General features: G+C 41.3%; 32 protein-coding genes and 6 long non-coding RNA genes across 66 annotated transcripts; 22 read left to right on the top strand and 16 right to left on the bottom strand.

Annotated features, from left to right (window-relative positions):
• Positions 1-194,227: 194,227 nt before the first annotated feature.
• LOC309706756 (zinc finger MYM-type protein 1-like) lies at positions 194,228-197,735 on the top strand. 2 transcript variants are annotated; one of them, XM_082533564.1, is made up of 3 exons: positions 194,228-196,162; positions 196,587-196,701; positions 196,909-197,735. In XM_082533564.1, the coding sequence occupies exons 1-3, from the start codon at positions 194,634-194,636 to the stop codon at positions 197,434-197,436; spliced, it is 2,172 nt and encodes a 723-aa protein (XP_082389690.1). In that variant the 5' UTR covers positions 194,228-194,633; the 3' UTR covers positions 197,437-197,735. The 2 variants fall into 2 exon arrangements, with proteins under 2 accessions (XP_082389690.1, XP_082389689.1); XM_082533563.1 differs by having other exon boundaries at positions 196,548-196,701.
• Positions 197,736-198,593: 858 nt separating this feature from the next.
• LOC309706798 lies at positions 198,594-251,509 on the bottom strand. 2 transcript variants are annotated; one of them, XR_014276794.1, is made up of 3 exons: positions 251,422-251,509; positions 236,358-239,264; positions 198,594-199,140 (listed from the first exon to the last, which is right to left on the bottom strand). It is a non-coding gene; the product is annotated as an uncharacterized lncRNA (long non-coding RNA). The 2 variants fall into 2 exon arrangements; XR_014276795.1 differs by lacking the exon at positions 251,422-251,509 and having other exon boundaries at positions 236,358-238,542; positions 239,184-239,705.
• Positions 203,651-208,607, bottom strand: LOC309707376 (uncharacterized protein; the record flags this gene model as incomplete). Its single annotated transcript, XM_082534686.1, has 3 exons — positions 208,473-208,607; positions 203,974-208,152; positions 203,651-203,687 (listed from the first exon to the last, which is right to left on the bottom strand). The coding sequence occupies exons 2-3, from the start codon at positions 207,885-207,887 to the stop codon at positions 203,651-203,653; spliced, it is 3,951 nt and encodes a 1,316-aa protein (XP_082390812.1). The 5' UTR covers positions 207,888-208,152; positions 208,473-208,607.
• Positions 221,716-223,024, bottom strand: LOC309706778 (uncharacterized protein). Its single transcript, XM_082533614.1, has 2 exons — positions 222,817-223,024; positions 221,716-222,633 (listed from the first exon to the last, which is right to left on the bottom strand). Exon 2 carries the CDS (start codon positions 222,616-222,618, stop codon positions 221,731-221,733), a length of 888 nt encoding a protein of 295 aa, XP_082389740.1. The 5' UTR covers positions 222,619-222,633; positions 222,817-223,024; the 3' UTR covers positions 221,716-221,730.
• Positions 251,510-251,639: 130 nt separating the features above from the next.
• helz2b (helicase with zinc finger 2b) lies at positions 251,640-276,591 on the top strand. Of its 5 annotated transcripts, none has more exons than XM_082533522.1 (20): positions 251,647-252,010; positions 259,644-261,090; positions 262,493-262,676; positions 263,523-263,630; positions 264,930-265,438; positions 265,529-266,161; positions 266,460-267,258; positions 267,420-267,495; positions 267,601-271,027; positions 271,145-271,230; positions 271,344-271,463; positions 271,539-271,694; positions 271,797-271,941; positions 272,032-272,160; positions 272,349-272,541; positions 273,034-273,180; positions 273,915-274,124; positions 274,241-274,397; positions 274,919-275,053; positions 275,709-276,591. In XM_082533522.1, exons 2-20 carry the CDS (start codon positions 259,748-259,750, stop codon positions 275,819-275,821), a joined length of 8,670 nt encoding a protein of 2,889 aa, XP_082389648.1. In that variant the 5' UTR covers positions 251,647-252,010; positions 259,644-259,747; the 3' UTR covers positions 275,822-276,591. The 5 variants fall into 5 exon arrangements, with proteins under 5 accessions (XP_082389650.1, XP_082389649.1, XP_082389648.1 ...); XM_082533521.1 differs by having other exon boundaries at positions 251,648-252,010; positions 274,886-275,053; XM_082533525.1 differs by having other exon boundaries at positions 251,652-252,010; positions 260,967-261,090; positions 274,886-275,053.
• Positions 276,592-278,588: 1,997 nt separating this feature from the next.
• On the top strand, positions 278,589-292,331 carry LOC309706670 (serine/threonine-protein kinase 35-like). Its single transcript, XM_082533402.1, has 3 exons — positions 278,589-279,249; positions 284,055-284,796; positions 290,128-292,331. Exons 1-2 carry the CDS (start codon positions 278,742-278,744, stop codon positions 284,771-284,773), a joined length of 1,227 nt encoding a protein of 408 aa, XP_082389528.1. The 5' UTR covers positions 278,589-278,741; the 3' UTR covers positions 284,774-284,796; positions 290,128-292,331.
• A 5,102-nt stretch (positions 292,332-297,433) lies between these two features.
• LOC309707604 lies at positions 297,434-305,039 on the top strand. The gene is made up of 2 exons (XR_014277021.1): positions 297,434-298,118; positions 299,657-305,039. It is a non-coding gene; the product is annotated as an uncharacterized lncRNA (long non-coding RNA).
• A 3,424-nt stretch (positions 305,040-308,463) lies between these two features.
• LOC309707602 (P2Y purinoceptor 1-like) lies at positions 308,464-310,731 on the top strand. Its single transcript, XM_082535022.1, has one exon. It carries the CDS (start codon positions 308,667-308,669, stop codon positions 309,714-309,716), a length of 1,050 nt encoding a protein of 349 aa, XP_082391148.1. The 5' UTR covers positions 308,464-308,666; the 3' UTR covers positions 309,717-310,731.
• Positions 310,732-332,036: 21,305 nt separating this feature from the next.
• serinc3 (serine incorporator 3) lies at positions 332,037-348,610 on the top strand. The gene is made up of 10 exons (XM_082533169.1): positions 332,037-332,262; positions 336,782-336,943; positions 339,168-339,361; positions 341,552-341,631; positions 341,744-341,881; positions 342,063-342,232; positions 343,495-343,585; positions 343,804-344,020; positions 344,441-344,665; positions 347,355-348,610. Exons 1-10 carry the CDS (start codon positions 332,224-332,226, stop codon positions 347,488-347,490), a joined length of 1,452 nt encoding a protein of 483 aa, XP_082389295.1. The 5' UTR covers positions 332,037-332,223; the 3' UTR covers positions 347,491-348,610.
• A 2,188-nt stretch (positions 348,611-350,798) lies between these two features.
• On the bottom strand, positions 350,799-359,827 carry LOC309707333 (uncharacterized protein). The gene is made up of 7 exons (XM_082534641.1): positions 359,747-359,827; positions 359,329-359,667; positions 358,103-358,435; positions 357,663-357,782; positions 356,764-357,108; positions 353,463-353,780; positions 350,799-351,748 (listed from the first exon to the last, which is right to left on the bottom strand). The coding sequence occupies exons 1-7, from the start codon at positions 359,808-359,810 to the stop codon at positions 351,414-351,416; spliced, it is 1,854 nt and encodes a 617-aa protein (XP_082390767.1). The 5' UTR covers positions 359,811-359,827; the 3' UTR covers positions 350,799-351,413.
• A 927-nt stretch (positions 359,828-360,754) lies between these two features.
• On the bottom strand, positions 360,755-362,353 carry tp53rk (TP53 regulating kinase). The gene is made up of 2 exons (XM_082533619.1): positions 362,088-362,353; positions 360,755-361,387 (listed from the first exon to the last, which is right to left on the bottom strand). The coding sequence occupies exons 1-2, from the start codon at positions 362,308-362,310 to the stop codon at positions 360,900-360,902; spliced, it is 711 nt and encodes a 236-aa protein (XP_082389745.1). The 5' UTR covers positions 362,311-362,353; the 3' UTR covers positions 360,755-360,899.
• A 1,847-nt stretch (positions 362,354-364,200) lies between these two features.
• Positions 364,201-374,221, top strand: slc2a10 (solute carrier family 2 member 10). 2 transcript variants are annotated; one of them, XM_082533582.1, is made up of 6 exons: positions 364,201-364,520; positions 365,728-365,883; positions 366,673-367,923; positions 368,068-368,190; positions 373,823-373,958; positions 374,039-374,221. In XM_082533582.1, the coding sequence occupies exons 2-6, from the start codon at positions 365,841-365,843 to the stop codon at positions 374,133-374,135; spliced, it is 1,650 nt and encodes a 549-aa protein (XP_082389708.1). In that variant the 5' UTR covers positions 364,201-364,520; positions 365,728-365,840; the 3' UTR covers positions 374,136-374,221. The 2 variants fall into 2 exon arrangements, with proteins under 2 accessions (XP_082389708.1, XP_082389709.1); XM_082533583.1 differs by having other exon boundaries at positions 365,725-365,883.
• Positions 370,000-373,085, top strand: LOC309706795. Its single transcript, XR_014276788.1, has 4 exons — positions 370,000-370,149; positions 371,026-371,097; positions 371,677-371,778; positions 371,952-373,085. It is a non-coding gene; the product is annotated as an uncharacterized lncRNA (long non-coding RNA).
• Positions 374,222-375,345: 1,124 nt separating the features above from the next.
• Positions 375,346-392,141, bottom strand: LOC309706772 (casein kinase II subunit alpha). The gene is made up of 13 exons (XM_082533605.1): positions 391,999-392,141; positions 385,030-385,325; positions 384,827-384,938; positions 384,645-384,746; positions 383,694-383,744; positions 383,356-383,415; positions 383,012-383,095; positions 382,681-382,791; positions 382,245-382,346; positions 381,794-381,894; positions 379,864-380,012; positions 379,665-379,754; positions 375,346-377,278 (listed from the first exon to the last, which is right to left on the bottom strand). Exons 2-13 carry the CDS (start codon positions 385,128-385,130, stop codon positions 377,160-377,162), a joined length of 1,182 nt encoding a protein of 393 aa, XP_082389731.1. The 5' UTR covers positions 385,131-385,325; positions 391,999-392,141; the 3' UTR covers positions 375,346-377,159.
• A 9,580-nt stretch (positions 392,142-401,721) lies between these two features.
• Positions 401,722-404,284, bottom strand: LOC309707502 (transcription factor 15-like). Its single transcript, XM_082534877.1, has 2 exons — positions 403,476-404,284; positions 401,722-402,711 (listed from the first exon to the last, which is right to left on the bottom strand). The coding sequence occupies exons 1-2, from the start codon at positions 403,926-403,928 to the stop codon at positions 402,646-402,648; spliced, it is 519 nt and encodes a 172-aa protein (XP_082391003.1). The 5' UTR covers positions 403,929-404,284; the 3' UTR covers positions 401,722-402,645.
• Positions 404,285-414,587: 10,303 nt separating this feature from the next.
• LOC309706775 (transcriptional repressor scratch 1-like) lies at positions 414,588-824,577 on the bottom strand. Of its 4 annotated transcripts, XM_082533611.1 has the most exons (4): positions 824,559-824,577; positions 417,477-417,564; positions 416,787-416,907; positions 414,588-415,897 (listed from the first exon to the last, which is right to left on the bottom strand). In XM_082533611.1, the coding sequence occupies exons 3-4, from the start codon at positions 416,818-416,820 to the stop codon at positions 415,086-415,088; spliced, it is 846 nt and encodes a 281-aa protein (XP_082389737.1). In that variant the 5' UTR covers positions 416,821-416,907; positions 417,477-417,564; positions 824,559-824,577; the 3' UTR covers positions 414,588-415,085. The 4 variants fall into 4 exon arrangements, with proteins under 4 accessions (XP_082389737.1, XP_082389734.1, XP_082389735.1 ...); XM_082533608.1 differs by lacking the exons at positions 416,787-416,907; positions 824,559-824,577 and adding an exon at positions 440,679-440,694 and having other exon boundaries at positions 417,477-417,685; XM_082533609.1 differs by lacking the exons at positions 416,787-416,907; positions 824,559-824,577 and adding an exon at positions 436,692-436,704 and having other exon boundaries at positions 417,477-417,685.
• On the bottom strand, positions 442,788-449,460 carry ube2v1 (ubiquitin-conjugating enzyme E2 variant 1). Its single transcript, XM_082533624.1, has 4 exons — positions 449,365-449,460; positions 448,480-448,628; positions 446,279-446,404; positions 442,788-444,230 (listed from the first exon to the last, which is right to left on the bottom strand). Exons 1-4 carry the CDS (start codon positions 449,381-449,383, stop codon positions 444,084-444,086), a joined length of 441 nt encoding a protein of 146 aa, XP_082389750.1. The 5' UTR covers positions 449,384-449,460; the 3' UTR covers positions 442,788-444,083.
• Positions 455,312-458,827, bottom strand: LOC309705961. Of its 3 annotated transcripts, XR_014276644.1 has the most exons (5): positions 458,767-458,827; positions 458,182-458,228; positions 457,720-457,812; positions 456,953-457,086; positions 455,312-455,971 (listed from the first exon to the last, which is right to left on the bottom strand). It is a non-coding gene; the product is annotated as an uncharacterized lncRNA (long non-coding RNA). The 3 variants fall into 3 exon arrangements; XR_014276645.1 differs by lacking the exon at positions 455,312-455,971 and having other exon boundaries at positions 456,250-457,086; XR_014276646.1 differs by lacking the exon at positions 455,312-455,971 and having other exon boundaries at positions 456,250-457,086; positions 458,182-458,370; positions 458,767-458,816.
• On the top strand, positions 462,917-561,543 carry plxnb1b (plexin b1b). The gene is made up of 38 exons (XM_082533853.1): positions 462,917-463,307; positions 521,988-522,076; positions 527,265-528,429; positions 530,536-530,718; positions 537,840-537,968; positions 538,216-538,316; positions 539,397-539,529; positions 540,804-540,960; positions 542,446-542,554; positions 543,398-543,506; positions 543,982-544,884; positions 545,400-545,534; positions 545,610-545,732; positions 545,965-546,058; positions 546,164-546,330; positions 547,732-547,883; positions 547,986-548,088; positions 548,787-548,923; positions 549,070-549,246; positions 549,596-549,818; positions 549,910-550,152; positions 550,249-550,428; positions 550,519-550,667; positions 551,159-551,259; positions 551,492-551,709; positions 551,782-551,960; positions 552,041-552,107; positions 552,922-553,068; positions 553,181-553,346; positions 554,540-554,643; positions 554,744-554,828; positions 555,056-555,222; positions 555,474-555,634; positions 555,720-555,867; positions 555,953-556,017; positions 556,123-556,198; positions 556,312-556,386; positions 558,333-561,543. The coding sequence occupies exons 3-38, from the start codon at positions 527,275-527,277 to the stop codon at positions 558,435-558,437; spliced, it is 6,726 nt and encodes a 2,241-aa protein (XP_082389979.1). The 5' UTR covers positions 462,917-463,307; positions 521,988-522,076; positions 527,265-527,274; the 3' UTR covers positions 558,438-561,543.
• LOC309707134 (putative peptidyl-tRNA hydrolase 2) lies at positions 565,628-576,544 on the top strand. Its single transcript, XM_082534265.1, has 7 exons — positions 565,628-565,839; positions 573,393-573,505; positions 574,179-574,250; positions 574,359-574,433; positions 575,611-575,708; positions 575,886-576,000; positions 576,191-576,544. Exons 2-7 carry the CDS (start codon positions 573,398-573,400, stop codon positions 576,275-576,277), a joined length of 555 nt encoding a protein of 184 aa, XP_082390391.1. The 5' UTR covers positions 565,628-565,839; positions 573,393-573,397; the 3' UTR covers positions 576,278-576,544.
• Positions 565,846-568,967, top strand: LOC309707133 (piggyBac transposable element-derived protein 4-like). Its single transcript, XM_082534264.1, has 3 exons — positions 565,846-568,156; positions 568,283-568,489; positions 568,602-568,967. The coding sequence occupies exons 1-3, from the start codon at positions 566,690-566,692 to the stop codon at positions 568,839-568,841; spliced, it is 1,914 nt and encodes a 637-aa protein (XP_082390390.1). The 5' UTR covers positions 565,846-566,689; the 3' UTR covers positions 568,842-568,967.
• setd5 (SET domain containing 5) lies at positions 579,064-608,350 on the top strand. The gene is given in 26 exon segments (XM_082534263.1): positions 579,064-579,188; positions 591,700-591,869; positions 591,871-591,963; positions 593,410-593,512; positions 593,909-594,165; positions 594,391-594,452; positions 594,538-594,725; positions 595,363-595,401; positions 595,512-595,802; positions 597,093-597,241; positions 597,345-597,462; positions 597,578-597,687; positions 597,786-598,038; positions 598,277-598,357; positions 598,444-598,605; positions 598,690-599,064; positions 599,500-599,760; positions 599,911-600,028; positions 600,214-600,443; positions 600,808-600,864; positions 600,974-601,453; positions 601,829-601,921; positions 604,012-604,298; positions 604,434-604,555; positions 605,066-605,154; positions 605,838-608,350. Coding segments are annotated over 26 exon segments (4,785 nt in total). The 5' UTR covers positions 579,064-579,152; the 3' UTR covers positions 606,399-608,350.
• On the bottom strand, positions 614,140-645,360 carry lhfpl4a (LHFPL tetraspan subfamily member 4a). 3 transcript variants are annotated; one of them, XM_082533318.1, is made up of 5 exons: positions 644,257-645,360; positions 627,730-627,966; positions 625,199-625,215; positions 623,760-623,792; positions 614,140-618,862 (listed from the first exon to the last, which is right to left on the bottom strand). In XM_082533318.1, exons 1-5 carry the CDS (start codon positions 644,660-644,662, stop codon positions 618,809-618,811), a joined length of 747 nt encoding a protein of 248 aa, XP_082389444.1. In that variant the 5' UTR covers positions 644,663-645,360; the 3' UTR covers positions 614,140-618,808. The 3 variants fall into 3 exon arrangements, with proteins under 3 accessions (XP_082389444.1, XP_082389445.1, XP_082389446.1); XM_082533319.1 differs by lacking the exon at positions 623,760-623,792; XM_082533320.1 differs by lacking the exons at positions 614,140-618,862; positions 623,760-623,792 and adding an exon at positions 620,552-620,679.
• On the top strand, positions 651,178-673,247 carry mtmr14 (myotubularin related protein 14). 3 transcript variants are annotated; one of them, XM_082534654.1, is made up of 20 exons: positions 651,178-651,414; positions 651,559-652,037; positions 652,454-652,602; positions 654,314-654,422; positions 655,093-655,168; positions 656,191-656,251; positions 657,061-657,183; positions 657,561-657,634; positions 658,187-658,257; positions 658,339-658,413; positions 658,979-659,045; positions 660,676-660,761; positions 662,211-662,287; positions 662,898-662,934; positions 663,156-663,226; positions 663,314-663,378; positions 665,645-665,777; positions 666,520-666,693; positions 668,362-668,568; positions 670,047-673,247. In XM_082534654.1, the coding sequence occupies exons 2-20, from the start codon at positions 651,903-651,905 to the stop codon at positions 670,225-670,227; spliced, it is 1,971 nt and encodes a 656-aa protein (XP_082390780.1). In that variant the 5' UTR covers positions 651,178-651,414; positions 651,559-651,902; the 3' UTR covers positions 670,228-673,247. The 3 variants fall into 3 exon arrangements, with proteins under 3 accessions (XP_082390780.1, XP_082390782.1, XP_082390781.1); XM_082534656.1 differs by lacking the exon at positions 668,362-668,568; XM_082534655.1 differs by having other exon boundaries at positions 651,178-652,037.
• LOC309706770 (copine-9-like) lies at positions 675,941-862,922 on the top strand. 6 transcript variants are annotated; one of them, XM_082533603.1, is made up of 20 exons: positions 675,941-676,313; positions 687,569-687,609; positions 695,411-695,457; positions 712,706-712,809; positions 745,248-745,287; positions 747,374-747,450; positions 795,214-795,277; positions 798,846-798,949; positions 799,595-799,699; positions 804,360-804,401; positions 811,026-811,101; positions 811,423-811,476; positions 811,656-811,717; positions 813,380-813,426; positions 819,509-819,690; positions 831,726-831,853; positions 839,051-839,153; positions 841,029-841,086; positions 857,761-857,834; positions 858,981-862,922. In XM_082533603.1, the coding sequence occupies exons 1-20, from the start codon at positions 676,237-676,239 to the stop codon at positions 859,206-859,208; spliced, it is 1,713 nt and encodes a 570-aa protein (XP_082389729.1). In that variant the 5' UTR covers positions 675,941-676,236; the 3' UTR covers positions 859,209-862,922. The 6 variants fall into 6 exon arrangements, with proteins under 6 accessions (XP_082389729.1, XP_082389724.1, XP_082389728.1 ...); XM_082533598.1 differs by lacking the exons at positions 675,941-676,313; positions 687,569-687,609; positions 695,411-695,457; positions 712,706-712,809; positions 745,248-745,287 and adding an exon at positions 746,492-746,538; XM_082533602.1 differs by lacking the exons at positions 675,941-676,313; positions 687,569-687,609; positions 695,411-695,457; positions 712,706-712,809; positions 745,248-745,287 and adding an exon at positions 778,691-778,808 and having other exon boundaries at positions 747,445-747,450.
• A 3,628-nt stretch (positions 862,923-866,550) lies between these two features.
• LOC309706441 (zinc finger protein ZXDC) lies at positions 866,551-875,357 on the top strand. Its single transcript, XM_082532987.1, has 10 exons — positions 866,551-868,604; positions 869,252-869,404; positions 869,936-870,014; positions 870,874-871,004; positions 871,153-871,323; positions 871,550-872,331; positions 872,778-872,862; positions 872,944-873,116; positions 874,390-874,491; positions 874,646-875,357. The coding sequence occupies exons 1-10, from the start codon at positions 866,612-866,614 to the stop codon at positions 874,730-874,732; spliced, it is 3,756 nt and encodes a 1,251-aa protein (XP_082389113.1). The 5' UTR covers positions 866,551-866,611; the 3' UTR covers positions 874,733-875,357.
• Positions 875,358-888,358: 13,001 nt separating this feature from the next.
• On the top strand, positions 888,359-900,047 carry klf15 (Kruppel like factor 15). Its single transcript, XM_082533588.1, has 3 exons — positions 888,359-888,752; positions 890,713-892,174; positions 898,302-900,047. The coding sequence occupies exons 2-3, from the start codon at positions 890,928-890,930 to the stop codon at positions 898,468-898,470; spliced, it is 1,416 nt and encodes a 471-aa protein (XP_082389714.1). The 5' UTR covers positions 888,359-888,752; positions 890,713-890,927; the 3' UTR covers positions 898,471-900,047.
• Positions 900,048-975,064: 75,017 nt separating this feature from the next.
• On the top strand, positions 975,065-1,004,292 carry aldh1l1 (aldehyde dehydrogenase 1 family, member L1). Its single transcript, XM_082533237.1, has 23 exons — positions 975,065-975,190; positions 976,513-976,658; positions 978,527-978,761; positions 978,848-979,013; positions 980,432-980,533; positions 981,747-981,836; positions 982,016-982,153; positions 991,877-992,002; positions 992,094-992,185; positions 992,858-993,005; positions 993,091-993,210; positions 993,634-993,761; positions 994,000-994,150; positions 994,263-994,333; positions 994,711-994,816; positions 994,893-994,980; positions 995,066-995,159; positions 996,606-996,705; positions 996,796-996,894; positions 997,409-997,574; positions 997,665-997,770; positions 997,894-998,093; positions 1,003,846-1,004,292. The coding sequence occupies exons 2-23, from the start codon at positions 976,532-976,534 to the stop codon at positions 1,003,899-1,003,901; spliced, it is 2,709 nt and encodes a 902-aa protein (XP_082389363.1). The 5' UTR covers positions 975,065-975,190; positions 976,513-976,531; the 3' UTR covers positions 1,003,902-1,004,292.
• Positions 982,537-990,418, bottom strand: LOC309706579 (uncharacterized protein). The gene is made up of 2 exons (XM_082533239.1): positions 990,135-990,418; positions 982,537-985,130 (listed from the first exon to the last, which is right to left on the bottom strand). Exons 1-2 carry the CDS (start codon positions 990,331-990,333, stop codon positions 984,367-984,369), a joined length of 963 nt encoding a protein of 320 aa, XP_082389365.1. The 5' UTR covers positions 990,334-990,418; the 3' UTR covers positions 982,537-984,366.
• Positions 1,004,293-1,004,400: 108 nt separating the features above from the next.
• On the bottom strand, positions 1,004,401-1,010,138 carry LOC309706578 (uncharacterized protein). Its single transcript, XM_082533238.1, has 2 exons — positions 1,009,803-1,010,138; positions 1,004,401-1,008,502 (listed from the first exon to the last, which is right to left on the bottom strand). The coding sequence occupies exons 1-2, from the start codon at positions 1,010,005-1,010,007 to the stop codon at positions 1,007,568-1,007,570; spliced, it is 1,140 nt and encodes a 379-aa protein (XP_082389364.1). The 5' UTR covers positions 1,010,008-1,010,138; the 3' UTR covers positions 1,004,401-1,007,567.
• A 1,219-nt stretch (positions 1,010,139-1,011,357) lies between these two features.
• On the top strand, positions 1,011,358-1,014,216 carry fam217bb (family with sequence similarity 217 member Bb). The gene is made up of 4 exons (XM_082535023.1): positions 1,011,358-1,011,713; positions 1,011,971-1,012,055; positions 1,012,408-1,012,475; positions 1,012,550-1,014,216. Exons 1-4 carry the CDS (start codon positions 1,011,601-1,011,603, stop codon positions 1,013,868-1,013,870), a joined length of 1,587 nt encoding a protein of 528 aa, XP_082391149.1. The 5' UTR covers positions 1,011,358-1,011,600; the 3' UTR covers positions 1,013,871-1,014,216.
• A 1,988-nt stretch (positions 1,014,217-1,016,204) lies between these two features.
• Positions 1,016,205-1,019,299, top strand: pdrg1 (p53 and DNA-damage regulated 1). Its single transcript, XM_082533008.1, has 5 exons — positions 1,016,205-1,016,363; positions 1,016,821-1,016,896; positions 1,017,053-1,017,127; positions 1,017,220-1,017,300; positions 1,018,696-1,019,299. The coding sequence occupies exons 1-5, from the start codon at positions 1,016,280-1,016,282 to the stop codon at positions 1,018,776-1,018,778; spliced, it is 399 nt and encodes a 132-aa protein (XP_082389134.1). The 5' UTR covers positions 1,016,205-1,016,279; the 3' UTR covers positions 1,018,779-1,019,299.
• A 40,668-nt stretch (positions 1,019,300-1,059,967) lies between these two features.
• On the top strand, positions 1,059,968-1,073,191 carry LOC309706800. The gene is made up of 4 exons (XR_014276798.1): positions 1,059,968-1,060,043; positions 1,060,250-1,060,341; positions 1,061,057-1,061,137; positions 1,072,998-1,073,191. It is a non-coding gene; the product is annotated as an uncharacterized lncRNA (long non-coding RNA).
• On the bottom strand, positions 1,070,663-1,087,314 carry LOC309706789 (endothelin-3). The gene is made up of 4 exons (XM_082533631.1): positions 1,087,025-1,087,314; positions 1,086,168-1,086,405; positions 1,073,198-1,073,350; positions 1,070,663-1,072,264 (listed from the first exon to the last, which is right to left on the bottom strand). Exons 1-4 carry the CDS (start codon positions 1,087,095-1,087,097, stop codon positions 1,072,186-1,072,188), a joined length of 543 nt encoding a protein of 180 aa, XP_082389757.1. The 5' UTR covers positions 1,087,098-1,087,314; the 3' UTR covers positions 1,070,663-1,072,185.
• Positions 1,087,315-1,095,867: 8,553 nt separating this feature from the next.
• Positions 1,095,868-1,120,991, bottom strand: znf831 (zinc finger protein 831). 4 transcript variants are annotated; one of them, XM_082532952.1, is made up of 6 exons: positions 1,120,461-1,120,991; positions 1,120,217-1,120,301; positions 1,115,660-1,115,813; positions 1,109,791-1,114,060; positions 1,107,558-1,107,829; positions 1,095,868-1,098,983 (listed from the first exon to the last, which is right to left on the bottom strand). In XM_082532952.1, exons 4-6 carry the CDS (start codon positions 1,114,010-1,114,012, stop codon positions 1,098,135-1,098,137), a joined length of 5,343 nt encoding a protein of 1,780 aa, XP_082389078.1. In that variant the 5' UTR covers positions 1,114,013-1,114,060; positions 1,115,660-1,115,813; positions 1,120,217-1,120,301; positions 1,120,461-1,120,991; the 3' UTR covers positions 1,095,868-1,098,134. The 4 variants fall into 4 exon arrangements, with proteins under 4 accessions (XP_082389078.1, XP_082389079.1, XP_082389080.1 ...); XM_082532953.1 differs by lacking the exons at positions 1,120,217-1,120,301; positions 1,120,461-1,120,991 and adding an exon at positions 1,116,129-1,119,983 and having other exon boundaries at positions 1,115,660-1,115,867; XM_082532954.1 differs by lacking the exons at positions 1,120,217-1,120,301; positions 1,120,461-1,120,991 and adding an exon at positions 1,116,129-1,119,983.
• On the top strand, positions 1,104,483-1,131,782 carry cstf1 (cleavage stimulation factor, 3' pre-RNA, subunit 1). 5 transcript variants are annotated; one of them, XM_082532958.1, is made up of 7 exons: positions 1,104,483-1,104,754; positions 1,119,993-1,120,279; positions 1,121,984-1,122,196; positions 1,123,119-1,123,396; positions 1,123,478-1,123,675; positions 1,123,766-1,124,156; positions 1,131,229-1,131,782. In XM_082532958.1, exons 3-7 carry the CDS (start codon positions 1,122,028-1,122,030, stop codon positions 1,131,486-1,131,488), a joined length of 1,296 nt encoding a protein of 431 aa, XP_082389084.1. In that variant the 5' UTR covers positions 1,104,483-1,104,754; positions 1,119,993-1,120,279; positions 1,121,984-1,122,027; the 3' UTR covers positions 1,131,489-1,131,782. The 5 variants fall into 5 exon arrangements, with proteins under 5 accessions (XP_082389084.1, XP_082389085.1, XP_082389086.1 ...); XM_082532959.1 differs by lacking the exons at positions 1,104,483-1,104,754; positions 1,119,993-1,120,279 and adding an exon at positions 1,121,012-1,121,659 and having other exon boundaries at positions 1,122,012-1,122,196; XM_082532960.1 differs by lacking the exons at positions 1,104,483-1,104,754; positions 1,119,993-1,120,279 and adding an exon at positions 1,121,012-1,121,663 and having other exon boundaries at positions 1,122,012-1,122,196.
• A 632-nt stretch (positions 1,131,783-1,132,414) lies between these two features.
• On the top strand, positions 1,132,415-1,149,915 carry cass4 (Cas scaffold protein family member 4). The gene is made up of 7 exons (XM_082533562.1): positions 1,132,415-1,132,694; positions 1,145,364-1,145,741; positions 1,146,396-1,146,479; positions 1,146,562-1,146,660; positions 1,147,764-1,149,056; positions 1,149,159-1,149,239; positions 1,149,370-1,149,915. Exons 1-7 carry the CDS (start codon positions 1,132,692-1,132,694, stop codon positions 1,149,772-1,149,774), a joined length of 2,343 nt encoding a protein of 780 aa, XP_082389688.1. The 5' UTR covers positions 1,132,415-1,132,691; the 3' UTR covers positions 1,149,775-1,149,915.
• Positions 1,149,916-1,150,440: 525 nt separating this feature from the next.
• Positions 1,150,441-1,152,402, bottom strand: LOC309706802. The gene is made up of 3 exons (XR_014276800.1): positions 1,151,314-1,152,402; positions 1,151,116-1,151,206; positions 1,150,441-1,150,985 (listed from the first exon to the last, which is right to left on the bottom strand). It is a non-coding gene; the product is annotated as an uncharacterized lncRNA (long non-coding RNA).
• Positions 1,152,403-1,153,433: the final 1,031 nt, after the last annotated feature.

Here is a 1,153,433-nt window from a genome sequence, read left to right as displayed (position 1 = left end):
AGGTTTTGCAGCTGTTTGAGCTAAGATTTCCAAGTTATTCACATAATGAAAACCTATACTTTGTTTCGGTCGAGTTCCCCATTCAAATGCATGTAACAGTGAGAAACGCACTGTCTTGGCGAAAGAAAGCGTTTTTGTACAACTTCATAGAAATAGCTGTAACTTTTGATAGAAGACTCGGATACACATGTTTATGGCTTTATCTTATAGAACTCAAGGTTCCCGTGCTGGGAAAACAGGTTTTGTAGCTGTTTGAGCTAAGATTTCCAAGTTATTCACATAATGAAAACCTATACTTTGTTTCGGTCGAGTTCCCCATTCAAATGCATGTAACAGTGAGAAACGCACTGTCTTGGCGAAAGAAAGCGTTTTTGTACAACTTCATATGAATAGCTGTAACTTTTGATAGAAGACTCGGATACACATGTTTATGGCTTTATCTTATAGAACTCAAGGTTCCCGTGCTGGGAAAACAGGTTTTGCAGCTGTTTGAGCTAAGATTTCCAAGTTATTCACATAATGAAAACCTATACTTTGTTTCGGTCGAGTTCCCCATTCAAATGCATGTAACAGTGAGAAACGCACTGTCTTGGCGAAAGAAAGCGTTTTTGTACAACTTCATATGAATAGCTGTAACTTTTGATAGAAGACTCGGATACACATGTTTATGGCTTTATCTTATAGAACTCAAGGTTCCCGTGCTGGGAAAACAGGTTTTGCAGCTGTTTGAGCTAAGATTTCCAAGTTATTCACATAATGAAAACCTATACTTTGTTTCGGTCGAGTTCCCCATTCAAATGCATGTAACAGTGAGAAACGCACTGTCTTGGCGAAAGAAAGCGTTTTTGTACAACTTCATATAAATAGCTGTAACTTTTGATAGAAGACTCGGATACACATGTTTATGGCTTTATCTTATAGAACTCAAGGTTCCCGTGCTGGGAAAACAGGTTTTGTAGCTGTTTGAGCTAAGATTTCCAAGTTATTCACATAATGAAAACCTATACTTTGTTTCGGTCGAGTTCCCCATTCAAATGCATGTAACAGTGAGAAATGCACTGTCTTGGCGAAAGAAAGCGTTTTTGTACAACTTCATAGAAATAGCTGTAACTTTTGATAGAAGACTCAGACAAACATGTTTATGGCCTTATCTTATAGAACTCAAGGTCTCCGTGCTGGGAAAACAGGTTTTGCAGCTGTTTGAGCTAAGATTTCCAAGTTATTCACATAATGAAAACCTATACTTTGTTTCGGTCGAGTTCCCCATTCAAATGCATGTAACAGTGAGAAACGCACTGTCTTGGCGAAAGAAAGCGTTTTTGTACAACTTCATAGAAATAGCTGTAACTTTTGATAGAAGACTCAGACAAACATGTTTATGGCCTTATCTTATAGAACTCAAGGTCTCCGTGCTGGGAAAACAGGTTTTGCAGCTGTTTGAGCTAAGATTTCCAAGTTATTCACATAATGAAAACCTATACTTTGTTTCGGTCGAGTTCCCCATTCAAATGCATGTAACAGTGAGAAACGCACTGTCTTGGCGAAAGAAAGCGTTTTTGTACAATTTCATATGAATAGCTGTAACTTTTGATAGAAGACTCGGATACACATGTTTATGGCTTTATCTTATAGAACTCAAGGTTCCCGTGCTGGGAAAACAGGTTTTGTAGCTGTTTGAGCTAAGATTTCCAAGTTATTCACATAATGAAAACCTATACTTTGTTTCGGTCGAGTTCCCCATTCAAATGCATGTAACAGTGAGAAATGCACTGTCTTGGCGAAAGAAAGCGTTTTTGTACAACTTCATATGAATAGCTGTAACTTTTGATAGAAGACTCGGATACACATGTTTATGGCTTTATCTTATAGAACTCAAGGTTCCCGTGCTGGGAAAACAGGTTTTGCAGCTGTTTGAGCTAAGATTTCCAAGTTATTCACATAATGAAAACCTATACTTTGTTTCGGTCGAGTTCCCCATTCAAATGCATGTAACAGTGAGAAACGCACTGTCTTGGCGAAAGAAAGCGTTTTTGTACAACTTCATAGAAATAGCTGTAACTTTTGATAGAAGACTCGGATACACATGTTTATGGCTTTATCTTATAGAACTCAAGGTTCCCGTGCTGGGAAAACAGGTTTTGTAGCTGTTTGAGCTAAGATTTCCAAGTTATTCACATAATGAAAACCTATACTTTGTTTCGGTCGAGTTCCCCATTCAAATGCATGTAACAGTGAGAAATGCACTGTCTTGGCGAAAGAAAGCGTTTTTGTACAACTTCATAGAAATAGCTGTAACTTTTGATAGAAGACTCAGACAAACATGTTTATGGCCTTATCTTATAGAACTCAAGGTCTCCGTGCTGGGAAAACAGGTTTTGCAGCTGTTTGAGCTAAGATTTCCAAGTTATTCACATAATGAAAACCTATACTTTGTTTCGGTCGAGTTTCCCATTCAAATGCATGTAACAGTGAGAAATGCACTGTCTTGGCGAAAGAAAGCGTTTTTGTACAACTTCATAGAAATAGCTGTAACTTTTGATAGAAGACTCAGACAAACATGTTTATGGCTTTATCTTATAGAACTCAAGGTTCCCGTGCTGGGAAAACAGGTTTTGCAGCTGTTTGAGCTAAGATTTCCAAGTTATTCACATAATGAAAACCTATACTTTGTTTCGGTCGAGTTCCCCATTCAAATGCATGTAACAGTGAGAAATGCACTGTCTTGGCGAAAGAAAGCGTTTTTGTACAACTTCATAGAAATAGCTGTAACTTTTGATAGAAGACTCGGATACACATGTTTATGGCTTTATCTTATAGAACTCAAGGTTCCCGTGCTGGGAAAACAGGTTTTGTAGCTGTTTGAGCTAAGATTTCCAAGTTATTCACATAATGAAAACCTATACTTTGTTTCGGTCGAGTTCCCCATTCAAATGCATGTAACAGTGAGAAACGCACTGTCTTGGCGAAAGAAAGCGTTTTTGTACAACTTCATAGAAATAGCTGTAACTTTTGATAGAAGACTCAGACAAACATGTTTATGGCCTTATCTTATAGAACTCAAGGTCTCCGTGCTGGGAAAACAGGTTTTGCAGCTGTTTGAGCTAAGATTTCCAAGTTATTCACATAATGAAAACCTATACTTTGTTTCGGTCGAGTTCCCCATTCAAATGCATGTAACAGTGAGAAACGCACTGTCTTGGCGAAAGAAATCGTTTTTGTACAACTTCATAGAAATAGCTGTAACTTTTGATAGAAGACTCGGATACACATGTTTATGGCTTTATCTTATAGAACTCAAGGTTCCCGTGCTGGGAAAACAGGTTTTGCAGCTGTTTGAGCTAAGATTTTCAAGTTATTCACATAATGAAAACGTATACTTTGTTTCGGTCGAGTTCCCCATTCAAATGCATGTAACAGTGAGAAACGCACTGTCTTGGCGAAAGAAAGCGTTTTTGTACAACTTCATAGAAATAGCTGTAACTTTTGATAGAAGACTCAGACAAACATGTTTATGGCCTTATCTTATAGAACTCAAGGTCTCCGTTCTGGGAAAACAGGTTTTGCAGCTGTTTGAGCTAAGATTTTCAAGTTATTCACATAATGAAAACGTATACTTTGTTTCGGTCGAGTTCCCCATTCAAATGCATGTAACAGTGAGAAACGCACTGTCTTGGCGAAAGAAAGCGTTTTTGTACAACTTCATAGAAATAGCTGTAACTTTTGATAGAAGACTCGGATACACATGTTTATGGCTTTATCTTATAGAACTCAAGGTTCCCGTGCTGGGAAAACAGGTTTTGTAGCTGTTTGAGCTAAGATTTCCAAGTTATTCACATAATGAAAACCTATACTTTGTTTCGGTCGAGTTCCCCATTCAAATGCATGTAACAGTGAGAAATGCACTGTCTTGGCGAAAGAAAGCGTTTTTGTACAACTTCATAGAAATAGCTGTAACTTTTGATAGAAGACTCAGACAAACATGTTTATGGCTTTATCTTATAGAACCCAAGGTCTCCGTGCTGGGAAAACAGGTTTTGCAGCTGTTTGAGCTAAGATTTTCAAGTTATTCACATAATGAAAACGTATACTTTGTTTCGGTCGAGTTCCCCATTCAAATGCATGTAACAGTGAGAAACGCACTGTCTTGGCGAAAGAAAGCGTTTTTGTACAACTTCATAGAAATAGCTGTAACTTTTGATAGAAGACTCGGATACACATGTTTATGGCTTTATCTTATAGAACTCAAGGTTCCCGTGCTGGGAAAACAGGTTTTGTAGCTGTTTGAGCTAAGATTTCCAAGTTATTCACATAATGAAAACCTATACTTTGTTTCGGTCGAGTTCCCCATTCAAATGCATGTAACAGTGAGAAATGCACTGTCTTGGCGAAAGAAAGCGTTTTTGTACAACTTCATAGAAATAGCTGTAACTTTTGATAGAAGACTCAGACAAACATGTTTATGGCCTTATCTTATAGAACTCAAGGTCTCCGTGCTGGGAAAACAGGTTTTGCAGCTGTTTGAGCTAAGATTTCCAAGTTATTCACATAATGAAAACCTATACTTTGTTTCGGTCGAGTTCCCCATTCAAATGCATGTAACAGTGAGAAACGCACTGTCTTGGCGAAAGAAAGCGTTTTTGTACAACTTCATAGAAATAGCTGTAACTTTTGATAGAAGACTCAGACAAACATGTTTATGGCCTTATCTTATAGAACTCAAGGTCTCCGTGCTGGGAAAACAGGTTTTGCAGCTGTTTGAGCTAAGATTTCCAAGTTATTCACATAATGAAAACCTATACTTTGTTTCGGTCGAGTTCCCCATTCAAATGCATGTAACAGTGAGAAACGCACTGTCTTGGCGAAAGAAAGCGTTTTTGTACAACTTCATAGAAATAGCTGTAACTTTTGATAGAAGACTCGGATACACATGTTTATGGCTTTATCTTATAGAACTCAAGGTTCCCGTGCTGGGAAAACAGGTTTTGCAGCTGTTTGAGCTAAGATTTTCAAGTTATTCACATAATGAAAACGTATACTTTGTTTCGGTCGAGTTCCCCATTCAAATGCATGTAACAGTGAGAAACGCACTGTCTTGGCGAAAGAAAGCGTTTTTGTACAACTTCATAGAAATAGCTGTAACTTTTGATAGAAGACTCAGACAAACATGTTTATGGCTTTATCTTATAGAACCCAAGGTCTCCGTGCTGGGAAAACAGGTTTTGCAGCTGTTTGAGCTAAGATTTTCAAGTTATTCACATAATGAAAACCTATACTTTGTTTCGGTCGAGTTCCCCATTCAAATGCATGTAACAGTGAGAAATGCACTGTCTTGGCGAAAGAAAGCGTTTTTGTACAACTTCATAGAAATAGCTGTAACTTTTGATAGAAGACTCAGACAAACATGTTTATGGCCTTATCTTATAGAACTCAAGGTCTCCGTGCTGGGAAAACAGGTTTTGCAGCTGTTTGAGCTAAGATTTCCAAGTTATTCACATAATGAAAACCTATACTTTGTTTCGGTCGAGTTCCCCATTCAAATGCATGTAACAGTGAGAAATGCACTGTCTTGGCGAAAGAAAGCGTTTTTGTACAACTTCATAGAAATAGCTGTAACTTTTGATAGAAGACTCAGACAAACATGTTTATGGCCTTATCTTATAGAACTCAAGGTCTCCGTGCTGGGAAAACAGGTTTTGCAGCTGTTTGAGCTAAGATTTTCAAGTTATTCACATAATGAAAACGTATACTTTGTTTCGGTCGAGTTCCCCATTCAAATGCATGTAACAGTGAGAAACGCACTGTCTTGGCGAAAGAAAGCGTTTTTGTACAACTTCATAGAAATAGCTGTAACTTTTGATAGAAGACTCAGACAAACATGTTTATGGCCTTATATTATAGAACTCAAGGTTCCCGTGCTGGGAAAACAGGTTTTGCAGCTGTTTGAGCTAAGATTTCCAAGTTATTCACATAATGAAAACCTATACTTTGTTTCGGTCGAGTTCCCCATTCAAATGCATGTAACAGTGAGAAATGCACTGTCTTGGCGAAAGAAAGCGTTTTTGTACAACTTCATAGAAATAGCTGTAACTTTTGATAGAAGACTCGGATACACATGTTTATGGCTTTATCTTATAGAACTCAAGGTTCCCGTGCTGGGAAAACAGGTTTTGTAGCTGTTTGAGCTAAGATTTCCAAGTTATTCACATAATGAAAACGTATACTTTGTTTCGGTCGAGTTCCCCATTCAAATGCATGTAACAGTGAGAAACGCACTGTCTTGGCGAAAGAAAGCGTTTTTGTACAACTTCATAGAAATAGCTGTAACTTTTGATAGAAGACTCAGACAAACATGTTTATGGCCTTATATTATAGAACTCAAGGTTCCCGTGCTGGGCAAACAGGTTTTGCAGCTGTTTGAGCTAAGATTTCCAAGTTATTCACATAATGAAAACCTATACTTTGTTTCAGTCGAGTTCCCCATTCAAATGCATGTAACAGTGAGAAACGCACTGTCTTGGCGAAAGAAAGCGTTTTTGTACAACTTCATATGAATAGCTGTAACTTTTGATAGAAGACTCGGATACACATGTTTATGGCTTTATCTTATAGAACTCAAGGTTCCCGTGCTGGGAAAACAGGTTTTGCAGCTGTTTGAGCTAAGATTTCCAAGTTATTCACATAATGAAAACCTATACTTTGTTTCGGTCGAGTTCCCCATTCAAATGCATGTAACAGTGAGAAACGCACTGTCTTGGCGAAAGAAAGCGTTTTTGTACAACTTCATATAAATAGCTGTAACTTTTGATAGAAGACTCGGATACACATGTTTATGGCTTTATCTTATAGAACTCAAGGTTCCCGTGCTGGGAAAACAGGTTTTGTAGCTGTTTGAGCTAAGATTTCCAAGTTATTCACATAATGAAAACCTATACTTTGTTTCGGTCGAGTTCCCCATTCAAATGCATGTAACAGTGAGAAACGCACTGTCTTGGCGAAAGAAAGCGTTTTTGTACAACTTCATAGAAATAGCTGTAACTTTTGATAGAAGACTCGGATACACATGTTTATGGCTTTATCTTATAGAACTCAAGGTCTCCGTGCTGGGAAAACAGGTTTTGCAGCTGTTTGAGCTAAGATTTCCAAGTTATTCACATAATGAAAACCTATACTTTGTTTCGGTCGAGTTCCCCATTCAAATGCATGTAACAGTGAGAAATGCACTGTCTTGGCGAAAGAAAGCGTTTTTGTACAACTTCATAGAAATAGCTGTAACTTTTGATAGAAGACTCGGATACACATGTTTATGGCTTTATCTTATAGAACTCAAGGTTCCCGTGCTGGGAAAACAGGTTTTGCAGCTGTTTGAGCTAAGATTTCCAAGTTATTCACATAATGAAAACCTATACTTTGTTTCGGTCGAGTTCCCCATTCAAATGCATGTAACAGTGAGAAACGCACTGTCTTGGCGAAAGAAAGCGTTTTTGTACAACTTCATAGAAATAGCTGTAACTTTTGATAGAAGACTCAGACAAACATGTTTATGGCCTTATATTATAGAACTCAAGGTTCCCGTGCTGGGCAAACAGGTTTTGCAGCTGTTTGAGCTAAGATTTCCAAGTTATTCACATAATGAAAACCTATACTTTGTTTCGGTCGAGTTCCCCATTCAAATGCATGTAACAGTGAGAAACGCACTGTCTTGGCGAAAGAAAGCGTTTTTGTACAACTTCATATGAATAGCTGTAACTTTTGATAGAAGACTCGGATACACATGTTTATGGCTTTATCTTATAGAACTCAAGGTTCCCGTGCTGGGAAAACAGGTTTTGTAGCTGTTTGAGCTAAGATTTCCAAGTTATTCACATAATGAAAACGTATACTTTGTTTCGGTCGAGTTCCCCATTCAAATGCATGTAACAGTGAGAAACGCACTGTCTTGGCGAAAGAAAGCGTTTTTGTACAACTTCATATAAATAGCTGTAACTTTTGATAGAAGACTCGGATACACATGTTTATGGCTTTATCTTATAGAACTCAAGGTTCCCGTGCTGGGAAAACAGGTTTTGTAGCTGTTTGAGCTAAGATTTCCAAGTTATTCACATAATGAAAACCTATACTTTGTTTCGGTCGAGTTCCCCATTCAAATGCATGTAACAGTGAGAAATGCACTGTCTTGGCGAAAGAAAGCGTTTTTGTACAACTTCATATAAATAGCTGTAACTTTTGATAGAAGACTCAGACAAACATGTTTATGGCCTTATCTTATAGAACTCAAGGTTCCCGTGCTGGGAAAACAGGTTTTGCAGCTGTTTGAGCTAAGATTTCCAAGTTATTCACATAATGAAAACCTATACTTTGTTTCGGTCGAGTTCCCCATTCAAATGCATGTAACAGTGAGAAATGCACTGTCTTGGCGAAAGAAAGCGTTTTTGTACAACTTCATAGAAATAGCTGTAACTTTTGATAGAAGACTCAGACAAACATGTTTATGGCCTTATCTTATAGAACTCAAGGTCTCCGTGCTGGGAAAACAGGTTTTGCAGCTGTTTGAGCTAAGATTTTCAAGTTATTCACATAATGAAAACGTATACTTTGTTTCGGTCGAGTTCCCCATTCAAATGCATGTAACAGTGAGAAACGCACTGTCTTGGCGAAAGAAAGCGTTTTTGTACAACTTCATAGAAATAGCTGTAACTTTTGATAGAAGACTCAGACAAACATGTTTATGGCCTTATATTATAGAACTCAAGGTTCCCGTGCTGGGAAAACAGGTTTTGCAGCTGTTTGAGCTAAGATTTCCAAGTTATTCACATAATGAAAACCTATACTTTGTTTCGGTCGAGTTCCCCATTCAAATGCATGTAACAGTGAGAAACGCACTGTCTTGGCGAAAGAAAGCGTTTTTGTACAACTTCATATGAATAGCTGTAACTTTTGATAGAAGACTCGGATACACATGTTTATGGCTTTATCTTATAGAACTCAAGGTTCCCGTGCTGGGAAAACAGGTTTTGCAGCTGTTTGAGCTAAGATTTCCAAGTTATTCACATAATGAAAACCTATACTTTGTTTCGGTCGAGTTCCCCATTCAAATGCATGTAACAGTGAGAAACGCACTGTCTTGGCGAAAGAAAGCGTTTTTGTACAACTTCATAGAAATAGCTGTAACTTTTGATAGAAGACTCGGATACACATGTTTATGGCTTTATCTTATAGAACTCAAGGTTCCCGTGCTGGGAAAACAGGTTTTGTAGCTGTTTGAGCTAAGATTTCCAAGTTATTCACATAATGAAAACCTATACTTTGTTTCGGTCGAGTTCCCCATTCAAATGCATGTAACAGTGAGAAACGCACTGTCTTGGCGAAAGAAAGCGTTTTTGTACAACTTCATAGAAATAGCTGTAACTTTTGATAGAAGACTCAGACAAACATGTTTATGGCCTTATCTTATAGAACTCAAGGTCTCCGTGCTGGGAAAACAGGTTTTGCAGCTGTTTGAGCTAAGATTTCCAAGTTATTCACATAATGAAAACCTATACTTTGTTTCGGTCGAGTTCCCCATTCAAATGCATGTAACAGTGAGAAATGCACTGTCTTGGCGAAAGAAAGCGTTTTTGTACAACTTCATAGAAATAGCTGTAACTTTTGATAGAAGACTCAGACAAACATGTTTATGGCTTTATCTTATAGAACTCAAGGTCTCCGTTCTGGGAAAACAGGTTTTGCAGCTGTTTGAGCTAAGATTTCCAAGTTATTCACATAATGAAAACCTATACTTTGTTTCGGTCGAGTTCCCCATTCAAATGCATGTAACAGTGAGAAATGCACTGTCTTGGCGAAAGAAAGCGTTTTTGTACAACTTCATAGAAATAGCTGTAACTTTTGATAGAAGACTCAGACAAACATGTTTATGGCCTTATCTTATAGAACTCAAGGTCTCCGTGCTGGGAAAACAGGTTTTGCAGCTGTTTGAGCTAAGATTTCCAAGTTATTCACATAATGAAAACCTATACTTTGTTTCGGTCGAGTTCCCCATTCAAATGCATGTAACAGTGAGAAATGCACTGTCTTGGCGAAAGAAAGCGTTTTTGTACAACTTCATATGAATAGCTGTAACTTTTGATAGAAGACTCGGATACACATGTTTATGGCTTTATCTTATAGAACTCAAGGTTCCCGTGCTGGGAAAACAGGTTTTGCAGCTGTTTGAGCTAAGATTTCCAAGTTATTCACATAATGAAAACCTATACTTTGTTTCGGTCGAGTTCCCCATTCAAATGCATGTAACAGTGAGAAACGCACTGTCTTGGCGAAAGAAAGCGTTTTTGTACAACTTCATAGAAATAGCTGTAACTTTTGATAGAAGACTCGGATACACATGTTTATGGCTTTATCTTATAGAACTCAAGGTTCCCGTGCTGGGAAAACAGGTTTTGTAGCTGTTTGAGCTAAGATTTCCAAGTTATTCACATAATGAAAACCTATACTTTGTTTCGGTCGAGTTCCCCATTCAAATGCATGTAACAGTGAGAAATGCACTGTCTTGGCGAAAGAAAGCGTTTTTGTACAACTTCATAGAAATAGCTGTAACTTTTGATAGAAGACTCAGACAAACATGTTTATGGCCTTATCTTATAGAACTCAAGGTCTCCGTGCTGGGAAAACAGGTTTTGCAGCTGTTTGAGCTAAGATTTCCAAGTTATTCACATAATGAAAACCTATACTTTGTTTCGGTCGAGTTTCCCATTCAAATGCATGTAACAGTGAGAAATGCACTGTCTTGGCGAAAGAAAGCGTTTTTGTACAACTTCATAGAAATAGCTGTAACTTTTGATAGAAGACTCAGACAAACATGTTTATGGCTTTATCTTATAGAACTCAAGGTTCCCGTGCTGGGAAAACAGGTTTTGCAGCTGTTTGAGCTAAGATTTCCAAGTTATTCACATAATGAAAACCTATACTTTGTTTCGGTCGAGTTCCCCATTCAAATGCATGTAACAGTGAGAAATGCACTGTCTTGGCGAAAGAAAGCGTTTTTGTACAACTTCATAGAAATAGCTGTAACTTTTGATAGAAGACTCGGATACACATGTTTATGGCTTTATCTTATAGAACTCAAGGTTCCCGTGCTGGGAAAACAGGTTTTGTAGCTGTTTGAGCTAAGATTTCCAAGTTATTCACATAATGAAAACCTATACTTTGTTTCGGTCGAGTTCCCCATTCAAATGCATGTAACAGTGAGAAACGCACTGTCTTGGCGAAAGAAAGCGTTTTTGTACAACTTCATAGAAATAGCTGTAACTTTTGATAGAAGACTCAGACAAACATGTTTATGGCCTTATCTTATAGAACTCAAGGTCTCCGTGCTGGGAAAACAGGTTTTGCAGCTGTTTGAGCTAAGATTTCCAAGTTATTCACATAATGAAAACCTATACTTTGTTTCGGTCGAGTTCCCCATTCAAATGCATGTAACAGTGAGAAACGCACTGTCTTGGCGAAAGAAATCGTTTTTGTACAACTTCATAGAAATAGCTGTAACTTTTGATAGAAGACTCGGATACACATGTTTATGGCTTTATCTTATAGAACTCAAGGTTCCCGTGCTGGGAAAACAGGTTTTGCAGCTGTTTGAGCTAAGATTTTCAAGTTATTCACATAATGAAAACGTATACTTTGTTTCGGTCGAGTTCCCCATTCAAATGCATGTAACAGTGAGAAACGCACTGTCTTGGCGAAAGAAAGCGTTTTTGTACAACTTCATAGAAATAGCTGTAACTTTTGATAGAAGACTCAGACAAACATGTTTATGGCCTTATCTTATAGAACTCAAGGTCTCCGTTCTGGGAAAACAGGTTTTGCAGCTGTTTGAGCTAAGATTTTCAAGTTATTCACATAATGAAAACGTATACTTTGTTTCGGTCGAGTTCCCCATTCAAATGCATGTAACAGTGAGAAACGCACTGTCTTGGCGAAAGAAAGCGTTTTTGTACAACTTCATAGAAATAGCTGTAACTTTTGATAGAAGACTCGGATACACATGTTTATGGCTTTATCTTATAGAACTCAAGGTTCCCGTGCTGGGAAAACAGGTTTTGTAGCTGTTTGAGCTAAGATTTCCAAGTTATTCACATAATGAAAACCTATACTTTGTTTCGGTCGAGTTCCCCATTCAAATGCATGTAACAGTGAGAAATGCACTGTCTTGGCGAAAGAAAGCGTTTTTGTACAACTTCATAGAAATAGCTGTAACTTTTGATAGAAGACTCAGACAAACATGTTTATGGCTTTATCTTATAGAACCCAAGGTCTCCGTGCTGGGAAAACAGGTTTTGCAGCTGTTTGAGCTAAGATTTTCAAGTTATTCACATAATGAAAACGTATACTTTGTTTCGGTCGAGTTCCCCATTCAAATGCATGTAACAGTGAGAAACGCACTGTCTTGGCGAAAGAAAGCGTTTTTGTACAACTTCATAGAAATAGCTGTAACTTTTGATAGAAGACTCGGATACACATGTTTATGGCTTTATCTTATAGAACTCAAGGTTCCCGTGCTGGGAAAACAGGTTTTGTAGCTGTTTGAGCTAAGATTTCCAAGTTATTCACATAATGAAAACCTATACTTTGTTTCGGTCGAGTTCCCCATTCAAATGCATGTAACAGTGAGAAATGCACTGTCTTGGCGAAAGAAAGCGTTTTTGTACAACTTCATAGAAATAGCTGTAACTTTTGATAGAAGACTCAGACAAACATGTTTATGGCTTTATCTTATAGAACCCAAGGTCTCCGTGCTGGGAAAACAGGTTTTGCAGCTGTTTGAGCTAAGATTTCCAAGTTATTCACATAATGAAAACCTATACTTTGTTTCGGTCGAGTTCCCCATTCAAATGCATGTAACAGTGAGAAATGCACTGTCTTGGCGAAAGAAAGCGTTTTTGTACAACTTCATAGAAATAGCTGTAACTTTTGATAGAAGACTCAGACAAACATGTTTATGGCCTTATCTTATAGAACTCAAGGTCTCCGTGCTGGGAAAACAGGTTTTGCAGCTGTTTGAGCTAAGATTTCCAAGTTATTCACATAATGAAAACCTATACTTTGTTTCGGTCGAGTTCCCCATTCAAATGCATGTAACAGTGAGAAACGCACTGTCTTGGCGAAAGAAAGCGTTTTTGTACAACTTCATAGAAATAGCTGTAACTTTTGATAGAAGACTCAGACAAACATGTTTATGGCCTTATCTTATAGAACTCAAGGTCTCCGTGCTGGGAAAACAGGTTTTGCAGCTGTTTGAGCTAAGATTTCCAAGTTATTCACATAATGAAAACCTATACTTTGTTTCGGTCGAGTTCCCCATTCAAATGCATGTAACAGTGAGAAACGCACTGTCTTGGCGAAAGAAAGCGTTTTTGTACAACTTCATAGAAATAGCTGTAACTTTTGATAGAAGACTCGGATACACATGTTTATGGCTTTATCTTATAGAACTCAAGGTTCCCGTGCTGGGAAAACAGGTTTTGCAGCTGTTTGAGCTAAGATTTTCAAGTTATTCACATAATGAAAACGTATACTTTGTTTCGGTCGAGTTCCCCATTCAAATGCATGTAACAGTGAGAAACGCACTGTCTTGGCGAAAGAAAGCGTTTTTGTACAACTTCATAGAAATAGCTGTAACTTTTGATAGAAGACTCAGACAAACATGTTTATGGCTTTATCTTATAGAACCCAAGGTCTCCGTGCTGGGAAAACAGGTTTTGCAGCTGTTTGAGCTAAGATTTTCAAGTTATTCACATAATGAAAACCTATACTTTGTTTCGGTCGAGTTCCCCATTCAAATGCATGTAACAGTGAGAAATGCACTGTCTTGGCGAAAGAAAGCGTTTTTGTACAACTTCATAGAAATAGCTGTAACTTTTGATAGAAGACTCAGACAAACATGTTTATGGCCTTATCTTATAGAACTCAAGGTCTCCGTGCTGGGAAAACAGGTTTTGCAGCTGTTTGAGCTAAGATTTCCAAGTTATTCACATAATGAAAACCTATACTTTGTTTCGGTCGAGTTCCCCATTCAAATGCATGTAACAGTGAGAAATGCACTGTCTTGGCGAAAGAAAGCGTTTTTGTACAACTTCATAGAAATAGCTGTAACTTTTGATAGAAGACTCAGACAAACATGTTTATGGCCTTATCTTATAGAACTCAAGGTTCCCGTGCTGGGAAAACAGGTTTTGCAGCTGTTTGAGCTAAGATTTTCAAGTTATTCACATAATGAAAACGTATACTTTGTTTCGGTCGAGTTCCCCATTCAAATGCATGTAACAGTGAGAAACGCACTGTCTTGGCGAAAGAAAGCGTTTTTGTACAACTTCATAGAAATAGCTGTAACTTTTGATAGAAGACTCAGACAAACATGTTTATGGCCTTATATTATAGAACTCAAGGTTCCCGTGCTGGGAAAACAGGTTTTGCAGCTGTTTGAGCTAAGATTTCCAAGTTATTCACATAATGAAAACCTATACTTTGTTTCGGTCGAGTTCCCCATTCAAATGCATGTAACAGTGAGAAATGCACTGTCTTGGCGAAAGAAAGCGTTTTTGTACAACTTCATAGAAATAGCTGTAACTTTTGATAGAAGACTCGGATACACATGTTTATGGCTTTATCTTATAGAACTCAAGGTTCCCGTGCTGGGAAAACAGGTTTTGCAGCTGTTTGAGCTAAGATTTCCAAGTTATTCACATAATGAAAACCTATACTTTGTTTCGGTCGAGTTCCCCATTCAAATGCATGTAACAGTGAGAAACGCACTGTCTTGGCGAAAGAAAGCGTTTTTGTACAACTTCATATAAATAGCTGTAACTTTTGATAGAAGACTCGGATACACATGTTTATGGCTTTATCTTATAGAACTCAAGGTTCCCGTGCTGGGAAAACAGGTTTTGTAGCTGTTTGAGCTAAGATTTCCAAGTTATTCACATAATGAAAACCTATACTTTGTTTCGGTCGAGTTCCCCATTCAAATGCATGTAACAGTGAGAAATGCACTGTCTTGGCGAAAGAAAGCGTTTTTGTACAACTTCATAGAAATAGCTGTAACTTTTGATAGAAGACTCGGATACACATGTTTATGGCTTTATCTTATAGAACTCAAGGTTCCCGTGCTGGGAAAACAGGTTTTGCAGCTGTTTGAGCTAAGATTTTCAAGTTATTCACATAATGAAAACGTATACTTTGTTTCGGTCGAGTTCCCCATTCAAATGCATGTAACAGTGAGAAACGCACTGTCTTGGCGAAAGAAAGCGTTTTTGTACAACTTCATAGAAATAGCTGTAACTTTTGATAGAAGACTCGGATACACATGTTTATGGCTTTATCTTATAGAACTCAAGGTTCCCGTGCTGGGAAAACAGGTTTTGTAGCTGTTTGAGCTAAGATTTCCAAGTTATTCACATAATGAAAACCTATACTTTGTTTCGGTCGAGTTCCCCATTCAAATGCATGTAACAGTGAGAAATGCACTGTCTTGGCGAAAGAAAGCGTTTTTGTACAACTTCATAGAAATAGCTGTAACTTTTGATAGAAGACTCAGACAAACATGTTTATGGCTTTATCTTATAGAACCCAAGGTCTCCGTGCTGGGAAAACAGGTTTTGCAGCTGTTTGAGCTAAGATTTCCAATTTATTCACATAATGAAAACCTATACTTTGTTTCGGTCGAGTTCCCCATTCAAATGCATGTAACAGTGAGAAATGCACTGTCTTGGCGAAAGAAAGCGTTTTTGTACAACTTCATAGAAATAGCTGTAACTTTTGATAGAAGACTCAGACAAACATGTTTATGGCCTTATCTTATAGAACTCAAGGTCTCCGTGCTGGGAAAACAGGTTTTGCAGCTGTTTGAGCTAAGATTTCCAAGTTATTCACATAATGAAAACCTATACTTTGTTTCGGTCGAGTTCCCCATTCAAATGCATGTAACAGTGAGAAATGCACTGTCTTGGCGAAAGAAAGCGTTTTTGTACAACTTCATAGAAATAGCTGTAACTTTTGATAGAAGACTCAGACAAACATGTTTATGGCCTTATCTTATAGAACTCAAGGTCTCTGTGCTGGGAAAACAGGTTTTGCAGCTGTTTGAGCTAAGATTTTCAAGTTATTCACATAATGAAAACGTATACTTTGTTTCGGTCGAGTTCCCCATTCAAATGCATGTAACAGTGAGAAACGCACTGTCTTGGCGAAAGAAAGCGTTTTTGTACAACTTCATAGAAATAGCTGTAACTTTTGATAGAAGACTCGGACAAACATGTTTATGGCTTTATCTTATAGAACTCAAGGTCTCCGTGCTGGGAAAACAGGTTTTGCAGCTGTTTGAGCTAAGATTTCCAAGTTATTCACATAATGAAAACCTATACTTTGTTTCGGTCGAGTTCCCCATTCAAATGCATGTAACAGTGAGAAATGCACTGTCTTGGCGAAAGAAAGCGTTTTTGTACAACTTCATAGAAATAGCTGTAACTTTTGATAGAAGACTCGGATACACATGTTTATGGCTTTATCTTATAGAACTCAAGGTTCCCGTGCTGGGAAAACAGGTTTTGTAGCTGTTTGAGCTAAGATTTCCAAGTTATTCACATAATGAAAACCTATACTTTGTTTCGGTCGAGTTCCCCATTCAAATGCATGTAACAGTGAGAAACGCACTGTCTTGGCGAAAGAAAGCGTTTTTGTACAACTTCATATAAATAGCTGTAACTTTTGATAGAAGACTCGGATACACATGTTTATGGCTTTATCTTATAGAACTCAAGGTTCCCGTGCTGGGAAAACAGGTTTTGTAGCTGTTTGAGCTAAGATTTCCAAGTTATTCACATAATGAAAACCTATACTTCGTTTCGGTCGAGTTCCCCATTCAAATGCATGTAACAGTGAGAAATGCACTGTCTTGGCGAAAGAAAGCGTTTTTGTACAACTTCATAGAAATAGCTGTAACTTTTGATAGAAGACTCAGACAAACATGTTTATGGCCTTATCTTATAGAACTCAAGGTCTCCGTGCTGGGAAAACAGGTTTTGCAGCTGTTTGAGCTAAGATTTTCAAGTTATTCACATAATGAAAACGTATACTTTGTTTCGGTCGAGTTCCCCATTCAAATGCATGTAACAGTGAGAAACGCACTGTCTTGGCGAAAGAAAGCGTTTTTGTACAACTTCATATGAATAGCTGTAACTTTTGATAGAAGACTCGGATACACATGTTTATGGCTTTATCTTATAGAACTCAAGGTTCCCGTGCTGGGAAAACAGGTTTTGCAGCTGTTTGAGCTAAGATTTCCAAGTTATTCACATAATGAAAACCTATACTTTGTTTCGGTCGAGTTCCCCATTCAAATGCATGTAACAGTGAGAAACGCACTGTCTTGGCGAAAGAAAGCGTTTTTGTACAACTTCATATAAATAGCTGTAACTTTTGATAGAAGACTCAGACAAACATGTTTATGGCCTTATCTTATAGAACTCAAGGTCTCCGTGCTGGGAAAACAGGTTTTGCAGCTGTTTGAGCTAAGATTTCCAAGTTATTCACATAATGAAAACCTATACTTTGTTTCGGTCGAGTTCCCCATTCAAATGCATGTAACAGTGAGAAATGCACTGTCTTGGCGAAAGAAAGCGTTTTTGTACAACTTCATAGAAATAGCTGTAACTTTTGATAGAAGACTCAGACAAACATGTTTATGGCCTTATCTTATAGAACTCAAGGTCTCCGTGCTGGGAAAACAGGTTTTGCAGCTGTTTGAGCTAAGATTTTCAAGTTATTCACATAATGAAAACGTATACTTTGTTTCGGTCGAGTTCCCCATTCAAATGCATGTAACAGTGAGAAACGCACTGTCTTGGCGAAAGAAAGCGTTTTTGTACAACTTCATAGAAATAGCTGTAACTTTTGATAGAAGACTCAGACAAACATGTTTATGGCCTTATATTATAGAACTCAAGGTTCCCGTGCTGGGCAAACAGGTTTTGCAGCTGTTTGAGCTAAGATTTCCAAGTTATTCACATAATGAAAACCTATACTTTGTTTCGGTCGAGTTCCCCATTCAAATGCATGTAACAGTGAGAAACGCACTGTCTTGGCGAAAGAAAGCGTTTTTGTACAACTTCATATGAATAGCTGTAACTTTTGATAGAAGACTCGGATACACATGTTTATGGCTTTATCTTATAGAACTCAAGGTTCCCGTGCTGGGAAAACAGGTTTTGCAGCTGTTTGAGCTAAGATTTCCAAGTTATTCACATAATGAAAACCTATACTTTGTTTCGGTCGAGTTCCCCATTCAAATGCATGTAACAGTGAGAAACGCACTGTCTTGGCGAAAGAAAGCGTTTTTGTACAACTTCATATAAATAGCTGTAACTTTTGATAGAAGACTCGGATACACATGTTTATGGCTTTATCTTATAGAACTCAAGGTTCCCGTGCTGGGAAAACAGGTTTTGCAGCTGTTTGAGCTAAGATTTTCAAGTTATTCACATAATGAAAACCTATACTTTGTTTCGGTCGAGTTCCCCATTCAAATGCATGTAACAGTGAGAAATGCACTGTCTTGGCGAAAGAAAGCGTTTTTGTACAACTTCATAGAAATAGCTGTAACTTTTGATAGAAGACTCGGATACACATGTTTATGGCTTTATCTTATAGAACTCAAGGTCTCCGTGCTGGGAAAACAGGTTTTGCAGCTGTTTGAGCTAAGATTTCCAAGTTATTCACATAATGAAAACCTATACTTTGTTTCGGTCGAGTTCCCCATTCAAATGCATGTAACAGTGAGAAACGCACTGTCTTGGCGAAAGAAAGCGTTTTTGTACAACTTCATATAAATAGCTGTAACTTTTGATAGAAGACTCGGATACACATGTTTATGGCTTTATCTTATAGAACTCAAGGTTCCCGTGCTGGGAAAACAGGTTTTGCAGCTGTTTGAGCTAAGATTTTCAAGTTATTCACATAATGAAAACCTATACTTTGTTTCGGTCGAGTTCCCCATTCAAATGCATGTAACAGTGAGAAACGCACTGTCTTGGCGAAAGAAAGCGTTTTTGTACAACTTCATAGAAATAGCTGTAACTTTTGATAGAAGACTCAGACAAACATGTTTATGGCCTTATCTTATAGAACTCAAGGTCTCCGTGCTGGGAAAACAGGTTTTGCAGCTGTTTGAGCTAAGATTTCCAAGTTATTCACATAATGAAAACCTATACTTTGTTTCGGTCGAGTTCCCCATTCAAATGCATGTAACAGTGAGAAACGCACTGTCTTGGCGAAAGAAAGCGTTTTTGTACAACTTCATAGAAATAGCTGTAACTTTTGATAGAAGACTCGGATACACATGTTTATGGCTTTATCTTATAGAACTCAAGGTTCCCGTGCTGGGAAAACAGGTTTTGCAGCTGTTTGAGCTAAGATTTTCAAGTTATTCACATAATGAAAACGTATACTTTGTTTCGGTCGAGTTCCCCATTCAAATGCATGTAACAGTGAGAAACGCACTGTCTTGGCGAAAGAAAGCGTTTTTGTACAACTTCATAGAAATAGCTGTAACTTTTGATAGAAGACTCAGACAAACATGTTTATGGCCTTATATTATAGAACTCAAGGTTCCCGTGCTGGGCAAACAGGTTTTGTAGCTGTTTGAGCTAAGATTTCCAAGTTATTCACATAATGAAAACCTATACTTTGTTTCGGTCGAGTTCCCCATTCAAATGCATGTAACAGTGAGAAACGCACTGTCTTGGCGAAAGAAAGCGTTTTTGTACAACTTCATATGAATAGCTGTAACTTTTGATAGAAGACTCGGATACACATGTTTATGGCTTTATCTTATAGAACTCAAGGTTCCCGTGCTGGGAAAACAGGTTTTGCAGCTGTTTGAGCTAAGATTTCCAAGTTATTCACATAATGAAAACCTATACTTTGTTTCGGTCGAGTTCCCCATTCAAATGCATGTAACAGTGAGAAACGCACTGTCTTGGCGAAAGAAAGCGTTTTTGTACAACTTCATAGAAATAGCTGTAACTTTTGATAGAAGACTCAGACAAACATGTTTATGGCTTTATCTTATAGAACTCAAGGTTCCCGTGCTGGGAAAACAGGTTTTGCAGCTGTTTGAGCTAAGATTTCCAAGTTATTCACATAATGAAAACCTATACTTTGTTTCGGTCGAGTTCCCCATTCAAATGCATGTAACAGTGAGAAACGCACTGTCTTGGCGAAAGAAAGCGTTTTTGTACAACTTCATATAAATAGCTGTAACTTTTGATAGAAGACTCGGATACACATGTTTATGGCTTTATCTTATAGAACTCAAGGTTCCCGTGCTGGGAAAACAGGTTTTGCAGCTGTTTGAGCTAAGATTTCCAAGTTATTCACATAATGAAAACCTATACTTTGTTTCGGTCGAGTTCCCCATTCAAATGCATGTAACAGTGAGAAACGCACTGTCTTGGCGAAAGAAAGCGTTTTTGTACAACTTCATATAAATAGCTGTAACTTTTGATAGAAGACTCAGACAAACATGTTTATGGCCTTATCTTATAGAACTCAAGGTCTCCGTGCTGGGAAAACAGGTTTTGCAGCTGTTTGAGCTAAGATTTCCAAGTTATTCACATAATGAAAACCTATACTTTGTTTCGGTCGAGTTCCCCATTCAAATGCATGTAACAGTGAGAAATGCACTGTCTTGGCGAAAGAAAGCGTTTTTGTACAACTTCATAGAAATAGCTGTAACTTTTGATAGAAGACTCAGACAAACATGTTTATGGCCTTATCTTATAGAACTCAAGGTCTCCGTGCTGGGAAAACAGGTTTTGCAGCTGTTTGAGCTAAGATTTTCAAGTTATTCACATAATGAAAACGTATACTTTGTTTCGGTCGAGTTCCCCATTCAAATGCATGTAACAGTGAGAAACGCACTGTCTTGGCGAAAGAAAGCGTTTTTGTACAACTTCATAGAAATAGCTGTAACTTTTGATAGAAGACTCAGACAAACATGTTTATGGCCTTATATTATAGAACTCAAGGTTCCCGTGCTGGGCAAACAGGTTTTGCAGCTGTTTGAGCTAAGATTTCCAAGTTATTCACATAATGAAAACCTATACTTTGTTTTGGTCGAGTTCCCCATTCAAATGCATGTAACAGTGAGAAACGCACTGTCTTGGCGAAAGAAAGCGTTTTTGTACAACTTCATATGAATAGCTGTAACTTTTGATAGAAGACTCGGATACACATGTTTATGGCTTTATCTTATAGAACTCAAGGTTCCCGTGCTGGGAAAACAGGTTTTGCAGCTGTTTGAGCTAAGATTTCCAAGTTATTCACATAATGAAAACCTATACTTTGTTTCGGTCGAGTTCCCCATTCAAATGCATGTAACAGTGAGAAACGCACTGTCTTGGCGAAAGAAAGCGTTTTTGTACAACTTCATAGAAATAGCTGTAACTTTTGATAGAAGACTCAGACAAACATGTTTATGGCTTTATCTTATAGAACTCAAGGTTCCCGTGCTGGGAAAACAGGTTTTGCAGCTGTTTGAGCTAAGATTTCCAAGTTATTCACATAATGAAAACCTATACTTTGTTTCGGTCGAGTTCCCCATTCAAATGCATGTAACAGTGAGAAACGCACTGTCTTGGCGAAAGAAAGCGTTTTTGTACAACTTCATATAAATAGCTGTAACTTTTGATAGAAGACTCGGATACACATGTTTATGGCTTTATCTTATAGAACTCAAGGTTCCCGTGCTGGGAAAACAGGTTTTGCAGCTGTTTGAGCTAAGATTTCCAAGTTATTCACATAATGAAAACCTATACTTTGTTTCGGTCGAGTTCCCCATTCAAATGCATGTAACAGTGAGAAACGCACTGTCTTGGCGAAAGAAAGCGTTTTTGTACAACTTCATATAAATAGCTGTAACTTTTGATAGAAGACTCAGACAAACATGTTTATGGCCTTATCTTATAGAACTCAAGGTCTCCGTGCTGGGAAAACAGGTTTTGCAGCTGTTTGAGCTAAGATTTCCAAGTTATTCACATAATGAAAACCTATACTTTGTTTCGGTCGAGTTCCCCATTCAAATGCATGTAACAGTGAGAAATGCACTGTCTTGGCGAAAGAAAGCGTTTTTGTACAACTTCATAGAAATAGCTGTAACTTTTGATAGAAGACTCAGACAAACATGTTTATGGCCTTATCTTATAGAACTCAAGGTCTCCGTGCTGGGAAAACAGGTTTTGCAGCTGTTTGAGCTAAGATTTTCAAGTTATTCACATAATGAAAACGTATACTTTGTTTCGGTCGAGTTCCCCATTCAAATGCATGTAACAGTGAGAAACGCACTGTCTTGGCGAAAGAAAGCGTTTTTGTACAACTTCATAGAAATAGCTGTAACTTTTGATAGAAGACTCAGACAAACATGTTTATGGCCTTATATTATAGAACTCAAGGTTCCCGTGCTGGGCAAACAGGTTTTGCAGCTGTTTGAGCTAAGATTTCCAAGTTATTCACATAATGAAAACCTATACTTTGTTTTGGTCGAGTTCCCCATTCAAATGCATGTAACAGTGAGAAACGCACTGTCTTGGCGAAAGAAAGCGTTTTTGTACAACTTCATATGAATAGCTGTAACTTTTGATAGAAGACTCGGATACACATGTTTATGGCTTTATCTTATAGAACTCAAGGTTCCCGTGCTGGGAAAACAGGTTTTGCAGCTGTTTGAGCTAAGATTTCCAAGTTATTCACATAATGAAAACCTATACTTTGTTTCGGTCGAGTTCCCCATTCAAATGCATGTAACAGTGAGAAACGCACTGTCTTGGCGAAAGAAAGCGTTTTTGTACAACTTCATAGAAATAGCTGTAACTTTTGATAGAAGACTCAGACAAACATGTTTATGGCTTTATCTTATAGAACTCAAGGTTCCCGTGCTGGGAAAACAGGTTTTGCAGCTGTTTGAGCTAAGATTTTCAAGTTATTCACATAATGAAAACCTATACTTTGTTTCGGTCGAGTTCCCCATTCAAATGCATGTAACAGTGAGAAATGCACTGTCTTGGCGAAAGAAAGCGTTTTTGTACAACTTCATAGAAATAGCTGTAACTTTTGATAGAAGACTCGGATACACATGTTTATGGCTTTATCTTATAGAACTCAAGGTCTCCGTGCTGGGAAAACAGGTTTTGCAGCTGTTTGAGCTAAGATTTCCAAGTTATTCACATAATGAAAACCTATACTTTGTTTCGGTCGAGTTCCCCATTCAAATGCATGTAACAGTGAGAAACGCACTGTCTTGGCGAAAGAAAGCGTTTTTGTACAACTTCATATAAATAGCTGTAACTTTTGATAGAAGACTCAGACAAACATGTTTATGGCCTTATCTTATAGAACTCAAGGTCTCCGTGCTGGGAAAACAGGTTTTGCAGCTGTTTGAGCTAAGATTTTCAAGTTATTCACATAATGAAAACGTATACTTTGTTTCGGTCGAGTTCCCCATTCAAATGCATGTAACAGTGAGAAACGCACTGTCTTGGCGAAAGAAAGCGTTTTTGTACAACTTCATAGAAATAGCTGTAACTTTTGATAGAAGACTCAGACAAACATGTTTATGGCCTTATATTATAGAACTCAAGGTTCCCGTGCTGGGCAAACAGGTTTTGCAGCTGTTTGAGCTAAGATTTCCAAGTTATTCACATAATGAAAACCTATACTTTGTTTCGGTCGAGTTCCCCATTCAAATGCATGTAACAGTGAGAAACGCACTGTCTTGGCGAAAGAAAGCGTTTTTGTACAACTTCATATGAATAGCTGTAACTTTTGATAGAAGACTCGGATACACATGTTTATGGCTTTATCTTATAGAACTCAAGGTTCCCGTGCTGGGAAAACAGGTTTTGCAGCTGTTTGAGCTAAGATTTCCAAGTTATTCACATAATGAAAACCTATACTTTGTTTCGGTCGAGTTCCCCATTCAAATGCATGTAACAGTGAGAAACGCACTGTCTTGGCGAAAGAAAGCGTTTTTGTACAACTTCATAGAAATAGCTGTAACTTTTGATAGAAGACTCAGACAAACATGTTTATGGCTTTATCTTATAGAACTCAAGGTTCCCGTGCTGGGAAAACAGGTTTTGCAGCTGTTTGAGCTAAGATTTTCAAGTTATTCACATAATGAAAACCTATACTTTGTTTCGGTCGAGTTCCCCATTCAAATGCATGTAACAGTGAGAAATGCACTGTCTTGGCGAAAGAAAGCGTTTTTGTACAACTTCATAGAAATAGCTGTAACTTTTGATAGAAGACTCGGATACACATGTTTATGGCTTTATCTTATAGAACTCAAGGTCTCCGTGCTGGGAAAACAGGTTTTGCAGCTGTTTGAGCTAAGATTTCCAAGTTATTCACATAATGAAAACCTATACTTTGTTTCGGTCGAGTTCCCCATTCAAATGCATGTAACAGTGAGAAACGCACTGTCTTGGCGAAAGAAAGCGTTTTTGTACAACTTCATATAAATAGCTGTAACTTTTGATAGAAGACTCGGATACACATGTTTATGGCTTTATCTTATAGAACTCAAGGTTCCCGTGCTGGGAAAACAGGTTTTGCAGCTGTTTGAGCTAAGATTTTCAAGTTATTCACATAATGAAAACCTATACTTTGTTTCGGTCGAGTTCCCCATTCAAATGCATGTAACAGTGAGAAACGCACTGTCTTGGCGAAAGAAAGCGTTTTTGTACAACTTCATAGAAATAGCTGTAACTTTTGATAGAAGACTCAGACAAACATGTTTATGGCCTTATATTATAGAACTCAAGGTCTCCGTGCTGGGAAAACAGGTTTTGCAGCTGTTTGAGCTAAGATTTCCAAGTTATTCACATAATGAAAACCTATACTTTGTTTCGGTCGAGTTCCCCATTCAAATGCATGTAACAGTGAGAAATGCACTGTCTTGGCGAAAGAAAGCGTTTTTGTACAACTTCATAGAAATAGCTGTAACTTTTGATAGAAGACTCAGACAAACATGTTTATGGCCTTATCTTATAGAACTCAAGGTCTCCGTGCTGGGAAAACAGGTTTTGCAGCTGTTTGAGCTAAGATTTCCAAGTTATTCACATAATGAAAACCTATACTTTGTTTCGGTCGAGTTCCCCATTCAAATGCATGTAACAGTGAGAAACGCACTGTCTTGGCGAAAGAAAGCGTTTTTGTACAACTTCATAGAAATAGCTGTAACTTTTGATAGAAGACTCGGATACACATGTTTATGGCTTTATCTTATAGAACTCAAGGTTCCCGTGCTGGGAAAACAGGTTTTGCAGCTGTTTGAGCTAAGATTTTCAAGTTATTCACATAATGAAAACGTATACTTTGTTTCGGTCGAGTTCCCCATTCAAATGCATGTAACAGTGAGAAACGCACTGTCTTGGCGAAAGAAAGCGTTTTTGTACAACTTCATAGAAATAGCTGTAACTTTTGATAGAAGACTCGGATACACATGTTTATGGCTTTATCTTATAGAACTCAAGGTTCCCGTGCTGGGAAAACAGGTTTTGTAGCTGTTTGAGCTAAGATTTCCAAGTTATTCACATAATGAAAACCTATACTTTGTTTCGGTCGAGTTCCCCATTCAAATGCATGTAACAGTGAGAAATGCACTGTCTTGGCGAAAGAAAGCGTTTTTGTACAACTTCATAGAAATAGCTGTAACTTTTGATAGAAGACTCAGACAAACATGTTTATGGCTTTATCTTATAGAACTCAAGGTCTCCGTGCTGGGAAAACAGGTTTTGCAGCTGTTTGAGCTAAGATTTCCAAGTTATTCACATAATGAAAACCTATACTTTGTTTCGGTCGAGTTCCCCATTCAAATGCATGTAACAGTGAGAAATGCACTGTCTTGGCGAAAGAAAGCGTTTTTGTACAACTTCATAGAAATAGCTGTAACTTTTGATAGAAGACTCAGACAAACATGTTTATGGCCTTATCTTATAGAACTCAAGGTCTCCGTGCTGGGAAAACAGGTTTTGCAGCTGTTTGAGCTAAGATTTCCAAGTTATTCACATAATGAAAACCTATACTTTGTTTCGGTCGAGTTCCCCATTCAAATGCATGTAACAGTGAGAAATGCACTGTCTTGGCGAAAGAAAGCGTTTTTGTACAACTTCATAGAAATAGCTGTAACTTTTGATAGAAGACTCAGACAAACATGTTTATGGCCTTATCTTATAGAACTCAAGGTCTCCGTGCTGGGAAAACAGGTTTTGCAGCTGTTTGAGCTAAGATTTTCAAGTTATTCACATAATGAAAACGTATACTTTGTTTCGGTCGAGTTCCCCATTCAAATGCATGTAACAGTGAGAAACGCACTGTCTTGGCGAAAGAAAGCGTTTTTGTACAACTTCATATGAATAGCTGTAACTTTTGATAGAAGACTCGGATACACATGTTTATGGCTTTATCTTATAGAACTCAAGGTTCCCGTGCTGGGAAAACAGGTTTTGCAGCTGTTTGAGCTAAGATTTCCAAGTTATTCACATAATGAAAACCTATACTTTGTTTCGGTCGAGTTCCCCATTCAAATGCATGTAACAGTGAGAAACGCACTGTCTTGGCGAAAGAAAGCGTTTTTGTACAACTTCATAGAAATAGCTGTAACTTTTGATAGAAGACTCAGACAAACATGTTTATGGCTTTATCTTATAGAACTCAAGGTTCCCGTGCTGGGAAAACAGGTTTTGCAGCTGTTTGAGCTAAGATTTCCAAGTTATTCACATAATGAAAACCTATACTTTGTTTCGGTCGAGTTCCCCATTCAAATGCATGTAACAGTGAGAAATGCACTGTCTTGGCGAAAGAAAGCGTTTTTGTACAACTTCATAGAAATAGCTGTAACTTTTGATAGAAGACTCGGATACACATGTTTATGGCTTTATCTTATAGAACTCAAGGTCTCCGTGCTGGGAAAACAGGTTTTGCAGCTGTTTGAGCTAAGATTTCCAAGTTATTCACATAATGAAAACCTATACTTTGTTTCGGTCGAGTTCCCCATTCAAATGCATGTAACAGTGAGAAACGCACTGTCTTGGCGAAAGAAAGCGTTTTTGTACAACTTCATATAAATAGCTGTAACTTTTGATAGAAGACTCGGATACACATGTTTATGGCTTTATCTTATAGAACTCAAGGTTCCCGTGCTGGGAAAACAGGTTTTGCAGCTGTTTGAGCTAAGATTTTCAAGTTATTCACATAATGAAAACCTATACTTTGTTTCGGTCGAGTTCCCCATTCAAATGCATGTAACAGTGAGAAACGCACTGTCTTGGCGAAAGAAAGCGTTTTTGTACAACTTCATAGAAATAGCTGTAACTTTTGATAGAAGACTCAGACAAACATGTTTATGGCCTTATATTATAGAACTCAAGGTCTCCGTGCTGGGAAAACAGGTTTTGCAGCTGTTTGAGCTAAGATTTCCAAGTTATTCACATAATGAAAACCTATACTTTGTTTCGGTCGAGTTCCCCATTCAAATGCATGTAACAGTGAGAAATGCACTGTCTTGGCGAAAGAAAGCGTTTTTGTACAACTTCATAGAAATAGCTGTAACTTTTGATAGAAGACTCAGACAAACATGTTTATGGCCTTATCTTATAGAACTCAAGGTCTCCGTGCTGGGAAAACAGGTTTTGCAGCTGTTTGAGCTAAGATTTCCAAGTTATTCACATAATGAAAACCTATACTTTGTTTCGGTCGAGTTCCCCATTCAAATGCATGTAACAGTGAGAAACGCACTGTCTTGGCGAAAGAAAGCGTTTTTGTACAACTTCATAGAAATAGCTGTAACTTTTGATAGAAGACTCGGATACACATGTTTATGGCTTTATCTTATAGAACTCAAGGTTCCCGTGCTGGGAAAACAGGTTTTGCAGCTGTTTGAGCTAAGATTTTCAAGTTATTCACATAATGAAAACGTATACTTTGTTTCGGTCGAGTTCCCCATTCAAATGCATGTAACAGTGAGAAACGCACTGTCTTGGCGAAAGAAAGCGTTTTTGTACAACTTCATAGAAATAGCTGTAACTTTTGATAGAAGACTCGGATACACATGTTTATGGCTTTATCTTATAGAACTCAAGGTTCCCGTGCTGGGAAAACAGGTTTTGTAGCTGTTTGAGCTAAGATTTCCAAGTTATTCACATAATGAAAACCTATACTTTGTTTCGGTCGAGTTCCCCATTCAAATGCATGTAACAGTGAGAAATGCACTGTCTTGGCGAAAGAAAGCGTTTTTGTACAACTTCATAGAAATAGCTGTAACTTTTGATAGAAGACTCAGACAAACATGTTTATGGCTTTATCTTATAGAACTCAAGGTCTCCGTGCTGGGAAAACAGGTTTTGCAGCTGTTTGAGCTAAGATTTCCAAGTTATTCACATAATGAAAACCTATACTTTGTTTCGGTCGAGTTCCCCATTCAAATGCATGTAACAGTGAGAAATGCACTGTCTTGGCGAAAGAAAGCGTTTTTGTACAACTTCATAGAAATAGCTGTAACTTTTGATAGAAGACTCAGACAAACATGTTTATGGCCTTATCTTATAGAACTCAAGGTCTCCGTGCTGGGAAAACAGGTTTTGCAGCTGTTTGAGCTAAGATTTCCAAGTTATTCACATAATGAAAACCTATACTTTGTTTCGGTCGAGTTCCCCATTCAAATGCATGTAACAGTGAGAAATGCACTGTCTTGGCGAAAGAAAGCGTTTTTGTACAACTTCATAGAAATAGCTGTAACTTTTGATAGAAGACTCAGACAAACATGTTTATGGCCTTATCTTATAGAACTCAAGGTCTCCGTGCTGGGAAAACAGGTTTTGCAGCTGTTTGAGCTAAGATTTTCAAGTTATTCACATAATGAAAACGTATACTTTGTTTCGGTCGAGTTCCCCATTCAAATGCATGTAACAGTGAGAAACGCACTGTCTTGGCGAAAGAAAGCGTTTTTGTACAACTTCATAGAAATAGCTGTAACTTTTGATAGAAGACTCAGACAAACATGTTTATGGCCTTATATTATAGAACTCAAGGTTCCCGTGCTGGGCAAACAGGTTTTGTAGCTGTTTGAGCTAAGATTTCCAAGTTATTCACATAATGAAAACCTATACTTTGTTTCGGTCGAGTTCCCCATTCAAATGCATGTAACAGTGAGAAACGCACTGTCTTGGCGAAAGAAAGCGTTTTTGTACAACTTCATATGAATAGCTGTAACTTTTGATAGAAGACTCGGATACACATGTTTATGGCTTTATCTTATAGAACTCAAGGTTCCCGTGCTGGGCAAACAGGTTTTGTAGCTGTTTGAGCTAAGATTTCCAAGTTATTCACATAATGAAAACCTATACTTTGTTTCGGTCGAGTTCCCCATTCAAATGCATGTAACAGTGAGAAACGCACTGTCTTGGCGAAAGAAAGCGTTTTTGTACAACTTCATATGAATAGCTGTAACTTTTGATAGAAGACTCGGATACACATGTTTATGGCTTTATCTTATAGAACTCAAGGTTCCCGTGCTGGGAAAACAGGTTTTGCAGCTGTTTGAGCTAAGATTTCCAAGTTATTCACATAATGAAAACCTATACTTTGTTTCGGTCGAGTTCCCCATTCAAATGCATGTAACAGTGAGAAACGCACTGTCTTGGCGAAAGAAAGCGTTTTTGTACAACTTCATAGAAATAGCTGTAACTTTTGATAGAAGACTCAGACAAACATGTTTATGGCTTTATCTTATAGAACTCAAGGTTCCCGTGCTGGGAAAACAGGTTTTGCAGCTGTTTGAGCTAAGATTTCCAAGTTATTCACATAATGAAAACCTATACTTTGTTTCGGTCGAGTTCCCCATTCAAATGCATGTAACAGTGAGAAATGCACTGTCTTGGCGAAAGAAAGCGTTTTTGTACAACTTCATAGAAATAGCTGTAACTTTTGATAGAAGACTCGGATACACATGTTTATGGCTTTATCTTATAGAACTCAAGGTCTCCGTGCTGGGAAAACAGGTTTTGCAGCTGTTTGAGCTAAGATTTCCAAGTTATTCACATAATGAAAACCTATACTTTGTTTCGGTCGAGTTCCCCATTCAAATGCATGTAACAGTGAGAAACGCACTGTCTTGGCGAAAGAAAGCGTTTTTGTACAACTTCATATAAATAGCTGTAACTTTTGATAGAAGACTCGGATACACATGTTTATGGCTTTATCTTATAGAACTCAAGGTTCCCGTGCTGGGAAAACAGGTTTTGCAGCTGTTTGAGCTAAGATTTTCAAGTTATTCACATAATGAAAACCTATACTTTGTTTCGGTCGAGTTCCCCATTCAAATGCATGTAACAGTGAGAAACGCACTGTCTTGGCGAAAGAAAGCGTTTTTGTACAACTTCATAGAAATAGCTGTAACTTTTGATAGAAGACTCAGACAAACATGTTTATGGCCTTATATTATAGAACTCAAGGTCTCCGTGCTGGGAAAACAGGTTTTGCAGCTGTTTGAGCTAAGATTTCCAAGTTATTCACATAATGAAAACCTATACTTTGTTTCGGTCGAGTTCCCCATTCAAATGCATGTAACAGTGAGAAATGCACTGTCTTGGCGAAAGAAAGCGTTTTTGTACAACTTCATAGAAATAGCTGTAACTTTTGATAGAAGACTCAGACAAACATGTTTATGGCCTTATCTTATAGAACTCAAGGTCTCCGTGCTGGGAAAACAGGTTTTGCAGCTGTTTGAGCTAAGATTTCCAAGTTATTCACATAATGAAAACCTATACTTTGTTTCGGTCGAGTTCCCCATTCAAATGCATGTAACAGTGAGAAACGCACTGTCTTGGCGAAAGAAAGCGTTTTTGTACAACTTCATAGAAATAGCTGTAACTTTTGATAGAAGACTCGGATACACATGTTTATGGCTTTATCTTATAGAACTCAAGGTTCCCGTGCTGGGAAAACAGGTTTTGCAGCTGTTTGAGCTAAGATTTTCAAGTTATTCACATAATGAAAACGTATACTTTGTTTCGGTCGAGTTCCCCATTCAAATGCATGTAACAGTGAGAAACGCACTGTCTTGGCGAAAGAAAGCGTTTTTGTACAACTTCATAGAAATAGCTGTAACTTTTGATAGAAGACTCGGATACACATGTTTATGGCTTTATCTTATAGAACTCAAGGTTCCCGTGCTGGGAAAACAGGTTTTGTAGCTGTTTGAGCTAAGATTTCCAAGTTATTCACATAATGAAAACCTATACTTTGTTTCGGTCGAGTTCCCCATTCAAATGCATGTAACAGTGAGAAATGCACTGTCTTGGCGAAAGAAAGCGTTTTTGTACAACTTCATAGAAATAGCTGTAACTTTTGATAGAAGACTCAGACAAACATGTTTATGGCTTTATCTTATAGAACTCAAGGTCTCCGTGCTGGGAAAACAGGTTTTGCAGCTGTTTGAGCTAAGATTTCCAAGTTATTCACATAATGAAAACCTATACTTTGTTTCGGTCGAGTTCCCCATTCAAATGCATGTAACAGTGAGAAATGCACTGTCTTGGCGAAAGAAAGCGTTTTTGTACAACTTCATAGAAATAGCTGTAACTTTTGATAGAAGACTCAGACAAACATGTTTATGGCCTTATCTTATAGAACTCAAGGTCTCCGTGCTGGGAAAACAGGTTTTGCAGCTGTTTGAGCTAAGATTTCCAAGTTATTCACATAATGAAAACCTATACTTTGTTTCGGTCGAGTTCCCCATTCAAATGCATGTAACAGTGAGAAATGCACTGTCTTGGCGAAAGAAAGCGTTTTTGTACAACTTCATAGAAATAGCTGTAACTTTTGATAGAAGACTCAGACAAACATGTTTATGGCCTTATCTTATAGAACTCAAGGTCTCCGTGCTGGGAAAACAGGTTTTGCAGCTGTTTGAGCTAAGATTTTCAAGTTATTCACATAATGAAAACGTATACTTTGTTTCGGTCGAGTTCCCCATTCAAATGCATGTAACAGTGAGAAACGCACTGTCTTGGCGAAAGAAAGCGTTTTTGTACAACTTCATAGAAATAGCTGTAACTTTTGATAGAAGACTCAGACAAACATGTTTATGGCCTTATATTATAGAACTCAAGGTTCCCGTGCTGGGCAAACAGGTTTTGTAGCTGTTTGAGCTAAGATTTCCAAGTTATTCACATAATGAAAACCTATACTTTGTTTCGGTCGAGTTCCCCATTCAAATGCATGTAACAGTGAGAAACGCACTGTCTTGGCGAAAGAAAGCGTTTTTGTACAACTTCATATGAATAGCTGTAACTTTTGATAGAAGACTCGGATACACATGTTTATGGCTTTATCTTATAGAACTCAAGGTTCCCGTGCTGGGAAAACAGGTTTTGCAGCTGTTTGAGCTAAGATTTCCAAGTTATTCACATAATGAAAACCTATACTTTGTTTCGGTCGAGTTCCCCATTCAAATGCATGTAACAGTGAGAAACGCACTGTCTTGGCGAAAGAAAGCGTTTTTGTACAACTTCATAGAAATAGCTGTAACTTTTGATAGAAGACTCAGACAAACATGTTTATGGCTTTATCTTATAGAACTCAAGGTTCCCGTGCTGGGAAAACAGGTTTTGCAGCTGTTTGAGCTAAGATTTCCAAGTTATTCACATAATGAAAACCTATACTTTGTTTCGGTCGAGTTCCCCATTCAAATGCATGTAACAGTGAGAAACGCACTGTCTTGGCGAAAGAAAGCGTTTTTGTACAACTTCATAGAAATAGCTGTAACTTTTGATAGAAGACTCGGATACACATGTTTATGGCTTTATATTATAGAACTCAAGGTTCCCGTGCTGGGCAAACAGGTTTTGCAGCTGTTTGAGCTAAGATTTCCAAGTTATTCACATAATGAAAACCTATACTTTGTTTCGGTCGAGTTCCCCATTCAAATGCATGTAACAGTGAGAAACGCACTGTCTTGGCGAAAGAAAGCGTTTTTGTACAACTTCATATGAATAGCTGTAACTTTTGATAGAAGACTCGGATACACATGTTTATGGCTTTATCTTATAGAACTCAAGGTTCCCGTGCTGGGAAAACAGGTTTTGCAGCTGTTTGAGCTAAGATTTCCAAGTTATTCACATAATGAAAACCTATACTTTGTTTCGGTCGAGTTCCCCATTCAAATGCATGTAACAGTGAGAAACGCACTGTCTTGGCGAAAGAAAGCGTTTTTGTACAACTTCATAGAAATAGCTGTAACTTTTGATAGAAGACTCAGACAAACATGTTTATGGCTTTATCTTATAGAACTCAAGGTTCCCGTGCTGGGAAAACAGGTTTTGCAGCTGTTTGAGCTAAGATTTCCAAGTTATTCACATAATGAAAACCTATACTTTGTTTCGGTCGAGTTCCCCATTCAAATGCATGTAACAGTGAGAAACGCACTGTCTTGGCGAAAGAAAGCGTTTTTGTACAACTTCATATAAATAGCTGTAACTTTTGATAGAAGACTCGGATACACATGTTTATGGCTTTATCTTATAGAACTCAAGGTTCCCGTGCTGGGAAAACAGGTTTTGCAGCTGTTTGAGCTAAGATTTTCAAGTTATTCACATAATGAAAACCTATACTTTGTTTCGGTCGAGTTCCCCATTCAAATGCATGTAACAGTGAGAAACGCACTGTCTTGGCGAAAGAAAGCGTTTTTGTACAACTTCATAGAAATAGCTGTAACTTTTGATAGAAGACTCAGACAAACATGTTTATGGCCTTATATTATAGAACTCAAGGTCTCCGTGCTGGGAAAACAGGTTTTGCAGCTGTTTGAGCTAAGATTTCCAAGTTATTCACATAATGAAAACCTATACTTTGTTTCGGTCGAGTTCCCCATTCAAATGCATGTAACAGTGAGAAACGCACTGTCTTGGCGAAAGAAAGCGTTTTTGTACAACTTCATATAAATAGCTGTAACTTTTGATAGAAGACTCGGATACACATGTTTATGGCTTTATCTTATAGAACTCAAGGTCTCCGTGCTGGGAAAACAGGTTTTGCAGCTGTTTGAGCTAAGATTTCCAAGTTATTCACATAATGAAAACCTATACTTTGTTTCGGTCGAGTTCCCCATTCAAATGCATGTAACAGTGAGAAACGCACTGTCTTGGCGAAAGAAAGCGTTTTTGTACAACTTCATATAAATAGCTGTAACTTTTGATAGAAGACTCGGATACACATGTTTATGGCTTTATCTTATAGAACTCAAGGTTCCCGTGCTGGGAAAACAGGTTTTGCAGCTGTTTGAGCTAAGATTTTCAAGTTATTCACATAATGAAAACCTATACTTTGTTTCGGTCGAGTTCCCCATTCAAATGCATGTAACAGTGAGAAACGCACTGTCTTGGCGAAAGAAAGCGTTTTTGTACAACTTCATAGAAATAGCTGTAACTTTTGATAGAAGACTCAGACAAACATGTTTATGGCCTTATATTATAGAACTCAAGGTCTCCGTGCTGGGAAAACAGGTTTTGCAGCTGTTTGAGCTAAGATTTCCAAGTTATTCACATAATGAAAACCTATACTTTGTTTCGGTCGAGTTCCCCATTCAAATGCATGTAACAGTGAGAAACGCACTGTCTTGGCGAAAGAAAGCGTTTTTGTACAACTTCATAGAAATAGCTGTAACTTTTGATAGAAGACTCGGATACACATGTTTATGGCTTTATCTTATAGAACTCAAGGTTCCCGTGCTGGGAAAACAGGTTTTGCAGCTGTTTGAGCTAAGATTTCCAAGTTATTCACATAATGAAAACCTATACTTTGTTTCGGTCGAGTTCCCCATTCAAATGCATGTAACAGTGAGAAACGCACTGTCTTGGCGAAAGAAAGCGTTTTTGTACAACTTCATAGAAATAGCTGTAACTTTTGATAGAAGACTCAGACAAACATGTTTATGGCCTTATATTATAGAACTCAAGGTCTCCGTGCTGGGAAAACAGGTTTTGCAGCTGTTTGAGCTAAGATTTCCAAGTTATTCACATAATGAAAACCTATACTTTGTTTCGGTCGAGTTCCCCATTCAAATGCATGTAACAGTGAGAAACGCACTGTCTTGGCGAAAGAAAGCGTTTTTGTACAACTTCATAGAAATAGCTGTAACTTTTGATAGAAGACTCGGATACACATGTTTATGGCTTTATCTTATAGAACTCAAGGTCTCCGTGCTGGGAAAACAGGTTTTGCAGCTGTTTGAGCTAAGATTTCCAAGTTATTCACATAATGAAAACCTATACTTTGTTTCGGTCGAGTTCCCCATTCAAATGCATGTAACAGTGAGAAATGCACTGTCTTGGCGAAAGAAAGCGTTTTTGTACAACTTCATAGAAATAGCTGTAACTTTTGATAGAAGACTCGGATACACATGTTTATGGCTTTATCTTATAGAACTCAAGGTTCCCGTGCTGGGAAAACAGGTTTTGCAGCTGTTTGAGCTAAGATTTCCAAGTTATTCACATAATGAAAACCTATACTTTGTTTCGGTCGAGTTCCCCATTCAAATGCATGTAACAGTGAGAAACGCACTGTCTTGGCGAAAGAAAGCGTTTTTGTACAACTTCATAGAAATAGCTGTAACTTTTGATAGAAGACTCAGACAAACATGTTTATGGCCTTATATTATAGAACTCAAGGTTCCCGTGCTGGGAAAACAGGTTTTGCAGCTGTTTGAGCTAAGATTTCCAAGTTATTCACATAATGAAAACCTATACTTTGTTTCGGTCGAGTTCCCCATTCAAATGCATGTAACAGTGAGAAATGCACTGTCTTGGCGAAAGAAAGCGTTTTTGTACAACTTCATAGAAATAGCTGTAACTTTTGATAGAAGACTCAGACAAACATGTTTATGGCTTTATCTTATAGAACTCAAGGTCTCCGTTCTGGGAAAACAGGTTTTGCAGGTGTTTGAGCTAAGATTTCCAAGTTATTCACATAATGAAAACCTATACTTTGTTTCGGTCGAGTTCCCCATTCAAATGCATGTAACAGTGAGAAATGCACTGTCTTGGCGAAAGAAAGCGTTTTTGTACAACTTCATAGAAATAGCTGTAACTTTTGATAGAAGACTCAGACAAACATGTTTATGGCCTTATCTTATAGAACTCAAGGTCTCCGTGCTGGGAAAACAGGTTTTGCAGCTGTTTGAGCTAAGATTTTCAAGTTATTCACATAATGAAAACGTATACTTTGTTTCGGTCGAGTTCCCCATTCAAATGCATGTAACAGTGAGAAACGCACTGTCTTGGCGAAAGAAAGCGTTTTTGTACAACTTCATAGAAATAGCTGTAACTTTTGATAGAAGACTCAGACAAACATGTTTATGGCCTTATATTATAGAACTCAAGGTTCCCGTGCTGGGCAAACAGGTTTTGCAGCTGTTTGAGCTAAGATTTCCAAGTTATTCACATAATGAAAACCTATACTTTGTTTCGGTCGAGTTCCCCATTCAAATGCATGTAACAGTGAGAAACGCACTGTCTTGGCGAAAGAAAGCGTTTTTGTACAACTTCATATGAATAGCTGTAACTTTTGATAGAAGACTCGGATACACATGTTTATGGCTTTATCTTATAGAACTCAAGGTTCCCGTGCTGGGAAAACAGGTTTTGCAGCTGTTTGAGCTAAGATTTCCAAGTTATTCACATAATGAAAACCTATACTTTGTTTCGGTCGAGTTCCCCATTCAAATGCATGTAACAGTGAGAAACGCACTGTCTTGGCGAAAGAAAGCGTTTTTGTACAACTTCATAGAAATAGCTGTAACTTTTGATAGAAGACTCAGACAAACATGTTTATGGCTTTATCTTATAGAACTCAAGGTTCCCGTGCTGGGAAAACAGGTTTTGCAGCTGTTTGAGCTAAGATTTCCAAGTTATTCACATAATGAAAACCTATACTTTGTTTCGGTCGAGTTCCCCATTCAAATGCATGTAACAGTGAGAAACGCACTGTCTTGGCGAAAGAAAGCGTTTTTGTACAACTTCATATAAATAGCTGTAACTTTTGATAGAAGACTCGGATACACATGTTTATGGCTTTATCTTATAGAACTCAAGGTTCCCGTGCTGGGAAAACAGGTTTTGCAGCTGTTTGAGCTAAGATTTTCAAGTTATTCACATAATGAAAACCTATACTTTGTTTCGGTCGAGTTCCCCATTCAAATGCATGTAACAGTGAGAAACGCACTGTCTTGGCGAAAGAAAGCGTTTTTGTACAACTTCATATAAATAGCTGTAACTTTTGATAGAAGACTCGGATACACATGTTTATGGCTTTATCTTATAGAACTCAAGGTTCCCGTGCTGGGAAAACAGGTTTTGCAGCTGTTTGAGCTAAGATTTCCAAGTTATTCACATAATGAAAACCTATACTTTGTTTCGGTCGAGTTCCCCATTCAAATGCATGTAACAGTGAGAAATGCACTGTCTTGGCGAAAGAAAGCGTTTTTGTACAACTTCATAGAAATAGCTGTAACTTTTGATAGAAGACTCAGACAAACATGTTTATGGCCTTATCTTATAGAACTCAAGGTCTCCGTGCTGGGAAAACAGGTTTTGCAGCTGTTTGAGCTAAGATTTTCAAGTTATTCACATAATGAAAACGTATACTTTGTTTCGGTCGAGTTCCCCATTCAAATGCATGTAACAGTGAGAAACGCACTGTCTTGGCGAAAGAAAGCGTTTTTGTACAACTTCATAGAAATAGCTGTAACTTTTGATAGAAGACTCAGACAAACATGTTTATGGCCTTATATTATAGAACTCAAGGTTCCCGTGCTGGGCAAACAGGTTTTGCAGCTGTTTGAGCTAAGATTTCCAAGTTATTCACATAATGAAAACCTATACTTTGTTTCGGTCGAGTTCCCCATTCAAATGCATGTAACAGTGAGAAACGCACTGTCTTGGCGAAAGAAAGCGTTTTTGTACAACTTCATAGAAATAGCTGTAACTTTTGATAGAAGACTCAGACAAACATGTTTATGGCCTTATATTATAGAACTCAAGGTCCCCGTGCTGGGAAAACAGGTTTTGCAGCTGTTTGAGCTAAGATTTCCAAGTTATTCACATAATGAAAACCTATACTTTGTTTCGGTCGAGTTCCCCATTCAAATGCATGTAACAGTGAGAAACGCACTGTCTTGGCGAAAGAAAGCGTTTTTGTACAACTTCATAGAAATAGCTGTAACTTTTGATAGAAGACTCGGATACACATGTTTATGGCCTTATATTATAGAACTCAAGGTCTCTGTGCTGGGAAAACAGGTTTTGCAGCTGTTTGAGCTAAGATTTCCAAGTTATTCACATAATGAAAACATATACTTTGTTTCGGTCGAGTTCCCCATTCAAATGCATGTAACAGTGAGAAACGCACTGTCTTGGCGAAAGAAAGCGTTTTTGTACAACTTCATATGAATAGCTGTAACATTTGATAGAAGACTCGGATACACATGTTTATGGCTTTATCTTATAGAACTCAAGGTTCCTGTGCTGGGCAAACAGGTTTTGCAGCTGTTTGAGCTAAGATTTCCAAGTTATTCACATAATGAAAACCTATACTTTGTTTCGGTCGAGTTCCCCATTCAAATGCATGTAACAGTGAGAAACGCACTGTCTTGGCGAAAGAAAGCGTTTTTGTACAACTTCATAGAAATAGCTGTAACTTTTGATAGAAGACTCAGACAAACATGTTTATGGCCTTATATTATAGAACTCAAGGTCCCCGTGCTGGGAAAACAGGTTTTGCAGCTGATTGAGCTAAGATTTCCAAGTTATTCACATAATGAAAACCTATACTTTGTTTCGGTCGAGTTCCCCATTCAAATGCATGTAACAGTGAGAAACGCACTGTCTTGGTGAAAGAAAGCGTTTTTGTACAACTTCATAGAAATAGCTGTAACTTTTGATAGAAGACTCAGACAAACATGTTTATGGCCTTATATTATAGAACTCAAGGTCCCCGTGCTGGGAAAACAGGTTTTGCAGCTGTTTGAGCTAAGATTTCCAAGTTATTCACATAATGAAAACTTATACTTTGTTTCGGTGGAGTTCCCCATTCAAATGCATGTAACAGTGAGAAACGCACTGTCTTGGCGAAAGAAAGCGTTTTTGTACAACTTCATAGAAATAGCTGTAACTTTTGATAGAAGACTCAGACAAGCATGTTTATGGCCTTATATTATAGAACTCAAGGTCTCCGTGCTGGGCAAACAGGTTTTGCAGCTGTTTGAGCTAAGATTTCCAAGTTATTCACATAATGAAAACATATACTTTGTTTCGGTCGAGTTCCCCATTCAAATGCATGTAACAGTGAGAAACGCACTGTCTTGGCGAAAGAAAGCGTTTTTGTACAACTTCATATGAATAGCTGTAACTTTTGATAGAAGACTCGGATACACATGTTTATGGCCTTATATTATAGAACTCAAGGTCTCTGTGCTGGGAAAACAGGTTTTGCAGCTGTTTGAGCTAAGATTTCCAAGTTATTCACATAATGAAAACATATACTTTGTTTCGGTCGAGTTCCCCATTCAAATGCATGTAACAGTGAGAAACGCACTGTCTTGGCGAAAGAAAGCGTTTTTGTACAACTTCATATGAATAGCTGTAACTTTTGATAGAAGACTCGGATACACATGTTTATGGCTTTATCTTATAGAACTCAAGGTTCCTGTGCTGGGCAAACAGGTTTTGCAGCTGTTTGAGCTAAGATTTCCAAGTTATTCACATAATGAAAACCTATACTTTGTTTCGGTCGAGTTCCCCATTCAAATGCATGTAACAGTGAGAAACGCACTGTCTTGGCGAAAGAAAGCGTTTTTGTACAACTTCATAGAAATAGCTGTAACTTTTGATAGAAGACTCAGACAAACATGTTTATGGCCTTATATTATAGAACTCAAGGTCCCCGTGCTGGGAAAACAGGTTTTGCAGCTGTTTGAGCTAAGATTTCCAAGTTATTCACATAATGAAAACCTATACTTTGTTTCGGTCGAGTTCCCCATTCAAATGCATGTAACAGTGAGAAACGCACTGTCTTGGCGAAAGAAAGCGTTTTTGTACAACTTCATAGAAATAGCTGTAACTTTTGATAGAAGACTCGGATACACATGTTTATGGCCTTATATTATAGAACTCAAGGTCTCTGTGCTGGGAAAACAGGTTTTGCAGCTGTTTGAGCTAAGATTTCCAAGTTATTCACATAATGAAAACATATACTTTGTTTCGGTCGAGTTCCCCATTCAAATGCATGTAACAGTGAGAAACGCACTGTCTTGGCGAAAGAAAGCGTTTTTGTACAACTTCATAGAAATAGCTGTAACTTTTGATAGAAGACTCAGACAAACATGTTTATGGCCTTATATTATAGAACTCAAGGTCCCCGTGCTGGGAAAACAGGTTTTGCAGCTGTTTGAGCTAAGATTTCCAAGTTATTCACATAATGAAAACCTATACTTTGTTTCGGTCGAGTTCCCCATTCAAATGCATGTAACAGTGAGAAACGCACTGTCTTGGCGAAAGAAAGCGTTTTTGTACAACTTCATATGAATAGCTGTAACTTTTGATAGAAGACTCGGATACACATGTTTATGGCCTTATATTATAGAACTCAAGGTCTCCGTGCTGGGCAAACAGGTTTTGCAGCTGTTTGAGCTAAGATTTCCAAGTTATTCACATAATGAAAACCTATACTTTGTTTCGGTCGAGTTCCCCATTCAAATGCATGTAACAGTGAGAAACGCACTGTCTTGGCGAAAGAAAGCGTTTTTGTACAACTTCATAGAAATAGCTGTAACTTTTGATAGAAGACTCAGACAAACATGTTTATGGCCTTATATTATAGAACTCAAGGTCTCCGTGCTGGGCAAACAGGTTTTGCAGCTGTTTGAGCTAAGATTTCCAAGTTATTCACATAATGAAAACATATACTTTGTTTCGGTCGAGTTCCCCATTCAAATGCATGTAACAGTGAGAAACGCACTGTCTTGGCGAAAGAAAGCGTTTTTGTACAACTTCATAGAAATAGCTGTAACTTTTGATAGAAGACTCAGACAAACATGTTTATGGCCTTATATTATAGAACTCAAGGTCCCCGTGCTGGGAAAACAGGTTTTGCAGCTGATTGAGCTAAGATTTCCAAGTTATTCACATAATGAAAACCTATACTTTGTTTCGGTCGAGTTCCCCATTCAAATGCATGTAACAGTGAGAAACGCACTGTCTTGGTGAAAGAAAGCGTTTTTGTACAACTTCATAGAAATAGCTGTAACTTTTGATAGAAGACTCAGACAAACATGTTTATGGCCTTATATTATAGAACTCAAGGTCCCCGTGCTGGGAAAACAGGTTTTGCAGCTGTTTGAGCTAAGATTTCCAAGTTATTCACATAATGAAAACTTATACTTTGTTTCGGTGGAGTTCCCCATTCAAATGCATGTAACAGTGAGAAACGCACTGTCTTGGCGAAAGAAAGCGTTTTTGTACAACTTCATAGAAATAGCTGTAACTTTTGATAGAAGACTCGGATACACATGTTTATGGCCTTATATTATAGAACTCAAGGTCTCTGTGCTGGGAAAACAGGTTTTGCAGCTGTTTGAGCTAAGATTTCCAAGTTATTCACATAATGAAAACATATACTTTGTTTCGGTCGAGTTCCCCATTCAAATGCATGTAACAGTGAGAAACGCACTGTCTTGGCGAAAGAAAGCGTTTTTGTACAACTTCATAGAAATAGCTGTAACTTTTGATAGAAGACTCAGACAAACATGTTTATGGCCTTATATTATAGAACTCAAGGTCCCCGTGCTGGGAAAACAGGTTTTGCAGCTGTTTGAGCTAAGATTTCCAAGTTATTCACATAATGAAAACCTATACTTTGTTTCGGTCGAGTTCCCCATTCAAATGCATGTAACAGTGAGAAACGCACTGTCTTGGCGAAAGAAAGCGTTTTTGTACAACTTCATATGAATAGCTGTAACTTTTGATAGAAGACTCGGATACACATGTTTATGGCCTTATATTATAGAACTCAAGGTCTCCGTGCTGGGCAAACAGGTTTTGCAGCTGTTTGAGCTAAGATTTCCAAGTTATTCACATAATGAAAACCTATACTTTGTTTCGGTCGAGTTCCCCATTCAAATGCATGTAACAGTGAGAAACGCACTGTCTTGGCGAAAGAAAGCGTTTTTGTACAACTTCATAGAAATAGCTGTAACTTTTGATAGAAGACTCAGACAAACATGTTTATGGCCTTATATTATAGAACTCAAGGTCTCCGTGCTGGGCAAACAGGTTTTGCAGCTGTTTGAGCTAAGATTTCCAAGTTATTCACATAATGAAAACATATACTTTGTTTCGGTCGAGTTCCCCATTCAAATGCATGTAACAGTGAGAAACGCACTGTCTTGGCGAAAGAAAGCGTTTTTGTACAACTTCATATGAATAGCTGTAACTTTTGATAGAAGACTCGGATACACATGTTTATGGCTTTATCTTATAGAACTCAAGGTTCCTGTGCTGGGCAAACAGGTTTTGCAGCTGTTTGAGCTAAGATTTCCAAGTTATTCACATAATGAAAACCTATACTTTGTTTCGGTCGAGTTCCCCATTCAAATGCATGTAACAGTGAGAAACGCACTGTCTTGGCGAAAGAAAGCGTTTTTGTACAACTTCATAGAAATAGCTGTAACTTTTGATAGAAGACTCAGACAAACATGTTTATGGCCTTATATTATAGAACTCAAGGTCCCCGTGCTGGGAAAACAGGTTTTGCAGCTGATTGAGCTAAGATTTCCAAGTTATTCACATAATGAAAACCTATACTTTGTTTCGGTCGAGTTCCCCATTCAAATGCATGTAACAGTGAGAAACGCACTGTCTTGGTGAAAGAAAGCGTTTTTGTACAACTTCATAGAAATAGCTGTAACTTTTGATAGAAGACTCAGACAAACATGTTTATGGCCTTATATTATAGAACTCAAGGTCCCCGTGCTGGGAAAACAGGTTTTGCAGCTGTTTGAGCTAAGATTTCCAAGTTATTCACATAATGAAAACTTATACTTTGTTTCGGTGGAGTTCCCCATTCAAATGCATGTAACAGTGAGAAACGCACTGTCTTGGCGAAAGAAAGCGTTTTTGTACAACTTCATAGAAATAGCTGTAACTTTTGATAGAAGACTCAGACAAACATGTTTATGGCCTTATATTATAGAACTCAAGGTCTCCGTGCTGGGAAAACAGGTTTTGCAGCTGTTTGAGCTAAGATTTCCAAGTTATTCACATAATGAAAACCTATACTTTGTTTCGGTCGAGTTCCCCATTCAAATGCATGTAACAGTGAGAAACGCACTGTCTTGGCGAAAGAAAGCGTTTTTGTACAACTTCATAGAAATAGCTGTAACTTTTGATAGAAGACTCAGACAAGCATGTTTATGGCCTTATATTATAGAACTCAAGGTCTCCGTGCTGGGCAAACAGGTTTTGCAGCTGTTTGAGCTAAGATTTCCAAGTTATTCACATAATGAAAACATATACTTTGTTTCGGTCGAGTTCCCCATTCAAATGCATGTAACAGTGAGAAACGCACTGTCTTGGCGAAAGAAAGCGTTTTTGTACAACTTCATATGAATAGCTGTAACTTTTGATAGAAGACTCGGATACACATGTTTATGGCTTTATCTTATAGAACTCAAGGTTCCTGTGCTGGGCAAACAGGTTTTGCAGCTGTTTGAGCTAAGATTTCCAAGTTATTCACATAATGAAAACCTATACTTTGTTTCGGTCGAGTTCCCCATTCAAATGCATGTAACAGTGAGAAACGCACTGTCTTGGCGAAAGAAAGCGTTTTTGTACAACTTCATAGAAATAGCTGTAACTTTTGATAGAAGACTCAGACAAACATGTTTATGGCCTTATATTATAGAACTCAAGGTCCCCGTGCTGGGAAAACAGGTTTTGCAGCTGTTTGAGCTAAGATTTCCAAGTTATTCACATAATGAAAACCTATACTTTGTTTCGGTCGAGTTCCCCATTCAAATGCATGTAACAGTGAGAAACGCACTGTCTTGGCGAAAGAAAGCGTTTTTGTACAACTTCATAGAAATAGCTGTAACTTTTGATAGAAGACTCGGATACACATGTTTATGGCCTTATATTATAGAACTCAAGGTCTCTGTGCTGGGAAAACAGGTTTTGCAGCTGTTTGAGCTAAGATTTCCAAGTTATTCACATAATGAAAACATATACTTTGTTTCGGTCGAGTTCCCCATTCAAATGCATGTAACAGTGAGAAACGCACTGTCATGGCGAAAGAAAGCGTTTTTGTACAACTTCATATGAATAGCTGTAACATTTGATAGAAGACTCGGATACACATGTTTATGGCTTTATCTTATAGAACTCAAGGTTCCTGTGCTGGGCAAACAGGTTTTGCAGCTGTTTGAGCTAAGATTTCCAAGTTATTCACATAATGAAAACCTATACTTTGTTTCGGTCGAGTTCCCCATTCAAATGCATGTAACAGTGAGAAACGCACTGTCTTGGCGAAAGAAAGCGTTTTTGTACAACTTCATAGAAATAGCTGTAACTTTTGATAGAAGACTCAGACAAACATGTTTATGGCCTTATATTATAGAACTCAAGGTCCCCGTGCTGGGAAAACAGGTTTTGCAGCTGATTGAGCTAAGATTTCCAAGTTATTCACATAATGAAAACCTATACTTTGTTTCGGTCGAGTTCCCCATTCAAATGCATGTAACAGTGAGAAACGCACTGTCTTGGTGAAAGAAAGCGTTTTTGTACAACTTCATAGAAATAGCTGTAACTTTTGATAGAAGACTCAGACAAACATGTTTATGGCCTTATATTATAGAACTCAAGGTCTCCGTGCTGGGAAAACAGGTTTTGCAGCTGTTTGAGCTAAGATTTCCAAGTTATTCACATAATGAAAACCTATACTTTGTTTCGGTCGAGTTCCCCATTCAAATGCATGTAACAGTGAGAAACGCACTGTCTTGGCGAAAGAAAGCGTTTTTGTACAACTTCATAGAAATAGCTGTAACTTTTGATAGAAGACTCAGACAAACATGTTTATGGCCTTATATTATAGAACTCAAGGTCTCCGTGCTGGGCAAACAGGTTTTGCAGCTGTTTGAGCTAAGATTTCCAAGTTATTCACATAATGAAAACATATACTTTGTTTCGGTCGAGTTCCCCATTCAAATGCATGTAACAGTGAGAAACGCACTGTCTTGGCGAAAGAAAGCGTTTTTGTACAACTTCATATGAATAGCTGTAACTTTTGATAGAAGACTCGGATACACATGTTTATGGCTTTATCTTATAGAACTCAAGGTTCCTGTGCTGGGCAAACAGGTTTTGCAGCTGTTTGAGCTAAGATTTCCAAGTTATTCACATAATGAAAACCTATACTTTGTTTCGGTCGAGTTCCCCATTCAAATGCATGTAACAGTGAGAAACGCACTGTCTTGGCGAAAGAAAGCATTTTTGTACAACTTCATAGAAATAGCTGTAACTTTTGATAGAAGACTCAGACAAACATGTTTATGGCCTTATATTATAGAACTCAAGGTCCCCGTGCTGGGAAAACAGGTTTTGCAGCTGATTGAGCTAAGATTTCCAAGTTATTCACATAATGAAAACCTATACTTTGTTTCGGTCGAGTTCCCCATTCAAATGCATGTAACAGTGAGAAACGCACTGTCTTGGTGAAAGAAAGCGTTTTTGTACAACTTCATAGAAATAGCTGTAACTTTTGATAGAAGACTCAGACAAACATGTTTATGGCCTTATATTATAGAACTCAAGGTCCCCGTGCTGGGAAAACAGGTTTTGCAGCTGTTTGAGCTAAGATTTCCAAGTTATTCACATAATGAAAACTTATACTTTGTTTCGGTGGAGTTCCCCATTCAAATGCATGTAACAGTGAGAAACGCACTGTCTTGGCGAAAGAAAGCGTTTTTGTACAACTTCATAGAAATAGCTGTAACTTTTGATAGAAGACTCAGACAAGCATGTTTATGGCCTTATATTATAGAACTCAAGGTCTCCGTGCTGGGCAAACAGGTTTTGCAGCTGTTTGAGCTAAGATTTCCAAGTTATTCACATAATGAAAACATATACTTTGTTTCGGTCGAGTTCCCCATTCAAATGCATGTAACAGTGAGAAACGCACTGTCTTGGCGAAAGAAAGCGTTTTTGTACAACTTCATATGAATAGCTGTAACTTTTGATAGAAGACTCGGATACACATGTTTATGGCCTTATATTATAGAACTCAAGGTCTCTGTGCTGGGAAAACAGGTTTTGCAGCTGTTTGAGCTAAGATTTCCAAGTTATTCACATAATGAAAACATATACTTTGTTTCGGTCGAGTTCCCCATTCAAATGCATGTAACAGTGAGAAACGCACTGTCTTGGCGAAAGAAAGCGTTTTTGTACAACTTCATATGAATAGCTGTAACTTTTGATAGAAGACTCGGATACACATGTTTATGGCTTTATCTTATAGAACTCAAGGTTCCTGTGCTGGGCAAACAGGTTTTGCAGCTGTTTGAGCTAAGATTTCCAAGTTATTCACATAATGAAAACCTATACTTTGTTTCGGTCGAGTTCCCCATTCAAATGCATGTAACAGTGAGAAACGCACTGTCTTGGCGAAAGAAAGCGTTTTTGTACAACTTCATAGAAATAGCTGTAACTTTTGATAGAAGACTCAGACAAACATGTTTATGGCCTTATATTATAGAACTCAAGGTCCCCGTGCTGGGAAAACAGGTTTTGCAGCTGTTTGAGCTAAGATTTCCAAGTTATTCACATAATGAAAACCTATACTTTGTTTCGGTCGAGTTCCCCATTCAAATGCATGTAACAGTGAGAAACGCACTGTCTTGGCGAAAGAAAGCGTTTTTGTACAACTTCATAGAAATAGCTGTAACTTTTGATAGAAGACTCGGATACACATGTTTATGGCCTTATATTATAGAACTCAAGGTCTCTGTGCTGGGAAAACAGGTTTTGCAGCTGTTTGAGCTAAGATTTCCAAGTTATTCACATAATGAAAACATATACTTTGTTTCGGTCGAGTTCCCCATTCAAATGCATGTAACAGTGAGAAACGCACTGTCTTGGCGAAAGAAAGCGTTTTTGTACAACTTCATAGAAATAGCTGTAACTTTTGATAGAAGACTCAGACAAACATGTTTATGGCCTTATATTATAGAACTCAAGGTCCCCGTGCTGGGAAAACAGGTTTTGCAGCTGTTTGAGCTAAGATTTCCAAGTTATTCACATAATGAAAACCTATACTTTGTTTCGGTCGAGTTCCCCATTCAAATGCATGTAACAGTGAGAAACGCACTGTCTTGGCGAAAGAAAGCGTTTTTGTACAACTTCATATGAATAGCTGTAACTTTTGATAGAAGACTCGGATACACATGTTTATGGCCTTATATTATAGAACTCAAGGTCTCTGTGCTGGGAAAACAGGTTTTGCAGCTGTTTGAGCTAAGATTTCCAAGTTATTCACATAATGAAAACATATACTTTGTTTCGGTCGAGTTCCCCATTCAAATGCATGTAACAGTGAGAAACGCACTGTCTTGGCGAAAGAAAGCGTTTTTGTACAACTTCATATGAATAGCTGTAACTTTTGATAGAAGACTCGGATACACATGTTTATGGCTTTATCTTATAGAACTCAAGGTTCCTGTGCTGGGCAAACAGGTTTTGCAGCTGTTTGAGCTAAGATTTCCAAGTTATTCACATAATGAAAACCTATACTTTGTTTCGGTCGAGTTCCCCATTCAAATGCATGTAACAGTGAGAAACGCACTGTCTTGGCGAAAGAAAGCGTTTTTGTACAACTTCATAGAAATAGCTGTAACTTTTGATAGAAGACTCAGACAAGCATGTTTATGGCCTTATATTATAGAACTCAAGGTCTCCGTGCTGGGCAAACAGGTTTTGCAGCTGTTTGAGCTAAGATTTCCAAGTTATTCACATAATGAAAACATATACTTTGTTTCGGTCGAGTTCCCCATTCAAATGCATGTAACAGTGAGAAACGCACTGTCTTGGCGAAAGAAAGCGTTTTTGTACAACTTCATATGAATAGCTGTAACTTTTGATAGAAGACTCGGATACACATGTTTATGGCCTTATATTATAGAACTCAAGGTCTCTGTGCTGGGAAAACAGGTTTTGCAGCTGTTTGAGCTAAGATTTCCAAGTTATTCACATAATGAAAACATATACTTTGTTTCGGTCGAGTTCCCCATTCAAATGCATGTAACAGTGAGAAACGCACTGTCTTGGCGAAAGAAAGCGTTTTTGTACAACTTCATAGAAATAGCTGTAACTTTTGATAGAAGACTCAGACAAACATGTTTATGGCCTTATATTATAGAACTCAAGGTCTCCGTGCTGGGAAAACAGGTTTTGCAGCTGTTTGAGCTAAGATTTCCAAGTTATTCACATAATGAAAACCTATACTTTGTTTCGGTCGAGTTCCCCATTCAAATGCATGTAACAGTGAGAAACGCACTGTCTTGGCGAAAGAAAGCGTTTTTGTACAACTTCATAGAAATAGCTGTAACTTTTGATAGAAGACTCAGACAAACATGTTTATGGCTTTATCTTATAGAACTCAAGGTCTCCGTGCTGGGAAAACAGGTTTTGCAGCTGATTGAGCTAAGATTTCCAAGTTATTCACATAATGAAAACCTATACTTTGTTTCGGTCGAGTTCCCCATTCAAATGCATGTAACAGTGAGAAACGCACTGTCTTGGTGAAAGAAAGCGTTTTTGTACAACTTCATAGAAATAGCTGTAACTTTTGATAGAAGACTCAGACAAACATGTTTATGGCCTTATATTATAGAACTCAAGGTCTCCGTGCTGGGAAAACAGGTTTTGCAGCTGTTTGAGCTAAGATTTCCAAGTTATTCACATAATGAAAACCTATACTTTGTTTCGGTCGAGTTCCCCATTCAAATGCATGTAACAGTGAGAAACGCACTGTCTTGGCGAAAGAAAGCGTTTTTGTACAACTTCATAGAAATAGCTGTAACTTTTGATAGAAGACTCAGACAAACATGTTTATGGCCTTATATTATAGAACTCAAGGTCTCCGTGCTGGGAAAACAGGTTTTGCAGCTGTTTGAGCTAAGATTTCCAAGTTATTCACATAATGAAAACCTATACTTTGTTTCGGTCGAGTTCCCCATTCAAATGCATGTAACAGTGAGAAACGCACTGTCTTGGCGAAAGAAAGCGTTTTTGTACAACTTCATAGAAATAGCTGTAACTTTTGATAGAAGACTCAGACAAGCATGTTTATGGCCTTATATTATAGAACTCAAGGTCTCCGTGCTGGGCAAACAGGTTTTGCAGCTGTTTGAGCTAAGATTTCCAAGTTATTCACATAATGAAAACATATACTTTGTTTCGGTCGAGTTCCCCATTCAAATGCATGTAACAGTGAGAAACGCACTGTCTTGGCGAAAGAAAGCGTTTTTGTACAACTTCATATGAATAGCTGTAACTTTTGATAGAAGACTCGGATACACATGTTTATGGCCTTATATTATAGAACTCAAGGTCTCTGTGCTGGGAAAACAGGTTTTGCAGCTGTTTGAGCTAAGATTTCCAAGTTATTCACATAATGAAAACATATACTTTGTTTCGGTCGAGTTCCCCATTCAAATGCATGTAACAGTGAGAAACGCACTGTCTTGGCGAAAGAAAGCGTTTTTGTACAACTTCATATGAATAGCTGTAACTTTTGATAGAAGACTCGGATACACATGTTTATGGCTTTATCTTATAGAACTCAAGGTTCCTGTGCTGGGCAAACAGGTTTTGCAGCTGTTTGAGCTAAGATTTCCAAGTTATTCACATAATGAAAACCTATACTTTGTTTCGGTCGAGTTCCCCATTCAAATGCATGTAACAGTGAGAAACGCACTGTCTTGGCGAAAGAAAGCGTTTTTGTACAACTTCATAGAAATAGCTGTAACTTTTGATAGAAGACTCAGACAAACATGTTTATGGCCTTATATTATAGAACTCAAGGTCCCCGTGCTGGGAAAACAGGTTTTGCAGCTGTTTGAGCTAAGATTTCCAAGTTATTCACATAATGAAAACCTATACTTTGTTTCGGTCGAGTTCCCCATTCAAATGCATGTAACAGTGAGAAACGCACTGTCTTGGCGAAAGAAAGCGTTTTTGTACAACTTCATAGAAATAGCTGTAACTTTTGATAGAAGACTCGGATACACATGTTTATGGCCTTATATTATAGAACTCAAGGTCTCTGTGCTGGGAAAACAGGTTTTGCAGCTGTTTGAGCTAAGATTTCCAAGTTATTCACATAATGAAAACATATACTTTGTTTCGGTCGAGTTCCCCATTCAAATGCATGTAACAGTGAGAAACGCACTGTCTTGGCGAAAGAAAGCGTTTTTGTACAACTTCATAGAAATAGCTGTAACTTTTGATAGAAGACTCAGACAAACATGTTTATGGCCTTATATTATAGAACTCAAGGTCCCCGTGCTGGGAAAACAGGTTTTGCAGCTGTTTGAGCTAAGATTTCCAAGTTATTCACATAATGAAAACCTATACTTTGTTTCGGTCGAGTTCCCCATTCAAATGCATGTAACAGTGAGAAACGCACTGTCTTGGCGAAAGAAAGCGTTTTTGTACAACTTCATATGAATAGCTGTAACTTTTGATAGAAAACTCGGATACACATGTTTATGGCCTTATATTATAGAACTCAAGGTCTCTGTGCTGGGAAAACAGGTTTTGCAGCTGTTTGAGCTAAGATTTCCAAGTTATTCACATAATGAAAACATATACTTTGTTTCGGTCGAGTTCCCCATTCAAATGCATGTAACAGTGAGAAACGCACTGTCTTGGCGAAAGAAAGCGTTTTTGTACAACTTCATATGAATAGCTGTAACTTTTGATAGAAGACTCGGATACACATGTTTATGGCTTTATCTTATAGAACTCAAGGTTCCTGTGCTGGGCAAACAGGTTTTGCAGCTGTTTGAGCTAAGATTTCCAAGTTATTCACATAATGAAAACCTATACTTTGTTTCGGTCGAGTTCCCCATTCAAATGCATGTAACAGTGAGAAACGCACTGTCTTGGCGAAAGAAAGCGTTTTTGTACAACTTCATAGAAATAGCTGTAACTTTTGATAGAAGACTCAGACAAACATGTTTATGGCCTTATATTATAGAACTCAAGGTCCCCGTGCTGGGAAAACAGGTTTTGCAGCTGTTTGAGCTAAGATTTCCAAGTTATTCACATAATGAAAACCTATACTTTGTTTCGGTCGAGTTCCCCATTCAAATGCATGTAACAGTGAGAAACGCACTGTCTTGGCGAAAGAAAGCGTTTTTGTACAACTTCATAGAAATAGCTGTAACTTTTGATAGAAGACTCAGACAAGCATGTTTATGGCCTTATATTATAGAACTCAAGGTCTCCGTGCTGGGCAAACAGGTTTTGCAGCTGATTGAGCTAAGATTTCCAAGTTATTCACATAATGAAAACCTATACTTTGTTTCGGTCGAGTTCCCCATTCAAATGCATGTAACAGTGAGAAACGCACTGTCTTGGTGAAAGAAAGCGTTTTTGTACAACTTCATAGAAATAGCTGTAACTTTTGATAGAAGACTCAGACAAACATGTTTATGGCCTTATATTATAGAACTCAAGGTCCCCGTGCTGGGAAAACAGGTTTTGCAGCTGTTTGAGCTAAGATTTCCAAGTTATTCACATAATGAAAACTTATACTTTGTTTCGGTGGAGTTCCCCATTCAAATGCATGTAACAGTGAGAAACGCACTGTCTTGGCGAAAGAAAGCGTTTTTGTACAACTTCATATAAATAGCTGTAACTTTTGATAGAAGACTCAGACAAACATGTTTATGGCCTTATATTATAGAACTCAAGGTCTCCGTGCTGGGAAAACAGGTTTTGCAGCTGTTTGAGCTAAGATTTCCAAGTTATTCACATAATGAAAACCTATACTTTGTTTCGGTCGAGTTCCCCATTCAAATGCATGTAACAGTGAGAAACGCACTGTCTTGGCGAAAGAAAGCGTTTTTGTACAACTTCATAGAAATAGCTGTAACTTTTGATAGAAGACTCAGACAAGCATGTTTATGGCCTTATATTATAGAACTCAAGGTCTCCGTGCTGGGCAAACAGGTTTTGCAGCTGTTTGAGCTAAGATTTCCAAGTTATTCACATAATGAAAACATATACTTTGTTTCGGTCGAGTTCCCCATTCAAATGCATGTAACAGTGAGAAACGCACTGTCTTGGCGAAAGAAAGCGTTTTTGTACAACTTCATATGAATAGCTGTAACTTTTGATAGAAGACTCGGATACACATGTTTATGGCTTTATCTTATAGAAGTCAAGGTTCCTGTGCTGGGCAAACAGGTTTTGCAGCTGTTTGAGCTAAGATTTCCAAGTTATTCACATAATGAAAACCTATACTTTGTTTCGGTCGAGTTCCCCATTCAAATGCATGTAACAGTGAGAAGCGCACTGTCTTGGCGAAAGAAAGCGTTTTTGTACAACTTCATAGAAATAGCTGTAACTTTTGATAGAAGACTCAGACAAACATGTTTATGGCTTTATCTTATAGAACTCAAGGTCTCCGTGCCGGGAAAACAGGTTTTGCAGCTGTTTAAGCTAAGATTTCCAAGTTATTCACATAATGAAAACGTATACTTTGTTTTGGTCGAGTTCCCCATTCAAATGCATGTAACAGTGAGAAGCGCACTGTCTTGGCGAAAGAAAGCTATTTTGTACAACTTCATATAAATAGCTGTAACTTTTGATAGAAGACTCGGATACACATGTTTATGGCTTTATCTTATAGAACTCACGTTCCCCGTGCTGGGCAAACAGGTTTTGCAGCTGTTTGAGCTAAGATTTCCAAGTTATTCACATAATGAAAACCTATACTTTGTTTCGGTCGAGTTCCCCATTCAAATGCATGTAACAGTGAGAAACGCACTGTCTTGGCGAAAGAAAGCGTTTTTGTACAACTTCATAGAAATAGCTGTAACTTTTGATAGAAGACTCAGACAAACATGTTTATGGCCTTATATTATAGAACTCAAGGTCTCCGTGCTGGGAAAACAGGTTTTGCAGCTGTTTGAGCTAAGATTTCCAAGTTATTCACATAATGAAAACCTATACTTTGTTTCGGTCGAGTTCCCCATTCAAATGCATGTAACAGTGAGAAACGCACTGTCTTGGCGAAAGAAAACGTTTTTGTACAACTTCATAGAAATAGCTGTAACTTTTGATAGAAGACTCAGACAAACATGTTTATGGCCTTATATTATAGAACTCAAGGTCTCCGTGCTGGGAAAACAGGTTTTGCAGCTGTTTGAGCTAAGATTTCCAAGTTATTCACATAATGAAAACCTATACTTTGTTTCGGTCGAGTTCCCCATTCAAATGCATGTAACAGTGAGAAACGCACTGTCTTGGCGAAAGAAAGCGTTTTTGTACAACTTCATAGAAATAGCTGTAACTTTTGATAGAAGACTCAGACAAACATGTTTATGGCCTTATATTATAGAACTCAAGGTCTCTGTGCTGGGAAAACAGGTTTTGCAGCTGTTTGAGCTAAGATTTCCAAGTTATTCACATAATGAAAACCTATACTTTGTTTCGGTCGAGTTCCCCATTCAAATGCATGTAACAGTGAGAAACGCACTGTCTTGGCGAAAGAAAGCGTTTTTGTACAACTTCATAGAAATAGCTGTAACTTTTGATAGAAGACTCAGACAAACATGTTTATGGCCTTATATTATAGAACTCAAGGTCCCCGTGCTGGGAAAACAGGTTTTGCAGCTGTTTGAGCTAAGATTTCCAAGTTATTCACATAATGAAAACCTATACTTTGTTTCGGTCGAGTTCCCCATTCAAATGCATGTAACAGTGAGAAACACACTGTCTTGGCGAAAGAAAGCGTTTTTGTACAACTTCATATGAATAGCTGTAACTTTTGATAGAAGACTCGGATACACATGTTTATGGCTTTATCTTATAGAACTCAAGGTCTCCGTGCTGGGAAAACAGGTTTTGCAGCTGTTTAAGCTAAGATTTCCAAGTTATTCACATAATGAAAACGTATACTTTGTTTTGGTCGAGTTCCCCATTCAAATGCATGTAACAGTGAGAAGCGCACTGTCTTGGCGAAAGAAAGCTATTTTGTACAACTTCATATAAATAGCTGTAACTTTTGATAGAAGACTCGGATACACATGTTTATGGCTTTATCTTATAGAACTCACGTTCCCCGTGCTGGGCAAACAGGTTTTGCAGCTGTTTGAGCTAAGATTTCCAAGTTATTCACATAATGAAAACCTATACTTTGTTTCGGTCGAGTTCCCCATTCAAATGCATGTAACAGTGAGAAACGCACTGTCTTGGCGAAAGAAAGCGTTTTTGTACAACTTCATAGAAATAGCTGTAACTTTTGATAGAAGACTCAGACAAACATGTTTATGGCTTTATCTTATAGAACTCAAGGTCTCCGTGCTGGGAAAACAGGTTTTGCAGCTGTTTGAGCTAAGATTTCCAAGTTATTCACATAATGAAAACTTATACTTTGTTTCGGTCGAGTTCCCCATTCAAATGCATGTAACAGTGAGAAACGCACTGTCTTGGCGAAAGAAAGCGTTTTTGTACAACTTCATATGAATAGCTGTAACTTTTGATAGAAGACTCAGACAAACATGTTTATGGCTTTATATTATAGAACTCAAGGTCTCCGTGCTGGGCAAACAGGTTTTGCAGCTGTTTAAGCTAAGATTTCCAAGTTATTCACATAATGAAAACGTATACTTTGTTTCGGTCGAGTTCCCCATTCAAATGCATGTAACAGTGAGAAACGCACTGTCTTGGCGAAAGAAAGTGTTTTTGTACAACTTCATATAAATAGCTGTAACTTTTGATAGAAGACTCGGATACACATGTTTATGGCTTTATCTTATAGAACTCACGTTCCCCGTGCTGGGCAAACAGGTTTTGCAGCTGTTTGAGCTAAGATTTCCAAGTTATTCACATAATGAAAACCTATACTTTGTTTCGGTCGAGTTCCCCATTCAAATGCATGTAACAGTGAGAAACGCACTGTCTTGGCGAAAGAAAGTGTTTTTGTACAACTTCATATAAATAGCTGTAACTTTTGATAGAAGACTCGGATACACATGTTTATGGCTTTATCTTATAGAACTCAAGGTCTCCGTGCTGGGAAAACAGGTTTTGCAGCTGTTTGAGCTAAGATTTCCAAGTTATTCACATAATGAAAACCTATACTTTGTTTCGGTCGAGTTCCCCATTCAAATGCATGTAACAGTGAGAAACGCACTGTCTTGGCGAAAGAAAGCGTTTTTGTACAACTTCATAGAAATAGCTGTAACTTTTGATAGAAGACTCAGACAAACATGTTTATGGCCTTATATTATAGAACTCAAGGTCTCCGTGCTGGGAAAACAGGTTTTGCAGCTGTTTGAGCTAAGATTTCCAAGTTATTCACATAATGAAAACATATACTTTGTTTCGGTCGAGTTCCCCATTCAAATGCATGTAACAGTGAGAAACACACTGTCTTGGCGAAAGAAAGCGTTTTTGTACAACTTCATATGAATAGCTGTAACTTTTGATAGAAGACTCGGATACACATGTTTATGGCTTTATCTTATAGAACTCAAGGTCTCCGTGCTGGGAAAACAGGTTTTGCAGCTGTTTAAGCTAAGATTTCCAAGTTATTCACATAATGAAAACCTATACTTTGTTTTGGTCGAGTTCCCCATTCAAATGCATGTAACAGTGAGAAGCGCACTGTCTTGGCGAAAGAAAGCTATTTTGTACAACTTCATATAAATAGCTGTAACTTTTGATAGAAGACTCGGATACACATGTTTATGGCTTTATCTTATAGAACTCACGTTCCCCGTGCTGGGCAAACAGGTTTTGCAGCTGTTTGAGCTAAGATTTCCAAGTTATTCACATAATGAAAACCTATACTTTGTTTCGGTCGAGTTCCCCATTCAAATGCATGTAACAGTGAGAAACGCACTGTCTTGGCGAAAGAAAGCGTTTTTGTACAACTTCATAGAAATAGCTGTAACTTTTGATAGAAGACTCAGACAAACATGTTTATGGCTTTATCTTATAGAACTCAAGGTCTCCGTGCTGGGAAAACAGGTTTTGCAGCTGTTTGAGCTAAGATTTCCAAGTTATTCACATAATGAAAACTTATACTTTGTTTCGGTGGAGTTCCCCATTCAAATGCATGTAACAGTGAGAAACGCACTGTCTTGGCGAAAGAAAGCGTTTTTGTACAACTTCATATGAATAGCTGTAACTTTTGATAGAAGACTCGGATACACATGTTTATGGCTTTATCTTATAGAACTCAAGGTTCCCGTGCTGGGAAAACAGGTTTTGCAGCTGTTTGAGCTAAGATTTCCAAGTTATTCACATAATGAAAACCTATACTTTGTTTCGGTCGAGTTCCCCATTCAAATGCATGTAACAGTGAGAAACGCACTGTCTTGGCGAAAGAAAGTGTTTTTGTACAACTTCATATAAATAGCTGTAACTTTTGATAGAAGACTCGGATACACATGTTTATGGCTTTATCTTATAGAACTCAAGGTTCCCGTGCTGGGAAAACAGGTTTTGCAGCTGTTTGAGCTAAGATTTCCAAGTTATTCACATAATGAAAACCTATACTTTGTTTCGGTCGAGTTCCCCATTCAAATGCATGTAACAGTGAGAAACGCACTGTCTTGGCGAAAGAAAACGTTTTTGTACAACTTCATAGAAATAGCTGTAACTTTTGATAGAAGACTCAGACAAACATGTTTATGGCCTTATATTATAGAACTCAAGGTCTCCGTGCTGGGAAAACAGGTTTTGTAGCTGTTTGAGCTAAGATTTCCAAGTTATTCACATAATGAAAACCTATACTTTGTTTCGGTCGAGTTCCCCATTCAAATGCATGTAACAGTGAGAAACGCACTGTCTTGGCGAAAGAAAGCGTTTTTGTACAACTTCATAGAAATAGCTGTAACTTTTGATAGAAGACTCAGACAAACATGTTTATGGCCTTATATTATAGAACTCAAGGTCTCCGTGCTGGGAAAACAGGTTTTGCAGCTGTTTGAGCTAAGATTTCCAAGTTATTCACATAATGAAAACCTATACTTTGTTTCGGTCGAGTTCCCCATTCAAATGCATGTAACAGTGAGAAACGCACTGTCTTGGCGAAAGAAAGCGTTTTTGTACAACTTCATATGAATAGCTGTAACTTTTGATAGAAGACTCGGATACACATGTTTATGGCTTTATCTTATAGAACTCAAGGTTCCTGTGCTGGGCAAACAGGTTTTGCAGCTGTTTGAGCTAAGATTTCCAAGTTATTCACATAATGAAAACCTATACTTTGTTTCGGTCGAGTTCCCCATTCAAATGCATGTAACAGTGAGAAACGCACTGTCTTGGCGAAAGAAAGCGTTTTTGTACAACTTCATAGAAATAGCTGTAACTTTTGATAGAAGACTCAGACAAACATGTTTATGGCCTTATATTATAGAACTCAAGGTCCCCGTGCTGGGAAAACAGGTTTTGCAGCTGTTTGAGCTAAGATTTCCAAGTTATTCACATAATGAAAACCTATACTTTGTTTCGGTCGAGTTCCCCATTCAAATGCATGTAACAGTGAGAAACGCACTGTCTTGGCGAAAGAAAGCGTTTTTGTACAACTTCATAGAAATAGCTGTAACTTTTGATAGAAGACTCGGATACACATGTTTATGGCCTTATATTATAGAACTCAAGGTCTCTGTGCTGGGAAAACAGGTTTTGCAGCTGTTTGAGCTAAGATTTCCAAGTTATTCACATAATGAAAACATATACTTTGTTTCGGTCGAGTTCCCCATTCAAATGCATGTAACAGTGAGAAACGCACTGTCTTGGCGAAAGAAAGCGTTTTTGTACAACTTCATAGAAATAGCTGTAACTTTTGATAGAAGACTCAGACAAACATGTTTATGGCCTTATATTATAGAACTCAAGGTCCCCGTGCTGGGAAAACAGGTTTTGCAGCTGTTTGAGCTAAGATTTCCAAGTTATTCACATAATGAAAACCTATACTTTGTTTCGGTCGAGTTCCCCATTCAAATGCATGTAACAGTGAGAAACGCACTGTCTTGGCGAAAGAAAGCGTTTTTGTACAACTTCATATGAATAGCTGTAACTTTTGATAGAAAACTCGGATACACATGTTTATGGCCTTATATTATAGAACTCAAGGTCTCTGTGCTGGGAAAACAGGTTTTGCAGCTGTTTGAGCTAAGATTTCCAAGTTATTCACATAATGAAAACATATACTTTGTTTCGGTCGAGTTCCCCATTCAAATGCATGTAACAGTGAGAAACGCACTGTCTTGGCGAAAGAAAGCGTTTTTGTACAACTTCATATGAATAGCTGTAACTTTTGATAGAAGACTCGGATACACATGTTTATGGCTTTATCTTATAGAACTCAAGGTTCCTGTGCTGGGCAAACAGGTTTTGCAGCTGTTTGAGCTAAGATTTCCAAGTTATTCACATAATGAAAACCTATACTTTGTTTCGGTCGAGTTCCCCATTCAAATGCATGTAACAGTGAGAAACGCACTGTCTTGGCGAAAGAAAGCGTTTTTGTACAACTTCATAGAAATAGCTGTAACTTTTGATAGAAGACTCAGACAAACATGTTTATGGCCTTATATTATAGAACTCAAGGTCCCCGTGCTGGGAAAACAGGTTTTGCAGCTGTTTGAGCTAAGATTTCCAAGTTATTCACATAATGAAAACCTATACTTTGTTTCGGTCGAGTTCCCCATTCAAATGCATGTAACAGTGAGAAACGCACTGTCTTGGCGAAAGAAAGCGTTTTTGTACAACTTCATAGAAATAGCTGTAACTTTTGATAGAAGACTCAGACAAGCATGTTTATGGCCTTATATTATAGAACTCAAGGTCTCCGTGCTGGGCAAACAGGTTTTGCAGCTGTTTGAGCTAAGATTTCCAAGTTATTCACATAATGAAAACATATACTTTGTTTCGGTCGAGTTCCCCATTCAAATGCATGTAACAGTGAGAAACGCACTGTCTTGGCGAAAGAAAGCGTTTTTGTACAACTTCATATGAATAGCTGTAACTTTTGATAGAAGACTCGGATACACATGTTTATGGCCTTATATTATAGAACTCAAGGTCTCTGTGCTGGGAAAACAGGTTTTGCAGCTGTTTGAGCTAAGATTTCCAAGTTATTCACATAATGAAAACATATACTTTGTTTCGGTCGAGTTCCCCATTCAAATGCATGTAACAGTGAGAAACGCACTGTCTTGGCGAAAGAAAGCGTTTTTGTACAACTTCATATGAATAGCTGTAACTTTTGATAGAAGACTCGGATACACATGTTTATGGCTTTATCTTATAGAACTCAAGGTTCCTGTGCTGGGCAAACAGGTTTTGCAGCTGTTTGAGCTAAGATTTCCAAGTTATTCACATAATGAAAACCTATACTTTGTTTCGGTCGAGTTCCCCATTCAAATGCATGTAACAGTGAGAAACGCACTGTCTTGGCGAAAGAAAGCGTTTTTGTACAACTTCATAGAAATAGCTGTAACTTTTGATAGAAGACTCAGACAAACATGTTTATGGCCTTATATTATAGAACTCAAGGTCCCCGTGCTGGGAAAACAGGTTTTGCAGCTGATTGAGCTAAGATTTCCAAGTTATTCACATAATGAAAACCTATACTTTGTTTCGGTCGAGTTCCCCATTCAAATGCATGTAACAGTGAGAAACGCACTGTCTTGGCGAAAGAAAGCGTTTTTGTACAACTTCATAGAAATAGCTGTAACTTTTGATAGAAGACTCAGACAAACATGTTTATGGCCTTATATTATAGAACTCAAGGTCTCCGTGCTGGGCAAACAGGTTTTGCAGCTGTTTGAGCTAAGATTTCCAAGTTATTCACATAATGAAAACATATACTTTGTTTCGGTCGAGTTCCCCATTCAAATGCATGTAACAGTGAGAAACGCACTGTCTTGGCGAAAGAAAGCGTTTTTGTACAACTTCATATGAATAGCTGTAACTTTTGATAGAAGACTCGGATACACATGTTTATGGCCTTATATTATAGAACTCAAGGTCTCTGTGCTGGGAAAACAGGTTTTGCAGCTGTTTGAGCTAAGATTTCCAAGTTATTCACATAATGAAAACATATACTTTGTTTCGGTCGAGTTCCCCATTCAAATGCATGTAACAGTGAGAAACGCACTGTCTTGGCGAAAGAAAGCGTTTTTGTACAACTTCATATGAATAGCTGTAACTTTTGATAGAAGACTCGGATACACATGTTTATGGCTTTATCTTATAGAACTCAAGGTTCCCGTGCTGGGAAAACAGGTTTTGCAGCTGTTTGAGCTAAGATTTCCAAGTTATTCACATAATGAAAACCTATACTTTGTTTCGGTCGAGTTCCCCATTCAAATGCATGTAACAGTGAGAAACGCACTGTCTTGGCGAAAGAAAGCGTTTTTGTACAACTTCATAGAAATAGCTGTAACTTTTGATAGAAGACTCAGACAAACATGTTTATGGCCTTATATTATAGAACTCAAGGTCCCCGTGCTGGGAAAACAGGTTTTGCAGCTGATTGAGCTAAGATTTCCAAGTTATTCACATAATGAAAACCTATACTTTGTTTCGGTCGAGTTCCCCATTCAAATGCATGTAACAGTGAGAAACGCACTGTCTTGGCGAAAGAAAGCGTTTTTGTACAACTTCATAGAAATAGCTGTAACTTTTGATAGAAGACTCAGACAAACATGTTTATGGCCTTATATTATAGAACTCAAGGTCTCCGTGCTGGGCAAACAGGTTTTGCAGCTGTTTGAGCTAAGATTTCCAAGTTATTCACATAATGAAAACATATACTTTGTTTCGGTCGAGTTCCCCATTCAAATGCATGTAACAGTGAGAAACGCACTGTCTTGGCGAAAGAAAGCGTTTTTGTACAACTTCATATGAATAGCTGTAACTTTTGATAGAAGACTCGGATACACATGTTTATGGCTTTATCTTATAGAACTCAAGGTTCCTGTGCTGGGCAAACAGGTTTTGCAGCTGTTTGAGCTAAGATTTCCAAGTTATTCACATAATGAAAACCTATACTTTGTTTCGGTCGAGTTCCCCATTCAAATGCATGTAACAGTGAGAAACGCACTGTCTTGGCGAAAGAAAGCGTTTTTGTACAACTTCATAGAAATAGCTGTAACTTTTGATAGAAGACTCAGACAAACATGTTTATGGCCTTATATTATAGAACTCAAGGTCTCCGTGCTGGGCAAACAGGTTTTGCAGCTGTTTGAGCTAAGATTTCCAAGTTATTCACATAATGAAAACATATACTTTGTTTCGGTCGAGTTCCCCATTCAAATGCATGTAACAGTGAGAAACGCACTGTCTTGGCGAAAGAAAGCGTTTTTGTACAACTTCATATGAATAGCTGTAACTTTTGATAGAAGACTCGGATACACATGTTTATGGCCTTATATTATAGAACTCAAGGTCTCTGTGCTGGGAAAACAGGTTTTGCAGCTGTTTGAGCTAAGATTTCCAAGTTATTCACATAATGAAAACATATACTTTGTTTCGGTCGAGTTCCCCATTCAAATGCATGTAACAGTGAGAAACGCACTGTCTTGGCGAAAGAAAGCGTTTTTGTACAACTTCATATGAATAGCTGTAACTTTTGATAGAAGACTCGGATACACATGTTTATGGCTTTATCTTATAGAACTCAAGGTTCCCGTGCTGGGAAAACAGGTTTTGCAGCTGTTTGAGCTAAGATTTCCAAGTTATTCACATAATGAAAACCTATACTTTGTTTCGGTCGAGTTCCCCATTCAAATGCATGTAACAGTGAGAAACGCACTGTCTTGGCGAAAGAAAGCGTTTTTGTACAACTTCATAGAAATAGCTGTAACTTTTGATAGAAGACTCAGACAAACATGTTTATGGCCTTATATTATAGAACTCAAGGTCCCCGTGCTGGGAAAACAGGTTTTGCAGCTGATTGAGCTAAGATTTCCAAGTTATTCACATAATGAAAACCTATACTTTGTTTCGGTCGAGTTCCCCATTCAAATGCATGTAACAGTGAGAAACGCACTGTCTTGGCGAAAGAAAGCGTTTTTGTACAACTTCATAGAAATAGCTGTAACTTTTGATAGAAGACTCAGACAAACATGTTTATGGCCTTATATTATAGAACTCAAGGTCTCCGTGCTGGGCAAACAGGTTTTGCAGCTGTTTGAGCTAAGATTTCCAAGTTATTCACATAATGAAAACATATACTTTGTTTCGGTCGAGTTCCCCATTCAAATGCATGTAACAGTGAGAAACGCACTGTCTTGGCGAAAGAAAGCGTTTTTGTACAACTTCATATGAATAGCTGTAACATTTGATAGAAGACTCGGATACACATGTTTATGGCTTTATCTTATAGAACTCAAGGTTCCTGTGCTGGGCAAACAGGTTTTGCAGCTGTTTGAGCTAAGATTTCCAAGTTATTCACATAATGAAAACATATACTTTGTTTCGGTCGAGTTCCCCATTCAAATGCATGTAACAGTGAGAAACGCACTGTCTTGGCGAAAGAAAGCGTTTTTGTACAACTTCATATGAATAGCTGTAACTTTTGATAGAAGACTCGGATACACATGTTTATGGCTTTATCTTATAGAACTCAAGGTTCCTGTGCTGGGCAAACAGGTTTTGCAGCTGTTTGAGCTAAGATTTCCAAGTTATTCACATAATGAAAACCTATACTTTGTTTCGGTCGAGTTCCCCATTCAAATGCATGTAACAGTGAGAAACGCACTGTCTTGGCGAAAGAAAGCGTTTTTGTACAACTTCATAGAAATAGCTGTAACTTTTGATAGAAGACTCAGACAAACATGTTTATGGCCTTATATTATAGAACTCAAGGTCTCCGTGCTGGGCAAACAGGTTTTGCAGCTGTTTGAGCTAAGATTTCCAAGTTATTCACATAATGAAAACATATACTTTGTTTCGGTCGAGTTCCCCATTCAAATGCATGTAACAGTGAGAAACGCACTGTCTTGGCGAAAGAAAGCGTTTTTGTACAACTTCATATGAATAGCTGTAACATTTGATAGAAGACTCGGATACACATGTTTATGGCTTTATCTTATAGAACTCAAGGTTCCTGTGCTGGGCAAACAGGTTTTGCAGCTGTTTGAGCTAAGATTTCCAAGTTATTCACATAATGAAAACATATACTTTGTTTCGGTCGAGTTCCCCATTCAAATGCATGTAACAGTGAGAAACGCACTGTCTTGGCGAAAGAAAGCGTTTTTGTACAACTTCATATGAATAGCTGTAACTTTTGATAGAAGACTCGGATACACATGTTTATGGCTTTATCTTATAGAACTCAAGGTTCCTGTGCTGGGCAAACAGGTTTTGCAGCTGTTTGAGCTAAGATTTCCAAGTTATTCACATAATGAAAACCTATACTTTGTTTCGGTCGAGTTCCCCATTCAAATGCATGTAACAGTGAGAAACGCACTGTCTTGGCGAAAGAAAGCGTTTTTGTACAACTTCATAGAAATAGCTGTAACTTTTGATAGAAGACTCAGACAAACATGTTTATGGCCTTATATTATAGAACTCAAGGTCCCCGTGCTGGGAAAACAGGTTTTGCAGCTGATTGAGCTAAGATTTCCAAGTTATTCACATAATGAAAACCTATACTTTGTTTCGGTCGAGTTCCCCATTCAAATGCATGTAACAGTGAGAAACGCACTGTCTTGGTGAAAGAAAGCGTTTTTGTACAACTTCATAGAAATAGCTGTAACTTTTGATAGAAGACTCAGACAAACATGTTTATGGCCTTATATTATAGAACTCAAGGTCCCCGTGCTGGGAAAACAGGTTTTGCAGCTGTTTGAGCTAAGATTTCCAAGTTATTCACATAATGAAAACTTATACTTTGTTTCGGTGGAGTTCCCCATTCAAATGCATGTAACAGTGAGAAACGCACTGTCTTGGCGAAAGAAAGCGTTTTTGTACAACTTCATATAAATAGCTGTAACTTTTGATAGAAGACTCAGACAAACATGTTTATGGCCTTATATTATAGAACTCAAGGTCTCCGTGCTGGGAAAACAGGTTTTGCAGCTGTTTGAGCTAAGATTTCCAAGTTATTCACATAATGAAAACCTATACTTTGTTTCGGTCGAGTTCCCCATTCAAATGCATGTAACAGTGAGAAACGCACTGTCTTGGCGAAAGAAAGCGTTTTTGTACAACTTCATAGAAATAGCTGTAACTTTTGATAGAAGACTCAGACAAGCATGTTTATGGCCTTATATTATAGAACTCAAGGTCTCCGTGCTGGGCAAACAGGTTTTGCAGCTGTTTGAGCTAAGATTTCCAAGTTATTCACATAATGAAAACATATACTTTGTTTCGGTCGAGTTCCCCATTCAAATGCATGTAACAGTGAGAAACGCACTGTCTTGGCGAAAGAAAGCGTTTTTGTACAACTTCATATGAATAGCTGTAACTTTTGATAGAAGACTCGGATACACATGTTTATGGCTTTATCTTATAGAAGTCAAGGTTCCTGTGCTGGGCAAACAGGTTTTGCAGCTGTTTGAGCTAAGATTTCCAAGTTATTCACATAATGAAAACCTATACTTTGTTTCGGTCGAGTTCCCCATTCAAATGCATGTAACAGTGAGAAGCGCACTGTCTTGGCGAAAGAAAGCGTTTTTGTACAACTTCATAGAAATAGCTGTAACTTTTGATAGAAGACTCAGACAAACATGTTTATGGCTTTATCTTATAGAACTCAAGGTCTCCGTGCCGGGAAAACAGGTTTTGCAGCTGTTTAAGCTAAGATTTCCAAGTTATTCACATAATGAAAACGTATACTTTGTTTTGGTCGAGTTCCCCATTCAAATGCATGTAACAGTGAGAAGCGCACTGTCTTGGCGAAAGAAAGCTATTTTGTACAACTTCATATAAATAGCTGTAACTTTTGATAGAAGACTCGGATACACATGTTTATGGCTTTATCTTATAGAACTCACGTTCCCCGTGCTGGGCAAACAGGTTTTGCAGCTGTTTGAGCTAAGATTTCCAAGTTATTCACATAATGAAAACATATACTTTGTTTCGGTCGAGTTCCCCATTCAAATGCATGTAACAGTGAGAAACGCACTGTCTTGGCGAAAGAAAGCGTTTTTGTACAACTTCATAGAAATAGCTGTAACTTTTGATAGAAGACTCAGACAAACATGTTTATGGCCTTATATTATAGAACTCAAGGTCCCCGTGCTGGGAAAACAGGTTTTGCAGCTGATTGAGCTAAGATTTCCAAGTTATTCACATAATGAAAACCTATACTTTGTTTCGGTCGAGTTCCCCATTCAAATGCATGTAACAGTGAGAAACGCACTGTCTTGGCGAAAGAAAGCGTTTTTGTACAACTTCATAGAAATAGCTGTAACTTTTGATAGAAGACTCAGACAAACATGTTTATGGCCTTATATTATAGAACTCAAGGTCTCCGTGCTGGGCAAACAGGTTTTGCAGCTGTTTGAGCTAAGATTTCCAAGTTATTCACATAATGAAAACATATACTTTGTTTCGGTCGAGTTCCCCATTCAAATGCATGTAACAGTGAGAAACGCACTGTCTTGGCGAAAGAAAGCGTTTTTGTACAACTTCATATGAATAGCTGTAACTTTTGATAGAAGACTCGGATACACATGTTTATGGCCTTATATTATAGAACTCAAGGTCTCTGTGCTGGGAAAACAGGTTTTGCAGCTGTTTGAGCTAAGATTTCCAAGTTATTCACATAATGAAAACATATACTTTGTTTCGGTCGAGTTCCCCATTCAAATGCATGTAACAGTGAGAAACGCACTGTCTTGGCGAAAGAAAGCGTTTTTGTACAACTTCATATGAATAGCTGTAACTTTTGATAGAAGACTCGGATACACATGTTTATGGCTTTATCTTATAGAACTCAAGGTTCCCGTGCTGGGAAAACAGGTTTTGCAGCTGTTTGAGCTAAGATTTCCAAGTTATTCACATAATGAAAACCTATACTTTGTTTCGGTCGAGTTCCCCATTCAAATGCATGTAACAGTGAGAAACGCACTGTCTTGGCGAAAGAAAGCGTTTTTGTACAACTTCATAGAAATAGCTGTAACTTTTGATAGAAGACTCAGACAAACATGTTTATGGCCTTATATTATAGAACTCAAGGTCCCCGTGCTGGGAAAACAGGTTTTGCAGCTGATTGAGCTAAGATTTCCAAGTTATTCACATAATGAAAACCTATACTTTGTTTCGGTCGAGTTCCCCATTCAAATGCATGTAACAGTGAGAAACGCACTGTCTTGGCGAAAGAAAGCGTTTTTGTACAACTTCATAGAAATAGCTGTAACTTTTGATAGAAGACTCAGACAAACATGTTTATGGCCTTATATTATAGAACTCAAGGTCTCCGTGCTGGGCAAACAGGTTTTGCAGCTGTTTGAGCTAAGATTTCCAAGTTATTCACATAATGAAAACATATACTTTGTTTCGGTCGAGTTCCCCATTCAAATGCATGTAACAGTGAGAAACGCACTGTCTTGGCGAAAGAAAGCGTTTTTGTACAACTTCATATGAATAGCTGTAACATTTGATAGAAGACTCGGATACACATGTTTATGGCTTTATCTTATAGAACTCAAGGTTCCTGTGCTGGGCAAACAGGTTTTGCAGCTGTTTGAGCTAAGATTTCCAAGTTATTCACATAATGAAAACATATACTTTGTTTCGGTCGAGTTCCCCATTCAAATGCATGTAACAGTGAGAAACGCACTGTCTTGGCGAAAGAAAGCGTTTTTGTACAACTTCATATGAATAGCTGTAACTTTTGATAGAAGACTCGGATACACATGTTTATGGCTTTATCTTATAGAACTCAAGGTTCCTGTGCTGGGCAAACAGGTTTTGCAGCTGTTTGAGCTAAGATTTCCAAGTTATTCACATAATGAAAACCTATACTTTGTTTCGGTCGAGTTCCCCATTCAAATGCATGTAACAGTGAGAAACGCACTGTCTTGGCGAAAGAAAGCGTTTTTGTACAACTTCATAGAAATAGCTGTAACTTTTGATAGAAGACTCAGACAAACATGTTTATGGCCTTATATTATAGAACTCAAGGTCTCCGTGCTGGGCAAACAGGTTTTGCAGCTGTTTGAGCTAAGATTTCCAAGTTATTCACATAATGAAAACATATACTTTGTTTCGGTCGAGTTCCCCATTCAAATGCATGTAACAGTGAGAAACGCACTGTCTTGGCGAAAGAAAGCGTTTTTGTACAACTTCATATGAATAGCTGTAACTTTTGATAGAAGACTCGGATACACATGTTTATGGCCTTATATTATAGAACTCAAGGTCTCTGTGCTGGGAAAACAGGTTTTGCAGCTGTTTGAGCTAAGATTTCCAAGTTATTCACATAATGAAAACATATACTTTGTTTCGGTCGAGTTCCCCATTCAAATGCATGTAACAGTGAGAAACGCACTGTCTTGGCGAAAGAAAGCGTTTTTGTACAACTTCATATGAATAGCTGTAACTTTTGATAGAAGACTCGGATACACATGTTTATGGCTTTATCTTATAGAACTCAAGGTTCCCGTGCTGGGAAAACAGGTTTTGCAGCTGTTTGAGCTAAGATTTCCAAGTTATTCACATAATGAAAACCTATACTTTGTTTCGGTCGAGTTCCCCATTCAAATGCATGTAACAGTGAGAAACGCACTGTCTTGGCGAAAGAAAGCGTTTTTGTACAACTTCATAGAAATAGCTGTAACTTTTGATAGAAGACTCAGACAAACATGTTTATGGCCTTATATTATAGAACTCAAGGTCCCCGTGCTGGGAAAACAGGTTTTGCAGCTGATTGAGCTAAGATTTCCAAGTTATTCACATAATGAAAACCTATACTTTGTTTCGGTCGAGTTCCCCATTCAAATGCATGTAACAGTGAGAAACGCACTGTCTTGGCGAAAGAAAGCGTTTTTGTACAACTTCATAGAAATAGCTGTAACTTTTGATAGAAGACTCAGACAAACATGTTTATGGCCTTATATTATAGAACTCAAGGTCTCCGTGCTGGGCAAACAGGTTTTGCAGCTGTTTGAGCTAAGATTTCCAAGTTATTCACATAATGAAAACATATACTTTGTTTCGGTCGAGTTCCCCATTCAAATGCATGTAACAGTGAGAAACGCACTGTCTTGGCGAAAGAAAGCGTTTTTGTACAACTTCATATGAATAGCTGTAACATTTGATAGAAGACTCGGATACACATGTTTATGGCTTTATCTTATAGAACTCAAGGTTCCTGTGCTGGGCAAACAGGTTTTGCAGCTGTTTGAGCTAAGATTTCCAAGTTATTCACATAATGAAAACATATACTTTGTTTCGGTCGAGTTCCCCATTCAAATGCATGTAACAGTGAGAAACGCACTGTCTTGGCGAAAGAAAGCGTTTTTGTACAACTTCATATGAATAGCTGTAACTTTTGATAGAAGACTCGGATACACATGTTTATGGCTTTATCTTATAGAACTCAAGGTTCCTGTGCTGGGCAAACAGGTTTTGCAGCTGTTTGAGCTAAGATTTCCAAGTTATTCACATAATGAAAACCTATACTTTGTTTCGGTCGAGTTCCCCATTCAAATGCATGTAACAGTGAGAAACGCACTGTCTTGGCGAAAGAAAGCGTTTTTGTACAACTTCATAGAAATAGCTGTAACTTTTGATAGAAGACTCAGACAAACATGTTTATGGCCTTATATTATAGAACTCAAGGTCTCCGTGCTGGGCAAACAGGTTTTGCAGCTGTTTGAGCTAAGATTTCCAAGTTATTCACATAATGAAAACATATACTTTGTTTCGGTCGAGTTCCCCATTCAAATGCATGTAACAGTGAGAAACGCACTGTCTTGGCGAAAGAAAGCGTTTTTGTACAACTTCATATGAATAGCTGTAACATTTGATAGAAGACTCGGATACACATGTTTATGGCTTTATCTTATAGAACTCAAGGTTCCTGTGCTGGGCAAACAGGTTTTGCAGCTGTTTGAGCTAAGATTTCCAAGTTATTCACATAATGAAAACATATACTTTGTTTCGGTCGAGTTCCCCATTCAAATGCATGTAACAGTGAGAAACGCACTGTCTTGGCGAAAGAAAGCGTTTTTGTACAACTTCATATGAATAGCTGTAACTTTTGATAGAAGACTCGGATACACATGTTTATGGCTTTATCTTATAGAACTCAAGGTTCCTGTGCTGGGCAAACAGGTTTTGCAGCTGTTTGAGCTAAGATTTCCAAGTTATTCACATAATGAAAACCTATACTTTGTTTCGGTCGAGTTCCCCATTCAAATGCATGTAACAGTGAGAAACGCACTGTCTTGGCGAAAGAAAGCGTTTTTGTACAACTTCATAGAAATAGCTGTAACTTTTGATAGAAGACTCAGACAAACATGTTTATGGCCTTATATTATAGAACTCAAGGTCCCCGTGCTGGGAAAACAGGTTTTGCAGCTGATTGAGCTAAGATTTCCAAGTTATTCACATAATGAAAACCTATACTTTGTTTCGGTCGAGTTCCCCATTCAAATGCATGTAACAGTGAGAAACGCACTGTCTTGGTGAAAGAAAGCGTTTTTGTACAACTTCATAGAAATAGCTGTAACTTTTGATAGAAGACTCAGACAAACATGTTTATGGCCTTATATTATAGAACTCAAGGTCCCCGTGCTGGGAAAACAGGTTTTGCAGCTGTTTGAGCTAAGATTTCCAAGTTATTCACATAATGAAAACTTATACTTTGTTTCGGTGGAGTTCCCCATTCAAATGCATGTAACAGTGAGAAACGCACTGTCTTGGCGAAAGAAAGCGTTTTTGTACAACTTCATATAAATAGCTGTAACTTTTGATAGAAGACTCAGACAAACATGTTTATGGCCTTATATTATAGAACTCAAGGTCTCCGTGCTGGGAAAACAGGTTTTGCAGCTGTTTGAGCTAAGATTTCCAAGTTATTCACATAATGAAAACCTATACTTTGTTTCGGTCGAGTTCCCCATTCAAATGCATGTAACAGTGAGAAACGCACTGTCTTGGCGAAAGAAAGCGTTTTTGTACAACTTCATAGAAATAGCTGTAACTTTTGATAGAAGACTCAGACAAGCATGTTTATGGCCTTATATTATAGAACTCAAGGTCTCCGTGCTGGGCAAACAGGTTTTGCAGCTGTTTGAGCTAAGATTTCCAAGTTATTCACATAATGAAAACATATACTTTGTTTCGGTCGAGTTCCCCATTCAAATGCATGTAACAGTGAGAAACGCACTGTCTTGGCGAAAGAAAGCGTTTTTGTACAACTTCATATGAATAGCTGTAACTTTTGATAGAAGACTCGGATACACATGTTTATGGCTTTATCTTATAGAAGTCAAGGTTCCTGTGCTGGGCAAACAGGTTTTGCAGCTGTTTGAGCTAAGATTTCCAAGTTATTCACATAATGAAAACCTATACTTTGTTTCGGTCGAGTTCCCCATTCAAATGCATGTAACAGTGAGAAGCGCACTGTCTTGGCGAAAGAAAGCGTTTTTGTACAACTTCATAGAAATAGCTGTAACTTTTGATAGAAGACTCAGACAAACATGTTTATGGCTTTATCTTATAGAACTCAAGGTCTCCGTGCCGGGAAAACAGGTTTTGCAGCTGTTTAAGCTAAGATTTCCAAGTTATTCACATAATGAAAACGTATACTTTGTTTTGGTCGAGTTCCCCATTCAAATGCATGTAACAGTGAGAAGCGCACTGTCTTGGCGAAAGAAAGCTATTTTGTACAACTTCATATAAATAGCTGTAACTTTTGATAGAAGACTCGGATACACATGTTTATGGCTTTATCTTATAGAACTCACGTTCCCCGTGCTGGGCAAACAGGTTTTGCAGCTGTTTGAGCTAAGATTTCCAAGTTATTCACATAATGAAAACCTATACTTTGTTTCGGTCGAGTTCCCCATTCAAATGCATGTAACAGTGAGAAACGCACTGTCTTGGCGAAAGAAAGCGTTTTTGTACAACTTCATAGAAATAGCTGTAACTTTTGATAGAAGACTCAGACAAACATGTTTATGGCCTTATATTATAGAACTCAAGGTCTCCGTGCTGGGAAAACAGGTTTTGCAGCTGTTTGAGCTAAGATTTCCAAGTTATTCACATAATGAAAACCTATACTTTGTTTCGGTCGAGTTCCCCATTCAAATGCATGTAACAGTGAGAAACGCACTGTCTTGGCGAAAGAAAACGTTTTTGTACAACTTCATAGAAATAGCTGTAACTTTTGATAGAAGACTCAGACAAACATGTTTATGGCCTTATATTATAGAACTCAAGGTCTCCGTGCTGGGAAAACAGGTTTTGCAGCTGTTTGAGCTAAGATTTCCAAGTTATTCACATAATGAAAACCTATACTTTGTTTCGGTCGAGTTCCCCATTCAAATGCATGTAACAGTGAGAAACGCACTGTCTTGGCGAAAGAAAGCGTTTTTGTACAACTTCATAGAAATAGCTGTAACTTTTGATAGAAGACTCAGACAAACATGTTTATGGCCTTATATTATAGAACTCAAGGTCTCCGTGCTGGGAAAACAGGTTTTGCAGCTGTTTGAGCTAAGATTTCCAAGTTATTCACATAATGAAAACCTATACTTTGTTTCGGTCGAGTTCCCCATTCAAATGCATGTAACAGTGAGAAACACACTGTCTTGGCGAAAGAAAGCGTTTTTGTACAACTTCATATGAATAGCTGTAACTTTTGATAGAAGACTCGGATACACATGTTTATGGCTTTATCTTATAGAACTCAAGGTCTCCGTGCTGGGAAAACAGGTTTTGCAGCTGTTTAAGCTAAGATTTCCAAGTTATTCACATAATGAAAACGTATACTTTGTTTTGGTCGAGTTCCCCATTCAAATGCATGTAACAGTGAGAAGCGCACTGTCTTGGCGAAAGAAAGCTATTTTGTACAACTTCATATAAATAGCTGTAACTTTTGATAGAAGACTCGGATACACATGTTTATGGCTTTATCTTATAGAACTCACGTTCCCCGTGCTGGGCAAACAGGTTTTGCAGCTGTTTGAGCTAAGATTTCCAAGTTATTCACATAATGAAAACCTATACTTTGTTTCGGTCGAGTTCCCCATTCAAATGCATGTAACAGTGAGAAACGCACTGTCTTGGCGAAAGAAAGCGTTTTTGTACAACTTCATAGAAATAGCTGTAACTTTTGATAGAAGACTCAGACAAACATGTTTATGGCTTTATCTTATAGAACTCAAGGTCTCCGTGCTGGGAAAACAGGTTTTGCAGCTGTTTGAGCTAAGATTTCCAAGTTATTCACATAATGAAAACTTATACTTTGTTTCGGTCGAGTTCCCCATTCAAATGCATGTAACAGTGAGAAACGCACTGTCTTGGCGAAAGAAAGCGTTTTTGTACAACTTCATATGAATAGCTGTAACTTTTGATAGAAGACTCAGACAAACATGTTTATGGCTTTATATTATAGAACTCAAGGTCTCCGTGCTGGGCAAACAGGTTTTGCAGCTGTTTAAGCTAAGATTTCCAAGTTATTCACATAATGAAAACGTATACTTTGTTTCGGTCGAGTTCCCCATTCAAATGCATGTAACAGTGAGAAACGCACTGTCTTGGCGAAAGAAAGTGTTTTTGTACAACTTCATATAAATAGCTGTAACTTTTGATAGAAGACTCGGATACACATGTTTATGGCTTTATCTTATAGAACTCACGTTCCCCGTGCTGGGCAAACAGGTTTTGCAGCTGTTTGAGCTAAGATTTCCAAGTTATTCACATAATGAAAACCTATACTTTGTTTCGGTCGAGTTCCCCATTCAAATGCATGTAACAGTGAGAAACGCACTGTCTTGGCGAAAGAAAGTGTTTTTGTACAACTTCATAGAAATAGCTGTAACTTTTGATAGAAGACTCGGATACACATGTTTATGGCTTTATCTTATAGAACTCAAGGTCTCCGTGCTGGGAAAACAGGTTTTGCAGCTGTTTGAGCTAAGATTTCCAAGTTATTCACATAATGAAAACCTATACTTTGTTTCGGTCGAGTTCCCCATTCAAATGCATGTAACAGTGAGAAACGCACTGTCTTGGCGAAAGAAAGCGTTTTTGTACAACTTCATAGAAATAGCTGTAACTTTTGATAGAAGACTCAGACAAACATGTTTATGGCCTTATATTATAGAACTCAAGGTCTCCGTGCTGGGAAAACAGGTTTTGCAGCTGTTTGAGCTAAGATTTCCAAGTTATTCACATAATGAAAACATATACTTTGTTTCGGTCGAGTTCCCCATTCAAATGCATGTAACAGTGAGAAACACACTGTCTTGGCGAAAGAAAGCGTTTTTGTACAACTTCATATGAATAGCTGTAACTTTTGATAGAAGACTCGGATACACATGTTTATGGCTTTATCTTATAGAACTCAAGGTCTCCGTGCTGGGAAAACAGGTTTTGCAGCTGTTTAAGCTAAGATTTCCAAGTTATTCACATAATGAAAACCTATACTTTGTTTTGGTCGAGTTCCCCATTCAAATGCATGTAACAGTGAGAAGCGCACTGTCTTGGCGAAAGAAAGCTATTTTGTACAACTTCATATAAATAGCTGTAACTTTTGATAGAAGACTCGGATACACATGTTTATGGCTTTATCTTATAGAACTCACGTTCCCCGTGCTGGGCAAACAGGTTTTGCAGCTGTTTGAGCTAAGATTTCCAAGTTATTCACATAATGAAAACCTATACTTTGTTTCGGTCGAGTTCCCCATTCAAATGCATGTAACAGTGAGAAACGCACTGTCTTGGCGAAAGAAAGCGTTTTTGTACAACTTCATAGAAATAGCTGTAACTTTTGATAGAAGACTCAGACAAACATGTTTATGGCTTTATCTTATAGAACTCAAGGTCTCCGTGCTGGGAAAACAGGTTTTGCAGCTGTTTGAGCTAAGATTTCCAAGTTATTCACATAATGAAAACTTATACTTTGTTTCGGTGGAGTTCCCCATTCAAATGCATGTAACAGTGAGAAACGCACTGTCTTGGCGAAAGAAAGCGTTTTTGTACAACTTCATATGAATAGCTGTAACTTTTGATAGAAGACTCAGACAAACATGTTTATGGCTTTATATTATAGAACTCAAGGTCTCCGTGCTGGGCAAACAGGTTTTGCAGCTGTTTAAGCTAAGATTTCCAAGTTATTCACATAATGAAAACGTATACTTTGTTTTGGTCGAGTTCCCCATTCAAATGCATGTAACAGTGAGAAACGCACTGTCTTGGCGAAAGAAAGTGTTTTTGTACAACTTCATATAAATAGCTGTAACTTTTGATAGAAGACTCGGATACACATGTTTATGGCTTTATCTTATAGAACTCACGTTCCCCGTGCTGGGCAAACAGGTTTTGCAGCTGTTTGAGCTAAGATTTCCAAGTTATTCACATAATGAAAACATATACTTTGTTTCGGTCGAGTTCCCCATTCAAATGCATGTAACAGTGAGAAACGCACTGTCTTGGCGAAAGAAAGCGTTTTTGTACAACTTCATATAAATAGCTGTAACTTTTGATAGAAGACTCAGACAAACATGTTTATGGCTTTATCTTATAGAACTCAAGGTCTCCGTGCTGGGCAAACAGGTTTTGCAGCTGTTTGAGCTAAGGTTTCCAAGTTATTCACATAATGAAAACTTATACTTTGTTTCGGTGGAGTTCCCCATTCAAATGCATGTAACAATGAGAAACGCACTGTCTTGGCGAAAGAAAGCGTTTTTGTACAACTTCATATGAATAGCTGTAACTTTTGATAGAAGACTCGGATACACATGTTTATGGCTTTATCTTATAGAACTCAAGGTTCCCGTGCTGGGAAAACAGGTTTTGCAGCTGTTTGAGCTAAGATTTCCAAGTTATTCACATAATGAAAACCTATACTTTGTTTCGGTCGAGTTCCCCATTCAAATGCATGTAACAGTGAGAAACGCACTGTCTTGGCGAAAGAAAGTGTTTTTGTACAACTTCATATAAATAGCTGTAACTTTTGATAGAAGACTCGGATACACATGTTTATGGCTTTATCTTATAGAACTCAAGGTTCCCGTGCTGGGAAAACAGGTTTTGCAGCTGTTTGAGCTAAGATTTCCAAGTTATTCACATAATGAAAACCTATACTTTGTTTCGGTCGAGTTCCCCATTCAAATGCATGTAACAGTGAGAAACGCACTGTCTTGGCGAAAGAAAACGTTTTTGTACAACTTCATAGAAATAGCTGTAACTTTTGATAGAAGACTCAGACAAACATGTTTATGGCCTTATATTATAGAACTCAAGGTCTCCGTGCTGGGAAAACAGGTTTTGTAGCTGTTTGAGCTAAGATTTCCAAGTTATTCACATAATGAAAACCTATACTTTGTTTCGGTCGAGTTCCCCATTCAAATGCATGTAACAGTGAGAAACGCACTGTCTTGGCGAAAGAAAGCGTTTTTGTACAACTTCATAGAAATAGCTGTAACTTTTGATAGAAGACTCAGACAAACATGTTTATGGCCTTATATTATAGAACTCAAGGTCTCCGTGCTGGGAAAACAGGTTTTGCAGCTGTTTGAGCTAAGATTTCCAAGTTATTCACATAATGAAAACCTATACTTTGTTTCGGTCGAGTTCCCCATTCAAATGCATGTAACAGTGAGAAACGCACTGTCTTGGCGAAAGAAAGCGTTTTTGTACAACTTCATAGAAATAGCTGTAACTTTTGATAGAAGACTCAGACAAACATGTTTATGGCCTTATATTATAGAACTCAAGGTCCCCGTGCTGGGAAAACAGGTTTTGCAGCTGTTTGAGCTAAGATTTCCAAGTTATTCACATAATGAAAACCTATACTTTGTTTCGGTCGAGTTCCCCATTCAAATGCATGTAACAGTGAGAAACACACTGTCTTGGCGAAAGAAAGCGTTTTTGTACAACTTCATATGAATAGCTGTAACTTTTGATAGAAGACTCGGATACACATGTTTATGGCTTTATCTTATAGAACTCAAGGTCTCCGTGCTGGGAAAACAGGTTTTGCAGCTGTTTAAGCTAAGATTTCCAAGTTATTCACATAATGAAAACGTATACTTTGTTTTGGTCGAGTTCCCCATTCAAATGCATGTAACAGTGAGAAGCGCACTGTCTTGGCGAAAGAAAGCTATTTTGTACAACTTCATATAAATAGCTGTAACTTTTGATAGAAGACTCGGATACACATGTTTATGGCTTTATCTTATAGAACTCACGTTCCCCGTGCTGGGCAAACAGGTTTTGCAGCTGTTTGAGCTAAGATTTCCAAGTTATTCACATAATGAAAACCTATACTTTGTTTCGGTCGAGTTCCCCATTCAAATGCATGTAACAGTGAGAAACGCACTGTCTTGGCGAAAGAAAGCGTTTTTGTACAACTTCATAGAAATAGCTGTAACTTTTGATAGAAGACTCGGATACACATGTTTATGGCTTTATCTTATAGAACTCAAGGTTCCCGTGCTGGGAAAACAGGTTTTGCAGCTGTTTGAGCTAAGATTTCCAAGTTATTCACATAATGAAAACCTATACTTTGTTTCGGTCGAGTTCCCCATTCAAATGCATGTAACAGTGAGAAACGCACTGTCTTGGCGAAAGAAAGCGTTTTTGTACAACTTCATAGAAATAGCTGTAACTTTTGATAGAAGACTCAGACAAACATGTTTATGGCCTTATATTATAGAACTCAAGGTCTCCGTGCTGGGAAAACAGGTTTTGCAGCTGTTTGAGCTAAGATTTCCAAGTTATTCACATAATTAAAACCTATACTTTGTTTCGGTCGAGTTCCCCATTCAAATGCATGTAACAGTGAGAAACGCACTGTCTTGGCGAAAGAAAGTGTTTTTGTACAACTTCATATAAATAGCTGTAACTTTTGATAGAAGACTCGGATACACATGTTTATGGCTTTATCTTATAGAACTCAAGGTTCCCGTGCTGGGAAAACAGGTTTTGCAGCTGTTTGAGCTAAGATTTCCAAGTTATTCACATAATGAAAACATATACTTTGTTTCGGTCGAGTTCCCCATTCAAATGCATGTAACAGTGAGAAACGCACTGTCTTGGCGAAAGAAAGTGTTTTTGTACAACTTCATATAAATAGCTGTAACTTTTGATAGAAGACTCGGATACACATGTTTATGGCTTTATCTTATAGAACTCAAGGTTCCCGTGCTGGGAAACAGGTTTTGCAGCTGTTTGAGCTAAGATTTCCAAGTTATTCACATAATGAAAACCTATACTTTGTTTCGGTCGAGTTCCCCATTCAAATGCATGTAACAGTGAGAAACGCACTGTCTTGGCGAAAGAAAGCGTTTTTGTACAACTTCATAGAAATAGCTGTAACTTTTGATAGAAGACTCAGACAAACATGTTTATGGCCTTATATTATAGAACTCAAGGTCTCCGTGCTGGGAAAACAGGTTTTGCAGCTGTTTGAGCTAAGATTTCCAAGTTATTCACATAATGAAAACATATACTTTGTTTCGGTCGAGTTCCCCATTCAAATGCATGTAACAGTGAGAAACGCACTGTCTTGGCGAAAGAAAGCGTTTTTGTACAACTTCATAGAAATAGCTGTAACTTTTGATAGAAGACTCGGATACACATGTTTATGGCCTTATATTATAGAACTCAAGGTCTCTGTGCTGGGAAAACAGGTTTTGCAGCTGTTTGAGCTAAGATTTCCAAGTTATTCACATAATGAAAACCTATACTTTGTTTCGGTCGAGTTCCCCATTCAAATGCATGTAACAGTGAGAAACGCACTGTCTTGGCGAAAGAAAGCGTTTTTGTACAACTTCATATGAATAGCTGTAACTTTTGATAGAAGACTCGGATACACATGTTTATGGCCTTATATTATAGAACTCAAGGTCTCCGTGCTGGGCAAACAGGTTTTGCAGCTGTTTGAGCTAAGATTTCCAAGTTATTCACATAATGAAAACCTATACTTTGTTTCGGTCGAGTTCCCCATTCAAATGCATGTAACAGTGAGAAACGCACTGTCTTGGCGAAAGAAAGCGTTTTTGTACAACTTCATAGAAATAGCTGTAACTTTTGATAGAAGACTCAGACAAACATGTTTATGGCCTTATATTATAGAACTCAAGGTCTCCGTGCTGGGCAAACAGGTTTTGCAGCTGTTTGAGCTAAGATTTCCAAGTTATTCACATAATGAAAACATATACTTTGTTTCGGTCGAGTTCCCCATTCAAATGCATGTAACAGTGAGAAACGCACTGTCTTGGCGAAAGAAAGCGTTTTTGTACAACTTCATATGAATAGCTGTAACATTTGATAGAAGACTCGGATACACATGTTTATGGCTTTATCTTATAGAACTCAAGGTTCCTGTGCTGGGCAAACAGGTTTTGCAGCTGTTTGAGCTAAGATTTCCAAGTTATTCACATAATGAAAACCTATACTTTGTTTCGGTCGAGTTCCCCATTCAAATGCATGTAACAGTGAGAAACGCACTGTCTTGGCGAAAGAAAGCGTTTTTGTACAACTTCATAGAAATAGCTGTAACTTTTGATAGAAGACTCAGACAAACATGTTTATGGCCTTATATTATAGAACTCAAGGTCTCCGTGCTGGGAAAACAGGTTTTGCAGCTGATTGAGCTAAGATTTCCAAGTTATTCACATAATGAAAACCTATACTTTGTTTCGGTCGAGTTCCCCATTCAAATGCATGTAACAGTGAGAAACGCACTGTCTTGGCGAAAGAAAGCGTTTTTGTACAACTTCATAGAAATAGCTGTAACTTTTGATAGAAGACTCGGATACACATGTTTATGGCTTTATCTTATAGAACTCAAGGTTCCCGTGCTGGGAAAACAGGTTTTGCAGCTGTTTGAGCTAAGATTTCCAAGTTATTCACATAATGAAAACCTATACTTTGTTTCGGTCGAGTTCCCCATTCAAATGCATGTAACAGTGAGAAACGCACTGTCTTGGCGAAAGAAAGCGTTTTTGTACAACTTCATAGAAATAGCTGTAACTTTTGATAGAAGACTCAGACAAACATGTTTATGGCCTTATATTATAGAACTCAAGGTCTCCGTGCTGGGAAAACAGGTTTTGCAGCTGTTTGAGCTAAGATTTCCAAGTTATTCACATAATTAAAACCTATACTTTGTTTCGGTCGAGTTCCCCATTCAAATGCATGTAACAGTGAGAAACGCACTGTCTTGGCGAAAGAAAGTGTTTTTGTACAACTTCATATAAATAGCTGTAACTTTTGATAGAAGACTCGGATACACATGTTTATGGCTTTATCTTATAGAACTCAAGGTTCCCGTGCTGGGAAAACAGGTTTTGCAGCTGTTTGAGCTAAGATTTCCAAGTTATTCACATAATGAAAACATATACTTTGTTTCGGTCGAGTTCCCCATTCAAATGCATGTAACAGTGAGAAACGCACTGTCTTGGCGAAAGAAAGTGTTTTTGTACAACTTCATATAAATAGCTGTAACTTTTGATAGAAGACTCGGATACACATGTTTATGGCCTTATATTATAGAACTCAAGGTCTCTGTGCTGGGAAAACAGGTTTTGCAGCTGTTTGAGCTAAGATTTCCAAGTTATTCACATAATGAAAACCTATACTTTGTTTCGGTCGAGTTCCCCATTCAAATGCATGTAACAGTGAGAAACGCACTGTCTTGGCGAAAGAAAGCGTTTTTGTACAACTTCATATGAATAGCTGTAACTTTTGATAGAAGACTCGGATACACATGTTTATGGCCTTATATTATAGAACTCAAGGTCTCCGTGCTGGGCAAACAGGTTTTGCAGCTGTTTGAGCTAAGATTTCCAAGTTATTCACATAATGAAAACCTATACTTTGTTTCGGTCGAGTTCCCCATTCAAATGCATGTAACAGTGAGAAACGCACTGTCTTGGCGAAAGAAAGCGTTTTTGTACAACTTCATAGAAATAGCTGTAACTTTTGATAGAAGACTCAGACAAACATGTTTATGGCCTTATATTATAGAACTCAAGGTCTCCGTGCTGGGCAAACAGGTTTTGCAGCTGTTTGAGCTAAGATTTCCAAGTTATTCACATAATGAAAACATATACTTTGTTTCGGTCGAGTTCCCCATTCAAATGCATGTAACAGTGAGAAACGCACTGTCTTGGCGAAAGAAAGCGTTTTTGTACAACTTCATATGAATAGCTGTAACATTTGATAGAAGACTCGGATACACATGTTTATGGCTTTATCTTATAGAACTCAAGGTTCCTGTGCTGGGCAAACAGGTTTTGCAGCTGTTTGAGCTAAGATTTCCAAGTTATTCACATAATGAAAACCTATACTTTGTTTCGGTCGAGTTCCCCATTCAAATGCATGTAACAGTGAGAAACGCACTGTCTTGGCGAAAGAAAGCGTTTTTGTACAACTTCATAGAAATAGCTGTAACTTTTGATAGAAGACTCAGACAAACATGTTTATGGCCTTATATTATAGAACTCAAGGTCTCCGTGCTGGGAAAACAGGTTTTGCAGCTGATTGAGCTAAGATTTCCAAGTTATTCACATAATGAAAACCTATACTTTGTTTCGGTCGAGTTCCCCATTCAAATGCATGTAACAGTGAGAAACGCACTGTCTTGGTGAAAGAAAGCGTTTTTGTACAACTTCATAGAAATAGCTGTAACTTTTGATAGAAGACTCAGACAAACATGTTTATGGCCTTATATTATAGAACTCAAGGTCCCCGTGCTGGGAAAACAGGTTTTGCAGCTGTTTGAGCTAAGATTTCCAAGTTATTCACATAATGAAAACTTATACTTTGTTTCGGTGGAGTTCCCCATTCAAATGCATGTAACAGTGAGAAACGCACTGTCTTGGCGAAAGAAAGCGTTTTTGTACAACTTCATAGAAATAGCTGTAACTTTTGATAGAAGACTCAGACAAACATGTTTATGGCCTTATATTATAGAACTCAAGGTCTCCGTGCTGGGAAAACAGGTTTTGCAGCTGTTTGAGCTAAGATTTCCAAGTTATTCACATAATGAAAACCTATACTTTGTTTCGGTCGAGTTCCCCATTCAAATGCATGTAACAGTGAGAAACGCACTGTCTTGGCGAAAGAAAGCGTTTTTGTACAACTTCATAGAAATAGCTGTAACTTTTGATAGAAGACTCAGACAAGCATGTTTATGGCATTATATTATAGAACTCAAGGTCTCCGTGCTGGGCAAACAGGTTTTGCAGCTGTTTGAGCTAAGATTTCCAAGTTATTCACATAATGAAAACATATACTTTGTTTCGGTCGAGTTCCCCATTCAAATGCATGTAACAGTGAGAAACGCACTGTCTTGGCGAAAGAAAGCGTTTTTGTACAACTTCATATGAATAGCTGTAACTTTTGATAGAAGACTCGGATACACATGTTTATGGCCTTATATTATAGAACTCAAGGTCTCTGTGCTGGGAAAACAGGTTTTGCAGCTGTTTGAGCTAAGATTTCCAAGTTATTCACATAATGAAAACATATACTTTGTTTCGGTCGAGTTCCCCATTCAAATGCATGTAACAGTGAGAAACGCACTGTCTTGGCGAAAGAAAGCGTTTTTGTACAACTTCATATGAATAGCTGTAACTTTTGATAGAAGACTCGGATACACATGTTTATGGCTTTATCTTATAGAACTCAAGGTTCCTGTGCTGGGCAAACAGGTTTTGCAGCTGTTTGAGCTAAGATTTCCAAGTTATTCACATAATGAAAACCTATACTTTGTTTCGGTCGAGTTCCCCATTCAAATGCATGTAACAGTGAGAAACGCACTGTCTTGGCGAAAGAAAGCGTTTTTGTACAACTTCATAGAAATAGCTATAACTTTTGATAGAAGACTCAGACAAACATGTTTATGGCCTTATATTATAGAACTCAAGGTCCCCGTGCTGGGAAAACAGGTTTTGCAGCTGTTTGAGCTAAGATTTCCAAGTTATTCACATAATGAAAACTTATACTTTGTTTCGGTGGAGTTCCCCATTCAAATGCATGTAACAGTGAGAAACGCACTGTCTTGGCGAAAGAAAGCGTTTTTGTACAACTTCATAGAAATAGCTGTAACTTTTGATAGAAGACTCAGACAAACATGTTTATGGCCTTATATTATAGAACTCAAGGTCTCCGTGCTGGGAAAACAGGTTTTGCAGCTGTTTGAGCTAAGATTTCCAAGTTATTCACATAATGAAAACCTATACTTTGTTTCGGTCGAGTTCCCCATTCAAATGCATGTAACAGTGAGAAACGCACTGTCTTGGCGAAAGAAAGCGTTTTTGTACAACTTCATAGAAATAGCTGTAACTTTTGATAGAAGACTCAGACAAGCATGTTTATGGCCTTATATTATAGAACTCAAGGTCTCCGTGCTGGGCAAACAGGTTTTGCAGCTGTTTGAGCTAAGATTTCCAAGTTATTCACATAATGAAAACATATACTTTGTTTCGGTCGAGTTCCCCATTCAAATGCATGTAACAGTGAGAAACGCACTGTCTTGGCGAAAGAAAGCGTTTTTGTACAACTTCATATGAATAGCTGTAACTTTTGATAGAAGACTCGGATACACATGTTTATGGCTTTATCTTATAGAAGTCAAGGTTCCTGTGCTGGGCAAACAGGTTTTGCAGCTGTTTGAGCTAAGATTTCCAAGTTATTCACATAATGAAAACCTATACTTTGTTTCGGTCGAGTTCCCCATTCAAATGCATGTAACAGTGAGAAGCGCACTGTCTTGGCGAAAGAAAGCGTTTTTGTACAACTTCATAGAAATAGCTGTAACTTTTGATAGAAGACTCAGACAAACATGTTTATGGCTTTATCTTATAGAACTCAAGGTCTCCGTGCTGGGAAAACAGGTTTTGCAGCTGTTTGAGCTAAGATTTCCAAGTTATTCACATAATGAAAACTTATACTTTGTTTCGGTGGAGTTCCCCATTCAAATGCATGTAACAGTGAGAAATGCACTGTCTTGGCGAAAGAAAGCGTTTTTGTACAACTTCATATGAATAGCTGTAACTTTTGATAGAAGACTCAGACAAACATGTTTATGGCTTTATATTATAGAACTCAAGGTCTCCGTGCTGGGAAAACAGGTTTTGCAGCTGTTTAAGCTAAGATTTCCAAGTTATTCACATAATGAAAACGTATACTTTGTTTTGGTCGAGTTCCCCATTCAAATGCATGTAACAGTGAGAAGCGCACTGTCTTGGCGAAAGAAAGCGTTTTTGTACAACTTCATATAAATAGCTGTAACTTTTGATAGAAGACTCGGATACACATGTTTATGGCTTTATCTTATAGAACTCACGTTCCCCGTGCTGGGCAAACAGGTTTTGCAGCTGTTTGAGCTAAGATTTCCAAGTTATTCACATAATGAAAACCTATACTTTGTTTCGGTCGAGTTCCCCATTCAAATGCATGTAACAGTGAGAAACGCACTGTCTTGGCGAAAGAAAGCGTTTTTGTACAACTTCATATAAATAGCTGTAACTTTTGATAGAAGACTCAGACAAACATGTTTATGGCTTTATCTTATAGAACTCAAGGTCTCCGTGCTGGGCAAACGGTTTTGCAGCTGTTTGAGCTAAGGTTTCCAAGTTATTCACATAATGAAAACTTATACTTTGTTTCGGTCGAGTTCCCCATTCAAATGCATGTAACAATGAGAAACGCACTGTCTTGGCGAAAGAAAGCGTTTTTGTACAACTTCATATGAATAGCTGTAACTTTTGATAGAAGACTCGGATACACATGTTTATGGCTTTATCTTATAGAACTCAAGGTTCCCGTGCTGGGAAAACAGGTTTTGCAGCTGTTTGAGCTAAGATTTCCAAGTTATTCACATAATGAAAACCTATACTTTGTTTCGGTCGAGTTCCCCATTCAAATGCATGTAACAGTGAGAAACGCACTGTCTTGGCGAAAGAAAGTGTTTTTGTACAACTTCATATAAATAGCTGTAACTTTTGATAGAAGACTCGGATACACATGTTTATGGCTTTATCTTATAGAACTCAAGGTTCCCGTGCTGGGAAAACAGGTTTTGCAGCTGTTTGAGCTAAGATTTCCAAGTTATTCACATAATGAAAACCTATACTTTGTTTCGGTCGAGTTCCCCATTCAAATGCATGTAACAGTGAGAAACGCACTGTCTTGGCGAAAGAAAACGTTTTTGTACAACTTCATAGAAATAGCTGTAACTTTTGATAGAAGACTCAGACAAACATGTTTATGGCCTTATATTATAGAACTCAAGGTCTCCGTGCTGGGAAAACAGGTTTTGCAGCTGTTTGAGCTAAGATTTCCAAGTTATTCACATAATGAAAACCTATACTTTGTTTCGGTCGAGTTCCCCATTCAAATGCATGTAACAGTGAGAAACGCACTGTCTTGGCGAAAGAAAGCGTTTTTGTACAACTTCATAGAAATAGCTGTAACTTTTGATAGAAGACTCAGACAAACATGTTTATGGCCTTATATTATAGAACTCAAGGTCTCCGTGCTGGGAAAACAGGTTTTGCAGCTGTTTGAGCTAAGATTTCCAAGTTATTCACATAATTAAAACCTATACTTTGTTTCGGTCGAGTTCCCCATTCAAATGCATGTAACAGTGAGAAACGCACTGTCTTGGCGAAAGAAAGCGTTTTTGTACAACTTCATAGAAATAGCTGTAACTTTTGATAGAAGACTCAGACAAACATGTTTATGGCCTTATATTATAGAACTCAAGGTCTCCGTGCTGGGAAAACAGGTTTTGCAGCTGTTTGAGCTAAGATTTCCAAGTTATTCACATAATGAAAACCTATACTTTGTTTCGGTCGAGTTCCCCATTCAAATGCATGTAACAGTGAGAAACGCACTGTCTTGGCGAAAGAAAGCGTTTTTGTACAACTTCATAGAAATAGCTGTAACTTTTGATAGAAGACTCAGACAAGCATGTTTATGGCATTATATTATAGAACTCAAGGTCTCCGTGCTGGGCAAACAGGTTTTGCAGCTGTTTGAGCTAAGATTTCCAAGTTATTCACATAATGAAAACATATACTTTGTTTCGGTCGAGTTCCCCATTCAAATGCATGTAACAGTGAGAAACGCACTGTCTTGGCGAAAGAAAGCGTTTTTGTACAACTTCATATGAATAGCTGTAACTTTTGATAGAAGACTCGGATACACATGTTTATGGCCTTATATTATAGAACTCAAGGTCTCTGTGCTGGGAAAACAGGTTTTGCAGCTGTTTGAGCTAAGATTTCCAAGTTATTCACATAATGAAAACATATACTTTGTTTCGGTCGAGTTCCCCATTCAAATGCATGTAACAGTGAGAAACGCACTGTCTTGGCGAAAGAAAGCGTTTTTGTACAACTTCATATGAATAGCTGTAACTTTTGATAGAAGACTCGGATACACATGTTTATGGCTTTATCTTATAGAACTCAAGGTTCCTGTGCTGGGCAAACAGGTTTTGCAGCTGTTTGAGCTAAGATTTCCAAGTTATTCACATAATGAAAACCTATACTTTGTTTCGGTCGAGTTCCCCATTCAAATGCATGTAACAGTGAGAAACGCACTGTCTTGGCGAAAGAAAGCGTTTTTGTACAACTTCATAGAAATAGCTATAACTTTTGATAGAAGACTCAGACAAACATGTTTATGGCCTTATATTATAGAACTCAAGGTCCCCGTGCTGGGAAAACAGGTTTTGCAGCTGTTTGAGCTAAGATTTCCAAGTTATTCACATAATGAAAACTTATACTTTGTTTCGGTGGAGTTCCCCATTCAAATGCATGTAACAGTGAGAAACGCACTGTCTTGGCGAAAGAAAGCGTTTTTGTACAACTTCATAGAAATAGCTGTAACTTTTGATAGAAGACTCAGACAAACATGTTTATGGCCTTATATTATAGAACTCAAGGTCTCCGTGCTGGGAAAACAGGTTTTGCAGCTGTTTGAGCTAAGATTTCCAAGTTATTCACATAATGAAAACCTATACTTTGTTTCGGTCGAGTTCCCCATTCAAATGCATGTAACAGTGAGAAACGCACTGTCTTGGCGAAAGAAAGCGTTTTTGTACAACTTCATAGAAATAGCTGTAACTTTTGATAGAAGACTCAGACAAGCATGTTTATGGCCTTATATTATAGAACTCAAGGTCTCCGTGCTGGGCAAACAGGTTTTGCAGCTGTTTGAGCTAAGATTTCCAAGTTATTCACATAATGAAAACATATACTTTGTTTCGGTCGAGTTCCCCATTCAAATGCATGTAACAGTGAGAAACGCACTGTCTTGGCGAAAGAAAGCGTTTTTGTACAACTTCATATGAATAGCTGTAACTTTTGATAGAAGACTCGGATACACATGTTTATGGCTTTATCTTATAGAAGTCAAGGTTCCTGTGCTGGGCAAACAGGTTTTGCAGCTGTTTGAGCTAAGATTTCCAAGTTATTCACATAATGAAAACCTATACTTTGTTTCGGTCGAGTTCCCCATTCAAATGCATGTAACAGTGAGAAGCGCACTGTCTTGGCGAAAGAAAGCGTTTTTGTACAACTTCATAGAAATAGCTGTAACTTTTGATAGAAGACTCAGACAAACATGTTTATGGCTTTATCTTATAGAACTCAAGGTCTCCGTGCTGGGAAAACAGGTTTTGCAGCTGTTTGAGCTAAGATTTCCAAGTTATTCACATAATGAAAACTTATACTTTGTTTCGGTGGAGTTCCCCATTCAAATGCATGTAACAGTGAGAAATGCACTGTCTTGGCGAAAGAAAGCGTTTTTGTACAACTTCATATGAATAGCTGTAACTTTTGATAGAAGACTCAGACAAACATGTTTATGGCTTTATATTATAGAACTCAAGGTCTCCGTGCTGGGAAAACAGGTTTTGCAGCTGTTTAAGCTAAGATTTCCAAGTTATTCACATAATGAAAACGTATACTTTGTTTTGGTCGAGTTCCCCATTCAAATGCATGTAACAGTGAGAAGCGCACTGTCTTGGCGAAAGAAAGCGTTTTTGTACAACTTCATATAAATAGCTGTAACTTTTGATAGAAGACTCGGATACACATGTTTATGGCTTTATCTTATAGAACTCACGTTCCCCGTGCTGGGCAAACAGGTTTTGCAGCTGTTTGAGCTAAGATTTCCAAGTTATTCACATAATGAAAACCTATACTTTGTTTCGGTCGAGTTCCCCATTCAAATGCATGTAACAGTGAGAAACGCACTGTCTTGGCGAAAGAAAGCGTTTTTGTACAACTTCATATAAATAGCTGTAACTTTTGATAGAAGACTCAGACAAACATGTTTATGGCTTTATCTTATAGAACTCAAGGTCTCCGTGCTGGGCAAACGGTTTTGCAGCTGTTTGAGCTAAGGTTTCCAAGTTATTCACATAATGAAAACTTATACTTTGTTTCGGTCGAGTTCCCCATTCAAATGCATGTAACAATGAGAAACGCACTGTCTTGGCGAAAGAAAGCGTTTTTGTACAACTTCATATGAATAGCTGTAACTTTTGATAGAAGACTCGGATACACATGTTTATGGCTTTATCTTATAGAACTCAAGGTTCCCGTGCTGGGAAAACAGGTTTTGCAGCTGTTTGAGCTAAGATTTCCAAGTTATTCACATAATGAAAACCTATACTTTGTTTCGGTCGAGTTCCCCATTCAAATGCATGTAACAGTGAGAAACGCACTGTCTTGGCGAAAGAAAGTGTTTTTGTACAACTTCATATAAATAGCTGTAACTTTTGATAGAAGACTCGGATACACATGTTTATGGCTTTATCTTATAGAACTCAAGGTTCCCGTGCTGGGAAAACAGGTTTTGCAGCTGTTTGAGCTAAGATTTCCAAGTTATTCACATAATGAAAACCTATACTTTGTTTCGGTCGAGTTCCCCATTCAAATGCATGTAACAGTGAGAAACGCACTGTCTTGGCGAAAGAAAACGTTTTTGTACAACTTCATAGAAATAGCTGTAACTTTTGATAGAAGACTCAGACAAACATGTTTATGGCCTTATATTATAGAACTCAAGGTCTCCGTGCTGGGAAAACAGGTTTTGCAGCTGTTTGAGCTAAGATTTCCAAGTTATTCACATAATGAAAACCTATACTTTGTTTCGGTCGAGTTCCCCATTCAAATGCATGTAACAGTGAGAAACGCACTGTCTTGGCGAAAGAAAGCGTTTTTGTACAACTTCATAGAAATAGCTGTAACTTTTGATAGAAGACTCAGACAAACATGTTTATGGCCTTATATTATAGAACTCAAGGTCTCCGTGCTGGGAAAACAGGTTTTGCAGCTGTTTGAGCTAAGATTTCCAAGTTATTCACATAATGAAAACATATACTTTGTTTCGGTCGAGTTCCCCATTCAAATGCATGTAACAGTGAGAAACGCACTGTCTTGGCGAAAGAAAGTGTTTTTGTACAACTTCATATAAATAGCTGTAACTTTTGATAGAAGACTCGGATACACATGTTTATGGCCTTATATTATAGAACTCAAGGTCTCTGTGCTGGGAAAACAGGTTTTGCAGCTGTTTGAGCTAAGATTTCCAAGTTATTCACATAATGAAAACCTATACTTTGTTTCGGTCGAGTTCCCCATTCAAATGCATGTAACAGTGAGAAACGCACTGTCTTGGCGAAAGAAAGCGTTTTTGTACAACTTCATATGAATAGCTGTAACTTTTGATAGAAGACTCGGATACACATGTTTATGGCCTTATATTATAGAACTCAAGGTCTCCGTGCTGGGCAAACAGGTTTTGCAGCTGTTTGAGCTAAGATTTCCAAGTTATTCACATAATGAAAACCTATACTTTGTTTCGGTCGAGTTCCCCATTCAAATGCATGTAACAGTGAGAAACGCACTGTCTTGGCGAAAGAAAGCGTTTTTGTACAACTTCATAGAAATAGCTGTAACTTTTGATAGAAGACTCAGACAAACATGTTTATGGCCTTATATTATAGAACTCAAGGTCTCCGTGCTGGGCAAACAGGTTTTGCAGCTGTTTGAGCTAAGATTTCCAAGTTATTCACATAATGAAAACATATACTTTGTTTCGGTCGAGTTCCCCATTCAAATGCATGTAACAGTGAGAAACGCACTGTCTTGGCGAAAGAAAGCGTTTTTGTACAACTTCATATGAATAGCTGTAACATTTGATAGAAGACTCGGATACACATGTTTATGGCTTTATCTTATAGAACTCAAGGTTCCTGTGCTGGGCAAACAGGTTTTGCAGCTGTTTGAGCTAAGATTTCCAAGTTATTCACATAATGAAAACCTATACTTTGTTTCGGTCGAGTTCCCCATTCAAATGCATGTAACAGTGAGAAACGCACTGTCTTGGCGAAAGAAAGCGTTTTTGTACAACTTCATAGAAATAGCTGTAACTTTTGATAGAAGACTCAGACAAACATGTTTATGGCCTTATATTATAGAACTCAAGGTCTCCGTGCTGGGAAAACAGGTTTTGCAGCTGATTGAGCTAAGATTTCCAAGTTATTCACATAATGAAAACCTATACTTTGTTTCGGTCGAGTTCCCCATTCAAATGCATGTAACAGTGAGAAACGCACTGTCTTGGTGAAAGAAAGCGTTTTTGTACAACTTCATAGAAATAGCTGTAACTTTTGATAGAAGACTCAGACAAACATGTTTATGGCCTTATATTATAGAACTCAAGGTCCCCGTGCTGGGAAAACAGGTTTTGCAGCTGTTTGAGCTAAGATTTCCAAGTTATTCACATAATGAAAACTTATACTTTGTTTCGGTGGAGTTCCCCATTCAAATGCATGTAACAGTGAGAAACGCACTGTCTTGGCGAAAGAAAGCGTTTTTGTACAACTTCATAGAAATAGCTGTAACTTTTGATAGAAGACTCAGACAAACATGTTTATGGCCTTATATTATAGAACTCAAGGTCTCCGTGCTGGGAAAACAGGTTTTGCAGCTGTTTGAGCTAAGATTTCCAAGTTATTCACATAATGAAAACCTATACTTTGTTTCGGTCGAGTTCCCCATTCAAATGCATGTAACAGTGAGAAACGCACTGTCTTGGCGAAAGAAAGCGTTTTTGTACAACTTCATAGAAATAGCTGTAACTTTTGATAGAAGACTCAGACAAGCATGTTTATGGCATTATATTATAGAACTCAAGGTCTCCGTGCTGGGCAAACAGGTTTTGCAGCTGTTTGAGCTAAGATTTCCAAGTTATTCACATAATGAAAACATATACTTTGTTTCGGTCGAGTTCCCCATTCAAATGCATGTAACAGTGAGAAACGCACTGTCTTGGCGAAAGAAAGCGTTTTTGTACAACTTCATATGAATAGCTGTAACTTTTGATAGAAGACTCGGATACACATGTTTATGGCCTTATATTATAGAACTCAAGGTCTCTGTGCTGGGAAAACAGGTTTTGCAGCTGTTTGAGCTAAGATTTCCAAGTTATTCACATAATGAAAACATATACTTTGTTTCGGTCGAGTTCCCCATTCAAATGCATGTAACAGTGAGAAACGCACTGTCTTGGCGAAAGAAAGCGTTTTTGTACAACTTCATATGAATAGCTGTAACTTTTGATAGAAGACTCGGATACACATGTTTATGGCTTTATCTTATAGAACTCAAGGTTCCTGTGCTGGGCAAACAGGTTTTGCAGCTGTTTGAGCTAAGATTTCCAAGTTATTCACATAATGAAAACCTATACTTTGTTTCGGTCGAGTTCCCCATTCAAATGCATGTAACAGTGAGAAACGCACTGTCTTGGCGAAAGAAAGCGTTTTTGTACAACTTCATAGAAATAGCTATAACTTTTGATAGAAGACTCAGACAAACATGTTTATGGCCTTATATTATAGAACTCAAGGTCCCCGTGCTGGGAAAACAGGTTTTGCAGCTGTTTGAGCTAAGATTTCCAAGTTATTCACATAATGAAAACTTATACTTTGTTTCGGTGGAGTTCCCCATTCAAATGCATGTAACAGTGAGAAACGCACTGTCTTGGCGAAAGAAAGCGTTTTTGTACAACTTCATAGAAATAGCTGTAACTTTTGATAGAAGACTCAGACAAACATGTTTATGGCCTTATATTATAGAACTCAAGGTCTCCGTGCTGGGAAAACAGGTTTTGCAGCTGTTTGAGCTAAGATTTCCAAGTTATTCACATAATGAAAACCTATACTTTGTTTCGGTCGAGTTCCCCATTCAAATGCATGTAACAGTGAGAAACGCACTGTCTTGGCGAAAGAAAGCGTTTTTGTACAACTTCATAGAAATAGCTGTAACTTTTGATAGAAGACTCAGACAAGCATGTTTATGGCCTTATATTATAGAACTCAAGGTCTCCGTGCTGGGCAAACAGGTTTTGCAGCTGTTTGAGCTAAGATTTCCAAGTTATTCACATAATGAAAACATATACTTTGTTTCGGTCGAGTTCCCCATTCAAATGCATGTAACAGTGAGAAACGCACTGTCTTGGCGAAAGAAAGCGTTTTTGTACAACTTCATATGAATAGCTGTAACTTTTGATAGAAGACTCGGATACACATGTTTATGGCTTTATCTTATAGAAGTCAAGGTTCCTGTGCTGGGCAAACAGGTTTTGCAGCTGTTTGAGCTAAGATTTCCAAGTTATTCACATAATGAAAACCTATACTTTGTTTCGGTCGAGTTCCCCATTCAAATGCATGTAACAGTGAGAAGCGCACTGTCTTGGCGAAAGAAAGCGTTTTTGTACAACTTCATAGAAATAGCTGTAACTTTTGATAGAAGACTCAGACAAACATGTTTATGGCTTTATCTTATAGAACTCAAGGTCTCCGTGCTGGGAAAACAGGTTTTGCAGCTGTTTGAGCTAAGATTTCCAAGTTATTCACATAATGAAAACTTATACTTTGTTTCGGTGGAGTTCCCCATTCAAATGCATGTAACAGTGAGAAATGCACTGTCTTGGCGAAAGAAAGCGTTTTTGTACAACTTCATATGAATAGCTGTAACTTTTGATAGAAGACTCAGACAAACATGTTTATGGCTTTATATTATAGAACTCAAGGTCTCCGTGCTGGGAAAACAGGTTTTGCAGCTGTTTAAGCTAAGATTTCCAAGTTATTCACATAATGAAAACGTATACTTTGTTTTGGTCGAGTTCCCCATTCAAATGCATGTAACAGTGAGAAGCGCACTGTCTTGGCGAAAGAAAGCGTTTTTGTACAACTTCATATAAATAGCTGTAACTTTTGATAGAAGACTCGGATACACATGTTTATGGCTTTATCTTATAGAACTCACGTTCCCCGTGCTGGGCAAACAGGTTTTGCAGCTGTTTGAGCTAAGATTTCCAAGTTATTCACATAATGAAAACCTATACTTTGTTTCGGTCGAGTTCCCCATTCAAATGCATGTAACAGTGAGAAACGCACTGTCTTGGCGAAAGAAAGCGTTTTTGTACAACTTCATATAAATAGCTGTAACTTTTGATAGAAGACTCAGACAAACATGTTTATGGCTTTATCTTATAGAACTCAAGGTCTCCGTGCTGGGCAAACGGTTTTGCAGCTGTTTGAGCTAAGGTTTCCAAGTTATTCACATAATGAAAACTTATACTTTGTTTCGGTCGAGTTCCCCATTCAAATGCATGTAACAATGAGAAACGCACTGTCTTGGCGAAAGAAAGCGTTTTTGTACAACTTCATATGAATAGCTGTAACTTTTGATAGAAGACTCGGATACACATGTTTATGGCTTTATCTTATAGAACTCAAGGTTCCCGTGCTGGGAAAACAGGTTTTGCAGCTGTTTGAGCTAAGATTTCCAAGTTATTCACATAATGAAAACCTATACTTTGTTTCGGTCGAGTTCCCCATTCAAATGCATGTAACAGTGAGAAACGCACTGTCTTGGCGAAAGAAAGTGTTTTTGTACAACTTCATATAAATAGCTGTAACTTTTGATAGAAGACTCGGATACACATGTTTATGGCTTTATCTTATAGAACTCAAGGTTCCCGTGCTGGGAAAACAGGTTTTGCAGCTGTTTGAGCTAAGATTTCCAAGTTATTCACATAATGAAAACCTATACTTTGTTTCGGTCGAGTTCCCCATTCAAATGCATGTAACAGTGAGAAACGCACTGTCTTGGCGAAAGAAAACGTTTTTGTACAACTTCATAGAAATAGCTGTAACTTTTGATAGAAGACTCAGACAAACATGTTTATGGCCTTATATTATAGAACTCAAGGTCTCCGTGCTGGGAAAACAGGTTTTGCAGCTGTTTGAGCTAAGATTTCCAAGTTATTCACATAATGAAAACCTATACTTTGTTTCGGTCGAGTTCCCCATTCAAATGCATGTAACAGTGAGAAACGCACTGTCTTGGCGAAAGAAAGCGTTTTTGTACAACTTCATAGAAATAGCTGTAACTTTTGATAGAAGACTCAGACAAACATGTTTATGGCCTTATATTATAGAACTCAAGGTCTCCGTGCTGGGAAAACAGGTTTTGCAGCTGTTTGAGCTAAGATTTCCAAGTTATTCACATAATTAAAACCTATACTTTGTTTCGGTCGAGTTCCCCATTCAAATGCATGTAACAGTGAGAAACGCACTGTCTTGGCGAAAGAAAGCGTTTTTGTACAACTTCATAGAAATAGCTGTAACTTTTGATAGAAGACTCAGACAAACATGTTTATGGCCTTATATTATAGAACTCAAGGTCTCCGTGCTGGGAAAACAGGTTTTGCAGCTGTTTGAGCTAAGATTTCCAAGTTATTCACATAATGAAAACCTATACTTTGTTTCGGTCGAGTTCCCCATTCAAATGCATGTAACAGTGAGAAACGCACTGTCTTGGCGAAAGAAAGCGTTTTTGTACAACTTCATAGAAATAGCTGTAACTTTTGATAGAAGACTCAGACAAGCATGTTTATGGCATTATATTATAGAACTCAAGGTCTCCGTGCTGGGCAAACAGGTTTTGCAGCTGTTTGAGCTAAGATTTCCAAGTTATTCACATAATGAAAACATATACTTTGTTTCGGTCGAGTTCCCCATTCAAATGCATGTAACAGTGAGAAACGCACTGTCTTGGCGAAAGAAAGCGTTTTTGTACAACTTCATATGAATAGCTGTAACTTTTGATAGAAGACTCGGATACACATGTTTATGGCCTTATATTATAGAACTCAAGGTCTCTGTGCTGGGAAAACAGGTTTTGCAGCTGTTTGAGCTAAGATTTCCAAGTTATTCACATAATGAAAACATATACTTTGTTTCGGTCGAGTTCCCCATTCAAATGCATGTAACAGTGAGAAACGCACTGTCTTGGCGAAAGAAAGCGTTTTTGTACAACTTCATATGAATAGCTGTAACTTTTGATAGAAGACTCGGATACACATGTTTATGGCTTTATCTTATAGAACTCAAGGTTCCTGTGCTGGGCAAACAGGTTTTGCAGCTGTTTGAGCTAAGATTTCCAAGTTATTCACATAATGAAAACCTATACTTTGTTTCGGTCGAGTTCCCCATTCAAATGCATGTAACAGTGAGAAACGCACTGTCTTGGCGAAAGAAAGCGTTTTTGTACAACTTCATAGAAATAGCTATAACTTTTGATAGAAGACTCAGACAAACATGTTTATGGCCTTATATTATAGAACTCAAGGTCCCCGTGCTGGGAAAACAGGTTTTGCAGCTGTTTGAGCTAAGATTTCCAAGTTATTCACATAATGAAAACTTATACTTTGTTTCGGTGGAGTTCCCCATTCAAATGCATGTAACAGTGAGAAACGCACTGTCTTGGCGAAAGAAAGCGTTTTTGTACAACTTCATAGAAATAGCTGTAACTTTTGATAGAAGACTCAGACAAACATGTTTATGGCCTTATATTATAGAACTCAAGGTCTCCGTGCTGGGAAAACAGGTTTTGCAGCTGTTTGAGCTAAGATTTCCAAGTTATTCACATAATGAAAACCTATACTTTGTTTCGGTCGAGTTCCCCATTCAAATGCATGTAACAGTGAGAAACGCACTGTCTTGGCGAAAGAAAGCGTTTTTGTACAACTTCATAGAAATAGCTGTAACTTTTGATAGAAGACTCAGACAAGCATGTTTATGGCCTTATATTATAGAACTCAAGGTCTCCGTGCTGGGCAAACAGGTTTTGCAGCTGTTTGAGCTAAGATTTCCAAGTTATTCACATAATGAAAACATATACTTTGTTTCGGTCGAGTTCCCCATTCAAATGCATGTAACAGTGAGAAACGCACTGTCTTGGCGAAAGAAAGCGTTTTTGTACAACTTCATATGAATAGCTGTAACTTTTGATAGAAGACTCGGATACACATGTTTATGGCTTTATCTTATAGAAGTCAAGGTTCCTGTGCTGGGCAAACAGGTTTTGCAGCTGTTTGAGCTAAGATTTCCAAGTTATTCACATAATGAAAACCTATACTTTGTTTCGGTCGAGTTCCCCATTCAAATGCATGTAACAGTGAGAAGCGCACTGTCTTGGCGAAAGAAAGCGTTTTTGTACAACTTCATAGAAATAGCTGTAACTTTTGATAGAAGACTCAGACAAACATGTTTATGGCTTTATCTTATAGAACTCAAGGTCTCCGTGCTGGGAAAACAGGTTTTGCAGCTGTTTGAGCTAAGATTTCCAAGTTATTCACATAATGAAAACTTATACTTTGTTTCGGTGGAGTTCCCCATTCAAATGCATGTAACAGTGAGAAATGCACTGTCTTGGCGAAAGAAAGCGTTTTTGTACAACTTCATATGAATAGCTGTAACTTTTGATAGAAGACTCAGACAAACATGTTTATGGCTTTATATTATAGAACTCAAGGTCTCCGTGCTGGGAAAACAGGTTTTGCAGCTGTTTAAGCTAAGATTTCCAAGTTATTCACATAATGAAAACGTATACTTTGTTTTGGTCGAGTTCCCCATTCAAATGCATGTAACAGTGAGAAGCGCACTGTCTTGGCGAAAGAAAGCGTTTTTGTACAACTTCATATAAATAGCTGTAACTTTTGATAGAAGACTCGGATACACATGTTTATGGCTTTATCTTATAGAACTCACGTTCCCCGTGCTGGGCAAACAGGTTTTGCAGCTGTTTGAGCTAAGATTTCCAAGTTATTCACATAATGAAAACCTATACTTTGTTTCGGTCGAGTTCCCCATTCAAATGCATGTAACAGTGAGAAACGCACTGTCTTGGCGAAAGAAAGCGTTTTTGTACAACTTCATATAAATAGCTGTAACTTTTGATAGAAGACTCAGACAAACATGTTTATGGCTTTATCTTATAGAACTCAAGGTCTCCGTGCTGGGCAAACGGTTTTGCAGCTGTTTGAGCTAAGGTTTCCAAGTTATTCACATAATGAAAACTTATACTTTGTTTCGGTCGAGTTCCCCATTCAAATGCATGTAACAATGAGAAACGCACTGTCTTGGCGAAAGAAAGCGTTTTTGTACAACTTCATATGAATAGCTGTAACTTTTGATAGAAGACTCGGATACACATGTTTATGGCTTTATCTTATAGAACTCAAGGTTCCCGTGCTGGGAAAACAGGTTTTGCAGCTGTTTGAGCTAAGATTTCCAAGTTATTCACATAATGAAAACCTATACTTTGTTTCGGTCGAGTTCCCCATTCAAATGCATGTAACAGTGAGAAACGCACTGTCTTGGCGAAAGAAAGTGTTTTTGTACAACTTCATATAAATAGCTGTAACTTTTGATAGAAGACTCGGATACACATGTTTATGGCTTTATCTTATAGAACTCAAGGTTCCCGTGCTGGGAAAACAGGTTTTGCAGCTGTTTGAGCTAAGATTTCCAAGTTATTCACATAATGAAAACCTATACTTTGTTTCGGTCGAGTTCCCCATTCAAATGCATGTAACAGTGAGAAACGCACTGTCTTGGCGAAAGAAAACGTTTTTGTACAACTTCATAGAAATAGCTGTAACTTTTGATAGAAGACTCAGACAAACATGTTTATGGCCTTATATTATAGAACTCAAGGTCTCCGTGCTGGGAAAACAGGTTTTGCAGCTGTTTGAGCTAAGATTTCCAAGTTATTCACATAATGAAAACCTATACTTTGTTTCGGTCGAGTTCCCCATTCAAATGCATGTAACAGTGAGAAACGCACTGTCTTGGCGAAAGAAAGCGTTTTTGTACAACTTCATAGAAATAGCTGTAACTTTTGATAGAAGACTCAGACAAACATGTTTATGGCCTTATATTATAGAACTCAAGGTCTCCGTGCTGGGAAAACAGGTTTTGCAGCTGTTTGAGCTAAGATTTCCAAGTTATTCACATAATTAAAACCTATACTTTGTTTCGGTCGAGTTCCCCATTCAAATGCATGTAACAGTGAGAAACGCACTGTCTTGGCGAAAGAAAGCGTTTTTGTACAACTTCATAGAAATAGCTGTAACTTTTGATAGAAGACTCAGACAAACATGTTTATGGCCTTATATTATAGAACTCAAGGTCCCCGTGCTGGGAAAACAGGTTTTGCAGCTGTTTGAGCTAAGATTTCCAAGTTATTCACATAATGAAAACCTATACTTTGTTTCGGTCGAGTTCCCCATTCAAATGCATGTAACAGTGAGAAACACACTGTCTTGGCGAAAGAAAGCGTTTTTGTACAACTTCATATGAATAGCTGTAACTTTTGATAGAAGACTCGGATACACATGTTTATGGCTTTATCTTATAGAACTCAAGGTCTCCGTGCTGGGAAAACAGGTTTTGCAGCTGTTTGAGCTAAGATTTCCAAGTTATTCACATAATGAAAACCTATACTTTGTTTTGGTCGAGTTCCCCATTCAAATGCATGTAACAGTGAGAAGCGCACTGTCTTGGCGAAAGAAAGCTATTTTGTACAACTTCATATAAATAGCTGTAACTTTTGATAGAAGACTCGGATACACATGTTTATGGCTTTATCTTATAGAACTCACGTTCCCCGTGCTGGGCAAACAGGTTTTGCAGCTGTTTGAGCTAAGATTTCCAAGTTATTCACATAATGAAAACCTATACTTTGTTTCGGTCGAGTTCCCCATTCAAATGCATGTAACAGTGAGAAACGCACTGTCTTGGCGAAAGAAAGCGTTTTTGTACAACTTCATAGAAATAGCTGTAACTTTTGATAGAAGACTCGGATACACATGTTTATGGCTTTATCTTATAGAACTCAAGGTCTCCGTGCTGGGAAAACAGGTTTTGCAGCTGTTTAAGCTAAGATTTCCAAGTTATTCACATAATGAAAACGTATACTTTGTTTTGGTCGAGTTCCCCATTCAAATGCATGTAACAGTGAGAAGCGCACTGTCTTGGCGAAAGAAAGCGTTTTTGTACAACTTCATATAAATAGCTGTAACTTTTGATAGAAGACTCGGATACACATGTTTATGGCTTTATCTTATAGAACTCACGTTCCCCGTGCTGGGCAAACAGGTTTTGCAGCTGTTTGAGCTAAGATTTCCAAGTTATTCACATAATGAAAACCTATACTTTGTTTCGGTCGAGTTCCCCATTCAAATGCATGTAACAGTGAGAAACGCACTGTCTTGGCGAAAGAAAGCGTTTTTGTACAACTTCATATAAATAGCTGTAACTTTTGATAGAAGACTCAGACAAACATGTTTATGGCTTTATCTTATAGAACTCAAGGTCTCCGTGCTGGGCAAACGGTTTTGCAGCTGTTTGAGCTAAGGTTTCCAAGTTATTCACATAATGAAAACTTATACTTTGTTTCGGTCGAGTTCCCCATTCAAATGCATGTAACAATGAGAAACGCACTGTCTTGGCGAAAGAAAGCGTTTTTGTACAACTTCATATGAATAGCTGTAACTTTTGATAGAAGACTCGGATACACATGTTTATGGCTTTATCTTATAGAACTCAAGGTTCCCGTGCTGGGAAAACAGGTTTTGCAGCTGTTTGAGCTAAGATTTCCAAGTTATTCACATAATGAAAACCTATACTTTGTTTCGGTCGAGTTCCCCATTCAAATGCATGTAACAGTGAGAAACGCACTGTCTTGGCGAAAGAAAGTGTTTTTGTACAACTTCATATAAATAGCTGTAACTTTTGATAGAAGACTCGGATACACATGTTTATGGCTTTATCTTATAGAACTCAAGGTTCCCGTGCTGGGAAAACAGGTTTTGCAGCTGTTTGAGCTAAGATTTCCAAGTTATTCACATAATGAAAACCTATACTTTGTTTCGGTCGAGTTCCCCATTCAAATGCATGTAACAGTGAGAAACGCACTGTCTTGGCGAAAGAAAACGTTTTTGTACAACTTCATAGAAATAGCTGTAACTTTTGATAGAAGACTCAGACAAACATGTTTATGGCCTTATATTATAGAACTCAAGGTCTCCGTGCTGGGAAAACAGGTTTTGCAGCTGTTTGAGCTAAGATTTCCAAGTTATTCACATAATGAAAACCTATACTTTGTTTCGGTCGAGTTCCCCATTCAAATGCATGTAACAGTGAGAAACGCACTGTCTTGGCGAAAGAAAGCGTTTTTGTACAACTTCATAGAAATAGCTGTAACTTTTGATAGAAGACTCAGACAAACATGTTTATGGCCTTATATTATAGAACTCAAGGTCTCCGTGCTGGGAAAACAGGTTTTGCAGCTGTTTGAGCTAAGATTTCCAAGTTATTCACATAATTAAAACCTATACTTTGTTTCGGTCGAGTTCCCCATTCAAATGCATGTAACAGTGAGAAACGCACTGTCTTGGCGAAAGAAAGCGTTTTTGTACAACTTCATAGAAATAGCTGTAACTTTTGATAGAAGACTCAGACAAACATGTTTATGGCCTTATATTATAGAACTCAAGGTCCCCGTGCTGGGAAAACAGGTTTTGCAGCTGTTTGAGCTAAGATTTCCAAGTTATTCACATAATGAAAACCTATACTTTGTTTCGGTCGAGTTCCCCATTCAAATGCATGTAACAGTGAGAAACACACTGTCTTGGCGAAAGAAAGCGTTTTTGTACAACTTCATATGAATAGCTGTAACTTTTGATAGAAGACTCGGATACACATGTTTATGGCTTTATCTTATAGAACTCAAGGTCTCCGTGCTGGGAAAACAGGTTTTGCAGCTGTTTGAGCTAAGATTTCCAAGTTATTCACATAATGAAAACCTATACTTTGTTTTGGTCGAGTTCCCCATTCAAATGCATGTAACAGTGAGAAGCGCACTGTCTTGGCGAAAGAAAGCTATTTTGTACAACTTCATATAAATAGCTGTAACTTTTGATAGAAGACTCGGATACACATGTTTATGGCTTTATCTTATAGAACTCACGTTCCCCGTGCTGGGCAAACAGGTTTTGCAGCTGTTTGAGCTAAGATTTCCAAGTTATTCACATAATGAAAACCTATACTTTGTTTCGGTCGAGTTCCCCATTCAAATGCATGTAACAGTGAGAAACGCACTGTCTTGGCGAAAGAAAGCGTTTTTGTACAACTTCATAGAAATAGCTGTAACTTTTGATAGAAGACTCGGATACACATGTTTATGGCTTTATCTTATAGAACTCAAGGTTCCCGTGCTGGGAAAACAGGTTTTGCAGCTGTTTGAGCTAAGATTTCCAAGTTATTCACATAATGAAAACCTATACTTTGTTTCGGTCGAGTTCCCCATTCAAATGCATGTAACAGTGAGAAACGCACTGTCTTGGCGAAAGAAAGCGTTTTTGTACAACTTCATAGAAATAGCTGTAACTTTTGATAGAAGACTCAGACAAACATGTTTATGGCCTTATATTATAGAACTCAAGGTCTCCGTGCTGGGAAAACAGGTTTTGCAGCTGTTTGAGCTAAGATTTCCAAGTTATTCACATAATTAAAACCTATACTTTGTTTCGGTCGAGTTCCCCATTCAAATGCATGTAACAGTGAGAAACGCACTGTCTTGGCGAAAGAAAGCGTTTTTGTACAACTTCATAGAAATAGCTGTAACTTTTGATAGAAGACTCAGACAAACATGTTTATGGCCTTATATTATAGAACTCAAGGTCTCCGTGCTGGGAAAACAGGTTTTGCAGCTGTTTGAGCTAAGATTTCCAAGTTATTCACATAATGAAAACATATACTTTGTTTCGGTCGAGTTCCCCATTCAAATGCATGTAACAGTGAGAAACGCACTGTCTTGGCGAAAGAAAGTGTTTTTGTACAACTTCATATAAATAGCTGTAACTTTTGATAGAAGACTCGGATACACATGTTTATGGCTTTATCTTATAGAACTCAAGGTTCCCGTGCTGGGAAAACAGGTTTTGCAGCTGTTTGAGCTAAGATTTCCAAGTTATTCACATAATGAAAACCTATACTTTGTTTCGGTCGAGTTCCCCATTCAAATGCATGTAACAGTGAGAAACGCACTGTCTTGGCGAAAGAAAGCGTTTTTGTACAACTTCATAGAAATAGCTGTAACTTTTGATAGAAGACTCGGATACACATGTTTATGGCTTTATCTTATAGAACTCAAGGTTCCCGTGCTGGGAAAACAGGTTTTGCAGCTGTTTGAGCTAAGATTTCCAAGTTATTCACATAATGAAAACATATACTTTGTTTCGGTCGAGTTCCCCATTCAAATGCATGTAACAGTGAGAAACGCACTGTCTTGGCGAAAGAAAGTGTTTTTGTACAACTTCATATAAATAGCTGTAACTTTTGATAGAAGACTCGGATACACATGTTTATGGCTTTATCTTATAGAACTCAAGGTTCCCGTGCTGGGAAACAGGTTTTGCAGCTGTTTGAGCTAAGATTTCCAAGTTATTCACATAATGAAAACCTATACTTTGTTTCGGTCGAGTTCCCCATTCAAATGCATGTAACAGTGAGAAACGCACTGTCTTGGCGAAAGAAAGCGTTTTTGTACAACTTCATAGAAATAGCTGTAACTTTTGATAGAAGACTCAGACAAACATGTTTATGGCCTTATATTATAGAACTCAAGGTCTCCGTGCTGGGAAAACAGGTTTTGCAGCTGTTTGAGCTAAGATTTCCAAGTTATTCACATAATGAAAACATATACTTTGTTTCGGTCGAGTTCCCCATTCAAATGCATGTAACAGTGAGAAACGCACTGTCTTGGCGAAAGAAAGTGTTTTTGTACAACTTCATATAAATAGCTGTAACTTTTGATAGAAGACTCGGATACACATGTTTATGGCTTTATCTTATAGAACTCAAGGTTCCCGTGCTGGGAAAACAGGTTTTGCAGCTGTTTGAGCTAAGATTTCCAAGTTATTCACATAATGAAAACCTATACTTTGTTTCGGTCGAGTTCCCCATTCAAATGCATGTAACAGTGAGAAACGCACTGTCTTGGCGAAAGAAAGCGTTTTTGTACAACTTCATATGAATAGCTGTAACTTTTGATAGAAGACTCGGATACACATGTTTATGGCTTTATCTTATAGAACTCAAGGTCTCCGTGCTGGGAAAACAGGTTTTGCAGCTGTTTGAGCTAAGATTTCCAAGTTATTCACATAATGAAAACTTATACTTTGTTTCGGTGGAGTTCCCCATTCAAATGCATGTAACAGTGAGAAACGCACTGTCTTGGCGAAAGAAAGTGTTTTTGTACAACTTCATAGAAATAGCTGTAACTTTTGATAGAAGACTCGGATACACATGTTTATGGCTTTATCTTATAGAACTCAAGGTACCCATGCTGGGCAAACAGGTTTTGCAGCTGTTTGAGCTAAGATTTCCAAGTTATTCACATAACGAAAACCTATACTTTGTTTCGGTCGAGTTCCCCATTCAAATGCATGTAACAGTGAGAAACGCACTGTCTTGGCGAAAGAAAGCGTTTTTGTACAACTTCATAGAAATAGCTGTAACTTTTGATAGAAGACTCGGATACACATGTTTATGGCTTTATCTTATAGAACTCAAGGTTCCCGTGCTGGGAAAACAGGTTTTGCAGCTGTTTGAGCTAAGATTTCCAAGTTATTCACATAATTAAAACCTATACTTTGTTTCGGTCGAGTTCCCCATTCAAATGCATGTAACAGTGAGAAACGCACTGTCTTGGCGAAAGAAAGCGTTTTTGTACAACTTCATAGAAATAGCTGTAACTTTTGATAGAAGACTCAGACAAACATGTTTATGGCCTTATATTATAGAACTCAAGGTCTCCGTGCTGGGAAAACAGGTTTTGCAGCTGTTTGAACTAAGATTTCCAAGTTATTCACATAATGAAAACATATACTTTGTTTCGGTCGAGTTCCCCATTCAAATGCATGTAACAGTGAGAAACGCACTGTCTTGGCGAAAGAAAGTGTTTTTGTACAACTTCATATAAATAGCTGTAACTTTTGATAGAAGACTCGGATACACATGTTTATGGCTTTATCTTATAGAACTCAAGGTTCCCGTGCTGGGCAAACAGGTTTTGCAGCTGTTTGAGCTAAGATTTCCAAGTTATTCACATAATGAAAACCTATACTTTGTTTCGGTCGAGTTCCCCATTCAAATGCATGTAACAGTGAGAAACGCACTGTCTTGGCGAAAGAAAGCGTTTTTGTACAACTTCATATAAATAGCTGTAACTTTTGATAGAAGACTCAGACAAACATGTTTATGGCCTTATATTATAGAACTCAAGGTCTCCGTGCTGGGAAAACAGGTTTTGCAGCTGTTTGAGCTAAGATTTCCAAGTTATTCACATAATGAAAACATATACTTTGTTTCGGTCGAGTTCCCCATTCAAATGCATGTAACAGTGAGAAACGCACTGTCTTGGCGAAAGAAAGTGTTTTTGTACAACTTCATATAAATAGCTGTAACTTTTGATAGAAGACTCGGATACACATGTTTATGGCTTTATCTTATAGAACTCAAGGTTCCCGTGCTGGGAAAACAGGTTTTGCAGCTGTTTGAGCTAAGATTTCCAAGTTATTCACATAATGAAAACCTATACTTTGTTTCGGTCGAGTTCCCCATTCAAATGCATGTAACAGTGAGAAACGCACTGTCTTGGCGAAAGAAAGCGTTTTTGTACAACTTCATATGAATAGCTGTAACTTTTGATAGAAGACTCGGATACACATGTTTATGGCTTTATCTTAAAGAACTCAAGGTCTCCGTGCTGGGAAAACAGGTTTTGCAGCTGTTTGAGCTAAGATTTCCAAGTTATTCACATAATGAAAACTTATACTTTGTTTCGGTGGAGTTCCCCATTCAAATGCATGTAACAGTGAGAAACGCACTGTCTTGGCGAAAGAAAGTGTTTTTGTACAACTTCATATGAATAGCTGTAACTTTTGATAGAAGACTCGGATACACATGTTTATGGCTTTATATTATAGAACTCAAGGTCTCCGTGCTGGGAAAACAGGTTTTGCAGCTGTTTAAGCTAAGATTTCCAAGTTATTCACATAATGAAAACGTATACTTTGTTTTGGTCGAGTTCCCCATTCAAATGCATGTAACAGTGAGAAGCGCACTGTCTTGGCGAAAGAAAGCTATTTTGTACAACTTCATATAAATAGCTGTAACTTTTGATAGAAGACTCGGATACACATGTTTATGGCTTTATCTTATAGAACTCACGTTCCCCGTGCTGGGCAAACAGGTTTTGCAGCTGTTTGAGCTAAGATTTCCAAGTTATTCACATAATGAAAACCTATACTTTGTTTCGGTCGAGTTCCCCATTCAAATGCATGTAACAGTGAGAAACGCACTGTCTTGGCGAAAGAAAGCGTTTTTGTACAACTTCATAGAAATAGCTGTAACTTTTGATAGAAGACTCGGATACACATGTTTATGGCTTTATCTTATAGAACTCAAGGTTCCCGTGCTGGGAAAACAGGTTTTGCAGCTGTTTGAGCTAAGATTTCCAAGTTATTCACATAATGAAAACCTATACTTTGTTTCGGTCGAGTTCCCCATTCAAATGCATGTAACAGTGAGAAACGCACTGTCTTGGCGAAAGAAAGCGTTTTTGTACAACTTCATAGAAATAGCTGTAACTTTTGATAGAAGACTCAGACAAACATGTTTATGGCCTTATATTATAAAACTCAAGGTCTCTTTTGATAGAAGACTCAGACAAACATGTAACTCAAGGTAACTTTTGATAGAAGACTCAGACAAACATGTTTATGGCCTTATATTATAGAACTCAAGGTCTCCGTGCTGGGAAAACAGGTTTTGCAGCTGTTTGAGCTAAGATTTCCAAGTTATTCACATAATGAAAACCTATACTTTGTTTCGGTGGAGTTCCCCATTCAAATGCATGTAACAGTGAGAAACGCACTGTCTTGGCGAAAGAAAGCGTTTTTGTACAACTTCATATGAATAGCTGTAACTTTTGATAGAAGACTCGGATACACATGTTTATGGCTTTATCTTATAGAACTCAAGGTTCCCGTGCTGGGCAAACAGGTTTTGCAGCTGTTTGAGCTAAGATTTCCAAGTTATTCACATAATGAAAACCTATACTTTGTTTCGGTCGAGTTCCCCATTCAAATGCATGTAACAGTGAGAAACGCACTGTCTTGGCGAAAGAAAGCGTTTTTGTACAACTTCATAGAAATAGCTGTAACTTTTGATAGAAGACTCAGACAAACATGTTTATGGCCTTATATTATAGAACTCAAGGTCTCCGTGCTGGGAAAACAGGTTTTGCAGCTGTTTAAGCTAAGATTTCCAAGTTATTCACATAATGAAAACGTATACTTTGTTTCGGTCGAGTTCCCCATTCAAATGCATGTAACAGTGAGAAGCGCACTGTCTTGGCGAAAGAAAGCGTTTTTGTACAACTTCATATGAATAGCTGTAACTTTTGATAGAAGACTCGGATACACATGTTTATGGCTTTATCTTATAGAACTCAAGGTTCCCGTGCTGGGAAAACAGGTTTTGCAGCTGTTTGAGCTAAGATTTCCAAGTTATTCACATAATGAAAACCTATACTTTGTTTTGGTCGAGTTCCCCATTCAAATGCATGTAACAGTGAGAAGCGCACTGTCTTGGCGAAAGAAAGCGTTTTTGTACAACTTCATATAAATAGCTGTAACTTTTGATAGAAGACTCGGATACACATGTTTATGGCTTTATCTTATAGAACTCACGTTCCCCGTGCTGGGCAAACAGGTTTTGCAGCTGTTTGAGCTAAGATTTCCAAGTTATTCACATAACGAAAACCTATACTTTGTTTCGGTCGAGTTCCCCATTCAAATGCATGTAACAGTGAGAAACGCACTGTCTTGGCGAAAGAAAGCGTTTTTGTACAACTTCATATAAATAGCTGTAACTTTTGATAGAAGACTCGAATACACATGTTTATGGCTTTATCTTATAGAACTCAAGGTCTCCGTCCTGGGAAAACAGGTTTTGCAGCTGTTTGAGCTAAGATTTCCAAGTTATTCACATAATGAAAACTTATACTTTGTTTCGGTGGAGTTCCCCATTCAAATGCATGTAACAGTGAGAAACGCACTGTCTTGGCGAAAGAAAGCGTTTTTGTACAACTTCATATAAATAGCTGTAACTTTTGATAGAAGACTCGGATACACATGTTTATGGCTTTATCTTATAGAACTCAAGGTTCCTGTGCTGGGCAAACAGGTTTTGCAGCTGTTTGAGCTAAGATTTCCAAGTTATTCACATAATGAAAACATATACTTTGTTTCGGTCGAGTTCCCCATTCAAATGCATGTAACAGTGAGAAACGCACTGTCTTGGCGAAAGAAAGCGTTTTTGTACAACTTCATATAAATAGCTGTAACTTTTGATAGAAGACTCGGATACACATGTTTATGGCTTTATCTTATAGAACTCAAGGTTCCCGTGCTGGGAAAACAGATTTTGCAGCTGTTTGAGCTAAGATTTCCAAGTTATTCACATAATGAAAACCTATACTTTGTTTCGGTCGAGTTCCCCATTCAAATGCATGTAACAGTGAGAAACGCACTGTCTTGGCGAAAGAAAGCGTTTTTGTACAACTTCATAGAAATAGCTGTAACTTTTGATAGAAGACTCAGACAAACATGTTTATGGCCTTATATTATAGAACTCAAGGTCTCTTTTGATAGAAGACTCAGACAAACATGTAACTCAAGGTAACTTTTGATAGAAGACTCAGACAAACATGTTTATGGCCTTATATTATAGAACTCAAGGTCTCCGTGCTGGGAAAACAGGTTTTGCAGCTGTTTGAGCTAAGATTTCCAAGTTATTCACATAATGAAAACCTATACTTTGTTTCGGTCGAGTTCCCCATTCAAATGCATGTAACAGTGAGAAACGCGCTGTCTTGGCGAAAGAAAGCGTTTTTGTACAACTTCATATAAATAGCTGTAACTTTTGATAGAAGACTCGGATACACATGTTTATGGCTTTATCTTACAGAACTCACGGTTCCCGTGCTGGGAAAACAGGTTTTGCAGCTGTTTGAGCTAAGATTTCCAAGTTATTCACATAATGAAAACTTATACTTTGTTTTGGTCGAGTTCCCCATTCAAATGCATGTAACAGTGAGAAGCGCACTGTCTTGGCGAAAGAAAGCGTTTTTGTACAACTTCATAGAAATAGCTGTAACTTTTGATAGAAGACTCGGATACACATGTTTATGGCTTTATATTATAGAACTCAAGGTCTCCGTGCTGGGAAAACAGGTTTTGCAGCTGTTTAAGCTAAGATTTCCAAGTTATTCACATAATGAAAACGTATACTTTGTTTCGGTCGAGTTCCCCATTCAAATGCATGTAACAGTGAGAAACGCACTGTCTTGGCGAAAGAAAGCGTTTTTGTACAACTTCATATAAATAGCTGTAACTTTTGATAGAAGACTCGGATACACATGTTTATGGCTTTATCTTATAGAACTCACGTTCCCCGTGCTGGGCAAACAGGTTTTGCAGCTGTTTGAGCTAAGATTTCCAAGTTATTCACATAATGAAATCCTATACTTTGTTTCGGTCGAGTTCCCCATTCAAATGCATGTAACAGTGAGAAACGCACTGTCTTGGCGAAAGAAAGCGTTTTTGTACAACTTCATAGAAATAGCTGTAACTTTTGATAGAAGACTCGGATACACATGTTTATGGCTTTATCTTATAGAACTCACGTTCCCCGTGCTGGGCAAACAGGTTTTGCAGCTGTTTGAGCTAAGATTTCCAAGTTATTCACATAATGAAAACCTATACTTTGTTTCGGTCGAGTTCCCCATTCAAATGCATGTAACAGTGAGAAACGCACTGTTTTGGCGAAAGAAAGCGTTTTTGTACAACTTCATATGAATAGCTGTAACTTTTGATAGAAGACTCAGACAAACATGTTTATGGCCTTATATTATAGAATTCAAGGTCCCCGTGCTGGGAAAACAGGTTTTGCAGCTGTTTAAGCTAAGATTTCCAAGTTATTCACATAATGAAAACGTATACTTTGTTTTGGTCGAGTTCCCCATTCAAATGCATGTAACAGTGAGAAGCGCACTGTCTTGGCGAAAGAAAGCGTTTTTGTACAACTTCATATAAATAGCTGTAACTTTTGATAGAAGACTCGGATACACATGTTTATGGCTTTATCTTATAGAACTCAAGGTCTCCGTGCTGGGAAAACAGGTTTTGCAGCTGTTTGAGCTAAGATTTCCAAGTTATTCACATAATGAAAACCTATACTTTGTTTCGGTCGAGTTCCCCATTCAAATGCATGTAACAGTGAGAAACGCACTGTCTTGGCGAAAGAAAGCGTTTTTGTACAACTTCATAGAAATAGCTGTAACTTTTGATAGAAGACTCAGACAAACATGTTTATGGCCTTATATTATAGAACTCAAGGTCCCCGTGCTGGGCAAACAGGTTTTGCAGCTGTTTGAGCTAAGATTTCCAAGTTATTCACATAATGAAAACCTATACTTTGTTTCGGTCGAGTTCCCCATTCAAATGCATGTAACAGTGAGAAACGCACTGTCTTGGCGAAAGAAAGCGTTTTTGTACAACTTCATAGAAATAGCTGTAACTTTTGATAGAAGACTCAGACAAACATGTTTATGGCCTTATATTATAGAACTCAAGGTCCCCGTGCTGGGCAAACAGGTTTTGCAGCTGTTTGAGCTAAGATTTCCAAGTTATTCACATAATGAAAACCTATACTTTGTTTCGGTCGAGTTCCCCATTCAAATGCATGTAACAGTGAGAAACGCACTGTCTTGGCGAAAGAAAGCGTTTTTGTACAACTTCATATGAATAGCTGTAACTTTTGATAGAAGACTCGGATACACATGTTTATGGCTTTATCTTATAGAACTCAAGGTTCCCGTGCTGGGCAAACAGGTTTTGCAGCTGTTTGAGCTAAGATTTCCAAGTTATTCACATAATGAAAACCTATACTTTGTTTCGGTCGAGTTCCCCATTCAAATGCATGTAACAGTGAGAAACGCACTGTCTTGGCGAAAGAAAGCGTTTTTGTACAACTTCATATGAATAGCTGTAACTTTTGATAGAAGACTCGGATACACATGTTTATGGCTTTATCTTATAGAACTCAAGGTTCCCGTGCTGGGCAAACAGGTTTTGCAGCTGTTTGAGCTAAGATTTCCAAGTTATTCACATAATGAAAACCTATACTTTGTTTCGGTCGAGTTCCCCATTCAAATGCATGTAACAGTGAGAAACGCACTGTCTTGGCGAAAGAAAGCGTTTTTGTACAACTTCATAGAAATAGCTGTAACTTTTGATAGAAGACTCAGACAAACATGTTTATGGCCTTATATTATAGAACTCAAGGTCGCCGTGCTGGGAAAACAAGTTTTGCAGCTGTTTGAGCTAAGATTTCCAAGTTATTCACATAATGAAAACATATACTTTGTTTCGGTCGAGTTCCCCATTCAACTGCATGTAACAGTGAGAAACGCACTGTCTTGGCGAAAGAAAGCGTTTTTGTACAACTTCATATAAATAGCTGTAACTTTTGATAGAAGACTCGGATACACATGTTTATGGCTTTATCTTATAGAACTCAAGGTTCCCGTGCTGGGAAAACAGGTTTTGCAGCTGTTTGAGCTAAGATTTCCAAGTTATTCACATAATGAAAACCTATACTTTGTTTCGGTCGAGTTCCCCATTCAAATGCATGTAACAGTGAGAAACGCACTGTCTTGGCGAAAGAAAGCGTTTTTGTACAACTTCATATAAATAGCTGTAACTTTTGATAGAAGACTCAGACAAACATGTTTATGGCTTTATCTTATAGAATTCAATATCCCCGTGCTATGCAAACAGGCTGCAGCTGTTTGAGCTAAGATTTTCAAGTTACAAACATAATGAAAACCTATACTTTGTGTCGGGCGAGAACTCCATTCAAATGCATGTAATAGCGAGAAACGCACTAACGTGGTGAAATAAAGCGTTTTTCATGGTCTTCATAAAGACAGCTGTAACTTTTGATAGAAGACTCAGAAATAGATATTTATGGCTTTATTTTATAGAATTCAATATCCCCGTGCTGGGCAAAACGTTTTTGCAGCTATTTGAGCTAAGACTTTCAAGTTATTCACATAATGAAAACCTATACTTTGTTTCGTGCAAGTTCCACATTCAAATGCATGTAATCGTCAGAAACGCACTGTCTTGGCGAAATAAAGCGTTTTTGCACAACTTCATATAAATCGGTGTAACTTTTGATAGAAGATTCAGATATACGTATTCATGGCTTTATCTTATAGAAGTCAATATCCCCGTGCTATGCAAACAGGTTTTGCAGCTGTTTGAGCTAAGATTTTCAAGTTATTCACATAATGAAAACCTATACTTTGTTTCGTGAGAGAACTCCATTCAAATGCATGTAATAGCGAGAAACGCACTAACGTGGTGAAATAAAGCCTTTTTCATGGTCTTCATAAAGACAGCTGTAACTTTTGATAGAAGACTCAGAAATACATATTTATGGCTTTATCTTATAGAATTCAATATCCCCGTGCTGGGCAAAAAGGTTTTGCAGCTGTTTGAGCTAAGATTTTCAAGTTATTCACAAAATGAAAACCTATACTTTGTTTCAGTCGAGTTCCCCATTCAAATGCATAATGTGGATGGCCTCAGCATGTAGCACAGGCCCTGTTGTAATGTGGATGGACTCATCTACCAACACTGGCCCAGGTGCAATGTGGATGGTAATGGCCAGCACCACAGACCTTGGTGTAATGTGGATGGCCTCAGCCAACACCACTGGCCCTGGTGAAATGTGGATGACATCGGCAAGGACCAATGGCCCTGATGTAATGTGGATGGTTTCAGTCAACAGCACAGTCCCTGGTGTTGTGAAGATGGCCTCATGGGAAGCACTGTCCCTGGTGTAATGTGGATGGTATTGGCCACCACCACAGGGCCTGGTGTAATGTGAATGGCCTCATCCAACAACACTGGCCCTGGTGAAATGTGGATGGTATTGGCCAACACAAAAGGCCCTGGCGTAATGTGAATGTCCTCAGCCAACACCACTGGCCCTGGTTTAATGTAGATGGCATCAAAAAGTAGCACAGGCCCTTGTGTAATGTGGATCACATCAGCCAGCAACACAGGCTCTGGTGAAATGTAGATGACCTCAGACAGCAGAACAGGCCTTGCTGTCGTGAAGTTGGCCTCAGAGGGAGCACTAGCCCTGGTGCAATGTGGATAGCCTAAGCCAGCAATACAGGCCCTGGTGTGGTGACGATAGCCTCGCAGGGAGCACATGCTCCCTGTATAATGTGGATGGCCTCAGCCAGTAGCACAGGCCGTGTTGCAATGTGGATGGCTTCATCTAACAACACTGGCCCTTGTGAAATATGGATGGTATTGGTAAAGGACCACACACCCTGGTGTAATGTGGATGGCCTTAGCTTACACCACTGGCCCTGGTGTAATGTGCATGATATCGGCCAGCATCACAGGCCCAAATGTGGATGGCATCAACGAGCATCAAAGGCCCTGGAGGGGTAAAGATGGCCTCACAAGAATCACAGGCCCTGGTGTAATGTGGATGGAAGAAGCCGGAATCACAGTCTCTGGTGTAATGTTGATGGCCTAAGCCAACAACAGTGGCCCTGGTGTAATTTGAATGGCTTAGGCCACCAGCACAGGCCCTCGTGTGGTGAAGATGGCCTCACAGGAAGCACTGTCCCTGGTGTAATGTGGATGGCCTCAGCAAACAACACTGGCCTTGGTAAAATGTCGATGGTATTGGCCAGCACCACAGGCCCTGCTGTAATGTAGATGGCATCAGCCAGTAGAACAGGCCCTTGAGTATTGTGAATGGCATCAGCCAGCAACACAAGTCCTTGGGTAATATGGAAGGCTAGCAGCACAGGCCCTTGTGTAATGTGGATGGTATTGGCTAGCACCACAGGCCCTGGTGTAATTTGAATGTCCTCAGCCATCACCACAGGCCCTGATGAAATGTAGTTGGCCTCAGCCATGACCACAGGCCCTGGTGAAATGTAAATGTCCTCAGCCAGTAGCACAGGCCCTGTTGTAATGTGGATGGCCTCATCTAACAACTCTGTCGCTGGTGAAATATGGATGGGATTGGTCAGCACCACACACCCTGGTGAAATGTGCATGATATCGGTCAGCACCACAGGCCCAGGTGTAATCTGGATGGCATCAACGAGCAGCAGAGGCCCTGGTGTGGTGAATATGGCCTCACAGGAAGCACTGTCCCTTGTGTAATGTGTATGGCCTTTGCCAAAAACAGTGGCCCTGGTGAAATGTGGATTATATTGGCCAGCACCACAGGCCCTGGTGTAATGTGAATATCCTCATCCAGCACCACAGGCCCTGGTTTGGTGATGATTGCCACACAGGAAGAACTGTACCTGGTGTAATGTGGATGGCCTCATCCAACAGTACAGGCCCTGGTGTGGTGAAGATGGCCTCACAGGAAGCACAGGCCTTGGTGTAATGTGAATGGCCTCAGACAGCAGCCAAGCCCTGGTGAAATGTAGATGGCCTCAGCCGGCAACATGCGCTCTGGTGAAAGGTAGTCTGTCTCAGCCAGTAGCACAGGCCCTGTTGTGGTGAAGATGGCCTCACAGGAAACACTGTCCCTGGTGTAATGTGTATGTCCTCAGCCAACAAAACTGGCCCTCTTTAAATGTGGATGGTATTGGCCAACACCACAGGCCCTGGCGTATTGTGAATGGCCTCATCCAACAACACTGGCCCTGGTGAAATGGGGATGGTATTGGCCAGCACCACAGGCCCTGGTGTAATGTGAATGTCCTCAGCTAAAACCATTGGCCCTGGTGTTATGTGGATGGTATTGGCCAGCACCACAGGCCCTGGTGTAATGTGAATGTCCTCAGCCAGTAACACAGGCCCTTGTGTAATGTGGATGGCCTCATACAGCAACACCACAGGCCCTGGTGAAATGTGGTTGTTTTCGGCCAGCACCACAGGCCCTTCCACATTTCACCAGGGCCAGTGTTGTTGGATGAGGCCATCCACATTACACAGGGGCCAGTGCTGATAGCCTTCCACATTACCCAAGGGCCTGTATTGCTGCACGAAACCATCCACATTTCACAAGTGCCAGTGGTGTTGCTGGCTGATAACATTCACAATACTCAAGGGCCTGTGCTACTGGCTGATGCCATCTACATTAAACCTGGGCCTGTGGTGCTGGCCAATACCACCGACATTTCACCAGGGCCAGTGTTGTTCGCTGAAACCATCCACATTACATCAGGGCCATTGGTCCTTCCCGATGTCATCCACATTTCACCAGGGCCAGTGGTGTTGGCTAAGGTCATCCACATTACACCAAGGTCTGTGCTACTGGCTGAGGCCATCCACATTATACCACGGCATGTGGTCCCTGTGAAGCCAACTTCACGAAAGCAGGGCCTGCGCTGCTGTCTGAGGTCATCTACATTTCACCAGAGCCTGTGTTGCTGGCTGATGTGATCCACATTACACAAGGGCCTGTGCTACTCGTTGATGCCATCCACATTAAACCAGGGCCTGTGGTGCAGGCCGAAACCATCCACATTTCACCAGGGCTTGTGTTGCTGGCTGATGCGATCCACAATACACAAGGGCCTGTGCTACTGGCTGATGCCATCCCCATTACACCAGGGCCAGTGGTGTTGGCTGAGGACATACACATTACACCAGGGACAGTGCTTCCTGTGAGGCCATCTTCACCACAACAGGGCCTGTGCTACTGGCTGAGGCAGACTACCTTTCACCAGGGCCTGGCTGCTGTCTGAGGCCATCCACATTACACCAAGGCCTGTGCTTCCTCTGAGGACATCTTCACCACACCAGGGCCTGTACTGTTGGATCAGACCATCCAGATTACACAAGGTACAATTCTTCCTGTGTTGCAATCATCACCAAACCAGGGCCTGTGGTGCTGGATGAGGCCATCCAGTTTTCACCAGGGATTGTTGTGCTGGCTGATGCGTTCCACGAAACACAAGGGCCTTTACTACTGGCTGAGGATATTCACATTACACCAGGGCCTGTGGTGCTGGCCAATATAATCCACATTTCACCAGGGCCACTGTTGTTGGCTGAGGCCATCCACATTTCAGGAAGCACAAGGGACAGTGCTGTGAGGTCATCTTCACCACACCAGGGCCTCTGCTGCTCGTTGATGCCATCCACATTACACCTGGGCCTGTGGTGCTGACCGATATCATGCACATTTCACCAGGGTGTGTGGTGCTGACCAATACCATCCATATTTCACCAACGACAGAGTTGTTAGATGAGGCCATCCACATTACACCAGGGCCTGTGCTACTGGCTGAGGACATTCACATTACACCAGGGCCTGTGGTGCTGGCCAATACCATCCACATTACACCAGAGCCAGTGTTGTTGGATGAGGCCATTCACGTTACACAAGGGCCTGTGGTGCTAGCCAATACCATCCACATTACACATTACGCTAAGGCCATACAATTTACATCAGGGACAGTGCTTCCTGTAAGGCCATCATCAGCACACCAGGGCCTTTGGTGCTGGCCAATACCATCCACATTTCAACAGGGCAGTGTTGTTGGCTCAGGCCATCCACATTACACCACTGCCAGTGCTTCCTGTGATGCCATCATCACCAAACCAGGGCTTGTTTTGCTGGCTGATGCGATCCACAATACACAAGAGCCTGTGCTTCTGGCTGAGGCCATCCACATTACACCAGGGCCTGTGCTACTCGATGATACCATCCACATTTCACCAGGGATTGTGTTGCCGGCTGATGCGTTCCAGAAAACACAAGGGCCTTTACTACTGGCTTCACCACAACAGGGCCTGTGCCACTGGCTGAGGCAGACTACCTTTCACCAGAGCGCATGTTGCCGGCTGAGGCCATCTACATTTCACCAGGGCCTGTCTGCTGTCTGAGGCCATTCACATTACACCAAGGCCTGTGCTTCCTGTGAGGCCATCTTCACCACACCAGGGCCTGTACTGTTGGATGAGGCCATCCACATTACACCAGGCACAATTCTTCCTGTGTGGCAATCATCACCAAACCAGGGCCTGTGGTGCTGGATGAGGCCATCCACATTTCACCAGGGATTGTGTTGCTGGCTGATGCGTTCCACAAAACACAAGGGCCTTTACTACTGGCTGAGGATATTACATTACACCAGGGCCTGTGGTGCTGGCCAATATAATCCACATTTCACCAGGACCACTGTTTTTGGCAAAGGCCATAAACCTTACACAAGGGACAGTGCTTCCTGTGAGGCCATCTTCACCACACCAGGTCCTCTGCTGCTCGTTGATGCCATCCAGATTACACCTGGGCCTGTGCTGCTGACCGATATCATGCACATTTCACCAGGGTGTGTGGTGCTGACCAATCCCATCCATATTTCACCAGCGACAGAGTTGTTAGATGAGGCCATCCACATTACAACAGGGCCTCTGCTACTGGCTGAGGACATTTACATTTCACCAGGGCCTGTGGTCATGGCTGAGGCCAACTACATTTCATCAGGGCCTGTGGTCATGGCTGAGGACATTCACATTACACCAGGGCCTGTGGTGCTAGCCAATACCATCCACATTACACTAGGGCCAATGTTGTTGGCTGAGGCCATCCAAATTACACCAGGAACAGTACTTCCTGTGAGGCCATCATCACCACACCCGGGCCTTTGGTGCTGGCTGATACCATCCACATTACACAAGGGCCTGTGCTGCTAGCCTTCCATATTACCCAAGGGCCTGTGTTGCTGGCTGATGCCATTCACAATACTCAAGGGCCTGTTCTACTGGCTGATGCCATCTACATTACAGCAGGGCCTGTGGTGCTGGCTAATACCATCGACATTTTTTATTTTTTTTTTTAAATCTTTATTTAAAGTAAACAAATCTACATATAAAATGTACATACACATACAATTACATATACAAAACCATGAACACTTACAAAAAAGGAGAAACAATGGCTGATGACATTCACAATAGTCAAGGGCCTGTTCTACTGGCTGATGCCATCTACATTACAGCAGGGCCTGTGGTGCTGGCCAATACCATCGACATTTTACCAAGGCCAGTGTTGTTTGCTGAGGCCATCCACATTACACCAGGGACAGTGCTTCCTGCGAGGCCATCTTCACCACACGAGGGCCTGTGCTGGTGGCCTAAGCCATTCAAATTACACCAGGGCCTCTGGTGCTGGCCAACACCATCCACATTTCACCAGGGCCACTGTTGTTGGCTTAGGCCATCAACATTACACCAGAGACTGTGATGCCGGCTTCTACCATCCACATTACACCAGGGCCTGTGCTTCCTGTGAGGCCATCTTTACCCCACCAGGGCCTTTGATGCTCGTTGATGCCATCCACATTAGGGCCTGTGATGCTGGCCGATATCATGCACATTACACCAGGGCCAGTGGTGTAAGCTAAGGCCATCCACATTACACCAGGGTGTTTGTTGCTTACCATACCATCCACATTACACCAGGTCCTGTGCTGCTGGCTGAGGCCATCCACATTGCACCGGGGCCATGGGGTTGGATGAGGACATTAACATTACACCAGGGACTGTTTTGCTGGCTGAGGCCATTCACATTGCAGTAGGGCCTGTGCTGCTGGCTGAGGCCACCTATATTTCACGAGGGCCTGTGTTGACAACTGATGCCATCCACAATACACCAGGGCCAGTCATTTCTGTGAGGCCATCTTCACTAGACCAGGGTCTGTGCTGTTTGCTGATGCCATCGAAAATACACCAGGGCCAGTGATTCCTGTGAGGCCATCTTCACCAGACCAGGGCCTGTGCTGCTAGCCATCCAAATTACACAAGGGCCTGTGTTGCTGGCCGAAAACAACCACATTTCACCAGGGCCTGTGGTGTTGCTGGATGAGGCCATCCACATTACACCAGGGCCTGTGCTACTGGCTAAGGACATTCACATTACAACATGGCCTGTTGTGCTGGCCAATACCATCCACATTTCACCAGGGCCACTGTTGTTGGCTGAGGCCATACACTTTACATCACGGACAGTGCTTCCTGTGAGGCCATCTTCACCACACCAGGGCCTGTACTTTTGGCTGAGGCCATCCACATTACACCAGGGCCTTTGGTGCTGGCCAATACCACCCACATTTCACCAGGCCCTTTGGTGCTGTCCTAAACCATCCACATTTCACCAGGGCTTGTGTTGCTGGCTGATGACATCCACAACACAGAAGGGCCTGTGATACTGGCTGATGCCATCCACATTACACCAGGGCCAGTGGTGTTGGCTGAGGCCATCCACATTACACAACGTCCTTTGGTGCTGGCCAATACCATCCACATTTCACCAGGGCCAGTGTTGTTGGCTCAGGCCATCCACATTACACCAGGGACAGTGCTTCCTGCGAGGCCATCTTCACCACACGAGGGCCTGTGCTGGTGGCCTAAGCCATTCAAATTACACCAGGGCCTCTGGTGCTGGCCAACACCATCCACATTTCACCAGGGCCACTGTTGTTGGCTTAGGCCATCAACATTACACCAGAGACTGTGATGCCGGCTTCTACCATCCACATTACACCAGGGCCTGTGCTTCCTGTGAGGCCATCTTTACCCCACCAGGGCCTTTGATGCTCGTTGATGCCATCCACATTAGGGCCTGTGATGCTGGCCGATATCATGCACATTACACCAGGGCCAGTGGTGTAAGCTAAGGCCATCCACATTACACCAGGGTGTTTGTTGCTTACCATACCATCCACATTACACCAGGTCCTGTGCTGCTGGCTGAGGCCATCCACATTGCACCGGGGCCATGGGGTTGGATGAGGACATTAACATTACACCAGGGACTGTTTTGCTGGCTGAGGCCATTCACATTGCAGTAGGGCCTGTGCTGCTGGCTGAGGCCACCTATATTTCACGAGGGCCTGTGTTGACAACTGATGCCATCCACAATACACCAGGGCCAGTCATTTCTGTGAGGCCATCTTCACTAGACCAGGGTCTGTGCTGTTTGCTGATGCCATCGAAAATACACCAGGGCCAGTGATTCCTGTGAGGCCATCTTCACCAGACCAGGGCCTGTGCTGCTAGCCATCCAAATTACACAAGGGCCTGTGTTGCTGGCCGAAAACAACCACATTTCACCAGGGCCTGTGGTGTTGCTGGATGAGGCCATCCACATTACACCAGGGCCTGTGCTACTGGCTGAGGACATTCACATTACAACATGGCCTGTTGTGCTGGCCAATACCATCCACATTTCACCAGGGCCACTGTTGTTGGCTGAGGCCATACACTTTACATCACGGACAGTGCTTCCTGTGAGGCCATCTTCACCACACCAGGGCCTGTACTTTTGGCTGAGGCCATCCACATTACACCAGGGCCTTTGGTGCTGGCCAATACCACCCACATTTCACCAGGCCCTTTGGTGCTGTCCTAAACCATCCACATTTCACCAGGGCTTGTGTTGCTGGCTGATGACATCCACAACACAGAAGGGCCTGTGATACTGGCTGATGCCATCCACATTACACCAGGGCCAGTGGTGTTGGCTGAGGCCATCCACATTACACAACGTCCTTTGGTGCTGGCCAATACCATCCACATTTCACCAGGGCCAGTGTTGTTGGCTCAGGCCATCCACATTACACCAATGCCAGTGCTTCCTGTAATGCCATCATTACCAAACCCGGCCTGTGTTTCTTGCTGAGGCCATCCACATTACACCAGGGCCTGTGCTACTCGTTGATACCAACCACATTTCACCAGGGCTTGTTTTGCTGGCTGATGCGATCCACAATACACAAGAGCCTGTGCTTCTGGCTGAGGACATTCACATTACACCAGGGCCTGTGGTGCTGGCCAATACCATCCATATTTCACCAGGGCCACTGTTGTTGGCTCAGGCCATACACTTTACACCAGGGACACTGCTTCCTGTGAGGCGATCTTCACCACACCAGGGACTGTACTGTTGGATGAGGCCATCCACATTACACCAGGGCCTGTGCTACTCGATGATACCATCCACATTTCACCAGGGATTGTGTTGTCGGCTGATGCGTTCCAGAAAACACAAGGACCTTTACTACTGGCTTCACCACAACAGGGCCTGTGCCACTGGCTGAGGCAGACTACCTTTCACCAGAGCGCATGTTGCCGGCTGAGGCCATCTACATTTCACCAGGGCCTGGCTGCTGTCTGAGGCCATTCACATTACACCAAGGCCTGTGCTTCCTGTGAGGCCATCTTCACCACACCAGGTCCTCTGCTGCTCGTTGATGCCATCCAGATTACACCTGGGCCTGTGCTGCTGACCGATATCATGCACATTTCACCAGGGTGTGTGGTGCTGACCAATCCCATCCATATTTCACCAGCGACAGAGTTGTTAGATGAGGCCATCCACATTACAACAGGGCCTGTGCTACTGGCTGAGGACATTTACAATTCACCAGGGCCTGTGGTCATGGCTGAGGCCAACTACATTTCATCAGGGCCTGTGGTCATGGCTGAGGACATTCACATTACACCAGGGCCTGTGGTGCTAGCCAATACCATCCACATTACACTAGGGCCAATGTTGTTGGCTGAGGCCATCCAAATTACACCAGGGACAGTACTTCCTGTGAGGCCATCATCACCACACCAGGGCCTTTGGTGCTGGCTGATACCATCCACATTACACAAGGGCCTGTGCTGCTAGCCTTCCATATTACCCAAGGGCCTGTGTTGCTGGCTGATGCCATTCACAATACTCAAGGGCCTGTTCTACTGGCTGATGCCATCTACATTACAGCAGGGCCTGTGGTGCTGGCCAATACCATCGACATTTTACCAAGGCCAGTGTTGTTTGCTGAGGCCATCCACATTACACCAGGGACAGTGCTTCCTGCGAGGCCATCTTCACCACACAAGGGCCTGTGCTGGTGGCCTAAGCAATTCAAATTACACCAGGGCCTCTGTTGCTGGCCAACACCATCCACATTTCACCAGGGCCACTGTTGTTGGCTTAGGCCATCAACATTACACCAGAGACTGTGATGCCGGCTTCTACCATCCACATTACACCAGGGCCTGTGCTTCCTGTGAGGCCATCTTTACCCCACCAGGGCCTTTGATGCTCGTTGATGCCATCCACATTAGGGCCTGTGATGCTGGCCGATATCATGCACATTACACCAGGGCCAGTGTTGTTGGATGAGGCCATTCACGTTACACAAGGGCCTGTGGTGCTAGCCAATACCATCCACATTACACATTACGCTGAAGCCATACAATTTACATCAGGGACAGTGCTTCCTGTAAGGCCATCATCAGCACACCAGGGCCTTTGGTGCTGGCCAATACCATCCACATTTCAACAGGGCAGTGTTGTTGGCTCAGGCCATCCACATTACACCACTGCCAGTGCTTCCTGTGATGCCATCATCACCAAACCAGGGCTTGTTTTGCTGGCTGATGCGATCCACAATACACAAGAGCCTGTGCTTCTGGCTGAGGCCATCCACATTACACCAGGGCCTGTGCTACTCGATGATACCATCCACATTTCACCAGGGATTGTGTTGCCGGCTGATGCGTTCCAGAAAACACAAGGGCCTTTACTACTGGCTTCACCACAACAGGGCCTGTGCCACTGGCTGAGGCAGACTACCTTTCACCAGAGCGCATGTTGCCGGCTGAGGCCATCTACATTTCACCAGGGCCTGTCTGCTGTCTGAGGCCATTCACATTACACCAAGGCCTGTGCTTCCTGTGAGGCCATCTTCACCACACCAGGGCCTGTACTGTTGGATGAGGCCATCCACATTACACCAAGCACAATTCTTCCTGTGTGGCAATCATCACCAAACCAGGGCCTGTGGTGCTGGATGAGGCCATCCACATTTCACCAGGGATTGTGTTGCTGGCTGATGCGTTCCACAAAACGCAAGGGCCTTTACTACTGGCCGAGGATATTAACATTACACCAGGGCCTGTGGTGCTGGCCAATATAATCCACATTTCACCAGGGCCACTGTTTTTGGCAAAGGCCATACACATTACACAAGGGACAGTGCTTCCTGTGAGGCCATCTTCACCACACCAGGTCCTCTGCTGCTCGTTGATGCCATCCAGATTACACCTGGGCCTGTGCTGCTGACCGATATCATGCACATTTCACCAGGGTGTGTGGTGCTGACCAATCCCATCCATATTTCACCAGCGACAGAGTTGTTAGATGAGGCCATCCACATTACAACAGGGCCTCTGCTACTGGCTGAGGACATTTACATTTCACCAGGGCCTGTGGTCATGGCTGAGGCCAACTACATTTCATCAGGGCCTGTGGTCATGGCTGAGGACATTCACATTACACCAGGGCCTGTGGTGCTAGCCAATACCATCCACATTACACTAGGGCCAATGTTGTTGGCTGAGGCCATCCAAATTACACCAGGAACAGTACTTCCTGTGAGGCCATCATCACCACACCAGGGCCTTTGGTGCTGGCTGATACCATCCACATTACACAAGGGCCTGTGCTGCTAGCCTTCCATATTACCCAAGGGCCTGTGTTGCTGGCTGATGCCATTCACAATACTCAAGGGCCTGTTCTACTGGCTGATGCCATCTACATTACAGCAGGGCCTGTGGTGCTGGCTAATACCATCGACATTTTTTATTTTTTTTTTAAATCTTTATTTAAAGTAAACAAATCTACATATAAAATGTACATACACATACAATTACATATACAAAACCATGAACACATACAAAAAAGGAGAAACAATGGCTGATGACATTCACAATAGTCAAGGGCCTGTTCTACTGGCTGATGCCATCTACATTACAGCAGGGCCTGTGGTGCTGGCCAATACCATCGACATTTTACCAAGGCCAGTGTTGTTTGCTGAGGCCATCCACATTACACCAGGGACAGTGCTTCCTGCGAGGCCATCTTCACCACACGAGGGCCTGTGCTGGTGGCCTAAGCCATTCAAATTACACCAGGGCCTCTGGTGCTGGCCAACACCATCCACATTTCACCAGGGCCACTGTTGTTGGCTTAGGCCATCAACATTACACCAGAGACTGTGATGCCGGCTTCTACCATCCACATTACACCAGGGCCTGTGCTTCCTGTGAGGCCATCTTTACCCCACCAGGGCCTTTGATGCTCGTTGATGCCATCCACATTAGGGCCTGTGATGCTGGCCGATATCATGCACATTACACCAGGGCCAGTGGTGTAAGCTAAGGCCATCCACATTACACCAGGGTGTTTGTTGCTTACCATACCATCCACATTACACCAGGTCCTGTGCTGCTGGCTGAGGCCATCCACATTGCACCGGGGCCATGGGGTTGGATGAGGACATTAACATTACACCAGGGACTGTTTTGCTGGCTGAGGCCATTCACATTGCAGTAGGGCCTGTGCTGCTGGCTGAGGCCACCTATATTTCACGAGGGCCTGTGTTGACAACTGATGCCATCCACAATACACCAGGGCCAGTCATTTCTGTGAGGCCATCTTCACTAGACCAGGGTCTGTGCTGTTTGCTGATGCCATCGAAAATACACCAGGGCCAGTGATTCCTGTGAGGCCATCTTCACCAGACCAGGGCCTGTGCTGCTAGCCATCCAAATTACACAAGGGCCTGTGTTGCTGGCCGAAAACAACCACATTTCACCAGGGCCTGTGGTGTTGCTGGATGAGGCCATCCACATTACACCAGGGCCTGTGCTACTGGCTGAGGACATTCACATTACAACATGGCCTGTTGTGCTGGCCAATACCATCCACATTTCACCAGGGCCACTGTTGTTGGCTGAGGCCATACACTTTACATCACGGACAGTGCTTCCTGTGAGGCCATCTTCACCACACCAGGGCCTGTACTTTTGGCTGAGGCCATCCACATTATACCAGGGCCTTTGGTGCTGGCCAATACCACCCACATTTCACCAGGCCCTTTGGTGCTGTCCTAAACCATCCACATTTCACCAGGGCTTGTGTTGCTGGCTGATGACATCCACAACACAGAAGGGCCTGTGATACTGGCTGATGCCATCCACATTACACCAGGGCCAGTGGTGTTGGCTGAGGCCATCCACATTACACAACGTCCTTTGGTGCTGGCCAATACCATCCACATTTCACCAGGGCCAGTGTTGTTGGCTCAGGCCATCCACATTACACCAGGGACAGTGCTTCCTGCGAGGCCATCTTCACCACACGAGGGCCTGTGCTGGTGGCCTAAGCCATTCAAATTACACCAGGGCCTCTGGTGCTGGCCAACACCATCCACATTTCACCAGGGCCACTGTTGTTGGCTTAGGCCATCAACATTACACCAGAGACTGTGATGCCGGCTTCTACCATCCACATTACACCAGGGCCTGTGCTTCCTGTGAGGCCATCTTTACCCCACCAGGGCCTTTGATGCTCGTTGATGCCATCCACATTAGGGCCTGTGATGCTGGCCGATATCATGCACATTACACCAGGGCCAGTGGTGTAAGCTAAGGCCATCCACATTACACCAGGGTGTTTGTTGCTTACCATACCATCCACATTACACCAGGTCCTGTGCTGCTGGCTGAGGCCATCCACATTGCAGTAGGGCCTGTGCTGCTGGCTGAGGCCACCTATATTGCACGAGGGCCTGTGTTGACAACTGATGCCATCCACAATACACCAGGGCCAGTCATTTCTGTGAGGCCATCTTCACTAGACCAGGGTCTGTGCTGTTTGCTGATGCCATCGAAAATACACCAGGGCCAGTGATTCCTGTGAGGCCATCTTCACCAGACCAGGGCCTGTGCTGCTAGCCATCCAAATTACCCAAGGGCCTGTGTTGCTGGCCGAAAACAACCACATTTCACCAGGGCCTGTGGTGTTGCTGGATGAGGCCATCCACAGTACACAAGGGCCTGTGCTACTGGCTGAGGACATTCACATTACAACATGGCCTGTTGTGCTGGCCAATACCATCCACATTTCACCAGGGCCACTGTTGTTGGCTGAGGCCATACACTTTACATCACGGACAGTGCTTCCTGTGAGGCCATCTTCACCACACCAGGGCCTGTACTTTTGGCTGAGGCCATCCACATTACACCAGGACCTTTGGTGCTGGCCAATACCACCCACATTTCACCAGGCCCTTTGGTGCTGTCCTAAACCATCCACATTTCACCAGGGCTTGTGTTGCTGGCTGATGACATCCACAACACAGAAGGGCCTGTGATACTGGCTGATGCCATCCACAATACACAAGAGCCTGTGCTTCTGGCTGAGGCCATCCACATTACACCAGGGCCTGTGCTACTCGATGATACCATCCACATTTCACCAGGGATTGTGTTGCCGGCTGATGCGTTCCAGAAAACACAAGGGCCTTTACTACTGGCTTCACCACAACAGGGCCTGTGCCACTGGCTGAGGCAGACTACCTTTCACCAGAGCGCATGTTGCCGGCTGAGGCCATCTACATTTCACCAGGGCCTGTCTGCTGTCTGAGGCCATTCACATTACACCAAGGCCTGTGCTTCCTGTGAGGCCATCTTCACCACACCAGGGCCTGTACTGTTGGATGAGGCCATCCACATTACACCAGGCACAATTCTTCCTGTGTGGCAATCATCACCAAACCAGGGCCTGTGGTGCTGGATGAGGCCATCCACATTTCACCAGGGATTGTGTTGCTGGCTGATGCGTTCCACAAAACGCAAGGGCCTTTACTACTGGCTGAGGATATTAACATTACACCAGGGCCTGTGGTGCTGGCCAATATAATCCACATTTCACCAGGGCCACTGTTTTTGGCAAAGGCCATACACATTACACAAGGGACAGTGCTTCCTGTGAGGCCATCTTCACCACACCAGGTCCTCTGCTGCTCGTTGATGCCATCCAGATTACACCTGGGCCTGTGCTGCTGACCGATATCATGCACATTTCACCAGGGTGTGTGGTGCTGACCAATCCCATCCATATTTCACCAGCGACAGAGTTGTTAGATGAGGCCATCCACATTACAACAGGGCCTCTGCTACTGGCTGAGGACATTTACATTTCACCAGGGCCTGTGGTCATGGCTGAGGCCAACTACATTTCATCAGGGCCTGTGGTCATGGCTGAGGACATTCACATTACACCAGGGCCTGTGGTGCTAGCCAATACCATCCACATTACACTAGGGCCAATGTTGTTGGCTGAGGCCATCCAAATTACACCAGGAACAGTACTTCCTGTGAGGCCATCATCACCACACCAGGGCCTTTGGTGCTGGCTGATACCATCCACATTACACAAGGGCCTGTGCTGCTAGCCTTCCATATTACCCAAGGGCCTGTGTTGCTGGCTGATGCCATTCACAATACTCAAGGGCCTGTTCTACTGGCTGATGCCATCTACATTACAGCAGGGCCTGTGGTGCTGGCTAATACCATCGACATTTTTTATTTTTTTTTTAAATCTTTATTTAAAGTAAACAAATCTACATATAAAATGTACATACACATACAATTACATATACAAAACCATGAACACATACAAAAAAGGAGAAACAATGGCTGATGCCATTCACAATAGTCAAGGGCCTGTTCTACTGGCTGATGCCATCTACATTACAGCAGGGCCTGTGGTGCTGGCCAATACCATCGACATTTTACCAAGGCCAGTGTTGTTTGCTGAGGCCATCCACATTACACCAGGGACAGTGCTTCCTGCGAGGCCATCTTCACCACACGAGGGCCTGTGCTGGTGGCCTAAGCCATTCAAATTACACCAGGGCCTCTGGTGCTGGCCAACACCATCCACATTTCACCAGGGCCACTGTTGTTGGCTTAGGCCATCAACATTACACCAGAGACTGTGATGCCGGCTTCTACCATCCACATTACACCAGGGCCTGTGCTTCCTGTGAGGCCATCTTTACCCCACCAGGGCCTTTGATGCTCGTTGATGCCATCCACATTAGGGCCTGTGATGCTGGCCGATATCATGCACATTACACCAGGGCCAGTGGTGTAAGCTAAGGCCATCCACATTACACCAGGGTGTTTGTTGCTTACCATACCATCCACATTACACCAGGTCCTGTGCTGCTGGCTGAGGCCATCCACATTGCACCGGGGCCATGGGGTTGGATGAGGACATTAACATTACACCAGGGACTGTTTTGCTGGCTGAGGCCATTCACATTGCAGTAGGGCCTGTGCTGCTGGCTGAGGCCACCTATATTTCACGAGGGCCTGTGTTGACAACTGATGCCATCCACAATACACCAGGGCCAGTCATTTCTGTGAGGCCATCTTCACTAGACCAGGGTCTGTGCTGTTTGCTGATGCCATCGAAAATACACCAGGGCCAGTGATTCCTGTGAGGCCATCTTCACCAGACCAGGGCCTGTGCTGCTAGCAATCCAAATTACCCAAGGGCCTGTGTTGCTGGCCGAAAACAACCACATTTCACCAGGGCCTGTGGTGTTGCTGGATGAGGCCATCCACATTACACCAGGGCCTGTGCTACTGGCTGAGGACATTCACATTAGAACATGGCCTGTTGTGCTGCCAAATACCATCCACATTTCACCAGGGCCACTGTTGTTGGCTGAGGCCATACACTTTACATCACGGACAGTGCTTCCTGTGAGGCCATCTTCACCACACCAGGGCCTGTACTTTTGGCTGAGGCCATCCACATTACACCAGGGCCTTTGGTGCTGGCCAATACCACCCACATTTCACCAGGCCCTTTGGTGCTGTCCTAAACCATCCACATTTCACCAGGGCTTGTGTTGCTGGCTGATGACATCCACAACACAGAAGGGCCTGTGATACTGGCTGATGCCATCCACATTACACCAGGGCCAGTGGTGTTGGCTGAGGCCATCCACATTACACAACGTCCTTTGGTGCTGGCCAATACCATCCACATTTCACCAGGGCCAGTGTTGTTGGCTCAGGCCATCCACATTACACCAATGCCAGTGCTTCCTGTAATGCCATCATTACCAAACCCGGCCTGTGTTTCTTGCTGAGGCCATCCACATTACACCAGGGCCTGTGCTACTCGTTGATACCAACCACATTTCACCAGGGCTTGTTTTGCTGGCTGATGCGATCCACAATACACAAGAGCCTGTGCTTCTGGCTGAGGACATTCACATTACACCAGGGCCTGTGGTGCTGGCCAATACCATCCATATTTCACCAGGGCCACTGTTGTTGGCTCAGGCCATACACTTTACACCAGGGACACTGCTTCCTGTGAGGCGATCTTCACCACACCGGGGACTGTACTGTTGGATGAGGCCATCCACATTACACCAGGGCCTGTGCTACTCGATGATACCATCCACATTTCACCAGGGATTGTGTTGTCGGCTGATGCGTTCCAGAAAACACAAGGACCTTTACTACTGGCTTCACCAAAACAGGGCCTGTGCCACTGGCTGAGGCAGACTACCTTTCACCAGAGCGCATGTTGCCGGCTGAGGCCATCTACATTTCACCAGGGCCTGGCTGCTGTCTGAGGCCATTCACATTACACCAAGGCCTGTGCTTCCTGTGAGGCCATCTTCACCACACCAGGTCCTCTGCTGCTCGTTGATGCCATCCAGATTACACCTGGGCCTGTGCTGCTGACCGATATCATGCACATTTCACCAGGGTGTGTGGTGCTGACCAATCCCATCCATATTTCACCAGCGACAGAGTTGTTAGATGAGGCCATCCACATTACAACAGGGCCTGTGCTACTGGCTGAGGACATTTACAATTCACCAGGGCCTGTGGTCATGGCTGAGGCCAACTACATTTCATCAGGGCCTGTGGTCATGGCTGAGGACATTCACATTACACCAGGGCCTGTGGTGCTAGCCAATACCATCCACATTACACTAGGGCCAATGTTGTTGGCTGAGGCCATCCAAATTACACCAGGGACAGTACTTCCTGTGAGGCCATCATCACCACACCAGGGCCTTTGGTGCTGGCTGATACCATCCACATTACACAAGGGCCTGTGCTGCTAGCCTTCCATATTACCCAAGGGCCTGTGTTGCTGGCTGATGCCATTCACAATACTCAAGGGCCTGTTCTACTGGCTGATGCCATCTACATTACAGCAGGGCCTGTGGTGCTGGCTAATACCATCGACATTTTTTATTTTTTTTTTTAATCTTTATTTAAAGTAAACAAATCTACATATAAAATGTACATACACATACAATTACATATACAAAACCATGAACACATACAAAAAAGGAGAAACAATGGCTGATGACATTCACAATAGTCAAGGGCCTGTTCTACTGGCTGATGCCATCTACATTACAGCAGGGCCTGTGGTGCTGGCCAATACCATCGACATTTTACCAAGGCCAGTGTTGTTTGCTGAGGCCATCCACATTACACCAGGGACAGTGCTTCCTGCGAGGCCATCTTCACCACACGAGGGCCTGTGCTGGTGGCCTAAGCCATTCAAATTACACCAGGGCCTCTGGTGCTGGCCAACACCATCCACATTTCACCAGGGCCACTGTTGTTGGCTTAGGCCATCAACATTACACCAGAGACTGTGATGCCGGCTTCTACCATCCACATTACACCAGGGCCTGTGCTTCCTGTGAGGCCATCTTTACCCCACCAGGGCCTTTGATGCTCGTTGATGCCATCCACATTAGGGCCTGTGATGCTGGCCGATATCATGCACATTACACCAGGGCCAGTGGTGTAAGCTAAGGCCATCCACATTACACCAGGGTGTTTGTTGCTTACCATACCATCCACATTACACCAGGTCCTGTGCTGCTGGCTGAGGCCATCCACATTGCACCGGGGCCATGGGGTTGGATGAGGACATTAACATTACACCAGGGACTGTTTTGCTGGCTGAGGCCATTCACATTGCAGTAGGGCCTGTGCTGCTGGCTGAGGCCACCTATATTTCACGAGGGCCTGTGTTGACAACTGATGCCATCCACAATACACCAGGGCCAGTCATTTCTGTGAGGCCATCTTCACTAGACCAGGGTCTGTGCTGTTTGCTGATGCCATCGAAAATACACCAGGGCCAGTGATTCCTGTGAGGCCATCTTCACCAGACCAGGGCCTGTGCTGCTAGCCATCCAAATTACACAAGGGCCTGTGTTGCTGGCCGAAAACAACCACATTTCACCAGGGCCTGTGGTGTTGCTGGATGAGGCCATCCACATTACACCAGGGCCTGTGCTACTGGCTGAGGACATTCACATTACAACATGGCCTGTTGTGCTGGCCAATACCATCCACATTTCACCAGGGCCACTGTTGTTGGCTGAGGCCATACACTTTACATCACGGACAGTGCTTCCTGTGAGGCCATCTTCACCACACCAGGGCCTGTACTTTTGGCTGAGGCCATCCACATTACACCAGGGCCTTTGGTGCTGGCCAATACCACCCACATTTCACCAGGCCCTTTGGTGCTGTCCTAAACCATCCACATTTCACCAGGGCTTGTGTTGCTGGCTGATGACATCCACAACACAGAAGGGCCTGTGATACTGGCTGATGCCATCCACATTACACCAGGGCCAGTGGTGTTGGCTGAGGCCATCCACATTACACAACGTCCTTTGGTGCTGGCCAATACCATCCACATTTCACCAGGGCCAGTGTTGTTGGCTCAGGCCATCCACATTACACCAGGGACAGTGCTTCCTGCGAGGCCATCTTCACCACACGAGGGCCTGTGCTGGTGGCCTAAGCCATTCAAATTACACCAGGGCCTCTGGTGCTGGCCAACACCATCCACATTTCACCAGGGCCACTGTTGTTGGCTTAGGCCATCAACATTACACCAGAGACTGTGATGCCGGCTTCTACCATCCACATTACACCAGGGCCTGTGCTTCCTGTGAGGCCATCTTTACCCCACCAGGGCCTTTGATGCTCGTTGATGCCATCCACATTAGGGCCTGTGATGCTGGCCGATATCATGCACATTACACCAGGGCCAGTGGTGTAAGCTAAGGCCATCCACATTACACCAGGGTGTTTGTTGCTTACCATACCATCCACATTACACCAGGTCCTGTGCTGCTGGCTGAGGCCATCCACATTGCAGTAGGGCCTGTGCTGCTGGCTGAGGCCACCTATATTGCACGAGGGCCTGTGTTGACAACTGATGCCATCCACAATACACCAGGGCCAGTCATTTCTGTGAGGCCATCTTCACTAGACCAGGGTCTGTGCTGTTTGCTGATGCCATCGAAAATACACCAGGGCCAGTGATTCCTGTGAGGCCATCTTCACCAGACCAGGGCCTGTGCTGCTAGCCATCCAAATTACCCAAGGGCCTGTGTTGCTGGCCGAAAACAACCACATTTCACCAGGGCCTGTGGTGTTGCTGGATGAGGCCATCCACAGTACACAAGGGCCTGTGCTACTGGCTGAGGACATTCACATTACAACATGGCCTGTTGTGCTGGCCAATACCATCCACATTTCACCAGGGCCACTGTTGTTGGCTGAGGCCATACACTTTACATCACGGACAGTGCTTCCTGTGAGGCCATCTTCACCACACCAGGGCCTGTACTTTTGGCTGAGGCCATCCACATTACACCAGGACCTTTGGTGCTGGCCAATACCACCCACATTTCACCAGGCCCTTTGGTGCTGTCCTAAACCATCCACATTTCACCAGGGCTTGTGTTGCTGGCTGATGACATCCACAACACAGAAGGGCCTGTGATACTGGCTGATGCCATCCACAATACACAAGAGCCTGTGCTTCTGGCTGAGGCCATCCACATTACACCAGGGCCTGTGCTACTCGATGATACCATCCACATTTCACCAGGGATTGTGTTGCCGGCTGATGCGTTCCAGAAAACACAAGGGCCTTTACTACTGGCTTCACCACAACAGGGCCTGTGCCACTGGCTGAGGCAGACTACCTTTCACCAGAGCGCATGTTGCCGGCTGAGGCCATCTACATTTCACCAGGGCCTGTCTGCTGTCTGAGGCCATTCACATTACACCAAGGCCTGTGCTTCCTGTGAGGCCATCTTCACCACACCAGGGCCTGTACTGTTGGATGAGGCCATCCACATTACACCAGGCACAATTCTTCCTGTGTGGCAATCATCACCAAACCAGGGCCTGTGGTGCTGGATGAGGCCATCCACATTTCACCAGGGATTGTGTTGCTGGCTGATGCGTTCCACAAAACGCAAGGGCCTTTACTACTGGCTGAGGATATTAACATTACACCAGGGCCTGTGGTGCTGGCCAATATAATCCACATTTCACCAGGGCCACTGTTTTTGGCAAAGGCCATACACATTACACAAGGGACAGTGCTTCCTGTGAGGCCATCTTCACCACACCAGGTCCTCTGCTGCTCGTTGATGCCATCCAGATTACACCTGGGCCTGTGCTGCTGACCGATATCATGCACATTTCACCAGGGTGTGTGGTGCTGACCAATCCCATCCATATTTCACCAGCGACAGAGTTGTTAGATGAGGCCATCCACATTACAACAGGGCCTCTGCTACTGGCTGAGGACATTTACATTTCACCAGGGCCTGTGGTCATGGCTGAGGCCAACTACATTTCATCAGGGCCTGTGGTCATGGCTGAGGACATTCACATTACACCAGGGCCTGTGGTGCTAGCCAATACCATCCACATTACACTAGGGCCAATGTTGTTGGCTGAGGCCATCCAAATTACACCAGGAACAGTACTTCCTGTGAGGCCATCATCACCACACCAGGGCCTTTGGTGCTGGCTGATACCATCCACATTACACAAGGGCCTGTGCTGCTAGCCTTCCATATTACCCAAGGGCCTGTGTTGCTGGCTGATGCCATTCACAATACTCAAGGGCCTGTTCTACTGGCTGATGCCATCTACATTACAGCAGGGCCTGTGGTGCTGGCTAATACCATCGACATTTTTTATTTTTTTTTTAAATCTTTATTTAAAGTAAACAAATCTACATATAAAATGTACATACACATACAATTACATATACAAAACCATGAACACATACAAAAAAGGAGAAACAATGGCTGATGCCATTCACAATAGTCAAGGGCCTGTTCTACTGGCTGATGCCATCTACATTACAGCAGGGCCTGTGGTGCTGGCCAATACCATCGACATTTTACCAAGGCCAGTGTTGTTTGCTGAGGCCATCCACATTACACCAGGGACAGTGCTTCCTGCGAGGCCATCTTCACCACACGAGGGCCTGTGCTGGTGGCCTAAGCCATTCAAATTACACCAGGGCCTCTGGTGCTGGCCAACACCATCCACATTTCACCAGGGCCACTGTTGTTGGCTTAGGCCATCAACATTACACCAGAGACTGTGATGCCGGCTTCTACCATCCACATTACACCAGGGCCTGTGCTTCCTGTGAGGCCATCTTTACCCCACCAGGGCCTTTGATGCTCGTTGATGCCATCCACATTAGGGCCTGTGATGCTGGCCGATATCATGCACATTACACCAGGGCCAGTGGTGTAAGCTAAGGCCATCCACATTACACCAGGGTGTTTGTTGCTTACCATACCATCCACATTACACCAGGTCCTGTGCTGCTGGCTGAGGCCATCCACATTGCACCGGGGCCATGGGGTTGGATGAGGACATTAACATTACACCAGGGACTGTTTTGCTGGCTGAGGCCATTCACATTGCAGTAGGGCCTGTGCTGCTGGCTGAGGCCACCTATATTTCACGAGGGCCTGTGTTGACAACTGATGCCATCCACAATACACCAGGGCCAGTGATTCCTGTGAGGCCATCTTCACCAGACCAGGGCCTGTGCTGCTAGCAATCCAAATTACCCAAGGGCCTGTGTTGCTGGCCGAAAACAACCACATTTCACCAGGGCCTGTGGTGTTGCTGGATGAGGCCATCCACATTACACCAGGGCCTGTGCTACTGGCTGAGGACATTCACATTAGAACATGGCCTGTTGTGCTGCCAAATACCATCCACATTTCACCAGGGCCACTGTTGTTGGCTGAGGCCATACACTTTACATCACGGACAGTGCTTCCTGTGAGGCCATCTTCACCACACCAGGGCCTGTACTTTTGGCTGAGGCCATCCACATTACACCAGGGCCTTTGGTGCTGGCCAATACCACCCACATTTCACCAGGCCCTTTGGTGCTGTCCTAAACCATCCACATTTCACCAGGGCTTGTGTTGCTGGCTGATGACATCCACAACACAGAAGGGCCTGTGATACTGGCTGATGCCATCCACATTACACCAGGGCCAGTGGTGTTGGCTGAGGCCATCCACATTACACAACGTCCTTTGGTGCTGGCCAATACCATCCACATTTCACCAGGGCCAGTGTTGTTGGCTCAGGCCATCCACATTACACCAATGCCAGTGCTTCCTGTAATGCCATCATTACCAAACCCGGCCTGTGTTTCTTGCTGAGGCCATCCACATTACACCAGGGCCTGTGCTACTCGTTGATACCAACCACATTTCACCAGGGCTTGTTTTGCTGGCTGATGCGATCCACAATACACAAGAGCCTGTGCTTCTGGCTGAGGACATTCACATTACACCAGGGCCTGTGGTGCTGGCCAATACCATCCATATTTCACCAGGGCCACTGTTGTTGGCTCAGGCCATACACTTTACACCAGGGACACTGCTTCCTGTGAGGCGATCTTCACCACACCGGGGACTGTACTGTTGGATGAGGCCATCCACATTACACCAGGGCCTGTGCTACTCGATGATACCATCCACATTTCACCAGGGATTGTGTTGTCGGCTGATGCGTTCCAGAAAACACAAGGACCTTTACTACTGGCTTCACCAAAACAGGGCCTGTGCCACTGGCTGAGGCAGACTACCTTTCACCAGAGCGCATGTTGCCGGCTGAGGCCATCTACATTTCACCAGGGCCTGGCTGCTGTCTGAGGCCATTCACATTACACCAAGGCCTGTGCTTCCTGTGAGGCCATCTTCACCACACCAGGTCCTCTGCTGCTCGTTGATGCCATCCAGATTACACCTGGGCCTGTGCTGCTGACCGATATCATGCACATTTCACCAGGGTGTGTGGTGCTGACCAATCCCATCCATATTTCACCAGCGACAGAGTTGTTAGATGAGGCCATCCACATTACAACAGGGCCTGTGCTACTGGCTGAGGACATTTACAATTCACCAGGGCCTGTGGTCATGGCTGAGGCCAACTACATTTCATCAGGGCCTGTGGTCATGGCTGAGGACATTCACATTACACCAGGGCCTGTGGTGCTAGCCAATACCATCCACATTACACTAGGGCCAATGTTGTTGGCTGAGGCCATCCAAATTACACCAGGGACAGTACTTCCTGTGAGGCCATCATCACCACACCAGGGCCTTTGGTGCTGGCTGATACCATCCACATTACACAAGGGCCTGTGCTGCTAGCCTTCCATATTACCCAAGGGCCTGTGTTGCTGGCTGATGCCATTCACAATACTCAAGGGCCTGTTCTACTGGCTGATGCCATCTACATTACAGCAGGGCCTGTGGTGCTGGCTAATACCATCGACATTTTTTATTTTTTTTTTAAATCTTTATTTAAAGTAAACAAATCTACATATAAAATGTACATACACATACAATTACATATACAAAACCATGAACACATACAAAAAAGGAGAAACAATGGCTGATGCCATTCACAATAGTCAAGGGCCTGTTCTACTGGCTGATGCCATCTACATTACAGCAGGGCCTGTGGTGCTGGCCAATACCATCGACATTTTACCAAGGCCAGTGTTGTTTGCTGAGGCCATCCACATTACACCAGGGACAGTGCTTCCTGCGAGGCCATCTTCACCACACGAGGGCCTGTGCTGGTGGCCTAAGCCATTCAAATTACACCAGGGCCTCTGGTGCTGGCCAACACCATCCACATTTCACCAGGGCCACTGTTGTTGGCTTAGGCCATCAACATTACACCAGAGACTGTGATGCCGGCTTCTACCATCCACATTACACCAGGGCCTGTGCTTCCTGTGAGGCCATCTTTACCCCACCAGGGCCTTTGATGCTCGTTGATGCCATCCACATTAGGGCCTGTGATGCTGGCCGATATCATGCACATTACACCAGGGCCAGTGGTGTAAGCTAAGGCCATCCACATTACACCAGGGTGTTTGTTGCTTACCATACCATCCACATTACACCAGGTCCTGTGCTGCTGGCTGAGGCCATCCACATTGCACCGGGGCCATGGGGTTGGATGAGGACATTAACATTACACCAGGGACTGTTTTGCTGGCTGAGGCCATTCACATTGCAGTAGGGCCTGTGCTGCTGGCTGAGGCCACCTATATTTCACGAGGGCCTGTGTTGACAACTGATGCCATCCACAATACACCAGGGCCAGTCATTTCTGTGAGGCCATCTTCACTAGACCAGGGTCTGTGCTGTTTGCTGATGCCATCGAAAATACACCAGGGCCAGTGATTCCTGTGAGGCCATCTTCACCAGACCAGGGCCTGTGCTGCTAGCCATCCAAATTACACAAGGGCCTGTGTTGCTGGCCGAAAACAACCACATTTCACCAGGGCCTGTGGTGTTGCTGGATGAGGCCATCCACATTACACCAGGGCCTGTGCTACTGGCTAAGGACATTCACATTACAACATGGCCTGTTGTGCTGGCCAATACCATCCACATTTCACCAGGGCCACTGTTGTTGGCTGAGGCCATACACTTTACATCACGGACAGTGCTTCCTGTGAGGCCATCTTCACCACACCAGGGCCTGTACTTTTGGCTGAGGCCATCCACATTACACCAGGGCCTTTGGTGCTGGCCAATACCACCCACATTTCACCAGGCCCTTTGGTGCTGTCCTAAACCATCCACATTTCACCAGGGCTTGTGTTGCTGGCTGATGACATCCACAACACAGAAGGGCCTGTGATACTGGCTGATGCCATCCACATTACACCAGGGCCAGTGGTGTTGGCTGAGGCCATCCACATTACACAACGTCCTTTGGTGCTGGCCAATACCATCCACATTTCACCAGGGCCAGTGTTGTTGGCTCAGGCCATCCACATTACACCAGGGACAGTGCTTCCTGCGAGGCCATCTTCACCACACGAGGGCCTGTGCTGGTGGCCTAAGCCATTCAAATTACACCAGGGCCTCTGGTGCTGGCCAACACCATCCACATTTCACCAGGGCCACTGTTGTTGGCTTAGGCCATCAACATTACACCAGAGACTGTGATGCCGGCTTCTACCATCCACATTACACCAGGGCCTGTGCTTCCTGTGAGGCCATCTTTACCCCACCAGGGCCTTTGATGCTCGTTGATGCCATCCACATTAGGGCCTGTGATGCTGGCCGATATCATGCACATTACACCAGGGCCAGTGGTGTAAGCTAAGGCCATCCACATTACACCAGGGTGTTTGTTGCTTACCATACCATCCACATTACACCAGGTCCTGTGCTGCTGGCTGAGGCCATCCACATTGCACCGGGGCCATGGGGTTGGATGAGGACATTAACATTACACCAGGGACTGTTTTGCTGGCTGAGGCCATTCACATTGCAGTAGGGCCTGTGCTGCTGGCTGAGGCCACCTATATTTCACGAGGGCCTGTGTTGACAACTGATGCCATCCACAATACACCAGGGCCAGTCATTTCTGTGAGGCCATCTTCACTAGACCAGGGTCTGTGCTGTTTGCTGATGCCATCGAAAATACACCAGGGCCAGTGATTCCTGTGAGGCCATCTTCACCAGACCAGGGCCTGTGCTGCTAGCCATCCAAATTACACAAGGGCCTGTGTTGCTGGCCGAAAACAACCACATTTCACCAGGGCCTGTGGTGTTGCTGGATGAGGCCATCCACATTACACCAGGGCCTGTGCTACTGGCTGAGGACATTCACATTACAACATGGCCTGTTGTGCTGGCCAATACCATCCACATTTCACCAGGGCCACTGTTGTTGGCTGAGGCCATACACTTTACATCACGGACAGTGCTTCCTGTGAGGCCATCTTCACCACACCAGGGCCTGTACTTTTGGCTGAGGCCATCCACATTACACCAGGGCCTTTGGTGCTGGCCAATACCACCCACATTTCACCAGGCCCTTTGGTGCTGTCCTAAACCATCCACATTTCACCAGGGCTTGTGTTGCTGGCTGATGACATCCACAACACAGAAGGGCCTGTGATACTGGCTGATGCCATCCACATTACACCAGGGCCAGTGGTGTTGGCTGAGGCCATCCACATTACACAACGTCCTTTGGTGCTGGCCAATACCATCCACATTTCACCAGGGCCAGTGTTGTTGGCTCAGGCCATCCACATTACACCAATGCCAGTGCTTCCTGTAATGCCATCATTACCAAACCCGGCCTGTGTTTCTTGCTGAGGCCATCCACATTACACCAGGGCCTGTGCTACTCGTTGATACCAACCACATTTCACCAGGGCTTGTTTTGCTGGCTGATGCGATCCACAATACACAAGAGCCTGTGCTTCTGGCTGAGGACATTCACATTACACCAGGGCCTGTGGTGCTGGCCAATACCATCCATATTTCACCAGGGCCACTGTTGTTGGCTCAGGCCATACACTTTACACCAGGGACACTGCTTCCTGTGAGGCGATCTTCACCACACCAGGGACTGTACTGTTGGATGAGGCCATCCACATTACACCAGGGCCTGTGCTACTCGATGATACCATCCACATTTCACCAGGGATTGTGTTGTCGGCTGATGCGTTCCAGAAAACACAAGGACCTTTACTACTGGCTTCACCACAACAGGGCCTGTGCCACTGGCTGAGGCAGACTACCTTTCACCAGAGCGCATGTTGCCGGCTGAGGCCATCTACATTTCACCAGGGCCTGGCTGCTGTCTGAGGCCATTCACATTACACCAAGGCCTGTGCTTCCTGTGAGGCCATCTTCACCACACCAGGTCCTCTGCTGCTCGTTGATGCCATCCAGATTACACCTGGGCCTGTGCTGCTGACCGATATCATGCACATTTCACCAGGGTGTGTGGTGCTGACCAATCCCATCCATATTTCACCAGCGACAGAGTTGTTAGATGAGGCCATCCACATTACAACAGGGCCTGTGCTACTGGCTGAGGACATTTACAATTCACCAGGGCCTGTGGTCATGGCTGAGGCCAACTACATTTCATCAGGGCCTGTGGTCATGGCTGAGGACATTCACATTACACCAGGGCCTGTGGTGCTAGCCAATACCATCCACATTACACTAGGGCCAATGTTGTTGGCTGAGGCCATCCAAATTACACCAGGGACAGTACTTCCTGTGAGGCCATCATCACCACACCAGGGCCTTTGGTGCTGGCTGATACCATCCACATTACACAAGGGCCTGTGCTGCTAGCCTTCCATATTACCCAAGGGCCTGTGTTGCTGGCTGATGCCATTCACAATACTCAAGGGCCTGTTCTACTGGCTGATGCCATCTACATTACAGCAGGGCCTGTGGTGCTGGCCAATACCATCGACATTTTACCAAGGCCAGTGTTGTTTGCTGAGGCCATCCACATTACACCAGGGACAGTGCTTCCTGCGAGGCCATCTTCACCACACAAGGGCCTGTGCTGGTGGCCTAAGCAATTCAAATTACACCAGGGCCTCTGTTGCTGGCCAACACCATCCACATTTCACCAGGGCCACTGTTGTTGGCTTAGGCCATCAACATTACACCAGAGACTGTGATGCCGGCTTCTACCATCCACATTACACCAGGGCCTGTGCTTCCTGTGAGGCCATCTTTACCCCACCAGGGCCTTTGATGCTCGTTGATGCCATCCACATTAGGGCCTGTGATGCTGGCCGATATCATGCACATTACACCAGGGCCAGTGTTGTTGGATGAGGCCATTCACGTTACACAAGGGCCTGTGGTGCTAGCCAATACCATCCACATTACACATTACGCTGAAGCCATACAATTTACATCAGGGACAGTGCTTCCTGTAAGGCCATCATCAGCACACCAGGGCCTTTGGTGCTGGCCAATACCATCCACATTTCAACAGGGCAGTGTTGTTGGCTCAGGCCATCCACATTACACCACTGCCAGTGCTTCCTGTGATGCCATCATCACCAAACCAGGGCTTGTTTTGCTGGCTGATGCGATCCACAATACACAAGAGCCTGTGCTTCTGGCTGAGGCCGTCCACATTACACCAGGGCCTGTGCTACTCGATGATACCATCCACATTTCACCAGGGATTGTGTTGCCGGCTGATGCGTTCCAGAAAACACAAGGGCCTTTACTACTGGCTTCACCACAACAGGGCCTGTGCCACTGGCTGAGGCAGACTACCTTTCACCAGAGCGCATGTTGCCGGCTGAGGCCATCTACATTTCACCAGGGCCTGTCTGCTGTCTGAGGCCATTCACATTACACCAAGGCCTGTGCTTCCTGTGAGGCCATCTTCACCACACCAGGGCCTGTACTGTTGGATGAGGCCATCCACATTACACCAAGCACAATTCTTCCTGTGTGGCAATCATCACCAAACCAGGGCCTGTGGTGCTGGATGAGGCCATCCACATTTCACCAGGGATTGTGTTGCTGGCTGATGCGTTCCACAAAACGCAAGGGCCTTTACTACTGGCCGAGGATATTAACATTACACCAGGGCCTGTGGTGCTGGCCAATATAATCCACATTTCACCAGGGCCACTGTTTTTGGCAAAGGCCATACACATTACACAAGGGACAGTGCTTCCTGTGAGGCCATCTTCACCACACCAGGTCCTCTGCTGCTCGTTGATGCCATCCAGATTACACCTGGGCCTGTGCTGCTGACCGATATCATGCACATTTCACCAGGGTGTGTGGTGCTGACCAATCCCATCCATATTTCACCAGCGACAGAGTTGTTAGATGAGGCCATCCACATTACAACAGGGCCTCTGCTACTGGCTGAGGACATTTACATTTCACCAGGGCCTGTGGTCATGGCTGAGGCCAACTACATTTCATCAGGGCCTGTGGTCATGGCTGAGGACATTCACATTACACCAGGGCCTGTGGTGCTAGCCAATACCATCCACATTACACTAGGGCCAATGTTGTTGGCTGAGGCCATCCAAATTACACCAGGAACAGTACTTCCTGTGAGGCCATCATCACCACACCAGGGCCTTTGGTGCTGGCTGATACCATCCACATTACACAAGGGCCTGTGCTGCTAGCCTTCCATATTACCCAAGGGCCTGTGTTGCTGGCTGATGCCATTCACAATACTCAAGGGCCTGTTCTACTGGCTGATGCCATCTACATTACAGCAGGGCCTGTGGTGCTGGCTAATACCATCGACATTTTTTATTTTTTTTTTAAATCTTTATTTAAAGTAAACAAATCTACATATAAAATGTACATACACATACAATTACATATACAAAACCATGAACACATACAAAAAAGGAGAAACAATGGCTGATGACATTCACAATAGTCAAGGGCCTGTTCTACTGGCTGATGCCATCTACATTACAGCAGGGCCTGTGGTGCTGGCCAATACCATCGACATTTTACCAAGGCCAGTGTTGTTTGCTGAGGCCATCCACATTACACCAGGGACAGTGCTTCCTGCGAGGCCATCTTCACCACACGAGGGCCTGTGCTGGTGGCCTAAGCCATTCAAATTACACCAGGGCCTCTGGTGCTGGCCAACACCATCCACATTTCACCAGGGCCACTGTTGTTGGCTTAGGCCATCAACATTACACCAGAGACTGTGATGCCGGCTTCTACCATCCACATTACACCAGGGCCTGTGCTTCCTGTGAGGCCATCTTTACCCCACCAGGGCCTTTGATGCTCGTTGATGCCATCCACATTAGGGCCTGTGATGCTGGCCGATATCATGCACATTACACCAGGGCCAGTGGTGTAAGCTAAGGCCATCCACATTACACCAGGGTGTTTGTTGCTTACCATACCATCCACATTACACCAGGTCCTGTGCTGCTGGCTGAGGCCATCCACATTGCACCGGGGCCATGGGGTTGGATGAGGACATTAACATTACACCAGGGACTGTTTTGCTGGCTGAGGCCATTCACATTGCAGTAGGGCCTGTGCTGCTGGCTGAGGCCACCTATATTTCACGAGGGCCTGTGTTGACAACTGATGCCATCCACAATACACCAGGGCCAGTCATTTCTGTGAGGCCATCTTCACTAGACCAGGGTCTGTGCTGTTTGCTGATGCCATCGAAAATACACCAGGGCCAGTGATTCCTGTGAGGCCATCTTCACCAGACCAGGGCCTGTGCTGCTAGCCATCCAAATTACACAAGGGCCTGTGTTGCTGGCCGAAAACAACCACATTTCACCAGGGCCTGTGCTACTGGCTGAGGACATTCACATTACACCAGGGCCTGTGCTACTGGCTGAGGACATTCACATTACAACATGGCCTGTTGTGCTGGCCAATACCATCCACATTTCACCAGGGCCACTGTTGTTGGCTGAGGCCATACACTTTACATCACGGACAGTGCTTCCTGTGAGGCCATCTTCACCACACCAGGGCCTGTACTTTTGGCTGAGGCCATCCACATTACACCAGGGCCTTTGGTGCTGGCCAATACCACCCACATTTCACCAGGGCTTGTGTTGCTGGCTGATGACATCCACAACACAGAAGGGCCTGTGATACTGGCTGATGCCATCCACATTACACCAGGGCCAGTGGTGTTGGCTGAGGCCATCCACATTACACAACGTCCTTTGGTGCTGGCCAATACCATCCACATTTCACCAGGGCCAGTGTTGTTAGCTCAGGCCATCCACATTACACCAATGCCAGTGCTTCCTGTAATGCCATCATTACCAAACCCGGCCTGTGTTTCTTGCTGAGGCCATCCACATTACACCAGGGCCTGTGCTACTCGTTGATACCAACCACATTTCACCAGGGCTTGTTTTGCTGGCTGATGCGATCCACAATACACAAGAGCCTGTGCTTCTGGCTGAGGACATTCACATTACACCAGGGCCTGTGGTGCTGGCCAATACCATCCATATTTCACCAGGGCCACTGTTGTTGGCTCAGGCCATACACTTTACACCAGGGACACTGCTTCCTGTGAGGCGATCTTCACCACACCGGGGACTGTACTGTTGGATGAGGCCATCCACATTACACCAGGGCCTGTGCTACTCGATGATACCATCCACATTTCACCAGGGATTGTGTTGTCGGCTGATGCGTTCCAGAAAACACAAGGACCTTTACTACTGGCTTCACCAAAACAGGGCCTGTGCCACTGGCTGAGGCAGACTACCTTTCACCAGAGCGCATGTTGCCGGCTGAGGCCATCTACATTTCACCAGGGCCTGGCTGCTGTCTGAGGCCATTCACATTACACCAAGGCCTGTGCTTCCTGTGAGGCCATCTTCACCACACCAGGTCCTCTGCTGCTCGTTGATGCCATCCAGATTACACCTGGGCCTGTGCTGCTGACCGATATCATGCACATTTCACCAGGGTGTGTGGTGCTGACCAATCCCATCCATATTTCACCAGCGACAGAGTTGTTAGATGAGGCCATCCACATTACAACAGGGCCTGTGCTACTGGCTGAGGACATTTACAATTCACCAGGGCCTGTGGTCATGGCTGAGGCCAACTACATTTCATCAGGGCCTGTGGTCATGGCTGAGGACATTCACATTACACCAGGGCCTGTGGTGCTAGCCAATACCATCCACATTACACTAGGGCCAATGTTGTTGGCTGAGGCCATCCAAATTACACCAGGGACAGTACTTCCTGTGAGGCCATCATCACCACACCAGGGCCTTTGGTGCTGGCTGATACCATCCACATTACACAAGGGCCTGTGCTGCTAGCCTTCCATATTACCCAAGGGCCTGTGTTGCTGGCTGATGCCATTCACAATACTCAAGGGCCTGTTCTACTGGCTGATGCCATCTACATTACAGCAGGGCCTGTGGTGCTGGCTAATACCATTGACATTTTTTATTTTTTTTTTAAATCTTTATTTAAAGTAAACAAATCTACATATAAAATGTACATACACATACAATTACATATACAAAACCATGAACACATACAAAAAAGGAGAAACAATGGCTGATGCCATTCACAATAGTCAAGGGCCTGTTCTACTGGCTGATGCCATCTACATTACAGCAGGGCCTGTGGTGCTGGCCAATACCATCGACATTTTACCAAGGCCAGTGTTGTTTGCTGAGGCCATCCACATTACACCAGGGACAGTGCTTCCTGCGAGGCCATCTTCACCACACGAGGGCCTGTGCTGGTGGCCTAAGCCATTCAAATTACACCAGGGCCTCTGGTGCTGGCCAACACCATCCACATTTCACCAGGGCCACTGTTGTTGGCTTAGGCCATCAACATTACACCAGAGACTGTGATGCCGGCTTCTACCATCCACATTACACCAGGGCCTGTGCTTCCTGTGAGGCCATCTTTACCCCACCAGGGCCTTTGATGCTCGTTGATGCCATCCACATTAGGGCCTGTGATGCTGGCCGATATCATGCACATTACACCAGGGCCAGTGGTGTAAGCTAAGGCCATCCACATTACACCAGGGTGTTTGTTGCTTACCATACCATCCACATTACACCAGGTCCTGTGCTGCTGGCTGAGGCCATCCACATTGCACCGGGGCCATGGGGTTGGATGAGGACATTAACATTACACCAGGGACTGTTTTGCTGGCTGAGGCCATTCACATTGCAGTAGGGCCTGTGCTGCTGGCTGAGGCCACCTATATTTCACGAGGGCCTGTGTTGACAACTGATGCCATCCACAATACACCAGGGCCAGTCATTTCTGTGAGGCCATCTTCACTAGACCAGGGTCTGTGCTGTTTGCTGATGCCATCGAAAATACACCAGGGCCAGTGATTCCTGTGAGGCCATCTTCACCAGACCAGGGCCTGTGCTGCTAGCCATCCAAATTACACAAGGGCCTGTGTTGCTGGCCGAAAACAACCACATTTCACCAGGGCCTGTGGTGTTGCTGGATGAGGCCATCCACATTACACCAGGGCCTGTGCTACTGGCTAAGGACATTCACATTACAACATGGCCTGTTGTGCTGGCCAATACCATCCACATTTCACCAGGGCCACTGTTGTTGGCTGAGGCCATACACTTTACATCACGGACAGTGCTTCCTGTGAGGCCATCTTCACCACACCAGGGCCTGTACTTTTGGCTGAGGCCATCCACATTACACCAGGGCCTTTGGTGCTGGCCAATACCACCCACATTTCACCAGGCCCTTTGGTGCTGTCCTAAACCATCCACATTTCACCAGGGCTTGTGTTGCTGGCTGATGACATCCACAACACAGAAGGGCCTGTGATACTGGCTGATGCCATCCACATTACACCAGGGCCAGTGGTGTTGGCTGAGGCCATCCACATTACACAACGTCCTTTGGTGCTGGCCAATACCATCCACATTTCACCAGGGCCAGTGTTGTTGGCTCAGGCCATCCACATTACACCAGGGACAGTGCTTCCTGCGAGGCCATCTTCACCACACGAGGGCCTGTGCTGGTGGCCTAAGCCATTCAAATTACACCAGGGCCTCTGGTGCTGGCCAACACCATCCACATTTCACCAGGGCCACTGTTGTTGGCTTAGGCCATCAACATTACACCAGAGACTGTGATGCCGGCTTCTACCATCCACATTACACCAGGGCCTGTGCTTCCTGTGAGGCCATCTTTACCCCACCAGGGCCTTTGATGCTCGTTGATGCCATCCACATTAGGGCCTGTGATGCTGGCCGATATCATGCACATTACACCAGGGCCAGTGGTGTAAGCTAAGGCCATCCACATTACACCAGGGTGTTTGTTGCTTACCATACCATCCACATTACACCAGGTCCTGTGCTGCTGGCTGAGGCCATCCACATTGCACCGGGGCCATGGGGTTGGATGAGGACATTAACATTACACCAGGGACTGTTTTGCTGGCTGAGGCCATTCACATTGCAGTAGGGCCTGTGCTGCTGGCTGAGGCCACCTATATTTCACGAGGGCCTGTGTTGACAACTGATGCCATCCACAATACACCAGGGCCAGTCATTTCTGTGAGGCCATCTTCACTAGACCAGGGTCTGTGCTGTTTGCTGATGCCATCGAAAATACACCAGGGCCAGTGATTCCTGTGAGGCCATCTTCACCAGACCAGGGCCTGTGCTGCTAGCCATCCAAATTACACAAGGGCCTGTGTTGCTGGCCGAAAACAACCACATTTCACCAGGGCCTGTGGTGTTGCTGGATGAGGCCATCCACATTACACCAGGGCCTGTGCTACTGGCTGAGGACATTCACATTACAACATGGCCTGTTGTGCTGGCCAATACCATCCACATTTCACCAGGGCCACTGTTGTTGGCTGAGGCCATACACTTTACATCACGGACAGTGCTTCCTGTGAGGCCATCTTCACCACACCAGGGCCTGTACTTTTGGCTGAGGCCATCCACATTACACCAGGGCCTTTGGTGCTGGCCAATACCACCCACATTTCACCAGGCCCTTTGGTGCTGTCCTAAACCATCCACATTTCACCAGGGCTTGTGTTGCTGGCTGATGACATCCACAACACAGAAGGGCCTGTGATACTGGCTGATGCCATCCACATTACACCAGGGCCAGTGGTGTTGGCTGAGGCCATCCACATTACACAACGTCCTTTGGTGCTGGCCAATACCATCCACATTTCACCAGGGCCAGTGTTGTTGGCTCAGGCCATCCACATTACACCAATGCCAGTGCTTCCTGTAATGCCATCATTACCAAACCCGGCCTGTGTTTCTTGCTGAGGCCATCCACATTACACCAGGGCCTGTGCTACTCGTTGATACCAACCACATTTCACCAGGGCTTGTTTTGCTGGCTGATGCGATCCACAATACACAAGAGCCTGTGCTTCTGGCTGAGGACATTCACATTACACCAGGGCCTGTGGTGCTGGCCAATACCATCCATATTTCACCAGGGCCACTGTCGTTGGCTCAGGCCATACACTTTACACCAGGGACACTGCTTCCTGTGAGGCGATCTTCACCACACCAGGGACTGTACTGTTGGATGAGGCCATCCACATTACACCAGGGCCTGTGCTACTCGATGATACCATCCACATTTCACCAGGGATTGTGTTGTCGGCTGATGCGTTCCAGAAAACACAAGGACCTTTACTACTGGCTTCACCACAACAGGGCCTGTGCCACTGGCTGAGGCAGACTACCTTTCACCAGAGCGCATGTTGCCGGCTGAGGCCATCTACATTTCACCAGGGCCTGGCTGCTGTCTGAGGCCATTCACATTACACCAAGGCCTGTGCTTCCTGTGAGGCCATCTTCACCACACCAGGTCCTCTGCTGCTCGTTGATGCCATCCAGATTACACCTGGGCCTGTGCTGCTGACCGATATCATGCACATTTCACCAGGGTGTGTGGTGCTGACCAATCCCATCCATATTTCACCAGCGACAGAGTTGTTAGATGAGGCCATCCACATTACAACAGGGCCTGTGCTACTGGCTGAGGACATTTACAATTCACCAGGGCCTGTGGTCATGGCTGAGGCCAACTACATTTCATCAGGGCCTGTGGTCATGGCTGAGGACATTCACATTACACCAGGGCCTGTGGTGCTAGCCAATACCATCCACATTACACTAGGGCCAATGTTGTTGGCTGAGGCCATCCAAATTACACCAGGGACAGTACTTCCTGTGAGGCCATCATCACCACACCAGGGCCTTTGGTGCTGGCTGATACCATCCACATTACACAAGGGCCTGTGCTGCTAGCCTTCCATATTACCCAAGGGCCTGTGTTGCTGGCTGATGCCATTCACAATACTCAAGGGCCTGTTCTACTGGCTGATGCCATCTACATTACAGCAGGGCCTGTGGTGCTGGCCAATACCATCGACATTTTACCAAGGCCAGTGTTGTTTGCTGAGGCCATCCACATTACACCAGGGACAGTGCTTCCTGCGAGGCCATCTTCACCACACAAGGGCCTGTGCTGGTGGCCTAAGCAATTCAAATTACACCAGGGCCTCTGTTGCTGGCCAACACCATCCACATTTCACCAGGGCCACTGTTGTTGGCTTAGGCCATCAACATTACACCAGAGACTGTGATGCCGGCTTCTACCATCCACATTACACCAGGGCCTGTGCTTCCTGTGAGGCCATCTTTACCCCACCAGGGCCTTTGATGCTCGTTGATGCCATCCACATTAGGGCCTGTGATGCTGGCCGATATCATGCACATTACACCAGGGCCAGTGTTGTTGGATGAGGCCATTCACGTTACACAAGGGCCTGTGGTGCTAGCCAATACCATCCACATTACACATTACGCTGAAGCCATACAATTTACATCAGGGACAGTGCTTCCTGTAAGGCCATCATCAGCACACCAGGGCCTTTGGTGCTGGCCAATACCATCCACATTTCAACAGGGCAGTGTTGTTGGCTCAGGCCATCCACATTACACCACTGCCAGTGCTTCCTGTGATGCCATCATCACCAAACCAGGGCTTGTTTTGCTGGCTGATGCGATCCACAATACACAAGAGCCTGTGCTTCTGGCTGAGGCCATCCACATTACACCAGGGCCTGTGCTACTCGATGATACCATCCACATTTCACCAGGGATTGTGTTGCCGGCTGATGCGTTCCAGAAAACACAAGGGCCTTTACTACTGGCTTCACCACAACAGGGCCTGTGCCACTGGCTGAGGCAGACTACCTTTCACCAGAGCGCATGTTGCCGGCTGAGGCCATCTACATTTCACCAGGGCCTGTCTGCTGTCTGAGGCCATTCACATTACACCAAGGCCTGTGCTTCCTGTGAGGCCATCTTCACCACACCAGGGCCTGTACTGTTGGATGAGGCCATCCACATTACACCAAGCACAATTCTTCCTGTGTGGCAATCATCACCAAACCAGGGCCTGTGGTGCTGGATGAGGCCATCCACATTTCACCAGGGATTGTGTTGCTGGCTGATGCGTTCCACAAAACGCAAGGGCCTTTACTACTGGCCGAGGATATTAACATTACACCAGGGCCTGTGGTGCTGGCCAATATAATCCACATTTCACCAGGGCCACTGTTTTTGGCAAAGGCCATACACATTACACAAGGGACAGTGCTTCCTGTGAGGCCATCTTCACCACACCAGGTCCTCTGCTGCTCGTTGATGCCATCCAGATTACACCTGGGCCTGTGCTGCTGACCGATATCATGCACATTTCACCAGGGTGTGTGGTGCTGACCAATCCCATCCATATTTCACCAGCGACAGAGTTGTTAGATGAGGCCATCCACATTACAACAGGGCCTCTGCTACTGGCTGAGGACATTTACATTTCACCAGGGCCTGTGGTCATGGCTGAGGCCAACTACATTTCATCAGGGCCTGTGGTCATGGCTGAGGACATTCACATTACACCAGGGCCTGTGGTGCTAGCCAATACCATCCACATTACACTAGGGCCAATGTTGTTGGCTGAGGCCATCCAAATTACACCAGGAACAGTACTTCCTGTGAGGCCATCATCACCACACCAGGGCCTTTGGTGCTGGCTGATACCATCCACATTACACAAGGGCCTGTGCTGCTAGCCTTCCATATTACCCAAGGGCCTGTGTTGCTGGCTGATGCCATTCACAATACTCAAGGGCCTGTTCTACTGGCTGATGCCATCTACATTACAGCAGGGCCTGTGGTGCTGGCTAATACCATCGACATTTTTTATTTTTTTTTAAAATCTTTATTTAAAGTAAACAAATCTACATATAAAATGTACATACACATACAATTACATATACAAAACCATGAACACATACAAAAAAGGAGAAACAATGGCTGATGACATTCACAATAGTCAAGGGCCTGTTCTACTGGCTGATGCCATCTACATTACAGCAGGGCCTGTGGTGCTGGCCAATACCATCGACATTTTACCAAGGCCAGTGTTGTTTGCTGAGGCCATCCACATTACACCAGGGACAGTGCTTCCTGCGAGGCCATCTTCACCACACGAGGGCCTGTGCTGGTGGCCTAAGCCATTCAAATTACACCAGGGCCTCTGGTGCTGGCCAACACCATCCACATTTCACCAGGGCCACTGTTGTTGGCTTAGGCCATCAACATTACACCAGAGACTGTGATGCCGGCTTCTACCATCCACATTACACCAGGGCCTGTGCTTCCTGTGAGGCCATCTTTACCCCACCAGGGCCTTTGATGCTCGTTGATGCCATCCACATTAGGGCCTGTGATGCTGGCCGATATCATGCACATTACACCAGGGCCAGTGGTGTAAGCTAAGGCCATCCACATTACACCAGGGTGTTTGTTGCTTACCATACCATCCACATTACACCAGGTCCTGTGCTGCTGGCTGAGGCCATCCACATTGCACCGGGGCCATGGGGTTGGATGAGGACATTAACATTACACCAGGGACTGTTTTGCTGGCTGAGGCCATTCACATTGCAGTAGGGCCTGTGCTGCTGGCTGAGGCCACCTATATTTCACGAGGGCCTGTGTTGACAACTGATGCCATCCACAATACACCAGGGCCAGTCATTTCTGTGAGGCCATCTTCACTAGACCAGGGTCTGTGCTGTTTGCTGATGCCATCGAAAATACACCAGGGCCAGTGATTCCTGTGAGGCCATCTTCACCAGACCAGGGCCTGTGCTGCTAGCAATCCAAATTACCCAAGGGCCTGTGTTGCTGGCCGAAAACAACCACATTTCACCAGGGCCTGTGGTGTTGCTGGATGAGGCCATCCACATTACACCAGGGCCTGTGCTACTGGCTGAGGACATTCACATTAGAACATGGCCTGTTGTGCTGCCAAATACCATCCACATTTCACCAGGGCCACTGTTGTTGGCTGAGGCCATACACTTTACATCACGGACAGTGCTTCCTGTGAGGCCATCTTCACCACACCAGGGCCTGTACTTTTGGCTGAGGCCATCCACATTACACCAGGGCCTTTGGTGCTGGCCAATACCACCCACATTTCACCAGGCCCTTTGGTGCTGTCCTAAACCATCCACATTTCACCAGGGCTTGTGTTGCTGGCTGATGACATCCACAACACAGAAGGGCCTGTGATACTGGCTGATGCCATCCACATTACACCAGGGCCAGTGGTGTTGGCTGAGGCCATCCACATTACACAACGTCCTTTGGTGCTGGCCAATACCATCCACATTTCACCAGGGCCAGTGTTGTTGGCTCAGGCCATCCACATTACACCAATGCCAGTGCTTCCTGTAATGCCATCATTACCAAACCCGGCCTGTGTTTCTTGCTGAGGCCATCCACATTACACCAGGGCCTGTGCTACTCGTTGATACCAACCACATTTCACCAGGGCTTGTTTTGCTGGCTGATGCGATCCACAATACACAAGAGCCTGTGCTTCTGGCTGAGGACATTCACATTACACCAGGGCCTGTGGTGCTGGCCAATACCATCCATATTTCACCAGGGCCACTGTTGTTGGCTCAGGCCATACACTTTACACCAGGGACACTGCTTCCTGTGAGGCGATCTTCACCACACCGGGGACTGTACTGTTGGATGAGGCCATCCACATTACACCAGGGCCTGTGCTACTCGATGATACCATCCACATTTCACCAGGGATTGTGTTGTCGGCTGATGCGTTCCAGAAAACACAAGGACCTTTACTACTGGCTTCACCAAAACAGGGCCTGTGCCACTGGCTGAGGCAGACTACCTTTCACCAGAGCGCATGTTGCCGGCTGAGGCCATCTACATTTCACCAGGGCCTGGCTGCTGTCTGAGGCCATTCACATTACACCAAGGCCTGTGCTTCCTGTGAGGCCATCTTCACCACACCAGGTCCTCTGCTGCTCGTTGATGCCATCCAGATTACACCTGGGCCTGTGCTGCTGACCGATATCATGCACATTTCACCAGGGTGTGTGGTGCTGACCAATCCCATCCATATTTCACCAGCGACAGAGTTGTTAGATGAGGCCATCCACATTACAACAGGGCCTGTGCTACTGGCTGAGGACATTTACAATTCACCAGGGCCTGTGGTCATGGCTGAGGCCAACTACATTTCATCAGGGCCTGTGGTCATGGCTGAGGACATTCACATTACACCAGGGCCTGTGGTGCTAGCCAATACCATCCACATTACACTAGGGCCAATGTTGTTGGCTGAGGCCATCCAAATTACACCAGGGACAGTACTTCCTGTGAGGCCATCATCACCACACCAGGGCCTTTGGTGCTGGCTGATACCATCCACATTACACAAGGGCCTGTGCTGCTAGCCTTCCATATTACCCAAGGGCCTGTGTTGCTGGCTGATGCCATTCACAATACTCAAGGGCCTGTTCTACTGGCTGATGCCATCTACATTACAGCAGGGCCTGTGGTGCTGGCTAATACCATCGACATTTTTTTTTTTTTTTAAATCTTTATTTAAAGTAAACAAATCTACATATAAAATGTACATACACATACAATTACATATACAAAACCATGAACACATACAAAAAAGGAGAAACAATGGCTGATGCCATTCACAATAGTCAAGGGCCTGTTCTACTGGCTGATGCCATCTACATTACAGCAGGGCCTGTGGTGCTGGCCAATACCATCGACATTTTACCAAGGCCAGTGTTGTTTGCTGAGGCCATCCACATTACACCAGGGACAGTGCTTCCTGCGAGGCCATCTTCACCACACGAGGGCCTGTGCTGGTGGCCTAAGCAATTCAAATTACACCAGGGCCTCTGTTGCTGGCCAACACCATCCACATTTCACCAGGGTCACTGTTGTTGGCTTAGGCCATCAACATTACACCAGAGACTGTGATGCCGGCTTCTACCATCCACATTACACCAGGGCCTGTGCTTCCTGTGAGGCCATCTTTACCCCACCAGGGCCTTTGATGCTCGTTGATGCCATCCACATTAGGGCCTGTGATGCTGGCCGATATCATGCACATTACACCAGGGCCAGTGGTGTAAGCTAAGGCCATCCACATTACACCAGGTCCTGTGCTGCTGGCTGAGGCCATCCACATTGCACCGGGACCATGGGGTTAGATGAGGACATTAACATTACACCAGGGACTGTCTTGCTGGCTGAGGCCATTCACATTGCAGTAGGGCCTGTGCTGCTGGCTGAGGCCACCTATATTTCATGAGGGCCTGTGTTGACGACTGATGCCATCCACAATACACCAGGGCCAGTCATTTCTGTGAGGCCATCTTCACTAGACCAGGGTCTGTGCTGTTTGCTGATGCCATCGAAAATACACCAGGGCCTGTGCTGCTAGCCATCCAAATTACCCAAGGGCCTGTGTTGCTGGCCGAAAACAACCACATTTCACCAGGGCCTGTGGTGTTGCTGGATGAGGCCATCCACAGTACACAAGGGCCTGTGCTACTGGCTGAGGACATTCACATTACAACATGGCCTGTTGCCATCCACATTACACCAGGGCCATTGGTGTTGGCTGAGGCCATCCACATTACACAACGTCCTTTGGTGCTGGCCAATACCATCCACATTTCACCAGGGCCAGTGTTGTTGGATGAGGCCATCCGCATTACACCAGGGACAGTGCTTCCTGTCAGGCCATCATCACCACACCAGGGCATGTGGTGCTGGATAATGCCATCAACATTACACGAGGGCCTGTGCTACTCGTTGATGCCATCCAGATTTCACCAGGGCCAGTGTTGTTGGCTCAGGCCATCCACATTACACCAATGCCAGTGCTTCCTGTGATGCCATCATTACCAAACCAGGGCCTGTGGTGCTGGCTGAGGCCATCCACATTTCACCAGGGCTTGTGTTGCTGGCTGAGCGATCCACAATACACAAGGGCCTGTGCTTCAGGCTGAGGACATTCACATTACACCAGGGCCTGTGGTGCTTGCCAATACCATCCACATTACACCAGGGCCACTGTTGTTGGCTTAGGCCATACACTTTACACCAGGGACACTGCTTCCTGTGAGGCGATCTTCACCACACCAGGGACTGTACTGTTGGATGAGGCCATCCACATTACACCAGGGCCTGTGCTACTCGATGATACCATCCACATTTCACCAGGGATTGTCTTGCTGGCTGATGCTTTCCAGAAAACACAAGGGCCTTTACTACTGGCTGAGGATATTCACATTACACCAGGGCCTGTGGTGCTGGCCAATATAATCCACATTTCACCAGGGCCACTGTTGTTGGCTGAGGCCATACACATTACACAAGGGACAGTGCTTCCTGTGAGGTCATCTTCACCACACAAGGGTCTGTGCTTTTGGTTGAGGCGATCCACATTACATCACGGCCTGTGATGCCGGCTTCTACCATCCACATTACACCAGGGAAAGTGATTGCTGTGTGGCCATCTTCACCCCACCAGGGCCTCTGCTGCTCGTTAATGCCATCCACATTACACCTGGACCTCTGGTGCTGACCGATATCATGCACATTTCACCAGGGCCAGTGGTGTTGGCTAAGGCCATTCACATTACACCAGGGTGTGTGGTGCTGACCAATACCATCCATATTTCACCAGGGACAGAGTTGTTAGATAAGGCCATCCACATTACAACAGGGCCTGTGCTACTGGCTGAGGACATTTACATTTCATCAGGGCCTGTGGTCATGGCTGAGGACATTCACATTACACCAGGGCCTGTGGTGCTGGCTAATACCATCCACATTTCACCTGGGCCAGTGTTGGTAGATGAGGCCATCCACATTACAACAGGCCCTGTGCTACTGGCTGAGGCCATCCACATTATACCACGGCATGTGCTCCTTGTGAGGCTATCGTCAACACACCAGGGCCTGTATTGCTGGCTTAGGCCATCCACATTGCACCAGGGCTAGTGCTCCCTCTGAGGCCAACTTCACGACAGCAGGGCCTGCGCTGCTGTCTGAGGTCATCTACATTTCACAAGAGCCTTTGTTGCTGGCTGATGTGATCCACATTGGAAGGGAGATTCGGCTTCGCACCCTTCATTCACCCGTAGCTAGCCAGGCCCCTGTAACTGGTGCAGCCGAAGATAGCATAGGCCCCGCTAGCTGTTCCCCGGCAGACCCCAAGCAGCTGGGGAAAGAGGGCAGCTGGGTGACGGTGAGGAGGAAGCATAGTCCTAAACAGAAGCCCCAGGTACACCACCATGTGTCTAACTGTTTTTTCCCACTCGGCGACAGGCCCGCCGGGGGTCAAAATCTGGTAATTGGTGATTCTGTTCTCAGACATGTGAAGCTAGAGACACCAGCAACCATAGTCAATTGTCTTCCAGGGGCCAGAGCAGGCGACATTGAAGGAAATGCAAAACTGCTGGCTAAGGATAAACGTAAATTCAGTAAAATCATAATTCACGTCGGCAGTAATGACACCCAGTTACGCCAATCGGAGGTCACTAAAAGCAACATTGAATCGGTGTGCAACTTTGCCAAAACAATGTCAGATTCTGTAGTTTTCTCTGGTCCCCTCCCCAATCAGACCAGGAGTGCTGGCTGTCTGAGTGGTGTCCCAGAAACGATGTGGAATTCATAGATAATTGGCAAACCTTCTGGAGGAAACCTGATCTTGTTAGGAGAGACGGCATCCATCCCACTTTGGATGGAGCAGCTCTCATTTCTAGAAATATGGACAAATTTATTAAACCCCCCAAAATATGACTATCCAGAGTTGGGACCAGGAAGCAGAGTTGCAGTCTTACACGCATCTCTGCAGCTTCTCTCCTCCTGCTACCCCCCCATCTCCTTACACAGAGTTTCTGTCTGCTTTCTCAGACTTTTTATCTGATTTAGTGCTCAGCTCAGATAAAATAATTATTGTGGGTGATTTTAACATCCATGTAGATGCTAAAAATGACAGCCTCAACATGGCATTTAATCTGTTATTAGACTCAATTGGCTTTTCATAAAAAGGAAAAGAACCCACCCACCACTTTAATAATCACACTCTAGATCTTGTTTTAACATATGGCATAGAAACTGAACATTTAACAGTATTTCCTGAAAACCCTCTCATCATCATGTGATCATTTCCTGATAACATTTACATTTAAAATAATTGATTACACAGCAGTGGAAAGTAGACTTTATCAAAGTAGATGTCTTTCTGAAAGTGCTGTAACTAAATTTAAGAATATAATCCAACCACTGTTGTCATCTTCAATGCCCTGTACCAACATAGAGCAGAGCAGCTATCTGAATACTACTCCAACAGAGGTCGATTATCTTGTTAATAATTTCACCTCCTCACTACATACGACTCTGGATACTGTAGCTCCTGTGAAAACTAAGGTCTCAAATCAGAAGTACCTGACTCCGTGGTATAATTCTCAAACACACAGCCTAAAGCAGATGACTCGTAAGCTGGAGAGGAAATGGCGTGTCACAAATTTAGAGGATCATCATTTAGCCTCGAGAAATAGTGTGTTGCTTTATAAGAAAGTCCTCCGCAAAGCCAGAACATCTTACTATTCGTCACTGATTGAAGAAAATAAGAATAACCCCCAGTTTCTCTTCAGCACTGTAGCCAGGCTGACAAAAAGTCAGAGCTCTTTTGAGCCAACCATCCCTTTAACGTTAACTAGGAATGACTTCATGAACTTCTTCACAAATAAAATTCTTATCATTAGAGAAAAAATTACCAATAATCATCCCACAGATGTAATATTATCTACAGCTACTCTTAGTACCATTGATGTTATATTAGACTCTTTTTCTCCAATTGATCTTTCTGAGTTAACTTCAATAATTACTTCCTCCAAGCCATCAACGTGTCTTGTAGACCCCATTCCTACAAAACTGCTCAAAGAAGTCCTGCCATTAATTAATTCTTCAATCTTAAATATGATCAACCTATCTCTAATAATCGGCTATGTACCACAGGCCTTCACGCTGGCTGTAGTTAAACCTTTACTCAAAAAGCATCTCTAGACCCAGCAGTCTTAGCTAATTATAGGCCAATCTCCAACGTTCCTTTCATATCAAACATCCTTGAAAGAGTAGCTGTCAAACAGCTAACAGATCATCTGCAGAGGAATGGTTTATTTGAAGAGTTTCAGTCAGGTTTCAGAGCTCATCACAGCACAGAAACAGCTTTAGTGAAGGTTACAAATGATCTTCTTATGGCCTCTGACAGTGGACTCATCTCTGTGCTTGTCCTGCTAGACCTTAGTGCAGCATTCGATACTGTCGACCATAATATCCTATTAGAGCGATTAGAACATGCTGTAGGTATTACAGGTACTGCACTGCAGTGGTTTGTATCATATCTATCTAATAGACTTCATTTGTACATGTAAATGGAGAGTCCTCTTCACACACTGAGGTTAATTATGGAGTTCCACAGGTTCAGTGCTGGGACCAATTCTGTTTACACTATACATGCATCATTAAAAGACATAGCATACATTTTCACTGCCATGCAGATGACACCCAGCTCTATCTGTCCATGAAGCCAGATAACACACACCAATTAGTTAAACTGCAGGAATGTCTTAAAGACATAAAGACCTGGATGGCCGCTAACTTTCTGCTTCTTAATTCAGATAAAACTGAGGTTATTGTACTCGGCCCTGAAAAGCCTAGAAATATGGTATCTAACCAGATTCTTACTCTGGATGGCATTACCTTGGCCTCCAGTAACGCTGTGAGGAACCTTGGAGTCATTTTTGACCAGGATATCTCCTTCAACGCACGTATTAAACAAATATGTAAGACTGCGTTCTTCCATTTGCGCAACATCTCTAAAATTAGAAATATCCTGTCTCAGAGTGACGCTGAAAAACTAGTTCACGCATTTATTACTTCCAGGCTGGACTACTGTAATTCATTATTATCAGGATGTCCAAAAAACTCACTGAAAAGCCTTCAGCTAATCCAAAATGCTGCAGCAAGAGTCCTGACAGGGACTAGAAAGAGAGAGCATATTTCTCCTGTTTTGGCTTACCTTCAAACCCAGAATTGAATTCAAAATCCTGCTCCTCACATACAAGGTCTTGAATAATCAGGCCCCATCTTATCTTAATGACCTTGTAGTACCATATCACCCCATTAGAGCACTTAGAGCACTGATCCTGAATCCTCCCGTAGTTATGCTGCGATAGACGTAGGCTGCCGGGGATTCCCATGATGCATTGAGTTTTTCCTTTCCTGTCACCTTTCTCACTCACTATGTATTAATACAGCGGTCCCCAACCCCCGGGCCTCGGTACCGGTCCGTGAATCGTTTGGTACCGGGCCACGAGAGTTGAGAGTTGAGGCTCAGGTTTGAAATGTATGGTTTTCAGGATTTTTATCGTTTTTTTAGCGTTATTTTGTTATCGTTTTTATCGTTAACTCGGTTTTCCTGGGTCTTTTCACGTGTGTTATGAATAAATCTTCTTTTTTACGGTACCGGTACTAGGCCGGTCTGTAAAAATATTGTCGGGCATGAACCGGTCCGTGGCGCTTAGGGACCGCTGTGTTAATAGACCTCTCTGCATTGAATCATATCTGTTATTAACCTCTGTCTCTCTTCCACAGCATGTCTTTTATCCTGTCTTCCTTCTCTTACCCTAACCGGTCGCAGCAGATGGCCCCGCCCCTCCCTGAGCCTGATTCTGCTGGAGGTTTCTTCCTGTTAAAAGGGAGTTTTTCCTTCCCACTGTCACCAAAGTGCTTGCTCATAGGGGGTCATATGATTGTTGGGTTTTTCTCTGTATCTATGAAGCCCCTTGAGGCGACTTTTGTTGTGATTTGGCGCTATATAAATAAAATTGAATTGAATTGAATTACGGACTAAAGCTGGGACATTTGTGGCCCCAGTGCATGTGCCCTATCTGCCTTGTTGGTGTCCTTGATTTTTAAAAGTAAAATGTCTTATTATGCTATAAATAAAGCCAGAGAGTGAAATCTGTGCTGATCCTAATACAAATACCTGAAGACAAAGTGCCTTGGTTGTTTTCGATTGTTCTTTTCATCAGACATAATAACTACTCAGATCTCCTGGACTTCTTTCTTTCTTTCTTTCTTTCTTTCTTTCTTTCTTTCTTTCTTTCTTTCTTTCTTTCTTTCTTTCTTTCTTTTCATTCCTGAAGACATGCACATCTTCAGGAACAAAGCTACAACCCAGATGACATTGTCAAAAGTGTCTTTAACTGAGCTTTGAGAAAAGGTGGACTGCTGAATGAAAGTAAGATTTGCATTTGGTTTGGAAATCAAACTCCTTGACCAATACTTAATATTCCTTTTCCATATTTTCTAACACACACACACACACACACACACACACACACACACACACCAACAGATATTGTGTATATATAAATGGTGAATGCTCATATCGAACATGGGCCAAGTTTCAAATAATGAGGTCAGTATATGTACAAGTAATCCCTGCTCCAAGCACAGAAGTACCACCCACCTGCTATTCAAAACTTCTGAGGAGCAGCCAATAAGACAAAGGTTGGCTCAAAGAGAGGACAGCTAAACTGGCAAATTTCAAATGGAAGATAAATTGAAGGACTGCACCAAGACTCAGTATAGGATAAATAAGCATATTTTCAGCAATGAATCACACAAATTTGCTGTAGTGCACAAATTAAAGTATGGAGCTGGAAATAAACATAATTAGCTCTCTTTAAGGGACTAAAACATCTCTAGATTGTATTTTGAATAGATCATGAGTGGTCCATTTTTTTTGTCATTTGCTATAATAAAATCCCCCTCATAATGTAGTGAAGAGTTGCCAAGGCCATCTATCTGCAGCCGTGGTTTTTAAGATGCGGTACTTTTTAAAATACACACAGTGGGACACTGCCATAGACTGGTGAACTGTACAGGGTGTACCTTGCTCAGTCTGTGACAGCTGCTCCAGCCCTTCATGACCCTTAATCAGATACACCATTAAAAAGGGGGTGGATGGATTGACAGAGGATCAGAGGTATGGTGGACTGTAACTAAATAATTAAATAGAAAAAATTAACTGTAAAAATAAATCTGTTAGGGTGCCTGGGTTCGTTGACCCAAAATTTTGAGTTTTACATTATTATTGAACTTTGATTTTGCCATTATTTATCATTTCTAGTCTTTTGGTTTCTTAGAGTTCTGTCTTCTGGTTTCTGTCTCTGTGTTACATAGTTGTTCTGTCTCCCCCTGTCTGCTGTATCCCTCGTCAAGTCCGCGTTGTCTGTGTTATGTTTCCTGTTTTACTTTGAAAGTCCATGTCTCATGTTAATGTATCTGGATTTGCTTCCCTTGTCTCGCTACCCTTATTTGTCCCAGCTGTGTTTCTCTGTTGTCTCCCATTCCCTGATGGCTCTCTCTGGGTATGTAAGCCCTGAGTTTTCTTTGGTTGCGATCTCCCTCATCCTATGCTGTGTGTTCTGTTTGGCTGCCTGTGTAAGTTTCTTTTGGTATTCTTGCTTTTGTTATATTTGTGTTTAGCGTTAAAGCTGTTTTGAGTTCACACTTTTACCTCCAAGTGTCTGCACATTGGGTCCACAGTTCCTGCCTGCACACAGCACATGACAAAATCATTGTGTAAAAACAAAACGCTGTCTTCTTTATTGACCATTTACCATCAAACACATTTCAACTATAAGCTTTCATCAGTGCAAACCAAAGCCACATCCCCAGATATAGAACCATGGGAGGTTTAAACACTAATTAGTGTGAATGCTTGAAAAGTTAAATCAGAAGAGCAGGCTGTCTTTACACTGTCACCACGTCCATATAATAAACTCCACAGGCATGAAAAATGAGAATTCAGTAGACATGACATATGTGAGTGAAGCTGGCCCCCCCACCTTCTTCAAATCCAACAAAAGTGGTATCAAACGTTTGTGCTGCAAAAATTGTCGTTTGTGCTGCTATCATTTTAAAGATATTAATCAAAATTTCTAGAGGTCATCAGTGGTCAACCAGCCCCCCCACATTAATTAAATCAAACAATGGGTGTCAATCAACTGTGCTACGTTTGTGCTGGTTTGTGCGGCTTCTGTTTTAAAGATATTAATGAAAATGTAAAGGTCAACCAGCCCCCCCCCCCCCCAACACACACACACACACACACATTAATGGAATCGAACAAAATTGATGTCAAACATTTGTGCTACGTTTGTGCTGGTTTGTTCTGCAAAAATTGTTGTTTGTGCTGCTATCATTTTAAAGATATTCAAGAAAATTTGTATAAGTCATCAGAATTCAACCAGCTCCCCCTCATTAATGGAATCAAACAAAACTGGTGTCAATCAACTGTGCTGTGTTTGTGCTGGTTTGTGCTGCTAAAATTGTCGTTTGTGCTGCCTCTGTTTTAAAGATATTAATGAAAATGCAAACGTCAAAAGGTCAACCAGCCCCCCCACATCACCCAAATCAAACAAAAGTTGATGTCACAGGTTTGTGCTGCAAAAATTTTTATTTGTGGTGCTATTATTTTAAAGATATTAATAAAATTCCATCCATCCATCCATCCATTTGCTTATCCTTTTAAGGGTCGCAGGGGGTGCTGGAATCTATCCCAGCTGTCATAGGGCAAGAGGCAGGGTACATCCTGGACAGGTTGCCAGTCTGTCACAGGGCCAACACACAGGGACAGACAACCATTCGCACTCACATTCACACCTATGGGCAATTCGGATTAACCAATTAACCTATCACCACAAGCTGCATGTCTTTGGAGAGAGCCCACGCAAACATGGCGAGAGAACCTGCAAACTCCACACAGAAAGACCCTGACGTGATGGTGGAATTGAACTCAGGACCTTCTTGCTGTGCGGCAACAGTGCTAACCACCGTGCTGCCGTAATAATAACATTAAATAACATTTATGAAGAAATTAAAAGGGGCATGCCAGTAGGTGCGTATCAGTTTATAATTGGATAAGGTGTTTTGAGCCATTAAGCATGTGAGTGAAGTTGGCCCCCCACCTTCTTCAAATCCAACAAAAGTGGTATCAAACGTTTGTGCTGGTTTGTGCTGCTAAAATTGTCGTTTGTGCTGCCTCTGTTTTAAAGATATTAATGAAAATGTAAAGGTCAAAAGGTCAACCAGCCCCCCCACATTAATGGAATCGAACAAAATTGATGTCAAACGTTTGTGCTGGTTTGTGCTGCAAAAATTTACGTTTGTGCTGCTATCATTTTAAAGAAATCCATACAAATTTCTAGAGGTCATCAGAGGTCAACCAGCCCCCCCACATTAATGGAATCAAACAAAACTGGTGTCAATCAACTGTGCTACGTTTGTGCTGGTATGTGCTGCAAAAATTTACGTTTGTGCTGCTATCATTTTAAAGAAATCCATACAAATTTCTAGAGGTCATCAGAGGTCAACCAGCCCCCCCACATTAATGGAATCAAACAAAACTGGTGTCAATCAACTGTGCTACGTTTGTGCTGGTTTGTGCTGCCTCTGTTTTAAAGATATTAATGAAAATGTAAAGGTCAAAAGGTCAACCAGCCCCCCCACATTAATGGAATCGAACAAAATTGATGTCAAACATTTGTGCTACGTTTGTGCTGGTTTGTGCTGCAAAAATTTACGTTTGTGCTGCTATCATTTTAAAGAAATCCATACAAATTTCTAGAGGTCATCAGAGGTCAACCAGCCCCCCCACATTAATGGAATCAAACAAAACTGGTGTCAATCAACTGTGCTACGTTTGTGCTGGTTTGTGCTGCCTCTGTTTTAAAGATATTAATGAAAATGTAAAGGTCAAAAGGTCAACCAGCCCCCCCACATTAATGGAATCGAACAAAATTGATGTCAAACATTTGTGCTACGTTTGTGCTGGTTTGTGCTGCAAAAATTTACGTTTGTGCTGCTATCATTTTAAAGAAATCCATACAAATTTCTAGAGGTCATCAGAGGTCAACCAGCCCCCCCACATTAATGGAATCAAACAAAACTGGTGTCAATCAACTGTGCTACGTTTGTGCTGGTTTGTGCTGCCTCTGTTTTAAAGATATTAATGAAAATGTAAAGGTCAAAAGGTCAACCAGCCCCCCCACATTAATGGAATCGAACAAAATTGATGTCAAACATTTGTGCTACGTTTGTGGTGGTTTGTGCTGCAAAAATTTACGTTTGTGCTGCTATCATTTTAAAGAAATCCATACAAATTTCTAGAGGTCATCAGAGGTCAACCAGCCCCCCCACATTAATGGAATCAAACAAAACTGGTGTCAATCAACTGTGCTACGTTTGTGCTGGTATGTGCTGCAAAAATTTACGTTTGTGCTGCTATCATTTTAAAGAAATCCATACAAATTTCTAGAGGTCATCAGAGGTCAACCAGCCCCCCCACATTAATGGAATCAAACAAAACTGGTGTCAATCAACTGTACTACGTTTGTGCTGGTTTGTGCTGCCTCTGTTTTAAAGATATTAATGAAAATGTAAAGGTCAAAAGGTCAACCAGCCCCCCCACATTAATGGAATCGAACAAAATTGATGTCAAACATTTGTGCTACGTTTGTGCTGGTTTGTGCTGCAAAAATTTACGTTTGTGCTGCTATCATTTTAAAGATATTCAAGAAAATTTGTAGAGGTCATCAGAGGTCAACCAGCCCTCCCACATTAATGGAATCAAACAAAACTGGTGTCAATCAACTGTGCTACGTTTGTGCTGGTATGTGCTGCAAACATTTACGTTTGTGCTGCTATCATTTTAAAGAAATCCATACAAATTTCTAGAGGTCATCACAGGTCAACCAGCCCCCCCACATTAATGGAATCAAACAAAACTGGTGTCAATCAACTGTGCTACGTTTGTGCTGGTTTGTGCTGCAAAAATTGTCGTTTGTGCTGCATCTGTTTTAAAGATATTAATGTAAAGGTCAAAAGGTCAACCAGCCCCCCCACAGTAATGGAATTGAATAAAAGCCTTCAGTTTTCAGGCCCCTCTTCTGTGGAACCAGCTTCCAGTTTGGATTCAGGAGACAGACACTATCTCTACTTTCAAGATTAGGCTTCAAACTTTCCTTTTTGCTAAAGCATATAGTTCGGGCTGGACCAGGTGACCCTGAATCCTCCCTTAGTTATGCTGCAATAGACGTAGGCTGCCGGGGGATTCCCATGATGCATTGAGTTTTTCCTTTCCAGTCACCTTTCTCACTCACTATGTATTAACAGACCTCTCTGCATTGAATCATATCTGTTATTAACCTCTGTCTCTCTTCCACAGCATGTCTTTTATCCTGTCTTCCTTCTCTCACCCCAACCGGTCGCAGCAGATGGCCGCCCCTCCCTGAGCCTGGTTCTGCTGGAGGTTTCTTCCTGTTAAAAGGGAGTTTTTCCTTCCCACTGTCGCCAAAATGCTTGCTCATAGGGGGTCATATGATTGTTGGGTTTTTCTCTGTATCTATGAAGCCCCTTGAGGCGACTTTTGTTGTGATTTGGCGCTATATAAATAAAATTGAATTGAATTGAATGTTTCATTAGAGTGGATGTGGCACACTTAATCAAAATGATTTGCCAGTGGGACTGTTTGAGGAAAAAAGCCTCATCGGGTGAGGGATTTCTATGTGCAATCAATGGCACAACTTGTCAAGTCCCAATCCTTGGAAGAAGCAAAGGTCCTAATACGCAGCATTGCTATTGTGGCATTAAGTGAGACAGAAGGCTGTGACAGTTTTGGAAACCCCATTATGTCAGAAGTGTCCAAATCAAATCTGAAAAGAAAAATTGCAGATGAGACTATGTCTGTTTCTGATGACAAGGAAGAAGAAGACATTAGATTGGATCCATGCACAGAAATAAACACCGACTTAAGGCAGTGGGTGGCAGATATTTGTGAGGGGAGCAGGTGCCATGCTGAAGATCATGGTGATCGAGACAATATGCACTATCTACCTGAGCTCGTCCCACACCTAATACCTACCACTCTGCACTGGAGAAATGGTTCCCCTATTTCAGAGCGAAAAACTCACTGCAACTTCAGCTAATGTTGAAGCAGAGTTCAAGAACATTAAACATGGTCTGTTTAAGCATGAAAATCTCCCTATAAGGATAGATAAATTCATTGCATGTCATCTTGGTTTTATTGAAGGGAACATGCGGATCTGTTCTGCAAAACAAATACGAAAAGAAGCAGAGGTTGCCAGACAGGATAGTACAGTGAAGCGTCAGTATCCACACAAAGCCTTTGTGGAGCAGGAAGTGGATGATAACCCCTCTCAGGAGCCCAAAATTGACACAGACATAGACATACAGGAAGGGCACGAAGTACTGCAGTGCATTTCACGTTGATATCAGGCGCCTCCTAAAAAGGGAAAAGAAAAGTTAATTTAACGCAAAGTTTTCAGGTGTCATTCTTTGGGGAGAATACATGTTTATGAAACTGCATGACATCAGACTCTACCAAATTTTGGAGACTTTTCTTTTAAGATACAACCTTTCTGTCTCTTGTGACAGAGAGTCTGTTTCTTAATCATTTGACAAAACCCTACACAGTATTTTAAAATAGTGTTCTCCAGATCAGAGCTGTAATCTATATAGAACATGGGGTTCAAAGCAAGGAAAAATTGTGTTTATCAGTGAAACTTTTAATTTGTGTTAATTTTATCATTAACAATATATGAAATCTTCACCTTAAGGGACTTAATGAATGGTTTCTTCTAAAAATTAGAAATGATTGAGTCATTTCACATCATATGAAAATATTAATTTTTAATACAAATTTGGCCCTACAAAAATGGAAACTCAGTAACAAAGATAATGGAGATTCTCTAAACACGAGCGAATATCACAGTAAAATTGTTGATTGTGATTTACACATTGGATGTATCCTCAGTGATTTGGTACAATTATACAACATTTTATAAGAACTGAACAACTGATGAAACTAATTATAGACCAATCTCCAACCTTCCTTTCATATCAAAAACCTTGAAAGAGTAGTTGTCAAACAGCTAACAGATCATCTGCAGAGGAATGGCTTATTTGAAGAGTTTCAGTCAGGTTTCAGAGTTCATCACGGCACAGAAACAGCTTTAGTGAAGGTTACAAATGATCTTCTTATGGCCTCTGACAGTGGACTCATCTCTGTGCTTGTCCTGCTAGACCTTAGTGCAGCATTCGATACTGTCGACCATAATATCCTATTAGAGCGATTAGAACATGCTGTAGGTGTTACAGGTACTGCACTGCAGTGGTTTGTATCATATCTATCTAATAGACTCCAGTTTGTTCATGTAAATGGAGAGTCCTCTTCACAGACTGAGGTTAATTATGGAGTTCCACAGGGTTCAGTGCTAGGACCAATTCTGTTTACATTATACATGCTTCCCTTAGGCAGCATCATTAGAAGACATAGCATACATTTTCACTGCTATGCTGATGACTCCCAGCTCTATCTGTCCATGAAGCCAGATAACACACACCAATTAGTTAAACTGCAGGAATGTCTTAAAGACATAAAGACCTGGATGGCCGCTAACTTTCTGCTTCTTAATTCAGATAAAACTGAGGTTATTAAACCTCAGTTATTAAACTGAGGTTGTACTCAGCCCTGAAAAGCCTAGAAATATGGTATCTAACCAGATTCTTACTCTGGATGGCATTACCTTGGCCTCCAGTAACGCTGTGAGGAACCTTGGAGTCATTTTTGACCAGGATATCTCCTTCAACGCACATATTAAACAAATATGTAAGACTGCGTTCTTCCATTTGCGCAACATCTCTAAAATTAGAAATATCCTGTCTCAGAGTGATGCTGAAAAACTAGTTCACGCATTTATTACTTCCAGGCTGGACTACTGTAATTCATTATTATCAGGATGTCCAAAAAACTCACTGAAAAGCCTTCAGCTAATCCAAAATGCTGCAGCAAGAGTACTGACAGGGACTAGAAAGAGAGAGCATATTTCTCCTGTTTTGGCTTCCCTTCATTGGCTTCCTGTTAAATCCAGAATTGAATTCAAAATCCTGCTCCTCACATACAAGGTCTTAAATAATCAGGCCCCATCTTATCTTAATGACCTTGTCACCCCATTAGAGCACTTCGCTCTCGCTCTGCAGGCCTACTTGTTGTTCCTAGAGTATTTAAAAGTAGAATGGGAGGGAGAGCCTTCAGTTTTCAGGCCCCTCTTCTGTGGAACCAGCTTCCAGTTTGGATTCAGGAGACAGACACTATCTCTACTTTCAAGATTAGGCTTCAAACTTTCCTTTTTGCTAAAGCATATAGTTAGGGCTGGACCAGGTGACCCTGAATCCTCCCTTAGTTATGCTGCAATAGACATAGGCTGCCGGAGGATTCCCATGATGCATTGAGTTTTTCCTTTCCAGTCACCTTTCTCACTCACTATGTATTAACAGACCTCTCTGCATTGAATCATATCTGTTATTAACCTCTGTCTCTCTTCCACAGCATGTCTTTTATCCTGTCTTCCTTCTCTCACCCCAACCAGTCGCAGCAGATGGCCCCGCCCCTCCCTGAGCCTGGTTCTGCTGGAGGTTTCTTCCTGTTAAAAGGGAGTTTTTCCTTCCCACTGTCGCCAAAATGCTTGTTCATAGGGGGTCATATGATTGTTGGGTTTTTCTCTGTATCTATGAAGCGCCTTGAGGCGACTTATGTTGTGATTTGGCGCTATATAAATAAAATTGAATTGAATTGGGTCCAACTCCTGCCTGCCGCACAGCGATTCATGACACGGGTCTTTTAACCTAAAAATGTTTTAATGGCCATGAAGAAAGGACTCTTCAATAGATCTTTCAACTCACCTGTGTTTACTGTCTCCACCTGAAATTAATTGCAGTCTGAATTTTTTTTTTTCTTCTGTCCTTTTGTCTTCGGTCTTCAGCCTTGGAAGGAAAAAATAAAAATATTGAAAACCTTATTAGCACACTAAATATACAAAACCTTGCTATATTTCAATTGTTTTAGATTGAAGTTGCCACTGCTAGCTAAGTCAGTTTTGAATCATGCTAATGAGAAGAAGAAAAAAAAACCCCTGCCGAACAATGAGGCTGCTGTTTTAAAAACGCCAACTTTCTTGCGTTGGCAAGTGGTCATTAAAATATCATTAAGACCCTTTCTTTTTATGTAATTCTTAGTAAAACTGTTTTAATCAGATTATGTCGTCAGTTTTAACCATGTTTGAAAAAGAGCGCGAACAACAGCGAACCACTATTCACCACCTGGGTCTGTGCTTTTTAACACAGCAGCGCATTCGAAATCGAAGTTCTTGCCTGCAACATATTAATATACTTGCTTTTTTACGGAAAAAATAAACATAACGAAGGTTCCGTTTTACTTGCAAGTTTCTCCAAATGTGCTCTCCAGTCGCTCAAGAAGGGCAGCCATATTGAACAGAATTTTCTGTCAACGTCGTTCAGGTTAGAGAGAAAACGTCATGACGTAGTTGACATACACATGCGGAGCTCGGAAAAAAAACATTTACTCAAAAATCATAATTAAGAAAGCAGTATTTACTCTTAACTTCTAAGCCATGTACAATTATAACTGTTTGAATCGTTAACAGAACAAAAGTTTTAAGTTGTTTCAACTTTGGGGAATTTCAATTGTTATATCCACAAACTTTATAAGTCAGGTAGACTGTTGGGGTTTACAGTGCAGTAAAACTTGGCAAAGGACAATACTGTGTCATGAACACCTGTGCCTTTGATGCTTTCTGTCAAAGTCTGTGCTGCGCTTACTGTGACAGTCGTACTGCTCAAAACATGTTGAATAGTTCAGAGGAGAACAAAGTATTCCAGCTTGTGAAATCCCTTGCTTCAAAGGGTGTCACTCAACATGCCTATTCATTGAGGGCAGAGGTGCTGAGCTCAATATTCTGCCCTGTTCAGTTGAAGACTGGTGTTCATCGTGTTGATGCACAGTGCCATGTGTCCACAGTAATTCAAAAAACAATGATGGAAAATCCAAGTGTTCACTTCACAAGACAGTGTTCCTCCCAGTACTGCAAACTTTACACACCAAACACAAGGCAAATACCTTTTGTTTCCATTGATCTGTCAGTCCTCTCAGCTTCTGGCATAGCTCACCTTCAGTCTGCTGTTGAACAAGGGCTCAACCTTCCAGCATCGCCATGCCTAAGACCAATCGAAAGTCCTGATGCATCTCCAACAGCATTTAAAACAGATTCATCAGGAAAGCAACTTTGCACAGTAAGTAAGTAAGTAAGTAAACTTTATTTATTAAGCGCTTTTCGCAGACAGGCAATCACAAAGCGCTGTACACAAATATTAAAATAAACAATAAAATCAATAGACATTATATACAATGTAAAAGATCAAATGTAAATAATGTAAAAAAATAAAATAAAATAAAATATGTAGATCAACAAAAGGCTTGTTTGAACAGAAGAGTTTTTAACTGTTTTTTAAAAGAATCCACAGAGTCAAGCAAACGTAATTGTAGTGGTAAACTGTTCCACAGCCTTGGTGCAACAGACTGAAAGGCTCTGTCCCCTTTTGTCTTCAATCGTGTACGGGGAACAACTAAGAGACTCTGAGTCTGTGAGCGGAGATGACGAGCAGCAGTGTATTTTAAAAGAAGCTTGGATAAGTAATCTGGAGCCTGGCCATTTAGTGCTCTGTATGTTAAAACAAGAATTTTAAAGCGAATTCTAAACTCTATTGGGAGCCAATGTAAAGAATATAAGATGGGAGTGATGTGAACACGCTTGGTAGAGCGAGTTAGTAATCTGGCTGCTGCGTTTTGTATTGTCTGGAGGCGAGAGAGAGATGATTTACTGTTTGTCACAGTTTCACCCTGAGAGAGCTTGTATGGATTGACACAGACCTTGGAAAATGCTCTACAGAAACTCTGGAGCACAGTTTTCACAGTCCAAAAAGGTTTTTGCTTACTGAATTCCCATCCACTCTGCTACTTCAAGGAGAGAAATTCACACTGAAAGCAGTCATTACATTTAGGAGGGCCCAACACCAGAAACACTCGGGCATTATATGACATTCTGTAACAGGACCCCGTACATCTGGGAGATGTATGATGACCTAAGAAAGGATGTAACCATAGCATCTGAAAACACCAGTGTATGTCCGCACGCTGTGCTCTACACAAAGGAATGATGGCAAGATCTCATGAAAGAAAGTCCTTTTCTAGTTTGTGAGTTAGATGATGGAAATAGCTGTTATTTTTCAGTTATTGTATTAGACTTGTGAGGCTCAGACAGTTCAATGTATTTACCTTTTCTAACAGGAAACATTGTTCTCGTAGTTTTGTATTTTGTTACCAGCAAATAAAGTTTTTTCTCTAACCGAATGCATTAATTATTTTAAATGCTATATTTAACCTAGTTTTTAAATAAGTTATTGCAGTTTGATTACTAGGTTTAAGAGTGTGATCATAAGAAAAAAATATCCAATGCTGGTTAATATCTCTCAATTTCTTTACGGTAAAGAAAGTGGCTGGTTGAGCTTTAGAAACTTTTGGTAATATCTTTAAAATGAAAGCGGCACAAACGACAAGTTTAGCAGCACAAACCAGCACAAACGTAGCACAAACGTTTGACACCAGTTTTGTTTGATTCCATTAATGTGGGGGGGCTGGTTGACCTCTGATGACCTCTAGAATTTTTTATCAATATCTTTAAAATGAAAGCGGCACAAACGACAATTTTAGCAGCACAAACCAGCACAAACGTAGCACAAACATTTGACATCAATTTTGTTCGATTCCATTAATGTGGTGGGGGGGCTGGTTGACCTCTGATGACCTATAGAAATTTTGATTAATATCTTTAAAATGATAGTAGCACAAATGAAAATTTTTGCAGCACAAACCAGCACAAACGTAGCACAAACGTTTGATACCACTTTTGTTGGATTTGAAGAAGGTGGGGGGGGCCAACTTCACTCACATGACTTTTCTGTTCATTTTAAGCAGCAGAAGTGAGGCGCATGTCTGTGTGCGTGTGTATGGAGCCATTGGGTGCAGTCACTATAGCAACCAGGCTCACACCTGCCTGCTTAACTAGCTCTGTCTCTCACTCTGCCAAGATTCATCTTAAACACTTCTCTTTCAACTGCTGCTGTGTCCTCAGTGTTTGCTCTACAGGTATGATTTTACCCTCAAAACGTTGCCATCGTTGTTCTCTTTCCAACACCTTGTCTTTCAAAGCTCAGACATTTAAAAATTTTAAACTGTGTGGATCCAAGTGGAGGGATCACATTTTAGTCATTCAAAGAATATGAACTTTTAATATTCATTCAGAGGTTTTCTGACTCTAAATTTTCTTTTCTCATTTCTAAGGTTTTTCTAATTTACAATTAAAACATTTTCAGCTTTTTTCCAACTTATTCTTCTGTGTAAATGTCAGCTTTTAGCACTTCAGCACTTTTGTTTTCAGATTAAATTATTTTTCTTTTTATCTCATTCAAACTTTTTAACTTAAAATTCAGCAATTAATTCATTTCAATGCATACATTCAGATTCAAGCATTCACACTGCAGTTTCTTCAGAAAATGCACTTTCTAGTTGACAACTAGAATACATACTTACATCATGTATGGACCAATGAAGAGGAAGCCATGAATCAAGCCAAAGTTAGAAACTTAAGAAAACTTTTTTTTTCCTTTTCTTTTTCTTTTTTTTTTTTTTTTTACCAATGTTTGTAATAGAGATGGACCGATCCGATATTACGTATCGGTATCGGTCCGATACTGACCTAAATTACTGGATCGGATATCGGAGAAAAATAAAAAATGTAATCCGATCCATTAAATATCACGAAAGCACCTCACAAAACTTGCAACACGCTGTAACTCGCCTCAGAACGTCGGAGCAGTATGCATCACGTGATAGAGCAGCTGTGGCATGCGGGACCTGTCGGTGGTCTGGATAGCATTTGGAGCTTCGCTAGCAACCTGGCATTTCATCTCCGACAAAGTTATCCCCGAGAGAAGTAAAGCAAGTGTGTAAGTCCATCTCTGAATGTTTGTAAAGCATTCCCACGTTAAGCTTAATGAGCGACTGCCTCTCGCTCTCCGGCTGCTACTTCAATCGTGAAACTGCTTAAATCAGCTGATCGGCTTTTCTGTCGCGAGTCTGTCTCTCGTTTGTTTTTGGTCCACTTTGCGCCAGAAAGAGCAAACCAGCGGCTGAACAACAGCAGCACGTTTAAGCTTGATAAGCTGTTGTTACAATTTATTTAATATTTCTTTCTACACCAGGATCTTTTTCTATGTAGCTGACGGCTGGTAACTGTGCAGGGGCGGATCTAGCAAAGTTTAGCCAGGGGGGCCGATAGGGCATTAACAGGGAAAAGGGGGCACAAAGACATACTTTTCTTTCTTATTCTCATTTAAAATGTCTAGCTTTTAATAAATAATTATCTGACACCCAAAGTTTTAATTTGATGTAAAATGAATAGAAGTCAATTACTGTATATAGTGACTATTAAGTCTAATATATATATCCTAGTAAGCTATAGTACATTTTCCTTTGGGAAGGTACCATCTGTGCAGTCTGCAATTTTGTTGAAGAAAGATGTTGAATCTATTTAATATTTCTTGAAAAATAATTGATTTCTGTGCATTTTTTTTCACACTGCATCAAATTAAGGTTGATTACGTTGATTAAGCATCATGAGGTGGAGCGTGAGGGGTGGTTCCCTATTTTTTATTTATTTATGTTTGTTGTTGCTGGGAGTTGGAACCCTATTAGTTAGTTAGGTTGCTTAATATTTACGCTAAGTACTCTTTAAAATACCAGAATAGGGAGGATGGTGTAGGTCTAAGTTTATTAGATTGATCAGTATTGCTGAACTATGAAATATTTTTTTTGTATACAGGTATAACAGAATAGCTTTAGTGTAGTTGTTGTTTTAAACTTGAGTATGAACTTGCAGACTTGCAAAATGCAGCAAGATATTTTAAAAAACAGTTTTGTTGATTAAAAAACACTATATCGGATTCATATCGGTATCGGCAGATATCCAAATTTATGATATCGGTATCGGTATCGGACATAAAAAAGTGGTATCGTGCCATCTCTAGTTTGTAATTAGGGTGTAGATAGGTACACAAAGCTACATCATCTGGGGCTGGAAAACAAAAGCAGCACTGAGGTGCTGAAAGATGCAGTTCCAATAGTGGCCACTTGAGGCTGGGAATCATGGGTGTCCCATGTTAAAATGTCCAACTTTAAACATGGATAGTTTCTGTCTATGATAACTGAACTCTTTCTCAGAACTAAACTGCTTCAGTTTTGCTGAGGCTTAAAGTTTGGGTGCATGTCCTCTTTGATGAACTCTTTGGCTTCCACTAATACACTGTGGCTGAACTGAACCTCTCAACTGTGTTTGTGCTCATGGTGCCTTTTGGAGTATTTTTTTTTTTATGACAAATAGTCTGGCCTGCTAACTGCTACAAACCATCCACAAACCATCCACTTCAGTTTTGCTGAGTAAAATGCTAGTATTTTATTCATCTGTTTCTTTGCTTTAAAAGAGTCTTCACGTGACATCAGAGCTACTGGGACATGCACACATGAAAGTCAAAACAGTAGTGCAGTCCTTTGCTCTCCAGCCATCTTATGAACGTCTTTGAGTTTAGCCAAAATGCCGGATAGCTGCTGCCTTTTCGTGTTTCTTTACAGCGGCCAGAAGGGTGTAGAATATGGCACCAACATGTGAACACACCCCTCCTGACCCTGCCTTACAGGTCAAATCACGCCAATCCCTGCATTTCCACAGTAACCTAGTCTGTCAATGGAGGCTCATTTAAACTGTAGGACTGATTCACTGTAAAATTCCAAGTCAACAAAATATAAGATTTACACGTGATCATTCATTTCAGCAAACAACAATTTCTTGTTCTTCACCTCTCTGATGACAACCATATTTACCCATCCAGATCGAAAACGCATGTAGATGTCCGTACTTTGAAAGCTTTGATCTTGGTACCAGTGTAAGGTGATCGAGCCATATAAGATGCCACCGAACTGGAGCTCTGGGAGAGACATTGATTTAATTTAAATGTAGATAAAGCTGCCAGCGAAAAGTATGGCTCACAAGTCCCAAAATCCATAGTTTCTCTGAATGCAGCTTGCTAACGTTAGCCCAGATTTGTGACTCCAAAAATCCAACATGGTGGCCATGTTGTTTTCTTTGCAGGGTCCTGAAATCAGTGTGAGATGTCCATGTGGCTACAAACACATCATAGTCTATGAATGATAGAAAATAAAATCTAAACCATAGCAACATTACATTACACCTGTGATATCTTTAGCATTGAAGGTGTCTTTATTTGGTATTCAGTAAATGTATCTCCTCATCTTTGTTAATGCTACATTTTTTTTAACTACCATTTGTTGTTACCATGGCAATGATTCCCTTCAATAAAGATTGTTGTTGTTGTTGTTGTTGGCATCATCCAGCACCACAGGCCCTGGTGTGCTGATGATGACCTGACAGGAAGCACTGTCCCTGATGTAAAGTATATGGCCTCAGCCAACAACAGTGGCCCTGCTGAAATGTGGATGGTATCATCGAGTAGCACAGGCCCTGGTGTAATGTGGATGGAATCATCCAACAGTACAGTCCCTGGTGTGGTGAAGATCGCCTCACAGGAAGCACTGTCCCTGATGTAAAGTGTATGGCCTCAGCCAACCACAATGGCCCTGGTGAAATGTGGATGGTATTGGCCAGCACAACAGGCCATGTTGTAATGTGAATGTCCTCACCAGTAGACCAGGCCCTTGTGTACTGTGGATTGCATCAGCCAGCAACACAAGCCCTGGTGAAATGTGGATGGTATCAACGAGTAGCACAGGCCCTGGTATAATGTGGATGGCCTCATCCAGCAACACCACAGGCCCTGGTGAAATGTGGTTGTTTTCGGCCAGCAACACAGGCCTTTGGGTAATTTGGATGGCTAGCAGCACAGGCCCTGGTCTGGTGAAGATGGCCTCACAGGAATCACTGGCCCTGGTGTATTTTCGATGTCATCAGCAAGCAGCACAGACCCTGGTCTAGTGAAGATGGCCTCACAGAAATCACTGGCCCTGGTGTATTGTGGATGGCATCAGCCATCAACACAGGCCCTCGTGAAATATAGGTGGCCTCAGCCAGCAACACAGTCCCTAGTGTAATGTGAATATCCTCAGCCAGTAGTAAAGGCCCTTGCGTTTTCTGGAACGCATCAGCCAGCAACACAATCCCTGGTGAAATGTGGATGGCCTAATCCAGCACCACAGGCCCTGGTTTGGTGATGATTGCCAACAGGAAGAACTGTACCTGGTGTAATGAGGATGGCCTCATCCAACAGTACAGGCCCTAGTGTTGTGAAGATGGCCTCACAGGAAGCACAGGCCATGGTGTAATGTCGATGGCCTCAGACAGCAGCCAGGCCCTGGTGAAATGTAGATGGCCACAGCCGGCAACATGCGCTCTGGTCAAATGTAGTCTGCCTCAGCCAGTAGCACAGGCCCTGTTGTGGTGAAGATGGCCTCACAGGAAGCACTGTCCCTGGTGTAATGTGTATTTCCTCAGGCAACAACACTGGCCCTGGTGAAATGTGGATAGTATTGGCCAACACCACAGGCCCTGGCGTAATGTGAATGTCCTCAGCCAACACCACTGGCCCTGGTGTAATGGGGATGGCATCAGCCAGTAGCACAGGCCCTTGTGTATTGTGGATCGCATCAGCCAACAACACAAGCCCTCGTGAAATATAGGTGGCCTCAGACAGCAGCGCAGGCCCTGCTGTCGTGAAGTGGGCCTCAGAGGGAGCACTAGCTATGGTATAATGTGGATGGCCTCATTCAGTAGCACAGGCCCTGTTGTAATGTGGATGGCCTTATCTACCAACGCTGTCCCAGGTGAAATGTGGATGGTAATGGCCTTAACCACAGACCTTGGTGTAATGTGGATGGCCTTAGCCAACACCACTGGCCCTGGTGAAATGTGGATGACATCGGCAAGGACCAATGGCCCTGATGTAATGTGGATGGTTTCAGCCAACAGCACAGTCCCTGGTGTGGTGAAGATGGCCTCACAGGAAGCACTGTCCCTGGTGTAATGTGGATGGCCTCAGCAAACAACACTGGCCCTGGTGAAATGTGGATGGTATTAGCCAGCACCACAGACCCTGGTGTAATGTGAATGTCCTCAGCCAGTAGCACAGGCCCTTGTGTATTGTGGATCGCATCAGCCAGCAACACAAGCCCTGGTGAAATGTGGATGGCATCAACGAGTAGCACAGGCCCTTGTGTAATGTGGATCACATCAGCCAGCAACACAGGCTCTGGTGAAATGTAGATGACCTCAGACAGCAGCGCAGGCCCTGCTGTCGTGAAGTTGGCCTCAGAGGGACCACTAGCCCTGGTGCAATGTGGATGGTCTAAGCCAGCAATACAGGCCCTGGTGTGGTGACGATAGCCTCACAGGGAGCACATGCCGTGGTATAATGTGGATGGCCTCAGCCAGTAGCACAGGTCCTGTTTCTTAAGGTTCAAATATTGAGGAAGGAGAGTACAAACAACCATGGTCCAGAAGATCTTGGTCAAACAATTGATTTTAATGAATACACGCGTGGGAAGACCAGTCTGTACGCAGACAGGGATTGATCTTCGACTTAATCAAAGCATACACAGATTTTTATAGCATCAGGGTTTGAATTAATGACGCCCCTTCATACGTCACCGACAGAATATATACATACGTCAAATCAACCACAATGACTTTTAACACAGTTTAAAAGAACGTTGTCTTCGTCTCGTCTGGAACACGAACCCCACATCCTGCCAGACGCTGTTCCTCTTTCCAGAGACAAACATGACCAACTTCTCACCTATAAATGAGTCTACTAATGTGTGTGTGTGTATGTGTTGACCCTACATGCCCTCTCATCTCACCCGTTGCACTTCTGACCTTTTACCAGACCAGAGGCTCATCCTTATGTGTAATAACCTAACTGAAACTATATGTACTATGTTGAATAAATGTTTTAATCAAGAACCTCTACTAAGAGCTTAATAAAAGAATATAAAAGTATAACAGACAATTTGAATAACCTAGTAATTCAAATAGCCTCGTCTAACCTGCTCAGAATAACTTAGACTCTGCTTTCACTTCTGCTTTCCCTTCTGCAAACTCTCTGCAACTTCCTGTCAGCCTGCAACTTATTCTTTCTAAAACACACACACTGTTTAAACCTCTGAATACAATATCAATGCTGCAGATTCTATTATTAATGCAATGGTAATGATGATGATTATTTAACAATAGCAGTAAAATAATTTCCCTAGCACAGGCCCTTGTGTAATGTGGATCACATCAACCAGCAACACAGGCTCTGGTGAAATGTAGATGACCTCAGACAGCAGTGCAGGCCCTGCTGTCGTGAAGTTGGCCTCAGAGGGAGCACTAGCCCTGGTGCAATGTGGATGGTCTAAGCCAGCAATACAGGCCCTGGTGTGGTGACGATAGCCTCACAGGGAGCACATGCCGTGGTATAATGTGGATGGCCTCAGCCAGTAGCACAGGTCCTGTTGTAATGTGGATGGCCTCATCTACCAACACTGGCCCAGGTGAAATGTGGATGGTAATGGCCAGAACCACAGACCTTGGTGTAATGTGGATGGCCTTAGCCAACACCACTGGCCCTGGTGAAATGTGGATGATATCGGCAAGGACCAATGGCTCTGATGTAATGTGGATGGTTTCAGCCAACAGCACAGTCCCTGGTGTGGTGAAGATGGCCTCACAGGAAGCACTGTCCCTGGTGTAATGTGGATGGCCTCAGCAAACAACACTGGCCCTGGTGAAATGTCGGTGGTATTGGCCAGCACCACAGGCCCTGGTGTAATGTAGATGGCATCAGCCGGTAGCACAGGCCCTTGAGTATTGTGAATGGCATCAGCCAGCAACACCACTGGCCCTTGTCAAATGTGGATCGTTTCGGCCAGCAACACAGGCCCTGTCGTAATATGAGTGTCCTCAGCCAACACCACTGGCCCTGGTGTAATGAGGATGGCATCAGCCAGTAGCACAGGCCCTTGTGTATTGTGGATCGCATCAGCCAGCAACACAACCCTGGTGAAATGTGGATGGTTTGGGCCTGCACCACAGGCCCTGGTTTAATGTGGATGGCATCAAAAAGTAGCACAGGCCCTTGTGTAATGTGGATCACATCAGCCAGCAACACAGGCTCTGGTGAAATGTAGATGACCTCAGACAGCAGCACAGGCCCTGCTGTCATGAAGTTGGCCTCAGAGGGAGCACTAGCCCTGGTGCAATGTGGATGGCCTAAGCCAGCAATACAGGCCCTGGTGTGGTGACGATAGCCTCACAGGGAGCACATGCCGTGGTATAATGTGGATGGCCTCAGCCAGTAGCACAGGCCCTGTTGTAATGTGGATGGCCTCATCTACCAACACTGGCCCAGGTGAAATGTGGATGGTATTGGCCAGCACCACAGGCCCTGGTGTAATGTGAATGTCCTCAGCCATGACCACAGGCCCTGATGAAATGTATTTGGCCTCAGCCATGACCACAGGCCCTGATGAAATGTATTTGGCCTCAGCCATGACCACAGGCCCTGGTGAAATGTAAATGTCCTCAGCCAGTAGCACAGGCCCTGTTGTAATGTGGATGGCCTCATCTAACAACTCTTTCCCTGGAGAAATATGGATGGTATTGGTCAGCACCACACACCCTGGTGTAATGTGAATGGCCTTAGCCAACACCACTGGCCCTGGTGAAATGTGCATGATATCGGTCAGCACCAAGATAATGGGTTGGCTTTTTCTCTTTCCTTCTGTCTCTTTTTTGCTTATTATCTAACATTTAACCTACAGTAGAACACCATCCCCAAGTGGGATATGCATTATTAAAAATATGATTACTTGATTGCCTTGAATGCTGATTATTTTTTGCATGCAGTGGATGCTGTGAGTTGTCTAGAATTGTGTGTGGCACTGCAGCACTACTTTCATGCTGTGTAACTAATTATAAATGACCTCTGCAGAATTCTTTTCTGTGTGTGTGTGTGTGTGTGTGTGTGTGTGTGTGTGTGTGTGTGTGTGTGTGTGTGTGTGTGTGCATCACTGTGTCTGCGATTATTTCAGGAGCACGATAGGTAGGTCAAGGTTAAAAAATTAAGAGGAGGACATTAATGTGTCTTTGCAGTCACTCTCCATCTGTCTCTCACTCCATAAAAAGTCCATTAACATCTAGAATGATAACCATGGTGATTGCTTCACACTGTAACCCATAATGGTGACCATCCCGGTTTTCTGAGATCCTGCTTTTGGGTTAAACTTCTTACGGGGGACAATCTATCACCTCTTAAATCTGGCCCATTCCTATTCTTCACTGTAATGTTACAGCAGCATACTCAAAAGCTCTTCATGAACTCAGTCAGAGTGCAACAGCAAGGACATGTAGAGTAATAAATGTGAAGCGTTAAGGCTGGCAATACTGACAAAGTCAAATATAATGACATATTTGACCAAGTAACTCAACATCTTTGATGTGACAGTATTTTACAGAAGAATTTTGATGCTCTATAGAACAACGATTTTAACCTCTAGCCTAACCCTAACCCTACCTTTCCCACCTTGCTGATAGTGACAGGATTCAGCAGCATGTTTTATGATTCCCAGTAATACAGATATTATATATTCTCTCCTTATTCAACTTAATTTTTTATTTCGTTTGCATGATACATACACAAGGAACCTATGAAAATTTAATATTAGAGATTAAAGGGATGATGGTACTTTTTATTTTTCATATTCTCAAAAAATCCTGTTAAAATCCTAAAACCAACAATAAAAGACCCACTGCATAAGACTGCTTATTATATCCCCCTTTGTGCTGCTAAAATTGCTCTGACCTGTTGGCATGTGGACAGGCTCTTTAGGGCAGCGGTCCCCAACCCCTGGGCCACGGACCGGTACTGGTCTGTGAGTCGTTTGGTGCCGGGCCACAAGAGTTGAGGCTCGGGTGTGAAATTGATTGTTTTCAGGTTTTTTATCATTATTTTTTTTTAATCGTTTTTATTGTTAACTTTGTTTCCCTGGGTCTTTTCCCGTGTGTTACAAATAAATCTTCTTTTTTTTTGGTATCGGTACTGGTTTTATTTTGTTGTATTTATCTGCAACACCTTAAAGTCTGGTCCGTGAAAATATTGTCAGACATAAACCGGTCCGTGGCGCAAAAAAGGTTGGGACCGCTGCTCTAGGGGTATTCTGTTGTGCCTGGTTTTGTTTTACATGTACAATAAAAATAAAATGCTATTCTATTCTATTCTATTCTATTCTATTCTATTCTACCCCAACTCACACATTTAATTTAAAGTTACTTTATTAAAATTCATATAATTCAAATCTACAGTATTACTTTTACTAATGCTACTATTACTACAGAACATTGCATTGGAATGACATGAATGGTGTGAATCACTTTCCCCTGCCATCTGCTTAGGTAATGCAGTTGCATTACCTAAGCAGACGGCAAAATCTTCTTTGCGATTGCTTTGGTTACTATAATACTGTTGCAGTTGTATTTTGAATGGAAGTGACAAACTTGTCTTCAAACACTGATCAGGTACTCTTCAAAAGTCAGAAGTCAAAGTTGCTGTGCTGAGACATGATGATTATTTAACAATAGCAGCAAAATAATTTCCCTGCTCCACACTCCCTCTCTCGACCTCTGGAACACCAGAGGTCGCAATACATTGTGTCCTCGCTCTGACCCTCTCTGGCTCAGCAAATCAGACAACCTCATGTCCTCTAATTGGTCCAGTAATAAACACCAGCTCCCATTCGAGAACACTCCATGCGTAAGCTTAAGTTTTCTTGGTCCCTCTCTTGTGGTCCATCAGGCCTCGGACCTCCAGGATCCTCACCCCCCTGCGGTCACCGAGATCTTCTGCAAAGGAAACAAAACCCCTTTTCCTGCACCTCCCTAACTTATCCTATTTGGGACTCTTTAATCAAAAGCATGATCCTAATTATGTTCTTAACTTATTGACCTGTATTTATATATATTCTTATATATTCTACTACAAGCTCCAAAAGAAAACAACCACTTTAATCAATTAAGTTTAAGCATATAAGAGAAACAACTCCTGTGTGTTAACACTAACTTCATTTTAACCTCACATTTCCTATGTTATAACCTGTTTTTGGTATAGCCTTTTTATTTCATTTTGCTCATTTTAATGTAACAATACCTTCTAATTCTAATTTATCAGACTTAACCAAAATATATGCTTTCCTTCCTTTGGTCCTTCTTTAAGTTCAGTTAAAAGCTAACTGAATTTGAGGCCTTTTGCCTGGAATTAATACTTTCATGTGTGTTTCTGGACTCTGTGTCTGTAAGCGTGTGCAATCCTTCAATAACTCACATTTCATCCTCACAGTAGATTGGCTAATCATAGCACTAGCCAAAGGCTCGTGACCCTCAAGAGACGAATTGAGCCACAACTCCTTTAAAGGCACAAAATGCAATATGTATAACAATCATTTCTACTTATAAGCTCTCCCCTTTATCCTAAAAATAAATCTATGTAATATCTATATGTGTAAGCCTACATTATAACCACTTCTTCTAGAAATCAAAAAAGCTTTAAAACACTGGCACTGTATCTTCTAAACAGGATTCAGTTCACTTTAATCCTTTAACCTTAACATAAAAATAACAGTTTCAGTTTTACCATATCCAAATGATCAAAAACCCAAAAAGTCCTAAAATGATCCTAAATTATTAAACAATTAAATTATTAAACCCTAAGCCCCCCTTTATTTTGACACATGAAATGTGTAGCATTTGGCACTCCTCCAACAATATACTATAATCCCATAATCTAACCCCAGTCAATAAAACAGAAATTTTCTCTGGTAAAAGCAAATTGTTTGTCCACATTTATTCATCCCCACATCCTGCCACACATTCACTCCCATGCAGTCACACCATATTTTTTGCTAATAGTGGAGCTTTCCGCGCAAGTGATCAGATTCTCCACCCTCAGCAAAATGAGCTCATTCATTTTTTATTTTCCATAGGAAAATATTTCTTTATGTTTTGAACTGGATTGACTCGCTACAATCCTTTTAGACAGGGACTTACGACCTGATCAGTCCCCACAGGTAGCTTTCTCCTCAGCCAGTTGTAATCTGGAAAGCCCACCTTATATTTGCTCTTCCCGAGAATTTGTCAGCGCTGTTATTCACTGTTGCAGGCCTGCTTAGAACATAAATAAGAAAAAATAGAGCTGATTATTAGCTCATGAAAACACAAAACAAAATCACCTGACAGGTTTTCTCTAAGTGCACTGTCACAAAAATAATGGGCCCCCTCTTAGACATGTCCATGTTTACTAAAACTCCCTCTATTTAAACAAAAAACAAAAACAATTCGAACCTAACTGACAGAATCAACCCCTCACCACAACAACCTCAACAACCTTTAACACACAAGTATTGCCACCACATAATTTCACCTCCTCAATACACCGAAAGTCTCGTTAAAACCACACAATTTGCACACAACAATCACCCCCTTTATGCACTTTAGCATACTTAGATTCAACATAAGACATAACCCCCTTACAACAACATATAATCACTAACTATAAATTTCCTATCCAAATCTGCACTCCTCTTCTCTGCCATGCTTCCGCTCCTGAAAGCCACAGTCACACACACAGGAAGCTCCTTCGTCCACTCACTCCAGCTAATTTGCATACTGAGTCATATCTCAATGAGTTGCCGTAACAAGAGAAACGCATGTTTAAACATTACCAACTTATTGAATTATTTTATTTCTTTCTACAGTGATCACTGGTTTTGATCACTCAGTACCAGGGCACTCCTAAGTCACTTTTTTAAAACTACTTTAATCACTTTTCTTTGTTCATAACTCACTCCCTTTGTCATCTGGCTTCTTTGAATTATTCCTCAACTTCAAACTGAAATGTATTCTATTAAACATTCACCCCATTCTACCACTCATACAAATAGCAAGCTGTTCTTCATTGCGTATGTTTGTGTTGGTAGTCAGGTTTAATCAATGTCTATGCATTAATCTTTATGAGCTTGTCCTTGTAAGGTTAATGCATTTTCTGTTTGTGTATGTGAATTTGCATATGTTGCCTTTGCAGTGTTTCAGACTCCTGCACAATTCTCCGCTTAAGCCGTCAGTTTTCTTTCCCAGATTTGCTAACCCAAATTTTAAGTTCCCACCTTATTAACAGCATTCCTGGTCCTCAGCCAGAAGTTAAGGCCCACTTGTCAGGTTTATGGAGACATGGCGCTGTGAACAATTCAACCAGAAACTTGCCTTAACAAAGTTAAGGCAAGTTTCTTAACAAAGTTATAGGTCAAGATGACTGGATAGTCATCTTGACCTATAACTTTCTTCCGACCGCTGCATGTGGAGAATTGATCCAGGTCTACTTCGCCCCTGAAGGAACACAACTAAGACATTTTCATTATTATCATGAGTACTTAAACTACCTGTTTCCCCCTCTCTGGTCAGAAATACCAACTTATGTTATGTGTATAAGTGTAAGCAGGTCTTCATTGCTTTTCCTATGTATTTTTGTTAATGTGCAGTGAGTGTAAGCTGCTTTCTTCATTGCCTCTGTATGTTATAATCAGGTTTAATTCATGCATCTTTTCACTGATTTCTTAATTCAAAACTATCTCACTTCTGATTTTTTCCAGAAATAATTTCACATGTAACACTTTGTGTATGTGTGTTTTCTATTCATTCATGTAATTGTCAGTTATTTTCTCTCTTTATTTTACCTTCTTTTTGTTTACCTCTTTAGTTTTCTGGTGGACATCTCTAAACACCATCATGAGTTCAGGCTTCAATTTCAGTCCAATTATACCCTGTATTATTGCAGTCGAACTCGTCCGGCTTCACCTCGCACTGGTCCCTGTCCTCTTCTCTCAGTGTCCTTTTGTTGTCTTGAATTCTCCAGCAAACACAGTCTGTTTCTTCTCTGTTTCTCTTCAATATTTCCCTTTTGGATTAAGTCCCACCCTGGCAAAATATCACATTCAGTGCCTTTAAACAGTCATGTCTCTGTTCTTACCAGCCTGCAGTTCACCGTCCATGTTTCATCACGTGGTTTCTTCTTCTCTGTTGATCCTTTCAGTCGTCTCTTTCAAGATTACTCCAAGCATGGCAAATCTGACAATCAGTGTCCAGTGCTTTCCCACAGTTCTTTATCCCACTGTTCAACTGTCCAGCCTGTAATTCACAGTACATGTTGCATCACGTGCTTTTCTTACATGCTGCTGCTGGTCCCGTCAGTTTGGTTTCAGTGTTAACGGTTCAGTTGCACTGTCTTTGGGCTGCTTGTAAATTCTTATCAAGTCCACGATGTTCTGTTGGTCTTCATCAGGAGATTAACTGTCCTTTGAGCTTCTTCTCAGGATGGTGACAAGTGGGAGGTCAAGCTATAAAATTCTAAGCCAAAATCTGGCCTGTTTTCTCCCCATTATGCTACTCTACTGGTTTTGGCGCCGTAATCAAAATTCCAGGTTGAGAGAAGTCCACCTTTATTTATCTGTAACCTGTATTGACACACTAAAGCATACGATTAATATCCTTTTCATCTCTTCTCTTGAAACCTCCCTTCGCTTCATTTGGTTTAACTTATCTCTCTCTCTGCTTGGGTGCTCACTTGTCACCTTATATGGGCATTCCTGTCACCCACACCATTTCCTGTTACACACACACAGCACGCAGCTGCTCAGAGCAGCTCAAGCTGCTTTGCTGTTTCTGCAGGCTAATCAAACTTATTTTGTATTTACAATCTACAAACCCTCTGTAATTCTACTAACTTTTGATCTAAGATGTAGCATCATTCACACAATGATTTCATAATCCTCTCACACTTCCTTTTGCACTCACTCTACTATCAACTTTCATAGTGTTATTATTATTTATTATTTTGTACACATCACCTCCAATCCCTCAAAGCCTACTACTCACAGCATTCACACACTTAACCTGTGACCAGAGTTGAGGAATATACTCAAAATACGCTTTCCTAAAAGTATTTTAGACATGCTCTTCATAATCAGAAAGAGCAAGTCAACAAAAACCAAAAAATTGAAACCTCTATTAATTCTCACAGCACACACAAGAAATTGAAAAAATAAAACACACCAGCAACTATTGCTGGAGAGAAGTTACTACTGAAAGTAATATGTTAATCTTAAATATACACAGTGCACTCTATATTTATATATCTACATTCAAACTCAGTCAATTACTATACATCCACTACGGCAACTCAAAACTTTATTTATAGTCCTCTAATGAACATAAATGGCATTTTAAACACACACTCAACAATGTTTGCAGCAGTATTTGTAAAACCAACTGTGGCTTAAACAGTTCACTGCTTACTCATTTGCATTTTCACTCACACACACACCGTCTAAAAATAGCAGCAGGCAGTCAGTGCATTGCTGACTCGACACACAGCCTCCTCTCACACCAAACTCTCTTATTTTATATTACAAAGACGTCTTATATTTACAACCACTGTCAGATCTGTCAGCTTTAGCACCTACACAATTTCGAAAAATTTAAGTTAACGGTCCAACCGAAAAAGTCCAACTTTTTTGTAATCAATTAACCAGTATCTGTCCAACAGTTTCTGGCCTCATCTCTAAAATCCCTAACTCAATTTAAGAGTGTCCAACACCCAAGGTCCAACCTTTGCTGCCCAAAAAAGCGCAGATTGCCGTTCCAAACGGTAAAGTGGTCCAACCACTAGCTTATTCCAGGATGCCCTGTACCCCACAGTTAAGCCACACTGAACTAACCCTCTTCGCCGAGAGGTCAATGTCGCGCGTCCACGACAAAGAGGGAGCGTAAACTCCGGGCTATGCGCTTCTTACCAGTCCAACTGGCGTTCTTGAGTAATTTATACTACTTTGGAACAACAGTAAAACACCCAACCAAGTGTATGACTGAAGCAGGTCCAACCTTATAACCAAAAAATAACCAAATTCCCTAACATACTAAAATCATTTCCAGCAGTCCAACTGCTTTGCTTTCCGCGGTCCAACCGCATTAATCCTTCAGCGGTCCAACCGCATTCAATCATTTTCAGCAGTCCAACTGCTTTAAATCCTCAGTACTGTCATAAGATTCTCATCAAAATCAAAGCAGACATTTACCGGCAACTTTTACTGAATAGACATTTAATTTTATCATCCAATTCAGCACACTTCGGATAAAATCAACAGGCCTGTGCCTACCTCTCTTTAAAGGCGCCTGTCCCCTCAGTTTGGTTGCCGGGTCACGCCTGCCTGTCTGACCACAACGGACCACCGAATTTCACCGTCTACACCTCCAATTCTCTCCCTCCTCAACCACCGGACGAAGCCCCCAAATGTTAAGGGTCAAATATTGAGGAAGGAGAGTACAAACAACCATGGTCCAGAAGATCTTGGTCAAACAATTGATTTTAATGAATACACGCGTGGGAAGAATAATCTGTACGCAGACAGGAATTAATCTTCGACTTAATCAAAGCATACACAGATTTTTATAGCATCAGGGTTTGAATTAATGACGCCCCTTCATACGTCACCGACAGAATATATACATACGTCAAATCAACCACAATGACTTTTAACACAGTTTGATTTGGCGCTATATAAATAAAATTGAATTGAATTGAAATTGAATTGAATTAAATAGAATAGAATAGAATAGAATAGAATAGCCTTTATTGTCATTGTACAGAGTACAACGAAATTGGAGTGCCACTCCCTTGGTGCAAGTTTCAATAATAAATAATAATAATAATAATAATGGATTGGATTTATATAGCGCTTTTCAAGGCACCCAAAGCGCTTTACAATACCACTATTCATTCACTCTCACATTCATACACTGGTGGAGGCAAGCTACAGTTGTAGCCACAGCTGCCCTGGGGCAGACTGACAGAAGCGAGGCTGCCATATCGCGCCATCGGCCCCTCTGGCCAACACCAGTAGGCAAGTAGGGTAAAGTGTCTTGCCCAAGGACACAACGACCAGGACAGAGAGCCCAGGGATTGAACCGGCGACCTTCCGGTTACAGATGCGATTCCCAACCCCCTGAGCCACGGTATAAATGTAAATGTAAAATATAAAAAGTACAAAAAAAACAATCGTAAGTACTCAAACAATAGTATGTACAATATATACAGGATAGCAGCATTAATATAATGACAGTATGAATAGCAGCATAATATAATGACAGTGACGGTATGGAATAGGTTCAATTGTTTTTGTGCTTATTTACTACGGTGATAGCTCTGGGAAAGAAGCTATCCCTGAATCTGTTTGTCCTGGTTTTATGTGACCTGTACCGTAATAGTTCAAACAGTTGGTTGCTGGGGTGAGAGTGGTCCTTGATGATATTGCCAGCTCTGCTGAGGTACCGAGAGTTTGCAGTGACCTCCAGGCTGGGCAGAGAGCAGCCAGTGATCTTCTGGGCTGTGTTGATGACCCTCTGCAGTACTTTCCTGTCTGCAGCTGAGCACCCTGCATACCATGTTGTTATGCCGTACGTTAGGATGTTCTCTATGGTGGCTCTGTAAAATGTCACCAGCAGCCTCTCCTCCAGGTTGTTCCTCCTGAGCACTCTCAGAAAGTGGAGACGCTGCTGGGCCTTTTTAACCACCGCTGTAGTATTTGCAGTCCAGGAGAGGTCATCAGATATCTGCACGCCCAGAAACCTCATTGAGTGTACCCTCTCCACACAGCTCCCGTGAATGTAAAGTGGGGCCGGGTCTGCCGGCCGGAACGTTGTCTTCGTCTCGTCTGGAACACGAACCCCACATCCTGCCAGACGCTGTTCCTCTTTCCAGAGACAAACATGACCAACTTCTCACCTATAAATGAGTCTACTAATGTGTGTGTGTGTATGTGTTGACCCTACATGCCCTCTCATCTCACCCGTTGCACTTCTGACCTTTTACCAGACTAGAGGCTCATCCTTATGTGTAATAACCTAACTGAAACTATATGTACTATGTTGAATAAATGTTTTAATCAAGAACCTCTACTAAGAGCTTAATAAAAGAATATAAAAGTATAACAGACAATTTGAATAACCTAGTAATTCAAATAGCCTCGTCTAACCTGCTCAGAATAACTTAGACTCTGCTTTCACTTCTGCTTTCCCTTCTGCAAACTCTCTGCAACTTCCTGTCAGCCTGCAACTTATTCTTTCTAAAACACACACACTGTTTAAACCTCTGAATACAATATCAATGCTGCAGATTCTATTATTAATGCAATGGTAATGATGATGATTATTTAACAATAGCAGTAAAATAATTTCCCTAGCACAGGCCCTTGTGTAATGTGGATCACATCAGCCAGCAACACAGGCTCTGGTGAAATGTAGATGACCTCAGACAGCAGTGCAGGCCCTGCTGTCGTGAAGTTGGCCTCAGAGGGAGCACTAGCCCTGGTGCAATGTGGATGGTCTAAGCCAGCAATACAGGCCCTGGTGTGGTGACGATAGCCTCACAGGGAGCACATGCCGTGGTATAATGTGGATGGCCTCAGCCAGTAGCACAGGTCCTGTTGTAATGTGGATGGCCTCATCTACCAACACTGGCCCAGGTGAAATGTGGATGGTAATGGCCAGAACCACAGACCTTGGTGTAATGTGGATGGCCTTAGCCAACACCACTGGCCCTGATGAAATGTATTTGGCCTCAGCCATGACCACAGGCCCTGGTGAAATGTAAATGTCCTCAGCCAGTAGCACAGGCCCTGTTGTAATGTGGATGGCCTCATCTAACAACTCTTTCCCTGGAGAAATATGGATGGTATTGGTCAGCACCACACACCCTGGTGTAATGTGAATGGCCTTAGCCAACACCACTGGCCCTGGTGAAATGTGCATGATATCGGTCAGCACCAAGATAATGGGTTGGCTTTTTCTCTTTCCTTCTGTCTCTTTTTTGCTTATTATCTAACATTTAACCTACAGTAGAACACCATCCCCAAGTGGGATATGCATTATTAAAAATATGATTACTTGATTGCCTTGAATGCTGATTATTTTTTGCATGCAGTGGATGCTGTGAGTTGTCTGGAATTGTGTGTGGCACTGCAGCACTACTTTCATGCTGTGTAACTAATTATAAATGACCTCTGCAGAATTCTTTTCTGTGTGTGTGTGTGTGTGTGTGTGTGTGTGTGTGTGTGTGTGTGTGTGTGTGTGTGTGTGTGTGATTGCTTCACACTGTAACCCATAATGGTGACCATCCCGGTTTTCTGAGATCCTGCTTTTGGGTTAAACTTCTTACGGGGGACAATCTATCACCTCTTAAATCTGGCCCATTCCTATTCTTCACTGTAATGTTACAGCAGCATACTCAAAAGCTCTTCATGAACTCAGTCAGAGTGCAACAGCAAGGACATGTAGAGTAATAAATGTGAAGCGTTAAGGCTGGCAATACTGACAAAGTCAAATATAATGACATATTTGACCAAGTAACTCAACATCTTTGATGTGACAGTATTTTACAGAAGAATTTTGATGCTCTATAGAACAATGATTTTAACCTCTAGCCTAACCCTAACCCTACCTTTCCCACCTTGCTGATAGTGACAGGATTCAGCAGCATGTTTTATGATTCCCAGTAATACAGATATTATATATTCTCTCCTTATTCAACTTAATTTTTTATTTCGTTTGCATGATACATACACAAGGAACCTATGAAAATTTAATATTAGAGATTAAAGGGATGATGGTACTTTTTATTTTTCATATTCTCAAAAAATCCTGTTAAAATCCTAAAACCAACAATAAAAGACCCACTGCATAAGACTGCTTATTATATCCCCCTTTGTGCTGCTAAAATTGCTCTGACCTGTTGGCATGTGGACAGGCAGCGGTCCCCAACCCCTGGGCCACGGACCGGTACTGGTCTGTGAGTCATTTGGTGCCGGGCCACAAGAGTTGAGGCTCGGGTGTGAAATTTATTGTTTTCAGGTTTTTTATCATTTTTTATCATTATTTTTTTTTAATCGTTTTTATTGTTAACTTTGTTTCCCTGGGTCTTTTCCCGTGTGTTACAAATAAATCTTCTTTTTTTTTGGTATCGGTACTGGTTTTATTTTGTTGTATTTATCTGCAACACCTTAAAGTCTGGTCCGTGAAAATATTGTCAGACATAAACCGGTCCGTGGCGCAAAAAAGGTTGGGACCGCTGCTCTAGGGGTATTCTGTTGTGCCTGGTTTTGTTTTACATGTACAATAAAAATAAAATGCTATTTTGTTCTATTCTATTCTATTCTATTCTATTCTATTCTACCCCAACTCACACATTTAATTTAAAGTTACTTTATTAAAATTCATATAATTCAAATCTACAGTATTACTTTTACTAATGCTACTATTACTACAGAACATTGCATTGGAATGACATGAATGGTGTGAATCACTTTCCCTGTAAAACTGCATTACCTAAGCAGACGGCAAAATCTTCTTTGCGATTGCTTTGGTTACTATAATACTGTTGCAGTTGTATTTTGAATGGAAGTGACAAACTTGTCTTCAAACACTGATCAGGTACTCTTCAAAAGTCAGAAGTCAAAGTTGCTGTGCTGAGACACACTTTCAAAACAAGTCTTCTCCATTTCTGTTTCACTACCACTCTGCAAGTGATTAGTTGGTATTTTCAGAAAAACATGAAAAACTACAGATGACTGTGCCAATCAGCTCCAAAAGAAAACAATCACTGGGAAGTTTTTGGTGCAGCACATTCTTTGCTAACATTTCCATCTAACAAAAGCAAGAAAGCTCCAGGAACCACTGCCAGTCAGTCAGGGAATACACAACAACTTCTGAGCAATGTGTGCATGACATGTTGGGAATGATCATGATACAGTTTATATTAATAACTTCTATTTATTGTTTTCAATGCTGAAATTTAAAGAGACATGTTTGCTGCAGCTTCATCAGATGCATATCTATGATGCAAATCTCTCATTCCATTAAAGACAGTTAGCATTTGGCAAGTGTCACCATAGAACATACTATCATCCTAGCAAATGTGCTTGAGAGTATACTGACCTTTCTCACAAACAATGTTTGACAATCCTTTTCCTCTGCAACTCACACCTCTACTACTTATACTATAAATTTCACTCTCATCTTCCTCCCCTGTCCTGTCTTGTCTATATCTTCTATCTAACACAAAATAATTACAAAATAAATTTTTCTCCACAATAGCTTTTTTCTTCCCTCGAAAATACAGCAACTGTACCGTAGCTCACAGACAGATGACTTATCAAAACTGCTCAGAAACAGTTGTGGTGTGGTTGCTGATATGGATTGAGCTCTTTCATTTGAAATTACCTGCAACTTAGAAAGTGTTACTATGTTTAAGCTCTACTCTTTGTCAGTAGAGCTATCCAGATGCTGAAACACTGCAACTTTATCAACAGCCTCAGCGCGGACATGATAGTGATTTAAAAAGAAAAAAAAGCATGGATGCAGGTGAGACCATGTAGTTACTTTAATGTCTTCTGGCATCACCTAGGATTGCAACTAGGCTGCAGCACATGAAAAGAGAAGCTGAGTGACATTATTTGAAACAGTTTTTTCAATTTAATGATGTTTAAAAAAGGTGCCAGTGTGCCATTCTGGCTCATTTGGCTCACTTTAACCCCTGTACTTGGTGTATCATATAATACATTATAATGAATTACATTTTTTTCTTCAGCATTTTGAAAAGTCACTTGCTTCAAAGGTTCAAGGCAAACCACTGTAACATGCTTGGACAGTAAAGACAGAAGTATTGCTTATCTGTATAATTTATAGAACAAAAAACCTTTTTGTGAGAGTTTGAGAAAAACGTTTCAGGACACCTGTTTCTTCTACTGACATCAATTTTAGTTTTAGACTAAGGCACCGTTGACAGTACCTACATTGACACCAGCAGTGTTTTGGTATAACTCTTAAACGCCTGTCTCTACTACAGACTGCAGCTGCACATGAGAGATTGTTGGTGCCCATTTTTGTAATATTTTGACATCAGTTTTTGGTGACACCATCTATAAGCTCAACTTAATCCAAACCAAATCCCAAAACTCAGCAGGGGTTGTGGCTGAGTGATCATGAAGGCCTGGCTATCTGTTGCGTTATTCTCAAGGTTTGTTCTTCATCAGTGTGTGGCTGGGCTGTGGTTCAGAGTGCAGTGCCAGGTGAGGCTATTTTCTAATCAGTCAAAATGATGTTGCAGCAATAAGGGAGGTCAAATGATATTTTAAATCTTTATACAGTGTTGACAATACACAACACACTTGTAAGAGTCATAGTTTCTAAGTGATAAGGCTTTTTGCTCATTTTCAACCAATAAATTATTAAGTTCACCTTGAAGATCTTAGTGGATGTAAGCCAAATTTTAATAGATTGTTAAGTTGACCTCACTCTACACCCGTACAATGTCTTATAAGAATTTGTTCAAAAGCTCAGCAAGAAGAACCAACAATGGTTCGGCCTTGTTACAATCAAGGTCCCAGGTCCCTCTCTGTTATTTATTGTTGTTATTTTCTTAAAAAAGAAGATGTACGATCTGTAATTAAGAGCCCAATAATTCTTCTGAAATTTGCTCCATTCATGACAAGCAGTATTCGCCATTTACATTCAAAGATACTTTTGCAGGAAAACTGTGTATTTTCAATCATTCACTGAGTCACATCACTTAAGAAATACTAGATTAACAAAAATCACCTGCAAATAGAACTCAATACACAACACCTGGTTCTATCCACTATTCTGATTGGGCTTTTCTTTATGAGAGTCGGACATAGTCTAGTGCGGCAGATAAGACTCTTCCTCTGCTCTTTGAGGTATGCCGACTGAGTGCAGCCAACTGACCCATGACAACCCCTTTTTAGCCTCCTTAGCCTCCAGGAGTCTCTGGTGCAACCAAGTGGAAAGCTTGGACAAATAACCTTAAATAGAATTTAAATATCTTGAATTCAATTATGTAAAGTAAGTGGGACCCTTAACACAAACTCACTCTCTTGCAAATCAGCTTATTGGCGATGCAGTTTATTGCTTCTCCAGCTGTTGCAGCGCATATCTAAGTTCTTCAGCAAGATTAAAAACAAGTCCCGAAACTTTAATTCCTGCGACTTCTTTTTATCCACAGCTTTAATTTTGCCAAAGTGTGCTGCTGCAACTGCATCAAACAAAGCTTCTCTGGGAATGAACTGCAGCTTTTCAGATAAGTTTGTAATTATCGCCAAAGCCAGGAATGTGGGAACAGCCATTCTGTTTATCTGAAATCGCTGAAACCTTCATGTAGTGACAGCATATTATCAGTTCAGGTGTGAATGAGTTTCCAGTCTCTGCATGCTTCTAATTCACTGCTGTAAATGTGTTTTGTTAGCCACACGCTCATTGCATTTAACGGTGTGACATCTCCAATCCAAGTTTTCACATTCATTTTTAATTCGATGTAACTTTTCCTCTGCTGGTTTAAGCAGGAAGCACATGTACGTGTATGTGTGTACAGAGCGGTCATAAGAGGTCGAGTGATGTCAGTGTCACTGCTCTCCCTCCTTGTTGACCCTGTCATGGTGACTGCCATCTAAGTGTCTGCATCCAGGCACTGCTGCTCGCGCACACACCCGGACACACGAGGTGCTGACATCTTCAAGTGCAAGGGCAACGGCGCTGTCAGCGTCAAGAGCAAGGCCAGCAGGATGGGCGACTTCAAGTGTCTTGCCTGAGTCACCAGTTCACTACCCGACCATCGGCCCAAACCCCAGCCACACTCTGCTTCCCTGCAGGCAGAGGCAGTGTGTTTTATAAACTTTTATTTTATTAACATTAACAGTTTGTAAAGCTCATTGGGTTTACAGCTACAAAACAACCAAAAATATTCAATTAAAAAAAGTTCTCTATCTAATTTTTCACCAAAATAGAACATAAATGTTTCTCTGCGTGCAAACTTTTCTAATGCATTTCAATTTGTATACTTAACTCAGTACTTTAATGTATTACTCTACAATCCAGTGGCGGCTGGCCCATAGGGGGCGCTCGGGCTCCGCCCCCCCAAATGTGGAGGAGTAAAAATATATATTTTTAAAAAATTCATCAATGATAGTTTTACTATGTGTGTGCCCATATACAGCCAGGCGTATTTTAACATTTTCACCAGCTGACTCATTAAAGTTCAACCAACAAACGGTGTTTTTCTTCTTCTGGGGCGCTCGTCAAAGCGCCCTTGATATGCAGCGAAATAGCCTATCATTAAATGGTTGCCAGGGGAAAATAATAAATATTTGACCTATCAGCGTCGCTGAATTAAATGGTTTGGGGGCGTTTAAAATTGCGCCCCTGCAGAAAACGCGCGAAGATTTGCTGTTCTAGAATTTTACCTCAGTCAGTAGCCTAAGTGAGCTATAAGGTCAGAGAGAGACGATGGCAGCGGTATTGTTAACGGTTGAGGCACAGCCTCCCCCAAATTCGGTTAGATCGCTTCTAACCTACCCTTTTGCCAGAAGGACAATGGCAGAAAAACTGCAAGTTAAAGAGTTGGGACCTGACAAGCCCGAAATTCAACTAACCCAGGCAACGAAGGAGAAGTCAAAAGCATACAACAGGACTTTTTGTCGGAGTTGGTTCCAGCGCAAGTCGTGGCTGACAGGCTGTGGAACAGCTAATGCACTTTTTTGTTTCCCGTGCATACTGTTCAAAAGTGACAAGTGTGATTTGACGTGGACACAATCTGGACAAACCGACTTAAAGCACCTCTCCGAACGAATCAAGAAACATGAAAGCTCACGAGTTCATATGGACAACAGTGTAAAGCTAGCTGTGCTAGGGAAAACTAGCATAGCGGCGCAGCTAGATGATGGACATCGGATTGCTTTAAGAAGGCACAACGAAGAGGTAGATAAAAACCGTCATATTTTATCTAAAATCATCGATTGTATTAAGTTTTGTGGTGCTTTTGAGCTAGCAATGCGGGGACATGATGAAAGTGATTCCTCAGACAATCCAGGGATTTTTAGAGGTTTAGTCGACTTGATGGCATCAATTGATCACGACTTGAGGCAACACCTTGAAAATGCTACTGTATTTAAAGGCACCTCGAAAACAGTCCAGAACGAGATCCTGGATTGCATGTTGGCAGTTCTGAGAGAAAGGATCGTGGAAGAAGTAAAGGCAGCGAAGTTTTTAGCCATTCAAGCTGATGAAACCACTGACATTTCTACACACTGTCAGTTAGTCATGGTGCTAAGATACATTGACCAACGAAACCGTATTCAAGAGCGTTTTTTTGAATTCATCAAGCTACCCAATGCTTGTGCAGATGCAATAGCCAGTGCCTTATCGGAGAGGCTGCGCTTCATCCTCCCCCAGGGACAAGAGAGAAAGTTGATCGCCCAGGCCTACGATGGGGCCGCTGTAATGAGGGGTACCACTGGAGGAGTGCAGCGTAAGATACAGGACATTTATGCTAACGCTCACTACGTACATTGTTATGCCCATCAGTTAAACCTGGTAATGCAACAAGCAACCTCCCACATCCCTCAAATCAGTCACTTTTTTTCCGACATAGCAGGATTCGCTTCTTTTTTTACTAAATCGAGCAAGAGGACTGCAGTGCTTGACGAGGTGGTGGCGCACCGACTTCCAAGTGCATCTGCAACCCGTTGGAACTTCAACAGTCGTGCTGTGAATACAGTGTATGAACATAAAGACGATCTGGTGAGGTGTTTTCAGACCATCCGTAACAGTGAAGGATTTGATGCCCCTACAAAGAGAGATGCCGGTGGTTTCGTGAGAATGCTGGAAGACAAAGCTTTCTGTTTTTTCCTGGCCTTGTTTCACAAGATAATGCCACATGTAGACATGCTGTATAACCACCTACAGAAGAGAAACATCGATTCTGTCACCATCGCAGGGATCACCCAGACATTCATCAGCCGCATGCAGGCTATCAGGTAGGCATAAAAGCATAAATATGTAACCTAGAATAAATGTTAATTATCTATGCATAGATTCTATCAAATTCTCTGCATATATTCTGTGTTCTGTGACTTAAATGTTTAATGGAATTCAGATAATTTTGATTTATATCAGCCTTTGAAGTAATTTTATGAAAAATATTTGATTAAGTATATTTGATGAAGTATATTCCCAGTAATGATTTGATGTAGCCTATACCATAGGCTATTTCCTGAAATTATGGCCAGGGCCTTTATTTACTTGCACTGGTTTTCCCCCAGCCATTAAACCAGGTCCGGTTATTAATTAAATCCGGTAATTCCCGGTAATTAGAACACAACCTTTGTTTGGTTTGTGTTTGGTTAATATATCCCTATTCAGTTTTCAGAAGCCATTAATGAAACTTATGTATTGGATCAGGGAGGCACTTCCTAATCTGGTTGTGGATGAGGAGTACAGGGGACCTGTTCAAGACCCACCCACAAAGAGACGGAGAACATTGGGGGAAGACAGGCAACACCATTTGGCACTGGAGGTAAGCACTAGCTGCTTGGTCTGATTTAAATCGGATCATCAGATAAAATCTAATGACGATGCTGTCAGATGTCATTTGATATAGTGGTCATGACTGTTTTGTTTTGTTATGGACAGATTTTTTTTTTCAGAATGATGATTAACATGAGACATGTGCCAAAGTCTTACCACTGAATCTAACTCTTACCAATTATATATTATTGGATAGGTGTGCGACACCATTATGAGCCATGCCAAGGAGAGGTTTTCTTTCACCAAGCACCTTGTCAGCGCCACTCTGTTGCAAGGAGACTTGTTCCAACAACACAGCAAAAATTTTCCAGATGCAGCACTACAAACCACAGTGGAAGCCTATCCCTCATTGGACAAAGCCAGACTTAAAACAGAACTGTCCCTGATCTACGACAACGAGGAGTTTCAGAGTTGTAGTGGTGCGCTGGCGCTCTATCAGGTTCTGATGGAAAACAACCTTCAAGACACATTCACCGAAACTGTAAGTCTTCTTAACATCCTCATCACCACACCAATGACAACATCAGAATCGGAGAGGTGTTTCTCTACTTTAAAGAGGATAAAAACTTTCCTGAGAAACAATATGGCTCAGGATCGGCTCAACGCTCTGGCTATGCTGTCCATAGAGAAAAAACTCACACAAGAACTTCCTGATTTCAACACCAGGGTCATCGAGAAATTTGCCACTCAGAAAGACAGACGAGCAAAGTTCTTGTACAAATAAGAACCCTTAACCATATTTACTCTCTTTCTCCATCCCTCTCTCTTTCTCTCTTTAGCCCACCCCCCCAATCAGTTTACAGTTGTTGTTTTCAATAGTTATTTTTCATTCATTCATTCAAAAAAAAAAAAAAAATCTGTTCATGTTCATTTTTACAAATCTATACAAATGGCCAGAATATGGTTGTTCATTTTTACAAATCTATACAAATGGCCAGAATATGGTTGTTCATTTTAAATTTAAATTAAAATTGTGTTGTTTGATGTACTCATTAAATGGGTCATTTTAGTCAATATCATAAAAATTGCCCCCCCTGAGATTTTTTTCAGGAGCCGCCACTGCTACAATCAGTTGTTTACTACATAAATTTGACAGGAAGGTGCATGGTTATGGCCTAAATGCGACTCACGATTATTAGCATTTTGGCCATAACCAAAATGCTTTTGCTCCTAAGGTGAAAAGTGACTGGCATTGTCCAAATTCAGAGGCTGCATCCTTCAAAGGCCAGAAGTGCTGTTCTATTGGATGGTCTAATCTACGACAGGCGGTTCCTGTTACCTAGCAATTGCGACATAAGCAGCTACAGCTATGGCGGACAGCATGTTCGATAGAAACAGAGAAAATCTTTATTTTATATCATTTGTTTGACTTTGATTGAAAAAAATTGTGTTGTTTCATCTCCATGTGATCTGGGAGAATACCACAACCATGTGCACCATGAGTCCCTTTAGCGTCCCTTTAGCCAACAATGATGCTAAGTTTAGCTAGTAAACTAGTTTGCTAGTTTAGCTCTTGAAACAAGTCTCATTTTGATGGTACAAATGTAATAGATTTACATCACTGATATTTTACTATATATACACGATTTTTGGAAAAAGAAATGCTCAGTGGTGAAATTAGTTGTCTCAAATATTACATTTCAGTTCAAATTCAAGGAATATTTATATTTCATATCATTTATACCAGTTTTACTGTCTGACAGACAAATATTAATATATAGTGACCACTGTGTGAAAGCTTTAATTATATTTAAGAGCAATATCCCAAAAATAAACGAATAAGATTTGATCCTTGTATGTTTCAGATAAAACGGAAGACAAACTGATGCAGTAAAATTATTTTATTGATGAGAAAACTGTGCAGTATAATTTGCTTAAGATGTTGAAGATATGAGAGCATTAAACAGGGTAAGAGGCTCTTGATACAGAAACTTGACGTCCTCATAAAATACTGACAAACTTTTCACAGCTCTTTGAACTTTGTATTTAAATGATCTGCATACTTTTTACACTGAAACCAGCACAATCCCACTGTGATGAAAACAATACTCTGGATAAATCAAAGTATTATCAAAGTTATCCGTGGTTCCCTTTATTTTTCCTTGTTTCCCCATCAGATCCTGTCCTGCAGGATAAACATCAGTGAGGGGTTCCCTGTATGCAGCTGTTGCAGTTTGTGTTGGAGATACTTCTGCAAATACACAAAGCAAATATCTAGAAACTGTTTTAACTGTTTCCACCAGTCCCTCAACTACAGAGAAGGTCTGTCTGTTCTCCCCCTGTACTCCTCTCCATCTCTCAGCTGCTGCTGGCTCCTTTTTCTCCTCCTCTTCCTCACACACTGCTGAATCTGTCCTGTTGTATCACCGGGGTGGAGAGCCTCTGTCCTGTCACCTCTCACCTGCAGTGGTGGGTTTCTCAGTCTCACCTGAGTTTGGACATTTGCAGAAAGAAATCAACTGTGGCAGTTAACAACAAAAGCAGCAGAAGTTTATCATATCTCTGTTAACTTGATGAATGAAAACAGTTTTCTAATAGAATCACATGGACACACTTTATGTTTTTAATCAGAGAGAGAAAAAACTAAGAGAAAGGGAAACAGGACATGCAATCCTGTTAGAAAATGTTGGGCTTTATAACAAAGGTGACAGACTCAAGTTGTTTGGTATAAGCATGACAAAAACAGCACAGGCACAAGACGAGGACTTCTCAATTTACTGTGTCTTATTATTAGTGGTTTATAAAGGATGAGAGCTTTTTCCTGACTAACTCAATGCCCCAGAGCCATTTCCCATCAAAAGTTGCAATTTTCTGCCCAGTTACAGACATTTGATTGGATGGGGGCAAGTGTCATAAATTTAGTGTCAGGTGTATTTCTCGCCCTGCAACTTCTGATTGGTGGAACTGATGTGAACACGAAGATGTTACCGTGATGCTCAAGCTACTAAAAGGAGGGATCGGCCAATAGAAGCCAAAGTTGGCCCCACAAAGTTTAAAGGGAAAAGCAAAAGGTAGCGTAGTTAAGCAAAGGGAAAAAAGTCCCAAAGTGCGTGGGACTAAAATAAAACTATTTTAGGCATGTAAATCATTTCTGCTCTTCAATACATAAGAAATTTCATCTCACAAATGGTGCCAAAATATGCCAAATGGCAAAAAGCCTGACTACGAGTTTATTAAACCCACTGTAACATTTCTGGGTTTCACTTCAGCAGCATCAATCTTTGCACAGATAATGGTTTTTTGTTGATTACTGGTTTTCTGGAGATTGTCTATTGAAGCATCTCCAAAAGTTGATTCTGTTCATCTGGACATAGCGTTTTGTGGGAGAAACGTTTCGTCACTCATCCAAGTGACTTCTTCAGAATCAGCTGACTGCAGGTTTCCCCAATCCCAACGTGAAAGGGGAAAGACCATCTCTGAATCGAGGAGGGGGCCTAAGGGTACATCTTTTGCCATCTTACAAGGCTGTGATTGCAGCCATTCTCCAGCTCTCTGTGAATGGTACTCATGGCCATTGATCAGTGGTCTTTGATCAGTGGGTTTTGGTCAGTGGTTGTTGATCAATGGTCATGAGAATTTGCATAATTACGATTAAGGAACTGACCTCCATTGTTCCTTCAGTGGGCTGGTTTCAGTCATTATGCAAATGTTCTACTGAAGCATATTTTCAAGCCTAGCAACAAACAGAGTGATGTTAAAGCTGTTTACTCACCTCAGCAGCCAGAGCCTGATCTTCCACAGGTAACAAACGCTGTGATAAACAGTCAGGCTCTTTGATGTGTTCAAGTTTCCTTTGTATATGTTCAATTTTATTTTTATTTTAATTACTTACTATATACTTAATTCTTATAACCTAGTCTTCCCTAAACACACAAAACTACAAATCTTACTACTTGCAACAATTTTAATTGGAAACATATTCGAAATGTAGGTGTTGGTGTGAGTTGTTCTATTCTAGGAGTATAAAGTCTAACAGATTTTAAAAGCACTGGTTGTAATGTAATAGTAATTGTACAATAATACCGTTTTCATGGTCATTTTAAAATGTGGATTGTAATTCCACCAGTTTTATCTGGATTGAGATGTTTTTACAGACAGCTAAATATATGAACATTTACTAACATGTGCAGCGTCTTTGTGGTGGAATGACGAGCCTTATTTGATTTCAAAGTGAAAACAGAGGGAACAGAGAAAAAATTATTCTTGGACTCCGCAGCAGCGAGGAAGTGCACCATCCCAATTTTACACCGCCATACTTTTATAGGTTCGTAAGTGTTGCTGGAAGCACCAAGCATCAGCGAGCACCAATAGAAACATCAATCAGGTCAGTTGCCATTTCTGTTATCCCACTTAGTTACCATCTGCTTATTCTCAGCCCCGATGCTCCTGCGCTTTCAGCTTCAGAACAGCTCCAATTAAACAATAAACATGCATATGTGAGAGTATGTGAGCGTGTGTGGATCTACGGGTGGAGCTAATACAGTCCAATAAAAGATTGCTTCATCCCATATTTGCAAAGTTCTTATTTTATCTTGCATCTATTAGCCTACGGGCATTCAGGACTTCAGCGCACCATAGAGTGAGTGTGTGCGTGCGTGCACACGGGCTCGCGTTTTGAGGGTGATGTATTGAGCCAATCACTGTGTGACGTCTCATACATCACTTTTATTGCAGTGGTTCGGCCCTAACCCTTTTTGTTCTGTCCTCACTAGATGTGGGCGTGATTTAGCTTATCCAGTTTGACAGACAGTGAACAGAATGAGAAGAAGAGAATGCTTTGAACTGAGATTCTTCTTTACTTCGATCTGCATCTCCAGTTTACAGGCCATGTTACTGAGGCTTCTTATACATGGTATCCTTTATCCATTTTCATTACTCTCCTTTCTCTTTTCTTTTTGTAAAACTAAATAAACACAAAACAGATAATTACCTTCTCATTCACTGAACATACATAATGTACTAATTGAAACTTAGTTTTCATGACAACCAGCAAAAAACATAAATCTTAAGGTTGCCTAAATTAAACATAAACATCACCTTCCGTTAACTAGCATTATTGATCATAGCAAGTTAGCAAACACATGCTAATATACAGTCGCTAGCACACAAGTAGCTTTACAAATGAGTAATGACCACACAGCTGAAATAGTAACTCAGTATATGCACATTACACATGCATCACAAATCAGATAGTTAAAGTTATAGTATGTAATGAAAACTTACAGGCATGCGTGGGCAAAAGTTTCACCTCCACTGAGCACTTGTAGCAAACTAGCTGGGCATAACAACTTCCCAAGTACCAACTGTGGCCACAAGAGGGTGCCAAATCATACAAACAAAAGCATATTCCCACATTAAAGTTATACCAACACACTCCCCGCCTGGTATAAAGTATTTTATACCACTCCGTCTTTTACCTTACTTTTTAGTTTCCTTGGGGAACAGAAGGATGAGCTGAGAAACTGGACGTAGGTAAATCCGTGGAGCACCTTGTTTCACAACCCTAACCTCCACCTTTCTGATTTTATTATCTTGACTAGGAATGTTCTTAACAATGAGACCAATAGGCCATTCATTTCGCTTGGTTTGGTCATCCTTCAGTAAGACAACGTCTCCGACTTGCATGTCCCTTTTGTCATTGATCCACTTCTTTCTGGACTGCAGTGTTGTCAAATATTCTTGTCGCCATCGTTTCCAAAAGATGTCGGCTAGACATTGGACATGTCGCCACTGTTTCCTGTATAGGTCTTTCAAGTCAAACACCCCTTCGGGAGCAGACACAACGTTTGCTTTCTGAGTAAGAAGCATTGCTGGTGTCAAGACTGTCGGTGACTCTGGATCTGTACTCACCGGAACCAATGGCCGAGCATTCATAATTGCCATCACTTCTGCCATCAAGGTGACAAGGACTTCATGAGAAAGACGGGTAGGCCCAGACTGCAGCAGCATGGCATCTAAGATCCGACGAGCAACACCAATCATTCTTTCCCATGAGCCTCCCATATGGGATGAGTGTGGTGCATTAAAGGTCCATGAGCAGCCTTCATTACTAAGGTAATTTCGGACCTCTGAGTCATCTGTAAAGATCCTTAACTCTCTACAGGCACCGACGAAGTTGGTTCCACGGTCAGACCTGAGAACCTTAGAAGGTCCTCGTATGGCAAAAAACCTTCTTAAGGCGTTAATAAAGCTTGAGGTGGACATGGATTCAATCACCTCTATATGCACTGCTCGTGTTCCTAGGCACGTAAACAACACTGCCCATCGCTTGTTTTCTGCTGTGCCTCCTCTTGTTCGTCGTGACACTACACTCCATGGTCCAAAGACATCTAGACCAACTCTGGTGAACGGGGGTTCTATGCAAAGCCTATCCTCAGGCAAGTCAGACATCTTTTGCTCTTGAGGCTTTCCTCTGAGTTTGCGGCATATGACACATCCATAGATCAAGCTAGAAACCAGCTTTCTTACGCCAATTATCCACAAACCGGCTGAGCGAAGTGCCCCCTCAGTTAAGTGGCGACCTTGGTGGGCAACTTCCTGGTGATGATGTCTCACTAACAAAGTTGTCACATGGTGTCTCTTTGGGAGTATGACTGGGTGTTTTTCATCATATGGAAGGTCAGCTGAAGAGAGCCGTCCACCTACTCTAAGCACTCCATCCTGATCGATAAAGGGGTTCAACCTCCACAGAGGACTTGCTTCGGAAATTTGTTTCCCTCTCTCCAATTGTCTCACTTCTTCCGTGAATACAAACTGTTGAACACTCCAGATCACTCTAAATTTTGCCTGTGTTTGTGGATTTTGAGGGACTTGTTTTGAAAGCCTGGACCTGCATCTTGCCACGCTGATGAGCTTCGCCATTCCATTTATCAGAGTTTTCCATGAGGAGAACCGTTCAAATCTCTGTGGACTGAGAGGTCTATCAGTAGCCTTAGTTGTCAGGGTGCTGACTTCTGGGCGAATCTCTGCATCGTGCTGTGGTTCAACAAGGTCAAACTTACTTAATGTCACTGATGGGGATACCTGTTGTTGGGCCTGCTTTAGGAACTGAGGACCAATGAACCAGCTTGTTTTGTGCAGGAGACTTGCTGCAATCGGCCTTGTTGCGATGTCAGCTGGGTTGTTTTCTGTTGCAACATAATTCCACTGTGTGCATGTAGTGGACTTCCTAATTCTGGAGACTCTGTTGGACACATAGATGTAAAATCTTCGCGAAGCATTATAGATGTAGCCTAGCACAATCTTGCTGTCTGTGTAATACCTTACGGCATGCAGCTCAAGGTCCATCTCCTGACAAATGAGCTCTGCCACCTCTACAGCAAGAACTGCAGCACACAGCTCCAATCGGGGGATGGTATGTGCAGGCTTGGGTGCTAGCTTGGATTTACCCATGACAAACCCGATGAAGCACTGTCCTTGTTTATCAATAGCTCGTATGTAGGCAACTGCTGCAATAGCCATTGACGAGGCATCTGAGAAGACACAAAGCTCTTGGTGCTGCATGGAGGACAGAGAAGACGGAATATAAGGCCTGGGTATGTGCAGAAGCTCTACCTCTGACAGGGAGTCTTTCCATGCATTCCATTGTCTTTCTTTGGCAGGTGGAAGAGGATCATCCCATTCACATGGTCCTGTGGTAAGTTCTCTGATGAGGGCTTTGCCTTGGACAGTGATGGGAGCAATAAAACCTAACGGGTCATACAAGCTGTTGACTGTAGAGAGTATGCCTCGCTTAGTGAAGGGTCTTTCTTCCTTGGAAACTTGGAAGGTGAAAGAATCTGATTCAAGACTCCAGCTCAGTCCAAGGCTACGCTGAACAGGAAGAGGATCTGTCCCTAGGTCTAGGTTTTTCAGGTCCTTGGCCAGATCATCAGCTGGAAATGCATCCATTACCTTGCTACTGTTTGAGGCAATTTTGTGTAGCCGTAAATTGGACTCAGCTAACATCTTCTGTGTTCTTTGAAGAAGACTGATGGCTTCTGTTTCTGTAGGGAGTGAAGTCAGACCATCGTCGACATAAAAGTTTCTGGTAACAAACTCCCTTGCATCTTTGCCGTGCTCTGCCTCGCCTGCTTGAGCTGCTTTTCTCAGCCCATAGATCGCCACAGCTGGTGAGGGGCTATTGCCAAACACATGCACTGTCATGCGGAACACTGTCACCTCTTTTGTGAGGTCATTTTCTCGGTACCAGAGAAAACGTAGGTAGTTCCGGTGATCTTCCCTTACAGTAAAGCAGTAGAACATCTGTTCCACATCCGCAGTTATTGCTATAAGCTCTTTTCGAAACCGCAGTAGCACTCCAACCAAAGTGTTGTTCAAGTCTGGACCACTTAAAAGGACATCATTCAATGACACCCCCTCGTGTTTGGCGCTCGAGTCAAAAACTACCCGTATTTGTCCAGGCTTTTGTGGATGGTATACTCCAAACAATGGAAGATACCAGCACTCTTCCTCAGGCTTCAAAGCAGGTGCTAACTCTGCTTGCTGACTGTCAAACATCTTCTGCATGAACTTAACAAAGTGATCTCTCATGTCTGCCTTCCTGTCGAGACTCCGCTTGAGAGTATGCAGTCGTTTGAGAGCTTGCTGGCAGTTGTTTGGCAGTCGCTGCCTATGTGTTACAAAGGGCAGAGGCGCGACCCAACTATTAGAGTTGTCTTGGTACATCTCACTTTGCATGATCTTGAGGAAACGTTCATCTTCCAGTGAAGGTCCGGGTCTCTCATCGTCTTCGCTCTTGATGAACACTGTATCACCGAGGTTGTCTGTTTTGACCCCGTGATAAGTATCCAAGTGGCTTTGAATAGTGCATCTCTGCTGGACTGTTAACAGCTTTTCCTTTGCATTCATACTGTTGAAGCACGGGCTGAGATATGATGGTCTCCCATTGAGCAGCACGTTAGTTTTATAGGTTCTCACAGCAGAGCTCGGCTTATGCGTGCGCCCCAAACAGACATCTCCTATGACTACCCAGCCAAGGTCGAGCCGTTGAGCAAATGGAGCATCTGCTGGTCCATTGTGTTGTTCTCTCACTTTATGCAAATTCAACACATCCCTTCCTAGGAGCAGAAGGATTTGTGCGTCTGAATTGATGGGAGGGATTTTGTGTGCAATGTCTTTCAAGTGAGGAAAATGTTGTGCAACTTCAGGAGAGGGTATCTCAGACCGGTCCTCTGGAATCATATCACATTCCAGCAATGGAGGTAGAGGTACCTTGGTGTTGCCATCAATCGACTCTATGATGAAGTGTTTGGCTCGCTTTCCACTCATTTCCATTATGCCTGAGCACGTCTTGAGTGTGTATGTCTCTGTGTTCCCGTCCACCTCGAAGATGTCAAAAAACATGGATCGTGCAAGAGAGCGATTGCTCTGATCATCTAAGACTGCATATAGTTTGATTGCTTTCTCTCTCTTGCCAGAAGGATAAACCAGAGCTAGACAGATTTTGGCACAAGACTTGGGGCTATGCCAATCTCCACAGACTTCAGTGCACATGGCTTTAGCTGAGGTTGACACTGGCATGGCTTGAGGCTCCCCGCCATGCTTTCCTGTCTCTAGTGGCAGTCTGAAGTCGTGAGGGGGTGGGCCTGGATGCAAAGCCGAGATGTGCTTGTCGCTTTCACATTCCTTACAAGTAATTTTGGCTGTGCAGTTCTTTGCTAGATGCTTGGTGGATCCACAACATCTGAAGCATATGTTCTTCTCCTTTAGGTAAGCTTTTCTTTCTTCAAGAGACTTACTGCGAAAACTGCGACATTTCCTAAGAGGGTGTGGTTTCCTATGGAGAGGACACTGCTTGTCTGGGTCATCCCACTTATCCAATTCACTTACCCCCAGTTCACATGACACATCTGTCTTTCTTACTGATATCTGTGTTCTGTTGTACCTTATAGGTCGTTCAGCTTTCCCTACTCCTGTTGAGAGAAAAAAGAAGCTGGGATCATTCCTGATTCTCGCTTGTTCTCGTACAAACTGGGAAAAGACAGAGAAAGGTGGGAAGGCAACGTTGTGGTTTGTTTTGAACTTGGATGCACATGAAATCCACTTCTCTTGCAATGTGTGTGGTAGTTTCTCTACAATAGGATTGACACCACGTGCTGTGTCGAGGAAAGCGAGCCCAGGTGAGTGCCCTTCTGCTTTGGCGAGTTCCAGTTCAAGTAAGAGGTCACCAAGTTCCCTCAGCCTGCTGTTGTCTTTGGCAGATATTTTTGCAAAGTCTTCCATTTTCTTAAAGAGGGCATGTTCAATCACCTCTGGAGCTCCATATGACTCCTCCAAGCGCTGCCAAACCATTTCAAGGCTTGCAGCAACATTATAAATTTGCGCAGCGCTGACTCTCCTTGCTTGCTCAGACGACTGTGGTCCTAACCATTTTATAAGGAGGTCAAGTTCCTCTCTAGGTGACAAAGACAAGTCCTTGATTACATTTAAGAAGGAGGATTTCCATGTCCGGTAGTTTTGGGGTTCGTCGTCAAATTTCTGTATAGTAGTTGACACAAGCTCTCGTCTCATTAAATATTTTGCCACATCTGTTATAGCAGATGAGTTATTGTGGGTAGGTGGTATTGGCGTGAGTGGTTCAAACTGATGTGCTGGACTTGTGTATGTCCCATGATCGTGGTGATCGCTGGGTGGATGTTGCGGTCTAAGCTCCTGATGTGTGAGGTCCTCCTCTTTCCACAAAGGTGCTTTGGGTAGAGCCACAGATGAGCTTGGATATCCTTTTTTAAGGTATGGTGATGACTGTGTGTCATCTTCAGCAGGAGTATTTTCTTGAATATTTTGCACATATGACTGTCTGTCAATGTAATCTTGAACTCTTTGCTTACAGTCTGCATGGATGATTGGGAGTTGCCCGCTTTTCTGGGAATTTTGTTCCTCCAGCTGAACCGCTGCCTCTAAGACCTGTGCTTCAGCTGATGCAGCAGCAGCCATTTTCTTCACCTGGAGAATATGCAGCTGTGCTTGGATTTGGGCTTGTTGTTTCATAGCTTCCGCTTCTTGTTCCGCATAAGCCAACTGCGCTTGTGCAGCCTCTGCTTTGGCACGTGCCCTGAGCGCTGCAACGCTTGCTGTTGACCTGTTGGAAAGTTTTGAGCTGGAACAGTATGATCTTGTCTCCAGAGATCCAAGTGTCTCTACCTGCTGGGCTTGGTTAGCTGATGGCTCAGACATTGTGAATACAGTAGCCGCCTTGAATGGTGAAATCTGCTGAATTGTATGCCTTTTTACTGTTCTGTCCTCACTAGATGTGGGCGTGATTTAGCTTATCCAGTTTGACAGACAGTGAACAGAATGAGAAGAAGAGAATGCTTTGAACTGAGATTCTTCTTTACTTCGATCTGCATCTCCAGTTTACAGGCCATGTTACTGAGGCTTCTTATACATGGTATCCTTTATCCATTTTCATTACTCTCCTTTCTCTTTTCTTTTTGTAAAACTAAATAAACACAAAACAGATAATTACCTTCTCATTCACTGAACATACATAATGTACTAATTGAAACTTAGTTTTCATGACAACCAGCAAAAAACATAAATCTTAAGGTTGCCTAAATTAAACATAAACATCACCTTCCGTTAACTAGCATTATTGATCATAGCAAGTTAGCAAACACATGCTAATATACAGTCGCTAGCACACAAGTAGCTTTACAAATGAGTAATGACCACACAGCTGAAATAGTAACTCAGTATATGCACATTACACATGCATCACAAATCAGATAGTTAAAGTTATAGTATGTAATGAAAACTTACAGGCATGCGTGGGCAAAAGTTTCACCTCCACTGAGCACTTGTAGCAAACTAGCTGGGCATAACAACTTCCCAAGTACCAACTGTGGCCACAAGAGGGTGCCAAATCATACAAACAAAAGCATATTCCCACATTAAAGTTATACCAACACACTTTTTATTTTTTTCTTGTGTAGCTCAATCTTTTCTCTCCTCTCCATTTTAGGCACAAGCAGCAGAGGAGAAGATAAATAATAAAGTTTTCATGAGACTTCCACATTCTGGGAGACAGAGTGCTTGTCAGTGCGCTCGGAGGCAGTGTTTATCCCTTTTGACAAGATTTACTATGTTGACCTGTGAACCTCTGGCTGACATTATCCTCTTGACCCTTTGTATCTGTCTACAGGTGGTGGCATCTCATTTTTGCATTTTAAGGAATCGCTGTGCAGTTTGTGCTGAGGTGAAGGCCATTAATAATAACGGCTGGGATCAGCTGCCATGCCTCCTGCTTTAGAATACAAAGTGGACCCTTTCAACATTTCACCGTGCTGATCAAAGTAAGCATTTGAAATTTTAAACAATGAAAACATCCTTTATTTTCAGAGCTACACTTCCTCCTTTCTTCACCATCATATTTTCCTAATGTATCTTATTCTCAGCTTTAATGAGTTTTGATGGACTGTTTTTGTCTGGCTAGCCCACATTATTTGGCTCCATCTACATAGCCTTTGTTATGCTAAATAAACAGCCCCAGGACTTCTTTGTTAGTCTAATGCCACTGAATAAAAGTGCTGTTTCACCACTAATTGTCCTCTCTAATCTTATCACACATAATTGTTTTTATCCCAGCAAAATCTGTTTTTGCTCACAGTTCATCGGCCATTTGGCCACACAGCTCACTTTTGATTTGAACTCCCCTAAATCTGGATAAGCTGGTTTAGTATCTATGCAAATCTTTCAGAAAAACATATTTTTGAAGAGTCACTCCCTGTTACTTAAACCCATCGCCCTCTAATTACCACAAACATCCATTGACATTGACAGTAAACATTTTTTTTTTTTCACATTTATTCATAATGTATTTTGGTGATTTGCTGGGTCATCCTTGGACCTCCCAGACCTTTCATTACAGCATCACTTGTACATAATTTGAATGTATCTTTTACCTCTGCGAAAATGTGCAAGTGTGCTGTAAAAAATGACTTATAAGTTCTCCTATTTATCAATATACAGCTGGCTGGATATGTAATCTGGAAATAGAAATTTATAATGTAAGGTGTGTATTTGTTATTGACAACCTGCTCGTAACCGGGCAGCATAAGAAATCAGAATAATGAAAAAAAAATCAAACTTCATAAAAGGCTTATCCATACGCCGTCTAATTGAACAGACATTTTAGCATCACATTGTACTTATACTGTACTATACTTATTAGTATATTTATCAGTATTTATCAATTTTGAATGATATAATACTACTTGATTATTACTAATATTGCTTCATTAAGTCATCACTTTAAAGTTGTAGCTTGAAATAATGCAGTTGGTAGATGTATCTTTAATAATAAATTATTAGTATCCAGTGTATATTATTTAATTATTAAATTTTTTGCAAAATAATAAATAGAATTAAAGTATTTGGGCCCTGCTCAGTAAATAACAGGTAATTCCTAGCAAGACAGTAGCGTTTACATTTTTGTACTGTATATTGTTTATGTTATAACCCACCTCCTCCCTCCACGGAGGACTAGAGCCATTATAAATAAATAGAGACCATTGTTACCTGAAGCTCTTTAATTTATATAGCATGCAACAACTGTGACTATCTAACATGCACACCTGAAATCCATGGATTATCCAAGAATAATTTGAATGCCATTTATTTCAGCTACACAGAAAAGCTCAATATAATTCACATGTGCACCCGCTACTACCACAAATGCAACTGCATTCTGAGGGAAGCTGCTCTTTGCTTTTGATTTTATCTTTCTTCAAAGGTTTTTCTTTCTAAAAATCAGTCTATAAGTAGTGTCCCAGGGCGACATGGTGGCACGATGTTTACCACCGTCGGTCCTAAGTTTGACCCCACCATCTGGCTCGGGCCTTTCTGTGTGGAGTTTGCATGTTTGCCTGAGTCTCCGGGTACTCTGGCTTCCTCCCGCAGACCAAAGATATGCAGTTAGTGGGATTAGGTTAATTGGTGATTCTAAATTACCCATATGTTTGAACGGTTGTCTTTCTCTCTGTGTTAGCACTGCTTCAGACTGGTGACCTGTCGAGGGTGTACTCTGTCTCTCACCCTATTGTGGCTGGAGTAGGTTCCAGGCCTCTGTGACCCTGATAACGATAAGCAGAAGACACTTTCTTCCTCTAAAGTTTTGCCTTGTTTATATCTATTACAGGGCTTTTTGTGTGTCTTTGTGTTCGTTTTCCTTTTCCTAGGTCACTTTGCTGATTCTCACTTTATAGTCAGAACCATGTACAATGAGAAGTTTATGCCACATATGTAATCTTACTGTAATCTGAAAGTTAAAGAAAGGCCCAAGTTTAGTTAAGCATAGTTTAAGAACTAGAGGAGCTAACTTTAGAATCAACTCTCAACTCTCTAAACAGTTAAGAGACTAAGAAGGCTGCAGTTATTGCTTCCATGTAAAGTTCTTAGTAGTGAACTGGCATCAAGAACCAATTTGTTGCACACACAAACCAAAACCAAACAAAACAGAGACACACACACACGCCAAAGTGGCATGCTTATTTGGAGATAGCACTTCATGTGACACAGCAAAGTATTACGTCAAAGTACAATTGGGAATTTTTTGGAGGCCTCGCTGTAATTCAGTGCAACTCTGCTAATGTCTTTACACAGATGACTTTATAGTTCAGTCTTGAAAGTGACAAACTTTTGCCAGGGGCACTGAAAAAGAAACTCTTCGGTTGAGCTTCCCTTAGAGAGATCAAGGATGAGAAGGAAAGAGGGTTAGGAAAGGTCGACAGAGTGGGGAAATAAGAGGAACAAAAAGAAGGGCAAAAAAAAAATGCAAGGAAAATAAAATAAAAAAGAAGAACCAAAGGACAAAGAAGACAAGAGATGTTGTCTAGCGCGCTAAGCCTCTGGGATGTCCCACAGATTTAGTTCTTTTCATTTTGATTTGATCCATGACAGCAGGACAGATCAGTATAAAAGCAGCCACTGCACTGCCGGGCGCTTGCTGTGGAACTAAGCGCTTACCTTCACATGCCTGAAAAATCAATCTACACTCCAACATTGCCAAGCGCTCATTTGTGTGATAACTCTTCAGCTCAGAGAAATATCAGGACTGCTGTTGTGTTTAGGGTATAGATTTCAAGTAAAACACAGGTCGGTGTTTCTGTAAAAGATACATTCTAACAGACATGCTATGTTGTTACTTACAAGCAGTACCATCCAGGGGAATCAATGAGAGGGAAAAACTGTTTGCTCTCCACATGTCAGGCTGTGCTTCATCTCTGTTCAGGTAGCAACTATCTGCCAGCATCAGTGACTTTCTGTGACTAAAATGGACAATACCTTGGCATCGAGTCACAGCACAGCAGAAAGTATCATAAATGGAAAATGGCCTGTATTTGTATAGCGCTTTTACTAGTCCCCCCTAGGGACCCCAAAGCGCTTTACCCACCCATTCACACACTGGTGGAGGCAAGCTACAGTTGTAGCCACAGCTGCCCTGGGACAGACTGACAGAGGCGAGGCTGCCATATCGCGCCATCGGCCCTTCTGGCCATCACCAGTAGGCGGTAGGTGAAGTGTCTTGCCCAAGGACACAACGACCGAGACTGTCTGAGCCGGGGCTCGAACCGGCAACCTTCCGATTACAAGGCGAACTCCCAACTCTTGAGCCACGATCACCTAAATGGAAAATTCAGTCTCAAGCAAGTCTTCTGTTTTGAAAATTAACCAGATGTTCCATGCTGTTTAATATCTGAGTTCCTTCCCTCCCTGTCTGGGAGTAATAATGGATGTCCAATCCATTATTATTATTATTATTATTATTATTATGGACAGCCTGACAATTTCCATCAAGAATAAGCTCAAAAATTTGTAATTCAATTTAAAATTAAATGAAATTAAAACAATGCAATTCAATTATTATTGAAGTATTGTTGTACAGTCTTAACTAGTGTTGGTCAAGTTACTTGACAAAAGTAATTACTAACTAATTACTGATTTCAAGAGTAGTTAGTAACTTTCTAATTTAATTAATTAAAGTAATTAATTAATTAATTACCGTAATTGTCGGGCTATAAGCCGCTACTTTTTGCACAAGCTTTGAACCCTGCGGCTTTTAGTCAGGTGCGGCTTTTCTATGGATTGTCCATGATTTTTGTGATATCGTAAGACGATTTGTTTTGTTTGTTCCGCTGTTGTACGGCACTACGTTGCTTGGCGGAAGGATCGGGGTTCAAAAGTGGTATGTTGGTCACATGTCCATCCGCCAGGCAACATAGTGCCGTACAAGTAGCGCGAAAAACAAACTTCAAAGTAGCGCTATGCGTTCAGAGGGAGGCGTGGATGATGAGCGGCGATAAACTTGCGAAAAGCAAGTTATGCTCAACTCCACCGGTGGATTCTGACAGCGTGGAAAAGTGTGAAAACATCCACGATCACCAGCGGATTTCGAAGGGCTGGACTGCTGCATGATGGAGAGGACACCGCCACGGCCCTTCTGAGGGTGTTCGACTCTGACACTGACAACGAGGACTTCTTTTGTTTTGAAAGTGACAACGAAGGAAAGAAGCTGAGAGTGGATGACGAAGCCATCCTGAGCCTGTTCGTTTCCGACACTGGAGAAGAGGACTTTGGTGGTTTTAGTGCGCAGGAAGAAGAGAAAGATGGTGAATGACTGACTTTTCTTCTTGTTAAAGCTGTGTCGCTGCACCTGAGCCTAAAAGGTAGTCTGAATCTATTTTTCTGGTGTGCTGTAGGTTATTATGTACTACATTTGTTACTCATTTATGAAGCACAGCACATGTGCAAATATGTACCCATAACTTGTTTTTCAAAATATTAATAAAAGGGATGTGTCTCCAAACAGCCATCTCTTTCCTGACAATTCGCTTTGTGCATATTCTCTTACATATGATAAGTCAACATTGAAACACCTGCGGCTTTTGGTCAGGTGCGGCTAATGTATGTACAAAACAGGATTTTCCCCTGATTTTAGCTTGTGCGGCTAATATTCAGGTGCGCTTTGTAGTCCGGGAAATACGGTAATTATTTTTTAAAAAACATGATACACAACTTGAATACGTAATAAAGCAATAGAGCTTTTAGCCCAATTTTATTTTTTTCTGCATAATCCATCATATAAAACTGAATCAAATGAAGAAATCTCTTTTTAAAAATGTTTTCTTAGTTTTAATCTTTTAACTTTATGCACATTGCATTAAGCAAAAAAATTTAATTATATGCAACTGTCTTTGACTTGAAGAAATGTGTTTAACATTTAAACCTATTTTCTGCAGATTCCATCTTATAAAATAAAATAAAGTTTTGTGTTTACACTTTTTCAAATAGATGCAAGTAAAACACAGCAAAAAATAAATAAAATCAAAGATTGAGCAGCACTAAGTCCTGTCTCTTAAATCTGTTGTCACCTGTTTAGCAGGAGTGGGGCGGGTGGAGGTTTGCCCGGTGCCGCAGCGGTCATGTCAGTGGGAGGATCCGGGGGTTTCTCTGTGAATGTCACATTCCCGTGGCAGCGTGCTCGATGCTCGCTCAGAAGTTTAGTTTTTTTTTCGCTGTACAAAGTAGAGATGGCACGATACCGCTTTTTTATGTCCGATACCGATACCGATATCATAAATTTGGATATCTGCCGATACCGATATGAATCCGATATAATGTTTTTTAATCAACAAAACTGTTTTTTAAAATATCTTGCTGCATTTTGCAAGTCTGCAAGTTCATACTCAAGTTTAAAACAACAACTACACTAAAGCTATTCTGTTATACCTGTATACAAAAAAAATATTTCATAGTTCAGCAATACTGATCAATCTAATAAACTTAAACCTACACCATCCTCACTATTCTGGTATTTTAAAGAGTACTTAGCGTAAATATTAAGAAACCTAACTAATAGGGTTCCAACTCCCAGCAACAACAAAAATAAAAAAATAAAAAATAGGGAACCACCCCTCACGCTCCACCTTATGATGCTTAATCGACGTAATCAACCTTAATTTGATGAAGTGTGAAAAAAATGCACAGAAATCAATTATTTTTCAAGAAATATTAAATAGATTCAACATCTTTCTTCAACAAAATTGCAGACTGCACAGATGGTACCTTCCCAAAGTAAAAAGTACTATAGCTTACTAGGGTATATATATTAGACTTAATAGTCACTATATACAGTAATTGACTTCTATTCATTTTACATCAAATTAAAACTTTGGGTGTCAGATAATTATTTATTAAAAGCTCGACATTTTAAATGAGAATAAGAAAGAAAAGTATGTCTTTGTGCCCCCTTTTCCCTGTTCATGCCCTATCGGCCCCCCTGGCTAAACTTTGCTAGATCCGCCCCTGCACAGTTACCAGCGTCAGCTACGTAGAAAAAGATCCTGGAGTAGAAAGTAATATTAAATACATTCAAACAACAGCTGATCAAGCTTAAACGTGCTGCTGTTGTTCAGCCGCTGGTTTACTCTTTCTGGTGCAAAGTGGGCCAAAAGCAAACCAGAGACACGGACTCGCGACAGAAAAGCCGATCAGCTGATTGTTAAGCAGTTTCACGATTGAAGTAGCAGCAGGAGAGGCAGTCGCTTGTTAAGATTAACGCAGGAATGCTTTACAAACATTCAGAGATGGACTTACACACTTGCTTTACTTCTCTCGGGATAACTTTGTCGGAGATGAAATGCCGGGTTGCTAGCGAAGCTCCACATGCTATCCAGACCACCGACAGGTCCCGCATGCCACAGCCGCTCTATCACGTGACCACACTGCTCCGACGTGCTAACGTTCTGAGGTGCGTTACGGCGTGTTGCAAGTTTTGTGAGGTGCTTTCGTGATATTTAATGGATCGGATTACATTTTTTATTTTTCTCCGATATCCGATCCAGTAATTTAGGTCAGTATCGGACCGATACCGATACGTAATATCGGATCGGTCCATCTCTAGTACAAAGAAGTGTACAGTGGACGCTGATGTTTTTGTCACTTTTCACAGAGTCAAACTCGAGGTAATGTCAGTACTTCCAGTACTTGCTTTAAACGCTGCACGGTCGTACTCTCGCTGCACTTCATACACTCAACAAAAATATAAATGCAACACCTTTGTTACTGCTCCCATTTCCCATGGGATGGACGTAGAGACCTAAAATTCATTCCAGATACACAATATAACCATCCCTCCCAAACAGTGGTCACAAATCAGTCCAAATGTGTGGTAGTGGGCACATCTGCTATATTGAGATAATCCATCCCACCTCACAGGTGTGCCACATCAGGATGCTGATCTGACATCATGAGTAGTGCACAGGTGTACCTCAGACTGCCCACAACAAAAGGCCACCCTGGAATGTGCAGTTTTTTGCGCTATTGGGGGTCTGGGGACCCAGAACCGGTCAGTATCTGGTGTGACCACCATTTGGGAAGGTTACTTTTAAAATGTATTCCATTACAGAATACAGAATACATGCCACAAAATGTATCCTGTAACGTATTCCGTTACGTTACTCAATGACAGTAACGTATTCTGAATACTTTGGATTACTTAATATATTATCATGCTTTTTACAACAACGTGAATGTACTATTGCTGTGTGATTTATTACTATTACTGAAGGTCCGCGACTCCGAACTGTAGTAAAGGGACTAGAGATGGCACGATACCACTTTTTTATGTCCGATACCGATACCGATATCATAAATTTGGATATCTGCCGATACCGATATGAATCCGATATAGTGTTTTTTAATCAACAAAACTGTTTTTTAAATATCTTGCTGCATTTTGTATAAGTTCATACTCAAGTTTAAAACAACAACTACACTAAAGCTATTCTGTTATACCTGTATGCAAAAAAAAATATTTCATAGTTCAGCAATACTGATCAATCTAATAAACTTAAACCTACACCATCCTCCCTATTCTGGTATTTTAAAGAGTACTTAGCATAAATATTAAGCAACCTAACTAATAGGGTTCCAACTCCCAGCAACAACAAAAATAAATAAATAAAAAATAGGGAACCACCCCTCACGCTCCACCTCATGATGCTTAATCCACGTAATCAACCTTAATTTGATGCAGTGTGAAAAAAAATGCACAGAAATCAATTATTTTTCAAGAAATATTAAATAGATTCAACATCTTTCTTCAACAAAATTGCAGACTGCACAGATGGTACCTTCCCAAAGGAAAAAGTACTATAGCTTACTAGGGTATATATATTAGACTTAATAGTTACTATATACAGTAATTGACTTCTATTCATTTTACATCAAATTAAAACTTTGGGTGTCAGATAATTATTTATTAAAAGCTAGACATTTTAAATGAGAGTAAGAAAGAAAAGTATGTCTTTGTGCCCCCTTTTCCCTGTTAATGCCCTATCGGCCCCCCTGGCTAAACTTTGCTAGATCCGCCCCTGCACAGTTACCAGCGTCAGCTACGTAGAAAAAGATCCTCGAGTAGAAACTAATATTAAATACATTCTAACAACAGCTGATCAAGCTTAAACGTGCTGCTGTTGTTCAGCCGCTGGTTTCCTCTTTCTGGTGCAAAGTGGGCCAAAAGCAAACTAGAGACACGGACTCGCGACAGAAAAGCCGATCAGCTGATCGTTAAGCAGTTTCACCATTGAAGTAGCAGCAGGAGAGGCAGTCGCTTGTTAAGCTTAACGCAGGAATGCTTTACAAACATTCAGAGATGGACTTACACACTTGCTTTACTTCTCTCGGGATAACTTTGTCGGAGATGAAATGCCGGGTTGCTAGCGAAGCTCCAAATGCTATCCAGACCACTGACAGGTCCCGCATGCCACAGCCGCTCTATCACGTGATGCATACTGCTCCGACGTGCTAACCTGAGGTGAGTTACGGTGTGTTGCAAGTTTTGTGAGGTGCTTTCGTGATATTTAATGGATCGGATTACATTTTTTATTTTTCTCCGATATCCGATCCAGTAATTTAGGTCAGTATCGGACCGATACCGATACGTAATATCGGATCGGTCCATCTCTAAAAGGGACCTCTGACTAATACGGCGGGGTCCCTGTCGGCTCGTAGCCGAAAAATAGCTTTACTTTGTTGTGTGGGTCAACTTTTCCTGCGAGAGACAGAGAGAGGCGTCGAAAGGCTGCTCCAACGGAACTTACCCAGATAGCAAGGAAACATTGAACATTGTTTTCGGAGGAAAACACGAACATGGTGTACAGTCGAGTCTTAATAGCTTACTTACAACTGGGCTCGTCAGGCACTCTTCTTGGCTGCAGTGGTTATTATTATATTTACATGCTTCCAGCTCCCGTTTTTGCTCGATGACAACTCGTAGTTTTCCACTCCCCTTTTTCTCCCTCCTCGCTCACAGACACATAACGTGTATGGCAGTCCATTCTCCCTGCAACACGGACTACACTGCCCATGATGCTACATTCTTTAGAGCTATGCTTGTAGCATTCTGCCTGTTAGCTTAGCACAACAACAACAACAACGAAAAGGCGCTCTCTCACCCAGGAAACACACAGTCGCAGAGAGAGAGTCGCCCTGTAACCATGGCAACCGTAACGCTGCCGCCTGGAACAACAGAACGTAGCTGTCAAACAAAACCCAAACAGTCCCGACCCGCGACAATATGAAACAGGAAAGTACCGCAGTGTAATCCATTTATTTCAACAAAGTAACTGTATTCTGAATACCACCTTTTTAAACGGTAACTGTAACGGAATACAGTTACTCATATTTTGTATTTTAAATACTCCCCAACACTGAACTTAACCTAACAACTTTTTGAATCCACCAGTTTACATTGTTTATTACAATAACTCATATAAGTAAGGGACCATAACAAGAGATCTTATCAGGCACTGTCAAAGATTTATCCACAGTAAATATTAGCAGTCTCATTCAGTGGGCTTTACCTCTGGTTAGTCTCCTGAACTCTATTTTCAGAAGTATCTCAGCAGGTTTTCATCAGCACATAGTCAAAAACGTTTAATGTTATTTTGCATCTCACTTTTGGTTGTTTTTGTTTCTCAGACCTTTTCTAGCACACAGCACTTCAAAAGCCAAAACAAGTTCATACCGCACATCCCACAATATCTTATAAATGATTAACAAGAAAGAAAAAGTATGCAAATCAAATTTTACTAAAATAATGTTTATCACTATAGTATCATAAACTCTGTTCAAAGGGTATGTACATTTTTTTTACTTTGCTGTACTAGCAAATATAAAGAAGTTGGTGCTATATAAATGTAACTTTTGAAGGTACAGAGTATTAGGCCTCTGTATTTTGTGAGGTGAGTGGTAGCTGGAGGTTGCCAGGCTTGGATAAACTCTCCTGAAACAATGAACAACTGGGTTGTAAAATATTTATGAAAGATCTTAAGTACTGCAGAGAGGTCATCCACAAATCTTAAAGAGCACTGCAGTAAGAAAACAGCCAATCACTGACCCTGAATCAGATGTCTACACTACTAATGGGCAGATAAAGTCAGATGTTGAGGTTTGGTCAGGTCGCAAAATCTCTCTCAATTCTGACATACTTACCTTCGCTACAGCAAATAATAATAAATATATTAAGTGCATTACATAACAAAATCATAATACTTTCTGGGATTATTATTAATAAATATTCTGGTTCCACTGAACAATAGTCTGTAGCTGTTCTTATACTCAAATTTACTGGGACTACCAACAATATCTTTTAATGCTCGTTTCTGCCACTATTAGCCTATTTATTCTACTGGATCTAAGCTATAACTTTTATTTCACCACTTCTTATATTCTAAAACATTTTGAGAGTAATGAAAACAGGTTTATGAACATTTTTCAGTGTGATATAGAAAGGATAGTAAATCCATGGGTTTCATGGCAGTAGGAGCCTTGGCTCCTTCATCCTGTTCATGGGCAGAGTTGTGCCTGCAAGTCCAAAGACAGTAAATATCTGCCAGGAAGAGCTGGAACAATGTCCCTGGTCCAAATGGTTTTGGAAGGTAGGTGTGAAAATGTACTGAATCTGAGTTCACATTCAGTTTCCTTTAAAGTAGGTTCACTGGGAAAGTGTTTCACTAAAAACTTTGTTGTGGAGTTGTCCAGATAGTGGCAGAGCTAGATTTCAACTAATTCGCAAACACTTGTGTCATTACACTTTAGGCATTTGTCCTGCATTAACTGGGAAAGCTCAACAAACCTGAGAAAGAAGGGGTCAGAATCCTGATACTGTACATAACTACAGTTAGGAAAAGGAAACCCTGCTTATACAAAAAGAAAGATGTAAGACTAATCAATGACAGAAAACACAATACAGAGATGCCCTGACAAGTATGTCTCAATAACCATGTGACTAATTAACTAATTATGTGGCTAATAAACAAAATAGCTAATTCACTAGCTACATAAATATCCACGCTCTGAATATAATCCAGTAAAGTATTACATCTTTACCTCAACTTATTTAAGAAAACAAAAAAAAAAAGAACTATTTTTGATATGACATTGGAGTACTGTTAGTCTTACAATACCCTGGTTGAAAATGGTGTAACATACATGCGTACTGAAGTTGAGTTTCCATGTTCTGCTGTCTGCCCCCCCCCATCCACCAATATTATAGGTTATATTACAGGTTATTTTTTAGAGTTTAAGATAAATACCTTAACTCCACCAACTTGTAATTAAAAATATAAAATCAACCTCTGCTGGGCTATTATCATCCTATGTGACCAGCTGTTTACAGGAACAATGTCATGTGCTAATCACTTTTTTTTTTCAAGACCTCAACCGTGCACACACAAAAACAATCATATGACCACTGGGTTCAAAAACACACGGGTCCAAATAAAACAGGGGCGGGCGAGACAAAAGCACCGTGGCAGTTCTATAACCATGCTGTCCTGGGAAAAAAAGTACATGAGTTGGTTTTTAAGCACTTAAAGCAATTAGTGCAGAGGATGGAGCCAGCTGAGCCATTGATTACGGTTATTTATAAACCTGACAGCACCCTGATGAGGAGACAAAAACTAGCTGCTCTGTCTTTCTCTCGGCTCTTCCTTTTCTCTCCACCTTCCACCATTCTTTTCCACCTCTGTGCACCTTTTCCACATCTTTGCCCCTCTATCACCTCGTGTTGTGTTTTTTTTCTGCTTCTTCTTGCTCTCACAAGATTTCAGCGCCCGTCGTATTTTCTTCTTTGCCTCTCTGTCAACTCTACTTGATGGATCACTCTCACGCACTTCTATGCTATTTAAAAAAAGAAGAAGAGAGAGGTAGAGGAGTAAGCTGAGTAGGTGAATTCCCTTACAGACAAAGAAAAATGTATTTCTGCTTTTCTTTACCACAAACCAATACTCCCTTAGGTCTGGCCTTGGGCCTTGCAGGAATCTGGGAATGGCATGAGACAAAGCAGCAACAACAGCCCCTTAAACAAGTCTGGACATTCTTAGAAGATTGTCTTGCATGCAGGTATGCCTGGATGGGTGTCACAGAGTGGGAATGGAGGCATCTAATCTATTCCCAGGCTCTGAAGCCTGCAGGCCAGCAACAACAGGGGCATTATGGTCAGACCCCAGCTTCACAGAGCTGTGCCACAGGGTCCGGTTTGGAGGTAGAGGGAAGAATGTGCATGTTTGTTTGGAGGTGAAGGTAGAGACGAAGATGTTGTTACACCCCGGCCTAGGCAACCGGAGTGCAACACGAAAAAAGTAAAAATAAAGAAAAAAAAAAAAACACACACACACAAAAAAAACCCCCACTAAAGCTCACCACCAAAATCCCAAAACGAAAGTATCGACAAATCTATTTACAACAAACTATTTACAACACGGGGGAGATCGCGACCATGACACACTGAAACACAGGGTTTAAATACCTAGAGGGAGCAATCAGGAAAATGGACAACAAGAGGGAAACACAGCTGGGGCAACTCAGAACTGACGAGACAGGGAAACGTAAACTGAAAAGACTAAGATAACACAGACTTTCAAAGTAAAACAGGAAACGCATAACAGTCACGCCAAAAACAACACACTGACAACACCGAAACGTAACAGTTCCCCCCCACCCAAAAATCAAACATTTAACACCAAGTGAAAAGTTTGATCCAGACAGACGAAGCCGATGAAGGCTGGAGCGGTCCCACTGACCCTCCAGCAGACGACGAAGGCTGGAGCGGTCCCACGGACCCTCCAGCGAAGGCGGATGAAGGCTGGAGCGGTCCCACGGACCCTCCAGCGACGACAAAGGCTGGGGCGGTCCCACGGACCCTCCCCTCAGCGAAGGCAGACGAAGCTGATGAAGGCTGGAGCGGTCCCACTGACCCTCCAGCAGACGACGAAGGCTGGAGCGGTCCCTCGGACCCTCCAGCGAAGGCTGATGAAGGCTGGAGCGGTCCCACGGACCCTCCAGCGGAGACGGACAGCTGAAGCGAAGGCAGACGAAGATGATGAAGGCTGGAGCGGTCCCACTGACCCTCCAGCAGACGACGAAGGCTGGAGCGGTCCCTCGGACCCTCCAGCGAAGGCGGATGAAGGCTGGAGCGGTCCCTCGGACCCTCCAGCGGAGACGGACAGCTGAAGCGAAGGCAGACGAAGATGATGAAGGCTGGAGCGGTCCCACTGACCCTCCAGCAGACGACGAAGGCTGGAGCGGTCCCTCGGACCCTCCAGCGAAGGCGGATGAAGGCTGGAGCGGTCCCTCGGACCCTCCAGCGGAGACGGACAGCTGAAGCGAAGGCAGACAAAGATGATGAAGGCTGGAGCGGTCCCACTGACCCTCCAGCAGACGACGAAGGCTGGAGCGGTCCCTCGGACCCTCCAGCGAAGGCGGATGAAGGCTGGAGCAGTCCCACGGACCCTCCAGCGAAGGCGGATGAAGGCTGGAGCGGTCCCACGGACCCTCCAGCGACGACAAAGGCTGGGGCGGTCCCCGGACCCCCCAGCGAAGGCAATCCCGGACGAGCCCCCATATGTTACACCCCGGCCTAGGCAACCGGAGTGCAACACGAAAAAAGTAAAAATAAAGAAAAAAAAACACACACACAAAAAACCCCCACTAAAGCTCACCACCAAAATCCCGAAACGAAAGTATCGACAAATCTATTTACAACAAACTATTTATTTACAACAAAACACCAAACTATTTACAACACGGGGGAGATCGCGACCATGACACACTGAAACACAGGGTTTAAATACCTAGAGGGAGCAATCAGGAAAATGGACAACAAGAGGGAAACACAGCTGGGGCAACTCAGAACTGACGAGACAGGGAAACGTAAACTGAAAAGACTAAGATAACACAGACTTTCAAAGTAAAACAGGAAACACATAACAGTCACGCCAAAAACAACACACTGACAACACCGAAACGTAACAATGTGTATATAAAGCGGAGGAGAAGAGTGAAAAGGATCATGGAAGTATGTATAAAATTTCAGAAATTGGATACAAATTTCTCAGAATGAAGAAACAACAAATTCAAATTTCAAATTCAAATTTTATTTGTCACGTACACAGTCATACACAGTACGATATGTAGTGAAATGCTTGGACAACTGCTCGTGACCTAAAGAGAACAAAAAAGGAAAAGGCTATGAATAAGATAGGAAATAAATATGAAAAATTAAAAAGGGTAAATTAAACTAGGAAGTAATAAAATATAAATTAAGGTTAAAAATGAAATAACTGTACAACACAAATTAGAATGAAGGGTAAATTTAACTGGGAAGAATAAGATAAAGATAAATATATAAATTAAAGTTGAAAATAAAATAACTGTACAACAAAATACACAATACACAATATAGAACTATATAAGAATGTATGAAGAAATCTAAATATAAATAAATATATACACAATAACAGCAGCTGTACAAGTATTAACCGGAAATGAAGAATATAGTGACCAGTGTTGTGCAAAACCAAAGTCCAGAAAGTCCAGTGTGTGTGTAAGAACCATATGTGTGGGTCAGTACTGTGTGGTGGTGTGATTGAGAGACCGTATCGCCTGCGGGAAGAAGCTCCTCCTCAGTCTCTCTGTGTTGGTCTTCAGGGAGCGGAATCGCTTTCCTGACCTCAACAGAGAGAACAGTCTGTTGTTGGGATGGCTGAGGTCCTTCACGATCTTCCTGGCCTTGGTCCAGCACCGCCTGCTGTAGATTGAGTGCAGGTCAGGGAGCTCGGAGCGGATGGTGCGCTCAGCTGACCGCACAACCCTCTGTAGAGCTCGTCTGTCCTGCATGGTGCTGTTCCCGAACCAGGTTAAGATGTTTCCCGCCAGGATGCTCTCTATGGTGCACGAGTAAAAGTTCCTGAGCACCTTGGAGGGCAGTTGGAAGTCTCTCAAGCGTCTGAGGTGGTAGAGACGCTGTCGGGCCTTTTTCACCACGGTGTTGATGTGACAGGACCATGACAGGTCCTGCGTGATGTGAACTCCGAGGTATTTGAAGCTGTCCACTCTCTCCACTGGGCACTCGTTGATGACGGGGGTCTGGTAGTTCCTCTCCTGCTTAGTGCTGAAGTCCACTATCAGCTCCTTTGTCTTACTGACGTTTAGAAGGAGGTTGTTCCTCTGGCACCAGTTCTCCAGATTCCTAATCTCCTTCAGGTAGGCCGTCTCGTTGTTATCAGAGATCAGGCCCACCACGACGGTGTCGTCAGCAAACTTGATGATGGTGGTGGAGCTGGTAGTGGCCACACAGTCATATGTGTACAAAGAGTACAGCAGGGGGCTCAGAACACACCCCTGGGGGGCTCCAGTGCTGAGAGTGGTGGAGGCTGAGACATGTCCGCCCATCCTTACTGCCTGTGGTCTGCCAGTTAGGAAGTTGGAGATCCACTGACACATAGATGAGCTGAGTCCCAGATGCTCCAGCTTGGTGGTGAGTGTGGAGGGAATTATGGTGTTAAATGCAGAGCTGTAGTCTATGAAGAGCATTTTAACATAATTCCCCCTTCTAGTGTCCAAGTGAGTGAGTGATGTGTGGAGGAGATGAGAGATGGCATCGTCTGTGGAACGATTTGGACGGTAAGCGAACTGTAGTGGGTCCAGTGTGTCTGGTAGTGAAGAAATGATGAAGTCTCTGACCAGGCGTTCAAAGCACTTCATCACTACTGAGGTGAGGGCTACAGGGCGATAGTCATTGAGAGAAGCAGGGTGGGGTTTCTTCGGGACAGGAACAATGATGGACTCTTTGAAGCATGTGGGGATCACCGACTGAGATAAAGAGATGTTGAATATCTCAGTGAACACAGGAGCTAGCTGGTATGCGCAGTCTCTTAGGATACGACCTGGGATGCCGTCTGGTCCTGCTGCTTTCCTGGTGTTCACTCTCTTGAAGGCTCTCCTTACTTCATGCTCGGAGATGAAGAGCACGTTTCCGGTGCTGGCAGTATCTTCCTGTCTGCAGCCGTTAGCGCCGCTAACACTAGCATTGTTGGAGACCTTAGCTGCAGCCTCGAAGCGAGCATAGAAAGTGTTCAGCTCGTCTGCCAGAGTCACGGCCGCGTTCGTCATACCGGTTGTTGGTGCTTTATAGTCCGTTATTGTCCTTAGTCCCCGCCACAGGCTCCTAGAGTCACTCTGTTGGAGTTGTGACTCTAGTTTCCTCCCGTAGCGCTGCTTCGCCTCTTTCACCGCCCTCCGCACGTTATATGACGCGGCTTTGTACGGGTCCATGTCCCCCGTCATGAGTCCCGTGTTGTAGGCAGCGGTGCGGGATCTCAGAGCGTCGCGGATGGTTTTATCCACCCACGGCTTCTGGTTGGGAAACGTTGTGATAGTCTTTGTCTCCATGGTATCAGCCGCTAGTTTCCCGATGAATCCCACAACTGCTTCCGTAAACACGTTGACGTCATCGTCGGAGCTGTTTCTGAACATGCCCCAGTCTGCATCATCGAGTGCGTCCTGTAACGCGGCCACCGATTGATCCGTCCAGCGCGCGACCTTCCTCTGAACCGGAACTTCCTGTTTCAGCCTTTGTTTGTATTTTGGCATGAGGAAGATGGCGGCGTGATCAGACTTGCCAAACGGGGGGCGGGATTGTGCCTTGTAGCCGTCCTTGACCGTAGTGTAGCAGTGGTCCAGTGTCCTTTCACCCCTGGTGGGGCAGGTGATGTGTTGATAAAAGTTCGGCGCTGCGCGTTTGAGGTTGGCGCTATTAAAGTCCCCCGTCACAATAAGCGCAGCGTCCCGGTGTTGTGTCTGGTGCTGTGTGAGTGCCTCATGCAGCTCGCATAAGGCGGTGACCGTGTCCGCTTGTGGTGGAATATAAACGGCACTTACAATGACCGATGTAAATTCCCGAGGTAGATAAAAAGGACGACACATGATGGACAGTAGTTCCAGATTTGGTGTGCAGGAGCGTGTGAGAGGAACAACGTTCGCACTGTTGCACCAGTTGTTGTTCACCATTAAACACACGCCGCCTCCCCTTGACTTCCCCGAGTCCCGTGTCCTGTCCATGCGGTGAACCGAGAAGAACTCGGCCGGCTGGATGGCGTGGTCCGGCACCGCTGGGTTCAGCCATGTCTCGGTGAAGCAGAGGAGATTGCAGTCCCGAATGTCTCTCTGGAACTTTATCCTGGCCCTGAGGTCGTCAAGCTTGTTCTCCAGTGACTGGACGTTGGCGAGCAGGATGCTAGGCAGAGGTGTGCGGTGTGCACGAGCTCTCAGCCTGTTCCTGACGCCGGCTCGCTTCCCTCTAGGCCGCCGCCGCTTCCCTTTGTTCTCCCTCGAGATCTCACTCGGCCAGCTCGGATCCGGAGTTAAAAACTTCGAATTGTGAGTACATTGTATACCAATAGAAACAAGAGTGTCACTGCCGTACCTAATGTACCCAATGGTGAGGATTTTGCCGATTTAGAAACGCTGAAAACTAACTTAAAAAGCAAAGACAAAGAAAAAGTGGTCGGAGCAGTCGTGACGGCAGCCGACCTCACCGGCGCCATCTTTATTTATTTAGGTGTGAATGTGCGAGTGAATGTGAGCACGAATGGTTGTCTGTCCCTGTGTGTTGGCCCTGCGACAGACTGGCGACCTGTCCAGGGTGTACCCCGCCTCTCGCCCTATGACAGCTGGGATAGGCTCCAGCGCCCCCCGCGACCCTGAAAAGGACAAGCGGAAGCGAATGGATGGATGGATGGATAGTTTCAGTTATAGTTTTAGTTGTGTTTGCAAAAATTAAGTGTAACAAAATCCCAGTTTCATCGTATCAGTCATGCTCTTCTGCTTATCCTTGGGTGTTGAGACTATTAACTATTAACTCTTGCAGCACCGGGTGTTCATAATTTTGGTTCAAGTGAATTGATAAACTTTTTGAAGGCAATTGACTCACACAGTTATGTAGATGTCCCCGTCCTGTTATCTCGGGATGCATCACGCTGCCTTGCCTGGGGTTAGCTTCTGTTTTCAAGGTAAGCTAGGTTAGCCTTCTGGTGTGAGCTTTTCAAGTGCACTTTAAGGTTTGTGGGATTTTTTCGTTTTATAAATGTCCCTCACAATCTTTCCACTACAAGACACTTGCTTTATCCAAAACACAGTCATATTCAGAGTAATCCCAAATTGGACTCTGGTGCTTTCTCCCGACTTTTCCTGACATGATTCTGCACGTGGATGGAGCAGCAACCAGTGTCGCCAACTCCTCAGTAAGGAAAATCGCTATTGGTTGTCCTAACAGTCGCTATAAGTCTCTAAATCACGTCATCGCCCAATTTGCATAATTGGTCATGCTAATCTCATTGTAACCTATGTTGTTGGAGAGAGAAATAACATCGTGGAAGAGACATAAAGTGAGTAAAAAATGTCCTAAATGCATTTAGAGTCTATTTAGAACTACAAATTAAATTTCTTTTAGCAATTATCGTTTTGTTTTTTGTTTTTTTGACACAATTCCAACCCTGCTCCTTTACCTGGGCTTGGACCGGCAAAAGTGACCCGAAATAGGCACTCTGGTGGAGTTACTTTGTGTGTGTGTGTGTTTATAAGTAGTTTTAAACCTTGTGATCCACAAAACAGCATAAGAGTAAAAGAAGAACTGACTGCGTTACAGCACCCGCTACTTGTTGAGAGTAAAAGTGATACGCGCTTTCACGTCTTTTTTAGCTAAGGGGTCTGAAAACTCGTTAAATATAGCGACAAAGTCGCTAAGTTGGCAACACTGGCAGCAACACAGATGACTCGACTAACGTACTGCCACCTGCTGGCATGAGACAGCAAGCAAAAATCTGGAAACTAAACTTTATTTTCACCCTTGACTATCCGGTTGTTCAGTGATGACGCGACGAATCCTACTTCCGGGTCCAAAGTAGTCTGCGTTTAATATGGCTTTTGTGTTGTTAACATGTTTAATGTTATGTATTTTCTTCTATTTGATCTCAAAAAGCTCCTAAAACAGTCAGTGATCCCTGTTGACCTCCCTCGGCTTTTATTACCGCTAATCATTTATTTAAACTCAGTTTTTTAAAACCTTAGGATGTTGTTGCGGCTACTCCAACCAATGGCCGCGGCAGGCTAAACATGAGGACACCGATGACGCGCAACAATTAATGCACAGAACACTTCTGTATCATTTGCTTCTTTATTTACACATGCAACTGTCCAAACTATAAATCAGCACATGGGATCAACTGTCAAACAAACGCACAGACTGCACAAGCAAATAACTGCAACTTACAAATAAATGCACCAGCTACTATTTCAAAATTCCAAACTGGTCTATGGCAGCAATTAGTGCATAAATATACAAACACCATCAAGTTACAGTCAAATATATCAAATCATTCAAATTGTGCTCAAGTTGCGATATATTGCGGTCAACAGAAAGTTTTGCCTCGTGCTCACCCTACCTTCTGCTCATCATATCAGGTGCTGTGAACAAGTGAGTGCAACCACATTTACCTTATACCACACCCATGAGACACGCCCCACACCCATGCACCAATACAGTGAGTCCATTTAAACCGACCCACTTAGTCAGACAGAAACAACTCATATGGCTCATACTTACCATGTAGGAGACATACTGATAAACATGATCAATCTTTTATCAAACATTCAAAGATACAATTTCAATTCCAAATAAATAAATATACATTAATGCAAATAGATATTTCAAAAAAGTCAATTTTCATGACTCTTCTGTTTCCTGTAGAAGACACACTTTAGTGATCGGCCTGTCCAAACAACCAGTCTTTGTCTTAACACGAACCCGACGTACAAGTCCTTTACTGTCAGAAATTGCTTCCACAATCCTTCCAGTCACCCAAGAGTTACGAGGCGCAGAATCATCGACAACGATAACCACATCCCCAGGAATGAAGTTCCGTCCGATTCTCTGCCACTTCTGACGCTCTTGAAGCTGGGGCAGGTACTCCTTGACCCAGCGCTTCCAGAACAGGTCAGACATGTACTGTACTTGCCTCCATCGACGTCGTCCATACACGTCCCCCTTCTGAAACACTCCTGGTGGTATCAATGGCTTGGTCTTAAGCAGCAACAGATGGTTAGGAGTCAAGGCCTCCAAATCATTAGGATCAGTAGAGGCTTTAGTTATTGGCCTACTGTTCACAATAGCCTCTGCCTCACAAAGAACTGTACAAAGGCCTTCTTCGTCCAAATTCTGCACTTTCAAAATGGAATTTAACACCTTCCTGACAGACCTTATGAGACATTCCCAAACACCGCCATGATGGGAACCAGCAGGAGGATTAAAAATCCATTTCATGCCCTTTTGCAGCAGCATCTCCTGAATATACCCTTTAGAAATGATTTCAGTCATAAAACTGGTGTATTCGTCGTGAAATGAACCATTCCTAATAAACTTTCGTTTAAGGCTCAGAGCTCGCTGTTCTACAGCCTTCCTATTATTTGGCATGTTTACCTGATTGCATCTAAAAGGCAAACCAATGGTGTAATGACCATCAACCAACTTAGCAGAATCCATCACTGACTTCATAAACTGCTGGTCTTCTCTAGATAAAGCCAACTGCTCATCTTGAATACATTCTGGTAAGTCAGTCTTCATTTGACGTTCTCACAGTTCATCCAATCTTGCTACGGAAATCCTATTGACACTCACATCAAAAATGTCAGTATTACAATCCTCTCTGAGAGGACCATTCACCGTCCAACCCAGCATAGTTTTTACTGCATAGGGACCTCCATCCTGACTTCTAACAACCTCCCATGGCTCTAAAGCCTTGGGCACATTGGTCCCGATCAACAGGTCTACCCCGGAATTTATCTCCAGTATGTTAATATGGTGCAAATGTGGCCATCTGTCGAGATCTTCCTGTCGGGGAATATTACGTTGATGAACAGGCATGCTTTTCTGAGTAAATAAGTCAGGCAAGTCACAGTAGTGATCTAAATCCAAACCAGCTACTTCCAAATCTGAAACCACATAGCTACTGACCATTTTCTCCTGAACCATTGTCCGCAAAAGAATGCCAGTTTTACTTCCTGAAAGATTCAGTCTATTCATGAGCGCTTCCGTACAAAATGAAGCTGAGCTCCCAGGATCTAGAAAAGCATAGGTTATCAGTGACCGATTACCTTTCTTGGACTTCACTCTAACTGGTATTATGGACAGAGCACTATTTTGCTCACCGGCCCCAGTAACACCACTGCTTTGCACCGCACATGAAGGACCTTCATCTGGTGGCTCTCTCCCTCCTATAGTTTGCACTGCAACACTTTCCCTCTGCTTAGAGTAGATATGTAAGAGCGTGGGGTGTTTCTGATTACAAACTTTACACAAGAGACGTTTCCTACAGTCCCTGCTTCTGTTCCCAATGCGCAGACAACCAAAACACACGCCATTCTCTTTCAAAAAAGATAATCTTTCAAAGTGCAACTTTCTTTCAAATGAAGGACACAAATCCAACATATGCCCTGCTCCACAAAACAAGCAGACCTTGGTCACAACTGAACCATTCTCTCGCCTCAATGCTGGCTCAATCTTCCCTTCCACCTTGGCCACTGTAGTAGCAAAACTACTCCGCTTAGCCTTAGGGTAAAACTGAGACTTATCCTTTCTCGCCTCTTTTCTGATGGCTGTTGGAGGATCCTGTATATCTCCAAACAATGGGTCACTTGCGATCTTAACTTGCCTTTCGACAAACTCAACAACGTCGCAAAAAACCACTTTACATTGAAATCTTTCCTGCAGATCGCAGACAACATTCCTCCACTTATCCCTGAGCTTATAAGGCAACTTCTTTATAACTGCTTGCATATTAACAGAGACATCCAACTCATGCAAGGACTCAACGTCTCCCATTGCATTACAACATTGCCTTAATAAAAACCCATATTCCTGCAAAGCCTTCACATCATCAGATTTTATAGATGGCCATTTACTGACCCTTTCAATGTAGGCAGCAGCAATTTTCAGCGAATTGCCAAAGTTCTCTTGGAGCAAAGATTTAGCTTTAGCATATCCATACTCAGCAGGCATATACTGACAGCTTCTGACCATTTCCCTTGGATGGCCTCTAGTGTATTGCTCGAGAAAATATAAACAATCCTTAGCACTGTGAGCTTGACTCTCCACCATGTGCTCAAAAGCTCTCATAAATGTTTGATATTGTAAAGGATCGCCATCAAATAACTGAATGTCACGCCTTGGTAACAAAAACAGAGACTGCTGCTCAGCCAATAAAGTTGTAATTTCATTTTGTTTCTTCAAAACTGTGACTAGATGATCATGACCCTCACTACCTTGCACTGTATGTGTAAGAGGTTTTGATTGTGAGTGAGACTGCGACATCATCTGAGTAGTTGAAACTGCACCTGGAAATACTTGATGTAACTTCGTCTCTGACCTTTCCAACGAAACGACCTTGGGCTGAAAAGTATTTTTAACCTTGGGCCACTGAGTGATGTGATGATTTGCTTTTCCTACAACTTTTGTTTCCAACATTAGAGATGCTATCACTTGGTTTAACATCATCTATCGCAGCACCTTTACCAACATTCCCGGTGTGCCTAGAAGCACCAGAACCATTTCCAGCAGCTAATGGATCAGAGGAATCAACACCAGGTGGATTTAAATGTGGCAAATCAAGCTCAAACACCTGATTTTTGCTCTGAGAGTTTCCCTTTGCATCATGAAGCCATTTCTTTATCTCTTCCATAAACTCAGTATTATGTGCTCGCACACTTATAAACCAAGCAGTTTGTTTTTCTTGCTCTTCTTGAGGAAGCAACGGAAGCAAAGTTTCATGCAGATGAATTGCCTCATTAAGCAACACAGACAAATTCTCTAACTGAGTCTGAACAGTGGAAACATTATCTTCAGATTGCTTTAATTCTTTAATAATCTTTATGACCTTTTTAATTTTATTAATCTTAGTGTGACGTTCTGTTTGAAGTCTTTCAATCTGCTTCTCCAAAGCCTTAGCAGTCGGTTTTGGCTGTCTTTTCTTTCCATCCACATCACCACATTGTGTTAATTGGTGTGTCTCCATTTTTCTTTAAAACATTACAAATCCAAACGCTGAACTGCACCTATGCCACACAGCTTCATTCCAACGCCTCCACTTGATGACATTCACTTCATAAAACCTTGGACACACACACAGGAGCAATATCCCCCACTATCTGCCTATTAAACCTAACTAACTTAACCTAGTCTTCCGTACATACTAGCGGTGGGTATTTATGTACCTCCATACCGTCAGCTGTGAGAAAGACAAACTGTCTTAAACACAAACTGCGGCGGTACTCCCAAGCCAATGGCTTCAGCCGCCTGATGTACAATAACTAGAAAGCAAATCAGTACAATGCCTTGTGCAGCTGTACTGCTAAAACCTAACAGGGGAACAAACTCCTGAACAAAATGTGCTCGTGTAGCCAAAGGCTTAATCTAAAAGCGGGTGGTAAAAGGCAACAGCAAACTACAAAACTATCATCAATAAAACTAATCTATTTATAAATAATCCAATAAAACCTACAAAACAACTTTCTGTTGACAATTTGTTGCGGCTACTCCAACCAACCAATGGCCGCGGCAGGCTAAACATGAGGACACCGATGACGCGCAACAATTAACGCACAGAACACTTCTGTATCATTTGCTTCTTTATTTACACATGCAACTGTCCAAACTATAAATCAGCACATAGGATCAACTGTCAAACAAACGCACAGACTGCACAAGCAAATAACTGCAACTTACAAATAAATGCACCAGCTACTATTTCAAAATTCCAAACTGGTCTATGGCAGCAATTAGTGCATAAATATACAAACACCATCAAGTTACAGTCAAATATATCAAATCATTCAAATTGTGCTCAAGTTGCGGTATGTTGCGGTCAACAGAAAGTTTTGCCTCGTGCTCACCCTACCTTCTGCTCATCACATCAGGTGCTGTGAACAAGTGAGTGCAACCACATTTACCTTATACCACACCCATGAGACACGCCCCACACCCATGCACCAATACAGTGAGTCCATTTAAACCGACCCACTTAGTCAGACAGAAACAACTCATATGGCTCATACTTACCATGTAGGAGACATACTGATAAACATGATCAATCTTTTATCAAACATTCAAAGATACAATTTCAATTCCAAATAAATAAATATACATTAATGCAAATAGATATTTCAAAAAAGTCAATTTTCATGACTCTTCTGTTTCCTGTAGAAGACACACTTTAGTGATCGGCCTGTCCAAACAACCAGTCAGACGGAAACAACTCATATGGCTCCTACAGATGTAACTACAGCCCAACCCATGCAGCAGTATATGAATGACTAACCTCGTATTGTGGATGGATTATCTCAGTTGTTCTCCTGGCTGAAGTTTGGTCCTTTTACAGCATCCTGCCATGCGATTACATTTGTTCCTGACCACCGAGAACACTCACGTTAACTTTTATCGAGTGGAAAAAAAAAAAAAAGTTAGCTTGTTTATATTATGCTAACATAGCTGTGTCACTAGCGGTCACGTAGCACATCATTATATACCAGCTAGCCCAACTTCAGTAACCCTACAAACGTCACTGCTGTCTAGTTTTCCGTCTTCATTTATGCTGGAAGTGATGCAGAGCTGTACGTTTTAATTTGTTTCCAAATCCCTGCAGTCAGGACATGCTATATTGTATTTAGATAGAAGCTAGCGAGCTAACTCCCTGCTAACTTCTAACTCCGTTAAATGTCATAAATTCCGTTTTCATGGATGCCTGGATGTTAAACTCAATTGTTACACCTGGTAGAGCAGAACGCTGATCATTTTATTAAAGATGAAAGACTTTAGACAGTTTTTCAACTCTCAGTAATGCCATAGTGATCGTTTGATATATGGACCTGCAGCAGAGTTTAGACCCAGACACGGCCAGTGACGTCAGACTGAACAATCGGATTGTAGGACATGCACACATCAATGAAACTAAACACATTTTTGCTATAAATTCAGTTACTTTTAGTTAGTTTTGTGAACACTCATTACAGTTTTAGTTAGTTTTCCTTTTTTGTTTTTATTATATTTCCGTTAATGAAAATGTTTTTTCACTTCTATTTTTCGTTATTTCGTTAGTTTTCGTTAATGATAATAACCTTGCTCTGCACACTGGAATAAACATACAGTGGGGCAAAAAAGTATTTAGTCAGCCACCGATTGTGCAAGTTCCCCCACTTAAAATGATGACAGAGGTCAGTAATTTGCACCAGAGGTACACTTCAACTGTGAGAGACAGAATGTGAAAAAAAAATCCATGAATTCACATGGTATGATTTGTAAAGAATTTATTCGTAAATTAGGGTGGAAAATAAGTATTTGGTCACCTCAAACAAGGAAAATCTCTGGCTCTCACAGACCTGTAACGTCTTCTGTAAGAAGCTTTTCTGTCCCCCACTCGTTACCTGTATGAATGGCACCTGTTTGAACTCATCATCTGTATAAAAGACACCTGTCCACAGCCTCAAACAGTCAGACTCCAAACGCCGCCATGGCCAAGAATAGAATAGAATAGAATAGAATTCAACTTTATTGTCATTGCACATGCACAGGTACAGGGCAACGAAATGCAGTTTGCATCCATCCAGAAGTGCTTTAGTGATATAGATATATTACAATATATATTAGCAATAATATAGATATGTGAGTATATTACAGAAATGGGTCTATTATGGTATGTTATAATGTACACGGTATGAAGTATGTTGTGAATATTCTATAACTATAAGTATGTACAGGCTGTAGTGAGTACAAGCTATGTACAGGATATGAATATAAATATGAAAAACTATACAGAATATGAAATAAATAACCAAAGAGCTTTCGAAGGACACCAGGAAAAGTATTGTAGACCTGCACCAGACTGGGAAGAGTGAATCTACAATAGGCAAGCAGCTTGGTGTGAAAAAATCAACTGTGGGAGCAATCATCAGAAAATGGAAGACATACAAGACCACTGATAATCTCCCTCGATCTGGGGCTCCACGCAAGATCTCATCCCGTGGGGTCAAAATGATCATGAGAACGGTGAGCAAAGATCCCAGAACCACACGGGGGGACCTGGTGAATGACCTGCAGAGAGCTGGAACCAAAGTAACAAAGGTCACCATCAGTAACATACTACAACGGCAGGGAATCAAATCCCGCAGTGCCAGACGTGTTCCGCTGCTGAAGCCAGTGCATGTCCAGGCCCGTCTGAAGTTTGCCAGAGAGCACATGGATGATACAGCAGAGGATTGGGAGAATGTCATGTGGTCAGATGAAACCAAAGTAGAACTTTTTGGTATAAACTCAACTCGTCGTGTTTGGAGGAAGAAGAATACTGAGTTGCATCCCAAGAACACCATACCTACTGTGAAGCATGGGGGTGGAAACATCATGCTATGGGGCTGTTTTTCTGCCAAGGGGACAGGACGACTGATCCGTGTTAAGGACAGAATGAATGGGGCCATGTATCGTGAGATTTTGAGCCAAAACCTCCTTCCATCAGTGAGAACTTTGAAGATGAAACGAGGCTGGGTCTTCCAACATGACAATGATCCAAAACACACCGCCCGGGCAACAAAGGAGTGGCTCCGTAAGAAGCATTTGAAAGTCCTGGAGTGGCCTAGCCAGTCTCCAGACCTCAACCCCATAGAAAATCTGTGGCGGGAGTTGAAAGTCCGTGTTGCTCGGCGACAGCCCAAAACATCACTGCTCTCGAGAAGATCTGCATGGAGGAATGGGCCAAAATACCAGCTACTGTGTGTGCAAACCTGGTAAAGACCTATAGTAAACGTTTGACCTCTGTTATTGCCAACAAAGGTTATGTTACAAAGTATTGAGTTGTATTTTTGTTATTGACCAAATACTTATTTTCCACCCTGATTTACCAATAAATTCTTTACAAATCCTACCATGTGGATTCATGGATTTTTTTTTCACATTCTGTCTCTCACAGTTGAAGTGTACCTCTGGTGCAAATTACTGACCTCTGTCATCATTTTAGGTGGGGGAACTTGCACAATCGGTGGCTGACTAAATACTTTTTTGCCCCACTGTAATCAACATGATCAACCTTTTACGGCGTGTTATTTCACCATCTTATCGATTCAAATGCTCCATCCTTATGTGGTTTGCGACATTATGTTTATCCACTCTGTCTCTAAATGTTTGAAGAATTTTCAAGTTTGGGGTCAAATTTTGAGAATTTGACCATAAGTGAAATTTATGGTGTCATCACCCCCTTCGGGGCTTACCTTTCACAGTGTTGATGATATTCCTCTCTGTTCTTTGCAAGTACCCCCTTTTGGTGGCGAGAAACTGTTGGTGTGGTCAAGTGGGTGCTGTAAAAACAAAAGCTCAGGACAGAACAGTTATCAATCATGTACTTCATACAAAATTAGCATATATCGAATTTCATATTGATCCTCTGAGTGTAATGGTACATTTTAATTTTAATTTATCAAAGCTAAACACAATATTTTTCTTTATTTTGCTCTTGTTCTTGTGCAGCACCACCTCTCAACACATGCCCCTGTCGGTTCTATCCTACTTTTAGATTGCTGACTATTTCAATGAAAGCACCCAAAAGACGGGGACCAGTGTTTATTATTACATATCTCCATTTTGAATGTGACACGCCTATCATTCCCCTGTTATCCAGATATTAATAGAGGGGGTTTTTTTGGCTTTTTTTTTTTCCCCCTCTATAACAGTTAATTGACTCTTTACAGTGGCCCGCTTATGGTTAATAATAACATGTTCAGTCATGAGTGAAATCAAACCTTTTCTTCACTTTAGCATTTAACATTCCCAACAATATAATGTGATACATTAATCGAAACACAGCTACTAAAACACACTTTTGTTAATGCAAACATCAGAAACTCAAAATTAGCAACTAAAGGGTTAAGTCTGCAGTTCACACTCATGTGAAGCTACAGCCTCCCCCTTTAGTCTCTGTCACCCTTCTGTTCTTGTAAAAACAAAACAAAGCCAGACACAACATCCACCCTTCTTTTACAGGCTGGGTGAATTGTTTGTGGACATTTACTAATCCTAAAGTCGGTACCGTTTTTTCTCAGTATCAAGTCAGTTAAAACTTTTAGTCGTCAGTCCATCACAGTCCAGTCACATGCATACATCCACACACATTCATACCAGATATTGCTGATAATGGAGTCTCACACGCAGCCTATTCGAGCCTCCCTCACCAGCAAGATGACGTCATCATTTTAAAGGAAAACAGTTCCTCGTTTTTTGGACTGGATTGACTCGCTGCAATCCTTTTGGGTTCAGGACTTCTCATGTGATCAATATCCCATATAAGTGAATTTCTCCTGAGCCCATTACAATCATGGAGAAAAATACTTTGCAACTGTTTTCAGTAAGAATATTTTTATAGCGCTTTAAAGTTCAATCTCTCAGGCCTGGATTAAAGAGCTGATTTGTTAAATCAAGAACTCACAAAATACCAAAATATCACCACCGGTGGATCACACCTCTCAGATGTTCTTATTTCAGTGCACTGTAACAAAAGCAAAAACAAACGTAACCAATAAAATTGTCAAGGATCGCTGTGTGGCAGGCAGGAGGAGGACCCAAATTGCAAAACTCACAGACTCGGGGATGAACTCAAAAATCACAGCTTTAATGCTGGAGAGGCAGAACGTAGGAAATACAAAACTAAACTGGGAAAACTAAATACAAAGCTCGCCAAGGAACAGGGAGGAACACACACAACATGAGGGAGAATGCGACACAGAACTGAGGGAGACGCAGACATAAATACACAGGTGACACTGATAATCATAACAAGACACGGCAGGAGTGAACGCAACACTGACGGGAAACGGGCAAAGTAAAACAGGAAGTACAGAGGTTCAGACAGGAGGAGAGAGAGCACGGGGAAAACATAGACATAACGGGCTGGGGAAAACATAGGGACAATATTGTGTAGGAATACAGGCACCGTAACTCCTTTTTGCACCGACAAAAGACATGTTGGGTTTACTTGATTCAATAGTGGACACTGGTTGCACACAAATGTTTTGCTTTGGCAGAAACTTAAACAACTGAGTTAAATCAACACAACCTTTTCATATTTCGTAAACCTGTGCATTTTGTGTTCATAAAACACGATTGAAACATGTTCAGATGGAGTAAGTTGAGCTCCTGGAATATTTTAATCCTTCAATTCTGTCATTTTATTTCAACACTATTCAGTAACTTTTATCCAAATACTACTTGGTCACTTAAATACTACATGTTGTCTTCATATTGCATGCGGTTCAACAAAATCTAGATTATGGTTACCATAAAAATTGAAGGGGTCTACAACAACTACCATCCTCCTATCTTTATACTGGTTGCAACAGGGCTGAGAAATAACCCTGAAGTGATAGGTTATCAGGCAGGGTACACCCCGGACAGCCGACCAGTCTATCAGATAGAAACAAACAGCCATTTACACTTACATTCATGGATAATTAACTAGTAACTTCATCAGTCATGACAGAAGCTAATATTTCTGTGCTAGCATCGTTTAAACAGTAACAGCTTTACTCTAATATAAGCTAACGTTTACACCGTAATTTAAGCTAGCACCATAAAGACGGTAAAACACGTAATAATATCTACAAATGCATCTTAAAGCTGTTATATTAGCACTTGGTGTATTACTAACATAAGCACATTAACATTATTGACACTCGCTGACTTTTAATAGTCATTCTATAAATGCTGTCCGTTTAAATCAAGGGTGTCAAACTCAAATACACAGTGGGCCAAAATTCAAAACTGGAACAAAGTTGCGGGCTAACGTTAATATTTATTGAAATATATTTATTCCTCCAGATATAAGAATGAATCTTTTCTTATGGACTCAAACACGTTTTGCTGAAAAACTGAATATGGAACAAGCAAAGCTTAATACTAAACAATATATATATTAGCTGTATAATACCAGTAGGCCAGCTCTTAATAGTAATTTGGTATGGCTTTGCGGGCCAAATGTAATTAGGCTGCAGGCCAAATTTGGCCCGCGGGCCAGAATTTGACACCTATGGTTTAAATGGTCTTACCTGTAAACACTGCTGTATCCACCGGATTCCAGCCAGAGTGGATTCTGGAGTCTTCCCACGCTCATGTTAGTGATCCTCCATCTGGATGGATGATAACAACCTTCTGAACAATCTAGCAGGAGATGGCCCATATATATGGGACTGATTTCTGCTAATATCGCCTGATGGACTCATAACATCCGAAGCGGATGAATAAAGTCACCCAGTCGCTAGCTGTGCCATTACCCAGCATACACCACTCCCTCCATAAATGCAATAAACGATACAAAAGTAATAACTATAATTAATTTATCTGCTGTATCTGCTGTTTCTCAGGTAGTTGCTTACATTGTATAATTTATTGTGTTCTGTATACGTCACTACAATGTGATTTCGGAAATATATAAATATACGGACAACAAGCTCTTCCGCGGCAAACTCTTATCTTCAATAAACAACGTTTAGGGAGCTCTATAGTATTCAATGAGAGGACCCTGCGTGTCGATAAGTGAAGCAGAGGGAGCCTGACCATGCGTCACACATTTGACGAGTTGGGAGTGAGAACATGTTGAAATGTGATGTCAGTGCAAACTCTTGCAAAGACTTTCTGAAACTCACAAGTTTCATTCCTATTTCATAACTGATTCATCAGCTTTAGACATCAGTTGCATTTCTACTCACTAAGCTTAAGTTTCACTTTCCACAAAGGCCCCAATGTTCCCTCTAATTTTTCACGTGTCTGAGCGAACACACAAACTCCCTGAGCGGTCCCTTGGACCACTGTGAGCGACATCAGACGTGTGCACTGCGGTCACGCTGGCATCTAATCCATCCAAGTTACATGGTTTGTTAAAATAATCAAATTACAGCATTTACATTTATGTTAGACTACTTTTAATTAACTGTTTTAGCCCATTTACAATGAAAATTTAAAAAAATCTAGTCATTGACTTGTGCAGTGTGTTAACAATATTGGAAGTAAAAATTGTCACGGTTCTGGGTCCGTTGGACCCAGTAATTTGAGTTTATTATGTTTTGGTTTACTTTTGCATCATGGATTATTCTTTATGTTTCTCTGGTACTTTGTGTTTCAGTTATCTTGGTGTTTTGGATTGTTTTCCCATTCTCTTGTTGTGATGATGATGATGTTTATTATTAGAGTTTCATGTTTTGTTTATCTATGTTTTAGGAATTGTGGTTTCATGTATTGTTTGAGTTTCATGTATTATTTTCTGTCCGCCCCTCTGTGTCGAGTCCGTGTCTTTTAGTCCGTGTACTTCCAGGCTGGACGACTGTAATTCATTATTATCAGGATGTCCAAAAAACTCCCTGAAAAGCCTTCAGCTAATCCAAAATGCTGCAGCAAGAGTCCTGACAGGGACTAGAAAGAGAGAGCATATTTCTCCTGTTTTGGCTTCCCTTCATTGGCTTCCTGTTAAATCCAGAATTGAATTCAAAATCCTGCTCCTCACATACAAGGTCTTAAATAATCAGGCCCCATCTTATCTTAATGACCTTGTAGTACTATATCACCCTATTAGAGCACTTCGCTCTCGCTCTGCAGGCCTACTTGTTGTTCCTAGAGTATTTAAAAGTAGAATGGGAGGCAGAGCCTTCAGTTTTCAGGCCCCTCTTCTGTGGAACCAGCTTCCAGTTTGGATTCAGGAGACAGACACTATCTCTACTTTCAAGATTAGGCTTAAAACAGAACAGGGTGATCCGAAGGGCCAGCTCTGTTCTAGGATGCCCTCTGGACCCAGTGGAGGTGGTGAGTGACAGGAGAACGGCGGCTAAGCTGTCATCCCTGATGGACAACATCTCCCACCCCATGCAGCAGACTGTGACAGCACTGAGCAGCTCCTTCAGTGGGAGACTGCGGCACCCACGGTGTGGGACGGAGAGATTTCGCAGGTCTTTCCTCCCCACTGCTGTCAGACTCCATAATAAAGACTTTAACTGATCAAGCACACACATCCATACATATGCAATAATACTAAGTGCAATAATCCTTTCTGTCATCGTTGTATTTTTACTCAGTTGTATATAGTATTTGTATTTGTATTCTATTTTTATCTTATTGTATATTTATTTTATTTTATTCTACTGTATATAGTATTTTATTTTATTCTATTCTGTACAGTTGTGTACTGTATTTATTCTTATTGTATTCTAATTTTTGCCTCATAACTTTTGCACTGTCCACTTCCTGCTGTGACAAAACAAATTTCCCACGTGTGGGACTAATAAAGGTTATCTTATCTTATCTTAAAACTTTCCTTTTTGCTAAAGCATATAGTTAGGGCTGGACCTCCCTTAGTTATGCTGCAATAGACATAGGCTGCCGGGGGATTCCCATGATGCATTGAGTTTTTCCTTTCCAGTCACCTTTCTCACTCACTATGTATTAACAGACCTCTCTGCATTGAATCATATCTGTTATCAACCTCTGTCTCTCTTCCACAGCATGTCTTTTATCCTGTCTTCCTTCTCTCACCCCAACCGGTCGCAGCAGATGGCCGCCCCTCCCTGAGCCTGGTTCTGCCGGAGGTTTCTTCCTGTTAAAAGGGAGTTTTTCCTTCCCACTGTTGCCAAAGTGCTTGCTCATAGGGGGTCATATGATTGTTGGGTTTTTCTCTGTATCTATGAAGCGCCTTGAGGCGACTTATGTTGTGATTTGGCGCTATATAAATAAAATTGAATTGAATTGAAAATTGAATTTTAGTAGTGTTTCATGTTTCCTGTTTTATTGTGAAAGTCTTTGTCTTAGGTTAGTGTGTGCAGCTTTGTTCCCCCTGTCTCGTTAGCCCTGATCTCTCCCAGCTGTGTCTGCCTCCTGTTGCCCATTCCCTCATTACTACCATGTGTATATAAGCCCTGTGTTTTCCTGTGCTCGGTGTCGCATCGTACCCGCAGATCCTGCTTGTGTGTTCCAGTTAGTGTCTTCATGTTTGGTTTCTGTTTTGTTGGTGCCAGCAATAAAGCTGTGGTTTTCAGTATATTTCTGTCTCAGAGTCCTGCACTTGGATCCACATCTCCACCTGCCCGCACACAGAGCCCTGACAGAACGACGCAACCAGTATGGATCCAGCGGACTCACTTTTCACCTCTGAGGGAGAGAATCTCGCGCACCTATGGGTTCAGTCACCCATAGCTCAGTCAGTCATTACTGTTGGAGGATAATCCACGCTGCAAGCCCCTACAAGAGGCAGCTGGAGGTAGTGTTTTTTGATAATTTTTTGTCGTCCACTGCCTCCACCATCAGTTTTCTAAACATAAATGGACTTAAGCAAATAATAACAGCTCTAAGAGCGAGGCTAGCCTTCAAACTGTTTGGCATGGGCGGTCCAGGAAAGGACGATTCAGCTACCCTCCTGGAGTCCCTCACCACGTGGTGTTCTCGACGTAAGCGGCAGTTTTTGCCAAGGTTTATCGCCAAATCGTTTGATCCATCCTTGAAGAAGAAAGGCAACCCTAGGCATCACCACCCAACCACACTTCCCTTTTCTCCTGTAGTACGGACTGGTGCAGTTTTCATTTCCACTCCGCAGCAGCGTTTCTCCATGTCACCTTTTACCAGCCCTGATCCCATTTCAACTGGGAAGCGGCGGATGCGCTGCCAGCATTCACAGTCCCAGCAGGAGTCTGGGATTTTGTCTGAACAGCCGGCTAGGAATGTTCTGGATGATTGTCATGCTTCGAAACCTGTCAAGCATGTAGAGACCGCTGTTCGTCCTCAACTCAACACATCTGTGAGCGCAAACAACGTGTGTGTTATCCCAGATATTCATAAGCCCCTGCCAGGTAACTCAGGAGTAGTTAATTCAGAAGTTGTTGTGCCTACTCCTGTGCCCATGTTTAAAAATGACCAGTGTGTTTCCTGGCCTTCAGTTCAGTTAGCTGCCCAGCAACCACCTTCCACTCAGTCAGCTGCCCAGCAGCCACCTTCAGCTCGGTCAGCTGCCCAGCAGCCACCTTCAGCTCGGTCAGCTGCCCAGCAGCCACCTTCATCTCAGTCAGCTGCCCAGCAGCCACCTTCAGCTCGGTCAGCTGCCCAGCAGCCACCTTCAGCTCGGTCAGCTGATCAGCAGCCACCTTCAGCTCGGTCAGCTGATCAGCAGCCACCTTCATCTCAGTTAGCTGACCAGCAGCCACCTTCAGTTCAGCTAGCTGCTCATCAGCCACCTGTTGCTCAGTGTCCTGTGTTTCCTGCTCAGCAGCCGCCTGTAGCCCAGTCACCAACTCCACCCCCACCACTTTCATCTCAAGTTCAGTCACCCATAGCTCAGTCTTCACCCCCGCTATCTATAGCTCAGTCGCTACCACAATCGGATTTTCTGCAAGCTTTGTTACAGTCCATGACCCAGTCAGTAGCTCAATTAGTGGAGGAATCATTAGCGTTGTCATCTGCTCAGTCAGCCGCTCATCTTCACCCTCAGCCAGGGGTCCCAATTGTCTCTGGTCCTGCATCTGCTCCAGCTGGAGGGCTCGAGGAGCCCGTCCAGCCTCACGGGGTGACCATGGCTCAGGGGGTTGGGAAGCGTATCTGTAACCGGAAGGTTGCCGGTTCGATCCCTGGGCTCTCTGTCCTGGTCGTTGTGTCCTTGTGCAAGACACTTTACCCTACCGCCTACTAGTGTTGGCCAGAGGGGCCGATGGCGCGATATGGCAGCCTTGCTTCTGTCAGTCTGCCACAGGGCAGCTGTGGCTACAACCGTAGCTTGCCTCCACCAGTGTGTGAATGTGAGAGTGAATGAATAGTGGCATTGTAAAGCGCTTTGGGTGCCTTGAAAAGCGCTATATAAATCCAATCCATTATTATTATTATTATTATTATTATTATGTGTTGTCAGCTGGAGGGCCCGAGTCGCCCGTCCAGCCTCATGCCACGTCTGCTGGAGGGTCCGAGGAGCCCACCCAGCACCACGCCTCGTTAGCTGAGGGTCCCGGAGGACCCAGTAAGCACATCCTCACATCTGCTGATGGTCCGGGGAAGTCTGTTCAGCTGTCACCTGCTGAATCATCCCCCGCGATTTCTACATCGCCGCCTGCAGCATCGCCGCCTGCAGCATCGCCGCCTGCAGCATCGCCGCCGTCAGGTTCCGCAGCCGTCAGGTTCCGCAGCCGTCCCGCCTCCGTGCCTTCATCCACGCCTGGTCCAGCCTCCGTGACGCCGCCTTAGTCTGGTTCAGCCTCCGTGACGCCGCCTTCGTCTGGTCCAGCTTCAGCTCCGCCTTCGTCTTCGTCTGGTCCAGCTCCGCCTTAGTCTGGTCCTGCCTTGTCTGGTCTTGCCTCGTCTGGTCCTGCGGTTGCCACACCGCTGTCAGAGCCAGCTCGACCTGTTCCGCCTCGCCTCTGCCGGCCGTTTTCCAGGCCTCTAAGTTGGCATCATGGCCTTCGGGGACAGCCTCCGGAAAGAGTTTGTCGCCGCCGCTGGCATCGCAGCCGACCTCCGGACCTGCTCAGTGGCCGCCACTGCCTTCCAAGTGGTCGGCCTCCTGATTGGTTTTGCCTGCGCCACCGCCGTTGCCGTGTGCACGGTCGGCCTCCTGAACTGTTTGCCCGTCGTTGCCATTGCCATGTGCACAGTTGGTCCCCTGAACTTTTCATGGACTCTTGTTGAGCTCTAGTTTCATTTTTGATGTGTTTTCCTGCATTTTTGGACTCTTGTGCTCCTTGTTTTTTGTTTGGTACTTTTTTTGGACGAATAGGAAAGGAAGAGGGGGGTGGGGGTTGTTTTTGCTCACAGGCGGAGAGTGCTTTCGAGCCTTTGTTCTTATAAAATGCAGTTTTTACCCTTTCTTTCATCAGTACATACACTCAACAAAAATATAAACGCAACACCTTTGTTACTGCTCCCATTCCCCATGGGATGGACGCAGAGACCTAAAATTCATTCCAGATACACAATATAACCATCCCTCCCAAACAGTGGTCACAAATCAGTCCAAATGTGTGGTAGTGGGCACATCTGCTATATTGAGATAATCCATCCCACCTCACAGGTGTGCCACATCAGGATGCTGATCTGACATCATGAGTAGTGCACAGGTGTACCTCAGACTGCCCACAACAAAAGGCCACCCTGGAATGTGCAGTTTTGTCTCACAGCAAAATGCCACAGATGCCACAAGCAATGAGGGAGCGTGCAATTGGCATGCTGACAGCAGGAATGTCAACCAGATCTGTCGCCCGTGCATTGAATGTTCATTTCTCAACCATAAGCCGTCTCCACAGGCGTTTCAGAGAATATGGCAGCACATCCAACCGGCCTCACAACCGCAGACCTCGTGTAACCACACCAGCCCAGGACCTCCACATCCAGCAGGTTCACCTCCAAGATCGTCTGAGACCAGCCACCCAGACAGCTGCTGGAACAATTGGTTTGCACAACCAAACAATTTCTGCACAAACTGTCAGAAACCGTCTCAGGGACGCTCAATGCATGCCCGTCGTCCTCATCGGGGTCTTGACCTGACTCCAGCTCGTCGCCGTAACAGACTTGTGTGGGCAAATGCTCACATTCGATGGCGTCTGGCACGTTGGAGAGGTGTGCGCTTCACGGATGAATCATGGTTCACATTGTTCAGGGCAGATGGCAGCTGAGAATGTCCCAGTTCTTGCATGGCCAGCATAGTCACCGGACATGTCACCCATTGAGCATGTTCGGGATGTGCTTGACCGGCGTATACGACAGCGTGTATCAGTTCCCACGAATATCCAACAACCTTGCACAGCCATTGAAGTGGAGTGGACCAACATTCCACAGGCCACAATTGACAATCTGATAGACTCCATGCGACGATGTGTTGCACTGCATGAGGCAAATGGTGGTCACACCAGATACTGACCGGTTCTGGGTCCCCAGACCCCCAATAGCGCAAAAAACTGCACATTCCAGGGTGGCCTTTTGTTGTGGGCAGTCTGAGGTACACCTGTGCACTACTCATGATGTCAGATCAGCATCCTGATGTGGCACACCTGTGAGGTGGGATGGATTATCTCAATATAGCAGATGTGCCCACTACCACACATTTGGACTGATTTGTGACCACTGTTTGGGAGGGATGGTTATATTGTGTATCTGGAATGAATTTTAGGTCTCTACGTCCATCCCATGGGGAATGGGAGCAGTAACAAAGGTGTTGCGTTTATATTTTTGTTGAGTGTATAAACAACGATAGTATTCAGGAAGTAAGTAAGTAAAACTTTATTTATATAGCACCTTTCAAGATAAAAATCACAAAGTGCTTCACAGAAGCTAAAACCTAAAAATAAAAATCAACAAAAAGCAAGTTTGAAGAAAACCAAACATTGCAGGTTTTTTTTTTTTAATCACAACTCTGGTTTTAGTGACCTATCAACACGATTTAAAAACTGGTATAAAGTCGACTTTACTAACCCAAAATTGTTCCGTCTGTCCTGCTCACATCTCAAATGGTTGTACACGTTGTCATTAGCGTGGCTTCACTCCACATCAGCCACGTCGCTTTGCCAGCTAAAACACCGGTGTCGGCACATAAAGACGCTGTCATAGCCTGTCAATGACGTTGATATACGCATTATTGGCTGAACTATGGGATAAGGTGGCATCGTTCTAATCCCAAATGGTAGCAGCCAGTCACTGACTAACACTGCAAAACAGGATTGTTGAAGTATTAATTTTAATTTCAATTCAGGTTAGATTTTTTTTGTGCGCAACGCAGCTTTTCTGTGCGCAGAGAGCAGTGCAGTGTGCGCAATTGCGCACGTGCGCAGCTTAGAGGGAACACTGCCCACCATCAGTCATTAATTTTGATGACCAAGACCTATGATTGAAATTTTGCCTTGAAGGTCTTATTTGTCAGTTTTATATGTACAGTTCTGTTCTTCAATTCTTCAGTCAACAAGTTGTGAAAGCAGATTCATAGGGGCTTTGGTAGGTGAGAAGGGAATGCCTCAAAGGGAGAAAATGACCATGAAAATGACCCAGCACTGACTGACTGCCTGAAACAGTCAGGTAGTGTTGAAAGAGAGCCAAAGTCATCAAGTATGGAGCTGCTTAGATTGCTCTAGTTTCACTAACTCAAATCGATATCTCATTCAACATTTCTTTCAGCTATTATTGTGAAAAACAGAAGTGCATTCTTAATGTTTATATTCTATATTCTTTCTGCACCATTTACTATTTTCATTCATTTCCTTTTTAATGTTCTGAAACTGTCCATCCCTGCCCAGCTGCGCTCCTCAGAGGTATCCAGTCCATTTTTCTATCCTCAAGGATAGAAAATCAACGCAATCCTACAAGGATAGTTTATGTGGTAGGCCTGTGGTAGCCTACAGGAGGAAAAGGATTTTGACTGTTTGCCAAAGCAATCAAACAATATCACGTAGTATGTGGAATGCAGCTTTTTAAATCTTAAATTGTTTTCAAATTTCAAAACTGCTTCTTAAGATTTTGTGATTTTATATAGACCTCTTAATTTAGTGGTGATAATGGTAAATAAATGGTAAATGGCCTGTATTTGTATAGCGCTTTACTAGTCCCTAAGGATCCCAAAGCGCTTTACACAACCAGTCATCCACCCATTCACACACACATTCACACTCTGGTGATGGCAAGCTACATTGTAACCACAGCCACCCTAGGGCGCACTGACAGAGATGATAATCTTTATATCTATATATTTTTCTTGCCCTTCCACATTGATGAGGATTGCTGTAAAGGGGACAGCTGTTAACAACAGGCCAAGTTATCTATAGCAACATTTACTTGATCTCTTATTGCAAAACCAAAACACATCTACACCCATCTTACAGTGGCCAAACAGGTGTTCTTAAAATGTTCACAGTAGCATTACATAACTGCTTTGCCACTGTCCCTGTTATGAAAAAAATATACAAATTTCTAACAGGGCTTTCATATTTAAATATTTAATTTTTTTTAAAAAAGAAAAGAAAAGAAGCACACAGTAAAATGCTTGGGGTCTTTTAATAGTGGTCTTTTTAACTGACATTTGCTTGAGAAATGTTATTGTAATCAGTGGGGTTTTGTGTGTGTGTGTGTGTGTGTGTGTGTGTGTTTTGTTTTTTAATGCTGGGACAAGGCATTTTAGAGACCGTAACTGGAGTAAAATTTTAAGGCACAGAGAAAAACACTCGTTTAACCATCTCTAGAATGAGGAAGGAGGTTCACGCCACAGTATAATGACCTCTTACACCAAAAGGATGTTTCAGAGACTAACTAGTGATGGGCAGATGAAGCCCCATGAAGCACTGAAGCTTTTCATCCAATTGGTTCACCCCAATGCGAAGCTTCATGAAGCTTCATTTGCTCTAGCAGGACACCTACTGGACGTAAAAATAATAGCTGGCATGAATTTGAAGAGTGTGGCATTTTGCACACAGCCTGTAAATGTCAACAACAAAAGGAGTGTGTAAAACATGTATATTGTAGTGATGCAGTATACTGTGTATATTTATAGTGGCAGTATGGAAAATGATTATTTGGAAATGCTTGAAATGGAAATGATCATTTACTGTGAGGTGAGGTGTGGTTGGGGTGTGGACAGTAGTTGTGCTTTTGTAACGTTGAGGTATGGACAGCTACACACTGCCTGTTCACATTTTATTCTGTAAAAACTAAATTTTCACTGCTTTTATGGCCTTTTTAGTGGGGAGAACATAGCTGCGATTTAATGATTTAACAAATCTTTTAAATCCTTTGTCCTCCACAATGCTAAATAGCTGTGAGTCCTCAATCACCATGCTAACCAGGTCTTCATCTATTTGAGATTGTTCTCCTGAGGAAAGACAATAAAGATAAAGCACAAATATAAATATCACACACGTAACTTATAACAGTTGTATAATATTGTTATATAATTTAGTAACATTACAGCATGCTATATTATCATTGCATTTGATGGCTCACCTGGTCTTGCTCCACAATCGGTGTTCCCCTTATTCTCATGCAAAGCTCTGTAGTGCCTAAGCATGGATGAGGTGTTGTTGTTATATCCCAGCTCCCTGGCACATAGCAAACACTTCACCTTGTACAAAAGTACAGACAGCTCAACATAAATTGTATTGCACCATCAGTATTATGAAAATACATCTTCTGTAGAAATTTACATACCTTGTTGGGAGGAATAAGATCAAAATGTTCCCACACAGGGGAGGACATCCTCCTCTTCTTAGCTGGCCCCATTCTCTCCTGACTTTCTCTCCTCACTCTCATAAACCTCCAAACTGTCTCCAAACTCTCACTAACCGCAACTCTCCATCAAACACCCACATTTTGATTGAAGTCTGAGGGGTTTATATCGCTGTCATATCTCGCGGCAAAGTTCGAACCACTTCATGAACCAGTCACGTGGTACAGCCGGGCAGCGAGGCTTCGGACGTCATCATTTTCAGCTCCTCCCATAAATGAAGCAAGCCTCGATACGCGCTTCGCGGAAACGCCCCCTCCATTACTCGACACACGCTCCGAAGCCTCGATACAGAACGTCCCATCACTAAGACTAACCATGCAAGAAGAGCATGATACATACAGGAAGCTACTGTTTTGCTGCACCTATGATTCTGGATCTCTATTCCTTACATCTAGATTATTCAGTCCCACCATACCAGCATTTTCACTTCATCACAGTACCATAAAAATATACATTTTGCTCCGTGTGATGATGCAACCAATGTATATTATAACATCATGCGCTTTTCAGGTAAAGTCTTTAACAAGGGCGTAGATTTGGTTTTGACATTGGTGGGGATGGATGATTCAACCACCGAACCCTGCCCTGTTTCTTTTTTTTCTCCTTTTCGTCTTTGCTTCTTGATTAAAAAAAAAAAGGAGAAATATACTTGCCTACATATGCTATTCTACATGCTTTTAAACCATTTAAAATTACAATTCATAGTTTTATATGTGAATTATATAATGTTAAGTTACTATTAAACAAATAACTGACTAAGTATTTTATACTTTAGTTTACTTCAACCATATTCCATATAAATCAGATATCATACAAAAATAAAAATACCTTAAAATACAGTCATGACAATAAAAGAATATGACTTTAAGGACTTAACAACATTACTTCAGTTATAGTACACCAACATCTCTTATACATTATCACTAAGGGAACACTGAATGACCTGGTGGTTTTTGTCAATAAAACTACTCATCTAAGATTACCACAAAGTAACAGATCTCTTAGCAAAATTATGCAACATTTTAGGCACACTATTGCCCCTATCAAGTCAGTGAGCTGGATGTTTTACTCTAAACATGAACTACTGTTACAGCAACAGACATGGACTACTGGTGTCCCACACAACAACTCAATGTCTTTCATGAACTGGCTGTGTGGAGGCAGATGAGGACCCAAACGCAAAACTCACGGAGACAGGAACTGAACTCAAAATCACTGCTTCATTGCAGGCTTCACAAAGAAACATAACTAAACTGGGAATGCTAACAGAAGACCGAGGGAACACAGAAAGACACACAGGTTCGGGGAGGAGACATTGACGACACGACACTGAACTGAGGGAGACATGCACATAAATACACAGAGGGTTAACGAGGGAAGTCGGAGCACACGGGGAACACAGCTGACACAGATAATCGTAACGGGACAGGGCAGGAGTGAACACAACATGAGGCATACTGACGAGAGACTGTCAAAGTAAAACAGGAAGTACACAGAGGTGCAGACAGGAGGAGAGAGAGCACGGGCATAGTGGGCTGGGGAAACATGGAATGAAACACGAGGGGAGACGAGGGCCCACAGATACATAGAGGGGCACACAGGGGATAAAAGTCACAAGGGGAAATCAAATAAGGAACAAAATACAAAAAGACATAAATACTAAGACTGCTGGGCCAACATGGCCCAGGATCATGACAAATGTCCACTATGTGAAGGAGCCAAACACATGCCTTCTCCTCTTATTAACTGAGATAAACTGCTGGCATATTTGTTTTACATCTATACTGTCCAGTCTCTCCTGGTGGACATGGTAACACGTTATTCATGGTTACATACAATTTTAGACTGATGTGGGCCAAAGCCTAAAACGATGTGCTGGGAGTTTGCTGTTCTCCCAGGTTCAGATATTTGAAGTTTGCACAGCTACATTCTCGCCTGAAAATTTTTTTAAAGTTTATTTTGCAACCCAGAAAGAGTAATAAGAGGGGCATGTATTGCCTTGCATAGCCTGTAACGTTATTATGATGGACAGATTTTATGAGTGAACTTGGCTTTAAGTGACTTACAGGTTTCTTTGAAAAACACTTTCTTATATCCAGGTTCTTCCTTTTTGCTGCCATCCTCCTCTCCTCCTTGCGGGTCCTTGCAGCGCAGGCTTGCCGCTGCTAAAACTAAACACAGCTCCCTGAAAGGCACAGCCAATCGCATTGGCCATATTTGTCACATGATATAGGACTCCAGTAGAGAACGTAATTTAACTCTTTCTGCACCGCTGGGTGAATGCCAAATCTACGCCCTTGGTCTTTAATAATAATGTTTTTAAAAGTACATAATCAGTTTGCAGCAAGCAGAAAAACAGGAATGGGGAGTAACCCGACTAACAATGCAGGAACAACATAAAGAATACAGGAAGCTGCAGGTAATAGAAACAACATTTTTTTTCGATGACCAAGCATTTGTCTGTGAACAAATGTGGGTGGGGTTAAGGTCGTGTTTATTATATCCAAACTGTTGCTGACGGAAGAGACGAGAAATGAAACTTAACTGAGACCGACGGTTGCAGCCAAGATGAGTCCAGGGTATGCTATCCAAGTCCCGCTGTTGTCGATCAGACTCACATTGGGATCAGTTGACAAATAGGACCTTGGTTTAACGGTAAGCATTATTAGTGGTATTATTATTAGTAGTAGTAGTAGTAGCAGTAGAAGTCTCATTATGTGTATACAAAATGATTCTAAACGTGAATGTGGATTTTTTTTTTTTTTTTAATGGCCGGTATTCGGCATTTTCTCATGGTTATCAAATTGTTTATAAAACATTGGACAGTGCGAAACCGACTGTTAATGTCACACTTCAGTAACTCTAGTTTCTTTATAAGTTTTATTATAATAAGTGTTTTTTTTTTCTTGTTCCTCTGGAACCATTATAATAGTAATAATGTAAATTATGCTCTGTGTGATGACACGACCAATGTATATCATAACATCATACGCTTTTCAGGTGAAGTCTTGTTTTTTTTATTTTTTTAAAGAAGTCAATAATCAGTTTTCAGCTAGCAGAAAAACAGAAATGGGAGGGAGGCTGAAGCCCCTGCATCATCAGACTAACCGTGCAGGAACATCATAAAGAATACAGGAAGCTACTGTTAAAAGGAGCAGCATTATTGCTGCTGACGCAAAAGAAGAGAAATGAAACTTAAGTAAGACTCCAGCTGAGTCCACGCGATGCTGTCCAAGACCGAACAATCAAACTCACGGTGGGGTGAGGTGACATAGGACATCAGTCAGTGAAAATATTATTATTATCATTATTATTATTATTATTATTATTATTATTATTATTATATGGGGAAGCCCACGTTACACCTGGTATTGTATTTAAAGATGTGTAATTACGCCATCTAGCGGACTTTAGACCCGCTTTACTTTTTCTACGTGGTTATTTATTGTATATAAATACAGACGTTTTAATAATGGTGGTGGCAAATGTCACTACTCGGCAGCCATCTTGAAGCGCATCGGGGCACTTCCTTAGGCAGTTATTTAGAAGCATTATCTCAATAAGTTTAAATTTCAGTGGTCATTAGGGTAACTGTCTATATATCACAGGTCTAATTTTATAAATATGGTTTTGCCCCATAGATTTAATTTCTGGGTTTATGAGTTATATTTTCTTATGATGTTTCTGGTTAAACACTGGTAGCTCAAATGCGAGAATCCTTTACAGACAGAGAGAATTCTTAATAGAAATCTGAGGGAGTTTAGTAAGCATCTTGAGTAAGTGACCTACAAACTGACAGGCTAATGCAGAGGCCGGGGTTCAAATTCACTTCAATTTGCCGTTTGCCTCCCCCTGCTCTTTCTCTCAGCTCCCAGCTGTCTGGTCTTATCTCCACTGCACTGTCGCAGTAAAGACACAATAGAAAAAACAAACTAAAATACCTGGAGCCACCAAATTTCTGAAAAGCAATAGCTTCCTCTACCACCCTAAGTAGACTATAGACTGCATATCTAGGTAGACTTAGTGCTTAGTGATTCTCAAAAAACTAGGAAAAACTTAACTTTGATTTTTGGTGTGGTTTGAATCCAGATCTCAAAGGGCAACTGTTGTTGCATAATTTTGTTTCAACACATTACACAATGTACAACCCCTCAACAAATTGAGAAACCACAAGATTTGCAAGATTTGCAAATTTCATAAACCCATATGTTATACACAATTAAAGCATAATTGGGGAGGGCTTGCATTTTTCAGTAAGACAGTGCTTATTGCAGCCATAGCTCCTACTACAAAGAAGACCCTGGGTGCTAAACTGCTTTGCCTACAGTCCAGAAGTGATTCTCCAATTTACTTAATCCATTTACTTAATATTGTAAACTGAATGTAATCAAAATTGTACTTAATATTAAATATGGCAAATGGCCTGTATTTGTATAGCGCTTTACACTGCATTCAGTCATCTTGAATGTGTGTGTGAACAGTGTTGGTCAAATTACTTGAAAAAAGTAATCAGTAACTAATTACTGATTACTTCCCCAAAAAAGTAATCCCTTTACTTTACTGATTACTTATTTTCAAAAGTAATTAATTACTTAGTTACTTTTTAAAAACACGATTTACAACTAGGGCTGCCACGATTAGTCGACTAGTCACGATTATGTCGACTATTAAAATCGTCGACGACTGATTTAATAGTCGACGCATCGTTTGAAGCTTTGTAAGATCACAAAGGACGCAGGAATGAGTAGTAGGATTTAAGAGTGTAATAACGGACTGAAACAGAAGATGGCAGCACTGCATGTACAAGGATGCCAGCTGCCGTTAAACCCCGAAGAAGAAGAAGCTGTGTCCCAGAATTCATAGCGCAGCCCAGCGCAGTTGTCAACAATGGTGGCAGCTAGTTAGTTTTAACTTTACTCTTATTATTCTTTCTGGGTCACAAAATAAACGTTTAACATATTTTCAGGCGAGAATGTAGCCGTGTAAATCTCAAATATCTGCTCAGTTTATCAAGACACCACGCATTTTCAAAAGCGCTCCGACGTTTTCGGAGACGTCTGTTACCTACTAGCTCGTTAGCTAGGCGGGGGCAAGGCTAACTAGAGCCGTGAGAACACCGGACTCCCGGCAAATCGTTTTCAAACCCACCGCCGTCTTTCGCTAGTCAGGTTAAACATATATATAAGTCACTTAGATAACTTAAAAATGTTATTGTTTGGCTTTCTTTAGTATTTTATTTGTTCCTGAGTAAATCGGTTTGGCTGAGATTAAAGTTATAGTTTTTGCACAGCTAAAACTGTCAAGCAGACAGCTGATTGTCAGAAGTGTGAGACGCTGGAGAATATACTCCGGTGTCCTGTTATATTTTAGAAAGCAAGGAGTTTATTAAACTTCACCGAAACAATCTGAAAATTTCATTAAAAATTAATAAACTACCATCTTGTCTTTATTTTTAGTTAGCACAAACACTTCAAGCTGTAAGCTAATGATAGTTATATAAGACCAGATGCTTCTGGTGCAATAAGCTGTACGCTGTACGTCCAATGGATGATGATCTGATTAGTCGACTAATCGCAAAAATAATCGGTGACTAGTCGACTATCAAAATAATCGTTTGTGGCAGCCCTATTTACAACCTGAATAGGTGATAAAGCGATAGATCTTTCAGCCCAATTCTACTTTTTCTGCATAATCATCATACAAAATGTAATCAAATGGAAAAGTCTCTTTTTAAAACTTGTTTTATTAGTTTTAATCTTTTAACTTCATGCATCAAGCATAAATGTAATTATATGCAACATTCTCTGACTGGAAGAAATTTGTTTAATATTTAAACCTATTTTCTGCACATTCCAGCACATTTTTTTTTGTGTGTTTACACTCACTCTTTCAAATAGATGCAAGTAAAACACAGCAGAAAATAAATAAAGTCAAAGACTAGCGGTCCTTTTGCTCTATTTTCACCTGTAAAGCAGGAGTAGGGTAGGCGGAGGTTTACCCTGGTGCAGGTGTGCCGCAGAAGTCAGAGGAAGAATCCGCGAGTTTCTCTGTGAATTTCCCATTACGTGGTAGCTACTCGGTGCTTGTTCGGAAGTTTAGGGGGTTTTCTTCCCACGCACAACGGACACTAATGTTTTTGTCACTTTTTATGGAATCAAACTCAAAGTAAGATCAGTACTTCCACGCTTTAAACGCTGCACGCTCATACTCTCGCCCGCACTGATATATTATCCATTGTTGCTCTGCACACAGCTGTTGTCACGAACGTCACACTTGCTTACGTCACTGTCATGAGACATTCTCGCAAAAAAATCACGTTTTTAGTAACGCAGCGTTCCTACGGGAAAGTAACGGTAATCTAATTACCGTTTTTGCAATAGTAATCCCTTACTTTACTTGTTACTTGAAAAAAGTAATCGTTACTCCCCAACTCTGTGTGTGAATCATTCAGTCATTCACACACACATTGGTGATGGCATGCTACATTGCCACTGTGATCAATTGAATAACAATGCCTGGCAGCATGGCGCACTGACAGAGACAAGGCTGCCGGACACTGGCGCCACCGGGCACTCTGAGGTGTGCAGTAGGCAACCAGTTGGCGACCAGTAGGCGACCGAGACTGTCTGCGCCAGGGCTCGAACCAGCAACCTTCCGATTACAAGATGAACTGCCAACTCTTGAGCCAGGTTCCAGTTTCATGTTCCCAGTGCCTTTGTTGTTTGTTTTTCCCTTCGTTAATAAATACTCACCTGCACCAGAACTGCCGCGTCCTGGTCCTAAATATTCCACACGGCTTGCCCTGGCAAACCGTGACAGTACGAACCAGCCACCATGGACCCAGCGGCAGTAAATCCGTCCGAGGAGCTCCGGGACGACACTACATATAATGTGGAGATTCTCCTCGGGCTGTGGCTAGAGAACCCTCCAGAGGAGCTTCGCCGCACCGTGGAAAGTCGGCTACAATGGCTCTTTTCTGGCCTGCCATGGCTTCTGAAGTCGCTTCCTCCGACCATGCAGGCTTTTCTCCAGCACACACCGCACCTTCTCTCAGCCACTCCTGCCTCGCTGCCCGACTCGCCGGATGTGATCTTGCCCGGCCCGTCGGAGCCGTCTGCGGGGAGGAAACGCCGATCGCACACTCTTCTCAGCTAGCTGCCCCGCAGCCACACTCTGCTCGGCCACCAGTGTCTCCCTCTTTTCAGTGCCTCCAGTGTCACCTGTAGTTCAGGCCCCTGCGCCTCCAGTGTCACCTGTAGTTCAGGCCCCCGTAGCTCCAGAGTCACCTGTAGCTCAGGCCCCCGTAGCTCCAGTGCCCCCGCTACCCGCAGCTCCAGTGCCCCCGCTACCCGCAGCTCCAGTGCCCCCGCTACCCGCAGCTCTGGCTCCAGTGTCACCGGTCTCACACACTCACTCTACGCAGGGAGAAAGTCTAAGTTCCAGTCAGGGAATTTCTCGCGCTTTAGCTGCTTCAGGCACCGTTCTGCACTCCAGGGCTTCCCCAGAGGCTAGGTCTCAGTCCCCGTCTCAGATTCTGGACCCCTGAAGTCTAAGCAGCCACCTGAGAACTGCACCATGTCAGCATTGCCTGGGCAGAGCCCGTGCTCAGTGCATTGCCAGTCGCCTTTGTGTCAGCTAGTGGCCTCCATGACTGCTGGCTTAGTGATGACTTCGTCTCCTGTCTCCACAGGAGGGTCCAAGGGACCGCTCCGGCCTTCGTCTCCTGTCTCCGCTGGAGGGTCCGAGGGACTGCTCCGGCCTTCGTCTCCTATCTCCGCTGGAGGGTCCGAGGGACCGCTCCGGCCTTTGTCTCCTGTCTCCGCTGGAGGGTCCGAAGGACCGCTCCGGCCTTTGTCTCCTGTCTCCACTGGAGGGTCTGCAGCGCCTCTGGCTTCCACGCCGCCGCCTGCAGCGCCTCCGGCTCTGGCTTCCACGCCACCGCCTGCAGCGCCGCCGCCTGCAGCTCGTCATCCTCGCCTGGCCCAGCCTCCGTGTCTTCAGCGTCGCCTGGTCCAGCCTCCATGTTTTCAGCGTCGCCTGGTCCAGCCTCGTTTGGGTCTGCAGCTAAACGGCCGCTTTCTAGGCCGCTGGCCAGGCAACTGGCCAGGCGCCATCGCCGTCGTGGGCGGTTCCCAGACCCTCTTTGCCTGAGTGGCCGCCGTGGCCTTCCGCACGGCCGGCTCCGGCTTCCACGCCGCCGCCTGCAGCGCCTCCGTCTCCGGCTTCCACGCTGCCGCCTGCAGCGCCGTCTGGTCCAGCTGCAGAGCCGTCAGCCTCGTCTGGTCCAGCTGCAGCCTCGTCATCCTCGCCTGGTCCAGCTGCAGCCTCGTCATCCTCGCCTGGCCCAGCCTCCGTGTCTTCAGCGTCGCCTGGTCCAGCCTCCGTGTTTTCAGCGTCGCCTGGTCCAGCCTCCGTGTCTCCGCCTTCAGTGTCGCCTGGCCCTGCCTCGTTTGGGTCTGCAGCTAAACGGCCGCTTTCTAGGCCGCTGGCCAGGCAACTGGCCAGGCGCCATCGCCGTCGTGGGCGGTCCCCAGACCCTCTTCGCCTGAGTGGCCGCCATTGCCTTCCGCACGGCCGGCCCCCAGACCCTCCTCGCCTGAGTGGCCGCCGTTGCCGTCCGCACGGCCAGCTCCCGGACCCTCTTCGCTTGAGTGGCCGCCGTTGCCTTCCACACGGCCGGCTCCCGGACCAGTGCTGTCGCCGTTGCCTTCCGCACGGCCGGCCCCCGGACCAGTGCTGTCGTCGTCGCCGTTGCCTTCTGCACGGTCGGCCCCCTGAACTGTTTGGACTCCTGTGCTGGCCGGCCCCCTGACCTCTTCTGTTTTGGACTCTGTTTTCCTGTGCTCTGGTGTGCTTCTTTTCTTTTGGTTTGGACTCGTGTTTTGTTTTTATTTTTGTCTTTTGGCCTTCTAGTGCTCCTGTTTTGTTTTGCCTTTGTTAGTTTTACCCAGTTTAGGTTCCAGTTTCATGTTCCCAGTGCCTTTGTTGTTTGTTTTTCCCTTCGTTAATAAATACTCACCTGCACCAGAGCTGCCGCGTCCTGGTCCTAAATATTCCACACGGCTTGCCCTGGCAAACCGTGACAACGTTATTGTTTCGGTGAAGTGAATTTCTACAATACTGTTACTGTTAATTGTTCTCTCTGCACTGTTTAAATGCTTACATATACACACACAGTTACTGTCCCTCCACACATACGACTCGGTTCTGCTTCTATGCCCCATCTTTGTTTACTATTTCCCACCGAGGCTTCTAGACTTCTGATTGGCCAACATTTCTACACAGTTAGGAATATATCGCCACCTGTTGCTTTGGCATGTTCTTAGCAGCGTTTTCCTTCATTTTTGCGTTTACATGTGGACGGGATTATTTTTTTTAAACGAAAACGGAAAATCTCCGTTTTCAAAAATACCTGTTTACATGTGGACGTAGCCTTAGATTACGATGACCTGGATGACTGAGAACCTTCACAGACACTATGCTCAAAGCAGTTCAGCTCTGGTGTTTTCTCTGTATTATTTCAAAGTGTTTACCTTATTACCAAATCACAACAACAGTCACCTCAAGGTGCTTTATATTTAAAGCGTGACTGTTGTGATTTAGTGTTATACAAATAAAATGTAATTGAATTTAACTGAACAGAATCTAACACCAATAAAATGCCTATATATTACAGAGGAAAACATTGCTAAGAATAAGTCAATGAGATTTTGTTTTGTTAACACCAGAACATGCAATTGAAAATATACTGAAGTGAATTAATATACCTCTATAAAGACTAAAAACTGTATGGCTATTTTTAAATTGAGCTGCTGAAAGTAAACGGTTTATTTAAGTCTGTCTAACCCGGAATGTGCCCCACTTAGTTTGCCAGTGCTGGTTACTAGCATCAGCATGGAAGTGGAAATCTAAGTTGCAAAAACACTTGAAATGCACTTTCTATGAAGTATGAGACATTTTGTATCCAATAATAGTAGTTTTGAGAATTAAATTAAATGTACATTGCTTCTCTTCACATCCCCAACTAAGTACTTCACTAATCTATCTTTACTGTTATATCTTATTAGTATTTTAAGTATTCTATCTATTTTATTTATTGAATTTTATTGTTTTATTTATATTTTGATATTGCTAGGGATGATGCAATGATCGGGGACCATTCTTAATTTCGTTGTTCTCATGACAATGACAATAAAGTTTCTGATTCTGAAGATTAAATGGCTGAGTCTTAGTAGATAATTTCTGCAGTGACTGAACACACTTCTTATAATTCTCTTTTTTTTTCCAGACACATTCAGGCCAAGCAAGAGATTCATCACCCACAAGACATTTCAAGGGTCATTATACATTTTTGTATTCAGTGCCTGGTTTAAAGATTATGATTGTATCAAAATGTCAGCAAGTGCTTCCAGACTGTCTCCTCTTTTATTGGTCTATGACCTCAAACTTGTTTGCACTCAGTGCTGTGTCAAGGAACAAGAAATTACATATAGATTGAAATCAGTTCAACACAAGTGCGGACACAATGTCCTGCTCTGCAAAGCCAAAGGTGGCATTAAATGGAGGCCCGTTTCTAGACGGCCAATATTTCCAAACCCAAATAAGTATATGGCCTGTTGGTACTATGTAGAGGGGCGTGGTTGCACCCAGCACAAGAACCGGTGCACCTTTGCCAGAAGTGATGAGGAAGCTGCAGTGTGGACATTTGAAAAGCACCAGGGATTGGATCACGCACTTCTCTGTAATCTCATTGCTGAGTCTGAGAGAGGAACTTGTCAGGCTAACATTGATGAACCTCTGGGTGACCTCTTGGCAGATGTAGATTTAAAAGCTGTGTGTAATTTGTGCTCTGTCAAGGTAAATGAAATAACATACAACGTTCAGTCAGTTGTGCACAAGTGTAGAAGATCTCTGCTACTAGCTAAAGGCAAAGCCTCCGACCTATGGAAGCTTGTCTCTAAGCAACCTACACTTGCTCAAACTGTTTGTTACAAAGTGTGTAAATATATTGCTGAGGACTCCAGATGCACACAACACACGCAGGGTCGAGGATGCACTTATGCCAAAAGCCTTGAAGAGGCCACTGTTTGGAACTATCTTAGAGAGAAAAAAATGGATAAGAATGAGTTAATCAGACTTTTAACACAGTCTGTCTCATTAACACCAGAACATGCAGCTGAAAGCATGCTCCGGCACTTTTCAGGTGAATTCATTGAGGTCTGTAAAGACTGCTTTCAGGAACACCCACAAAAACTAACAACCAAAAGGTGGAATGATTTTTGTGCAGCAGACATAGCACATGCCTGGAACCCAGTCTTAGTTTATCACCTATCAGAGAACAGCAGGAAACATGTCTACAGTCAGGTGCGCCCGCTTCCCCCAAACTGTCAGTTTACATATTGTAGTTATGTAATACAAGGGAAGCCCTGCTGGCACACTGCCAGTGAATGCCAGTCTGCCCAAAGTGAGGTGGAGATGGCTGTGTGGAAAGCAGAGCATACCGGGCTCTGTGTTCGGCGTCACCTACTTCAGCTGAGTCAACCAGCGCAGACACAGCCCAGGAAAGTGACCATGTACTGCAAAGTTTGCCACCTGAGTCTTTCTTCCCCAGAGAGCTTCTATAAGCACTGCGCCTCTTTGGAACATGCCCAGTTAGTCGCCCAGGACACCACTACCAGGTGGAGAGGACGCGAGGTGCCACACAACCGGCGAGCTGAGCTTTGGCTTTGTGAGAGGTAAATGGTTCCAGTTTCTTTCACCATGAAGGTTCTGTAAGAAGGCTTTAAGCAAATACACCAAAGCTTTTTTTTTTCTCAGTTCAGTTTAGTTTAAGCTCATTCTGTCATGTAATTTGTTCAAAGCAAGGACAAACAGATGTGGAACAAGTATTCAGATTCAGATCAACTGAATATTTTAACTAAAGTGGTTCTGTTGTCTAAATGTAACTAAACAGCAAGTGAGCAGAACTGAAATAGGACATAGTTTCATGAGTTATGCTTCCAGCACCTCATTTGCCAGCTTATAAGCATTCTAAAACTAATGTTAGCACAGTGGCATGGTGATTAGAAGTCTAAGGAGCTTGGAAAGAAAAGCGTCTGGACTTCTTTAAGTTGCTTGAAGACGTTTCACCTCTCATCCGAGAAGCTTCTTCAGTTCTAAAAGTCAAATGGTGGAGAGTCCCAGTTTTAAAAGTGGGAGTATCCCCCCAAAGAGGGACAAAAGACAGGGAGTCCTTTGATGACCTAATCAGATGAGCCAAGGTGTGAAAATGGGTGTGGGTCACAATCAGCCAGGGTTTCATGTATAGAGGAGTGGGTGAAATGCCTTCAAGCAACTTAAAGAAGTCCAGACGCTTTTCTTTCCAAGCTCCTTAGACTACGATGACCTGGATGACTGAGAACGTTCACAGACATATGGTGGTTAGAACTGTTACCTCACAGCAATGGTCCTGAGTTCAATTCCTCCATCAGGCCTTCTGTGTGGAGTTTGCATGTTCTCCCTGTGTTTGTGTGGGTTCTCTCCAGGTACCCCGGCTTCCTCCCACAGTCCAAAGACATGCAGTTAGTGCGGATAGATTGAAAACTCTCATTTGCCCATAGGTGTGAATGTGAGTGAGCCCTAAGAATGTGAGTTAGCCCTAAGACTACTGGGCTAGGCTGCAACCCCCCAGTGACCCTGAAAAGGATAAGTGAATCAATGGATATTATGAATATGATAATGACATCCATGTTATTTTCATAGATGGTTTACAAAGCATTGCTTAACATTTTTCTTTTATTTTTTACTTTAAAAATATTTAGCAAAATCTATTTAATTATTTGATATCGATGTATATTGTAAAATGTATTTTTGTCAAGGAGCAAAATTCATAATCATAAACTGTTTTCATGTTCTGTCATACCATAGTAACAATCATTACAGGAAGGGAAATGTGTTTCAAATTACTTTATTTGTTTCACTCTAATCAGATAAGTTTATATCTTCTATGTTAGGGAACAACAGAAAAATATAAAGAATTTAAACCTAATTGTTTATGTCTATAGTGGTAAAAATCATTGAAGGACCATTTCCATTTCTTTTGCTAATTTGACTGATTCATTTCACTTATTATTTGTCGAACTTGTCATTTGATCCTAGACCCCAAACTTGTGAGTACGGCAGTAAGTGCCCAAAAGCTCATTCTATGGAAGAGCTGCAGGAATGGATGATGCGTGCTGCAGAAGAGAAGGAGATCAAACATAACATTCAAGCCCAGGGTCTCATGTCTTATAATGATATGCTCTTGGAGGAATACAAAAACAGCAGTAATGAAGTGTACATTGTAAGTATAAGGCTTGAATCCACTGTAAACAATCTTCATATTGTCTTGAAGAATTTTGTATTTGATAGGGTATGTTGGTGGATCAACAAGGTATGCTACAGTCTTTGGCAGCATTTCCATCACAGGAATTTTCTCCAGTTACTGAAAGCACACAGGCTGAAATTAAGCATAAGGGTAATGACTTTTTGCAACTGTGACATGTTGCAGCCCTTAACATTTTTGACTGACAAGGTTGTTGTTTCAGTCCAGGTTCTAGAATGAAATAACTTATGGTATGGCTGAAATTTGTGCTAAAGCCAACAAAGTGTGACCAGGCATGCTATAGCCAGAAGTGATAAATACAACTTGTGCTTTACATTTTGTCACAAAGTTTTTACAAGGATGGAAAAAAAATAATTTCTTGAGGAAATAGCCTGTCAATTTTCAATTTTTAAACAACGAGTTACAACATAAACCGCTTGCACACAAACATCAACATGTGCCGACTGCTCCAGTGTGTTATGGAGGGGTGGGAGTCATTATCTATGAATGGCAGCAAGTCTTGCCACCATTCTGTCACTGATCACCTCCACCAGTGTGGCGATCTCATGCCAACAACAGACTCGGCTTTCCTGATGAGTTTGTTTGGTCTGTTTGTGTCCTTTGCTTTAATGCCTGCACCAAAGAAGATGGTGCTCGCAACAACAGACTGATAAAATATATAGAGCAGCAAGCCTGCCCAGAGCATAATTAGCTGACTTAATGCAATGAATCTTACTTTTTACATGTTGATTTATGAGTAGAATTTTTTTATTCATCTTTTGACTATTCTAAATGATGTCTTTCACTTTTTCAAATGCTGAACAGATGTCTGAACATGTTGACGATGTCAGCATCTCTTGCGATGAAGATTCAACTGTGGAGTGTCAAGAGATTAATGCAACACTAAAATGGAATTTTCAAATTGAGACAGAGGTAAGACTTAATGTTTTTTTTATTTTCAGAAAACATGTTCATTGCAGTTTTTTTGTTTCAAGTGTGAAATTTGTGTTCCCTGTGTCCAAGCACAGGTTTCACTATTTTGGGACCACAGTCACGAAAATAGTGAAATTTGCGCAAAATTGGACTCACACAATCAGCATAAAAGAAGCCAAACTTTTCGTTTAATAAAATGTATCTCAGAATAATGACACTAATGGCAGAATCCTCCAGCCTTGAAACAACACATTTTCTAAACACTGTTTGAATGCTTGAGCCTTGATAGGGTCTAATAAATCCAATTGCATCCTGGGGGAGGCTGGGGACCTGCAGTCTGAGTAGACCATGTTTAATTAACATCTCCTTTACAGAGGTAGCCTATTACAGCAGAAGCCTGAGAAGTTTACCACTGCTAGAAAACAGCAGTGATAGAGGAAGCTGTAAGGTTGAAAAAGGATTGGCTGGCACAGGGTTTTCCTGAAGCAAAAAACAGTTTTTCTTCAGTTACTACTGAAGAAAAAACATGGATGTATGAAGTGTCTAGGGGAGCTATAACTAAAGCTTTTTGTTTGGCCTCAAGTTCTAACAAACAATCTGGTAACTCAAGAAGGAGAAACAGGGCTTGGCTGTTCACACATGGAGACTGGTGATCCCAAACAGGAACTTGGTTTAATAGTGGAAAAATACTGGGGAGCTCCTGAACCCAAGCAACGCATCCTCAGTACAGAAGGCAAAGTCTGAAGACCTACCTGGGGGAAATCTTGCAAATTTTCCAGTAGTTAGTTGTGGTAGTTGCAAAACTCCTCAATGGCAAGGTGTAGGATGTGAATGAGATTTTGTGATGAGATGCTAAAGTCTCTGAATGTGGTTTAGGCTGACTCCCCGTTCAGTGTTGCGGAGAGGTACCTCAAAGGTGTTTTAAAGGGTCCATTAAGAAACATTAATTACTATGATTTTTAAATAATGGTTCATTGGTGATTAATAGTAAATTTATATGTCTGAATAAAAAAATATGTAAAAAAGAAAAATGAAAAAAGGTTGTTGTTTTTTTCCTTTTTCTTTTTTAAATAGTTTTTTATTTTTTGCTTTTATTTGAATAACAAGGATATTTCTGAGTAACCCCAAACATCTGAATGGTATTTTAGACTGAACAAAGTAGACTTTCAGGCTTTAACAGTTAGATCTTTTACCAAAACACTAATTTTGTGTGGTCTGGTTTCACTGCTCAATGCAAAATTTGTATTGCCCAAGAAAGGTTCGAATTATGTTACAGTATCCAAATTTGTGTTCAAACAGAGAGAGCTTGTGCATGTGGCATTGCTAAAGCAAGAACCAGGAGCTTCGTTCACCCTTGGTGATGCAGATTCCGAACCTTGCATCTACTCATCAGGTGAACCTTTTCTCAGGGAGGATGGGACCTATGACATTACCCTATCATTCACATCCATCAACCCAGGCTTGTACAGACAATGGTTAGTGCTTGATTTTGACATGAGACCAGTGCTCTTGAAAAAACTCAAAGTCAGAGTAGGCCATTCAGTAGTCACTGAACAACCAGCTGTGAGCAGTGGAGCAAGATTTCAGAGTTGTGAACGTTGGCACAGAGGGAACAGGATAATCATCCCATGTTCGTCGAGGACAGAAGAACAGGATGAGTTATTAAAGATGTACAAGCCTCCACAGATTAGTTTCCTGTATAAATCCTCCCACAACATTCAAACACCACTGAATAATGAAAACTACAAAGAAAGAATGCACCATTTCCTCTACAATGAAGAATGTGCAGAAGACCAGGTTGTTTCAAGGTAACAGGTTTTTGTATATCATTTAAAATTTTCTGTTTGAATTTGCACATATACTCAGTTGCCTAAGTTTTTTTTTTCATATTTTTTTAGACTAAATGTTTGTGGAGAAATTACAGCACTGGATACATTATACAGTTTGCAGTTTGGTGTGGAGGCTCCTTGGGGGCAACTTTTTGGTGTTGTCTTGATTCCTTGTCACATTACACAAGACAGCCCTGAGGGACTGACACTACAACGAAGCATCCGATCTGCCCTGATAGCCCCTTTAACTTCTCGCCCAAACTCTAAAGTCTATGAAGCAAGCGTGTTGCCATACAAAACAACTGAGAATAAACTTTTTTTGCTACTGTCAAAGCAATGTTGCTTTGATCTTGCACTAAAAAGAAATGAATCATATCAAATGGAGGTGCAATTCCAGCTGGACCGCCTCAACTACTGCACCATGCACAGGGCTGTCGATCTTCTTCCCGATACAAAGACTGTGCTGCCAGTCCTTAAAAGTTGTGTAATTCCTGTTGGTAACATTACCTGTGAAAATCTCAACACAAAGCAGCAATTAGCAATTGAATTTATCACAGGGAATTCTAATGTCAAAAACCTTGTGGCACCCCTCCTGATTTATGGACCTTTTGGAACTGGGAAGACATTCACCCTTGCAACAGCAGCCAGAGAGCTTTGTAAGGATCCTCAGAACAAAGTTCTAATTTGCACCCACACCAACAGGTAATATATTGAAAATATATGCATCAGTCTGGGCAGTTTTCTCTTTATTCAAAGTTTGAATAATTTTAGACTTATTCAGAGTCTAAAATTGGGTTAAACTTTGTTCTAAAGTGAAGGGTTGGTATATCTCAGTTAACATTACACTTTGGTAATATTTCAACAACATTTTAATAACTATACATTTCTTTAAAGAACAAATCATTTCTGAGTAGATAGAGCAGGTCACTAACTAGAAGGCACTTAAGCACAGAAAAAAAATATAATCAAATGCTAACATTTACTTGTCATTTCCTTTCAGTTCAGCAGATCTATATGTCAGAGAACATTTCCATCCAATCATCAGCAAGAAAAATGGTGGAATCAGGCCAATCAGAATAAAAGCAAACAAACAAGGGACTGCTTTGCATGCTACTGATAGCATTACTTTGAAATACTGTCTCCTTTCAGAAGAAGGACATTATTTTCTACCACCTACAAAAGCTGCTCTAGATCAGCACAACATAATCATAACTACCACAACCATGGCAAGACATTTTCATGACCTAAATCTTCCAGAGGGATACTTCACCCACATTCTGATTGATGAAGCCTCTCAGATGCTAGAATGTGAAGCCCTAATGGCCCTTGGTCTTGCTGGGTCAAACACAATAGTTGTTCTAGCAGGAGATCACATGCAAATGGGACCAAAGCTTTTGTCCGTGCCTGACCATGATCGTTCCAATCACACACTCCTCACTCGCTTGTTCCACTATTATCAAGGCCAAAACTGTGATGCTGCTAAGAAAAGCAGAATCATTTTGCATGAAAATTATCGCTCAACCAGAGAAATTGTGGAGTTTGTCGCCACCCATTTTTACGTTGGTAAAAATGATTTCATCAAAGCTGCTGGAGATGTTCCAGCTCCTACAAACTGCCATGCTCTGAAGTTTCACCATGTCAGGGGAGAGTGCCTCTTGGAGACAGTATCGATGTCTTGGTATAACAACGCAGAGGTGACAGAAGTGGTTGAAGTAGTGAAAGATATTCTTAAACACTGGCCAGCAAGCTGGGGTCACAAGGACCAAAGCTCAATCTGCATTCTGTCAGAGGGATTTCAGGTAATAACTTTTTGTGTTGAGTCCAGTTATAATCAGACTAAAAGATAAACATTAATCACAGTAATGATAAATACAGGACTTTAAGATTAATTTCAAGACACACATGTAAAGATATGATTAATAACATTTAATGTTTTTTCATTGATTTCCTTGATTTATAGGTTCCTCGAATTAGGACAGCACTTTCAAGCAGAAACCTTGCAAACATCAAAGTTGAGAGACTTGCAAATGTTCAAGGTAAAGACCCCTTGCCAGATTCTTCATTACTGTAGACAGAAAGGTAGTCTAAACTAACATCGCTATTATTAACATTTTCAAATAACACCTTGCATGTGTCAACAGGAAAACAGTTCAGAGCAGTCATAATGACAACTGTGCAAACACGTGACAGCCTAAAAACATCTCACCTGCCTGGTCTGGAGATGTTCAATGATGCCCGTGTTTTAAACACTGCGATGACAAGGGCTCAATCCCACGTGGTTGTAATTGGAGATGCTGCCGCCCTGTGTTGCTTTGGGAAATGTTCAGGAATCTGGAAGAGTTTCATAAACCACTGCATCAACAGCAACAGTGTTGCACCACAACATTTCACTAAAGAGTTCTTTGAACAAGATATTATGGAAACTGTAAAGTTTCAGAAGTTCGAACATGTGGATGAGAGCCATACTCTAGATGATGCGATTCTTAAAGAGCTGAAAGATGATTATGAGCAACTGAAAGCAGATGAAGACAGTTTGGAATTTCAGATGACCTTTTCAAATCACGATGGGTCAAGGGCACTATACAATTTCACCGATACTGGCACAGATCTTTTAAAGATGTGTAAAAAACAACCGGAGATTTACAAACATGGGAAGTTTTTCAGGGAATCACACAGGAAAGGCTACGTCATACCATTTCATAATCCGACCAAACAAATAAGCATCGTGGGACAGGCAAATCTTGGTAAGGCCTTTACTGGAGATCAAGTGGTCCTCCACAAAACAGAAGTTGTAAGCATCACCAAGAAAGAAGAATCAGCACGTGTACTTCTGTGCCTGCTTGAGGATGAAGATCACAGCAAATCACGACAGAATTCTGAAAGCAAATTTATCAGAAGGATGATGATACCGATAAAAAAATCGGAGCCCAAAATATGTATACTGATTTTAAAGAAGAAGCGCAACTATATGCCAATATGGGAGGAAATTGATGGAGAATGGACAGTTGCAACACAAAAGTATATTGATGAAAATCTAAAACAGAACAGTCTATTCAAGGTGCAAGTGATTTGCTGGAACAAAGACAATTTTTTTCCATTGGGGTACATCATAGATATTCTTCCAGTTGGCAGCTCTTTGGGTTCTGGACTAAAGATCCTGAATGAAGAATTCAAAGTTGCATACCATCCATGCAAATCAGACAAGGCTGTTTACAACACTGATGAAAACAATACAAACAGACAGGACTTGCGTAAGATAATCACTTTTACTGTGGATCCTGCAAAAGCAAAGATCCTGGATGATGCTATCAGCGTCAGGGAACTTGAAGATCATTACGAATTGGGACTCCATATTGCTGATGTGGCAAGTGTTGTGAAGCCAGGTGATGATTTAGATAGGGCTGCAGAACAAAGTGGCACTACCTACTACTGTGCTGAGGAGAAACCTATTTACATGTTTCCCCAGGACTTGAGCATTCAACTCAGTCTGCAAGAAGGTCAAGATCGCAGGGTGGTCTCACTGATGTTCAAAGCAGAAAAGGATACAAATAAGATAACAGGAAAACCCAAATTTCAGCTGTCTACAATCAACTCTGACAAGCAGCTGTCATATTTAGAGGCAGAGGACATCATCTCCAAAAGCTATAAAGAGACCCCCAAATGTGATACTGTTGAGCATTGCGTAACGGTTGCTTATTGTTTTGCAAAAGCTCAAAGGAAGATAAGACTTGAATCTGATTGGGCTTATTCTCAAACCGATGCTGACAGATTGCCCGGGCAGCGCAAAGCACATCTGATGATTGAAGAGCTTGCTGTGTTATTTAACCAACATGCATCCAAGACTTTGATCAGCTGTGACAAAACCAGGTATTCCACACCACTTCGCTGTCAGGCAAAACCAGATCCTGTAAAGGTAGAAGAATTCAAAGAGGAATGTGGAGAATTTATACCATTGTCTTTTCTCGTGCGGCACAAAGTAGACCATGAACAACAAAGCCCAAAGTGTCAAAACTTTCGCATACTCCCTGAAGTGTGGAAAGAAATTGTTGCAGCTACCAGAACAGATGATACAGACAAAATGATAGATCTAGTTGCTGCTGACGAAATCCACCCTCTGGTACAACCAGTCACTCAAAAGTTCAGAAGGTGCTTCAGTAAAGCTTACTTCATCTGTTCAAAATCATCTCCTGAGGCAGAAATAGGGCATTATTCTCTGAACCTAAAGTCTTACACAAAAGCTTCCTCACCAATACGGCAGTACATGGATGTCATCTTGCAAAGACTCTTGCATTCTTACATATGTAATACAGATGTTCAATACACTAAATCAAAGATCATGGCTTTGTGCAGTCAATTTCAGGAGAGCCTCAAGAATGCCGAGAAGTATGAACAGAAGGCTGAGCAAATTTCATATGCAGTGAGCATGAAAAAACAAAGTGCTTCAAAGATAGCCTTTGTTGTTCATGCAAATCCTGAAGAAGACAGTTTTGCAGTAGCATTTCCCTTTAACAAGAACATATTTGTTGGGAATTTGCGAATTATGTACAAAGATTTGCAACTAGACGATCAACCATTTTACGATGAAGAAAAACACAGTGTCACTCTTAAATGGAAAAGGCGGATCTATTCAGCTGATGCCATGCAAATCCACCAAGAGCTGAAAATGATGGCAGATAGTCATCCTTGCATTGAGGTTCCATTGAGAGTATGGAAAGATACTATTGAGGCAATTGACAATGGAAAATTAGATCATGCAAAGCGTCTCATAATGCATGCTGATGCTGATTTGAAGGAACTGGGAAAACAAACTGTTTTGCCTCAGTCCTCTGAAGGTTACTATGTTCAGGCTGAAAAGTGTCTCTCTGAGGAGCAAGAAATACCAGAGATGCAAACTGAGCATTTTGTTGACATCCAACTCGAGTTGCAGCCAGGTGACATCCTACAGGTCCAATTGACTTCAAGCATTAAAAGAGGTTATCAAATGCCCACTGTTCAGTTGGTACACATTAAACCAAAGTTTGAAATGTGTGTTGACCATGTCAACAGCCCTATCACATGCTTCTCCAGATTGGCAGATATTCCTTCAAGGACTCATTACAATGATACCAAGGAGTATATACGGATCTGGAAACCTTTGTGTGAGATGGAATCTGCTGCCAATGCAGTGAATGAAAGTGATATCATTATCATTGAGAACCTCCAGGTAAAGTTTAACCAAGAGTTGGAAGGCATACTCAAAGGAAGCTTTTTCTTACCGCTACAATGGATCAACGAATGGGCCATTGAATTTAACCTTCGAAACTGCTTTCTGTGCATACGGAAAAGAGGTCTCAAACTGGAAACTTCAAATGTGGAAACTTCAAACGTGGAAAATTCCACCCTGGTAGACCCAAAAGAGTTCACATGGGTAGCCCATGGTTTCACAAGTAATGCAGAAAAATTAAAAAATGGTGGAAGTAAAGTGGAGTTCTACATTAGTCACCTGCCTATGGAGACCATTCCTGAATGTGTTTTTCAGAAAAACACTCATTTCACTGTTGAAATCATTCCAAAACTCATCCCTGACATGTAAGTTCAATTGTAGTTCAGTTTTATATTACATTGCTTACTGGATAGTTAAAACTTTTTTTCAGTTACAAATTTTCTTATTTTGATTGACACTGATTTACTTCTTTATTTATGTAGCCGGAAAGAAAATGCTGTAGTCAACATTACATCGGCATGTGACTTTGTTAAGGCTATAGCACTAGGGCAGCGCATTCCAAAAGAGGGTATGTCCATCATTCATCAATAAATAGTTTGATACTTATATCCACATTAGTTACACAGAAAATTACAAGCTCCAAACCCAGAATTTATTTAAATCTTTTGCATTGTCTTTCAGTTAAATCAAGCTTAAATATTGTGAGGAACATAAATGGACTGCCAGAGCTGAACCAGAGCCAGCGTCGTGCAGTAGATAAAGCTCTAAATAATACCTTCACACTGATACAAGGACCCCCTGGTAGGTGTGTCAACTTGTGTACCTTGATGGTTCATATTTTCTGCTAAGTCTTAAACCATTTTCTTTGCCTCTTAGGAACTGGAAAAACAGTAGTAGGTGTGTACATTGTACACAGTTTTTTTGAGCACAACTCTAAAAACAAAATGAAATTGGATGACCCAAAGGATAAGGAAAAGAAAAAGGTCATTCTCTACTGTGGGCCATCCAACAAGTCTGTTGATGTTGTAGCAGGCAAGTTATGTTGATTCTCTGCAGAATTTAATCTCAATTTCATCTTTGAAGTGGTCATCAAAACCCGTCGTGTTCCGTGTGTCTTTTATTGCTGTAACACAGGGTACTTAATGAGGTTTAAGGACAGCCTAAGGCCCCTCAGGGTTTACAGCCAAGAAGTGGAGATGCTTGATTTCCCCTTTCCAGACTGCAAGCTGCAGTTTTCCCAAAGAACCCTTCGCCAAGATCATTCCAAACCAGAGCTCAGGTACTGCAATCATATCAGTTGGTGACTAACTGCTTTTGGATTGTTTTGTTGATTGTTAATATAACACTGGCCTTTTTTACATTAATTTAGGGATATCACTATGCATCACCGCATGCGTCAGGACCAAAACATTTATTCAGTTCAAATAAGAGACTTTGATAAACGTATTAAACTTGCTTTTGAAAAAAAGGGAGAACTGACTGCTGAAGAAGTGAAAGAGTAAGTTATTTTTTTTTTTTTTTTTTTTTAGTGCCTGAAACATTATTTTTTGACCATTTAAATTAATGTATTGTTGGAAGATTTTGGAACATTTTTTAAATAAATGTTAGTGAAACTATTATTTGCAATAAAAGCAATCAATTTTGCATAAAAATCAGTTGAAGGAACTGTATGGATTGTTTTCCTAGATACAAAAACCTTCTCAGAGACGCTCGGGCATATGAACTACAACAGCATGACATCATACTGTGCACATGTACGCAGTCTTCCACCCCAGTCTTGACTAAGACTGTCACTGCACGTCAAATTCTAATTGATGAGTGTGCTATGGCCACTGAACCCCAGGCCCTGATTCCACTAGTCTGCAACAAACCAGAAAAGGTTTGGACATCATCAAATGCTGTGTTTCCTTCCTTGAGTTGCCCTGCTAGGCCTTTATAGAAACCACTGCTGCCTGTTCTGAGGTCTTTCTGCATTCTGTCTTCTTTAATAACTAAAAAGCATGCTCTCTTGGACTGAAACCAGGGGGTTTAAAGAAGTTTATAAAAAGAACCCCCATCAGTACTAAATGTGGTTAATAAGTAAAAGATAAAATGATGTTGCTTCATATTGCTGACAAGACATTTAAAAAAGATATACTTTTGCACAGAAACACACTAAGCAGTTTTCTGTTGGTTAGAAGTGTAAAACAAGGTTCAAGTGGTTCACCTAGGACTACTACTTCATTTTCATTTATGACTACTCCTAACTTCAGGGTATGATTTTTTGTAAATAAGACCCCAAAAAAGAGGGTGCCTCATCGCTGCTTTGACAGTAGTCACTCTATTGCTAGTTACTCACTCTGTCTTACACTATCACCAATATAACTTTCAGATTGTTTTGATTGGGGACCACAAACAGCTACGACCCATTGTGAGGAACGAATTTGTGAGGAAGCTTGGAATGGCCAAGTCTCTGTTTGAGCGCTACTATACAATCCATGAGAAGAGGGCAGTTATGCTGGACATCCAGTACAGAATGGTAAGAACATTAACTTTACACGATGTATAGCACATAATAAATATACTGGATTACAAAAGTTTAAGACCACATCAAAAATCTAATCTTACCATATTAAAGTTTTTATATATGCTAAACTTAATAAAGTACACACACATGCGCAATCCTGTATGTGTGTGGGGGGAATAGAACAAGAATTTAAACAGCAGATTAGTAAAATTGCCCGTGGGAACACATTTGTAGCCTGCCATGGAAGTAGGTTTCAAGTGATTCAGGTGAATTTGATCTACTCAACAGAGGCTTGTTCAAATCAATAATTTTGCTGTCATTATTCACCTGGATGCTTGACCTGCATGTCAGTCAATTTTTCATCAAAACATTGTTGGAAAAGTAAAACATCACTGACTATGTGGGGGTATAAATATGGCCTCAGTTATCAGATTTGAACAAACTTTTGGAGTCTCTGCAGCTCTATAGTTAAAGGGGGCCAAACAAATACGCTGTAACTATTTACTACTGACAGGTTTCACAGATTCACTCAAATCTTACTCACTCCATTCGTCACTCAAATTGTTTAGATAGAGAGTATCTTGCCTATATTAAGTCTAATTGACAATGCCAGATTAACAATTTGTTAGTATACTTATTATTATAAGTATCTTGCCAAGTGGTCTCATACTTTTGGATTGCACTCTTTATACACTACATTGACTACCACATTCAAATTCTAACTAAACTGTTATTTACTTTGATAGCACGAGGACATATGTGAGTTCCCATCAAATGAATTTTATAATGGAAACCTGAAAACTGGAGTGGAACAGCAGAGGAGTGTCTTTCAAGTTGACCACAAGACAAAACCCATTGTTTTTGGGGATGTCAAAGGAAAGACGATAAGTCTAGTTGTCAACACAGCCCAAGGCAACCAAAACTCTAAAGCTAATCTTGAAGAGAGAAACAAAGTGGTACAGTATTGGATGTTCTTTTGTTTCCTCTTAAACAGTAACATTTAAATATAAAAAAGCAAAAGTTACTGTAAAGCTACTGGATGCTCAACTATTTCAATTTGGTTCTCTTGCAGATTACCATTGCTGAAAAGCTAGTGAAGACTGCCAGAATTGCACAGCAAAGTATTGTGATTTTATCACCTTATAATGCCCAGGTGTCAGAAATCAGGAATGAGCTGAAGAAAAAGAAGATGGAACAAATCCCAGTTACCACGATCACAAAAAGTCAAGGTGAGCTACTCTGTTACCCAACCACAAAACCTTTCCTAAAGTTTCCTAAAGAGGAAAGGCTTCAGAATATGTTTCAAAATATAGTAAAATATATTTAGAATAAATAAAACATTAAAACTATATCAAAATGTAATATAAGATAAACAAAACATAATTTGGAAAAAAGCCAACAGAACAAAAAAACTGTTCAGTTTAAAAAAGACCCATGTGTTGTAGTTTGCAGTTTGTTTTGGAATATAAAAGCAAATATAACTGACTTCATTTAATTCAGTTGACATGGAATTCTTTTTCTGGGTATGATTCAGGAATTTCTCACAAAATCATGAAACCAGAAGAACTACAACAAAGGATAATAACTAGGAAATTGGGGGATTAGGATCAGTTTGCATAATAAGCAATACTCAAAAGTGTCAAAGGATAGACACAGGAAAAAGTCAGTTATGCTGTTTAATGATAGCAAAATATGTGACAACAGTCTTGTCTTTTAGGAAGTGAATGGCGTTATGTCATCTTATCTACAGTGTGCTCTCTACCAAATGAAGAAATTGAGAAACAACCAGAAAGAAGCTGGCTTTCCAAACATCTGGGCTTTGTTGGTGATCCCAATCAGATAAATGTAGCCATCACCAGGGCCAAGGAGGGACTCTGCATCATTGGTGAGATAATGCAGCTGTGCAGATCTGTTTTTAAGAATTATGCAGACGTTGCTGAGCTCCTAATATACAGTTGTCTAAGAAAATCACTCTTGTTTACACTATTAATTGAGTTGTGGATTTTTTGAAATTACTACCACTGTCATATTCCTAACCTAGTTTCACTGAATAACCAATAACGATTATTTTAAAGCATGTTTTAAAACATTTTGGTAATTAAAACCTAAAATGTATTCAGTTATAAATATAATTTATTATTGTGTAGAGTAAACTATTCAATTCTTCATTATTGATACTCATAAGTCATAATAAGTTTTAATTTTAAACATTCACAATGCTACTTGTACATGGCAAATACCTCACCTGAGTAAAAAGTCTGACTTTGGTGCGTTGTCTGCAATTTGTAGGCAGCTTGTATGCAGGAGGCCATATTAGCAGTTGTAGTCTTGTTTCATATTTGCTTTTTGGGTGGTAAATGATGATGCAAATCAGCTGTATTGCCACTGTATTTTTGGCGAGACGTTTTTATACAGGTCAGTTTGATGACCAGATCATTATCTAGTTTTCAGCATCACTTTTTAAAAGTGGATGTTTCTAAATTCAGCAACATTACAAAGATGAACGAAGCAGTCTCTAACATGTGTCTATTGTTTCAAAGGTGACCAAGAATTGCTCATGTGCAGTCCAACTTGGAGACATCTCTTGAACCACTACACTCTTCACAATGCAGTGACAGGTGCAGACAAGATTTCAGTGTGTTCAGCCACCTGATTGATTCTGTGCTTTGTGAAGTTTGCAGCAGCAGACCAGAGCTCCTACGGGGAAGCTAGTACAATTTTATGATTTTTTTTATGTCATTAGTTTTCTTCTTTTTTTTCAGTTCTGTTTTTAAGTTTATATTGGAAATATTTCTTTTATAACATTCACCTTACTCATTTGAAATATGAATAGTAAGTAGGAAATCCTACAACACTTCATTACATGAATTGCAAATATTGAATTTTGTATCACAGTGGATATTTCAGTTGTGTATCGCTAGCAGGAGACTTGGCATGTTATTATAGATCTTTTAAGTTAATTTAGGTATACTTGAGCTGTATGAACTATCAAATTGTCAGTAGTTCCTGCTTATTGATGAATTATTTTGTTTTCTTACCTGAAACCTTGGTTTAGCACTTAAACAGCCTCACCATTCAGTGAGCCTGTCACTGTTTTTAAGGAAATATTATAATATTGCTTTTTTTTTTCATTTTACATTTTTTTATATTGTATCTTCAGGGATCAGCTTTAGCTGGAATTTTGGACCAAAATCCTGGTTGTTTGTTGTATTGTTGTATGTATTGACATGTGTAAATTATAAGTTTGAATTTAAATGATATTGCTCCTTTATACCATGTTTCACATTGAACTCTGTCTTCAAATATATAGTGTAATAGTAATAATGCTCTCAAATTGATCAATATTCACTGTGGGTTTTGTCTTTGATTGGCTAATGAACTGTATTGAATAAATAATTAATAAACTGCTCAAAAAAATGTAAACACATCCAAACTCAATCATGCTGGATATCTTTGGTGATAAGGACTGTTAAAAATGAAACAGTGCCACATTTATTTTGATGGAAATTAAAATCATCAGCTTACAGAGGGAAAAATTCAAAGACATCCAAAAAATAAAAGTAAAAACAATTTGCATGCTAGTCCATTTTGCCAAAGTTTCATAGAGCCACTCAAAATGGTACTCAAAATAGTGTGCACTATTGAGCCTGACAGTGCTTTGTAATGAGCTTTTTTAAAAGGAAAAAAGCTCATTACAAAACAAAGCTTCTTCGTTAGCCCTCATGCCATCTCTTTTCAACACCAAAAATATTACTCAAGAGGACAGCAGCTGAAATATGAAATCCAAAGATTCTGAACTGATCGTGCCCTGGGGGATCTCCTCCCAGACTTGTATCAGGGCATCACTGAGCTCCTGGACAGTTTGAGGTAGCATTGGATGGCCTGAAACATGCTCAGATGAGTTTGGGGGCCAGTTGGTGATATCAAATTCTTCATCCTCCAAGAACTGCCTGGATAGTCTCACCACATGAGCCTGGACATTGTCGTGCATGACCTATGCCACCAGCATAGGGTCTCACAATGGGATTTCATCCCCATACTAATGGCAGTCAGGGTTCTGTTGCCTAGCCTGTAAAGGTCTGTCCCTGGATATACCGCCCCAGACCTACCACCAAACCAGTCCTGTTAAACAATGTTAAAGGGAGCATAATAAGCTCCCAAGCCCTTTTGATGTCTGTCACATGCACTCGGGGTGAACCTGTTCTCATCTGTGAAAATCACAAGGTGCCAGTGGTGTACTTGCCAATTCTGGTATTTTATGACAAATGCCATTCAAGCTCCACAGTACAGGGCAGCTCACTAAATGACACCAGGCCCTCAAGCCACCCTTGTGAAGTTTGCTTCTGATTGTTTGGTTAGATATACTGTATTTAAACCAGCCTGGGTCACTTTGTAACTCTGGTGCTCCTGTGTTGCTTCTTGCACAAAGAAGCAGACACTGGTCCTACTGGTGGGTTAAGAACCTCCTATGGCCCTGTCCAGCTCTCCTAGAGTAACTTCCCATCTCCTGGAATCCTCTCCATGCTGTGCTGGACACACAGCAAACCTGTTGAAAATGAAACACATTGATGTACCATCCTGAAGGAGTTGGACTACCTCTGCAGCCTCTGGAGCATCCAGGTATCATCTCATGCTACCAGTAGTGACATTGATCATATTCAAATATAAACCTATGAAAAAACTGCTGGAAAAGATGAGGAGAAAATTGTCAGTGGCCTCCACCATTCCTCTGTTGTGGGTTTCTTATCCTTGCCATATAGTGCAAGGATAAGAATAGTGGTAATTTCATTAACAACAAAGCAGCTGAAACTGATTAATAACCTCCTCTAATACAAAGCTTAATTGACTTGATGCTATACTCAGATTAACAATGTAGTATATATGGAAACGCTTCGAGCAGAGAACCCATGTCAGTACAAGCTTCAGTGTTTCGTAAAGCTTAATTTGTCCCTTACTGCAGTGCAATTTCAAGACAGCTGCGATCAACTCTCCCACTTTTCCTTAAGGATGACATTTTTATCCAGGTCATGGACGGGGATGGAAGTATGCCTTCAGCGAGGGACACGCCCACGAAATCATCTATTGAAATCATGCAGGAGGATTAGAAGCCAAGCAAATATAAACAATCAATCTAAATGTTAAACAGATGTTTAAACAGAAATTAAATTTTCTGTTAATATCAGCAAATTAAATATTTACAACATGCATAATTCATAATTCAATACAATTTAAGTACTTGCAGGGCCAGTCACCTTTTTCCATGTTCACTGTGACATTAAGTTTTGTAGCTACAACACCAATAGTAAAATTCTCACGGAAGCAGCAGAAAAAAAGGAAGTGTGTGTGTGTGTGTGGAGAGAAAGGGACAGACTGTTATGTAACGCAGGCCTTGCCTTTTATTGTGAAGGCCTTTGCCGGAAATGCTTAGTGTTTCCTCACTGTCGTTTCTTCCTGTTTGTGTTTCGTGCGATATCGTCCCACATTGCTGTGGAAGTTTTCTGTGTTCTCTGTAGAAAGGTGACGAGACACACGGGAACTGTTGCTGGAAAAATGTGACCGTTTTTGTTGAAAGGATGAGCGATTGTCGCGCGGACACCGTCGGTGGGGATAACTGGCGGAGACGTACAAGGAGTGCGCGAGCGTGCTGCAGACAAACCACCGAAGCGGGAGTTGACGAGTCCAGCGTGCTTCGGTGTCTGAACGTGGGAAACACGGAAGAGGACCATGACATGGAGGAGGACACCAGCCTCTTCAAGCAGGACGGCCTGGAGCAGAAGGTCATGGCGCCCCGCTATAGTCTGCTGCGGGAGGTGGGAAGGGGAACGTACGGCGTGGTGTACGAAGCTCTGGCCCGGAGATCGGGTGCTAAAGTTGCTGTAAAGAAACTGCGGTGCGACGCGCCGGAAAACGTGGAGCTCGCCCTGCAGGAGTTCTGGGCGCTAGCAAGTCTAGAAAAAAGGCATCAAAATGTTGTTCATCTAGAGGAGTGCGTGCTGCAGAGGAACGGTATGGCACAGAAAATGAGTCATGGAAACAAACTGTCCAAGCAGTACCTGCGCCTGGTGGAGACATCATTAAAAGGTGGGGGTCGCTCTCGCTTAGCCCTACAGCTTTACCTGTTTGAGCTGAGATTAGATAAATTGGATAAAAGATGTGTTCACAATTAGTGCCGAAATAAAATAGCATCCTAGGTATTAGATAGTTGTGCTGTGTAGCAACATGTTTTGCTTTTAGGTTAATGTAACCAAAATAAGAGGATTATTCAGTGTACTTTTGACTTTACGTTCTAAGGACGGGGCACTGCGTCAGATTTAGATATGGATTTGCTGCTTGTGCCACGGTTTTGTCATATTTTGCTTCAATTACTAATCATTGGGGTTCATTAGTTATCAGTTTCAGTTCTGGCTTGGTCACAATTTGGATCACTGGTGACCTGATTGTTACCCAGAGGAGGCTGTTTAATCTTGCTGGTTTTACTTTTTGTGATTCGTGCCTTGTGCTGGCCTGTAGCTATCTTTTAAAGGCCCATAATAAGGTTCTTATGCTTGCAAAGGTTAGTTTGGAGGGTTAGCTTTGTCATTATAGCACAGTTGTTTTTGTCGCCATGACACAGACTCGCTGGGGGATGGGTAGATTTTGACACACTAAAATGGAGTCTGTTGCGTTGCTTGTGTTAGAGGTAATTTTCACATTCCACTCACAATCCGTGCACTTAAGACAAGTTTACACTTACACCGTTTTTGCTTTGTTGGTTTAGCCTGTCTCGGTGCCATCACCTCCCTGGCGATGCTATCACCTCCCTGGCGATGCTTTCTTTAAACGCACAGTGACAATGTTATCTTAGGACAGTTTATCTCAGGCCCACCAGTCATTGATTGGTAGGTTTTCTCAGTAGAAGTGGCTTTTGATATGTGTATTAACATACACCACATCTGTGTTCTTCTTTCATAAGGGGGGGGGGGGGGGGGGGGGTAGATATGTCTCACCATTTACTTAGTTTACTTATGTAACAAGTACAAAAACCCCATCAAAGATTATTGCCTCAAGAAGATCAAAGAAGACGTGGGCAGTTTGCCTTGGATTAAAAACTGTATTATGGGGCAATCGTGGCTCAAGAGTTGGGAGTTTGCCTTGTAATTGGAAGGTTGCTGGTTCGAGCCCCGGCTTGGACAGTCTCGGTTGTTGTGTCCTTGGGCAGGACACTTCACCCGTTGCCTACAGGTGGTGGTCAGAGGGCCCGGTGGCGCCAGTGTCCGGCAGCCTCGCCTCTGTCAGTGCGCCCCAGGGTGGCTGTGGCTACAATGTAGCTGCCATCACCAGTGTGTGAATGTGTGTGTGAATGGGTGGATGACTGGATGTGTAAAGCGCTTTGGGGTCCTTAGGGACTAGTAAAGCGCTATACAAATACAGGCCATTTACCATTTCTTTACAAAGTATTTATAAAATTTATTAACTTTTGTTTTTCTACAAGAAAACATAAGCTATAGACTGGTTGTTCAACACCTTTTTGACACTAATTCTTAGTGACATAAAATATTCCCACAGTGTACTGGTAACACATTTTCTTGGTAAGTGAAAGGTTAATTTCAGGCAGAGACGCAAATCCCCTTTGGGGTTGCGTCAGGAAGGACAGCAGGCATAAACTCTGGCAAGTCAAACTACGTGACAAGGGAAGCATCTAAAAGTAGGTTTTCCTAAAGACATGTATAACATAGACTCGATAATACACAACCACTTAAAAGAGAGTACAAATAATGTAGCAACTTGTCAGTACAGCATAGAGCAGGGCGAAATGACCAAAAATATTTATCACAATATACATTTCAGGGCTCTCAAAATTTCAAAATCCCTGGTAGCCCTTCGGGCAGGGACTCTTCAGTTTTTGGTAGCCCAAAATAAATTTAAGTAGCCCGAATAAAAAAAGAGAGCAATTTTTTGATTAATGTTTTGTTTCCGTTATAATATTATACATTAAAGTATAATATTGTAACGGAAACAAAACATTAATCAAAAAATTGTTGAAACACAAATTACAACATTGTATAAAAATTACAATCATCAACTTAAATACTTGGTTCTAATTGAACAGAAATTTCTATGAACTTGTAAGAACTGTGTAGTAGGGCTGCTCGATTATGGCAAAAATGATAATCACGATTATTTTCACTGAAATCGAGATCTCGATTATTTGACGATATTTATTTAACAATAACAATGTATTGAATAATGACTTTAAAGACTGTCAAAAAATAATATAAAATAGTGTGCAAATACTGATAACAGTGCAAATGTTTGCAATATAAAAAATAAATGAAAAATGTAAACATCTGTTTAGTGAACTTTGCAGTGTTGCTCTGTGGTGCAGCTACGACACTGTAGCAAAGTTTACACACTATGTCTACTTGATCCACGTCTGTTTTTTTTTTTTTTTTTTACCTCTCTTTTCAACCAACGGCAGTCACTCTCCTCTCCAAATAACTTCTGCTTAGCTTTCCGAGCTTCCCTCGGGTCCTCTTGTTGTGACACGTGTTCGAAATGCAGAGAGGTGCGCTCGATTTGCCACACGGAGCAGCGCGAGAGTAAAGCACGAGGGAGGGGCTAATAATCGGCTCAGGCATTTTTAATGATCGTTGAAAGCCCAGATCGTAATCGTGATTAAAATTCAATTAACTGAGCAGCCCTACTGTGTAGGACATGAATCAGTCTGTGTCAGATCCTGAATTTGAAATTTCCACTGAAGTCACGGGTAAGAGACAAGTGGAACCAAGATCGAGGCCATTTGCTTTTTGAAGTTTGCAAAGACTGCTAAATTTTGCCAGTGGTAGTTCACTCTTTGCAACATAGTGCGCTGTTCTAAACAGATTTTTCGGGTTTATTTTTAGTAATGCATTTCTCATGGATTCTAATGGGGGCCTTTTTTAAAATTACTGGTCCCAGTAACAAAGGCGCTTGTCGATCGAGGGAAAACCAACAACACACCCGGCATTCGTTGTCAAAATAAGACGCGCACCAGATAAGAAGTTGCAGCGTGCGGGACGTCGGGCTAGCGATTTTGCGAGCCCTGCTTTTGGAAATTTGCGATAACGATATAACTGACGATATAATTGACACTAGACAAAATACTCCACAACTTTATTAGTGCAAAAAAAAAGAAACCCCATTAATGTTTTTTCACTTAAACAAGCAGCTGTTTTTTATGTGCATTAAAGTTCTATAAATAAATAAAATTTAACAGTGCAAATTCCTCGCTGACAGTTTAACCAAAAGGCATTTCCAGTGGAAACTGGCCGACATATCCTCAGCATAACCATGTATAATATCCACAAAACTTAAAAAGAGGTTATACACACACAATACGGTAATATTATGTTGAAGCACAGTACGTATCACTGCGCGAGGCTCCTGCCTACGATAGTCCATCAAGCAGTGCGGCTTAGTAGCTTAGCAAAGTCATACTAAAACATTTGACAGATTTTCGAGCGCCGTGTACATAAAATCGTTTCAAGGTGAGTAAGCACAACCAGAATTCATACATAAGGCACACGGGATTACACTGTCAATTTTCAGAAAAATCAAAGGATTGATTTTAAACGTGCTGTGTGGTAATAACGACGGCCCGCTAGCATGCTCTACCAAAAATTGTGGTTTGTTGTGTATCTGACGGGCGAAAGATAAACCAGTTCCACACCACCGAAGTTGCAGCATTTTTACAAACCAATTCTGGTTCATCTGTTTCATTCAACGATCCGCTTTCGCCCTTCACATTCTCTGTCGCCGCTATGCTTTTTCCACCATGTGTGCATGAAAACAAAGGCACTGCGCAGGCGCATTTTACCCATATTCTATCGCGATATTCCTCTTTCTTATCGTTGCCTAACATTTTACCGGTATTAATGTGAACGGTATGATGTGGGCCAGCCCTAGTACAGCATACCCTGTTTATCATACATCTGGACACTTACGAGGACCATAACTTGCAAAGGGATCATTCAATTCAATTTTATTTATATAACGCCAAATCACAACAACAGTCGCCTCAAGGCGCTTTATAATGTACAGCAGATTATACAATAACAGATACAGAGAAATTATAGCCAGCCAGTGCAGCAGCCCCAACATGTCAGTAAATTTGACACATTTTGCTGCGTCTATTTCTGTAATTCAGTGTCAGTAATGAAAATGAATGCACATGCTGCTGTCAGTGCTGTAGCCTGTATAATTATATCGACAAAGGAAAATAAAAATATATTCTTCAGCCGACCAGAAAAATCCCCAGTATGCTAGATTACCAGTGCAGCCCTGTATATAGACCTTTTGTAGATTGTGTACAGTGTGTATCACTGCTAGATATCAGTAGATTACATTTTCAGCCAACTGCAGTCAAAAATGTAATCAAACTGTTTGTCAGAGGGAAACTGAGTTTTAGCACAATGTCGGGAGTAAATAAGGATTTTTATGCACATAGTGTGTGTGTGTTAGAGCCCTGATTTCAATTTAGGAGATGAGTTTTGAGGTGAAGTGGAGGAAAGCTGTGGAGGGGGCAAAATGAGAGGGAGATAAAGAAAATCATGTTAAATGGTCATATATAATTTGAATGGGGCTGCAATGATTCATCGAGTGACTGGAGTATTTCTTATCCGATTACTTGAGTAATTGATGACTCATTAAATTACTCGATGACTAACGGTTTCCCATCTGTAGAACTGGAAGTCTTTTTGCACATCGAGATGCCTGCTGGCCATTAAAATGAATGCAGGTCTAAGGCACTTCATCATACCACATACACATCACTTTGATAAACTGTGTCATTCTACATTTTTTTTCTCTCTTTTTTTTTTATCATTTTTGTTTTTACTGTCTATCTGATAAGTGTCTCGCTGTTACAGGTGAGAGAGTGCTTGGCCCCCCAGAGGAACCTTGTTACCTGTGGTTCGTCATGGAGTTCTGCGAAGGAGGAGACCTCAACCAGTTCATCTTATCTCGGCGACCCAACCCACGAACAAACAGCAGCTTCATGCTCCAACTAACAAGTGCTGTTGCTTTCCTGCACAAAAACAATATTGTTCATCGAGATCTCAAACCTGACAACATCCTAATTTCAGAGAAATCAGGGACTCCAGTTCTGAAGGTGGCAGACTTTGGCTTGAGTAAAGTTTGCGCTGGTTTAGGAAACACCAGTGAGGGAAAAGACTGTGAAGACAAGAACAAAAACGTCAACCTCAACAAGTTTTGGTTGTCATCTGCTTGTGGCTCAGACTTCTATATGGCTCCTGAGGTGTGGGAGGGCCACTACACAGCCAAGGCTGACATATTTGCCCTGGGCATCATCATCTGGGCCATGCTGGAGAGAATTACTTTTATTGATTCTGAGTCTAAGAGGGAGCTATTGGGTACCTATGTGCGACAGGGAGGTGACATTATGCCTGTTGGTGAGGCACTTCTCGAGAATCCAAAGATGGTACTGAGCATCCCACAGAAACGCAGGTCATGTATGTCAGATGGAGTGAAAAAGCTGCTTCAGGACATGCTCGCTGTCAACCCTCAGGACCGACCAGATGCTTTTGAGCTGCAAGCCAGAATGGACCAAGTTATGTGTACTACATGACCCTCAGCCATACTGTTCTACAGGTACACGTCTCGTTTTAATCACCCTCCAGCATTCTGTTTTGCTGACGGTTATTCTGCCTTCAGTTCGTCTGCTAGTACTGTTTGTATTGTTTAGCTAACAGCATTCCTTGTCCAGATTTGCTCCCTCTGCTGAGTCAAAGTGAATTGAAAAGAAAAAAATCGATCTGAACTCATTGTACATTACTGCTATCTGAAATGTTCAGCCTGCTCTGTAATGTACTGGAGAAGTATCATATGAAGTAACTTCAGATCATCCTTTAGACTGAGACAGTTTGGGGAATTTCTCTAAAGCATTGCCAATGCTATGTCAATACTACTTCATATGAAATCAAGATATTATTGTGGTTTAACATCAAATATGCTTAGTATTGACTGCACAGGTTTTATTTGATGTTGAGGACCAAGAAAATAGAAAACTAGCAAAGGAACCAGCCGCCAAGGAAAAGTACAAGATAGGAAGGCCTTGGGCTACCTAATTAATTCTTAAACTTATTACTAAATATTATTTAGTCAATATTACTACTGAATTTTTTTTTATTCACTAAGTACCTTCTGACAGAAAAGTGGGAAATATCACCAGCCGATCTCCAGTAAGTCTCTTATTCTGTAAAGGAATAGAACCTTCCAGTCTTGAACTGCAGCTCGCCCCAGTGGTAATTGCTCAGCACATAAACCAGTCTTCCACCTGCTGCAGCTTCTGTAAAGACAGGCATACACTGTGTGACTTTTTTTTTTTTTTTTTGGCCCATTTTGAGACTATTTTTCACCTGTGTGTCGTGCATCGTGTAGTATACATGGGGTAATGAGAGGCGATTAAGACCTCATGACCATCTCCCGATCAACGGTCGTATGGTCACAAGAAAATCAAACCTGTTTGAAATCCTGGTCACCCCTCGTGAGGGTATCTCACTGATGAAGCAGTGTCACAAGCTGATTTAACGCAACCTCTCACGCTGCGCATGCGCAAACACAGAAATAGAAGTGAAAAAGACAGAGCAGCATGGCAGTGCAGTGTGGGATCTGGACACAGATTGCAGTCTCCCCACTTCCGGGTTCCTCTTACATTTCCGGAAACAAGAACACCACGTGTTGTGTATGGACGCACACTGTGAGCAATCAGGTTACATCAGCACGTCGGGCATATAGTGTGAGAACATGCATTATGAGCTACGAACTTCTAACTCCTGCGATTCAGTCGCACAGTTTGAGCAGGAGCTGAATAACGCGACTGAAAAAATCGCAGTGTATGCCCAGCTTAAGAGTGACCCTCCAGCTCACTGTGGATCTCCAGAGCAGATCAAGTGCTGCAGTCCACAAAGGTGGAGACTGAGAGTTATCATTCCATAGGATGATATGATTTTGGTTAAGTAGCTGAATGATATAAAACACCAGTGCATCAGCAACCTAGCCAGCTAGCCAACATAGAGTAAAAACCATAGACAGCAGAAAAAATAAACGCAGACTGTTCGATATGACTCCACATGAACAACTGATTGACTGAGGTGGATCATCCACTAGTAAACTTATGGTGTCAATAATAAGTTGCCATATGTATTCAGGAAAACGGTCCAAGTAAAGTGTGTTTGGGGAAGCCGTGCGTTGTATATCAGGCCAGTAAAGTATGGAGACAAATTTGCCTCACAAAGGTAGCAAGTACGTATGATATGATCCACAAGGGTAAACTAAGCCTTACAAATGTTCTGTGATTTATGTGTAACATTTAAGGACTCCCGCATGTGCTTCAATCCATACAAAGATATGAAGCAATCTGACCACATGTAAAACTGTTTTACTAATGCATATATCCAAACCTGAATCAACACTGATCATGTACGCAAAATTTATGAAGTTCAACTCATGAATCTGATCATTTTCTTGATGTATGCATTTGTAAAAGAGTTTTACATGTTGTCAGATTGGTTCATATTTGTGTGTGGATTCCCTACTTTACTGGCCTAATATACAGTGCACGGTTTCCCTTCTCAAGGATTGTTCTGTCTCCAGCCTTGGTGGGGCTGTTCTCATATTGTTCCCTTGCCATTAAGAATACACCTTGGATGGTTCAGTGGAGAACAGCTGGTTTATTTTCCTGGCTTCTGTTCCTATATCTCTTCGCTTTGCAGTTTTCAAAGACTCCGGTATGGACAGTTTGCTGTACTTCTTAGGCATCCCTTTCTTCATCACACTTCTCTACATTACAGATAGTTGGCTGCCTTCCCAATGTGTTGCCTTGAGCTTATCTAGTCTCCTCCTCCATGTAGAGTACTACTGCTTTTGGCTGTTCATCTTGTAGCCAAGCATCTGAAGGACCACTGCTGTATTTCTTTTAATATTGGCTCTGCCCTGCTGTCAAATTAAAGAGAAAATCGGATCGTCTTCTGAGAAACATCGTCTATTGCTGCCTACCTGTGCTTTAATAACAATCTATATTATTCATATGAGAATTCTCATTTCTGTTCCAATCTGGTTCCTGTACGTTATTTGCCTCAAATTACATTTGAGGTGTGAGCTACTGGGACCTATTATACAGAATTAATTTATTTGTAATAGTGGGCGGGGCATTTGTTTGTGTAGTGCCTACATACTTTATTTAGTGACTGGACTCTGGATATTTGTTCTCACATGTATAAATGCCTGTGTGTATTGTGGTGGTGCTAACCAAGACCACTGGTTGAGTGACCAAAGCCCCAGTTATTCTTTGACCTCTGAGCCACAGATGGCTGGTTATAAAGGGAGCATACATTCCCTTATTGAACATGGTCAGTGCACATGATGGGTGAGCGTTGTATGCCGTGACTGTACAACACACTATGCTTGTGTTTGCCATTGCATAATGTGACATTGGGGGGTGGGGGCACTACAAACCCAGCTGACCTCCGGTCTCTTGCTCTGCTTTCTTCCTCTAAGTGTTGTGAAGACTCCCACCACCCCTGCATGCATTGTTTCAGCCATCCCCTGCTCATCTCCCTGCACGTTTTCCATGCTGAGCAAGACTGTCATGAGTTCAAATGGGCTGACTCATTTACAGTTTAATAATTAATATTTATGCAAGTAAAGTCACGAGCACAGATTTTTTTTCTGCAGTGCGAAATTTTGCATCATTGGATAAACATCAGAGAATGCGTATATGTTTGTTTTTCTTCATTGCAGTCACCGCATGCTCCTTTCAAGGCTAACACACATAGTGATTCACTAGAGTCAAACACACAGATACGCATGCACAAAAACACATGAATACACACCAAATCTCCAACATCCAGAAGACACAATACTGTCAGTTATTTTGTCTCCTACTAATGTGAAAACAACAAGAAGAAAGAAAGGAAGGGTAAAAGCTGCCAGTATTTTTGCATTTTTATGTGCGTGATGGTGTGCTAGTTGTTCTTCAGCAAGGAAGGAGGGACAAGAAGACTTGTAGAGGTTTGCTGACCCAATAGGTCTGGAAGAATTGCAGCCTCAGTGTGTACAGAGATACGAGAGAGAGATGGTATTTGTTCTGCTGACATCCTAGTTAACTCTCTTTGGCTTAGCTACAGTTCACAATGACCTAAAAATCACCAAATATTCATGTAAAGGTAAGCTCTCCATCACACAATTGCTCCAAAAGGTAGTCCTGTGTGATGAGCGTTTTGAGTATACAATAAACCTGTTCTGAATAGTATGTTGCAAAGGGTCTATCAGATTCTCGTGTTGCATGAAGCAACACTCATAAGTCAGCACTCATTATCAATGCGTATTCAGATTGCAGGATGAAGCTCCAAATCCCTGTTAAAGCTATCTAAGTCACTTATGTAACAGTACAAGTGGAAATGCATGACTGCATAACTGGGTGCAGTCTGCAGGGAAAGGCGTAATGGTTAAGTCACATTTAACAAAGGGCCTGTTTGTGCTGCAGAATTCAGCAGAGTTTTTGGATCCTCTCAGCTCTACCATAAACACATCTGTGCAGTCTGCCATGCTGCCACATATTTTTAATGTGTGAATATGACCAGGGGATGCAAGGTTTTTGGGAGCTGATCACATAAACCAGGTTTTCACAGATTCCTTTATTTGACCACCATAATGTTACATTGTCATCTCTGCCAGCGATTTGGGGTTGGTCTGGCTGAGATGGATTCTTTTATGATATACCCTGGGATCTGCCAAGTCAAACATTTGTTTTGTCTTGACTCTAGAGTCAGCTTACTCACTGTTCTTGTAGGTTACAGTATTGATATTCACTCATTTGATATACTGCTGACTTTGCCCTTGAAGATATTTCTGTGTAATTCAGTTTACATTCATTGTCCATCTGCTGGAAGCAAATGTGTCAATTGCTTAACGTGTGTGCAGTCTGCAGTGGGCATTGCTGTAATAAATTTGGGAGCTATTTACTGCAACAGGTACTGATTCAGCACATCTGCTGCTCTTTTCACATACTCGCCACTGCACATAGATCAGCCTTGTAGAATGTATGTCACTGAGGTCTGTCCAGCTGTCTCTATGCCATACATGTTTTTCTGAATCTGAACAACACCTGGCACCGATCTGAAATCCTCCAGGGGACAAGGAAAACACTTTTTAAACATGTTATTATTTTTAATGGCAGATGTGCTGCTACCAAACAGAAATGTGTCAGGAGAAAAGCAGTGTGCAGTTTGATCTTTTAACTCCAAAAATCAGCTAAGATTGACACGCTTGGTTAGAATATTTGAAGTCACAAATGTGTGTTAGACAGATGTCACAAGGCCCCGAGGCACATGAGGCACATGCACATGGCCTCTAGTGAGGTCAGCTGCCCATTGCCTCTGGTCGATCCCAGCAACAGTCGCCTGGGATTTGGTGCTGTATAAATAAAATTGAATTGAATTGAATTGGTTCTTTGGGACTCTCGTCCTTCTGCTGGGTTGGATACACAGTTGTTGCCAAAATGTGTGATCTCAGGTCTTCTCAGGTACTCTTTTGGGCTGTGGATGGCCCGATCTCCTGGATCTATCTCTGTCTGCCTTTGGCTCCTGGGGATTGTTATTGCAACTAGCCACCCTTGTAATCAAGTACATTTTGTAATTTCTCTCTCTCTCACACACAGTCAAGGAACTTTGGCACAACGGTGCATTCAGATCATAATTCTGATGGCAAAATGTGCCAGACATTACAGGTTTTTTTTTTTTAATTTCTAACTTTATAGCAAATGAATTTATCCTCTGTATTTGTAATATAGGACTTTAGAAAAACAAAACAAAAACTTTGTCACTTTGTCCCAAGCTTGTCCACCTCCATGTCCCACGTGTAATAAACCAAAGGTTTTGTGCATCTGTCTGCTTGTTCACTGGTTCTCCTGCTTCTTTGCAGATGTGTGTTGCTGTCCAAAGCTGGTGCATCTGCCTTCATTCAACCTGAAGACTGTGAAGATAAAGAAGTAAAGAGCAGTTTCTCCTGTAATGTAGATGGTGAAATGGGATCATAATTCTTTTGCTTGTTAGATTAAATTCATTTGCCAGTGCTACTGATAAATGATTTGTTTCATCTTCACGATGGGAATAGATGGAACGGATAAAAGAGATGCAGCAACATTTTTCATTTCACACTTGACTTGAAATGGCGACACTTTGGTCGCCAGCCTGGAACTCTGATGATATTTAATGAAAACACTGTGATGTAAGATAAAAACTGCTGCTGGAAAATTTTCACTTGATGCGGTGGAGCGTGTGTGTGAATTTTTTCGTTTTGTTTTGGGGGTGTTTTTTTTTGTTTTTGTTTTTTCTCTAAAAAGTGACAGCTTTCTGATCTTAGGACATGATAGAAAAGCATGTCAGCTGCTTTTTTTTTTCTCTGTTGGGTTTAAATTCTAGAATTAAGTAATAATAGCTGGTAAACTCTGTTAGCCACTGTAATAATTCCAGATGTTTTAAGCCTGAATTTGTGTTGTGGTCCCATTTGCCATCTTTCCAAGCTGCTTGTAGGCTGTCTTGCAGGCCAAGGTGTCAGTCCAAGCTAGTCCTTTCAAAATTTACTAATCATTTAATCTACAATGTGCTTGTCCATCACAATCCACGACAATCAGATCTACTCAGCTGAAGGTAAAAGGGTGTATCTTCACATTTGGGAAGTGGGACCTATTCATTACACTCCACCCCCTCCTGGTCACTACTGCATGCTTTCTTACTGCAGATTGCACCACCTATACAACATTTTGGCTTCTTTTTTGAATATCTCTCATTGAAGTTGAACTTTAGTGACACATCACCGCTCCATGTGTCATACCTTTAAATTCAAATTTGCACCAGCTGCTTCACCATCTTTGATTTTGCATGCAACTACATGATCCAGGGTATATGGGCCTTGATAATTTAGCTTCAGTATTTAATTGTAATTATAGAAAAGGGAACCATGAATGTAATTTTACCCAAATAAGTTTTCCATTAATTTCAAATGAGATGGTGACTCAGCAGTTTGTTTTTTTTTCTGTTCTTGGAGCTTTTGGCATGCAAAGTCACATTTTTACTGGGAACTGCAGTTGTGCTGTTTGAGCAAAGAAGCAAAGCTGCTGATGTCTTTCAAATTTTATGCAGTTTAGTTGTGCCTGGTATCAAATGTTTGAATGATTGCATTTGTAAGCAGAGGGAGATGTTAGTGCAATGACCCCCAGCTCAATATTTTGGATTCAGTTGGCTGCAGAGTTGCACTGAGCTGACTAAAAGTTGTCTTTGTAATCGTGCTACCTCCTGTTTCCCCTTTTCATTGAGCCATTCCTCACACATTCTGGGTAGATTTCATTTTTGCTTCCACTCATCAATGTCTGTTCTAATTTTCCTTGATGGCATGTTTAAAAAGATTTGCATTACAAGAACATCACATAGGTTTTGAAAAATCTGCTGCTGCCTTGTTTCTTTGTTTTTCCTTTTGTTCAGTGTGTTTAAAAATTAAAAATAACAAAACCCTTATTAACACTGACAGAGATGATTACATTTATTTAGCCCCGGATAGGTCATAAAGCTCTTAAAACAAATGTTAATTTCCTGACCTTCTGTGATGAACATACCTCAGCTCACCTCCTTTGTTTTATTGTTTTTTTAAATGTTTTATTGATAAACTGGAGATGAGTTAATTTGAAGAGGGAAACTTGAAATGACTGTTTTGTTGTTGTTGTTGTTTGTTTTTTAAATCAAGACTTCTGATCTATTGTTTGATTCAAATGACTCTTCTTAAAATATTATCCATATACATTCTGCTCCCGCTTTGTGCTTTCTTTTGCTGTTCAGGTTATGGAACTATTATGCCTGTCTAAACTTCAGTGACTGAGTCACTTGTTTTCTATGCAATCCAGCCCTGGCTAATTTGGTTGTAGCCCTTTGCTTCACATCTCTACAAACAGTTGAACACAATGAGGTCCAGAGTTTAAGTGGCTGACCCTTTGCAGCAGTCCTTCGTTCTGCCTTTGACTGCTAAAGCCATTTGAATAAATGGAAATGTTTGTGGGGGTTTTTTGTGTTTTTGTTTTTTTTATTGCCAACTACATAAAGGAACTGTTTTAATAAAGGTTGGAAATGCCTCTATTCTGTGTGACTTCTTAACATTTAATCCTAATATTTGTCATCAAAAACTTCCCCTTACCTACCAACACTCCAGTCGCTGTGATGTCAGAGTCAAGTTTATTGTCATTACACATGTATAAATACAGGGTAATAAAATACAGTTAAGTATACAGATGTTTATATTGCTATACAGAGACCAAATGAACAGATGAACTCCAGACAAATGTAGTGTTGTATACATATGTACAGATGTACCGAGTGCTATGAATATAGCTTTCACTACTTAAACAGTAGCAGAGGTGTAGCGCTCTGAAAAGACTATAATACTGAACAGTGTACGCTCTATAACAGAGACTATGCTATGTCAGTGTCCTGAACTATAGCAGTATCCAGTGTGAGCATATGGTGGAGGCTGAGAATGAATGACAGTCATGATCTTGGTCATCGGGAGGGATAGGGGGGAGGAGGGGCGTAGGAGGGTTGAGTAAGTGTGGATGAGAAGGTTCAGCAAGGGACTGAGTTCAGTACGATGACAGCTGTGGGGAAGAAGCTGTTCCTAAACCTGCTGGTTTTACTCTGAAGGGTCCTGTAGCGACATCTGGAGGGGAGGAGCTGGAAGAGTTCATTGGCAGGATGAGAGGAGTCCCTGAGAATGATGCGTGCCCGGTGTAGACATCTCTTCTTGTGGACATCCTCAATAGCAGGAAGTGGAGTCCCTATGATGCGTTGGGCGGTTTTCACCAGTTCCCATACCAGACCGTGACACAGTTGGTCAGGATGCTTTCTATTGCACAGCGGTAGAAGTTACCCAGTATGTCAGCAGACAGGTGGTTCTTCCTCAGTGTCCTCAAGAAAAAGAGGCGCTGATGAGCCTTCTTGACCAGGCTGGAGGTGTTAGTTGGCCAGGACAAATTCTCAGAGATGTGGGTGCCCAAGAACTTGAAGCTGAAAACCCGTTCAAAATGTATCAATTTACTTCCGTCCATGGTCCATCCGTAAACTGTCTTCTGTATATATATTAAAGTTAATATGAATTCTAAAAGTCTTCCAGAGCAGTAAGTCGTGAAATGGTGGGTAGGTAGAATAGGTCTTGAAATAGGCAAATATACTCACATTGAGTATGCAAGAAAGTGCTGAGATATTGGGGGAAACTAAAATCATCCATTCGCTTATCCTTTTCAGGGTCGCGGAGGGCGCTGGAGCCTATCCCAGCTGTCATAGGGCAAGAGGCGGGGTACACCCTGGACAGGTTGCCAGTCTGTCACAGGGCTAACACACAGAGACAGACAACCGTTTGTGCTCACATTCACACCTATGGGCAATTTGGATTAATCAATTAACCTATCCCCACTAACTGCATCTCTTTGGACGGTAGGAGGAAGCCGGAGTACCCAGAGAACCCACGCAAACACGGGGAGAAAATGCAAACTCCACACAGAAAGACCCCGGCCTGATGGTGGAATTGAACTCAGGACCTTCTTGCTGTGCGGCAACAGTGCTAACCACCGTGCCAACTAAAACTAAAATCATAAGGTTGCCAATTTAAAAAGGAATGAACAGTCTTTAAATGTTATTTTAGTTTAAGTTTAATGAAGTGAGAGACCAAAAATCCAGAAAAAATAATTTGCAATAAATTTATCCGAAGTTCTGTGGTAAGATGAAACCAAAACTGTGCTGGACATGCTTTGTTTGGAGGAATAGAGATGCTGAATATGACCCAAACAACACCATCCCCACAGGCAAGCACAAAAGTGGAAACACTATGCTGTTATGCTAAAGGCAGAAGACAACGTCACTGTCTTCTGCACCAATGGACAGGGCCATGTACAGTAAAATCTTGAATGAGAATCTCCCACCCTCAGCCAGGATGCAATGGATTGTGGACAGAATGACAATGAACCAAAACATACTGACAACAACAAAGTAGTGCCTAAAGAAGATGCACATTAAGGTCATAGCTTGTGTCCAGACCTCACCAATAGTAAATCTTTATAGGGAGTTGAGGTTTGAAGTTATCAAGTGGCAGCCAGGGAACCTAAAGAATCTGGAGTGTTTCTGTAAAAAGGAATTGGCCAAAATCCCTCCTGGGATGTATACAAATTTGGTACGCAACTAAGAAAGGTGATATCGCTTGCCCACAAGTGTTTCTCCATCAGCTGCTAGCCATATTTTGCTTGGGTATCAAATCCTGATTTCATTCAATGAAAATCAATTATCAATTAATACATTTTATGGGACATGCTTTTTTTTCTTCAGGATTTTGGTTAATATTTTGTCTACCATAAAACTTATAGACTGTTTATCTCTTGATAAGAGAGAAAAACTTACAAATTCAGGAAGGGATCAAACATTTATACAGGGCTTTTAAAGCGGTCAATAGAATTTCAAAATTAATTCTGTATTATTTTTTGTTAACAGCCTAGTTGCTGTATTCTGGACTAAGGCTACGTTCACACTGCATGCAAAAGCGCGTCAAATCCGACTTTTTTGACCCTATGCGACCCATATCCGATCATGGTGTGACAGTGTGAACGGCACAAATCCGATATGTTCAAATCCGACCTGGGTCACTCTGGTATGTGGTACTGAATCCGATACATATCTGATGTTTTAGAAAGCGACTGCTGTTTGATGGTCATGTCGCATTAAATCTGTCTTTTACATCACTGACACAAGACAGACGCCGATTATCAGCGCCAGAGAAGACATCGCGAATGCTTCCTGTCCATCCCGTGTAGATGTCAGTGAAACTGTTGGGAAGACAACGTGAACATTTTATTTATATTGTATAATCTGCAGATTCTGACAGAAATCTGCAACTATCCTTTGAAGCACCGCTCCTCTAAAACAGCAATAAGGATCAATAGGCCATATGTAAATAACAAAATAACTTAAAGAAAAATTGGGGAACGTAAAGTCCGAAACAAGTCTTTATATCTTAATATAAAGATATAATCAGTAAAACAATACTGATTACATCAGTCAAACAATACTGTTTGGTCTGGGTCTGAACAGAGCGCGTTGTGTGTGACGTCTTCTTTTGCACAGTGGGCCGCTTTGAGGGTTTACACAGGAGCACGTTTGCTGTCACATTTTATTTGTAGTGTGAACAAGCAGACAAAAAAATCGGATTTGATCAAAAAATCGGAATTGAGCTTTAAGACCTACAGTGTGAACGACTGCAACTCTCACAACCACTGTCCACACTCCAACTACACCTCACCTCACAGTAAATGATCATTTCCATTTTAAGCATTTCCAAATAATCATTTTCCATACTGCTAGTATAAATATACACAGTATAATGCCATCACTACAATATACATGTTTTACACACTCCTTTTGTTGTTGACATTTACAGGCTGTGTGCAAAAGGCCACACTCTTCAAATTCATGCCAACTAATATTTTTACGTCCAGTAGGTGTCCTGCTAGAGCAAATGAAGCTTCAAGAAGCTTTGCGCTGGGGTGAACCAATTGGATGAAAAGCTTCAGTGCTTCATGGAGCTTCATCTGCCCATCACTAGATTATACTATGAAAAAGGAAAAGTTTTTAATTAAATTGCTAAGCAGATAAACTACTCAGAAACACCACTATGTTTGAGCAGGAACAGGAAGTGATACTCTACCACAAAGCAAGCGAACACCAAGTGACAGCACCAACAAGATGTGTGCCACATTATAAATGTGGCACTTACTAAGGCACTCTGTCTTCTGCAGTTTGAGCCCGACCTCTGTCTGAACTCTGTTTTGAACCTGAACTGAATCTGAAATTGACAAGCTGTTGCACACCAGTGCTCATTTCACAGCTGGAATGTGACAGTCCAAACACTTTCCAAACAGATTCCAAGATCATCAGTTCAAACAATTGCACATAAATGCTTACAAGTTATTTGGATATGTCACCACTATATGCCAAGGTCTGCAAGACCCAAACTGTCACCCTCAGATAAGAAGAAATTGGTGAGTGAGCCCAAGGACAACCAAGGAGCACCCAAGGATAAGGACAACCAAACAGTCAAAAAAATCACTAAAAGCCCCAAATTATGACGGTATTTGTGATGACTGTACGTAAACTTCTGACCACAACTGTACTTTCCGCATCTGTGTGCATGTGAGGTAGTGTAGACCAAGTGGCTAGGAAGGCGATAAGTAGACAGCATCAACATCAGTTTCTTTTAAGTGTACTTTTATTTTCGGCATCTCTATTATACCATTTTAAAACCTGGTAGGTAGTGATGGTCCGCTTGAAGCTGAAGCTCCGGTGCGTGTGTCAAAAAAATCAACACACTGCTTCAGAAGCACTGTGTCGAAGCTTGATTCGTTTGGCCAGAGTCACGTGATCAGTGACGTCCGAAGCTTCATTTAGAACCTAACTGCTTCGGTGTCTGATTCAATGGTTTATAAGGAAGCGAATCATTCGCGGGATTTGTGGTGTTTTGATGGTGACAGATAGCAAACCACTGATCATTCCATTGAGAGATTTGGAGCCAGCGAGGAATAGAGGAGGTTCTGTTGTGTGGGAGAATTTTGAGTTGATTTTGGTCAGTTGGGTGGGTTTTCCAGCTTTGTGTTCTGGCCGTTTGCTTTTGTTTTGTGCGTGTTTATTATATCTTATAATGGGGAAAAACTTAAAATGTCAAAAAAAAATCTGCTTTCATAGTATAAATATCATTAAATAACTTTAGAAAAACTTCCACTTGACTCTTTACATGTAATGTTATAAAAATATATATTTTATTGTTTAATTAATCTGAAAATGTTAGTCTGCCAAATGTGCAGCAATGTAATCTATTTATTCTCTTCAGCTGATAGTTTGTGGGGCCCAGGTAGACTGTATAACTGCATCTCTACCAGTTTCTCTGCATTCCAGCCTCCTCTGTTCCATGTGAAGGGATTTGCCTTAAGGCAGGAGAAATGATCTCCACGAAAAGGAACAGGTTCGGCCATCGCACAGTGGAACAAATTCTCTTCTTAAATAAAAATGAGAAAGAGCTACTTTAAATGCATCATGTTTTTGTTCATAAGCATTTTCCCTTTCCATTTCACAATCAATTCTACCTCCAGGTCAAAAATATGTCTAGGAAAATTTCCCTAATATATAATATTATTGTTAGGTATTTTGATACCACGGTAAGCATTTACAGGATATTGTTTCATACAGGAAAACTGTTACTCAATAAGGCCCATATACTAGTTGTTTTTCTCTTTCTCTGTGACCCAAGAATTAATGTGTAAGACTTACAGGCTGGTACCTCAAGGTCGAAAACACCACAGAGATGAGACCACTTCCTTACTCCCATCCTCCCTTTTTTCTTTATCTCCTGGAAAAGGCTCGTTAAAGGCTAGGTGGTTCGTTTCAGAATTCACTAATGAAAGAACTCTGTATTTTATGTCTAGGAGTGTATTTTGCTGGGATGATCATAAATTGTAGCTGAGCTGATAAACTACACACAGGATACTTCTTTGTTCACAAGGCAGGAAGACGTTTCCTTATTTGGTCTGTACCGGTTTGAACTGGGAAAGCTGACACACGAACCTTTTTTTTCATCTATATAAACTGCTGTGTATCAAATAAACCTTTGAGTCGATTTGGGAAGACAACCTGAAGCAGTCTGTGTTTCCTTGTTCTCCCAAGCTGCTCCCGAGCTCGTACTAACACGCTGAATGGCATACCTGAGTGTTACTTTAAATAATTAGGAATCTTAGAAGGAAAGGACAGAACTCTGCTTATCGCTCACGCCACGGAGGAAACCCGGGAAGGCAATTTCCTTCAATTTTGGTGTCAGAAGTGGGGTCCTGACAGAAGGTAAATATGTGTCTTTCATATTTATATAGAGACCATATTATACCTCTCTCAGTGATCGATCCATAAAAAAACGGGATATGCTGACGAAGTTTCACTTAGTGATCCAGAGAGATACACTGACTGACTTCCTCAGTCCCCGAATAAAGAAACGGGATATGCTGACGAAGTTTCACTTAGTGATCCAGAGAGATACACTGACTGACTTCCTCAGTCCCCGAATAAAGTAAATTAACCCTTGTGTGGTGTTGGTGGACACAGGAAGTTGCCTGTTGTCTTGAATATTTTAATTTTGTTTAAAAAAAATAATAATAATTAATTGTTTAATTAAACGTACGTTAAAAAGTGAGAAGTTGCTCACTTAGAAAAGTGACACAGAAAGTTGCCTGTTGTCTTAAATACTTCTCGTTAAGTGAGAAGTTGCTCACCAAAGAGTGACACAGGGAGTTGCCTGTTATCTTGAAACGTACGTTAAGAAGTGAGAAGTTGCTCACTCACAGAAAGCTAGTAAATAATTAAATTTAATTTTGTTAAAAAAAAAAAAACGAAAGAAAACTGAAAACGGGTCTCACAGACCCGATTACCATACAAGGGTTAAAAGCAGTAAATTAAAAGCAGAAAGAACACAGGAAGTTGCCTGTTGTTTTACGAGAAGTTGCTCGTTAAGCGAGAAGTTGCTCGCTAAGTGAGAGTTGCTCACACAAACAAAAAATTGCTAGCAATAAATTTAAAGTGACCTCAGCTGTGCCGCAGCGAAAATACTAACCTAAATCCTCCTAGCGTGTAAACCCCTCTGGAAATCACTGAACATGGGTCAGAATTATTCAAAGACCACAGACAGGTCCGATAAAAAATCTAAAGTACCTGTAAAACCAAAAATTAATAAAATACAAAATAAAGTCTCAAATAACGGCTCAGTACAACTCCCATTTCCGGTTACGTGTAACCTACGTCCGCGAATCGGTGAAGACGTCCATGATCACGTATCCAGAACATGCGGGAGTGCTTATGTGACTGACTTTGTTTACAACTTAAGAAGTTCAATGCATTCTAATTTCTTTTCGGAGCCTTATCCCGAACGATTATCGCCAGAAAACAGGTCAGTAGAAATGTTGAATATCATTTGTGATAAGAAAAGTAGTCTGCTTAAAAAGTCCTGTAGAAAATATATGATAGAATGCCGCGACGTGATGCATCAAATGTTACCGCTATGGACAAAAGGAGGGTAAATAATGACAAAGTCGCCGATTTCTTTAAGAATCTAAAGAAATTCCTGCTAACAATGTCCAGAGACAAAATTGACTTAAATGCAGTAACTATGTGTAAACAGAAGCCTGATGAATCTATCCTAGTATTCATGAAACGCTTTATGCACTGTTGGACAAGCTAGAGGTGCAAATTCAGCTCAGTTTTCCAGCAGCCGCAGACACCCAAAGCAAAAATGAATTTGTGTATTTAATTTAACATAAAGGGTGAAATGTTTGCTGACACTGATAACAGCTTATGTTTTCTCTGCCCTATGTACCGACATGATGGAGAAGGAACATCCTCTGTGTCAGCTGGACCCTCAGCAGAGAATGAACTCAACATCCTTTTTGTCCGGTACTCTATGTCACACACTGTGCCAAAAAAAACGTGTACAGACGCCACTAACAGGTAATCCCATGACTGGGAGCCACACTTTTGTTTCTCTCACACTGTTCAACAACATGATAACTGCTCACACAAGTGAAGGTCAAACAGTGATTTTGTTACATAACTCAGACATAGGTTACGAAATATGTCGTGACATAGATCTAACCTACCCTATCCACTGTACTATTTCTGCACTTACGTTGCCAGCTGAATACCAGAATATGACATTGTGGTCAAAAAGTGAGAATGATATAGGATTTATTGACTGCATACCTTATCACGCACAGCTAAAAAACAAAAAGCAAGTATATGTCAGGCAATGTCCCCTTTCCACGGAAAAAGCCGCAGCCCTAGATGTCATGATAGGAGATTTATTGACTACAGGAGTAATAAAGCCCACACTCCTGTCAATCCTGTGCCAAAGCCTAACAAACCTGGCGTATGGCGTTTCATACAAGACTTAAGGCAAATTAATGCAGTCAACATTCCTCTGCCACCTCTCGTTTCAGATGTTCACAGCATATTGACATGCATTGCATACACATTTTACCGTGGTGGATTTATGCTCCGCTCCTTTTTCTCATGAAGACACACAGCCGTTATTTGCATTCACACATAGAAATAAGCGGTACACTTGAACTCGTTTGCCCCAAGGCATGATAGACAGCTCTGCTGCTTTCTCAATGCTGCTTCACTCCTCCAGGGCTGCGCCCTGATCCACATGTGGATGACCTCCTCCTCTGTGCTGAAAGTGAAAAACTATGTCAAACTGCTACACACATGCTTCTCCAGCACCTCCAAAAGACTGGCCACAAAGCATCAGCAAAGAAAATGCAGTATTGTCAGACTTCTGTTCAATATTTGGGATTCACACTGTCTCACGGAAAACGTTCCATGACTGCAGACAGGGTCAAAGCTGTGACCTCTGTCCCTCGTCCCACTACACAGGAGGAAATGTCGTCCTTCTTAGGCATGGTGAACTATTGCAGACAGTGGATACCAGACTGTTCTTTTCATGACCACATTCTGCGTGACTGTTGTAAAAAAGACAAGCCTCCTCGAATACTGTGATCCACAGAAATGACTGTCTCTTTCAATGCATTACAGGGAGTGCTGACCTCCGCCACTCAAAGGTGCTGCCTGAATTGTTCAGGAATGCCGGCCTGCCTGAGGGCAGTAGCAGCTTGCTCTATCATGATAAGGGACTGCGAGAAGCTCACACTCTCACATGACACTATTCTACACACCAATCACAAGGTCACGACCATTGTAGCAAACATAACTAAACAACATATGCAAATCTCACTATAAAAGCGAGCAGCACACCTGATTCGCCAGCACATTTATTGATCCTATGCTGTGTTCTTCTGACCGACAGGATGGCTCAGACAGGCTTGACGATCATGACTGCATGACACGTATACAGGAATCCACAGCACAACGTCCAGATTTAGAGCAAACACCTATCTCAGACTCAGCCACGGTTTATGTGGACGGGTCCTGTTCAAGGCCGAGTGACAACTCATTTCTTTGTGGCTATTCAGTGGTAACAGTGCCTGACATCATACTAGAGGCTCACTCATTACCATTTCACTCAGCACAAAAAGCAGAGCTCATGGCTTTAATACGCGCCTGTGAGCTACATTTGGATAAGCATGTGACGATTTACACAGACAGTCGCTATGCATTTGGCGTTGTGCATGACTTTGGCACATTGTGGAGACAAAGAGGATTTAGATCTACTGATGGAAAATAAATTGCTAAATTCTGATTTTGTTCAAAGACTTTTGCAGGCTATACAGCTGCCATCGGCCGTTGCAGTTGTAAAAACGAAAGGACACAGTACAGCTGACACAGACGAAGCAACAGGTAATGCCTTAGCAGACGTGACAGCCAAGGCTGCAGCTGCATCACAGCTCCCACCTCCGCAGGAAGTATTATCTGTGCCCCTACAGCTGCCACTTGTTACACTCCCAGACTATTTAGACACAAATGTTGATTTAAAATTCATACATGAGCAAGCCTCTGCATCTGATTACACCTATTGGGAGAATAATGACTGTACCTTAGATGACAGAGATGGCTTATACAAAATCTTAAGCGTTTGATTGCCCTCCCATATTCCCTGATGCCAGTCCTTGCCCGACATTTTCACTGTGTGAGTCATGTCGGACAAAGAGGGGTAATAGGGGCAATAAAATCAAGATTTGTAATTGAGAAAACATCACATGCAGTAAAAAGCATATTAGCAACCTGTTTAACATGTGCGCGAACTAATGTAGGTAGCTCAAAAGCAAAACATCAGCATTTACCACAACCAGATTTTCCATTTCATACATTACAAATTGATTTCACACATATGCCAGCACAAGGAAGCATCAAGTACTTACTGGTAATAGTGGATCAATTTAGTAAATGAGTAGAAGCTTATCCAACCTCAAAAGAAACTGCAGAAGTAGTCTGTCAAAAGTTGAGCAATGAAATAATACCCAGATTCGGAATACCTCACCAGATTAACAGTGATAGAGGATCTTCATTCACATTAGAAGTAATTCAAAAGTGTGCTAAAACTTTAATGACCTGGGTCAAATTACTTCCTCAAGTCCTCTGTGAGATTGGAAGGACTCAATCTGCAGTAACCAAATTATCTCCATTTGAAATAAGACTATTTCCAACACCATGGTCAGCTTCCAGAGGGGCACCGCTAGTAGAAGGTGATGTATATTGCATTGTCCACTGATGTTCACAACCTGATAGAAAAACTGAATAATAACTATCAGAAAGTTTGTCTCTCTCAGCTTTTCCCCTCCACAGTTCCACCAGTGGAGACAAGGAGATGCATGTTGGAGAAGCCACTAAAACCAAGGACACTCTGGGAGGCCGCGCGTGTTCCAGCCCCCAGACTGTACTGGCAGTGACGAAGAACCAGCATCCTCACAGACGGACAACCTCAGTGGATTCATGCCAGCAGGGTTAAGACCAGCCCAATCGGACCATCTCAGGCGTCGGATCAAGCAGACGACATCTCCGGCGAGCCAGCGCCCGGAACTAGAGCAAATAAACACACACGGGTAGATGACATCTCAGGCGAGCCAGCGCCCGGATCCAGTGCACACACGCAATCACTGATTAACACACAACGCCTGAAAGAACAACAACAAGGTACTCAAACATCCAGCAGGAACAGAAAGCCAAAAGTACCACATGATGTCTAACCTGATAAAGCCAGACTCATTCCATCCTGATAATGGAGAAAATGAAATGCCCATTGTCATCATACGACGCTTATTCTGTGTCTCTCGAACCTGGGACCAGGCCAGGAGACGACTGAAGAACTGTTTTTCTTATATATTGTCTTATATATTTAGGTTATTTATCATATCTATCGCATTAACCTTAGGATTTCTCTTTGCTATTTTGTATTGTAAACTGCAACCATGTTCACACTTCTGCAGGTCATATTTTGCTGACTATACCTCATGCTCTATTTTGCAAGACACCTACTTAATGCACTCCTCACGCTCCCTAAAATCAGTAAATAGCAACATAGACGCCACTAATAAACCATTTTATGCACCCTCTAGAACAGGAGCTAACGCCTGGTATGAAAATGCCAGAACAGCCGCTCGTGATTTAGGAAACAGTAACTGTTATGTCTGTTCAAAGGCTAATCCAGAACAGGTAATAGTAGGATACCCCATATCCGGTTTCCCCCTCACTGAGGGACTAGAGAAAATCAGCGGAAATAATGCTCTCTTTAAAGACACTTTACAGTTGACTCTGAGCCCTCTCGACTGCCTACTTAGACACACACACACACCAACTAACCCTGAGACTCCATTAGGCGAATTATTGAAGTTATCTAATGACACCGCAGGGACCTGCGCCCCAATGAACCGCCCCAAGAATAGGTTAAAACCCTCACTGCCCTTAGGACAGATCCCTCTCCATTTTAATACTAGTATGATATGTCTGCGCAGACTAAAGTTAACTGGCCCAGACACACACATAGATTATACAAAGGATAACTATACATTCTTCTCTGACTCCCCAGGTGCACGCTGTAATGAGACATGGCTAGCTGTCTCTATGGCTGAAGTTGTATCATATCTGGAGGAACACACACACACAGTTCAAGTTCGAGCAGAGAATCGATCATTGTTCCCCCAGAGGGTGTCTTAAATGACACTGACTGGGGGGAGTTAGTTAAATCACACATGGTCACGCGCCTGACCAGACCAATCCCACATGCTTATTGGTTGTGCAATAATACCCTTAGATTAGCTTTACCTGTTAATTGGACCGGTACCTGTGGTCTAGTAACCGTTGATGTATGCTGTACTTTCATTCCCAATAATACCGCTCCTAACGGTTCATTCACACAAGCTATGAATAAACTTGAAGCATTGCAGATAGAACTAATTGCCAATACAGGTCACGGTCAGTGGCTACATAAGTGGCTACAGGACACGTTTGGAAGATGGAAGGAACTAATTGTAGCCTTTGTAACCGTTGCAGCATGTTTTTGATGATTATTGTCTGTTGTGTGGTACCCTGTGTACGTTCAATGATAACCCGTATAGCCACTAGTACAGCTACTTCAATGTATTTGCAATTGGCACAAATTGACCCAGATTATGTGTCAGATGTTACCAATGATGTTCCTGATGTGTATATTGAACATTAGGTTGTGAACTATTACATTTTATGATTTGCTTTTTATATTATGTTATTACATTTGTGATTTTTCCTTTCCATTTGAGTTATTATTTTTAAAAATAATAAAAGAGGGGAACTGTTAGGTATTTTGATACCACGGTAAGCATTTACAGGATATTGTTTCATACAGGAAAACTGTTACTCAATAAGGCCCATATACTAGTTGTTTTTCTCTTTCTCTGTGACCCAAGAATTAATGTGTAAGACTTACAGGCTGGTACCTCAAGGTCGAAAACACCACAGAGATGAGACCACTTCCTTACTCCCATCCTCCCTTTTTTCTTTATCTCCTGGAAAAGGCTCGTTAAAGGCTAGGTGGTTCGTTTCAGAATTCACTAATGAAAGAACTCTGTATTTTATGTCTAGGAGTGTATTTTGCTGGGATGATCATAAATTGTAGCTGAGCTGATAAACTACACACAGGATACTTCTTTGTTCACAAGGCAGGAAGACGTTTCCTTATTTGGTCTGTACCGGTTTGAACTGGGAAAGCTGACACACGAACCTTTTTTTTCATCTATATAAACTGCTGTGTATCAAATAAACCTTTGAGTCGATTTGGGAAGACAACCTGAAGCAGTCTGTGTTTCCTTGTTCTCCCAAGCTGCTCCCGAGCTCGTACTAACACGCTGAATGGCATACCTGAGTGTTACTTTAAATAATTAGGAATCTTAGAAGGAAAGGACAGAACTCTGCTTATCGCTCACGCCACGGAGGAAACCCGGGAAGGCAATTTCCTTCAATTATATATATTATATATGCTCACAGCAGAAGCATACTCCACAATGTGTTGTACATTATCATATGTATATTATATGTAACGTGGTATTTTTCAATTATTGTATTTACCAACATCAAGAAGTCACAAGCAAAGAAAGACCACGCCATGGTGCATGTTTAAACAAGAAGAGTTTACTGGTCAAAATTATTTATTAAACAAATAAAGCACATTTTCTTAACCTCCCAAAAATAAACTTTCAAAGCAACGGCGGCCCAATATCAGTCATAATGAAGCAGTTGGTTTTATTTTGTGGATTCAAGCTGCTCTTCGTATTTTTGGCCACCAGATGTCACCAGAGAGGACTGTGTTGAAAAGCTTCGAGTAATGAACCGTTTTTCAATACAAGCTTCAGTGCTTCAGAAAGCTTCATTTGGCCATCACTACTGGTAGGCAAAATCTCACTTGCTTTCAACAGGACTTTACACACACCTGAACCTCATTAGTCTCTACCATTGAAAAATAGGTTGGAACAAACACTACAATTCTAATCAAAAAACAGGAATACGATTATGCATCCAGTCGACAAACTAATTTACCCAGCTAAATGGCCTGAAAAGTAAAACACTGCATACAATACAACTAAAAATAAAATAAATAATACTATACAAAATTAAAAACCCTCTAGTTGGTTGTACCCAGTTGGGCACCAATGACATCATGACCCTATATAAACAAGTACTGGGGCGGCCCCTCCCACGCACCTGTTTTAGATCTAGGACCTGAACAAATGGATAAACATGGTAAGTATAACCAAAGCAACATAAGCAAACATAATTTGTTAGAAATTGACCTGTGAACAGAAGAAAATTCAAAAGACTTGATGGTTAGTATAGTATTTGCTTTAGAAATATATGCATGGATGTAATGGATGTAACCAATTCTACCACAAACTAACCCGGGAAAGTATGTAAAGCAAAGTTACACCAGCAATGTCTAAATTAAAGCATTATGGTCAACTGTAAAAAAACAAACAAACAAACAAGGGATAAATTATCAATATGGTAGAGGGAGAAGTGATAAATGAGTTCAAGCATAGCTACTTTGTCACAGTGCACCAGAGGGTCCCAGTAATTATGTTTATCTTCAAAATCTGAGGTTTTGTAACCGTCATTTGCTAAGACACAAACTGCATATGGGCTGAAAAACCAGAATGGACATTGAATGTGAAAAGCAGCTGTCTGTTTCTTCTTACATGTGTACCAATAATCTTTAAATGGGCGGAGACAAACAAATATGCATTATGTCATCTTGTCCATGTGCACTAAAACATAGTCAACATCTCCATGACCATGGTATACTGTTGTGAACTGGAATCTTATACATTATATTGCCAAAAGTATTCATTCAGCCATCCAACTCACTGAATACAGGAGTTCATCATTTCCATGGCTACAGGTGTATAAAATCAAGTATGCTTCTACATGCCTAGGTGGATAGCTCTCTGGGGCTCAGTGAATTTCAGTGCCAGGATGCCACCTGTGCAGCTGTGAAATTGTGTCCACTTGTGAAATTTCTTTATTACTAAATATCAGTCAAATAGTCAACTATTAGCAGTTTTATAATAAAGTGGAAACAACTGGGAAGGACAGCAACAGTCATTAAAATAGTAGGCGATGTAAAATCACAGAGCGGGGTCAGCGACATCACTACAGACCTCCAAAGTTCATGTGGCCTACAGACTGGCTCAAGAACAGTTCATTGAGCGCTTCATGCAATGAGTTTCACTGGCTGGGCAGTTGCATCCAAGCTTTACATCACCAAATACAATGCAAAGCATCTGATGCAGTAGTTATAAGGCACACCACTAACTGATTCTAGAGCAGTTGAGACACTTTAACAGGTACATGGCAGAGTGGGGCACAGAAAGAAATGGGCATGAATACTACTACTGTCTACTGGTAGACAAAGCAGTTGCCCAAGACTGCAACAAGACCAGACATAAGAACAGTCATTTTTTACTATTCACACTACATTTCTCATTTATGTATTGATCAAACTTATATTTTGATTTCTTTGATTAAGAATAGCAGTGCTTTGTTATTAGGAAACAGGGAGAAGCTCTGTTTTAGCACTGATCATTTTTACTAACATCAGGACCTTTTAGTCTGTCTTGGCTGTGATGTGAAGGCAATCTCTTTCTGTCACAGGTCACTCACACACATACATCTATCTATCCATACATCCATACATCTATCTATCCACACACACACACACACACACACACACACACACACACACACACACACACACACACACACACACACACACACACACACAATAACAAGAAGGTTCAGCAGTTCATGGCAAAACTTAGGCAACAGTGCAGATCACAGTGCTATAACTGCATGAAGGGCCTGAGCTCAAACTAGCTGGGGTCTGCGTGGCATTTCCATATTATGCATGTACCATGTGGGTTATCTCATGTACTGTGCCTTCCCACAGCACAAGACATACTTATTAGATTATTTAGGTATTCTAAATTGCTGTGAATTCGAATGTTGTCTCGTTTTATAGCGTTACCTGTTTCTGAGAACAACCATGTATGTATGTGTTGGGGTAAGCCACTAGGTGGCGACAAATAATCAGCATTACTAGTATAGTACTTCGACTTCCATTGTGTCATTGGTCTACTTCAATACGCACATGTAAATAGAACTGAAATAAGAACATATAAGAACCCAGTGTGTCATATATTATATCTTAGCCTGATTAAATCAAGTAGATTAACGATTGCTTATCTAGTTTGTGGCTTGCTGGCACCAGAGGTCAGAATAGAATGGCCAGACTGGTTCCACAGACAGTGTGACAAAGGATTATAGAGACTGTACATACAAAAAAGGGGAACTGGGACAGAGTAGAGACGCCTGGGGAAATTAATGTCATAAAGCAGAATGTCTATGTTGTGACATTCTGTACAACAGAACAGTTTTTTGATTAATCTTTTAATAAATCCATATTCTTTGATCTTTGAAAACGTTTCTGTAGCTTGTTTAAATATTATTTCATTTCATTTGTTTTTATGTGTTTCAGTTGGTTGGGCCACATACCATCGAAGTCATTTAAATATTATAAGGTACGGTGAGATAGCTAGCTGTATCCTTTAGTGTCGTTTTACACAGCAGTGAGCTGACTGCATCTGTGATGTCAAATGATTTAAAGCAATACATGATTTAATTTGTACTTTGTGCGTGTCTGTTTTTATTTTTACTCCCCCCCCCCCATTCTTTACGTCATTATGAGTGTGCTACCATAGCTGGAAAAAAGTGGGCGGATACTTTTTTTAAATTGCATATTCACTTGTGGGTTTTGTTTTTTTTTCCACAATTAGCTTTCAGTGGAGGTCATTGCCCTGAGCGAGCCGATCACTGACTGCTGTGTTTTTGTAGGAGATTTTATATGACAAAGGTTTTACATCAATGCGAGAGATGTCTGTAAACAACACAAAAGGACCTTGTGAGGGAAACCTAATCAATCTAAATTTTACGCACAGCTTTTTGCCGCCCGTCTTTATCACCGTGTTCATTGTCGGGACGGTGTCCAATATCTGTGGACTGAGAAGCGTATGTGTGAGCTGGAAGAAAAACGGAAACATCAACATCTTCATGTTCAATCTCGGGGTGGCGGACCTGCTGTATCTGTTTACCCTGCCGTTCCTCGTCTACTATTACGCGCGTGAGAGTGACTGGCAGTTTGGCCAGCCTTTCTGCAAGGTGACGCGCTTCTGCTTCAACCTCAACCTTTATGGCAGCATCGGCTTCCTTACCTGCATAAGCATCTATAGGTACCTGGGCATTGTGCACCCGATGAAAGTGATGGGGAAAATCACCAGTCGCCACTCTCTGGCCATAAGCGCTCTGGTCTGGGTTTTGGTCATTATTCAAATTACTCCTGATATATTCTTTGACAAGAATGATGAAAAAAAACCAAACTCGTGTTTTGACACCACCTCAACCAACCTGACCAGATACTACCTGCCATACAGCATCAGCTGGACGGTCACCGGGTTTGTCCTGCCTTTGGTCATCATTTTGGGCTGTTATGGACACATCGTGGTGGTTCTGGCAAAGAACGCCAATGTCAACCCACTGCTGAAGCAGCGATGTTTGAAACTGGTCGTGATTCTGGTCATACTTTTCTCCGTCTGTTTCATTCCCTACCATATATTTCGAAATTTAAATCTCACTACCAGGATTTTGAAACAAGATGGGCTTTGTCACCACCTCTTCGACGACATCTACATTGCACACCAGGTCGGCAGATTCCTGGCTTGTCTAAACAGCGCGATAAACCCGCTGATTTATATAGTAGGAAATGATGATTTCCTGACTAAGTTTCAAGACTTCAGTAATCGGACCAGGATGTCTCTTGCCGGACTCAAAAGCGCAATTATTTACCGCAAACCCATAGAAGCGGACGTGGATTTACCCGCAGACATGTGCACCAGTTTCGACAAGAGGAGTGGATAGGGCGCAGAATCAGTTTACGCGAGTTGCTCGTCTATACATGTCACGCACCGCCAGCACTTCCACAGATCCGTGAACAAAGTACGTGACTGCGACTGATGATTGTGCTTAAGGGAGGACTGGCGAGGGGTAGGTCACTGAGGTGTCAGTGCACAGAGAAAGTCAAGTGTCCGGATGGTTCCCTGGATGTTACCGAAAAGACTTAAAGCTGAAGCTCCAGCTCATATACCTCTATTTTTGAACTGTTCCAAGTGTTAAGCATTGTAACAACTTATATATTTTTATTTTCTGCGTATTTAGTAAGCCTCAAATCTTTCTTCTGTACAGTGCAGCAGGAAGTATGCTGTTGACACTTATTTGTGTTATGTGCTACACTGCTTTGGACTGTTAGATGAAGCTTTGATATACTTCACCATGAGTTGTATTTTTCACCTCAACATGTAACCGACTCAGACTCAAACCATAAAAGGGATTTTAACAGCACTTGTTTTAAGAGTCTGGCACAGCCTAATTACTGCCGTTTGTTTAGAGAAAACGGACACAATACAGCAACAGCTATGTATGAAACTGGAGTGGACAGTCTGAAGTAGAAATACCACTAAAACTTTTCAAGTGCTCTCTTATTTCTTCTTCTTTTTTTCTTTAACCTAAATAAAAAAGTAATATCATCAAATGAATCCGCGTGTCACAAAGGTGAAATAATCTAATTATATCTCATACAGATGGGTAGCAAAGGCGATGCACATTATGCGGAACCCTCACGCGGTTCCATTGAAGTATGCGTGTCAAACATGCACCGTGGGAATAAAAGTTGCTGGGTTTCAGTCTGGTCCACTGTGTTGCTTTGCAAAATTTGAAAATCACAGCGAAGAATTAATAACGAATATACTGCCATCTCTGCTATGGGGAAACCACCATTACACAGGAATAAGAATACGGGCAAATATAGGCTACATGGGCTACAGTCAAGTATTTTTATACTGAAAAACGCGAAACTGTCTGGTTATTACATTTGCAAAGGTCTAACTTGTAGACCCCCCCCCCCCCCAATTCTACAGACATAATAGCATTATTATTATTTTTATTTCGTTTTTAAAGACGCACTTTAAACACTAGTCCTCTGTTTTTCAAATGGTTGCTTTATTACAATCAGGATTTTGATCATCTTTACAATAAAAGAAAGTGTGACACGTTGGGTCCTTTCCTGGTTATTGTGATTATTGTGAGGTTATTGTATTACAAGTTTTTAGTTTACTTTTCATTGTTATTCTTGAGCTCTAGTTTTGATTTATTATTATGTTTCTAGGATTATTCTAGGACTATTCTAGTCTGGTGTTTTAGAAATATAATAATGGATTCTTTGTGTGTTAGTTGAACGTAGCCTCTCCTGTGCTTTTTCTATGTTTAATTAATTGTGCATGTCTTATCTTTAAATCTAGTTAGCAGGACTGTTTTAAGGTTTGGGGCCCAGATAAGAGAAAAAAAATCCCTTTTGGCCCGACCACTTTACTATTGCAAACCATGCCAGCCCTAAATCTGTAACACTTTGCAGACAAGGATCAATATTCTGTTTAAATAGATATTTTTATTTTATGCATGACTGATGAGATGTGTGCAAGTCATTTTTTACATTTTAATATTTTTATTGATAACATTACATTAAAAATATTTATTTATTCATTTATTTATTGTTTATTTATTTTACAGTGATTGGTACTTTACACAAAATATAACTATAAAATATAAATACAAATATATGTTAACTTTTTGGATGGAAGAGTATTTAAATTCTTATCTATAAAATGGTGAAAGTATTTTTTTTATAAAATTAGGTATTGGAAAACATAACTTAAATAATCCTTTGGGTAATAATTAAACAAAGTATAGCCAAACAAAATAAGTTTAAATGTGATTTTGCAGCAGTCACAGGCAGTGTGCAAAACATATGCAGAGCAATGCACACTTGTCCAAAAATGCACTTTATGTGATGTTATAATGATAATGGATTATTAATTAAATTAATCAAATTAAAACATTAATAGTGCATGGGGAAAAAAGTCCCAAATGACATCCTGCAATTAGACATGTTTTGTTTTTTTTACTTAAAATAACTTACCTCATTCTTCACATATCAGTGGGGCTGGTTCAGTGTCAGGAGTGTGGGTGTGAGGATACAACAGCCTGAGCCAGAGGTTTGATCTGTTTGGCCTTGCAGCAGGTAGCAGATAAGTGATTTAGTACATTTAGTACAATTACGTGTTGGCTAAAATAACTCAAACACGTTATTTTTTGTTAGAAATTAAATATATTAGCTAATTAAGTCAAACAGTGTCTGTGGACTTTATTTGTTTCATTTCCCCCCTGTCTCTTTTCTTTCTTTAAATACAGACTTCAATTTTAACTGAGCCATCCTAACGTCTTACTGCTCGGCATCGGGTAGGAGCAAGTGCACCTGGACCAAGCCAAACTGAAATAAAGAGGGTGGAGGCGAGGTCAGAGGCTGTTGATACAACAGAGCATGTTGTATCAACTAAATGGCAATGCTGAGCGCTTCTACACTGGTGAAAAAACAGGTCGCTCAAAGGAGCCAGCATTAAACTTCAAAATGTGACCCAAGTCTTCACTGTCTAAAAGCAATGTTTAATTAACAAACTGGACATTTGCTGATACTGGACCTGTCCTGGGTTTGTGCTCTTCAGAGTACGCACTTGGAGCACATGAGGTTGCCTGTTTGCAGTAAGCTCGCTTTCAGTCTTTGCTGGATTGTACTATTTGTACACTAACCACAATTGGTAACCCTGGATCTCCTGTTTGCAGTGCAGCTTTGCCTATTCATCTGTTTTGGCCAACGCTGTAGGAATGGTATTGAAGATGGTTGCCATAAACATTGAGGCTACAGATCCAGTGTAGCTTCTTTCTTTAGGAAAAATATCTGTATCAATAAATTATTACTAACCTAATGCCAAATGGGATAGTAATTTAAAGTGAGTGAGGATATTGTCTGTATTTTCAGTTTTGATAATCACAGTGGTGATACACACCATCTCTGACTGGAGTTTTAGGTTTTGTCAGTCAGCTAGGACAAAGACAGCCTGGCTCTGCCGAGGATCTCTGAGAACGTGAAACGTATTATAAAAGAGCTCTTTCAAACATTATCAGATCATGCTGGACTCCATGTGTCAGGTTGAAGTCCATGAATCTTGAGTCATCTTGAGTGCTGTTGTCATCAAAGCATTAGAAGGAAATTGAGATGGGTTACAGGTACACTCTTTAGGCATACTATTTTTAAGCCATTTTAAAAAATAGTTTATTTATCGCACTGAGAAGGTCCAAGTTGGAGAAAGGGCCCAGCCAGGAACCTGTTTGCTGTGAGGTGACAGCACTAACCACTGCAACACCCTGACATTTTTAACATGTTCAGCTAAGAGTGTTCAAATTTGTATAATTTGGCAGGAAAGTTTGTATTAAACATAAATTACATTTATCCAGTGGTCTCAATGTATTTTTGATGTCCTTCAGTAAATACCTGTTTCTTTAATGCCTTTCACAAAAGCACCATACATTTCTTTCCAGATGTGGAGCAACTTGGCAGTAAGCCCAGCTGCTAGTTATGTCATGTGCACATTTTCAGGAAAGGGTGTGCTTACAGTGGGGCAAAAAAGTATTTAGTCAGCCACCGATTGTGCAAGTTCCCCCACCTAAAATGATGACAGAGGTCAGTAATTTGCACCAGAGGTACACTTCAACTGTGAGAGACAGAATGTGAAAAAAAAAATCCATGAATCCACATGTTAGGATTTGTAAAGAATTTATTCGTAAATCAGGGTGGAAAATAAGTATTTGGTCAATAACAAAAATACAACTCAATACTTTGTAACATAACCTTTGTTGGCAATAACAGAGGTCAAACGTTTACTATAGGTCTTTACCAGGTTTGCACACACAGTAGCTGGTATTTTGGCCCATTCCTCATTTTGGATCATTGTCATGTTGGAAGACCCAGCCTCGTTTCATCTTCAAAGTTCTCACTGATGGAAGGAGGTTTTGGCTCAAAATCTCACGATACATGGCCCCATTCATTCTGTCCTTAACACGGATCAGTCGTCCTGTCCCCTTGGCAGAAAAATAGCCCCATAGCATGATGTTTCCACCCCCATGCTTCACAGTAGGTATGGTGTTCTTGGGATGCAACTCAGTATTCTTCTTCCTCCAAACACGACGAGTTGAGTTTATACCAAAAAGTTCTACTTTGGTTTCATCTGACCACATGACATTCTCCCAATCCTCTGCTGTATCATCCATGTGCTCTCTGGCAAACTTCAGATGGGCCTGGACATGCACTGGCTTCAGCAGCGGAACACGTCTGGCACTGCGGGATTTGATTCCCTGCCGTTGTAGTGTGTTACTGATGGTGACCTTTGTTACTTTGGTCCCAGCTCTCTGCTGGTCATTCACCAGGTCCCCCCGTGTGGTTCTGGGATCTTTGCTCACCGTTCTCATGATCATTTTGACCCCACGGGATGAGATCTTGCGTGGAGCCCCAGATCGAGGGAGATTATCAGTGGTCTTGTATGTCTTCCATTTTCTGATGATTGCTCCCACAGTTGATTTTTTCACACCAAGCTGCTTGCCTATTGTAGATTCACTCTTCCCAGTCTGGTGCAGGTCTACAATACTTTTCCTGGTGTCCTTCGAAAGCTCTTTGGTCTTGGCCATGGCGGAGTTTGGAGTCTGACTGTTTGAGGCTGTGGACAGGTGTCTTTTATACAGATGATGAGTTCAAACAGGTGCCATTCATACAGGTAACGAGTGGGGGACAGAAAAGCGTCTTACAGAAGACGTTTCAGGTCTGTGAGAGCCAGAGATTTTCCTTGTTTGAGGTGACCAAATACTTATTTTCCACCCTAATTTACGAATAAATTCTTTACAAATCCTACCATGTGAATTCATGGGTTTTTTTTTTCACATTCTGTCTCTCACAGTTGAAGTGTACCTCTGGTGCAAATTACTGACCTCTGTCATCATTTTAAGTGGGGGAACTTGCACAATCGGTGGCTGACTAAATCCTTTTTTGCCCCACTGTATGTAGCCTATAACAGCTCGGTCACGTAATTTCATAGTAACAGCACATTCCTTGCCTGTATAACATTTGCATGGTTTTCAATGCAAAAGCTCAGTAGAATAAAAAACACATTTATAGCTTATCGTAAGAGAGTCTAAGGAACAAAAAGAAAAACAAAACAAAAGAAAAACAAGTTGCGAAGAAATGAATTAACAAGGTCTGACAGTAAGCATTACATCTGCTGATGTCATCTATTGTTAAGTATTCTCTGGAACTGTGACGTTAATGGGGTCTAACTTCCTATCTTAAGCAGCACAATAACATAGGAAGTTAAGGGCAAGGAACATGGGTCTGGCTTTCGTATAAGAATTTCACTAAATGACTTATCAGATCTGTGACCCATACTCGCATAGCAGCCAGTATGTACGTACCAGGCTTGTTAGACTAACCACTTGAGCTTTGGCTGCTATCACACCAGGACTGTTTTATAAACAGGAACATAACACAATGGGGATTTATATTTTCCCAGTATAACATTTTCCTGGTGGACTGAAGTGTACACAGAAGACACAAGTGCCTTGAGATATTTGACTAAAGTTGAAACAAGAATTGTGAACTGCTTCTTGATTCTGCAAAAACAACATGCACAACTTCCTTTCCCACCAGAATATTTTGTAAAACACATCTCTGTAGGAAGTAATATATTGTCTGCTTTATGGCAATAAATCGCTGTAGTATGGAGGATCTTTTTCCTTTGAGGTTACAAATCATCATGATTCTCCCATCTCAAGCATATATTTGAATGGATCTCCCCACTCTGAATCTGAAACTGAATATTATGATGTGGAAAGAAACCAAGAGACAAAAATTCCTCTTTCTGAATGTGTACTTTATGTTCTTTTGGTGTTTGAGAAGGATCCAAACAAACGAATGTTATTACAACAGATAAATATTACCATCTGGCAGATTTTTCCTGGGACATCATTTCTAATTCTGTAAGCAGAGTCTGGTAACAAAAACAGAAACCAGCCTGATGGATGTGTAGGAGAAGTTAGAGGTAGCAACAACATGATACAGCTGCAGCCAGAGACCACATGCCACAGGAACACGTTCAGTGAGAGACTACGATTACCATAAAGCACCACTGAACGACACAGGAAATCATTCCTCCCTGTGGCCATCTCCCTGTACAACTCCTCCATCTAATGCACTGTAAACACGGCAATAGCTACATCTTTTTGCACACGCTCCTTTCTACTTGGTAATGTTGCTGTCTATTTTTCTTGATATTTATTTATAATTATATCTGTCAACCCTGGATATTTATTATTTGGTAATTTGTTTTTGTTTTTGTTTCTCTTTTTCTTAATGTTACTGTACTGAAGCAACTGTAACCCACATAATTTCCCTAGGGATTAATAAAGTATTCTTATTCTGATAGCAAATAAATTTGTCATGCAAATATTTTAGAAAATTAGAAATGGTCCACTTGTGACCTCGTTATATTGCTGCTTCACATTTTTGGTATCTTTTTGGAACTTAAAATTCTTCCAGATTCAGACTATTTGTCATTTCTAAAAAGAAATCAGCTCAGATGGGTTCAACCCTTGCGATCCAGATTTGGATAAGGGTGTAAGAAAATGTATGGTTATGTATAAAGCATACTGTCAGGGTTCCTGGGTCGGTGACCCAGTGTTTTCAGTTCACACTCACTGTTTATCTACTGCCTGTTCCACTTCCTGTTTTATTGTGTTAGCCTTGGTCTGTGTGTATTATGTTCAATCCTCTTCCCATTATCATTAGTTCATTATGTTCAGCTGTGTACTCACCGGTCCCTCATTATCATCATTATCACCAGTCTGTGTATTTAAGCCCTCTGTTCTACTTCTCAGTGTCGGGTCATTGATGATGTTGTTTCTGTCGTGTGTTCCGTCCAGTCAGTCAGTTAGCCAGCCAGTCTACCAGTCCGCTAAGTCCAGCCAGCCAGCCATCCATCCTATCATCTGTTGTCTACATATTCAATAAACCTCGTTCTGCACCACGAGTCCTGCATGTGGGTCATCCCTTCCTCGCCTCCGCACACGAGCCCTGACAGAATGACCCGACCCGTGCCAAGAAGACACGCTTTTGACCCAGCGGACTCGGACCTCTACGAGCGGCAGGAGGTAGCGCTCTCCTTGTGGGCTGAAAAACTCAAGGAGAGACAGCGGCTCTTCGCGGAGCGAGAGCACGTCTTCGAGGGCACTCGCTTGGCTCTGGGCGGGCCTCGGAGACGCCGCGTTCCCCCACCTGCTGCCTCACCTGCACCGGAGCATCTGCCGCGGAGAGTGGACGTTTCACGCCGCGCTTCGGCCGCTCCCTCTCTCGCCACTCCGCTCCACGCTCACACATCACCTGCCTCATTCACCGGACCTTCAACCTCGCCACGGCACAGCGGCTCCGTCTTCCACCTCGGCTCAACAGAGGCTCCCGTGCCAGAGGCTCGGACGTGTACCCCGCCCGCTTCCTCCTCCCGGAGAAATCGGCGCACACGCCGCCATAAAACAGACCACTTTCAGCCACTCCCGATGGTGAGCTCCAGTGACTGTTTTTCGCACTCACCATCTGATTATTCACTCAAAACGCACAATAACCCCATCTCTGATTCGTGGGATGTTTCCCTCCTGGAAGATTCTGTGGACTGGGAAGATTTGTTCTGCTCTGCTCTCCCAAAGACTGTAAATAGTGGTGGCAGGAAAACCAGAACAATCCCCAATAAACCTGCTAACATCACACACCCAGTCATTATCTCCACTCCCGTCAGTCAGTCTACCCCCACGCCAGTGCCAGCTCCCAGGAGGAGGGCAGCTGCGACCCAGTCTACCGCCACACCCGCTTCGGTTTCTCGAGTGGGGGTGACTGGTGTCCAGCCACCTCCCGTGCCTGTCCCAGCACCTAGGCTGAGGACGGCCAGGATCCAGCCTGACCCCCCTAGAGACTCAGCTGAGGCTCTCCAGCCAGTGCCCTCACGCTCTGGAGGCACGGAAGAGCTAATCAGTCCACCACTTCATCCACCTCCTGACCCAGCCTTTCACGCACTAGCTTTATCCCTGGTTAGGCTGGCTGAAGTGTCCCCTGCTCAGGCACCGGCCTTACTAGCTCAGGCTGTAGCTTTATCTCCCTCATTAGCTCAGTCTGTAGCCCAGCCATTAGCCACACCAACCTCAGCTCCGTCGTCAGCCTCACCTGCTGTTCAGCTTCCAGCCCCGTCAGTTCACTCACCTGCTCTCCAGTCCGCTCCTGTCCAGTCACCCGTAGCTCAGTCTCCTCCTGTCCAGTCACCAGTAGCCCAGTCGCCTCCTGTCCAGTCACCAGTAGTCCAGTCGCCCGTCCACCAACCTGTTCAGTACCCAGATCCTGCTGTGAGCTACCCTGCTGCCCAGCCAGGGGTTTCCGCACCCGCTGGCCCGGCCGCTCCTCAGCCAGGGGTTTCCGCACCCGCTGGCCTGGCCGCTCCTCAGCCAGGGGTTTCCGCACCCGCTGGCCCGGCCGCTCCTCAGCCAGGGGTTTCCGCACCCGCTGGCCCTGTCCTGTGTGTGCCAGGGGCTCCAGTGCCCACTGGTTCTGAGACCGTTTCCGCTGGAGGGCCCGAGGAGCCCGTCCGGCAACCTTCCTCGTCAGCTGGGGGTTCAGGAGAACCGCACCAGCCTCATGCCTCGTCAGCTGGAGGGCCCGAGGAGCCCGTCCGGCCACCTTCCTCGTCAGCTGGGGGTTCAGGAGAACCGCACCAGCCTCATGCCTCGTCGGCTGGAGGGCCCGAGGAGCCCGTCCGGCAACCTTCCTCGTCAGCTGGGGGTTCAGGAGAACCGCACCAGCCTCATGCCTCGTCGGCTGGAGGGCCCGAGGAGCCCGTCCGGCAACCTTCTTCGTCAACTGGGGGTTCAGGGGAACCGCACCAGCCTCATGCCTCGCTGTCACCTAGCTCTGCTTCTGCCTCGCCTGGCCCGGCCTCGGACCCTGCCTCTGCCTCGTCTGGCCCGGCCTCGGAGCCTTCGTCCTCGTCTGGCCCGGCCTCGGAGCCTTCGTCCTCGTCTGGCCCGGCCTCGACTTTGGCTTTTATTTCGCCTGCTGCAGCTCCGGCCTGTGCTTCGCCTGATCCTGCCTCGTCTGGTCCTGTGCCCACCGGGCCATGGCCAGCACGCCTAAAACTGGAGAGCCGCCGCTGCCTTCCGCGCGGCCGGCCCCCGGACCGCCTTCGCCTGAGTGGCCGCCGTTGCCTTCCGCACGGCCGGCCTCCGGACCGCCTTCGCCTGGGTGGCCGCCGTTGCCTTCCGCACTGCCGGCCTCCCGAACTGTGTCCACGTCACCGCCGTTGCCTTCCGCACGGCCGGCCTCCGGACCGCCTTCGCCTTCGCCTGACTGGCCACCGTTGCCTTCCGCACTGCCGGCCTCCCGAACTGTGTCCACGTCACCGCCGTTGCCTTCCGCACGGTCGGTCCACCGGAACAGTCTCGCCTCGGGCCACGTGGCCGCCCACCCGAACTGTCTCTGTGTGGCCTCCGTCCCTCCGTCCTGGGCCCCCTCCGCCCTGTTCTGGTTCTTTTTCGTTTGGCCGTCGGGTGCCAGCCTTTGAAGGAGGGGGTCCTGTCAGGGTTCCTGGGTCGGTGACCCAGTGTTTTCAGTTCACACTCACTGTTTATCTACTGCCTGTTCCACTTCCTGTTTTATTGTGTTAGCCTTGGTCTGTGTGTATTATGTTCAATCCTCTTCCCATTATCATTAGTTCATTATGTTCAGCTGTGTACTCACCGGTCCCTCATTATCATCATTATCACCAGTCTGTGTATTTAAGCCCTCTGTTCTACCCATTCAGTGTCGGGTCATTGATGATGTTGTTTCTGTCGTGTGTTCCGTCCAGTCAGTCAGTTAGCCAGCCAGTCTACCAGTCCGCTAAGTCCAGCCAGCCAGCCTGCATGTGGGTCATCCCTTCCTCGCCTCCGCACACGAGCCCTGACACATACTCAATACATTTGAATATGAATTTGTTTGATGTACACTTAAAACAGTAAAGACGACACATTGATGAGCTTGTATTAGTGTTAATCATCTCTACTTCTAACTTTCACATATGGTCTGTTTAACAGAAAGTTAAATAGACCAAAGTGAAGTCCTGACTCTTTGTGAGAGAGGGCAGCTGGTTCTGTTATGATCTAGTCTGACTTTTTAGTTAGATTACGTAAATGAATAAATTCACTGTAATTGTATAGCTAATGAGCTAATAATCAAATCAGGATATGTGGGGCATGGTTTTGTATAATATCATTAACTGTTGCTGTCTCTGTGGTAACAAGCAACTGCCATCAGATTAAATTTTAATGAATTATTGTGAATTTTTTATTCTTGTATGTTTAACAAGTTTAAAATGTCTTCGTTTTTTTTTTTAATCATTACTTCTTGTTATATTATATTCAGTTATAAATATAATAAAAATTTAATTTATTGTCATTATAGTCTCTGTGAATTCATTTTTATTAGTAGTAGTACAGTTTTTAATTTCACCTCCTCACTACGTACGACTCTGGATACTGTAGCTCCTGTGAAAACTAAGGTCTCTAATCAGAAGTACCTGACTCCGTGGTATAATTCTCAAACACGTAGCCTAAAGCAGATGACTCGTAATCTGGAGAGGAAATGGCGTGTCACAAATTTAGAGGATCATCATTTAGCCTGGAGAAATAGTTTGCTGCTTTATAAGAAAGCCCTCCGCAAAGCCAGAACATCTTACTATTCATCACTGGTTGAAGAAAATAAGAACAACCCCAGGTTTCTCTTCAGCACTGTAGCCAGGCTGACAAACAGTCAGAGCTCTTTTGAGCCAACCATCCCTTTAACGTTAACTAGTAATGACTTCATGAACTTCTTCACAAATAAAATTTTTATCATTAGAGGAAAAATTACCAGTAATCATCCCACAGATGTAATATTATCTACAGCTACTCTTAGTACCATTGATGTTAAGTTAGACTCTTTTTCTCCGATTGATCTTTCTGAGTTAACTTCAATAATTACTTCCTCCAAACCATCAACGTGTCTTTTAGACCCCATTCCTACAAAACTGCTCAAAGAAGTCCTGCCATTAATTAATGCTTCGATCTTAAATATGATCAACCTATCTCTAATAATCGGCTATGTACCACAGGCCTTCAAGCTGGCTGTAGTTAAACCTTTACTCAAAAAGCATCTCTAGACCCAGCAGTCTTAGCTAATTATAGGCCAATCTCCAACCTTCCTTTCATATCAAGCATCCTTGAAAGAGTAGTTGTCAAACAGCTAACAGATCATCTGCAGAGGAATGGCTTATTTGAAGAGTTTCAGTCAGGTTTCAGAGCTCATCACAGCACAGAAACAGCTTTAGTGAAGGTTACAAATGATCTTCTTATGGGCTCTGACAGTGGACTCATCTCTGTGCTTGTCCTGCTAGACCTTAGTGCAGCGTTCGATACTGTCGACCATAATATCCTATTAGAGCGATTAGAACATGCTGTAGGTATTACAGGTACTGTGCTACAGTGGTTTGCATCATATCTATCTAATAGACTCCAATTTGTGCATGTAAATGGAGAGTCCTCTTCACACACTGAGGTTAATTATGGAGTTCCACAGGGTTCAGTGCTAGGACCAATTCTGTTTACATTATACATGCTTCCCTTAGGCAGCATCATTAGAAGACATAGCATCCATTTTCACTGCTATGCTGATGACACCCAGCTCTATCTGTCCATGAAGCCAGATAACACACACCAATTAGTTAAACTGCAGGAATGTCTTAAAGACATAAAGACCTCGATGGCCGCTAACTTTCTGCTTCTTAATTCAGATAAAACTGAGATTATTGTACTCGGCCCTGAAAATCTTAGAAATATGGTATCTAACCAGATTCCTACTCTGGATGGCATTACCTTGGCCTCCAGTAACACTGTGAGGAACCTTGGAGTCATTTTTGACCAGTCAAGTCAAGTCAAGTCAAGTTTATTTATAGAGCACATTTAAAAACAACCAAGGCTGACCAAAGTGCTGTACAGTAAATACAGATAAAAATACAATAGAACACAATTTCGTAAAACACCTCGCTGATCAAATAAAAAATAAATAAACAAATAAATTTAACCTTTCTAAAAGCCAATGAAAAGAGGTGAGTTTTAAGAGCAGTTTTAAAAGTTTCTAGGCTTTTGGAGAATCTGACGTGAGGAGGTAAACTGTTCCACAGTCTGGGTGCAGCCACAGCAAACGCCCTCTCTCCCTTTGTCTTTAATTTATACCTGGGAACATCTAAAAGCATCAGATCGGCTGACCTCAGAGATCTCCTGGGGCGATAAGTACTAAGGAGTTCTGACAGGTAAGAAGGTGCAGTGCCATTTAAAACCTTAAAAGCCAGCAGTAAGATTTTAAAATCAATCCTAAAAGCAACTGGGAGCCAGTGGAGAGAGCAGAGAACCGGAGTGATGTGGTCTCTTTTTTTTGAACCGGTCAACAGGCGAGCGGCAGCGTTCTGCACCAGTTGAAGGCGATGTAGACAGGAACGATCTAGGCCAGCATAGAGGGAATTACAGTAGTCCAGCCGTGAAGTAATAAAAGCATGGACCACTCTTTCTAGATCGTTCCTGCAAAGGTAAGACTTGACTTTGGCTAAAATCCGTAAATGATAAAAAGATCCAGAGCTGATTTGTTTATCAAGTTTAAAAGCATTGTCAAAAATAACTCCAAGACTCTTAATGGAAGAAGTGCAATCGGAGGTTAGGGGTCCCAAAAAGTCAAGAGAGAAGTTGGGATCTTTAGGAAGCCCAAACACAATGACTTCAGTTTTGCTTTCATTAAGGTGTAAGAAGTTAAGAGTCATCCAAGTCTTAATGTCAGACAAGCAGGAGAGTAGCGGCTGCAAAGAAACATTGCAGTTCAACCTCAGAGGGAGGTAGATCTGAATATCATCGGCAAAGATGTGGAAGGACACATTATGTTTACGGAGCACATCGCCCAGAGGGAGCAAGTACAGAATAAACAACAGGGGGCCTAGTATGGACCCCTGAGGTACGCCACAGGTTAAAGGAGCTCTGGGAGATGACAGTTCACCAAGGTGAACAGAAAAACTCCTATTATTCAAATAGGACTGGAAAAACTTTAAGACGGTGCCCTTTAAACCGACACAATGTTGAAGGCGGGCTAGCAGTATGTTGTGATCTACAGTGTCGAAGGCTGCTGTCAGGTCCAAGGTTACTAAGACAGCAGCACAAGAGTCAACAGTTAAAAGCAAATCATTAAAAACTCTCAGTAGGGCGGTTTCTGTGCTATGCCGAGCTCTAAAACCAGACTGGAACTTCTCATAGAGATTGTTGTTGTCAAGAAATAGCTGGAGCTGCGTGAGGGCGGCTCGTTCCAGTACTTTGGACAGAAAAGGGAGGTTGGAAATGGGCCTATAGTTAGAGAGTAGGGATGGATCTAGATTAGGCTTTTTAAGGAGAGGTTGAACAACAGCGTGCTTGAAGGGTCACCAGGACATGTCCTTCAACGCACATATTAAACAAATATGTAAGACTGCGTTCTTCCATTTGCGCAACATCTCTAAAATTAGAAATATCCTGTCTCAGAGTGACGCTGAAAAACTAGTTCATGCATTTATTACTTCCAGGCTGGACGACTGTAATTCATTATTATCAGGATGTCCAAAAAACTCACTGAAAAGCCTTCAGCTAATCCAAAATGCTGCAGCAAGAGTCCTGACAGAGACTAGAATGAGAGAGCATATTTCTCCTGTTTTGGCTTCCCTTCATTGGCTTCCTGTTAAATCCAGAATTGAATTCAAAATCCTGCTCCTCACATACAAGGTCTTAAATAATCAGGCCCCATCTGATCTTAATGACCTTGTAGTACCATATCACCCTATTAGAGCACTTCGCTCTCGCTCTGCAGGCCTACTTGTTGTTCCTAGAGTATTTAAAAGTAGAATGGGAGGGAGAGCCTTCAGTTTTCAGGCCCCTCTTCTGTGGAACCAGCTTCCAGTTTGGATTCAGGAGACAGACACTATCTCTACTTTTAAGATCAGGCTTCAAATTTTCCTTTTTGCTAAAGCATATAGTTAGGGCTGGACCAGGTGACCCTGAATCCTCCCTTAGTTATGCTGCAATAGACATAGGCTGCCAGGGGATTCCCATGATGCATTGAGTTTTTCCTTTCCAGTCACCTTTCTCACTCACTATGTATTAATAGACCTCTCTGCATTGAATCATATCTGTTATTAACCTCTGTCTCTCTTCCACAGCATGTCTTTATCCTGTCTTCCTTCTCTCACCCCAACCGGTCGCAGCAGATGGCCCCGCCCCTCCCTGAGCCTGGTTCTGCCAGAGGTTTCTTCCTGTTAAAAGGGAGTTTTTCCTTCCCACTGTCGCCAAAGTGCTGCTCATAGGGGGTCATATGATTGTTGGGTTTTTCTCTGTATCTATGAAGCGCCTTGAGGCGACTTTTGTTGTGATTTGGCGCTATATAAATAAAATTGAATTGAATTGAATTCTGATCAAAAATCATATTTTGCATGGTTGAATCTTAACAAGGTTCCAAGTCGAGCTTCAACATGCAAAAAGAAGAAATAGGAGTGAGACAAAACATTGTTTGAGCATGCAATTTACTGGAAACAAAGCTTTTCGGAAGGATGGCACAGTTGCCTAGGGATGGGTATCGTTTAGGTTTTATCCGATACCGGTGCCAAACCAGTACTTTTGAAACGGTGCCGGTGCTTAAACGGTGCTCAAACCGGTGCTTAAAGAATGGAGAACACAAACTTTGTCCAAAAACCTCTCATGTTCAGCTGTTTTTTTGTAAAAAGATAACAATGTTAGCCTTTTCTGCAGCTATGGGGCATATATGGTATCACTCTTGGCTGGAAGCAGTGCTTAAACAATGGAAAAAACATAAACTTTGTCCAAAAACCTCTCATGTTTAACTGTTTTCCACTTTTTCTTTGGTCATTTTAGCCTTTTTGGCCAGGGTGAAGGGAGCATCTGCCATCAAACAAGAAGACAGCTGCATGTAGCTAGGATGATGTTTGCTAGTTCACCTTACGTGCATTAATGTAATAACGTGGTTAGCCTACTCAACGTAAATTACACACGAACAACATTAAGCTACTCACTCAGAGAAGAACGGCTGCTGCTGCATCATCATCCGTCATCATTTCTGCTACACTGGCAGGGCTAGGGGCCAGGACTCTCCTCTTCGGGTTTTTGGGGGATGTTGCTAACTCCGGGTCCGATAACAGGCAACCCACCCGCAGTAGATGTGCTCGGTGTGAGGTCTCGCAGCAAGCTATCAAATACGGCGCATTTCTCGGCTTTAAAAAAAACGCTATGTGTCGCCAGGTGTTTCATCGGATTTGAGGAGTTACCTCCTTTGACAGTATCACAGTATCAGCTTAAAGCACTTGTTGCAGGCTGCTGAGTTTGCATCTTTTGCTGTGAAGTACAGCCAGACTTTGACCGCTTTGCCTTGGGCATTTTTAATCTGTAGCTCTGCTCTAAAAGAACGTACGTACCTGGACCCGCCTACTATCCTCGGAAACGTAAAATGATTGGCTAGAATCTAAAGTGTATCACAGCTCAGGAAAAAAAGCACCGAAATAAAGCACCGAAATAAAGCACCGAAATGTGCGCTGCTTTTCGGTCTAGTTACTACCGTTTATGTCAGAACCGGTGCCATGATGGCACCGGACACCGGTACCCATCCCTACAGTTGCCCCTCCGTTGATCCTCCTTGGGCTCTCGCGCTCTGGGGGGCCTCTGGATGTCTGGGGCCTGGATCTCCTCCATACCTGCTTCATGCCCTGGGGGACGGGACTATGGCTCCCCACACCCTCTAGCAGATCGTTACATTGAGAAACCTTTTGAATACAAGTGCGCATGTCCACACAGGTGTGCACACAGGTGTACACACGAGTGCTCACAAAAGATTTTAATAAAGATTTAGATTTTTATAGATCTGTGCTCTAAACTTTTTAGGATACATTTTTGAGAGATGCATCTTCTCTCAGACAGCACAGGTACATATGGGAAAGCTTTAAAAGGAAACATTCAATTCTAGATTTACAATTCACCACCTGTTGTTATAAATTGTGGAGATACAGAAATTCTTTTATTGCTGCCATATAATCTGCATCATTATAATTGCATTAATAACATTCTTTACAGCATTATTTCATCTAATAATAATTCTCACAGTATTGATATTGCATTACAGTTGTTTATTGAAGATGTCCATTTGAGGATCCTTCCATTATGTTAACTTTTATTACAAGTAAATATTTTATACACATTGCATATCTGTGCTTATTTTGAGTTGATGTTCGGTTCATTAAGGGTCTTAAGCTTCACTGGCGTGACTGTCCAGGTGATACATGTTGAGGGAAACTAGAACATAGAAGGATAACTGCAATGCATGCTTACAGTACATATAATACATATAATCTAGGAATGTGTCCGGCCTGAGGCCTTAACTCATTTGGTGTCTTACTATATTTTATTCTACTTGGTAACAGATGATCAGAGTCAATAATTAGCCTCAGAGTCCCTGAGGGCTTGAAGCGTATTACCTTGTATGGAAGGTGTTATAGAAAAGAGAAGTTCTATGTCTGCTTATAGGTATTAAAGATGTACGATTAACTGTGACTAATGTCTGGAGCCTATTTTAATCTGTCATTGACGCCATGGGGGGGCGTGTACCCCACTGCTTTATAAGTATCCACAACATGTATTTTGGTCAGAAGACATATGCTGATGTTTTCTCCGGGCTGTTAATAAACTCAACGTTTGATTGCACTTTTCTGGGGCCTCCGTGGTTTGTGACACTGCTCTACATTGATTGATTTCGCAACAAAATCTACCATTTATAACAATAGCTTAGAACATGGATTCACCAATCTAAACTTCATGTGATTAGGTGAAAATGGATAAAATTGAAAACGAACAATCTAAAGTATCTATTTTATAAGAACAATTTACAGTAGCAGGTTTAATTTATATATCGGATGTAAAACTATTATTATATAAATTACAGTGTAATTAGCCATCAATGGGGTTTTTTTTTTTACCACAACACCACTTTACAGCGCTTTTATAAGCAGAATTGTCTCAAAATAAATTACAATACACTCAGAAGTATAAAACTTATGAGACTTTGCAGTTCGTCTTTAAGAAAAGTGTTGTTTAAAGCCACCCTTACTATTTCTACTTATGGGACTTATAGTATCCTTTATTTAATCTACATTTGACACATCAAAACAAAACTTAACAATTCTAAACATGTTTGGATACTGAGTGAAAATCTCATTAGGAATTTGAAAGATAGAAATATTAGCTGTTCTCCTATTGGACAATAAACAATCCAAACCAATCCTCAAGATAACAGAGAAAGTAACAACTTGCCAGTTCACTGAGCAGTCTGTGAACAGCCAAGTGTTCAGGGTTCTTCAAGCATGATGCAGCTATCCAGAGAGATATAGACACATTAGATAAAGCTGTTTAGTGGGAAGTAGATTTGCATGAATTATTAACAATGGTTAAATGTGTGAACATGAAATTGACTTGGATAAATAGAGAGAGGAAGGTTGTATGCTGGTGATGGATGCTAAGTTTGATCCATAAACTGATGATTGAGCACTCAAAGCACTTTGAGCACTTTGTTGCGATCTGATAGTGTGTCAAATCAAGGCAGTAGGTCCAACTCAAGTGTATCATCCACTTCATCTGCACATCTCAGGGCAGATGACTGCCTTGCTCGCACGTCAACATATGCTCAAAGAAAAACACTCTCTTGAAGAATAGGAGGAGCAATTGAGGAGAAAGAAAGAACAACTTCAAGCAGATATGAGCAGTTTGAAGCAGATATAGCTGCAACTGTTGAAAAAGTGAATGTGCTGAGAACTGGATCCACTGTGCGGAGCGTTGCTTCACGGAAATCCATTGGAATGGAATCATATTTTAAAACAAAAAGAAACAGCGTCGAAATCCTTAATGCGGATGCAGAGACTTTTGTTCCACAGACGCTTACCACAGACAGTCACTGGGAATGCAGAGCTTCAAGTAAAAACAACACAACGGAGTATGAAAAGAGAAAGACCTGCACCCACTCTTATGGGACCTTCTGACACTTTTAGACCAATCCAACCTTTGTCTCGGCAACAAGCTGCTAATCCTGTAGCCAATGAAAACCTGCTGTCCATTATGGAAAAATAAAATGAATTAACTTGTATGTCGGCCCATCATCAAAGTCTCTCTTCACTGCCCAAAAGAGAGATTCAAACCTTTGATGGCGATCCTTTACATTTTTAGGATTTTATGTGTTTATTTGAACAGGTCATAGAAGCAAAGACTGGCGATGCTGGCGACTGCCTGCATTATCTTGCACAGTACACCAAGGGGCAGCCCAATGAACTTGTTAAAAGCTGTCAACATACGCCTGATGGTGCTGGATATGTAAAGGCAAAGACTCTTCTGTATGAGCACTTTAGGAATGGACATGTGATTGCATCTGCTTATTGAATAAAGTTCACTCATGGTCACTGATTAAATCAGAAGATGGAAAGGCTCTTCAGGCAGCGGCCTTGAGTGATGGGCACTAGAGTATTGTCCTACCAAGGGGAAGATGCGGGTTGTTTGACAGTCTAGCATCATTCCAGGGTTTTTCTCTTAACGCGCAGCTCCTGAGTGGTCCTGACTTAACAAATGATTTGATTGGCGTGCTGACAAGGTTCAGGAAAGAGGCTGTTGTTTTGATGTCTGACACTGAAGCTATGTTTTACCAGGTGCATGTGCATGTGAATATACTGCCCTACTGAGATTTTTCTAGTGGTCTGGTGGTGGCTTAAATCAGATCATGCAAGAGTACAGGATGTGTGTTCATTTGTTTGGGGCAATGTCCTCTCCAAACTATGCTAACTATGCCCTGCGGAAATGCACAGAGGACAACAAAGCATACTTTAGCCATCAGGTGATTCACATCATTCCATAGTTTTTATGTGGACGACTGCCTTGCTTCAATAGGCTCTGAAGAGGAAGCCATCTCTCTTAAGTCAGATTTCAGAGACATCTGCGCCAAGGGCGGCTTTCACTTAACAAAGTGGATAATAGCCACAGCGTTCTGGCAGTGATAGCTGAGGAGGAGAGAGCAAAGAAGGTTAAGGACCGAGACCTGGGTTGTAACCACCTGTTGAGCCAGCATTGGGAGTGTGGTGGTGCCTACAGTCAGATGTGTTTAAGTTCTGCATGTCCATCCCAAACAGACCATTGACCCTGAGAGGGATCCTGTCCACAGTAAGCTCCTTTTATGACCCTCTGGGGTTCCTTGCTCCTGTCATCTGCACAGCCAAAAGGATCCTTCAAGATCCTTCAATCAGCAGTTGCTCAAGAGTGGAAAAGCTGGATGGAAGAATTACGCCTGTTAGACAACATCAGCATCAGGTGATGTTTAAGAATTCCTGATTTATGAGAGACCACCACTGCTCAGTTGCACCAGTTTGCAGATGCGAGTGGGAAGAGGTATGGCGCTGTTACCTCACTGCTGCTGCACAACAGTCGTTCGCAGATACTCAGTTCCTTCATAAAGGGGAAAGTCCCGGTTGGCACCTTTAAAACCAGTCATAATCCCCGAGCATGGAATGTGGAAGTGGTAGCAGCAGTTCATATGGCTAGAAGGGAGGAGGGAGCTAAGACTACTTCTCCTAAACTCAGTGTTTTGGACAGAGAGCACCGCAGTGTTGAAATATATAAATAACGAGACTTCCTGATTCTGTGTTTTTGTGGCGAAGTGAGTGTCAGAGATCCTCAAGGCTTCTAGGGCCTCCCAATGGAGGTATGTGAACACAACGCATAACTCGGCAGACCTTGCTTTCAGACGTATGAAGATAGAGACTTTTCTACATGACACTGAATAATAATAATCAAGTTCTGTCAGAGGAAAATATATGCAGAAGAAATTTCCTGCCTCCAAAGGGGAGAGAGTGTGAAACAAAGCATTCACATATATGAGTTGAATCCTGTTTTGGAGGACTATGTGCTGCAGGTTGGTAGATGTCTCAGTAGGGCAATGGAAAAAAAATTCAAAGCACCCTGTCATAATCGCTAAAGATCTTCACATTTCTAATCTCATTCTACAGCATATTCATAAAGAGGTCATGGTGGAAGGAACCACATACTCTCGAAGCTGCATCAGAAATACTGGATTCCTGGTGCTGGTACTTTGATTAGAAACATTATGTCGAAGGTAGAACGTTTCATGGAGTTGCAGGCCAGCAGCAGATGGGTGGCTTGCCCGAAAGCAGATTTGACCAACTTTGTGGAAGCAGAGCGCGACCTGACACGAGCTATGGAAGAAAATCAGGAAAAGATCTCTGATACGCTGTCTTTGAAGGGAGTGAAATGGCTCTTTAGTCCTCCAACTGGATCGCATCATGGCGGAGCATGGGAGTGGTTGAGTCGTTCTGTCAGAAAGATTCTTAATTTCACCCTGCAGACACAGCATTTGGACGAAGAAGGACTCCAAACTGCTCTTTGTGAAGTGTAGTCCATCCTCAACAGTAGACCCATTACACTGGAATCCACTGATCCAAATGATTTGGAATCCTTAACACCAAACCACCTCCTCCTTCTCAAATCCAACCCGTGTTACCCGTCTGTTCCAGAAAGGTAATCTCTTAACGATGGAGACAGGTCTAATATATATCTCACCTGTTTTGGAAAAGATGGATTAAAGAATACTTGCCACAACTTCAACAGTGCCAGAAATGGGGAAGGATTAAATGCAACTTTATTCCTGGAGATGTGGTCCTCATAGTTAATGACTCTGCAACTCGTGGTTCCTGGATTATTGGCAGAGTCACAGGAGCTGTGCCAGAGAAAAAGGAGCTTGTATGTCAGGTCTGGATTAAGACCCCAACCAGCCGTGTGTGCAGACCCGTCACAAAGATATGCCGTCTTCAGGAGACCTTTGACCCATGATGATGACAATTTTGACACAGCGTGACATAACTTACGTTGATTTGACTTTAACACTAAGAGAGATACATCACAGACTGACTATATTTAGGCTATGTGCTGGTAACCTCTGGCCTATGACTGACTGACCATGTGTGGACAGAAGAAGAGAAGAAAAGAAAAAACGACTTCGGTGGACTTTTTGAGCATGTTATGTTGTCTAACTGGTTGTCTGTGATGTGATGTGTACGTCTTGAGTTATGGTGTCCAATATGTAATTATTACAGTACTGATGCAGGCAACAGTACTGATTAGTTGCCGGAATGTGGTTGATAGGCATAGCTTTGTTGGTGGGTGTTGGTGTGAAGTGGGTGATGGGGGAAGTCGTCTGTTGCTGACCGCTCAAGCCAGGAGTGTTGTCATCACTGTTGTTTTGGATGGATTTTAACAATTTTTGATACCATATAAAGAAGTCTTAAATTGAAACTGAATTGCATTACATTGGCCTCTAGTATCACTGTATGGAATCTGGAATCTTCCCATCCACCTGTTAGTGACCCTCCATCTGAATTATTAATATTAATATTAACAAACTAGCAGGTGGAGAAGGCCCCTACTGGCTCATATCTATGGGGGTGATTTCTGCTCATAACGCCCATTGTGTAGACTGATAACATCCGAAGTGCATAGGGATAAATCGCAACTGCTGAAACTTTTTGGAATAGGGTTTGCAGATGTTTTTTTTCTTTGAGTACTACAAAGAAAACAGATTTCACTACTTGGGTAACACAGTGATACAACTGTTAGCAATGTCACCTGAAAAACATTTTATGACATTACCTTTGCCAACCACATCAGTGTCACTGAAAATGGTGAATATGAGCTGATTTTTCCACAGGTTACTCATTATGGAAGCGAGCCAGAGATTGTGATACAACATACAAGAGAAGGGCTGAAATGAAAGAATGAAAGACCTGTAAAAAGGACACAGGCTTTTCAAATCCTAAATAAATTAATATAGAAAGCGCTTCTTTTATGTGTAAATGAAATTGAGTATGTATGACTTATGACTGAAGAAACAATAAACAGTAAACCACTAACACTAGTAGACTTTACCACTAACTAATAATAACTTTATCATTGTTCTAATATTGTTAAAATACTTTATAACATATAAACCGTTAATGACAATTAGAAAACCTAATTACGTATTAGTATGTCCACATACCGTCACCAAAGCCTGTACAAATGGCAACAGGTCAACAACGTCATGACGTCACCCAGCGTTACTTCAGCCAGCCAAAGCTCTGAAGTAGTTCGAGGCGCTGTCGTTCTGTCCTGACCGCCTGACAGAGAAGCTTTATTTTCTTTCGACAGTGAAAACACCAGCAAAGAACGGAAGCGAAGTAACGGGAAGAAGAACACAGACTGTGCGCTTCTGTTCAGAAACCCGGCAACCATGGGAGCTGCTCTGGGGACATTTTCTTTTGCAAGCTGGGTAAGTGAGGTTTTTACAAGCACCTTGATTTAAAGTGATGAGAAATGTAAGGTGTCGTAACAACCTGAAGCTTAGACAGGTAGTAGGCTAGTGCTAAAGAACATGGACACACTCAGTTAGCTGCTATATTAATTCCCGTTGTGTTCTGTGATCTCGCCCAGGTTTGTTAAAACAGTTATGGTTTCGGTAACGTTTCAGCTACGCTGGATTTAGATTTTATCTGCAGAAATCTGAGAATCCCCCTGAAGTAGCTGCCGCGTGAGGAGCAGTTCAAATATACGGCACAACAGATAGTTAATCCCAACGCACTTGGTCATCTGCTGGCATGTGATTAACTGGATTAGTTTGCGCTTTGTTACATTATAATAAGAACACAACATGCGTCGTATTTAGAAATGTCAGTAGATGAAACGTAGAGAATGAAAACAGTATCTTTTTATATAAGGCAAGAGAGGAATAGCACTACATGGATACGCAATTAGGACTAGAGCAAATACCACAAATATATCTTGTAATAAAGCATTCAGTTTTTCACAGAGCTGTATTATCTGTCAATTTAACAACTTCATTTATACAAAAAGACAGACACAAGTAAAACTAGAAAAAACGGTATTAACAGTATGTTTTCTGTCTGGGTTTATTTATGGTTGAGATCATGATGAGGCATGGCCAACCATTTTCAGGCTGTAGGTTTTCTGGCAGACATTGTCAAGGCCAGTCTGCAGAAGAACTAAGCTGACCTTGTCTGGCTGGCATACTTGTTGACTATCTACCAAGTATCGTTATCACTTGACTCTACGTCTGGTATTAGTGTATATAAGAGTCCAGGCAGTGGTTTACTGTAAATTAATACATATGCTGTCTGACAATGTCAGGCTGTGATTGTTTGTTTTGTTTTTACTACACCAAAACTTTATCAGTTTAGTCCAGTTATATTTCTAAGTAAAGACACTAACATACATATACATATAAAGGTTAGCATGTACTACTTGCATTATATTACTGCTTCCCACAATCATGTGTCATGTGGGCAGGCCTGTGGGCACATTCTAAGTCTAGCCAAACTAGACTTAGAAACTTTGGAGTAGCAATATATATTTTACATAACGCTAAACAAATATTCTCGTGGCATATTTTCAAAGCTGTAGAATCAATGTAGCTAAAGTATATATTAGAGGAGGAGTCGCTGTGACAAATTCCTGCCCACAGGCCTGCTGGGTCTGACCACAAACACCACATGCTGCCTTTCTTAAATAGCTGCCCCAGTTTTAACAGTCTTTCCTGGGGGTTTTACTGCAACTGATAGCTCATTAAATGAAAGTGAATACTGAAATTTTGATACATTTAGGTACACATATTACCATACTATAGTTTGATACAACATCACACATGATTCTGTAGCTCTAACTGTTAATGTATATTGAATGTATAATGAATATTCTCCAGGAAAGCCTTAAAGACACTGCATGCCCATAGAGGGCATGCAGTGTCTTTAATTCAAGAGGTAGAATAGACCACTTGCATAAAGTTATTGGCGCACATGTTGGCAAAGTGCGTCTCCTCTGTCCTCACAACATTTAAAGCATGTTCCCACTGTGGTCCAAATGAATGTGCCTTTACCACAAGGTAACTGTGGTCCAGTAGTTTCCAGTGAGTAAACCACATTTGCTTCCTCCATTTTATCTTTCTACAAATTATGTATCTTAATACAAATAAAAAAACTGGTCTTGTCAAGGGGACCATTTGACAAAGCTTTTTGAACTTGCCATTCAAAAGTCTCTTTTCTTTATCACTTTCTGCTCACCATACATATTGTTACTGCTGCGTCACTTGCAGACATCCTGAACTACGAAAGTGGCCAAAGTCACATACTGTGCGTGAATTCCTCTGTGCGTTAATTGTGCATCAAAAAAGAAATTAAATAAATACATATATACATATAATATAATATATATTTGCAGCATCTATTCTGGCAGTCAGCATGCTGGTTGCCTGATCCCTACTGATATGCTATTGTGGTACAACTTGTCATATTTGTTCCATCCAGCATGAAAGTTGATTGAAGTAGCATTTTCTTTCATTTCATTTCATTTGTGATTAAGAATTTTATGCTAACAAGTATTCTATTTGTGTATACCTTTTACCTTAATCTTAAAGTGTATATTTGTTTCTTACTCTTCTTATATTTATTGTTTGTCTTTTGCACTGAATGGAACTGGAGCCTCGTTGTCTCGTCTCTCTATATACTGTATATAGCACAGATGACAATAAAGTTTACTTTAACTTTGACCACAATAAATACAACATACAACAATATACCATTCAGAAATTTTTTTTATTAGCCTCTGCTTAAATAAGGGGCTTTACAGGACTGCTTGAATTCCTTTTTGTCATATTTTAACTAGCCAGTACTCAAACATTTTTCATGTGTCTGTTCAACATTGCAGGTTCTGATTCAATGTCATGGTAGGAAGGGGTATTTAAAACTTCAGGCTTTTGTCTTTAATATTTTTTGAGACCTAACTTCAGATTCCAAAGTGTGGAAAAACATGCTGGAAGTGGGTCAATAGACATTTTTCAATAAATTTATATCTTGAAATAGATTTGATATATGAAGATGTCGGCCCACCCTTTGCAGCTATAACAGCTTCAGATATTGCCAGGCAGGCGGGCAGCATAGACACTCAAGTTTGTGAATGCGATAACTTAAGAAGGAAGTCACCGAGGACTTTCAAATCAATACTATAGGTGCATCTACCAGGAGGCTGCGGGGTACCACTGGTGCTTGCCAATATTTTTAAAATTTGTGTTACTATCCATACATGTGTGGAGAGAGACAGAAACATGTTACCGTTTGCAAATATTTGATAATCATAAGAAGAAGAGCCCAGCCTGTTGTTCTTATAATATTATGTTCATATTAAATGAACAGTAACTGTAACATTAGTTAGTGACTAGGCAGGCCCAATGACTTTTATCTGTTTCTCATATAAACAGGTTTAAGTGGCTCATCTTTAAGTACCAGCTAGAAGTCTTAATATCCTTCTGTTCAGTACAGTCAGAGAAGCCAAGGTAGTGTTTGAACTATAGTACTTTTAATTAACATTCAAGCTCACTCATGTGCAAGCAAATTCATTTATGTATTGTTACACCCCGGCCTAGGCAACCGGGGTGCAACGTAGAAAAACAGAAATAAGGAAAATAAAACCACGAAGGCTCTCCACCAAAATCCCAAAACGAAAATATCCCATAACGAAAGCATTGACAAACCCATTCACAACTATTTACAACAAACTATTTATTTACAACACGGGGGAGATCGCGACCATGACATACTGAAACACAAGGCTTAAATACATAGAAGGAGCAATCAGGGAATGGACCACAGGAGGGAAACACAGCTGGGGCAAATTAGACCTGACGAGACAAGGAAACACTAAGATAACACAGACTTTCAAAGTAAAGCAGGAAATACATGACAGTCACGCAAAAAACAAAACACTGACGACACCGAAACGTAACAGTATGTATTAGTTACCAAACACCAGCTTTCCCCCGACAGCTCACTCCTCGTCTTGCCTAGCAAACTAAGAATATTGATTTACTCATTATCTTAGAAATCACACATTTAACTTACAGAAAAAATGAGACAATGAGGCCTCAGGTTCCATGTGTCAGTTAGTCCAGTTTACTGCAGAATACTTTACTCTGTCAGTTTGCAACAGCTGGAAACACTCAGTGCTTCTGCTTTATTTGCAGTTCCAGAAAAGAGATACATACAAGTTTCTCCATGACAGCAGCTGCCAATAAAAGCTTTCATCGTTAATTATATTCAGGCAGGGGAAAACAGGACATGGGAAGGACTGCTGCAAACTCATTAGGATTAACTAAGTAATTTTCACAATAAGAGTGAAGGAAATGTCCAGTAATAAGCAAACTTGTGACAACTTTTTAACCTGCAGAAAAAAAACTTAACGAGGGATAATTTGTTTAAAGTCTCAGAACCACACAAGCCAATCTGCTTCATATGTCCTCAAGCCTGATGGCAATAAAGTAGTCACTTTATGACACAACATATCAGATGGCACAGTGGTCAAAATACAGAGTGCTCTCAGTGCAAAGTAGTTTTTCTCTGAATGTCATTGTCTCTAATTGCCAGTGCTGTGCTGAGTCATTCAGTGTTACTCAATGAGACGTTACAGTAGACTGTGTACAGCATAACAGTACAAACATCAAGATCAGTCTATACTGGCAGTTGAATAGTTGAAAATCTAAAATAAATGATTGAAATATTTTTCTAAGTTACTAAAATGTGTTGTGTGTGCTTGTTGTCAGTACTGGAATTTAAAAAACAAAAATCCAAAGGTTTAGTAAAGTGCATCTTTATATTATGCAGTAAATGTTTGATTAAGAACATGTATATGTTGTGTTCTCACATTGATCGCTTTCATCTTTCCTTACACATATCCCTGGATGTTCCACTTTTGCTTCAAGTGGGATTTTTTTATTGATCCTCCAGGTGCCGTGCCTGTGCAGCAGTGCTACGTGCCTGATGTGTAGCTGCTGTCCGAGCATCAGAAACTCCACGGTGACCAGGATCATCTATGCCTTTATAATGCTGATAGGCACCATCGTTGCCTGCATCATGCTGTCACCGGGTGTGGATCGGCAGCTCAAAAGGGTAGGAGTTGACCATAAAAATACCATAAGATATAAACTTTATTGTGAATGTAAATGTCTATTATTTAAAGTTAAAATGAAATTATAATGGTTGAAACTGGTGCATAACTGATGCAAAAAATGAGCATTCATGCAAAGCCACCATGAGATTTATAACACGTGCATCAGCACAATTTGTTTCTCGTTTAAAACAATCGTTGACAATTGTTTAAAAATGGAGAAATAAAAAGTGATGCTGACATAACAATGTTGTTTCCTCTGAGACATTAACTGTGATTCAAGTAAAGTTTGTAATCAAAGTTCATATGAAAAAAGAAAAAGAAGAAAACAAGTGGAAGTCAAGGAGCAGATGACATGTCAGCCCCAGATAACACAGTCCAATCCAGATTCATAGCTCCCAAGAAATAGTACCAAGAAATTAGAATATGTGATAAGTGATGACATCCAGCAATAACAGAAGCTATTTTAATGAAAGGTAAAATCATTTAAGATAAGGAAAACTTGAATATGTATAAACCGAAGCAATTAAATTAAATATCAATCTGTCACTCCTTTCCGTGTCCGGGTGAGGTTTCCCGTGTTGGGTCAAATTAAGCCGCAGGCTCCACACAGTATTTACTTTCTTTAATTGCATTTTTTATTTCTATTTAATTCTGAGCATTTTTTTTAGCTTATGGTGTTTTGGAAAATAAATAGTCAATAATAATAATAACTATAATAATAATAGTACTTTACACCTTATTTACTGCTAGTAAAAAGTTAGGATTAAAGTGGAGATGATGATAATTTTGATGAAAGCCAAACCGCATGTCAGCACAAGTCCAGGCCTCAAACCATCTCCATCAAGAGTGCTGTGCGTAAACAGATGTCTACAAACCTCAGTGTACTAAAGCAATTTCATAAAGATGAAAGAGCCAAATTTTCTCCTTATCAATGTCAGAGACAGATAAAATCTTGTAGAAAACCTATTACATTATTGCTGCTAAAGACCTGAGACTGGACTAGAGACTTTTCTTTATTTACTTCTGACTGTAAAAGAAGCTCGATCATCACAACCCTAACACCATAGCCCTAACTCGGAGTAGACATCAGCAGGTTTTTCTCCAAGTCACAAAGCTTTGACATCATAACAATCTGATTGTTCACATGCAATCTTGACTTATGCTGAACTAGTAACAACAATATCATGAGGATGTATCAAATATATATCAAAACACAAAATTCCCTGCTGCGTATATATTGTCTCTCTGTTCTTTGTCATGTTGTTGTCATTTGTTCCCTTCGAGCTATGTTTCTTTCCTAGTGCTTAGTTTGTTCCTAGTTTCTACCTAGTCTCAATTTTTGAACTTTGTTCCCTGAATTACGGCAATAAAGCTTCCTGTTGAGTTTAGCTCTGGTTGCGAGAACAAATAAAATTTGAATCATTGGTGAAAAAAAAAACAGTAACATCCTTCCTACAGGAGCTAAGTACAGCAACTGGTGATATTTATTTAGATGGCTTCTCTCTAATTGATCTCTTTGAACTAACTTTAATAATTACTTTCACCGTGCCATCAGCATGTCATTTCAGTGAGGAGAGATCATTAGAAGGAAAGTGGAAATGATATAAAGCTCAGATTAGAAAAAGGTTCTTGTTGTTTTCATTAGTTATACTTCTTAACAAATCAGAATCTGCAAAACGTACTTTAGAAATTTTGAAATCATAATCAGCTAAGAAAAGTTCAGGTGGTGTACCCGTACTTCTTATGGCCTCAGACAGTGGACTCTTTGTACCTGTCCTGCTAAATCAGTATTGTTGACTATAAGATTATACGAGACAGCATGGACCACACTATTGGATTTGAAGGAAATACACTGAACTGCTTTGAACCATGTATATCTAATAGATTACAGTTTGTTCAAGTAAACAGGGTGCCTTCTTCACATAACAAAGTTAGTAATGGAGTTCCACAGGGTTCTGTGCTAGGACCAATACTTTTTTATACGTGCTTGAGGCAGTATTATTAGAAAACATGACATACATTTGACCTGTAATTTTCTTCTACTAAATTCTGATAAAATTCAGGTTATTGTATTTAGTATTAAAAATCTTAGAAAACATTGTGTCTAACTAGAAACGTATTTCAAAGGTGGCTGTTCTTTACACTCTCTTAAAAGCCTCATATGCATATAAAAATCTCGTCTGGATGTACAGAAAACAAGGGTCTTTCTCTGATTTTCTGTAGATCCCAGGCTTTTGTGAGGATGGGGCAGGTTCGTCTGTCCGTGGTCTACAGGCGGATGTCAAGTGTGAGATGTTTGTGGGGTACCAAGCAGTTTACCGTGTATGCTTTGGAATGAGTATGTGGTTCTTGGGGTTCTCCGTTCTCATGATAAACATAAAGAACAGCAGAGATCCACGTGCTGCTATCCACAATGGGTAAGTACTGCAGTAAAGCTAGCAAGATGTAAATATTTTTACCAGCACAGTCCTACCAATCCTAAGGTTCAGTTTTAGACTTTTTTAAACCATAGCAGGTACATAAACAAAGCAGCCATAGATCATTTGCATTTAAATATCGCATTTCCAGGCCTTCACTGTGTTTGCACTCTAGTCCACCTTGGCTCTTTAACACTGTGAGGTTGTAAAATGTAAATTATACAAGATGTGTTTTAGCAGAAGACCTTTGTTTTTTAGTTTACAAAGTTTTAAAAATGCAACAATAAATATTTATCATAGCTGTCCAATGTCATTCTAGCACATATATAATGTCCATTATCGTATTTGGCTGTAAAGGTCTTATTTGGTTTTATTTTGGTCTCACCAGCAGTGTGTCTTTCAAGTTTAAGTGTAAGGTCAGCATAACATAAAAAAAAGTAATAGTAATAAATTCTAATAAAGTCACTAAATAAGTATTAAATAAATACATGTGTGATGCACATTCATATCAAAATCAAAGTGTGTTTGGACCTTTCAGGGTAACTGATTGGACTCTGGATATACAGTGGCTTGCAAAAGTATTCAGCCCCTTGAACTTTTCCACATTTTGTCACATTACAGCCACAAACATGAATCAATTTTATTGGAATTCCACGTGAAAGACCAACACAAAGTGGTGCACACGTGAGAAGTGGAACGAAAATCATACATGATTCCAAACATGTTTTACAAATAAATAACTGAAAAGTGGGTGTGCGTAATTATTCAGCCCCTGAGTCAATACTTTGTAGAACCAGCTTTTGCTGCAGTTACAGCTGCCAGTCTTTTAGGGTCTGTCTCTACCAACTTTGCACATCTACAGACTGAAATCTTTGCCCATTCTTCTTTGCAAAACAGCTCCAGCTCAGTCAGATTAGATGGACAGCGTTTGTGAACAGCAGTTTTCAGATCTTGCCACAGATTCTCGATTGGATTTAGATCTGGACTTTGACTGGGCCAGTCTAACACATGGATATGTTTTGTTTTAAACCACTCCATTGTTGCCCTCGCTTTATGTTTAGGGTTGTTGATGCTGGAAGGGGAACCTCCGCCCCAGTCTCAAGTCTTTTGCAGACTCCAAGAGGTTTTCTTCCAAGGTTGCCCTGTATTTGGCTCCATCCATCTTCCCATCAACTCTGACCAGCTTCCCTGTCCCTGCTGAAGAGAAGCACCCCCAGAGTGTGATGCTGCCACCACCATATCTGACAGTGGGGATGGTGTGTTCAGAGTGATGTGCAGCGTTTTGCATTTTAGCCACTAAGTTCCATTTTGGTCTCATCTGACCAGAGCACATTCTTCCACATGTTTGCTGTGTCCCCCACATGGCTTGTGGCAAACTGCAAACGGGACTTCTTATGTTTTTCTGACAATGGCTTTCTTCTTGCCACTCTTCCATAAAGGCCAACGTTGTGCAGTGCACGACTAATAGTTGTCCTGTGGACAGATTCCCCCACCTGAGCTGTAGATCTCTGCAGCTCGTCCAGAGTCACCATGGGCCTCTTGGCTGCATTTCTGATCAGCGCTCTCCTTGTTCGGCCTGAGAGTTTAGGTGGACGGCCTTGTCTTGGTAGGTTTACAGTTGTGCCATACTCCTTCCATTTCTGAATGATGGCTTGAACAGTGCTCCGTGGGATGTTCAAGGCTTGGGAAATCTTTTTGTAGCCTAAGCCTGCTTTAAATTTCTCAGTAACTTTATCCCTGACCTGTCTGGTGTGTTCTTTGGACTTCATGGTGTTGTTGCTCTTAGACAACCTCTGAGGCCGTCACAGAACAGCTGTATTTGTACTGACATTAGATTACACACAGGTGCACTCTATTTAGTCATTAGCACTCATCAGGCAACGTCTATGGGCAACTGACTGCACTCAGACCAAAGGGGGCTGAATAATTACGCACACCCCACTTTGCAGTTATGTGTAAAAAATGTTTGGAATCATGTATGATTTTCGTTCCTCTTCTCACGTGTGCACCACTTTGTGTTGGTCTTTCACGTGGAATTCCAATAAAATTGATTCATGTTTGTGGCTGTAATGTGACAAAATGTGGGAAAATTCAGGGGGCCGAATACTTTTGCAAGCCACTGTGAAAGCAGATGAGATATTTGATTGAGACAGTTTTCCTGAGACTTATGACAGTAACAATTTGTTTCAGATTTTGGTTCTTTAAGTTTGCTGCCTTGGTGGCAATTACAGTTGGTGCCTTTTACATCCCTGAAGAGCCTTTCACCTACAGTAAGAATTTGTATTTAAAATCCTTGATAACTCAGATCTCTTTTACACACAGATTTGTTAGTTTGTATGAAAGACGAGTAGTTCAATTACTTGTGTATTTGTGTTGTCGCAGTATGGTTTGTCATAGGCTCTGGTGGAGCCTTCTTTTTCATTCTGATTCAACTGGTGCTGCTGGTGGACTTTGCCCACTCCTGGAATGAGTCCTGGGTTGACAAGATGGAGAATGGCAACTCCAGAGGCTGGTATGCAGGTCAGTGACTCTGGCCCAGTTACATGCTGTATTCATCTTCTAAATACTGTTACATAAGCGAGCACTTACTCTGAAATTTTTTTTTAAAAAGCGTACATGTAGCACACATAGATTTCACAAATCTACTTTCAAATCAGTTTTTTGGTTTCAGCTTTGAACTGTTTCTACCTTGTATTTTTAGCTCTACTGGCTGTCACGATCCTGAACTACATCCTGTCATTAACAGCTGTTGTGCTGTTCTTTGTCTTCTACACGAAACCCAATGAATGCTTCATCAACAAATTCTTCATCAGCTTCAACATGTTGCTCTGCATAGTTGCCTCTGTTGTCTCAGTCCTGCCAAAAGTCCAGGTGTGAATACACGGCATGTCTGCGATGCACAGATAAACAGAAAACAAAAAACAAGACACACTATTCTAAGCACTGAAGATTCTGCTTTGTGTTTGCAAATGTTTGTGCTACTAGCATCATGTCATGATGAGCATCTATAGTAGCATCTACATGGAATTGATGCTAAGGCCCCTTTGCTGAGTTTGACAGTGTAAAACGGAAAGACAGAATAAACCTGAAAATGGTTGGATATCTCTCTCATAATTCTGTTATTTCAAAACATTATGACTGTGTTTTGTAGCAGCTTGGTTTAGTTTTGCTATAGGAGATAATATTGAAAAGTAAACATAGCTCTATTGATAACATTTCTACCAGCTATTTTTGTGCAAAACTAACTGAACCGTGTTAATGCAATAATAAAATAATATCAGATGGGAATAAAAACATTATTTAAGTCTAAATTTTAATTCTAATAAATGTACTCAGGTTGAATTAATCAATTAGAACAAGAAAAACTCGAAAAAGAAGGAAAATGAAAAAATAGCTGTATTTTCTTTGCCTCAAAACAGAAACATGAGTACAGTCAGGGGTTAAGGTGAGATTCAGCGGGCAGGGAACCCTAAAATCAGTTTTACAGATGGTGACAAAAAGCACAATTCACTCAATGTACTGTGATCAGCTGACCTGCTGCTCAAAAAAAAGAAAACACAACCCACTTAAACTGCCCACTATGGCACACGACTGCGCCTCTTTGTTCTCTTTTATGCGATATCCCCTGGTGATTAATGCACGAACATGATTACCTTTCATTTTTTACTGTTTAGGCTTAAAATTGATGTGTTAAGGCCAGTGATGTGAAATGATAGCTTCCTTCAAATGCGTTAAACCAAAAGTAACAAGCCTGTTTTGAAAATGTAAGAAGTAGAAAGTACAGACAGTAAAAAGTTATCAGGAAAAAAACCTTTCATGTTAGAGTTTAGCAGAACAGGTTTGCCCAAGCTTAGGCTGCTGCCCCCGCGACCCGGCCCCGGATAAAGCGGATGAAGATGGATGGATGGATGGTTTTCCCAAGCTACCCACAAACATTCCCACTGTTGCTGGCCTTTTTTAACCATCTAGATATTTTCTAAATAATAAACAAAGGTTAATTTTTGTGTTTGGAGTGCTTAAACAGTAAACACAGGATTATGACTTCTTTTTCTATAATACATATGTACAGTTTCAGTTCAAACCTGTGGGAAGTAAATACTTGGCACTGATAAACCTTATCTGTGTATTTGCAGGAGTCTCAACCTCATTCAGGACTACTACAGTCTTCTTTCATCACCTTGTACACTATGTTTCTAACCTGGTCTGCCATGACCAATGAGCCTGGTGAGACTGTTTATATTGTCTGGGAATTTCAATAGACTCAAACACTCCTTTATCTGCATATATTTATGTTCTTCTCCATTCATTTCAAATAAAAGATCTTTTTGTCTCATAACCTTAAGATTTATTGCTTTTTAGAAAAGCTTTGGGTTATTTTGTTCAAATTGTTTTTTAAAGTATTTTTTAATTAATATTGTTATTGTTTGTTTTGCTGATCTCAGACCGGGAATGCAACCCCAGCCTGTTGAGTATCTTCCAGCAGATCGCAGCCCCGACCCCGGGCCCTACAGAGACCGAGAACCAGACAGCCACCATGGCAATGATTACCACAATCACTGGGACAGAAAAACCTGCCTTTACATCTCCATACCTGCAGTGGTGGGATGCTCAGAGCGTTGTGGGCCTCATTATATTTATCTTGTGCATCCTGTATTCCAGGTAACATTGTAAATGTTGTGTAAAGCGCTTTGAGTGCTTTGTTAGAGTAGAAAAGCGCTATATAAGAACCCGTCTGTTTGACCTCTTTTTACTGTAGACTGCAGTGTTAATGAGCATTAAAAAAAACATGCTTACAGACTGATGCAAAAAATGATTTTGATCTCTGTAGCCAGTTTCCTCCATCATAAGCCAAAGACTTTTCTAGTCTTTGGCTTAAAAATTTCAACACTGTGCTGTTATTGGTGTAGAGTACTGCTGTAATTACTAGTTATGGTTCCTCACCTGGTGAAGGGTTGACCATTTCTAAGCCTTCCTTGTTAATGTGAACTGTGTTTGTGTCTGTTGTTTTTTCATACTGTGATCCTAATACTTGCTTTTCTTTCTTTTTGGTCAGTTCATTCATCTCTGTTTTGATTCCAGCATTCGTTCATCCAGCAACAGCCAGGTTAACAAGCTAACTATGGCATCCAAAGATTCAGTCATCCTCGCTGAGGGGGGCAGCACAGAACTGTCAGAGGAGTCGACAGGGCCCAGACGGGTGGAGGACAATGAGCGGGACATGGTCCAGTACAGCTACTCCTTTTTTCATTTCATGCTTTTCTTGGCCTCACTTTACATCATGATGACCCTCACTAACTGGTACAGGTCAGTGGCTCCCTTCTCTTTTAGCACAACACCTAAAGTGTAGTTTGAAGTGTTTGGGTGGTCAATAATCCTACAATATATATATGTGAATGGTAGTTTATTTCATTTCCTTTTTATACAGTGTGTGAAAAAGTGTTTGCCCCCTTCCTGATTTGCTATTTTTTGGTATGTTTGTCAGACTTAAATGTTTCAGAGCATCAGACAAATTAAAATGATGGCCCTGTGTGAAAAAGTAATTGCCCCCTAAACCTGATAACTGGTTGGGACCATTAGCAGCAACAACTGCAATCAAGTGTTTGCAATAACTGGAAATGAGTCTTTTACAGCGCTGGGGAAGAATTTTGGCCTGTACATCTTTGCTGAACTGTTGTAATTCAGCCACATTGGAGGGTTTTGGAAGGAAGCTGTTTTGGAAACATATTTGGTGATGCTTCATCCTCTGCATTGCGTTTGTGTGCTAGCAGTGTCCAAGCATTCTTCTTCTTTTCAATTTTTTTTTCAAGAGCTCACAAAAGCATTCTGGGGGTCTTTTGTGAGCTCTTGGATGAGTTGTCGCTGCATCCTTGGGGTAACTTTAAACAGACAGCCACTCCTGGGAAGCTTCACTGTGGTTCACTGGAGTCCCACAGCCTTAAAAATGGCTTCATAACCTTTTCCACACTGAAATATGTCAATTACTTTGATTCTCAGTTCTCCTGAATTTCCTTGGATCTTTATTTTAAAACCTTTATTGAAAAAACTGCATATTATTGTCAAATATTTACATTTGTTTGATGATGTGAAACATTTAAGTGTGGCAAACACTGTTTCATGCAATTGTATCCATTCAGATGCATGAACCAGACTGACAGAAACTAAACAACAGAAGGGATAAATGCTATATGAAGCAATGCATTCAAAATAGGTTATAAACCAAAACACATCCAATTATTTTTGTGTCAGAGGGAGACGTGATATGACACAAATGTTATGGTTGACCATGAGAGTCACAGTCTGGCACTAACATAACCCAGAAAATGGTTTAAATATCCAGAATTGCCCTTTATTGGTGTCTGCGGCTGGTATTATTCGGTCAAGTAGTACCAAGAAGAATGAGGACAACAATGGTCTACTGAATTTGCATATTCATTTCATTTCATTTATTTGTTCATTTTCAGGCACAACAAATACCTATATTGAACATAAAATGCACAAAACAAAAAACAAAAATTGCCTGAAAAAGGAGTGGGATGAAGAAAACTTAAATCCCACCCCTATACTCACTCATCAACAAAAAAACAAACTTCCCGCAGCTACGCCCATCATTGCATACAGACCCATCAACAGCCCCGGGCACATACAAGCATCTAAACGGCAGCTCGCAAACAACAATTAGAGCCTTCATAACTGAATACAGAATATATAAATTATAAATTGCATTACCACAGGTAACAGGCAGTAATAACTACAAGTAACAAACACACATACATATACATACATATATATCTACACACACATGTACATATATGTACATACATACGCACACTTTTTTTTTTTTTTTTTTGGAATCCATACCAGCAATGGTAAGAGGACAGACATTACAGAGCACACTAAAAGCATCATTGAGTATACTGTGACCAGACCAACTGTTTGTAGAGAAATTTAAATCTATGAATATTTTTGCATTGTTTCAATTGTAAACTCAGACTGTTCCAGATTTTCACACCACATACAGACACACAAAAGCCTTTACGGGTTGTTCGAGTTCTGGGTAATTTGAATTCTCCAAAGCCTCTCACATTATAAACCTTTTCTCGAATTTCAAATCTAGTTTGTAAATTTGCCGGTAAAAGTTTAGTAAAAGCTTTATACAAAATTATGGATGTATTGTAATTAACCAGATCCTGGAATTTAAGTAACTTTGCCTGAAGAAAGAATTTGTGAGTATGATCTAGATAACCAGCCTTGTGAATAATACGCAGTGCTTGTTTCTGTACTGTGACTAATGGATTAGTTATGGAAGATAAGATATGGAAGAACCAGGGTACAGTACAGAGTACGAAGTGCATCAAGGAATTGTTTCACTTTGTTCAAAACTGCGAGGCTTCTGGAAATTTTGGTTTTTATGTGTCTGACGTGGGGTTTCCATGAAATTTTATTATCAATTACGACTCCCAAAAATTTGTTTTCACTCACATTATCAATTGGTACACCTTCAATGATAATTGGTAATTCTACATTATATTTTAAATTACCAAAAAACATTGCTTTAGTTTTATTTATATTTAATGATAATTTATTTATGTCCATCCATTTTTTTATTAATTTTAGCTCCCTGTTTACGGTCATTACAAGATCAGTATAATCATCGCTACTGAAAAATATGTTTCATCTTTTGTTTTGAACTCTTTTTTTGATTATGATCTAGTTTTCTGTGCAGCTGTCAGTCCATTGTGCTTTTATTTATATTAGGAAATTCATAACTCATTGTTAAAACTGTAAATGGTCCCACAATGTTTCATTAGGGGTTTAATGGCACCATATAGGCCAAGCAAAGGCATTTCCTACTGTATAATTGATATGCTGACCTTATTTTTCTGAGGTGCAGAGATTTTGTGATTTCTGCTTGAACAAGTTAAGGAATTTCCTTCTTAAAGTAGCTTTCTCAGTTTTTTATAAATATACTTATTGCATTTTTTTGTTCTGACAGCCCTAATACAGACTACACCATAACAAGCAAGTGGCCAGCAGTATGGGTGAAAATCACCTCCAGCTGGGTTTGTTTGGCTTTGTACACATGGACACTGGTGGCCCCCATGGTCTTCACCAACCGAGATTTCAGCTGATCAGCCAGTCTCCACAGCGTGCTCTTATTTTTTGTCTGTTTTTACATTAAATTTGTCAATAATGCTACTGTCAAGATGGACTCAGGTTTTACACTTTTAGATGGATTCTGAGTGAGTTGATTGTGTATGCTTCCAAAGTGCCCTAACAAGTTGCTTCAGATAAAGATTTTTTCTGTAGTGATTTCACACCAGTCACATCACTAACAATAGCAATATATTGTTGTATTTTTGTACTTGGGCAATTTTCTGGTTAGAGCAAACCTTTTGGATTTAAGTCAGCTAGATTTTTCTTTATCTTCTTCCTCCTTTTTTTTGCTGTAACACCAATTTATGGTGAATGCTTAGTTGAAAAAAAAAATTCTCAACATCATGGAGTTACACCTACGACTTACTGTGGAGCTGGGGTGAACTGCATTCACTACGAAGAGGATGTAGTTGGCTGTTCAACCTTCATATGCCTTATATGTCTGAAAAATGTTAGAATATCAGATAACTAGGGAGTATGTACATGAATGTCGCAGACATAACTGCAATATGACCAAAATCAGCTCAAGTTCCTGCCAAATGTAAACGGACCTGCAGGTCCATCAGACCTGAAGATGTCAGGTGGTTTAAAAATATCCTTAGAACAAAGAGATACAGGCACACCTCTGAATAGCCTAGAATATCTTTAGTATTTATTTTGATTATTGTTGTAAGAATGTGTTTCTGTAATTTTAAAAAGATTTAAATTTTTAAGAAAAGGACTCCATAACTGAATAATTACAGATGTTTGAGAATAAAAAATCTGAGCATTTGCCTTGTGTTCCAGATTTACCCAGTGTGGTTAATAAGTTATGAATTCTCTGTAATGCATCTGCAGTTTGTGATTATACTGACCTACTATATAATCATTTGCTTTGCTTTGACTCAGAGATTCAGTGTGCTCATCTATGCCACAGACAGGAAAAAAAGCATTCTGAAAGTCATCAAGTTATAATTGGTTCCACACTTTTTTGTGTTTAAATGTTAATATTTTCCAAGGACCACTGTTTTTTAATTTTTTTGGCAAAGCTGTGTACTTTGAACCTTTGTTATAACTCTCAGCAATGTGCTGTAAATGAATAAAGGCACATCTGGAGCTTTCTGTGTGCTTTTGTTTCACGTTTGATTGTTACAAGTGTCTCATCTTATATTGGTGAGACCCATGAATATAAGCAGCACCAATACAGGAAGCTCAATTATTAAGTGTTAACTTACTGCTTTGCAGTGTGCCAGAGAGCAGTAATTCCTTCAAATCAGTTTGATACACCAGTGCAATACCAGTAAAATACTAATCTTTCTGAGAAATAAACATTTAAAACCTGGTACAAATAAGTACAGATAACTGTTTTAATCTCTATGGACACTTTTCATAACAACTATGGCTTAATCTTTTTTTAACCATTTGGATGATACGTTAAATTGACGGGGCGTGTGCACAAGCAGCACCCGACAGTCCTACGTTTCATCTGAAGGGATGTCAAATGCTATCATTCTTCTGTAAAGTAAATTTACCTACAGGTATAAGTAAAGTAACCTTAACCTTAAATCAGCGGCAGATTGGCACTGATTTAACAGAGCAAGGCCACTGCCTCTTCTTTCACCACTCTGAGATCAGCTACAGTTGTGCAGAAAGACATCCAGCAAATAAACAAGCTTCAGAGATTTATCATTGTGACAGATGAGTTTCCTCATACCTTGGTGATATGGAGAAGATGGCATGTGAAGAGGTTGTAAATAACTCCTTTTATTAGCAATGATGGACACGATGATGGAGAGGGGACACCAGCTCTGACCATCTGTCTAATAAAACAGGCAAATCCAGGCTCAGCAGCACTTTCAGAGTAGCATCTATATAAAATTAATAATAATTTAACATTTCTGCATCCAGCAAGAAGATATCTTTTCATCTATAGTAACTAAAGTATAGTTACCTTCTTGTGACGTCTAGGACACAGGAGTATTAGGTTATTGTGTACATGTTGGTAAGCTGTCTTGTGGCAACTGATGAACTGAAACAAATGAGTGTACTGTGTGAGCGACGAACATTACCTGTCCTTTTATTAACTGCACAGGGTGTCATGGGTCTGTAGCTCTGTCCACCGTTTTAGGGAACATATTTCGTTTTAAAGTAAGTTACAGGGCATTTCCCTGCTTTACCTTACCTGATCACGGGCAGGGCGTAGGTGTTGATAACCCGGATCTTGTTCTTACCGTTCAGCTGACTCCTCAGGACTTGCCTGACCCTCTGCAGGTACTTCGTGGTTGCAACTTTCCTAGCAGCTTCTTCGTGGTTGCCATTTGCCTGTGGGATTCCCAGGGACTTTTAGCTGCCCTTGATGTCTGCAATGTTGCCTTCTATTTGTACTGTTATTTCACGGTAGAAGGTAAATAAAACTGACAAAGCCAACCTGGTAGATTTAGTAGAATTGTTTTGAACCAATAATTTATAAAATCAAATGGCTATGAACCTCGAAACAAAAGAAATCAGCAAAATACTAGCTTTACTTTGCCAGCAGTATAATAATGACATAAAACTGCTTCAATAAAGCATTACTACATTTTCGCCTTTAAAAAAAAAAAATCTTTTTTTTTAATGTTGGGTTGCTTTATCACATATATCACCAAATGGCAGAGCTTGGTCCAGATCCAGACGAAGTGCTCGTTCTGTCCAGACCAATAATCAGTGACAGAAAAATTTGCCCGTAATGCATAAACCCAGAGCACTGTTTTATCAGTACACCATAAAACAATGGTCGCAGGTAAACCAGTCCCTACAGTAATCGCCTACTGTTTACGTAGTTAGGTAAGCCAATCAAACCCTAGCTTACTGCAGACACAAAATAGAGAGGAGCAGACAACTGAAGGTGAAAAAAGTTGATTCAGAAAATAGAAATTTTAAAATTGAAAAAGAATATTTTTATTATTTGCAAGTAAGGCCTGAAGTTCACTCTGTTACTCATGTGTCCTAATTTGAACAAAAACTTAAATATTACTATAATGAAAGGGAAATATATGGTTTCGATTTAACCCTAATCCATGGGATGAAAAAGACTTGAGATCTGGACCTTGTTGTGAAAGAAATCTTAGTAACCGGACCTGTTGGGTTTGTAATTGATTACCCCTGCTTTATCACATCATGTAAATTTTCACTTAATTAAAATGACATTGTGACACTGTAACTGGAATACACAAATTATAAATTGAAATTAAAATAATAATTTTTAAGGAATTAGAACACACTTACTTGTGTTTCAACATTTAATTCTGTTAATAGAAAACAACAACAAAACAATTGTCCCTCTCTCAACAATCTTTGTAACAAAACTTGAAATTGTTTGCAACTACAAACTACAGTTTGCTATACAAATAAAAATGTTCTGCACAAAAAAATAGAACAAAAAAATATGCAGCAATTAGAATACATATAGGAACATATAGCAATGAAACCAAGGTTACTCAAAACTTAGAGTAAATTCAAAGCAGCGTGTGCACTGACTGCACTAACTCTGCAGGTAGCTTAGAAGGTAGAGCGCCTAGCATCACCTTAGAAGAGTTAGTTTAATGGCTTAATAGTTAACTGACACTGTTAACTATATGAAATACAATATTGTGTGTGATAAAAACAAAAAATAATAATGAAATGGCTATTGTATTATCCAGAGGGCATCACGTGGTCTTTAAGATTGTCAGAAAAGGTTTATAGCAGTCTTAAATGTGGATAACCCAGCCTGTTTAACCTAAAGTGATATTCAGGCAGGATAAAATTTGCAGATATCAAACTAAAGCATTTCAATTTTTTTTGTTTTCTGTTTTACAGTTTTGTAGTCAGCAGAACTGCAGAATTAAAACTAAAATTATTTACTCCCCAGATGTGAAATGGTCCAAAGTAGGTTTAGACATCAACAGCTGTCTGTCAGGCAGAGTTTTGGAAATATGAAGAGCCTTTCCTCAGGCTCCTTCTGAGCACTATGAACCACCTGGCATTTGAATGTGCAGCCTTGGTAATTCTTGGTGGGATTGAGTTTGAGGAAACTGAACATGGAGTACAGGCCGTTGACGTTCAGGCTGGGGGGAGTATTAAAGACACCAGAGACAACCTTGTCTCCATCTTTAGTCCATGTCACCAACACCTCCTCAGGACAAAAGTCTTTTATGTGCAGGTGCAAAGTACACTCTTCATTCACTTTAGGACACTGAGGTTCGTGGTTGATGAACATCACATCAGGGGGGGTTCCTGTTTGAACAAAGCAACACATGTAGTAAAGCATTATGGATATATTGATATTGAAGGATCATTTTGAATAACTCTTGTTTGTATAATTTTCAATGAGAAAGAAAATGCAAACTGTGGAATGGAAATAAAGTAGTAATTCAAAGTAAAATTTTAAATAATTAAATTGCTAATTACAAGTCTAAAGTATCCTACTGGTAACAAAAAAACCCAAAAAACTATAAGATGTGGTTGAAATTTAGGATAGTAAGTAGATTTAGGATAGTGAGGCATAGACAACAAAAAAGATACCATGACCCGCTACTTTCTAAAGTACCATTTTAAAGCTTCTGTCATCACCATCCTGGTTGTAAAACCCCAGATGTGATGAGGAGGACAAGTTGTTAGCCAATGAGTGTACAGTTTCACAGATCATCAGTAGCTAAAGCTAGTTTAGTCACTTTGTTTTATTTTCTGACATTTGGGAATTTGACTCCAGTTTCTTTTAACACATCAAAAAGAAACATAAACCTGTCATCATAGCTGATAGAAAAGTAGTCCTTTTTAACACTGACTAGTCTATCTTCCCAGAGCATCATGGTCTCTGCTACCTTTGACTCTGAAGGTCAGGTTGTGATTTACCATAAATTGCAATCAATTTAATGCCAGAAAGGGACCTCTTATATGCCTCTGACCATTTTCAGACTGATCTCTGACCAGTGCTGTGTGAACATATAACAGAAAACTTAGCAACAAACCAATTACAAATTGTATCTTTAGGCACCGTTTTCAGCCTGTGACACACACACCTGATTTATTCCAATTTCTATAGTTCAATTTTGAATCTATAACACAGTTATAGTCTTTTTACACCAACAAAAATTTCCATTAGCTGTCATATCTTAGCAGAAAGGTTCAGCGTGTCCTTAAAAACTTTGAGGAAACTACAAAACACGAAAGAGGACAAAAGAAAAAGTGGGAGGCCTTAAAACTATCTATAGGATTAGTATCATGTCCTTGAGAAATAAATTTGTAAACATTGTGGAGACTGTCATGTTTGGGGCTACTAGTGGTGTTTGGGATGTTGTCAAAATTGATAGAATTATGACCATGGAAAACTATCGGGAGCTATGCATGGTGGTATTTTTACTGTAGACATATTTCCATTTATGTCTGCATGTTTCATAAATCACTGCATCTAGGTCCCATTTCCTAGCAAGATATAAAGAAATGAGGGGGTGTCTCAAGACCTTTGCATACTACATCATCACCAGGACATTTTCTTAACCAGCTAATCTAATCAGAGAGGCTGAGGTCTTTTAACATCTCCAGGAAGCTCCTGAGGATGTTTTACCAGCTGGTGTTTGCTGGAGTACTTTTCTATGCTGTGGTGTGCTGGGGGAGCAGCACAGTAAAGAAGGACTCATCCAGGCTGGAAAAACTGATCAGGAAGGCTAGCTCTGTGGTCGGCATGAAGCTGGACACTCTGGTGACAGTGGCAGAGAAAAGGACATTAAAGAAACTGCTGGACATTACGGACAATGCTGGGCATCCTCTGCACACGGTCATAAATAACCAGAGGAGCCTGTTCAGCGACAGGTTGCTTCTCCCAAAGTCAAGAACCAACAGACTTAAAAACTCCTTTGTCCCTGAAACTGAATTTCCTGGAGGAACCCACCCGAGGGATTAATAAAGTTTCATCTAATCTCATCTAATCTAAAACATTTGAAGCTGCTACCTTGAGTGTTGATGTGGTAAAAGACATCCTTGTACCCCGGAGCTTGGAAGCTGGAGTGGTAAACACGGCAAGTGTACATGGCCCTCTCATCCTCTATGGCCATGATGAGCTCGATCTTACTCCACACATTGTAGAGGCGGCTCTGGTCAGAGAAGGGGCCAAAGTGAGTGACGAGGTGGACCTTCTCCCCATCATTCCTGTACCATTCCAGGTCGATGTCCTGGGGGTAAAAGTTCTCCACGCGACAGCAGAGAACCAGCAGCCTCTCCACCTTTGGGATCTGAGGAATGCTGGAGATCTTAAGAAAAGATGGTTCCACTGGAAGTATGTGTGTGTGGTGGGAGGAGAGTACATGAGAAGAAAATGAAGTCAGTCAACAGGCATAATTTTATAATTAAATTATGTAGTCAAACATGCTAATGGTAGAAAAAGCTAAGATTGTGTCATACCACAAATACAGTTAGGTCCATAAATATTTGGACACGGACAACTTTTTTCTAATTGTGGTTCTGTACATTACTGCAACGGATTTGAAATGAAACCACTCAGATGGAGTTAAAGTGCAGACCTGCAGCTTTAATTCAGTGGGTTGAACAAAAAGATAAAAATAAAATGTGAGGAACCAAAGCAATCTGGAAACAATCCCTTAATTACAGATGCTCAAAAGCAACAGGACAGATTGAATAACTGAAAATAAAATGTTCATTTCTAACACTTGTATGAAAACCCTTTGCTGGCAATGACAGCCTGAAGTCTTGAACTCATGTATGAACTCAGATGTTGGGCTTCGTCCTTTTTAATGCTTTAAGGCTGTTACTGCAGCGGCTTTCAGTTGCTGTCTGTTTGTGAGCCTTTGTGTCTGAAGTTTAGTCTTCAGCAAGTGAAATGCTCTGTTGGGCTAAGATCAGGTGACTTGGCCATTCAAGAATATTCCACTTCTTTGCTTTAATAAACTCCTGAGTTGATTTGGCTGTTTGTTTGGGTCATTGTAAATCCATATTATGAAACACTGCCCAATCAATTTGACTCCATTTAGCTGGATTTAAGCAGACAGTATGTCCCTGAACACCTCAGAATTCATTCGGCTGCTTCTATCCTCTGTCACATCATCAGTAAACACTAGTGTCCCAGTGCCACTAACAGCCATGCACACTGCCTCTGCTGTGTTTTACAGATGATGTGGTATGCTTCCCCCCTGGAGAGTGTTGTTTACTTAATTGCTATTGTGAAGGGGTTTCTCATCGCCATGGAAATAATTCTGCAATCATCCACCACTGTTCACAAGTGCTTCTTTCTTTCTCAGGATGTACCAAACTGTACAATTTATTGTACCAATATTAGGAGTGGGTTTTTTCTGTTTTCTCAGCTTCAGGATGGCTTCTTTTCAACGGCATGGAGCTGGCCACCTGTTTTCTGTTCACAGCAAAATCTTCCAAATGCAAGCACCAAACCTTAAATCAACTCCTGGCCTTTTATCTACTTAATTGATAATGACATAACAAAGGAATTGCCCACACCTGCCTGTGAAGTAGCACTTTGAGTGAACTGTCCAATTACTTTTGTTTTGATGCATGCTCAATCATCCAGGAAAGTAAATCTCCAAAAGTTGATTCTGTTCATCTGGACGTAGCATTTTGTGGGAGAAACGTTTCATCACTCATCCAGGTGACTTCTTCAGTCTCAGCTGACTGCAGGTTTCCAATCTTATAAACAGTACATTTGCATAATGACTGAAACCAGCCCACTGAAGGAACAATGGGCTGGGAGGTCAGTTCCTTAATCTTAACGTTTCTCCCACAAAACGCTACGTCCAGATGAACAGAATCAACCTTTGGAGATACACATAATGTTCAATGTCCATTGTCAAACTACAGTAAACAGGTAAAAAAACAAAACTTGTGTTAGTGTTCTAATATATCTGGACCAAACTGTAAATGATTGTCGTTAAATAACAATGAAAGTAGTTTTTTTCAGGATTGGCAAGACATGCAGCCCCAAATGAGATTGTTTAATTTAAATACAACAAAACAAAAAAAACCCAGAAGTTTCCAGTAACACAAACATTTAGTGCTTTCTTACAAATCCCCTTTGGGGTTGTGACAAGAAGATCTAGCATAAATTTTATCGTTGAATCTTTCATTAACCTCATGGGAAGTAAAAGCCAAAGATGAGGACTTTTGGAATGATGTCATCGGATATATGAATCAAAGATGTTTGGTGCGATTATGTCGCCTTATATGTAGACACCACTTAAAATAGGATCATGTGTTTATTTTCCCAAAATCTGGCAAACTTCCTATTTCATTTCATTTGTCTCTGGCTAACACAGAGAGACAGACAAACATTTATACTCACATTCACGCCTATGGGCAGTTTAGATTCACCAACTAACCCCAATAACTGCATGTCTTTGGGGACATGTGGGACTGTGGGAAGAAGCCAGAGAACCTGGAGAAAACCCAGCACATGTATAGAGAACATGCAAACTCTACAGAGGCCACAGCCAATGCATTTGAACCAAGCCACTGTGCCTCCTAGTCTGGTATATAGCTATATATACTATATGTATATAAATTATGGTACAGAACTTAATTATATAATGTAATATAGATAAATAGAATTTCAACACAATCATTACTTCTTTTCTATAAATAGGATTAAATATGCCTACTGCACTTACTGGTACACGTGGATTGGGTCACGTGTTTCTCCAGTTAAACTTTTAGTTAGGATGCATGGCATTATGGGATTCCAACACAGTCTCATGACATTTCTCGAAATAGTTGTAATATTTAATCTTTAATCTATTGTTATTTGTTCCTGGAAACAAATTTTATAGTTTTTTTTCTGTACCAGTTCATGTCCATTTGCACATATTGAATATTTCCCACTTTTAAAGGTTGCATTTTAGTGATAAGAGGAATTGGGGGCGGAGTTAAAAACTTTTGCCACTGTGCTGTGTACGACAATTTCAAGTCATACACATCACAGATTTTCAAACAGCTTGTTTGAGGTTAGGGATTAAAAACTTATAATTAGAAAAAGATTGTGGTTTGGGAAGAATAGCTTTCTTTTCTCAGTGTGATACTTTGTGTTTCTCTGAAACATCATGCTTCTGTCATGAAATATCCTCCCTAAAAGAACTTTAATTACAAATCCATGCTCACACTCACATAAAACGTAACAGTTTGTGTGCACATGAACATGTTTTCTTATGAAACCGGGCTGAGGATTTCCCCACTGAGCTGAATTCTCAGAGTGCCCTGTCTGATAATCTGCTCCCAAAGCCAAAACTACTCACCTTTAACCTTGACTGTGGTCTCCCTTCTGAAGCTCCTGTCCTTGCACCACACTACACACTGGTATTTGGTTTGGTCTTCAGTAACAGTCAGAAATACAGGCAGGAGAGATGTGTGATTTTTGCCATCTGACTGCAGACTAGCCCGTTCGCTGAGATCCTCAGTCTCCAGCAGGGAATCTGAAGAACCTGACTCTGACTGAATCACTGAGTCTGGACTGGTTCTTTGTTTAAACCATTTCACTTTGAGCTCCCACCTTGTGGCTCCCTGAATGGTGCACTTCAGTTCTGTGGGTACCTGAGCGTATATGATGTTGGGCTGACTGATTTCCGAAACATTAAATGGAACTGTGAAGAGAAATAGCAGCATTTTCTTTTCATTTTAATGAAATCAAACTTTTTCAAAATCAAACAAACTTTATGATATCTAGGTAAAACTTTAAAGGGATGGTAATAAAGGGATAAAAAAGGCTCCCTAAATACAGAATTGAATTTAAAATCCTTCTCATCAGATAGAAGGTCTTGAATAATCAGGCTCTGTTTTATCTTAAAGGCTTCATAGTATCGTATCACCCCAACAAAGTAATTCACTTTCAGACTGCGGGCTTACTTGTGGTTCCTAAAGTATTTGAAAGTAGAATGGGAGGGGTAGAACAGGAGGCTTTCAGGCCTCTCTTCTGTGAAACCAGCTTCCAGTTTGGATTTGGGAAAGAACACCCTCTCTACTTTTAAGATTAGGCTTACAACTTAAGCTGTAGTTTTTCCCTTAATTTACACATAGTTGCCAAATTTGTTAAATCTGTAGACATCTTTAATGTGAACATCTGACATTATCGCATTCAGACCAAGCAAAGCAAATTATCAAAATTTAACAAAAGAAATGTGCTTGTGTTGATACATACCTTTGTAAAAATATCTGTAGAGATATAAAGATCCTCCAGTAACACAGGTGACCAGTAGCAAAGTTATTGCACTTGTAACAGCTATCACAGTGGCTGTACTGTGAAGCGGCTCTGATGGAGCTGAAGGAAAAGCACATGAAAGTAACATAGTAAATATTAAATGGAATGGTTCTTATATGGTGCTTTTCTTCTCTACTGGAAAACTCAAGTGAACTACAGGCGCTTTTGCTTTGTACTTTGCTTTTTTGTGCTTCCTGTCTAACATTCACACGCACTCATACGCCAATGAGCAACTTTTGGTTCTTGTCCAAGGATACTTTGCCATGCAGACTGGAGCAGCCAGGGATCAAACTATCAATCTTCTGATTACCTGCGCTACAGTATACCACTATGTATCTATGAAATCAAGCGATCCAAAGAATAAATGAATAAAATCCCACCTTGAACAGCCAGTGTTACAGATCGGTTGTACAGACCATTGTAGGTCTGGTGCTCAACTTGGCAGATGACATGTATTTCTCCACCCCTTAGAACTGAGGAGTGCAGCGTGATGCCACTACGAATGCTGTAGGTGCCATCTGGATTGTGTACAGCCAGCTCATTGCATACACGGGACAGTTGGCCCAACCCTGCATGGATGGTCTGGGTGCCATTTTGGATCAGCCACGTCACAGCCACTTTCTCTGGGTAGAAACCTGTTACATCACACTGTATGGTTTTCTCCTGTCCTTCTCTCACTGTTGCCTTTTCTGGGAGCAACACTGAAGGCAGAGCTGAAGGTGTACGGTTCAGAAACAGATATTACATTGTTATCATTAAAATTATTTAAAATGATTGTGCTTGAATTCGACAATTTGCACAAAAATGGATATAATGTCACTAATTGTTTTGTGCATCTTGGTCTTGAAGCTATGAAGACCATAAAGTCCTCAGTAACACATTTATTATTAATCAAGTGAGCAGTTGGGTAATTTTCTTAAAAAGAAAGTACACCCTCGTTCAATGCAAAGGTTTTATAGGCATAATAAAAATATCCAGTAAAGACAATCACAGATTAACATGGCATGTTACGCCATTATTTATTTAACAAAAACTAAGCCAAGATGCAAAACCACCTTTAGCTGCACCCATCCATCGCTTATGTAACGAATGACCACTGTACAGGATTCAGTACAGCCCAAGTTTGTTATTTTCATTTATCAAAGCTTAACATGGAAGCTCTGTAGAGCACTAGTGGGATCTTCCAGCAGCAAACACAACTGGCAGATCTCCATACCGTGCTGCTGATAAGCTGCACGCTGGAATTTTTACAACTTTGAGACAGTTCATTTAGGTTTGCAGGCAACTGTTTGTGCACACACACATATATATATATATATATATTACTGTAAATCTTATGAGAATACTACCTTTTTATAGTTCAGCCTGTTCCACAGGGTCACCTTGTTTAAACTTTGAGAATAAATTCATGCATGCATAAATTTCATACAGTGTGATGTCTTAAACAAAAAATAACCTGCAGCTTGTCTGTTTGGTGAAGCTCGCTGACATCTGAAATGTCAATTTTTAAATTACCTGCAACTTCACATTAAAGTTCCTCCTTTTTTGTATTATTAAGCTAGATAAACACTGTGGCTTTCTTGGCCCATATAACTCTCAGGCGTACCGAGCACTTTCAGAGCAGTGGACTCTGTGTAGATCAGAGGGTTGATGACTCTGCAGGTGTACAGTCCTTCATCTCCTACAGTGACATTATGAAGCTGCAGCGACGCATCACTCTGACGCAGGCACGTTTCATTCACCACAGAGCCTTCTTTGTACACATGAGCTCTTCCATCTTCCAGCGTGTACACCATGCTCTTCTTTGCGTGTTTGTCCGCCATGTTCCATTCAATACTAAGAGCACTCCACTCCACTAGCTTATGCGGTGTGTCGAACATGCAGCTGAGCGTTACCTCATTGCCCACTAAGACACTGAGCTCTCTGGTGATCTCAGCCAAGGAACCTGGAAGGAGTCATGTAGACTTTGAGAACGAAAAGGACAGAGCTGTCATTTACAAGCCGGAACGCTGACAAACACTCACCTTTACAGTACAAGGCAAGAACCATGAGTTTAATCGTCATGTTTGTAATACGCTGCTGATCCATGGGGTCTCAGATGTTACCGTCACTGTAAATTAAAAATGAAAGCAACATGTGACACATTCGTTTTTACTTGGGTGTGTTCGCACAATTCAAACACAGCTAACTGAAGATCACGTGGTGCGTTACAAATCCTGTGTTATTAAGCATGGTTGTGGTGGCTAAACATTCACCTTAAGTGTCTGCTTATCAGTCATAGTGCACCTCCTCTTGGACTTTGACCTGCCTACCTGACTTCTAGTGCCATTCAGACTCAGAATTTTAACTGCAGAAGAAAACCAAAGAGGCACAAGGAGAATCTGCAAACACTATCCACAAAGGCTCCAGCCAACCATGAAATTTAAACCCAAAACCCTGTACGTATGTCGTCACCAGTAAGTTCTGGTTTGGTCTAACCATTACAAATTGGTACTCGTGAAAATTTCTGGTAATTTCTATTCCAAAGTTTGTTCTGCATCCAACATGTTCACTGTATTGCTGTAAGGTCTTTACCTTACAATATAAAGCTCCTTGAGGCAACCGTTGTTGGAATTTGCTGCTATATAATTAAAACTGACACTTGAATAGCTGACTGTTCTCTACAAGTAACCTTCTCCGTGATTGAGGAAACACTCATTTCTGCCGTCTTTAAAATCCTGCATGACTGCTTCAGCTTATCAGTGCTCATGTCAAAAGGAATGCAGTAGTTTTATAAAGTTCTTAATACTAAATTGATCCACTTGTGTGTGTGTTCATAAATTCAGTTTACCGGTTCCATTTTTCATGGAACACAAACTACTTGATATATATACACACATATCTATCTATGTATGTCTCAATTCCCTTTCGCCCCTACGGGCAGTCTATCCTTCAAGCTTGGGTCCTCTACCTGGGAGCCTGACCCTCAAACCTTGAGGATACTGAGCAGTACCTTAGGTGCTTTTATATAAATCACCACATAAACTGCAAGATCTGAGGCCCCATTTATTAGAAATATTGTTATATTCAATTACAATTTTTGCATAATGTTAATTTACAGACTGTGCACAACAGTGTCTTAATTTCAGCGTTATGAAATTCCACAAGTCTGCCCCTGTACACACATGGGGAGTATCTTCACCCCACCATTGACCTCTTCCTTCCCCTCAACCGAACCTCGTCAAGCTTTTTAATGACAGCTGATGACTTCTTGGATGACGCTGTGTAGCTTTTCAGCAGCTTCTCAAACAGTTCCTCTGTGTTGGGGTGGGTACTGAGGAAGGCTTTCTCCAGCACATACAAGTCCACACCCTTATCCTCGGGCAGAGCAGAGATGTAACTCAGACCAAAATCTATGAGGACCAGGTCGGATTCTCCTCCCTCTGGGCTGGGTCTCAGCAGCATGTTGGAGGTGGTCAGGTCTCCGTGGATGACATCTTCATCGTGCATTTTAGCCAGGACCTGCCCCACGCGCTCGGCCAGCCTCTGCAACTTCAGCTCCTTGCAGGAGTCAGACTGTTGAGCAGATGCAATATAGTCACGCACAGTTGAGGAACCCACAATGTCCTCCAGGAAGATACAGTGGCAGGTATAGTCCACAAAGTAGACTACAGGGGCAGATATTCCTGTGAAGAAGAAAAAGTCTGATTTTACAAACTTTGTGTGACTACAATACCATTCAATTATCGATTAAGGTTTGTGTGTGGCTAAAAGATGTTTCAGTGTGGGCGGAGCAGATTTTAGAGAAAATGTTCAGATCCATGTTGAATAGATAACACAGAAGTTGAGAATGCACAACAAAACATAAGAGATAAAATGTGAGAAGGGTTGAATTTGTAATTTTTCATGAAGCTGACTTTATGCAGAAGCTGTGACTAAACATCTGTGGAAGCATTTGCTCATCTATTGTGCCCCCTTGTGGAGAAGAAGGGGTTTGTACACAACATATACCAACTATGAGTTATGTAGGGATCACTTTCTTGCATTTGAATGAAACGAGCAAAGGAATAAACACATTCCACTTTGTTGTTGGCTGCTTAATCATTTGGTCACAAACCAGAAAACTAAATCATCGTGCAAGTATAAATATTCACAGATCTGAAGCTTCCAACAAGATAGAACCGCTGCTGTGTACGTCTCTGCAGACTGAATATCGTCTGTTGTTCAGATAATAAACGCAATTTAGCTGAAAAGTCAATCTGGCGTAATCATTGACTCACGACCAGCAAAGCCAACAGTCTATCCAGTGGGTTAGTTGGCTACAAATATTCTTAAACCACCTTAGGGTGGTGCTAATTGGATCACCTCCACCAGCGGAGGACTTGCCTGCTCTCCGACACCGTAATATGGCGCGGACCTCCTGCACGGTCCTGCGGTGTGTCAGCTTTTCGTCTAAGGCTGGGTGTCTGTAGCGTTTAGGGAACCTTTCCTTCACTATTGTTGGCGTTCCCAGAAACTCGGCCCGGTACACCCGGGCTTCTGCCCCTTGCTTCAACAACTCTGCTTGCCTGAGGAACTCAGGGACCGCCATGTTGCTCTCCCGCGCCATGTTTACTTCCTCCTCCTCCGTGCTCTTTTTTTACGTCTGCCACCTAGCGACCACAAAAATACCTACACATAAATACAGAGAAACGTTTTCGATGTAGAGCACATACACACAAATAATACACAAAATATACACAAATAACCTATGACTCACAAAGTTCACGCCATCTAAAACCGGCTTCTTGAACATGACTCGGGTTCACTGTACATAAAGAGGCCTTCATTGTTACTATTAATGCAATAGACCACCTTTTGAATGTGATTCAAATCATGGAGCTGACAAATCTGCAGGAGCTGTGTGATGGCAGCATGTCAACATGGACCAAACTCCCCAAAGAATGTTTTCACCACCTTGCAAAAACAATGCCTTTGAAAACTAAGGCAGTTCTGAGGGGAAAGGCGGTACAAGACGGTGTACCTAATAAAGTGGCCAGTTAGTGTATTCATTCAATTCGATTCATTTATATAGTGTCAAATCATAACAACAGTCGCCTAAAGGCACTTTATAATGTCAAGACCCAGCAGTAATAATAGTATTAACATTTTAAGTGTAGCTTGCATTGATACAACCTGTTACATCCATATCAGCATTTTCAAATTGAAGACAGCCGTCGGCCATTCTGCTGCTTACCTAAACCCTTCAATCCCAGTTCTGAGCGGGTGTGGGGTTTTTTGTTTTTATTGCTTTGTCGCAGTCATGTTTGGTGAGGATGATTTTCTTTAACAGCTTTACTCCTGGCACCTGATAACCACTCCGAGTTATTTGCCATTACTGACAAAATACAAGATGGGGTCAGGATGAAAAACTGTTCAGCAAATTAAGGATAAAGTAGAATTTGTAAATCCTGTGGCTTTGTTATATCACTTTTCTTTTCTTTTTCTTTAAGTAACTCAAAGATCCCTGAATCTATTTCTGAGAGGATTATGAAAAAGAAAAGACATTGATAGAATTTTCAAAGGAAAACAAAAAATTTTTTAAACTTAAAACAGGTTTTAAAATTTGTTTAGACAAAAAAAAAATAGCTGCCCACAGTAGTTTCAACATCACAGTAGTTTCAACATGGAGGGTGGTGAAGCTCATTTCTAGAAATTTGAGATCAAATTGTCTTCTTTATATATACTTTGGAAGACTCCTACAAAACCATTAAAAAAATAATTCTACAGTACATTCTGTCCAAAAAAATAATCCATTGGCAGGCTGAAGACAAATGGCACCTTCCTGGCCTGCCAGATCTTGATAAATTTAAAAGGGGATGGCAAATAGGAGGAGAGGAGGAGAGGGGCATGAAAACAATGATAAACTTTTGTGTGGCAGGAAGTCGGCGTTGATAGACACACCACTGGAAGGGGGATTTGTGGGGTGTGGTCCTGCTATTGAACTTCAGATACAGATACCAGTATGAATTCCATATTAAACACATATTTCTAAGGTACCATCAGCGCAACATTTTCATTGAAAATTAAATCGATTATATGAAGTAAGAGCAGAATTTCACCATTTCCAGTTTACCAAACCAGAACAAATAGCAGGCACACACAAACAGAGGTTGTTAAACAGTATTTCTGTTCAGCTACAATATAGTGTAATTAATTAAGGCAAGCCTACAGTGTATACAGTATATAGATTTCTTACATAACTCTTTTTAAAATGTAAGAATATATTCTACAGCTTTAATTATTCTAGAAACCTCCAGTGTCAGCACTGCAGATTATGTGATACTATATTATGTTTACTGCACTGACATATCACTATCATCACCAGTAATTATATCACAGTTAATAATACGCGCAAAATGCAGTACGAGTATTTTTTTTAACTCTTCAGCTCTTTATGCTACTTATAAAATAAATAGTTAACTATAACTCAGTACGTCACTTTCACAGACACGTTAAATGTGGTTTGGGTTTTTTTCCGTCATTATTGTGTGTGTGTGTGTGTGTGTGTGTGTGTGTGTGTGTGTGTGTGTGTGTGTGTGTGTGACAAAGCGAGCGGACTGGTCCTCCTCTCTGCTCTGGCCGGCTGTGGGCGGTGCTTGCAGATCCTCTGCCTGGATTACCTTCCCGGGGAACTTCCATAGCTGACGACCTCTGGCGTCAAAACTTGGCCAAGAAATTCTTCTTTGCAATCCGACACTGCTGCCACGTAGCCCCAACTTCCTGGAGGGCCAGAGGTTTTCCAGGAGCATTTTTGTGTATTGTTTCCTGCTGCCAGAGGTGAGTCCATTTCTCTGTCCTACCCAAAAATATATAAATTCACAGCGGATTGCCCTGTGTGTGTGTGTGCGTGCGTGCCCACTGTGCTTGCTGAAATACAGTGGGAGGGATGAATAATGGAGCTACATTTCTCCACAACAGAAGAAGCTGGAGCGTTAAAATAGGCTGCAAGAGAGTTGTGAAGAGGAATTTTTACGGAATTTTGAATTTTACGTAAATATGGTGGCATTTACGTAACTATAAGTAAAAATGTTATTGAAGTGTTTTAAACAGGAAATATTTTACTTTTTACTGTCATGGTTTTAAGTGTGAACCCCAGCCGTGCTACAGATTTCTAAACATCGTATTTAATTCCAGGTGGATTGCTATTATTATCATCATCATTATTATTATCATTATTTTTGCAGTAATAGTCGGAAACAAATATAATAGTTGTATAACGTATTTACTGCCTTACTATCGAAAAAGCACAGCAAACTTTGTAAAGAAACTTGTGAAATCATTCTACTTGCAGATTTTAAATATTTAAATATTTAATAAATTGAAAGATTAAATTAATCCACCTTTTACACAAAAAAGTTTGTCAAAAAAATTAATTGTTTTAAGAAAAGTGATGAAAAGTTACTCTGTTAAACTAGTCAGGTTATTCTCATAGAAGGCTCTTATACACCCTGGACTGACACTAGCACAAAAAGACAGACGACTCTGCCAACATACGTCAATTAAAGCGTTAAGTTGAATCGTTGTCTTTTGTATGTTAGTTATGAGCACTGTCCAAGTTATTGATCAGTGAATGAACTGTTGAATGACTCATCCACCAGTCAGGAAAGTCTGGATGTTTCGGTGACAGTTCAGTGTTCCAGCTAATGAATACTGAAGCTTGTCGGTGATAATTAATGTCTTCCAGAGTCAGTAAGCAGAGACACAAGTGCTTTTTAACTACAGTAGTGGTGTTCCTCTCCCTCTTGATATTTCAGAGCGACACATCAAATTCTCCACTGCCTTGTCACTGTCAGGTGACAGGATGTCTAGCAGAATTATACTTTGACGAGCTAACTGCTTTCTACACAGACATGTTTTATTTCATTCTTTTTATACCTTCTTTGCATGGACTCCCTAATGAAATCATTGTAATCAACAAAAGTGTTGTCATGGCAGCGGTGCTGCTACAGGCTCTGATGGGCTTCCTTTGATTTTCTGTCAGCAGGGCTTCCTGTTGGTGCCAGAGCAGGAGGACAGTACACGAAATGGAGATGATCTTTTTATTGTTTCCCATATACTCTACAGTGAATGTCTTCTGAAAGATGGATTTAGAGCTGCATGGTCTGGCTTAAATGTGCACATAACAAGACAGAAGCAATGAGTAAGTAATTTTATGTAAATCAGTTTACCACAATCAAATGCTGATTTTTACTGTGACATAAAGTAAATTGGTGTAAATATTGTGTGAAATGCATTAGTGTTGACTAATGTGATCCGCCAGTGCAAATGCTTGCTTGATTGTTCTAGCTGCTGATAGCTCACATTTCACACTGAAGCCCTGAATCTACATTCAGAACATGGTTATTGAACAGCACATCTTTAATTACTCAAAGGTGCAAAGGTAAAAATTAAATGACTATCAAGGGAAGACTGAACTCCAGCAGCTTACATCTTCATCTTTTTCTGCCTCATTTGCATTTCAATCAATAGATTCTGAACATCAGAGAACCACAGGCTGATCACAGTGACCAATGTGGCTCATTTATTAGGGTACTTTCTAAAGCTAAAATGCACCTGTTGTTCTAACGTGATCAGCAAGATGAAGTTGTAGTACCACTTGCTGATGATGTCAGGAGTTTAGTAAGTTGTAAACTAACTCCTGACATCTGAAGGATTTAAGGTTTTGTCCAAATAACATCATCTAAGTATGCATCAAACCAAGCTGTTTCAAGTTCCATCTTTATTTCTAGACGCTAACCCAACAAACACAAAGAAAAAGAATGTTTCCAATTCAGTTTACCACAAATAACATAAAATGAATGGATTCAAATCTTATAACCGTTCAGTAGTTTTCTTCTGTGTAATTCCTTACAACTGAGATTATTTGGGAGGCAGTACATTTTCTTTTATACTTTAAAAATTAACCATCTTAATTTTTCTTTCCTCACAGGTTGTCCTATCACGCCATTGGCCAGTGTGGTGTCTACTCTGGGCGGACTTGTCTTTGGTTATGAGCTGGGCATCATATCGGGTGCTTTACTGCAGCTCAAGGTTGATTTCAGGCTGTCATGCATTCAGCAGGAGGTGCTGGTCAGCTCCTTGCTGATAGGAGCCTTGCTGGCCTCGATCATTGGCGGCTGCTTAATTGACCGTCATGGCTCCAGGAACTCCATCCTCATCAGCAATGTCATGATCCTGACAGCCAGCCTGGTTCTGCTCATCAACTCATTCTTAGCACTGGTCATAGGAAGGATCACAATAGGCTTTGCCATGTCTGTATCCTCCATGTCCTGCTGCCTCTTTGTGTCTGAGGTAGTAAGTCCAGACCGCAGAGGTTTCCTGGTAACACTGTATGAGGCTGGGATTACTGTGGGCATCCTGTCAGCTTATGCCATTAACTATATCCTGTCTGGCTATAAAAGAGGGTGGAAGTGGATGTTTGGTCTAGCTGTGGTACCAACACTGGTACAGCTCATGTCCATCTGCTTACTCCCTTCCAGTAGTAAGGATTCTTTCAACCAGAGTCAGTGCTTTCAAAATGACAGCACTGAAGCCCAAGAAGCAGATGACTCAAAAGTGCAGTCTAGCAAGAGAAATAAGAAGGTTCAACGCAGCACTTTCTACTTGTTCAAGCGCCAGGACAATATGAGGACTCGGACTGTCATCGGGCTGGGATTAGTTCTCTTTCAGCAGTTCACAGGCCAGCCAAACGTACTGTTTTATGCCTCCACCATCTTCCACACAGTGGGATTTCAGAGTGACTCCTCAGCAGTGTTGGCATCAGTTGGGTTGGGGTTGGTCAAAGTGATTGCTACTCTGATATCCATGGCGTTTTCAGACAGAGTGGGCAGAAGGCCTCTGCTCATCGGAGGCTGCTCTGTCATGGCTCTGTGCCTAATAACCATCGGACTCTTCAGTGGACATTCGCAGGTGACCGCTATGAGACCTTGTAATGCTCAAAACATTGACGTTAACGAAACACGGGCACGTCACTCACCTGTTGGCAATTACTCTGTTTTTGATACGTCTCTGGCTGGAAACCACTTTCTTTTTAAAAACACCACACAAGATAAAATCGGCCACATTTCTTTGGAACCCACTCCACAAACTTTTACTAAAGTCCACGGCAAAGTGATCAACTGGATCATCCTCCTGTGTATGATGGGTACTGTCAGTGCATACTCTGTTGGATTTGGACCAAGTGTGTAAATTTATTCAATATTATTTACTTTATAGATTTAAAGCTTAAATAATTTCTGTGTATTTGTCAAGCATAGCTTTACCTCCATTACAATTTTTACCTGTGGGTTATCATAACGTTTTTTGTTGTTTTTTTTTGGATCAGTGACATGGCTCCTCCTGAGTGAAATATTTCCAGCTGCTGTTAAAGGAAGAGCATTCGCATTCACAAACTGCTTCAACTGGGCTGCAAATCTGCTGGTCACCTTCACCTTTTTGAATGTTATTGGTGAGTCTTGGAGTTTCAATAGCACTATAGGTTTTAAAGTAGCTAGATGTTTACCTTTAGTTTACCAGAAAAAAAATAAATGAATAAAAAAATCATAATAATTATAATAATAAAATGCTTCCAAAAAAAAAGTTCATTACATCTATTGATTTCATGATGCATGATAAATGGACTGCTCAGTCAAAGCGCTCTAAACTACATGCCACATTCACCCAGCCTCTGATTGATGCATCAGAGAGCAACTTGGGGTTAGTATCTTGCACAAGGATATTTGCAGAGTAGGGCCAGGGATTGAACCACCAGCCTTCCAATCAGTAGATGATCGGCTCTACCTCCTGCGCTACAGCCACCCACAAAAATGTGGAACGCTTCACGAATTTGCGTGTCATCCTTGCGCATCCTGGCCATCCGGTGAAACTGCTGGGAAGACAACGTTGGAGAAACGTTAACATTTTATGCTAAACTTCTCTGTATTGTATCCAATTTAGTGCGTACCCTAAAATAAAAGTACTGGATACAATAAAGTGTAATTACATTGTATTATGTGGTGAATATACATATGACCTCATATATAATGTACAAAAAGATAAGGATCCACTGTTGCAAACACATTAAATGCCTGAAAAAGCAACACGCTAACATTAACATTAACTGCTAACATTAAGCTACCAGTGGTGATCCCACCCTGACAAATGGCTCGACTTGCTAAGTCAGACTCATTACTGGTGGGAGTTGGACTCTGCCAGGGCTGTCCTTTGTTAACAGTTCTGTTTATAACTTGTATGTGAAGTGGCTTGGGATGAGAATTAGCATCTCCAAGTCTAAGACCATAGTCCTTAGCTTAAAAGCCACAGAGACGCAGTGTTTAGAAAAAATGCATCTCAACTGTTCCAATACTCCTGACACAGGAGGCAGTGGTTGTCCTTCTTTCCTGGATCGGTTGGAGCTTTCTTTAGGTGCCTTCCCAGGTTTAACAAATGTCCAGCAAGGATAACCACGTTTACTCAGGGCCTTCTTGATGTGATGTTCTTACATCATTAATGATCAAGGAACTGACCTCACAGCCCATTGTTCATTAGTAGTGCTGGTTTCAGTCATTGTGCAAAGGTACTGTTTATAAGAATGGCAAAACCTGCAGTCAGAAGACTGAAGAAGTCACTTGGATGAGTGACGAAACGTCTCTCCCACTGAAAACGCTACGTCCAGATGAACAGAATCAACCTTTTTGGGATTTACTTACCTGGATGATTGAGCATGCATCAAGATACCACTGTTATCATGGGTAGTATTTAAAGCAAGTTACTCTCTCATTCCCACCTCCAGTTTTTATCAGCTTTGCTTCTGGCTGTGGATAATACTCAAATACTACAATTATTTGTGCTTCTTGAGATGGGAATTTGTGATCGGTGTCATGCTGGCATATAAAAGTTGAAAGCTGCTTGAAAGCTTGTTAACTGTTAATTATGTGAAAATTCAGAGTGACTTGTTTATAACTGAATGGAAACAAGTCTGAAAGTGTGAAATATGGAGAATTATACTTTTTTTTCTCCTTTTTTTAAAAGTACGATAGCTATAATGTTGACTTTTAAATGAACCCAACCTTGACCCTACACTGTAAAAACTGTGATTGGGGTTAATTAGAATCTAATAGGAGAGTAATAGTAATTATTACTCAGTAAAAACGTGTATGAGTAGTTTTAATCAAATCTAAGCAAAATTCAACAATTTTGAGATGTTCAGTTATTTAAATTTACACAGTTTTGTTTGGGGTAAATTCAGAAATGGTTTGTTGAGTAGATTTAAAAAAAATGTTTGAGTACTAAAAAAATTTAAGAAATCTAATAGATTTAACTGATGAAAGCATTTTCATTTTAATCATTGTACACTTCCGCCCATAATCCTTTGTGCCACGTGCAGGACACACGCGCTTCATGAGTGGACGTCTCCATTTTGTCAGAGGTAAGACTTCTTAATTTGTTCAAATATAAGACACGGTTTAAACAATAACGTATATCGGTTTTGAGTAAAGGTTTTAAACAGTATGATACGTCGAAATTTTATTAATAATCATCACTGTAATGATAGTATCGTATTTTTACACAAATGGCAGTTAGTGGACTGCTAGCACAAGGTCACTTTCCAAGCCTTCACGACTGTGTTACTGAACAGCTTTAACTAACCACATGTTTTACCGTATTAAAAAATATCAACGGTATATTCCGATGAGTTTTAACGTCTTTCATCCACGTTTAAAAGTTCATGAAAAGGTTTTGCGGTCAGTTGTGAGTGATTTTGTCAGCCACAGTCAGTTTTTCGAACTCCAGTTTCCAATAATGGCGGCCGCTACTAAGTTTTAAAATTACTCTTAGTAATCTTTCTGGGTCACAAAATAAACTTTTAACATATTTTCAGGCGCGAAAGTAGCTGTGTAAACATCAAATATCTGCTCGGTTTATCAAGATATCGCATGTTTGCAAAAGTGCTTCGACGTTTTCGGAGCATCTGCTACCCACCAGCTCGATAGCAAGCCGGGAGCTCGAGGGTCACTGAAGCCGCTGAGAACGGCACAACTCCCGGCACATCATTTTCAGATCACCGCGGGGTTTCGCTACTCAGTTTAAACGTAATGTATAAGTCACTTAGACAACCTAAAAATGTTATTGTTTGGTTTTTTTCAGTGTTTTATTTGTTCGTGAGTAAATCGGTTTGGCTGAGATTAAAGTTATTAGATTAGATTAGATAAAATAAAACTTTATTAATCCCCCGGGTGGGTTCCTCCTTGGTTTTTACACAGCTGACTAAACGTCAAAAATGATAATGTTGCTTTCCTTTCAGGTAATGGAAGATCCCTCAACTTAAATTCACCTGATCAGCATGGGATTGAAGTTGCAGGCTATCATAGCCAAGGTATTTTCCACAGACATTTCAGCTTGGAATTTTATTTAAAGAATTTTTTTGTCAAATTTCATTTGCATGGTGCACAACTCCACTAATTTGTTTGCATGTTTTTGTCAGTGCAAGAGGACGCCAGGACGTCACTGATATAATTAACAACACAATTATGGGTTTCATGTTTTAATTGTATTTTAAATACATGTCTATTCTTAGTAAAAAAAACAAACAAAAAACAAACAAAAAAACACAAGTACAGGTATTGCTGGGTTTTTGTTTTGTCCCAAGAAGGAAAAACCCTTTCTGACGAACATAAACTAAATTAGATAAAAAAACTAAATGACTAAATTAATGTAATTTACTAAAACGACACATTTAAAGATTGAACCTGTCAAGCATGTTGACAATACCTTTGTGTTGACTGTCAGCACCCAGGCATGTGCATTAACATCAGCTAATTATTGCACATAATGCTCCATGTGATGATAATTTGATATTTAACAGTTTTTTTTAATACTGCCAATTCTCACAGTTTTGTCTTAATAAATGGTCACTTATCTGATGGTAATTTTTGGAATTCTTGCTCATTTTCAGTCACCAAGCAATCCTAGCAATAACATAACCAGAAATCTGGTTATTCAGTGCTTGATGGTGTACCTTGGGGAGTCCATTGATCAACTGATCAAAGAGTACAGTGTAAGTGTTGAAGTAGAAACATTATTCTGTTTTTGTTATTCATATGTGTTTGTCAAGTTTCAAATAATTTGAGGCATTATCATGTTTTATTTGTCATTCAGCTACAGGATGTGTCCAGGAAATATTTCATGTGTGCAACTACAGTCAGAAAACCCATGTGTTTGTTGTTTCAGGATGCTGATGAGGATGGTGTGTCACAAGATCTTTCTGAACAGAGGATGAAAATCTACAAAATCAAGGCTGTTGGATCTGAGGAGGATGACATTGGCATTGTGCTGGAGGGTGTGAGAGTTATGCCTGCTCTGGGCAATTTTCCAAGAGCATGCGCAATGCTGGTTGGATTGACATATGCAGTCGATCTTACCTATCCCAAAGAGCTAAAATACACCTTGGAAGTATTCCAGAAACTTTTCCTTGAACTGGATTGTGCTAAGCTCTCACCAAAAGTGAACAGCCTCAAGAACAAGTTATTGGCTTAAACGAGGACTCTGAAAGAATGAAAGGGAAGTAAGCTCACTGAAAACCTTTGGTTTGTCTTTGTTAGATGCAGCTATCTTTTCAGTTTTTAAGTTAATTTCATCTTATTCATATCTTACCCAAATGACCTGCAATGTGTCAGGCTGTATTTGTGCTCTTCATTTTAATTTTGTTTTTTATTACCTACAAGTTTCTTAGGAATATTCTGTTTGAAAGGCAGCAAATTGGAGGAATCACTAGTGAAGCTTTTCTTTGTTTATAGTGTATGTTACTATAAAACATTGGTTTAAAACAACTTTAAAATTTAACAGAAGTGCAGTCCTGTAGCTGTAGAAATGTTACTTCCTCTTACATGTGTCTTAGATTTTCTCAGGTTAAACATCCAAATTGGGATAAAAGGTTGATTTACATTATTGATATTCCATGTACATGAGTGAAAAACCTTTGTTCTACAGTTATATTGAGTGATTCAATTTAACAAAAGATTGACAAACTAAAGTTTTTGTTTGTCAATCATAAATAAGTAACAGAGATAAAGGAAACGGTAAAAGATATTCAAATTTCAGGTTCATGTTGATATTACAGTCTAAAGATTAATTTCTTTTTTACAAAACTGGTTTACATTCATGCAGTTTATGTTGCTGTTGCTCTGTACACAAAGCTGTGTGATAAACTGTTTATGACACTAAAACAAATTTACAGCAGAGGAATGTATTTAGGAGATCAGGAGATTGTTGATGAGAATTCAGTGTATACGAGCAGAAAAATGTTATATTATAAATTACTGTGTTTTATTTTCCACAATAAAACAAATTACTGTGTTGATGTTTTCTTTGTGAAATTGATTCATTTTACTCAGAAAATAAGTTAAATTCATTTCATTTTCTCTTATTATTCAGTCATTATTTTTAAGGTTTATTTGGAAAATTATTGAATCCAATTTGAGTTTTACTGAAAAAACAAGAAGATTTCATTTCTTTGTAATGGATATTTTAGGAAGTTTTTACTAAACCTTTGCCAGATAGTTAGTAAATTCAAAGTAATTTTTCTCAGAGACTTATTTCATATCAATTATTTTTTTTGGTAAAGTTGGGCAATTTCAACCTTCAGTTTGAGATTTTGACCCTAAATCCAACACATATTTACAGTTTAATTCTATTAATATCTACTTTTGTTTTCTATTTGAATTTAATTAACATTTTCTCTACATTTTACATAAATCTTTTGAAATTAAAATCTACTTAATTATTTCAAGTGTCACTTTGTTGCCATAACTTTTTTAAGTAACCTCTAGTCACAGTTTTTACAGTGTAAAAGTTCAGCATGAAATGTAATGAGCTGGATCTCCTGTGCAGAAGGACAATTTACATGAAGTTAATGGTATACCAAAATAAAAGCTCTCCAGTTTGAAGTTAAATGCGTTGCACAAAATAGTTTAATATTTTTTTGATAATGAATAACCAAAAAATGCAAAATATAAAATCTATAAATGCAGATTTTTTTTTAACCACAGTGTAAATATGTTTTTGAACATGGTAGCAAAAAGAAATGTGTTTTAATTCTGCAGATATGATTGGCCTGTCAGGGATGTTTCTTGTGTATGGGCTGACTGCTGTGGCAGCTGCAGTGTTCTTCTACTTCATGCTACCAGAGACAAAAGGGAAGACTCTGGAGGAAATAGACAAGGAGCTGCGTTTAAACAGGTATGATCTGCAGTCTATTCACCTGATCAAATACAGAGTCCCGAGTGATGCAATGTGAGGCCTCCACTGTTGTTTTGCAGGTTTTACCACCATCTGGAGTGCTGTGGCTTCATCAGCAGCAGAAATACCTCCTCACAATACCAGAGAGTGCACTGTCAGGTTTGCACATCGGGGTGAACCAAAAAGATAATGAACTGTTTAGGAAGACATCACCTCAAACAGCTGACCTGAAATCTTTAGTCAAAATAAAAATCGACAGTTAGCGTGTGCCTAAGTTCATGAGGGTTGAACATGAATGATATAGGACTTTGTAACATGTCTTTGAGTTTAACTGGGTGACATGAGCTTGTTTTTTTCTTTACCACTGTGGGCTTATTGGATTTCTTTGTTAAGAGAACTTAACAGGTCAACATCTTTCCAGCTCTTGCTTTAAAACAAACAAACAACCTTTGTCACATACACATTCATACAGAGTACAACATGTAGTGAAATGCTTGTGTCCGAGCTGCAGACAGGCTGTAGACATAGCCGCGCCATTCCAGGACTTGGCTTTAGCATTGGGGGGGGGGGGGGGGGGGTCTAGCCAGGACCCTTACTGGATACCAGGTGGGGAAAACGAACTTGCGACTCTCACTCCAAAGGTGTCTAGACTTACCACTACATTATCCAGATGCAGGGGATAGTGGGGATGAGAGGGGACTGTCAAACAAAAGGTTTGCTTGTTTACCTCAAAATATCAACTTTAAGATGTTAAGTCTTCGGAAAATGTGGAGGACGGCAAATTTTTTTGGGCTTTTGTTTTCATAGATTTTACAGCTTGTCCTACTGAATAAATCTTTCATACTACACCAAAATAACTGTTTTCCCACCATCTACAACAGAAGCGTGTGTGTGTGTGTGGAGGGGGGGGTTATATTCTATCACAACTGGGCCTATAAGCGGACCCATCCTTATGGTAGACTTTTTTAATGGAAAAAGGAAAATTAATGGCAGGAAAAACAACTGTGTTCCATCCATGTGAACAGGCTTCAAATTCTTGATATTGTGCAACATCTGAAGAAAAGCATCCACTTCAACTGGACACAAAGATTTGTTTTTGCACAGAGAGGTAGTAGATTTTAACCACTAGTAGAAACGGCATCCTAGTCATTGTTGCTGTAGGACAGAGTTGTACACACTGAACTCGAGATGGCAACACCTTTCAAAACTGAAGTTGCACTTTGGGATACACAAATATTTCTTTTCCATATTTATATTTTCAGTGTTCATTTAGCATCAGTGCATCTTTCTTAAACTCTTAATTTAGAGCATTTGTGGCAAGACATCCAGATGTTGCATTTGTAGCAGCCCAAGTCTGTGTAATCATGAGAGACATGAATCAGACAGATTTACCTGATAAATAAAACACATGTTTATTTACACAAATATTCTCAAATACTAGTCTTCTACATAAGGACAGAAAAATATATACAGTGATGTAGGGATTTAAACTGCTCCATTGTCGGGTCAATGTATACATGTTTTGATTTATTTGCATTTTCAGGTTTTGAAATGGAAAAAAGGCGTATGTACAGCAGGATCTAAAACTTGCACTTCCAAACTCTGGCACTAAAACATTACGGGAAACCATCTTTCAAATGCTATTATACTCCACTGCTTCCCTCAACGTGTTGGTGAAAGCCAACAAACTGCATGACTCTTCAAAAACGTCACTCACTATACATGAGAGGTGAACTTTTCTCTAACAGTCACCAGCAGGTAGGGCTGTCTCAGTGAAAGGATTATACCTGCCCTACGCAATGCAACATTAATCTTAATTTACTTTTCTTACTCTGGATTTTAAGGGGTGCATTTCCCTCATTTAAGCACACTCCTTTTCAAATAAATGGGAGTCTATCCCATTTTGCTTTCATTTCTGGTTGCACTTGCGTCTCAATTCCGTTTCATTTGTGGAGAGGCACGTGAAGAGAGTTGATGACAGCCCCTCATCTTGTTCTTCAGCTCCATAAAAAGTTCAGCAGAGGAACATAGAGGGCCAACAATGTTCCTCCTCTGATTGTGACGTGATTACACAAATACAAATCCTCGCATGTGGCTTTAAAGCACAAAGGTGTTCCAAAAAAAGAAAAAGAAAAAAAGAAGATATACATCACTGTACTTCATTTTGTTGGTATTGTGACAGCCCTACCAGCAAATGACAATGTCCTATGTTTTCATTTCATTCACTACACATATCACACTGTCCACTCTGTGAGCAACTCCTACTAGCTTCCCACTGGAGGGGAAGGGAAAAAAAAAGCAATTGGTCAGCCTCTTCTTCCAAACAACTTGAGTAAACTTTGGTTAGATCTTGAAGTATTTCAAGGAACTGGAAAGCAGCACATTTAGAGAAACCATTTCTTTGAGAACCTGAATGACCCTTACCTGGCTTCTTAAAAGATCGCACAACAACACTTGAGTCGAACAGACACCTTGATGGTAGAGAACTTTTATCCAGCAGTCCACAATGTTTTGCATTAGAGAAAATAAAAAACAAAATAAAGGAGGATGACGTGACAGGGAGTCACATAGCAAAAGAAGTCGAGTGATCTTGTTTGGTAAGAAAGGCAAGACAAAGCTACTCGGGCAGAGAAAGTGTTGAAGTGTCATTGTGTTTACATACACCTGGGGTACAGAACAGCACCAAAATACTGTGATCTGGAGGGTGTTTCAACTCTCCTGGGGAGGTCAGATGAGTGTTCTCATTAGGTTGTGTGTTTGACGCTGCTCAGTAGTAAACTATATATATCCTCTTGGTCCTGACAGCCAGCATCTCCCTTTACCTTCTGCTGATATTCTTATTGACCAGTGCCTTCTCTCGCCAAACTAAAACACACAGTGGGGAGGAATGACCATTGCTTAGTCTCACCACCCAAAACATACTTGGGGGCAAAATGAAAAAAATACCAGATAAACAACATTCATTTCATATGTCATGTTAACACTCTCATTCACAGGAGGGAAAACAGCTCTTTTTTGTAAGATAACTGCTGCCTCCAGCTGCTGAAGCGTAGTCACACAGAGTTAAGTTGGATATGGTGACGGCTGGCAGAGAACTGCTAAGACACCCCTCCCCCATCCTGACTGGGTGGTGATGAAAGTGGGAGATTGATAACACAGGGAGGGGTGGGGGTGTTTTTAGTGTGAATCTGGGTGAGGGTGTCACTGTGGGGCGCCAGCAGCAGCGGGCACCGGGGTGCTCAGGGCATTGGTGGCAGCAGATAGGACAGGTGAGCCAGTGAGAGGCCCCAGGGCAGTAGAGGCTGGCAAGGCAGAGATACCTGAGAGAGAGAAGCCAGATGAGACCATCAGGACAGTCGAGCACTCTGAATATTAGCATTTCTACCTCAGAGCTGACAGAAATTTTTCAACAGTTTAAAATTCGCATGGGAATCGATAAGAATTAACCAATTCCATTATCGATTCTGATTGGGTGCTCATTGACCCGCTTGAAGAGTCACCACCATCGCATTGCATATCAAAGGCTACGTTCACACTGCAGGTCTTAAAGCTCAATTCCGATTTTTTGATCAAATCCGATTTTTTTTGTCTGCGTGTTCACACTACAAATAAAATGCAACAGCAAACGCGCTCTAGTGTGAACGCTCAAAGCGCCCGCATGCGCAAAAGAAGACGTCACGCACAACGCGCTCAGTTTAGACCCAGAGCAAACAGTATGTTTGACTGATGGCTCTTAATATGAAGACTTGTTTCGGACTTTACGTTTCCCAATTTTGCTTTAAGTTATAAAGTTATTTTGTTATTTACATTTGGCCTAATAATGATCCTTACTGCTGTTTTAGAGGAGCGGTGCTTCAAAGGATAGCTGCAGATTTCTGTCAGAATCTGCAGATTATACAGTACAAATAAAATGTTCACGTTTCTCCAACGTTGTCTTCCAAACAGTTTCACTGACATCTACACTGGATGACCAGGAAGCGTTCACGATGTCTTCTCCGGCGCTGATAATCGGCGTCTGTCTTGTGTCAGTGACGTAAAAGACGGATTTAATGCGACATGACCGTTCAAACAGCAGTCGCTTTCTAAAACATCAGATATGTATCGGATTGAGTACCACATATGACAGTGACCCAGGTCGGATTTAAAAATATCGGATTTGTGCCGTTCACACTGTCACACCATGATCGGATATGAGTTGCATAGGGTCAAAAAAGTCGGATTTGATGCGCTTTCGCCTGCAGTGTGAACGTAGCCAAAGACATTTGTGCAAATTAACTGAATGCTGTGTGGCCAAATGTGTTGCATGTTGGAGGTATCAGCTTTGGGGTCATTATTTTAAAAAAGTAATGTATTACACATTACACAGAACAGTTCTGCAGTACAGTTCTTACTCCCAGGAGAAAGGGTTTTTTTCTGTAAAATAACATGAAATGTATTATCTCATAATTACCTTTTAATAATATAAACCTATGGGTTACAGTCCCACACAGCAACACAAATCCCTATCCTAATAAGACAGAGATGATATTTCTCTTAGTATTTATGTGTGAACATAAAGCCAACAGCACAAAGCAAAGATTAAAACCCAGCCCACAGTAATTCTACTTTAGACATATGATACAGAAGCTGCAGCCTGACTGCTCATCACTTTGCTGAAGTTCAGGGTCTGGCTGCTGGGCTGGGGTCAGCATTCACTCAGCTTTGGGTTCTTGACTAGCTGTGGCTAGCATGCTGCGTGTGCAGCTGCTTACAAAGAGTCACAGTTGTGTTAATGGGATAATGTAGTTGTTTCTTTCCTGGAAACAATTTAAAATTTACCACTGCACTCTGATCCTTTTGTGCAATAGAAATAAAAGTGATGCCCATATCTATGCTGTAGACTGCACTACTAGTTTCCTCCTCCAGCACACAAACTGCCCAACTGCAAGTGAAACCAGTAAGCAAAGCAGGCAGCTTTATCAATTCCAAGGATTTGAACTACTGGTTCTGTACAAGAAGAAATAAATCCATAATTTAATGCAATCACACTGTGTGTGACCAAAGGTAAACCAGGAAGTAATATTACGAATCTGAAGTAAATTTTTACTTTAGGACAACAGTGGATATCCTTAATATGGCCGTCCCAGGTACACACCTCCCTTTTTAATAATAATAATAATAATAATAATAATAATAATAATAATAATAATGGATTGCATTTATATAGCGCTTTTCGGGGCCCTCAAAGCGCTTTTCAATGCCACTATTCATTCACTCTCACATTCACACACTGGTGGAGGCAGCTACAGTTGTAGCCACAGCTGCCCTGGGGCAGACTGACAGAAGCGAGGCTGCCATATCGCGCCATCGGCCCCTCTGGCCAACACCAGTAGGCGGCAGGTGAAGTGTCTCGCCCAAGGACACAACGACAGACCGAGACTGTCCGAGCCGGGGCTCGAACCGGCAACCTTCCAGTTACAAGACGAACTGCCAACTCTTTGAGCCACGACCGCCCCATTACATGACAGTAAACTGACATCCAGATTTTTGACATGCATCTTAATGAAGCTAATGCTTCCATATTAGTTGAGGAAAATGTAAACCTAAAGCACAAGGATGCACAAACCCATAAGTTTTGTTTTTTTAAAGAGAAACTTGGATGGATTTAAAGGCATGGGGATTTAAATTGTAGGCCAGTATACTATCAGTATAAGTGCGCGTTCTCACCAGTTATCATGTTTGCTGTGCTAACAGCAGGGTTCCCACTGGGTAGGTTGGCTGATCCGGTCACACGAGACTGATCTTTCCCAATAGGGACTGTAGAAACAATAAATAAATTACTTCTTGTCATGGCAACCTTCATTTTATTGTTAGCAGAAAAAATAAATAACCATAGATAGACACAGAGGTGATGGTGAGGGCTTACAGAAGTATGGGTGATCCATGGCCTCGCGGGCAGTGAGTCTGGCCTGGTGGTCGTAGCGCAGCAGTTTGTCTAGGAAATCCAGAGCCTCGGGGCTGACCAGGTGCTGGTTCTCACTATGGACAAATCGCTCCCACCGCTTACGAGAATGCCTATTTTGGGGTGGGGGGGATTAGTGCCTTGTGTTTGTATTCGTTTACAAAACAGTAAACACTTTAGATCACAGTGGGCCAAAATTCAAAACTGGAACAAAGTCGCAGGCTAACATTAATATTTATTGAAAAAAAATATAAGAATCAATCTTTTCTTATTGACTCAAACAAGTTTTGCTGAAAAATGGCCCACGGGCCAGAGTTTGACACTCATGCTTTAGATTATCCCATTACAAATTTCTGTAACATTTTGTGGCCACCAAAATGGGTATACACACATGAATGAGTAATAAGATGGGAGTGGAGAAGATATACTCAGTGGATCATCAGTCACCCAGGAGCTAAAACTCTTCTTTTGAACTGTGATATTTAACTTAAAATGTGCAACATAAATACAATTTTATTCACATTGATTCTTTGTATTGCTCTGTTCTCTTGTGGATATTTAAATGAGTTCAGTCTTTGTGGAGTTTGGTTGTGTTTGTTTCTGACTGGAATATCACAAACCATGAAGAAATTCCAATTTGACCCATCTTAGATTTACCTGACCAGGGTTTTAATAGTTTTGCAATTTTCATTAGTTTTTATTTTTATTTAGTTTTGACTTCAGATTTTCAATTTTATATCAGTTTTAATTAGTTTTTACCAATTGTTTGCTAGTTTAGTTTAGTTTTTATTTTTTGAAAATCCTTAGTTTCAGTTTAGTTTTGATTAGTTTCTGTTATAGTTTTAGTTGTATTTGCAATAATTAAGTGTAACAAAATCCCAGTTGCATCATATCAGTCATGCTCTTCTGCTCATCCTTGGGTATGTTGCTATTCCAGCTACCATACCCTGCACCCTGGACAGGTCGCCTGTCTGTCGCAGGGCTAACACGCAGAGACAGACAACTCACATTCCCACCTATGGGTTAAATAAATAAATAAATAAATAAATAAATAAATAAATAAAGGCAGATGAACAACCATTGATACCAGGCAACTATAAAATGTATATCTTGGCCCCAATGAGACTATTAACTCTTGCAGCACCGGGTGTTCGTAATTTTGGTTCAAGTGAATTGATAAACTTTGTGAAGGCAATTGACTCACACAGTTATGTAGATATCCCAGTCCTGTTGTCTCGGGATGCATCACGCTGCCTGCCTGGGGTTAGTTTCTGTTTCTGGGATGAGGGTTGAGTGTGCTCCCTTCTCAAGGTAAGCTAGGTTAGCCTTCTTGTGTGAGCTTTTCAAGTGCACTTTAAGGTTTGTGGGATTTTTTCCCCTTTAGAAATGTCCCTCATAATTTGTCTCTTTCCACTACAAGACACTTGCTTTATCCAAAACACAGTCATATTCAAAGTAATCCCAAATTGGACTCTGGCGCTTTCTCCCGACTTTTCCTGACATGATTCTGCGCGTGGACGGAGCAGCAACACAGACGACTCGACTAACGTGCTGCCACCTGCTGGCATAATTAGACAGCAAGAAAAAAATCTGGAAACTAAATTTCATTTTCACCCTCGACTATTGTATGACACGCACACATCAATGAAAACTAAACACATTTTTGCTATAATTTCAGTTAATTTTAGTTAGTTTTGTGAACACTCATTACAGTTTTAGTTAGTTTTCCTTTTTTGTTTTTATTTTTATTTCCGTTAACGAAAATGTTTTTTTACTTCTAGTTTTCGTTATTTCGTTAGTTTTCGTTAACGATAATAACCATGTACCTGACAACATGACCACCCCCCCCCGCCGCAGGTGTATTTGCTAACAATAATTCAGCTGAACCTAGTACCTGCCAAGAATGTCATTGAAGCGAGGTTCCAGCTCAATGTTGTATTTGTCTATGTAGTCATAGAGGTCTTCTGTCCCCAGCACCTTGGCTATTCTCACCAACTGCAGGAGAACATGCAACAGTCATTTAGAAATCATCAATCACACACATGCACTATAATAAAATCTATTTCCCAGCTGTTTACAGAAAACATCTAGACACTTAGTAGATCAAAACCCTATTAAACAAAGCTCACGGTAATATCTATAAATCCTGCTGGGAATTAATTTAATAGTCGTTTAAAAAAAGAAAAAAAAAGAAAAAGAAACTACAGTAGTTGACTAGTTTGAAGGACAGAAAACATCAACAGCCAAAATAAATATTCTGTGTATACTTTATGTGCGTTATAAAACTCATCATCTTTAAAATTAACAAGTACAGGGAAACACAATAATAGCTTAGATTTATTCACCTGGTCATAATTGTCATGACCATGAAAGAAAGGTTCCTTTCTGAAGATCATGGATGCCAGCATACAGCCCAAGCTCCACATATCGAGGCTGTAGTCATACATCTGAATACAGAATACAGTGGAAGAGCCAATGATGAGGAAAGATGAGAGAAGATGACTGAAACACTACTCGCTGAAATCTGTTACAAAGTCTATTTATTTACCTTACAATATAAAGCACCTTGAGGTGACTTGATATGATTTGGCACTATATAAATAAAACTAAACTGATTTGACTTAAAATACAGCCTAGCAAAAGGAACAAGACTGTAATTTTGGACACAACAGGTTCATTCAGTGACTGACAAAGACTCAAAATTCAGTATCCACAGTACAAAGACCTCCAACTGCACTCCAGAAAAACGCTAAAGCACACGCTACTACCTCACTGCCATACCTGATAGTCCACCAAAAGTTCGGGTCCTTTAAAGTAGCGAGATGCAACTCTGACATTGTACTCCTGTCCTGGATGGTAAAACTCAGCCAGACCCCAGTCAATAAGACGCAGCTACAAAGAAATTAAGCGATTAGCACTCAGAACCAGGGTACGTACTAAGTACAAGTAAAGTAAGTGGAAATTAAAATATTGTGCTTCAACCTGTGAATGCAGTAGAGGGACTGTGAAGAATAGGAATCCACACAGAGAGGCAAACAGAAAAGCACAACAGCAATGACAATGAACTTTATCATGTTGTTACATTGCAGAAGCAACATTATCTCTCACCCACCTTACGGTGCTCATGATCTATCATCACATTATGTGGCTTCACATCTCTATGCATTATTCCCATGCTATGGCAGTAATCCAGAGCCTACAAACAATACCAAAGGGACTTTGTTAAATACTGTTTAAGTTTTTCTTCCCAAGATTTCCAAAAGAGCTAGAGATAATTAGTTGATTCTCCCTTCAGGAAAATGCTGATAACAAAATGAATTCAAGTATAAAAAGCCAAAGAAAAACACAGTCAAAGAACATTTTCCAGGGAATTAGTGTCTTGTGAAAGGTCTTCATCTAAACATGTATCACAACGTTCTGAGTTTGACACATCATAGAGTGAGCTGGAGGACTCACCTTGAGGATCTCATACATGTAGAATCGAATATCATAGTCCGTCAGGGTCTGGTATAGTTGCTGAATACCAAAAATAAAATCATTAGCCTTTTAATGGTAAAGTCCTACAGCTAAATGACAGCACCCATGTGTCACACAGAAGGAGCACTGTGCCAGTGATTGAGGATAGAACCAGAAGACTGTTGACTTTCTGGCACCGAAGACATAGCACTGGACTATCCTATTCCTCCATCACATACACACACGTGTATGGTAAAACAACGAGTATGCCAAGAAAGGAGGGTGAAATATATTACAATAAAATGCGCGACAGAATAAAAATCATAGTGTGTTCCTACCTTGAAGTCTGTGTTGTTAACATGTTCAAAGACTAAGGCAGGTGTTCGGGACTGCAAGAGAGACATTTCGTGTACTTTATTTTTCGTTTGCAGTTTCATACAAAATCCAAACAATTGAAGAAGAAGAAGAAGAAGAAAAAACAAAGAAAAAGCACTAAATCTATCTCTGTACAAGCCAAGCAGACAGCCACACTGTGAGCCTTACATTTTGTTTTAATATAAAACATCAAAAGTCTAATCAAACTGTGGTCTCTCTCACCATAGGCTGCACAACCATATCCACAAATAATGCTAATCACAGTGTGAATCAGAGCTACCAACTTTCACTATTAAATCTTTGATGCTCTATTAAAATCAGTTTCTATTTAAGTAGAAATAACCATGAAAGATATTCTCCACTCTCACCCAGGGAGATGAGTTCTGGAGATTTCTACCCTCTGCTTTTTGGACACATTTTTTTTTAACTGGTCACAGAAGGTTTGTCCAAAAATAAATAAAATAGGTACTCAGAAACCACATGTTACAATAAGGTAGATATTTCATAAACAGGGTACTTCTGCTCTTGACTTCTAAAATTCTAAATCAGAAATCTTAATCTGTATTTGTTTAAATCTTGAATGACCATGATGGCTCAGACACAATGTGTTGCTCCACTGCTTGGACAGAGCCCTCACTACATTTTATTACTATAAAACTGCTTACATGTATCTATCTAGCCGTGGTTATTTAAGTACTTACAGACACAAATTTCCCAAGTGTAACCAATAAGCTGGCACAAGTGGTAGGTTCAATGTGCTATTGGTACAATGACACCATATCAAAATTTAATGCATCTTTTTTCTGAATAACACATTATGTAATCAGAAAAAAGAAAACGCAAATAAAATATAATTTCTGCTGTACTTGTGAACAAGACCTTAAATGTTCTTCATTAATAACTATGATACTTACTACAGGGTCTTTCACTATATCAATTAGAGAGATTATGTTAGGACCTCCACGCAGGTTCTCCAGAATCTTAATTTCACGCTTTATTTTCTTTTTCTTTACAGGCTAAAGGATAAACGAAGAAAAAGAGTTAGGATGCATAATGACTTCATGAGATATAAAAGTAAGCCTTTGTACAGCTTTACCTTGAGTATCTTCACCACAACCTTCTCGTTATTGGTGATGTTGATTGCCTCAAAGACTTCACTGTACTTGCCACGTCCTAACTTCCGCACTAACTGAAAATCATCCTGGTTTCTGTAAAATACAGTAATTTTGCAACCAAATATCAGTTACGAACATTTCTCAACTAGCATGTGTAAATTTGTCTAGAAGTCAAAATATTTACCCCCATTCAACCACATGGGACTCATAGTCCCAGTACTCCCTTGGCCGGTGAGTGTTGACCTCTGTGTACACTCGGGCCCGGCTTGGCACGGGTCCTGACATGTCCGACAGCTTGGCGGATATGATGGGGAAATCTTACTGCAGCGGATGACAGCCAGAGGGATGGAGGCTGGGGGGGAGGAAGAGGGGGTGGGGGAGGGAGGTAGGGGTGAGGGGGTAGATCCCACAAGGGAATGGGGTTGGGGGGGGTTTTGCCTGAGGATGGGGGGAGGGGCCACCAGGGGCAAGGTGGGAAAGCTGACAAAAAATGATTGGAACAGAAAATTAATGATCAAAGAAACCTGGTTTAAGGTATCTGGTTAAGATAACATACGCTAGCCTGTTTCAGTTCAAGGTTAAAGGAGCTAGTAAACACAAACAGAAGTGATTAATTAGTCAAATGGTTTTGGCCAAACCCTAAGAGAGAACATGACATCAACAGGTGGATTACCTGCGATGTGCGATAACTGTGATCAGTATTGCGATAACGATATGACTTCTGATAAAATAAATAGCAAAAAATAAATAAATACATAATTTCCGTTTTACTGCAACAGTTTTATTTAAAGAAAGCTGCTGTATTAGCAGTGTAACAACAAAGTGCACTTTAACATTGAAACATTGCCCCCATAAAAGATTTTCTGAGGCTTGAATTCTGAAAGACATCCTTCCCGATCTCTATAATTAGTTTTAAATAAACATAACTTAAATTATACTGCAAATGATCTCAGTGCAGTTGTTCATCATTTTACCACTCACCAAGTAGTTATGTCTAGAAAATACACAGTCTCTAGACACCGTGTTTTCAGTTCAAAGTCTTCGGTGAGGAAGTGCACTGTGAAACTCATATATGGTTCCGTTGTATGACTTGACCATAGGTCTGTAGTGCTTGCGTAGTTTTCAGCTTGGCTTAGTTCAAACATGACGGTCTTGCGGCATGTTTCGTACATTTGTGGAATGGCGAACTGGTGAAGCCCTCCCTGCTAACTGTATTTATAGGCATCATGTCTTTAGCCAAAAAAAATGTGTAATGGCCTCTGTTATTTCTTTGTACCGCTTCGACGTTTTCTCATAAGGAGTTCCACTTGAAAAACTCTGATACAGAGACGGCTGTTGGACTGCGGTGCTCTTTGTCTTAACATTAGCAACCTTTGTTTGGCTAGCCCTGTTTTTCTGGAACTCTTCAAACAGTTCTCTGTGGTTGTATTGAAGATGATGGTGGAGATTAGTCGTGTTTCCTCTGGTGGTTGCCACGAGTGTCCGGCAAGTTTTGCAGAGTACCTGTGTTTGGTAAAGGTCGTGTTTATTAAATCCAAAGTACCTCCAAATAAGCGAGGTACTATTTTTTTTTAGCCACGAGTTCATAAGTCAGTAGCGCTTTCGTCATGCGTCTCGCTCTCAGATGACAGAAACCCAGTAGTCAGTCGAATAGGTACTAGGTGAAAAGGGCTATTAATCCCAAATAGGGCAGGGCAATATGGCCAAAAATATTTATCACAATATATATTTGAAAATTTGCGATAACAATATAACTGACAGTATAATTGACGCAAGACAAAATACTTTACAACTCCACAACTTCATTAGTGCAAAAAAGAAAAAAAAATCCATCAATGTATTTTCACTTAAACACGCAGCTGTTTTTATGTGCATTAAAGTTATATAAAAATTTAACAGTGCAAATGAAAATTCTTTGCTGACAGTTTAACCAAAAGGCATTTACAGTGGAAATTGGCCAACATATCCTGAGCATAACCATGTATAATATCCACAAAACTTAAAGAGGTTATACACACACAATACGGTAACATTATGTTGAGCCACAGTACGTATCACTCCACGAGGTTCCTGACTACGGTAGCCGTAATTCTCCGACAATCCATCAAGCGGTGCAGCTTATATATAGCATATCATAGCTTATCAAAGTCGTACTAAAACATTTTTTGACAGATTTTTGGATCGGATCAGTAATAATGACGGTCCGGTTGCACGCGCTTTGGTGTGTATCTGACGGACGAAAGCCAAACCAGTTCCACACCACTGAAGTTGCACCATGCACCAAGTTAGCACATGATTCTCCTTATGGGGACCTGATATGTTTAATATGCTGCTGAGAATATAGCCCAGAAGAAGCGTATAGTATAGCTTTTATTTTGGAAAGAGCCATTTCTCTGTGATAAACTCTCTTTTCCAAAGATGAGTGATTTCTCGATCAGATAATTTTTTTATTACTTTGTTGTTTCAGCAACATTAAATTTAAAAACTGTACTTTTGAGTTAAAATATATATTTATAATTTTAATAAATGACAAATTAAAAAAGGCATGAACATTTTTTTGTATCGAAAAAAAATATCAAAACCGTGACACCAAAGTATCGAACCGAACCGAATTTTGTGTATCGTTATATAGCGATATATTCTTTTCTTCTGTATAACGTATTTTACACACTATAAGGCACACTTACCATCTTTTAATTTTCTCAAAAATCGACAGTGTGCCTTATGTATGACTTCTGGTTGTGCTTACTGACCTCGAACCGATATTATGTGGTACACAGCGCGCAGATATCTGTCAAAAATTTTTTAGTATGACTTTGGTAAGCTATGAAGGCGCACCGCTGCCGTAGTCAGGAGCCCTGCGCACTAATCTGGGTCCAAAACGCCATCCACGTCAGGTCCCAAAGTCAAAAGGAACACTGCGGCATCACTGAGAGTTAAAAACTGTCTAAATTCTTTCATCTGTAATAAAATGATCAGCGTTCTGCTCTACCAGGTGTAACAATTAAGTTTAACATCCAGGCATCCATGAAAACAGAATTTATTAAATTTAAAGTTAGAAGTTAGCAGGAAGTTAGCTCGCTATTTACCAACTAAACACGATATGCCATGTTATGACTGAGAGATTTCTGAAAAAATTCAAACGTACAGCTCTGCTATCACTTCCAACATAAAAGAAGACAGAAAAATAAACAGCAGTGACGTTCGTAGGGTTACTGAAGTTGGGCTAGCTGCTATATAATGATCTCCTACGTGATCGCTAGCAAAACATCTATGTTAGCATAACATTAGCACAGTGAAGCTGAAAGATGAACATTAACTTTTTTCCACTCGATAAAAGTTAACGTGAGGGTTTCTGGTGGTTAGGTAACAAATGCAATCGCATGGCAGGATGCTGTAAACGGACCAAACTTCAGTCAGGAGAACAACTGAGAAAAGGTTAGTCATTAATAAACTGCAACAACATGGGAATAGAGCAGCTGCGAGAGAATTCAGCATTAATAAATCAATGGTATGGAAGTGGAGGAAGCACAGTTTTTGTCTTTCCCCATATTCCAAAAGTGCTTCGTCTTAGGGCTGCGCGATATGACCAAAATCTCATATCCCGATATAAGAATTCTATCGTCCAGATAACGATATAAATCACAAAAATGTAAAATTTTCTGTAAATTCTGTGAATCTTGGGCAGCTCGTCTTGCGGGAAGTGTTTCCAGCTGCACGTCATGTGTCAAGTGTTTTAACCGATGCATGAAACGATACATTTTTAGACGTAAGTTGTAAAGGCCGCAGTTTTCTTTGTGAGTATTTATTACACGGCGTGCTGCGGGGAAAAGCCTGTTCTAACATTTGAGTCTAAGGTTTATTTTTTAGCACCTGGCGGCTCTTTTTTGCTTCTCATCCGTAAATAATCTGCTCTTTCACGTGATTCAGTTTATTTTGAAAAGTCTCAACAGGATCTTGGGCTTTATTGTGAAAGGTTTATGTGGAACATAAGCAAGCGGACACGCGATGGTTTTACTGTCGTTGTTGCTAACCACAACGCATAAAAACAGGTGCTTGTCTGTCCGTAGTGTGGTTATATTAAATATAAGAGAAAGAGAGAATTTTAAGAAATTAATATAACCACTACAGTGACCATCAAAACAATGAAAAAATATTGCCGTAAACAGTTTATTTTGCGACACCACGAAACAAACAATAGCTAAAATGAAACGATAGACGTTTTTATATCGTCATCCGATATATATCGTTATATCGAACAGCCCTACTTCGTCTCTTTGCTATTTCTGTTGCCCGGCATAATTTGCAGATGTTGTATGCAGCCGCTACAATGCTTTCGACCAAAACAGGTGCGGCTTGATGACACCATCAACATGCGCTATTGTGGTAGAGTGGTATAGTAAAAATCTCTACCGTTGGCCAAATTTCTATTTTTTCTACCGTATACCGTTTATACCACCCACCCCTACTCGCTAGTTTCCACATAAACATGCTATAGCATATTCTGACAGGGAGGTTTCGGGTGGGGGGGGGGGGGAGGGGGAAGCTCTGCTATCACTTCCAACTAGGGCTGCCACGATTAGTCGACTAGTCACGATTATGTCGACTATTAAAATCGTCGACGACTGATTTAATAGTCGACGCATCGTTTGAAGCTTTGTAAGATCACAAAGGACGCAGGAATGAGTAGTAGGATTTAAGAGTGTAATAACGGACTGAAACAGAAGATGGCAGCACTGCATGTACAAGGATGCCAGCTGCCGTTAAACCCCGAAGAAGAAGAAGCTGTGTCCCAGAATTCATAGCACAGCCCAGCGCAGTTGTCAACAATGGTGGCAGCTAGTTAGTTTTAACTTTACTCTTATTATTCTTTCTGGGTCACAAAATAAACGTTTAACATATTTTCAGGCGAGAATGTAGCTGTGTAAACTTCAAATATCTGCTCAGTTTATCAAGACACCACGTATTTTCAAAAGCGCTCCGACGTTTTCGGAGACGTCTGTTACCTACTAGCTCGTTAGCTAGGCGGGGGCAAGGCTAACTAGAGCCGTGAGAACACCGGACTCCCGGCAAATCGTTTTCAAACCCACCGCCGTCTTTCGCTAGTCAGGTTAAACATATATATAAGTCACTTAGATAACTTAAAAATGTTATTGTTTGGCTTTCTTTAGTATTTTATTTGTTCCTGAGTAAATCGGTTTGGCTGAGATTAAAGTTATAGTTTTTGCACAGCTAAAACTGTCAAGCAGACAGCTGATTGTCAGAAGTGTGAGATGCTGGAGAATATACTCCGGTGTCCTGTTATATTTTAGAAAGCAAGGAGTTTATTAAACTTCACCGAAACAATCTGCAAATTTCATTAAAAATTAATAAACTACCATCTTGTCTTTATTTTTAGTTAGCACAAACACTTCAAGCTGTAAGCTAATGATAGTTATATAAGACCAGATGCTTCTGGTGCAATAAGCTGTACGCTGTACGTCCAATGGATGATGATCTGATTAGTCGACTAATCGCAAAAATAATCGGTGACTAGTCGACTATCAAAATAATCGTTTGTGGCAGCCCTACTTCCAACATAAACGAAGACAGAAAACTAAACAGCAGTGACTTTTGTAATTTGCAGATAATATTGCTTGCAGCCGCTGCAATGCTTTCGACCAAAACAGGTGCAGCTTGATGACACCATCAACATGCGCTATCGCGGTAGAGCGGTGTAGTCAAAATCTCTACAATTGGCCAAATTCATATCGTTTCTACCATATACCATTTATACCGCCCACCCCTACTTCATGGGATGGGTTTCTATGGTCAAACAGCTTCACCCAAGCTTTACATCACCAAGCACAATGTAAATTATTGGAGACAGCGCTGTAAAGCATTAAGCTGGACATGGAGTGACAAATCACACTTCCCTGTTTGGCAATCCAATGGACAAGTCTAGGGTTGGTGGTTGCCAGAATTGTCCCGCACTGTGCCGAATGTGAAATTCGTTGGAGGGGAATTATGATGTGGGGTTGTTTTTCACGAGTCCATTAGTTCCAGTGAAAGAAACTGTTAACACTTTAGTATAAAAAGACATTTTTAAAAATTTCATGCTCCCAACTTTATGGGAACAGTTTGGAGATGGCCTATTCCTGTTCCAACATGACTGCACACTAGTGCACACAGTCCATAAAGACATGGATGAGTTAAGTTGGTGTAGAAGAAGTTGACTGGCCTCAAACTTTACCAGCACTTCATGTCCAACATCAGTGTCTGACCTCACAAATGCACTTCTGGAACAATGGTCACAAATTCTCATAAACGGTGCTAAACTTGTGAAAACCTTTTCCATTAGAGTTGAAACCATAATAATAATAATAATGGGATATCACTCAAGGTCTTACGCATGTCAGGCAAACAAGTAAAAGCAACATAATGTATATAACGCCAACTGGATGTTATCACTTCAGCTTATGACCCTTCGTTTTGACTGATAGGTTGCTCACCATTGGGGATTAAAAAAACCGTTAGCTCTCTCTTTCACACGTGATTGACACAGTCTTCCACATAGGGTAAATACAAAAACATCCCGAATGTACCTTTCCGCATATATTCCTAAATTTAACTTAACTTTAAGAAATGAATCGTCCCTCACTTATAATCAACGAAGAATCATGCACCGGGGACCTTTTTTCAGATGAACCGGTGATAAACTCGTGGGTTCAATAGAAATCCCGCTAACTTTAGCTAGATGGAGGAGTTAAGTAGTCCTCTAGCACATTTAAGTATTGCCAAATTGAATTAACCTTTTGCACAAGGCTCGCATACCACCTTTCACCGAAAACCGCAACACTAGATATAACGGTAACGTGGACTAGAGTCATGTTATCTTTCAATTAGATAATTTGCGTACTCGTTTGAATTCGACATTCGGTAAGTCAAATGTAATGCGGTGGATATTGTGTTTATCGATAGTTCAAGCACTTGATCTAGTTCGTTAAATCCAAGACCGGTACTGCTTTCTGTGTATTGAGGTTTCGTTAACTTATGGGCTCTGGGCAGGCCCTGTCTAATAGCCTGCTAACCTTATCATGGCTAACATTAGATTCCAACAGAAAAGCTGTTTTTGCTAAATCAACAGTGAACACAAAATTTGGCTGGTATTTACCCCCTTGATCAGTTCTAGGACCGAAATGCTTCCAAATAATGAGGGCTTCTGCAAACTAAGAGTCCTCGCCTCCCTCCTTCACCGGTGCGCCCGTGCCAGTGTATGATTTCTGCTGTATCAGAGACAATATGGCTGACCACCACCTACATCCTACGTCCCAGACATTTTCTACGGGGGCACTCGAGGGACAAACTTGTAGAAAGTTGCAAAACCATAGACTGTAGTACTGGAGACTCGTTAAACAATTATTAAGATATTCTGGATTGTATTTTTAAACCAAGGTAGTATATTTTTGTACACAAAGAAAACACGACTGAAAGACGTTATTGTCCTTATATTTTCTAACTGTCCTGTATTTCACAAGGAATGCTTGCTGCCTCTTGGCTTAAAGAAACAAGCCAAGAGTCAGCGTGTTCCACAAAATATCCCATCGTCAGTAACTCTCCTCAGGCTCAAGCTTGCGTATTGGGTGTTAGTGTGACAGATAAAAACTGAAAATACGAGAAGGAGAAGAAACATTAAACTAAAATGAACTTACAGAAGCATATTTTTATTGTTTTCTTGGCTGAAAGGTGTGTCAATTTCTTTGGTCCAATTATCTGAGGCTTGTTTCTAATGAATACTTAAATATCAAAGGTGTTTCTACAAGCAGCTGAATCATGGTGTGCACTTAGTCATTCACAAAACTGCACAGAGTGCTGTTAAAACCTCTTTTTCACATGACTGTAAATGCATGAAGCCGGAAGAGAGCTTGTTGGAATAATATGGTATGCTTTGAGGTCCTTGAGGAAACTTCAAAACTATGCTAGCTGTGTCTAAAAGGGGGCGCCCCAACATTAAGAAACATGCATGCTGTTCTTCAGCCTGTCTCCTTAGTGGAAAGGAGTAGTGGAAACATAATATAATGTATACCACACAGCTGTGCATCAGGATTCTTACACAGTGTTGGCTTCTTTTTGGAGCTCACTGGTTTATTGCAGTCTTTGCAATGATTTCATAAATTAGGCCAAAACGACTTTCAAATAATTGTGTTTTGAATAATGATTTATGCACATGTGGTTTTTAACCACGAAATTTTACATTTTTAAAGCAAACAGAATTTTTGCTCTCTTATCTCTTACTGAAAAAATAAGTATCTTCAAATATATTTTTAAAATATGTGCCTTTAAAATGTTAAATATTCTAATATTATATTATAAATAATAACTATTATTTTGAAGTTGGAGTGCTGAGAATTTAGTCTGTTTTGTATGTTTTAAAAACATTTTAGATCGACTTTATTAAAAATAAAGACCTCAAAGTGCGCAAACTAGCATTAATATTTTTTTTGTTTGTCTTAATTTTTGATCTTTCAAACCTTAGTATTGGATCACAACAAACTATTACAAATCTGTGTATACATGTTTGGAGGTGGAGGAGAGGTTCTGTTGCAGTTCCTTGTGCATTAAAATGGTTGTATTCAGTTTCATTGTTGTGTTGGAAAAATCGTCTCCTGACAAAGTCTCGAGCTGGAAGTCATCTTTTCATCCAGTATAATCTGGTTCACCTTGTGCATCCCCTCTCAGCACACTTTTGTTTTGTTTTTTGCATGGCATCCTTCTGTCTCTTGCACGGTCTTAGCATGTCAAAAGCACTTACTTTCAAATTTTCCAAATCAAAAAGTCATGTTCTTTACTTTCATATAATCTCCGTTTTATATTATACAATCTAGCATTTCTGAAACTTCCTTATGATCAGGATCTTTAATAGCTTCTTAATATTCTAAAATGGAAATAGGATTCAGTCATCATATCGCACATCAGCAATTTTAATCAAAAATAGTACAAAAACATTTAACAGGAACATTTGGTTAATGTAACTTGTTTATATTCCCAAATACCCTGCTTATCAGATAAGTGAGATGTTTAAAACAGCAGGAGCCTATTTTTGCTTTGTTCTCTGAGAGGTAGTTGGAGTAGAAGATGACATATTCATTTCTGATGGCGCACAGCGTGCAGGTCATGGAGGTTGTTAGGGGCAGTAGGTTTCTGTCAGTGAGACTATTCATTGTGCTCTTTGGGGAAACTGATTGAGGATATCCTCCAAACAATTGCTGTGGATGTTGAAATTGGTTCAAAAGTTTTCCAAGGTATATTCTTCCTCCCATCCATCTCCGAGATTCAGGAGGCTCCAAGCAGCGAACAATTGTATTTATTGGGTCCAAGCTCATTCTTCATGTCTAGTTAAAATGTAGACTTGCATGCTTCCTTACATCTAGGATACATTTTCCTATGTGATGTCACAACTTAATATATGTTGCTTTGTGTGTGGGGATTTGTCGGTGTCGAGTGGACAGTTATCGCTTAAAAATCTCTACACAAGCACACTACCTTTAATTACTCTGTGGTGACACAGAGGGTCAAAGGGAAGTGCACAGTAGAGTTTGATTATATGTCACAAAAGAGAATGGGAATTTATTTACCCAGGAAAAATCTGTTTTACTTATCTAGTAAGGGTTAGATATATAAATATTTAGGGAGCATGATTCTTTTAAAAGCAAAGGAGTCATCAAACAAAGCCAAAAAAGAGAAAACACAATAGCATATGAAATCTTTAGGGACCATTACAGGCATCAGGTTACTGCGGAAGTCAGCCTCTTTCCTCCTTCAGAGCTTTCTGTGCAGATATGTTGTTGCATTATTTTGACAGGGGAGAAATCAGGCCACAAATTAGTCACCTTTCACCTCTAAATCAAGGACCACCGCCCTAAGGCTGAGACAGAGCACCAGGAGCAGCAGCCAAACTCGGAGCAATCAGAGGCCTGCCCCGCTGGACTGATATTGTCTGTACTAATGTCTTGGGTCATTCCACCACTTCCTCCCACTTGCATGTTGGGAGGAAAACAATAGTCTAGAGAGTGTGCGTTGTGAGAGCACAGTGTGTCAACACCGTTGCCCATATAAAACACACACACCCACACACTCTTTTAGACTAATATAGCACTCAAATTTTGGTGTATCATGGATTTCCCTCACTTCCCAATTAAATGTATCATAAAGACATTACACCTCTGTTCAATGACCGTCGTTCACTGTTTAGATGGCCTCTTTTATTCCTCTCTCAAACTGGGTGACTCATGCTATGGACTCTCAACTCTGTGGCCCTCTGCCCACAGAGGTCTGAGACATCTTCCAGAAGTGTGACATTATTTTCGAGAGATTTGATTGGCCAGTGATTGAGATTTCAGACCTTTTGATCTCTAATCTGGAACAGGTTAGGTTTGCAGCATAAATTACAATATCGATGTAGCCCAGTAAGAAGTGAAGCACCGTCATAGTACAGAAAATCCCAAGAGATATCTGAATAAGGTGAAATCTGTTTACAGCTCTGTTTTCATCAGATTTTGTTTTGGTTTTACATGAACAACAATATGGGGACGAGAACCCAGAATGCCTTTTGATTTCCAAGCTCTTTAGGTCTGTAGATTATGTGTTATTACCTTTTTGGAGGATTTTATGTTGCCTATGCCTTGATTAATGCATTGAGTAATTTCACAAAAGCTCACTATCTGCAAAGCTAAAGGCCTATTCAAATGGATACCAACACGGGATAATAAATTGTGACAATTTGCTTAATCATCTCAGGGATTTTGATGACAGTGGAAACACAGCATCAGATGAAGCAACATATTAGTGCTCAGACATTCTAGTCCCTAAAACTAGAAATTCGGTAGCTTTTGTTCCAACTATGTTTTATTTTGTGCTCTTTAAAACTAACATGATAAAAGTACATCTTTAATAAGTACACTAGAGCATAAGAAGATACCTTAGTATAGCTGTTCATATAGTCTAATGTTATGGCACACAGATACTGTATATTGCTATGTCTGGCCTATTCACTTGTTATTTGGCTGCTGCAAAGGATTAGGTTGCTCCCTGTTCTCCCACTCCACCCATCCATGGAAAACAATCATCAAAATCAGAGGCAGCCGATCCAAGACCGCTGTCCCTTGAAAGGGCCCACAGTCCGTGTCCAGTCGTTATCTTCTCTGACAGACTGGCTGGTAGGGAACCAACTTCAGGGTTAGTGAGGGGGCGGAAGGTATCTCTAATGTCAAACAGTTGAGCTACAGCACCATAAGGGTCTGTTTAGGGCTAAATGTGGTGGAGGGAAACAGTATCGCAATCTTAGCCCTTCCTATATGCCCCATGGTATCTCCCACTAATGCTTACCAGATGGAGCTGAAGATGGGGAAAGTGCTGCTGATGACTGACAGAATAATTTATGTTCAGATGGAATTTTATACAGTCATATACAGGGATATCACTAACTTTAATGAGAAACCACACGAGTCAGAGGTGGTTGCTTCATACTTTCCATCATGTGTCCTGTATCTAAAAGTTATCAACTGACTAATGCACAGGCTCTTGTGTGCAGGCTTACACTACTGTTGGTCGCAGTCACAATTCTACAGCTTTTGTTTTAGTAATGAAAAATCCTAATTCTGTGACATATCTCTGACTGAAATGTTTTCATCAAACTCATTTTAATATTAGACAAAGACAACCCAAGTAAATACAATATGGGGCTTGGGTGGGTGCCATTCTGTGCTTCAGGGGTGTGCCTGGTTCCCTGGTTGTTCCTGCTGGTGTGCTTTCTGGATCTGTTCACTGTCCCTGGACTCTTGTGGTGCTAATGGGTCCTCTTCCGGGCTGACCATGCTGCCTGGGACGTGCTGTCTAGACTCTAAACTAGTTGTCACCTACCTGCATGTTTGTGACTCAGCAGTGTTCACTACAGTTTGGTCTTCACTCTTGGTTGTGGCCACTGGGAGTTTCTGGTCACATGTGGATTTTCATCACTGTTCTGTGTTCTGATGTTTGGACTCTGGTAACCTTGATCCAAGTGGGGGTGTGATTCCAACATAAATCACCAGACTTCCTGTTGTTGTTTCTGCTTGTTTCTTCATCTGTGCTCTGTGTTCTGTTTCTGAGTTTCATTGTGGTGCATTTATCCGTCATAGATGTGAAATAGACATCAGGTATAGGATACTGGGGAAGATGACATGCATATGTTCACATATTTTTAAGAACTAATGATGTGACAGAGGACCTGCATCTGATGGTACATATGACATGTCAGTTGGCTTCTTGTTTCAGGGCACTTGTAAGCACTTTCCTTACTCCTTGATTTATTAGTAAGGTGTAGAAATACATTTAGAAATATACGTGAATGTTTCCCTTTCTGTTTAACTGTGACCATAACTATTCAAGTCTGTTATTGTTGCTTGTTTTGGGTCAGTAAATTTGTCACAGCTATCAAAACCAATTAAGTAACTGGTTATATAGTACTGATTGTGTGTGCCATAAATATCATGCTAGCTGACAGTTTACAGTAAGTTCACTGTACAGTTGTTGACTGATTTTCACTGTCTTTTTGGAGACATTCCCATCCAGGAATTAAAATAAGCATCAGATGAGTGTAACAGGCCATCTGGGCCCCGACTGATGTCAAAACTGGCAGTGACCCAGGGCCTCGGGCCCCACAGGGAGGGTGTCAGTAAGGTCGAGCACTGGAGCTTTTTTTCCCCTTCCTGTGCTTCTATGACATCTTCCTGTCAGGGGGAACAAAGGCCGCTGGGAGCCATTTATCGAGCTCCACAGAGCTCTACAGTTATCAGATAAGCTCACACAGCAGCTTCTAATTAGGTTTTAGCACTGACTGGTGGAGAGAAATGGAGGGTTGGGATGCTTTATGCAAGTGTGCAGTTATTTGTGCTGCCCCCAAGGACTGCAATAACTTTCTTTCAGAGGGGTGTACCTCCAAACATCACTTCGAGACTTAGAGGATTCAGTTTAGTCATATAATAAATCAAGATTAACTTTGAGTTCTACTATATGCACTACTATATGTGGGAATGAAAACTTAAAAAAATGCTGTCTACATGCAAGAATGCTACATGTGGTGTCATAAGGGGACCAAGGGCATGTGGTCAGAAATATAAACCAGACAAAACCACTTGAAAACTAGTTAAAAATTCAGATTATAGACAAATCTCCTGTTTTCACAGATTAGGATTGTTAAGATTGTCTACAGTAACAATCTGCTGGCAACATTTAGCATTCTTGCACAAGATGCAACTGTGAGACAAATTGCAGTTTACTCATACAGACATTGTTTTTAGATTATTTAGCGCAAAATAAAGAACTCAGGGAATGTTGGAGCAAAACAAACCACAGCACTGTTAGGAATTCATTTTTCAAAACTTAAAAATGTGAAAAAGCGTTTAGTTTAGGCTATATTTGAAAAATATAGCCTTGATTTGTAATTAGAAGCAAATGGCATTGCAATTTAGACTCTCCAAATATCCCAAATCCACTACACTGCAAGTCTATAAGTTAGCAACAAACCAAATACTGTAAATGGTATTTCTGGTATAGCACAGTCTTTCTATGCTGAAAGTGTTTCGGCCTTAGTATCATGGGAATAAACAAGCCTACATAGATTTGTATAGATCTTACTATTGTTTAATTAGAACCTAGAACAAACAACACAAAAACCACAACAAATGTGTTTCAGACCCTAAAAAATTCTTACAATCTTCATTTTTGGTTATTATTAAGCTAATCTTAATTGTTATTCTAGCTGACATTTTAAAAAGCTCTAAAAATGTTCCCGAGTCTGACTCGTATTAAACAGGAACTCTTTGTGGCTGCACTGATATAACACAATCATTATAGAACAGCCACGGCGATCAAGATGTACGAATTGTACAAGATATATTAGCTTGGCACAAAAGCCTAGAAGGATTCATCATATAACTACTGCAAAAGCAAAACTGTTGTTTTTACATACTGATTTTGTACAAAACAACAAGGATCTAACAGTGAGGTGACTTTAAATTACTTTTGGAATGAGCCAGACTATTTGTTTCCTTTTCACTGTCAGATGCTTCGTTTACAGACTGTTGTGTTTATTAAACTTCTACTGTAGCTCTAAGCAAGAACACAAGTACAGTTAGGTCCATATATATCTGGACACTGACACAAGTTTAGCTTTTGTACCTGTTTACTGAAACATATTCCAGTTATAGTTATATAATGGACATAATGTGTATCCACATTCAAACTGGATGAAGGGTTTAGGAGTTTCAGCTCCTAAACCCTTCATCCAGGGGTTTTGCTCCCTCTTTTTAAGGGGAGCAAAAGTAATTGGACGCTTGACTCAAAACAGTTATTTCATGGACAGGTGTGGGCAATTTCTTTGTTATGTCATTATCAGGTAAGCATTTAAAAGGCTTGGAGTTGGTTTGAGTTGTGGTGCTTGCATTTGGAAGGTTTTGCTGTGAACAGACAACATGCGGTCAAAGGAGCTCACCATGCAGGTGAAACAAGTCATCCTTAAGTTGTGAAAACAGCAAAAAAAAACATCTGAGAAATTGGTACAATATTAGGAGTGGCAAAATCTGCAGTTTGGTACATCCTGAGAAAGAAAGAAAGCACTGGTGAACAGTGGTAGATGATCACAGAACAGTTTCCACGGTGATGAGAAACCCCTACAGCCAACCAAGTGAGCAACAGTCTCCAGGAGGGTTAGGCGTATCGACATTCAAGTGTACTGTAAAGAAAAGACTGCATAAACGTAAATACAGAGAGTTCACTGCAAGCCACTCATAAGCCTCAAGAATTTGCTAAGACAGTGTCATATGACGGTGTTTCATAATATAGATGGACAATGACCCAAACAAACAGCCAAATCAACCCAGGAGTTTATTAAAGCAAAGAAGTGGAATATTCTTGAATGGCCAAGTCACCTGATCTTAGCCCAACAGAGCATTTCACTTGCTGAAGACTAAACTTCAGACACAAAGGCTCACAAACAGACAGCAACTGAAAGCCGCTGCAGTAACAGCCTTAAAGCATTAAAAAGGAGGAAGCCCAACATCTGAGTTCATACATGAGTTCAAGACTTCAGGCTGTCATTGCCAGCAAAGGGTTTTCATACAAGTGTTAGAAATGAACATTTTATTTTCAGTTATTCAATCTGTCCTGTTGCTTTTGAGCATCTGAAATTAAGGGATTGTTTCCAGATTGCTTTGGTTCCTCACATTTTTACGCAATTTTTTCAACCCATTGAATAAAAGCTGCAGGTCTGCATTTCAACTCCATCTGAGTTTTTTCATTTCAAATTCATTGTGGTGATGTAGGGAACAACAATTAGAAAAAAGTTCTCTCTGTTTAAATATTTATGGACCTAACTGTAAGAATATTTACCAAACAAAAAAAGAACAATCTAATCTTTTAACATACATACAAACTAATCTGCTTGCAGACTTGCAGATTGAGTACCATAATCCATCACAGTGGACACTTTTATTCTCACGACATTGTCTGAGGTTACACAGTTATACTATGCAGATTTTTCCAGTCAATATGCCGGCATTTATCCTTCAACCCTGTAAAAAGGTGTACTCCCATCAGCCTCTTCATGTGGCCAGAGCGCTGCTCTTCTGATGTAATCCACAACATTAACATTCAGCAGCAGCTGTGTTTGTCTGCACACAGGGTGGTAGGTGATATTAGCCGTGACTGATAAACACCACATGTGAATCCCAACTAAAATGATATACTACCAAAGTGGAGTTATGCACAGATCAGTCCTTAGATTTCTTTATTTGTGTAGACCCTGCCTCCAAATTTGCAAAACTGTGAATGGAGCATAGGTCATGTAAACAAATTAGGCCTTTTTTTCTCATAGGAGACTACAAACGTTTATGAAGAAACTTGAAGCTCTACCACCAAAATTCAATCTTTGTCTCTTCTTCTAGTCCATGGATAAACTTGTGCAGTTCTTGATATTTCCATCAAGAAGTGATGGAAATATCAAGAACTGCCTTGGTGGGCCTTGAATGGAATTTCATGGTTATCACTACGAGCGCATCTAAAAAGCTTTTTTTTCTTCTTCTGGTCTGTTTGTATGCAATTTTTATTTATTAAAAAAAAGTTGCCAAAGAGAAACAAAGGACAACAATGTAAATGTGACATGCAATTAAACCACTTCTGATGAAATGAGTTGATCATGGATTCTTGCATGATAACCAGTTAGCCTTTTTCTGCTTTGGGCTCTATTGTATTGGCTGGGGGCCTGAATGAACAAAACTATAAAGACGTTACCACTACAGGTCTGTAACAAGTAGAGAAATGTTGACATTGTTTATTTATTTATTGCTTAAACTCAGTTTATTTACTTACATTGAGTGAACCTACCCAGGAAACAAATTGTAAGCTTTGTTCAGCTTTGTTATAGACCAACCTATTTCAAAATATGGCAAATATTGTGTCACAAAAACAGTTTCTGTGCATCACCAATAAAAAAAAAACCTTTAACAGGCCATGCAAAGGGGACCTTTAATGATCTCATCACATGCTTATTGCTATGTTGGCAGAAAAATGCAAGAGAGCCATGCCTATGTAAAAATAAATTTAATCTCAAAGTAGATAAAAACATGTAGATAAAACCATTGCCTCTCAGATATCTTCTCTGACACTCCAGAAACTATTCAGGTGCATAGATCTATTTGAGAGAAAAGCTTCACACAAACATCTTGAGGACCAGCACCAAAGTGTTTGTGAATGTTCATTAGACCAGACCAAACCATTGTTTTTGTTTGTTTGTTTGTTTTCTTTTGTTTTTAATCACAAATAGGAATGACATCAGTAACATTTGTGCATGATAAAACCCATATTTGTAAATTGGAACCAGTAAAAAACACTGATGATATGTTTTATTGCTCCGTGCAATAATCAATCAGTCAATTAGCTTGACAGGTAATAGTGGTATAACAGATGACATGTAATCATGTATTCTGATATATCTTTAAATTATCCCAAATTATATTTAAAAACTGTGCAATTATACTAACATTTTCATGGATTACTTGACATTTTTATTATGTTCTTTATGATATTTCCAGGAACTTAAGACTACTTTGGATGGACTACTCTTTGAATCAGCAGCATCTTTTTCTACTCAATAGTTAAAGCACTGGTTATTATCATCAGTGTGGTAAGGCTCAACAGTTTCATTGTAAGTGCAATTTGATATGAGTCACTGTAAATGCTGAGTATGCAAAGTGAATTGTACTTGTACTGAAAATGTTTAAAGTACAAAACAAAGTACTCTTGGACACAGAGTTCTAGGATGTTACAGATTTAAAGTATTCTCCATTTTTTGTTTTGTTTTGGTTCATAGCTTCCAACTATTAGTAATCATACTTTAGGTGAGTGATCCAAAGTGCTGTACATAAGTGTAACCCCATCATGGATCTAGGGTTAGTATGGATTTCTGTTCCCCTAACATGTAAGATCTGTTCATCTAATGTATGTATGTAAGTAACCTTCTTAGTGCTGCTCACTTTGTATGTCACAATGTTATAATTTCAGATTATTTATCCACTATACCCCAAACAGTAACAATTTGTGTACTGGATTTCTGGCAACTGCTGGAGACATACAGGTAGTTCACTTGGCAATCCTCCTGTCTCACTAAATAACCAGACAAAGCTTCACAAAGTAAGAGGACTGCTGTAGTGCTGAGATGCTTCAAGTCTCTAGGAATATCTGCTGGGAGGAAGAAAAAAAATCCCACACTGCTCCAGTTTAGACACTTTCATCGTCGACTTAGCTGTCTCACACTGTTTCCATGCATTTTCACACAGTCTCGTCTGTCCTTCACCTGTGAACAAAGATGAATAATCACCTTCAGTTTCAGTACCGTCATCATCTCTGCGCACCCATGGAAAGTAACTCATTGCACTCAGGATCGTTGCAATTACACAGTTGTGATATGACACTTATAAATGATTAGATTTTTCACAAACACGGTTGTCAGTGTAAAAATGCGTTATATGCTTTACACTAAAGTCTCTAAATTAATCTCTCAAATTATTTGCAAAATAACAGAATTTAAAAAAATCACTCATTAGAATTCATTAAAGCACATTGTCAGGTCTACACTACCTGAAAACAATATTCAACAATTAATATACTGGGGTTTTTTACTAGCTATTTTTTAAGCTGTGCTTACCAATCTGACCAAAGCTCTTTTCTGAATTTGTCATTTTCGTATTTCCTCATCTGTCGATAAAAGCGGACACGTCGTAAGTTCTAAGTGCACATGTCTTCTGAAGTGTTTGTTTATCAGAAAGTCCAGCACGGTGTGTATCCATCGTGTATGTTTCTCATAAATATTGGAACCTTTTGGAATTAGCAACGCCCATAATTGCATCCTTCCTTATGTCCTGCAGCAGGAATGGTGCAGGAATTGTAAATAGATTTTCACCCCGAATAGAAGCTGTATTCCACAGAACGCGGATTTAGTGAGACTGGTTTTAATAATATAAGCTATACGTGTGCGCATCGGTCGAGGCAGAAAGTATAGAACATAATAAATGTAGTGTCGTGTATGCTGGTGAGCTGAGAATCTTCTGAGTATGTTACCCCTTTGCGCTGGTTGCTGAGGCAGAATGTGCAGATAGTCCGGGGCTGTTTGCCCTGCCCACCCCCCTTCACTTCTCTGTACACAGCACTCAGGCACGGCTGTTCGCCCTCTCTTCCGTCTCCTACCACCAGCACGTTGGCCAGGTGAGAAATATAGCTGGATGCCAGGCGCAGCGTCTCGATTTTGGAGAGTTTTCTGTCCACCGGCTCGGTGGGGATGAGCGTCCGCAGCGCCGTGAAGGCTGTGTTGACGTTCTGGGTCCGGTGTCTCTCTCTGGCGTTGGCAACGTTCCGCTGTCCGACTACAACTCCACCGGACTCCCGCCCGTACCCCTGATCGGTGCTGCCGTCACTCTCGCTGCGGTTCCCTTCCTCGTCGTCCGACATCAAGGTTAGGTCCGCGGGGTAAGAGAAAGGGTGCGTGGAGACGGGTCTCAGCATAGTGAAAGCCATTACTCAAAGGCAGGCGGGGAAATCAATCCCTTATATTCAAGTGGAAAACAGCGGCATGGAGACAAGAGTCGTGCGTAAAAGTTGCAGTAGCTCCAAGCCAACAGACTTCCCCAATACGTTCTGACACCCTCCTCCTGTGTGATAGTCAGCGTGACAGGCAGGGCTCTTATACAGTATACAGTAGTCTGCCAGCTTTACGTGAGGGGTGGAGCAGATGCAGACACTTCCATTTCCCCAAATGTTCGTTCTTAAAGTCTGGTGTTCATTTGATGATATGTGTAACACAAATGGACGCGTCACATGGAGAGTGTAGAGCAAAAAGGCACAAAAGAAGATGACAAATCTCGATTGTGCCGATCGTTAAAATAAAAACAAATCTGATCTGGTCTTTATCTGTCTGCTACTGGAGATTAGGGTCGTTTTAGACCGTATGGTACGTTGTTTGAAATAACACTGAGCAAAGATGTAAATTAGTCAATATAACAATATCTCAGCAAGCCACAACATGAAACAGCTGGTTACACAAATGCCCTGAGCCTTAAGTATCATTCTGAATGTCTCCCTTCTGCTATACACAGGTCATGTGACATGACACTGTCTGCGAGTTAAATAAATAAATACATGTATCATTATCTGCGAACCATTTGAAGGTTAAATGGGGGAAAATACACCCCACTCAAAAACATGAGGACAGGGCTGTGCTTTTTCAGTATTTTTGATGATATTCAAGATTCTTTGATGATTTTTAGAACATATGAGATCCTCAAATAATGTTCACTGTATGGTCGTTTCTATAAACCTCAGGTAGTTAAACAGTTTTCTTGTAAACAAAGGTTCTTTTTTAGTAGCAGTAGAGTCCAAAAAGGTGTCGTACATAAAGTCCACAATATTTGTCACATTTAAGTGAAAGTTATTAATAATAACACAATAGCATCATTAACAGATAAAACGAATGCAGTCACAATGTCAGTTTGAAACACCTATCAATGCAGTGCACAAACTGCACTTTCCACATTGCCCATAAAACAAAATGAACAACTTTGAGCTTTATAAGTTAAATGAAGGGAGGATACACTAGTAACAGACTTCTCTCATCATTAGACTCAATGAGCAACAACAATTAAGCAGCTGAACAGTCATAATATTGCATTATTACAATCATACAGGGGCGGAAACATTTAATTTACCATTTAAATGCATTTATTTAATTGACAAATTAAATAAATGTATCTATAACTTGTAACAAAGGATTTGAATGTTAGTACATTGCTGCTTCATATAAATAAAGAAGCTGAATTTATGTTTTATGGTTGACAGTAAACAGTCTGTACAGACTTTAGAGGACCATTGTAGAGGTATTCTCCACCACTATCATCCAAGGCACCATGAGAATGGTTGTCTTTTAGAAATACAACTGTCTGAAATTACCTGTGACTGGTGACACGGTGTAAATGCAGTTATATATAGCTAGCGAACATCTCATCAGCTCAGCACTTTGGAATTTCCTCTTAAATTTTGAACTTCCTTTCAAGTTCTTTGTCTCTTCAGCCAAAGTTGCTCCAGCTTGTCTAATTTCGTTTAGGTGTAGAAATCCCATGAGGCCAGCAATTACAAGAGGATGTGAAATAAACAACAAAGCTTTCACATAACGACAACTTTTAAGTGTTTTAATGTATTTTGATTGACTGTTGATCAGCTGATCAGCGCAAGAAACCACTGAAACATTTTTACAAGAATGGCAGAAACTCATTGTCTTCATAAGAACTGATGTATAACATGCATCCATATCACCTGTGTTCTCTCAGATTTTAAAAACAACACAGTCAGCACAATTGCTGGCTCATGTCCTTAGAGCGCCAATGTGATTAGTGGCTCTACAGTTGTCCTATTAAAGTTTGACTAATGGGTTAAGTGTTGTGGGTAAATAAACACTCAGCAGATGCTGGAGGTGATCAAGCCTGAACCTTTCCCCAAATGGTTTCCAGATTGACTGGTGCTGTTAGGATTTAAGTAAGCAGGGAGGGGTTGACTGAGTGTCATCAAAGGGCCTGTTTTTACAAACACAATCCCCCAAGACATCAAACCTGGACACTGCAAGTCCTGACCCCCGGGGGCCCCCAGCTCAGCTGCACCAACAATACCACGACCTACACGGAACCTGGTCCCACTCATAAAGCGGGACACCACAGTGTTTTACCATGCTCTGCCAGCCGGCAACACGACCCCACTGCATTTTCTCTCCTTTCACAGTCTGGAACCATAAATTCTTCACCCCACCTGCCCCCAAACCCCTCACCTCCTACATCAACTTAAAGGAATGCCATTAAATGTCTGTTGAGGTGATTAAGGTTGCAAAGCTAGTAGGTTGGATGTGTGTCAGGAAAGATGCGAAAAGTGTAGTTAGTAACAGCTTCTTTTAGGTAAGGCAGGTATTACAGGATAATCCGACCGATGTGACATTATCTATATAAATGATCTGCTTTCCTGGCTGATTATTAATATTCAGTTTTTAATAATGGCATTAATTAGAGTGAATTCATCATTCTGCTGTTCTGTGTGTTAGTTAGGTAGTGGGTGAGCGACCTGGATGTCACTCTGAAAACAAAAGTTCTATCATGAATTGAATACCTTGATGGTCCTCACGCCACCTTTCCCAATTTACTATTTTTGTTTGTCCAGACAGGTTTCAGTAGATACAACTTTTGAGTTTTTATGGAGTTGTTTTTGTGCTAGAACCTGGTTGTTTGAGCTGTTAGTAGACTCTGTTTTAAAACTAACTTTAGTTAGTTTGCTACCTAGTTTTTAGCTAGTGGGGACTGGATGAAAGCACTCATGCAAGTTGCTCCAAAAGCATCATAACCTATTCATGTTGTTGCTTTTATAGTTTAGGGTTAGTCATGTGTTCTTTACATGGAAATCACTGTGCAGGCCCTAAGAAGCAATCTGAAGAGTCTCAGAAGGTCTGATTTTTGCAGTTGTGTTACCGTCTATTGATTAATGACACCTGCTGAACATTCCTGCACATGGTACCTTACCTACCCTAAAAGTATGTGTGAATAAGCTGTTTTTCCATTGTCAGCACTTATTTTGTATAGAATAGAGAGCTTATGAAGCTCAGCATTGACAGCTTTCAACACCCACAGCACACAGCCTTTTTACTATTCTCATAGCACCTTCAGGTGAAAATAGTTCAACTTTTGGAAAAATACTGCACGTTACACATGTCACTTCCATCTGCATTTCCAACACAAAACCTGCTGCATATGGATGTAGAGCCTAATTATGAAGCTTTTGTCTGTGCTGATAAACCCATCATCAGCTAGCACTTGTCTACAGAAAGGTTTTAGCCCTTTTTCAAAGTCTTGGTTTAGCAGCAAGTTTAAACTGTTGTTCCATGCTAGCTAGAGAAGGCAAAAAAAAACTCTATTGCTAAATCCAAAACATGTCCACCAAAAAATCTTTCCAGTACAAACAGCAACAGAGCAAAAACAGGTAGAGTGAATAAGTGGATCTAAACACAAATGATAAAAGCTGAAAATCACACTTGGTCTGGGTTTTCTCTAACAGAGTCAAGTGTAATTGAATTAAGCTTTAAATCAAATTTCTGTTTTCATTTGCATTTTACACACGATCACAGCGTTCTGCAGTTCTTCAGGTTGTATTTTGACCACTTTAATTCCACTCTACTTTAAGAGAGTGGAATTAAATAGAAATATCTTATGATTCCTTTAGTTCTACTGTCATGGAGCTTTTTCCCACATTAATAACATCACCATACCAGACAAGAAATATTCAGTGATGCTTTAAGAATTGATGTCAACATTCTGAAATGGTATGACATGATGAATGAAAAAGACATACTTAAGCACTTATTTGTCAGTTTCTTGTGTTTTTATCAAACAAAGGAAGCAAGCATTATACCTTGACTGTTCCCATCATAAATATACACCAACAGGAAAGTGTTATTTCATTTTAAATATAGTTTACACATTTAAATAAAAATAAAAGCAATTCAGGTTTTCCAAGCAGTAAATTCCCTTTTTGCTATACCTCCTGGTGTATAAAGTGGAGTGACGAGAGAACAAGATCTGTCGGCATTAACGCTGTGGTGTCTCCTGTGAGGGAATCTGCTGGGAAAAACTGCAGTCAGATACCTTGACTCATCGGAAACAGCTGCACTGGAGGGAGAAGAGCCTGCTCAGCCAGCTGCAACCTGCTGCAAAGGGACATTTATGTGTGCTTGTGCTTTTGTATGCATGTGTTTGTGCTTTATTAAAGGGAATACAGCAGAGACTGGTAGGGGTGGCAGAAGGTTAAGAGTATGGAGGAGCCGCAGCAACAGCTTTTACTGGAGTTTAATGTTCATGAAAAGAGCATCTCCAGTGTCTTTATAAAGAACTACTGTGAACCTGGAAGAGCTCCAAAGCAATAACAGTGATCTTCTGAAGTCATTGTTCTAATAATGTTGCATTTGCACAGAAACCAAATGTCTGTCTTGTCTCTCACATATCAACAATCATCAGAACTGCCCAAATTGTGTTGGGTTTTTTTTTTTTCTTTTGATGTGAAAACGTAGAGCAGCTGCTTGTAACACACAATATTGAACTAAATTTCATCTTTAACATGATAGAACCAATGTGAGTAGCAGTACACTAAAATCAATATTTTGTCATAAATCAAAAGAAATATCAAGTTTTGATCATTGTACTTTAACTTAACATTTCAATTGTTATCTTTATTTTCTTTTGTGTCGTATGTACAGAATAATTATGTAAGTGCAAATTTTCCCTTAAATAGCTGACTTTGAAATATATGCAGATAATTAAACCTGAGAATAACCTCAAATAAATTGCAAGTCCACAAAGTTTGAACTGTCTGCTATGAGTTCAAAATGGAAAAGGAAACCTTAATATTTTTTGGCAAACATGCTCACAGACATATGATTTTCCACCACACTAAGTGTTCTTCCCGTACTGTCACTTTGCTTGCATCCAAAGACCCAGCGCTCAATACAAACCACTGATGTAAAGGATTGCTCTGTTTTTAAATTCCTATTTGAAATTTGAAACGAGTGTTAAAACGGAGACCGAGGTTGCAAAAGCAATTAAATATTTTTAGACTTTTTAGAATATGGCTGCCATTTAAGACTGGCTGCAGATTGCTTTATGCACTTTTCAGTTTTCAGTTTTTGCATAAACTGCTCGTTCACAAGCAAAATCTACAACACTCAATGATGACATATTGAACAAATAAAGTTTTGGCTAAGCAATGACTTCACATCATTGCCACGCTCCTAAAAAAATGAACACTGTACATTTTGACAGATTCTAAAGTTCATTTCTGAACACTTGGATCTGATGTTGTGGTTTCGCTTAGAGTTTCAGGCTTACAAACACACAGAGCATCTAGGCAGAACTGTAAGGTCCCTGCTTTGTAAACCATCACCTGGGCAAGCACCATTTTCTATTTGGGTGATCAACATGTAAAATTCCTTACAGCAGAACTCAAATTGGATCCTGACTGGTAACATTTGGAACTTAAAGCAAAACAGTGTTTAAAAAGGGATCAATCCTGCAGACAAGAACGATCTACTACTTCTGCTCTTATGGTAATTCTGTGGTTTACTACTAGTGTCTACAGTTCAGTCAGAAACAGGGAGAAACCTTTTTAGTCAAATAATGCAACAGCTCTCTTCTAGTGCTATGAGATCTCCGTTTTTGGTGTGCTATATAATAACACTGACCCCCTGCAAATAACAAACAGGTCTCTGGGAATGTGGATGTTAACAGCTTAAAGAATTCTGTATTCTTTATCACCACAGTACTGACTAATGTAGCTGTTGAAACCATCAGTTAATCCAGACAGTGACTATGTAATACATTCATCATCCAGCTGTCTCCTTGGATAAAATAGTCAGCACTTCTCATGCGAACAAAGGCTACTGTAAACCCTCTCTCCCAGTATGGAAGCAACAGGATTATCTTTCATTTGACCTTTGGTGTGACCTCCAGATAAGACACAGGCCATCCTCCTCCAACGACTCCACTTTCACACTCACATTTCCCCTCTTTTCTCTCTGATTATCTTACATGCCTCATGACAGTTTAAGCAAGCAAGACAGGTGTGGAGGTGAAGTCAGTAAAAGTTCAACAAATATAAGCAGATGCATTTTGCTCACCTCTTGTTTTGAAGATGACATCATTGTTAGAAATTGGTCCCGAGTTCCAGTACCGTAAAGAAGTAGTTTTTCCTTGAACTTGAGAGTAGAAGAACTAGGAGTGTCATCATTTCCCACGGGATCCCTCAAGGATCCTAAATAGGCAGAACATCAAATCAACCCCTTGCCATACAGGAATTTGACTCACACGCAGTGATTCTTGTGGAGAATCTCACTGCTGGCTGCAATACCATGCTGAGCTCCAGCCCAGCTGGTTTCCTCCAAAGCCACTTGGGACCTCTGAGCAAAGGCTTGCACGGGTCACCAGAGTTTATCGCACCAGAGTGATCTAAAAGTTGGCTATTAAACCTTGTCTTACAGTACATGATGTAAGTGATATGGCTTCAGATCTGACAAAGGGGGCTATAAAAAGAGCTGTTTTGGCCTTGAGGTCAGTCACCTGCTCAGGACACAGTGGTCATATCTTCCATGTTGATTGGCAAGCAGTTCTGACCTGCAGTGGTGCTCTACTCCTTTGTCTGCAGTGGAATGCATTCTTATGTTTACCAACATGTACTGCACATAGTCTTGTTCCGAGACTAAAAAACAAAACTACAGGGCAATGTACTTGCATTTATAGAGCACTTTTCTTACTGACCATATAAAAGCTTTAGATTTTCACCACACAACACTTCACTCAGTACACTTCATCTAGCTCTTATCAGCCACTTTTAAACCACACAAATTAACCTAAAGTGCTTATCTTTGAACTGTGGGGGGACAAGCTATACACAAATGGGGTCAGGGTTTTAACCAGGAGCTTTCTTTTTGCAAGTAAACAGTGCTCACCACTGTACACCATGACTCACAGTTAAATGAGAAATATTTTTATTTTGCTAGATTTGTTTGCAGTGAGTTTTTCCATTGTGTCAATCATTTTGCTTTCTATATAAATAAGGCCAGCAAGCCATCCAAATCCAAACATTCAAAATGTCATGAAGCCGAGAAGGGAAATCTTTCAGTGTGAAAGGAAATATTTTTCACACATGGGCGTTTTTACCGTGGCCATCATGTAAGATTCATTATTTTGCCCGTCGTGGCTTATAAATGACAAATTATAGAGCAAAATTCTTCTTTTTTTTTCAGTTTTAAATTTGGAATTGGAATTTTGAAATTTTGTTGCTTTATAAATTCACCGGTTGATATAGATGTCTATATGGGTATGTGGTCTGTGTTTAAACATGTATACATAAATAACTTGAATATGCGTTTTAAATGGTAGCCATCAGGTCTCATAATAGCCATCTCGAGTCTGTGGTCTACTGAGATACATACTTGCATTTCCCTTGGGAAGTTGGCGGCCCCAGGACAGCTCTGTCTCGTCTAAACCAAGAGCCCAGTTCTCACGACACCTGACCCAGAGCACATCCTGTGACCATACTGCAGTGTTTTGCTGTATGATCTATGAAGGAAGGGTAAATAGTACACATCATCATGGGCACTTCTGACAAACATTGTTCATTCCTGAATGTAGCTCTTAATCCTCATGATAACCATACAGGCCTAACACTTCCATCAGTGTGGAGGCCAGCATGTGGCTGTGTAGTGTTTATGTGTTTTTCCTCCCTCTGCTGGTCATTAGAAGAAGAACAACTCTGAAATTGTCCTTTTCTTTTTAGGTTTATGTATGCAGTCTCTCAGGGATCACATCATCTAAGGACATAAGCCACAAAGATCCGACTAAACCAGCAGCAGATGTTCAGACCAAGAAATTATCAACCTGTGTGAGTCGATCAGAGACAGCAGAATAAATGCGAGTGGTTGGAAGACAAGACATATTTCTGTTACTTATTTCTGTATTCTTTATAAAATGTGACATGAACAAATTTTTAAAGTGCAAAATCACTTCTTAGTTCAACTGAAACTCTGAGATATTCCTTATGTAATGTGTCAAAAGGGTCCACATGAAAAATAACTGGATCTATTTGTCAGGAAGTTTAGAATTAGAATTAGGAAACATAAATGTCAGGATTACAGTTCCATTTCTAATGGTCAACAAATAAATCTGTTTACCAGTGCCAGGTAAAGAGTAAGTATTATTTATTATTACACTTAAACATGCTTATTTATGTTTTACATGGCTTTTATTTTAGCTAAATTTATTTCTTTTCTTTTCTTTTAATTTTTTTTTTCGGGGGGGGGGTCTTTTCAGCACCGTAGCAAGGCTGACAAAGAGTAGAGGCTCTGTTGAACAAAACATTCCTTTAATTTTGACCTGTAATGACTTTTAACCATTAGAAAGAAATACTCACAAACAATCAATATATAGCTACTTTCTGTACCACTGATATCTCTTTCAACTCTTTGTCTCAGAGTTAAATTCAGTGAAAGAGCCTTCAACGTGTTCATTAGACCCCATTCCTATAAGTCTCCTCAAAGATGTCCTATCATTAGTTAATCAGACTTAATTAATCATTAATCTATCTCTATTACTGGGCTACTTACCACAGGTGGCAGTAGTTTTAAAACATTACTTTTAAAAAAGCCATCACTTGATCCAGCTGCAGGTATTGCAGGTACTGCGCAGCAGTGGTTTGAGTCATATCTATCTAATAGACTCCAATTTGTTCATGTAAATGGGGAGTCTTCTTAACACGCTAAAATTAATTATGGAGTTCCACAGGGTTCAGTGCTAGGACCAGTTCTGTTTACATTATACATGCTTCCCTTAATATCAGAAGGCATAGCATGCTTTTTTTTTCACTGCTATACAACCGATACCTAGCTTTATCTGTCTGTGAAGCCAGATGTCAGACACCAATAAGTTAAACTGTAGAAATGTCTTAAAGACACAAAGAGCTGGATGACTTTTAATTTTATACTTAATTTGGATGGCATTACCTTGGCCTCCATTAACACTGTGCCAAGAATTACCTGAAAGGCCTTCAGTTGATCCAAAATGCTGCAACAAGAGTACTCAGAGGGACTAGAAAGAGAGAGCAGATTTCTCTCATACTCACTTCCCTTCATTGGCTTCCTGTTAAATCCAGAATTTAATTTAAAATCCTTCTCCTCACATACAGGGTCTTAAATAATCAGGCCCCATCTTATCTTAATGATGTGATAGTACCATATCATCCCAATAGAGCACTTCATTCTGAGACTGCAGGCTTACTTGTGTTTTACTTGGGTATTTTAAAGGTAGAAAGCCTCAGCTTTCAGGCCCTCTTCTGCTTAAGTTATGCTTAAAGCTTTCCTTTTTGACAAAGAATATACTCTTTGCTGTAGCTTTTTGTAGGGTTTGACTCTTAGTAGCATGCTTCATTTTGTTTCTCTGTGTGAAGTTGTTTCCAGTTTGCTTGTGTTTCATTTTATTTTATTTACTTTATGTTAGGGCTAGATCAGGTGACCCTGAATACTCAGCAATAGGCTTGGGCTCTAAGGGAGTTTTTTCCTCCCCATTCATGCCAAGTGCTTGCTCTTAGGGAGTTATCTTACTCTGTATTATTGTAGGGTCTTTACCACGCAATATAAAGTGCACAGAGGCAACTGTTGTTGAAATTGGGTGCTGTATAAATTGAATTGAATTGAACTGACTGCTGTACTGTGCCTGGAACCTTGCATACTGCAAGGTTCTCCAGCCTGTGGGTAAACTTACTTCACTAACTGATATGACAACAGACTCTTTGGCACTTTATCACCTGACTGTCACTCTATTTGAACTGAGTAGATGTAACAGTTATTGACACAAGTGAGGCCATTTAAGCAGGTATACTGTTAGATGGCACAATGTTGGACCTGCAGAGTTCAAATGAACATGTTGTCACGGTTCTGGGTCATTTGACACAGCATGTCGGTTTCTTGTATTTTGGTATTTATCTGTATAATGGTCGATGTTCTGATTCTTTAGTTATCCTGTTTTGAATATTATAATCTATGTTTCAGTTTATTCTGGTTTAGGGTTTTGTTTTCAGGTTGTGTTCTTGTGTTTAATGTAGGTTTAGTTCAGTGTGAAGTCAGCGTCCTTGTGAAGTGCTTCTTGTTTCCTGTTTTATTGTGTAGGTCCATGTCTCATGTGAGTGTATTCAGTTTGCTTCCCCTGTCTCATCTTGTCAATTACTTCCAGCTGTGTTCACCACCTGTGTGTAATCTCCCTGTGTTCTTCTGTGTGTATTTAAGTCGTGTCTGCTCGCGTGCTAGTTGCTGGTCTGTCTGTCAATTGGTTTCATCCGTTTGTTCTCCCTGCTATCTAACTTCATGTTCCTCCGCTCACCCATGTTCATGTTCATGTTTAGTAGTTTAGTTTTTCCCAGTTCAGGTTATCTTTAGTTCTGTTTCACATTTTCACCTTGTGTTTTATTTTTACAGTAACTCTCCCTCACACCTCCATGAGTGCCTGCGCTTGGATTTAATTCCTCCACACGGCTCATCCCATTCGCCATAACACATGTTTTGTATTTGCATATACCCACAGACATGAGCAAAGGGAAGTTACTCACTGGTTTTTATTGTCATCACCAAATCGATCAGACAGGCAAATATACTATATCAGAGTATACTTTGGCTTTTGTTCTCATCAAATCCAGCACCTGGCTTCTTAAACATGTTAAATTGACAAATACATTAACCCATAATAAATAAATAATCTTCAAATTGGCAAATAAATAGTTAAATAAGTTAATAAATATGCAAATACATTATGCAAGTAACCAAGCCATCTGAGATAAATTAAGAGCTTGGTGATATATCAAATGATAGTGATGTGTAAATTATTGCAATTTATAAAAAGAATATAAAATATTTTGCATTTGTAATCAACACTGAGATTTTTTATGAAATTTTCTACATGTTTCCTGAAGAATTTACTGTGAGGTTATTGCTTATGTCAAAAGGCAGGATTTTGATACATGCATTTGAAAAGTCTGAGAAGTCGCGAGCCGTCGTCTGACTTAGATATTTGAACTAGAAAAAAAACATATAAAGAAGAAAGGATTTTCCTTTCAGTCCTCAGAGCTGCAGTCACCCTCTGTTGACTGCCCTTTGAAGCAGGCCGACTCGTAATGCTTGTTCAGGTAGGATTTGAGCGCGAAGCTTTTACGACAACGTTTGCAGGAGTAGTGTTTGAACGCTGAGTGCGTCTGCATGTGGGCACGCAGATTGGAGCGGTCAGCAAAGGCTTTGCCACAGTGAGCGCAGGCAAACGGTTTCTCCCCAGTGTGAGACCTCATGTGACCCTGCAGGAGCCAAGGCCGGCTGAAAGCTTTGCCACACACCTTGCACTCGTGCTTCATGTCATGGGTCAGCATGTGCATGGCCAGAGCCGGCATAGACACATAAACTTTGTGGCAGGTAGGACATTTCCTGGCCTGCTGGCTGTCCAGACTTCGGTGAGTCTGCTTGTGCCTACTCAGATTGGAGGATGTGGCGTACGACTTGCCACACTCGCTGCACACGTGACGTCCTTTGGATTCCCCTTTGGCGGGGCTGCAATCTGTTGAGCTGCTTCCCTCGCTGCTGTCCAAATGGCTCCCTTCCATGTGAGAACATCTCTGTTTAGGCCTCCGGCGCGAGCGACCATCAGAGATGAGAAAGCCACTGATTGTGCACGCCTCCGTTTCAGGGCTACTGCCGTCCGACTCAACTGTGGTGCTAGAAACGGGGCTGTCCGGATCTTCCATGTCGTGGTCAGAGAACTCTTCCCCGCTGCTGCCCCCTGGGGAGTACAGGGGCCCTGCTGTGAGCCCAGTCTGCTCATGACTTGACTCCTTTGTGCGCTTAAACACTGACGGGATGATGTAATCCTGGATGTACCCTGGGAAAGAAAATACATATTTAATATAGACTCTAGAATTACTACATGGAAAAGAAAAGTGCCTTCTTACCCCAACCTCAATATGAAATCTATTCAGGAAACTATTTGTAAGTGCCAGCTTTAGCAAGCTCTAAGACTGAAATATTAATGAATTTGTGATGCACCTTTCTGATTCAGTCGATATTCTCAGTGGCTCCATTGAGAGCAATCACAAAGTTAAATAAATGAAAACACAATGTGCTGACTCTGAATCAAGAGTCAGGCACGTATAGTGCAAGCCAGCCTGGACCTTCTTGTCAGAGTGCTGCAGCTGCAGCAGCAGCAGCAATCTGTCTAAATGTGTTTTGGAAGAAGGAACGGGTGGGGAGGGATGATCAAAACAGAGCATCTATGCAGTGAATCCCCTCAATCACTAAATCGTTTTAATCAGATCATTCCCCATCTGTGATGTTTGTGAGAGTGTTCATGAGTATGGTAATGGGGAGACTGAGTGACAGGTGGGGGTCTGCAATTTGGCAAAGAGGGAAGGGAGGGTTGGAGAGTGTTTTGTGGGTATGGTGGGGGTTGGTGGGGGTTCTGATCTTAGCAGCAGTCAGTGGTATATTGCCACACACACAAACACACACAAACACACACAAAATGGAACACAAAGGGAAGCAGACAGCTGGCATCCTAAATCTGAGGACAAATTATTCAACTCTAACACAAGACATGTGATGTTGGTTGTGGGTGAAAAGGGGGGAGGGGGTAAATCCACTCAAAGAATACTTTTTTATTTCTTAAATCTAAACACACAACATATTGTTCTCACACCCAGCCTCTGTAGAAATCCCACAGGTGAAAATCTCCTCTGCCAGTGCACAGCTCAAGTTTCACTTTATTGAATTACCTGCAGCACTCTCTATTTTCCAGTCAATACCCATCCTCTAAAAACCCTGTTCCATAACCTCTCACTGCTCCACATATGGATTGTGTTGCTGCAATCCTACTCCCTCTGGCTATCCAACATCCTGCAGGATCAGATGGAGAGAGATGGAGAGATGAATGGGCAGGTGGGGGGGGGGTGATAAGAGGAGAGTCAAGGGCAACGGCACCATCTAAGGACACGACAATCCCACGTGGCTATCTGCTTTCGTCTGAGTTTTTATCTTTATTTTCTTGTTGGACCTGAGAAATGTCTGCATCAGTGTCTCCGCGCGTGCACGGCTCATCATTCACTTACACAATAGTATTAAAGCCAAAGGCTACTGTGTGATCTGGTCTGAGTATTAAGCCGATTTAGCCAGCATGACCTGAATACTATTTAGCATCTGCCGAGTTAGAAAACAAAAGTCCAGAGCCATTTGAAGTAGGTGGGTGAGCACTGGCTGTAGGGTTTTGGGGGTTTCCAAAAGTGATTATATAGGAAGCACGACGTAGCCCCTTTGTGTATAAATCCCTGTTTATTATTTGTTTGAGGAATAATTTTTTGCCTCTTCCTCCTTGTGAGGAAAACCATGTGAAACACTTTGTGCAGACAAATCAGTCTACAACCTACACAGCAAAGTAGAAAACGCAACTCAGAGAGACATTTACTCACTGTTTTCACTCAGATGCACGGCCAAGTTGGTGGATGACTCAGTGATGGCATGTGTCACGGTGTAAGAGTCATCCCAGTGCTGCTCCTGCTGCTGATGTTGATGATGATAGTAGTGGTTGGAAGAGGAGAAATCGTGAATCTTTGGCAGTTTCACCAAAAAGGAGCGTGGCATTTTTATTTTCCCCTGATGAAAAAGTGATCTAAACCTCCTAGAATAAAACGCAAACACGCAGTTGAACAGGAAAAATAAGAAAAACTACGCTTCCAGGTGGCCTTCTTGGAAAGGCCAATCAGCTGAGGATGCTGGAAAAAAATCTTTTTGGAAATTATTCAACGCCAAAAGAGAAAGAGAAAAGAGCAGCAAAGACAGAGCATAGCACAGAGTGGATGGAGAGGAAGACAGAAAGTGGTGAGGGTGAGACAGAGGCACACATACAGAGAAAGAGAGAGAGAGAGAGATGTCTGGACTAGCTGAGCTCAGCACTCTGCAGTCTTTTATACATGGCCCACGAGCCCCAAAGATCAGGTGGTGCTTTGGAAGAGGGAGCTGCTTAGCATTAATCCATCAAACATCCCAAGGGACACACGTCAAATTACCACGAGCCGTCTGTGCTTTTCCCTGCAAGCGCACTCACACACATGCACATACACACTCACAGCAGTCAACCACCACCTCCTCGTCTTCCCACCCACATCCCCCTCGTTTCGCCCCTCTGTCTCTGTCTGAAGAAGGGCAGACAATAGTGATGCAGAAGCACGTGGGTGACACTACACACAACATCTTGTCCTCCATTGTCTTTCAATGAAGTAGCTAACACAATTCATACTGCCTCAAACATATTTCACCCAACCTACCAACAACAGCATCCGCATATCCGGCTTGTTACTGAAATGTCAAACTGGAGTGACATGCTCCTAGCATCAAAATGGCTCTTATATATCTATCTATATCTATATATAGATATAGATATATAGATATCTATATCTATATTAGGGCTGAACGATTATGGAAAATAATCTAATTGCGATTTTTTGCCCCAATATTGCGATTGCGATGCGATATGCGATTATTTTTTAAGGTCTTTGTCTTCTGTATTATTAAACAAAGACAAGCAATACATCATATAGTATGGCCAATACTATATTACATTAATTTTAAACTGTTCTTTCCTGGAAGACAGACCTCTGTTATGATGACATGAGGTGATGCATGAATTGATGACTGACATTTTTATTTAACTTCTTCAATCACAACAGTATATTTGAACATACACAATAGTTTATTTTTAGCTTACAAACATCTGAGCATAAAGTGCTGACAAGGAACCCTGGTGTAAACATTAAAATGAAAGTCAGTACAATGTGCAGATTGCAGAAATATACATAAAAAAAATCAGTGGCTTTACCACACTCAGTTTTTCGACATCTGTGAACTACTAGACAGTCATTCAATTAAAAAATAATATTAAATAAATAAAACTAATAAATAAAAAATACACACATCTTACTGATCTCTGCAGTCAGTAACATTACACATAAAGTGCAAACATAATAGCAATTGTATAAACACACACACGAACACGCCTTTAAAATTTAAAGGCGTGAAATTGGACGGTCTAGTTCTGATTAGCGTCACCGCTGTCTCGGTGGAGTTTAATAAACTCGGCCGTCTGCTTCTTGCTATCTAAAATAGATAGGAACCCACCCGGGGGATTAATAAAGTTTTATTTTATCTAATCTAATAACTTTAATCTCAGCCAAACCGATTTACTCACGAACAAACAAAACACTGAAAAAAGCCCAACAATAACATTTTTAGGTTGTCTAAGTGACGTATATATTACGTTTAACCCGAGCAGCGAAACTCCGCGGTGATCTGAAAATGATGTGCCGGGAGTTGTGCCGTTCTCGGCCGCATCAGTAACCCTCGAGCTCCCGGCTAGCTGTCGAGCTGGTGGGTAGCAGACGCCTCTGAAAACGTCGAAGCACTTTTGCAAATATGGGATATCTTGATAAACCGAGCAGATATTTGATGTTTACACAACTACTTTCTCGCCTGAAAATATTTTAAAAGTTTATTTTGTGACCCTGAAAGATTAGTATGAGTAATTTTAAAACTTAGTAGCGGCCGCCATTGTTGGAAACTGGAGTTTGGCTGGGCCGCGCTATGAATTCTGGGATATGGTAGTAATTTGGACAGCCTTCGGCGCGTCGCTGTGACGTAATCGGTCTACAAATGCGGCCTCAGGAGGATGCAGCCCATGAATTTGGACATGTCCAGAGTATAATCGCAGCCTTTGCGGTTAGAAAATTGCACTTGATCATGTCGCGATATTATCGCAAATGCGATATATCGTTCAGCCCTAATCTATATCGATCGATAGATAGATAGATAGATAGATAGATAGATAGATAGATAGATAGATAGATAGATAGATAGATAGATAGATAGATAGATAGATAGATAGATAGATATGTTTAAAGTCAAATCTTCTCTTAAGCATTATAAGCACTATTTTTTCAGCTGCTCCCTTTAAGGGTCACACACCTGCACCTCTGCATGCCCCCTTCACCACATGCATGAATTCTCCCTGTTGCCTTCCATCATATTCTACTTTTGACCAAAATGTCCTTTATCTTGCTTCTGCAACGCAACCTTAATTTTGTCTCTAATGCTCCCAATCTGAGCTGTCCCTCTGATATGTATCGATTTCTGATCTTGTCCATCCTGGTCACTCCCAGGGAACACCTTAACATCTTCAGCCCCACCACCTCCGGCTCCGCTTTATGTCTTTGTGTCAGTGCCACCATCTTTAAACCATACATGCTAGCAGCTCTCACTGAAATCTTGAAAATCTTCCTGTTCACTCTTGCTGTGATCATTCTGTTCTTGTGTCTCACACACACAACAAAAACCTTCCTTCTCTTCACCATATCAGCCAGCTCTCTCCCTTAACCCATCATAGTCCCAACATTTAAAGCCACTGCTCTCACCTCCACTCTTCTGACTTTTGGTCAGCAGCACTGAAGGTGGTCATTGCTAATGTGGGCCCCAACCGATACGGTATGAAAATCTCAATCTTTATGATCCACATGCTTGATTTGGCAAAGATTTTATTTTGGATGCCGTTCCTCGCGCAACCCCATTTATCAGGGCTACACTCTGAGTAATTTATGGCTTATGTCCTCTACATCAGTTCCTCTAATGTCCACTTGAGGCTGGCTCGAACCATAACTCTCCTGTTTGTTAAAATGTGCAAATGTTTACATCATGGTATAATATATATATACTACAATATATACCATATACAACACAATAGACACTTTATGTGTCCCAGCGTTCCACAATAATGCCCCAGTACATATGAAGAGAGGGAAAGAAATGGTGCTTCACCCCCACATTAGATTACAGCATTTGAAGTTAATCTAATGTAGTTTCATAGTCATTCAGCAGATAAAAATTTTCCCATGTTTGACAGAGATTTTGCACTCACTGACCTCCTGTCCGAGCGCGTTCGTCTGTTTTCTTTTTCTTTCAGCTGCAGAACAAAACATATTTTTTTCATCTCCATCCTCTGTTTTCTCTAGGGCAGTTTTACATTTCTCTGAAGACCAACAAGCACTCTATAACCATGCAACCCTCATCAGGGTAAAAAAGGCCCCCACAGTGAGTTCCGGACTGTCGTCTGTGACTTGTTGACCTCTCTGTGCCTGCAGAGGTCACAGGGTCACATTGCGGTTGGTCCAGAGAGACAGCAGCAGCTTAAACGTAAGCTGGTTGGCTCACCTCACAGATGGCTCTGCAGGTTCAGTGTGATTGGATGATTAAAAACAAAATCTATAAACTCACTAACAGATGTTGATTGGAAAGGATTTGGAATTGGGACCTCATATAATGGCATGTTTAGAAATTCTCTGTGGTCCAGGCTAAAGAACAGACTCTCAGTGGTGCTAATACATTATTTTATATTATATATTTTCATATTATTGCCAACAAATTGAATGAAAAGTCCAGGATACAAATGAATGTGCCCTACCAACAAGTGTGTGCATCTCACTCCTCTGTGCTGAAGAACTGCAGGGTTGTATAGAAACTGTTAAAAACACACGAGTGACGGACAATGGTGAGCTTTGCCACCTTCAATGGAAAAGCGATACATCTAGCTAAATGAAAAAGATCATTGCATATTTCACTGCTACAATAATCTTAATGTTATAATGACTGCTGTAATGATATGACTGTCAAGAGTAAAAAGATGAGACAAGTCTGTGATCGAGCAGGGTGGTTTGTTAGTATGACAAGTATGAATATTCTCTGTTTATTTATTAATTTATTTGACTGACAAGAGTTGTGCTGCTGCATTTTGAGATTCTTTAATATAAAATGCTGATGTTAAGGGCCATGCCGAGTCAAATCAAGCTACGCGAAAGGAGGATTTAACTGTGGCGTGTTAAATAGCATTTATCCTTTTGTAATGTTTTTGATTGCAACCTTGTGTCTGCCAGATGGAAGAACAAAACCTAAGACTGTGCAAATTATATAACAGCGTCTTTGTGTGACAGCTGGGTGCTGTTTGTTTCAGCATTCAGTTTTACTAAAACACACTAAAAATTACATTTTTCCAGGAAGTACACTGCTTTTTAAACCTTTTTCTCTTTTTCCTGGTTTAAACTGGAGGACCATCAGTCTCATTAGTCAGAACAATTACAAGCTATTTAAAAAAAGAATCAACAACAAAGTGGAAAATATGGGAAACGGTAATGTCCAGTCTCTTTTTACAGTCTATGTTGGACCTATTTTTAGCTGTGTGGGTCACATGAACAGATGTTCTCTGATGTTTTAAGGTGTACATTCTGCGACTCCATAATTCTGTATTCTTTTAAATGATAATCTAAAACTGAGAATGAGCGATCCGGTCATTGCTGAGTCTGATTAAATGCATGTTAAGCAGCACTGTGGAGAATGCACCCAGAGATTGTCTATGAAAGCCTGTTGAGCTGCGATAAGTGAGATAATTTGTGTTAATCACATATAGTCATTAAGGCATCTGAAAAACAAACGCAGGTCCTTTTCACTGAGGCGTCTTTTCAGCACCTCTACAAAAATCTCCCACTCTGCCGTCTGACAATGAGGCAGCTGCATGCCCGTGAATGAGGGTGATTGTCTCTTTTCTTTTAATCAGCACACAAGATTTTCCCTTCTTCAATCTGCACATTTTTTTCACAGGTTGATTGTGAAAAAATTGGGAGTTGCAGAAGCTGGCTTGTGATTCATGTTTCAACATATTTCATGCTTTTTTTCCCTTTAACCAGGCGGCTTTGTACAAATGGTGTGAGGAATGCTCCTATGAGACTTGTCTTGCAGACCTCAACTCAATTAGAAGTGACTGTTTAAAGTCTTGCACAATCTGCCATATGCACACCCCTTCCCTTTGAGCAGAGAGGCATGATGAGAGGTCAGAGAAGGGGATGGGACAAACTTTCAGTCATCAAGTGAGGTGACTGACAAGGGATTGTGGATGCTAGGGGAATGCCAAAAAGGGGGAGGAGGTGATGTAGAACTGCGTTTTAATCTAGTCAGATCTCAGACCTGATAAAAGGAATCTGTCCATCTCTCTTTTAGATTCTCTGGGTCATCAATCACATATGCCACTGGCCTCTACTCTGGCTGATATCAGAGTCTCTAGGGAGAGGGCAAGCGTGAGCTACAGATGCTGTGTGAAATGGGAAAGCTAGCATGATAACGGGGAAATATGGTGAATACAGATATGATGATGCGCCTGATATACATGATGCTACTATAAGAGATGTTTTTAAAAGATCACGTTCATGTATATATGTAATCATAATGAGAAGAAGATTTTCTTTTGCCTTTATATGATGTGTTTTATATGATTCCGACTTCTTGTTAATTACATTTAAGGAAAGGTGGAAAAAAGAAACAGTAAACGATGTCTCAAGCTCAGACAGGGCCCCAGTGGATTGCATGATTAGTTGGAAACCTGACCTTTTGTTTTGTTTTTACATTCTCATGAATCTCACTCTCTTGGCATGCTTCCACTCATAACGTGTTTTATGACATCATGTCTGCATCAGACGACACACAAGCTAATCAGCCAAGATTGTGTAGCTTCTCCTGCAGATCATCATGCAGGTGTGTTGCTGAAGATTTCAGGCAAACACATCACTAGACTACTGCACCACTACCTCTTCTTGTTCTTCTCATGACCCCTTTCAAACAAAGTCCTTAGATGAAATATAATAACTATAAAAACCATGTCGCCTGCTCACTGATGTTGTCTCTCTTTGTTTTCTTTCTGTCTCTCCAACCTGGCTTCTCTCTCCCTTTCTGTTATCATTTGTTTTTATCTGAGCTCCAGAGCTTTCATTCATCATTCGTCCATTTATTCATTGTTGAACTGCCTAGTTAGTGAAGTCCTGGCTCTCGGTTGGACCATTCGGGCCTGACATTGTCTTCTCCCTCTGAGAGTTTTGGATGTGTGCCTCAAAACATCAAAACAAAACTCAAGAAAAGGAAAGCAAAGCTAAGCGATCCACATCCTGACTTCATCTCTGAACTTGCATGAGATTGGTATTGATCTTGTTACTGAGTCACTTCATTCTGCTTTTAAGAAATGCTTCTGACACGATTCAATTACTAAATGTGCTGTACTCTAAAAACCCAACAGCTCAGTTGTTCTTGGGTCAAATTCTGATTGATTGGCAAGTGTGACAGTGGGGGTTCACATGAAATGAAAAAAGCACAAAACCCACCCCAATAAAAGACCAAGTAACAGAATATGCAAAGACAGTGGCTACAGTGGACACTTTCATTGTTTGGAACCCTTTGCATCTGTCAACAGATCCTCTGGATGGGCTGTCTGTAGCTTCCTGCAGTCGGCCAACAGACTATAACAGTATGCCTGGCAATAGAACGGACTGGCCTTTATATAGCACAAACATTAGCAAGATGCTTCAATTCAGTGTGCATAAGACAGACATTTCAGAGATAGAACTTAATAATACCAAATCTATCTGCATACAGATGGAGCTGTTGCCCATTGAGAGAAGGTCAAGAGCATTGTCTTGGCATGTGGAGAAGATAAGTAGAATGTGTCTGTACTCATCTAAAGTAAAAAGTCACACCCAGTGAAATGAGCCAGTTGACCATCACACGGGCCATGCCTTGGTGTCCTTGGTACCTGGTACTGACAGAGAGTGTGGTGTCTAAATGAATCAGTGCCCTCTCAATAATGCTGCATATTTCTGCATGTTCTGCCAATTCTGTTAAATACACAATCAACTGATGGTGTCATTGGTGGTGACATTGTTACTACAAGTGTCATTTGTAGCCTGGAGAGCACTTACACTAAATGGCTCTTCCTTAAATAGCCCTTCAGCATTGGTCAGTTCAATTGCACTATGAGACAGAGAATTACCTGCCGCATGCTCCCAAATGGAATCTCTCAATTGATAAAACACACCGGGAACCATTTAGGCTAATGCCTTTGCATTAAAGGAGCTCTTGCCCTATAAATGTGGAATTAAGGTTAAATCACCACATCTGCATCACAAGAGAAGGTGCAAGCACTCGATGTTTGTCTTAATTGAGAGGCTTGTGGTTAAAAGCGTGTGCATGTTTTAGCATTGGGGGTGGGTTGGAGTGAAACATGGTGCCTGCTCTTTGTTTGACAAGATTCAGTGTATGGGCTCACTAGGTGGGGTACTCTCACCCTCACACACCCTTTGTCTTCCGGCCATCTGCTAGGGCTTCATAATGACGGGAAGGGTGAGTATGCGAGGAGGGGAGGTTAAGGGGTTACTGAGCTGGACTAGGGGAGGGTAAGTGTGTGGGGGAGTACATTCCGTCACCTTACAATCATCCACTCTGAGCTGAGCCGAGCCAAGTAAGGCCAGGCGACAGGAGGCTGTAGGTGCTTTATCACACTGAGAGAGAAAGATTTACAGCTTCCGTGACCCCCACTCAGATGACTCCCCATTTCTCACATACTCACTCTGCTTTACTGCTTTTTTCAGAATGGAAGGTTATTAGGGAAAGTTATTAATGACAGCACTGCTCAGCACTTTTTCAAGTGAATACATTTTAAACACTACACAAAACCAGAAATCCTCAGTTTTCCATAGCAGGCGTTTTTCTTTCTTTTTTTTCTGAGCATTAAAAAAATGCAATGCAATTAAAATGTATAATAAATTTCAAAATAACATCTAGACCAGGGGTCTCAAACTTGGGGCCCACATCACCCCTACTTAGGACCCGCATATTGACGTGAAGAAATATAATGCAATTTGGCCTTGAAGTTAATGTTTCTGTTGGGGAGGGTTTGTTTGTTGTTGAGTGTAATGTTAAAATAAGTTCTTTAAAAAGCAAAAAGATATTTAGTATGAAGGCAATATGAGCAGAGTGCAAACATGTGGAGGGATTGGCTGTGTTAAAAATTAATGTGCATGTCTGCATTTTGATTTTGTTAAATATGAACAAAATGATAGCAGAAGTGCTGCCACATGTCTGGAGTGAAAGACAGTACAATGTGTTTATTTGGTAGTTCAATGAGCACCTGCTTTTTTCCTGATCGATGCTCCAAGTGCCCTTTTCTTGAGACATTTTGTTTCAATGGGTGTGTGCATGTGAAGTTCTGTCTGTGCCCCTCAACAGTAACATTTAACTATTTTTTTTTTTTATATATTCTTTATTTCTACAATATTACCTCATAAAGATGATTACAGGCATTAATTAACACAGTTTACAAGAGAAAAACGAAACAAAACGAGAAGAAAGAAAGACAGATAGAAAGAAAGAGAAAGGAAAAAAAAAAAAGGAAAAAAAATTATATATATATAAAATAAAAGGAGAAAGCTCTGTCGGGAGTAAACAATTAACTAAATTGGTGGTTTCAAGCTTTAAAGAGAAAATTCGGTTTATAGGTATTAACGTATTGGACCCACTTATCCCAGCACAGATGGAACCAGGCCATCCTGTCATTAACATGAGCTGTTACTTCCTCCATCCTATATATCTCTAACGTAATTTCCCACCATAATGACAAAGTCGGTATGTCTTGCGAGGACCATTTCTTTGTTATACATTTCTTACTTGCAACCAATAAAGCTCTTAACAGACATATGTCATTTTTGGACCAGTTCTGCGGTATACAGCCAAAAAAAATTGTCTTCATATCCTGAGGGAATGTACAGTTAAAAATGCCTTGTAATATACCATGAATGTCTTTCCAGTAAGTCCGTAGCACAGGACAGTCCCACATAATATGGGTGTGATGGGCTCCTTGGTATCCACAGTTTCGCCAGCACACGGGAGGATTCCCATCATAGTGAGCCTTTTGACATGGAGTGATAAAGAACCTTATCAGAGTTTTCCATCCGAACTCCCTCCAGCTTTTGGAGGAAGTACTCCTCCATTGCCATTCCCACATCTGAGTCCATTCTTCCCTAGAAATACACATCCCTCCCTCCTTTTCCCATAACATCTTCACATAATCAGTTGAGTGTGGAAGCTTATTCATAAAAAAATTGTACCAAAAAAAAATGAGTCTTGTGTCAACATCCCCACTGTACGCCTGTCTAAATAAAGTTACCAATTCCACGTTAGTATTTGACATCTGACCGATTGTTGTCTTTATATAGTGTCTTATTTGCAAGTATCGAAAAAAATCCTGTTTTTCTAGATTGTGTCTCTGTTTCAGCGTGTCAAAACTAATAAGGTTCCCATCCTTTATCAAACTATCATATGTAGATAACCCTTTAGCAGGCCAGCTTTTAAAACGTGAGTCCAATTTATTCGGGGCAAAGTCAGAATCATATGCATACCATTTGAATAAAGCCAAATCCTGTTCAAGTTTGAATTCTTTCACGACTTTTCTCCATATATTAAGTGTGCACGACACCCAGGGGTTATGAATCTTGTCAATATATTTTCGAATATTCGAGTCCATCAGGACAGCTTGTATTGGGGAGGAAAACATATTCTCCTCTATAGTCTTCCAGTGTGCTTGGTAGCTTGTATCACACCAATTAACCACCGTTTTCAACTGAGCAGCCCGATAATAATTTTTTAGTGATGGCAACCCCCATCCTCCCACCTTCTTATGTAATTGTAAAGTTTTAAAACAAACCCTCGGCCGCTTCCCCCCCCCCATATAAACCGCGATATTATTTTATCCCATTCATTGAAACGACTTGGATCAATGGATATTGGTAGTGTTTGGAATAAATATAATATTCTTGGCAAGATGTTCATTTTAATAGATTCAACTCGTGAGTGTAAAGAAAGAAAGGGGATCATGTTCCATCGCCTAATATCACCCACTATTCTCCTTTGTAGAGAACCAAAATTCTCCTCAGATAGTTTAGTTAAATCCTTGGGAATAATAACTCCTAGATATTTCAATGATTGTGCTTGCCAATTCATTGGATATTGAACAACCATGTGAGCTGGGGGGTTGTAGTTATAGCTGAGAATTTGAGTTTTAGACATATTAATTTTATATCCAGAGAGTTTCCCAAATTTTTGACACAGATTCATCAGCGAAGGCAAGGAGTTAGTGGGCTGATCTAAATAGATCGATATGTCATCCGCATAACAAGCGAGCTTGTGTTCCTGTCCTGCAATAGTGATCCCCTTAATGTCTTTATTTTGTCTAATTGATTGTGCCAAGGGTTCTAAGTACAATGCAAACAGGAGCGGGGACCAAGCACAGCCTTGTTTATTTCCTCTCTGCAGAACGAAGCTATTTGAGAGAGAACCATTAACTTTAATTCTTGCGGTGGGGTTAGTGTATAGTGCCCTCACCGTATCAACAATTCCCTTATGTAAGCCGAATTTATCCAGGACTTTATATAGAAAGTCCCAATTTACAGAATCAAAGGCTTTTTCTGCATCAATACTCATAAGCATGGCTGTACTCTTAGATGTCTGTATCTGATGTATTACATGAAGAGTTCTACGTATATTATCCTGGGTCTGTCGTCGTCTTATAAACCCCGTTTGATCATTGCTAATTAAGTCAGGTAAAAATTCTTCCATTCTCCTGGCCATTATCGAAGTAAACAATCTATAATCTATGTTAAGGACAGAAATAGGTCTATATGAGCCACACTCCATTTTGTCTTTCCCTTCTTTCAGAATAGCCGAAATAATTGCCTCCTTCCAACTCGGTGGAATTTGCGCTGTTTTTAACACACAGTTAAAAGTAGTAAGTAGTGTAGGGATCAAGTCCTGTTTGAATTCCCGATACCACTCCGCGGTGTAACCATCGGAGCCTGGTGACTTATTTGATTTCAGCCTATTGATGGCATTCATAAGTTCAGCTTCCGTCACCTCCGCTATCATCGTTTTATTTTGTTCCTCGTTAAAGCTTGGTAGGCATAAAGAGTTCAGGAAGTTGTCCATTTCGTGTTCAGCCCCCCCTGGGACTCCCGCATATAATGTTTTATAAAATGACTCAAAGGCGTTTTGTATCTTGCAAGGATGAGTCATTATATTCCCCGTCTCTGGGTGTTTGATTTTAGTTACAGTATATCTTCTACAGTATATCTTCTTCTTAAGTTTCCATGCTAAAATTTTCATTGATTGCGATCCTCCATCATAATGTTTCTGTTTCAAATATAACAATTTTCTCTTTATCGTCTGTATACTCTGCGTATTTATTTCATTTCTAATCATTGTTAGTTTCTGCAAGGTGCCCGCTGAAGGCTTATGTTTGTGCTCACTTTCTAATTGTTTTTGAATCGCTTGTAAATCTTCCATTTTTTTCTCTCTTGCTTTTTTTTGGAAGGAGGCAAATGCTATAATCTTCCCCCTCATAACAGCTTTTAATGCGTCCCATAGTATCGGGGGTAAAACCTCCCCATTATCATTAATTTCAAGGTAATCTTTGAGCTCTGCCTTTATTACTTTCCTAAATTCTACATCTTTAAGCAGGGATGAATTCAATCTCCAAATTGAAACTTTTGGGTGTACATTCATATCAATCGTTAGGTACAGCGGTGCGTGATCACTTATATCTATCAAGCCCATCTTGCATGTTAAGATTTTATCCCTATCTCTTCCAAACATTAAAAAATAATCTATCCTCGTGTAAAGTGAGTGTGGGGCTGAAAAATGAGAGTAATCCCTCCTTGTAGGAAAGCGATTTCTCCATACATCAATTAAACCCACCTCATCGAACAGTGCTGAGATTCTTTTATATAATGTACTCGATCCCGACTTCTTTCTTTTAGAGCTATCTAGGTCCGGTTGTAGGCGTATATTCAGATCACCGCCGCAAATTAAAGGGCCTTGAGTTTCTGTCACCATTATGTTAACAATGTACTTAAAAAAACTTAGGTCACTTCCTGGTGGGGCGTACACATTCATTAGAGTAACCTGATTACCATCAACTGTTCCCCGTACCAGTATAAATCTCCCATCCTTATCTTTAAGTTCAAATGACTTTTCAAAGTTCAGTGCCCTGGAAATCAAGATTACCACGCCCCGTCTGCGGCCTGATTCATACGCTGAGGAGAACATATTTGTAAAACCCATCCTCCTGAGTTTTTCATGTTCATTATTATTCAAGTGTGTCTCTTGTAAATATACTATCGGCGCTCGATCTTTCTTCATTTTATTCAAGTTTCGACTTCGTTTAATGGGATTCGTGAGCCCATTCACATTAAAAGATATAACCTTAATTCCTCTAGTAGTCATTTATCCGAAATAAAATATCCAGACTTAATTAATTTATCAACTGGTAAACTCCCTTTAACAACCCAAATAATAAACAACCACAATCGTCCAGAATCGGACAAAGAAAAAACAAAACAAGACAAAAAAACAAAAATAATATGTGATTCCAAGGTTGGGGTCAGTCCTAACAGACCCTGGCACGTATATCCCATAGACAGGGGGAAACCTCCCCTGACTGGAGGGCAAGGGCCCCTGCTAGCTCCTTTAAGGTGCATTTCTCCACAGTCTCTCTGCAATCTTAATCATCTAATAAGGGAAAAGTATTTGTTATCTCACCCATTGCGGCCGCACAGTATATCTCCATTAGTCTCCTGTCGTAGAGGGAGAGCACCTTCTAGATAGCTGAAGCTGCTCACTATTGGGACTTTCTCTATGTCCCTCCGAGTCACACCGCTGCGACTTTCCAATCTTCGCCCACGTCAAATTTGACAGCTGTTCCGTTAAGGTCTGCTTCTGGGCAACTTTATCAATCTGAAATCCCCTTGTCCGCATGTCCGCGGTTGCTTCCTCCGCCGTCGCATAAAGCATGGTTCCCTCTTGATAGAAGACCCTTAATTTAGCAGGATAAGGAGTCTGGAACCTTATGTTCTGTTGTTTCAGAGCTCTTTTAGCTTCAGCGTAGCCTTTACGTTTTCGCAGAATAGCTGGTGCATAATCCTGATCGAAATATATTTTCTGACCGTTCAACAGAACAGTCCTCTTGGCCCACGCTTTACGCAAAACTTCTTCCTTGGTGTTGTAACGTGCAAAACAAATCAATATCGAACGTGGAGTTCCCTCTCGGTTCCTCACTGCTCCCGGGGCCCGGTATGATCTCTCAATACCAAGCTCTGTGCCCTGGGGGAGGTCGAGGCATTCCGTCAATACTTTTTCCACAAAAACTGTCATCGAAGACCCCTCCACTCCTTCAGGGACATTATACAGCCTCAGATTCTTTCGCCGGGCCCGGCTTTCCTGATCCACAATTTTGTTTTCTTGCTCGTTGATAATTTTTAACATCTTTAGCATCACCTGTTCCGCGTTTTGGACCCGGTCTTCCAGCTTTGCAATGCGGGTTTCTGCTTCGGTTATCCTGTTATTGGCTCTGACCAAGTCGGATTTAAATTCTTGGAACTCTCTTCGAAAGTCCCGTAATTCTTCCAGTATCATGGTCAAGCCCGAGCCTTCATCCATATTGGCCCTAGTATTGACTTCATGTCGAGATGGCGATGCCGCTGCCATAGGCCCTTCGTTTACACGTTCTTCTGCTGAGCTTTTCTGTTTGTCTCTTTTCCCCATGTTCATTTAACTATTAATCACAATTTTGCTAAATAAAAGATCTGGCTTGTATCAGTCACATTATGACCATTAATCAATGCCCTTGTCACCCAGAATGCATTCATAAATGTGCACTAAATTAAAACTTTTGTGAAGAACACAATTTGCTTTCAAAATTTCAAAAAAGACGTGCATTTTACTAATGCAAGTCAGTTGTTCAGTCAACAGTTATGACAGGCCACAATACTGATGCCACCCAAATTTACAAATGATAACTGTAGATATCAAAACAGACGTTTCCATCTGTGTAAAAGTAGCAGTTGTTTGAGCCTCTTCTGCAGAAAGTTCTCTGCTGTTGCTCACTTCATGCAAGAAATCAAGATGATAGCTGTTGTATAGTGTTTTGACACAATTAATTATCGAGACATGTATTTTATTACAACTTAATTTAACTACATCTATTGTTTCAACTCCTTCTATAAAAACACGCTGAACTGAAGAATGAAGAATGCAGCTTTACGGGGGCACCATTCATCACACTGGCACCTCATATGAGCTCTTGAATATTCATAACTTTTTTCAGCCAAGATGTTTGAAAAGCTTTTTAAGGTAAGTGGCACCAATTTCAATTTTTATTAGATTCCAAGAAGAGGACTTCCAAAAAGTGTTCAGTGCAGCCACTGTCTGTCTTCTTATGGTACAGAGTTTTGATTTGTTTTTGCAGTTCTCCTGTTCCCAAGGAGTGCACCAGAGCATAGCCCCCTTTCCAAAGGGAAACACGTATGCAGACACTTTTGCAAGACCATAAATTAGGCCTGACTCATACTGTTCACAGCAAACATGATCAATTGAATAGAGAAACGATTACCAAACATAACTCACTCAAAGTTTGATACAAGTCTACATAATGAAATAAAGAACAGTCCAGCAGCAAATACATATTGGTTACATTTGCTATTCCTTGGATTGTGACTGTTTGTAAATGGATTTTACTCTTGTGAACAAATATCAAGAATTGAGAGTTTGAATAAATGGCCAAGGAAAAAGAGGTCATTTCCTTCCTTCATAATGTCAGAACCTCTGTAAACATTCTGTTTAACTTAATTTTAACCTCTTAATGTGAAATATGGAAACCATGTGCTTATTAATTTAAAAAAATGTCTAATTTAGGTAATTAGTAGGGGTGCAACGATACACAAAATTCACGGTTCAGTTCGGTTCGATACTTTGGTGTCACGGTTCGATATTTTTTCGATACAAAAAAAATGTTCATGCCTTTTTAATTTGTCATTTATTAAAATTATAAATATATATTTTAACTCAAAAGTACAGTTTTTAAATTTAACCCTAACCCTTGTGCGCGTTTTTTATTTTGACAGCGAATGCGCACCTGCGGACCACTTATGTGCAGCCCTGGTTATTTAGCTCGTCATATTGCAGCCACAGAAATTCTTTTGTCCATGAAACCATAAAGCTGCACTTTCTTTTTGCCTTATAGTCTGATTTGTTATAACTTCTCCGTTTTGTGGTAAGCTTTTCTTTGGCTGTCACTTCTTCACCCCGACCTGTCTTATTTGGCTCAGCAGAACTAAAATATATATCCTGCTGCTTTTACACACGGACTCACACAATGCTCAGCGATGCTCTGCGCGATCAACCTCTCACATGTTTAAGCTTGCTGCGGGAGATTTCACTTGTCATGTTTGCATAGTAAGCTAACGATTAATAAGACGATGTCAGAGGAATTGGTGCACAAATTATCATCACTCACAGATCAGTGCTGTCATTGCAAAGTGAAAGCAAAAAAACAAGCACAAATTCAAACGCGATTTCAATATGTCACATATTGACAGTGGCTCACCGATGCCAATGACATAATTACCCAGCTACATTTCTGAAAGAATGCAAAAGCATTGACATATATTTTTCCTTCCTACAATAGCCCGACGGGCAGGGAAGAGATAGATTTTGGTAGCCCGACTGAAAAAATCGCTAGCCCCAGGACGTCGGGCTAGCGATTTTGCGAGCCCTGTATCTGATTGAGGAATCACTCATCTTTGGAAAAGAGAGTTTATTACAGAGAAATGTCTCTTTCCAAAATAAAAGCTATACTATCCGCTTCTTCTGGGCTATATTCTCAGCAGCATAAGGAGAATCACGTGCTAACAGCTGTCTAAATGACTCGGCTAAAGTTAGTAGCATGCTTGTTGTTTTTGTCTTTGCACTAGGATGATGTCGGCGTAAATGTGCAGTCATATTCGTTGTGTTCCCACTAGTGCTTTCAGGTTAATCTCGTTGAAATGACCTTAACGCCACAACACGGCAAATCTCCGTTAACGAGCTACCGCCGATCGCCCCGTGCATGGGGCTAGACGGCCAACACGTTAACGAGCTAACTGCGCTAACACACTAGTTCCCACCCATGTAATTAAGCATTGCGTGGCACATCCAACATACTGTTTTACTTTAGTCCATGACTCGCTTACCTTCAGGGTCATACGCCACATGAAAACCAAAATAATTCCAAACGCCAGATCTGAATGAGGGTGGGGGAGGTCCATCTTGCAAGGAGAGCTTAACTTCTGTCTCGCTAGCTTGCCCTGCGCTCTTCCTCCTGACTATGCTGTCTGTGTTGAGCGCTCAGTGGATCTGCGCTCGACAGTGCAGCCTAGGCGGAGTAGTCGAACTCAGATTCACTGAGCGCTCAACACAGACAGCATCATCAGAAGGAAAGTTGATAAAATAAATTACAAATTTTGTATTGTTCGATACATATGCGTACCGAACCGAAAGCACTGTATCGAACGGTTCAATATCGATACGAATATCGTTGCACCCCTAGTAATTAGCCTGCTCAACGTGTGTGTGTGTGTGTGTGTGTGTGTGTGTGTGTGTGTGTGTGTGTGTGTGTGTGTGAGAGAGAGAGAGGGAGAGAGAGAGAGAGAGAGAGAGAGAGAGAAACTGGTGTTAACCTGGCAAGCAGATGGGCGCCTGCACAGCACCCTGACTCAGGCCTGAACACCTGATCATCTGGGAGTGTGTATGCCAGTGACCATCTGACAGCTCCCACAACTGCACGAACTCACCTCACCACCACCATCACTAGAACACTACGCTTTACATGTGAATGTAACAAATGCAGTGTAATCAAGCCGGTGGAATTAATTATTAGGATGATGTGTGAATGCATATATTCGATAATCAGGGACTAACTAGGGGAACGAAGAAGGGCGAGAGCTGGACCACTTCAAAGCTAGAGGGGAGATTAAATTCATGTTTTAGGCAGCACTGTCTCTGTTCACTACATATCACAAGGTCAAGATATCCTCCTTTAGGTCTTTTTGTACAATTTATTTTAATTTTGCTGATTGCACTCTATGCATGTGGATTTGCTGTTCAGATGAGGTCAGTGGTCTTGTGAGTAAACTGGTATCACTCTACGTCATGATTTGGGGTTTCTCTGTCACTCATTATGGAAGTGTGAACATTAGTGCAAAAGCATGTCTTGGAAAAGTCCTACCTGGTCTTTTTTCAAGTAATCAATAGAAACAAAAAACAGGGCTGAAATGCAATGCTCTGTCAGAAATAGAACATACATCACCAATAATATAGATATATTTTGTCATATATCTATATTATGGCTAAAGCACTTCTGGATGGATGCAAACTGCATTTCGTTGCCTTGTACTTGTGACATGTGCAATGGCATTAAAGTGGAATTCTATTCTATTCTATTCTTATAAATATTCAGATTTTCTACCATAACATTTTGTTGCAGATTGGAGATGGTCCTGGGCTTGGTTGATTTGAAAGCTCCTTATTCTGGTGTTTATTGCATATAGGGTGTTTTACATGTTTTAGTCTGTAATTTTTTTTTATCCATATTAGAATGAAAATGATCCAGCTGATCACAGCAGATCACAACAGAGTGACTGAGAGATTCTCAGCACACACTGAGCAAGCTGACATTACAGCTGATAGAGGGGTTGAATGTGGAAGCCTCATTCACTGTGGATTGAATGAGGGTTAATATATAAGATCACTTTCCAATGCGTGAACTACGACAGTGAGGTTATTTAATTACATATAACACTGCATTTAGTTGATTGCTTCTCCTTGAAAGCTCTTTCTATAGCACATTAGAGAATGACTGGCACCCAGCTGTATCACCCACTGTGACTCATTCACCAGTGTTTTCCCCCACAGACTCAGGTCACGTGTCACCCTTTGTCCTGTTTCCTAGAGAAGTGGCAATGAAACAACAGCTGCTAAGCGACAATGATGTGTCTGGTTCCTCTCAGAAAAGCATCTTGCTGTTTAGCACAGAACGACTGACGACAAGCACTCAGTGGCGACCCACACCAGCGTAAAGCTTAGGCTAACAGCTTACTTTTACGACTAATGCCCCTCCAAATATGGCAAATGCACGAATAAAACAATGGAATAACTGTAGTTTGCTGTGACTTTCACATTATATCATATGCCTGTGAAAGTTAAGGTATTAAGGTATTAAGTTACAGTGTGTAAAGTAACACAGGTAGATGCCAGTAGATTACAGATTACAGTCAACTGAGATCTGTTTTCTTACTCCTCCCAATTCAAGTGCATAGCCCTAGCTCCGCCTGCTGCTGTAGGACGAACAACTCTGGCTTTGATTCATCTGGAGTGACTGTAGGATGACTCTATGTTTACGTTTCTTTGAATTGGATCTAAAATTGCTAGACTGGAACACTCAGTGAATAAACGATCACACAATAGATACAACATGAGAATCTAATCAACAAACTGTGATTTTTTTTTAGACACTCCAGCCTAACATTAGCTGACATAATGTGATTTTATAACCAGCTATTGTTGTTATTTAACTTATTAGACAGGAGGGTCCCGTGTTTAATCTGCTAATATGAAATGACCATATCAGGAATAAATAAGCAGGCTTATGCAGGTTTTCATGTGTTAAGAGCCCTGACTTCAGACCAGGTGAAGAGGAATAGGACGACGTTTTATCCAGATGCTGGTTGCATGGCTGCTTTCCTTCATGTTTTTGCTTTTAGTTTTATTTATTTATTTATTTTTATTAAAAATTTAAATTTAAATAACCACAAAAAATGACAGACTGTACCATTAAGGATTTTGTGCATTTTCCATTTCCGGGAGATGAAAATGTTAAATCAATGCCTCTAGCCCTTTTAACTTACAATAAGAAGTGTGAAGCGGTGGGAATGAGAATCAGCACCTCCAAATCTGAGGCCGTGGTCCTCAGCCGGAAAAAGGTGGAGTGCCCACTCCAGGTCAGACACGAGTTCCTACACCAAGTAGAGGAGTTTAAGTATCTCGGGGTGACGGGAGAAGTGCGGGAGTGGGAGATCGACAGACAAATTGGTGCTGCAGCTGCAGTGACGCGGATGCTGTACTGGTCCATAATGGTGAAGAGAGAGCTGAGTGTAAAAGCGAAGCTCTCAATTTACTGGTTGATCTATGTCCCTACCCTCACCTATGGTCACAAGCTGTGGGTAGTGATCGAAAGAACCAGATCACGGATACAAGCAGCGGAAATCAGCTTCCTCTGAAGGGTGGCTGTCCTCTCCCTTAGAGATAGGGTGAGAAGTTCAGCCATCCAGGAGGGGCTCAGAGTAGAGCCCTGATCCTCCACATCGAAAGGAGCCAGTTGAGGTGGTTCGAGTATCTGGGCGAAGTGTTCCGGGCATGTCCCACCGGGAGGAGGTTCCAAGGCCGACCCAGGACACACTGGAGAGATTATATCTATCGGAATGTGTTGGTGTTCCCCCAGACAACCTGGAGGAGGTGGCTGGGGAGAGGGAGGTAGGCTTCTCTGCTTAGGCTGGCTCCCCCGCGACCCGGCCCCGGATAAGTGGAAGAAGATGAATGGATGGATGGTTTAAACAGCATACGGTTTGTGTAGGGGATGGAAATCGGCCAAGGTACATTATGAAATGCTAGGATAGATCTTGTTGAATTCAGCTGTGTAAGTGTACAAAGAGCAGTAAAGCTCAGAGCAGCAGCACATGTCAGCTGATCAGAGCACAAAAATCTGCGGGTGCTCACAACAGAAATTATTTAGCCCCTACAATCGATGTTATGCTTTCCCAACCTGCCAAATCTCACTTGAGTAAAGAAGGTGTTTCAGTACTTCAACTTTTACCAGAGAATTTTGCACAAAGTATTTCTTAAAGGTTTCCGTACTTCTACTTAAGTAAAGTACATCTATACCTTCGCCACCTCTGGTGTACAGTACCTCTGCTTGGAGGCATAATGAAATTGTAGTATGATTAAAAAACGTTTTCTAAATTAGATAATTTAATTAAATGTAACTAAGTCTGCTGGTCACATGGACAAAGTATAGACAGACTGTGACAGAAAGCTTGGTAACAGTGAAATGAAAAAACTCGATTTTAACAGGAAGAAACACAGTGGAAGAAAGTCATAGATTAATGACTAAAGATTAAATGTAGAGTGGTGTCTAAGCACCTAGTGACTGAAAATGGTGCTTTTAAAACCTTCCAGAATGCTTACCTTGGTAATCAGGAAATTGAAAAGCTTCTAATGTGTTAAATGTTGCAAAAGACTTTATCGTTCACCCAGCAATTGGCAAATCTGCCTAAACCTAACCAAACAGCAACAACCCAAGTGACTGAATAACAGTCCCAGATCTGTAATTTTTTTGACATTTTATATCAGAAACAGAATCAGAGTGAGCCGGTGTGTACCTGGACGCCCATCCCCGGACACAAAGAACCACCAACGCACCGATGTCTGAGGGGGTCCGCCACTGGCAGGGGAAGTGGTGGTAGGGGGAGATAGGCCTCCAAACCTTATATATATATATATATATATATATATATATATATTAGGGGTGCAACGATATTCGTATCGATATTGAACCGTTCGATACAGTGCTTTCGGTTCGGTACGCATATGTATCGAACAATACAACATTTGTAATTTATTTGATCAACTTTCCTTCTGACGATGCTGTCTGTGTTGAGCGCTCAGTGAATCTGCGTTCGACTACTCCGCCTAGGCTGCACTGTCGAGCGCAGATCCACTGAGCGCTCAACACAGACAGCATAGTCAGGAGGAAGAGCGCAGGGCAAGCTAGCGAGACAGAAGTTAAGCTCTCCTTGCAAGATGGACCTCCCCCACCCTCATTCAGATCTGGCGTTTGGAATTATTTTGGTTTTCATGTGACGTATGACCCTGAAGGTAAGCGAGTCATGGACTAAAGTAAAACAGTATGTTGGATGTGCCATGCAATGCTCAATTACATGGGTGGGAACTAGTGTGTTAGCGCAGTTAGCTCGTTAACGTGTTGGCCGTCTAGCCCCATGCACGGGGCGATCGGCGGTAGCTCGTTAACGGAGATTTGCCGTGTTGTGGCGTTAAGGTCATTTCAACGAGATTAACCTGAAAGCACTAGTGGGAACACAACGAATATGACTGCACATTTACGCCGACATCATCCTAGTGCAAAGACAAAAACAACAAGCATGCTACTAACTTTAGCCGAGTCATTTAGACAGCTGTTAGCACGTGATTCTCCTTATGCTGCTGAGAATATAGCCCAGAAGAAGCGGATAGTATAGCTTTTATTTTGGAAAGAGACATTTCTCTGTAATAAACTCTCTTTTCCAAAGATGAGTGATTCCTCAATCAGATACAGGGCTTGCAAAATCGCTAGCCCGACGTCCCGGAGCTAGCAATCTTTCCAGTCGGGCTACAAAAATCTCTCTTCCCTGCCCGTCGGGCTGTTGTAGGAAAAATATATGTCAATGCTTTTGCATTCTTTCAGAAATGTAGCTGGGTAATTATGTCATTGGCATCGGTGAGCCACTGTCAATATGTGACATATTGAAATCGCGTTTGAATTTGCGCTTGTTTTTTTGCTTTCACTTTGCAATGACAGCACTGATCTGTGAGTGATGATAATTTGTGCACCAATTCCTCTGACATCGTCTTATTAATCGTTAGCTTACTATGCAAACATGACAAGTGAAATCTCCCGCAGCAAGCTTAAACATGTGAGAGGTTGATCGCGCAGAGAATCGCTGAGCTTATGTGAGTCCGTGTGTAAAAGTAGCAGGATATATATTTTAGTTCTGCTGAGCCAAATAAGACAGGTCGGGGTGAAGAAGTGACAGCCAAAGAAAAGCTTACCACAAAACGGAGAAGTTATGACAAATCAGACTATAAGGCAAAAAGAAAGTGCAGCTTTATGGTTTCATGGACAAAAGAATTTCTGTGGCTGCAATATGACAAGCTAAATAACCAGGGCTGCACATAAGTGGTCCGCAGGTGCGCATTCGCTGTCAAAATAAAAAACGCGCACAAGGGTTAGGGTTAAATTTAAAAACTGTACTTTTGAGTTAAAATATATATTTATAATTTTAATAAATGACAAATTAAAAAGGCATGAACATTTTTTTGTATCGAAAAAATATCGAACCGTGACACCAAAGTATCGAACCGAACCGAACCGTGAATTTTGTGTATCGTTGCACCCCTAATATATTAGGGGTGCAACGATCACATATTGACAGTGGCTCACCGATGCCAATGACATAATTACCCAGCTACATTTCTGAAAGAATGCAAAAGCATTGACATATATTTTTCCTACAATAGCCCGACGGGCAGGGCAGAGAGATTTTTGTAGCCCGACTGGAAAGATCGCTAGCTCCGGGACGTCGGGCTAGCGATTTTGCAAGCCCTGTATCTGATTGCGGAATCACTCATCTTTGGAAAAGAGAGTTTATTACAGAGAAATGTCTCTTTCCAAAATAAAAGCTATACTATCCGCTTCTTCTGGGCTATATTCTCAGCAGCATAAGGAGAATCACGTGCTAACAGCTGTCTAAATGACTCGGCTAAAGTTAGTAGCATGCTTGTTGTTTTTGTCTTTGCACTAGGATGATGTCGGCGTAAATGTGCAGTCATATTCGTTGTGTTCCCACTAGTGCTTTCAGGTTAATCTCGTTGAAATGACCTTAACGCCACAACACGGCAAATCTCCGTTAACGAGCTACCGCCGATCGCCCCGTGCATGGGGCTAGACGGCCAACACGTTAACGAGCTAACTGCGCTAACACACTAGTTCACACCAATGTAATTAAGCATTGCATGGCACATCCAACATACTGTTTTACTTTAGTCCATGACTCGCTTACCTTCAGGGTCATACGTCACATGAAAACCAAAATAATTCCAAACGCCAGATCTGAATGAGGGTGGGGGAGGTCCATCTTGCAAGGAGAGCTTAACTTCTGTCTCGCTAGCTTGCCCTGCGCTCTTCCTCCTGACTATGCTGTCTGTGTTGAGCGCTCAGTGGATCTGCGCTCGACAGTGCAGCCTAGGCGGAGTAGTCGAACACAGATTCACAGAGCGCTCAACACAGACAGCATCGTCAGAAGGAAAGTTGATAAAATAAATTACAAATGTTGTATTGTTCGATACATATGCGTACCGAACCGAAAGCACTGTATCGAACGGTTCAATATCGATACGAATATCGTTGCACCCCTAATATATATATATATATATATATATATATATATATATATATATATATATATATATATATAAGTCACTCATTAATAAATAGCTGAAAAAGAAACATGTGTAGTTGTAGCAGCAAACAGTGTGTTAAGTGGATGCGTTGTACAGGGAGCCTCAGGCAGGAAATATTTCCTGTGTCGTTCAGTGGTGCATCATGGGTAATCTCAGTCTCTCACTAAACGTGCTCCTGTGACTGACCAGCATGTCATGGAGTGGGTGGGAGGTGTTATCCAACATTGTCTTTATCTTGGACAGCATCCGCCTCTCCGACACCACCTTGAGGGAGTCCAGCTCCATCCCCACAACATTGCTGGCCTTACAGATCAGTTTATTAAGTCTGTTGGCATCTGCGACCCTCAGCCTGCTCCCCCAGCATGCAACAGCATAGAGGATCGCACTGGCCACAACAGACTCATAGAAAATCCTCAGCATTTTCTGGCAGATGTTGAAGGACCTCAGTCGCCTCAAAAAATAGAGACGACTCTGGCCCTTCCTGTAAAGTGCTGTGGTGTTTTTAGCCCAGTCCAGTTTATTGTCAATGTGTACTCCAAGGTATTTATAGTCCTCCACAATGTCAACACTGACCCCCTGAATTGAAACAGGGGTCAAGTGTTTCCTGGTCTTCCTGAAGTCCACGATCAGTTCCTTGGTCTTTGCCACGTTGAGCTGCAGATGATTCTGCTCACACCACGTGACAAAGGAGTCGACCACAGCCCGGTACTCTGTCTCATCATCCCTGCTGATGCATCCAACCACCGCAGAGTCATCAGAAAACTTCTGAAGATGGCAGGTCTCTGTGAAGTCTGTGGTGTAGAGGGTGAAGAGGAAGGGGGAGAGGACAGTTCCCTGTGGTGCCCCTGTGTTGCTGATCACCTTGTCAGACACACACTGTGGGAGACGTACATATTGTGGTCTTCCTGTCAGGTAATCAACAATCCAGGACACCAGAGAAGCATCCACCTGCATCGCTGCTAACTTATCACCCAGGAGGGTCGGCCTGATGGTGTTGAAAGCACTAGAAAAGTCAAAAAACATGACCCTCACAGTGCTCGCCGGCTGGTCCAGATGGGTGTAGACACGACTGAGCAGGTAGAGGATGGCGTCCTCAGTTCCAAGACGAGCCTGATAAGCGAAATGGAGGGGATCCAGATGTGGTCTTACTATGGGTCGCAGCTGGTCCAGGATGAGCCTTTCCAGGGTCTTCATGATGTGGGAGAGGTCAGTGCCATGGGCCTGTAATCCTGGGGGCCACTGGGACGTGGCGTCTTTGGTATTTGTTCACCACACACCAGTATTCATAATCTACGCATACACTGGAGGTATTGTCACCCCTCGTGTATTTAAAAAAATACTCAAAAAAGAAAAGAATGTTCTGAGGAGGAGAGTTGATTATGTGAGCTGAGTGCTTCTTTTACCATACCCATGGGGGTGTTCTCCTATAAAATATGGCCATACTTAAGATAACTGAGAAATTTCAAACAGACCAAAGACACCATTTGAAGAACCATGTTCTAAAGCTTTAGTACACAGTGCAAATGTTCAGGTGAACAACAATAATTCCTCTTTATTTGCTCATGTCATCAGGATGAGTAGTATGAATCTGATCAATTTTCATCCATCTGTGGCTTAATCAAAATAATCAAAATAGTGAATCATTATTTTCAATTTACCATTTTTTTTTCTTCAAAACCTTCCATTTGGACAATGACGACACAAGCCTGTGGAAAAGTAATAATGTTTAATTCAAATAAAACCATGCAACAGGTCACCATAACCCTGATTAGATTCAACCCGTTATAAAATAAACATCCAAGTACATTGTGTTCAGTGGGTGATCACTGAATGAGAGCAGACAACTCCATGGAATGTACACAGGTCAGCCCAGAAAGTGAACAACCCAAAACGGGAGGGAAAAACAAAACAATCACAGCTGCTCCTGTTCCACGGTACAGTGACGATCCCGGAAAAGTGCCAAACACGGAAAGCACAAGGACCCGAAGCACCCCACCCACAGCGTCGACCCCCCCGCCCCACCCTTCCTTTCCCTCATCCCACGGGCTGCTAATAATTAATTACCATCACAAAGCACTATGGCACACAGAAGACAAGCCTGAGAACACGAGTGATGAGCCAGCAGTACCCTGCTGATAGATACGAATGTCTAGTAGCAGTTTAATTGTGTGTACCAGATATACACTTGTTTAAGGAAGGCCCCTCAAATTCACATCATCGGGATATCGCAGAAGCAAAGGGTAGATTTTTATTTCTATTTCAGGGAAATCTTTCAAGTATTGAGGCATCCCAAAAATGAAGAGCGCTATTATAGCTGGGGTTACAGAAGTGGTTTGTTTTTTCATTCAATCCATTATAGACATTTTGAACATGATTTGCCGCTGTTGCTGCTTTTCTTTTCCAACATTTACTCAATGCACTGACACTGACGGTGTGTTAAATCACAGTGAACAGCAGCAGCAAGACATGCTCACTGTCGTTGTAGTCCTTTGTTTTGTCACAGCATCATAGCTGTAAAGTCATTCGTGGATTACATTTCTCTAATCTTGACACTGGAATGATAAGCTACCAACAGTAAGAAGGAACCTTGAAAATATTCGTTGGAACTAAAGTACTTTGAATGGAAAAGTGGCTCAAGATACCCATACATCAGGGACTAACTGTCACCACATGTGAAAAGCCCAGAAAACACACATAATTGGTACACTCAAGTCATTTTACAATCTGGATGTAGAACACAAAGATCATAAAAAATAACATTATAGTAAGATGTACAGTATTCTTGTTTTGCATTGTCTGGTCTGCACTGTGAACCTCAAAGAATGATTGGGCACCAGGTCAGGAATCTGGGTTCACCTGCACATCCCTCTCTCCGTCCAATGGAAGGCTCCCGAAGGAGGAAGTGGGAGCAGAGAGTCTTGTGTAGTATGCATGCATGCACGTGTGTGTGTGTGTGTGTGTGTGTGTGTGTGTGTGTCAGAGAGTAATGAATAGCAGCAGGAACTTCAGTTGTTGTACACCTGGCCCTCAGGTGGTTGGGAGAGCCTGTTGTTTTCTTTCATCATCATGTGCTGTCTGAGCTCCTGCAGCACTGCCCGGATGTTGTAGGAATTCTTCCACCGGGACAGTGATGACACAGCCTTTAGGTCGACCTGAAGGGAAATGAGCAGAAGGATGGTGGAGGTGCTTTTTATTAAGTAACCAATGACCCTTGGTTCAATCTACATAGAAAAGACAATTATAGACAGAAACTGGTGTCACGACCGAATGCTTGATCCCATGTGGTGTTTCAGAGTGGACAACACATCTTACCTAGACTCAGTCTCCCTCTTCCCTCCTTGAATTTAATTAGTACCAAAATCTTGTAACACCCATTTGAAAGCTTTTGGGTGTAAGAACTTTCCTTCCAGAAACCCTGCGTACACACTGAGCAGATGCCACTGTTTGCTCCAGTTGGCCTCCGCTAAGCTATTGCTGGTCACTCCCTTTACTTTGGTCTGAACTCGACTCTTCTCCATAGACTGCAAATTGTTCAGAATGCGGCCGCTCATCTCCTTACTGGTAGTGGACGCCGTGTCTCTATCACTCCTGTCCTTGCCAACCTGCATTGGCTTCCCATTAAGTATCGCATTCAATTCAAAATCCTGTTGCTCACCTTCTGAATTATTAATAATATAGCTCCAAGCTACCTCATTGAGCTACTTAGATTATACACCCCTGCTAGAGTACTAAGATCATCTTCCCAGTCACTTTTGGTACAGCCGAGATCCCGGCTGAAGACTAGAGGTGACCGAGCGTTTGCCTTGGCTGCACCTGATCTATGGAATAACCTCCCCATCGCTGTCCGCGAGTCTGATTCCATTCAATCCTTCAAATCGCAGTTAAAAAACCCACCTATTTAGCCTCGCCTTTTCTACCAGTTAATGATTGTTTGTTAGTTAAATGCTTATTTCTATCTTCGGTCTATTCTTAACTACTTTTAATCTTTTTTTTTTTTTTTTAATGTTTGACTGTCTTATCCTTTACATATATTGTTCTTTTATGCTTTTATATGCATTTCTTTTGCTTCTGTGTTTTTAATGCCATTTAACCTGCTACCATGTTGGTACTTTGACATAGCCTTCATCCTCCCCTGTTACTTCATCTTACCCTCTTGCATGTTAAGCACTTTGGTACACCACTGGTTTTTAAATGTGCTATATAAATAACGTCTGTTGTTGTTGTCATAGACAAACGTGTAGTCTATTACGTGTCACGTCCAAATCCCAGTTTCAGACTGAGGATTCATCAAGCCTGCATCTGCAAAAAGTTCATTTATAAACATTCATAATTTTTCCCCCATCATAATTTTTATTATTTTTTTAATACCAGGTAAATAGCTGCAAATAACTGTTGTTTGCAAAACGTGTGCACAGGTTTTTAAAATTTACTATTTACATTTGGATTTCAAGTTATAAAAATGATTCGTTAAACATGTTTGTGGTTGTTACAGTAAAAAATAAAACTTTTTTCCTACCTGGATTTTATGTTTTTTGTCTGATTTTAGATTGATCAATTGTGTCAATGCAGTATGTCAAAATGACAACATAAGTGTAAATTCAGACGTGAGGTTGTGCTGAAAAGAATGATACCAAACAGGGCAAAGTGAACAGTTTTAAAGGTGGAATATAGAGGTAAAATCAAAAGAACTCAAAAACTGCCAATTATACCCTGGACCGCAGAGTCCAGAGTCAAATGAGATACAAATGCAAGTTTTCCAACTTTTTCCCCTGAAATTCCTCGAGTTCCATCTGCTCAAACTAAACAGCGAGTGAGTTTTTGAGTTCTCTGTAGAGACACAGGAGCCCTTCTAAAAAGCTAAAAGTCATGCTAGCTTTATAATGAAAGACAGAATAAGCACCTTTGTGCAACAGAATTCAACATGATAATTATTTTATTTCACTGGAAGTGAAATATTTTATTGAACTGCATAACCGCGCAGCACAAAAGCAGAAAACTGTTGAGTCTACCTACTTCCTACTACTCCTGAGACTCGAGCCATATGTTATACCTACAGCAGCAGCAGCTACAACCAGGAGCAGACTATTTGTTGGTTAATTATGTTTTTACTGCACAAGTCATTTACAGTTCAGAATCCTACCAAGAAAAACGTGTGAGTGAATATTATAACTCAGTCAAGAATATCTGCAGGGATACTTACCAGACCGTTTGAGCTGTTCACACCACTTAGGTTTATCTTGTTCACAAAGCGGACATGAGGAGGATGCTCAGGGTATTTGGATCCACAGTCTATTTTCAGACTGTAGATCCTGCCTTCATAGACAGTCTGCAATGAAAAGAACAGAAGACTGGTTAGCTCAAAGAATCAAAGTCTAACAAACTCTAATAAGCTCTACTGTCACCAGTTCTCTGGAATTAACAACTGCTGACATTAGAGCCCATTTAACTTTTTATTCTCTTTCTGAACCGTGAGACTACTGTGAGAAGAAGAAAAAAAACATATTGCATGCTTTACAAAGCCTGATAAAAGAATTCGGCTCAAAAAATAAACATTTATATTAAATCTGTCACTACAAAGCTTTAGTGAGGACGTGCTGATAAAGGTGCAGAGACATAGATGAAATCAAATAAGGTTCAACGCTGACAGCAGCTCTTTTTAAAGTTTATGTTTGTTTACATTGTCTATAAGCCATCAGCAGTAGAGGTGAAATCGCTGAAAAGAAAAACTTGGCACACAGGAGTCACACTTTACCAACATTTGAATATGCTGTGGTAAACCAGCAAGGCTGCCATAAACAGTGCTGGAAAAAATGCAAGCTAACTAGTTCAGACTTCTCGTTATTGTCAACCACACACATCATCACACCTCTCTGGGGGGCAAAATAAAGCATGGAGGTGCAACCAAAGGCAGCACAAGCCCCTAAAACAAATGCTCATAACAAAAATAAATAAATAAAAATGCGTATTCCAACTTTCAGCACACAGAGTTTCCAAAACCTGAGGCTCAGTTACTCAGGGAACATTCACTGGGTAACTACTGTTTCAGAAATGACTATATGTGGACAAGCAGCTAGAGTGCTAATTCAGCAGCTACAGCTAGCAAACTGCACTCACAGACACACATTTCTGCTAATTAGTGCCATTTAGTAAAATCACATAAAATACTGGAATATCACTCACCAAAACTGAAGCATGGACTTCTATTATTTATCAGACAATTTCTTTAAAATGCTGTAGAAGGCAACAACAACACAAAGTCGAGAGGTTGGACTACAAGAGGTGAATTACTAGACCACGATTAGCTCGAGTTCCCTGTGTCAGGACATCAGTCAATCAAAACAACCACCTCTAATTTATACAGTGGTCAACACTGCTTAACACAGCTATAAACAGGTATGCTGTAAAGATGGCCATTTTGACATAGAAATGTAAGGAGAGTAACACTTTTTAGGCAGCTCCACATTCACCTCTTTTTTTGGACCCAACTCGTTATGTTTGTAAAGCGCACCTGTCCACAGAATCAATGACTTCCATTCCAACCTCTCCACTATCATGGACAACACCGAAAAGCTGTTAAAGGATGTCAGAGACAAGATTATAGAGCTGCACGAGGTTGGACTGGGGAAAAAGACCTTCAAAGGTAAGACGCTTTTGAACATCTAAATAATTGAGAGAAGGCTTGGGAGAAAGTGCTGTAGTCAGATGAAACCAAAATAGAGCTCTCTGGCATCAACTCAACCCACTGTGTTTGGAATAAGTGAGATGCTGAGTATGCTCCAATTGGAAAATCAATGTTTCCTTCCTTGGCTGTATGTCAGTCTCCCTGGGCAACACCGAACATTACCAAACTTCAAATTGTCCCCAATGCATCCACTGGAGTGAGAGTGAGTGTGTGATAGTTAGAAATAAGAGCTACGGGAATGTGTGTGTGAATATGGCTTCTAATAAAATAAAATTAAAAAAAAAAAAAAAAAAAAGGCTCATCCAAGTACCAGCTTTACAGTGCTGTTTCTCTCCACACAGAAACACGGCACTGTAAAGCTGCATGTATGGCTTACAACTTGTTAAGGTTTTCAAAGTTGGCTTTTCTAATATTTGACTTTTTCCTGCCTCACCTTCATGCACATTATATCTTGTTGAATTAATAATCTTCCTGCTGACACAAGGGTGTGACAAACACAGCTTCAACAAATCATATCGGCTCGTGAAATCTCTGCTTGTGAGCAGCACAGCCACATGGTCAAACAGAATCTTTACCGTGTGGTTTGCATTTTATTGTCTTGTGATGTTTAAAAAGAAACCCCCTTTTAGTCAGCTTCCAAGGCAGAAAGCCCAGTGGCCGACTGAAGAAGATCAGTATTACATACTGAAGTGTTAGAGCAGGTGCTTGACGTGGCTCACCTTGGCAGGGCCAATGATCATGCCATTCCAGTGAGTTAGCATCATGTCGTCATCATCTGCAAGGCCCCAGCTCACTGTACCGTCTCCAACTCCCTTCTGACCTTCCTCCAGTTCCTCCAGCAGCCGAAAGCTGCGGGGAACTTTGACGCCTTTACAAACATAGACACACAAAACAAATGACAATTAGGCGACTTCTGTGCCATGACACGACGCAGGATAACCCACTGATTTCTTTTAGAAAGGAAAAAAATAAATTATACTGCTTAGCTTAGTTTCAATCAATCTGGTCAAATTTTTCAACACAACATAACCAGAATGAAGGAGAAACAAAACTACACTGATCTGAATAAAATTAAATGTAATCAAATACAGAAGCTCGACGCGTTGAGTAAACAGAGACAATTGCTTCATTTTGTTTGTAACGCTGTGTTTTCAAGCGCTTCTTCCGGAATGTTGTGTCTCCGGTGACTGAGCTTACAGCTAGCGCCGAGCAAAATACTTATCTAGCTACACATCAAGCTAGCTACGGGCGTCACCTCAACTATTACCACAAAAACGTCATAGTAGACCCTATAAATGCCACCTGGGATGAAAACTTGATTGTTTTCACTAGAGAGACCCCCGATGATTACAAAACGATATAGTGTGGGTGTTGCAGGCGGCAGAGTAACGCTCAGGGACCGTGGGCCAAATTAGCGAGTCCTTTAGCTAACTAACCAGCGTTAGTAACAGCATTTTCTTGCCACCAAAGTCCAGTTACAAACAAAATATCACTACAGCGATACGCTTAGGAACCGTTCATCTACTCTGGTGCTAAATGGGAAGCTGGGCATTTTCGCTCTAACTGCAAATCACGACAATATAGCACGTAAACTGTCGGTTTACCTTGTCCGGCGACTGCCATCTTTGTCACTGCTTTACGGAAGCGCGTACGTATGTTAAATATCGCTTGCGCATGCCCGCCCGAAAAATAATTGAAATGTATTATTATGATTATTATTGTTGTTATTATTGTTATTAATGTTATTATTTTACTCCTTACCTTAAAAAGCATCGACATAAACTAGCTTTCTAACACTGCCTCTTTAATAACTTGTTCACGACAAATATTTTTTAAGAACTAATCGACACTTTTATTTTATTTATTTTTATTTATTTGAAGGCCAGAACACGAGCTGAACTCACATTTGATTTGTCTTGGAACAATATAAATAATATTGGTACAATATCGGAATAGCTCACGCCACCGACACCGGTGTCTAATTCGTATGCGACATCGCCATCTACTGGTACAATATCGCCAATGTAAACTTGCGGAATAGTCTTAAGTTCACATTTTCTTGCCCCAGAACATCTTTAGAGCGGTTAGCACAGGATACCGTTCTTTATGAAAGGAGAGGGGAAAATGTGGTCCTATAATTCATAGCAACGGACCATTTATGAAAATGATCTACACAACTGGCAAAGCTACATGTACACGGTGTTGTAATTTCATTTTCCACTTCAGACCATAATCTGCTAAAATATATTTTAATTTTCAACAACGGGCTGATGGACTATAGTTGAACATCACACAACCATAAATGTATATACACTCTCTAAATCAACATTATGACCTCGATTCATTGATTCACACTGGAACATATCCAGCTGGTAAATATGAAAAATAAAAAGATGCATTTAGTTTTATGGGTTGAGGGGTAGATATGGTTTAATTACTACAAATGATTGTGATGCCAGTGGCAGGGGGATTTACTCACAGTACGATATAATCTATATGCAAAGATCCAGCCGGTCACTTCATACCCAGTAAATTAGTATCTCAAAAAGCAGACCCAAAGAGAGTACATGAGGGAGAGGGTGGTGTAGGCCTACTAACTACAATAAGAAAAAGTAAGTGCATGTGTTTCTGTCTGAAAATAGCAAAACAATTCAGATCCGCGAGAGGAGGGTGAAGGAAAATGTTTTTAATATAAGTGACAAGTTTTCTGATGGAAATCACTTTGCAGTCTGTGTGACGTCATGAGGACTGAGACTCAAATACAGCACATGATTTATCCAGATACAGCTGCACTATTACCAACAAGTCCACCTTATCAACCTGATACCTGACAATGAGTTTTAGGTCAGCACTGAGAAGCAACAACGGGAATCAAATACAACATTGAATAACAAAACTTCAGATATAAATCTCAAAGCCAAGGACCATCACAAAATCTAATCTTGAGTTATTATTTTAACATTTCTAACTTTACTTAAGAAAAAAACAAGTTTACAGTCTGGTACAAAAATAGTTTTGCTTTCCTTCTTCAACTCTGGAATAGTAAGGGTTTGGCCTCATAACTGACAGTTAATGCCAACAGCAATGGCTATAGCCAAGCTCAATGCTAGGCATCACTTCAGTGATTATAATTACTGAGCTGCACCTCTGACTCTTGGTGAGTGAAACTACAGTCAGTCATGTCTGATGAGGACATAGCATTAGCTTTAATGTACTGTGACAGTGTACAATGTACAACACTGTAACATTAAAGTTGTAACTTTAAAGCAGGACTTCACATTCAGCAGCATGGTATGTTGACTATGTGCATCATTTACACATAGTCTGTGATCACACCATCCAAAGGGATTATTACCAATGTTCCGTTTTGCAGTGTTAGTCAGAAAGTGACTGGCTGCTCCCGTACGGGATTAGAACGATGCCACCTTATCCCATAGTCCAGCCAATATATACGCAGCTATTCCACATCGTTGACAGGCTATGACAGCGTCTTTATGCGCCAACACCGGTGTTTTAGCGAGCAAAGCGGCTGATGTGGAGTGAAGCCACGTTAATGACAACGTGTACAACCACTGGAGATGTGAGCAGGACAGACGGAACAATTGACGGAAAAAGTGTGGACTTTATACCAGTTTTTAAATTGTGTTGATCGGCCACGCAAAACCAGAGTTATGATAAAAATATCTGCAATGTTTGGTTTTCTTCCTGAATACTATCGCTGTTTATATTTACTGCGGGAAGAAACGGTAAAAACAGCGTTTTATAAGGAAAACGCTCGAAAGCCTGTGAGCAAAAACAAAACCAAAAAACTCCACCCTTTCCTATTGGTGGAAAAATGTACCATGTGGACCAATCAAAAACTGATATGGCAGCATGGCCTTTAGTTGTTTAGGAAGGGGGGAAGTTTTAGGAGTGACAGCTGTGTTTTGAGATGTGAGAGATTTGCGAGGTTTAGCGCAAATCTTGTGTAGTTAGTGTGTAGTTAGTGTGTAGTGTAGTCAATAGTGTTGTTGTGTGTGTCAGAACAATGAGGCAACTGCTGAGTGTTACAGGTGTTACAGCAGTGATACATCTGCTGCTGTCAGGCCTGCAGGTATCAGGCTGTTGTTCTCCTTCATCTCATAGTGGACAGAAATTATTTTTTGGAGTGAACAAATAATTTGTGTGGCATCAGATTTGATGCAGAACAGCTGATTGTTCTGTAAATAGTTTGAAATGTTTGTTTAATAAAAACGCCTTGGCTGCATTTTTAGGTAAACAGCTGCAAAAAACTTTGTTTGCATAACTCAGTTACTTTTTTGAAGAAGTAACTATATAATTAATTACCCAACATTGGTCATATATATATATATATATATATATATATATATATATATATATATATATATATATATATATATATATATATATATATATATATATATATATATATATATATATATATATATATATATTTATTTATTTTTATTTTTATTTATTTATTTAGTTAACATGCTACACAGGTCATGAACAAGATTTTTTTACATTTTCATTGTAAGTGGGCTAAAGCAGTTAATTAAAAGTAGTCTAACATAAATGTAAATACTGTAATCAGATTATTTTAATAAACCATGTAGCTTGGATGCTGGCGTGACCACAGTGCACATGCCTGCTGTTTCTCACAGTGGTCCAAGGGACCGCTCAGGGAGTTTGTGTGTTCGCTCAGACACGTGAAAAATTAGAGGGAACATTGGTTATTACTTTTTCTGTTTTTTATTCAGTGCTTCACTGAATTTGAATACTTTTTACCAGCAAAATTGCAGTTGTTTAAGTGTTCATGGTTTACATTTCCAGAAAATCGTTGATAATACCATCTTCTTCTTTCTTAAATCGAGTCGAATTTGGTAGAATTGTGGTAAAGCTCAGTTGTTTACTGTAAAGGGTTGTGTACATCTTCATTTTCTTGTAGGCAGGTGCACAAGAGGAATTATCCCTAGGCAGAAAGTAAAGGTGACGTTTTACCCGTTGCAGAAGTAAGGATGGAAACAGTGCATGTTCTTTCATGTAAAAGATTCAAGCCTGTAGGAGTTCACTCTCTCTTTCTCTCTCTCAGCTACTTATATTCTGAATTTTTGTTCCCATCAGTCACAATAGAGATGAGACTGGACAGCGAGTCACATATTTGGGTATGTAGTAATGAACATACTGGGGATGGGGGAAGGTTGTTCTCTGCTCCACGCCTACCCACACCTCCCCCAGTCATGCACTGCCTACCAGCCAGTCTCCCAATCAGTCCTCCATCCCCCATCATAGGCAGCCACCGAGCTCCTCTTTCCTCTCTAAGGACAAGTGGCTTTCAGAGCAGAGCCTGTGTGTGTGTGTGTGTGTGTGTGTGTGTGTGTGTGTGTGTGTGTGTGTGTGTGTGTGTGTGTGAAAGACACAGAGAGAGTAAAACTTGGAGATGAATGGCTCAGTGTTTTTCACACGGATGTGAATGCAATGTGTTGCTCTTGACCGACAGGCGTGCTCATTCACACTCTGCTTTCCCACTTTTCCATCTCATTTCTCTGTCATCCTGTTATGAATACAGGCTTGTGCTCGGAAACCTTCACACAGTCTACACAAATATCTACACAGACCAAAGTGTTAACTTAAAAGGTAACAGCAGTCCAACAATAACACACCGTTTTATGGTGCATTTAAACTAAACACTTCGTGGTCTGCAGGAGTACATTAGGACACGTTCCAACTTGTCTCAGCCCTTTTCTTTTACTTCATTTCTCTGTTGCTGAGGCACTGGCAGAATCCACTTTAGTCAAACAGTTTTCAGGACTTCTTTTTACCAAAGTGTTCTGTGAGTGGAATTTAAGGAAACAGTTGAATAAATTGGTGAGAAAGATAATAAATCATTAGTTTCACTGATTAGTTTCAGTGTGAAAATAGTGTAAATCTCATCCTATAGCCTTAATAACATGAGATCTCAACTAATCAGACCACCTACTTTGGAGCAATGTGTCCACAGCATTTTCTTCCACCGTCATCAGGGAGTACTCAGATCCTTTACTTAATACCAGAAATATAGGAATACTGCTTTACACACAAAAGCCATGGCATTACCAGACCCATAACTACCAGCCAATAGACATCATATCATAGTGGAATTAAAAGCAGCACTACATGAAATGAAATAAAAGAAAGAATATTGAAATATGAAACAGAATAAAAGTTTAAGTCTGAATGAAATTCAATACAGAAACTAGAAGAACAAAAACAATAACTCATGCATAAAAACTGAAAAGTGGAATTAAAAGCTGTGCAAGAGTTATGTTTTTAAAAAGCACAACACAAAGAAGACCTTGTGGTAGAAAACATGTCTTTGGCTGTATGGAGAACAGAGCATCACAGCCCGAAGAGCTTAATCACCCCACAAAAGTCATTTGTAGCCTTCACTAGTGCCATTTCTGACTGAAGCTTAGCCGGTTCAAGCAAAAGCTTTTTAACTAGGAGCAGCCAGCATGGAGTACATGTCCTGCTATAAATTAATCATATTTAAAATTGAACAATGAATTAATGACGAGTCTATCCATGGTCAGTTTAGTTAGAATGGAGTCTGATAGACATGTTGAAAGTTTGGAGGAAGGACTCGTGAAAGTTAGTTTGGAAAGGCTGTCTGTAGTCACTGAAGTTGCTGTGTTGAATGGTACAGTATGGTGGAAGCATTTAGCCCATATAGCTCTGAGGCTATGACAATTACTGGCATGTCAAGCCTTCTCACAGCACAAACTCCAAATGCCAACCTTCCACCAACATTCTACAATACACCAACATTTAATTAAATAAATATATACATACATTTGACCATTTTCATACAATTAAATATTTTAGATGAAATATTCTACACTTTACCCTTACACCTTAACATTTGCCCAAACACCCTGGAGAGGACACAGAAAAGACATGTGACACATTTGCCTAAGTTCTCCTAAATGGTAAACCTTATTTGCTCCCAGTGACAATTCTTTCCTTCTCACAGACAACCACTACATTTCTTGATGAGGAGCAGCTGTGCAGGACCTGGAACAAAGGCTACCTGCGAATTGTTAAAATACTCAATAAATATTCAATAAATAATTAAACCTCTTGTGTGCAAATGTTATTGATGTGCAAATATTGCTTAACCCTCTGGGCTCTATCCTGGCCATTTGTGGCCACTTCACTTTTCTTTTTTCAACCATTTTCGTTCTGTTAATGCAAGTGGAATGAAACTTCCCAAAGGTGTGTATTTCTTTCAGATTTTTTAATTTTCAACATCAGCTCCTTAATAATATCAATAATATTCACTATACACCATATACACTATATCATGCAATTTAGGTAAAATTGCTTTCATTCTAAACTCAACACATGAAAATTGTAGTTTTTAATGTTTTTTTACCAAATTACATCATTTACCCATTTTTGGCCAAACAAGCGATTTCATGTAACATTCCTAGTTTCTAGTAGCGGCCTTTGATGGCTTACCACACTCCAATAGACCAAAATAATGAAACAATTTTGACATAGGTTTGATCTTAAGGATCTAATAGTTTGTGTTTGTGCATGACATTGCAGCACAAACATGTATTTGCAAGATAGACTGGAATAAATTCAAACATTACATAGGCTGCAGTGAATTTCTGTGGATGCAGGATATTGAGCTTTGAGGTTCCCAGTCAAACTCAGCTTTGAAGAACATGTTAAAAGCAGTTTTACTCTTGTATTTTTCATAAAAAGATACCATACCCAAAATATCAACTCTAGAAACAAAAACAAAAACAACCCAATCACAGGACATTTTACAGAGTTCAAACCTGCAGCTGCAGCTGGAGCGCAAACAACAACAAACACAGTTTGTAAACGTGTCCTGGAGTTTCTGCAGGTGCAGACAGAGCTACTGCTGTAAGTAAGCCTAACAGCTTCCAGATCATTTATTCTGGCTGTATGGCAAGAAGGTCATCACTGCTTCAAGCACTGCCTATATGATCTGGTCAGAGAGCAAGGACAGCAGCAGTCATCTGTCCTTGAAGAAAAGTCATCTGCCCAAGATGAAGAAACTTCCTCTCCAGAAGATGAGGGGACAATCTCCAAAGAAGCTGACTGCATCACCACTGATGAAGAGTACTAGCCAGTGCCTGAATCCTCTTCTTTGGGGGAAGATTGGGGTTGGGGGGCATGGAGGTGGAGGCCGAGCAGCTGATGGAAAAGAACATACACTCAAAAAAATAACTCTTTAAATGAACATAAAAAAATCATGGAAAGAATTTCCACGTGATTAAATTGCTTTATTTTAGCATTATGCAATTCTGTTACTCCAACTTAATGCACTCAAGTTGGACCAACTTAATTAAAGATTGATGAATCAACGTATTTACTGCATTTTGATCCAATATATTTTAATAGTGTTGATCCAACTTAAAGAGTTTTGTTCGAACTCAATTCAGTAGGTTTTCTCCAACTAATTTACCAAATTTGGTCCCAGCTTAAGTTAATTGAGTTGAACCAACTCATACAAATTAAGTTATTCCAACACAAGTCTTTAATGCTAATAGAAAGCAATTTAATCACGTGGAAATTCTTTCCATGATTATTTTAAGTTAATTTAAAGAGTAATTTTTTGGAGCATTTAACAAAGTCTAGAGTCTGGTTAACATACATTTCACTATTACATCTAAAAGGTAAATAAAAATTTGTCATACACATCTTTTTGTTTTCTCCAATTTATTGAATTTATAGCAAATTTCACATAATGTATAAAGAATACATGAAATGCAAGTACAAGTTACATAACAGAAAAAAAGTAGTGGACAAAGTGGAAAGTTAACCTGTTAAAACAATTTTTTAACAACAATGAATGGCTGAAGCAGGTGATGACCAATACAACTACTTTGAAGGTCAACAGATGCACTTTCAAAAAAGAAAATATCTGCAATTATTTTAGGTTCATGGTCCAGATACATGGTGTAGCTGTTGTAATGGGAACATTTCTCAACGAGAAAATAGTGTTTTGAGAACCTGTACTTTGTGTGCTGTTGGATAGTTCGTGTGCATCTAATTCCATAAGAATCTTGTGCAGGACCTCAAAGGTGTACCTGAGTTCCAGAGGGTAGCTCAGGTTCAGTGAATAGACCAGACCAAGCAACATTGTCACTGCAAAAACTACATTGCCCAACTCACCCATCACTTCCACCCCCTCTAGAACAATCACAACATCCTGAGGGTCATCGCCAGGCTCCGCACCCTCTGATCGAAAGACACAGATTCCAAAGACTGTCTCTGCTATGGCAGTGGCGATGCTTTTTATCAACTTCCTGTGACAATAAAACAAACAAAAAAAAGATAATGATTTCTCACTAATGTCCATTGCAAACAGTTTTAAAAGTAAATATCTGTTTTACATTAATGTAAAATACCTAAAAGCTTTATTCATTCAAGCCTTATAATAATGTAAATGTAATCAAAAATGACTGCCCGATATTTTTCCTGACTCATGAGAAGTTCATTCAATACCTCAACAATGTCCTGTCTTTCAAAATCTTGTGATAGGGGTGACTGTGGCACAGGAGGTAGAGCAAGTTGTCTACTGGTTTAATCCCTGGCTTCTCTAATCTGATACTAAAACTATCAATGGGTAACATACTGAACCCCAAGTTGCTCCTGATACATCCATTGAAGTGTAAATGTTACATAAAAATCTTGTATGAATGTGTGTATGAATGAGGTTATTATAATGATATTATAATAATGATAGTATAAAACACTCAAGAATGGTGTGTGTAGTATCCAGTGAGAAACTTAAAGCTCTTACTTTTCCTATTTTAAAAGGTATTTTTTACAGCCACCGGTAATTTATAGGAAAACCCCATCCCCTGAAACTTTTTGTATGTAGTTCAAGCTTATCTTTGATCATCTCCTTAGTTAAGGATACAGGCAAGTTAACATACCAGGTAATTCTTCACCAGCTTCTCAGGATCTTCATTCAGGTACACGCAAAGACCTTTGGCGATGTATTCTCTTCTGATTTCAACAGCATCAGTCTTTATACACAGAGGGGGGAAAAAAACAAATATATACGGAAATCCATCTCAACGACCTAGCAGTGGGATTAAAGAACTATTAGTTGAATTACCAGGAATTTGAGAAATACAGAGGCTATTGTTTTACAGTCTTAATCTTTTCAAATAGTATTTATGCATTTTAGACAAGTCTGTCATTTTAATATTGTTTTGTAATTTGTGTATTAATTTAATCATGCCATACCCCCAATTCAAGAAAGTTTAGATGATGTGTACATAAAATCAGAATGCAATGTTTTCTTGGTCTCAAAACTATATGTCACTTACAAATGAATATATTACATTTTTAACATGGGAATGTGATAATTTTTAAGAAAAATATTAGCTCACCATGAATTTGATGAACTGGCCTGCCAGCTCTCCAGACCTTTCACCACCTGATAAGATTAAACATTTATTATCTTTACAGGAGGGAACTGCAAGTCTCCAAGTTTATTAAGTAGAAAAATATTTAATTTCAAAAAAATTAAAAAACAGGAAAACATATCTGTTCATGTTTTGTCTTTCCTCCTCAGTGTACTAAAAACACATAAATTGTTAAATAAACCACTGTCCATCAGTTGCAACTTACAAACTTACAAATTTCAACAACCCACACGTAAAATGTAAATTTATCACAACAGTCTCTGTGGTAGAGCCAAACTAGCTTATGTGCAGAGGTTAAGTTATAAACAATATCTATATTTGGAGTAGCTAAGTCTTTCATATTAGGCTATCGTGCTAGCATGACATTGTGCTATATTCTTGCACTAACGTGTTAGCTAGCTAGAATGGCATAAACAAACAGATATTTTTTTAAAAAAAAAACAAAAAAACAAATGTGAATAAATAGAACTGAAAAGAATCGACAAACTAATGATACCTTTGTGCAAAAAGTATTTTCATCAAGATGGATAAAGATAGATTCACTCTTACCTTTCCAAGATGACCGTGAAGCAAACCATGTGCTTTCCTGCCTCTTGTTGTTTAGAATCTCACGTGATCTTGTGATATCGGGAGTCTTTAAGGCAGCTAACCACTCTTGTTAGATTTTATCATGTCATATCAACAAGAATAAATTTAAGAGGCGCTAAGTTGGTAAATTTCTTGTAGATCTTATATGATTTTATTACGTTCACCTTAGAAACATAAATTCATTGTGTTCAAATTACATGTTAGAGTCTTGTAAATGCAATAACCACCAAATTTCACTTTTTTGAGTGTAGGAGCATTTTCTGAGACCGAGGAGAGTGACTGAGTGGATCCCTCATGAAAGGAAAACCACTGAAGAGAGACTGCTCTACAATCCAGTGCCCACTGGTATCAAACCAGGGCTCAGCCTGTATGCAGTTTCATGCATTAGCAGCCTGAGATCTACTTTTGACTTTTTTTTATAACAAAGGAGATCTTTTAGCTGCTGTGCACCCTTACAAAGCTGCACGGGAGGCCAAGGTGTGAGGATTGGAGGATTATAGATGAAGTGGAGATGTGAGCCTAAACCAGAATAAAGCAATACATAGCATGTTGGATGACAACACTGGAAGTTCTCAGGAAGTAAAGAAGGGAAAGGGGTTCAGACTCCAACTGACGGAGGAGCTCCGAGGACAACGTCTTTCCTTTGGTCACCTTGGCAGAGTAACTCCTCAGATGAAAACTGGCACAGGGGAAACAACCCAGAGCTTCCTCCCCAGCTCCTCCAGTTGCAACAGAGGAAGATTTTGTTGTCTGTCTTTGGCTTCACCAAAACTACCACAGCGATATCCCACATGCCAAAGCAACGGAGGAATGTGCTTCTTTTGACAGCAACACACAAGGAACCAGCAGTCAGTGATGGGGAATAAAGGATGCGTGAAAGCAAGAAGCAATCCTGGACTACAATAGGCACAAATATTGCTTGGATAACTTAGAGGGTGTTGGCACCTCGAGTTGTAGAAGGAAAACTAACTGATGGCTGATGGCTCTTTTCTCCAATCTCCTGGATGTCTTGGGATACGATGCCTTTGTCCCACCGGAAACAACTTCACTGAAGTGGGGGAGTCCTCTACAACCTACAAATGAAGAGTGATGCTGGGAGAGCTGGGACACATGCTGGTGACCTCAACAACTGCAAGACACACTTGTCCCTGATTCTCAGCCACTTCTGCCATTGATCTCAAGATACATTAGTCTGAACCAGAGTGTGACCCACACCCCACCAACGAAATGAGAAGAAGGTGCAAAAGGCGCACCTCCAGGATTGTAACAGCAGCCCCTTGTACCAGGTGTAGAAAGTGTGCCTATAAAAACCACTCTACTGTGGTTAGTACATCTTGCTGCTAATGAGGATGCACACAGAAGAACACACATAGTGGAATATACATTTTGATCATTTTATTGGTCATTTCAGTGGTTATTTGGTCATTAAATTGCTTTTCTGGCCAATAACACACCTTTTGTGATTTTCTTTTTGGTCATTTATCCCCTCCCCAAAGAAAAAAATAATAATAAAGTAAAAATAAATCATTATTACTGTTACTGTTACTGACCTGCAATGATGACCTGCATCATTCATATGCTAAAAAATCTGAACTTTATTACTATTTTCCCCCAAAAGCGTAGTAATAATACATAATATTATTACTACGCTTTTCAAAGGGTATAATATCTGAATTTGAATTATGTTTTGGTTTTCATGACTAGGACCGGTGCTAATCTAAAAAATCAAGTCCAAAAAAGTGGAAATTATTCTTAATATATATTAATTTTATAGCATTTTGTAAACGTAAACAGGGGGTGGCCATTTTTGGCCACGAACAAGCTGAGAGGGAGTTTTTATGTTTTTGCTCTCCCTGCACAAAAATAACAATGCATTATAATCAATGTTGATGTGAATCAATTACATGCCCCAGACTCTACTATTAATAATACAAGAAATTCCAGTAGCAATGCAATTATAGAAAATTGCGAGATGTGATGTTGTCTTCCAGCTAGTGCAGTGGACAAACAAACTGGTGTTTAAAGGGTTAAAAATGTGAAACGTAATAACTATTTTATATTTATGAAAAAAACTGAAGTTAGTTAAAAGCTTTATGCAGAAAAAATGGCAAAAAACCCCCATAAAAGTAATAAAACCTAATCTGTTGGTGGACACTTTTGGCCACAAACAAGCTGAAAGGGTCGTGATTTTGAACAAACCCAGAGGGTTAAAGTGTGATGTTACATAAAGTGCTCCTAAAGTGCTGTACAAGTTATAATACAAGTAAGGGAGTACTCTTCCTTACAAGGATAACAAGGCTTTTTAAAATGGGGGAACAAACCTGAGAACGGCTTGGACCCAAGGGCACTGGATGTCTCTGGGCCACTCACCTGAAGGAGAGGTGCTTGATCAGTCATTGGTTGTGTTGTACATGCAAGCAGCCAGAGAAGGGTGATAGATTACAATAATGTTTAATATTTTTAATGTGCATGATATAAAGCTAAGAAGCTAAGACTATGAAGTGGCATGAAAAGAAAACAGGAACCCAACCCTATATTAATAAAATGTGGCTTCTATCTTCTCGAGAGATATTCTTGTGTAGACTATATGTAAATATACTTTCTTTGATGTTTCAGTGAGGTTTTGAGGATCTTTGCATAATCAAAAAGAAATAATTCAGTTATCTGAAATAGCAATGTCTAAAAAATATGATCTTATTTTTTTGCACTAATTTCATCTGTGCTGTAGTGTGTGCATCGTGTACAACTCTTTTGTGACACAAAAAGAGCTCCATGCTCTGGATGCAAATGTCCCTGATAAATATACATGATTATTATAATATGAGTGTACATAGTGAGAGCAGAACAGACTCTACTGTCTTGTATTAGAGCTCGGGGGGATTTAACAAGTGCCGTGGTGGGTGGGGCTGAGTGTGATCTTTGAAGTTTATCTAGCTTCAACCCTCATTACAGGATAATTAAAAAGGGTAAGATAAAAGGCTTCTTTTCACAGGAGAAGACAAAGATTCAGAGAGAGACTCTCCTTGAGGATAAAAAGTGTGTGGAGCGGGTTTTGTGATCTCTGTGTGGTCTCTGTTGATCCGCAGTGTGACATGGCATCTCTAAACTGAACAGTGGATAAGAACTGCACCCTGAATAACACCACAGTCATCCCACACAACAAACAGTTCCAGTCACGCTGACTTAATGTGTTGTGAATGTTTGTTTCATGGTTCACTATAGTAAACAACTGCTGCTTGTTTGTTTTTTTCAAACCAGTCAGCAAAAGATTATCTATTAATATTTCTGTATGTTGACTTTATGAATTCTCAGCAACATACATTTGCAATATTGAAAGAGTTATTCTGATGATTGTGTTTTTATCACATATTTGGCCCTTTGAGTCTCTCTGAATATATTTGATCTCAGATAGATTCCTGGGGCTGGAAAAATGGACGTCAGTTTTTCTTAAAGCAGGACTATTTGATGTAATAAAGTCTATGGTCACACTGGCAGATGTAGTCCATGCATGTTTCCTGTTGGCCAGAAGGGGTCTGCCATGCATCAGCCGGCTCTCTAGCAACTGATGCTGCATTCAGGAACTGGTGGAAGTACAGACTTTACACTATTGTTATTGCGTTCAATAAACTTTCCATCCTAACAGTCACTGGTTTTTGTACTACAAATATGAAAATGGAGTGAAAGTTATCTATTTAAATTCGCAGGTTGTGGTCTGGTGAACAACAAAAGACAAAACCACTCAAAATCTTTTAAGAAGCACATATTGGTGTTGGTCAAGTTACTTGAAAATAGTAATTAGTTACTAATTACTCATTACTTCTCCAAGAAAGTAACGACTTTACTGATGACTTATTTTCAAAAGTAATTAGTTACTTTATTACATAGTTACTTTTTAAAAACATGATACACAATCTGAATGCGTAATAAAGCAACAGACTTTTTCTATTTTGTCTGCAGCGGTCATGTCAGTGGGGGGATCCCGGGGTTTCTCTGTGAATTTCACATTCTCACTGTGCAGCTAAAGCTGGTCACTGCTATTTAACACAGATTACCTTACGTTCGCACGTGGTTATGTAAAATACGAGGAGCACTTGAAGGGAGCGTCATGTGTCCTCCCTTCGCCAGCCCCCTTTTTACGCCTGTGGAGAGCTGGGCGCTGAGCGAAGTATTCTCACTGTTGCTTACAGGGCGCATGTGGAGGCAGAGAGCTGCTGAATGAAACCAAGCAGAGAACCAGGAGAAACTTTTTTTTTTGCTACATGGAGTAACCACGCTGTTTTTCATCAGTAAATTAGGTGTGTAAAGTTGTGAAAGTTGGACGCCTGACAGGAAATTTCCAAGCATGGACTGAGCGGCAGGAATATCGAGGAGGATTCGCTTTCTTGCCCGCTAATTTGTCTGCACAAGCACCGGCTGCGGAAAAATTGGATACTTTACTAAAACTTCGCTGTAAGGAGGAGTAAACCAGAGCTGAGTGACCGAAGAGTTGTACACAGAGCACGGTGAGTGTGGGTGAGGGCTGTGCTGTGAGTCTCTGAAAATCTGTCCCATTGAAATCAAACTGGGATTTTTTTCCCACTTGTTTTCCTCTAAGTGTTCAAACTTCTGCCTTGTGATCAGTAATGTCGGGGAAATGGGTGAAAACCTTTATTTACCAATATTTATGTGGATTTCACACAAATCCACACACACGTGCTCCTTATTGGTTATTTACAGACTTTTCGCTATTAGTGGTGGAGCAGTTGGAGCAGGTTGATGAGAGTTGGGTTAGCTAGCGTTGAAGTGAACTCACTCCGTACACGTCCTCCAGGAACCGCTGCTCCACTCCTTGCTTTTTATGGGACATTATGCGTCTTTTTTTTAATTTTATTTTATTACTTGAGTGCAAATATAATTTTTTTTTAAAAGTCACCCCCCTTTTATTTTTTTTTATCTGTTGAGTGTTCGGTCCGTTGATTTAAAAAAACAAAACAAAAACAAAAAAAACAGAATTTCTTTTTCATTGACGAAACAAATTTAGTTTTTCAAAATAAAATGTCAGAGTCAGTTTTGAGCCCAAACTAGCATAAAAATATTTAATCCCATCATAAGACAACAGTTTGTTCTCAACGCGAAAGTGTTGCCTGGAGAGGCTTTTAATCGGAAAACCAGAAGAGAGAGATCTTGTCCTCATCTATTAATGATATTCTTTAAAGGCAAAGGTCAGATCTGGGTCTGTGTTAGTTTGTAGCTGCTTGTGTAAAATGTCATTATGATATTAATATACACTCTGGTACAGGTGTCACGGGGGCTCTCCAAAAGAGGGACTGTGAGTGTGTGACCATGGATCATGCTCGGCCTGTCTTGTGTAGTGTCTTTTATTGCCTCATCACAGAGCTGAAGGTTTATTACGATCCTCCTAATTATAATGGCAATAATTGCTCATGTATTTCAGAGTGTTGCCAAGGCTGGGAGAACCATCATGAGCTGCTTGTTGCTGTTAGCATCTTGAAATAAAAAGTGACTGGCAGTCTTTCTTCAGGTTTTCAAGCAGCTAAATTGTGAAAGCCAGAGGCTGCAGCGATGCAGGGCGGTACAGCAAAACAACAACCAAACATGGACTTTAGTTCAGACTCTGGTGTAGTCCAGCTGACTGAGTCAAAGTTTTGTTTTTCTCTTTTTTCCCATCTGATAAAACTCGTCACTTCTTGCAGTCTTTGTATAGTTCTTTCATCATGTGTTGGTATTACAACAGCTAAAGTAGGGTCTGGCTGACTTAAGTGGGGCACGTATTTTCATTGTCCCTGAGTGAAATGCTGTTGACCAGCAAAACCAGTAGCTGACATGTTTTCTTGCTTGTACATGGATACAGTCAGTCAGCAGGAAACGGAGCTTTCTGGTCTTGTGAAATGAGCTTGTAAATGTCCTCATTATGGGGTCCTTATGGGGTATAAATGCTCGACCTCCAGCGGCCAAAAATGGAAGAAAATTGGAGTTTTAAAAAGGTGCAAGATAAATGAACAGCTATTTATTGTTGCAGTAATTTTAGTTTAGAATATGCACAGGAGAAAACTTTACATGAAAATATCAGTGCTTGGTTGCCATTTTCTTCAGATGTTTCATTCTAACAGTATAGTAGCAAGTGTGCTCTTACCTTTCTGTACCTACAGCTTTTTGACTTGATTTCTCGGTATAACTGAACAGGTCTCATGCATAACAGGACTGACTTAAGTAATAATTGGTAAGCGCCTTGAAAGATGTCAGCATTCAACAGCCAGGATTTGTAGCAACAGAGGTTGTTAAGTGCCTCTCTAATAAACCACACTCACCTCACAAACTCTCTCACAAGCAAGGTGCCAGAGGTCAAAAGGTGATGGGGGCTGGGTGTTGAATGCTCTCGTTTTGGCAAATGGAGGAGCATGTGGTGTCAAAACCAATATCCTCACAGCAAACCATTGTCAGGTGGTGTCATGAGCTGAAGTGAAGGCAAACACTGCCTTATGAGATAAAGGAACAGCTTTGTATCAGTTAGTGTCTGCTGTCATTCTTGTAATGAACAGGTGGGGAGAATTCAAGGCCGGATGAAGGTTTGATGAACTGTGGATGGCTGTTCACAGCAGCAGCTCATCAGTTTAGGCGTTGATGAAGCATCTGTGAATACTGTACGGAAAGTGTGACGTTTTCTCTAAAAGGTACCAAGTGGTTATTGTTGGGGTATGCCTGAAATCAGCAAATGTTTACAGGTTAAAGGAAGGCAGGGGGAAGGTGTAATTTTAGTTTAAAGATGGGATAAAGGGAGACATTTTCAGATCGTTTTCTCTTTGAAGTCTTGGTTGTGAAAAATGTAGAAAAAGAGGAGGAAGTTTATACTCGGCCTCCTTTGTCACCTCTGTATTGCCAGCCTTGTCACAGCTTGAAGGTTAAGCCTAGATTATACTCTGCTGGAAACCTGTTGGCCGAGTCGTCCTTCCTGTTACACTTTTTTGACATCCGCTTGAAGTCTGACGCCTGGTCAGCATAGTGGATGCATTGTAATGTAAATTGTCTGCACCGTTTGGAAAAAATAATAAATAAAGGAAAAACCACCACGCTCACGGACATCGTTGCAGGTTGCATTGACCCAACCTATAGTTAATTTTCTTGGGTAGTGCATGTCAGGTTGAGTGGAGGGTTAAGAGGGGTTTCCAGCTACGGTCGAAGGGACAACGTAGATTTCCCACTGAAGTCAACTGTAAGCACAAAAGTAGTCTAGCCAGTTTTTCCCCTGGACATTTTAAGTGAAAAATAACTGCTTAACACTTTAACAGTGGCTAAAGTAACCTTGTAAAATATTTCTGACTGGGATTGTAGGTGAAGCTTTTAATAATCTGCTTAAAGTTTTGGTTTTCCACTTATGTATCAGTAATTTCCATCTACCGTTTGCTCTTCCTGTCGTGTGGAGTGGAACTAGCGATTATTCCAGTGATGCTCATTTGAGTCAGTCATTTTGGTCACACATCACCACCTGCTAGTATCTTCTCCTTTGTAACCTGGTTGTATTTGATGGCGTATTTTTGCCTGAAGTGGTGAAACATATTTATGGCTTCCACCTTCAGCGGGAACAGTTTTCTCACATAGTTTGCAGACTACAGTGCTTTGTTGGAGGCTCTCTTTTAGGTACTGAATTGTGATTAGAGGCTGACACAGGGCTCTCAGGCATGTAGGCATGATATGGCACAGCTCTAGTTTTTATTGCAGATGACAGGAAAGGACAACTCTCAGCCAGTCTGGTCACCTCAATAGCGATCAGAGTAGAAATTATTTGTAATGGCAGCAAGATATGAACACTCTTCTTGTCTGGCGGGGGTCGGGGGCTCCTCCACTCCAGTGGCCAGATTAAATACTCAATTTAATTATGTCACTGAGCATTAAGTCAATAACCTTATCGGAGTGGTCCGGCTGTTTAATGGAGCTTTGTGGGCCAACAGATGCACCAAGATTAAGGACTATATGCTGGTGTTGCAAACCCTGAGAGGAGGGATAAAAGACAGACATGGAATCTGATACATGAGCCCCTACTGCGCGGTGCCATACGTTTCACCACAGACTGATGCAAATCAATTGAAGAGATCCCGTAGTGTTACAGCTAGGGTTATTTATATAAGGTTGAATCAGAAGTTGATAATAAAAATTACTATTACATTAGATACTCATTTGCAACAGTATTGATACCAAGAATGCCGTCTTTGCCTCCTCCGGCTGTCACACAACGTTACCCAGCAGACACCAACACTGTCTGCTGGGTAACTGGTCAAAAATGCCGGGATACTAATTCATTATTATCAGGTATTCTAACAACTTCCTAAAAAGCCTCCAGTTGATCAAAAATGGTGCAGCAAGAGTACCAACAGGGACTAGAAAGAGAGCAGATTTCTCCCATATTAGTTTCTCTTCATTGACTCCCTGTTAAATCCAGAATCTAGTTTAAAATACCTCTCCTCACATACAAGGTCTTGAAAAATCAGACCCCATCTCATCTCAAAGACCTCATGGGGCCATGTCATCACCAATAGAGCTATTTACTCTCGAACCGCTGGCTTACTTTTGACTCCTTGGATGTTTAAAGGTAGAGTGGGAGGCAGAGCGTTCAGCTTCCAGAACCTGAGAGCTGGTCCTCCTGTGAAACCAGCTGTTTGGATTTGGGAGACAGTCTCTGTGCTTAAGATTAGGCTTAAAACGTTCCTTTTTGATAAAGCTTACAGGCTGATGAGTCTGTGACCTTTAGTTACGCTGTAATAGGCCCAGTCTGCTGGGGGCTGCCCATAAAGCCTCCTATGTATTTATGCAACACTACACATTTGATCATTGTTTATTATTCCTCTGTGTCGCTCTTCCACGGTGTCTACCTCCCCTCACCCCAATGATGTTTCAAGCTTACTCTGTTGCGCCGTGATTTTTGACATCGCATTCTGCGGCACGTGGCACAATATTTCCGACGCTTGGGCTAGGCATGCACTTCTCGATTTTTGTAACCTAGTTTAACCTACCAGCATTTTAACGATGGTTATGGCGGACATTAATTCGAAGCCCCAAACTGGACAGTTTGTGCTCTACTGTACACATTATCTGGCTCTGAAAAGCCTTTTTTGGTGACTGAGGAGCGCCTCTGGATTTAATTAGACAGACGAGTTTGTTCATTATTCAGATATGTAAATGGAGACCCAGATACAGGCAGTGCTATGGAATGTAAAATGGATTTGATAGTCAAAAGCCCTTTGAAGCAGCAAGTGAAGTGCTCTGTAGTTACGTGGATTATTAACTTATTACAATGGGCTGTGTGCTTCCACCCCTTGCTCTTTGGCGTGTGCGTGTATGTGCTTACAGTTGCTCCCTCTTGAATGAGGCTAGTGTGTTTGCACAAGGTCAGTCTCAAAGCAGGAGTACACGTGACACGGTGGTTTGCCCAAACACAGTCTACCTCCTGAGTTGCAGTGAGGTAACTGAAAACTACAACCGAACTCTTGTGCTGCCTGACATCACAGACGTACGAGGGGATTCATGTCGAACATTGAGCTAAAAATGAAAAGGTCTCATGTTGATTTGATATAGTAGTTTAGTGTTGGCTGTTGTTGTGATTTGGTGCTATGCAAATAAAACTCAATTGGTTAAAGAATATTGAAATGAATCAAGTGAAGTTTACTGTTTACGTGAGATGGCAGCAGATTTAAAATGTGCATATTCACTGTCAGATCTGGATCAGCTTTTACAGGAATTTTGCAGCTGCATTACACATTTAGTTCCCAATTGCAATGCAGAATATTCTTTTATTACTAATTCTGGATGAAAGCTGCTTCTTTGTGACAAATACAGAAGTAAAGATTGGTCTGCATTTACTTCCTGTTCATGTTTGTACACTGTGTGGCACCATTTATGATTTTGCTGCTAAACGTGTGACCCGATGGTGACGGCTACAGGCACTATGGTACAAACAAAACCTGGTTTGTCTCTGTCTGCCTCAGGCTCTATTCACACCATATTCTCACAGCAGTTTTCTTTACTAATCTGATAAAACAACGTTGTAATAATGGAGCTAACCCATAAACACAGCACTGTCTGTCTGAATTGTGGGGAAAGTGATGCCATACTTTAATTCATGCCGTAACTCTGCAGTTTCATCCATCTCTTCCTCTCCATTCATTGCTCCTAACTCAGCACTCAACACTTTCTGCAGCTCTCATTTGTTTCAGCATCCTGTCATTCTGCGCTGAAGCAGCCGTTTGTAGAAGGCCCTGAAAGAACGAGGCCCTGCTGTGCGATAGGTTGACATGGATGAGAAGAGCTTTGTCAGTGTACTCACAAAGAGAAGATATGACCTCTGCCTTTACCTGAACCACGCAATCTCACACTTGGCCTTTGTTCTTGTACCTTCGTGAGGTCCAAAGTATGGAAGAATTTTTTTTTATTTTTTATTTTTTAAGGCCTAACCTAACCTGGGCTTTAATCCTGCAATCAAAGTCTGGTTGTAATAGACCCTAATTATAAACCCACATCAATGTAGACACAAGATAAGAGGCTTTTTAGGAAACTGCAAAAACTACGCACAGTTTCCTTGTCTGGAAACTGTGTAGTGCTGGGTGTTGTTTAAAGTCATATTGGTATGTGAGCCAAAATGGACCTGAGGCAAAGTAAACATGCCAGAATGAAAGATGCTCACATTTCTTTTGTGCTGTCTTTACACAACTGGAGATGGAGATGCATGATATCCAATGTGTTCAAGATTTATTTATATTCATTACCCAGTCACTGTTGTTCTGTAACATGACATCAGCCACTTTGGATTCAGTGGAAGTCTCACTGTTAAGGTTTTGGCTGCCACCATGCCAGACGGTAACACATCACTATACCACAGTGAGCTTTGCTGGCAGAACTGACTAATAAAATTGTAGAAATTTAAAAAACAAACTATAAACTTAATACTGTTACACAAAGTACAATTGTGGTTATGAAATCACAAAACCAAAGAATATGGTGACAGAATAAGAACTTTACTGTGAAAATGACAGGATTGAAATATAGAGCAGCAGCACAACATTTAATTGGTCTTCAGGCATGTATCATTAGGTATCTGTAATCAGTATGTGAGGGTAAATAATTATGCCACAATGGACATTAACATGCAGTGTGTTTAAAAACAATTTGGCTTTCACTGGAAACAGAACCTGAGATAATTGTTGCACGTTATGTTCCTGCAGTGAAAAAGATTTGGCAGCATGGTGTTAAATTCCCCGCGACCCTGAAAAGGATAAGCGGTAGTGAATGGATGGATGGATGGATGGTGTTAAATTCCAGGTATCCTGCAGCTGCAGGAGTATATGAACATGCCACATGCATACTCGTAATTTTTTATTTCTTTATTTTTTTGTTAAATTCACTTTGCATGCTTTGGCTGAAAACTGATCCAGAACTCAACTCAAAATGAAACTGAGGCTTTTTGTTTCTGGCTTTTTGTGGCTGAAGTTACCTGGTCGTTCCTCTGCATGCTCCACAGAAATGCAAGAAAACTTTTTTTACTTTCCTTTTTTTGTCTCGCTTGCAGATAATTTCTGCTTTTTGGTCTCTGCAGCTTTAAAAATGGTGTTCTGCATTCCCCACGCTTTTCTTTCTCTTCATAAAGAGAACGTGGCCATGCCTTCTTTTTGTTTCTTTTGTTGAAGAGGAGGCTGAAAAGACCGGCCAACCAGACAGGAGATTGTAAGGAAAGGGTGGGAGCTTAGAGACACGTAGGCATACCTCGAGGAGAGGGGGGGAGAGCGAGAGGGGGGGCGGGTGTCTCTTCCGTTCTCTTGTTTGTTAGCTGGAAAACAGCTGGTGTTTCGGCTGTAGACTCAGAGAAACGACAGGTGAGTGGGTGTGGTGGAAGAGGGAGTGTCCTCCATCTGGAAGATAACCTTGTGAGTCCAGGCTTTCATATTGAGAAAACTGCTTTTGAAAACTTTTTGAGCATACATGACTGTTTTCATGTTGAAATGTGGTGATTTAGTAGCAGATTAAGGGGATGGCAATTAGAAATCTCCTAAGTTTTTCTGTATTGTCCCTTGCATTGCTTAGCTGCAGTCAGGTGGCCATTCATCCTGAATTGTGATTTGAAGGGAGAAGAATTTAATATAATCCACATGACATCAGTCAGCTTTGGTTTTTGGCTCCAGAGGCAACAATATGAGAAGCATCTGCTGTGATGACACTATCTGGGTTTCTTTTCTTACTCTGTGTGTGTCTGTGTGTGTGTCTGTGTGTGTGTGTGTGTGTGTGTGTGTCTTTTCATGACACACAGACAAGCATGAAAAGCAGCATTTTGAAATGCCGACAGTCAACTGTTGCCAAGTGGCAACCATGGAGGCTGCTGGAGAACAGTGAACGCTCAGTTTCCCTAGAAACACCCTTTTTCCCCTCCCCTAAATGGACTCCCCCCCCCCCCCCCCCTTTAAGTCCCATTATACCCCCTGGGGGGGGAGTCCTGGGAAAACGAGGTTGCTATGGTAGGCCAAAGCTGAATGTTGGACAGGCATGTTAAAAGTTCAGGCCCCTGGCAAGCTGCTGCTGGACTCAGGTACAAAACTGGAAAACCTGAACTTCTACCTTTTTTAAATCTTCAAGGCTAACAAAGTAGGGTCTGCAACAAGCATTTAATTCATTATGAATTTCTTAAGAAATTCTGGTCTCAGAAGAGTAGTATTAATTTAAGTACTTGGGTACTTAATGTCTGTCAACTAAAGATTTTCCTAGTATTCCCAGGCTGTTTTCACATATGACCTTAGATTTTGGGAGTACCTAATTGGAATATTTTTATCAGTCATCTTTTCTCATTACTACTCTACATGTGGATGCACAAATAGAACTGTGGTAATGATTGTATCCAGCAAGGATGCTGTTAATGTCAGATTGAATGACCATGCTAAGTGGCTGACATTGGACTCTTTGTATGTTGCAAAGCTGTGGATAAACCTGATGAATGATAAGTGAATGTTTGCCTGCAGAAAGTACTTTTGACTTTCTTGCCCTCCTGCAATGATCCCACACCTGAGGAATGTGCTATAAAGCAGGATTAGCATGTTAGCACGCTATGTCAAGCTTAAAGTCAGACTTGAAAGTTGCTCTCTTTCTACCTGGCTATATTACCATGGAGACTTGGTCTAAATTTCGGTTTAAAATTGTCTAGAAGCGCCACGTGTTTACTGATTTTTACTGACAGCATGTTTTAAGTGCGATACAGATTTTCTGTTAGAGATTTTATATGTGCAAGTTATTAAGCCGTACCTTACTAAAACCACTGAACAAAGTGCAAACGGTCTACACATTGTCATAGAAATGATGACATTGTACATTAGTCATTTTAGTGTACAAATGTTTCTATATTTGTTTGGTTTTACACTGCTGGAATTGAAGTAAGTAGAAGACGGGACACCATCAGGAGTATCTGTGCAATCAATAAAAAGTTTTGTTTGATCTTCCAAAAAGCTAAAGTTTCTCACCATGTGCAATAATAACCCCACAGTGAGAAATGTGCAATATCTGTAATATAATTAGATTCTCCTTGTGTGCCACCCTCTTGTAAAAGAGGTATAATTTATAATTCACAATTTATATTAGTATTGTCATGTTTTAGTTTTGTCTATTCTTCTAACATGCTTACTATGACTGAGAGCTCTGCAAATGTCTTGTATATATCTTGTATCAAGATAATATCTTGAATTAAAATGTTTATTGTATTACTCTGTCTGTTAGATCACCAGATTAATAATTTCAATTCAATGATTTATCAGTTTCTTGTTGCATTTTACTTGTATAGTTCACTTTTTTTATTTTTAATCACCATTTTGTCATAATGTCTGTGACTGGACTGAGTCGCATTCCCACGGTTCACTTTGTGTGCAAGAAGAGTCATATTACCTGTGAAATGCCTCTTTTTGTGTGAGCACACACAGAGCCTGAAGCAGAAAGTTACCCGGTATTTCTAACAGTGGTCTTAGGTTTTGTTGAGCCAGCTAAGGCTTGTTTTAGGTTTGAGCAGATGTAGCGTGAACTAGAGCAGGGCGATATGGCCAAAAATATTTATCACGATATATATTTGAAAATTTGCGATAACGATATAACCGACGATATAATTGATGCGAGACAAAATACAACTCCACAACATTACTAGCGCAAAAAGACAACCTTCCATTTATTTTCACTTAAACAAGAAGCTGGTTTTTATGTACATTAAAGCTTTATAAAAATGTAACAGTGCAAATGCAAATTCCTTGCTGAAAGTTTAACCAAAAGGCATTTCCAGTAGAAATGGGCTGACATATCCTGAGCATAACCATGTATAATATCCACTGAAGTTAAAAAGAGGTGCTTTGCAACATTAAACTGCAGTGTGCAGTACGTATTTTTCGGACCATAAGGTGCACGGGATTATAAGGCACATTAAGCGAAAAAAAGCAGTCAGATAAATCAAACTTTATTAAACTCATTCTTCTTGCTTCCTCCACTTCTGTACCATTGATTCATTAATGTTGAATTCTCTGGCAGCTGCTCTATTCCCATGTTGTTGCAGTATATTAATGACTAACCTCGTATTGTGGATGGATTATCTCAGTTGTTCTCCTGACTGAAGTTTGGTCCGTTTACAGCATCCTGCCGTGCGATTGCATTTGTCTCTAACCATGAAGAACCTTCACGTTAACTTTTATAAGTGGAAAAGTGTTAGTGTTCGTCCTCCAGCTTCACTGTTTATGTTATGCTAACATAGCTGTGTCGCTAGCGATCACGTAGCACATCATTATATACCAGCTAGCCCAACTTCAGTAACCCTACAAACGTCACTGCTGTTTAGTTTCCTGTCTTCATTTATGTTGGAAGTGATAGCAGAGCTCTACGTTTGATTTTTTTTCAGAAATCTCTCAGTCAGAACATGTAATATCATGCTTAGGTAACTAGCGAAACTAGCGAGCTAACTTCCGCTAGCTTCCTGCTAACTTCTAACTCCGTTAAATGTAATAACTTTTGTTTTCATGGATGCCTGGAAGTTAAACTTTATAGTTACACCTGGTAAAGCAGCAATGCTGATCGTTTTATTAAAGATGAAAGAATTTAGACAGTTTTTAACTCTCAGTGATGCTGCAGTGTTTGTTTGACCTGAAGCATACGGAGTTTAGGACCCAGATTACTCCCAGATTTAAGAGCATCTTAGTCCGACAAATACGACAATAACGACGGCCGCTTGCATGTTCTGGAAAAAAATGTGCTTTGTTGTGTAACTGACGGACAAACACCAAACCAGTTCCACATCACGGAAGTTGCACCATTTTTACAAACCAATTCTGGTTCATCTGTTTCACTCAACAATCGGCCATGTGCGTATGAAAACAAAGGCACTGCGCATGCGCGTTTTACTCCCATTCTATCGCGATATTTCATTTTCCTATCGTTGCCTAACATTATACCGGTATTACCGTGAACCCAGCCCTAGCGTGAACACAGTCTGCAGGCAGTTTGAAGGCAGTATCTGCAGTGTATTTGTTGTCAATATAGCAGATTACAGATTATGTCTGCCAGTTTGTTGGCTACCCTTTATCATCAGCACAGAACATACAAAGAGCTAAAGTGAAACCAAGTATTGAAAACAAAAGTATCCATTGCAGCTACTATCAGTCTTTTTCATGCTGCATTATTATTTTAGATTTTTTTTTTTTTTTTTTCTTCTATTCTGGTCCAGCTTGTTAATCAGCATTTGAGTGATCATCCGCATCCAGCAATTTGCAGTTGAATTTTGGAGGACTGCACAGGAGCACGATTGCCATGGGTGAAAACCCTGCTCTGTTCACTGTCCAAGTTGAAGTCTGTATGCAGACAAACATGCACTGTATTGCCAAAAGTATTCACTTGTCTGTCTTCACACACACATAAACTGGAGCTACATCCCATTCTTAATCCATAGGGTTTACTATGATGTCAGCCCACCCTTTGCGGCGGTAACAGCTTCAACATTTCTGGGAAAGCTTCCTACAAGGTTTAGGGACATTTATGGGAATTTTTGACCATTCATCCAGAAGTGCATTTGTTAGTTCAGACACTGTTGTTGTCGAGAAGGCCTGGCTCGCAGTCTCTACTCTAATTCATCACAAAGGTAGAGTCAGGCCAGTCAAGTTCTTCCACACCAAACTCGCTCATCCATTTCTTTATGGACATACTGGTGCACAGTCATGTTAGAACAGGAAGGGGACATTCCCAAACTGTTCCCACAAAGTTTGCAGCATGAAATTGTCCAAAATGGCTTCCCATGCTGAAGCATTAAGAGTTCCTTTCACTGGAACTAAAGGACTGAGGCCAACTCCTAAAAAAACCATCACCCTAAACCCCCCTCCACCAAACTCTGCTCTGTTATTATATATGGCCTACTGCTTAGTGGCTGAGTTGCTGTTGTTTCTATTGCATCCTTTTTGTTAGAATACTACTAACAGTTGACTGGAATATTTAGTAGCAAGGAAATTTCATGACTGGAATTGCTGTACAGGTGGTATCCATCCACACTGAACTCCTGAGAACGACCGATTCTTTCACAGATGTTTGTAGAACAGTCTGGAAGTGATTGAAACACCTGAATTCAGTGATTTGGATGGATGAGTGAATACATTTGGCAATATAAGAATTTTGTGGGACCTTAAAGAAAGCTTCACTGTGTTGAACTTTCTTATATATATGTATAAGGTGTATATTCGCTTTCTAAGTTTGGGATAATGAACAACCGACCAATGAAAAGTAAAATCCTCATTGACGGTTTGGTTGACTGCTAGCAGCAACCCTACTTAATGCTAATGCTATCTCGGCTACCCTTAGCAACGAGGCCCACATCTGTAAAGCTGTGAAGCTGAATGATTCAAATGCCCATGTGCTCTTGTTATCTTTGCTCTTGTTGGCAGCAGGAGCTACTGGTGCGCTTACGATATCCTGCTGCTCGTCATGTGCAGAAAGTAAATGTGTTGTCCCAGCACAGCAGTATTTTTACAAGCTGCCTATCATGTGTCTTCTTACCATGACACTTCCTGTTAGTTCATACTCCCTTAGAGGTCATGGGTCGTGGGGCTCTGCTACCCTTGCACTGATATAATCCTCCCTCAGCAGGGCTTTGTTTTAACAAAGCAGGGGACTGAGGTTAAAATGTTTGCAATAAGATGTAACTGCATCTGTGTGTGAGTGTGAACTCCGTGTGAGCCCACTATGTTTCCTTGCAGCCTTTGCTGTTAGATGAGCTGAAGTGTAGCAGTATACTGGCCTAAGTGTAGCTCTTCACTGTGTTGTTTGACTTAAAGGATATCTAATTCAATGTGAACCTTTGATTTTGTTCATTTTGTGAACAGCGTCTGCATGTGTGGGCTGGTATAACATCTGTAAAGCAGCAGCTTGCGTCACAAAATACTGGACCTCTCATGTTTTTAATGGAGGGGATCTTTCCCCCCTTGCTTACCAGGAATAATGTTTCCCCCTTGGTAGTTTTAATCTGGCTCCAAATGAACCAGGCCTTTGTTAGCTCCTTGAAGGGGTTTGTGTGTTGGTGAGTTTGTGGGATTATTTATTTATTTATTTATTTATTTTTTTAAGCCACACCATTCAAGTTCATGTAACTTAACAGCAGCTCACGACTAATATTGTTATTCCCTGGGTGGTGTACAGCTGGGTATATATGTATTTGGACTCTGGTACAACTTTTTTAAAATGTTGCCTCTGTGCGTAACTACAACGGATTTTAAATCAAACAATATGTGATTGCAGTGTATGCTGATAGCTTCAGTTAACAAATAGCATCAATATTTATAAATGGCTGTTTTCATATTGTGAAAATGGAGCAAACAGTGAAATTGAGTAACTCTAATTATCTAAAGATTTATGTCCAGTGTGTCTCCAACTAACTGCTGCAAACCTTCTGCCTTTGTGCCTTTATCTTTGAAAGTAACAAGCATTCCCTTGTTACTTTTTTTTTTAAATAGTGCATCCATTTACTGTGTTTGGCTTAAAAAGATTAAATTGAGCCTTAGGGAATGACCTGGTCAATGCTCAAATTTGAATCCTATGTAAATGTTGTGAAATGATTTGTATACAAGAAAACTCTTAAAATGTCTTGCACCTGCTGCACCTGCTGCACCTGCTGGAATTTTGAATGAAAAAGTAGCTAAAAAGAATTAATAAGCCAGCATTGAAGGATGATGGTAATTTTTTTCCAAACACATAAAATAAGTTGCGTCCTGCATGATCGGCTAAGTAGTCGCTTGTACCAGGATGGTCCTAACTCCATCCATGAGGAATGACAGGCTATAAAGTGATGTAACTGATGATGATGTGAGTAAATATCGCAACTTTGTCAGCATTAGTTTCATTTAGGGAAAAATTCTATCCTAAATGTATTTCTTGAACGTTATTTTCAGTTTGTATTTTCTTCCTCCTGTGCTGCCCTGTAAACAGGCAGGACTATCTCAGGCCCAACAGGGCATTAACATTCCTTCCACTCAAATGTCAACCCAAGTCCTGAGACCACGAAGCTTCTGCCTGATAAAACTGAAGTCCCTCAGAGCTGCTAGAGATGTTTATGAGCTTTTGTGAACATTAAAAAGCAACATATGTTTATTATGCTGATCTGTTTTCTTACAGAAAATTCATTGGTTGAAAAGAGTCATTGGTTAAAGAGAAATAATGGGATTTAAAAAGTTTCCTTTGCAAATTGCAGACATTGGAAAGACTGTAGTGTGTAGTGATACACAAACCGGGTAGAATAATACAATGGTGACTACTGGAAAATAGAAATATTGATGCTGTTGCAATAAAATTAAAAATGCTTTGTGATGGATAGGGCTGCCACGATTTGTCGACTAGTCACGATTACGTCGACTATCAAAATCGTCGACGACTGATTTAATAGTCGACGCGTCGTTTGAAACTTTGTAAGATCACAAAAGACGCAGGAATAAGTGGCAGGATTTAAGAGTGTAATAACGGACTGAAACAGAAGATGGCAGCATTGCATGTACAAGGATGTCAGCTACCGTTAAACCCCGAAGAAGAAGAAGAAGAAGCAGCTGTGTCCCAGAATTCATAGCGCGGCCCAGCGCAGTTTCCAACAATGGCGGCAGCTAGTTAGTTTTAATGTTACTCTTATTATTCTTTCTGGGTCACAAAATAAACGTTTAACATATTTTCAGGCGAGAATGTAGCTGTGTAAACCTCAAATATCTGCTCAGTTTATCAGGACACCACATATTTTCAAAAGCGCTCCGACGTTTTCGGAGACATCTGTTACCCACTAGCTCGTTAGTTAGCCGGGGGCTAGGCTCACTAGCGCCCTGAGAACACCGGACTCCCCGCAAATCGTTTTCAAAAGTCACTTAGATAACTTAAAATGTTATTGTTTGGCTTTTTTTTTTTTTTTTTAGTATTTTATTTGTTCCTGAGTAAATCAGTTTGTCTGAGATTAAAGTTATAGTTTTTACACAGCTGAATAAACGTCAAGCAGACAACTGATTATCAGAAGTGTGAGATGCTCCAGAATATACTCCAGTGTCCTGTTTATATTTTAGATGGCAAGGAGTTTATTAAACTTCACTGAAACAATCTGCAAATTTCATTAAAATTTAATAAACTATCATCTTGTCTTTATTTTTAGTTAGCACAGACCTTAAACACTTAAAGCTGTAAGCTAATGATAGTTATATAAGAGCAGATGCTGCTGGTGCAATAAGCTGTAGTTTTACGTCTAATGGATGATGATCTGATTAGTCGACTAATCGCAAAAATAATCAGTGACTAGTCGACTATCAAAATAATCGTTTGTGGCAGCCCTAGTGATGGACCATTATTTGCCGGTTTGCGTCCTTAAAGTGTACCCAATTTGGCTTCCCCTCATTTAGTTGGTGTGTGTGTGTGTGCAGGCAAAGAGCTGGGCTGTGAAGTGTAGGTGGTTTACCTCAAGTGTTCTTCAGCAGCAGCGATTATCAGCGGAGAAGCTATAAAAGTTTTATAGCACTAACTACCCCTCCTGTTTCAACTTTGTTGTTTTACAGCAACACATTAGACATTTGTTTCTATTTGAGTAGCTGACAGTTGTTAGTCATCATGTGCCCTTTGCTTACAATGAGCTTGTGTTACACTGATTTAGGTCCTGGCAGTGAGCATGCAGTTGGATCTAAAATGGATTGCATGTTATCGGGTTTGTTAGCTATCAGGGATACTGGCTGTCACTGGCCAACAGTAGAAAAAACAGAGCATTTAGAGCAGAACAAAGCCTGTTTGTTTGTTTTTGCCTCGTGTGGGTTACTTGTACATTAACTAATTAATTGAATTGTTTAATTATTTGTCATTATTTGAAACCTTGGCAATGTTTCATGTCAGTGCTCACCATTGTAACACTATGTATATATGAAAACAAAGGAAAACTATAAGTCTTCTTTAGTATTTACATTGATTACTTGCTTCCAAACTGAGTGACTTAATGCTGTTTAGCAATGTAGTCCCACTAAATAATAAATAAAAACTAGATAAAACTTAAATGCTTCCTAAAAAAGTCTCAAACTCTTGGCCTAAAGGCCTGGATAACCCAGGATGCTATCCGGCTACAGTGAGGCTGTCCTCATGGCCCTTATCGATTAAACGAGTTCCCTGTGCTGCCTGCTGATCGTAGACAACAAATTGATTACTATAATGGCCTCATGACCCGATGCCCTGCGCTGGTAGGATTCAATCAACAGGCAGTGACCTCTTTTTAGATCTCTGACTTATTAGTCTAACCGCTGCTAGCTGCAGACATAGATGATGTCATACATCAGTCTGTTTGATTCTATGTTTTAGTGGAATTTCATGAAGATATCCTGGGCTTCAGGAAGTCAATTTTATCCCACTACATTATGTTATTACCAGACTATTTTTATAGCTAGTGTAACAGCATTAGCACCTCATCAAGCACTTAGTAAGTTGATTTAGTTGATGGGAAAAGCAGATTATATGTGTGCACGCTTAACAAATTAGCACTCAGTGGACTGACCAATAATCAGAACAATGAAATTTTTTTTATTGACTTTGTAGACCTTTGTAGATTTATATAACCACTACAGTTTCTAATACCAGTTCAGACAGTTTAACAGATGATAACTGTATGTAAGCACAAAGTATTTGGATGTGCCAACACTTTACCAAGGTCTGGAAGAACCACACTGTCACCCTCAGATGAGAAGAAATTGGTTAGGATGTTCAGGACCAACCCACCAGGGCTGGTCATGAACTGCAAACTGCTGGAACGTCATCGTCACTGTCCACTGTGAAAGTTTTACATTGGTATCGACTGCCAAGCGCAATCGTTACAGGATTACAAGCCAGCTGCCTTCTGGAGAAATGTGTTATGATCAGACGAGAGAAGGACTGAGCTATATGTTTCAAGGAGTATTTGCATTTTAAAAGTCATTTAGGAAGTATGCTGTTCAGTTAGTCCACCCCCCAAAAATAGAACAGTTCACATAATTCATTAAAAAATGAAATTCTCATGATATTCATGCCCATGGGGAGTCTATGTAAACTCTTGACTGCAGAAGTTAACAGGTAGCCATGGTTTAAGATGGTGTTTTTTTTTTTTTTGTTTGTTTGTTTTAAGTTAAAAAAATATGAAATACACTGGAAAATGTAGGTGGATGGCCATGCTCCTCTTTGACCTACTTTATTTAATGCTTGCAATATTTACCAGGTTTTCTGTATAGATATGAGATAATTAACACTTTTAAGAGTAAGGAATAGGCAAGTGGGGGTGATGGTCACCATTATGGTTTTTCCCACTACTGACTCGCAGCTAAAATCACAGAGGGATTGGGAAATTGGCCCACATGACACATTGTTGTCAGATTATAATGATGAGTTGATCCTTTTCTCCATGCAATTAGAGAACTGGCCAAAGAGATGGCACACTACTTGTCCTTTTCAGTGTGAGAGCACATTTAGAATTAATGGTTGAGCTGTGGCTGGAAACAGAGAGAGACCCAGTCTTTTCTGGTTTACTACAAGGTTAAAAGAATAATCCCTACGCTTGCACTACTCTCCCAAGGAAGAGGGGTACAGGAACATATTTACCTCTGGAATTCAACCACAAGGCTATTTCAGTTTCACTTTGACTGCATGGCTTACTTTTTCCCCCTTTCTTATTCATTGCACTTTGTGGGTATAACCTTTGTTCATTCTGAAGTGCAATAACCAGATGTGGCTTTAGGAATGGAGCAGGATAGCATCATCAATGTGTGTACGAGCCTGAGAGGGCAGGGCAGGAGTTGTATTTAGATGCTGTATATATTTTCCAAGAAACTGAGATGGAGGAAAAACAGAAATTTTTGGTATTTAATTACAGAGCGGCCATGGCCAAAAGCACACGGTCAGGGGTAGTTTTAAAGCCGACAGCTTAACAACTTCAGGAATGGTGGCACAGTTGGTTTTTGTGATGCTGTGTCATTTCCTCCTGTGAAAGCTGGGTTTTTTGATGTGTTTGGGATATGATTATGTGCCAGCTCCAATGAACAGACAAAATAAAGCAGCCAAGACCTTGCTGCCATGTTTACCAAAATTCAGTCTTCAGTGAGCCAAAAGCGATGCTCCTAAGTTTAGGTGTTTATATTGGCTGGTAACATCTGTCTTTGGAACTCTATTTATACGAGAACCTTTCTGTGACAGCTGCTTTGAACGTGTCCTGTTCGTCTTCATGGGAATGTGACAGTGTTCCCGCCCCCCAGTTTTAATCTGGGCCTTGTACAATGTTGAGGTAGGTTCCTCTCTGCTCTGCCCCTTTCTCTGTGCTTTTGTAATTGTAGTATTAGGCATGCTGTAATCTCTCCTCCTGTAGAGTTTGTAGGAGGACAGGAGTTGGTCTTAGCCTGCCTGTTTTGGCTGGTCACTCCCTGGTCTGCTAAGCGAACGCACAGTGTCACCAGTCGAGTCACGTTTTGTTTCTTAGCTATGAAAAGCTTGGTTGATTCTTGTCACGGCCCTTTTTATGAAACGGGGGTTGTTCTTGTGTTAATGTTGTTTAAACAGGTTTCTTCATTTGAACTTGAGTCAAACGAAACAGGATGAAGAACCCAACTTCAGCTGAATGTACCTACCTAAAGTAACAGTGCTGTAGACTGTCTAATAATGCATATGAAACCTGTTTGCTTAGACTGATGAACCACAGTGTGATTCAGGTCAACTTTAATCCTGTAATAGGAAATGGGATGAGGAGAACAAACATCAGAGCATCGACCACAGTCCTTCCTGTTCCTGCCACATCAAGCTTATCAGCCCATCAATCTTGCCTATAGGTCTACAAAAACTCCTTTCCATAGTTTCAACTTCAAACTTGTCTCCAAACCTCACCCTTGGAGTCTGGGTCAAAGGAAAACCTTGAATAATGTTTAAGTGATCTTTCACCAGAGGGGATTTACCACAAAACAAGACCCAACGAATCCCAGCCAGAGGGCATAGTTAGCTGTGGGATCAGCTGGCAGAGACCTGTATATTTTAAAACCGCTCTGTTTTTAAAGCCCTGAGAGCAGATGGGAAAATCTCCAGGTTTTACTTTTTTTTTTTTTTTTTTTTTTGTCTATTTTAAGACAGCATTCCTAGGACATGTTTGCCATTAGGATGTCCTGTGGGATGGCATCATGCACCTTTAACTGCACTTGCAGTGAAAGACAAGCATAAAATGAAAATTTATGGAGGTTAAAATGCTGGATTTCATTTATTCATTTAATTAAATCTATTTTTCAGTGTTCTGTGTTGTTTTTGTTTAAATTCGGTGGTCTATTTTAAGCTCAATGTACGCTCAGGCTCAATGCTTGCTTCGGCTAAAGCCTAAATAAATAAATAACAGCCAGATCTTGGTCAAAGTCGTAATTAAGGCATTTCTTGAAAATTAACTTGACAGTTTTATGTATTAGATTTAATAAAATAAGAAAAAGATTTAAATGGTCACTCCCTGCATTTTAAAACTGACCACATAGCCAAAAATAAGAAGCACATTCTACTGACTTATCGTAAACCTTTTGCCCGGTGCTGACTTTATCCACAGCGAGATCTCTCTGCAGAAGGATCACTCGGAGCTTTTGAATTATTTCTGTCAATTCATTCAAATTACACAATTGCTCATGGGATTTGACTTTCCTCCTCTTGTGGTGTCAAACCCACTTCCCCCCAGACCGCATCCCACCGCACTCATCAGCTATTTAAAGTGTTAGCGACTGCTCCCAATTACTCCTCCCCACACCAAACCAGAAGCTCAGGCCACGCAAATGGAGGCTTTTTGTTTTCATGCCTCCCTTCCTTTTGGTCAGCCCTCTTCTGTCATGCTCCTGTTATTTTTTTCCTCTTTGTGAAGATTATTGTGGGCTTTTTTTTTTTCTTTTCTTTTTCTCCCCTCCGATTCTCTTCCCTGTCCCACCAGTCTGCCAGTCTGTTATCCTCTGTGCTTCCACAAAGCCCAGTGTTTTGATTACATGGTGAAAACGGAGCCAAGTCTAGTTATTACCAGGCCGGGGTAGCGTGGACGACCAGGTCAAAGGATTAGCCAGAGAGGGGGAGAGAGGAAGCTGCTGTGGTGGGATTGGGCGGATGGTGTCGGAGGGTGAACCATTTGTGTATTCTCACAACCAGATGTTTCTTTTTTTTTGGGGGGGGGGGGGGGGGTCTAAATGGGTAATCTAAACCTCATTAAGCTGCTCCCCTTAACCAGGCACATTCTAACTCTTCAGCGGGACGAGGAAGCACAAGGAATCACACACCCTGTTACAATGTTACAAAGTCAAACCTAACCACAACTAAGTGATTATGATCAAGTGATACAGAATAGCAACTCAAGCACTCACTAAATCAGCACCTGCCCACATGCCTGCACAACTCCACTGCTACAAAAGAATAATAGTTGAAAGGCATATATAAAAACAAAAGTCGGCAAAATCTTGTCCTTCAAAAAAAATCATCAGCAGTGTTTGTAAATACTTTCAATTCTTTTGCGCCAATTTCAAAGTACACATCATAAACAAAACAATAAAGGGAACTCTTGTGAGTGTGGTCAATACGGTGTCAGGTACAGGTGATGCCAAACACGGTGTAGGTGTGCTGCTGTCGGCTCTGGCTGCTGGAGGGCTGCAGTGCTCAGCTCACGATGCACTGAGACCTTCTTCTTCACTCCCTACTTGTTTATATCCTAATACTGCATATTAATACATTTTGTCTACAGTCTCCTGGAGTGCGTATTTATATAGCTGTGCCTGAGCCATAATGCTAAAACATCTGTATGTGTGCTCAGCAGGCGAGAGCAAGGAGATATTAGAAACATCTAAGAGTTTCCCATGTCCAGCACAATGAAAAAAATACTTGCATAAACAAGTATTGTTGTTGTTTTTTTTTTTAAAGTTTATGTTTAATCATTTAATTTATTTGGATGTGAGTTGCTGAAAAGATCGCTTTTCTTCACATTAAGAGATTGGTTGCTGTGTCTGAGTCAGACAGGAGAGGCTCCATCATCGACTATGATGGTGCCATCTTATCTGTGGTGAGGAAGGCGGACGCTGGTTGAACACACTCGCCATGTTTAGGAGACATGTCACACTTTACGGACATCTATGTTTAGTCTCAATTGCAAGTGAAACATTCGCACCGTCTAGTCTCGCACAATCACTGATTCATTAGTAGCCAGTGAACATTCTGGGTGAATGCACGACTGGCGGGAAACGGCATCACTGGGCCATGTAGGCCAGCAGCTGGTCAATTAACTTTTGCTTGATTTCATTTTTACTGAGCATTTTGCCCTCTGGTTATGTTGGAAGCCCAGAGTCACCGTTATCATGAAAACACATGCAGGACAGTTAATGCTCTACTCGATCCGACATACCCCGTCCTGCTGTCAGAAATCCTTCCCTACAGTGCCAGATGTGTACTAATCCAAGTCCCTCACAAATACTGTGTAAATAATATGATGTGATTAGCAGTTGATTAAAAGTGGCCAGATGTGTCATCCAGTTATTAACTCCTTAGAGTTAATAACTGGATGACACATCTGGCCACTCCTTAGAGTTAATAACGGTAGAGGGAGAGGGAGAGCCCCTCAGCTCAGTAGGCACTAGCCAATCAGAAACAGAACGTTGGTAATGGTTGTTCCAGAATACGTGATTATAAGCTGATTTCCTAAATACTTTTTGGTAGTCTTGTTTTTGTTTTAGTGTGCTTTGCACATATGTGGCCTCAGTCTCTGTTTAATAGGTTATCTCCTAATAGCTGACACATATATTTGAATAAGCACAGAAGATGATCCCACGTAATTGTGTAGCTGTTTTGCCCTAGCTAAGCTTTTTTCATCTTTTTTTAACATTCCTCTGGTAACACTGATTTACTACCGGACAGTCCCCACGGTCATATTTTGAAAGTTCAGTTGCTAATCAACTAACCTGATTTCCATCGTATACTTTGCTGCAGTCAGTGAAAATTCATCTGTATGCTTTTGGACTAGTGATGGCTTTTTTCTGCTCTGTATTCTGTTCATTCATGAGCTGCTATCCCAGGAACTTGGTGTCTCTAGCTGCAGCCAGAATATCTTCGGTGCAGAAACATCCAAGCGTCATATGCACGTATGTTCACTGACTCTAAAACAATACTGAATTACTGCTTCACCACTTTTTCTACAACTGCAAAACGAGACATGTGCATAATTAGTCATATCTCGTGTATGTGAGTTGAGCCTGTGAATGCTATGCTAACACTGGGTCACTTTTTAAAGGAGCCTTATAGCTGTGTTTGGAGACTCCTCCACTTTCACACATACAGCGCATCATTTACTTTTATAGGTCACACACCTGACCTTGTATTATGCAGAACATTGAAATATGCTTATGTTAACACAGTTTTAAACATAAACATCCACACAGTGCAGGCAGTTTAAGAGCAGGGCAGAGTTTATTAAAGCCATCTCGTTTCATTATTCAGTCACTAGCTTCGTTTTAAGTAAATAAAGCCAACACGCATGCACGTAGACTCGCAGCTAAAAATCTAAAGCTAACTGCAGAAGAGCAGCCATAAACTGAGCAGCCAGGGTAGACGGGGAAACGCTGCTCTGTGTTGTTGTTTTTATTTATTTACATGTTTTCTATGTAAGCCTGCAGTCTCTACAGCTTGATTTATAGTTTTGATATTTTTGAAGCGCATTCAAATAATAATAATAATAATAATAATCTTTCAGTCCTGCTCTCTTCGTGTGTTCAGACGTATTGCACCAGCTTTAAACATACTGTATTATTCTTTTTATATATGCTGACAGACTTCTGCAGCTTGCTGCACTCTTCCTGGACAGCTGTCTGTACTCATTAAATGATATTACTTCTATGGTTAAATAAATATTTGCTGTATTAGTAAATACTGATTTGAAAATGATAATGATGAGCAGTGTAGGAGGTTCTTTAAACTATTCCTTCAGCACTGTTTCGAACACTATTCATAATACATTTTATTGGCAAATTGTAATTCTTCTGCAGAAAAATGTTTTCCCATCAATCGCAGTAATCATGCCTAAGCTGGAGATCATATTAAATACTTTATATCCTGTTTAATCTCCCGTAATGCATCATTATGCACCTACAGAACTGCTGTTACAGAGCTCAGAAAAGTAGGCCTACACCTTGATTTTAAATAATTGGGAATCAGGACAATGGAAGCGTTAAATTTATTAATAACAAGAAGCACTTCAAGAGTGCAGCGCTCCGCCGAGGCCGCTCACTGTGGGCAGAATTTACTTTTTGTAAATTTGTACACTTTGTCCTTAAAGGAGAGGTCAGAGGTCAAATGTGACAAAATATTTTAAGTCTTTATACAGTACTTTGTATTTGTTGACACACTACACCTGTTTGACGGCTTCTTGACAATTTTCGACCAATAATTTATTAAGTTGACGTTGAAGGTTCAGTAAAAACTTATATGTGATTACTCATGAAAGTGGCCACTTTCATGAGTAATCATATAAGGCTTACATGATTTACTCATGAAAGTGGCCACTTTTGCATTACTTTCATATATTGTTTTAGTAAATATCCAAAACATACAAGTTTCATTATATAATTTTTCAGGGGATCTTATATCTGTTTTCACTCTTATATGCTTTTCATACAAGTTTCACACAAGACAGAAACTTTAGAAGATTTATATCTAGCTTTTCCATATGGGTTAATGTGAGCTAAATAAAGTGTTTCTTTGTGCAGTTACGGAGTTCATGGTAAATGTGTCACTTTGGACATGGTGGCGTTTGTTTGATATTTTCTTCTTTTTTCCCCCCACGGCTCACTTTTAATAACAGCATCCAGAATGTTTATTGACAGTAATTAAACGACTTCACTTTTGAACATAAGTTTCCAAGCCATTTGTCTTTTCTCTAAATAACCAAATGGCTAAAATAAGACATTTTTAATTGGTCATTACACAACAGAATCTTTTCCTGTGGAAAAAAACAAAACATTTAATGAGGTTTTGGATGTTATTGCGCTCTTTTCACTATAAATGTGAATCGCATCATACCTGCAGCAGGTTGTGTAGAACCTGAGGTGTCATCTGCTCAAAGGGACGGACGGGGTCTGCAGATTAGTGTGCATGTAAGCGTATCAGACATCTTAACTATGACTGGAGGGTGAGGCAGGGGGTCATGGGGGGAGTGATACAAACTAAATCTGCTTAAATGAGCTAAAACTTCATCCACAGATTAGCTGGAGTCATCTGAGCACTGTGCAGGCCTGCTGAGCCCATCATGAGGTAGTGTTGCGAATTCTTTCCACAACAGCACTTGTTGACGTGTTCTTTGTTGGTTCACTGTGCCTTACAACACGTATGCACTGTTTTGTCTTTGTGCGTTGTCTAGTAATGAGATCAGGGTTAGACAGAGGTGTCTGCTGCTCCAGATAAATCAGACACGGCAGACTGTAGACTGATGTTGATGTAGATGTAGATGTTGATGTTGATGTAGACTGCTGCCTGCAAACCTAGTGTGCTACATAGAAGTGGAAGCAGTTGAGTAAGTAATGACAGTAAACTTAGTAATAACTTTGGTTCATTGTCCCAAAAAGCTTTTTAATCATCCTTACCTTATTTGGATTTCACTCTTTGCACTCGCCATCTGCTGTTGGAAGGATATTAAAGCATGAACTGGTTTGTTGTGAAAAATTGGACTTTATTCATTGTAATAAGTCTGCTTGAAGATATAAGCATAATCTATGGGCCAAAATCTTTAAGTCTCTGTCCTTCATCACACTGTCTTTTGTATAAGCAGTTTCTGTAGTACGGATGAACAAAATAGGAAGCCAGATGTAAAAATGGCAAAACTGGTGATGACGGATAAACACGAGACGGTGCCGTCTTTGAAGGGTTACTGAGTGAGCCGTCGTCTACTTCACGAGGTGAAAGCAAATGGCATCATTTCCCTACAGAGGTGATCACGTGAGATGTAATATGGTTTATAATCAGTACCTTAGGTAGATCGTTCTTCTGTAGTGCTTCCATTATCGTGTGTGTGTGTGTGTGTGTGTGTGTGTGTGTGTGTGTCACAAGGGTTTTGGTTGGCTCAGAAAGTGTCTGCTTATCATAAATCCTGTCCCTGTGGTGCAGTAAATTGCAGGTGGAGGAAATACGTGTTCTAATAACAAAGGTGCTGATTTTGTAAAGCTCCTGTCAGATCAGCTCCATGTCTCCATGTCAATAAGCGCCCAATTCACCTCCATAAAAATCCCGTCCACAATGTTAGTAGAGTGGTGGCCCCATGATCGGAAGGTCGGAGGTTCGATTCCCCTGAACAGCTACCCTGAGGTACCCCTGAGCAAGGTATCGTCCCTACACACTGCTCCCAATGGCTGCCCACTGCTTCACTGAGTGAATGGGTTAAAATGCAGAGAGGAATTTCCCCACGGGGACCAATAAAGTACACTTTCTTCTTTCGTTACCAACTTGAAGTTGGAGCCATGCTTAGAAGGATGCAGCCAAATGTAATTGTTGTTATGATGATAATAATTTTGTATACATTACATGTCAAGTGTTTTGTTCAGGCGAGAAACATGGACGCTTACAAGCAATTTTATTAACAATTAAACATGTGATTTTTTTTAATTGGTCATTGTGACATTCAAGGAACAGTTGTAATTATTCAGGAAGCTGTTAAATCTGCTCTTTAACACTAGTTTCACTGTGTAAACTGTTTTCACTCAGGTGGGGATAGTGTGTTTTTCTTTTTTGGTTTTTTTTCAGTGGGGCAGGATGTGGGGCTCATTTCTGATTCTGTCTTTGTGTTACCATACACAGTATAAAAGATGGACTGAGCTAGGGCAGGGCCATACTATACCGTTCACGGTAATACCGGTATAATGTTAGGCAATGATATGAAAATGGAATATCGCGATAGAATATGGGTACAACACACATGCGCTGGGCCTTTGTCTTCATACGCACATGGCGGAAACAGATGAACCAGAATCGTTTGTAAAAATGCTGCTTCAGTGATGTGGAACTGGTTTGGTTTTTGTCTGGCGCTCAAAAATCTGTCAAATGTTTCGCTACGACTTTGCTAAGCTACGAAGCTGCACCGCTTGATTGATTGTCGGCTACCGTAGTCAGGAGCCTCGCGGAGTGATACATACTGTGCTTCAACATAATTGTGTGTGTGTGTGTGTGTGTGTGGGTGTGGGGACCCCCAAAATGGCACCTGTTACAGGACATGCGCATGAAGTGGATTTTAAACTCAAGTCATGCAGTAGAACATGGCAATAGAGCAGCTGTGAGAGAATTCAGCATTCATGAATCAATGGTACAGACGTGGAGGAAGCAAGAAGAATGAGATGAGTAAAGTTGGACTTGTCTGTTTTTTACTGCAGTTTCATGTTGCAAAGCACCTCTTTAACTTTTGTGGATATTGTACATGGTTGTGTATAATAGGGTGTAGAGCTGGGCGATATATCGAGTTTTTAAAACATATCGATATATTTTTATACGAGATATAAGATGTGACAATATCCTTTATATCGATATAGTCTATGTTACGTTATAATTATAGTTGTGGAGCCGCAAGTTTGCCTCTCTTTCGTCCACTTTTGTCTCTACGCAACGTTACTCCGCCTCGCCTTCACTGAAGACAACTCCCCCTCCTCCCCCATCGCTTCACGTGCAGGCAGCGACAAGACGGACACGGCAAATCTCCGTTAACGAGTTACTGCGCATCGCCCCATGCGTGGGGCTGGACGGCGTCAACGTGTTAACGAGCTAAACATGCTAACGAGCTAACCGCGCTAACGAGCTAACCGCGCTAACCCTAAAATCCTTTCATTCTCTCAAAAGTTGATAACGCGCCTTATGTATGAATTCTGGTTGTGCTTGATGGCCGCGAACCGATTTTATGTGGTACACGGCGCTCAGCAATCTGTCAAAAATGTTTGAGTACGACTTTGGTAAGCTACAGAGCTGCACCGCTTGATAGATTGTCGGCGCATTACGGCTACCGAGGAGCTTCGCGGAGTGATACGTACTGTGCATCAACGTAATATTACCGTATTGTGTGTGTATAAGGACCATAAATGGCACCTGTAAGAGACGTGGTTATGAAGCGGATTTCAAACTCCAGGCTATCAGTCACACAGTAAAACTTGGGAACAGAGCAGCTGTGAATTTGTCTGTCTTTGTTATTACGCTCAGCGTCTTTTAGTTTACATTTTGACTGCACAATTGTGAGCTCTTTGTTTAGCACAAAAACAACCTTGTTTTCTTTTATTTATGGAGCATTATTATTTAATGAATGCTCATAATTTAATTTTGAGTAATTTTTCATGTACATCTGTGCTGTATGTTAATAAAAGTGCCTGTGTGACATCTGGGAAACAGCTTTGACTAAGAACTCTCTTTTTGTTCTTACTTTATGGCTTAAAAAAAAATATCGAGATATATATCTTATATCGCCATCCAGCTAAAATATATCGGTATATAGGGTGGCTGTGGCTACAATGTAGCTGCCATCACCAGTGTGTGAATGGGTGGATGACTGAATATGTAAAGCGCTTTGGGGTCCTTAGGGACTAGTAAAGCGCTAAATAAATACAGGCCATTTACCATGGTTAGGCTCAGGATATGTCGGCCCATTTCCACTGGAAATGCCTTTTGGTTAATCTGTCAGCAAGGAATTTGCACTGTTAAATCTTTTTTCTTTTTTTTGCACTACTAAAGTTGTGAAGTTGTAAAGTATTTTGTCTCGCATCAATTATATCGTCAGTTATATCGTTATCGCAACTTTTCAAATATATATTGTGAGAAGTATCTTTGGTCATGTTGCCCTGCCCTAGACTGAGCCATTGGTTTTTGACATTTATGAGCTACAATTTTAGTGTTTTAGCTTTACAACTGATATAAAGCACAGCTGAGTTGAACCCCACCGAACTGTACCCTCAGACAAGATGACTTTCCTGGATCCAGCCATTTGGAGCACTGGCAGCAAGCACAACAATATAATGAAATGATACCAGTTAGTTGCCCTCTCGTCTTTTGTGTCTCTCGTCTCTCTTTTAAACTATATCTTTGTCTCCAAGCTGCATGAGATACGCCTGAACTTCCATCAATGACAGAGGAATGAAGAGTAGGGTCCGTCCCTCATTTCACTGATTGTGTCCTTTTCGTCTTCTTCTTTTTTTAATTTAAAGTCACCTACATTAATCTTGAGGCTTCCCAGACAAACAGAGCGACGCACAGAATCTCAATCACTGATGACCACTCTGTGACTTTCACTCACTGACTCTGACGTTTCGGTCAGATGAAGATTTTCTCAATGCCTTTCTTTTAATGCCGCCGTCCTCCTGCTCTTTGAAGATGCTCCACACCGTGATGATATTAAACGCAGACTGCGATGAGTGCTTTTACCAGCTGCTGTAAAGCTTTTCATGTTGGCCTCCTGTGCTGTCAGATAAAGATGTGAGCGACTCTTCCACAGTGTGCCTGGTTTTGAGAGGTATCTACTTAAAAAGAATGATTTAGAATGAGAGCTTTAATACATTGTTGATAATCTTACACAGTACAGAGCTTCTATTTTAATCTTTAATTTCCACACTCCAAATAGGTGAATGCAAATTCACTTAAATCCCTATGAAAAAAATTCCAATAAAAACATTTGAGCATGAAATGTGACTCCACATCTCCGGTGTAGTCCTAATGTGGTCTTCGCATGTGGGCCATAGCCTGCATCGCTCGCTGCTTTTTGCTAATCAAATGTATTAAAATGTTCAAGTTGCTGGTCTGCTTGTTTTCCTTTGGGTCAGTCTTGATTATTTGCATTGCTTTGATATCGGCTTAGCAGATGTATCGGATTTTCCGGTTTGTTAAAGATTTTATTTTTCAGTTTAAATGTGTCTCCCTCCACTTGTTATGAAAGTTTATCTAGGTAAACTTTCTTGCTTAAGCCATTTTTTTGCTTCCACGTTGGTGTGAGCACAGTGAGAACCCAAGAATGAAAGGAAGTGTTTTAAACCTAGTGTTTGGTAACTCCACATTATTAATGTTGATGGCAATCACTAAAACTCTTTCCATGTGCTGATCAACTGTCATAACACTGCTTGAAAAAATGTATTTAAATGGTCTGATCTGGTAAGGTTGTGCAGACTTTTTACAGAAAGGTGGCCAATCATGCACAGAGCCAACAGCTAAATGGAAATGACGCTTTATTTCCTCTCTGCCTCAACAATTCCTGTCCTCCAGCTTGTCCTATACTATATACATGTCTTATTTAAGCAGCTGTCTGCCTGTGCCCCCCTCCCCTATCTGTCAAAGTCTGCAGTGATACAGGCTGAAAGACAGCAAAGACAATGAAAGGCACAAAGCTAAATTGGATGACAAAGAGACCGAGAGAAGCAATACTGGGTGCAACAGAGGTAGAATAGTGATGAGATGAAGAGAATGGATTGAATGAGACAAGGGACATATTGGGGATGGAGGCCAGATGATACTGAGCTGTACAGTTAAACACATGAGGCTGATCAATAAGGTGTGCTTGGCCTAAGGGACACGTATACCTCAGGGGATGGAAGGCCCCACTTCCACCACCTTCCCCCTCACCTCACTACATATACATTCACACAGCAACACCATCAGTGTTCTCTTGGGGGTTGAGGCAGTTAACGAATCAGATCCTGACATTTCCCTGCATTTTTTTTTTTTTTTTTTTTTTTTTAAACCCACCAGCTAATGAACCTTTGACGAGCGGGACGCTGCTTTGTGTGCTGCTGCTGAACTGAAATGTTATGTCAACTGAGCTCAGTAGAATTTACTAGAATTTACTTCACTGACTTTGGAGCGTACGAGCTCTGTCACAGTAGACTGCACGCGCTTCTCTTTGCAGTATGAAACTTGGTTTTGACAGTTTACGGGAAGGAGATGAGATCATGGAGTGCTGAAGTGCAGTGTTAGATTTTAAGAAACACACACGTGTCATCATTAAACAGTAAAACGTGCTGAACTGCTAAAAAATATCAAACTACTCAAAAATTCAGCAGCTCCCTTTGATTGCAGTTTTTTGCTTCATCCAGGTTTTTCTTAATCCTCCAGGTGGCTGCAGAAAATAAAGGATATTATTTTAAAGCTTTGAACTATGAACTAAAGATGACTGAACTCACTGTGTGTTGTGATTAAAAACGTGTCAGTGGTGCTGCCAAAAGCGCTGTTTCTTTCATAAGAAGTAAAAATTAAAAAGAAATCAGTATTTCATGGGTTAAAACTGGTCAGCACTGGCACAGTACTGATAAAATAGACTGTTCAGGACTTAACTACATGGGAAAATGTGACTCACATTAAAAAATACCTCTAACACCCATTAGTCTGAGGTTTTTTTACCTCTCTCAGCCCCTGAGCTTGATTCTGTGAAATCACACTCGTATTCAAAAGCACATTCCCTGGCAATTATTCTTATTATTTCATTACCTACCTAGTATTTCTCTTTTTTGGTGTGATATTTGGGTGTTTTTGTTGCTGCTGTAGTCCCAGACTGCATTCTTTCCCTTCAGACCTTAATATGTTTCGGCAGTGGTTGCAGATAGCATAGCACTTTCCCGGGTGGATCTTCTACTTTCTTGCACTTGCATTGCTTTGGCTTCAGGCGTTACCTCAGCTGGAGCCAGAAACTTGAAATGATGTGGTTTGGGACCACTGTGGAGCTCCACCACACATGGTGTCCACTGCAGGGCAAAAGATCTCTGCCTCAGTAGGGCCTTCTGTGGCGGTGGTTCCTTCCACTTTTGTGTGGCTCTCCTTTTTTTGTCAGTGAGGTGCTCCTACCTCACGCTTCCACTCCCTGCCTTTCTCCTGGTTAGTATGCAGAACAGAGTGACGTATTGTCTCATTGGGACACTGATAGTGTAAGACTTGTAATATCAAACATTTGTTAATAAATGAATGTCCCAGCTGGGATGAAGCTGGGAGAATAGTGGGTCAATTAAACAAGGGTGTGTCCTTCCTCACTCAGCGGGTGGGGGTGGTTACTGAGTCTCCGTAATGATTTTGTCTAATGAAAGTGGATATTCTTCTTCAGCCTCACAGGAGAACCGGGCACTCGATTAAACTGTGCAACCGCGTGGCTTGAAGGCCGTCACTTTCAGGGCTTTTCTTCTGGTTCTAGAGGAGCCCTAATTGTAGTCGCAGAGCTCGGATAACGGGCTTGACCACAGAGGACTCGCTGCTGCAAAGAAGAAATAATTAAGACATTTGGGAATTGGAGCAGCACTGTAGTTTGACTGTGTGTGCTTACATGCTGATTAGATGTTTTTGTGTGTGCTTCAGCGTGTGTAATTACTGGCCTCTAGTTAAGTGCCAGCCTGTGCATCTGTTACCTGAATCCTTCAAAGCCTACGTATCCAAAGAAGTGGAGACCTGCAGTCTGTCAAAACAAATACTCTTTAAATCTTAATCTTCTCTTTTAGGAGCTGAGCGAGCACATCCACACATCCATGAGGTGTAGGAGAAGACATGAATTTCTGAACTCACCATAGCTGAGCTGTTATCTGTCTCTACTGTAGCTCTGAGGAAATGGCTTTCATGTAAGCAAACTAATGGAAATGAAGATGGAAGTTTAAATCTTTATATTTACCATATAATTCATAATTACATGTGTAGTCCCATACTAATGTCACCGTCTGTGCCTCGTCGGTCTTGGTGATGCATCGAGCTGCTGCTATGAGTCTGGCTCTATATGCCAGCTGGGAGGACAGAGTAATGACTAGTATTTAGACTGCAGTCAGGCTACTGTGCTGATAACTATGTGGGAGAGTCTGTGGAAGTAGGCTGTCAATTTGACTCACATATCCACAGTACACACGAAGCTAAGATGAAGTATAGGGGAGATTTAAACAGATAATCCAAATATTTTCTGCCCTGTGAGGGTTTCAGACAAAGAAGAAATAAACGCTGTTTTTCTCTGCGGTGTGCGACTGAACCACATGAACACAGTGAAGTGCTGCTATGCACCTATACGTTTCCTTTCTTCAGTCTTGCAGCTTTGAAATTCCTAATTCACTGTTCACTCTGTACCCAGTTGGTTCTAGGTCAGCCAAACCTCTGCAGTGTGCTTTCCATCTGCTCAGGTTACACTTGTACAATGCACCTTCCTTAGGAATCCAATAGGCATCCTTGTTGATTGCCTAAACCACAACGGTCTCCTTTTAATACAGATGAGTAGTAGCTCTACTCTCAGCTCCTTGTCCTATCTCTAAAGGTGAGTGCAGCACATGGCCACAGCTGAATACAGGAATGTAGAACGCCTTCACTGGCAGTCCTTTCCTCACCACAGACTGGTTCCCACATCGTCTCACAAGTCTCCTAGTAGAGGTGAACAGTATTCCTCAGCCAGGGTGGGAAAAAAAAAAAGGCCCCTCTTTTGTGGAACCAGCTTCCAGTTTGGATTCAGGAGACAGACACTATCTCTACTTTTAAGATTCAGCTTCAAACTTTCCTTTTTGCTGAAGCATATAGTTAGGGCTGGACCAGGTGACCCTGAATCCTCCCTTAGTTATGCTGCAATAGCTGTAGGCTGCTGGGGGATTCCCATGATGCACTGGGTGTTTCTTCTTCAGTCACCTTTCTCACTCAACATGTATTAACAGACCTCTCTGCACTGAATCATATCTGTTATTACCCTCTGTCTCTCTTCCACAGCATGTCTTTCGTCTTCTTTCTTTCTCCGCAACCAGTCGCAGCAGATGGCCCCGCCCCTCCCTGAGCCTGGTTCTGCTGGAGGTTTCTTCCTGTTAAAAGGGAGTTTTTCCTTCCCACTGTCGCCAAAGTGCTTGTTCGTAGGGGGTCATATGATTGTTGGGTTTTTCTCTTGTTATCAGGCCTTTGCCAAATGTGATGGCATGCTGAAGAGGTAATCAAACCATCTGATTCAGCTGTGTTGGAGTAGGGATGCATCTAAAAGCTGCAGGATAGTAGCCCTCGACGACTGGGATTGGGCTTTAACAGTAACTGTAACTTTTCAGGGGCCAGTAAGATATCGGTGAATAAAACAGAGAAATATATTTTGCCTGGTATGTTAAATCCACGCTTTTCCACCATGTAACCACATCTGTAATTCTCAACTACTGTTTGCTCTTCCTGTCATATTGAGTGAAACTACCAAGTACTCCAGCAAATCCTGGTTGAGTCATTTGTTTATATTTGGGTCGTACATCACCAGCTGCCAGTATCTTCTCCTTCATAGCCTGGTTGTGCTTGATGGTGTGTTTGTTGCCTGAAGTGGTGTTTTGAGGGAATCTTCCTGCACATTTTACAAAGTACTGTGCTTTTGTTGGAGCTTGTTGAAGTAGCTCAGTTTATATTAGATACTAAATTATCATTGGAGGCTGACACACAGCTCTTTCACAAACATTTCTGGGCTTGTCATTCTTGTTAGGGCGATTTGGTGTGTGTGTGTGTGTGTGTGTGTGTGTTCTAGTTTCAGTTAGTGTTTTTATATGTTCATAAAACACTAAGCATATTCATGCTTAAATTTGTGGTGCACTACGCAGCTTATTGCTCATTAAATAACTGCTGTACTGTTAGTGGGCCACTTTTTTTTTTTTTTCTTCTTTTTGCTAACTGCATGCAGCGGGCGGCTCATGGGGGCTAGGAGGGTGTCCATTGTGTTTTTAATGTAGCTGTCCTCCCCCTTTTTATTACAAAAGAAGGGGTGAGAGATGGTCACACAGTGTGAACAAGCCCCACACTACCCCCTCCTGTACTTTCCCAGCCTCCCTTTTCCTGCCACAGGGGGAGGAGGACAAGGACAGAAAATGGGACCACTGATCCGTTTTGATTGCGCCACAACGGTTGGAGTGAGTCATAAATCAAACCCCTGACCTGTCCCAGCTCCTATCGTCCTCTCACATATATGCAACAGCAGCATCTTCTTGTGTTTTCACCCTGGCTTGGTTGGGACTGGTTGTACTGGGAATTGACTGGGTCTGTCATTACGTAAAGATGGATGGGGTGAGGTGCGGTGTGACCCTCCTCCCCCTTCAGGATTAGTTGTTTCAGATGAAAATATTATGGGTTATTCTATGGGTTTTAGCTTGACTGTGAGTTAGACATTATGATGCACACACACCAGCAGCTGTGTAACTGATGCTGTATAATCTCGTTGATCCTTGTAGCAGTGCGTCGGCCTCAGAGCTGTTTGCATTTATGCTAAGGGGTCAACTTGGTCCTTAAAGACGAGCCGACTGCCTGTCACCTTAGTGTTTGATTTTATTTTTGCTCACTTGTCCTGACTTAAGATTTTGAGACAGAACAAGTTGCATTTGGCAAGATGAGGATAAGACTTTGACATGCTGATAATTTAGTTTTCTACATGTTACCTACCAAGCACAGCAGCTGAGGAAGTGATTCTTCGTGCTAATTCTTCATTCTAAAACAGCAAGTGTAACCACAACGAGGAGCGAAAATATGCTAATAATATGCATTTAGCTTCCTCTACTATCTAATTCTTTATTTTTACTTCTAAATATTAGGTACAGGATCTTGGCATGTCTGATTGAAGCAGTAGGAAGTGTTAACACAACACATCCTCATATCAGCTCTTGAACAACAAATGGTTCCATTTTGAGGTAAAATGCATCATTTTCCAATCTTAATGTGTTTACACTGATCTGTAAACACAGGAAAAGACTTAGAGACGTGGGATCCAGACACCATGAAATGTCCTGTAGAGGTAACCACATCGATGCTGTAGACAATGTTAAGCAGACATGATTCACTCTTAGTTTAGTAAGCATACTAAGTTATGAGAGGAAAATAGTATCTGTACCGCATGTCTGGTGACACTTTGCATACACTTTTCTCTTTAAAAATCATGCAGGTATGGCATTTATCACTTTTGTTGCTGATGCAAAGAAAGCAAAGTGCCGGTTCCTGCTTGCATTTCGAGCTCAGGTCATTCAGACTTTGTTTCACTGTGAACGGAGCTTTGGGTAAATTCAGAGCAGGGCTGTAATCCCTTGCCTTCATGTATAATGAGGTGTGTTTTTGTGGAGATTGAGGGGCGGCTGAGCCTTGTGCTGTCTGGAGCATGATGATGAATGAGACAGTTAAGAGTGGAGATGTGACAGCAGTGTGGTTTTCTCAGCCCTACACACACACACACACACACACACACACACCCACACCCCCCTTTGAGGAAGATTTAGATCCAGTACATTAATTTCCTGACACCTGGTTACTCTCTGAAATCCCCACGGCTGGGTGTGGTTGAGTTTTTCTTTCAAAGCAGATTCTGCTGTGATATTTGAGTTTTATTCCCAATGCTAAAACGATGCTTTTCACAATTTCATATGGCTAGGTCCAAGTTTTCCCACATTTTAAATGGAAAAAGATAAGTAACAGCTGAAATCCTTCTGTTGTTAAATAAATAGCAGCTTTGTATAAATAACCATCTACAGTATGAAATTGTGACTTAAATCACTTAACAGGCCACTAAACAGGAGAGACTGCAGTTGAATACCAGGCAGCAGTGTACTGCTTAGCCTTTGGAGAGAGGGGCGCTAACCGGCTTGTTTCAGATAAAGGCCAAATATAAGATAAATACAGCATTTTAATGAACTTTGAATCATGCAAAGCTGCTCTTTTATTCTATTAGGAATGAGTAGAATAAGTCTGATATTACATATGTAATATCAGACTTATTCTACTCATTTCTGGGTCCTGGTGTCCATGTTTTTGTTCTTGAACTCTCACACAGTATCTTAACAGTTTTAACTTTTAAAATCATTTGAAACTGAGTGTTAAGGGCTCACATGGATTATTTGTACATTTATTGACTTCATAAACTGAAACTTTGGCCATGTTTAAACTGAGCATCTGCCACTGGAAATATGAGACAAGATATGTCATGGCACTTAATGCGTTCAGAGATGTTTCCACAGTTGAACGATGGGTCTAGTTCATCCCAGACTTCAAGCTTCCAACGCCACACGTGCACACACTCTGTTTTGATATAACATAAGTCCTGGAGAAAGATGAAGATGAAAGCGCACCTGCTTATTTCAAATGAATGGCTTTCAGTTCCTTAGACCTCTTATTTGATGAACGCACAGTGAACAGTCCATTTTTCAGCTCATTACAGAGCTGAAAACACCCACTGAAATGATTTAACATCTACCTAGAGAACTGTACGGACAACCAGAAACTAAACTATGTTCCCATGGGATGAGCAGCACTCCACACCACCACTGTGGCTACCAGAGGAAAAGGTCAGCCTCTTTTCACACACAAATAACTTTACAAGACCTTTTAAAATTTTACCAGCCTTATTGTCTGGCGAGCCAGAAATGATTTAAATCCCTGTTCCTTGTGGCGCCCCTTTAAAATGCATGCTATGGAGTGCAGATTGCTAGTGTGCATTCCCTGTAGGAGGTAAGACTGATGCTAGGAGGAGAATGTTCCCTGTGTAAGCATTTAACTTTGAACACGGACCTGCTTCAGAGATCCAGCACTATTTATGGTTAGGGAATGAAGTCAGAGGATGTAGGCTGGGAAGGAATCTGATGCAGTTGTTCCTACAACATTGCACACTTCAGTGATGCTTTGGGGTGGTGATGGCTTCAGAGAGATCGAAACCTAGCTTGCTACAGAGATGCTGATTTCTACTTGAAGTCCAGTTAACCACAGTCATGTTCTGTGGTTAATGTTTTCTATTTGTTTTCTCTTTCGAGTAGATTTATGTTCATTATGACGTGTGTGTGTGTGTGTGTATAGCAATTAAGTTTGCCCTTCTGTGGATGTAATATCCAGACAGATTTTTGATGTGTAGAAACTGAAATATGTTGCAGTCCTACAGCCTAATAAGCACGCTGATATCCGTGTCCTTCAGCAGCTTATTATAAACCTCAGGCATATAAAATAGGACAGAGTGAGAGACAGTGATGCTCTGTCTCTCTGCTTCATGTATGCACATCTACATTTTCAGTTTTTTAAAACTGAACTTCTCTTTCCATGATGTGCCTCAGTGCGCAGGCTCTGCTTGACCAGCAAGACTGACTCCAGCCTGCAGCCCGTTCACCAGGGGTGGCCCAAACAGTGAAGGCAAGATCTCCTTCAGGGGTGGTCCTCTGTGGCAGAGCAGGTTTCTGGTTTAGGATTACTCATGGTTTCAAACATTGCCCTTGCTCTTTGGCTGCAGTTATTATTGTGTTACATTAGCTTATGTGACACATTCTGGCCTACATTCTCACACTGCTGCACAGCTAAACTGCACTTCAAGGCATTTTCTGGAGAGATAAACTTGCACAGATACTTAAAAATGCATCCACAAAGACTCACTCACTCATTAACTCTGTCTCTCGCTCATTCTCTCTCTGTGTATATGTATAAACACTCTACCCTCCCCCCATAACATATCCAGAAAACTGGCTACATTTGCATGGTAAGCAGCTCATAAAGGTCCCGTGCCTGCTTGAGCTGCATCACATTCTGCCTGAAGCACTAAACCTGGAATAAAACATCGGCTGATGCTCAATTCTAAGAGGAATCTCAGGCATTTAACAGAGCCCATCATAGGAGGCTGTCTGAGGAAGTCAACAAGATGGTCTTAAGACCGTTTTCAGTGTCGTCAACAGGATTATGCAAGAACATCAATGTTCGATTTCTTGAAACATGGAAACGTTTTTTTCCTGAGGTGGATCATGAGGTTGGCGATTGAGTGCCTTTCTTCTGTCTGTCAACAGTTATGAAACTGGTGGAAGTTGTGGCTCCTGGGCTAATAAATAACACTAATAAATGTCACTCTCTTTAACATTATTAAAATGGAGCACTGGCCCTGGTGGAAGACTGTTTTTTGGGGTGGCTTTTACTTTTGTCTGCTTGTCTTTAAGCAGAATTGTTTAAAAACTACTTGGCTTAATTTAACTGAATCGACAGTTAAGAGCAACATGTCCAAAAATGAAGAATGCCCAGAGGAACAAAGTCACAGCAGCTGAGAAACAAACCTGAGATGACAAAAATAACCACACAAAAACCGCACAAAACCCAGAATGGAACTGATTCTGATTGTGAACTGAAGTTTCCCCTTTTCCCTTCTAGAAAAGGAAACGGGGGAAACTTTCACAGAGCATCTATTCTGTGACATGTTTGTTTGTTTGCTGAGGTTTATTCGGTTGAGCCCTCCAGTGAATGCAGCTGTGTTAGCGCTTGTTTGTCGTGGTTATCAACCTGCGTCTCACTCTCTGGAGTGGCTGCAAGCTTCAACAGAATCATGATTTTCATCTCGACTTTGTTGGAGAAGCTCTTGAATTTTTATGCCTTTGCAGTCTGATTAAAAGAGCTCCAGCAGGGCTCCTTAAACTTTTTAAAGGCTTCATTCTCACCTCAGTACGTTATGTAACGAGCCTGGCTCCATAAACAACACACACCTATGTTTCATTAAGGCAACATTATGGAAAAGGGGCATTAGCTGCATGGGACCACAAAGAAGCTCTTTGTGTACCGGTGTGTTTTACACACACAGCATTCAGAGAGGAGCAGACAACACAGCAGTCACACTAACATTTACCCTTCACTCTGCCCTTGTCAGTGCTCAGGCAGGCACCGAAAGGAGCCTGTGTGTGTGTGTGTGTGTGTGTGTGTGTGTGTGTGTGTGTGTGTGTGTGTGGGTCTGTCTAGCCTCTCTAGAAGAGTGCACTATGTGTTTTGCAAAATCCCATCTACAGCCTTGCTTCAAGAAGCCTTTAATATTCCTTAGGTATAACGGCTGACTGCTTCTCAGAAAAAGAGCTGCTTTATGAGGAAAAGAGGATTATGGTGCTGGTTTCTAAAGGAAGGAAGACAGAGGTGTGTGTGTGTGTGTGTGTGTGTGTGTGTGTGTACTTGAATAGCATGTCAATGGGAAATGAATCTTTTGTTTTATAGCAGTAGTTTTTTTTCACCATTGTGTCTTCAGTGGCTATGAGTCCGTCCCAGACCTACAGCAATAGTTGTGTTAAGGGTTCAAAGGTTAAAATCAGCCAAGGGTCTAACATGTGACTGCTTAGGGTTAGGAGGATTAGCCATCTGCCACCCCAACCGGTCGTGGCAGATGGCCCCGCCCCTCCCTGAGCCTGGTTCTGCTGGAGGTTTCTTCCTGTTAAAAGGGAGTTTTTCCTTCCCACTGTCGCCAAAGTCCTTGCTCATAGGGGGTCATGCGATTGTTGGGTTTTCTCTGTATGCATTATTGTAGGGTCTACATTACTGTTGCTGTGATTTGGCGCTGTAGGAATAAAATTGAATTGAATGCTCATTGGCCGTACTTTGTGCGACTGCTGACGCCAAAGGTAGACAAAGAGAAAGTGGTGGCTCTACAGGTGTGTTTACATTCAGTGGGAGGTTATTCTTTTTTGCCTTTTGTTTGAATATATTTGAATGCTGCACTTTGCAATTCATTGTGGAGATGGCACACACTGATGATCCCAGCCTGTACTCCATTGTTGTCTTGGAACAGTGCCATCTTATTCACAAGAATTTAGTTTCAACGGTACAGACATGAGCTGGAGTGCTCTACATGTCGCATCTGTGGGCTGTATTCCTGCTAGTTTCCTCCCTTCTTTTGTGACAGTGTATGCTCATGTAAAGGTTGCTGCCCACTAAGTCCTTAATTTTTCACATCAGTCTTTTTTTGGACTCTACTTGAGTAGCTTGTATTATTATACAAGCTATTATATTATAGCTTGTACGTTAGGGGTGTGAGAGAGTTCAGAGACTAAATGTTATCAAAAACTTGAGCGACAATGTTACTGAACATGACCCCCAACAGGTACAGTAGTCTTTGTTGTAATAACAGTGGAGAGAAGACAGAGTTGTGGGTAGACAACAGGCAGGAAAACAAGCCTCGGGTGGATTCAAGCGAGCAACAGCCTGCAGTGACCTTACTTTGTGTGGGACGTCTGCTCAGCCCAGACAACATCAGAGATATACTGGCGCCCAGCATCTAAATGATGAAGGAACCTTTTTTAAAAAAAAAAACAAGCGTGTCCATGCTCACAGGTGTACACACGGGTGATCACACCCACAAACTACACCCTTTTTGGCTCCGACCTCAAAGCACACTGTGTTCTGTTGATCTTACGTGCTGCACAACAATGTTTAATATTTAGTATTTACAGTTATATTCCCATATATCATCATGATGATGTTGTTTATTATGTTGCTCTTTTTCCTTTGCTTGTTTTCTCTTTTTTTCTTTCTCAACAGGTGATCCAGGTGATTGATGTATGTATTTGTTGTCTGTTTTGTTGGTTTTTTGTCCGTTATCACCGTCCCTCTTCCCCGCTGTTTTTCTTTCCCTCTTTCTTTCTCCCTTTTCTTTTCCCCAGGCAAGTCTGTCCTGTGTTCAGCAAGTGAAAATAAAATAAACAATAAAAGCAAAGGTGAATCAAATGGACCAATACGGCAAGGCTGGGATGGCCCATTTGGTAAAGTAAATCCATTGGGCATCTTTCTTCGCCTTTAGACAATAATTCTGATGCAAAAGAGCCAAACGGGACAGGCAAAACAAACAAAAGACAGAATTTGTGTGTGTGAAGGAGAGGGCGACTGGTGAAAAGGTTGACATGCAAGGAGTAAAGATGGTGAAGGTAGATGAATTTAAATACCTGGGCTCACCATCCAAAGCATGGTGCAGGACAGTGCATGAGAGAGGTTCAGAAGAACGTGCAGGCAGGGTGGGTGGAGACGAATGCCAAGGTTGATTTGTAACCAGAGAAAAAGGGAAGGTTTACAAGATGTTAGTGAGACCTGCTATTATGTGTGGTTTGGAGACAAAGCTCAGGATCGCAGCGTGAGGTGGCAGAGTTGAATCTGTTAAGAGTGCAGAGGAAGGATACTGGATATACTGGACGTTGAAGATGGTGCTGCCAGGAAGGAGTCTTGGTGTGACACAGGGATGATCCACTGTGGAGAGCCATAGAGGAAGGAGGAGGATATTTGTTTTAATGAGTGAAGTTAATCAGTGGTTAACCTCCTACTTGGCTCCAGTAAACTGGACTTAATATAAACTTTAGGAGGAGACAAGGTGTCAGCGCGTTTGTGCTGATGTTTGCTATTGTGGTCAATTCTTCCATTCTTCCTTGTACAGCTTATCTAAAATCTCGCATCGGAGCCCATCCTCCCTCCGTCTCTCATAGCAGCCATCTGTCAGTCCGTGGCTTACTGTCTGTATCCCTCTCCCACTACTAATTCTAATAATAGCTTGTTTTTGTGCCATATTGCTACTAGCTATGTTTCTGCTCCATGAGAGCCCAAATATTTGTCTTTCTCATTACTGCATGAAGTTTGAACAACTGACCGACTGCTTTGTTTAGCCAGTCTTCACACACAACAACTTCTGTATCTTTTGATTAGCTGTATTGCTCACACATCTCTGATAGCCAGAGTAATACCTCTCGCTCTGGTTGACTAGCATGTGAATGTTTTGTAGTGACCATTCGACTAAATATGCAGATCGAGGTAGATTATCACACATATTTGCAGTGCTCCAGCACTCTGCTTCTGAATGGTGGTGTGAGCATGTTTAGTGTCTTGTGACATGAAGCAGAGATCTGTTCTTTACTTTAGGCTGGGATAGGCTAATACATTCATGAACCCATTAATAATGTAATCATTTTAACACTGAATTGTCAAGTGATGATGTGGTGCAGCTGTTTGTATCGGCACATAACATGAGACATGAGAACTAAAAGCATCTGGTGATTGGTGTTACTGGACATTGTCATTGTTGCAGCAGCACATTTTTTTATGAGCACGTGACCCTGGATAAATATTCAGTCATCAAAGTTGAGCCGAGTTTCAGAAGCAGACTGTAGATTATCCCAGACTGAAATCGCAGCGCTGTAGAGCGATGGTAAAAATGACCACAGCAGTTTCAACCAAGAATTTAAATAGTTTCAGTGGAGCAGACTCCAATACGACTGCCAAGAACAAATCTTTTACATTTAGCCTTTTATAGTTTAACCTCAGTCTTTGCACATTTACTTGACCCAGCACCGTGTTATAGTCTGTCATGCATTCCTGAAGATTGCACAAATGAGCAATTTAATCCTCTGACTCTCAAATGAGTTATTTTGTGAATGAGTTGCCAGTAGTGCTTGTTCTGGTCTGCAGCAGACTACATGCACATGAACCAGAACCAGGACACAGTGCAAAGTGGAACTGCTGTTGCCCCCTACAGCACAACGTGGTGGAGCCCAGGACAAGATCCTCTCTGGGAAAGGAACTGAGAAATGTTGACAGCTCTCATAGTCACTGAATATGCCAGCGAATAGGCTCTTAGTGGAATCCAAAATAGCACGGGCTACTTGCTTGTTAAAAGTGACTGACCTTTCAAAATAAGAGCAATGAGCAATTAGATTGTTTTGTTTTTTTTTCCATTTCTTTCATTTAGTAAACAAACAAAAAAGCCCCAACAAAGCCAAAATGAGTTACCAATAATATGAGTGTGCTCAGGAGTTTGCATACACTCATCTTTGGCATGAATATCAGGGGCATTTGGGGATTTTAGTCATTTCTTTGAACTGTTCTTTTCTTATTGCCACCTTCTGTTTCTGGGAAACCTGAAAACTTGATTTTGCTGCTGTTATATTGGTTTCATTCTCAGCAGTGTGCTTCTGGTGTTCTGTACTGCAAGGCCAAATGGCATTAACAAGCTGAAGGGCTGCGTGTATCTGTTCCATCTCCCGTGAATGAAGGAAGAAATGTTGAGCAGGGGGTGTCTGTCACTCGTGCAGCATCAAACAATTGGGCGAGCAGTATAATTCAGGCTGGAACAGAGCGCTTTTTTTTTTTTCCTGTCAAATTTGTTTATTTGTTATGAACCAGAGAAATTCAGCCAAAATGGCCGAATGTTGTTGTTGTTAACTGCTGCAACAAAAGAATAATGTAATATCTAATTTTACCTTAAATATTCCAACTCAGAAACGTATGTGTCCAGGAGCTGCTGCTTTGTCAGTCCTGTTCAGGAAGTTGCCATTCAGGTGTTCACCCACTCTTAGTGTTGTGTTTTCCAGCTGCATATAGGCCAGTTACTGTGGTGCATGGAACCAGTGGGGGTGTGTGGGGGTAACGATAGCTTGTCCTTCCTACTTTTGCTCTCCGTCAGAGGATTTTCTGCATTCTTTCTGATAATGTGTGCATAGTTTTCCTCACCATAATCAGCATGTGAAAACACAGGCTATAATTTGCCTGTGAAGACATTGCCTCATTAAAAAAACAGTGCACGAGTGTCCACACATGCACGCTTTTCTTCTAACTTCCCAGCATATCAGCGCTACACAATGACTGAGTGTGGTTAAAGCTAATATTAAAGTCCAGTGGAGGAGAGACGCACAGGCTGTAGCTTCTCGTGGTTTCTAAAAGTCACACAGTAAACTCATAATTATCTTTCTCTGTCCTCATGTTTCCTCAATGGTTGTCGAGATCGGTTTATTTATGAAAACCTTTTCACAGCAGTCGTTTGAAAAGTTTAAGTACATCCTTACTATTTCATTCCAAATTAAGAGGAAAGTAGCATCTAGATAATGCTAGAAAAGGCCAAACAAGTATGTCTTGTTTGGAAGGGTTGCCAAGACAAAGTCTCTTCTCTCTAAATAAAACATGGAAACAAATCACAGGACTTCTGGAACTCTGTCCTTTGAACAGATGAGACCAAAGTAGACCTCTTTAGCCATAATGCATAGTGCCATACCTGCGGGGGAAGCAGACACAGCCTGTCAGCACAAACATCTCAGCAGAGGGCTGATGATTTGGGTTTATTTTGCAGGCACGGGACCCTGGGCACCTTGCAATCATTGTGATGTCCTCTGTATACCAATGCATTTTACAGGGAAATATGAGGCTATCTTCTGGCTAAAACTTGGCTGAAGTTGGGCCATGCACTGTGACAATGATCCCAACTAATCTACAGCAGTGGCCCTGTCCAGACCTAAATTTGATTTGAAATGCTGATGTTATTGCTGCGCATAAACAAATGTTTGCAAACCTCAATGAACTGAACATTAAAAGGATAGAAAGAAGTGTGGGCCAAAATCACAACACAACAATGTTGGAGACTGACAGTCATGTTAATGATTATGATTTTAAGTTACTGCTGCAGAAGGTGGCTCCACAAACTACTGAATCGAGTGCTCTGATGGGGGGGAGAATATGACTGTATTCAGACTGGAAATAAATTTACAATCTGAAAATGAAAAGAAAAAATGTTTTGTTTTTTTTTCCTTTGGATGTTGTATTGCATCAAAGTGTTCTTAGTATTGGGGTCCTCTAGTGAGAACCTCTTATAACATGTTGTATTGTAGGCTCTGAATCTGTGGGTATGCATTGACCTGCCCGAGTCAAATGTGACCATGAGGCTCTCTGTAGACCTCTGCGAACACTGCAATAAAACAACTCTGCATGTGTCCTTCCGGTGGACTCGAAGCACACTTGAGTAGTAGGAAAGAGTGTAACAGGAAAATGACTTGTATCATACAGCTGCAGACACCTGGACAAGTATAAAAAGTGATTAAAATACGATTTATATAATCCACTTCTGCTATTAGAAAATAGTGAAGGGCAGCAAAGCTATCTCCAACTGGCCCCAGGCCTCTAAAAACACACAGCTTGTTGGCACAATTTGACTGATGGCTCAGAAACCCACTAGGCCCAACAAAGTCTGCAGACACACAATTGTGTGTATAACTATCCCACAGTGTCCTGTGAGCAGGGCCAGAGCTGCTGGGATGGAACAACCTTTATTCACTGAAGGGGTTTCTCTCTGAATAGGTGCTGCCCTGCCCACTGTGGCTCCTGGTGGTAGGGCTGCTCAATTAATCGAATTAATCACGATTACGATCTGGGCTTTCAACGATCATTAAAAATGACTGAGCCGATTATTAGCCCCTCCCTCATTTATCCGCGACACCTTAAAGGCCGGTCTGTGAAAATATTGTCGGGCATAAACCGTCCGTGGCGCAAAAAAGGTTGGAGACCGCTGATTAAGAGGACCCGAGGGAAGCTCGGAAAACTAAGCAGAAGTTATTTGGAGAGGAGAGAGTGACTGCTGTTGGCTGAAAAGAGAGGTAAAAAAACTTCAGTGGTGTTGCACACTATTTTATATTATTTTTTAAAGTCATTGTTAACCCTTTAATGCCGGTCAGAGCAGCATGCTCCGTTTTGTGTAACTATTTTTAAATCCCTGAAGAACCCTGAGCCGTGTAAGCTAGCGCAATAAACCGGAGGAGTTGTACTTACATCTGATGCCATCAGCTTGTCCTCGGTCACGGTTTCCTTCCATAAAAAGCGCTTGCAGGAACAAAAACATAATATTCCAGAAACAGGCTTTGCCGATCCGATCAGCTGTTCGTAACACTTCCCACAGTGAAACAGACGTCAGCGCGAACTGTCACATGTCCGCCATTTCCTGCCCGAAACCGGAAGTGACGTCATTTTCGCGGAAATTGTAGTTTTTTTTTTTTTTTACTTGTAGGCCTTAAAAACCTATACTGGTCATGTTTGACTTTTCTGAATAGTTTCTGGGATGCTTAGAACTCGAATTGCACTGCTGGAAATAGTTTATTTTGATGCACCTGCTGTTTTCTTTGCAAATTTGCATCATAGGATTGTTTTTTTTCGTTTTTCCTGCAGTATATAAAAATTGGTGTATCTCCAAAATAAAACTGAAGACACTCAAAATAAATTTCCTGTTGTTGTAAACTATTTTTTGCAACTTTTTTGTATTTAAAGTTTTGAGGGATAAGCCTCTTAAATTTCTCCAAGTAGAAATATATGTAAAAAAAACAAAAACGATTTTCAATTTTTTTTTTTGTAGTTTATTGCACTTTTTTGCAATCAATGTAGTTACTATGGACTTAATGCATACATATTATTAAAATATGGGCTATAACAGTTGCATAGCAACTTGAAATGCTCCCACAAATGGCACTACAACATGTAAAAATATAATATAAGCTCTGGCGGACTTGGTTCTATAGTAGGTCTTAAAGGGTTAAATAAATATCGTCAAATAATCGAGATCTCAATTTCAGTGAAAATAATCGTGATTATCATTTTTGCCATAATCGAGCAGCCCTACCTGGTGGAACAGAAGTAACAATATGAATGATTTTTATTTATTTTTTTATTATATAGTTCTGGGCCTTGACCCAGAATTTTACTGTTGGCTCTATGTGATAAACACTGAATGTGTCCTGATCTCTCTTCTGTTCTTCTCTCCTCTCTGTTTCTTATTCGTGTCCATCAGCTACAGTTGTGGTCAAAAGTTTACATACACTTGTAAAGAATATAACATAATGGATCTACCGAGTGTCCCGTTATTTCTAAAACTCTGATTTTTCTCTGATAGAGTGATTGGAACAGATACTTCTTTGTCACAAAAAACATTCATGAAGTTTGGTTCTTTTATGACTTTATTATGGGTTAACAGAAAAAAGTGATCACATCTGCTGGGTCAAAAATATACATACAGCAACATGAATTAGCAATTTTGGTGACTTAGAAAGTTGTCAGTGAACTGAGCTTCATAGCATGGCCTCTTAACTTCTTGTGAGTGATTATGAGTGACTACAGCTGGTGACTTCTCTTAGACAGGTTAAATAGGGCTCATTGGATACAAACGCCCACAAATGCTACAATGGGAAAGTCAAAGGAGCTCAGCATGGATCTGAAAAAGCGAATTATTGACTTGAACAAGTCAGGAAAGTCACTTGGGGCCATTTCAAAGCAGCTGCATGTCCCAAGAGCAACAGTGCAAACAATTGTTTGTAAGTATAAAGTGCATGGTACTGTTTCATCACTGCCAAGATCAGGAAGAGAATGCAAGCTATCACCTGCTGCTGAGAGAAAATTGGTCAGGAGGGTGAAGAGTCAACCAAGAATCACCAAAAGGCAGATCTGCCAAGAATTAGAAGCTGCTGGAACACAGGTGTTATTGTCCACAGTTAAACGTGTTTTGCATCTCCATGGACTGAGAGGCTGCCGTGCAAGAAGGAAGCCCTTGCTCCAAAAGCGGCACCTTAAGGCTCGACTGAAGTTTGCTGCTGATCACATGGACAAAGATAAGACCTTCTGGAGGAAAGTTCTGTGGTCAGACTAAACAAAAATCGAGCTTTTTGGCCACAATGCCCAGCGATATGTTTGGAGGAGAAAAGGTGAGGCCTTTGACCCCAAGAACACCATGCCTACAATCAAGCATGGTGGTGGGAGTATTATGCTGTGGGGCTGTTTTGCTGCCAATGGAACTGGTGATTTACAGAGAGTAAATGGGACAATGAAGAAGGAGGATTACCTTCACATTCTTCAACATAACCTAAAATCATCAGCATGAAGGTTGGGTCTTGGGCGCAGTTGGGTGTTCCAACAGGACAATGACCCCAAACACACATCAAAAGTGGTAAAGGAATGGCTAAATCAGGCTAGAATAAGGGTTTTAGAATGGCCTTCCCAAAGTCCTGACTTAAACCCCATTGAAAATGTGGACAATGCTGAAGAAACAAGTCCATGTCAGAAAGCCATCAAATTTAACTGAACTGCACCAATTCTGTCAAGAGGAGTGGTCAAAGATTCAACCAGAAGCTTGTGGATGGCTACCAAAAGCGCCTAATTGAAGTCAAAATGGCTAAGGGACATGTAACCAAATATTAGCACTGCTGTATGTATATTTTTGACCCAGCAGATGTGATCACTTTTTTCTGTTAACCCATAATAAAGTCATTAAAGAACCAAATTTCATGAATGTTTTTTGTGACAAAGAAGTATCTGTTCCAATCACCCTATCAGAGAAAAATCAGTTTTAGAAATAACGGGACACTCGGTAGATCCATTATATTATATTCTTTACAAGTGTATGTAAACTTTTGACCACAACTGTATATAACGCTCCTCAGAGGCTGACTTATGAATCGATGGCTCTGCTTCTGTCTAATCACAGTCTGACCTGGTCTGTGTGTCTTAACTCAGACTCCAGAGGAGTTAAACACAGCGTTCAAAACTCAGGGTCAGTGTGTTTCCATGGCAATAATGGCGTGATGTTGCGTCTCTGCCCTCGTGGGGTGGAGTCTCCCACTGGAAAGCTGCCATCCACCGTGTAAACACACACCGTCCACTTTATGCTTTACCTAACCCACTGTGATGCAGAGAACGAACACACACACACACACACAGTGCTGGTAAACAGTTCAGAAAGCTACTTGAATATATTAACAGTAATGTCATGCAAAGGCAAGACAACGGTTTGTCCTTTAATCACAGGCCTCAATGGTCCTTCGATTGGATATATCCGTTGTGATGCCGCCTCCTCAGTGAGTCTTCAGGCTGTATGTTGACCTTTCTGGACTGCAGTTTGGTAGTTCTTCTGTTCTGCAGCCTCAGTGAGTTCAGTGGCACATGAACTGGTTCTGGTTGGTTTGGCCTTCTGCTAGCAGTTTGCTGACTAGTATCAACAAAACTTTCAAAGTAAGATTAAGAGGATTATTTGTAGTAAACTGATGAAAAATTATGCTGTTCTTTCAGACAGTAAATAAATAAAACTTTTTTAAAATGAGCTAAAATAAATGTGGGGGAAAATTGGGAATTGTACAAAGAACAGTTGATCTCATCTCTAACATATTGGCAAAATTACTGCTTGGTTCATGAAATGTGTGCAGTTGCCAATATTGTTCTTAACACTGTTCAATTTTCTTTGAATAAGAATAATTCTAAATACTGCCATGCCCCAGTTTCTGTGAACAAGGAAACATTTTTACCTCAAGGTGAAGTGGTGACGATATTGTAAGAGAGACTCCTGCACAGCCGGACTGAAGTCAATGATGTCACAAAATTACTTTTCCAAAGTTTTTTCACCAGTGTGAATAAACTTTGGAAGAGTTTAAGGCTACTAATGCGTTTTCATTTGAAAACACATCGTTTTCTCTCCATTTTGGCCTCCCGTCCACACTGAGACGGCGTTTTCGCTCTAGAAAACGCATACATTTGAAAACGGTGCTTTGGCATTGCAGTGTGGACAGCGAAAACAGACTTTTTGAAAACAATGACACATTTTAGTCATATGATGCAGTCATGTGACCAATTAAACTAAGACAGCGGAGGGCATTATACAGCAGTTGTTTTGTTTGCTCTCAATTTTGACAGCCCTAAAAAAGATTAATATCAGTCTGTACGTGCTCCTTTTCTTCAAATACTTTCATTCTCACTCGCTTTTGCTACTTTGTACTTTTGTGTTACTCGCAGCAACAACTCCACCTCATTGTTAGTCCATTTAAAAACTTTGCTTTTCCTCGACATTTTGCTGCGACGTTTCAAAGAACCAGACACTAAATAAACAGCAAGGAGGCAGGTCTTGTGTTTCACGCATGTGCAGTACTGGAACGTGAGCGTTTTCGACCGTTTTAATGTGGACGCACAACTCTGTGAAAACAACTGAAAATGCTGGTGTAGACGAAAACGCCACTTTCAAATCTATCCGGGTTAGTGTGGGCGTAGTCTAAAAAGATAAAGGTGATGCTCAGGCTAAAATACCAGAGGTGCTGAATATCGCTTTTAGTTGGTATTTTATGTTTGTAAATTAATTTCATATCTTTATGCATTGATTTGTAATTCTCAGCATTTGTTTTTTTGCGTGGGGGTTGCTTTGTTTTTGGAGGGGGGGACCAGTATAAAGAAAACACTGAATCAAACTTGTGAATGAAATTTTTGTCTGCACAGATTTTTTTTTTTTCTTTTTTATATATACAAATACTTGTGTGTATTCACCGTTTGTGCATGAGCCTCGGTGTGAGGATGGACACAAACAGATGGAACATGCATCAAGGTTGTATTCACAGTGCATTTTCTTCTCTGTGGCAGATCATACCTCATCCTCTGAACTTTTTATGTGTCTCTAGGTTTTAGTTTATTGTAGATGATAACACTCCCACCTCGCCAACACTAAGAACTGAGTGGAAGGCATAAGATATGACTTACCCTGAAACATAATAGCTTGGATTTCATTCAGAAGTCGTGGCCTTGCAGCGCCGTAGATACTCTGTGGTGTGTCTACTGTCAGCTGCACCTGTTTGCTGCATCTGATCCAGATACGATCCAGATAAACCGACCCTCTTTTATAGCTTCCTGTCTGGCAGCTGTTGCTGTTTGTTTATGATAGCCCTCATGGCTCGCTACTTGCTCTCATTTAACATTTAATTCCACCACAGTCGGGCACTTCGTCACACAGCTTAAAGTCATGCCATGCTTTTCTAGTCCCTCAGGACCCCAAAGCGCTTTACACAACCACACACTGGTGATGGCAGCTACATTGTAGCCACAGCCACCCTGGGGCGCACTGACAGAGGCGAGGCTGCCGGACACTGGCGCCACCGGGCCCTCTGACCACCACCAGTAGGCAGTGTCTTGCCCAAGGACACAACGACCGAGACTGTCCAAGCCGGGGCTCGAACCGGCAACCTTCCGATTACTTCTGGAAAGACCTTTTTCTTTTAATGATGAGAAACAGTCAATATAACTGCAGTAAGGAGAGTAAGGGCGATCATGGCTCAAGAGTTGGGTGTTCGTCTTGTAATCGGAAGGTTGCCGGTTCGAACCCCAGCTCAGACAGTCTTGGTCGTTGTGTCCTTGGGCAAGACACTTCACCTACCGCCTACTGGTGATGGCCAGAGGGGCCAATGGCGCGATATGGCAGCCTCACTTCTGTCAGTCTGCCCCCCAGGGACTGACACTGTAGCTGCCTCCACCAGTGTGTGAATGTGAGAGTGAATGAATAGTGATATTAAAGCGCTTTGACGGGTCCCGAAAAGCGCTATAAAAATGCAATCCATTATTATTATTATTATTATTATTATTATTATTATTATTATTATTATTAGTTTTAAAACTAGGTTTTTGTTATTGAACTTTCACATTATTTTGTTGTCTGTTAACTTGAAGGATGCTAATAGGGCTGGGTATCGTCACTGATTTCTAGAATCGATTCAATTCCGATTCACAAGGTCCCGAATCAATTCGATCCACGATTCGATTTAATTCGATTCGATTTAAATCTGGGAAATTTTGACAGTCAGAAATATTATAATTCAGATCAGTACATTTACATATTTTTGTATCAATAAAAAGGAAGCTGACAGACGCAAGACTTTATCACAGGTGTGAGCGTCACAGCAGATGCCTTTGTGTCAAAGTAGCTGAAGATAAAACACAGAAAAACATGAAGGTGATTTTCCTGGCCTGGGATTTTATAAAAATATTCTACAGTACATCAAAAACGAAAGAAAACCATTAATCAACACATGAACATTACCTCTGAAGTTACAGCGGTTTTATTAGAGACACGGTTAAGCGTTTTGCATTTTGAATAATTTTAAAAAGTTTAAATTTGTTCAGTATTGAACAGCAGAAATTAGGTTTTCTTTTCGGAAAATGTAAAAGGGAAAAAAACAGCGGCTGACAGCGCTGTAAACAATAGTAGACTGGTGCGTAACAAGCAAGCCAATAATGAAGAAAGGGAAACTGTTCTTGAAGTACAGAGAGAGAGAGAGCTGCGCATCGCGGTGGAAGCAAAACAGTAAAAGTCAGAGTGAATTCATGACGATGTTTATGTGAAGCGTTTGGATCTTCTTTTGCTGCTGGTTCGGTCAATATTGTTTGGAGAGAGAGATCAAACTAACAGTTTTAGAATCGGCTCATTAAGGGCGTGAACACAAAGCGCGATTCAAAGAATCAGCGCGCTGTCGGCTTTCACCCCGACCGTGAGAAAGGCGACATCTAACTGATTCTGATACGCGGGTCGCGCTGTGTGTTTAAGTCTATGTGCAGAATCCGTGTTCCTGCTCTCATTTACTGTCTTAGCTGTTTGGTGGTTCTTGAAATTTTGTGAGATGTCACCAGAGATTCTGGCATTTCGGGCAAAATAAATTTATATTAAAAAAATCGATTCAGGATTTTAATGAATCGATTTTACGTTATCCAAGCCAGAATCTATTTTAATCGATGAATCGATTATAAAAACCCACCCCTAGATGCTAACCAACAGAAGGCAGAGCCTAAAAGATATTTAGATCTTTAAGTTGTAGTTTTTGGAAGAAGATGTACTTAATGGATGGTGAGCCCAAGATAGCGTACGCATCTTTAAATCTGCCAAACTGAAAAAGCTGAGAACAAGCGTTTTGTGTCTGACATACAGAGAGGCTGATTTATCGTGAGGAAACAGGAACACATGTCCATGTGCTTGGTCAAAGTCATCGAGGGCCACCCAAACACAGAGGTGATCCTTAAGACCCGATCCTTTCCTGTGCCAGGCTCATCCTCTGTCACCCTAAAGTGATTTCCTCAGGGTTATAAAGTTTAACAGCCATGGGAACTTCCTGTACGGAGGCAGTGAGACGTGACTGCCCTTGTCTGACAACTGAAACGTGTCCAGGAAAGCTCACCGTTATGGCACTGAGGAACTTCATCCCTTAAATAGTCCTGACCCAGAAACCTATGAACTTTTATGTCTTCATTTCTGGAAAGATGTTTCCTTCCGGAAGAAAGCACGGGCCAACGATTTCCCTCCTCCTCATTTCCCTTTTCATTCCTGCTCCCCATGAAGTTAATCACCAGTTAAAATACGTTCTTTAAGATGGGTGGCAATTATTGAGGGTTTCTCTATAAATAACTATTTGGAAATCCATTATGTCAAATAGAAGTTAAGGAAAGACTGTTTTTGGCTTTAGGTAAACATATTGTTCTGTGACTGTAGGCATGTTGTTGGCACCTCACCTCAGGTAATCCATTGGAGCATGTGATCTAATTAGACTTTGGAGCAAATTTCTGCATAAATTTGCATATTAATGGAGGGTTTTAAGAAAAAATGCTCCTTCTCTTGGATATTTGAGCTTTGCTTTGTGTGTCATTATTACTAAGAATGCAGAACATGAAGCTGGTTCATCGAATAGCTACATTTCTTATTTGCATTGTTGTCTCAATATACAATCAACAAAACACATCCAAGGAAAAAGTAGAGTAGAGGTAAAGTAAAGACTACTACGAGTAACGAGTTTATTTCCCAATCCTTCCTGAAGGAAACACAAAGATTTGGCAGCTGCAGAAACTTCAGGGTCCATTTCTTGTAAATTCAAATGTAAACTTAATACGCTGCCACTTTGATCGGTCCAGCTCATACTCCAATGGGATATGGTATATACTCTGTCTATTGGAAACAAAAGAAGACTGCAGAGGCGAGCAGCAGCTTCTCAGATTTGATTATTGATTAACCATTTGAAGTTCCAAGTCGATGTATTTCTTGTGTTTGTATAAATCCTAGTTTTCTTCCACTTTATTATGCAAAACAGGCGATTCTGTGCCGGTTTTCACATCAAACTCTTCCATGATTGCATTTTCTGAAAATGAGGAATGATGTCCAACAGCTGCACTCACTGTAAAGTGAATGTTAGCTTTAATAATCATACTGTTTGCAATGCTGGACAAAGGTTTAAAACAAACATAAATAAATATATATGTATGTATCCATCCATCCTCTTCCACTTACGTAATTCAGGGTTGCGAGGGGGCTGGCGCCTGTCCCAGCTGCCGTAGGGGAAGAGGTGGGGTACAGCCTGGACAGGTCACCAGCCTGTCACAGGGTTTGTCCACACTCATGGACAAATTAAAATCACCAATCAATGTAACCCCGCTAACTACATGTCTTTGGGTCATGGGAGGAAGCATAGAGATCCCACACAGACGCACGGAGAACATGCAAACTCCCCGGATGGTGGATTAGAACACTGGACCTTCTTGCTGTGAGGCGTAGGTGTATTAATGTTGTTTATACCACTCGTGTAGCAAAGCAGTAACACTGGTGACCTAGTGAAACAAAGAAGAGGAGGATGTTGGACAGCCAACGTGTGTCAGCTCTCACAGACTTCAAACCAGGGGTGTCAAACATAAGGCTAGGGGCCAGAATCGGCACGGCAAACACTCCAATCTGGCCCAGCGGGCTGCTTTTAGACAATGGCATAAATTGGGACTTTAAAATGTGTGAAAATGCAGTTTAACAAAAAATGTTGTTTTTTTTTTAAAAAGAAAAGAAAACAAAGAACTGCTGTGGCGTTTCACACTTCAACAAGTAAATGAAATGATTTAATTGAGAAATGGTTTACAGCCGGTAACTGGTCGCACAAGAGACATTTTCTATGGATTAACCCAAAAGTTGTGTTGTGTAATGTGAGATGCAGTGTAAATGTGTAATCAAGCTTTACAGTCAGTCCCGCCCACTTAAGATCAAAGTGGCCTTTATGTGGTCACGATGTAAATGAGTTTGTTACTTTAAAGCATCCTTTGTAAATGCTGTTTGTTGGTGTAGAGATTTTTGGAGTGAGTGTTTGTTTTGTTTAAAGCGTAGTAGGAAGAAGTTCTCATTATAGGCATGTGTTTGTGCTCCTGCTTGGTTGTTTATTCTCTAAATCATGTCACTAATTAGAAACTTGCTTTATTTCCCTCCCCCTTGTTCTGTGAATGAATGGGTCATTATGGATGGTCGCTGTAATTTTTTTTTTTTTTTTTTTTGAACTTTTAATTGCAGAGCAGGAAAACAGCAGTCACCAGCATATACATACACAGGACAAAGATGCATCTACATGTATAGCAGGACGTGGGAGGCAGAAAGAGAAAGCCAACAGCAATATTAATAAACAATGAAAAAGGTTAACAATCGTCCCTTTGTTGCCAGGCTAAATCCCGTAAGCCCGATTTCAACCTCTGAGCAGAAGGAGTGTTCAGGTGGGCCAAAAAAGGGTCCCATATGCGATAGAAAAGGAAAGGTTTGTCCTTAAGTGCTGTAGAGAAGGCTTCCATTGGCATGATACATATCACAGACTGTAGCCACTGGTTGACAGATGGGGCGGATGGTCGCTGTAATTAATCAGAATCAGAATCAGAATGGGTTTATTGCCAGATGTTGAGGTTTACAACATTAGGAAATTGCTGCGGTGCTTCAGTGCAGACAATAAGAATTAAAGTGCTATGTAGAAAGAAGATATGTGCATGAGATATACATGAGATATATACATGAGAATAAGAATTATGAGTGCTACGTAGAAAGATATATACATGAGTGCAGGTGGTGATCAGTGCCAAACATGAAATGATGCAGTGACACAGCGTAGGGTCATGTGTTGGTGGCGGGGACAGTCATGTGGTCACCTCATCCTCTAGCTTCACTCCCCTCTTGCCCCCTCTCATTCTTTCTCTGGCTTATTATCATTAGTCACATTCCATCAGTTCTCAGTGAGCACTGAGGCTTGTCTGCACTCGTTTCTGGTCTTTTTTTCTCTCGTTGTATCCCCTTCCTCTTTTCCTCACCCCCTTCCTCGCAATTTTACGATTGTCCTTCTGTAGCCCTGGGCCAGCTTTTTCACTTCAGATATACTCTGTGCCCTGCTCTGCTGTTGCTCTCATCCGTCTCCTTCAGAATAACTGAGTATAACAGGATAACTGAGTTGAGAATGAATGAAAAGATGGACTCGGTGAAGCAGATGATGGCTCAGTTTAATGCTCTGTGGTGCTGTGGAGTCTGGCAGGCGTGGTTTGTGCTACAGGGAATCTGTCCTGCTGGTCCCATTCATCTGCTTCAGCACCCACTACTATCATGACCTTAACAATATATTAGTACATTTACCTTACTATTTATTTTTTTTGCACATTTACACTAAATCTGTCCCTTTTGCTTGCGCTGTCTTTGGACGCTCATCATATTCAGTGTAGTCATGGTCTCTTAGCTCTGTGGGAAGCTGCTTGTTTGGAGCCATTTGTGGTTTATGGATCCCCACTGACACTGCAATCATTCAACACTACTACACTCCAGAACAGTCTACTCAGACAATTTGCATATGAACCAAACTATTATAGTGAACTGAAATAAAACCTAAAAACTAAGCGTGGAAGAAGTTTTTTAGTAAACTAAAATATAATAAAAGCATAACATACAGGAAATGGCTTCAGTTCTACTGTTTGGGGAAATCTGTCATAAAAGCCATAATTGGGCTCATCTCCACAAAGTCTGCTTTGGTACTTGTGTGTTTTATGTTGGGGTTTCTTTTGTTTTTGTTAATAGTTTTGTACAGTAGACAGGAAGTACTGGGACGACTTGTTGGTGAACTTTCTGAATGGTGAATGGACTGGTTCTTAAGTTGCACTTTTCTGATCTACCTGAGCACTCAAAGCACTTTTAATTAGACACTAGTGAGATAGCCATTGACCTACTGGTCTTAGTTCCAGTGTAGTGAGCCTTTAATGATGGGGTCATTGTATTAGTGTATATTCTGGGTGTAAAGCTTAAAGTGTCTTTTTCTAGCTTTATTGTATTTCCAAATGTCTTTGGGTGCCTGCATCTTTCATAACTGCTGGAAAAGTGCATAATTTATTGCTACTGAGTGAGGAGACTAGAACAAGACTGGAGTCCATTACATAAAAGAACATTTAGATAAAAGCAATTACAGGCACATATTTCTTCGCTCTTACATCTGGCGGATGCCCAAGGCGTGCTGAAGTTAGAAGGCTTCCACTCCGAGTCCAAATGTAGGGGAATTGAATCAGGAGTCCATTTTCTAGTTCTCAGGTGTCTGAAACTTTGAAGTTGAGTCTGATTGGATTATTTGATGCAGGAATGGGAAACCTTTTCTACATTTCTGTAAGTGTCACAGTGGTCCAGTTTAGTGTGCTTTTGGCTTTTTGTTTTGCAGCTTTGTGAAAATAGTAGATCGCTAACTGGGGCCTGCAAAGTCGAAGGGTTAGAGAACACATCCCTTAATTCTAGCGCTGTTACAGTAATGTTAGTTTAACTTGGTAATCCTGGAAAAAGAAAGCCACTCTATATTTTTTGGAAAAATTCTTTTATAAATGAATGTGCCAGTCATTTCTGCCTCTGCTCTGTTAGGCTCGTAACTGCTTCCCAAGTATAATCCTCACAGGGAACTTTTCCACCAGGGAGCTGCAGCTTTATAAATAAGATATAAACACTAGCTTCCCCCACCCTCAGGGGTCAAAGGAGCCTGTGTTTAGGTTTATATGTGATCATTCCCAGCTCAGTCACCAAATGAATCTGCGTGCTTGACCTCATTGGCTGTGCAGGAAGATGCATGTTGTTGGATGGAAAAATCAGAAACATTTGGATGAGAATTGACATTTGGTAACATGTGTATATAATGTGTGATATAAAGTATCCATTATGATGATGATGATGATGATGATAATAATTTAGTATTAGTATTTATTTATTTATTGTCATTGTCAAGAACAATGAAATTGCGTTTGGGGCTTCCATACAACCCCAAAAAAAGAAGAAAATAATAAATACCCCTTAAAACCCAAGTGTACATATTTAACCCAGTGTGACTCCAATGCAATAAGACAATCCTTAGCAATAATGTTCGTAGAAATTCAGACAAAGACCTGAGAAACATGACAAAATACAACAATGCAACCCATTCAATATTATTGTACTGTGAGATATGATATCAGATATGATAGTTATCTATTTAAGAAAGAGGGGGGGGGGGCAGGAGGGGGAAGAGAATAAAGATATGATGCACCAATGCAGACCAGTTCATTGCTATTAAGAAGTTGGATATGGTTATTGTCCGTGAGAGGGGGGCAGAGAGTTCAGGAGCCTCACAGCCTGTGGATACAGGCTGTTGGCCAGTCTGGATGTTCTGGCCTGTATAGACCTGTACCTTCTCCTGTATGCTATTATTGTTATTATTATTATTAGTATTAGTATTAATAATAATAATAACAACAGCAATGATAATGATGATACTGTCCTTGGCCTCTTACCAGACCTTTACCCTCATTCCCATATATAGGAGATTTCCACCAACAAAGCAAGCTTTCTAATGCTCTTAATCTGGCAGGGGAAAAGGTGTGTGTGTGTGTGTGTGTGTGTGTGTGTGTGTGTGTGTGTGTGTGTGTATATACACGTACACTGGTTGAAGTTCAGCCTCTTCAGTGGCATGAATAGCGTCTTTTTCCCAATCTCCCTTTTGGATAAGCCTGAACTCGTAAGAGATAAATCTGTGCCAGCAGTGGAGTGCGGGCAGGCTGTGGAGGAGGAGAGGTAATGAGCAGCCATATACTGTATGAAGAAGAAAGTCGAGCTTTCAATGTCATTTAACAATTATAACTGAGTAAACGCTGTAGACTTGAGGTAGAAATGAGGGTTTGTGGTGTATAAACAGTCCATGCAGTCCTGTTTTACCTCCTACCAACTTGTTTTTCTGGCAGAGACTTGGAAGGTTTTGTACCTTGTATCCTAGCAATAAGAGAGGATTGAGTACTGGGAAAGTGTGTGACACTGAGAACCACTCTTGGACTGGCATCACTTGACTTGGCCCCTACTGCAAGGTTTTTATGTAGTTTTTTCTGATTTTGGTTTTATTTTAAACACACAAAAACGGATGTAGTCTGTCAGATACGGGTCTGACTGGAATTTCAATGAAAATGAGCTTCCCACAGCATTCTTTGGACTGTGGTGGTACTCAAAAATACTAGGTGCTGGAGCCCTAGAGGCAAACACACATGCTTCATTGGCCTGCATTAATATCCTTTTAGATGTGTCGTCGCTCCGCTTGTCTCACTGTCTAAGAATAGAGAATAATGATATATCTTCTGTTTGCTTTGTGTTGCAGGTTGTATCCAGAACTATGTGTGTTTAAACCCAAGCTGCTGGGAGGTCAAGAGGTGAGATGCCTCTATAAAACACCACTGGAAACAAATGGTGAGAAGCTGATGTGTCCTATGGTTTATTTCTAGTAGTCCTTCTGTTTGAAATAATCAAACTTAATGAGATGGTCATAAAGTCCGAAAATAGACACAGTGTCTTCTTATGTAACAGTGAGTTTTATGAGTTGCCCTTACATGGTGGAATGAACAGGTTTCCATACAAACAAGGCTTACATACAGCAGCATTTAATATAGGTTAGAATTAGTAGTTAGGACTACTAACTAGACTAATACAATTACATGTGTAGTCTTGACACATATACAGTGAACTGTATAAACTGGACAGTGGTTCTTCAGCCGACATATCCTCAGCATAACCATGTTTAATATCCACAAAACTCAAGAGGTTACACACACACACAATACAGTAATATTATGTTGAAGCACAGTGCGTATCACTCCGCGAGGCTGTCTACGAGAGCCGTAATGCCGTAATGCTCCCACAATCCATCAGCTTCGTAGCTTACGAAAGTCGTAATAAAACATTTTTTTGACAGATTTTCGAGCGCCGTGCACCACATAAAATCGTTTCGAGGTCAGTAAACACAACCAGAGTTCATACATGAGGGGCACTGTCGATTTTCCAGAAAATCAAAGGATTGATTTTAAGTGGGCGTGTCTGTGAAGGTTCTCAGTCATCCAGGTCATCATAGTCAAAGGAGCTTGCACTGAAAAGCGTCTGGACTTCTTTAAGTTGCTTGAAGATGTTTCACCTCTCATCCGAGAAGCTTCTTTAGTTCTAAGGTCAAATGGTGGGGAGTCCCAGATTTAAACCTAGTGGGAGTTTCCCCCCCAAAGAGGGGAAAAAAAGACCCCTGATGATCCTCTAATCGCCTGAGCCTAGGTGTGAAAACGTCAAGACTCTAGAACAGCATCTAAACAACTCCTCAGTTTATGATTCAACAATCATGAATGCAAGAAAGTGACTGTGCAAAAATGGCATTCGTGGGAGAGATCCAAGACACGCAAAGTCTCATCTCATGTTTTCCAGAAATATCTTGACGATCACCCAAGTGTTTTGGGAAATATTCTGTGGCCTGACAAGACAGAAGCATTCCATAAAAACAACATCATATGAGCAGTCAAACGGGGGCCTGTCAGTTTGACTTGGTGTAACTGAAACCATGAATCTCTCTACCAGAAAATCCTGAAGGAAAATGCCCGGCCATAAGTTTGTGGCTGAAGCTCAGGCTCACTTAATTATGCACCAGGACAAGAGGAAGACCAGTAGCAGGGCACCTCTGAATGGCTGTGAACTGGCATAGTCCAGACTGAAATCTGATTGAAGTGTGTTCGCATGACCTCAGACAGGCTGTTGATGCTCTCAAGCCCTCCAGTGAAGTTAAAACAATCCTGCAGTTTAAAGGGGGCCAGACTTGCTTCAAAGATGCGAAAGACTCGTTGCAAATGATCACAAATTCTTGATTGCAAGTTTTGGCGTCAAGGGTGGCACAAGAATTATTAGATTTAGATTTCATCTACACTATGTGCTCTGAAGCAGCCTTTTGTGTTTGTTTGTTTTTCCCCCGTTGTTTCATTTCATGTCCTGCCTCAGTCATTTTGAGACAGAAGTTAAATGATGTTAGTGGACAAAACTGATGTTGATCACTGCTCCTGCTCCGTGATCACACAGGTGATACAAGAGAGCAAGCTTTGCCTGTTTCGACTATAGCATATCTATAATTTCTCTTGGCTGTGTCATGTCAACGTTAATAACACAATTACCTGAAAATAAAAGGAGTCAATGACCCCATTAGGAGGACAGAGAAATGGCCTTGCATTAGCTAGTTATGAACTAGTTATAGAAAATTTTTTTTTAGTCTTATTGACCATTTAAAGCACTTCAGAAACGAGCCATATTTAAGCATACATTCATAGAGTGCTTTATTCGCCATACTTTAGTTTATCTGACGTCCGTTTTCAGTTTAGAGTTACCAGTTAGCCTAACACATATGTAACCTAACAGACCACAGACCTTGGGTTGGGGGAGGAACCTGTAGTACCTGTAGGAAACCAACGCAGGCAGAGAGGGAACTCTCCACAAAAAGGGCCCACTTTGGGTTTGAACCAAGAAGATTCTTGGGAGACGGTGCTGATTGGTTCATCGCTCTGCTAATTCCAATTCAATTCAGTTTTATTTCTACAGCGCCAAATCACAACAACAGTCGCCTCAAGGTGCTTTATATTGTAAGGTAGACCCTACAATAATACATTCAGAGAAAAACCCAACAATCATATGACCCCCTATGAGCAGCACTTTGGCAACAGTGGGAAGGAAAAACTCCCTTTTAACAGGAAGAAACATCTGGCAGAACCAGGCTCAGGGAGGGGCGGCCATCTGCTGCGACTGGTTAGGGAGAGAGGAGGAAGACAGGATGAAGACATGCTGTGGAAGAGAGACAGAGATTAATAACAGATATGATTCAATGCAGAGAGGTCTATTAACACATAGTGAGTGAGAAAGATGACTGAAGAAGAAAAACTCAATGCATCATGGGAATCCCCCAGCAGCCTACAGCTATTGCAGCATAACTAAGGGAGGATTCAGGGTCACCTGGTCCAGCCCTAACTATATGCTTTAGCAAAAAGGAAAGTTTGAAGCCTAATCTTAAAAGTAGAGATAGTGTCTGTCTCCTGAATCCAAACTGGAAGCTGGTTCCACAGAAGAGGGGCCTGAAAACTGAAGGCTCTGCCTCCCATTCTACTTTGCTAACATTGGTTTATGATGTAACTGTTACAGCAGCCATAATATACAAGTATAAGTAAATATATTTCTCAAGGACAAGAAAGTCTTACCAGATGTTGGTAACCACACGTCCAATCCACACATGCAAAGACATCAAACCATAGGTGTCCATAAATTATGTGTAATTATGAGAAATGACACAGGGGAAAACGTACTGGATGACTCTTCTGGTAATTCTTTTCACTCTTCGGTTTGAAATTTTACGGGGAGCACCTGGTCGCGGCCGGCTTCTCCGGATTATGGCCTCAACAATGCTCACTGGTACCTTCAGCAGTTTAGAAATTCTTCTGTAACAAATCCCATCAGTATGTTTTACAAGAATAAGGTTGCAAAGGTCTTGAGAGAGCTCATCATGAGATGTTTTATAATTGGGCTCCACTACAGTAGCTTTGCATGATTCACAATTCAAAAATGATCTTTATCTATGTTGGTCTTGAGTCTTTGAGCTCATCTGCCTAAAGATGTTTTTCACTGTCATGTTGAGAAAACTTTTTTCTGATTTGTTGTCCTTTGCAAATAAAGGACAACTAGAGCATAGCCAGCCCTTTTATTTACATCGTACAGACTCAAGAGTAGAAGTGTTTAGAGGAGGATTACTTGTTCGTATGCTCACCTCATTATTTTGGTCATGATTAATATTAATATACAGTGGGGCAAAAAAGTATTTAGTCAGCCACCGATTGTGCAAGTTCCCCCACTTAAAATGATGACAGAGGTCAGTAATTTGCACCAGAGGTACACTTCAACTGTGAGAGACAGAATGTGAAAAAAAAAATCCATGAATCCACATGGTAGGATTTGTAAAGAATTTATTCGTAAATTAGGGTGGAAAATAAGTATTTGGTCACCTCAAACAAGGAAAATCTCTGGCTCTCACAGACCTGTAACGTCTTCTGTAAGAAGCTTTTCTGTCCCCCACTCGTTACCTGTATGAATGGCACCTGTTTGAACTCATCATCTGTATAAAAGACACCTGTCCACAGCCTCAAACAGTCAGACTCCAAACTCCGCCATGGCCAAGACCAAAGAGCTTTCGAAGGACACCAGGAAAAGTATTGTAGACCTGCACCAGACTGGGAAGAGTGAATCTACAATAGGCAAGCAGCTTGGTGTGAAAAAATCAACTGTGGGAGCAATCATCAGAAAATGGAAGACATACAAGACCACTGATAATCTCCCTCGATCTGGGGCTCCACGCAAGATCTCATCCTGTGGGGTCAAAATGATCATGAGAACGGTGAGCAAAGATCCCAGAACCACACGGGGGGACCTGGTGAATGACCTGCAGAGAGCTGGGACCAAAGTAACAAAGGTCACCATCAGTAACACACTACAACGGCAGGGAATCAAATCCCGCAGTGCCAGACGTGTTCCGCTGCTGAAGCCAGTGCATGTCCAGGCCCGTCTGAAGTTTGCCAGAGAGCACATGGATGATACAGCAGAGGATTGGGAGAATGTCATGTGGTCAGATGAAACCAAAGTAGAACTTTGTGGTATAAACTCAACTCGTCGTGTTTGGAGGAAGAAGAATACTGAGTTGCATCCCAAGAACACCATACCTACTGTGAAGCATGGGGGTGGAAACATCATGCTATGGGGCTGTTTTTCTGCCAAGGGGACAGGACGACTGATCCGTGTTAAGGACAGAATGAATGGGGCCATGTATCGTGAGATTTTGAGCCAAAACCTCCTTCCATCAGTGAGAACTTTGAAGATGAAACGAGGCTGGGTCTTCCAACATGACAATGATCCAAAACACACCGCCCGGGCAACAAAGGAGTGGCTCCGTAAGAAGCATTTGAAAGTCCTGGAGTGGCCTAGCCAGTCTCCAGACCTCAACCCCATAGAAAATCTGTGGCGGGAGTTGAAAGTCCATGTTGCTCGGCGACAGCCCCAAAACATCACTGCTCTCGAGAAGATCTGCATGGAGGAATGGGCCAAAATACCAGCTACTGTGTGTGCAAACCTGGTAAAGACCTATAGTAAACGTTTGACCTCTGTTATTGCCAACAAAGGTTATGTTACAAAGTATTGAGTTGTATTTTTGTTATTGACCAAATACTTATTTTCCACCCTGATTTACTAATAAATTCTTTACAAATCCTACCATGTGGATTCATGGATTTTTTTTTCACATTCTGTCTCTCACAGTTGAAGTGTACCTCTGGTGCAAATTACTGACCTCTGTCATCATTTTAGGTGGGGGAACTTGCACAATCGGTGGCTGACTAAATACTTTTTTGCCCCACTGTATATACCGCTAAACATTAAAGTTCAGTAAGGTCTTGTGTTTCAAATCATAATTGTGTTGTCAAAAAGAGATTAAAAATAGATGGGTGGATGGTTTCTAAAGTAAGTTCTGTTATGTGTGAATCCATGATATAACTTCTGTGTCTGGAAAATTCTTTGACATCCTGTGTTTTGTTCTTTCCCTCAGCTCTGCCGCCATGCCTCTGGGGATGGTGCGTCTTTCATTGTCAGCAGTCAAAACGCTGCTTTCTCTCCTGCTGCTGGCCACTGGCTGTCCCTTAATTTTATTTCCTATAGGCACTGTCCAAGGATCAGACTCATTCCCATCCAATTTTTATCCTACGTTTATCCGAAATGACACTCTGTTTGAGCACCTGGCCCTGCATCCTAACCCCAACGTGGGTCGGGTCTACGTCGGGGCCCGAAATCGCCTGTTCCAGTTGGATCCCTTCCTCCAACCTGAGCTACAGGATGACACAGGCCCCGTTACAGACAGCCGGGATTGCTTACCTCCTGTAACTGAGACCAACTGTCCTCAGGCCCGAGAAACTAGCAACCACAACAAGCTCTTGTTGGTCAATCCTTACTCTATGGAACTTATAACCTGCGGCAGTGTCAACCAAGGAATTTGCCAGAAGCGTAGCCTGGATTCTGTGGATCAAGTGCTTTTTTCCACAGAGAGGCCGGTTGATACTCAGTACGTAGCGGCTAATCACCCTAATGTTAGTACTGTTGGGCTTGTGGTTCGCTCTCATCCTGACAAGCAGCCTGTTTTGTTTGTGGGTCGGGGTTACACCAGCAGCCATCCGCCTATTTCCACGCGAAACCTTGCCCAGGATCCCATCTTTTCCTACGAAGAGACTGCCAAGTTGGCCGTGGCTGGCCGCCTCTCAGAGTATGATCATAATTTTGTTGCCTCGTTCGCCCACCGTCAGCACGTGTACTTCCTTTTCTACAGAAGGGACCTAAAGTCGCCATCGCGCGAGTACCGTACCTACATCTCTCGCGTGTGTTTGGATGATCAGGCCTATTACTCCTATGTGGAAGTACCGCTGACATGTCGTTCAAGGACGGGTAAAATTTACAATCTCTTGCAAGCTGTCCAGCTGGGCGTGTCCAAAGAAGACTTAGGGGGCCGGGGTTCAGAGACTCTAGTTGGTGTTTTCTCCACTCGTTTGGCTTCAACTCGGCCCAGTGAGGAGTCGGCTCTTTGCGTGTTTAACCTTGAAGATGTAGACCGCAGGATCAACTCCACCAGAGACTTTTGCTATACACAGATGGGTAAAGAAGCAGGAGTGGAGGCAGCCTACATTGAATATGACGTCAAATCCAACTGTGCCAATCTGCCAGAGGTGAGCTCATCTGTTGAATCAGCTGGTTTTTGTTCAGCTACTTAATGTCGTATGGTTTTATTTAAGACACAAAATTAGGGTGAAACGCTTGCTATTTCTGCTCGCACTTTGCTTGTAAACTGCTTGCTTTGCTTGTTGTGCAGATATTGTGAAACTTGCATTAGGAAGTGAGTTTCTTCTGTGAAGCTGCTCAGCGGTCAGCGTTCAGTGACGGAGCTCCGCTCCCGCGTCACTGTGTAATTGTAGGTTTGTGTCTGAGAGGGTGTTGCTAAAAGGAAAAATTACTGCCTACAAGAATAATGATAGCCTTCCATTATATTGTGTAAAAATGTAATTTGTGGTTATGAAGACCTTCCTTGTTCCTGGACTATTTTCTTTCCTGTGAATGGAAATGTTCACACAAACTGAAAGTGAACGCAGTAAACCATTAACTGTGAAAGCTAATACGCAGTGCACCATCACTCACCTTGTTTTCATCATTCTGTTTGCAGAAGAACATGTTGTTGTACTCTAGTGACGACTCTCCTGAGTGAAAGCTAATGTTAGTGCATCTGTGCACAGCAGTCCTCTTCCAAGAGAGGGATCTCTATACAAGACAGGAGTTGAAATTTAATGTAATTTCTTTCTAAGAGACGGTATCGAATTAGACCTCTTAAATCCAGCTGACTTTTTGTATGTATCCTTGTGAACACTGAATTTGGACAGAATGCTTGACATCCCTCTGTTATCGTTCTCTCGTTTGCAGTAGATGTGAGAAACCCGTGCAGCCACACACAGCCGATTGTCTTGAGGGGAGAATCTATAGCAGGTGGTGCAGTTTAATACAATTACTGGTCAGGGAGGATCGATTGAGGCATTAGCTGTACTTAGTGGGGTGGAGTTGGTAGTGTTTAACAAGGCCTGACAAAGAGGGATAAAGAAAGACGAGAGAGAGAACAAGATTAAGGGATACAGGCACATAGTGTGACAGAGAGATGTTTTTGAGTCCAGGTAAATCATAGCAAAGCAGATGGTTATAGGCGAACAGTAGGGAGGCATCTGGAGCTGAAAAGAGACGTGATATGATGAGGATGTCAAATCTGGCACGCAAATCATCCCCGTTCACTGTTTGCCACAAATGCTCCATCTGTAGCAGTGACAGAGTCTCACACCAGCTCTGAACCACTGGAAACGGCTTTTTTTTTTAATGCTGATCAGGATTTGTGACTCATGCCTGACATTAGTGGCTGGAATGCACTTCAAGTGGTCTTTTGACCTTATGGTTACTCTCTTGTGCTTTTACTGTCCATATAATTTATGGCTAAAAGTCCGGATGATCTAGTGTGCACAGCACTCGTCAGCCAAACCAGCAGGTCGCATGCAAGCATCCAGGGCATGTTCCTAGACTGGGTGTCATAACTTTAGAACTCTATTCTTAGCATGCAGTGTTCTTTGTTTGTTTTCCCCTAATGCCTCGGTTCTCCCGATGTGGACAAAGCAGGCCCTTAATTAGCTTAATCAGTCCTCTGTGAAGCTCCCCATATGGTCAGCGACATGTTCACAGTCAGGCTCAAAGCTGTGTGCAGTGGTTACATCTGAAAACATGTTTTTACTGAGCTTCTCTTAGGATGAAGCCAAAAAAGGAATCTATTCATAACACCACACCAGCCAACAACACGCAGTCCATCAAAACAAGTAGCGCTCGACAGGCCGGGCTCAGGTTCATCCCCTCTATTTCCTACTGTTAGGACAACCAGTGATGAAGCAATGACCCCGATGTAACATTCTTGTGGAAAAACAAATGGCCTGGAACAAAAAACAACTGCCCTGCAGCCAGAGCGAGGACTCTCGCCAGAGCTACACTGTGGAGAAAAAGCAAATATTGTGTTATAGTTTTAGTTTGTTCCCAAACCCCAGCCCTTTCACAATACATCCTGCTGTGATTTTACTGCAGTAGGAGCGCTGCTGTTATATTTTTGGCTACTGGCTTAATAACAACTCACCCGAGGGCTTCTTTGTGCACAACACTAACTGAGGAGTTTACATTTAATTTGTTCTTTATTTGTGTTTTGCTTGAACGTAACACGGACTGCAAACGGATTTTCTCTCCTGTTCCCCCACTGTTAGAATACCCTGGATGCCTACCCCTGCGGCTCCGACCACACCCCCAGCCCCATGGCCAGCCGGATTCCTGTGGAAGTAGAAACCATATTAGACAGCCCTTCTGCCCGTCTTACTGCTGTGGCTGTCAGCAGCAGAGTGGGACATACCATCGCCTTCCTGGGAGACTCCAAAGGGAACTTACACAAGGTAACATGGCTCATCGTGTTTCAGGACATGCACAGACAGGTTGCGCTTGGATTCTGGTCTTAAGAAAGAGCATTTTGTGCCAACTTTGATGTTCTGCACAGATTGTGGTGGAACGTTCTTTTGTGCTTGTTATTTTGAGTTCAAACCCTGAACCGTAGTAACATGCTGGGTGTATTAACTGTAGGGCTGCCACAAACGATTATTTTGATAGTCGACTAGTCACCGATTATTTTTGCGATTAGTCGACTAATCAGATCATCATCCATTAGACGTAAAACTACAGCTTATTGCACCAGCAGCATCTGCTCTTATATAACTATCATTAGCTTACAGCTTTAAGTGTTTAAGGTCTGTGCTAACTAAAAATAAAGACAAGATGATAGTTTATTAATTTTTAATGAAATTTGCAGATTGTTTCGGTGAAGTTTAATAAACTCCTTGCTATCTAAAATATAACAGGACACTGGAGGATATTCTGGAGCATCTCACACTTCTGATAATCAGCTGTCTGCTTGATGTTTATTCAGCTGTGCAAAAACTATAACTTTAATCTCAGCCAAACCGATTTACTCAGGAACAAATAAAATACTAAAAAAAAAAGCCAAACAATAACATTTTAAGTTATCTAAGTGACTCATATATATTTAACCTGAGTAGCGAAAGACAGCGGTGGGTTTGAAAACGATTTGCGGGGAGTCCGGTGTTCTCACGGCGCTAGTGAGCCTTGCCCCCGGCTCGCTAACGAGCTAGTGGGTAACAGATGTCTCCGAAAACGTCGGAGCGCTTTTGAAAATATGTGGTGTCCTGATAAACTGAGCAGATATTTGAGGTTTACACAGCTACATTCTCGCCTGAAAATATGTTAAACGTTTATTTTGTGACCCAGAAAGAATAATAAGAGTAACATTAAAACTAACTAGCTGCCACCATTGTTGGAAACTAAGCTGGGCCGCGCTATGAATTCTGGGACACAGCTTCTTCTTCTTCTTCTTCTTCTTCTTCGGGGTTTAACGGTAGCTGGCATCCTTGTACATGCAGTGCTGCCATCTTCTGTTTCAGTCCGTTATTACACTCTTAAATCCTACTACTTATTCCTGCGTCCTTTGGGATCTTACAAAGCTTCAAACGATGCGTCGACTATTAAATCAGTCGTCGACGATTTTGATAGTCGACGTAATCGTGACTAGTCGACTAATCGTGGCAGCCCTAATTAACTGTAGTGTACATATGCAGAGATCAGCTCAGCAAACATTGAGCTCAAGTCTTCCCTCTGTTCACCTCCAGACACTGGCTGCTCTCTGCTGTCAGGTCTGAAATCTTTGTGTTTACAGACAGACGGGCTACACTTGGTACACCCGGAGTAATCTCTACAACATCATCCTGCTGGCGGTGGAGTTGGGTTTCTAGCAGCAGTCTTACCTTTTTAACAGTGTGCTGAAACATGAGACCAGTGCAGAAAAATAAACAGTATGAAAAACACCTAATCCATCCACTGATACTTTCATTATTGAGAATGAATGTGCTTCTGTGTTTTTAATACCACACTGCTCCATAAGAGAATTTGTTTATAATCTTTCCTCTCTTGCTTAATGCTGTTTATTTAAACCTAAGAGTTCACCTTTTTAAATGCAAATGTGAGCCGGTAACTGGACTTTACTAATATCACTTTTAGCCACTGAAACTATTTTTTGTTTAATAATTAAAGTTAATAAATTTAATGTGGTTAAAAAAATAATGATGATGTTATTAACTATTTTCTGCTTTTTGTAAATACTAAATTAAAATTCATGATAATTTTTTAGCCTTAAAAATATCATTTTGATTAAAGAGCTTGTGCTGGTGGATTAACCTTTACAGAAACATACAGTTGAAACCAGATATTTACACAAACTTTTTTTCCTTTACCGTCAAACATCAAATTGGAGTAAACTTTTTGTTTCAGATCCATAAATATTCACTTTTTTTTTGTCTTTGTGACATGTCAGAATAAGGAGAGAAAAAATGTATTTTTTATTACTTTCCTTTGTATTTGAGAGAATTGCCCCAAAACGGTTTCCCTTATCCTTCCACAAGCTTTCTACAGCAGTTTGCTGGGATCTTGGCCCACTCCTCTCGACAGAACTGGTGTAACTGGGTCAGGTTTGTAGGCCTTCTTGCCTTTTCAGTGCTGCCCACACTACTTCAGCAGCTTGACTTTGTCGTCCTTAAGACATTTGTAACTAATTTGGAGGTATGCTTGGGGTCATTGTTCATTTGGAAAACACATTTGCACCCAAGCTTCCTTCAACTTCCTGGCTGATGATGTATTTTGTGAAGTGCACCAGTCCCGTCTGCAGGATGCTGCCACCCCCGTGCTTCACAGTCAGGATGGTGTTCCCTCCTTTTCCTCTATGGAATAATCTGGAGTTAATAAACTTAGTGTGTGTATACTTCTGACTTTGGTGAAAGTAATAATAAAATACACAACAATGTTCTCTGTCTTTACTCTGTCATTTCACAAATACAACAAATGTGTTAATATTTATTAATCTAAAACAAAAAATTACTGATTTGATGTTTGACAGTAAAGAAAAAAAAGATTTTTTTTCTGAAGTGTATGTAAATATCTGGTGTCAACTGTAAAAATCAATTTAGGTAATCACCATTACTGTTAATTTAGGGCAGCTGTGGCACACAGCTTACACTGGGTGGTGGTCTAATAAAACTGTTAAGCTCTGTGTACAAGTTTTGAATTTGATTATTTAATAAACCGGACCTCCGTGTCATTCTAAAATAGCAAAGCATGAGAATGACTTCTGTCCGTAAACACTTTTGATTTTGAACCTTGTTGCTGTAGAATCCAACCTCTTCCTCAAAGATGCTCGTTTTGAGTTTAAAATTTCCTCCTGCATCTGGAGACAGAGATATGTGCCTTTCCTGGTCGAGGTCTCCCTCCACTTCTTGGTTTGCCTGTTTTATGTATGTTGTACATCTTAACATGGCTGCATTAAAAGATTCAGGGGGACAAAATGGATTATATCTACTAGAAGCCCAAATGAGCTGGTTTTTGTTGTGTCGAGCAGTGTTGTTACTGATGCTACAAAAATACAGCATTCAGCCTGAAAGCAAACAAAATCATCTTAAAGCTGAATGTCCACCTCTGTGCTCATTGGCCCTGTTTAATTAAACCTGTTAAAGCTGCAAATGTGTGTGATATTTGGCACAATCCTGTGAACTCTTGTCAGAGCTCTGTGACAGTGGGTACCAAACATGAGAAATACAGACACAGTTCATATTGAATGAACTGTAAGCTTTCGGCTCGGTGACCAGATTGTGTGAAGCGCGGTGGAGATGACATGCTGTCAGTCGGATTTCAGAGGTACCTGAGTCATCCAGTGCTGTGGGTTCTGAGGGAGATCAGGTTGAAACTTGGTAATACACAAGGAAAGACAGACGATTCTTGTTGTTGGCGCAAACGACCATCAGAAAAAGCAACAAGATTAGAGTCTGCGATTGAAGGAATGATGCCGACTTTGTGTTTGTTGCTGGCAAGCCTAAAAGATGCAGAGAATTATGTTAGAATGATCTAAAATATGTTTTTATTTTGATAAACCGTAACTTCAGCAACAAGATCAGTTGGCCCAGCAATTCCCTTGTTACGAGGAATTTGTAGATCGTGAGCTCGTCTGCTCACAGTTGGCTCTTTGTGTGGTTTTCCTGAATGGTGACTTGTGGTCAGGGCCCCCTGCACAAGCAGAAACGGCACAATGACGCCTATTAACATGTTTTCTGTACGATTACGTCACACTAACCCAGCTAAACCTTAGAGAGCTCCACTTTTGTGCACTGTCATCGCTGACTGGCAGACACATGCACTTCAAAACAGAGAGCCTCATTCAGAATTGAGTTATTGATCATGACAGCAGACAGTGTCAGTTTCATTAATGAGCACTTTGTCTGTGCAGCCACAGACGGTCAAAATACACATATATATCTATATATATCTATATCTATATATATATCACATGTATATATGTATGTGTGTGTTTACTGTATGAATAAAAGGGGAAATTCCAACATGTGGAATCGGTTGAAGGTCTGAGGGTCTGATTGTGGTGGATGATCTGATGTGGTGACTCCCAAATGCAGAGAAAATCTTTGGTATGTTTGTTGAAGCCAGCCAAAATTCTGACTTTATACTATGACAGTGTTTTTAGGTGCAGGTGCTCAAAGTGCGTTGAAATTTGCTGATTTTTAATTTCATCTACTGCGTAATTGTTTTTGCAGTACATGAAATTGAAATGTTAAGGACTGAAATCCATTTCACATCCAATGCGAGCGTCACAATCTAAAGTCAAACTCAAGCATCAGCATCATGGGAAATACTTGTAGATGTGGCCTGATTGGTGAAGCCTTGCCCGTCTGGCCTCTCTAAGATGGTCTTTTTATACCCGGCCGTGTTCCTGCCAGTGAACTGAATGAGCTTCCAGTCATTTCTTTTCAGTACCACTGTTGGTGCCCCCACTCCAACTATTTTGAGACAGTTTTCTGCCATCAAATTCAAACTGAGCTAAGAGCTTTTGCAAGATACCAAACTTTTTTGATTTGATTGGTTTTTTTGTGTTTCTTTGTTGATGAAATGTGGCTTTGTGAGATCTGCCAAACAGCTGAATCCTGTTTTTATTTACATCTTGTACAGAATGCCAACTTTTTTTGGAATCGAGCTTTTGCTCTGTGTAAGCACAGAAATGATCGCAGGGTATAAACAGAGTTGGTTTAGCTCTGCATTATCTTCTAATTGAGACGTGGTTTGTACAGAAACACTGTCTGTGTTATGGTGCCAAACGGGATCTGTTTTTGTTCAGACGCTCGGATTAAAGTCAGTCTCATTTGCATTTTAGATCTGTTAGATCTCCAAAGAAATCGAGAGGCTCTCTGTCAGATCAGGAACTTGGATTTCCTCAACGGCCAAGAAAATGTCTTTTCTTTATTGATTGTCATTCATTATTCAGATTAAACATATGTGGATGGACAAACCTTTGTAGCCATAAGCCATTTTCACATATGCACTGTAGCTTTGTTTACATACATGCTGTCTTCACCCACAGAAACTGTACTGCTCTTCAACCAGTGCATTGGTCACAGTGTGAGCAGTGTGATCTCTGTACCAACACCTCCTAAACTTTCTAGCATAAATAAATATAAAAACATCAAAGCTAGTATTCATTCACTCAGTACTGAACAAAACACACTGAAATCGAACAAATCTGATGTGTTCACACTCAAAGGTTGTAAAATACCCCAACACAAATAAGTTAACCTTTGGTTTGATAAGTCGTGTTGGTAGTTTAAGTGTGATATGCAAACTGCTGCAAAGTTTTGAAAAAACGCAGCCTTCTGATGTGGTGTCAGTCAGTTTGAGAGATGGGCAAGCTCACACTGGGGTGTTTTTCACAGGTTCCACCCACTGCCACCCACATCATTTCTGAATCTCTAGAGCCTGCTGATGTAAGAGTTTCTTGCTGGTGACCAGTTACAGACGGCTCTAAACTGGTGAAAATATCTCACCCAGTTGAAGTAGAAGTTAAACCTGGCAAGTGTCCCGGTCACTGAGGTCTGATGGGGCCCGTGTGAAAATGTTTCCTTTCTTGTTCCTGTTGTGTGTGAGAACACACAGCTTCAGTTTCAGACCTGATGGCTGCTATGTTTAAGTGTTGTTTAAAGCTGTATGCGTGTTATTGTAGAAAATGTGATTCATGAAAGAAAGCGTAACAAACCTGGAGACTCCAGTGTGTCAGTAAAGAGAACACTGTGGAAAGAACCTCATTGACTCTGTTCAACTGTTTAGAGATGATCTAAAGCTGTTTTTCGAAAAAGACTGAGCGACGGAGTATCTGAGCTGAGGTGTTGTTCTGTTCCTTTCACACTGAAATATGTGACTGTGGCACTGGGTGGACTGGATCTGATGGCTGCTGTAAATAACGTCAAACTGCTGATGTGGAGCAGTTGGTCAGGCTGTGCACTCGTGTTAACCTACATTACAGCAGCCGTAGAGGCCGCACACTGATGGACTGCAGAGACCTCCTCAACCTTGTTAACTATGTGAATGAGTCAGTGTCGTCTGTCAGACCTTAGTTTCTCATCAGTTGTGTGGGCCTTGATATATTTAATACCTGATCACAACCATTTAGATTCATATAATTGTTAAACTGGATTAGGCTTCTTCCATTAAATGAGTTCTTCCATTGAATCAAAGGGAAACTATAAAAGGAGTCTGAGTCAGAAGCTGTTGGGGGAAAAGGAACTGCTGATGTAAACAGAAAGAAGTCAGATTGTCACTGCAGGTACAACAATATCAGAACTATGGCTGATTTACAGTGTGGGTAATGTAATTATCAGGTTTTGACTGGAACGTGTGGAATAAAAAAGGCCTCTGAATCTGCAGCTTTAGAAAAATATTTTACTAATAATGAAAAGGGGCACGGTGGCACGGTGGTTAGCACTGTTGCCTCACAGCAAGAAGGTCCTGAGTTCAATTCCACCATCAGGCCGGGGTCTTTCTGTGTGGAGTTTGCATGTTCTCCCCGTGTTTGCGTGGGTTCCCTCCGGGTACTCCGGCTTCCTCCCACCGTCCAAAGACATGCAGCTTGTGGGGATAGGTTAATTGGATAATCCAAATTGTCACTAGGTGTGAATGTGAGTGTGAATGGTTGTTTGTCTCTGTGTGTTGGCCCTGCGACAGACTGGCGACCTGTCCAGGGTGTACCCCGCCTTTCGCCCTATGACAGCTGGGATAGGCTCCAGCGCCCCCCGCCACCCTGAAAAGGATAAGCGGAAGCGGATGGATGGATGGATGAAAGGGGCTACATGTTTTAAAGATTTACAACTAACTGCAAAAAATCCAGAGTACCTTTCAATATCAACAACCTTAAAAAGACCATTTTGAGCTACCAGTTTGACAAATGGTTAAATTGACGGATTTTGCAGTTCCATCTCTGAATAAAACGGGAAAATAAGCTGTTTATTTTTATGTTTTCATTATAACTGCACTTTCCTTTTTAAAACTGAGCATGTGAAGAGATGCATATTCATGGCAGCAGCCGGTTCACCTGTTATCTAATCGTTCATATTTATGTTTGCAGGTGTTCTTGGGGCCAAACGGTGAGGTTGAGGAGTACTCTGTGACCCCCATACAGCAGAATGCAGCCATCAGCTCAGACCTCATCCTGGATCAGAAACAGGAACATCTCTTCATCATGACCCATAACATGGTACACACACAGTAACTGAACTCTTATAGCCTCATTTCTTTACAGATAAATCATTTTAAACCTCATGTCTAACCCAGTCTCACTTCTTTTGCTAAAGCGGCATGTATTTGGGATTATTTTAATGACCACTGGGAAATCTGGGCTGCCTATTCTCTCATTTTTTTTATTTTTTTAAAATCAGGAGCTTTTAGGAGCTTAGTGTGGATGGTTTGCATGACTGAACTTGATTGTGTTGTCCTGGTTCCAGCTGCAGAAGAGGCCAGTGGCTGAGTGTCAGCAGCATCCAGACTGCCACTCCTGTCTCTTGGCCCACGACCCTTACTGTGGCTGGTGTGTCCTGGAGGGAAGGTGAGATCGATATCAGCAGTTATGGCTACACTAAATATAAAATACAACAGTCAAGATTTATTTGGAGTTCAGACTGATTCATTTTATTGTTTATTAATATAATTATAAACCAAGAAAATGCCAAAAGTGCAGAAATGTGTTTTCCTTCTTTCTTTTTTAGAATGTTTAAATTACCTTAGCAGCAGCCACAGTGGTCACACGTTTGTCACTTTGTACTGTGATGTAAGAGATGAGTTCTAGCAGTTTCAACATGCAGAAAAAGTCTAAATGAATCCATTAAATCCCAAATTCTTCCCAGCAAAATGAGATCATGCATTTTACTCCTTACTGACTTGGCCTACACACAGTATGTTTAATTTTGCTAATGTTATAGGGGGTTAAAACGGCAACAATTGTTGCCGGTGGGATTACACGGCTTTAAAAAAGAACCTTAAATTAAAGCAAAAGCAAAGCTATCAGCTAGCATTAGAGGCTACATTATACCAGACAAATTAAGGGGGAAAAGCTTTGTTGTTTTACTTCCTTCGTAGTTTCTTTGATAAGCAAACTTTCTTACAGTGTTTGCTCAGGTTTTACATCATGATATGTATTATAAGCTAGATTATTTCGTGTTACTTAAAATAAAGATCAGTGCAAGCATGTGAGGAAAATGGTAGCAAACAAGAAACCTCCTGGCAAGCTTGTTAGTTTTTGAAGTGTTTCGCCAAGTCGGTTTGCTCCGGTGGGATTGTGTCTGAATATGATTAAAGTGCCTCTCTCTGTTCTGTCAGACTCTCCTTCCCTGCTCTCTCCTTTGCTCTGCCTTACCACCTGCCCTACAAGCGTTTGCACGTTAACTACTTCAGTATTTATCTATTTAAATAAAATACTACTGGACTGAATCTTATTTGAACAAGATGAGCAATTTTGCTTTTTGTGCTGCCGCTGTACATTCCCACTACTAACAGGTTGAGCCACGTTTAGTTTAACTCTAGATAGAAACTGGCCTTCTGCTTGTGTTTTTGACATATGTAATGGAGTTAGGGAGCCTTGCTTCAGCTTGCAAAACAGTGAATATAATTAACTCTGCTTTCCCTGCAGGTGTGTGTTGCAGTCACAGTGTGCTCGTGGGAGCTACCCAGGGCAATGGTTGTGGAGTTTTGACATGGAGCAGCAGTGTTTGGTGGTCCAGGACCTCGTCCCCTCCAATCTCAGCAGGGAGGAGAGCAAGATGGTAGGTCTACGTCTTCACTTTAGTCGAGACGCAAAACAAAACAGAACGGATTTGAGGATGACGGTCTTTGTTTACAGATCCACATTTCTTATTGTGGTTTCTGTTGACTCCACATGATCATCCACATCAAGTTCCTAGAAGTTTCTCTGAAGAAAATCTTCATGACAGAATCTGTAGATATCCCCACTCTGGCTGTAATAATAGTCTCCTCACATACCAAAACACTCCCAAGTTATCCCTTATCAGTTGAGCTGCTACATTTGGTGTACCTGGGCATGTGGGTACGATGTCAGTGGGTTTAAGTGTGAGGGTATCAAGAAGAGAGTGACTGGCTTGTGTCCTGTCATGTCCTAGCATAGCACAATATCTGCGTGAAAGATGGCAACAGAAACACATCCACACTGTGGTTTCTCCCATCAGCCTGTGTTTGCCTGGCTCTAAATGATTTCTAGTTCCAGAGGATATAAATGGAAATATAACTATTTATTACTAATGTAATAATAATATTGTAACATGGAGCTGCATGAGTTAAATGTACCTATAGCTGGTAGTGTGATAGCCTGACAGCTACAGTAGTGGCAGTGAGGATCGTTTTCTCTTCTGGCAGCTCACACATGGTACACCTTTTAATACTGACCAATTAGGGAGCTAGTTTTATAACAGGCTCCTCGTGTAGCATTTCTACTCTGTGAGATACAAGAATCCACGAGCTGAAAAAAGCCCACTGATCCAGTGGATAACAAAAAATAACCAAATTCAACCAGTTCTGGCAGGACATGGATTCAAACTGAGAATCAATCCTAAGGACCACAGCAGCTCTGTACATGCTGTGTTCAAGTGACACTGGGATGAACTGACAGAAATCTACTGGTTTACAGGAGGTTTGTTTTAGTTAGCAGCTCCTCTTTGTATTTATGATGGTCTATTCATGGGATATCCATTATTGTTACAGTATCTAATGCATTAATTTTGCCTGTCCTTGAGACGCCCGGTACTACAGGAGCAGAAACATTACGTGAATAAGCAACACAGCAGCTGGAGCCAAACATAAAACCAAACCTTTGTCAGTATGATTCATGCTCCATCAGCGGGGAGTGCAATTTAGTTTTCAAATCTAATTATTCCACATGGACGTTTACAAAAGAACAGATAGGATTTATGTGTTCAGACAGCTTAATCGCTTACTCTCAGCATGACCTTCACTGTACCCTGAAACGCCACAGGTCTGTGCCACATTCTGTCAGCAGCTCATGACAGTTCTGTATTTCTCTCAGGTGTCTCTGTCCATCCCAAGACTTCCCGTGTTAGAAAACGGGGAGTCGTACTCTTGCTACTTCCAGGACAGCCACACTCCTGCTACCATCACAGAGACCGGGGTCACCTGCCGTTCTCCCGACACCAGCAGGGTGCCTTTGGTTTTTCGAGGACAAGGTGAGTGTTTTCTATTGGGGGTTTTTCCCTGCAAATCTGATGCTGTTGGCGTTTATTCACTCGTTTGCATGTTTCAACTTTGTGATTGGAGGATTTGCCTGCACCCTGGAGGATTTGCATGACCAGACCAGACATGCCATTTACAGTTCAATTGTTATGCCAGTGAATGGCCTAGAAAAAAATGGCTAACCAAATCCATTTTTTCTAGGCCATCTTACACAGCAGAGAGTAATCTGTATTTGAAAGCATAAACCGGTTTCATCCACGGACTGCTTGCTTTGAAATACATGCTTTGTGTTTCCTGACTGTCTGGTGCAGTGAAGGCTGCTTGTAAGTCAGTGGTAATGAGGAGACTGTAAATAAAAAAGAAAACCCGAAGCCTCTGTAGAGAACACATTCACCCAAACATTCATGTTATGAGAGAAACTCTCACATAGAGTGTGCTTCCCATGTTTGTTGTTGTTCTCAGGGTGTAGGGCTCACCAGGAATCAGTCGGGTTACAGTTATATTCTGACATTTTTGTTGTAAATACACTGATAATTGCTCCATAAATATTGTGTATTAGCCTCAAACTGCAAGAGACTGAACTGGGAGCTGTGGCACAACATCGGTGTAATCGAGTGTTTGGAGTCTGTGGCATGTTGTTACTAGTGATCAAAGAAGTCTCGTATGTCCGTTCTTGGTCTCTCTCAACAGCTGTTCGTCGGAGCCGCTTCAAACGTGGCAGAGTTTAACTTTTTTTTTCTTGATCAGTTCTTATTTTGGCTGAAAGTTGCCGTGTCCTCATCACAACAAGTCCTAACAAGATGAAAATCTGCAGCCAAGTCTCAAACAGGCCCTTAAAGGCTACAAAGGTTGTCTGTGACTCTTCCTTAATTTACTGTCTCAGGTGGTCTGTTGTTTTTTTCTGGTTAAGTGAGCTAATTTTGTTCTTGCCTTTCCAAAGCTGAACCAAATAAGTTCAATCCCTCACTTACTGTATGTAATTTGAATGAGCAGTTCTAAAGGAAGCCTTTGAACACACATCTCAGTAGGTATAGTAAACACAGTTTAACGAGTGGTGACACAAACTGGGTTTTTTCTCTCTAGTCCCCAAACAGACTCTGTACTAGTTTAAGGAAACGGCTCAGGTCAGGACTTTGAGTCCTTTTGATCGCAGTTTCTGCTCTTTATGAGGAGATACTGTAGATGTGGTACACAACTGCTCCCCGTTTTAAACATCCATCAAACTGAACATTTGTAGGGAAGCTGCTGTGTTTGTGTTTGTCACCGTCCTTGTGCACCCCAAGGATGGTGCACATGGGTTTCATTAGGCCTCTATGTTCCCTCGGCTTGTGCAGCTCGTTCTCGAGACTCGGTGGATCAGAGACGGTAAGCCTGACCAAATATTTTTCTTACTGTGCTCGCTCAGCGCTGCGCTCTGAGCAGAAACTTGTTATGTTCTCTTTCCTCAGGCTGTGCTCCTATCTGTGTTTTCTTGTCAGATTTTGTCACAGTCACCTTGTCTCTACGTTTTGGCAACGTCACGGTCACGGCAAGGGATTTCACCTTCTACGACTGCACAGCCGTTAAGCAGCTGTCTGGCAGCCAGCCGTGAGTTATCGCCGATGATTTATCAGCTGTGCTCTCTGTCTGTCTCCTCCTGATCTGTGCTGTTCATGCAGACCCTTTAATCGAGTCTCACTCACCATCAGAGTCTGTGCTTTTCTGTTTAGTACCTGGGTCACTCTTTGTCCCTCCATCAGTTCACCTTGCGCCCTTCGTTATTATATCTGTGTCTGTATTTCCGCCCACTCACTGTCCTCTTTTTAATTCCCCTGTTCAAGCCTGTGACCCTGGGTTTTAGAAATTGCCAAGTAAGGCTCGCTTACTTGGCAATTGGCAAGTTTTATTGAAATTATTGAGTCGTGCAGGTAGAAATGACCAGTGAGAACAACAGAGTAACTACAACAATCAGATATCAGAATAATGCATCTATGAGCAGCGGCTCATAGATGCATTATGAAAGACATATAATGAAAGACACAAGTAGAGAATGGCCAAAAAACAATAGAATTACAGTCAGAGGTTGTACTGGGTTTCAGTTTGTACATAAAAGAAATTTAAAATCTTTAAAACTTGAATAAATTTCCAGACTTGAAGTAGCATGTACATCCTGTTTCACTAAATATGGCTTATAATGATTGTAGTGTTGTGTAAATCCCAAATAACACTTTCATTGTATTTAGGAGTTAATAATAACCTGTGTTGTCATAAATTACACGCACACACTCAGATTGGTGCGTGTTGATCAATCTGTGAGACTTCCAACAGTTAGATCTGCTTCTATTAGAGCCGTTCTTCTCATAGCTCCTAATCCTGCATCACTGTTTGCCTCTCATCTTGAAAAGAGGCTTGTACAGTCGCTAAGGCAATTTCTATCCTGTCTGTGTGCAGATGCCGCGGTTGTGTTTTAAGCCGATGGGGCTGTAACTGGTGCGTCCACCAGCATGCGTGTACCCACAAGCCCACCTGTGAGGAGGGAGTGATCATCTACAACCAACATGTAAGCTGCAGCGTGACGTCACATGCAGACATTGTAGGAAAAGCACCGACTGATCACCAGTTTGAACTGGAGCTTCATTTGCATTCATCAGTCAGTTCGTCGCCCATAAGCCAAAGATGTGCATTCTTCTCTTTGATTAAGGTTTCCTGTGGAGTCTTGAACTGCAGAATAGTTGCGCTGTCGTTACACTTTGCATGAGTGGACTCTTGTGTAATGTGGTACAACCTTTTAGAGGTTGTGGGCAGTAAAACCGACTGAAATTAGTTGTTTGTTTGTTTTTATAACACTTCAAAACAGTTGCCCAGAGGCATTTTAAGATGGGTTAAAACCAGCGCTGCTAACACAAATCACTGTCTTTCAGGTGTCATGAGCCACATTAACCTCAGATCACATGGTCTCTTTTTTCCTTGATTTTTCCTTTTTATTTTTTCCTTCTGCCTCACCCTCTCCTCGTCTTTTCCTCCTCCTCCCCCAGTTTAAACTACCTACCTCCTCTCCTCCTACAACCAAAGCTATTAAAGTCATCACAGCCACCACTACCACAACAGCTACCCCCACAACTCCTCCTACCACACCAACTACTGCCACGACGAAGACAACAACAACAACCGCAGCCGCCATCACCATAGCTACCACTAAGGAGTTAACAACGCCTACTCTTTCATACACCAGTACCAGCCATGAGCCAACCCACCCGGGCACGACCCTGCCCCCTCAGCCTCCCACTCTACCACCCAGCACCTCTCCAGGCCTGGAGGTCACCACCAGAGAAGAAGAAGAGAGTGAAGCCTCTGAGACTGTCACACACAGTGACTGGGAAGATGCTGTAGCTACACAGAGTGTCACGATGGCCACGGCAGAGCTGATGCCCGTCACCGTGGCTGATGGTCTTAGTGGGGACCTGGACCCTGTCGTGCCTCTGATGATCCCAGACTCCTCGCCACCAGAGGTGGTGACTGCCTTACCCCCCAGCGAACGGCAGGCAGCCAAAGAAGCGCTGACCCTGGCAGAGGCTCCCACCATGGTGCTGCCTGGCTTTCCCCCGCCCACACTTTTCCATATGGGTGAACCGGCTGATTCTGAGCCTTCCCTTTACTTGGACTCGACCCAGACACCCACACTGGTACCACCGCAAGACTTGCACACTGAGGCAGGAAGCCCAACTGCTGATTCTGAGGTGCCCCTCTGGCGAAAGGAAGCAGAAAACTACACTGAGGGTGCTGTCCAGGCAGAAAATGACACGGCTACATTTTCAGCTGCCACCGTGCTCTCAGGTGATGGGGAGGTTGACCGCATGTCCCAGTCCTACCCTCCCCAGTTGCTGAATGCTGACTCAGAGCTGGACTACCAGTATGATTCAGCTGATGGCTTCCTCCCGGTGAGTTCAGCCGCCTCAATCCTCCTCCTGCTTCTACTTCTTCTTCTTCATGGAAAGGGTGAGCACCCTCCCTGTGCTTCCAGCTTCTGACTGGAGTCCTACTATAGGAACAAAGCTCACAACTGATTCCCTAGTCTCTCATTCTTTCCCTGCATTTCCTCTTCCGTCTCACACCTGGAATCTGTATCCTTTCACTGCACAGACTGACTTCAAGAAACCCGGCTGCTCCTGAGTTGCAGCAGTTGTTCTTTTGTCTAAATATCTTCACCTTTCCTTTTTCCAGACTCTTTCTTTCATTATCTCTATACAAAAATCTTCACCACCTTGAGCACGCCCCCATCCCGACATCCCCCCCATGACTCCCTGCATCTGACTGAAATCAATTGCAATCCCTTGTGGGAAAGTAAAAACTGACCCTGAACAAGAATGAATATATTAAATGGTTCGTTCGATCCACCTCACTGTAAATGTTGCGTGTATGTGAATATAAACACGTGTGATCTGTTCTCCTGCAGGGGGACGAGGGCTCGTATGTCAGCTGGGGTTCCTCAGCTTGTCCGTGTGTTGAGAAGGTCCAGGGTTCGTCACTGCTCCCTGTCAGAGTGGAGAGAAAGATCACTTTACTGGCACATAACCTCCATCTGTATCAGGTACAGCACACAACAGCATCGAGCCTGTTAGCTGCCTGCCCAGTGTACTCTTTCATGCAGTGTTTGTGTGTTCAGGATGCAGAGCTGGACTACGAGTGTGTGTTGGTTATTGAAGGGCAGACGGTGGTGGTAGACGCCTACGTGGAGCCAGATGACATGAACCCATCAAGCTTTGACATCACATGTCAGCTACACCAGGTCTGATATTGTTTATAAAGCATTAGTACCTTCATAAAATTGCTACCTTCAGTATTAAATAAAGGCAAAAGTAAAACTAAATGAAGGCCGGTTCACCCTCCCCAGGCAGGATGAACATTTCCCTTCTTCTGCTACCTGTGTTTGTAAAGCAGCGCTTGTCTGGAGTGTAACTGATAATGAATAATTAGTTTTAATGTTACCTTAAAAAATGGGGCCTTTTTCTTGTGTCCAGTACACATACTCTGCCCCAGTGCAGGAGTATAATGCATTGGTGTATGTGAAGAGGAGGGACACCTTCCATGTAGACACTTCTCGTGATCTCTATGGTAAGGTCATATTAAGTTTGTTGTGCTTTAAACATATTGCTGTTAGTTTTCATTATGAGCACATGTTAACTGTCTGCTGCTCCTCTATGTCTACTGTGCTTTCAGTGACTCTGTACAACTGCTCTGTGGGTCGATCTGACTGCAGCCGTTGCCACACAGCAGACCCAAAATACGGCTGTGCGTGGTGTGGCGGTCCCAGGGCCAGCTGCCTGTTTTCAAACTCCTGCAGTGAACCTGTGCAGCAGACGTGCCCTGCTCCCGTCATACACTCTGTGAGTATTCAGAGTGTGGGAAATAATACAGTGCACTGGGATTTATATTTGAACTGCTTACAATCATAATTGGAGGCTTTATTGTCAAGTTTTCACTTCTTCCTCTTATCACTCTCACTTACTACTTATTGTCCCAAAATTACAAGAACAATGATGATCAGCCATCACAGTTAGATGGAACATGTTGTTGATATACGTTTTGGTTTGAGACAGTGGAAGATATTATAATACTGGAGACCATTTGTGTTCTAGTGGAGTCATTATTCGAAGATGTAATACATCCTTATCTTACACTAGGCCTCATCAGCTCATCACTTCATCTGTTTAAGCTTTACACCAACTTGCCACTGATTGGCTGCCCCTCAGAAGCACAAGTTTGAACAGCAGGTGGAAGGCTCTTCTCTGCTCAAAGCCAGAGCTGTCTGTCGGAAATGGGAAAACAAAATTGAGGATATCCCTTCTCTTTAACGTCATACAGAGGCAAGCGTAGAAAAAAGTAAAAACTGGAACAGTATGTCTGATAGAAAATGAGGGAAAACAGCAGATCCTCTTTAAATAAAGCTTCCCAATGATCTGAGTGCTAAATGTACAAACACAATTCTGATTTTATGCCTTCAAAATAAGCTTTCTTTCGAGCTTTTGGCTCACAGGGGTTACTTGGACACAGACTGACCACGTTATTTCAGAAACAGTGAAGCAGTATATGTGTAGCAGATGTTAACTTTAACAAGACGCAAGATATGGGGAGTTTACATCCGTTTATATTTTGGAAAATGAATTATTAGCTGTTAAAGATGGTGACACAGCTGTTGCTCACGTACTTTAAGGTTCTGAGGGAAATCATACTGTTAGTCCTGCTCTGAAAAAGCTTTTGTTTGATCAGCATTTCTTTGTGTTAGACGTCAGTGATAATAATGCCCTCAGAGAGTGTAAGTTGCACTGAATTCAACCCTATAATGCCCTTTGTATCATATTTGATACGTGAGTTTCTGAGACCTCTATCTCATCAATGTGATCAATACTTGCCATAATTTCAAAATGTTATGGACAAAACGTTTTTTTTGTCTAAAATTAACATTGTTGTTAACAAAAAGTTGCCAAAAACTCCCAATGTATCAAATGTAATAAAAATATATCATTCACAACAGCGTTTGTGGATTTTGTTATAAGGGTTAGTAAACATCTCAGTTCCAAATAATCAGAATTTTCTGATGGGTACATTTTTGATGGGTTGGGTCTTACAGGGTTAAAAATATGTGTTTGCATTTGTGGCTTCACCACTTGCTTTGAATTTATTGTAATAAAACACTTGGTTGGACCTGTTTTTTCTTTTGTGAATGCTTTTGCATTGGTCAAAAACTAGAAAGGTTGTTTGGATTTTTTGTTCCTGCCTCCAATCAGGTCGACCCACTCTCTGGCCTGTTGGAAGGAGGCACCATGGTGACCATCTCCGGCTCCAACCTGGGTCAGAAGGCTGAAGACATCGTCCAGTCTGTGTTAGTAGCTGACGTGCCCTGCACAGTGATTTCCAACCTGTATGAGGTCTCCTCTAGGTATGCATGCACTACTGTTGTTTCTCATAGACTCTCTTTGTACTGATCAGAAAACTACAGAAACATGGCTTGGTTTTCTGAAGAGCAATGTTGGTCTTCCAGAATCGTGTGCATGACCAAAGCCAGCGGATTAAAGACGAATCATGTGTCTGTGAGAGTGAATGGAGGAGAATTTGGCCTCTCCAGACAGAAATTCAGCTACCAGGTATATTAAATTCAGGTAGAGTAAATTAGATTTTGTTGACCTGTCTGTGAAACTTGTTGCATCAAAGGACACTAAAACCTACATTGCTGGGAGAAAAATGTGACTTTAAGAGGTGAAAGTTTAGTATAATATTCTTTCTATTTATTAATTGTTTATAAAATAATGAAATTGTGGTTCTAACACTGGAGGTGTTTGAAGCAGAGAACATCTGCTGTTATTTCTGTTTGTTCTCTTTGGTCCACATATCCATAATAACATAATGTGGGCTGCATTCTTTAACAGTATAATTCATACAATATTAGAAGTCGCACATCTAAGAAACAAGAAATCTTTGCCAAGTTTTACCTTTCTTAAACCGTTTAAGATGAATGATTTTAACCACACGATCAGTAATCACAAATATTTCTCAACAAGTCCACATTTTTAAATAAATCTGTGTAAATACATCTCCCTATATTAGATAATAGTTTAACATAAACACTGGAATTTCTTTCCATATATTTCCTTGGATCTCTGTCTTATTAAGGCTGAGAGGATCCAAGTGTAAGAATAAGTTCTTGGATTTGGCAAACTGGGAAAGGACACAAGCCAGTCCAAAAGTCCTTGTTTCTCACTATCGACAGACTTTCTTAATATGCAACAAGAAGCAAACAGCTGTGTTACACTGTGAAATACAGCTGCTCTCTCCTTCTTCTTAGAACCCAGTTGTGAGAGGAGTGTCACCTGAAAGAGGCCCCAAGGCGGGGGGAACATCCCTGAACATCACTGGCCAAAACCTTCTAACGGGTCGCCCCGCTGACCTTACCATCACTGTCGGGGACGTCCCCTGTAACATGTAAGACACACACGTATAATGGCCTGTTTGTGGTTAATGCAAAGTCGGTGCTACTGTTTTTCTTCATTTAAGGTTGTAAGGTCAGACTGACCTTTGACCTCCTCGTGTCACCTTAGGATCTCATCATTTCTTTGTTCCCCCCTCAGTGTGTCAGAGGTGCAGAGTGACAGTGTTCAGTGTGTGACGGGGAGCAGTAATAAAACAGGAGACCACCAGGTCACCCTGCATTACGGCAGCATCCAGCGTCACCTCAGCAGCCCCGCCTACCACTACACCAACAACCCCAACATCACCCGTGCCGAACCAGCCAGGAGCTTCCTGCAGTAAGTCTGAAAGCCCTCACACATTCAGCCTTCAAAACGTATTCATACCTCTGAAGCTCTAAAAACTTGATTCTGTTCACTTGGACGTAGCGTTTTCATCCAGTCTCAGCTGGCTGCGGGTTGTAACTGTGACTACACTGCAACCTTATAAACAGTACTTTTGCACAATGACTGAAACTAGCACCACTGAATGAACAATGAGCTGTGAGGTCAGTTCCTTGACCATTGATCAACATGACAATTTTCTGCGTCCAGATAAACAGAATCACCTTTTTGGGATTTCCTTACTTGGGCGATTGAGCATGCATCACAACGTTTTAACCTGCTCTGGTTGATTGGATTGTTACAGTGGCGGTCGACTGATCAAGCTGTCTGGATCCAACCTGGATGTGGTGCAGGAGCCCCGAATGGTGGTGACTCTCTCCCGCTTCCAGTCGGTCGGCCAAAACAAGAAGAGGAAACGGCGGAGGAAGAGGAGCAAAGGAGAGCAATGGAAGAAAACCCTGGGAAGGTCGGTTAGGATGGTTCCTGACCCCGTCTGTTCCGGAGACCAATTCTGCTCCGTCAAACAGGTCGGTGTGTGCTGCTCAGCACAGAGCAGTTCATTCGAGTGATCGTTCACACCTTTTAACCCAAATGACCCAAATCTGCCTTTCTCATCAGTTCGTTGAGCGCTGTGAGGTAAACTCCTCCTCCCTCATCCTGTGCCGCTCTCCGATGGTGGACTCCACCATCTGGTGGTCACGGGTCACAGTGGAGTTCTTGCTAGACAATCTGCGCTTTGACTTCAGCAGTTTGAACTCTGAGCCATTCAGCTATGAGCGTAACCCCACCCTGCAACCCCTGAACCAACAGGACCCTCTTAAGGCATATCGCTATAACCCAGGCAGCTTCATCCAGCTGGAGGTGAGAGGAGAGGCAGCGATGTTTCAGTTTTATTTATTTACTGACAAAATAAGCAGACATAACATATATCTCTTATGTCTTATTGCCTGTTCTCAGGGGGAACACCTGGACCTAGCCATCACTAAAGAGGAGGTGGTGGTGTTGATTGGAGAAGGTGTATGTGCTGTGAAAACCCTGACCAGCAACCATCTGTACTGTGAGCCACCACCACAGCAGCCTGCACCAGGACCAAACGGCAAGAAGCGAGAGGGCTCTGACAATCTCCCCGAATTCACTGTGAGAAAATGAGTGTCACCACCGTGTGAGCGCCTGATGGGCCACTCAAGTTTGAAAGCACCTCACTTTTTTATTTAACATGTATTTCAGGTCCAGATGGGCAACCTGAACTTTTATCTCGGCAAGGTTCAGTACGACAACCTGAGCCTGTCCACCTTCCCACTAGAGGCTCAGATTGGAGTTGGAGTTGGAGCCTCCATAGTGGTCCTCATTGTGCTCATAATTGTGCTTATTTACAGGTCAGTGGGTGGACTGAGAGTCTGTGTTTTTGTGTGTTTAGTGTGCAGATGAGTGCTACAGTGGTTCTCTACCTGCTGAATTCATGTTTGCTCACACATAAAGAAATGAGCAGTACTGGGTCCCAGTTTAGGTCGCCCACTTGGACATGCAATCATGTCTCAAAGCTCAGTTCACACGCCCAGGTTTGAGTCTGACCCTGGACCTGCTCTTTCTCTCTCCCCACTTTCCTCCGTCCTATCAAATAAACCCAGAATACCCGGATACGTTACATGGAAGTTATAAATTGATTTATATGTCACTGAGTGAAATAATTATTTAATCCCCTACAACTGAGCCAGAATTCTGCAGCAGATAGCTGATAAAATGAACTGAATGAATGACAGATACTGCTAATCTGAATTTGAAACACACCTGTCCACAGAATCAATTTCTTGCACAGTTTGACTGGATTTCCACTAATCGTATGTAAAACCTTCTTCCCGTCTGTTAGGAGGAAGAGTAAGCAGGCTCTTAGGGACTATAAGAAGGTCCAGATCCAACTGGAGAACCTGGAGACCAGTGTGAGGGACCGCTGCAAGAAAGAGTTCACAGGTACAGCATTATGAGGAAAAAAGAGAGCGGCGGCTATATGGATGAAGACGGGAGATAGGAGGGCCTTTTCCCCATGTTTCATCAGTTTTCTTCACCTCTATAGTTGCGATAGGCTGAGAGCAGAGAACCCCCAGATTTTATTCTGCCAGCTGCTATTTACAAGCTCGTGCCTCCTGGCACTGGCCTGTAGCAGCAGCCTCTGACCTTTGTGTTCTTAATCACTTTGATCCAGACTTGATGACGGAGATGATGGATATGTCCAGTGACCTGGTCGGCTCAGGCATCCCCTTCCTGGACTACCGTATGTATGCCGAGCGCATTTTCTTCCCCGGCCACCGAGAGTCTCCTCTGAGACGAGACCTGGATGTTCAGGAGTGTCGGCGGCAGACGGTGGAGCAGGGCCTGGTGCAGCTTTCCAACCTGCTCAACAGCAAGCTGTTCCTCACCAAGGTAGTCGCTATCACAATCACAGCTAAAATGAAGCTTTGCAGAGCGAGGATTCATCTCCTCTTTTCCTCTCAGTTCATCCATACTCTGGAGAGCCAGCGGACCTTCTCCCCCAGAGACCGAGCCTACGTGGCTTCGCTGCTGACGGTGGCGCTTCATGGCAAGCTGGAGTATTTCACAGACATCCTTAAGACGCTCTTGAATGATCTGGTGGAGCAGTATGTGGCCAAGAACCCCAAACTGATGTTACGAAGGTAAGCTGCTGCTCATAGATTCAGTCTTTGGCATGTTCAGAAGCTGCAATGCTGCTGCAAGTGTGTGTGATTCTCTGCAGAACAGAGACAGTGGTGGAGAAGCTGCTGACCAACTGGATGTCTATCTGCCTCTATGCTTTCCTCAGGGTGAGTCAACATAAAAGCAGTGATGCACAGTAGTAGGGATAAGTCTTTTTTAAAAATATTGGGATATAAAACATTTTAAGACTTTGAGATTTTACTTGGGGGCATTTTAAAGTGGAATATAATGACTTTGAAATTAGGACCAAGCTCCAAAAAGCAGCCACTAAAGCTGTGACCTGTGTCCTTTTTGTTCATTAAAGTCAGTGCGCAAACGCTTTAATTTCCCACAGCAAAAAAACAAAACATGCTTAATTTATTGTTTTGTGATCACACTATTCATAGAAAAGTACATATTTGTGCTTGTGTTTATTCAGAGAGCCCTCAGAGCATGTTGCTGCGTTAAGGATTTCAGTGCATAAAGCTGACATTTGCACCAATGACTCAACTACATATCGTATAACATGTAAATAGAAAAATTACCCACGTTGCTGCACACAGCAGTAACTTTTAAATAGCAGTTTCCAGTACTGACATGTCAAAACACAGAGGGGAATGAAAGTCCTTCCAGTCACTCCAGTACAGTGGAAACATTTCTAGTACATGCACTGATTCTTATATAGCGCTTTTCTACTCCTTTATGCCTCATCTGTTTACACTCATACATAGAAGCACTTATTTCTGCACCTACGTGCTTTCTAGAACCACCAACCTCCTGATTCACAGGAGACCTGCTCCACCAATCTGAAAATATGAAGCTCAGGTTTTCCTCAAGGTTTGACTTAGCAGAACATTTCTTTAACACATGAAGTGTGTAGAGAAGCACTGTGTAAGAATTGGTGCATTGCAGTGTGTTAATTATTTGTGTGTGTGTGTGTAGGACTCAGCGGGGGAGCCTCTGTACATGCTGTTCAGGGCCATAAAGCACCAGGTAGATAAAGGACCGGTGGATGCTGTTACTGGCAAAGCAAAGTACACCCTGAACGACAACCGCCTGCTGCGAGAGGACGTAGAGTACAAAACCCTGGTGAGGGGAGTCTAGACTGAAATAAATAACCATTTTGGCTCTAATGAAAAATTCCCAAGGAGGTTGTATTTTTCTTTGTCTTCCCCTCCTTTCACTCTTCTTTTCCCTGCAGACACTGAATGTGTTGGTGCAGGGTGGAGGGGTCAATGAGACCCAGCCTGTGCCCTCCAAAGTACTGGACTGCGACACCATTACCCAGGTGAAAGAGAAGCTACTGGATCAGGTGTACAAAGGCACATCCTTCTCACACCGGCCGCACGCCGAGTCGCTGGACTTGGGTGAGAACCACACACTGCGTGACACACCAGACTCTGAAAACTGATGCACCTCGTGTCAGCCTCGAGGAATCTGGTACTTATGTCTCTTTATGATCTCTCTTTTAGTTTACCCATAAGTTGGGAAATCTAAAAGAGTAAACAGGACCTTTTATAAAATAAAGGAGCAGCTCGATAAAATATAACCAAACAAATTAGCTGAGCGACGTAAAATGAGTGAAGAGGAGAGAGCTTAGTTTCACAGGATAAGTAGAAAGTTCAGTATGATCAACCAGAAAAGCAATAAAACAAAATGGGGAAAGGCAGGACGTTTCACTGACTGCTATAAAGAGAGGGCTTCATTTGCATTAAAACACCAGCAGAAATATGGAGTCATAAACTGGGAGCAGACGTGGGAAGTCAGGTGTGCAGCTTCATCGAGCCAACTGAAGTCGCAGAGCTGTAAGGACGAGTTCATCGCAACAAAGGAAATAACTGAATCGGGAGGTCATTCACAAATGTGTCTCACAAGTAAACTTGTGTGATGGCTTCAGGGGCCTCAGCTTTGGCTGTGGTGCCTGACACCTCTCAGGGTTGTGACAGGCATGTTTAATTTATTGAACGCCTGTCGTTTGATTCCTACTATCATCTTAACCATGTTTTAATAACTTTGCACTTTTTGACTTATGTACGTGAAAAGTGTTACAAGGATAAATATCTCTTGCTTCTGTGGACTAGGCTCTCAGAGACTGGGGTTTAGGGGCATGAGAGCAGGACAGATGTGGAAAACATCGGTGGGACCTTGACTACCATGTGATTGTTGGGTTTTTCTCTGTATGTATTATTATAGGGTCTTACAATATAAAGTGCCTTTAGGCGACTGTTGTGATTTGGCGCTGTATAAGTGCAGCGCTCGTGAATTAGCGTTCCTTCTTTTCATATTTGTTGCCCTGTAGCGCCCCCTACAGCGTGACAAAAACGAATCCAAACCAAGCTCACTGACTGCTCAGTCTGTCAACACTTTCCTCAAAGATGAGAGAAAAACGTGGTAAATTTAAATTTTACAGCACTGTCAGTACCTGCATGATAACATCAGCCTGAGCTGATGATGGGAGCACCTGAATGAATTTGTGAACATCGTTAAGTCGCTCGAGTTTGCTAAGATGAGCATGTCCCACAATCACTGTGCTGATGTGCGTCTGCCTTCTGTCATGCAGAGTGGAGGTCGGGCGTTGCCGGTCATCTCATCCTGTCAGACGAGGACTTGACATCTGTGGTTCAGGGTAGCTGGAAACGCCTTAACACGCTTCAGCATTACAAGGTCAGAGTTATCACTGAATGCTTTACAAAGCAAACTACACTGTTTCATAGCCTGGGATAGGACACGGCCGACACCAATGGCTGTTTGTGTTCCTCCATAGGTCCCAGATGGCGCAACGGTGGCACTGGTCCCTCGTCATACCAAACACATTCACCATGACAACCACGACTACATAGCAGGAGAGAGTGAGTTTGTTCAAATAAAAGATAAATCAACTTGTCAGCCAGTTCATCTTTCATTAGACGTTATTTGACTGTCACACTGACAGTAAAAACGATTCGATCATTTCCCTACTCAGTTCTTCAAATTGTGTGAGTGTTTATGTGGAACATGAAGTGACAGATGGAGGAAATCAAAAGTAGCAAAACCAGAGAGCGAGTCACAGGCAAGCATCAAACCTGTGTGTGTGCAGAGACGCCAATGCTGGAGGATGCAGATGAAGGTGGAGTGAGGCTGTGGCATCTGGTAAAAGCCAGTGAGGAGCCCGAGTTGCCCAAACACCGCAGAGGCAGCCTGAGGGAGAGAGAGAGGGCCAAGGCTATCCCTGAGATCTACCTGACCCGCCTGCTGTCCATGAAGGTACAACACACACATCTGGGTCTAGTCCCATTGAGTAGAGACTGTAGGAAGGAGATGAGGAGTACAGGAGTACCACACTTTCTAAAAATCAATCTGTTTTTTAAACTACACACAGCTGTTCTCCTAATTTGTAAGCTACAACGCTACAAAGTTAAACAGACACACGCATATATTCTTTTAGCTAGACAAGAGCAGAGTGCTGACACTTTCACTTTCTTATGCTCTAATGTGAACTTTACTGTGTTTGTCAGGGGACGCTGCAGAAGTTTGTGGACGATCTTTTCACGGTGATCCTGAGCACGAGCCGTCCTGTCCCGCTCGCCGTCAAGTACTTCTTCGACCTGTTGGATGAGCAGGCAGCACAACATGGCATCTCTGACTCAGAGACCATCCATATTTGGAAGACCAACAGGTAGACGATAGTCTGATAGAGACCGCTGCTGGCAGATGATAGTGGGACTCTGTCATATCTAATACTGTCGGTACTGTTTCTCCAGTCTCCCTCTGCGTTTCTGGATCAATATTGTGAAGAATCCCCAGTTTATCTTCGACATCCAGGCATCTGACCACGTGGATGCCGTGCTCTCTGTGATCGCCCAGACCTTCATGGACTCGTGCACGATTGCAGAGCACAAGCTGGGCCGGGTTAGTACGTTTGCAAACGCCAGTTTTCCAGCAGCGTCCTGTTACTCTTGTGTCTTTGAATGTCGTTCTTCTTCTTTTTGAACAGGATTCGCCCATCAACAAGTTGCTGTATGCCAGAGATATCCCCCGCTACAAACAGATGGTGGAAAGGTTGGATTGCTTAAGCTGCTCAGACAACACTGAACAGGTGTTTGTGAAATAAACGTATTTTATCAGTCGTACGTTTGAGGTTGATTACAGTGATGGTTATTGCAGGTACTATGCTGACATCAGGCAGACCATCTCAGCCAGTGACCAGGAGATGAACTCTGCTCTAGCTGAACTGTCCAGGGTGAGTGCAGCCACAGCTCAGAACACACACACACACACACACACACACACACACACACACACACACACACACACACACAGTGTGGCCGTTCACTTCAATGCCTTGTGTTTCAGAACTATTCGGGAGAACTGAACTACCTGGTGGCACTGCACGAGCTCTACAAGTACATCAATAAATACTACGACCAGGTGTGTTTCTACTCTTTCCAGCCACTAGAGGTGGAACAGTACACCATGATGCAACAATGTGGAGACTGTCTAACAATGCAAAACACATTTAATACAATTTAATTAATTAAGATAATTTTCATAAAATTCTGAAAAGTCTTTTTTCATTGATAAAATTCGGTTCTTTTTCTGAAGTAATCAGTTATGTTCATTACAAAAGAGCCTCCGATTCACTCCAGAGCTCCGTTTCATCCAAGCAATAATCCTTCCCTTGCTTAGTTTCAGCAGCTTCTTTTTTTGTGGGATGTGAACGCATCAAGGTTCCTATCTAACCAGCCAATCACATGGCTGACACTGTGTTTAGACATGTGGGCCTGGGCAAGCTGCTGAATTTCAAAGGTGACTCACGTAACTTTAGATGTGGCACGGTTGCTGGTGGTTGGTGCCAGAGTATTTTGGAAATTGTTGATCTGCTGTGATCTTTCCACACAACCATATTTTTTTTGGGGGGGGGGGGGGGTGTTTACAGATAATGGTTTGAAAGAAGAAATTACCCAGTGAGCGACAGTTCTTAAGGGGATCATACCCTGCTTTGATCACCTTAGCTTTGAACTGACCGGAAGGAAACAGCAGCTCAGACAGCAGCAGAGCATTGCTTTATTACAGAACATGTTGGATACTGAAGCAGAACCAACACACATGGTGCCAGTCCTGTCAGCTAAGAACAGGAAACGAGCTCAACAAAATTGGACAATGACAAAAAACACTGGTGTGATGTGTATTGATTTCTGCTGCAACTTCCAACAAGTTAGGGTCACCGTTTGGTGGTCGGCGGTTAATGTCTTTCAGTGTTCACGCTTGCAATGGTGGTGCAAAATGACAAAATCTACCATGTCCACCTGTTTGTGACCCATCTTCTGATGTCTGATGTTTCCAGCAAGATAATGCACCATATTCCAAAGCTCACATCATTTAAACTGGTTTCTTGAATATGGCCGTGAGCTCAGTGTACTCACCACAGTTAGCAGACCTCAGTCCAATAGAGCATCTTTGGGATGTAGTGGAATGAGGGACAAGATGGCTCTGACAACAAGTCCAGCCAAACGTCTGAGAAAGGTTTCCTGCACCGTGGTGGATCTGTGCTGGGAACAATGAAAGCAGTTCTCAGGGCGAAGAGGGCCTAGTGTTAACAAGGTGCACCCAATAAAGTGGCTGAGTGTAGAAGGTTGAGGCTAATTAACAGCAGCAACTATGCCTTACTCCAAACTGCTGTTAACAGCACTAATTCAGGGGACAAAAGCAATGTGGGGAAAGTGTTAGAAACGGGGAGGAGTCTGAGCTTTTGGCTCAAAGGGAGTTTTTCCTTCCCGCTGTCGCCAAAGTGCTTGCTCATAGGGAGTCATATCATTGTTGGGCTTTTCTTTGTATGTATTATTGTAGGGTCTACCTTAAAATATAAAGCGCCTTGAGACGACCGTTGTTGTGATTTGGCACTGCATAAATAAAATTTAAAAGATTGAATTGAATTAGACCATCCACTTCTGATTCTTTTTGGCCTTCATCTGAAGAACCTGCTTTTTAGGGGATCTAGTCGGGTCTACCAGGTGTTTTGGTTGTGCTAAGCTGCCCAGAGCCTTCCTTTTTAACCATGGACCAAATTGTTGATTTGGCCATTCCTGAAGTGTTTGCAGTCTCTCTCATAGATGAGAAAATTTGTCAATGTTACTTTAGAGCCTATGAAAATGTACTCAAACAAATTGTCTTTGCTAAACTCCCTGAATTAAAACTAACGTCTAAACTTCAGTCACATCTTGTTTGTTTGAGTTCAAATTCACTGCGGTGGTGCGCACAGGCAGAATTACTGCCCCAAAACGTGTGGATATGACACACGTCTTTACTGAGAAACAGCTAATGTTTGTCATTTCTATATTCTCAGTCTTTCTTCCTCTTCATTATTTTGCCATCAGATCATCACGGCGCTGGAGGAGGACACCACAGCCCAGAAGATGCAACTCGGCTATAGACTGCAGCAGATTGCTGCTGCTGTGGAGAACAAAGTCACTGACTTATGATGGAGGCGAAATGTGTCAGCTGTACTGCCGTAACACCTGCCACTGTTACAGGAAACAGCTCGGGCACGCTGGCAGTTAACTTTAACGGACAGAGGGGAAGATGGACTCTTGAGGAGGATGTTTTTTGTTGTTTAAATTAGAGCTCACATCTCAGCAGCCTTTGTGTTTTGGTGACTGCTGACAGAGCTTTACAGTGCGGACACTGTGAGCTTCCTGTAGTGCAGGACAGTGAAAAGCTCAGTAGATGCTTAAGAGAAAAAAAAAAAAGGTCAGTCTGACCCGCTGTCGCTCTGCTCATTTCATGAAAAAGAGATGGTAGCAGTGTGTGTTTTATCTCTACAGTATATGTGCTGGAGTCAAAAGGTAGCTGGTGGACAGCCGGGTCTGCAGACTGAAAGTAGGAATCTTCCATCACTGTGGAGTCCGTTTGATGAAGCGGTACCTCTTATGCCTTGTGTACTTTGCTGCTGTATGGTTATTTCTTGGTGTGTGTCTGGTGCTTTATATATAGATGTGTGAGTGTGCGTGCATGTGGTTGTCCATATTCTCGTGGCTGTTAAACTGCATCGTGTACTGCCACGTTTTATGTTTCTAGTACAAAGTGGTGAAGTAACTGGTTCTTATATTTTGGATCTAAGAGTGAAGAGTATTTTGAAAAGAGAGACCTGAATTTTAAGGTTATGTTTTTCACATTTTAGAACTTGTAGTCACTGCTGAAAGCAACATTTTAAAGTCGCTGCCACGCTCTACCTCAGCCTGCCGTCTTTCATCAACTGCTCTTATTTTCATTGGTAGAAGCTGCCTATTTACTGCTTAGTTAACTTGGCCTGTTACACATTTGTCTGTATTGATGTAAATGTTGTGTGATTTGTAATACGATTTTTTTAAGCAGAGCAGCAGCACAGCCGAGGTGCTGCAGATTCACACTTGGTTGCTAACTAGTGTGACAAATATTTTGCTGGAAGGTTAAAAAAAACAATGACCCAATTTTTTTTCCCCCTTAGCAATCCAACTATACCGTACTGTAGGAACACAAGCTGATATATGGTTATCAGCCCCAGCAGCAAAAACACTCATGTATACCTTTCAGGCAGGTCCATCTACCAGTACTGCAGCACCGCACACACCCACTGGACTGCTGTAAACACACACACACACACACTTGTTTGTTAATTCTTTACCCATGTGAGAGATTGGAAGCAGAAAGTGTTTTTTTGAAGGTACTTAAACCTCACATTAAACCTCACCCCATTTTTGTTTCTTGATTTTATTCATATTTGTGTGGATGTGTCTCTAGTGTACAAGTCACTGGAAAGTCAATAGGAAAGCGAAAAGTCCCTCTGTTTAAAAGACAAGCCTTCAAACTGTTAAAGTGCAGTGTCGTGTGAACCACAGTTTTTATAGTTTTTATATTTTGTACATTTTAACATTCCTTTTTAGACCTTGGACATTGTATAGATCACACTCCTGGTATGTTTTTTGTGTGCAGTTCTTTAACTGGACAGTGTTTCGTGTGTTCCACATAGACCTTATAAAAGATGGATGATGGTAGACTGACAACCTGAGGCCTTGAGTTTGTCATAAGGTTGTTGCCTCTTTGAAGCTGGAAGTGGCTGTTTGTGGATTTCAAAAAAGGCTGGATGCCTAGCTACTAGCTGGAAACATCTAACTGCTTGATTAACAAAGCAAACTAAAAAAGAACTGATACAAAGAAGGTTCAAACATCATTGCTGGCGTTGGAAACTGTATTCTGTACTCAGCGATACATGACAACCAAATAATAGTTGATGTTTTTTGAAAGGGAGTCTGTAGACAGGATGGTTTGTAGCCATATCCTGTATATAAAAGATGCCGTCACCTCTGGCTTTGTAAAGCTCAAGTTGAGCTTTCTTTTTCTTTTTCTTTTTCTTTTCTTTCTTTCTTTCTTTCTTTTTTTACCAAGGGGCTGGATTTGATTGGTGCACTTAGGAGCACTATATGCTCATCGGCTAATGATTCATGAACTTCAACTTTTTTTTATTCAATTGGACCTGAAACGAGCCCACGGCATCACCAGGAAAGTGTTTTCTCAGACTCTTATACGACTGGATGTGTTTTTGCACCCAGAGCAGTCAACTCCTGCTGGCCATTAGAAAAAAATATAGGTTTAAGAGACATGTGCCATTGGCTTCATTTTGCAGCCCCAGTGGCTACGTCCATCTTTTATATACAGTTTGCATTTGTATTGGCATCAATGGTTTGCACTTAAAGGCAGTCACCATGGCCCAGTGACTGCATCTATCTTTCTATGTAGAGTTTATGGTCCTGCAGTTGTGTGTGTGGCATTTGATCAACGTGATCAAACTACTCCAGGCTCAGTAGATGTTGCTTGTAGCGTAGCCGGGCTGGGTATGGTTGGACATATTTTTTTGATGCTGGTTTTTGTGTTGAACTCTCTTTCTCCTTTAATATTTACAGCAGCTCTTTATGTGGGAATTTGTTTAGTTTCAGGTGATTGTAGGATTGGAAATCAATGGGGAAACAGATTTTGACACAACTATAGAAACGATATAACAGTTTGAGTAGTCTACATGCGTATTTTATAAAGTGCACTTGATTTTTGTTTTCTCAAATCTGATGTTGTTTAATGTTTTAATACACAAAGTACTACAAGTTGTAAATTAGAGTATCTACTACTGAAGTATGCTAGTACCCAGTCCCAAAAAAAGGTGACAGTAGAAAAGACTTTTTCTACCCACCCTCCACTCAAATGAAGATTTATCAGTTTGAGCCCGAAGTGTGTAATTACCAGGGTCAGTGTGTCAGAATGTGGGCCATTTGTTACAACACTACATAACACAGGTAATAATGACTTTTACAAACACATGGAGTCTGTTCATCTTGAGCTGAGAGCTCAGTGATGAACAAAGAACCATTGGGGGGAATCCAGGCTGTATAAATTTGGCAATGTAGAGCAGGCTCTGCAAGGAGCAGGTTTAGGATGTTTCTTATTTTGTGTGTTAATATCTTTGTACATACTGATTAAAGATGCAGCTGTAGTGATTTAACCTGTTTAATAAGAGAAGGTGAACATTCTCACAAATGAAATAAAGTATTCTGAAAGCTGTCTTTTTTCCTTGATTTCAAAAACCTACCACTATGAACGCTCTCGGGCATGTTAGGACTTAAAAACAGCTGTGCTACCAGCTAACATAGCCCTGCAACAAAGAGGGCCAAATAACTTCAAGGGCCAAATTGCAGTATATTTTTCACATCGATATATGGGCCACAAGTAGGGGTGATGTGGGTCTAGTATATTCTTATAAAGAACAAATGCACTGAATAGCTCAGCAACACCAAGAGGCCTGGGATGCAACAGATGACCTCAAATGTATGATGACAGAATTATTTCCATAGTTAAGCAATTTCACAACGTCTAACCAAGTCAAGAACGTGAAAGGAGGTGGGAGCATCATTGTAGAGGCCTCCAGTCAAGTGATGGGTTTAGCTTACTGAAAGCTCTGTCACCTGCAGCAGTCACAGGCAAAATATATGCAGAGCAATACACACTTGTCCAAAACAGCCTTTATGTGGGTTATAATGATAATGGATTATCACTATTATTACAATATTAGTATTGTGTAGAAAGAAAGGGTCTGCCTGATTACATGTTGGCTAAAATAACTCAAACATGTTGTCTTCTGCTAGAAATGAAGTAAGCTAACTAATACTAGGAAAGTCGAGCAGTTTCTTTCATGTGGACTTTGCTATGAGTCTAATTGCCACCTGTGGGGTTTTTTTGTTTGTTTGTTTGTTTGTTTGTTTGTTTTGTTTTTGTTTTTTTGGATAGTCAGACTTGGCTTTTAACTGAGCCATTCTACAGTCTCTCGCACTCAGTATCAGCCAGGAGTGGGTAACCTGGACCAAACCAAATCTTGAAAGTTAACAATTTTCGTTAAAAAGCAAAAAACTGACAGTTATACTGTTAGAATCGTCATCACTGTTCTCCCCTTTGCGATGCCCCCGATTCCATATAAAAGGCAGAGGTCTCCCTCCGGGCCCTCCCTCTTCCCTCAGCTGGGTTAGACGCATGGTTGTCATCGGGACGCGTGGCCTCGGATCTTCAGCCCCCTTGGATGCCGTGGATGGTGGGCGTCTCCTGGGTCTTGTATATTTGTTTGTGAGTCTCCCTCTGTTTTGTCTTTTCGGTGCTGTGTATCATTTGAGTGCCTTGTTGCAGAAGTTGAGGACCCAGCGTCTCTGACTTCACCCCCCCAAATCTTCCCCAAGTTGGATTTACTGTTTTATGCCTAAGTAGGGTAAACAAAGGGGTAGACTGTACAATTGGGTGGTTGTTTTTCTGTTTGGAGAAACAACAGAGGTCAGAGCAGTAACTATTCTAAATCATATACACCACAGGCATATGTGGTCCACTGTTATTTAATAAAATGAAGAGCAGGGAATAGGGAATTCTTTGTATGCATGCCATGGAGCACTAGACAGCAATAAATGTAAAGTAACAATCATCATATGAGTGGGGATTAATATTGTCTGTAATAAAGAGTCAAGCAATTCTCTAAATGAGATCAACCACTCTCCTCAACACTATATGGGCAAACATTTGAGAAAGTTCATATTGTTCAGTGTCCATGTAGTGTATCTGATGGAAAGCTGACTTGGAGACCTTAAATAGATCAAATTAAAACCAAACATAAGATCAACAATCTTTTGCAGTGTTTATCAGGTTGTTCTTGGTGGGCATCTGGCCAGTCAGTGAAAAACAGTTACTGGCCCTGAATGAGATCTTGACTGTTCTGTAGCTTATAGGCTAGATAATCTATTAGTGTACAGTAGACCTGGTGGACATGATGTTAGGTTCACCATGGGTTGAATAGAAGAGTCAAAAGAATATAGTTGTTAGATCAGATAATTTATAAGCACCTATTACACCAGGTAAACAATGCAGACTAGATGTTACATATGAAATATATTCCAATTTGCAAATGTTGTACAGTAAGGGTGTAAGTGTTTATTTCCTGCTCATGTAGGTGTGGAAGGAACTGGATGTAGATGTATTGGGGAAACAGTCAGATTTACAGATACTATTTAGCAAAGATGAAGTCAAATTATTATAGTTGTTATATTCATGATCAAGTCAAGTGGCTTTATTTCAACCATGTGCAGTGGTACAGTACACAGTGAAGCGAGACAACAGTCCTCCTCGACCATGGTGCCACATATGACATAACAGACAATCAACACATGAAGTGCAAGTGCAACACCAGACAGAACAGAACGATAAAGACACAGGACAGTGCAATAGAAAAGTACAACAATGACAGTGGGTTGTGCAAAAGACTGAACACTGTGCAAAAAGTCACTTGATGTATGAAGGTGTGTGTGTCAGTCCAGTCACCAAGTGTTCAGGAGTCTGACGGCTTGGGGGAAGAAACTGTTTCACAGTCTGGCAGTGAGGGCCCAAATGCTCCGGTACCTCTTGCCAGAAGGCAGCAGGGTGAAGATTGTGTGTGTGAGGGGTGTGTGGGGTCCTCCTGGTGGCTTTGCAGATGCAGTGGGTGCGATTGGTGTCTGTGATGGAGGGAAGAGAGGCTCCAATGATCTTCTCAGCTGCTCTCACTATCTGTTGTAGGGTTTGCAATCCGATGCGATGCAGTTGCCATACCAGACAGTGATGCAGCTGCTCAGGACGCTCTCGATAGTCCTTCTGTAGAAGGTGGTGAGAATGGATGGAGGGAGATGAGCTTTTCTCAGCTTCTGCAGGAAGTAGAGATGCTGTTCTTCTCTTTAGTTATGGAGCTGGTGTTGAAGGACCAGGAGAGGTTCTCCGCCAGGTGGACACCAAGGAATTTGGTGCTATTGACAACCTCCACAGAGGATCCATCGATGTTAAGTGGACAGTGATCTTTATGTGCTCTCCTGAATTCTACAATCAGCTCTTTTGTTTTGTCCACGTTCAAAGACAGGTTGTCGACTCTACACCAGTCTGTTAGCTGTTGCACCTCCTCTCCGTATGCTGACTCTTCGTTCTTGCTGGTGAGACCCACCGCAGTCGTGTCATCGGCAAATTTGATGATGTGGATTAAACTGTGCATTTATGCAGAGTCATGAGTCAGCAGAGTGAAGAGCAGTGGGCTGAGCACACAGCCCTGAGGGGCTCCAGTGCTCAGTGTGGTAGTGGTGTTGGAGATGCTGTTACCAATCCGGACTGCTGTTCAGGCCCAGCAGGCTCAATTTTCCAATCAGGTGCTGAGGAATGATTGTGTTGAATGCTGACCTGAAGTCTATGAACAGCATTTGACATCATCGATGCACCTACTGATGTAGCTGGTCACAGATGTGTACTCCTCCAAGGTGGTGTGGTCGCCATTTGTTGCAGCCTCCCTGAACACGTCCCAGTCAGTGTACTCAAAACAGTCCTGAAGAGCAGAAAGTGCTCCTGTAGGCCAGGTTCTCACCCGTCTCAGCACCGATTTGCAGCATCTGATGAGCGGTCTACATGCCAGAATTAGCATAACAGACAAGTAGTCTGAGTATCCGAGGCGAGGGCAGGGCTTCGCTCGGTACACACTGGGAATATTTGTGTAAACAAGATCCAGCGTAAGACTCCCCCCTTGTTACAAAGTCTACATGTTAATGGAATTTAGGAAGCACTGACTTTAGTTGATGATAAACGGTAAGATCCTAAATGTATGGCACGAGCACTGGAGCATCAATGACCCAGGAAGACAGCTAATATTCAATTAAGTATTTGATGAGATATGCCAATATTCAGAAAAATTGGCAGGATCTGAATGGAAGAAATAATAAATACCTGTTTCAGAGTAGAGCACACATTGTATTTAATAGACAAGGATCCAACTGGTCTCTGCATGCACTGCAACCCAAATCTCTCCAGCATGTATACTTGGAGCGTCAGGCCTATGATCAGAAAAGAAAAAGTATATTATCATAATAGGAACTTTCAAGGAGCTGAAGATTCGTTTTACTTTGGAAGACCTCATTGGAAAGCCACTGCTGCAGGTCTATAGGTAACTGGTGTGGTTATGAGAAGGATAGATTTATTAGAAAGAAGCTTTTTAAAAAATATTTTTTTTATTTATTTTTGTCAAGTTCAAAGTAACACTCCAGTTCAGTAGGTGGCGCTAATGTACTTTGAGCTGGTCTGACAACCGCCATTAAACCAAAGAGTATAAGAAAAACAAGCGGCAGAAGAAATATTAACCCCCCCACCTCAACACAATCGACCAAAATGGAGTAGTTCCGAAGGCAGTACTAGATGAGAATTCGTGTAATGTAATTCATTATTCGAACAGACATTATTCCATCGCAAGGAAAATTTAAGACTTTGAGAAACCGCAGACACCATTTTTGTTCCTGTCGTCAAGCTTTCTGCAAGGAACAGGTAACTCCAGCGAACTAGCTGGGTTGCTAGCAAAGTTAGCATTAGCGGCTAGTGCTAATTTTAGCTAGCTATCCCTGTAATTCGACAATAGTAGAAAGAAATCTTAGCATGATTTCTTTGGCACAAAATATTCACATAAAACATTTCTCTCGAGTCATATTTACTGTCACATTGCAACATCCCGAATACGGTTATTTTTTTCCATCACACGCTGCAAGGCTAGGGTTGCTAATCTGAACGGTGTGCAACGTAGTTTGCATCAGCGTACAGCTTAACACCCCTTGTCTTGTCTATTCTACTTTGCTGTTCTGCACAGCGCTGCTTGGGTTAACCTAATACGCTAGTCTTCCATATAGAAGATGTTCAAATCACAGTTCATTCATTTTCAAACCAGACCCAACTCTTAAAGGTGACAGACCGCATGACGTTAATTGTTGCCATTCGGTTCAGCCGTCCAAATTTTTGTCCTCTAAAGAAATCTTTTGCTATCAAAAATGTGTTTGTTATTCATCAAATGGGCTGAAAATAACAGAAGTTATTCAGTGCTATGCTATGCATGATTGCAATAAGTTTTAAGTAATTTGATTTATCTATAGGGTTTTTATTGGATTTTATAACACTTGTGGTCCTCGTGGACAAAAATGACCCCTCAGTATAAAGTGGTGCATTAGGGTAAACACCATGCTCCTTTCCAAAACATCTTTGATCTTTGATCTTTGATGTATGGGGACACACACACACACACACACACACAATAAAATAAAACAAAAAAAAAAAGGCGGGGAAAAAGCTCTTTTGTCACAAGTTTTGGGGCATTTCTTGCTTTACTCTGGGAGAGAGAAGCAGCAAAATGAAGAGGCAGAAGCTCTTTACTGCACAAGAGACTTGTGAGCTAATTTTTAACCAAGCTGTTGAAAAGAACGACCAGGATGAGGATGATTCATCTTCAGACGCGGAGGAAAATAATGATGAAGATCGAGCATATGGACCACATGCTAGTTCTTTCTCTGAAGAATCCCCCACATCGCCAGCTGCAGAAACTGAAGAACAGTATGAAGTGATGGAAAACGATGAATATGATGAGGAAGAATCTGAACCTGAAATGGAAGAAGTATCATCTGTGGAAGACTACACTTCTGATGAAGAGAAAGAATCAACCGATGAGGAAGAATCTGTGGAAGAGGACCCAGCTGAGACAGAGGACCCAGCTGAGACAGAGGACCCAGCTGAGACAGAGGAATATTTCCAGTCAAAGGACAAAAAACTGATCTGGTGTTCGGTTCCTCCCAGTGACAGACGACGCATGATGAAAGTAGAGAGAGACAAAAGCCACTGTGGTCCAACCACATATGCAATTTCTCGTATTGATGACATAAAATCTACTTTTGCCCTGTTTCTGCCCAAGTCTATTGAAGAGGTGATACTGAACATGACAAACAAGGAGGGGCGTCGTGTGTATGGCAACAAGTGGAGGAAGATGGATCCAATCGACCTGCAGGCATATGTAGGTATGTTGATTCTCGCTGGTGTGTACCGCTCCAATAAGGAACCTACAGCTAGTTTATGGCATGCTGAGTCTGGTAGGACATTTTTTCGTGCTACCATGACACTGAAGGTGTTTCAGAAAATCTCAAGAATTATTCGTTTTGATGATAAAGACACAAGAGGAGATCGGCGTGCACGAGACAAACTTGCTCCCATTCGGGATGTATGGAACAAGTGGGTGTCTCTTCTGCCAATGATGTATAATCCAGGCACTGATGTCACTGTGGATGAGCGTCTAGTGCCCTTCAGAGGTCGCTGTCCATTTAAACAGTACATTTCATGCAAACCAGGAAAGTATGGCATAAAAATATGGGCAGCATGTGATGCCAGGTCTAGCTATGCATGGAACATGCAAGTATACACTGGCAAACCTGCTGGTGCACAGTCAGAAAAAAATCAGGGCAAGCGAGTTGTTCTTGAGATGACAGAAGGTCTCCAGGGGAAAACAATAACCTGTGACAACTTCTTCACATCATATGACCTTGGCCTGCAACTACTGAGAAGAAAACTGTACATGGTGGGAACAGTACGGAGGAATAAGCCCGAACTGCCCCCTGCGCTGGTGTCAAAAATGAACAGGGCTCAGTTCTCATCAAAGTTTGCCTTCACCGAGACCCATGCTTTGGTGTCCTACCACCCCAGAAAACAGAAAAATGTTCTTCTGATGAGCACTCTGCATCGGGATGCTGTTTTGAGCACCAGGGATGACAAAAGGCCAAAAATCATCGAAGATTACAATCGCAACAAGGGGGGTGTCGATAACCTCGACAAGGTATTGCACATTTATTATTTATAATATTTGTCATATCATAGATGGAAAGGATAATGCACTGAATTTGGGTGTAGGAAAAGAAACTTACATATCTGAATAGTTTTTGGTTTGTTTCTTTTGTTTCAGGCTACGAGTGTGTACACATGCAAAAGAAAGACAGCCAGTTGGCCCCTCGTTGTTTTCTACAACATTCTCGACGTGTCTGTATACAACTCGTTTGTCTTGTGGTCAGAGATCAATCCAGCCTGGAATCAGGGGAAGTGCAACAAGAGGAGACTCTTTATGGAGGAGCTTGGGCAGCAACTGGTGATACCTTACATCCAGCGACGGAAGGTTAGCACTAAGCTGCATTTCTGCTACTCTTTATTCTACAGTGATCTCAGAATTTGAACTATTTGTAATTGTACTATGACTTGTTATAATAAAGTTTGACTTGACTTGACAGGTTATTCCCCGCACACCAGAAACTGCCAGATTTGTTAGGGAGAACCAGCAGTTCTGCTCCAGCTCTACCTCTGCAGCAGAACTTCCTCACCCAGCTGCCCCTACTGGCCCATCACCCAAAAGAAAAAGGTGCAAGTTCTGCCCCAGCAAGATTAGTCGCAAAGCATCAAAAATCTGCCAAAAATGCAATGCGTACATCTGTAAAACTCACACCATAACTGTGTGCCATGCATGCAACTGAGGGCACATTCAGACTACTGTATTATGAAAAGTTACTTTTGAAAAGTTAAATGTTTTGGAAATGAATGTTGGCATGTTTTATATGTCAGGTAATGAGTTCAAATAAAGTTGAATATATAAATTGCAACAGAGAGGTGGGTGATACTTTATGCCTTATACAAAGTTGAACCAGATGGGGACATTTTTGACCCCTGAGGACCACAGGTGTGATTATGTGCTGCCATTAAAAAAATTCAAATGATTTAAAACCAACACCCTCACTAAATTCTGATATATACTACTCTGTGATAAGTCAAGTACTGAAAACTATATAAATTCAAATTATTTTGATGTTTCATGTTATTTTTACTCAAAAACAGAGTATACTTTATATAAATGGGGTCTGGTGGCCTAAAATTGCAAAATTATGGCGAAATTTTGTCATAATGTGTTGGCCTTAAGTAAAACTAAGATGTAACACTGAATTGATTGACAATTTATACTTTATACTTTAAAAAACAGTCAAATGAAGTGGGGACATTTTTGACCCCTGAGGACCACAAGTGTGATTATGTGCTGCCATTTAAAAAATTTAAATGGTTAAAAAAAAAAAAATTCTCACTAAAGTTCAACATACAGCACTCTGTAGTTAGTCAGTCAAAATTATCTAAACAATTAAATATTTAATTTTCTCAATTTGTTTTCGCTAAAAAACAGGGTGTATTTTTTGTAAACAAGGTCTGGTGGCCCTAAAATGTATAATGTTGGGTAAATTTTGTGTTAATGTGTTGGTCTTAAGTTAAACTAAGATGTAACACTGAATTGATTGACAATTTATACTTTATACTTTAAAAAAACAGTCAAATGAAGTGGGGACATTTTTGACCCCTGAGGACCACAGTTGTATGTAAATCGGGAGGACATTATGAGGGTTAATTCAACAGGGTTCGTTCTAGGGCTGAACAATATATCGCATTTGCGATAATATCGCGACATGATCAAGTGCAATTTTCTAACCGCAAAGGCTGCGATTATACTCTGGACATGTCCAAATTCATGGGCTGCATCCTCCTGAGGCCGCATTTGTAGACCGATTACGTCACAGCGACGCGCCGAAGGCTGTCCAAATTCGTAGACTCCTCCGAATGTAGCCGACAAATGCGTCCTCCTTTTCCCCGAATTTGAAGGATGGGTCGGGTGTGTCCTTCGTGGCCTACCATATTCCAGAATTCATAGCGCGGCCCAGCCAGTTTCCAACAATGGCGGCCGCTACTAAGTTTTAAAATTACTCATACTAATCTTTCTGGGTCACAAAATAAACTTTTAACATATTTTCAGGCGAGAAAGTAGTTGTGTAAACATCAAATATCTGCTCGGTTTATCAAGATATCGCATATTTGCAAAAGTGCTTCGACGTTTTCGGAGGCGTCTGCTACCCACCAGCTCGACAGCTAGCCGGGAGCTCGAGGGTTACTGATGCGGCCGAAAACGGCACAACTCCCGGCACATCATTTTCAGATCACCGCGGAGTTTCGCTGCTCGGGTTAAACGTAATATATAAGTCACTTAGACAACCTAAAAATGTTATTGTTGGGCTTTTTTTCAGTGTTTTGTTTGTTCGTGAGTAAATCGGTTTGGCTGAGATTAAAGTTATTAGATTAGATAAAATAAAACTTTATTAATCCCCCGGGTGGGTTCCTCCTTGGTTTTCACACAGCTGACTAAACGTCAAACAGAAAACTTATTAAACAGAAGTATGAGACAGTCGAGAATTTACACCAGTGTCTGGTTATATTTTAGATAGCAAGAGGCAGACGGCCGAGTTTATTAAACTCCACCGAGACAGCGGTGACGCTAATCAGAAGGCTAGACCATCCAATTTCACGGCCGTTTACTTCCGGCCTACCCGACCGTCTGAGGACCAGTGCGGCCTCTTCAGCTTTGCCTCTGCCACTTGAAGATGTCGTGGAGGCAGAGTTGAATAGTTACCTGTTGACCCCTGTCATTGACGGAGAGGATGATCCCTTAGCCTGGTGGAAGGTGCACAACATTCACTTTCCACGACTGTGCAAGATGGCCCGCAAATATCTGTGTGTGCCGGCCACAAGTGCCCCCTCAGAGCGTCTGTTCAGCACTGGAGGGAATATAGTGACCTGCACTCGCTCATCCTTAAAGCCAGCAAAAGTAGATACAGTGGGGCAAAAAAGTATTTAGTCAGCCACCGATTGTGCAAGTTCCCCCACTCAAAATGATGACAGAGGTCAGTAATTTGCACCAGAGGTACACTTCAACTGTGAGAGACAGAATGTGAAAAAAAATCCATGAATTCACATGGTAGGATTTGTAAAGAATTTATTCGTAAATTAGGGTGGAAAATAAGTATTTGGTCACCTCAAACAAGGAAAATCTCTGGCTCTCACAGACCTGTAACATCTTCTGTAAGACGCTTTTCTGTCCCCCACTCGTTACCTGTATGAATGGCACCTGTTTGAACTCATCATCTGTATAAAAGACACCTGTCCACAGCCTCAAACAGTCAGACTCCAAAGTCCGCCATGGCCAAGACCAAAGAGCTTTCGAAGGACACCAGGAAAAGTATTGTAGACCTGCACCAGACTGGGAAGAGTGAATCTACAACAGGCAAGCAGCTTGGTGTGAAAAAATCAACTGTGGGAGCAATCATCAGAAAATGGAAGACATCCAAGACCACTGATAATCTCCCTCGATCTGGGGCTCCACGCAAGATCTCATCCCGTGGGGTCAAAATGATCATGAGAACGGTGAGCAAAGATCCCAGAACCACACGGGGGGACCTGGTGAATGACCTGCAGAGAGCTGGGACCAAAGTAACAAAGGTCACCATCAGTAACACACTACAACGGCAGGGAATCAAATCCCGCAGTGCCAGACGTGTTCCGCTGCTGAAGCCAGTGCATGTCCAGGCCCGTCTGAAGTTTGCCAGAGAGCACATGGATGATACAGCAGAGGATTGGGAGAATGTCATGTGGTCAGATGAAACCAAAGTAGAACTTTTTGGTATAAACTCAACTCGTCGTGTTTGGAGGAAGAAGAATACTGAGTTGCATCCCAAGAACACCATACCTACTGTGAAGCATGGGGGTGGAAACATCATGCTATGGGGCTGTTTTTCTGCCAAGGGGACAGGACGACTGATCCGTGTTAAGGACAGAATGAATGGGGCCATGTATCGTGAGATTTTGAGCCAAAACCTCCTTCCATCAGTGAGAACTTTGAAGATGAAACGAGGCTGGGTCTTCCAACATGACAATGATCCAAAACACACCGCCCGGGCAACAAAGGAGTGGCTCCGTAAGAAGCATTTGAAAGTCCTGGAGTGGCCTAGCCAGTCTCCAGACCTCAACCCCATAGAAAATCTGTGGCGGGAGTTGAAAGTCCGTGTTGCTCGGCGACAGCCCCAAAACATCACTGCTCTCGAGAAGATCTGCATGGAGGAATGGGCCAAAATACCAGCTACTGTGTGTGCAAACCTGGTAAAGACCTATAGTAAACGTTTGACCTCTGTTATTGCCAACAAAGGTTATGTTACAAAGTATTGAGTTGTATTTTTGTTATTGACCAAATACTTATTTTCCACCCTGATTTACCAATAAATTCTTTACAAATCCTACCATGTGGATTCATGGATTTTTTTTTTTTCACATTCTGTCTCTCACAGTTGAAGTGTACCTTTGGTGCAAATTACTGACCTCTGTCATCATTTTAGGTGGGGGAACTTGCACAATCGGTGGCTGACTAAATACTTTTTTGCCCCACTGTATGCTGGTCTTCCTAGCAAAAAACCTGTGAGCTAGGATGATTATGGCTAGCTGAGCCATACTCATTGTGCACTTTAGTTTGTGCTGTGTTGCTGTTACTTACTGCAGATAATCAAGATGTTCAGCCAGTTTTAATTTAAAGGCGTGTTTGTGTGTGTGTTTATACAATTGCTATTATGTTTGGACTTTATGTGTAATGTTACTGACTGCAGAGATCAGTAAGATGTGTGTATTTTTTATTTATTAGTTTTATTTATTTAATATTATTTTTTAATTTAATGACTGTCTAGTAGTTCACAGATGTCGAAAAACTGAGTGTGGTAAAGCCACTGATTTTTTTTATGTATATTTCTGCAATCTGCACATTGCACTGACTTTCATTTTAATGTTTACACCAGGGTTCCTTGTCAGCACTTTATGCTCAGATGTTTGTAAGCTAAAAATAAACTATTGTGTATGTTCAAATATACTGTTGTGATTGAAGAAGTTAAATAAAAATGTCAGTCATCAATTCATGCATCACCTCATGTCATCATAACAGAGGTCTGTCTTCCAGGAAAGAACAGTTTAAAATTAATGTAATATAGTATTGGCCATACTATATGATGTATTGCTTGTCTTTGTTTAATAATACAGAAGACAAAGACCTTAAAAAATAATCGCATCGCAATCGCAATATTGGGGCAAAAAAATCGCAATTTGATTCTTTTCCATAATCGTTCAGCCCTAGTTCGTTCTGTGGAGGTTGTTCAGTATCGCGGCTTCTCTTTTTGCAGCTATAATGGAGCCATCGGAGCAATCAGGCCCAGACTCAGGTTCTCAGGATGTCAACCCAGTGTTTCTGCAGCAGCTCAGAGAGCTGGACATCCCAGAGGAGGCGGCCAAACAGGTGGGGCTGTATAACCTCAGTGTGCACCTTATATCCTGTGACAGCATCACATTTCTTTAAAAGTTGATGGTACTTACTGTGTCAAATAATGTTTGTCTGAATTTAGGAATGTTTCTCACAGCTGTGTCACAAACACTGGAAATCGTAAAGCATACTTGCACAGTGTGTGTATGTGTCTACCAATGTCTGTTCTAAATCTCAATGTATTGTACATAAGACTCCTATTTTATTTTTATGTTTTTATCTTTATTTTGTTTTAGTGTACACTGAGGGTCATGGGAGCATTTTAATTTCAAAATTCCTGTTTGATCTGTACATATGGTTTTTGACAATAAAGCTAACTTTGACTTTGTCTAAATCGTAATGAGTCACAATAGCAACTTCATTGCTCCAAATAACATTACAGTGTTTGGAATATTGATTTATTTTGTCCTCAGGAACAGTTTCTTCAAGGACTGATCGAGGATACAGCTCTGCAGTCTCAACTAAAACAAAAAGGACTCACCAATAATTAGATATGCGGAAATAATTCCTAATAATATCTAATCAATGAGGAAACTAACTGCAAAAGATGACAATTATTTCTATAAATTTTCTTGGCTACCAAAATAAAGTCTACTTTTACTTCACGGTTTTGTTTTCTGTCCCTCTCCCTTGTCTCTCTTCACTGTAGGCACTCTTGCATACTCGGAATGTGTCTGCCGAGGAAGCGGCCATGTACTACTTCAACAAGCTGGAGAATGAGGTGCCCATAAGCTAGCCTTAATCCCTGCAGGTACACCTTGGTACATTGGACCTTGTGGAGTTTATCCAAAGCCAAATCTCAGTGTCTCTTTGTGTGTCTGCTATTTAGGAGGAGGGTGATGATGACCTCATTTACAAGATGGTGTTTGTGGTGAATATGGACCTTGCCATGGGCATTGGGAAGGTTAGTTCAATGGGACCATTTTTTCAGCTGTGTGTGTGTGTGTGTGTGTGTGTGTGTGTGTGTGTGTGTGTGTGTGTGTGTGAGAGAGAGAGTTGTGCCCAGACGATAAGGACAGTAACAGACTGAATTAAATAAAACGGAAGAATATATTACAAAGTTACAAAATATAACAAATAGCTTTAATATATACAAATAGCTCAATTACAAATATCTAGAATATTACAGAGATTACATATATATGATTGAAATTTTACACTAAACTGTAAAACCTTATTAGTTAGTTTTACTTAGAGGATATGCAAAAGAGTGTAACTGTTGCACTGCGTGCTGTCACTCCCTGGATTGAAACAGAGGCCACAGGTTTCCTGGTCGTCCTAACATCCAAAATCAGTTCTTTGGTCTTTGTCACATATTCTGGGCAGGGATAGCTCAGTAGGTAGAGTGGTGGCCCCATGATCGGAAGGTCGGGGGTTTGAATCCACTGAACAGCTACCCTGAGGTACCCCTGAGCAAGGTACCGTCCCTACACACTGCTCCCCGGGCGCCCAGTGGCTGCCCACTGCTTCACTGAGTGAATGGGTTAAATGCAGAGAGGGATTTTCCCCACGGGGACCAATAAAGTACACTTTCTTCTTCTTCTTCTGACAAATGAAGCCATCGTTACTTTGCATGAACAATGCACTTTGAGGTCAGTGATGTACATTGGAGGCACTCAAGAGTGGTCATTACAAATGTTGTATTTTTAACAGCTGCTACTAAACCAAAGAAAACAAGGGAATGAAATTAGGGTTTACAGCTTTCCTTCCATAGGAAGAGGAAAAACAAGGGGAAGGAAAATTCCAAAAGACCTGCAGCTGGCTTCTTGGCACGTCTGCTTGCACGCATCTGAATCACTCATCCATTGTTGGTTTTTGCACTAAAAAAAAAGTATATATTTTTTTGTCTCATTTTGAGTTAAAGTGGGAGTCATTGAGCTGCGACATACTGCTGTCGCTTACAGCTGAGGTACTTTTTCTTCTCCACATGTCAGCTCATGAGACAGCTGAAGTTACATAAGATTTAATGTTGTGGTACTGTAAACAGAGTGTTGTTGCTTTTTTTGTTTTTTGTCATTTTATGTTAAGTTTGTGAGAAATGTAACACTGAATTGATTGAACTCGACACTGTTTGTGTGCAGGTGGCTGCTCAGGTTGGTCATGCTGCTGTGGGCTTGTACCAGGCTCTACAAGAGAAGAACAGCTGGAGGGAGATGGCCTGGAGGTGGGACCACAGTGGGTAAGACCACAGTATTATTTTCTAGAAGACCTGATGCTTTATTTTGGAGCTCTTCTTAAATATTTTTCAGCATTTCTGTGTTCATTAAAAGTCCTCCTGTGTCAGAATAGTGCTCCAGATTGCTATCTACATTGACAATCAGAGGGAAAAAAAAACATGTTCATGTTGCTGATACAGGGCCAAGAAGGTGGTGGTCCAGGGCACCAATGTGGCTCATCTGCTGGAACTGCAAGCCCTGGCCATGAGCCTCAGTCTGCCCACATATCTTGTCCAAGATGCGGGACTTACCCAGGTAAAAGAATTTTTATCTTGTATCCAAATATCTGTGGTGGTGCAAGTAGACATTCCAAACATATTGTTACATTATCAGTAGTAATAGTTGTGGTTTAAAAACAAAGTCAGTTTTTGTCAGTATTGTACAGTGGCTTGGCATGAAGATGTGTAAAGCTGAGCTCTAAACCAACCCTTCTGGTCTTTGGAAGGTGGAGTCTGGGTCCCGCACTGTCCTGGCAATCATGGGGGAAGAAGAGATGGTGAATAATGTCACTGGCAGTCTGAAGCTGCTCTAAACCGCTTCTAGCTACAGCTCGGGAGAGGCATGGCTCTGCAGTGTCACAACGATGCCAGCAGAGGACAGCATTTCCCAGCAGTAGGGAGAGTCTTGGACTTGACTCTCCCTGAAACATGTTCCTCCCCACCAGAAAACAAACACTCTGCCATTTGTTTCCCTTTCTGTTCTCTGTATAAGCTGCTTAGTAGAAAGCAAGAGGAAGAGAGACTGGTTCCTCACTGAAGAATAGGACAAAGACAGTAGGAAAAAAAGTGTACCCCCCCCCTGTAACCTGCTAAGAATAGTCTCAGTAGAGAGTAGAGTCAGTATACACATGCTTAATCTGGCCACTTTCAGTGTATTTCCTGGTTAGCCGATATTGTAAATATGCTTATTCAAAGGGCCTTTTAATGCAGACACACACATTTATGTCATTAAAGTTAAAGCTTAATCAGATGTAGTACTTCTGGCGAGTCACTGTTCCTCAGTGAGGGTGATCTATTATCTAATATGTGAACACTCTTTTTGATGATGTAATGATTTTGTGTCTATATGCAACTTCTCACAAAGATCCCTGATCTAGAGAGTCACTAAAACCACTTATTGATAAACAACTATATTTTATATACACCTGCTTGTTAGGGCCATATTCTTAGAACCTGTGGTGTGCCATCATAAACAGTATGCACAGTTACTAGACATTGATGTTTTGTTTTTTTCTTCTTGCAAAGGAGGTAAAAAGTTAGGTTTGGATTTTCTTGTTTGAGTTTGATGATAGAAGTTCTGTGAAGCCAAATTGTCATGTAATAAGTTTCTGCACATTAATATCAATACACAAAATTGTGAGCTGTCATGTTTCCATGTTGTCACTAAAATATATATATATCTTGAGCAAGTCCCTTCTGTTCTGTTCTGAGCTTATTACTTAGGATCTTGTGTAACAACAATCATAGAGGGGGCAAGTAGTGTCATGCATGCAGTATTAATATTTATTGAACAGACTGTTGTGATCCTATGGTTATGTCATTTTTAGTAATGTGTCCACACTTTGATAACACCTGTCTTATAAATGGATTTGTGTAAGTGCTTCAGATTATAAGGACAATTAAAAAAAACAACGACAACCTCCAAATGAAGTAACAAGGTGTGCATTGTGTTTTCACGTTACAGAACCTCACGCAGAGACGGTGAGCAGATGAAAGATTTACTGAAGCTGTGGCAGTGGGGGAGGGTTGAACACAGCAGTGTTGCAGTGCATAGTTTGGACTGGGCCACATGACACTGCTTTTTCACGGCAGTACTGTTAAGTATGGCCACAGCCTGCCAACACAGTACGGCTGGGAAACTTGGTCGTTTTCCATCTGTTAATAAGCGCAAGACCTGCTTTTTAAAAACGATTTCAGTGTTCAAAGAGGGATATGTGAATGTTATCTCAAGTAATCAGATAAACATCAAACACTGCAAGTGTGCTACGTACCTGTTCACCATAAACACATTTGTGTATTTAGGTAGATTGATACTAATTTGGAACCCTGGCTTTGATGTTTACTTTAACCCTTCAGATGTATTTGAACAAAACATAGTTCTTATGTCCAGTTTAGCCCAAAGTTGTACCTCTAAAGCACTTCTGGGCGTGGTATACTGCTCTAATCAGTCAAATATAACCAAAATAGAACTGTCAAATCCTTTTGACGTCGATTGTTTTTCTCGATTCTGTTATCTGAGTATCTAAGAGCTAACTTTATTATAGAAGCCCCAAAGTACAATGTACAAATTGTGTTATTCTTGCTGTCTAATCTCGTCGTTCGTCAGACCCTGCAACAAATGACGTTGGCATTTATCATCGTAGCCAATCCAAAGTCGCTCCTGAGTCTCATGACACGATAACAAACCAATGGCGTCATCGTGACTAGTTTGATTATAAATGTGGCAAAATTATCCGTCGTGTACTTGTATCTTTTGAAAATGTATCCCCTTAGATGATTTTGTATATCCAATGTGTGCAGTAGGCTGGGCGACAATGTTATACTTCGGCTGCGTCTCAGTGTTCTTCTGTATAAATGCTAAAATCACAGAAAAAGAAGGTGCTCATTTTTCGGATATAACTCCCGGGAGTGGATTTATTGAGCAACGGCTAGCGTTGTTTTCGTTGTGACGGCCACTTTTTTCTGTACAAGTGTAGGAAAATACTGGTTTCGGCAGCGGGACAGAAGTAGGAGGGACCAGTAATAAGTGGATGCAACCCAGGAGTACTGGTCAAGTTCCCTGTCCAACCCCTCAGCAGACGCTACCAAAACGACACCTCATACTCCATTCATCTGACATATCGGTAGGTGGGGCTGACCCAGTGGGCTAACCCTGCCTTTGGTGTCCCTGGAACTGGGCCCCAGAGACCCCGTGTAGCTAACGCTTGCTACTATGTATTAGTACAAACACTCCTTCCACAGTAGATGAAAGTAACACACAAATAAAAAGCAATAATCCCACTAACGACTTAAAATAAATTCCACGGCATGTGAATTTAATAAAGAACAATTCCCGAAACTCTGAAGGTACAGATCCTCTGCTGGGTATCAAATTATCTCCCGATCCTGCCATTCACTCCTGCCTGTTCACCACCACTACACACATATAATGAAAGGAAATTTTCGCACCACTCCTCAAAGCAGTACCCGCCCTGTTTTACGTAGTAAAAGGAAAAAATAATCGACGCTGCCTTTCGCCAATGACTTGCACGTATATCGCGTGCGTAACATGAGTGACATATTGGAATCGAATCACTGACGAGAGGCGGGAAACATCAGCAAGGGCCGCCCAAGGAGAGGGCCCCTGCACGGTCGCCAGGGAAACCCCGTGGCGTGGTTGTGTGTCAGTTTCGCTGGGACCCGCGGTCGATGCCGGCGAGGAGGGGGATGGGCGCCTCTGCGAATGTAAGGACCGAGACAGAATCAGAGCTCTGTATCACATACAGCAGCTTATGCCCCATTATAAATAGCGATTGTAAATATACAAGACACTAAAATAAACTGATGTATTTGCCGGGGAGCTAATATAGATACTCAATGGATGCAGTGCACGTGAACAGCACAGGGAATTTAACTTTCCGTCTATGCGTGGGAGACCCTGAGAAGTTTGTTTCCTAACCCTGGAGAGGGAGCCACTTATAAGGGCAAAGGATACAGGAGACTCCGAGGCCGATATACAGGCCTGATTGGAATCGATGTTGGGATGCTCTAAGGACTTCCTACTTTACATTATATTACCTCGTTTATACAAGTTTGGAATGCCTCTTTAGGTGAGTACTTAACATTTGTGTCAATTGGCTATATAGTTCTCGCTATATACGAGGGTTTGTAACTATAACCAACACACCAAATAACCATATTTTCCGTCTACCCACCTCAGCTACGAAGCTACATAACTTAGCTAGCTAAGTACCTAGCGCCTACTTCAATTTATTACAATAAGTTATTTCCAGAAGAGTAGTTTGCTTGGCTGGCTAAAAAGCGACCTTTATCGATGGTCTGCCTTACAGGGCTGCTCCGGGCTGTGTCTGGACTTCCGTGCCCTTTTCGTCGGCTCCTCGTGTTGTTTTTTTTATAGCTAGCTCGGTAGTCTGAGAATCCATCACACTGTTAGTTTTGTTGAGCTCTAATGTTCGACCAGTATTTGAACTACGTACGTAAATCTGTTAGTAACATCATGTAAGTTAACACGAGTTTTACTCGTGTAGCATTTAGGCCATTAGAGGTCCCTTAATTATTTTTCTTATTATTTTATTGGTGTTAATGTGAAAGCTAAACGTGTCCCAGTTGGCTGTCGTTCTAACGTTACACGAGTACTTAAGTAAACTGTATTTTTCCACGAGAGAACTAATGTCGTTTTCAAACATTTATAAATAAACTTCAAGTTGTTTAAGTTTGAATACCAAGCCCCCGCAGTGGTTAACCTTACAAATTCAAAACATTAGTAACAGCACACTACACTTTTGCGTTTCTAGGCATGTTATTGTGTTAGTGTCAGATTAGAATACAAATGCATTCTGTTTGTTGGGCTTAAAAGTTCAGAACCAGAGCGCACAGGAAAATGCAAACTTGTTTCACCTTAAGTCAAAAACGATTTGTTGCGTTGTTTATTGACAGCATTGTTTTAAATTGTTTCCATTGTTACCACGAAATTCTCAAAGTGTTTGAAAGTAAAGTCGTGAAATGGTTTGCCACTCATGTAAGCTCAGCGGACAGCTGCTGCGTTGGAGAACGTTAGCAGAGGCAACAAATGCTAACCTAGCCTTTGAGCTAACTTTCTGAATGTTCTGCAGGCAATTGTGTCCTTATTTTGAACCAGTATTCTACAGCTCATACACACGCAGAGAAGTCTTTGATGTGTATACACACGATGATGTGTTTGCAAGCCGAAATCCCGTGGATTTCTGCCCCGAGTTTTATGGAAAATACGGCGCTCACATCATGGTGGTGTTTGCTACATCATGTTAATGCATTTGTCTCATTCCTAGCTTCGCTCGGGTGTGTTGTTCATACTGAAAAAGCTCAGTTGTGCTTTGGCCATATATCTCTTGCCTCTTGTTTTCCCTCTGTGGATGTAGGCTCTAGCTCTAACAAACAGAAAACCAGAGTTGTTGGGTAGTGACTTGCTGTTCTTCACCTCCCCCAACCTACCAACCCCCAGTCTCCGTGGTGGCGGTTAAAAGAAATGGGTGGTATTTCAGAGAGGGGAGCGCTTGTTTCCTTTTTTAGCCTCCATTTTTTTAATTCCAGCGTGTGAGTAGCACTGTTGAAGTCTGACTGTAGCAATCACAACTTTTACTCAAGTTGAAGACTACTAAACGTCTTGTTACGTTTTAACACGTCGTACTTTGTGGTGTTTGACATTCCCAACCTTTTCTTGATTATGACACCATATTTCGTTTTCACCTACACCTCCGTTGGGGTGAGAAGGAAAAAAGCTCTGGATTGTTATTCAGTTTCGAAGTTTAGATTAGAGTATCTCTATGCAAAGTAATAGCATAAAACAATACCTTTCCCTGTGTGGCTTATTTCATGATGAGCGTATTTCGGAATACAAACTGTTGCCCAGTTTGTTGCCAGAGTAGAGTTTCTCCTCTGAGTCGCACCACATAAGCTTGCATTGTGCGGAGCTGAAATTCGGCGCTGTGGACGCAGCAAGTAGAGAAGGGAGACAGTGCTTTTGCTTTGGTAGGACAGTTGAATCAAAACCACTGGACGTGAGATCTGTCTTGAATTCACAAGGGCTTTATTTTGTCTCATTTCCATTATTATTTTTTCATTTATTTTAGTTTTAAATTACTTATGTAACTGAATACTATACTATGAACCCAGATGGTAATCGTTAAGTTATTTGTTGTTTGGTTGCTCACCACTAAAAATCTACCTAATAAGGAGATTTGAGGCTACAAAACATATGTGGCTTCTTCTCCACTGAGCCCTCTTTTACCTAGCTTCATGAGTACAAAGGTTACACGTGCCTTGCTGGGGGTTCAGCCAGAGTTAAGTATTTGGATCGATCTGTATGACTATTGGAAGCCAGATCAGTTTTCCAAGGATTGTTTTGATCGGTTGCAACTAGCATTCTCTGAATATGTTTCCTGTCTTTTAATAGACAGAGTGAGCTGCAGTCCCCCCCTCCCCCCCATTTCTTATCTTGAACAAACAATACACTTACTAACAGAGACAAAGACATGGGAGAGAGTAAGAAATGCATCTAGTATTTAGGACAGGGGCAAGTACATACAGCAGCAAACGTTACTTACTTGACCCACCACTCCAAGGAAGCTAAAACTGTACTGCTGGGTTGCTTGTTACTGCTCTGTCGGAAAGCCTTCTGCCATATTGGTTTTCCAGGCCTATCAAGTAGCTTTGCATATGTTTTAGCGAGAGGTGTGTGTTTTTGTGGTGGGGGTAGGGGTAGTTACATCAGTTAGGCTGTCTTTGAGAGCATAATAATCAGTACTTGTGTGTACATGTGAGTGGAAATGTCTGAGGGACATGGACCCTTCTTTCCCACTATGGGCCGCTGAAAATTTGGCAATATGAAGAATGTGCAGACAGACAAGGTTAGCTTGGCCCAGTTTTTGTGTTGGTGAGAAATGCTCCGCTTCACTTAATAATTTTCACCTAGCAATTTAAGACAAAGACATATAACTGCTTCATGACATGTCCTTGAAAGCATAATTGGCCCGAGTAGGCACTGTGGATCATGCAAAATCTTTAGAGATTTTTAACTCTGGTTTATGTTTATGTACAGAGGAGAATAAAGCAGGATGTTGGCCTATTTCCAAATGAAGACAGGATTCTCTCTGCGTGCAGACAGTGGGAGAAGGGCGCAGGGATTGTTGCTGTGAGGGAAAAGGGGGGGGGGGGACCCTATCCTCTTAGCTTTCCATTTGCATGCTGATGACACTCCGTATCATTACATGGAGGGCAGGTGTAGCTATTGATATTGTAATAAGGTTTTGTGTGTGCTGTGCTCATGTGATCAAGTTAGCCAAGTTACCATTGTGGTTCCATGTAACCTGTATTCACTTCAGTGAATATGTCATATGCATTTTAGTTGCGGTGCATTTTATTAACAATGTTTTATTCCTTAAATACAAATTAATCTTTTTTAAAATAAATTTTTAAAGTGTTATTTATCTTTTTAATATCTTCAATACCCTTGAGCTACCCATCAAGCCTTTTTTTTCTTAATTTTAGGTACATATTACTTTCTCCTCTGTAGCATTTCCTCTGCAGCCGCTGTGTGTTATGCGGCTTGCTGTCTTTCACAACAGGGTTAAAAACAAGTCCCTGTGACGCCTGCCTTAGTGGTGGCTTCCTATTGGTGCATGAGCTCTGAAGTTGCTCCAATGGGGCGCAGCTCTTCCTCAGTGCTGGGGGAGCAGTGTTGCAGAGGGCTGCGCTGGTTAATTCTGTTTTGTGCCGAGAAGCAATGCTTCTTGGGAGAATAATGGAGGAGGAGGAGGCGGCTAGGGTTAAAAAAAAAAAAAAAAAACACAAGGCTGAAGGGGGGTGAAGCAGGCAATCTATGTAATCGTCTCTTTTGCTTGCTTGCTTGCTCTTTCTCTCTCTCTCTCCTTGTTTTAGTGCACTGTGATGTTGTGTCCTTCATTTCCTTTTCTTTGTCTTACCTCACATTGCTCATCTTGCTCTCTACTGGTATGTGGTTTTGCATACAGCTTAGAGTTTCTGTCTGTCCCGTCCACCTTTTGAACTGCAGGCAGCCATTTTAGACTTCGCCACATTAATCCTGTTTCTTTCTTTCCTCTCCAGTCTTACTGCCTCTTCCAGTGCTCACCACAATAATAATTGTGATGATGATGAACTGCCCAGCTGTTTTGTAAAAAACATCAGATTGGAAAATCTAAAAGGACAAATCTGGATGTGAGTGCCCTGAGGGTGCTGTCAGTCTGGTAGAAAGCTTAAAAATAAAACAGAGCAGAAGGAAAAGCATTTTTTTGGTACCAAAGTCAATCCAGACAAGAGTCTGCTGCAGATGCCCTTTTTTCTAATGCACAACACTGGGACTAAAAATGGGGTAAATGAGTGACCAGTGCAACCTGGGGGGGGGGGAGAGGGAGAGAGAGAGGGACATCTGACTTGGACTATGAAAGGCTTATATATAACAGCAGTTCAAAATGGCTGCCAAGGTCCACTCTTTTCTCCTTTGAGTGACACCTTCCAGTCTCACACCAGAAAGTACAGCATATGTATGCTGCAGCAACGTGGTGGCAGGGCAAGGCCTCATGCCACTCTAGATAATACTGTCACCCAAAAGAGGAAATGGAAATGTCATGTAAATGTGTTTGTCATGCAGTGAGATCACGTGGTGTAGGACAGAGGGTTTATATTATGTCAGAGCATGAGCTTACCTAACAACAAGATTCCTCCTCCTTTTGTGTGTGTGTGTGGGGGGTGGGGAGCTTCCTCTCATACCTTTGCTAGACTACTCCTTGGAAAATATCTCTTCCCACATTTAGTAGTATTTTAAAGGGAATTCTGCTATTCATGAAAACTCGAGTGTTCTCTGAAGCTTTTTAAAATGTTTAGCTTAGTTAGCTCCCCAACAGAGAAATTTTCAGTTGAGGTTTATCACTACAGTAACCCTGTTGGTTATTATCCTTTTAATGTTGCTGTTGTTTTGGTGCGCTGAGTCAGTCTTTAATAGCAGCCCATTTGACTTCGACTTCAGGGGAAGAATGACCATACAGGTGTGGCAGAAAGACACTGTCTGAATTTTGCTTAGTCCTTTGTTTTTTCCTCTTCAGGGTTACTGAGCCTGAAATGGACAGTAGCTGGCTTGTTTGGCTTGAAACAGATGATTGATTTTATGTCATGCTTAGCCCTGCTGTCGACTGCTCTCTCCCTCACCCTTCTTACAGCACCCACTTGGCCTTTGTTCTCTATTGTGTGTCTCTCATCTCCAGTCTGGTCCTGGTCCATTCAGGCAGCTGGACATTGTTGTGTTAATGGCAGGCCACACTGCGCTCCCAGGAAGCTTGACCGCTCAGCATGACAACAGCCACATCATGGCTAAAGTTGAAGCATTATCTAGTGACAGATAAACTCAGCTGCAAGTCACTATAGCATATAATATTCTTAACTGTGTGTGGACCTGATGCTTGCATCACTTATTCATACTTTGTCCCTTTACCCACATGTTTTGAGGTTATGCAGAGTAGGCTTTGTTGTTTATATTTGTGTACAGTTGCCTGAACAGTTGGCTGATGCCTCAGTCAGATCACAGCTTGTTCCAGGAGCATTCTCAGCTGGCTGGCTGTGTGGAAACCATATCTGTTTCAGGCAGCTCTTGCACTTTGTAATTGTGGTTGAAGCCCACGATTATGCTGCTGCAGTGCAGTGAGGGATAGTCTGTAGTCCCAAGTATCTGAATGTTTCATCTTGTTTATTCAAATGTTCTATTTTGCCTGGTTCAAAGATTTCAGGGAAGAGAATGACACAGTTTGGAATAAGCTACTGATTGAGCTGTGTGGGTGATTTTTGCCTTCTTTTTATGAGAATAATAATAGTAATATTTTGTTGCTTGAGAGAAACAAACTGTTATGTCACCATGGCAGTGGAAGCCATTGTTAGTCATATTAAAATGTACAAATGAACTACGTGGATAAAAATACCTTCCATAAAGGCCATCTTTTCATATCCTCCCTTAAGAGGCTCATTATCCTGTAGATGTTCTGTGTTTAGAGAAATCTGCGAAGCAGCATTATAATGCATGTCAAAATGCTCGGTACAAATCTATGTTAAAGTCCCTCACATCCTGTTTAGTGTGTGTGTGTGTGTGTGTGTTTATCATTTTGTTTTATTGTGAATTTGTTTGGGTAAGTGTGAAATAAGATCTGGACTGAGCCATGCTCTCCCTGACCGCATATCCCGTTTGTCTTTAAGCCAGGCCCTATTGATTTGCCTGCTCTTCATCTTCTATTTCCTTTTGCTGTTGCTTAGAGTGCAGTTCAACCTGCACATTTCTGGGGAATGGCAAATATATTCATATCCTGCCTAGTACAGCCAGCATGTGTGCGGGGGCAGAGTGAGGGGGTTGGTGTAATCTCACTGGACTGTACGTGTTGTGGAGGCTTGGTCGGGCACAGGTGGACACTGTGCATGGACATGATGTTAAACTCCAGTTTTGTTTTTGGGGAATTTTTTGCTTTTGTTGTTGTTGTTGTTTTTGTTTATGTTTGTGCCTGTGAAGACCACTTATTGGTTTCATCAAAGCTATAGGTGGCAAGACATGGTGTTTGGCCTGCTTTGCCAGTTAATTTAATGTCTTAGTCAAAATTGTAATGGCACATAAAATAGAAAAAAAAAAATGCACGCACAGGTTAATCTTTGTGAAATTGAAATCTGAGAATAGCCACTGGCTTTGTATTTCTTTCATTTTCAGAAAGAAAAACAAAGCCAGTGGTTGTTTTTCAGTGTTCTACCTGTAGTGTAGTGTACCTGTAGTGCCATGTTCTTTGTGTCTTGGAGGTCATTTAGCTCTTAGTGTAGCTTCAAAAACAGTATTTTAAATTTGCAACACTGAAGTCAACATTTTACTGTAAACAAAATGGCCACAGTACATGCTCTAGAGTTTGTTCAGTTGACTTAATTGCATTTATTCCAGTGCTGTGCCTTTCTCACATGGTAATATCAGCATTACCTTAATGCAGAAGTGATATTGCAGTCCTATTCTAAGGCTTGGAGGTGAAGGATTTTATAACTCGTTCTTAAATGCTACTCAAATGTTGTATAGTTCTAGTCAACCACATTACTGGATCATTTTTAGAAGGAAGGTTGGTACTCTAGCCTTCTCGAATGTTGTGGAGATGTACAGCTCATTGTCCTGGTTGGTGGTATTGAACTGGTCACTGCCATTGTACATTGAAAAAACGAGAATAAAAATTTATCTGAGTAGCATTTCTGGCATAGATTACCAAGGGCAGTTTGTGAAGTTGGCTAGTTGCACCATCTAAAACAAAGCCGTATTCCTCAAGGACACATTATCTGTATTGGGATTGAAAATGTTGGTGTAATGCTTACCAGCAGCAGGTATGATGCTAAACTTTTGAACATTCACCATAGTTTTTTGTTACTCGTTCGATGTGGTAAACCAAATCTGGACTTCCTGTCGTTTTGTAGTTTTTATTGACTTAATCTGTACATTTCTTTAGAACAATGTTTTGTTTTTGTTCGTTTATTTGCCAAATTAATATGGTCCACCATGTAAGGTCGTTATAATTTGGTTACATAAAGACTTGGTTAATAGTGCTGCAGTAGAGGAAATGATCTGGACTAAGATTAAATTTGCCATTCTGTTGTTATTTGTGAAGCACCATGTTAGATTGTGTGTGCATATATGGCCTAAATGTTATGCATCTATCTGCCACCAGATGGCGTCTTGTTGTTGAGAAATGCCAAACATCTGTTACTCTAGGCCTGATCTTATTATTAACACTATTACCGTAGCTTACCTCCACCCGTGTGTGAATGTGAGAGTGAATGAATAGTGGCATTGTAAAGCGCTTTGGGTGCCTTGAAACTAGCCTTGAAAAGCGCTATATAAATCCAATTTTTTATTATTATTATTATTATTATTATTATTATTATTATTATTATTAGAATGAGATCACGGATACCGGTAGCATAAATGAGCTTTATCCGAAAGGTGGATGAGCTCTGGCCTGGCAATAGGATGACAAGTTTAGTCATTCTGGAGGGGTTCAGAGTAGAGCCGGTACTCCTCAACATCGAAAAGAAGATGGCTGTTGCCTCCAGGGTAAGCTGTTCCAGCCTGGCATGTCCTACCAGGTCGAGGCTCTGGCGTTGATCTGGGACGTGCTGGGAATATTACAGTATTTTAGGACCATAAGGCGCACTGAATTATAAGGCGCATTAAGCGAAACAAAATCGGATCAAACTTTACTCAGCTTACTCTTTTTGCTTAACTTCCGTACCATTGATTCATTAATATTGAAATCTCTCGCAGCTGCTCCAATCCCTTGTTGTTGCAGTATATTAATGAATAACCTCGTAATGTGGATGGATTATCTCTGTTGTTCTCCTGAAGTTTGGTCCATTTACAGCATCAGGAGCCCTCACGTTAACTTTTATTAAGTAAAAAAAAAAAGTCAGCGTTCATCCCTCCAGCTTCACTGTGTTTATGTTATGCTAACATAGCTGTGTCGCTAGCGATCACATAGCACAGCATTATATACCAGCTAGCCCAACTTCAGTAACCCTACAAACGTCACTGCTGTTTAGTTTTCTGTCTTCATTTATGTTGGAAGTGATAGCAGAGCTGTACGTTTAATTTTTTCAGAAATCTCTCAGTCAGAACATGCTATATCATGTTTTTAGGTGGAAACTAGCGAGCTAACTTCCTGCTGACTTCTGTTTTCATGGATGCCTGGATGTTAAACTTAATTGTTACACCTGGTAAAGCAGCAACACTGATAATTTTATTAAAGGTGAAAATTTTTAGTTTTTAACTCTCAGTGATGCTGCAGTGTTCGTTTGACTTTGGGGCCTGAAGCGGACGGAGGACCTGGATTACTCCGCCAGGCGCCTGACTACGGTAGCCGTAATGCTCCGATAATCCATCAAGCGGTGCAGCTTCATAACTTACTAAAGTCATACTAAAACATTTTTGACAGATTTTTGAGCGCCGTGTACCTCATAAAATCGGTTCGAGGTCAGTAAGCACAACCAGAAATCATACATAAGCTGCACTGGATTATAAGGTGTACTGTCAATTTTGGAGAAATTTAAAGTTAAGTGCGACTTACATTGTGGAAAATATGGTATGTCTATGAGCTGGCCTGGGAAAGGCTTGGCATTTCCCTGGTTAAGCTGGTGGAGGTAGCTGACGAGAGGGAGATCTGGGATTCCTTGCTGGTGCTCCCGTGACCCACTTCAGATAAGAAAATAGCTGGATGATGTTGTTTTGTTATTTTAGAGTTTATCTTTTAGTGCAGTGCGTGAGCAGCGTACATCATTCATAGTGTGGCGCATTGTGTTATGCACTATTCAGACGCAGTTCATTCATTTTTCTGATGTTAATTTGTCATATTTTAATAATATATATGCATGCTCGTCACTATATGAAATGTGCTCACTATTTAAACCAGGTATTTGTACAATATACAAAGACTCGTCTGGCATTATGAGAGAGATTTAAGTGACGTTTGTGTCTCCTTATGAGCTGTTCATTTTGTGTGCATGTTCCTCCCCTTTGGACTTGTCTCCGAAATGGCCTCTGTTCTACTGAAGTGAAAAGACTTTGAGCCTTTTGGTAATTTGAGCCCAGTATTCATGGCTGGAGGAATGAACAAGGGAGAGAGGGTGGTATTAGGGAGGAGAAGCGAGGTAAAGAAAGGCTTTCCTTCTTCGTATGGAATTTACCTCCCTAGCACCCCGTCTGGTTCTTTTGGAAGGATCCCAAGTAGTGAGACTTTGAGTTGGGTAGGCCCAAGGTGTCTATTTCTGAGGCAGTGATCTTCCACAGGGATCGCCAGCAGCTTAAAGAGCCCCTGAATGAGGTGCTCTACTACATGCCATCTTCTAAATATCTAAATCTGAGGCAAACTTCAGTTAGTCGTTGTCTGTCTGTGCTTGTTGTTTGTTTTCATGTATCCAGTAAGTCATGCTTAAAGAGCAGTTCCTGAAAGAGCGAAATATTTTTGTGTGTATGTGTCTTGTGTCCTTATCTGATAGATGCATGGGAGCTGTTTTCTTCTTGTCACCTTCCCATGTGCATAGGCACATGTGCATTTTCAGCTCTATGGTGCTGACATTCTTTTTGACAGTGAGCTGACCTTGACATTATTGGAAGCTCCCAATCTTTCTGTAGTTGTCTTGGGGCTGGGGCACAAGGGCAGCACTCGCTGTAGCCAAGGGACCACTCTAGAAATGTCATGCATCCTGTTGTTCTTAATTAACATGGATGCCTGCTATTAAAGCAGCCTGTTTGAGTGTCGGGCTTACTCTTGTTGCAATGGATCTTATCACTATGGGGTTTTATAAGCTAATGTATCTATTTGCTTGTTTGACCAGGGGATGACCTTGGTGAGAGCCAAATCCTCTCATTGTCGTGTGAACAGCGCACAGGAAGACGTGTTCCTCTTTCTGCAGATCTTGCCTTTAGCTCCGCTTCTGTCAGGGTCGTTGAGCGAGCGCAAGCAGGAGAACAAGATACAGTGTGGGTCAGTGTTTCAGCTAAGTGTGGTCACATGACAAGAGGGATGGGCCTCATCTTGAATGACTCACCTCTACAGCTGTCTGAGCAAAAAAGCGCCTCCTATTGGTTTCTCCATTACTGCATCCTGATGGGAGTGTAAGCAGAGCTGTAAATCCCCTGGTTGTTTTTTCTGCTCTTTGAATAGTCTCACCTCCCTCCTCCATGTTAAACACCTCCGTATGGATAAGAGATGGGCCCATCACACAATGTCCTTATCAAGTTATCATTGTAGACGCAGGCAGATAAATGCTCTCTTCGACTACATGAAGCCTTTATTGTCAAGATGACTCAGCAAATTTGGTTCTTCGTTATTTGTGCAACAGTGGGTTTCCTGTTTAATGTTTAGGTTATGTGGTCGTGACAACCTGACAACACTGTCAGTTTTCAGTCAAGGCAGTAACCTGTTGTAAACTCTGGTAGTTGTTTATATATTAATGTTTATATATGGTAAAGTGCCCTTATAAACAAGCCCTGTCTTTTTCATTAGGGAATGTACATTCAGTTAGTGGTCATCTTTTTGTGTCTAATCAGAAATATGGACTTCACCATAAATGTTGACCTTTGGAAAGCTGTTGGAAAAAAAATGTTGGAGGCAACTCAGTAACTTATTCATTGTTTAATCAAACAGCTGTGACAAGGAAAGTTGTTTGAGTAGGTATAGAGTCAGCGTTTCACTAAACATAAGTCTGTAGCCTTTTTTCAATGCTGACACTCTGATTCCATAACAGGAAAACCACACTAAATATGAAAATGATTAACAGCTGCATTCAATTTAGCTGTGTGTCCAGGTTCCTGGCATTGCACACACTTTCCCTTTGGTTTACTGCAGTGATTTGCAACCAAGGGTACAAGTACCTTCGTGGGTGGGAGTCAGGGTTGCTTTCGTGGGAAGTAACTGACGGTCCACTCCCCAATGAAACACTTAAATAAACAAAAGTAAGAACAGGAAGTATAAATTAACTGCTAGGTGTCATGAAAAACCTGTAGAAATACACAAACAAATACAAAAATACCTTACTTGGTACTGGTAACAAGTGAAACCTTTTTGTTAAAGGCCTACACGAGAAGTTGCAACTAGCTAACAATAAGGATAAATGAGCAGAAATGTTAGCTAAACATAACAGAAAAAATACTATGTTTAGCAAACAGTTATGTTTTGTAAGACATTTGAAAATTATTAGCTGTAAATACAGTTAGCAGTTAATTATGCTCTAAACATAAAGAGTAAACCATTTGACTTTTCATTTTTAAAGGATTTGACTAAATGTAAATGATAAATACTGCAGTTGAAATGTCAGGCAATAGGTATGGATGAATAGTTGTTGGATGACAGTTTGCAAAAAAGTGAAATGGATATGAAATGTGAGTAAATTGTTCTTGAGTCCAAGATTTTCAGGAAATGGGGCAAAAAGGTTGGCATTTGATGCCTTACTGGAACCGTTTTATATCTGTGCCATTCCTGATATTACATTTAAATCACAATAATACTTCCTGTTTTATAATATTAGACACACAAAGCTGTCTATAGAAGCTAACATGTCTATGATTGAATATGCAGTTCATTCCAAGATGCATTGCTTATTTTGAGCCATTCGTTGATTGTCTGTATTCAGGCAATGGATCTGTATGTAACTGATGGCATGTCTGTCTTGTACCCATTCTTCTCAGGTCCCCCATGACCGTGAGCCGTGGGCTACGGCTCGGCGGCACCCCACCTCTGGAGTGGTCTGTTGCTGTAATTGGGACCCTGTGATTCCTCGCTTCACCTCTCCTCCTTCCCCTATCCCATCCTGTCCCCCCCCTTCCCCTCCCCTTCCTCCCCCCTCTTCCCCCCCTCCCACGCGTCGCTGTGCTGGACGTCATGAGCATAGTAATCGCTCTGGGAGTCACCACACCTGAAACGTCTTATTCAGATATGGCTGCTGGATCAGAGTACGTAGTCAGTTTCAGCAAGGTGTGACTTGCAAGAAATGTTCTGTAAGAGCTGGGTTTTGTTGTTAAGATCATCAGCTCTACTGATAAAATGTTTCCCAACCTCCTTATACTCATATGCGGATGTAACATGGCTTAAATAGAACAAGAGTGCCAGGAAAACAAACTTCCTGTTTAACCTGATTATCTACATGTATTGCTACTGTACTGCACAACAAGGAGTCAGATAAGTTTTCAACCATATCCAGAGATGTCTGGAAAATGTGCGTTTATGTGGAACTATATAATGCTCTAGCTGCTCATTATTTGTTAAACATAAGCGTTAATGTGGTTGAACAGGGAATTTAAGATTGCAAAGATCTGACCAAGGGCAAAAGAGTAAAGTAGCTTGAGTGCTCAGGGCAAAAGAAATGCTGAAAGCAATGGCAGTAGTCATCATAAAGCAGAACATTTTCTTTCTGTTTGAAGGGCATTTCCTGTGTTTGGAAAATGTGATTATTTGTTTCTAACAAAGTATGAATATGATGCTAACACTGCTGCACCCCCAGTGCCCTCTAAGATGAATTCAAGAAGCGCTTACACAATGCATAATCAAATGTGTTATTTTGAAATAATTTCTAAGGGGACTGCTTTGTACTTTGAACATAAAACTGTAACATGATGTTACATGAAGTCTGTATTTTGATAGACATTGAAAAAAATACCAGATGTGACATTTTGACATGAATTTTCAAGGTTGTTTTAAGTTGACTTGAGACAACCACTGTCTGTTACACAGACAAAAAGAACAGCCAATATCCAAGAGTTGAATTATTCTCCCTGTGTCACAGGTTCTTATCTTCCACCTCTTATTAAGCAGCTAGATGTATGTTGTTCTTCTCCATGCCCGAACTATTGAATAGCACCTGAAAAAATGTATACAGACAGATCAAGTGAGCACAGTTGCCACTTCTTTGAAGGTAAATCTGCCTACGTGACTGAGGTTATTTGGAATGCAGTTGGACCCTTTCCCATCCAACCCTGTTCATGGCCCCCTTCAGTTTCCTGCAAAGCTCAGGCAGGGGAGTTTAAAAAAAAAAAAAAAAAGACAGACATACTACACACACAGTGGTTATTTATTATTATTATTTTTTTTAACCTTGATGTTAGCTTCAGTATTGGAGTACGAGGCAAGAGTAGGAAAGGTTGTTCCTGGTCTGGTTAGACCTTAACTAAAGGGCGAGGGAGTTGCATAACATAATGGCGGCCCACATTCCATTTCCTAAATTGCTGCTCTTCCAGGCAGGGCAGCGAGTGAAGGATCTTGGTGCCATCTAGTGACTGATCTTTATTAAAACAGATGCTTGTGTAACATTGGTAAAAAAGGCAAAGTGGGGAAATGTCTACAGCATTATCTATGTGTCGCTTACAATGTTTTAAATATATATATATTGTTATTTTTTCCAGCCCTGAGTCAGTTGAAGCAAGCCCTGCAGTGAATGAGAAAAACTACAACAACCACAGCTGTGGGAGCGCACAGAGTCATGGGTATCGGGGGCTACCATATGCTGTGAGTTCATACGGCTCTTCCCTAATCATCAGCTCTAATCATAGCATGTCTTATTGAAGTATTACTTTTCATAATGGGAGTACTTGTGTACAATTGTGAATGTTTTAGTGGCTTAAAATGACCCAGTTTAATCTATCTGATCTTTCCTTTTTCCTAATCTTTTCAAGTGTCTTCTGTTATGATTTCACAATAAGAGTAAAACTAAGAACTGGTGATGTTTGTAGTTTAGATGTATAAATATGAGTCCTGCTATTAGTCTTTGGTAACCACACACTACTTCTGGTATTAACAACTGAACTGTTTCACATACTTGGTTTTTTTTTTTTTTTTTGCCCTCATTTTCATTCGTCTCCATTTTCCGTTTCCCTTTTTTGCCTGAACACCCGTTGTTTGAAGATGCAACAGTCTTCCGTTGTGTGTTGTCAGGATCACAACTATGGCGCGCCCCCTCCCCCAACCCCACCCGCCTCCCCGCTCTCTCAAACCATCATTCCCCGTATGGATCTCAACGGCGTGGTACGCAGCTCTCACTATCACGATACTGCTGAGGACAACTCGGCCGACAGCGACAGCTCCTCAGAGGAGGATGGGGCCTCCTGGTGTCACTGCAACCTGACGCCGGACGGCCTGCTCATCAAATGCGACAACTGCAGGTGAGACGTGTAAAAGCCCTTCTTGTCTGAATGCTGGAACATAGGTTCCAACTGCTGTAACTGGTACAAGTGTGTAGCACTTAACCTGTTTAATGGAAATAAGAGAAAATTTTTTTTTATTAAAATTCAGGCTGTGACAATAATACAACATGCGGTAAAAGCCTTTATGACATCGCCCCCTTTAATTTTTTTTGTCTGATTTGTTTTGTTGCCTTTGTATCACAGGGGACTGGACAGAAGGAAAGGAGTAAAAGGCCAACACAGGAAAAAAACAGAAAATGTCTCAGGTATCACAGTTCACTTCATAAACTACAGTTTTCATCTCAGAGAAGGCGGTTTATCAACACCTGTTTATTTGCTCTTTTTTTGTAGCTGGAGAGAGTAGCGCAACCGAGAGTGGTGATGAAGAGGTGTCACCCTCCACCATCTCCTATACTGCCACCCAGCACACACCAACCAGCATCAAACTCACTGTCAACAGAGTCAAAAGGAGCAAATCCAAAAAGAGGAAGAAGAGCACAGAGAAGGCCCGTGGAACACAGAAGGCCAAGAAGATTAAAGTGAGTAAAGCAGAGTATGAGAAAATACAGTTTCCCACACACAGGTGCCTGTTATTATTTCTACATGGCTTCATCTTGTCATTGCACGCCCTGCATCTTACAATATTAAGTACCTTGAGGTGACTGTGGTTTGGTGCTATATAAATAAGATTTAATTGAATCAGTTAAAGTATATTAAAATTTCTTCATTCTTCGTTTACAATTTTAGTTAATTTGATGCTAACTAGCTAGCGCACAGCTCTTCCCACAGGCTCATTACATTACTTTTGTGGTTCCCGATGCCAGTCGGCTGCTCTCCGGGAGATCCTCCTGTCCTATAAACTTCAACTGATTGTTGGTTGTTCTTGAAATTGGGAGTATATTAACTGAATGCAATGCTAGCAGGTGGGGCAGATTCAGCTATTCTTATTGTATTTTAATGTTTCATCTAAGAAAATCATCTTTTATGCACACAATACATGCATGGACACACAAACCCTCTCTGCCTCATAAGATTACATTGTGTAAGATCCACAATGGAGTTTGTTTTGTTTTTTTTCTCTTGTGCTGCTTTTCTTGTACTGATATATTGACCCCAGCTCAGTTTTTATGATAAAATCTCCATTTCTTTAAATTGGTTTATTTTTCTTTCTTTTAGGCTTTCAGAGAGGGTTCTAGGAAGTCTATGAGGATGAAGGTAACATTAGACAGTTCTAGACAACAGAGCCCATTAAGGAAAAAAAAAATCCTCTCTGTGCATCTCACATAGACTCTTAGACAGTTCTCTTGATCATGACTTTTGTACAGAACTCTACCACAGAGGCTAGTGTGTTGGATGAGAACACAGAAGAGGGATGGGAGAGCAGGATCCGCCAGTGGACAGACCAGTATGAGGAGGCTCTTGCCAACCAGTACAGCGCAGATGTGCAGACACTGCTCCAGCTTCACCGATCAGCCAGTACCACCATCTCAAAGAGCGAAAGTGGTGCCACGACACCTGCTTCAACCACACAGATACATGCCTCAATGGATTCTATGGACACCATCAACCGCACTGAGCTGACCTGTAACAATACGGTTTTGGGCTCACAGATGCAGGTCAGTCCTACAAATAAAACTTTGTATGGATAGATTTTAAAAAAATGTTGAAGAACATCCCAGTCGGTATGATAAGTGACTTAGTTGTGCCATTATGTCTCCATTACTGGTTTTAATGGAATCTGCTGGCTAGGGATGAGAATTAATAAGAATTGAGCGATTCTGATTCCATTATCAATATCACTTATGGATTCGATTCATGCAAATTAATTACATGCTGTGTGGTCAAATGTTTGTGCATGTTGGATGTTTTTCCCATCTTTGTTGTGATCAGTGTTGGGGCTGTTACTCAAAAAGTAAAGTTAAAAAGTTATTTCACAGAATACTTTCTTAAAAGTAATGCAGTACGTTTCTTAATTACACCCAGGAGAAAGACATTCGATATACTACTCACGTTAGTTTCATCTTACTCTGTAAAATGACCTCAAAGACACTGTCTCATAATTACAATTAACAATATAAACCTGAGGCTACAGCCCCACACACCAACACAAATCCCTATCCTAATGAGGACACAGGATCTTTCTCTTAGTAGTTAGGTATGGACACAAAGCAAAGATGAAAACCACAACAAAGAGACTTTAAAGCATTTGCCACGGTCATTCTAGTGTAGCAGTCTCCACTTAACCAATGTGCTCTCATCCTTTTTATGTCATGAAAGTAATATCCACATCCACGCTGTAGACTGCACCACTATTTTCCTCCTGTGACACACAAACTGAAATCAGCTGATCATAGCAAGAGTGCAAGAACCCATAACCAAACTAACGATTCCAAGGAATTGGACGACTGGGAACTGGTTCTCTACAAAAACCAGTTCTCGATTCCCATCCCTACTGCTGGCTGCTTGCTAAGATCCAATCGCAATTCTGTTTTCAAAGAACCCAGTGATATTAATTTTATCCTCTGTTATCTTTTCTGATTGACAGTTAAAAATTATCCTTTGTTATACTGACCCTCTGTGCAGTCTTTCACTTCATCCGCTATCTAATAGCCCATTTTAGTTCTTCCCCCCTTCCAGGAAACTTTATTCTGATTGGCTGTTTCTTGCAAGGAAAAGGATTGAACAGGAGCCACTCTCTGAGATTAAGGCCAACCCCTCTCTGTTTCAGGCAATTTTTCTGCTCCTTCGCTCTTCCGGATTTCAGACACTGAGTGCAGTCTGTGTCCAAGAGTCCAAGATTTTGGTTTATAGTTTTTACTTTATACCCTATTTACTTATGAAAGAAGATAGGCAAACATTAAAAATATTATACTTTTTCCTTGTCTCTTTAAAAAATAACTTTATAGCTCCAGCTTGGCCGAGTAACACGGGTGCAGAAACACAGGAAGATACTCCGAGCAGCAAAGAACCTGGAGCCGGACACACTCATTATTGAATACCGGGGAAAGGTCATGCTCAAACAACAATTTGAAGTCAATGGGCACTTCTTCAAAAAGTAATTGTTAATGAGCTACTAAACTACAAAATATGTAATCTGAATTTTGTCTAAATACATTGTTTCACCTGTGAACAGCTTTTCACTCTATTTTTCTTTCTAGACCATACCCGTTCGTGCTGTTCTACTCAAAATTTAATGATGTAGAGATGTGCGTTGATGCCAGGACTTTTGGAAATGACGCCCGCTTCATCAGGAGGTCTTGTACACCCAATGCCGAGGTCAGCTGTTAAGCATTTTGAAAAATAAATCTAAATGCTTGCTAGTTAGCAATGTTTGACGTTTTCATTTAATTCTTGCAGCTAAAACAACCCATAAGCTTGCTTTCTACCACAGGTCCGGCATATGATCGCTGAGGGCATGATCCATCTGTGCATCTATGCTGTCAGGCAAATCACAAAAGACTCTGAGGTCACCATTGGATTTGACTACGAGTTCAATAGCTGGTCAGTTGCTGTCCTCTCTGACGTTCTCCTTTCTTTTAATCAGCAGTTTCTGTTTTCTTATTGGGTTTTTTTGTTTGTTTTTTTTAACAAAATAACAGTAATTACAAAGTGGACTGTGCCTGCCATAAAAGCAACCAAAACTGCCCAGTGCAGAAGCACAACCTGAGCCCTAGGGATAACTTGGTGAGTCCCCCTTCCCTGCCGCCTCCTTCCCCTTTGATTGGTGCTGAGACACGAAGGAGAAAAGCACGAAGGAAAGAGCTGGAGGGCAGTCTAGCTGCTGATGGAAACCAGATGCTGGAGCAGCAGCAACAGGACACCAGCGATCTACAGGGGACCAGTGACACAGAGGTGTGTGTGTGCGCGTGGTTAGATTTGATTTTCCAAATAATTGTGTTCAGCGTTGAGGTTAGGCAGCAATAAGAGTTCTACATTAGCTTTAGATTAAAAATCGCCACATCAATAAACACTGCTTTAATACATTTTTGTAAAGTGCAGGCTTGCGGTTTTTTAGAAGTCGTTACATGATTCAATTTGTTGCTTGTCAGGTAAGGTCATTACCTCATGTGATGCTTGTCTGTGCAATTAGGAGAGACTGACAGATGAAGTTAAGGTGGAAGAGGGGGACGAAGGAGAAGTTGATGAAAATGGGGTCATCTCCAATAAAAAAGTAAGTCACATTGCATTTCATGATTTAAGTTGTCCACTCTCGGTAATTCACATAACACTGACTTACATGTCTGCCTGTCCACATAGTCTCTTAACATCCTCGAAAGGAGGAGGAGAAGAATAGGAGGAGCTGAAGTCAAGGAGGAGGGTTTAGAAACTGAGGATGGGGCAGGAAACCCCACAGGGAACTCCTCCATCCCCCAGCACGCTGGAGTTGGGATCAGCACGCGACGCACCACCTATGTTGTGGTCAGTCACGAAGAAAAATTTTAGATTTCTAATTTCTTTTGTGTTCTATATTGAACCAGTTTAATCATTGCATTTATGTTGCAGGAAGCACCATCTATTGAAGAAAAACCCTCCCTCCCCATCCTGCCTGCCCCTGTTGCTCCCCCTAAACCCATAAAACCATCCAAGCCTCGTCCTAAGAGTCGAATATCTCGCTACCGGTCAAGCTCATCCCAGCGTGCCCGACGGCAACGCCAAGCCCTCGCCCAACAAGCTGCAGCAGCTGCAGCAGCAGCAAGGGCAACAACACCAACATCAGCAGATCAGGGTGCTGCTGTGGACGAGGAGGGAAGTCAGGGTGCATACGGTGCTGAACACAGCCACGGGGAGAACAGCCTGGGTGGTCCTCTTGTAGATGGAGATGGCCAAGGCCTTAACTGCATGAACAGAGGCAATCTGCGGTACCCTAAGACCAAGAAGGTAAGACTTTCTACATATACTAAAAGTAATACAGTGGAACCCCGTCATACGAAATTAATTCGTTCCCGAGGGTCTTTCGTAAGTCGAAAATTTTCATAAGTCGAAGCCTTTTGAGTAAACGATAGGCTAATTGCTAACTGCAACAACAATACGTCGTTCAAGTGGAACAGCGAAGCGCAAGTACGAAAGCCAAGGGGGTTGTCACGTGATTCGGAAGGCTTGTGGGCATTGTAGGCATTCTGGGCTCAGCCAATCAGAGCCAGCGGATTTCGTTACGCGGGCATTTTGCTGTAACACGGGCAGAACTATTGCTGTTAAGTGCCTTCGTAACTTGAATTTTTCGTTAAATGGGGTATTCATACATCAGGGTTCCACTGTACAAAGTCCTTTACCTTCTATGAACTATGCAAATGTAACTTTCCATTTTCTTCTCAGTACCTGGTGACAGAATGGCTAAATGACAAAATTCCTGGAGGAGAGAGAATCCACCAGGAGGTGCCTGTTGAGCGCACACTGCGGATAACCACTGACCCCACAGTTCTAGCCACCACGCTGAACATGCTTCCAGGTCTCTCTCAGTCATCACTCATCTGCACCACACCCAGACACTACATCCGCTTCGGTTCCCCGTTCAACCCTGAGAGACGCCGGCCTCGTCCGCTCCAAATGGATGGCACTTACGGCTGCTACAAAAAGGTAAACTTGGAAAAAGGTGTTTTTGGGATGGATGGGTGTGTATCCCACACACAGATTGGATGTTTCACATTTGGTGGCAAAACAAGTGTGTGTTCTTGTCTGTTTTCTCTTTTTTTTTTTCATAAACCCTTTGTGGTCGTCTTTATGCAGAGATGGATCAAACAGGTGGAGGATGAGAGCTGCTCGGCCAGTGTGGAGGATGGCACAGAGTCCACCTCCTCCCAGCAAAGTACCAGTAGCAGATCCACACCGAACCCCCTATCCAGTGGTAATTGCTTCCACACCTCCATCTGGCTAAGAAAGCACCAAAGCTAGCAGATCAGTGAAGCATGATTCAGAACTCGGCACTAAATGAAAAGTTTGTTTGTAACTGCAAATATGTTTGACTGTTGTAACTGTGGTCCTAGGCTACTTAACGTTCTTGTTGTTTTTGTCATGTTTTTTAAATCACAGAACTCACTGCACCTTTTAAAAAGCGTCGCTCCAAGTATATTACAGAAATAACACCAGCACCCTCGGACCACCTGCTTCGCCCGCTATCACCCATCACCCCTCCACTTCCAGAGGACTCCCTCCACCCACTGCTCCAGACTCCCTGTGGCTCCCTGCTGCCCAACGGTCTGGCCTATTCACCTATGCCCTCACTGCCTGCCAGCCGCTGCAACACACCGTTGCAGTTTGAAGTAAGGGCATAAATATCCACACAGTTTTCTGATGCCTGAGCTTATTTACTATCAAAGTCCAGTGAAATCCAACAGGCCACAAAGGAGAGTTTAGTGATGTACAAATTTCCTTTCCTGTCAGTCCGAGGGAGCTGCACTCTGCTCAGCTGACTCATCTGTGTCAGGACCTGTTGCAACAACCTCACATTACCTCACTTAGTAGTTCAATCTTGTTGCACAGCAGCAAACTCTAGAAGGGCTGTGTGTAAGAGTTTGATGGCCACCACCCCTAAACATCTCAATCTCTTGGTTTTGAACAGATTGCAAGACTTCAGAAAAAGACACACGCTTGGTTTGACACTAATAGACTTTGTTTTGTCTCTAGAACATATCATCCCCTGAGGCGTCTCCTGTCCATCGTCCCGAGTCCATATCCCCTGAGGTACATTTCTTCTCACATATCATGGCACTGATAAAGAAAATGGCTTTACGGTTGACATAACAATGAAGTTTATTTATTTGTTCTTCCCGTTTCCTGTCCTGTCCTTCAGCCATGTCTTCAGACAGACTTTGATGCCTCTCGGCCGCAGTTCCCAGACCTGTCACTCCCCTCCAACATGGAGAGCCCTGTTGCCATGACCTCGGATGATTTTTCCCAATCTGGAGCAGGCCAAGATTCGCAGGGCCCATCTTCTGTAGGGACCAGTTCCCTAAACCCACTGTCATGCCCTTCTTCAGACATAAACCCCCAAAACAGGGAGCAGGCCTTCAGGACAGAGTTCAACCTCATATATACCTGCTCTCCCCTCAACGCAAACCTGGGCAACCCGACAGCCACCGACCGACGCCTCTCCCAGTCAGAGGGGGGATTCTCACCTGCAGATTCCTTCCACGGTTCGATAAGCGGCCAGGGCCTGTTTGGAGAAGTGGGCCCCGGGTCCATGTCACCGTTTGGAGAGCCCCATTTTGGAGGAGGCTACCCTGACAATGGCACACCGCCTCACACCAGCAATCCACCACAAAAAAAGAAGGCAAGTTCCCCATATCTTAATGATACACGGAAAAGATGTTTGAGGTAACTTTGCAGGTAAATCTTAGGGGTTTCTTCTCAGACACAAATAACTTGTGTGAAACACAAACTGAAAAGCCAGAACTCATGATGTGCTTTTCCCCGTGCTCTGTTTGCCCATTAACTTTGTCTTAAATCTGTTTGGTCCCCTGTGTCCGGTATTCAAAACCAAACATCACAGGCATTTAGAAGCTGACCTCTTATGTGTATCTGAAATGATTTCCAGTCTGTAGATTTTACCCTTCCTCCTTTTTCCTTTACTTTCCTCCTCTTGCTCCTCCTCGTTGCTCCTTGACACTCTTTGCCAAGTCTCTCTTCCACTTTTCTTCCAAGGCAGAGGGCCAACCAGCATACCATTAGTCTGCTGACAGGGAAGCCAGATTACCAGGCAATAGCTGTAAGAAGTGAATACAAGCCAGTACAAAATATGGTGAATATTCTCCCTACAACTACATCTTTAGAAGTGTGCATGTAAATATTGTTTCTTTGCATCTGCATACAACACCCACGCCATGCTCCAGCAGCTCTGCCCTCTCCCCTTCTCCAAAACCTACATTGAATTATGATTCTGTAGTTTCCAGAAAGAGTTATTTTGCCATTTCAGTCAAGCTCATTGAAGTGTGTAAGGTTCATCCATTGCCTTCAACACAAGAGACAAATTCCACAAATTGTTATGATGGTGTCGGGTGTGCTCATGCTCCATCTCATCTATGGCTCTTTCCAAACTGGGACTTGTGGTTTATCCACATCCACTGTAAGAGGGGCTAAATTTGTCAAAGTGGTTCACAGCAACCCTCCCCCCCAAAAATGAAAACGGACAGTATCACGTGGCACCAGAAGAGGGGCGTAGCATGGATCAAGGGTCTGACACATGCATAGATTAACATTCATTAATCTTATTGATAATTGTTCTGAAGCTGCTTGGAAAAACTTAGTTCAGTAAAGCAGCAATTGCTCCTCAGACTGCCAGTAACATGTACTTCCTTACTGCCTTAACGAAAAATCTGTGCCTTAGTTGTGTTGTAATCTCAAACCCCTCTGAAATCCTACGCTGTAATTTGATGTGCACCTCCCTGGATATATAACTGTTGTGGTGACACAACCCTCAGCTATTGTGATCGGCCTGTTTAATACCATCAATTCCTCCTGTGCATTTCCGAGTACTTTTCAGCTGCAGTGTTTGAATTCATCTGTTAGAAAATAACAATCACGACCAGAGAGAAAGTCCCAGCATTTTATTGGTTTCTACCAGCTGGCACTGCAGCAAAACAAAACACTAGAAAACGAGCACAAGGTAATTATTCCATACGGATAAAGGGTGTTAGCCACTTATGTAGGTTAAGTCATATGCTATAGAACAGGAGTAAGCAACTCCAGGCCTCGCGTGCCGGTGTCCTGCCTGTTTTAGATATCACCCCGGGTCAACGCACCTGAATCGAATGATTATGTCAATACCAGGCCTCTGGAGAACTCCCAGACATGTTAAGGAGGTCATTTAGCCATTTAAATCAGCTGTGGACACAGCAGCAAGGACAAATCTAAAACCTGCTCTAGAAAGACTGACCACAGCCTAAATCTGGCTTCAGTCAGCCACATTGACTTGTTTACTCTTCAACCTAAGTTTCGTTTAAGGTTGTTATATCTCTGCGTTCTTGTCAAAATCAACAGAAGCATAAAAAAAAAATCTTATAATTAACTGCGCTTGGCATTTAAACATTTCATGCTCTTTTAATAGGTGACCATTTGTAGACCTTATTGTGGTGGGGGGGGGGAAGGTAAACTGATAGCTTTTGGTGCTCTGTGGTAACTTCATCCTGACATCTGGTCCCTCTGACAGTACAGCCTTGTAGCTTACCTCACATGTGATGTTAAACTGGTTGAAAGATTCAGGCAAGAGCCATCCATGTCAGTTATATATCTATATATACTATGTGTGTATATATAAATATATATATAATATATAGATGTGTATGTGTGCGTGTGTGGTCATGCCACTCCCCTGCCTCTTTCATAACCCTCTGTTCTTTTGTGTCATGATGACATTAAGCTGGGATGAGCACTCTCATTCTCATTGTAAACGGTGCAGGTGTGTGTATGTGTCGTGCGTGTGTGTGTGTGCTCGAACCTTCTGTGGATATGTTTTCGTAGTTATTGTTTCAGCGTGATTGCATCATGGTGTGGTGCATTTAAAGTTGCTTGCTCCTCTGTCAAAGCTTATGTACTAACACTGCATTGACAACGCAACAGTATGTTGTGTTTGAGTCTCTCGTGACTACAAGTCTGGTCATGGAAGAACAACAGATGTCGTTGCTCCCTGCTGGTGAAGGTGTTTCTCTAAAAATTCTTTAATAGTAATTACAGTTTTCAGGTGAGTCCTCTAGCGTGGTGCATGCGGTCTGCCTGTCACTCAGTGCAGTTTTGGTGAATGGTGTGATTGAGCGAGCAGCCTGGCATAAGTGAGTCCATCAGTTCCTCAGCAGCAGGGTTTGAACAGACTCCCTCTTCCCTCTGCTGCTATAGGTGTCTTTGCTGGAATACCGCAAGAGGAAGCAGGGCAGTGGTCGTGACTCGGAGCCAGCCAGCAGCAGCTCCTCTCTGGGTGGCACTTCCACACAGCCTGGCTCCCACTACAACAAGGAGTCCCATCATCCTCATAACCATCAGCAGATGCCGCTTCCAGCATCTCCACAAAGCACCTTCTCATCCTCAGCACACTCCACCTCAGTCCCACACGTAGAGGAAGTCAGTCCTCCGGAGCACCAGGGCTTGTCAGTGCAGTCCAGACGCCAGGACAGCAACAACCAGTGGTGAGAAGTCCTTTTAAAGATGACTCACTAAATTGGCCTTTCAGTACATGTTCGGCTATGTTAATTGCAATAATTCAGAGCCTAGCAGATAAATAAATAAATGAATGGAGATCTCACAGTTGTCTGTTTTCCAAGGATGGTCCCCACTACTGTTGAGCGTCTGAGGGAAGGCCAGGGGGTTCTAGAGCGAGTGCTGAGAAGCTTCAAGGTGGACCGGAGTTACAAGAGGAGTGAAGGCTCCATAGAGAAGGAATCTGGTATGAATGCATTCGACACGTCACAACAACAAGAATATATTGTTAGACTTTATAGACAGCCTAGTATAAAGCAGTATGTTAGGGATGGCTATTTTAAGGAAAAGTAGTATTCGCTGTTCGCTGGGTACCATTTGACTGTTTTCTTTTTTTTTTCTTTTTTTTTTAAAGGACACCCAAAGAATATAGTAATCGTCATCTTTGGCGTCTTTATTTCTTTGTACAGTAGGAGATGATCCCATAGCACCTCTAACAGCTAAAACCTGGTGCTAGCATGTTTTTTTATTTTATAGTACTTGGTAAATGACTTTTGGCTTTGGCAGTCCCTTACATCCTGCTGTGTGCCATTCTAAAGCAAAGACAAATCTATAGTTTAATACAACAAATGGTCACAAGCAATTTGATTCATTTATATTTTGATAACTGTTGAAATATCTGTGTATGCTCTTTAATTTTCCTTAAAACGTTGCTCTTTTCTTAGTGGTGAAATTGGTTGTCCTGTTTTGTTTTCAGATGTAGATCGATATGAGATGCAGGCAGTGTCCATGGCTTCTTCCACGAAGAGTCCACACAGATACAGCCCCTCTGTTTACTCTCACCAGGTAGCTGGTCCACATCACTTTGAACTTGCTGTCCCTGTTTTGCGTTAGTTGCTTGTAAATTAAGTTCAGTATTCAACAATGACTTCTTGGGTGATTGGCAGAATTTTTTTCAAATTCTGTTCTCCAACCGTTATGAAGGAGACGATCAAAAACAATTAGTCTGCTGAATTCATTTGTCCTATTAAATTCAGCGCTTCCATTTTCTTTAGAGGTGCAGTCATCCCTCTATAGAAGTATGTTTTTCAACAAGATACGATAATAGAGATAAGATGGCCTTTATTAGTCCCACACGTAGGGAATTTGTTGTGTCACTGCAGAAAGTGGGCAGTGTGAAGTTACAGCAGCAAAGTTTAAGAAAAACAGTGGAACAGGATAAGAGATCGTTGTAGAAGTAATAGTCAGCAAGGTTTCGATATTTGACCATGTGTAGCATCACTTCAGGCGTGTCGGCCTTGAAAGATGAATATGGTACCTGAGACGAGACATACTTGAGGAAAAAATTGCTAAAACTTACTTCATTTTAAGAGTGGCTCCCCTCTTAAAATAAAAAGGGGGGTTGTGTTTTTGTTTTTCCCTCCCCCCTCTTCTCTGAAAAACAAATTAAACATCTAGAGCTGGAAATGAGCTGAACAGAAATGTATCAGTGTCACACAGTGTGTGCCTATGTATGTATTTGTGTGCAGGCCACAGAAAGCCACAGACAGACTGACAGCCCGATGTTCCTCCAGCAGACCTCCAGCTCTCCATTCCGGTGTTCCTACAGCCCGTCATCAGGCCAGAATGTCTACCAGCGCCTCTCCTCTTCCCACCAAGGACACGCCCAGGACCACCCCCCAGCCTCATACTCAAGTCCCACCCCCACTTCCTCAACAGACTCCAGGCCAGCGACAGGCTCGCTTCACCAGCAGAGTGGTAGCAGTAGCGCGGATGGAGGCTACAGCAGCAGCCACTTAAAAGCCAGCCTTTTGAACAGCAGCAGCCTGGTGGGGGCTCCTGCCCCAGGATCCCGGGTCCATGGGCAGACTAAAACAGACTCTGGTGCGCAGGCCTCCAAAGGGAGTCAGCATCAGGCACCTCGCAGCCTGAAGTCAGGCAGCCCAGGTCAGGCAGTGCTGCAGGCTAGCCCCAGACTGCTGTCGGCCTCTGGACCGACACACTACCCCCAGCGAGGGACGAACCTCAGTCAGTTCCAGCATTCTTCCCTGCAGGGATCCGGAGTAAGGACACAGTCAGGAAGCTTTTAGGACCTTGTGTGTGTGTGCGTGCGCGCGCGCGTGTGTGTGTGTGTGTGTGTGTGTGTGTGTGTGTGTGTGTGAGCTGTGCATCTCCTCAACCCCTGAGGCTGCAGTACAACAGGGATCAGGAGTTTGGGGAGGGCAAATGTACAGACCTAAGAAGAACAAGGACTTGTTTGAGAATTTGTCCCATATTATTTTCTGTCTTTTCTTTTCTTTCTTTTCAGAAGAATAAAAAATAATTAGCACATCCTGCACAAAGATGAATCATTGACTTTGGACATTATTAGCGAATCAGAGGGAAAAGTGATTTGGCTGACACGTTCAGAGAAAAACAAAGAAATCATATGTAAGTTGAAATTGTTGTTCCTCGAGAGGCTCGATAATGTCAGAAATGAAAACCTTCCACACAAATGTCTGTACAAAGTTCTACCACACCTGTGGTCACTGTGGTATCCAGGTTGGAGAAATGCATATGTAACTAAAAGCAAGAGTTACAGTTTAAATATCTTGTTTGTTTTGGTCGAGGTTACTTGATTCGGCGAGTGGCCGAGTCTGCGCTGCAGTAATTGTTTAATTTGGTAAGGGGGGAAGACGACCTGTTAATCATCCGTTATATAGATGCATTAGAGAGACGGGGAGTTTGAGCTCTCCCTAAAAACTAGGATCATTCCATATAATTACCAGCTTCCGTTTTCTCAAACATGAAACCAGCCCATTTCCCCCCAGCGACCCAGCCTGTCTTGGTGTTATCTTCTGTTCTCTCACCTCACTGGACTGTTTTGGTTTCACTTTAGGACTGCTCTGATATTATACTTGAGAAATACAACTCTTTTGATTCATGGTGCTGCATGTTTTGTTTTGTTTTGTTTGTATTTGTTACGATAAGTTTATAATCCAGTTATGTTCCACCCCACAAGGCTGCATTCATCGTTTTTGTTCTCCAAATCTATACACTCATGCAGGAAAAAGAAGGTTATTAGTGGGGCTATATTTCTAAGCCAAGCTGTTGGGTTTTCATACTGCAGAGTTTGTTTTTTTCCTCTTGTCTGACCAATCGTTGCATTCCGTGTGACGCTGAGGGGAATCGGGGGCGAGGATCTCCGAGGGAGCATTTGGATTGTTTCTAAAACCTAGGTGAAGAAAAAGCTGCTATCCTCTCCTGTTGGAGCTGCTTCCCTTTCCACAGAATGCTGTATTTTGTTTGAATTTTTTCCTTTTTAATTACCAACACATACTGACTTGTGAAGAAAGCGACGGTCCCCCGTCGGCCGCAGCAGGACCTAAGACTAATGTCAAGGCGACAAGGGTGGCCGCCTGCTCCCTCACGTTTTTCATTTAGGACCGGATGTGGGGGGGAAATGGCCACGTTTGCGTGGACGACTTCAAGGACCGAGGGGACCAGTTGTGCAACTGGACACCACCACACACCACTACAGCTCACCACCCTCTCCCCTCACTAACACACAGGAGGGTACTCATTTTACATGAATGTTTGACACATATGGAAAAAAATAAAAGTTGTGACCCAAAATTAACCAGCACCTTAAACTGAAAGAGATACGACCTAAAAAACACAATAGGACATTATGTATGATTATGTGTACTTGTATAGAAAGAAATGTGATATAGACTTGTATGGAGAAAATATCGTACACTGAATTTACCGCATGATCTTTGTTTGTAGGGTCTGAGTGACCACCTTTTGTCAGATGGATGGAAGCAAATCATTGGGTCTGTTCTGGGGTTCCTCCAAAATCCAGGCGCTGCGTTTTTTCTGTTGTTTTTGTAAAGATCCTTCTGTTGGTTTGCTTTTATTTTTACACAGATCATAGTAGTAACTATTTCAATTGTTCTCCTCCAGAAGATTTAAAAAGCAAGAGATGTAATGCATTTTGATAATAAAACAATCATGATGGTAATGTATTTTGAAAACTACCATTGTGATGGCATCTGAGGGAGACTTCTTGTGTGATTTGCACCTGTCGAGCTGTCTGAATGGGATTTACATCGTTGGGGCTTGTACGATAGTTAAAAATGGTCAATTTTCCACAGTATTATTGAAAACATTGCAGTCTTGTTTCAGCTAGCAAAATGTCTTCATTCATCTCCATTAACAGGGTTGCTTCTCTTTCAGTTAATAGTTATCAAATGTCAGTGCAACATAATCACTTTGCTTAACCTGCTAGGATTTCTCTGGCTAGAAGAGTGTTAATTTACATATGAAAGTTTCTGAATTTATACGAAAAGGCGCTATTAGACAAATATAAATACAGAAGGGTTGATACAGCCTTTCAAAGAAAAACTCTGGTTCTGTTACTTGCGCTTTATTTTTAAAGGTGGTGATGCATTGAACCAGGTGAAGGTTAGAGCATACTCATGGAAATGAGTGTCAGTGGCTGATGGTGGTTTGGTTCATGCAATTTATACAGGAGGAATGCACTGGCCTGTGGAGTTGGATGAGATCATTTTCTGTATATGCTCAACTGTTAAGAACTATTATGCAGCTTAAAGGTTTAAATGTACTTTTACTGAGTTTTCTTAACTGCATCAGTGTTTCTCAGTGCCGTCTCTCTCCACTAGAGAGCAGCATTGAGCTGCAGACTAATGTAAAACAAACGACCCAAGTGAAAGTCAGCTTCTCCATTGTCACTCTGATCTCTGATACTCTAGCTGTGTTTGGTCATATGTTCAGTCTCAAAAGTTACAATATGCACTTATACATAGCAACGTCACGGTGACAGAAAGCGATAGTTTCTATGGATGTGTTAATTAGAACCATCACTGGATGTCGCAATTTCCTCTCTTGATTTTCAACAGCTTGCCCATGGAGCTGTTAAATACAGTTATTTAGGGTCTTTGCCTTACAATATAAAGCGTGTGAGGCACCTCTTGTTCTGATTCATCACTACATTAATAAAAATGAAATGAATTAAATATTATGACAAAACAAACCCTGAACTTTTCTGACCTTTGGAGCTGTTGATGACGCTTTCCAAACAAGTTTTGAAATTTAACAATGAGGTTATATTTTTGCAAAAGCACATTTCTCAGTTACAGCATCTGCTAAGTTGATTTGATTTCAGTGTTTTACACAGATATATAGTTTAGTACGCTGTATTCAGTTTTATCTGCGCTCATAATCACTATGCATATCTTTCTGTAATAGGTGAATAACACACTAAGAACATCATGCTCTCAGTTGTAGAACTAAATGAGTTACAGCAAATAACCCATCAGTGACCTGGAGAGTTGCACTGACGGTCTCTACAGAACATCTTTTCTTTTCTGTTCAGTATAGAAAAATGTGTATTCCTTTACTGCAATCAGTTTCACCCAGCAACAGCAAACATCCTCCTGTAACCACTTGCAAACCAGTCGTGGAAAAAGGATTTTTCCCTCATGACCAATAGTTATCACGTGGCCACCAGCTGATCAATAGTCTCCTGCAAATTGATGGATGGATGTTATTGTTGCCAAAAACAGGTTTACTGCACCTTTTGTCCCACTCACATTATACTGACACTGCCAGTGGACTTCAAGGATCAGAGGCAGCAGGGAGAATGTAACGTGGTATGTAAATGCAAGAGATCAAGGGTTTCTTTTCTTGGATCTGCATGGCAGCTGCACTGGTGTCGCTTTAAGTGAGAACTTTATGAACCTCATAAATCGGTTAGGGGGCTTGGAGATTTTGAGGTAAATCTCTGGAGAAGATCCTGGACTGCTCTGTGAAAGGCATGTCTGTAGCAGAACTGGCAGACTGTAATGGAAAGTCTGCACATTTATTCTAATGACAAATATAAGCGTTAAATCAATGCTTGTTTGTGGGATGCTGCTATAGTTTTCTGGGTTGTGCCACTTTCGAAGCAGGAAGATCAGTTACACAGAGAAAGGTCGCTGACTGATGTTTTCAGTTTTGTCAAGCCAGCAAATGCAAAAAAAGAACTTTGTTAATTACCAAGACCACACTGAGGGGAAAACATACTGCAAAGGCAGTGGGTTGTCACACATGGTCATTTCACACCACATCATGCATTGAAACACTGAAGTACATAACTAAGTATCAAAGTAGTTAGGACTGTCCAGCACTCTACCTGACCCTCCCCGAGGCAAACCTGAAGGACCACAGCTGCTCTCTGAGGTGACTGCTCCAGCCTCAGCAGATGGAAGGCTGAGAGAAGGCACAGCAAGGAACTATGTTACTATTCAGCCAGTAGTCTGGACACAGTGCACCACAACCAAGAAAGCAGCGATCACCCACGACTTACTGTGTAGCCTGCTGCCCCTGGTCATTTTTTAGCTGCACAGTCAGGGTTAGAAATAACAGGAAACATGGCTAACCAACACAGGGGTAGAAAGTTGTGCCAGGACATGATGATAAGCTGAGAAATACACCAGTTAAGTTCGACGCATTTGTTTATGTAGTTTCATATAAATTTAATGAAATAAAAAAATATAAGCAACTGTCTGAGTACAGTCAGGTTTATCGTGTCTCTCTAAGCTTGATATTACAGCTTTTGGTAGGGGGAAGATTCATAAAAAATGTATAGAGTTTATCTGCGGTGTTAGAATTATATTGGCAGTTGTCATTTGTACAAATACTGTCACATGCGTATTCTATTCAATTCAATTCAACTTTGTTTGTACAGCGCCAAATCACAACAAGGTGCTTTATATTGTAAGGTAGACCTCACAATAACACATACATAGAGAAACCCAACAATCATATGACCCCTTATGAGCAAGGACTTTGGCGACAGTGGGAAGGAAAAACTCCCGTTTAACAGGAAGAAACCTCCAGCAGAAACAGGCTCAGAGAGGGGCGGGGCCATCTGCTGCGACTGGTTGGGGAGAGAGGAGGAACATTTAACCCTTCCAAGATGACGTTACACCTTTTCTGACAGCTGGAATGATCATCTGTTTACAACATCACAGCAGTCATAAGGAATTCCTTCCCTGTAGCTGCCATGCTATGAAATATCCAAGGTGGCTCAGGTGCACAGGAATTTGGCCTTTCAAAACAGAAATCTTCAGTCTTACAGTTGCACTGTACCACAAACTCCACCCTGCTGCCACACAGGCAGTTTCACCCTCAGTGGGGAAGTTCATGAGTTTTGATAACAAACCTGGCACCGAATGCACTGCTGTCACATTTGGGGCCAAAAGTCCGTTTAGCTTAGATTAAATTCTTCTTTGTTGAGGATTCTTAACTCTTTGCTTTGTTCCTTGATAATTCACGGTCACGATTCCCAAGCATGTCTTTCATCCAGTCTTCCTTCTCTCTCCCCAACAGGTCGTGGCAGATGGCCCCGCCCCTCCCTGAGCCTGGTTTTGCTGGAGGTGTCTTCCTGTTAAAAGGGAGCCAAAGTGCTTGCTCATAGGGGGTCATATGATTGTTCAGTTTTTCTCTGTATGTATTATTGTAGGTCTACCTTACAATATAAAGCACCTTGGGGTCATTGTTGATGTGATTTGGTGCTGTATAAATAAAACTGAACTGAATTGAAAATTGAACAATTCAACATAGCAACTAGCTGGCTAATGTTGTTGCTAGCAAGATATGATCTGAAGCCAGAATTTGTTTTGCTCTCATTTTGTGTTGGAGTCCGTGTTGTGTCAATTTCCAGACTGGTACTGGTCACCATGGGCACTGACAGTTGAAGAGAGGCATCCGCAGTCTCTTAGAGGGGACCCAGAGTGTCACCAAAAGTCTCCCTTTTTCTAGAGCATGACAGTCAGATACATCCAGACAGTGCCAGTAAAGGGCATTTAATTAATCATGTTTGAGAAGATTCAGGAATCCAGGCTTCACTAGTATCTTATCTAAGATCAGCTGGGAAAACGCCTGTTAAAAGTATGGCTAGATGTTATCACTGGTTCCCTTACATGAAGGCTTCTCATTGACATGTATGTAAATAGAATGAAAGACTTTAACTAATGTTACATATAACAGTCATTCATCATCAATTGATCAGTATTAACTGTAAAGACATTTCCATTATATTTCATTTGAATCATGAGCTTTGCTCCTGTGTCTGTAAAACATCCATCCATCCTTCCGCTTATCCTTTTCAGGGTCGCGGGGGGCGCTGGAGCCTATCCCAGCTGTCATAGGGCGAGAGGCAGGGTACACCCTGGACAGGTCGCCAGTCTGTCGCAGGGCCAACACACAGGGACAAACAACCATTCGCACTCACATTCACACCTAGTGACAATTTGGATTATCCAATTAACCTATCCCCACAAGCTGCATGTCTTTGGACCAGGGCCGGCCCGTGGCATAGGCCGTATAGGCAAATGCTAAGGGCGCCGTCCATCAGGGGGCGCCACGCCAGTGCCACAAATGTTGAAAAAAAAAAAAGTTGGTACTATTATTTCTAAATACAAAAAATAATCCCACGTTAATTAAAATGCAAAGTAAAGCTTATTTAATAGAAATATTATTTGTTACAACATTACACTACACTGCTGATGTAGGGGGGCGCCACCTAAAATCTTGCCTAGGGCGCCAGATTGGTTAGGGCCGTTTCTGCTTTGGACGGTGGGAGGAAGCCGGAGTACCCGGAGGGAACCCACGCAAACACGGGGAGAACATGCAAACTCCACACAGAAAGACCCCGGCCTGATGGTGGAATTGAACTCAGGACCTTCTTGCTGTGCAGCAACAGTGCTAACCACCGTGCCACCGTGCTGCCGTTCTGTAAAACAGAAATTAAAATTTTTAGTTACTGGTTTATTTATTTAAAATGACACTAATGGTGATAAAAAGGTTATATGGCACTGGCAGCCATGCTGGACTCTCCACTCTGCTCAAACATTCCTGTTTCACTACTAGAGATGGGCAGTAACGCGTTACTGTAATCTGATTACTTTTTTCAAGTAATGCATAAAGTAAGGGATTACTATTGCAAAAACGGAAATTAGATTACCGTTACTTTCCCGTAGTAACGCTGCATTACTGCGTTACTAAAACCGTGATTTTTTTGCAGAATGTCTCACGACAGTGACGTAAGCGAGTGCGCCGTTAGTGACAACAGCTGTGTGCAGATCAACACCAGGGTAAACCTCCGCCTACCCCAGTCCTGCTTTACAGGTGAAAATAGAGCAACAGGACCGCTGAGTCTTTGACTTTATTTATTTTCTGCTGTGTTTTACTTGCATCTATTTGAAAGAGTGAGTGTAAACACACAAAATATTTTATTTTATGTGCTGGAATGTGCAGAAAATAGGTTTCAATGTTAAACTCATTTATTCAACTCAGAGAATGTTGCACATAATTAAATTTTTGCTTGATGCATAAAGTTTAAAGATTAAAACTAATAAAACAAGTTTTAAAAAGAGACTTTTCCATTTGATTGCATTTTGTATGAGGGATTATGCAGAAAAAGTAGAATTGGGCTGAAAGATCCATTTATCACCTCTTCAGGTTGTAAATCGTGTTTTTAAAAAGTAAATAAGTAACTAATTACTTTTAAAAATAAGTAATCAGTAAAGTAACAGGATTACTTTTTGGGGAAGTAATCAGTAATTAGTTACTGATGACTTTTTTCAAGAAACTTGACCAACACTGTTCACTACACAGAGACATCAGAGCATCCCATAACCAAACTAACACTCAAACAAAGGCAGAGGAAAAAGAAAACAAGTATAAACCAATCACTTTCATCTTGATTAGGTACAATTAAATAACAGTCTTGGGAAGGAAGGAAGACCAAATCTTTTTTATTTATATATTTATTTGCATGGATGTGTCTTTGACATATGACTCATTCAGAGCAGCTCAAATGCCATTGCTGAGTATGCCACAAATTATTCAAGGAAAAAAAAATCATAGCAAATACCAATTTACTTTTGCTGTTATTAGTACAACTGTTGAATTGATTGGAGGAAGATAGGGTGGTGTATAAGTGGAGGACGGTGCACACAAGTGGACTACATCTTATGTAGTAGGCGCAATCTGAAAGAGGTAGGAGACTGCACGGTGGTCGCACAGGAGAATTTAACTAGGCAGCAAAGATGGTAGTCTGTAGGATCACTTCAATCATCAAGAGGAAGCGAGGGCAGAGGCTCAGGAAGGAATTGAGACGTGCTCTGGGTGGAAGGGAAGAATTACAAGCTGACTGGGAACATACAGCTGTAGTGCTGAGGGAAGCTGCCAAGCTGTTTGGTGCATCCTCTGGACAGAGGAAGTATTGGAAGGTTAGGCTTATGGCAAAGAGAGAAAATCTATCTGCTTGGCCAATCTATCAATTGGCCAGGCAGAGAGAGACTGAGATGGAAAAGATGTGCAGTGGGTTAGGATGATTAAACACAGAAATGGAAATGTGCTAGTGATTGAAGAGTCTGCTGACAAGACAGAAGACAGAAGAAATACTCCAAGGAACCGATGAATGAAGAAATCGAGAGTGAGAGGAGGATAGATGGTGGAGAGTTTTTGAATCAGGAAGTGCAGAGGATTAGTAAGGAATAAGTGAAGGCAGCTATGAAGATGATGAAGAGTGGAAAGACAGCTGGTCCAGATGACATAGCTGTGATGGTGTGTGAATTACCGGGAAACTGGTGGAAATGGTAACATGTAAGGAGTAGAGATGAGTTTAAATACCTGGGGTCAACCATACAAAGCAACGGACACGGCAAAAGAGAGGTGAGGCAGGGTAGTCTTGGTGGAAATGAGTGTCAGGGGTGATATGCGATAGAAGGGTAGCAGCAAGAGTGGAAGAGAAGGCTTACAAGGCGCCAGTGAGACCTTACTCCACCACAATAAGAGGCTGAGGTGGAGGAGGTCGCAGAATTTTAGATGTTAAGATTTAAATTCAGATTGACCAGAAAGGACAAGAAAGAGAAATGAGTACATCAGAAAGATATCTCTGAGTGAGCGGTTTGGAGAGAAAAGGTTGAGATGGTTTAGGATGTATGCAGAGGAGGTTTGTGGATGTAGTGCAGGGGGTTGGTGTGACAGAAGAGGATACCAGAGACAGGGAGAGGTGGATGCAGATGATCTGCTGTGGTGACCCCTAAAGGGATCAGCCAAAACAACTATCAATACATGTGTTGTAAACATATACTTGCTTGTGCAAAAACTAGTTGAGAAATCTGTACTGGAAACTTTAACCCTGAGAAAATCTCACAAAAACTAAAGATCCTTTGGTGCTCACATGTTCTTAACTGCTCCAGTCACGCAGGTATTCAACCAATGAGGATCAAAAGTCAAACTAATATTACTGCAGATATTATGTGATGATTGAACTGGATAAACAGAAGAGAACGGTTCGATGGATGAGTGTTTTAATACACCTCAGCAGGAAAAAGGAAAAAGACTCCTGAGGCTGACAGAAAATGAAAGGACATCTATCACTTGAGATGACTGTGAGTGCAATATCATACCACTAAAATGCTCAGGAAACTCTTCCAAAGGTTAAATCTGCATACTTTCATTCATTGCATGCCTCTGTGTAGGGATGGGTACCGGTGTCATGGCACCGGTTCTGACATAAACGGTAGTAACCAGACCGAAAAGCAGCGCACATTTCGGTGCTTTATTTCGGTGCTTTTATTCCTGAGTTGTGATACACTTCTAGCCAATCATTTTACGTTTCCGAGGATAGTAGGCGGGTCCAGGTAGAGCTACAGATTAAAAATGCCCAAAGCGAAGCGGTCAAAAGTCTGGCTGTACTTCACAGCAAAAGATGCAAACTCAGCAGCAACAAGTGCTTTAAGCTGATACTGTGATACTGTCAAAGGAAGTAACACCTCAAATCCGATGAAACACCTGGCGACACATAGCGTTTTTTTAAAAGCCCAGAAATGCGCCGTATTTGATAGCTTGCTGCGAGACCTCACACCGAGCACATCTACTGCGGGTGGGTTGGCTGTTATGCAACATCCCCCAAAAACACGAAGAGGAGAGTCCTGGCCCCTAGCCCTGCCAGTGTAGCAGAAATTGTATTTTTGTATTGTATCTTTATTTATTTCAGACATAATAAAACAAACAACCAAAAAACAAAAAAAACAATATATACTCGTCCACTATGAAATGATGAGGATGATGATGCAGCAGCAGCCGTTCTTCTCTGCGTGAGTAGCTTAATGTTGTTCGTGTGTAATTTACGCTGAGTAGGCTAACCACGTTATTACATTAATGCATGTAAGGTGAACTAGCAAACATCATCATAGCTACATGCAGCTGTCTTCTTGTTTGATGGCGGATGCTCCCTTCACCCTGGCTAAAAAGGCTAAAATGACCAAAGAAAAAGTGGAAAACAGTTAAACATGAGAGGTTTTTGGACAAAGTTTGTGTTTTTTCCATTGTTTAAGCACTGCTTCCAGCCAAGAGTGATACCATATATGCCCCATAGCTGCAGAAAAGGCTAACATTGTTATCTTTTTACAAAAAACAGCTGAACATGAGAGGTTTTTGGACCAATTTTGTGTTCTCCATTCTTTAAGCACCGGTTTGAGCACCGTTTGAGCACCGGCACCGGTATCGGATAAAACCTAAACGATACCCATCCCTACCTCTGTGTGTCTGCCACTATACCAGCGTTTTGAATATAGATTATAAATTTAATGCTCTTGATGATGTCCTAGTATTTTTTAAAGATGCCCAAACTGACAGCACTAGCATCATTTGCCTCCTACAAGCTACACTGATATACAAATCCAAAACATGGTTACTAAATAGCTTTGATATGTGGTCAAAATTGAGGTAAGATCAAAGCCTGTCTTCTGACATCCCATTTTAAAGTTTAAAGAAAATATACTGTAAAATGTAAAATTCATGAGGAAAACAGATAAACAGACTTCAGTGACTTTAGCTGGTTAGCTATGGCTAGCCCACAACCCTTTTTCCACTGAATAAAAGAGATGCTCTAGCTTCTTAACTGACTTTGTTGAACATCAACTTTACAACTGAAATTTACGTCAAAATATTAAAAACAAACAAAGAAACTTTCCCGGATAGGCTGAGTAATTAGTTTAAATGCCTTTTACAGCATTTAATTCATGATAAATGATCAAACTAGCCCCTGACTATAAATGGGCGCGCTAACTAAAGCATCTTACAGACTTTTGCATTATTGGTAATCACCAAAAGAGATTTTCCACAAGGGTTTTTAGGCCACTTTAAACCCCAACAGAATCCTAAATGTTCCAAAGTTGTTTTCTTTCAGAAAATTATCCATGAGGTTTTTTTGTGGTTTTTATTAGATCGTCCTGATCTGAACCTGTGTTGACTTTCTCTGTATTCATGCAACATCAGCACTAGAGTATTAGTGCGTCCATCAGAATCTAGATTCTATTTTATTATTCACTGACTTTACAGAGCTGTTGGATTAAATCTGTCAGCTTTTCAGGCAGCAACTTGGAAAAAGCAAGTTTAAAACTTTAAAAACATCTAAGTAAATAATGATCACGATAGTCTTTCTTTCCACCTTCTCATTCAGTTGTGCCTTCCAAAATGAAAATGCCTTGTATAATCATCATGTCAGCCAATTGTCTGTGTCCATATAAGATTAGCTACATAGTATGCAATTCTTTTTCTTGTCCTCTCAATACTCTTCAACTGCTGGACAGTGCAGCAGACTGAGGAGTCTGAGCCCCAGCATCGTCTTTCAGGCCTGAGATAGATGCAGCATGCAGGGCTGTTTTTGGACATACAAACAGAACCCAGCTGAGGAAGCAGAACAGATATCGCCCCTTTGATGAACAAACCAAAAACTGTAATGTTGTGAAATACGAACGAATGAAACAGCTGGTTTTGGCCACCTGTTGGTATTATTACACACAGAGTAAAGGACAAACACATTATACTGCTAACAGCTGATGAATATGTTGTTTCACGTATGGGCAACAAAATGCTTAAAAGTATGTATTTACCTATTTCCATAGAAACATGTTTATTTTGACGTTCCCGGGCTCAGACAGTGTCGTGTACAAAGAGAAGTTGAAAATGAACCTAAAAAAGACTTCAAAATGACACCTCGTCTAAATTGTACAAAAGTTGTTTCATTTCTTTTTTGTTATGTCATAAGTAGCACCTGTGTGCTTTTACATGCGCACTTCTTCTTTTGACTTTTAAAGCTGTAAAGTGGTTTTTTTCTTCATTCAATAATCACATTTCGTTAACTCTGTGAGCTTTGATGTAATAACTCCTTGGAACAATACGAGTGTGTGTTTGCGAATGATTTTATCCCAGAGTTTGGTAAAGCTGATCATCCCACTTTCTCTCAGGTTTTGTTTCTTCTCAAACAGTTTGACTTTGTTAGATTAGTTCGTGTCAGTCCTGCTTAACAAACTTTGACCTCCAAAACCCAAACCAAAAGGGTTTCACCTGCAGAGCTTAGGACAGGAGATGGATGGAGGAGGTGAAGTATCGGGGAACGAGGCACAAAGCTGGAAGAGGAGGAAGAGATCTTTGGTTCTCAATGGAACCGCTGAACACAAAATCTTGGATCCTTAGTTTCTTGTATTTCAATCTGGTTAAGAAAGAGAGAGAAAGAACAGAGGCAGTGTCAGGACAGCAGCATCTGAGCTGAGAAATGGAAACTGAAACATGCCATGAGAGACAGGAGAGGGTGGCAAAGCAGGTGTGTGCCAGGACTCATTCTTGTCCTGCATGCTATATACTATTTTGTACTGGCAGGGATAGACTGTGCTTGAACACTGGGGTTATATGTCAAGCACAAAATTAGGCATCATTTGCACACATTTCTATCTCATATGCAACAGTTTAGAGTGGAAATGTCTCCGTAAAATCATGCACAATTCACAGACTGCACACATCTGTTGAAACAGAAAATTCCTTCCTCACCTTCAGTGAATTTCATGTGTTTGTTATTTTGTGAAGAACACCAAGACAATGCCTCCTATATTTTCTGAATAAAATCGGATATGTATCTGAGAAGATATGATGTGAAATGCCCAACCTGTCCTGTCTCACAATGCTAAAGAATCCAAATATTCCTGGATCCAGACTTCTGGACTCTGCGTTTTGAAGCCTCAAAGTTAGTGGGGTTATTTTTGGTATATAGTTGGCACATTTAGATGATGACTGTATTCTAAAGCTTCCGGTGTAAAACACATATAACTGCTCAGACTAATAAAATACACAAATTTCACTCAGCACAACCACACAGCAGGCATTATTATTAATCGACAGCGACATTCATGAAGACCATAACCACTATCGAGCTGTTATGATGGATTAAATTATCAAGAGAGTCCAAGATTTGTATTCTTTTGTTCTTTTTTGTTTGTTTATTTGTCCCGGACTTCAGACAGTCTTCAGCATGAATGTTTTGGAGTGGGATGTACCACAGAGAAGTGTCACGCCTTGTAGTTCAAACCAGCCTGCGATCTTTCTGTGAACCAAACCGTGTAGTTTAATAAAGTTATTTAAATTGATAATATCATATCAAAAATAGCTGTTAGTGTCGAAATCTGTTGGCAGTTGAATATTTTCCCTTTAAAAGTGGAAAAATAATTATTTTGTATACAAGACCCAAATGGATCCATATGAAACCAGACGATGTTAGAGGCTGTGACTACTGCCTGGTATTTGGCATTCAGACATTTTCTAGTATTTTCAATTCTATTCTCCTGTAGATCAGTTTTGCACGTTCATTATTTTCCTGCTGACTCCACACACATTCAGCCATGACTCACTCTTCTTTCCTCTCCTATTCTGTTTGGTGTTGTAACCTTTAAATGAGTGATGTTAAAATTCAAATGACTGTTGGAGCTTCCTTTGTTTATGTCACATGACTGCAAGTCAAAGTAGGGGAACTGTCACAAGGACTTTGACATATGAATCAGCAGGTGGTGAATAAAAGGCCAAAAACAAACAGAAACATTGTAATGTGACAGTCTTTAACGTTTTTCTTACAGATTTTGCAGCCTCATTCTGATACACTTTCAATGTAATTTTATCCTTTAGAGCTGCTATGTCTATTTGAAATGCATAAACCTTCATAGTTCTGCCATGAGATCTTAGGTCTTTAATGTTTTATTAATGTTTATTGATAACTCAATGAAAAAAATGTTTCTTTTGATGGATTAAAAGAACCGAAAACTATTGTAAATGTCACAAATACAAATGGGAGCAACTTACTGGCCTGTGAATACCAAGGTCAGATCAAGTTTAATTAAACTCAGTTAAGCAAGCAGCAGTCTGATTTGAGGCATCCATTATTTAGCCAGTCACAGCTGCCCCTGGATGAACCTCCTGTTTGTCACAAACAGGCTGGATGGGGAGGGATGGGGGTTGAGTTTGAATGTTGCTGATGAAGGCTGCCTGTGGAGAAGGATATTAATAGCTCCAGCACTTACCAGATGACTCATTCTTCAAACAAAACCGTCAAATGAAAATGATTTTTTACCCAAAGTTGGTTGGATGTTGGGTGAGATGTGGAGGTTATTGAATATTGTATTATCTGTTAGGTGCCGCGCCTCCAAGAAATACATACGTACTGGACCCAGTTACAGTGTGAGGGGATTTTTCTTGCACATTATGTTTCTTGACATTTATGTATGTTTGTAAACACTAAATTCTCTGAGCCTGGTTCTGCTGGAGGTTTCTTCCTGTTAAAAGGGAGTTTTTCCTTCCCACTGTCGCCAAAGTGCTGCTCATAGGGGCTCATATGATTGTTGGGTTTTTCAGTGTATGTATTATTGTAGGGCCTACCTTACAATATAAAGCACCTTGAGGCGACTGTTGCTGTGATTTGGTGCTATAATAAATAAAATTCAACTGAATTGAATTAAATTCCTACTGCATCAGATATTTGACGTGGTGGGCCTCATCACAACGGTAAGTCTAATATGGTTAAAGCTGTCAAAGAACTTGGAGTGATAAGGAGGAGAGCTAAAAGAACATTACACTGCAAACACCAACATACAGCTGCTTTGCCATTTTAACTGAGGACCACCAGTCTTTTAAAGCATAGGTTCAGATTTACATTGCAATAACGTCAGTGCTCCAAAAGAAAGGACAGCACAACATAATGTATTTACACACAAAAGCGCCCCTGTTGACCATTATGAATAATGCAGCCTAACTAGTAAATAAAACCCTCACTCCAAGAAATCTGAGATGTGTAAGATTTAAATCACTTCGCACAAACCCACAAATGATTCACAGTAGAGCATAGAAAACATATCAAGTGATTAAACTGAGACCTAATATTTCATGAAAAATAGCTCATTTTGAATAAGATGGCAGCAATACTGTCACGGCTGGGTTCTCTTTTGTTTTCTTTGTTTTTCTCAGTGAATCTAAGCTTCAGTTGGAATGGTGGCTCCACCTCTGGGCAGAGTATTGTAGACTGTACTGTCTTCACTCCTGTAGTGATAATCGCTGGAATTGTCACCTGGAATACTCACTTGCCTGCAAGCCCTCTGCCACTGGTCACTTCCCTCTTGGAATCGACCTGCCTCCTAAGATACCCCTCATGTTTATGCTCACTGCCACGTAAGACTGTAGTCCACTCACTCTTGGACATAGTTCAGTACCTATTGAGCCCTCTCGTTTCACTCTGGATTCACTCTTGTCCCTTTGCAGAACTCCCATTGTTGATCCTATTAACCGTGAATTCAAGCTTCCTCTCAGTCACCTTTGCATTATTTTTTAAATGATTTTGTGCAAATAAACTTAAAAAAAAATGCAATCAGCTGGAATCCGCTCTTAACAGTCTGTAAATATCCATGGAGGTAACCAAGGAGACCAGCTGCTGGACTAGTGAGGAAACCTATTCCTGCCTGATTCTGTTTTAATGCAGTGCTGCAGAGATTTCTCCAGACTGGCTGAATCTCTTGACATTATGCACTATATATGGTGAGATATTAAATGTTTTCACAATTTGAAATTGATGAACATTATCTTGAAGTTATTGCAGTTTTTTGCTGACTTCTCTTGTCTTTGGAGAAGCTGTCTCTCCAGGGTCACGTTGTGGTCAATGGTTGTTGGACATTTGATAAGATACTTATGTGGTCATATTAAGGTACATATATTTCTACTTATTTAAGCTATGTGTTATATTTAACATAATTTTTAACTTCTTTAACAATGGACTTTTCCTAATTTTGGGATATCTTAAGTTCTTTCTGTTAAACAGAACTGAGAAAGGCATGGTCATGGTCTTCCACTCATCCAAGCATTCATGCGTCTCATGTTTGCCATTTTTTAAACAAGATCAAATCATCTGACATTGAAAATCAACTCTCACATGTTTTAATGTTATTTTTTCCAGACTACAGGGTATCTTACTTGTTCTGTAAAGAACAGATACATAACATGAGGAATCTGTAGACAAGGCACAAGATTTTTTCATCATTAAGCATAGAACATGTAAAGAGCAAAAGGACTACGTTTTCTGAAATTCAATCTCAAAACCATCGATTATTATCGGCCAATAACTTTGCTTTTTATTAGCTTTTAAAATTGTAAATTTTGAACTAGTGTCCTTGTAATTAGTATCCGTCATCTACTACCTGGATATGATGGCTATACCAGAGGCCCTGAAAAACTGGCTGTGTTCCCCTGTGGGAAGGTAACACATTCCCAGAGTAGTCACCTCTGTTTCTTCATATAGAGTCAAATCCACCAGAGAGAGGGAATAAACCCTTTTGTCAAAAAGCAATTTATGAGGGATATGAAAATCGTCCTAATTTTATGATAAAATCATAATGAATAATTGATCATCATGATGATCATAATAATAATAATTAAAAAAAATAATTATTAACAACAACATGGCCCTGTGACAAATTGGCGACCTGACCCGGGTGTACCCGCCCTTCTCCCTACAGTAGCTGCAAACCAGCACAACCCTGAACTGGCAGAGCATAAGAGAATGGATCAGTGCCTTTGGTTTTAATTATTCAGTTATACACTGAATACTTAAGGTATGTAAAGTGCAACCCACAGCCCTCCTTGAAGCAGTAAGCCAAAAAACTAAGGACGGTCCCAGCCTTGACCAATGAGAAACATAGCTGGCGTGGGCCAGTGCTGACCAATGAGAAACATAGACTATATATATATTGCCCCCTATGATGGCTGAGAAAGACTGCGGTAAGATCCTGTTTGACGTCCAGATGCAGGTGGACGCAGGAAGATGACCATATTTCCAAAAACTTTGAACACTTTCCTTTAACATTCAATTTGCTCTAAAAATTACTTTCACTTTGTAAATTGTATTGAGCATTTTCTTTGACAAGGAAGCTAATTAAACAGAATTAGAAAATAAGGATAAGTAAAAGTTAAGTGCAAAGTTTCTCACAAGACAGGAAAGCCATCAAGTTCTCAGCCATAACTGATCAAAGCACATGCAAGGAGAACATGCTGGAGATTAACTCGACAAAACTGCAGGGTCTTACACCATCCATTCGCAGAGGTGGACCAAGATGGAGCTAAAGGAAGGAAGGAAGCAGTTTTAATGTAACACTATGGTAACTAAAGGATCTCACTGTGCACGCATTTTGAACATTTCACATTCATGATGGTCTGCTGGTTTGTTTAGCGCTAGTAGTGATAGATTGCTATCCCATCAATGACATTGGTGCTTAAATTAAATCAACCTGACATCGCATGAACACCATTGGATACAGCTGAATCCTTGAACTTAAATCCTACTTCTTTTATTAAAAAAAAAAAAAAGTCATGATCTCAAAGAAAGAAGTGAAGAAAAACTCAAGGATATAAGTGTTTCATAGGCCGACGCCAATGAGCAAAACCGAGGCATAAGATGGAAAATGCAACAGTAATTTTCATAATGAACTGCATCTCTGAGTGGTCAGATGGTGGATGCACCTCGTTAAATTGTGCATCATTTGCTTTTATTTCATAAAGGACATTTCAGTATATCTTTTACTAATAGCTTAAATTAAAAAAAAAAGACTTCAAAGAAGCACCGTTGATATTCACAGTACTACCTCCAGTGATTGTAATCACAGAACCTTTCCTGTGACACACCTGTCACCCATTTATGTGTGCAGAGATTTTTAAGTAGACCACACACATTGACGAATATACACAGAAGCTTGACATCCTGCATCACGCACAGTCTTCAGTGAAAGGCCTTTCCCGACTTGACGTCTTGACACATCCACTTGCAGTGGGTCCCGCTCCTTTGGGAAAACGTGCCCGGGGATGTTTTGCTCTACATGTGACCACCCACTAAATTCTTTCGCATTTCTAGCTCTGTGCTTTTTATTTTAGCCTGCATTCACTCAAGTCGATACACGAGTATACAAGAGTCTCTAAAGTGAAGGAACACCATCGCTCTCGTGAGGACAAATGCTAAATATCTGACCTGACAGCAGGTCAGCTGAAGCTCAGACTGAAAATAAATTGTTTACTGTGCCATTTTAAATTGACATAACTGGCAATTTAAAACAGACACTATTACTTGACAAATTGATTGTGACTAAATTAGCGATTAAGAAAAATGCATGGATATGCACAGGATAGTAAGTATTGAGACTCTCTGAATCATGTTGCAGATATAATTTTAAATGGATACCGTCAGTTTTCAAAAAGGGTAACAAAAGTAGCAAAAGTAGTGGCTCATCAGCAACTGCTTACACTTTTCAGCTAATTGAAAATCTTATTGTATTGCTTTACTGGCAATACAATAAAAAAAATACTGAAATGGGATACCGAGCAGCATGTATTTCTATTCTAAATAATAACAGGATATTATTCAGACTAAATCTGAAGAGTTTAGTGTCTGTTATATTCATGATGTGATAAATACAGTAAATCAACCATGAAACCACAGACTGAAGACATGATGTACTCGTACATGTGCACTTACCCTTGACACAATGAAGTCTGTGGAAAAGAAACAAGGACAAAGGTCACACTTTGACTGATTGAAGGTTGTTGAATGAAAACATGCCTGGTAGTGGCTGTGACCTGACAGCTTTTAACAGTATTCTAACTTTATTTAGTATTAAATAATTATGTTATGAGATATCCAAATGTGACGTAATGTTTCAGTTTGTGCACTGACTGATTTTTAAAGCTCGCTGCCTGCCAGAGCTTATACAGAATTCACTTTTCAAATAATACTTGACTGTTTGCGGTTCATAAGAAGGGATCAATTACTATGTTTCTAAAAATCTTGCAACAGCCAAATACTTCATACATACATAAAGGGAGTTCTGGTCACATAGTTAAGTCACTATATCAGAAGTGCCATCACTGTCTGTGAGTGCCAATGCAGTTAATGTACTCCAGTCTGATAATCTGTTTGCTGAAGGACTTGTCAACACTCCTACTGTAATACTCAATTCAGTTCAACTCAAAATGTATTTGCACACATTGATTTAGCACCAAAACACAATGGAAGTTACCACAAGGTGCTTTATATTGTGAGGTTAGGTATGTTCTCCTTGTGCCTGTATGGTTTCTACCATGAAGGCCTCCAAAGAGATGCAAGTTAGGTTCAGTGGAGACTCTAAATTTCCACAGGTGTGGGTCAGTGTAAGTGGTTGTCTGAATGTACTCTGCTGATGAAAAGCAAAAGCAGAACCAACTTTCAGACAGAAGCTTATCCCAGTTCTTGTGCAGTTTATTTTCAAGGCTTAAATGAGAATCACACGATTACAGAGAGTGAAATATTATACAGGAAGCAATTGCTCATTCAGGTATTGCTTTAGTGCTGATAGCTGGTCACTAGCACTCTGTTGAAGATTTCCCAAGATAAGCCTCTAATGTGTTTACTGCCTCTAATATACACTATGTTTCCAAAAGAATTGGCTTGCTTGCCTTCACATGCATATGAACTTGAGTGACATCCCATTCCTTGGCCCACCATTTGCAGATATAACATCTTCAGCTCTTCTGGGATGGCCTCTCCCTTAGAGATAAGGTGAGAAGTTCAGCCATCCAGGAGGGGCTCAGAGTAGAGCCGCTGCTGCTCCACATCGAAAGGAGCCAGTTGAGGTGGTTCGGGCATCTGACAAGGATGCCTCCTGGGTGAGGTGTTCTGGGCATGTCCCACCAGGAGGAGGCCCCGGGGCAGACCCAGGACTTGCTGGAAAGATTATATCTCTCAGCTGGCCTGAAAACGCCTTGGTGTTCCCCCAGACAAGCTGGAGGAGGTGGCTGGGGAGAGGGAGGTCTGGGCTTTTCTGCTTGGGCTGCTGCCTCCGCGACCTGGCCCCGGATAAGCGGAAGAAGATGGTTGGATGGATGGAAGTCTTCTGGGAAAGCTTTCTAAAAGGTTTCTAGAGTGTTTATGGGATTTTCTTTTACTGTTCTTCCAAAATCACATTTGGAAGATCAGAGGCTGATGTTTTACAAGAAGGCCTGGCTCACAGGTCTCTGCTCTAATTAATCCCATTAGGTGGAGGTCAGTACTCAGGCTGGTCAAATTCCTCGACACCAAGCTCATTCATCCATGTCTTTATGGACATTGCTCTGTGCACTGGTGTGTAGTCATGTTGTCAATCCTGGAAATGTTCCCAAAGTTGGAAATGATTATTTGGAGCATGAAATTGTCCAAAATGTCTTGGTATGCTGAAGCATTAAGAGTTCCTTTGACTGAAACTAAGGGGCCAAGCCCAACTCCTGAAAAACAACCCCACAACATAATCTCTAAATTTCACCAAACTTGGCACAGTGCAGTCAGACAAGTACTGTTCTCCTGGCTACCACCAAATCCAGATTTTCATTTGGATTGCCAGACACTTCAGAGGGCACAACTCCACTGCTGTAGAGTCAAGTGTGCTTTACACCACAGCATCTGACACTTTGCATCGTGCTTGGTAATGTAAAGCTTGGATGCAGCTGCTCAGCCACGGAAAGTTATTCCATGAAGCTCTCTAAGCGCTGCTCACTAATCTGAAGGGCACATGAAGTTTGGAGATGTGTCGCTATGGACTCTGCAAAAAGTTGGTGACCTCTGCGCACTGAGCTCCTGAGAATGACCCATTCTTCATTTGGATTGGTAAGTGAAAACTTTTGGCAATAAGGTTTTCTCCAGAAAATCTTATCTTTAACCTGAAAAACAACTCTAATAGCCCCAGTGCAGTTTGTCACAGCCAGCGTCTGGATTTTGGCTTGGTTTTTAAATAAATGATGATAATAATTTCTGTTATTGTTCATATGAGGCTGCATTTATCTGCTATTGTTGTGATATGGTGCTAAATATATATCAACAAATATAAATAAAATGGAATTGAATGGAACTGAATTAGTTTTTATTATGTCCTGATATGTGAAACCTTACATTTTAAACATGGTGTACTAACCTTTTGTCATGAATTTTCTACATAACATAATGATGCTCTTTATTTCCAATGAATTTTTCTGCCTTGGTTTGTTTTCTCCAATCCTCACCTTTGTTTTCAGCCTTCAGCTCCTCCTGCAGGAAGTCCCTCTGCCGATTGCCCAGCACGAAGGCCAGAAAGGAGAGGATGAGGGCATCCAGCACGCCGATGATAGCCAGAATGTAGGCCCAACGAACAGAGCAGTTGCCCAAGGTATACTTTCCAGTGTCCTCACCACACATGTCCTGGATCACCTCTGCGTCCCAGCCATCCGGGAAGATCATACAGCCAAGCACGAGACAGATGGCTAAGAAAAAAAGAGGGAATGTAGGCCAGCAGTGAGCAAAGGGATTACTCAATTAATAATTAGTACAAAGATGTGATAGATAAACAGTAGTCACAACAACCTGAGTGGAACTGTATTTGTCTTGTGTGATACGGGATTTTGTTAGGGACCACGTATGATATCATGCAGAGTGATGGGTCAAAGTAACAGATGTGTTACATTTAAAAACAGCTCATGACAGAAAATGTCAAGGCTGTAGGACCCAAACGCATGCTTCATAACATGAAGGAATAACAAAAAGCCTTTCTTTGCTGTAAGACCCAAACACAAGGAAACCTAACCTAGAACTGGAAACTAGGAACTGGGACTGGGACTGGAACTGGAACAGAAAACTAAGAAACCGCAGAGCACAGACGACACACACAGCAATGTGGGAAAACAACAAGAGGCAGAGGAAGACAGGACTAAACACACAGAGGATAACGAGGGGATGGGATATACAGACATAATGAGACAGGGAGGAAGCCGAATGAACGTACTGAACACAGGACTAGGGACTATCAAAATAAAACAGGAAACATGTTTCACAAGGTGTAATGTTGCATGTTGTAATTGGCATGTTTTAACTTGGTGTGTTTAATTATTTTGCATGTGTTGCTGTGTTTTATCATTTTTGATAATGTTGTTTTATTCTTACAGTTTTGTTGCATGCTTTTATTGTGACATTTGTTGACCTGTTTCTGGGGAGCACGTCCCCCCCCCATACTCCCCCGCCCATGATCGCTTAACAGTTTGGCACACAGATCATGTGACACACCTGTGAGAGATCATTGCCTGGAAAAACTGCAAGGAGATTGACCAATCAGGGTTCACCTTTTGGCCACTGAAGGCCAATAAGTGGGCCTGTCAGGACGGATGAGAGTCATTGGGTGGTGAGCGGCGGCTAACGGGCAAAAGGACTAGGGTGATGATGATGATGGTGGTGGTGAAGATGGTGGTGATGATGATGGTGATGATGGTGATGGTGGTGATGATGATGGTGATGATGGTGATGGTGATGATGGTGGTAATGGTGGTGGTGATGATGGTGGTGATGATGATGGTGATGATGGTGATGGTGGTGGTGATGATGGTGATGATGGTGGTAATGGTGTTGATGATGATGGTGATGATGATGATGTGGTGATGATGATGGTGATGATGGTGGTGGTGGTGGTGATGATGGTGGTGATGATGATGGTGATGATGGTGGTGGTGGTGGTGATGATGATGGTGATGGTGGTGATGATGATGGTGGTAATGGTGGTGATGATGATGGTGATGATGATGATGATGGTGATGGTGGTGATGATGATGATGGTGATGGTGGTGATGATGATGGTGGTGATGGTGATGATGATGGTCATGGTGGTGATGGTGATGATGATGGTCATGGTGATGATGGTGATGGTGGTGGTAATGGTGGTGATGGTGGTGATGATGATGATGATGGTGGTAATGGTGGTGATGGTGGTGATGATGATGATGGTGATGATGGTGGTGGTGGTGATGATGATGGTCATGGTGGTGATGGTGATGATGATGGTGGTGATGGTGATGATGGTGATGGTGGTGATGGTGATGATGGTGATGATGGTGATGGTGGTGGTAATGGTGGTGATGGTGGTGATGATGATGATGGTGATGATGGTGGTGGTGGTGATGATGGTGGTGGTGATGGTGATGATGGTGATGGTGGTGATGGTGATGGTGATGATGGTGGTGGTGGTGGTGATGATGGTGATGATGATGATGGTGATGGTGGTGGTGATGATGGTGATGGTGATGATGATGGTGGTGATGGTGATGATGATGGTCATGGTGGTGATGGTGATGATGATGGTCATGGTGATGATGGTGATGGTGGTGATGATGATGGTGATGATGGTGGTAATGGTGGTGATGGTGGTGATGATGATGATGATGGTGATGATGGTGGTAATGGTGGTGATGGTGGTGGTGATGATGATGATGGTGATGATGGTGGTGGTGGTGATGGTGATGATGGTGATGGTGGTGATGGTGATGTGATGATGGTGGTGGTGGTGATGGTGATGATGGTGATGGTGGTGATGATGGTGGTGGTGGTGGTGATGGTGATGATGATGATGATGATGGTGATGGTGGTGATGATGATGGTGATGGTGGTGGTGATGATGGTGATGGTGGTGATGATGATGGTGATGGTGGTGGTGATGGTGATGATGGTGATGGTGGTGATGATGATGGTGATGGTGGTGATGATGATGGTGGTGGTGATGGTGATGATGGTGATGGTGGTGATGGTGGTGGTGGTGATGGTGATGATGGTGATGGTGATGATGGTGGTGGTGGTGGTGATGGTGATGATGATGATGATGGTGATGGTGGTGATGATGATGGTGATGGTGGTGATGGTGGTGGTGATGGTGATGATGATGATGATGGTGGTGATGATGATGGTGATGATGATGATGATGGTGATGGTGGTGATGATGATGGTGATGATGGTGGTGGTGGTGGTGATGGTGATGATGGTGATGGTGATGATGGTGGTGGTGGTGGTGATGGTGATGATGGTGATGATGGTGATGATGGTGGTGATGATGGTGATGGTGGTGATGGTAACCACGAAGCAACGCCGTGTAAATAAATGAAAGTGACTGCTCTCTTTCTTTCTCTTTAATTATTCGGCTAAGGCCAATGGAACTTTTTTTGTTTTATTGTTTCTACATAATTAAGTTCTTGTTGGCCGTTGTCTTATTGTTTGTTTCTATGGTAAATAAATTTTATTTTAGCAACTTTTATTAGGTTCATCACTTAGAATGAAGCAAAATGAAAGCACTGATCGGGCAATCTGCAAATTCTTCCTGGAGAGTCTGGCTGTCATGAAGCTTTTTCCTTTGGTTGCTAGCACACAAAATGCAACTACAAAAATGCAATTTTGTAGCCACTGAAAATTAAAATTAATTGACATACAACACACACAAGACAGCTGTGCATTAGTTACATCACAGTCACATTAACCATAGGACATCTTTTTGTACAGAGGTCACAGACCGTATATAAATTCCTCCATGTGTACTCAACTGTAAATCTCCACATTACATCTGATGGCCCTGTTCTTGTGACCATTTGGATCACTTTTTTCCCTATTTTGAACTACAAAAGGATGCATCTGTGGAAACTTTGTGTGCGTGTTTATATGTGCATGCCCCCATAAGGCCCAAGTGATCCCTTGGTGTGTATGGGCCCAGCTGACGTCAGGCTGGCCCTAACAGATGGGTCCCTGAATGCCTCATTTACTGGACTATTGCTACTATTGAGAGCAGCACAAGGCAGAAACCCCCCCAGAAAAACTTGTATGAACTCAAAACGTAGGAACATGCAGGAATGTTGAGGGTTCAGCTGTTATAATGGACACTGAGCTGCATTCAGTTTACTTCAACGATAACAACACTATCCAAACACTCCATGTCTCGTTATAGACTGTGAAATAATACAGTTAACTATTATAGAAGGATTTGCATTTTTAAATTCATTTGTGTAAATATCTGGATAGATGTTTATGTTAAATTTATTAACAAAACAACAACATGTAAATGGTTTGTGTGAATGTGTGAAGCTCTAGGCATGGAGAGTTTTTGTAAATCTGGACTATGCCAGGGCATGAAGTAGAACCATTGCTCTGCATCTCCACCAGAAACAAAGAGAAAAAATTGCTGCCAACACCTGAACAAAAGCAGCTTCGGTGAGTGGTTTCCCCACTAATTTATTATTTCTAAGAAAATCGATTAATGGTCTTTATTAATTAACGGCATAAAAAAAAAAAATCATGGTCTAATAGTCATTTTAGTTATGATGCCAGACATCCCACAATTTTGAATTGGTTTCTGGGGATGTTGTTTCTGAAATACTAACCCAAATGAAACCCTCAATAAGCTCAGCTGATATTTTACCCACAATCTAATTTGTTAAACTCTTTGACTCTATCGATTCCTCTGCGGTCCCTCCAAATTGCTCTTTGCCATCAGGCTGTGTTCCAGGCTACTTCAAACACGGTGTTGTCCAACTCCTGTTGGAAAAACAAAGCCCAAACCTGGACTTGTCACTACCCATGGGCTATAGGACCATTTCAAAACTTCCTTTTATTGCCAGAATATTAGAAAAGCTTGTTGGGACACAATTACGGAAGGTTTTGAAGTAGCAAAACTTTCAGTGTGGGTTTCAGAAAGTTACATTCCACTGGAATAGCTCTCCTTAAAGTCCTCTAATGACCAAATATAAGTGACTGTTCAGTCCTTGTTTTGTTGATAGAGGAGTAGACAAACTGGCTTTCCAGGCTAAACGATAATCTTCTAAATTAGTGGGAGATGCTAGTTCCTCTTCAGCTTATGCCTTATCTGCTTAAGGTACACATTTGAGAATTATATCAGGGAGTCAAATAGTCGACTACTCTTGTAAGAATTTTGGATAAAAGGAAGGTCGAAGATTGTTTAGCAGTTTAATTACTATCTGATGAAATAAAAACAAATGTGCAATATAAATGTTTGAAAGAAGTGGATCTATCAAATGATCCTAGATATATCACCCCTAGAGTCAGTGTCAAAGGGACTCTTCTAAGTGAGAGTTTCTATGACAGACACTGCACAAGTATGATCTTTGTACCTCAGTGTTTACCGGCACATTTAAAATACGTCATCTAATTTATGCAGTTTACTTCAGAAGCAACGACAGCAGGTTTAATGTGCTGTTACGAGTTTTTCTCCTGCCTGTATGACAGAAGTGAACAACATTCACTTTTAATGATTCATCCAGACTCATTTTAATCCATGTCAGGAAAGCTGGGGAGGTCCCCTGTGTGAGTGTCGCTGAATGTGCACTCATGCATATTAGAGAAAAAAAAATCAATGTAGGTTTCCTGTGAGTTAGCTCACTGGTGTGAGAGACAGTTGTGTGTGTGTGTGTGTGTGTGTGTGTGTGTGTGTGTGTGTGTGTGTGTGTGTGTGTGTGTGTGTGTGTGGTTTCCAGACTAGCACAAACATGATCCCATTTTTGTAGCATGATACTTTGATGTCCTCATATTCCTGTCACTCTTCTCAGTGTGGGGTTTAATTTAGCCGCTCTCTGCTGTGGAACAGGACGCTAATAACACAGCTGTGGCCTCACTGAAAGCTTTGCTCTGTCTTTTTCTTTTTAAATCTCTACTTGGTGCATGGACTTGCCCAGCTACGACGAGCCCCTAGGACTCAGTAAGGTTTGGGAAATACAGTTATTTTGATTACAGGCTGCATTAAAGGTACCGTGTGAGGGTTTAGACAAGGCATAATAAATCTGAGCCTTTCTTGAAGTCTAATGTGCTGAAAGCTCATAAAATTAATCTTTTTTTTTTAACATTTCATTGAAATGTAAAAATATGTATGAATTCAATACTACAGGTCACAAGCAAGCAAAATCCAGCTGCTCGCATTTTAACCAAAACTAAGAAATGTTTGTATGTCTCATATAAAAACCTTTTTATATGAGACATACAAAAAGTATGTGGTTGGTTTTTGATTTAGATCTTCTAGTTTTACAGCTAATTACATGGAAATTTTGCTTAAAACTTTTTTATCACTATTACCTGATAATTTACATGATAAGTCTAAGACCTCCTTTGTGCAATGGCCATTAGAAGAGCTTTTCTTGCTTTAATCTTATTGAAATAACCTTCCATTAAAATTGAACCCCCACAAAAATTAGAGCCTATTCATTATTTTATACATGAGCAATCATTTCCCACACTATATAGTGAAGCCAGTCAGCTATTTCAGGCATGCAATAGATCTTACACAGAGCAATGATTTGTTCTTCTCATATCCTATACCAACCACGCCCTCCCAGTTCAGGGATTGATTTAAGCTGAAGAATGTCATTTCTCCTGTCAGTGCCATTGCTGCCCCGTAGCCACCTTAATATCCACCTGCTATTCATCCTGCTTTCCCTGTATCAGTCATTTTTGTTGGGAGAGTTGAGCTTCAAGTGCATCCTGCTGCTGTAACAAATAAATGAGAAATAACACCTGTTTGTGCCGGCATTATATACGGGACAATCACAATGTAGCTGCTGTCAACTTACAATGATTCAAGATTTACTGGTTAGAGGGTCATCAGTAACAAATGTTAGTCTCAGAAAGGAATGCTTAGCATGCAATTTAAAGAAATAAAAACAAGCATAAAAAAACCCCCCAACAACCTACTGTGTGCGCGTAAAATGCTCATTGGATGTACTGGTCTTCCAAAAGCTATTCACTTCAGTTGTGTTTTATTAGGATGCGTTCATGTTATGTTGGTTTGAGCTGTGGTGACTCAAAAGGCCACAGAATCTGAATCATCATCAATTCTGGGATCAAGCTGTATTTCCTAAAGAAGGAGAAATGTGTGCAGCAAAATGATGACGATTTTCTACCACTCAGCTACGTCACGCACAGTAGACTGTGGCAGTATTGAATCTGGGTCTAGTCCAGATTAAAGCTCCAGCCATCTGAGCCCAACAATGAATAACAATTCTTTTCATACAAAGTTATAATGAACTGCCCCTGCTCTGCACAGACATGTGTTAATCTTTAGTTTATCACTAAAGTTCATTGTATGTTTCCACTTATTTATTCAGCTTTTTCTTTCCCCTGCCTTTCTTCTGAATGATTGTAAGTTTCATACATGCAGTACAGGTTAAAAGTACGAGTAGATGAGAGGCCATGGTTGAGAAGAGAAACACAAAAAAAGAGGGTGGAGGGATGCTGCTGGGTGGAAAATGAGGCTAACTACACAAAAGACAGAGACATAAAGACAAGGTGGTGATGAGGATGGAAAGATTTGGAAGAGGGGAGAAGGAGGTGGTGAAAGGGCAGCAAGTGGCAACAGAGCACATGATGGCCATTGTTTTTGATGTGAGGATGAAAGAATGGGATCCAAGGAATACACAGCGGCAGTATACGCACTGTCAGCCAAAACACGGCAAACAGCCAGGGCAAACAGACGGAAATCCAACACTTCCTGTGGTGTGCCAGGGAGGACTATCCCATTTCCAGCTGCTTTTTAGAAAAGTCGTTGCTCATTGTGTGATTTATTCTAGCATAATTTAAACTGATCGTATGAGACATGAATAAGAAAATCTTATGCTAGTGGGCAATTGGGCTTCTTTGGGACCAGTGGAACAAGAGAAATGCCTTCCTTATGTATTTTTTTTAAATAAAGAAAGTAAAATCACACTGATGTTATTTAATATGTGCTACATTCTAAAATAAAATCAGTTTTATAAGTCAGGAATATGACTTATAAATATTCCTGAGATGAGCTCCCTCCACTCCATAAATCCATTAATGGACACTACAACAGAAAAACAGTATTTGGGTTCAGGTTGAGCAAGGCTGTTCCAGCCGGTCCAATAGCCACAGCGCTGTTGAATTTCTCAAGTAGAACAAGATCCACCAGATGGGGCACATGGTGATGGGACACCAGGTGCCAAGAAGGCTGGGTACTCTGAACTTTCATTCAGTGTGTAAGTAAAGTTTGACACACCCATTCTCTAACCTGGAGGTACAGGGAAGCAACCCTTTCATCGACTGTCTTCTCGCCCTGTAGTACTAACAGTAACCTCTCCTATGATAAGTGGACATCAACTCAGTCCACTCTGTAAATCTAGTATCTTACAGCTTTTGTTGTAGCTTTGAACCTCTGGTGCCTTGGATACTGGAGTTTAAATGTTTACAAAGACAGAGCCACAATTAAATTTGAACTTTGTGGCGCTTTAGCCTGAAGAAACTTTCTGCTCAACCCAATGAAATGCTGTGTTTTTGTATGTAAAAAAAGGTACCTTGCTACCTGATGTAATAAGTTGGCATCCCATTCATTTAAATACACCATATATAACTATCATTTGTTTGTTTGAACAGTGTCAGAATAGCAAGTGTCTTAAAATAGCCTCTTGCATTTGTATCCATCTTTACGTAATATTTGGTGAGTTCAGTGTACTGTGTGTGCAGGCAGAGTAGAGCAGCTCACTCGCATATCGTTGTTTCCTGGAGCAAAGACCAGATTAGGATCAGCAGTCAGTCTCTCAGGTTGCTTCAGAAAACAAACAGTGAGGACTCAGTAAAGTAAAATTTCTCATGCAATTTCAAACAAGATTTTGCATCATATGTTTTTGGTTCTTTTGCACTTGCAACTTAGTTGGCTTCAGTAACCATACAAGCTATTTATGGACATTGAGGCTGTATCATTTTGTTTGACTAGAATGTCTTTGCTGTTATCACAAGATAATCGTGCAAAATATTTGAATTTATCAAGAAATTTTAAAGATAAAGACCTACTTTATTGCCCCAGGAGGAAATCTGTCTTGTGCAAACACAGATCAAACACACGTAACAATACTCCACGGTCTCTAGTCCATTCATCTATTTTCTTCCGCTTATTTGGAGCTGGGTTGCAGCTGAACAGAAGCATAGGTCTCCCTCTCCCCCTCCTCTAGCTTATCTCCAACGAGGAGAAAGCTTCTCCAAAGGCTTCTCACTTTGAGTTAGTATGATGAGTTGGAGCGTTTGCAGCTCGGAGTAGAGCCACTACTCGTCCACATCCTCCACATCCTCGCTGGGGTTGATAAAGGTTTTCTTTTTAATTATGGGCACAATCAAACCTAGAAACAAATCATTACTAACTAGGCCAAGTTCTGCTAAGAAGGTAGCGCCCAAATCAATAACAACTATCTAGAAAGAGAGATTATTTAGTAATCTGTTCTTTGCATTTTGTCAAAGTAGACTAATTAGAAGCAAACAACTACAGAAAGCTGCAGGCATGGTAACATGATATTTTAGTCTTATCACGTGCTTGCTAGTTGGTGGATTGGGATGAGAAACAGAAAGAAAGTAGTTTTACATGTTAAAAAAAATACTACTACTACTACTAATAATAATAACTATTTATAAAGCACTTTCAAACAAAGTGCTGAATGGCTATTTGAAGATAGAAAAGATGAATGAATAAAAACAATAAAAACTGATGAAACAAAAAGGAATAGCAATAACAACTAGTTAAAACTTTAGGCATAGAATTAAGACACATAGGACAGGGTGAACAAGTAGGTCTTTAACTTAGGTTTAAAACCCTCCAAAGATGGGGCATGAAAAGAAAAAGCATGCTGCGCAGTAGTCTTTCTTTCTGGCTTTAGGACGTTTTAGAAGGCCAGAGTCCTGAGATCGGAGAGCACGGGATGGAACACAGAGGTGCAAAACCTCTGTGTTCCATCCTGTGCTCTCCGATCTCAGGACAGAGAGATACGAAGGTGCCAAATCATTTAAAGCCTTGTAGGTGAGCAGCAGGACCTTAAAATCTGCTTGAATCTGACAAGGTAGCCAATGAAGAGAGTTCAGTACTGGGGTAATGTGCTCAAATTTCTTAGTTTTGGTTAAAATGCGAGCAGCTGGATTTTGCACTATCTGTAAACCTCTAAAACCTTTCTGTGGTTAACTCAGAAAGAAGAGCGTTACAATAATCAATGCGTGAAGAGACAAATGCATGGACAAGAACCTCTGCAGCTCGTCTGATTTTAGCTATGTTCCTGAGGAGATAAAAGGCAGTCCTTCATGACTTCAAGGAGAGCACTGCATCAAACCACACATCCCTGCAATTTATGACATAGTCATCAATTTTCATGGAGAAATTTTGGGACAAGTACTGAAATTTTTTTGGTCCAATGTCTTATCAGCATTAAGAAGCAGTAAAATTATCAGATAACCAGCCTCTAACTGCAGATAGACAAGCTTCTAATTTAGACACGTCAGCACAGTTTTCTATGGTTAAAGGAACATATAGCTGCAGGTCATTGTAAGAGTGAAAGGTTACATTAAAAGAACGTAGAAGAGGCAGCAGATAGAGAGAAAACAGCAATGGGCCAAGTACAGAGCCCTGAGGGACCCCATGCCTCACAGCACAGGTCTCAGAGAGATCATTTTTAAAACTAACAGTCTGAGATCTCCCAGACAGGTGTGATCTCAGCCATGATAAAACATTTCCCGTCACTCTGTTAAAATGTTCTAGCCTAGCCAATAAAATACAGTGATCCACAGTGTCAATCGCAGCAGTAATAAAACTAAGGTGCGATCATTGTCTGCATTTACCAACAGATCATTTACAACGTTGGTTAAAGCTGTTTCTGTGGTGTTGTTGGGTCTCAAAGCAGGCTGAAATGGCTCAAACAGATTGTTTGTTGACAGATGGTCGGTGAGCTGCTTAAAAATAACTTTTTCAAAGACCTTAGACAAAAAAGATAGATGTGAGATAGGTCTATAGTTTGCAACTTTTGCAACAGGAAGGGAAAACTCAGGGATGTTTCTGCGGTTCACCTCAGTAACCACAGAGAGGGTGTGATTATTGCTTACAAAATGTTTTTACTGGACAAATACATGCAGTTCAGAGTTTCCTGCTCCCATGGCCAGTATAATAAAAAACAAACAAACAAAAAAAAACTCCTTCCAGCCTCGCACCTACTAAATACATGGGGAGAGACTAATTAGCAAATCCATGCCAAGTGTGCACTCTCCCCAACGGACACCACAACCTTCTTGCCCAACCGCTCCCTCCTAACACCAAGCCACAAACCATACCCCCTCATCCCTACATTTGTAGCACAAATGCAATTTCTTTCTTTTTTAATAGTCCAAAGAGTCCTTCATGACCGCATCTGTCGGCCTATGTATCATCAATAGGGGGCTCATCTCAAGCCACACTTCATCACTGTCTTGCTGTCCTCATGTATGTATTCATCTTTTTCAGATTGTACCATCTGCATAAGACATGGTCAGAGAAAATGACGTATTACTGTAATCACATTGTATTTATCTGTAACCATAATGTAACATGATGGATATTTATTATTTGGGTTACATAACTGCTTTAGTTTGCTGGTGTGTGGGAGTAAAAATATAACCAAAATTGCCACAATTAATAATTTGTCATTAGTGGGAGCACTATGGGCAGCAGACAGGACTTTAACAGTGTTAAACTGTGAAAAAAGGAATAATATAATGCGTCAGTCAAATATTTGTAAAGAAGACTAAAGCAGGAAACATCATCATTGTCAGTAACTGTGGTATCATAACTGAAACTGCTGCAGTAATTTTAGCTCACGCTTCCGTCTTTGACCCGTTTGATTGACTAACTGATGACTGACCGCTCCATTGCTCCAATAGCAAACGAGTTCCACAGACCAGTGTTTAATATCTTGTCCTTCGTAGGCCAACTATAGCTACACCCCACAATCACCACACAGATACTGATCAAGATGCCAGCATTCAAGTTGTGACCATTAGCACTTAATGTTAAAATGCAGTGATAACTCATTTTTTATTGTGATAATACAGGAATTTATCATGTGTCTTCTAAAAAAGGTACTCAGCATTTTCACCAACACTAATGCACTCAGCACCAAGAGAGCTGAGTGCATTAAATGGTCTGTATTTGTATAGCGCTTTACTTGGTCCTAAGGACCCCAAAGCTCTTTACACTACACACAATCATCCACACATTCACACACTGGTGATGGCAGCTACATTGTAGCCACAGCCACCCTGGGGCGCACTGAGAGGCGAGGCTGCCGGACACTGGCGCCACCGGGCCCTCTGACCACCACCAGTAGGCAACGGGTGAAGTGTCTCGCTCAAGGACACAACGACCGAGACTGTCGGAGCCGGGGCTCGAACCGGGGCAACCTTCCGATTACAAGGCGAACTGCCAACTCTTGAGCCACGATCGCCCCATTAGTGCACTTACACATTTTCACTGGCTTCCAGTCAGTCCTAGAGCAGTTTTTGAGTGCTGCTGTTAGTTTATGAATAACTTAATGGCTCAGGGCCAAAATATATTTATGATGTACATAAATAACAGTCAATTAGCCCTCAAGGAAGCAGTCCGATGGTAATGCTTCCAGGAAACGGCATTTTTCTGAATATACAGGAACTTCTTTTGTGATCTAGAACGCTCTTTTACCATTTGTAGATTGTAGTAAAACTCTCTGAATACATACAGGACCAAAGCAACTCCTGTTTTACCTACTGATGGAAAGATTGTCATGGTCCAATGTCCTAGAGTCAGAGTTTTGAAGTTTATATTCTTTTTACTGGATGTTCAATTTGGTTCCTACCTTGTTTGTTGTGTATATTTCATATTCCTTTGTATCTTGTGGCTTTAAGTTCTTCGTTATGTACATTTGTATTCCAGTTAAGGCCTCCACCCTTGTGTCTTTAAGATTAAATGCATTAGAGTCTTGTCACTGTGTGGAGTAAAATTAGTTTCAGCTGTTTCTTGTTATCCCGGTGTTTCCCTTATTGGACCTTTACATTGATAGTTTTTTCATCACCCTAAAACAAATGATTTGCTTTCAATCTGGCTCTTTGCCTTTGGGTCCTCGCACTTGCTACACCCGACAACTTATGACAGGTCTCCCCATCTCCTCTTTGTTGGTGTGGTCTTTTTGTGCTGTGAAGCATTTTGAGCAGGACCAGCCTCTCTGGGCTGCCACAGCTCTGCACTGTCCACAGCCAACTAAAGCCCTATTGCAGAGCTGCACCGCAGAGCTAATTAAACCATTATCTGCACGCTGCCCCAGAGTCTTCGGCTCAACTCCAGTCCCATCAGGATATCACAGACACATAGGAATATGCCCTTCATTTTCTGAAAGCAAGAGGAAAGAAACTTCTTCCACTAATAAAGGTTAGAGGAGATGGAACAAACAACGATGAGTTTGAATGCTTTGTAAAATGCAAATAAATAAAATGCAATGAATTTATATTTTGGTCATACTAAAACATGGAGAATATATGTCAAAAAAGATAAAATGCAATAGATTTTTTTTTTAATTTGATGGAAGCAACAGGTCTCAAAAAAAGTGTTTTATTTTTTACTTCATCAGCCACAAACTTGTTTTCACTTAGTGAAAAGTTTGAATTTCAGGCAGGCCAGTTCAGCATTGTCTTGCTGAAATATGAAGGCCTTGTGTGGCTCGAAAACCTCTATATACAAATTGTATAAAATTCAAATTTGTCTGACTACAGAGTCGTTTTCCTACTTTTCCTCCGTTTATTTTAAACACTGTGGGCCGGAGGCGATGGTAGCATTCCTGGATGTTTTGTTCACGTATGGCTTCTTCTTGCATGATAGAGCTTTAACCTGCATTTGTGGATGAAATGGTGAGCTGTGTTCACATACAATTGTCAGAATCATGCCTGTTGTTTACAATTTCATACTGAACATTATTCTCAAATTGTACCACAATTTGTTTATGCATTTCTCTTTTTTTGCAGAACCTTTGCTCGTGTACTTGTGAGAAACACTGCCTCTCTAAAATGCTTTTTAAATAAAACAATTATCTGCAATATCTTCCTCCAGCTGTACCCGTTTTACACACTTTTGTTGTCCCGTCCCAAGTTTTTTGAGACCTTTTGCTACCATTAAATTCAAAACAAGGTAATGTTTTTCTTAAAATGATAAAATAATTAACTTATTAAATAGAAGACTTTCTGTGTCAGGAAAAAATTGGGGTTTATGACTTGATTATTTGCAAATCACTGCATTCTGTTGTTATTTTACTAAATATCCCAGTGTAACATCCAGCTCTTGTAGTAATGACACATTTAGTCAGATTGGGGTACTGGTGATGATTTGGGTTCCCTGGTGTGATGTTGTCCCCGTTTTCTTTGTGGTTAACTTTAAGGAATTAATGAAGAAAAGCAATGTGCCGAAGTCCATGTAAGTCAAAAGAGAAAATGAGGTCAGACTAAGTCATTAACTTAAAGAAAAGTCGTAATAAATTAAAAAGAAGAATAAACCAAACTCACCTTATCTGCCGCTCCATGAGTGAGAGTGTGCAGTCCTTATGTAATGTGTGCCAACTTGGCACAAGGAGCAAAGAAACTTAGGAACCAATCAGCAATGAAAAAAAAGATGAGGAAATGAGGTGGTGAAGTGTGGGTGGGGGCTACAAGGCAACAGGGCTGACTGCTGCATCAACACAAATACAGTGACTATTGACAAAGATGAGTATGTCCTTTACCACGGTGGACCTTTAGTATATGTTGCAGTTAATAAGTTATCATGAGCAGGATATATCATTTCTTATGGCTAAGCAAGCTCTTCAAAGTCACACTGTTTAAACGGCACCAACAGAAATGTCTTTGAAGCTGTGTGAATATTTCGTTTCCAAGAAGAAACTGTTTCCATAGTTTTATCCTGCTTTTTTGTGGATCCAGGTAGTGCTGGAAAACAGTCTATGCTTACAAAAGGTCCCAAGTCCATTGCAATATGTAGCCCTGGCTCCAGCTCCCAAATAGGATGAATAACTGAGCCAGCAATATCTCCTCCCAGTTAATGTCAGTGCTTCCAGACCAATTCACAAACATACTCTTCCCCAAACACACACACCACACTAGACTCCATGTTTTCATAAAAAACACACACATGCATAGAAATTCAGACTTTTAAAAACTAAGGTGAGGAGTTCTGAAATAATGATGCAATCATGCAACAAGAGTATCAACAAAAGCCAAACCTTCAACACAACTATCACCGCTATCAACACTCACTGAATTTTTAAACCCATTTGAGAGCAGTTTCAGGTGCATCACGTCTAGTTAGTGTTTTTTTTATGATTAGGAATCTTCTAGGGGATTCTTGATGTTACTGAGCATGTGGGACACACTTGTAGACGCCACCTGAAGTGACACAATCTGTTCAACAATCTGTGATGGGAGAGCCTTTTAAAGCTCACACAAAGAGTTGTAACCGAGATAGCAAACACCTCTGGGTCTAATCTGGCTCCTTTTGGAAGTTGACACTTGGTTATAGTTTAGTGAATGTTGAATGGGCCAAGTATGGCTAAATAGTCATGAGCAAGGCTCAAGAGAGATTATTGTTGTCTGGGCCACATTTGGCTAAAATGCCACAACACACCCAGCATCTGGTGGGCATGAGAGGAAGTCAATCAGCCAACGTCAATGGCCAAAGCCAAATGTGGCCCATAACAAACTGCAGATCAAATTTAGGCCAGACTTGGTATCAAGTGTTTCACATACAGCAATGCTGTGACTCAACAAAGCACCACTCCAAGCCAGATCATAGGCTGTATATAAATGTCATACTTTCCATTTGGAGCCTCAGCGCTCGAGTATTGGCCACTATCATGTTTTTTTGTTTGGGACCAGAATTGAACATATTTGGATGAAGGAGTGGGGTTCTAACTTTATCATATAAAGCTAGGATCTTTAAACAGCTGATACTTCTAGAATTTTATTCACAAAACCTGAAGCACAAACTTCTAGGATGATCTGAACCACACACCATTAATTAATTAATTAATTAATTAATAAAGCATATATCAATCAGAGCAGCCATGACCTTAACTCCAGTATTTAAATAGTTGAAAATTATTAGGAAATTAGGAAAGTGAATATTATCCATCGAGTCCTAAACTGTGCTTTTAAAACCAGGCTGTAAAAATGCTTTTTAAAGCATTTTTAAAAATAGGAGTCAATACGCACTCAATCGCTTTTGGAGGCAGCTTCAAGTGCCAATTAGAAGAACTGTAGTTTTTGGCTCTCTGTTTCATTTTCCAATCCTGGAGGTCACAGAAAAAAAATGATCAGCCACTGACAAAACTGAAAAGCTTCATCAGCTTAATGTGAAGAAGAAAAAACACTTTGCACTGCACTCAGCACTGATGGGAAAGACTCCGTGTAACCCTCTCAAGTCAGCTGTATGTTTGCTCTGGTTTTGTATATATATATGAATGAATGAATGTAGTGAAGATATATTATTGAAATGCATGATTTGTAGATCACACATAATGTTGGCTAATCTTGTAGATATAACCAACATAGAAGCTGTGATCTTTGATTCAATGCTGCTGAAGGCATTTCATTATCATAATTCCATATAATTACACTGACACATTATTTTAACGAGCCTTATGTAAAACAGGATGATAGGGTTCTTGAGGAAAGACCCAATAATAGCCAAAGGCTAAGATAAAGAAATTATTTTAACTCTGAAGGGATGATCTCTATTCTATGTGACCTCCTCCAAGCGTTCATTCTGCTGCACTCATTCTGTTGAGGACCTGGTGACACTTTTTGACAACGACACAAAGGGTGGGTAACACAGGAGGACCCCGTTCTCCTCAAGCTGCCCCTACCCCACGCCAAAAAGCCTGGGAAGACTCAAATTCCCCCTCTACCTCAAAACACACCAAAGTGTCTTCCATCCATACCGCATAGCAGCTGCATCCAGGCGCAGATCTTGTAGACCGTGGCAGTGTTGCAGAAGAAGAAGAGGGCGAAGCAGCCGATGCAGGTGATGATGAGCACCATGGACATCAGCACGAAGAATGAGGCCGCCTTAAAGGCTCCTGACGGGATGGAGCCGAATTCGTAGAAGCTGCCCTGGCACGAGAATTCCCGGTTGGAGTTCCCGTTACCCACGCAGTAGTGGAACAAACCGAAGTAGCCGGCTTGAGGTGTGTTGACGCTGTCGCCAATCCAATAAGGCTGGAAGAACACCACCACGTTAATGATGGCCAAGCAGATGGTGAATATGGCCCACAGGACCCCGATGGCCCTGGAGTTGCGCATATAGTTGTCATGGTAGATTTTGGAGGCTTCTTGCGAAGGCAGCATTTTTCTTTCCCACCCCCCAAACCCTCCTCACCCACCGTACACAACAGCGCGCCAACCTGCTATTTCTTCTTTTCTCGAACTAACTTCTTAATCCGCAAGTACAAAGGATGAAAATAAATGTCTATTCTATTGAAAATCTCGGGAACAATTGTGCCCGCATACAGTGGCTGTTCCCTTCTGCATCCAGATCCTGCTTTTTTCCTTTCTTTTTTGTTTTAGTCTCACATCCACACGCCCCACTCCTCCTTCCGTTTTCCTTAGCTCTGATCAGTCACTCAGTCAGCGGTGAAACGTGATTCGGCTAACGGGAAAAGGCTCCCCTCTTCTCCGCTTTTCTCAGTGTGTAGAGAGCGGACGGCCGAGCTCACAGAGCGAAACGCTTCGGCCACGGATGCGCATCATTTCAGCGCTTCTCGGGCTTCTCGTATCCGCTCTGCTGCGCATCCAGACCAGGATGTTCGAGCAAAAATAACACAATTAAACTAAAACAAAAACGCTTCAAAACGATGCGTGACAGGAGTAACTTTCACCGAGCTGATGAGGAAGCTTTCTGAACATCAGCAGAGATCCAGAAGAAATACAGAAAGACACTCGTGCAGCTTCTGACATGCTGCACGAAGAAAACTCGCCAGAACACAAAGAAACCCTTACACCCCAAGTGTACGCTGATGGACAAATCAGTGCTCCAACACCGCTGCACACACTGACAACCTCATGACTGTGGTTTTGGATATTCACTTCCTCTCCTCGCTCCCTTGTCTCTCTGCTCTCTCTCTCTCTCTACAGCCAAAAGCACACACGCATCACTAATCAAATAAGTGCTGACATTAATAAAGGGCACAAGATGTAAACATTTCTTACAGCGAAGAAAGACATTTGCAGCTCTCTGCTGTAACCAGCTCTGCCCAGGAACTTTCCTACAAACAAAGCTAGATTGCCAACCCAGCGGATCGAGGATCCCGAGAGTGTGATGTTTCTCGTGGTTTCATTCAAAATATCTGAAAATTAACTCCTATATCAATTAACAGAAAATGAAGATCTCCATTAATGTTCAAGACCCGTTTAATCTATTGAAGAAGACTTCCCCTCCTGATAGAAGCAAAAGCAGTCATTTTAAACATGACCACTTATTTTGATAGTTCAAAGGACACATCTAAGCTACCTAAACTGGGTTTAAGGTTTTAATGTTCTTTCCCAGTTTTATCTACTGCACCTACTAGAGGAATGAAATGTAGCCAATATAAAGGTAGTCATCGGTTGTATTTTGGTAGTGGCCATAATAACAGAGCTGGTAGTTTTCATCTTGTGTGTGAGTGATCATTGCAGATCATGGTCCCTGTGGGAACTACTCCAGTACTTATACAGAGATATGACAGCTGTGCGAAATACAGTCACCAAATTTAACAGGTTCATATTTGAACTCAAACTTACGGCTGGCTTAAAAGGGACTAGTGTGAGTGTCCAAGCTGATAGAACAGAGACAAATAGGCATTTCAAAAAAAGTTTATTGGTTTTCCAATGAAATAAATAAATAAATAAAATTTTAGACCCATGAAACTATTTAGCTAAAAATATGACCAAGAGCCATTTAAAATACATTTAAGTCAGGTGCAGGAAAAATAGAGGGTGATCAGGCCCTTAAGATGCAAAGAAGATAAAGTAAGACATGTGTCGCGCCTGGCGTAGCAGACGTGTGGAATGGAGATAAAGACCCAAGATGCGGACTGCTAAGTAGTGAGTGAGCTTTATTAACAAAAGGTGAAATACAGCACAACAGGAAGGGGGGCGAGGAACAGAACAGAAAATACTCTAAACTGGGAAAACTAAAACTTAACAAAGCCAGAACACGAACGAGGGTACCTTGCAGGGAGACTCACCAGGAAGCCGGAGGCACAAACACAGAATAACGGAGGGGAATAACGCAGACGAACCAGCAACTATACTAAGACAGAAGACACGACTAAAATACACTCAGAGAACACAGGGAGATTACACACAGGTGGGGAACACAGCTGGGAGTGATTAACGTGACGAGACAAGGGAGGCAAACTGAAAACACTCACATAAGACGCAGACCTTCACAATAAAACAGGAAACACATACACGCAATGACACAACACACAGACTTCACACAGACTGGGGAACACAGAACATAGGAACATAAAACGTGAACAGAGAATGTACAAGAACCCCAAAATAACCAAAACCACAGAATAATAATAACATAAACACAGAGTCGCAGACTCCGGATCCTGACAACATGACTGTTCAAACTAGCTATCCAAGATGCAACAGAGTGGTAAAAACAAATAACTGAATTGCAAAATACAAAATTTACCAACACTGTTACCAAATGTCTTGATGCATGCTCAATCATGGAAATCCCAAAAGTTTTTTTTGTTCATCTGGGAGAAACGTTTCGTCACTCATCCAAGTGAGTGATGTGAGTGACCGTTGACCACTGATCATTGATCAATGGTCTTTGATCAATGGCCATGAGTACCATTCACAGAGAGTTGGGGAATGGCTGCAATCACAGCATTGTAAGATGGTGAAAGATATACTCTTAGGCCCCCTTCTCAATTCAGAGATGGTCTTTCCCTTTTCTTGATTCCCCGCCAGCGTTCCTCCCTCTCCAGGATGTGTACATCCTCATTATTGAAAGACTGTCCACTGGCCTGTAGGTGTGAATAGACATCTAAACGCTACGTCCAGATGAACAGAATCAGCTTTTTGGGAGTGTTACCAAATGGATGTTTGTGGATTCCACCACTGACGCAAAGGTTATGTGGGCATTAATGACCGTCAGAGTTAACTTTCAGCTTGGAGGAGACAGTGATCACAACTGAGTGTTTCAAGGTTTATTTACAAGTGGTAAGAAAAAGAGAGAAGGGCACTACAGGTGAACTCAGGTGGTGTTTGTAGAGAAGGGGCAACTGTTAGACGTGGCTGGACTGATTCAGAGAATTGCAACAGCTGAGAGAGTTGGCAAACTGTGTTCTTACTTGTGGTGCAGATGAACAGAGCTTGAGAGAGGTGCCGGTGGGCAGGTAGAGATCTGAAGTGAGTGGCTGGGAATCAATGGAGAGCAGGCAGGGGCGTTATGTGGCAGGTAGAGCCTTGAATCCACAGGGAGTGTTGGACTGTGAGAGTGATGAAAGTGTATTTCTAGTTGTGAACTCTTGAATCCTTAAGGGAACACAGGTTGATTTTCTAAAGGGTGGGAATCAGACTTCAGGCAAGGAACTGGGAGACTGGGTTACAAGAGAAAGCACAAAAAAACTAACTCTAGACTTGAGAGAGCCAAGTTACCACCACTGTGGACAAACCAACTGTGAGAGAATGGAAGATATACAGCCACAATGTATATATGTACACAGCATGTGTGAAAGTCAAGCCCAGAAAGTGCAGCTTGTACCAAGGGTGGAACATGGACCTGCCCAGCTCTCCACCTTAAAGAATAGAGAAAACACAGATGAACTCAACACCTGGCCAGATGCTGATAGACTGGGAAAAACTGGTATTAATGGTATAACTTAAATTTCTTCATAATATGACTTTAGATAATAAGGTTTGACTAGTTTATTAATTTTATTAAGCAGAACATTAAATAGAGCATAAGGAAAACTGTTGATTAAAACATGGCTCATGCAGTGTATGAAAGTGGGCCGATTACATTTGCCTTCATATCTGCACATCAAGTGGTCATTGCCTGTCTGGCTAAAACTGACTGCTGGATTTGACTTTTACAATCTTCCACATAGATTAATGTCACCACAGTATCATGTCCCCTGAAGAACAAAGCAGTTCTAAGATTAAAGAGACAGATCATGCCAACGTAACTGCCATGAGGATTCAGGTATAAGATAAACTACACAGACTGTGTCAGCTCAGCTGGGTTCAATTCTTAATTCCAGGAATGTCTTTTGAAGTGCATTCTTCATGCTGTCTGTTGCAAGAACTGCTGTTCAGAAACGGGTGCATTCAGTCATGCTCTGAAAAGGCACCCCAACGTCACCCCGTGAAGTATAAATGCCCTGTCCTACTCTGCATACTGTCTGTGTGCAAAAGAACTTGTATACAACGTTTAGTTCCACCACAGGAAACTGTGAAGTCTAAACAATGTCACTTAAATTATGTTCTTTTAGTCAGTGTCATTTGGGTAGAAACAACCTCTGACCATGGTAGGCTAGTGCTTCTTATCTCTGCTGCAGGCTACAAACTCCAAGATACATAAGTCACTATCAGCACAACAAATCCTACTTAATCAATGGAGGATGAGAAACAATCTGGGTAACATAGACTCCAAGATGTGACTAGAACAGAAATGTATGGTATCATTAAAGAAAATATCTCAAAGCACTTTGATCATGTTAGCATTTGGGCTCCTACCATACTTCTTCTTCTTTTTACAGTCTGTACCCTATTTGGATAAGAAAGCCACAGACTAAGTTTTCTGGTAATTCAAGGGGGCTTGACAGTAGGGTTTAAACAAAAATACATTATTTTTAAGCCACGTTATTTGTCAGATGAATATATTTGTGCTCCAAAAGGCACCAATGCAGTTGAGAAGTATAGTTCAATAACTTGAATTAGCAGAGGTGAGGCTGAGCAGGCAGCTACAATCAGTGTGGCAATGCCCCTTTAAGCTTTATCAGTAATAAATGTAGTAAAGGGCAATCTATTGGAATTAACTTGCTTTGGCAGCTAGCTCAAGTGGACATTAAAGGACACACACACACACACACACACACACACACACACACACACACACACACACACACACACGTTACAGGGCCTTTCCCTGTCATGTTTTCCCTGTGCCTGCATGGGTGTCCTCCAGTTACTCCATTCCAAAGAAATGCATGTTAGGTTACCTGGTAATTCTAAGTTGACCATCGATTGGCGGTAGATAACGTGCTTGGTGAATAAAACATTGTATGAAAATATAGTTAAAATGTCACTTGCAGCAAAAAATGCTTTAGTCAGTAAGACTAAAAAATTACATTATATTTACAGAGATCATGTAAACAAAGCAAAACAGATTTACATACTCGGTACATCATCAAGCACAGTGCAGCTAAAAAAACGATTTAGAAAAAGACAGCAAAAATCTAAGTGGAGTCAGAAATCTGTCTAAGTTATATGGGCTGAAGTTTATTACTCCACATAGCTAGACACCTGTCTAGTTTGTTATTTGTTATCTATAATGAATGCTCACTGCTGGCAGTGTTTCTGTAGACACGGACCTGCACTAGTCACACTGGAGGGAAAAATCTTTTTCTAAAAATGTTATCCACATCATTCAGGACCTTTTGTTTACTGACAACACCATGTTATGCATCAGGCACTGGAAAATTTGCCAAGGATTTTTTATGTTGTGTACTGGAAGCTTTGAATAAGGGTTAAAATAGACTGCAGTTTCAGATGGAACAAAGTACAAACAGACAGCACATGACCTGCTCGATAATATCAAAATATAAAGCCCTTCAAAATAAAAGCCCCCCCCCCCCTTGTTAACATTGTCCAGTCTATGACAGAGCCAACACACACAACCATTCACTCTCACATCCACACCTACTGCCAGTCACCAGTTAACAGATCATGCACGTCTTTGCAACCTTCTTGTTGTGAGACAAGAGTACTAATCACTGCAACAATATGTGATCCACTTTTTTTATCAAACAAAAGTGCCAGTTGTATTTTCATTGAAGACCACGTTTCATGTCAATTTGTTGTAATTTGATGCAATAAGTGACCATATTTAAACAAGAAGTGTTCGAATTTATCAGCAAATATCAGCAGAATCTTGTTACGGTAGTAAGTTTAATGCATTCCCCCCCATTTGTTTGTTTCAGCTGAGCCTAATCCCCCAGCTATCACTCCAGATAATATAGTGAATTTGATTAAAATGTTGTAACCAAATAATGAATGATAGATTGAAGCTATATATAAGGGACTTTAGTGCCTATTTTCAGTAACTCTTCCTCTTCTGTAACAGAACCACATTGTGTTACCTCGTAATGTTTGATAATGTCAGCACTGATGAATTTGGAGTGTCAATTAAAGAGGGAACTCTTTAACTGAACTCTTTAAATAAGACTTCATGATTACTGAAGAAAAGGTTGAATGTTTAGTTTCTACTCTAATTAAGCGCTCGCTAATTGAGTTATTGTAGGGACGCAAATAAATGTATTTTCGTTTTCCACCCCTATATTCTGCACTTTGGGAAGCAAAAAATTAAAATTTTACAAAACAAAAGCAAAAAACAAACAAACAAACCTCAGCTCATTTTTTCTGTATGCATAGACCGAGCTCTATAATTTCTCCAATATAGTTTCTCATATGAAAGTGGTCTGCTAGGATAATTAGAAAGGTAAGTAAAGTTAAGGTTAGTAAAATCATCGGGTTTTTTTACTTTAATTTTTAACTCGGTCTTTATTTCCGCTCAAATACTGTGATCAGATTGTTTACCCAGCCGTAGTAAAGTAGTAGCGAGTCCTTCCAGCTGATCCAATCAGGCACCACCATTTAAAGGGGGTGATGGCTGTCACATGGTTAAACCTGCTTCCTGTTTATCTGCTGTTTTACTTCGGTATCTGTTGCACAGCTTGCGACACCACTCGGTATTGCTGAGGCTGTTATCCACTTCTATTTTGCTACCTTACAGCGACAGGACAGTTTACTGTATACATTTAACAGTTTATGGTCGTGGTTTCTAAGGAGACAGGAAGACATGGCACTGAGGAAACGTGAGTAGGCCGGGAAGGATCCTGGAGATTTCCTGACTCCAGGTGACGGGGAGTTTTACTTTATTGGTGCTGAGAGACGAACGAAAGTTTACCCTATGTCAGAAAATAAAACGGCTGTTTATTTATGTTGAATGAATTTACCAGGGCTTTGATTTGGTGGAAAAGACGAACGATAGGCTACGCCTGGGGACCTGAGCTAGCCTGTTAGCTAGTCTTGCTAACCTCTGTAGCCTGCAGCGGCAGCAGCTGTGGTTTGAGTGACCGGCTTTACGGGCTGGCTAACAGGCTGTGTTTGGAGAGTGGAACGGTTCGCTGGTGCCCTGAATTCAAGAAGACTCCCCGGCTCCGGCTCCCTCAAGCGGGCAGTCAGGAAAAAGCTGGCTGGGAAGGGATGGCCTGGTCGGTCTCCCCGTCCCAGAGGACAAGGCTCAGCGGTGTTTGAAGGAGGTCGAGTGCGGCTCGAAGCCACCGCAGCGGGTCGAGGCACTATGACGGACATCCACCTCCCCACGGCCGGCAGCTTCCCGGCTCCCGGGCTGTTGGTCAGAAAGAGTGAAGAAATAACGGATTTGATAGACCTGTTTTCCAAGACGCAGTACAGGGCAAAGGAAGTCACTCCGCAGGTACTTCTCTTTTCTCTCTACTTTAGCTTCATGATAAGTTACTACTTTTGCTAAGGATGCGCCAAATGGTGTTTGTATTAAATCAATCAATTTAAATGATGAGTTGCACTGAAGACATGCTCAACTCTGCAAAAGAATATCCAAACAGTAGTACGTAACTTGCATGCATGCTTTTTTTTAAGTTGTATTGCTCAAGCTAGACTCTGATGATTGTGTGGACAATGTTTAGACATCTGGCTAGCAGTTTGACTGCTCAGTGTCTAATAATGCAATCTATGGGTATGCATTTGGACTGTGTGGCTAGAATCTGCCATACCAAAACAATGGGATCTTATTGTCTCTCCACATGAGCCTTTTGGACTATAGTATTATCTAAAGGAACCATTAAGGACTATTAATATGTTTATCTCCTTCAGGTGGAGGCCATAGAGACACGCTGTCTGCAGCTGTTTGCCAGAGATTACAAGTACAGCATCATCCAGAACACCAACGGAGAAGTGTGTGGACACTACCCCCGACAGATAGTTTTCCTGGAGTATGAATGCCTAGATGTGGAGAAAGACAGGTATATCTCCACTGCTCAGTCATCCCATCCTTTTTCCCCTGATACAAAGTTCAGCCTAGTTACAAATTACCCACTTGTTTGTTTGTGTGCCTCTTCTTCCATGCACACCTTATTATGGTGTGGGGACCAAAGATCATCCTCCGTCTGCAGCCCCTCTGAACACATAAAGGAGGCAGAGGGGTAAAGTGACTGTTGTGTCACATGGAGTCAGTCACATTATAGCAGTGATTCAAAAAGGCCCTCTTTCTCATTGCTGATTCATGTAGTGCAACAAATTTCCAGTAGAGTGCTAGAAATAGATAGCAGCAAAATCCTTCATATGCACAGCAAGATCTTTATATCTTGTCAATTAGTTTTACACAATTGAAACTCATACATTGAAAAAGAAATTTTCTTTCAGTTAAAGTGATTCCAAAGTTCATGTCAGCTGAAAAATTGTGGAACACAAAAACCTGATTGCAGTTAATGCATGCAACCACATGTATAACTGCACCCAGGGGAGTATAGAAGCAACTTATCAGTTGACAATTAGAAATGTTAAGTCATTTAGTAATCTAAAGTAGCAAACATGTATGAGGCCAAAATGCTGGCAGACTTTACATCAGAAACTTTTCTGATTCTTTCTAGGTTAGACTCTTAATCTTTGCACAGTTACCTGTAATGATGAAGCAAAAATAGCTTTTTGGAGTGTTTTGTTTAAGACTTAAATATTCCTTTTGAATGTATTCATGTGCAGCCATGTTTCCAGTTTTTAAGTGTCAGTTAAAAACAAAATGCACTTTCTCACAAATGTTTAAGCTGCACGTTAAATTGAAAAGGGCAATGGACTGTGCATATTAACTACTGAGTACGATGCAAGAAACATGGTTACAAAATGTATTTATGTAAATGGATTTTAGTGGAGACAAAAGTGAGAATCAGGAAAACTGGGAAATTGTGTTTATCACTAAAATGAATGTTTAAGATTATCCAGAGTTGCACAGGGTTTCAAGCATGTCGCAAAAATGTTGCAATGATCTAAAGTTGGATACAAAGTTAATACCAATATTGCAGCTTGCATCTGTAATAAATGTTTGCATTATGGGGTAAAAGTATGCTGAGTCATCTGTTAAGTATCAGGTATTGACTCTAATCGTTGACTGACCTCTGGCCGCTTTATCACGTTTGATCCCTTTACTTTAGGTAATCCTTAGGTGTTTCTGTGACTGCACTTACATAAGGTTAAGTGTGGGCAAAATATTGGTGGCTTTTTAAAAACAAACTAAATTTGTAGCGGAAGTGTTTAAAGAAGCTCCTTCAGCAGTGCAGTGTTGCTTTCCTGCCACTACTAGCGATTTTTATTAGTTTAAACTTTCAAAATGGACCAGTCCAGTGATTTAGTCAGGTGGCAGGATGTATAGTTAAAACAGTCAAACCAGAGCAATGTATGAAAATGCTGAGGGCTTTCATGTGTCAGTGTGCTAGAGTTTTTCTAAGAAAAGAGTTTTTTAAAAAAGCTGTAACTGTCAATTTCATTTCTGCTGTAGTGGTTGCAGTTATTTTAGTTTTTGAAGCTGGGGGAAGATCGGCAATATGAGCGTAAAAGCTTTTAAGATTTCTTTATTGTAAATTTGCATAAATGAGGCTGGTTTCATTTGGAGCAGAAATTTGTTAACTGCTGGATTGTGTTGTGTAGTTGATGTGCAGAGCATGTGGTGGTTTGTGTGTACAGGTTTGAGAGCACGGTGCAGATCTCTAAGCTGCAGGACCTAGTGAACCGGAGTAAGATGGCTCGCTGTAGAGGGAGGTTCGTCTGTCCAGTCATCCTCTACAATGGCAAGGTATCTATATTGGTCTTGGTTACATACAACTGTTCTTTTTCCTCCATGTGACAAAATTCTGATGTCAAAGGTGTGACCTCCTCATGCTGTGGTTGCTCCTTAACACTGACTCTTGTGAAGCAGGGGGGAAAAAAAGGTACTCAAAACAAACCCAACCTGAATAGTTTGAGGTTAAACATGCGGGTAAAATGTGTACAGTGCTAACAAAGAAAAAAAATTAAGCTGAGTTGGAAGCAGAAGCTCGTTTGAATTATGTATCCTTCTCGTGTTGTTGTGAGGAACCAAAGGGAACGCGGGAACGAGTAGAAGATGAATAAGGGCCAGAGCATCTCGGACCCAATTCAGCCTGCATGCATCAAACTTAAGTTTATTAGATCTGTGTGGGTGCAGTGAACCTGTAACACTCTAAAGATTACGTAGTGCCAGCACCAGCTAATGTTACATCTGTGTTAAGGCACGAGGCGCTGAGGTACAATGATTCTAGGGTACTAATGCTAACTGTCCGTGCTATTTTGCGAGGCCGTAATTTTGGTCTGACTGACTTTGTGGAGCATTTTCCTCCTTTAAGAAGTAAAGTAGCTGAAAGTTCAAAATTTTCAGTTTTCTGAATGTTTAAATTTGACAATGACTGAAATATAAAATGTTGTATTCTTTGCTTGCCATATTTTAGCATATATGCCGATCATCCACACTGGCAGGCTGGGGGGAGCTGTATGGACGCACAGGCTACAACTACATTTTCTCAGGTAAAGGCACACACACCTGCAAATGGCTTAAAGTTAGTATAAACGTGAAGTTGTGGCTGACTTATTTTCATGATAAGTTTCAGTTTAGATTCTGACCTGTGAGTAGCTGCAGCCCTTTTCTTTCTGAGCCTTTGTTTTGACTGAAAGGTTGCCTCCACTGAAAATCACCAGCTCATCAGGGAGGACTACAGTTGTTTCTGTTTTAGTTCCCTTTTAACATCAGTTGAGGGGAACGTGTGGGGGGTGGAACTGCACCGAATATTAAGATCACTTAGCATTTCTCAGGCTGCAAAGTTCACTGCTGTGGTACAGTAGCTGTACTTCCTGGCATTCTGACAAATGGTGCCATTTCTGCATTGCTGCACACACTGAGACTCTATGAACTAAGTGCAAAGATTACTTCTGCATTACAGAAGCTTTCAGAAAATTCTCCAGAGACTTGGGATTGACTTTTAGGAAGACACTTGCTGTTAATGGAGTGAAAACTTCTAGGCTCACACATGCAAATTTCTTTGTATTTGACTACACAACTCTTAAGAGTGCATTCACTGTTTACACCCCATTTTAGGACTAGTGGGTGGAGCAGGGTCCTAGTTTCAAGTCTGCATACTGGTTGGGCCTTTCTCTGTGGAAGTGTCTCCCTTTGATGTGGGTTCTGCTTGAGTACTCCAAAGATATGCGTTAGGTTCAGTGATGATACTACGAGGTGAATGTGAGCTTGAGTGGTTGTCTCTGTTAGCCCTGCTATACTCACAACCTGTCTAGGGTGTACCTCACCTCTCACACATGAGGTGGGGTAGGTTCCAGCCCTCCCATAACTCTTAAATGGATGAGTGGAATAAGATGGCTGAATGATTTCCCACTTCCATTAAGGTGTTAACTTTCCCCTTTTATTGGAACAATGTTTTATCTGATGCTGCACTTATGCAAAGTCTGCAACAATTAATATTTCCAAGCCTGTATGTGGAGAGATTGACCCGACTAATGTTTTCCTGCTATTTTTATAATTTATCTTTGTTTAGGGGGCAGTGATGACACATGGACGGAGTCGGAGGAGTTTCCAGAGGATGACAGGGTAGTCAGGTAATGGTTACCTTACCTGCTGTACACACAGGACATTTTTTAAATGTATTTATTTTGTAATTTAAGAATTGTGTTAATCTCATGGAGTCAAAGTCTCATCTGTGATAAACAAATCAATCCATTCTTAACACTGTCTAATAGGACTTTTGTTTTTAAGAGAAAAGTCAGAATTTGGCTCTGAGGGTAGGTTTGATGTTGTCACTGACCTGATCATACAGGGTTTTAAAAAAAACTACAAACAAAAACCCACAGAATTTACAGCCTGGATATTTGGTTTTGAAAGTTAAATCTTATATATTTTTTTTCTTAATCCAATCATTGGTTGACAACTTGAAAAATAATTTAATGCTGTAACACACGTACATTTAGAAACTACACCCAGCAAATGCCCAACATTTATATGCTATGTGCATGTTTTCACAATCTCTATAAATTGGGTTTCTTTAAAGTGCAATAGAAATGACAAGAATTTTAACAAGTGTTAAACGTCAGTCGTACTTTATTTTAATCATTTTTTGTTTTTGCTCATTAGATGAGGAGCCAAAATATCTCAAATATTGAGGTCTAACCATCTGCCTGGTCACTGGTTATGCTCATGTCTAGAAACTAATAAATGTACAGCAAGTACACACATCTGTGATGTGCCCCCCCCCGTCCCTGCTATATTTTGGAAAGTGACTTGTTTTCCTTCTCCAGTGTTTTAGATCATTTAATAACAGTTACTATGTGTCAGATAAATTGTCTATGCTATCATTTTTTTTGAACATGATAGCATGTTCACATTATCTCTTCACTTTTCTCCTCGTCAGGAACGGTGACTCCCATCTCTTCGATAAGGTTCGAGGTTATGACATTAAGCTGCTGCGTTACCTGTCAGTTCGCTACATCTGCGACTTAATGGTGGAGAACAAGAAGGTTAAGTTTGGCCTCAAGTAAGGAACAGACTGTACTGGTTCATTCACACTCTGTGCCATTTAGGTCACAGTTTCCTAGAAGAAGAGGGGTTAGAGGGAGGCTTCTGATGTGGCTACTCAGTTTAGCGTGTGTGTGTCCCCAATTTACTATAAACAGCTATGTCTAGAGCACCGCAATCACTGCTGCATCATTCAGTGTATTATAAGAGATATAGATATATAGCTACATTAATAAGCTTTTTAATTAATTTTAAACAATATTGTCAGCTTCAGAAAGGGCAGAAGCTGCACTGCTAGTTTATCACATTACAACAGCTTTTAATAAAAGGGTTTATTTCATGTTTCTGGGTGACTGCTTATAATGAATCTCATTTGGTTTCCTTGTGTCCCTGCAGTGTGACGTCATCAGAGAAGGTAGACAAGGCCCAACGCTATGCAGACTTCACTTTGCTTTCTGTGCCTTACCCAGGTAAGGACCCTTTCACCAGAGCTAGGTGTGCTTTATCAGCCAGTAATGGAATATGAGTGGAATTACAGAGGCGGTCCACGAACAGCTGTGACTTGTAGAACAAAGCCCTCGATTGATAATATAGTAATAAATTAAACTACCATTTTGGTGTTTGTGCTTAAAACTTTATTACTACTACTCTTTCATAACATGTACCTGTGCTGTCTACCCAAATTAAAGCTCTGGGATGTTGCACTTTAAGCTAGTAAAATTTGTCAAATCTTAAGCATTTAATTATTCATTTTTTTCTGCTTTGTATAAAGTGCATATTTGACATAAAACCTTCTGCCAGGCAGAAAATATTTGGGAACTGGACATTTTATTTATATTTTTGTATACTCTCATTATAGCTTGACTTTGGGTTAATTTACAGAGGAGTTTGTTGGGGGGGCACATATGATTGTTGGGTTTCCTCTGTATTGTTGTAGGGTCTACTTTACAATATAAAGCACCTTGCACAACTGTTGTTGTGATTTGGCGCCGTACAAATGACATTTTACCGTTGTTTTTCAGGTTGTGAGTTTTTCAAGGACTACAAAGACAGAGATTACACAGCAGAGGGTCTGGTGTTTAACTGGAATCAGGTAGAGAATCTGCTCAGACAGATCAGGCACTGGTCAGAAGTCAGCTCTGTGTTGAGCATTCTTCTTTGTATCTTCTGACAGGACTTTGTGGACGCTCCTTTGACAATCCCCAGGTGCTTTACTCACAACTTGAACATTGACTGGACTCAGTACCAGGTTAATTCTCTTGTCTTCCTGCTTTTACTGAGTTCTTTATCTGCCATCACTGTCATGTGCTGATATTACTGGTGTTATAGCTCCATCTGTTGTCCAACTTGCACAGATCTTGGCTCGTTATTCATAACTTGACTGCTTGTACACTAGCGTCACTAAGTTTTTATTTTATTTTTTCCCCGTGATGCTTTTGCTGTAATAGGTTGACAAACAAAACATGGACAAACTGGCGCATAGTAATATTATAGTGTCTTATAGTAATGTTTCTCTGTGGGTTGCTGGTGTACTCGTGCTGATAAAAACTGTACAGTCAAATGGTGTCTGACCTCACAGAATGTGGTTTTAGAGTCCACGAATGTAAAGCTAAATGCCAAAATGTGCAGAAAATGATTTTCTTTCTGGGTTTTAATCTATCGATTTGGTTAAATGTGGTTGGAGGAACAGGCCAAGTTTTGACGCACAGTGTGAAGGACCTTTCCAGTTTAAGATGTAATCCAGTAAGATCCTGAGTGCAAAGTAAGGTTTTTATCAAACAATTAATGTTTGTTTCTCTGTGAAAACTGTCCAGTCATGGGACCTGGTGCAGCAGACCCAGAACTACCTGAAGCTACTTCTCCACATCATCAATAGTGATGGTAGGTGTGTTTTCTTGTTGTGGATTGGAGGCAGCTCAATCATAATCTAAAGCAACAGTCAAAGTCATTGTAGAAGGAAAGCCTGCCATTATCTAGCTACCTTGGTAACTCCCCTGGCAGTTATTTTATGTTCTGTCAGAATGAGTGGTAATCTGGGATGTAATATAGAATCAACTGTTGAATAAGAAACCAGGTTTAGCATAAGGTTTTGTAGCTAATTCACTTCCTGTTCTGGATAATTCTCTGGTTAATGGTTAACCACCACCAAACAGCTGAAGACTTTGAGTAGACTGTCACTGTTTCAATGTCCAACTTCTAACAGAATAATCTGAGTAGATATTTAAGGAACTACAATGTCAAAATGCTCAGGTCAGTTTGTGTCAAAACATTGGTTTTAATTCAAGTTTAAGATGTCTTAAAGCGTTCATCATGATAACCACAGTAGCAGAACTGTTCCTTAACCCGTGTGAATTTTCCAAACAAATGTCACAAAAAGCATATTGATTTTTTTTAATTTATTTATTTATTTATTTTTTTCTCCCCCGTGCACCAGGCATAACGGAATTGGCTTGTTTGTCCCCAGTATACCTTTTTTGCCACTCATGCTAGGGCCTTCACCTGGGTCAGAATTTTCTCCAGGACCCAAATCAGACTGAATACTTTTTCTTTTCAAATATTTATCTGTTGCTATATTGTCTCACTCACAGCATGGCCATTATGTAATTTCGTCTTCTGTTTTACTGGCAGTTGGCAACCCATTTAATTGGAGCAGGTAGTTGTACTGCCCTCTAGTGGAAGAGAATGTAACCAGATAATCTTCCACGGCACATCTGATCATTTCTCACGGCACAGTGGTTGGGAAACACTGCCTTAACCTAATTAATGGTCTGTGTAGCCATCTCAAATAGCCAAAAAGTCCTTAAATAAACATTAGTTGGCAGTGCTTTATTTATTGTCTGTGAAGGTTCTCAGTCATCCAGGACATCGTAGTCTGAGGAAACTTGGAAAGAAAAGCGTCTGGACTTCTTTAAGTTGCTTGAAGAGGTTTCACCTTCATCCGAGAAGCTTCTTCAGTTCTAGTTAGAACCATCTTAAAGAAGTCCAGACACTTTTCTTTCCAAGGTCCTTAGTTAAATATTGGTACTATTTTTAATTCCATTTATTTGGTATGATTTAGAATACAGTTACATATGGTAAATGGCCTGTATTTGTATAACGCTTTTACTAGTCCCTACTAGGATTATTATGCCAATTACTGTCTATTGTTTTGTCCTTTGTCAGAATGCAGAGCAATAAACAAGTTTCTCTGCATTTCCCTGTACATCTATAAATTTCAAGCTGTGGTTCAGCATCCTTCATGAAGGCAGTTCATCACAGAGCTGTTATACTGGCACTCAGTCTGTGCCATTGCAAAACAGAATATGCATGTTGCTCAGTCTCGGTGCTGTCGTCTTCACTTGAATCATTCAGTATTGTTTCCAGTTCAGTACACCAGTTGAGTTCATCTATCGAGTTCATGTTACACAACACTTCTGTACTCTGTGGTGCATTATGTACTCTACCTATTCATAATACTCTTGCTTTCCAGAAGGTGCTTACAGCATTGACCTCTCAGGTGTTGTCATTTCAGATGATAGCGGCCTCCTGGTGCACTGCATATCAGGATGGGACAGAACGCCTCTGTTTGTGTCTCTCCTCAGGCTCTCTCTCTGGGCAGTAAGTCTTTTCTATTCTTGAGTGGTTTTTAAATCTTTTTATTTCCTTCTGTTTCTCCACATGACACCAAACACCTCAATGGGTCCTTCAGACCTTCATTAGACTCTTGTAATCCCCAGCTTAATCAGTCTGCCACAAATCCACCACTGCTCCTTGTGTCAGTTTTTCTGTGCTGTAATTGACCTCGCTGTATTCACCACAATTTGTTTTATTTTATTTTTAAATTCCAACTTATGCAAAAAAGTCTTCTGAAGATGTGACCCACATGGCAATCTTCTGAAAAAACTGAAACTGTTGATCTGTGGACAACTAGTCAGCTCTGTCATGGTGTGCTGATACTGTGTAGGGCACAGGCAAAATTAAGGCCATGGTGACTTTCTGAATCTTGTTCAGAGAGCAGTTCTGCTTCCTTCTCTAGACTCATGACTTTGACATGTTTTACGTTGGCCAATGTGACACAGCACCTCTGTAAAGGGCAGAAATGCCAACTTTATTTTTTTTATTTTTTAAACTATCTGTTCTGTTTCGGAGATGTGGACAAAATTGGTGAAGCCAGTGTAACCAGTACCTGCAGGAACTGCAAAGTTGATTCAAGCACTTTTAGGCTTAGCTCACCAAAGCTACAGTTGGTGGTCCACAAGGCTGTAGTTGAAATGAATCCATGGCATGAGGAACATTGTGGAAAAGCAGCAGATTATTACCTTTTTATATAGTTACAAATGGTCAATATAATTTTAATATATATATATTTTTTTTAAACCGTGGATAGTTTCACTTAACTCATTCACTGCCAGCCATTTTCAAATCAGGTAACTCCCCACTGCCAGGGTTTTTGAGCATTTTTACTCATTTTTGAAGAGCCACAGAAAACTGTGTTATGATCATATAAACGCTGAACCTACCAAAATGAAGAACAGACTCTCTTCTTTCATCCAAAAAAAAAAGCTTGTTTCTACCATTTTCCATTCTTTAGTAATCAGCTGTAGAAGAGAGGTGGGTTCCACCAAAAATGCCTGTTTTGACCAAAAAAAGGGAGAAAACGAGCTTTTTGTGAGAAATAAATTTCAAGCAGAAAAGTGCCTTTGACACTAATATTTCTTGCTTTGTGACACCTCTAACATATAAAATAGTTTTTCACTTCTATAAAACAGAAATAACACTGAGAAAGGTTGTTTTATCAAAACATATTTACAAATATATGAAAAAATAAAATGTATTCTAGCCCCTCCCATTGAAAAACGTAATTGACGTCTATAGACGTCAATGGCAGTGAATGAGTTAAGTGCATGCATTTAAACCAGACTGCTGTCATGCTCCTATGTGCTTTTCCTGAGAGGTCTATTCAGAAGTAACGTGAGCACTTTACTTCTACTAGACATGTACACAGTACCTGCTGAAGCCTAAACCTACTAGACTGCTGTTCGACTCAGTTATTCCCATCTTTCACAGGATGGTGCAGTGCATGCCAGCCTGGAGCCCACAGAGATTCTGTATCTGACTATCGCTTACGACTGGTTCCTCTTTGGGTAAGAATGTTACATCTGTTATTTCAGGACTTCACAGCAACTTGTTAAGATAAGTTGATTTGGCCAGCAGAAATATGTCGGAGGTGATTTGGACACTTCGTAGTGCCACCTGACTTGAGAGACCCTTGGTTGTCTACAGTACATATTTGAGTTGTGACTGATTAATGGGAAGGTAAACTTGCGACGTGCAGCATTTAAGATAATTTTAAGCCTTTTTTGATCCCCTCACCGAACAGCTTAAACTCAGTCACTCATTTTCAGATCTTTAAGCTAAAATGTTTAGCTTTCAGGTTCAGTTTGTTTAAAAGTATTCAACTAAATCTGGTGCTATGAGTTTATCCCAAACACACTTGGATCAGTTGAATATATGGTGCATTGTAGTTTAATTATCAAAGTCCTTTAAAGCTGCCGTCAGGTGCAGATGTTGATGTGCTTCATCAACGTCTCCGATCCATTTCAGCTCTGCTGGTATTCTGTATTTATCCTCTTTAATTATGACAAAGAACTGGTCAGTTTAGAACTATTATATAATTTTATATTATAGTATTATTATGCTGAGGAGGTTTGGCAATGGAAGCTTTTCAGTCATTCCTTTTTTTCCCCCATTCAGTCACATGCTGCCAGATCGACTCTCCAAAGGGGAAGAGGTACTTGTATTTAAAATGAAGTTGTAGCTCATTCTAAAGCAAGTAAAAATGACACTTGACATAATCATTTAGCTTAATGTGGAATAACACCTAAATGCGTTGAGTGAATTTTGGTTTGTGAAAGGCTACATGCAGTTTGTGTACCCCTTGCTATTACCAGTTTCTATTTTTGTCTTAATGGTTTCTGTTTGTTTCATCAGACATTCTTCTTTCCTCCTCAGATTTTCTTTTTTTGCTTCAATTTTTTGAAGCACATTGTTTCAGAGAAATTCTCTACAGTTAAAAAGCAGAGGTGTGTTTACCACATTACCTAGTCAAATTCCAGCTGTGTGGATTCACTATCAGGTGTTCACTAGTCTTTTAATGTCTGACCTTTAAGTTTTAGAAGAAAGAACTCTCACTTCAAAGACGGTGATTTCACTGTGGAAGAGCTCTGCCAGTTGAGTGAGTCACTTTTGCATGCTTTCATCTGTAGAAGTTTTGACTGATATTTCATGGATCTAGCTAATTAATTACAGATATTTTGGGAGCCTATATTATTATAATACCCAAATGCACCACTAAATGACACAGGAAATCATTCCTGCCTGTACAACTCCTCCATCTAATGCACAGTACACACTGCAATAGTTACTGTAGAGAACGTGCAAAAGGGTGTAAATGACAAAGTTTTACAGTTTAGAGTAAAATGTCAATCATATATATTTTACCTCTGTAGTATTCTGGATATTTAATAATTGAGCTATTTGTGTATATTAGAGCCATTTATGTTTTTTTTAAACTTTGTAATATATTGTGTTATTTAATTAGTTCAGTCTGTTACTTTTGTCTTGGAGCAACTGTAACCACATAATTTCCTTGGGGATTATTAAGGTATTCTGATATGTAGTATCAAAAGTTCAGACATATTTAATCTAGTGAAATGTAAAGTGTTTAGCTTTGTTCTGGAATAGTAAGGAGAGTGATTGTGGAGGCCAGATCGCTTTAAGCAGAAATCCAATTGAAATGGTTTGGGATGAATTGGGCAAAGAGGACATTTTAATCATATGGTTTACTGGTAAAGCAACAGGCCTTTCAGCCCAATTCTATTTTTCTTCTGCATAATCCATCATATAAAATTGAATCAAATGGAAAGTCTCTTTTTAAAACTTAGTACTTAGAAATTAGTTTTAATCATTTAACTTTATGCCCATTAAATCATCTCCTGGACAGACAAGTGCAATCCAGTTCAAGTACCAATATTAAACAAAAAACGATTAAATTATGCAATCTTTGCAACATCTGTTGCACATAAACAACATTAAGGTGCAAACAATTCACCTAAAAAAACAAAAACATTAAAACCCCTCAATATTCAGGAAAATCAGGAAGTGCTTTAAACTGCAGAAAATGTGTTTGACAAACTCGACACAATGTAACTTAAAACATCCTGCAAAACTGTGCTGGCTCTCACTTTAGTGGGAGAAATTTGCATGGACATTTGCAGCTAGCATTTTAAATTTTGGGTGAAATGGGGTCAATGTAATTCTTAAGCATGGATGCAAATGTTCGTTAGTCGTGAGCGAATTTTGTCCATTCATCTTTAAATGCCCAATTTTCATCATCCACTTTACATATTTATGACAAAGCCATCTTCTTTTACTCATCTGTGCAGCACCAAGTCATAATTATACTGTCAACATTCCTGAGCTCCCAAGCTAGGAATTTAGCAACCCGCACTGAAGGGCCTGCATGGGTTTCCTTTGTGTTTGTGTTGGTGGTGCAATATCACCACCAGCTGGCTTGGAGTGTGGACCTGAATGTCACTGCCCCACATAGTTGCCCCACGCGCCTGTTCAAAAGTCAGCCACGGTAGCCGGCAGGAATAAAACATGGCAAATGAGAAAATGCTTTGCGGTCTGGGGGAAAAACCCTCTTGGGGTTCAGATTTGGGCTGGAGTCAGGATGTTGGGGACCCCTGATCTATACGTTACAGCACGTCTCACTATGGTCTTTAAATGACTTTGTGCTTTGTCACATGGCTGCTGAAAACAACCATCAGAAGTTGGGTGCGCTGTTCAGCAACTATACATAGGCAGGCTTTGGCTTGTATATCTATATAGACATCATAAATGTGGCATCAAATGCCAATCATTTGGCACTAATGGTGTTATTCAAGAATTCTCAAACTCTTGAAAGAAAGGTATTGAGCATTAAGCAGTCTCTGGTGCTATGCTAAAGACTGCAGTGGGAGCTCATCCTACTTGCCTCTGGTCTGATGCAAGGAGACTTTAAGTGCCTAAAGCAAAACAATGAGACCGTGATTTTAAAATGGTACTTTAATCTTTTATAAAAGTGCAAGCCTAAAATCCAAAACTTGCTCGAAGAAACTCTTAACCTCTTAATGTGGTAGTCACATCAGGGTGCTTTTTCATGTCAGACTCGGTCAGTTTCATAGGTGCAAATGGTGCTTTGTTCAGGCCTTTGCTGTAGTGTTTGAGGACGACACTGTCTGAGCAGCAGACGTGTGACTGCAGAATCTTGGGGGAATTGCTCCAGCCTTCCCCTGTAAATGTCTTTGTTTTATACATCTAAATACTATATTTAGCTGGGGTGGGGCGGACAATACGGGAGCTTTGGGAACATTGAAGGAGGGGGGTAAACCTTTATTGGTTGGTGCTACTCAGGCTCTCCTGTGTGACATGTTGGATGAAATGCTGTTTGCTTTCAGAGTCCAGGGACCGTGGCAGTGTGACTAGTTTGAGCAGTGACTTTTCCCTCATCACTGAAGAGATTGCTAGTGGATCAAGCTTGACCAATGACACTGTGGACCTGTCCTCCAGTCAGCCCCAAGCCTCCAACTGGTCAGCACCACACATGCTCACACAATTCAAGGATTAATTTCTCAAAGTGTCTTTAGGTTGATCTTTTCTTCCAGTTATTGCAAGCTTCCTAGAATATTTATACTGTTGTATAATACATACGGTCCAGTAAAAACAATACCGTAGAAAATGCAAATCTACTCTCCTTCAGTGGATAACAAAAGGTCTGCAAAACGCATGTAAAAGCTTTTCATATCCACACAATTACAATTTTTGATTCTGTCTGCTTGAGACCCTCCTCAGCTATGCAGGGCAAGTTGAATGGAGTCACTCAGGAATCTGACTGGTTATGTAGAGGTGCATGAGTATTATGTAAATGCTCACCTCCCAGTCATTGTTTCATAGGGTGTTTTGCATTAGTCTCCAGGTACTTACTCTATTAAACATTTTGCAGTCATCGTATGCAAGCTAGAGTCATTTGGATGGTTGTGTTGTGACCCTATGCTGGACTAGTCTGGTTTTTTTTTTTTTTTTTTTTTTTTTTTCCCCCACCAAGGCCTTAAAGTGTCTGAAGTTGATGTGTCATCTCAAACAAGTTCTTTGCATTTTAAGGAAATGCTCACAGCTCCAACACTCTGCTAGTTTAGAACTAACACGCACGTGTTCCAAGCCAAAGATGCCTTGTCTAAGGAATACCACATACAACATCTAACTTATGCAGTGGTGGTGTCGTTGGCCTCGGATAACAAGCTGTTGCTAATGGTGATTTACTCTCTGCCCTCAGGAGAAAAGGCAACACTTCCTCTTCTCCAATGGTGGTTTGGAATAAACAGAACCCTTTGGACGACCGCCTCTCCCACACAGCAAATGACGCCCGGTCTTCTAGCTCCTCATCCAATCAGTCGGAGCATGGCGACACTCGTACTGGCAGCAGCCCATTGGCTGTTCCAGGGAGAAGGTGAGGGAGTCAATGTAGCTTAAGCCGCCAGTTCAAGTTTGCTCGACTGCGTACTTTTACACACTTAACACTTTGGACAATCACCAGATGCACCTTCTCAGCTCTGCTTTTACTTACGAGCAGTGAAATACAGTTGCTACGACAGTGCAACCACTGCTATACTGTTGTCATCTGAACCTGTTAAAATGTTCAGGGCCTGGTTTGGAGTGTTCCACTTCCTCTATCTAGAAGTCTGATCAGCTTCTTTGTCGGCTTTGAATTCTTCTTTCATTTCTGTTTCTATCACTTCCCTTATTTTGAGTTCAACTGCACCGTTTGACGTATTCGGAAATTTTCCAAATCAGATAGCTTGAAGTTCTCAGTCACTTAAATGCTGTTATTAGGCAAGTGTATGTGGAGGATTTTGTTGCATAGTACCTGCTCATTTCCTTTATTACAAAACTGCAACTGCAGAGAGAAACTTTCTTTCTTCAGTAAAAGAAGTCTAAACTTGCTGCTTTTTAAACACTCTCAGAAACCCTGTGACAGGTACAAGTACAGGAAAAGGCACAAACCCTCTGAACACTTCCCATCCTAAGGAAGACAAGATGGTCTACATAACATGCTCTTTGCAGTTGTAGGCCAAAAAAGGTTTAGTGCATAACAGACCTGCTTTGTGAATGGATTTTGACAAATTGGATTCCACTCTGTCATCAACACACATGACTTTTTAAGCTTTAAGTGATTGTATTGTATAACTGATTTTTGCAAAGCTCCGACAGTATGCAGCTGCATCCAAAAGCAACAAATGCTGTGTGCTAAACAGTTTCAGCTTATTCAAATTTGCAACCTCTTATTAATTTGTATCACTTTTATCTAGCAAGAGTACTTGAATAAAATGGATACATTTATGAGACTGTGTTCATGGATTGTCCTTAACAAAAAGATTTAAAGTATATGGTAAGAAATGCAGACATTGGTACCAGTGTTGAGACTCGGGCAGTATTTGGCTTCTCCAAAACGGGACAAAGTGGAGAATGGAGTGGTGTCTCCTTAGAAATCAAAACCAGTGTAGTCCCATTTGAAGGCTTTAAGATTTCATATCATTCAGCAGTTACAACACGATATTCTAATGTCATACATCTGGCACAACACTATGGTTTTGAGAAAAAGGTGCTATTGCAAAAAGTCCAATGTAAGGTAGACCATACAATGATACATGCAGAAAGAAACCCAACAATCATGACTCCCTATGAGCAAGCACTTTGGCAAAAAACTCCTTTTTAACAGGAAGAAACCTCCAGCGCAGCCAGGTTTAGGGAGAGGTGGCCATCTGCCACAACCGGTTGGGTTGGGGTGAGGGAAGGAAGACGAGACAAAGACATGCTTTGGAAGAGAGCCAGAGATTAATAACAAGTACGATTCAATGCAGAGGGGTCTATTAACAGCTGACTGTGGACCCAAAGCCTAAAACATCTTGGATGCATTATAGGAACAAATATAATGGTTTTGTTTTTTTTTTTTAACACCACTTGTTATCAGGATACAACTCGTTTGCTGATACAGACTTGAAACTGAGTCGGGGTATCATAAATGGAGATTGCTCCACCACAAATTTCAGTCATGCTACTGATCAAGATGAGCTCTGGGGGCTTTCTTTTACTTTTGTCCCTCTTATCTGTCTCTCAGGTTAGCAGCGGACTGTGCTCGGTCAAGTTCCTCCCTCTCTACAGATTATGGTAGTTGGCAGATAGTTTCCGGTTGTGGCAGCATCCATGACCATACCCATTTCCCTCCACCTTTGGCCTCGGCCTCATCCTCCAACTCATCTACTGCTATCGCTGCCTACGACTCCCCCCTGCCATTCAGCTTTCAGGATGAAGCCAGTGGACGAATGTAAGTACCTCTCCACTGGTAGACAGGTTTCAGTCCCGTAAGAGATTTGTAGATGGCATGGTTTCATAGTCTTAAACAAGAGGTTCACTTCCCAGTGGGACAAGGATGCAGAAAAGCAGACTGTCACCCTTTTCTCAGTTAGTAACAAACAGCTTAGACTTCTTAAATTAAACCACGGCTAGCTTTATGCTCGGGTATCTCCTCCTTCATTCCAACACTGGATCTGTTTGCCATTACAGGGTCCACAGTTTATTGTGAAATTTTCAGTTGTGATACCATTTTTATTTTGTGCCAGTTTAGGATCTCTTTAGCAAATCAGTAACCATAGTTTGTGCTGGGCTGTATGACGGTGTAGTAAGAGTTTGCTGGTTTCAGTTACTTTAGCATTGGTTGTGCAAACCTACATACAAAGTGATCTTTGTCATTAGTCTGTATTTCTTTTCAGTGTATCTGTCCCTACTGTTCTTGACTATAACAGTGTTTCCTGGCTGTTAACACACTCCTGTGCTACCAGCATGGTAAATTGTCTGTGTCACAAATGTTGTGTTTTTGAGGTGACCGTGCTAACCACTGTCACTTAACAAAGTTCCTGGTTTGGACCCCAGGGTGGGGCCTCTTAGGGCCTGTGGGGTGTCCTCCCAGGGCCTGTGGGGTGTCCTCCCAGGGCCTGTGGGGTGTCCTCCCAGGGCCTGTGGGGTGTCCTCCCAGGGCCTGTGGGGTGTCCTCCCAGGGCCTGTGGGGTGTCCTCCCAGGGCCTGTGGGGTGTCGTTTTATCACCGATTCGGACTTGTTCATGGCTGTTAGGTTAATTGTATGAATATATGAGTAAATGTACCACATTTGATCACATGATCAGTGATGGTAGAGAAATGCATAAATGTCAGTCCATATGAAGTTGACATAATTAGAACCATGAGGAGGGTGGACGTCTCATAGAGGTCCCATTACTGGGGAATACCAGCTCTTTTGACCAATAACAGGGTTCAGAGAAGGGCCTAATGACTGTCTAGTGCTGGCAGCTGTAGCAGTGCATAAAGCTGATAAGGTGGGGTAGTGTTTGCCATGGAAGATCAATGTAATAAAAGGGCTCAATGAGTTAGGCACATTAGTGTTATAACTAATGTTTGACCATATTTCAAACTGCAATCACATTATCTTGCCATTTGTGCTGACATAATTGACATGAATAGTGCTACTTCTAATACGGCACTATCATAAAGTTTGTTTGTGCTTTTATCCTGTCAAACAAGCCTTGATTTGTCAGGAAATTGTTTTTTAAAAGTTTTTGGAACCAGGGCACTGAAATGTTCAGTAGAGGTGGCTTACTGCCCAGTAGACAATGAGAATTGGGGAGATGCATTTCCACTGGGTCCTCCCTTTGACTCATCTGCCTTCTCTCTGGTCTCAGCAGGAGATGCATTTTCTCAGACCTTTACCTCCATCTTATCCCCCCTGCTTATTTCCTCTGTCCTCTCCAGGTGTTCCTTCCCCTCTGAGCGTCAGGCCCGTCTGGAGGCAGTACGTGAAGCCTTCTTGGCAGCCTACAGCTCCACTGTCGGCCTCAAATCCTCAGCTCCCAGCCCCTCTGGTGCCATCTCCGGCCTGCTGGAGCAGTTTGCCCGTGGGGTGGGCCTCCGCGGCAGTAACGCCATCGTCTGAGCCTCTTGATGGGACCCTGGACCCTCCTGCTTACATCAGTTGATTCAGCATGTCTGTGCCAAACAATCCCCTCTTCAATTTTAGGGGTGAAGCATTATTTTTTTAATATTTTAATATATTTTTTATTTTTTAACATGCCCTCCATTTTATTTTATTTTTCCCCTGTGGACTTTAAATGTCTGAGGTTTTTGTCACATTCAGGAAGGGAAATGGTTTCAAAAAGGGATGGTGATAGATTTAGAGGTCTCCTGTTATTACAGTGTAAAGAATTCTGCCTTGGCCTGTTTATAGATTTGTAACTCCATGTCCAGTAAACAATATCACTTGATTTCTTTTGCTTATGCTGCTATTCTTCACTGATCCAAACAGTTCTGTAGTTCTACTGGGCAGTGGAAATGAGACAAAGAGCTTGATGGGTCCCCCCCCTCCCCTCAAATTGTCTCCTAAAAACAGAAAAGATTCGATGCTGTTCAGATTTTGAATCTGGCTCAGTACTTTATCCGATCTGTTTTACTGCATAGAGCTTCATATTTGTGGGGGTCTAAAGTTAAAGGGCTTTTGGTGTTGACGTTCCCATATAGGAAACATTTAGAATAGTTGACTCCTGCGCTTTTTGATTTGTTTTTTGTTCCCCCAATGACCCATGAAAGCTTTAGCTGAAAGACCTTGTATAGTCTGACCGTTGTCAACTTGGTTTAAAGAGGACTCTATTATGCTGCTTTCTTATTTTACGAACTACTCAATGCCAGATATTTGGTGCCTTGAAGTGGAACAAAATAATATTGGACAATAAAAACTTGGTAAAAACTGAAATTTTTCTCCAACAATGCAGTTTGGCTTTAGTTGGCACCATTAACTGAACAAGCCAAATGCTGTCTATTTGGTTATTACTCTGTTTGAACCTCTACTTTGACTGGTGGAAACAGGACTGTGGCCAAAAGGCTGGTTAAGACCAGTTATCAGCAACAGTCTTTTGAACGTTTCAAGCTGACAGCTAGACACTGCAGAGGTTATCACTTAAGTCAAAATGCTAAGGTGTATATGGATGCATTGCTTTTAAACTCTTGTCCAGGGAAGCTCGATATCATACTACATGCAAATAAAATTAGTCTGACTGACAGATCAAATTATTTGCTTTGTAATTTTATAGGAAACGCTTAAATTTCAGGAGCTAAGATTTACATTAACCCTTTTTTTTGGGTTGAGTAGTTGCAAGAAAAAAAACTGACCTTAGATTTATGTGATACTTTAAACTTTTATAGAAAAAGACTAAATATAAGGACTGTTCCGTCATGGCTCTCACAGGGTTGATTATTATTATTATTATTATTTTTGAACCTTGCCAATTACAGTATCACCATATTGACTCATATCTGTTAAAGGTTTAGTGACTGTGAAGAAGCACTGAGCATTTTGGTAGCAGATATGAACTAAAGGCCTTTTCGATGTTTCTCGTCCCTCCAGTGAAGGGAGGTCTGCTTCATTCCTGCCAGTACTGAGATTCCTGCCCAGCTATTATCACATTCACCTCCTTTCAGGTCACACGGGGACTTTCCTGCCCACTCAGTTGGGTCAGTTCATACTTAAGTTGTAAACTAGCCTATCGGTGTTGCCAAACTGTTTGACAGTTGCTGTACCTCAGGGCCTTTCTGTTGTGCCTTTTTTTTTTTTTTTCTTTTTTTTTTTTTTTGGTCCCGCCTCTTAATTTAGCACTGGATGAGTCTTCTGTCCAGTTTCAGGTATATTTTCTGTTAAATGTGTGCATTTAATTTTTAAACATTTTTGTTAAAGAGCTTTGTCTTAAGAGTTGACTGCAGTGAAACCTGTGAGGCTTTCATGTGGTTGCGGTTTGTACAATGACATAACGCTGAGTTTTGTGGAGATGTTGGATATCGGGCAGCAGTCTTTCAGTTCTGCCTCTGTAAATGGCAGCTGCTGAAAATGACTGGTATCGTAATTTTTATTTTTTTTATGAATATAATATCCTCTTGGGAATTTTGGGAAATGTACTCAGGATTGAGATGAAGGTTGGCACCAGTGTTTCTGGGATAAGTGCAGCGCTACAACAGAATGTCTAGCCATGATTTGGATCAAGAAAGATTAAACCTTAGTTTAAAAGAAGACTTTAGAGCTTTGTTATATAGAGACGGTCTTGTAGGAGAGTGGAACAGCTTTGAACTTTTTTTTTTTTTTTTTTTAATTCTCTCCCCCCCCCCCCCCCCCCCCCCGTGAAAAAGAAAATTTTGGACAAACTTGAAGCCAGCAGTTTTTCCTTGGTTGAGCTAGGCTATTCTGAGTCGCTGTCCTTGACACATGCACAGCCTTATTTTCGCTCTTGAGCCATCTCCCAAAATCTTGAATTAACAGAATGTTTCTTTTGCTATACCTAAAACCAAAGTCTGTTTTCTTTATGCCTCAGATCATGAGCTGAGGCGTTTTAAGTCACTTGAATACTTACTGTATCCAGATCAATTTTAAATAATCCTGACACAGTAACTACTCTGAATGTGGCGTGTACCAGTTCTTTGCACGGGCTGCCAGGGGTTTAATCTTGTACTTCCAAAGAGACTAATGGAACAATCTGCCCTGTTTTGATGTAATGAAAGTCTGACTGTTATGTCACCATCTCCCTGTCAGGTTTTGAGCTTTCTCCTTAAATTCAGTTCTCACATTTATCTGTGGTTTGGCATAGTCTCTAGCATTCAAAAAACATCAATTTTTTTTTCTTTAAAATTTTTAATAAAAACTAAAACACGCCACCCTCAGTCTCTCAGTTGGGGTAAATCATTGTTTCACAAATGAGGTTTTAACTTGTTGAAATGCTGCATTGCTCTTGTCTAGTGTCCTGTGTAGAGTCTTCTTTGTATATCTGATGCATTTTTAAAGAATGCTTTTTTTTTTTTTTTTTTTCTCCTTTTGGGTTATCAAATACCATTACTTGTTGATGGATGTCGAGCTACAGTTGAAAGTGACTTTAACTCCAGGTGGCAATTTTGAATAAAGGAAAAATAATAATTCTTGGTCAAAGGTTTTTGTTTTTGTGTGGTCTTGTTTTAAATTTTTTTTTTGGGGGGAAAGATGAAGGCCAGAGAAACCTGTTCACTGTCATACAAGTGAGATTCATAAATCTAGTTATATCATTGTAACCCTGAAGGACCCGACACGACTCAGGATGCTCCCTTTCAGATTTTTATTCTATTCACACAGGCTCTGTTTGTGGCTCACTGCTCACTCAGCTGCAGCCGAGCCACCAACCACACCCCGCCACACACGCCCACACCGCCCCCTGGCCTATGGACCACTTTGAAGTTAAAAGGCTGGAGGGCCAGTTACCACTACGGTGGTCCTTTTTTTTTTTTTTTTTTTCTTCCCCCCTCCACTGCGGTGGGATTGGGTGGGCCACCCAATGCTCTATGGAGCTTGGTCTGGATGGGCCTGGGCTCCCTGCCCTTGGTGGATTCTGGGAACTGGGGGTCAGCGGGGGAGTTGGTTTGAGAGAGGGGCTACTTTGCCCTCCCCAATCCTTTCATCCCTTTCCCCAAGTGCCTCCCTCCTCCCGCTCCATCACACCACACCACATGCAGGGCCTTGAGGTACAAGTGCATCATTCAGGCAGAGCGGAGGCATTCCTCTGTCCCCTCCTGGCCACCTGTGCCTCAGTTTTATCCCACAACTTAGATACTCACATTACTTAACTCTCATGACACACGTGTATAGGGTCTTGGGGGGTGGGCACACTAAACAGCGTCCAGAGGTCTGTTTATTCAGCGTCACCTCTGGTGCCGGTGCCCACCTCTCAGTTTTAAATACATGTAGACATTGAGGGTTCTCGGGAGGGGCCGTGCTGACACTAGCTAGTATCTGGCAGAGGGTCGCTGGCACAATGCCCCCCTCCTGTTGTAAATGCACCTTAGAACAGCACGCATCAACACCAGATATGAGCAGGCGGAGTGAGGTATGGGGTCTTCAGACACCCCCGTTCTGTTTGACATCGGGGGCGCTGGGAGGAGGAGCCTTCTGGTCGGGATCTGGGCTCTTGGGCTTTGCTGCTGCTGCAGGACCGGGAACGGTCTGCTTGTCTCCACTCCAGAGTAAAGGGAGCCATCTCCTGGGTCTGGGGTGGATTGTCCCTCTGGGGATGATGGTGCCTGGACCTGGGAGTAAAGAGTAGGGGTGTGTGTGTGTGTGTGTGTGTGTGTGTGTGTGTGTGGTGTTCACGTCTGTGTGTCTCCCTGTTGAGTGAGTGCTTAGTATTTGTATTTGTGTGCATGAGGCTGGGAATGCACATTTATGTGTTAGGTCGGGTCTTAGGCTCACCTCTGTCAGAACATCTCAGGCCCCTCCTGGTGTGGGGGCCTATCTCCCCCCACCACCACACTGCCAGTGGCTGATACTTGAGCACCCAGCCTCGGCAGGTGGGGGTAAGTACTGGCTCACTCCCAGCGGCTGCTTGGTGGGGCCTGGCCCCCCTGGCTCGGTTGGGCCCCTTCTGGGGTGTGGAGGGGTCTCGGGTCTCTGCCCTGTGTTCAGTTTGTTCTGGCATAGCTGGCTGCCAGCGGCGCCTGCAGGCTCGTCGTCACACCTCCCCATGGTTTCTGCACCACAACCCAGTCCGGGGCTCCCCTCACCTCTTTTCTAGGTGGGTGGCGCGACTGCCCCTGTGGTGGTCCTCCTTGGGCTCTGGGGGGCTCTAGATGTCTAGGGCCTGGATCTCTTGCATGCCTGCTTCATGTCCTGTGGTGCAGGGGCTGTGGCTCCCCCACACAGACAGTTATATGGAGCAACCTTATGAATACAAGTGCACTCAGTTGCTTCCATGTGTTTGGCTGATTAGACACTTGCAGGTGTACCTATTTTAAAATAGCTGATGTAGATGGAGTGTAGATTGCTGTGTGAAGCCAGCAGAAATAAACCTTTATAGCCTGGCATTAAGAATAACTGCTGATTGGGTTTTTTAATGAGAATGAGGTAAGTAATCCATGTCTTCTATCTGTGTTCTTCCAAGAGAACGATGGGTTACTGTGGACATGTCCAACTGTGTCAAAAACACAAGGGCTTGTTTGCCCTTTACTGTGGTGAAAATAAGCCTTCATAGCTGTGAGTTTAATAGAATGTTGTTGGATATTCAAACGAATGGAAAACATACTGTTAACATTTATGGCTCTGATGTTTGTCTAAATCACTGAACATGCTGGTAGCCAAGCAGTGAAGCAGCTGGTGGCAGTGAGAAGTAACGTCCGGGGAGAGCGGTCACACAACCTGACCACTACAGGCAGGCAATATTTCGTTTGCTGTAACATTTAGTTTTAAATATAATATTAGATTTAACATTTAGTTTTAAATATAAAAAGTTACAAATGTTTTTGTAAAGTTGTAATTTACAAATTGCAAATTAATTTGTAAAAGTGACTCGAAAAAACATGTTTTATAAGGTTTGGAGCTAAATGCGGAAAAATGTTGCCGTAAATTTCAGCATGTTTCAGTTTACAAATGGCGCCCTATATGGTTTTGCCTCAGTTTGTTTTAAAAATTTACAGCGATCTGTGTGTATATAAATATAAAACAATCTTATAATGTTCTCGAAAAGGTCTTTCTTTGCATAGGCTCCCTTTTGGGTTTTTTTTTTTTTTGGCACAGATCACTTTCCATACCAGATTCCTTGTCGAGCCCAAATACGGCTGAAAGATTTGTGGATGTCTGTCTCCACCTGGCGATGAATTAAGAGGACAGAGGCGCAGAGAAGCTTGAGCATCCGGTTCTGTCAGCTTCGCTCTCTCTCTCTCGCTCTCTCTCGCCGTAAATGAAAGCCTCATCCTCAGGTATGCCTCCTAACCCGATGCGCTCCAGCGGCAACAACAACTACTACTACCGGAGGCGGCCGATTCACACTCTCGGTTTGATGGAACACACACACACAGCCAAAGGAAAGTCTGCGCTGTAATAAAAGTACGAACTTCAGGGACTGAGAACAACTGATTTAAAGAAAATAAATAAAAAATAGCCTCGGCCATGGCGACAATAGGGGATTTCGACCCACTCAACTCCATCGTACCTGCTACAAAGATTGAAATCACCGCTTCTTGCAGGTAAGCCCCGGATCTTTGTGCTCTGACAGATTTAGACATTACTTGATGTTTGTAATTAAAGTCAGTTTTTTTTCTTCCAGATGTTTTATTTTTATTCAATCCTATATTCTCGTGCGTAATTTTCTGCCCTCGATACACTTTTCCATGTTTCCATTCCAGTGTTCCTTGTCTTTATCCTGGGCTAAACAACTCTTTTTTTTTTTTTTTTTTTTTTTTTTTTTCCTTTCTTCAAAGGAGGAATTTGCATGTGCTGTGGGTGTTTAAGTGCGTGGGGTTGCAGCAACCAACCGTAGCAGGATTTATTCCGAGTGTCTCGGAGAGCTCCGGAGAGTGCAACTCTCAGATCACATGAATACATAGATATTAAATGTACCATCTGTCTAAAAAAGAAAAGAAAAAGATTCGCACACCAACAGTGTTCAGTGTTCAACAGTGTTCAAAAAAATAAAATAAGTTATGGTCTCTTTCAGTTTTATGTCTTAATTTATAAGCAGGATATCAGAGCACGGAAACTGCGCTCCAGCACTGTTACACAGTAGTTTGTAAATAGTTATTAAAATCTCAATATTTTGGATTTTTAATGAGCCTATAGAGCAAGAGAATAAGATGTAAAAGTATGCAAGGTGCTTAAACGTGGTCAAAGTTTTGATGTGTACTAGGAAGAGGGTCTAAAATCTAAGCGACATAAAAAATGAACGAAACACGTCCGCTGGAGTTCGTGCTGCAGGATGAATGATCTCCTCCCATAGGTTGACTCACGTACAATTCCCCCCACCCCAGCGGAAAAAATGATCGAAAGAGGGACTGGATGAAAAAAATACTAAAACAACAATATATGCTCACCAAGAAAAAGAAGTCTCACCCCACTGAGTAAAGAAATCTCACCCTTTTAATGTCTTTAACACACAATGTGCTGTGTAGACACATTTTTTTCCTCTAGGTTTTTAGTCATTTTTCTTTCAGATTTTCAAAGTGATGTTGCCATTTTTCATGGAAATCTTAAGGAAATGTCACCTGCCTTGTTTTCAGTCAGCCTCACTGATGTAGTTTAGATGCACATATATGATTTCATAAAATGAACTGAGATAGGCATGTGCTGTAGCCATGACATGTTTTGAAAATGGATTTATGAAATGCAACGTTGACACACATTTAAGCAGGTAAAGATACAAAAGCACCCATTCACCTTTCCATCCATCCTTCCTTCCTTCCTTCCTTCCATTTCCATGTATCCATTTAAGGTTGCATGGCCACAGGGCCAGGACAGATAGACAGATATACCATTCGCACTCACAGTTACACTTATGGAAAATTTAGAATGACCACTTAACCTAACTCCATTAATTTTGTGACTTTTCTATAAAATTGGCTGTAAATTCTTAATAAAAGCTGAAAATCTACACTTCAGTCACATCTTAATTGTTTGATTTAAAATCTGCTGTGGTGGTGTACAGAGCCACCGTTGCCAAAGAATATTTAATTGTCCAAAACTGTGTGTTTGAGTAGCTCGCTCATTGTTGACGCACACAGACTTGCTACACGTAACGTTGAATTATGGTCCCAGGCCCTAAGGAGCTCCAACTGCCTGGGCTTCTTGCATATCATTCCTTTTTTATAATCCAATTAATCTTTAATTTCTAGGCAGTTTGCAGGTCCTTGCTCTCCTCCAAATTTAAAAAAAAGAGTTCTGTGGCTGTAGCTTAGGAGGTGAGTCAGTCTGCAGAAGATCAGTGATGGACATCTAGTTCCTCCATTCTGCAAGTCAAAATATCCTTGGACAAGATACTAAACCCTGAGTCCCCCCCTATATTCATCTGTGTGTGTGTGTGTGTGTGTGTGTGTGTGTGTGTGTGTGCCTTAGGCACTTAGACATAGAATTTCCTTCTTTATTTGCACATAGCACCACCCATAGCAAATATTCACTTTTTGATTATTTGCTTAAAAGCTGACGATCGCCTAATCAGCAATAACAATTATGAACACTATTATTAACACTGCAGGCCTGCAGCACCTTTTCCATATTTAAAATTCCATCGCAGATCAAATTTTGGTGAGCATTAGGTTATTTATGGTAGACGTACATTGAACGCGACATGTGAAACAATCATGAATGGAACAATTTGCAACATTGCATTTGCAGGGAGATGATTATTTATTTAGATGTTAATTTTTACATTTTAAGGAGGAGATATATGAACATACATATGCTATGCTCGTTATAGCACGAAGATTAAAGAAATCAATGAACTAATTGATAATCTGTGCTAGGAAAGGACGAGGGACAGGGTCACCAGTCTGCCACAGGGTCAGGACAGATGTACCATTCACACTGGAACGACAACTTAACCCAACCCCACTAAGTTCATGACTTTGGACTGTGGGAGGAAACCTGGGGAGAACCCAAATAACACGGAGAACACAGAGAACATGCAAACTCTGTGTGCTTGGCACTGTGGGGATCAGGCAAATCTGGTAGCTCTTATTTCATTTGCACTGCCAGAATGTGTCTGCTCTGATTTTGCAAATTGATTTTCACCTGCTTCTCTACGCTAATCATAGCTCGTTATATGCTATGGGTGGGTTTAAAACTGAAGTGTTGGGGAAACCGTGACAGTGAGATTTATGGCTGAGCAACTGGAGACCCTTTGAGTTTGGTCCTGGTTAAAGCCCTTATTCAAAGGCTTTACAAAAAGGAAACACTGACAGATTTTTTTTAAAAAAGTTATGTATGCAGGTCAGCACTCTGTAAAATAAGCCTTCAGTATATTTAATTAAAACTTGAATCCTTCAAGGGAAGCCAAAGTTTTGGGGGACTAACTCTAGTTTTCTCGATATTTGTAAATTGAGTTTTTAAATACTTGTATATGTTAACGTCAGAATTTTAATATTAACTGATAAATCCTATGCATCACTTTAAATGTGTCCTTTATTAATTATGAACTGACAGCATGGATATTTTTTGTATTATTTACATTTTTTATTATTATTTGTTTAGGTAAACATAACAGAGAATTGGATGCCTTATAAATATCTGTCTTTTGCATTTCAATTAAGCAAATTTCCTCATCAGAATTAAGTGTCTGACCACTAAGCATCCATGTCTGTTGTTATCCTCAACATATTTTTATAATGACTTTCACTTTCACGACTAGTCTCACTGCTCTTGACTAGCTCCTTTCCAGCAGTAGCCAGCACCACTCTGTGTTAATAGTAAAAGCTAAGAAATGACTGAGTTATGTGATGGTAGCTATCTCATATATTGAGCTGTTTTTGTTCCACAAATCAGTAAAAGCAATTTCAAAAATTGGCATGAAGCCACAGCTGGCTGTCCTTCCTGCATAGATCAGCTGTGTCAGACTTTGAAAGAGAAGTTCGTGCATCCTCTCAGACAGCAGCATTTCCATGTCCTAGGTATGCTGTATGCTGATAGTGTCTGAAGACGCTGATCGTGACAAGCTGTTCCTGGACCTCAGTGTCTCTGGGCACCAGCAGTCCAGAGGGTTTAGAAGGGAGCTTTCTCAGCTCCCTGACACTGACAGAATAGGGTTGGCTCAGTGGGCCCCAGAAGGATCCTCACTGCATACAGATCAAGCACACACAGCTGTGAGTAAGGAGACAAGTAAGGGAAGTAAGTCATCAGGAGAGGGAGACTGGGTTTTTGAAATAGTGAAGTAACCTTGTTGTGGTTAACATTATGGTGCTAAAGCTTTGAGCACCATTCATCAGAACAGGTGACCAATAATGCTGATAAACATCAGTGACCCAACAGGAAACGGTGACTCTCTAAACACAGGGATCCTTAATCATGTTAATCATGGCTGCATTTCATTCAGATGGATCCTTTCTATAGAGTAGCTTGACCTCCTCACAAAATGCTAATTGGCCCCTCAGTAGGTCAGCATTTCCACCAAAGACACCACAGTGACACTGACACAAAGCTGCTTTCACACTGTTTGTGAGATCTCGCAAAAGTTCATCGTAATTTTTTTCTCCCATGTCCCTTGCGGGGGTCCGTAGTAACCCTCTGGGGTCCAGGGTATAATTGGCCATTTTTAACCACTTTTGATGTTCCCTCCACATTTCACCTTTAAAAACTGTTTATTTGCCTTGTTTGGTCTCATTCTTTTCAGCACAACCTCACGTGTCTGAATTTACAGTCATGTTTTCATTTTGACTGTATTAACACAATTGATCTAAAATCAGACAAAAAACATAAAATCAGAGTAGAAAAAGTTATATTTTTACTGTAACAACCACAAACATGTTTATTGAATCATATTTCATAATTGTCAATTTTAAAATCATATGCACAATCTTTGCAAACAACAAGGTTTTTGCAGCCATTTACCTTTTCCCCCCTTTTAAATAACCATTTCAAACTATTTACAGAACAATCAGCTGTTCTGCATTCAATAAGATGCCACACAAATTATTTGTGCCACTGCAATAATTTCTGTCCACTAGAAAGGAGAACATCACACCTGTAAACGTCAGTAAACGTGACGAAACCATTGAGAAAAAACACACGTATATATTGTTGATCATGTCTCTGGTTTTACGCAGCCTATCAACTCAATTTAAAAACTGATATATATCACCTTGTTGGTTTGTCATCTTAAAGCGGTCGTGTGATTGGCTTACCACGACTACTTTATTCTTCCTCAGTCAAACAGCAGCACTCATGCCATTGTTTTGCCCCCTGAGCTCCAGGTGTTGTGCCAAAAAGTGATCGTCGGGCAGAAAGTGATTGCCGCCCGCAGGAGCCGTTAGTAATGCCGTTACTTGTAACAGTTATTCCCATCACTGATAATGTGACGTCAATTTTGTACAATATCATTACAGGATAAACCATGGCATGTTTATTGGCTAATGACCTGACAAATTGTTAGCCAATGAGCACGATGTGTGCCTCAGGGAAATTATTTTCCAGCCAATAAGTACAATATAATTCATGAAAGTTTAGAAATGTTGGTGTTTGGCTTGATGTTTCTGATATATTCATAGCTTTTTCTTTTCGAGCACTTAACTTATAAAATATAATCGCTTTGCTTACTCTAACTCTAATATTGTGAATGTGCCTTGCTGCTTGTGCATGTCTCGCCTCAAGCTTTGTCTCAAGTTGTGAATCATAATGACCAACAGCAGTCAGTGCACCATTGTACAAATTGTGTACAAATGCAAACCATCAACCAGAAGTGACATTTTAGTCACCTTAAAAGTTCAGGAAAATTTTGGAGTAGTCCATGTGATGGTACTGAAAATGAGCCTATCAGATCTGCAAACACACACTTAAATCTTAAAGGTGGATGCCAACTCTGGGTCCTCTCGAAACTGCCATCTCTCTGTAGAAGCCAGACCTTTGAACCGAGTCTGATCTGAGCTGCAGCACTACACGCATCCTTCTACCTGAGCCTCTTTCATCTCCCTTTGTCTAAGAAAATCCATACAGGTCTGACTTGCCTGATGTCTTTTGACACATACTTGACATTTGGATGATTTTAAAAAGATTTCATGTAGCACACTGTCTCATTATTGTGTAGATGTCAACACATCTGCAGTAGAGGTTACCTGGAGGTGAAAATGCGTTTTTAAAAGACTCTCCTGCTCTTTGACTTAGCTGCTATAAATCTTCAATTAAGTCATCCATGCTTTTAGTATAAAGACAGTTTTGCTCCTTGAGAAACAAATCAGTCTCTACGCACTTGATGTCCCAGCTGATCTATTTTCAGGTGTTGTTTTTTCCGTTGGGATTTCTTTCTCAAACAGCACAACAGTCGTGTTACATCTCAAAGCCACCGCAGCTGGTAATGAGGGGATTGCTTTTCCCATTGAGGTTAAGATGGCTGACACTGGGATTTCTGTTCAAATGGATTAGACATGAGTGAAACGGGGAAATGAGAATCATTGTTTTATGCAGAATGAGTGCATTGATTGGAAAACAGGCAAGTAGCTTCAACTGATTGTTCTAATGCAGTTTAGGTGTTTTTTATGCTACAGCTGTTTGACGTCTCATTGGCACAAAAATAGAGGAGACCACCCATATTTGTACATTCTGCTAGAGATATGGAAAGAAAGAAGGGCTACAAGAATATGTAAGTATTTTGTTTTCTGTAGTTAAGATTTATGATAAATATATTATGCAAAATTCAAAGGAGCTATGCTTAATCATTAATCACATCATGCTACAATCTAGCAAGAACAGATGACAAATAAAGTAATTCAACAAAAGTGGAAGTTTTGCCTGCATTTCCCTCGGTACTCCCTTGTGTATTTAAGCCCTGTGTTTTCCTTTGTCCGTTGTTGCGTCGTTCTGTCATGGTTAGCTGTGTGGCAGGCAGGAGGTAGGACCCAAACGCAGGACTCGAGACACGGAAGGATAACCTAAAGAAGGCAGCTTTATTTTGCTGTTCAAAACTCGAACACGAAATACAAGAAAACATAACCAGAAACATAAAACTCAAACCAGAAATCTTAGAGAAACAATAAACCAAAGAATTTAACTTAAACTAGAATTACACATATGAATTCAATTCAGTTTCATTTTCAGAACAGTATATAAAGCACCAATTCACTGTCACCTTGAGATTTATATTGTGTAATATTACAAAGAGTTAATATGGCAGTGTGTTTTTGGTGCTCTTTTCGCTGCAGTCAGTATTCTGACATCACCATAAAAGAGTAATGACACAACATAATTCTGCTGTGTAAACACGCAACTGTGGTTTGACTTGCCACTTGCCACTGACATTATGGAATCTGTGTCTTGAAGAAGAGCTCTGAAAACGACTTGGCCGCAGCACGGTGTCTATGTGTGGAAATGGCTCTGCCAGATGTGTCATTGTGGATGTGGGTCAGAAAGGGAGTCAGACAGTGTTGAGGGACGCTGTGTTTTTTGTCTCTTTTTAAACAAGTGGCTGCCTGCCTGCCACCCAAATGCTGCTCCTCCAGATCCTATTGTGGCAGCCTGCCTGCAGTCTGCAGTGATTACTGCTGGCACAGGATTGCTTGAATGAGACGAGGGAAAATATATGACCTGCGTTCTCTTGCAAGTAAATGACCTATTAACCCCAATACACATTACAAAGTAAACATTTTCTGGTGGCAACAGGAAGACTTTGTTTTCTCCTCAATCAGGTTCATGTTTTATAAGTAACCTATATCTCATGCAGTTATTAGTACTGTTGCCTCATAGCAAGAAAGCACCGGCTTGATGCACGTTCCAGATACCTCGGATGTGGGAGCCAGGGAGCCAGGAAAACAGGATTAGTTTTCTTAGCAAGATTTAGGTATCACTAGCAATGCAGCATAATACTCATTTTTGTGCTTTAAAAAGGCATTCATGTAAAGAGCCTGATCAGTGTATGGCTCATTTACGGTGTTAAAAATACACAACAGTGGCAGTACAGATTAAATGTTCACAGTTTTACTGCTGTTTACCTTCAGTGCCGCCATTTTGGATCACTAACTTGGGGTATGTTGGTCTGCTCTAACTTTCTGAGTGGGAAATCTGATGAAGGGGTGTTCAAAAAAAATCCTACTGGGAACTCCTAATTTCCAACTTCTGACTTATTCAAGAACACACTGTGACACCTGTGGAAAACAGGCTTTATTTCAAGGGACTAGTGTGCTTTTAATGACATGCTGAAAGTCACATGAGCATCTTTTCCAAACTAATTTCTGCAGGAAAAAGGAATCCAAAGGTGCTGTGAGCATCATTTCTCCTTAAACACCATTGAGACCATTTTTTTTCCACATAAAGACTACAATGACTTTCTAAAATGTTTTCTAGAAAAGATTAATTGCAGCAGCAAAAATATAACTCCCACATATAGTCCCTTTAATTCATAGTCCTCCACATTCCACCATTATGGAGTTTTTTCACCTGTTCACCTGATATTTTACCCAAATCTCTGTTACATGTTTTTTAAAATATGAGACAAAGGAGACAGAGGGACCTCTGGAAAAGTGACCCCGTGAAAACAGAATTAGTGAGCCATTGCAGTTCAAGGACAGTCCTTTGTTAGGACATTAAAGAAGTGCATACTTAGATGTACCATGTAGTAACCCTGGTGCCATCTTGTCCTAGCATTAGTATGTTTAAAATGTTTTTAATTAGATAATTAGTTAATTAGATGGACTGTAATTATTAACTGAAGAGAGAAAAACTCATATCAGCATTAGAAGGTTTAACTGTTCTTTTGAGAGCTGCATCGATGCAGCTCTCAAATGGTGATGGCTGATGTTGTGATGCTAAAAAGTGACATTGGCAGCACTTTAGGAGTGAAATGCCAGGCAGGTCAGCGAACACGGGGAGCCAGGACTTCTCAGTGGGAGAATGTCAATGTCAGCAGGCGAGGGCTCTGATTGGCAACCCAGCTTCTCTCATATCATGTCCTGAAGGTTTCAAACACAAGGCCACGTTACAAGAAAAAACTTGTCTCTTAAATGAGATTAGTATCTAACAGATGTTAAGCTTCAAAGAAGGGTTCTTTGCTTTCTGAGTAAAAGGATGGATCTAAACAAAGCATGATTCTAGATGCTTGTCTGCTTCTTTAGGATTTTCTGCATTATTATGCGTATTATTGTAGCGTCTTTACCTTACAGTGGAAGCAGCTTGAGATAACTGCTGATTTGGCATTATAGATATAAATAAAACGGTTACCAGTAGTTACTGGTTGTGACTATCTGTGATGAACATGTCAACCCAGCATGTCCCAGTCCAACAGAAGACATATTTGACTAAATGTCTCCTGATCCAGAAAGGCTTGCACTAGTGTGGGGGGTGGGAAAAGAGCCACAGGGCACCTCAATACATCTATGACACTGTGCCACAATGACACTGATGACTATGTTGTTCATGCATTGTTTTTTTGGTGTTTGTGTGTGTGTACATGTTTAGACATCTTTGTGAGGACAGAAAATTGGCATGCTACTGTACTTGTGGGGACCAACAGTCTCTTATGGGGACAAAATGCTGAGGCTCAAAATGTGGTGTTAGTGTCAGGGTTGTAATTAGGTTACGGTCAGGTTTAGGCTGAGGGTTAAATGTAACCAGTTTTCGTGACATGTCCTCACTAAGATGGTAAATGGACTGGTTCTTATACAACTAATTCATTCACCCAATCACACCAGCACTTTTTCTAAGCTGTTAGTGCCTATCTAACATTCACACACATTCACACTCCAACAGATCGGAGAGCAACATGGGGTTAGTATCTTGCCCACGGATATTTGGCATGCAGACTGGGGAAGCCAGGAATCGAACCACCAACCTCCCGATCAGTGGCTGACCTGCTCTACCTCTACAGCCACCCCAAGATATGAAAATGAGTGTGTGTGTGTGTGTCAGAAGCCACAGCAAGAGCTGACACAAACCAAAGTCGTCAATTAGAATGTAGTTTTTAACAGTTTGACAGGTTTGTTATTAGAAGTGAGAGAAGCTGGTGCAGTGACAGAAAATGAATACTGCTAAGTTACAGTCATCACGTTTGTAGGTAAGCTGTGGCAGCATCAAAGTACTCGCTCAGGTTAAATTATAGATCGAAGCGTTTTAGCACTGAAGTCTCTAAAAATCTAAAGATCTAAAAGGATGGAACGTGGTTTTGGTAAGGTTTTTAATGCTTGGTTGTTAACAGTTTATTCACAATCACCTAGTTTTACTCCATGTTGGATGGTTAAAAAAGTGAAGTCAAGACGTCTAAAAAGTGGTGTGAAGCCAAACCAGCTGCTGTCAGAGAGTGTGTGCTACAAACTGTTGGGATGCCTGCTTGGTAAACAACGATGTGTTTTCTATTACAAAGAAGATGCAACATGTGGGAGCAAAAGTTTTTAAAGGCTTTCTGTTCTTTTGGGATCCTCTTTGAAAGAGTGTGCTATTGTTGACTGAGACTAGACTGAAGCTTGACAAGCTTATTCTCATAGCTCTGCCTATCTATTGACATTTAGCCTGCTACCATCTTGGGCTCATGGTGGAAAAGAATTATATTGCATAGCTATTTAAATGTTGTTGATTGCTTTCCAGGCAAATTGAATGAACAGCATTATGTGTATGGCTTTTTAGGACTACTCGTATTTGTGAATCTTTTATTAGGTTTTCTTGCATCTTGGTACAAACTGAAAGTTCCAGGTTTATCTGGTATCGCTACTCAGTCTGCTTCCCTAGTTAAGGGAGAAAAATGTCCTCCAAAAAAGGCAAAAACCGTAGGATAAAATCATCTGCGTGGGGTACTCGTATGGTTGTTTTATAGCACTACAAGCTGCCACAGTGTGCTGACAGGCGAGGGCTGTTTTACTGATGCCCACACATGCATGTGAACATACTGTATTCAGACACGAACAGAACAGTGTGAACATGCGAGGATGTGTGTGCTCCCCGTAGCCACCCTCATCATCCTGACAGCTCCAAGTCCTCAAGAGGGCAATGTTTCAATCTGTCATCTCCCACATCTCAGCTCTTTATCAAACGCTGTTTGTTATCACAGGCGGTTCTCAGTAAAGTGTCAGGTTGTTAGACGGAAATTGGGTTGTAATCCCGGCAATGATTTGACACACAAGTGTGGCTTTTCGTGTGTGTGTGTGAGATTCATTTTTCTTCCTGCAGGAACAAAATGATGAAGGAAATAGCACGTCTCTAGTGTATGTCCTGCTGTCAGTGTGGTAAAAACCCTGTGCTACATGATCTTAGTTCACTTCAGAATGTATTTAGCTTTTAATTGTTGTCTTTTTCTTTTTACAAAAACCTGATTTGTTTGGTTTCAGATATGTATGCAGTAATATTTCCACTGGAATTAAAGTTTATTTGGATAAATCTTATAGAAGAACTTTACTGAGTCTGTGACAGTTGTAGGCATTTTCACGATATTGTGCAGTTACAGTCAGCCAATTAAGGCACTTGTGTATTGTTGTAATATTTCTTCTACACCCACAAACAAAGAACCATTCACGTGCCTCTATTTTGTAGCATTAGCAGTTTCTTAATCTGACCATAGTTACATTCTTGAAAGCAGAGTTCTCTAAAAGGTGATACTAACATACGACTGCACATATATACAGTACACAGAGTGCACTCTGCTTCTGTTGTAAGAGCCGTCCTTTTTACAGTGCTGAGAGAGAGTTTGAAAGAAAGGACAGCCTTAATGCTTTTTAGAACACGACTATGAACACATGAAATATTTTGTCATGCTGTTAAACTTACCATGAACCATTTGGCCTTGCAGCACTGTGATGCTTCTGTCTTACACACGTTTTTGTTGCAGGAACCTGTTAGACATGGACACCTTCTCCAAGTCAGATCCAGGTAACTGCCTCCTCTCTCACACTGATTCTTCACATTCATCATTCATCTGTGTAATTACTCCTCTGATATGATTTTGTATTCTCTGCTTGGAACTCTTCTGTCTCGTGCAGTGTTTATTAAATCACTACCTTTTGCATGTTAATTCCACACTTAGAGCATCAGTGAGCAGTAACACAGTGACTGTCTCCCACAGCGCTTACACACGCAGAATAGCAACTGACTGAATGAAAACCTGCATCTTGGGATCGAATGGGAAGGACTCTTAATTAAGTTGGTCCTCATTAAGAGTGACTAATCATTGGATCCTGATTGACACTTTGCAGTTGCTGGGCCCACACATTGAATGTGATTATATTATAGTAACTTTTAGAAACAGCAGCTGCATCTGCAACTTAATGTAACAAAAGAATGGAGGAAAAAAAGCAAAATGCACAAATGCCAAAAAACTAATTGAAAATGAAAGGCTTCACTGGATCTGCTTATCTGTCAATGCACCTTTTCAATCATTGTTTAAGTCAGTCACTCAAGTCAGAAGCTTGAGCGTTCCCTAGTTTAATAGTAATGACCACAGTTTACCAAATAAACATAGTTTCCTATCAACTTCCATAAAATCTAAAGTCCTGCACCCAGAGAAGTCACGTTTAAGGCACACATTTTACTTTTTAGACCTGGATGCTACATCATTCTTTGATTATGGAGTTTACAGTCAAAAATAAAGAGATCCTGACTGTTTTCTATGCAGACACACGTAGCTTGTAACTTTTTTCTTGCCATCATGCTGGTAGAGGTTGGTCCTGGTTTCATTTGTTCAAAGAAAGCTTGTTTGACCGCATGTTGTCTGTTCAAAGACCGCAGGTCTTTTATCTGCTTAACTGATAATATTCACAACATCTACAGTCTTGACATAATGAAGAAATTGCCCACACCTGTCTGTGAGTAAACTGTCCAATTACTTTTGTTCCCTTTAAAAAAGAGGGTGGCACATGTTAAGTAGCTGAAACTCCTAAACCCTTCATCCAGTTTGAATGTGGATCCCCTCAAATGAAAGTTGAGAGTCTGCACATTATGTCCATAATATAACTATAACTGGAACATGTTTCAGTAAACAGGCAGTGTACGCAGTATGCAGTACAGCCTAATGAAAGACTGATGACTTATAAACACAGATCTGCATGCATTAGTAAACTACAGCCAAGCACATGGTTAAATGTTAGACTAGCTTTGACAACATCATACAAATATTTGTCTGATGAGTGTAATCAGCTATTACACGTTCCTTATATATCTTTGCTTTGGTAAATGGACTGATTCTTATATATATTATATATATTACAACATGCCACATTCAACCAATCACACCCAGTCTCTTCCTTCTGTGCTTTTAAGTGCTTACTAACTAACATTCATACGCTGATGGATGCATTGGAGATCAACTTGGAGTTAGTATCTTGCCCAAGGATACTTGGCATGCAGACTGGAGGAGCCAGGGATCGAACCACCAACCATCCGATCAAATAATAATGAAATAAAATAAACATAAGCAATAATTACGTAAGTTGTAGATGCTATGTTTTCTTTCTGTTAGGGTATAAATGAAAATCATAAATCTCAACCATCAATACAACCACTCTGACCATTCAGAAAATGTTCTTAAAATGTGGAAGAGTGTCACTCCATTGTGCTACAGCAGCACGACAGCATCAAGGTTTACTCTAAGCACCCAGATTTAAACCCACTTAGCGGGCTGCAACTAAAATTTTGACCTATTTAATGTTATTTACTAGGTACGTAAAAAGCAGACAGGACTCTTATTCACGAGTCAATGTTTCATCTTTACTTGAGTTGTCAAGAACAAAACAGGGAAAAAGGTGATAGAAAAAGCAAGGCTATACTGAGCAACAGTTGAGTAGAAAATCAATTTCAAAGGCTTGGAAGGAGAGAAGAAAAGTGCTGACGAGATGCAGCATGTAAGACAAAAACGAACCTTGGAGTCAAAAGACGCAGACGACATATTTCGTAATATCATGTTTTATTGTCAGTTGCATTGAAGTGTTATGGCTGATGACTCATCAGACTGAAGAGGACACAAGGAAAAACAACTTGGCTTATTAAGTTGCCAAAAAAACCCAACAAAAAACAATCACTACTTGCTGTTGATTGGATTAAACCAATAAGTGGCCTTTCAATCAAACATGGGTTGAAGCTTAACATTTTTATTAAAACAGAGAAATTTTGAGTGTTATTAGTTTTTCCTCCTGTGAGAGTTCCACTCACTTCTGTTGTTGAATCTAAGAGAGAAATAATTAAATTCAGTTCAATTCAGTTTTATTTATTTAGTGCCACTTCACAACCTCAGAGCACATGAAAAGCAAGGACCCTACGATACTGGAGGGAAAACCCCAACAGTACTTGACGACAGTGGGAAGGAAGTTCCTTTTAACGGGAAAATACCTCTGCCAGAACCAGGCTCAGTGAGGAAGCTGAGGGATGAAGGGAAAGAGAAAAGGAAAAATGAGAGGACAGTGAGACCAAGATAAAAACAAAACTACGGAGGAGAGAAGAGAAGAGCCGAGTTGTTGGCATCCCATCAAGGTACCGCACTGAGTTCCCGAGGGTGACCCAGTCTTTCACAAATGTTTGTAGAAGCAGCAGTCTGCGGGCCTGGGTTAATTTATACACCTGTGGCCATAAAAGTAATTGGAAAGCACCTGAATTCAGTGATTTGGATGGATTCTGGTAGTATATTGTGGGTCCATTGGGAATCCTACTTCATGTGGAGGCGGGGTACAGTTTTCTTTCACTCATGTTGAATCTGAAATCGTTAGCTTACGGGAAGAACTGCAGTATTGCAGAGAATTCTTCACTTTTTCCAACCTTGCATCATTGCTTGAAAACATATGCTGTCAATTTGTCTGACTAGCCAAATCATATGGTAAATGGCCTGCATTTGTATAGCGCTTTTCTAGTCCCTAAGGACCCCAAAGCACTTCACACTACATTCAGTCATCCACCCATTCACACACACATTCACACACTGGTGATGGCAGCTACATTGTAGCCACATCACCAGCACTGACAGAGGCGAGGCTGCCGGACACTGGCGCCACCGGGCCCTCTGACCACCACCAGTAGGCAAACATGGGGTTAGTATCTTGCCCAAGGATATTTGGCATGCAGCCAGGAGGCAGCCTGGGATCGAACCACCGACCTTCTGATTAGTGGCTGACCTGCTCTGCCACCTGAGCTACAGCCAATCATATAGTTGAGATTGCTGAGCAGACCCTGTTGACTGTGTCCTATAGATACAATATGTTAATCAAGAGAAATAATGAAGCACTGATGTGCACCCTCTTCCTCAAATTAACAGTGGAACAGCTCAAACTGCCTTAGTGGACATTCCTTTTGGCACTTTTAAGATAAAATCAACTTTTAGTGCTTCTTCCTTGTTATATGAAATTTTGTAGCTTTCAGTTGAGGTTTGTTTGATGTAACATCTCCTAAGACTGCGAAGTGTTGTGTTTACATGCAACCTGACAGTACCAGAGCAGTCTCACTGTTCCCTAACGATAGAAGCCTAATTATCTAATGTGAGATTGTAGATTTGGATCTCTTTCATCAACACAGATTAGAGAATTTTTCCCATCTTGTTTAGACTCAGTAATTACCACAAAGCTCCATGAAGCCAAAGAACCTCAGGTAAACTCTTTGATTTGTGCTAAATGTTGATTCATATGCAAGAAAGAAAATTTAAATGTCATCTGGGATCAACTGTTCTGAACAGGCTGAGCATTTGTCTCGTGTATCATTTTAGAAAGTCAGTGAGAGGAAGGCAGAAAAAAGGTTGCAGGGAGGATTTATTATAATGCATGAATTGAGAAGCAACATATAAATGGGATAATTGACAGAATCTTTATGTCATTGTTTTAATGTTGAAATCATCAGTTAAAGGTACTGTCCATTGACTAATCATTTACATTATGATGTGTAACCACAGTGTATATTATTGTACTGAACGACACTGATTTTGAAGGCAAAGAATCAAATATGGTCTCTCCGCAGGCCAGGGCTCCTTTACTGACACAACCCATAGATTAGTCTTTGCTCCTGTGCTGGGTGGGGGTGGAGGGTCGTGCTGGAAGGTAATGATTGTGTCAGACGGGGTCCTGAACTTCAAACTCTTCCTCCCCACTGAGGAAAAGCTAGACTGACAGACCACAATGCCCCCTCAGCTCTTTCATGTCCCTGGTTAGATCCCTCTATCTGACCCGGTCCTCAAACCACAAAAGGACAGTGCAGGTCAGTGTAGACTCATAATGTCACAAAGCACTGGCAGCTAGTGATGAAATGATTGAACCTAATCCACACTTGAACTACTAATATATTTTAATGCTTCTGAGTGGCTGCGAGTAAACAGCTAGTTCCTCATCCATAAATAATTAGAACGAAATTTTGCATGTAACAGGTGAAATTTCCTGTTTATAGACTATAAACATCTTACTGACAACTCAAGCAACATTTTTAACCAAACATTCATATAGTGCTACAAGTAGCCACATTGGAAACACCAGTCAACATGTATGCCTTTGGACTGAGGGAGGAAGCCTGAATACATGGAAAACATGCAGGCACAGGAAAGAGAGAAGGGCTCAAGCCAGGTTTCAAATCTGGGACAGTGCTAACAGTTATGCTACCATGCTGTCCATGCTTGGACAAAAATTAATGACAGTAATCACAAGTAAGATATCGTATTTTTTATAGTATTTTTCTGAATGTAATCCAACCATTGATTACTCAGCCAATAAATGTAATTGGTCAGATGACTCAGTTGCATAGAAATGCATTTTCTTAGGACACATCTTTGAAAGATTAAAATGGCCTGGCCTGTATTTGTATAGTGCTTTACTAGTCCCTAAGGACCCCAAAGCGCTTTTTACTGTAGAAAAAAATGGGACAATTCTCATTTCAGTGTGAATGACTGTGGCTTCACATTTGTAGAAATACTCCAGTGCAGCAGGAGAAACAACTATTTCATCCGCAGCATGTCTTTATCCTGTCTTCCTTCTCTCACCCCAAATGGTGGCAGCAGATGGCCTCGCCCCTCCCTGAGCCTGGTTCTGCTGGAGGTTTCTTCCTGTTAAAAGGGAGTTTTTCCTTCCCACTGTCACCAAAGTGCTTGCTCATAGGGGGTCATATGATTGTTGGGTTTTTCTCTGAATGTATTATTGTAGGTCTACCTTAAAACATAAAGAACCTTGAGGTGACTGTTATTGTGATTTAGTGATGTATAAATTAAATTGCATTGAACTGAATTGAATTGAAATTTGAGCTACTGAATTTGTAAATTTGCTCACTTCCAGACAAATGATATTTTTTAATTATTATAGTAGTTTCATTTCAATAGAAAGACAGAATATGAACCAAATATCCAGAAAAAAATCCCTAAAACAGTTATAAAAAGATTTGAGTGAAATAAGTGTTTGAGCAAAACTTGACTAAATTCGGCCTCGGGCTAAATATGGGTTGATGAGTGCTCAGTTTTGTTTTGATTTGACCAAAGCATGTTTTCCCCACCCTTCTCTGAATCATGTTCACTGGCAAAATGGGCCTGTAGGTCTATGTTGTTGAGCAGGGGGACCTTGCAAGTGCTGCAAGATTTTAATTAGTTATGGTGTAGTGTGTTAACAATAGTGCAGTTGGTGATTGTAATTGCCATCAAATCATTAAGAAGCTTCCTTCCGTGTAGTTTGGGCTGATCCAGTGTCTTCGTCTTTCTGAAATTTTGCATGGAGCTCCAGACTAAAAAATAAGCCAGTGGTACTTTTCATTTTAGATTTGTGTAGAAAATTTGCTCTGCAGACAAAAATTTATGATACCAGATTCTTGGACACTTGATGTGATTTCAGAATCACAACATTAGGCTGGAGACAAACGATAAACACAAAGGCTGAAACAGTCCAGTAAAATTACACTTCCATGTTTGCCTGTCCTGAGCTCCTTCAGAGGTCAGGCAGCTAGTCTCAGACTCCCAGTGCAAACATTTTAGAATTGCTGCCCTAAATCAAGAACATGCATTGTGTACATGAATGTGGATCATCATCAGCAAGCTTGCTTATGTTGTTCTCTGTCTCCATTTTACTCTTACTCACTTTTTCTGTCTTACCACACCTCTTTCAGACAGGTGAGTGTCCATATATGAATCACTTAGCCAACCATCCCTAAACTCTCTGCCTCTTGCTTACCATTTCGATCTTTATCAGTTAACACTGTTTTGCTTCCCTTGTTTCATCTGCATTTCCCTTTGGAGAGAAAAGCAGAGAGAATGGGGATGTATGGTTTCCAACACTAACTGGGTTGTGGTTGACTGGCCTCCTGTCCCACTGAAGCAGAAACATGATGATTTCTATACATGGCCTGCTGTTACCATGACCTGCTTTTAAGTGGAAGAGAGAAGAAAAGAAGAGAGGCTGGGGAGAGGAGTGGAGGAGAAGAAGTGAAGTAAAATGGAGAGTAGGGAAGAGTAGAACCACAGGACAGGGGAGGCACAGAGGGGGAGGAAAGAAAGGACATAGGAGGGAATGAGAGAAAGAGGAGGAAAGGGGGAAGGAGAAATGGAAAATCAGTAAATGGAAGGAGGACTTTAACAAAAAGAGACCACAGGGAAAAGGAGAAGAAACTGATTTGGTAGCAAAAGGAGAAATGTAGAAGAAAAAGTGGAAAGGACAGAAGAGAAAAAGCAAAGACAGATTTCAAAGAAAATATCTACATAAAGGAGGATGATGAGGGGAAGGAGAGAGAAATGAAGAAAGGAGAGTAGTCAAAGATACATTTATTCATTTATTACTGGACTATACAAGCTCAGATGTATTTGGCAAGATTTTTGCTGGTGTTGAACCCTAATCCAACACAATTGCTTTCACTGCTGCAAACACCTGAGATGAAACCCTTCGGTAACTCCGACTGAGGGACTGTTATTTCTTCCTTCCTCAGGATTGAGGTCATTTCCTTCTCCAACAGCGCTCTCTCTGTGGCATCGAGGGGGGGAGCAGTGCGTGGACACTGTTGAAAGGTGGAGGCTCACAGTAGAAATGTGATGTGTGGCACTTCCTACTTCCTCATTATATAGTCTAAGCAGAGAGGGAAAGAGATAATGACATATCAATAGATGGAAAGGGGATGGAAAAAACAGCCTGTCCCTCTCATTGTGGGCCAGAAAGGGCGCTGTGAGTGCCAGGGCAGCTGCTTCATTTCTCTTTGTCTCTGGTGGCATGCACCTTGAGCTTGGGTGAAAACAAATGTGGTGTATGTGAACACTTCTCTGTCATTCGCATCGGTTAAATAAACTGATCCATTGTGTTTGTTTTGTTAATAAAATCTTTTTAGTGTTTTACTCTTTTACTGTGTTGAGAAGACCCAGCCAGTGAGCAGGTTAGGAGCCTCCCTTCAGCTCATCATTTGGAGAAAATTTCAACACAGTCTGAGCTGTTTGGCAAGTTTTGGTATCCGAAGAAAGCCAGTGGCAAGACGAAGCCCTGCTCGCTGAGCCTTAAAATGACTGAAAATGGAACGCAAGCTTTTTGTTACAAAAGTAATACTGTATGAGAAAGAAACGTGACTTACAGTTTTAAAAAGATTATTTTCAAATATTACTTTAAACGAACATTTTTATATATATATATATATTTTTTTACATCTTTAGATAACAGCGATTTCCTGCGTTTACGTCTACTGATTTTGAGATATCCATTAGTCTTGAAAGGTGCAAAAATAAATTTAAGGCGTGCATCTGTGTTTTTCTTTTCAGTGGTGGTGTTGTACGTTCAAGGCCTGGGGACAAAGGAGTGGAGAGAGGTGAGTGAGGCACACCGGCAGCTTCAAGGTTTGTCCTGGGAAACCTGTTAGATCCACAGACTACAGTGTTTTAACTGTGCTTAGCTACAGTTAAAACCTTTGTCTGAAAAAGCACAAAAATCCTGATATTTTTTTGTGCCTGGTATATCTGATTACAGAATTATACTAACCTCTTTTAGTTATCATTTGTTGACATGCATGTACAGATTTCAGAGGTCTATTAAAGGTACCAAAAAAGGTCGATGTTCATATTGAGAGGGAAAAGAGAATGAAATATTACAGTATCTATGGATTATCTGAAAAGAGAAATAACAGCTATACCACTATCAGGAAAACGTATATCTAACTTTTTTATCATGTGCTACATTTTTTTGGCAAATCAATTAAACTCAAAATATAAGTTACAGAGTTAATGTCTCTGAAATCATAAATATACGAACGCACACAAAAACAACAATAATGCAGTTACTTACCTTGTTATCATATGTGCTTTATTGACTTGGGGTTATTTTTAAATATCATGGTTATCCTTGAATAACATCCCTATTCCACACACAATGGTATGTATATGCGTCACTGACATCCAGATGTTTTGATGAATCAATATCTTTTGAGTCAAGACTGAATGCAGAAATGTAGGAAGTAAACTCTGGCAGCTGCTTTTGGTTTTTTAAAGTTTGCGGTCCATAAATGTAATAATCTCACATGTCGCATAAATCAAAAACATGTTTTGGCTTTCAAGACTGCATCTGCTTTCCTTGGTGTACCTACTGCTTTAGTTTATTAACCCTTTAAGACCATAGAACCAAGTCCGCCAGAGCTTATATTATATTTTTACATGCTGTAGTGCAATTTTTGGGAGCATTTCAAGTTGCTATACATCAATACAACTGTTATAGCCCAAATTTTAATAATATGTATGCATTAAGTGCAAAGAAATTACATAAATTGCAAGAAAGTGCAATAAACTACAAAAAAATTGAAAATCACTTTTGTTTTTTTAACATATATTTCTAGTTAGAGAAATTTAAGAGGCTTATCCCTCAAAACTGTAAATACAAAAAAGTTGCACAAAATAGTTTCCCACCACAGGAAATTTATTTTGAGTGTCTTCATAGTTTTATTTTTTAAACACACCAATTTTTATATACTGCAGGAAAAATGAAAATAAATATTATAATGCAAATTTGCAAAAAAACAGCACATGCATCAAAATAAACTATTTCCAGCAGTGCAATTTGACTTCTAAGCATCCCAGAAACGACACAGAAAGTCATAAAGTCAAACATAACTTTTAAAAACACCAGTATAGGCTCATAAGGCGCTGATGGTAAAAAACTACATTTCCGCGACAATGTCGTCACTTCCGGTTTCAGGCAGGTACTGGCTGTATCCCAATTCAGGGTCTGCAGCCTTAAAGTACGCAGCCTCAACGATTCTCAAGGGCCGCGTACTCAAAGACCGCTAAGGCCGGAAGTGCGAGGCTTGTGTAAGGGACGTTTGTCAATAAAGTTAAAAACATTTTTTTTTTAAAAAGCCTCCGTTGCGCTGCCCAGGTTGCCTAGCAACCATGATACTAACAGCTGGAAACGTGTCATAGCTTTGTTTGACAGGAATGAAGGAGAAAATGTTTTGTTCATTTGTTTGTTTGTTTCTACATGAGCTTTGATCATTCTCTGTAAGATTAAGCTCAGCTATTGAACGGCGTATATTTTAAAGTAAAGGCTTTAAAACCAAGTTAGTACAAACGTCACTAATGTCACATGACTTTGCCGACATGTGGCCAACAGTAATGTTTTAATGTTCTTCGTTATTAAACATTTGCACATAAATAAGTGACGTAATATTCAGTACTTAAAGTTCACTCTTCGGTCGCCCCTCATCCGCCGTTTTTTTCTGCAAATTTATCCACACCCATCGCCGCGCTATGCATTCTGGGATATGTTGGGCCTTGAAGTCTACACTGCCACAGCCTTAAAATTCAGGGAAATGAAGGACGCATTTCAGGGCCGCATTTCGAGCAGCCTTTGAATTGGGACAGCCTTCGGCGCGCCGCTGTGACGTAATCGGCCTTGAAATGCGGCCTTTAAGGCTGCAGACCCTGAATTGGGATACAGCCAATGGCAGACATGCGATAGTTCATGCTGCCGTAGAAAGTGTTACGAACAGCTGATCGGATCGGCAAAACGTGTTTCTGGAATATCATGTTTTTGTTGCTGCAAGTGCTTTTTATGCAGTTTTTGCAAAGCTATATGTGGAAGGAAACCGTGGCCTAGGACAAGCTGATGGCATAAGATGTAAGTACAACTCCTCCGGTTTCATATGCAAAAAAAATTATTGCGCTAGCTTACGTGGTTGCAGTGCTACGAGGATTTAAAAGTAGTTGCGCAAAACGGAGCGTGCTGCTCTGACCGGTTTTAAAGGGTTAACCTGATTTTTAGTTTAAGATGAACAAACAAAAAGCCCACCTGTTTTAACCAAAAGGTTCTGCAAAAAATGCTGCAAAAGATGCTGGCAATGAAAGACCCATATATCATTAGATTAAAACAGTGCAAACACAGTAGGGAGTAGTGGACATTTGTAATCAGGCTGCGTAAAACAAACTTCAAATGAAATGCCTTAAAGTACAACAACAATAATAATTTAATCAAGGGGTGCTAAACCTTTTAATGCCTTTAGCAAAGGAGTCAGATTATTATTTAGAATTTGAACATTCTCACAGCTGTTTCTGCTGAGACTATTAAAATACCAGGGTCTCACTGAGCTTTATATTTGAAGTTTATTTAATGCATTATTTCAACTTTGAGGAGCTTAACTTGGCTGGTTTTCCATTTTCAATACTCAAAAGATGATTTCGAATGAATTACTCCCAAAAAAACTCAATAAGGCTTCTTTTGAAGTGGTCAACAAGCTTGAAAGGATTTATAGTGCACTTATTTCCATCTCTTGTGGCATCAAATGATGTGATATATTACCTTAATTACTCCAATACTACAATGCTAGTATGTTAAAAATAAAAACAGCCTCAGCGTGTCAGCTTCCCTGTAGTGTGTCTAAGGATGGAAGGAAATATTTAGTCTTCTCCCACCTGCCATCAGCATTGTGCATAAGGAGTAAACAATACAACTAATCCAGCAGTGCTGGTGGTGCTGAATGTCAAAATTACCACTTATATTGCCAACACTCAACGTCACCTTTTAAGAGTCACAAATATGCTCTGTAGCTAATTTCAGTCAATTCTAAATTCACTCTTTTTGGTGACAGTGTAGAGTGCACTGATGAAGGGTTTAATGCAATTATTCAACACAAAAACAAGACACAACACGAGGCAAAAATAGCAGAAATCATTCGGAAAGTATTTGTCATTCTTGGCACATTTGCAGTAACCCAAATAAACTGACATATTAAAAATGACCTGTGCAGTAAAACGAGTCCGAGACTCTGGAGCAGACGGTCCTAAAAGAGTCTGATCAGAGTGTTTTATGGCAAACAAAACGTAATAAAAAATAAGCCCTAGTGTGAAGCCCGAGCAGCCAAATATAGGAATTCATAAAGGGGAAAATCATTTGAGCTGCTTTGGGACGTCTGAGAGGAACACTGGCTGTGTAAACATATAGAAAACCTCATCTCTCAGCTGTGTGTGTGTCCTGTATTCATCAGTGTCTTTCAGTAATCTGCACTATGTGCTATCAAAGAAAATCAGGCCCACCTCTGTGGGGATCCACACACATACACACAGGTCTCAGTGAGGCTCAATTAGACTTACAGCGTGGGGATGCTGTCAGCCGAGTTGTGTACCCTCACACACACAACTGAGGTGAACACAATCTGAAAAGTGTTGCCCATAGTACCGATCAGTCTGAAGGAATGAAAAGATGCTGTTCGTTTAAAGATTACACAAATGTTGGATTGATTGCGCTGAAATAATTTCAGCCAGAGTTTTATTGTTGTTGTTGTTGTTGTCTTTTCTTTTATACAACCTCCCCCCCCCCCCCCCCCCAAAAAGAAAAAATAAAACAAAAACAAAACACAAAAACAAAAAGAGTTTTATAGGGAACATCTCCAACAGGAAAGTCATTCAGAGTCACCAAATGCTCTAAATGTGGGTTTGTCTAATCCTGCAAGCAGGTGCTAGCTGAGAGGAAATCCTGTAGCAATCTCCTTCTGCACCACAGAGCAGCTCCATCACTGGAAATGTAGTGGACACAGATGTGACTGCCATCACAGATAGAATGACTGGAAATAATATATGCAGCATAATACTGTTGAAATCCAGCGACCACTAAAGAACATTTCATACAACAAAGCTATTAAAGACAAAACATACGACACACTCTGTGTCAAAAAGGAGGTTATGGCACCTGATTTATGAGACTGGGGAGGACGGCTTTAATCTGATCCATGTGAAACAGCTGTTCAGAGGGTAATGAACCTTCCTCCTCCTCTTCATCTTCTTCTGAAGTCAGTGATTGTCATGTGGAAGAACCCCACTTTTCAGTTATTTATTTGTAAAAAATGTTTGGAATCATGTCTGATTTTCGTTCCACTTCTCACGTGTGCACCACTTTGTGTTGGTCTTTCACGTGGAATTCCAATAAAACTGATTCATGTTTGTGGCTGTAATGTGACAAAATGTGGGAAAGTTCAAGGGGGCCCAATACTTTTGCAAGCCACTGTATCCTTTCCTATCTCTGGGGGTCAGTGTTCGCAGCTTGACTCACAGCGAGTGCCTAAAACATTTTCTGTCCTGCTTGTTGTGGCGATATACCTTCTCAAACTTCACAGTTATATCGCTAAGAAAATGTTAGATTGCTTGGAGTGATGGAGCAATAATCCTAACACAGATTTAGAAACTGTGTAGGATAAACTTTCAAACTTCCATCAGAGCAAAGACGTCACAGATAGGAAATATCATGAGCTGCTTCTGGCTTCTGTGTGAAGATAAAAGTTTATCTGGGAGCATCCTAAACTTTATTTCCCTCTCTGCCTCTCTATTTTACCACTGAGCCAAAGCTTCCACATTCACATGGTTTGAATGCGAATGTATTTTCCGCTTCTCTGAACTGACGGAAGAGGAAAAAAACGGTCTCTGGTTGGATTGCAGCCACCGTTGAATATGCTTCCAGGTCCCACTCTCTTGGCTGCGTCCTCCACTCGCAGCCTTCTTGGTGTCTGTTGGTGTGCAAATGGAAGCAAGCATCCTTCTTGTGACACGTGTATTGTCACCAGCTTGTTGTGTGTGGGCTGTTTGAACACACTGGCAGATTTGGCTTCAGGCAATTCTTGATGCAATTAGCAGAAATCGAATTCTCTCACTAATGAGGAGAAAGAAATAATTATAACTCTGCCAGAAAGAAACTATCAGGTTTGTGGGGGACAGAGAAGAATAGAAAAGTTCCTAAACAAAAAGAGAAGCCAGCGAGAGATAAAGACAAAGAGAGGGCATTATACTGCCACACTGGTCGCGTTCTGCGCAAAAAGGTGAAGCTGCTACACCATTTACACCAGCACTCAGGGTATGCTGCAGTATTCTCCTGAATTATTGGTGTTGCTGCTCAGACAAAGCCTCCACATCAGTGCTGGTATAGGAGGAGAAAAAGTCAAAACCAGAAGTCGAGAAAGTTTTAGAAAGCCTCATCTTTTCACATCACCGCAAAAGTGAATTGTGAGCTTCTGTACTGATATACTGTATCACTAAACTGGCAGAACAAACTGACACGAGCACGCACAACCGCCCAAAACAACACCAAACTGCAGCTTGCACTAACAAAAATAGCATCACTGTTATTATATGGCACCATTCACCATGGCCTCATTACTGTTACTTGTCTGCACTGCCTGTCTTAGCCTTGTCAGTGTTGGGCTTGTTACGCCTTAAGAGTTGTAAAGAGTTGTCATTTTTGTTTTTTCTTTGCTCATTTAAAAAATAATGTGACTTTGCATTTTCAGGTTTTTTTAAATACTGTGCCAGTCTCCGGTGCTTCTGCTTTTGTGAAAAACACAGAATTGGCCTGAGGCATAAGCAATCTCAACAGATGCTTAGAGACCAAAATTAATTATTGAAATTTATTTATTATTCATTTCAATAATCAAGGTCTTTGTATTGAGAACAAAGACAAATACCTAAAGCTGACATATTTTAATGAATTACAAGAAAAACAAGAATCTCAGTGCAAGAGGCAGCATTTTAAGTTAAGAATATTGACATAGCTAGAATCGTTTAGGTTTGTTTAAATTCACCTTCAGTATGATCATGGTGGCTCATGCTGACTTTGCTCTTTTTGCCTTGCTCTGTGTAAAAATTTGCCCTCATGTTGCAAGTCATTTCTTACTTTCATACCAAAACCCCTTTTCAGTCTAGCCTCCATCTTTTCTCACTTGTGTTCTCCTTGTGAGGTATTGGTGAAATGCATAAATGCAGATAAAGTAGTGATGGCTCTCATTCTAGAAAAGGCTCTGGATGTTTTGTAGCATGATGCGATAGCTCTGTTTCTCTTACTTTTCTCTTGCAGTCTGACTTTCTTCTCTGTGACTAGCATCACTGTGGGTTTTCTGGCCTTTTTGGCCATAAATCACCTGTACTGATTTGTACTGATTTGTACTGATTTGCAGGCACCCTTTCAGCATAACAGAGCTGCTAGGTCCTCTTATTGTAGGGGCAAATTTCACATTCTCTTTGTCATTTGTCAGTATCTATTCCTTAAAAGTTGCTAATAGTTTTGAGCTCTATTAGCACAGTGTTACACACACATTTCCTGGTTTGAACCCCTTTCCTTGTGGTGTTTGCATGTTCTCCTGTTTGTTTCTTCTATGTACTCTGGCTCCACAAAGACATCCATGCTAGGTTAATCAGTTATTTCAAATGGGTCATTCTGTGACTTAAATATATGGAAATAATGCACTATATAAGTGTATGTTTAGAAATGTGACTTGTAGTCTAAAGTGCTTTGAGTGGTTACATAAATACAAACTGTTAAATGGTTTTACAGTATTGTGAGATTGGGCAACAAGTTTTGCACAAGACTAAAGTGTAGACGTCAACATCTCCACACAGGGAGGAGCTGAGGAGCTCGTTCTTACAGAACCAGCATCAGAATACTTTATTAATTCAAAGGGGGGATTTGCTTTGCTACAGATGGTCAATTAAAATATAAATACAAAAGTAGTGTCCTCAGGAAGGACACAGGTGGTAATGATTTCCTGTTGCATTATGTGATGCATTGTGGGGGAACGAGTCTTTTGCTGAGACTCTTTTCAACGTGACTGTTTGATATTGACTATAACTTGAACACCATCCTCCTTTCTGAAACCTGCCAGAGACTGAAACTCCTGTTCTTAGTCTTCTTAATTTATTATTTTTTATTATTTTTTAATTAAGTTTTAATCTAAGTTTAAATGTCAGACAGTATTTAACTGATAATTTTGCATATTTGGAGTGGGAAGTGTTTCCAGATCCTGCTCTCCCTAACAGCTTGATGAAGTAGTGTTGCTTTACTGTAATGTGTTATTGAACTGGACACTTCTGTCTTTCCTCTCTTCCTTAGCCTGACTGTAAGCCCAAGCTATTCCCCATGGAGTCACACAGCCTTAACATTCATTAAAATAAAAAGAAAAAAATCCCATCTCAATTTATATTGTGACATTTTGTGTCCACATTGTGTTTCATGCATTATTGGATCCCTGATCTGTTGGGAAAAACTCACTTTTTCTTATTGAGACTGCCTCTGTGTCCTGCTTTCTCTCTGTCTACCACTGCTTCCACTTTTAGATGGTTCATTACTGATGCAGCTCACTGAAATAGACAGAAAATCTGCCCTGATTGCCTCCATGCTGCTGTTTTCCTGTTCGCACTATTTCTGTTAGGAGGGGTATAGAGACACACACTGACAAAAATGCAATGTAACACACTGCCTTGTGCTCAGAAACCACCAAGCCACACTGTTCAATCGCATTGAAAAGAAGGGGCCCTCTGAGACTACTAGATGCTTCTCGACTCCAGTGTTGCGTTGTGTTTGACTGAACATGATGCAACCCTTTAAGGAACAGAGGGACGTATCTATTTTAATACGGGGTTGACTTGCCAATTACTTTATAGCAGTCACAGACTCATACCCTACTTACTCAAATATAAGGTAAAAATGTCAGTTTACCTTACGTGAGCCCCACTGATTATGAAATAAAGTAAAATAAGATATCTCAAAATTAACAAAGCAAAACAGAATTTTAATACAATTTTAAAATGAAAAAGAAAGTGACTCTTTGCCAGACTGATACATTGCATTATAAAGAGGAACTGAATGTGGCATGAAAGATTTCCTGCATCTGTCCTTGTGACAGTGGAGCTGAATCAGTCCATTACGTTCTGTGACCTTCCTCTCCATTACCTCAAGTGTTCAATTTGCAGCCAGTCACAAAACCAGCCTTTTTGATTAGTCCTTTCAGTCTTGTTGGTGTCATTAGCTCTCATGCTGTTTCCCCAGCAGACCATAGCAAAGTGCACTGTTCTTGCCACAGACAGAAAATGTCCATCGTTGTGCTGCACACATCAGTGGACTTCAGCTTCCTCTGGACCTAGAGCCCATTCATCCACTTTTTGTATACGACTTCTCTGTTGGTCAATTGATTTAATTCAACATCCTTTGCCCAGTATATACACTATCCCTCCTCTGCACGTGTCCAAACCATATCAGCCTTGCCTCTCTAACTTTGTCTCCAACCAAACCGCTCAACCGTCCCTCTGATATACACATTTCTAGTCTTGTCCATTCTCCCAATGAGGATCTTAGCAGCTTCAGCTCTGCCACCTCCAGTGTAGCCTCCTGCCACTTGTCCCACTCATTCCTCCCTGCGCTCTCTTCACTTCTGTTCGTTGCTTTGGATAGTTGAACCAAAGTATTTAAATGTAATCTTATTTCCTCAAACAGCATGTCTAGAATCACTGCTAAAAAGCATAAAACTGCTTCCATAGTTTGCTGTTCAAAGAGTAAGGTTGTACCTCTACTTTGACTACATTTCATAGTTTTACAACATTACAGGTCTATTAATGTCTAAATTCATAGTCTGGGTCCTTCAGCAGAGGGGTGAAAATGCTCAATCATTTTTTGAATACAATAAGCTCAGACAAACCTTCCTACTACAATATAGACATGTCTGCAACCACACAGCTACATGTTGCGATCACCGACTGTGTGCGTGCTTTAGTCCAAGTGTGATTGGCACATATGTTTTGACCCTCGATTGACTCTCTGGTAGTGAGGTAGAGCTAACTGACCAATTAGCTGTTTTGGAATTCTTTTATAGTTTTCTATATAGTTCTAGTTCTATATAGTTTTCTTTTCTGTGGGTGCCATTTCTCTGTCTTATAATTTGCCGGGTTTTTTCCAGAATGCAATTCATGGCATAAAACCATCCACTGTGATGACCAAAACTTCTTTTCTTTGTTTTCTATACTGAAACTGTACAATCTGAACCTGATACTATGATGTCATAAACAAGACTTAAGATAGAGAGAACTATACATGGTCAATATTTCAGTATTAGCTTCTGACTATGAAAATCACTTTGAAGGAGCAGTAGCACAGAATACTGTGGTTATTCATAGAAGATCGATAGATAGAAGTTATGGAGAACACAGATATCTAATCTACTCTTTCCTTTGCAGCAGTGATTGTGGAGGACCAGATGAGTCAAACACATAAAGCATTTTGTGATTAAATAACTATTGAATTGTGCAATAACATTAATAAATTAGTATATTTACTTTAAAAATCCTTTTACATTGATTTTTTTTAAAACATCAATAAAATCAGTCATAATATCTTTTGATTCATGCTCAATCCTCCAGGTAAGGGAATCCCAAAAACTTGAGTCTGTTAATCTGGACGTAGTGTTTTCAGTGGGAGAAACATTTCGCCACTCATCGTGACTGATGTGCCTGAAAACACTACGTCCAGATGAACAGTATCAACTTTTTGGGAAGTCATAATATCGTAAAGAGAAGTTATAAATAAATATTTTTAAGACAACTATTAATCTATTGATAAATACTTTAAGTTGAGTCATTTAATTATTTACGAAAAAATAAAATAAAAAATTCGATTGAAAACTTGAATTAGGAATAGAGAATCAGTTCCACCCCTCCTTTGCAGGTCCATTTCCTTTTCCTATTAGTTTCTGGATCAGCTTCTTTATTTAGGATTTCACTGCTGCCCGTATTTGGGGTGATGGCGTTGTATTTGCTAAGACCCGTTAAAGAAGTGTTTGTGTTTGCTTCACATTTACTGTCTATATATGAAGACACTGCAGTGACATGGAGCCCTGATCCTCTCAGTGTGCACAGGTGGACTCAACCTGACCACCTGTTGAAAGTAGCGTGCTAACATGGCTAACTCTACTGTCACTGCATGTAGCCCTAATCTTTCAGTCATGTTAGCTTGTGAGCATATTGGTCCCTCTAGTATTAGCTAGCTGTGATTAAGCTAATGTATTTTTCACATATAAAGGTTGGAGGATCTAGCACTATTGGAACTACCAGCAAGCCCTGTTACATTTATACATAGTGTTAGAACAATGGCAGCAACCTTACATTTAAAATTGAAACGCTGCCTGTAAACCCAGTCTCATCAACTTAACTTAACTTTATGAAACTTGAGAGTTAAAAGAATGAAGATAATGACAACTGTCAGTCCCATCAAGACTAGAAAGGACACTATTGATTGAACAGTCAACACGCTGTTGCAGCGCTATTTCAACATAAATAGAAAATTTTATGAAAGCAAAAGAAAAATATTTATCCTAGGGAAATGTAGAAAATGTAAAGGACATGATTAGAATTATATATCATTTTATTATTTTCATAATAACATGCAGCATTTGTCTAAATGGATGAAACACTTATGTTGCACCAGCTTCTACAGTTTATTCCTCTTTAATACTGGATACCTCAGGAGTGCAGCTGTTCAATATGTTGAATAGTCTCTCATACACGAAGTCAGCAGCCTTGGTGCTACCCTTAAGCATTTCTGCTCTACTCAACATATCTCTACTAACTAGTTATCTCTCCAGTACTTCAAAGGACTCCACTTGCTTTGACAGTAAATGTAACTGCTACTGACTGTTCACTTGTATAAGGTCTCAAAGGAGCACCCTATCTTCATTTATAGCACATATTACTGCTAGGAATTTAAGCCTACCTACTTACAGTTCAGGGCTCACAGAGCAATGGTGGTTTGCAAAGGCAGGTAGGGAGAAGCTGTCTGTCATACCCACCTAAATTTAATTTAGATGTCCCAGTTTCATCCCAGGGTCCACACATGATGTGCCCATCGTGGGAGGTGGATACTGGCGGGTTTCTCTCCAGTCACCCATGACCATGTGTAGAACTACTGCAGGTGGGTGTGACGACCAGATGGTCCCCGTATTATGTGGAACTGTAGTTTTTCATATTTAAATTAAACAATAAGCTACAGACATTCTGCAAATTCTGAAAACACTGCAAGAATTGGTGAGTGAGAGTAGATCAAATGCAGATGTTTATTCCTTTGAACAGGAAAAAAAGAATAACTTTAACTTTTGCAATAACGTCTGCCAAGAACTGCACGGAGGAAGACAATCAAAAATAATGAATAATAATTCATTTACACTTTTCCATAGTTTTTGAAGGTTTCAGGGAGTAAACGTGTCTGAATTAATATGTCTGCTTGCAAAGAAAAGCGTCTGGACTTCTTTAAGTTGCTTGAAGACGTTTCACCTCTCATCCGAGAAGCTTCTTCAGTTCTAAGGTCAAATGGTGGAGAGTCCCAGATTTAAGTCTGAATGAATATTTCTAATAAATGTTTATCTAAGTATTTATCTTCACTTTCCAATATTAAGTGCCTTGAGACAAGTGTTGTGGTGATCTGATGCTATTTAAATAAAATTGAATTGAATGATCTTTTTCATTACGAAGGGCAAACTGTCATATTATACGAAGCATCTGTGAAGGTTTATTGCTTTGTGTTTGCACATAATTAACAAACCTGATAAATTCAACATGTTCATTTAAAAACAAAACAAAACCTGGTGTCACATGACTGTACAAGTTCTGCAAGACCAGTGGACTTATCTTGCTGCTTAAAAAATACTCCCACTGGGTTATAAAAAACGGTCCGTGACTCCAGACATAAAAAGGAAATAACTGGGGCGATTTAAATTTGGCCTGGACCAAACTCACCCAGTGCATTAAGATTGCTTCCCTCAAAGTCTGGCATTTGTTCTCAAAGTTAACTGCATCAAACTAACCCAGCTTTTATGCTGAAGGTTAACGTTTATGTTTACAGGTGAAGGGGCCACAGTGTTCAAGGTTAAAAGTGGTGCATCAGGACACAACCATGGCCTGAGGGACCTGTGCACTCAAAATTTATCATATTTTCAGTGTCCAAACCAACCAGAATTGCTTACATAGGTGCTGCACTGCACGTGGAAACAACCTTAAAATGGAAAGCAGCTGAATTTTAATTAAATTTTTTTATTCGTGGAACTCTTTGATTATAACTCTTGAATCATGGTTTGTGTAGTTTGAACATAGCGTGGCAAAGAGCCTCCAAACTACAAAAAGTAAAACACACCTAAAAATGGCTTCTCTTGTATATGTGCCCACAAACCTTTGTTTAAAAAAATGCTAATCATATAACCTCAAAATGGATTGTTCTGTAATAAACTGTACTTATTCTGTACTTTTACTAAGTGTATTAATGTTATCATGCATGTAATTTTATGGATAACATACTAAGACCACAAACAAATTCATTAGGAAAAACGATATACAGCTAACAGTTACTAATCACTGATTTCTATAAAGTGATAAATATAAAGTTCACATCTGTCCACAGCGACAGCGTTCAAACTCATCAATGGAAGATTTCAGTGCCAAAGACTCACCAGAAGCTTTGCTTACAGTACACTTAACAGTACACACTTTCTGCCTTTAAGAGGGTGTAGATGGCTTTTTTCACTTCAGCCTTTGAGTTTAGGTCAGTGGACTTAAAAGTAAATGACAAACTGTACAAATATGTAGGTTACATTGCATCGTGTATATTCAGAAATTTCTTAAGAGAGTCGTCTTGTTTTTTAACTGTTCTATGAAAACACAGGTCATGGCACATGTCTGGCTGTATGGATTCTGCTGGTCTACACCAGCAGCTGCTGTGTTGCAATTTGGCAGCACTTTAGTGACAGCTCACAGACAAACACGTCCATTTCCACACTATTTTCTTTCACGGTAATAAAACCATTGCAAGTGGCAGATATTCTGACTTCTCACAGCAGGAAAAGGACTAGTGCTAAAACATCTAAGTGGAGTCCAGCTGTTACTTCTCTTAATTGTACCTTTTCTCAACATGTCAAAGTGTCTTCTGTGAGAAAAGAAAATCGGCTTTCTCTTTTTGTTGCAGCTGTCCATCCTCTAATGCTAAGAATTTTAAATTTAAGAAATAAAATGCAACATAAAGTATATATATTTATCACTCACTGATGGAGATGTCAACTGAGATAACACTTCAAGTGGTAGCTGAGCACATGATATGGGGTCAAGATTCAAGATTCTTTATTTATCACAGGCAGAGTTATACGAGTACAACACCCAGTGACATGTGTCCTGAAACGCCCCTCGACTGTGCAATAAGACAACATTATATACAGTAAGTGAATATGTACAAGCAGGACATTATGTGCAGTAAGTGAGTGAATTATATACGTTAAGCAAATTTAAATAAAAAAAAATAAAATAAAATAAAACAATCTGGAAATTTAAGTTGAAAAACTGAGAATACCATTTAACATCTCAAAGAAGAAGGCCAAGATAAGCGATAAAAATGGAAACAAATTTGACATCACTTTATATAAAATATATTCACAAGATCATTCGCTATATATATGCAAGTTTCATTCTTTAGATATATATATCTGGAAAAGTAGACGCTTTTGTAACCATTTGTAAAATATGGAGGTACTTGTGTTGTGTTATAATTTTTCTGGCCAGTGAGCTGTATGGTCTTCCAGCATGCTGCATGTCACTGCTGGATCAAAAACTTGTGATGCAAGAGTTAGATCAGAGATCTACCCAGACACCCACACCCTCCTCACTGTGTCCCCATTTGAATCCAATGGGAATATGATGAAATATGTCCTATCCCGCCTTTTGATACATGTCGAGCCTCTTTCACTGAAGCTTGAGAGAATAGTTGGGACTATGCTTTATGGAGCAGTGGAACTGCAGCTTCCACTGCTGGGCGTTTTGGCAGCTGTCTGCAGTGTAGTAAAAGGAAGGTGGCAGGAAGTTTTTTTTGTTATCCATGACAGGAACCCACTCCTTCAGGTTCACCCCACCTCTACACTGCAGGGAGGAGGAGGTTGTCTCTCTGTCTCTAAAGCTGATGTGTAGACTTCACAGCATGTCAGTGCATTCATTTATTTCACATGTGCATGAATGACCTGGATAACAAGTACAGGTGGCAATGCTTCTCTAGTATACATAAATAAGACAAATAAGGTGTTGATTCACCCAGCCTAAGTGCATTTCTTAGAAGCGACATATAAATTCTTTAACTGCATTCATCCTACAAACATAATGGATGTGACAAAAGCTCGTAGTAAGGGAGGCCTACTCGACAGCTGTGATTTCCTCTCCATGTCCCCTGTGGCATTTTGCATGTTTAGAAGAAACAAATCTGTATCTTTCAACCAGTAAGCTGACCATTTTCATAAAGCCTTCTAATATATGCAATACGGCTGTGTTGTTAATCTCAGCCTGTCTTTGTGAGTTTGATGGAAATGCAGATTTACTGTACGGGCTCATTTTATGGTCATCAGCGTTAAGCCGGATGATTTGCATTAGCAACCACTGCATGTTTTTCTTGGCCTTCATGCATTAATTAAAGTGCAATTTGTGGTGTGTTTTCACGTGGTTGAATAAGTTAGTTGTGCTGCTTTGCAGTGTAGACACAACTCTGCAGCACATTTTGCACATGATTTCATCTTAGTTAACATCACTTTTGCTAAATCTGAAGTGTTTCTAAAACGATGATGATTTCCTTTCAGGGGAAAGCTCTTTTATCTACAGCTGTGCCAGATATTTAAATGTTGTTGTATATTTGTCTTTAACATATTTTACTTGTTCAGAATGATCTAGTAATAGGCTAGGTTTGTAGCCTCAGTAACTAACCTAACTAATTACTATTTCTATCGTTACAACGTTGTTACCGTTACTAACAAGAAAATGCAGTGCAGAGGTGTTACTATTTTAAACACACATACGGTTGAACCTGTCTTCAGCTTATCAGGAAGGCAAAGCAAAAGAAACAGTTACACAAGTGCTGCTGATTGGCTGAGGAAGAATAAAGTACTTGTGGTAAACCAATCACATGACCATTTTAAGATGACATAGCAAAAAGATTCTATGTCATCGCAAGACAAACCTGATTCTCAAACTTTGTGTTTAAAGTGTGGACTTAAACTATATACTACTTTTTAAATTGTAGTGAGAGCCCACGTCAAACCAGAGTTAAGATAAAAACTATACATGATGTTTTTTACTGAATGCATCGTTATGTTTACTGCAGGAAGAAACGGTAAAAACAGCATCTTCTAAGGCAGAGGTTCCCAAAGTGTGAGGTTCGCCCCCTAGGGGGGCGCAGAGCCATTGCAGGTTTTTGACAGGGCTCCCACACAAATCAAGCAAGCAGGAGATGAAGCATCGTCAAATATGTTTTCAAACCAACTTCATTCTAAGCCGAAGACTAGAAAATATGGTGAAGCATATTCCCTTTGGTTTCACCTGCACAAGTGCCGAGGTAGGTCTCCCTGCAGAATTGGTTTTCCCTACGTCGGGAAGCAGAGCTGGGCTCCCCAAATCACGGACAAACAGGATCCCACATTCTTGATTTTTAGTTCACAAACACTTGTTGTAATGACTAACTACTCCTGACATTTTGGAGATGTTTGCTCTTTATACAGTAAAGTTAAAGTGGGACACAAATAATATCAGGCTGATCCTGCCACGATTTGTTCCCCGGTTCAAATCCCAGGCAAACAGGATCCCACAGCTGTTTATGTTTTTAAACCTATTTTGCACAGAGAGGCATTTTTTGAAAAATGTATTGATTGCAATGTTGAATATTATTACACAGGAAAAAAACAACTACATGTAAAATAATTACACCATAACGCCTCTGCCTTTCTAAATGAAGGGACAGTAACTGCGGGTGTGTATGTAAGCGTGTAAAAACTGAGAGTAAGATTAACAGTATTTTGTCTCTATCTGCCATTTTAGAAATTCTCATGTAAACAATAACGTCGTGCACAGCATGACGTGAAAAAAGGCACATACCTTTGACGTTGCGCCATGAACTCTGTATTCCTCATCCACACATAAACGCAAAAAAGGAGTTTTAAAGAATATCAGTTTTCGGTGATTTGAAACGCCGTTTACGTGTGGACGAAAGGCCCAAACGCATAGAAACAGCTGCGTTTTCAAAAATACCCCTGTAGGTGTGGACATAGCGTAAAAGAGTTGTAGTGTATTTTATTACTACATGTAATTTATTGCAGTTTACTCTTATGTGTTTAATTGTTTAATAAATGTTTGAGGTGTGAAATAAACCGTGATGGAGTTCTGCACTTCTGCATAGGTTTTTTTTTTTTTTTAAATTTGCAGTTTATGTTTGCATTTCAAGTTATGAAATATGATTCGTTAAACATGTTTGTGGTTGTTACAGTAAAAAATATAATTGTTTTCTACTTGAATTTTATATTTTTTTTGTCTGATTTTAGATCAATATGTCAAAATGACAAAATAACAGTGAATTCAGACGTGAGGTTGTGCTGAAAAGAATGATATGAGCTCCTCTGGACCCCAGAGGGTTAAGCATTTTTTCAAAGTAATGCAATAGTTACTTTTCCTAGTAATTAGTTACTTATATAATATTGTAACTCAGTTGCTATCTCAGTTACTTTTTTGAAGAAGTAACTATAACTAATTACTTTTTCAAAGTAACTTGCCCAACACTGCTTGTGAGTTGATGCTCAAGTACAGTGTTCTCTTATAGGAAAAGCTAGCGAAACAGGCACTGCAGCAGAAGCAACAGTGTTTTTCACTCTTTTTTTCACTTTGTTTACTGAAAGTGCTTTCTCTGTTACTAAACAAACAGACTGACTTGATAGCTGTTGACTTTGTTGTCCTCAATGTCTCTCTTGTCTGTGTCTTTTTCTCTAGTTTGGCCGGACAGAAGTGATCGATAACACACTGAACCCTGACTTTGTTAGGAAGTTTGTCCTTGATTTCTTCTTTGAGGAAAAGCAGAACCTTCGCTTTGATGTGTAAGTAGAAATGTCTCTGTCTTTTCTTTCTACAATGCCACTGTCTGTTTTCCTTTGTTATCACAGGGACTGAATCAACCCTACTATTAGTTTGGCCTTCTGACTCATACCCACTAGATTTAGAAGCTCGCATTTAATGACTCATCAAATTGTTAAGCGGCAGTGATTTGGCAGGGTAAAAAGTTTTACATGCCTTTGGGTGACAGCCTTCTTCACACTTTTGACAATTATTATTAAAAGTTTTATTATCACTGTCTGAGTATTAACAAACAGTTAATAAAATAAATAAATAAATACATACATACATATAATTGCATGGTTTACCTATACATATAGTGGATAATTATGTCCCTGATGTGTGATGACTATGTTTACCATCTCAATTTATTATAACAGGCAGTTTTGCTATTGTATTTTGAGATTTTGGTTCATTTTAGAAATCACTTTTATAGTGACATATACAAAAATGAAAATATTCAAAGATTTTGTAGTGGTGTACAGCTGCTACAAATGTTGTTTTACCATTTACATGCTGTTCTGGGTGAAATTGGATCTCTATCTGGTGTATCAGGTGCATTTTGGATCTATCACTGTGGGTCAAATAGAGAATGGTGATTTATGGAATTGTTAAACTGTGAATCTGTACATGACATGCCTGTATGCATTTCTTCCACTGAGGCGGGGTATAGGGTACTCTCAATACTGTCACGACAACTGTCTGTGTTCCCCTCACTTTTGCCGAGGTTCTCTTGGGGGCGTCCTAAACAGTATAATAGTAACATAGCTGGTACTAATCCCAAAGTCAAGAAGAGAAGAGCTGCAGCCCAAGTTGATGATCTCAACCTTACATAGCTATTAGATGTAAACATTGTTCAGTGTAAACATTGGATACTATTACATAATATCCTGTTTTTCTCAAGTATAATTAAGTCATGAAAGTCAAGTCATAATGTTTAAAAAGGACAACCAGTCTCTCGGGGCATCGAGCTTAGGTCCTCCGATCTCCATGTCAAAATAACCTTGGGCAAGATACTGACTGTCCCCAGTGCATCCACTGGAGTGCGAATGTGTGCATAATAATTAGAAAGTGCTTAAGGACAGAATAAAATTCTGTATGATTGCAAATAAAACTAAGATTAAGATGAATTTCATTTCATTTACTCAACTTGGACCTGCTACTCTTCTCTCTCTCTCTCTCTCTCTCTCTCTCTCTCTCTCTCTCTCTCTCTCTCTCTCTCTCTCTCTCTGCGTGTGACTAGTCGAATAGCTGACTAATTATCACTGTTATCAATAGTCTGTACCAGCCTTACTAGTTGTTTAGTCTAGTAAAATTTTAATTGATGCGTAATGCTGGTAACTTGAGTTCAAAATGCCTCAATGCCACCAGATGGTGCATCGTTGTTAAGAAATGCCATAAATGCATTAATCAAGGTTTCATCTGTTTGCTAAAATTGGACTGAGGTCACGGATACAAATGGCGGAAATTAGTTTTCTCTGAAAGGTGGAAGGATTATCCCTTAGGGATACAGTTCAGTCATTATCGACAGGCACAGAGTACAGGCATTTCAAGATCCATGTGTGCCTCACATGGGTCCTCACTGGTGCATCAAACTCTTCATGCTTGAAACTTTCTTGGATGTCTGCTACTGTAATGGTTACCAGAGCTTGTTCAGGGAGGTTGCTGTGGTCTGCTCTTGGATCCACTAGCCACTGAGCATTGTTGTTATGGGCTGCATCCTTCTCCCATATGCTCTTTCGATATTGCTCTGTCCCCAGCCTTGGTGGGGCTCTTGTCGTATTGTTCCCCTGTCACTGAGTGTACACCTATCTGTCTGGTATACCTTTTCAGGTGGCTAGCTAAGGCAGTTTTCAAGGCCTCAGGTATGGCAGCTTGCTGTACCTCTTAGGGATCCCTGTCTTCATCACACCTTTCTGCAGCTACAATAGTTGGCTACCTTCCCTTCCTGTTGCCTTAATCTTGACCTCTAGCCTCTTTCTCCATTTTCTCCATGGCGGTTAGTGCTCTTCGTGGCTGAAGTATCAATTCTTTTTCCATGTGGGCACATTCACGCTTTGGATATTCATTGGAACAAGTCCAGAAGTGTTTGGATAATGGCCTCTGGTTGTGGCTGTCGTGAATCCTTGGTCTCTGGACAACACATTTATCCAGCTTCTATCCACTCCACTGCCCAGTGCTATACTCCTTACAGTTCATGCTGTAAATCACCCTTTAGGGGCAAAACAAAAACAAAACAAAACAGGAGCACCAGAAGGCCAAAAGACAAAAAGGAAAAACAAAACACGAGACCCAACCCAAGAAAACCAATGAAACGAAACACACCACAGCCCAAGAAAAACGGAGTCCAAAACAGAAAGGTCCAGGGGGCCGGCAGCACAGGAGTCCAAAACAGAAAGGTCCAGGGGGCCGGCAGCACAGGAGTCCAAAACAGAAGAGTTCAGGGGGCCAACCGTGCGGACGGCAACGGCGGCGACGTGGATACAGTTCGGGAGGCCGGCCGTGCGGAAGGCAACGGCGGCCACTCAGGCGACGGCGGTCCGGGGGCCGGCCGTGCGGAAGGCAACGGCGGCCACTCAGGCGACGGCGGTCCGGGGGCCGGCCGTGCGGAAGGCAACGGCGGCCACTCAGGCGACGGCGGTCCGGGGGCCGGCCGTGCGGAAGGCAGCGGCGGCCACTCAGGCGATGGTGGTCCGGGGACCGGCCGTGCGGAAGGCAGCGGCGGCAACGAAGGAGACCACGGAGCAGTTCAGGGGGCCGACCCCGACGGCGGTGACGTCCAGCAGGTGGCCCGGAAAATGGCCGGCGATATCGAGGTGCAGAACGAGGCTTGGGCGGCGGCATAACAGCCGCAGGACCAGGCGTAGCAGAAGCAGAGGCCGGACCAGGCGTAGCAGAAGCAGAGGCCGGACCAGGCGTAGCAGAAGCAGAGGCCGGACCAGACGAGGATGAAGACTCTGATGAGGCCGGACCAGGCGAAGCACAGGCTGAAGCTGGACCAGGCGAGGATGAAGACTCGGATGAAGCTGGACCAGACGACGACGAAGACTCGGATGAAGCTGGACCAGGCGACGACGAAGACTCGGATGAAGCTGGACCAGGCGACGACGAGGCGGCCGCAGGTGGCGGCTGGACAGGCTCCTCGGGCCCTCCAGCTGACGCGGCGTGAGGCTGAACGGGCCCCTCGGACCCTCCAGCGGAGACAGGAGGCTGAACGGGCCCCTCGGACCCTCCAGCGGAGACAGGAGGCCGAACGGGCCCCTCGGACCCTCCAGCCGACGAGGCATGAGGCTGGTGTGGTTCTCCGGAACCACCAGCTGACAAGGAAGGCTGCTGGATGGGCTCCTCGGGCCCCCCAGCTGAAACAGGAGACAAAGGCCGGAGCGGTCCCTTGGACCCTCCAGCGGAAACAGGAAACAAAGGCCGGAGCGGTCCGTCGGACCCTCCAGCGGAGACACGAGACGAAGGCCGGAGCGGTCCCTCGGACCCTCCAGTGGAGACACGAGACGAAGGCTGGACGGGCCCCTTGGACCCTCCAGCAGAAGCCATCACAAAGCCAGCAGGCATGGAGTCCACTGGCAGACATGAAGGAAATGGGTGCTGTGCTGAGCACTGGCCCTGCTCAGACAACACTGACACGGGGCACTTCCCAGGTGGCTGCTTAAACTCCAGGGGTCCAGAATCAGCTGAGGACTGGGACCTAGCCTCTGGGGAAGCCCTGGAGCGGCAAACAGTGCCAATGGCGGCTGAACCATGAAAAGCACCTTGAGTAGGACTTAGGCTTTCTCCCTGCATGGAGTGAACGAGTGGAACCGGTAATGCTGGAGCCAGAGCTACTGGGGCCTGCGCTACAGGCGGCACTGGAGCTACTGGGGCCTGCGCTACAGGCGGCACTGGAGACCGAGCTGAGGGTGGCACTGGAGACTGAGCTGAGGGTGGCACCGGAGACTGAGCTGAGGGTGGCACTGGAGACTGAGCTGAGGGTGGCAATTCAATTCAATTCAATTCAATTTTATTTATATAGCGCCAAATCACAACAAAAGTCGCCTCAAGGCGCTTCATAGATACAGAGAAAAACCCAACAATCATATGACCCCCTATGAGCAAGCACTTTGGCGACAGTGGGAAGGAAAAACTCCCTTTTAACAGGAAGAAACCTCCGGCAGAACCAGGCTCAGGGAGGGGCGGCCATCTGCTGCGACCGGTTGGGGTGAGAGAAGGAAGACAGGATAAAGACATGCTGTGGAAGAGAGACAGAGGTTAATAACAGATATGATTCAATGCAGAGAGGTCTATTAATACATAGTGAGTGAGAAAGGTGACTGGAAAGGAAAAACTCAATGCATCATGGGAATCCCCCGGCAGCCTACATCTATTGCAGCATAACAAAGGGAGGATTCAGGGTCACCTGGTCCAGCCCTAACTATATGCTTTAGAAAAAAGGAAAGTTTTAAGCCTAATCTTAAAAGTAGAGATAGTGTCTGTCTCCCGAATCCAAACTGGAAGCTGGTTCCACAGAAGAGGGGCCTGAAAACTGAAGGCTCTCCCTCCCATTCTACTTTTAAATACTCTAGGAACAACAAGTAGGCCTGCAGAGCGAGAGCGGAGCGCTCTAATAGGGTGATATGGTACTACAAGGTCATTAAGATAAGATGGGGCCTGATTATTTAAGACCTTGTATGTGAGGAGCAGGATTTTGAATTCAATTCTGGATTTAACAGGAAGCCAATGAAGGGAAGCCAAAACAGGAGAAATATGCTCTCTCTTTCTAGTCCCTGTCAGGACTCTTGCTGCAGCATTTTGGATTAGCTGAAGGCTTTTCAGTGAGTTTTTTGGACATCCTGATAATAATGAGTTACAGTAGTCCAGCCTGGAAGTAATAAATGCATGAACTAGTTTTTCAGCGTCACTCTGAGACAGGATATTTCTAATTTTAGAGATGTTGCGCAAATGGAAGAAAGCAGTCTTACATATTTGTTTAATATGTGCGTTGAAGGACATGTCCTGGTCAAAAATGACTCCAAGGTTCCTCACCGCGTTACTGGAGGCCAAGGTAATGCCATCCAGAGTAAGAATCTGATTAGATACCATATTTCTAAGATTTTCAGGGCCGAGTACAATAACCTCAGTTTTATCTGAATTAAGAAGCAGAAAGTTAGCGGCCATCCAGGTCTTTATGTCTTTAAGACATTCCTGCAGTTTAACTAATTGGTGTGTGTTATCTGGCTTCATGGACAGATAGAGCTGGGTGTCATCTGCATAGCAGTGAAAATGTATGCTATGTCTTCTAATGATACTGCCTAAGGGAAGCATGTATAATGTAAACAGAATTGGTCCTAGCACTGAACCCTGTGGAACTCCATAATTAACCTCAGTGTGTGAAGAGGACTCTCCATTTACATGCACGAATTGGAGTCTATTAGATAGATATGATACAAACCACTGGAGACTGAGCTGAGGGTGGCTGCGGGGGAGCTAACTGGGCTGAGAGTGGCTGCGGGGGAGCTAACTGTGCTGAGAGTGGCTGCGGGGGAGGTGATATGCTGTTCACAAAGTCATCTGCCGCACAGAACACCGCCCCTGAATGAACAGTCATACAGTCCGCAAATGGAAAACAGTCCTCACTCACCACAGCCGGCGAATTAGAAGTCCGAACGTCCAGCTGTGGGGTGGCGCGCTTGCGGCGCGATCGGCGTTTCCTCCCCGCAGACGGCTCCGACGGGCCGGGCAAGATCGCATCCGGCGAGTCGGGCAGCGAGGCGGGAGTGGCTGAGAGAAGGTGGGGTGTGTGCCGGAGAAAAGCCTGCATGGTCGGAGGAAGTGAATTTAGTAGCCATGGCAGGCCAGAAAAGAGCCGTTGTAGCCGACCTTCCACGGCGCGGCGAAGCTCGTACGAAGGATTCTCCAGCCACAGCCCGAGGAGGATCTCCACATTGTAGCCGATGTCATCCTGGAGCTCCTCGGACGGATTGACTGCCGCTGGGTCCATGGTGGCTGGTTCGTTCTGTCACGGTTTGCGGGGCAAGCCGTGTGGAGTTGAAATAGGACCCAAAATGCGGCAGCTCTGGTGCAGATGAGTGTTTATTTGACAACCGAAAATACAAACAGCAACGGTGTGGGTACCATGAAACAGGAAAACCTAAACTGGGTAGAACTAATAACACAAACCAGAAACGAGGATGCAGGGAGGTCTGGGGAAATACATACGGGAAGACGCAGGGAGACCGAGGGGAAACAACACAGACGAACCAGCAACTACCATGACAGAAGACACAACTTAAATACAATCAGAGAACACAAGGAGATTACACACAGGTGGGGAACACAGGTGACACTGATAAACATAACGAGACAGGGCAGGAGTGAACACAACATGACGCATACTGACGAGAGACTGTCAAAGTAAAACAGGAAGTACACAGAGGTTCAGACAGGAGGAGAGAGAGCACGGGGAGAACACAGACATAACAGGCTGGGGGAAACATGGACTAAACACAAAGAGAGACGAGAGCTCATAAATACACAGAGGGGCACAAAGGGGGTAAGAGTCACAAAGGGAAAACACTTAGGGAACACGACAACAGGACACCTCAGAAAACATGGCCTAAATAAGGAGCGAAAATACAAGGAACCAAGAATACTGGGCCAACATGGCCCAGGACCATGACAAGATTAGAGCATACTGTAGGTATTAAAGTTTGAATCATTTCTATCTAACACACTATAATTTGTTCATGTAAATGGGGAGTCTTCTTCACACACAGAGGTGAATTACGGAGTTCCACAAGGCTCTATGCTAGGACCAATTATGTTCACATTATGCATCCTTTCCCTAGGCTAGAGGTCAGCAACCCGTGGCTCACGAGCCACAGAGTAGGGTTAACCATGCCTATTAGTACATATACTATATATATTGATTTGGCATCTCCCAATTACACCTGCCACCTGCCCATCTCTCTCCCTTGGCAGGAGGAGCTTCAACAACTTTTGATGTTAAAGGTTGACAATCCGTGCCCGAAGGAGTACCATTAGAAGGAATATCATATATTTTCCCGGCTTTGCAGATGATACCCAGCTTTTTATATACATAAAGCCAAATAACACAACACAAACCAATTAGTTAAACAGCAGTAATGTCTCAAATGTTTCAAAGACATAAAGTCTAGTTGGTCAGGATCGTCTAATTTTCTGCTTCTAAATTCAGATAAGCGGAGGTTAGCATCTAATTACAACAAATTTCTAAAGATCTTGTGTCTAACCAGATGCTTACGCTGGATTGCATTTTCTTGACCTCCAGTAACAATATAAGTCACTTTTGACCATTTTGAAAATGTCCTTCAATGCAAATATTAAACAAATAGGTAGGATTGCTTTCCTTCATTGGCACAGCATCTCTAAAATTAGAACCATCCTGTCTCAGGGTGATACTGAAAAATAAGTTCATGTATTTATTCCTTCTAGGCTGAGCTACAATAATTCATTATTATCAGGATGTCCTAAAAAAAATCCCCGAAAAGCCGTGAGTTGATCCAAAATGCTGCAGCGAGAGTCATGACAGACACATGGCCTAGACCAGGGGTCAACAACCTTTAACACCCAAAGAGCCATTTGGACCCAGTTTCCATGGAAAAGAAAACACTGGGAGCCGCAAATACTTTTTGGCATCTAAAATGAAGATAACACTGTTATTGTTTTTTACCTTTATGCTTTGTATAAACAGCTAAATTGTGTTGCTTATGAAATCCATGAAGTGCTACAGAGAAAATTTAATTTAATTTATATAATGAACACATTTTGAACTAACAAAAAGGAGATACACCCAGTTGAAGGTCGCTTTTAAATGACGCTGAAGCTGAACTTAAATTATTCTTATAGCAAACAAAAACTGTAGTGACCGTCAAGCTTATATCACTTTTGGAATTTCGCAGCCTGTAGCGGAGCCTTGACCTGAATTTTAAAAATATTTGGAAAAAAGTACTACGCTGCTAAAGAAAAAAAGGAAAAATAAATATCTGCAAAATATCTGAAATATTTATTTTACGTGGTTAATGTGTGTGGCGGGGCGTGGTCTGCCGCTGTAGGGGAGGCGGACGCACCTGAGCGGTATCTGCAATCAAGCCTCCTCGCCTTAAAGTCTGTGCTCTCTCTGCTGTTGTGTTGGTGTGTGTTGGGCTGTGAGCTGAAAAGCTACACCAGGCTGTGTGGGTAAGCAACCATGTGTGAAAAGTGGTCAATAAAGAGATGCTGAAAAGCATGTTCACGGAAACATCGTCGGGTCTGCCGTGGTATGTTTACAATGGGACTTCTGCCCCTGAACCTGCAAATCGAGGCTGTACGGAGTCACTTTCATCTTTACGCAGGACTGTAAGCTGTCATCTGTGAGGCGTGAGCGGTGTTTGTTTTTACCATAGTTCACGGTGGAGAATAGCTGCTCACATACGTATGTGGATCCTTGGGGTTGAAAGTCTCCATAAATGCAGGGCATTTCGGCGGGTATGGTTTATGCGAGTGTGACGCTTATTTTCAGCAATGAAAAATAATAACATATAATTTTATTTTTAGATTTCAATATCACAATAATCTTCCAATTTACAACCACAATTTAAAAATACGAACACAAATAAAATACACTTAAGTTAAATACTTATAATTGTTTTTCCAAACCACGCGGAGCCGCATTATAAGGACTAAAGAGCCGCATGCACCCCTGGCCTAGACAGAGAGAGCATATTTCCAACTTCACGCCCCATCTTTTCTTAAAGACCTAATACTGATCACCTGAATAGGGCACTTTATTCTCAATAATGAGGGGCAGAGCCTTCAGCTTCCAGTTCCCTCTCCTGTGAAAACAGCTCCTAATTTGGATTTGGGAGTCAGACACTATCTCTACTTTTAAGATTAGGTTAAAAATGTCCTTTTTTTTTGAATGGTAAATGGTAAATGGCCTGTATTTGTATAGCGCTTTACTAGTCCCTAAGGACCCCAAAGCGCTTTACACTACATCCAGTCATCCACCCATTCACACACACATGATGGCAGCTACATTATAGCCACAGCCGCCCTGGGGCGCACTGACAGAGGCGAGGCTGCCGGACACTGGCGCCACCGGGCCCTCTGATCACCACCACTATATGTTTTGCTTAAACATATAGTTAGGGCTGGATAAGGTGACCCTAAATCCTCCCTTAGTGATGCTGCAATAGACCTTGGCTGCTGGGTGCTTCCCATGATACACTAAGTGTTTCTTCTTCACTGACCTTTTGTCACTCACTATGTGTTTATACACCATTTTGCATTTAACCAGAAGTTGTTATTAATCTCTGGCTGTCTTCCACATTTTATCTTGGCCCTGTCTTCCTCCCCTCACCCCTGCCTACCCCTGCCTGAGCCTGGTTCTGCTGGAGGTTTCTTCCTGTTTAAAGGGCGTTTTTCTTTCCGACTGTCACCAAAGTGCTTGCTCGTAAGGAGGCACCTGTCTAGTCTGTGTTATGAAATCGGTTTCACCCCGGTTCTTTTATTCCTTGGGCATCCAGAGACGGCACCTGACTCAGTAGTCATTTTCACAAAAACCTTTATTCATCTTTAATCATCTTCATTTAAGCATGCATCTTCTAGAAGGGGACACGTGCAAGGCCAGTGTCCCTCTGCAGATCTTCACTCCTTTGTTTGTTACAGTCAGCTTTATAGAAGCCACCCCATCATAAAACCCCCACGGTGTGCTGCAAACTCTGTGTCTCTGTGTGTATGCACGAGCACGTGAGTGCCTGTGTGTGCGCGTACCCGTGTGTCTATGTGAGTGCACGTGAGTGACTGTGTGCGCGTACCTGTGTGTATGTGTGCATGTGAGTGAGTGTGCATGTGGGTGTGTGAGTGTAACAGTCAAAGGACTGTGTGTGTCGGTATACGTGACTTCCTGCCGGTCATAAAAGTAATCTCCCCACCCAAGCTACACCAAATTCCTTTAGACAACATACAAACCAGAGTTAACATATTACAAACACTGAGACCCCCACTCTGCATCCACTGGGCCATTGGCCTCTTATTGTCTTACATTTACAGATAAGCATGTGGAGAGTCTCCTGCAAACCTTCTTCTAAGTTATAATAATTATGAGTTTTTATTAAAGGTACAAGCATCAGCATCAGCAATCCCCAACTGTAGCTTCCTGTCTCCTTTCATGACAGGCAGACCCCCAGTGTCCATAAATTCCTTTCCCTCTAAACAATTACACACACTCTCAGGCTACAGCTAAGCCAAACTGAAACACAGATAAATCCTTCCCTATTCCTCTCATCTACTTCTGGACCCTCTCATCTAAGCAAATTTAACACATTGTATGCTAATAATTATTTTCTTGTACTCACAAATTGTTGGACAGGTTTTCAGTATATGTCTTTGGACTGAGTGCAATCAGTCCATTGACATATAGGACATTATTTACATCCATACACCTTCCTTTACACTGCGTCTACTTTGTGCTACAGTTCTTTACATTTTCTTTCCAATTCATTACCCAGAAATGATCAACATGCACTTTATAATCTGGTTTCTTAATCACTACAATCTTCTAGCAACAACAAACTAAAAATTTGAAATGCAAATCTATGCAAGGCTTTTAAAAATGTGAGAACTATCCACTGGTGTCTGGATCCTGAGATCCCCTCCTGCATGGCTTTAGTCAGGGTTACAGGTGGACATCTTCTGCCCCGAAGATGTCTTTGTACTTTGAAGTAGGTACTTCTGACTCTTGCTGGAAACTCCTGCCAAGTAACTGAATTTGTCCTCTCACAGTGGATCCAGTCAGTTTCTTGTGTCACGCAAGCAGATGCCAGAAGAAAATAAGCAAAACAAATGAAAACAATATGCAAATGTCAGAAAATGACCAATAAACTCATCTACATGTTTTGCAGTGACAATAGGTGGGAAGGGTAGTTGTGCGTGAAAAATTAATAAATAAGGTAAATTGAAGTTGTGCAGTGTGTTAAGTTAATTCCTTTTCTGTGTTAGAAATAATTCAGAAATGAATTTCAGTGTTATTCTCTCTACATAAACTTTTTCACTTTAAAGCTTCCTCCTATGGGACTGCAGCCGCCCCGCTTAGTGAGGAGTCTTAATCTCTTCACAAGGTAAACCGTTAATGTTGAAATATTAAGTCATGCAAATTATAACTCTTCCACTCTTACTCTGTTTAATGCTTGACTAAGTGTCATGCATCATAAGTTTTAGTGTGCTGTACGTAGTTACCATAATCCCCATACTTCAAGGAGGCCAAGAAATTATTTGTAGCTGTACCAAACTCCTACTGAGTGCATGTGGCTTCACTTCAGTAAAGAATTTGTTTTCCAAATGTACATTTAAAATAATTTTCATTGCAATGAACATTGTCCCTGACCTGCAGAGCTCTACCAAGTGTTTACAACATAGAAATAGAAAAAAAATAGAAAAAAGATATTTGAATAATAATAAACATGAAAATATTTTTGTCACTTAAAATCACTTAAAAAATTACCAAGCAAACAGACAAAAAGATATGAGGTACAATGTGCAGGTACTCAAACAGAGCACTAATGAAACAAAAATGTCTGCAATCTAGGAAAAGAATAAAATAAAATGAATCAAGAATAAAATGTAGTAATGTTTCCAACTAGGGCTGCCACAATTAGTCGACTAGTCACGATTACGTCAACTATCAAAATCGTCGACGACTAATTTATTAGTGAACGCGTCGTTTGAAGCTTTGTAAGATCACAAAAGACGCAGGAATGAGTAGTAGGATTTGAGAGTGTAATAACGGACTGAAACGGAAGATGGCAGCACTGCATGTACAAGGATGCCAGCTGCCGTTAAACCCCGAAGAAGAAGAAGCTGTGTCCCAGAATTCATAGCGCGGCCCAGCTCAGTTTCCAACAATGGTGGCAGCTAGTTAGTTTTAATATTACTCTTATACTTTTCTTTGCAAGCTCCTTTGACTACGATGACCTGGATGACTGAGAACCTTCACAGACATTGCTCTTATTATTCTTTCTGGGTCACAAAATAAACGTTTAACATATTTTCAGGCAAGAATGTAGCTGTGTAAACTTCAAATATGTGCCCGGTTTATCAAGACACCACATATTTCAAAAGCGCTCCGACATTTTCGGAGACGTCTGTTACCCACTAGCTCGATAGCGAGGGTGTTTTGTTCAGCTCCAGCCTTGAGGCCACAGCTGGCGCCGAAGGGGTCTCCGCATGAAGTGATGATGGTTTTTACTTTTGTGCGAACAACTCATATGAATTTCAAAGCTGTTCTAACAGTCCAACACTGGTCTCTCAATCTCCCGTTGAAGAGCCGTGAGCTTTCTATGATGTTATCCAAACTTACGTTCCGTGATGTTGTCATTCTTTTTGCTCAAAGAGCAGGTTCTGAGAACTCACGACCGCAGTGCACTTCCCCAAGATGTGATCGAATTTGCACTCAAAGGTGTTATTCGAGCTAGCCCCTCCAGATGTAATCCAGTTTTTCACTCAGAGATCTTGTTCTGAGTATTCACGGCAGCCGTGCGTTCTCCAAGATCTTCTCCGTGCTGCACTCAATGAGCCCATTTTGAGAAACTCATGCCTCGTCCCATCATTTCAATCCCAGCGGGCAGCCTTGTCAGGGTTTGAACAGCCGGTTCCGCTTCCTTAATTCTTCGATAAGCCAGGGCCAAGCCAGCTCCGATCAGCAAGAACCCTGTTATCATGGTTCCGAATAGGTAGATATCTTCAGCAGTCAGGCTCACCCGAGCCCAGACTTCTAGTTGAGAAGGGGTGTCAATTGCATTCAGAGACCAGTTGATCAAATCCATAATTCCTCTTTTAGGTTTTAGAGAACAGACTGTGAGAGAGTGTTCCAGAGAAAAGTAAGTAAAAACACAAGACAAGACAAGGACATAAGAAGCTAAGCAGAGAAGATAAGGGCAGGAGAGGAGAAAAGTGCGACCGCCTTCGCTGAGAGCCAAAAGAGACATGACAAGAATGTCATGTCTCTTGAATGACATTCTTGTCATTCTTCCATGACAAGAATGGAATTTGAATGAAAACAACAAAATTTGAATGAAAACAACAAAATTTGAATGAAAACAACAAAATTTGAATGAAAAGAACTGGATTAGAAGGAAAACAACGGACTTCAAACGAAAAGAACAGAATTAGAATGACAAGAACAGAATTTGAATGAAAACACAGGAATTTGAACAAAAAAAAAATAGAATTAGAATGATAAGAATGGAAGTTGAAAGAAAACAACCAAATTTGAACGAAAACAACGGAAGTTGAAAGAGAACAACAGAATTTGAATGAAATCAACAGAATTAGAATGACAAGAACGGAATTTGAAAGAAAACAACAGAATTTGAAAGAAAACAACAAAATTTGAATGAAAACAACAGAATTAGAATGAAGAGAACAGAATTTGAATGAAAAGAACTTTGTTAGAAGGAAAACAACAATTTCGAACAAAAATAGAATTAGAATGACAAGAACGGAATTTGAATAAAAATAACAGAATTTGAATGAAAAGAACTGGGCCCTGTGCTTCGTACGTCGCTTACTACATCCAAGATCAAATGAAACATCCAAGACCAAATCATCGCGCTAACTCTGAGCTCGCTATTCCGGTTCCCCGAACACACCTGTTGTTGACGATTAGTATAGCTGGATGAAGTAATGTGAGATCACTGGGTGGCCCAACAGGGGCTACGCATCGATAGTAGAAACATTGATCGGCAACCCTTTGATTGGTCGGCGAAAATGTCGAAGGAGCGCGCTTGGTATTTTTCGGCAGCAGAGCAAGAACTCTTGAGTGAGGGATTTCAGGAGTTTCAGAGTTTAATTAAAACACAAGGGAACACTGCAAAGGCTGCAAAAGCAAGGAGAGAGGGCTGGCAGAAAGTTGCTGACAAATCAAACTCGTAAGTAATTCAATAATAACAATAATAATGGAGTGGATTTATATAGCGCTTTTCAAGGCACCCAAAGCGCTTTACAATGCCACTATTCATTCACTCTCACATTCACACACTGGTGGAGGCAGCTGCCATATTGCGCCATCGGCCCCTCTGGCCAACACCAGTAGGCGGTAGGGTAGATTTATCATATCACACCATATTATCCAATATTATATTACATTATATTATATTATAATATGTTATATTATATCCCCTTTCACATGAGAGCCACAACAGGACCCACTAGAACATGGGAACAAGTAAAAGTGAAATATAAGAATATTCTACAGAATGGTAATATTTATCACTTATATTGCTTGTCGTCTCTTGGAAAGAGACCCTGGAATACTCTGTTTGTTTGTTCATAACAGCAACCAAGAAAAGGGCAGAGCAAAAAAAAAGACAGGTGGTGGTCCTGCACCCCCTCGTCAACAAGTTGGTTAAGTGAATAATACCCTCACGGGAAAATCGATATCTCTCTATGAGCACACTGTCGCGCTGAGCTAAAGGATCCTGTCTGTCCCGCAATATACGCTGAATTCTGAGGACTCTCCTTATCAATCTTGCACCTTCCGCAATGGGTTGCTCGCGTAAACGGACAGGATATGACTGCGACAGACTTCCCAAATCCACCTTCGCTTTTATAGCCGTGGTCTCTCATCTTGATTACACGAAGTAATTTACAATTACTACTCTGAAATATGAATTACATCTGTAATAATCACATACATGTAATAGAATGTTAATAGTACATTTCCCTTTTTTAGGGAATGACCTGTATGTATCTGTGTGAAATCAATAAAAGGATCAAGTGCTGCATTATCTTTAGTTACATTGATGTTATTTATTTATGGTGAAACAGTGGTGGAATATCGCTGTTGCTTTCGTATGAATGACGCGGACATACCTGCGTGGCCGCGATCTAATCCTGTTTACATAAAGTAAACCTGCTCCCCAGCAGGTTTACGCTTACGGCTCTGTTGCTATGACAGCAAGTCCCGGATGGGCTTCGGAGAACCGAACGATCCAGGATCACGCGAAATCGTCAACAATCTCATCCAGCTAACTCACTTAGCGCGGTACGAAGAACAGGCCCCTGGATTAGAATGAAAACGGATTTCGAACGAAAACAACAGAATTAGGATGACAAGAACAGAATTTGAATGAAAAGAACTGAATTAGAATGAAAAGATCTGAATTAGAATTAAAAGAACAGAATTTGAACGAGAACAACAGAATTAGAATGACAAGAATGGAATTTGAATGAAAACACCAGAAGTTGAAAGAAAACAACAGAATTTGAATGAAAACAACAGAATTTGAATGAAAACAACAGAATTAGAATGAAAACAACAGAATTTGAAAGAAAACAACAGAAGTAGAATGACAAGAATGGAATTTGAATGAAAACACTGGAAGTTGAAAGAAAACAACAAAATTTGAATGAAAACCACGGGAATTGAAAGAAAACAACAGAATTTGAATGAAAAGAACTGGATTAGAAGGAAAACAACGGATTTCGAACGAAAACAACAGAATTAGGATGACAAGAACAGAATTTGAATGAAAACACAGGAATTTGAATGAGAACAACAGAATTAGAGTGAAAACAACAAAATTTGAATGAAAACAACAGAATTTGAAAGAAAACAAAAACATTCTAATGACAAGAACGGAATTTGAATGAAAACAACAAAATTTGAATGAAAAGAACTGGATTAGAATGAAAAGAACTGGATTAGAAGGAAAACAACGGATTTCGAATGAAAACAACAGAATTAGAATGAGAAGAATTGAATTTGAATGAAGACAGGAATTTGAACAAAAAAAAATAGAATTAGAATGACAAGAATGGAATTTGAAAGAAAACAACAAAATTTGAACGAAAACAACAGAATTAGAAAGAAAACAACGGAATTTTAATGAAAACAACAGAATTAGAATGTAAAGAACTGAATTAAATTTAAAAGAACCAGATTAGAAGGAAAACAACAGATTTCGAATGAAAACAACAGAATTAGAATGACAAGAACGGAACTTGAATGAAAACAAAGGAATTTGAATGAAAACAACAGAATCAGAATGAAAATAACTGAATTAGAATGAAAAGAGCTGAATTAGAAGGAGAACAACAGAATTTGAAAGAAAACAACAGAATTAGAATGACAACGGAATTTGAATGAAAACACTGGAATTTGAAAGAAAACAACATAATTAGAATGACAAGAATGGAATTTGAATGAAAACACTGGAAGTTGAAAGAAAACAACAAAATTTGAATGAAAACCACAGGAATTGAAAGAAAACAACAGAATTTGAATGAAAAGAACTGGATTAGAAGGAAAACAACGGATTTCGAACGAAAACAACAGAATTAGGATGACAAGAACAGAATTTGAATGAAAACACAGGAATTTGAATGAGAACAACAGAATTAGAGTGAAAACAACAAAATTTGAATGAAAACAACAGAATTTGAAAGAAAACAAAAACATTCTAATGACAAGAACGGAATTTGAATGAAAACAACAAAATTTGAATGAAAAGAACTGGATTAGAATGAAAAGAACTGGATTAGAAGGAAAACAACGGATTTCGAATGAAAACAACAGAATTAGAATGAGAAGAATTGAATTTGAATGAAGACAGGAATTTGAACAAAAAAAATAGAATTAGAATGACAAGAATGGAATTTGAAAGAAAACAACAAAATTTGAACGAAAACAACAGAATTAGAAAGAAAACAACGGAATTTTAATGAAAACAACAGAATTAGAATGTAAAGAACTGAATTAAATTTAAAAGAACCGGATTAGAAGGAAAACAACAGATTTCGAATGAAAACAACAGAATTAGAGGAAAAACAACAGAATTAGAATGAAGAGAACCGAATTTGAATAAAAAGAACTGGATTAGAAGGAAAACAACAGATTTCAAACAAAAAAACTGATTTAGAATATCCAGAACGGAATTTGAATAAAAACAACAGAATTAGAATGACAAGAACGGAATTTGAATGAAAACACAGGAATTTGAATGGAAACAACATAATTTGAATGAAAACAACAGAATCAGAATGAAAATAACTGAATTAGAATGAAAAGAGCTGAATTAGAAGGAGAACAACAGAATTTGAAAGAAAACAACAGAATTAGAATGACAACGGAATTTGAATGAAAACACTGGAATTTGAAAGAAAACAACATAATTTGAATGAAAACAACAGATTCAGAATGAAAAGAACTGAATTAGAATGAAAAGAACTGAATTAGAAGGAAAACAACAGATTTCGAACAAAAACAGAATTAGAATGACAAGAACGGAATTTGAATGAAAACACAGGAATTTGAATGGAAACAACATAATTTGAATGAAAACAACAGAATCAGAATGAAAATAACTGAATTAGAATGAAAAGAGCTGAATTAGAAGGAGAACAACAGAATTTGAAAGAAAACAACAGAATTAGAATGACAACGGAATTTGAATGAAAACACTGGAATTTGAAAGAAAACAACATAATTTGAATGAAAACAACAGATTCAGAATGAAAAGAACTGAATTAGAAGGAAAACAACAGATTTCGAACAAAAACAGAATTAGAATGACAAGAACGGAATTTGAATAAAAACAACAGAATTAGAATGAAAACCACGGAAATGGAAAGAAAACAACAGAATTTGAATGAAAAGAACTGGATTAGAATGAAAACAACAGAATTAGGATGACAAGAACGGAATTTGAAACGTTTAACATATTTTCAGGTGAGAATGTAGCTGTGTAAACTTCAAATATCTGCTCGGTTTATCAAGACACCACATATTTTCAAAAGCGCTCCGACGTTTTCGGAGACGTCGGTTACCCACTAGCTCGATAGCTAGCCGGGGGCTAGGCTCACTAGAGCCGCTGAGAACACCGGACTCCCGGCAGATCATTTTCAAACCCACCGCCGTCTTTCGCTACTCAGGTTAAACATGTAATATAAGTCACTTAGATAACTTAAAAATGTTATTGTTTGGCTTTTTTCAGTATTTTATTTGTTCCTGAGTAAATCGGATTGGCTGAGATTTAAGTTATAGTTTTTACACAGCTGAATAAACATCAAGCAGACAGCTGATTATCAGAAGTGTGAGATGCTCGAGAATATACTCCGATGTCCTGTTTTATTTTAGATAGCAAGGAGTTTATTAAACTCCACCGAAACAATCTGCAAATTTCATTAAAATTTAATAAACTATCATCTTGTCTTTATTTTTAGTTAGCACAGACCTTAAACACTTAAAGCTGTAAGATAATGATAGTTATATAAGAGCAGATGCTGCTGGTGCAATAAGCTGTACGTTGTACGTCCAATGGATGATGATCTGATTAGTCGACTAATCGCAAAAATAATCGGTGACTAGTCGACTATCAAAATAATTGTTTGTGGCAGCCCTATTTCCAACAATATAAGTAGATGCAGAGAGTCTCATAAAAACATGTAGCACTGTCAATTACGGTTTTGTTAATGAACCTACGAGTAATAAGTCTCCTACAGTGGTGATGAGTCTATCCAAGGCTCAAAGTGTGATTTTGCATGCGGGGAAACCCTAAATATTGGTGTAGTGGGGGAGGTGGAGGTAAGTCTCATAAGAATTTATATTATGAGTTCATGCTGTTTTCTTTGTGTAATGGGTTTGGTCAGATGTGCTGTAGTTTGAGGTTTACTGCTCTTTGTGGACTTAGTCAACAACAATCAACTCTATATAAGCAGATGTCACATTCTTTCAACCCCTAAACAGAATAATGCTACTGTAGTATAAAGGTGGAATTGGGGGCGTGTTAATAAAGAACATCAGCTTAATTCGAATTGATTACTTCTACTAAAGTACTTCTAGAAACAAGCCCTCTCACTCAGCAGTCAAATGAACATTGGTACTTTTTTTATTTATCATTTCAGTGGTCAGTGGGACATAGAAACTGCACAGTCAACTTTGATTTAAAAAAGTTTTTACTTTTATGGGGTTGTGGATGTTATGTAAATGTTTCATAAATTTTAATTCTGAATTCTGAATTGAAATTCAAAGACACTGGATTGCCATTCGGATTTGAGAAGTGTAGTCGGATGGTAACGAAAAAGGGGAAGGTAGTCAGAACTGAGGGGATTGAAATACCAGAAGGCAACATTACAGACATCGAGGACAGCTAAAAGTACCTGGGAATCCCACAGGGAAATAAGAACCACGAAGAGGCTGCAAGGAAAGCTGCAACCACCAGGTACTTGCAGAGGGTCAGGCAAGTCCTTTAGAAGTCAGCTGAACGGCAAGAACAAGATCCGGGCTATCAACACCGACACCCTGCCTGTGGTACCCTGCTGGGATAATAGGCTGGCCAAAGGAGGAGATGGAAACCACTGACATCAAGACAAGAAAGCTCCTGACCATGCATGGAGGGTTTCACCCCAAGTCCAGCACCCTGACGCTGTACGCTAGCAGAAGGAAGGAGGCCGGAGACTGGTGAGTGTCAGCACCACAGTTCAGGATGAGGCAGTGAACATCCACGAGTACATCAGCAAGATGGCCCCAACCAACCGCGTGCTTAGTGAATACTTCAGGCAGCAGAAACCCAAGATAGAGGAGGAAGAGGAGGAAAAATCATGGAAGGACAGGCCCCTGCACAAGTATGGACCACCGGCAACCAGTGGCTGAAATAATCATAGCATCACAGTGTAACAACCCTTATCATTGTGGTATAGCACCGCTAGGGGGTGTTGCCCAACTATTGTAGTAGTTGGGTTGGGGGGAGTCTCCTAGTGTGTGTGACGTGTGTGTGTGTATGTCATGTGTCTGTTCCGAGAGAGACCTCACCATTGTAACGGGCTGGCATCGGCGCCTGTCCATCCCCGCACATGCATGTATGAACGGAGTAGAGCTGTGGAGACCTGGCTTGTATGGTCTTATGTTGTTAACGTCAAATAAAGGTCAGTTGTTAAATTGAACTGACTGGCCTCGAGTTATCCGGCTAACCTCACATAACCGCTGGACCTGCTAGCCGCTCTTTCCTCGCCAGACTGCTGTTACATCAGGAGCAAGCTCTGAGCGTAAGATCCATAGAGGCTGGGGTCTATCACACCAGGCAATATTAACCAGGCAAGAGCCCAGGTGCAGGCTGTGTAAAGAGCCCCTGACACAATCCAGCACATAACAGCAGGGTGCATGGTTAGCAGGCAGGGCATACATGGAACGCCATAACCAAGTGGCTTTGTGGAGTATGGCCCGCACGTCCCAAGGTCAAAATGGGAGACGCCCCCTAGGGTGGTGGGGAATGACTAAGGTAAGATCCTGTGGGACTTTCAGATACAAACGGACAAAATGGTGGTGGCTAACCAACCGGACATAGCAGTGGACGACAAGCAGAGGAAGACGGCCGAAGTGATAGATGTAGCGATACGTCTGTAACAAAATAAAAATGCAGACAATAGTGTACACATTGGTTTTTGACTGCTAGTGAAAATTGTTTTCTTTACAAATAACTCTCTCACTGAACTAACCCAGCCAATCCCTCCACGTTTGTGCTCTCTGCTCATATTGCCCTCAAATTATTATTTTTTTTCTTTTTAAAGAACTTATTTTAATATTGCATTCAATAACAAACAAATCTTCCCTAATAACAAAAACAACTTCAAGGCTTAATCGAATTATATTTCTTCACGCCAATGTACAGGCCACAAGTAGGGGTGACGTGGGCCACAAGTGGCCCCCGGGCCGCGAGTTTGAGACCCCTGATACCGGGTCATGAGACGGAATTCCAATAAAAGCGAGCATCTCAGCGGAGAGCAATCAATTATTATACTCACACCTCTCCATGCAAGTTATTTTTAGTCTCCTGAATCACAAGAGATAGATGTGGACGAAAGTGATCTCCCATCCAAACAGTATATCTAGTTAGTAGTTAAATTCTCTTAACCTGCATTTCACTCTGTGATGTTTTGCATATACCACATTTATTTGATAGGTCCGGTTAACAAATTTGAACAATAACATTATATAATAGGGATTATTGTCGTCAAACAGCAACTATCATTTAAACTGAAGTACAGATACTCGTGTTAAAATTTTCTAGAAAAAAAGAATAAAATCCACCCATTCATGAAAGTGTTTTTTTTCTGCCTAAGCACTTAACATTCACATACTCACTGACTGCATCGAGAGTCACACAGGGTTTGATATGTTGCCCAGCATACAGAAAATCTTTGATTAACAGAAGAGTTTTAATGAGTTTAATCAATTCCAGGAGAGGGACGTTGATAGTTCTACAGTCTCTACCAATCTGTACTTAATAACTTTCATTTGCTTCAAACAGTTGACAACATGTGTGGCTTTCAGTTCTCAGACTGGCAAGTAAAGACAGCAGATCAGGATCAGTGGCATACACTACCAGTCAAAAGTGAATGGATGGATTTGTCCAAACTTTTGACTGGTGCTGTACAAACACAGTGGCAATAACCACAACAAAATCAGAATGTGGCCAAATACCTATTAGTGATTGTGGTTTTTATGTGCAGATACAGCATGTTTTACCATCAAAAATAGGCTCTGCACAGACACAGTGTGAATGTGTGTGTGAATGGGTGAATGACTGAATGTAGTGTAAAGTGCTTTGGGGTCCTTAGGGACTAAGTAAAGCGCTATACAAATACAGGCCATTTACCATTTACCATGTTTGGTCAACAGTGTTACATAGGTGAGAGAGGAATATAAAGGCCACAGTGAGATGAAAGGAGTCATCAAAGGCTTTCATTTTGATTTGTGATGAATGCACAACATGCAATCAAGGTAAACCGTTTTAACATCTAGCTGCTCGTGTCCCTTAACTGACATACCTAGTGAGTCACCAAACTTCCAGCCCCCAAGCTAATCCATAAAGACGACTATAAGTCACTTGGCCTCTATATATGGCCTTTGCCTAGGAGGACACAAGCAGTCGTAGCTATATTTAGCAACACAGCTCCTTCAACACCTCTTAGAACTGATATAAAGGGTAGGAGTTGACATTAGTAACTTAGATGCACCATTGAAGAGGAGAGAAACTACATGCCTCAGCAACTAAACTTATGAAAAAATCCACTGGCCAGTGCAGTAAACAAACACCAGCTCAATTCTTAACAGCATAAAGTACTATCAAAGTGAGCACACAGGTGTTGCAATCACTGGTTATTATAGAAATAGGTAATTAGAGCTGGTCCACATTTTGTTGCTGCACCCTAAAGGAATGAATCAGCTGTTACTTAATGTTGCATATGCTGGGGTGTAATTCGTTTTTTCCACTTGTACAAAGCTCTCTTTCATTCAGGGCTTAAATGGACTGATACTTTTATAGCACTCTTCTGCTCTAACTGAGCATTCAAAGCAATTTTATACAAGAACTGTTTTTCAGCACCTTGTCTAACATTGTCACACACACTCATCAGGGACAACTTGGGCTGGAGTAGCTGGGGGATGACCTTGATAGAAAACCCACTCTGCTTCCTGAGCCACAGTTGCCTTGTTGAAAATCCAAACTGTGGATCAAAGGAAATACAATCAGTCTGAACCAGTGTTAAAATCACACAAAGAATAATGAGAATTCACATCTAATGAAGCATGATTTGACAGGTAGCAATTTGTGGCTCACTCTCACAAACATTTAACATGTCATTAATGATGAATGAGTCTCCACATCAAAGTAATTTAAATGCACATTACAGACTTAAACTTCCTGTATAAGTTACATCAAACTTGGTAGCATATGTAAATATAAAAAAGTCCTTAAATGTCTTTCACCAGTGCCAGTTGTGTCCATAGGTATGTCTCAGACACTGAGCACAGCTGTTGAAGGTAAATGTGCGGAGGTTAATTCACCTAACAGAACCATATACCTTCAATTTACAAAACAGATCATTTTTTTCACAAATATGTGAAATATATTCAACATGTAAGCACAAAATAGGGCACAAAGAAAAGGATGTTTCATCAGCCAGCAATGCAAAGATTTCACTTTGCAGTGGTAAATGGGCTGGTCCTCATATAGTGCTTTTCTACTCTATCTTAAACAACTTGCCCAATTTACCTAGAAGATGACCTGCACTGTGGCCTGAGCTACAGCCACCTGGTGGCATTATAGTGGCATTTCAGCAGTTGTGACTACTGGACAATGTATTAGAGAAAGTCAAGATAAATTATAAATATTATTGTTGCATTATTTTTTCCTAGATAACTACCAGATTTATACCCATGATGTACCGTTTGTATAATTCAATTTAACCTATGTAAGTGGCCGATGCCATTGCTAGCATTCATGTGTGGTGTCCTTGTGGTCATGTCCCAGTGTGTTTCATGACTGAAACAAATAAAATCCTGGCGCTTTCTTCCTTCCCTTAAATTGTCTGTCAGAGTTTTTCCACATTCCCTCACAGTAGTTTTGGCAATCTTCTACGAATTTGCTGAAATACGTGAGTCCTTGAATTGCATCTATAATTTTATTATCTCACTGAGCCCCTCAGGGAAAAAAGTAGCAGGGAATAAATAAAAGTAATCCATGGTACCAAAATGCCAATCACAACAGTTGAAAGCATGGAAGCAACATGTGGTTACAATTCCAGGAAAGTAACCATGACTTTATGTCATGGAACTGGCTCAGGTGTCAGTACTTGTGGACACCCAAATGATCCTTGGAGGACAGAGACAGGTTGCAACCACAAAATGAATAAAGGTGCAACATACAGTATGCTCCTTTGATCTGAAATCATTTATCTAAATCTCAGGAGCTGGACCACATCTCAAACACATCCCTTCCAATCACACCTGTGTGAATTTGCTCCAAACACCCATTTGTTCTTGTTCCAGTGCTTGAGTCCAGATGGCACATTGCAGTTGTTCATAGTCTTGCTGACCAAAAGAAAATTTCAGTAGTTCCTTTCCACACCATTTCATGAAGTCTGCAGTTTTTATTAAACATCATGACCGGATTAACACAAACATGTCACTAGATGCTATTGAGATAACAAGAACCATCACACATGCAAATGCCACAGTCAGTCATATCTACAAACCAATCTTTCTGTGGAAAGCATATTTCCTAATAATGTTTAATGTACAATACTGGATTACACAGCAGTGGGGAATACATTCCATTAGAGTAGATCTACACTGTAGTCTTCAATGACGCTATGCAACAAACCGGTGAAAGGCACTAACTCTAGCCCCATAGAGGTCAAAGTGAAATGCACACCTTAAAGTAATTAACTTGTTAACTGGAGATAATTTAGAGATTTCAATTAAAACAAATAAACGCATGTGCTGTCAGTCTGGCTACACTGCTGGAGAGAAACCTAGAGTTGTTTTATTTCCTTCATTCAATGATGAATAGTAAGGTGTTCTAGCTTTAGGACGGGCTTTTTATTTGAAGGCTTTCCAGGCTAAATGATGATCTTCTAAATTTGTCAGATGCTATTCAACTGCAGCTTATGAGTTTCTGTTTTAAGGTGTGCATTTCATAGTTATACCAGGGAGTCAAGTACTTACGGTGGCCCAACTGCAACTTAAGAAAACACCAGCAATAAGAAAAACGCTGCAAAAGCACACAAAACACAACGGAAATAGGAAAAAAAAAACAGAAACAGGAAAAAACAGATTTCCAAAAGCACAAGGGAAGTGTTTCTGGGGAGACAATAACCCGACGGACCAGTTGAGGGAACCAAAATATGCTAAGAATTGCGCTGAGAGACACTTAAAAGAAGTGAAGGGTCTGTCAGTTTTGTGAGGAAAGAAAAGATGAGAGGTAAGTGTGTTAGCCTAACTATTAGCCTAAAATCAATCATCAGTATCATATGAATCATGATAAAACACACCTACCCTGTTTTGGTGTGCCATTTTTGTTCACCTCTACACTCATTTTTAAAAATTCTTCTGTACTTCTCTCTGTTACAACAGTGCTAGTCTCACTATTTGGCTTTTACACATTGGCAACCTTCAGTTAGTTCAGCGTGCCTCTTCATTAAATTTCTCAACACAGCCTTGCCCCATCCAGCATCAGTGTGCTCCCCTTTGGGACACTTGACTCTGGCCCTTTGTATCATGCTTCTAGTCCATTCCTTCATTATTACTCTCTCTCATCCACAACATTTCTTATTATCACAATTAAACTTGATAAGTTGTCTAAATCATAAATGTGATCATCCTCTTAAACAGACCAACTATAATCCCTGAGATATCTCTCTCCATTCATGCAGACAGCGTGGCCTTGATCAACATAATGATCTGTCATCATCTAATGTGACTATATTTAGAAATTTGACTTATTTCAGTCTTCTATTCCAGTTTCAACCTGCTTTTCAGAATTTTCCGTGTTGCAACCCCATTTCCCAAACCCATCTCCTTGCTGTAAATTAAAATGTGCAATATAAGGTTATCACAGTGGCATGAATTTCATCTAAATTAGAAACTGGTTCCTCCCATCTACCTTTAATTATCAGCTGTCACTACTTATTACAAGCTTTCAGCACTAAATGCATCTTTCTCGCTGTCTAGTGTTATGATTTCTTCCCGCAGCATCATTAAACTTCATTGAAACACATTCACAACCACCTGCCACATACGCGTAAATTCAATCTGCTGTCTTTGGGAATCTGACACTGTTAGGGCACTGCTGACCTTGATGAGACCTTCCCCAAACCATTATCAATAAATCATTTGTCAGTCACATTTGGGATTGGCATCCTTGGTAGTGAAGTGGTATTATTTTTTAAAAACATCATCAGTGTGTGAATGTGTGTGTGAATGGGTGGATGACTGAATATGTAAAGCGCTTTGGGGTCCTTAGGGACTAGTAAAGCGCTATATAAATACAGGCCATTTAAAAACATCATGTCCAGGTTTCAGTGCTTAACCGTGTAGCGCCAAGGGTGTCATATTTGATGATATGTGTTTTTGAGATCGCTACGTAATCTGTTTTTTCCCCGGTAAACCTGATGTATACAGACATAAGCAGTGCAACTATGAGCACAAAAATGCAGTAAGTAAGCAAAAATGATACAAAATTATTATTTTTTATTTTGTCAGAAGGTTCAATAAAGACTTCAGTTTCAAAAAATGTATTTTTCTGTGATATATTTCATGGTCCAGACTCAGTGTAAATGCTAGATATAATGTCTCGTAGTCATGCATTTATGTATTCAAGTTATGAAATTCTCAAGAGTGATCAGTAACTGCTCACTAAGGACTCCTAATTCCTAAAGGATTCCACATGTAAAACTATTACGGTTTTCTTCCCCCCAAATAAACTTCATTTTCTGTCTTGGATCTTTTGGATGGTTAAAAACATTACCTTCATTATGGTGTTGATTTTCACTGCCTGTCACTTGCATAACAGTAATGTGATTTAACTGCACTAATCACCACCATGATGACTGTATGAATCAGCTTAAATTACCCTGCTTCTCATTTTGCATGGTTCTCTTACTGCTGAGGCAAACAAGTATGTATAAATGTCTTGTTGTGAAGTCACAAAGGAAAAGACATACACATGTTTTTTTGGGGGTTTTTTTTGCCATCTGAATCTCAAGGGTACAAAGGATGCAGCAGACAAATCATCCATCTGATCTTAATCCACGATTTAGAAAAAAGAAAGAAAATGAATAAAGTGAGACATATAAAGGCAACTGACACGTTCAAACACAGTTTTCAGCGTTCACCTTCCTTTCCATCCAGCTGCCTTTCATATAAATGAAAGTCATTCAAGTTTCTGGCAACTCTATTGCTCGTCCTTACTTAAATTTCATTTGGCAAGCATCCACAGAGCTTTGAGTTGCAGGAAGTAGTGAGATTGAAAGATACTGGTGATACACTCAGGACAGTGATTTAATAAAAGTGTATATGTATAGAAGTGTGGGGAGGAAGTGTATGCAGTGACTCCTTCAAATGGCAGCTAACACTAAATTTGGCATTTTTGGGTAAGCTGGCTCTTTGGTATTTTTTCTCTCTTCAATAGTCACCTGCTTTTAGTTCCTTTTTCAAAGCCCCACACTATGCTTATTCTAAATAAAATAAATAAATAAATACAAATAAAATAACAAAAGCAACCAGCAGGCAAAATAATTTCAGTGAGAACTATAATTATACTCAGAGACAGTGTATCTTCATAATTTGTAATCCTTATCAGCTGATGTGACAAGAGGAAAAACATGATATTTATTCAAACTACCAACCCTGTCTTTTTCAGGTGGAGACCATGTATGTACACGGTTGTAAAATATGTAGAGCTAAGCAAAGTCAGCTGGTTTTATGATGACTACAGATGTTTGTAATTAAATTCACACCAATCCATCCAATGTTATACTTTATATTTATATAGTCTTCACTAACTTTAGTAGCTAAGGAAGGAAAGCACGAGCTCTACCACAAGTAAACATTGTAAAATTACTAAATGTTGCTAAAAAGACAGATAACTTTAGGCACCAAATAAATAAGTAATAAAATAATGTGGTTAGATTTTCCTTAGGAAATTGTTGTTAACATGATTAGTAGAGTAAACAGCAATTAAGGGGGGGAGTTTTCCCATTGCCAAGAATGAAGGAGAAAACAAGGTGGTGTAGTACGTATCAATCCAGGACTCACTGGATGTCTCATTGTCACTGAAAATTGAATTTTTATACTCCAGACTAAGAGAAATAACCTCAATTGAAAGCAAAAATTACAGAAATTACATCTAGTCCACAAGAGCCACATGCATCGAAATAAAGAGTTCTGTGCTTTAATAATGAATTGGACAATAAAAGCTGCATCTGTAAATTCATTTATGAATTCTTTAAAAAAATCATTTTATTTATTCAAACATTATTTTAAATTAAATTATTACATAATAAATTACTTTAGTAAAAACACTATTTTTAAATCAGTTTTTCAAAACGAATTACTAATCCACCAAAATGAATTTCACCGTATCCGTAGCCAGTCTTGTTAATGATCTCACTGAGGGGCTTCAGGCCGATGCAGAACAGCAGTGGGGACAGAGCATCTCCTTGGTAGATCCCGCACTTGATGGTGACTTGTGCTATTGGCTTGAAGTTGGCCTCTAGCGTTGTCCGCCACATCCCCATTGAGTTCCTGATGAAGGCTCTCAGGGTTTTGTTGATCTTGTATAGTTCCAGGCATTCCAGGATCCATTTGTGGGGCATTGAGTCATAGGCCTTCTTGTAATCAATCAAGGGAGTCTGGTCTACCAGTAGCTGGTGTTTTTGCGCCTCTGGTATTCTTGCCAGTTCCTTTCTGTGCCCCGCTCATGTATTGACCCATGTGCCTGTTCATCTTAGCCGCTATGATGCCTGACAGGAGCTTCCATGTGTCACGGCCAAGGTCGGCTGACTGGAGGACCCAAATGCAGAATGCACACGTAACACCCCGTAGACGAGAAAACATGAACAAAACTTTATTTTTTCCAAAAAAACAAAACGTCAAGACATAAATTACTAAATACTATGAACTAAAGTGTTCCTTCAATGCCTGAACCAAACCTGAAACAAGAACTTGATCTCTAAGTAATAATTGGCAAAGCTTAAATCTTCATAGAAACTCCTCATGACCAAAGAAGGGAGATGCAGAATGTGGGAAATGCACCGGAAGTCTCAGCACACTGCAACGAGAGGAGAGTGGCTTTAGTGATAAAGCTTAGGGAAAAGTATCCGGGTAAAGCTTGAAAACATGGCATTACTTTGCCTTACTGTTCCTGGGCGGAGGGTGGACGCAGAGGGAGTACAAGGTCCGGGAGTGGTGGCTGACGAGGCCAGCTGGAGGCAGGAGGGCAGGCAGGTGAGCGCGGTTGACAGGAGCTGAGAAGACTGAGCTGACAGGCATGAACCAGCGAAGAGGCTCCAGTAGGTATTGCCGTGGGTGGAGTGGATAAGGACTTAGCAGCTATGGGGAAAAACAGTAAGTCACGGATGGCAAAATTATTCCTTGGTTTGAGTTGCCTGAAGCAACACTGACTAGGTGTAGCAGAAACTGTGGCGAGTAGTGGAGTGAGCGCTGGTCCATAAATGCTGACAGCTCAGCACAGGTGAAGAGACTCGTCAGTGTGCGGTGACTCCACCCCAAGGCGGAGACAGCAGCTCAGAGACAACACAGCTGTGCCCACCTGGATCATGACACCATGTGGTACTGAGGCAGGTTACTGGCCGATAGTTGGATATGACTGGTCCTTTCCGGGGGATCCTTGGGGATCAGGCCTTCTGGCCTTCAGTTAGCCAATCTGGGTGTGTCTCTTCAATTAGCAGCTGGTTCATTTGTGCTGCGAAACGCTCATGAAGTGCAGTCAGCTTCTTCAGCCAGTAGGTGTGAATCACTCAGGGCCAGGTGCTGTCCAACTCTTCATACTGGAGACCTGTTCTTGGATGTCTGCCACTGTGATGATCTTGGCCTCTAGTCTGCTTCTTCATGGTGGGTACTGCTCCTTGTGGCTGTTCACCTTGTAGCCAAGCATCTCACTGGTAGATCAGCTGATTAATCTTGTGATGGTCTCAGTAGAAATTGTCTAGTAGACCTTCCTTCAGGCTTGGTACCCAATGTTGGGTAGGGATGATGATAATATTTCAATCTGACCTGTCATCCTGTCTCCCCCTCGCCGTTGCATTTGTCTTGTACCTTGTCAATTTCTAGTCATGAGAGCAGTTCATTCACCGAATGTTGGAACACTGAGCAACTAGTTGTTTCACCGTCAACCTGGATGCTGGGTATTCAGTAGGTCCCACATCCTATTCATGTAGCCCCTTCCGCTGGAGTTACCTGCATAGTAGCATTCCAACAGCGTCCTGTTATCATCTCTTGCCCATTTGTGCCTTCTTGTTTCAGTAGCTCACTTCTCATCAGTGGTTCCTGAACACTTTACCCAAACCTTGTTAATTGTTAATATCTGTCTGTCTGTCTGTCTGTCTATATAGATGTATGCTGTCCTATACATTTTTCTAATTGGGATAGGGATGTATCCCAATCCTAATATATCTAACCAGATATATTTAGACATGATGTCTTAGCAATTCAAATATCTGGGATGGCCAGTCTTAAGTTCTCTTCGAACCCAGAGGGCTTTATTAGCCACCTGCCATGCCTGGTGCAGCCACAGCCCACTGAGCCCATGTGCCCTGCAGAGCCCCAGTCCAGAAGAACATGTGCAGCTCCAGCCAGAGCCAAAGTGTCCACAGGGTGCTGCACACACATCTCTATCCAGAGACTTGGCAATTAAAGAAACCCTCTGATTCTGACCTCTGTGAATTCAAACTACCAGTGCTGCCTGAAGCTCTCCTGCCATGTGAAACTGCTCCACATACCAAGCTCCTGTATCAATAGCAGGGCACTCCTGACCACAGACTGCCGGAAAAGCAAAGCTAGCCCACCCTCCCACCTGGGACTTGTTTTCATCGGGGATGTCTGGGAGCTGCTCCTTAAATTCTCTTTATTATGAGATATTTTCTGTTTGATTATTAGTTTACTTATTGTCTACCCACCATACTACCAAGCCTACCTGGGAAAATGTGCAAGAGATACAACGCTGAAGCCATGAGGAACCATGACATAGTGTTTAGAAGTAGGCTACTGGAACAGGGCATACATGGAGAATGACTGACAATATGTTATTGATGGGATACTACAATGGCAGCCAAGCCACTGAGAGAGTATCTCAGTGCAATAACATCAGGAGACTCATATGGATACAGTGGAAAAACCCAGGCAGAAAAAAGCAGTGGAATTAAACTAGATGATGTCTAGCCATCGAGGGCATGACTCCCTAGATCACTAACAAACACTCATCAGAGTAGATGCTTGCAGATTTAATCACTGCTATATGCACCATCCCCATCTGCAAGTAGAGGAACTCCCACCCTCCATGTAGAGGAAGGCTGGAGGCCAAAATCGAGGAAGCACAGAAGGATGTACAGAAGTATAGAAGGGTGCCATGAGAGACAGGGTCTGGATGCACAGCAAGATGCCCATAACTGAAACTCTACAAACTGCCAAATAAAGGCTCTGGCCAAACAATTGGCCTGCTCCCCAAAGCTCCATCCAGGGTATACTCTTACCTGATGATCCTCTAATCGCCTGAGCCAAGGTAGTTTTGTCTTTCGGATGAACCAGTTTTTGTCTGAGCGTGTTGCTGGGTCTAGACAAAACTCCAAAACACAAACTTAACAATGTGGTGTACGCTGTACAGTGCAGCGAGGAATGCTCAGACCTCTACATTGGAGAGACCAAACAGCCACTTCACAAGCGCATGGCACAACATAGAAGAGCCACCTCCACAGGACAAGACTCAGCAGTCCATCTGCATCTTAAGGATAAAGGACACTCTTTCGAGGATGCCAATGTTCACATTTTGGACAGAGAGGACAGATGGTTTGAAAGAGGAGTGAAAGAAGCCACTCACATCCTGGGCCATCTGACCTCAGGAATTCGCATGATAAGGTGGGGCCAGGTCTCACAATGAGCTCACCCGAAACTCTGGCTGATTGGGACCCACACCCAGTTTCACACCTTGGCTCAGGCGATTAGAGGATCATCAGGGGGTCCTTTTGTCCCTCTGTGGGGGGAAACTCCCACTAGGTTTATATCTGGGACTCTCCACCATTTGACCTTAGAACTGAAGAAGCTTCTCGGATGAGAGGTGAAACGTCTTCAAGCAACTTAAAGAAGTCCAGACGCTTTTCTTTGCAAGCTCCTTTGACAACAAACCATAGCAATCTCCCAGAAAAAGAGCCAATCAGCATTAGAAAGGCAACAGTGAGTCTCTGAAATAAAATACTGAAGTGTGTAATGACTATAGTACCAGTACATTTGGTAACCCTGAAGCTAAGACCTTCATCACTCTTCTTCTGCAAGGCTGCCTGGCCTCTGGAGAATAGATGACTGAATGAGATAGTACAGCTAAGATCTCAGTGGTTTACCTGGTCTATGATAATAAGCATGAACCTTCATGGGCCATTGATTTCAGGACCCCTTAGAATCCACCCAGAAATAAGGATGTTAATTTGTGTCAGAAACAGAAGTTTCTTTGGGGAAAGCACATTTTAAAAGAGAAGAGGCAACACATCTTCCTGAAAGACAGCAAAAGAGAGAGTCTTCCATCTGCAGATCAATTCTTATTGTATGTTATGTGTCAGTGTTGCTCCAGATCCATAAATTTCTGTTTTATAACTCTTGACTCATCCCTCCTGTGTAGACCATATCGTATTATTTAATTAGTATACATGAATTTTTTCTTTGTTCTCCCACCAGAGCTGTCCATCATGTGTGCGTTGCTTGTCAAGTCAAGTGCAAAAGGGAAATTAGGAAGGTGTCTCTTTTTCTCCAGTTGTAATTTTTCTGTATGCATTTGTGTTTTATTATGTTGAACAGGATGCATTCTAAAGGAAACACTCTAAAGTCTGCTATTTTGCTTTTCTTCTGCAGGTACAATGTGGATACTAGGAGCTCCAATCTTTCCAAACATGTAAGCAGCTTAATATGTCCAATGACCACAGGTCCACTGGCATGAAGCCCAGAAAAAAATTTAGTTAACCTTATTTAAAAACAAAAAAATTTAATCAAGTTTTATTTCAGTGGGTTTCACAAAAGTGGTTTTGCTTATCGTAGTTTGGGTGGTAGTACTAAAAAATTGTCTCAATTGGTTTTTGTTATTATGATGAAGTGTGACATTTGTCAGACTGTAAGAACAGGTAAAATAGTACATCACAATACAAACATTGGACACCTCTCAACATACATGTCTTGTTGTGTACTAACTTGTTGTCTACTTTGCATTAAAAATGTTATATTGATATTGATTGAAACCCATCTTATAAAAAACAAAACTCTTCCTCATCACGCGTCAGATTCAGTTGTGGAGCTGTCATCAATAGCCAGGAAATGGAGCCCTCTATTTTTTCGCAGGTTGACAGATGTGAACAAGCAGGCCTCTCTGTAGACTATACTGTTTACAGATGACACTATGATTTGTAGTTAGCATTGGGAGTAGGTAGAAGAGAACCTGGAGATGTGTTATTATGCTCTATTGAGAAGTGGAATGAAAGTCAATAGAAGCAAGAAAGAACACATGTGTAAATAACAGGGAGACACATGTAACAGTGAAGATGCAAGGAGTAGAGGATGTGAAGGTAGCAGACAAGATTAGAAATAATACATCAGAGGGACAGCTCAGGCTAAGTGGTTTTTAGAGGCAAGGTTTTGGTGAATATAGGGGGCAGAAGATGTTGAAGATGGGACTGCCATGCAGAAAGATAGGAGGAAGACCACAGAACAGAAGGCAGACATGCAGAGGGTTGGTGTGCCTGTGATCTAGGTACTAATCTGATGCTGAATAGCTGCCTATATGTCAGACATGTAGCAACTGACTGGCACCTTGTCCAGGGTACATGCTACCACTGTCAGTGTGGTCCGGCTCCACTCCAGCTGTAATTTTACCTGAATTCAACATCAAACAAAATTTAGTACAGTATCTACTAAAGTATCTACAGAAAGCATAAATCAAAACATTATTTTTTAATTTGCACCCTACCGTAATGATTCATAAAAGCATTACTTTAAGCTCAGTGCACTGCAGCTCTGACTAGTCTTCATCTTTCTTAAATTTGGAAGAAAAATTAATTTATTTGTGAACTTGAGGTCTTTTCATTGTGTCTTTCCAGCTTCTCTAACATGTGTCTGCCTTTCCTTACTGCCTCCCCTCCTGGATAAGCAGAAGGTAAGCTATCATTATGTCCTGTACTCCCTGCTTACTGCACCATTTCTTTAAGTGATGTGGACCCTAGCTCAAACCCTAATCCTAAAACATTTTTTGGAGAAAAGCAAAAAGAACCCAAATCTATAAAAATAATAATTTGATTTATCTCAGAATTATTTTTTGCCAAAAATGGGATTAGAAAACGAAGACTACAATGAAATCTTCTGATAGTATAGCGTTAACCTTAGGGTTAGAGTCATGTCTGACGATGAGTCACAGGGTCAGACACATCGCCAAGGTCTAAGCAATGTGTTAAGCATACAGCAAACTGACCTTTCGGTGTGTTTCTGTAACTGCATCGCTAATTCCAACAGAAATGAATGAAGCCGCACTGAGATTACAGAGATTACAAATGTAATCTGAAAATCCTGTAAGAGAATGTTTTTATGACAGCTATGGTGTATTATTTTAACTACAAAAAATGTTGCTTAAAGCAGAACAATTTAATTACAAAAGCTCAATTCAATGAAGTATAAAATATGGACAAAATGCAAAGCAATTAGACAGTTTCAGTAACTAGGCGCTAACTAGCTGCTGTGTTAGTCCTAAGCAGTCTGCTGTAATCAATCAACGTCTAGACATCTCATTACTATTGCATCTTCAATTAATGTTTACAAAAGAATTTCCAATTACTTCTTTATTTTAAATCCAAGTAACCCAAATTGAAATCATATATAACATGGTAGCTGTAACTCTGTTAACCTATCAACAGCCACATTTTAGAAATTAGCCAACGTGCAGCACACAGTGACTGAGTGCAATGAATTCACTATGATGATTTCCCTACTCTGTAAAGGACTTCCTGGGTCAGATGTTCTGCACGTTAGGTGAGATCATTGGTTCACCTGGCGGCAGGCTGGAAAGGACTCTTTCGTAAGTACAACATACACACAGCGTCACCCATACAGTAGTTGTCTTTGAAGCTGGTTTAGGACACTATCCTTAATGTCAACATCTTGTTTAGTCCTATTTACAAGTGCAGAAAATCTTTGGTATCGCAGCCTGATTAACAAATACAAACAGTTCAGAGGTGACATCTCAGCCATAAGCATTTCAAACATTTAACTGGGTTGAGATCTGAGATCTGACTTTGACCGTGCCACTACAACCCTGTGATTATTTTTGTTTTCAGTCATTGTGTTGTAGATTTTCTGGTGTGCTTGTGGTCATTGTGCTGTTGTATGACCCACCTTGGAAAGCTTTATCAATCAGACAGATGGCCTCACCTTTGACTGGAATACTCTAGTGTGTAGGGGAGTTAATGGTCGAGGGGTGGCTGTGGCTCAGGTGGCAGATCAACTACTGATTGGAAGGATGGTGGTTCGATCCGTGGCTTCCCCAGTCTGCATGTCAAATATCCTTGGGCAAGATACTAACCCCAAGTTAGTGGGGTTAGTATCAAATGTTACAAATATTTGGTTTTTTGGTTGTTGTTTTTTGTTGCATGGTTTGAATGGAATACGCCTCCTACAAATATTGTGCCATTGTGTTAACACACACCTGAATACTCCAGAAGACTGCCTAAACAGGTTTTAGAGGCCAAACTTGCTGATGATCAAGTTTTAATCAAGTACTTGGTTTTATTTAATTAAGGACTTAAGGACAGATAAAATGCTAACTATATGTTTGTCTAAAGGTGTTGCATTATGGCACAACAGTTAGTACTGGTGAAAGAATACATACAACTGTAATGCACTTTGGGTGAAATTGAGAGGGTGACCTGTCTACCTTTGATGGATCCATCGTCACCTCAGTTCAGGACGGCACATCTGATGAAGCTGCAGTTAGTGCTCTCCAACTTTGGAGAGAGCAGAAAAGCAAGTGGAGCGTTTGCCCGAGGCTGAGAACGTAAAACAAGATGAGGTTCCTATTTCACCTAGCGTCTTGTTTATGTGCTTTTAGAGCCTGTGGCCTTCCATATGTTCTGCCTGTAATTAGATGGTCACCACAACCAACTGAGTAGCAAACTGTGGTCAGGTTCAAACCATGATGGTAAAAAGAGGTCATTTGCTTTATTGCACATATGAATGAAGTGAAATTAAAACTTAAATGATGCAGTATGTCATGTGTCTTGTAGAGATATACAATTAGTTAAAAAAAAGAAGCTACCACTAAATGAAAATTGTGTTGATTGTGCGCCACACTGCAGTTCCTCTTTGTTGAAGCCTGAAGGAGCATTTCCTAGTTCAGGCAGCTTGTCAATGAGTGGAGGAAAGGCTCTGATACCCTTGGATTCCAGTGCAGTGTTATAGAAACTTGGGCGTCATTGTGTGTGTAGAACTGCTGGCCTGGTCCTATCAACTGAAGCCTTATAAGGGACGTGGGTTGTGTTCTTAAGAGTCAAAGTGTGCAGAGAGATTATTGATTACAGGAAGCTACAACATGGATTGAAGTCCCACTCACTTGGTAAAAAGCCACATATGTATGAAGGCAACAGAAATATGTGATGAACACTGATGTTCATGGTCTAGATAAATGCCAGCACAGTAACATTTCAAATTTAGTGACAGTCTGACATTTACTGAATGTAATGATACGACTGAGAAATTTAATCTTTGTGCATTTCAGTTAGTCTGGCTTAGCAAAAAACCTGGGTGAAATAGTAGGGGTGGGTAAATCAACCTTCCAATAACTCTACAATGTGTTATTTAATTGCCATATATTTTAACTAGTAACCCTCAAGTCCATGCATGTCTTATGATAAGAAAGTCTTAAGTCAAGATTTATAAGTTCCAGCGACGTCAAAATCCAAAGGATTCGTGTTTTAATTCCTAAACTTCTGCCAAGTTCAGAACATGTAATTCTTTGCAATATCAGTAGTGAATATTCTTCAAACTAAAAATGGTTTTGTACTAAGTGACAAAATAATTCCTCACAAGTGAAACATTTGTAGTCACCACAGAGCAGATAGCTTAAACTTTGATTTGACACACACACACACACACACACACACACACACACCAACGCACACATAGAGTCAAAACAGAAAACACAGTTTATATCATACATTGTGATGGACCAAGCAGTAAAGGACAGTCAGACACAGGCTATAGTAGAAAAAACAAGAGCTTGGGCTCATAAAAGAGGTCAACGTAACAGAACGCTACTCAGAAAAATGGCAACACTACCTCAAGCAACCTGACCTACCAAAATGAGACCAAGAGGAAACTTAAATAGTGGCTGATCAACCCACAAAGACACAAAAAGGGGTAGAACACACAAAAACCTAACAAAAACTAACATAGCAAATCCCATTCCCCCCCATGATCCAGAGTTGTGGTATGACCCAATTTGCAGGTCTCCACATAGGCTTGCCCCGCCCCCTTTTACACCTCTTAGGGACTTGAGCATCTTTTACTAAGGTAACCAGAAAACAAATACAAAGATTAAACTAAAATGTGGGCACTTATGTTAGAATACATTATTGTGTATGAGATGGTAAAAATAAAGAAATTATAAACTAACACAAATTCTTTATTAATCTGTAAATTCAATCCTATATTTAAAGACAGCACAATACAAGTGTAGTGTAATAAATAAGTCTCTATTGTAGCCCTGTGATGTTTGGCAGATGTTACCCAATATGTGTGGCTGTAACTGCAGCCATCACATGCATTTTGACACGTAGCCTATAGGAGAAGCATGATGACGTAAGAGTTTTCACTTCAAAGTGAAGATACAGACAGGATTGTATTAGAATAATACTTGTTCTTTTAATAACAGATGTGTTTCCAAGGCAACTGTGAGCACAGAGTCTACTTTATGCTCCCTACTGCTGAAAAATCCAGTTGGTGAGCCATTTTCTTCATATTGGCCCATTCTCCTCTGATAAAGATGACATCAGAGCCATGGCGAGGATCTATTTTGAGATAATGGGTGGGGAGAGGAAGAGAGCCCTGTGTCAGATGAGAAAATTATTAGGGAAACCCACCTTGTGCATCAAGTCACGATGCACACTTCTTTGTTTAACCAGGCTAAGTGCTTGCAGGCAGACACATTTTTGCATATGCAATAGCAATCACCCACCTGCTGAACTAAGTTCATTTGCCTCCTGTGCTTTTGCTAATGCACTCCACAGTCAAATGCTGGATTAAGTTGTGTGGGTGCAGGGACACTTGACACATGACCAAGGAACAAGCTTATTAGAGGTGCATTTACAAATCAAACAGATCATATTGTGTGTGAAAAGGATTGTTGCAGTTTGTGACGGAGAACTGATCTAAGCGGTTTGTTTTAAGAAAATTCTAAACTTTCATCTGTTTTAAAGTAATTCCTGTTCACTAAAGCACAAAAGGGGACTGCATTCTGTGAGGAATATACAGAGAAGGCATTTTCGTGCTCAAGAGCGAGAACAAAGAAGCAATAATTAGTGTGAAGCAGTGCTCGCTAAAGCATGTAGTGCTAAATCATTCTGCATATCATGTAATGTGCAGATAAGTATGTTTTATTTTTAAAGAAAGCAACCCTTATTGCTTTACGTAGCCTACGACCGAATCATCTGGATTTTCTTTCATAGTGAATCTGCAACAGAAAAGCACAATTTACACAATCCCTGTGATGACTCTGATGTTCCCATCATTCTTGTAAAACCGTTCAAAGGTCAGTTTCAGCTCCTGAACATTTCTTATTGATAACAGATAATAACAGTGCAACGCTCAGTACCGATTGAGCATTGCACCTCTGCTACATTTGCACGCCCAGAATAGGTGATTAAAAAAAAAAGAATGGAAATCAATGCAGCTGTACCACAAATTGTATATTTTTTCCCTATGAAAACTTTGTACCCATCTAAGATCTAGTCAGACTCTGTGTGTTATACCAATTCTGGTTAATGCATCCTTGAGTTTGTAGCCTGCAGAGAAGATTAGTAGTGAACTGTGGGGTTTTTTCTTTACTCTTTGAAATGTAGACTTTCCCTCTAAAGAGCGCTAACCAAACTGATGCTACTTGAGGACATCTATAAGCTGAAAAGAAGGGTTTAGGAACCTTTAACACCTTTAGAGAAATAAAAAAATCATCCCTCAATTGTTGTTTCTGAAAGGTGTGACGCATAAAACTCAGATATTCAGCATCATAAATTAAAACAATGAGCACTCCAAGAGCATAACTCTCTGCCACAGGAACTGCGTAGGCAGTATTTATTTTACCTATTTAACTATTTACAGGTCAGAGGTCAAATAAATGTTAGTCTTGGATGTCTAACAATCCTGATGCGTCAACTGAGTGAGACCTACTAAGCATTATGCAAATGAAATAAACTATAGCAACCATGAGTAAATGAACAAACATATATTCTCTCTCAAAGGAGCAAAAACACTTTCATGGCATCGTGCTTGTTATGGGAGAAATCGGGCATGGGAGGGCTGAAGATGGATGTTAACTTACTGCCTCTGAGAGTGTTTACTGATGCTGTGAAGTGCAACCCTGGCGCTCTCTCTGACCTCACGCCACACTATTTATATTATTATGCTATCAACAACCCGCGTGTTGTACTAGACGAGATCCGAAGCCCTACAAAAGTTTGGATGCTTATCCAAATTTTTGTAGGCTAAGATGGGTAACAACCCTCAGTCACTGGACTCTGCCTGGAGCTGCAGTCACTTGAACAAGTCAACCACGGTCACTGGTCACTGCTAAGGTATTTACCCAATGTTTATTAATTGTTCATATTGCCACGTCTCTGTGTATTACCCCTTACACTGTCAATGTGTCAACACAGCTCATTTGTGATGGATGATGATGATACTGTGTTGAGTTGAGGATATCCTTAATTTTCGGTCACTAAATGCTGCTGTTTTTGCCTGTTAGCTGTTGTTAGCTGTTGTTTATCATCTTCCAAATTGAGTTGATTGATTCAGCTGCCCGTCACTAGCAGATCAACTGCCCATTTGTGCATGTGCGAAGGTAACTTTACATAGACAAACTGACCGAAATGCATTGACAGAAACATTTCAGGGATTTTGAGTCATTCTGCACTCCAAATGCGTTAAAAGTGTTAAATTTTTTGTATCGAGTTAATCGTGATGACGGCTTAATCTGTGTTAACGCGTTCATTTTGACAGCACTACTTTTTACTTTTAGCCTGGCTAATTATCCTCCAGGGCCTCATTATAATTTAAAATTAATTTGAACATGGGAAGCAGCAAGCAGTGCCTTTGCCTGTGGTTAGTATTTACAGCACAGTGAGTATGAATCACTTCTTTGGTCACAGAAGTGAATAAGTGAATTGTGGAGCAGATTTTCAGGCTGTCAAAATCATAATTGATTTGCTCTCTGTCCTCCTGAGCTATGGGATCTGACTTTGCAGATATATTTTGACACATTGCTTCTCGCTTGATTCCACATTGGACTTCACATGCCTTTTTGGCAAAGCTAGGCCATTAATCTCAGCTAAACCAAACAGCTCAGACACTGCTGCATACTCATCTGAGATCTGACAAAAGTACTATCAGCTGGCACACTTTATTAACTTTCTTGCTTAATGAGGCATCTGCCTCTCCGATGTAAATCTTTTTCTATTGGTCCGTCTGATTAAATATTAAAAAGTCATATGTAGAAGGACGCTTGATGTTTCTCCCATCCAGTGTGGCACTGGCAGATCAGTCCCTATAACTCATTCTTGTAACAGACTTGTTATTTCATTCCATGGGACTACTCTTTTTGGCCCACCCAATACTTAAATATTAGTTCTGTTCATCTGACAAGAACCAGATGATCCCCATCTCTCTGAAAGCTTCAGATTTAAACCTGAAAGTAACATCGAAGCCCGTGGTTTTGCCGTTGATAGGTTGCATGAGTTTTGATAGAGGAGGACTGATTGTTGTTTTGATCTGATTGTCACCTGCGTGTCCTTCTACTGTCTGAGTTGTATTTATTGTGAGGTGTTCAGTGATGAGGTTGCCATGGAAAGTTGTACTGAGCCCCTGTGTGGGAGACTCTGACTGCTGCTAAGCTCTCAGCCAGACAAGTATCACAGCACCATGAAAGGAAGCCCTAAATTAAGTCCTTGGGGAGTCTTTGGAGAAAAAGATATTTTCAGGCTGTTTTCACGCACACAAACTCTGGAAATTCTTGAAAGAATCAGGACCAGACACTGTCAAAATGTTGACCTTTCAGACTTGTTGCACTCAAATGGAGATTTGTCAGATGCATTTTCACTACTGGAAATATACCAGTTTGTTTGGGATGCCTGGGTACAGTGCAGAACACTGCCTCACTCTGTCTGCGAAGTGTCTAAAAGTTTTAAATACAGCTGGACTTGAAAAGTCAGAACTATTCAAGGTAGCATTGTATTTGTGAAAACTGCTTTGGTGGGAAATTTTAAGGGTGGCAGTAAACCTCAAGAGTTAAAGTGAAAGTACAAGTTTTCCACTTCTCCACCACAGTCTGCAACTTTGTGTTGGCTAGTGTTACGACCTGTCTAGGAGCCAGGTCATAACATGAATGGAGCACTCGCCCCCCCTTCCCCCCCAGATCCAACCAACCACAGGAAACAAATATCTGTTCATCGCAGTGTCATTTATTCACAACATAATGAAAAGGAAACAACAAAACAGGTTTCTTCCTGTTAAGAGGGAGTTTTTCCTTCCCACTGTCACCAAAGCGCTTGCTCACAGGGGGTCATATGATTGCTGGGGTTTTCTTTGTTTTCTTTGTATTATTGTGGGGTCTTTACTGTACTGTATAAAATACCTTGTGGCAACTATTGTTGTGATTTGGCGCTATATATAACAAAATTGAACTGAAAAATTGAAGTGAAGAATCCACTGCTGCAGAACTGTTTTGAAAACAAAGATTGTAAATTGATTGTAAAGAGTACGTGCCTCTATACCTCTGACACTATGTTTAACCAGCAAGACCATCAAGTTGTTTCCAAACCAAAAGTGATGCCTTGACCAAAATGTACGCTCTCTCTTTGAGGTGCAGGGGAAAAATCTCTTACAGTAATGCCTGGAGAGAAGTGAAGAAGCTCTGCTCTGTGTCATAGTGCATTACATACGCTACACTCCAGAAAACCCTGAGCCTTTGCCAATTAGTTAAAACAACATAAATGACTGTGAGAACCAAGTTCTTCACATTGAAATCTGTTCCCCTTCCTTCAGGTAAAAGATACAGAACCATCAGGGCACATCCCAATATACTGAGGAGCAGCTAACCCCCCCTCCCAAAACACATACAGGAGGGCACTGACATGTGTTCTTCCTCATCTAATGATATAAAAAGCTTTGCAGTGGCTGTTTTCTCCTCCTCCTGTCCATGCTCACTCCATTTAAATAGCTCTGTACCCATCCATAGGTCACTGTACCATCATAAACGGTTCTCAAATCGACTTATTTTCTTCAAACATGCATAATTAAATCTCATCCAGTACAGAGGATGGAGTTACTTTCCACAAATAAATTAAATCCCAACAAACATCAATTTACAGCAGGAACAAGGTGCGCGCACACACACACACACGCACGCATGCACGCACACACGCACGCACGCACACACACACACACACACACACACACACACACACACACACACACACACACACTGCCTTTGGCATTCTCAGCACCGTGAGAAATAAATGTGAGAAATGTGAGAAATAAATGATAGAACGATAGAATTGTTTTATTTTTCATTTGCATTGTTCAGCTTAGTCTCTGACTGGCTGAACAAATGTATTCTCTCTTCCTTTTTTCAGTCCTTTCATGTATAATGTGGTTAAAAATTAAATGATGCAGCACTGGACTAAAGCCATTCACAAAGCTATTACACTGACTCACTGTGACTGACTGTTAAATCACTTCAGAATACAACACAATGTGACTAAAAATGTCTGAGATGTTCTTTGCCCACAGGTATTTTTATTCGCCGCTTTGGGTTTGTTCCTTCTCTCTCAGCCTCCTCTCTTGCTAAGCATCCAGGAAGGTCACAGCCTCTTAAATTTCTACAAAGGCATTCCACATTTCTTGGCTCTGACAAGATTAAGATTTAGATGAAAACTGTGATTGGGTTCCAGAACTGCCCTCCTTCCTATCTCACTTCATTTGAGTGTTTTTCTTAGTCTCTCTGACCACTTGTTTTAATTAAACTATGAACCCTGTGTGCAATTATGATAAAATCATCACTGAAACAAAACAGCGGGGTGCTGTTCACTTGAGCTTCTGATAAAAGACTTTCCTACTATTCGGTAGTTGAAGCTGGATGTAATTCTGTACAATACGACTGATTGTGCTTGAGATTATACCTTCATCAGTAGGCACCTGTTAGGTATTACAGAGCAGGTGAACCTTTTGTCCTCACTGATGCACGTAGGAAGCGAAAGCTGGGCTGTGTAGTCGGACCCAACAGACAAGCATACAAAAACTACAAATGGCCCAAAAAGTTAATGCTGGTTCTGATGGATAGGTGTCAGAATAAAGTTTCAGTTTGTTGCATACACACGAGTTAGGGTGCCCATGCATCCCCTCTCTACTGCTGACACTTCCAACAATGATCATGTGAGCATCATAACTGGACTGCATTGATGCCCAGATGCGTGTGTCACTTACCTGGCACACACCTGGCAACATGATACACTATGGAAAGAAGGCAAGTTGGTTGAGGCAATGTGATGCTTTGGGCAACGTTTTGCTGGGAAAAACCATTTGCCTCTTTCAGATACATAATGTTCTCTGCCCCAAAGCAAAAGATGGCTCAAGAATGGTTCGAGAAGCTGCTGCATGTTTGAAATCTTGACTTGACCTCCAAATCGCCCAGATCTGAATCAAATTAAGCACCTGTGGGATGTGTTGGACAAACAAGTCTGATCCATGGAGACCCTGCCTCACATCACCAGCAGCCACATACCACAGCACACCTTCAGTCTAGTGCGCACAAATCTTCTTTAAGTTATTAAAAAGGATCCTGTACAACAAAATCCTGCTCATTTCATACTGAGAAGAAACAGTTTAATGAATTCATTAAAAGCTCACCATTACCATGTCATTCATGGCCATGAAGAGTGGATATAAACTTCTGACCTCACCTGTAAAACAGGTACTAGGAGTCTTCAGTCAGTATTCCCCCATTACATCATGTGATCAACATCACACATGTGTGTGACCACTTACAGTTGTTGATCAAGTAGAAGTACCGTGATGTAAAAGGGCTCCGCCAACAGGTCTGGGATAAGTCAGCCTCCATTGTGAAAGCTCCAGCTGATTATCCTGTGAAACACACGACTTTGGACCTTGACCTTGGCTGAAAATAATTTGCATTCTATTAACGCCGTTTATGCCGTTTAGACATTCACACGTGCCTTGTTTTTTGAAGCCACAAATAAAAAACCTTCCCACATATATAACCCCAACATGAGATACAACTATGCAGGAAAGAAGAAAAAGTATATTCAGTGTGAGTGACATCCAGCCAGCCTGTTACTGAGCCTAAATAAAATATGCTGATCACCTGCAGGGTAAATATAGCAGAGCCATTTAAAAACCTCGCACCAAAACCTCTCAAGATCCCTCCCCTCACTGACACCACCCAGACCATGACCCCCTGGTAAAACTGGATCACGTTTATTTGCCAGCATTTCCTCACAGCACGGGTGAGACGAGGAGACAGTGGGTGGCGTACTATGGCATCTCCAGCTAATTATCTATTTGGACAAGGATCAAACCCTCCACTGTGGAAATTATGTCCATGTTATGTTTATGCATGTCTGAGCATTATACATACCAAAAAGTCTGCTTACTGACTGGAAAGAGGCCAGAAGGAAAGGGCTCTAACAGAAGCACTGACAAGCACTGGGTGCAATGTGATTCACATGTTACTGTAGTCATGTTGTATTTTTCAGTTGTGGACAAACGTAACACATTATTGTACTAACAGTTGCAGTTATGTAGTTTCTTCTGTTACAAAGGTTCACGGCTCTGACAAATTAACATTTAGATGAAAACTGTGATTGGGTTCCAAAACTGCCCTGCTTCCTGTCTCACTTCATTTGAGTGTTTTTCTTAGTCTCTCTGACCACTTGTTTTGGCCCTGTTAATTAAACCATGAACCCTGTGTGCAATTATAATAAAATCTGAGATACATCACTGAAACAAAACAACGTGGTGCTATTATTGTACGATCAATATAAAGCGCCTTGAGGCGACTGTTGTTGTGTTCTATATAAATAAAATTGAATTGTTCACTTGAGCTTCTGAATTCATTAACTTCCGCTAATCTCAGTTTGTGTCCCAGAAGGAGGAAAATGGTGGAGTGACGTTAAAGTTGAGTGCTTGTTAAAAACAGTCGAGGATCCCCAAACTTGCTTTATGTCATCCCTTTGTCCTCATGCAAAACTAAAATATGTGTGTTTTAATAATCCTTATGTTTCATTGTTTGTCATTTATTATTTAAGTCAAAAGGGGGATGTCATGGTCCTTGGGTCTTGTGCCTAAGTTTTGAGTTTTGAAAAGTAACATGGCAGGGGTTCCCCTTTTATGTTACTTCCTGTTTGATTTTGGGAGTTGTTTTCTTCTGTGTCTTGTTCCTGGCTTTAATATCACAGGCATCCAGTCACCATCACCACCACTCTCATGCCCAACCTCATGAAAGACACTGTCTCCATTACTTGCCTTCAGAGGGTTTTTGGCTCCTTCACCTTTGCTGTCCCCCTGCTTGGTCACCACAGGGACTCCACCTCCTATGGCTTAGGGATGCAAAGTTGTATCTGAAAAAAACAAGACTTCTTAACCAATGTCTGCTGGATAAACTAAAGTGGAGATGTTTGCATATAGATTATATGTTTGGTAAAAACACAGCACAGCACAAACACTGTAGACCTACAGTCAAGGACAATAATGGAAGGCTGATGATTTGACCTCCTCTGCATACTGAAGTATTCTAAAGTCAAATTTGAGCCCATCTGTTTGATAGCTAAAGCTTGGCCAAAAGTGAGCCATGCAACAGCATAATGACCCCAAGCACGCCTCTAAGAGAGTGGCCCAATCAAAGTCCAGACATCAACCGATCTGAAATCCTTTGGGAGGAACTTACGAAAGTGTTACATAATTTAATGCCACAAATCTCAATAAACTAAAGAAGAGTGGGCTGAGATTCCTCCACAATGATGAATCAGAACACTTTATTAATCCCTAAGGAAATTATGTGGGTTACAGTTGCTCCAATACAGTAACAGAAACAGATTAGACTATTTAAAAATACAATATGTTACAGATTTACAGATTTAAGAAATAGCACAATACATTCAAATCACTCAATAATAAATATCAAGGATCGACAGAGTTGATAGAATTTTGACAGCAACATTACTGAGTAGAAAAGAGTGTGTAAAAAGGGTGTAACTATTGCAGTGTTCACTGGAGGAGTTGTACAGGGAGATGGCCACGGGCAGAAATTTGTCGTTCAGTGGTGCTTTTTGGTAATCTCAGTCTCTCACTGAACGTGCTCCTATGGCTAGCCAGCATGTCATGGAGTGGGTGGGAGGTATTAGCCAACATTGTCTTTATCTTGGACAACAGCTCCCTCTCAGACACCACCTTAAGGGTTACTGGCCTTACAGATCAGTTCATTGAGTCTGTTGGCATCTGCGACCCTCAACCTGCGCCCCCAGCATGCAACAGCATAGAGGATAGCACTGGCCACAGCAGGCTCATGGAAAATCCTGAGCATTGTCCGACAGATGTTGAAGGACCTCAGAAAATAGCCTTTCCTGTAAAGTGCAGCTGTGTTTTTAACCCAGTCCAGTTTATTATCTATGTATACACCAAGATATTTTTAGTCCTCCACAATATCTACATTGACCCCTTGGATTGAAACAGGGGTCAATGTAAAAGATTAGTAAAGTCATACAGAAAAGAGTTACTTTAATGTGTTGTTGTTGTTCATCTTAGGCTTTAGCACAATTATGAATGGCAAAAGATATTTTTCAGGGTATTAAGGAAAGGATGGAGCGACTTTCAGCTGTTCTTTTATTCACAAGGAGTTACTCCAGTGGGCAGTTTCTTAATTTGGCAGCTTTTGTGCATACCGGACGCCCTTCCTAGGACAATCCCAAGGGGATTTGTTGTCCTCCGGGATCAAAATGAGGATCTACTACACTATAGAGCTATTTTAAGGTTATTAAAGAAAAATATGGAGAACAGAACAAAAGCATTTTTACTGAGAAAAACAAGAGTATTGGAAGGCTTTTAAAAGTGCTATTTTTCTTGGATAAAGTAACATTTTTCTTTTTTCTTTCCTCCCAGCTATCTCTTTTTTTGTGTCTTACCTTCATCTGAACAAAAAATACCTTGAATAGCAGCTGTGCTTTTGTTTTTTGGGGGTATTTTTCTGATCACATAGCTGTGGTTTTCAGCTTCATCTCTTTTCATCTCTGCTTTTATCTTTCGTGTTTTCCTTACTGAAGGTTCCTGTCAGGGGCAGAACATAGTTTCTTGCCTGTGACTGTTTGAGATTGAGATCATATGCTGACTATAAATAACTTGTCAACCCAGACTGGTGGCCATTATTGTGTGATTCAGTTAAAATTTAAGAAAGGAGCTGTTTGTAGTTCAGTGGTCTCTTTGAACAATGGAGAACAACAGATTTCAGGGTATTAAGAGAGATGTGGATCTCACTGAGAAGTTTAATGTTTGGTACTTTCACTGTGAAAGTACCAAACATTAAAACTGTCAGTTCAGACCATAAACTCATCAATGTTTTGTCAGGGACCAATCACTCGACATGATATGCTTAGACCGCTGTCGCTCAAAACCATGCAGTGAGGTAGTGTAACTCCATTTTCAGGCTAGGTGTACACCTTCATCCTGGATGGTCAAAAAGTCTCTCTCATAATGGATGTATACCATGTAATACATTATACTATACCAAGCCCATTAACTGAATAGTGAAGACAGGCAAGAGATCATCGCTGACAGATCTGAACACCAGACTGGGACAGTAAGCTTAAATAGCTATGAGGCTCCCCGTACTTGGCTATTCTAAGTCAAAAGTTTTGGAACACCCTAATTTTTACAGTTTTTTATTGAAAATTATGCCATTTACTGTCTCATTGCACTCTGAAGTGAAAGCATAGTACAAATAAGCAGTTGGAGTTAAAAAATAAATCATGGAATCAATTTATAAACCAAAATGTATTCTAAGGTTTTGACTCATCAAAGTAGCCTCCTTTGGCAGATGTAACAGCTGAACACACCTGCGGCATTCTTTCTACAATAGAAATCAAATATTCTTCAGAAAGTTCTTCCCATATCTGTAGCAGAAGTTCCCATAAATGTGGCACTTGTAGGTTTGCTTTCACTCTTCTGTCCAGTTCGTCCCAAACCAGCTCGATGCCGTTTAAGTCTGGAGACTGTGCTGCCACTCCATGTTTTAAAGCTCACCATCCTGTTCTCTTTTCCTGAGGTAGTTCTGGCATAGCATGGACTTATGTTTTGGTCCTTATCTTGCTGTAGGATGAACCTCTGACCAACTAGGCACATACCAGAGGGTACTGCATGGTGCTGCAGAATGCTGTGGTTAGGGCTGCTCAATTAATCGAATTTTAATCACGATTACGATCTGGGCTTTCAACGATCATTAAAAATGACTGAGCCGATTATTAGCCCCTCCCTCATTTATCCGCGACACCTTAAAGGCCGTTCCGTGAAAATATTGTCGGGCATAAACCGTCCGTGGCGCAAAAAAGGTTGGAGACCGCTGATTAAGAGGACCCAAGGGAAGCTCGGAAAACTAAGCAGAAGTTATTTGGAGAGGAGAGAGTGACTGCTGTTGGCTGAAAAGAGAGGTAAAAAAACTTCAGTGGTGTTGCACACTATTTTATATTATTTTTCAAAGTCATTGTTAACCCTTTAAAGCCGGTCAGAGCAGCATGCTCCGTTTTGCGTAACTATTTTTAAATCCCTGTAGAACCGGAACCGCGTAAGCTAGCACAATAATTTGTTTTGCATATGAAACCGGAGGAGTTGTACTTACATCTGATGCCATCAGCTTGTCCTCGGTCACGGTTTCCTTCCACATATAGCTTTGCAAAAATTGCATAAAAAGCGCTTGCAGGAACAAAAACATAATATTCCAGAAACACGCTTTGCCGTTCCTATCAGCTGTTCGTAACACTTCCCACAGTGAAACAGAAGTCAGCGCGAACTGTCGCATGTCCGCCATTTCCTGCCCGAAACAGGAAGTGATGTCATTTTCGCGGAAATGTAGTTTTTTACTTGTAGGCCTTAAAAGCCTATACTGGTCATGTTTGACTTTTCTGAATAGTTTCTGGGATGCTTAGAACTCGAATTGCACTGCTGGAAATAGTTTATTTTGATGCACGTGCTGTTTTCTTTGCAAATTTGCATCATAGGATTGTTTTTTTTGTTTTTCCTGCAGTATATAAAAATTGGTGTATCTCCAAAATAAAACTATGAAGACACTCAAAATAAAGTTCCTGTTGTTGTAAACTATTTTTTGCAACTTTTTTGTATTTAAAGTTTTGAGGGATAAACCTCTTAAATTTCTCCAAGTAGAAATATATGTAAAAAAACAAAAATGATTTTCAATTTTTTTTTGTAGTTTATTGCACTTTTTTGCAATTAATGTAGTTACTATGGACTTAATGCATACATATTATTAAAATATGGGCTATAACAGTTATTTAGCAACTTGAAATGCTCCCACAAATGGCACTACAACATGTAAAAAAATAATATAAGCTCTGGCGGACTTGGTTCTATAGCAGGTCTTAAAGGGTTAAATAAATATCGTCAAATAATCGCGATTTCAATTTCAGTGAAAATAATCGTGATGATCATTTTTGCCATAATCGAGCAGCCCTAGCTGTGGTAGCTGTTTTTGCTCAGAGTGCCTCACTCTGCACAAGTCACCGACCCTGGATCCAGCAAAACAGACCCAGATTATCACACTTCCTCCTCCATGTTTGACAGTTGATGCCACACACTCTGGAACCATCCTTCCACCTACTCGACGGTGTACTAAGATCCTGCGTGATGAACCGAAGATTTCAAATTTTGATTCATCTTTGCATAATACCTTCTTCCAGTCTTCTAGTCACTGTACTCCGGTGTTTCATGGCCCAGACAAGTCTCTTTGTCTTACTCTGACGTCTGGCTTTCTTGCTGCAACTCATCCTGTCAAACCTGCAGCTCAAAGTCTTCTCTTCACAGTTGACACTGAGACTTGCTTATTATGACCACTATTAAGCTGTGCTTGAAGTGCAATGGAAGTGTGCAAAATGCAGAGTATTGTGTGTGTGTGTGTATATGTGTATGTGTGTATAAGTGTGAGATACTAAGTGTTACAATGGTCTGTCTCTCCTCCATTGTTCATTGCCTTTTTCTTGCCATTTTTGTAGCAACACACTACTTTCTGCTGTTCAGCTGATGCTCACGAGGGTATGGCACCACATTGTGTTCCAACACTGCTTTTGTAAGTAATTCAGAAAAGTTGGAACAACTGTAGGAATTAGTAGCGCCAGTTTTCAAGGCTTGATCAACCTCCATTTCTGCAGAACAGCTTTAAATTGTAAAACCCATGTTGTGTTCCCTAAAAAAGGCCTTTTTGTACAATTCTGAAATGTACATTATTTTTCAGTTCTGGGTAACCTTACCTTTTTTTTTAACCTCTGTCAGTTCACCACTTACATTTGTACCATTTCAAGCTATTCATTGGACTTGAACGACTTGAATTGCAATAAATAACTGGAAAAATTGGGGTGTTTGACCGATAGTGTAAATATTTTGGCAAATAGTTTGTAGCAAATGACCCACAGGAAAGAGCCCTTACTGAGTATACAGAGTTAAGGTTTACCGTTATAGGGTTAACCTAATCTTTAGCATAATAGTAATCAATCTACATTTGAGCATTAATATTAAAAAAAAAGATTTATATTAACTCTAAAAATCATCATAAACACACAGCTCTTCCTTGCTACAGTACTCTTTCATTAAAGCAGTTTGTCATTTTGAGTGATCATGCTGTAGTGCATTTCACATTAAATGTATGAGGACTGAGGGTCCATAGATGTGAGAAACCTTCATTCTATATTTTCCTCAGTCACTCTTTCCATCACCACTTTCTGTACTTCATAGGAGCAGCAAAAGGAGGTCAAAGTGTCTCACGAGATTTATGTCTGTTTCCTCTTATTCATCCATCAGCTCTGAGCCAGAACCTTTCTAACCCATCACTCATATACACTATACAGTCCAGCAACCATTTAGTAATCAATCAGTCTAAGCAACAACACAGCTGTGATGTTTAGTACGAGATCCCTCTTAAATGAGTCTGTACTAAAATAGCCAAGGTAAATATGAACTAAGATGAGTTTGAGACATCACTTCAAATTCTATCATTAAAATGAAGAACTTCCCATGAGAAGACATAAATTACAGCCGAATTCAACTTTTTTCTCACATGCTCTCAATGCCCAAAGCAAGTTCCCAAGAGCTGCTTCTTTGATTCTAATGAGGATAATAAGCATTGAAGGCATTGCACAACTGACTGATGAATGGCTTTCTTGGTATTTCACATCCCCTTCTAGATGCTCAACCTTACTCCCGGCCATGTATTATTAAAGGCAACCTAATAGCAGTTCGCTGAGCTTTGGTTCTAACCTAGATGGCATGCAGTCTCAGCTGGGGCTCTGTACAGACTCCTCACTTTGGAGCTGAGATGACATCATACATATTGTATAAGACAATAGCAGTGTGGAAGCTGTTCTGCTGAATATGTTTTTTTTTTTATTTGTTTTTTGACCTGAAGTGACCATATTTGGACTAAAGGCAAAGACAACACTAATACCAACTATGGTTTGTATGGTTAGCAAGCTGCATACATAAGCTGTCCAGGTATAATGCACAGACAAACCAACCTAATAATCAGTGGTAAGTAACAGACTAATAACATTTCATTCAAGCAAAAACTGCAGCACATTATTCTTGGATGAGCTTCGCAAACAGCATTACTAATCACGTGATTCTGGCACAAACATGACCCCCCCTTGGTTTAGGTGCACCTTCTTTGGAACTGATTTCAGCCAGCAACCTCCGGGAACCACTGCAGACCAGTGATGAAGGTGGAGGAAATCATGGCACTACACACTGGTTCACTGGTGCTCTATTAGATAGAGACAAGAGATTGACTCATTCACTGCCATTGACGGCTATAGACGTCAATGGCAGTGAATGAGTTAACTGGAGTCCAAGAACTTGATGAGGATCATAAGAGCAAGCCAGAGGTTGGTTAGCAGTCTTGGGAGTGAGTGGAGGCTTGGAGGGAGCATGAACGCAGCTGGTGAATATCGGACCAGGTTATCACGATCAGGTGTTTGCAAACAGCAGTTTATGGAGATCATCTAATGTTCATCGTAGTAATAATCTTGCAGAAAACCTTTGGCCTAATATACTCCACAGCTGATTAACAAATAGAAGGTCAGTGTAAGAAGGACCTTTCAAATGGAGAAACTCTGTACTGGGGCAGAGCAGGAGAAAGGATTTACCCCAGCAACTCCACCTGTAGCTTCAAAACAAGGAAAAGGTTAACAAACAGCAGATTTCCAACCAACCAGAGGTTGGTCATGGTGGTTGTATCACAGCCAATATCAGACAACTCTTGAGCAATAGGCTCATGATGTAATGTAAGAAACTTCAGTACACCACAGCTCTAGTTCCCCATGTTGGCACACAAATCAGATCCTGATAACAATTTGGTGTAAACCAGTATTAAACTGGGTAAAGCTACATATTTAAAAAAGAGATTTATAATCAGTTAGCACGTTAATTACTACTTAAATCAGAGAGCAAAAAAATAAGCAACCTAAAAATCGCATCGTGGCACAACTCTTATAAGTGACAGAGACCATTCAGTAGAAGGATTTTCCAGTACGTGTTCAAGAAATTATAAAGTGCCTGACTCTGACCTCCTTTTGTCTAAAACATTATTTTTCCAGCACTTGAAGTCTTTGGAGTGTTTTCTTTTCATGTAGCACTCAGTGTTTGTTCCTATGTAGGCCAAATCAGCATGAAACTGGAAAGCTTCCAGAAAGACAAAAATAGAAATTCACTTCCTGTTTTTCTGCTCTTAAACTTCAGTATATTCCATTTAAAGCACAAGAAAAAAGAATAATTGCCCACAACACTTTTTGACTTCCAATTAAAAAGCCCTTGTCTCATTTTGTGTGAAATTTCTCATCACATTCCACAAAAGGATGAGCACAGTGTAAGAACCACAAATACAAAGCATAATGAATCAAATCCTTTTTTATGAAACAGGCCAATGAACATAGTTCATCTCTTATTATTGGATTCTGTTTTGGATCTGTTATGCTTTCCCACACTTTGGTGTGAAATTGGAGTTTGGTTGGTGGATAAACCCCAGGTCCAGTTTTGCATCGGGGGAAATAACTCACTTTTAATACTTTGCACTTTTGTTTTGATCTGCTGGCCTCTGCTCCTGCTGTTTCTGAGCTTTCCTGCTCTTTGTGGATTTAGCCAGTAGATAAGCACATATTGCAAAAGCTATCACCTTGGTAGCTTTTGGATCGCTGAGATGGGAAGTAATGAAGTACAAATACTTGTACTTAAGTTGAGTCTTAAGGTACAGGCATTTTTTTGACTATCTATTTTTTTGCCAACTTTTTTAACTTCACCTCATTTTCAAAACATATCTCTACTTTCTATTTCTTGCAATTTCCTGGAAAGCTTGTTGCTTTAGCTTTAGGACATTTGAGGGGAGCTGTTTCCAGTTTGAATGTAAAAGTGGAAAGCAATAACTCACTGGTGCTTATTGCACAAGACAAGCTGGGAAATATACATATATATTTATATAAAAAAAAAATTTATGCAGCATTTATAGTAATATACTCGGGGTTAAAGTGGGTCAGGCCATCTGGAATTGTTGCATGCATGCCAGTGTGCATGCACACATAATTTGTTATTTGTTTCTAAGGCTATTTTATGAGAGCGACCAATTTAAATTATTTAACTATAATTGAAAAAAAAGATCAAATGTTACAGACTGCTTACAGTATTGTGTTTGCATTTTCTCCTTTCTTTACTGTGGGTCACTGTCCGCTCTCTCTCTGACTTTGATACTATCTCTCTCAGGAAAATTTTGAATTTGCCACTTTTTCACAGAGTTAATGTCAGAATTATGGATATACCTGACATCTCAGGTGAAGGAGGATTCATCCAGTGGAAGTCTGCTTCATGACAAACTCTTCCACCATATCACCCTGAAATCTTGCAGAAGAACAAAACATTTACTGTGAGACACTGTCCATGAAGTTATACAGTAACTGTGTGTGCGCGTCACCATTGTCTTTTCTCTCTGTATGCCAGGTATTTCTTAAAGTTAGTATTTCTTCTTTTACTACATGAAAGTAATTTGAGGCATTGCAGAGCTGTATCACTGTAATTGTGTACATTATGAACTGATGTCTAACAAAAAGAAAATGCGAAACACTGCAAATCCATCAGCTCACTTAAAAAAAAAACAAAAAAAACCGCCTGCAATCATCTTATCATGTGGCTCCCCTGTAGCACTCTGAAGGGAGAATTTCTTAAAAATAAATATTTAATGAAGCCAGCTGCAAAAGTAGCTTCATCCATGGGACACATTTACCAACACTTAGCTCCACAGCAAAACCCTCTTTTGGCATTAAAAAGCTACTGTCGGGATTTAATGTTTATTTAATGCATTGTCAATTTGGTGACTGGAAGGCGAGGACACAGCAGGTATTTTGGTGGCTTGCCTTATTGCATGTGTATTTTTAGGAGTTTCCTTTTTACAACATACAAATTTGGCAGGATAATATATTAATGATTTGTACAAATGTGATTTGCTAAGGTTTGCAGCCCACAGTTTAACCCTAAACTTAATGCTGTATTTTAGCTTTGGGGTTTATGATAGTTGGGGCATTCATCTATTGGTGTTCTGATGTGTTGTTCTGATGGGCTTATGGTTTACAGCTGTGAGTGCAGTGTCCTAAAACTTTTCAGTCATCCCTCATCCTACATGTTTAGAGCTTATTGCCTTGGTGCTCCTCAGTAATGATGCTAGTATTTTATTGGTAAATGGACTGGTTCCTATAGAAATTGAGCCTCAAAGCACTTTATACAGTATGCCTGACTCAACCATACACAAACATTTACACTCTACGCATTAGTGTTTTCTATCTGATGAATGCATCAGAGAGAGGTTGGCTTCAGTATCTTGCTGAAGAATACTTTGTGATGCAGACTGTAGTAGCGAGGAACTGAACCAGGTCCACTAGTCTTCCAATTGGTAGATTGTGCCATTTTTTTTTTTTTTACAAAAAATGGCACCTAACTATATGCTTTAGCAAAAAGGAAAGTTTGAAGCCTAATCTTAAAAGTAGAGATAGTGTCTGTCTCCTGAATCCAAACTGGAAGCTGGTTCCACAGAAGAGGGGCCTGAAAACTGAAGGCTCTGCCTCCCATTCTACTTTTAAATACTCTAGGAACAACAAACAGGCCTGCAGAGCGAGAGCGAAGTGCTCTAATAGGGTGATATGGTACTACAAGGTCATTAAGATAAGATGGGGCCTGATTATTTAAGACCTTGTATGTGAGGAGCAGGATTTTGAATTCAGTTCTGGATTTAACAGGAAGCCAATGAAGGGAAGCCAAAACAGGAGAAATCTGCTCTCTCTTTCTAGTCCCTGTCAGTACTCTTGCTGCAGCATTTTGGATTAGCTGAAGGCTTTTCAGGGAGGTTTTATCAGGACATCCTGATAATAATGAATTACAGTCGTCCAGCCTTGAAGTAATAAATGCATGAACTAGTTTTTCAGCGTCACTCTGAGACAGGATATTTCTAATTTTAGAGATGTTGCACAGATAGAAGAAAGCAGTCCCACATATTTGTTTAATATGTGCATATTAAATATCCTGGTCAAAAATGACTCCAAGTGTCCTCACGGTGTGTATTATCTGGCTTCATGGATAGATAAAGTTGGGTGTCATCTGCATAGCAGTGAAAATTTATGCTATGCCTTCTGGTGATACTGCCTATTGGAAGCATGTATAATGTAAACAGAATTGGTCCTAGCACTGAACCCTGTGGAACTCCATAATTAACCTCAGTGTGTGAAGAGGACTCTCCATTTACATGCACAAACTGACTGTTTAATTGCTGCCAGTTAATTACTGTCTTATTAAATAAAAATAAATTTGCAGTATAGATGTTTGATGGCTTTTTAAGTAATGGTTTAACTACTGCCAGCTTGAAGGCCTGTGGTACATAGCCGATTAATAGAGATAGATTAAAAAAATAATTACTGGTAGGACTTCTTTGAGTAATCTTGTAGGAATGGGATCTAAAAGACACGTTGATCACAGTGATGTTTCTAACTTTATGGAAGGCTTTTTTTTTATAAAGCAGCAAACTATTTTTCCAGGCTAAACGATGACCTTCTAAACTAGTGAGACACCATTTCCTCTCCAGCTCACGAGTTACCTGCTTTAATCTGTGTGTTTGAGAATTATTCTTCTGTGGCGACTGTTGTTGTGATTTGGCGCTATGTAAATAAAATTGACTTGAATTGATTTGAGGCTTTCTTTTTCAGAGGACCTACAGTATCCAGAGTCGTACCCAGTGAAGAAGTAAAATCATTATGACATAAATAATGAACTCACTTGACAGTATGTTTTAAAAAGATGACATATATTAAATTATTAATTGAAAGTATTTTGAACTCTAAATTATGGACAGCTACCCCAGGGGAGTCTATGAATCCAGAAGCCAGAACGCACCACAGTAGGCCCTTAACCACAATGCTACTACCAAGCAATGATGCTTGCATACTAACGTGCTATATTACTATGATTTTGCTCATTTACAAGCCACCTCCACAATCCAACTTCCTGCTGAGATCCAGCTCTCTATGCACCATTTGTTATTTGAACCCTAGCACCAGTCTTGGGAATTCCTCATTCTGCAGCATGCCAGAGGAAAAGTGAAGCTTAGTGGGTACAACCATGGGTAATAAACAAAACAATGGACACAAGTGACTATAAGGAGTTACTTTTTTTAGATGATGAAGTGGGTGTGTGTGGCTGTGGCTCGGGCTGTGCAAGTCTTCTGCTAATAAAACGATTTGTGGATTGATTACAGACTCCTTAGTAAGATACTGAACTTTGACTTGCACTGGTATATATGAAAAAGTGATCAGTGAGGAAAGTGTTACATGAACAACTGTTCTGACCCCATCTGCTTTTGGTAATGAATATGGAGTGCTGTTACTGTATCTTATTTTGTTTCATATATATATATATATATATATATTAGGGGTGCAACGATATTCGTATCGATATTGAACCGTTCGATACAGTGCTTTCGGTTTGGTACGCATATGTATCGAACAATACAACATTTGTAATTTATTTTATCAACTTTCCTTCTGACGATGCTGTCTGTGTTGAGCACTCAGTGAATCTGCGTTCGACTACTCCGCCTAGGCTGCACTGTCGAGCGCAGATCCACTGAGCGCTCAACACAGACAGCATAGTCAGAAGGAAGAGCGCAGGGCAAGCTAGCAAGACAGAAGTTAAGCTCTCCTTGCAAGATGGACCTCCCCCACTCTCATTCAGATCTGGCATTTGGAATTATTTTGGTTTTCATGTGACGTATGACCCTGAAGGTAAGCGAGTCATGGACTAAAGTAAAACAGTATGTTGGATGTGCCACGCAATGCTTAATTACATGGGTGGGAACTAGTGTGTTAGCGCAGTTAGCTCGTTAACGTGTTGGCCGTCTAGCCCCATGCACGGGGCGATCGGCGGTAGCTCGTTAACGGAGATTTGCCGTGTTGTGGCGTTAAGGTCATTTCAACGAGATTAACCTGAAAGCACTAGTGGGAACACAACGAATATGACTGCACATTTACACCGACATCATCCTAGTGCAAAGACAAAAACAACAAGCATGCTACTAACTTTAGCCGAGTCATTTAGACAGCTGTTAGCACATGATTCTCCTTATGCTGCTGAGAATATAGCCCAGAAGAAGCGGATAGTATAGCTTTTATTTTGGAAAGAGAAATTTCTCTGTAATAAACTCTCTTTTCCAAAGATGAGTGATTCCTCAATCAGATACAGGGCTCGCAAAATCGCTAGCCCGACGTCCTGGGGCTAGCGATTTTTTCAGTCGGGCTACCAAAATCTATCTCTTCCCTGCCCATCGGGCTATTGTAGGAAGGAAAAATATATGTCAATGCTTTTGCATTCTTTCAGAAATGTAGCTGGGTAATTATGTCATTGGCATCGGTGAGCCACTGTCAATATGTGACATATTGAAATCGCGTTTGAATTTGCGCTTGTTTTTTGCTTTCACTTTGCAATCGCGCGAACTGTGTATAGAGAGCGACAGCACTGATCTGTGAGTGATGATAATTTGTGCACCAATTCCTCTGACATCGTCTTATTAATCGTTAGCTTACTATGCAAACATGACAAGTGAAATCTCCCGCAGCTTAAACATGTGAGAGGCTGATCGCGCAGAGAATCGCTGAGCTTATGTGAGTCCGTGTGTAAAAGCAGCAGTATATATATTTTAGTTCTGCTGAGCCAAATAAGACAGGTCAGGGTGAAGAAGTGACAGCCAAAGAAAAGCTTACCACAAAACGGAGAAGTTATGACAAATGAGACTATAAGGCAAAAAGAAAGTGCAGCTTTATGGTTTCATGGACAAAAGAATTTCTGTTGCTGCAATATGACGAGCTAAATAACCAGGGCTGCACATAAGTGGTCCGCAGGTGCGCATTCGCTGTCAAAATAAAAAACACGCACAAGGGTTAGGGTTAAATTTAAAAACTGTACTTTTGAGTTAAAATATATATTTATAATTTTAATAAATGACAAATTAAAAAGGCATGAACATTTTTTTTGTATCGAAAACATATCGAACCGTGACACCAAAGTATCGAACCGAACCGAACCGTGAATTTTGTGTATCGTTGCACCCCTAATATATATATATATATATATATATATATATATAACACCCAGCACGCCCCTGCGGGCGGTTTATCCCTCAAGCTCGGGTCCTCTACCAGAGGCCTGGGAGCTTGAGGGTCCTGCGCAGTATCTTAGCTGTTCCCAGGACTGCGCTCTTCTGGACAGAGATCTCCGATGTTGTTCCCGGGATCTGCTGGAGCCACTCGCCTAGCTTGGGAGTCACCGCACCTAGTGCCCCGATTACCACGGGGACCACCGTTACCTTCACCCTCCACATCCTCTCGAGCTCTTCTCTGAGCCCTTGGTATTTCTCCAGCTTCTCGTGTTCCTTCTTCCTGATATTGCTGTCATTCGGAACCGCTACATCGATCACTACGGCCGTCTTCTTCTGTTTGTCTACCACCACTATGTCCGGTTGGTTAGCCACCACCATTTTGTCCGTCTGTATCTGGAAGTCCCACAGGATCTTAGCTCGGTCATTCTCCACCACCCTTGGGGGCATCTCCCATTTTGACCTCGGGACTTCCAGGTTATACTCGGCACAGATGTTCCTGTACACTATGCCGGCCACTTGGTTATGGCGTTCCATGTATGCCTTGCCTGCTAGCATCTTGCACCCTGCTGTTATGTGCTGGATTGTCTCTGGGGCATCTTTACACAGCCTGCACCTGGGGTCTTGCCTGGTGTGATAGACCCCAGCCTCTATGGATCTTGTGCTCAGAGCTTGTTCCTGTGCTGCCATGATTAGTGCCTCTGTGCTGTCTTTCAGTCCAGCTTTGTCCAGCCACTGGTAGGATTTCTGGATATCAGCCACCTCCTCTATCTGCCGGTGGTACATACCGTGCAGGGGCCTGTCCTTCCATGATGGTTCCTCGTCTCCCTCCTCTTTCTTGGGTTTCTGCTGCCTGAGGTATTCACTGAGCACTCGGTCAGTTGGGGCCATCTTCCCAATGTATTCTTGGATGTTCGTTGTCTCATCCTGGACTGTGGTGCTGACACTCACCAGTCCCCGGCCCCCTTCCTTCCGCTTAGCGTACAGCCTCAGGGTGCTGGACTTGGGGTGAAACCCTCCATGCATGGTAAGGAGCTTTCTTGTCTTTATGTCAGTGGCTTCTATCTCCTCCTTTGGCCAGCCTATTACCCCAGCAGGGTACCTGATCACGGGCAGGGCGTAGGTGTTGATGGCCCGGATCTTGTTCTTACCATTCAGCTGACTCCTCGGGACTTGCCTGACCCTCTGCAGGTACTTGGTGGTTGCAGCTTTTCTAGCGGCCTCTTCATGGTTCCCATTCGCCTGCGGGATCCCCAGGTACTTGTAACTGTCCTCTATGTCTGCAATGTTGCCTTCTGGTAGTTCAATCCCCTCAGTTCTGACTACCTTCCCTCTCTTTGTTACCATCCGACTACACTTCTTCAGTCCGAACGACATTCCAATGTCATTGCTGTATAGCCTAGTAGTGTGGATCAGTGAATCGATGTCTCGTTCACTCTTGGCATACAGCTTGATGTCATCCATGTACAGGAGGTGGCTGACAACTGCTCCGTTCCGTAGTCGGTATCCGTAGCCAGTCTTGTTAATGATCTCACTGAGGGGGTTCAGGCCTATGCAGAACAGCAGTGGGGACAGAGCATCTCCTTGGTAGATCCCGCACTTGATGGTGACTTGTGCTATGGGCTTGGAGTTGGCCTCTAGTGTTGTACACCACATCCCCATTGAGTTCCTGATGAAGGCTCTTAGGGTCCCATTGATCTTGTACAATTCTAGGCATTCCAGTATCCAGCTGTGGGGCATTGAGTCATAGGCCTTCTTGTAATCAATCCAGGCAGTGCACAGGTTGGTCAGTCTGGTCTTGCAGTCTCGGCTGATTGTTCTGTCTACCAGTAGCTGGTGTTTTGCGCCTCTGGTATTCTTGCCAATTCCTTTCTGTGTCCCGCTCATGTATTGACCCATGTGCCTGTTCATCTTAGCCGATATGATGCCTGACAGGAGCTTCCATGTAGTACTGAGGCAGGTTATTGGTCGGTAGTTGGAGGGGACCGGTCCCTTCTTGGGGTCCTTGGGGATCAGGACCGTCCGGCCTTCAGTTAGCCATTCCGGGTGTCTCTCGTTAACTAGCAGCTGGTTCATTTGTGCTGCCAGACGCTCATGGAGTGCAGTCAGCTTCTTCAGCCAGTAGGCGTGAACCATGTCGGGCCCTGGTGCTGTCCAACTCTTCATACTGGAGACCCTTTCTTGGATATCTGCCACTGTGATGGTTACTGGACCCTGTTCAGGGAGGTCGCTGTGGTCTGCCCTCAGATCCTCTAGCCACTGAGCATTGCCGTTATGGGTTGCATCCTTCTCCCATATGCTCTTCCAGTATTGCTCCGTCTCCAGCCTTGGTGGTGCTGTTCTCTTATTGTTCCCTTGCCACTGAGAGTACACCTTTGCTGGTTCTGTGGAGAACAGCTGGTTTATTCTCCTGCCTTCTATCTCTCTGGTGTACCTCCTCAAGCGGCTGGCCAAGGCTGTGAGTCTTTGCTTGGCAGTTTCCAAGGCCTCAGGTATGGACAGCTTGCTGTATTTCTTAGGCACCTTATTTGTCGCACCTTTCTGCAACTCCGTTAGTTGGCTAACCTCCCTCCGTGCTACTTTGATCTTGCCCTCTAGCCTCCTTCTCCATGGAGGGTACTGCCCCTTGTCGCTGTTCAACTTGTAGCCAAGCATCTCACTGATCACTGCTGCCGTATTGTAGATCAGCTTGTTAGTGTCGGTAATCGTGGTTGTAGGTATTGTCCGTAGTGCTGCATTAACATCATCTAGCAGACCTTCTGAGGGTACTTCACGTAATCTTGGTAACCGGCTACGGGGGATCCAGGTTTCAAGCTTGGCCATGATCCTATTTTTCAGGTCAGTTCCTCTCGCACTCAACGATCCTTCTCCTATCGCACTTGGGGCTATGTACCCAATCTCGGGTGGGGGTGATGATATCACCCCCCTGACCTGGCGTCCTGACTCCTCCTTGCCGTAGCATTTGTGTTGTACCTCGTCAATCTCTAGCTGTGAGAGCAGTCCCTTCTTTCGAATGTTGGAACACTGAGCTACTAGTTGTTTTGCCGTCATTGTGGATGTTGGGTATCGATATACAGTGGGGCAAAAAAGTATTTAGTCAGCCACCGATTGTGCAAGTTCCCCCACTTAAAATGATGACAGAGGTCAGTAATTTGCACCAGAGGTACACTTCAACTGTGAGAGACAGAATGTGAAAAAAAAATCCATGAATTCACATGGTAGGATTTGTAAAGAATTTATTCGTAAATTAGGGTGGAAAATAAGTATTTGGTCACCTCAAACATGGAAAATCTCTGGCTCTCACAGACCTGTAACATCTTCTGTAAGACGCTTTTCTGTCCCCCACTCGTTACCTGTATGAATGGCACCTGTTTGAACTCATCATCTGTATAAAAGACACCTGTCCACAGCCTCAAACAGTCAGACTCCAAACTCCGCCATGGCCAAGACCAAAGAGCTTTCGAAGGACACCAGGAAAAGTATTGTAGACCTGCACCAGACTGGGAAGAGTGAATCTACAATAGGCAAGCAGCTTGGTGTGAAAAAATCAACTGTGGGAGCAATCATCAGAAAATGGAAGACATACAAGACCACTGATAATCTCCCACGATCTGGGGCTCCACGCAAGATCTCATCCCGTGGGGTCAAAATGATCATGAGAACGGTGAGCAAAGATCCCAGAACCACACGGGGGGACCTGGTGAATGACCTGCAGAGAGCTGGGACCAAAGTAACAAAGGTCACCATCAGTAACACACTACAACGGCAGGGAATCAAATCCCGCAGTGCCAGACGTGTTCCGCTGCTGAAGCCAGTGCATGTCCAGGCCCATCTGAAGTTTGCCAGAGAGCACATGGATGATACAGCAGAGGATTGGGAGAATGTCATGTGGTCAGATGAAACCAAAGTAGAACTTTTTGGTATAAACTCAACTCGTCGTGTTTGGAGGAAGAAGAATACTGAGTTGCATCCCAAGAACACCATACCTACTGTGAAGCATGGGGGTGGAAACATCATGCTATGGGGCTGTTTTTCTGCCAAGGGGACAGGACGACTGATCCGTGTTAAGGACAGAATGAATGGGGCCATGTATCGTGAGATTTTGAGCCAAAACCTCCTTCCATCAGTGAGAACTTTGAAGATGAAACGAGGCTGGATCTTCCAACATGACAATGATCCAAAACACACCGCCCGGGCAACAAAGGAGTGGCTCCGTAAGAAGCATTTGAAAGTCCTGGAGTGGCCTAGCCAGTCTCCAGACCTCAACCCCATAGAAAATCTGTGGCGGGAGTTGAAAGTCCGTGTTGCTCGGCGACAGCCCCAAAACATCACTGCTCTCGAGAAGATCTGCATGGAGGAATGGGCCAAAATACCAGCTACTGTGTGTGCAAACCTGGTAAAGACCTATAGTAAACGTTTGACCTCTGTTATTGCCAACAAAGGTTATGTTACAAAGTATTGAGTTGTATTTTTGTTATTGACCAAATACTTATTTTCCACTGTTACGTCCCTCTGCAGCTTTTAATCGTCTCAGTGTTTTCAGCTGGTGCTAATTGGCCACACCTAGTCAGGTGTGGATAAAAGCATACCTAAGGCAAGCTTTCCGGCAGTGCACTAGTCTTTGCCTTGGTGGCACCAGCCATTTTAGCCAACCTGGTTTTCCATTTTAGGATGAAACCTCTTCTCACCCACACTCTGTTATTCATCTCCTTTTTTTTATGTTGCGGCTTTTGAGCCGGGTCGTAACATAAGTGGGGGCTCGTCCGGGATATTTGGACATTTTAGTGGAGACTGAATGTCAGTTTGTTTTGCTTTTAAGTGGGTGAGTGATGGTGGTCACTGTAATTGTGCAAACTCCCTTTAGTTAGTGTGTTTCAGCTGGGTGGCTGTGCTGCCCTTCCATCGAAGCACTTGTTTGTTGTTTTGCTTTATTGTTTTAGTTTATTGTGTTTGGTGGCTATCCTGGGTGGGGGTACGCTTCAGAGTTTGGTAGGAGACTATATCTCTGGTCTGCTGCCTGCTCTCGAGTTCGCGTTTAAAGTTGCCTCGAGCCTGGTACACCACTGAAGACTAGGGTAGGAAAAGTAAGGGTTTTGTTGTTTTTAGTGTTTTAGGCTGGGAGTTGCACATAGTAAATCAGTGGCACCAAACTTGGTAGGAGGTTTGAGACCATTCATGATTATGGTCTGTAGCTGAGGCAGGTAGGCTGTTTTTAAGTTGGCATTGTGTGCACACCCTGTGTGTGCATATGTCAGTGTGGATGGATGCTAATGAGATCCTTGTGAGGTGAGTGTTTTGTGCTGTGACCTTTAGTGTTGTGGGGAATATGGCTATTTTGTTGGATCACTTGTGAGTGTTGTTGGCCAGGTGATGGCAATAACACTGTGGGGTGCTGAGCCACCCTTGATGTGATCATTGTGTGGCCATAGCTCTCCATTTTGTGGTTGGTCACTAGTACGCTTGATTTACTGAACTTTTTGGATTAAAGTAACTTGTTGTGGTATAGGGCCACTTGTATGTGACTGTTTGTGTGGTGGAGACAACAGATCACTTGGTTGTGATTATTTGTTGCTACTTTTGGTTTTGTGTTGTAGCAGATCAGGTAATCATTTTGGGTTTGTGACTGTTGTGCTCCTTTGTGTTGGTCACATGTTACTTTTTGTCTGTTCAGTGTGGCAACTTCAAATCCTCATGCCCATCCATGCTTAGAGATGCCAACTATAACGTGAACACTGTGCTTCTGTTAGCTTTAACTTTTATTCCAGGTTTGTAGGTCAAGGAACTGAAGGCTTCAGAGGGGCTTTTAATAAATTTAAGGGTCCTAGAGGAACCCTTTTAAGGGAGGAGGTGTTACGTCCCTCTGCAGCTTTTAATCGTCTCAGTGTTTTCAGCTGGTGCTAATTGGCCACACCTAGTCAGGTGTGGATAAAAGCATACCTAAGGCAAGCTTTCCGGCAGTGCACTAGTCTTTGCCTTGGTGGCACCAGCCATTTTAGCCAACCTGGTTTTCCATTTTAGGATGAAACCTCTTCTCACCCACACTCTGTTATTCATCTCCTTTTTTTTTATGTTGCGGCTTTTGAGCCGGGTCGTAACACCACCCTGATTTACCAATAAATTCTTTACAAATCCTACCATGTGGATTCATGGATTTTTTTTTCACATTCTGTCTCTCACAGTTGAAGTGTACCTCTGGTGCAAATTACTGACCTCTGTCATCATTTCAGGTGGGGGAACTTGCACAATCGGTGGCTGACTAAATACTTTTTTGCCCCACTGTATGTATGTATGTATGTATATATATATATATATATATATATTTTTTTTTTTTTTCCCCAGTGGTTCAAACTTTTCGATAGGGTTCTCTTACTTAATTTTCTCCTTCATTCATAGGATAATTGAGAGATATGAATGACTACCTTTAGGACACAAGTCCATGGATGACTGCTTTTCATCTATCAGGAAGAGCAATAGAACAAAAGAAACTGGGATAATAATATCTAAGTGCAGTCTCTAATTGGACTGGAAGAAACAAGACAAAATACGCTCTTCTATAATCTAACTTAATCCCTTTCCTCTCTTGTTTAATTCTTTATTCTTTTATCTTTCCTTTCACTGGCTACTGGCTACCTTTAAACCTACATAACAGAAGAGTTACTGCCGACGCAATTAAGAAAATGATGTGATTAAAATGGTGATACTCATAACCAAAGTCTAAACATAAAAGTCTTGTGTGCTGCAGTACACACAACCAAACTCTTTGGAACTCTGAAGCTACTGAGTCAGCAGAATGTTGGCAACTGTTACACTATATGTAAAAGTCCCTAACGTTACCACTATGGGTTGCAACACCTGGTAACCCCACTCTCTAACTATGTGGTGGGATTAGAGCTGACGTAGGAACGAACTGCTCTTGTGTATATCAATAGCCTTTTAATCAATTTCACCCCTCCAACTGCCACTTTAAAGTCGTTCTTCTCCACAACTATTTTTTTAGATCTGAATGTTTTTGATGTTTTGTAATGGTGCTTCCATCACCACCTGCATCCGCCTCACCTGTTGATCCTTCACCTCCACCGGTACCAAACCAAAGACCTCATCATCCAAAAAACCAGGAGGAGAGGGAAATTTGACTACCGAGGCGCGTCCATCCATATTGTCGAGCCAGCAAGCGTAGTACAAGGACATCTTGATGGAGCTCTACAAGTGAGGTTTGAAGGCGGCTCTTCTCTTCTAAGCCCGGCTTCGAATAACGCAGTCCAGCGGCGCCATAAAGTTTTTCAGCTCCATGGATGATGCTCAACAGTACACTAAGATGCTCCCAAAGTCTCCAGAGCCTCATAAAACAACATTACTAACTAAACACTGACATTAGTTTCAGGTAGCAAACATCACACGTACACACAGAGGGCACAGTCTGGATTCACTAAGACGCTGCTCTCCTCCTTGAAGTGCAGTTATATAGTTTGAATATAGAGTGTTATACTACTGAAAAACTGAATTTTATGTTTCCTTTGATTCCATAATTTACCTGGTGAATAAGAACCTCAATAATATTTATCTGACTGTGGGCTAACAACATAATACCTGTTGCATGGAGATTGGGAGCTTCATTTTATTTATCCTTGCTGTTTATTTTAAGTTTATTTTAATCTAGTTTTATTAGCACTATTTATTGAATTGTGTAAACCTTTTTTGTTTTTAAATTGAATATATTTGCACTCTGCTTTGAATTGTTCCAGTCTTGATATTTAGACTTGGTGTCCAATACAGTTTTTTCAGCTTACTATTCTATGCCTAACTGGAGCAGTGGTTGGATTGTTTCAACACTTTAATTCTGTTGCGTTTGAAGAGCTTGCTGCTTGTTTTTTTCTGGCAGACAATCTAGTTGGGGGAGGGTAAGGGTCACAACCAAGAGTCTCACACATCTACTCAACTTTCTTTCTGGACTAATTCCCACCTACTGCATAATTATTCCGTCCCTATCATTTAAGGCAAGTCTGCACATTCTCTTTGTTCTAGGAATCAAATGAGTCAGCATTTAAACTTTCTAAGATGGAATGTTAAAGGTTTAAAGGTTCATCCATTTGAGAGAAGGAAGGTTTTCTTAAGCACTATAACACTGATGTGGCTTGCCTGGAGCTCTGATAATAGCTGTTTCCTTTCACGGTGGAGGGGCCAGCGCTTCCACTCACTTTTCCAAGCTAAAGCATGAGAGGTCTTTTTACTGATCAGTCAGAATATTCCCATTGAGGCTCCATTATTATAGTCAGTGAGAAATTGTGCAACACTGGTTGCTCTAGTGTTTATGGCCCTAACACAGATTGATGGGTAATTTTAAGACTTTAATTGTCTGCCTAGTTCTAGTTCGCTTACCTGTTAAGAGTAAAGTAAAAGCAAATCTGCATTAGCCATTCAAGCCTTTTTATCTGAGTATGGAATCATAAACTAATGCAATGAAATTAATGACTTTCTTGCTAAGCTGAGCCTAACATTCCTGAAATTCCACCAGAACTTAAAACAAGTTTGGTTGAACCAATTTCTCAGTCAGACGTTTCCTCAGCCATAGCTTCTGGCAGCTGCTCAGGTACGGATGGTTATCCTGCAGAATTTTTCAAACAGTTCTCTACATTACTGTCTGCACAACGTGGTACAACCCTCACTGACTGCTTTAATCTCTCCCTCTGTCATGTTACGAAGCCTGTATCACACTTACTGCAAAACAAGGAAAAGATCCAATGGAACGTGCCTCTTATTTGACCCATTTCTCTCTTGAACACAGACACCAGAATATTGGCCAAGATTCTTGCCCATAGACTAGAAACAGTTGTCCCCACAATTAAAAGACCAAACAGGCTTCATTATATTTCAACATAAGAAGGCTACTTAACATAGTTTCCAGCTCTGCATGTTCTGCTCAATGTGTTGTCTCTCTTGATACTGAAAAGCCTTTGATTGAATTGAGTTTCACTATCTTTTTGCAGTCCTTGGCAGATTTGGATTTGGAGCAAAATTTACTTCATTGATTAAACTACTGTACTCTCAGTCGTCTGCTACAATACAGACTAATGTCCAATTGTCGCCAGGGAAGCCCTCTCAGGCCTCTGCTTTTTGATCTGGCCATAGAACCCCTTGCCATTACCTTTTTGTAGTTGCAAAGAAGTATCTGGGATTTGGAGAAACACAGAGCACAAGGTCTCGCTTGATGCAGATGATCCTCCTGCTTTTTCTTTCCAAGCCATTAACCTTACTGCTGTCTGCATTGAATCTTCTTAGACAATTTCCCCAGCTTTCAGGATATAAAGTCAGCCTTTTCCCTTCTGTAAAGCAAATATGTTAGACTTCACTAACTTAAAATAAATAAAAACTAAAAATAAGAGTCCTGTTATTTGTATATCTTATTTGTATTTTAACATGACCCCCAACAGCACAGATACACAAAATAGCGTAATAAAGGGAAACTTTCGACTGCCTGTGTGCGTGCATACCTGCTAATCAGAGCAGGCACACCACTAAATTTTCCCCTAGCTTTTTTCATAATGGCTTCAAGTGGCCATTAGAGGAACGGTAGTGTGGTTAGTGTAGTTGTATTGTAAATGGACTGCTTCTTAGATAGCACTTTACTGATACTCAAAGCTTTTTGTACAACATGCCTCATTCAAACACATAATGTGGCATACAGTTAAGAATTTCCTGCATACTATATACCGTATTTGTCTTTATTGCCAATAAATATATTTAGTCCTATGGCCAAATGGTGACTGTTGTGCTTTGTAAAGTGGAAGCAGCATCAAGGAGCAGAGGTCACAAAGCTAACTTTACCTTCAGCAACATTACAAATATATGTGCTTGCATCACCACAGAATTGCTATACTGGCAAGTTATGAGACAAATATGCCATTGTAGTTATCCATCGTAGTACTGCTGCTATATTAGACATCTTAGGCGTGCCAGGGGCTGTAGCTGCATAGTAACTAGTGATGTGTCGGTTGCGAAAGAAATGGCTCATAGCGGCGGCTCTTTGAAGTGAACGACGTGAGCCAGCTCCTTATTGGGAGTCGTGCTTTTTTTCTTTCGCTCACCCTCTCTCTCGCACTTTTTTTCGCTTCACTCCGCACGTGAGCCTTGTGCTTGCACTGTGCAGAGGGGGGAGGGGCGGTAGTTACAGCGCAGTAGCACAGGAACAGAGCGGGAGGGAAAATTTTAATAGTTAAAAGTTGAAATGTAAATAGTTAGTTTTTGTATTTTATAGTTTATTTATTACATTTTATGTGGAGTGAATAAATAAAAGTATATTTACGGTGGCCCCTAGACACACAGCACGTACAAACTCCAAAACACGCACAAATTCTGAAACACGTACATATAAATGTATATAAATAAAACCACATTTTTTTACATCAGTAATTCCTTTTGTACATAATTTTATATTGTTTTTGATAATAAATTAATGAAAGAAACAATGCAACCTGCAGAGCCGGTTGGGAGCTGAAAGAGCCGGCTCTTTTTAGTGAGCCGAGCCGAAAGAGCCGGTTCTCTAAAAAGAGCCGGAAATCCCATCACTAATAGTAACATAGCTAGTCTTTATGTTCTTGTTATTTTAAACAACAGCCTATAAAATGTGACTGTGTGAACTTGACTGGCTGTTATCGTTACATTTCACCAGGAACATCTGTAGTTACAGGTTGCAGGGCTGCTGCAGTTTAGCTAATCCAAACAAACTCTTTATGCCTTTTTATTAAAAAAAAACCCCCAACAGATTCTGAAATACAACAATGTGAAAGCAAGCTTGAAGCTCTTTATAATTTCTTAACTTGTTTGTGTGTAGGTGCTCACAAGAAAGTCCTGAGCAGTGCTGCCCTGTTAATCTCATGAGTTTTATGAATAGAATTTCTGGGCAGAGCAAAATGAACTTCAGGATCTCATCTGTGCTTTTTGTGGATGAGCCGGCTCACCGGGTGGTGGCCTGCAGCTCGCACTGGGGCTAAGTGTGAAGTGGCAGAATGAGAATTAGCACCTCCAAGTCCAAGGTTCTCAGCAGGAAAAGAGTAGAGTGTTTACTCTGACAAGTTGCTGCCCCAAGTGGAGAAGTTTAAGAATCTCATGGTTTTTTTCATGAATAAGTGGAGAGTAGAGCAAGACACTGTAGCTGTCCGCTGTGGTGAAGAGAGAGCTGAGCATAAAAGGAAAGCTGTCAGTTTACTGGTTGATCTACATCCCTTCCCTCACCTGTGATCATAAGCTCAGGGTAACAATGAGATTACAGATACAAGCAGCAGAAATGAACTTTTCCAAAGGGTGCCTGGAGAGAAAGGGTGAGAAGTTCAGTTATTCACAAGGGACTCAGAGTACAGCCGCTACTTCCTGACATCAAAAGGAGCCAGCTGAAGTAGTTTGGGCATCTCATTTAGAACGCCATCTGGGTGGCTCCTGGGTGAGGTTCTAAGGCAGGGTGGGCAACTCCAGGCCTCGAGGGCCGGTGTCCCTGCAGGTTTTAGGTGTGTCCTTGAACCAGCACAGCTGATTTAAATGGCTAAATTAGCTCCTCAACATGTTTTGAAGTTCTCCAGAGGCCTGGTAACGAACTAATCATGTGATTCAGGTGTGTTGACCCAAGGTGAGATCTAAAACCTGCAGGACACCGGCCCTCAAGACCTGGAATTGCCCACCCCTGTTCTAAGGGCATGTGCTACTGGGAGGAGGCCCAGGATGCGCTGGTGAAGGTGTGGCTGAGGAGAAGGGACCTGGGTTTTCTCTGTTTAGGCTGCTTCCCTTGCACCCCAGCCACAGATAAGCAGTAGAAAATGGATGGATGGTTGGATGGATGCATGTAGTTGTGTATTATGAATTCCCCCCCTAGGGTCAGTTCTACTGAGCAGAAAATGCCAAGTAATTTAGGCCATTAAAGATAATTAGACATATTAAACCACGTGAAGGGTGGTCTAAATTTTTGTTATTTAAAAAATGAAATTAGTATTAATAAAAGTCTAAAACTGCAATTATCTCATATAATTAACGTAGTCATTGTGAAAATGAGGACACACTATGCATATTGCCTGCCTCAGGATGTCACTCATTCACTCTAGCCAGGAACTCTCTAGAGTCTTGCTATTATTATTATTATTATTATTATTATTATTATTACCAATTTATATGCCACTATGGCACCCATTCATCCACAAGCACGACAGGGTCAGTGATGTCTCACCGCTGCCAGAGTAATCACACTGACCACACAGGACATCTCTCTCTCTGCTGAGTGGCTATGATGACAGCCAGCCTATATGGGGCAAACTGCTAGAGCCCATCAGTGCAGCCTAATGACAGGCTGCGAGGAGAGCATTCCATTTTCTCGATTTAAAATGGATTTATAGGTGGAAATATAAGTACAAAATTATGGGGCAATATGTTTCTCTCATCTGCTGAAGTAGTTTTTACACTATATATGAACTGCAGCTAAGTGCTTATTTTAAAACTATGCATAAATTATATTACATGATATTTGAGAAAATGAATTTCTCATTTGAATCACAATGATCCTATTCAAGGCACTCAAAGGGCACCTTAAGAACACAATCAAACAAAACAGCAATGCTGTAAAATACTGTACAATAAATAATGGTACAAAATCTGCAATCTGAGCAATCTGGAGTTCAAAAAAGGACATTTTAAAGTGCATTTTGAGTTGATTTGAAATTTTGTGTGGAAAATGCAAGCAATGTTGCATGTCTGTGCAAGAGAGGCCTAAACACCTTCCCATAGCCACATATGCTTTGCATTCAGACATTCAGCAAGGTACCATAGCTGTATAAGGTACATGTTACCAATGTACATGTGTAAGGTACAGGTTACCAACTAGCCATGAAATGCCCCAGACACATCTGGCCAGTAAGTGTACTGAACATTATGTAGTTTGTAGCAATGCATTACAGTTCATCTCTGTGTGGAAAAAGTCTACAGGTTTACAAATTTCAGACCAGAGTAAACAAACTACAAAATGCCCTATAAGGCAGTGGAGGCGCTGTCATGGTTTGGAAATGCACTTCAGCCAGTGGTTTGGGGTTTTTTCAAAACAGATGGAATTGTGAACACAGAAAAGTACCATCAAATTTGGATCCATCGCTGAACCATTTTCAAAGCATCTAATCAGCAACAGCTTCATTTTTCAGCACGGCAATGATCCCAAACACACTGCCAATGCAGTAAATGCATACCAGGATGGAAGTCCCAGCTGTATATCTGTAATATGTGGTTTGGTTTGAAATTTAAATAGCGGACATTACAAAGTCATCAGAATAGTTAGCTGTGTTGTAAAATTATACAACTGTACATGTGAACAAATGGTGACTTTTCTGGTATTACAGTGTTCTCCCATAGACCTGTGCAAACTGTTTCTGCCTTATATACTGTATATCCATGTATGCTTGCACATTTTAATAAATCATTGCACCTACACTGCCAGTCAAGTTTGGACACACCTTCTCGTTTAATGGTTTTTCTTTATTTTCATGACTATTTACATTGTAGATTCTGAAGGCATCAAAACTATGAATGAACACATATGAAATTATGCGGTAAACCAAAAAGTGTGAAATAGCTCAAAACATGTTTTATATTTTAGAGTCTTTAAAACAGCCACCCTTTGCTTTGATCACTGCTTTGCACACTCTTGGCATTCTCTCGATGAGCTTCAGGAGGTAGTCGCCTGAAATGGTTTTCCAACAGTTGGGAAGGAGTTCCCAGATATGCTGAGCACTTTTGCCTTCACTCTGCGGTCCGTCTCATCTCGATTGGTTTTAGGTCAGGTGACTGTGGAGGCCAGGCCATCTGCCAGAGCACTCCATCACTCTCCTTCTTGGTCAAGTAGCCCTCACACAGACTGGAGGTGTGTTTGGCGTCATTGTGCTGTTGAAAAATAAATGATGATCCAAAAGGTCTGATGCATACAGTCTCCTCTGAACAGTTGATGTAGAGATGTGTCTGCTACTGGAACTCTGTGCTGCATTTATCTGGGCTCTAATCTCAGGTGCTGTTAATTTGTGATTTCTGAGGCTGGTGACTCGGATGAATTTATCCTCAGCAGCAGCAGCGCTTGGCGGTTTTTGTGACTGCACTCGGGAACACATTACAAAGTTTTTGTAATTTTCCAGATTGACTGACCTTCAGTTCTTAAAGTAATGATGGACCGTCGCTTCTCTTTACTTAGCTGATTGGTTCTTTCCATAATATGAATTCTAACAGTTGTCACATAGGGCTGTCAGCTGTGTACCAACTTTCTGACCAACACAGCTGATGGTCCCAACCCCATTAACCCTTTCACGCGTAGTGGTCACTACAGTGTAAAGCCTTTCAAAGGCTGTTTTCTTGTATTTGTGTCAGTGTTGATCGTATACTTGCACATAAACCACTACATTGGACACTGATGTGTCACTCCATACACTGCCACCTTCTGGTTTTTTAATATTACTATAGATGTATGATGTGTTTCATTGTAATCATTGTTATTTCAGGTGACTATGTCATGAAGCTCATTAAGAGAAGGCCGAGGGTTTGCAGTGCTGCCAGCAAAGTAAAGGGTGGCTGCTATAAGGCCTGACTATAATGTGCTCATATCAGCTGTTGAAATCTAAAGTTGACATTGCTGGATTATATTGAACTCCGTGATGGTCACTGGTGGAATTAACACTTTATTTGCATCACATACACACTCACTCAACTCACAGGAGAAATATTACTTATAGCTGTAAAGAACATTTACTTATGATTACTGCAAAGGGTGATAAAACAATGCAGTGAAAACAGGAAGAAGTCAAAATGTTTAAAACAGCCTTCTTGGTAGTCACTGGTTAAGGAATTACCATCACTGTTTATCTTGCGAAGGCGCAAGCTGCAGGAGCTGGTGTGCCTTCAACAAAGCTGTCTTCATCCAGCAGTGCAGCTTCCAGTATATTAGTTTCAGGTTGCCATTATAAGACACACAAACAAACAGCAGGGATGAGTGGGGTGGTGGCATAAATACCCAGAGGTGAACAGAATAAAAAGTTGGGAAAGGAACAGATTAAAATGTAATAGAAAAGAAGAGATCAAAGCAGAAAAGAACACAGAGGGGTGGCTCTTATAAGAGCCTTTGGGTTCACTTTAAAAAAAATAGATTCTGTAGGTTGTGATAAGGTAGTAAAATGGTTGGTGAGAAGAGCTGCAAAGTAAAAGATTTATAAAACCATTAAATACAATCTCATAACTCGGCTACTGTAAAAATCTGAACTTCAAAATGTCATGAGGTGCTGTATGAAGCTAGAGTTAGGACACAAATGCATGATTTCGGAGCAGGACTAATCTTAAAGGCAGTGTGATTGCTGGACACAATTTAACTCACATTAATAATGAAGAAGTCTAAAAACAAGCAGATTTGCAGGTCTTCTTTTGCGTAGAAAAATAAAATAACAGTCAAGTTTCTTTATCAAGGGAACTGTACTATGTCACTTCCCATGAGTAACCGTTCCATAGTTGGTGGTTTCTGAGTTGTTCCTGAACATCCTAGTCTTAAGCCTGAGATGAACCAATGCCAATATCTTCAGTGAAGCAAGTTTTACATCACCATGGACTGACCAAGAGAAAAACCCCAATTGCCTCAAAATTTACACCGTCAAGCTCCCCTGAAATCTGCAGCTGCCCACATCAACCAGAGAAATGCCTTCTGGATAAAAGTTTTATGGTCAGATGAGACAAAAATACAATACCAGCTTTCAAGCATGGTGACGGGAGCATCATGTTCTGGGGTTATTTTGTTGCCAGTAGTACTGATGTATTGCACTGGGTGGATGAGATAATGAAGAAGTAGGACTTCATCTGAAATCAGATGCTACATGGTTAAAACTTGGACACAGTTGTGTGTTCCAGCAAGGCAATCATCTCAAACACAAATGACAAAAATAGGAATGGATAAAGCACAGTGTTCATATTAGCTGTACTGTGACACAGGTCGGCACTGTGAGAATAGAACCCCGAGGTACACCACAGGTTACAACATCAACGGCTAACACTGAAAGAAAGACTTATTAGTCAAATAAGACTAGAATCAATTAGTGCAACAAATACCGATACATCAACGAGCTCACAAGATGTGAGATCCGCATGTTGTGGTCCACTGTATTATCAGTAAGATCTCAAGTACAGTGGAGTCACTAGGATCAACAATACATAAAAGGCCACTAAAAGGTCATGAAAAACTCTTGAAAGAGTAGCTTCTTTGTAATTCAATTTGGAGTCAGACTGAAAAACCTCACCAAAAACTACAACTGCTGAAAAAAACAATTTCTCTAACACTTTAGATACTTTTGATAGAGAGATAATTGTTAAAATTGATGACACAATTACATGAAAACGTGTATGTGCGCACACTGTGTCTGAGGAGGATGTGCGGAAGTGCTTCAGGAAGATGAACGCGCGCAAAGCTACTGGTCCGGACGGGATTCCCGGCCGCGTCCTCAAGTCATGCGCGGCTCAGCTGGCTGGAGTGTTCACGCACATCTTCAACCTTTCCCTCTCTCTGTCTGTAGTCCCAGCCTGCTTCAAAATGGCCACCGTCGTCCCTGTACCCAAATCCTCCACCATCTCCTCATTGAACGACTGGCGACCTGTAGCCCTGACCCCCATCGTAAGCAAATGCTTCGAGAAGCTGGTCAGGGACTTCATCTGCTCTGCACTACCCGACTCACTGGACCCTCTACAGTTTGCATACCGCCACAACAGGTCCACTGATGATGCCATAGCCCTGACACTACACACTGCCCTGTCACACCTGGAGAAGAGAGACACGTATGTGAGAATGCTGTTTGTAGATTACAGCTCAGCATTCAATACCATCGTTCCCTCGAAGCTGGACAGGAAACTGCAGGATCTAGGACTGAGCAGCTCCCTCTGCAGCTGGATCCTTAACTTCCTGTCTGACAGACGCCAGGTGGTCAGACTGGGCAGCATCACCTCATCCCCCATCACACTGAACACTGGTGCTCCACAGGGGTGTGTACTGAGCCCTCTCCTGTACTCACTCTACACCTACGACTGCACAGCCACTAACAACTCCAACATCATTGTGAAGTTTGCGGACGACACTACAGTGGTGGGTCTTATCACCAACGGTGATGAGACGGCTTACAGGGAGGAGGTCAGCGCCCTGACCCACTGGTGTCAAGACAACCATCTCACCCTCAACGTCGCAAAGACAAAGGAGTTGATAGTGGACTTCCGGAGGTGCAGAGAAGTACACACCCCCATCACCATCAACGGCGCTGCTGTGGAGAGCGTGAGCAGCTTCTGGTTCCTTGGAGTACATCTGGCTGAGGATCTTACGTGGTCAGTACACACAAACAAAACAGTGAAGAAGGCGCAGCAGCGCCTCTTCTTTCTCAGGAGACTGAAAAGATTCGGCATGAGCCCCCGCATCCTCAGGACCTTCTATCACTGTGCCGTTGAGAGCATCCTCACTGGATGCATCACCACCTGGTATGGCAACAGCACCGCCTACAACTGCAAAGCTCTCCAGCGAGTAGTGCGGTGCTCTGAACGGATAATTGGAGGTGAGCTTCCCTCCCTCCAAGACATCTACAGGAAGCGGTGCCTGAGGAAAGCGGGGAGGATCATCAAGGACTCCAGTCACCCCAGCCATAAACTGTTCAGACTACTTCCATCAGGAAGGAGGTTCTGCAGCATCCGGTCCCGTACCAGCAGACGGAGAGACAGCTTCTTCCATCAGGCCATCAGACTGCTGAACACGTCATAGACACCTCAGCTTCACTACTGGAACTTCAACATTATGCACTCCATACTGTACAGTAATGCCACTGTTTTGCACATATTCAACTCTGTATATTTTATATTTTATATATTTTATTATTATTATTATTATTATTATTATTATTTTATTTTATTATTATTATTTTTTTTACTATTTAATTTGTAAAAATGTGTATACACACACACACACACACACACACACACACACACACACACACACACACACACACACACGTAGGAAAATATTTAGTATACACATCCAGAAATGCATACACTATTATATATTGTACATATATTTATTAGTTTCAGGTTGGCCATTCTTGTATTTTGCTCGTTTGTGTTGTTGTGTTGCACATCTCTGTTGCTTGTGGGGCTCGCACACAAGAATTTCACTCGCATGTGCTGTGCCAGTGTGCCTGCACATGTGATGTGACAATAAAAGTGATTTGATTTGATTTGATGTAAACAGACGAGAGCGAATAATGCCAAATTTACATTAGTAGGTTTCAACCTGTCAACAATATTAGTTGTTGGGCAGAAAATCATTGTACAATGTAGTCCTGAGAAGTAAGATCCTATGAATGAAAACATTTTAGAAAGCTGTCACAGTACAGGAGACATACTTGGAAAAACAGATGTTGTTAAGGTCATGCTTGATGGTAGTGAAGCGGAACTTCAGTCTATGGGAATGAGAATAAAGCAAATTGGAAAAGTGTTTTTTTGTTTGTTTGTTTTTTTCTTGAGGCCCTGAAAACCTCCTGATATCTGTTAAAATTATTTTCATAAGACACCAGAATTTATTCATCCCCCTTCCTTTCTGCTCTCCTACATTGTTGACAGAGCGCCCGAGTAGACTCATTTAGCCAAGGCTCATGTTTTAATTTAGGGCACTAAGATCTCAAAGGAGCAACAGAATCAAGGATAACAGTGCAAATATTGATAAAAGAATTTAAGGACTCTTCTGCATGAACATGAGATTTAAGGGGTGGAACTTAATAGTTCAGCTTAGTTTCTATTTGCTATAACAAACTTGTCAGCAGTAGTCAATGTAAAAAACAAAAACAAAAAACTGGACGGTACCACGTTTAGAATAGGGTCAAATATAACACTCTTAAGATACCAGAGTCTACCAGAGTGCTAAAGTCAGATTTTGTCATGTTTGACTGTTGCCAGGTGGTGTCACTGGTACCTACATGAGCAATAATTATATTGACTGAATTAGGGAGTGTAGTTAGAAGGGATTTGAGTTCAACTGGCATAACGGACACTGGAATAACTGTGTTTAATAGACAGTAGGTTCTGCTGGCATTTCTGGTGGATGGTTGGTGGACTTCATAGGTGAGGCAGAGTGGGCAAGTGCACCTACAGTATAGGTGAGCTGCAAATCTGGTAGTTGGAGAGAGGAAGAGCATCATGCTCTGTTTTTATTGCCACCTGTGGTGCAGTGATCAGCACAGTGGAACAGGTCAAGTCACCTTGCGGTGCCATCGTAGAGTAGCGGCCCACAACATAAGTTGCTGGATGAATGGCTCTGACCACGGAGCTTAAGGGAATCGAAGCGTGTGTTACTTCCAGAGATGCTGGGTCAGCAAAGATCCCAGCCGGAACCCGTCCGTCGTCCACCACTGCACCAAACTAATTGGACTGAGTTTCAATGACATTATTTCCTTGGTTAATGGTTGTTTTAGCGTGACTATCGTTTTAGCTTGTTCCACAGCAACGTTGGTAAAACTGTGAAGAAGTTCTGCTTTTTGTTTGAAGTCCAAGACCTCCACGTGTTGTCCTTTGGACTGGATATATCCTCAGTTGCATTTTTTACTGGATGCACTTTTCAAACATATATCCTTTAGGTAATTCATAGGTTTCTTCTGAAATCCCTCATTTAATCATTTTAAAACAAATACCACTGGAAACATCTTGTCTGTTCTGTAGAACAATGGTTCTTGTACAGATGCAATGAGTCTTACACACAATGGTTTCTTCTGTGGCGACCGTGGCTCAGGGGGTTGGGAAGCGTATCTGTAACCGGAAGGTCGCTGGTTTGATCCCCAGGCTCTCTGTCCTGATCGTTGTGTCCTTGGGCAAGACACTTCACCTACCGCCTACTGGTGTTGGCCAGAGGGGCCGATGGCGCGATATGGCAGCCTCGCTTCTGTCAGTCTGCCCCAGGGCAGCTGTGGCTACAACCGTAGCTTGTCTCCACCAGTGTGTAAATGTGAGAGTGAATGAATAGTGGCATTGTAAAGCGCTTTGGGTGCCTTGAAAAGTGCTATATAAATCCAATCCATTATTATTCTGAAGAGATGAATTTTACCACTGTACTGTAACAGAATGCCAAATGCAAAACTGGAAGTGCTTAGGGATGACAGCAACTTAGCCAAAATGTGGCAGACCATTTAAGTTAGAGAGTGGCATTGGAGAGTGCTAAGACACATAGTGCTTAAACATCACAGAGTTCCAAGCTTACTTGGGCATTAACATTAGCACAAAAACAGTGTTTTGGGAGTTTCATGGAATGGGTTTCTATGGTAGAGCAGGTATGTGTAGGTATGATTCAATTTAGTTTTATTTATACAGCGCCAAATAACAACAACAGTCACCTCAAGGCACTTTATATTGTAAGGTAGACCTTACAATAATGCATACAGAGAAAAACCAAACAATCATACGATCCCCTATGAGAAGCTCGTTGGTGACAGTGGGAAGGAAAAACTCCCTTTTAACAGGAGGAAACCTCCAGCAGAACCAGGCTCAGGGAGGGGCGGGGCCATCTGCTGGGGTGAGGGGAGGAAGACAGGGTAATAAAAATATAATGTGTAGTCATTTGTAGTTGACCCAGTACTTATGTCCGTACAGTATACTAAATACTGGACAAATCCAGTCTTCATGCTCAGCTAAACTAACTAGTGGGTGACTACAGGCTGCTTTGCAAACGTGAGGACATTATCAGTCTAATTCAGGTTAAGAATGTGTATTTTTGCTATATAAGTGTATTTTCTCAGAACTATGAAGAACAGTTGTAGGACAGAGGTCTCAGGTTTTGGTCCACACACAACTATATTTAAGTATCTTGCTAGAGATATTCAAAGTGAGAAAATCCACGCTGCCGCCTGTTCTGTTTTTCATTCTTTTCCCCTCAACTTTCATATCATTGTTGTTGGAGTATTTTGTTTAATGTCAAAAATGTCCTTGCATAAAACAAAATGAGAAGGCTTTTGTGTGCAATTTTACATGACTGTGTTACTGTAGAGTAATTGTGATTGTGTTTGTGTTATCTTGTCTAACATATGTGGGAGTGGGAAACCCACATTAGGCAGTGAAAAACTGAAGTGGTTGGATGACAAAAAATATGTTGGAAAAGGCCTGCTGAGACCCCTCCCCACCTTAAAACACACACACACACACACACGCCCTGATGTCGTCCACATTTAACTTATTTTCTTCATCTGTGTTGTAGTTACCTGTTTTGTCCTGCCATGCACAGGCTTCTGTGACGTTACTGCAGTTTAACTACAGCTAGGCTGTATCAGCAGCAGGAATGTGAATAGGAGGTTCTGTGACAGTCGAGAGAGGCTCAAGGTATCTTCAATATCCCACATGACCTTGCAAATTCATTATCAGAACTGCTCACAGACACTCATGTATCACTGATAGCTTTCTTTGTTTAAGTGAGAGGGCCAGCAGAGAAAACCAAACTGAGATGAAATTGTCAGAAGTGTTGGAATTAATACTTGTTTCAAGCCAAATCTTTGAGTTTTACCTGCCCTCATGCAGCTACGGTTACGTGACTGGGTTCATAAACGAACCAGCAGAAGGGACAATGGCCTAAATGAAGCAAAACCAGTTTAAGGTCACAGAAAACAGTCTCTCAAGGATAATATATTCTTTGTGGCGTTTTAATCACAGTGCAGCATCAGACAGAAGCGCAGCTTTGAGTGGATGGAACGAATCGCTGTGTCACACTGTGAGGTGGAGTGTGACCTGCAACCACAGGGAATTATCAAGAGGATGATAAAGGTTTCCCCACTTCTCTATCTGGCTTCAACTTGTCTTGAAAAACTTTTAATTATCCGCTTTTCTTTGTCAGGGTGTAATTTGCTTGCACACAGATCTCAGATATTTCAGACTAGGACCAGGAGAATTATGGGCCCCAAACTAGACAGGTGTGGTTTCATGATGTCTCTATAATTAAGACGGTGTGCATCTATACACAAAATAAGATGATCTCAAATTGAGCGGCCTGATGATATTACACTTTCTTGAAGACGTTTCATCCGAGAAGCTTCTTCAGTTCTAAGAGCAATTGGTGGAGAATCCCAGATTTTAAGCCCTTAGGGAGTATCCCTAAGAGGGTCATGGACCCCCTATTGATCCTCTGCCTAATAACAGGAGCCAAGGTGTGAAAACGGGTGTTTCAGGTAAACCCACTGTGAGACCTTGTCACACCCTATCATGTGATTCACTGAGGTCAAATGACCCAGGATGTAAGTGGGTGTTAAGGCGCTGGGAAGAGTCTCAAAACGGGATTATAGATGGAAGACAGTTGGTGTCGTAAGCCACCACCTCTGTTAACTGGGTTGATAAGAATGATATGAGAAATCTGAAAGAGATAAGCAACCGCTTCAATATGGTCCATTTAACTGAAAAACCAAGGAAACAAGCAAATACACGCTTGAATAATTATTTTTATTTTTATTTATATTTGTATTTGTATTCTATTTTTATCTTATTGTATATTTATTTTATTTTATTCTACTGTATATAGTATTTTATTTTATTCTATTCTGTACAGTTGTGTACTGTATTTATTCTTATTGTATTCTAATTTTTGCCTCATAACTTTTGCACTGTCCACTTCCTGCTGTGACAAAACAAATTTCCCACGTGTGGGACTAATAAAGGTTATCTTATCTTATCTTATTTACTGATGCAGTAAACTGCTCAGCATTTCATGACATAGTCCCAAAACCCAATACTTAAATCTGTCAAGAGGCTTGAAGGAGCTAGGTTGCACTGAAAGTGATGATGTTACAATAAATAGTCAGACACCCTCTATTCCTAAATTAAAGATGTTATGTTATTCAGAATCAGATGTGGCCGCTATTATAGACAAATTTTTAAAAAATCTAAAGTTAAAGATGTGTATGGTTTGAATATTTATTTTAGAAATGCTCACAAAGATTCTTTGATGTTTCCAATAACACATATGATTAATCTATCACTCAGGTTAGATTGTAAGTATAGTAAATTCATGAAAAAACAACAACAAAGCATCACTTCCAGCAGTTTGCAACAGGGCACAAGCAGAGAAAAGGGCACAGAGCCTTTGCTCTAGCAGGTGATTTCTCTCTGTGAGAAATGACTTCACATTTCATTTTCTAATCTTAATGAAATTTTAATACAATTGCCGAGATTGTTTTGTAATTCATCACTGAATGAAAAGTGCTCTTTCCTCTGAGACAAATTCGATGACAGGTTGACTTCTGGTTGGAAACAATCATGGTGACGTGCCTCCTGAGCCTCCAGAATTCCTCTTTTATCCTCTCCTATATCTGACAATGATAACTTGTAGGAATCAGCTCCTGGGCCAGTAAACAGCTGCTGAGATTAATCACTGTGATGGAAAGTTACTGGCACTAAAAATTTAGCATAGGCTGAAATTGGGAAGTAGTCAGATTTTCCCAGAGAACAGTAAACTATAGCTTGATCTGAATGATCCATACTTAGTTTTAAGTATTATTCTTTTATTGTCAGCCACAAATCTTTTTTTTTAAATACTTGTTGTCCTGTATCTTACACTTTTCTCTCTCACTTTCTTAGTGGTATTCCTGGGAAGAAGTGTGGAACCATCATCTTCACCGCTGAGGAGCTGAGTAACTGCAGAGTTAGTATCAGCTTAGATGAACCTTGTGATACAAACAGTAAGAGGAGTTAGAAAGTTAAGCATGGCAGCCCGACCTCATGATGGCCACAGTCTGTGTTTCCATTTGTTAACCAAGTAAATTTAAATTACCTGGATATTGAATGACCATTTAAAGGACTTCAGGATAATTTTGTAATTTGCATCATACTCTCAGTGTGATGAGAAGAGCTGCTCATGAATTATAAATCCTTATTTTACACTTTGTTTTTTATATCCATGTTGAAGAAGATCAGATTACTGTTATGTATATATGTAATCAGTGAAGCAAAGAAGGTCAAACCTATCAGACTCGTGGTGGTGGTGACAGCTCAAGAGTCCTTGAGAACTCTGAGAGCCCTGTTGGATTTATTGTTCAAATGTTTGTCTCTGAGCAACAATCTATCTTCTATACATTTCAATTAACGGTCAACCCAGTACTGCAATACCTTTTGCACCAGAACCTCATTCTTTCTTTCTTAAAGAAACAAAACAAATTGGTAGAAATACAGTGGGGCAAAAAAGTATTTAGTCAGCCACCGATTGTGCAAGTTCCCCCACTTAAAATGATGACAGAGGTCAGTAATTTGCACCAGAGGTACATTTCAACTGTGAGAGACAGAATGTGAAAAAAAAAATCCATGAATCCACATGGTAGGATTTGTAAAGAATTTATTGGTAAATCAGGGTGGAAAATAAGTATTTGGTCAATAACAAAAATACAACTCAATACTTTGTAACATAACCTTTGTTGGCAATAACAGATGTCAAACGTTTACTATAGGTCTTTACCAGGTTTGCACACACAGTAGCTGGTATTTTGGCCCATTCCTCCATGCAGATCTTCTCGAGAGCAGTGATGTTTTGGGGCTGTCGCCGAGCAACACGGACTTTCAACTCCCGCCACAGATTTTCTATGGGGTTGAGGTCTGGAGACTGGCTAGGCCACTCCAGGACTTTCAAATGCTTCTTACGGAGCCACTCCTTTGTTGCCCGGGCGGTGTGTTTTGGATCATTGTCATGTTGGAAGACCCAGCCTCGTTTCATCTTCAAAGTTCTCACTGATGGAAGGAGGTTTTGGCTCAAAATCTCACGATAAATGGCCCCATTCATTCTGTCCTTAACACGGATCAGTCGTCCTGTCCCCTTGGCAGAAAAACAGCCCCATAGCATGATGTTTCCACCCCCATGCTTCACAGTAGGTATGGTGTTCTTGGGATGCAACTCAGTATTCTTCTTCCTCCAAACACGACGAGTTGAGTTTATACCAAAAAGTTCTACTTTGGTTTCATCTGACCACATGACATTCTCCCAATCCTCTGCTGTATCATCCATGTGCTCTCTGGCAAACTTCAGACGGGCCTGGACATGCACTGGCTTCAGCAGCGGAACACGTCTGGCACTGCGGGATTTGATTCCCTGCCGTTGTAGTGTGTTACTGATGGTGACCTTTGTTACTTTGGTCCCAGCTCTCTGCAGGTCATTCACCAGGTCCCCCCGTGTGGTTCTGGGATCTTTGCTCACCGTTCTCATGATCATTTTGACCCCACGGGATGAGCTCTTGCGTGGAGCCCCACATCGAGGGAGATTATCAGTGGTCTTGTATGTCTTCCATTTTCTGATGATTGCTCCCACAGTTGATTTTTTCACACCAAGCTGCTTGCCTATTGTAGATTCACTCTTCCCAGTCTGGTGCAGGTCTACAATACTTTTCCTGGTGTCCTTCGAAAGCTCTTTGGTCTTGGCCATGGCGGAGTTTGGAGTCTGACTGTTTGAGGCTGTGGACAGGTGTCTTTTATACAGATGATGAGTTCAAACAGGTGCCATTCATACAGGTAACGAGTGGGGGACAGAAAAGCTTCTTACAGGGGACGTTACAGGTCTGTGAGAGCCAGAGATTTTCCTTGTTTGAGGTGACCAAATACTTATTTGCCACCCTAATTTACGAATAAATTCTTTACAAATCCTACCATGTGAATTCATGGAATTTTTTTTCACATTCTCTCTCTCACAGTTGAAGTGTACCTCTGGTGCAAATTACTGACCTCTGTCATCATTTTAAGTGGGGGAACTTGCACAATCGGTGGCTGACTAAATACTTTTTTGCCCCACTGTATTCCAGCCATTCACAGAAGTAGGCCCATGCCCAGAACCCAAGGACCAATGGGATTTTCAATCTCTGGATCATATCTTTGCTGAAGATGAAGCAGAGACACAAAACAGCATATGGATGACCATCTTTCTGAGGATCCCAAAAGGTTGATTCTGTTCCTCTGGACGTAGTGTTTTCAGTGGAAGAAACATTTCGTCACTCATCCAAGTGACTTCTTGAGTCTCAGCTGACTGCAGGTCTCCCCAACCTTATAAACAGTACATTTGCAGAATGACTGAAACCAGCACCACTGAATGAACAATGGGCTGGGAGGTCAGTTCCTTGATCATTAATTCTCATGACGATTGATCAACTACCACTTATCAAAGCCCACTGATCGAAGCTCATTGATCAAAGATCACTGATCAATGGAAAGAAAGCTCCACCCGATCCAGGATTGAAGGACAACTGTTGCCTAAGTGAAAACCCTTATGTGTCAGGACTATCGGAACAGTTGAGAAGCATTTTTTCTAAACATTTCTAAACTATTTGTGTCGGGTGGCTTTTAAACCACCCGACACAAATAGAGTAATATAGTGTACGCTGATGATTTATACACCAGGGAAACCAAACAACCTCTAGCAAAGCTGATGGTACGATGAAGAATTCGTCAGGCGAGGACTCCGCAGTCTATTTACACCTCCAGGCCAGTGGACACTCTTTCAATCATGAGGATGTACACATCGAGCGGGGAGTCAAGGAGGTCATTTACGTGAAAAGGGAAAGACCATCTCTGAATCGAGGAGGGGGCCTAAGGGTATATCTTTCACCATCTTACAATGCTGTGATTGCAGCCATTCCCCAACTCTCTGTCAAGACCATTGGACTGGTCTTCACAGACAAGACTGGTGTGATAGACCCCAGCCTGTATCTTGTGCTCAGAGCTTGTTGATGTGCTGTCTTCAGCACTGACCATGGCTCAGGGGTTTGGGAAGTGCACCTGTAACCGGAAGGTCGCCGGTTTGATCCCCTACCGCCTACCTGTCTTGGCCAGAGGGGCCAATGGTACAATATGGCAGCCTCGCTTCTGTCAGTCTGCCCCAGGGCAGCTGTGGCTACAACTGTAGCTGCCTCCACCAGTGTGTGAATGTGAGAGTGAATGAATAGTGGCATTGTAAAGTGCTTTGAGTGCCTTGAAAAGTGCTATATAAATGCAATCCATTATTATTATTAAATGTTAAATGGCTCTGTGTTATATCCTGTTGCCACTAGGTAAAGTTCTTGTTGGGTTTGAGTCATGTGCTCAATAGACTTTTTGTCTACGGATATTACAGTTTGCTAGACAACATCCTCTTTTAAGTACTTATTGTCAAATTATGTTCAAAAATTCACAAGTTCATTCTTAAAAAATAAACTTGAAGATAGACCGGATCCTGAAAGAAACTGTTCTTGTTTTCCTAGGACATAGCCACTATGCAGTTTTGTGCAAACAAGCTGGATAAAAAGGATTTCTTTGGCAAGTCTGATCCTTTCCTTGTCTTCTACCGGAGCAACGAGGATGGCACGTGAGTGTTTTGTTTGGAATGTATGAATTGTTAGAGAAACTGTATATCCTCTGATATGCAGTCAATCTGTTAGCTGTCCATCTAAAGAAAAGCGCTGCTCCTCTGTTCCAGTTCTGGCCTTATTACTGCCGGTGAGTTAAAAAAAAACGCTAACACATTTGTCTTTTGGATCCAGTCCCATGAGGAGAGTGAAAGGTACTAACTCTTCAGAAGGAAGAAGTGGTTATAGATTTTCTCTACACTGAAGTAGAATGTTTTAATTTGTACTTCGTTTAAGTTTTAAGTATTTCAAAAATATAGTTCAGGATGAAAACTTTGTTTACTCTGGACTGTTTCTGGTGTCTAATGTTACATTTCATTTAGATGATGAGTAATAATAATAATAATAATAATAAATTTTATTTATGAGCGCCTTTCAAGTCACCCAAGGACACTTTACAATAGGATAAAACACTTAGTAACACTTAGTAGCATGAAGCCTTACCAAATGTCATTATTTAACCAGGGATATGTGGTATCCAGGGACACATTTTGTTCACTATTTCCTGTCAATCCTAGAGCCCACCAACATGTGTTTCATGATAAAAAAAAAACTCCCCCCTCCTGACATTTCATCTATGTTGAGATGTCTCCTTTTGTTTGCAGGTTTACGATCTGCCACAAGACTGAGGTGATCAAAAACAACCTAAACCCTGTCTGGCAGTCATTTACTATTCCTGTTCGAGCACTTTGTAATGGAGACTATGACAGGTGAGAGAACAGTGCACTGATTACTTTCTTATTTTAAATCATTATGCTATCGAATATAAAGGTTTATATTGAGCTAACACAGGGTCAGCTACTGCAAAAAAATAAATAAATAAAAAAAATAAAGACAAAAACCCGACAGCTACTACTTCAAATTTAATTTCCTACTAATTTGTAGTCAGACAAAAGAGCTCTCACCTCTTTAATATATGTCTTTACCAGTGTTGGTCAAGTTACTTGAAAATAATAATTAGTTACTAATTACTGATTACTGCTCCAAAAAGTAATCCCATTACTTTACCGATTACTTATTTTCAAAAGTAATTGGTTACTTTATTACGGTACTTTTTAAAAACATGATGCACAACCTGAATAAGTAATAAAGCAACAGATCTTTCAGCCCAGTTCAATTTTTTCTGCATAATCCATCATATAAAAGTGAAGCAAATGAAAAAGTCTGTTTTGAAATTTTTTTTTATTAGTTTTAATCTTTAGTTTCATGCACATTGCATCAAGCAAAAATTAAATTATATGCAGCAGTCTCTGACTGGAAGAAATGTGTTTAACATTTAAACCTTTTCTGCAGATTCCAGCTTATAAAATTAAAAAAAAAATGTTTTGTGTTTACACTTTTTCAAATAGATGCAAGTAAAACACACCAAAAAATTTATAAAATCAAAGATTGAGCAGCACTAAGTCCTGTCTCTTAAATCTGTTGTCACCTGTTTAGCAGGAGTGGGGCGGGTGGAGGTTTGCCCGGTGCCACAGCGTTCATGTCAGTGGGAGGATCCGGGGGTTTCTCTGTGAATGTCACATTCCCGTGGCAGCGTGCTCGGAGCTCGCTCAGAAGTTTAATTTTTTGCTGTAGAAAGACGTTTTCTTCCCACGCAGAGTGAACAGCAGACGCTGATGTTTTTGTAATTTTTTACGGAATCAAACTCAAAGTAATGTGAGTACTTCCAAGCTTTAAACGCTGCACGGTCGTACTCTCTCCTGCTCTCCATATTATGCATTGTTGATCTGCACATGTCTGTTGCTGTGCAGGCTAATTTGTCACAGACGTTTGCCACCTACACTATGTCTAGGTCACAGTCTGCTAGTCAGAATTTGGTTATATCATGGAAATTTGATGCAGCTACAGAGTGTCAATGCTAGTTTTGCTTTCCTTGTGTCTTTGTCAAGTCTTTCCAGCTGTGTTTCCTGTGTGTTTCCATTCTCCCTAATCACCCTCGTGTGTGTATATATTTTGTCTGTTTTCTCTTTGTCTCTTATCAGGACGTCTGCTTCTCTTGTCCATGTTTCCAGGTTCCATGTCCAAGTTAATTCATCCAGTTTAGTTCTGTTAGTTAAGCCTCAGTTCCTGTTTTGCCTCTTGCTAGTATTTTCATTCAGCTTTTAATAAACGGCTCATGTTTTGTTAAAACCCACTACTGCCTGTACATGTATGCATTTGGGTCCTTATCCTCTTTCCTCACTGTCTGCTGCCATAGTCTCATGACATACTGTGCTTTATTGGACAACCAGCGTCCCTAACCTTAAACCCATAGAGGTATTGTCAGGAGGAAGATAAGAAAAAACCCAACCTAGAAATATAGATGAGCTGAAGGAGGGTGAAGGAGCCCCAACCAAGTTCTCATTACATTTTCGACTGTAGAAGTTCCATGACTTCATCCATGAAAAGCATAGAACATCTGAAGGTTCACTTGTACTCATCAGGACTTCAGACTTATGCAGAAACATCATCTTCTTTCTTAAACTGGGTCTGTCTTCAAATTGAAGATTTGAGGTTTGTCTTTCCATATTCATACTGAATCCTGTATAAAGCTGAACTCTGTGGTGGTCAGAATAATGCCAGCAGTCGGCCGTGAACTCAGTGTCAGGCCAGTGCTGGTGTTATTGAGACTAATGCAGAAGTAATAAGCAGCAAACACACACGCACAGTATGTACATCTAAGCCTAAATCAACCGACAAATAAGGGATTACTAAGGATTTTCCCTTAGACAGTAGTTGTCTTTCTTCGCACCTGAAGTGAATGTCCAGTTGGGATAACCACATTTACTCAGGGCCTTCTTAATAGGATATTCTTCTGCTTCCATGGCTGCTGTATCTGTGGGGATGCCTCTCATCATCCACTGGAGCACAAAGTGTCTGTCATCACCAGACTCTTAATAGAGCAGATTCAGTGCTTAAAACAAGATTGGAACACTTCTAGAATTTCATATTCATACAGGAGGGACTTAAATTGAGAGTAGACAAAATTTTAAAGGAGTTTAGGCAACAAAGGTAGCTTGGAGACAGGCTCGACAAAAAAAGGTTAAGAAAAGGGTTGCACAATAGCATCTTTAAAAAATTTGGCACCACACTAGAGGTCAGACCACTGTTAATAATGGCTAGGATGAATGTGTGGGGGGTATATGTGTGATGCTAAATTTTGAGTCCTCTATTAGAGGCCTGGAATTTTGAGGGTTCTTCGCAGTATCTTAGGTGTACCTAGGACTGTGTTCTTCTGCACAGAGACCTCTTATACACTCGGATTCTGCTGGAGCTGCTCTTCCAGTATCAGGGTTACAACTCCTTATGTTCCTGTTACCACCAGGACTGCTTTGGACTTTACTTTCCACATCTGCTCCAGTTGTTCCTTCTCTATTTTCTTGTCCTCCTTCCTGATGTTGCTGTCTGTTGGGTTTGCCATATCTATCACAATTTTTTGTCTTCTGCTCCTTGTCACCCACTGCTACAGGGGTGTCCTGCAGGTTTTAGATGTGTCCTTGATCCAGCACAGCTTATTTAAATGGCTAAATTACCTCCTCAACATGCCTTGAGGTTCTCCAGAGGCCTGGTAAGGAACTAATCATGTGATTCAGGTGTGTTGACCCAGGGTGAGATCTAAAGACTGCAGGCCCTAGAGGCGTGGAGTTCGACACCCCTGCACTACTGTCTGGTTAGTTTGCCAGCAGCTGCTTGTCTGTCTGGAACTTTTGGTGCCATAGGACCTTGTTGTTCTCCACCTCCTTTGGTGGTGTCTTGTATTGGGTATTTGGGACTTCTAGTCCATATATACTATCTCAGCCACTTGGTTAAGCCTCTCAGTGTATACTGTTCTTTACATCTTATGTTCTGCTACTATATGGTGGATAGTCTCTAGGGCACCTTTGGACGGACTTGTTGGCTTTGGTATATTCCTGCCTCTATGGCTGGTGCTTAGGGCCTGTTATTGGGCTGCCATGATCAGACATAATACATTTTTAAATGGACTAACAATGAGGGGGAGTTGTTGCTACGAGTAACACAAAAGTACAAAGCTGCAAAAGCGAGTGAGAATTAAAGAATTTAAAGAAAAGCTATCTGGAGCGCGTACAAACTGATATTCATCTTTTTTAGGGCAGTCAAAACAACCGCTGTATAATGTACTCTGCTATCTTTGTTTATTTGGTCACATGACTGCGTCACATGACTAAAATACGTCATCGTTTTAGAAAGTCTACGTTTTCGTGTGTCCACACTGCAACGGAACAGCTGCGTTTTGAAATGTATGCGTTTTCGAGAGCGTTTTCAAAACGCTGCCTTTTTCCTTGAGGAAAGCGCCGTCTCAGTGTGGACGGGAGGTCAAAACGGAGAGAAAACGATGCGTTTTCAAACAACAATGCATTAGTGTGAACGTAGCCTAAATAAACTCCTATCAGCAAGGATATCATCTGATTGTTGGGGCTTTGTCTCAAATCTTGTAGGGTCTTTACTGTACAAACTAAAGCAGGTTGAGCGGACTATTGTTGAGATTGGGTGCTGTTTGTTTAGACACTAAAGCTGGTGGGCCTAAACCTCACATCAGGAGGTTCTTTAAATACGAGGAGTATGTGTATCAGAAAACCAGGGCACAGAGACTGAGTAGGTCTAATCAAAGAAAGTTTATTCCCTGAGGAAGAAAGCATGCATAAATACTTTTTACACTAAAAATCCCACAATAAAATTGTCCAAAAAACGCAATACAAATATCAAAGTAAAATCATGCAAATAAAATCCAAACTACACTCAAGAATAAACACTAAAATAACAATAAATCCGACTATAAAACAAATACAAGTTTCTGCTGTGTAACATATAAATTTATTGAATTTAATTACATTTAATTACTTCTTACACAGTAGCTGTTTAAGTCACAGAAAACTGGACCTGCATCTCACACAGGCAATCAACCTGTACAGGAAAAGAACAAGAAGTAACAAGAGTCACTCCACCTCATACTCTAAAGCACAGCGCACACGGTCACATGGATGATCGCACGACTGAAAGAATCTGAGTCATAGCACCGACTTTAAGGAAGAAGGCCTACAATGTTTTTTAAAGTTGTCTTATTTCAAATATATAATCCATTATACGTATTATTTTTTCCATTATTTTCATTATTGAATGAATTTTTATATATTATATAATTATATAATTTTTGACATTGGTAAGCTGTATAACTTTAGGGTCACCATTATTTTAATTGATTTCATAATGTGAAACATCCTTTGAAGAAAAGTTAACTTACTCAACTTTCTGATGGTCTCTCCCTATTGGCTTCCTGCCATTTCACTTTCTCACCCTCACACTCCCTCTTATCTTCTGTAAATCTCCCCTATGTCTATCTCACCTTGGCTTCCTTGTCTCACCTCCCTCCAGGACAGTCAAGGTGGACGTTTACGACTGGGACAGGGATGGGAGGTAAGCGCTCTCACTCTGTGTGACTCTCCTTTTCCTTGCTTTAATTTTCAGCTCCACACGGAGTCTCTGAAATGTCACACATTATTCTTTCTGACCCAAGGCATTTTATTAGAACAAGTGAAGAGCTCCACCTGCTTGGCACACACTGGGCAATGAATGAAATCTTGTGAGTGAAAGGTTGCAGCTAAGTGGTTAGGAGGTCAGGTTATACATGGCTTCTACGTCTCATCACAGATGCTGGCTACTGTAGGAGCCCTCATACATGTGGGGCTTAATTTGCAGATATCTTGTGGGGGTTTTCAGGCTGTCTGACCTCATGTTGCTGTTCCACAAATTTTACTCTGAAAATAAATTTTCAGTCTTTTCTCTATGTTCTATCTTCTGTCTCTCTTTTCACTTTTTGTGAGAAAAAAGGAAACCTGAAGGAAATGTTTGTCTTGCAGAATTCATCAGGCTGTAATTCTGATGCATTTTTACTCAGTTTCCCTTTTAGGCTTTGACACAGTATTCTGTTTTGTCAAAATAGAAACATAACAATGACAAATGTATACGCATAATACATTTTTGGATAAAATATCTCTATCGACCAATGACGTGTCATTGTGACAGGGACAAAGAAAGGGAATCCTTTGAGGCTAGACACTTTTTCAAAATTAAAACAGACACTGACTAACGAGCTACACATCACAAAAGTTAGAGCCATTAGAGGATCTGAGTGCTCTGTTGGGGCTATACACGTCGAGAAAGTCTGTTAGGTAACTGGGCGCCATTTTTAAAAGTATACAAAAGGATTTTAAATACGATACGGTATTTAACAGGGAGCCAGTGTAGATTGGCTAGAACAGGGGTGATGTGATCATGCCTTCTGGTGCCAGTTAAGAGGCGTGTTGTGGCATTTTGAACTAATTGCAAACGCTGGAGGAGAGAGAATTGGAGGCCCATGCACAGAGAATTGCAACAGTCTAGTCTCGAAGTAATAAAGGCATGGATAAGCTGTCCAAGGTCTTTATGTGGAATATAGGGCCTTGCCTTGGAGATTTAGCGTAGCTGGTAAAAACTCGTTTTCACAACTGAGGACACTTGTTTGTCTAATTTGAATCTTTGTGATCTAAAGCACAGGACAGCAAGGTTTAAAAGGCAAATATAGCCTAGTTAAATTAAATATCTACAGTTAATTTAATTCAGAGCAGCACAGTGGTGCGGTAGTTAGGGCTGTTGCCTCACAGCAAGAAGGTCCTGAGTTTGACTCATCTGGCCAGGTCTTTCTGTGTGGAATTTGCATGTTCTGCCTGTGTTTGTGGGAGTTCTCTCCACTTCCTCCCACAGTCCAAAGACATGCAGTTAGTGGGATTAGATTGACTGGTGATTCTAAATTGCCCATAGGTATGAATGGCTGTCTTTCTCAATGTGTTAGCCCTGTGTCAGATTAGTGACCTGTCCAGGGTGTACCCCGCCTCTCGCCTTTTGGTATCTGGGATAGTTTAATGTGTGAGAAATACCACATCATAGAAGCTGAAAAGGATACACTTCTCCTTAAATTAGTGCAACTTAATTGCAACTATTTTGTATAAGTTTGTAATACAAGACAACAAAAGGAAGATCCATGCAATCCTTCACATTGGTTAAAGGGAACCCCGGCTATTAAGACATGTTTGCGCTAAAATATGTACTGTGCTTTCAATAACACATATATGGTACTAAAATACGCCAAATGTTTTCCTTAAGCACCATCCATCCATCCATTCGCTTCCGCTTGTCCTTTTTCAGGGTTGCGGGGGGCGCTGGAGCCTATCCCAGCTGTCATGGGGCGAGAGGCAAGGTACACCCTGGACAGGTTGCCAGTCTGTCGCAGGGCCAACACACAGAGACAGACAACCGTTCGTGTTCACATTCACTCCCGCTTTCACGCCTATAGGAAATTTGGATTAATCAATTAACCTATCCCCACAAACTGCATGTCTTTGTACGGTGGGAGGAAGCTGGAGTACCCGGAGGGAACCCACGCAAACACGGGGAGAACATGCAAACTCCACACAGAAACACTCTGGCCTGATGGTGGAATTGAACTCAGGACCTTCTTACTGTGCGGCAACAGTGCTAACCACCGTGCCACCGTGCTGCCCCTAACCATCGGGAGCCCTCACATTAACTTTTATCGAGTGGAAAAAAAGTCCTCCATTCATTAGTGGACCTTTGTTGTTGCCACTAGCTCTGTGCCAATTTTGGGCGCCGATTTTCTTTGTGCCCACGGACTGGTGGTCGATGTCGCTAACAGACGCTTATTCGATGCTCTGTCCTTTTCTTTAATACACTGTTTCACTCGGGCCATCGAGCCCCTGAATTGAGCTAATTTTGTGACTTCAGGGAATGTTTTTCAGTGTTTGCTCTTGGAGTTCCCTTCACTGACTGTTCCTAATTTCATGAACATGGCTACGAAGCACGGGGTTGAACATTATACCCCGACGATCGGTCCCCCGGTGTTCGCACGCGTGCGCCTCCTCAACCCCGCAAAACCCTCCGTCGTTCGGGAAGAGTTTGCCGCTATGGAGCATCTCGAGCCTGTAAGGGCTGGCTAAGTGACGCTCATGTCAGGAGGGGCTAGTGCCTCCCTATATAATAGGCTGACATAGCGTCAGATGTCATTCAAAAACCTCTTCTCACTTCTCACAGAAGCCTGTAAGACAACTGTGCTATTGGGTGGTAAAGCTAAACTGTCCACAGATTCGAGTGAACAACTCGGTCACCGGGCGCTTTGTTCCCAGCATTTCAGTTGTCCACTAGCATACAAGCAGTAGCAATACTGTTCTGTAGCTAGTGCTGGTGTCAAGTAGCAATACTTTCACCCTGGGAAGTAGCAATATTTTCCCAAAGCGATGTAGCAACACTTTGCTAATAAAGGTACCACTAGCTTCACCATGAGGTAGCAATACCCTTCGGCACTAGCGGTTTTACACATTAGGTAGCAATACCTGCAGAAAAGTAGCACTACTTTTCACCCCATGCTAGCTGAGAAATAGTAATATTCTCCACACTCAGTGTTGGTCTCGCTAATGTGCACAACCCTCTAGCTAACCATGGCTACGACTGACAACGAAGTTGCGAAACTTTGTCCTTGCGGCAAGAGGATTTCTGCCTGGGATACACACCCGTGTGTGCAGCATGCCTAGGCTTATCTTAGGCTCAGGCTGCCTTGACACCTGCACACGACTGTATCCACTGCGCGGCTTTCCCACGCAAACTCCGCACAGGCTAGCTCGCCAGGCTAACCTGTCGGGTGGCGACTCTTTGCTGTGTGAGGCTGCTGCAGCGCAAGGAGAAATTGAGATGCCTGATGATTTGGCAACAACGCCAGGCCGAGCTGGGCAGAGGCCGACCCTCAGCCCATCGCGGCCGCTCTCCCGTCGCTGGAGGCACATGGAGAATGTGAGTTTTTCCCCCATGTTGGAGTCGCCCGGGGAGGAGATGCTAATGATGACGGAGATGAGTCGGCTGACTCAGAACTCCTCCTGTCTGACGAGGAGGAGGAGGGTTCCACCTAGAATCAGCTGGGCTGCAAAGCCCTCGGCTACCGGCGAGGTTGAAAAACCGACACCGCCGTCTCCCCTGGATCTCGACATGCAGGACATGCGCAGCTGCTAGGCTCAACATCCCATGGCCCGCCATACAAACAGAGGTTGTAAAATCTCGTTTTGATGGTAAGAAATTGCCAAAGGCGAAAAAGATGGGGAAGCATGTGTTGGCTTACCAACCTGATGACTAAGGAAAAAGTGTTTTACTCGCTGCACGATTAGAAAGCGCCGCTCGGGGTGGATGCTCTGGCTCACGAGTGGCCAAGAACCCTCCTCTATGCTTTTCCCCCAGTGGCCCTCATTTCTCCAACTCTGGCCAAATTGAGAGAGAGAGGTCACTATATGATCCTGATAGCCCCGCACTGGCCAGGGAAGCAGTGGCTGGCAGAGATTTTTCAGCTGCTGTGCGGCCCACCTTGGCTGTTATCACTACGCAGAGACCTCCTGTCTCAGGCACGGGTGGAAATATTCCACCCCCACCTGGAGATGCTAGCTCTAAGGGCTTGGCCTGTGAGTGATTTAACCTGAACACAGTGGGGCTCCCTCATAGTTTTATCGACACTATTCAGTGTTCTAGAGCATAGGTGTCAAACTCTGGCCGGCGGGCCAAATTTGGTCCACAGCCTAATTACATTTGGCCCGCGAAGCCATACCAAATTACTATTAGAGCTGGCCTACTGGTATTATACAGCTAATATATATATTGTTTAGTATTAAGCTTTGCTTGTTCCATATTCAGTTTTTCAGCAAAACGTGTTTGAGTCCATAAGAAAAGATTCATTCTTGTATCTAGAGGAAGATTTTTTTTTTTCAATAAATATTAATGTTAGCCCACGACTTTGTTCCAGTTTAGAATTTTGGCCCACTGTGTATTTGAGTTTGACACCCCTGCTCTAGAGCATCGTCTACTAGGACACTATATGAGCACAAGTGGCGTGTGTTTGAAAGCTGGTGCTTAGAATCACAGGCCATCCCTTTTCAATGCTCTGTGGCTGTGATTCTGTCATTTCTTCAGGCCCTGATTGATAAGGGTAAAGCCTTCTCCACCATCAAGGTGTATTTGGCAGCAATTTCAGCCTGCCATATTGGTTTTGAGGGGAAGACTGTTGGCCAGCATCCCTTAATATGCCGTTTCATGAAGGGTGCACGGCGTAAATTGCCTACATCTAGGCCACTGGCTCCATCGTGGGACCTTCCCACAGTATTGGCTGCGCTCTCCTGTTGCCCATTTGAACCCCTGGAACAGGTTGAGTTAAAATTTCTGTCCTTGATGACAGCTCTATTAATTGGTTTAGCTTCAGCTAAGCATGTAGGAGAGATCCACGCTCTCTCAGTGCATCAGTCATGCATTCAGTTGTCCTCGGATAATACGAGGGTCAGTATGCGGCTAAACCTCGCCTTTATCCCAAAGGTTGTCGGCACATGTTCCCCTACAGATGTTCTGGCCTTTCACCCACCGCCTTTCTCCTCAGAGGAGCAACAGCGGCTGCATACCTTGTGTCCAGTCCGTGCACTGCGCATTTATATCGACAGAACCCAGAGTGTCGGACAAAGTGAAAAGCTATTCGTGTCCTGGGCTAATCCACATAAGGGAAAGCCTGTGTCTAAACAGCGCCTCTTCCATTGGATAGTAGGAGCAATTGCCCAGGTCTATACTAGCAGGGGTCTTCAGCCTCCTCACACATTTGCTAGGTTTTACAGGTTAGATGTAACAGCACCTAACCTAGCGCATTCAGTCCTCAGTGCAGGTTCTTCCCAGGTGGGAGCTTCTCCCCTGTGAAGTGCTGTTGGGAACAGTTGTCTTCTTAACAGGCATGTCTGGCAATCCAGCAGTCAGTATTCCTCCCATAGTGAGACACGAAACGAATGCTATGAAAGAGAACTTAAGGTTATGTATATAACCCCAGTTCTCTGAGTAGCATGAGTGAGTGTCTCACCAGACCGCTCTCCTTGCTATGGAAGCGAGGAAGAGGAAGAGGTGGGCTTGTTTTGAATGACATCTGACGCTATGTCAGCCTATTATATAGGGAGGCACTAGCCCCTCCTGATATGGGTGTCACTTAGCCAGCTTGTAAGGGCTGGCGTAATGGTATCTGAGCTTCTGATGAGGTCACGCAGGAGGCCTTCCCATAGTGAGACACTCACTCAGGCATGTTTCGGCTTTGCCACGTCCCACGTCGGTTAAAGCGCTGCAGGAGTTCTTGGGGGGTCTACAACCGCTTTCTCCCCAGAGCTGCGCACCTGCTGTGTTAATCAAGAGCTCTCATGTCGTCTGTGTTTACCTCTACAATATTATATTTAGATGTATTTAGATGGAAGCTAGCGAGCTAACTCCCTGCTAACTTCTAACTCAGTTAAATGTCATAAATTCCGTTTTCATGGATGCCTGGATGTTAAACTTAATTGATACACCTGGCAGAGCTGCCACACTGATCATTTTATTACAGATGAACAAATTTAGACAGTTTTTCAACTCTCAGTAATGCTGCAGTGATCATTTGACTTTTGCAGCGGAGTTTGCTAAGAATGCTAATAACATCAGACTCAAAGACCGGATAGTGCTGGTCTACCAAGTCGTAACCAGGTCACTAATAGACAACTTAATTGACACCATTGCTACACTATGAAAAACAAAACAGGTTAGCTGAACGAAAGCACTTATACTGCTAACAACCAATACACGTCATTGTCCCAGAATGCATTGCGTGCGACAAAACATGGCCGCTCCCACGGCTCCAAAATAATTTTAAACAACAAAGATTTAATGAATAACAACAAAAAAATTGTAGTTATTCTTAAGTATGTTTTTATGTGGTGGAGATAATTTGTAACATATTTAGAGTAACTTGTCATAATAGTCGGGGTTCCCTTTAAGTGGACTCTTTCTATTTATATTTGTATTTCATAGCTTAAAAAGAGAGAAAATCATTCGGACACCATGTTGTTGAACAAAAGGACTATAATTTTTTGTCAAAAAGAATAGAAAGTCATGTTACAGATACAACAATAACTGTTTTCTTTTTATTCGTTATCTTTATCTCATTCTCCCTTCCAGTCATGACTTTATTGGAGAATTCACCACAAGCTACAGAGAACTATCCCGAGGCCAAAGCCAGTTCAATGTCTATGAGGTAAAAAAAAATGAAAAGAAAAAAAAAGACAGAGTGCAACAAGAAGTACATTTCACTTTGGTCACAAAATGACAAAGATTTTCTCCAAAAACTATTTTTTGTTGATTGTGTCGATGGTATTAACAACACAGCTAGTTCCTTCAGTGTTATATATTATTCATGAAGTAATATTCCTTGTGTTATGAATTCCAGCCTTTATTTGAGGACAGTATTAAATCGCCACCTGTTCATATTAGCTTAGAAATATGAGGAAAGACTATATAATGTGTTCTGACTTGTTTGTTGAAAAGCTTGTTTCATGTTTCCTCTCTTATGGTCAAGGTGTTGAATCCTAAAAAGAAAGGCAAAAAGAAGAAATACATCAACTCAGGGACGGTAAGACTCGTCAGTGTGTCATGTCAACAGCTGTCACATGTTTCATGGGGATGACTCATAGCAGGAGTGATTTATCAGTCCAGTAAATGTATAATGTTTGCTGTTAGCCTGTCTGTAACCTCCCTTGGTTCTCTTGATATTTTTTCTCATTTCCCTTTCACTTTCTCCCAATCTTCAAGGTGACCCTGCTGTCTTTCAAAGTGGAGTCAGAGTATACATTTGTCGACTTCATCAGAGGAGGGTAAGAACTCAGTCAGTCATGTTTCATTAGGGTAGAGTCGAACATACACAAATGATATTACTGGAAGGTAGTACAAAGGGTGCAATGTGTTATAAACTTTGACTAAAATGTTTACACTTTTCTTACATTCTGGTTTTCCAGTGAAAAAAATCAGCCCTCATTTGATTCTTGAGTCACAGTTTAGTGACTCTTCACAGCTTCTGTCTTTTATCCCCACTGCTCTATTTGTCGAACCTGACATTTAGTTTGCCACTGCACACAATGTTGTTCAGATAAATGATAACCAAGATAGCAGATTTCACTAGGAAATGTCTGCTTCTGATTGATGAGAACTTGAGTTGTCACTGAAGATGGCCTTGACTGATGTTATACTTTTTACTTACATCAATTATTCTAAACAAAAAAGACACATTGAGTATCACGACAAGCTGGGCAGTCATGGCGTAATATGAACATTCGTCTTGTTCCAACATGACTGTATACAAAGCAAGATTCATAAAGACATGGATGAAGAACTGGGCCTGGAAGAACTCTGCGCCTTTGGGATGAATCAGAGTAAAGTGGATTCAGGCCGTCTTGTCTGACCTCACAAATATGCTTCTGGAGAAATGGCCAAAAATTCCCATAAACCTCATGGAAAGCCTTCCCAGGAGACTTTTACTCAAGTTATACTCATATGTGTGTGAAGCCAGATGAGTGAATACTTTCAGCAATGTAGTGTATTTCTCATACTTTTACTTTATAAAACTAGGGGTAGAAAATGTTTTGGAACAAAAGAACATCAGTAATAATGCTGTGGTTATAAAACCATAACATGTAAATAACTAACCCCCAACATGCCAGAAAAATCCAATATAACTCATTAAACTGAAATGGCAATAAAGCAGAGGGCATGACACAAGAAAGTCAGCTATGCTATGCTCTCAGCACAACTTAAACACAGCAGTCGTAACTAAATCTAAAGCAAAAGCTTAAGAAAATACACAGTAATTCAAAGAAAGTGCTTCACCCCTGTACTTCTAGTTGGTTTACTGACAACCACAGATTGCATCAGGCAGATCAGACAAGTGTAGCGGATGATGTCATATTGCATCAGCTCTAACTTTGACCAATATGAGCATGCTTTGAGTTGCATCAGCTGCATCAGGGTCACACTCTGAACGTTTGATTTGTTAACTACGTAACCTAATTAGCTGAAGTAACTAGCGTTTCACTCATAAATACTGTGTGATATTAATACAATAAATGTGTTACAGCAGTCAAGCAAATAGGCTGGAAGAAAAAACATTCCAAGGTAGTGCACTTTATTTGAACACTGATGTTTCTTAAACCATCAGTGAGGCATTTGCTGCTGCCTCACTGCTTTTGTTTTAGAGTTTTATATTGCTGAATTTGTTTTCTCATCATTCTGGACAGCTCATTTTTTTTAAATTGTTTTTGTTGTGAAATGTAAGCTACAGAAAGCTGAAGAATTCACTGGGCAAAAACAATACTACATACGTTAATAATTTGTAGATTTCAAATACTTTAGATGTCTTACAATTTCTAACCGGTGACCAGTACGTTTCTCGATCTGGCATGAAGAGCTGTAGATGTTCTTCCAATCTCAAAACGAAGTCCTGACCACTGTGACTGATATCAATGTGCTCAATCTCCCACCAGGACACAACTCAACTTCACTGTAGCCATAGACTTCACAGCATCCAATGGTAAGACAGTGTTTCATCTTAATGCATGCAGGAAATGTCCACACATCTGTTCAGTGAGATTTTTTTGCCCACAAAATAATTTGTTGTCGCTTTTTTACTTTAGTTAGACTCTTTTTGCCTTCTTTTGAAAAAATCAATTTCAGTGGCATTGACAAATAACTGCCACACAATTATTTGTCTGTCTTGGTGGTGGTCTATATGGAGACACTATTCGTGCTATTATGTTCCCAAATGTCTATCATGCTATCATCAACCATCACACATATGCACAATATGTACTTCTGTGTAAAGTATGGAAACTGGAATATGTCCTAAAAATATCACAATGGACCAGCTGAAGAATATAGTGCACAAGCTGATTGTCCATTAAAAATGACCTTCACATTGAGAGTTGCTTTTTGATTAGCCACTTAAGAGCATTTTTAAAAAGCCTGAACACCAAGTCCCTGTTATTCTACAGAGGTGCCTGCAAAGAAACACAATGACAGTCACCTATCAGCCAGACAGGAAAAAACAAACTCCTAATTGCAAAGTCTTTAAGTTGAAAAATTCTCAAAGAAAGAAGCTCTGTTAACGAAATAATGAGAGATTAGCAATATTACACCTAATCTGGTTGTTCAAATACTTCATCAGTCCATCAGGCTAATGGGACTTACTAAACTGAGGCAGCCAGATTATTGTTGTATTGTAATTAGTGTTTACAGACATGATTGATAGTGCTGATTGACAGCACAATTTGTCAGTTTTGGGCCAGGAGTTACCTCTGTGTTTGTAGGAATTTTATTTTTTTGCCCATGGCAGCGTGCTCGGTGCTCGCTCAGATTTCAAGTTTAATTTTCTGCTGTAGAAAGAAGTTTTCTTCCCACGCAGAGTGAACAGCAGACGCTGATGTTTTTGTCACTTATTACAGAATCAAACTCAAAGTAATGTCAGTATTTCCAAGCTTTAAACGCTGCACGTTCGTACTCTCTCCCGCTCTCCATAACATCCATCGTTGATCTACACACGTCTGTTGCTGCCACGGACGTCGCACGCTCGTACGTCATTGTCATGAGACACTCTCACCAACAAAATCATGGTTTAGTAACGCAGTAAGGCAGCGTGCTTATGGGAAAGTAACAGTAATCTAATTACTTTTTTGCAATAGTAATACTTGTTCTCGTTACTTGTAATCAAGTAATCAGATTACAGTAACGCGTTAACACATTACTGCCTATCTCTGCTCAGCACATTGCAAAGCATGGAGTAAAGGATGCTGCCACAGCATATGTTTCCTGCAGTTACCGATCACTGGCAGTATCTGGCAGTCTGATGCACTTGGCTGGGTTTGACAGGTGCCTGGAGAACGATACTTGCTCTTGCTCTGCATTGTACCAAGTGTAATCAATAATTACATATTCCCCTTTACATAATTCTATTATATAATCACCTCACATAATTATGGTGTGGGGTTGTTTTTCAGGAATAGATCTCACAGGCTTAGACAGAAGCTTAATGCTTCAGGGGATGGCCCCTTCCTCTTCCAACGTGGCTGTGCATCAGTGCACAAAGCAAGGTCCATAAAGTCATTAATGAGCAGGGTTGGTGCGGAAGAAAAACGTTGTTAACAAAAAGTTGTTATACACTGAAAAAAATATGTTGTTGGATTTACTTAATTCAATGGTGGACATTTGTTGCACACAGATGTTTTGCTTTGGCAGCAACTTAAACAATTGAGTTAAATTAACACAATTTATTCATGTTCAATAAACCTGTGCAATTTGTGTTGATAAAATGTGACTTAAACATGTTTTGATGAAGTAATTTGAGCTCTTGAAATATTTTAATCCTTCACAATTTTCTCACTTTATCCCAACACCATTCAATAACTTTTACCCAATACTACTTGGTCACTTAAATACTACATGTTATCTTCAAATTACATTTTGCTATTATATTCTAGTATCAAATACACAATTTTCAAATGGAGGCCTTATAACAGATTATATTGTTCTCTTCCAAGATGGTTGCTGGCATCCACCAGTAACCTTTCAAAACAAAATGTCTAATTTCACTGCATTGACAGTAGGTAAAGAATTAAACTGACATTACTCCACTACTGAATCTATATAAACCAACAGTTAAATAATGTCAGTTCTTCCGTGTTCTCTGGAATCAATCACAGCAAAGAAATTAGACTCTTTCTTTTGAAAAATGTTGGGAAAGAACAATACAAAACATTCTATTTAAGGCTTCTGACGTCAAGATTCAGTTAAACAACAATTATAACTAAACAATTTGAGGTAATGTTAGTTTCCATTAACATTAAATTAGGTTACTGAATTGGCAAACACCTTCCTATTAACATTACCCATTTTACCCCAATAACTAAAGAAATTAGCACTTGCAGGTCAAAACCTTTATTCAAGAGATGCAAAAATAACATTGATACGGTGAGTGACTGTCAAAAATTACGGCACTGATCATACTGTGACATCTTGGTTCAAAACAGCAAGCTTAGAAATATTCAACGTTCCTTACTTCAACTGAATGAAACTGAAAATACCATTTCACACGGCCCATATGGGATATTTAGACTGCATAACTGTTCATGCTACATCTCTTCACTAGTAAAAGAAAGAAAAAATACAAAGAGAAATTTAAAAATGCTGCCAAACAGACAGAGAACTTGTACAGAGCAAAAGGAAAAACAAACAACAACAACAACAAAAAAACGGCTCGTCCTCATGGCAGTTGCAGTGTATATAAAAATGAACCCTGCGATCTGTTCCTGGAATTGAGCTTCAAAAATGCAGCAGAACAAGTGTGAGATTTAAATGTCTTCTCACCTAGAGCTGGTCACCTCACATGCATAACAGTGAGCTTCGTTGCAGGAGCAGTTTTGTCTTAGTTGTGAGCTTTTCTTGAGAGCTGAGTTGCTTCCAACTCCATTACCACCCTTTGAATCACCTCAAAAGTGTAGCAGAGTTGTGATGGGTAACTCATATTGAAGGAATAAAAAAAGGTCCAAACAGCATGGCTACTGCAAAGGTCACGTTATCCAGATCTTGAAGAACTACTATACCCTCGATGATGATGCCAACGTCAGAAAAGTCATTGCCTGGTGCATCCTCTGGAGACAGATGTTCATTGTGGTTTTCTCAATCTGTGCAGTGGCCTCAGTCAAGTCCTGGTTAAACACAAAACATTTCTTTAAGATTCCTTTTTAAACTCATCTCTTTTGAATCTACCAGTTCTAATGTTAGAGTAATTTAAACCAATGCAAGCAACATAGTAAATAGCTATAGCCAAAGAGTGGCCTGCCATGCTGCCATTCATGGTCTAACAGAGTTTCTAAGAGAGGGTGAAAAACATAATTTCAAATGCTTTACATTAGTTTTTCTTAGAAAGACACCGGCCCATCAGAAATCCAGGTTTTGTCACTCAGAAGATGTTAGAATTTAGACTTTCAGCCCCACAATTTGGTTAGCTGTTGGTCTTTTTTTTTTTCAAACAAAAGCTAATGTAAATATTGGTGGGATTTTCCTTTGTTCACTAGAATGACAAATTTAAAGTTTTTTCACACTGATGTGACCCCTAATACAGGGGTGGGGCCTCAAGGGCCGGCGGCTGAGTTCACTACCAGGCCTCATGTGAACTTCAAATTATTAAAGAGGACTACTGGTCCTAACTGGTCCAATGAGGATCAAGTGGATAACTAAATGCATTTTAAAATGTTGCAAAGCCACAATCTACTCATAAAACACTCACCATGAACTCCTGCACCAAGATGTTGCAATTGTCTTTCACACAGATGCGGAGCACTTTGATGAGACTCCCTTTGAGCATTAATGTCATCCTAAAGTATTATAACAAAGAAAACAGAGATTTGTGAACTTTTCAGTAGCACAGAAGAAAATGATCCCAGACAAAAACTTGACTTTTTAAACCAGTCAACATGCAACACCAGCATCTAGAAAGCAATATCAAAAATTCCTGTTTGACATCAACTTTATGGATATATAGTTTCCAGAACATTTATTTTTTTAAAAAGATCAATTTTTCTCAGTGGGCCAGTAAATGCATGACGGAAATTATGGCATCCTTTCGGTGGAATCAGTACTCACAGGTAATAGTTGACTGTTTCAATGGATGCAGCATAAAAATCTTTTACTGACCTAATGCAATACATATACACTTTGTAGTTAAAGAATTTTAAAGTTCTTACTGTCATCATGGCAGCTACATCCTTTAGCTTTGTGCCCTGTTCCCCCGATCACTTTGCAAACACTTTCAGCAGACTGTCAGAGAGAAACTCAGCTCCGTCAGAAACCTTGACTGTAAAGGCATGGTTGGGATGCACTGGAATGCTGCATTTCATCTGAAATGACATAAAATTATTTTGAAATAACAGCAGGCACTGTGCTTGGTTAATAATCAGTAATGTTTTGTTGAATAAAAACTGTGTTTCCAGATCTTATGGGATTAAAAAAATCCAAAGATGTTTATTTCTGATTTGCAACCCAAGAACCCACAAGTTACAACCTCATTTTAGTTCAAGTGTGCATTAATGTGAGTCCAGTAATCACCTTTCTGACAATACATACAGGTATAAGTCAAACCTATGGCAGATTTTGGATTTCTCAGTTGTATTAATAGGGTGGTCTATTTGAGTATGCATGCACCTAATAATTATAAAAAACCTATTATAATTAAGTTACAGAAACCTTAAGCGAAAATAGAATATACTTTCTTACCATAACACCTTGAACCCACAATCCATCAGCTGACTCCTGGTGAAATGCAGAATAGATGTGGTCTCTCAATGTGCATCAACAAAAACAAAAACAAAAGGACAGCAGGTGAGGGCAGGAGGGGTAGGGATGTAAGCTAGCATAATACCGCTGATGATATTAGCTAAAGCTGTTCAATGTCCAAAATCTCACTAACACCACGGTGCAGTAAATACACAATGTAACTGAAGAGTCAGTTGACAAATCTATTCACACAGAAAACCAAATTATGTTATGAGTGCCTCGTAATTAGGTTTAATGTGATATTACGGCTCTTGTGCCAAAGACAAATTCAAATGAAAAAGCGCCAATTCTTTGATAACAGATAAAACAGCAAATAAGCTAACGGCTCTTTTTTAGCATGTTACATGGCGGCACTTTAGACGTTTAACTACAGTTGGCTGAAATATGGTAAATATTAATTCAAAAAATCAAGACATACCAAAAAACGTAGAGTTGGCTGCTCGACTTGACTGAGATGGATGCATTTTTTAAACCACGATCCAAAGCCCGCGAGATGAAATCACGCGTGGTTTCACGAGATTTAACGTTGCTATCTTATTGACTTACTTCACCTGAACATGATATAAACAATTTAATACACCCTTTCTGCATATCATGTAGTTTTTACACTATATAGTTACATTTATCTTTAAAACATGAGGCAATTGTGTTAAATACATGCAAGATGCTTACATAAATCCAAGAGATGGCCAGTCCCTTTTTTTCAGTGTAGCTGCAAAAGGTGGGGTATTTTATAACGTTGTGACTACTGACAGGTAAGGTGAATAATACCGATTATCTTTTAGTCATGGCACCTGTTAGTGATTGGGATATATTAGGGAGCAAGTAAACATTTTGCTCTTAAATGTAGATGTGTTTATCAAAGAGGGTTTAGCGGCTAAAACAGGACAACACTGCTTAAAACCTTTCATGCTAGGTTGTGAGCCCACAAATTGAAAAGACCGCATTCAGACTTAAAGAACTGACAACATGTCAGACAGCAAAGAAACTACACAGATACGAATAAGGATGCTCTTTGAAATGTATTTTCTTTCCACGGCTCCATAATATCAATTCTACAAAACCACGTTTCTCAAAATTTAGTTGGTCTTTTTTTTGGAAAGCAAAAAACAAAAACAAAAACCAACTAATTCCAGTAGTTACACAACATAGTGGTTTCCTTCATCATGTCTGCATGTGTGTTTTTTGCAAGTCTAATAAATGTGTAATTGCTTTTCTTCATTCTCTGATAAGAACATTCTCACGCTAATTTTGCTGCATGCTGGTGGGGATTTCTCTCTTTCTAGGTAACCCGTCCCAGCCGACATCGTTGCACTATATGAGTCCATACCAAATGAATGCATATGCCATGGCCCTGAAGGCTGTGGGAGAAATTATCCAGGACTATGACAGTGACAAACTCTTCCCTGCGTATGGCTTTGGAGCTAAACTTCCCCCAGACGGCAAGATCTCCCACGCCTTTCCACTGGTGAGAGTCATGATTGAAACTGAGGGAGAGACTTTTTTAACTGTTTGTACTTGAAAATATTGACTTCATGGGCTATTTTTGTTAATGGTGGTGCAATTGTGAAAAGCGACCGCCTCTGTGCAGTAGTTAATCAATTTACTCTTGGTCAGTCAAATGAATGGTGTCATTAATGGTGAGCTGATGTAGCAGAAATCACAGTTAGGTCCATACATTTTTGGATTATTTGTACTTTTTTTTCTCAATTTTTTAACATTTCTTTTAGTCCTGCCACTGTACCCCACCACAGACAATAATAAAAATAAATCCAACAATCAAGATGTGATTGAAGTCCAAACTTTCAGATTAGGCATTCATTTAGGAATCACAGCTATTCCATCTGGTTCAGATTCACTGCCCATTTTCAAATACTCAAACATAACTGAGCAACTCATAAATAGCTTTAAAAAAAGCCTGTTCTCTCTTTATTCCACAAAAAATTTAGTAGATAAAAGATCTGGTTCCAAGTGCTGGACTTGGATTTAGTAGCTTTTCAATCAACCTCTCAATATGAGGTCCAAAGTTTTCTATTAGTCAACAATCTGGTACATTCTTAAAAAGAAGGAATGGAGGAAGGGCGCACTAGTGACTGCAGTTTGAGTTACAAAGAAGACTATTACAGAAGAAGCATTTAGTTTCCCTCGAGGAAACCATGTATATAACAACATAATGCACGAGTACATCCTTGTGAATGTACAGGCATGCACTTTGTACATACACTTGCACATGTCTGTAAACCACCCAATCAAATTGACTGCTTGTAAATCTAAGGTGGATATATAAGTTTTAACTCGTCTTGTTCACTATAGTTACTGTGAAACTCCAGTGTATGGATGCGTATATACTCTAGCTTTGAAAAACAAATGGGCATCACTTGATTAATGAAAATGTTTTCACTCAGCATTCCTTAAATAAACATATAGCAACACGATTAATGCTGACTTCTCTAGTCAAAGTGATGAGTGCTTTCATAATGTAATGGTTTATTCACTTGTCTCCCTGTGAAAGGACTCTAAAGCCAGGATGGTGCAGTCTGTGTTTTATCAAGATCGAAATGCATTGGAGCTATTTTTTATTGTCAACCTCGCAGGGATATTGTAATTAGACAAACAAGAAAATTCAAGTTACCAAAACGCTTGTTTAAATGAGTAAATCTGAGTAAAGCGAGTACCAACAGTTGAAAGCTGGGGAAAAACACAAATGTATCAAATCAAGTTCACTAAATGTTTTGTGTTTTCTGGGCATCTTCTTTTTTACATTGTGATGCACAAAAATGATAAAACAAACAACATGGACCATGCTCCAATAACCTGTGGAAATAATTGTACATTGCTGACTGGATGATGCAAATAACACAACTGTGAAACCTCTGAAAGCAGCAGGCTGACAGTGTTTATATAGCCACATTACTTATCTCAGATTTCAAACTTTGTTTACGTCTTGATGGTCATATTTTACTACAAAATCATTTCATTAAAGAAGTGTGGGCACCTTAATGCATTTCATGAATGAAAAACAAAAGCCTGTTTTTCCTTCAAACATTCACATATCCTGTGGCACCAACAGACCTGCAGTGGAATGGTGAGACTTTAGTCAGTTTGTAATCTGATATTTCTAGTGATGTCAATGACAACAATATAATTTTTGGATCAGAAAATGGATATTTATTAACATATACTATATTTTACGCAGCTTATGAGTGGATCCAGAGGTTGCATGACATAAAGGAAAGGCTTTTTTTATACAGCAACTAAATAATAAATTAAGGTCTGTTGGCCTTTCTAACTTGGACACATGAAATATTGATATGTTATGTTAACCCATCTGCTGGTTAGACCACATAAACTCCAAGTATTTAGTTTGGTCTAAATGTTAAAACAGTTTACTCAGTCTGACACGTCTGTTCTCATTTTGCAGCGCTCTGCACTCTAAACTGTTGGAACACAAAGTAATCCCTTAGACTGCTTCACTACAGTTAGATGTCGACTTGCAATATTATGTGAATAGTTTTTTCTGTTTTCATGGAACAACAGAAACTTCAGTTAAACATCTGCTTTTTCCAAGTTCACCATATTCATAAAGCTTAAAAACAGGTGTGAAGTCAGATTAACTTTTTTATTTTTGGTTGACATGTGTCAGCTCTGACTCACACATTCAGCATTGTAGTCTTGCTTCCATTTCTACTTGTGCATTGCTGTACAGTAGAATCACTGTGGAGATGTAAACTGGCTGTTTTGATGCATTAGAGTACCAGCTCTAGTCTGAGCCCTTCCCAAATGACTGAGTTACTCCTTCTATTACTAACTGTGAGCCCAGACCTTATGGTCACCCATTGTAGGAGAAATTAAGATACGCCAGTATGGGAGAAATCTGTTCTCTCTTTCTAGTCCCTGTCAGGACTCTTGCTGCAGCATTTTGGATTAACTGAAGGCTTTTCGGGGAGTTTTTAGGACATCCTGATAATAACAAATTACACTGGTCCAGCCTTGAAGTAATAAATGTATGAACTAGTTTTTCAGCATCACTCTGAGAAAGGATATTTCTCATTTTAGAGATATTGCGCAAATGTAAACAGAATTGGTCCTAGCACTGAACCCTGTGGAACTCCATAATTAACCTTAATGTGTGAAGAAGACTCTCCATTACATGAACAAATTGGAGTCTGTTAGACAGATAAGATACAAACCACTGCAGCGCAGTACCTGTAATACCTGCAGCATGTTCATCTAAAATTTCCTCAGAAGTCAGTGTGCCATATGATTGCATTAGCAATAAATTTAATAACGCTCTATATTAACAGTTACACACTATATAGAACAACTTTATAGAATTATATTTATTCCCAGATGTTGGCAGCTATCAGTGAATAGTTTTCAGCTATTTTGAAACAAAAAAAAAGACACTTTTTATCAATAACAGCAAATGAACTGTACAACAGAAAATACAAATGCCATTTATGGTCTCCTCACAACAATGATAAGAAAAATAAACTGGGCCAATATGGCATGTTTGTTAATACAGAGATACACATGTTAATGTGATCCCACTCAGAGACTCAGGTCTCCGAGTGTCCAGCATTCAGACGGCTACCTGAGGACTCATGTGAGAGAAAATCTGCTCACACAGATATTCGAGCCAAACACTGTCAATAAGGCCTCTGCAATGTTCTGAAGACAGTTAAACTTGTCAGGTAGTGATGTCCAGCAGGTGAACATGCAGCTCCATGAACACGCACAGCTGTGGATTCCAGCTGTGTTCGTAGTTCTGCAAACTTTGACCCCACAGAGTCGAGCTTTTCAGTTCAATCAGCTGCATGTCGATGTCCTCTGTGTCCAACCAGTTAACAAATCCTGCTGCTCATTAAGGCTTTCTGGTTTGATCAGAAAATAAAACATTGGTCCAAACACCTGAAAGTCCCAAAAACACATTGTGAATTCTGTCTCGAGTCTACGGATGTATCCGTGTATTTCCGCGGTGTTGATGCTGTGCTGAGCGGAAAGCTCCTGAAACTTTTGAAGTGTTGGAATGTGGAAAGCTAACAACGTCCCTCTCACCAGTAGGCAAAGTTATTTTTAGCCAATTACATGTTTAATCTGGTAGTTGGGGCTGTTAACTAAGACACCGTCATTAAGAATTGGCACAACTATGCGAGCTGATTTGCGATGTGCACCGCTGGCCCATTTATTTTTTAACGCACCTCCTCAGATTAACTCACTGCGTGTCGTGCCCAGGGCTGGACTGGGACAACAAAACAGCCCGGGCATTTTGACTAGAGACCGGCCCCCCAGGTATTAAAGCCATAAAGCCTTTGAATGAAAAGAAACGCTGTGGTGACAGTGATGTACAGTCTTGTTGGTATATATGTATGATTTCTATACATTTTACATCAGATAAAAAGTTGGTTGTAACCTTCAGATAATTATTTAATAACAGCCAGACATTTTAAATGAGAATAAGAAAGTATTTCTTTGTGCCCCCCTTTCCCTGTTAATGCTCTACCTGGCCCCTGGCAAAACTTTGCTAGACCCGCCCCTGCACAGTTACCAGCTGTCAGCTACGTAAAAAAGGATCCTGGTGTTATTTGTCTCTCAGAAACAGTTCATAACTTCCCTTCAACTCATTCATGTCACCTAAAAGGTAAACCTGTTTCTCCATCACCTGTTCAGCTCTGATGATTCAGTAAGGACATCTCCTGGTTTCATCTTCATGTTTCCCTCTCACCAGATAACCAAACGATATCATGACCAGCAGCTTTTATGGCTGTGGCTCCAGCAAACATCAGCTGATACTAGAAATTAATATTAAATAAATTCTAACAACAGCTGATCAAGCTTAAACTGCTGTTGTTTTTTTAGCGCGACATCTGCTGGTTTCCTCTTTCTGGTGCAAAGTGAGCGATAAACAAACAAGAGAGAAAAGCCGATCAGCTGATCACTGATCAGTTTCATGATTGAAGTAGCAACAGGAGAGGCAGGGGGAGAGAATGAGAGAAGAAGAGGCAGCTGTGCAGCAAAGACAGAATAACTCCAGCTTTGTGTCTTTTTTTCCATTCTAGCTGCGTTCCTTTTCAGCTCAATACGAAACACGTAATATTTTCTCTGAATACGAGACAATTCGTTTTTTTACGGGACGGTTGGCAACTCTACTAACTAACTCTTATAAATAAAGTTCACTATCAGTAACATCATAGCTGTAGAGAAACTCTGTCATGCTAGCTAGCACGCAGTACGAGTTACTGTAACTGACGGTAAAAAGTCAGCACAACGAAAATAAACTCCACCTAAACTTGGTTTATATCTGACCCAGATAGACTGCAGGTCATAACTTCTTACCTGAAGTTCAGTTCACCTGACACTCAGACCGGCGGCTGCCTCGGGTCTCTCCTCTCCTGCCTCCCCTTTCCCTCATCCACCTGCTGGCCAGCAGCTAAACATCGGCCAGCATCTGGCCAATCCACCACCTTTCATTGTTTATACTGTCACAAGAGAAAAACAAAAATAAAAAAACAAACACCATCGGCCCATACCCGGTATGTCCGATGGCCAGTCCCGCTATGGTCGTGCATCAGTTAACCCTTTGCGTGCCAGCTGTGGCACATGTGCCCAGGGTCGCTGACCCCTGTTCTAATCGCTCTAATAGGATATTATGGTCGAAAGTATCGAACGCAGCACTGAGGTCTAGCAGGACAAGCACAGAGATGAGTCCACTGTCAGAGGCCATAAGAAGATCATTTGTAACCTTCACTAAAGCTGTTTCTGTGATGAGCTCTGAAACCTGACTGAAACTCTTCAAATAAGCCATTCCTCTGCAGATGATCTGTTAGCTGTTTGACAACTACTCTTTCAAGGATGTTTGATATAAAGGAAGGTTGGAGATTGGCCTATAATTAGCTAAGACTGCTAGGTCTAGAGATGCTTTTTGAGTAAAGGTTTAACTACAGCCAGCTTGAAGGCCTGTGGTACATAGGCAATTGTCTGTGAAGGTTCTCGATCATACAGGCCATCTTCACCCAAAACCTTGGCTGATTGTGACCTACAGCCGTTTTCACACCTTGGCTCGTGTGATTAGGTAGAGGATCAATATGGGGTCCATGTCCCTCTTGGGGGACACTCCCATAGGGCTTAAATCTGGGACTCTCCACCATTTGACATTAGAACTGAAGAAGTTTCTCGGATGAGACGTGAAATGTCTTCAAGCTGCTTAAAGAAGTCCAGACGCTTTTCTTTCTGAGCTCCTTAGACTATATAGCCGATTATTAGAGAAAGGTTGATCATATTTGATATTGAAGCATTAATTAATGGCAGGACTTCTTTGAGCAGTTTTAGATAATATTACATCTGCGAGATAATTATGATAAATTTTTTCTCTAATGGTTGAAATTTTATTGGTGAAGAAGTCCATGAAGTCATTACTAGTTAACGTTAAAGGGATGGTTGGCTCAACAGAGCTCTGACTGTTTGTCAGCCTGGCTACAGAGCTGAAGAGAAACCTGGGGTTGTTCTTATTTTCTTCAATCAGTGATGAATAGTAAGATGTTCTGGCTTTGTGGAGGGCTTTCTTATAAAGCAGCAAACTATTTCTCCAGGCTAAATGATGATCCTCTAAATTTGTGACACGCCATTTCCTCTCCAGCTTACGAGTCATCTGCTTTAGGCTACGTGTTTGAGAATTATACCACGGAGTCAGGTACTTCTGATTAGAGACCTTAGTTTTCACAGGAGCTACAGTATCCAGAGTCGTACGGATTATATTCTTAAACTTAGTTACAGCGCTTTAAGAAAGACATCTACTGTGATAAAGTCTACTCTCCACCGCTGTGTAATCAATTATTGTAAATGTAAATGTTATCAGGAAATGATCAGACAGGAGAGGGTTTTCAGGAAACACTGTTAAATGTTCAGTTTCTATGCCATATGTTAAAACAAGATCTAGAGTGTGATTAAAGTGGTGGGTGGGTTCTTTTACATTTTGAGAGAAGCCAATTGAGTCTAATAACAGATTAAATGCCATGTTGAGGCTGTCATTTTTAGCATCTACATGGATGTTAAAATCACCCACAATAATTATTTTATCTGAGCTCAGAACTAAATTAGATAAAAAGTCTGAGAAATCAGACAGAAACTCTGTGTAAGGCCCAGGTGGACGATAGATGATAACAAGTAAGACTGGTTTCTGAGTTTTACAGCTGGGGTGGACGAGGCTAAGCATCAGGCTTTCAAATGAATTAAAAGTCTGTCTTGGTCTTTGGTTGATTGAAAGGCTGGTGTGAAAAATTGCTGCCACACCGCCCCCTCAGCCTGTGCTTCAAGATTTCTGGCAGTTAGAATGACTCGGGGGTAGGGATGGGTACCGGTGTCCGGTGCCATGTTCTGACATAAACGGTAGTAACCAGACCGAAAAGCAGCGCACATTTCGGTGCTTTATTTCGGTGCTTTTTTTTCCTGAGCTGTGATACACTTCTAGCCAATCATTTTACGTTTCTGAGGATAGTAGGCGGGGCCAGGTACGTACGTTCAGTTAGAGCAGAGCTACAGATTAAAAATGCCCAAGGCAAAGCGGTCAAAGTCTGGCTGTACTTCACAGCAAAAGATGCAAACTCAGCAGCAACAAGTGCTTTAAGCTGATACTGTGATACTGTCAAAGGAGGTAACACCTCAAATCCGATGAAACACCTGGCGACGCATAGCGTTTTTTTTAAAAGCCGAGAAATGCGCCGTATTTGATAGCTTGCTGCGAGACCTCACACCGAGCACATCTACTGTGGGTGTGGTGCCTGTTATCTGACCCGGAGTTAGCAACATCCCCCAAAAACCCGAAGAGGAGAGTCCTGGCCCCTAGCCCTGCCAGTGTAGCAGAAATGATGAGGATGATGATGCAGCAGCAGCCGTTCTTCTCTGAGTGAGTAGCTTAATGTTGTTCGTGTGTAATTTACGTTGAGTAGGCTAACCACGTTATTACATTAATGCATGTAAGGTGAACTAGCAAACATCATCATGGCTACATGCGGCTGTCCTCTTGTTTGATGGCAGATACTCCCTTCACCCTGGCCAAAAAGGCTAAAATGACCAAAGAAAAAGTGGAAAACAGTTAAACATGAGAGGTTTTTGGACAAAGTTTGTGTTTTTTCCATTGTTTAAGCACTGCTTCCAGCCAAGAGTGATACCATATATGCCCCATAGCTGCAGAAAAGGCTAACATTGTTATCTTTTTACAAAAAAACAGCTGAACATGAGAGGTTTTAGGACCAATTTTGTGTTCTCCATTCTTTAAGCACCGGCAGCGTTTCAAAAGTACCGGTTTGGCACCAGTATCGGACAAAACCTAAACGATACCCATCCCTACTCGGGGGTGTTGATTCATTTAAACTAAGATAATCTTCCTGCTGCAACCAGGTTTCTGTAAGGCAGAGTAAATTGATTTGTTGATCAATTATTAAGTCATGTACTAACAGAGACTTGGAGGAGAGAGACCTAATGTTTAATAATCCACATTTCACTGTTTTATTCTGCGGTGCAGATGTGGATACTGTATTGTTCTGTCTTTGGGATTTTTTTATGTTTAAATCATTTTTTGCTGGTTTTTAGTTTGTTTTTTGTCTGTTTGGGAGCTGACACAGTCTCTATGGGGATGGTGTTTTGGGAGAAAACAGGAGGAGTTAAGCTGCAGAGAGGCGTGTAAGACTGCAACTCAGCTTCCTGGTCCCAACTCTGGATAGTCAAGTTTTAGGGGCTTTAATAAATTTAGGCAGGTTTCTAGAAATGAGAGCTGCTCCATCCAAAGTGGGATGGATGCCGTCTCTCCTAACAAGACCAGGTTTCCCCCAGAAGGTTACCCAATTATCTATAAAGCCCACATTGTAGGGAGCTAATTACTGACACTTGTTTCTGTGATTTTGTACTTCTTGTCACTAAACATAATAGTGATCTATGGTCACTACTTGTCACGGCCATAGACTGACCAGTAAATTAAGAGCTTCAGCTGTCATTTTACCATAACATTATAATACAGCATCATCTTTACTGTAGATCCCGTGCCACTTTCTTTCCATCTCATGCTCAACTTTTCCTTAGCTAATGAACAACAGCCAGAGAAAGCTGAACTTCTCCTGAGGCAGTGAGTCATCCCAACCCGGAGTGGGTACTCCATTCCTTTTTGACTGAAAATCATGATGTCAGACTCAGAGGGGCAAATTCTCATTCCAGCCATTCACTCTAATACTGCTAGTTGGTGATCATTCTCAATGACGCTAAGATCATTCAAAAACCAAATATGTGATGTCTTTGTGATAGTTACAACAAACTAAGATATCTCTGATTAAGAAACTAAATTGCAGTTTAAACTGAAACTTCTGATTCAACAAAATGAGGGGCACACAGCCAGTGTCGAGAGTAATCATAAGTGTGTTTGATTTTGTGAGCTGTCAAATCGGCACGCTTTCTAAAGTCTGGATCCACGCTGCCAGCTCAGGATATCCAGAGGACATTTCATGAAGTTATTTATCATCATTTATAATCATGGATTAACGGTTCTAATTAGCATTCAAATTAACATTTAAATGAGTAAGATAATGTACCTGGTGAGCTCAAATTATCCCTCACAATGCATGAAACATCATGCAGCAATATAATCTGGAACAACTTGTTCAGTCAATGGAAAGAGGGCTTGTATAATTCTCCAGTTATAAACATTGTGGAGTAGTCTTGTGAAGCTGATGACTGAAGCAGAGAGAAGGAACAAAAGGTAGGAGGGTAAAAAACACAGTGAATCACGCTGAGAGAAAAGTTCATGTGTTTGATGGTTTGGGACTGATGGAAAAATAATAGCGTAAACAGACAGGCAGCTACAGTGAATGACATTTTACAGAAGGACAGCTTAGCTCAGCATTGTCCACCAACAGGATGGCAATGCTAACAGTGTGAAAGCAGAGAAAGGAAAAAACAATCACGTGTGCTGTGATTCCAGAAAGTGGTCTCCTAGTTTAGAAGAAATTCAGAGCAAAGTGGGTAGGAAGTAAACACGGAAAAGGAGTCTTTTTGTTGTTCTAAGGCTGCAGGCAAAGATTAGTAGGAGGGTTTAAGAAAACCGTATTATTACCAGATCTTTTTATATGGGAGTAAACATCCCAATGACATGCCTCAGGTCTTTCATTAGTGCACTGGAAATATTTCTTACTCGAGTTTTTTCTGACCTGAAACTGTCAAGTTTTGTCAAGTCCCAAGATCCCCTTGGCTCTCTCCCAGTCAGAAATCAGAGGTGTGCGAGTGAGTGTCAGCACACTTTGCATAACTTTCTCTCATTTCCACGTGAGCAGCCATTCAATCAGCTTTCCCAATTAGAGTTCACCTCAGCGTGACAAATCCCAGACCCACGCCACACTGAGGCAACTATTGTCAACTGCAAAGTGTTAGCATTTGGTCTTATAAAAGACGACTTATGTAGGACAGATCATTGGGCCAGTTACTGAACAGCAAGTCAATGGGATTTTTTTTTTTTTTTTACATTTTTTAAACTGACTAAATGCCCATATTTGGTTATTTAAAGTGCAACCAATGAGGACAATCTGAAACTTTGAGCAGGGACCCCGGTGTCTTTCACAAGGACACTGCTTCAGGGCTCAGACCATCAAGCCCAAGCTAATGGCCAAAATGAAAGAGCATTACAGTAAACCCAAAATATAGCAAACTAAGTAACACCGGGTTCTGATGTAGAACAATTGTCTGTATTAAAGTCATTTAATTTATAGATATAAATTGAAATTTCATTAAATAATTTAAAAGAAATCATTTAAAAATAACCCAACTTGGGATAAATAAAGTATTTCTTGTTCTTATCAGTATGAGCTATAGCTATAATGGACCTCATAGTGGTCCTTTACCCACTGTCAGCCTGCCAGTTTTCTTACCTGCATGATCCCATATCTAGAAACAAGCTGTTTATTGTTGAAAGGCTTAATAATAGTAATGTACTTAATACTAGTTTTATAGCTAATCTGTTTCCAGTGTTAAATGTTGTGTCTTTGAGTTGGATCCATTATGTTATTGGATCATAATCACTGACTCACTAATATGTACATAAATTTAATGTTGCAGCCGGAGATGATTTAAATGTCTTTTATTCTGCTGGATATCTTTAGCTATAGTAATAAAGTATCATATGTTAGTAGATTTATGTTAAAATCTGCAAAATAACAAATATAATATGAACCGTCCCAGACAAAATGCAGTGGAGTCAGAGTTAAAACTATAATAAAAAGTTATGTTAGAGTTTAATTAACACAATCTAAGAAACAGTTTTACTTCCTTTAAATAAAACTATATTATTAAACAGAAACTTCAGTCTCAGTGGAAATAATTAAAAAGTATAGTCTTGGGGACAGATAGCAGAAGGCCTCAGAGCTTTGGAAAGAAAGAGATGATTAGCTGTAAGTAACTACTACATCAGGTCACTGCAAAGGAAATGTCAGCATTTCAATAATGTGCCACTAACACTCGAGTATCTACAAATGCTGAATGAGGATAAAATGAGGCGACATACAGTCTGAATGACTGCTGTTTTTTTATACTAACTGGATAGAGGTCTGTATTCATGTTGGATAATTCCACTCTATTCGGCTTAGGAAGTTTCCCTGCAATGTCAATATGAATAATATTATAAAAGGAGAATTTCAGCAACAACAGAGCACCAAGGACCTGCATTGGTAAACAAACACTTAAAATGCACCAGAATAAAATCATAATACAAATTCAGTGTGTAGCAGGAAAGCAAAACATATTCTTGTATTCATTAATCACCTCGTGAATTATTCCTAGTAACTAATAACTTTCTTACTTTATATACCTCTTGCATGTCCTCTGAGGACAGGAACCTTGCAGGGTGCAGCACGAGCAAAGGTTGAAGCACAGAATACGCAACTCCCACAATAGAAAACCTGGAGGCTAAACTTGAACAGAACACAGTTCACATAGAATCTGCCATTCATCACAGGGTCAGTAAGTCCGTTTGTGAAGGTGGGATCATAATAATATTCTGACCAAGGAGAATTTGTTTTAGACAGGAGTAGAGATCAGGAAGAGGTTGATTAATTTTACTGGGTTAAAATGTTTGTGTGAATAAATGTGAGGTGCACAGTGATGAACTGAGAATTTACAAAAGTAAAAGTAATACAAAGGAACAAAAGCAAAACTGAGGAGACGTTTTCTCTATGATGTGTGTGTGTGTGTGTGTGTGTGTGTGTGTGTGTATTGATTATTGGTTGCTTCTCAAGCTATAGTGTATGGTGAATAATAGCTATGTACATCAGCAGTATGTAAACAAAGATAATTAGCTTTTGAGGAGACCATACAGATGAAATTGCCAGTCAAACCAGTAGAAAAATATTCTACTTTATCCCCTTGGGGTTAGAGTGCTATAAAATTTAAATATAAGGACGTAAAGGTAAGTCATTGAATGTTGGCGTCAGTATGAATGTTCCCTCACAAAGTGAATTTTCTTCTCTGCAGAACTTTAACTCCGAGAACCCAAACTGTGTTGGCATTGAAGGTGTACTAGAGGCTTACTTTCAGAGCCTGCGAACTGTTCAGCTGTATGGTCCAACCAACTTTGCTCCTGTCATCAACCAAGTGGCTCGGTGAGAGACAAAGCTTTACTCACACACATTCTCTCATTGTAAGACAGAAATATCTTCTCATGCAGGAATACTTTTTACATTCAAACTCACCCAAAGGGCCCATAATAACTTCATATTCAAGTCAATTAAGTTTTATTTATAGCCAAGTTACAACAGTCACCTCGAGGCACTTTACACGAGTATATATATCTTAGTAAGGCAAAGATCCTACAATAACAGAGAGAAAACCCCAACAATCAACACTCTATAGTCAACTGTTAGGGGTATTATAACTAAGTGGACACGATTGGAAATGACACTAATTCAGCCATGAAGTGGAAGGCCACACAGCGGGGGTCAGTGGATGCTGAGGCGCTAACTTCCTGCAGAGCCAATCGGTACAGACCTCTAAACTTCATGTGTCTCCATGGAATCGAGCAGCCAAGCAGCTTCATTTGGGCCTTACATCACCATGGGCAATGAGAAGTGTCAGATGCAGTGGTGTTAAGCACACCGCCACTGGACTCTAGAGCAGTGGAGATGTGTTCTACGGAGTGATCAATCACGCTTTTCTGTGTGGCAATCCGAAGGTATCAGCTGCATGCTAGTTTTGCTAAGTTTTCATGCTTTGTGGTTAAGACTTCTCAGCCTGCTCAGTGGATTAACTGTAGTTCTGCCTATTGTAGATCTCTCACTCTGGTCTCCAGCCTGCTGACCACAGGGGAAGGACACATCTTTCTGTTGCCTGTTGTCACTGCTCAAATATTTATTTACAATTAAAGTTCTTTTAATTGTAGTTTGATAAGTTTATATATTAGCTTATTTACAAATCATAATAGTTTTCATAAAGAGACAAGAACAATGTTATAGAGCTTTTTCTGACAGGTACTTGGATCTGTGATAAACAACAACCCAAATGCTGATTATCAACTACATCCTATACTTATATACTTGTATGTACATTCTATAATAATGAACTTTTACTGAAGTAAAAACAAATAAACAAATGTTTTGAATTAAAATAAACTCTATATAAATGTTTAGTCATTAAAGTGTACAGCACAGCTGGAACTAATTCACTATAATTAAAATCGAACCATAATTTATTAGTTAACTTATATTTTAAATTTTGCCTTATAGGGTTAGAGATTTAAATGGAGTTCATGGTGAAATATTTGCCTTTGTATAGTTTATCTTTTGATGAATAAATTAAAAAAAATAGCTTTTAAAGAGTGAAAGATTTGTGCAACACGTAACTTGTTTACCAATTCAATTATAGCTGTAATTTCTACGGCTCATTGATGGATGTACCGATTTATCACCGGCTTCACTTTTATACAAAAAAAAATCTTAAAAGCTGAAGGATTCTGAGGCCCCTTTTGAAGCATTTCCATCCACTCATGGTACGTGCAGTTACATGTGTTTGTCTCTGAGCAACAGACTAAGCAACTTTATGCTGGCAGGTTTAAATGTCTGTATTTTGACTAAAGTTATAATTGCTAGATCCCGATGCACACTTCCATTCCTGATCCCCATTATGCTTTTCTCTCTTTTTTGAGAAATAAATAGTTGTTTCTTATTATCAGTGGAAGAGCTTCCAATATGGACATTTAGAATCTTTATAGAGGGTTTTTACGTCCACATGAGAGATAACTGAAATAAGTGAAAACAGATTAGGACTCGCATTAGGACACAGATGACACCAGGAGTATTGGGACTTGTCAGACTTAGTGAGCCGTGATGAATCGATTTCATCAGGAGTGCCTGAGTGGATAATATAATTTGAGGAAAGAGGCTTTGCTCATTTGGATTTTTTCCATTGTATCTTAATAACTGGCTACATTAATAAACTCCACACAGTAGTTACATTAATTTAATTTATTCGTGCGTATTTTGTGAAACTCAAATAAATTTTTCTCCTTTTGATGCCTAAACGTAACTGTAAGAAAGTGAAACTGAAAAGTAACTTTAAAGAAGGATAAAATGTAAGTAAACACTGTATTTATAGCAACAAACTAAAAAAAAATCCGCACCACAAGCTAAAACAATAATGGCACTACATGAGCATTTTTGGCAGTTAGGTGATAGCAATACCAGCAAACAGAAAAAAATAACAATTAAAAAAATATATACAGGCATTACACGTTTTTCCTTCAGTGGGAAATTGTGTTTGGCGTGCACACTATACGGACAAAAGTCAAATCATCTTAAATTCAGCAGTTTTCAGTTGCATTACCACAGGAATAGAATCGAATAGAGTAGAATAGAATAGCCCTTCATTGCCATTATACATGAACAATAAAATTATGGGTGCTCCACACGAAATGTACAGGACATCAGGAAAAAATAACAAACAGAAGAGATTTATACATTCAAGAGGAAATATACAAACTAGAGGAACATGTACAAAACAAGAGAAAGGCACAGAGAGCAAAGTGCTTGGAAGGCCTTGGTCTGAGTATAGAGCCTGTATGTGAGTGACCTGAGTGATGAGGGTTACATGGCTCAGATTGGTGAGGTGGGTGGGCAGGGATGGGGTGTGGGGGATAAATTCAAGCACCAAACATTTGTGAAAGAACAGATTGCTCCAAAGAACTCACAAAATTCTTGCATGGTACCTTAATGAGATGACAACTCTGCAACACACTGTACAATTTGTTCCCTCCTAGACATTCCATGATCAGCTGTACGTGTACCTGGCATTATTGGAGTGGAAGCATTTATCAACCACAAAATGGCAAACCACAAAGTGTTGCAGATGGGCATTAGTATTAGCATAGAAATTGTGACCAGGAGCTTCATGGCGTAAATTTTCATGTCTGAGTAGCTTCTGTAGATACAATATGTAGGTGGCCTACTTTTCTTCAATAACTGTACCTAATTAAGATTTTTATTTTGTCTTTCCATTTAACTGTTAATACAGTTTTCTCATGAAATATTTAAGGCCTATGTGTCAGACACTGTGATTTTTTATTGTTTTTCAACATCCTCTGAACAACTGCGTATCCGCATTATCCTCCCCCTTAATCCTGCATCATAGTCTACCAGATCATTTAGGAACAAATTGGATTTTGAAACTTTTCTACAGCAAAACTACAGCTCGTGTTATGTTTTTAATGGATTGTGGTTGTTTATTGCCCACTATTGTATTTTTAGTCCTCATATAAAGCAATCATATCCTGTCCCAGTTAAGTGTGATTGTGGTTGCATAATCAAATGAGTATAGCAGTACTGTTAAGCTGTGAGATTCAAAACTGCCAACCGTTTAGAAAAAGAACAGAAAATGCATTCTCTCTTTTAATCTCACTTCCTGTACTCACACGTTCTTTTTCATTTGCACTTTTTCTTTGATGCATTCTTTTACTTCTGTCTTCTCTATTTGTTCTTTGTCTTCCTCACTCTCCCATCTGTTTCCATTTCTTTTTGCTGCTATCTATTATTTACTGCAGTTCAAAAAAATCACCGTGCTCTTTTTCCTCCCTTTCTAGTGCTTGCTCATGCTGCTCCTCCTCTGTGTCCTCATCTTCCATCACCTCTTCACCCACTACTTCTTCATTGTTATCTATGTGGGAGGTTAAGAATAGTGATGAAGACAGAGAGCAGAGGAGGAACATTAATGGTGTAATCCATATGTACATAACTACTTATAGTCACACACAGTTGCTCTTATTAGAACAACAGTGTTATTATTGCAGGCAATGAATGATACGCTAAACATGAGGGTTTTTTATTTTATTCAGCTAAGTGGTATATATCAAAGGGTTAAATAAAGTTATATAAACTGCTTTTGAAGAAACATTTGCCTTGCTCTCTATAACTCCTTAGTTTAAAAGAGCAGGGAACAGCTAGTGACTGAATGGACAGATGGAAGGACGAATTAGTGGATTAATCGATTTATGGATGGACATGCAAAGGGACTTCTCCGAGGGTGACTGACACCAGGACTACATCCATCGCTGCAATGAAGGCTGCCTGCTTCTCCGCCTGGATCAGCTAAGGCCAGGTTTCGACCAGGCCAGGTCGATCCCTGCTCAAAGGAGGAAAGTCAGTAGGCCCCAGCCTGTTCCTGCACCATGAATAGGATCCTTTAAGGGCTGTTTTGCCCAAGGGTTAGGTATGGTATTTCATCTGGTAGCTCCTCATACGACTTAGTCCTCTGAGTATCCTGTAAATCCACTCACACTGAGCGTCCTGTGAACCCCAAGCTGGTTAGCCATAAGCTATCTGAACCGGCCAGCCCAGAGACTTTGTTCCTGGTTTCTGCGCTGGCAGAGTGGTTTTAATATCTTGAGTCTGAGGTGATGCTGCGCCATTGTGTCCAGTGTGCCACGGCCCCAGCCCAGGGTGCCTGTGTGCCCTGCATATCCCGAGCCTCTAGTGTCTTCAGAGGGTGCCAAAGTGTTTGAGCTTGAGCCAAAGTGTCCCAAGCTGCTTGAGCCGTTAGATCTTGTTTTACCCAAGATGGCCTCCCTTTATCTTTGGTCTGCGGACTTATTTTGTTTTCACCGCCTTTGTTCCATCTCAGCCTCCAGCCAGGCCTCTACAGGCATACTGCTTTCACAGTTGGCCTTCTTGAGCTTGTGCTTGGCCACTCCTCAGCGGCTGGTTCCCTGCCCTGCTTCACCAATACCCGCACTCTACCTAGTCTCGAGAGTGAACCCATCTGCTCTGCCTTTTTCATCGCTGCCAGACTCCCACCAAGTACCAGAGATCTTCATGTCTGTTGTTGCCACCCCCCTGCCAAGCCTCCTAAGAGCCCCCTTCTCCACTGCCAATGTCAACGACAGTCACCTGCCAAGCAAATAAAGGGTACTGTCATCTCCACAAATGCCAGCTGCTTGACAAGCCTTTGGAGGCACTCCATCACCTCTTCTGGCCTTGAGTCCAACCTATGGAGGGTCTTCACTGCATTCACCAGAAGATCTTTGTTCCTTCCCTCACAGGAAACTGCATGCTTTTGCAGAGCACAGGAGGTGCAGACAGAAAGTGAAACTTAGAGTGTGTGACGTGCTGTGGAAATATATATATATAACCATGCTGGCTGCTGCTGCTTTCAGACCTGAGCTTCAATTCAATTCAATTCAATTCAATTTTATTTATATAGCGCCAAATCACAACAAAAGTCGCCTCAAGGCGCTTCATAGATACAGAGAAAAACCCAACAATCATATGACCCCCCTATGAGCAAGCACTTTGGCGACAGTGGGAAGGAAAAACTCCATTTTAACAGGAAGAAACCTCCGGCAGAACCAGGCTCAGGGAGGGGCGGGGCCATCTGCTGCAACCGGTTGGGGTGAGAGAAGGAAGACAGGATAAAGACATGCTGTGGAAGAGAGACAGAGGTTAATAACAGATATGATTGAATGCAGAGAGGTCTGTTAATACATAGTGAGTGAGAAAGGTGACTGGAAAGGAAAAACTCAATGCATCATGGGAATGCCCCGGCAGCCTACGTCTATTGCAGCATAACTAAGGGAGGATTCAGGGTCACCTGGTCCAGCCCTAACTATATGCTTTAGCAAAAAGGAAAGTTTGAAGCCTAATCTTAAAAGTAGAGATAGTGTCTGTCTCCCGAATCCAAACTGGAAGCTGGTTCCACAGAAGAGGGGCCTGAAAACTGAAGGCTCTGCCTCCCATTCTACTTTTAAATACTCTAGGAACAACAAGTAGGCCTGCAGAGCGAGAGCGAAGTGCTCTAATAGGGTGATATGGTACTACAAGGTCATTAAGGTAAGATGGGGCCTGATTATTTAAGACCTTGTATGTGAGGAGCAGGATTTTGAATTCAATTCTGGATTTAACAGGAAGCCAATGAAGGGAAGCCAAAACAGGAGAAATCTGCTCTCTCTTTCTAGTCCCTGTCAGGACTCTTGCTGCAGCATTTTGGATTAGCTGAAGGCTTTTCAGTGAGTTTTTAGGCCTTCCTGATAATAATGAGTTACAGTCGTCCAGCCTGGAAGTAATAAATGCATGAACTAGTTTTTCAGCATCACTCTGAGACAGGATATTTCTAATTTTAGAGATGTTGCGCAAATGGAAGAACGCAGTCTTCCATAGAGAATTAGTTACACTGAAAAACAATGGGGGAGATCTTTTTTTCCCCAGAATTCCAGAAAATCATCGGAATTCTGAGATTAATGTCAGAAATTCTACAAAAAGGATTATGGCCACTATAAAAAAACAAAAAACAAAAATGTGGGGGGCTTGGAATCTTTTTTTTTTTTTATAAAGACTGTGGTTTCAGTCACTTTTTGGTTTGGGTTAGACCCTTCCTTCCCACGTCCTATCACAATATTAAACAAATAAGGAGGTAAAATGTTTTCCCTTCTTCACTGACCACCTCCTGTGCAATAAAGATATTACTGCAGAGTATATCTGGCTGTGGTCTCAAATTTTGTATTTAGACTATCACGGGACTTCCGCTAGAGCAGGGCTGCCCAATCCCAGTCCTCGAGAGCTACTATCCTGCAGCTTTTAGATGCATCCCTACTCCAACACAGCTGAATCAAATGGTTTGATTACCTCTTCAGCATGCCATCATGTTTGGCAAAGGCCTGATAACAAGCCATTCATTTGATTCGGGTGTGTGGGAACAAGGATGCATCTAAAAGCTGCAGGACAGTAGTTCTCGAGGACCGGGATTGGGCACCCCTGCGCTAGAGTATATCATACTAATGTCTATATTTATTTAAGTCACTTCAGCAATTTTCCGATCGACTGCAGTTTCACTCATTTGATTAAAAGAACTTGGTTGGATACTGCTGTTTCATGCTTGGATCACTTTTTCACACAGATATTGAACACAGCACACCTGCAGTACTTAATACCACCACATCAGTGATGTATGATAACATACCAAAGTGCATATCTATGTACACAAATAAATCATAAGACCCAAAACATGTTAGACATACGTGCACAAATGCAGGAACTTTCAAAGTTTGATCTCACACACTTTAGTCACCTGAAGTATCATACTTCTGAGCAGGTACTTTGCAACTGAGAGCAAAAAAACCAGAGAAAGTTACATCTGATTTTGCATTTCCTTCAAAGCCTCTATTGGTGATCAGCCATAGTTGAACATGCCCATATCCCATGCACATAAAACAATATTATCTGTTGGTTATTTTAACCAAAGCAACAGTTTTGCTCAGGCATGTGTGCATGGAACATGTTCGGGGCCTAACATTTGCATGTTTGTGTGTTTTATGCTGTAAGGAGTGCTGCAGAAGTGACTGATGGCTCACAGTACTTTGTGCTGCTGATGATCACAGACGGCGTCATCTCAGACATGGCTCAGACTAAAGAGGCAGTTGTCAATGTGAGTATACATAGCACACTACACACAGAACATTTAATTGAATGTAGAGGCAGCACATCAGTGGGATCCACATCAACCCAAGACAGGTGATATGATGTGTAAAGTCTTGTATAATAGCATATACTGTGATGAACGCAGCTATCAAGTCTGAAAAGTGTTTGTTAGTAAGAAAGTGCCTGCTTTTTCAGAAGTCCTTTAGATTTAAAATGGCCTGGCCTGTATTTGTATAGTGCTTTACTAGTCCCTAAGGACCCCAAAGCGCTTCACACATCCAGTCATCCACACATTCACACACTGGTGATGGTAAGCTACATTGTAGCCACAGCCACCCTGACAGAAGCTAGGCTGCCGGACACTGGTGCCACCGGGCCCTCGGACCACCCTCTGACCACCACCAGTAGGCAACGGGTGAAGTGTCTCGCCCAAGGACACAACGACCGAGACTGTCCAAGCCAGGGCTCGAACCGGCAACCTTCCGATTACAAGGCGAACTCCCAACTCTTGAGCCCGGCTCAATCGTGGCTCAAATATGAACAGAAATTTTAAAAAATGGGGGGAAAAAGAAGAGGAGGAAAAAGTCAGAAGTTGATTACCTCATGTAGACTTACCAGTCACAGCTGTAAGCGCTGACATAAACAAAGTCAGGCTTGCCTCAAATCACACTTGGAGTACATGTGGAGTACCAGAGGCCTGAGAGCTTCAGGGTTCTGCACAGTATCTTTGCTGTTCCCAGGACTGCGCTCTTCTGGACAGAGATCTCGGATGTCATTCCTGAGATATGCTGGAGCCACTTGCCCAGGTCACTGCCTTGTTTACCACAAGCACCACTTTTGCCTTCACCCTCCATATCTTCTTGAGCTCCTCTCTCAGCCTTTGGTATTTCTTGAGTTTCTCGTTTTCCTTCTTCTTCTTTTTGCTATCATTTGGTATAGATAGATCTATTACTACACCTGTCTTCCTTTGCTTGTCCACCACTTCTCTTTCCGGTTGGTTGGACATTACTAGTTTGTCCGTCTGTATTTGGAAGTCCCACGGGATCTTATTCGGTCATTCCCAACCATCCTGGGGCACATATCCCATTATCACTTCAGGACTTCCAGGCTATGCTCGGCACTGATGTTTTTGCTGTTATGTGCTGGATTGTCTCAGAGGCATCTTTACACAGCCTGCACCTGGGGTCTTACCTGGTGTGATAGACCCCAGCCTCTATGGACCTTGTGCTCAGAGCTTGTTCTTGTGCTGCTATGATCAGTGCCTCTGTGCTGTCTTTCAATTCAACTTTGTCCAACCACTGGTAGGACTTCTAGATGTCAGCCACTTCCTCTATCTGATCACACAGTTTTTTTTTATTGGTATGTGTATGTGTCTAAATTATTAGGGATCAACTAGGTAGTTAGTTTAACCATTGCCATGACTAGCATGCAATGTAGAGAATCTCAAAGTTGTACTGATCAATATTAAAACGAATAATAACGGAAATATGGAATGTAAGTATTCTCTGTGTTACCCCAGGCAGACTGGCTTTTTGTGAAGTTAATGGAAGAGAACAGATGGCTGGATGGATGGAAAATATTTTGATTTACACATACTGTGGTTAACTACCAAGTGTCTGATCGACAAAATGTGTTTGTATTGGACTTAAATTAGATGCTACTGCAGAAGTAAGAGAAACAGGCAGAGACAAAGACTGGTACTAATTCCATAATGTTCTGGGAAAAAAAACCCACAACTGAAGTTCAGTCAAACTGTATCAGGTAAAGCTAGCTTTTCACTGGTATGCCATTCTGTATATTGCTGCATTACTGTGTAAAACTGTCTTTCAAGGAGTGGGGGAACTGTAATCTGTCTCGTATTCATTCTATGCTCCTTCCACAGGCAGCCTCTCTGCCAATGTCTGTCATCATAGTAGGAGTGGGCCCTGCTGAGTTTGATGGTAAGTACTTGTGTGTGACATGGAAGAGGGGATGTGCTGAGTACTTTCACGCTGACAGATACATGTCAGAGACGTCATTATTTGTTTCACAAATACAATCGAGCATCTGTTTCTTTGCTGTGCTCCATTATGTAGCACTGTTAAAACCAACTGTTAAAACCAACCTTGCAGGAGCAAAGAACATTCCAGCCTATATAGTTTGTATTCCAGGGCACAAACCTCATTGGTTCCTACTTACAGTATATGTCTGTAATATCATTCAGTTCTCCACATGGTTTAATCATTTAAAATGGAGCTGTAGTAACCCACAGAAAATGTCAGCCTCAGTACATCCAAGGAGATAAAAATGTCCCAGTGGAAAACCCAACCTATTTAAAATGAATACCAAATACAAACCGGCATGAAAAGTCAAATGGCTCCAGGACATTACAAGAAATAATTAAATTTGGGCTCTTGAGAGAAAAAAAAATTACAGACATGTGGTTCCAAACGAGATCAGAGATTTTCCTTATTTCCTCCTTTTCCTCCTGTTCCTCATGTTCTTAAATGTTTTTGGTTAATCACGGCGGAGCATTTCCTGAAGAAAATGTCCTGTGACTGCTGTAAAGCTGACTGAAGCAAATAGAAATGTGTGTGTGTGTGTGTGTGTGTGTGTGTGTGTGTGTGTGTGTGTGTGTGTGTGTGTGTGTGTGTGTGTGTGTGTGTGTGTGTGTGTGCTTCACAGAGCAGGTTCACATTTTTTATTTTTGGTCTTGGACAAAGCCTCACAGACATCCGTCCAGAACTTTTGTATTTTGGGACAGGACCAAAACAAGGTGGCCTCTGCCAATTTACATCTTTCGCACGTTGGGTCAATCAGAGGATACATCTTTGCCAATTTCGATTTGCTGAGATGGACCCTATGCACTATTTTAAACTGCAGAAGGCAATGTCTTGCACACATGGAGGACGAGTGAATATTACTTAAAACATTGCCCCAGTCTGCTTCAGCAGGATCGCTTAATTGCAGACATAGAAGAAGAACCCAGGCGCAAAATCAGAACAAGTATTGATGATATGGCCTTTTTCTTAGCTGGGTTAAAACACATAATGTCATCCATTACATCATTAGGGGTTTATTTGGGAACCCTGGGATAGAGCCTGAAAGAAAGTGTCGTATTTGTAGATACCTAAAAAAACGAGAGGGGGGTAAGTTGTATTTATTAGTCAGCTGTTCAAATGAGGCAAACGATCTTTTAAAGATCTCAGCCCTCGCCTCTGCTAGCCCTGAAATGTGGCATCAGACATTGAAGGGGAAAAAACATAGTTGGAAGCTACTGGGCTGCCTAAGCACATCTTCAGAAGATTAAAATGTTTTCTAAACTGAAAGCAAATCTGGATAATATTATTAACTACAGGATTCTCAATTGTCAGGCTTTTGGGTAACGGGATAGATGCACCTACGACAGACAATAGCAAGAAAGAACCAGAAGAGAGCTTCTCCATTTCTACCCATACGGGTCCGCTGCAATCGTGCTGATAGTGCAGCCAGTAGGTCAGACAGCGTAACAGCACAGTAATAATAACAGAAATTCGGTAGAGCCAGGCCTCCGTCTTGCTTTGACTTTTGCAGATGTGTTTTATGCAAACGTGGTTTCTTATTGTTCCAAAGGTATGATGTAATTGCAGAGTCCAATTTCTTAAAATAAGCATTCGGAATGTATATAGGGAGGCTTTGAAACAGATAAAGATATCTGGGTAATACAGACATTTTAACTACATTCACTCTCCCAACTAACGAGAGAGGAAGCGGCGACCATTTTGACAAGTCTTGTTGCATACTGAGGTGTAACTTAGTAAAAATTTCTTTAAAGAGATCACTGAAGTTTTTCATCACAGTTATGCCTAGATAGACAAAACTGTGCGTTGCAGTCTTGAAGGGAACAGTAATGTTCGCTAATGTGGAAAGAGGCATATTTAGAGGCAGTAATTCACTCTTGTGTAGATTCAATTTATAGCCTGACACAAGCCCAAATGTATCAAAAAGTTCAAGAATGTAGGGAATTGTTACCTCAGCCTTGGACACAAACAGCAGGAGATCATCGGCATAGAGAGATTTTTAGTTTTTGCTCAGTGCCATATCGCGAAATGCCTTGAATAACATGACTACTTCATATAGCTATTGCCAACGGCTCAATAGCTAATACAAAAAGGAGGGGGCTGAGGGGGAAACTTCCAAACCCAAATCTTTGCAAGGCCTCAAATAGATATTCCCATTCTACTCGATCGAAAGCCTTCTCCGCATCCATGGAGAGAAGGCATTCGGAAGCAGCTTGGCTGGGGGTGTACATTATATTAAGTAGTCGACGAATACTAAAAAAGGAGTGCCTGTTTTAATAAAACCAGTCTGATCTGAAGAGATTATGTTGGGTAAAACTTTTTCCAATCGGTTGGCCAAAACCTTCGCTAGTATTTTATAGTCTGAATTCAGGAGTGAAATCGGCCTGTAGGATCCACATTCCAAAGGGTTTTTATCTTTTTTGGGAAGATACAGGCTTATACAGGCTTGATTTAGGCTATCAGGCAAAACACCTTTCAATTCTTTATTTATTTGTCACATGTAGTTATAACTAGTACAACACACAGTGAAATGTTTTTTCCGGCTAAAAAGTACTCCCCCCCCGACTGTGCATCTTACTAAACTTATAATAAAAAAATATCTATATAAAAGTATAAAAATGTATAATATCGTGCAAAATATTACGCTGTAATAGTTAAGAGCTATAGTGTACGTATTTACATAAATACAGATGTATATGATAAAATACAAATAAAAATAAGGATAAAACTCAAAGGAAAATTATATACTATGTATGGAATTGTCCATCATGTTGTCCGATTTGTGTTTTGATTGAGGAGTCTCACTGTTTGTGGGTAAAAACTCCTCCTGAACCTTTCAGTTCTTGTTTTCAGGCTACAGAGGCGTTTCCCTGACCTCAGTGGCCTGAACAGTTTGTAAGCGGGATGGCTGGAGTCGTTAGTGATCCTGATGGCCCGGGATCTGCACCTTTCAGCGTAGATGTCCTGCAGTGTTGGTAAAGATGTTCCCATAGTGCGTTCAGCTGTGCGCACGACCCTCTGCAGGGCTTTCTGTTGCTGTACTGTGCAGTTCCCGTACCACACCGTGATGTTATTACACAGGATGCTCTCAATGACCCCGGTGTAGAATCTCCTCTGGATGTTCTTGGAGATCTTAAACCTCTTTAAACGCCTCAGATGATAGAGGCGCTGTCTGCCTTTGCTGATGAGGAAGTCCGTATGTGTGTTCCAATTAAGGTCCTCTTTGATATAAACACCGAGGTATTTAAAATTAGAGACTTTCTCCACAGGGTTTCCATTGATCTGAATTGGGGTGTGAGTTTTCTCGCCTCTCTGTCTCTTAAAATCAATCACCATCTCCTTTGTTTTGCTGATATTCATGGAGAGGTGGTTTGCCACACACCACTTTGCTAATCCGTCCACCTCGCTTCGGTAGGCCCTCTCGTCATTCCCGGAGATGAGTCCTACCACCACTGTGTCGTCAGCGAACTTCACAATGGAGTTAGTGGGGTATCTGGCCGTGCAGTCCGCGGTGTAGAGGGAATAAAGAAGAGGGCTAAGCACACATCCCTGGGGGGCCCCTATGTTCAGTGAAAGGGTATGAGAGTACACATCCCCTATTCTCACCGACTGTGGTCTCGCAGTCAAAAAGCTGTGAATCCACCTGCACAAGGATGTGCTGAATCCCAGATCCCGGAGCTTATCCGTAAGGATGTGGGGCACTATGGTGTTGAACGCTGAGCTGTAGTCTATAAACAGCATTCTCACATAGTTCCCACGTCCCTCATCTAGATGGCTCAGTGTGGTGTGCAGGACCTGTGCTACAGCATCTCCAGTGGATCTATTTGTCCGGTATGCAAACTGCAATGAGTCCAAGTCGGGAGGGAGGAAAGAACTAATAAAGGGTTTCATGAGCCTTTCAAAACATTTCATCACTACAGATGTTAGGGCCACTGGGCGATAATCATTTAGGCTGGCTGGGCGGGTGTTCTTAGGGATCGGAACAATCACTGATGTTTTAAAGCAGGTGGGGACTACCTGCTGGGCCAGGGAGGCATTGAAGATGCTGGTGAAAACTGTGGTCAGCTGATCTGCACATACTCTTAGCACACGTCCCGGTATGCTATCTGGTCCCGCTGCCTTCCTGCAGTTGGTTGCCCTCAGAGCTCTCCTCACGTCATGCTCAGAGAGTATCAGTGGTGCTGGTTCAGCAGCGGGGGCGGGTGCAGGGCTCTGAGATTGAAACTGAGGCGCCTCAAAACGCGCAAAAAAAGCATTGAGTTCGTCAGCTAATTCCGGTTTCGTACATCTCACAGTGCTGGGTTTATAATCTGTGATTGTTCGTAGCCCGCCCCATATACGTCGGGAGTCGCCATATTGGAAATGCGACTCCACCTTTGGCAAGAGAGTCAGTATATAACGTCGCTAACACAGGGGCTAGTTTTCCAGCAAAGGCGGCATAAAACTCGTTCGGTAAGCCATCAGGGCCTGGTGATCGGTGAGACTGTAATGATTTTATTGCTGTTATGCTCTCCTGCTGCTGCAGAGGTGCATCCAGGGTGGAAACCTCGTCTGGGGACAATGTTGGAATCTTTAGGTCTCTAAAAGAATCAGAGAGGAGGTTAGAATCATTGGTATTATCGGAGCTACACAACTTATAATAATAATGCTGATAAGCATCATTTATCCCCTGTTGATCTGTAACAGTTCCACCATCTCGGGTTGCGACCCCATTAATAGTTTGCCTGGCTCTTGCACATTTCAACTGTCTTGCTAGAATCTCTCCCGCCTTATCTCCGTGCTCATAGGTATCACTGCGGTTCTTTAACAATAAATATTCTATAGAATGTGAGGCGAGCACATCATATTCTGCACCCAGTTTCAAACGTTCTTTATATAAATTTGGTGAGGGGTTCTGAGAATTCCTATTATCCAAGTCTGATATTTGCTTTTCCAAATCCTTTAGTTTAGAAGTAGAAGTGCATTTCATATTGGCTGTAAACGATATAACCTGGCCGCGAAGATAAGCCTTAAGAGCCTCCCAGACCGACGAGATGGAAATATCTGAGTTAAATTAAATTCCAAAAAGTAGGTAATTTGATCTGAAATAAACTCTATAAAGTTTTCATCACTTAACAAAAGAGAGTTTAGGAGACTCCATACCGGGTATATGCAGTGTCAATATTAAGGGCACATGGTCAGATATTACAATAGGCTGATAATCACATGACTTAACAAGAGAGGTAAAAAAATAGTCAATTCTACTGTAGGTTTGATGAGCATTTGAAAAAAAGGAATATTGTCTGTCTTGTGGGTGTAAAAAACGCCAAATGTCCAAGATGCCGTAGGTTGAAAAAAAGGACTGTAAATAAGAAGCTGTCGAGTATCCAGTTCTTACAGATGATCAGTAGGACGCGTGAAAAAAAAATTGGGGCATATATATTTGCTAATGTAACATTAATAATAAAAATTGATCTGGTTACTATAACGTATCCGTTTGAATCAGCCAGAGTCGAACAGGGGGTAAAAGGAACCCTTTTATTAAAAACCAATATATTGACCAATATCGCTACACCTCTTCCCTTTGTAAAATGTGAGTGCTGCCCCACCCAACTACATTTTAAACGAGTATTATCTGACATTTTAGGATGGGTTTCTTGAATAAAGGCTATATCAGCACCCATATTTTTCAAGTGAGTGAGAACCTTCTTTCTTTTAATAGGATGGTTCAGGCCTTTAACATTCCAGGTCACTAAGTCAATAGAGGTAACCATTGAAAATATATCAAAGGTTTTAGCTGGTTGCTCAGACGAGAAACATAAAGCACTTGGTTCTTAACTTGGACAGTTGAACACAGAAACCCTCCCAGAAACCCCCTGAACCCCCAGGTGACACTAGCTGTCAGAACAAACAGCACACCTACCCAATCCAACTGAAAAACATCCATAACTATCCTACCTAAAGCTCCTTAAGCCTGCATAGTATAAAGGTTGGAATAAGACCCACCAGGTGTACACCGGTGAAGTCCACAATTCAAAATATGTGCAAATAATTGCACTGTCACGCCAAAAAAATAATAAAGAAAAAGAAATGAAGTTAAATGTCTGAAAATCAACATAGGAATCATGACAATGCCATAACAGTCGTCCAAAGTAGTCCCGTGTTCCACGTGCCTCAAAACAGTTCAGTCTTCCATGGAGTCTTGCACAAACCTTTCGGCCTCAGCCACAGAGCCAAATGTGAGGCGTACACCATCCGTTTTAACAATGCGTAGTCGCACCGGGTATAGCAGTGATGGTTTCTGGCTCACCACCTCAGGGCTGTAGTCTTCATAGACCCGGAATGGTTTATCCATATACTTCGGGTCGTTCCTCCTCCTAGCCTCTCGTATTAGCAGCTCCTTGTTTTGGTAGCGGTGAAAACAGACAATGACAGGTCTGCCTCCAGGGGCCGGTTTGGGGGCCAAAATACGGTGTGCATGATCCAGTTCGGGGGGAGAGGGGAAAATGTCTCTCCCAAAAATGTCTTGCAACAACTGTGAGAAAAACTTAGAGGGATGTGGACCCTCAATCCCTTCCTCCAGGCCAATAAGGCGAGCATTGCAGCGTCTGTTTCTCGACTCAATGTCCGATAGCTTAGCCTTCAGCTTTTCATTAGCGACCCGTAGTGTCTCACAGGTATCCTCCACTTTAGCAAGGCGGTGGTCGAGCGTTTCGGCGCTTTCCTCCAAAGATTCTATGGTTGTCCGATGCCTTCTGTAGTCCGTCCAGCTTTTTATTCACGTCATCAAAAAAGCTGACTTTTAGCTCCGCCAGTAAAGCCAAACAGTGCTCCGCTAGCAGTGCTGTTATGTCGGCTTTGCTAACATTCGCAGGAACGCTAGCAGCCACGCATTCGGTTGTTTTGCCATTCGACTTCACAGGTTTAGGCGACATGACAGGGCATCAAATGTTCCGACGGCTACACCAAATCACCAAGATATTTGCCTCAAAAGATAAGTTAGGTGGGCTCGTTCAAATAACTAAAAGTTGCGGGAGCTAAGGGAAAGTGTGACTACCCCATGCTCGTCAAAACCGGAAGTCTAAAATATATCCAATACCTCTGTTAATTATATTCAATATTACTGGTCATAAAGCTTTAGTATCATGTTGACGTAAAGACAGTGGGATATAATCACAAGCCAATGCCACTAAGGTTGGTGTTGATGTTAACTCTACACCCAGTGTTTCTGTTCCTGACATTGCCACTATGTAGTTTAACTTACGTCTTGATATTTTCACATTTCAAAAAATAAATAACTAAATAGTTTCAGGAGCTGCAGCTGCAGATGATGTGAGGCAGAGACCCAAATGCCGATGACGCAGGAGAACAGTTAACAAAAGACGAGCCATTCAGTAAGGCTGAAACAAAACAAGGAAAGCCAAAAGAACCAGAGGACTTAAACTGGGAAACACTTTATTCATTTAAAAAAACTAAATAAATACAATTTTTAAAAAGCAATAAAACCTGAGTAACAACCAAGAAACTGGAAGATAAGCTGAGACACCAACAAGGGACAAGGGGAGACGGAGATAATATATACACTACGGGTGATTAGGGAAGTGGAAACACATGGGAACACAGCAGGAACAAATTAGGCATAACAAGAAAGGGGAAGCAAAACTGAACACAATGCACGTGAGATGAGGCCTGACAAAATAAAACAGGAAGTTGCAGGAGCACCGAGACTCACCGAGCTTGACACCAAGACGGGGAGACAGAGAGGATGAAACAGAGTCGTCTCCAAAAAATGCACCGTGTACTAGCAGACACTGACGTGATGGCAATCGCCACAGCAGCTCCATCAGATGCTTAAGGATGTTGCTATAAAACTTCATTGATGGCATAGTTTCTTTGTGAAGCAGTTCATGATATAGAACTCCACGAATACTTTAAATATTTCTGAATGCCTCGTCTGAAAATTGCTCAAATGTAGCTAGAAAGCCAGCTTTCATTGCCAGAAATGATTGCTGTTTGTTATCTGTGAAACCACACAATGTTCCAATCTATTCATGTGGAGATGGCTGAGAAGATTACCTTAATTGGGATATCAGCTAAACGTAGATCTGGTTTTTGGTGGGCCAGAACTCTTACAACAAAGTTTGTCAAAGTTTCTCTTCTAGGCTACATATCCCCATTGTACTCACAACTACTTTAATTTTCCATTTTCCGATAAATAAGATTCTAATCAGCCATCAAAATGTGCTCATTTTCTACTGATTGTATGAGTGGCATTATGTTAAATGTTTGCAGTTCTCCAAATCCCAGGTTGGTATCAGACCTCTCCATCTGACTGCCAACACACAGAGCAGTTCCTTTTTTCAAACATTTCTGCAAATGCACAATTAACTAGCAAGCGGGAACAGCAAGCCTTTAATTAAATTACTGAGGGTTTTTTCTTCTTTCACTGAATGTTCAAGAAACAATTTGTTCCCACTTGTGTTTTGTTTTTATCACTTCTGTTAATCCTGATAATATTGTGCTTGTAATTAAGAGATTGATTAAATCTTTGTACAAATGAATCAGAATCAACAGACTTGATGGCCAAGTGCCAATAAATAAATCATATGTTTATCTACTTTGGAGCATGTTTTTAAAGCTAATCCTTATTTCTTTTTAAAGAGCCTTAAGGCAACTGTGTGTGATTTGCTGCTATATAAATAAAATAAATAAATGAATAAAACTGAATTGAATTGAATCAAAAGGTTTTTGGTGACAAATTTCTGTTGTTATGACATCATTGATCAAATTGTTATTATATTTACTCTTCTGACACTGTCACTGCGTCTGCCAGGACTTGTGCAATCAGTAGAAAATTACTGCATTTCTCAAAAATGATTAAGCATTTAACACATCAGAAAATGGAAAACACCAGAATCAGGCTTGGTGCATTGTTTTGGCATTAGACTCTGTACTTGAGTAGATAACGAATCCATGTGCTCCTCCTCTGTGACATCCTAGAAATATACTTAACATAATATTACGTTAATGGCGAAAGAGGCCTGTCGTCTTATGCTCACCACCTGACCTATAAAGCGTCAGTGTCTTTTTAACACGCGATTTAAATTATGTTCTTTGGTGAGGGAAGGGAAAGGCAAAAATGATTTAAGCTGAACAAACACTGAGCCCTCATAGGGACCTATTAATCTGTGCTGAGCGTTTGGGTCAAGGGTGAATACTTGTGTGTGACATAAGAAGCATAATTAAAGCAAAAGTCAGACAGCGAGAGACTCGAGGAAATTAAAGAGATCTTCACTGCTGTGTTTGAATCATCTTTAATAATCCTGTGACACTTCTTCTGTCAGTGGCATTCTGGGCTCAACAAAACAGTCTGCAGGTTCTGTCACTCAGCACGCAGAGCTTCATGGTGTGCACTTGATTTATCCTCTGTGATGCTTGAAAAGCTTCAAAAGCAGGCACACGCTCAGAAAAGAGGATAAATCAAATACTCCGCTTGTAATTTTTGTGCTACAAAAATGTATTCAGCTGCAATTCTACTCAGGTCTGCTGCCTGGTTGAGTAAAGCCTCCACACATCACTCATCCCCAGTCAGACTGGAGCCTTTCAGGGGCGTCTTGTGGGAATGAGCCTTTTGAAATCAAAATTTATAATAAACCATTCTGTTCCGGAAAGGTATCATCCTTTCCTTGCATCCTTTCTTCTCTCTGTTCCCTCCAGCTCATCTGGCTTCCCACGCTGCTAAAAATAACATCTCACACTTATTTTAAGGATCTGGGCCACATATGTGTTTTATAATAGGTTTCAAACAAAATTGTTTGAGCATGGCAGAAGATCAAAATGCATTTTACTGACTTCTTCACAATTGATTTCTTCAAAAGAATTTAATATTTTGAACTATAAAGATACTATTAAGATTTATTATTGTGTCAATTACATTAAAAAACATCTTAACAGAAACATTTTGACATCAAATATATTTTGCATGACGTCCAACCTGCATTGTCAACTTCTTGATCTGCAGTGGTAGCCGTAATGAAACATGAAGGGTAGAGAACTAACCAGAAAAAGCAGTAAGAAGATAAAAAAAAAGATCAAAGACCACAGTGCAGGAAGCGGATATGTAAAGTACAGTTCTTTTGTAGAAAGTTCATAAGAGAGCAGGCGAGCTGGACTCCCCACTGGAAACAGCTGCAGCCAAAGATCCATCAGATTGTGAAGAAACCCAAAACAGCTGGTCTACAAATGCAAGTGTCAAAGTGTCACAGTCCAGAGATAGTAGAGAACGGAGTTACTAGTGCAAGCTGCAAACCTCTTATCAGGAAAAAAAAATCTAAGGCATTTAACAAAGCCAGCCTATATCTCCTCCATTTTCACCAAGTATCTTGAGCAAAGGATTTGACAGCTGATAAATTAAAAGTTTTTCAGACCTGTTTTTGCACAATAAACTAAAAGGGCTTGTTTAATAGAATGAATAGATGTGATAAAAGATTGTTTGTCTGTCACATTTATCACATCATCTTTAATCATAATAACCAATCACCCGTTCACTCATGGTGTGAATGGGTGAATGAGGCAGTTGTGTAAAGCACTTTGAGTGCTCAGAGTAGAAAAGCACTGTATAAGAACCAGTCCATTTACCACAAGGTCCCTGTGTTGATTGGTGCGGGTTCGATTCCAGCATCTGAGTTGCAAAGCAGGTGGGATGGTGGTGGCTAACTATACTAGCAGCCATTAAAAATGCAACAATATAGTATTTTCACAAATTTACCTACCCAGGATGTCCCAAAGGTGCTCGATGGGATTCCTATCAGCTGCTCTAACACTGTTAATGTTCAGACGCTTTGTTTTGCCGTATTTATTTGTATGTACTTGCTGCATTTTTAATGCCTCTTTGTATAGCTAATGCACTTCAACAAAAGACATAAAAAGCATTTTTTAAAAAGAAAAACAACAAAGCCACAGGGATGCCAGAGGAAGTGGTGACGGAGTAGTCCCCCGTTACTGCTGGAGTAGACACAGAGCATGAGATGATCACTGCCTACTCATAACACTATTATTCAGACGGATCATGAGAAACAGCCACAATGGTCCCTATCATATTTCATGACATTGACATTACTGTGAGCAGAGTAACAGTGGAGCATCTCACACACACAGTCTTGTGTTACTCAGGGCCGCAGCAGGCTTTCTATCAGCCTGTGTGTCTCAGTGGGCTCCTCCCCTCCCTGGGATCACCCAACACAGCTGAACCCTCACTACCACTTTTCAACACCTTCTAGCTGAATATATTTCTGTCTCCTTCTGTTCATCCCGTCCCTTTGCTTCTTCTGCTCCCGGCCACCATCTGCCATCTCTGTGTGACATGTGGAGCCCCACCAGCCTGCCCTCAACATCCGTCACTCAGCATCCTTGTTCCTCTCCTTTATCTTCTCTTTTTCTTTGCTTCATATCTTGTCCTTTCTATTTTTCATTTCCTTATATTTATTTCCTTTTTTGTTGTTTCCTTGACATTTTCTTCCTGCATTTGACCATTTTAACCTTTCCTTTTTCTTTTTTTTTTACTTTCTTCTCTTTACTTTATTATATTTGTTTTCCTCTTCTTTTTCGTTTGCTTCCTTTAATTTTTTCAGATGTTATCTTTTATTCACATTACTTTCCATTCTTTATTTTAATCTAATTTATTTTCTCTTTTTTCCTTTCCTTCCCTCTGCTTTAAATTCAGACATGAAAAACCTCTCTTGGGATTACTGCAGGTTGTTTGTCACTTGCTCATCTCATTCAGCTTGTTGATGACAAACTATAAATAGAGTGTGCGGGACTCAGGCGGCCCTCCACTTTTATATATTAACTTCGCATGGCCTATATAAGCTCTAATGAGGTTGGTTTACACAGTTTCTTCTTGTTGCTTCCCCCACTTTGAGAGCATCAGGGAGCAGATGTGGTGCAGAAAGACCAAACTAGCTTTGCTCTCATATATTTGTCAGTCCCTGAGGACAACTGAATGACTTGTCAGTAGCCAGATCTGCGCTTGTGTTCTCACTGGTGTTAGTTTATATCAGTTTGGGTTGAAGGTTTGGGATTTGGAAAAAATACAAAAAGATTTGGGAAGAATCAGGAGCTGTTATAGTCATATTTGTCATCTTTATTCACGAGATAAAAGTGTAAATAAACCTAATGAAGTTCTTTCACAGCCAAACTTAATATTTACACACTAGAATCCAGTCATATAGGCAGGGAAACAAAAAACAACACAAAACTGTCTGGCATATTGTTTAGATAACAAGTCGAAAGGAAAACAAAAAGTACTCCAAGTGAACTCTTTTTCCTGTGAGATGTAATTAATGTTGTTTACTCTGGAAGTGAGTCAACTTTTATCGCTGAATTCTTTCTACTGACTATGACTTGTTTGAGTGTAATTAACAGCACATATCCTGAGTATACAGGATATTTTTTATTAATTTCATTTGGTAGGGCACTGATCTGGATGCTTCTGTTGTTACAATATAGCCTTCTGTGACATTAAAGAGGTCACCTGATTCTATTAGCACAGCACTGTTGTATGTCATTGTTGTAAGGTAAAACTTTGTCACAGGCTGGACTGCAGACTGTGTGGAGGTTGTGATGTGGACCCAAAAGCAGACAACGCAAAGACTGAACGTAACAAAAGGCGAGCCTTTATTGTGACTGATTCAAAACCAAACGAGAAAATAAACTAGGCAAGAGCTGATCATAAAACCTAAACTGGGAAAACTAAGACATGGAAATATTTGGATAACTTGAAGACATGGAAACACAAAGGATGGTTAACAGACAGCCTGAAAGAGGACCAATTACAACTCACACCATAAATCTTAAGAGGAAACACACGGGGCGGATAAGCAAGACGGAGACAAGAATACACGGCTTGACACGAGGCTGGGAGGAGGGAATGCACAAGGGTAACAAGAAAGACTGGGGAGACAAAGGGAGGAGACACAAAGAGTGAAATACAGAAAAATTAAGATGACACAAAAGGAGAGGCGAGAGGACAGGACAGGCTGGAAAAAACATACACAAAGACAGACAGGGGAGACATGGAATAAAACACAAGGAGGGAAACATGTAAACAGAAAAGGGGGATCAGGCACATCGACAACAGAAATAGAAGCAAAACCACGACTAAACTCAGTGCTAAATAACAGAAAACTACAACACTTTAACCTCTGGATGTAATGCAGACTAAATCTTTATTAACGTTGCTGCTTTTTTAACTTGATGCTGGTCTTATTTTCATTGCCATTCAGTGTCTTTCCCATTACACACAAACTTTGTTTTCTTAGTTTGTGGACAGAACACAAGTCTGCTCATTGATAGTTTAACCTTTACTCCTGTCTCAGCATTTTAGACAGATTGTTCTTGACTGGCTCACAGTATTTATGGTTAATATTATAAATTAAACACAAAAAAACTACAGCTGTGAAAATATGTATGTGAAAGTATTTCTGTAGGTTGTCTGAAAGTGTGAGTGTAACGTGTATAACAGCAGTCCTGTCACAATGTTCATCTGTTTCAGGCGTAGGAAATTATTTATACATCAAACTTTTTAATAATTATGGAATGCAAATTGTTTAAAGCAAACATTATTTAAACAGTCGGCAAAAGTTAACTAAGAATTTTGTCTAAATTCTAAATAATGGAGCTAAATTAAGTTTAAGCACAGTCAGCTTTCTTTTGTTTATCTGCTTCAAATGTTAAAGTAATTTTAATGAAATTTAAATTTAAATGTATGCATTAAAAAAACAAACCTATTTATTTAGAAGGTTATTATTTGAATGCACCCATTTCAGGTCCTTTTGTAAAACTAAAAGCTGTCCTTACACCAGTGAATGAATGCTGTGGTCTTTGTTATTGTCATTTATTTCTGTCTGTAACAGACAGATCCCCCATCCTACTACAACACTTGACACAATTTCACTGTACAGCTGGGTCTTTTACCTCAGCTGTTTTCTGGTTTAGAAAGTAGAATCACATAATCAACAGCTGCATGTTTTAACTATTAGGTAACTATTTGTATACAGTATGTCATTGTCACCACTGCATTTTCTCCCCCTTATTTGGCTCTGAATATCAGGGGCAGTCTTTGCAGAGATGCCCAGAGCACCTCCAGCTCATTCAGGGAGACTAGTTCCCAAACCAAACAAGAGGTATAATCTCTCCAGCATGTCAGGGGTCTGCTCTGTGGACTCTTCCTGGTAGGACATGCCCCTGAATGTCTCACCTGGGTGACGATGAGGGGGCACTTGTCAGATGCTCAGACCACATCAACTAGCTCCTTTCGATGTGGAGCAGGAACAGCTCTACCCTGAGCTCCTCCCAAATGACTGAACTCATCCTCTCGGATGAGGAGGAAGTTCATTTTCACTGCTTGCACCTAAGACCTCATGTGACCATAGGTCATCAATAGCTGTCTGCCACACCACTGACACTCTACCGTTCCTGTCTGTCAGTTTCGGCTCCACTCTCACTTCACTCATGAACAAGACCCAGATAATCCCAAACTCCTCCATTTGGGCCATCAACTCCTCCCAGAGTGGGCAAGCCAGCCTTTTTCAACCACTCTGCAAATCATCCTAGTGCACGCTGGATGTCACCTCTTGATGAGGTCAGAAGAACCACAAGTCTGATCCTGCCAGAGACCATCTGCCACTTTGCTGCAACTGGACATGTATGAACAGAATCAGTGACAAAAGGAGCCCTGGTGAACTCCAACTCTCACCAAAAACAGGTCTGACGTACTGCCAGCAATGAAAACCAAGCTGTCACTATAGATGGACAAGGACCAAATGGCCCATAATAATTGGCTATTCATCTCAATTTAACCCTAACCCCTTCCTGAAGAAGTTGGCCACAATCCCAGTCGATCAATTCAGAGACACTGTCCTCAGCCTCCAAGCGAAGTTACAGAGTGTTAAGTAAGACAGCCCTGCAACATCTAGGACCTTAAGCATAGTTTATGGTCCTGCAAACGCGTCCATCTAACATACATTCGCATTTGGACAGGGGGGGAGGTTTTCAGCCACCCTAGACATGCTCCCATGTAGTCTTCCAAAGTACTAAGTGCGTGTTGCTGGAAGCAGATAACCTGTGCATCTGCCAAATGCTACATTCAGGGGCATGTCCTACCAGGAAGAGTCCACAGGGCCTACTTGGTTAAAACAGCAGATTTCAACAGGAATGGGAGGAGGACAAAAGAAATTTCAAAGATCAACATATGCTGTTTTAGACCAGCAACTGGTCCACAGGCCGGTTGTACCACATACTTTGCATGACTCAGATGCAGGCAGATGATCCATTCTCCGTCTGCCAGCAGGCTGAGTAATAATACCTCTGCTGGGCCACAAATTCCACTCCAAGGGACTCACTGTGAATTTTTACTGCAGTCCTAAGCTGGATAGGACTACTTTTTCATCTCGATGGCTCTCTTCACCACCAGTGTACATCTGAACCTTCTGGTTCTGGGGTTAATACCATGACATCTTACAGCCACAGTTCTACACGCACTAGCTCAGGCTCCTTCCCACCAGAGAGGTGACCTTCCATGTTCCTAAAGCCAGAGTTGTCAGCTAGGGACTGGAACACCAGCACCTCCTCTCCAAAGCCTTCAGTGCTATGATCGACTGTGCACCAAGTGCTAGCATCAAATGCCTAAAGCACCACCTGCGAGCGGTGAGCCAACAGAAGGGTGGGCCCACGTAATGCTTTGGCCTAAGGCCCAGCCACCAGGGCAGGCTCCAGACTGCCAAATCTACAAACTTGGTCACATCAAGGAACTGAAGCACTAATATTTCTTGAATTGTAGTCACTATGAAGATTTCTTCAGCCACATTTTTAAGTACTGCTGTGGCTTCATAGTGTAGTGGTTTTATACATTTAAACAAATCCCTTGGAGGTTGCAGGAGGAAGAGCATCCAGTGTAAAAATCAGCCAAATTAAATATGCAGACCTACCCACTGTGAAAAATCCTTGTGAATAGGGGAGCGTTTGTTTATTGTGGTTTGGAGGAAGAGTACAGAACATTACTGACATGTTTAGTGTTAAAAAGCAGCTCAACTGTTAGAATATGTTCGTCCTAAGAGACGTTGTGTTAATGCAGCTACAGGTGAAAAAAGCAAGGTGTATTTGACATATGCTCATCTTACTGAGGAAATATTGTTGTATGTTAAAGCTGTATTTTATTGTAGTTGGTACTGCTAAATGTGCTATATTAAAGGCCAAGTTGTATAAATGTATCGTCTGATTTTCTTGTCTAACCATTAAAAATAAATAATGAAAAAAACATAATTTTTATGCAGGAATTCAATCACTCATTTGATCTAAAGCAAACATACTAAACTGTGGTTAACATGAGTGAATTAAGACATTTCTACTCAAAATAATTGAGATAAAATTACCACTTTAATCATTTTCACAAACATTAAGCGTACTAGAAAAAATATATCTGGATTTAGACGATTTTCTGTTGTGCGTGTGAATAAAAATTCCAGCTCAGCTTTTCCATTGTACATGTAAGTCATGCAATATTTTTACCAGTAAATATGTTGTTTTTATTGTCTTCAGCTATGGAGGAGCTGGATGGAGATGAGGTCAGAGTTTCCTCCAGGGGACGCTTTGCTGAGAGAGACATCGTCCAGGTGCACTGTATAAGATATATCCACTCTTATTTGGTGTTTATCAGTATAAAACTATGTAGAATTCTTTTTTATCAACTGTCCAGGATAAAACCCAAATCAAAACTCAATCAAATTTATTTAACCTTCTTACCAGCAAAACATTCTAGTGATGTCAACAAATGTATAGATGTTTATGAGAAAAACACTCTTTGCATGTTTGATCTGTCTCGAGTAAACGCGTTTCTGATAAGTTTATTGTCTCATTCACCGGTTTTAAAGTCATATTGTATATACCATGATATTCATTTGTAAATTAAGGTCAGAAAGGAGGATGAGACTGGTGATGATCACTGGCAATTTGTTAGCCAACAATCTCAGCTTTTTCTTTCATTTATGCTCACAATCAGAGCTGTTTGCCTGAATATTAAAGACATTTCCTTTCACTGACATAAGAAAGATCCAAGACCAGAATATTATTATTTATTGTTCAATATGAGCATCATCGACTAGAATAGGATATAGAGTATAAATGGACTGGTTCTTATCTAGTACTTTTCTGCTTACCTGATGCATGAGAGAGTAACTTGAATGCACCCGACATGGGGTTAGTATCTTGCCCAATGATATTTGGCTTGCAGACCAACCTTCTGATTAGTAGATGACCCGCTGTGAGCTCCAACCACCCCCAGTGTAGGACAGGAAATAAGGAAAAACAGAATAGTTTTCCTTTGAGTGCGTTTCAGTTGAAGTGGAAAAAGCCTGTGAGGCATAAGTCGTCAGTAACAACGATGATGACTTACATCCTAGCTCCACACTATCAAAATATATGATTTTTGAAAACTGTTGAAAAAATGTTTATGTCTTGACAACTAGGGCAAAAACCCCAACATTTTCAGATACATGAAAATTTACTTACAGTTTATGATTTACTGTGTGATTTTTGGCAGGTCATTTTTTGTGAATATTTCAATCTTAGAGCAAAAAAATGTTACCAACGATAATCTGAAGCCTCACAGTTTGAGCTTGATGTACTGTTATGTCAATACATCTGCAACATTAAAAGTAATAACTCCTCAACTGTATGAAAGCGTATTAGCAGCACCTTAGATGCTGAAGGAACCTACAAACACCAAATGAACTGAACAGTCACTTTTGCCTCCGATCCAGTTTGTTCCTTTCCGGGACTACATCGACCGGTCAGGGAACCAGGTCCTGAGCATGGCCCGACTGGCTAAGGATGTCCTGGCAGAGATCCCTGACCAGCTGCTGTCATTCATGAAGAGTCGGGGGATTGAACCCCGCCCCCCCCTGCCCGTCACCTCCGACTCCCCCTCAGTGTCCACCACAACTGCAACCAATACGTCTACGACCAAGCACTGCAACCCTCACCCCTGAGAGAAGGACAGCAGGCAGAGTGGATCAAGCTGTTTGGGCAAAGGGAAGTGTGTGTGTGCATGTGTGTGTGTAGGTGTGTTCTGGGGTTTTCAAGGTTATCTGACAGAAACCAAATCAGTAAACTGAACCTAAGAATTCCTTCTGAAAGCACTGACTACGAGGATTCCTCTGCAAGACATGTACAAGAAGCATAGAGAATAGATTTTTAAATCTTTTTTTATGTTTCTGATTTTTTGTCAACATCTGTCACAAACACTCTCCAGGTATAACACACGATTCTGCACAGACACACGGGCTCCATTCAAATCTATTGTTTCCTTTGTGTGTTGTAATCCACTATGGACGCTTTATTGACCTTTCTTGCAAAGGTGGGAAGTCAAAAGATTCTACTACTGGTCTTGTTCACAGTCTGCCGTAATAGAATAATAAATGCTGTAGCAGCCATCTAAACTGATTTCTATCAGCTGTGAAGAAAGACAGCTCTGAGGGTGATATCCTGTCCTTATTTGCTTATTCTCAGGGTGTTTCAGTGGCTATTAAATCATGTCTTGGTTCTTGCAACTGAGGCCCAAGGAACACTGGCTCTTTTCTTAAAATTATATGCTGTCTATTACTGTAGAAAATGAAACTTTTGTTTTAGTTTACTTTAGCAAAGGCATGGAAATTGCTCTCCTTTTCAAAGACACTGTTAGAAGACAGGGCAAGTTTAAAGTTAAAATCCCCCATGGACATGAAGAGAGTTGCTTGTGAGCACCTCCTGAAAGGAGTAAACATACAAGGGTATGAAACCAGCCATCCCCTGCTCCTCTGCACCTGCAGCCGCTGTACAATTTGAACATATGGAAGGGCAGATCATTTCAGCCCTGGTTAAAAAGTCGAACATAGCCGTGTCTGTGAGCTCTGTCACCAGTCTTCTTCTAAACTGTAAATCTCCTGGCTGTGGCTGTCATTTGGGATGAATCATGCATGAGGAAGGTGCCTCTGGTTCTGAAACTGTCTGCAGCTTGTACCTATTTAAAATGAAAAGGGTTTCCCATTGCAGATTTTACAGGCCAGAAAACTTCAAATGTAGCAAAGAAAATGTGTGGGAAGAGTGGGAAACACCAAGAAGAAGAAATCGAATGTGAGGTTTGGTACTTAGTGCTGCATTGTTCAGTTTGCAAACTTTATCTTCATCATGCATGCCGAATTCTTGTTTTTTTTTCTTCTCATATCCTGTATTTTTATTTTCCTTGCTTTTGTTGTGTGCATGAATGATTTAAGCAAAAGAGAGCAAGTGCTTGAACAGAAAACCTAAATCTTTCATTGGCAGTCCCAAAGAGCCCAACACACTGCAGCTTACAAGTACACAGACAAAACAAATGCAAGAATAAAGCAGGAAAAACCAGCTGCTGTGTGGCCAAGAAATAGGATAAAATGCAACAAACATTAATCATTATTAAAATATTATTATTCATCAATTCACTTTTCTCATGCCTTTTATGCTCCTGTCTCTGTAAGAGCCCTCTATCCCTGAAATTCAGTCTTCTCACTGGCCATCCTCTGGAAAGTGACGGAAACCACCCAGTGCTTGAGAGCAGTGCTCGAATTTTGTAGGTGTGACCACAGAAAGAAATCTGTGGTGAACTGATGTCAGCTCATTGCAAAAGAAACATTTCCAAGTTCCTTCAAAGCTTTGGGAACTGAACTCTGTTGTCTCGGTTAACCCCCCATGTAGCCACCACCATCAGTTTTTGAAGCCGGAAGTGACCATATTTAGATAAGAGGGACAAGTTTTAACTTACCAGCTAATGCTAGCAAGCTAATGCTAGCTAGGTTGAGCAAGGTGCATCGATAACATGAATCAACAAAGACAGCACCGGTTTAGCAGTGACTCAAGCTCCCTGTAGATGACACACCTATTAACCAAATCACTTTAAGTATTTTCAAAAGGTTGAATTAAAAAAAAAGATGTACTACCATAGCTTTTATGAAGCGAATCCTATTCATTCAATCCTGTTTTTTTTCTACTATACTTTTTAATGGTGTCGAGACAGGCATTTGATTGTAAGCCCAACAAGGGACAATTGTTGAAAATTAGCAATAGCTATAAACTTATGTGCGTTACATCTGTTTCATGTTTTGTACTTGGACTATGTTAAACTGCACTGTCCCTTTTAAATAAATAGATTAACATGGCAGACAGTGAGGTTAGACTTGCTTTTGAAGCCAGCCTCAAGTGATTCATGAAACTGCAGTTTTGGCACTTCAGTCCTGGCTTGATTTTGTTAACCCCATTGTTTCTGTTTCCGGTGTGTTTAGTTTGCAGTTCAAAGACAGGCTACACGTGAATGTTGCTAGTAAAAAGGTGCACAGTGCTAGAATTACAAACAAATAGTTTGTTAGGACTTCTGTCCTGAAACTCCAGCATATTGAAGGAAAGAGGATCTGCCACTGCATTAGAAACACTTGATCAAACTTGGTATATCACTAGCTAAGAAGTGGAGAGACGTAATGAGACAAGATGAGGTCAAATTAAATAAGATATAAGAGAAAAGTATTTGATTTTGTGCAGTGTGGGTTCTGTCCAGTAGCATATTTGTATTAGGATGTGTTTTTAATTATTACAATGGATTTCTGTATTTATTGTATATGTTGTAAAATGGCTCCATTTCATTGGTGTTTATTTTGTCCATTTTCATCTATATTCTAACATTTTAGCCTTCTGAGTTTTTGCAACGACACTATTTTTGCTGTTAGGTGGGCTCTTTTTTTGGTACCACTCCATAAAACAAATACTGTGAAGTTTCATCAATTTTCTTTTGTCTCTGACTTTTTTATGTAGGGTTAGCAACAGTTTTAGAATGTTCAACCTGGCTGTGTCACGAAAACAGAAACAATAATAACAACAACGAATGGATTATATGATATGTATCTGGATTACTGAGTATTTGTCACATTGTATCAGAAGGGAAATTGACATGTGGCCTTATTTCTGTCATAATCCTGCAAGTAAGTGTGAGGGAGGACTCTATTTTTATATGACAACACCAGGAAATATGTTATTTTGCATGCTTATATGGCTGTTATGCTGCTAATGATTGTACTATCTGTATTCATATCTGAAAAAGATTTCAGACAACATTCCTCTGTGTGTTTACTTGTGTACTGTGCAGAATCAATCCTTCTATTTCTGACTGCCAGCCTAATAATCCAGCACATAACAGATATATGAAAAGTAGGGTAGATTTGTATCAAACAACGTTTAAAACATGCATGTTTGTGTTATGACTATATGTAAACAAACCCAAAGTCACATAACCTGTTGGATATTTTTGTATGAAGCATGCTGAGCTTTCTACACAGTGTGTACAGGATGAGGTTATTATATACTGCTCACCAGTTCCATTTGTTATGTAGAAGCTGTGTGTAAATATGTTAAAGTGTTGTACAGAATATTTTGTGAAGTCTTCCTTCTTTCCATTTTTTCACTCTGTTCCAAATATTTCTTTTATTTTTGTTTCCACTTGTGTTGGTCAAAGTTTTTAATTTTGTCACTGTTTTCTAGCTTTTGCTTAAAAACCAAATAAAGATATTATTGAAGGCTGAACTGTAATCTTGCTCACTGTTTTACAGTAATTGCTGTGTTAAACTTCACTTACATCGCCTTTGTTTGTTTGTATTTTTAACTCAAAGATAAATTAGACCAACATCTTTTTTTTTCAAGCAATGATGAAAAATTGTTATTATTTATATATTTGTAAAGGGGCCAAATTATTTCAAATTTATGTACATTTTATACTTATAATCTGCATATTGTATCTATTTTCAAATTATTAAACTTTATGTAACTATATTTTGATTAGCCTCTTTTAGTTATCAGCTGAAGACAGAAGAAAAGTAAAGGGGGAGGTGTATTTGGAGTCAGTGAGACAGAAAAAAGGGCGGGAGTTTGGAGATGTGAGTAGTCACTTTAAAAAGTAAAGACTATGACTAGTAAAGGGAGAGAGCTGGGTGATATGAAGGAGAGAAGGAAGACAGATATATTGTGTGTGCGGGAGAAGGGAAGTAGAGCCAGGAGCATTGGACGTGGATTCAAACTCTATTACTACAGTGCAGATAGGAAATGAAATGGAGAACGGGGAATCTTGAAGGAGTGCTATGGAGTTGAATGTCAGACAGGATCATGAACTTGAAGCTGGAAACTAATGGGCGGATGTCAGAAATTGTCTAGGAAATCATGAAATCATGAAGAAGAAGTGAGTGAATGCAGTGGCAAGGATTAAATGGAGGAAGTGAAGAAGGAAGAATGCTTTGCAGAGTTTAGTGGTGAGTTAAAACAGGCTCAGGAAGGTAGGGAAGAATATTCAGATGACTGGGAAAGTACAGCTAAAGTGGTGAGAGAAACTGCCCAAAAGCGGCACGTGTTTCCTCTGAGCATAAGAAAGAGGACAAAGAGATGGTGGTGATGCATCATTTGCTAGGCAGAGAGATGAAGTTAGAAAGGATGTGCAGCAGGTTAGAGTGATTAAGCATGGAGACAGAAATATAATAAGAGTGTGCTGAGAATATGGGAGGAGTGCCTTGAATAGAGAAATTGAGAGAGAAGAGGACAAATGTCAGACAGTTAGTGAATTAGGAAGTGCAGAGGATTAGTAACGAAGATTAGAGTGGAAGGGTGCCGATGATATACCTGTGGAGGAATGAAGAAGGCAACGGACTTTAAGCTACGGAAAAAAGTTTTTGAAGCTAAATGCGAAGAAGACAAGTTACAGTAAGTGAGCAGCACTATGGCAAGAGTGAAAGGGAACGTTTACTAGACAGTAGTGAGACCGGCTATGTGTGGTTTGGAGATGGTGAAGGTGAAGCTGGAGGAGGCAGCACTGAGGATGCTAAGATTTTCAGTGGGAGTGACCAGACCAAGAGTATAGAGAAGGACGGCTCAGGTAGAGTGTTTTGGAAAGGTAAATGGTAAATGGCCTGTATTTATATAGCACTTTACTTAGTCCCTATGGACCCCAAAGCGCTTTACACATCCAGTCATCCACACATTCACACACTGGTGATGGCAGCTACATTGTAGCCACAGCCACCCTGGGGCGCACTGACAGAGGCGAGGCTGCCGGACACTGGCGCCACCGGGCCCTCTGACCACCACCAACTGGTCAGAGGGCACCAACTTTGGAGTCATAGTTAGCGAGGCAGGCTCAGATCATCTGGACTTGTGCAAAGAAGAGATAGTGGATATGGAAGAAATAAGAACACAGAGTGGATTTAGGGATGGAGGACACGCAAACAGTTGGTGTGACAGATTAGGATGCTGGGTATAGGGTGAGATGGAGACAAATGATCCACTGTGGCGAACATTAAAGGGAGCAGCTGAAAGAAGGGGAAAAAGATAGCAGTGACTTAACATGCTGTTTTATTTGTACTGTTCATGTTTTTTTAAAGGGAAAATAAACATTATTAGCCCAGTGGATGATTCTCAAATCTTGTCCCTTGATCAGAGTCTACATTACGTTTTAAACGAACATATTAAATGTGGGTTCTCTCCAGGTAGTCCGGCTTCCTCCCACAGTCCAAAGACGTGCAGTTACTGAGGTTAGGTTAAATAGGGATTCTAAATTACCCATAGGTATAAATATGAGTGAGAATGGTTGTCTGTCTCTCTGTATTAGCTCTGCAGCAGACTGGTGACCTGTCCAGTGTGTACCCCTCCTCTCACCCAATGATAGCTGGGATAAGCTCTAACCCCGAGCTAGGGTTGCCAAATCTTTAATTATCAAATAAGAGACACTCTGGTGTGCCAGAAGCACAATCCACAACCAGCTGGGTAGTGTAAATATGCACTATGTGACGGTGCAGGTAACGGTCAATATATGTGACATTTAAGGTAGACTAAGGAACCAATTGAGTACATTCAGTGTTAAAAGAGAAGCTGTGAAGGTCTGAGATCAGCAGCTCTCTGAAAAAACAACTGAGGTAGTGTTTATGCTCCTATATAGTGAAACTGTTATATGGATGATTAATCCCTTTGATTTGATTTTTTGTCTTTAAAAAGCTGCAACTTTCACATCATGTGGTACTTTAGACTTTTTTCACAAGTTAATTTTGGAGTTTCTACAAACAGTGAACATACAGGATGATTTGTCTGTTGTCACTGGGCGGTGCTGAGGTCTGAGGGCAGCTTTCTGTAATAAAAACGAGAACAGAATCATCACAAAACATGAAATGTAAAGTCTATCCCTCAAATCTGAAAGTAAGTTCTGCTCTTACATTTTTTTTTCAGTTCTACAGTTCTGCCAACAGCTGGCATATGAACTGCTTATTTTAAGAAAAGACAAAAAAAATAGACTAGCACTTTATCCAGTATAATATTTACCTTTGAGTTATTGGTGCTTTTTAAATGTATTTAAATACAGTTTGAAACAGTCGGTGTGGATTTTGAGAGTGGACCTCTCAGCATCCCTGATCTATCTGCCATTGCAGAACAGACATATGCAAACCTCTCCCTGATCGCAGCTGCCAGTCAAAGCGGTCATGATGACGTTATACCCCAATTTAACAGCATTATGTTAGTAATTAGAATCAAACTTATGAGAAAGGAGACCACTTGAACACAAATCAGCCTGATGTGAACTACTGATAATGAAATAAACCATGCTAACGTGGAGGAGGCGGGGTTTATGACCAGCCAGACACCAGGGGCCATTTTGGCTTCATTTTGGGGGCGATGTTAGGTCGTCCATGTGTGTCAAAAAACTAAAAGAATATACACAAATTGATCAGAACAGGTCTGTAATGTTTTCTCTTAGGAGAAAAATGTTGTTTTATACTGCTACACTGCCACTTAGTGGAAGAAATACGAACTAAAAACTGTACCAAACTGGAAACGGGAATTTCCCAAGTTTTGGATTCACTTTTCAGTTAAAAATAAATAAATAGTGTAGAATGGTTATCTTAAATGTATTATTGATAATAACCAATCCGCACAAATATCCAATACTACACTATCCACATCACAATTTCACTATGGCATATTCTTGCTGCCTTCAGGTACTCCTCGTGGTTCAAACCATTACATTTAAGGGCAGCAGTATATATTGCACTTTTTGACCCAAAGACATTTGGTTGTCCCTCTGTTAATAGCAGACTGTAAGTTTAGCTATCAGCTGTGGCTTTATTCGTTTTCTTAAATGTAAGGCTTCTGTGCAGAAAACTGAAGAGAAGTTCTATCGACCTTGACAAAGCTTTGGTAGTTGCTAACTACCAAAGCTTGTTGGTTCATCCACCCCTAAGTTGAAATTTCAATACTGCCCCTGAACGCAACACTAGGCCCACTGGAAACCGTGTAGTGGCTCCATGGATCATATCCATTTAGTAGGGCGGGCCTTTTCCCGTGTCGCTGCTACAGGGATACCAAGATGGAAATCCAGGGGCTTTCTGATGCCCAAAACATTCAGTCTCAACATGGCGCCCTACACAGAAGCATTTCGTCTCCACATCGATCGGCAACGGGGTCAATACCTCATTTTATTTCCAGCGAAAATGAAGCGGAAGTGCTGCTGGAGTCGCTTGAGCTACACAGCGACAACAACAACAACACTAGGCCGAGAACATCGCCGTTTCGCCTACTGGCGGAAAATGGCAGCGAGGTGGCTTGTTCGCCTGTCAGCGCACCGCAAACTACGCTTAAAAGCAATTTGCCGGGTAACAGACCGGGCGTGGGATTTCATAACGTGAACCCGGAGAAGGAAAATGAGCTCAGTGCCCTACTAGCTTCACAGGAGTTTGTCAAGACAGCCTGGAAATACGGATTAGAAAGCGGGGATGTTGTAATGCAAATGGCGCTGCCTCTCTTTGAAGGGGAAGAGGAACCGATGCCGCAGCGGCAACCAACGTTTCCAGTTTTACGGCAGCAGCGTGAGGACGGCTCCTGCAAACAGCCCTCAGTAGCCAGCCATAGCGCTGCGGCGCTGGGGAACTTGAGCACGGTAAACCTGGCGGAACAAACCACCCAGGAGTTTTATGTTCTTTTTAATGTCGTTCAAGACGAAGGCAGCGGCGAGACAAGTAAACAGCGCCCGGATGTGCCTGAGGATGGCGATCAAATGAAAGGTAAAAAGCAGTGTTCCAAAGCAAGTCCCTGTGGCCCCATGGAGGCTGGAAACCGCAGTAACGTTGTTTCATGTGAATCTAATGACACTTTGAACTGCCTCGATACACAGGGCTTGAAACCTGAGCATGTTTTCAATTTACTGAACGATAATCCCGCGGCGGGTAACGTTAAACAGACTGCCTACCACCCCACCGTCGAAGACGTTGTTTTGACAAACAAATATGGCGATAGGATTTGTGGCCAGATGTGCACCGAAAGCAGCGAAGGTAAACTGGTCAGGGAGCTCTCGTCGCAGCCTCGCGTTGACGAGAGCAGTACCTTGATTTCAGGGACTGCGGGGATCGTGGAAGCCATGGACACATCGGACTTTGGTACAGATTCAGCGGCGGCGCAGGGCAGTACAACCCCGGTCACGGCCTCCACAAGTCCGCCTGCTAGCGAAACATTTTCCGGAACTATCACGATAAACAACCAAAGCATCATAGTGACTATTGAAAACGGGGTACTAACTCTTGCTGCCCCACCCGAGGGCTATGTACATAAGGAGGATGACATGGTTAGCTTAAAGGAGCACTTAGGAATGAAAGATCATGAAGATATTGTTCTCCTCAACTATGACAGTGGTACTAAATCGATCGGGAAGATCAGCACACTGGCAGTAGCCAGTTCCAGCCATCAGGAAGAGCCCACACCTGGTTTGTCTGTCAGCGACTCAGAGCTGGCTCTGGTGGATGACTGCTCCCTGTCAGAGCTAGGTACTTCACTGGACTCCTGTGCCAAGCAGGAGGCAGGGTCACTATGTGCAGTAACAGAAGCAGATATGGGCCCTCCTCCTCCCGAAGCCGCTGTAGCTGGCTGTGACAATGAAGAGTGTCACTCTGTACCAGTAATCAGGTCCAAGAAAGACACCGTGTCCACCTTTGACTGCCCAGAACCAGGCTGCCCCTCCACATTTGACACACGACAGAAACTCAAGGTTCACCTCCTAAACCATGCTGAGGACCCACGTCCATATCAGTGCACTGTGGAAGGCTGCGGCTGGGCATTTGCCACCTCCTACAAGCTGAAGCGGCATCTCCAGTCCCACAACAAGCAGCGGCCACATACGTGCCAGTTTGAAGGCTGTGGGCGGCGTTTTACCACTGTCTACAACCTCAAGGCTCACGTCAAAGTCCACGAGCAGGATAACGCCTTTGCCTGCGAGGTCTGCAACGAGAGGTTTCGCAGTGCTACCCGGCTCACCAACCATCAGAGGGTCCACTTTGAGCCACAGAGGCCTCACAAATGTGAATTCCCAGGTAACTCATACATCAAACTGTGAATTTTGTGCTTTTATGTAACTATTTGGAATTTCTAGCTTTTTATTCTGCTCTTGGAATTGGCTGATGGGTACTCCACAACATCACTGCTATGATATGAAGCACTTTACCAGAAGGTTTGACGTGTTTTGAGCAACACAGGGCATTTACTTATTCCCTGCTACACATTTCTATTCATTATCTGTGCTAGAATAGCTTTGCATGTCTTGCAGTTCAAAAATATTCCAAATTTATCTGATACTGGGACTCAGTATCAACCTCTGAAACGAGCTGTTTTAACTCCTACCGGTTTTAAACAAACTCTGTGGCTGCCCTAGCTAAACAAACTTAAAGCAGCAGGTGGGTGGGGCCAAAGTTCCCAGATGACCATATTCTGGATCCCTTCAGACATCGTTTATAACCAGTAGTAGAAAAAACTGTTTAAAGGTGAGTGTTAAAAGCAGTCTGAATCCTGAGCTTTTGTCTCACAAGAGTTAAATGTAGATGCACTGATCTATGTTCAGTATGAGGGTACATGATTATAGCAGTTTCTGTTTAACAGAATATGATGAAAAAGTATATACATATAAAATGCGCCTTTATGGTACCGTTGGTGTCCTACATGTTTGTCTTTCTATCCTATGCAGGCTGTGAGAAAACCTTCATCACCTTCAGTGCTCTGTTCTCCCACAATCGCACTCACTTCAGAGAAACTGGCCACTTCATGTGCACCTACCCAGGCTGTGACAAGACCTATGATAAGGCCTGTCGTCTCAAGATCCACATGAGGAGTCACACGGGTAAATTGAGATTTAAGGGTCGGTTCAGCTGGGCCTGTTGTTTTCTGTGGTTGATTTTTTTAAAAAGCAGCATGTAGTCTACTAAATTAACTCTGGCTTATTCCTAATACATTTTTGTGAAGCAGTCAGCTGCAGTGCCGCAAATCCAAACACATTAGCTGTGATTGTTCTTCAGAACACTAACACTAATGCAGAGAGTAAAAGTTCTTTCTGAGCTTGGAGTGACAAGTAAACCTGATGCTTTTGTGGGGAATATGTATAGCTGTAAGTTATTTAAAAAGGCCAATAATTGTGTTTTTTGTTTGTTTTTTATGAGCATTGAGTTAAATAGAAATCACAAACATAAGTGTGTATGTTGTCACTTTTAGTTCTTAGAAGGACAAAACCAATCAGCAGCTCTAGCGTTCCGAAAGAAAATCGGCCAAAAAAATCTCGATCCAGCTCACATTAAAAGATTTGTGAAGTGAGGATCCTTGCAGCAGTAGGTGTAGTGTAGCATTAGGAATGAAACTTGTAACTTCCTCTCTCCAGGCGAGAGACCGTTTGTCTGTGACTCCGAGGGCTGCGGCTGGTCTTTTACAAGCATGTCAAAGTTGCTCCGACATAAAAGGTGAGTGCTTATTAATTTATGCTTTGATCATGGTGTAAAATAGTGGACACACTCCATTTGTGTGTAACTTACTGTTAGGAACTCCTGATAAAGTATCTTTCTGCGACTGCAGATGGAAAATAGCTGATAGCTAGATCTGATGCAACGCAGCTTTTCCTTTTGTGTATTTTCTACATGTTCCTAAAGGCAATAAACAGAAACCTGAAGTAATGTTTTATAACATCTAACAAAGTTATCAAAGGAATAAAGGGAGTGAATGTCTACATCGTGCGGTGAGAACAAACCTTGTTAGATAAGCTGACCATGTCAATTTTAGTTTTGTGTTCTTTGCATAAAGGTTTGAACGAACAAGGTTATGAAAATGTGAAGTTTTCTCTGTAAAGGTCATCTAGTTGCGAGTCTTCACTACAGTGTTGATACTCATTTAGTATGTTAGGGTTTTATGTCAAGTTATATAGAATAAAGCTCTATTATAATGTAGGATGTGGCTACCTTTTGATTGACAGGGTGTTGCTTGGTATAACTCTCATCATATGCTTCCTTGGCTCCAAATACCCAAAACAGTCTTAGCAAAATGCCTAAATGGAGCCTTGCGAAAAGCAGCATACACCCTCCTCTTCCGTGCTGTCTGTGGGAATGTTTTGCCACTACAGGAAGTGTGATTGCTGTTACATGCCTGTTTTTGTTTTAGTGAACTTGAGCTTGTCACTGCAGTTCTGTTTTACTGGTGCAGTTTGACTTTGAAAGGCTTTGATTCCTTGTTAAGTTTAGCTTCAGTTTGATGTAACAAAATGTAAATGAAATTCTGTTTTTGTGCTATGACTTTTCTTACTTTGTTTTAAATGTGTGTGTCTATAAGGAAACATGATGATGATCGGCGCTTTGTCTGCTCAGAGGAGGGTTGTGGGAAGTCCTTCACCCGGGCCGAGCACCTCAAAGGACACAGTATTACCCATCTAGGCACGAAGCCTTTTCAGTGCCATGCAGAAGGTACAAACCTTTTATAAAGGAACAACAACAAAACTGTAATAATTTTCCACGAGACAAATGTTCACATTTTCTCCCTGAAATATTTACTTAAGACCAGTGTTTCATGGTGACTGATTTCAGTAACATGTGCCTCCTTTGTGTTTTTCAGGTTGTAATGCCAAGTTTTCAGCACGTAGCAGCCTCTACATCCACTCCAAAAAGCATAAGCAGGACGCCAGCACCCTGAGGACTCGCTGCCCTGTGGCCAACTGCTCCAAACACTTCTCGTCCCGCAGCAGCCTTAAGAGCCACATGCTCAAACATCACCACCTCAGTCCTGGTTAGTAATTGTTCTGCAGACTTAAAGTTCCCCAGCACTGCGAGTCTCGTACTGTCTGTGAACATCTATAAAACACCACCCAACTGTTTTCTGTTTCCATGTGGGGCGATGGATGGAAACCGTTCCTTCTTTCTTGTGTAACAGTTTTAAACTTTTATTCCACTTGCCGTTGTTCCTGAGATGTTCATTTTTAACTTGGGGTTGTTTTTTTTGTTTTCCTTCCCAGATGTTCTCAGTCAGATGGAGACCACACCAACCCTGACCCCCAGTAATGAGCTCGTTAGTTCCACACCTACCACGGTTGCAGGATCTGGTATTGCTGGGGGCGACCAGCTGACAAACCTGGACCTCAGCTCTCTGTTCTCTTCTGTGCCTGGAGGAACTGCACCCACTACAGGCATTGGAGTGGGAATCCCAGTTGGTGGGGCTACGTCTAATGGCCCGTTCACAATGGACCTCTCCCTGGTCAGCTCTGGCATCCTGACCATCGACCCCTCTTCAGTGGGAACTACACTTGTTACCAGCACTAACACCACAATGGCCAAGGCTGTGGACCCTCTTATATTGGCAGCCAATGCCGACATGACCCCCCACCACAACCTGGAGGGAACGGCAAGTGACGTCCTGCGCCCACAAGGCACCCTTAACCTGGACGATGTGCAGACAGTTACCCCAGAGGCGCTGGGAACCCTCACTGCCCTTACTATGCAGGGTGCTGGTGCCACTGTGGACCCCACTCTGCAGCACCCACTCAGCTCGTCCAGCTCCTTGAGCGTGGAACCCACAGCCTCCCTGGCTGTAGCTCCCGTTGCCGAGCTCCTTGGCTCACCATCTAAGGTGGAGGTGGGTGGCCAAGGAGGTGCTGGGACTCTGTTGGGTTGTGTGGAGGTGCTGGGACCCCAGGAGGGAGGAAAAGTGCTCACTCAGTTTGTCTTTCCTGGTCACAGCAGCAGCTTCAGCCCACAGAAAGATTCGGAGCTCAGTTCTGTGTCACCAAGCAGTTTCCTGGTGAGCATAGATACTCACAGATTCAATAAACCAATCGAAACACAGCTGATACAGAAAATACATTTGCGACTTTCAGGCATACAAGCTTTCCTTTTTATCTCGAACGGTAACCGGTTGGGTAAGGACCCTGCTCACCTTTCTGTAACAAAACCAAAAAAGACTCATAGTTCAATGACATATAAAGGGTCTTTGATAATGAATTGTCAGTCTCCATTCTTTCATCTAGAAATGGAAAAAGATATAGCCATCGTCTCAGATGTTTTTTTTCTTTCTTTGTTGTTTTTCAGTCTTCGGATCTTTGCATGAATGTCCTTTTTTATTTGACAAAATGTTTTTCAGTGGTGGCACATATTTAACAAGATTAATCACAGTCAGTAGAGAAAGTAGTCAACAGACAGATGATGAAAGGTGGTGCAAACCTAACATGCTCCCATTTTGCTTGACAGGAGAGTGGGGGCTCGGCTAGGACTGACTACAGAGCCATCCAGCTGGCTAAGAAGAAGAAGCAGAGAGGCCCCTCGGCCTCCTCCGGTAACTTACTTTCTTTAGTTTCATGCTAGCCAAAGCTCCAGTAACTGTTAGACTGACAAGACTTTCCTTTGACTTGTCCAGGGACTTCAAGCTCAGGTCAGAGAAAAGCTAAAGGAACAAAGGCTGCCACAGCTCCAGGACCACTCGCTCCCTCTGGGGCTCGCTATGGTGATGGAGCTGCAGTAGCGAATGGGGGCCTGACTCTCCGTGACCCCATCACCGGTGCCCAGTATGTCCAGATCCACCTGCTGCAGGTGAGATATGACAAGTTGGGGAAGGTGGCAAATCTGCCCTGGTCAGAAAACATAAAGCTGTCTAGACCAAACCGTGATACTTACGATTCAAATAAGCTCATGATTTGGATAACTCGCCACTGCTACTGTCTGGGCACTTGCCTTTGTTTTAATGAGAATTTGTTCCACAGAATTTTAATTCCTTTTCGTGCATTTTTACTGCACAGTGTGAAATTGACCTTTTGTGTACCGTGAAAACATATTAGTTGCTATTTGGGAACTAAGAACACAGTATAAGTGCAGAGCAACATCCCATAAGCTCATTAAAGTGCCAGTTTAACACTGGCTACAGGGAGTTGTTCTGTCTGAGGCTTGTTTTTACCATTTTGTCAAATGTGTGCCATTAACACCAGCTGTATTATTGTTTCCCATTACAATCAAGTACCAACTTATGTGCGTCGGGTCGTTTTATAGCAATTGCCTGTACTCCTGTGACATCATTTGTATGCCACACGAACAAAGGAGGATGACTGGCGATGGTATACCTGCTGCTGTCTGTGGGTTTTTGTCACATTTGGGGACCACCGTGCTGTTTTTGTGCAGCCTTGTCCCTCGTTGCCAGGTTTCAAAACTGGCGGTTTTTGATTTTCATGAAGGAGACACTCATGACATTGAATAGCCAATCAGTGGCATGCAGTCTGATGACGTCACATTTTCAGATCACTTCATGACTAAAAAAAAGTACCTGGTAACAGGTACTATCACCTAATGGAAAACCCTAAAAACCATGTCGAGCCAACCTGTGTAGGCCATAATGGAACAGGGCTATATATGCCAGAAGCTACAAGGACATTGGTGAAAGTGAAACCCAGTTCCTCGGCTCAGTATCAGGAAACACCTGAAGCAAAGGTCTCTGTGTGGCGGCCGAAGTGGAAAAAGTTGAATGATGTAAAATAACTCAAAGTGTAGAAACATTCTGCACAGACCTCATGAAAGTTGGTGCTGCTAGCACAGCTAATGCTAGCACAGCTAATGCTAGCACAGCTAATGCTAGCACAGCTAATGCTAGCCACACCCACACATAAAACACTGTATGTTTAGTTTCAGAGTTCCAAGTGTGAAATCTCCGTTAATCTGATTTCTTTCTCCTGTCTGATCAACTAGTAAATTAGTAAAAAATGAATAGAAACATCCAACTAGGGACTGTTTTTCTTTTCACGTACTTTTGTGCACTGAACAGCACCACTAATGCACAGCGGTTGTTGGAGTGTCTAATCAATGTGTGAACACGCAGGATGACCCAGCCAGTGATGGAGACCTGGCCTTCCAGTTGAGCTCTCAGCCCTCCAGCTCCCACTCTCAGCTCACTGTTGACCTGCCTGTCAACATTTTACAGGTGGGAGTAATCTTTTCTGTCGTTAAAGAGACATTCGACTGCATTTGTGCTTTGACTTTCTGTTATGGAATCGGTTGTTTGTCCTTTGTAATAGCCACAGATTAGTGACACCGTCAGCCTTTAGAGAACTGAGCCGTGATGCTTTTCTCCACAGGAGTCTTCGGTGATTACAGAGGACGACAATGGCTCTGACAACTCCCAGTTCACAGGAAGCACAATCAACCTTCAGGACTTGGAGTGACCACCTATACTGCTGCGGGGTCAGAGGTCAATCAGCAGCTGGCCTCCATCCACAGTTTACATGAGATGATAGATTTCATCAAACAGTTGCCTCACCCTCGAAGGGCTTTTTGGACATGTGCTCCATGGAGTTTGTGGTCATGATTCAGCAGATAATGCACCTTGAGAAGAAGAAAAGAGGATTCTTTGTTGAGAATGTTGCCGTATTATTTTAAGTCCAGTTTGTACCAAATTCAAAGCCTGAGAGCACAGTCGTGTCAGAGGCTGCTCCGTCCTCTGTGGGTGTTAACAGTAATGATGTCTGTTCCACAGTGCCACATTGCCACTCACATGCACACACAGTGCGCTGTGTATTCTCCAGTTGCCTTATGAACTCATGCTTCACGCTGTGCACGCCTCCACCGGCAGGTTACCTGCTTTATTTGTTGTTCTTTTCTCTTGTGTTTTCTTAGATTTATTTTTCTATGGCAGCAGTAATTCCATGTTGAAAACATGCCTGTCCATGCATTTGTATACATGAGTAACTCCCTTCTTATGATGATTTCAGTTTATTTATTAATAGCTACGGGTTTACAGAATGGCAGAGCCAGACGCAGAAGAATTAAAGACTCAAAGCACAATCAGAAGAGCGTGTGAAGTAGCAGTCATTTCACTTTGTTCGGTTAAATGTCACAAAGGGGAGATTAATTTAGTAAGGAAGTATCCCTGTACAGAATGTGTTAAGTCATAGTACTGATGAAGCTGATCATCTCACAGAAGAAACAGAGTTTGGAGCAAGGACCAGTCGGCAGCAGCTCAGTTTTAGAAAAGGCAAAAACAATCAGAGGTTTAAAAATAGAGCGTGAGTAATGGAAGAAGTGCTGTCAATAACAAACTGCAAAGTTTGGTCACATGGGTTTTTGTGCTATCATTTATTTTTAAATGTCCCATTTAGCCAATACAAACAGAGTGGCATATATAACTCCCTCTGTGCAGCTAACATTTAATTACTATGTAATCTATTTGAACTACCCAGTTAAACTACGAGTAAATCTAGCTGGGAGCACATCCTTATTTAGATGTGACAGCGTTTCTAGTAGATGGTGGCCGATGTCTTGAGCATGAATTGAGGCTGCCGTTTGGGGAAGGCCTCAGAGGGGACTGGCCACAGATCACCTGTACTAATGAGAAGTGAATTAACTGAGGGAGGGGCATGAGTATGTACTGCTTGTAGGGCCATATGGAGGTGTGGACCCGATCTTGAAATTCAGATAAATTATCTCAGATTCTTGAAGGTCTGGATAATCTTTGATTTTCTCCTGAAATCAAACCAAGTTAAAGTGGCCTCAAACACCACAGACACATTTAACCACTGACACTGGCAGGAAAAAGGTTTGGGAATTTTACTCACCAAAAAGTGAAGCGCATAATTCCAATAAAAATGTTCAAAAATACTCTAAAATGCAGCAACAGCACAGACGATGAGCAGGTCCAGTTCAGCCAGGACAGGCAAATGTGCAGTTACAGCTTCCCGTGTAGGCATGCACCTAACATAAGGATTGAATAAAGGGGTCACTCACTGTATAGTTTTAAAAGTGAATTCAAATCACATTTTCTTAGCTGGACCCAGCAGTGTCGCCAGGGCTTTAGGGCCTCATGGAAAAAACGAATCACTTTGGCCCGACCACGCCAGGCCTAAATCTATAACACTGGATCAAAATTCTGCTCCGATAAACACATTTTTTGACTTTTTAATTATGATTTTATTAGATTTTTTATATAACACTGATTGGTACCGTACACCAAATACAGTGGATGAAAGTAAAATAGAATTGTTTATAGAACGGTGCAGTATTTTTTACTGCTTCAAGTTTTTGTTATAATGTATATTCAGATGTAACTTAAATAATCCTTTCGATATCAATCTTTAAACAAAGTATATCTAACCAAAATATGTCTCTGTCCTGAGACCTAGTGGAACTCAAATAGTGATGTTGACTAAAAGAACTCAAACACGTTGTTTTCTGTTAGAAATGAACTACTACCACGAACTCACTGCTATTGGCAGAAGGCTGGTTTTTACTGAAGTGAACTGGCTCCATTTTTTACAGCACATTGTTAGGTGATCATCCTGCAACTGTGACATCCCAATAATTTACCTTGATTGGTAAATCCATATTATATCATATGGTGTGTAACTCCTGTCCTCCTCCCTGTTTAGGATTTCTGACTGTAGTAATATTCCCTTCATCCAGCAGAACTATACTGAAGTAAAAATGTATCCTAAACTGTGTCATACAACAAAGGATATTACTAATGAAGACTGGTTATACAGAACCTTGAGCAAATATGGCATCCTGCGTTCTTCATTCAGCGACAACTCAGCAATAAAAAAGTTTTTCTTCCAGCAGTGTGATGTTCAGAGTGCAGCTGTGAGTTCAACAAATTGTTGTTAAAATTATAAATATATCCGGAGGCTATGAATGAAATGGAAAATGCAGTTACAGTTAAAATTTATATGATCTGCATAGCTGTGTTTAATTATGTCGTTTGCTTTCATGAACGGTTGGATGGTCCATAGCAATGAATTATGGGACAGCATTTTCTCCTCTCTTTTCATAAAGGATGGGCCAGTGTATCATCTGCTAAAGAAAGCCATAAAGCAACCATTGGAACTCCTTTCCTCAATATTTGAAGAGTTGGAACAGCTCTTACTATGGCTGCCATGCAGATACTTGGTCACATCTCTCACTGAGAAATCTTCCTGAGCAAAATACACTTTTGAAACGCACCCTTACTTTTTCCAGCCACGTGTGATCAGGACAGGTGTAGAGCCATCATCTTTCACCTGTGTATAATGTATGTATAAATAATCCAGATTATGGGCAAGCACATATTAAAGAAACCTGTTTGAAGTTATAAAAGTTGAAGGTAACCAATCACTGTACCACTGAATTAACATGCACAGACAATTTTCTTTTCAAAATGAATGCAGTTGTGACAGAACCACGAGTATTAGGAGTTTTTTTTTCCAGATCTCTTGTATAGTAATATTATCAGTGCTAGAGATTTTCTGGATTTAGACTGTTTATATATTTAACCCATAAACCTTTGTATAGACTGTCCTCTCCCCATTTCTTAAGGGGACAAATATGTTGCAAATCATTTCTAGTTGATCTCTCTCTCCTGCCGTGCAGTCATGCAGTGCTTATTTACACCAGCAGATGGAGACCAAGTCATATGAAGCATCTCCGTGACTCCCACAGGGACAGCAAATCCCGATAAAGGCGTCATTTAAGTCTCAGCTCTTCATGATCCGCAGTGATCTTTCGACCATTCTTCCAACACTTAGGTATGAGGAGTATCATAAGTTCTTGTGGAATTATAATGTATTGTCTTACCCGACCTAAATCTGCATGCAGATCAGTACACTGGCATAGCACGTGGAGTCAAAGACCTGAGTTGGAGATTTTCCCACTTAGGGCTCAAAATAAATATATTACAAAGCACATTGTTTCCTGAATCTAAATAAGTAATCTTCAGTGCCTAAATCCAACCAAGTAGTCTTGACTGCTTAAACCTAACCACATTTGAAGCAAAAGTAAAAAGTGCATGGGAAAAAGCTAAATAAAGTGCAGAATACAAAAGTCCAAACATGAGCCCAGCTGCAGTTTCTTAGATGACAAACATGCAACTTCTAGGTCTTAAAAACAGGAGCGGTGTCTCTTGGCAGTCATTACTGCCGCAACCAGTTTGTCAAGGCAAGAAACACCTTACATGTAACAGGAACACGGAGGTGGTATCTGCCAAAATGGGATAATGTTAAGCCCAAGAAACAGTTTCCAAGGTGCACATAGCGCACACAGCCCTTCCTGATTCACAGTGTGTCAAATACACGTATATAGTTTTTAGTAACTACACCTAATCAAGAGGGAAAATCATGAGTTGTTTCAAATGTGGACTTTATTGTTCTTTAGGGAGGAGTAATAAGTCTGTGCAGGTGGTGTATCAATGCACACCCACACCAAAGTGCACGCTACACAATTCTCTGTGACACATGTCACAGTATGGCAGTATTATAGAATGTACTAGTGCATCTATTGGAAGGTCCAAATTTAGCAAAAAATATGAATCCCTCAGTATTTCTAGGAATGGGATTTAGCTGGAGGAAGCATCCAATAGCTGTTAGTGATATTGCATTTTAGTTACTGAGTTTTGATAGCCGTGCTTCACTGCTTTCTAGCTGATGCATAAGAAATAAAATACATGCACAAGATGACTTTGCTAGCTGAGGGCTTGTTAAGATAACTACCATTAGCAAATGTTGCTATTTGATGAGGGTCTAGGTTTGAAACTTCCAAGTTAAACAAACAGAAGGCCCACGGGTGCCATCTTAGTTGGTTTAATAAACTTTAGACAAACTAAGGTTTAGTAAAACAGACAATTGATCAATATTAATAATTTCGGGATTACATTCAGTTATGTCAGTTCTAGGCTTCTGGTGTCACTGGAATATGGAATTAATTAATATAGCTATAGTATCCATAGCAAACATGGCATTCTCACCAGATGTCATGTTATCTCAGATGGCCCCGCCCCTCCCTGAGCCTGGTGCTGCCGCAGGTTTCTTCCTGTTAAAAGGGAGTTTGTCCTTCCCACTGTTCCAAGGTGCTTGCTCATAGGAGGTCATATGATTGTTGGGTTTTTCTCTGTATGTATTATTGTAGGGTCTACCATACAATATAAAACGCCTTGAGGTGACTGTTGTTGGCGCTGTATAAATAAAATTAAACTGAATTGAATAGATGTTGGCAACAACCCATCCAATCCACACCTGCAAAGAAATCAAACCATAGATGTCCATGAATGAAGTTATGTGTAATAATGAAAAATAAGAAGGTACTAAACACACTTACTAAAATGTATTTAACACTTCACACAAAAGCCTTTGTTGGTGATGAGAGCTTGCAGTCATTCCACATCATCTTCAAATCAAATCTTTAAGGCTTGCTTGCCTTTTCTATGAACTCTGACCTTTAGTTCTTTTCATAGTTTTTTAATAGGATTCAGGTCAGGTGATTGGCTGGGCTATTCTCTTTCTCTGAAACTAATTAAGAGTTTCCTTTGCGTGTGTTTGGGGTCATTATCTTGCTGACACGTCAACCCTCATTTCATCTTCATCATCCTGGTAGATGGCAGCAGATTTTTATCAAGAATGCCTCGGTATATTTTCCCTTTCATTCTTTCCTCAAGTATATGAAGCGTGCCAGTGCTGTATGCTGAAAATAGCCCCACACCAGGATGTTCCCACCTCCAAACTTCACTGTTTTTGGGATGACGTGCGGTGCCTTTTAACCTCCAATAATTGTGTGCATTATCACATTCAAAGAGTTCAATTTGGGTCTCTTCTGGCCAGACTACTCTCCCAGCGTTTCACTGGCTTCTCTCAGTGTTGCTCAGCAAACTTTAAAAGTGCTTCAACATGCTTTATCCTCAGTAATGGAGTCTTGTGTGGCGAACGCGCATACAGGCCATGCGGTTGAGTGCATTACTTATTATTTTCCCCAAAAGTTGATTCTGTTCATTTGGATGTAGCATTTCAAGTTGAACAAACGCTTCATTACTCGTGCATAACGAGTGGTGTTGTAACAGCAGGATCATTCACACACACTGTTCTCCTGATTTGGAGGTTCTGGCAGTCTCGTGCAGACCTTTTTACATCCCGAGGGAGTTTACAGTAGTTATTGTGATAGCTGTTTATATACCGCCGGATGCTAACGTTAGCACGGCTCTCAGCCTCTTGCTCAACACCATAAACAAACAACAGCTTGCCCACCCCGATGGGGTTTTTATTGTCGCCGGCGACTTTAACAAAGCGTGCCTAAAGACTGTGCTTCCTAAATTTGTCCAGTTCGTGGACTTTGCTACGAGAGGAGAACACACTTTGGACCATGTCTATTCAAACATCAGGCATGCTTTCAGAGCGACACCCCTCCCCCACCTGGCTGGATCTGACCACCTCTGCATGTCCCTCACCCCCACCTACACCCCCCTGCTGAGAAAAACAAAGCCCCAGACAAAGACAATAAAAACCTGGCCTGAAGGAGCCCTTTCTCAACTGCAGGACTGCTTCTCAACAACTGTATGGGATTTATTCTCCAGCCACAACCTCCAGGAGTACACGGACACTGTACTCTTGTACATCAGGAACTGTGTTGACAATGTCACCGTCAACAAAAGGGTCAGGGTGTTTCCAAATCAAAAACCCTGGATGAATAGCGAAGTGCAATCCCTCCTAAAAAGCCGCAACACTGCCTTCAAGTCAGGGGACAGGGCTGCATATAGGGCGGCCAGGGCAGACCTGAGTAGAGGCATCAGGAAAGCTAAGGCTGCCTATAGGAGGAGGATTGAAGATCACTTTGCTGACAACGACCCCAGAAAAATGTGGCAGGGGATCAATCACATTATCAACTACAGAAGCAATAACCAGGCAACATCTAGGACTGATGCCTCACTGGCTGAGGATCTAAACCGTTTCTTCGCCCGCTTTGAGACGACCAAGCCCTCAGCTGCCACACCACTTCCACCCGCCCCCAGCACTGGCACACTAACACTTAGGGAGCACCAAGTGAGGTGTGTTCTAAGGTCAGTGAATCCCAGGAAGGCGGCAGGTCCTGATGGAATACATGGAAAGGTTCTCAGAGCATGTGCTGACGAACTGACCGGAGTCTTCACTAAAATCTTCAACCTTTCCTTGTCATCAAACACCGTCCCGCCCTGCCTCAAAACCTCCACCATCATCCCCATCGCCAAGAAGACAGCTGTGGCCAGCCCAAATGACTACAGGCCTGTTGCACTTACGCCTGTAGTGATGAAGTGCTTTGAGAGACTGGTCTGTCAGCACATCAGGGCCGGTCTGCCTCCCACTCTGGACCCCCACCAATTTGCCTACAGGAAAAATCGTTCCACCGAGGACGCTATCACCATAGCGCTCCACACTGCGCTGAGTCACCTGGAGCACCGAGGAAGCTATGTGAGAATGCTCTTTCTGGACTTCAGCTCAGCATTCAATCATATCATCCCGGAGATCCTGGTCCAGAAACTGTCTCACCTGGGACTCTCCACCCCCATCTGCCTCTGGATCAAGGACTTCCTGACAAATAGACCACAGTCTGTCAGACTCGGCCCCCACCGGTCCAGCACCATCACACTCAGCACCGGGTCTCCACAAGGATGTGTTTTGAGTCCCCTCCTGTTTACGCTCTACACATCCGACTGCTCCCCTACCCATCTCTCAAACACCATCATAAAGTTCGCGGATGACACCACAGTGGTTGGACTCATCTCAAGGGGGGAGGAGTCGGACTACAGAGATGAGGTCAACAGACTGACTGAGTGGTGTTCAGTTAACAACCTCCAACTGAACACCACGAAAACTAAAGAACTTATCTTGGACTTCAGGAAGGGCAGAGCAGACCCGGCCCCACTTTACATTCACGGGAGCTGTGTGGAGAGGGTACACTCCATGAGGTTTCTGGGCGTGCAGATATCTGATGACCTCTCCTGGACTGCAAATACTACAGCGGTGGTTAAAAAGGCCCAGCAGCGTCTCCACTTTCTGAGAGTGCTCAGGAGGAACAACCTGGAGGAGAGGCTGCTGGTGACATTTTACAGAGCCACCATAGAGAGCATCCTAACGTACGGCACAACAACATGGTATGCAGGGTGCTCAGCTGCAGACAGGAAAGTACTGCAGAGGGTCATCAACACAGCCCAGAAGATCACTGGCTGCTCTCTGCCCAGCCTGGAGGTCACTGCAAACTCTCGGTACCTCAGCAGAGCTGGCAATATCATCAAGGACCACTCTCACCCCAGCAACCAACTGTTTGAACTATTACCGTCAGGCCGACGGTACAGGTCACATAAAACCAGGACAAACAGATTCAGGGATAGCTTCTTTCCCAGAGCTATCACCGTAGTAAATAAGCACAAAAACAATTGAACCTATTCCATACCGTCACTGTCATTATATTATGCTGCTATTCATACTGTCATTATATTAATGCTGCTATCCTGTATATATTGTACATACTATTGTTTGAGTACTTACGATTGTTTTTTTTGTACTTTTTATATTTTACATTTATATTTATTATTGAAACTTGCACCAAGGGAGTGGCACTCCAATTTCGTTGTACTCTGTACAATGACAATAAAGGCTATTCTATTCTATTCTATTCTATTCTATTCTATTCTATTCTATCCAACTGTCTCCTTCGGTCTCAGCTGAATGCAGGTTTCGCCAAAGGAATCATGATTTTGGGATTTCTTACGTGGATAATTGAACATGCATCAAGATACTTATTGTTTTCTATGAAACAATTGTACCTGCTCGTTCCAGGTCTTTCTGTAGCTCCCCACAAGTGGTCCTTGGCTCTTGGACAACTCCTCTGATAATTCTTGTCACTCTTCTGTCCGAATCGTGGCTATTTTATGGTGAAATGACATTATTTCCAATTCCTGATTGTGGCCTCAACAATGTTCACTAAAACCTTCAGTTCTGTAACCAATGCCTTCAGTACGGTTTGCAACCAAAGGTCTTGAGAGTACTCATTGGTTTTATACATCATGTGATGTTTCTTGTGTGACAGCTTGGTAATTTCTGATTATTAATAGATTTCAGCTGGTGTCACGGCTGTGTTCAGTACTGTGTCATTTCTCATGATTATGCATGACTTAATTTATGGACATCTATGGTTTGATTTCTTTGCACGTGTGGATTGGATGGGTTGTTACTGACATCTGGTGAGAATTTCTTGTCAGTAGCACCTTTAGAAATATATTTACTTAAAAACTGGTGGTGTGTTCAAGACTTATTTTACCATCCGTTTCTACCATTGCAAATCTATATTTGGCAGTTCCTGGGTGAATTTTAATAAAGCCTACTACTTTGAATTTGTACTTGTTGGTGTTGATGTTGGAGCTGATCACTTTGGACTTGAAGCTAATAAATAGTGAAGAATTTAAATGCAGAAATTAGACTTCACGACTAACCTGGTCTCTTTACAGAGCTATGAAAAGAAACAAATCGAAAATATTGCATATGTCTACAATGTGAAGATACAGTGTCAGTATGCACTGGCAGAAATGTGTTCAGCATAGATATCACGCTTTTTACTTAAACTGTGTTTATATGGCAGCAGGTAAAAATATCACAGATATGACAGCACGACACAGACAAACAACAGGTTGGTGAGACTGAAGTTTTGATCAAAAGCAGCAAGCCTAAAGTGGAATAACCAGGAGTCCACGGGTAACAGGAACAGGGAGTGGAGAAAAGTCTAGGCACAAGTTCAGGGGGCTTACAGTCAAAGGCGCTATCATACAGAAATGTGTACAGCCCATCTTGGTAGGCACATTTGGTTGCCATGGTAGGAAACTAAGCACAGTAACTCATAGGTAACAATGGTGCCATATTACTTACAAACCATAGTTAGCAATGAATGTCATTAGGGGACCTGACATGGGGGATAAAGTAAGACTAGTTTAATGTTCCTATTCTTATTTAAGAAAAATCCAGTTTTGTTACATTTTAAAGGATGTAGACGAGTCTGTTATTGTCATTCTGCTAGCCATGGCCCGGGTCTCAAGGAATTTGTTACATTGTGTGATGAGTTCTAACTTCAGTTGAACATATCCAAGACAAAAGATATAATCACTGACTCTAGATTACCATATACAACAGGTCACACCCATCAAGGCTCAGATAGTCGAATGCATTCAATGTTATAAATATTTTGGAAAAGTTATTTATTCAAAGCAGAATTTTAAAGCGAACTGTTTTCCTGTGTTCAAAGAGAGGGCGACTCATGTTTGGGAGTCTCGTTTTCACACTGATACAAGCGTGGTGTTTTTTTTATGTGCTTTTACAGAATATGTTTGATCTTTTTTTCATCAGTCAATCAAATTGTTGAGTAGTCTAACAGGCGGGTTGGTGAACCACAGCTGAACCTAGCATACCTGTACACCAGACAGTCACAGCGGTTGGCTGCTTCAGTTGCACTCTTTGGATAGTGAGGTCCAGTCTCTCACTTCTGGATGGTCCCAAAGTGTAGAACAACAAGGTTTGCAAACAGCTTTGTTCCAGCACTCAGGTGAACAAATCATAGCGTTACTTGTGTTGCATTGTTTGTTGATTCAACTAAAGAAACAGGAACAAGTGATGTGTTTTTGCAAGAGGCTGCCTGTAATAAAGAGCCTAAAGACAACACTGAGTGTGTGTTTGCCTACTGTCTGACCTATTTATGCTCGAATGATTCTTAGATGAGTGTCAAGCGTGACGCGCTGAAAGGTTCAAGGTTAGCACTTCAACTTAAGACAACACCAGCAAATAGAAAAGCAGTGCAAAAGCACACAAAATGAAATGGAAGCAGGTTTTTGAAAGACTCTCAGACTTATTTATATTTTTATTTATATTGTGCTAAATCACATATTCTGTTACCTTAAAGTGCAATCAAATTAAAAATTAATTTAAAAAATTAATAAATGTTAATAAATTTCCATTAGAAGATTTAATGTTTAGAAAGTCACTTGTTTCTGTGAGATGAGAAAAGTTGTAAAAGGGTTTATTTTCATTTATTTTTTAAATCTGAGAAGAGAGAGCATTCCTAAATGTAAATAGGATTTACTTGTGTAACACAAAAAATGCTACTTTATACTCGTCCAAACTTAAGATCTAGAAAGTAGAAAGAAAATAGTTTCTCAGAAGCAGCCCCAGATGGATGACTGGAATACAACCAGAGGGAAGTGAGAGTTGGCTGACAGTGACTAATTGTCATATTTGGGCAGTTCTTGTGACAGCAGAGCTGCAGATTGCATTTGCTGCTTCGTTGGTGCTAACAACATTTCCACACAGACTTTTTTATCTTCCGATTTGCCTCTGATGGATTGAGGATTGAGGAAACTCCTCATAAGGCCACAGACAGACAAATCTCTGGCCTGTGACAAAACCCTCAGAGTTTGCAGTTTTAGATAAGCATTTGAACTTGGCCCTATTAAACATTAAATTACATCATAAACTTTATTGCATTAATATTTACAAAGATCAGTGGGATCTTACTGAGGAATTAAGTAATTATGACCTTTATCACAGCTCAGTAATGTGTGGAGTTTTCCTTTTTTTTCCTTTGTGGGTTTTATCCGGGGTGGGTAGTCCAGCTTCCTTGAGTCCAGAGACATGCTTGTTACCTCCCCAACACAGGACACCCCAACAGACATGGCTGAAGTCTTCTCTAAGCTCACACAGCTGTAGACTGACTGGGGAAACACCCAACCAACCTCTAACGTAAAGAACAAGATAATCTACTGTTCCTCAATCAGAACAACTAGAACTAGAATCTGATGTTCGACTAGCAGGTGTTTTTCCCAGTATTGACCATTGCTTTTCTTTAAAAAAAAATTTTTTTCTCCAAAGTCTGGGCACTCAGAACATCATTATTCAGAATGACATTTATCAAAAAAATTATTCAAATATAGCAGACAAATAATTAGATGTAAAACATTACACATTTATGCTTTTATATAGTTGCACTAAAACAGAAAAAGTAATTGTTCTCCCTTGAAATCTTACTCTTTGCATTTATTTGAATAAATCATCTCCAGTATTTACACCCAAAGCCTTTTGTCTTGAGTAATGCAGCCTCCTCAGGCTTTTACTTTGGAGGCAAACAGTAACCAGATTTCAACACCCCACATGTGAGAAGGAGAGATCGTATACATCCCTGGGGAAGAGCCACAGAAGAAGAAATAGGGCAAAGGCAAGTGGCTAATCCTCAAATCAGCAGCATTTCCAACCCTCCGCACTGAGCCTGTAATCTGTGGGCCAGGCAGAGGCAGGAGCAGTCTTGCAGGTTTGGCTCCAGCTGTTTGATGGCTTAATTAAGAGGTCCAGTGGGATCAGTCAGACATGCTGCACTGCTTGTTGTAGGCCTAAAAACACTCAGTTACTGTAATACATTTAACATAGTTCTCATGCGGCGCCTGGTCAAGCTCTTTACTTTACACTTCACTGGAGACAATGTGGGATCTGAGGGGAAGGCAGGGAGTAAGTGAACTGTATAACAAAGGCTTGCTGATTTTAGATTTTGTAATATTTGTAATATTATTTTAACATTATTTTGTCGTTACTTTGGTGGCATTCTATTTCAATAAGCAATATGCAGAGTCTTTAAAAAAATGTAAAACATTTAATGAGTTGTAGGTAACAACTGTGGCAAATTCAGTCGTGGTGTTATAAGATTAGCTTGGAATCTGGTCAGGAGGTATTACAAGGTGGGCTGAGGATCAATAAAAACAATTTAACATTGTATTTTGGTCCATCGCAGACTGAGCAAGTGTTACACAATAGAGCTTTAAAGACATAATTTGCTGTTGCATTAGCCATCATCAGTTCTGGTCGTGTATTTTCCTACAAAGCTCTGTCTGAAAAAAGAGAGAAGCAAAAATGATAACATAGACCAAGCTAGGAAGCACTGGACATTTTACCTTATTTAAAGGTGTCTCCATTTCTAGATCAGTTTACTGTTTTGAACTGAAAATTGCGGCAAAGTTGACCCACATGTTGAATATAAATATTAAAATAAGTTTAAATTTATAAGTTTAAACTACTCAAGAAGTTAAAAATGTTATTCTACAAACTAAGACAAGGTTTTATTGAGCAGGAGATTACAGTCCAACTTTACCAGAAAAGCAACAACATTAGTTGTTTTATAAGTTTAGAAGACGCTTGGGTATGTTGTAGAAAAGGTTTCTGTTTTGTTTTTAAATCCTGAGACAGTCCTTTGACTTATGCTGTGTAGTGAAAAAGTACTGACATCCTTTATTTAAAGTAGCACAAGTTGTATTTTTTTTTTACACTATTGATGTAGCAATTGCAATAAAACCCATGGATGGTGCAGTGGTTGGCCTCCTTTCTGGTCTGAAGCCTGGCTGGGATTTTTCTTGTTCTCCCTCTGGTCCTTCTTCTGGTTACCCTGTTTCCTCCCACAGTCCAGCGACAGACTGTACATGTTATGTTTAAGGATCATTTTGTGTTGGGTGGTAAATGGTACTCTCCCGGAGTACTCAAAGCACTCGATACATTATTTGTCAGACTCAAGAGTTGGGAGTTCGTCTTGTAATCAGAAGGTTGCCGGTTCGAGCCCTGGTCGTTGTGTCCTTGGGCAAGACACTTCACCCGCTGCCTGCTGGTGGTCAGAGGGCCCGGTGGCCCAGTGGCGCCAGTGTCCGGCAGCCTCGCTTCTGTCAGTGCGCCCCTGGGTGGCTGTGGCTACAATGTAGCTTGCCATCACCTGTGTGTGAATGGGTGGATGACTGGATGTGTAAAGCGCTATACAAATACAGGCCATTTACCATTTGATCGACCTTATTGAGAAATACTAAGTCAACTTAGAAATTAATTTGAAAATGCAATTATCTTGCAGTTATCTCAAAACTTTTCACATCAGTTCCACTAGAACTGGCCTAATGAAACTGATCTCCTGTCCTTCTTAATAAATAAAGATTATTTTTTTAAAGTAAAATCCATTTCAGCCAATCAAAGGTTGTAAGGCGCATTACGCCTCCATCTTGGATCCCTGAATGCCGACCCTCCAGTAGTTATTCATCATGACAAGGTACCACTCTGCTCCCTGCCTGAACAACAGTCCCACATGTTATTCCACGCAGCAGATCAACGGAGTGACAGACCGGACAACCCGCCTCCATCCCTGCAAAAACCAACCAATGAGACTACAGAGCGGGGACGAGCCTTCAGCGACATCCTCTCGTTTCTCACTACGCTGAGGCTGTAAGGTACCCTGGCAGTCATGTGACGGCTCCATAGTACAACTCAGTCAGCACTCAGTCCAGTCTGAACTCTTCCTCTGCTGCTGCTGCTGCATGGAGAACCTCAAGGGCAAACTGTGGCTCGTCGAATGCAACGGATAAAACACATCCTCCTCGCGTATTTTGCTCTGGGATTATATTCTGGTTGCACGATCGAGGTAAGATCGGAGTTTTTCTCTCTTTCTTTTCCCCCAGGTCTCTCAGAGCGTGCAGGACGCGTTTCCCTTCCGTGCCATATGCTGCAGCAGCAGGCAGGATGAAAACATGTTTACGTTGAGAGCGGAGACGCGTGCCTACTCATGCGTAATGCGCCGCAGAGAGGGACACTCGGGAAAAACAAAGCACACATATGTATACGGAGGACTTTCAGGGTTCACAGTTTAATCAGTTTGACACCAGAGTGTAAGTGAATGGAATCTGAATGAGTTTTGCTGTCCCATTTTCAGCTGCGCCTGAGAGTCACTGCTGTCTGAAACCCGATGGCGTGGAAGAGTTAATGGTTACACATGCCGATATAATTATTAAGCAAGTACAAATAAGGAGAAAAAACCATCAGCCATAATTACAATTTTAACATATGATTACAAAATATAGCCTTGAAATGTTGCATGTAAGGCGACAACATTTTGTGAATATAAATGCAACAACTTAAATCTAAAAGAATGCTTTTGCGCTGTGACTGATTTACTGATCCTTTATCGTCCCGTAAACACGCCGAACAGGTGATTTACGCATTCAGAGGAGGAACCCACGCTGCTCCTGGCTGCCCCCTGCGGCGTTTCAGGATAATGTTCTCTCTCTCTCTCCCTCCCTCTCTCTCTCTCGCTGGTCCGGGTTCATCCTCGTTCATTCAGACCATACAGGGGCCCCTAAAAAGGGAGGGCAAATAGTGGAGGCAGGGAGAGGGGAAAGAGAGTATGACCGACGCTCCTCGTTCCAGGAAAATAGCCTATTTATGAAGACTACACTAGCACATTGTAAAACTATGATAATGTGAACTCATACTGCATACTATCACTCTGATCTGGACACATGTAAAGAAAGTACAGCCAGCTGACTTGTAAACATAGATCAGATACAGATACAGAAACCAGCCTCAGTTAAGGTATGTCATTGAACCATAGCTCTGTTAAGATATCATGAGAGTGTATCTAAAACTTGAGATTTGTTCCTGTAAACAGCATAGCGATGGTTAGACATAAAAGAACCCGAACTTAAGCAATGTTTAAAAATTCAAATATTTACATGTTTAAAATGGGAAAAGCCTTAAATTGGGAAAAATAAAAACCCTGTGATTGTGTGAATTACACGAAAGATATTGAAGCAGAGATTCAGGCAGATAAAGTCCAAACCTTTGTGACTAGTTTAAACATTAAAAGATCAGGGCCTCCAAAGTTGGCTGAGATTGACACTTTTTTTAAAACAGATTTTGAAACAAATGTTGTAAGTACAGTATTGCTATCAAAGGTCATAGCACACTACTTCAAATCCAGCTGCAATTTTTGATGAACTGCAGGGATCATTTACATTTACACAAATTTTGTGTGGTAGAAAAATAAACCGGGCTAATAATATGTAACATCCTTTAACGCTTGCACACTGGCATAGAAAATTGGGCTCCTCTATTAGTGTATGTGGATTCTTGACAAAATATGGGTGTTTTAAAATGGTTATAGCCAATGTACAACACAGGGAGAACACTAACTTAGTAGTTAAGCCCTCCAACATTACTTTTTATCAATTCATCTTTTCAAAAGAAACCAAACAAACCCAAAGAAGTTAGCAGAACTAAAAAAAAATGGCTTATGAGTTTATGAACTCATCAGAACTCTTTCAGAGTCAAAAATGACCCTGAGTGTTTTTCATGCACTTGTTGTTTCTGCACTCAAACCTAATAAAATGAATCATTTTAAGAAGGTAACACAATTATGCAGCATTGATACAGTTTAGGGACTTCTTTAACAATGAAGACATGGACACACTGTGTATGCATATATTTGTTTGCAGTTTTTGTTTGTTTATATATAATGGTATGCTTTCAGGCTTTGTCAAATGTGCAGCAGCTGCTTGTGGCATGGAGATTAACCGACTTGTCATCATCTCTGTTTATTCTTTTAGACATACTGTTTCCTGTCCGGAGACCTTGGATTGCGAGCGTCTTTCTCCAGCGCTAACACCAGGTGTTTTTGGTATCTCATCCGTGAGAAGTGTGACCTTTGTGACCTGGGTATATTTGGTCTTCTCCACCAGCAGAAGGAATAATTCTCTTGCAAGTCATCCCTAAACACAGACTCTGAGTCCAGAAAGAGACAGTGGTTTGGCAGTATCCAGGGATGGTAGATAACTCCTTTGTGAGTGAAGACACTTTTCTTCTTTACAGCAGTGCTCCAGTGGCCTGCCAGCAATCTGACATGGTCAAGGACTTGGGCTCCTACCAGGTTATGCCGTCACCATTTTCGGAGGAGGACCTGAGCGACTCATCCAGTCCTCGTTCCTGCTCCAGCCCAGACTCCCAGGTGCTGAGCTCCAGCTATGGTAGCAGCTCTAGTGCTGAAAGTCAGGACAGTATGCTGGACCACCTGCTGTCTCAGGCCTCCTTAGGGAGTGCCAACAGCGTTACCACAGAATCCGTGGATCCTATGCCATTATCCACTTTGCTGTGGGATTCACGGAAAGAAGAGCCGTTCAAACGTGAGCAAGTAAAGGAGGAAAATTTTGACTTCTTCACCTGGACCCATGGTGAGCTAAAAGAACAGCTTGTAGGGTGTTTCCAGCCCACGCTGGAAGAGATAGAAGAATTCCTGGAGGAGAACATGGACGTGGTGACAATGAAACAGGAGATCCGAGAGGATTGCCCAGAGTTGGGAGTAACGCAGGAGTCTTTTGGTCTAGAAGTTGGCCTGGAGTGGTGCGTAGAGGCCTCCCCTGAGCCTAAAGTAGAGCCAGAGGCAAAGTATTCTGACCAAACTGTTCCCACTGTCGGCACTGCAGGTCTGGTGGCTGTTGCGTCTAGTGACACCAAAACCACAAGAATTAACCCCACACAGGAGTCCAGCACAGGGGCCAAGAAGGAATCCACTAACAAACCTTCATCTTCAGACAGCGACACAAATGGTAATGGAATGCCGGTCATTCTGCAAATCCAGCCTATACAGATCAAGCAGGAGCCTACAGTGCCACCACTTACTCCAGCAGCCCATCCCCCACAGCCTGCCCCAGCCTCAGACATCAAAATTGCACAGCTACTGGTCAACATCCAAGGTCAAACTTTTGCCCTTGTGCCCCACATCCTGCCCTCCCCCAGCCTTAACGTCTCCTCAAAGTTTGTACGAATCGCTCCAGTCCCAATTGCAGCCAAACCTCTTGGGCTCGGGGACAGCTCTACTAGCCAGGCATCAGGAATCCTTGTTGGCGGACAAAAATTCCAGAAGAACACAGTGGCGGATCTCATCAAAATGCACAAATGCTCTTTTCCTGGCTGCACCAAGATGTACACCAAGAGCAGCCACCTGAAGGCCCACCTGAGGAGGCACACAGGGGAGAAGCCTTTTGCCTGCAACTGGCAGGGCTGCGGATGGAGGTGGGTACCGAGGAACCGAATGCTCTTACATATAACATAGTATGTTTAGTATGTTTTCTTAGCAGACTAGATTCAAAGATTGACTCATATATACGAGTGATTAAGTGTAACCTGTGTAAAGGTTTGTTTGTTAACACAGCAATAACAGCAGGCTGTAGCAGGCATCTGCATGATTTCATTACTGGCCTAGCTGCAGTAATTTTTTGTCAGTCGGACATATCCCTGTTCATCATGTGTGGTGCAGAGTCCAAGTAACTTAAACCCCCAAAATCCACAATCTAATATTAGTGTTTTAGGTTTAGACAAAAATTAAAAGGGGCATTTCTTAAAAAGTAGATTATGTTACATTTCACATTCAGTCTAATTCAGTTTGTAACAGTAAAGCAAAAGATGCCATCCTGTGGTTTTTTCCTTTTCACTAACCCATTAAGCTGAAGAGCTGTTAGTAGCTGCCTTGCAGTCTAGCAAGTGCTAATTGGAGTGATGTGAGGTGGTGGCACCACAGAGATATCCAAGTTGGGTAAGAATAACCATGGTGTCTTTTTTTCTGTGGATGTAAACTAAATCTGTCACAGTGCATGTGGACTGGAGTCACATGGTCACAACATGGATGCCTCCTGTTGAGACCTGACAGCTGTGCAGTTGCTGGGGCAGCATGAGTGTGTGTGTGTGTGTGTTTGTGTTTTTTCAGTATAAAACAGCAAGAGTTAATTTAGAACCTGCTGTGTTTAATGGCAGAGGAAGAAGGTGGATGTCTTCATCAGTAGGCAATTACTTTGCTAATTAAAGTAAAGTGTCTTTTTGCTTTTATTAACGTGGAAGTCTGTTTGTGTGAATGTGATGGAGTTTGACTCCTGTTCAGAGTTGGCAGAGCTAAGCTGGCCTGTTTCCTGAGGACATCAGGTGGGATGTTCAGGCTGACCTTAAGCTAGTGAAGAGTACAACACTGACTTTATGTCCCATGAGTAAAATGAACTTTTGTACTTTTTAATCAGTAGCTCCAAAAAGGACCCAGAACGGATGGAAAACAGACATGTTTTAACTTAAAAAAAATAGTTCTGCCACTATCTTGAAAAGCTTTTCTTTAAACGTTGATAGTGAATAACATATTCTTGCCTATCTATCTATCTATCTATCTATCTATCTATCTATCTATCTATCTATCTATCTATCTATCTATCTATCTATCTATCTGTCTGTCTGTCCGTCCGTCCGTCCGTCCGTCCGTCCGTCCGTCCGTCGGCAAAACTGACTTTTTAATATTTTTAGAAAAGTATTGGAAGTGGAAGTTGCCACTAATGATGACTCAGATCTCAGAGGGTTAAGCTCTTTATGTACCATGTAGCCACAACTACAGCCAATTTAGAGTCACCAGTTAACCCAATATGTGTGTCTTTGTATTGTGGGACTACGATTTCCTGGACAAAAGCCACACAGACAAAGAGAACATACACACATAAACTCAGAGTGTTTTTGCCTCAATGCAAGAGTGCTGTACTCACCACAGTGTAGTCCCAAGTAACACTCCAGTGGAACAGTTTCTGTGGTGTAGCCATATAATAACAACACATAAAAGAAGTTGTGGTCATTTCACATATTTCTGTCAGATCAGGTTGATGTCATATTGACTTTGGACTGAATTGAAAATCTGCACTTTGGATTTGTTAAAATGTGTTTGAATTAGATGACATGTTTTCAAATATGTAATTTTTACAAATCCAAAATATCTTTTCCAGTAAGGACTTCCCAGGAAAAGATTTAAAAAGCATGTTGACCATGTAGAACACTGACGCTAGACTGAACTTACAGCCGGCAACGATAAACAAAAACTGGGTAAAATATTTGGACAGGTCAGAAGCAGAGCCTCTTCAAATTTGGTCATAGCATCTTTTGCCTTTGAAAAGAATGAACAGTAAATAAAAAATACTCCAACCAGTGTGTTTTTACATAATTTGACGTACAAGAACCAGTCTTTCAGGAGATAACATGCAGTCACTCACAAACTCAAAGCATGCAGGTAGCAGGCAATAAATAATATCTCCTAAAAGCTTTGTATTGTGGTATTCCCAACCTGGCAACATGCCACCAGGCATGTACCCTACAGCGGGACTGCTGTGTCCTGATACATGAGCTGCAGAAATTTGTGCAGTAGTAATCCAGGCAGTGTGTCCCAGCTAACAAAGGGCTCTTGTCTGTACACAAAAGGCAGGATCTAGTTAGGATGAAAGTGTGTGTGTGTGTTTGTGTGTGTGTGTGTTTCAGAGAAAAAAAGAGAAAACCAGTGTGTGTGAAACCCACTGTATGTGTTGGGATAAATGAGGGGGCCTCCCAAAGGGTGAGGGGGGCAGGTTGGGAAAATTATTAAAGTAGCTGCTGATTGAGCCGAGACGCAAAGACTACGATTTTAAGAGAAAAACGGGAAAAACATGTTGCTTATATTGTTAGCTTAACTGTTGTCAAGACGGTGGGAGAAAAAACGAGTTTTGCACACAGTCACTTGAAGGGAGCAGCAGTGAGGAAGTGAACAAAGACAAAGTGTTGAATAGTTACCATGACTGTGGGTTAGGAACGTCCAGGCTGCACACTGCATGAAAGGGAAGAGCGGGTATCAGGCAGGGTTCCTCATATGGACTAGGAGGAACAGGGAGAACGGTTAAAAGAACAAATGAATGCAGTACAGTGTATAACACGGTCACTCTAGATATAACTACGTTTACAGTGTAAAGAATTCAGATAAGGTTCACCCTGTTTTTGTAACGCAAAAACTGTGAAACCAAATTGCATACGAGAGACTTCAAAGGTAACATCTGCTGGTTTCTTAAACTACTACTAGTGTAGCTAAAATGCACCCAACCCTAACTCTCTTAAAAGGATCGCTAGAGACCTGGTGGAGTTAAGGAGGTAAGGTGAGTTATTAGTAGGTCGTGATGTCATCTTAACATGCCTCTGTTCATCCCTGCATTCAATAATTACATTCATGAATATGCCTCAAAACAAATGACGTCAGACAAGCAGTGCATAATCTTTATCTCATTGGCTGAGTAGGGTTTTTGTGGTAAAGTTAGCTGTGAGATTTGATTCAAAATAAAAGAAAGTTTTCACTAGTGATCTGGAACCTGATTAACAACACAAGGCTCCAAAAGGTTAGGTCAGCCACAGACACAGCTGTTCAGTACAGTGTGTGCCAGGCATGGGTTTGGCATTAAAATACTGATTCCTAACACTGGGCCAGAAACGAAGACATAATACAGAAATTCTCTTTACGAGAAGGATCCAGGTGTCTGTTTTCTGGCTGAGTTAGACAATAGAATGATTTTTCCCAAAATTATTTGTGTTCTTTTCAATTTGAGTCAGTGCTGGAGGAACATAGTTGGATAAACACTTGGCTGGATACTGTGCAGCCCTCTAATTCAAGGTTAGAAGGAAACAGACTGTAGAGGGCTGCTTTTAATTGTTTCCCTTTCTCACAAATGTCTTAACCCAATCTTTTATTTCTTTCTACTGCAGTTTAGTTCAAGTATGACAAATATAGATGTTGTTTGCTCTAAAGAAGAGTAACTACAAGCTGAAATAAAACCAAAGTTCATTGCAGGCAAAAAAAAATGGACACAACATTAGAAATCCTGTCACTGTTTCTCTGATGCTCTCTCACAGAGCAACAGATCCGAACCAGATGTTGGAATGTCAGAGCGATAGTGTTTCATCTATGCACGCCATGTAAAACTGTTTGCTGATCAGATTTGGGTGCACGTGGTTTATTGAAGGATATTATATGATAAAATTAGATTCAGACTTTGGGCTCTGTTCATGTATCAAATATCATCCACACAACCAGCCCTGCGATGAAGACACTGTCTGCCACTACACTAGGGATTACTCGTGCCTTGATTGTGAAATTATGAGGCAATGCTGATATTTATAACCCTAACCTTAACTTTGTCTTGTTGGAATATCTGATTTTGAGCTGGTACAGTAGTCAGTGTGTTCAACTTTGAAAACCATTTTTATTTCTGTGTCAGGCACGTGGTTAGTCGTGGTTTAGAGGTTCGGATTGGTTATATTCATCTTTATGTTTTTATTCTTTGTCACTGCTAGAATAACTTTGCATGACTGCACCTGTCATTCCTTTTAAGACAACTGATTGGCTGCTCCGAACAAACAGCAGGTGCTTGGGCCTTCTGTGCCATAGCTGTTTTCCTGAGAGTAAATTTTTAGGGATATGTCAGTGAGATCCTACAGATCCAAGTGTAGAAAGCTAAACAAAGTGTGTATTCTAGCTTTTTGTCCACTAAGATTATTTATACCCATTTAAAACTTTGGTCATGTACAATATGAGTGGCACAGTATATTTGATTGAGCACACTTAATTCATAAACTAAACTCCAGATATAACGATGGCAAAAAACAAAAAAGTTTGAACATTACAGAGAAGATAAGTATCTACACACCGTCTATCCTACACATAGAGTTTGAGTTTTGCTGTGAGTCTGCTGGTCTCTGTCGGGGACTCGGCAGACACTTCTGCTCAGTAACTAGTCAATTACATAAGTCACAGTGTGGACTTTATCTACTTGTTTCAAAGAGTTTTTAACTGGCTAGATGCTGTGGTTGGGCTTGGAAGGGTTTCATTGGCAGGGTCCAGTTTCTTAAACTGCTGTCAGGTGTTGCATGCAATCTAACTTACATGTGTGCAGCATCATTTTTAAGCTCTAAGCTTCTTGTGCCTGCCAAGCATAGAGGGTAGATTGCATTTTAGTCTAGCTTTTTAAATGTTGCTCCTTAATTATAGGGCACAAGTGTACCAATTCATCATGCTGTCAAGTCACCAGAGTAACATCTGGGAGGCAGAGCCCAGCTGGGGACAGTCAGTTTCAGAGAACTAGGGTGCTGGGAAGAAACCCTGGAGCTGTCATCCTCATGACTCCAGCCAAGTTTCTGTTTGTCCAAATGAGTAAGAAGGAAATGAGTTGAAGCATCAGCATTTGAAGCATTCTTGCTTGTGACCAGATAATGATGCAGTTGCAGTAAAAATCTTGGGATTGGCAAAAACAAGTTTCTAACTTAGGTAGTTTCCAGAAGTACAAGGTAAGAGACAAGGGCGTTATATATCGTTTTTAAATTTCGTGCCTTGAAATATCCATGCTCATTCAGATATATTTATGTTGTGTGCCTTGCAAGTGTTTCTTTTTGTTCAGAGCTGCCAAGCATACCGAGTTCCATCAAAAAGAGAACAACAGGTCTGGGTGAATTATGCAACTAGGTAGACAAAAGCGAGGCAGGATTTCCCTGAAACCACACGCGGCTGAAACAAACCCATACACAGACCTGGACAGACTGTCCTGGTCTTTTGACAACAAACATATTTTGTGATTTATTGTTTTTTTTTTAACTGTCAAAGACAACGGGCCCATTCATTTAGAGCTGAACAATCCCTTCACTCATTGTGTTTCAACCCTCTCAGGCTCAAATAAAGCTTTTTGTTGCTAATGCACAACCAAGTCCTGCAGTGGTACTTCTGAGTAAAAAAACCTCATAAAAAAGTATGTGCGGTAATCAAGTTGTTAGTTTTTAACTGTTGCAAATCGGCAACGCCTGCCTTGAGAGGGTTAAGAGTCAGCTCCCACTGGAGCTCACTGGAAAACCAATCGAGGCAGGTTTGTCAGGTTGGTCCTCAGTCTTATTCAGCTGTCTCATGGTCTTAATCATAACCCGCAGCAGGTGGAGAGCAGTTTTCTGAGGCTGCAGAGTAGAATAAGGCTGCCAGCTGCTGTCCAAGACTGTGTTGAAATCTGTTCATGGGATGAGGAACTTACTGAGAAGGAAGCTGATTTCTGTTCTGTTATTTATTGTCACAAAATATATATGGTGTTACTTTACTGATCTCCTTTTATACACCCTGCACTCACATGATAGTGCACGTATATACATGCAAGTTCACTGCACACAATCTAATTTTGTAGGAAACAGCCACACCTGTAAAGCAAACTAGTGCAAAATTGTTCAAGACATTTCCAGACAGTTAAGAAAAGTGAAGTCTAAGGTCACCAGATTTGTGACCTGTGCACGCACCGCCACCTCTCTCGGTTTGCCTTTGTTGAATTCTGAAACATTTCTGTTCTTCTTTCAGGTTCTCACGTTCAGATGAGCTGTCGCGTCACCGGCGGTCCCATTCGGGGGTTAAGCCCTACCAGTGTCCTGTATGTGAGAAGAAATTCGCCCGCAGTGACCATCTGTCAAAACACATCAAAGTCCACCGTTTTCCTCGAAGCAGTCGGACAGTCCGCTCAGCAAACTGATGCTCCACCTGCTGAGATTACTGGGATCACTGGGAATCCTTGGAACACCCTCGTACTATATCAGTACTTTTTAAAATTCTTTCCCCCCCTTTTTTTTTGTCGTGTCATCAGCAAATCATCTGGAACATGTGAGTTGAAGCAAACCTCAGTTGGCGTTAGAGTGGTCTGGGATTGTTATTGTAAGAAACCAACACGCTTACCATCCTGTCTGTAATCAGCTGAAGGTTGATGTCGGTGCTTTGGTCGGTTGTGCACTGTTCTTATCACCTGCCTGAGAAGAAAATAAGATAAGCTTATTTCGGTTCAGTCTGGATTATGTGATACGTTTGGTAATAGCCTTGCATTTCCATTCTAACTGGATACAGGAGCTGCCATTTATTTTCCTGAAAGCTGCTAATGTCTCAGACATGTTAAATTTATGCAATGTTTCAGAAGTGAAACTCACTTGGATCCTCATCAGCTACTACCCGAGTCGTAGTTACTTTTCCTTGGGTCCAGAGCGCTTTCTCTCAAGGTTTTGTCCTGTTGTTTTTGCTGCCTTGCACCACTGTTAATTGACTAATAACTGTGGATAACTTTCTATTCAGCTTGTGTCTGAAACACAATGAGGGAACTGTTTTACTGACGTGGACATGAACTACTGATTGCATAACAAAAGGAATAAAACATGATAAGCTATCAGGACTCCTCTTACTTTTTACAGGAACTTTGTAAACTGATGTAAAGAGGAGAGCTAAAAAGTGACAAACTCAAAGGTTAAGTGCACAGTGATTGTTAAAACTGGCCTTCTGATCAGTGTTAAATGTTATTTGTTGAATTTTAAGCCAAGTCATGTCTACCTGCTTCCTGGTCTTCTGTTTGTATCATAGTTTAAGCCTTACTGTAACAAAAACAAAATCATTGTTGGAGCGTGACATTGTTCTGGAAATCAAGCTTCTCATTGCAATGTGCTGTTTGACTGTTCACAACAGGGCCCTGAACTAAAATTGTTGCCTACATCTGCTAGTTTTACCTGATCTATTACTTTGCTGATGACACAATTTCTGCCTCGACTCTGCTTTATCTGTTACTCGAAACGCCCTGACGGCCTTCCACCTCAGCCAGCGAGTATCTTACCTTGAGGGGATGAATGAATTCCCACACACCATGGTGCTGACCTGCCATGAGCTGGAGAATGTGGTGGCAACGTCCCCAAATTTTTGAATGTTTTTATTTCTCTCGAACATTATTTGCTGTGTGTACAACAGCCCGTAGGGGTGCGACTATGCCGTCCATGTATAATTCATGTCTGTATAGTGACAACATGCAGGGGTACACAACATTGTACATCATTCCTTTTATTCAATTTTGAATTTTTAATGCTTGTGTCAGCACAGGCGTTTTATCGCATCCTATGAATGTATGTAAATATACAGGCGCGCACATCGCTGCATCCAGGAAACACACAGAGACTATTCTGATGATTTATAGTTTTCAACCCTAAATGTGTACATAACATTTCAGTACATATGGATATATTATATATTTTTCCTTTGTTCTATCCAAGATGCATTTACAAATAAAAGTGAAAAGAATCAGTCATGTATTGTTGTTTTTTTTGCTGTGTATTGCTGTGTTTATTACTTCAGGAGAGAACGGTGCTATTTCTGCAAACACACACATCCAGGTAAATATACTAATTGTGAAACTGAAACTGAGATGAAAATTCAGGACGGATTCTTTTCCAAGTTTCCTGTCGTACATCTAAATCTGTGACTTCAACGCCTTACTTTATAAGTATACCCCCAAAGCATTATGGGAAGTGTAAGGCAGAGGTAAATTTCATCTTGTTCCTGCAAGTCAATAAAAAGATACAAATATATTTTAATGCTTTTTCTATATTCTTTGTATATTTCTGGTGACTCGTTTAGCTGTTCCTTCTAACCGTACTGAACCAGTGGTGACATACACCTGGCAGTGTTGGTATATTTATTTTGGCTTAACCCAAGTTTAGTGTATTTTAATTAGCAGGGATAGCAGGAACAGCCTGCTCTGTTATTTGGCAGTAACACTGTTCTTGGGCCATGAATGAAAAGCCAGAGGTGAGAAGAATCGCACAAGACCCCAGCACAGAGCAGAGCAGGCATTAGTGATAAAGGGATGTAGCAAAAAGCAGAGTTAGCTGGAGGTGGGTTGCAAAGCAGCCTGTAGACTATGGACAGGATAAAGCACTCTAAATAACACCATTTGGCATTTGTCTTCCTGCGCTTCCTTGTCATTTCAATACTGCCATTGTTCTAAGCATGCTGAAAAACGACACTCTGGGTGGCAACAACTGTGCCAGACAGAAAGTCTCGTGGGACAGTGACCTGATCTTGAAATATAGAAGGCACTGCAATCAAGTCATCCTAAATTTAGACAACCATTGGTGCTCCCAATGTTTAGTACCTGGAGTAGTCTTTCTACAATAAATAGTATAAAAGAAAGCAGCATGCACAGACCTTCCACTGAATACTGATGAATTAACAGAGACATCTGATGTCTTACTCTAACAGTGTCCTCTGCTAGCCAGAAAATAACCATGAACTAGACCATAGACACCACAGTCTGCAGTCCTTAGTAGAGCTAGCTGAAGAACCACTAGGTGTAATTTATTGGCATTGTGCATATGAACCCATGACAAGGATAAAAAAGGATGCATACAAGCAGGGCTGAGTTCTGGTTTTACAGTCTGGAAAAACTGCCTGGTTACTGAACATGACAAATGAGTATTTTGTATCTTTCCACTTTATGATGAAAGTCATAAGCAGTAAATGAGGCAACTGAATGATATGTGTCATTTATCTCAGAGGAACACAAAATGTATTTGTTAAAAAGATTAAATGTGAACAATGAGTGTTTGTGCAAGCTTTGTTTGAAACTTGTCTTACTGGTAGTTACGAGGAAGTCTTACAATGACGCACTTGCTAAGCAACCGCACAGTTGTAAGTGTGATGGCCAACAGATGTGTTCTCGACTCTGTGAAGAGGATATCCTGATGAATACCTGGTGCAGCTGCCAAACCTTCACAGAAACACAACAACAGGTAGACTGCAGATGAGAACATGAGTGGGGAAACATTTTTCTTGATGTGTTTCAGAGTGAACCTTCTTCTGGTGAGGTCACTATGTTACACATGACGATGTTGAGATAAAGCCAAGAAGGAGACGTTCTCTCTGTATCCCTCCGATCCCTGCATTACTGTGCAACAGTATTGAGCCACTCCCCATTTCTTCATATTTTGCTAGGAAACCAACCACTTCCACTTTGCCAACCTCATTGCTGACATCACTGATCTAGTCCAGTCATGTTTGTTTGCTTGTTTATTTAGAATTTGACCAGCAGAGTCTACAGTTTCCATAAGCTGGAGATGGATTGTGCAGATGTGCAGGAGGCAATGTGTTCAAAGCACATGGGCAGGGATTAGTATGAGCTGCCTATTGTATGATTATTTCCCGTCTAACAGGAAATGTGGTTCCTGAGGTACTTCATGTTGCATGCTGAGCATACAGAAACATGTGTACAGAACACACAGGAGCACAGCCAGTGAGCATGTCCTGGTTTAGTCCATTTTCTCACTTTGTTAAAAACGGTAATTTAAAAATTAACCTACATGTTGTGTTTAATAAGACCTGAAACTAGGCATGGGGCACCCAATTCTAACTTTTCAAAACTGTCTCGAGCTTCCAAAGTGCAGATGATTTGGAATACTGCTCCAAGTGTGATTCCGAACACACAAGTCGTGTGCTCATGGCTAACTGAGGTTTTGAAAGGTAGCTTACCTTCTGCTTCTAGCCAGGTGCCAGGATTCCTATTTTTCATGAACCAGACTCATTTGGACCGGGCCTTGTAATTACTGTCTTTCATGCTACTGGTTTTATTTATTACAAGTGGGCACACGCAAATGTATGAAAGAATTCTTAGCTTATTCAAATTATTACTGACACATAGATGAAATGAAGAGAGAAAGAGAGAGCGGTGTACTCGTTTAACTTCATTTAATTCTCTCTGTGAATGGAGCAGAAAAACAAAACCTGCAGGAACATTCAGGTCTAACTTTATCTATTCTGCTTTAAACAGAGAAGTTGCGCCCCTGGGCGCCTCCTGGGTGAGGTGTTCCAGGCATGTCCCACCGGGAGGAGGCCCCGGGGCAGACCCAGGACACGCTGGAGAGATTATATCTCTCGGCTGGCCTGGGAACGCCTTGGTATTCCCCCGGATAAGCTGGAGGAGGTGGCTGGGGAGAGGGAGGTCTGGGCCTCTTTGCTTAGGCTGCTGCCCCCGCGACCCGGCCCCGGATAAAGCGGATGAAGATGGATGGATGGATGGTTATTTTCTTGATCTATTGTCAGGCGATGATGATGATGATGATGATGATTAGCATTACTTAACCAGCTTATTCTGGTTTAGGTTTAGTTCTGCCCGTGTTTCTTTTTTTTTTTTTTGTCCCGTTTGGGTCTTTAGCCATCAGAATTGTTGTCTTAAGGCCAAGAAAGATGCCAAGCGGATTTATTTTACCAAGTGGATCATCATGGCCTTGCCATATTGGTCCATTTGATTGACTGTGGAATATACGAGGCACAGGTACACGCACACGCAGGTTGTTATTGCCAAGTTCCACATTTATTCACACGTTTCACAGGTTTATGCTTTTCACATAGACTGATAGCTCGTTCCCAGCTGACGTGTGTCGTTTTTTTCATCCCGCCACCGCTCTCCGTTTCACCATAAAACAGGGGAGGGAAAACCATCGTCAGTCCATAATCACCATCAGCTGTTCTTACCGGCGTCTCCCGTACCGCCCCGTTGAGCCCACTGCACCACTCCTCCCCTGCAGCCGCGCCCGGGGCCCCGCCTCCGCCACATTGACCTTTATTATAATTATGTATTTATTTTATTTTCAGCTGCTACAAACGGGACAGACATGACTGGGGGATAGGACAGGGAGAAAGAATGAAAGAAAGAGAGGGAGAGAAAGAAAAACAGAGGGGAGAAGAGACGGTGAGAAAGTGGGGAAGAAAGAAAGAAAAACAAACAAAACACCTGGATCACCTGTATGGATAAAAAAAAACAGAAGAGAAAGCAAACAACAAAGAGCAACATAATAAAAACAGCACCATCACAATAAACTAGCTAGCAGTAGATAACAGTAAATACTAAATATTAAACGCTATTGTGCAGCACACAAGATAGACAGCGCACAATGTGCTTTGAGGCAGCAGCCAAGAAAGGTGTAGTCCGCGTCTGTGAATACCCATGTGTGCATACCTGTGTGGATCAGCATGCTTGCATTCCAAAGGTTTCTCCATGTAACGATCTGCTAGGGAGTGTGGGGAGCCACAGCCCCGTCCCCCAGGGCATGAAGCAGGTATGGAGGAGATCCAGGCCCCAGACATCCAGAGGCCCCAGAGTACAAGGACCCGAGGAGGACCACCAAAGGGGGGGAACCGTGCCACCCTCTTGGGAAGAGCTGAGTAGAGCCCCAAAGGAGAGGTCACCCAGCAGCTACGGAGCAGAGGCCAGAGGGGGTTGCAGTGGCGTGCCCGCGGGCTCTGCCGGCAGCCAGCTGTGCCAGAGAGGACCGAGCTTCAGGCCCAGAGGCCTGAGGGCACCGCACCCCCCGGAAGGGGCCCAGCCGGGCCACAGGCGCCAGGCCCCGCAAATCGGCCACCAGGAGTGAGCCGGTACATACATGAGCGCCCAGCCCCAGTCGACAAGGACCACCAACACACCAACGTCTGAGGGCATCAGCCACTGGCAGGGAGTGTGGTGAGGGGAGATAGGCCTCCGTACTTTAGAGGGCCTGAGATGTACCCAGAGAGGTTGAGTCTAAGACCCAACCTGACATATAGACACAGACGAACAGGCGCACGCGGACACAGACGTGCATTCCCACCCCATATACACAACCAAATACTCGGCACTCACCCAACGTGTAGACAGACACAAATAGACACTGCACAGACAGTCGCACTCCCCAAACATACTCTATATCCCAGGTCCAGGTACCCCCGCCCCCAGAGGGGCAAGCTGCACCTAGACCCAGGAGATGTAACCCTTCTCTCTGGGGTGGAGGCAAGCGGACCACCTCCTTATCTGCAGTAGCAGGGAGGCCCCGCATCCCAGACCCCAGTCTGACGGCCAGCACCTCCTCCCAGCCCCCCAGCCCTGACGGCTAACAGAACCGGGGTGAGTGAAGACCTCAAACCTCACTACGCCCGCTCATATGTTGCTGTGTGCTGTTCTAAAGTGCATTTAAAACTCAGGAGAGCATGGTACTAGCTTCCTCTCAGAGAGCAGCACGACTCTTCCTGAAAACCCTTAGTGTCTAAATGCATTTAAAAGGTGGGTTGGAGTACACCGACCCTCCTCTGGATGCTGTAAAACGTGCCCACCCCCAAGGCCCTATATGTATGTGTTATGTGAGAGTGTGAGTAATGTGGATGTCTAGGTTGCAGAATAAAATTGAGGCACAGGCGGCCAGAAGGGGACAGAGGGGGAGTGCCTCCCCTGCACCCTGGTGACATACCTGCACCCCAAGCCCTGCATGTGTGGGTGGGTGTGGTAGAGCGGGAATAGGGAGGCAGCTGAGGATGGGGAGGGAAGAAAGGGAGGGGCAAGCGGCCCCTCCCTGCGGCCAGCTCCCCCGCTGACCCCAGTAGGCACCCCCACACTCTGGAACCCACCAGGGCAAGGGGGCCCAAGCCCATCCGGACCGGGGCCGGCAGCAGCAGCACCGCCCAGCCCCACAGAGTCCGGGGCAGCCCTCCCGACTCCACCCCAGAGAAAACTGCACCCACCCCATCATCTCCCAAACTACACAAGACAATAGACACCCAGGTTGAGTTCATTCTCCACCTCTCCTATATCTCTCCCCCACCTGCAGAGTGAGCTCCTGTAGAGAGACCACCTGCAAACATATAACAACCTCCCCACCAGTTAGAGAGCCCCCTACTTGGGCTGATGCACCAGAGGTCCCCTGCACTGGAGCTGAGCCCCCCACACCCACCCGCCCTCAGCTCCGGCGACACAACAGCCAGGACCCAAGCCCCCAAGGCCCAGCCAGCACCCCAGACCGGGGGCGGAGCACCCCCAAGCCTCCACGCCCGTCCCGGACCCACCCAGGGGCAGCCAGGCTACCAGACCAGTAACCAACGTCCGCCAGCACAGACCCTCCCCCATCTCCGCTGCCCGTGTTTCTTAGTCTGCGTCTTTGTGTATTGTTTCCTGTTTTATTTTGAAGGATTATGAATTATGTCAGTGTGTCCAGCTTCGCTCCCCCTGTCTCGTTAGCCCTAATCTCTCCCAGCTGTGTCTCCCTCCTGTTTTCCATTCCCTGATTACTCCCCTGTGTATATTAGCCCTGTGTTTGCCTTTGCTCAGTGTCGTGTGGTACCCTCAGATCCTGCCTGTGTGTTTCCGGTTCTCAGTGTTCATTGTTCTGTTTGTTTTGTTCATTACCAGCAATAAAGCTGCGGTTTTTGAAATCCTGTCTCCACAAGTCCTGCATTTGGATCCTCACCTCCGCCTGCCCGTACCCAGAGCCCTGACTGAACGACGCGACCATAACATGGATCCAGCGGACTCTGCTCACCTCGAGGGAGAGGTGGATCTTGCTCGCATCATCGGACTGATGAGTCGCATTAGCCACGCCTCAGATTTGCGAACATTCTCAGTCGGGCTGAGTGCAATAGAAGCCATATTTGACAAAAATCCTCACCTGCGCCAGCTCTCTATAGCCTTGGAGTTCAGCCGTTCGCTGACCCAGGCTAAGGAGGCAGTCAAAGCCCGGGAGCTGGCCCAATTCACCCTCATCTCCCCATCCACACCGCCTCAGTCACAGCGAGCAAGCCCTCTCACGCCGCCGCAGCGGACGGAGCTCTCTTCAGTACCGCTGCAACAACTGCAGTCGCAGCATCAGATTCCTTCCTCCCTCACGTCTGCTTCCGACCACCCGTCACCTGCCTCATGTTTGGCAGGAATGTGGTCGGAGGATGAGGGGCCGGTCACCGTTGCTCCGATACCTTCTGTTTCCTTTGCCGCTCCCATTTCCAGGAGAAAGCGGCGTTCTCATCATCGCCGCCCCTCACCGTAGCCGGAGTCCAGTTCCTGCTCCAAACGGCCGGACGTGGTGAGTGAACAGGACAGTTTTCACCCAGCTTCTTCCAAGCCAGGAATTCTAAGCTCAGAGCCAGTAAATCCAGAGTCAGTTAACTCTGTGACTGTTAACTTCAAATTGGTAACAGTAGAAACTGATGATCCTAAGATGGCTGACTCTGAGCATTCTAATGATCCATTCTTTGGTTCTTCCAAGTTTGAGATAATTCAGGAGTCAGATGATCTTATTTCACCAGAGTTGAAAGAAGATTTTTGTTCTGTAACTGAGCGTGGGGTTTCTGGATGTAATTCCTGAGCCACCTGTTTCTGGATTAGTTAATGGTACAAGGTTAGCTTCAGTGATACAAAACAATAGCGTGATTTCTGATGCAGGTAACGTGTGAGTCAGTTAGGAAATGTTTTGATTTGGACAAAAGTAGACTCACTCAGGATATTAAAGATGCTGCTCTAAAGACAATTTCTCCAACTGCTGAACTAAACATGGACAGTTGAATTTTCCAGCGAAATTCCATCTGTGCTGTTCAGACTACACCTCATGACACTGTTGTTGGTGTTACTTCACCCATGTGTTACGCGGCTCACCAGCCAGTTCATTCTGAGGCTGCCTGTGAAAAACCTCATGTTTCCATAACCTCTCCTGAGTTAAAAATCACAAGCCCAGAGTATGTCTATTCAAAGACTGTTTGTGTTGCTTGTTGTGAACTCTTCAAGTCTGTGCATTCTGTGACTGTCCAGGTTAAGACCAACAAGGTGTCATCTGCTGTTAACAAGCTGGCAAAGGAACTTGGTTTGAGCACTGCAGAGTTGGTTGCTCAAGTTAAAGTTTCGAGTTCCCTCGATGTTGTCTGTATAACTCTGTGCGCCATGCTTTTCAGCCAGTAGTCCTGGAAACTGTGGGTGTAACTTCCCAGGCTGCATTTTGTAAGACTGCTTCACACCCAGTTTATTCATACACTGCTTGTGTGAATTCTCCAGTGCCTGTGAATGCTCCTGAACTCACCTTTCCTAACACTGCTAATGCTTACCTGGACGACTTAAAAATAGCCTGCCATAAGTCTGTTTCCAAAAACCATAAACCTGGTTTTTCCCATAACTGTTACTGCTTCTATGATCTGCTCTCCGTCTCCCGTTCCTGTTCCCAGGGCAGCTTGGGCCTGGCTTTTTCCCTTGCACCCATACCAGCTCCTCGAGTGGGGGTGGTTGAGGTCCAGCTGGTCCCTGCTTCAGTTCCCAGGCTAACTGAGGCTCCGTTCATCCCTGCACCCGTACCCGCTCCTTGGGTAGGGATGGCGGGCGCCCAGTCTCTGCCAATGCCTGCTCCGGCTCCCCGGGTGAGCGCAACCGTGCCCCTGCCGACTCCTGCACCCATTTCGGTTCCTCGGGTGGAAGCAGCAGAGGCCCAGCTAGCTCCTGCACCCACACTGGCTCCCAGGCTAAAGGCAGCCAGAGCCCAGCTTGTCCTTGTACCCGTATCTGTTCCTTGGGAGGGGATGGCTGGTGTTTAGCCAAGCCCAGTACCCGTACCTGTTCCTGTTCCCCGGAGGAGAGCTGCTGAGAGTCTGTTGCCTGCTCAGTCGCAAGTTCAACAACCATCATCACGACCACCACTACAACTTCTGTTTCAGTCAGCTGCCCAGCCGGAAGCTCAGCAATTAGTGCAACTATCCATTCAGCTACACTGGTCCTGCATCAGTTCCTGCTGGAAGCTCTAAAGAGCCAAGCCAGCACTCCGCGGCTCCCATGCCACTGTCTGTCTCCGCTGGCAGTTCAAGAGAACTGTTTCAGCCGTCCACCTCTGCTGGAGGGTCCGAGGGGCCCGTCCAGTCGTCTTCTGTTTTAGCTGGGGGTTCAGGAGAACCCAGCCAGCATCGTGTCAAGTTGGCTGGGGGTTTTGGAGAGCCCAGCCAGCATCAAGCTACGTTAGCTGGTGGGTCCGAGGAGCCAGTCCAGCATTCCACCTCGTCAGCTGGGGGTCCTGGAGGACCCAGCCAGCACATCCTCATGTCCGCTGAGGGCTCTGGGGAGCCCATTCAGCCACCACCTGCTTCACCACCTGCAGCTGCCACACTGCCGTCTGGTCCCGCCGTTGCCACGCCGCCCTCTGATCCAGCTCGGCCTGTACCACCTCGCCTTTGCCAGCCACTTTCCAGGTCTCTAGTTGGACGTCATGGCCATCGAGGGCGGCCTCCTGAACGAGTTCGTCGCCGTGGCTGGCCTCCGGACCTGCTTTGTCACCGTGACTGCATTCTGCGTGGCTGGCCTCTGGACCTGTTCTGTCGCCACTGCTGTCCGCACGGCAGGCCCCCTGAACTGACCTCCAGGTTGACTCCCTGAACTTTTGATTTGTGGACTCATGATTAGGGATGGGTATCGTTTAGGTTTTATCCGATACCGGTGCCAAATCGGTACTTTTGAAACGGTGCCGGTGCTTAAATGGTGCTCGAACCGGTGCTTAAAGAATGGAGAACACAAACTTTGTCCAAAAACCTCTCATGTTCAGCTGTTTTTTTGTAAAAAGATAACAATGTTAGCCTTTTCTGCAGCTATGGGGCATATATGGCATCACTCTTGGCTGGAAGCAGTGCTTAAACAATGGAAAAAAAACACAAACTTTGTCCTAAACCTCTCATGTTTAGCTGTTTTCCACTTTTTCTTTGGTCATTTTAGCCTTTTTGTCCAGGGTGAAGGGAGTATCTGCCATCAAACAAGAAGACAGCTGCATGTAGCTATGATGATGTTTGCTAGTTCACCTTACATGCATTAATGTAATAACGTGGTTAGCCTACTCAACGTAAATTACACTCGAACAACATTAAGCGACTCACTCAGAGAAGAACGGCTGCTGCTGCATCATCATCCTCATCATTTCTGCTACACTGGTAGGGCTAGGGGCCAGGACTCTATTCTTCGGGTTTTTGGGGGATGTTGCTCCGGGTCCGATAACTGGCAACCCACCCAACGTGCACAGTGTGAGGTCTCGCAGCAAGCTATCAAATACGGCGCATTTCTCGGCTTTTAAAAAAAACGCTATGCGTCGCCAGGTGTTTCATCGGATTCGAGGTGTTACCTCCTTTGACAGTATCACAGTATCAGCTTAAAGCACTTGTTGCAGGCTGCTGAGTTTGCATATTTTGCTGTGAAGTACAGCCAGACTTCTGACCGCTTCGCCTTGGACATTTTTAATCTGTAGCTCTGCTCTAACTGAACGTACGTACCTGGCCCCGCCTACTATCCTGGGAAACGTAAAATGATTGGCTAGAAGTGTATCACAGCTCAGGAAAAAAAAGCACCGAAATAAAGCACCGAAATGTGCGCTGCTTTTCGGTCTGGTTACTACCGTTTATGTCAGAACACCGGTACCCATCCCTACTCGTGATGGATCTTGTTTTGTGTTGAACTGTTTTCTTGTGTTTTTTGGACTGATCTGGGTTCATGCTCCTTGTTTTTTGTTTCTGTAAACTGAAAGGCTCTGCCTCCCATTCTATGGGATCTCAATTTGTTCATGTAAATGGAGAGTCCTCTTCACACACTAAGGTTAATCATGGAGTTCCACAGCGTTCAGTGTTAGGACCCATTCTGTTTACATTATACATGCTTCCATTAGGAAGTATCATCAGAATGCATAGCATATATTTTCACTGCTGTGCAGATGACACCCAACTCTATCTGTCTATGAAACCAGATAACAACAATTAGTTAAACTGCAGGACCTGGATGGCCTCTAACTTTCAGATGAAACTAAAGTTATTGTACTCGGCCCTGAAAATCTTAGAAATATGGTATCTAACCAGATTCTTACTCTGGATGGTATTACGTTGGCCTCCAGTAACGCTGTGAGGAACCTTGGAGTCATTTTCGACCTGGATAAATGCACAATGCTTTTAATGCACATATTAAACAAATATGTAAGACTGCGTTCTTCCATTTGCGCAACATCTCTAAAATTAGAAATATCCTGTCTCAGAGTGACGCTGAAAAACTAGTTCATGCATTTATTACTTCCAGGCTGGACGACTGCAGTTCATTATTATCAGCAAGTCCTAAAAACTCCCTGAAAAGACTTCAGTTAATCCAAAATGCTGCAGCAAGAGTCCTGACAGGGACTGGAAAGAGAGCCCGATTGTGCTCCGGTAGGTTTCTTCCTGTTAAAAGGGAGTTTTTCCTTCCCACTGTTGCCAAAGTACTTCCTCATATGATTGTTGGGGCTTTCTGTTTTTTCTTTATATTATTGTAGGGTCTTTATCTTAAAATATTAAGTGCCTTGAGGCAACTGTTGCTGTGATGGCTTTATATAAATAAATATTTATTTAAATAAATATTAATAAACATTGTTAATGCTAATAAACATTCAAGGGAATAAAACATATAACCCAGTAACTGACCAGTTTTTGATAAATGTAACATTGTTTCTGATCATTATTGGTATATTGTCGGCCTGATTGTTACAACAGACGCATGGCAGCACTTTTACTGTCATTCAAATCTATGCTTGTGCTTCTCTGTGATTTTCTTTGTGCATCTAGATTTGCATCTGTGTCATAAGCCAGCCAGTCTGAGATCCGTCCGTTCATACATTCGTTCCACATTTTTCCTTCTTAAGTCCATTATTTATGGTCAAACCATATCAAACTTGGCTTCTGTGGAGAGAAGATGCTGTAATCCCAGTACATTATACAAGGACAGTGGTTGCTAGTAACAACTCTTTGTTTGCCCCTAATAATAAAGTAACTTCTGACCCAAACCAGCTTTGGTTTCTTATACAGTTTTTATGAGCAGCTGTTAAGAGTCGGGTCGTATGGGAATAGTTATCACCTCCCTCACCTCACAGCTATTTTTGCTCTCAATAACTCCTCCTCAGATTGAGCAGAGCTGCTGTAACAAATTTCCCACGTGTGGGACTAATAAAGGTTATCTTATCTTATCTCCTAAAGTAATGCACACACACAAACACAAAGATGTACATGTTGCCCGCTTTACACCCATGAAGTGCACATCTTTACCACTGTATCAGCTCTCTATCTTTTATAATCCCCGTCAACTGCAAAACATGGTCCACAACTTCTTGTATGTGCAGTTTTTTTTAAATACATCAGCAAAATCTGTTCAGCTGGGGTGCACCAAGACTGAAATTCCACATGAAAACCAGCTAATCCAGTTTAACACAAAGCCACGATGTGGGTGGTGTGGGGTACAGAATAGAGGGCTAACTGCTGCCTGTTTGGAGTACCGAACACAAACCCCTGCAGAAGAACAGGACGATGTGCATTAGCCAGCATTATTTTATGTATCATGACTATTTGTTGAATGCATGTGGTCAGTCTCACACTTGCTGCATTTCACTCTGTGCCATTTTGTGTGCAGTACATTGGTTTTGACCACAAGAAATGGGCCACTTACTGAGCATATGAAAAGGAAATCATGAGGTTTAAACCGTTTGCCTACATTACAACATTACTGTAGCCCTTTTTACTACATGTACACAAATTCAGCTATATTAACTCATATTTATGTCCCCTGGCAGAAAAAGTGCATAACTTGAGACTACATAAAAACCTAGCACCGCCCACTGAAACCAACCCAACAGCTTTCTGGGCCCATCTAGTCTGCATATTGTCTGAGAAAGGTCCAATTTACAGCGGTTTTCTGTTGAAATCTACTTTTCTTTTGTGGTTTCAGGAGAAGAGCATATAAGCACAAAGACAAAGAAAAATCAAAATAGATGCTGCATACATTTCAGCAGACTTGAGATTGCTATCTCTATGGTTAAAATTGTATATCTGCCCCATCTGTGTAGGTGAAGTGTGGCTGGAGAAAAAGAAAGGAAAAAGGAGACAATTAAAGGTAGAGTAGGAGATGTTAAAGGACATTAAAGAAGAGTAGTTAACACATACATGCACACTTAAAGCTAAGATAAAAAACTAGAGTAGCTTAGCACTAAAAGCGTACTCCTTAACCCAAAGCTTTAGAGACAAGCATTTTTTGAAGTGATTACATAGACTTCAGAGGGATAGTATTTGTTTTTCCTTTTGGTGTTCTATACAGACAACCAGCGTGTAAATGTGTCCTCTCAAGTCTTGAAAGTCAGCGGGCCAAAACAACCAAAAAAAAAAACTTAAAAGGATCAGGCCGAGGTCATCATCAATGATTTAGACCTCGGAGGGTTCGTGGAAGAAGAAACCCATTCATAGTGAATAAAAATCTTGGTGTTAAAACTGAACCAAACGAGTTGGTTATGTTATGTCTGCACTTTGGTATCAAACTTCTATTTAAATTTCAGGTCATGCAGATCTGTTGCAGCATTCAAACACCAACAGATTTCTAATAAAGCCGAGTCTGTCAGGTAAAAGGATGGTCCTGTGTATCATCACTCACAGCTTCTCAGGGATCCTCCTTCACCCGTATCCCTCGGAGTTCATGGTGAAAGATTAAATTGATTTCTAGGTCAAGAAACAAATAAAGCATATATGATGCATGATCCTCACAGAGAAATTTATCTATTATAAAATGAATATGAGAAAGAAAAAAGAGGAGTACTAGATATAAATATCTAATGTAATCAAATTCCACTTCAAAAAGAAATTAAACATAAACAGGGGAAACATATTAGTGCGAGGAAGGACAATAATGAATTAACATTGTTGTTATAGAAACAAAGGGCATATGTACTTGTAGAGTGACTCAGGGTGACTGACATAATCACAACAATTTTAAGACAAAATTTGAATAAAAACAAAAATAATAACAATTATCCACAAAATGCTGGTTTACTCTGTGGAGAGTTTTACATCAAATGTTTCCTTTTCATGCTTAAAGACAGAGGTGGCATACCAGGATGAGACTGAACAACTGACACGCCTAGTCACGGCATCATTTACCTGAAGATTGGGTACAAGGTAAAATAATTTTATATGGATATGGGCTTGAGCAAATAATAGCCTCCATAAATACTGCTCCACCAGGTGGGAGCCTGACAGTTTGTGAACTATGAGATCATTTTTGTTCTGCCAAGGTAAGCAGGCTACGGCGGGGCTATGAAATCATGCTGGCTCTTATGTAATGAACAGGACGATTGCACAAACGTGTTGACGCTAAATTTGCTGCAAAATCTTGACATTCAGTGTCAGCTGTCTGTTTGGGTATTACTCAAGGGTAAACAAGGATGTGTGTGCGTGCACTTGTCCACGTGTGTGTGTGTGTTAGAGACTTTTGATATCCTGGCTAGGTGGATTGTGTCGGCCTTCATATAAGCTCTTTCAGCACTACAAAGTCAACTATATTTCCAGTCTCATTCTTTTTACTTTGGGTTACACGTGCATACTCAGTTGCATGTTTTTTCCTCACATTTTACACTTTCACACACCTGCAGAAAATCCCATGCTGTAAACCACAGTTCAGTCCGTCTTACACTTTCTTTAATATTAGTTTTAAGGTAATCTGTGTTTTTTCAATCATTATTGGTTTAAGACTGGGCAACAAAGCCACTTGGTTATCTCTTAAACATGTTCATACATTAACTCTTTGAGGTCATTGATCGTGAATGACCCTTACTGCAGCCCTAACTGTAATCCTATATCTGAAGACAAGCAAAGAGGGCTCTTTTTTTAATATTCTGCATATTCTGAGACCCAGCTCCCTAAACAGAAGTGTCTGTCATATATAATTTTACCTATAAATTTTACATCTCAAAGTAATGGAAGGAAAGGGAAAATGTGTTTTCAATCTGAAAGAAGCATCAGCAATTTACAAAAATAATAATTCTCATGATGTTAGTGGCTCTATGCTGCAGTCAAATATTTGTGAGGACCCCAGGTCGGGCTGTTTATTGATAAGCAAGGCCAAAAGAAGCACAGGTAAACAACTGATGACGGCAGCAAAAAAAAAAAAAAAAACATTGCGTCACACTTCATATGACTTGTGAAAAATAATTGAACATCCAATTGAACACTGGATGTTTGCAGTTAAATCAAAATGTACCAAGGAATGCACATTGTTGGTTCAGGAATCTTTAAGGTAGATGTAATGTTTATAAAGCCGCAGTCTTACATACCTCGCTGCACCGTCTCTCCTCTTATCCTGTCCTGTCATATGACATAGAAACTGAACATTTAACAGTATTTCCTGAACATCCTATGTTGCCTGACCATCTTTCAGTAATGGATTACAATGCAGATTCATGCCCCAGTCTGGATTTGGGAGACAGATGCATTATTCCTACTTTTAAGATTAATCTAAAAAACTTTCCTTTTTGCTAAAGCATATCGTTAGAGCTGGATCAAGAGAGCCTGAGCCATCCTTTAGCTGTTGGGAGACTTCCCATGATGCACTGACCATTTCTTCTACACTCACCTATTTTCACTCCCTGTAGGTTTATTTATTATTTATGTTCTAATATGTCTGGTTCTGCTGGAGGTTTGTCCCTGTAAAAGTTTTTTCCTTCCCAATGTGAAAATATGAGATGACTGATGATGGAAAATAAAAATAAACAAATAAAGCTGAACTGAACTGATCATCTTTCAGTAGTTGGTCTGGTACCTCTCCACCCCATGATGTCACCTAATTATTTACATGTAACTTACTAGTTGAACACAAAAGGCCTACGAGGTTCTTTTTGTCAGGAAATCATAGAAAATTGTGTAACTCTGGAAATGCTGGATGTGGGTCCTTGTTTCTGTTTTAGCTTTCACATAGCTGTTTCAGAAGTGAAGCATTTAGTCTGTAAAGTATTACTTATTATTCAAATTAACCAGATACTCTTTGCCAGTCCTGTCTCAAATTCAAATCCTTCTCATGTGTTCTTAGAGCGACTTCCATTATAAATAGACTTAGTGTATTTACACTTGTGGGATGCTTTGAAAGCCCTCTGTGCTGTATTATATTACACAAGCAATTATCCAGCATCCAGGTCAAAGCCAAACGCAGGATTCAATGAGTTTTCTGAGATTTTCTGAGATTACAAAACAGATGGAAACAGTGCAATTTGTTTGTACATATAAAATATGTAGTATTCTGTATGTCCTTTATATTCAATCAGATACAGAATTGGGCAACAGCATCAATCTGTAAATACAGTAAAAACTATCCACTGTATTAAATGTTGCTTTACTAAAAATGTTCATCATTGGGACTATCGTCCCTAAAAACAATTCTCATATTTCTCCTGTGGTGTTGTTTTTGGCAGCAGTCTTTTTGGTTTTGGGGGTTACAAATGGGGCCTGCTTGGACTGAAATGACTCTGGCCTTTAAAGTAGATGCTCAGTCACATTGGGTTTGGGAGGTGGAATCCGTTTTCCCTGTGAAGACCTGTTTTACTCACCCTGTAAATGTTCACATAACTGCAATGCAGAATTATATCTTCCTACCAGCAGAAAATCAAAGAGGAAATTTTTTAGGATGTGTGAGAGGAGCTGGGAGAGTTGGGATGGTACATGTGTTTCTGATAAGAAAAAACACTTGCTTAAGTAAGAGCCTTGTCCACATGAAACCTCAGTGAAAGGGACAATTTATGTCTTCAATTACATTCAAAAGAACACAAGAACTGAAATGACGACAGATTTGCATATGAGGAATGTGCAGTCATGGTTTGGGATGTTCTTTTTGATGAATGAAGTTTGAAATATTCCTAGAAAACATTTCCAGCCATCCCAAACAGCCAAAACGTCCTCATGAAAAAACGTATTTGTGTGTGTGTGGTTTGATAATATAACAATATCCTCTAGATGATAATTATAAATTAGAATGGCATAACATGTAAGCAAAAACATTTACACAAAAACTGGTCTAATGGCAAAGATAATTACTTTTGCAAAATAAAACGTCCTGTTCATTAAAGCTAGAAAAAAATGCAAGCAGAAACAGACTGGTCTTCCTTTAATGGTATGGCTGGATGCTGAACTGGCATTCAAGACAAAACAGAGTGTGATCAAAGGAGCTTGCAAAGAAAAGCGTCTGGACTTCTTTAAGTCCCCAACACGACTCTGTGGCTCTTTGTAGGGCTTTTATTTTGTCACTCTTCACACACTCTTTTTTAGTGTTTCCTGCCTTGGCTCCGGTACTCCACCAGCAGCAGCTCCTCCATCCATGGCAGGAGCAGCCCCTCGCGCACCTCCTCCACCTCTGGCTGGTGAGCAGTGTTGGTCAAGTTACTTGATAAAAGTAATTAGTTACTAATTACTGATTACTTTACTGATTGCTTATTTTCAAGAGTAATTAGTTAGTCCAGTTAGCTGTGGGATAAGATATCAGCTCGCTTCAGAAAAGAAAATAGTTCTCCTTAACTGAAGATAATACCTTGTACTGTTTGTAGTATTAATCCTGTAACTGATGTATCGTCACGGTCCTGGGTCGGTGACCCAGTGTTTTGAGTTTTGTACTTTTACTTTTGATTTTATCATGGATTATGACTGCTTGTGTTTTGGTTTCTGTCCTAAGTATTTCTAGCTCCCTCCCTTCTAGCTCTTAGGTTTTGTTATTTGGTTTCCGGGTGTTAGCTCTGTGCCCTTCCATCCCACATATCAGATCTCTATGTTCTGTCTCCTCAGCCTCCGTTAAGTTTACGTGTCTAGAGTTCAGTCTGTGTGTTTCCTGTTTTACTTTAAAGGTCCGTGTCTCATGTCAGTGTTTCGGGTTTTGCTTCCCTTTGCTCTCGTCATGTCTGATTTCTTCCAGCTGCGCTCGCCTCCTGTGTCTCATCCCCCTCGTTCTTCCCCAGTGTATTTAAGCCCTGTGTTTCTCTGTGTCATTGTCGCATCCTCCCTCGTGCTGTGTGAGCGCTGCTGTGCCTCTGTGTGGAGTTTTAGGTTTTGTTTTCCAAGTCTAGTTTAGTTCTGCATCATTTCCCCGAGTCTGTTAATAAAGCTGCATTTTTCCGAGTTCATTCCCCTGTATTTTGGGTCCTCTTCCTGCCTGCACACAGCTGAATCGTGACAGGTTTACTGTAGAGCAATGCTGTTATTTGATCCACCAGAACATCAGCAACATGAGCTAAATGACTACTACACAGAACACATTTATGGTTTCAGCTTTACTTATCCAATCAGTGTTTAAAGCATACTCAGATGTATCCTATAATCCTACATAATTATCCTACATTGTACATCAAGCACTAGTAGTCACTTTCCAGCACTGCTTATCAGTGTGTAAATATAGACATGTTGCAAGACCTCACGCTTCATCCCACATGCCTGGCTTGCTTCCGCAAACCTCATGCCACTGACCTGCTTGCATCTCATGATGTTAGTATCTCTATGCTGCAGTCAAATATTTGTGCAGGCAGACGGTGTGCCAGAAGGTCCCCTGAGGACCCTGGGTTAGGCAGTTTATTGATAAGCAAGGCCAAAAGAAACACAGGTAAACAGCTGATGACGGCAGCAATGATGCAGTCAATTAGCCTGTCAGTCAGTCATCCTTTTCATTGATCTGCAAGTGAATGTTTCTCATAAATTTTGAGTGCTGTACTTTCAATTTCAAAGCAATCCACATCTTCAATGTACACAAATGACACCATTATATTTGCCACTGGCCAATTCTACTGTTGTAAGTGTATGAACTGATTGTTCATACATTTCATAAAAATAAGCTGTTCTAAATTCAATAACACTACAATAAAGACTGTGCTCTTCACAAATGTTCATCCTAATCCTTCATGGTACCTGCCTTAGTCCCTAGGGCCAAGCCAGGCACACCCCAAAAGCAATACATGAATACATGGGCCCACCCTCCTGTGGGCCCACTACTAGCAGGGGAGCGCAGGAAGGATTCGGTACTTTGTGATTCGGCCAGCAGTCAAGGACACAGGTCCTGCCAGTCCTCTCCCCAGATGACCTATGAAAAATGTAATGTAATGTAAATGTAATGTAAAAATGTAGGAGCTTGAGGGTCCTGCGCAGTATCTTAGCTGTTCCTAGGACTGATCTCTTCTGGACAGAGATGTTGTTCCTGGGATCTGCTGGAGCCACTCGCCTAGCTTGGGAGTCACCGCACATAGTGCTCCAACCCTATGACTGGCCGGGCTTGAGGGGAGGAAGCAGGACAAAAGACACACTGTGGAAGAGACCCAGAGATTAACAATAACTCATAAACGAATACAGAGATTTGTAAAAACACATAGTGGGTGACAAAAGCGAGCGAAAAATAAAAATATATTATCTGATTATGAATGTGTCTTTTTGTACACTGTGGAAAAAGCGAGTTAAGTTATGTTCTTGTGCTGCTGAAAGAGGTGAAATTTTGCTTTATTTAAAAAAAACTAACCCAAAACAAAAAAGCTTTAGAAGGTGAGAACTAAAAATCACATCAAACATGTTCTTTCAGAATGCTTTGTTGTCCAGACGGACCTCGATGCGTGCATATTTCTTTATCACACCTCCTTCCCTAATCACGTGCTCAAGTGAGCTCAGTGCTTTGGCCTCCCTGCTGCTCACACCTGGCTGGATGCCGGAGCCTTATTTTTTCTGCACAAGGTCAGTAATAACAAACATTGTACAACCAGTGCTCTCAAGTTTAAAACTCAGTGCGTTCATATTCACTGTGTACTATTAGGTATGCCAGCTGGGAATCACTGTTTAAAATGTGGTGTTCACAGAGACAGAGAAGTGTTTAGGAGACATACTTTTAAACTGGGAGCTTTATTTTAATTATTACAGGTTGTTTGTGCAACTTAAACCACAATCTTTAGCAATGTCCATGAGAACTTCTGGGGACAGCTCTCCATGATCTGTAGTCCAGTGTGTAAGGTGAAAAACAACAGATGAAACGCTGTAACCTGTGGGGCCCCTGTAGACTACCATCATCGTTGACAGTTTGATATCTGTCTATGACTGACAGGTTTTCAGTGGAAGACTCAACAGTTTCCAAGCCCAGAGTTTAAGATTGATAGGAATGCCTGCCATTTTTTTTCTGCATTAATGAGACTGTGCAACGTGAATTTGTTCCTCAGGGTGAAACTGTGGGCTTAATGTCCTGAATAGCTCAGCAGAAATGATGGGATTGTTCTGTGTGCCACTGTGGCCACAGACGTTTTCTGTCCAAACCAACACCATCTTCACTTCTCATATAAACTTTGTCCTCTTCCTGAAGCTTAATATAAAGAGAAAACGACGTGAAAGGAAATCAATGTTAATTTGGTTAACATGAGAAAAACAAGACGATAACTAACTAAAAAGTATGATGAAATTAGACCTGAATACTTTGTAGAGATGAACACTGAAGGAAATATAACATTGCACACTTTGCTAAAATTACAGGGCATGAAATTGAATTTGCTGTGCATCATCTGTGAAATGCACACCTCAGTTATATTCAAGTGGGGAATGTCACACTTTCTTCAAGAAATGACACCAGTTTTTTACACCAAAGTTTGTTTAAAAGTGCAGGCAGATGTTTTTTGAGTTTATTTAATAGAAAACAAAAAGAATATTTTACTCGTACATATACATTTATATGAATACAAGTGGGGAGGGGAGTAGGTGGGTCATGTACACACCCATTTCCTGCACCCTGCCTGGCGCCAAGGTTGGCTGGTGATTGGGGGACTGGTTGGCTGCATCACTGCTGGCTATCATGGGGGGGCACATACCCGTCCACACTTCAGAGGGTGGGGCGGATGTGAATGGATGTGCGTCGCTGTGCAGTTTCTCTCGCACTCTCTCTCTGTGTGTGTGTGTGTGTGTGTGTGTGTGTGTGTGTGTGTGTGTGTGTGTGTGTGTGAGGCTAGGTCTGTGCCTGGGGCTTGCTGGGCCTTGGTGGCTCTAGTGACTGGGCGTTGTGGCATGGTTAATTCAATTCAATGTTATTTATATAGCACCAAATGACAACAACAGTCACCTCTTTAATTCTTATTGTCTGCACTGAAGCACCGCAGCAATTTCCTAATGTTGTAAACCTCAACATCTGGCAATAAACCCATTCTGATTTCTGATTTCTGATTTCTGATTTCTCAAGGTGCTTTATATTGTAAGGTAGACCCGACAATAATACATGCAGAGAAAAACCCAACAATCAAATGACCCCTATGAGCAAGCACTTTGGCGACAGTGGGAAATACTGTAGGGAGTAGACCAGTAGCCTACTGGTTACTGGTCTACTCCCTTGGGGGTTGTAATCCGTCATTTGTTGGGGAGTCCGCTGAGTGTCTGGTGGATCTCGGGGGTTGGGAGTCTCGGGGCCCCCGTCTTCAGCTTGTGCTGGGGTGGCTGGCCTGGCCTCGCTGAGTCGGATGCCCGCTGCCTCTGATCCCCAGGTATTGGGGTGGGGTGGACATGTGGTTTTCATTGGGACATGTGGCCTCAGATCCTCAGCTCGCTTGGGTGCCATGGACGGCCGGGATCTGCTGGGTCTTTCCCTGTCTGCCTCTGACTCTTGGGGGTGGGGTGGGTGGGTGGGTGGGGGGGGGCATGGTTGCAGTCCCCGACCCTCATTTTTTAAGAAGGTTTCATGACAAACGCTCGTATACAGACACTCACATCCTCTCTCTCTGTCGCTCTCTCACAGCAAAATTGTATTTTATGTTTGTGTACCTCCCTCTGCTTTGTCAGGTGTTGTGTATCGTTTAAGTGTACTTTGTTACAGATGCAGCAGCTGGAGGCCCAGTATGTCTGTTTGCTTCATCCTCACTTTCCCCTCCACCCAAATTGTTTCCTCTCTTATTTCTGTTCCTTTTTCTTTTATTCCTCAATGTTCTTCTCCCGTCTTGATGCATTCCCACAAATTTAGAATTAATTAGTTAAAAATACATACATCATTTTCATTTAGTGGGAAATTACTATTCTACACGCTTCTACATATTTAAAGGGATCGTATAATTATAGTTTGGGGAAAAAACAGGCTCTGTAATATATGTTGTAGAGAAGTAAAGACAGTCAGAGTACTGTGAATGTTACAGATCTTTTTGAAATCATTTTTCCACACAGGAGGATAGTAGACTTCAGGGAGCAGGGGCTTCTCTTTAAGCGAGCTCCAAGTGTGTGTATGTGTGTAGATGTTTCCCTTATAGTTTTCCTTAGTCCCTCTGGGATATTCCCAGAACTAGGTTTGTTTTAAGCACTGCTAGGAGCCAAGTTACTGGCTCGCTCTTACACCATCTCTCTCTTTCTCTCTCAAACACATACAGATCAAGGCAGGATTTATCCCCCACTTTTTCTTACATAGCTGGTAGTGTGTGTTTCAGCTAATATTGCAATATGCCAAACCACTGAAGACCAAAATTCAGGATTTGTTGAGTACAGCGTAATGAAAAGTACGACTCCTATGACTAATACATAACAACAGCGGCTACTACTAACAGTCATAATCAGGTTAATAATGACATCATGCATTTTGCTTTACCACTAAAATAATTTGAATAGGTTGAGAAGCACAGTGACCTTTAAATCAGCGTGATTAGAGAACTCTAAGTGGTGATGGGAGCACTGGGGTCTGGTTACAGCTTGTGTCTGTGGATCAGGATATCATGGTGACATTACTTGCTGTTGAACTAGCTATAGAGTTTCACAGCACCACGTCATGACACTGTATAAGCATGCCAGCTATCATATTCACTGTGCCCACAGGGAAATAGAGACAATGGAAAAATCACTCAATGCCCTGGAACAATGGTTTTATTCATAGAGAGAAGGTCCTTATTAAGCAATGACACAACGACATACGAGGACTTATGGTTTTTTACTGTTTTATGTGATTTTATGTGAACAGTTGCGTCTTTTGATTTCTTGTCTCCTCGCACTGCTCACTGACATTGAACCTTTGATGGCTTTAATTCGATTCAAAACAGAGCCTTGTTTCAGTTCCCAGAATCCCAGATATTTCCATTAACTCACTTACTGTTGAAACTGTGTCCATACAGATTAACACATACTGCTAAACTCAGAATTTTTACAATATGTACGGTTTTGCTCACTCATTTTTTCCCCCATTTGAAAACCAAATGGTATTTCCTGACAAAATCTAGTCTAATCAGAGCCAAGAAGAGAATATTGTAAGGTAAAGACCCAACAATTATACAGAGAAAACCACAACAACCACTCCCTATGAACAAGCAGTTGGTGACAGTGGGAAGGAAAAACTTCCTTTTAACAGGAAAAAACCTCCAGGCTCAGGGAGCAGCAGCCATCTGCTGCAACCATAGGGGCTGAGCCTCTACCTATCTTGTGCTTAAAGCTTGCTCCCGTTCTGCCATTTTTAGAACCTATGTGCTGAATTTCAGTCCAGCTTTGTCCAGCCACTGGTAGGATTTCTTGATATCAGCCACTTCTTCTATCTGCTGGTGGTACATGCCATGCAGGGGCCTGTCCTTCCATGATGGTTCCTTGTTCTTGCTCTTCTTACTGAAACTTAAAACTAGAAATACACACTATAGCTAGAAGCTCTGCATGACACAAGGTTAGGTACACTGGCACGGGAACATAAACAGATGAACTGACAAAAGACAGAGACTATATATACATAGAGGGGCAGTTAGGTGAAGTAGAAACAGCTGCAGAGTGGATGATCCAATCATCAAAATTGTGCAGCACTTCCACCTGTATAGGCAGTAGTGAATTACTTGAAAATTATCTTTCTTGATTTTGTATTTAACACAAGCCAGCAACTGCTACTTATAGAGAAGCTGGAGGAAATATCAGTAAACAAGTCCATCATTTCATGGATCCATGAAATGATGGACTTGTTTACAAAGAGACAGCAGCAGTATGTGAGCCTGGGCAGCGCTCTGAATATTTTGGTGATATGCAGCACAGGAGCATCACAGCTGGATTTGCAATGCACAAAAGTGGTAAATAAAGTGGATAAAATTAAGTCACACTAATACAAATTTAAATAAATGAAGAGGGAACGAAAACTCATACCGGTTCAGCTTAATCACTCACGGAACAACAGCAGGTATGCCCGCCCACACGAGCTAAGCACTTAGGCACCCTGGAAAGAACTAGAAAAACAAGAACTGTACCAGTTAAACCGTACCAGTTTAGCATTCAAGTCTAGCACCACTATAAAGGCCCACAGTCAATTCTATAGTTTCAAAGTTTCTCTTGCTTCAGATGCTCTTGTATGTTTTCCTTTCCTCTAACTTCCTACCAGCACTTCTTTTGAGTGCATAGGTATAGAATTCCTTATAACTGTATCCAAAGATGTTCTTAACTTGAATTTTTCACTTTACAAGTCCCACAGAGTAGCAGTTCCATTGGTCAGTCCAAGCTGTCGTCATAAGAGACAACACTCTCCACAAAGGCTTTGGTAACAGGGATTCGGACAAGAAAGAATACAACATTTAAACTCAGTTGGCTAAGTGATTATTCCATTTCAGAGATCAGAAATCTTAGCAACATAAATTTGATTTCACAAATGAAATACCAGGAATGAAACACCAATAATCCCCCCAAAATTGCCTTTACAGTTAAATGCAACTGTTGACGTGAGCACCTTGTCAGACTGAAGACTGACGAGCTGTCTTTGCAGAATTGGTGTGGGCACCTTGTGTAAAAGCCCCTGCTGCCAACAGTTCTACGGCAAAGCATGAGTGATGCTAAGCTCAGATTACACTGTATTTTTGTGTTATAAGACAGTTTACTATGTCACATTATGAAATTTTAGCTTCATGCTTTCATGCTGTACTGTCCAAGCTGGCAATGCTTCATCATTGTGTAATGAAACTGCAAGGGAAGGGCAAAGGACCAACTACCAGGAAAGAACACTGTGCTCCTACTTTATATGTTTGTGAAATTGTCAAAATTTTGACAAGATGTCAAATGTGGGCTTTAATGTTACAATCCATCCATCCATCCAGCTACCCAGCGAGAGGCACGCTGGGTAAATACAATACATACAATAAAAATAAAATGCAATTTTGTTACAGATGGAAGAAGAATGCCTCCTAAAATGTGTTAAACATAAATTCATAATGTGCAACAACCACGGTCCTTTACTAACAATGTGATTTGGTTCAACTTGGTTTTATACTTCTTCATCTGTAAGAAACAAGCAGGCAGGCAGAGAGATCCAGAAGAGGACCTGAGTATGCACTGGAGAACAGACAGGCAGATAAGCAGGATCTTTCCTTTCACAGGTTTTGCAGGTATACAAGTTCAGGTGAGGAGATGCATGCAGGAATTGACCAAATTGAGAGTCAAATACAGCTGCAGGTAAGTGAAAGTCTTGGATAGGATAGGCTCCAACCCACTCAACTCAAACCAAACAGGTGTGCCAGGTGGAGCTGGGAAGGGCCATGCTTACATGTAGAGAAAGCACAGTCGGCCCAAATCCTCACTGCAGAAAAGAAAGAAAGTCAGAAAGAAAAGAAAAAGAAAGGAGAGACAAAGAGAGAAACTGCCTGGATTATGACATCCTGCAAGCGTAAGTATCTGAGCAGTTGGGATTTTAAATGTATTAATATGTGTTTTATTTGGTTGTTTTATTAAAATGTCTGATCTTAACTTGAATTATTGCATTGTTCTGGTGAACATTAGAACTTAGAGTTTGTGTGTCACCAAAGAACGAGTCACTCTCACGTAGTCATTAATTAGCCTCACACTAGAAGACTGCTATTTTCAAAAGGGTCTTTATTAGTGGATCATATTCTTCACATCACAACAGTACCTCTATTTTTGAGTGTTTAAACTGGCTGCCAAATTCCCAGGCCCACTAGACCGGGAACATTTGGCATAGATCATGTCGTGACAGGGTTGGTGTTTGGATGAGCAGTGACACAGTGAGCGGGAGCAGGCACAATTCAGACAATGGGCTTTTATTCCTGATACAGTTTCTTTTTTCTCTGCCTTTCTGAGGTAGCGATATAGTCCAGTGTACAAAGCGAGAGCCCCATTTTTTCCTATCAGCACAGCAGAAAGGGCCTTAATGAGGTCTCATGGGAGGTGTAGTGTTTTTTTTAATGTGACAGCATATCAGGATGCAGGGATATGCTATGTCAGGACACATGATCTTACCCAGTTGTTCTGATGTAAGCATCAGCATTTGAGGTGAACAGTAGCCAAGAAATATAAATGTCAGGGGATGTTCTGCAGTTTGACAAAGTGTGTCAGTATGTATGGCTACACTGTAACATCTTCTGTCATTCATGTCACTTATTCATGTCACTTAAAGTCATCTTGCTGATCAAACAGAGGTTTTGAGGCTCATGCAGGTAAAACATATTCAGAGGAGTGATGAGAGATAGATCACTCCCGTAATGTCACCGCAAGGAGTCCTACTTCACTGATAAGAAGGAAACTTGTGTGGTGTCAGTGATGGCTGGATGCACAATAGACATTTTCACTCAGTGCTTTCTTCTTAGCACCTTTTTACAAAGAATACCACAATCAGCTATCTTTACAGTAGTTGAAATATAGTGGTGTTTTCCTACTAGCCACTAAAGTGGAGCTTGGAGCTTTCAATGTGCAGGTAGCAGCTAATGATGTCTGGATAAACTAGCCTTTTTCTGACTCCCCCAGATTTTCTTTTAACATTTAGCCTTAAAACTAACTCAAGCGACACTTAAACACATCATTAGACTTCACATGGTTCACTCTTGAGACACGAAAGAATTTATACAACTCTCTCCACAAATAAAGTAATTATCCATCAGCTCGCAGAAATCCTCAACACTTGTCTAATGTTGTTTTGGGGGATCAGGGGATCTGTACATCGGCCATACTGCTCCTGAATGGAGGGGAGGTTTAACTCAATTCAGCTGAATCTCAACAATTTTATTTCTACAGCACCAAATGACAACAACAGTCGCCTCAAGGTGCTTTATATTGTAAGGTAGACCCTACAATAATGCATACAGAGAAAAGCCCAACAATCATATGACCCCCCTATGAGCAAGGACTTTGGTGACAGTGGGAAGGAAAAACTCCCTTTTAACAGGAAGAAACCTCCAGCAGAACCAGGCTCAGGGAGGGGCGGGGCCATCTGCTGCAGTTGGAGTGAGAGAAGGAAGACAGGATAAAGACATGCTGTGGAAGAGAGACAGAGGCTGTATCCCAATTCAGGGTCTGCAGCCTTAAAGGCCGCATTTCAAGGCCGATTACGTCACAGCGACGCGCCGAAGGCTGTCCCAATTCGAAGGCTGCTCGAAATGCGGCCCTCAAATGCGTCCTTCATTTCCATGAATTTTAAGGCTGTGGCAGTGTAGACTTCATGGCCCAACATATCCCAGAATGCATAGCGCGGCGGTGGGTGTGGATAAATTTGCCGAAAAAAATTGCTTTTATGAGGGGCGGCCGAAGAGTGAACTTTAAGTACTGAATATTACGTCACTTATTTATGTGCAAATGTTTAATAACGAAGAACATTAAAACATTACTGTTGGCCACATGTCGGCAAAGTTATGTGACATTAGTGACGTTTGTGCTAACTTGGTTTTAAAGCCTTTACTTTAAAATATACGCCGTTCAATAGCTGAGCTTAATCTTACAGAGAATGATCAAAGCTCATGTAGAAACAAACAAACAAATGAACAAAACATTTTCTCCTTCATTCCTGTCAAACAAAGCTATGACACGTTTCCAGCTGTTAGTATCATGGTTGCTAGGCAACCTGGGCAGCGCAACGGAGGCTAGACCGTCCCATTTCACAAGCCTCGCACTTCCGGCCTTAGCGGTCTTTGAGTACACGGCCCTTGAGGATCGTTGAGGCTGCGTACTTTAAGGCTGCAGACCCTGAATTGGGATACAGCCAGAGATTAACAACAAGTGGGATTCAGTGCAGATGTCTATTAACACATAGTGAGTGAGAAAGGTGACTGAAGCAGAAAAACTCAATGCATCATGGGAGTCCCCCAGCAGCCTACACTTATTGCAGCATAACTAAGCGAGGATTCAGGGTCACCTGATCCAGCCCTAACTATATGCTTCAGCAAAAAGGGAAGTTTTTAACCATAATCTTAAAAGTAAAGATAGTGTCTCTCTCTTAACATTGATAGAGAGGTTATGCGTCCCACAACACTTATTGTGTCACTAGCAGTAAATGACTGTATTTTAAGTGGATATTCTGTCTTTGCTCTTTTAATAACAGTCTCCACATTTCTCCTTCCTCTTTAGTTCCAGTGTGTTTACGGACTTGAAGGACACATCCTTTGGGAGACTCAGCGTCTCTCCATTTAACCTGGGTTTCTGTTTGGGGTGGATGGTGATCTTTCTGGTGACAGTGGCAATACATTTGCCGATTTAACTGCAAACAGATGGAACATAGTACTCCAGGTCCACCCTGCCCTCCTCAGCCGCGGCCTCTCTGAAGATTTGGTTTGCTCAAAGCAGTTCTGAAGCATGGAAACTGCTGTACTGAGCCACACTGTGATGATCTGTGTGGGCTTGTGCTTAAGCACAGGACAGGGAGCAGGGTTCAGCATGATGTTTATGTGGTTAGAAAAATCAGTTGGTGTACACCGGATCGAATGCGTTGGTTCCCCAAAGCAGAATTTTCACCAGCTTAACGTGGTTAAAGTCCTCTTCTGCTATGAAAAACACAGAGCCATGCTGCATGTTGCAGGCATGGTGTTTATCCATATTCCTGTTATGAAAATGTGCATTGGCTCCGAAACTCTTTGCAGGTACTCATTCTGACTCAAATTACCGCTTTTTTTGTCCAGCAAGTGGACATTAGGAAGAAAGAGTGTTGACCAAGCAGATCTGTTCTTAGTTTTTAGCCTGGCTAGCAGGCCCACTTCTGGGTTTCATAGAGCTGCTGTACAAGCCTATCAGCTTTCCATCTGTTTATAACCCAAAATATTTATATTTACCCTCAAAAGAAGAAAAACAAAGCTATGACGTGGGGTTTGGAATTTCAGTGCATTTGTGGCAGTCAAACAAAAAACTGCAAAGTTCCTACCAGCATGTGAAGACAGTTTTGTGAAGTTTTGATCTGCATGGGTCAGTACTGATGATTCCTACTGATGACGTGTTAAAGTCTGCACAACATGCATCATATACTTGGTTTAGGTATAGGCTCACCAAGGTGAAGGAAAGATTCTCTCACTGTAGCATCGTGTAGAGTGATTTCCTTTTCCCCCTCTTTAGCTTGATTAATTACAAACGCTTACATAGCAAGTTACTTCATATTGTGACCTACGCATGCTTTTTTTCTCCTCCTCCCCTCTCTTCTTTCTCCTTTCTTCAATGTCAGGTGATCCTGAATATCTTATACTGCTGGGAGCTTTTTTTCTTCAGTTAACCCAGGGGTGTCCACCTCCAGGTCTCAGGTCCTGCAGGTTTTAGCTGTCTCTTCCACATGTCTTGAAGTTCTCCAGAGGCCTGGTAATGAACTAATCATTTGATTCAGGTGTGCTGACCCAGCCCTCGAGGACTAATGTTCCCTACCCCTGCTATAGGTGGAGCTGCTGTGTAAAAAGGTTAAGATAAAAGTTCATGACTAGCTGGGAGTGAGAATGTGTTAGCCTGGATTTATCAAACATGCAGCAGCTAAACAACAGGTTTTTTTTTTATTCCAGTTGTTGATTAATAGAAGCTAAAATCAGACTGAGTATTAGACAGAAACACAATTTGAAAATCATTCTATTGTTCGTCTGTTTTACTAAAGTATAAATAAAGACAACTAATTAACAAACCAATTAATTTTATTTTCATCCCTCCAAATTTCAAAGATTTCAGTTTTGCTTTATTTAGAAAAACTAATTGAAGAACTTCTTCTCCTGTCTTCCTCGCCTCAGCCCAACAGGTCAGAGTCCGCCCATCACTGAGCCCGGGTTTGCTTAAAGTTTGTTTCTGTTAAAAAGGAGTTTTTCCTTCCCACTGTCACCAAAGCACTTTCTCATCATGTGATGAGAGGTCATTTGATTTTTGGGCGAACTGAAAATTTCTGCATATATCACCCACTGCTCAAAATTTAAGTCTTGAGTATTATTTAAAACATTTGCCATCATTCGATGCATCCTTATCTGTGTACTAGTCTGTGGCCTCCTGTTGCCATTGTTTTCTTTCATAGGACAGCTAATGTCTTGTCAGTCGTGCTGCTTTTGAAGTCTAAGCCATCCACACTCTATCATGGTTGGTTTGGCCAAAACAGAGCTGTAAATGAAAACCAGGCACTGGCACAACACATGCAGACTCAGAGATATCTGGGCCATGTTTACAATGGTCAGATATCTGATGAAGCATCTCGATGTTTTCCTCATGGATCTATATATATGAAGTTTTCTAACATGGAAGAGACAATGTGAATTTGAGCACATGTACACATTTAGATATGGTGGCACACAAAACAACAAAACAAATCTGGAAGGCCTCAAACGAGGCTGGGTTTGTGTGTCTGCACCCACACACACGGAAGCACACACAAGAGAAAGAAGTAGGGCATGAAATGTCCCAGTGTGAAAAATGAATGAATAAATATTTCAAAATAAAAGCAGCTTGGTGAGCAGTTACTGCTGATGGGAAACTACTCAGTTTCAAACATCTCAGCTCATGTCAGGTTAACGCTCACATCCATTAAATGAAGTAATGTTAAATACTTTACTGTAAAATGAATACATTAATGAATAACCTTACACAAATCAGGTTAACTCAACATGACATTCCACATAGACAAAGAAAAATCAGTTTATTGCATGAACAAGAAATAAGAGTGTGACCAATATTAGCAACCAAAGTAAGCTCAATATTGACATTGCATTCAATTTTGCCTTCATTTCTCAGGGAAACATTTACCTCCAGGTGAAGAAGAGAAAGCAGTGACACTGTTGTAAGAGAGAATTTTGCACCACTAAGAAAGACAAAGTCTGGTTGGAGAAACAGAAACAACAACAATTTCAATAAAACAGCAGAAAAATGTATTTTAGTCAAATAAAATGTATACTATTTGACTGAGAGTGTTGTAACATTTAACTTTGTCTACATTGCTTAAGCAAGAGTGTAAATGAGATGAGAACCTGTTAAGATCATCTTCCTGTCTCACAGGCAAATAGAAAGTGTTACACGTGATAATATTAGTATAAATATTAATAATCTTCTGTATCACATATTAAATAATAAACATTTAAATACCAACATTTAAATACTTCTCTGCACAAAATATGCAGTGTCTTGAAAGACTGACAAAATGATGTTGCAGGTTTTTGCTGTCCTGTTTCCCTGTGGTGCCCCCTGTTCTGGGCTGGCAGAGTTAGTGGGCTTCTGTCAGGTCAAACCCCAGTTAGCTCCACTGTGCCAAAAATAGCTCAAGTCCGGACAGGGCAACACAAAGAGGTTTTATTTGGAAGCCCTGTCCCTTTTCAAAACAACATAAAAGAATGGTTGTGTCCAAGCCTAAAATGATACACCAAAAGTAAGAAAACTCAACAGTTGCCTGTACTGTACAAGCAAAAAGGCTGAGCAGGAAACATGGGATCTCTCTATTACATTTTGGGAAACAAAAACAAAAAAATCTGTTGTTGTTATGCAGAGACGTGCAGACAGGATCTCTGAGCATCCGAAGCACACAGTTACTTGCAAATTGTGTTTTTGAATTCTAATCAGACCGTAAGTGATGTGGTAGCCTACATCAGCGTCTCGCTGGTACTCAAATGACCAGATATCTCCTAGAATTATTTACTTATTTAAAATGATTTATAATTGCTTTTAATTAGTCCTCACTTTAATCTCCTACTCCTATATCTAATTTTGTTTCAGTTCTAGGTCATTTTTTTTATCTTATTTGCTGTTTGTTTTCTATTTTGTCTCGTGAAGCACTTTCTAACTTCACAGAGCATTTAACTTCTTTCTGTCGTGGTTATTAAAAAACATAGACAAGTGTTTTCACCGTGCAGAGGAAAACCTTTGCCCCAAACACCTGAGACAACCACAGTCGTAGAAATCACAGCGTACAATATTGATCTGATGCTTAAACCAACCTGTGACTGATGTGTTTGCCTGACAAGCATCATCTTTGGTTGATGTCAGCGTCCTCTCTCTGACATACAGGGCCTTATACAAGTTCTTGGCCCTTCTTGATTTCCTAGAGTTTTACATTTTACATGTTTCAGATCAGACTAATTTTAATATTAGTTTTTAAATGATGCTTTCATTTATTGAGGAAGAAAAACTATCCAAACCTAACCTGGCCCTATGTTAAAAAGAAATTGCCCCCCTTTGTTAAATCATGAATTAACTGTGATTAACCATATTTTTTTGGAAGCTTGAGTTCAGTTTCACCTGACATGTAAGATGCTGCACACTTGTAATAACTTAACAAGCTCTTTTGTACCTGCATCGTAATGCAGCATTGTTTTTGTAGAAATTCAAGATCCTTCCTGTCTTTCTGTTTCAGGTCAGCATTTTGGGTCCTCATTTTGAACTAAGCCCTGACACGACTGCTATGCAGTTTTTAGTTTCACAAAATTCTCTCAACACGCGACACACGTGTGAGGCAGATATGAGGTGTTGTTGGACTCCCACGTGTCAAACACACATTACAACAATTGATTTTCTTATTCTGGGTGACATTCACATTCCTGGGTCTCAAGCTATAACCCCAAAATAGAGAGTGCTTAGTGAATGTCGTGGTAAAATGTGTTCATTGGTGTGAAAAAGTGTCTGCCCCTAAACCCATACATGCCAATTCTCCCACTTTTTCCGGGACAATCCTGAATTTCAGTGCTCCTCCCAAAAATCTCCCAGAGCCACCATTTTCTTGAATTTGTCATGATTTCTACCCGGACAACAAAATTGCTAAAGCATCCTTAGCTGGGCTGCCGTTTCCGGCCGGACAATAATAACGGTCACGCCTTGAAGTCAAGCGCAGGAATCAGAACAAAGGAAGAGGAAGCAGAAGAGAAATGGCAACGACCAGTAAGAGAAGGAAATATGCATGCAAGTTCCAAAATAATTGGAAAAAAAATAATTTGATTTCGTCCAGGACAGCTCGAATGGAAAGGGGTATGCTGCAATAACTGGTTGGGCGACCTTTTGCAACAACAGCTGCAATCCAGTGTTTGCAATAACTGGCAATGAGTCTTCTACAGCGCTGTGTAGGAATTTTGGCTCACACATCTTTGCAGGATTGTTGTAACTCATTCACACTGGTGTGTTTTTAACCACAAACTGCCTTTTTAAGGTCATGTCACAGCATCTCAATCGGATTCGGGTCAGGACTTTGACAAAGCCACCCCAAAGTCTTAACTTTGCTTTTCTTGAGCCGTTCAGAGGTGGACTTACTGGTGTATTTTGGATGAAACATGTTGCAGAAGTGCACTTCAGCTTTAGGTCACAGACAGACATTTTCCTTCAGGATGTTTTGGTAGACGGCAGAATTCACAGCTCCATTTACCACATCAAGTCTTCCAGGTCCTGAGGCAGCATCACCACATTTTACTTTCAGTACATTTTCTGAAATGCTGCGTTACTTTTAGGATGTAATGGGACACGCACCTTCCAAAAAGTTCAACTTTTGTCTCACAAGTCCACAGAACATTGTCCCAAGTCTTGGGGATCATCAATATGTTTTCTGGCAAAACTAAGACAAGCATCACCATCAACACAGGAGCACCTCAGGGATGTGTCCTCTCGCCACTGCTCTACTCCCTCTACACTTCAGACTGTGTGGCCACCCATGGCTCCAACACCATTGTGAAGTTTGCTGACGACACAGTGGTGTTGGGTGCCATCTCCAACAACGATGAGGCGGCCTACATGGATGAAGTGAAGAATCTGGCATCGTGGTGCCAGGACAACCACCTCCAGCTGAACGTCAGCAAGACCAAGGAGCTGGTGGTGGACTTCAGAAGGGGTCAGCACAGAGACTACAAGCCCATTATCATCAATGGAGCTCCAGTGGAGAGGGTGCAGTCCTTCAAGTATCTTGGTGTCCACATCTCCTCAGACCTGACATGGGCTGCCCACATTCAGGTCCAGACCAAAAAGGCTAGGCAGCGCCTGTATCACCTACGACAACTGAAGAAGTTCAGGGTCTCTCCAAAGATCCTCAGGATTTTCTATACAGGCGCTGTGGAGAGCATCCTCACACAGAACATGACATCGTGGTTTGGGAACAGCTGTGTGAAGGACCAAAAAGCTCTCCAGAGAGTGATCCGTACAGCAGAACGCTGCTGCAGGATTGCTCTCCCCCCGCTTCAGGACACCTACACCAGGAGATGCCGGACTAGAGCAGCGCAGATACTGAAGGACCCGTCCCATCCTGGCAACAAACTTTTCCAATTTCTGCAATCTGGTAGAAGGTTCCGCATCATCTGGGCAAGGACAGAGAGACTCAAGAGGAGCTTCTATCCCCAAGCCATCCGGGCCCTAAACACACACACCCGCCCTCTCACATCATCTATAATTGACTGAGACAGGACTCTTCCAGACACTAAACCAAGGAACAATGTACATTTCAATTCCTTTAATTTTAAATATGTTTATATTGTCTATCCTGTAAAATAGTCAGATGTCTATTCATATTAATGTACAGAATTCACCTGCTTGCTGCTACTACTGCACATTCACCCAGTGCATATACTATATGTATGTATATATATATATATATATATATATATATATATATATATATATATATATATATATATATATATAATGTTCTTCCTCTACACCCCCCAGTCTCTTTCTTATGGTGGACTCATGAACTCTGACCTTAACTGAGGTAAGTGAGGCCTGTAGTTCCTTGGATGTTGTCCTGGGGTCTTTTGTGAGCTCTTGAAAGAATCGTTGCTTGTGCTCTTGGGGTAATTTTGGTTGGCCGGCCGCTCCTGGGAATGTTCATCACTGTTCCATGTTTTTGCCATTTGTGGACATTGGTTCTGACTGTGGTTCGCTTGAGTCCCACAGCTTTAGAAATGTCTTTATAACCTTTTCCAGCCCCAGAGATCTCAGTTACTTTGTTTCTCATTTGTTCCTGAATTTCCTTAGATTGCAAAATGATGTCTGGCTTTTAAGGAACTTTTGGTCTACTCCACTTCACCAGGCAGGTCCTTTTTAAGGGATTGGGGTGGGGTGGGGGGGTTGCAATCAGTTTTCACGAAAGCGCAAGAAGCTTTGGACTTTTTCCCCCTTAACAGTGAACACATTCATTTAAAAACTGCATTTTGTGTTTACTTATGTTACCTTTGTCCAATATTTAAATTTGTTTGATGATCTGAAACATTTAAGTGTGACAAACATACAAAAAATAGGAGATCAGGATCGGGACAAATGCTGTCTAACATGACTGGATGTGTGACTTGTCACTGTCACTTCAACCGCTTTACACACACACACACACACACACACACACACACACACACACACACACACACACACACACACACACACACACAAGGACATTTGGAGAGCAAAGCAACTCGTGACAACATGTGACATTAGGAAATCCATGACACTGAAATATGACAAGGGGAGAGAGCAGGTGGGTCAGTCCATACTATGTTTGTTGTATTGCATTTGTACGTGAGAGACCTTATCAGTCAGGTGTGTTGAGAAAATCCCGTGTGTCAGAAAGATGAGTATTAAAAACTCCAGAACAAACTCTGGTGTTGCATGTCTGAGTGTGTAGGGGACTCTGCTGCAGGGGAAAGGGACCCCCTGGCTTAAAATTCAAACATGTGATAATGGGGCTCTGGTTATGTAACAGAAGGCAGCGTGTGTGTTTATATGTGTGTGGCAGGGGCTCGTACTGGATGGGAGCTTGAAAGAAACAAGCAGGGGTTTCTTCTCCACGGTGCGTGAAGGAATGCACATAACTCCAAAGACATTCGATTTAAGTCCAGCTTCTTACATGTAGCAGGGTACTTAAAAGACCCTAGGCCCTCATATGTCATCACTGTTTTCACACTTAAGGCTTTAAATTACTTTTTCATATTAAGTTATATGTTCAATCTGTAGTGAATCCCAATAACATTTCTGATCCTTAAAGCTGCAGATGGAAATGACAACATGTTTCAATTTCTTTTTAAACATTTCCAAGACTTCATTATACAGATATTACATAATATATTTGTAGGGTCTTTATCACTCAATATATAGCATCTTGAGGCAACTGATGTTTTGATTTGGTACTATAAAAATAAATAAAACTGAACTGAATAAAGACTGACTTTTTCGTACCCTGTTAACCCTCAAATGCAGACTTTGGTTGTCCTTAAAACGTTAAACAGTGTTTCACATGTAACATGTTTGTTTGATAATCGGTCAATGTAAATATTGTTGGACATAAAGTGTAAACCCAGACACAATGACAACGTGTGTCTGATTGGCTTAGCTGCCCTGTCACCGCTGTTCGTCAAAAAAGATGACACATAGATGGCACAATACTTATAATGTGTCATCTTTGTGTTATAATTACTTATGTTTTTCATCCTGTCTTCCTTCTCTCTCTCCAACCGGTGGTGGCAGATGGCCCCGCCCCTCCCTGAGCCTGGTTCTGCTGGAGGTTTCTTCCTGTTAAAAGGGAGTTTTTCCTTCCCACTGTCGCCAAAGTGTTTGCTCATAGGGGTCATATGATTGTTGTTGAATTGAAATTGTATTACCTGAGTCTTTTGGATTACAGACGAAAATCTGCATTTCATGTTGATGGTTTGATGCAAAATTCACTGGTGTGGTGTGAGAGGCAAAATTACAAAAAATATCTTTTTGGTAATCATTGTGGATAATCTTATGGAGCTCTGAGAGCTGTACAAATGATACATGCTTTAACATTTCACAACCAATGTTAATCGTAAGATTTACATATTGACTTTTTAAAAGTAATTAATTAAACACTGAAAACAATAGGGCTTTTAAAACTTTTGTTTCATTATACTACATATGTATATTTATGGCACAGTGCAGAATAACGTATTGTTGAAGCTTTGGGCTCTCTGACCGCTCTATGCTCCTTCAAACAGCTTTCTTAGATTTGAACTCACACAGCACATGATCACTGCCAGAGATTGCACATAATGAAGGAAGTGCATGCAAATTCTCTGTCACTATGTCAGTGCCACATCACACCTGCCAAAAAGATCCTGTGGCTGAATCCATAATGGACGGGTTAGGGAAAAGCTCTGTTGTGCTCAGCCAAGGAAGAATTTTTCAGCAGATGCATACAAAGTGAGAGAAGCAAAGTGATTATGTGACAAAGAGTCTGAAGTTCTAGACCTTCATTAGCATTTCCGGAGCTTAGTACAACCGTTGGAAGTACAGCAGGTAAAGTGTGGCAGATGCACTGGTGCAAGTTGAACCCCTTACCATAGACATTTTATCTGTTTTGTTTTAGGACCAGAGCAGTCCATACACTTGTTTCTACAATGGAAGCAATGAAACTGGGTTTTATTGCCTGGAATCTTCAGGCTAGGAAGGACAACAGAGAGGGAGCATGTTTGTGCTGCAAAACTACAGCACAAAAAGCATCGCTGCCTCTGTTTATTGTATTTATGTTTGTCCATTAAATCTTGGTATTAAATGGACAAACATAAAGTAAAACAGTAAAGCCATGTTAATATGAAATAGTAAATAAGCTCAGGCATTGCTAATAACGTTAATGAAGCTTCTTCCTAACTAAAACACCCTGTTATGGTGCTCAGGTTTTTGGACTTGAATGAATCCTGTTTCTTTTGATCTTGAAGAACGGGTTATGTTTCCTAATTTTAGTTTTCTTGTGATGTGTCGCTCTCTCTCTACCTCGTCTCAGTCATGTCTGTTCTGTCTCCCTGACCTGTCCCCTTCTTCTTCTCTGTTTCATCGTCGGTCTCATGAGTCTGTCGTGCATTTCTAGCGTCAGGCCCGCATGTTCTTGTCTGTGTCTCGGTGTTTGTGCTACTTCATGTTTTATTTTGATAGTCCTTCTCTCTTGTATATTGTGTTCAGTTTAGCTCCCATGTCTCGTTATGTCCAATTTGTTTCTGTTGTTTGCTGTTTCCATGTCTTTCCACTTCCCTGTTCACCCCTCAGTGACCGAGACCTAGACGTGCAGTTTGCCTACCAGCTGAACATCGGGGTGGATGACGCTGTCATCTACCTGCTGCATCGGGCCTTCTCGCATCTGGAAAGCACCAGGACCACTGTGAGAGTCATGTTTTCTTATTTCTCCAGTACCTTCAACACAATCCAACCCTCAGTGCTGAGGGGGAAGCTGCAGGGAGCAGGAGTGGAGTGGGGAAACTTGACAAACTAGTCAAGAGGGCCAGCTCTGTCCTGGACTTTCCGCTGAAGTCCATCGAGCAGGTTGGGGAGGAGAGGATGTTGTCTAAGCTAACATCCATCATGTGAGACTGTACAAGCACCGAGCAGCTCGTTCAGCAGTAGACTTTTACACCCACAGTGTAGGAAGGAGCGCTACTGCAGGTCATTCTTACCAGCAGCTGTCAGCCTCTATAACACAGTTTAACATCCTTTGGTCATCTTACTCACCAGCTGTTTGTTCACTGTACATTTTATACATATCGCTGTACAATTTTTCTATACATATTTCTGTACATTGTTACCTGTGTATACAAACTTCAGTTGCTTATGTATATAGGACCACTTTGTGTCTTCCTTTTATATTTTATATTTCCCTTGCTATATGAGCTGTGTAACACCGAAATTTCTCATTCGTGGGATAATAAAGGCTTTTTCTATTCTATTCCATTCTATTCTATTCTATTCTATTCTATATATTGTTGCCGTTTTCCTCTGTCCTTTGTCTGTTCACCTGCCCCTGTGTCTCCAGCTTTCAAAGTAATATTTTATTTCAATAGTTTGTTTAATGAAGATGAGTCACTGTGGAAGATAGAAATAGAAAGACAGTAATAGGTATTAGTATTAACATGAGCTCATCTGTAATCTGTACTAATGACAGTATAAGTTACCTGCATCCAGCCCGAGGTAAGTTACTGTAACATTTATACCAATATGTTTAATGTATAGCTGCATGAAAACAAAATCAAAAATTCATCATACTATACATGAACAAAGAACAGGTTGATTGCTACAGACCTCCACCACAACAACCTATTTTTTCCTTAGTATTGACCAGACCTTCAAAAAGTCTAAAGCATTCACCTTTACGTTTTTATTTTCCTTTTTTATATAAGAAGAAGAACTGTAGCTTACATTTTAAAAAGTGACTTGGGTTAAACAGAGCCACAAGACGACATTACAGCTTTACAAGCTTCTGTGTTTATCTGATTATCAGGATGACAAATCTCACCCCTTGTTATCAACTGCGATCACACCAGCAGATACACTTAAACATTTATAGACATAAATTAATGTCTCACCTGTTGGAATCCATCCTTTGCATTACTGTCATCTCAATGAGATTTTCAAAATCGCATCTTTTTGGTCAACTAAACAACTAGTTTTACACAAGCAACTTTCAGCAACGTCTAAAACCTTTTCTTTAAAAAACCGACAGTTTCCAGGGGTTCACTGACCTGCCAGCAACCTCAAGCAACCATTCAGGGAATATAGCTTTTCTTTGGAATAAAATTTTCCATCCGTCCAGATGATCTCGAGATTTATGTGCCTGAGGCCTAAGTAAACATCAACTCTTTGAACCCTCTTTAACAATGTTATAATTTTGAGTCTTTGTCTTACAAAGTTGGCCTAAAATCCTTTTAGTTGGTGCATAAGTGAACTGCATCCAAAAAATAAACACCTATTTTAAAAACAGTTAACTGTAGACTTTAGCTGAAATGATTAATTGCTATTAGATAAATATAAGATAATGTCAAGAACACTAATAGCATGGATGACAAGGCAACACTTACACTGGTATTCAGGCTCATATTCCTGATATTTACATTTTCACACAGAGCAAGAAAAATGAGCAAAAACATTCATATTGATCCTCACCCTGCTAATTTTTCTTTGACTACCCTGTTTACTCTTCCTTTTTCAATTTCAAACATCTCCCTTCTGTGTAGTTGATACCCTTATTATTATTATTATTATTATTATTATTATTCTGGGGTGTATGTGTGCACGTCTGTGTACTTGTGTGCATGATTACACACAACAAATGGCCTTCCAAAGTCCTCTCAGATTACACTGGCACAGAGAAAAGCGAGGTCATTTCTAAAAGAATGAAGAAGTAAAAAAGAACCAGTCAGACACGGTGAATCATGTCAGCAATAAACTCCAGACTAAGAATGACCTCACATTGTTTCATAACATTATGTTATGTAAGTAATGTTTGCAAGGAAAGAAAACAGATGTACTTTTTGCAATCAAACTGTGGTGCAGGCATCTGGATACAAACTGCACAATGTGTAATATCACCTTGTAGCGTTTTCAGTGGGAGAGACATTTCATCCAAGTGACTTCTTCAGTCTCAGCTGACTGCAGGTTTCCCCAATCTTATAAACAGTACATTTGCACAGTGACTGAAACCAGCACTACTAATGAACAATGAGCTGTGAGATCAGTTTCTTGATCATTAATATACAAATTGTCATGAGCATTGATCAACAATCACTAATTAAAGACCACTGATCAATGGCCATGAGTACCATTCACAGAGAGCTGATGAATGGCTGCAATCGCTGTAAGATGGCGAATGATGCACCCTTAGGCCCCTCCTCGATTCAGAGATGGTCTACAGGAGAAGAGCGAGCATTAATTAAAATTAAAAATCATTTTTAACAAAAACTGTTTGTCTCCCTCGCTGGTGTCTGGTCTTCTTTTCTGTGCCTCTTTGCTGACTTTAAGAACGCCCATTTAGGATAGCCACATGTGTGTGTTCCTTCTTTTTTCCTTCAGGCTTAGAGGGAACATGTTCTGCCCGGTGGTGTAGGGTCCTAATTACTCCAAGTTTGTGTTCCAGAGGGTGATGGGAGTCAAAGAGGATAGCCAGAGGGTGATGGGAGCTACAATAGGTGACATGGGCTCCCCCGTGTCACCTATTGTAGCCAACCTTTACATGGAGGAAGTGGAAAGGAAGGCTCTTTGCTCTTTCAAAGGAAGAGTACCCAGCCACTGGTACAGATATGTAGACGACACCTGGGTCAAAATCAAGACACAAGAAGTGGAATCCTTCACTTCGCACATTAACGCTGTGGATAAAAACATCAAGTTCACCAGGGAAGACACAAAGGACGACTGTTTGCCTTTCCTGGACTGCGCTGTGCACATTGAAGAGAACGGCAAACTCAACATCGAAGTTTACGGAAGCCCACACACACGGACCAGTACCTATACTATTATACCATATACCATATACTATTATATATTGTACATATATTATTAGTTTCAGATGTAGCCATTCTTGTATTTTGCTTGTTTACATTATTGTATTTTGCTCAACTCTGTTGCTTGTGAAGCTCGCACACAAGAATTTCACTCACATGTGCTGTACCAGTGTACCTGCACATGTGATGTGACAATAAAAGTGATTTGATTTGATTTGATTTGAAACCTCCTCTTTGACTCCCATCACCCTCTGGACCACAAACTTGGAGTAATTAAGACCCTACACCACCGGGCAGAACATGTTCCCTCTAAGCCTGAAGGAAAAAAGAAGGAACACACACATGTGGCTATCCTAAATGGGCGTTCTTAAAGTCAGCAAAGAGGCACAGAAAAGAAGACCAGACACCAGCGAGGGAGGATAAGAAGGACAGACGCAACAACATTGTCATCCCCTATGTAGCCGGTGTATCAGAAAAACTCAGGAGAGTTTTCTCCAAGCATGACATCCCGGTGTATTTCAGACCCAGCAACACGCTCAGACAGAAACTGGTTCACCCGAAAGACAAAACGCCAAAACACAGACTTCACAATGTGGTGTATGCTGTACAGTGCAGCGAGGAATGCTCAGACCTCTACATTGGAGAGACCAAGCAGCCACTTCACAAGCACATGGCACAACACAGAAAAGCCACCTCCACAGGACAAGACTCAGCAGTCCATCTGCATCTAAAGGTCAAAGGTCACTCTTTCGAGGATGCCAATGTTCACATTTTGGACAGAGAGGACAGATGGTTTGAAAGAGGAGTGAAAGAAGCATCTATGTCCACTGTGAGCGACCATCTTTGAACAGAGGCGGGGGTTTACGACACCAACTCTCTGCCATCTATAATCCAGTTTTGAGATCCTTCCCAGACGCCTTAACGCCCACTCACATCCTGGGCCATCTGACCTCAGGAATTCGCATGATAAGGTGGGGCCAGGTTTCACAATGAACTCACCCGAAACTCTGGCTGATTGGGACCCACACCCGCTTTCACACCTTGGCTCAGGCGACTAGAGGATCATCAGGGGTCCTTTTGTCCCTCTGTGGGGGGAAACTCCCACTAGGTTTCTATCTGGGACTCTCCACCATTTGACCTTAGAACTGAAGAAGCTTCTCGGATGAGAGGTGAAACGTCTTCAAGCAACTTAAAGAAGTCCAGACGCTTTTCTTTGCAAGCTCCTTTGACTACGATGACCTGGATGACTGAGAACCTTCACAGACTTAATTATGGATAGCTTGTACGTTATTGGAATTTGAAATAAGACAAAGAAAAGATAAAGCAAAATGTTTTTACTCCAGTCATCTGGTCATGGTGTAACCAGTGAACTTCAACTCAGCTTTCCAAAAATAGTGTTTAATTAATTATTTACAAATTTTGCATACACAGCTGGACAGGTTTCAATAGCTTTCTCCTTCATAAATTACATCATCTTTTAAAAATTTCTTTCTAGATTTACTCTGGTTATTTTTGTCTAAAATTAGATTTTCTTTGATAATCTGAAATATTCAAGTGTGAGTAATATGCAAAAAAACCCTATGAAATCTGTAAGTTAAAACTGTTTTTTTACTGCACTGTATAACTTACTGAAACTTGCACTCTGCCTGGAACTCCTTATGTTCCCTGCTTTGGCTAAAGTGTTTATTTGTTCTAATCTGACACTAAAGTCTGCAATCAAGAAAGGAGAAAAAACACTTTATTAGCTGTCCTTGCAGCGATGGTGCCTGGCTTCCAGACTAGCTCTTATAAATCACCTCTGTCTTCCAAACACACTGTGTGGAGACTGATAATACATGCTTTTTCTGTAAAAATGCTGTGGAAAGTACTTGTCTTCATAAACTGAAGAGGTCCGTGTATTTGATTTAGACAATCAGAGCACAGAGACAGAAGCAGTGACAGTGTCAACATACATGCAAGGCTACTGAGGCTCTGCTTTGGTTTAGAGTGTCGGGGTTAACAATGGGCTATAAGTGATTCATGACTAAAGGATAATTGTGCTTGTGTCCTCACAAGCTATTTGAAAAACATTCCTTACATAACCGTCAGCCCTCAATGACACACAAACTCTTCCATGTCAGGGTTTTGGGCCAGAGGCACAAACTCATTGAACATTGGAAGTTTTCATTTTCAATTTGATTTTAACACAAACTTTTTAAATGGTGATTTAATTTATTAGGGGGGGAAAAAGATCCAAACCTCTATGTGAAAAAGTAATTGCCACCCTTTGCAGCATCAACTTCAACCATCTGCAACTGGCAATGACTCACTCTGGAGGAATTTTGGCCCACTCTTCTTTGCAGTTTTTTTTTTTAATTCAGAGGTAAAGCGCCAGACCATCACAGTACCACCACCATGTTTGACTGGTGGTCCCAAGGCCATGGTTATTAGGGGTGCTGGGATGCAACAGCACCATGTCACAAAAGGCAGACATCACAGCCTGCCCTGCCACCTGCAACAAAATAAAGGTGTTTAAACACTATTCCAATCGTTAGTTTCTTAGAAATGTAGGATTTAAGAAGTTGTGTTAAATAAGTAAAGATACTTTTTCCCAATTCAACTTCATCATGTCTAACATGGACGTTTACACTAGACAGGAGTAGAAGTGGTGCGTTTTTTTTACAATTGTCCTCACAGACATTGTGAACACTTTGACATTAGTGCCTCTCATGAGGAAGTGTACTGAGTGCCACATCAGATTTGGAATTAGAGATGGACCGATCCGATATTACGTATCGGTATCGGTCCGATACTGACCTAAATTACTGGATCGGATATCGGAGAAAAATAAAAAATGTAATCCGATCCATTAAATATCACGAAAGCACCTCACAAAACTTGCAACACGCCGTAACTCACCTCAGAACGTTAGCACGTCGGAGCAGTATGCATCACGTGATAGAGCGGCTGTGGCATGCGGGACCTGTCGGTGGTCTGGATAGCATTTGGAGCTTCGCTAGCAACCCGGCATTTCATCTCCGACAAAGTTATCCCGAGAGAAGTAAAGCAAGTGTGTAAGTCCATCTCTGAATGTTTGTAAAGCATTCCTGCTTTAAGCTTAACAAGCGACTGCCTCTCCTGCTGCTACTTCAATCATGAAACTGCTTAACGATCAGCTGATCGGCTTTTCTGTCGCGAGTCCGTGTCTCTAGTTTGTTTTTGGCCCACTTTGCACCAGAAAGAGGAAACCAGCGGCTGAACAACAGCAGGACGTTTAAGCTTGATCAGCTGTTGTTAGAATGTATTTAATATTACTTTCTACTCCAGGATCTTTTTCTACGTAGCTGACGCTGGTAACTGTGCAGGGGCGGATCTAGCAAAGTTTAGCCAGGGGGGCCGATAGGGCATTAACAGGGAAAAGGGGGCACAAAGACATACTTTTCTTTCTTATTCTCATTTAAAATGTCTAGCTTTTAATAAATAATTATCTGACACCCAAAGTTTTAATTTTATGTAAAATGAATAGAAGTCAATTACTGTATATAGTAACTATTAAGTCTAATATATATACCCTAGTAAGCTATAGTACATTTTCCTTTGGGAAGGTACCATCTGTGCAGTCTGCAATTTTGTTGAAGAAAGATGTTGAATCTATTTAATATTTCTTGAAAAATAATTGATTTCTGTGCATTTTTTTTCACACTGCATCAAATTAAGGTTGATTACGTCGATTAAGCATCATGAGGTGGAGCGTGAGGGGTGGTTCCCTATTTTTTATTTTTTTATTTTTGTTGTTGCTGGGAGTTGGAACCCTATTAGTTAGGTTGCTTAATGTTTATGCTAAGTACTCTTTAAAATACCAGAATAGGGAGGATGGTGCAGGTTTAAGTTTATTAGATTGATCAGTATTGCTGAACTATGAAATATTTTTTTTTGCATACAGGTATAACAGAATAGCTTTAGTGTAGTTGTTGTTTTAAACTTGAGTATGAACTTATACAAAATGCAGCAAGATATTTAAAAAACAGTTTTGTTGATTAAAAAACACTATATCGGATTCATATCGGTATCGGCAGATATCCAAATTTATGATATTGGTATCGGTATCGGACATAAAAAATTGGTATCGTGCCATCTCTATTTGGAATATTATAACAGATGAACGAAACACTCTGTGTTATCTTTAGCTGCATCTGTGCGGTCTCATAGCAGAAGAATGGTTTATGTTTTAATAGTTTCAACTGAAGTTGCTCACCTTTGTTTCTGCCTGACAAGTGCATGCTGTGAGGTTTAAATATAGCTGCACTGAGAGTACATTTTTCTCAGCCAAGGGATTTGGTTTAGGCATTGGTGGGGACGGATGATTCAACCACCGAACGCTGCCTGTTTCTTTTTTTTTTCCTTTTTGTCTTTGCTTCTTGATAAAAGGAGAAATATTCTGGCCTACATATGCTATTCTACATGCTTTTAAACCATTTAAAATTACAATTCATAGTTTTATAAGTGAATTATATAAAGTTAAATTACTATTAAGAAAATGACTGACTAAGTATTTTAGGCTTTAGTTTACTTCAGCCATAATCCATATAAATCAAGTATCATACAAAAATAAAAATAGCTTCAAATACAGTTAAGACAATAAAAGAATATGACTTTAAGGACTTCACAACATTAGTTCCGTTATAGTACACCAACATCGTTATACATTAGCACTAAGGGAACACTGAATGGCCTGGTGGGTTTTGTCCATAAAACTACTCGTCTAAGATTACCACAAAATTATCAATTTCACCTGTGATCTTGTATCACCATTGATCTCTGAGCTTTGTGTTGGTTCGCCTGTCACCTGACAAATAGGACATACATGACAATAAGACTAAAATGTGGAGCTGCTTCAGTGTTTCTGTCAGTTTGTGCAGATCTAGACTCATCAGTAATGTTTGTAGTGTGAGTGCATTTTAAAAACAATTTGTGCAAACTGCACTACGAGGTGGAATATTTGCAAAATCATGACTACTTTGTGATATTTTGTCTCAAAAATTAACCCTATGAAATTATCATTACCATTAGGATGAAATTATTGTGTCTCCAACATTTTAACGTTAGACATATAATTCTAACAGCCTCTGTAAACTAATATCCTGGCTTGCTCGAGGCTGCTGTTTTCTCTGACACCTTCAATCAAAAATAGAAATGCTGCTCTGAGACCGAGATAACTAATAGTGCTGCATGTTGTGCAGGTAGTTTCCAAAAAACGTTATTCGTGGTTACATACAGTTTTAGACTGATGTGGGCCAAAGCCTAGCATAGCCTGTAACGTTATTGTGACGGACACATTTTATGAGTTAACTTGGCTTTAAGTGACTTACAGGTTTCTTTGAAAAACACTTTCTTATATCCAGGTTCTTCCTTTTTGCTGCCATCCTCCTCTCCTCCTTGCAGGTCCTCGCAGCGCAGGCTTGCCGCTGCTAAAACTAAACAGAGCTCCCTGAGAGGCACAGCCAATCACATTGCCCATATTTGTCACATGAGGTAGGACTCCAGTAATTTAACGCTTTCTGCACCGCTGGGTGAATGAGACGCTGACAGATCATTTTTTTTTCTTTCTATCGATCAAATTATTGGCGGGGACATGTCCCTTCCGTCCATGCCAAATCTACGCCCTTGTTCTCAGCTGTCATACCCACACAGCATGATGTCTTTTTATGAAACGCTGTGTTAGTTTGATCCCAGATGTAATTCATTAAGTCTATCGATACAAGTTTCTTGGCAAATGTAAGACTGTTTCACGTTCAGCATCATATTCTGTAAATCACGTTTGTGGTGAGGACCACGTAGCTCTGAAAAAAAATATATAAGTTGTCGTTCATGAGCTCAGAAACACAGGCCTACATTTAGATCTTTTTAAAAAGCATTTTAAAATATTAATGGCAAAACAATCAGCTGAATTAAAAGGATTGGGCAGTGTGTGACGTGGTCAACAGTCAACACCAACAGGGGGATTAACATACTGATGAAAAATGAAGGTGTAGTGTTGGCAAACAGCTGATTAAATTTATTACATTAAATACATACATTCTCAAATATGCAAATCTGAAAGTGCAGCTGAGTCTGAACCTGCTCCAGCACTGCCTCGCTTGTCCTGATGGAATGCCAGCAGTGGTTTTACCTTGTAACTCGTCCATCGATGCCATTTTTGCCCAGTTACCTTCTTATTGTTGAGTTGTGAACACTGACCACTGAACACTGAGGCAAGTGAGGCCTGGAATTCTTTAGATGTTGTTCTGGGTTCTTTGGTGACCTTGGACGGGTTGTTGATGCACTCTTGAAGCAATTTTGGTAGGCTGGCCACTCCTGGGAAGGTTCGTCCATGTTTTCTCTGTTTGTTTGTAATAGCTCTCAGTGGTTTGCTGGAGTCCTTAGAAAGCCTTAGAAACGTGAAATTTGTAAAGCTTTCCACATTTTATTATCTGTCCTTCAGATTCTTTAGATTATGATTAAGATATGTAACCTTGTTCAGTTTGCTAGACTGGTTCTATTTTAGGAGAATTCTTTGAGAGGCCTGGCAGTAATCAGGCCTGGGTGGGAAATGGCTAAGGAAATTCCACTCAGCTTTCAAAAAATGTGGTTAATCGCAGTTAATTCATGATTTACTAAGGGGGCATGGGAATGTGGGGGTGGGGGGTTCACACATAACAGCCCTCACAGTTCACTGAGTTTCTACTGTAAAGATGCTGAACTACTAAAGCTTGGATTGTTTTCCCAGTAATGCGGTTGTCCTTCTATTGTTGTAACAGATTGTTGGTGTTAAATTTGAATGAAACTAATGTTCAATCTTTTCTTTTTGTTTGATGTTTTTTGTGTGTGTGTGTTGTTTTCTGTATTAACAGAATTTATAAGGGGAAAACCAAAATAACTGACACTGGAGAGATTATGTTTTTGATTATGTTGTATTTTTTTAAACTGCCCAGCACTTGCTCTGCATGTTTTTAAATAGTTAAACATTTGATAAAATATTACATGTGTTATCTGATCCCTACTCTGTCTTTCAATGCCATCATAAGGCTGATTTTTAGTGGAATTTATTATCTATTAGATGATTAGTATTGATTGAGCTATTCAGAACCATCTAAAGATGGACTGTAGTAACAGACCCTAACCCTAAATAACACTATTTCCAGTACTTTTTTGGTTACATACCTGCCACTGTAAATTGTGCTCTCATCAACCTCACCTATAATCTTTAGTTTTACTGTGAACTTTTCTCTTTTCTCTCTCAAAGTCTGTGTTTTGTGTGCACTTGCCTTATTGCTGGAGTTTTCTCTCTACTTTTGTAAGCTTTTTACTTTATAATACAAACACCTTGAGGCTGCTGTTGTCATTGTATTTATTTAGTACATCAAAGAAACTGAATTGAATTGAGTTGTGCTGAGTTGGGTCATGGTAAATAAACCTGCTAAACCTTTCAAGGATCACATTGTGAGTGTGAGCATGGTAGTTGTCCGATGTAAGCATTATGGTCTGAAAATAAGGAGAAGTGGGTAAAAATGTTGTGCCCATACATATTTGGAAGGTTTCTCCTCAGAAGCACAGTTATGCAGGTGTATTGTATTTGGACGTGAAAGTACAAGTGGAGCCATACTGGTTCTGTGGTCACTAAAATACTGTAGTTATGGTAAATATTCACAGCAGCACAGCACAAAAACAAGGCTGTGTTGTGGGAATAACAAGGTTATGTAAGGCACAGTAAAATAAGGTGTGGCTTAGGGAGAGAGAGAGGGAGAGTACAGGGAACGAGGCTCCTGGGTTATTGTTTGGAGCTAAGAACAGGTACCGGTAGTCGGGAGAGGGAGGAGGGCAGACAAACGGCGGCGGGAAAGCCTGGTGGTAGCTCTGCCAGCTGTCAAAAGTTTTTTCCATACATATTTTGATACTCAACAATGTATGTGAACTGTAGATCCGAGTAGCAATTAGACCTTCATGATATATCACAGATGAGATAACAAGATAAAAAACAATATACTGAAGCAGTCGACAAAAACACGGAGCAGCAACAGCAGCCAAGCCGAACACAGGCGCCATGTTGCAACAGCTGTGTATTGGTACCGATACACACCTTACCATCACAGAAGCAAACTTTTGAACTGAGCATTGATAACAAGTTGTCGTGATGCATGCTCAATCATCCAGGTAAGGAAATCCCAAAAAGTCGATTCTGTTCATCTGGACGTAGCGTTTAGAGAAAATGCTTCTCAACTGAGCCGATACTCCCGTCACATAAAGGATCACTAAGCGTCTTTGATCAGTGACTGTTCATCAATGGTCATGACAATTTGCATGTTAGTGATCAGAAACTGACCTGTTCTGATCTGTTGTTCGCCAGTGGTACTATTTTAAGTCACTGAGCTGATGTACTGCAGTAGCTGAGACTGAAGGAGACACTTGGATGAAACATTTCTCCCATTGATGCTTCCTTGGAAAGAAGAGAATTCCACCAAATTTGCATTTTGTGTTTTGCTGACTGCTGAAGTTCAAGTTAAATTCACAGTCGAGAAAGCTTCTTTGTGTTATGCCCTAATTTCTTCATTATCAGCATCATGAACTACAGTATTATGTTTAATTAAAAAAAGACTGAATCCTATCTAATTATCAACAACATTATAACACCACTGCATTCCCTACTTTTCTAGCTCTTGTACTACTTTCATTCAAGTCACTAAGCTTTGGTTTCCCAGGTAGCTTGTTGCTACGTTTTTAAATGTCCCTGTGGATTAATCACTAGCTGAGAAGAAAAGAACTCTTTTTTTTCACAAAGTTCACCCCGGGACATGGTCCATCATGGTAATGATGTTTCTCTTTTCCTCTGCAGCACCAAGACTCTCTCCCTGGAGAAAATCACAGGTCATAGAGAGGTAGAAATGCTACAGTAAACCCAAAAAATGGAGAGTCCCTGGATCATACTTATTTTTAATGGGGAACAAGTTGCACGGATGAGTAAAATGAGTGGGAAATGCTACAATGGCCCAGAATGTGTTGGTTTAGTGCCTAATACACCTTGTTGGGAAATTTGTGTTATTTATGGTTGACTTTCTTTGTCCGCCTGCAACAATGACGTCGAGTTAACAGGTAATTGTATACTTAAAAGCTGATTTTGTTTTAGGATCAAAATCTAAAAAATACTAATATACGGCAGGATTGTGTGAGATTTAAATCTGGAAGCAATCAAACAGCATCTTCAACTGTGCAAATGTATCCCAGCCTCTGTGAGAGTGGCAACACAATAATTTCTTTTTTTCAGCGGGAAGTTTTCTGCTATGCTTGTTATATGTAGCACAGAATTAAAACTGGGTGTTAGACATTAGGCAGACATGGGGTGCAGATTCAAGGCTATAAAAAAGAAGCAGGAAGGGAAAATATAGCAGGTTTTTCCTCTGTCACTGTTATGCTTACCGTTTGAGCTACTGTCCTGGAAAGGAAGGCATTTTAAATAGAAGGTATTCTGTGCAGCAGTGATGTACATAGAGGGCAACCTCATGCCCTTAGGTTATTTACATGACACAAGCATTTTTAGCTTTTTATTTTTTATTTGTGCACACACGCATCTGCAGGCATTTTGGAGGTAAACCTACATTTTTTAGGTAGACCTGTATAGATTCAACATGAGGCAGTATATTGGTTTTCAAATTTGCTGGCTGGATGTTTAAGCATGTGTGGACCTGGAGTCAGGTTATATGTCTTGTGTTACATGTAGGACTAAATAGTGAGGCGAGACAGAAATACCAATTTCACCGCAAGCTTGAGAGCATATTTGTCTCAAACTACAATACAACACCATTACTACTAGTCATATAAGTCTAAAATTGGCTGGATGGAATTACGGAATTATTTCTGCAAAATAATCCTTTTTTAGATAATTACTTATATTACACTTAAATTGTTATGAAAGTGGTGGCTGTCACAATGTTTTTATGTCCAACTGATGGTTCCATTAACAAGAAATAGCCTTTAAACATGATACATTGAGGTCCTTGTAAGGTGTAGGTGAGATGATTAGATACATTTATGTAATTTGAACATTATTATGTGCATCTGGAACTATTGTAGTGGAGTCTTACAGCTATTAAAAATATATTTTTCCTTGCGTTCATCTCCATATCTCACTTCAAGCAACTCTGACAGGTGCAACATATGAAACTACTCAGGACCAGACTGTGCCTTGGACTCTTACTCTGAGATGGAGTTTTTCCTCATTACATCATATGATTTGGGTCAAAGGGCTGTCAGCTTTGGGAACTACAAAAGATAAAAATCCCCAATTCGGTTCATCTGTGAAGAACATTAGCTACAGATCTGTAGTGTGACTTATATTCTTATGATGAATGCTCCTTTGTAAATTGTATTAATGGCTAATATTTAAGACTTCTTAGGTCATAGCTAACATGGATGTTTTATACATAGCTTAATTCTGTTTTTCAGCTCTGTCATCTGGTCTTATAGCAAACAAGATAAACAGATGAGTGACAATCAGCTCGTCCTTTCTCCAACCCTGTGACTGGGTTTCTAAACATATTCACTGAAATTTACTGAATCAGTTCAGAGAAAATCACAGGCAGTGCGGGGACTGTGGCTTGCTAGAAGTGAACATGGATCAAAGGATGATGCTGTGTGTTTGTATCATTTTGAGATGGATGAGGTAAGTCACCCCAAAAAAGTGTAAGAGTAAAGATTCGCTCTTCAAAAAGGCTGTCATCCTTAAATAAAGGCCTGCCTGCAATATAAGCCATAATATCTACTCACACGCAGAGTGTGTTAGTCTGTGGTTCTTGTTTCCTGCTTTTATTATGTAATCTTGGTCGTCTCCACAGGGACGTAATAAGTAATGTATTATGAGCTCACCCTTGTGTTGTTAGAGTCCATAGTTTGAAATAGAAATTCATAAGAGCAGAGAGAAATCTCTAAACAAACAATTAAACATTGATTTACATGTGAGGTTAAAGGTTAGCTAGTCAGCTGTAGAGCTCAGTGTCATGAGAAAAGAGGAAGCCAGACTTTAGGCTTAATAATAACTCTAGTGGGTTCTCTCTTCTATGGCTCACTGATAATTGCAGCATTGCCTTTCCTGCAGATTAAACACTATTCAACCAAAAGTTTCTGTGGTTTTTGTTACAGAAAACACAAGATCCAATTACAGAGAAGTTTCAGCCTGAAAGAGAACATTCACATTTCTGTTTTACTCAATGGGTTCTGTGCAGGACATGCTTTACATTTGCCAGATTAGAAGTGAATCCCAGCTTTCACCCCAAACATGAGGTTAAAGGACCACAGGTCATTGATAGGGATTTGATTCACACTACTGAACTCTTATTAAAATATTTCAATCATCTATCACATGTGTGTTTCAGTTTACACTGAAAGGTGAGCGCCCAGTGCCTTAAACTTGCATTCGTTCTAGTGGCCAGTAGGTGGCGACTCCTCTGGTTGCAAAAAGAAATGTGATCAAATTCAAATTTTATTTGTCACACGCACAACCATACACAGTATGATATGAGGTGAAATGCTTAGTGCTGTGCAATGCCCGACTGTTAAATGAGAGTAAGAATTGACAGTAAAATTTACAGATTTACAGATTACTACAAAAATTTACAGAATTTAACTTAGAAATGTACAGTAAAAAATGTACAAATAACAGTTTACGTAAGAAACGATTAATAAAAAATAAATTATAAATTATAAGAAGTGTGCAAAAAGAAAAACCAGAGTGTGTGTGGAGATGTGATGTGTGTGAGAGAGTCCAGTCCTACACCTGGTTCAGGGCCCGAATAGCCTGGGGGAAGAAGCTCCTCCTCATTCTCTCTGTTTTGGCCTGAAGGGAGTGGAAGCGCTTCCCAGACCTCAACAGTGAGAAGAGTCCATTGTTGGGATGGGAGAGATCCATCATAACCTTCCTAGCTTTGGACTTGCACCGCTTGGTGCAGATCTCGTCTGTCCTGATTGGTGCTGTTCCCAGACCAGGTGCAGATGTTTCCCGTCAGGACGCTCTCGATGGTGCAGGAGTAGAAGTTCTTCTGAGGAAGAAGAGACGCTGGCGGCTTTCTTAACCAGGGCGTTAATGTGGCAGGACCATAACAGGTCCTGAGTGATGTGGACACCCAGATACCGGAAACTGTCCACTCTCTCCACTGGTGTGTTACTGATGATCAGGGGCTCATAATTCCTCGCCTGCACTCTGCAGCCGTTTGTTGTTTTAATTGCTGCAGCATGGAAGCGAGCATAAAACGTGTTCAGCTCAACAGCCAGTGAAGCGTCGGCGTTCATCATTGAAGAAGCTGGTTGTTTGTTGTTTGATCGTAAGGAAGCTTATAAGAAGACCTCCGATTCCTTGATCTGTGACCTCAAGTCTCACTGAATGCAACCTGGTGATTATTTTGTAAATTATGATCTTCATCAGTGTTCAGAACGATGGACTTTCTTCTGCTGTAAGTAAATGAGTCATTCCCTGTGTTTCAGCAAGTATTCAGACTGAGCTTGAGATAGAATCTTCAAAGATCATACTTTCTGTGACTGTTTTCAAAATAGCTCATGACTATATGGGTACCAACTCATATTTGGAGACCTTAAATGGTCATTAGAGGAACTGCAATTTCTTGCACTTTTCGTTTGGCGTAAAGTGCTGGAGTTGCTGCTTGGCCTTAACATATTTAACCTAGCATTGGTTTTCTCATCATACCAATGAGGAGAAACTGAAGCCTCTTTTTTGACTCGGCTCGACTCTATTCTACTCAGTTTTGGTCATTTTCAAATACAACTGAGTACAACTGTGGGGTCGTTATAACAACGTACTCCACAGTTCTTGACATTGGGAAGCTCGTGTTAGTATTTATATCCCACCTCTGAGGGTCATTTTTAGATAAGTGCAGATTTTCTTGGTTAAAGCCTTTCAAAGTAAATGTAAAATACTTATTTATAGGCATATAGACAGAGCTGTGGCTTCCCAAAAATGATTTAATATATGGCACCGATTTGCTTTAAATGCACAGGTCTTTTTCAGAAACAGATGTGCTTTCTGTAACGCAATTCCACGATCAACCCAATGTTTGTTTAAGTTAAAGCGGTGGGATCGTTCCTATGTGACTGATATTCCGATGGGGCCATCTCGCTCCAGACTGGACTCTCTGTTCCAGCGGAGAAGTGCTGCCCTGTTCCCATTTTTCTTATCGAGTCAGCCCCGAGTGAGGACTGCTTACCCAGCGTAACCTGCGACCATGATGAATTGCTGCTTTACAAACTACAACTAAATCGGGTTTATGTTGGTCTGTGGTGACGTTGCGCGGCAGACAGAGAGACCAGCCTGTCAGAGCCTGTTTAGTGGAAAACAGTGTGTGTACTGTTTGCTGTGTGTATGGGTCAGTGTGTTGCCCTGTGGATGTTTCACTGTGCACTCCACAGGTATGATGTCATGTCTTTTCACAGGATGTTTCACTGGAGGTTGTTTTTACAGAATGATTGACAGGATAGCATTTATAACTTTTTACTCATAACTCATATATCTTCAACTCATTTTGATATGTCTGAATGAACAGCTGTTGTATCACATTATGCTGTTTACTATCAGCTTCCTAAAAACATGTAGCTGTATAGATCTTACTTGCAGTCATTTTCCTATTATTTGCTATTTAATATGAAAACTCCCCGAGATAATTGATATGTCCTAAAGCCAAAAAGAGTGACCCAAAAAGCCCATGATATAGTAAAACTTTTTTCTTATATTATTCTTTCAAACCACAGCAGAAAGTTAAGCTAAACACAAACAACATGGACGCTTACTTTAGCTTTTTGTAAAACTTGCCGTATTCACTCATTCTTACAAGCACTTTTTCTGTGCTTTTCTTTTTTTAAAACACACTCTGATCAATGTATCAGAGAGCAACTTGAAGTTAGTATCTTGCCCGAGGATGTTTGGCATTCGGATTAGGAGCAGCAACATTCTGACCAGCAGATAATGATGGTATTAGACCAAATAGATGCAGCGATTACCAGGCAAGATGACAAATGTAAGGAAAGAGAATGTCGTCGTCCCCCCCCCACTCATGAGGGATATTAACCAAGTAGTGAACCAGCTTTGGTTTAATAGGAGATAGGGTGAGAAGTTCAGCCATCCAGGAGGTGCTCAGAGTAGAGCTGCTGCTCCTCCACATCGAAAGAAGCCAGTTGAGGTGGTTCAGGCATCTGATAAGGATGCCTCCTGGGCGCCTCCTGGGTGAGGTGTTCCGGGCATGTCCCACCAGGATTAGGCCCCAGGGCAGACCCAGGACACACTGGAGAGATTATATCTCTCGGCTGGCCTGGGAACGCCTTGGTGTTTTCCTGGACAAATTAAGGAGGTGACCAAAGAGAGGGAGGTCTGGGCTTCTCTGCTTAGGCTGCTGCCCCCACGACCTGGCCCCAGATAAGCGGAAGAAGATGCATGGATGGATGGATGGATGGATGGATGGATGGATGGATGGATTAGTCACAGTGTTATGGTCCCTTATTTAAATGCATCTCACCCAACTCAAATTCTGTAATATGAAAGCAGCTCTATATGCCTCATTGTTCATTGGCTGCATCAAACATGGGCACATCTGGTTTATTTTGGTCGTGAAATTCAATGATGCTAAAAAATTTCAGAAAATGTTAAAATTTTCAGCAATTTCACTGATCACTTTTCAGTAACTTTTTGGTTTAAAATGAAGTAAGCAATGCAAAATCTGTTTTAGAAACTACAAAAGCACGTGTTCAGACATCTCTTTGGTGCAGTTACAAGCTCTGTTTTCTGCTTAACTGCTGTCAGTTTCATGTATGGGGTAAATAAACTATTAAAGTGAGCATCCTTCATGTTACAAAAGGAACACACTAGGTTAAGTAGGAACCCATTATAATGTTCTCATTTACATTGAGCAAACAATGATGAAACATGTACAAAATCATTTAACTGGTTAGTTATGAGAAAGGAGTGTTGATGTTCAGCACACCTTTCTCATAACTAACGGCCCTGTAGTCCATGCACGCTCACAGATGTTGCTCTAACGTTAACTCTGTGAGGTCTAAGTCTTCATTGGTGATGAACTCACAAAGAAGGCTTGGGGTTAAAAATGTAGATAATTTAAACTATTTAAACCACGTTTAAGTAGTTTAAGTATGTTTCTTTTATATGGACTACTCCAAGTGAGGCGAATAAAGCAACACACAGAGCTAAAATAATAGATGTACTGATTCTTTCTATACCTAAAACTGCTGTTTTGGCCATCACTGTTAACAGGGGAGCTGTGGCAAACAAGTAACGCTATGAGAGGAGCTGAGGGTACAAATGCTGGAAGTAGGCACAAAAAAGGCATTTGGCACAGAAGCCAGGAGAGGAGAAAGAACAGCAACTTTAAGTGCAAACATATGTGGAACAATATGTATCACGGTGATACTGATACACAGCAGATCTGTGTGTGTGTGTGTGTGTGTGTGTGTGTGTGTGTGTGTGTGTGTGTGTGTGTGTGTGTGTGTGTGTACATCTTAAATGAGCCTAAATACGGGGGAAAGAACTGGAATGTTAGTGATACAGTGCAACTTTCTGGATCCTGGAGAACTTCTTTAGGCCAGAATGTAATTTTGGATTTCATTGTTCAACACTGCTGCTTGTGAGTGATTACAGGCCTGACCGAAATGATTGTAGGCCCTTGGCTTCGCCTCAGCTTGAGGTTTGCTGTATCTGAGTGCTGGCCACTTTCACCAATCACGTAAAGCCTCTAATGTACCAAAAATGTGCTAGTCATTATCATAAATGCAGCAAACATGTCAAATATAGGCTTGAGGCTGGAGATAGAGCAGATCAGTGCCACACACACACACAACTGCATTGCCATCCATATTTAAAAATTTGATCATTTTTGTGTCAGTTTAAGCAGACGTGTTGTCTTTTGATTGGAGGCTGAAGCTGCTTTACCTACATCAGTTTTCAGTTTAACTGTTACTTCCTGTCACATCACTTTTGTGCTGAAATGGCAAAACAAAGTTAGCAGGGGGAGCTTTAGCGTCCCTGCGAGTACAAGATCACATAGCCTTAACATAAGTACCTGCTAGCCTTCAAGCTAGCTTTGTATCAAAGTGAAAAGCCTGTGAATCCATACCACTAATGAGTCTCCCAGACTGGGTGAGGTAAACGAGTCAGTGTGGAGACAGGACAGGTAAGTCCTCTCAGTGCACAGTTATGTGAAATAGGAAGCCATAGCAGAGAAAGCCGCCAGCGCATGACTGCCTATGCCGCATAGTCATAAATCCACCGTGTGCTTCTGATCTAACAGCAGGTCTAAATTAACAATAACTGTTGTCCCTCTTTTCTTTGGCCTCCTCAAGGTTTTGACAAAGTGCTTCCAGAGGAAGCCTGCTAAAGGCTTTATGTCCCAGTGGCTCATTTTTATATTCAGAGATGTTAAATGCCTGTTAGAATCTGCCAGATTCTGTTTTACTACTTATGCTCCAGGCTGAGAGGCTGAGGGTTTGATTCTCTGCCAAGTAACTAATGTTCTGACGGTACATTTAAGCATGACTCTGCATATATTTCTCTTACAAACACACAGGTAGTCCACAATCCTCCACTTCAAACCTCATCTGAGACCAATTTTAAAACCTCATCCACATCCATAATGCATTCCATCATAATAATAAACACATGCTGACAGTGTGGCAAAGACAACAGGCCCCAGGTGAGCTGGAGAAACATCTCTGGTTAAATCGGGCACATGGAAAGTGTGTCTGGTTTTATGAGCTGTGCCAAGCAAATAAACAGTTTGGACACATCACAGCAGTAACGCCTGATTCAGGGCATTTTTCAGACCAGCCAGCAGTCCAAAAACGGTCCACAGACACATGAGTGAAAAGAGCCAAACACAGTCCAACGGTGTTATTTAAGGCTTGATAAACTCACCAGCCATGTGGGCATCATTTATTAAGCTTCTTTTCTGCATGTCAACACCAGCACAAGACTGGCATTTAAAGCATGGTGAATGGTGCTGCACTGGAATCACATAGACCTCAGTACATGATAAAGTGCAAGGAAATATAGAAAGCTCACACTGAGCTATATTTAAAGAGCTATAGAAATGAGTAGTCATGGCAGTCTAAGAGATTTAATTAATTTCTGTCACAGAGAGGCGAGCTTTTTTGTGATTGAATAGACAATCACCTGTTTTCTTCATATCATTGTAGAGTCTTTACCTTACAATATAAAGCACCTCGAGGCAACTGTTGTGTGATTTGGTGATATATATATAAACCTGAATTGACAACACACACATGCACTGTCATGGCCCTGGCTCCCGCAGTGGATCCTCCTCGTCGTTCCCTTTTCTCTCCCTCTCCATATTGTTGTGTGTAGGATCATCTGTGGGCTGGGCTCTTCTCCGCCCTATTCCTTTGTGGCTGTTTCCCCACCTGTGGAAGATGAGCAGTCATAGCTTCTCCTGAAGCCATTCTTCGCTGAAACGTTGGCCTGTATCGTTAGTGAGAGCCCAGCTCATTCTCTAGATGACTTCTCGTGTACCTTTGTGGCTTCTCCCAGTGACAGTCGTCTTCCTTGTGTGCAGGTTGTTGTTCCCCTTCGCTGTGTCCTGGAGCACGGTAACAGAGAGAGTTCTCCTCCTAAAGCTGAATGAGTGTGTGTGGATCCTGTGGGTTAACCTGCTGTTTGGACCCGCTGACTCCCTGGATCTTCCTCCAGGATTAACCCCTGTCCATATGAGTGTTTTCTGTGTGAATAAACGTTTCTAACATCTATTGAAAAGTCATGTTATTAACATGAAGTTTTACTGTAACGTCCTGAGGCAGTTTAAGGAGGCTGGTGTGAACCAGCATCCCAACCTACACTGAAACATATGCTGAAAACATGTTTCAAAGTTCATCACCTTCCATCTTATGAGGTTTACTCAACCTCACAACCTCTTCCTCGAAATCAAATTGAAGTTGGATCTGAATTTTAACATCCTGGAGAAAATCCAGCAAGCATCACAAATGCAATAGTGCTAGTGTTCAGAATAGGAACATGTAAATATAGTGGTCCAAAGATGCACAATCTACAACAGGATAACTAATTACATGCACTCACTAGCCACTTTGTACATCTGTTCAACTGCTTGTTTATTGAAATATCTTGTCAGCCAATCATGTGGCAGCAACCTAATGCATTTAGGTCTGTAGAAATCATGAAGACATCCTGCTGAAGTTCAAACTGAGCATCACAATCGGGCAGAAGGATGACTGAACTGAATTTGAACATGGCATGATTATTGGTGCAAGACAGACTGAGTATTTCAGAAACTGATTAACTGCTGGAATTGTGCATCCTGCATGTGACCTGGCAAATCTGCAACAACTCTATGATGCCGTTATTTCGATATGGCCCAGAATCTCTGGGGAATGTGCGCCATGAAGAACTAAGGCAGTACTGCAGGCTTAGTTTTACACCAAAAAATCATGTTTTTTGGCCAGCTAGTGAGGGAAAAAGCCAAGAACACTTTGTCCAGACCGCTACACTATACTCCAGCACAGCCACACAGAAAAGGTCAGCGGCTTGTCAGAGCTGGTGCCACACTGTGTAAACTGGCTTCTGCTTCTGTTGGTGTTTTGTTTTGGAACAGAGAGCCTGGCATATACACAATTAGTTACTGAAATCAAAACTCTTCACTTGTCCTTTTTTCCTTGCAGAGGCGTCTGTGTTGCAAACCAAAAAACAAACAAAAAAAAGAACAGTTGTCACATGTCGTTCTAAAATAATAAGTTTATTAATAAAAATGTATCAAAAATGAATAGATACTCTACTAAAGTTAGAATTTGCTCACATTAAACACTCTTGCCCTCTCTTTTTTCCTACATTCCTGTGGTGGTTGGGGAAAAACTACAAAACTTTTGAGAAGGAGAGATATAAACACACTTTCATTTTGACTGTGCAAAAAAGAAGGACTGTGACTATATAATAGACTTTTTAAAAAGTTATCCCCTGCTGATAGCATACACCTCATTCTAATACAGAGCTAGAAACAAACTGGAAGACCTTCAGTCTCCCTTACATACTGGGTCCGAAACTCTGCCTGCGACACACAGTGTAATGTGACAGGAAGTAGAGAAAAATATCTCAAAAGCAGAGTGAGGTTTTTTGGGAGACGATGCTGCTGAAGTGAAAATTAAAACGTGCAAAGGACTGCAGTGGGACACCGTTAAGGAAGCCACGATTCATATAATCCTGCAGATCCATGTTTGCTATTAGCCGTTGTCAAAAGAGATTGCAAAGAAAAGCGTCTGGACTTCTTTAAGTTGCTTGAGGATGCCAACGTTCACATTTTGGACAGAGAGGACAGATGGTTTGAAAGAGGAGTGAAAGAAGCCATCTATGTCCACTGTGCGCGACCATCTTTGAACAGAGGCGGGGGTTTACGACACCAACTCTCTGCCATCTATAATCCAGTTTTGAGATCCCTCCCCAGACGCCTTAATGCCCACTCACATCCTGGGCCATCTGACCTCAGGAATTCGCATGATAAGGTGGGGCCAGGTTTCACAATGAACACACCCGAAACTCTGGCTGATTGGGACCCACACCCGCTTTCACACCTTGGCTCAGGCGATTAGAGGATCATCAGGGGTCCTTTTGTCCCTCTGTGGGGGGAAACTCCCACTAGGTTTATATCTGGGACTCTCCACCATTTGACCTTAGAACTGAAGAAGCTTCTCGGATGAGAGGTGAAACGTCTTCAAGCAACTTAAAGAAGTCCAGACGCTTTTCTTTGCAAGCTCCTTTGACTACGATGACCTGGATGACTGAGAACCTTCACAGACCTATCAGCCGTTGTCACTTCCACAGCTGTTCCGTCACATTATTGTCGTTCCAAAAACATTTCGTTTTGTTTTGTGAGGATTCTTTGTGAACTTTTGTGTGACTAAGCTTTATTTTTTTTAATCCCTGGATGTGTTTGGAGGAGTGATGGGGCAACTCACTCCAATTTATCCAGGAAATCCCCAACAGCAAAGACTCTTGGTTTTTGCTTTTTTTTTGTAAAGAAGTCTTCCTTGGTTCAGGATCATATTTGTAAACTGTGTCTAGGATATGCAGAAGTTTTTAATTGTTATATTTGGAGTTTTCTATAAATCTGATTTAGTACCAGAGATGGGCAGTAACGCGTTACTGTAATCCGATTACTTTTTCAAGTAACGAGTAAAGTAAGGGATTACTATTGCAAAAACGGTAATTATATTACCTTTACTTTCCCGTAGGAACGCTGCGTTACTGCGTTACTAAAACCGTGATTTTTTTTGCGAGAATGTCTCATGACAGTGACGTAAGCGAGTGCGACGTCGTGACAACAGCTGTGTGCAGATCAACAATGGATCATATATCAAGTGCGGAAGAGAGTATGAGCGTGCAGCGAGAGTATGAACCCTAACCCTAACCTTAAAGCGTGGAAGTACTGACCTTACTTTGAGTTTGATTCCATAAAAAGTGACAAAAACATTAGCGTCCATTGTGCGTGGGAAGAAAACTTCTTCTTACAGCGAAAAAACCCCCTAAACTTCCGAGCAAGCACTGAGTGTATGGAAGCCCGTTTCCGCCACTAAATAAAAACAAAAAAGCTAGTATCCATAACTCGAAATTTCGAGTTACTTTTCTCAAAATTTCGAGTTAGCTCTGCCAATCAAAAATATACGTGAATGAGGTCGCTTTCTTGTTACCCGGAAGCATATGGCGCAGAGGACCACGCACTCAAAAACGGATCCCAACAAATTGGTGCTTTCGCGAGTACGTTTGCTGATAGTAACACCATGTGATTCAGCTAATAACACGGGGATTTCATCATTTGTGAAGCCAGGCTGAAAACACTCAGCAATCTGTGCATTCACGACTGGATGTAATACCGGTAGCTTAGCTGTAGCATTTGTAGCTGAGGGCTTCAGCTTCCGGGTAACAAGGAAATGACGTCATTCACATAGATTACTGATTGGCAGCGCTAACTCGAAATTTCGAGTTACTTTTCTCAAGATTTTGAGTTAATAAATCGAAATTTCGAGAAAATAACTCGGAATTTTGAGTTATGGATCCTCTTTTTTTTTTTTTGTGGCGGAAACGGGCTTCCATACCGAGTGCGCTACGAGGTAATGGGAAATTCACAGAGAAACTGCCGTATCCTTCCACTGACCGCTGCGGCACACCTGCACCAGGGTAAACCTCCGCCTGCCCCACTCCTGCTTTACAGGTGAAAATAGAGCAACAGGACCGCTGAGTCTTTGACTTTATTTATTTTCTGCTGTGTTTTACTTGCATCTATTTGAAAGAGTGAGTGTAAACACAAAAAATATTTTATTTTATGTGCTGGAATGTGCAGAAAATAGGTTTAAATGTTAAACTAATTTCTTCCAGTCAGAGAATGTTGCATATAATTAAATTTTTGCTTGATGCATAAAGTTAAAAGATTAAAACTAATAAAACAAGTTTTAAAAAGAGACTTTTCCATTTGATTACATTTTGTATGATGGATTATGCAGAAAAAGTAGAATTGGGCTGAAAGATCTATCGCTTTATCACCTATTCAAGTTGTAAATCGTGTTTTTAAAAAGTAACTAAGTAACTAAGTAATTAATTACTTTTGAAAATAAGTAATCAGTAAAGTAACGGGATTACTTTTTGGGGGAAGTAATCAGTAATTAGTTACTGATTACTTTTTTCAAGTAACTTGACCAACACTGTTTAGTACTATCACCATGACTGTCTTTCCCCCCCCAAAAAACTCAATAGTCCAATGGAATTTTTGCACAGTTTGACTAACCTTATTCCTGCCTGCCATAGTAGTGTAGGGGAGACCGGGGATAGTTGTAACATTTTTGACATTTCTGTCTGTAAATTGGAGCTCTTTTAAGGTAGTGGATTCAAAATGTAATGCAAAGTATCTACATGTCTCGGCTATTAAATAGTGCAGCTATTTTCTCTGCAGCACAATTACCCATTGCATGGTATGGCCTCAAACACAAAGAGTGAAATGTTACAATTAACCCCATAGTCTGGGTTAGTTGTAACATATCCTGGGGTAAAATGTAACACAATGAAATAAGGGTACTAACAAAACATTAACATGTAATCTTTGTTTATTCAACACATGAATGCACTTAGAGCCATTTATGTAGCTACGTGTGTGTGTGACAGAATGCAGAAATCTAGCTTTTGAACATATTCCAACCCCCCAAAAAAGACAAATTATGGAATTTTCTGCAACTGAATATTTCATTAATTTTGGTTGGTCTTCCTTGAGTTTGGCCTCATTGGCTCAGTGGACATTATAACCTACAACTCTTGCACCAATTTTGAACATAACAATGAAGCTGAAAAAATGTAGTTGTTCACCAGCATCGCAATTCCATTACTTTTTATCATACCTTGGTGTGGTTTGCAAAGTGCTTCAGAAAGATGAGGAAATCTGTTTCTTGCACTCATCCTGATTTATTTCCACTACCAGTACTTCCTACTGGTCCATCTCTGACACAGAGGTCTGCATAATGTATGTGTGGGAACACAAACAGTGGAGGAATTGTGTTGCCAATGGCATTAACCGCATATACAAAAGCGACCAGTGAACCTCTCTCTGCTGATGTCGTTGCCCCAACTTGTTTAATATAAGTTAAAGTAATAGTGTGGTAAGTTGTAACATCTGCATTATTGTTACAACTGACCCAGACTCCTATAGCCATGAACTAGCTAACATTACAGCCAACGGCTAAAACATTAGCACTAAAGACCTACACAGAATATATCCCCATAGACATACAAATAACATAATTTAAGTTTGATGAGTTTAACTGCAAAGCAGATAATGCTATTAAACATTGAAATAAAGTAGAAAAACTTACTTTTTGGCATACAAATTACTTTTTTTGGTGTTAAATTGTCTGTTTTTGACAAAATGTGCTGATTTTTCACATGTGATAGCAGAACTGAGTTGGGCATGCACAGGATGAGTCACATCATTTGAAACTTAGCCCTGATTGGAGAAATTTGAAGTGTTACAACTGACCCACGTTACAACTATCCCCGGTCTCCCCTACTTATATAACTGTGTTCAGGACATATAGAAACAACTCAATACATTTTGTTCAATTAACTGACTCAGTTGTTTGAGCAAATCTTTCCTGAACCAAAATATAATGATGAGAGTGAGAGCTGCTCTTTCATGTGAGAGTGAGCTTTATTGGTGCACAAATGAGGAAGGAGGCTGCAATGATGGGATAGGAAGTATTTTTATCGTTGTCCCTAAGCAGCACAAAGGCCAAACATTTCATGAGCAAGGATCATGCAAGTCGGGAATGCTTGGCTGCTGTTTCTTCAGCAAGCCTCTGGAGAGCCAGACTGAGGCAGACGGCCCCTCCAGCAGAGAGGGGGTTACAGAGAAGATACAGTAAGGAGACATGATTCAGACTGAAAATGTTTTTATAAGACAACCTATCCTGTTCTTGGGGGAAAAAAGTATCTTCTACAGAAAAGTGAACCTTATAGGAATTCATCAACACAAAGTCTGGCTTTGTGTGCAAAAACAATCTGATCACCAGACCTGGTGAGGGGAAAGTCATAAAACGTGCATACAACCTTATATTAATCAGGAAAATTCAACATTTCCATGTGAAGCAACCGCTTGCAACAAAAGAGAAAAAAAAAACAGGAAGAAACTTTAAATCAGTTAAATCAGACTCAGGGAAGGTGGCCACATGTGGTTCTCATTTAGCAGGAGGGGAGAATGGAAAGAAAAGAAACAACCTTACATTGTAGATGAAGCAATAGATGCTCCCTGTGCATTATCTGTAGCCTTTAAACTTAGAACATGAAAGCAATGGGACACTCAGTGGCAATGGTAGGTGCAAGATGTTGTAGATGTTTATAGTTGCAAAATTTTCCAGACTGAATGGCCTCAAAAAATTAAAGCCACCTCTACTGATGCTGCACTCTGTCTGTCTGCCTGCTCATCCTGAAACTATTCTGAATGTAGGAGATGTTCCTTCAATACATTTTATCTACAAGGTATTTCTTGGCTTGGTCCTCAGGCGATAAGTAAATTGTGTCTAGTCCTTCCCCACAACACACATACAAACAAAATAACAATCAAAACAAAAGATGCAAGATGAATCTGATTTATACTGCTCTCTGATGTAAGTAGTGCTGCTCCAGAGATGTCAGATAACCTTGCATTCTCTGAACGTCTCTGGACAGTCTCTCCCTAACTTATGCAAGACGTGTTTTTCCCCAGGTAAGGTTGCCCAGTGCACCTGTGCAATGTGTGGGTGCACTGTTAGGAAGGGAAACACCTGCACAGTAATAGAGAAGAGACTTTGGATTGGTCACTTAAATTCAGGCTGCCAAAAAGGTGAGTGATGCATGCACATACATTATTTACTGGGAACTTCCAGTGTAAAAGTTCACACTTGGAAGAACAGTGCAGTTGATATTAGCTCATGAATCTTCAAAATCTCCCATCAGTAAAAATCCCAGTTTTCCTGATTTAAACACAGATTTAAACACAGATTTAAACTTTTGTGCATATGGTGGAGTAATGTGTAATACCTGGTTCCTATTCCCCCAATGCTTTCCAAGCCTACTTTAGAAATTGAGAAACAACTAAAACTATCTTGAATTTGGATGTTGCCCAGGTGAACAAGGTTGTTGGGAAGCAGGACGGGGACTGAGAACGTGGAATTGATAGAATACATAACACCTGTGAGAACTATGAATAAGCAGAAGACCAACATCCATGCTAACCAGGAACCTAGCAGCTCAATGCTAAAACATCAATAGAAAAATAAAAACCTTGATAACCAAAGGTTACAGCTGGAAGGATGTCAGCCAACAGAGGTACAGAAGGGCTCCATAAGAGACAGGTCCTAAATAAGATGCCTGAATAAGAGCCACAATAATATGTCCACAAGTGAGGCTCTAGGCTGAAGAGATACACCAGAGAAGCTAAGGCTAAGAAAATAAATGGCCTGTTGTCTAAAGATCCTTCCAGGCTGTACTCCCAGCTCCAAGTAAGAGGACAAATGTGCCCAGAGCTTAAACTGGATAATACTGGCAGAACATCTGGGTAAAAAGAACACGACACCAGTGCCAAATGTCAGTGCCAACACTGTGAACACCTGGCAGCAGTTATTTATGCAGGCAGTCATTGAGTGACGAACTGCTCGGTGTAGCACAGTTATAGATTTTTGTAGCACAGTTATGGATGGCTCACATTCACCTGATCCAGCCCTAACTATAAGCTTTATCAAAAGTTTATCAAAAGTAGAGAGAGTGTCTGCCCTGAATCCAAACTGGGAGCTGGTTCCACAAAAAGCTGAAGACCGTGCCTCCCATTCTACTTTTGAAAACTACAGGAACTACAAGTAAGGCTGCACACGCATGCATGCACACACCATCCAGAGGGGTGAGAGGGAGATTTATTTTTTTATACAATTTTTTTTAACTCCACCTATCACCCACTCATGTGAACCCTGTCTACATTTTCTTCGACTTACCAGATTAATGGCATTATGCAAGTCACTGGTCTGAAACCCTGGCAGCATCCTGGGGTTTTTATTAGCTGGGCTGTATTTTATTTTTATACCTTGTGATGGTGCCAGTACTACAATACCAGCAGTCTGATGGATGAGGCTTTAGGCAGAGAGCCACAGGACACACACACATTTAAGTTTACTTTAGTGTGTCTTCCCATTATCACCAGTTTTAGCACTTTAGCAGTTAAATTTGTGATTCTCAAAGCTATCAGTGCTTCATTCTGCTGCTGAGGAAGATGAAGGCAGTAGTTAAACTAGTTGAACTAGTTAAAACTGAAGAGTAAATTAAAGAGAACCTTTAAAATATATGTTGGTTTATTTCCGCTCAAAGCTGTATCTCCTATTATTCTTCATTAAGCTTGTGTGTGTTTGTGGGCTGGAAAGCAGGTGTTTCATCTTGTTCCAGGAAAGCTAATGGAGGACACAGAGTGTATTTATAGCCAGTGACTCTCAAGAAGTGTGGAGCCAGAGTGTGGTCTGAAAATACACTGTGCATACACAACAGTGACCCCACTAGAGAGCTCGCTGCCAATCAGGACACATGCATACATACACACAGGCTATAATTATAATCCCCATGATTGATATGTGCGGCTCCTATCCACAATGGAGAGTACGGAGCATCTTTCTCACTCCCGACACTCTGTATACACAGTAAACACTGAATATATGTACTCAGCTATAAAGAGACAGAAGAGAAACACAACCAATAACACGGATCAGATGATTGCTCTGTTTGAGTTTAAAAAAAGGGACATGTTTCACCAATATCCTCTGAATATTTACACACCTCTAATGTAGTTACTGAGAAACACATCTGGGGTCATATTAAAATAAGTAATAACATAACTAGTTCAATTCAATTCAGTTCAGTTTTATTTAAATAGTCCCAAATCACAACAACAGTTGCCTCAACGTGCTTTATATTGTGAGGTAAAGACCCTACAATAATACAAAAACAACAGAGAAAATTCCAGCAATCCCCTATGAGCCCCTATGAGCATGTAGTTTTTCAGCAGTGGGACGGAAAAACTCCTTTTTAACAGGAAGAAACCTCCAGCAGAACCAGGATCAGGGAGGGACAACCAATTGCCCCAACCAGTTGGGGGTAAAGAAAGGAAGACACAAAGTTAAAGTTAAATAGACCTATTGCAGAGTAACTAAGGGAGGATTCAGGGTCATCTGATCCAGCCCTAAGTATATGCTTTATTAAAAAGAAAAATTTGAAGCCTAATCTTAAAAGCAGGAAGAGTATCTGTCTCCTGAATCCAAACTGGAAAATGGTTCCACAGAAGAGAAAGCTGAACTTCTCAACCTATCTCTGAGGGAGAGGACAGCCACCCTTCAGAGGAAGCTGATTTCTGCTGCTTGTATCCTCACTACCCACAGCTCGTGACCATAGGTGAGGGTAGGGACGTCGATCAACCAGTAAATTGAGAGCTTCGCTTTTACACTCAGCTCTCTCTTCACCATGATGAACCAGTGCAGCGTCCGCGTCACTACAGCCGCAGCACCAATTCGTCTGTCGATCTCCCGCCCCCTTTTCCCGTCACTCGTGAACAAGACCCTGAGATACTTAAACTCCTCCACTTGGGGCAGGAACTCGAATCTGACCTGGAGTGTGCACTACACCTCCAGGTCAGCTACACTGCACCTGGAGGCCCTCACCCAATGAAGCCAACAGAACCACATCATCCACGAAAAGCAGAGATGAGATCCTGAGACCACCCAAGTGAAAGCCTTCAGCTTCCTGGCTACACCCAGAAATTCTGTCCATAAAAATTGTGAACAGAACCAGTGAAATGGGCAGCCCTGGCAGAGCCCATCACCCACCGGGAATGAGTCCGACTTATTGCTATACGGACATCTAAATGATCAGTAAATTGTTTTATAGGTACTCTTTCAAGAGTAGTTATTTGGACCTTGGCCTATAATTAGCTAAGAGCTTGGTCAACTGATGGCTCTTTAAGTAATGGTGGTGGTGGAGAGGTTTGTGTGTCCCAGGAATCCCAGGCCTATGTTGTCTGAGGGCATTTGCTCCCTGGTAGGGTCTCCCATGACAAATTGGTCCTGGTTGAGGGACCAGACAAAAAGCGATTCAGAAGGCCCCTATGAGTAGAACATAAAGGGGACAGTTCAGCCTGGCCTGGGATAAGGTTACCGGGGCCCCGCCCTGGAGCCAGGCCTAAGGAGGGCTCGAGAGCAGGAGTTTGGTCCCTTCGTCCATGGGGCCCAGCTGGGTACACCTCGAAAAGGGGGCACCATGGGGGTCGGGTGCATCGTGTCCCAGGCAGCAGAGGCCCTAGCGGACTGATTCCTGGCTACCAAGACTGACAGGAAGGAGCCTGAGTTAGTGGGTGAGGTTGAGAGGTACTGCTAGATATAGTGTGGCTCACCTCAGTGCATGGCTTGAGTTCTTGAACCAGTCTTCTGAAAAGGGATTGGACTCTGTCTCACTCTGAAGAGTGTATTCTAGGAAGGACACAGTTGGCATGCAAAACTCACTTTTCTCATTTCATACAGAACCCACTCAACCTGATGTTTTTGAGAACAGACAAACACAAAAATGTGAAGAAAATCTCAATGCATCACTTACTAATGGTTGGAAAACTGCTAGAGCATAAGCTATGCCAAAGGACATAACAGTCCCCTCAAAGTGCCCCAAAGGAACACTGAAAGCAGTTTTCCACTCAAGTCACACAATCTTCTATTATGCATACACAATGGTAAGCATTTCGTAAATCAAGCTTACTGAAGATGGAAACTCCATGTGAAGCCTCAAAAGCAGGTAATGGTGGGTTATTTGCTCTTTACAGCGATCTAATTTAATCCTCAGTAATCGATACATCGTTACAACATCTTGTCCTTTTCAACAAAAAAGAAGAAGCCTGCATCAAGACGGTTGGATTATCCCAGCAGTACGTAAATCCTTGTAGGTTTCCATGGCTTCTCTCTCTGGGCAGCAGAGATTGTAAAGGTGGCTTAATGGCATTATTCAGGTGGCACCAGTAATAAATCAGGTTGAGGGTATATTGCTGGATAAGTGGTTGGATTGGTTGGAGGTACAGCGGATTTTAAACAGTTAGACAGCCAAAACAAACTCCTCTGGCTCTCCCACCATAAATATAGTCTGAGGAGCAGAAAAGACAAAAAACTCCAGGTACTTACTGATTTCTTAGTGATTACTTAGAAATGACTAAGTGATTTCCAGAAAGCCAAAGATAAATTGCCTCAATCCGAAGTATACTCCTGGTGTATAGTTGACCATTTCGTGCAGTTATTGATACGCCAAGGAGAGTGTGTTAATTGAGATTTGAAATTGGAGAGCCGACTGGTCACGCAGGAGATTTTGATCTACTCCTCAGTCGATCAAAGCTTGCATGACAAACTGTCATTGCCGAAGCGTACTGTTGCAGGAAGCTGCGTGTGAGGAACATCATTACTTGACCCATCTACCAGTATCCCCACATTTACTGGCGGGCTCCTTCTTCAGGGTGCACGGGACAAAATGCTCCAAAATGAAATGAAACCTCCAGGCTTGTAATGCCTACCACTTGATTACCAAATGCATAGCAGGAGTAGGAACGACTGCACCAATGGAGAAACTCCACCCAGGGCTGGAGAAAATAAGAGAAGTCGGCGCAACAAGAATTAATTAGAATTAATTTTATATTCAGCTCAAGCACTTTCTGTCTCACCTGACAAGATGTGTTGCTTTCTATAGAATATCTGATGAAGTATCAGCTCAGAGACTGATTAATCTTTTATTGTGTTTTTATTTTCATTATTGATGTAGCACTGCCACACTTTTGTTTTTGTTCTCAGGATATTCTGTGACCAAGAAAGTATAACAGCCCAAAATTTCTTTGGTGCTCCAAACACTCTGTAGTACACAATCATATACTCAGTCAAATATCTCAGAACCCTTTGACCCTTTACTATAGTTAGTTTTCTCTAACCTGTTCTGTGATAGAGTGCTGCCCCCTTGTGTTTGAAAAAGAACACAAGAGGTCTGTTGATTTGGAGTTTTTATGTTTAAAATATCCATAGAGCAAACTTTAAGGCCAAAGCAATCAAAACCAAATCAGTTAAATACATTAATAAATTAATGAAATGGCTTAGGTACGTTTCTAGAATTTCTGTGGCATTTTCTCCCTTTTCCCAACACAAAAGAAATTTATGTATAGAACTCATCTTTGTGCAAAAAAAACCATTAATGTTGGGGATCATCAGAAGGAAAGGTGATGGAGATCCATGCTTTAAGAGAAAATGTAACACTGGTGTTGCAAATACTACAAGAAAGCAATGCTGGTAAAAACGGTTAACCTCACGGCTTCATAAATGGTCTGGTCTGGTTCTTGATTACTTTACTTGAGAACTCAAAGCACTGTATACAACATGCGTCATTCACCCACTGACAAAGTACTTTTATCTACGTTAAGTGTTTACTACCTGCTGTCACTAGTGTGCACTCTATAAGCACAAAAGTACCAGAACACTTACACGAGCCGCTTCATGCCATCAGTCTCACACTGTCCCATAACCTCAAAATGGAGACCACAGTAGTTTGAATCTACTTTGTGTTATGGGAATAAATAGGAAAAATAGACCAATCAGATTCCTATTGTGTGGCCACTTAGCTCTAATTCCTTTTTTTAATATAGCTTGAGAATAAGGAAAATCTTTTTTTTTCTGCATAACCAAATTCAGCTGACAAACGGCATTTTTTGGCTATTGTAACATTACTAGATTACTTCCTTTTTTTGGAAACATGTGGCCCAACAGGCCACGTTATGTTTTCATTTTAGGAACTCTTTAAAATTACAGTCAGCTGGCGAGAAAGCTGAGTGACAGCTTGCTTGAGAAATCTATCGAGAGAATGATAGCTTTCAATAAGAAATCGAGGAATAAAGTTAGTTTGGTAGCACAATGTATGTATATGAGAAACTATATCAAGGAGATCTGTCGTGGAAATCAGATAAAATTCAGAAAAAAGAAGTGGATGAGACACTTGAGAGGAAACAGCTTGAACTGTGACCTGACACCGAGGCATTTTTCACATTCAGCAGATGACTTGACAGGAAAAACAAACTGAGCAGGATGAAGCGGTGGTGCTAAGCAGGATACTTGGATGGTGCTTATTACTGCTGATCAGTCCAGAAAAGTAGGATGTTATTTAATCTTTTATGAGAAAGTTTAATAACTTCTCCATTCAGCTTTCCCGCACGCTCATTTGTGGCCGTGCATATGATCATTGATTCAATGAAAAGGATTGACAGGTGGAGCATATCTGCATTTCACAGGCGCTACATTATTGAGTGCTAAAGTACAGACTATTAAACCTATTGAGTGAATTACTGATGTTTCCCAAATCTGGGTGCTGAGATGCACATTTAGGAGAAGAGAGCTGAAAGCCTGGGAGCTAAATTCTCAATAAAGATTTAGGACTGTTCAGTTCTCCTCTTGAAAGGCTATAAAGCCATGTAGAGAATGATACTCGGGCAGTGAATCAGACATGCAGAGAGAGCTTAAAGATAGGCCACAGAAGCAGAGTTTTAATGAAGTCACAGTTCAAGGTGTTGGCCACATCCCCAGCCCACAGACACGGACAGCAGAGATAGAACACGAGGGGATGACGACACTACCCACATTTGCCATTTCACAAGCCTTCATTACAATAAGAATGTGTTTTCGACGGCTTGCCTGGTTAACTGATGGTGCGGTCATTCGCCCATCAAAGCTCAGCTTCTGCAGTAATCTCTTCAACACAACAGACAGATCTTTTGTACATAAAGTCACAGCTAGAAAGCTTCACTAAATTTACTACATTTTTGAAGAGAGGACATTACAAGTAGCTTTAAGCTATTACGGCTGCCTAAGCAGGGAGAAGAGAGCCTCCTTCATGAAGCTGAAAACTTGACATCCAACACGCCTCACTACCCGATCGATCCCTCTTCACATTACACACCTCTGCTACGTTTTACTGAATTCATGCACCCAGACGTTTTAGTTTGGGATGGTAAACCTGCTAAACCTGACCTCACAGTAACTTTAACCAACTTTATCTGGAAATGTAATTATTAACTTCATGGGCAATTGCTTCTCTGTGTCCACAGAGCGTGACTGTGTAAACAGATTCATGTCCCCACAACATGAGTACACACACACACACACACACACACACACACACACACACACACACACACACACACACACACACACACACAAAGCACACAGAAAAATAGTGAAAAAGCCATCCAACCACTGAGTCTGTAGAGCTGGTGTGATGGTCAGGTTACTGTATACAAAGTAGATCATTAACTTCAGTGACTCCTGAGGACCAGAACCAACAAGTTCACGTTAGACTGAAGCAGACACACACACAGAGCTAGCAGTCAGAGTTTTAAAAAAGTCATGTGGCGGGCAGTCAATAATTAAATGGTATTTTATACTCGGCCATGGATCAGTGCAGATTATGCCCGGAGTTGTTTAGATGAATAATAAATGTAGAGTATTTTTGCAGAGCAAAGGAAAGGTCCAGCTCTCACTGCAGTCTCGTTCCCAGAATTTGACTTTGTTTGAAATGTATTAGTCAACATCCGAGCAGTTATCAAGGCCTAACTGTCTTTGATCCGGTTACTGACCTTTGACCCTTCACATTCAGAAAAACTCATCAGAATGAATATAGGAAACTGTTATGAAGCTTTTCAGATAAGATGCAAAAACACAACATATCCCTCGTTGAAAAAAATATCTCCAAACAACATCAATAAAAATGTACTGAACTGAGCTCAAATTAGCAGAAATGAGCTGAAGCAGACAGCAGGTGTCTTCAGCTGCCTGCGCTGGCACCAGCACTCTACACAGAGGCTCAATCTGTTTGTTTGTTGTCCCACAATCTAAACATTCTGGTTAATCCTGTAAAGTTGAGCATTTTCAGTCTGATGTTGCTGCTTTACATAAGATACAGAAGGAAGTGCAATGAGTGCGTCAGCAATGCTTGAAAGTAATGTGAGTAATGCTCTAAATGATGTAGGGGTGGGTGCAGAAGGTATGTACAGAATATTGTTTTAATGACTCACACATTTTGACCTTGCTGCCCTTTGACCTTTCAACAAAGAGCTTATCAGCTCCCACATTTGTTAGTGTGCTCTTCTTTCTCTGAATCCCTGATGGACAGGAATTAGAAACCAGTTTCAAACAACAATCAGCATCAGCGTGAAGATTTCAAAACCAAGTGAAGGACTGACGAATAGAGGAGTTTTTACTAATATATACTTTGTTACAAATTATTTTAGATCCTCCAATTTGATAAACATGTGAAGAAGATTTCAAGACTGATCCAAGTTAATTAGATTACACCCACTTCAGCAGCTCAGTTATTCGTTGATTCCACAATATTTCCTCATTTTTTATTTTGTACAACAGTTTGGTCACGAGCATCACCGTATATAACTAAGAATCTGACATCTTTATAAAATCAAGCCAAAGCCAGTTCTGCAGAGTTCTTATCATATTTTAAAGAAAATAATTTACTTAGTTTTAATTTATTTCTGTTTTCTTAATTTATTTTTCAAATGTATAAATATTCTTGCCCCAGATTATCTTTCTAGACATATTCAAGGGCAGGACAGTAATCTCATTACAAAGAGTGTAGTGAATGGCAGCTGTGAAATCTAAATAAATTAAATCTAAAGTCTGTCAACCAGCACAATGGCTTATCATCCATGGAACGCACTTCCAACTGAAACCCAGCTGATAACATATATTAAATGTACATATAAACATCGAAGGCTGGTTAAAAATAACTCAGAGCTGCAGTCATTTTAATTCATTATGCTGTACTTTTCTAATTATTCATACTTTTGGAAATAATTATTTATTACACTTATTTCTATTACGGCGCCTTTGTTGTATAACTGAGAGGGTCTGAGATCCCTCCATCTTTCTTACACTACATTTATACTGTGTGTATATATTATATTTATTGTATATTATGTATATAATGTAAATAAATGCTATGAATTTAGTTTTTTTATTGTGAATGTAAAACCACAACATTGGACAAGGGTCAGAAATTAGAAATAGCCAAAAGCTCTATGTGCAGCACTTCTTCACACTGGAACTATGTTAAACTGTCGCTTTTATATAATAAATGGAATGATCAGCATCATCATGAAAGTTTCAAAATCAACTAAACAAATGAAGAAAGAAATATATGGGCTTCTTCTAATGCTTGTACTCCAAGGCCTCAAATGACAAAATGCAGCATTAGAAGAGTGCAGCTCAGTGCTTTTCTTCTTCCTCCCCTTTAATAAGTACAGCATTTCATAATAATGTAATATACTTTAGTACTTGTATGATATACTTCCTGGACAACTGAAAACGAGTATTACTCCCGTACAACAACGCAGCAGATCAGTTAAAGTTAGTTATGTTTTGTGACATTTTGTACCCTCTATATACAGTCAGGTTGGTGGTTATGCTGCATGTATTCATAGTTGCTGGGCTGATTGGCTGATGTGTTGATTTAAATACACAGAAATGTTTTGGGAGACTGGAGGTTTCTAAACAACCAAAGCAAGCTAAACGAGTTTAAGGCATTTCTCCTGTGGACACTTGGAGCTTTACAAAAGTGAAGTTACCTCAGTGCTCAGCTGCAGGCCGAACACTTGCGTTATAATTGAAGCGTGTGCTGGTCTGTCATAGTTGACGTTTCTCAGTTTGTGAATAGGGCCCGTCACAGAAAGCGGCAGCTGATTGGCTGCCCCGCAACCTCATTATCAGCCCCTGTCCAATCACTCTGCTGTGTGTGTATGTTATGTAAATGGGTCGCTGGAGTGTGAAGGGAGGAAATTAAAAGCGACGCTTTGCCTTCGGTCGCTCTTTCAAGCAAGCAGAGAAGCGCTGGGTCTGCAGGCAGCGGTAAGTGAAGCAGGATTTACTCTTAGTTTTTCAGACTCTTCAGACTCAGAGTGCACTCAGCTGATTGGCCTCTCGCCACTCACACGCATGTTAAAAACTGTGTAATAATAAAGTAGTACAGACGCTGCTGAGAGCTGCAGTTTGATTGCACGTACTGTAACAGTCTGCACAGCACTCTGTTTATTCTGATGAACGCATGTGTGCTCTTCACTTCAGCTGTCTGAAGTTGTCTCGCAAGTGTTCAACTCTTCTGCGCATTTGATTGGTCAACACCCGAGGCAATCCTCCATGCCCCGCCCTTTCAGCTCAAAGTCAATAAACTGTCAGAGTAGTGATTACTGAGTTGTACAATACTGTGCAGCGTAATGATCGAGTTGCACTGACACAAGTCTGTATATGAACACAAACACGGACAAACTAGGCTGCTAATAGTTACTGATAGGAATCCAATTATAAAGTTACTACAACTTTGGATTCATTGACATTTCTTGTGTGTGCAATACTCTTTAGATGTCACAGAAAATAAGTAACGATACTAATGTGTAACATGCACTCAGCTGACAGTACAACAAGTGCAGACAGTACAACAACAGCTAAGACTAAAGCAGTGAAGTCATTTTTATTTATAGAGCATATTAAAAGCCATCAGGGTGTTCTTCATAGTACTTTTAGTCACTTAATATAGCAAACTAAACAACACAGTTACGATATCTAGAAATTGCATAAGACTATGTGAGAAATGCAAAAACATTATGAAAATCACAAATTGCTGCGCTGGACTTTATGTGGGATAGACTGTTTTAGAGCCTTTGGTTTATAACTGAGAGGGACTGAGAAAGTGTAAGTAAGCCAAAACAGGAGTGGTGTGTTTTAATGTGTGTGTAAAGTCCAGCAGCTGCAGGATGAAGCAGTGGTGGTTAGAAACAATGCTTCTGGTTTCTGTAGAGGCTTTAGTTTATCATGCTGTTGAACCATTCTACATCATATTGAAAAGTGTTTCCATTATTTTGGCCATCCTATTTATTTCACCAAGAGGAGGTTAAATAAAACAATGCACCTCGCTGTATGCAAACAGGTTCACAGAGGGACAAACTGAAGGCTAGAAATCGACTATGAACAAATCAGCACCTTCCTAATAAGTAAAACAAAAGAAAAAAACATGACTGAAATTCTAACATTAAATGGTCCACTCAAAACTGCTGTTGTATGATGGCAGAAATGTTTGTTTAATAGGACTCTGTTCAGTCCATCTCTAATGCAATGAATAATGTGAAAATCCCATTCGATTTCATTTTTCTGCGTGCACATGTCTGCAACTCAAGAACACATAAAGGCGCCAGGATGAGGATTGCAGTGATTGGTCAGAGTCTGTTTGGCCAGGAAGTGTACAAGGAGCTAAGGAAGGATGGGCACACCATTGTAGGAGTCTTCACAATCCCTGACAAGGATGGCAAGGCAGATCCACTGGGTAAGAACTCACAACGTCAACATCATTTTAATGGGAATATTAATGGGAATACTGCCTTTCTCCTGTCACCGAAGCAATGCTGAAAGTGACTTTCCAAGCAAGCATTTTTTTGCACATCTGCTAGGAATAAACTGATGATGGTGTCAAATGAAACTGGCCACTGGTTTTATCTCTGCAGCTCGGTCATCAAACTTGCATTGTTGATTGCAGTGTGTTGTGTTTTCTTTATCAGTGAAAGTATCAAATGAATGCATTTTCATATCAGAGCAGTAAAATATCTGTAACTGATTTACATCACTGCAGAAGAATAAGGAACAACTGGAAATGAATTAGACTTTGCTTGACTGCATATACACACCAGTAAGGTTTGCTTACAAATGACTATACATGCTGTACACTATAATAAAAACAGAAACATAACCACTAGCCCACATTTGGAAGTGCTCAGAATCGTGTCGTGATCAGATATTGTCCAGGTGTTAATGCAGTCTGTGCAGAAATAAAGGACTGTCATAGACATCTGCTAATTAATGCTAAGTAAAATATTTAAAAAGAAATGCTAGAAATCCACTTACCAAAACTGAAGCACAAAATTCTTGGAAAGTTTTTACCACACAGAAGGCCACATTGTTTGTCAGATTATTCCATTAGAAAAACAAAACAAGAACAACACAAACATAGTTTAGTATCTTGAGAAATTATCAGGTGAGGTCACTATTTCAGGTGAGGTTGTGCAGTCATCCACAGGCAACACTTAACAAAACAGCCACTCCCTAACTGGCTGTCTGATTAGCTCCCCAAAAAGGAATGGACTCATTCGGAAACTTCTTGGGGAAAATCTGATCTTGTTGGGACATTGACCATCCCACTTTGGATGGAGCAGCTCTCATTTCAACAAATCTGGCCAAATTTATGAAACCCCCCCCCCCCCCCCCCCCAAAAAAAAAGTGACTATCCAGAGTTGGGGCCAGGGTGCAGAGTTTTACATGCCTCTCTGCAATTTCTCCTATACTGTCATTCCCACAAAACCCCATCCCTATAGAAATTGTTATGACATGCGACATAGCAATTTTTTATTTTTTTTATTTTTCACCTCTTCCTTTGTGTGGGTTATAATTCCAGATCCTTAATAACGACACAGACAGAATACACATTATATACAATGTAATACAGAAAGTTACCACCGCATGCTGGGCCCATAATCCAGAGGTCGATGGATTGAAGCCATATTCTGCTATTTGAACTCTATGTTGATAGCCTATCAGATTTCCACTATTTGAACATTGTCACAGAAACACACAAGTTTTAGTCCAGCCAGCGGGCTGTTTACATTTTGGGATGGCCGTAGCTGAGGAGGGAACCTGGTTTCTCAAAACTGCACGCCAAAGTATCCTTGGGTAAGATACTGAATTGCAAATTGCTCTCCAGTGTTTTCACTGCAGTGTGAATGTTAGATAGAATGCACTTAGGCCCAGAGTACTTGAATGAATGGGTAAATGAGGCATATTGTCTAAAGTGTTCAAGTAGCAAAGCGCTGTATGAGTCCAGTGCATTTGTATAATATACACCTGTAAATTTCAGACTCTTCTCTGTGCTCCTTTACTCTGGCATTTTCCTGTATGCTTGCTTTTGGAAGCCGACCCATGTAAACATGTAAAGCCTTAGCAAATGGGAAAATTCTGACTTGTAAAATTTGACATCACAGGGGGTAGTTCTACATGTCAGAGTTTATATACATATTTATAATATATTTATTATGTCTGTATTTATAGAAATACAGACATAACTGCAGTACATGAAAAAGAAAACAGAACTGTTGCAGGATGTGCAGCTTTTCTCATTTATTGTGTTATTTTATCATTTATCAGCCACAGAAGCGGAGAAGGATGGCGTGCCTGTCTTTAAGTTCCCCCGCTGGCGACTCAAGGGCCAGGCTATTCAGGAGGTGGTGACTCAATACAAGGCTACAGGTGCGGAGCTCAACGTCCTGCCCTTCTGCTCCCAGTTCATTCCTATGGAGGTTATCGACCACCCAAGACATGGCTCCATCATCTACCACCCATCCCTACTGCCTCGCCACAGGGGAGCCTCTGCTATCAACTGGTAAGTGATGTTCATGAGATCAAGTTGAAGAGAAGCAAGACACAGTGACAGCTGTTTTATTTCACTTCCTGTATCGGTCTTCACAGGACACTGATCCACGGTGACAAAAAGGGCGGGTTTACAGTGTTCTGGGCTGATGACGGACTGGATACTGGTCCCATCCTGCTGCAGAGAGAGTGTGATGTTGAACCCAATGACACTGTCAACACCATCTACAAGAGATTTCTCTTCCCAGAGGGAGTAAAAGGCACAGTAAGTAAAGAAAGAAAGTGTGGTACAAAGACACTTTTATTGTAAATAAATTTCATACATTGGAAGGTGTGCAATATAATGTGTGGTAGCTGTGTTTAATGTGACTGCAACACTTCACCAAGGCCTTCTACCACAAAGATGATAGGATGCATTCTCCCAAACAACTTTGTTTTGATCCTCATCCTCACACTTACATCTTAACATGCTTTTATTTTACCTCTTAATAGCTACCTGGTCATGTTAGCATTAGAGATTTTGTAATACTTAATTCTGCCACAGAGGCACTGCTATCCTGTGTTTTAAATATAAGCATTAATGCAACACTGTCCATGCAAAATAATGACTCGTGCATCGTCATAAGACATATTTCGTGTATGTACTTCCTGATCTGAAAGGTGATGCCGATGCAAAAATTCATTGTCCCTCATTCTTGTGGGCCAGTACTTTGGAAACTCCGTGGTTGTAAAAAACATAAATCTATAGGTTATCGGCCCTTGGGTCTGTCGCTCCAGAACAGGGATGTGAAACTCATTTTACATCAATGCAGGAAAAGTGCAAATCGTCATATTTTCCAAAGCCGTTCAGGAGGCCAGATTGGAGTGTTTGCAGGACTGACTCTGATACCCGGGCCTTGTGTTTGACACCCCTGCTCTACAGCATAAAAGGAATTTAGACAACTTTTATTGAATTCAGTTTTTTAGATAGCACCAAATTACAACAACAGTCACCTTAAGGTCTTTTTATTACATTATAAAGTAAAAACACTACAATAATAGAGAGAAAACCAAGGAGACTACCCACTATTGGCAAACAATCTGCAACAGTGGGAAGAAAAACTCCCTCCTGTTTTAACAGGACGAACCCTCCAGCAGAACCAGGAGGAGCGTCATCTGCCCTGACCTTTTGGGGTTGATGGCGCTTGTTTTCATAATCAGACTTCACTGAACAATAGGTGACATCATGGTGGCTATGTTCATCTTTTATACAGTGTGTATCTTGACCACGGTCACCATCCTGTCAGTTCCTTGGTTATGAAATGAACTGGTGATCATAAAGCTGTTTTTTATTTAAATGTGAAATCATTATTATGCTGTAGCTGCAGGACATACTTTGAATCAGTCTAGTCATATTGCTTTCTCTTGCAATGGTGTGAAGTTAATACAGTTTCCTATGCTAAAGGTAAGCTAAAGATCGCCTTGAAGTGCTGGAAAAAACAACCTGTAACAGAAATGAAGTTTGTTTTATTATATTTAGAGAGTTAGTTATCTGTGTTTTATGTGACTGATCATTCTGCCTGTGTCCTGTGATTTGCCTGCTGCGAGTTTCCCAACATCGTAAATACTGTGATGACAAAGTTCGGAAAGATAGCTCATGCAATTTAAGATAGCGCAGCTTGAACTGCATTTTTCTGGTTCCAGGTGGAAGCTGTGAGGCTGATTGCAGAGGGGAAGGCCCCGAAGATCACACAGCCAGCGGAGGGAGCCACGTATGAGTGCATCCAAAAGAAGGACAATGCCAAGGTAAAACACAAGTGTAGCTACGCCACATTACATCCACAGACACAAACATGCAGAGTGTCGGTCACTGCTGTTCGTTCGTTCGTCGATTTACAAATATCATTAGTTATATATTATTTAGTTATAGTTATAATATTATTATTATTATTATTATTATTATTTTATGGGATATTTAGTTAAGCTTAAAATTAAGGGTTTTTTTCTTATGCTGATAATAATGTGGTCTTGATACGTTTATAGCACATTTTACAAAATGCAGAAATGACTTTTTGTGATGCTTTGCTGTGAAAACTGCAGAAATTAATTCCATCATTTAAATGAGCAGTCTCTCCTGTTCTGTCAAAGTCTGACTTGAATTGACATCCTTCATCTCAGCGCTGCCGTCTTTATCTGTCTTCTGATTATATCTTTTGTGAATATATACACATATAAATCTGTGTGCTGCTATTCTTTCAACTGACCATGATGTAAAGAGGCTTATCCAAAACCATAGTTGTAAATAAGAAAGCGTTCTTTTGCGTCGTTAAATAAAGGTTAGATTACCATCCTGTGGTACAAATTGGTATTACATGCAAACACTTTGGATATAAAGTCACTGTGATTATTACTTCTCATTCTCTTGATAGTTTTAACTCAGTTGTTGTTACTTAGAAAAATTCTCCTACATACTTTTAGAAATATCAGATCAGATTACCCAGACTCAGACCGACTCCCAAGGCAGTGGCAATGGATGCATCTCACAAGGTCACATGTACAATGAACCAGCAGTTCACTGTACATGTGGAGGGAAACATTTCAATTCAAACCTTTGCCTTTGAAAATGTGAGCTTTTTCTTGCTGCTGCAATACAAGGAACAAAGTACAGTTTCTGGATGTTACCTACATTGTAGTGATTTACACTTTCACCTAACACACAGTCCCACTTTGAGACAGGAAGGACATGCAAATCCCTTAAGAGGATGCATCATGAAGGACATGTGGTGTAAGGATCCAGTAGATAGAATATGTAAAAGGTAAACGGACTGGTACTTACATTGGTACACACACTCACATGGATGCATCAGTGCAACCCTAGGGTACTTTGACAGGCAGACTGGAGTGGCTGAGGAATCGACCCACCAACACGCTCAGTAGCAGACATCCCACTCCTCCTGAGCCGCTGTGGTGAAGCATTTAGATTTGAACTGGCAGTGATGACTGCTTGAAATTCTAACAGATTGACTGGAACCAGTCTGCTGAGGCTCTCCACAACTGGATCAGAGGAAACGACAAAGTGCCGGGAGCCTGGGCCGAGGTCGATGGACAGGTAACAGCTTCTTAATGCTTTCTGTCTGTATCCTGTACAGCTGACTAAATAAAAAATGTTTGACACAATACTTCTGAATTTTAACCGGATCAGAGCGACGGCTCACGCAGACATGCAGAATCAAAACATGATGAGCAACTGCGTTTGGACTGAGTCCCGTTTTACATCTCTCTCTGTAGAAAGTGACTTTCTATGGCTCCTCTTTGGTGGATAATGGGACCGCAGTTAATGGTCAACCCCTGGAAATCCCTGGAGCCAGCCAACCCGGTATCGTCACTAAATCTGGCCTGGTGCTGTTTGGCAATGACGGCAAGACTGTAAGTGAGATTATTAATCTCAGGAAACTGTTCTAGATTTCCAGAATTCACATTACAGATAAGTGCTGTACATATCTGAAATGATTGGCTCAGACATACAATGGCCCCATCACTGTGTCGATATAGCTACATCTTGTTACTGAATTAATTGAAGACCACCCTGACTGTGGTGGTGAAAACATCACTTGCAGATATTCGGGTGCTTTTCACTGGCAGGGACAGCAATTGTCAGAACAAAGCAAATACCTTCCTACTAGGCTTGACTTGTGTAGTAATACCAGAAGTATCACATTCAGTCCTTCAGCTATGAGGTGATTTGGTCTTGGAATGCAGCCCACAGCTCGTTATTCTGCATCCTTTCTTTCCACGGATGCTCAGACAAAAACTCTACACCCGTGTCACGACTGCAGAGAGAAGATTTTGAGACATTTACGCTAGAAAAACCTGACAGAGCAAAGGAACAAAGAGATCACTGTGAAACTGGATATATGACTTTTTTTAGCTTTATATTTTTATGTTCACATAACAGGATCATCGTGAAATAACTTTGGCAAAATATATACAGTATATAAATCTATTTTACAGTGCAACATCAGTAACACATGACGTACAGCATCATTTGATATTATGGTGCAATTTAGATTTAAAAACTATTTTTCGATCAGGTTGAACTTTGTCATCTGTTTAATACTCGTGTTTGCCAAATATGTTAGTGTTTATTAGAGGCTCTAAACAGAACAGGAATGTAGAGTTTAGTAAGTAGTCCACAGTACCAGAAAAGCAGTAGACAAACAGTCCTCCAGCATCCAGCTGTATCTACAGTATTGTGCATATGAAAAACAAATATTCAGCTGGCCAACGTGTGTTTTGTACGTAGTCTCTACAGGTGCTGGTTACTGAACTGTCCAAACCTGTATTTTCCAGTGTTTAAAGTCCTGCTCAGCACTGAAAGTAGTTAAGAATGCTTGGTTGAATTAAATGGGAATATTTTAAAAAGTACATTTTTAATCAGTATCTTTTTAGTGTCCGAGTCAGGAAGAAGTTAGCTTACCTCAGCAAAAACCCGGGATCGGTAATAAACTCTTCCCTCTATCATAACTTCATAGGCACTTGGGGAAATGTACTTGTATGCAAGTTAGATGGAAAAAAGTATTTTTGTCTTTTTCGTTTATGTTGTTTTTGTCATTATTTGTTCCCATCTTGTTTTGTTATAAATCAGTAATCTTTTAGCTGCTGGTTTGTCTTGTTACAACAACAAAGTGCTGCTTAAAAAACACTTTGTAATCGGAGTGTGACATTAAGCCACTGAAATCTCTGGGATATTGATGTTGTCAGCTAAGTAGCAGAAAGGGCTGTTAATCAGTTTCAGCTGAAATTACCAAGAGGTTCACAAGAGGAGCAACAATGAGACAATCCCCAAAACAGGTTTTACAGGTGGAGACCACTGACCCCGCCCCCCAATGGAACCAGTCTGTGAGCACTGTCAGAGCCACAAAATGGACTCCAGCATGTGAAAGTCTCAGACCAAATAATCGTCAACAGACTTCATGAGGGCCTCTAGTGAGCCCTGTGCTCACTGCCCGACGCTGTGGAGTGTGACTGGAACTTTCCATGGAATACCAGAACTGGCAGGTACACCACTGGGACTATTTGCTTTTCCCATATGAGAGCAGGTTCACCCTGAGCACATGTGACAGACGTGAAAGGGTCTGGAGAAGCCGTGGAGAACATTACGCTGCTTGTGACATTGTTCAGAATGATTGCATTGGTGGTGGTCTGCAGAAGCATATCCATGGATGGACACAGAGACCTCTACGGCTAACCAACATCACCCCGGCTGCCATTAAGTATCGGAATAAAGTCTTTGGATCCACTGTCACGCCCTACACTGGTGCATAATTTGTAGTCAAACTAATGGTCTCTTGACTCCAGTCCAATAATTACTGCAGACACATGAGAGTTCATTTTCCATCCAACCTGCATATAAGTATACAACCCACAATTTCAAATTTAAAGCCAATTTCAGTATATTTTCTATCTTATTGCAATCTCTGGACAACATTTGGAGTTGGCATGAGTGTTTGGATTCAGTCCCATTTATGGCAGTCTGGCTGCTTTGCTGATTTTGTTGTGTACATGTTGAAAATTTCAAAAGACAAGCTCAGTTCTGTACTCAGATTTTCGACTACATGCGCCATCAGCTCTAACACCTCTCAGGTGGGACTCTGACTTGTGGACAGGTTAATGCCGTGAACCTTTCTCATATGCCTCTTCATCAGCAGCCGCTCTGTAAACAGCTCATCGCAGTCCCCGCATTTGTACGGCCTCTCCTCTTTATGTTTGGCTAGAACGTGCTTCCTCAGAGTAGAACCCCTGTTGAAGGATTTGTCACAGATGTGGCAGCTGAAAGGTTTCTCCCCTGTGTGAGTCCTTATGTGTTCTGTCATGTGTCCTTTCAGCTTAAAACACTTGCCGCAGTAATGGCAGCTGTAGGGTCTCTCTCCTGTGTGCACTCTCATATGATTCTGCAGGTTGCTCTGGCAGGGGATGTGCTTGCCGCAGATGTGGCAGTCAAAGTTGCTCTTGCTCTCCTGTGGCTTGCTTTCATGTGTCTTGAGGTGCCACGTTAGCACAGTCTTTTTGGTGAAAATGTAGTTGCATATGTGGCAGCGGTACAGGGTGGTGCTAGTCTTCTCTTCCAGAAGGTTTGGTTCATCTGCAGATGTTTGCCTCGACTCTCTGCTCTCCTCTGCTGCTCTGCAGTCCTCTAACTGCTGCACTGTTTTGATGAGTTCTTTTGTCAAGGCATCTCCGTCATCGCTGTCTTCCATCGTTGGTTGCTCCTCGCCTCCATTGAGCCACAGTTCCTCCCTCTGCTCCTCTTTAACCTCGGAGGGTCCCGGCTCATCCTGCCACACACTCGAGCTCCACTCTTGCTGTTTAGGTGGAATGTCCTCAGTTGGCTGTTGTTTGGCATCTGCAAACAAAGGAGAGAGAAAAGCATTACACTTCAAGTATTGTGCTGAGATCTAAGCGTTACAATTGGCTTCAAGTAAAGGACAGCATTTGCTATTAGAAGAGTGCACATACTAACATGTGTGGAGTATGTTATGACTTCAGTTTAGACAGTAAAAGTCTTTGGTAAGTTTTTTTTGTTTTGGTTTGTTTTGGTTTTTTTAAGTGAAGTGAAATAGCCACCAGCTTAGACTGCAAACTGCCCTGTGTGATAAGTCACAACCATGACCTTATGCTGATAACTATATACAGGTCAATGAACAGTGGTTAAGGAACTTCTACAAAGCTGTAAGCTAACAGTAAACAAAACAGGCTGACAAAATGTCATGTGTTCTGACACAGTGAATGACACAGAGCCAAACCAGAGCCAAAGTTACTCTGGAAACACTGGGTTGCATCGTGTCTATCAGGTAAAAATGGGCCAGTCTGCACCAAAACACCAGTTCTGTAAGCTTGTTCCATAAACCCCACTAACTTCATGAAGAATGCTAATTTTCCAAATCTACAATGTGATGAATTGACTGATTCTTATTTAGTGCTTTTCTGCTCTCGCGGAGTCTCTTCACATTATTACTCTGATGGATCCATCGGAGAGCAAGGTTAATATCTTGTCCAAGGATATGTGGCATGCAGAGTAGGAATCACCTTCCAAGCAGTAGATGACCTGCTCTAGCTCCTGAGCTACAGCTCCAGTGTGGGGAAACATGGCTGAACTGTTCAACTATTTCAGGAGTGGCCAACTCCAGTAGATTGTAAGGTAGACCCTACAATGACATTTATAGTAAAATAATATTTTCTTATACAAAATATATAACTATAGTTTGCCCTGTGCTTTGATGCAAAGTTTTTATGCTGCTGAAAACAAGATGGGTATAGTGTACACATTAATTAATATTAATGATAATTTGATGTCCACTTTAACAATGTTCAGGTCAGTGGCTCAGAGTTTTACTGGCCCATGTATATTTGTATTGGGTTGTTTGAAAAACAAAAAACAAATAAAAACCCCTTTTTTTAGAATTTCTATTAGTATTATTAATGCAGTTCAAGAAAATATTTTAGATTATTTCACTTTCAATCTGAAAAATGTTGCAAAAACTTTGGAATAAATATGCACCCCACGCCCCCTTTAGACACACCCCTGTTCGGTTCCATGTAAACTAAGACAGCAGCCGTGAGCCGTCAACTATGGTGTTATTTTTGTGCCACTATTCACTATTCAAAAAAAACTTTTGAGCGCACGTTAAAAAAAATCCAGGTGCAAGTGTTGCAAATTGAGGAGAAATTTATTTTGAGCGAAGAAAAGCTAAATTTGAGTGAACAAAATTCATTGCTGCGTGCAAAAAATGTATTTCAGTGTTTGCTATTATCCATACACACACACAATACTAGTGATGTGCGGATCAATACTGAAATATCGATTCCTCCGATACCAGTCATTTATGTTCTAGAATCGATTCTCACATTAAAATATTGATATTTTAGCAATTTAGTGTAAATTTGTAGTTTATCATTAACAGGAACACAGTGGAAAGAACCTATTTCATTCGGATTGTCTACATGGGAAGGAACTACTTCCTCTTCTGCCTTTCATAGTTATGTGCGAAATAGGGCTTTATAAATGTGTCGCGGCCCCTTGGCTGAGCGTAATTGGAGTTATGCGCGGACGTATTTTACCTCCACAAACAGCCGAGACGTGGTTTGCATACATGTGGCAAGAAAGTGAGGTGTTGTGGCAACATCACTAACCTTGTCAAACACCTCAGAGTAAATCATATCACAGAATGTGACGAGTGTATGTTGAGGCGAACTGAAGAGGAGAGAGGGACAGGTGCTGCTAGGGCGAGACAGACGTCTCTCACGGAGTCCTTTAGTGCTGCAGGCAGGCAAGGTGTTCAAATAGGCACAACTTCCGGTTTGTATTTCTATATGATGAATTCTGCATTATTAAGTGATAAGAACAAGTAATCTGATGTCCTGTAATCATTATGACGCTATAATTTGAGATACAATAAATAAAATAAGTTTTTGTACAAAGTATCGGTATTGGATAAGTATCATCGATACCACCCTGAATTTTACCTGGTATCGGATTGGAAAGGAAATCAGTGGTATCGCACATCACTACACAATAGCAGCCCCTCTCGCTCAGTTTTTGCATTTGCGCTTGCTCGCAATGTGTTGTTTGCAGTCTCAACAGTTCTGCCCGTGCGCGCTCAACTCTTTCTGTATGCCGTTATATTTGTGCCACAAAACCAGCCAATCACAGACTTGGATGCAAAAAAATCTGATTGGCTGTTTTGTTCTCCAATCAGCTCGAAATGATGAAATGCAATATCCCCGAATCCATTTAGTAGTGATGTGCGATACCACTGATTTCCTTTCCGATCTGATACCAAGTAAAATTCAGGGTGGTATCGACGATACTGATCCGATACCGATACTTTATACAAAACCGTATTTTATTTATTGTATCTTTTATTGTATCTCAAATTATAGCATCATAATGATTACAGGACATCAGATTACTTGTTCTTATCACTTAATAATGCAGAGTTCATCATATAGAAATAAAAAACCTGAAGTTGTGCGCTATTTGAACACCTTGCCTGCCTGCAGCACTAAAGGACTCCGTGAGAGACGTCTGTCTCGCCCTAGCAGCACCTGTCCATGTCCTCCTCTTCAGTTTGCCTCAACATACGCTCGTCATATTCTCTGATATGATTTACTCTGAGGTGTTTGACAAGGTTAGTGATGTTGCCACAACACCTCACTTTCTTGCCACATGTATTGCAAACCACGTCTCGGCTGTTTGTGGATGTAAAATACGTCCGCACATGACTCCAATTACGCACATTACTTCAATTATCCTATTTATACAGCTGTATTTCACGCGGAAGAGGAATAGTTCCTTCCAATGTAGACAATCCGAATGATATAGTTTGTTCCTGTTAATGATAAACTACAAATTTACCCTAAATTACTAAAATATCGATATTTTAATGTGAGAATCGATTCTAGAACATAAATGACTGGTATCGGAGGAATCGATATTTCAGGATCGATCCGCACATCCCTACCTGCAAAAATTATTTTTACGTGCGCTCATAATAGTGGCACAAAAATAACGCCATATTCAACAAGCTGTATAATTAAACATGTAGCACACCGAGTTCACAGTTCATCTGCATATTTTAATACAACTTCTGAAGACTTACTGCAGATTTCTCTCTGTGTAAAACAAACGGTGAAGGATGGAGCAGCTACAAAATGTGTTTCTCTTCACGTCTGAGTTTGTTAACCAGGAGCTCTGATGAAGGACTCGCTCGCTTTTCCCAGTAAAGGTTTTAATGGTGATCACAGGAACAGCGCCGCTGTTTTCTATCAGTCAACCCGAGCTCACCGTCTCGGTAACCGCTCCGCCTCTTTGCTCTTCGCGGTGTGTAAACAGGCTCGGGCTCCACGTTTAACGGTGCCAGGGTCATCATCACTGCTGCTGTTGTGCTCTCAGTGTTTTTGTTTCAAACTGGACCCCTGCGTGGGCTTAATGTTGTCAGACTTATAATCCACACGCTTCCCCTAAATACGTTTGTATCGCAGGTCTGTTTTTAGCCGCTAATGTGGGTGAAACGCTCGCGTTCGTGTTTCCATGGTGACAATGGCGCGCTACAGAGCCGTTCCTTAAGTGAAGCATCGAATCAAATAATTTGTATCAAGATTTTTTTAACAAAATACTCGATAAATCGTTGCAGCCCTTGTTCACTAGCATTATTGTAACATTTACAAAATAAATATTTACATTTTCAGTTTTGTTTCATTTTTACAAATGTATCAACATTATAATCCCGACACTTTCTTACTGGATCCATCCAAAAACAAGAGAGTAATAGAGTACTAGGAGTGATTCTTAGGGCAAACATAAGCTTTCACCAGCTTGTATGAGTTGAGAGTTTATACAAAACAATGCCATGATGTCACATCCTGCAAAGTGTGTTAAAATGTTACAATCATCATTTCACATTCGTTAAATAGGAAGGTAACACAGGTGTTTACATCGAACTGATCGGTGGTCAGATCGCTTTTGATGTATGTAACAGAAACATACAAGTACGAGTCCTGTCTGAGTGCTGCTTTTCCCCCCCCAATTTATTACAATTACCTTTGATCAGAATAATTTGGATTGTTATCTGAAGATAATATTCACACATAAATATCTGAACTTGGTGATATTTTTAATATTTAATCAAATTTGAAGGCACACTGTCGGGCAGTGCAGACTAGTTGTGGTAAAGGGAACCTGCAGATGCAACATCTGGACAACATGAAGAAAACTCACCAGTTAACATGAAAACCAGTTACACTAGAACTCCTGTACAGAGCACAACTGACACTCCTGTACAAGACTGACGTTTTCATAAATAATACAAAACAGCTTATGACATGTGTGTGTGTGTGTGTGTGTGTGTGTGTGTGTATTACATACTGTACGTAGCTTCAAAACAGCTTGTCCGTATCTATAATTATATACAGATGTGTTCACTACACCAAACAATGTTAAGAACAAGTGTTAAACTCGCGGGCTGATTGGCTCAAAGGGTGCAGGGTCATGTACGCTCAACTATAAAAGGAGGATTTAAGTTGCGTCCTAACGCGCACACGCTGAGATCAGAGTAACCACAATGAACGACGGTCCTCTTTGATATGATAAGTGCGACCTGCCGCAGTTTGACTGTCATTTGAACTCATGTTTCGATAAACAGCATCCTTACTGTACTGTTTTATTTGAGGACATTGGAAATAAGCTCACCGGAAATTTAACGCTCCTTTACTATATGGCTAACACTGCTTGCTAATGTTGCTAGCTAAATGCTGTGAATATAAATGTAACTTTCTGTCCGACGTCGCTGAATCACTTATTGGGTTATTAATAAGATGCTAACTGGCCGAAGTAACCTGGGGTACATACCTGCCCTGTGCAGCCGTATCTCTGGTTTGTAGACGAGGTCCAGCAGCCGCTGCAGCCTCTGGTTCTCCAGCTTGGCTCGGTACACCTCCTCCTGGTACTCTACCAGGGTCTTCTCAACGAATCCGTAGATGTCCACCGCAGCTGCGGTTAGTCTTTCCGTCAGGAACACGTTAAATGTCTGAAGGGTAGCTGTGGCCATTGTAAGGCTTCTCCGTTATTTTCAGCTCACCCTGCTTGCTACCTATGGATGTGTGACCGTCTATGCAGTGTGTAACAGGCGTCACAGCGCCCTCTAGAGCACTGGACTTTGTAGGACACTGTACCGTCAACATGCATGGAAATGCTCTCTAGGCACATTTAGGCTCGGATTAAACTAGTCAGTGGTAAAACTGACTGCACGCACTAGAGTTCAGCTAGTCTAGAGCTGAACTCTCATTCATTCTCGTTCATTTGTCTTCATGAATTCAGTCATTCACTGATAGAAAAGTTGACCATTTTCTATTTGCTGACTAAAATAAAATCGGTGTTGGGATCTCTGATTTTTCTGCTTAAGTAGTTTCCAGCTAACATTCACGCTGGATGCTTTGAAGAGCAACTTGGGGTTTCGTTACTTGGCCTTTGTGAGGACTTTCAAAACATGGAATTGACAAAAAAGTAAATTAGGCAGAAAATAAGTTGTTTAGTCAGAGTTCTTGTTTAATTTTGTTATTTTTCTTTCAATAAAAATGTTGCTATCTTACAAAAAACTGCATTCCATAGATCACTGATGAAGTATTGGACTTTGCTGTAGCTCAGGTGGCAGAGCAGGTCAGCCACCAATCATGGCCACGCAAATATCCTTGGGCAAGATACTAACCCCATGTTTGCCTACTGGTGGTGGTCAGAGGGCCCGGTGGCGCCAGTGTCCGGCAGCCTCGCCTCTGTCAGCGCGCCCCAGGGCAGCTGTGGCTACAATGTAGCTGCCATCACCAGTGTGTGAATGACTGAATGTAGTGTAAAGCGCTTTGGGGTCCTTAGGGACTGAGTAAAGCGCTATACAAATGCAGGCCATTTACCATTTACTTAGTCTGAATTGCAGAACACACTGCAGTCACTTGCCTTGAAATTCCCTGTTATAATGCTGACTATTTTTTAGGATCATTATTTTTCTATATGACTCTGACTCAGATACTAGAGTGGGTTGTCTACCAATTGTAATAGTGTAGCACTTTTCTGTTCTACCTGAGCACTCAAAGTTCTTCATACAACTTGCCTCATTCATTTATTCGCAAAAACATGTCCTTGAGCAATATATTAAACCCTGAGTTGTCCCTGATGCATTCACTGGAGTGTGTTAAAAGTTAGACAACGAGCTTGGGCATATGAAAAAGTGCAATAGGAGTGTGTGTCTGTGTGTGAGTGATAATTTATTTTATACATAAACTTTACCTGTGCTTGTATGATGATTTTAAGAGCTATAACAATACGCAAAGTTGGCAAGCTAGCCAAATATTCCTCTTCTTCACTAAAATGCTTGCAGAGGTTTGAGGCATGGTGATGGTGGTGCTTCATGGAAACTTCCCATCCAATCTAATGGATCCTGATATACAAGAAGAATTGAATAAAATGTTTAAATCATAATTCTGATTAAAATTGTGGTCCATTCAACGTATTCTGTTGACCTCAATGGAGACATTGAAGTGTGTTAGCAAAGTACAGCATTGATTAAAACAGGTGGTGTCGCATTTTGTGTTTCTCTGCAGCTGCTGGTGAAGAATCTGCAGTTTGAGGATGGAAAGATGATTGCTGCAGCGCAGTACTTTCGCTCTGGGAGCAGTGCTGCTGTGGAGCTCACTGAGGAGGAGAAAACCTTCGCTGTACAGATGAGGGTAGGCCCTCCTCTCCCACTGATTCAAGAAAACGTTAAGCTGACAGTTTAGATTTTGTCTTTGTGCTGACTTTTAACATCATGTCTTCCAGGCAGTGTGGCAGAGTATCCTGAGTAATGTGAGCCAGATTGAAGACTCCACAGATTTTTTCAAATCTGGTGCTGCTTCCATGGATGTGGTCAGGTGATACAGGGAAAAATACAAAACCATGTCAATTTTCTTTTTATTGTTCATCACTTATGTAACATACAGTTCCAGTCTGTGTTTATTTCGCTATGGTGTAGAACAAATCTTAATACATTAAAGTTATTAAACAATGACAGAATTATGTAACAAACAAGCAGCAGCTTTAAGTGTCAGTTTTGTTTGGGCTCAGTGAAACCAGGCACTGAGCGGGTTGCCTGTGCATAATCATTAATGTCCAAAATACTTTTTAACCAATTTCCATCAACATGTAACTCATTCTTTCTGCACTTGTGCTCTACCTCTCCACCAAATTTCATTGGATTTTGCTCGATGTCTATTATGTGGTACCCGTTATCTACAACTGAGGCTTTAGGTATTGTCAAGCCAGCAAATGCAAAGAAAGCCTGGCTAAACGCATAAATCCACCTCAGATAGCTACAATCCAATAATATTATGTATATGTGTGCAGGTTTATATGTGTAGGTTTATTTAAGTAAGTTTTTAGTTTAGGTCATTTTCTCCTTAAAGAGTATTTTACAACCTGATATCAGTGCTTTAATCCAAGCATTCCTTCTTTTACCACTATTTCACCTAATCTTCTCTTCTTTTTCTTGTCCCCCATATCTTTTCTATCCCCCATTTTCCATCTTGCCTCTTCTCTGTCTTCAGGCTGGTGGAGGAGGTGAAACTTCGAGCCAGCAGTTGCCAGCTGCAGAACGAGGATGTCTACATGAATACAACCTTTCAGGATTTCATCCAAATGTGTGTGAGGAAGCTCAGAGGGGAGGATGATGAAGAGGAGTTGGTAGTCGACTATGTAAGTGTTTGAAATTCCCTTTGTTAGTTATGGATACGTGGAGAGGAAACAGCCGTGTGTTAATGTGTATCATTTACCTGCTCAGGTGGAGAAGAACATAAACAACATGACAATAAAGATGCCTCATCAGTTATTCATCAACGGAGAGTTTGTTGATGCAGAAGGAGGAAAGACCTACAAAACCATCAACCCCACTGACGGCACGGTGAGAGAAAAAGAAATGACAAAAAATGCAAAATTCATGTCCTATATAATATTTTATTATATCGAGTAATGTCTTCTCTGTAATGTAATAACTTTGTGTCCTGCGTCATACACTGGCAGGGATCTATAATGAAAAGCAACCATTTCTTTTCTCAACTGATGATGGAAGCTGAAGCTGTTGATTCTTTTTCGGGTTACAAATATTAAAATCCCCTGTCTTTAGTGACCAACAAATGATGATGGCCAAAAATAGTGCTACAGTCTGTTTAAAGCTTATTTTAACAAAGTTTAGGGGGAAAAACTACAAAAAAGGGAAGTTCTCTTTCCACTGCTGAAGGTGATCTCATCAAGATTGGAGGCCATGTCTTCATAACTGAGGTTTGCCATCTTTAATTTCCTTGTCTGTCCTGTGTGTGTCCTGCAGGCCATCTGCGATGTGTCTCTGGCCCAGATCAGTGATGTGGACAGGGCAGTGGCTGCAGCTAAAGAGGCCTTTGAAGAGGGAGAGTGGGGCAAGATGAACCCAAGGGACAGAGGAAGACTCATCTACAGGTCAGATATATGACCCTGGAGTGTCAAAAAACTTCATCCATATTTTTTTTCTTAGCTTTATGGCCCATTTCTCTTTACGGTAAAGTGAGCATCTCCATAGCATGAACCGCTTTAATATCTTTGTTCTAAGGGAGTAAATGCCTTCAGTAGGTTTGTTTGTCTTTGATAGTATTAGTGAAGAAAAGTTGTTGTCTAAGTTGTGTTTCATAATATGTCTTCGCTGTTAACCCACCTCCAGGCTGGCTGACCTGATGGAGGAGCACCAGGAGGAGCTGGCCACTATTGAAGCCATTGACTCTGGAGCTGTGTACACTCTGGCCCTCAAGACCCACGTGGGCATGTCCATCCAGACTTTCCGCTATTTTGCTGGCTGGTGTGACAAGATCCAAGTAAGACAGCTGTCTTAAAAGCCTGCACCTGTCACGTTGTCAGTTGACAGTCTGATACATCTGTTACAGATGTGTAAATACATGCAAACAACATGATGTTGTTCTTTTACAGGGCAGCACCATCCCCATCAACCAGGCCAGGCCCAATCGTAACCTGACTTTTACCAAGAAGGAACCAATGGGGTGAGAATAGAGATTTGAAAAGTGTCATACTCTACACAGCATTGCAGTGGAACCTGCAAAAATAATTACATTTAGGAAAATATTCTGTGGTCCTTTTGAAGGGTTTGTATCCTGTTGCATCTGATGTAAAACTAACAAAGCATTTCAGTCAAATGCTTTTTCACAGCACTGTACATTCACATTAAAGCTAACATGCCTTTGGTTCGAAAGCCGAACAAACTACTGCTTTTTATGAACCACATTAGTAGTTTAAGGGATATTTGTAAAGAACAAACTATATATGTGCTTGACAGAAAATCTTCAAACAGGTGGATTTCAATCAAGATGTTATAAAATGGGTGTGATAAGTATTTCAAATGCTCTCTATCTGTCCTCAGAGTTTGTGCCATTGTGATTCCTTGGAACTACCCTCTAATGATGCTGGCCTGGAAGACAGCAGCCTGCCTGGCAGCTGGAAACACAGTGGTCCTCAAACCTGCACAGGTCAGACTCCCATGTCACACATGCTACCCACAAAAGCTAAAACCACAGGGTCATTCATGTTGTTGTTTGTTTTCAGGTCACCCCACTGACAGCACTGAAGTTTGCTGAACTGGCAGCAAGAGCGGGACTGCCTAAAGGAGTGATTAACATTCTGCCTGGATCAGGTTGGATCATAAACATTCATGACATGAAGCTGAGGTCACCTAATGAAGCTCCATGAGTTGCTATGCATCTTGTTCTTTATTCTAGGTGCCCTGGTGGGTCAGCGTCTCTCCGACCATCCCGACGTCCGGAAACTTGGCTTCACAGGTTCCACAGAGATTGGTAAACACATCATGAAGAGGTGAGAGATAACGTAAACCTTACACAAGGTGTTTAACAAAGTCTTATACACTGAACAAAAATATAAACGCAACACTTTTGTTTTTGCTCCCATTCCCCATGGGATGGACGTAGAGACCTAAAATTCATTCCAGATACACAATATAACCATCCCTCCCAAACAGTGGTCACAAATCAGTCCAAATGTGTGGTAGTGGGCACATCTGCTATATTGAGATAATCCATCCCACCTCACAGGTGTGCCACATCAGGATGCTGATCTGACATCATGAGTAGTGCACAGGTGTACCTCAGACTGCCCACAACAAAAGGCCACCCTGGAATGTGCAGTTTTTTGCGCTATTGGGGGTCTGGGGACCCAGAACCGGTCAGTATCTGGTGTGACCACCATTTGCCTCATGCAGTGCAACACATCGTCGCATGGAGTCTATCAGATTGTCAATTGTGGCCTGTGGAATGTTGGTCCACTCCACTTCAATGGCTGTGCGAGGTTGTTGGATATTCGTGGGAACTGGTACACGCTGTCGTATACGCCGGTCAAGCACATCCCGAACATGCTCAATGGGTGACATGTCCGGTGACTATGCTGGCCATGCAAGAACTGGGACATTCTCAGCTGCCATCTGCCCTGAACAATGTGAACCATGATTCATCCGTGAAGCGCACACCTCTCCAACGTGCCAGACGCCATCGAATGTGAGCATTTGCCCACACAAGTCTGTTACGGCGACGAGCTGGAGTCAGGTCAAGACCCCGATGAGGACAACGGGCATGCAGTTGAGCGTCCCTGAGACGGTTTCTGACAGTTTGTGCAGAAATTGTTTGGTTGTGCAAACCAATTGTTCCAGCAGCTGTCTGGGTGGCAGGTCTCAGACGATCTTGGAGGTGAACCTGCTGGATGTGGAGGTCCTGGGCTGGTGTGGTTACACGAGGTCTGCGGTTGTGAGGCCGGTTGGATGTGCTGCCATATTCTCTGAAACGCCTGTGGAGACGGCTTATGGTTGAGAAATGAACATTCAATGCACGGGCGACAGATCTGGTTGACATTCCTGCTGTCAGCATGCCAATTGCACGCTCCCTCATTGCTTGTGGCATCTGTGGCATTTTGCTGTGAGACAAAACTGCACATTCCAGGGTGGCCTTTTGTTGTGGGCAGTCTGAGGTACACCTGTGCACTACTCATGATGTCAGATCAGCATCCTGATGTGGCACACCTGTGAGGTGGGATGGATTATCTCAATATAGCAGATGTGCCCACTACCACACATTTGGACTGATTTGTGACCACTGTTTGGGAGGGATGGTTATATTGTGTATCTGGAATGAATTTTAGGTCTCTACGTCCATCCCATGGGGAATGGGAGCAAAAACAAAAGTGTTGCGTTTATATTTTTGTTCAGTGTAGTTTCGCTCACAGTTGCGTGTCTGTTTTCTTGTATATTTGAAGCTGTGCAGTCAGCAATGTAAAGAAAGTCTCTCTGGAGCTTGGAGGAAAATCACCACTTATCATCTTCAGTGACTGCGAGATGGACAAGGCCGTGCGCATGGTGTGTTTATCTTATGGCAGGTTTTTGTGTTTTTTTCCAAAACAGAGTAAAAAGTTGTGCATCCACTATGTTGTTGTCTGTATGTTACAGGGCATGAGCTCAGTGTTCTTTAACAAGGGAGAGAACTGCATCGCTGCTGGCAGACTGTTTGTGGAAGACTCCATTCATGACCTGTTTGTACAAAAAGTGGTAGGTGTAACCCGCAGTAAACTTTACTTTGACCTTTTTTTCCTTTTTTACAGTGAAAATGTCATGTTGTGTTTTCATTCCACCTTAAAAATCAGTCTCTCACCTTCAGACGTAATAGGCTGATGGCTCACTGACTAATGCCATTTTAGTCAGCGGGCCAAAAGACATTTTGCTATAGTGCTGAGGTGTTTCTCACCAAACTATATGTCTTTCACTTAACTTTATCAGCTAGTTACTGTTTTCAGTAACTTTTTAACATGTGTTGAAAGAGCAAGGCCAGTGACGCACTGTCGGTGGTAGTAATGAAACTGAAACACATGCTCTAAGTCTTAGAAATGAGCACACTGAGCAGGTTGAGCAGTTACACGCCTTTGTGTGGATCTGCGTGTGTTTCAGCATGTCCTTCTAGTATGCAAATTGAGCCGCAGCGGTAAGGTTTCTCTCCCGTATGCTGTCTCATGTGAGTAATTAGTTCTTACTTCTTTAAAGACCACTTGGATCTCTCTTATCTTAGGTTGAGGAAGTCAAAAAGATGAAGATTGGTGATCCACTGGACCGCTCAACAGACCATGGACCTCAGAACCACAAGGCCCACCTGGACAAACTGGTGGAATATTGTCAGACTGGCGTCAAGGAGGGAGCCACCCTGGTCTGTGGTGGCAGACAGGTACAACGACCAGGTAAGGCAGCAGAAGTTTCTAAACAGAACTGGTTAGGATGGACTAACTCTGATATAACAGATGCCGTTGGATGTTTTGTTTTCCCTCCAGGTTTCTTCTTTGAACCCACAGTGTTTACTGATGTGCAGGACCACATGTACATTGCTAAAGAGGAGTCTTTTGGCCCTGTTATGATCATCTCCAAGTTTAAGAGCGGGTTAGTTAAAATTGAATGATTGCTCAAATGCCAGCTTGCTTCATATACCCAACATAAGACTGACCTTTTGTGTCTTCACTGTTGTGTTGGTCCGGTGTGCCTCCTCCATCTTCCTGAATTCAGTGAAGTGGATGACGTCCTGAGGAGGGCCAATGCTACAGAGTATGGCCTGGCATCAGGTGTTTTCACACGGGACATCAGCAAAGCACTGTATGTCAGTGAAAGGCTCAATGCCGGCACAGTTTTCGTCAACACCTACAACAAGACCGACGTCGCTGCGCCCTTCGGAGGCTTCAAGCAGTCCGGATTTGGTAAAGACCTGGGTAAGGCAAACTACTGCTTTTATTGTGTAGATGTATTATTTCATGTCAAGAAACACAAATTTTTTAAAAAAAGAAAAAATATATACTATTCAACCTATGTCAAAACATTTTCACATACAACACCAGCAGTGGGGACAAAGTCATGTTTGGAGGGTAAATGGGCTGGTTCTTATATAGCACTTTTTACCATGTAAGTGCTTTCTATCTAACATTCACACACATTCATACGCCAGTGGACAAATCAGAGAGCAACTTGGGGTTAGTATCTTGCCCAATGACATTTGGTGTGCAGACTGAAGCGGCAAGAAATCAAACCATGACCTAACTCCTGAACTACAGCCACCCCGTATTTAAACCATTAAATAAACAAATACTAATTTACTGAAACAGTGAGTGTAGATTTTATTTGCCAGAATTTATCACACCTGTATCTGAAGCAGTCTAGTACCGTATTTTTCAGACTATAAGGCACACTTAAAATCCTTTCATTTTCTCAAAAATCGACAGTGCGCCTTATAATCCGGTGCGCCTTCTTTATGAATTCTGGTTGTGCTTACTGACCTCGGACCAATTTTATGTGGTACACGGTGCTCAAAAATCTGTCAAAAAATGTTTTAGTACGACGTTGGTAAGCTATGAAGCCGCACCATTGATGCATTATCAGAGCATTACGGCTACCGTAGTCAGGAGCCTGGCGGAGTCATCTGGGTCCAAACTCCGTCCGCTTCAGGTCCCAAAGTCAAACGAACACTGCGGCATCACTGAGATTTAAAAACTAAAAATTTTCACCTTTGATAAAATTATCAGTGAAGGAAACGGTTTCCAGGGCCTAATCCGTGGATCGACTTCCTTCGAGGCGTGGACGTCTATCAGCAGAGAATGTACCTTCACCTATCAGCAGAGAATGTCCCTTAGTCTGTAACACAGTCAAATATATTCTCAAGTAATATTCAAGCATGCCATTCAGCGTGTTAGTACGAGCAGCTCGGGAGCAGCTTAGGAGAACAAGAAAACAGAGACTGCTTTAGATTGTCTTCCCAAAGTGACTCAACTTTATTCACAAGTACAACAGTTTATATAGAGGGTAAAATTCATGAGACAGCAGATTTATCAGTTTAAACCAGTACAGACCAAGATAAGGCAGCGTCTTCCTGCCCTTGGGTGAAGAAGCATCCTTTGTGTAGTTTATCAGTTCAGCTACAATTGTGATTATCTCAGCGACATATTTTCAAGGCACAAAACAAAGAGTTCTTACATTAGTGAAATCTGAAACAAACCATTTGGCCTTCAACAGGCGTCTCCTAAAAGATTAAGAAACTAATGTAGCTGAGGGAGTGATCTCTGTGGTATTTCAACCTTGTACCAGCCTGTGATTCTCACACATCAATTCTTGGGTCAAAGAGAAAAATAACTAAAACAAAGGGGCCTTATTGAATGACAGAGTTTTCCTGTATAATGTCACTATAAAACAATATCCAGTAAATGCTACCATGGTACTAAAATACCTAACAATCAGTTTTGCTGCTTTACCAGGTGTAACAATTAAGTTTAACATCCAGGCATCCATGAAAACAGAATTTATTAAATTTAACAGAGTTAGAAGTTAGCAGGAAGTTAGCTCGCTAGTTTCCACCTAAACATGATATAGCATGTTCTGACTGAGAGATTTCTGAAAATATTAAAACGTACAGCTCTGCTATCACTTCCAACATAAATGAAGACAGAAAACTAAACAGCAGTGACTTTTGAAGGGTTACTGAAGTTGGTCTAGCTGGTATATAATGATGCGCTACGTCAGCGGTCCCCAACCTTTTTTGCGCTACGGACCGGTTTATGCCCGACAATATTTTCATGGACCGGCCTTTAAGGTGTTGCGGATAAATACAACAAAATAAAACTAGTACCGGTACCGGAAAAAAGAAAATTTATTCATAACACACGTGTAAAGACCCAGGAAAACCGAGTTAACGATAAAAACGATGACAAAATAATGCTGAAAACCGATAAAAACCCTGAAAACTATACATTTCACACCTGAGCCTCAACTCTCGCGGCCCGGTACCGGTCCAAGGCCCGGGGGTTGGGGACCGCTGCGCTACGTGATCACTAGCGGCACAACTATGTTAGCATATGTTAGCATAACATAAACACAGTGAAGCTGGAGGATGAACACTAACTTTTTTCCACTCGATAAAAGTTAACGTGAGGGTTCCCGATGGTTATAGACAAATGCAGTCACATGGCAGGATGTTGTAAACGGACCAAACTTCAGTCAGGAGAACAACTGAGATAATCCATCCACAATATGAGGTTAGTCATTAATATACTGCAACAACATGAGAATAGAGCAGCTGCGAGAGAAATCAACATTAATGAATCAATGGTACGGAAGTAGAGGAAGCAAGAGGAATGAGCTGAGTTATCTGACTGTTTTGTTTCGCTTAATGCGCCTTATGTATGAAAATTCAATTCAATTTTATTTATATGGCGCCAAATCACAACAACATTCGCCTCAAGGCGCTTTATATTGTAAGATAGACCCTACAATAATACAGGGTGGGCCATTTATATGGATACACCGTAATAAAATGGGAATGGTTGATGATATTAAAGTCCTGTTTGTGGCACATTAGTATATGTGAGGAGGCAAACTTGGATACAACTTTTGTTTTTTCAATAGGAAGAGGACCATGTGACACATCAAACTTATTGGTAATGTCACAAGAAAAACAATGGTGTGCTTGGTTTCAACGTAACTTTATTCTTTAATGAGTTATTTACAAGTTTCTGACCACTTATAAAATGTGTTCAATGTGCTGCCCATTGTGTTGGATTGTCAATGCAACCCTCTTCTCCCACTCTTCACACACTGATAGCAACACCGCAGGAGAAATGCCAGCACAGGCATCCAGTATCTGTAGTTTCAGGTGCTGCACATCTCGTATCTTCACACCATAGACCAGGGGTGTCAAACTCAAATACACAGTGGGCCAAAATTCAAAACTAGAACAAGGTCGCGGGCTAACAATAATATTTATTGAAAAATATCTTCCTCCAGATTTAAGAATGAATCTCTTCTTATGGACTCAAACAAGTTTTGCTGAAAAACTGAATGTGGAACAAGCAAAGCTTAATACTAAACAATGTATATATTAGCTGTATAATACCAGTTGGCCAGCTCTAATAGTAATTTGGTATGGCTTCGCGGGCCAAATGTAATTAGGCTGCGGGCCAAATTTGGCCCGCGGGCCAGAGTTTGACACCTATGCCATAGACAATTGCCTTCAGATGACCCCAAAGATAAAAGTCTAAGGGGGTCAGATCGGGAGACCTTGGGGGCCATTCAACTGGCCCACGACGACCAATCCACTTTCCAGGAAACTGTTCATCTAGGAATGCTCGGACCTGGCACCCATAATGTGGTGGTGCACCATCTTGCTGGAAGAACTCAGGGAACGTGCCAGCTTCAGTGCATAAAGAGGGAAACACATCATCATGCAGCAATTTCAAATATCCAGTGGCCTTGAGGTTTCCATTGATGAAGAATGGACCCACTATCGTTGTGCCCCATATACCACACCAAACCATCACTTTTATTGTTCCAACAGTCTTGGAGGGATCCATCCAATGTGGGTTAGTGTCAGACCAACAGCGGTGGTTTTGTTTGTTAACTTCACCATTCACATAAAAGTTTGCCTCATCACTGAACAAAATCTTCTGCGTGAACTGAGGGTCCTGTGCCAATTTTTGTTTTGCCCATTCTGCAAATTCTGTGCGCCGATCTGGGTCATCCTCGCTAAGATGCTGCAGTAGCTGGAGTTTGTAAGGGTGCCATTTAGCTAATATCTGCCGAAGGGATGTTCGACTAATGCCACTCTCCAGTGACATGCGGCGAGTGCTACGCTGTGGGCTCTTGCTGAATGAAGCTAGGACAGCCACTAATGTTTCATTAGTGAGTTTTCTTGCGTCCACGTTTTGGCAAATCCAACACTTTCATGAAACTTAGCAAGCAGTTTGCTAACTGTAGCATGGGAGATGGGTGGTCTCATAGGGTGTCTTGCATTGAAATCTGCTGCAATGACCCGGTTACTGCGTTCACCAGATATCAACACAATTTCGATCCGTTCCTCACGTGTTAACCTCTTCGACATGCCAATGGCTGTGAACAAAGAGAAACTTGTAAATAACTCATGAAAGAATAAAGTTACGTTGAAACCAAGCACACCATTGTTTTTCTTGTGACATTACCAATAAGTTTGATGTGTCACATGGCCCTCTTCCTAATGAAAAAACAAAAGTTGTATCCAAGATGGCCGACTTCTAAATGGCCACCATGGTCACCACCCATCTTGAGGAGTTTGCCCCCTCACATATACTAATGTGCCACAAAGAGGACTTTAATATCACCAACCATTCCCATGTTATTACAGTGTATCCATATAAATGGCCCACCCTGTACATTCAGAGAAAAACCCAACAATCATATGACCCCCTATGAGCAAGCACTTTGGTGACAGTGGGAAGGAAAAACTCCCTTTTAACAGGAAGAAACCTCCGGCAGAACCAGGCTCAGGGAGGGGCGGGGCCATCTGCTGCAGTTGGGGTGAGAGAAGGAAGACAAGAGACATGCTGTGGAAGAGAGACAGAGGTTAATAACAAGTATGATTCAATGCAGAGAGGTCTGTTAATACATAGTGAGTGAGAAAGGTGACTGAAAAGGAAAAACTCAATGCATCATGGGAATCCCCCGGCAGCCTACGTCTATTGCAGAATAACTAAGGGAGGATTCAGGATCACCTGGTCCAGCCCTAACTATATGCTTTAGCAAAAAGGAAAGTTTGAAGCTGAATCTTGAAAGTAGAGATAGTGTCTGTCTCCTGAATCCAAACTGGAAGCTGGTTCCACAGAAGAGGGGCCTGAAAACTGAAGGCTCTGCCTCCCATTCTACTTTTAAATACTCTAGGAACAACAAGTAGGCCTGCAGAGTGAGAGCGAAGTGCTCTAATAGGGTGATATGGTACTACAAGGTCATTAAGATAAGATGGGGCCTGATTATTTAAGACCTTGTATGTGAGGAGCAGGATTTTGAATTCAGTTCTGGATTTAACAGGAAGCCAGTGATGGGAAGCCAAAACAGGAGAAATATGCTCTCTCTTTCTAGTTCCTGTCAGGACTCTTGCTGCAGCATTTTGGATTAACTGAAGGCTTTTCAGTGAGTTTTTTGGACATCCTGATAATAATGAATTACAGTCGTCCAGCCTAGAAGTAATAAATGCATGAACTAGTTTTGGTAATGGTATGGTAATAGAAAGAGGCTGTTATTTCTGATTCCATTCAAACTGCCATTTTTTCATCTTCTCCCATTTGTTCCATAAAAGTTACAACATTATGCTGTATTGCCATCATAGACCATATATAAAAGCTGGACATTGTGATGTCATCCATTGGGTTTGAGCTTCACATACTAAAGACACCATATTAGCACAGTAGGGTGGAGTGCAATGTTATCAGCGGATACCACCATGCTTAGTTAGCTAGCCGCATCCACAAACTCTGTGTCTGTAACACACAGACACAAATCAGTACTCAGTAAGACAGTAGATAGTACTACTAATGTTTTAGTAGTACTAACTAATCATTCACATCCATAGTCTTCACTGGTATCTGCTTTGAGCCAGTGCACTCAACCCTGTGGTGACCAATAGGTGACTGGTGCTTGTGCTTACTATCAGTATCTTTGTCTCTCCACCAGGACAAGACGCTCTCAACGAATACCTGAAGACAAAGACAGTGACCATTGAGTATTAGGTGATATCACAGGAGAAACAAGACCGTAAGAGGGCAGACTCAGGTAGACATTGCTAGAGAAACACACTGCGATACCAGGATGTTGGCATTAAAAGTGTACGTGCCTTAATATGCTAACTGATAAGTATGTCTAACATGTTGAATAATCAGTAACAGAGCCTTGAGCCACGCTGTAATGAGGATTGTTCTGATCTACACAAATGGTGAATGCTAGCTGGTAGCTCAGTGAGTGGACTGTGATTTAACTAAAAAGGTTTTTATTTTAATACATCTTTAATTTCTAATATGGCTTACATTAGGTCAGAAAAGTCTTGCAATGTAACATTTCCAATAACAATTATTGGTTACGAATTAAAACTGCTGCACAACCAACATCTGCAGATTGATGTAATTCTTCTGTGTTCAGTCTTTTTTTCTTTTTTTAAATATAACAAATGTAACGTCTGGATTTTGAGGAACCTTAGGCACATTACATTTATTTTGATTAATGCACTGTACATGATTGTCTACAGAAAACATGTCATTTTATTCAGCAACATCTTACATGCATTTTAATGCCTGAAAAGCACATATACACTTTCCTTCAACAAAATACATCATTAGATGTTTATTTAAAGGATCTCATTCACTCAAACAGCATCCCTGCATCATCTTAAACCATTTAATTACATTTAAATATGGTGTTTTGATGGCGTTATGGAAAGAGGCGGTTGGGATTAGGGCTATCGTTTGTTAGAAAAAGATAATTTTTGTAGTTTTTCCTCCTTATACCACCATGGTGGATTTTAAATCAATCAATATCGGATTTTGATTTAATAACAGACATTTAACAATGATGGATTACCTGTGTTTTTCATAGTCCCCCATTTTTAGAGGCAAAACTAACTTAGGTGAGGTTAGGTCACTTCCCCCGATACTCTGTCACAAATGAGGAAAACATATAAGTTGATTCAAGGTGTTGAATTTGGATTTCATAGATTTTCATTATAATTTTAGTTCAAAGATGTGGTTTAAGAAACTTCACATCTAACAAACTTAAGAACACTCTTGATGAGGTAGGTGTGTCACTGTCGAGGTGATCAATGAAAACACAGAGCGTTTACCACAAAGTGCTAAAAGAACCAGCTCTCTATTGTGTGATGATGGGACTGCTGATAGAAGTAGTAGCTGACAGGATGCACTTTGAAGTGTACAGGGCTACAATCTGTGCTCAGATTCAGCCAAATGCTGCAAAACTGATTGTGTCACAGTGCAAATTGATAATGACCCAAAGTGTATCACTAAAGCCACGCTAGAATTTCTTATTAGTAATGCCTGACTACTTGTCAATTCTCTAATTACTTCTGGGCCTCAAAAAATCGGGGACTATGAATAAGAAAAGAAAGAAAGAAAATAAAAGGCTGTAATTCTTAAACAGTTAATGCAATACTTTTGTTAAACCCCTTGTTTTAAAGCTAAACGTCTGCACTTCAATCACATATTCTGACTTAAACAGCTGTGTATATCAGCAAAACTACAAAAACGGTGTATGCCCCCCAAAAACTATGGACCCAACTCTGACCACTAACTGTGGTGAAAGGGGAGCATGCAATTAAGTATGATAATGTTTTTATTACATGAAACGTTATATGTGGGAAAACCTGTAGAATATGGAAATCTACGCTACAGCAAATTAAGGTGCATTTGTGTCCTTATTTTATAGCAGTATAAGTGAAATGTAACTGCAAGTTTAACTGATTACAGTACTTTGAGAGGGATCTTCAAACTGACAGAAGTAACTCACAACAGACAGATGACAGCTTTGCTCAGGTTCTTATACAGGCTCAGGTTTAAGAAGATTCTTAGATCTTTACTTCATGTTATTAATGCTTATTTTCTGTACAGCACTTTGTTCCTGTGCTGGGTATTTTAAAGTGCTTTATAAATAAAATTGGATTGGACTGATATCATTTTTTCAAACAAATGCTGTTTACAATGCAAACATTTTAGCGATTGCCCATGTTCCATTCAGTCAAACATTGGACACACTTATACCTCATATACTGAGAGAAAAAGCATTGAGGTAGGAGCTACCACAGAGTTCAAAGAACTGCACTCATCCTCAGCTACACGAAAACATTTGAATTCTTCCAACAGCAACATTGAAGACTTTCCTACAGTCCATAAGAACCTACAGGCGAGAAGCAGGGCTCACACAGACGGTAAACGATCGCTTCCGTGACTTTGGGGGCTTCTCCTTAACGCGCTCCCGGAATAGAGCTCTGGAAGACCCAACCAAAGCCCTATTCTGGGAAGCATGTTTAGCAAAATCTGAGTTTAGAAATAAAGTGAGTTGGTTAAATTTGATGTCAATAACTCTGGGCTTCTCATTCCAGAAGAGCTGACCAGTTAGTTCAATACAACTGTGAGTATGTTCAGGATGGGATTGAGCACATTTATGAGTACAGAAAGAAAACCATCATCAGAGGAGCTCTGACACCAAGATTCTCCAAGAAAGCACAGCCTCACTTCGAATCCAGTGGACTGAGGAATATCACCGTGTCAGTGTGGATCACGATGGCTATGTTAAGAAGCAGGAGGGGAGAAGAAAATAAAATATATGTATCTCACAAAATTGAGTACACCCTCACATTTCTGTAAATATTTCATGGGACAACACTGAAGATATGACACTTTGATACAATGTAAAGTGGTCAGTGTACAGCTTGTACAACAGTGTGAATTTGCTGTCACCTCTAAATAACTCAACATACAGCCATTAACGTCTAAACCGCTGGCAACAAAAGTGAGTACCAGCATTGCTGCAGAGGGCGTCAAAGGTCAGCCTGACAGTGGCTCAGACACACGCCACACACTGCATCACATGGCTGTCGTCCCAGAAGGACGCCTCGTCTAAAGATAATGCACAAGAAAGCCCGCAAACAGTTTGCTGAAGACAAGCAGACTAAGGACATGGATTACCTGTGGTCTGATGAGACCAGTGGTTGCAACACAAAATATTGACACTTTGGGCACAGTTTGGACATTTTCACTTAGGGGTGTACTCACTTTTGTTGCCAGCAGTTTAGACGTTAATGGATGTATGTTGAGTTATTTTGAGGTGACAGCAAATTCACACTGTTGTACAAGCTGTACACTGACTACTTTACATTGTATCAAAGTGTCATAACTTCAGTGTTGTCCCATGAAAAGATATATCTACATCTATGGATAGATATATCCATGTGTATAAAAACAGAAAAACCCTTGGATTTATAGTGAGGAAATAACCCTCGTGACTGACTCAGAACTGAAGTCGACTCTGGAACAGAAACTCAGGGTTAAATAACTCAGAGCTGTTAGCTCAACTGAGATGTCTGACCATACAGACAGGTATGAATACATCCAGGCAGCAGCAGACTCGCTTATTTTTAATATTTATGAAATGTGGGGTTTGGGTTTTTTTTAGTACTGTTGGAAGTCGTAGTAGTAAAGGAGGTTAAAATGGGATTAACTGCCTAGCCCTTGCAATCTACAACAAGCATTTTGAAAATGCACTTTGCTCTATTAATACACACACTCACCATCTCTTTTTTCACACTTAACCAAAAGGAAAAAAATTTATAATAGCAAACAAGTTAAACTCAGAAGTACTAGACCAAAGCTCATCCCGGTGGACTGAGTTTTTCACGTCTTTGTGTGGATCTGCGTGTGTCTCAGCATGTCCTTCTTGTATGCAAATGGTCTTGAGCAGATGCCACAGCGGTAAGGTTTCTCTCCCGTATGCTTTCTCATGTGAGTAATTAGATTACTTCTCTGTCTGAATCCTTTCTCGCACACTCCACATGTGTACGGCCTCTCCACTGTGTGGATCCTCATGTGCACTCTCAAACACTCGCCTCGTGCGAATCTCCTGCCGCACTCCTTGCAGCAGTGAGGCTTCTGACCCGTGTGGATCAGCATGTGCCTTTTTAAATGGGTCTTTGTGGTGAATGTTTTGCCACAGACGTGACACAGATTGTCCTCCTTGTGTGTTTCTATGTGCTGCAGCGCACAGTCTCCGTGTGTTTTCAGGTGAATCATCAATGAATTCCTGTGGCAGAAAGATTCTCCACAGAGCTTACAACAGAAAGGACTTGTCCTTTTCTTATTGCTTAAGCTGGAACTCTTCTGCTTCTGCTTTGCCTTTGTTTTTGGCTGCACTGTCTTTGAATTGGATGCTCTGCTCTCCATCCTTTCATTATCACAGGCATCATTTTCAGCCCCACTATCTGAGGAGATGGGCTGGCAGAAATCCGATCCTCCACATCCATCTGCTTCCTGCTTAATTTTTCTAGACTCTGTTGAGGCATGGGGGAAAAGCACTACTCCCTGTGTGCTTGCCACACTTTGGCTCTGAAAGCATGAGGAGGGGGACCCTGCGCTCTGCTCAGATTTGAAACAAGCCACAGCTTCACAGTGTAACAGATCCTGCAGCTGGCCTTTGTCTCCTCTCGGCCAGTGTTCCTGATTTACCAGAAAGTCTGCTCTCAGTGTGTCCTGCTTCACCAACAGCTGACTGGCCTGAGCATATGTTGTCTGTGTGGAGACCTCTGCTTCGGATACACTCACCTGTTGGGAGCCTGCAGACATGACAGGGAAAGATATGACACTGGCAAACATTTACAAAAGGCTTACTGTTTAAAGTGATAGACATGGAAGCTTGTGGTAAATGTTTTAATTCATGGCTAAATATATCATTTTACTTACAAAACTTGCAATGTTGACAAGTGCTTAGGATGCACAGCATATGTCCATATCATAGTCCAACGTGTCCCATACACTTGCGAGCATGTCTGGAGTGACTGCTGTTGTTATGCTACCTACCAGTAACCCATGAAGCTGGTAGGCAGCAGAACAATCACGTGTTAGAAAGAATCCACTCTTTACAACAGTGCGTGTTTTAACTGTAAATGGCTGCAGACTTAAAGCCTTTCTAGCTCTTCAGACTACCAAGAATCTCCACACACATCTGTAATATGTCAAGTCTTTTTGTTCATCTGAAGTCACATTTATCCAATTTTAAGACCTGCTAAGTATTATTTTTATTATTTCCCTGGTACGTAAACGTTTTTCCAAACATATCTTATAACAGCTTTCTTTACAAGCCTTCTTTCTCTATTGCTGCTGTCCTTCAATCACAAATCAGACCCTTTAACCCATCTCCACCGACTCCACCCTGCCTGCACTCTCTTCTTCACCTCCCTTGTGAACTCTGTTTTGTATAGTTGACCCACATATTTAAACTTATCCATCTTCACTACAGCTATTGCTTGCACCTTCACTTTTCCACCCATCTCATTCTCTTTTACACACGGTGTTGCTTCTGTTGACTCTTACTCCTTTCCTCTCCAAAGCACACCTCCACCTGTGAACATCAACGTCCAGAGAGACTCCTCGCTGAGCTCATATGTCAAACTGTCCATCACCACTGAAAACAAGAAGGCCAATCTATGATGTAATGTCCCCTCAAAAAGAAATCTAACCAAACCTTATAGGAACTAAGTTATTTATTTTAACTTCTGTAAAGCCCCTAATACAGAGTCATAAATGCTTAAATAAATATATAGATAATTGCCTAAATTAAAATATGTTTACATTACAGCCTTTATGAAATTTGATATACAAATGAGGTTTATTTAATAGAGAACACCATGAACGCCTAAATATGTATTTGTGTCACTCTCTACTCTTCTGAACCTAAAACGGTGCATTTAACCGCTGCATGGGAAAAACGCTGTTTCTTATTTGGTTCGTCCGCCTTAAGAGAATCAGCTCTGTGACTGCAGTCTATGCTGACTGTAGTCCCAGGCTACACGCACATTAAAACGGGTCTGATGGCTGACAGCAGCCTGCTTATCTGCATGGTGATAATAGACCAACCTGCCGGGAACACCTCCTCCTCCTCCGCTTTCAGAGCCTCGGCTAGCGTTAGCAGCTCGTTGGGCTTCACATCTTCTGACTGGGACACAAAAGCTTTGTCAGTGTGAAACTCTAATATGGTTCTCTCCACGGCGCCGAAGATTTCCTCCGCTGCTGCTGTCAGACGCTCATTCACGAAGAGTCTGAGCTGCTGTAACTTGGACATTTTGGAGGACAAGAAGACGCGCTGTTCCCTGCGAAGAAGCGAAGTCTTCTTCTCCTCTCGTAGACGGCGGCAGCCGCAGTAGCCGCTGTGGGGAGCTGCTGCCCTCTTCTGTGTAGTTGTTAAAAGCTTTATTTTGGAACAGGTGTTGTGCCAAAGTAGTTACCCCCGTCAAAAATTGTTTGACGGGGGTAACTACTTTGGCACAACACCGGCAATACTTGCAAAACAATGAGTAAATATACAGTAAATATTAAACAATTCCACGAGGAAAATAGTCGATACCAACTAAGTATCTGAGCTAAATATATATTTTTTTTAGTATTTACTAAAGTACATGTAACATGATGGACTAATGTCACCTCCATGTTTGTTGTGGGAAGTTGCACTGGTGGTTTTGTGTGTCACATTTGCTGTGATGGGGTTGGATTAATTGAAGGCAGGTGTATTTGAGTTCACTGATACTCTAGTCTACTTATAGTCCACACTACAAACACTGCTGTGACGTTTGTCTCTCTGTGCAGGTGTGTCATCAAGATGACTTGATTTAAATGTGTTATGATGGATAGTTTGCTGCTCTGTGAATTGTATAATGAAGATGTGGTGACATCTTGTCTCAGTGCAGGCCTGGGCCTGCTGCAGTCTAAAGGCAGCGTTGGGTTGCTGAGGCTGGAGTGATTACTGGCCTTCTACTTACAGGGTGGTGAGACTTGGGGGACAACTGCTGATAAAGTGTTTGACACGTAAAGTCCAACTGACTTGACGCATCGCTGTCTATGGCCTTATATTATTTTTATTTTTTTTTAATCTCTTTTGCAAGTGGGAAACTGAACTGTGTTATCCTTCCAATTTTTGATCATTGCACTAATAAATTATCTTTTAGAATTTTATTGGTTGTCATCTTTTTCCCACGGCCGAGACGGTTGGTCAGACCTAGAACCTCTGTGTGCGTTACATACATTTAATTTATTCTCTTGGATAAACTGTCTAATATAAACTCAGTAACCGGATAGCAGGTATCTGGTATGAACTGAGTATATTTTACATTTAGTTTAGCATATTTTATTTTTTTGTATCTTCATACACTAAGTTTTCAAGGAAGTCACAGAAGAAACAGTCAAATGCTCTGATCCAGGTTCCTGCACATCCCCCAATACATTTATTGATGTGTATTATTTATTGTTTAGCTCTCTGGTGTGTGCATTGGGTCCTCTCTCTTGTGAATCATTGAACTGATTGTCCTCAGTATAAACCAAAGGTGTCAAATTCATTCCAGGTAATGTAGAGCACATTTCATGTCGAGTGGGTCGGACTGGTAAAGCTGTCGATCAGCTCACTACATTTAGTTTATTTTAAATACACGGAGGCATTTAAGCTGCCGGTACATGTATGAACCACTCAGCACATTAACCGTGCGTGCTCCGTCTGTGAGCCCCACTGCCCTCCGCTGGGCGGCAGGTGAATCGCACACAGGGATCCATACCTAAACACAGTTGTGTTTGGTTCATTTCAGCCCATTACTCATTATGATCACAGCACCGTGTTTCGCGTGAACAGCTCACTCGCCCATTTCATTGGTGCCCGCTGGAAGCTGGGATGGGCACCATTCTGCAGGAGCAAGTGGCACAGCGGTGTGCCGAGAGGGTTTCCAGCAGGGAGAGGAAATGGAAGAAGGATCTGTGGAGCATCGCCGGGCCTAATGTGGGCAGGTACCGCCAGATATGCTTATTATTGGGGTTACACGGTGGTAACGGATGAAGACATGGCTGCTGTTTGTTGCCGTGTCCTCGGCGGCGCCACAGACGCTGGATGTCGGTGGTGTGTGACTGCACTTAGATGTGCTAATGCTCACTGTGTACGTGTGTGAACAAAGAAGAGCGCCATGTCTGCCCTGTGCTGCTGTTTCTACATTTCATGTGTTTCATCGGTCACATTTAACTCGGAAGATTTGTTTGTTTCTCTCAAGTAACATAATGGGAAGGCGGCAGTCTCAGAGGAAGCCCACACCGCCGCAGCACGCGTTCCCAAGTCAGGAAACTAACAGCGAGAAAGTGAGTGAACGGGCTCGGATCACTGTATCACACACAAGATCAGTCAAATTAGCTGGTGTTCCAGTTCTGTTTTAAATGATGGTGCATTAAATAGTGACTGCTTTCATACAAGATACAGAGCTGCTGTTAAAGTAACACCTACACGTTTGCAGTGAGCGTTGTTTACATCTCGCTATTTTTTCCTTTATTCCACATAATGACACATTTCTGTGGCACAATAGTGCACTATTTATATCAGGCAAAATGTCAACAAGTCTCAATTTATTACCATGGTAATAACATTACCATGGTAATAACATTACCACGACCATGTTTAAGTGATAAGTTGAACATAATGTGTCTGTAATTGCAGAGGCTGCAACAAAGAAGAAAGCACAAGTCTAACAACTCCTCAGCTAAACGCAATACTTCTCAACACAGGTGAGGTTTGTGCAAAGTTTGTGTTGTTCGCTGCTGTCTCAGTGCTGAGATAATAGCTTTGCTTTGCCTTGCAGCGCTCACAGATCCTCAGAGTCAAAGGCTCTTCCAGTGTCCCCCACAGAGGGCAGGATGGAGCCAAAGGTGCTGCCGGTCACTAAGCGCTCCAGCCACAGACAGCACAAGCATGCGGGGAGCAGAAACGGCAAACACACAGCAGCTGTCTCCTACCACTGCACGTGTGGTTGCAGCACTGAGCAGCTGGAAAGACACTCGCCAGAACTGGAGGTCAGACGCCTGAGTCGCCATGGAGAAGATGACAGCGACACCGATTTGTCTGAGTCAGAGAGACTTCCTGTGTCAGCCTGCAGTCGTGCTCCTCCTCGGCTCGAGCTCAGGCCAGAGGTCATCGAGGCCGAGGACTGCTCCTCTCGCAGCCACAGATCCAATTTGCAGGGCCATGGAGGTTTTGACTTCCCAGACTTCCTCCCTCCACCTTTTAATTCGTGGAGCCTGAGTCAGCTGGCTGTTTTCTACAACATGGAAGGCCGAGGTACCCCCCGGCCCAGGCCTGTGGGCCCTTTGGAAAGGTATCTGGAGAAGCTGCTGCAGCTGGAGTGGCGTCAGATCCAGACCGTCCAGGAGGAGAGCGGGAAGTCGGCAGTATCAGAAGTGATATCCAGCTGTCACAGGTCCCCTGCTGCCGCCACATCACGTCTCAGCTCTCCCAAGTGCATCCTCCAGTGTCAGCGTGCCTTCCCCCTCACTTTCCTCTCCTCCCTGGCTAGTCACTCCGCCCTCCTCTCCGGCTGCGCCTGCACTCTCTGCCGGATCCGCTGCTCCCGCTGTAGTGTGCCATGCTGTTGCTCGACTTACAGCCACAACCGCCAGTCCAGGCCGAGTGCTCCGCTAGAGCCCAAAATACTCCCGAAAAGGAGCTACAGCGAGAGCCGGGTGCACTCCTCAGACAGGGGCTCACAAGCCCAAAGGTTCAGCAGCCCTGTGCGGACCAACAGCCACCTGAGGAGAATGCAGGCATCAGGAAACATCCGCAACCCTGTCCAAGGTGCCGCCACCAGCCTTCAACACACTGCCAGCGACTGTAATGAGGTTGCCTGGAAGGGGGATGTGTGGGACTACAGGATGGGCGGGTTTCGGAGGAGGAGCGGCTCAGAGCAGAGGAGAGGTGGAGGAGACAGGAAACAGAACGGATGGGAGAAAAAACGGAGCGGCTCTGAGTGTAGAAAAGGAGGAGCTGAGAGGAGGAGAGCGGCTAACCTCAAAGAACAGGAAATAAAACCTGACGCTGTCACTGCAATAATAGACAATTTACCAGGATCCAAATATTCTCCTATACAGAGGCCAAGCAGGCCCAAACAGGTGGAGTTTGTCACATAACAGCAGGTGTAGTGATGAATGTGTAATCTGAATGTTACATACTGTCATCACCTTAAAGTTTTATTATGAATGTACAGTCAGCAATACTGTTCATTTGTTAATGTGATATTATTTCTCTGTGCTGTGGGGGATGTTTACACAGATATGGGAGAGAGCCGCTGGATGTCCAAGTTTGATAAGTTTGTGCTTTATTTAAAAGAACCCAGATAGCATCGTGTACTGTATGTGATCATATGATATGATTTTCAGCAATTCAGGTTTATTAGTCTTTTGAATGAAGCAGCAAACATCACCAAAATTTATTAAAGAATACCAAACAGTCTTGTGAAGATGGTGTATGATGCTGAGCGGGGAGAAAAGGTGAATACTGGACTCGCAGGCTTACTTGTAGGTGGTGAGCGTGGGGTACAAGAGGTGTGTGATCGAGTGATGGTCCAACCTTATGTTTCCAGGAAACTGAGGGTGAGGGTGGGCAGGAGGGTGAGAGCGGAAAAAGGTTTAGTTTCCGAGAGGAAGGTAGCGATGTAGTGAGAATTGAGCCGCAGGTCACTTAAGCAGTGTTGTGGTGGAGAAACTGAAAACAGTTAAATCAAGGTTAGTACAGAACAGACATAAAGTTACAACGCAGTGAGGCTGGGTTACCTCCATGAGGTAGCTGATAAAATCGCAGAGAGTGCATGACTCCGCTGGCCTTAAGTATTACCTCGCTGACTGGATGGCAGGTGAGCAGAACAGGTAAGGAACCAAGGCTCCGCCCACAAAACACCAGCCACTCAGTCAGATCATGACAGGGACTTCTTCTAATCTGGATCAGACTAAAGGATAAACTGATCAGATTGAATAACGCCTATGAAAGAAAGTGACACAAATGTGTGTTCAGATCATTAAACATCAAATGAAAAAACACAAGTCTGGCCATAACGTGGGAACAGAAGCAGATATTTTGAAGATGAGTCACTTTTGGTGCAACACGGAATCGGTAACGCCTATAGACTGTACAGAAAAGATGGAGCTAACTTGCTCTGGATGTGAAAGGCTTACAGTTGTATGGATGTTAAACGTTATTGCCTTGCACAAAAGGTAACGTGCACAAATCATTTTTGTTCTTAGCATCAATTTGAATCAATCTAAATCAACATGCTTGGCTTGCTGCTGCAGTCTGCATACTTCTACATTTCCCCATATGAGGAAACATGTACCTCAAGGTGAAGTGGAGAAAACAGTAAGAGCCTGCAACACTAAAAAGGAAGCGAGCAGAGGAAAGTCTGACTGATGAAAGAGATATTTGTGCCTGATGAGGAAGGCACATTTCCAAAGCGTTCCCTGATGATGGTTAAAAATAAGGTGAGCTGAAATACTTAAAAAACTTAGACTTAAAAACAACTTTTTCCACTGAGACAGTCGCTGTGGATTAAGAAAAAAAAAGGAAGAAAGGTCAGTCTCGCTAGTTTCGTTGGCCTTGAGGTTGAAAAAAGTTATCTCAGGTCTCTCAAACTTTGTTTCATGAGTGGCTACTTAAAACTGAACTGGATAGGACTCATGGCAAACTCTTCACAACTTTCAAGTGAGTAAGAGTTAAGAATGACACTGGCTGACATATGACCTGGCAATAAATATGGAAGAGAGCCTGGAATGACTGGAAGCAACCAGCTGTCAGCCTCAAAGTGATGCGAGATGAGCGAATCAATTCCAGACGGCTTGAATCAAGCCAAAGACTATGTCTGTCTGTTATGCACAGTCTGAGGTGACCACATATTAAATCTCCTCAAAGTTATTAATACAGATACGAGCTCTTTGTCCCTCTGTTTGAAATGCAGTGAATCCCCTCTCCCTCTCTAGTCTGCGCTTATGGACAGGGAGATTTTTGTGTTTCGTACAGTTCAAGTTATTCTGCAGCAGAGTAACAATGGTAATAGTGGTTTATAGTTCTGCTGTATCCTGTGAGGCAACTTATCTACTTACTGAGAGAAAAAAATACAAATGCAAAGCCCAGAGTCTACAGGGGTGGCTCCAAAACTGACCAACAGACAGAGAAATGTACTCAAAAGTGTTTCTAAATTTAGTGTTTAAATATTGCTGTTTATTGGTCCCCCTGCAGCTTTAGAGAGTATACGCGTGAGATGATTTTACCAAGCAGGTAAAGAAGTACAAAGAGGCGAAATCATCATCAAATCAAATCATTTCTCGCATTGCACAAGTACAGTTACTGAAATCAACTCTTCCACATAACATTTCTACACATGAGATGTGCTGCAGAACGAGCCACGTCTTTCAACTGAAACGTAGAAATGAACGTTCTCGTGAAACGGCTGGAAATGACAGAAACATTTGCGGCCAGTTTCCGAGCGGTCCTTGTAGTGTTCAGCTGTTGTTTCACACCGGACATATTTTGGAAGCGGCACTGCAACCATGGACGAGGTGTCCCAGCGTGTTTTGGAGTATTTGACAGAAGTCGAAGAGGCAGCTGAAGATGTTCTCACCACTAAACAGCAGGTAAGTAAATACTGAGCTGAGGACGTTCACACGGGAGGATCGTTATGTACGTTATAGAGGTATGCTAACGTAGCCAGTGACGTTAGCTGCTAAGCTAGCTAGCTAAGTTGTCAGCTCATGGATGAGAGAAAAACACATTTTTGTAATATATAATACATATATATGTGTGTGTGAGAGAGAGAGAGGGAGACTTTAATAATATAAAATACTATATAATATAAAAATGTGTGGACATTTTTCACAGATACAGCTTTTTAGTCAAATTATGAAGCTGCTATTTACAATGAAAGATTTTGTATTCTTTGTATTTGTATTATATTTTGAATTCCGTATCAAAGCAAAATAGAAGTACATTCACTGGTGCTCTCATTGTTTTATCCATCTGTGTTTGTTTGTGTGTGTGTGTGTGTGTGTGTGTGTGTGTGTTGCTAACTAATGCCGTCTGTTGTTCTTCTAGATTGTGGACCTGGACACAAAGAGAAACAGGAACAGGGAGGCACTCAATGCCCTGAAACATGATGTGGCAGATTCAGGTGAGCATCCTCTCCCAGCAGCTGTGCCACTAAAAGAGTCAAACAAGAGAAGCTGTTAAAAACACAAAACCTCACAGTGATAGGAAAGCCAGGTGTAAAGTTTATTCTATGTGTGTTTATGCAATGAATGACATAAAACACTGCTCACATTTGCAGAGAAAGTCAAGGTTTGCTTGGGAAGCATGTTTATCAAATTCCCCAAATCCAAGACAAGAGAAATGATTCAGAAAGGTAAAACATTTCTAAGTCATTGATTCTTACATGTGCAATTTTATTAAGAACACATCACCCTAAACTCTTTTGATCTTTGTTGTGGTGTGTAGACCAGGAGCAGCTGGACAAAGAGATAAATGATCTTCGCAAAGGGCTGAAAGCAAAAGTGAATCGTCTCAATGAGATGCAAGGTAAGCTATGCTCTTACTATAATACATAATACTTATTAACAGTTAAACTGTTTAGCTGCAAAATGTTCATCCAGTTATTTCTTTTTAGTACCACTTAGATTTCCAGCCTTTTGTTGCCCCACCTGATTTTTTTAAGATGTGTTGCTGCCATCAATTTCAAAATGAGCTAATATCTTTCATGAAACAGTAAAATGTCTCAGTCTAAACATTTGACTCTGACACTCTGACCAGATGTTTCTAATTTTAATAATATTCCACACACAAAGGAAAGCAGTATTAGTTTGTTTAATTTTCACCTTGAAGGACATCCTGGTAACCCCTCCCCCAATAAACCCCCCAAACTCACGAGTATTATTAGTTAAATGTGAAGAATATATGAAGAAAATCACTTTCATTCTGGTTGTATAGAAAAATAGAGGCCTCAGAAGCTCTTACTAGTCAGTACCCAGGAGGAAACAATCCAGAAAGTCTATTTGAAAGATAGATTTGATCACAAACTGCGATTGGGAAAGAACCAAACATTGCACACGATAAAGTTCAATCGATAAATTAGATTTATGAGGGTCCCTGCATCACAGCCTCATAAAATGCTAAACGGTTTTGGAAGGTGTGCAGTATGTTTGGGATCCTTCACAACCCCTAACAATCAAACCAGATCTGAACACAGAGACACTGTGCTGCATTTAATCCTTACATACTGGTCATATTTTCATACCTAGTCTGGTCTGGTCCAGAATATCTTCATAATGAGCGTCTACACCAAATTTTGAACTACAGATTGTTTTTGGAAGTATAAATAGCTACTAATGTGTTTTAGGAAAATCCATCAACAGAATGACATTTAGGTTTTTCACTGCTGTCAAACATCTAAATGGCTCAGATTTGGGTTAAAGTCATAGGTTTGAAGCAGCCATAAGTCAGTGTAGTAAATAGCAGGATGTGTGGAAAGTCTGAATATATAATGACATTTTTAAGTGTTTTATGTGGAGTCTGCTGTCTGTAAAAAAATAATTCCATGACATCTGGAATATTCCTGCAGCCTCCATAGCAAAAATGTCTTGTCTGGTCTCCAGTAACTTATTTGTACAGGAAGTGCAGTGTTATCTGATGGAGGTTTCATTGCTTTACATCATTAAACTCGCAGAATTTCTCCCAGTGGTTCTGTTGTTGGAAGCAGGAGAGGAAACTGAGTCCAATCTGCCTTCAGTCAGATACCTTTAGATTAGGAGGAATAAGCATAATGACTCAGTCATTATTCCTGTGGGAAGTCCTTCATATTATTATTGGGAAAAGTCGTCAGTCACAGTGATCTCTATTGTTCTGTTCCTACGACTACATTTATTTTAAGTCAGTCTTATATGATCTCTTAACCTTTTTTGTGTCTTACTGTTGCAGGAAAACCTGAGCTGAGAGGCTACAGTCTTTCTCCTCTGTCCACTGATGAAATCAGAGCTATTAACAGCCTTTTAAAGAGATGACTGGAATTCAACAAATCACTGCATCTGGGGACAAATGCCACATGCTGACATGTTGACTGCAGCACTCAGTTGTTCAGATGGGAGCACAATGTGCCAGAGCTTCAAGCCAAACCATCATCGACATGAGAACTGATCGCATTTTAAATGTGGGAGTAGCTAATGTGGAAACCAATACAACTCCCATTCTGTCTAATGGCTAGCAAGAGCTAACCTCACTGATTGAAAAGAGAATTTCAGTTGTATTGAAGTTTTTATCTGTGACCTCGGTTAACACTTTCCAGATGAATTTATGGTTTCAGTTTTTAGTTTTAACCTTTTTCTTTTCAACTATAACATGATTTTTTTTGTAAATTGAGTGAAGAGAACAGTTTACCCTTTATTGTTTGATCGCTCAGTTCGAGGAGTCGCAACAAGCATTTGAGAACTAGTAGTTGATGTCACCACAGACAACTTTTATATACAGTATTTGGCTGTGATGTATATAATCCATCCTTCGAGCTAATAAAAGCTGGTAACATACACCCAGGCTTTGTGTTATTCCCCTTATTGCATAAATAATTCAGTATCAGCTTAAGAATTCACTTGCTATCATGGACAATGAAAGGATTTCATCTGGGTCTTCCCAAGTCCACTTCACTATAACACTTAATGTCTAAACACAAGCAGAAAGCACCAGATCTGAAATCTTAGCTCAGGTCTCGGGTCCTGAGGAGGCCGTGGATCCATAATGTCTGTCTTGTTAGAATCTCCTTATTCACACTGGACTTATGAAGATCTCTTTCTTATGCATTTTCAGGGTAGTTTAGTTTAAATGATTGTGGTCAAAGTCAACAGCTTAATGGAATAACAAATTCAGAGTAATAGGCTCATGTTGACACATCGAGAAGCATTCAGCAGTTTCTTTTTTGGGGGGTAATAGTTCATAATACAGCCTGGGACAAAAGGGCATTTGAAATTACAGTGTAATTATATCTACCCTAAAATACTAGGCACATTAAAAAGGGGGTAACAAGTCAGAGTTTTTTTTTTAAAGGAAATACAGAAATTACTATAAATTAGAGTACTGTATCCGGTCTTTAAATGATGACGTGATGAACCCTGCTTCTGGGCCATAACGACTCTGCTTTTGTTAAGGTTGTCACTGTCGGCCTCTCTCGGTTTTTATTACCGCTAACCATTTTAAAGCTCAGTTTTTAAAACCTTATAATGTAACTACAGCCCAGTCCGTGCAACAGTACATTAATGACTAACCTCGTATTGTGGATGGATTATCTCAGTTGTTCTCCTGACTGAAGTTTGGTCCGTTTACAGCTTCCTGCCATGCGATTGCATTTGTCCCTAACCATCGGGAACCCTCACGTTAACTTTTATCAAGTGGGAAAAAGTTAGTGTTCATCCTCCAGCTTCACTGTGTTTATGTTATGCTAACATATGCTAACATAGTTATGCCGCTAGTGATCACGTAGCACACCATTATATACCAGCTAGCCCAACTTCAGTAACCCTACGAACGTCACTGCTGTTTAGTTTTCTGTCTTCTTTTATGTTGGAAGCAATAACAGAGCTGTACGTTTAATTTTTTAAGAAATCTCTCATTCAGAACATGGTGGTTTATCATTAGATGGAAACTAGCGAGCTAACTTCCTGTTAACTTCTAACTCTGTTAAATTGAATAAATTCTGTTTTCATGGATGCCTGGATGCTAAACTTAATTGTTACACCTGGTAAAGCAGCAACGCTGATCGTGATGCTGCAGTGATCGTGTGACTTTAGGACCTGAAGCTGAGTTTGGGCCCAGGCACAGCTAATGACGTCAGACTTAAAGACCTGATAGGTGATTTTAAGTAGTGAACAGATTTCACCTATCGCTGGTTATTTTTAGAACATAACACCCGCGATAAACGAGGGAACTCTATACAAATACTGAGAAATTTCAATCCCTTCTCTCTTTTGCTCTGAGGCGCAAGGGAAAAATATCGACAAGTCGATGAACATCATCTACAGATATATTCGGTAAATGCCCAAGACATCTTGAGAAATGTAAATTGCCACTTGATTCGTCCATTTGGTTGACTTTTTTTGGAAAACCCGACCGTAAACAAGACGTGAATATCACACCGGAAACGAAGCACACTATAGGAGTTTCCCTACCGGAAGTAGCATATGCCAAGGTGCACATAGTCTATTGTAACCTACATTGTAGGAGAGAGAAATATCGTGGAAGTGTCATGGTCCTGGGTCGTTGACCCAGCGTTTTGTGTTTTGTGATTATTTCCCTCTGTTCTAGTTATTCTGTGTCCTCCCCCCTTGTGTCCGGTTCGGGTTCTAGATTTCCTGTTTTGTTCTGAAAGTCTGTGTCTGTTGTCATTGTGTTCAGCTTGTGTCCTCCAGTCATCATGTGTATTCAGATCAGCTGTTCTTCCCTCCTGTGTGCGATTACCCGATTACCTTGTGTGTGTGTGTGTGTGTATATATATATAGTGGGTGTCGGTCTGTGTTCGTTGTCGGCTCGTCTGTGTTTCTTGGTATCCTGGTCCTTGGTCTGCGTCTCTCTGCTCCGCTCTCCGTTTTGTAAGATTTCAGGTTTGCTCTTTAGTTTCTCCCAGTTTAGGTTTGTCATTACTCATGCTTCATTGCCTGTTTTTGCCACTGCCACCGTGTAAATAAACTTCACTCGTATCATCAGTTTGCTGCATTTTGGGTCCTCCTTTTCCTCCACTCCACACGGCTCACTCCGCCAGCCGTGACAGTACGAGCCGACCAAACATGGACCCAGCGGCATCCGCACCTCCCGAGGAGCTTCGGGAGGAACTAATTGACTCTGTTTCCAGGTTGGTTAACCTATGGCTCGAGCATGAGGGGGAAGAGTGTCTCCGCGCTGTAGAAGCCAGGCTACAGCAGCTCATCTCTGCTCACTCCTGGCTGCTGGACTCTCTTCACCCGCTCGCACAGGACTTCATACTCAACGAACTGCACCTTCACCCACCAGCCGCTACCGCTTCCCAACTCAGCCCGGCGGCGAAGATTTTGCCCGGCCCGCCGGAGGTTTTGCCCGGCCCGCCGGAGGTTTTGCCCGGCCCGCCGGAGGTTTTGCCCGGGAGGAAGCGACGATCGCGCCGTCGGCGCATCACCCCACAGCCGAAGACTAGGACTTTGGAACTGCCAGCTGTGGTGAGTGAAAAGGACCCTTTTTCTGTTTTGGACTGTGTGTCTGTTTATTCCGGGGCTGTGTTTTTTGAGTCGGCTGCCCTGCCGGTAGCTCAGTTAGCTGCCCAGCAGCCACTAGCTCAGTTAGCCACTCAACCGTCACCCCCATTACAGTCACAGCCAGACCTATTAGACACTTGGTTACAATCCATAGCTCAGTCAATAGCTCAGTTGACAAGAGACTCATCCGCCTTATTATCACCTATTCAGCCATCGTTGTCACCAACTCCTCCTGCACAACAAGTTAAGTCCATCCAACCCGGAAAGAACTATTTTTCACCTGTTCATGTCAAGCAGAGAGACACACCACATAATATTGTAATCAGTCCTCAAAAGCTGGCCAGCCCAGAGACTGTGACACACTCCAGGGCCTCCCCAGAGGCTGGGTCCCAGCCCCCGGCCGACTCTGGACCCCTGGAGATTAAGAAGCCAGCTGAGGACTGTATCCGGCTGTCGCTGCCCGAGCTGGGTCAATGCTCTGTGCAGCTGCAGTCTGCCTTGTGTTTGCCAGAGGCCCGTGCGCCTGCTGGTTCTGAACTGTGCCTGCCAGAGGCCCGTGCGCCTGCTGGTTCTGAACTGTGCCTGCCAGAGGCCCGTGCGCCTACTGGTTCTGACCTGTGTGTTCCAGGGGCCCCGGTGCCCACTGGTCCAGAGACTGTTTTCGCTGGGGGGCCCGAGGAGCCCGTCCAGCCTCCTGCTTCGCCTGCTGGGGGGCCCGAGGAGCCTGTCCAGCCTCCTGCCTCGTCAGCTGGGTGGCCCGAGGAGCCCGTCCAGCCTCAAGACTCATCGGCTGGAGGTTCAGGAGAACCTAGCCAGCCTCCTGTCTCGTCAGCTGGGGGGCCCGAGGAGCCCGTCCAGCCTCAAGACTCGTCAGCTGGGGGGCCCGAGGAGCCCGTCCAGCCTCAAGACTCGTCAGCTGGAGGTTCAGGAGAACCTAGCCAGCCTCCTGCCTCGTCAGCTGGAGGGCCCGAGGAGCCCGTCCAGCTGCCAACTGCAGCCTCATCATCCTCGCCAGCTGCAGCTTCATCCACGCCACGGGCAGCAGCAGCTTCTTCCACGCCTGCAGCGCTACAGTCTCCGGCTTCCACGCCGTCGCCTGCTGCAGCCTCATCATCCTCACCAGCTGCAGCCTCCGAGCCTTCATCCTCGCCCGGTGCAGCATCGTCATCCTCGCCTGGCCCGGCTGCAGCATCGTCATCTGCCTCGCCTGGTCCGGCCTCTGCTTCAGCCTCGTCATCTGCCTCGCCCGAACTGCCGCCTCGACATCGGCGGTCATCTACCAGGCCGCTGGTGGAGCGTCATCGTCGATATGGACGACCTCCTAGACGCCGCCGCTGCCTTCCGCGCGGTCGGCCTCCAGACTTGTGTCATCGTCGCCATTGCTGTCCGCACGGTCGGCCGCCTGAACGGTTTCCTCGTCGCCGCCGTTGCTGTCCGCACGGTCGGCCGCCTGAACGATTTCCCCGTCGCCGCCGCTGCCGTGTGCACGGTCGGCCCCCTGAACTGCCTCCACTCCGCCACCGCTGCCTTCCGCTCGGTCGGCTTATGGATCGACGTCGCTGACGTGGCCGGCCTCAGAAGATGAACTGTCCTGGACTTCTGAGTTGTCAGCCTCCGGGCCGGCCTCCTGAACTGTGTTTTGTTCTCGTGCTCCAGCATGTGTGTTTTTGTTTTGGACAATTCTCTCGGTTCGCTGGAGCTTGTGTTGGTCCCTCCGTCCTGGGCCCCCGCCGCCCGCCCTGGGTTGGTCGTCTGTTTTTGTTTTGGGCTGTCTGGAGCCAGCCCTTGGAGGGGGGGGTACTGTCATGGTCCTGGGTCATTGACCCAGCGTTTTGTGTTTTGTGATTATTTCCCTCTGTTCTAGTTATTCTGTGTCCTCCCCCCTTGTGTCCGGTTCGGGTTCTAGATTTCCTGTTTTGTTCTGAAAGTCTGTGTCTGTTGTCATTGTGTTCAGCTTGTGTCCTCCAGTCATCATGTGTATTCAGATCAGCTGTTCTTCCCTCCTGTGTGCGATTACCCGATTACCTTGTGTGTGTGTGTGTGTGTGTGTGTGTGTGTGTGTGTGTGTGTGTGTATATATAGTGGGTGTCGGTCTGTGTTCGTTGTCGGCTCGTCTGTGTTTCTTGGTATCCTGGTCCTTGGTCTGCGTCTCTCTGCTCCGCTCTCCGTTTTGTAAGATTTCAGGTTTGCTCTTTAGTTTCTCCCAGTTTAGGTTTGTCATTACTCATGCTTCATTGCCTGTTTTTGCCACTGCCACCGTGTAAATAAACTTCACTCGTATCATCAGTTTGCTGCATTTTGGGTCCTCCTTTTCCTCCACTCCACACGGCTCACTCCGCCAGCCGTGACAGGAAGAGACATAAAGTGAGTAAAAAACACAATAAATGCATTTAGAATATATTTAGAACTACAAATTAAATTTCGTTTTAGCAATTGGTGGTTTTTTAATGTCACAATTCCAACCCACCTCCTTTTTCTAGGCTTGGTACCAGCAAAAGTGACCCGAAAAAGGCACTCTGGCAGAGTTACTTTTTGTGTGTGTGTTTTTAGACATCCTGGTGAACTTCTATCGTTGCACCATCGAGAGCATCCTGACCAACTGTATAACAGTCTGGTACGGGAACTGCTCTGCCTCGGACCGGAAGGCGTTGCAGAGGGTCGTGAAAACTGCCCAGCGCATCGCCGGAGCACCACTTCCTGCCATAAAAGATATCTACAGGAAGCGGTGTCTGAAAAGGGCTGGGAAAATCATCAAAGACCCCAGTCACCCATCACATGGACTCTTCACCCTCCTGCCCTCTGGGAGGCGCCACAGGAGCCTCCGGACTAAGACCACCAGGTACCGGAACAGCTTCTTCCCCACAGCTGTCAGACTCCTGAACTCTGCCTCCTGACATCTGACCCACGTTAAACTCATGGACTGAACATACACACCCCCACAATGGACAACTGTACCCTCAAACACATAATAATAACATGGAGTGAACCACCACTCACAACCACTAGCACTTTATACAGCCTCTGTAGAAACTATCTACACCCTCACTTATCTTAACTGCACTACTGTATAGCTCTGTGTAAATAATCATTCTGTACATTCAATAATCTTTAATCCTACAACTGTTTACAACTTGCATAGTTCCCATTTCTGTATAGCTGTATATCTCAGATTTCTGTAAAGTTATTTATTTCATATTCTGTATAGTTTTTCATATTTATATCCTGTTCATAGCCTGTACATAGCTTGTACTCACTACAGCCTGTACATACTTAGTTATAGAATATTCACAACATACTTCATACCGTGTACATTATAACATACCATAATAGACCCATTTCTGTAATATACTTACATATCTATACTATTGCTAATATATATTGTAATATACCTATATCACTAAAGCACTTCTGGATGGATGCAAACTGCATTTCGTTGCCCTGTACCTGTGCATGTGCAATGACAATAAAGTTGAATTCTATTCTATTCTATTTAAGTAGTTTTAAACCTTGTGATTCACAAAAAGTAAGAGTAAAAGAAGATCTGATTGTGCTACAGTCAGGGCAGGAGCAGCGGCTTCGCTCATGCACGATTCATTTGCAGTTTTGGAGGCGTAGGGGGTCAACATCTCCTGCTCTGACAGCAGCTGGGGGCGACTGCTGCGTGATGACAATCCGTCGCCTGTGAGCGCTTTGGCACAGGCGAGGTGCCCACGGCAGCACCCGCTGCTTGTTGAGAGTAAGAGTGATACGTGCTCTCACGTGGTCCTAAGTCTTCCTAATAACACCACCAAAAGTCGCCAGATTTGTCGCTAGTCACTTTTTAGAAAAAAAAGTCGCTAACGGGGTCTGAAAACTCTCTAAATATAGCAACAAAGTTGCTAAGTTGGCAACACTGGGTTAGTGGTGTTTCTAAATTACCCATAGATGTGAATGTTTGTCTATCTCTATTAGCCCACAGGGCTATCTCTGTTAGCCCTGTGTCAGACTGGTGACCTGACTCTCACCCTTTAGTAGCAGCCCTTAGTTATGCAGTACTTGAAATTACTTAAACAGTACTTAAAATTATTTACAGAATAATTTATGGCTCCATGTCCCATGTGCTAGTCTTGCTAGTCTTGGTAGCCAGGGATCGGTCCGCCAGGGCCTCCACTCCTGGCCGCCCGGCACACATTGCACAATGCGCCTCCTGCGGGTGGTGGGCCTGCAGAAAAATGGCCCATGTCCCTTTTTCGGGTGTGCCTGGCCAGGCCTTATGGACTAAGGCCCGGCCACCAGTCGCTCGCTTTCGGGCACCCTCCCCGGGCCTGGCTTCGGGCGTGACCCGGTAACCCTATCCTGGGAAGGGTGAACTGTTCTCTTGGTGTTCTACTCATACGGGTCTTCTGAATTGCTCTTTGTCTGGTCCCTCAGCATTCCCTTAGAGGTAGGGAGAGAAGTTCAGCCATCTGGGAAGGGGTCAGAGTAGAGCCGCTGCTCCTCCACATTGAAAGGAGCCAGTTGAGGTGGTTCGGGTATCTAACAAGGATGCCTCCTGGGCGCCTCCAGGGTGAGGTGTTCTAGGCATGTCCCACTGGGAGGAGGCCCCGGGGCAGACCTAGGACACGCTGGAGAGATTATATCTATCGACAGGCCTGGGAAGCTGGAGGAGGTGGAGAGGGAGAGGGAATTATTTCTTTCTTTCCTGTTAAATTCAGACTTGCTGCCCCTTTTTCTGTGTGCCTACATTATAGTATTTGTAGAGAAATATAATTATGTTGTAATTTCAAATAAAATACCATGGAATTCCATGTAATTACAGGGTAATTACACCCTTTATCTGTATTGTACAATTTTAACTCCTAACTGCTGGTGCTTTTTGATGGTGCACCTCGAGGTGGTGCTGTGGACCGCAGTAGCTGAAAAACAAAATCTCTAGAAATTTATAATGAAGTATTTTTTGGGTAAGAACTGTTTATTAGCCTTAGCCATCTTTGCCTTCTGAAAATGTCTAAAAGCCTTACAGAGCAACACACATAAATGGAGAAATGAGCAAATACATCCATGATGTCAATAAATCTGTAGTTGGTTAACAGCAAAACAGGAAGTTTAAACTGTGATGGATGTTTACAGCTTACAGTTTGGATTGTAGTGTTTATTTGGAAAAGAAACTTTGTGCCTGCGCACTGCATCCTGGGTCACTCGGGCTATAATTAAAGATCGTACAGTATGACTCATCTGAAGAGAGTTTAGATGTATTGAAAAAACACACATATACACAGCAGCTGTACAAACCTGCAGACCAGCCAAAACATATCCAGACAGATATACAAATACATTTATTAAAAGAATAATAATCAAGAGAAGGAGATGTTAATGCTTGTGTGAAGGCTTTAGAGACAGACAGTGAATATGGGCTCTGTCACTGCTTCTGATTAATTTTTTCCCAATAAGTAAAACCTGAGAGTTTGACACACGTCTCCTATAAACAGCAGCAGCAGCACCATCAATCGTAGCTGCATGTCACAGTGAGAGCTGCTGTTTACTGGAGAAGAGCATCGGTGCAGTGAGAGTTGGGCTTCCTAATGCATGTTTGTGTATGGAGGCCGAGGCCTGCACACAATAAAAATCACAATACATAATAATTCTGAATATGTGTGACACACAGTGATTAAATAGTAAACTTGAGTATGTACTTTCAAACTTGTATCCTTTTTTTCTTTAAATGGTTTAAGCATAAGCTTAATTTAGTAACAGAACAGTCACTAAACATCAAACCTTAAAAGAACTATATTTATGCTGTGGGAAAAAATCAATCGAAATAAATTCTTAATAGGAATTAAAATGATCAACATAAAAAATGCTGTTCAGAAGTTTAGTATTTTTAACTGGGAATGGGTCAGAGCACCTGAGCATGGTCGCAGCAAAGATGTATTTCACAAGCAAAGATGCAGCATCCACCAAAATATATCCACTTTTGTCTTCAGTTGTGTTGTGAAGAGTCAAATGTCAAATACACTTAAGTAACGCCATTCCCCCCAGAAGAAGCCAGTCCATGAATCGAGGGGTTGCAGTAAGGTCAGAACAAAAGCAACTGATGTAGCGATGCCAGGACTTTTTATCCAGAGTGAGCAACAAAGGAAAGACTGAAAGAGAGATTATGAGTAGTTCAAATAACATGTCATGCCTTCCCTTCATTATAGAAGTGGGGACTATGAAGATACGTTAAAATAAAATACATGTTTGCATTAGACAGTTATCTTATGTCCTTTCTCTGTGGTGTTGATCAAAGTTATGTAGACTACAAAATAAAATCAGTTCTTGAAGTTGAGGTCAGAAGGTGGCACTGCAGAGTCAGAGCCTGCACCCACTGCCTCGATCCATCGCCTTCATGCAAGTAATAACACGCCCTGTAATTACTGATTCACAACACAATGCTATTCAGAGTTTTCGTTTGGCAATTCTGTAACATTTATAATCATGGGTGGAAACTACAATGAGGATATGGATCTCCTTCTATTGTGTTCAAAAACAAAATGTTATGTGTATGTAATGTAAGTTAAATCATTCACATTCAAGAGCCTTTCTTTGGTTTTTGATACACTGATAGTGTTTTCTTATTTTCCATGAGCATACCCTGACTGGCTGTTGGACCTCTTCGTGAAAGCCCTTTAACTTCAAACACACCTGCCACTCCAAAAGGACAGGTGACAGCGCTCAGACAAAAATAAATAAATAAATGTCATCACTGCACTGATGGAAAGGCTATGAAAATATAGTCTCTACTGCCTGCTTTTGGGAAATGGGAGGTGCAGATTAAGCCGAAACACAGCAAAGTGCTCAGTGATGTTACCTTTAGTACACGCAGCCTAGTAAAGCGTGGTCACTCAGTCATGTGTGTTCACACAGCACAAACACAAGAACACGGAGATGCCTTTATGTGTGCAGCACTCATTCTTTAGTGGGCACTGATTCTGTTTTCCTTCTGTATTTTGGTGGAAAGTTATTGTGCTCTTAAATCTTTCTTAGTATCCCGTCTTAGAATAAATGTATGCGCACACAGGTCTGAAGTTTTTCTACAGCTGCTGGGTTTTCAGGTGTTTTCTATTATCTTAGTTTTCTTCAGGTGAGACATAATTTACATCCTTAGATGGAATCTGAATGATAAACACCCACCGTGCTGACCTGAGGCAGAGGGAACAAAATGAATAACAGCATTGTGGTTTAAGTCCGTTGTCTGACATGCTGCTGAGTACGGGGAGGACACGAATAACTCGAGGGAAGAAGAGGGAGGGACAACAGCGGTCACGTGTGTGAGGAGGCAGAGGTGGTGGTTTCGGTTCACTCTCTTCTCTGACTTTGGTTGCGTGCCACCGCACTCAGGCCTGAATCCAGCTCTGAGTGATGAGTTTATGAGTCAAAGGATGGGAACCTGCTGATTGTCTCAAATGTGAGACAATTATACCAAACGAGACACGCGATGGAACCGAGAAATGAAAGTGACACACTGGCATTCTGAGCCGATGATTGATTATACAACCACGCCTCCACCAGACTACAAGAAGAAAATCAATCACACCCGAGAGGAATGAAAATAAATCCATAAACTATGTGTAAATTATAGTGGCTTTGACAGTTCGGTGTGGAGCTGTATCAAAGGCCAACCCTATGGCTCTAATTGTGCCTTAGCTACACTGACATATTAATCACCGTTTGCAGGTTAGCTGCCCTCATGTGCTCCAGAAAGCGGCAATGTTGCTGCAACATTTGGATTAACACATTCAACACCCGTCACTCCCTGGGAGAGGACTTTAATTTATCTGCTATTGAATTCAAAATGTGAAACTGAACTACCCACGTGGAAATGCTACGAGTTTTCCTCGGCATGTTAATTGTGCGTGTGTGAGGCTACGGTTCCTTCCTGCTGCGAGCCTGAATTGGTTAATAGCTTTCTGGAGAAAGATCTCATTTTTCTGTCATTCCCACATCATCCTAACCTCCAGCGCTGCAGTGATGATTTACTGAAGGCTGTCCTTAAGTGTAGAATATGTCCCGTCAGAGAGGTGAATGTGCAGGCAAATCTGGAGGATATGAGTCAAATGTTATGTGTGCGGTAGAGATGCTTATTTTGACAGACTTGGCTCAGAGAGGTGTTGTTGACTTGGCAGAAGAGACTTCGTTGCTCAGCTGTCGCTCACAGAAGCGTCTATGCTGTATATTACAGCATAACATTTTTCACAAAGGCGATGAAAGCTCATCTTACAAAAGCACCGGCGAATAGATCAAAGGAAGTCAAAGCTTCACACACCTCATGCAGCATTTAGACAAAATGCTTAAAAGTGAGGGGAAAACCCCGCAGGTTTAGCCTTGAACATAACCTCAGATGAATTCGTATGTTGCATCAGTGCTTTGAGTCCTCTGCTAAAGCAGAAAAGTGCTATTTAAGAAACCAGTCCGCGTACCATTTACCACACACCACAATTCCTACCTGTCAGAGCAACAGTGAGAAATTATTATATTGTTGTGGTAGATGAAGTTTAGTTATATGCTATATATTATTACTAGCATACAGGGTTGGCATTTAAAGCTAATTATATCTAAAAAAGCTTGTCTTATCAGTGTGCAGTAGTGTTGGCTTTCTTCACATTCTCTTGTAACACCCTCTTTATTCCTTTAGCATTTTTCTCTTCCAGGCAACCTTATGACCCTCTGAGCTGTTTTCAGTAACACGTCTCATGCCAAGATAAATTAAAGTGATGAAAGATCTGCAAAACACTTCCTGCCGAAACAAGTTGGAAAGCTGGTGATGCCTGCCCTGTCTGTGGATTATTCTAAAGTTATCTACATTACAGTCACAACACAGTATTTTGCAACATGTAAATTATTTGCGACATACTGACATCATTCAGATCCTGTGTCACTAATAAAAGTCATTTGTATAAGTTACAAATCTATTTTCAGTCTGTCGATTGGTTTATTTGTTGCCACATATTTGTCTCATTATTGTGCATCATCGTTGTCTTTTGTGTGTGGCTGTTATCTCAAGGTTTATATTGTACTTAACTCTTTTGTTCCATGTTTTGCCTCACTGTTAGTTGCTTCAACAATGAAACTTTAACCTGACAAAATATTCAAACTAACCATAATACCATAATAATGCCATAACCATAATATCCTATTTTTCTTCTGCATTCCCTCCCAGCAGTGTTAAGATCTGAGTCTATGACATCATTGTGGCTTGTGTGATATAACTGTGGTTAATGCTGGCAGACAGTAATATTTTAAATTTCTCCTCCTGAGACACAGTAAGACTTGTCGTATACTGAATTGGGATAAGAAAGAAGAATCAGGACCTGTTTCCTTTTCCTGTTTTCTGCCTGTGGAAGCTGTTTTGAAATGTTTTCACTTTTATGTTAAACTCCGCCCACCTCTGCTGCATTGGAATCCTACTTATTGGCGCTTACTTACCTGGCAGACCTCTTACACCTATGCACTCCTCAAACATCTCTCCGATCAACTGACCAGTCACTCCTCGCTGTCCCCATGTCGAGACTGAAGCACCTGGGGACTGAGCTTTCGCTGTTGTGTTGCTCCTGTCCCTCCATATTAGGCTGGCCCCAACACTTGAAATCTTCAAGTCACTTTTAAAAACACATCCTTTTCCCAAGGCGTTTTAGGAGTAGTACCCGACTCAGCTTGTAGTCAGTTTTAGTCAGTTTTTGGTTGCTCTTAATCTTCTGTGCTTTTATTTATTGTCTGTTTTATTCATGTTTTAATATTCACTGATTCATTTTTATCTTTTTTTTCATTTATTTTATTGTTATTTGACTTTCTTTGTTTAATGTATGGTTTTTAACTTTTGCCACTGATTTTTACTGGAAAACACTTTGGTCAACCATGTTGTTTTTAAAGTGCTCTATAAATAAAGTTGGATTGGATTAGATAACAACCTAAATTTTTTTTTAATTCTTTAAATTCTTATTCTTATTTTTATTTTCATGTCTATTTTAGCGTAATTTATGACAGTATGTTTGCACTGAAGCACCACAGCAATTTCCTAATGTTGTAAACCTGCTCAACATTTGGCAATAAAACCCTTTCTGATTCTGATTCTGATTCTGAAATTAGTGAAATTAAACTTGGACACCTCTTTGTACTTCCACCTTTTTGTACTTGTATTTTCTCCTGCATTGCAAGGACCGGTATTTGCACTGAACATTGGTACTGGACCTCAAGATGCAGAACTGCAGTGGCACAGAAACCTGAGCTGAACAGAGATGTCAGTCATAAGCACTTGGAGAAGTAGGAACATACTGTATCTGTCCTAGCATTACGTCCACAGTGCTGCAAAGCAACACAATTGATGATGAAAAGATAATGCCCTAGAGATGCAATGTAATGTAGGGTAATGTAAGGTCTGTGCATGGATTGAGTTAAAGCCCTTAGTGACAGTATTTTTAAACAAATGTGGTTTCAGTTTTGGGGCAGGCATCAAGCCCTAGGCAATTTGGAACTAGGTATCGCTGTTTTTTCTAGATTGTGCTGCAGTGTTGTGCCTTATGCTAAGTAGAGACAAAAATATGATTGTTGCGGCTACTCCAACCAATGGCGGCAGGCTAAACATGAGGACACCGATGACGCGCAACAATTAACGCACAGAACACTTCTGTATCATTTGCTTCTTTATTTACACATGCCACTGTCCAAACTACAAATCAGCACATGGGATCAACTGTCAAACAAACGCACAGAATATCAAATCATTCAAATTGCGATATGTTGCGGTCAACAGAAAGTTTTGCCTCGTGCTCACCCTACCTTCTGCTCATCACATCAGGTGCTGTGCACAAGTGAGTGCAACCACATTTACCTTATACCACACCCATGAGACACGCCCCACACCCATGCACCAATACAGTGAGTCCATTTAAACCGACCCACTTAGTCAGACGGAAACAACTCATATGGCTCCTACAATGATATTCATGTGGTAAGGAAAGAAAAGATGAAATAGGTCATCTTTTGTGTAATGTATAACAAGGGACAAAAGAAAACTCTCCAAGACACCTCACAAATTCCAGACATACATTCAAAATATAATATGATAATTTTAACCGGTGATTTTAACCTGGATAATCCTTCTGACCCTGCAGCAAAAGAATTCTTAAACGTTCTTCACTGTTTGGATTTTACCCAGCACGTCACGCAGCCGACTCACAACAGAGGACACACTCTGGACCTCTGGACTCTCCACCAGCGTGTCCTCTGTTGTTGACTTGGCTGTCTCTGACCACTACTGTGTGTTTTTTAACATCACTGGTTGTATTCAGCGGGAGACCTCGGTGCGAACTGTGAGGAGGCGCTAGCTAACCTCTGAAGTGGCTGCAAATTATACCAGGGTTTTAGACGAATGCCCCCCTGTGATTTTACCTGCACCCTGCGATTTGATTTTTAATCATTTTAACAGCAAACTGAAGAAAAGCCTTGACTCTGTTGCTCCACTCACCACCAAAAAGATTAACGTAAAACATGCATCACCCTGGAGAAACGAAGAAGTCAAAAAACTCAAAAGAAAATGCAGGGCAGCAGAAAGGAGGTGGAGGAAAAATAAAAATACTATCAACCATCAAATATTTTGCGAGCAACTTAAAATGTACAATAATACATTAAGGAACTCAAGAAATTCATACTTCGCCAAAATAATCAGTAATAACAAAAATAATCCCAAGGTCCTCTTTTCCACCATAGAACATTTATTTAACCCTGATTTTAACAGCTCCCAAAGAACCCCCACAGACTCGCTCTGTGAGCAGTTTGCAGACCACTTCAGGGGAAAGATCAGCGCCATCAGATCTGGTATTTTATCTAATCGCCATATGATTTTAAACACATCTGAGGGCTCGATTGTACCTGAGGAGACACTGGACAGCTTTGTCCTGGTTAATGCTGAGAACCTGCAGAAAGTTTTCTCCACAGTGAGACCCACCACATGTCTTTTAGATCCAATCCCCTCTTTACTTTTTAAAACACTTTATGGATTTTTTGAAGCTGAGCTTTGCTCTCTTCAGTTGGGTGTCTTCCCTGCTGCCTTTAAAACGGCGGTGGTGAGGCCCCTTCTGAAGAAGAGCAATTTGGATTGTAATGATTTTAATAACTACAGACCTGTATCCAACTCACCATTTTTAAGTAAAGTCTTAGAAAAACTTGTTTTTACTCAGATTACTGATTTTCTCAATGATAGACAGATCCTGGAGATATTCCAGTCTGGATTTAGGGTGAACCACAGCACAGAGACGGCTCTCCTAAAGGTTTTAAATGATCTTAGATGTAACTGGGACTCCCAAAAGCTCTCAGTCCTGGTGCTACTGGATCTAAGTGCAGCCTTTGATACAGTAGACCACGCTATTCTTTTAAACAGACTGAAATACATGGTGGGCCTCTCTGGTGCTGTACACAACTGGTTCACTTCATCTCTCTGACAGAACTTTTATGGTGAGTATGGATACATGCTCCTCTAAGATCCATAAAATGACATGTGGTGTGCCTCAAGGGTCGGTTCTAGGCCCTGTACTTTTTAATTTGTATATGCTCCCTCTCGGCGGTGTCATCAGGAGGCATGGAGTGAACTTCCACAGTTACGCTGTTGACACGCAGCTGTACATCTCCGTGTCTCCTGATGACACCAGACCAATGGATGCCCTTTTTAACTGTATCTTAGATATACGATCTTGGATGGCAGAAAACTTTTTACAGCTTAACCAGGACAAAACTGAAGTTTTAATCGTCGGTCCCGAGGCTCAGAGAGAGAAACTTGTCTAAATTAGAGGCATTTTCACTATGTCCTTCGCTACAAGTGAAAAACCTGGGTGTTATTTTTGACTCTGAGCTTGGTTTTATCCCACATATTAAACATGTAACCAAAATTGGATTTTATCATCTAAAAAATATAGCCAGAGTCGCCCTATTCTCTCTCGGGCAAACACGGAGATGCTGATGCATGCTTTTATTACCAGTCGCATTGATTACTGCCCTGCTCTCTGGTCTCCCCAAAAAGAATATTTCAACTTTACAACTTTTGCAAAACTCGGCAGCTCGTGTGCTGACGAAGACCAGAGGGCGGGCCCACATTACACCGGTTTTAGAATCGCTGCATTGGCTCCCCGTGTGTTTCAGGATCGATTTTAAAGTTCTGTTATTGGTTTTTAAATGTCTTAATGGTCTTGGGCCTTCTTATCTCTCAGATCTGCTTTTACCATATGAACCCTCGCGGACCCTGAGGTCCTCTGGTACTGGCCTTTTGATTGCCCCTAAAGTCAGGACACATACTCACGGAGAGGCAGCTTTTCAGTGGTATGGTCCTCGTCTGTGGAACAGCCTGCCGGAGGAGCTCAGGGCCGCAGAGAACGTACATGTTTTTAAGAACAGGCTCAAGACCCACCTTTTTAATTTAGCTTTTACTTAGCGTTTATTTATTTTATGCTTATTTATTCTATCCGGTTATTCTATTATTAATTTAGGCTTTAGTTCTGAGCGGTTGGCAGTATGCTAGTGCAGTTTCTCCATAGATATAAGCTGAAAACATTTCCAGTTTTGTGAATAACATATGTCCAGCTGGTATTTTTCAATAATCTGATGTATATCGGACACAGAAACAAAAGCCTATCATGATTAATGCACCAGTTTTTATTTGTTTGACTTTGTTGGTGGTTGGTGATGTAAATGTTTGGAGGACCATATATCATGAATACATAAAAGCTCCAGAGGCCACATCAATCTGTAGCCTTCATATATCCATGACACAGGCATAGACCAGGGCTGAGGTCGGTTGGTGTGGAGTTCTGCTCTCACACCAGTGTTACTGGCTTGGCTCTACACAATGACTAGAATGCACCAACATGTGAAACCCCGTTTTAAGTTGAAACTTCTAGATATTAAGCATGTCAGATTTTGAAACAGAAAACATTTGCATAACAATGAAAATGCATTCATTTTTTCCAATAACTTTGCAGATGTGACGCATAAATAATGTAAAAAGAATTTGTCCCCATTCACATGAACAAACTGCAGTCTGCCAGATAGATTCAAACCATTGCAGTGCAGTTCCTTTTATACCAATGGTTTGCTCTAATTTCTGTAGTAAAAACACTGTGATGAACAAATGCTGCAGTGGGGGTCCACTCTCAGAGGCCAAAGAAGATCATTTTTAACCTTCACTAGTTCTCATTGTGTGCTATGATGAATACTGAATCCTGGCTGAAACGCTTCAAATAAACCATTACTTTGAAACTGATCACTGAGCTGTTTTACAACTACTCTGTTAAGTCTAATTGTTGAATGTTGCCATTGTGTTTCTTAAATTTGTACAGTCTTAGTTTAAGCAGTAGGATCAAAGCCATTCCTTTGATCCTGACCACCTTTCCAGCCACTCTGTGCTGGGGGAGGTTTTATTGTAGATACATCCTATCTGAAAGATCTGTTTCTTTTGATGTAAACTTCCTGGGTTTATGACCCTTTGGTCAGCAGGAGGTAACACACACACACACACACACACACACACACACACACACACACACACACACACACACACACACACACACTTACATACAGTGCCTTGTCTATGTAACCAAAGGGGGGTTGCAAGGGGAGGTGCTTTGTAAACTATTGTTTGAGGATTGTCAATAAAAGGCAGCGAGAGGAGGCCACCATTGGGGTCATTGTCGTGCTGGACACAGACGAGGCCTCCCTTGCGCAAGTAATGGATCGATCGACTGTCTTGTTTTCTTCATGATGAATAAGTCTCTAGAATTAGCGGGGTTTGTGGAAACACAGACCCAACATACTCTTTCAAGAATTTTGGAATTAAAAGGAAGGTCTTGGTTTAATTACTGCCAACCTTAAAAGCCTGTGGTACTGTAATAAAAAAATAAAATATTCATTCATTGTAAGACTTCTTTAAAGAATAAGAATGTGATCTAAGATGATACCAATGATTTAGAGGAATAAATTACAACAGCTGACTTGAAAAGATTGATGGAGTGAGTAAATATGTAAAGTAAATATGATCAGTTATTAAATTTGCTGCACATAATAACACATCTGCTTTAAGAAGCACGTTTGTGAGTTATATCTGTCAAGCATCTGCGATTTGTTGCCTTCTTTTTCAGAGGAGCCAAAGTAACCAGGGACTGAGGATCTAATATTATTAATGAGATAACCTCTGTGAGAGTAACAGTGGAGGGTAAGGAGCTTGAAAAGAAAAGCATCTGGACTTCTTTAAGCTTCTTGAGGAAGTTTCACCTCTCATCCGAGAAGCTTCTTCAGTTCTAAGAGCGATTGGTGGCGAGTCCCAGATTTAAAGCTGACCAAGGGGGTCATGGACCCCTATTGATCCTCTAACTAATCACACGAGCCAAGGTGTGAAAACGGGTGTGTGTCACAATCAGCCAAGGTTTCGGGTGAACCCATTGTGAAACCTAGCCCGACCCTATCGTGTGATTTATTGAGGTCAAATGGCCCAGGATGTGAGTGGGCGTTAAAGCGTCTGGGAAGGATCTCAAAACTGGATTATAGATGGCAGGCAGTTGGTGTCGTAAGCCACAGCCTCTGCTCAAAGATCACTAAGGGGTCCATGACCCTTTTGGGGACACTCCCATAGGACTTTAAATCTGGGACTCTCCACCAATTGCTCTTGTTCTAAGAGCAATTGAAGAAGCTTCTCAGATGAGAGGTGAAACGTCTTCAAGGAAACTTCCAGACGCCTTTTTTCCAGCTCCTTGAACTACAATGACCTGGATGACTGAGAACCTTCAGACATATAATAGTGGAGGAATAACCTCCTTCAGAAAGACATGGGGCTATCTCTTTAACAATATGGGGCATATCATATGGAGTAAATATACATTTTCATTCCTACATGGATAATACATGACTACAATAACCCTTGATATTATGGATTTCATATGTAGCCGATGGACCCTAAACAAGATAGTATCTCCTTTCTGACTGAAAAGCCTCCTCTGAGACATATTTTGTCCAGCTGAGACAACTAAAAACAATTCCACTCATATGAGATTCTGCAGGTCATGTATGTTTTTACCTCCCTAATGTATGGGCTTGAGATTGTTGGCCCATCATTTTTCTTATAAACTGTTATCTAATGAAATGATCTAACATACACTGTCCTGCAGTCAGTTGTTAACAACTGTTACGTGAAAAAAACCAACGCAGAGGAAGTTACGTTCTTAAATTATTGGACTTATGTTAATATCAACCCCATGACTAGTCTGTACAATGGACTATAATGTGCATGTAGCTATTTGAAGGTAGGATGTTGGAGCCAGTGAGATGCTGCTAATAGTTGTTCGAGGTCTTTATTGTTGTCCTCTGGACTCATATCATATGCTATGAGTTTCAAAAAGGGACGTGCAGTTGTGAATCTACAACAAAGTGGATCTAAGAAGATCTTTGGTTTTCTGGAAAAATTTCATTTGTGAGCTAGTTTCCAAGTTTTAAATATTAAGGATAAATAAAAACATTTCTGTCACAATCAACTTAAAACAGCTCGAATAGGGTTTCAGGAAGGTGCCAAATCATACGTATGTGTATGCACTGAAAGCACTTTCCATGGATTCAGAGTGCCCCTTCTCTCACATGCCTACTTATTCTTCTCTGTGTGCCTTCTGAAACATTTTCTTTTTCACACACATGGTGTAGGTGCTTAGTGTCACTAGTGTGCTTCACCCTTAACATTAACATTTAGCATTCCTTCAATATGATGTGTAAGTGGGAGGATGTGTGTGTGCACATCTATTTCCCACTATGCATTGACTTTTGAGTACTGCCCTGTGGCTCACCTTTCCAAGTGGAAAGATGCTCTGCATACCTTAAATAAAAGGGCGCATAAATATTTCGGCATCTAGTGCACAGAAATCACATTTCACAAATTTTGCCCAAGAGAGTTGGGCTTTCTGCCTCATAAATGATAGCATTCGGCAGATTAACGAGTCCCTTTAGAGACCCAGCGCTGTAATTTGTCTAAACATCGAGACACAGAGGTCAGGTCTGGTCTTGAAACACTGCTTCAAACATATCTTTTAAAGCAATCACTATGCTACTGCGTCCGGTTCGTATCTTTCATTACTCAGAGATTGTAGGTCACAGAACAGTGTCACCGGACTCCATCAATTAAGCAACTTGTGGAATGCTTAGAAATCCCACTGAGCTTTGAGAAGTTCAATTAAGAAGTCACAAAATGACAACGACAAATGAGCAACAGGCCTGGCTGTTTACTTTTGCTTAAAATCAAAGCTTGGTCAGTTGTAATCAAACCTATTTGGATAGGTGTAAAAATATTATGTTTTGGGTTTAAAAAAAATTAAAGACTATTCAAAGTCTTATCTACCAGCTCACCAGTCACCCGTCAAGGGTTATGGTTGTACTTGTATGGTTCTACTAAATAGACAATTTCTACTGATCCTAAAAACCATTAACTTGCAACTGAACCTTAGAATTAAGCCTAGATGGGTTGCCAATAACCTGGTGGATATTAAAATCTTCATACTAAAGTATACTGACGATTTGTCCCAGTATAACCAGAATGAAACCAGCCTCAAGGTCATCATCTTACAAGCTGGTGCACAACTGTGCAAGCAAAAATATTAAAAACACAAGGAGGAAGAATTTGACAGACTTTGGTTTTAGTCTTTCTTACATTAGAAACTGTTTCAACTGATGCCAGCTGCACATTTTGTGCCACTCTAATTCAGCCCAGAAACGCTGACTCGATGCGTTGCAGGAACTAGTTGTGAATCTCCGGGCAGAACAAAAGCTGTGTGGTAAAATAGGTCATGAAATTTAACCAGGATTTCTTTCACACCATGCTAATCAGCGTAGCACTGAAACATCAGGAGGCTGACCTGCTCAGTTAGACTTTGCTTTGAAAAATGCAGTTAAACAGCCACATAATGACCAGAACAAATTGGAGAGAAATAGACAGAGCAGTGTGAGTTCGATCAAATTCACTTTCCAAGCAGTCTTTCTCTCTCTAAGGAGCTGTCAGGGAAGAAAAGAGGAGCTGGTTATTTTCTCAAAGCAAAGTGATCCAATATTTTTTGTTGTTCAAAGTTGATTGAGTCCAGCTGCGATTCACAGGATCCAGCTACACTGAAATCTGCTGACAGCTTGACAGCTAACCAAAGCAGTAAACACAAACGTTATGGTGGATTATCAATTGAAAATAATCAGACAAAAAGCAAAAAGCTTGGATTGATCTCAGCTGACCCTTTCACTGTTATTATATTTGTTAATTGAATGTTATGTTATGAAGAGATTGACAGTAGGGTTTTAGCTGTGAAATATCGAACACTATCGATTTTCGATTTAATACATTAAAACTGCAGGCAACCTACACTGAAAAAAAGGGATTGGCCAGCTCTTGGATTTACGTAAGCATCTTGCGTGTATTTAACACAATCGCCTCATGCTTTAAAGTTAAGTGTAACTACATAGTGTAGAAACTACATGATATGCAGAGAGGCTAGATTAAATTGTTCATATCATGTTCAAGTGAAGTAAGTCAATATTATATCAATGTTAAATCCCGCGACACTGCACGGGTTTCAGACTCGCGCTCTTTAGATCGTGGTTTCAGGAAGGCATCCATCTCAGTCAAGTCGAGCAGCCACCTCTACTTTTTTTAGTATACCAAAAAAAGTAAATTGGGTGGTTGTTACATTAAAAAAGTCTAACTTGTAATTTGAACACAATAATTTCATGTTTCTATGAACTTAATTAAATCATGAAGAATCTGTACGAAATTCAACAACTTAATTTGTTCTTATTGAGATGACCTGATACAATCTAGTGAGAGTGGTTAGTTGCTGAACTCATGAAATTCACAAGATCGCACAAGATTTCAAACTGCAGGAAAATCACTGGAGTTATAAGAGGCAGACAACTACACGCACACACACACCACGTGCATGCTGCTATTTATTGTGTATTATTACAAAAACAAAACAATTCTGCATCAAATACAGGAAATCACATTTCCTAGATTGTTGGCATGGTGGTTAGTGCTGTTGCTTCACAGTAAGAAGGTCCTGTGTTCAAATCCACATTCTGGCTAGTTTGCAGGTTTCTCTCTGGGTATTCTGGTTTAAAGTCATGCAGTTATTAGAGTTAGGGTTAACTGGTGATTCTAAATTACCTGTGAATGTAAGCGTAAATGGTTGTTTGTTTCTATGTGATAGACTGGTCAGCTGTCCAGGGTGTACCCTGCCTTGTAACCTATCACTTCAGGGTTATTTCCCAGCCCTCCTGCAACCAGGATAAAGATAGAAGGATGGTAGTTGTTGAAGACCCATTGAATTTTTATGGTAACCAGGATTTAGACTTTGTTGAACATTATGTAATATGAAGACAGCATGTAGTATTTAAGTGACCAAGTAGTACTGGGGTAAAAGTTATTGAATAGTGTTAAAATAAAATGACAAAATTGTGAAGGATTAAAATATTCCAAGAGCTCAACTTACTTCATCTGAACATGTTTCAATCGCGTTTTATGAACACAAAATGCACAGGTTTACTGAATATGAAAAAGTTGTGTTGATTTAACTCAGTTGCTTAAGTTTCTGCCAAAGCAAAACATTTGTGTGCAATCAATGTCCACTATTGAATTAAGTAAATCCAACATGGCCTTTTTTTCAGTGTAATATTAAGTAATGCAATAAAAAGGCTGTATACCTGTATAAGTCAAATCTTGTGTTTTTATATTAGCTTTCTTGTTGATGACAGGCTCAATCCTTCTCTACATGTGTTGAATTATCTGCCATTCTTCAAAGACACTTACTTACAGCTGAATGCGTGTCAGTGTGCTGTGTTAGTTTACGTTGGTTTTGCCTTTGAAATAACCCGAACCACTTCTGCTGGATTTAAGTCAGGCAACAGATGTTTTAGAAACTCATATGTGCTTTTGCACTTTGGATTGTTATTATGGTGGAATGTTTTTGTTTGTTGTTAGTTTTTGTCTGCCAGGTTTCTGAGAATTGAGACTTCTACACTGCAGACTTCTCCCACAACTCCAACCAGTGTTTCCTGCAGAAGTTCTCTGATGAGTCTGCAATAGTACAGAGAACTGACCCAAGGCTTTGTGGACTGCTACCTCCAGATCAACACTAGAAAAACCAAGGAGCTGGTGGTAGACTTCCGCAAGCACAAACATCCTCCACGGCAACCACTAAACATTCAAGGTATGGACATTGAGGCTGTGGACAGCTACAGGTACCTTGGTGTTCATCTGAACAATAAACTGGACTGGACTCACTACTCAGATGCTCCCCACAGGAAAGGGTAGAGCAGGCTGTACCTGCTGCAGAGACTCAGGTCTTTTCTCCTGAAGACCTTCTATGACTCTGTGGTGGCCTCAGCCATCTTTTATGGTGTGGTCTGCTGGGGGGCAGCATCTCTGCTGGGGACATGAAGAGACTGAACAGACTGATCCGGAGGTCCAGCTCTGTTCTAGGATGCCCTCTGGACCCAGTGGAGGTGGTGAGTGACAGGAGAATGGTGGCTAAGCTGTTGGACAACATCTCCCACCCTATGCAGGAGACTCTGACAGCACTGAACAGCTCCTTCAGTGACAGGCTGCAGCAGATACATAGAAATTGCTGTTTTCTATTTATCTACTGCCTCTTGGTGTTCTTTTATGTTCTTTTAATGTAACCTTTCATTGTTACGCTGATGACCTGCAGCTTTATGTTCCTCTAACCATTGGAAATTGTGCTGAAGTCTCTAAACTGCAATCTTGTCTATCTGCATTTAGGAGCTGGTTATTGGATAATTTCTTGCTTCTAAATACTGATAAGACAGAGTTGATGGTCATTGGACCACAAAAATCTCAGCACTTGCCCCAAAATTTCATCTTGAAAATTGTCATCAATTTTCAAGATGGGGTGGCTGTAGCTCAGGTGGCAGAGCAGGTCAGCCACTAATCAGAAGGTCGGTGGTTCAATCCCAGGCTGCCTCCTGGCTGCATGCCAAATATCCTTGGGCAAGTTACTAACCCCGTGTTTACCTACTGGTGGTGGTCAGAGGGCCCGGTGGCGCCAGTGTCCGGCAGCCTCGCCTCTGTCTGTGCGCCCCAGGGCTACAATGTAGCTTGCTATCGCCAGTGTGTGAATGTGTGTGTGAATGACTGAATGTAGTGTAAAGCGCTTAAGGACTAGAAAAGCGCTATACAAATGCAGGCCATTTACCATTTAAATTGCAGGGACAAGGTAAAAAACTTGGGCGTGTGGTTCGACATGGTGCTCTCCTTCGAGTCTCATGTTAAAGAGATAACAAAGACCGCTATTTATCATTTGAGGAACATAGTCAAAATCAGACAAATTTTATCAAGCGACACTGCAGAGGTTCTTGTCCATGCATTTGTGTCTTCACGTATTCATTATTGTAATGCTCTTCTTTCTGAGTTAACCAAAGAAAAGTTTCAGAAGTTTAACCAAAGAAGAGTTTCAGAGTTTCAGAGGCCTTTTTGAGCACATTACCCCTGTACTGAGATCTCTGCATTGGCTACCTTGTCAGGTTCGAGCAGATTTTAAGGTCCTGCTGCTCACCTACAAGGCTTTAAATGGATTGGCACCTTCATATGTCTCCGACCTTTTACACCTTCATGTTCCATCCCGTGCTCTACGATCTCAGGACTCTGGCCTTGCAAAGGTTCCTGGAGCCAGAAAATAGACAGTTGTTTACCCTATCCTGTCTCAATTAATAAACTTTTAAGAATTTTACTTTAGCTTAGCTGTACTAAGCTGCCTTTGGCTAACATACAGTTGAACCTTACAGCGTGTGAACACAACTAAAACTCAGTGGCAAAGGTGAACATCAGATTTGCAGACAGTGAACTGATGTTAACTGCTGCTAATCACTGAACATTGTGGCCATTCCTGGAACTAAAAATCTATTCTTCCTGCAGTGTTAAGCAGATGGCTGAACACTATTTTAAAGATCTGATGCAGAGTTGAGTCGCTGACTAGAATCCTGGAGGCAGAGAAGGAATCCCAACCATAACATTTCCACCACCGTACTTCACCAAACATTTGTAACTATGAATGTTATCCTAGAAATGAACTGTTGGTTTGCTCTAAGCTTGTCTAGTATTACTGGCCAAACAACTCTATCTTTGATTCGTCTGTTCAGAGCACACAGTTCCAATACTCTGCTTCTGCCTCTGTGTTCATCAGTGCACTTTTACTCTGTTCTTTTTGGACAGCAAGTACTTTTTCCTGGCACAACTCCAATGTAGCTCTGTAAATACATTACTGTAAATACATTACTGTATTTACAGTAATGTATTTACAGTAATGTATTATGTATTTATCCCTAACTCAAGCAACAGTTACCTACAGACTCTAGGACGGCATTTTGGGGTCTTCGAGACTTCTACTACTTCCATTGGGATTATAGCAAACTACTGTGGATGAGGATGGAGAAACATTAATTTCATGGTTCGGGGCAAAAGGTCGAGCACTGTTACTTTTAAAGAGGTCAGCTGAAATTTTATCAAACGCAGGTGAGATGTAACTTGGATGTACTGTACCTGCTCTGAACAATTTGATCACCCTCCCACTACATAAACAGCACATTTTTAACCGTGTTAAACACAAAGCCACAATCAGCCAAGCACAACAAGAGGAAATTAAAATTGTATTATGGAAATAAAAGCTTTTTTTCTTGCCTGAGTTTTTATCTTTCCCTCAGCATCTACTCTCCAAAGTTCTCTTTAGACAAGTAGGAATACATGACTTGCTCTCAAAAAGACTTGCGATATACTCTAGCATTACCATTAAGCATTATCTTGTAATTTTCTTGGTGTAAACATAAACTCTACAACCCCTCTTTTGGGGAATTTTCAAACAAGCGTCTCTTTGATGTGAATGTAAGGTTCAAGTCAGTAAGGACAAAAGTGAGCTTCTGGAATCTAAATTGAAGTTATGGTCTCTCACAGCATCAGACAGCCAGCTCAAGTCTTCCTTCTCTGCACTGATTCTTCAGAAAGAAGGATAAAGCTTACAACACATTCATGAAAATTCAGATTGAAAATTAAGGTTGAACTTCTGATACTTGATAAAAAAAAGAATGGGCTTTGTGCTAAAATCACAAGCATGAGCAAAAATAAGCAATTCTCACTTGCTGTATTTGAGTTTCTCAAGCTGGAATGTGGAAGCACACAAAGGGCTTTTTCAGCACAAGAGCATTCCTGGCCATATTCATATACAAAACACTGAGATTTGTTATAGATGTTTATAACATTTATAACATGTATATAACATGTAGCACAGCAGAAGATGGACACCTTAAAATTCAACATGTGTGAAATCAAAATATACTGTTCTTGTAATTCCTGACACCAGAAGGTTTACTCTAGGATTAAAGTAACCTTTGGGGCACATGAAGTTGATGAGGCTGTGTAGCATAGTGCAAAATGTGGTCACCATTTCTTCCATGCTGCATGTTGCAACAGTACATGTCATTCCTTACAGGGAGAGACAATTGTAAGTATTATGGTTATTTGAGACAATACAGTGTCGTAAAGTGCCTTGAAGGTAAAACTGTGTATGTATGTATTGATGGTAAGTCCAGGGTTAGTGACCATCAGTATTCAGAATCTTTTCAGGAGCATTAAGCTGTGTGAGTTTGGTCACTGAAGAGGGACTCTGAGTACAGCCGCTGCTCGTCCACATCAAAAGAAGCCAGTTGAGGTGTTTTGGGCATATCACACCGGGAGGCCCCAAGCAAGGCGCAGGACTCTCTGATTATATCTTTCAGCTGGTTTGGGAATGACTCAGTCTCCCTTCAGATGAGCTGGAAGAGACGGCCATGGTCAGAGATGATCCCGATGAGGGAATCTGGGCTTCTGTGCTTAGACCTCCCGAACCCAGATAAGCGCCAGAAGATGGATGGATGAGTTTGGCAACAGATTATCAAGCATAAAAAAATATAGATTTTCTGCATTTTTACCAATCAAATGCAAATTCCACTGCAACATACAGTTTGTGCTGCGGTACAGTATTTTTACAGCTGGGGTTCATTTGGTTGTGTTCAGCTCCACAGGGTGCATATATAACACATTCCTTCAGCAGAGAATCTATATGGCACATACCGGAAACTGTAAAAGAATTAGTGAAAAATGTGGCTTTTCCATCGCAAAACTCTGAACATAGCTCCAGCTGATCCAATCAAGCAGAAAGCCTCACCATCTTAATGAGTGAGGCTTGCAGAGCCTTCTGTTGCTATGTAACACAGCACACAGTGCCAAATGTGCTACCTGTTAAAACTTGCACACAACAGAGTAGCCTACAAGATGAGTACAACATTAGTTCACTTCTTTATGTTCATCCCTGGTACATTCCATGGACACTGCAGTCTTCAAAATACTTCCACATCATCTTATTGTCATGGTCCTGGGTCATGTGACCCAGCGTTCTGAGCAGAGATGGGCAGTAACGCGTACTGTAATCGTTACTGTAATCTGATTACTTTTTTCAAGTAACGAGTAAAGTATTGCAAAAACGGTAATTAGATTACCGTTACTTTCCCGTAGGAACGCTGCGTTACTGCGTTACTAAAACCGTGATTTTTTTGCAAGAATGTCTCATGACAGTGATGTAAGCGAGTGCGACGTTCGTGACAACAGCTGTGTGCAGATCAACAGTGCATCACATATCGATTGTGGGAGAGAGTATGAGCGTGCAGCGTTTAAAGCGTGGAAGTACTGACCTTACTTTGAGTTTGATTCCATAAAAAGTGACAAAAACATTAGTGTCCGTTGTGGGTGGGAAGAAAACTTCTTTTTACAGCAAAAAAACCCCCCTAAACTTCCAAGCAAGCACAGAGTGCGCTATGACGTAATGGGAAACTCACAGAGCAACTCGCGGATTCTTCAACTGACCGCGGCACACCTGCACCGGGGTAAACCTCCGCCTATGCCACTCCTGCTGTACACGTGAAAATAGAGCAACAAGATCGCTAGTCTTTGATTTTATTTATTTTCTGCTGTGTTTTACTTGCATCTATTTGAAAGAGTGAGGGTAAACACATAAAACATATATATATTTTATGTGCTGGAATGTGCAGAAAATAAGTTTAAATGTTAAACAAATTTCTTCCAGTCAGAGAATGTTGCATATAATTAAATTTTTGCTTGATGCATAAAGTTAAAAGGTTAAAACTAATAAAACAAGTTTTAAAAAGAGACTTTTCCATTTGATTACATTTTGTATGATGGATTATGCAGAAAAAGTAGAATTGGGCTGAAAGATCTATTTATCACCTATTCAGGTTGTAAATCGTGTTTTTAAAAAGTAACTAAGTAACTAAGTAACTAAGTAATTAATTACTTTTGAAAATAAGTAATCAGTAAAGTAACGGGATTACTTTTTGGGGGGAGTAATCGGTAATTAGTTACTGATTACTTTTTTCAAGTAACTTGACCAACACTGGTTCTGAGTTTCTTGATGTTTTGTTATTTGAGTCTAGTTCCATTTCAGTTTATCTAGTTACATTCTGTCATGCCTAGGTTACAGTTTTAGTTCATGATTTATCAAGCTTCCCTTTTGTCTCATCCCTGTGTTAAGTTTCCGGCTCATCATGTTAAGTCTACGTGTGTTTATCTGTCATGTTTCATGTCCAAGTTTTCTTTGTTTGTCAAGTTCGAGTCATGTCTGTGTCTTGTTATGTTTCCTGTTTTATTTTGAAAGAGTCTTGTGTTATTCGTTCATCGTGTTTCACTTCCCCTGTAGCATCATTAGGTTCATGTGTATCAGCTGTTTCCTCGTGTTTTTTCACTCCCCCTACTCACCCTTGTGTGTATTTAGTCACTGTGGTTCTGTTCAATTATTGTCAGGTCGTCCGTTATCCTCACAGATTTCACAGGTTTACCTCATTGTTTCACTGTGCTTCATATTACTCTTAGTTTACTCCGTGTTCATAGTTTTTCATAGTTTTTTCACTCAGTGTCAAAGTCTTTAGGTTAACACTAGTGATGGCCAAATGAAGCTTTCCGAAGCACTGAAGCTTGTATCGAAAAATGGTTCATTACTCGAAGCTTTTCAACACAGTCCTCTCCGGTGACATCTGGTGGCGAATATTTTGAAGAGCAGCTTGAATCTGCAAAATAAAACGGACTGCTCAATCATCGCTGCTCACTCAAGAGTGGAGTTCTCTCCGATATTGGGCCACCGTTCCGTTGCTTTGAACATGTAATTGGTTTTGTTGTCTCGATTCGGGGGCTGAAAAAATGTAATGCGTATTTGCGTAATACATGTTGATCAATAAACTTTCCCTATTTAAACATGCACTATGGTGGCCTTTCTTTGCTCATAACTCCTTGATGTTGGTAAATACAATAAGTGAGCAATATATACATTATACATATGATAACGCACAGCACATTATGGAGTATGCCCCTGCTGTGGAGTCCTTCCACCATCTACTTGTCATTCAATCACTGGACAGCTGGACAGGTTCATACAAAATATTAGATGAGGCCAATTGTCCTATACATATTTTTGACCTAGGGGTGGGATTGATTGTGAACTGGAAAGGGAAAATGCTTAGGGAGCTGAGTACGGCTGCATCGTCACTGATTTGTAGAATCATTTTGATTCGATACAGGATCCGATTCAATATGATTGGAATCTGGAAAGTTTTGCCTCAGTCAGAAATATTACAATTCTGATCATTTAACAGTATATATCCATAATTTCGTATCTATTAAAAGAAAGCTGACACATGTGAGACTTAATTAGAGATGTAAACAGAGAGTTATGAAACCTGCAGCTGCAGAAGCCAGCGGAAAAAAAAAGAGGCAAACACAGCGCGGACCCGACGACGCACCAAAATCTGACTCTGACGCGTCGGGTCCGCGCTCTGTGTTCACGTTTGTATGCAGAATCCGTAAACCTGCTCCCAGTTACTGTTTTAGCTGTATGGTGTTTGACGACATGTTGTGAGGTTTAACCTGAGATGCTGGCGTTTCAGGCATAATAACGTTAATTTACAAATCGACACAGGATTGTAATGAATCAATATCACTTTATTCAATTTAGCATGGATTGTAATCAGAAAGGCGATAATCAAAACCCACCCCTAATCAAGAACTTGCAAAGTAAAAACATGATCTATGTCAGGTAGCCCTTTTGTTAGTTACATTTAAAAAGAGGATTAGTGTTACTGTGCGCTGGCTGAGTCTGTTCCTTTTCTTAGAAATAGTTTCTCCTGCCCTGGAGAAAATCCACTTGCATGGAACAGAAGAGGCTGTGGAGTGCAGGAACCACACTGCAAGCTGGTAGATATGCAGGTATTCCTGGGTCCTGCAGACTATCACCTAAAAACAATAAACAAATTGATTGTCTAAACTGTAGCAATGTAATGTACGTATAGTGTCAAATACATTGTTGTAGTCTTCATCAGCTTTAATTCACATAGAAGTGTTCCTAAAGTCATATGCTGTAATGGCATTTCCATTATGAAAACATGATTTTGGACATGTCAGGTTTTTCACTTCGGCAGATAAAATGAATTGAGCAAAATCAACTCAAAATCCCGCGAATGATTCACCTGCCTGTAAACCACTGAAACACTTGTGTTCGGAATGAAGCTTCGGACGTCACCGATCACGTGACTCTGGCCAAACGACACAGTGCTTCTGCAGTGTGTTGTTTTTTGGGTACACACCGGAGCGCCAGCTTCAAGTGGGCCATCATTAGTCTAATGGGTAGATGTAATCAATAAACCGTTTTTATGTAAACATGCATCATGGTGTGGTATTTCTTTGCCTGTCACTTCTTTATGTTGGTAAATAAAATACATGCAAAATACATATAATAACATACAACACAGTATGGCGCATGCCTCTGCTGTGAGGTCCTGCCTCCAGGTACTTAGCAATTAACCACTGGACACCTGGACAAATCTGTTTATAGATCATATGATATTTGCTACATCTCTGATATATTTTGAAACTGGGGAAAGAACTGATTGTGAACTGGGTGGGGGGAATCCTTGCGAACATGTGAAATACAAAAATTCAGATTCAAATTCAAATTTTATTTGTCACATACAAATAATCATATAACATGATGCATTCAAGGTTATCCTGTGTGGCTTCTATTCAAGAAAAGAATTTGTTCCACTGTGCGAGGACTGAGTCTGTTCCTTTTCTTGGATATGATTTCCCCTGCCTTAGAGAAGATCCTCTCACATGGAACGGATGATGCTGGGGTGCACATAAACTGCAAAGCAAGTTTATGAAGATGGGGGTATACATTCTTCCTGGTTGCCCAGAAGTGGAGCGGATCCTCTGTCCGGGGAATCAAAGGATCTGCCATGTACCTCTGTACTTCCACTGTGGCATCTGCTGTGGCATTCCTCACCTGCCTCTCCACCATATGGCTGTCCAGCAAATCCCACAGCCCACCACCTGAAAGACTAATGGAATTAAATAGCTGCACATTCTGTAGATTGACATTTCCAGATGTATTTTAAAATGACATCACATGTGAATATTCAACTGTAAGTGTTACTAAAGATATCTAATGAAATTTATATTTCGACAAGCAGATTGTCGTTTTGTTAAGAAACGTCTAATAGTCACATATTTCCAATAACGGAATTGAAACTTTGGGATGTTAAAGCATATTCTTACTATTGAGACATGTTTAGAATATGCTGGAACCCTGTCATTGTGTTATGGACTTCAGGTCAACAAAAGCCATACCTGACTGAGTTGCAGAACTGGTTGCTGGCTCTGGCTGTGACGAGGTAGATGGGATAGGAGGGACGGGCATGATCTGGTCTTTTTCATTTTCAATGATGGTGGCACATTCTGCAGTCAGACGTCTCACTGCAGCTTGAGCATTGGTCTGACTGCAAAACCCCACAGCCTTGAATCTTGGATCAAGCAGGGTAGCAATGGTCATGACACTCATTGTTTCCAAGTGAGACGAACATTCACCCAGCATTCTTGTGAGGTTCATGCACAGCTGGCGGGCTTTGTCATCCAGAACTTGAGGTTGTTTTTTAGCAATTGCATACCGCAGCATGCAGACAAGTGGAATGACTTTGGACCCAGATACTGTCTGCTCTCCAGAAAGTTCAGCAGTGGCTGTGTAAAAAGGAGAAAGCACCTCCAGGCACTCTTTAACTGAGTGGTACTCCTCAGCAGTGACAGGTGTGAGATCTGTTCTCATTGAGACAAGGGCAGCACTAACTGGCTCTCTCTCCTCATACAGACGCTGCAGCATGGTGTATGTGCTGTTCCACCTGGTATCAACCTCCTGAAGGAGCTTTAGATGTGATCTGCCCATCTGCTGCTGCATTTGGCAGAGCTTCTCCTTTGCTGTTGTGCTAGATCGGAAATAGCTTACGAATTTACGTGCCTTACCTCTGATCTCCTCAAGCCCAGGCGTGTTGTCAATTGATTTTCTCACAATGAGGTTCAGAGTATGTGCAATGCACTTTGTGTGGCGCACTTTCAATATTTTAGATGAGGCAATCATGTTTGGTGCTGCATCAGTGACGAGGCATCTGACTTTATTTTGGATGCCCCACTCCTCCATCAAAACCTTTTTCACCTCAGCAATATTTTCTGCTGTATGTGCCTTTGGGAAATGTCCCACTCCTAGCAACACTGTGGACAGTGTATTTTGTTCATTGACAAAATGACATGTCACAGCCAAGTAGGCATCCATATGAATGGATGTCCACATGTCACTGGTGAGACTGACAGCTGTAGCCTTCTCCACTTCTCTCTTTGCTCTCTCCTTTTCCTCCTTGAACTTTTCCGCCACCATTTCCTTTAGAGCCTTTCTGGTGGGGATTGTGTAGGTTGGGTCCAAGACACCAACAAACTGTCTGAAACCAGCATCGTCAACAATGGAAAAGGGCTGCGAGTCCTTCACGATCATGTTCACCTAAGCAGCATGACAAAAATGGGACTTAAATGTTATCAATGTTATCATTTTATAAGGTCAGCAAAATTACCTATTGTGTGAAAAGGATTGTTGTTAGCAGCCTATGGTTCAGGACATAGAGTGAATTATTTGTCAGTATACTGACAAATTCAAAAGTGTTAAATGTTTTGGTGTTAGTAGTCTTCTTGCAAAAGTAGAGTTAATTTTACTCTAAGTAGAGTCACATTCTTTTAATGTAACTCTGAGGTGTAAAATGATAGTAGTTAAAATCGAGTGTTAAAAATGAGTGTTTCTCTGTCAAATCTGGAGGTGTTACAATGGAAACATTAACTCTTGACCTCTTAACTCTGAACTCCTAGAGGGGCTATGACACCAATAGAGTAAATTCACAGACTCCGCCCCCAGCACGGCTCCAATCGAAGCTGAAGTGAAGCCGTTTCAGAACATTTTGCTCTACATATTTGAGTTGTTTGCCATGCTTGGTAAGTCATTTTTTCAAAGATTGTTTCAATTATTTCTATTAGCTTTTACTTCTGTGGCTCTTTGGAGTTGAGACAAAGCTGTGTGAAAGGCATTAGCCATGTTGCTCGGTGATAGCATAATATTCTGTTTTAGCTAGCTGAAAGGTATTGTTTGCCGGCAAATACCACACAGTGTCAATAGAAAATTGTACTTAGTAGTCAGTATAATCTTTTAATGATATAAGTTTGCATATGGTAGAATACTGCATGTAATCATTAGTGTTTAGAAGTATATAGTTGGTGGCATATTGAAAGAATGTCTCATCCTAGGGGGTCTGTGACATTCCAGGGTGTTCTGGCGTTCACCCCCACATCCTGGGAGTATGGGAGAGGTCGTACCTTGTTTTATTGTTTTACGGTACGATTAACGTAGCTATGTCAGTTTTAGTCTAAGTGCCTTTTTTACATATAGATGAACTGTTGGATTTTCCAGACCAGCAGGTTAAGGGAAGTCGTTTACGGGGTCACACTCTGACACACACACACACACACCTCCACATTCCAATGTAAGGAACAAACGCTCACTGAAGCATATAAATAAAGACCAGGGCAGTCTCTGTTCTGGAGGCTGCCCTTGCTAGCAAGAAGTTCTGTGTGTTTCTCTTCTCTGATTCTCTACTGAAGAAGGGTTTTAGAATATATCTCTTAACACACAGCCTTGAAAAAAAGCTTGCATGTGAATTTTCAGTCAAACTTTTGGTCAAATACACCTAAAACAATGTCTAGAATGTGAAATGTTGGTATAATGGTGCTACTTGAAGCCTGAAAATGATCTCCTATAAAAAAACGAGCAAACAGCAGTAGCTGACGTCCTGACTGGATTCTACGTTAGCATTTAGATCCCTCCAGAGTTTTGTGCACACGGTTTAGGTAAAAATGAAAAAGGAAAATACTTTACACAAGTAATGGCTCAAAGAGGATTCCTTTTTTTTTTTACTGTGCTGCAATTGTTTACTGGATTATTTGTGCCATTAATTAGTGTCAACTAATTTTTATTCAATCTCCACACAGGATATGCTTGTGAAGATGGAATATGGGGGAGAGCAGAAGTGCGTTGAAGTTCCACAAAGTGATGAATGAAGGACATGCATATTGTATTGAAGAAATAAGTGATGAGAATGCTGTTATTTGCATTTACCATGTCAGACCTTTTGATAAACAAAATTCTAATGAAAGTGAGAACATGTATACTGTTACATCTTTCAGAAAATGTCTTGAAATTGTGGTGCACAGTTCAGAATAAATGTTTTTCAAAAACCATTGCGTCATTTTAGTAAATGTTTATTTCCAAAAGAAATTTCTAGAAGTTCAGAACAGGAAAATTCCCGCTTTTTAGAATTAATTAGAAGATAACTCTTACGTAGTTAAACTAAAATACTCTTTGAGAGTTAATATATAAACTCTTAACACCTAGTTAGCATTAGTAAGTGTTAAATTATCAACTCCAGACAGATTTGGTGTTTAACACTGAATCAGAGTTAACGTACCAACTCTCCAAAAAGAGTTAAATTAACACTCTCTGGTGTGGACCCATATAGACACTTTAATAGTGTTGAAATCAAATCTGACAGTGTTAATTTGGACATGCTGGATTTGCTGTGTAGTTACTCCTAGCTCCTCTGGTCTGGTCTCCAAGTGTCCTCAGGAAAGATGCTGAACCTGTCTTCCTTCTCTCACCCCAACCGGTCGCAGCAGATGGCCGCCCCTCCCTGAGCCTGGTTCTGCCGGAGGTTTCTTCCTGTTAAAAGGGAGTTTTTCCTTCCCACTGTCGCCAAAGTGCTTGCTCATAGGGGGTCATATGATTGTTGGGTTTTTCTCTGTATCTATGAAGCGCCTTGAGGCGACTTTTGTTGTGATTTGGCGCTATATAAATAAAATTGAATTGAATTGAATTGAACCTCGGATTGTGTTTTAAGACAGAAAGTATCACACATGTTTAAATGCACAAAAAAAGTGCTGCATGAATGTGCATGTAGCTTTGTGCAAAAGCTGTTGATTCCCGAGGCAATCTCAAACTGTACAGGTGGTGGTGTCATGACATCTGATCAGACATGTGTCTGTGTGATCTTTTATGGGACTTTAATCCCAATTGGAAACATGAATGTATGGCATTGTCATGGTCCTGGGCCATATTGGCCCAGTATTCTTAGTTTTCTTGTATGTTTGTATTTTGTTCCCTATTTAGGCCATGTTTCCTGAGTTGCCCTGTTGTGTTGTTCCCTAAGTGTTTTCCCTTCGTGGCTTTTACCCCCTGTGTGCCCCTCTGTGTATCTGTGAGCCCTCGTCTCTCCTTATGTTTTATTCCATGTTTTCCCCCGCCCGTTATGTCTGTGTTTTCCCCGTGCTCTCTCTCCTCCTGTCTGAACCTCTGTACTTCCTGTTTGACTGCCCGGCTCCCGTCAGTGTTATGTTCACCCCGCCCTGTCTCGTTATGGTTATCTGTGTCAGCTGTGTTCCCCGTGTGTTCCCACTTTCCTCGTTAACCCTCTGTGTATTTCTGTCTGCGTCTCCCTCAGTTCTGTGTCGCGTTCTCCCTCATTGCTGTGTGGATTCCCTGTGTCTCCCTACGACTGTTAGTTTATTGATTCCCAGTTTAGTTGAGTTCTGTATTTCCTATGTTCTGCCTGTCAGCAATAAAGCTGCTTTTGAGTTCATCCCCGTGTTTGTGAATCTTGCGATTGGGTCCTCCTCCCGCCTGCCACACAGCCGATCCATGACAGGCATGTGTCACGAAAAGAGGAAAAAATATGTATAGTTGTTTCAGCTGGAGCCTTTAACACACAGATATTGTACTAGAGACATAAATCAAACCCATTATGTCATAGACATAAAACTGTACGGTGGTCTGTGTGAAAAGATGTTACATAGCTTCTGCCATTTTCCCCACAGATGTCTCTAGGAAGTAAGTTTAATTGGAAACATGTAAAACTACTGTTCTGTTAATTTGAGTATTCACTATTGGCTTGCAGCCATGTACGAACAAGTACGAGTATTTCAGCCCTTTGATGTTCCATATAGTTTTCTTAAATACTCCTTAAGATACATATGCAACAGAACTTAAGCCACCTGGAATGTACCTGTGGCAAAATGAATGGACTAGAGAGAGCTATTTTGTATAAAAAGCCCCATAACTTACAATGTCAAGACAAGCTATGAAGTTCAGGGATTTCAGTGCAGACTGCCGAGACTGAATTATGCTGAGAAACAAGGCCTGGTTATAAAACTATCTCGAAAGTTTCCGCTGTTCTTATTCGCCTCAATAATTCAGTTTTAATTTCATTTCAGTATGGCTCCAAACCACAGCATTCATCTCGAGACACTTCATGTTTTAAGGTAAAGATCTTATAGTAATAGGTTGGGAAAAAAAACAACAATCAGACAAGCAAACACTTTCAAACACTTGGCGACAGTCGGAAGGAAAAACTCTTAACAGGAAGAAACCTCCAGGAGAACCAGTCTCAGCCATCTGTCATGACCAGTTGGGGGTGAGGGAAGTGAGATGGGACAATAACAATAACTAATGATTAAATGCAACGTGGTGTTGTCATGGTACCCGGTTCATTTATGCAGAGTTTTAAGTTTTGGGATGTTTTGAGGGTTTTCAATTAATCCTGTTCTACAGATTTTTGGGTACACTCTTGGTTAACATAAGTTTTTGTGTTTGCAATCCAAAATCTCCTGTTTGTTTTTAATTCCTAGTGCCTTTATGTTTTATTATCTGTATTTCTGGTTCATGGTTTCTTGTGTGATTATGTTTAGTCATCATTTTTTGTTGTTCCTTTATTGCTTCCCAGTCATTTCTCTGCCTGTTTATCCCCTGTCAAGTTCACATGTTTCAGTCTGTGTCTCTGTGTTTAGTAACAGCAATAAACCTGCCTCTTTCAGTTAATCATTTCTGTCTCTAGGTCCTGCATTTAAGTCCTGCCTTGCCTATCACACAGCACACTATGACAGGTGTGAAGAAAGGTGATTGAAGAAGACATGCTCACTGCATCATGGGAAGGCTTCTCTTCATCTCAGTGTGGAGTCCATGCAACTCTGGCCCACAATAAATAAAAAAAACATCAAAACATCAAAACAATGGTGTGGTTTCCCTCAACAGTCACTTCAAAATCAGATGTAATAGCAGCGTAAAAGAGACAAATATGAAGCAAAGTATACTCAAAAATAAATACTGATAATCACTTATAATCAGTGATGGGAATAACGGCGTTACTTTTTTCAGTAACGAGTAATCTAACTAACTACTATTCCTATCGTTACAACGCCGTTACAGTTACTAATAAGAAAATGCGGTCCGTTACTATTTTTCAACAAACAGACGGTTGAAGCGGTGTTCAGCTTACTGCATCTTATATCAGCTGCACGGAAGCAGCTGTAAGTAATCTGGACGCTACAGCTTTAAGCAGCTGTGCGCTCCCGCGGACGGTAATCACGATCACTGTCTAGCACAACACCTGGAGCTCAGGGGGCAAAACAATTGCATGAGTGCTGCTGTTTGACCGATCACATGACGGCTTATAGACAAAGCAACAAGGTGACATATACCAGTTTTTAAATTGTGTTGATAGGCCACGTAAAACCAGAGTCATGATAAACAATATCTATGCAGCGTTTTTTCCTAGTTTCGTCACGTTTACTGTCTAGCACTCGCTGCTTATGAGCAACCCCCCCCCCCAAAAAAAAAAAAAACAGGGGAAGTTTTAGGAGTGAGGAGAGAGAGACAGAGAGAGAGAGCAAGTTTTGAGATGTGAGAGATTTGTGACGTTTAGCGTGTTTGGAGTGTGTAGTTAATGTGTTGTCTTGTGTAGTTAGTGTGTAGTGTTGTGGACAATTTTCTGTTGTGTGTCAGAACAATGAGGCGACTGCTGTCTCCAGGTAGAAAAAGCAGTGATACACCTGCTGCTGTCAGACCTGCAGGTCAGGCTGTGATGTTCTCCTTTATAGTGGACAGAAATAATTTTTTTGGACTGGCACTAAATTGACATTGAATTTTATATTTGGAAAATGAATTCATTTGCTTTGAAACTGTATTTTATCCCTTAAAAATGTAGCTCTCGAATAAGTTCAGTTTCACAATTCAGTTTTTTCGGACTTATATCCGGTTCCGGTTCCCGAGTAATCAAGCACAGATTAATTGAACTCCGTTTTACCAGCGGATTGAAAGTGTACAGACAGGAATCTACAGCATGTTGAGCTGGAGCTGGATTAAGACCTAAGAAGTCATGTCAAATGACCAGCGGATAAACTCTCAGGTTGGTAATACATGTATGGTGAATGGACTGATTCTTATACAGTACTCAAAGCACTGTATACAACATGCACATACACCCATTCATACAAGCACTTCTAAACACAAGTACAAACTAATCTACATTCACACTCCGATGAACGCATCGAAGGGCAACTTGGGGTTAGTATCTTGCCCAATATGCAGAGTGGGGAAGCCAAGGATCGAACCACCAACCTTCCAATCAGCTCTACCACCTCACTGCCACCCCAGTGAGAAGAAGCGTCATGTACAGTAACTTTTATGCTTATTGTAGCTATTAGCTAAAAACGCTTATTTAGTGTAGTTTGTCCTGGATTCAGCTTTGACAAACAAATATGATCAACTGTTTCTAGTAGAATTCCAAAGTTGTGATTTTGTACCCTCTCAGAGCCCTGTGTGCTTGCAGAGACCGCTACAGTAGGTGAAATGTGCAAAAAAATGTCCAAACAATGGTATTTTAGGTTTATTTATGTCTTACACAGCATCACAGCTCTTTAGCTAACTTAATAACTTGAGCTAAAGTGAATAGTTAGTCTAAAAAAAATAAAGGAGACATAAAGATTCAATCTGAGCAACTCAAATTAGAATTTAACTTATTCAAATTCTGGCACAAAGTTCTGCCCATACAGATTCCAAACTCTTCACCATGGCCAAGACCAAAGAGCTTTCCAGTGATGTCAGGGACAAGATTGTGGACCTACACATGGCTGGAATGGGCTACAAGACCATCGCCAAGCAGCTGGGTGAGAAGTTGACAACAGTTGGTGTGATTTGCAAATGGAAGAACCATAAAATAACTCCCGGTCTCCCTCGGTCTGGAGCTCCACACAAGATCTCACCTTTCAATGACAATGATAATGGTGTGGAACCGTCCCAGAACTACTCAGGAGCAATGTTATCTCTAATTTTTCATGTGTCTGAGCGAACACACAAACTCCCTGAGCCGTCCCTTGGATCACTGTGAGCAACAGCAGACGTGTGCACTGTGGTCACGCCGGCATCGAATCCATCCAAGTTACATGGTTTATTAAAATAATCAAATTACAGCATTTACATTTATGTTAGACTACTTTTAATTAACTTCTTTAGCCCATTTACAATGAAAATTTAAAAAATCTTGTTCATGACCTGTGTAGGATGTTAACACTATTGGAAGTAAAAATAACTTGAACTCCAACCTTGAAAACAACTTTCTTTCTTTTTTAAATAAAGCTCTGACTTGTATTATGAGTATGAGTCTGTGGTCTTGGAGAGAGTCCTTTAACTCTCTCTCTGTAAAATACAGTAAATAATGACCAATGTTGGGTAATTAATTATATAGTTACTTCTTCAAAAAAGTAACTGAGTTATGCAAACAAAGTTTTTTGCAGCTGTTTACCTAAAAATGCAGCCAAGGCGTTTTTATTAAACAAACATTTCAAACTATTTACAGAACAATCAGCTGTTCTGCATCAAATCTGATGCCACACAAATTATTTGTTCACTCCAAAAAATAATTTCTGTCCACTATGAGATGAAGGAGAACAACAGCCTGATACCTGCAGGCCTGACAGCAGCAGATGTATCACTGCTGTAACACCTGTAACACTCAGCAGTTGCCTCATTGTTCTGACACACACAACAACACTATTGACTACACTACACACTAACTACACACTAACTACACAAGATTTGCGCTAAACCTCGCAAATCTCTCACATCTCAAAACACCGCCTTCACTCCTAAAACTTCCCCCTTCCTAAACAACTAAAGGCAATGTTGCCATATCAGTTTTTGATTGGTCGACATGGTACATTTTTCCACCAATAGGAAAGGGTGGGGGTTTTTTGGTTTTGTTTTTGCTCACAGGCTTTCGAGCGTTTTCCTTATAAAACGCAGTTTTTACCGTTTTTCCTGCAGTAAATATAAACATAAATATATTCAGGAAGAAAACCAAACATTGCACATATTTTTATCACAACTCTGGTTTTATGTGGCCGATCAACACAATTAAAAAACTGGTATGAAGTCCACACCAGTGGTGGAGCGGGGGGGGGTTTACTGGGCTTAAGCCGGTGTTGTCTTTTCAGAAGCCCGGGGTTTTTTGGTGTGTAATTTTTTTCATAGTTAGATGCCTGGCTGACAACTGTATAAAACAAAAAACTACACACAATATTCGAAGCACATAGTGCACACTGTGGGAATTTACGACTGTGCGTAAATCCCCCCTAATATTGGTATGATCCGAACTCAGGCACTAAGCGGGGCGGGGCAGCTGCAGCCTGCGAGTGCGCTGTTGGGGAGCTAGGCAGACAGAAGAGAACTGAAGTTTGACCAGGTACCAAAGCAAATCATTCATACTGTACAAATAATGTAAATATGACGGTGTATCAAGAAAGACTGATGTCAAACTGATCACTTGACCCATATTACGTTACTTTCTCTTCAATGATATAACAAATGGCGAAATGAAAAGCCGAACAACAACAATGCTGTTTTTTTAGAGAGTCTTAGCTTACATGTGTGTTTATTTCATATTTTCAGTTGTTTCCCTCCACGGCTAAATAAATCGGCTTCAGTAATGCACTGATATACAAGAATGGACATAAGGAGCTTCTTTCAAAGAAAAAACTCTGGTAGTATTTCATATATTATGGTTTGTATGTTGTTCAGTATATTTCTATGCAAAACAAGAGGAATTTCAATACACAGCAGTATATTCACAGTTTAAACCAGATATTTACATACACTTTATGGAAAACACAAGAACATTTTTTACTGTACAACATCAATTTAAAGTAAACCTGTTTTGTTTTGGATAAATAAATATTGAAATATCTTTTGAATTAGTTAAATGTCAGAATAAAGAGAGACAGAGCTGTTTATTTTTTATCACTTTCATCAAATTTAGGAGCACATGTACACTAAGTTTATTGTTAATTAATAAGAAACTGCAGAAGATTCCATTCTGAGCTGAAGAAGCTTCTGATAGGTTAGTAGAGTCCATGTGAGTAAACTGGTGGCACAGCTGTGGATGCATATAAGGCAAAACACAGAGCCTGTTTCTGTGACATGGGAACATCAAGAGATGTCAACCAAAACACCAGGAACAGAACTGTGGAGCTCCATAAGTGTGGCTCAGTTTGAATACAATTTGGTGCCATTTACAATTAAGAAATACAGATAGTTTCTCACTTTACTCTTAAAGTTAACAAATATGTTTTTTATATTTATCAATCTAAAAAGATAAACATTTAGTCTGATTTGATGGTACAATTAAAAAAGTGTTTGTGTTTTGATCTGAAGAGTACATAAATATGTGGTTTCAACTGTATATTTGATGATTGTCAGCACAAAGAGGGAGAGAGAGGAACAGAGGGGGAGAGAGAGGGAGATGGAGAATGAGGACAGAACAGAGATGAACAAGAGCAGGTGAGACACACATGTTAGTCAAATGGTTGTTTACCAAAAGTATCACCGTATCATAGGTCCTCATGTATCTCGTACCTAGTGTTTCTTTTTAGGTTTGTTATTTTTCAAGTTGTATATTTATCAAGTTATGCAGGCTTGTTTGCACAACAAGGATAAATAATTATATAAACTTTTCTCAATCTAAATATTGTACTTCGGTAGAATTAAAAGATAAGTGTAGTGCAGGTCTATGATGATTTTTAGTGCTACTATCATCTAGTTCTGATTCTGGTTCTGTCTTGGTTAAATCCTCAGTACTCCTGATTTTGAACTGTTGTAGTCCTGTTTTAATTCCGGATCAGTTCTGGGTCTGGTTGAATTGGGGTTTAGTCCTCGTGTCTTGATACAGCCCGACTTTGTTCTGCCTTGATGCATATGTGATATATATTTTTCCCTATATGAAGTCATTCTTTTTTGAACAAAACTCAAAACAGAGCCAATTAATCTTTCAGTCATTTGTAACCCCCCCTCCCCCCCCCCAAAAAAAAAATAAAAAATAAAAATCCCACATGCATACTACCCTTTAGGGCTAAGCCCCGGGTGTTTCAAATGTCTGGCTCCGCCTCTGGTCCACACTTTTTCCATCAATTGTTCCGCCTGTCCTGCTCACATCTCCAGTGGTTGTACACGTTGTCATTAACGTGGCTTCACTCCACATCAGCCACGCCGCTTTGCTCGCTAAAACACCGGTGTCGGCACATAAGGACGCTGTCATAGCCTGTCAACGACGTGGATTAGCTGCGTATATACGAATGTGAATCGCATCATTGGCTGGACTATGGGATAAGGTGGCATCGTTCTAATCCCATACGGGAGCAGCCAGTCACTGACTAATACTGCAAAACAGAATTGTTAAAGTTTTAATTTTAATTTCAATTCAGGTTAGATTTTTTTTGTGCGCAACGCAAATTTTCTGTGCGCAGAGACGTGCCAGCAGTGCGCAATTGCGCACGTGCGCAGCTTAGAGGGAACATTGCTCAGGAGGAACTGATGATCAATGATCTCAAGTCAGCTGGGACCATAGTCACCAAGAAAATGGTAACGCCGTGAAGGACTGAAATCGTGCAGTGCCTACAAGGTACCCCTGCTCAAGAAAGTACATTTACAGAAATGTTTGAAGTTTACCACTGTACATCCCAATGATTCACCATGTTTGGAGGAGGAAGAATGCTCCCTGTGACTCTAAGAACACCATCCCCACCGTCAAACATGGAGGTGGAAACATTATGCTTTGGGAATGTCAAGGGGACAGGACAACTGTACTGAATCAAAGGGAAGATGGATGGGGGCATGTATCTCCTTCCCTCAGCCAGGGCATTGAAAATGGGTCGTGGGTGGGTATTCCAGCATGACAATGATCCAAAACACATAGCCAAGGGAACAAAGGATTGGCTCAAGAAGAAACACATTAAGATCTCGGAGTGGCCTAGTCAGTTTCCACATTAATGACTTGGAGAGGATATGCAAGGAGGAGTTGGACAAAATTGGAGGATTTGCCACCAAGTACTAAAGCATGATTTGCAAATACTTATTTCATCCATGAAAATGAGAATTAATTTATCACTTTTATGAAATGCATTTTTCTGGATTTTTTGGTTATTGCTCTGACTCATCCTTTGATCCCTGGAGTCCCCGTTTCCCCATCATCTGTTGTATATATCACTTTGGTATTATCACTGTAAATGAGATGAGATGAGAGATGAGATAGCCTTTATTTGTCAGTTGCAGGTCTTTTGCCCACAACCGAGATGACAGACCTTGCCGACCGTACATACAATACAAACATCACATTGGGGAGACAGGTCAGGCCAGGTAGCGAGGAAAAAAAACATTGAAATGTGCAACACAAAAGGATAATCAAATCAAATCAAATCAAATCACTTTTATTGTCACATCACATGTGCAGGTACATTGGTACAGCACATGTGAGTGAAATTCTTGTGTGCGAGCTTCACAAGCAACAGAGTTGTGCAAAATACAATAATGTAAACAAGCAAAATACAAGAATGGCTACATCTGAAACTAATAAATATATGTACAATATATAATAGTATATGCATTTCTGGATGTGTATACTAAATATTTTTCTACGTGTGTGTGTGTGTGTGTGTGTGTGTGTGTGTGTGTGTGTGTGTGTGTGTGTGTGTACACATATTTTACAAATTAAATAGAGTAAACAATAAATAGAATATATAAAATAAAATATACAGAGTGAGACATGTGCAAAACAGTGGCGTTACTGTACAGTATGGAGTGCATAATGTTAAAGTTCCAGTAGTGGAGGTGAGGTGTCTATGACGTGTTCAGCAGTCTGATGGCCTGGTGGAAGAAGCTGTCTCTCAGTCTGCTGGTACGGGACCGGATGCTGCAGAACCTCCTTCCTGATGGAAGCAGTCTGAACAGTTTATGGCTGGGGTGACTGGAGTCCTTGATGATCCTCCCCGCTTTCCTCAGGCACCGCTTCCTGTAGATGTCTTGGAGGGAGGGAAGCTCACCTCCAATTATCCGTTCAGAGCACCGCACTACTCGCTGGAGAGCTTTGCAGTTGTAGGCGGTGCTGTTGCCATACCAGGTGGTGATGCATCCAGTGAGGATGCTCTCAATGGCACAGTGATAGAAGGTCCTGAGGATGCGGGGGCTCATGCCGAATCTTTTCAGTCTCCTGAGAAAGAAGAGGCGCTGCTGCGCCTTCTTCACTGTTTTGTTTGTGTGTACTGACCACGTAAGATCCTCAGCCAGATGTACTCCAAGGAACCGGAAGCTGCTCACTCTCTCCACAGCAGCGCCGTTGATGGTGATGGGGGTGTGTACTTCTCTGCACCTCCGGAAGTCCACTATCAACTCCTTTGTCTTTGCGACGTTGAGGGTGAGATGGTTGTCTTGACACCAGTGGGTCAGGGCGCTGACCTCCTCCCTGTAAGCCGTCTCATCACCGTTGGTGATAAGACCCACCACTGTAGTGTCGTCCGCAAACTTCACAATGATGTTGGAGTTGTTAGTGGCCGTGCAGTCGTAGGTGTAGAGTGAGTACAGGAGAGGGCTCAGTACACACCCCTGTGGAGCACCAGTGTTCAGTGTGATGGGGGATGAGGTGATGCTGCCCAGTCTGACCACTTGGCGTCTGTCAGACAGGAAGCTAAGGATCCAGCTGCAGAGGGAGCTGCTCAGTCCTAGATCCTGCAGTTTCCTGTCCAGCTTCGAGGGAACGATGGTATTGAATGCTGAGCTGTAATCTACAAACAGCATTCTCACATACGTGTCTCTCTTCTCCAGGTGTGACAGGGCAGTGTGTAGTGTCAGGGCTATGGCATCATCAGTGGACCTGTTGTGGCGGTATGCGAACTGTAGAGGGTCCAGTGAGTCGGGTAGTGCAGAGCAGATGAAGTCCCTGACCAGCTTCTCGAAGCATTTGCTTACGATGGGGGTCAGGGCTACAGGTCGCCAGTCGTTCAATGAGGAGATGGTGGAGGATTTGGGTACAGCAATGCACAGGTATCAACACACCATAACACAATAAACACAGACAAGCAACATGGGAAAGAGTTCCAGTGTGTACATCTGATCTGGGACCGCTGCAATCTTTCGACTGCGCCTCCAGCTGACCCGATGTCCACATCACGGGGGAGGTAAGCGTTGGAGGTGGCGTTGGATCCAGGGTAGAGAGGGTGATGCGTCAGTGAGTGCTTATCAGTATCAGTATATGTATGTGTGTGCGTGTCCATAGTTCAGCTGAGACAGTGTCCTTCGCCCTGCCAGGCTAAGTAAACAGTCTTCCAGCCAACCCAGGTGGCCTTGTAGGGAATGGGAAGGAACAGACTCAACACAGTCGTTATCAGGGAGTTGTTGTTCAGCTCCAGCCTTGAGCTGGCGCCGAAGGGGTAGCCGGGTTATGATGGTAATTGAGAATTTCAAGCTGTTTTTTAACACTCCGACACTGGTCTCTCAGTCTCCCGTTAATAGCTGCGAGCTTCTCCGTGATGTTATTAGCCGTCGATTCTGTGGTCTTGTCACTCTTTTTTGCTCACATAGCAGATTCTGAGACCTCACGACCGCAGCCAACTGATCCGAGGTGTAATCCAGCTCCGCCCAGAGATGTTGTTCTGAGTTGATTCTTTCCTGATGTAATCCAACATACATACGCTCAAAGGTGTTATTCTGAGCATTCACTGCAGTCGTAAGCGCCTCCAAGCTCTTAACCATGCTGCCTTCAGTGAGCCCTTTCTGAGAAGTCGCACCTGTCGTTCCAATCCCAGCGGGCAGCCTTGTGGGGGTTTGAACAGCCGGTTCCGCTCTCTTAATTCTCCGATAAGCCAGGGCCAAGCCAGCTCCGATCAGCAAGAACCCTGTTATCATGGTTCCGAATAGGTAGATATCTTCAGCGTCCTCGATCGACAGTCCCGCCAGGCACACGATCCTCTGCCACCCGTCCATCGTGTATCCAGCAGGGAAAGTCCCTCCAGGGCACTCGGGTTCTCCCGAGCCCAGAATTCTCGTTAAAGGGTGTCAATAGCATTCAGAGACCAGTTGATCAAATCCATAATTCTCTTTTAGGTTTTAGACACAGACTGTGAGAGAGTGTTCCAGGGAAAGTAATACAAAAAAGACACGAGACTAGACAAGGACATAAGAACTAGCAGGAAAGATAAGGGAGAGGAGAAAAGTGCGTCCACCTCCTCTGAGAGCTAAAGTAAAATAATAAAATAAACTCACTACACCTACCATTACCCTGAGGTTCAGCAAAGGACACATGAATCGTTGCGACCAGTTTTGTTTAGAATCCACCTCTCCACTTCACACCCCCTTCACTCTCTCCAGACTCACCTGACCTTATATCTGTTCCTCCTGTATGTCATGATCTGGGTCTGGATCTGGATCTCTTCCTTCACATAGACTGTATGACTGTGCGATAGATCTGCTCTGGGCGCTCCCATACCCTCTAGACACCTGCATAGTTTACCCAAACCTGAACGTGAATGCATGGAGAACTACATTAAGGATTCATTAGCTGCTAGCATAATTCAACTCTCTTTCTCTCCACTTAGTGCTGAGTTTTTGTGGGGGGGGGTTTGTTGTGGAGAAGGATAAAACTCTGCATCCATCTGTTGATTTCCGGGTCTCAGCACAATCACTGCAGAAAATAAATATCCACTGCCTTTGCTGATGTCTGCTTTTCAGCTTTTGCAGAGTCCCATCTTCAGAAAACTTGACCGCTATCTCAACCTGACCTCTACCATCAATTTATTATGGAGATGTCTCCGACTCAGGCCTGGGGGGTGTTCTTTCTCAACAACAGGACAGTACTGCGCATTCCTGTGCTTTCTATTCTTGTCACTTCTCCCCAGCTGAACACAACTATGATGTGGAGGATCATGAGTTACTGGCCATAGAGGAATGGAGGCATTGGTTGTAAGGAGCTGAGCATCCCTTTATTGTATGGACTGACCATAAGATCCTGGCTTACCTCCAGTCGGACAAGTGGCTCAACGCTCGTCAAGCCAGGAAATTAAATTCTTCACACAATTTAATTTCACAATAACTTACAGGACTGTGTCCTGGGATGTCAAACCGGATGCTCTCTCCCAGCAATTCACCACCTCTGATAATCTCTCAGATGAGTCAACAGTCCAGCTTCAGTCGACTGTCCACTAAGTTCAACAAGCCGAACCCAATCCTGGAAATGGTCCATCTAGTTGGCTATCTATGTTCCGTCCTCCACTCATTCCAAGGTAATTCATCATGCACACATCGCCAAATTCTCTTGTCACTCTGGAATCAACCAAACCATAACATTCATCCAGCACCTGTTCTGGTGGCCTATACTAATCAAGGATGTCTGTGAAAATGTGTTAGCATGCTCTATATTCGATTTTGTCACTGGACTTATTGGTTCACCTAGGCTGCACATTTTGTTGCTCTGCCTAAACTCCCTTCATGCCTAGAGACCGCCAAACTCCTTACCAATCATTTATTCCAGCTTCATGGCATACTGTTGGACATCGTTGTTGACCGGGACCCCAGTTCACCTCACACGTGTAGGCTGTGTCCTGCTCGGCCGTGGGTGCTACGGCTAGTGTATCTTCCAGGTTTCATTCCCAGACCAATGGCCAGGCAGAGCAGCCCAACCAAGAACTGATGACTGCCCTTCACTGCATCGTCGCTACTAATCAAACACTTGGAGCTCTCAGCTGTCCTGAATTGAATATGCTCACAACATTATGACCTCTTCTGCTACCTGGCTATCTCCATTTGAATCATCTCTTGGCTATCAACCTCATCTCTTCCTATCCCTCGAAGGTGAGCTCTCTGTTCCATCTGTTAAATGTCATCTCCGCAGGTGCCACCGTGTCTGGAGGGCCATCCAGGCTGCTCTGCTCTGCACAAAGGAAGAGAATAAATGGTGGACTGCAACTAAGTCCCTGATCCTGTACAGTCCTGATCAGCAAGTTTGGCTTTCTACTCGTGTTATTGCCCAAAGATTTTCTCCTTTATTGGCCCTTTTGTTATTGACTCTATTATTAGGTCCCGCTCTGCCCATCTTAAATTACCCCAAAACATTACAAATCCATAATGTCTTCCATGTGTCTCAGCTGAAACCTGTCAGCTCCAGTCCTTTTTCTGTGTGTACAGACCTTCCTTGGATTTCCCTCCCTGGAGTGTTTGGTGAACCTCCCTGAGCTGAGTGAATGTGGAGTGTTCAAAGTGTCTTGGATATTTGGCGCTCCCTCCTCCCTGGATCCCTGGAGGCCCAATTTCCCATCACCATTTGTAAATATCACATTGGAGGGAGTGCCAAATATCCACAATACAAGACACTCCACATTCATTCAGCTCAGGCAGGTTCACCAAACACTCCAGGGAGGGAAATCCAAGGAAGGTGTGTACACACAGAAAAAGGACTGGAGATGACAGGTTTCAGCTGAGACACATGGAAGACATTATGGACTTTGATGTTTTGGGGTAATTTGAGACGGGCAGAGCCTGTCAGAGACACAGCCCTGTGTCCTCACATACTGTGGGGGCTCAGTGAGGTAGTCCAGTATCCACTGGGACAGGTGGTGGTCCACTCCTGACAGCTTCAGCTTGTCCCTCAGAAGTCCAGGCTGGATGGTGTTAAAAGCACTGGCAAAATCAGAGAACATGATTCTCGGAGTATGTCCAGGCTTCCCCAGGTGGGTCAGAGCTTGGTGCAGGAGGCACCTAGCTCACAAAGCCAGGCTGGTTGGTGAACTGCAGCGGATCCAACGAAGACCTCACCGTGGGGTGGAGATGTTTGAGGACCAGCCTCACGAGGGTCTTTATCAGATGCAAGGTCAGTGCTGACCTAAGCTATCAGTGTCATCCCCGTGAGGAACACTACACTACATTCAGTCATTCACCCATTCACACACACATTCACACACTGGTGATGGCAGCTACATTGCAGCCACAGCTGCCCTGGGGCGCACTGACAGAGGCGAGGCTGCCAGACACTGGCGCCACCGGGCCCTCTGAATAACTTTCTTGAGTGAGTAATTAAGTAATGTACTGTAATGTAATTGTAGTAACTCCATGGCAGACCGGTCCACAATTCAATGCTTTTCAGCATACTTTTATTGACTCGCTTCTATACACGGTTGTCGTTCCTGCACAGCTGCAGCTTTTCAGCCACCAGCCGAACTTACAAACACCAACAACAACCACATTTAACAGTCACAGACTTTTACGCCGGTGAGGCGTGATTGCGGATTGCAGGTGCATCCGCCTTCCCTGCAGCGAAGGCCACCCAAGTGGCGAGCAGCGGCGACGCAGCACTCACGACGTCCATCTTCGGCTGCGCACGCCTAGTCCTCCACCTCTGGCTGGGCCGGTGGTGGGCCTGGCTGTTGCTCAACGGCCCTCCTCTGGGGAGCAGGAACGGATGCCGACCCCTACCGGGCACCAGCCACTCCCACCCGAGGAGTGAGGATGGGTGCGCCACAATAATGTATTTCTGGGTTAAAAGGAAAACATGAATACCCCATCTAATCAAAAAAGTAAACATTTCCAAATGTGAGAGGGTTTCTGTTAAGTGTGTGCCATCAGTATTGTGCAAACACAATTTAGTTTGCACTAAAAACTTCTCATAGTCTTATTCTCACAGTTTTATTTGAGAACACAACATCTGTCCGTACCAATAGAATACATTCCTCAGAGCTATGTTCATTAAATCTTCAAAGCAATGCTCATACCATGTATTATTAAAAGATCAAAACATAATGAAAAACGCTGAAGAATAACCAACATGAATGAATTTACTCCATGACTGACTCCAGCATTTTCCCAGGTGTCTTAACTTGTTATTTGGCTTGAGACTGTCCTCTGCCAATATCAGGAACAACCACAAACCACAAGCTTTTTTTTAATTTAGTCACATAATTGTTCTATTTATCACTCGTACTCGAATGGTTCTGTCATTACAAGCCCGTGTGGGCAAAGAAGTGGGTACTTTAATTTATGTGGAACATTCTTGAATATGTTGTGTTGGCAACAATCCTGCAGTCACAAGTTACAGACAATACGAAAGAACTGGCTCTTATATGCTTAAGGTACATTCCTCTGCCATAATGAGGAAAATTGTCCAGATATAATTAATGTGGGGTCGGGGGGGGGGGCTGTAAGGCTAATGCCCTTGGGTAAGGTCCCATGTTGTTCAGATGGCATGCAAGTACCTTGAATTACCACCGTATACAAGTGCAGACCATTACTGGAACTGTGTAATGCAATCCCTGGATTTTAATTGCATCTCCAGTTAAAACACAAACTGCCTTATTTTGTTACTACATGTTGCTAAGAGTGGCATATTGGCAGAGATATAAAATTTGGTTGATTTTTAAAAACTTTTATTTCAGAAACCAGGCTGTAGGCGGTCAGTAATCACTGTCATTCCACGGTACGTCTAAGACTGTGTTTATGCCACGTAAACCATAATTAAGGCTGGGCAAAAAAACAACAAAGATTAGGAGATCTTTGTGGTCATGGTTAAAAACCAAGTCTGAAGTGTTTTTGACAAAACTCTTGTGTGCGAAAAAGTCACTGCACACCCATTTAATAGCACTTACTGATCCAAGCCATCATTCAACAGGACAACAAGTACACATTGTCTGCTGGAGTGTGACACGATGCAAATCCTTCTTTACTCTTTTGCAGGAAAATTGCAATACAGATCCATCTTTCACAAACATGTGCAGTGTTCCTAGTTTCACACAGTGTTGACTGCTTCTTACACTGGCATGGAGCAATGCCCCTTACCCAACTTCATGTTCTTCAGAATTAGTGAAATTCTTTACGACACAGTATGAACGGTGCTAAGTTCTATTGACGGGTAACACAAAGGTTTTTTGACTACTCTTGACTGATGCCTAAATACATATACGGCAAATACTGGCACTTCTTTGGGATAATTTTATATGCATACTATATAACATTAATGTTACCCTGTCTAGGAATCATCGGCATGTACAAACCATGCACAGTTTTAATATTTTATCTTTATTTATTACAGAGACATAAATACAGCAGATTTAATATGAATGCTAAAGCTCTCTGAAGTTATGCTGCATAGCTCTGTATGTCAGTTACTCAAATGCAGGATAATATTTATAATAGTGCTGACCTCGCTGTGCAATACAATAAACATGGTGTGCTGACTTTATCAGAACAGATACAACAGCTAGTTGCAACAGTTTATTATCCCTGTGTAACGGAGCCTCTGATCAGACATGTTAATTAGGTATCAAGTTTATTTTAAATATCTTTAAATAATCCTGATGTTCATCAGAATGTTTCAAACATGAAGCAAAGAAGTCTTCCATTTGTCCGAGTTCATCTGCGTTTTAGTTATTTTAACATCCGTCCTGCACAGGTGGTCAGCTGTTTACTCCGTGGTGCAGTCATTTACCTTTTAACATCCACCAGACTGCCAGTTAACCACGTAGTGGTAGAGTTAGTTAGTCGACATTTAGCCACGGGGTAAAAAAGCATAGTTTTAGAAAGTTGAAACATCTTAACTTTGAAATCAACTCTCTTATATGCACTTTGGCTTTAGAGATCTTCTATTAGATTTCCATGTGCTATGCCAGAGAGGTAAATATAACAGAGTAGATGTGAATCTAACCTTGCCAGTACTCCCCAAAAGATTACTGCCAGTATGATGGATGTTAAGAGGTTAAGAAAAACAGACGAAAAAGAAGTGGCACCTTAAATTTACTTTGTGGTACAAACTTTTGTACTTTTCTAAATTTTTCAATACAGAGACTTGCTGGCTAGAATAATCAGATATATCTATATACAACATCTTATCACACACTTTTACTATCGTATTTGGTTTGTATGAAAAATAACTTATAGCCTTTATATATTGGAACACATTTCACACACACACGACCGTGGAATGGATTCAGCTTATAAAACAGACTGCTAACTTTTGTTTTCAGTTCTGTTACCTCCAAAAATCTCAGACGTGCTTTACAATAAAGAACATCCTTAATGTAATGATACAAAGAAAAAAAAAAAGATATCCTGACTCTTTCAGTAACTGTGACAAACTGAATTTGTAAAAAAAAGAAAGTAATGCTGACTTCCTGGCTTTGATGTTGTGCCAATGTTGCCATGGAGTTTCAGTGATGTCCCTGGAGCAGAGGCATCCACATTGTGTGTGAGCAACCAAATGTCTTATAGTCCGCACAAATCAGCCACTAGCTTCAGTTGTGTCAGAGTAATGGAAACCATCATGCACACCTGCTGAACAGACACAGGCAGCAAGTTCTGAAAGATGAGCAGAGGTTGGCAGGAGAGAAGAGGGGCGGAGATTCTGTTAGTGGAACGTGGAATTGCTGGCTTTTAGATTTGTGCAAGCACCTTTGGTGTTACACATCCTTCAGTCTGATGACAAGACACTACAAGATATCCACCTACAGAAACGCAGACATACACGCTATGTCTTAGAATGTGTAACCACTTTTCAGTTCATAGGCCTGCCGCTTTTAATGCACTTATTTCACAGCAGGGCCACTCCGCTGAGTTGCTGTCCTCTCGTCTGTTTTTGGCAATGCTGTGTGTGGTCTCGTCTGACTGTGGAAAAACAACACACATCTTAAAGTCAAATTCAAAGAGGATCATTTCTGAAATACTGAAAATAATTACAATCATTATTATTGTTTATATGTCACCCTATTAGAGCACTTCGCTCTCGCACTGCAGGCTTACTTGTTGTTCCTAGAGTATTTAAAAGTAGAATGGGAGGCAGAGCCTTCAGTTTTCAGGCCCCTCTCTTGAATTATATATCTGTTAGTTGAATAAGTTTAATTAGGTAACAGTAAGGTTGAACTCCTTTGCACTGGAAAAGAACGATGTCATGATCCTGGATCTCTGACCCCGTGTTTCAGTTTGAGTCTTTGTTTGGTTGCAGTTTAATTTTTCACTTTGTGTATTCACTTTATATTTATGCCCAGTAAGAGGTTTTGGCTGTTTTGCACTCCCAGTCTAGTGTTCAGGTTTTTCAGCTCTCCACTTCCGTCATGTCCCCTGAGCTCCTTGTGCTGTAAAGTTAGAGGTGTAAATTTGATGCATCCCCAGGATGCTCACTAAATACAGGAGGCTAAATCATTCATCCGCTGATAGACTGGCCACCTATAACAACTGCAGTAGGCTTCAGACCCCTTGTGATGCTAAGTTGGACAAGAACAGAAAAGGATGGATGGAAATATCTGTCACCGAATGTGAACAAAGCTGATGATTCAATGCTGTCTTCCAAGTATATCATGTGTTACTTCCTCTTTATGCTGTCTCTGTTCCGGCATGCTAGAACCATCTGGATGCTGTGGTGAAGTTATTTATGGCACAGCAGAAGAGGATGAAAATTGTGCTGTTAGGTAGGTTATTGCACTACAGCAACATTTTGGGAAATGTAAGACATTTTAAGACCTTTTAATTTTTTTTTTAAAGAAATAGAATAATACTGGCATACAACACATTCATTTGTTTTATTTCGTATCACACCTCTACCTGATCTTGCAGAAGCTGATGCAGTCCACGTCGCTGTATTGTGAGCACGCGCAGCGCTGAGCCTCCACCCCTATCCTCACCCGCTCGGTCCTAGTGGAGCGTCTTAAACGCAGGGAACCCTGGTAACTGGACATACCAAATGGTACTGTGTGCCTAAAAGAAGAAAAGCAGACACAATGCACTTACTGACCACAGAACTATGAGTTTTACAGCTGGAAGCATACATCAGTGTTACAGTTTCCACAAGTACACTTTACTGGGTGATATGAATTTTGTCATCACCTGCCCCCTGTTGTGACTGCAGAGACACTACACTACAAAGCACCAACATGCACCCTGAAGGATGGAACAAAAGAGAACAGCTACTCTGTGGCTTCCCCAGCTGCCTGTGTGCATGTCCACAAGCAAGCATAATCCTGGCCTTGGGATGTTTATTCTCTGACTCTGCATCAAAGGGGTGCAGCTTACACTCTGTTGTGGTTATATGAGGGTAAAGGTACTCTGTGGTGGTTCTAATTTTTGTCTTCCAACTCTGTGATAAAAAATGGGGGCAGAATATATAAAACACCTTTCGGAACAATTCAATCCAGCACATCACGACCACAACACGACACTGCTGCCTAAAAATATCCCTGTTATTCACTTCTTAACATCAAGCAGGTGAGCCATCTAAGTTGAGGATTCAGTTAATATCTGTTCCTTTTCATGAAATTTTCACCTGATTAGTTTAGACCAGGGGTCTGCAACCTTTAACACCCAAAGAGCCATTTGGACCCGGTTTCCACGCAAAGGAAAACACTGGGAGCCACAAATACTTTTTGAAATTGACATGAGGTTGTTGTCTGATTTGCTGAGCCAGAGGATGGATGTCAGAGAAATGAAAGAAGTGTAGTGACCCTCTTTTTTTTTTTAGGATGAAAGATAACACTATATTGTTTTTTTACCTTTATGCTTTGTTTGAACAACTACAGTTTGCTGCTTATGAAATCCATGAAGTGCTACAGAGAAAATTACATTTTATTTATGTAATTAACACATTTTGAACTCTTAAAGAAATATAACAAAAGGAAAGCTGAACTAAAACGATCCAGCAAACAAAAACTGTTATATCGCCTTTGGGCTTTTGGAGCCTTGACCTGACTTTACAAAAATAATTGGAAAAAAAAAAGCTGCAGCCATGCGTGCAGCCGCGTGTGAAAAGTGGTCAATAAAGAGATGCTGAAAAGCGTGTTCATGCAAACATCGTCAGGTCTGTTTACAATGGGACTTCTGCTCCTGAACCTCTGCGCACAGCGTCTGCAGGTCGGGGCTGTACGAAGCCAGTTTCATCTTTACGCAGGACTGTAAGCTGTCGTCTGTGAGGCGTGAGCGGTGGTTGTTTTAACATAGTTCACGGTGGAGAACAGCTGATAATGTGGATCCATAATTGGCCTACCTGGGGTTGAAAGTCTCGATAAATGCGCGGCGTTTCGGCGGGTACACCAGCTTCCGCGAGTGTGACGCTTATTTTGGTCGATGAAAAAATAATAGAATATAATTTTATTTTTATATTTCAAGATCACAATAATCTTCCAATTTAGAACTACAAGGTAAAAAAGAACTAAACACAAATAAAATACACTTCAGCTAAATACTTCTAATTTATTTTCCCAAACCACGCGGAGCCGCAAAATAAAGACTAAAGAGCCGCATGCTGCCGACCCCTGGTTTAGACCAAACAGACAGTAATGTGAAAACGTATAGGACTTCATTTGAATTGTAACATTTTCTAGTTTCTGGAAATGCTTTTTGAGCATATGTATAAAACAAAAGGCAACACCACGCTAGCTTTTTGGGTTTTTTTTAAATCATCCATGGCTATGACTCCAACCTCAGTCCCAAACGTAGCTCCAAACTCTGTCTGTTTTTGGAGAAAAGCAAAAAGGAGAGAAACATAACGACTTTTTCCTGGACTTGAAATGAAACAATAAAGATGCACTAACGTCTCAGTTTCTACAAAAATGATATATCAGCAAGTACAGAAACTTTTGCACAGTTTCTCTGTTTTCATGGACAAATTAATGTAAATGGAAACAGAGATCTTCATGCAAGTTTTGGCTTCAGTCTGGAACAAATGGACACTGCCAGATGCTTAGTTTCTGTTTTCATGATGTTTTGTCAGGCTTTAACTGCAAATGCCCTCAACTGCTGCTTTTTCAGGCGTTTTTCTATATATATATATATATATATTATATCAAAAATCTAATAGATGGCAGCAAAAGTAAAAGCTATAACTTTTAATGCATTTTTAAATGATTTGAACCCAAATTCCATGTTAGTTTTCTCTTTTGTGGGCATTTTTTATACATTTAGGATGACAGCCAGAGATACTTAGTTTTTAATTCCTTGAGCTTGAAGTTATATTTTATGTTTTTGAACTTTCACATAAAAAAACATTCAAAAGTCAAATAGTACAATGTCCTACGAGTCCAAAATAAAAAATTCATATTTTTACTAATCCCTAATAAAAACTGAAAAACAGATCATACCTTTGAAAAATGAGTGCACTAGTGATTAGCCATCAGTGCCAAAGAATGGAGGCAGTGCTAATCCAAAGATGGAAGGAGATTAATTCTTTCTGATATCAGGCAAATTTATTGCAGTTTTTTGTTAATATATGTTTTGTTTTTCTTTGTTAACCGTAGCCAGACAAAAATGGACTGGTCAAACGAACAGGCCCATATAAAATGCTGATATAAAAGATGTGAGGCAGCTACACTGCTATGCTGCTGTGGTTTGGGTCCATGAAACACCTCAGAGGAAAGGCTCATTGCAAATCCAAAGTTTTTGTGACTGATCACCGTTATCCTACAACGACTCCATCTAGATGTCGTGAAGGCTCACTGAATCAAAAACAAGCTCAACTTTGTACACTTTCTAATCAGAGTCAGTTAATCTTAACTTTAATCACTTTCAGCTGCTTTGGTATTAATAAAATTAACAGGTGCACTAGAGGGGGAACAATGAGACGATTACAAACAGACTTCATTAGGGCAGCCTGAGGACCCGGCGTCCTCTAGTGGAGCCCGATCGGCATTTGCTTTAGAAGACCAGAGTTTGATGGTCCACTACTGGTGCCCTGTGCTTTTTATAGTAAAGTTCCAGAGATATAAAGTCATTGAGGAATAAGGGTATCTTGGCAGCACCCTAATAACATGTTTTTTTTTCATGTTTTAAATTTATCATCTATCGATCAATCGTTCACTTTCTTTTCTTTTCCAAATAAGTTGACTAACGTAACAAATTTTTTCACTGAGATTTTAACTTCGCAACAGGCAACCAGGTTTCTAGGTGTGGAGTCAGTGTTAGAATGCACATGATAAAAAAGCATTTCACATTTCACAAACTATGGTCTCCTACAGGCTTTTTCGCCCATCGCTTCCAGTGTTACAACCCTAAACTGATGTCCTCCATCTGGTGGATGGCCAAACTAGTCACCAAATCCCCTCTCTTTCTTCCCCTGATATGTCAAACACAGATCTCCATAATTAAGTTTGTCTATCAGTACTACAACAAAAAATGACAAAAACCAGACCAGTTAGAACCACGCTGTACATGTAAACTCATCATGTTGACCTTGCTGTCCAGTCTTGTTGGAGTCTCCCTAAATAGCTGTAAACTGCTATAAAGTGTGAGCTGGAAAAAACAGATCACTTCACAGTGAACATGTTGTTTCCTTTGAACTTCAGAAGCGGGTCTCTTGAACAATATAAGCTGTGGTGCTGCGGGAGGGGCGTCACGCTGACCACGAACCTCCTCTTCTCTACTCTTACAAACAGAAACAGCATGTGGGTGATCCTTTCTCTTACAAAATGTTTCATCTACTGACTTCCGAAAGGAGAGACGGTCTGTCCACACAGAACTCAGTCAGTATCTTCACATGCATCTGCATCAGGGTTTTAAATCAGAGTCAGTGTAGAAGACATTATCCATACCTCTGTATGAGTTTAATGATATGGCTTTGTCACATGTCTGGGTACAGATCTTTGTCATTGTAAGCTTTCTTTTATTAAACATATACAGTATTATTTATTGCGATGGCTGTGACTCGGGTGTTGCAGAAGGTCGATGCACCGATCCTCTGCTCCTCCAGTCGACCTGTCGAGGCGGAGAATGCTGAACCCAGAGTTGCCCTCAATGTAACCATCAGAGTGCGAGAGTCATATGACTGTGTGTGTAACTGGGTGAATGATATTTTTAATTGAAAATGCTTTGAGTGTTGAACTTGAGCAGGAATGCTACCTGTCAGTGAAATTGAGCCCTGAGGGTAAAATCAGGTAAACTCTACCTGGAGAGAGAAGTGCAGTCTGACTGATTGTTACTCTAGTTCTGAGTATTTAACCTTTTTGCATCCACCAGATTACTGGTGACCCATCGTGAGTATAAGGTTGTGGTAAGGTAAAGCCAGGCCTGTCCTGCAGGTTTTATGTGTCCTTGATCCAACACAGCAGATTTAAATGGCTAAATTAGCTCCTCAACATGTCTTGAAGTTCTCCAGAGGCCCAGTTGTTACAGATTTGGTGGTATTGCAAAAAACAGCTTTTTCGGGTGACTGAGTTTTCATAAAGTCAGCCACATACATAAACAAGCTTGTATGTATGATTATGTAGAGTAATGAACTCAGCCTGAAAGTTCCCCACATGATGAGACCTCATACATTTAGGAAAATAGCTGTTCCACATAGCTGATTTCTATCATTAACCCTCTGAGGTCAAAGTCATCTTCACCGATGACCCTAACCGCGTACGATCACAACATTTCTTGTTTGTTTCTTGTTTGTTTAAATTGTTCCAAGTTCTGGAAATCGTGGGATGAAAGAAATAGCCGGCTAATTAATCTACTGACCTTCCAGTTGGTAGATGACCCACTCTATCTCCTGAGCCACAGCTGCCTTAAGGGAAAAAAAACACTATCCAAACCTGCCTGGCCCTTTGTTTGTTTTTCTAGCATGTTAGCAGTGTAGCATCCACAGTTTTATGATGTTATGTTCAAATTTTGTGTGATGGTAGATAACAATAACATTTCGAGTGGATTTAATTTTGGTGAAAATCAGGTCAAGGATAAAACCAAGTGTGAAAATCTGTCAAAGCTTTACTTTACCTGCAATTTTTTATGGACAGTCTTCAAAATTTACAACAATATACTAGACCTTTGAGGCTATGCGTACCAAGGTTGGCTAAGCATTTGACCTTGATCTTTATTGTTAGCGCCTGAGGTCACTTTTCAAATGAAAGTGCCTGGAGATACCTGTACAACAAACTTTTTATTTTCTCAATATGATGGCGTCACGGTGACACCATAACAGGCTGAAGTCATCATATTTTGAGATACAAACAGGCTGACATCAGGATGTTGTAATAAAAACACAAGTATAGCCCTTACCCTGCTGAATTGTGCTCTCTTGTTAAATCATGAGTTAACTTTCCAAAAAACGTAATTAATTAAAGTTCAGTTTCACTAGTCACACTCAGGGTGGATTACTGACAGACCTGTTGAATCAAGAAATAACCTAAATAAAACCTGTCTGACAAAGTGAAGTAGGCTTAAAGATCTGAAAAAGCAACACATCGTACCATGAAACAACCTCAAGAGCCAAAAACAAACTGTCATCACTGACATCTAATCAGTCTGGAAAGGGTGAAACACAGTGAGAAACACTATCCACTAATGGAGAAAACGTGGAACAGTGGTAAACCTTCCCAGGAGTGGCCAGCAGACCAAAATGACTCCAAGAGTGTACTGATGACTCATTCAGGAGGTCACAAAAGAACTGAGAAGTAATCTAAAGAACTGCAGGCCTCACTTGCCTCAGTTAAGGTCACAGTTAATGATTCAACAATGAGAAAGAAACTGGGCAAAAATGGCATCCAAGAGTTCCAAGGCAAAACCCACTGCTGTCCAAAAAGAAACAAAGGCTCATCTCACATTTGCCAACAAACATACCGATAGTCCCCAAGACTTAATATTCTGTGGACTGACAAGAGAAAAGTTGAACTTTTTGGAATGTGTGTGTCCAGTCACGCATTTCATAAAAACAACATCATACCAACAGTCAAACATCGCAGCGATAGTGTGATGATAGGACATAGACTACCTGCCACAAATGAAAACATCCTGAAAGAGAATGTCGAGCCATCAGTTTACGCCCTGCAGCACAAGTCGCACTTGGGTTGTGTAGCAGGACAGTGACCCTAAACACAACAGCAGGTCCACCTCTGATTGACTCAATAAAAACAAAATGAACGTTTTGGAGTGGTTAAAGTTAAAGCCTGGACTTAAATCAAACTGACATATTGTGACATGAGCTTAAAACATGGCATTCGGGCTGAGGTGGCTGGGTTAAAATTCCTCTGTAGAAATGTAAAAGACCCACAGCCAGTTATTGCAGTTCTTTCAGTTCTACTTTAGGTAAACCCTCTACAAAGTGTATATCTTTATAAACTAGTTTTCTGATACAGTACAGGAAAAAATGTTGAAACATTTACATGAAAAAGGATGAGCATCCATGCTTAAGACTGATGTTAGTTTATATTCTGAACATCCATAAATCTGGAGTGCAATGTTAAAAACATAACTGTGATTTATTTAAGCGAGCCCCAACAACTTCACCCCCTATAAACACATTAATTACACCTAAACCTTTAAAGTCACCAGATAATCTTACACTTCTGACAGCATGCATACCTCACACTTGTTTGATCTTTGCCTTTCAACTTGGGATGGAGGTCGGTCTTACCATGCATCATACACATTTTCACATTAGTAGTAACAAAAATGATACATGACTGAGACAGACAGAGGCACGCACCAAAATCTAACTCTGTTATTACAGTTAACAAGATGGTGGCATAAAACCTTAGGAAACTAATTTTAGTCCAATCACTTATGTTCACCTTTTCAACATGTGAAATTTCACCCAAAACATAAAATACTGTTTGCAGACTACTGCCAAGTGATATGTTAAAAGTAAACCCCAATGCCTGATGTCTAAGGATGACCCTTGACCTCCTCAATGATATCCCCATTTACGGCTGAGTTCGTTTTTATGTTTAGCGAGTAGGGCTGCCACGATTAGTCGACTAGTCACGATTACGTCGACTATCAAAATCGTCGACGACTAATTCAATAGTCGACGCGTCGTTTGAAGCTTTGTAAGATCACAAAAGACGCAGGAATAAGTAGCAGGATTTAAGAGTGTAATAACGGACTGAAACAGAAGATGGCAGCACTGCATGTACAAGGATGCCAGCTGCCGTTAAACCCCGAAGAAGAAGAAGCAGCTGTGTCCCAGAATTCATAGCACAGCCCTGCTCAGTTTCCAACAATGGCGGCAGCTAGTTAGTTTTAATATTACTCTTATTATTCTTTCTGGGTCACAAAATAAACGTTTAACATATTTTCAGGTGAGAATGTAGCTGTGTAAACCTCAAATATCTGCTCAGTTTATCAAGACACCGCATATTTTCAAAAGCGCTCCGATGTTTTCAGTAGGGTTGCCAACTCCCTGAAAAATAAATAAGGGGCACCTCGTGGCCAGGGCCGGGCGACCCAATTGTCTTCACCCTTCCCAGTGTGGTGAATTTTCTAGCTCTTTTTTTGTGTGTGAAATTATTTTTTTAACCATTTGACTTGAATTTGATTTAAGTAGATGTGTATTCTTTGTGATATGAACACATGTGAAACAAATGATCATTTAGCCATTTATTTTTAGCTCAAAATGACAACATTAACACAATAAAACAGGTCTCCTTCTTAAACAGAAGCCTGTCATGCTTAACTTTTGAGAATATAAGTAAATCTTTCTTTAAAAGAACTTTGTCCTGCTTAACTTAAAATAATAGAAAACAATAGAAAGAAAAATATTCTTGTAACAGTGCACATTTAGTGCATTTAGTACAATTGGCTTCAGTTGAGGTATTATTTCAGCTTTTCTAATGCTAATCAGCTGCTCCTGTTTGTAAACCCACTTGCTCCGATGATTACGCATCTTAACTCATCATCATTATTCATCTATGTATTACTTTTATGTATTAGTCATCTATTTGTTGTAATCATCTATCCTTGCAGTTGTTTATTACACAAAATAAGTTATATTATCACACTTCTGGCCACATAGCGCTGATATTCATTGCACATGCCCATCTTAACTTTTTCCAGCCAGGTGTTTTCCTTTTCCCATTCTTCCCTTTGTCTGAGGGGAACAAACATTGCTGCTCTAATGCTGGGCTCACACTGTGCGGTTTTAGGCCCATTTTGAGCCGATTTTTGAGTGATCGGACCGATTTTGGCCTTCATCGTGCATCGTGTAGTATACGTGGGGTAACGAGAAGTGATTAACACCTCATGACCAGCTCCCGATCATCAATCGCTCGTGAGGGTGTCACCACAGCCGCTCACACTGCTCACGCGCAAACACGTAAACGTCGGTGATGGAGGCACAACTTGTAGAACTTTGGAAAGCTCATCCGAGCCTTTTCGATGTGGCATCACAAAATTATCACGACCACAACAACCATGAAAATAGTTGGATTTACATTGCTGCTCAGTCACAGCTGCCCGATCAATGTTTTTCATTAGCAATTTAGCAAAGTTGATGGTGGTGGTGTGTCTGTGTGAGTGAAAGACAGAGAGAGCGAGCGCGACAGATTTTCTGTTATAACCTTCATTTTATGGACGCACAGTGTGAGCACTCAGGTCGCATCAGAGCATCGGGCGGTATAGTGTGAGACCTGCATCGTGACCTATGAACTTCTAACCCCTGCGAGTCAATCGTGCAGTTTGAGCAGGAGCTGAATAACGTGACTGAAAAAATCGCACAGTGTCTGCCCAGCTTTAGGTGTACTGTCGTCCGAGACTTGCACCGCAGTGTCTGCGTTTGTTTCCCTGTTGGCCATGCTTCTTGTTGTGGTCATTTGTTGTCTTCCGGTATTTTCTCCGTAAGCGACCTTTCCTCGACCAATGAGATGAGTGGTAATCTGAATTGTCATACTCGTAAGTGTGCTGTCAGCTCATTGGTCACAAAGCAGGAGAGGGGCTGGGAATTATGCTTTCCAACAAAGCGTTAATTCCATTAACAGTTATAGACTACTTTTGATTCTCACTGTATTACGGGACAAAGTGCGTCCCTTATTAGCTCAATACGGGACGTGTACTTTTGTTTCGAAATACGGGACGATTCCGTATTTTAAGGGACGGTTGGCAACCCTAGTTTTCAGAGACGTCTGTTACCCACTAGCTCGATAGCTAGCCGGGGGCTAGGCTCACTAGAGCCGTGAGAACACCGGATTCCCACCAGATCATTTTCAAACCCACCGCCGTCTTTCGCTACTCAGGTTAAACATATATATAAGTCACTTAGATAACTTAAAAATTTTATTGTTTGGCTTTTTTCAGTATTTTATTTGTTCCTGAGTAAATCGTCTGAGTTTATTAAACTTCACCGAAACAATCTGCAAATTTAATTAAAATTTAATAAACTACCATCTTGTCTTTATTTTTAGTTAGCACAGACCTTAAACACTTAAAGCTGTAAGCTAATGATAGTTATATAAGAGCAGATGCTGCTGGTGCAATAAGCTGTACGTTTTACGTCCAATGGATGATCTGATTAGTCGACTAATCGCAAAAATAATCGGTGACTAGTTGACTATCAAAATAATCGTTTGTGGCAGCCCTAGTAGCGAGCAAGTTAACCGTTGATATTTTGCAAATTAAGTGTCACACATGCATGCATTTTGGCCTTGCAGTTCTTCTGTCATAAACATATTAATTTGGGTAGATCAGACAGTTGAAATTTCATAACATGAGTGAATGTTATCGTAACCCTACCCGTAATCTATGCATCTAGTCTAGCCTACTTTCCTCTGACCCAAGACAGGTTGCTTGTGACTGGAAGGAGACAATGGAAATGTTGATTTGAGACTATGTTGATTTATACTTAAATAGAAAACAAATTGAACAGTAACAGATGCTGTACATGTATGTAGAACCAAACCTACCCAATAATACAAAATGCAACAGTTTTGTAATCGAGAAACTTGGATACTTGGAGTATTATATTTTATCAAATCCCTTCAGAACAAAAACCACAGTTTCAACAGTTTGGCCTGTTCGTCCACACCTGGTCACATTTCTGGCTGCACCACTGCTTAAAAATTGGGAGCTCTGAACCTGCTGTGCCAGTATTGATTAATATCTGCAATACATGTGAAGAGGAAAGACATCTTGATTCACTCCACATGGCACAATGCCCAGGTACCAAAGGAAGAAAGCCGACACACAGAGGCTTCATCTGTAAGGTGTTACTGCAGAGAAAAGGAGCTTCTTTGATCTCATCGCAGATGTTCGCTATTGATCACATGTACTTCTGCATGTGGTTACAGGACACAGTTGCTGCTCTGCACTGAAACCAGGCTGACAGCTTTTACTCTGCTGCTGATGGCCACACTTCAAGCAAAAATCTGAGAACTGATAGTAGATGGATGACCAGATACCATTCCCCTCCTGGCTCTAACCATCACCCCACTACACACATTCTCATAACACATTACGTCTGGGTACTGCTAAACTTGCCCTGAGGCCTGTTGTTTGAAATCAGTAAAGGCAGCTAAATCTACATACTACTCTGCAGATAGGCATTAGTTAATGTCTTCTGTTGCAGGTGAATGAGCTTTTGCTTTGTCTCTCACTTATCAGTGATGAAAAGGTTCAAAGCGAGTTCAGCTGTGGAAAGAAAAGCGCAATATTTAGAGATTTCAAATTGAAGACTGTTAAGCTAATATAAAGGAACAAGAATGCCGAATGAGTGAAAAACAGACGAAGGAAAACAATAGTCTCGGCTAGTCAAACCTATGTGATTGGTGTTGGACAACCCGTTTCTTCTGTTTTAAGATTCAACTTTAGAGTAAATTTCCAAAGGGTTCTTTCTATCTCACATTCCAAGGCTACCTATAAACAATCCAAACATCCAAGATGGCCAAAAGGTGGACACAGCCCTCCCCTGCTGCCTGCAAGAAATCCTCAGTGGAATTAAAATACCAGAGGGCTCAGGGTCTAGACCTTTACGGATTATATGGAATCGCTACACTTCACAAAGACACAGGAAATACTGACATATGAGAAAAAGCCCGTAGCAATGGGCCAGACACCCCATACTCCCGCATATATATATATATATATATATATATATATATATATATATATATATATATATATATATATATATATATATATATATATACATATATATATATATATATTAAAATAAATATATGGTCATTTTGAATTTTATGCTATCAACATGTTTCGAAATAGGTGGGGCAATAAATTACTGGAAAAACCGTCACCATTGGGGGGAAAAAGTACTCTATAGAACATCTCATAAAGCAAAGGCATAATAAAATCCCAGAGAGATTCCTTGTTTTCTAAGTAAATATGGGGAGGGGTCCATCGTACTGTTAAAGTCTGTTCTAAACAGAATTTAGGAATTTCATGATCTATGGCTACTCAAGAAAAATGTTCACAAAGAACAAAACGGAAAACTTAATGGGAATGAGACAGCAACCAGCCAGTCTGATTGGTCAGTGAATTGTCAGAGTTATACAAATGGAAGTTAAAACTCTTCCATCCAAAGAGAAAATATACTGTAACCAAGATCTGAGGACAATGCTGTTGTCTCTGGTATTAAGCTCTTTTAAATGCACTGAGGTGAAGTGCAAACTTTGCCTGGCAGCTGACCAATCAAAATTTTCAATTTCATCAAATCGAAAGAGGAGAAGAACCATCAATCTTGTTAGCAGTGCACATTTCTTCGCCAGCATCCATGATATTATGACACCAAATCACAACAACAGTTGCATCAAGGCACTTTATATTGTTAGCTAGACCCTACAATAATGCATATAGAGAGAAAATGAACAATCACATGACCCCAATTGGCAACAATGTTTCAGTTTTTCACAAATACACAAACTATTCACCCAGCAGAACTTATCTATTGGACCTTCCTTGCATTCACTAAAGTCATTGCCAACGCTGCTCAGATCCAAAGTATTTACACTATCTTCATCCTGCTCTCTTCCTTCCACTTTTTTACTTTGCTTGATAAACACAATTTAAAACTGTTCTATAAGATACTTTCCAAAAAAATAATTCCTGCGTAGTTGACATCAAAAGGTTTGTGGGCATTTTGCACAAATTACAGGGAGGAAGGTCATGAAGTACAAGCGTTTCCCAGCATGCCTCTCTGCCTGCAAAGTTATTCAGAAAATGTGCTTAATTTAATCAGTAAAATGTGAAATGGCTGAGTAAATATTTGCAGTTGAAATTTAATTCATAAGGAAAATGTATACTGCATTCAAGCAATGTTTGGCTTTGGTTCACAAGATAAAATCTTATGTGTCCAAATTGTGTGAAGCATCCAGTATAATGTAGACAGGGAGGGGCCCACTTTGAAAGACATTTTCACGGGGTGCCTGCTACCTTCTGGGCCCGGCTATCTCACCACATGTTTTCCAACAGCATTGCTAATATGAAAAAAAATAAGGCCAGCTAACCTGGCCTGCGAAAACATTCAGCCAATTAAGAAGCAAAACACGAGACAAAGGAGGCCTTGAACTGTTGAGCCGCTGAAACCCTATATCAAGAAGAAATGTTCGACTTTTAAAACTACAGCACCCGGCCTCCCCAGATCACAAAGACTCTGAAAATGTAGCTAAAGTAAGAAGTGATGCAGATCAAATGATCAAAGAAATCTAATTTCTACGTATCAACATCTGATTTCTTGTCTCTGTATTATTTGTGTACAGTGCACACTAAGAAACATGATGCCCAACACATTAGTAACCTATAGTAACCTAATAAGACATTAGCTACACACATCACTTGCTTAAAAACTGGTGCAAACTGAGAATGCCTGGAGAAGGACACTTACTCCGGTGTGTTGATCCAGATGATATCCAAGTGGCAGTAATACACACACTCCTTGTCTTTGTAAGTGTAACATGTGCACCTCTTGGATCGCCTCCTGGCTAATGGTGGCTCGCAGTCAGAACACGGCTCAACGTGGGAAGCAACAGTGGCGAGATCCTCCACCCCGCCAGGCAGACGTGCGCTCTGCTCGAATGCTTTCACCTCCTTCCTCTGGCTCACATCTTTCTTAAATGAAGAACCTGCAAGATTACAGCATATGAGAGCTTCCTCTCATAGTCTTAACCTGAAACAGCGTTTGGTAAAGCATGGAAAAGCTCTTTATAGATGCATGTATATTACATTTCTGCTTGAAAAGGTTACAAAAGATCCAGATTCTAGAGTAGTTAAAAAAAAATCAAGCATAAATAGTTACATATTTTAGTTTCATAACAGTAATTGGTCAATTCTGTTGAGAGTAGAGTTTGTCTCAGAGAGAAAATATATGTATATATATATTTAAAGTCCCAGTCGGAGTCTTTGATGGAACTTTAAATAGTGAATTTCTTGTTTTAGTGATTCAAAACAATAAAAATACCGAACGCGTTGGAGTCACAAAACACCGACGAGTTTTCAAAAGATCTAAGACATAACATGTGCTCACTTTTAGTGGGATTTTTTTGGTGTTTTAAAAAGGTTAAAACTGTATAGATATCATGACGTCAATTGCAATGTTATAATAATCGATTTCAGTCTAATTGCATGTTTTGATCTAGCTGTTGTGACCTGTCAGTCACTGCTGCACAATAACGCACACCAGCTGGTCTGTGTGATCATTGCTTCATTAAAACACAAACACAACAAGGACCGACCACTACTCACCGTTGGTCAAAGATGCTGTCACCACGATTAGAAACAAAACTCCCACATCAAGCGATGATGATGCGTTAGCCATCACACGTCAAACATTAGAAATGAATAATCAACTTAAAAAAAACAAACGAAAAAGTCGAAATGTGAGAACAGGTGAATGAAAACGTCCGAAATTCTCGAGTATCTTATCTCAGTGAAGCGAGTCAAAGATGTCCTCATAGAGCATCATGTGTCTGATACAACTCTGCACCGCTGCGCTTCCACACTCCGTTTGCCTTTTACAGCCACTGGGGTTCGTTATGAGCTGACACCGCTGTGACAAGTGAGCATGGATATCCCGCCAGCTTCCTGAGACACTTTTCAAAATAAAAGACCGTGCTGAACGCTGCTGAAATCAAAGGCGCGTTACACCCATGTTTGTGCGCCAACAGCACAAACATGACACAGAGACCCAGTTTAGTGACTCCAAATAGTGGCCTAGCACACAGATATCAAGCAGAGCGACAAGGTTGAGAAGTTTAAGTGGCAAAGTTAGAGAGACAAGGTGGAGAATAGTGGATGGAGAAGGGATGTTGAAGTTGGAGCTGTCAGGTAGGAGGACAAGAAGAAAACCTCAGAGGAGGTTCATGGATGCAGTGAAGGAGGATATGCAGAGGGTTGGTGTGCCAGAGGAGGACGCTGGGGATAGGGCTTATCCTCTTAGTGCAAGAGGCGGGATACACTCTGGACAGTGATGCAGTGATGCTAATCTGATGCAGGGCTTATATATCTGTGTAAATTTCTTAATTATAATTAAGAAATCATATGTGTATTTTGTATTGTTGTTTGTGTTGCTTTTATGCTTTTATGTTGAAAGTAAGTATTATTCTACCTGTAGTTCTGGTTTGCCAATTTGACAGGGCTGTGCCTGCAGAACACCAGCAGCTGGGTGTTTTATGTGATGCATGAGGGCAGAGGTCAGGATCTCTAAAAGGATGCACTCCCTCACAGGGTTCTCTCAGCCATGAGCTTCAGGCAGCTGCAGTGCATCAGTATATCATACCTTTGTATTCTACAAGTGAAGCAACTAAGAAAATATAAATAAACTAAGATGGTAAAAAAACGAACTATGATACAATACAGAGGGTTGGTATGATAGAAATGGATGCTAGGGTGAGATGGAGGCAAATGATCTGCTGTTTCAACCCCTAAAGGGAGCAACGGAAAGAAGATGTGGTTAGTAGGTTTGAATTGTTACAAGCATGATTACTGGCTTTTTTTCATTACAACCTCACTCTCATGTCTCACCCACTAAGTAAAATCATTATCCTTCCTTGTACTACCCTACTACACGTCAGTCACGTATCCTCTGCTCACATTGGTAATCTCAGGTGCTGAATGTGATTGACCTTTTATGGTCTCTGGTTACCACATCACCTTGAATCACTTCCTCTGTGGATGTTTTGTAAGTGATGTCAGCAAAACTTAATTTTCAGTATGTGCCATTAAATACTCTCAGTGAGTCTTCCTCCTCAGTCAGATCCTGCCTATAAGCACAGGATGATGAATGATATGGTTAATGAATAATTTGACAGTTATTCCCATTTGTTAAGGGTGTGAAGCAGTAGTCAGGACTTAGTCACTGTGAGGAATGATAGAATTGCAGTGAAGTCTGTTATTGTTGTGACATCTCACTACAATTCAGGAGGTCAATGTGGGTCTTACATAACTTTAATGTTTCTGGTGCTTTCATGAGACACGTTACCATCAATCTGTCAAGTTTTAATCTTTGATTTCTGTTGATCATGTCTTGATGCATTCTCAATCATCCAGGTAAGTAAACTTCCTGTTAAATCCAGAATTGAATTCAAAATCCTGCTCCTCACATACAAGGTCTTAAATAATCAGGCCCCATCTTATCTTAATGACCTTGTAGTACCATATCACCCTATTAGAGCACTTCGCTCTCGCTCTGCAGGCCTACTTGTTGTTCCTAGAGTATTTAAAAGTAGAATGGGAGGGAGAGCCTTCAGTTTTCAGGCCCCTCTTCTGTGGAACCAGCTTCCAGTTTGGATTCAGGAGACAGACACTATCTCTACTTTCAAGATTAGGCTTAAAACTTTCCTTTTTGCTAAAGCTTATAGTTAGGGCTGGACCAGGTGACCCTGAATCCTCCCTTAGTTATGCTGCAATAGACGTAGGCTGCCGGGGATTCCCATGATGCATTGAGTTTTTCCTTTCCAGTCACCTTTCTCACTCACTATGTATTAACAGACCTCTCTGCATTGAATCATATCTGTTATTAACCTCTGTCTCTCTTCCACAGCATGTCTTCCTCCTGTCTTCCTTCTCTCACCCCAACCAATCACAGCAGATGGCCCCGCCCCTCCCTGAGCCTGGTTCTGCCGGAGGTTTCTTCCTGTTAAAAGGGAGTTTTTCCTTCCCACTGTCGCCAAAGTGCTGCTCATAGGGGGTCATATGATTGTTGGGTTTTTCTCTGTATGTATTATTGTAGGGTCTACCTTACAATATAAAGCGCCTTAAGGCAACTGTTGTCGTGATTTGTTACTGGAAGTAACAAGAAAAAACAAATTTTAAGTGAATACTGTATATCCAGAATATCACTCTGAAACATGTATTTCTCTAGACATTGCTGTGAATCTGCAAAGAGGACACATTTTAATCAAAAGTTCCTGAAAAAAGTGTTTGATGATAATAAAAAATGTCTTTTTTCTAAATAAAGCACAAACACTTGATTATACAGTGTTTGTGCTTCTCTCCCTTCCCCTTCTTCCACCAACAGCCCACATCCCCCTACACCCACAAAGCGAAAACAAACGCAAAAACTCCAGGAATGAAGGTAAAACAGTTTAGGAGTTGGCCCAAGGGTAAAACAAAGCAGAAGGACAGTTTGGGTGGCCAATTACGAAGTGGTGCAAAGCCAAGCAATAGCTGAGGGGGCCGGCCCGAGGCCAGAGCAAAACTGAGGAACAGTTCAGGGCTACACTGGAGACTTTGGTAACACGGGACATGTTGGCTCAGGCTTCACAGACCGCACTGGACCTTGTGGATTGGACACTCTCTCATAACTCTAGCAAGACACAGGAACCAAATGTGTGACTCACAGATGGGCTTGAAGTTAAACGCAACAAACTAAACATTAACTAAGAAGTACGCGAAGAGCATGAAACAATAAAAACAGAAACACACAAATCAGGTAAACAGGCACACCAACAAAAAGCAAAGGAGAGACAAAACTTTAAATACACTGAGGGCTAATAAGGGGGTTGAGACACAGCTGTGAAAAACAAGGTACAGACGAATCAATGGAAATAAGATGAAGGAAGTCAAACTGAAAACAGATACAAGAGACAAAGGCCTCCTAAAACAAAACAGTAAGTCACATAACATGGAAATAACTTACATAGAGTAACAATTATGAGAAAGAAAAGGTTTTCACAATAAAATAAACACAAGGAATCAACATAACTACAGCACAAACAAAAAACCCATTTCTAAAATATCAACAAGTCGAATCCTTATGGAAATAAACAGAACATCGTAGATAGTGGCTTTGCCTCTTGGTGTCGTTCAGCCACATAACAAAGCTGGTTAGGTTTAGAAAGATCAGAGTCTGGGATCAGTTGGAAGACCTGTGATGAGATAGTTAGAAAAAAGAAAAAAACACTGATTCATTTGGGCCTTTCATCACCCTAAACTCCTCACTCGACTCTCTCCTGACTGTATAGACATAAAACTTACCTTATACTTTCCCCTTTGTGTAAAGGGGAAAGTATAAGGTCTTTTACAGCACCTCCACAGTGCTGTAAAAGACTGTAGAGGTGCACTGCAGGTTATTGCAAACACTTGAGTAGAGTTGTTGCTGCAAAGGCTCGCCAAACAGTTATTAGGTTTTAGGAGGCGATCGCTTTTTCACACAGGACCATGTAGGTTTGGATATTTTGCCTCTTAATAAGAAGCATGGCATGACACAGCTTGCACACTGGCATTATTTTCACCTTGCACAGCCCTCTGTGTTGGTATCTGTATAGGCTCTCTAATGGACAAATATGCTAATTTGAAATAAACTAAGCACAAATACTGTGTGGGGAAGTTTATCAGTTATGTCTGTGGACAGATTTTTATCAGCAACATAACAACACAAGGTCACCAAACTTTCAACATTCAGATGAGATCAAAAAGCAGCTTAAGTTTGACGAAAGGTCTGTCTGTAGACAGATCGCAGAGAGAACCCATATGGAAAAGATAAATATAAATCTTATAAAGTTTCTGTCTTGTGTGAAACTTGTATGAAAAGCATATAAGAGTGAAAACAGATATAAGATCCCCTGAAAAATTATATAATGAAACTTGTATGTTTTGGATATTTACTAAAACAATATATGAAAGTAATGAGAAAGTGGCCACTTTCATGAGTAAATCATATAAGTTTTTACTATTTCTTTTCCATATGAGAAGACACTGAACAATCATCATTACGGTCAACGTGAAATAAATGTTGGATCAGTGTTAACAAACTGATGAAACCTGGGACTGGTTAATAACCAAGAGTGCAAAAGTGATTAACGTTAGAGTTCATGTTGATTGACAACATCTTTGTCCTAAAATAGTTTCAGCTATCGTTTGCTATCTGTCATGCTCCCTGTGCCTCCCTGGCCAGCCCAGTGTGGCCACAAGTGTTTGTTGTTTTACTCTCTGTCTGCTGCCCTCGCCTTGCTCTCTCTCTCCTACCTGTCTGCCTGGGCGGAGCTCTGATTGGGCTCCCGCCCTTGGCCCATGCACCTGCAGCTGATGTCCGGTGATTTGCAGCTCTTCTTAAGGCAGGGGCTCTGAGCTACTCGTCGCTGGAATATTGAGTAACTCTCGTTAGCGTTGCCTGGCTTCATTGCGATTCTGTTGTTCCCGTGCTTGCCTTTGACTTACCCTCGTCTGTGTAAATAGGTTTACCTGGATCAGCCCTTTTGTGACCCCTGGACCCCGTGAGTGTGAGTGGGCTGCTTGTGTGGAGATTGTTTGGACAAGGAGCGGAGCAAGTGCGAAGAAGTGTGTTTCCCCAGCCTATTGATCCCCGGGACCCTGGTGTTTCCCCCCCTTCACGTGTACATAGCGCACCAGTGTGATTAATAAAGTATTGTTGAACCGTGCTTTCTCAGTCTGCGCCTGAGTCCGTTCCACCACCGTGACACCATCTGGGTTTATTTTTTTATCAGCACAACAATGTAAACACAGTGTCAGCACAACTATGCCAAGTTCAAAGATGAGTTACAGATCAGTGTGGTGGTGACAATGAGTTCTTAGTCCACACCCTTGGAGTGTGACCCAAATACTTTTATGGAAGATAGCTTCAAGTAAAAATGATGTTATCACAATGTTCATTTACATTTTTAACAAATTAAAATTAAAACACAAGTACCTGCAGGTGGTGAGACTAACATGTTATTTTAACTGTATAAAAGCGCACAAAAAGGACAATTACACAGTTATCTACGGTGTTGTTTTGTTTACAAGTTCATTTTTAAGCATTACAGCTGTCATCAGTTTGCAGTTATTATGAAACCCATAAATCAATACAAAATTTAATGTTAATATCAGTAATCAACCTACGCAGATGATGATTTAGTTTAATTAGACTCAACCCTTCTGTTGTTCTGTTTTTTATTTACAGACCTGCTGACAGAAGCTGTCATAACCATAATCTGTGCCAAACATCACATGATTAGCGTCCAAGTCTGGAAACATCTGTGTGTCAGTATAAGGTCACACTCACAGCGCCACGTAGTGACTTGGCGATACACATTTGATGTACATGACATTTCATTTGACATATAAGTACTGTGTCTTCTTTGACGCAGCCTAGAGGAAGTAATAAGGAACTATTATACTATATATACTATACAGGGAGTGCAGAATTATTAGGCAAGTTGTATTTTTGAGGAATAATGTTATTATTGAACAACAACCATGTTCTCAATGAACCCAAAAAACTCATTAATATCAAAGCTGAATGTTTTTGGAAGTAGTTTTTAGTTTGTTTTTAGTTTTAGCTATTTTAGGGGGATATCTGTGTGTGCAGGTGACTATTACTGTGCATAATTATTAGGCAACTTAACAAAAACAAATATATACCCATTTCAATTATTTATTTTTACCAGTGACACCAATATAACATCTCCACATTCACAAATATACATTTCTGACATTCAAAAACAAAACAAAAACAAATCAGCGACCAATATAGCCACCTTTCTTTGCAAGGACACTCAAAAGCCTGCCATCCATGGATTCTGTCAGTGTTTTGATCTGTTCACCATCAACATTGCGTGCAGCAGCAACCACAGCCTCCCAGACACTGTTCAGAGAGGTGTACTGTTTTCCCTCCTTGTAAATCTCACATTTGATGATGGACCACAGGTTCTCAATGGGGTCCAGATCAGGTGAACAAGGAGGCCATGTCATTAGTTTTTCTTCTTTTATACCCTTTCTTGCCAGCCACGCTGTGGAGTACTTGGACGCGTGTGATGGAGCATTGTCCTGCATGAAAATCATGTTTTTCTTGAAGGATGCAGACTTCTTCCTGTACCACTGCTTGAAGAAGGTGTCTTCCAGAAACTGGCAGTAGGACTGGGAGTTGAGCTTGACTCCATCCTCAACCCGAAAAGGCCCCACAAGCTCATCTTTGATGATACCAGCCCAAACCAGTACTCCACCTCCACCTTGCTGGCGTCTGAGTCGGACTGGAGCTCTCTGCCCTTTACCAATCCAGCCACGGGCCCATCCATCTGGCCCATCAAGACTCACTCTCATTTCATCAGTCCATAAAACCTTAGAAAAACCAGTCTTGAGATATTTCTTGGCCCAGTCTTGACGTTTCAGCTTGTGTGTCTTGTTCAGTGGTGGTCGTCTTTCAGCCTTTCTTACCTTGGCCATGTCTCTGAGTATTGCACACCTTGTGCTTTTGGGCACGCCAGTGATGTTGCAGCTCTGAAATATGGCCAAACTGGTGGCAAGTGGCATCTTGGCAGCTGCACGCTTGACTTTTCTCAGTTCATGGGCAGTTATTTTGCGCCTTGGTTTTTCCACACGCTTCTTGCGACCCTGTTGACTATTTTGAATGAAACGCTTGATTGTTCGATGATCACGCTTCAGAAGCTTTGCAATTTTGAGACTGCTGCATCCCTCTGCAAGATATCTCACTATTTTTGACTTTTCTGAGCCTGTCAAGTCCTTCTTTTGACCCATTTTGCCAAAGGAAAGGACGTTGCCTAATAATTATGCACACCTGATATAGGGTGTTGATGTCATTAGACCACACCCCTTCTCATTACAGAGATGCACATCACCTAATATGCTTAATTGGTAGTAGGCTTTCCAGCCTATACAGCTTGGAGTAAGACAACATGCATGAAGAGGATGATGTGGACAAAATACTCATTTGCCTAATAATTCTGCACTCCCTGTATATGTCCAACAGTCTGATTAGTCCCTCAGCTGCAGCATGCAGCACATCTCAACGGATTGAAAGGTGCAAGGCCCCTATAATTACTGCTCGTATTTTTAATTGCTATTATTATTATTGCTGCAGTATGAAATGTCACATTTCAAAAGCAGCAATGTTAATGCATGATTAGCACACCTTCCAGATGTGTAGCCAGTCTATTATTTTAGTTAAAGACACTCTGATGAACAAGCTAAACAATTTTTTAAAATTATTAATTGAAATGTATCATATTTATTTATTGTTTATTTGTACAGTTTAACTGTCAACAGCCATCTTAACAGTTAGCTAAATTGTTTTTCAATCTTCCACTGCAGAAGTTCCCATTTCTTATTGTACTCAAAGAAATTCAAAGTAGAGATCTGAGAATGCCCTTCTGGTTAAGGTGTTGAATGATGTCGTAGATAAGCAGGAACGTCCATGGTAGACTTCAGGACTCAACTGACAAGCAGCAGCTCTAACAAATGATTTATGGTGAGATTGTGATGGTGTGTGACAACTCACATTAGTGAGGAGCTGAAAACGACTGATTGTGGTTCAGTGTAATATTCACTGTGTCTTTGTTGACTGTAACTAAACAATAACTAAAAATTAAGAAATAATTCACGAGGTTAACTTTCTCACCTCATGCACACTGAGATCATACTGCTTTAAGCAAGCTTCAGCTTCTGTTAATGTTTTGTTAGAATATGTTTCATGCTCGTTGCCCTGCTTCTTACACAGGTTTACTTGTGCAGCTCCATCGGTAAAGTGTCCTATGTGCTATCTGTGCCGTTACTGGATCAGCATTAGTGTTGAAATGGCTGGTGCCGATTGTGCATTAAAAAAGAAGCCTGACCAATCTTTCATAAGGGGGACCATTTACATGAACAAAATAGCTGCATGACTGAGGGATGGGGAAGATGCAAAAAGCACAACACAGCATCTTTAAATCAGTTCGTCTTTGGATGGTGGATCAGTTTTGAATCACAGTTTTTGTTTAATTTGCTACCATGCTGTTTCACATTTTTCTGACTGCGATAGTTGCCAAGAACCGAAGTGTTTACAGCTGTCTGCAACACTTGAATTATAGGACAATCATGATTTATTGGGAAAAAATAAAAGTGAGTGACATTACATTATTACCTCTGGAACTAGAAGTTTCCAAGAAAGAAGACTGCTGATATGCTGGATGCATAAACTAGCAACTGTTAACATGAATTAACAAGCTAATACATGAAGATTTAATTTGATAATAATGTGCTAACACGTGTGTCTGAGTGTGACAGTTATATGCTCGATATAATTACAAAGAAAAAAATGACTGGCCTGATGCAGCTCAGGCTAGAGAGAGCACGCAGTGAAAACAGGAGAAGTATTTGGGGTAAAGTTTCATTTACTTTTTTCAAATAATTGAAATCATCAAACAATATGCAAATAATTGGAGATGAAACAAGAATATAAAATTAGAAAATGAAAACACATTGAGAAATCTGCTTGAAACACGAACAAGGATAGCTTTCCTTTGTGTCAAACCAAACAGGAAACACAACTGAACACAATGTTCCCTCCGTCAGGTGCAAAAGGGGGTTTTTATTATTAACGGGCTGACGAGTGACAAGCGAGTCAGCGTGCAGCCGAGTGCAGATTTATCTACAAAAATGTTACACACATGCACACTTCCTGTCCCAGGTGCCTTATTGTAGATGCTGATTCATTACAAAACCCAGACTAGGAAAAGGGTCACGGCCCTGCAGCCAGTGTCTGTTTTACCTGGGTGAGCTGATTGACAGCAGAGATCAACTTAATAGATACTTGGCAGCATGTGTACATGATTCACACAAGCAGGTGTTGTCTGGGAAAGTTACAAAGTGCAATTTATCAGAGAGAGTCATTGTGGGAAGGTAGACACTAATTATGGCAAAGTTTGTTTGTGTGTCTGTGTATATGTGCATGTGTGAGAGAGCAGAATGGAAGTCGCACAACATTTCTCAGAGGCAGAAGAAAACTCAGTGGCTGGGTTAAGCAAACTGAGTGATAGTTGAGAACTTTCAACTATCGAGTGGCATTAGCAATGACAGCGCTAGGTTCGACTGTACTGGTACAGTGTACCCCCGAGAGGCAGACAAAATGGTTTTGGTCATTTTAATTAGCTTTGGTGTTTTGGTGTACTTAAGCCTGGGTTTGAAGTCTTGCAACTTAATAAATGATTAATGTTGTTTGCAAAAGCATGTTTAGTTATTAATGTATCCACCTACAGCAACTTCTTGTATCAGAAAATGTCTTGTTATTGCTACTAATTTGTCTTTCTGTAAAAAACATCACGTGCACAACAATGATGTAACAATTGTCATAATTGTCACACAATGGTGCAGTGGTTAACAATGTTGCATCACAACAAGAAGGTCCTGGATTAAATCCACTGGCCAGCTGGTGCCTTTCTATGTGGAGTTTGCTTTCATGGTTACTCTGGCTTCCTCTGACAGGCCAAAGACGTGCATCTTAGGTTAACTGGTAATTCTGAATTGGCTGTAGGTGTGGATGTGAATGCTGGTCTCTGTGTGTTATTCCTGTGATAGCCTGATGACCTTTCCACGGATTACCCTACCTCTTGGCCTATCACAACTCACACAGACTCCAGTTTCCCACCATCAGGAACCAGATAAGTGGTTAAGAAAATGCAAGGTTGTGTATTGGCAGTTCCAAATACTATGGAAATATTTTTGGACTTTAAACAGGTCAGACTTTCACTGAGCTTGAAAAGATGTTCCAGCAGCTATGACAGAGCTCAGGAGCTCAAACTGAGGGCAGATGCTACAAAAGAGCTGATTTAACTGTAAAAAGTGTTTCTAATAGCTCACCTGTCTGAGGTGAGGAAAATAATTGTCATACGAGTGAACATGAGTGCAATGGACACTTTGGGGATTCCTATGTGGAGGGTTTGAAGCTGAGGCAACAAAACACATTAAGGACCAATTACATTCATGCAAGTCTAATGAATAACCTCTTATAGTATGACCTGCACCTCAGGTTTGTTTGAGTGCTGGAAAAGCCAGAAGCTCAGAGTTCACTCTCTGTGCAAAAAGAAAGCCTTACTGTGAAGAAGAGAGTTTGAAGCTTCGTCTTGTTTGTTGCGTTTGAACACTCCCCTACTTTTATATCAACTGTAAGATTTCCAAGCAAGCCTGGAGGCCTGTTAATGGCATTGCAGGCTTGCAAGCATGTCGCTACATGTGTTCTGCTGTTGGCAGAGTGGGAAAGAGGAGGAAGAACTCCAGTTATTCTAGACTGTCAGTGTTTTCACATGAATCAACGATGACTATCTCAGTTGTTACTCTGTATTAATAAAGTGACAACAAAGCTAAACACAAATCTGTGCTATTGCGCCATATGTTAGATACTGTGATTGAACTTCCTGTTCAGTCAAATTAAGAGAGTGGTACAAAATTACAGGACTGTAGCATTACTTTACCTTGATGTATGGCCCCATATTGAAATATCGTGACTTTTAATTAAACAAAGCTCTGCCACTGAGTTAACCCAGTCACTGACATTACTTCTGCCTCCTGAGCAACTTAACCTCTGAACAAATATCTACAGCAAATAAAATTAAAATAATAGACTCTATGTATGCTTTACTGTCTGTTAAAGTTCAATGATAAGCTTTCCTTCATCGTCACTGCTGCTCGTGTCTTCTGTATACTCCTGGCAGCTCTGCACAGGCCTCACTCCACTGTTCAGACACTCAGCAGACTGGTAGCCATGAAGTGGGCCAGCCAAGTAAAAAGAATGATATTTGCTGGTAATGTCAGCTCTTCCAGAGTCACTGGCTGTAGTGTCATGCTTCTCGTCAGCGTATAGAAATGGCTTGCATGGAGACCCAGTATCGTGATACATCTTTGATGGTTGGATGTCTCCTCTAGCTCCAGTAACAACTCTACAGGCTTGAGAAACTTGATCGGCATGTGTGGAGGGTAATGTCCCAACATTAGAGTTTTGGTGACCTGTTAAGTTGAACTTCTTACAGCTGCTTATTGTTGTGCTGCTGTTACCTGCAGTGCTATTTCCTTGTTGAATGGTCAGACTGACGCTGGTTTGCTTTTGGTCTGGGACTGAGAAAGTTTGTTGAATAGTGGGCTCAGTTCTTGAAAAAATATGTTGTGTTTGTGATAACTGAGCTCCTGCACTGATATGTCGACTTGAATTGAATTCAGGTAAGACCTGTGTTGGTTGGTTATGAGTGACACCGCTTTGCCAGTTGTGTTGCGAGTGATACGAGTGGTTAATTTCCAGAGGGAGTTTTGGAGAAGTGAAAAGGGTCGTCTGAATGCTGCACGCAGGTATGTTGAGATTACTCGATGTATTCAACGCTTGCTGACAGCTCAGTTGGGGGTATTCAGACATTCCTGAGTGCATCTGGGAAACATGCTGAAGGTGTTCCTCGGGTGGCCAAGGGTTTTTAAAAGAATCATTCTTGACCTTTTGATCTTCTTCCTTTTAATGAGAGAAAAATATGAGGAGTGTTATTACCACTATACCATCAAAACAATGGAATCATTTTATAGCCACTGAACCCTCTCATTATCTTTCTGGATTGCCCAAATACTGCATAGACCTCATGCATACTCACCCCTCAAAGACAGCAGTTTGAGTCATCAGTCAGACTACAAAAGCACAATATAAGTGCTGGTTCAATTCCAAGAGTTCTTTTGTTCAGCACAGCCTACCCAAATGTATTTATTCATTTTAACCACTTCAGTCAACTGACCACAACTTGTAACACATTCAGAAATTTAAAAACATGTCTATATACACGTGATTTTTTTTAATTATTTAATAAAATACAGGAATATAACTTCAATTAATTTTGATTCTGTAGCTCATAACATTTATTCAAACTTCAAAATTTATTCAAACTTGGACAGAGAAGCATGTACATAAACAACTACCATGGTCATGCACACACACAACTGTCGTAAAATGATCTTACAGGAAAATCCAGTTGTCGACATGGGCTAGTCTAGTATCCTGCCAGTGTATTAAGTATTTACAGCAATTTTTAATTTCTATTTTTATGACCCAGCAGTGTTTGGATATTGATCTTCTCTGGATATACCACCCCCATTACCATTATCACTCAAACCACTGAGCTTGTAGTGGTACTGCCGCAGTAATCCCAGGAACACTTGGGTATAAAAATAAATAATGCATATAGAGAACGCTCCACCCAACTGAGGTGCAGTAGGGTGTTGTGAGTGAGAGGTCCTGGATGAATAAGTACAACATGATGGCCATAACTGGACAAACAAAGGCCAAGATGGCAATGCCAAGAACCAGTTAACATCACAAAGGCAGACATACAATGAAGAGGTGGACAGCGCTAGGATCTGACACGATCCATTCTGGCTGAACACGCTAACAGCACTCTATGATTACCTGGCAGCACAAATAAATGGGCTGATAACAGCAAGTACTCATCCAGACTGGCTAACATGGGCCAGAACAATTCTGATCACATAGGATCAACACAAGACACCATCAAACTACGGACAGATTAACTTCCTCTGCACAACATGGAAGCTCCTCTCAGGCATCATAACAACCAACCGGAGTGCGCACATGGGTGAGTGCATAAGCATAGCTCAGAAGGGCATTGGAAATAACACCAGAGAGTCAAAGCACCAACTACCGGTGGATAGAGCTGCACACCAGAACTTTAAGACCAGCAGACCAACCTGAGCACCACATGGACTGACTAGAAGAAAGTCTTTAACTCAATGCTCCGAACATGGATACTGGACGTGGCTAATAGTGCACTGAAAACATTCATTGGGAACTCAGTGGGATTGTGGAACACTAGAGAGGCCAGCTCCAAGACAGTCGCACAAGTCATCACCAAGTGCAGAATATACCCACGCGATGGAGAGTCTGTACTGCTGTTCAGGATATGGATCGACCCCCTGAACCAGTTCCTCACTACCAGTGGATACAGATATAGATTCAGGAGTGGACCGACCATCAGCCACATCCTGTCCCTGCTGGATATCAAGCTGTATGCCAGGCACAAGCAACACATCAACTGACTGATCCACCTCACCAAGATTTACAGCAAGGACATAGACATGTCATTGTGATTGGATAAGTGTGGCCAAATGGTTGCAAAAAGAGGAAAGATCTAGACTGAATGTCAGAAGGTAGAATAGCCAAGATACAGGAAAGCTACAAGTACCTGGGTATTCCACAGACCAATAAGAATCATGGCGAACGTGTGTGTGAAGGTTCTCAGTCATCCAGGTCATCATAGTCTAAGGAGCTTGGAAAGAGAAGTGCCTGGACTTCTTCAAGTTTCCTTGAAGACGTTTCACGTCTCATCCGAGAAGCTTCTTCAGTTCTAAGAGCAATTGGTGGAGAGTCCCAGATTTACACCAGCCGCCTTAGCACCCACTCACATCCTGGGCTATTTGACCTCAGTAAGTCACATGTTGGGCTAGGTTTCACAATGGGTTCACTTGGGGACACTCCCATAGGGAAGAAGCTTTTCGGATTCAAGGTGAAATGTCTTGAAGGAAGCTTAAAGAATTCCAGATGCTTTTCTTTCCAAGCTCCTTAGACCATGGCAAACATGCAAAAAGGGCAGCCACAGCCAAATTCCTCCAGAAGGCAAGGGGGATGCTGAGAAGCCATCAATACATACACCCTCCTGGTCATCAGATATCTAGCTGGAATAATAAGCTAGCCAAAAGACGACACTGATAATTCATAAATCCCCAACACCCTTTGCACCACATGCTGGACATGCAGCTGTAACACTTTCTGGAACATCTGTATCAACATTACTGCACTCAACATTCACTGATACCAACACACTTTGATTTGTAATTGTATTGCCTGGAGCCAACTTAATACAAATGAGGAGTGAACAACCTAATTGCTAAAGAATACCGTGCATTGCTTTTTACATAGACAAGGAATGTGAAGTGAGATGACTGTCGTTGTGATTCGACCCTGTACAAATACATTTGAACTGAAACTTAATTGAATGAAAATGGTGGATCTTGTTGACATTTTGCATAAAGGTTGATGTGACCCACTTCTAAATACTATTGAATTTGATAGAGACCTGCTGTGACAAAGACTCTCCTTTATAATAAGACTTGAAGTTCGAAATCCAGAAGAAGTATTACTGCCATAAAAATCTCTTGTAATTGCTGTCAGCTGCCTAATTCTAGTATTAACATACTGCGGAATTGAATTTATTGCTGTTGCTTCAAGTGCAAATGCCCCATAAATTCTCACAAAATATTTGCCCCTGTGTGTGGCTTGGTAGTATACACTTTTTTGTTCAGTATATTTATAAATCTTTTTTTTCTTGCACCACTCTCTTCTGTGTTGTGACACATCTTGGGAGGTTTTATATTTATGGTGCTGCAAATATTTCATAAGAATGAAAGAACACAAATTCTGGCTTGGCTGTTGTGCTTTGTTTGGTAAATGTGTTAAAAAATGAAAAACAATCATGTGATGTAACAACCCAGTGTGCCTCAAACCTGCTTTTATATGATCCCCAAATAAGGACGGCCTTATTGCACCAGGGATTTGTGGCAAACTTTAGTAGATAAAGAATAAATTAAAATGGTAAAAAGTATTGCAAAAGACTGCTGGATTGGAAAGGATTGTGCACAGTGTGAGTGTTTTTAGTGTGTAGATTTGGGTGGTGACTTTGTTTTGAGAGGGTTTATATTCAAACAGCAGAGGAAGAATCACCTACCTCACGCTCTTTGGTAAAATAAGAATACAGCAATAATAAGTAAATAAATAAGTATCCAAAATAATGTTTGGTACAGAACAAGAACAAGCTTTGTTCATGTGTCTGAGTCAATGTGGGAAAGGCTGTTTGCCTTTGCAGATTACCCACATATATATAACCAGTGTTGGTCAAGTTACTTGAAAAAAGTAATCAGTAACTAATTACCGATTACTCCCCCAAAAAGTAATCCCGTTACTTTACTGATTACTTATTTTCAAGAGTAATTAATTACTTAGTTACTTAGTTACTTTTTAAAAACACGATTTACAACCTGAATAGGTGATAAAGCGATAGATCTTTCAGCCCAATTCTACTTTTTCTGCATAATCCATCATACAAAATGTAATCAGATGGAAAAGTCTCTTTTTTTAAACTTGTTTTATCAGTTTTAACCTTTTAACTTTATGCATCAAGCAAAAATTTAATTATATGCAACATTCTCTGACTGGAAGAAATTAGTTTAACATTTAAACCTATTTTCTGCACATTCCAGCTCATAAAATAAAATATTTTTTGTGTTTACACTCACTCTTTCAAATAGATGCAAGTAAAACACAGCAGAAAATAAATAAAGTCAAAGACTCAGCGGTCCTGTTGCTCTATTTTCACCTGTAAAGCAGGACTGCGGTAGGCGGAGGTTTACCCTGGTGCAGGTGTGCCGCGGTCAGTGGAAGAATCAGCGAGTTTCTCTGTGAGTTTCCCAACACGTCGTTGCGCACTCGGTGCTTGCTCGGAAGTTTAGGGGTTTTTTTCGCTGTAAAAAGAAGTTTTCTTCCCACGCACGATGGACGCTAATGTTTTTGTCACTTTTTATGGAATCAAACTCAACGTAAGATCAGTACTTCCACGCTTTAAACGCTGCACGCTCATACTCTCTCCTGCACTCGATATATGATCCACTGTTGATCTGCACACAGTTGTTGTCACTAACGGGGCACTCGCTTACCTCACTGTTGTGAGACATTCTCGCAAAAAATCACGGTTTTAGTAACGCAGTAACGCAGCGTTCCTACGGGAAAGTAACGTAATCTAATTACCTTTTTTGCAATAGTAATCCCTTACTTTACTCGTTACCTGAAAAAAGTAATCAGATTACAATAACGCGTTACAAGTAACGCATTACTGCCCATCTCTGTATATAACAATTGTGAACTGTCGTATTAAACATTAAATAATGAGGTCACACAAATAGGAGCACTGTTAGTGAAGTTACTCGAAAAAAGTAATTAGTTACTAAATACTGGTTACTTCTCCAAAAAGTAATTCCGTTACTTTACGGATTACTTATTTTCAAAAGCAAGTAATTACTTAGTTACTTTTTTAAAACTTGATACACAAACTGAATAAGTAATAAAGCAACAGACCTTTCAGCCCAATTCAATTTTTTCTGCATAATCCATCATATAAAACTGAATCAAATGAAAAAGTCTTTTTTTAAAACTTGTTTTATTAGTTTTAATCTTTTAACTTCATGTGCATTGCATCAACAAAAAATTTAATTATATGCAAGAAGAAATTCTTTAACATTTAAACCTATTTCCTGCAGATTCCAGCTTATAAAATAAAATAAAGTTCTGTGTTTACACTCTTTCAAATAGATGCAAGTAAAACACAGCAAAAAATAAATAAAAGATTGAGCAGCACTGAGTCCTGTCGCTCTTAAATCTATTTTCACCTGTTTAGCAGGAGTGGGGCGGGTGGAGGTTTGCCCGGTGCCACAGCGTTCATGTCAGTGGGAGGATCCGGGGGTTTCTCAGTGAATGTCACATTCCCGTGGCAGCGTGCTCGGTGCTCGCTCAGACTTGAAGTTTAAGTTTTCACTGTAGAAAGATATTTTCTTCCCACGCAGAGTGAACAGCAGACGCTAATGTTTTTGGCACTTTTTACAGACTCAAACTTAAAGTAATGTGAGTACTTCCAAGCTTTAAACGCTGCATGGTCGTACTCTCTCCTGCACACCATATTATCCATCGTTGATCTGCACACGTCTGTTGCTGCCACGGACGTCGCACGCTCGTACGTCATTGTCATGAGACACTCTTGCCAAAAAAATCACGGTTTAGTAACGTAGCGTGCTTATGGGAAAGTAACAGTAATCTAATTACTTTTTTTTTGCAAAGTAACCCCTTACTTTACTTGTTACTTGAAAAACATTACAGTAACGCGTTACTGCACATGTGTGTATGTAAATCTTATAAACTAAAAACATCCCATTTCTATTATGTCAGTGACAACATTCCTTACATGGTCTTCTTCATCATTTATCCTCACAAAGAAAAGCAGTGATACAACAACAAATTTTAAAACAGCCCATCTTGAAATATTAGAGAAGCCAGCTCCATGAGCCTTTAACCACTGCCCCTGTCTGAGGAAGTAACAAGGCTACTGCAGAAGTGCAGCCTCAGCAGCTGATGGATTTAGAACCAGCTCTACAGTGGCTGAGGAGGCGATAGAACAGGTATGATAAACTGATTATATCATTATCAGTGCTATGATTTATCAATATTGTACCTACCCTATAAGAGTTTTGCATAGACTAATGTAATGAGCAGAGGTGGGACCAAGTCATTGTTTTGCAAGTCTCAAGTAAGTCTCAAGTCTTTATCCTCAAGTCTCAAGTCAAGTCTCAAGTAATGTCAGGCAAGTCAGAGTCGAGTCTCAAGTCACTGGTGTAAAAGTCCGAGTCAAGTCACAAGTCTGAAACTTTGAATTTCAAGTCCTTTCGAGTCTTTAAAAAAAACAAACGAAAAAATAATGTTGCAGTTATGCTAAATGTAAATATTAGACCATGTAATTTTAAAATCTGTGTTTTTCTCAACACATACAAAATAGTGAACTTAGAAAATATACACAAATTGTGAAATTGCACCTCTTTAAAATGCAGCTCAATTAAACTTAGCTCCAAGAATAATTTTCACCGACAGTTCTGAGATAAGCTGCATGTTATTCTTGGATGCGGTTGTAGGACCAGCTTTAAAATCGCATGACAAAAATATCGTACACATTAAAAAAAACTGCATCACCAACGTAGCCTGGAAAACATTTGCTAGTTAGATGAAGTCAGCTATCTCATCGTAGCATATTTATATGCATATTTATAATTATACGGTTCTTGGAGTGAGTGCATACACTCATGAAGTTTAGTAACTTCCGGTCACTGCAACAAGCCCAGGTACAGTTTACCGACGGATGGGTGCAGGACCTTGAAATGCACCGTGTAGAACGAAAGACCATCGTACGTATCATAAGTTTACCAGTCTCACAAATCGTCTTCATAAATACACATTCATTAACCGTTTATTAATAGGACCTTTGAGCTCAACGGTAATTAATTAGTAGTGGAAATAATTTCTGGTAGCATCACAGAAATGTAGCAGTGACAATAATATTGTATGCTGTAATCGTACTGGGCAATTAGTGATACAAAAATCCTGTTTTATCCTGTGAATAAAAGTATATGTTTTTGGTCAATGTACCATAATAACAGAAGCGAAACGCAATATTGTGTCAGGACAATTCACTATTTATGCACAATAAATAAAGGAGCATAGCGCGACAATTTCTGTTCAGCGCCAGACTTACTTGTAACCTATATCACCAATTATGTTATGAAAATGACGTATTAACTACTAAAAAACACTGACCTTTGTGTAAATGCTTGGAGCAGACTAACCTGTGAGCTGGAGTGTTCTGGGACGTTATATTTGGTCTTTGAATGGCTGCAATCCAGTCGCCTCTTTGTTACTTCGGAAACATGGTTTGAACAATTTCTCTTCAACGACGTAATCCGATAACAACCGATCTCTTTACCCGTCGGCTTCCCGTGGCTGTCATGCGACCGGCTATTGCAGTTAATAATACAACAGCTTCTTGACATTTTTGTGTTTCTTTTTATCGCTGTGTAACTGATTTTAATTGAAAGCCTGCGTGCGCTAGTACCGCTTGCCACGAGTTCCCAGAATCCTTTGCGGTTCTACCCGTGAATGACGTCACATTTTCAATCTCCATATAATATGCATGTTAAATTTTATATTTGGGGTAAAATATCAAGTCTTTTCAAGTAAACCGGTTCAAGTCCAATTCAAGTCCCAAGTCATTGGTGTAAAAGTCCAAGTCAAGTCACAAGTCTTAGAACATTTTTTCAAGTCAAGTCTAAAGTCATAAAATTAATGACTCGAGTCTGACTCGAGTCCAAGTCATGTGACTCGAGTCCACACCTCTGGTAATGAGACTAATAATCCAAGTCATGGTGTTTTCATTATTCTGTCTAAAGGGACTAAAACCAGTGTAGCTAAAGCCAGAGAGATGAGCTCCTGGGGATACGTTTAGTTAACCTCTTACCTCAACGGTTCTAGCATTAGGCTTTTGTTTTAGCCACGTGTTAAACAGGACATGTTTGAAGAATAAGACTCTGTATTTAAATAAAGTCTGATGATTTGTTTTGGAATTTCTGCAATTCCAGATTTTTCAGCCGGGTGTTCCAAACAGACTGAGGGTCTCTAAAACTAAATCCTAATCCTGACTCTACATTTGAAATGAGAGATGTTAAAAGCTTAATAACCTTGCAGCAAAGTGCAAATTAGAGAGAATACAGTGGGGTCAACTCCAGGACTGTTAAATTCTGATTTGATCCTTGTCATCTTATTTTCCTAACTCATTGTGCATGCTGGTGACGGCTGGAGAGAAAGGTTAGTGATAGTTGTGCTGTTTACCATCTCTAACTGTAACTTCCTGCTTCCTCTCTCTGTCTTGTGTTACGTGGTTTTATACTTTTATGTTTTTCATTTTTCTATTTTCCAGCTTGGCTTTTTTACTAAGAGCTTGAATTAATTAACTAATCCAATAAAACTGACTCAACTTTAGAAGTCTAAACATTCAAATTCTCCTGAGTTTGAGTTTGATAGTTTTTATTTCCTTTGCAGATACAAGTCTTTTATATGTAAACTCTTAAACATTCAGTTCCCAAAATGCAGGTCATCAGGTACGTTTTTTAGAAGCAAGAGTACGGTACATTTCAATAACCTCTCATGCATTTATTAGCGTGAGAGGTTATTATTTATTATTTATTAGCGTTTCATTTTCGGAAAACTGTAAATTTTATATAAAACTTGGATGTTGGGGTTTAAGCGGCTCTGAGGCTTTGCTTTTGTTGTGTTGTAATTGTTCTTGTAAATCAGCATGTGTGTTGTAAACACTAAGACCACATGAAAAAAAGAACTGTATAGTAAACACGGATCCTGATTAGATGCACTCTCTCTCACCTCTGCCTTTGATAAAACTGTGGATCTGCAGTCTGACTCGGCCCACAGTCCTGGAGCTTTGTCTGCTTTGATTCCTCTGTTCTCCTCCTCCTCTCCCGTCACCCCACTGTCACCTCGCTCTCCCAGGCATTGGTGGTTTTTCTCTTCAGCCCCTTGGCTCTGCTTCTGCTTCCAGTCTGTGCTGTCTGGCTGCCCGGGAGTCCTTACATGTTCCTGCATCTGCAGCTCCTTCTGGGTTGCACACCTCGCCAGGGAGGCTCCCTCCATAAGCCCTCCAGGAAGAAAAACAAATGAAAAAGCAGTTGTTTTCTTTAGGAACTGAATCCACAGTTTTACTGCTTATCAGTCATTCTGCATTTTTTTCAAGCAGTAGTCAGCCACACATGAACACTGAAGCGGATTGCGTTCACTGTAATTCTTCATATTATTCATGCTGGTTGTTGAAAGAAGCTTTTACTCTGATCTTCCTTCTGGTAGGTATTTAAGTTTATCTGGAGCACACATGAGGCTTCAGATGGGTCGGTTAGACAAAGTATGTATCTACAGTGGTGAGGCAGTAAACAACAGTGGGATTTTATACTAAAGAGGCAAGAATTTTGGAGGATAACAACATGAGTCTGCTACAGCCTGAGTTACATCAGGATAAACTTTGAATGGGATACTGCTTGGAACGATTTGTTCCCTTTTACTTATACTACACAAGAAATGCACAACAAAACATTCTCAAACATTCTTCTTCGACACGTCAGAAGGAACCTAATTTGCAGATACTGTTCTGGCTGCATGCGAATCAGCCACATTAACAGATTTTTTATTAAAAAACAACTTTTATATAAAACCAGGTGAACATAAAGAGGTCCCTGTTCAACATGAAGGGGGAGAGGAAGGGTTACAGCAAGTGAAAGCTGGTTCATAAGGGCACCTGAGATTTTACGATGTGAGAAGAAGCATAAATGTGGAAACCAAAGCTCTTTATTCCAGCTAAGTAAAAGCAATAAAACAAGAATTCACTGGGCGATAAAAAGATATTTTTCCAGTGGGCGTGCCCATTCTTGTGCCACACACAGATAAATGTGCACATCTGTTATATGCATTTGAGGATATGACTACAATTGAAATGAAAATGTTTTTAACCTGGCAAGCTCTGTGGTCCACAGCTACCTTTTCTATCAGTGCCACTAGCCTGGTAGAGATGATAACAAACTACAAGAAAATCCTATTAGCGGTAAACAGATGCAGACAGCTACCATGTGTCTGAACCTCTGTGTCAGCGATACAGGACAGGTACAAACCCCTTTACCCAGGAGGCAGTAGCTGGAGGTCAATGAGTGGCAGGCATTTTGTTTATCCTCTGCTCTCTGGGGTGACCTTTAACCCTGTAGCTGTCTGAAATCCCTCAGTCCTTTCATTTAAAAAGCGTGAAAGTATGTGATCAATGCTGCGATGGTGATCAAATGACACTTTCAAACACTGTGGGACACACACGAGTTCTGCATGAAAGCCTGAGAACAGCCCACACGTCACAGCGGAAAAGGACAAAGATGATCAAAAACTGAAGCCATATCGAGTTCTGCTACAGAAACATTTCCAGATGAAACTCCACTGGATTGTTTTCCCTACAATTCAAATCCCTGCTCGCCTAAACATTTGATTCCCAGTAAGTTGTAGGTTTGGGTAATTGTGCGAGCACAGACCAGAGCTCCATATTGCAAATCTGTGAATCTTTAGTGCCACCTAGTGTTGAAAGAGAAAAAATGCAAAAACTGCAATAAAGCATGCGTATGTTCTAGTATTTGTATTTCACCGTATCAGTTCACCTTGTTTTAAAACAATTTGTCAGTTTAAGACTATGTATGACGATACATAACAGAAGGAAGTGGAATATTTTAACAGAATCTTAATTAAATATGACTGTCAAATAAAAGATACTAGTTATACTGTATCCTAATGCCAGATGTTTATCATTTGCTGAGTGTATGTCTGTCAGCTAACCTATATTTTGAATTTAATATTGACTGACATGTCAGTGTCAGCACATCACTTTAAGTTGACTTTAAAGAGATAGGGACAGGTGCAGTTTGGGGACAGCAGGCACTCCTTTCTCATTCCATGTTGTATTTAAATCCACTGTACTGCAGTACGGAGCCAAAAATGATGTCATATTCTTAAACTGCACTGTAGGAAGCAATAATAACATATATGTTACGTAATACATTTAAATAGTGAATTGTACCTGCTGTCTGGCTCTGAATACTTGCACACACAGATGTGTTGTCTTTGCATCTGTCCACCTGGATGTTCGAGGACGCTGAAGCAAAGTGAGTCGGTCTTTTTTCTGAGTGGCGTGAGCTGATTACATCCTGTGATCCATGAGGGGTGATTTCCAATAAAGTTTTGGAATCACCTACAGATCCGACTCTGTCACATCCCATGTTTGTATCTTTGGATGGATTCAAAGTCTCAGATATTGTGGGCTCCACTTGATTACTGCAGTAGATGGATGCTTGTGGGTTTGGCTGTCCCACAGCTTTGCTTTTATTGACAGAAAGTGAAGAGACCGACCCAGAATGTTTATCAGAGCATGCAGGAGAGGGAGAATGGCTGCAGTGCTCTCCACTTTCTAACCTGCTTCCTTTGTATTCGGAGGCCTTGCCCTTAGTTTTCATTATGCTGACATTACATGAGTCGCCCTGATTATTAAGCTTATGTTGGCCTTCTTTGCACAGCAGTTCACTTTTCAAGTTATTGTGATTTTCTGTGCTGGAACAGGGAGAGCTCCTGCTGAGCTTGTGTTGGCCAGAGAGAGCTTGCAAGACGGTTGCACCTTGGCTGACCCTCCGGTCCAGCAAAACCTGCTCCTCAGCACAGCGGTTCAGAGAGAGAGTCTGTTCCTCCACTGAAGTTTGTCGTCTTCCTGACTTTACACCTCCAAGCAGAGCAGAAGTTGACATTACATCACCCGCAGTGCTCTGAGTCTCTGTGACCATGTTTACATGACTGTTTTTGTGTGGGTGTAGTGGCGGAGGGAGAGATTCAGCTGATGCTGCAGCCTGAGTGGAAGTGCTTTGCTGAGCCAGGTGGGAACTTGGCTCTGCTTTCCCAAATTGCAAAGGCACAGAAGTCATTATTCTCTCAGTGGTAAGTGCAGGGAAAGACTCATTTTTGTCCATTTGTTGTCTGGGTTGTGCACTCTCTTTTGCCTCACTGTTGCTTTCAGCAGCAAAAGAGCCCAGAGTTTTGCTTTGGACACCTTCTAAGGTCCCACCTTCAGCGTCCTGTCTCTGGGAGACACTGGTACCCGATAGACGCTCTATCTGGGGTTCAATGAGGGCTAACTGCTCATCAGATATGATCTGGAGGCAGATCTGGAGGTCTGCTGTGTGCACATGGAACACGTTCTGAGCAGCTGGCTGTACCTGGTCAAACGGTACAATGTGACAAGGCACCACGGGGGTGTTTGTGCTAACGTGTGGTACGCTAACAGGATTCAGCAGGTTTGATTGTGCTGAGAGTTGTATGTGAGAGAGTGGAGGGTTAGACTGATCATATGACGCAGCTTTAACGGCAGTGGCAGATGTCTGACTGCTCGCTGTGGTTACGGTAAGTGTAGAAACAGCAGGTGCAACAGGTCTGGGTTGCTGTGCAGACGTCGTACATTTCGAAGGCTGGATCAAAGTGCTGCATAATCCTGCCTGATAATCTTGCAGGCAGCTTGTGGTTATTGTGGTTGCTGCAAATTGTTTGTGCACTACAGCTACGCTGCCTGGCAAATTCTGACTGAGTCGTGATGTTGCAGCATGACAAACTGTTGAGACAAGCTGGTCCTGCGCGGAGCTGAAAGCATTCGTCTTCTTAAGATCACAAGTTAGCCCCAGCTGTGAAGCTGTGGGGTCTTTGCAGTTCTTTACACTCGTTGTGACCGAGGTCACGCTGCGCTCGATGTGAGGAGATGACAGAACTGAGGTGAAAGTGTGGGCTTCAGTTCCTGGTGGTTTATCCACAACTTGTGGTGAAAAAGTTAAATCAGGTTCAGCAACATTGGGTAACTTGAGTTGGTACTTGGGCAGGAAGCTGTTCTTTGCAGCAGGGGGACTCGAAGCAGTTGCTGAGGTGCTAACAGAGGTTGTGTTTGCATTGATTATGCCCGACTTGAATAGAGGCCCTTTGAGCGGAGTATGTTGTGGATTGTTTTTAAGATTGATGTAAGAGAGGTTCGCTTCCTGCTGAGTGACAGAGGGTGTGGGATGAGCAAGCATTGTGTTTGGGTCAGTCTCCATCTGCAGAGGGCAAATTATTTTGTCATCAGTTCTCAGCTTTTTCCTGTCTGAAGGAATATGGGCTCCGCACAGCTGCGATGTGGAAACACTATGTTTTTTGTCTTCGTTCATCAGTCTCCCAGCTTCTGGTCTGTTCACACAGTCTGTTTTGTGACTAACCAGTGAGCCGATAGAAGGTAATGGCAGTACTGACAAAGACAGATTCCTCCTGAGTGGAGCTTTGAGAGCGAGGCATGATGAATTAAGCGAGTTAGTTTGTAGATTAAAATCCACAGCAGGGACAAAGGAGAGATTGGCAGGAGGGCCAACTGTGGTACCGTTGCTTGTCGAACCTGTTGTCGTTACTGCCAGCGGTGCCCTTTTCTGCAGACCCTGAACAGGCTCATGCTCAGGGTTTGCTGAACATTTCCTGCCTTTGATAACACTGTTATCGCTACTTTTCTCAGCATTGTATAGCTTTTTAAATGTTCCACCCCCGTACATGTACCACTTGTTGTAGGCGAACTTCTGCGCTTTCTTCCTCCGGAACTTTCTGTTGCTCGGTTCTCCACAAATGTCACCGCCATCCCCGTCACAACTGAGGCTGCTGCTCCACGCCTCCTCCACAGATGAATTCCTGATGAGACCGTCTGTTGCGTGGTTGCAGTCTACGGCTGTCTGCCGGACCAGTGGGCGGTGGGTGGATGATTGCTGGTTCGCAGGCTTGATCGTGAAACCTGTTGGGTTGATCTGGCCAGAGCTTCCCCTTCGGACTAGCGTTACATAATCCCTCTGATTGGAGGAGGTTGGGCTGCTTCTCTCGGGCTGCAGGAGGGTGACACTGAAGGGGAGGGAATTGCTGCGAGTCAAGGGGGCATGGTCCATGGTGGAGGAGCGCTGAGTGGGCACAGAGCTGTAAATCCCTGGCTTCTTGTTTCTTTGTGACAAAACATTCTGAGTCTGACCTAATTTCATGTCAAAGTGAAACGAATCCTTGTACGTGTATGGCATGGGAAGGTCGATGCTTCCCTGCTTTGATAAAACGGTCTTGCGTGGCCTCACATTCTCCAGCTGTTTGTCCTCCACAACAGCTGTATTGTCTGATATCAGCTTAGATATGCGCTCCTCTAGGGCCTTCTGCTCCTGCTCCCTGGCAGAGTCTTTGGACTCCTGTCTGCCGTGATCTGATTCTGTAGGTGTGCGCCTGGTGGCGGGTTCTTCAAGATGCTCTTTGGTGGATTCTGCGACTGAATCCATACTGTGATCGAGCAAAACACTGCCAGGGCTTGGATAGTGGTCACTAGTCTCGCTGAAGCCAGAGTCTGTGCTCTCGTGACTCTGCGATTTCCCTCTTGACACTGAGCTTTCCCACTGTTTGGAAAACAGCGTGGCCTCTTGTCTCTGAAGGGGAAGGTGTCTACTAACACTCGGTGGAAGCTTTTCACTTTCCTTTATTACCGTTTCGCTTCCATTTGGTTTTGAGTTTTGAACTGTGAGGCTCAGCTCGTTGTCTTCCTGCACACAGCGCTGTGTCTTCACAGAGCAGACCTTTGGAGTACTGGCTGGACCGGTGCTTTCAGCAGCAGATAGTGAGGAGTCCTTCTCTGTGCTGCCTGGCTCTTCGACGCATTCCTCCAGAGACAAACTGGAAGTGCAAGTCTCTCTTGAGCCAGACATGCTGTCTAAGCTGCTCTGCTCTGACTCCAGTGAAAGGCGTGCATGTGCCTGGGTACGTCTGTGTTTGTAGAGGTTGCTCTGAGTCTTAAATGAAACTCCACAAGTGGTGCAGGGGTAGGGCCGCTCCCCCGTGTGGCAGCGCAGATGCTTCTCCAGCACGCTGGGCTTCATGCAGTCCCGTCCGCAGTGAGGACACACGTGCTTTCCTGCAGACTTGGGTTTGGCTGCGGGAGCAGCAGCTGCCAGGCTCAATCCCGGCTGAGACTGCAACCCACCAGCAATATGGAGCGTGAGGATGGGAAATGTCTCCTTGGTGTAGAGCGGCGGCATGCCCAGATGGAGTGTGGCTGCTTCTGGAGCAGCTGCAGGCGGCTGAGGGTAAGGCTGCGCGGGCAGCGCAGGTACTGTGTGGATGTAAACAGCCGTCAGGGGAGCCTGGACATCCATCCTTTTCTCTGCCTGCGCTGTGACGGAGCTGATGTGCACTGGAGCACTCGCCAATCCTGGCTTGCCAGTCTCCATGGTAACACTGCTGCTGTCGTGATGTACCAGTGGCAGGTCTCTAATTACCTGTAAGATAAGAACAGTTTGCATTAGACCTCAGTTTGCGTTAGATTAAAAGGGGGCAGGAATTTTGCTACAGCTCACTTAAAGAGGAAAATGTGATTACTCTTGGAGTATGTTTTTTTCTTTAACTGGTGACCAGCCCCAAGAAATGAGCACAGTACTGATGACAGATATGCAATATTCTCCAGGACAGATGGCTAATAAAGCAATTAATCCAGTCTGGATTTTGCCTGATAAAAATCCAGGGAGATGTGTTTTGCAATGTAAAAGAAAAATGAAAACACACTTGGTTCTGAGTAATATCATTGTGATAATGAGCAATAATATCCACAGTGGGAGCAAAGGCATTTCAAGCTCTCCTTTTTCATTTCAGTGGCAGGTTAAGATGTGCACTGCGTGTGGAAATGTTAGTCGAAACCGTGGAGAGAAATGTGCACATACGCGCATGTAGTGTCACAGTGGTGTGTGTGTGTGTCTGTGTGTTGGGGCGGGCTTTTATCTCGCCAAATCAAGTATGTCTGCTGGCATTAGCTGTTACCTCTGTCACCAGTCTGCATCAATTATAAGGCAAACCTTTGATGTTCAGAGTATCATGTGGCAGCGTTCGGTCCTGACTGACTGTCATATTGGTGCAATAATCAGATCAAAGCAAATCAAAGGGGAGCTGTGCATTAGAGTGAGAAAATTTCATTTCCTGTTGCTGTGATGGTGATTTTGCATAATTCACCCACAGAAGTACAGTTGGCACTCGACACGTTCTTTTGTTGGTTGTACAGCATGAGCACGCCCACGTCAGAGACTTTTTCTGGTGCTGTGAACTGAGGAAAGTTGGTCTCTGCTCACATTCGGCTGAGTGAGCGAAGAGCCCCTTGTGAGTGTGTCTTACTTTTACAACATTATTCATGGAGCTCGACCCTCCTGCTGTAATGTGCTTTCACTTCCTTACCGTTATGTAAATATGTCATATGGTGCACATGCTGCAACTTCATGTAGGAAGAGAAATGAAGGGAGCTTTCATCCTATAAGCACGCTTAGTCTAAGTGAGAGATAAAGGTTAGGGTTTAGTGAGCATCCACCTTTCTCATATCTGGAACACCAAGTGGAAAAGCTTGCAACAGCCGACTTAAAACTTGAAGAGTAACAACTTGTAATTTTTGGATATTTCCGTATTTATTATGATGTGTCAAAAAAAAATTAAATTCCAGCCCTAACCCTGGATGGGTTGTTACTGACCAAATGGTTGTTAAGAGGTTAAAGATGTGCGAGTTAGTTTTAAGAAGAAGTTGCGCTGTGCTGAAACACCAGCCTGTGCTTGCACTAAGAACAAAACATCACAAAAATCTCTCGACATGGGGACATAAAGAAGACGTATTAAATGTGTCTGTGGAAAGTGAAAATGTCATTTCCAGTTATGGATGTGACTTTATAAAATGAAAGTTTGAAAAGAGGAAATATCTGACAGTGCTGCCAGCCATCACAGTGTTTAGGTAAGAACAGCACTGCCAGAAACCAGAACTTAGTGTGTTTAACTAGGTCAAAACTCAGGCGCAACAATTGAGAGAAGAAAAAACAGCAGAAGACAATAAAGCAGAAGTCACTTACCGTCTCGCTTTGCACTCCAGTCACTGATAGTTATCCAGTCTAAACAGCCGTTCACAGTGAACCGGCCCATCCTCTGTGTACCTGCTCCTTTCGTGTTGCTCTGCCATCTAGCACCTCTCCAATCTGATCTTCTCTCACGGCTCTTTGACATGAACTGTTTCTTGTCACGAGGAAGCGGAAGAAATGCAAATGAGAGAGAAGATGCACTCTGAAAGTGGTGAGGCAGAGAGGAGGGGAGTGAGGGAAGGAGAAGGGCTGGCTGGGTGTGTGTGTGTGTGACTGTCAAACAAAGACTTCCGGAGGACAAGTTGAAAACATAGATTATACAGAAAGAGATCAGCGGGAGTGAATGAGCGGTGAGGCCCTAAGCACAGATGGAAGGATACGAGGCTAACACAGTTGGACAGAAAAAAAAAAGTGAAAGCAACGGGCTAGGACAGAGGAAGTGCAGTGACAAAGGCAAGCTTACCTTCAGCGGCTGACTTTACCGTCAACAGTTTGAGGCAGTACCTGACTCCTGGTTCACTTATATGATCGCTGCCCCCCACCTACTTCCTCCCACACATCGTATTTCATACACCCACATACACAAGGGTGCAGCAAAGCTAATGTTGATGTGGCTGCTTGGCTGCACATGTGCTGCTCTCACTCTCTCAAGCATAGAACAAATGGATGAGTTGTGAGAGGTTGGAGTGAATTTCCCTCCTCCAACAACAGCCCCCGTCAGACAGCATGTATTATTGTGCAGAAGTACATGAGTTCACATGCACGTGCTTGTAAAGCAATGTTCATTTATCCCATTTGGACTCACATAGGTTTGCTCCATATATTGTTACTGGTTTGCTGAGACTGACTGCATATTAAGAGACAGATTGTTGACTGTATTGATCTGTTTCAGACAGAAAATAGTGAGGACAAGGAGTTATTTTTGGCAGTAGCTCTCCTTAGCTTGAACCAGAGTACACTGGCAAAGATAGAATGTGGTGAGTTTGTTCTCAAACAATGCAGTGGAAAACAAGGAGAAATATCTAATGGTGAAATTTCTACCATCGTTAAAGACTCAGACAACAAGCAACACATTAGATCATAGCTCTTTTCCTGTGGCTACACACCTACCCTTCAAATTCCCTGCCAAAAGTATGACTCAACGCATGCATCCTTAATTTCTATTATTTTTCATTTGAGATGCATCACTTTTATACATTTATTTATTTATATTTATTTCTGCATTTCGAATAATTAATTTCAGGGTTGGTGACAAAATGCAAAATGCAGGTGGCTTCACACTACTGTACCTATGCTAACAGCAAGAAAATGTCGTTACCATAGCTACGGCACCAGATGATGGAGATGGACACGTGCTGCATTTTAAAGGAGCAGTCCAACAAGATGTTAACACAGCCTTCAGTATGCCCACACTCCCTAACAAAGCTGATATGACAGTGGCAGACTACGGACCAGTCATCATTTGGATCCAATCAAACATTTGACCTAACAATAAATGATTTATACTTTTTAACATTAGTATTTATTTACATATATATATTGCCTTAAAATGTTAATGGCAAGCTTATGTGTTCACACTGTGCATGCAAGCATTTACTAGTTCTGCCAGTGCTCTGCAACTAGGCTAACCACAAAAAACATAGGTAAAAGAGAGATGCTAGGAAATTTGCAATTGTGGGTAAAAACAAACTAAATGTGGACAGGTGAGAACAAAAACAGAGTAATGTGTAGTATTTTTAACATCCAGATATCAACAACCTTTTTTTGTATTGTGAATGCTGACAGCACAAACATCTGAATTCACTTCCCACTAAATAATAAGATGCAGCTGATCAGACTAATACATGTGATTTGAATTCATGGTTTTATATTGTTTAAACACTATTGGATGCTGTGATCGGATAAGTCAAACCTGTCCTTTATTAAAGATTGTTCACTTGTCCTCTTTTGTTTCATTCTGTCTTCACTTTACAGTTCTGTATCTTTGGTTAGGTTTAGTTAAAACAATTCAGTATAAAAATGCAAACTAATGTTGTTTTATATGTTTAAGTTGTTCTCAGGCGTCAGATTTTTATGATTCTACTGGCCAGTTTCACAAAAAGTGACGATGCAGCCCATGTATTTAATTACAGGCCGTGTTGGGCCTTTCATGAATTTGTTACTATGACGATGAATACACACAAGCAAATCGATCCACTGTTAACACAAAACTATTAACTACACATATATTCAGTTTCTCTATTTGTATCTTAATATATATTTAAGCAACCAAAAACATCTCTAATGTTGCCAGTTTGGGCCCCGCCCACCAGCTACTCAAACATTCTGTTTGCAAGAAGCAGCCAAACAGAACAAAGTTGGCCTTAACAAAGTGGGAGGGAAACTAAAATGGCATGTTTCATAATATATAACATAATATAAACTACATTAAGGCCTGCTATAAGACAGACACTTTTTTTTAAAAATGGGAATCTTATAGACTCCAAGAATAGAAAGATGGAGTTGGAAATTAGCAGAATATGTCCCCTTTAATGAAAATCTTTCTTTAAATGCTTTAATTTTGCTGTCAAATCCTTACTGCTGTTATTCTGAACATGATGTCATCACGTGGGATCAGCCGTGTAATTATCAGATGACATCTGCTGTTAAAAAACAAAGTGTTTTTCTATCATTCCACCGCCACAGACTCTAGCCGGTCTCCAAGGCAACTAGAGGCCAGTCTGCTAAGAGTATGGTTTGTGTCGACATGGCAACAAGACACCTCCTACCACGCATGTTTTCTACAGTCTGCACACTGCCCTGTAGGGCGGAAGCACAGTTTTAGTGCATGGTTTTAAAGCCCCAGTCAGATGAAACAAAATCACAGTGTGTGGATGTAAGATAAGATAACCTTTATTAGTCCCACACGTGGGAAATTTGTTTTGTCACAGCAGGAAGTGGACAGTGCAAAAGTTATGAGGCAAAAATTAGAATACAATAAGAATAAATACAGTACACAACTGTACAGAATAGAATAAAATAAAATACTATATACAGTAGAATAAAATAAAATAAATATACAATAAGATAAAAATAGAATACAAATACTATATACAACTGAGTAAAAATACAACGATGACAGAAAGGATTATTGCAGACTCCTGCATTATGTGTGCAGGAGTCTGCTGAAAAAAAGTCAGCAGAGGTCTGATGATGTTGATAAATTGTTATTTGGCTGTGTTGCTCAGGTTACTAGGATACAAGGTTGAGTCAAGTTTTACAGCTGATGGTCAGCAGCGACAAGAGACAAACAACATGTTCCTTCTGCTCCTGCTGGCCTCTCAGCTGCCGACGCACAACATAGTTTAAGAGAGATGGTTGTTTGGTGCAATGTAGACTTTTATCCATGTGCGTCCAGCTGCTCTTGGGAATGTCTGACACATGCTGAGTCACACTGTGGATGTTGGCATAACCACAGTAGTACTAAATACTTCTAGAAACAACATCAGCAACAAAAAATGTTCTTATGCAGCAAAACGTTAAATAGACATTTTCAGCCCCATGTCTTAGTGGTTGTAAACAGCAGATCTGAACAGCAGGTAGGTGGGGCTTTTGTGCTCACAGCATGACCTTTGTGCCTGAGTTGACAATATCAGGGATACCTCCTCTCACAGCATACAGAGAGAGTAAAAAACCATCAGAAAGTGTTTCGATCAGTGTGAAGCTCAGACTTCACTCTGAGCTTTGTTATACATGCACCGATTTCATTATTTCAAGCTCTTGCCATGTTAAATATGAGCATCCACCACTGGAGCGGTATAAGAAATGACAGAAAACAATCAGCTTCCTTCAAAATGTACCCGCACTGCAAGGACTGCAAGGTATTCTGCCTATTTCATCGGTGTTTGATGGGGATCATTCAAAAAAGTCTACCTTTTCCATAGCAGGTTTCCACCATCATCCCTGTAATCTGAATGTATTACAGTGCATTTTGTCTCTTTGTTTTTGGCCAGCACTAGCAGTGATGAACCACATTACAGGAAGTGGTAACTGAGCATTAATGTGTGTGCATCTGTACGTGGGTGGGATTTGCTGCAGGCCTATAACCACTTACGTGTTCATCTTCCCAGTAGCTTAAGCACAGCAGCCTCATGTCCCACTCTTGTCCACAACCAGCTGCCATCACTGACACTTTTCTTTCCCTTTGTGTCTGAGATGGTGCTCTTTTGCGCCCTCTCCTGGATCATGGCTGACAAAAAGTCTTGAACCCATAAATAGAACGTATTTGCATTAAAAGTGTTAGAATTGTGTTAATAATATTATTGTTGTTGTTTTTGTTGTTATGCAGAGGGCGGTCAGGATTAGCCATGATGGATGACCTCTTCTCCACCACAGTTTCAAAGTGTCCAGCCAATCACAGAGCCTGCTTTTCTAATCAGTTTATCCAGTTTCCTCGTGTCGCCACCTTTGATGTTGCTCTCCAGCACACCAGCACAAATTAGAGACAGAAAATCTCATTTCACTGCAAATTTGGAAGAATCTCACCTTCCTTATGAAATACAGCTTGCTCACCCGTCTTGTTGTATAAAACGTGTTGGTGTTCCAGTTCAGCCTGGTGCCTGAGTGGATCATCAGGTACTTGCATCACATCAACATCCTGTCCCAGAATAGAAACAGACATGTTATGAACGTGCTCACCATCTCTCTCTGGTCTTCACTTGCACCTTCAGAAGCAATAAAAGTACTAACTATAACTTTTGATTGGCTTTTAAAATTTTGCTTTGTTTTTTTTTTTGCAATATTTCTTTTTACTTACCAATGTTACTATTGGTAGTAGTGATATTTTCTCCTCTGGTTGCTCCCTTTCTCATACCAAGTCTCTGAATGTCTTCCTTCATTACATCCATTAAACTCTTCTCAGGTCTTCCTGACTCTGCATATGTCCAAACCGTCTCCGTCTTGCTTCTCTAACTTTGCCCCCAGACTGCTCAACCTGAACCTGAGCTGATATACCCAACTCTGCCACCTCCAGCTACACCTCCTGCCCTGCTGTTAGTGTAACTGTCTCCAAACCACACATAACAGCAGCTAATCTTGTGCATATTTCCTTTCAGTCTTGCTGTTATTCCTCTGTCCCAAATCACCTCTGGCACTCGTCTCTACTGACTCGTCTCTGCCTACACTCTCTTCTTCACCTCTCTTGTGTACTGTCTGTTGCTTTGAATGGTAGAAACCAGGTATTTAAACTCATCTAATTTCACTACCTCTACCCTTTGTATGCTCATCTTTCTATCTGTCTCCCCCTCATTCATACACATGTATTCTGTCTTGTTCCTACTGACTTTCAATCCTCAAGCCCAATATAAACTCTTTTTTTTCATTGGCTTCTATCCACAAATGTCTTCTTTGAGAATCCTCACACAAGTCCATCTAAAGCCTATACCATAACTTTCTGATGCAACCCCAACGGGATCTTTGTCTATTAAAAACGGAGTTTGGGGTATATATAACTGTTAATGTATAAGGCATTAGTGAAATGAGAAATATTTTACAATGTGCTCATTTTAATAATTCATAATTCATTTCAATAATTTGCAGGGCACAATGTCAGATATAGTGAACTGACAAACTTAATTTTCAACATCTTTTCAATACATTACTTTATATGTTCTTTTTTATTTAACGTATTCTAATCAGCATTACCTTCATTTGGTTTCAGGGGTCAATAAACCATTAGCTTAAAAGGATTTCTAACTATGATGTATCAAATTAAACGGCTTTCACTAGCTGAACGTTATTCTATTATCATTTTCATTTGAACAACAAAAAGCAGCATAAAGCGTGGTATTTTGTATCGGAATAGGCCAAAACCTTAGCCAGAGCCCCTGAGCAAGATGGCGGCTCCAGAAACGCGTCGCGCGGATATGACGCTTTTCTGTGCGGTGACGTACAGACATAATACGTATTACGTAACGGACGTTCGGATCAAGAAGCGCACTTGGAACTTTTAAGAGGGTTGGTATGTTTTATGTGTTTCAATGTTAAAAACAGATAATTTTTTACAGTTATGTTGTTAAGTAGCATGTGCCGCTTCTTTTGGACAATGCACAGGCTCATGGTTCACAATGGACACATTGTTCTTTTTTAGTTCTGTCATCGCTGTAGCAACAAAGCTAACGTTGTTAGCTGCAAGGCTAACACATCCATTCATTCCTTATAACTGCCACACTGTTAGCATACCTACAGCTAACGGTGTTCGCTAATATTGTGATTTGACATTAACCCAATCCGCTAATATAGACCTGGGGCAGGTTGTTAACATTTTGTTTTCGACTTTAGTTCACACAGTTGTCACGACCCGGTTTAGGTGACAGTGGCCCAACATGTTTCGTCCCAAACCGACTCTGAAGGACCGACAGCACCTGTACAAGCTTATCATCAGCCAGCTGCTCTACGATGGATACACTAGCATCGCCAACAGTCTCATCAATGAGGTGAAGCCACAGAGCGTTGTGTCTCCCTCTGAGCAGCTCATGCAGCTGGCAAAGATAGGTAAGAGTTGAGACCATGTTCTGATCTTGAAAACAGCATCTTGGGGTGGAGGGTGGGGGATACCTAAAAGTATTTTGTACAATTAAAAGAAACAGCCGACACCGACGTCATAGCTTTTGCTTAATTATAAGACGAGCTGTTTTTGAAGTGAAACAAATAATGCTAATTCTGACTTGCTTGAAGAATGCACTCTTCCACTTCAGTAAGACCTTTGGGATCATCTATCAGTCACACTCTTCTCTGCTCTGCATGCGTTGCTTGTTTGCACTGGTCTTATTTTGATTGATTTGATTGAAAGTGAGAGTCATTAGTGTGTGCCATACTGCAGCACCATTTACAGTTGCAGGACTTTTCCCTTTTGCATCCTCCGAAACACTCATGTGGCATAACCACAGTTTCCAGTTAAGTTAAAACTTTTGCAAAGATATGAAAAGAGGCTGACGTAGTAGACATAGCAGTGTGAAATGCCTCCAAACTGCTGACCCTTTGCTTTTAGCTTCCTCCTAATTTTTCTGCTAGGTTAGCTCCAGTCTGCCACCTCTGACTGACATATACACGAAACATGTGCTAAAAAGTCAGCTGTGTCGTAATGGATGCAGCTCACCCTGGACACTGTCTTTTCCCCTCTGCCCTTAGGACAAAGATTCAGGACTATGAAGCTCAGACCGAACACACTAAAACAGCTTGAAAAAGAAAAACATGACTGATTATAGAGTGACTGACTTTCTTTTAGGGCAGATTTTTCAAGTCTTCTACTGGTGCTACTTTTACTGGCTTTATTTATTCTATCTAGTTATCTAATCTCCTCTATCTGGGGTTATAATCTCAGATTCTCAGGCCTTTGTAGCAGTTGTTTCATCCACATCTTGGTTTTTGTACTGTATGTCTTCAGATCCTAACTACAACCTATAATCCATTACAGGGATGGAAAATGACGATAGTGCTGTTCAGTATGCGATCGGTCGCTCCGATACTGTAGCCCCGGGTGTTGGCATCGATCTGGAATTTGACGCAGACGTCCAGACCATGTCTCCAGAGGCGTCAGAGTATGAGACCTGCTACGTCACATCTCACAAGGGCCCTTGCCGCGTTGCTACATACAGTCGAGATGGTCAGCTGATCGCTACAGGCTCTGCTGACGCCTCCATCAAGATCCTGGATACTGAGCGCATGCTGGCGAAGAGTGCCATGCCCATTGAGGTGAGGCAGCTCAGACAGCACAGGCATGCTGGATGTTTTTAAGCCAGTGCACTGACATTTTTTCATTTCTACATACATCAGGTGATGATGAATGAGACGGCGCAGCAAAACATGGAGAATCACCCTGTGATTCGGACGCTGTACGACCACGTCGATGAAGTCACCTGCCTTGCCTTCCATCCCACCGAACAGATTCTGGCATCTGGCTCCAGAGATTACACCCTCAAACTGTTTGACTACTCCAAGCCCTCTGCAAAAAGAGCCTTTAAATATATACAGGTCGGACATATTCAAATCCAAAGTGCCAAAGCTGATGTATATAAATGCAAATCTTTGTAATCCAGTTGTCGCCTTTCGATTTACCCACAGGAAGCAGAAATGCTGCGTTCAATCTCCTTCCACCCCTCTGGTGACTTCCTGCTAGTGGGGACGCAGCACCCCACCCTGCGCCTCTATGATGTCAACACTTTCCAGTGCTTCGTGTCTTGCAACCCACTGGACCAGCACACAGACACCATCAGCGGGGTCAGCTACAACCCCACAGCTAATAGCTATGTCACCTGCAGCAAGGACGGCAGCATCAAGCTGTGGGACGGTATCTCTAACCGCTGCGTGACGACCTTTGAGAAGGCACATGATGGAGCGGAGGTGTGCTCCGCCATCTTTTCCAAGAACTCCAAGTACATCCTGTCCAGTGGGAAAGACTCGGTGGTCAAACTTTGGGAGATCTCAACAGGCAGGACTCTGGTCAAGTACACAGGTAGGGAGGATTTGCTGTTATTCTAAACTATGGCAGTTGAAGCATTCACAGTCACAGGTTTGCTGATGCATAACTTACCTATAGTGAGCTACTTGCAACATTTAAAACCTATAAAAAATAAATATTATAACAAGTTTATGGCAAATTCATATTTAAAATTCTAACACTCAAGAATTACATTTATCTAGTGTGCATATTAGCTGTTCATGCTGAGACATATGACCAGAAATATAGTTTATATAAATGTATTGTTTCTGTCACGAGTGTATAGACTATGAAAAGAGAAAAAAATGCAAGAAATAAAGTAAAACAACACAAACTAACCAACTAAAAAAGTCAGCTCTCTGGCTGTTTTAACAAAAGTTTATTTGGCACGTGCCTGTTGTACATCTATACAACATTCAGCATGGATGTCATTTCTGTTTTTAGTCCAGCACAGAAATAAAACTTTAAAAAAAGAACTGAAAGCATCCACACAGCACACACAGCTTCTGACTGAAGCCCAGCTGTTAACACTTTGCTATGTTACTCAGCATCTATATTTCTATATTTCACACACGATTGTGTATCATATTGGCACTATTGAACAGAATTTCACATGGATCATGTGTTTGCCGTCCCTGTGTTGTTTTTTTGTAATGATTTTTAATTCTTAGTTTCATAACCGTGCTGTGGATGGAAGCAGTGGCAAAGCTTACTGTTCTCCAGCTGCTGAACAGGTGGTTTGATTAAAAATTCTTATTAGGATTTAAATGACAGAGGTTGGATAGTACTTACAGTAAGGAGCTTAGCTGACGTCAACGTAATTAAAATGCGCTTTCTCCCACATTGTGTGTGTGTGTGTGTGTGTGTGTGTGTGTGTGTGTGTGTGTGTGTGTGTGAGAGAAAATCCAAGAGTGTTATGTTTTGCATTTGTCCCTTAAAATTCCTAAATGGATATATGCAGTGTTTCATCTTGATAAGTGTTAGCGTGCCATGCTTGAGTAAAAAGGGTTTTTACTCCTATTTATCAGCTTTTAGGCACTGTTCTGTAACGTCTCCATCAAGCATGATCATAATGCAGTGGTAATAAGGATCCTATTTGTCAGTCAGCACTAGAGGTCGCCTTAGTTTAAAAAAATCACTTATGATGCCATTTTATCCGCCTTTTAATTTTTTTATAATATTGAAACATTTAATAGTGTTTAATTAAACAAATCAGAAGGAAATAATACAGGAAAAAAGAGACGTGGCGCTCAACACTGTAAAAACCAGAGGAATGAGCTGCAGTTACAGGAGAGACACTAAGATGATACAAACATGAGCTGAATGGACTTAAGCTGGGTGTCACTTTGTCACATGGATCCACAATGCTTTGTAAATTTCACGTGTTATTCTACAGTTTTATGACTTGTGTAATGCTGTGAAAGAGACAAAGCACTTATGGTAGCAGTATTGTAGCATGGGAACTATATAATGTTACAGTAGATCCACAGTCAGTGGAAGTGAGCAAGTGTGCATGGACTTTCAAATCAATAAAAATGGCAGTTTTTTAGAAGTGGCGTCTGAAACTCTTAAGCATAAACTCTGTTTACGCTTCCATATGTGCAACAGTTCATGCTGCAACACTGCTATCTGCACACACGACCCTTTATATTTCTACATCTCCTCACTCTACTGTCATTTCTCTCAACGCACTCTGCAGATACCATCTACACGATGTTATAAATATCTAATCTATAGAGGTTTTGCAGGCATGTGACCCCTTATCACTTCCCAACCATTTTAGATGCGTAACATGTCAAGTGAGTAAAAAACCCACTAAACGTCATGGAGATGAGATAAACTATGACAGTTATAAGTAAACAAACAAATGCCACACACTTTATATCATTATGTTATCAACAGTTATACTGGACGAGATCCAACATGGGTGACAGAGTCACTGGACTCTGCCTCTGCAGTCACTGCCTGAACAACTGAACCACGGTCACTGCAAATTTACCTGATGTTTATCATATTAACATATTACCATCTAACATCTGTGACAGTGATACTGAGGCAAGTTGATTGAGGATATCTTCAATTTTCCATCAGTAAGCACTGCTGATTTTACCTTTGTTCACTGCTATTCATGGCTGTTACTGAAACTATATATTTATTCTCAAAATGGTCATTTTGTAAAAATGTCAATTAAAACTTCAAGTATTTTTTAAACATTTTTAAGAGATTTAAAAAAAAAAGTGCCTTCTTGTAAGTGCTACCAGTGTCGGCATTTCAACAGGAAGTGTGTCAGCGTCCTCGTGGCTTAGTGCTGCTCTCTCTGCTGTGTTATCCTGTTGCTGTGACAGTATAACACCGTCTGTGGTGGGCTGTAACATTCTCCCTCTGATAGAGTCACAGGCTGCATGCAGCTTTATTTGGACACTTTAAAATCATGGAACGTTACAAGCATTCTGCTCCTGATTATTTTCATCAGTCAGGAGAGAGACATTTATGATAAGTTTGTGTGGTTAAGTGCGTTTAGTTGAACGTGCTACAAGCACAGTAAAAAGTGCATGAAGTGCTCCTGGATGTGGTTTATGTTGGTCATGAAAACCATTTCTGTAGCATAGAAATGATCAGTGCTGTCATCAAGGAGTTTTTATCACGAGATAAGTTATGCTTTATTTACATTTTTAAAACCACCAGTATCTGTTTCAAGTAATATTTGGCCATTTCACATTGATCATTTAGAGAATAAATATATAGTTTCAGTAAAGCAGTGAAAAGGAGCTAACAGAGGCAAAAACAGCAGAGCTTACTGATGGAAAATAAAAAAAAATCAAAAATCCTCAGTAACTCACGAGAGAAATGACAAGTACAGTGAGGAGATGTAGAAATAAAAGTGTCATCTATGGATGGTGGTGTAGCAGCATGAGCTGTTCAAGATTGTTTAGTTGACACGTGCATAGTTATACAAGTACAACACACAGTGAAATGTGAAGTGTGTGTGTTATTTATTTTTTCTCTCCTAATCTGCCGTTGTTAATGATTTGAAAGTCCATGCCACACTTGCTCCCTTACAGCCTGTTTAGGTTTGATGCTCTTTGGCTTGTGAAGACTACACTGCCCCCTAGCAGAGCAATGCTGAGTTAATGTTTCTAACTGCAGTGAAGAACTTGTTGTCAGCTGATTGGATTACATTTTACTTTATTGCAATAACCAGGTCATCGTGCCTTCACTGGTTTATTTTCTGTGATGCTACATATTACCTGCTGTTGGGACATCAGTGTGATCGAGGTCCACGCTGTGTTTTAAATATACAGTAGCTTTCAGCTGGCAGTGCTGGATCTCAGTAAAAAAAGATTTCATTCCCTACAATCTTCATCACACTGAGTCAGATTATGAGTAATCGTGACTGTTCCGTCTTCAACTGCTGTTCTGATAAATGTTGCAAAAACTCCTGCCAAATCAAGAGCCTGATGACGCTATGTTGGAGGGTCTGCAGACGTGTTGCATTGCCACTTCCTTCCTCCTTTGTAAGAATGATCATAGTTTCAGATTTTTTTGTGAATGTTTATCTGATAAGAAAACCCTTGTGGCGTGCTTTGAGAATTCGGGGGTGGTGGGTGCAGGCACAGTGATGTAGTAATGCGTTGTGCTCAAAGACTGGGGGGATTTTTTCAAAATTGTTAATGTGGTTTTGATTCTTTTCTTAAGGAACCTGTGGGCTTCAATGCCCTGCTTATTTAACAGTAATTAATAACTATAGATAAATGTGTGGCCTATGCACAGGCTACACATTTAAAAAAAGGGTTACCCAGGAAACCAGAGCTTAATTGTATAATTTAGTCTACTAAGTACTAATTGGAAGGTTTCTGTTCGATCCTTGGACAAGATAATAACCCCAAGTAGTTTTCCGATGCATCCAGTGCTGGATTTAGGTGCAGAAAAACATGCCTGTGTGAATAGTTGTGAATGAGGTGAGTTCAGTTAGACTAGACAAATGCTGTATAAGAAGAAGCAGTCCTAACTACACAGCTGCTCATTCACATGCTGGTAGTTATAGTTTTGCTGTCATATAGCAAGTATATTATCTACAATGCTGCCTGCTAACATTCAGCACTTATGCATTTGATATTAGCAGGGAATCAACAACACTGCCGTGATTGCTCTCTGTGAATGTCCTAAGTCTACAAAAAGGAGAAAATTGGGTAACCTGTATCTCAGTATGAGAGAAAAGTACTGTTATTCTTTGTGAGATTACTCTGCAGGCAAAGTTTGGACAAGTCATCACTGCTGGAGATCTTAGTGTTATAGAGATCACATTGATTTCTACTGGTAACGCTCTAGGTTGGAGATGTGTCTGCATCTGTAATGAGATCTGCAACACACATCATCCCTGCAACTTCTAATCTGACCCATAAACACGCTGTCATTTAGCCTGTGGAGAAGATTTCTCCATCTTTGTGATGTTCTTACGGGTACAGGGACAAACCAATAGCATTCATGCATGCACAAGATTGCAGTGTGGTTCATTTTTAGAGTTATGCAATCACCATTCTTATGGTGGCAAATTAACATACATCAGGCAGCTGTAGGCACACAATCAAATGCTGTACTACACGAATAGTTCCTAAAGTCACCAAGTCATCTCCACGTCCACTTCCATCAGTCACTGGAGACAAGAAGAAGAAAAGTTCCCGGCTGCTCAAAGACAAATAGCAGCTAAGTGAAAGTAAACTTTATTGCCATGTACACAGTGTACACACAGTGCAAATAACAAAACATGCTCAGATGCCAAGATTTACAAATATGAATGCAAAATAAATATGTAATCCATAAACCAACTGGAAAATATAAAATATGCAACATATAAATTACATTAGAAAAAGTGCAATAAAGAAGAAACAGCTGATTAAGCTGACTATAATGCCTTGCCTTTAGAGATATGACCACGACAGGTGTCAGGTGCGTTCTTCAAGAGCAGTATAAGACTGCCAGTCTGTCGTTTGGATATAGTGTCTGTGCATTAGTGAGTGTTTCTATCAGTCGGTTATTGGAGGGGTGTGGCAGTAAGGAGGATTCTGGTAGGCAGCCTGGTGTTGAGAAGCCTTTCGGCCTTGGGATAAAAGCTGTTGCATAGCCGCTTGTTAACTTTAGCCTTCTCAGGAAGTGTAGTTTCTGCAACAATTTTCTTTGTTGAGGAGATGGTGTTGTTTGTGTGAGACGTCTTCAGTTATATGGACACAGACGAACTTGATCCTCCAACAATCTCAGTTTATGATGAGTGGGTCAGGTCTTCCTGAAATCCAACATTAGCTCTTTAGTTGTGTTATGTCTGTGAAGGTTCTCAGTCACCTTGGCTCAGGCGATTAGAGGATCATCAGGGGGTCCTTTTGTCCCTCTGTGGGGGGTCACTCCCACTAGGTTTATATCTGGGACGCTCCACTATTTGACCTTAGAACTGAAGAAGCTTCTCGGATGAGAGGTGAAACGTCTTCAAGTAACTTAAAGAAGTCCAGACGCCTTTCTTTGCAAGCTCCTTTGACCTTTAGTTGTGTTGACGTTGAGAGATTGTTGTCTGTGCACCAGTTTGACAGCTACTGGCTCATCGGCATCTGCGGAATCATCGTTGTTGCTTATCAGTGCTAACGTAGTCGTGTTAGCAACAAACATGATAATGTGGTTGGTGTTATGTGTTGCTGTGCAGTTGTGAGTCAGCTGAGTGAAGAGCAGAGGAATGGGTACACAGCTCAGTGTGATGATGTTAGAGGTGTTGCAACTCATCTGTACTGCCTTTTTTGTGAATGGCAGTCAATGTGACAGAATCATGGCATTCTGTGTGTTGATCACATAAATAACATGTGTACTTTACAAGCCACAGCTGATATTTTGGTGTATCCGTGCAAGCTTAATTCAGTCAGGGCCACCGTAGTCAGAGGTGATTATTAGAGAGCCGTAAAACCCACTATTCTATGTCCACAGTGGGAAAGCAAAACAGTGAAGTAGTGAGCACAGAACAGAGCAGGCATCATGAAAGGAGGAGCTACATTTGAGGTGGGTTGCAAAGTGGCTTACGGTTATAGTCTGCGCTTTTGGTTATTATTATGCAAACTGTGTTGTCATCATAGTTTACACAACTTGAGGCAAGCTTGACTTGCTGCTCTCTTCTCCTGTAAAAGATTTAAAAAGCTTGCTGAAAAGTTTTCTCTAACTATTGCAGCTCTATTGCTCCACTTCTGCAGTGAGTCATCGTAGAAACACCTGTAGGATCCAACCTGTTCAGTCTCAACAGTTTAGCGGTTCGCAACCAACCAAAATGATAACAAAACACACCATCCGCCAGCACTCACAGTATCACTTTTGACACTTGCCACATGCATGAGGGCAGTAGCAGTGAGCATAGACTGGCTGGAATCCAGCTCAACTGGCATAAGCTATACAATTTATCAATTACACGTGTTTTATGGTCGCATGTCTCTGAGAGCTGCCTACTCTCAGGAAGGGATGTGCTGTGCATCTAAGAAGATACATACTACAGTGTGTTACACAGATACCACACATGCACAGAGATGCTCATTATTAAAGGAAAACCTGTTTGGAATCAGTGTCTGTGATTTTAGGCAGTAATAATATTGTCTATCCTCAGTTCACTTTGTTTCACCATGACATCATTTCACCAATGAGACAGTTTTTTGTTATGTGAAAGTACTGAATTGAAACAGATTCACATCCATCTCTGTTCTAAGGGACAGAAGCTAAAGTGAGCCCAAATATCTTGTTTCTCTGTGAGCGCTTCCTCATCGGTGGTCAGGCTCTGGCTGGCATCTCTCCAACGCTTGACTTATTTTCTGTGTTTGAGTTGGACTGACTATACTTGGATGTTTGTAGAGTAACTCGCTAACACACAATCTGGCCTTCACTGTTATAATTTGAGCACTTTAGTTTTTGGGTATCGGTTGTTAGTACACATGATAGCTGATAAACATGGGAAGTAAGGACAGCATTTATCAGCTGATATTTACTTGAAAGTACAGTGAAAATGATTACAGCATTTTTTTTTAATGCTCAGTTACTTAGACTGACCTGTCGGGCTCATCTGTTGCAGGCGCAGGGCTGAGCGGCCGTCAGATGCACCGTACGCAGGGCGTGTTCAACCACACGGAGGACTACGTGCTGCTGCCTGACGAGCGCACCATCAGCCTCTGCTGCTGGGACTCCCGCACAGCCGAGAGGAAAAACCTGCTGTCTCTGGGTCACAATAACATTGTCCGCTGCATCGTCCACTCACCAACCAACCCGGGCTTCATGACCTGCAGTGATGACTTCAGGGCCCGTTTCTGGTACCGCCGCACAACCACAGACTGAGCCACAGGAGGATGTCTGACTCTTGTGAAGCCTTCCCTGACCTCAGCAAACACTCAGTCTTCTTCAATCATTTTCAGTTCAATGGAAAGAGGACAGTGGAATCAGAGAGACAGTACTTAGGAGGAAAAATCAGTCATGTGGTTTTCTTTTTTATGACCTATTAAAGAGTGTAGAAACTTCAGTGGTAACACTCTCCTCACATTTCTTAGATATCATTCTGCAGGTTTGATTGGTTTTCCACTTTTATATTTTGTGTATGTCCTTATGTTGTAATTCTGATTTTTAATAAACAACCCAAAGGAAAAATGTCTGTCCTATGAATTTGATGGCGTAAAGTCCCCCTCAGAGCTTATAACACAGTCTCAGTGATATCCTGTCGATATTTTAAGAACACAGTTGTTGCTGCAAAAAGTGAGCAGCAACCTGTCAGGAGCACCAAATGGACACAACACGCAAACAGCCAGAGCCATTTTGCACTTTCTGTCACAGTTAAGCTTAAGAGATCCCTCTACACTTTCTTGGTCTTATCTTCAAAAACAGGAAAGAGGGAAAAAAGAAGCAAACTTCTCAAAGCTCCTGGTTTCCCTTCTCTGGTGTGGCCTTTCACCTCTGCCTGGAAGGTCAGGCTGCCCCATCGCCCCTCTGCATTCCCCGACCCCGCCGTATGTCATTCAGACAACAATAAGGAAAGTCCCAAGAATTTGTGCTTTCAACAGCCACTACCCCCGTTTTCTTGGCTAACCCAACCAAACCAATCAGTCACAAATATAGAGAAATGATCCATATTTAAACATAAAGAGGAAACGCAATAAAAGGCAATGAGAAAAATTCCCTCAGTTAGTTGGAAGGGCAGACTAGTGGTGAGCAGGGTACTTCTGCTTTACAAGAAAAATTGAGGGTAAAAGAAGTGCAGAGTGCCATGAAGATGGGTTAAAACAAAGAAAAGCAGTGGGTGGGGCACAAGTTTGTGTGAGTGTGTGCAGGAGTGTCTCTCTGACCAATGGGGCTGCGGGAAAGCAGCTGAGTTTCTCCGCCCTGTGTAAAACAGCCGGGCTCGCCGTGACAGCTCAGACAATATGCTTGTGAGGCACGGAGGAAGAGGACAGCACGCAGACTTTCCACATACACGCGCTTCACTGAAACTGCGACCCTCGGCAGACGGATTTATTTCTCTGTGTGGATGCAGCTACTTCCTTAACGATCATGGTGAGTGCTGCAGCTGCTTCTGCGCTTCAACAGTTACTCAGCTTTTACTTTGTAATGCAGCATCCACCCTGTTGTGTCCTGCCGTCAGAGGAATGTGCCTGTAGACCACCTGCTCGGCTTTCGCTTTAAGCCGCGGTGTCGGCTACCACCTATTTCTACACACACCCCTGTGACCTGCTCTACTGTAGGCTGTAACCTGAGTCCATCCTGACGCAGCTGAGAGGGAAACTCTAAGAGCCTCATTAACACAAAAGCCTTTAGAAGTTGCTCAGCCGCAGATAACTGAGGATGTGAAGCTGGATATTTTCAGAATGATAAAACCAACAGACACAAGCTCTTAATATTCAAACTATCATCTGATCACCGAAACTTTACGCACTGTGGAAAATCAACTTTCGTGGCTTGATTGCATTGCAACCTCAGCTCACTCATCCACTACGTGTTACAAAAATAGTTACTGCAGCAACTAATGCAGTGGTTTCTAGATATGTTTGTGGTTTTCAAGCCCAAACACTATGATTGTTTCGAATTGGGCTGCTGCAGCTTCAGAACTTAATGATTATCCTCATTTTAAAGAAAATCCCTATAATATTATCCTAATATCGATAGCAAATTACAGAAAATAAGTGCTAGTCAAGTTGTTGATTTGTTTGTTGTCTTTTTTGGAAACTGATTAAACTCCAAATACAAGTGAATGATGAGTCAGTAACCAGAACTGTCATACGCACAAAAAGAACAATTACACAATCATTTATTATTGTAACAGCTCAGGTTGAGCAATTTGGAGGCAAAGTTAGAGGAAAGGCTGAGATGGGTGAGGATGGAGCGGTCAGGCAGGAGGAAGACCACAGAGGAGGTTCACAATGTAGTGAAGGAGGGGATGCTGGGATAGGGTGACAGGGACGCGGACGATCTCCTGAGAGGATCACATGTGCATTATGACACAGTGTCCTCCATTATCATTTTATTGGAGCCTTTATTTTGTGTGCCTTTATTGTGAAAGGCAGTCACTGTGACATTTGGGAATATGCTGAAAAAGTCTACAGAAATCAAACTTGGTGGAGGGCTTACGCACACTTTAATACTGTAATACCTTTTCTGACGCACACCCGTTTTCACACCTTGGCTCATGTGATTAGGTAGAGGATCAATAGGGGGTCAGTGACCCTCTTGGGGACACGCCCATAGGGCTTAAAATCTGGGGCTCTCCACCAATCGCTCTTAGAACTGAAGAAGCTTCTCGAATGAGAGGTGAAACGTCTTCAAGGAAACTTAAAGAAGTCCAGATGCTTTTCAAGCTCCTTAGACTACGATGAGCTGGATGACTGAGAACCTTCACAGTCATTAATATAGGCCACACCAGTTGGGTAATGAATCCTACCATTTCCCACCGTATCACGGTTGTCACCGTGTATTTTCACCATTCTGCCTCCAGAAACGAGTGTTTGTTGAAGCACTCTGAGAGTCGCGGATCAGGGGAGCACTGCGGCCAACAGCAGATGTGGAAAGCATTAAAGTGAGCTGAGAATTCTGCTCCAGTTGCTGCGTTGGACAGTTCTCAGGCCAGTCAGTGTGTAAGGTCGGGTGGTAGAAAAAGTTTAGAAACCTCTATATGATGAATGAAACAGCAGAGCGCAATCTTCCCAAACCCTATCTGGAGTTACCAGTGGTGGGAAAGGATATGCATCACTCTGACAATCCCCAAGCGAAGCAACCAGTTTGACTGTGCTCATCTTATTCATTTTCCCTTTAAAAATACTGTCTGGCTTGGCTGATGACTAACTCTGTTTAAGCAATCGAACCTTACATGAAGGTTGTTTTATACCCGATCCCTGCCTTTATCAGGATGCAGAAAGCTATTTTGGGCCGCCTAGTGTGTTGCTTAGTGTCTGTTTTTATCATCTGAGAGCAGTAGTCAGTGCACAGTCACAGAGGTTTACACAGCAGGAGGCTGGTGTGGAGAAGTGGCAACAACATCACCCACAAAAGGAAGCTGATCTAAGTTTCTTGAGCTAATTTAACTCCTGTGATCTTCAGTCGTGCGTTTAACTCCTGAGGACTTTTGAGGAAATCATTAATAAAGTAGGTAACTGGATCCTCCTCAAACAGAGTACTTACTAATTACTACAGTAATGATAAATGAGTGGATCCAGCTCATTTAGTGGGAGGTTTATCTGAAAACCATAGCTAACAGATCAAGTTGTTCAAGTTTGTAATAGCAAAAAGGTAATTGTGAAACAAAAAGCAAAAAAACGAACCCATCAGCTACAAACACGAGGAGAATGCTCACGCTCGCTCATTCCTTACATGGCTTTTTTTTTCACATGTGAGGGAATTTTATTGTGTCTTCCAGCTTATTGCTTTGGTTTCTACTCCCATCAGTGAGGAGCAATAAATAAAAGCTTCACTGAGCGCACAGTGTGTTACTGTATGAGCTAAAGAGTTAGATGTGTTTATGAAGTCGTTTGAGGCCAAATTAAGTTTCTCTCACAGCTTGCTGAGCTCCCCCAAGTGACCAAAAAACAGCTTATGCCACTACTAAAGAGATATTATAGTAGCCAATGCAACAGCCCTACCTAGATGCACGTACTGTAAATTGCAATGTTAAAAAATAATTTAAAAATTTCCGAAATGAAGTGAAAAACAAAAGAATGTGAAGAAAAAGACGCTAAAGCAGACGCTCAGATATCAGATGTGTTAGTGTTGGGCTGTACTTTCATGTAATGGAAATTTATACCACAAGAGCGTAACTGAAGCATCCTAAGTCGGACAACAAATAGTTGTTTATATAGAGCCTGACTGATAGAGAATTTCCAAGGCCAATACCAATATTTGGTGATTTCAATATTCAGATATACTGGCCTACATTTCATTTATCTTTAAGACACAGAGAGTATAAATGTCTGCTGTCATAAATGTCAGCAGATCAGCCAACATCTAATATCAGCCTGTCGACAAAACAGCAATTTCATTTTTTAAATCAGACCTTTGAGTTTCTCTTCAAAAGTTTGTTTTGGCTTTTTGAAACATTATCATCTAATACAGGGGTCTCCAACCCCCGGACCAAGGACCAGTACCGGTCCGTTAGTGGTTTGGTACTGGGTTGAGGCTCGGGTGTGAAATTGATGGTTTTCAGGGTTTTTATCGGTTTTTATCGTTAACTCGGTTTCCCTGGGTCTTTTCACGTGTGTTATGAATAAATTTCTTTTTTTGTACCGGTACTGGTTTTATGTTGTTGTATTTATTTATCTGCAACACCTTAAAGGCCGGTCCGTGAAAATATTGTCAGACATAAACCGGTCCGTGGCACAAAAAAGGTCGGGGACCGCTGTTCTAATGAACTGAATATAATGTTAATTTCATAGAAGGTCTCATGAACTCAAGATTGTATAACCTTTGAGGTAAGTATGTCAGTAGCATAGTGAGCGCCCCCCACATGCTCCCTAAACCCTGTGGCTTCTGTGGCATAAAGCTCATGTTAAAGATATATTCTGTCATTTTAGTCCCCCGGTGGGGATTTTTGTAAATAAACTGAGCTATGTTTACTTCCCAGTGGCCATACTTGAGCTCATTCTTGATTTAGGAAACAATATTTTAGTTCCTCAGTTATCAGTGAAGTTACATATGAAGTTTACTACATTTCTGCAAATTTCACCACCAAAGCACATTTAAGTAATCCCTCTGTTTGCATGCACGTCTTTCCCTTTTCGTACTCGAGTGCAAAAAGTAAAGAAAACATGTCGATAACATGAAATGTGAATGTTTGACACCCAAGGGCTACTGCAAAAATGAGCTGATACGGTCGCCTTGCTCTTCACTACTGCAACTGCACTAACGCATCAAAATGATCCCAAAGAAAAAAATATGTTGAACAATCCCGTAGTGAATATCTGTAGTGAGAGAAAATGCAGAAGATGAGCATGAGGAAGTGTGACTATAAATAAAACCAGAGTGCAAGCAATGAGATAAGTTCCTGTCAGGGAAACAGTGGGCCTGCAGCCCGAGTGTTATCTGTAGAAATACTCCTCACTTTGACCAGTCTGTCAACCACTGTTCATGCTACACCTCTGCAGATGAAAGATGCTGTAGTGCATTTGTAAAGCGCTATACAAATACAGGCCATTTACCATTTGTAGTCTGTATCACAGGCGCGCCCTCGCTGATTTTGAGCACAGCCCCACTTTTAGCGTTTTGGTCATTTTAACACTTTGGTTTTTCAGATCCACAAGTGGTTTAGACATGAACTGCTAAGTTATCAGGTCTTTAACTTTAAGCTTTCTAATTAGAACGTTTGGTTTGCAAGGTACATCTAAAAACTGCGTCTTTAGACACAGATCGGGAAAAGCTGTTTGGTCACAAGTAAGGAAGGCGCTGCTGGAGAAGCATGATATTCTTGATAACTTTGAATCGCGTTTTAGGAAGTTGCACTCCACAGAAACGGCTCTCCTTAAAGTCACAAATGACCTTTCGATGGCCGCAGATAGCGGTGACTGCTCAGTCCTTGTTCTATTGTCCATATGAGGCTTACTGTTTGTACAGCATGTTCTTGTGTAGACCGTAGCTCAGCCTTTGATACCGGGTTTCCAGATCTGTCGTGAAATGGTTCATTTCAATTCTGGCGAATAGAACACTTTTGGTGTCAGTGGAAACCTTTTGGTCAGATGTAGCTGAATTTTCATGCAGTGTTCTGCAAGGATATGTTTAAGCCCCTTGTTATTCTCATTACATATCCTGCCATTAGGCCTTATTATTATTAGTTTTAAAATCATTTCCTATCATTTGCATGCAGATGATATCCAATTGCACCTCTCTTTTAAACCTTGTAAACTGGATAAACTATCTGTTCTAATGGACTGACAAACAGTTTTCTGCAGCTTAACACAGACAAGACTGAGTGTTGCTGCAGAGAGCATCAAGCCCCAAATTAGACAACGTCTGGGTTCTTACTCGTCCACAAACAACAACTACAGGGAGTGCAGAATTATTAGGCAAATGAGTATTTTGTCCACATCATCCTCTTCATGCATGTTGTCTTACTCCAAGCTGTATAGGCTGGAAAGCCTACTACCAATTAAGCATATTAGGTGATGTGCATCTCTGTAATGAGAAGGGGTGTGGTCTAATGACATCAACACCCTATATCAGGTGTGCATAATTATTAGGCAACGTCCTTTCCTTTGGCAAAATGGGTCAAAAGAAGGACTTGACAGGCTCAGAAAAGTCAAAAATAGTGAGATATCTTGCAGAGGGATGCAGCAGTCTCAAAATTGCAAAGCTTCTGAAGCGTGATCATCGAACAATCAAGCGTTTCATTCAAAATAGTCAACAGGGTCGCAAGAAGCGTGTGGAAAAACCAAGGCGCCAAATAACTGCCCATGAACTGAGAAAAGTCAAGCGTGCAGCTGCCAAGATGCCACTTGCCACCAGTTTGGCCATATTTCAGAGCTGCAACATCACTGGAGTGCCCAAAAGCACAAGGTGTGCAATACTCAGAGACATGGCCAAGGTAAGAAAGGCTGAAAGACGACCACCACTGAACAAGACACACAAGCTGAAACGTCAAGACTGGGCCAAGAAATATCTCAAGACTGGTTTTTCTAAGGTTTTATGGACTGATGAAATGAGAGTGAGTCTTGATGGGCCAGATGGATGGGCCCGTGGCTGGATTGGTAAAGGGCAGAGAGCTCCAGTCCGACTCAGACGCCAGCAAGGTGGAGGTGGAGTACTGGTTTGGGCTGGTATCATCAAAGATGAGCTTGTGGGGCCTTTTCGGGTTGAGGATGGAGTCAAGCTCAACTCCCAGTCCTACTGCCAGTTTCTGGAAGACACCTTCTTCAAGCAGTGGTACAGGAAGAAGTCTGCATCCTTCAAGAAAAACATGATTTTCATGCAGGACAATGCTCCATCACACGCGTCCAAGTACTCCACAGCGTGGCTGCAAGAAAGGGTATAAAAGAAGAAAAACTAATGACATGGCCTCCTTGTTCACCTGATCTGAACCCCATTGAGAACCTGTGGTCCATCATCAAATGTGAGATTTACAAGGAGGGAAAACAGTACACCTCTCTGAACAGTGTCTGGGAGGCTGTGGTTGCTGCTGCACGCAATGTTGATGGTGAACAGATCAAAACACTGACAGAATCCATGGATGGCAGGCTTTTGAGTGTCCTTGCAAAGAAAGGTGGCTATATTGGTCGCTGATTTGTTTTTGAATGTCAGAAATGTATATTTGTGAATGTGGAGATGTTATATTGGTTTCACTGGTAAAAATAAATAATTGAAATGGGTATATATTTGTTTTTTGTTAAGTTGCCTAATAATTATGCACAGTAATAGTCACCTGCACACACAGATATCCCCCTAAAATAGCTAAAACTAAAAACAAACTAAAAACTACTTCCACAAACATTCAGCTTTGATATTAATGAGTTTTTTGGGTTCATTGAGAACATGGTTGTTGTTCAATAATAAAATTATTCCTCAAAAATACAACTTGGCTAATAATTCTGCACTCCCTGTAAATAAACAGATACAAGTTGTTCGGATGCGTCACCGCTTTATTGAAGACTCACACCTGATCACGCTTGAAGGGAGTCCAAAATAAATTCACACTTTCATCACCCAATTCTTGTTTAGAGTCATTTAATGGTTTATGCTGTACAAACAGTTAGCCTCATACAGACAATAGAGAAACTGCAGTTTTTGGCACTCTGGAGTTGGCTTCAATCTTCAGCCACAGACGCTGCGCTTGTCAAGTGAAGTGTAGCAGAAAAACCACATCAGCAGCATCGAATTTCCAAATGGTGTCGTTTGTTTCTTATGTATCCGCTTTTAATTTGTAAAAGGAAATGTTTTGTTTCTTACTAGTTTTAATCCTGAGATCAGGTTTAACAAAAGAGTCCAATAGTTATTCCATCAGTAGAAAAAGAGTATTGAAACTTTAAATGTCTCTTTTCTTTAGTTCAGTCATAGATCCGTCCACCAAAAGCTGCTTGGAAGTTTTCATTAGTTGAGTTTTTGACATAGTTCTCACCAGTTCCCGTACAGGAAATACCAGGGCAGCTGCAGCGAGTCGGTGTCACTGCCACAGAGTCTGTGTTGACCTCCTCTTGGGTTTGTTTGGGTTGGGGGAAGGTTGACAAAAGTGATTTTCCACGAAGCACATCTGAAGATCATCTAAGATTGAAAAAGTGATTGACCAGAGACAGATTCCACACGTGTCAAATGATAATTTATGGGGATATTACACTTTGCTTTTTCCTCCTTCTGTCTCCATCTGCGCACACACACACAAACACACACAAACACACACACCGCCCCCACCAACACTGTCTTTGTTTCTGTGGGAAATTCTAATATGTCATATTTACAAGCTGACTTCCGTCACACATTAAAGACAGGAGTTGATCTCAGCTATGTCTCATCTCCGGCACTGCACTCCCACCACTCTGCCTGGGAAAAGAATTTTTGTTTCTTAAATCCTAGTGCATCTCTGGTCCTGTGTGACAGATTTGCATTGAAGGTATAATGGATGAGGCTTTGACCTGACCCCGAGTTCGTGTCTTGGTCAACCAAAAGGGGGATGTTCCCACACTAGGAACTGATCCTAAGCTTGTTCATGTTCCACTGGCTCTAAAGGTACACACTACCACATAAATACGACTTGCACGATGCTCTTTGGCTATACAGGAAGAAGAGTTCCAGTTATCTTCCCAGTTTGTAGTACAGTTACAAAATACCCGCTGAATGTGCGTCACTGGTTACAAAATACTTTGGCAGTAGAATTGTGAATAAACACAAGAAGCAACGAGTTTCTATGTGAACTCTCTCACAGCCTGTGACGGACTGCATTTTGACCACCGTGACCTCACTAACAGTTTCTAATAGTAATGAAGATTTGTATCTTCATATGTAGGAAACTTTTACAAAAAGTAAATGGATCACATGAAAACATTGGCCTTGTTAGAGAGGTGAGAAGTCCAGTAATGGGGCATTGGAGAGCTCTGAGACAGGCCGGTCTTTCTGAAATCCCCTCACTGCTGCAGATGACCCGCCTTCTTTGACTTAGTTTAGCAAAAGACCACTTCCTGTTAAAAAAGAGTTTGTCCTTCCCACAGTCACCATGTGCTTGGCAGTCAAAGACTCAAAGGCCCAATCAACATGACTACAAAAATAAGCCCCTCCCTCCACATGGCACAGCTTTAAGTTCAAGTTGGACACATCATAAGAGCTTCATTATTTGTGTAACTCATGGTTCTACTTTGTGAACCTAAGCCTAACTTTATTGTGCAGTACAAATTTTCACTATGAACCAAATTTTTACCCAGTTGTTTTATACTCGGCTGATTAAAGACAGGTTTGGGTTCAGATATATGACCTGTACTTTTTGACCTAGCTGTCTGTCATTTGTGATTAATCAACCCGGTAGCATCAGCTATGCAACGAGTTGTTTTCCGCATGTGTCTTACAGAGTACTTCAATGGTGCAATGGTAGTACAAATTATGGTTAGCAAGCCAAACAGAAAAAGAAGGGAGCTAAAAAGGGGAAGGAAAGAACAGAGCCGTGTACGCCAAGACCTTTAGCAGTGTCGTCACCGACTTTGCAGAGTGCAGAGTCTGAATGATGACGTTATGATGACCGAGCAGTCTGTGCTTTCGTTGTTAGAAACGACTGAATTGTTACCACCTATGCAGTTTATATGTGCTCATATTTTAATACGTGTGTGTATACATGTAGAAGCTGGTCGATTATAAATAAATGACTGTGAAATTCTATAACTGGATGATCTGTTTGTGAGGACTTGTGGTTTATGAGTTTCTCTCTTTTGTTCCATACTTGCAGTTGTCTTTGTTACATTAGCAAGGCTACACCTGTTTTGGGCTTTTGAACGGCATCGTTGAAGAAGAGTCTATAGCGTAAGCTAAGATCAACGTCCCCTCCCTGACCGCTGACACCGGTTGTTGTCCGAGCTCTGTGTCCATCCTAAGGCCCATCACAGAGATGTGAGCATGTAACATTTGTGTCATATATCTGTGGCGTAACATCAAGAAGTTTCCTTTCCTTGAACTACTTCAATCCTGGACACCAGGCTGTTTGCTTAAATAAATCTAACATGATACCATTTTGAGACAGTGGCACTGTTTCACATTTAGTCATGATGCTTCCTGGCATGACAATGACTAAAATAAATGCAGTATTTTTGTGCATTGGTATTGCTGTTGTTGACCTTTTAAAAGAGGTACAATGACATCAGTGTTACCAATTCACTTTCACCTTTTTAACAACACATTAATCTATGCAACTAATATAATAGAAATAAACACATCATGTGAAACGTGTCAGATTTGTTTTTAATCCAGGTCGCTCCGTGAGGTGAGGTTTGGAACAAGACATTTTATCTTTAGAGCGCACGATGTACAACCGCTACAACTCGTTGGCTTCTACACCTGACTTTTAGTAGCCAGTCCTTGCGTTGGTGAGCTGATGTTAATTTGTGAACAGGACAGAGAAGAGATGGGAGAGGCAGAGGCAGCTGTCCAGCTGAAGTGCTGAAGCCCAGCTGTCCACGGGCATGATCTGCACAAGCAGGCGCGTGCAGGAATCCAAAAGAGTCACAGCTGAATCTGACTTTGTCACTATATTCGGGGATCAACACACAGACACAGAACCACGGCCACAAGGCAAGGACGGACGAGTGCATGTGCCGCCCGAGGACGAGCGACCTATAAATGTCAGACGGCGTGTCATTCAAATAAGGGCTATATATGAAATTTGGCCACCGACAATTAGGTCAGTCTTTTTACGTGCATTCATGGGTTATGGGTGTTAAATATAGAGTTTGGATAGTTTATAATGAAGCTCAGCAGTTGTCCTCTCAGGATAATGTGCATGATTATTATAAGGAGAAAGTAGATCGCAGTGCCACGGTGCCTGACTGTCATCGGACCCTGTGTATTTCACTTGCACGTCTGTAGCATGACCCCGAGGATTAAGGAGTTTGCTGAGGCTTGCTGCATGTGTCTGCGCGTGTGTGTTGACAGGAGGCCGTGGTCTGCTGTGGTCAGTGTGCAACACAGGCCCGCATCCCAACAGGTGCTGAGCGTGTTGGTCTCTGATGTTGAATGGGCTCTTTGTTTCAGAAGATTCACCCTCAGAGAGAGGGCAGAGCCAGCAGAGTACCCCTGCCCCAACCTCTCCCCGCACACAGAGTTATCAGCGGGAGGTCATGTCGGTATTTGTTTATCCCAACGTCTGTGCAACTGTGTTTGAGTAACCCAGCTATCCGTCATCATACGTATTAGCTTTAAAGAACAGGAGTAGGTGTGAGCAAACAATTTAATAGCATAATCTGTAATCATCGAAGCTTTTCAGAAGCTTTTCAGTCACAAGCTAGTGGGAAATGTCTGATGCTGAGAAATTACACCACCAGAAAGACCCCAAAACTGCGCTTCCTCTAGCGGTCATCTGACTCTCAAAAAGCGAGTCGATTCCCATAGACTCTGATGTTTAAACAGCATTAAAAGGAGGTTACAGCAGTGGCAGTGGTATTTTGTGATTTTTACAGAAGGTATGAAAAATGTTCCTAATCAGTGTTAAAAGGATGAATATTACTGCTGCGTATGTTTCAGATCATAAGCTCATTTTAAATACTTTAGATTCTGTTTAGTGTCCAGCATTATATTCAATAAATCATCAGTTTGTAATGGCTGACCTGTGGGCATCATGTGTCTCTGAAAATAAACAGAAACACAGGCCTGATTTACTGTTTAAAAACAGTAAATTAAAATATAAAAAAAAAAATCAGCTGAATTAAAAGGCTCGAGCAGTTTGTGACATGCTTAACTGTCGATGTCTACAGTGAATATTATTGAAAAATGAAGGTAAAGTGTGGGCTGCTTAAACGTGTTTCATTCAGTCAGCTAATCTGAAGGTGCTGCTGAGCCGTGCCTGTTTATTACACTAGACCGACAGCTTTCCTTGTTGAAATGCTAAAGAAGTTAACAACTGATCTTCTCTGCATCACATATGCTGACCGAGCTGTTAAGTGAGAGAAAAGTCATCTCTTACACATCACTGAAGCTGATCTTCTTGCTAATGCTAGCTGTGTTTCCACACAAAGCTCATATCACAGCTGATCTCAAAGTAAAGGCTGATCCAGCAGCATCCTGTCTCACCTGCTGCTCTCCCACCAGTTTACCATGGAAACCCAGAAGTTTATGCACAACCTGCATGACCACCAGAAAAAAGTTGTTCTCTATTTTTGTTTAGCACTCAAGTCAGTGTTAACTAGAGACTGATATGACGGTTAAAATATTTTAAGCACTGCTGTATATACGGCCAGTACACTTAACTGCTTTCCTGAGTTTATGGGCTAAATCACAAATTCTGCATGATAACATTTTAAAAAGCTTTATCTATGGTTTGATAATTAGTTAATGACTTGTGAGAGACATGTCGTTAACCAAAAACACTCCTTTTCACATGCCTTTTTAAAAAAATCTTTCAACTTAAAATCTTCGAGTCTTAAAAACATGATTTAAGACACAACCCAATAATGTCAGTAGCAATGTCCACGTCTTTGCTTACAGGCAAATAAATTAGTGGTTTGGCTCTCCATGCTCCTTTCAAAACTGTCGAAGTGAATTAAATTTATAGATGAAAAAACCTTTGATATGCACGATATTCACAAGAATTGAAAACAGAGTTATGAGCTACGTTAGTGCCTGAACTCTTTCCTCTTTTGAGTTGGTGGCTGCACACCATACCACTATTTGCTATGCATTCAACACTGCCCATTGTTTTTGGTTTAGGTGTGTGTGTGTGTGTGTGTGTGTGTGTGTGTGTGTGTGTGTGTGTGTGTGTGTGTGTGTGTGTGTGTGTGTGTGTGTGACATCTGTGTTCTCATACTGAATGTCTCCCCACAACACAGCTACCACAGAAAACAAGGCTTAAGCTGCAAGAAACTCTCACACACCACATGTTATATATACACATGTCACACATAGAAGAGCTGGGTACTTTTATGGAATCGAGAACTAACGATGGCTAACAATGCTTACCAATGCTTGGCAGTGGTTTAGCTACAAAACATTCACAAGACCCAGCGGCCACTCTTCTTTTAGAAATTGCAACTGGGATTCAAAACAAGTTTAGCAAAATGTATCGCCCACAGGGGAAGCTTTTCTATTTTCCTCTCGATAGGAAGTGCAATCTGGAAGTGAAAGCAAAGAAATATGTCACTGAAAGAAGTTAACAAGTTAATTTATCTCTGGAGTCTAAGTTATTACAGGTAATAATCCTGACTTTCACCACTTCCATCATAATAAGTCATCTTAGTTTCTTTTCCAACTATTGATAATCGGGAAACAAAACGCACGTATGAGTGATGCATATCAGAAGCTGTTAACAGTATTTTTTGCTCATTCCTAAAACACAGGACTATGGCTAGCGTAGGGTTTGCAGCTGGGCTTGGCATTGTTGCCACTGAAGAATTAGACCCTCAATCGGGTTATGATTTTTTCCCCTGTGAGTCTGACGACTGAGTTCGACTCACATTTTGCAAGAGGAAATACCATTATACGTGACCACAGCCTATTTCCTGTGTGGTAGTACCACATGCAATCTTCTAACCCTTTTTTATTTGTCTCTCTTTTTTTGTTGTTGTTTAGAACCAATTAGCAAAGGCTCTGTATGACAACACAGCAGAGTGTCCAGATGAACTGGCCTTTAGAAAGGGCGACATCCTCACAGTGATAAATCCAAACGTGGCTGGAACCAGTGGGTGGTGGATGTGCTCTCTGTATGGACGACATGGCCTGGCACCTGCAAACAGACTAAAGCTCTTACCGCAGATGGTGACACCAGCAGTGCATGAAGTGCCCAGGTCAACTCATGGTAAAACTGATGACAGTGTGCAAAATATCTACCAGACACCCAGAACCACCAGCAGTCCTGCTTATGAACGCATGGACATGATCTACAAGGTCCCCTCTGCTCACTTATTGGCTTCAAAAGGTCCAGAAGCACCAGGACCCGAAGCACACAAGGTACAAGTCGTTTTTTTTCTATATTTAGAAAATTATTATTTTGCAGTTTTTGGAAAGGAGCTCGTTGTAGCTGATAGCCAGTCTGTTTGTCCGAGGTCAAAGTCATTCATGCTTCTTAGGAAGTGTTAATGCTCATGATTAGAGAGGTAGAAATGTTGTAGAAATGAAACCCCTGCTGACAAAAGAGCTTGCAGATGGAGACCAGGGGCCTCTCCATGGGGACAGGCATGCAGCACTGGGGTCTTTATGGGCCTGTAAAAGCCAAACAGACACAGACTTCAGACACTTTTAACTGCAAACAGCAGCACATGCTGACAGGGACCCCAGAAAAACAGAAGTGTCTGTGCGGCTGCCTTTGCAGCAGAAGGAGGGGGATATATTCCCGCATGTTCACCATTTCCTCTCCTGCTCCAGGGAAGTCCTGTTTCTCTCTACAGTAGCTACCTAATTGTCACTGAACAGCATGGTTTTCATTACAGAGCTGCATTAATTGGCAAGGTGTATGAATAATAGCACTTACAACAAGCTTCAGAGCAAACACTGTCCCCATAAACGTGTTAACGCATGTGTCAGTGGGGAAAAGTGGCTTTGATCAAAGCAGAGCAAATGCTGCCAGTCAACTCCAATATTACAGCCTGACTGTTTTGTCTGCAGCCTTCATCCTTCAGTACAGCATCCAGTCCAAATGGGAAGATGTACGATGTGCCGAACCAACCAAAAAAAGCTTCCTTTTACACTGTAAGAATGTCTCAAAGTCAAGATAACTTTAGATGATACTATTTGATTGGGCTTCATTTTCTTTCTAATGTGCTATTCGCAGAAGACAACGCCTCCTACACCGATGCCACGAATGCAAGTTCTGGAGAAGGGCCTTAACTCTCCGGAGACTTTAATGTGTAGCAAACCAGAAGACTCTTATGTAAGTTTCAGATGTTTTAGAGGATTCATTTCTACAGAAGAGGATAGAATAGAATAAGCCTTTAATTGTCCCACAAGGGGAAATTTGGTTGTAACAGCAGCCAGAAAGACACATATACAAACAAACAGTACACAGGACACAGAACAGAATCATACACAATTTATTTCATGCATATTTACATCAAGGACAATGGTTACTATAAACAGTTATTAAATTAAATAAAAGTAACTACAGATAAGAGGCAAACCCAGGTTGTAGTGTGAATCGGTTGATTAAATTATTGCAGTTACAGCGCAGATGTAAACATCTATGAATGCTGGGAGCAGTTTTGATTGTTAGGGCCACTGAGAAAAAAAGTGAGCACATCTTTTTTTTCTTTTCCAGAATTCTGAAAAGAAAAAGGGTCAGAATTCCAAGATTAAAGTCAGAATTCTGACTTTTTTCTCAGAATTCTAGAAAAGGGAAAAAAAAGACCTGCCCACTTTTTTCCAGTGGCCCTAATCCTCTTCCATAAATTTCTCTACCAAGTCATTCATTTCGTAATATCTTTCAAAGGTTAATATGGTTTAGATTTGGTTAATGTCCATTCTTTCTATAAAGTTTTCACCTGTTTGGAACATGAAGCCTGAGATGTAAAAATGTATGAAGATTTCTTTTGAAATCTAATATTTTGTAACATTTTTTTTCCTTTGGCATTTGGCCAAAACAAAACTAGCACGGTAGATGTTAAGAGGTTAATGAAGCAAGGATTGGTGCCTTTTATAAATGTGGTCTGTTATTATTTTTAAATACAGAAAATCAGTCAAAACATCAAAATTAACCTGCCTGTTACTCCTTTGTCTAACAAAGTACTGCTGATTATCAGGGTAAGGACATAGATCTGACTTATGGCACTGGGATGTTACCAGCAAATTTTTGGGGTCGATGAAGCGCTAATTTGGGCCTTTATGAGTCAAGTTTGTTCCTGAACATCCAAAAGATGCTTCATTGGATCGGGTTTGGGAAACAAAAGTCCCAGGGCACTAACTCAACTGTCAGGTTTCCCGCAAAACAGATGTAGGACTTGTACTTTAAGTGTTGAACAACTTTGTTCTTGTTCACAGGTGTATCCGGTCCCACCACCCCCTTCTCAGGAGCCAAATTATGACATCCCCATTCCATCAGCCACAGAATCCCGAAATAAAACGATAGATGGATACAACACCCTTCCCAGTTCTCGCAAACCTGAGTTGATCTATGATGTGCCAGTGGGACCTGAGAAACAAAGTCCATCCCGTGGCATCTCTGATACCTTGTCCAGCAAATCAATTTCCAGGCCGATGTATGACACTCTTCCAGCACATCGAAAAGAAAGTCCACCTATATTGCTTTATGATATACCCAAACCAAAATCTCCCGATATCCAGATTAAAAGAAAAGTATTACCAAAAGATTACAACAAACTTCCAACCCCGAAGCCAACAGAAGAGTCTGTATATGTGGTTCCAGCCAAGGAGGAACACCTCATCCAAGGTGTCACCGATCAGCCCAATGATCAAAACCCCATAGAGTGCAGGGGTAACTCAAGCAATGATTTTGAACTCCAAAGAGTGCGTCTGCAGCGGATGAGGAACTTTCTGGTCTGTACAACCTTTCACGGCATTCAAGAAAGCGGGCAAACTGCATTGCGTGAAGATGAGCAAGGTCGAAACAAGCATCTGTCTGCAGCAGATAATCAAAGAATCAGCACGGCCTCCAGCTCTTCCAACAGCTCCTGTGACTCTCTGGCCCTGAGCTCCTCTTCCCCCGAGCTTCTGCGAGAAGTAACACTCGGTCAGGATGAGGCGTGCCGCAAACTGCTGGACTTGCAGGAATCTGTTTGTGAAGCTGTGCCCAAACTCATGCATTTTGTCAGCAGTCATTGGAGGTGTAAGGAACATCTGGAGAAACATCTCAAGGAGATCAAGGAAGCAGCAGAGTTGATTGTTTGTTCTCTGACAGGCTTCCTAAACTTTGCCCTAGATGTTAAAGGAAATGCCCGTCGTTTGACTGATGCCAACCTGCAGACCAGGCTCTTTAAACAGCTTTCCATCATAGAGGATTCAGGTGTGATTTTACAACAAACAGTGAGTAATCTGAATGAGGCCAAATGGCCTCTAAATAAGCTCAGTCAGGAACCGGGGAAGGTCCAGACACCTGACCAATTGGAGCGCTTTGTTATGGTGGCAAGAACTATTCCAGATGATGTAAAGCGCCTAGTATCGATCATCAACGCCAATGGCAAGCTTCTGTTCCGAACTCCTCAGAGAGATCAAGAGTCTGTAAACACCACGGACCCTCCAGAAAAAAAATGTCCTGACAAAACCAAACAAGAAGGGGACTTAGCTGAGGATGACAACGTTTACGTGGAGCTGCAGGTATCAACTTCTGCTCCTCTGTCATAATACAAAGATGACTTTTTAGCCACAAGAAACCCATGCTGCATACTTATTAATATATTGGCTTTGAATTTTCCTCAGACCAAGAAAGAGGAAAACAAACAGCAGGAAGTGCAGAAGGAACCTAAAGAGAATGTCACACCAAGAACAGAGACGACGAAGGTATGTCTCCTCATTAGCTGACACAGTCCTGTACAACAGACCTTTTAATTTATAAAAGGATTTTTAGTCTGAAGCAGACAAACCAGTCTAGAAGGCATGTTTACCTTTATTCTGTTTCTCCCCTGCCCAGGCCAAGCAACACTCCTCCGACTCTGGCACCGAAGAAAAGCAATTATCTTCCATGTCAGAGCACTGTAGACTTTACTTTGGTGCTCTCCAAAAGGCCATTGGTGGATTTGTGGGAAGCCTTCAGGATGGCCAGCCACCAGAGAAATTCATCTCACAAAGTAAGCTGGTGATTATGGTGGGCCAGAGACTGGTAGACACTTTGTACAGGGAAGCCCATCGTAAAGGGTCTAACCAAAGTCTGCTGTGTAAGAGCAACCACCTGTGCGCTCTCCTGAAGCAGCTAGCTGTGGCCACCAAGAAGGCGGCACTGCACTTTCCTGATAAGCAAGCTCTTCGCGAAGCTCAAGAGTTTGCAACGCAGCTGGCCCAGAGAGCACAGCACTTTCGGCTATCGCTTGAGCTCTGAGGGTGAGCCCACGGTATCAAGCGTACAGATCTATGTGAAGAGGAAGGTTTTATTCATCAGTCATGTAGCTATTTCTTTTTTAATCATGTTTATAGTGTACAACTTCTGAGCCTAACTATGCTGTTGCTTTTGCTGATGAATGCAGGTTGCTGTTTAAATATTAACAACTGTAGAAAAAAGCCGCCGGCACAGGTTATTTCAAAAAGGTATTGCATTTGTACTAAAAGGCAGTATCAATATAAATTGCACATTCGAGATGCTGTAATTAAGCCAATGTTAAAATGCATTTTAAGTACAGAGTATAAAGTATTTTTTTCTAGACTTATGGGAAATGTATATTCTTTGAGTTTTGTTGGTTATCTGTGTTTTTCTTCATTGTTTTTTTACTATATTGTGTATGGAACATATTCTTCTGAGTAGCATGTTGTTACAGTCTACTTTTTGTTAATATCTATGTAAATATTTCAAAAAACATTTGTTATGCATTCCCAAAATTTACTTGACAAAAGACTGAGTACAACATATGTTGAAGTTCTGTTGATATTGAAATAAAAACACAGACACACACAACTGAAAACTTTATTTTTCTGCTTTGTTAATATGTTATAGAAAATAGATTTTTTTAAAAAGGGACTGGAAATGAGAACATTGCACCCCTACAAACTGTTCCGCCGGCTATCTTAGTTCTTGGTATTGAAATGATGCTTTTGCATGAGATCAAAGGGGAAGATTTGTATTCTGTTTCTACCTGTTTGCCTGGATGTTCTTTTCAGTACTTCTGTTTTATTTATTTTCACTTGCTTTCTGTGAGCCAGTTAGCCTGTTTTCTCTGTTTTAAATTTCTGTGGTATTCTGTCATTCAGTCAGCAGAAATTCATGCAGGGCCAAGCACGCAACAAAACACTGTGAGGGGGATTTACCGGCCATGCATTAGCCCTTTAAAGCATGAAATAAATGTCAAACAGGTTAATGGTATACAGTTAGTGTAAAGGTGAAATTAAATACATGAATATCATTTATATGTGATAAATATCATTAGCTTAAATTCAGATTCAAATATAACTCTAACCATGAGCACCACAGCCACTGAGCACCAGCCCACCACAGTTCTTTACTGAAAATGTACGCAGTACACCAAGCTAACCTGTTACTCCTTCACGAAACCGCCGAGCGTTTTCATGCGACTGCTGAGTAAGGCCTCAGTTTGTTTTCTGCAGGACAGTTCACAATATGAAAACAACTTCACATCATATACAGATCTGTTATCTGATTTAAAACATCAGGACATTACACGTAAGCTTTAAATTTCCACTTTATCAAATGTCACTGAGCAGTCCTTACCTTACCAAATCGAACCTCTCTTCTTCCGCCCTGTCTTTCCCCTCTCTTGACTCCATCTCTGAGTGAAGTTAGCTCTCTTTCTCCTCTTTCCCTGTGAAACACAGCAGTAACACATTGTGTGACAAACTGCACACAAACAGTTTGTGTGTTTGCTGTTAGCAGATAGAAAGGTTACATTTGAAATGACCTGGCACTTACTCCATTTATGCTCTCTCCTATCTGTAGCGCTGGCTAGAAATTCTAGAAATCTGCACCAAAAACGAGGTTCCGGATCCACTTTAATCCTCAGAATGGTGTCATAAATCAGTTTGATGTTTGAAGGCTTCCAGTGATGGCAAATAAAAACGTCCTTCTAATGTGTTAAACCTAAAGTAAGAAGCTTGTTTTGAAAATGTGGGGAGTAGAAAGGAAAGATATTTGTTTAAAAATGTAGTGAGTGAAGTAAAAAAAGTTTAGAAATGAATAAAAACTCAACCAATTCAGAAAATTCTACCTAAGTACAGTAACAAAGTATTTGTACTTCATTACTTGCCCTCTCTGTGAATGTGTTACACAATCTTCCTAAAAGTATCATCCCAGCTAATTCAGCTCAAACTCAGACGCTGCAATGCTCAGAGGAACTGCAACAAACTCAAAATCAGCTACACTGCCATTAAAACGTTTTATTCCCCACTTCCTGGTTTCTTAGTTACTTTGTTTGTTTGTTTTTTGCATATTTGTCACATTTAAGTGTTTCAAATTTTAATATTAGACAAAGATAACCGGAGCAAATAAGAATTCAGTTTTTAAATGATTTCATTTATTAAAGGAAAAAGCCACCCAGACCTGCCTCATGTTAAAGGTTAAAGTTAGATAAAGACACATATGGGTTGTTTAGAACGGTTGCCAGGAGAAAGCCTTACCGAGGTCATTATTAGGGATGTGTGCAACAGGACAACTGGACTAGTCGCACATAAATGACCAAAAGCCAGTAAATTATTATTTCCTATATGTTATACAGCCATTTTCCGTTAACACTAATAAAATTCGATTATGGGTGATGGAAATGAGCTTTTTCTGAATCATGGACGGGCTCTCCCTTAGTAACAGCGTGAGGAGGTCAGTCATTTGGGAGCGACAGAGTAGAGCTGCTTCTCCTCCACATCGAAAGGAGCCGTCTGAGGCTGTCACCTCCTGGGTCAGAGATGGCATCTGTCGGATGGCCTGGGAACCACTTGATGTTTTTCCGGATAAGCTGGAGGTGGGGAGAGGGAGCTCTGTACTTCCCTGCTTTGCCTGCTGCGTGACCTGACTTCAGATAAGATAAGGAAAATGACTGGATGACGTATGTTTTGTTATTTTAAATTCAAACTTTTATTGAAGTGGTTATTATGACAACAACATGGATCATCTATAATTGACGGTAAGTAGCAAGTAAAGTTCTTTTATGTAGTGCTTTTCACAGACGTAACAGTCACGAACAATTCAAACACAATATCAAAAGAATAAAGGCCCGATTAAACAGAAAAGTTTAGTTGTTTTAAAAAGAAAAAAGACTAAGAGGCTACAAGGAAATATAAAAACATATAAACTTGTTTGAGTGTTTACCAGACAAGCAAAGTCACAAAAAATCCTACTGGCTGCATTTTAGGATAGTTGAAGCCGGTGTTTAACCCACACTGGAGATTAAACATCAGGATATTTCAGTCTCTGCTGCTTCAATACTGGACCTCATTTGAAAAATCTATTTTGAGTTTCTTTTCGTTCCGTTTGCGTTACAGTGAAATACAACCATTAATGGCGTAATTGTTCTATTTCTGTCACTGAAGCGTGAAAACATTTTTACACCCTGAAGTGATTGTTAGACATCCGAGTCATTACAGAACAGGAACTGGATTTAGGGTGGTATGCTGTCTTTCCTAACTGTGGACTGTGCACAATAGTTAACCTTTTACCACCCACTCTTCTGCTTGGGTACTACCTTTAAAACTGCTGGTAGTATATAATGTCTGCGGTGAAAAACACAGCACTGCAATGAAATGAATGAACAAAAAGACCTTTAGAGAGGCCACTGTTCAAAAGATGGGGAAGATTATTTTCAATCAATACATGTTTTACATCTCTGTAAGCTTTTGTTTTGGTTGTCTATGAAGTTGGGCGAGCAACAGTTCGGGCAGATTTTCTCACAAATTATGAGATGTTCATTCAAATTTTGCTGATTTAAATTTGATGCATAGCTACAATCATTTTTGATTCTTTTGATACCTGCTGGCTTTTCCTCTGAGGCACTTTTACCTTCTCTATTCTCTTCTCCCAGTTTGCATTGCACTTTTTCTTTT

The sequence above is a fragment of the Aulonocara stuartgranti genome (genome assembly GCF_965226115.1).
Source record: "Aulonocara stuartgranti genome assembly, chromosome: 5".
In the NCBI taxonomy this organism is placed as follows: Eukaryota; Metazoa; Chordata; class Actinopteri; order Cichliformes; family Cichlidae; genus Aulonocara; species Aulonocara stuartgranti.
Note: the sequence above shows the minus strand (reverse complement) of the source record. Positions and strands in the feature narration are given on the sequence as shown.

Bases quoted from the DNA above. Each gene is read 5' to 3' on its own strand.
- LOC309706778 (XM_082533614.1), bottom strand. From the start codon at position 222,618: ATGGGGGCTCGTCCGGGATTGCCTTCGCTGGGGGGTCCGGGGACCGCC.
- LOC309707333 (XM_082534641.1), bottom strand. From the start codon at position 359,810: ATGGATCAGCAGCGTATTACAAACATGACGATTAAACTCATGGTTCTT. The intron at 358,436-359,328 runs GTACGCCTGAGA...GTACACCTTCAG, and splicing joins CACTGCTCTGAAAGTGCTCG to CTCTGCCTTCAGTGTTGCTC. The intron at 357,109-357,662 runs GTATGTATCAAC...TTCTCTTCACAG, and splicing joins CTACAGATATTTTTACAAAG to TTCCATTTAATGTTTCGGAA.
- aldh1l1 (XM_082533237.1), top strand. From the start codon at position 976,532: ATGAGGATTGCAGTGATTGGTCAGAGTCTGTTTGGCCAGGAAGTGTAC. The intron at 982,154-991,876 runs GTAAGTGAGATT...GTTTCTCTGCAG, and splicing joins TTGGCAATGACGGCAAGACT to CTGCTGGTGAAGAATCTGCA. The intron at 995,160-996,605 runs GTGAGAGATAAC...GTATATTTGAAG, and splicing joins GGTAAACACATCATGAAGAG to CTGTGCAGTCAGCAATGTAA.
- LOC309706756 (XM_082533563.1), top strand. From the start codon at position 194,634: ATGGCAGCGGTATTGTTAACGGTTGAGGCACAGCCTCCCCCAAATTCG. The intron at 196,163-196,547 runs GTAGGCATAAAA...ATCCCTATTCAG, and splicing joins AGCCGCATGCAGGCTATCAG to TTTTCAGAAGCCATTAATGA. The intron at 196,702-196,908 runs GTAAGCACTAGC...ATTATTGGATAG, and splicing joins AACACCATTTGGCACTGGAG to GTGTGCGACACCATTATGAG.
- LOC309706441 (XM_082532987.1), top strand. From the start codon at position 866,612: ATGGAAATCCAGGGGCTTTCTGATGCCCAAAACATTCAGTCTCAACAT. The intron at 868,605-869,251 runs GTAACTCATACA...TATCCTATGCAG, and splicing joins TCACAAATGTGAATTCCCAG to GCTGTGAGAAAACCTTCATC. The intron at 873,117-874,389 runs GTGAGATATGAC...GTGAACACGCAG, and splicing joins TCCAGATCCACCTGCTGCAG to GATGACCCAGCCAGTGATGG.
- cstf1 (XM_082532958.1), top strand. From the start codon at position 1,122,028: ATGTTTCGTCCCAAACCGACTCTGAAGGACCGACAGCACCTGTACAAG. The intron at 1,123,397-1,123,477 runs GTGAGGCAGCTC...TACATACATCAG, and splicing joins AGAGTGCCATGCCCATTGAG to GTGATGATGAATGAGACGGC. The intron at 1,123,676-1,123,765 runs GTCGGACATATT...ATTTACCCACAG, and splicing joins GAGCCTTTAAATATATACAG to GAAGCAGAAATGCTGCGTTC.
- cass4 (XM_082533562.1), top strand. The intron at 1,145,742-1,146,395 runs GTACAAGTCGTT...TTTTGTCTGCAG, and splicing joins CAGGACCCGAAGCACACAAG to CCTTCATCCTTCAGTACAGC. The intron at 1,146,661-1,147,763 runs GTAAGTTTCAGA...TCTTGTTCACAG, and splicing joins GCAAACCAGAAGACTCTTAT to GTGTATCCGGTCCCACCACC.
- ube2v1 (XM_082533624.1), bottom strand. The intron at 446,405-448,479 runs GTGAGCCACGTC...TTTTCATTGCAG, and splicing joins TGATCATTGGCCCTGCCAAG to ACTGTCTATGAAGGCAGGAT. The intron at 444,231-446,278 runs GTAAGTATCCCT...ATTTCCCTTCAG, and splicing joins TGAACAGCTCAAACGGTCTG to GTCGACCTAAAGGCTGTGTC.
- klf15 (XM_082533588.1), top strand. From the start codon at position 890,928: ATGGTAGATAACTCCTTTGTGAGTGAAGACACTTTTCTTCTTTACAGC. The intron at 892,175-898,301 runs GTGGGTACCGAG...TTCTTCTTTCAG, and splicing joins TGGCAGGGCTGCGGATGGAG to GTTCTCACGTTCAGATGAGC.
- tp53rk (XM_082533619.1), bottom strand. From the start codon at position 362,310: ATGGCGCGGGAGAGCAACATGGCGGTCCCTGAGTTCCTCAGGCAAGCA. The intron at 361,388-362,087 runs GCAAGTCCTCCG...TCTTCTTCACAG, and splicing joins ATTACGGTGTCGGAGAGCAG to GAATATCTGCCCCTGTAGTC.
- LOC309707602 (XM_082535022.1), top strand. From the start codon at position 308,667: ATGCGAGAGATGTCTGTAAACAACACAAAAGGACCTTGTGAGGGAAAC.
- lhfpl4a (XM_082533320.1), bottom strand. From the start codon at position 644,662: ATGCTGCCTTCGCAAGAAGCCTCCAAAATCTACCATGACAACTATATG. The intron at 627,967-644,256 runs GTATGGATGGAA...TTTTTTTCTTAG, and splicing joins CTGGATGCAGCTGCTATGCG to CCATCTGTCTCGTGCTTGGC.
- fam217bb (XM_082535023.1), top strand. From the start codon at position 1,011,601: ATGGGCACCATTCTGCAGGAGCAAGTGGCACAGCGGTGTGCCGAGAGG. The intron at 1,011,714-1,011,970 runs GTACCGCCAGAT...GTTTCTCTCAAG, and splicing joins GCCGGGCCTAATGTGGGCAG to TAACATAATGGGAAGGCGGC. The intron at 1,012,056-1,012,407 runs GTGAGTGAACGG...CTGTAATTGCAG, and splicing joins AGGAAACTAACAGCGAGAAA to AGGCTGCAACAAAGAAGAAA.
- LOC309707133 (XM_082534264.1), top strand. From the start codon at position 566,690: ATGAAGAGGCAGAAGCTCTTTACTGCACAAGAGACTTGTGAGCTAATT. The intron at 568,157-568,282 runs GTATTGCACATT...CTTTTGTTTCAG, and splicing joins GTGTCGATAACCTCGACAAG to GCTACGAGTGTGTACACATG. The intron at 568,490-568,601 runs GTTAGCACTAAG...TTGACTTGACAG, and splicing joins CTTACATCCAGCGACGGAAG to GTTATTCCCCGCACACCAGA.
- LOC309706770 (XM_082533603.1), top strand. From the start codon at position 676,237: ATGGCGACAATAGGGGATTTCGACCCACTCAACTCCATCGTACCTGCT. The intron at 676,314-687,568 runs GTAAGCCCCGGA...TTTTTGTTGCAG, and splicing joins GAAATCACCGCTTCTTGCAG to GAACCTGTTAGACATGGACA. The intron at 804,402-811,025 runs GTAAGCGCTCTC...TCTCCCTTCCAG, and splicing joins GACTGGGACAGGGATGGGAG to TCATGACTTTATTGGAGAAT.
- LOC309706789 (XM_082533631.1), bottom strand. From the start codon at position 1,087,097: ATGGCTAACGCATCATCATCGCTTGATGTGGGAGTTTTGTTTCTAATC. The intron at 1,086,406-1,087,024 runs GTGAGTAGTGGT...GTAATCTTGCAG, and splicing joins GACAGCATCTTTGACCAACG to GTTCTTCATTTAAGAAAGAT. The intron at 1,072,265-1,073,197 runs GTAGAGGTGTGA...GTTTTTCCACAG, and splicing joins ATCAGCTTCTGCAAGATCAG to TCAGACGAGACCACACACAG.
- helz2b (XM_082533521.1), top strand. From the start codon at position 259,748: ATGTCAGCAAGTGCTTCCAGACTGTCTCCTCTTTTATTGGTCTATGAC. The intron at 267,259-267,419 runs GTAATAACTTTT...CTTGATTTATAG, and splicing joins TTCTGTCAGAGGGATTTCAG to GTTCCTCGAATTAGGACAGC. The intron at 274,125-274,240 runs GTACAGTATTGG...GTTCTCTTGCAG, and splicing joins TTGAAGAGAGAAACAAAGTG to ATTACCATTGCTGAAAAGCT.
- mtmr14 (XM_082534654.1), top strand. From the start codon at position 651,903: ATGACGGACATCCACCTCCCCACGGCCGGCAGCTTCCCGGCTCCCGGG. The intron at 655,169-656,190 runs GTAAAGGCACAC...ATCTTTGTTTAG, and splicing joins CTACAACTACATTTTCTCAG to GGGGCAGTGATGACACATGG. The intron at 659,046-660,675 runs GTAGGTGTGTTT...TTGTCATTTCAG, and splicing joins CCACATCATCAATAGTGATG to ATGATAGCGGCCTCCTGGTG.
- znf831 (XM_082532952.1), bottom strand. From the start codon at position 1,114,012: ATGGAGACTGGCAAGCCAGGATTGGCGAGTGCTCCAGTGCACATCAGC. The intron at 1,107,830-1,109,790 runs GTACAATTCACT...TTCTTCCTGGAG, and splicing joins TATTCAGAGCCAGACAGCAG to GGCTTATGGAGGGAGCCTCC. The intron at 1,098,984-1,107,557 runs GTGAGAGAGAGT...TCTCATTAAAAG, and splicing joins CAGTTTTATCAAAGGCAGAG to GAAGAAGATCAAAAGGTCAA.
- LOC309706772 (XM_082533605.1), bottom strand. From the start codon at position 385,130: ATGTCAGGACCCGTGCCAAGCCGGGCCCGAGTGTACACAGAGGTCAAC. The intron at 381,895-382,244 runs GTGAATAAATCT...GTTCTCCTGCAG, and splicing joins GTCATGACAATTATGACCAG to TTGGTGAGAATAGCCAAGGT. The intron at 379,755-379,863 runs GTAAGCCCTCAC...TTGTTTCTACAG, and splicing joins CATGGATCACCCATACTTCT to TCCCTATTGGGAAAGATCAG.
- LOC309706578 (XM_082533238.1), bottom strand. From the start codon at position 1,010,007: ATGTCCAAGTTACAGCAGCTCAGACTCTTCGTGAATGAGCGTCTGACA. The intron at 1,008,503-1,009,802 runs GTTGGTCTATTA...TCATGTCTGCAG, and splicing joins GGAGGAGGTGTTCCCGGCAG to GCTCCCAACAGGTGAGTGTA.
- LOC309706579 (XM_082533239.1), bottom strand. From the start codon at position 990,333: ATGGCCACAGCTACCCTTCAGACATTTAACGTGTTCCTGACGGAAAGA. The intron at 985,131-990,134 runs GTATGTACCCCA...CTTTGTTTGCAG, and splicing joins GATACGGCTGCACAGGGCAG to ATGCCAAACAACAGCCAACT.
- slc2a10 (XM_082533582.1), top strand. From the start codon at position 365,841: ATGGTCTGGCTTAAATGTGCACATAACAAGACAGAAGCAATGA. The intron at 367,924-368,067 runs GTGTGTAAATTT...TTTTTGGATCAG, and splicing joins CTCTGTTGGATTTGGACCAA to TGACATGGCTCCTCCTGAGT. The intron at 373,959-374,038 runs GTATGATCTGCA...GTTGTTTTGCAG, and splicing joins AAGGAGCTGCGTTTAAACAG to GTTTTACCACCATCTGGAGT.
- LOC309706775 (XM_082533608.1), bottom strand. From the start codon at position 417,648: ATGCCACGCTCCTTTTTGGTGAAACTGCCAAAGATTCACGATTTCTCC. The intron at 415,898-417,476 runs GTGAGTAAATGT...TTTCTTTCCCAG, and splicing joins CGTGCATCTGAGTGAAAACA to GGTACATCCAGGATTACATC.
- LOC309707502 (XM_082534877.1), bottom strand. From the start codon at position 403,928: ATGGCTTTCACTATGCTGAGACCCGTCTCCACGCACCCTTTCTCTTAC. The intron at 402,712-403,475 runs GTAACATACTCA...CTTTGTTCACAG, and splicing joins TCAGCAACCAGCGCAAAGGG to GTGAAGGACAGACGAGACTG.
- LOC309707134 (XM_082534265.1), top strand. From the start codon at position 573,398: ATGGAGCCATCGGAGCAATCAGGCCCAGACTCAGGTTCTCAGGATGTC. The intron at 574,251-574,358 runs GTGCCCATAAGC...TCTGCTATTTAG, and splicing joins TCAACAAGCTGGAGAATGAG to GAGGAGGGTGATGATGACCT. The intron at 574,434-575,610 runs GTTAGTTCAATG...GTTTGTGTGCAG, and splicing joins TTGCCATGGGCATTGGGAAG to GTGGCTGCTCAGGTTGGTCA.
- plxnb1b (XM_082533853.1), top strand. From the start codon at position 527,275: ATGCCTCTGGGGATGGTGCGTCTTTCATTGTCAGCAGTCAAAACGCTG. The intron at 546,059-546,163 runs GTAAGGTCATAT...CTGTGCTTTCAG, and splicing joins CACTTCTCGTGATCTCTATG to TGACTCTGTACAACTGCTCT. The intron at 555,868-555,952 runs GTTAGTACGTTT...CTTTTTGAACAG, and splicing joins CAGAGCACAAGCTGGGCCGG to GATTCGCCCATCAACAAGTT.
- pdrg1 (XM_082533008.1), top strand. From the start codon at position 1,016,280: ATGGACGAGGTGTCCCAGCGTGTTTTGGAGTATTTGACAGAAGTCGAA. The intron at 1,017,128-1,017,219 runs GTAAAACATTTC...TGTGGTGTGTAG, and splicing joins AAGAGAAATGATTCAGAAAG to ACCAGGAGCAGCTGGACAAA. The intron at 1,017,301-1,018,695 runs GTAAGCTATGCT...TTACTGTTGCAG, and splicing joins TCGTCTCAATGAGATGCAAG to GAAAACCTGAGCTGAGAGGC.
- serinc3 (XM_082533169.1), top strand. From the start codon at position 332,224: ATGGGAGCTGCTCTGGGGACATTTTCTTTTGCAAGCTGG. The intron at 336,944-339,167 runs GTAGGAGTTGAC...GATTTTCTGTAG, and splicing joins TGGATCGGCAGCTCAAAAGG to ATCCCAGGCTTTTGTGAGGA. The intron at 344,666-347,354 runs GTCAGTGGCTCC...TTGTTCTGACAG, and splicing joins ACCCTCACTAACTGGTACAG to CCCTAATACAGACTACACCA.
- LOC309706670 (XM_082533402.1), top strand. From the start codon at position 278,742: ATGAGCGATTGTCGCGCGGACACCGTCGGTGGGGATAACTGGCGGAGA. The intron at 279,250-284,054 runs GTGGGGGTCGCT...TCGCTGTTACAG, and splicing joins GGTGGAGACATCATTAAAAG to GTGAGAGAGTGCTTGGCCCC.